Consider the following 949,983-nt stretch of genomic DNA (forward strand, 5'->3'; position numbering starts at 1 on the left):
CCCCTAACCCCTAACCCCTAACCCCTAACCCCTAACCCCTAACCCCTAACCCCTAACCCCTAACCCCTAACCCCTAACCCTCGTTCTCGTTCCCGTTCTCGTTCTCGCCATCAAAGGCGACGTCGACGGCAGCCCCTAGAACCTCTCGCAAGACCTGCCGACTACGAGCATCGAAACCGGCTGGTCCTCCTGCGACGTCCTCCTCCTCCTCGGCTGAAGGCAAGACGACTTCGATGAGAACCTCTAGAGGAGGTGTTGTTGATGATTGTGCTGGTCCTTGTTCATTGTCGGTCGGGGTAGACATAGTTGTCCACGAAAGGCTGGTAGTATCCTGGACTGGTTCGTTATGCCGTACCCGACTGCGGTGTCATCTGGACGTCGATGTACTTCGAACCAAACCGTCTATCGGTTCTCCTGATCTGTCGATATGATATGGATAGTGTACTTATGGAATGTAGGGACGACTTTGTAGGGTTGATGAGAGTCGAAAGGTAGGCATGGCACTGTACATCGAGATCATCATCACCCATCGACCTCGAACTTGTAACCATCCGCTTCCGCTCGAGAACTCTCTGGAGACTTTAAAAGGTCAAACACTTGAACATCAAGGGAATGATTCAACTCATCCATCCTCATGACATGGCTCACAGACCTCTCCTCTCTAGCATCTCCTCAAGACCTCATCACTCGATCATACAAGAAACTCAACAACCACAAGACGGCCGGAACCCAGACCAACGCCGTCATCAAGTCCATCCCGCCGGTCGAAGGCGGTGTGGTCGAAGGATGGTTCAGTGCTCCGGCATGGCCTGGATCTTCTCCCGGCTCGTCGCATGAACGGCTAAGGGTCCGAAAATTCGTCCAGATAGGAGTGATAATGGTAGTAGTAACAGTAATCATGATCAGTAAAACAAAGTATCTCCCCAAAACAAAATCGGAGAGAACCCCATCGCACCTACCGCTTCCGTACACGTCAAACGAGTCGATCCGGGTGGTCTCCTCGTCCCCCTGATTGTCCTTGACGAGGATCTACCCCCGAAACATCGCCCAACAGATTCCAGAACCCAGATCAGCTCAAGATCACTCCGGTTACACTGCCCTCTCGTCCCTTCCCTGAGCGAACAGAGAAGGAACAGATCTCGGAAACCTCGAAAAACTCACATGCAAACTATTAACGTTCTGGAACCTGACAAACCTCAGATCGATCCTATTTCCGCCCTTGACGTCCCCCTCGCTCAAAACCAATTCCTGTGTCGGTTCGTGAGAATCCGCATCGGCGAAATCGAACTGCGGCTGGTTGATAAACAGCTGGACCGTCTTGGGCCCCTGGGGTGGGGAGATGCCGGAGAAGAACGAGATGGATTTGATCTTGACCGGTTGATTGAACTGTGAGTCATGCCCCGTCAAAGTATCGTCATCGCAATTGCAATTCCCCCGATGTGCAAACGGCCAACGTCGTCGAACCGAAATCAGTCTCAAGTAAGCCAACTCCCGCCCAACTCCATGAACTCGGACTGACCGGCAAATAGACCAACAACTCCGGATCGCTCTCGCTCTCCAAATAACTACTCCCCTTCTTCCCCGCTCCACTGCCGACGATGCTCTTGATCCCATGATCGGCGCTCTCGTTCAAGCAGGTGAGCTGGGCGGTATGCACTTGCGGGAGTAGCGATTCCTTCGAGCCCGAATCAAGGCATCATTTCAGAATTAGACAAAAGAGTCGGTTGGTTAGCGATACATTCTCCTTTCTTTTACTTTCCGTAGCTCGGCTCAAACTGTGTGAGCGAGCGAGTGAGAGAAAAAGACTCACCACACCAGGTTCCGCCGGAGCCGAAGCCGACGACCCCGCTCCAGCACCAGCTCCGGCCCCGGTCGAGCTCGATCCAGCAGGAGGAGCCGCCCCAGCGTGCGTCTTGATCAGGTTCGCGAGTCCGGCCGGGTTGGCGCCCATCATCTATCGAATTCCCCCAAGCCCAAGTCCAAGCCCAAGATCAAGATCAAGATCAAAATCCAAGTCCGAAGGTTACCAGGTTGCCAGGTTGCCGGACAGTATAGAGGTAGAAATAGGTTATTCTTCCGTCAGCTTTCCCACCATTGGCGTTTATAGATTTCTGTGTTGATCGAGATGAAAAGAAAAAGGAAGCCAGACATGGAACACAATACTGACCTCCCCGACCTTCTGCCCACCCTTGATCACGATGAACGTCGGCATCGCCCGGATCCCATACCTCGCTGCTACGGGTTGAAGTCTGTCCACGTCGACTTTCTACCAACACCAAGCCCACCGGTAAAAGGTAAGAACAAGGCGTGCCACAACAAAATGGAACCAGGAAGAAAATCAGCACGACGAGAAAAGCAAAGAAGGAAAGGGAAAGGGAAAGGAAGTAGGAGTGATCGTATCGTATAGGGGACTTACTAAGAACTGCGCATGAGGGGTCGTCCCAGCGTGTTTCTCAAAGATCGGTCCGATCATCTTGCCTGCAAATATCCACCACCGTCCAGATCCCACAGTGTCGTTCTGTCAGCCACCATCCCCATCTGAACCTCGAACAACCCATGCCAACCTCGGGGGCGCAGGGGGACTCACAGGGCGGACACCAAGTCGCAGTAAAGTCCACGAAACAAGCTTTAGAAGCCGGAAGGCCCTTGATGATCGAGTCGAACTCTGCCGGTCGTGCACAGGAAGACAAAATCAAACCTCAACATGAGCTCCGTCGGTGAGACTGGTGAGTGAGGGGAGGACTGACCGTTCACGCTCTGAACGTCCTTCAAATTGGGCCCCGGCATACTTGTGGTAGATGTAGTCTCCTAGCTGTATCGCTCGTGTAAGGGGGTTCAAGAGAGTCTGATAGGTCGATGTTATGAGAGTCATGAAGAGGTATATGAGAAGTGGTCGAAGGATTCGAATATGCTCAATCAACCCTCGCGAGGACTTGATGACGAAGCGACAAAGGGAGGGGGCGACGCGATTGAAGAGGGTCAGTTAGGACCTGTAATAAGTCTGGATTGACCTGTCATGCCTGTCAGCACCTCCCTCTGACCTCAAGACAAGTGTGGGTTCTTTGTTTTCCGCTTGTTTTGTGGGGGGGCACCGTAGCTGCGAAAATTTAGTATTGGGCGTGAACTCGTGGTCAGCCATCAGCGATGGATCCAATAGCCAATAGCCATAATAATGGCTTGCTGCCGGGTCACAATACTTCCATCAGACACCCCCTCTTTGACACAATGTCACCAGGAAGATGCGTGTTGCTGTACGGGCGACATTATTTTCGAATCTTTATTGGGCGGAAAGGAAAGAAGTGAGGAAGACGAAAGGAGGAAAAGAAGATTATCATACTTGTCCGTCAAAAGGTAGATTTCGTTTCAAATTTCGAAAAGTACAAATGTGATCGCATATACCCTCCCCAGCTTCGTCTAATCGGAATCGGGGTACAGTGTCGGTGTCTGTCGAGTCGTGCCGGGGCCGAAAGGAAACATGCGTATAGTATAGGGCCGAAGAGTGAGAGATAGATATATCGTGGTGTAAGGTAATATTGACCAGTGATCCAGATCCCCCTAAGATGTGTGTCATTTTTTTGTCTTCTCTATCGTCGGCTTGTCGGATTATCGGATGGAGTGAAAGGCTGCCCAGATTGCTTTTTCTATTACGCCTCCTCGTTGCCCGGGTCGGTTGAAGATGAGGTAGGAGTGGCCTATGCGGTGATCTCCGGGCCCGTACCTCCAGGTATCAACTGTATCGAACAGAAAACGAAAAAGTATGATAGAATATCAGTATTCCTGCACTCTGCTCGTTGGACCCATCGTACCGCATAGCCAAGTATGACGGAAGAAAGAGAGCGTGGACTGACCATAGCGATCGAGCTCCCGTTCAGTAGCGTCTTCCCTAGCGGCGTAGCGACGGTCCCCGTTAATGTCACTTGACTTTATTTTTTTTGGTGTAGATGAAGATTGTTTAGGATGGCGGAGCCATGCCATGAAAGCACAGATGAGAAGCAGGGAGAAAAGACGAAAGAGTAGAGAGAAGAAAGAGAAGAAAAAAAGAGTTCGTCGAGGTCAGCGAGAGTGAGATAAGAAGGATCGATAATCGGACGGTACAGCCAACAGGTAAGAACAATGAAAGGGGAGTGGGTCGGACTTACTATTCAGTCACGTCCTTGAGTACCATATCTACATCAGTCACATCAGGAAAAAAACGCAACACCAAATATCAGTAACAACCCCGAAAAGCACGCACAGATGCACCCCATCTCTCGCTCGACACATCAACACCCTACACCCATCGTCCACCCAACACCCATCGTCCATCCCACTCCGAGTACGTAGCCTCATACACTCGTGTGACCGGATACTCACTAACATAATCGTCGAACCCCATGAGCGTCCCTACGAACTCCCTATCACCCTTCATGATGACCCAGATTCGGGAGTTGATGCATCGGTCGATGAGTTCTGCCGGGCGAGCGAGCGAGTGGAACAAGAGAGCAGTGTCGAGTGGGTCATGTATTGTTCGGGAGCCGGTGCAGGTCACGCCAACGCCGGAGATTAGGTTGGGGTTGGGTCAGGTTGGGACGAGGATGACGTTAGAACGAGGTGGAGATCGAGGTCGAGGTCAGTGAGCGTGCAAACAAGGTGGATTGTATAGAGGAAGCCAGGCGTTCTCACTCACCTAGGGGAAGGATCGTGGAAGCCATCTTTTGCGGATCGTAGTTAGATGGATAAGATAACTACCTCAAATCTTGATAGGCAATACCGTTCAATGATCAATGTCGAAGTTGTTGACGAGATCGACCTTGAACAAGGTTACCTTCATCGCTCCAGGTTCCTTTAGCACTGGTCGTCGGATCCGAAGTGGTAGCTGATTAGTTGTATTACCTAATCGGTCCGCTCGCTCTTTGTCAGGATGAGCGCGGACCGCGTCGAGAACTGCGACTCCCGCGCCGAGGCCCTGCATATCTTGACGGGGATCGCATCGGACCTGCGGCGCAACACTCATCGTGCTCGCTAAACAAACAACGTCCGGTGCACTCGAACGGCAGAAAGGGTTACTTGATCGAGGTTGCTCCTAAACCGACGCTTTGATTCGTACACCCGCCGTAGACCGAGCTCGATTGTCAGGTCTACAACCAATCCGTGATGGCGAGTCTGACACCCGTCGATCGCCCCTGACCGCGTCGACCTCGCTTTCGAGGGATGGCGTCGATACTGTCAAGCGAATAAGGTTAGACATTGCCAGTGAACCCTGGTCCAATCCCTCCTCTTTCCCTTGTTTGCGCCACGTTACCATTCAAACGACGATGGATGCGAGCGCGACCACGTTGCCTCAGTTCGGACGTGCATCAGGTGTTAAACAACGATGAGGATCCCTTGTACATTGCCAAACTCTTCAGACGTGACGAGCGGTAAGCCATATATATATTTCATGAGCCATGTTGGAAAAGTCTTCAGATCTACATCCGCTCAGTTCATCGACGCCTATCTCCGTTGCCCATACGAAGACTGAAGGATAACGATCAATCGAGACTGAAAGACGATCACCCGATGCTTCAGGATGATGGCTCACGACAGGCAAACTCGTTTGCAAAGCTGGGACTCGCAAATCCAAATCAATGCCCTTGCCTGCGAGTAAAGAGCCGAGTCTTACCAGAGTATATCACCTCAATCGGAATGCCAAAACCGTCAGGAATCGGGCCTAAACAAACCCCTCTTTATCCCTCCGGACAATAACTCGAGAATACAGTCAATAAAAGAGTACTGTATCTCCTCCAATAGGCATTGTAGCATTCCAGCAGCCGGAACTCGGATCGGATTGCGAAACCTTCGACGTTGACGTTGGGTCGGGCGATAGCTACAATATATGGTCCCTCATGCCAGTCCATCAATATATTGGTATACGGATCCTATACAGATGGACCTCATGCCAACGTACCTAACACATTCCGTGTTCCCAGCCCATCGCTTCTCTTCTCATATCGGGCATTATCACCCCGACGAAAGCCACACTCCTCTCCAGCGCTCCCGGTTCAGGATACACGCTACTCCTCCTGCGTTGATGTTGCTAGGACCGCAGTAATACCTCCCATCTCAGCTTTATCCCGATACTCAGCTGTTGTACGACGAGCTTCCGGTTCGTTTCATCCGGGAAAGCAGTCACTACCACAGCATCTCCTGTTCGTCAACACTGCAACCAGCCGATGAATCGGATTCCCGAGCAATCAGACTTTCCCTAGGTAGTCTTACCCGGTCGGTCGTATGTATGTACATATATTCGTATGCTATGACTGGCATCAGGCATCATCGATACGATATGATTGGATGGCGCCCTTCGAGATGGATGTCGTGGAAATGTTTTGCAAGCCCGTATTGTCGCCTGATTTGACCGCCTTCATTTCATCGCGCCACAACCTGTTAGGCGAGATCCGTTATAGATATCTTGGCCCTCTAGCAAGCTATCAGTCTATCGAAATTGCGCGAGCCACAAGACAGTACAACTTTAAGATTCGTTGGAATGACATCCATGTAAGCGAGAAACTGCAGACCTGTGTAAGAGCTGCCGTTTCGATGAAACCCGCAAGGTTTGCCATCTGATACATCTGATCAATCCAAGTCATTCTTGTGCAGCCGGCGCAGGCTTACCGAGGGAGAGAATGGGATTACACTGCGGCCTGGCTACTTTCTCCTCACCTAAATAGCGGCCACAATCGTCGCTCTGGCTGATTAAAAGTCGCCCCCCTCGCGTCTTAGACGTACAGTATGCGACGTGAAAGGGTTCCTGCAATTCCAACAACGAGACATTTGTTGAAGCGATCACTGTGCAATCGATGAACCGAGATCGTTTGTAGCTTGCAACGCATATTGTACGAACCTACTGTAGCGGCTCGTGGACTCCACTTAAGTCGTTCCATACAGTATCACATGACGACAGCCGGCACATCTCAAAGATCTTCAAGCTCACTGTTTGGCACATCATCCAGCGATCACCGATCATGATCGACATGCTCTCCCTTCACTCAACAAGGTCAATCTCGTTGTAAGTGACAAGACCGATGGGGCCTCGCGTTATGCCTCACTATCTATCACCCAGAAGCAGGAAGTATTGTACATGACATCGTGTACGGAGATGACATGCTGGAGATTCCTTGGAGCTGGGGTGAATTGCTACTATTGTATGCAATCAATCAGAAGCCATAAGCATCATTTAGACATTCCGTCAACAACAAACGGCGACACGCTCACCTCTGTTTCTGTATGAAGGCCTACTGTACCAACTCACGCTGCTTCTGGGTGACAACCATCCGCTGGGTCCTGTTTATACCTGACTGGTCCGCTACAGTATACTCGACAAGCGTAGTCGTTCTCCAAAGATTTTACCGCGGACATGTCGGTGGACTGCGAGCCTATTGTAGCCAGGCAAGCAAGCATTGATTGATGCGGATCAAGGGGATACGGCCCGATCTCGCACGATATGATACCATGTCTGGGAGATGTACAATAGCGGGTCCGGCGATACAGTATGGAACAGAGTTGTTTTTTGAGCGAGACGAAGCGCCTGCAAGAAGGCACAAGACGAGAGGTCGACATATTGGATCTTGACCCGAGGTTTTGCGTTCCGTATCGTATCAGAGGATCCTTTGACCAAGGCGTGACAAGAGGACTCAGGACGTACTAAGTTCAGGTTCTTGCTGATCAGGTTCATCCCCCCGAAGAAATAGTACTGACAAGTGAGGCTACAATAGGTCCCGCCGGGCGTACTCCGAAGAAGAAGCAAAAGGCGCCTTTGTCCGACTTTTCTCGCTGGGCTCGGTCTCGCTGCACTTCCGACCGACGTCATTCTCCGGCAACGACAGCAACTAGACCCACGACTACAGCTACTGGACTGCATTCGCTGAGGAGAGATATCTCGACGCTATCTGCCACCCGGACCTGATCTCTGCCGCAAACGTATCCGATCGCTTTATCCCTGCACGCGACCGGCTCACCAATTTCGCTGTCGAGGCATACTGCCGCATGTCACTGCGAAAGTACGTCGGCTTGCTCCAGTCCATGTCCGTTGTATTCGCCAGTCTTCATTTATTGACACGCTTTGACCTCACAGATGGGAAATGGCCGGATTGAGCGCATGGGTCGCTCCTTTGGCGCTGGCGGACAATGACAAAACCCTTGGGCATCTATGCCCCCCTGCCCACCACGGCTGCCTGCCTGACAGAGCTCCTGGCGCGTCATACAGTAAATTATATCCACCTATCCCTCACCGTCGTTGCTATCATCGTCCGTTTCATCTTACGCGTTTCATCTCCGTGTTCGTCGCGCGAAACACTCGAAGGATGACACGCGGGAACAATCAATCAAGCTCGAGCCGTTGACGCAGACGACGACGAGACGTGATTGATCGGCTAGAAGAGATGCAGGAACTGCGGCTACTGCGAAGTTATGGAACGACGACATCCATACATACCCGGTCCGGTCGCTCGATTTTTCGATCCAAAGGACCTTGAGCGGTGTGATCCGCACGTTCGTGAAATCCTCTTATTCGGTCGTTTGCGCGGGATTTGCTGCATCAGCTCAAGGGGCAAAAATCGTATATATCAGTCTGACCCATTGTCCGAGAGTTGAATGAACTGCCCTCCATACATCCAGGATCATCAGAATTCATCAAATTTGGCACACTCGTCGCAGGTCGACAGACGATTCGTTAAACCTTCGCCCGACACTTCGTAAGTCCTTTGCAGCCCCTTTCCAGTCGACACGGAAGCGAGTCTCATCACCTTTTGACAACCGGCCCTCATCCATAGTCCTCCTCGAAGCGCCGGACGTCTCTCGAGCTCTTACCCGCCCCTTCAACCCAAGTCACCATCGCCAACGCCACCACCATGTTCTGCGGCTCAGTCCTCGTCGCCGTCAGCCTTCTGGCCCGGTCGGCCTTGGCCTACACCCAAGTCAACTTCAACCAGCCCATCTTTTACAAGAACATTGACCCTCTGGTCTTCACCGGTAGCTACACCAGATCCCACTTGCATACCTTTTTCGGATCCGACGGTGTGACGGCGCATACTACGACCAGCAGCGAGTTGCAAGCGGGGTGTACGAACGGGGAGAACCCGAATGATTTTTCCGTCTATTGGGTCCCGACGCTTCTGTACAAGGATGCCGAGGGGGTTTTCAAGCCCGTACCTTTGTCCCGCTTCAGCGCTTACTATAACCTCGGTCAAGATCCTGCCGAAGTGAGTCTCAGATAGAGGATCAACCTATATGAGACCTATATCAATAGCTATCGCCCGTCCGCTGACTTGGACCGTATATCGTCCTGCGCCAATCGACCAGGTACCCATACCCCAGAACCTCATGATGCTAGCCGGAAACGCCGCCAACCAAGCTTCCGGGACCCTCGATCCATCCGCTGGCATCCAATGGTTTTGCGAAGGCCAAGACGTCCCGGTCGGTACCAACGGGTTCCCCACATCCACCTGCAACACGCACCTCCAGACTTTACTCCTGTTCCCTTCGTGCGTCAACGAACAGACCTTGAAGACGGCTTATAAGAGCGCGGGGTATGGGACGCCGAATAGGTGTCCGGAGGGGATGAAGTCGATGAGCCAATTAAGATTTAGTATTCGGTATGATCTTCGGAAGGCTCTTCCCGGTGGCTGGACGGGGGAAGCGCCTTTGAAGTTGGCTTGTGGGAATGCGTATTGCTCGCATGGCGACTTTATCAACGGGTGGACCGAAGGTGAGTCGTATTCCCGTCTCGAGTGATGGTCCTCCTACTTCCGCTGATCGAACAAAATATTACTGGTACCTTGCTACAGAATCGGCAATCACGATGGTTGACACCACTAGGGAGAAACGGGTCTTCTACCCTATCGATGGCACGCTCGGAGGGTACAAAGATCGCCCGACCTGCAAGCCCGCCGATAAGGAACCTCAGCTCGGGACGTCGGACTATGATGAGAGCGTGAAGATCTTGGGCAAGAGGGCTTGGGGTTCTCGTATCTAGTCTGCGCATAGCCGAACGGGTTGGCCGGGCTACCGGATGAGCATTCTTGGCAGGTCGTAGCGCCTCCTGGCTTTTTGCTTGGTCGGCTTGTCAGATTCTAGCTATACTGTAGGGGTCGTGTCGGACGTTTGTTATTTTCATGCCACTAGCTACGATGTTGATCATCGATCTGTGCTTAGCTCACTGACCTTGCGATATTTGAACTGCCTTCTGACGTCGTGCGCCGTTCTGCCGCAGTGCCGTTTGCTGTTGTTATGCCGTAGTGGACTGCGTGCATGTTTCAAGTGGTGATACGTGCATGTTTGAACCTTGGCAGTGGCCTTGGTCAACGCCAGGTCAGATCTAGAACCGTCCAGCCCAGACCCTCCCCCCTCCACCCCCCCACCCCCCAATCAACTCTTTTGTATGTGAGATCTCTCTTGTCGGTAGTCGTTGTAGTCCCTGCTGGTCTTCCTAAGCTTTCCGGCAATAGGCATTGCCTTGCTTACCAAGTTTGCTCTCTTCGCTTGATGTCCCTTGTCCTGCTCGTCGTCTTCAAATAGAAATTCGGCAATGATGTGCCGTCCGGCGAAAATTAGCTTCTGCATATCTACGTTTCGGACGACATCACCTCGCTCGGCGATGATCACATTCTGAAAGCCTGACTTCAAAGTCGCTTCCAGACCCCGCATGTCGATCAATGTTAGCCAAGAATTCCGCGCCGAGAGGAAACTTCCTGACCTGCCGATCGAAGGCGAGGATGTGTTTGATGGTGGTGACACACTGTTCCCCGCCAAAAACAGTCCGCGCAGTCTTGAAAACCCCACATGAGCCATCGATCGTAGACATCGATGATCAGTTGCCCCCGTTTCAATTGTTCCTTGTGGGTCATGAGGTTGAAGCGGTTGGAAAGATAGGAAACCTACCAGAACACCGGTGAAGGATATCGGTGTTTGAATCGATTGGTAATGCAGAGTGGTATGTTGGATCCCGGAACCGCCAGATCACAATCCTCAACTGGCGCACAGGAGCTTCGCTTTACTGTAACGTCAAGCGAATACCGACTGAATGGAGTCGAAGTAGACTGCGGAAAGCTCATTATGATGTATGAAGCGAGTGATAGAACGCGTTGCGCTTGTTGATCTCGATGGTTTGGCAGCTGGGAAGGCCGACTAGGGAGTTCCTGTTAGGTTGTATGTAGACAGGCGAGGCGGAACAAGAGCCAAATCCCTTCTTCGCCAGTTCGAGCACGAAGTTCATCGCATGTTCTTACATCTTGATATCTCATATTCGTCTTGGTATAACGTTCTCAGTACATGATCGTATTACGCTCCACCATCCGCGGGACTTTTCTCAATACCGGATCGTCCTTGGCCACGGCCCACAGGTATCCATCTGCGGATTCGCAAAAGTATAATTATCAGCCGCCTGCTGTAGAAAAATTTAAACTCGCTGTAGGGTGTATTTTGGACTTACCGATATCCGCCTCATCAACCGTACCCAACCACCCAAACCCTTCCCTCCCCTCGATCTCCCGTACACGTTCCAATATAACCTTCCCCGCATCCAACGCGGCAGCCCGGACGGTATACGCTTCTTGGGCCATCACCCGGGGTCCGTCGACGTGCTTGGGGATCCCATCTAGTTCTTCTTTAGTCTTGCCTTTCACGCTGACTCGGAATTCGTTGGCCGAAGTGTTCCACGAGGATAGAGTTGGGACGGTGCAAGATGAGAGGTCGAGGATCTCTAGGTGAACGAGCATTGTACACAGGACATTATCTATGAACATAGGGAGGGCGTGGGCGGAGGGGACTGTCCGTTGAGCGGACTTGTCGCTCCCCTTTGTACTTGTACTTGTAGCAACGGGTGATCGAGGGTCGAGCCGTTGATAAAGAGCGAAGAGGAGGAAGAATGCTTTCTTGTAGATGTACACCGGTCGAGGTGGGTCGAGGAGGGTTAAAGTGGTCTGGTCGGCGAACCCGGGAATGGTGGTGACGAGCTGCCAGAACAAAGTCGGAAATATCAGCGAGGTAATTGGAGAGTGAGAGGATCGCAATTAAGGACAATGTATCTCCAGCACTCACTCTCTCGATAAAGTGATCAGCCCCAGCTGCATCCCCCTTGCTCTCCGTAATCTTCTCAGCCTCATCCAAGATCTCGACGACCAAATCTCCCAAGCTCTCATACCCAGCCTCCACCAAAGCCCTTCCAGTCTCATTGCACGCCCTGACGACCAAATCGACGGCCTCGGCGACCTCCCCTTCTTTAGTCCCCACCGTCACCCCGGGTAGACTCTCGTGAGGTTTCTCACTAAACAGTGAGACACCCAAGATCCCAGCGATCTCCTCTGGAGTCAATTCGCTCAGACCTCGGCTAGTCAGCTTTTCGTCCTCCCCGGTGATGAACAGCCCGACGAGGATCTTGATGATATTCTGGTAAGCCCCATCCCCAGTAGCTTTGTGCAGAGGTAATCGGTACCCTGACAACGTGTTCAAGAGGGAGAGGATGGCTAAGAAGTTGATCTCGCTGACGAGCGTGGGGAAACGGAGTGGAAAGGCCGATACGCCGTGATGGGATTTGAGACGGTTGAAATCGGATTCGTTGAGGGTCTGGGTGAGGAACTTGTCGATAGCTTCGATCGAGATCTGTCAAGGATGAGGGTTAAGTATAATAGTCAGCTTTAGGACTGTACTTGACATCTGATGATTACCGAACACTCACCTTGATCCCCGCATCCTGCCTGACGTTCCTGCAACTCGTCCGAACCTGTTCGATGAACGATCCCGACGAAGGAAACGAGGTCATGCTGATGAAAGATCTATGGTTTATATGATAAACCTGTTGCTATCTCGCCACCATCCACCTCGCAGTAAGACCAGTCGTCTAGTCTTGCTTTATATGTTTTCAAGCAGCAGACGTCGCTCATCGCTCGAGATGGTTGTTGACTCGAGAATTACTACCGAGTTCACTCCAAAACCCACCGAGAACCTTATCTCCCTGACTCGTCCATCGGATCCGAGATTGACATCGTTGCATCTTCATCTACAAGGAACCCCTCAGCGAGTCAAGTCGAGTCTATCGATACCCCGCATCCACCTGTCCGAAATAACTACTGCTCCTCCTCGCCATCCCCATCTTCCCACTTCCCATACCACCTCCACCTCCACCTCCTCCGGGACTCGGGAGTACGCTCGGCGTGTACGGTTTTTCCGTCTTGAGCACCTTGACCTTGACTTCCTTTTCCGCCCGGGTGAGGATCCGGAGTGCGAACGCTGCCGTCGTCCATACCCCGCCTAAACTCAAGTCAAGTCAAAGTTCAAGTCATGCGCAAAACGAGCTCGAGACTCAGCGGCGAGTACGGTTTGTAGTGCGAGACGAGATGTGACAGGACTCACCGATCACCCCAGCCAACCTGATCAAGAACTGATACAACGTCGTCGTCCTCTCCTCGACCGTCATGCTCAGCGCCTCGAGGTCAAACTTGAAAAAGATGCCGGGGACGCCTCGTCCGTGTTCTACCGTACGGGAATAGTCGGTCACCGCGTACTACAAGGGGGCAATGTTGGGTGGAGGGTCATAAGTTGAAGAGGGGGGATCAGGTCAGAAGATTAGCCAACGATTCCTCTTCTATGGATCGACTTTTTTTTTTTTTTTGACACTCACCTGACTAGTCTGGATCTTGCGTCGACTCGAATCGATATACGTCGTCGGGACCACGCTCAAAAAGTATTGAAAGATCGGGAATTCTGGCACAGCGAATCAACACCATCGTCATCATTTTGTCAGCGAGCTCGAATTTGCGTAAAGTTGATTTTGCTTCGCAACACGAGATATGATGCGACGTGAATCGAGAGGACTCGGGACTCGGGACTCACTCTCCTCGGTCTTGACGTAGGTCATGTCCAAAGGCTGGGCGATCGCAGGGAAGAAAGGCCCAAACGAGAACTCGTGGATGATGTGCGAGAGATTCATCACTGCCCGAAGTCACAGATCAAATCATACGTCAAACGTCAACCTCTCGACTTTTCTCGTTTCACTGAAACGACCCCAGTACAGAACATAGAGGTAGAGAGAGAGGAAGAACGTGGTACTGACGATCATGCCCCGTATGTTCCCAACTCATATACCCATGCCCCAACGTCGTAACATGTAAATTCCCCGTAACCCGCTTCACCCCGACGCTCCCGTACACCCGACAAGCCTTCCCCTGCTCAGGCCCTTCGGTCGGTCTCCAATTCTCCGTCTTCCTGAACCCTTTAATGTTCCTCCGTAAGTTATCTTTCGGGCTAGGAGGGCGTCGGTTGGATACGTTCGGGTTCACAGGTTGGGATGAAGATGAGGAGGAGGAGCCGAAGAGGGAAGAAAATATTCGACGGAGGCCGGAGCTGGTAGATGTTTGCCTGGTTGGTTTAGGGAGAGTCAAGGGGGTTCGGGAACCGCGATGGGCGTCATGGACGACCTGGTTGGCAGAGGGGATCGTCGCTGCCGCAGGTCTATCAGGTTCGTATATTTGATTTATCAGCCAAGATCTAAGAACGTTCGCAGAGGTCTTGTTGACCCGACACGCCCCGCCGGGACTCACTGTACGTTCAACGCTCGACCCGTCTCCCAAACGGTCCCATCCTTGACGAAATCGTCCGACAAGTGCAACCTATCCCCAACGACGTCCCTCACGTCGATCGACAGGTCTACAATCGACAAACGGACAAAGCGACAGAACCGTCACATTAGCTAGCTATTCCTTAGGGTCCCATTGGAGAGCGATCCCAGTCGACTATTACTCACAGTGACAAGGCATAGCAACGGTCAGATCCACATTCAACTGCAACTCTTTCGTATCCACCGTAGGATCTACGTGGAACGAAAACGTCGGGGCGCCGAACATGAACTCTCCCAGGTCGTTCTGCGTTTCCACGTCCACGTCCCATCATCCATAATATTCCATATCAACCCAAAACACAATATGTTAGCCAGATGTTAACCAGATGTCCAAATGATGATATAATGGTAGAGTATATTATGAGCGAGGAAGGGTGACTGAGGGTCATGGGAAGGAGACGTACGAGGATGAGGAGAAAGATGATCCCCCCGACGAGGGCTGTTAGGATGCCTCCTCTTCTGGACCGCTCGGTGTATGTCGATTGTACCTGCCATCACATTCCACCAGACCCAGCGAACAGAACACCAGATCTCATTAGCTATAGTTTCCGACTGATAGAAACGTCGTAAAACATATGGTTACATGGAACATGGACTCACCTTTGGAAACGCATCGAAAGCCTTGATCGGAGCGATCCTATCCAACTCGGCCAGCAAGTCCTTGGCGGACGTGTTCGAGTCGTCGTTGAACGACTTGTTATCCCCTCCTGAAGGGTCGTTCATCCCGAGGTGCGGTTCGAACATGCTGGCCAATACCCAGCTCTGGATTCTATGTGTATACCTTGTGGGATATTGGATAAGGGCGTATAGGGATATGAAAAGTGGGAAGATGTAGGATCAAGTTGAATTGAAAGGGACTCTACTCTAGCTACTCTGGCTCTTCGCTGTCTGCCCCGCGTCAGTCGTGAAAGTGACGAACCCCGACATTCACAACACAGGCCTGATCACACGATTCGACTTGACTTACCAAAACAGCCTCATGACAATCCTCTCCAATGGGTTCAACTCCGCGCAGATCAGGGGGAACCAGCGGAGCAGTGTGCAAGGCGGCACCGTCTCGATTCGCACGCAACGCATGGTCCCTTTGCCTGGTTATCGACGTATTCCGAACCGCACAGCCAAGGTCGATCTTTCGACGCGCAGTAACTGCAGGGGACGACATTGGTCCTGGCAGCCTTGCTGACCAGGGCATTGTAGGCGGTAGCGTAGTGGCTCATCTGATATATATAGAGAGAGAGGATCAATTTCCAGACAGGAGGTTGACGGAGATTGACTAGCTCACGCTGTTCATTTGGGCATTGACAGTATTTCCAGAATAGGGAGGGCAGTTGAGCAGAGACGAAAAATTGAGGCAGCAATCTTTGATTGATTAGCGGTGGGCAGCATATGTGTAGTCGCTGTGGTGGGCGGAGCACATGGCCAACAATATGATTGGTGAAGATAAAGCTCAGCACAATTTCGTGGGGCATTGCAATTACGTATTGCATGGCATGGCATGGGTGGATGTACAACGATGCTTTACGTTTATGATCATGATCATGGTTATGGTTATGGTTGTAATTTTGCTGTAAGGCGAGGCGTAGATAGAGGAAGAACAAGGGTGGGGTGAGGGAGGGGGACGAAGGGATCGAAACGGACGTTCGTGATTTTCGTAAACAGAGAAAAAGGCGAGGATGACTAACAAGAGTCGATGCCGACGCTATGCCTCGTCCGAGGTGGTCTCGTTCGACTTTTGCACCCCACCACCGCCGCCGTTAGATCGAGATCGAGGTCTAGATCCCTCCGACTTGGGCTCATCGTCGTCCAACCCGAGCGCGACCTGCCCGACCCGACTCGTCAACTCGTCCAGCGCCTTGAAATCCTCCTTGTCGCCCTGCCCAACAGCGCTGGTCTCGTTAGGTACCGGCTGAGTGCTATGATACGCAGGGAAAGGGCTCATCGTCGGTAAAGCCTTCAGAGGGTCGGTCTCTGGCGTTCTCAAGTTGGACGAGGTGAGGTAAGGGTCGGTAGGGTTGCCGAGCGGGTTGGTAGTCGCGGCAGGACTGTTGAACGGTTGGAAAGCCGCGCTCGAGCTCGAACCGTTGATCATGGCGAGTTCACTGGGGGAGACGTTCCCCGGCGTCACAGTCGGGGGGAAAGGACCGGCTCCGACAGAGTAGGCTCGTTTACCTGGGTGTTGCGAAGGTTGCGGCTGCGCGTACCCGGAGTTGCTGGAGGATCCGTAGGCGTTGCCGTTACCATTGCCAAACTCGGCGCCGTATGACGGACCTCGCTGTTGTCGTCGACCCGTCGACTCGGACGGTCGGCGGCTACCTTGACCTTGACCTGGACCTGGACCTTGACTCGGACCTGGTCCGACGCTGCCACCCATCCTAGGACCGCCGACACCGGGCAACCCGCGTGGTGCTTGGCGAGGCGAAGGTCCGGTGCTCCACGTCCCGCTGTAATTTCTCGGCTCATTGTGAAGACCGCTCGACGATTTCACAGGCGAGATCGGTGCCGATGCCGACCCGGCGGCCATGTTGTTGAAAGGCACGGGCATTCCACCCTCGCTGAACGACCCGGCTCGAGGGTGTGGCGGTTCATCCCCATACCCGCCCATATCGTGATGACGCCCTCCCATATCACGACCTCGGAACCCTTCACCTCCGTGATATCCCGTCGATTGGTGCGAATGCCAAGCGTCCTGTGCGGAATATGGACCCGAGTCTCCCCCTGCGTCCGATCGTCGTCCGCGTCGTGCAGTTCCCTGAGCGGAATACGAACGCCGGCCAAAGTCGTCCATCTCCCCGCCACTACCACCACCGGGCATCATCCCGTTCATCGTCTGCGACATGCGGTCGAACGGCCCGATCGTCATGTTGTTGCTCTTCCATCCGCTCGGCCCATAACCTCGAGGTCCCGACATGGATCGCGGGGCGGGTGACGAGGATCGTGGGGCGCGTGCGAGCTCGTCTTCTCGTTCGATACACAGTTCGGCCAGGGCCAACACTGCACGCTCGGGTCGGGCGGTCAAGATCTGAGGTAGACGGAGCAGTTGCTGATGAGCGCCAAATCACGAGCTCGAGCGGGATTTGCAAACTTACCCTTGTCGCACGCATGAATTCGCCGCGGATCTGTAGTCCCGGAAGCACGGTAGAATTCAGTGACGAGATCCGCAGAGAATCACGCGAATGCACTCACGGTATACAGCCCGTCCTTGGTTACCGTCCTCGCGACATTGTAAGGCGTCTCGAACGGGTCCTGTCCAAACAACTCCCGTCCGTTAGAGCCTTTCTCTCGTAATACCCAAATGCCTGGCAGGAATTCACCTCGATGCATAATCTGTTCCTGTCCCTCGCATTCTCGTTAAGCCCACCGACGTCGATCTGAGCGTTCCAAAAAGACAAGAGGTCAGCTCCTTGGTTTGTCTCTGACCCTGCAACACTCTCGACTCACGTCGTTCATCCACCCTTTGCTCTCCTTGGTCAAATGCCCCGCTCTGATCGAGATGACCGTGTTGTTGTACTGGAAATCGTGAGAAAAGTATCGGAAAAAGTCGATGAGGCTGACAACACACATCCGCAGCGTCAAGTCAACATTCGCCTTGCGAAATACGATCCGTTGAAAGTGTCGACTCACAGCTCGCCCACGCTCTCAAAGTTGGCAGAACTCCATTCTTTCCGCAACGTCTCGGTATCATCGAAAAACCAGACGTCCCTCCCTTCGAGCGTCATCTCCTCCTGCCGTATCCATCGGAAAATCAAACGCCAAACAGGTCAATCGAAGTCACTTTTCCTCGGGTTCTTTGATTCGAAATCCCTGCTCACCTTGGTCATCGGCCGAAGAGGAGCTATCCGTTGCAAATTTGGTAGTACAGGAGGGTTCTTGACGTGTACGAGGTAGAAGATGACCATCAGAGTGTAGCCGTCTACATTGATACGAGATCATAATCGTCAACCTCTATATGCAGAGGGTGGTCCGACGACTTTGGGCTTACAGGATGAAAGCGTGCCCTTGTACGGAGAGTTGATTTTTCTCCGTTTACTCCATACTTTCACTGCGAACAGGCAAGGACAGGTGACAATCGTCAGAAATTTACCAGTTGATTGAAAGACAAGGTGGGAAAGTCGACTTACGGAACAAGACCAACGTCCTGATCCTCGCCGGATCGATCGTCGCGTACGTCAAGAGCAACCTCGTATTCTCCAGGGCCAATCGGTTTTCGAACCCGATATCACATGCGATGCCTGCAATTACGATTGCGATTGCAATGGCGATTATGGTCAAGCAAAGTGCAAGTCCAAGTACAAGTACAAGTCAGTGCTGTGCGATTCTCTGTGGAAGAAATCTGGTTGAGTGAAGATGATGTACCGTAAGGAAGCCCAGGGGAAGGCTGGAGAGTCAACTTGATAATCGGGATCCTAGCTTTCGGTAGCGGTTTCACTTCAAAGTTCGTCTCTACCCGTCACACACAAAATGTTCAAGATCAGCTGCTATGTCCGTGTCCCTTGCCGGATTTCACAACGACTTGGAATGTCTTGGAATGTCTTGTCGTGCCGTGAGGAATGGGCAAAAGGACAGCAACTGACCTCGTTCTAATAAGTCGCCGATCATCGCTACCAAGTCCGAGGCGTGTAAAGCTGCTTCTTTGTTATCGATCAGGCATACTAGGTCCATATCTATGAAGCGAAACCAAGTAAATTCAGCTCAGAGGTAAATTTTCTGGAAACACCGGTCTTGTTGGCGTCTAACTCGACTACAGCTAGGCGTCGAGCTCCGAGCGCTCAAAAAAGCGTCCTCGGTAGGTGTTCCACCTCCTCTGAACCGAAAACGAAGACACTCACCACTGTTCCTCAACCCGAAACTATTACAACTACTCCCAAAGCTCGCCAGTCTGGAACTCGGCTCGATCGTCTTGATCAACCGTTCGATCAACACCCTCACCTCTTCCTTCGTCGCCAACTCTTCTGCTGTGGGTAGAAGAGGTAGTACGAAACTGAAGAGAGAGGTGGAGAGGTCGGTCAGGTATTGCCGTGTGGAGAGGGCATGAGGACCTCCTTGAGGATGTGATGGCATGGCGGGGACGGTATAGGATGGGTTCATCTTGACGGTCCAGTCCTGCTGTTTGTGCTCTATCTAGCTATGGCGTTGTATTCTTCTACTGTTCCAGATGCTGATGCTTGTGCGTTCTCCTTCAGCCCAGACCGAGTTATTGACCGGATGACGAAGATGGGTTGTAATCGAGCTGGTTCTCGAATTCCCAACAAACTTTTGATGCAAAACGAGCGAATGGGGGCGTAAAGTGCGATGACGGCGATGCTGATGTTTCGTTCCAAGTGTCCCGATCGACGAGAGATGCTAGACGTGACGATGCAGAACTTGCCAGACTTGGGATAGATGGCGATCGTCGAGCTCGAGGACGTTTTGGCAAAGGAGTTCTCTGAATCTTGGTCGCTCTGCAGCTAGGGGAATATGATCGCTATTCTACTAATCGTTCGTTGCGCTTCCAATTGGCAGCGTCACTACACGCGCGCTTAACCACCTCGCCCCCCCAGGCGCAAACCTCAACCATCATCACGTCGTGATATATCGAATGCTACCAAGTACAACACACAAGTCTACCACCCAGCTCTCACTCGACGTCCATCTCATCGACCTCGTCCTCCACCTCTTCGACCACGCCCACATGTTTGCCCGCAGGCGGTGGTGTAAAGTACTCGACCTGTTTAGGGTATTGACGCTTGTACAACGACATGCTATAGAAGAGTAGCCAACGAAAGAGGTGTGATCGGTTAGCATCCAGATCTAATTCAATGCTGTGTCGAATATCGAGATCATGCGGCAACGAAGGACGTACCAAACGGTATCCATCTGTTGAATCGGTTGATCAAAGATGGCCTTGAAGTATCCATGCGTACCCAGAGGTTCTAAAAAGTCAAGTAAAACATCAGCATCTCAAGCCAGGACTGCGTCGCTTTCGAGTGTCTCGGCGACTCACCTTTGATATGACCCGTCCTCCCATACTTGGTATGCAACTCGATAGGCGCAAAGTACTCGATATCGTCTGTAGAGTTAAAACCAAAGTGAAAAAGTCCCCACAACAAACCTCGTATCAGCACGATTGACATCGACACCACCTCAAGCTTGCTTTTGGTCATAGAATGTAAGCAGGGGACTGACCTCGGTTGAAGAACATGTATCGCACGGTAGCCGTCTTCCTGTGCACCTTGAACGGGTGTCCGGTGAGGATGATCCGCTTGGCGATGATCCGGGTCGGGTCGGCGCTCATAAAAGATCCCATGGCGACCAAGTGGGGGCCTAGAACGGGACGTAAGACAAAGCACAGCGAAATGATGCGATCAGCTAGGGATTCACGCCGCAGTAGATGAAAGACGAGGACGTACATTCCAAATCCTCGGACTCTCTCAACAACAAGCAAGACTGTTTACCGAATACCACCGGACCGTACGTCGTAGCCACCACCGCGGTACCGTGTCGCAAGTATCGTTCGGATTTGTGAACGTTGTTGACGCCCTTGCCACCCCCACGGGTGTGTTGCGAGTAGAGCGGGTTGATACGGTATCGACGAGGTCCGACGCAGAGGATGAGGGGGTCCTGAGAGCGTAGAGAAGATGTCGTTTTAGCCTCGAGTACATTGAGCATATCGTTGAAGACGTAGCAGAGCGGGGCGACTCACCTTGGCCCGGACCGTCGCTTCGTACTCGGTATTTCGCTGGACGGCAAAATGCAAGACCGACTGCTTGTGTTCGTGCTGCAACAACCCGTAGACGACCAGAGGGTGTTGAATGTCTCGCGCCTCGACGAGCGCACGAGGGACATCCCGGATCCGAAGTTGTACACGGGTTCCGACCTTGATAATACGCCGAGGAATGGATATCAGCCGTTTGTCTCGCAACCCCATTTCGACCAGCTCTGGAAGTGACCCACCTCGACCCCCTCTTCCCGCCCAGCCTCTTCAGCCCGTCTCCTCGTCCTCTCGTAATCCTCAAACTGGAAGATCTTGGCATAGTCGAGCGGCAAGTCTTCGTACGAATCCCAAGGCGACGTCCTGAAACTCTTGAGACCACGGTATCGCTGGAACCGGGTCTGAGCCAAGCCGTGCCGAGGGGTATCCTTTTCGTCGGGGAAATGGAGGTCATCGGCGTCCTCCTTGTTGCGCTGTTTTCGGTAAGCTTGGAGTCTGTCAAAGGGGAGGGATCAGATTCAGCCGCCGCGATACACCTGCCATTTTCATTTGATTTGTGCGGCGCGAAACTCACTGTCTCTCTTCCTCGGCGTCGTCCAGCTCTTCCTCCTCGTCATGTCGTTCATCGAGCTCGACATCCTCCGTCTCTTCCACCTCGTCATCCCCATCTTCCACCCTCGCGCCCCTTCCGAACCCGGCCTCGGCCCCGAGATCCCCTTCGTCCAAATCATCCCCATCCTCTTGCATCAAATCCTCATCATCATCATCGTCGGCATCCTCGATCACGTCGTTCTCATCCTCGTCATCCAAGATCCAAGCGGCCTGATAAGCGCTCGTCCCCTTGGGCACCCTCTTCACCCGGATAGGTTTCTTCTCCGCGTTCCTCATAGCCGCTTCACCTTCGGCCATCTCTTCCTCTGTCGGCCAAGTCTGTTCGTTGCCCAGCGTATCGACTTCGTTGAGCGCGGTAAGATCGTCGGCTTGTTCGCCCGGCGTACTGAGGACTCCGGACTGCAACGGGTCCAGGTCGGTCTGCATCGACTTGACGTGTACACGGTGTGCGCCTCGGGGGACGACGGACGCGTTGATGGATTCTAGTTGATAATCGCCCCAACCGGGAATATGCACCAACCTGTCCGCGCTCAGACGAGCGCCCCGGATGGTTCCCGTGACTGACAAGACCCCCCTGTCGGCTTCTGGCGAGTCGAGCTCGTACCTCAACGCTTGGTCGTCGCCAGTCTCCGCCTGTCTCGTATCCCCCGTCTCCGCTACCAACCACCCTCGTCCATCCCTCCCCCTCCCTTTAATCCCAGCTCCGCCTCGTTCAATGTTGATACTACTAGCCCCCGTAGGTACGCCTTCGAGGACGGACCGGGCGAGGTTGTTGGCATCGCTCGAAGTCGCGTCCGGTCGAGTGGGTACGACGTGCACTTTGGAGACGGCTGGGAAGAAATAGTTTGTAAACGACAAGAGGGATTTGAGGACGCCCGGGCGGTCTTGAGGGGACATGGGTTGACGGCGAGGTGACTAGCATTGGCGGTAGCGAGTAGTACCCCAGGATTGAGTTAGGATCAGCAATCGAACCAGATTACCAAACAGATTTCAAACCCGCATCCATGAGACGCGACTCACGTGCACACAAGCGATGACCTCGGCCTGCCCACCCCCGCCCCCAATAACGCTCTGAAGACACCGCAAGATCCGTTCACCCTCTTCCGTCACTTCATGTTCGGAAGAAAGGAGAAGGACGACATAGTCGCTCGCCAGGGCCGCGTCGAGTGTGGCATAGAGGGAAAGAGGAGGGAGGTGAATCAATTGCAGGGAGGTCTTGAATTTCGGGGCGCTGCGGTGGAGATCGGTCGAGGGTTCAGTAGATGCTTCCTCCAAGAGGAATGAAGTGAGATAAAGGAACTAGCTGGGGGGACGTACCTCATGATCCAACTACCTCGATCTGACAAGCTCCCAACAACCCTCTCCTTCTCCTCCTCACCCAGCCCCAAGACCTCGACGAAACCCCTCCCGAAATCCTCACACCGTACAGCCGAATGCAAGGGGATCACACTGACAACCCTCGGAACCGCCTTCCCCCCAGAGACCGTACTGAAAAACTTGGAATCCTGTCCTACGGCCTTTTGGTGGGACGAACGGATCTGAGATCGGTGGTTCATCCGGTTCTTCTTCTCTTGAGCCGCTTTCGCTCGGTGTGTGCTAGCGGCGGAAGAGGTGCTAGGTGAGGCATTGTCGATCTTGCCTTTGGCGGCGTTTTTAAGGGATGATTTTGTGGCATGGCGGGATTTGAAACCTTTGTTTTTCTGTTTCCATACACACGAATCGAATTAGGTTAGAAGATGGATCAGATGGAAAGAGGCGAGAGATAGAGCGTAATCTGCGAGCGAGATCGGGCTGGACATGGACTTGCCTGTTTCAACGTCGGTCGATGGCTGTGTCCGGACATGATTGCTAAGGCTCTAGATGTATAACGACCCCTTGAGTTCGACAACAAGCTGAGGTTTACCGGTTTGATCAAGATGACGATGGCCATGTCGAAGAGGTCGAGATCATGAACAACGAACCATCAGCCCCTCACAAACACTCGAATTTCCACATTTTGCATCCGGAAGCTTCGGATGAAAATCACGTGACACGGTCGTCGTCGTCGTCGTACTATAACAGCCTTGATACCCTGAATTCATCGAGAACAGTCAAGGCGCAGGTCTTTACCTTGCACTTTGAGCATCTGGCATTGCCTGATGATTTGAAATACCCAGCGCAAGGAGGTGTCCGCACCGATCTTCACACCATTCCGATCAATCGTGGAAATTTTGGGAGTGCAGAATTAACTAGACCATCGTGTATCATCAAGAGCAGACAGAGCGTTTCAACCCCGCCAGTAGCTAGTCGATCAATGTTATAGTCATAGCAGTCTGTATCTAGTATTTCGAAACATCGGTCCAGACGGGCCATCTTTCCTCGGCTCCAACTCTCCTAGATTGATGGTAATTTTTGACAGACATATACAACGATTCCACAGGACTACCATCGACAGTTCGTGCTCGAGGTACGAGCATCAAGTAGCCTAACAACTTCCACTCACTCAGATCTATTCGCTCGCCTTGGCATTAGGATCGATAGGTCGCGGTCCAGTCACCCAATCAATCTCGCTCCTACCCAGGGTCATCCTGACATCCTTCGCTTCGACGACCATCACCTGCGGCAACTCCGGATTGAACAAACTCAAGTTAAAAAAAATTGGTAGGGAATCCATGTCTAAACCCCGTGGCTCGGTCGATAGCGTCCATTTCCCCCTGGGTGAGCGTGAGGCGGACCCCAGGGAGGTTGTCCAGCAGGTGAGAGACCTTTCTGCACCCGATGATCGGGAAGACGTAAGGAGCTTTCTGCATCACGTAGGCCAGTGCCATATGGAGGATCGTAGTTGATCCTTCCCGCTTCGCCGCGAGATCCTCGAGCACCCCAGAGATCCTCTTATCATGCTCGTCGAGCGGGATAAAATTCCTCCCCCTCTTTAGACCTCTCACGCTCTCGGAACCCTTCCCGGGTCTGGAACCGCCCTTGATTGAGCACACCACAGGGGGCCAAGGCCATCCCTTCGTTTAAGACCATAGGGATGATCTCCCGTTCAAAGTCCCTCATGGCGGCGTTCCACATGCCTTGATACACGCTGAATTGCCGTAAGCCATGATCCCGCGCATATTGGTTGGCCTTGGAGACGACCCACGCGGGAGTATCAGAGATCCCTAGGTACATGACCTTGCCCGCAGCGACGAGATCGTCCAAACCGTGCATGAGCTCCGGAATAGAAGTCGTATAATCCCAAATGTGTAGGTAAAAGAGGTCGATATAACTCGTTCTCAGGCGTTTCAACGAGTTTTCCAGCGATCGCTTCATGGATTTCGTACCGTTCCCCGTATAGTTGGCGGTGATATCGCCCGTTGCTTTGGGTAGGTAGTTGTTAGTGTATTTGGTGGCCAGGACGAGCTGATCTCGGTTACCTCTAGATGACATCCATTCTCCTATCTATTCTTCCCCTTCGCCGTCCCGGTACCTTCAATAATGAAATATACAACATGCAAATATCCAAGCGAAGCACTAGTATGCGACATCACCCCCCAAAGCCCCCTGGGTAAAAACTCACACATTGGCGGTATCCAAAAAATTCCCACCCTTCTCTACGAACGTATCCAAGATCTCAAAACTGGTAGCCTTGTCGCAGTTCCCGTACCTCTCCGAATGGGCCTCTCCGAACGTCATCGTCCCTAGACAGATAGGCGAGACCATGACGGAAGCGGTCGGGATCTGGCGGTATCGCGCGAGAGGTGACATATGATGGTTTATTTCGATGGTCGTGTCTGTAATAGTCAATGTGTTGATCTCGTTTCTTGGGGGCTACTGTAAGAGTCGTACAGTAGTATGTCTCGTCTTGCTGTAACCAACCGAATCGAATCGTGAATCCATGATCATCGCTCTATATCTCCATACCGGTCTCTGCCCAACGATAATCAACCACATACTCTGCGATCTATGATCTGGTGCGGCGCAGTCGGTCGTCAATCCGTCATTCTCGCACCAAGACGGCTACGTTTCCGCGTTTCACCTTGCCCACCTCCACCTCCACCTCTACAGTGTACCTCCACCTCCACCCACCCTGTACCTTGCTTCAAAAGTCTCGCCCCGCTTGGGTCTTGCAAGAAGGGAAATCAGCTGCAAGAATTGTGGATGATACGATCTATGCTAATCGAGTACGTCGAGGACGTGCTGGACAACCAAAGAGCGCCGCCAGGAAAGCGTTGGGAATCAGATACTCTCGTGTTTGCTGAAGCCTTGCGCTCGGCATTTCGATCGCGGCCGACGTGATCATACGAAGATTGCATCTACATTTCGTCCAGCGCGAATCGAACATCGGCGTGCTCCTCTAGATGATCCATCCAAGCTGTGAGGTACTTGGACCCTTGACTGACGGTCGACGAGTCGCCCACGACGCACTGTAGAAGCGCGGGTTAGTAACGCTGGAAGGGCTCCACATCAGGAGCCGGCTTACCAGTTGGCGCTTGGCCCTGGTCATGGCTACGTTGAGCCGTCGCTCTTCGGCCAAGAACCCGACTTCTCTCGTGGCATTACTTCGTACCAAGCTCAGGACGACCGCCTACAGCTCGGAGATGTAAGCCATGTGTAGTGCGCTCAGAGTCACGCCTTGATACTCACCTCTCTCTCCTGCCCCTGCATCCCATCGACTGACCCACAGACCAGATCAGGGAACTCTTCCCTCAACATCGAGGCGATGTGAGCGACTTGCGCTTGGTACGGCGTGATGATGGCGATCTCAGGTTCCGGTACACCAAGCGCGATCTGTCGACGCGGGCATGGCTTAGCAGAGATCAAAAGGCCGCGACGAAACCTCGTACTTACTAGCTTGCGGACCCATCTGGAGACGATTTCGGCCTCGTTCTCATTGTATCTTGACCCTTCGCCAACCTTTCCCTTTTGGACGGACCCGTCCTCACCGTCACCCTCGAGCCGTTCGTACATTTCCGAACCGGCCGTATCGAAGAATACGAGCGTAGGGGTGAGAGTATCCTGTGCGTCTTCGCTCGTCGGGTCCGTTATACTTGGCAGGTCGATCAGTCGTCTCTTCGCGACCGACTCATGGTTGACCAACTGGGAATTGTACAAGGCGTCTGAAGGAAAGGCGGATATCGTCTCGTTCATACTTTGACACGAGCAGTCTCAGTACGCCAATTTTTCCGCCCTGGATGTCAAGTACTCACCGGTACTGAACCGCCAGCAGCCGCTTGATTCCCGGACCGTAGATCCGTTCCAGCCGGTCGAAAAGCGTCGTCTCCAGGGTCCGAGGAGGGCGTAGCTCTGTCCGTCGTTTGTCTATCGTCGACCGACCTAGCGCATCCAAGATGTCTCCCATTTCGTCCACGTTGTCCTCCCCTAGGTTGACGACAACCTCCTTCTCTGTGCCGTTAGGATCACCTGACTGGTCTGGCAGCGGGATAGGCTTCAATTTGACCTTGGTCTGGGTCGACTTGTTATTTGCGCTGAGAATCGTGGGCGGTAGCTGCGAGATCGTCCGGGATCAACAAAACATCTTTAGTGCAAAACCGTATCGACCGGCCTACTTGTAACGGGTCACCGGCGAGGATGAGCTTTTTCGACTTTAATATCGGAATCCAGCAAACCTATTGGTGATTCAATGTCCCGGTCTTCGAATCAGTTGGAGCCGTCGGAACAACACGATTGATGGGACTCGGACTGACCGCCTCGACCGCTTGCGTAGCCTACGATACCTCGACGTTCACAATCAGCTCCACTACAAAACACCCGCGCACGGATCCCGACCACTCACCTCATCGATGATGCAGACATCAAAGTCCATATTGTTGATCTGTCGACTACCAGCTCCGTGACACGTAGACAGCACGACCTGTGTTATCATCACGGTCAGCCACCCGGGCTTCACACAGAGATTTCGAGCTCGTCTGGCACTGACCTGCGCACCGGCCACGACGTTCTTCACCACCTTGGCTTCTCTCGTCCGATACCTACGACATTCACAAAGAGATCAGACCGACGAAAAATCGCGCCAAGCCAGCCTGAGCCAAATCAGACGCGACTACCCACTCTTTACGCAACTCCCTGACCTCCTCCCAGACTTTCCCCCTCTCCTTCCCCCAGACGCGGCCCTTCTCCCCCTTGCCCTTTTGTAGAGTCTTCATGTTCCCCTCGAGCTCGCCCTTGACATCCCGGACCAAGTCGGCCTCTTCCGAGTGCGAGGCTTGGTAATCCAACGTTCGAGGGAGGAGCAAGGGGGAGATCCTTGCGGGATGTCCTAGTCGAAGCAGCGTTTTGGGTGGGAAGAGGGGAGAGAGGCGGGTGAGGAGATTGTCTAGCAGCCGCGCAATCGGCTTCTCGTCAGCATGTCGTGATACTTATTTAGCAGAGCAGCTGCGATCAACACACCGACAGCCAGATTCGACGCCCCGCATACCAAAACCCGTTTACCCTGTACCAATACCAACTGCCGGATGATCTCGACGAGCGTAAACGTCTTGCCCGTCTACATGCGTCCGTACCAGACCGACATCATTCCCAAAGAGATATCAGCCTCCCTGTCGCACCTAACAGTATCGTCACCCCACGTTCGAATGTAACACATCGACAGGGGGACTTGCAAGCTCACCCCGGGCGGACCATGTATACACCCAACCTCCTCCATCCCCAGCACAAACTCCACCGCCCTCTTCTGACTCTCATTCAAGGTCTCATCGAACCATTGCACTGGTTCCGTCTCCTCTTTCGGTCTCAAGGTCGGTTGTCTCAGTCCGAAGAGGACTTGAAGGAGCGGTGCGTTCTCAACAGAGTTGGAACTCGAAGGTAGTTGGCCGTAGGCGATGAATTCGGGAGCGAGTATCAGGCGGGCTAAGTGGCGCAGGGTGGATTCCATCCTGCGTACGAGTTGAACGGTACTGTATCAGCCGGGATTGCCCGATAGGGGTGTCTCTGGTCGCCGGATGACTTACCGATCGAACGTAGCGCTGTTGGCCAACTTCAACCTTGTTCAACCAGGACCACACCCAGAACCAGAATCAAATCGAAGGCGCAAGCGCAACCGTATTCCTTCTGATTAGCTCACATTCTCCTCTCTCCAACTAACTTCCCCTCTCCCCATCCTCTCTTCCGAAACCCCTTCGATCGCGATCGCGAAGAGAGCAAGCGAGGCAACAAACAGATGATAAAGACGACTCACAACCTCAACCGATCCCCCAACCCTCCTAACCCCCCTTCAGCCTCCCCGCCGGACGCCGACCCCGACTCGCTCAGGCTGAGTACGATCTTCTCGTTAGTCACCCTCGCGACGACGCCTTCTACGCCTGGCGAGTCTTTATCTTTATCCTTATCCCGTGCGCTCGATGTTGTCGAGCTGGACTTTCTTGACGAGGATGGGGCGGGTTCCAGACGAGCTGGATCTCCGGTCCTTTAGATTGAGATTTAGATGGTGGAGGTAGAGAAGACGCAGGAGAGAGAATGGTAGAGGGGGGGGGGAGACGAAAGCGTTCGCATCAGCTCGATCCCTACCCCGGTCACCCGAGCTCCAGCTCAAGTAGAGTGGAAAGGTAGTCCGGTGGCTTACCGAAACGTATGACTAGGCAAAATTGTCGAATTATGATGAGCTTGCGGGAGGTAGAGTTCGATCAACCTGGATGTTCGTCACCAGGAAGAAGAGCAAAAATGAAAAAGTACGGAGGATCAGTATTATAGAGATTATAGCAAACAGATAGCGAAATGATAGCAAAAAGTGGAAAGAAAAAGGTGGGAGGAACAGAGGAGAAAGCGGGGTCGGTACTAACGTCTTGCCCCCTAATCCGATGGACGTGCTCGATATCGAAAGACCTGCATACAACCAAGAATTCCGCATCCCGCTTACGATCAGCCTAACTACTCTTTCCCTCACTCGCTCTACCCTCAACCTGCAGATAAACAGGACTCACCTCCTATAGCCAACCCCCGCTTTTCCAACAACCTCGGCGAACAATTACTCGCCAACAAGCTCGTCTGGTCGATCTCTGCCTGTCTTTCCGCTGCGAGCAAGTGTAGCTGGCGAGTGAGGAATGCGTGTAGGGTGGATTGTGAGGGTGGGTGTGGGGTGTATAGCGGTGGTGGGGGAGGGGAGGGGGTCATCTTGGTCAGGCTATAGCTTGTCTGGAGGCTAAGGGTGACCCTTTGTATGTCCCGGATGATGATGTAGGATACGAGCCGGAATGAGAAGTTGCAAAGTCTATGATGATAAGTCTACCTCGAGCTACCTCTCTACTTCAAGGTCCTCACGATATAGCTTACGTCATACCAAATCTAGCGAAAACGCGTATCTTCCAGCTGAAGTTTAGCGTTCTTACGTCATTCCCTACTGAAATTCTAGCGATTCTGGCTGTATGTCCGCCTTTTCTCTAAAAGATGGTTTGATGTCCGTGTGCGAGTGATCGTTCTTTCGAATCAGACCGTCTGCATATCGTCACTGTCATGGTCAAGTCCCATCATCAAGTAGCTTTCACCAAGGTATAACATTTCAGTCTTGATCGATCGTACAGAGTCTCTTGGACATCTTCTTACTTCTCAAAAAAACATCAAGACCACTAGAAAGCAGTCTATCATGGCACGAGGAGCATCAGGCGCAGCGTCTTCCCGAGGACGAGGGTGAGCTCCATCTCACAGCCTACACAATTGACGATTCGATAAAGCGTTGCGTTGCTGATTGAGCATCTTGCCTTCTGGAATTCCATCTCCGCCCCTGTGCTTTTCCTACCGCATTCATCCTCGTTTCTTTCGTTTCGTAGCAAATTCAAGGTCTCACGAGGAGGAGGCCGTCATTTCTCCCGAGACGTCACTGCGATCGACCACGAGATGGAGACTCTCGGTCTCGAAGACGAGGGCTCCGACTCCAATAACGTCTCGGAAGAATCTGAAGAGGAATCTTCCGACGATGGCCTCGGCGGCGGCTCTTCTGCTAAACAACAACAACAAGAACCGGAGATGTCGAGGGCCGAGAGGAAAGCGCTCAAGAAGGCTCAGGGAGGGAAGAAGAAGGGTGGGGTTCCGGCTGTTGGGGATTTACCGGAGAATAGCGATGAGGAGAGTGAGGAGGAGCCGTTGAAGTTGCCGAATCCGAAGGATAAGAAGTTGGAACCTAGTAGGAGAGAGAGGTACGTGGTCGGTCTCTGCTCATCGCCACTTTCTTCTTGATCTTCCGATTCTCTTCTTCTGATTCTGACTCTTGCATTCTTTTTTCCCTCTCCTCTTTTGATCTCAAACGACCTCGCCTGCTCAAACCCGCTTCCTTCTCCACCCTCCACCTTTCACCTTCCACCTTTCACCCTCCTCCTTCCTCCTCCCTCCTACCTCAACTCTAATTCGAACGACGCACAGGGAAGAAGCCCAGAAAAAGGCCGCCGCCGAGCATTACCAAAAGATGCACGCCGCGGGCAAGACGGACCAGTTCAAAAAGGACATGGAGCGTCTGCAAGAGGTGAAACGACGTAGGGAACGGGAGGCTGCGGAGAGGAAGGCTAAAGAGGACGGTAAGTCGCGCCGGGTTTTTTTTTTTCGACTTCCATTGTTGGGGCGCCTAGCCTAGCCTAGCGTCTTGAAAGAGAGAGATGGGGGCTGATGATTCTCTTTGGAACTGGGTTTCGATTTTTCTGAATGTGGTACTGTGGGTAGAGGCCAAGAAGGAGGCCGAGGACAAGCGTCAAGCCAGGTTGGCGGGGAAACGATAAAACCCACCCGACCGATCTCGATTTCGACGACCCTACATTACCTACTTTTTCACTTTGTGTGTCTCGTACCCGTGTATAGCGGAGGTGTTTCTTGGCCCCTTTTCAGGGGGTAGATGTAATATCAATACAGTATGCGGGCTTTGAGGCCGGGACGAAGTAGTGAGGTGTTATGGCTCTCGTTGTGATCCCTTTGGCCTCGAGATGTAACTTACATGTGAATGTCGCACATGATTCGGAGTTGACCGATATCAAGCAGAAGAGCGCCAACATCGAGGTCGACCTCCGGGACTCTATACTACTGGTCTTTATTCGTCGTTGACTACTACATCTCTCTTCGACTGTAGCTCTGAGAGACACTCTACGTCAACCAGTTTCTAGCGGCCGACGAGGTGATTTAGAGAGAACACAGCACGAACTCGATAACGACCTGTCGACCCGTACCATGCTGTTTACCAAGCTGACTCTGGATACGCCGTAAGTGAGCCTCATCAACTTCTCATCTCGTGCCGTGTCCAATCATCAACGCCTCGCCCTGATCCGCTATACCTCGCTCTGTGTCATTTTAGCATCCTCATCGTAGGTGGAACGGGCACGATCGGCTCCAGCACGGCCCTCCACCTGCGTCGTCGAGGATATACCAACCTGAAGCTCATCGACTCTTACCCCTTCCCCAGCGGCGGGTCCGGTAACTCACAGTCGGCAGGAGGAAGTGATTTGAACAAGATCGTCGGGTATGCCGATGGTGGTGTAAGGGGGGAGTTGGCCGAGGAGACGATGAGAGGTTGGAGGGAGGATCCGGTTTTTAGAGAGCATTATTACGAGGTTGGGGAGGTGAGTCCAGACGTACCCATTTTCATGTTCATAAGATATACCGGGTGGCTGGCTCAACTCGTTCGATTCGGTCACAACGCACTGTAGCTCGCACTAGCTTCCCTCCTATCCAACATCGCCTCCCTCCGCTCCGAATACATCCACCACAAGACCTCTCCTTCAAACCACCCAGACCCGGATCCTCTGGAATGGCTCTCCACGCCATCCGATATCATCCATCGAGCACCACACCTAAAAGCTGAAAGTATTCAGGGATGGCAAGGTACTTATCGGCCCCGAGCTGGGTGGGCGGGAGCGATGGATGCGATTGATAGTGTAGGGGAAGAGTTGAAGAGGCTGGGTGGGGTGGAGATGGTCTTTGGCAGGCGAGTCTTACGTTCAACTTCATGTTCACATTTTCACGCCACACGCCATCACCAAAGTCGAACTTAGAGCTGATAAGACTCTCCACTATTATTACCTTACCCGATGTAACCCAAATCTTGCGCCGCATTGTTATGCCTCTTCGACAGCTCCGGCTCCTTCTCCCGCCCGCTCATAGACCCCCTAACGAGCCGGTGTATCGGCGTGATCGCCAAAGACGGGACTCGACATTTCGCAGAGCGGGTCGTCATGGCCACCGGAGCGTGGACGCCTAGCTTAGTTGATCTGGAGGGACAGTGTGTTTCCAAGGCGAGTACGGTTCTGGTATCTACAGATGACGTGACATGACGCGACAGCCATGCTGATCTGGCAAATTGGTGATCGGGCGGGAACAGTGCTGGATCGTAGCTCATCTAGAATTGACGGACGCAGAAGCCGCGCGGTATAGAGGCATCCCAGTGGTTTACAACGAAGAGGTCGTGAGTCGCCCTCTTTTCCCCTTCTGCCTCTTCCTCCCCCCCCCCCCTAGACGCCTCCGATAGCCTATATGATATCATTTTCTATCCTTCTTTCCGGCCGACTTACCTCCCTCTCTCTCTCTCTCTTTGTGGAACGATCGCAGGGCTTCCTCTTCGAACCCCGTTACGTCCTCGACCCTTCCACAGGCACCTCTCGCTGGATAATCAAGCTGTGCGACGAGTTCCCCGGGTATACACGGTACTTGCCCGCCCGGCCCTTCAGGCCCGGTTCGGATAAGAAACACGAATCCATCGAAGTCTCGGTGCCGAGGTCTCATTCGGATCATCCGACGGATACAGTTCCTGATGAGGGGATGGAGAGGTTACGCAGGGTTGTCGAGGTCATGTTACCAGAGTTTAGGGAGAGGGAGTTTGTCAAGAGTTATTGTTGTTGGTGTACAGGTACGTATCGTCCCGCCCGCACTCTTCACATCTTCTTCGATCGCTGATTGTTCGAGTCGTACCGTGTTCATTCTCGTGGTGTGCGGTCTGTGACTGTGATCACAGACACCGACGACGCGGAATGGCTCTTCTGCGAACACCCGTCTTGTCCCGGATTGTTTTTGGCTACAGGGGACAGTGGGCACTCGTTCACCTCGTTACCTGTCGTCGGCGGACAAGTGGCCGACTTGCTCGAAGGCAAGGTGAGAGACTCCCTTTCCACCTACATCTCACACGCAACCTCACATAAGCCAATACATTGAAATCATCTTTCGACGCTAATAGATGTCACCCGAACGCATGGAACGACTCGGTTGGAGGCCCGGTCGAGGAGACCCGGATCATACCGGTCGAGGAGGTCCGCCGGCAAAGGATCTGGGTGATCTTCCCGGTTGGGCTCATGGTGACGATCCAAAGGAGGTATGACCCGTTGAAATCGCGTAGGCGAGTCGTAGCAATATTTGGCAGTATAGCTTGGTGCCTTTGAGAATGTTGTTTAGTTTGGGTGACAAAGGATGGAATACAGCAGAAGGCAACATCTTGCCGGAACACAATGGTCGACTTGACTGCTTTAGGTGAACAAAAAGGCATGGAGGGCGACGCGCGCGCGCAGCGTGTTTCTCAACTCTTTTCTATTGTTGTTCCCGCGTTTCAGGTTGGGACGATGGCGACCTCTTTGTCCGCGCATGAAGAACAATGAGCGCAGGAGTCGTTGCCTGGTGGGATACATATACCAAAAGCCTCGACACCGATATCATTTGTGTATCTTCCAGGTCGCCCTTCCACCGCATCGAGACCGATTATACAAAATTTGACGTTAACCACGACGACGACGACGACGACGACGACGACGCGCACACGATGAGCTATTCCGACCTCGACGCCGCAGCGTTTTACCAAGCCGCCTTTACCGACGACAACCACGACAACAACGACACCATCGAATCGCCCCGCTTGCCTCTTCTCAAAAAATCTCCACGTACACGAGGACTCGATCTGAAGATGTCCCAACAACCGTTGATGATCCAAGTCAGACCTCTGGATCTGAGACGGAAGGGAGCGAGTGGGGGTGGGTATCAGAGGATCTCGATGAAGCCAAGTGAGTTGGTTCTTAAGAAAATCGTATAGTGCTTCATACTGATGTCGGGCTCCGAAACGCGAACTCGTAGGTATCCAATCCGGCTCAATCCCAGATTCAGCTTCCACGAAACACCTCAGCCCTCCCATCGAGGACGAACCCGCCACCTCTTGTCTTACCGACGATCCTACGAGCTCGCTCTCCCTCGGCCCTCAACGATCGCCATTCAATACGACACCCTTATCCCTCAGCTTGGACGCGGTCGGCCAACATTTCCTAGGCATGACCTTATCCTCTGCCGGTCATCCTCGTCTTGATAGTTATAACCCTCCGACCGAGAAGGACAAGGACCAGAGTTTCGTCCCCATCTCCTCCGTCAAACCACTCCGACCCCACCGCCCGTCTTTCCACCAGACGTCTACTTCGACTTCAACTTCAACTTCGTCCCCGTTGGATTTCAGGTCATATTCTCATGCCTTTGACTATTGCAACGACGATGTCAGACCCGGTTTGAGTCCGCCCATCACACCGTTTGCCACGGGAAACGAGTCGGCTTCGTCTTCATCGAGGATGATGACTCCGAGGTCGATGTCTTCACCTCTTCTTCCTCCGAGACGGGGGTCTGATTTCGGCCCGACTACCACTACCACTACCAGCACCGGCACCGGCACGAACAACCCCATCAAACCCGCTCCTATTTCCTCTCGAACCCCAAACCTGAACCCGAACGCCCTACCTATCCCTATACCTATCCCGACGAAAGCTTCAGAAACCCTAGGCGCGTTGACGCTCGACGAGACGTACCTCGACGAACGTCCTATGACCCCCTTGAGGGCGGGGGCAAAGGCGTTGGCGTTATTAGGAGGGTTGGAAGACTTGAATTTGAATGCGTCCATCGGAGGGATCGGGGGGATGGGAGGGAAGAAAGGTTTTATAGGAAATAGGGGAAGGAAGGAGTATTCGCTCGTTGGGTGAGTCACTTTGTGTCCCTTTCATAGGATGTTAATTTTGCGTGAGAGTTCCTTTGTACTAATTCAATACCCGGGGTTGTTCTTATTACGCTCGTCAGGTCCAACTCGAAGGCGGACTCGAACTCGAAAGACAAGGGTCCTGACACCAATGAGAACCAGAACAAGTTCCCGATGTATTCGCTCAAGGGAAAGAACCGCAAGGTCGCTCCGGCTGCCGCTCCTCCCTCGACATTCGCCTCTCCATCCGCCCGCCCATCTCTTGACGCCGATGAGAAGGTCATCGGCGTCCTCCCCTTGCCCCGAAAATTCGACTCTCCACTCTCACGCTCCCGTTGTCCCTCACCGGACACCCAATCCGAACGGTCCTTTGAGGATCAAACCCACGCTAGGCGAAGCGCCGAGTCTCTCTTGGACGACGTCGTCATCGTCGGGCAAGACGGCCACCGTTCGAGCGGTGATCACGATCACGAACGATCGGAATACGAAGTCAAAATGGGAATGGTCGATCTGAACGTCAAATCGATCCCTCGTAAAAAGATCGCTTCGTCCGATATGGCCTTTCTCGCCTCTGATCCTTATGCTCGAAGACGAGATCGAGGACCATCCCCGGTGACCGCTCAGAAGCGTCGTCCGCCGCCCTTGGCTTTGACTTTGTCGAACGGCAAGACGACGTCGATGCCGGACCGGATTCCCCAAAGCCACCAGCAGCGAGAACATCAGCGACAGCAACAACAACAAGTCCGACTCGCTCCGGAACATATTCGCCAGAACGATCTCGTGCACCGTCTTCCCGCCCGGATCAGCAGTCTCCCCTTTACTCCCTTCACTCGACCTCGTACCGCCCCTGCCCCGCCTAAAATCGGTAGGAGCAGCTCGGAGTCGATCACCCGCCCGTTGTTCGACAACGATCTCCCCGTCGACGTCTCCACCACTTCCGAGCCCAACGAGATCGTCGTCGTACAAGACCCCCACCGGAAAGGTCGGTCGTTTTTCATCGAGGACGAGTCGCCGACACAAGGCACGTTTGGAATGTCGCTCGCCAAGAAGATCACTTTGAAGGGGATGGGAGAGAGCTGGAAGAAGGCGGTTGCCAATCGGGTCTGATGGAATGGTCTGCATGATTATGATGATGATGATGATAAGGACAAGGTAGTTTTCTTTTCCGGTTTGCCAGCGAGTCGACAACTTGTAGCATGTAAAGAGCCTATCTATGCGAATAATATACCCTGCGATACCTCTCGATGCTTGCTATGTTGGCAAAAAGTTGGCCCTATAACATTCCAACCTTTCGTGAGCCCAAATACCACCGAAAAAAGAAACCTCGCTCCTAGACACTCACGCATCGCCATACATCTCCTCGGTCGTCTTCTTGAACACCATGATCCCCGCGAAAACAGCCGAGACGAACACCAGCGAACTAAACGTCGTCCAGAACAAGAACCACATCGACGCCGGCCATCCGAGGAGTTCTTGGAATTGTGTACAGTCCGAGCAATTCATCTTGTCAAAGAAGCGTTCGTCTGTATAATCCCAGACGACGTAGAAGAGGTGCATTACGCCTGTTTTGGCGAGTGGGGTTAGCCATTTCGTAAAGTGAGAAAGGACGAATATGCGCTTACCGTTTAGCAAAACTACCAAGGTTTTCAAGAGCGAGATTATCAGCAGCAGACTTCCAGACACCAATCCGTCGATTACCGCACTAACCGAAATACCGCAGCGCGTTCCCATGATCGCCGAACCACAACCCGATCATGATCCCTTCCATCGCCGCGATACTCAAGAACGCACTATCGCCGTACACCGATCACATCAACCAAGCCTCAGCCCCGCAACACTCTGCCTCTTTTCGAGAGCGATAGGGACTCACACAAGGGAATCGACCCGGACGGCTGGGACGAGCAATCCGATTCCGATCACGAACGAGGCGATCTTACTAGCGACGATGTCAACTATCACATCAAGACATGTATTATCGATCAGCATCTGTAGCGGGGAGATGAAGCGAGCTATGTACGCTTACACGCTGCAAACTATGTGAGACGAACGACAGATCCATCACTCGTGTATGCTCTCAATTGAGTCGGGGCAGAGATGATCACTCACGATGAATAAGAACCCCACAATCGCGCTCCCAACATACCCAGCTGCTAACGTCGCAGCCGCTTTCCAACTCCAAAAGGCCTGTCATACATCACCCACACGTGCGGCGCAGAAACAATACACCTCATCAGCATCTCATTGTCTTTCAAGGTGCGATAATGCAATGAACAGGATAAACATGAATACTGACCTGAGCTGGCGTCCGGAACATCGCCTCGTGCGGATTCGTAGGCGGTCTCGGTGTAGCGCGGAGCAGACGGTCGATCTTGGTCTCTCCGCCCAAGTTCGGGTCCTGCAGTTCCGATCATAGTTCCGTAGTCAATAACGATCAGAAGAAAAGCAAGAATCGGTACGGTGTCAGCGAGCGTTCAGCCTCGTTTTTGAACCTCGATCGCGCAAGTCGGGATAGGTAGGACGAAAGCAGACCGATAGGGATCAAGAAGCGACCAGAAAGAGAGATCTCTTGACTTACGATACAAATCGAGATGATCTCCCCTCCCACGACGAGCCCTACCAGCATGTGCCACATTTCGTGTACGGCCACGGTGAATAGCTGCGCCGTCGAGGAAACGCAATGCATTGCAAATGTAAACGAGTTTGAGTAAGGCAATAGAGATGTCGGTAGTATCAGCGTTCGTTCTTCTCATACGTCACAGTCTCCACGGAACAGCCTCGATGTAGAAGGGTAAAGATTGAAAGGAAGGCGAGGAAAAGAGTTAGGACTGACCTTCAGCCCAGCGATAAGATCCCTCAAGAACGGCATGTGCCACAAGAAGAAGATCCCAAAGAACATCTGTTCCGTCCCATCGTGTTCGGATGCAATTGCGATACAGATGAAATGTCAGAGGTAGTGATAGACGTAGAGGTCGATGTAAATGTGAATGTAGATGTCGATGTCGATGTAGGTGTAGGTGTAGGTGTAGTTGTAAATTTCAATTGTATTTGTGATAGTGGTTCATGCCAAAGCGAATCAGGTGGCGATAAGAAGTAAATAGCGACAAGTAGATTAGCTCAAAGTCGTCGCAAGGAGTACCACGTAAGAAGGTATACGAGGAGGGAGAGAAGAGACTTACTATACAGGCCGCTATGATCGTGTACGTCTCTACGCAAAACCAAAAACATCAACAACAAGAATAAAACCGGGCATTAGCTCATTAACGCATGATTTGAGTATACAGTACGTCGTTTCCGTAATCAGATGATGGGATCGGCGGTTAAGATGAGAGGAAGATACCGTCTCCTTCTAAGATGGGGATGAAGATGAAGACGAGGACGGTAGACTAGGTGCTTACGGAACGAATTCGGTCTAGAGCTCGCCCGCTTGACCAACTCATGCAGAACCACCTTGGAAGTCTCTTCTCCTATCTCTGGCTCTTGTAATCTCTTCACCAGCACTTCCACCATCGTCTCCATCGTCTCTGCCGTCAATCCCTTCGGATTTGCGATCGTCGTTGATATCGATGTGGTGTAATTCATAGTTCTCCTCGTGAACTAGGTGGTGACGGAGATGAAAATCGATGAGATATCGGTTGATGCCAGTTGGATCTGAGGTTGTGAATGGGGATCGGATATGCCGAGCCTGGGTATATAAGTCCGCCTTATGAGAGGTCCTTTCGACGAGATGGTTGATGGTTGGGTCGAAGAGGATCCCTTCGGCCGTTGAAAGGAAGGGTCGACCTTGATGTCGAAGGTACTTTCACTGAGGCTTTTGATGCTTGATACGAGTATACAGTTTGGGGTATCGGAAGGTTGAACATTCAATATGATGTCGAGTGGCGAGTGGAAGAGATTCAAGGTCGATGATTTTGTTGTTGTCAATCTGTTGTTGGATCTAGGATCTGTCGTTGTTTGTTTTGATTTGATCGCGATCCCGCGCAAGCAAAAAAGATGAAACACGGGGAAAGGATGAGGTTTGATGCCATCATCATCATCGCGTCCAGGTCATCCCCGATCCGACACTGCAAACCTCAACCTTCCAACGACGATCTGCCTGTCAGACTTCGTATCCCTCCGAAATCAGAGGCATGAAGGACAGGTTCATGTCTGCACAGATCGAGACCCGTCGGCCGATAAGAGCCTGTGATCTGAGGTGATTTTCGTTGCACGTCACGTGATCGCATGAAGCCAGAGTCCAATGCAGACCGACGGGCGATCCATCGAAACTCGAGGTCCGACCATCTGACCCCGAATCTCTCGTAAGTCCTATCGTCCATATATCCATGGACGCAGCAGCGGTACTCGATCAATACGATGTTCGAAGCGGGGCACTCGAGCTCGACGAGACGTGCCTGAACAAGAACGTTTCGGATTCGCTGTGCTCATCGACTGTCGATGATGATCCCTCCCATTGTATGCTGCTATCCAGTCGACTTTGATCTTTCTACGAAGAACGAGGTTTCGAGGTTTCGAGGTTGACAACTAGCAACTAGCCGAGCCCTAAGCATCATCGGCCTCGTCCTGAACCCAAATAGGTATTGAACACGTGGCCCCTTCAAAAGACCTCAATCTTGAGAACCTGCCGTACAGGATCTTGACATGGACAGTAGAGCCCACTTTGGGTGACGGTGTGTGTTTCTTTTTGCGATACCGCAAGCGCAGAGCGATGACCGGATTGGCCGTAATTGGTTTCTGCCGGTTAATCCCATTCTTATCTTATCGATCGACTTGCGACATGACGCAAACCGAATACCAATTACATTACAAGACCGTGCGGCGAAAGTTTCGCCGACTTGGATCCCTTTAACAGCGTTCTACAATATATAGTATAGAGAGTTGAAATCTTTCAATCAAGTCAACCTTTGTGCAATCCATCAGTAATGTATCACTTTGTCGTCCTACACTATTCATTACCATCTGGATGGGGGAAATCTCCGGGTTCAAGATTGATAGGGACGGCCCTCTGACAGGCCTCCTGGTTGAGACTGTGACTGTGAGTACTAGTGCAAAGCTCATCGTTCCATGCAGACAAGACCTTCTTTTTCTTCCTTTAAGACCCTACTTGACTGACACTTTGCCACGATTCGTAATGAACTGATTTTGAAGTCGAGATGCCATATAAAAGGCATGGCGTAAAATTGTCTGGGTACCTGGGTGAGATTCGATGTAAGCTTGAATGGGCTGCGAGCTTTTCGTGTTGAGATGGAGGACTGGGCCGATATTGAGGTCGTCGAGCGGTTCCATTCCCAGACAGGACCAGAATTGTCGTTGATTCCACTCCCTGTCTGGAGCGGTCCTTTGCCTCTCGATCGTTACTGGTGGTCTCCCATATGTGGCTCCGGGAGGAAATCTTTGACGACATCCGCAAGGAAAACAAGGTTACCTTGGCTGAACACGATACTTGAAACAAGTGGCGTTCTCTGGCTAATGCGGCGTAGAATAGGGTAAAGAGGAGGACGTCATCAAAGTAATCGGGAAGAAGCGGTCGGAGCACGACCCTAGAACCCGTTACACATCGAACCAGTATAAAGCGAGTTTGCTAGCTCAAGCCTACAACCCTAAAACCGGTCCCCAGTGAGCTGGTCGGCAGGATCGGTCAGCCTCTCTCTAAGCAGCAGGAGCACTCGAGTGACGGGAACTCTCAAAACCGGGCGCGATCAGATTTGCGCCCTGGATCAGTTATGGGGGTCAAAGTAGCCTGTCGACCTGAACGTCTGAAGAACCTATTCGAACGATCCATCGCCAACCACCATTGCGTAGACTCCCGCACAGTCCCTACTGCGCTCAAGGGGTTCTGAGTGTCAAGCGCCTATTGTGAACTACAGACGAGTCACTATACTGGCAACCCTGAGCCCTGAGATCATCCGCAAGCCTTCAGCCAAGGCGATTGCCTTTTGAGTTTCCTGTTCTCATATAGACATGCTCAAGTCGGCGTGTCAAGCCCTGCAAACTATGAAATTAGCTGAAGAGCAATATCCAGGTTAGAATGCAACTCGCCGCATCTAGACTGGTGGGTGATTCTGCGTCCGGGCCATCACAAACTTTCCTAGACATGATTGGCCAGTTCAAGGATATTCCCAAGGAACCCCAGAGCCTTGTCAAGTACGGTCTTCCCGACCACCTGGATGAACTCCCCCGCTTCGTTCCCAGCGTAGCCCTCCACGTTCTCCAACATTTGGGGCCCGACAGAGACGGCAAGGTCAAGCGTCTCCCAATGCGAGGAAAGGGTACTGCAATCATGGACATACAATTGCCGGGACGATGGAACCACTAAGCTCCAGTTCTGTTTTTCCCATGCACGGCAAGTGTCGCTCTGTCCCGGTTTGGGACTGTCTGACATGTACCAGACTCTGTGAAAGGCTCCCGAGTTTCACCCCGGTCGCAAGGGACTTGAGTCACCAAACAATGCGGGCCCATAAACTCGCTGACAAGGTGTCGCCAATACGACAACAGGCAATGCAAGGTATCCCATCATATTTCGACAACGGCATATGTACAGCAGACATACAAAAGGTCGTCGCATCTACAAACGAGTTTATGATACAGCAAAAGAGGAAGGCGCAGTTCGTGGTCGTAAGAGGTCGTTGCAGGAGATTTTGATGAGGACGCTCAAGCCACGAGGCCGAGCGGGAGTTGCCGCTGCGAAAGCGAGATGCCTTCCAGACTGGTACTGAGCTCGTTGGCATGCGCATCGTTTCCTCCGGTCCGCATGGCTCGTCCGACGATGCCAATATAGTTGCTGGAATGGCTAAAGCTCTGACTGCGGGGAAAGTCTCCTCCCTCGTCGTCTTCCGTCTCGGTCTCGGTCGAGGTCCCAAATTCGTCATCGTCATCCTCGTCCTCGGTCTGGACGGCGACCTCGTCCCAGTTTCGGTAAAACGTCTCGACAAACGTCCGAGCTCGAGGCAGGTCGTACGGATCAAAGGGGAAGAACGAGTCCAGGCTGGTCTCTGACAAGCTCTGCCGACCGATGAGCGGCAGGACCTGGGTGACGTCCGAGCTACCGAGGTTTTCCAGCGAGATCGAATGAGCGACGTGTGTGGATTCGAGCGCGCTACGGTTGGCGGTGATGACCGAGTAGCAGAACATGAACTTGGTCGTATGGGCGATCTTGGCAAACATGTCGACGACGATAGGGTAACAGGCCTACGGAACGACGAGCGTTAGCTCGAAAAGTGGAAACTGTATCCATAGACGCAGAAACTGACCATCAACGGGTTGAGCTGCGAAAAGACGGCCTTTTGAAGCACGTCCATGTCGGCCATCCATCCGCTCTGTTCCGCCGATTCCGAACCCTCGACGTCGTCCATCTCCATCTCATCCGCCATCGTCTCTTCCCCCGCAGCTGCCGACTGGAGAGCTCTCCAGCGGAAACAGAATATCATCATCACCGCCTGACAGACGGTATAAAACACCATAAGCCCACCCGAAGCTGCCACGGCCATCGGGTCCGACCGGGCTTCGGCGAGGATCCCATCGATGTAGGCGGTCAGGTATTGGACGACCGTACGGACTTGATCGTCGTCAATGTATTTGGCTCGACTGACAAAACTGGCAATGTAGCTCGCTGCTGCGACCCGGTTGACGGCGGGTTGAGTGGTCTCGTACAGCGCACGGGAGACGAGCAGGCCGAGGAAGAGGTCCGTATAGCCCGAATCGAGGGAACAACACCAGAAGACGATGAACTGGGCGCGTCGGCATTGAAAGGTAGGCAAGACGAGCCGATCAAAGATGGAGAGTAGCGTTTGAAAGTGAGCCAATCGGTTGTCCGGGTTGGTATAGCTCCGATGGAAGGGCAACGAGGGAGGTGCGACCGAGCTCAAGGACGACAAGTTTTGGCTACCCTTCGTCTTGCCGGCAAAGATCCTCTCGAGGTGTTTCAAAAACAGAGTCGACAACGCGTCCACCTTGCTCCTCAGGACGTGTAACCGTCGATACCGCTTCTCATCCAGCTCCGTCGGCTCCCCAGCCCCGTTATTCGAATCCCCATCGAGGGACTCTTCATCGGAAGACAAGTCTTCCAAATCCACACCTTCTTCGTCGGAATCGTCATCCGAGTCGTCGGTATCGTCTGGCCGATTGTAGGCTTCGGAGACTAGACGGTCGAGAGGGTCCGTGATCCCTGTCAGTCCGGTCGGAGTGGATACGGATATGGACGTAGGGATCTCTCTGGCGGCGGAGACGTCGTCCTCGTCGAGATCTTCCAGTTCGATCTGGATCTCGACCTGCGGAAGAGCAACAAGGTGACGATTCTGAGCTCCAAAGTTCACGCCGGGCCGTGAAAGGAGGACTCACATCCAACCTGATCAACCGATCCATAATCCCCTCCCAAACCCTGCCCGCAACCTCCGGACACCCTTCTACCAACCCCAATATATTCCTCACATACGTCTCCATAACCAACTCGTTCTCCCTCTTGTAGGGGAAATTTTTTATTAGACAAGGACCGAGGATGGAGGGAAGAGTGGGGATTAGGGAGAGGAGGTGCGAGATGAGGGAGAGGTGGCGGTGGTGGTAACTCCGGCGGGGGAGTGGGGGAGAGTTGGGGAGGGTTTTAAGGGAGGTTTCTAAGGGTTTATCAGGATTGAGATGTAGTTATAAAGCGATGGTTACCAAAGGAAGAGAGAGATAGAGAGAGAGAGAGAGGGATTGGGGATAAGCATAGGTAGAATAAAACGAAGATGATAATATGGAGGAGCTAGGATGTATAGGTATGAAAAGCGAGATTGAGACTGAAGACTCACGCCACGATAACCCCCTCACAGCCATCCCCACAACATCCCCCACCCACTCCGCCTTCGCACTACAAAGCACCCCTAAGAACCCCGTGTACACCCTCACAAACGTATCGTCCCCAGCGGAAGCCCAGGGGAGGTCGATAATAGCCTTGACGAGAGCGGAATGGGAAGCCGAGAGGAGAGTCAGGTTGGATGTAAGGGCTTGTAAGAGAGGTACGAGGGAGGTTAAGGCGGGGATGGGGGTGGTTGGGGAGGGGAGGAAGTGGGACAGAAATTCGAGGTAGGGGGTTTCGTTGCCCTGTTGTTGTAAGTTGTTGCCGATTGCCAGTTTTATCGCATCACCAGAATCAGAAGACGGGGAAGATACAGGATGAGCAGGGTTCGAGGAGCTGATACGAAGAGCAAAGCAGACGAGAGCAAACTCGCCTGAGAGACCCCACACAAGGCATCCTTGACAAACTCCTTGATCATCCCCCGTTTATACCCATCATCGACCAACCCCCTCCGTTCGGTATCCGACAACCGATTCACATCCCCCACGCTCTTGGTACGTCGAGGGGGTACGATCTTGCTAGCAGGAGAATCGTCTACTTGGTCTCGACCCCGCTTTTGACCGATGAGAGAGGTGGACTTTTGCATCTTCGGTGTAGCTGGTCGTGTGGAGGCGTCCGGGGAGATCCGGACACGCTTTTCTACGGGATCGAGCGCCATCGCCGGCGGGTTGAGAGGTTTGGTAGTATTACAGCGTTGAAGGGTAAGGTCTAGGAGAGAGACGTAGAGTGTCCTCGAGGTTTAAAGGTTGAACAAGATCGTTGTACAACTTTGACGTTTGCTGCTTCTCAACGAGGTCATCGCCTCACACGATCAAGAAATATCGAGTGGTCGATCACGCGCGGACATCGGAGAAACGAGTCGATGTCCGTGTTTCAGGATGATGAAACGCAACTGGTTCTCTTCGACATGATAGCTATCGACGAGACAGCTACACCTCAAACTTGTGAGAATCCCATAGCTCGCTGCTGTTCGTAGTTTCGAAACGACCTGCGCGAAATCCGGGGATCTGGACATTCCGCCAACATGACGAGAATCAGCGTGAAACGGACAAGCAGAGACTACCTCAGCGGGCGATGCGACCGAAAGTTGTCGTATTGACATATGAAAAAGGACGAGCATTGATATCCTTGAAGAGTCGAGAACTGTCAGCCGCAAATTGTGAATAACATCCGTACAGCGCAATCGACCCATCCAGACGGCGAGCGACGGGCACACACACACACACACATAAACGGAAGTATCAACAAGATACCAACGCTCGCTCGGCTACCGCCACAACGATTCGCCGGTTTCACGGGACTCATACTGTAACCGCGAGGATGCGGAACGTATACAGTAGAAATCTTATCGCTCGGCCGTACTGGTAGGCTTACTGTGACGCGAGCGCAGTCTTCGGAAACGGCTTACAGTCCTGCGCTGAACTACAAACTACAGTATCGTACGCTCAAGGGTGAAACACTGTAGACATCGTCCGCAGAGATTACGGTTAGAGATGGGCAACCTCGAACCTGAACCCCTGGTGTGCGAGCGAATGGACGGAGCCGTCTTTCCGTATAATGATACCGACAGTCACGATCGCCGGCTAGGCGAGATGGTATGGCATTTCGTGGCTGGACGGGATCGTCAAGCTCGAAAGTGGAAAGCGACTTTCTGCGACTGGCTGTCGAGAGGAATGTATTCGTAGGACCTAAATACCAGCAGGTGATATATACTGAGGCCGCTCAAGACGTACGACGCTGACTGCATCGTGCTTCAAAGGCTATAGATCTGGGTCATGATGTTGTCCTATACTTCGCTGGCGTATTATTTCTAGGCGCGATCGGTACGTGGCGACGAGATGCAAATCGTCTTCAGGGTGTGGACACTGACGTTCGCAAGGTTTGCGACGGAGTAATTGGGCTTCATCGTGTCTAAATTCGAGACCTCAAAAACTTAGTACCACGTCCAACTTCGATCTCGCTTATAGTACATACACAATTACAGACAAAAGGAGTAAAGTGTACAAGCGCCCTGTGATTGGCTACTAGTTGCCATCATCACTCTCTGCTATAGTACTCGTGTCGCCGCCGGCTAGGGACGGGACGTCATCTTCATTCAAAACGGCAAGATAGGTGGGCAGGGGTTCGTCTTCAGGCCAGTAATGCGGATCTTTCCATCTGACCTCTAGTTCCTGATTGCCCCTGTCCCCCACGATCGTTCCCGGTCGAATAACATCGACAAACTCGAGCAGGTTTTTCTTGGCAATTGTGCACAACCTTTCACAACAAAATAATTTCATCTGCCAACGCTCCTTCTCTGCAGCTGGGAGTTCCTTCCCTCTAATTACCCAGTTTTGTGTAAGCAGGTGGTAATAGGTCGCCCAAGCAGTCCACAGCTTGTGCAGGGTGTCCCCGCTGGCAGCCGAAAGGAATTTCAGCTCTCCCGTGGGCCGTGAAAGCAATGCCCCGTTGTTGTACATGATCACCATCCAAGTCGGATTCCCTACTAGGACCAGCAGAGCCTCTTCAAACTTGGCCAAAGCGTCTGCGAACGGTTGTTGACAATTGTCATTCCAGTCTTTTTTAGTAGCCTTGTTGTCAAACTTGACCAACTTGCTTGGCCCTCCCATGTATTTCCAGACGGCACTCAAACTCGTGAACTTCTTTTCCAATTGGTAATCCTCGTCGGCGGCCGGATAGAACTTCAAGGGTTTCCCGTCTTGACCGAACATAGTCTTCAGGGAGACCTCACTTGCACTTCCCAGGCTTCTAGAAGCTTGGGAAGCGGATTGTCCACCAGTCAAACCGCTATTTGTCTGAATGGTTGGATCAGCAACAGATGAGCTATTGCCCGTGTGAACGAAGGAAGAAGGCGGAAGAGACATGGTGAAGTGGTTGTGTTGGGCAAGTTGGGTGAGGAAAGTGATAGTAAGTGAAATCTATTGAGATACGCCAAAAGCGGTGGGTATTTGGCGGAAAACAGGACGCCTTATATCTCGATTCGATGCTACCAACTTGCCAAAGACTGAGAACCCTAACCTTCCTTTCATGTCGATCACATCATCGTTTGAGGTCACCTGACTTGGTTGCGCGATATCATGTGATCAATCAAACAAGTATCAAGGCGAGTAGGCATACATGCGCATCGAGCAAATAGGTCGGTAGTCAATGTTTCAGGGAGATTAAAGGTAGCGAGATACTCCACCACTATCGGCAAAACAGCTACGATTTAAAGGCTTGATAGTCTAGACGCAGCCTTCATTCGATCGCAGAAATTGTAGTGCCTTGCTGCCGTTTGATTGCGTTGTGATCATTCAGTGGAAACGGTTTAGACCTCTGATCGAGATTGTACCCTCATTTGCCAACAGGGAATGTGATAGGGGCAATACTATACCCTTGGGGAAATGGCGCAATCAACGGCTGCGCTTCCATATCAGCTGTCACAGTTTCTGACAGGGCCATAAATATGGAAGACTTCGTCTCCACACCACCCTGACGATAGACGAGTAGTGCGCATATAGGTCATAGGCACGGCGAGATAGTCATACAGGGAGGTATGAAGCGCATCTCACATCTTGCTCTCAAGATTGTATATTGGTATCGCTAGCCTTTACATCTTCGCTCAAGGCAACCCGTCTACAGCACGATCGACGAGGACAGTCTTCACCAACACATTGTCGACCTGAGAGCTGGCGCAATTTTGACCCAAAACCAGACCAGATTATATATTGGACATCGTTCATATGATTCGAAATTCTGGAAGACAGGGGTACAAGGGAAAGGTAGAAAAATGCCTTGCCTACTCAATCTTCTCCAGAGTCAGAGTCAACTACAGTGGATCCGTCATCGACAAGGGGTGGGGCAACACTTGCATCCGGGGGAATGCCCTTGGGAAGCCAAGAGCCAGTCCAAGTGACGGCACCTCCGAGTTCGACTTCAGTCCTAGCGACGAGGGTGCCTTCCGCTATGGCGTTGATAACTTCAATGAGGATATTCCTGGCACACCACATCAACTTTCGGTAGCCATCACATCTCTTCAACCATATTGGCTTATGCTCCTCGGGTACTTCGTCCTTAGAAGCTTCCCCGCGGGCTTGGTTGTACGGATCTTGCAAGCCACCTAAGGCTTGGAATGCATCCCAAAGCTTGGGATAAGCACCTTCGTCCTCTATCGAGATGCGCTGTTCGACTGCGTTCTTGGCAGTGACGGTGAGGTTGTTTTGAAGGCGGTACTTCAAATCAACTTGTGGTACAAAGAGTTCTTTGAAAGCAGCATCGAAGACTTTCACAGCGGCCAAAAACGACTGATGAAACCCGGCAAATCGAGTATTGTAGTTTTTGTCGGTGAATTTGACCTGATTCGTGACGTAAGTTGCGATTTGGGCCAAAGTAGGCTTTGTGGCCAGGACCTGTTCATCAGGCTGGTCGGGCTTGATCCAACCTTGTCTCTCTGACTGGGAGACGACACTTCCATCTGGATTCCTGAAGATAGCATCAGACCCTGACCTTGAGGTTCCCTGAGTCGTAACATGAGAGGGGTCGACGCCAGAGGCAGAGGAGGGATTGTTAGTGTTTATGGACGTTCGGAAAGACATGCCGAATCGCTCGTGTAGTGTTTGGTGGCAGTTTGGTTGGCAAATTATCCTTGTCAGCGAATCTTTTTACGATGTCGTCGGGGCGTCTGGCGGGAATTTGGCCGCCTTATATCTTGATCCAGATGCATGTGTTGGACTGAGAATCTTGAGCGTTCCTTTCATACCCGTCCCATCATCAGGACTCTTCACCTGACGTCGTGATTCACTTGTCACCTGATCAGGCGATGTTCCTTTCGCCAATCGATTTCAATCATGTCATCAACTCATTTACGATGGCAACATTACGTTCACAGGCTCGCAGCCCAACTTGGTATACAAACAGCGAATGACGAATAGATAACAGCAGGCGCAAGGCGTTCCTCGACATCTCCCCGACGATACCCGGGGGTCTCATCCCAACATCGGCATCTCCTGCCTGAACGGCTCGGTCTGCTCCCAGACCGCGTTGGCTCCGTGTCCACCGTCGTCAGCAGCCAAGAAACTGAGGAAATCGAACCCGCTCGCTGCCAGGTCCGTCTCGGCTCCCATCCCCGCGCCAGCTCCAGCACCTCCTCCGTGCATCATGTGCGTAGCAGGGGAACCGGCTAGGATGCTTCGTGGTGTGGCCATCCCGTCATCGCCACGTTCGCCGTTCAGACCACTAGCACCCGCGCCTCTCGATCCGCCTCGCAGCATCGATTCATCCCCAGTGTTCACGTTCGGGTAAGGGTAAGCCGGATGAGGCGATTCGCCTCGCGGTGGCGGTGACACGCTGTCCCTAGGAGTGTGTAGGAACGAGTTGCCTACGGCGGTCGAGTCCGAGGCTTTTGGGTAAGGGATCATCGGGTTCAGGAACAAGTTGTCCAGTAGCGAGATCTCGGTGGGGAGTTCCATCTTGGGTAACGGCGAGGGGAAGCCTTGCGATTGGAACGAGTGTCGCATGGCGGATTCGGCGCGAGCTCCCGCTGTCCCGATTCCCAGCCCCGGTCCGTCTGGCATCAACCGAGACGATGACGACGAATCGGCGTTGTTGTGGTTGTTGCCATTGCTCGCGCCGCCCCGATTGCTCGAGCTCGACGACTCGCTAAACGCCTGTTCGCCAGAGAGTCGTCGAAGGATGGCCGAGCTGAGCATCTCGAAAGTCCATCGGCAGGATCGAGCCGACGGTACCGACACTATCAATGCCAGAAAAGCTATCAGCATTATGTATCGAATTGTCATCTAGCTTTCTGCACCCACCTGAGAGCGCCTCGAGCACGCTGAGACAAGCCTGGATGTCGAGATGCGCTTCCATCAGGCTAGGCGCGACAGTGGAATCGCCGAGCATATTGATGTTCCACAGACCGTAAAGGTAGGTGATACCCGCCATGAACACGTAGTGGCTCTGTAGCCCGAGTCGGATCGTCTTTAGCAAGTTACGACAGTGTAGACCGAATGCGACCGCCACTCACCGACAGCCAGTACCAGTTGATCTTGTTCTTTCTCTGCAAGCTCTTGAAGATCCGGATAATGTAGCTCGACGACGAGAGGCAGGTGGCCAGCGCTTCTTGCGACGGTCGGGGACACGCCGGTGATGGGCGGAACAAGAGCAAGACCGTGTCTGTCGCATGGCACATGGCGATCAGTCCGTTATTCTAGCTGCAACACGCCTTTGTTGTCGCTGCTCACTGTGAAAGCTGACAGCGTACCCCTCGGTACTCTGAGTTCCCCTCGGCTCGGGACTATTCTGTAACCACTGTTTCAGCCTGTCAAACATGTCCATGAACCATTCGTGTGATGGCGGATCGAAACTCCGGACCGAGTAGAGGCGCGAGTAGATGGTGGATTGGAGTTCTCGGAGCGGGATGAAATTGAGCGAGACGACCTTGTACGGATCGGGTTCGGCGTGAAGGAGACCGTGGTTGGTGATGGCCGAGTCGGGGAGGTTCGAAAAGGCCTGCGAGACGTTGCGCGACAAGAAATCCGAGATTTAGTACTTCTTTCGTAAGTGATACATTGTGACCCTGAGCTCACCGGTACGCTGATAAAAGTATCAGGAATACTAGGCGGTCGACCGAGCGCATGGCACAACAACCGATCCAAGTTGTAAACGGCGTAAAACAGCCGGCGGTTCATGTCCAGCTCGAGCGGGGTCAAGCTGTCCGACTGGGACGTCTCGTGGTGCAACCCGTGATCGACGGCGGTCCGGCTGGCCAGTCCGACGAGGAACCAGATGCCTGCGAGGTCGAACCATGGTGGATTAATGGACGCCACGCGATCAACACTATCCGATACCCGAACTCACTGCCTCGGGTCGGGTTCAAGAGCGAGTAATAGCAAAACAACAAGATCGCCTGTAACCCGATCAACGAATCCGACTCTTCAAACACCGCCTCCAAGTGCTTGACGGCCTCCAAGTAGAACGCCTCGGAAGACATCCTCAACTCCGCCGTCGGGTCGAGCGAACGGGACAAGGCCATCGTACTCAGAGCGAGGACCATCAAGACGAAAAAGATGTCGGCCTCGCTAACGTCCTCGGCACGATCACGGACCCTGACGAGCATCTCCCTGAACGTGGGCATGTGGAGGATGGGCAGCATGATTTGTACGAAATCGACGTAGACTTGGACGAGCCTGTCTACGGCGGCTGGGGGTGGCAAGGCGGGGATATCGACCGGCCGACCTCGGCGTTTCCGAGCGTTATGAGCGTCGGATTCGGCCGGATCGTCGCCCCGAGCAGAACGAGCTGGAGAGAACGCCCCACGTGCGTTGGACTCTTCCTGTGGACCGCGTTGATGGCTGGTAGGGTACAACCCCGCTGCCAACGCCTCCCCCGCCTGCTGGGCGTTCGTCGAACCGGCGTAATTTCCCAAGCCGGAGAGGGAGGGCAACATCATCATCAGGTTGCTATCCCTCCTACCTTGCGGTGCGGGTGGTCCTGTTGCAGGTCCGACGCGCATGACGGCGTCGACTACCATACGAGCCAGGCCGACTCCGCCGTGAGGCGAGAACCCGCCCGAGGTGGTCGTAGGGTTCGAACCGGGCCCAGCGAGGGCGTCACCACCAGAGTTGAGCGTGTTAGATCCTCCTGGGTAAAGATCCAGGCCGAACCCGGGTCCTCGAGACATTCCTGTTAAGCTCGGATCGATATCCCCGGGCCCGCTATTCCCACTGCCGGCTCCGGTATCATCACCGTTATTGTTATCCCCCGATCCTAACCGTTCCGAACCTCGGTCCCCACGATCGCGATCACGTTCTTGAGATTGACCGTACCCCCGTCCAGACGCAGTCCCGTTATCCCAAATCCCCGCCGCTCCTAAAGCGCTCAAAGCCCTCGCTCCTTCCGTCTCTGCCTGACTATGACCCGATCCCACTCCCATGCCCATTCCCATGTTCATTCCCATACCCATGTTCATATTCATTCCCGTATTCAAAGTCAACCGATCTCCCCGAGGTTTTAAATCATCTTCATCCCCATCCGCATCCTCGTCCATCCGGAAACTTGCTGTTCTCCCTGAAGGACCGCCATTATCACCTCCTCCGGGAGTGTTATTACCAGACCCATTTCCATTTCCTGGGGCGGGGAGGTGTAAGAGAGGAAGAGTATTCGGACCGGTCAGGGGGAGTCCGCATTGAGCTCGGAGGGCGAGGACTTCTTGTTCCAGATCATGGATGTAGCTATAATGCCAAGTTAAGGCGCGTATCGGCGAGTAATATAATAGTAAATATCGATTTTGCATTGCAATGAGAAGTGGTTGAATTTGAATATGAAGAGGAACAAGAAGAGGATTTAGGTTTATGGAGGACCCCGGGATACTGGACTCACCTTCGGCTGACGTTTTGTTTAGAGATCGCATCGAAGCCTATACATTCCACCCGGGCTTTCTCACACGCGGAACACGCTGGGAGTTTCCCATCGCACTGTAAATCAACAGTAAACAACATCATATCGTATCGTATCGTATCGTATCGTATCGTATCGTGTCAGCATACAGTTGAGTGAAAGAGAGAAAGTATCAGTAATACTAATAAAAAGACGGGGGAGAAAAGAGGAGACCCAGACCGACCTTGCTCTTCCTACTCCGACACCTCGTACACGCGCTGATGGCCCTGGCGACCCGGTGTTCGAACGGGTTCGAGCTCGACCCGGGTGTAGACCTTTTTTCCGAGGGGACCTTCATCCCCAAGTCCTAGCCTATCGAGTTCTATTGTGTCTGGAGTAGTAGTTTTGTTTGTTGTGAACGTGGTTGGTTAGACCGAGGGGTACGGGAAGAGGGAAAACGAGGAAAATCGATTGTCGACGTGACGCGGTCTACTCCGTTATCTGGTTCGGTGGAAGCCGTCGAGACCTGATTTTCGTGTTCAAACTCGTCCGTTTCGATCCGAGATTTGGGGATGATCACCAGGAGACGATGATGGTTCAAGATATTTTGATGAGGATCTTCTGACCCGATAGAGAGTGTTTACTTTCTGTGAGACTCGGGACGACATCAACCGATCCAACAGAGACGGCTGTCTCTCGCTTGAACGCGGGGGGGGATGACCCTTTCGGCGTAGGCCTTGACCGAAAAACAAGACGAAGCGCGGGGTCGATGACCTCGAACAACTTAGAAGCGCACGATGACGGCATGCGCGCCACTGCTGGGGAAGGAGAGCGTGAGTTTGACGCACCCCGCGCCGAATGTCTTCTATTTCCCTGCGAAGGTCTGTGTGCATTCGACATCGGGGTGCGGCAATGCGGCGAGAGCTACCCAGGTGCCTACGGCTTCAGAGCGCAGCATGCATTGAATATGTACGCACAGCCCCAATGTACGAACGAGCTCCGCCGTACCTTGCCGCAAGGACGCGTCTTAGGACCCTGCTTTAAAACGCAATCGACCAGCATCGACCCCCCGTACATCGCAGCCACTTTGTAACGAAAGATGACGAAAGGGGCTCATACCCGATCGAATTTCGAGATCTTCGATCGGACCTTGACCATGGTATCAGTAGCGTTGGTGTGCGTATGGCGGGTGATCGTACCCTTCCTCAAGTTGGCCGTTAAGCCGAAGTGCGCTCCACTTCCACAAGGTATATCATATATCACACATCTCGCGTCTTTCGCTTCACTGTCACTCAGCGGCGTCCCATCTTTCTTCCTGAACTCGCTGACTTGTCGTATCCTCTTGAGACTTGATGCGGCTCCTATTGTTGTTTCGACGCTTGTCGCATAAAGCCACTCTCCATATGAAACGTCGGATCATCTTCTAGCAACCTTCCCCGTTGACGGCATTGAGACATAGCCAATGCGCTCACAGGCGGGACATCGATCGAGCCCATATGGAGGACCGTAGCTGAGCGTGAAATGACCACGCCACAAAAAAACCACAGTCTTGCGTACATCGAAACGGCTCGCACGTGATCCGCTCTTTCGCACGAGCACACGAAACGAAGTCTCATTATTTTAATGTCGTCTCCAGTTCGTCGTGTCGGTCGATTCCATTTGATATGTCGCGTTTACAAGAAAACAATAAATGATGACGATGATGCTCCTATTGTATCGACCTCTTGCTCCAAAACTTTTCGAGCGGATATCATCATGATCGTGATACTACAACGGTCCGTTAATCTTACTGTGTAGATACCTGCACCACCGTTTCATCCTATTTCAACGTCGCCGCCTATCCCATCCCACCGCGTGTGACCACGTTCAGCCTATAAAGCCCGAATGACCATATATGGAGATCCCAAGCCGACTCACATCGATGACAACACAATAATCCACCTCCCTCTGATTCCCTTCATCGTCCTCAAACTCCAGTACATATTTCCCCTTCTCCTTAGGCGAGCCTAGGTAGTTGACGACGGTCGCCCAGTAGAAACTGGACGTATCAGGGTAGATGGCTGCGACTTTGGATCTTATCGCCCGGTCTTCGTAGGCGTTCGGGTGAGAGGGTGAGTCTCTGGGTGCGTTGGGGTCGGGGAGGGGGACGATGCATTTGATGGTCGTCGTGAAATGTTTCTGTGAGCTATTGGGGTTGAGCGAGAATAACAGGTCAATTAGCCTTGTAATTGTAACACCTTGGAATTCTATAATCACGGTTGCCATTGTCGAGAAGAGAGAGGGAGACGGGAACGACGCTTACTTGGCATCAGCATCAGGATCCTCGACCTCATACCTCGTCTTATCCCCTCCAATCATCCCTTTCACAGTAGCCAAGATCCATCCAGTCTCTCCCTTTCCAATCTCATGATCAGGAGCTTTGAAAGCGATCCTCCGGCCGGGTCGTAAAGGTAGTTGACGGGCGTAAGAGATTTCCCGAGGATGATGCTCTTTATGGTCCGGGTTTGTCGTCCGTTTGTGTTTGTTGTGGGACTTGTCCTTGAGATCTCGGTCCCTTTCTCTGTCACGCTCCCTATCCCTATCGCGATCTCTGTGATCTCTATCCCGGTCCCGTTCACGTTCTCTTTCTCTCTCTCTCTCTCTTTCTCTTTCTCTTTCTCTCTCGCGATCACGAGTCGGAGTAGAAACAGCAGCAAAAAGAGGAAGATGAGGAGAAAGCGACCGGTTGGATATGGCAGGCGAAGCTCGTGCGTCGGACCCTACGCCGAGTCGTTGTTGTTTCCGATGCTTGGCAGGGTGTTCCAAAGCCGAAGAGGTAGATGGTTCCAGTGGTCGCTTGTTATCTACGACCTTGATCAAGTGTTGCAGCTCTGCACAGGCTTGTCCCAAGATCCTGAGTCACAGGGGCATCGAGTGACCGAGGTCCACTTTGAGCTCAAGGTGCTGCTGATTCGATCTGACATGATCTCGACAAATGATACTGACTGGCTCTGCTTGGAACTCTTTCTCAACTCGTCCTCGTACTCCTTGACGAGCCTCTCCCGCTTGACAACATCCGCTTCGGAGACCAGGTTCTCTTCCTTCTCCAATACCCTCTGCAGCTTGGTCAGCTTGTCCAATTGGCTGGCGGGCGTCGTAGGTGGGATCTGGGAGAGCGTCTGGATGAATTGACGGAACAGGGCTTTGGGATCTTCGGCACGGTTCGACATTGTGCTACAAAGACGAGAGAGCGGTGCGAAGGAGGGAGGGTTGTGGTTGCGGTCCGGCAAGAAGATGAGCTATGTCTGTGTCATGATGCAAGAGGAAATGCGGTTGTAGCGGTGTTGTTATAGTCGTCGATGGTCAGTCCGAATCGAATGGTCGACGTTTACGATCCGATGATTCATATGAGAACCTTGAGGAAGGTAGATGTTCAACCGTTTGCTCCCTCCCTCACTCGCCCGCCGAGACCAAGATCTCCGCGCTCTAGCTTTACGAGACAAGTTCACGATCGCAACGATGGACAGATACACAGATGACAACGACGCTGATGCGGCAGACAGATCAAGTGGCAGATGAAGATTGTATTCGGTAACATGGCTAATACTACAGATGTACATGCTCGACAGAGATCTCTATATAGAGAAGTGGAGACGATGACCGGTAAGACGTACCGCGGTAAAATCGAAAGTAAAATCACCTTCCGAATGTGACCCAGGTTGTACCTTTTCGAACAGAGCGAAAGCAAACACAGCAGTCAGCACTTGTTCCAATCAAACATCCGAATCAGATCAAGCCAAAGAAAAGAGGGTGCGGAGAGGTTATGTTCAGAGATGTGTTATTAAGGTAGCGAGAAGTTTTCGGCATCGTCCAACAAAAGGCACATCGGCCTTCATACCCGGGATGGGTATGGAAGAACTCCAGCCAAATGCACTCAGGTCATCATAAAAAGAGAGGGCGGGTTGCGAGGTGGGTAGAGAGTCGGGGCAGGGATAGGATAGAGGAAAGGGAGACCGGTCGAGAAAGGGGGGAAAAATATGCTCACGATTTGGATGATGTCGCTCTGGTTTCTTGAGGTGCCGATTGAGTGTGTTCTAACCCTCAACCCTATCGAGAGCGACTGCACTCGAAAGAGCCGGTACGCAATGTGAGCCGGTTGTTAGTCGCCAACGCAAGGTATCGAAAAGGAGGGATGCTTGCAGCTTGCAGCTTATATATCCCAGAGAAATCCTTCGAACGAGGAGGGACGAGCCCAACTCAAGCGCAAAACTTCGCTAGGTGCGCTTCTACTTGGTCGCACCAACACACGCGCACGCGCGTTCGTCTAGGTCGCGTCGAGGCGTTTCAAGCAGATGTTTCAAGCTCTCGAGGTAATGGCATCTTGGTCCAAGCCGGATCCTGGACAAGGGCTTGTCTTGGATATCGTTATTCGTCGTACGAGTCCGATGACACCGTCTGGCTGATAGGCAAGGGACATCGATTGGTTCAAAGCCACTGCTATGAACGCGGCGCGCGGTCGAACTCAGCCTCGACATGGTCGCTCAGCGACTGCCGACCGGTTCCTAAGACCACTTCGACCGACATCCGCCTTGAACCTTGCTTGAGAGAATACGAGCTTTATTCTTGGGAACATCTCTCCGATTTGCGCAACTGCGTTCGATAACGCAAACGGGTCGGTGCGCTCTTACTTGCCGGACCGAGCGAATGCTAGCAGCACGCGCCAACCCGTGAGATCATGCGCTCTATCTAACAGGCTTATTGCTCGTTGTCACTTACGTACGCTCTGATATCGCTATCATCGTGAACGCCCAGCAATTATTATGGCAATAACATCGACGAACATGCAACATGGGGCTACGCGCGCAGTCGATTATAGTTTACAGCGATAGAAGCGAGACAACAGTGTAGACGTGGACTGCGGTGTATTCCTGTATAACAACTCGATCCGAATGTGATTGTCGTCCGTCTTGACTTGCCCATCGCCTCGACCCGTGATCCTTAGGCGTATCGATCTCACGAGTCAGACTGACCATCAAGGCGTGGAAAGCGAGTGATGGCTATCGACCACAACCAGATGGTGGCATCGGCTTCTGGTAGGACGATCTCTCTCACAGCAATGTTATCGGCATTTCTCCCGCCGTATCTTTTGCATCGAGCCCGTTCAATAAATCTTCGCAAAGAATTGGCTACATAGCTCTTCACTGACCAGTGATTCCCACTCGGCCTCCCTGATCCACATCGACTCGATAGCCTCGGAGGAAAGGCGGGTGGGACCGCTCACTGGCTAACAACCCAAGCGCTCGCCGTCGGACATCGGCTGCGGCCTGAACGATCACTCATGATCATGACCGTCATTCGTGGCACTGAATTCACTCACTCGGGACTGAACATGTATCTGTGTTACTCCCGCGTGTGGCATGGAGAACCCAGACGATCGCTCAGGATACGCTCACCACCTGAGGGTACTTATCCGCTCGGGACTGGTTACGAATCTGTGATACTCCCGTGTATGACACGAAGAACATCTAGTAAGGTCTCGCAGGCGTACTGACCGCAACCATGAAAACATTCCGAAGCCTCTTCAGCTCGAAGGGTACGAAAAAGACGCTGCAATGGCAAAAACCAATGCCAATCCGACGAGTCGAACGGCTGGTCATACACACACAGGAGAGCAATGGAGGGTGTGAAATCGCTTCTACTGAGCGAGCGAGGTCCATAGAAAGCAACGGTGGTAAAGACGTATAGCGCCACTCACGGAGACGAAGACTCAAAACGACATCTATTCGACCTCGTCTTTGCTCCGTCATTGAGACCGTAGTAACGATCAGGGTCAGCCCGGCGTCGTCCCGACCTGTGCCCTTTCCCGCATATGTGCGAGCGTTGTAGTCGTCCATGTGATTCAGCAGTGTCTTACTGGTGAGCAACACAATCCGGGTCATTGGAATTGGCCCATGACGACGGCCATAAGAGGTCGATAGCCTTAGCGATGCGGGCAGAACGAGACTCACAGGACTTGCGTCCTCAAAACGAGACTTGATCAAGTGGCACTCTACAAGCGGAGTGATAAGATGTAGCGATGATGCATATTTATGACGAACAGCTACGATATACAAACAACTCGAACACGAACGAAAGCCGAAAACGCAAAAACGAAACGACGAGAATGTAATGTCGGTCCTTCCCAGCCCTGCTACCTCCCAAACCGTCCCATCTCCATCTCTCACACCCTCCCTCTGATTGTCCCCGCGTAAATGCCCGCCTCTCGCCGACAAGACCACCATTACCACTACCCACCCCACGTTCCATCGCCTTCATCCCGCTCAAACCGTCGACCCTCTCGTCGCAACTTCCCTGCGCAGCTCAAGATCGACTCTCTGCGTGAACAAGGAGGACCGAGCGCGCCAAGGATGAAGGAGAGAGGAGTCGGGGTAGTCTCGGACAGGTCGTGAGACCCGCTCGAGACTCGAAGTCGAGGGTGGAGCCCGGTCCTTTTCAACCGGGAAGGAACCGAAAGGTCCCTGAACGTGGGGTAGCATGTGATAAAGCTGATCCTGCCGATGATACAGATGGCGAGCAAGTCGTTTGGTATCGAGGTCCAGAGGTCGGAAATCACAGAGTACGAGTACGGACGAGCCGGGCGCGGTCACAGAGCCACTTGCGGGTTCATCGCTGGGGGTAGATCCGCTGGTTTTAAGAACGAACCTGAAAAGGATGGATGAGTACCGGGAAAGACGAAACCCCGCCCCCCCTCTTTTGGGTGGGGGAAGGGAACTTTGGTCTCGCAGACGGGAACGCGAGCTTAGCCATCGGGAGTAGAGCAGAGCTCGAACTTTTATGTCCCTGTAGATAACCAAGGCGACTGATTAGTACGTGGTGGAGAGGGCAAAGGTATCGGTCTAGGACGTACGCTTTTAGATTGTTAAGAAGAAAAGAAGAGGTCGTGCGGGCGATATTGAAGTGGTTGTCGATGCAAAGTCGAGATCGTAAAGTAGGTCGAGTGCCCCCGAGCGAGGGGTCAGGCGCAAGAAGGTTTTGCTCCATGTCACGTGAGCGAGTCCTCGAAAGCGCTTCTAGGGGTCAAATTGCGCTTACGTGGTTGTTACGTCAGCAGGGCGGCGGCATGTTTTGCTCGTACTTTCCTCTTTCGGCGATAAACCTTGGACCTCTCGCTTGCAGATTTTAGATCCCGCGATTGCACCCAGGGCAAGCGAAAAAATTGTGCTATGTCCGCTCCCAGCCTCTCGCGGGAAAAGTATATAGAGTTCGCCTTCTGAACTCGATAATCCCTTTCCTTCTACCTTTGCTCTCCTTTTTCTTCATGATCATACGTGAGTACTCTCTCCACCCCCATATTTTCAACAACCACCTTCGGCTTTTCTCGACGAACACGACCGCTAACCACCGCCTTGCCTTCTTTGCCTACAGTCTGCAGGATTTATTTCTAGCAGCTAACTGATCCTCGCTAGTTCACACTAGCCACAAAAGCTTCAACCCAGCTGATGACTTAAACCTTCGACGTCCAACCTACACGGAGTTCCAACTATCCCAACACGCTCCCTACTCCCTCGTTCGAGCCACACCGTCCGGTCCCTTTACCCATCATGCCTCACGGCACGGGTCCTGTGGATGGCGCAAGTTTACGATCTCTGTCTAGCTCTCGGGCGTTCAGAGATCGAGCGGTGTCGGTGAGAGGTACCTGGGTCGGCGTCTATCGATGAAGTTGGCGGGGAGAGCGGTCGTCTTCGGTTCTTGGTTACCTTCGGGTACCGCCGTCGATTCGCACCCTCTTCCCGTGGGCGTTTCGAAGCGAGTCTGATGGGTCCCTTAAGGACCTATAAGTTGAACGCAATATTTGTACGGCTGTGACGAACTCCGCGATGCGATCAGATTAGATTATGATTGTGATGAAAACTTCAGTTCCGATTCCGTTTTCCATGTCATGTCCCGCCCGCTATGCCTTCGTGTCTCGTTTTCGAGTTGCAACATCGTGCCTGTCGTCGCTCGAGCGACGGGATCCTCTCGCCTGTGTTTTTCATGGTTGGTCGGAGATCGGAGATCGAGGTAATCGTGTCATTATCATGCTGTCGCTGTTGCAATACAATAACCGATCCTGTCTCCATCATAGTACAACATCGCGTAACGAATAAAATTCTACCCCAGCTTCAACCTTGTCGAGCACGTAAGCTTGTTTACGGGTCGGTCGTAAGAAGCTCGTCCTGGTAGACGTCGTTTCCGCGGTCATGCTCTTCGTCTGAACCCGTGTCGAGCTCGTCGTCAAATTCGTTGTGTTCGTAGTTGTTGTCAAACCGGTGCCCAAAATACTCGTCCTCGTAATCGTTGCGGTCGCGGTCTGGGTCATAGAGTCGTGATCGACGCTATGACTCCGGTTCGTCACAGGCCGGTCGATGGGTCTGAAAAAGTCGTCGAGCGTAGTCTTGCCCTTGTATGCTTGCCGTTGAGCGGGTCGATGGGCGGGTGATTTGGTCGGAGTTCGGCCTGATATTCGGGTCGGCGTAGAGGAAGGTCCCGGTCGTGATTGTGGTTGGATATTAGCGGTGGGAGTCTTGTTCGGCGAGACGTCGAGTTGAGGGAATGTCGAGGAGAATAGCGTGCGGCCTAGGGGTTGTTCTTCGACTTCCTCCTCCTCCTCCTCCTCCTCCTCCTCCTCCTCTTCTTCTTCTTCCTGCCGGTCCACTTCAATTGTTTGGTCCCGGTCAGGCTCCGTAGATCGGGTATGGGGATGTCGGGACGGAAGCGGTTCCTCAACTTCCTCTTCTTCTTCTTCCTCGTCCTCCATTTCGATGGCTCCTCCAGCAACAGCGATTACGGATTGGGGGTCAAGACGACGTCGTGGGAGCGGTTCCTCGACTTCCTCTTCCTCCTCCTCTTCCTCTTCATCGATTTCAATTTGTTGAGGTGCGTCGATGGTCGCAGATTGATAGTTGAGGCGCGAGGGTGGAAGCTGTTCTTCTAGCTCCTCTTCTTCTTCTTCTTCTTCCTCTTCCTCGGACGAGGACGAGATCTCGATAATCTCGATGGGAGAGACCGGCGAGGCCACTACCCGACGGCGCGGTCTAGCCAAAGGGGTAGCATGGATATCCTTCGCGACTTTCGGCTGAGCATCTCCAGCTTTCGTACGCCGAGAGATAGCTCTGGGTCTTGGTGTCGTTTTTGGATCGGGCGTATCGAAAAGGCGACGAGGTGTGCCTCCCCATTCTTCTCCCGACGTCGACTCGGCGGCGGAAGATGCGCTGGACGAGGCTGGTCGGGAGGGTCTTCGAGTCGGAATGGGCGGTGAAGAGGTCCTGATGGTGATAGGATCCGATGGGAGAATCGTGGCCGTACGTACAGCTCGGGTCCTACCGGTCGCGATACTCGTGCTAGGACTGACTGCAGCCGAGCTAGTGTTTCTCAGCGTGCCACCGGAATTGAGCCAACCCTGCAGTGCCGTCGGCCTGACCGGGCTGCTAGATCCGAACCCTTCTTCGTCGCTGGTCCACCCCTGTAATCTGCATTGCTGCGGGCTCGGCGTTTTCGTCTTGCTCTGGGGAGTCGCTCGCAACAAATCAGCCGTTCTTTTCGTCCGTCGAGGCGTCCTCAATGCTGCCTTTTCGGCCTTTTCACGCAGCTTGGTCTCGTACGCCTCGACAAGCTCGGGCCAACCTGCTTTGACGAGTTCGGCTGGGATCCAGAGCCGGTCGTTTGCCTCAAAGTCCTTCTTGCGTTTGGCTGAAGGGGTGCAGTCCATCCGATGATCGCTCGATAGCCCGCTGACTGACTCGTCGTCCGCCGTCTCGGACGTCACGCTTTCGGCACGGTCAGGGTCTCGCCCCGTTGTAAGACCCATGGCGATCCTGTCCTGCTCGGGCAGCAGTTCCGGATCGATTCGCGTACCCTGCATGACCGCTTGAACCGTGCGGGTCCACGTCTTGTGGTCGTATTCTATCCTGTACTCCAGGATCATTCCGGTGGAAGCGTGTTGACGAGTTGAATGAATAGTGACAAGTCGAGCCCGAGGAAACTCCTCCATCGGCTCGACGAGGCTGCCCGTGCTGCTCGTCGGACCTAGCGCGCGGCCTTTACCCTTGTCCTGCGAGCTACGAGCCGAACTTTGGCTCGACGAGACGCTGTGAAAGTACGAGGTCATCCTCGAGTTCTTCGTCTTGCCTCCTGTTGCAGTAACAGCCGCTGTGCTAGTGGCTACCATGAGCTTCTCTCTCAATTGGTTGATGACCTCGCCCCGCCACACGAGCGTCTTCATACGTTTCCCAACTTCCTCCTTGGTACCCCATTCAAAGTATTTCTCGCAGACGATCGCAAACGACCTCGGATCACCTCTTCCTCCTCGTCTCCCTGCTCCTGGGGTACCTTCCTCCCGCTGTCCGAACCCCGGCCAGACGTCCTGACCCTTGCTGATACGCGGATTCACGTAATAGTCGATAATCTCGACTTGGGGGAAAGTCGATGGCAAGGTCTGAGCGAGTTGTTTACGCTTGTTCGGGAGAAAGCCGAGCGAGTTGGTAGACAGTTCTCGTTTGAGTGATTCGCGGAAATCGACCAGGTAATTTTGGAACTGCTCGGGGGACGAAGTCTTGTAGGCGTTGATGAGCTCGGTGGAAAGAGGAGTCTGGGCAAGGCCGTGGGCGATCTTGGGACCTATGTAGTGTTGTGCAGTGGTATTAGTACTGATCTTACTATCCCTTTGGTGACAAGCCGAAACACCTACCACAACTAGGAATACCCGCCTGCATTGTCATTGACCTAAAATCAGCTCAAGCCCATCTCCGCTTCGATCGCCAGTATCAGCCGACATACCGTATGATAATCGCCACCGCTACACAGAGCGATAAAGATCATCCCTTCCACGCTCAATCCGTTCCATCCGTCCTTATTCTTATTCTTGCCATTACCCTTGTCCCCGCTTTTGCCTTTACTTTTGTTCTTGCCCTTCCCTGCCTTCTGGGTTCGGGGCTCCTCTTCCTCCTCTTCCTCTTCCTCCTCTTCTTCTGCTTCTTCGGAGGCTGTACCATCGCTCTGACTCTGCGTCCGACGAGCTACCCGTATTCGAGCTGCGGGCCGAGTGATATTCTCAAGCGTATAAACTTGGAAATCCTCGATGTTATCGTAGACGAGCCTGTTGTTGCTAGACAACGTCCTCGAGGTACTATACATCACACGACAAAACCGAAACAATCAGCATGATGCTCCTCTGAGTACACAGTAGGCGGACATATGGACGGGATGAGTGAGAGACGACTGACTTGCGCAAGATCTTGGTAGCGCCAAAGACGAGGGCGTCGACATCGTCCGTGAGGACAGCATCGATCTTGCCGAGCTTTGATAATTGAGCGAGTTCAGCTTCGGCTTCACCCGGGGCCTGCACGAGAAAAGGCGTTTTGGGCATCAGTAAGAGTAGTATAATCTAATAGTGTACACATGCACGGATTGCGATCGGAGGTATACTCACCGTCCAATACTCGATCCCCATATCATCCAACAACCCCTTAAACCTCTTACTCGCCTGATCCGTCGTCCCAAACATCCCCGCTACCTTCTGATTCCTCTTCATCCCCGGTTTAAACGGCCCATCGAATACGAAGAGCGGCAAGATGGGGTGTTGCAACAGTTTCAAGGTCTTGAAGAACAAGGTCCGGAGGGCAGGGTTGAGGCCGGCTTGGGAGGATTGGCGGTTAGCGTGAAAGGTCCAGAGGGAGGCGTCGATACCGATCCTGAGGGCGTAAGGGCGAGGAGAGGTAGAGCTGGATGTAGGAGAGGTGTTGAAAGCTTCGAGGGAGAGGCGGGAGATGGGGATGGATTGGGAGGTACCTTCGAGGATCTAAGGGAAGCAAGATGGTAGTCAGAAAACGTCCTGTTTGCCAAAGTTTAGGCTCGTTTGGCTCACCTCCCAAAGCCCGGCGACACCCATCGTGGCAAGATAATATCAGTGGCTTCAATGAAGTGTTCCTACAGACTGTCAATGTCCAGATGTCATGACAGACGGTGGTCCGAGGCTTCACAGGGGGGGCGGTGCCGGTTAAAGTATCTCGAAGTTGTGTGTCGCTATTGACCCGTTCGAGCCCGCGATTTCGTACGAATTTGGGCCGAGACGAGTGACAAGATGATTGAAGACTGTGTTCAGGCTTGTTTGAAGATGAGATGATGGGCGTAGTAGCCATGTAGAATGGTTGAAATAATCGATGTATACAAGGTTGACCTAGGACCGGAACCTAGGTCGCCCAATCGGTTTGTTTACGTTTTGGATTTCACTCGCATCTCCGTCGAAATATCGCAAAGTTGCTAGAGTTGTGCTTCCTATACCTGACTGCATCTCTCTATATCAAGCAAACGATTCCAACTGCCTCGGTATCTGCACTAAAAGATTGCCACTGTGCCGGAAGCCAGCATGTCGAGCATGCAATCCGTCGTCCACGCCCTAGGGCCCATGCTTCACAACTTGTTGCAGGGCGAAGAACATATCCGAAAACCGTAAGCCGTCTTCATTCCGCATCTACCTATCACGGTATCATATACGAACGACCAGTTTACTCATAGCAGCTACTGTAACCTGATAACAGTGCCGAATCGGAGCTCCAACAATACGTCACGCATGCGACATATCAAACTTTCCACGGTCTCGCCCTCATCGCCCAAGGCGCCGGAGCTTACCCAACAGGATCCCGAACCCTAGCTCTCCTCTTGCTCAGACGTCAACCGTTCATCAGCGTGACCCCGATCAACCCTAACGACCCGCCTACATACTTTCCCTTCGACGCTCTGGTGGATGAACAGGTGGATGAGATCTTCAAGTGTCTGATCGGGTGTTTGGAGACGGAGCTGGATGGGAGGATTAGGAAGGGGTTGGCGGATACGGTCGGCAAGTGGATGGAAGAGTGGACGAGTCGAGGCAGTGAGTCCGGGGACGGGCGTATCAAACAGTCACAAAGGCAAGGTACTAATGACCGTACTACACTACGTTCGTTCTTGTCACTACCGTACCGTCTCCGTCACTCGCTAGGAGACGTCCCAGCTCTCCTCCCCGTGCTACTAAGACTAGCAACCTCGACCTCCCCGCTGCACCGTCTCTCAGTCTACCAACTCATCATCCACCACCCCTCCATCCTCTTTACCCTCTCGTTCAGCACCTCGACCTCGCAAGAAGCCATCCCGCTCAAATCGGGGGACGTAGCACAGTTGCTCGCACGGGGTATGGAGGATGATTTCGTCGATGTCAGGTTGGCGGCTGTCAAGGCTCTTCAGGGGGTCTTGGAGGGGGAACATATGGAGGATGAAGGGAGGGATGAGGTGGGGAGTGATTTGATCGGCAAGGCTTGTCATGTGAGTCAACTTCAGACGTGCAGTATGGTTCAAGATGTGAAGAGGAAACCGACTGATCGTGCGTGTGGTTGCGAATTCGTTCCTAAACGGTTATAGGTCCTGACGACCCTCAACGTCGACAAGTTCTCCATCGCCTCGACTCCATTGACGTCGATCCTCTCGACATACCCAAACCTCTTCGAACCTCACCTTGAGAACCTCTACAAATACCTCCTCTCCCTCTGCCTTCCTCCCCCTGATAAATCCTCCCACCTGCCGCTCTTACTACAACCTTCTACCTATACGTCCATCTCCCCGGTACAAAGCGGCGGAGAGGCCTCATCAGATGCAGAAGCGGACGAGGAGAGGTATTCAGCTGCCTTGGAGTTCTTGTTGACGTTGATAGAGACCGCGGATTATATACCGTTGAGGGCGTTGTTGAACGAGGACAAGGGAGCGATGGTGAAGATGCTCTTGGGGAGGATGTATGTGGCGCTGGGGTCGCAAGAGGACGAGGAGGATAATCTGGCAGAGTGGTTGAAGGCGGATGATGTGAGTGTGGACGAAAGTGATGGAGGGGGATGGGTGTCGAATCAGGGAGTTCGTCAGGCTGATAGTATGAGCGTTTGCTTTGCAGCTCGATGAGATCAACGAAGATTATCCGAACGAGCCCGAGGACGCCTTGTTGAGACTGTTCGACGCTATTCGTAAGTCGACTTCAGCCGGCTCTGATGGAGGATACCTTACTGACGATGCTCGCCTTTGATTAACTTCAGCCCAAAGCTTCCGACGGAAAGACAAGGCGTCTACATTGATCTTGGAGCCGATTCAGCAGCTGTTGCAGTTGAGCGAGTGGAGAGGACGACATACGGGTCTGATGGCCATATCTGCCGTCATGTCGAGCGTCATGGAGGTAAGGAAGATACACAACTTCAAGGTGTTAGCTCACCCCTCGGGGCAAAGCTGATGATATCTTGGTGTGTGGTTGGCAGGACGAAGAGGACAAGGAAAAGACGTGCCAGGAGATCTTGGCCATGCTGCAATCTTGCATCGCGGACTCACAACCTCGAGTAAGGTATGCCGTCATCTATACGATCGGGCAGATGGCCTTGGCATTCGAGGTCAGTGCGGATCGTATAGCATCGAGCGGCATTGGATACTGGGCTAATACAGAGGTCGAGATTACAGGAGGAAGACTTTCCCGAGTCGGCAGCTGATGCTAGTCTGCGAGCTCTTTCCTTGGGATTCTCTTACCCAGAACCGCGTGTTCAGTGTCAAAGCGCGCTGAGTCTTGTCAACTTGACCGAGGTCACCTCCAGCGCAGTCAACCCGGCTCATGTACAGGCGTTGGTGCCGAGGTTGGTCTGCCGACTTACGAGACTTGAATACCCGTGGCGTTGCTCACGAAGGCTATTTGGTAGAATGGTCGCCTTGATACAATCTGGCCCGAAATTCGTACAAGAGGAATGCACGACGGCTTTGGGTTAGTGGCGATTGATCGGTCAGACCTGTCAAAATTTGGCTCATCATCTATTGTCTACCCGGCGGTAATAGCTTATCTGGCTCTCATCGCCGAGGGTAGTTTCGCACCATATACCGGTCAGTCTGCTATGCACGTCAATCTCTGATCCGATCTGAGCTCAATGTCTTCTCGCTATTCAGCCGACATCATGGAGATGCTACTGCATATCCTCCGGACAGCATCGGGAGAGGAGTATCGTCTGCTTCGCTGCAGAGCGTTCGAGGCATCGGGTATCATCGCGGTAGCAGTGGGCAAGGCGGTAGGTCCTGATGACGAGCTGTCCCCAGTGCCATTGCGCGTTCATGTCCTGAGATGATCTACTTCCAGGCGGTGATCCGACACCTCGATGCGGTTGCCAAGGAGTTGATGAAAGCACAAGGTAATACACGATGGCGAGATTAGGTGTCGCGATCGTGTGCTCACATAGTTTCGCCGTGTTTGCAGCGGAAGTCTCCCCGGACGATGATTTCCAGGCCAGCTACATCGCGCAAAGTGAGTCTCGAAACACCGTAACTCTGGTAAAAACCCTTGAGCCGATGTCGAATCCCATTTCTAGCATGGTCCAAGGTGGCTCGAGTCATGGGTTCCGACTTCTCGCCATACGTGGGCTATGTAATTCCAGATCTCTTGAAAAAGGCAAGCGTCCGACCCACAATACAACCCCTAGAGAGTGAGTCGAACGTAGAGCCTTGTTCCGTATTAAACCGTGCTGATTGTCAAACAGGCGACGGGACGGAGGATGAGGTTAATCTACCGCCCGGCATGGATGTGATCAATTTCCATGAGACTTCACGAATAGCTATCGATTCGAAGGCGATGGAGGAGAAGGGTTTGGCGTTCGAAGCCTTGCCAGAGTACTTATCCACGCTGGATGCAATTACGTTTGCGCCTTATCTCGATCAAGCCCTCGTCGTAACGCTGGAGACGGTCGATTTTATGTGGGACCCGAACGCCAGAACAGTAAGTGCCGGGATAGCCAGGGTGAAATGCATTTGCAAACCTGTCACTGATCTCGTCCTTCTGGTTCATCCCATGATCTCAGAACGCCATCTCGTGAGTTTGCTGATTCGCCCATCTTTCCTCGGACAAGGCTGACCTCTTGTTATCGTAGCGCCCTTCCGCATCTTTTGCAACACGCAAAAACACTTCAGCAACCCGACAAAATCGCTCCCATCTTCACCGCCCTGAATTCGGCAATCTTGCGTGAAACCGACACGGAATATCTCTCAACGCTTTACGCAAGCTACGAGAAATGTCTCGGCGTCCTGGCTTCGCCGTTACCACCGGATGTGCGCAAGCTTTTTGAAGACGCTACCGAGTTCCAGCTGTCTGGATTCGAAGAGATCCGCAAACTACGCTGCCAGGTCGACCACTATTCGACATCAGATAGGCGGCTAGAGTGTGAGACGCAAAGCGAGGAGAATGAAGCGCTGACGGCGATCAGTCGGGCGCTCAAAAAGATCGACTCGAAACATCGCCTATTCAACTTGCTTGGCGTAGCTCGATCTTACAAGCTCAGCAAGCAGGGCCGGGGAGAGGAAGACGTTTGATTAGACATGATTGCATATAGAGACAGACAGGATATGCTGCGGAGACTTTTTGTATCGTTAAGATCATACAATATGCGCATGGCCGATCATAATCATGAACCCGGAGACGGCGACGTTTTGAAGTTCGGCCGCGAGGGTAGTTTGAGCTTGATAGATGTAGTGCGTCCAAACGCACTGGACGCCTGACTGCCATTGACGGTGGAATCGTCACGGTGTTCTTGACCAGGCGTCGGCGTCATGGGCGGCAACATGCTCCCAGGCGGGGCACGTCCGGATCCTGGCGTCGAAGGCGGTCCTTCCGATATGGGCGTTTTGATCTTGAGTTTCAGCGACCTAGGTGGTTGGATCGTGGTCTCGTTCGTAATGCCAGCGTGACCAGAGGCGGTACTCGAAGCACGACGGATTTGGCTCGTCTGACTTGCGTGTCCGTTCTCCGTCTTGGCCACAGAGCCATAACTAGGCGTCTCGATCTTGGGATGCTTGACTATCCCCCCGAGTCTCTGTCCGATCGAGTCCGGCTCCATAGGCGTACCCGAGGTGACGGACAAAGGTCGTCGTCCCCAACCGTAGGCGATCAAGTTTCCCGTGCTCGACGCATCCTCCTCGGGCAGCTCTAGACGAGTCTGCCAATCGCCTCGTTCTTCCGATATCGGCCATGTGGCTCTCAAGAGTATCTCTTCCTTTTCCTCGACCTTGTCCCCTCCGATCGGCTGACCGTCCGGTCCGATCATGTTCACATCCCCTGCGTTCGGAGCAGACTCGTTGATCGTAAACCGAATCTTGGGTACACCCACAAGCCCCTTTTCTTTAAGCTTCTTCTTCTCCCTCGCGCGTTTCGCAGCTTTACCCTCGGGGTCGGGTTGACCGGGAGCCCGTACGGGTTCTCCATACAACGCCAAGTCTCCCTCGTTCAGCCCTTCCTCTGCCGCTCGAGCGGCATCCACCCGGAGCGCCGTTGGTGGTGTTATCCGAGTGTGAGTAGAGACCAGGGACGGCTTCAACCATGAAGAGCGGGGGAAAGGATAAGTCTCCCTGCTCGGATCGGGATGACCGGGGAATTCGGTGAGGACCGTCTCCAACAGTGCAGGGCGGGATGGATCAAAGTGCCGAGGCGAGGGTTGTAATGAGAGTGCGAGCGTGGGTGGGTAAGTCTCTTCGGTCTTGATCGACAGACGAGACGTAGGATAGACCTCGGGCAGTTTCTTGTCTTTTTCGTGGTCGGTGTTGACGGGCAACCCTGATGATGCGTAGACAGGGTAAGACGGTACGTAAGGGCTACCTCTCGGGATCGTCCCCGTATGATCCTTGCTCGACCCTGGGACCTGATGTGTCCCCGCAGCGAGCATAAAGGGAGCAGGATGACCCGTCGTATGCGATACAATGTCCGCAACCGTCGCTCGGTAAGATCGAGCGCTGACGGATTGAGGTGGATCTTTGGCTGCGTTTTTGGCAGCTTGGTAGGTTTTGACGAGGCTTTGCAAGGTATCGGGAATCAATGTTCGGACGGGGAGACGAGGTCCGGAAGAGCGGTTCTTGAAACCGGTGCCTACGCCTGGTGCGTGATGAGCGTACCGCAGAGCGGACGAGGCATACGGGATAGGTGCAGAAGTATATGGATCGAGTTGAGTCCGGTTGGCTCGTCGGCTGGTAAGTTCCCTCTCGACCGTGGCAGAGTCGGGCTCTGGACTGAGACGTGTAGGGGTCTCGGTCGAAGGTAAGGCGAGTTGAGAATCGGAAACAAGGTCGTCGTGTGACGAGCTCGTTTTACGTTTCTTGCCAGGCAATGGGGGTAGAAAGGCGGCATCATGAGGATCATCCGGTTCGTCCCGCATCCATTCGAACGGTCGTGATCGTTTCCCTCCGATAACATCGCTATCCTCAGGTACCTCGCTTGTAATTTTGATTTTCTGCTCGAGCACCCTCGGACTGGTAGCCCTTGGCGATCTATCCATCTCGTCCTCGCTTCCACCATATCCCTCGTCCTCGTCCGTTTGCATACGCTCGGCGACTTCATTATCGCTCGACGCCTGTTCTTCCAAATCCAACGGCTTGCCTCGACTAGATGATGGTGATGCGGAAGCCGAGACCGACGGGCTGGTCGGGATAGGAACGTATTCATACTGTTCCAAAACACGCTGTGGCGAGAGTCCATCACGGGTTCGTTCTACAAGAACGTCCGGAAGAAGCTCGATGGTATTAGCAGACAAGAAGCATACCATGTGATGTTCAGATGCTCGACTTGCCTGCCAGTCTCTCCATCCCGTCGAATATCAATCGACCTTCTTCTCGTTCAAGATCGTCCTCTAGCACCTCGCGCATCAACCCCAGCCCCAACCCCCCGACCGACTCGATAGCCTCGACCACATCGTACACCCCGACCGCTCTCCTCCCCGAATCCTGAGCATTGTCTAGAGAGGCCTGTCCGAGTAAGCCGAGATACCGGGAGAGGATGGAGGACAAGGTCAAGGTCGCTTGGTGAGAAGCTGATTCGAAGCCGTTTGAGAGGAGTGCTCGAAGGACGAGCAGGTGGACGGCCTGGGAGGGCGACGTCGAGGGCAGGTCGTGGGTCATGATGAGAGTGTCATCGAGAGTAGCTCTATGCTGGTACTATAATGATGCGCGAGATGATAGTGGTGATACAGGTGAGAACGTTTCGAGAAGCATGAAGCATGAAGATGATGATCGTTCTTGAACGTCGAACCATCTGCTCTCGTGCTCGGGCGCGCAAGTTCAACCGAGAGATGTGCGATCGATGAGCGATCGATCAAGTCAAACAGTCGTACCAACGCGCAACCAACGACATTCGACAGATTACAGTGTAACGACAGGGCATACTAATGATGGCTCGCATGCATATGCCTGAGTTTCAAATGCTCAAGCCCAAAATCGAACCGTCGTCACTAGGTCGCGCAACTCATGCAACCCTGCTCTGTATGAGGAGAAATCGATCGGCAAGAAGGTATTGATTCATATTCTTCTCATTATCCTCGGGGAATCGCTAAGACCATCTACTACTATCTTGATCTCTTTTTTAAGACTGGGCAGCGACGACTAATCACACATACAAAACACATCACGGACGAACCGTACCAGATCAGCATCCCATTCCGTCAAACCAACCTAGCTCGGTACTGTAGATTAAAACTCAGACTCACTGGCGTTGATGAGATCACCATCAGCCTCCTTGATGGCCTTGACGGCCTTTTCCCTCTCGACGCTAGCTTGCTCCATGACGAGCTTGATGTCCTTCTCGTCCGGCTCGACGTCCGAACTCGCCGGCTTGTCGTCCTTCTTGTCGTCCGATGAGACGAGCTCGGGGGCACTACAGTATCAGATAGGAGACAAGGGAAAAGGATGATACCACCGGGACGGAGATCGAGATGAGCGACGGCGTTCAAGAACGGGGAATGGGGAATGAGGGGGACGAAGACTCACCCGTCTTCACCAGCCTCGGCCTCCCTCAACAAGTCCTCCAAAGTCTGAGGGTGGTCAGGTCCGAATCCACCGGAAGCCAACGAAGCCTGAGCGGCCTGCTGGGAAGCGGCGACCTGTTGAGCGGCAGCGATCTGGGCGGCAGAGGAGTTGTCCTCGAGCTGCAAGCGGCGTATGGCGAAGTTTGTGTTAGATGTCAGTTAGTTTACACTTCACAGGACTTATTGATGATAAGCGGATGAGGAGATGGGGCTCACCTTGGCCTCGCCGAAGACGATGTAGCAGTCGGTGTAAGGAGACTTGTAGACCTCGGGGTTGGCGACGACCATGAGGACCTGGCCGGGTGGACAGAGCAAGATGATGTCGAAATTAGTTATTGATAACGAATTCTTACGGTTGTAAGGCCGGGGTCGAGCGAGGGTGGGCTTTTGTGGACTCCTATATGCTCTTAGTTATGCGAGTTGAGTTCTTCGGAGCTCTTTAAGAGGATCTTCTGCAAACCCCAATCTGGTTGCGCACATCCACCCAGTTCCCAAGACACCGCGACCCTCGTCCGACCCAGATCCCTGCTTAGACCTCATAAGTCCCCACATCGAATCTCTCAACTCACTCCTCGGGGCCTCCTCAAGGTAACCCTGGTGATACCCTCGACCTTCTTCAGACCGAGACCCTCGAGCGCCTTTCGAGACTTCTTCTCGTTCTTGCTCAGCTCGACCGAGACCGAGTTGGAAGCGTTGTCGTTGATGGAGAGCTCTTCGATGGACATGGTGGCTGGGTTATGGGACGCTAATATAGGTTTGTAGGAGGAAGCAAAGCTGTTGAGATGACATCGATAACAACGATATCATCATCACCATCACCATCACCATCATCATGCATCATCGTAGAGTCGTCACGCTGGATCTGGAAGAGACGCGCTTAACGACTTCGAGTGCGCTTCTAAGTGGTAGATGCCGTCACATTCTTGCCCCAAATGTCTAACGCATCTGCAGAGAAGCAACATCACATGCATCACAAGGGCGTAGAACGGTATCTTCATGAGGATCATCCGTTCTATCTGCCTTTTCTCATGGTCGTAGCTTCGGTCCGCTTCTCCCGGTTGTTAGAGTGACATTCGCAATAACAGAGCGACCCTGACATCGAGCGTGACTTGCGGGAGCAATTTGATACGTAACCAGTTGCCCAGTTGATCGACTCCTGAAACTTGATTCCACGCCATATACTCGAGGTGGTTACAAGTATATATCGAGGATTGTCGTTTGGCACAGAGAGCCTGGGAAGAATCCGCTTGCCACGTCCTTGGCCTGTTGTGTCTAGAGCTCCCTAATTTCCAGAGTTCGGTTCTGATTAAATTTGTCCCGTTTTGAGTCGGCCAGCCTCATCAATAGAATGTCTGATAGATATCCACCAGTATCCTGCGCACAGTTTTCATTAATATGGTATCCACAATGCCGCTTAGACCGTCCACATCAAGTCTAAGAGACCCTCCAATAACAGGTGCGATAACGTCCGCTATGCCAAGTTTAAGCGGTCTGCCGCTTGGCTCTCGCGTAAGTCAACGCGTAGCTTCCAAATCCATAACCAGGCAGATGGCAAGCGATTCACCACCCTCTTCATTTTACCCATGGAGGACACATCGACGTTGCAGAATTCGGTTGCATTGGCACATATTGTTCGCAAGAACTTTGACGACCCATATTTAATACACGTTGATAAAAGTTCACACAAGCGCAGTCTGCCTATCCTATTGAGGTACACTAGCACTTCAAGCTTTGATAGTTCGGTCCTCACGGGTGTGAATGAGAGGTTGGAGCTTGGCCGACTTGTTGAAGAAGACGTATCGCTTGAACCAGTAAGGGATGGCGTGCTTGACCTGGTAGGTGGCGAACTTCGAAGTAGGGATGTCGAACAGAAAGTCCATCTCCCTGCAAGGCGGCACATTTGAAGGTCAGCTAGGGAGAATTATAGAATGATTAAAGAGCCTCTTAATCACTCGAGCGTAAGTCCCTTGGTTTCCGGGACCCAGAAGATAATCATGATGAATGCAAGAACGTTGAGACCGGCCTGTCGAAAGAAATCGTCGAAAATCGCGTCAATTGAGACTTTTTTTCGAAAATCGCGCCTAAGGTGTCCCGGCTCGACTCACGTAGAATCCGAAAGCTCCAGTGGGGCCCATGACCTCCAACATCCTCGGGAACGTCAAACTTAAGACGAAAGCCCATCCGAGACAGACGGCGACGGAGAAACCCATCCCGATCTCTCGTTGCGCGAGGGGGAATACCTCGGCCGAGTAGGTGAACGGGACGGGACCTTCACCGGGAGAGTAAAAGGCGGCGAAGAGGAAGATGAAGGCGGCGACTGTTCCTAGACGGGCTTTTCCTTCGGGGAGGAGGAAACAGAGACCGGCGGCAAGCAAGGTCCAGGCCATTTGAGGGAAGGTGAACAGAAGGAGGGTTCGTCGACCGAAAGTGTCGATCGTGAAGAGCGCGGGGAAGGCAAAGACGAAGCTGGAGAGAACGGCTACGATGTCAACTTCAAATTATTTGCAGGAATGCGACGCCAACCAACAACTCACTTGACGGCACCGAAACCCAATGATGCACCCAAAGCTTGACGAGGGGTATACCCACCAGCCTCGACGAAGATGGTGGACGAGTAGAAGGCGATAATATTGATCTGCAGCGTAGAACAATCGATCAGCTTCGTATTATGTATTGGAACACAGTTAATGCTTTACTCACTCCGCACATCTGTTGCGCCAACATGACGGTATGCGCGGCCAAAGTAGCCCGTCGAACTCGAGGGATGGTGAACAACTCGGTGATCCTGCCGATAAAAGTCGAAGGCTTGGCGAGCTTGGTCTCCTCGGTGTATTGATAATGGATGGTGTAAAGATCCCTAGCGGCCTGCAGTTCGCTGAAACGGAGACGCTTGAGCGATTGGAAAGCCTTTTGGTAGCGACCCTTCTTGACGAGCCATCGAGCGGATTCCGGGCAGAAGTAGATACCAAAGGCGAGAGGCACGGCGGGGATCATGGCGCTTCCGAGTTGGAGCCTCCAGTTGGTGACGATCAGGCTGACAACGAGCATTGTTAAGGTCGTCAGAAATCGAACCGACACGAAATGAAATGATGATCGACCCACTTGGCAGCGAAACCCAAGAAAATCCCGAAAGCGGTCCAGAGTTGCCACGACATGACGAGAGCACCTCGAATAGAAGCCGGCGAGTTTTCAGCGGCAAAGATGGGCACGGTCGATCCTTTCACACCCATCCCGAGTCCAAGCACTAAACGAGAGGCCAGGAGCGCTATAAGATGCCAAAAAAGGAGGAAATTTCGGTCAATGCCTAGTTCAAGTCGCATTCTAACGCGCGCGAGATGCACTTACAACCCCAAGATTTAGCGAAACCGGAAGAGATGGGAGTGGCGATCAAGCAGAGGGCAGTGAGGAAGATGACGTTCCTTCGACCGAGGTAAAAGTTGAGAGGGTCCGAGATCCAACACCCACTAAATCATCAACACCCGATCATGTACAAGCGCATTACGTTTAAGCGAATGCGCAGGGTTGCAAGGTGAAAAGAAATAAGTAAGCGCCGGGGAACTTACAGGGCGGCACTAGCCAAGTAGGGAGCTCCGTTGATGAGCCCGATGAGCCATTTGTTGTCCGCGATCTCAAAAGCTTCGGGGAAAGACAGGTTGGCACCGTTACTCTACGAAATGGCAAGTCAAAATTTCATGTCAGCGGAAAACGAAAAGGCACGGCAGAGGGGTGGAGAAGGCAAAGCTTACTCCGGTCTGGTCCCATCCCTGAGTGGCGGCTCCGATGGAACAGATGAAGATGGTCAGGTACATCATGATAGGATGCCTCCATTTGTGCGTCGTCTCCTCGATACAGATCCTCCTCTCCTCGTCCGTCAAGTCGGGAAGGGTGGCGATCTCGTGAGGGTTATGAGCGACCCGGGCGGCCCGTTTGAAAAGGGGGATGTCGTTCTCGAAACCATGTTGCATGCAGAAGTGTTCGACGTCGGCAAACACCTGGGCCTCGGTCAGGTGCGCGAGGACGCTGTTGGATTGTTGAGGAGGTTGAGGGTTCTTTTCGTCCACGATGGACTCGTTTTCGGCGTGTTCGGCGTGAAACACCTTCTTGTCTTCCTGCATGGCAGAGTGTGGCGCTGGGTGTAATGTGATGTGAAGTGTAGGGGTCGAGCGATATTTCGCAAGCGCAAGTTGAAGTCGAGAGGGAATCCAACGGCAATCCAGAAAACTGCTCTATCCCCCCCTGCGCGCCTCTTGTATATATACTCGAGCCATTGCCGCCTCTCTTGACACTTACCGAGGTCGATCCAAAGTGTGTCCATGTGTGTCCCTCCCCTGCGCAATTGTCAAGTTCGCGCTAAGTGCATCATCAATCTCCCTAACCGAGCGACGGAAGCGGAGAGAAGGAAGGGAGAAAGCGGGAGTGGATGCTCCGCACACATCGGTCGATCGGTCAGGGGCTGGGTGGAAGGAAGGAGGAAGGGGGGAGCCGCATCGAGGTGGAGGACAGCTGACTGCCCCGCGGGTCTGCGCGTCATCGGGTTCCAGGAATAGAACGCACCCCGTTATGAAACGCCCCTTTTTCCCGCCTCCTCACGCCCTTCCCCCCTTTCTCTCTCGCACTTCGCTAACTAGGATAAATCGCACCGAGGCAAACGTAGGGTAATTTTGTTATGTACTCCCAATTTACCCCCCGTTTCGGCTTTTTGTATCCGCGGTGGGGTAACAGCGGAGGAAATTAGGAGCAACCGAACACCGAGGTTTACACCTCGTTTGCCCAAAGACCGAGGTGGCCCTTGTAGCACGTAGCACGTAGCGTACGTAGCACTTAGCCCTTGAGCCCTTGACCAAGTCACGTCAACCTACCTGCAAGATCCATATGTCGAATGTCTTGACCTAGTACCTACACTCCGTATGCCTCACAACCACGATCCTGCGGGAGCTACAGAACCTAGCAGCTGGGAGCTACCTCCCGCAGTCTTGCCATAGCATCTTGTGTCCCGTGGCTAGACGACGACTCCCGCCGTGGACTCGAAGGTCAAATCAAGTGGCCCGCATGCGGACAGCAGACCCCGGGACGGTTGGTGTCCAAAATGTCTGGCCGGGCTGCTCGTACTGTGAGTTGCAGGCAGAGCATGAGTGCTTGCGTGAATAGAGATTGTCCTGCTGACGCATGGCCTATGATATTAGAAGGTCTGCCGGTGTGCTGCATGTAGGCAGTATCCACAGGGCTTCCGATCGGTCTCTCATATGACATACAGGGAACACCAGCAAAAGCATCCTTTCGTACCGCCACCTCCCCGTCGAGTCCCGAGTCTTTCCCCGATACCTTCAAACCCCTCCACTCCGGCCCTCGACATCGAGCCGTTTGATTATGACGACTTTGGGAACGACTTTGCCGGTGATCTCAGAGACCCCTCGTCGGATGACGGGTATGATGGGAGTTTAGGGGATGGATCCCGTCGATCACAGGTCGATGATCTTACCCTAGTCGATCCACCTGATCCAGAAGACTGGGAAGATGGGGACGATAGCTACCGGTTCGACGACGACGACGAAGACGACGACTCCTTACCTGAGGCCAACTTAGCCAACTTGCGAGTCCACCACGACCTTCCACCCGTTCTCAGGCACACTTATACTGCAATAGCACTGTCGAAGGTTACCGGCACAGCAGAGCGTGCTGTAAACAAGATGCTCGAGCAGATGCATGCCAGCGTCGCCATCGCAACCGAACTAGCCTCACAAGTCGATCGGCACGTCGACGACCATCAAGCTGCCCAGGACGAAATGGTCGCAAGCCTGTTGGGGGAGGATAAGAAGACGCTGAACTGGAGAACCGCCGTATCCCGCCTGGGCATACATCCTGACAAGCACATGAACCGCTACATCACCTGTCCGAAATGTTGGAGCCTGGTCGACATACGCAAACTAAGCAGCCTCACCAGCGATATCTGCGGTGCCGACGACGGTGGCACCCAGTGCGAAGAAAAGATATTCGACACGATCAACAATGCCCGCTATCCCTTCAAGGTGACACCTTATACGAATTTGAGTACTGGGCTCATACTCCTGCTTCAGAACGAGGAAGTCGTCCGGCGACTGCAAGAATGGCGGAAAGACGAGAGCGATTTTGAAGGCAGTCGGCGTCAGGCCCCAACCAATCGATTCGAACCCTTCTATCCTCATGATCAACCACTTTACGGTTACGCCGATGGATCCGCTTGGCGAGCCAAAGAAGGTGGCACCCAGCGGGAGGTTTACGACGATTGCTCGGTCTCCGATCAGGACAAAGGACCAGGCCACCGCTTGACAGGGATGACTTACGGTCTGCAGATCGTGATTGGTATCGATTGGTGAGTTGTATCGCCTTCGAGAGACTGAAAGAAGGTTAACAGCCGGCTGATCATACCCTGACTCAAGGTTCGGGGTCAAGGGGATGCCTGGGTATTCTACAGGAGCCATCTACGCCACCGTAGCAAATCTGCCTCGGGACTTAACGTTCAAGAAGAAATATACCATCCTGTTATGCGTGATCCCAGGCCCTACCGAACCTTCGCTTTGTTACTTGAATCGGATACTCGAGCCCATCATCTCGGACGTCAAACGTTGCGAACGGGGATTTGAGATGACGATCGGAGGTGAAACGTGTATCATCATGGCGAGGGTCCTCCTGGCCGCCGCCGACCTTCCCGCTCAACGCAAGCTTATGGGGTCAGTATCGTACAACCACAACCGGCACCCATGCGCCTACTGTGGCATTATCAAGGACCAAATAAATGACCCCAGCGGCTACGACTTCATGAATCTCCCCGCCAAACCCGCCTCGGGAGAGCAGATGTTACAGGAAGCCTTTCGCTACGAGACGGCGGGACTCCACGAAAAGCGCCAGATCGAGGAGGAGTTTGGAGTTCGATATTCGATATTCATGCAGCTGTCGGGCGTAGATCATGGCTCTACCACCCCAGTCGATCCCCTGCACAACTCGTTCTTAGGGCTTGTCAAGTCTTTCGTCAATATGCTATGGAAGCACGACCTCTTCTGTGGCGATCTGCACGGGACTCCCCGATCGGACCTGTTCTCTGAGGTTTTCGAGACTGCAGCATATCCCGGCCATCTCGGCAGAATCCCAACACGAGTGGTCCGACAATTCGCTGGGAACCGACGAGGGGCAGCCAGTGCACTCAAGGCCGATGAATGGAAGAGGATTATCCAGATCTTGCCCGTAGCCCTGTGGCGAGCCTGGCGGAGCGAAGACAGCAACGACATCGATGAGACCAACTTGGACTGCCCCGACGCAATCCCTGAACCGATACCTACACGGCGCCGCCCAGGACGTCCCCGACGATCGGACGAGAGTACGAGTAAATCGGATCGCCGGACATCAGACGGTCAGAGCGGAGATGTCGTACGCATCCGCAAGAGGTGGTATGACGCTGCGATTTCGCTCTGCTCGGGATTGAGGATCCTCCACGCCCACTCGCTCAGTGTCAACGACGCACTCGACGCAGTCCGGGATATTTCGAATTGCGCCACTGCCGTCCTATCGCTTGGTGGGAAGCTCTCTATCAATTGGCATTTGGCCATGCATTATGCTACGTAAGCCGGTCCATAAGTCCACCCGGCCTCGACTCCTAGTCTGATCCAGTACTCTTCCTGCAGATTCGTCCATCTTTACGGTCCCTTATCAGGCTACGGAACATGGGCGTTCGAAAGGCACAATGGAGCACTATCCAGAGTCAATCATAACGGCAAAGAACGTGATGTCCCTTCAACTCAGATGAGGTCCTGGCTATTGGAGTTTTGCCTCGCAGCTATAGTCGCCAATCCTGCTCCAGACTGCGGGATTGCAGAAGCGGAAGCGCTGGCAGCCTTGTTGGCCGACAGGTTGATGATACAAGGGACCCTGATGTTGGACGAGGCGAGGTGGGGATCCCCGACCTTCCGATTGCCAGATGCTTCCAAGAAACGACTGTTCGACCTGGCGACATACGAGGCATACAAGCCTCTTCTTGACTACATACAACGGAACCATCCGGAATATCAGTTCATCGACTCGGCATACTACACAGACCCACGGCCAGCCCTACCTCGAAAGTCAGTCGATCTGGACCTCATCGTCTGATATGGCTACAAGCTGATTTCGGAACGAGCAGATCGCAGGGCTATCGCATCTATACACACGTCGTCTTCCAGGGCTACAAGTGAGGATCGATCAGGGTACAGGTCTCCAGAACGTCTGCTCACGTCTTGCGTACTGGAATCATTGTTACAGGTTCTGTTCGAAACTATACGGACGTACCCGCCGTGACCAGTACGCTATCGCCCAGGTCAGGGGACAAAATCACCCCCGCGACCTCGTCAAAATCCACCTCATTCTGGGCGTCGAGCTGCGCGTTCCTGCGATTGCCGAGCCTCTCAAGCTTACACTTGCCTTAGTCGAGACATTTCAAGCGATACCGGACGGAACAGGCAAATATCCGTGGGAATACAGGAACATCGACCTGGGTCTGCGCATCTACCAACAACGTGCCGAAACCCGCAAGACCTTCATTCCGGTGACCCACCTTTCTGCTTCAACCATCGTCTCACAGCTGGACACGCCACTGCACGGACCTTGCATCATCAGTATCTCGTGTGACAAGGACGGCTCCGAGCCCGAGTATTGGCTCAACGACGACGACGATCTGCCGCCAGGCAACGGAACCCAAGGCGACCAATGATGACATCTTTGCGGGTCGCATGACACTACGTGTGAGTTCCGGAGACATGATAAGGCAAGCCTTGCGCTGCGCTGAGTACATTAGAGAACGAGTCCGCCAGTTCCGCTGGCTTTCATCAGATAGAAGAGGTTGTAATGCGTAAAGACAGTGGTGAGTTCAATTGAAATCCTTTGCAAAGCAAGGGCAGGTCGTCGGTGATCTGGCTAACTGATGGGCTCTTCGAACATAGCTATTTAGCAAGATGAACATATACCCGCAGCCAATCAAGACCCGAGTATACTCACAAATCTTCAGAAGTCATCCCTGGGCGGGGAACCCATGAACGTGTCGTCCTCCATCTCACCCCTCGTTTCGGCGCGGTAACCCATTTGTCCGTATGGAGAGGTTGGGGCGAATTGATGGGGACTCATGACCGGGTTGTTCATGCCGCCTTGACCGGAAGGCCGCTCCACCTCGGGATACCTGCCAGTTCGACTATCGCCATAGAACATCGCCTCGCTACCCCCGGGGTCTCGAAGGTAGGTTTGAGTCTGAGAGAAGGGTTGGCTTTGCGCGTATCCTTGAGACGATGGCCGGAAGGATTGGATCGATGGATCAATCGGCATGCCAGGGTTGTACGCGTGCTGCCTCAGTTGTGAGTACGAGTTGGACGACGATTGCGCCGACTGAAATTGGTCTCTGTGATAGGTCTTGTTTGCACGGGGCGTATGTTCCTGGCTGGATCCTGGTTCGTCCTCCCTTTCGTCCTGGGAAGCGGGCAAGGCATTGAACGTCGCGGGAGGTTCAATCCGCACCCTCTTTGCGGTGGGCTCGGCGGTGGTGACGGAGCGGGAGCGGTCGGCTTGACTGGGCGCCCGGGTAGGTACTCCTTCCTCATCAGTGGTCGTTCCTGTAGTGTCGGTGCTGACCTCTCCAGATTCTGAGCCCGATCGGCCGTGGTTCTGTCCGCGATTGCTCAAGACCCACGGATGGTTCAAGTACCAAGGTGTCAGACGGACTTGTTGCTTCGTAAGGAATTCATCGGTAGGCACGATTTTGACTGCAGCGACGTCCTTGTTTGCGGCTAACCAAGTCTCATCGAACATCCAGCTTTGCGGAGCTTGCTCAAGGAGTCCGACACTTGATACCAAGTAAGGTTTGGACGGCTGCATCTGCTGACCCGGTTCGAGTTTGTCGATATCAGGTCCTCGTCGCTGCTTGTCATCGAACGATGCGTGATCAAACTTCCAGAGGCGGTTGAAGATAGTGATCCACTAGCAACGGAACAATCGGTAAGCGCGAACCGATATCGATGAGGGTACAATCTCGAACTTACCTCCTCTGAATAGACACCTGTAGGATCAGACCACTGCCACTTGTACTTCGGCGGGACGGACTCATCCGGTATTCCCGTCAGGGGTGGGATCCAGTAAAGGCTCTCGAACAAGTCGTAATCGGGCGAGGCGAACTCGGTGAGCAGCCTGCGGTTCTTGATCCAGCCGGCCATGCTGACCAACTTGGACCGGCGTTTGTTGGTAAATCCCGACGGCAATTTCTTGTACTTCGCCTCTTGCGCCGCAAATTCTCCTCGGAGCTCGACCAGGAAGGCAACAGCTTCGGTGTCTCCAGCCTTCACCCGAGACTCTGCCGACTCGATCTGACTGGTGAGTTCCGCCCTCCCATTCTTCGCCCACTCCTTCACCACCTTCTCTCTGTACGATCTCGATAGCTGCTTCTGATAACCTGCGATGGCGTCGGCATACAGGTCTGTTGCTTTGTCGTGAGGGGGAAATGAATCGAGGGGGAAATCGGACGTTGTTGGGATGGAGTCGCGTTTGGTACGGAGATAGTTGATGAGGATCGAGGTTTGTTCCAGATTGTGCGATGATGTCGAAGCTTCTAACAGGTTCCACCTCATAGCAGCTAGGGCGGTGTGGAGAACGAGCCGGTCAGTAAAGGCTTAGGACGTCAAACGTAGAAACAGTAACTCACGTCTCGCTGCTGTTCCATCGGATGCCTCTAACATCGGCCACGCCTCCTCGCTGGGAAAGGGATCTAGGAATTTCGTGGTGCCGTACAGATCCTCTACCGCTTGCCTGACATGCTTGCTGATCCCTTTCCATTGCGCATCCCTTATAGCTTTCCCTGGCCCCTCAGACGGCCCCGCAACCGCATTCTGGCTCGATCCTCTAGACATCCCGGCCCGACCGTCCCTCAACACCGCGACCTCTGCTTCCAGGGCTCGATACTCTTCCTGGCGTTTTGCGTCCGCTGTACGGAGGTCCTTGATCATCTCATCACGTTCGACTTCCTTGGCACGTAGCTGTGTAACGGTTGCAGTGAGTTCTTGAAGCTGTTTGATCAAGTCCGACATCTGATGGTTGTTGACCCGTTGCACCTGTGCTTCCTGGCCCTGGTATCGCTGACTCTGGCCGATGCTGGCGGCTGGACGATCATTTCGGACTGCAGGCGTATCGTGCTCGAGCGGACTCTCTGATCCTCGGGACCGATCCTGATTGGGCATAGATCTGGGCTGTGATTCGGGATAGCGATCTTGGGAGGCCATTGGGGGTCGGGTTGCTCCGGGGAGACTACTGGTATGTCGTTGTGATCCCACCATCCCACCCAGGCCGAGAGGTCCCATCGAAGATGTTCCTGACCTAGTCCGATCACTAGCGGCGACGTTCTGCCTACGGGCAAGCGTTGGTGTTTGGGAGTTGGGCGATTCGTAAGGTGTATGACGAGGGGCTAGAGGTGAGTTGAAGGATCCTGTTCGACTTGCAGATTGACCTAACGCCGTGTTCCTTTTGCTGAAAGCCGACCTTTGAGGTCCGGAAGCCGGCGGCAAGCTTGGGCCAGCCATAGCCGGAGGATCACTGCGGATGGGTCGATTGGGGGTCTGTTCGTCCATGGTATTGACCTGTGGTTACGGGTAAGTTTGCATGCTGCGGTCCTGTTACGGCCTTAGCACTTGTGCTTACTTTGTCGGAATCTGTTTTGATCGAGGTCCAATTCCGGTGCCCCGAGTAGGCGTATCGACCCTGGCCACCGGCACTACGATTTGTGGTGGGCGACTGATCTCGAAAAGCTCTACCTTATAGGCACCTATGCGATCGGGAGTGCGGCTAGAGTCCTTAGTTGAATCTGTTGTACTTCGATCTGATGGATTTGATGATCATTTGCTATCGGGTGGATTGGTACGAGCGATACCGGAAGCATATGGGGAGCGTGCTAGTGCCGGAAGCAATCGAATTTACACGTCATTTACCCCAAGATTCCTTATCATATGTAACGTCATCGCGCTTCAATTTGGTCGCCATTGCGCCTCGTCTGCCCCGGAGTAAACACGTGACCCGTTTACCCCTGGGGCAAATGACACGTATTTGGTAAGTTTACCCTCTCGCGAGACGATATGTTGATAACGATACAAACGAGTAGTAAACTCGGGGGAAATAGTCAATTACACCGCGTATACTCAGGGGGATATTCGCCTGTTACCAAAGTGTCTCTCGCGTGCCTGCCTTCTGCCAGTTCCCGCCGGTAATGAACGATTTGATTTCCGATCCATTGATCCACCTCGCACCTCGTCTCGTCTCAGCAATCCATGATATCACGATGACGAGCATGATGATATGATGACCCCTGATCTCGGCGAATTGCCATTCAAGCGATTCAAGCAACGAGCACGCTCGTAGAGTCGCGATGCATCCAACCTCCCGATCCTGCGCAGCTGACCAAAGCAACAATTACTACCGGCTACAGCCAAGGCAGCCAAATTCTGCACAACATGTTGATCAACACAAACACCCGTACATCGACGTCGACTCTTCGGTTCACACTCCGCACCTCCACATACACACACATACATTCGAATTCCCCTCCATCTGATTGGCTCTGCCTTCTACTTCGAGCTTCCACCTTCGATTCCGTTTTCCAATACTGTATGATGATCGGACGATGGATGCGGTCTCGTCCGGACCCGCCCTCGCCCCCGCCCCCGCCTTTTTCATCAGGTCCCGTGACGCCCATACCGCCGGCTATGACTTGACGAACGAGGTACCGATAGCGCCGGTGCGTCAGCGCGTCGGTTCATTGCGCTCACTGCACTATTGGGAATTATCGAGATGCAGAACAGGGGGAACCACATGACGATCCCTCGCCCGAGCCCCACGGGATCTGAGTAGTGATCAGTGCGCAGCAAGATGACCGACCCCGGGTACGGGTCGGATCGCATTTCATGTGTAGCTAGCTAGGGCAAGACCGCAGGTCGCAGGTAGGTCGAGGCCGAGGTCACACGACTGGCTGTTTCTTTCCTTTCCTCGTATTCTCGAAAGCCCAGACGGTTAGTAGCTCGAACTACGAGATCCAGATTGAACACATCAATCCGTAGTATCCGCGTCGTATGATACTCGGATAGTCATTGGTCGAGATTAGCTGATCGGCCGGTCCTTGCTCGCAGGGCCGACTGTCGATATTGATGGTGGGGCCAAGGTACGAATGGCTGTGGCCTGGTCATGACTTAATTGAAACGAGCTTAGACGAGCTCACGCTCGCATGTACTATGCGTGAGGTTGTTCGATCGGTCATCGGTACGAGGGGAGTACGACGAATAAGATTCAAGTCGGAAATATGCAGGCGGACATGACCATCGTGAGAAGGTTAGGTCCGAGCGGTACATTGAGTGGGGGTCGACTAGCTTGTAGAATCACGTCGTTAGCGTATGAATTCCGCACCTGAATTCGGCTGGGATTGATAGGCCGCAAGCTGGCACAGTGTAACCTAATACCTATCCGACAATGGAAATCAGGTAATTGCAAGGCTCCAAGATGATCTGCACGTGCAATAAGAACCGGTGAGCAGGTAGGGTTTCATCCGAGTTGATCTGAACGCAGATGATGGGGGGCGCGCTGCTGATCAAACGGACGCGTTCGTCCGGCAACCTGTACGGACATACACTTGCTTGGAAATCTGGACCTTTCGGTAGCTTAGCATACATATAAAATTAAATATACGAATCGAATACGCTCTATACGAAGGATTGATGAGGCAAGCTGACTCGAATATAGGTTCAACCCGCTGCTTTCATCGGCAGCCTCCTCATATCCAACTCGTACGCTCAAATGGGAGGTCCTTTACAAACAACCTTCGATGTTCTTAGTCGACTTGCTACACTAGCCACTCTGGGTGGTCTTTACGTGTCGACAAGATCCCTAGAAAAACAATACAAAGCCGACAAGGATAGCAACAAACGCAACGTCAGCGAGTCGTCAGTGGACAGCTTCATAAATGATCGCTTGCTACAGAAGTTTGTTGACACGTACGGGGGAGTGTTCAACGAATCCGATCCTTGGAGGCGGGCGATCAATTCAAGCTATCGCTTGATGGAGGACAAACTAATCAACGAACGGCTGATTCAAGGTTTCTTGCGAGGAACATCCAGCATCTCCGAGGTGACTTCAGCACGCTCGGTAGTCCTTCTGCATACTTTTCGCGACTTGTGGCGCGGGTGAGTCGGGCTGAAATATCAGAACAGCTGAGTTACGATAAGCTAATCATTCCATATAGGCACCCCGCAGCCGCTACAGATGAACGTACTTCCGAAGAAACGCTTGCTGAGTGGTACGGAGGGCCAACTTGCCGACTAGGCAGATTCTGGACCACACTAGCTCTTATGAACATCGCCGAAAGGCTCGCTACAGAGAACTCAGCAGGCGCCGATGACGTCAAGAACATGTACAACGCTATCACCAGCAAGTTGGGCAGATATGGACATTGTATCGACCAGGTACTACTGCCAGACGAATTGGAGGCGATTCGGCGTCAATTTTCGGAACAGTCGTCAGTGCTACATCATTCGACTCGAGTATGTATCCCACCGGACTGACTAGCTGTGGTATTCGGACTTGTTCTCAGGAAGCGTCTGCGTACGCCCAAGTGAGTCATACTCTCTTTGCCGTCGTGGACGAAAGACTTCCCTATTTCATGGCTTCGTTCTTCAATACACAGATGACAATTCTCTACGAGAACAGATGTACCGAAGGAGCGAGGGAGAATGGAGCGTGTTCGAAGTGTAGACCCACCAATCACCGAAACGATCGTGATATTGTATGACGTATAAGTATGCTGTATGAATCAAGCTCGCTCATGATCTCTCTCAGCTGCCGGGCGAGGAAGTGGTCGAGGACGGATACTGGCTGAATAGGGATACAAACATAGCCACGAACACGGATGCGTGACATATCATCTGCAACCTGATTAACCGCTTGAAAACTGCCACAACAGCTACCCTGTCACCTCACGTATGTGGGGTTTTCTACCAGAGGGTGCTTTCTGTGTGAAATGACCATATATTCAGTCAAAATATTCATGACACCCAAGGGCCTCGCCGCCGTCTGGTCATGGACTTGGCTTGCTGCGATGCTCACACAGGCTTATATATGAAGGGGGCAAAGGAAAAGCAGAGGGTCTGAGTCCCAAGCCAACCATTTCTACACCTTTTGATCTGCCTTGCGTTCGACCATGAGCTTACTAAATCAAGCCGTAAAGTCTGGTCTTTAGTTACAAGGGGAATATGTACGGAATCGCAGACACCCTATACAACTACACGCAACTAGCCAAAACACTATGCGCACAAGCAGCTACTTATTTCAACTGCCACATCCGTACCCTTCGGATGGCCATAGCTCGCTGTTTCAACTCGACAGGCCAGGTCCGATACCACTGTTCGGTGGTATGGAAGAAATCGGCCATAGCGTGAGGATCGCCGTTGATCCCAGCTCATACGTCAATCGTCTATATTCTGGGTGTCATCGTCTCTTCGACCGTTCCGGGCTCTTCGGTATCAGTTGCCTCCGTTCATGTTTGTAATCAATCGGATCTCTAGCTATTTTGGGGATTTCACATGGGCTATTGAGTCTGCATCCGACCTCTATGAACCGAACTCATAAGAGGGCGGACCCACCTAGAAGTGACCGACAGTCCCGATTGATGTGACTATGACCACACACAAACGTTTTGGTCAGGCCAACACGGATTCGGATGCAGTCAAGCCCGTTCCGACGACGTATTGGCAGAGGAAATCAATTGGTTTCAACTACCGCGCATGATGTCTATAGCTTGGCAGCTTTCCTGATCATACTCCGATGAAAGGATCTCATTTTCGGGATCCCAATCTTATTTAGTGTATCTCCACGGGAGATATAGTTGAGCTGTTCTATATATTTGCGACCATGAGCGTGGCCAAGAGCTACAGACGCCGGGTCCTGACCGCTATGATACGGTCGCGAATCGGTTCGACCTCAGATACATCTCTTTCCAGTCTTCATATGCCCTTGCCTTATATGGCGTCCAGAGAACAGCAATCGCAGCCCAACGGACACGCGATATCACCAAGCCTAGCAGAGCTCGAAAGATCTGTAAGCAAGGCTTCAAATTAATAAAAAAAACGCTGCTCATCGCCAGCGAGGACTGTTACGCTGACAAAAATGACCATCAGGATGCGGGGAGACGGCGTCGAGATATGCAGTTCAGAACCGCCGCCAAGCACAAGCGTCGCCAATGGGCTATTTGGCGCCGTCAATACCAGGCTGGTGACGAACCCGTGCAGCTTACCAAAGGTGGAGATCCATGGGATGGTATAGTTCTTCTGAATGATGCGGAAAAGACCGCATTTCACGATGAATGGGTGAATGGTCTGGAGCGCACGAAGGGCGGGATCTATGAGACCTACGGCGACCATGCCATCGGGCTGGATCAACCGAAGCAGTGCTCTGTTCTCGGTTGTGACAATAGCTGTTGGTGGAGCGAGATGAATCATTCACGATATTCCAAAATAGACGCTGGTTACGTGCCTCCGAGGACTCGATCCAACCATGGCGAGCCTTCTATCCAGTCCACAGTATCCGCACCTGGTACCACCTCGGTCACAGTAAACGCAGGATCTGGGGGTGCGAGAAGTATTACCTGTCACATCAATCGCCGGTATGATTCCGCGCCGAGCGGTAGTGAGCAGAACGCCCTGTTAACGGTCCTGTCGCATGAAGCAGACACAGCACGGACGGAACAGAGCCTGTACGCCTCTGATATCTCAACGCATGTACCCCCTCGATAGATTTGTCTCACATTGTAGAGCCGGAGACATATGGAATCCGTTTGACTTCCTCGTATCTCCACATCTCGAAATTCTCCCCTAGACCAAACGTATCCCATGGCGCAAACTCATATCCCCTCGTTGTCCAGTCTCTAATGCTGTACCGACTCGTCCGTTGTATACATTCTACAGCCCATCTCCCCTTGAGATGGCGGACTTATCGTTAAGCACCTTTGTCGTAGCTATACATACGGCTCCTACAAGTGTCCTTCAGGAGACACACTGTCAACCCTGTTACCTAGCGCGCGCCTCTCGCTCGCCATGGCCTGGACTCGCCCCGATCATATGAGGCTTTCCGCGTGATAGAGATATCGGAGATCGGAGATTGAGTCTAAACAGCTGCTTTCTCGCTAGACACCTTATTTCCAAGGGCGCACTCCGATGATGAAAGGATCGGTCAAATTGAAATATTTTCACGTACAGGTCGGTTCCAGGGCTGTGTGATACGGATGTGATGTCCACAGTATACTCATATAGGTCAGCTCGAGAAAAGGCTGTTTACAATCACCCTCGCTGTCGGTCGTGTTGATCGCACGTACACCAGTCGATTTACTCCAGATCATTCGCTCAGACACTTTCGAACATGCCGGCAGATCACAATCATCAGGTAGAGACCAGTAAAGCGTTGCAAGTTTCGGGCGATCGTCTGCGTGAGATGGTGAGCATGCCTCGATCTCTCGATGGCATGGAACTCATGACATTGAGTAACGGGCAGTTTGTCTCTTTCAGGCTGCAGCGCACAACAGCTGCTACCAGTCTCATGAGCTCAAGATTGCGGAGCAGCCCAAGCGATTGATCGATATCGCGAAAAACCCATCTCAGCGAGCTGCTCCGCTGAACCGTCAACAGGTCGGATGGGTGCAGTATGCTTGGTTGAACCCAGGGGAAGCCGCGGAATACAATAAGACGCTGGACCAGTACGCAAATCATCACCGTGAAACATACCAAAAATCGACGGAGATCGACCCGAGACGCGAAGATCGCTCGGCAGAGGTTGCAAGCTCTTCGACATCTCTATCGGCTGTTGAATCCACCGACTTCACGGCCTCCACCCGAACTGGAAGCAGCTCGAACCCTTCGACTGAGACGGTCGATTCCATCTATTGGACGTGTCAGAATCGCTTGTTTGATATCGACGTCATGTCTAGTAACTTTACAGTAAAAATCGTCTAGTTATAGTATCTATAATATCTTGATAACGTTCGCTTACGTAAAGCTATGACGTGTCTTTTACTTCCGCCCGAACGTATCAACTACCGTGATGTCATTGCTGACGTCGATCCCAGAAGATCCCAAAAGAATAGATGTAGAATGTTCTTCGTAATGCTGTCGTAGATTTGTATTGACTGAGATGAACGGCTTCCGCCGAATTCGTGCTTCCGCCTAAGTAGGCCGCGGTGAAGGTGATGACGTTTAGGACATGCCGATCGTATTGATGTGATGTTGGTATCGATCTCGAGTAAGGACCTTGGTGAACATGTCGGCTGCGTTCTCCCAAGTGGGGATATGTACGACCGCTAACTCGTCTTCCTTAATCTTCTCGCGAATGAAATGGTACTTGATGTCGATGTGTTTGGTCCTGCCGTGGTGGACCGGGTTGTACGAGATCGAGATCGTAGACATGTTGTCTTCGAAGATCGTCATTCGGATTCTTCCGAACTTCAGCTCGTCCAAGATGCTGCGGATCCAGCATCCCTCTTTCGCTGCGCTGGCGAGGGCGATGTACTCAGCCTCGCAAGTAGAGTCCGAGACCGTTGGCTGCTTCTTTGAGGACCAACTGAAGGCTCCTCCGCATAGGGTATAGACGTAGCCTGTTGTGGACTTCCTGTCGCGGGTATCTCCAGCATGATCGGCGTCGACGTATCCAGCGAGTTGACTGGATGTACCCGTGTACGTGATTTTGTGGTGGTTTGTATGACGAAGGTATCGTAAGATTCGTTTGGCAGCCTGCCAATGTCGTGGGTGTGGATCAGTGGAGAAGCGGGCGAGTAGGCTCACGGCGAAAGAGATGTCGGGTCGTGAGCCGTTGGAGGCATAGAGAAGGGATCCTATGACAGACAAGTAAGGTACTTGCTTCATCTCCAGTCGATCTTCGTCGGTAACGTTAAGATTGGTGAGGTCGTCGCTGGCCATGGGAGTACTAGTCTGTCGGCCGTTCTCGGTAGAAAGACCGAATCGTTCGATCATCTCGCTAATGTAGCGGATCTGCGAGATGTGGATTTGTCGATTCCCTCTATCGCGAGTGATTTCGAGACCGAGGTAGACTTTCGGATCGCCTAGCTTCTTGATTTCGAAACAGTTCGCAAGGTGATCCTCGATTGTCGTCATGTGTATTCCGGAGTTAGAGAACATAAGCAAATCGTCCACGTAGATGATGATAGCGATGAAGATTCCTTTTTCGAAGGACATGAAGAGGCAGGGATCCGACTTGGCTTGCTGAAGTCCAAGAGCAGCTAGCGTACGAACGGCTTTCTCGTTGAACTGTCTCGGAGCTTGAACGAGACCATAAAGGCTTCGTTTGACGCGATAGCATTGATCCTTGCTGAGCATGTGCTCGAAGCCTTCCGGTGCCGACATGTAGATTTCTTCTTCTAACTCTCCGTTGAGAAAGGCCGTAACAATATCGTATTGTTTGATCTCCCAGTCCATATATGCTGCTAACGCGAGCATAAGTCTGATGGTCGTCATCTTGATAACCGGTGCAAACTTCTCGCCGTAGTCGATCCCTTTCCTCTGGGTGTAGCCTTTTGCTACTAACCTCGCTTTGTACTTCGTTTTCATTTTCTCGTCGTACTTCTTGGTGAAGACGAAACGACTCCCTACGATGTTCCGGCCGAGAGGTCTGGTGACAGTCTCTAGAACACCGTACCTCTGCATCTGTTCGAGCTCTTTTCCGATCGCTTCCTCGAAGTGGATCCTATCGTCACCAGCTAAAGCTTGCCGGTGGTTGATTGTCTCGTTGGCTAGCGACGCATAGTAGTGTATGGCGTCGGAGTTTTCGTCCACGATGTGTGAGGCAAGTTCGCGTTCAAAGTTCCACTCTTGTGTAGTTTGGTCGTAGTTGTTGAGTGAGGATTCAGTAGCGGAAAGGTATGTTTGTGGAATACCGATGTCTTCTAAGAAGGCCATCGACATTACATAATCGGTGAGGTGAGCTGGAGGTCGTTTCTGTCGTTGAGGTCTGGTGGATGTATCGTTCTTCGTGTTTGTGTCGTTGGTCGAGCCAGAGTTGCCCGATAGTTCTGTGTCATGTGATGAGGAGGCAGTGACGCCGCCAGGTGGTTTGTCTTTGGGTTTTTCAGGAGTGGTGGATTCGTCGGGTTTCTTCTGATCGGGAGGAGGACTGGGCGGAACGGGTGAGGGAGGTCGGTTTTCTTTGTCCGGTTCAGTTTCGGACGCTGTTTCAATTACTCTGACGTTTGTACGTTTCACGATCATTACCCGACGTTTATCTGTATGCCAAACCAAGTAGTTTTGTCCATCGTCGCTGTATCCGATGAACTTCCCCTCGACAGCCTTAGCGTCCAACTTCCGCCGAAGTTCGTCTGGATTGCGAACAAAGCATTTGCTTCCAAATACTCGCAAGTACGAGACATCTGGCATACCTCCGTACCAAAGCTCGTAAGGGGTACTACCGATGGTTCGATTGAAGCAGCGATTCTTCGTATGAACGAAAGCGTTTACCGCCGCTCCCCAGAACCCGTATCCCATCTTTGTCTCGGCGAGCCAGGACCTTACGGCGTTCATAATTGTACGGTTGATACGCTCCGCAACTCCGTTTTGTTGCGGGGTATATCGACCGTTGACCGAGTGGGAGATACCGTTTTCGTTGCAGAACGCCCTTACAGATTCATTCAGGAACTCCGTTCCTTCGTCGGAGTGGATCCTCTTCACCGGCGCTCCCTTGGCTCGCGCTGCCGCGCAGTAGAACTTGAATTTCTCGAGAATCGTCTCCTGTCGTCTATCTGCCAGTAGATATACCGTCGCCCATCTGCTGAAGTCGTCCGTGATTGTCATGAAATACGTATACCCTCCACCCACCGTTTTGACGTGGAGGGGACCACATAGGTCTGTCCAAATGAGTTCGTTGCATGCTGTCGAGCGTGTCGGATGACCATTCGCCGCAGCAGTCGTCATTTTCCCGATGATGCATTCTTCGCAAACGAACGTTTCCCCGGTATCTTTGATGTTTAGATTCGATACCTTGTCTCGCATCCTCTTGATCCTGCCAGCACTAAGATGGCCTAATCGGCGATGCCAGGTCTGGAGCGTTTCCGCGTGTTGCGTCGAAGATAGCGCCGCTGCTTTTGGTTGACTGATCAGCAGCTTCATGTTGACGAGGAAGAGACCGTTCTTTTGTTCTCCCTCTCCTACCAGACGCGATCCGTTTTTGATTTCCGCCTTTCCCGTTCCAGCCGGGAAACTCACGCTCAGTCCCGCCTTGTTTAGCGAGTCCGTAGAGAGTAAGTTCACGGCAAGGTCTGGGACATGCAGGACTTTTCGTATGTATGTCGTCTTCTTTTGTCCTCTGACTTCCATCTCGGCTTGCACGGTACCGAATCCTACTCCGTTGATGTATCTTCCGTCTCCTACATACACCTGCACGGTGCATGGTGTGTAGGTCACGAAATGTTCCTTCCGTCTAAACATGTGCCCTGACGCTCCCGAGTCTAACACCGTCTCGTTAGAATCCAGTCGGGTTGCCAGGGCAACTGCTTTACCGCATCTCGCGTTGATGTCTTCGTCAGGTTCGCTTCCAAAGGTCTCGCATCGCGTTCGGCTGTCCTTGACGGGAGCCAGAGGCAGCCTACCTCTGCTCCCTCCTTCAAAATCCTGTCCGTGCGAGAGTTCGTCGAAGAGAGCGTCGTCAGCGGACATGTCAACGCTCCCTACTGCTTTGCTGGCGAAACACTGATAGAGTTCGTAATCGTCCGCCTGCGTCACGTTTGCCCTGGCTGTGTTTCCAGGTCCGTGATATTGTCGAGCCGGTAAGGAGCTAGCGGAACGTTGGAAGGGTGGGCGAGCCGCTGGGGAACCACCGGTTTCCGGACAGTTGGACTTGTAATGTCCTATAAGGTTTGCCAGCAAACCTGAATAGTAACACACGGGACTAGAAGGTACGGGTAGGGTAATAAATGTAATAACGGATGTCTAACTACTACAAGGTGCTAGTTAGACATCTTCGAACACATCTCCTAATAGGTCTCCGAGAGAGTCTCCGAGAGAGTCTCCGAACGGACCTCCGTACGAGGTGAAAACCTACATCCCGCGTGGGTACGACATGCGTACCGCGGATGCCTATAATAGGATCCCCCCCTTAGGGCGAGATTCCAGATTGCCCAAAGTAGCCGAGTAGTCCGAGGCTAGAGTAGACGTTTCATCTTGAAGTTCTTTGTTCCCTCGAAACGTCCAGTGTCTGTACCCTCGCGACTCTCCTCACGTCTCCGCTCTATTGTCCCCGAAGAGATCGTCTAGAACCTTCGATTTGTACGTCTAGGTACACTGGTTCTCTCTGAAACACTGCTCGGCGCCCGTGGGTGCTGCAATGAAGAACCTATTGTCTATCGGTGTCGTCGACTCGTCTGAAACGTCCAGCCGACGACGATGACGCGTCGCGCGTCGATTTCCTATTGTCTCCCCCGCGGACATCGCAACATGGTCCTGTCCGCGGTATTGTTCGTTGATGTAAACAAAGGTGATGTCGTATGTATCGACGTCCTTTCTAACCGATATCGCTGTATTCTCTTTGTCGTGTTCGAAGTAACGACTTCTTGCTTTGTCCTAGTAGCTGCTACCTAGGTCTCTTTTGTCTTGTTCTCGAAATGTGAAAGGTATAAGACCCCCGAGGGGGTTTGTCGACTTGATGTTTTTCGACGTACGTATCCTCTCTCCTTTAGCAAACCTATAGCTTACTATTCCCGTATCTTTTCCTTCCCTCCTTTCGTACGATGCCTCCCTCTGCTCCCCCTACTCCCTCGAGACCCCGCAAACGCAAGGCCGCCACGGACTGGGTAAACGACGCCGTGTATGGCTACATACGCGGTAACAACTGGGAAGGCTTCGAGATCAACGAGGTCAACGCCTTACAGAAGGCGAAAGAACGATTCCGAGGAACCGTCCCGCCGGAGGTAATCTCCGCTTGGATGAGAGGGGATGTGGATGGCGTGAATGGGTTGCTGGTAAGCCTTTGATATTCTTTTGTTTTCGTGTCTCCGATAGGGTCTCCGAGAGGGTCTCCGACTGACCCTCCTTTGATATCTGATTTTTGATCTTCAGGCCCAATTCTCCGGTGGTTGGCAATGGTGTTGCCAACGTTGCTTCGACGGTGGCAAGTTCAAGAGCGTCACTCCCGCCGACTTTGTGACGTACAACCCGGAAGACGGCACGTGGTGGGACGTGATCAGCGTCGAGGGTCTCTTTTTCTGCCGCCATCTCATCCACCCGCCGCACACCGCCGGCAACGTCACCAGGTCCTGCGGTCGGTGCGCCCCGAAGAAACTCGGTTGTGCCCCCGTTCCCCGAGAGATGGTTGTCGTCTTCGACGACGATGAGGATACCGAGACCCGAGTTCGAGCGGGGTTGGTCTTGTTGCGCGCCGACAAGATGGCCTTGGGGACTCGGGATGAGGTCGCGACCGAGATCGAGAGGCTCCTCGATACGGTTGTGAGTTTGTTTTCTTCTATTCTTTTTCTTTTTCTTCTTCTTCCACTGACTCCTCTTGCATGCTATCCGACATCCAGATTGTACCTCAACTCAACCGTTGGTCCGGTGTCTCCGTCATGAGCGAACGCGGGGCTCTCTACAAGGCCATCGCCGACAACAAGGAGGAGTGGGACCACCTGGACCCCAACACCCGTCGCGGTTGGGAAGGGTTCGAAGAGGCCCGCAAGATCACCTTCGATTTCGCCGAGGGTCAGTACAAGCCTCTCCCCGTGTGGCCCGGCGAGGAGGACGCCATGGATGTGGACGAGGAGGAGACCGAGGTCCAGATCGTTAGTACTCTCTTTCTACGTTTGCGTTTTGAGCTAACCCAAGTTCTCCTAGGCTGCGCGGGAACGAGACGCTCGTCTCGCGGCCGAGAAGGCCGACGAAGAGGCCCGCCAGAAGCGGCTTGACGCCGAGGCCGCCAGCAAGGTCGCTGAGGACGCTCGTTTGGAGTACGAACGGGCCCGGGACCGCCTCGCCGCCGTCAACCCCCTTCGGTTCCGTACCCCCCCCGCCGACCCGCCCCCCGCCAAGGACGCCGCTCCCCCTCCCGCCCAGGACAAGCAGCCCTCGCAACGAGGTAGCAGGGCCAGGTCCCAGCGCGAGGGGACCGCGACCGAGCACACCGCGGACCGCAACGAGGGTGATGGTGGCGATGGCGGTGGCGATGGCGGTGGTGACGGTGGTGGCGACGGTGGTGGAGCGTGATTTTGTTTGTGTTTGTAACGTCTCGTTTGGTCGCCGTTCGGGGGTCGGCTCCCTTTTTATTTTTATGCTATTTTCTTGTTGCGATTCATTTCTCCAGCAAAGTCTCCAAACGTGTCTCCGAACGAGTCTCCGATTGAGCCTCCAAGCGAGTCGTGGTACTTCATTGTTTTCGTAAGACAAACTTGATTGTCGTTGGCTCGTTAAGTTCGTAAAAAAAGGAATGGTGATAAACATCTTCGTCGGTCCTGCCGACGAAGGTACAACAATGAGTAATGACAATCACGAAAACCCTAAGCACCCGGAGTCCATAGCAACGGCTCGTCCCCGTTCTGCTTAGCGAACTCCTCGTCCCAATACGCCTGGTGGTTCTGGGCGGGAGGTTGCATGTACGTCGCAGCCACCTGCATTCGACCAGCCTGTTGCCGAGCCTGCCACCAAGCAGGTGGAGACCTCTTGGCGTTGCTGCACTGGGCACTCCTGTGGCCGGGCTGCCAGCAGTTGTAGCAGGGTTTCCCGCCGGGCATCCTCGCAGCGTCCACCTCCATGGGCGTAGCACCCGACGTGGCGGCCACCGCAGGAGTGGCGGCCACCGCAGGAGGGGCAACAGTGGTGTTAACCACAACAGGGTTTCGGGGAGCGACGTGGTTACCTGCGTAACGATTTCCGCTCGTGTGGGCACGGTTACCCGAAGACGTGTGCCTACGGGCTTCCGCTTGGTCTTCGTACCGACGACATTCCATCTGGAACTCCGCCAGCGTCATATGCTCCTGGTTGGGCATAGGGATAATAGCGTCCTGAAAGGCCTGGTTCAGGTTGGCGCGGAAGAACGACCGTTTGCCGTACTCGTTGAGGTTTGGGAGGAGGGCGGCGAGGTCGTTGTACTCGGTGATGTACGTACTCAAGCTCTTGTTGCCCTGCTTCAGAGAGTAGTACTCCTTCTCCGTAGCAAGGATGTTCCTTCCCCCTCCGTACATCTCCACGAGCAACGCCTCGAACTCCCGCCAGGTGACCTGAGTTCGCCCCGACGAGTACTCCCTTGCCCATGCCTGGGCCTGCCCATCCATGTACGACTCCGCGTACATAATCTTGTAAAGGTCGGTGTACAACCCCGGCTTGACTTGGAACTCCCGGTTGCATTGGTCCAGGAATCCCCTAACCTTCTCCTTCTTGCTGCCATCGAACCTGTCCGGCGTACCGAACTTGAACAGCTTCGCTCTCGCTTCCTCCGTGGCCGTCGCCGATCGAGTGTCCCTCGACATTGCCAACTCCATCATCTGGCTATGCATGTTCGCCATCATGGAGAGCAGGGCGGAAACGTCCGGACTGGTAGGAGGCGCAGCGGCCGGAGCAGGGTTAGCTGCTGGGGGTGTTGACTGCATTTGTGGGGGAGTCTGCCCCATGTTGTTGGCCGGTGCGGCCTGCGTGGAAGCGGTAGGTACCCCCGTGGCACCTACCTCCGGTTGCTGGTGGGCAAAGACGCACTGGTCGTTTACCAGCGTCTCCCCAGTTGGGTTCCTCCACATGAACCTTCCTTGTCCATCCATCATCTGCATGCTCCCGTCTTCGCTCAAGACCGGGATCGCATCCGCAGGGATGGGGTGGACAGCCCTATCCGGTCCGTAACACTGCGTGAACGTATTCATCGTATACGGGGTCTCCTAGTCGGGGTGTTTGGGTGATCCGTTATTCTATAAGGTTTGCCAGCAAACCTGAATAGTAACACACGGGACTAGAAGGTACGGGTAGGGTAATAAATGTAATAACGGATGTCTAACTACTACAAGGTGCTAGTTAGACATCTTCGAACACATCTCCTAATAGGTCTCCGAGAGAGTCTCCGAGAGAGTCTCCGAACGGACCTCCGTACGAGGTGAAAACCTACATCCCGCGTGGGTACGACATGCGTACCGCGGATGCCTATAATATGTCCTTTCTTACCGCAATCGTAGCAAGTGATGTGTTCGACAGGAGTAGGTTGTCTGGAGGAGGTATTGGATCCTCCCCTCCCACGACCTCGTCCCCGTCCCCCGTAACCTCGATTGTTTAGGGCGGTGGCGAGTGCGTGTAGTTGGTCGGTGGGTTCTTGCTCTTCTTCCATGCCTAGAGACATGAGCGCTTTCATCAATACGTCTCCTTTATCTAGCTCTACTTTCTTCGCAGGTTCCTTTGTCGAGAGGGATTTGTTTCGGTTGACGAGTCGTGTGCAGAGTTGTCCGTAGATATAATCCAACGAGATCTCCATCGGCGTGCTATTGAGCACCAGGTTGATCGATTCTACCATGTTTGCGTACGACTCGGGAAGGCTTTGTAAGAATAGATCGACTATACCCTCTTCTCCTTCTCCGAGACTTCCGCCTGCTTCCAAATACTCTCGGTATTTGGTTCTCATGTCGTTGAAGTGTTTCTCCAGGTCTCCGTTCTCTTTCATTCTCATGCCGAACAGCTGTCGACTAAGTACGGAGCGGACCGATCTGCCGCTAGGTTGGTATAGAGTTTTCAGTTTCTTGAGTCTTTCCCTGCAGTCGGAGATGTCGGTGATATGGACTCGGACTTCGGGTTCGCACAGGTCTGTGATCAACGCTGCGGCCCTGGCGTTTTTCGTGTGCCAGGCTTTCATTTCCGACTTCTCTTTACTGCTCCACGCAGCAGGTTCTTTCTCTTCCCCATCCTTGTTTTTGAATAGAGGACGGTCGAGTCGGAATATGTCGGTGGCTCCCGCCACGTCCCAAAGGTCATGGAACAGGAGTTTCGTCTCGATTTGTTGCCTCCAGGTCGTCCAGTTTTGGATGCCTTTCAGCTTTTCGATTTGTGCGTTCTTGTAATCGGTAAGAGAAGACATGATGACTACTGCCAAGATGGCTTCTCTCTATCGGTATCGGCTTCGGTGTATCGGTTCAACGTGTGGTGTTCGGTTCGGTGTGTGTTGTTTTTCGTTTCGGGCTAAGAGTTCTATCTCAGTCTTTCGGTATCGGATCGTTATCGTTTTTCGTCGTACGTCAGCTAAGACGTCTATTATTCACTGTGAAGCTTCCTCTGACTGACTGAACGTTATGAAGAGCCGCTACCATGTCAGAATCGCTTGTTTGATATCGACGTCATGTCTAGTAACTTTACAGTAAAAATCGGCCAGTTATAGTATCTATAATATCTTGATAACGTTCGCTTACGTAAAGCTATGACGTGTCTTTTAGGACGCTTAGTCCCGAGGGCGGTTGGAAGCCAGTCCAGAGGAAATGAAACTTTCCAACCTTGTCATCCCCTCGTCCAAGATGCATACTATATCTCGATACCTTCTGTGTTATCCGATTACTATATCTCGATACCTTCTGTGTTATCCGATTACTATATCTCGATGTCTTCTGTATTGTCCGACTGCTTCGATTGATTTCAATCACCTAGAACGTGCCGCCTGGAGAGAAACCCTTGAGGCATAAGCATACATGTAGCAGGAGCTTGCTTGCTCTTCTCTGCAGCTTCATTGAAGTCATCATGCCACCGGATCGGCCGGCAATGGCAGCATCGCTGGTACTCGCGTTTCACTCTACGAGGGATTCACATCGATCCATGTTTGGCCGCTTCGGCTGATGCCCTGCCTTCTTTTGGCATAGCCAAAGTACGCAACGATCTAAGCTATGTGGAGGATTTAATGCCTTGATGTGATGTTGGAGATCCGCAGGCTAGAATCCCGACACTTTACCAACATAGACAGAGCAGAGCCTATCCAGCTCAATCTAACAACTGCAGGCGGAGGCGGAAAAGTATCAAATAAAACTGCGCCTGGCTCTTGAGCCTGGTAGACGTACTAATCAATCTCCTTCGAATCAAAGGATGTTCATGTGAGCGGAGATGTTTGTAAGTAATGTCAATCCGACGGAAGCTTTGGCCAGGACAGCATATAAATCTTTTAAGGCCAGAAGCCAGAAAGTCATTTGCCGAACCAAGCTGTATAGCAGATCTAACGTTCCCATTCATATTCCGATCGTCTCGCCCATGTCCTCTCCATACCGGCGCATCCAGCGCACCCTACTCCCGAAGTCACCAGGCCTTGACATACCCAGACGGGACACCTCTGGCTAGAATGAGGTGAAGACGCTCAGATGCTGCATTGTAGTAACTATGCCGCTCTCGTCATTGACTACTGCGTCAACTGCAGTTTCCTGAGTTTTTTCATGAAGGCTTCTTTCTCCATCGACAACAGTCAAGGAGGACCTTGGTTGTCAAGTTGGCAATTGCCTGGTTGAAGACACCCGGAACCATCGCTCCTTCCATGGCGGGCCAGAGGAATCAAAATGATCTCCCACAGTTCGCACAGATGGTATGTCGAGTCGTCCTTCTTCTGGGCTACGTCCGCTTTGCATGATACAAGCCACTTACTGATTATGTCCCCCTGGGCGAAGATAGGAGGGACAACGATGATCTTTACTTCAGGCTTACCGCTGAAAGCAGGCGCGTTGAGCGTGGCCAAGCCATGGATAACCCTACGCTCCAGCCATCTTCAATGGGTTCCGAACGGCAGAAAGACCTACCGTCTCACACAGGGTATGTGCCCATCCGGCCAAAGCCTGTTCCTTTCCTTGACGGCCGTCCAGGAGCCTCGATCCCGATCGCCATCGGAAACAACGTCAATAACATCGCTGGTCTCGGCTACGAAGCTTCGACGCGAATCGAAAACTCCTCCGCTAGCACAATCGGTTCCTTCGTACCGACAGAAGATCCGAAAGACCCTTTCAGACAGTCAATCTTGCAGCCTCACGGTAGTCATTGGCATACCTCACTGTGGGTCAGATTCGGAGGATTTGCTGATGAGGCTTCTGGTCCCGAGCCGCAATCTTTCCAGACAGAGCAACAATCTTCCACTTCTTCTGCTGATAGACCGCAATGAGCGCAGAGCGAAGCAGAGTGGTTTCCGTAGAGCCGGAAACATCGTCATCGGCTCAACCGGAACGCACACTGTATCTCAATGCCTTTCATATAATCCATTTGCTTCAATTCCTTTTCTTGTCCGACCATACAAATACACGTTCCTCACTGTGACCCGCATTAGTGCCAGACCTAGGCCTTGGCAGCCTTGATCTTCTCGGTCAACTCGGGCACGGCGGTGAACAAGTCTGCTACCAACCCGTGATCGGCGACCTGGAAGATCGGCGCGTCCGGGTCCTGCGAAGAATGAAAGGCAAGGTAAACGAGCGGATCAGTCTCGTTGTGATCGTTGTGATCAGAAATCAACCCGAGTGTAGGAACAAGAACAAAGGAACGGAAACAACAAGGTAGTGACCAGTGACATGGGAGATGAGACTGACCTTGTTGATAGCGACGATCATCTTGCTCTCCTTCATCCCCGCCAAATGCTGAATAGCGCCCGAAATGCCGACGGCCATGTAGAGCTCGGGGGCAACGACCTGCGATTTCCAAATAGCGATGATTTTCCCAAGTTCAACTTTCCTCAGCATCTCTCATCTTGGTACCCATCTTGGTACGGGTACCGGAAGCTTGAGACGAATCGGGAACGCACCTTTCCAGTCTGTCCGACTTGCAACGAGTTGTCCGCATAACCCGCATCTACCGCCGCCCTCGATGCTCCGATAGCTACCAATAACAAATGAATACCGTATTAGCATCTCATACCCCTATCTTTCTCAAACTCCCGTCCATAAAGCATCACAAGACTCACCGGCAGACAAGCTATCCGCAAGAGGCTCCATGACCCCGTTAAACTGTTCCGCGCTCTTCAACGCTCGTCCGCCCGAGACGACCCTAGGGGCCGACGAGAGGTCGGGTCGGGAGGAGATGGTGAGTTCTTCCGAGAGGTGCTTGGTCGGGCCTGGATGCCGGTGGTCGATCGTGACGTTGATGATAATGATGGCGATGGTAATGAAGTTGGCAGTTAGGGTGGAATAGGAAGTGGAAGAACGTGGATTTCGATACGATCAGATTCAGTTGTCGACAGAACGTTTGCCGCACTCCCGACTCACTAGTCGAACCGACCGCCTCAACCTGAACAACCTCCGCCCCATTCCCCTCCCCCAGAGTAGCTTTATCAAAAGCCGTCGTCCTAACCGTGACAACCCTGACCCTATCCTTATCCTTAGTCGTCTTTATCTCAAGAATCGCATTCCCCGCATAAATCGGCCTCTTAAAGACAGTCTCTTCTTCCGCACCTTCGGTATGGGTAAGGGAGATGATATCGGCTATCATGCTCACGTTCAAACTACCGGAGAGACGGGGGAAGAGGTCTTTGTTCACCGCCGTATGGGCGGAAAAGAGGTGGGTGGTGGGGTTGGAGGAGTCGAGGAATTTGGTTAGGACGGGGGTGATGGCTGTTGAGGTATCGTATCGAGGTGGTCGGATAGGTGTTCGGTGTAGCGTCAGCACGGGGTGACAATGTAGCGTGTTGATTTCACCAGGTCGAACTGTGTGGACGAGATACTTGCCTTCGGCGAGTCCGTGAGCGTAATCGGGAGAGCTGGCCGTGTAGATCTTGCTGAACCCGTCGATCCTGCAAAGTCGAACCGGATCAAGGTGAAAGCACGACAAAAAGAGAGCGAGATCGTCAATACCCGATCGGAACCGCCTGTCCGATCTCCCCAAAGCTCGCTCCGATCAAGCCAGGCCTTGATTTATTGTACCCACCTCTTGACCTCCTCAGTGACCTTGCCGACCTCCTCCTCGGTCCCGATGATGATAGCGTTCAGATCCCCCTTGACCTGCTTGGCAGCGGTGACGGCGTGGAGGACGCTATCGTTGAGTTTCCCATCCTTGTGCTCGATGTAGACGAGTGACGAGGCGTTCCGGGTCGACCGGGCGGCGGCGGACAAGAAGGAGCTCGATGCTCGAATGGATCGACGAGAGAGGAACATACTGTTGGACTGTGTGGGCTGGTCGTCAGTGGCGAGTGGACAATCGAAGATCGGTTACTGGCACCGGAGAGGTTGTCTCAACTCATTGTCTGTGTCCATGAGGTTGCCGCTGCTTATGATCGAATAACCGTCCAGACCCGAAGTCGCAAGCAACAAAAGATACGCGTCGCCCCCTTCCTCGTCACCTGAAACGCTCCCCATCTATACATCATCCACACGATCTACACATGATCGAGGATGAACACGATCCTGCAATGAGGCTGATCAGTATCGGTCAACACCTCGACCGATCCCGTCCCTCACCCGTCCTCGAACGTCGAGAGCCTCAAGGTCACGCTGATCGCCTGGTCACGGTACACATTCATCGTCCGTCTAATATCGACGCCAACAACCCCCCACCGATCGCCATCACCACAATCCCAACACTTCCAACGCTTACAAACCTCTCGATCCTGTGTCTTTTGACTTGTACGATCTCGTCCTGTGGATTGAGCGGGACCAGCCCTTGTTCGATCGCGTCCTCCTCGTCGCCTCCCGCCGGTATTATGGCCCCTGTCGTGGATGTTGCGGCCGTGGCGCTGCGAGTGCCTGGGTAGATCTGGTCCAGCACAGCTTCGACCATATGAGCACCGTCCAACCGAGGTAATGGCAGCACGTTGAGAAGCGCTAGTGATAACGACAGCGTGGCCATGTAGCTGCAGACACATCTTGTTCGTCAGCGGAAATCCCTACGCCGCAACAGACCTGGTCCCAGACTCACTTGAAAACAAGCTCAAACCACCCGACCACCCACCTCCCTATCGTCCCGAACCTTCCCACCCACCGAGAGACCCTGACCGTCTCCCAGATCTCCCTCTTCTCTCCGCTCCAGAGTACGACAACGGGCCCCTGTTCATCGTGCTTCTTCCCGCCCGTCCCTGACCCTGCGCCTACCCCTGCACCGGGGTGTCTGTCGGCATGCGCCCCGAATCCGATCGCTAGGTTGGTAGTAGCGCGGGGTAACCTCCATTGTATTCTCATTATCCTCTCTTCCGGTACCGGCCGTACGCAGACTTGAGATGCGGACGAACAAGGACAAGCCCACGTTCTCGATGTCAAGAGCGGGTAAGCCGGGAGACACCTCTTCGTCCCCATCCCCTTGCCCTTGTCCTTTCCACCTTGACCAGCGGTAGGTACGACAGGGACATTGCTAGGGAGACTGGTAAACTCCACCAACCCTCCCGGGCACCCCACGGCTCCTTCTGATGCCGATGTCGTAGGCGTCAAGGAGGCGAGATACCGTTTCTTATCGATACACCATCCTCGGCTCTCGTCTAGCCCGGGTCCACCTCTTATACCGCCTTTATTGCTGTGAAGATTTCCAATGTACTGATTGCCAAGGAGATAGTCGGACCATGTATCACGTTCTCCCGAGAGGCGGGTATCGTCCAAGAATTCTATGATTGATCCTATCGGTATGTGTCCATTCAGGGCGGAATCCTGTGCCGTGCCACACACCGCATCAACCACAAAGGGATATCAGCTTCAAGTCCTCAGATGCATTCGGACTCTTTTAGGCTGTACTGACCGAATCGATCCCCAAGACGACCCTCCCCTGGGCCGTATAATCGTGATAAAAGACCACGGACATCCTCGTCGCAGCGATCGTCATCAACACTGCCCAGGTCAACAGGTTGTTCCAAGGGCCGGAGGCTGCCATACGGAGTCTCGAAGACCTATCAGGTATCGCGGCGGATAGTAGTGGACGTGGTAGAAAGTTAATATGGACGATCAGCGTGTATATCATTACATACAAGAATCTTGCGGGCACTCACGGTACGAGATCAGAGGTGGTCTTGGGAAAAGTGACCGATGCGGCCGGCACGACCAAATGCAGATTCAAGGCCAGTCTCGTCGGTCTGATCGAGTCCCTATAGGTCGGCCGATCGGCCGCAAGGTACCATCGACCACGACCACATCATCAGCTTTGAATTTTTGCTTTGGCCTCGTATAGCCCACAAAACGCCAAACCCGGTACTCACATGGCTCCAGCGATAACATGGCCTGCCTCGTGGATGATTTGAGCAACGAGCAAGGTCCCCACAATAGGCACGATATGAGAGAACGGGACCGTCCATCCCGGTATCTACAGAACAGTAGTGCACCACCATCCAGAAGAAGCATCAGTCATTGTCCTGCCCTTCAGAAAGATCACATGCTGATAAGAGGGAAGTGGACTCACCAGCGCCTGTACGACATTCCCCCCTTCCGGCCTATAACCATAGCCCTCCTCCATCACTCCTTCCAACCCTAACCCCTGATCGTCCGTTACTCCTCTCTTTCCCAGACCTCCCATCCCCGTCCCTGTCTGACCCACTCCAACCTCCCCACCCGTCATATCAATACCATGCTCACCCCTCCCGAACGTCACTCTCCAAACTTTCCCCCAACTCTGTCCAGCTTGCCAAACCATCACCCCTAATGCGAACCCCATCGCTACCAGACACACCGGACCTGCTAACCGAGTGTAGGTGTATAAGAGGAGACGTCGTGCTCTTGAAGCCCAAGATCGATTGTTCGAGGCAAAGGTAGAGGTGGAGGTGGAGGGGAAGGGTTTGGGAAAGGGAGTAAAGGGGATGAGCATCGGTTCTGTTGAGGTCGAGGTGGAGATATTGTCGGCATTGGGAGATTGGGTTTGGGATTTAGGGTGGTCGTCCGGGTGTAAAGAGCTAGCCGTAAAGCGCCGGCCCATCGTCATACCCATTCCCATCCCTGGACTCTGGTTCGGGTTTTGGGATTTCATCTCCGTCGAAGAAGGCGACCGAGGTTCTCGAGCTCCCAACATTGAAGTCGAGGTAGGAATAGAGGTAGAGGTAGGAGGCTGAACAGGATCGGTCGTCATCGTCACCGCCGTCATAGCATAATTGACCGGGAAAAACCCATCCCGAACAGGTTTCTCCTCAGTCCGGTCTTCTTCTCTCGTCTCCTCCCCCTCCTCCTCCTTAATATTGGTAGTCGAAGTCGATGACCCCTGTACGGGGTCGACCAGAGAGTTCGACCTGGAACTCGAATTCGGATTCGGCTTGACCACGTCCACCCCAACAATGCCCAGCCCGACGCTCCCCTTCCTCGACCCCTCTTCTAAAGGGGTGACGATCTCTTCCTCCACCTCCATCGACAAAGATAGCCTCTTCGAATTCACATCCAGATCCAGATTCAAGTCGTCCTTGAAGACATCCTCCAAACAGCTCAAGACCGGTGGGTAAGTCGTCCACATCGACCAGGTCGGGATGGGCCAGTACGACGCCCAGCCGTGGCCGAAATCATCAGGGTTATCGTGGATTGTTTTCCTGATGAGCTGCCACCGCTTATTCCATCCGGATATCAAGCTAGCCCCCAAGCTTGAGCTTGACCGTCTCGTGCCTGTTGCTCCATCCTGGTCTCTCTTCGAACTCGGCATCGACAACGGAAAGACCCCATTCATCCCCCCCGTCCCATTTCCAGCCGAGCTCAAACTCCTCCTACTTACAACCCCAACCCCCGCCCCTAAACCTTTGAGCTTGATAAAATTGAGCAAAGGAGCGAGTCCTCGGCTGAACAACCTCGGTCGGAGCAAGAGCACGAGAGCGAGGAGGATCAAGATGAGGAATCCTGAGAGGAGGTAGGTCTCTTCGGCCGGAGTGAGGGCGATGTCGATGTACATGGCTGACCGGGATCCCGCTGAGTTCCTCGACTCGAGGTACTAACTCGAAGCTGTAAGGTTGCTCGCAGACTCACAGAACTGCTGTGCGTTGTATGTCGGCGACTTACCGCGAACAAGGTCGAGGTCGAGGTTATTCCGGAATTTGCTTCCGAGATATCGCCAAGAGTCGGAAGCAAATCTTGCCAGATTGCGTGGCAACTTCCTCCGTCGACAGCAAGTTAGGGCGATAACATCTCAAAGATCTAGAATTCTAGAATGACATATGGCAGTCGAGCTGTTTTTCGAAAATCCCCAGCTACATTGTTGATTCGTTCCATGTCGTTCTACGTCGGCCGAAGCTCGTCCAAAGTGCACGAGATCTGCCGAGTTCCATGCTCGTCTTAACTCTTATTGAGATCTGGGTATACCGTGTACTACCGCTGTACAACAAAACAATCCCAGGACATGCACCAAGCCTACATCATTCCACCTCTATACCACCCCAGTCCACGCCATCCACGCCATGACCCCTGAGACCGTAGCGCTGCTGATGAAATTGACCTGATTGTTGGTCAAGACGTCCCACCCGGCGATCACCTCCAACGATGTCGTCTCCTCTACCTCCTCCTTGACTTGCTCCTTCGTGGTCTTCTTCTCCTTGTTCTTTTGCTTCGCAACGCCCGTAGTAGGGTTGTGCAGCAAGATCCTCCTCGACTCGGTATTATACAAAGTCCGTTGCAATGTCGACCCAAGGACGGAATCCAACAAGCTCCCTCCCAACCCCGCTACCCCCCCTAGAACCATCCACTTGCTCCAACTTTCTTGTAATCCTGATCTCGTCCGGCCGTCTAATGCCCAGAACAACGCACCCAGTCCAGCACCCCCGATTAGGGATACGGTGGTCCCGAGCAAGGAGATGGCCCCGTTCGTACCCGGTGGGACGGGGCGGAGGGTTGTCAGTAAAATAGGGCGGGTGGGGGAGAGGATACCGAGCTGCGATTTCGAAAACAAGTAGCAATTCAGTCATCGTGTAACGCACAATATGGGCAGTCAATCGGATTTAAGAAGCGGAGATGACTGTGGACCCACCTCAGAGGACAAGGTATCGCCTAGACAAGTCGCCAGATGCCTATATCCCACCACATCCAGAACCACCCTGATGAGCTCATGATCCCTTATCCCTATTCTGACCCCTGACCCTAGCTGTCGCATCACAGAACTCACCCAAGAGCACCCAACACCAACCCCTTCCCCCAGACCTCCCACCCACTCCCACTCCCACTCCCCGCACTGGCACTCGTAACCCCGCTAACAAACCCCCTCATCCCCACCCACCCGACGACCCGCCCCAATCGTTCCTCCGTCAACGTAAACCGATAAACCAACGAACAGAGTAAGGAAGGGATCGAGTTGCTCAAGACCTGCGAGGCCGTCCGGAGACCCGAAGAAGAGGTCGGGTAGGGGGATTCTTCGAGTTGGGCTTTTAGGTGGGCTTTGTACTAAGGGTTTGAAAGGAAGTTCGGGTTGGATGAGGATGAAGGGCTTAGTTGAGTTATGGGGATCTTGGTTGGTGGAAGAAAGAAGTAGGAGGATGGAGGTGGGGACGTACTTTTGTGGCCAGCGTTCCCAGTGCGTCTGCATTCCAGAACGAGTCCAGCATGGAGACATACCAACGCTATCAGTATGATGCTATCATATCCTTATCTACCGGTACGGAAAACAGAGACAGGATGGAGGCCAGTTTTTGAGAACTCACAGAACGAGATCAACCCTACGCCAAAGACCGGATTATCGTTTGCCAGATGCAAGTACCTAACAACCCCCACGAGATCATCGAACCGGATCCAGTTGTCAGCTTTATCATCTACTACATTCCGAGGATGTTCTCGTTTCGTATAAGAAAGACAAGACTCGACGTACCCGACGAGGAAAGCCCCGACCGCCCCTGATCCAGAGAGGGATCGTTTCCTCCATCCGTGAGCTGCCAAGAGCATAGCTAATGAGAATGCCTTTGGGTGGAATTTGAGGGTCGTCGGCATCGTATCCAGTTTGGACCCACTCTAAGGGTCGCTGTTTGCGTTGCAGAGTGAGTTGGAGTGGTAGATGATGGGAACATAGTGGCGGATGTGGTGACGAGGTGAGGTGAGGTGATGAGAGGTCGAGCTTGCAAGCTGGAGTTGGCCGAATTGTAAACAAACCGCGCGCAGCCACTCACTTTCGGCTCCGAGATGGTTAGACTCGGATCGTCATGCAAACAGAGATATTCCCCGGCAGAGTTGATGTCAGAGGCGACAATCTTCGGTTGTATGCTGTCTGTCCTATGTCTCTGAATTTAGTCAGCTAGTGTAGCATCTCGAAGCTCTCCGCTTGCTGCATGAAATCTTATACGTGAGCGCGATTCATCCTGGAATTCCGGATCGGCGAGCGCTTGATGATGGGTCTCGTCTCTGGCTCCAATCCGTTCGTCAAGTGGGACCGACTTACAAATGTGTTCAGACTGTGATTGTACCATCCAAATCATCAATCAGAATACTGTGGTAAATACCCGGTCCTCCGGATGTTTGCGTATATGAAATCCAGCGCATAGCGACGGGTAGTCAGTTTGAAGCAGTCCGGTCAGGGGCGCTGCTTCCAAGACGAACATCTCGGAATTCCTGAAACTGAACAATTATTGGCTCGATGAGCTATTTCGTGTGTTATTTCAGTAATGAGTCGGCTTAGTAGCGAAAGTTGTAAGGGAGGGCTGCGGAATGTCTGCAATTCAGTAGAAGTGATACCTGAAACGCATGTCGCGCGCGCTCGCCACTGGCCGGTACAATACAAGTAGTGTATCAGTAAATGTCTTACATGTATAGATCCCACAGTGGCTATATGTGATAACCATTACGTAGTGACTCAGGACCGTATACAGATATACAAATGAATGGGTCCATACAATCAACGCTTGCTCGCCTGAACTTCGATCCAGTCCTGCTCCTTCTCGATATCGTCTCTCGATATACATATCTCCCTCACGGCATTGACATCCTTATGGATCTCCAGCATCAACAGTAAGAGCTCGAGAGTTTCCTTTCCTTACTTCCTCCCGCCAGGCTGTATTAGACCTCTTTGCACATCATCGTTCGGTCGTTTTGTTTTTGACAGGGGCCAATGAACCCTTTGATCTCGATGGGTCGAAATGCGTACACTTTTTCCCTTTGCCACGACAAGACCTACAGGCTTGGCCGGGTAACAGCTTCGGACGTCGTGGACGTGCGGGGTCGAAGTGTATGAATTTGTCATGCGTTGGTTTTCTCGGCTCCATTCTTGAACGTGAAGATGGGGCTATATAGCAAGGCAAGACCACTTCTTCAGCAAGGATAGAAAGGAGATAGCCGGGCCTTCGATCATCGCACTGTTCTTACCATATCGCCTTTCTCTTTGCTTCTCTGTCTCAAGCCCTTCACTCCCTGTGTCCTGTTTGATACACGCACATTCATTCTGAGATCGCTTGCAGTCTCTACACTCCTCTTTGAAGTTGCCTTCGGCCTTCCATCCTTGCTCAGAGGCAATCGATCTGTACGATTCCTGAGTACAAATCGGCGCCATGGTCATCCCTGACTGCAACTCAAAGTTTGAGGGCATTTCCGCGAATGTTCCTGCAGCGGGATTCATGAGCGAACCCGGTAGCATCGGCATTCCAGAGTGAACCCCCTCGCTGTTCCACCAGGAGTATGCGGAATTCGTGATGACACCAGTATAGGTGTATTGAGAAGCTGCCGTATCCCACTCGTATTGGTTGTAGATATGTGGGCTGTTCTGGCTTGTCGTGTAGCTGATTTGAGCAGGGTCAGAATGGTTGGGGTACCCTCCGTATTCGAGAGTACCACCCATGCGTGAGTTGAAAGTCATTGGGTCCTGTTCGACTTGCGAAAATTCGAAGTTTCCGTCAGCGGGGAAATAATCCCACTGGTTGCCGTCAGAATCGTTTGTGTAGTTATGGGGATATCCTTCCATATCGTGAGATCTTCGGATCAGCTCTTGACGTATTTTGATTACGCTACGAGACCGTGTGGATAGCTAGTAAATGAGAATACTCTATGCTGTTGACCACAACATGGTGCTACCACTCGGATATATCACCTATGTCAACAGGCAGAAAAGCAATATAGCTCCAGAATGATAACTCCTTTGATGCTCTCCTGAGCTCAATGGCGCAATGGTTTCAGCCATCGATATCGGATAGCTCACTTGGCAGCCGAGACAGGGGATAAAGGAGGTTTCATTCCAACTGCCAGTGGTCTAGTGATCGTTTTATTGCATGGTCTTACAAAACTTCAGGTCACCAGGTGGTATTTACAAGCGATGCCTCTCATGCGGATTTGCTATTGGCTAGTACTCATAATTGAGAGTCTTGACTCAATCGTAGAAATCTTCTTGACTGACGATTCCACAGTATGTTACCCTTTTTGGCTCCCGCTCACTTGATGACGGGAGCAGGTGCCGAAGTTTCGTGATTGCGGAGTCTCGTTTCAGGTCTTTTCTGGCCGAGTCTATCCGTGCTCACACCTAACGATTGTCAGACATGAGTGTGCAAAAGATAGAGCCTGTCGTGTAACGTTGATCTTCTCAAGCAGGATGACCCTACGGGTGCTATAGCGGGAAATACAGTTGTAGGGGAATTCGTCAATGAGCAAAATTCGTATGAGATCGTTCGAGCGGGCAGGATCTGCTTCGAAAATCGAACCTATACAGGGAAATATCCAAATGCAAATATCAGGGTCCGATACGCACGAAGAAACACAGGTCTATAGCTCATTGTACGGTGATCACCATCGACTTCTATCATTAAAATTGATATTGTCCTTCTACTCTGAAGATGTGTTATTGTCCGCTTCTCGTTGATGCCAGTGTAGTACCTTCTCTGACGGCCGAAACCGCGGCTGTTGTCTGCCATAGAGACATTAGAGCCTTCGATCTTATTGCGCCTTTCCAGTTGCAAGGCTTTCCGATTCTTTTACAGCGATTGCAATCCTGGTGCACGCAGGGTTTGCTCCCTTTATCAGGACATTTTGGGCATAGAGCCGGTTTTTGGCACACTCTCTTCCCAGCCACACACTCATCACATTTCTCTACCATGTTCGGCTTCAGGAAAGCGTAATTGCACGTATATCCCCCATTGAAGCACCTCAAGCAGATACTGCTCGCAACGTTCTTATCCAAAGGAACGCAATTCGCTCGAGCACTAAGACATTCAACGCATCTACGTCCCAGCTTCAGCTCTTTGATATCTGCTGCCGAGTCATGATCTTGTACTGTGGTATCTGATGGTGCTGATGACAACCGTTCAGCATGAGAGTTGTCGGAACTGTTCATAGAGAAGATGTCCAAGGGGGTTATAGCCATGTTCGAGTATGATCTGATAGCCTTTACTTACGTCAGGAGTCCGGACGAGGATGGGGGGACTCTCAGACTGTCCAGGCAGGTATTGTCATAACTGTCTTCTTCTGCTACCATGTCTCCTTCTTCTTCGGTGGCTTCAAGCACGCTGTTGTTTACCCAAATGTTCCTCAAAGCTCTGCTGTATTTTACGTTCTCCCAGCTACAAGTTGCCTTGATACGCAAGCAGCGGTCACACGGTCTGTCTACACAGGGTTCGATTCCATTGGTGGCGCAATCGCATCGAGGCGCCTCGGATTGAGTCGCATCGGATTGAGTGACCTTGGATTGAAAGCACTTCCTACTTCCTATTGTGCATTTGTCACATCTTGTGACTCTTCTCGGCTTCAGATAAGTGTATTCGCAGGTGTAATTCCCTTTCGAGCATCTCTTGCAGATTGTGCCAGGTTTTCCCTTAGGGATGCAATCTACATGAGAGTTGGCACATGGATTGCATGGTCCCAGCTTCAGATCTTTGACTTCTGGTACCCGGTTAACACCTTCGCCTGATGCGATGGAAAATGGGTTGGGGAACCCAGGCTCAACCTCAGAAGAAATTTCAACCGTGAGCTCAGACCCTTCTTGCGGTCCCGTAGGCTGCGGCGCCCTCCAGCCCTCAACTTGAAAAGAACTGTAGCTTCCGTCTTTGAGGTCGCAAATCATTTTTGTATGGCGATAGCTTTTGTCAGAATCTGTTTTTGCCGACAATTCAGCTTGAAAGGCCGGCAAAGTTCCATTGGGGGAGTCATCGCTCCATTGGTCGGCAGATCGAGAGCTGTTGTCATTCGGGTTGCTGGCCATTTTGGTGGATATCTTGATCGGTTTCTGAATATTTCGGATGGCAACGGTCTTGAAAGTGCAAGTTGTTTCCCTTCCGCGATTAGTCCAACTCCGGACTCGTATATGTAGCGATCGTGATTACAGACCAAGGTTTATCGGAGGCGCCGGATTTTAGCTCCTTTGTGTTTCTCTCCTGGTTCTCGATGATGCGATCAGTTTCAGTTGTCTTAAACGATGGCCTTTGTAAGCAGCAGCCTCAGGAGACGAAGATAAGTGTATACCAGTCGTCACGTGGACATGCCGATGTCATCACCATCGATCGGCTTAAGGAAATGAGTTACTAGGCGGCAGAAACAGGGGACAAACGGAATTTCAACTCTGTGACGGATTGATCACATCAGTGAATTCTCCCGTGGAATGCTTCAGAGATAGTCATACTGCCATTCTTTAAGACAAGGCGGTGCCAACCGAGTTAGCGCACTGTCGGTCTCTTGTAAAAGGGCTTACTCTGCCTTGCGAGCGGAGGCGAAGCTTTACGGACTGATCCGCATACCGGAACAGAAGGCCTCCTCTTAGTTCGGGTCGATACCGCAGGGGATCAAAACATATAATTCACTGATCGAGGTAGGACCTATGTCTGGATCTTTACGATAGAGGGGATAAGTCGGCTGCATCGACTGTTGGCAGTTCCGGTCGAGCTGTTTCAACGCGCCGAACCCTGAAACCACGCCGTCCTGGTTACGCCGGACAATTCGTCATCAGCGAAGGCGGGATTTTCACCTTTGGAACTTGCACGAATTGAAGGTGTTGACTTCACAAGCACGTTCACAAGTAACATGAATCATTAGGTACGCAGTTAAGTTACACATTTATAGTCAAGTTCAGGATGGAAACACTCTCGACCCGCAATGTTCACGTTAAAACTCGCTTTCACTTTACATAGTACATCGCGTCAGACATCTAGGATGTTGTCGCTCAAGATATCTCCTCCTCGTCTCCCCGCTCATCGTTTCACTCCTCATCGTTTCTCGAATCCACCTGGGTCTTTTCTCCTCCGACGGCCTCGTATACAGGAAGGCTTCGGTATAAATCGATCAGAGTCCTTCTTTCTTCTGCGTCTGACCACACACTTTCTTTCTCTAATCGGCTACAGCGGTCACAGTTTCTGTGAGTGCAGGGTACGGTCTTTGTTCCGGCACAAGCTGAGCAGGGTTTCGTCTGCTTGCATGGTCTTCCTGCCTTCCTGCAAGTGTCGCACCTTGTGATCGCAGGTGGCTCAGTATAAGAGTACACGCATTGAAGTTTCCCAACTGAGTTGAGGCATCTCTTGCACATGCTTCTGGCCACACTTGGATCCAAGCGTTCGCACCGTTTGTACGCCTTGGCACATGAATTGCATGCTGGGTGTAATTTGATCTTTTTACCATCAGGCACTTGGACCAAGTCACCACTTCGTGCTGATGAGGCGGATGCTGCCGTGCTCCCGACGGTCTGGACATCCACGGAATCGTCGCGGTGATGACATTCCATGAGAAATTTTCGGCACGTCGGGCAGGGTTGGGGTCCCGATTGTTCAGGCCGGCGTGAGATTCGTGTCTTTCGCAACGATCGCTTGTTGACCTGAGACCGAGACGGGGTTTTCCGGGAGGATTGGGAAACGGGAACTGTTCTAGTAGTAACGCTTGTGCATACCGTATTGGGCGCAGTCCAATGCAACACCTTAGGCTGAAACCACGCACGCATATTTAGGTTTCTCTTGATTACGTCAGCGGTTCGACTCTACGTCATCTCCTAGCCTTTGACAACGTCGGTCGAAGGCATAAATGGTATATTCTCGATCATATACCTTGAACCTCTTCCTCATTATCCTCTACATTCCCTGCAGTCAATAGTCTTGACGCACAAACCACCTCATACTTTCATACCTACCGGCCAGCTACATCGCCACCATGTCCGCCCAACACAAACACATCGTCGACATCCTCTCCACCAAGCTCATCCCCCCTCTCTCTACCAAGCTTCATAAAGGTCAAGCCGGTCGGATTGGGGTCTTGGGTGGATCAGGAGAGTGAGTTCACGTTTGGTATCGTCCTTTTATGGTCATCGCATTGTCCGTGAACGAAAGTTGACGTTTGACTGGGCTTGGTGGTCGTTGTGTATAGTTACACGGGCGCCCCGTTCTTCTCCTCCATGGGAGCTTTGCGATTCGTAAGCCCACCCCACCTTCTTAACCTTGCTCGTCATATCTCTGAATCTATCTACTTCTGGTGCTATCTTCGGTACGATCCTGGTAGGGTGCCGACCTTGCACACGTCATCTGCGAACCTAAAGCCGGAGCCGTGATCAAGACTTATTCACCCGGTAAGCCCCACATTCTGTAAAACAGTTGCTTCTTGGCTCGACTAACAAGTGCATGATTTGCTTGAAACTTGTCGCATTGTTTGACGATGATTGTATAGACTTGATCGTACACGGAATCCTGGACCCGAACCGCAGCTTGGAAGATATCAAGCAGGAGATGAAGGGGATCTTCGAACGGCTCGTACGTACCATCCTCCATCCACCTCCACCTTCTCTCCACCTTGTTCACAGCGTCCCGCTCATCTACGTACCATCTTCACACAACACTGCGTAATCCTTTTTCCTCTCTGTTACTCACCGTTGCCGCCCACACAGCACGTCCTGATCATCGGACCCGGTCTCGGTCGATCAGATCACACCCAGAATTGCGCGAGGGCCGCTTTCGAACTGGCCAAAGAGAGCGATATCGGGGTCGTGGTGGATGCTGATGGGTTGTTCTTGGTCGCTGTGAGTTATTGTTCTACAATGTCATAAACAGGAACGGGAGAGTCGGACAACATCGCTGAAGCCAGGGAGATCGATATGCTCTTGGTGGTGTGCGTAGAACGATCCTTCGGTCATCATGGACTGGCCTGGGACACCTCGAGTCGTCTTGACGCCGAACATCATGGAATTCAAGCGGTTATGCGAGAAGATGGTAAGTCACAACCTTTCTTGCATTCGACTCTGGTCTTCTTGCTAATCGAAACACGACGGCGATATCGTGTTATCGTATAGCAAATCGACACCAAAGCCGACCCAGACACCCTATGCCCTCAACTCGCTCGCGCTCTGCAGAACACGACCATCCTCCAAAAAGGCGCCTTTGACATCGTCTCCAACGGCTTGGAACTGCCCTCGGCTTTACTCCCCGAGAACCAGCGTAACAGTAAGAAGGGCAAGAGGGAGATCTTGAAGAACGAGGTCAAGGGTGGTTTGAAGCGATGCGGAGGTCAGGGAGATATTCTGAGCGGGAGCGTCGGGGTGTTGTTGGCTTGGGGTACCGAGTGGGTCAACGGGACGTACGCGTGAGTCTGGACGACTTTCTCAGCAAACAATCCTGGATCACGGCACACTGATACCCTGAGTCACGTCTCTTCTCGTTGACAGCGAGGCCGGTCACCCGGCCCCTTCGAAAGATTCGCATTTCGGGGAACACCTCGCCCTCCTCGCCGCCTACGGCGGATCAACCTTCAACCGAACATGTTCCCGCCGAACGTTCGAGCTCAAGGGTAGGAGCATGCAGACGCAAGACATGTTGCCCCTCATCAACGACGTCTTTGTCGAGGTCTTTGGCGGGGAGGATGTCAGGAGCGACGAGGCTGCCGAATATTTTCAGGACGGTGGAGCCGATTACATTCAGTGAGCGAGGATTGAGGGCGAGGTTGTGATTTGCAGGAACGAGGTAGACGTAGAGATGTATCCGCAGCAGAAAAGTGTAGCACACATGAACGAGACTAGGACTGCACTGCCCGACCAATCGACTCGCACTTTTCGATTCTCTTTGGGCTTGGTTAAATGTTTTCGTGATAGACCTCAACATGACAACCGTTTGTTTGCTTGTTTGTAGGGGGAAAAGAGGACGGTAGGAGCTAACCTCCTGACAGCAGGCAGGCGTATGGGGGGTAGGCGAGATGAATTGGATATAGTAAAATATAGAAAGGTAGGTAGTGGTGGGGGGTTGTGGGCGGGGCAGATTGTGACATCTAAACATCTCTCTTCATTTCTCCTTCACGCTGCGCTTAATCGGTGGTCTTGAAGGTGATGGCCTGCTCCTCACCCATGGCGGCGATGATGGTAACGCTGACCTCCTTGCCAGACTCGAAAGCGGCCTCGATGTCGGTTCCGATCTGACCCTCGGGGACCTTGACGTCGTCCTTGGGGGTACCGTCCGGGAGCATCAAGTTGAGGAAACCCTACAAGCGTGGCGAGCACAAAAGTCAACGGGTCAGCTCTTGTCTCAATAGGTCTAGGAATCAGGGCGTGACACCGAAACTCACGTCGTCAATGTTGATCAAGGTGTACTCGGTCCTGGAGACGTTGGGGACGTCCATGTTGTGGGTGGAGGGGGAGATATCCTCCAACTTCTTACCGGTGAAGATCTGTCATTTGCACACCAAACCATTCAGATCAGCCTTTCGTTCTCTCTCGCGACTCCATCCACTCTATTCCAGCAGCAGCACTAGCCGGAAACCCCGGCCGTATGCTATTTGATGCGGACGAGAGGAGAAATTTGACTCACGTCGATGGCGACCAAGTTGACCTTGGCGTGACCGTGCTTTCCGGTCTTGGAGGTGGACATCTATTCTCCCCCCATACATTCGTCGTATCACATTACATCACATCCGCACGAAATCAGATCCAGGCCAATATGTCGTTGTTCAACAGGATCGATATGCATTGGGCGTCGGTATCGATTTTATTCCGTTCGAATTCAAGGTATTCGGTGTCGTTGTCGATTTGTTGTTGCCGTTGTATTGCGTAGAATCGTATTGTAGTTACGTTTTAGAATCCGTGAAAACAACGAGATTTGCACCAGAACAGTCCGTTTCGTCCCAGGTCGATATCAAAGCCGATGAGATCCAGATCAAATTCACATCCGATTTCCATCGAGTATTTCGATTGCCGGTCCCGATCCGAAGTAGACGTGATCGTAATCGCGGTGGATGGTCCCACCGATACCGTGTCCATGGTGATATACGCCGTAAAAAAAGCGAGCGGAGCAAGAGAGCAAGTAAAAGAAAAGAAAGAAAAAGTAATCCCAATCGATGAATCAGCCTCCCATGCTATCATCCAGTGTATCTGAAAGCCGCGAATGACTCACGTCGACGATCTTGCAAGGCCTTCCCTTGATACAAACGTATCCGTTCTTTCGGAGGGCGGAACATTGCATACTGTGGTCCGGTTTTAGGCATTGTTATTCGCAGCGTATTCGAGTTTGAAAGCGAGGGAGGTACCAGATGATTGTGGATTAAAGAAATGGAATGCAGGTAGATTGAGGTTGAGAGATGAGAGAGAAGGAGCGTATGGCGGCGAGATCAGTACAAGAGATAAAGATGGTGGGCTTTGAATTTGATGGAGAGTGGCTTACGGGTAGGTGAGGGCGGCTCCGGCGGCTGTGACGAGGTAAAAGCGAAGATCGAGGGTTCTGGATTAGCCATCCCGTCTCCTACGCTACTACCGCGAAGAGGATCACATCGACCCCTCGTCCATTCGAATGAAAAGAGCGCAAAGAAAGAAACTTCGACTCACAGGCAGACTCGAAGGTCTGGTGCTCCTCCTCCCTCTCGGCGTTCTTGACAGCGTCAGACATTTTTGGTTTTTTGGGGGTGGTGGTGTTGAAGAAAGAGGGGGAAAGAAATAGGTCTAAAGAGAGAGATTTGATGGCAAGAAACACGAAAAAGAGGCAGAGGGGATCCGAGCGAGGAGATCAACGAAGTCGTCTCTCGAGGTTCAAAGGGCGTCGTCGAATATGCTGAGCTGCAGACACTGGGCTGAGGGCTGAGGGCTGGCCCCGCGCGCGTGCGAGAAAAGAAAACCGAGAGAGAAAAAATCAATCCAAGGTAGAAGCGCATCCGCGGCGCACAAATGGGAGGCACGCGAGTAGTCAGTACGACACAAGAGCAGACAACACGCAACACGATCGATAATATGACACCAGAAGGACTACCAACATGGGCTACTTCAGCGGTTCACAAACAGCATGTGCACAAGCTTTACAATGCGGCCCAGATCGCTACCTTTCAAGGTGTCTCACCTGTCTAATTGCACGACCCAGGATTGGCTCACCCGGCTGATCTCCCGGCCCGCGGCACAACCCCAGTCGTCACAAAATGTCAGGCTCGCTGAACACAGGTCATCGCTTTCTCACGCGTCGACACTCGCCACGGTTTGAGGTTCGAGTGTTTCATCGCAAACTCAGATGAATGGATATCGCGATGGCGATCTAGCGATCGCTTTTTCTGTGCGATCTCATCTCCTGCGATCGGGTGACATCGGCAAGATTGTCCGATTACCTGATTCTAATGGGCATTCTCGTCATGCTCGTCATGCTGGTGATGCTCGTCACTCGTCCAACTCATCATAGGTGGACATCGCATCGATGAATATACGCGATCGTGATGACTGACTTCAGATTCGATCAAAGTGTCAGGTCATTGTATGACCATTGCCGCTGTTGAACGCTATCGGTCCAGTCGGGCCAGCTTCAGTGTTCACCTGACCTCTTCGTCGAACACCTGATGTTGCTCAATCTCATAAAACCTATTAGCCAAGTCACTGGGGTTCTTGATCGCGCCACACACCTGCTCCTTTCATTCCCGAAACGTGACTCTTCAAACAAGCATTTCGACCGGGGACAACATCTCATGCTCGTTCTGCCAAGACAAACATATTCTGAGGAACTCCTTTCATCGACCATATCAGGTTCTTCATAGAAGCGCGATGACCACGTTCACGTTCACGTTCGCTGTTCCCTGCTTGCTATGCCAGCACGACTTTGCATATAGATCGACAGTATCAGGTCTCTCTTCATTGTTGTGACCCGAAGGAAAGGAAAGACGTGATAACAGACGCACCAGTAGCTTTGAACCACTTAACCTTTCACCGACATGGACCTTGAAATGCTTTTCAATGGAGTTGGCGATGACTCATCGGACGAGTCCAGGACTGGTTCACCTGTCCCCTCGTCTATCGCCAAGCCAGACAACCTTTCCTTCGATGAGGATCGTTTTCCTTTCCCCATAAACGAATCAGACGACCCCTCTATTCTCGAAACAGCCGACACTTCAGTGCTTTCAGCCGATGTTCCCTCCGAAACGTCGGGTCATACCTCCATCGTGAGGAAACAATCTGGTGAATCCCTCCGTTCGATCCTCAAAAGACCCAGGTTCAATTCCAAACAGGTCGAACAGGTCGACCCTTCCAAGTTCGTCCGCGAAGACCAGCATTTGAACAGGTTTGACGCGGACGAGTCCCTCCCTGCGTTCAGTGCTACGGAGCTCCCGCCGTCTTTTGCTGAGGGGAGCATTGAGCCTCCTCAGACAAGTACACCGAGTACACACAAAAGTGTCAGATTTGCCGGCATACCAATCGATTGGACGCAAGAAGAACTGAATTGGACACCTTCGACTTCCTGCGAGGAGCTAGACAGCGATCTCTCGGACGAAGATTCCAACCAACCCCCGCCTCGGCGTGCCTCTCCGCCCAAGCCGAAGCCGGCGTATAAGCAGAGACGGGCTCCATCTAGGAGATTGACGAGCGTTAAGCAGGAGCTGAAACACTTGGATCACAAACTCTGGGCAGGCCGTACTTTGTCGAAATGGGACGTGGAAGACCTCTCGTATTGGTTGAACATCTACAAAGAGGTAAGAGGACAAATCCTCAGCGCCCCTCAGGAGGATCCAGAAGTTACGCCTACAATCAGGGAACTGCAAGGACGCTACCAAGATGTATACGTATGGCTCGAAGAATTCCGGGAAAGATGCCGAAACGCTGGACATGACATGGGTCTAAATGACAAGGAATTTCAGGGACTCAAACTCCTCGACTCAGAACTCGAATGATAAGGGTATCCTCTATGCGTTGTACTCTATGTGTTTATTGTTCCATCTCTTTCAGCCATGAAATCGCAATGGACAGAATTTCGTCATCTTTATCATGCTAATCGTCTTAAGTGGCGCGCTGAAGCTCTCCTTTGTCGATCATGGTGTGCTGCTTGCGTGTCGCGCGCGCATGTCTCTACGGCCCATATATGGATGGTGGGGACCAATCGTTCGCGAACAGGGACTGAATATCACGATGGCGATTTGACGATGGCTTTTCCCGCTGAACCTTAATCTCCTGCGAATGCGCTTGTTGACGACCTCGGTCATCGTAGCTCATATGCTCATGCTCAATGCGTCCAAGACACATAATGCGCTCGACTCGTCACAGCCGCGATGAATGTACGATGAATTTCTCAGTGAGATGGCTAATGACTTTTCAACCTCAGCACCTCGCTTTCGTGCCGCAGCCTAATACTGTTCCATCGCGATCTTTCGGTCATATCGGCCCAGGTGCATCCCTTTAGAAGAGGGGAAAAACGCCCCCCTGTACTTGCCTCGTGTCGTGTTTTCTGCGTCCTTCTTCACGTGACGACTACCCTAATCCACTTCAGGGTTCTCGATCACACCATCCGTCATTTCCTTTTTCCTCATCGACTCTAGATTGCAACGTCACACGAAACAAGGTCATTGATACCCACACTACGATCACAAGTATTTTCCTCTGCTCTTTATGCCGTTAAGGTCACGCCATGTGCTTTTCCTTTGATCCATTATGAGATATGCCATTGATTGGGATCCAACGAGAGGGCGACGAAGAGGAGATCGTCGGCACTATACCCTGCTCGACTTGGCGACTGATCGTGTATATATATATATATATATATATATATATATATATATATATATATATGACTTTCCGACCCGAAGTCTCCGGTCGATTAGTGAGAAGGCGGGACATTCCGCAAATAGCAAACGGATAAAAGTTCGACTTCGTCGAAACACTGTTATACTGCAAACACAGACCATATCGTATAGACAATACGATGCGCGAACCCGCCACTCCTATTGATGACTCGTCGCGAGAGTCTCTCTCTGATTCGACGGGCACGCTGCTCGAAGATGATTTGGCCGACCCAGGAATCGCCCGATCATCCGAGATTCTCGGGGACAGCGGATCCTGCGCGGGGTCCGTCAGCCCCTCGAACATCGATATAACCACTGTTCCGAACAGCACACATGGTACACCGTCTATCTTCGAATCAATCGAAACTGTCCCTGCTAATGGACCATCCGATCCCTTGACCGCCGATCTAATGAGCACTGCTGTCGAAGATCCATCGCGTGGTACTAGTACACATCATCCACCGCGTATGTCAAGCATCAAGCGTCAGGCTCCACCGCCTGCGGGCGACACCTTTGCTGGCATGCGGGTCCCGTCCAGTGTTTCATCAATCCAAAGGAGTGTCAGATTCGGTGGAAGCAACGAGGTCAGAGAGTTTGATGGTTCGGAGATCAGAGCGACATCCACGAAGTGTGCTTCAGTTTCAATGAAGGAATACGACGGGGTTTCAGGGTTGAAGGGGCGGGATGACAGTGAACATCTTCAGCAAAATTTATCTGCGAAGAAATGTGACAACTCCAAGGCACTTGAGGAGAGTGCCAAAAGCGAAGACCAAGGATCCACTCTCGAAGCCGTCTGGACCCAGCTCCAAGCCGTTTGGAGCAAGGGCAACAGAGAAGAATTTAGATTCATCTGGTCTCATCTCGTAGAATGGGAAGTTTATGAACGTTGGGAGCAGGAGCCGGCAGACGATAGTACAAGCCTAGATCGAAGGAAATATGCAGCGATGCTGATGGTCGAAATCGATTCGACCACTCGGAATCACGTCGAGCGGGTGTTCAGATATAACTTGACACTGACTACAAGACAGTTAAGAGAACTGAGCGAGGCGTACGACTCGTTTTCGGAAGCCACGCAACAGCTGAAGCCTTCACTTGGTGAATTTCCACTGGAACAACCCACGGCCGCGAAAGTGCTGGAATGCCATAATTACCTCTATGGGGATTTTCAAAAGCTTTTCAAAGAACTCAAGCAGGAAGACAATCTTAGGGGTTTGCAGGAGCTGAGGTTACGTGATGGAAGATGAAACACGTGTTAGCTTTTATTATATGTTCTCTTAATTACCGAGGAGTTACTCTCAACGATGTCATGACCTAGACTAAACTCAAGGGACTGATGAAATCTTGGTCTGGAACTCGACACCTCAAGCGACATCACTCCTCTCATAATCTTCACCTGCTTAGACCTATACCTCGATACCTCGCCACTGATGAAGCAGCATGGCTGGCCGGACTTCGAGCGTCAGCATTGGGAAATTGGAAAGCGCTCATCAGCTGACGAAAGAATGAAAAGATGGTGAAGAGACGAGTTTGGGCTGTCCAGTCACTAAACCAATGATCGAGAATCCGATAGCGTGCAGCACGAGACCAGGGGAATATCGCCTTCCTTTCATAGACCTTACCTGATCTCCGCCGCATGCTTCTCCGTTTGCCTCTTTGCAGCTTCATCAGCGGTCACGCCGCTGTTGGACTCCGGGTATAAGGACAGGCTTGCAATGGGCGGAATTGTTCGCTACGACCCTATTTCGACCTGTTATAATCTCATATAGGCAACTTCTAACGAATCAAGTTACATCATGTCATCTTTCAACCGTGCCTCGATCAACCAATGTGACCTGGGTCAATCGCTCGCCACGACAGGTAACGATTCGCAGGAAGCGGTCAATAGGGTCTGTACCCCGCCTCCTCCCACCGATACGACTTCTACGTTATCGAAGATGACTTTACCAAGCCATACCAAGCCGTCTGAGCATCATTCACCTATCCCTGTCAACAAACCAAATGCCGTCGAAGATTTGCAAGATGGCCAGCCTTTGCAACCCAGTCACATCGGTCAAATACTCATCGACTTAGAATACTTATGTACTGTGATCGAGGACATGGAGCGAAGCGTCTCGAACTACACCTCGCCTGAAACGTACGACCAACAACGCAAGGAACTTCCTTTTATGGTAGAATTCTACCAGCATTGCGAACGCGCTCTCAGCCAGATCGCGGGTGACCCTGTTATCATCGGACAACTAGGCGAGAAAGAAATCCAAAGATGGCAACAACGCATGTTCGTGAACGGATGCGAACTGGGACGGATCAATCATCGACTAGATAAACCTTGTCCAGTATGCGATCTGCCTCGGTCCATCGCTGACTGGAACTAGAAATTCAGGGACAAGGTCTAAGAGCCACAGGAAGTGACGATCGATAACAATGCTGCTCCTTCCCTAGATATGCTCGTTGTATCCCCAATCTCATCTCAGCCATACTGTGACCAATTTGTCCGCAACACGGGTTCCCTTCTCACCCTATGCCTGTCTGCTGAAAACCTCACATTTTCAGGTTCCTGTCGACATCTCGCATATACTGACAGCAAGGAATCCCCTTCGATTCGTTCTACGGATCGCAGTTTAAGAACGCCCTGGACGCTGGTAGTCGACCTGTTCGAGATCGTCTCTACCAGTATCATTACATCCCACAGCTCAAATTGCCGACTCTCGGAATGGGTTGGTGGCGATACATGATTCGAGAAGCAGGTTCCATGCTCACCAGTCACGCGCCCGCCTCGATCGCCCAGTTTCTCCCTGACACTTCTGACATCCTTTGTACGCGGTGAGAGTACGTAGTGATCAGTTCCAGGCTATCGAAGAATCATGACATGGCTTTGTGTCTTGGCGTGACCTCATGGGGCATCGTGGCCGTAGCAGAGTACTGTATAGTAGTGCTTGCCCTCCTTTGTTTACACGTGAGGCATGCGGCGCGCAGCAATCACTCGCCATGCCGACAACGCCTGACTCATTCCTTTCTTCGTATACGTGACGGTTACGATCGCCTCTCCATACTAGCCTGGTCCTGGTACACCTATCACATCTTGTATATCAGCGGCTGACATCCGTGATTGCATCCATTCGCGCAGAATGTAGCAAGAGCCGGCTGAAAGATATAATCGACATTTCTTTCGTTCACCAACCTTTTTACGATGTCGTCAAGGTCAGAAGATCTGTCCACAGGCACGACTCGTCCCCCTTTATCAACTATCCTTCAATCTACGCGATCTTCGACAAGGCTTCCGTACTACCAACAGTTCTTCTCTGGGACATATAGCGATGGCAAATCCAATTTCCACACATCCTCTGGCACTTATGGCGGTTCGAGCGCAAGGAGGATCACATTTGGTATCCCGGACGAGGATGAGGTGTTGGGCTCGGCGATAAAGCAACTCGAGGGTGCAGCCAATGCCCTTGAAGGCCCGTCCGAAGCTATCAGGGACTTCCCCAAAGCCAACCCCGCAAAGAAGCGTCATCTTCTTTGTCCTGACCACATGGCTACTTTGTACACGATACTGCAAAACTTCGGCAGCGTGAAGAGAAACGCCATCGCCGCAGCGGAGACTTGGAAGCCATACATGTCAGCACCCTCGGAAGAATTCTTGAAGGCCTACAAGAAGTTCAGGAAGGCTTACGGGACCGAAAGGAAAGCTCTGATGAAACTCTGCTTGAGCTGGGAACTAAAAAGTGAAAGAGCGATGGTGGAGGGATTGAAGATCCCCCGGGCAAGAGATTTAATCATTTGAAGCCTTATGCAATGCAAAACAGATTTTGTAGTCCTTAAATCGAGGACAGCAGGTATAGGGCGCTGAGTGAACAATGACGATAGTAATGATGATGCTACAAAGCGACAAGGTGCTGATCTCGTAAGATGATGACTAGCAGATATCTTCACTAACGGGGTAGCGCACGCAGCTATAATATGCGTCGGCCAGGTGTCCATATGATCTCTCTCTCTGTTCGAGTGCAACGATCGATGATCAACAGCCATCACGGATGAAATATAAGCTAGACAATGCTCACTCTACATAAGCCAGATCGATCTCACCCAGAAAGACTTCCATTAGTGAAAACTGAGAATCCAGAATCAGATGGTCGTAGAATATATCGCTTGACTGTTAGGCAAGCTATAACGAACAAGTCAAGACTTTGCATCTGTGTATAGTATACGTCATCGATCAAGTTCTATCTTGGTGCCGACAGCTTTCTCTGCGACGATCATGACATGAGTTGGCGAGCGACCTTTGAGCTCAAAGGCAGATGCGCGATGGTCCAGATTGAAAGGCGTCAGCTTGCCGCGCCGACTTGCAGCTGTCGGCGGATGTATCCCTTTCATGCACCCCCTAGTCGGAACCTCAAAGTCATGCTTCTCGGTTTGCTTCTTAGAGGTTCTTGGTCGGCTTTGTACTAGCCCGCCTCCATCTTCAACTCTGTTATCAAGCAGAGATCAATGATCACCGTTATATCGCCCCCACTCACATCCCGACATTGACACACCAATCATTCCCAACTAGATCTTTCACAAGTAGAAAATCTGCCCAGCCAATCATCGGAACAGGAATGAACGACCTCTCCGAAGAAACAGTACTTACAAGTCTTGCAGAAAGCTCAACCATTCCCGCTGGCACCGAAAAGACTGACAACCCAGCAACGCTTTCGCAGTCTCCAATGTCTCCGACCGGCAGCTCAACCCTTGCCAATCAGCCGTCAGGCACATCCACGGAAGAATCGCCTGACCGAGAGGTACCTGATGATACGCATACTGGTCAAGAAGCGAAAGAAGTAGCTGATGACGCCCTCGTCGTCCAACGGGCTCTCGACGAGTACGCAGCCAGCATTGAGAAAACTCTTGGCGAGCTTGAAAAGATCATTACGTATGTGATGGATCCAAGCAACAGACCTGGTACCGATGACAACAGGAACCGAAAGATCTTCATCAATTGTCAGGTATTGCTGGGGAAGATTGAAGGAGTTCAAAAGAACGTTCACAAAACTCTGGTTGTCAGCGGGGCGTTTGAGACCAGCCAGGAAATTCGGTCGCAAATGGTTTTGTGGTTTGCGAAACTGGCTTGCTGGACGAGAGACGTGGCCCGTTTGTATAGGGCGGCCTTGGTTGCCATGTCCCCAGAATCTCGAGGACGGCTGTTCAGAGCGGATGGGCCGTTCCACTTCGAATTTTTGTGATCTAGATAGCTTGACAATGTGAAAAGCCTTTCTTGTATATCACAAGTGGCGCGATCAGTCTTATTCATAATTGATCGCCGAAGTGCTATGTACCTGAGTATTACAGTTGAGCCGTTACTTCGGAAAGCTCTGGTTTTTATCGGAGGATAGTACGGTCAAGTACAAGCAACATGAAAATGGTAACAAATATATCTTGTCCTTTCTTTATATGTTTGAACAGATCATGACTCTTCTTCACTGGTTCATCTGTATAGCTGACGCTTCAAGATAGCCTGGTACAGTAGTCTCCACGAGCCATCCTGACAGGATGTGCTGCAGTGCACCTTGTACCAGTAAGACTCGGACCAGGTCCCCAAGAAAGATGAGGTCAACAAGCTGTGTTGTTGCGCCCGAGATTTAGGCGTCAATCCTAGCGCGGCGGTCGAGCGGAGTCAGTGGTGCGGTAAAGTCACTGCTTTGCCAAAAAGACATCACACATGCCGAGTAGCCAGTGAGACAATGGAATCGAAAGGATCCAAACCGAAAGGATAAAGGGCTCCCGCAGCCAAGTTGAACGGAAAGACAAAGAACGCTGAGCGCGATAAAGGTATACCCTTGATCTCGCCATAAACCAACAAAAGAGGCGCGTTTCAACCGGCTGTACTTGACAATGGTAGGTCAGTAGTCAAGTCCGATGAAGGGAAAACACCATGAACGGATGTCGTTTGATGTATGATTTCAAGGGTAGAGTGGACAAAGTTCACGAGTATATATACCGGATCAGGTAGGCCGATTTGCTCATGGTCTGTGAGAACAAGAGTTTGATCACCATTATCAGCTCACTCAATCTCAGACCCTCAGCACAACCTCAACTACATCATCCGTCACACAATGCCCCGTCGATCACCCAGACATGCGTTCGAGCTCTCTCGCGCCACCGATGATAGCGTCGCAGAAACCAGCTTGGCTGAAACCCAACCCTCCGAGGTTAGCTTCCGCACCGAGGAAGGCACTCGTGCGCCTGAGTCTACCCTAGGACAATCGGCTGCCTCGACCACCAGGACCCCGCGTAGGAACCCAAGGAGGCAAGTGAGGGACGGACAACCGGAAGGCCACGACAACAACAGCATGGAGATTCGGGACTCCGGAGCGAGCATGTCGCACACCTCTCAGCTCAGCGTACCGGGCTTCTCAAAGTGGACCTCCTTCGCCTCTTTCAGTTTGAGAGGGCCTCCAGCGCAGGAAGAGAGCAGAAAGGAAAGCCCAGACTGGGTTCACTGGTGTGAACACAGGGAAGACTTCTTGAGGCACTACGATCTCTTGAGCCCGCTGATGGTGCAGCTCGCTGCCGGACCTGGTCCTATGTGGACCGTAGAGGGACCGAACCGGGGCACCCAATGGATCGATACTAAGCAACGAGGGGTTGTTGACGATCTCAACAAGGTGTTTAAAGCTGCGCAGGATGCGGTCGGAAGGATGCAGGGCTGCGAGTTTCGAATGGAACACGAGGAAAACCTTGTCAGGGCGAGTGCAAACCGAGCGAGCCTAGCGGTTATCATGCAGAAGGCATACGAGGAGTTCGTTCTTCTGGCTAAAATGAAAGGGTTCACATTTGCGCCTCCTCGATCTGCGACCGCCCCCCGTAGTGCAAACTCCGGTGGTCAGGACCAACAATCCGCTTCAGGAAGGGCTCAACCTGATGTTCAACCCGACGCGACCAGGTCCGATCACGAGGATTCGGATGAGGAGATGCCTACCGCTTGATCTCGTTGAAAGTCCGTCACAAAGGGGTCAACCCTTGTTTCCTGTACCATGTTCTATCTTTACTTTCCATATTAAAACGAGAATTTGTTGCCTACTGTACTGCTTTCTTCAAAGGCTTCGACCGTGCTAGCTATCCATTTTCAGCTTCTCATCATGCCAGGCACCGTCTCGGCGGGTTCAGGCTCTGTGAGGTGAAACGCGAAAGTCTTGAGCGAGTCAGGTGATGGCGCGCGAGGGCGAGGAGGAGGTCGATCTAACCCCCAGCTATAGAGAAGTATCTATCCCCTTAGAGTGCAAAGGAGTACGAAAGGCGTGGCCCCTAACCGCGAGGCCGTCAACTGTTTCCCCTTCCTGGCGAACAAGAGAACTTCAGATCGTCTTCGCTAGGCCGCGTATACAGTACGTTGCTGATCGATCGACTTGATGTCTGAGTAGAAGGCGTGGGGCCTTACACACGATGGCCGCGCGTCAACGCAGAAAAGGTGTGTGATACTTCTTAAAACCGCGATATCCGATCTACGAGGTGATGTGCTTAGACGCGATGAGCCGTTGGCCTCGTGACTATTGTATACCCCCTTTCCCTGCTATGAAAGGAATGCGATGGTTCTCAATGCAGAGAACCGGCTATATATACCGGTGGGGAGGGGGGAGGGAGGGGGGGGGGGATGAAGGGCTTTCTACAATTCTACAATCAAATTGTAAGACAATTCCCCTAATTTATCGAATTCTAACCACTACTACTCGAACTCAGTCGACTCGCCAAATGGAAGGTCAAACTCCCGCCCCGAGATACCGAACCCGTCGCGTCACTCGCTCCCATACATCTGGTAGCGGTTCCCAAACAGGAGCAAGCTCATTGGATCCCTTCGCCGCCTCTTCCGATCGAGCTGACACTGGCGGGTTTTATCCGCAGTCGACCCTCGAAACCACAGAGGCTGACAGAACGATTGCGCCTACACTCAATCCGAGCCAGGTCAGTCAACCAGAACTAACTCTGCTCGATCCGTCGAAGCCGTCATCTGTAGCGATTTCTGCTCCGAGCGAAGCGGAAGCCTGGGAGATGATCGAGAAGATTGGCAGATTCCCGGAACCTGATCAGCAGGAGCATTGGGAGCTACACCGCTCGATTTTGAGAATGTATCTGAAAAGCTACGAGGCGGCCGAGGGGAAACTTATCACTGCGCGAAATGCTCCGAAAAGCACCAGGGTGCGCAACGACGGCGTTTGGTGCTCTGACCCGAGCCAGGATACATGGGACCTCATTTCCCGTGCAATGCACGCTTACATGGCCCTCGTGCATGGCATCTTAAACCTACAGGCGTGTGCCGGTATAAACGGCATCAAAACTCTTCCTCATATTTGTCTTGCGATCAATTGGGGTGCTGCTCAGAAGATCATGGCTGAGAAGGCTAAACTGTGGTCCGGCTTCGCCGCCTTGATCAGAAACGAAAGACTCTTGCCCGAAATTGTGCGCCTTGGGGCCTCGGGAAGAGTGAAAGCTCAACCTGAGCATGCTTTGGGATTACGGTTCGTCCGCATGAGTCCGACCAACGGCCAACCCGAAGTCATCTCAACTATACACATCGAGCAAGACGTCCAGGCTTCTGCGGATGCCAATCACGAAGAACCACATGACCCAACAGACTTTTAGTCCATGGGGTTAGCCCGGTGCGCTGTGTCTGAACTGCAAATCCGTCTACAGTCAAACGCATCTTTCTCTGCATCCTTCTGTATCACACCCTTATGTATCAATGTCATGAGATCATGTGATGGTATATTCCAGGTCACAGCGGTGATGAGTTGTTATAGCGTATGAAGGGACACTGCTAAATCATGTTTGTGGTTCATTTAAATTCTGCATGCTGGCCCCAGTCCTTCCTCCGATGCTTTCGTTTTACCTTGCCAGCCCTTCCTTGCGTCCGCTGTATACCACATCAGGTCCTCTCGATCATGAGAGGTCGATCAAAGGAGAATACTTGATTCCGATGATACGGCATGATAACCATCATAACGGCATAGCACATCTGTATACACTGAAAGGAAGGTTATGGTTCTTGGTCAACCCAGAACAGAGTATATATACATGTACTGACCCATCCTCCCGAAGAACTGAACAGTTTCTGCCAGCGGATCAAGATCGAGTTCCGCCATTAAATCGCCAAACGTTATACAGTCTGTAGACAAAACATGCCGGATCCACATCGTAGCCACGGCAAGAGACGACGTCTATCAAACTCCTCAGCGCCTCCCGGTGGCAACGAACTGGGATCCCTCTACCCTTCCATAGTGTCTACTACTGAGAGTACAGGGTACATATCGACAGAATCCATCGGGTCAGAGTGTCCATATATGGACGCTGGAACGCAAACTGAACCTAATGACCAGGCTCCGAGCGATTTGACAGCTACCGGAGGCTCGACATTGTATCTACAAGGCTCGTTTGAAGAGGTCAGTCGGACATACATCAAATCGATCTACCTTGGGAGCACGCGGGACGAACAAGATCATTGGATCTGGCACAAAATGGAGATGCTACATGCTCTCAACAGCCTGAAGAGATCAAGAGACTCGATCGACAAGCTTCCTGACCCCAAGTTCGTTCTTCCTCGCGAACCGCCAGCATTACCCAAGATGACCCTTCCAGAAGAGGCTCCACAGGCTGTCGGAGATCTCGGATGTTCTTGGCAAGAATTTCGCGCTGCGGTTGCCGTGTTCTTCAATTGTGTCTCTCGGAAACCCCAGATGCGACAAGCCTGCGCGGGAATGCAAGATCCTGGGTTTCTGAAAGCCATGAGACATCAGGCAACATTCTGGAAGGATTCTCTCAGTTACGAGTATGAATTGAACGCTTCCAAACTGGCGTCGAAGTGTTTATCGGGTCTGGTGCTTCTTTTGCCTGCCACCAAAGAGAGTTATGCCAAGCCACGTAACCTTCCCAACAACCCGGTCGGTCACTTCGGTGGTCCTCCAGCTGGGGGCGTGAGTAATCCTGGCATCTAGTACACGATCATAGGCAGCTTAACTGTGCGTGAACTGGGAGAAGGCTCTTATGATGCTGGAAGTCGTCTTTTTCCCTCCTCAACAAATGGTGCTCCCATATCCCGTGTATATGTTTTCGCATGTCGTATCTGTATATGTTCTCGCGGTTCATATACGATCGTCATTCGTCACGAGATGAGGTTCGGATGGTTCGGCGTCCCTGCCCGATCGCAATGATCAACTCGCAACCGGATTGATCGTCAAGAGAGATCTAGAGATAGCGTTATGGTTGTTTGCCACTCTGAGCTCGTTACGTAAGTATGCCGAGATTTGATGTGTCACGTGACCAACTCTATCAAAAGTCATCGCCTCTCCACCTCCCCGCGGGAGGTCGTTCTTGATCTGGCTCCAAGTCAACTCAACCATTGTCAAACATCTTAGAGTCGATCCGACCTCGTTCAGCCACACTGACCATACTCCCTGACGGACGAACTAAATTAGACACATCGAATAAGCCACAATGGTAGGTCCCCGCGGTTGACCGGAGTGCCCTTGCGTCGAGTTCGCCCATTGACGATAATCTGCCTTTCCTCCTATGCCTTTTGGAATAATAGCCTCAGGTGAGTGACTCTTCTTTTAGGTTACATGAGGTCCTAGTGCTAATGTATCGTGTTCCGCATCGTAGAACGAGTATATGGAAGAGCACAGGAAGAGGTATGGTAGGAGGCTCGATCACGAGGAACGAACGTGAGTCTCATCTTCCCCGGACAGACCTGCACGTACTCTTACCGTCCATTCTCGCTAACGTCGCTGAACCTGCTTGCAACCATCCAGGCGAAAACGTGCTGCCCGTGAATCCCACAAGAATTCTGCCGTCGCCCAAAAACTCTACGGTATCAAAGCCAAGCTCCACCACGCTAAACGACATGCCGAAAAGGTTCAACTCAAGAAGACCCTCAAGGCTCACGACGAACGCAACGTCAAGCAGTCCGACGATTCCGCTGCTACCCAGGGAGCTTTGCCTACATACCTGTTGGATCGAGAGGGTCAGAAGGATGCCAAGGCCTTGTCGAGCAGTATCAAGGAGAGGAGAAAGGACAAGGCTGCCAAGTACAGCGTACCCCTGCCCAAAGTCCGGGGGATCGCCGAGGAGGAGATGTTCAAGGTCATCAAGACCGGTTCGAAAAAGTCGAAGAGCTGGAAGCGGATGGTCAACAAGGCCACGTTTGTTGGAGAGGGTTTCACCCGAAAGCCCGTGAAGATGGAGAGGTTCATTCGACCTATGGCTTTGCGTTACAAGAAGGCCAACGTCACGCATCGTGGGTCCCCGCTCGCTTTCTTATCTTGATTCCACTTAATGCCAGCCAACCTTGCTTACACCGTCCTCTCCTCGCATACTGCTTGTGCTCAACTCGACCAATACAGCCGACCTGAAAGCCACCTTCCAACTCCCCATCATCGGAGTAAAGAAGAACCCTCAATCTCCCCTCTACACGCAATTGGGAGTGATGACCAAGGGTACTATCGTCGAGGTCAACGTCAGCGAGTTGGGTATGGTAACTACCGGAGGAAAGGTCGTCTGGGCGAGTGAGTACCGGGTCGAAATTCGGCCGTTTCATGCTAAGGTGAACGCGAGTCGCTGATACGTGGCACGACCGCGTTGTGTAGAGTACGCTCAGATCACCAACAACCCGGAACTCGATGGATGTATCAACGCCGTCCTGCGTGAGTTCAATTTTTGGCTGGAGCCTTCTCGTCATACAGTTGCTGACTGGTCACTCTCTTTCACTTTCCAGTTGTCTGATTTCGTTCCAACTCTCTTTGCGCTCATCTTTCGGTTTTGTATGTAGCTCTTGTTGTATCAACAGTACGGGTCTTTCTCTACGGTCTTTTTTGGCAGTCTGCCGACCGGTCCCTGCATGCCAGACTATATACATCTCGCATGCCCAGGACGTCATGCAATAGAGTCGTTTCCTATAATACAACATTGCCTCGCAACTCGTCCTCACGAGTTCGGGCCTTACAAAGCGATGGTGTGATAGTTCGGAAAGACCATCTCATCCACCAGCGTCTTCCTGACGAGCGTCAAGACGAAATTCTCCACCTTCCCCACGTTCCTCAGGGCATGTACGTCCGCCTGCCCTATCTCGCTCTCCACCTGCAAAGACGGCAAAAGCCTCGTCCCGATCGGTTTACTCTGTTCCCCAGCAAACGACCTCGGCTCGTACCGATCTTGAAACCCATGCGGGCCTGACCGCGTGTTCGTATTAAACCCCGGACCTGGTGTTGAGGGGTACGAAGAGTCCGGGGACATGTACTGCGAGACTGACGGCGCATAAGAAGGAGCAGGGGAAGGTGTAGAAGCGTCGGCTTCGTCGACTATACAGAGGTGTAATCGCCGTTTAGGTCCGTTGAACGCCAAGACCACATCGGCTGAGAGGGTGAAGCCCGTTATCCGGAGTTTTAGGGGGAGGGTCATGAACATCGGCGAGGGGTAGTTGATCTGGAGGGTGGTGTTCATGGTGATGCACATGTTCGGACGATGGTCGATATGGACCATAAATTGTAATGAGGGGAGAGGTTGTGGTTCTGGTTCTGGAGGTTGAATGGGGATCTCGATAGGGGTGTAGTTGAGCGTGAGAGGTGGGGTGTGAGAGGCGGATCTACCGCGTTCGTCGTATTGGTTGGCGTGCCGGTGATATCGATTGCCGTAGCCATTTCGATGGTTACCATTCTTTCTCGGACCCTTGTGAGATTGTGTCCTGGAGTGCGAGTAGAGCGAGGCGTTGAACGGAGATGCACCACCGTGACCCAACATCCCCGCTGCGAGATTGATTCCCATCCCCGCTCCTATCCCTATTCCTGCTCCTCCCATCCCCGTCATAGCAGCACGAGGCGATAACATCCCACTCAATACGCTCGTCGTCTCATCGTCCTGATCCCACCGGTCGTCGAACCCGTCGTACGAATCGGCCAGCGGTCCATCAGGTCCGGTCGTGTGCGGTATCGGATACTGATCCGCATGCTCATCCTCTGACTCGGCATCGTTCTCCTCAAAGACCTTCCATACGTCCCCGATATCCCTGATCTCCACATCGGGACCGACCGTACCAAACGTAAACTCGGTGACCTGGATAGGACCGAGGTAAGATGGACGTGAAGCGCTGTCGAGTTGCTTGTTGAGAGCGACGAGTAATCGGTCGGCAAGCGTCTCGCCGCTCGTCACCGCGGACAACAAGCTCCAGTCGATCTCTACGGACATTGGTGAGGCTATATCTTCATCTCTATCGATATGAACGGCTTGTGGAAGGCGTTGTTGCTTTTGGTCGAATGGAATTGACCCAAAAAGTTGAAAGCAACGATCTGTGTGATACCTCTAGTTAGGTCTCGAGATCGAGGACTTGACCGAAATCTCGCAGCGCGCTTGCGGTCGCGAGCGCAATCACATCGGCATGCATGGTACCCAATGATGATCGACGTCTCAATGGTGGATCCCGAGGGACTCAGTATTGGCCTTTCTACAGGATATCCCAATATCCAGGCTAATTGGACCATTCCCAGTTGTCCTCCCGGTCCCGCCTTCCACTACTCGCATGAGTTACCAGAAGACGTCACCTTCACAGACACAAAGGATCCTAACCCTGCGGCGCATACGGTCATCCCGAATGATTCAGCCAGGCGAGGGTTTCACGAATTGCTCGCCCACCACGAAAGCACCTCTCGCTCCTCAACCAGGCTGTCTCCAACGATAGTCTCGTCCGCCCATTAGGAAGGGATGTATCTCTTGAGTCAGAGGCATTATTGTACCAAGATCACTGAGGCCGTGTTCAAGGTTCAATCTAGCCCATGGGCAGTGAGTAGCAGGGTCATGAGTACGAAGCACAACTCGTGCGATAAGCAAACCCCTAGTTGCCTTCCATCGATAAATCATACATTCGACCGGTCTACAAACGGGTTCCTCTTATTACCCGTACTGGACCGACTGGAACTTCTCCCCCTCCCTCCGTCGAAACTTCTCGCCAGAGGCACACTGACCGGTGGGGAACTCCCGATCAACAGGTAACCCCCTCCGACCAGCCCATGTCGGTGTAACGAGGTCGTAGATCCTCGTTTCCTCAGTGTCTGTCTTCTTATTGCCGTTGGGGCCGTGTATGTGGGTACGGCTTGTGACGAAGGGACCAGTAACGGTTCTTCTTCTCGTAAAGAATCCAGCCTTCTCAGGCCGGGCGTCTCGACCGCGCTCGAGCCGTGTTGAGAGTTGGCATCATGCTCTTCTTGCGTCTGCTTGTAGGTCAGGAGGAAAACTCCCACGAATGTGGTTGCCACCTGAAAGATTGCGGTGTGAGGACTCTCATCAGCTTGCTGATCTCGAAATCCTTCTACAAGGGAATGAACTCACACCAAAGAGGAAATTGGCGAATCTAGAAGTTCGCAAGCATGTTATGAGCTTATTGTGACGGGTTAAGTGCTTCAGGGCCGACTTACCGGCTTGCAGTGAGGTCCCTGAATTCCTGGTACAGTACCGCCGAACCGACGATAGCTGCGATAAAACACGAAACCATATTCAACATTGACGATTCCGCGGGGTGGGGGGTTTCGTAGTAATATCGGGAACGCACCACTAATGGAGAAGAAGACGAATTGAGTCGGAATGACTTCCTATCCTCCTCAAAACCCCATCAGCCACTTTGACTACCTTCTCCGTACCACCACAACACAACTCACCCGGCTCTCAAACGTCTGCAACGCCTTGTTCAGATACTTGATCTGACACAGACTAGTCCCTACCAAAACCGCTACCAAACACCAACTCAGCGGGAGCGTAAACGCCTGAAAATAGATGCTGGATAAGAGGGAAGAAAGAGCTTTTGTCGATAAGACCGTGAACCCGCCGAATAACGAGCAACTGTAAGCGAAGTGGAGCGAAGTGGAGCGAAAGATGAATCGATTTTTCTTTATCAGCTTTGTATGGGAGATAAGACGAGAAAGTGAAGTAGACGCGACTCACATGAGGACATCGATAACCACCCATTTCTCGCCATACCGGCTCGAGTGCGTCAGAACCAGCAGGGCAGTGAGGATGACGACCACGGTAATACAATATCCGATGAACGGCGGTTGCCTGAGCGCCAAGACCAACGCATCCGGATCAAACTGTAAGAGAGCACAACATATCAGCCACAATTCGATGGCACAGTAAGTATGATTCTACAAGATCGCAGTTGCCTTGGTCTGATGACGTACTTCGCGATCCTGTTGTTTGGCCGACAAGACCACCGTCACCGCCCCCAGAGACGCTAGGACGACCCCAGCCGCATCTCGGTAGCCGAACCGTTCTCCGAGCATCAAGGGGGAGATGAAGCAATTCGCTATCAAGGCTGCGTAGCAGAAGGACACGGAAACAAGACGAGATTCAGTAGTGTCGATCACTTTATGCTTGTGGTTGAGGATCAGGGTTGATAGCATTGCGAGACGGGTGAGAAGGGAGACATACCGACGGTTCCCAACGGAGCTACCACCGAAGCAGCAGCCAGACCATACGAGATGAAATTCGCAGACTCTCCTACGGCCATCAAGAGTAATCCTAACCACCACAACTTCGACCTTAGGTACGTCTGCTTTTCTCCTCCCTTTTCCTCGTTCCCATCTTCCGAATTGTCTTCTTCCCGGATGGTCTGGGCAACAGAATGGCTGTATGAATGACGGGAAGACACCCTCGAAGCGGGTACGAGTACGGTATGTTTCTTTTGCAACTGCAAGTCGGTAAATCTTCCCGTATCCGTAGAAGGGGTTGGCGGCTCAACCTCTACCCGAGGGATGAACTGAGCTTGTTGTACATCGCTATCGTCCAAAGAGATGGCGCCTGTGGGCGGTGGGCGTCCGTTCGCAGGAGAGGTCGATCGTGGGGATTCGGCTTCCCGTTCGAGCCTGGCATGAGCATATTTTTGTACGTTCCTGTGTGAAGAGGACGGTAAAGCACGACGTGAGTTGAGATCAGGACCACCAAGGTTGAAGCAGAAATCTCTCACAGGGCCAGCGAGATGACGATGTTCCCGGCGACCGAGACGATGACGCCGACGTATGTCGGTGGGATATCGATCATATCCTCCTGATTGCTATGGATATGCAGAGCTAGACCTCGACCATGGTGATCATGGAGAATGAATGGAACAGGGTCACTACTGTGTACTGCGGATGATGATCATGGACTGCATGATCTATCTACGTAGGCTGGCTGCTGCTCATCATCATCAAAGCTCTGAATAGAAAGTTCGGCCATCGAGAGAGCGAGATCGTAGGAAAACATCCGGGACTTACGCAAAATACCGCCGGAGTTAGCGATCAATAGGGTCCACATCAAACCTGTCTACTGTCAGACGTTCGGGGAACACAGTAGGTCATTCTCTCAGATTAGGTTCATTTGAATTGGATACAGCATGTTCGATCAGGACGGTAAAGCAGCCATCGCTCAATGCTTGCTCTCTCGCATGCTCTTGACCTTGGCCGAAGCGCCCTTGAAAGACGCTGTACGACATCCAACAAAACATTGATCACATCAGTCAACCAGGTCAAAAGTCCCCAACGAAACCGAAACGATACTCACTGTTTTTTCGGGTGGAAGTCAATGCGGACCAGTTGGCCAGCTTGTCATGATACTTCATAAACTTTTCCAAGTCGGGCGCTTTCAAAGCTTCTTTGAGATCGGGTCCGGCAGACTTGTTGGGCCAGTCGGCGATGTTCTTCTCGATCCAGATGTTCATTTGCGTCTGATACCACATTTACCACATACAGCCACCATCGTCAACTTCAGTAATTTATGCACGAAAGAGATCATCGGCGTCGAGACACTCACGATCATAGGTCCCATCAAGATATCAGCCGTATTAAACCCCTTCGACTCCACATACTCGTCCGGCAAGTACTTTTCCGTAAAGTCCTTCAGGGCCTGGATAAAGTCCCCAAACTCCTTCTGATCCTTCCCCCCGTCCGAACGGACGTAAGCGAACCAAGCTCCGAAGACGGGTTCATATTGAGAGGCGATAAAGGCCGCTCGGGCTTTTTGCAGAGGGTCTTTGTCTACAGCGAACGCAGGTATATCGGACCGAGATCAGTAAGGCTTTCGAGATAATTTATGCGCACTATGGAGAGATATCAAGCTCACCAGCGATCTCTGGGAAGACGTCCGCCAGGAAATTGACCATCAACCCTGACTCAGGCAAGATAAAAGCCTCTTTGGACGGTTTCGAAGGATCGGCATCTTTAGGTGCGTCGTACCAGATAGCAGGGACCTACAAGACGTTCCACATACCATAGCATCAGACAGCCATCAGCCAAATCCGTAAGGGACACCTGTGTAAGACGAGTGGAGGCATACCTTCGAAGCGGGGTTGACCTTAGGGTACCACTCGGGCTTGTTCTGAAGGTCGATCTCGACAGTCTCATACTCTGCACCGGAAGCGGCGAGTGCGATCCTGGCTCGATGAGCGAAGGGGCAGCTAGAGGGTAGACACGAACGTAAAAGTGATCAGTACCGATCGGTTCAGCCACAAGAAGTCTGCGTGCGAAAGCTCACACATCGGCGCTGTAGAGGATAATTCGGGGAGCCATCTTGGAAAGTGTTTGAGCTTGTCTTCTGATTGACGTGCTTGGCATATGATGGGTAAGGCAGGGGGTGTTCAAGATCAGGTCGTAGCATGATATATGGGATGGAACGGGATGACAGATCCATAACAGGTCTGATTATAAACCGATCGGGATTCGCGTTTGCGTCATCCCCATCCACAAAGCACGAGGCCGATGACCGAGGTGGATCGAGATCGGGTTTCACGTGACAACCGGTACCCGACTTCATCGTGATATAAATGTATCTTACGCAACCCCTTAATCTTCATCCTCTTGTTTGCACCCCTAAGAAGAGCTCGTCAACGGTCACCCTGCTCCTCCCTTCCGTCCCTCCCAGTCCTTGCCCTTGTTCTGCTTCCACTCCCAGTCCAGCAACTTGCTCTCGTCCCAAGTCTTGTCTTTGCCTTTCCGATACTGGTCTTCCGTTTGTAACAGACTGTCCGAGCCAAACGTCGACCGGTCTTGTAGTTCTGCAGGCAGGTATTCCTATAGCCATGTCATTCCAGCGTCAGTAGCACAGACTTGCCAGGACATATACGTCGGGGCTCACGTTGTGCACGGGGTGTTTGTATTCCGGATTATAGCTGTAGTGCTTCCCGTATCCCAGCGTTTTCATCAAATTCGTAGGCGCGTTCCGGATCTGTAACGGTACGTCCGGTAATGGTGTCTCATGGGCGAGCGCTACGGCCTGGGCAAAAGACCGGGACCGATTTTTCTCGATCAGATGGAGTGACTGGGACAGCAGAATTAGTAGTGGCTTACTTTGCCACATGCCTGATATGCCCTGGTCGACTTTTCCGCCTCGCTCAGATACGCTACGCAGTGCTGTTGAGACAAGCTCTCATCAGCGGTCTTTGCAATACTCAATTTATACAGAACTGACCGCCAGATTTAGCCTGCATTCCGGCATACCGATCACCTGGCAAGCTTGATGAGTCGCCATTGCCTGATAGCCATCAACCCGAAACTTAAGAAGTCACCCCGAGCAGTCTCCTTTCGAGCCGAAAGACTTACGAGAGGCAATCCATGAGGATCTGCTAAGCCGACGTCCTCGCTCGCGACTACAACAAGCCGTCGAGCGATATACAACGGATCCTCTCCTCCCTCCAACATGCTGAACAAAAAACGATTAAAGATGATTCATGCTTCGTAAATCTTCGGTTTTGCATGCTTACCGAGCTAGCCAATATAACGCAGCGGAACCGTCCGACCCTCTTATCGACTTGTGTAAAGCGCTGATCATGTCATAACGTTCTTCTCCCGTCCGATCGTAGCCTTTCCGTAGACCCCGCTTGATCGCGCTCATCAATTCTTCGTCCTCAGCGTCAGTAACGGCTTTTGCTTTCGCTTCGGCTTTAGCTTTGGCTTCGCTCTCTCCATCGGCTTCGCCTTGAAGGTCTTCCTCGTCTACACTCGACCGTCCTCGATCTTTTTGCAGGCACACGCTCATTGCCAACTCTAGGCTATTCAGAGCTTGCCGAGCATCGCCATCAGATACCTCAGCGAGAAATGCCAGTAGTGTAGGTGGGATCCGAGGGAGAGGTGGAGGATATGAGTCGAGTGCGTTCTTCAGGATCTGCTCGAGTTCGGGTGGAGATAGCTTGTTGAGCGTAAACACTCTGAGGTATATACACAGTCGATGAGCCATGACGTCCAGGCACAAGCAGAGTCGGGACCTACCGACATCGACTCAACAGAGCTCCATTGACTGTGAAGCCACAGGTACTAGCCATTATAAGCAGTAAGAACGAGAATACATCGGCGATCGGAACAGAGCTCACCTTTGAAGCTTGGATTCTCTGTAGTAGCCCCGATCAGCGTTACCGAACCCGTTTCCACAAACGGCAAGAACAAATCCTGTTGGGGTTTCGTAAATCGATGTATTTCATCTATTTCATGGGCATCAGGACGATACAACTCAACGTCACCACTAACACTTCGCACGAGATGCGCGAAAAGCAAGACCACACACTTACCGATAAACAAGACCGTCCGCCTCCCGAGCAACTTCAACTGATTCCTAGCCTGTTCAAAGACTTTTCTTACATCCGCCGATCCTGAGCTCGTAGCGGAAAGTTCTCGGAAGTCTGCATCGGCCTTGTTCGCGATCAGCCTGGCCATCGTCGTCTTTCCACAACCTACAGAACAGCAAGTCCAACGTAAGACAACGAACTTTTTGTGCCAATGACAAATTCTTGAAGACCACATACCTGGAGGGCCCCAGAGGATGATACTACCGAACGATGCGGTTGAAGAAGATGCTGAGGAGTTTCCTGGATCTAGCATCGAACGCAACAGGCTGCCTTGCCCGACGAGGTCTGTCTGCCCGACGAATGTCGACAGAGAGGTAGGTCTAAGACGTTCTGCTAGACTGGAACATTTTGCTTATTCAGTACTGTAAGGGTATGAAAGCCATACTGTCGAAGGCCCACTTACGGCTGAGCTTGTTTGACAGGATCCGCTTTAGTCTTTTTCATTGTCCGACCGTCATCCTGCTCATCTGCTCTTCGTTTCCCCTGTACACTGGACATAGAGAAAGAGCTTGTTTTCTCGGCCCTTTGTCTGCTCTCCTGTTTGACCGAAGGCGAACCGGCAGGAAGTTTGGCCTTAGAAGAACCTGCCTCAGGCTTAGAGAACATGTTGAACACAGGAGCCAGAGTGTCATCCTTTACGCTCTGTTTCCGCTGGGATCGCTCTGAAACCTTGACCGGGCTGTCAAGAATCTCGATCACATCGTCATCGTCTTCCTCTTCATCTCGCAAGGCAGTCTTGTCTAAAGAGGCATTGGCGTCCATCCTATTAGGTGATGCGGTCGATATAGTTCGGTTTGATGCCCACTACGCCGTTCGTGGCGGCTATAAAGCCATCGACAAGCACACACTCTGCTAGCTGCTGTCTTGATTGGATACTCGGCTTGTTCTAGCTCTGTCTCTCTGCTTCAAAAGCTTGCTAGGTATTGATTCTGTGTATCGACCTGATCAACCCCGCTGTGTGAGGTGATGTCGAATTCAGCAAGGACGTCGGTCTGCTACCGAAGTAGGTGCCCCGGAAGCAAATTGTCTCCGCCCGACCAACTCGCCGAAGGGGCGCTGCTTTGAGCATAGCAGCAGGGATTTAACGAATAAAGTCGAACGGCGGGAACACGAGGGGGGGGGTCGACTAGCGCGTGATTTAGCGAATTTGTTATGGTGAAGAATCACATAACATCACTGAAAGACGCGCATAGCACGAACATAACACGCACTCAATTTAATACGATTTAACGTCTTAAATCGACTGAATTGCGCCCGTAGGGCGCCGCTCCGGAGGTTTTTATAGCTATATGTCCGTAAATCTGAGCCAGTTTCAAGCCACAGCGATGTGTTTCAAGGTTGGAAGTTAGGACGTTACTGAGTGCATGTTCGCCTTTATTCACTGAAGACCTTCTCGCACCAACGCTGCAGTATTTGCTATGTGTGGTCTTGTATTCATGAATCTAGAGGTATTATAAACATAAGAACACTTCTCGTATATAACAAACAAGACTGCAGAAACCCCAAGCTTCACCAAAGACTCTATTCCCCCTTGTACAACTTCGCTAACGAACCATCTGGGTTCCTGATCTCGCCGTGGTCCTCGTGCGACTCCGTATACTCTTGCATCAGCAAGGGAGTAGCAGCAATAGCACCTGTATCGGCCTGATCGCGGAGCCTTTCGATCCTGTCGCAGATGGCCTCGAGCTGGCCTTTACTGAAGGAAATGACATCTTCAGGATCCTCGGGGTCGAGTCGTTTGAGCTCTTCTTGCAGCTCCCCGAGCAGTGACGCAGCGCCGTGCGATACCTGCTGCCATCGTCCCTTCCCACCAGGCCTGACAGTCTCGACGTCGTTCCTCTCGAGCTTGTTCGAGCAGTCGTCGCCAGATATCGTACAGTGACAACATTTCCCGTACGGTGAACCTTGACGACACTGCAGTATAATCCCGGGGTTCCCGTCCCGGCCGTTACGCTTGGGGTTGAACATGAGGTCTTTACACCTCTCGCAGCGTTCATCCCCCACGTTCACCTTCCCGTAGTTGGCGAACTGCATCCTCATCGCAGCCTATACAACCCAAGCAAAGTTTGGAGTTTGAGTGTGTTATGGACCGACCCAATCCCGCACGTCAACGCAGACGCAGACGCAGACACCAACGCAAACGTAAACGCAACCATCAACACCTACGCCAACACAAACGTTAACACCAACGTTAACGGCAACATCAACACCAACGTGAACGTTATCACTAACACCAACATCAACGTGAACGTTTGCCACCTTTTCCTAGTGTTTGCCCCCTTTCCAAAATAGTATATATAGCAGGCCATTCCAGCCTGATTGTACATTCCCTATCATGTTCTCTCTTCTTTCGCAAGAAGAATTATCATATGTTACATCCCTAAACCTTAGCCACCAGACAACCTCTCACTACTCAACACTGGAGCTCTCGTCAAGCCCTTCACGGTCAGCAAGCAGATTGCGCACCAAGCACTTCCCGTTGAGTATCTCTGCCTTAGCACAATTACCACTGACGCTTTCCACCTAGGCTAGCCTTTCGCTACCACTAGGCCCGACCGTAACAGCATAATTCTTCTTCCAAGTTTGTGCTTAGGCAACGCACTCTTGGATTTCGCCTATCCACCCTCCAACCACACACACACCTTTTTACCCTTTCAACATGTCTACTACCGGAGGCAGTCGAGCTCCTACCCAAGGGGACAGGATTACCCAACTGGAGGAAACTATCGCACGCATGGAGGAACAACTGCGTAGGACTGCATCGCTTTCCCCTGCTCCTGCTGCTCCTGCAGTCCGCCCCTCGGAACCCAAAATCGCTGCTCCGGAATACTTCCATGGACATCGCACCAAGTTGACTACCTTCCTCACCCAAGTCAGCATGGTGATCGAACTTCAACCCAATCGGTACCCTACGGAGAGGTCCAAGGTTCTCTACACCGCCTCCTTCCTTAGGGACACCGCTTTCCTTTGGTTCCAACCCAACCTGGAGAAGGACCCGGAACCAGAGATGATGACTAGCTACAAGAGATTCTGCAGGGCTCTCCGCGACACCTTCGGAGACCCTGATGAAGAGGCAACTGCCGAAAGAAACATCTTCTCCCTGCGACAAAAGGGAGCGGCATCCTCCTACATCTCAGAGTTCCAACGCAACTCTACTCTCACTCAATGGGACGACCACGCCTTGGCCGCCCAATTCTACCGAGGACTCAAAGAAGGAATCAAGGATGAGATCGCTAGGGTTGGACGCCCTCATACCCTCAAGGAAATGATGGACACCGCTCTCAGGATTGACAACAGGCTTTACGAGCGTTCTCTGGAACGCGGGTCTGGAACTCAGTTCACTAGCACCACCACCACTTCAACTCGCTCTTTTGGAGGCAACAAGTCATACTCCAACAACAGCAGCTTTACCCCTCGCTCATCCCCTTCTACCGGTACTACCACCTCTACCACCTATACTCGTCAATCATTCCCGTCCAGGAATGACCGACCTACTTCATCCTTGCCCATCAACAACAAAGGAAAACTTACCTCCGAGGAATATCAAAGGAGGAAGGATCAAGACCTTTGCCTCTACTGTGGCTCCAAGGATCACACCGTTGCCAAGTGCCCACTTGCAAAGCCCAACTCTTCGGCTGGGAACAGTGCCATCCTCACCCGTGACAACCAGTCAAAAGGTCAGGCACTCCGCACCCAGAACGCCAGCGCCTAGCGCGGAGTCGCCAAAACGCTAGGCAGGACTTGCAAGATTCTCAGGACTCTCTGGACTCAACGGATTCTACTTCTACTACGACTTCCACTTCGGATTCTACTTCGGAAGCAAGGAATCACATCAGTCTTCCCGTCACTCTACCCAACTCTACCAAACCCAGCATGGAATATGCTGCTCTACTGGACTCTGGCGCTTCAAAATGCTTCATGGATTACCGCTTCGCCAAATACGTTCAACTCCCGCTTACCAAGAAGCGACACCCTTCAAAACTCCACATGATCGATGGCTCCATATCCTCTTATGGCAGCATCAAGTACACCGTCACCACCTCCATCAAGGTACCCAACTTCAAACTGGCAACTACAACCTTTGAAGTCACCCATCTAGGGGTCTTCCCGATTATACTCGGATACCCATGGCTTTACAAACACAAGCCTTTCGTCAACTGGGAAGCTGGGGAAGTCAACCCCCCACTTGAAAAAGCCAGTACTCTTATCTCGGCATCTGAGGATGCGACATCTGCGGATGTCACCTTTGGGAATACTACCAATGTGTCTGCAGCTGCGGCTGATCCCATTCCGGTGATGGATCAAGACATCATACCTGCCAGGTATCACGCCTACCTGGATGTCTTTGATAAGGCTAATGCGGATACTCTACCACCGCATAGACCATTCGACCATCACATACCTCTTGAAGAAGGCAAACAACCTCCCTGGGGACCAGTCTACTCCTTATCCGAGAAAGAACTAGGATCACTACGGGAATACTTGGACGAAAACCTAGCCAAGGGTTTCATCAGACCTTCTGAATCTCCGGCAGGAGCACCCATCCTCTTTGTCAAGAAAAAGGATGGATCCCTCCGTCTCTGTGTGGATTACCGAGGTATCAACAAGATAACCATCAAGAATCGGTACCCACTTCCGCTCATCTCAGAACATCTGGATCGCTTGCGCCAGGCCAAATACTTCACCAAGATCGATCTCAGAGGAGCCTACAACCTCCTACGGATTGCTGAAGGTGAAGAATGGAAGACGGCATTCAGGACGCGCTACGGCCTCTTTGAATACCTCGTCATGCCATTTGGTCTCACCAACGCACCAGCATCATTCCAACACCTGATGAACCACAACTTCAGGACGATGCTGGATCACTATGTCATCTGTTATCTGGATGACATCCTCATCTACTCGGACACACTGGAGGAACATTATCAGCACGTTACCTCTGTCCTTGAGACACTTCGCAAAGCAGGACTCTTCGCCAAAGCCGAAAAATGCGAGTTCCACCAACACAGCGTGGAATTCCTTGGCTTCATTGTCGGAAGAGATGGGATTACTATGGACGTCAAGAAAGTGCAAAGCATCTTGGACTGGCCTACGCCAACCAACCTGTTTGAAGTCAGATCCTTCCTTGGATTCTGCAACTTCTACAGGCGCTTCATTGCTTCTTATTCCTCCATCGCCCATCCTCTCACTCAGCTCACCAGGAAGGACACTCCATTCCTCTGGACCGACAAACACTCTCAGGCCTTCGACAAACTCAAGAACGCCTTCACCTCAGCTACTCTCTTAGCTCACTTCAATCCGGAAAAGCCTCTAGTCCTAGAGACAGATGCTTCGGACTTTGCCCTTGCTGGAATCCTATCTCAAGAGTCGGAAGAGGGAATTCTAAAACCCATCGCATTCTTCTCAAGAAAGATGGTTCCCGCCGAACTCAACTACGAGATCCACGACAAGGAGATGCTTGCTATCATCTCGTGCTTCAAGGAATGGCGTCAATACCTTGAAGGCACCTTTACGGAAGTCCTTACAGACCACAAGAGTCTAGAATACTTCACCACCACCAAACAACTGAACAGACGACAAGGTCGCTGGTCTCAGTTCCTCCAGGACTTCCACTTCATCATCAAGTATCGACCTGGTTCACAAGGAACCAAGCCGGATGCTCTCACCAGAAGACCGGATCTTCATCCAATGACCAAAGGATCATCCCTCTCACCGGAAGCCAACCCTGACAATCATCAGGCTCTGCTCAAACCCGGACAATTCCTATTCGCCACCGGATCTTCTGAACTCCTCCCTCAGTTTCAGCAAGACATCATCACCGCCTTGCAAGAGGAGACTTTCGCTCAGGACATCATCACTTCACTGGACAAACACCCAGGATATACCTTACAAGATCAACTACTACTCTACAAAGGACGTACCTACCTTCCCGACAAGAAAGACTTACGGCTACGCATCACTCGAGAGCACCATGACTCCCTTCAGCACGGACACCCTGGTCAGCGTAAAACCTTGCAACTGGTTCAGCGCAACTACTGGTGGCCCAAGATGAAGGAGTTCATCCACTCTTATGTGGACTCTTGTGATGCTTGCCAACGGAACAAGTCAAAACGTCACAAACCGTATGGGGAACTCAAATCGCTACCGATTCCGCCATACCCCTGGTCCAACATTTCGATGGACCTTATCGAGGACCTACCTCGTTCCAACGGCTACAACTCTATCTTGGTCATTGTTGATCGACTCACCAAGATGAGCCTCTTCATACCAACGTCCACCAGCATCGATGCACCCGAGCTGGCTCAACTCTACCTTCAGCATGTCTTCAGCAAACACGGGTTACCGGAACGGATCATCAGCGATCGTGGTTCGGAATTCACCTCACGCTTCTGGCGTGCTATCGGGTCTTTGCTGGACATCAAGTTGGACTTCTCCACCGCCTACCATCCTGAAACTGATGGTCAGACGGAACGTACCAACCAGACTCTGGAACAATACCTCCGGATGTACGCCAACTACCAACAAGACGATTGGTACAGACTCCTGCCTTTAGCAGAGTTTGCCTACAACAACGCCAACAGCGAAACCACTGGCGTCTCCCCCTTCTTTGCCAACAAAGGCTATCACCCTCGCTGCAACTTCACCAAACCTATTGGACCCAACATCTCAGAAGGCGCAGAGCGCTTCACTGCAGACCTATCGGAATTACACGATCAACTCAAACTCTGGATCAAGAGATCTCAAGAGCACTCCGAAAAACAATGGAGCCGTAAACACCTCCCTTCACCAATTTACAAACCTGGCGATAAGGTCTGGCTTGATGCAGAAGACATCAAGACCACTCGTCCAAGCAAGAAGCTAAGCAATCGTTTCCTTGGCCCATACAAAATCACCAAGAAAATATCCTCACACGCCTATCGCCTGGAACTCCCCTCCCAATCGAAAATACATGACGTGTTCCACATCAGCAAACTGGAACCCTTCAAGGAGAACACCATTGAAAATCGCAAACAACCTCCGCCTGAACCTGAGATCATTGAAGGCGAAGAGGAATTCGAAGTTGAGGAAATCCTTGACTCGAAGATCAACAAACGATACAAGGAACCTCTACGTTACCTTGTCAAATGGACAGGATACGGACCTGACGCAAATTCCTGGGCACCACCTTCATGGTTGTCAAATGCGCAGGAACGGATCAAGGAATATCATGAAAAATACCCCCTCAAACCAGGCCCATAAACCGTCTACTCGATAAAAGAAAGAAAGAAAAAATACCATCAAAATAACACGGCAAAAAGGAACCCTACCACCCGGATCGAATCTTGGATCTCACAAACTCGGCAAAAATAAATCACAAAAATCACCTAACCAGCTACGCCAAATCGTGCTAGATAAATGTGTTGCCACGTCGCTCGAAATATACGGCGCGTAAATCTACCCCAGATCCCGACCTGGGGACAGGTCGGGATGCGGGGAAATAAGCGGGACCCCAGATCCCAACCCCAGATCCTGACCTGTTTTCGAGTCGGGATCCGGGGAAACATCACCGCAAAGACAAGCCGGGATGCGGGGAGCGTTACGGCACGCTTATGGCATAATAACCGGACGTCGAGCCATCACCAAACCACACGAACATCAATATCTCAGTCAATTTTCAAGCGACAACGATAAGCTTAGGCTCGTTCTGAAACTACAAATCAGGAGCCAATTTCGACGCAATATAACTACATGGTCACCTGCCAAAATTCCACCTTCCGTGTCCTGCCAATGCGCTCGGACAGGATTCTCGTTGCGGCTCGCTCACAAGGTGTAGGAGCCGGACGAGCTGGCATCAGAACCAGACTGGCTGTCGGACAGCTCGTACTGGTTGCGACCTGCCCCATATTGCGCAGGGGCACCCCCGTACTGGTTGGCAGAACCCTCGTACTGGATAGGGTTGCCATCGTACTGGGGAACGTGGCCCGCATGGACCTGGCCAACGGGGGCACCCGCGTCGGGGGTCTTGGCGGCCTTCTTCTGGAAGGAGCAAACCTACGTAACAATATTATCAACCACTCGCACCACTCTTTACACACGGTCACACCACCAAGAAAATCAACATACCTTTGCCTGCTTGACGCAACAGTGGCATCGCTGGTTCTCACCAAGCACGATGCAGCGTCTATCCCCGGAGGACTTCACCATGCACGCACCGCACTGGACCTCTGCCGCATACCCAAACTCTTCAATCATGTTCGCCCTCTCCCATCGCCTGTCTCGGACTCTGTTGAAAGCGGCAGTCCTGGCGACGAGAACCTGCGCGGCATCAACGACACCTTGGATCTGGCGTTGCGAGAGTGACTCCAGGTATCCGAGGATGGTCGCGTACGCGTCGGGGTTAGGAGGGATGATATTAGACATGATGATAATATGGTCAACTACGGGATGGTATGATGACCCATCACCATCACTACGGGTACACAAATCATACCTCACAGAAGCCCTACATATATACACGACCCGGAGCCAACCACGCTTATCTACACCTTCCGGATCCGGCCAGCCTCGGCAGAACTCCGCTCGGCAAAACCCTGGGCACACACACCCGCTCAAGGGACTTCGCGGCATAGCGGGGGGATGCTGTTATGGACCGACCCAATCCCGCACGTCAACGCAGACGCAGACGCAGACACCAACGCAAACGTAAACGCAACCATCAACACCTACGCCAACACAAACGTTAACACCAACGTTAACGGCAACATCAACACCAACGTGAACGTTATCACTAACACCAACATCAACGTGAACGTTTGCCCCCTTTTCCTAGTGTTTGCCCCCTTTCCAAAATAGTATATATAGCAGGCCATTCCAGCCTGATTGTACATTCCCTATCATGTTCTCTCTTCTTTCGCAAGAAGAATTATCATATGTTACATCCCTAAACCTTAGCCACCAGACAACCTCTCACTACTCAACACTGGAGCTCTCGTCAAGCCCTTCACGGTCAGCAAGCAGATTGCGCACCAAGCACTTCCCGTTGAGTATCTCTGCCTTAGCACAATTACCACTGACGCTTTCCACCTAGGCTAGCCTTTCGCTACCACTAGTGTTGGCAAAAAATGAACGTGAACGTTTGAACGTGAACGTTTGAACGCGTGTTTTTGAACGTTTGAACGTCGCGTTCACCTGAACGCGTTCATAAGTTCACACTAATACGTTCACGGTCACGTTCACGTTCACGGCTGGCATCGATGGGACGTTCAAACGGTCAAACGTCTGAACGTCATACCAAACACTTCTAGGACTACAGTAGGCTCAAATAGCAACTTAGATCACATGTACCACCCTTGAAATAACAAGTGATCTAGTTCAAACGTTCAAACGTTCAAACGGCAAGCAAAACACCCAAAAACACGCGTGCGAAAGCGATCGTTTGCATCCGCGCGACTTAGACGTCAGCTCGATATCGAGCTATTCGCGAGAAGCATCAACTAACTTCTACGTTTCGACGTTATTATACGTTCAAACGTTCAAACAACATCTAGACATCATGGACACGTTATAATAGCGTCTTATAATCGTCTAGATGGTCAGGAATACGAGGAACTCGCAAACGTCACCGGTACGCGACTTAGAGTCGAGCGAGAACGTCGAGTCCGAGAACGTCGAGAACATCGAGTCCGATAACGTCGACCAAGAAGCCCCCCCCTCCTCTCCACCATCATGGGCTACGGTCAACGGACCTAAGGGCAAGAGGAAGGCAGATGACGCCTTCGAAGAAGATGAGGAGGACGACGGTAAGGAATCGTCGGTGTTGACGGAAGAGGAAGACGAGTTGGAGGAGGTCGAGACTAGTGGGTGAACGCGTTCATACGTTCTAACTTGCTTCTTATAACCGGATATACCTTAGACTCGCCAACTCCCGCCTCGAAGAAGCAGAAGACCACTAAGGTCTTAATAAACTTGAAAAATCTGGGTGGTAGTGGTAAGCGTTCAGACGTTCACGTTCAGACGTTCAAACGATCGAACGGCTTAGATATTCTTCAAGATACTGATTCTACTTTAACAAATACCGCAGCCAATAAGGCTACTAAGGCCACTCCACCTTCTACCGCGGTCAAGGGGACCGCTCCCGATCCGACAGCGTCCAACGAGGAACATCATAAATACCTCGAACGGTGGTGTGCGAAGTTCATCGATGGCGGTAAGGCCAATCCGACGAACGTCCACTTTACCCGACCTCGTTTGGCTACGCAGGAGGAGAAGAAGAAGGCTCGAAAGAGTCTTGATGAAGCGTTTTGGGTGTGGAAGTGCAAGTAAGTAGACTTTGCGTTCAGACGTTCAGACGTTCAAACGTTCAAACGTTCAGAAGGCTGATATCTCAACTCGATTTGCTTGTTACATCAGGAACTGCAACTCCTATACCAAACTGAAGACCGTGAAGGCAGCAGGGTCAGGTAGTTCTCTGGCCCCGCATCTAAAGAAATGCCTTCAGGGCAAATACGGTGGTGCCGCTACCGGTCAAACGACCTTGGGCGAGAACCTCGAAGTGGTGTCTAGCGAACCTCGAAAGGCTGCGACCCGACATGCGATCGTATCCTGGATCGCTCAGAACAACCACTCTTTCAGAGTCGTTGAACAGCCCGGAGTGAGTTCTTGTTCTTTGCTTCTGTGCGATGTTCTTGCTATAAGAAGTTTGGTATACTAATACGGTCAAACGTTTGAACGCGTTCATAGTTCCGGGAAATGTTCACCAAGTCCTTCCCAGCTATGAAGGCAATCCTCCCCTCCCGTCGGCAAGTCGCTGAGGACCTCGGCGCCATATTCCAGATCAATCGGAAGCGTGTTGGTGGTCTCTTCCACCTCCACAACGGGGTCTTCCATATCGCTACCGATTGCTGGACCGATCGTTCGGGTGGTTCGTACATGGGAGTTACTGCTCACTGGACGGACGTCTCGGATGCTGAGCCGAGGCATCACTCGTTGTTGATCGACTTCGTCTTGTGAGTTTGAACGTTTAGAACGTTTAGACGTTTGGTATACAATAACAGCTAGAATACTTACAAGTTTGAACGTTTGAACGCGTTCAGTCTCACGGGCAAGCATACCGGTTCGGCCCTAGCCGACGCTCTCGCGTCGAGTCTTCAAGGATGGGGAATCCACAACAGGGTTCTCTCGATCATCGCCGACAACGCATCGGCGAACGACGTGATGGTCAAGAAGATCTGCGAGCTCGATTGGGAGCGATTTGGGGAAGCTCAGGGGCAAGTGAGGTGCTTCGCCCACGTATTGAACCTCATCGTCGGTGTAAGTGAACGCGTTCAAACGTTTGACCGTGAACGCATGAACGCTTGCTAACCCATCATCTTACTACTTTACTTAGGCGATCATTGAAGGCACGACCGGGGACAAGTGGTCCGAGGAGACTGTTGTTGGGGACGAAGACACGTTCGATGTCTTTGACGACATCAATACGATCGAGGACGAAGACGATGAAGTCGAGGTGCCGACCGGGGACGATTTCGCCCCTGATCAGGCTATTCTCGACGGTCTCGAGGTCCCTGTCGTCCCTGACACACAGGTCGACATCTCCCAGGACGTTCAGGAGGTCAAGGGGGAGCAGCAGAGGGCTCGATCAGCGTTGTGGAAGGTATGTTCTTCGATTTGTATATCCGATGGGCAAGTGACTGAACGTTTGAACGTTTGAACTTTTGAACGTGTAGAGTCGACTTCTCGCCAAACGTTTGAGGTGGCGATCGGAGTACAGGAGGTGTTGGCAATTAGCCATCAAAGATCTTCACGACAAGAAGAAGATCGAATCCACCACGTACGCCATCCCACCGGACGTTCAAACGAGGTGGAACTCGACGCTGGCAACGTTGGACGGGGTGATCAATGCGGCACCTATTCTGTAAGCGTTCAGACGTTCAAACGTTCGAAACTTCAAACTTTGAAACGCTGATCTCCCTGAACTTCATCAAACCTTCATCTTACATAGCAAATCTTTCTACGCTCTACTACCTAGCAAGGAGTGCAAGAAGGAGGAGAAGATTACTGGAGGTGACATTGATCTGTTGAAGCAGTTCAAGCCGGTGTTGTCGGTGAGCCAGTATCTTGAACGCGTTTGAACTTTTGAACGCGTTCAAACTTTTTTTCCTTTTCAATATACAGCTCCTTCAAGCTGCGACCAAACGTTTCTCGATCTCCACCGAGACTCGAATCGACAGCTCGTCGATCGCAGGCGTCATCCCGGTCATGGACGCCCTCACCCGGAAGTTCGACGCCTTCCGAAACGATCCCTCGGTCGGTCAAGCTGTTAAGTACGGCATCAGAAGGGGACAAGCAGTCCTCAACAAGTACTACGGCAAGACTGACGAGAGTGTGATGTATCGGGTCGCCCTGCGTAAGTCTTGTTCCGTTATTACTGGTATTATACATGTTGTACTAATTTTGAACGCGTTCAAACGTTCAAACGTTCAGTCCTACATCCCGGGTACCGAGTCGCCTACCTCCGAGAACAGGGATGGCCGGAGGCCTGGATCACAGAGGCAAAGAAGTTGGGCCGTGACATGTGGAAGACGTTCTACCTTCCTGCGGAGGGTAGCGATAAGGGGAAGGGCGTCAAGCCTCCATCGTCGTCGGTGAGTACCTATAAGATGAGTTCAAACGCTAGACGTTCTGACGTTTGAACGTATGAACGTGCCACATACACATACAGATATACGACGATCTCGACGGAATCCTGGCTCAATCTAGCCAGGCACCTGCTAGCGTAGGGCAGGCGTTCGACACGTTCGTCGACGCACCAAGGACGGACCTCTCGATCGCTCCGTTCTATGGGCAAGCGCTGGCGTGGTGGAACGTTCAGACGTCGATGGATGGGCTGAAGCAGATGGCGTTCGATGTGTTGGGGACTCCTGGTACGTTCTTGAACGTTTGAACGTCTGAACGTCTGAACGCAAGTCTTCTGCTAACATCATGATGTGTTATCATCAGCTACGTCGGTCGAGGTTGAGCGTGCGTTCTCGAAGGCGGGCCTCGTCGTATCTGCTAGGCGTACGAAGCTATCGCCGGACTCTACAGCGGCTCAGATGATCGTTGGCGACTGGGCCGGGCGAGGTATCTTGAGCGAGAGTGCGTTCGTGAACGCGTTCGGGAACGTGAACGCGAATCAGGTAGCGTCTACGTCGGCATCATCCTCGCGACAGGTGATCGAGATCGAGGACGACGAGGACGACGAGGACGATAGCGATACTGAGGTGTACGGCTAGGACGTTTTACTGTACCAATATATGCTTGTATCTAGTATCTATGTTGTCATATACTACGGTCACGTTCTGAACGTTTGAACGTGATTTTGAACGCGTTCAGGTGAACGCGTTCAAACGTTCAGGCAAATACGTTCACGTTCACGTTCAAGTTCAGCACCGCGGGTGACAAACTGAACGCGTTCACCACGCGTTCAGTGAACGCGTTCACCACGCGTTCAGTGAACGCGTTCACTTCTTGCCAACACTAGCTACCACTAGGCCCGACCGTAACAGAGTGCAGGAAGCGTGACCTTCACTAAGCCTGAACTTACGGAGAGATGCGTCGAATCCTTCTGTACGCCGCACCAATACGTCCACATCCGCTGGAACGTCCAGTACAGCTTACTAGCCTTGTACTTCTCAAAGTTCTTCACCAAAACAGCCCTCTTGGCTGCGTCGGGGGCCGCCTCAAGCGCTGCGTCGAGCCTAGCGCAGTCGATCTCCCAACTGGCGTCGTTGGGGACGGGTTCGGGCTCTTCTTCGAGCTCGTCGACGTCTCCGAGCTCGTCCTCGTCATCGTCGGGCTCGAAATCCCCGTCACCTTGGTCCGGAACAGGAGAGAGGGTGCTGTTTCGGTCAACACTATGTTTGAGAATATTAGTGAAAAGACTTGAGTTTTCACCGAACGTTCTTGAACTTACCCCATGTCCCCCATATCCCCCATGTCGTGTACGCCTTGCTCGACATCACCGAGGGGGTCCTTGACGACGTCACCGGGAGGAGAAGCGGGAGGAGAAGGGGGAGGAGTTCCAGCGGGAGGGGGAGGCTGTCCTTCTGGTACGTTCAGCTTGATTTTGCTATGTTGACAATGTGAACGAACTTCAGCTAAGATTGGGAAGTCTGCACTAAACTGTTACGACTTACAGACTCCTCTTTTTCGGTTCTCGGAAAGCCTCATCAACATCGACATCCGAGTCATCGCTGTTGGGTTGAGGGACCACAACCTCCCCCAGCCAGTTCCGCTTCGGTTGAGGCTTCTCGAAACCCAACCTCCATCTACACAAAGCTTCAGTGAAAGATAAAGCACCTGCACTAAGCCCTGACTTACTCGAGATGCGGCGGCAACGGTCCCTGAGCGGGTTGCTCTTCGTTCTCCTCCTCGTCGCCGTCCTCATCTACCACCTCCATCTCCACCTCCATGTCCTTCTCCTTCTCCTTCTCCTTCCCCTTATCCTCGGCCGGAACACGACCCACGTTCAGAGCGAGCCGACGCGCTCGCGCTTCCTTCTTCGCTGCCCTCTCAGCCGCCTTCTCCCTCCTCGCCTGCGCCATCTTGGCGATCGGGGAGCTCTTGGGGACTCGAGCAGTGTTGTTAGAGGGCTATGTTCATGAGCAAGAGAGGATACGAAAAGAAGTAAAGCAATTTATAAGTCAGGAGTCTTAGTGCAGGTTCCGAGATTCGCACTAAAGCGGAAAAGGCTTACTCCGGCTTCGGCGTTCGACATGTTTACTTTTTGATGAAACGTGAAGTTGTTTATAGCGCGAGAGGGTTCGTTTTTGATGTTTAGAGGTGTCTAGAGGTCTCAATGTATACTAGAAGAACATAGTTGATAGTTGATGTATAGTGAATATCAATTCGAACGCAGTCAAGAAGGTAAGGGTGCTTCTCGACGCGAGCGACGATCCTTACATTTTCTTTTGTTCTCGAACGACGTTCTCGAACGACGTTCTTGACGATTTCACCTCGATTTCAGTAAATAAGAGATACGACGACCTATAAGGACCTAGAGTCAATCAGAACAGCCTCCAGAGCTCTATACGTAGTACAACAACATGATTATGGGTATATATACGGTCGATGAAGTTACATGAAGTTACAGTGAAGCGTGAAATATAATACAACAAACGAAAATTGTAGTCGACCTCGTTCACGACCTATTCTGGGCTCTTGGGGCTACGCTGACGGCTCTTGATCTTCCCTGCAGTCTGGAGATCCTTCCTTATAGCGCTCAAGACACCAGTGACCGTCGTAGCAGGATACCTGGCCTCAAATCGGGCGAACCCTTCTTCGGTGAAGACAGTCGAACCTTCATTGGCGTACTCGTACCCCATTCCAAAGACCTCCCTGTTCCTCCACAGCACCCAGACCTGCTGATCCTCCTTCGTTTTGTTGTGGAGCCATTCTCGAGGCCACTCTCGCAGAGGATACGGGTGCTGGACATGTTGTCCGCCCTGGAACCACTGAAGGACGTAGGATCGAACGGTCCGCGTCTTCGGGATGGGTGGACGTTCTCCCGTGATCACATCACCGCTGTACCGAAGTCTAAGGGTCTTGGGACCCTCTACTTCCCTGATTGCAGCTCTGAATAGCGCGGTCGAGGGTACCACGGGGATTCTCACGTCGAGTGAATGATCGGGAACTTGCACCGAAGCCGAAGGAGGTAAGATGAGGCCGTTGAAGCCAGGAGGTGTCCATCCGTTCGTGCCCACGATGGTTGTTGCAGCAGACGTGGCAGCACACAGCGATCTCTGCTGGCTGTCGACCTGAATCTGCATGTTGGCGATAGCCTGGAGGATCTGCTGATGGCGTTCCCGTTCCTGCAACTCGACAGTTCTTCAGCGAGGATTGCCAAATCTTCACTCAAGAGGGACTTACTACATCCGACTGCTCGTCAGGGTCGGCATACATCCGCGTCGTAAACTCTCGCACCATTGCCCTTGTCCTATCCATCTCCTCTCCCATGTCTGCCATCAGACGAGCCACCACACCCTCCAGCTTCCTTGCCATGCGTGTTTCGAGACGAGTGATGTCTCCGACCTTCGAGACGAGACCGTTCTGCCCGTCACTCTGAACGACCTGCCTAGCAGGGTCGAGGAGTGGGTTCATGATGTCCCCGTGGTAGGTGTCGATCTTGGCTCGCTCCTCAAGAAGGTACCGCATCAGAGTACCGGTCTAGAATCGACACGAAGGAGAAGATGTCAGTCGAGATGTTCGAGTGCAGGGCAGGATCCATTCACTGAAGCTGAGTGCAAGACATCCCCCCTTCACTCAAGCCTTCAAACGTTCAAGACACCTGTTGCTAGACTTACCGCTTCGCCAGGTGCCCATCCACCCCACCACCGAATGACCTGCAATCCCCAACGAGCCGGTGCATAGTTGAAACGCCACTGAGCCCCTCCACGTCGTAGCGAATGGCTGCTGAACGTAGAGTTCGGGTGTTTGTCGTTCAGGCCCGAATCCTGGCATAGTCGATCGAAGATAGCCATCCAGGACCTCTGTGGCATAGCCTGTTCGAGGTCTATCTTCCCTCCCGACGAGATGGCGGGCAGTAGCATGTGCGAGCCTGCGTGGGGGATGTGGGTCTTCTCGGTGACGAACTGACGCCAGCGGAGTAGTCGGGGGAGGGCCCAAACTGGCTTCTATAAGGCCTGGCAGCCGACCTGCCGGGTCTTGAGGTAATAAGGTTGCGGGACTGGGGAAAGGTAACGGTAGGCATAGCGATGTAATAACGGATGTCTAACTACTACAAGGTACTAGTTAGACGTCTACGAGGACATCTCCTAAAAGGTCTCCGAGAGGGTCTCCGAGAGGGTCTCCGAACGAGACCCCGAGGCGACGCGCACCGTAGGTCGCGCGTCACGTGACGCCTATAATAGGATCCCCCTCCTAGGTGCGAGCTCCGAACGCATCAAGCATCGCCGTACTCCTGACGGCCCGGTACCGGCAACTCAGGGTGTCGCTTATGGAATTCCAGCACCAGCGTGTCGTTGTGGTGGAAATCCGAGGGGCTAACCCACTCGTTGTGCTCGTCCCCGTACCCCTCGAAGCGCACGTAGTACTGGGTCCTACGCCCGGCGCGCGTTGAACGCAACTCCTTGGAGTGTACGATTTCCGATACCACCCACCCCAAATCCCCGGTGTCCAGCACCTCTGGCTCAGGGGGTGGGTCCACTGCTCTCCCAGGAAGCTCGTTCGGCTTTGTTACGGGATCATCACGTGAGCCGACTACCGACACATGGACTCGATTTACGGACATCAGCATACACCTAAGTCCGGCTCGACGAGGCGAATCCGATTCCCTCGGAGCAGATTCGGTCGCCCCTACCATTCACCGAAACAACAATACGTTCCCGGTACATATCACACACAGGTACAAGGACCTCGAGGTACACGACAACTCTACTCAGGACCTCGACAACCTTACTCGACGTACCTAGGGACAAATGAGAACTCAAACCCGCCTCCTCTACCGAATCCGGTTGCTCTCGACAGGATTCGTCTGTTCGCCATCTCGTTCTCCCAGTTTCGCCATCTTTCGACATTCTTTTCTCTTGGGTCTTTTCAGTGTTCGCCAGCCTCGTCTACGTACTCGTCTCCGTATAAATAGCTAGAGGAACTTGACCGATTTCGATAGAGGACGTTCTGTAATAGTAATAGGTCAAGTTCCGATATCACATTCAATACACGCCTATCTGACTTGTTACAACATCTTCAAGACGTGTTGCGGAGAGGTTACAACTCAAGGACGTCGCTAAGTATCTACGCTTCATCGTTTCACCTTAGACCGAATCCGGTACCTCACACCGAGTGATCACTTCCTTATCCATACATCTCTGGATTCGTATCCTTTATCCGAACCCGCTTCATCTAAGCGAACTTGCGACATTCTCCCGACTACCTGCGATCTACCTATAAGCACCCTACGCCTTACGACTTAGGACCTATTTCGATTAGCGACCTCCGCCGTAACAGCATATCGGAACTTCTTTATCGCACCTGGTTAGGACAATGTCAGTCTATTCCGAAAACCACGACCTGCCCCCCGAGGAAGAACAGCGGTTCTCTCGAGCCAGGACCGGCTCGATCGAAACGAATCCGGCTCCTAGGGAAACGGACTCTGAACGTATTGGTCGTCTCGAAGAACAAATCCTGGAACTCATGCAGACGATCCGGAAACAAAGAGACGAACTCGCTACACGAGAAGAGATTCCGGCTCCCCTTCCTCGAAGGCAGTTCAACATCTACCCATCCAACCCTCCATCTCTAGCGGGAACTACTATCGACCCTAGAGAACTTCACCGACCTTCGGTAGCTCGGTCCAGGGATCCCTATACTCCTATGAGGGACGTTCCCCTTCGGGAGAACGAAGCGGATCTGCTTGCCAAACGGACCAAGGAACCGAAACCGGCTGATCCACCCACGTTCAAGGGAGACGCCAAGGAGTTAGACGAATTCATCGTTAAACTCAACATGGTCTTCCGACAATTACCTGGACGCTACCCCACCGGAGGATCCAAGATCGATTTCGCTATCGGATTTCTTGGGGGACGAGCCTTTAAAACGGTTTCGTCTTATCTCCAGTTGGACGAAGCGGACCAACCCCTTTTCCTACACGACTACGATGCCTTCAAGAGGTTCTTGAAGCATAACTTCGGGGGCTCCAACGAGAAAGCTGCAGCCCAAGCCGCTTTAGATAAGCTGGTTCAAACCGGATCCGCTTCGTCTTACTTCTCCGAATTCACCCAGTACAGTCCCTTGTGTGGCTTTAACGATGAAGCTCTTATCGCCGCAGCCAAGAAAGGACTGAAGGCCAAGGTGGTGGAACGTCTCGGTATCCTGAACAAAAGGATGGAGTTCGCAGACTTCAACGAGTTCAGGAATGAAGCTGTCGACGCGGACAATAGGCTTCACGATGATGGAGTTCTCAACCGAGAAGACGAGAAGCGGAACGCTCGCAAGGATAACAGGAAGGAACCGAATCCGGTTCGATCCGAGCGAGTTGTCACCGAACGGACCAAAACCTACGAGAAGGAGGTCGTCAAACCCAGAGGTTCGACTCCTTACCAAAAAGGTCCTATTACCGATGAAGAAAGGAAGAGGCGCCGCGACCTCAACCTTTGCACTTACTGCGGGAAGGCCGGACACTACGCTTCAGCCTGTCCTGTTCTTGCCGGCAGAGGAGGAGGAAGCACCCCCAATGTCGAGAGGGCTAGAAATGCAACAGTCGAAGCAGTTCCGGCTCCCACCTGGGCGAACCAGGCGAATCGAACCGAATGGATCAAGTTTCGCTTCCAGGGGCAAGACCCTTTGATTACGGTGGATTTCCATGCAGGCGCATCTTCTTTCACGACGGACGCCCTGATCGACAGTGGGGCCAGCTGTAACTTCATTCGACCCTCTGCGGAGGTACTCCAGCATGTCGAGGCGATCCCTTATGATCAGCCGAAGCGACTCCGGTTGGTTGACAACCAACCTAACCCGAATCAGCGAGGAGAAATCACCCATTACGTGAATCTGATCTTCTATGTCGGAGGACACATCGGTCCTTACTCCCTCGACTTCGACATTGCGGAAATTGCGGCCCCGGATATTATCCTAGGAGTCCCATTCGTTAAGGGTCTTCGTACCATCACGGATTGGGACACTTGCGAAATTAGCTTGATCAAGCCGGATTCGCCTCTCAAGGGAACGAATCTGGAATATTTGGAGCGAAACCGGTTCCTCCGAAGACAAGACCCGGAAGTTGTCGACACAGATGTCGATCCTCGAGCGCTACGGGAATTGGGTCTGGAACACGACGACGAAGAGGATTACGACATCGCATCGGAAGAGATGCGTCAAGTGATCCCAGTTGAGTTTCATGACTACTTAGACGTTTTCAGGAAGAGCGATTACACCAGCCTTCCTCCCCACAGGTCGTACGATCACGTTGTGGAACTGCTACCAAACGTGGAGTTGAAACGACTCAAGCCTTACCCGCTTTCTGCTGCGGCAGACAAGTGGCTCAAGAATTGGATAGATGAATCGAGGCGGATTGGGCACATTGAACCGAGTTCGCATTGGTTCGGTTCCCCGGTCTTCCTCGTACCAAAGAAGACTCCTGGAGAATTCAGGATGGTCACCGACTTCCGAGCATTGAATAATGCGACAAAGAAGAACGCGTATCCGCTTCCGAAGATCAACACCACCTTAGAACGAGTTAGCAGAGCTCGCTTCTTCTCCAAATTCGATATGCCAACTTCGTATCAGTTACTTCGAATGCGAGAAGAGGACGAGGATTGGACGACAATCCTAACTCGCTACGGGTCATTCAAGTCTCGAGTCATGCGAGAAGGTATGACCAACGCAGGAGCCAGTTTCCAGTTCTTCATGAACGATGTGTTCAACCCCCTACTGGATCAGGGTGTTACCGTATACATTGACGATATTCTAGTGTATACGGAGACGAGGGAGGAACACATTCGGCTCATCAAGGAGGTTTTTAACCGGATCCGCTCCTTTTCGCTTTATTTGAAACCGAAGAAATGCGAGTTCTTCAAGTCTTCTATCGAGTTCCTCGGCTACATCATCAAGGATGGGCAAATCGCTATGGCCCAAGACAAATTGGAGTGCATCCGAAGTTGGCCCAAACCGACGTGTATCAAGGAAATTCAACGATTCCTTGGATTTACCAACTATTACCGACGATTTATCAAAGGATACGCTGGGTTAACACTTCCGCTTGTGAAGTTAACCAAGAAGTCCGAGCCGTGGATCTGGGACGAGAAGCAGGATGGCGCGTTTGCTACACTACTTTCGTCCTTCGCAAGCGAACCCGTTTTAATTCAAGCAGATTCGGATGAAACCTGCTATCTTGAAACGGATGCATCGGACTACGCCATCGCTGCCGTCCTTAGCCAGCGCTACAAGGACGAACAGTTGCACCCGGTGGGATTCTTTTCAAGGAAGTTGAACCCGGCAGAAATCAATTATACCGTCCACGACAAAGAGTTACTTGCGATCGTTGAAGGATTCAATCACTGGAAGCCGATTCTGCTTGGGATGGTGAAACCGATCGAAATCCTCACCGACCACAAGAACCTCGAGTATTTCGCCACCAACAAGCAGCTTAATCGCCGACAGATTCGATGGGCTGAAACATTGGCGGATTTCAACTTCTCGATCCGGTACCGACCCGGAACCAAGGGAGGTAAACCGGATTCGCTTACACGCCGACCGGATTACCACCCAGGTAGAGGAGGTATTAATTCTTTCGAACACAATCAGCCCAACTTCACCACGCTCTTGCCCAAAACATTGTGGCTCAACAACATTAGGGATTCGGAACTCTACCGAAGAGCTGAAGAACAGGATTTGGCTGCTATGAACGAGTATATTCGCGAGATGGAAGCGAATCCAGAAAAAGGGGTAGATGGAGATCTCATCGACCGCATCATCAGCAAGGTAAAAACAATCGCGCTGACTGATGAATTCGCTTCCACGGCATTCAGAGCAATCTGGAAACAGGACGAAACGGATCTGGTTACCGGAAGCGAAGCCGCTTCGGACGAACAGATCTGGTCCTGGACCAAGAACGGAATTCTCAAATACAAGGACGCTATCTACGTCCCCGACTGCGAGAAGATCAAGCTCTGTGTACTGAAAGCACGACATGACGCCTCACTGGCTGGACATCCCGGGAGAGAAAGAACTATCGAACTTATCTCAAGGGATTACTACTGGAACGATTTGAGCAACTTCGTAAAGGCCTATGTTGCATCTTGCGAGGTTTGCCAACGGGACCGTACGAATCGACACAAGCCTTATGGCTTGTTGAAGTCACTTTCGGTTCCGTTTAAACCGAATTCGGATCTTTCCATGGATCACGTGGAAGAACTACCAAATTCGGAAGGATTCAACTCGATACTGGTAATTACCGACCGATTCACCAAGCGAGTCAAGTTCGTCCCTACTACGACAACCTCTACAGCTAAGGACTTAGCCAAGATCTTCCTCAAAGAGGTCTTTACGCAGTATGGGTTGCCCGACAGGATCGTTTCGGATCAGGGAAGCAAATTCACTTCGAAATTCTGGAAAGAATTTACCGCGCTTCTCGATATCTCGAGCGACCTGACTACAGCCTACCACCCTCAGAGTGACGGAGCTACTGAACGGGTCAACCAGTCTCTCGAGGGATTCCTTCGGCACTATAGCAGTTATCACCAAGATAACTGGTCGAATCTGCTTCCCTTAGCCGAATTCGTTTGCAACAACGCGAAGCATAGCGCCACCGGTATTTCTCCTTTCATGGCAACCTTCGGCTACGAACCACGATTCGACGTCAGTCTCGACAAACACAGGGCTGAATCTCTCGTCGCAAGGATCGAAGCCAGGGATATGAAAGAAGTTTGGGAACAGATGCGAGTACAGATGACTGCAGCTAACGAAAGAGCTGCCAAGTATTTCGACCAGAAACACCAAAACCCTCCCGAATTCACAGTAGGATCGAAGGTCTATGTTTCATCGAAATACATCGCAACCAAACGACCTACCAAGAAGCTGGATCACAAGCGATACGGTCCCTACGAAATCATTGAAGCGATTTCGTCTCATGCGTACCGGATCCGCTTGCCGGCCACACTCAAGGTTCACAACGTCTTCCACATCGACATGTTGGAACCACACCACGAGAATCCATTCGAAGGACGAGTACAAACTCCTGGGCCAATTGTCGAATCGCCTCACGATGACGAGTATGAGGTCGAAGAGATTATTGACAGCAGGATCAGGAGACGCCAATTCGCGTACTTAATCAAATGGAAAGGATATTCGGGACCTGAAGGACAAGATTGGGTACCCCTCGAAGATCTCAACAATACAGCAGAGGCACAAGAGGAGTTCCACGTTCGGTTCCCGACTAAGCCAAAGCCTCCAGGTTGGGAAGCGTAACTTTCCCGAATCCGCTTCATTGAACCGATCCCGGCTGGACCGAGATACGGATAAACATATGTTCTGAACTCTTCTGAATCTCGTCTCGGACTTCTCGCTCGCATAGGATTCATCGTATCAAACGACTCGGATTGAAAGAAAATACAAAACCCAAAAAACAAATTATAGACGAAGCGGAACCGCTTCAATCTTTCTTGGCTCGCTTCGGCGGGCGACCATCATTCTCTTCCTCCTCCTCGTCCTCGTCCGGATCCGCTTCCTTCTGCTTCCCCTTACCCTTCGGAGTCGACTTACCCCCCGACTTCTTCGAATCCTTCGGAGTCGACACGACTCCGGTCTTCCTCTTCTTGGGCGTGGGCGCCGGCAACGGGTTGATAACCCTCTTGAAGGCCGCGTCACCTTCCGCCGCGATCGCCTCCCGGACCTTGTCGAGGTCCTCCAAGGCCTTCGAGAGACCCTTTTTGATGCCCGCATCTTCGAGCATGTCGGCGTAGACCTGAATCCGGTCTCTGGCCGATTGCTGCCAAATTCGGTTGCGTTAAAACAGATTCGGTTCGTTGAAACAAATTCGACTCACCATCTGCGCTTCCCATCGAGCTCGAGGAAGCAGACTACTCGTCGCCGGAGGAGTAGTCGGTTGTGCTGCATTCGCAGCAGCCGCGGTGTCGGGGCTGGGGACTCGGCCGGGAGGTTCCGGAATCGGCTGTCCGGCAAGCGAACACTTGTTTCGCCGACCAGTGCACTCCGCACAACCCTTCAAGGTCCCAGACCTTTTGGAGATACATCCCCAACTCAACCCCTCGTCCCCGAGGCCCTCGCAGTCCTCGCACTTAGGGTCGTTCACGATACCCTCCTTGGCTTGGGCGCGAGCTAGGCGACGTGATTGCAACTACCGAAACGAACAAGATTTAGCCGAATCCGCTTAAACGCAAGCGAAACGAGCTTACCACCGTCCTCCTGGTCTTCACCTCGCTGGCCGTCCCAACTCGAGTCGAGAAAGGAGGCTCGCCGGGCCTCGCCTCGTGATCGATGATCTCTTGGTCGGTAGCGTTGACGATACCAGCGTGGGCTACAAAGCGGATTAGCTCGAAGCAAACGATTTCGCTTAAACAATACGAATATTACTCACTATCCCACCACTCGGGCTCAGGGGTCGACGCCAACTCGTCTCCCTCAGTGCCGACCGTGCCGATGTTGATCACGCTCTCGTCCCCAATGTCGATGATCGAATCGGCCCCCTCGCTTTCGGCTAAAATCAAGCAAATCTGGTTCAGCGAAGCGAGTTCGATCGACGGGTACCGAGTACGAACCAGCAACTTCAGGAGTCCCGAACGCTCTTTGATAGCGACTCTCGATCTGCCGTTCGTACGCTGACCCTGGAGACGCGTCGGGCGACTCACCCGGTACATCGCTGTCGCGGTAGTCCGAATCCTCATCCTCGGACGTCACCACCTTCTTCTTCTTCTTCTTCTTCTCCGACAGGTCGTCAAAGAAGTTGGCGGGCGCTGCACCCGTTCGCCGAGTCGGCTGTACGCCCTCGAAGTCGATGGGCCGAGCTGGAACGCGATTATCCAAATTAGCTTCGTCGAACCGGATCCGGTAGAAACCAAACAAAAACGCTTACCGGGTTCCGGGCTCACCGACCGTTGGCGCACAAGAGCACCCCCCAAATCGATGTTCTCGACATCGACCCTCGCACCCGCCGATGCGGCTCCTCTCCCTCGACTCGACCTCGCGCTGTGTCGTCCTTGTCGACTCCGCTGAATCGACCTCCCTCGAGGAGTCCTGGGCGGCGACACGACAGCTACAATCGAGCAAGAATAGACATAGTATCAGGTTACGAATTATCGATTCAGAATCCAAGCAGATTCGCTTTACTCACCCGCACTCGGCCCCGCAACCGGTTCCTCGTCGACCGAATCTAAAGGTTGCCCGGTCATGGCAACGTCCTCGCCCGATACCGGGCGTCCAGTCGGCCTACGAGCTTCCCCGTAGAGCCCTTCCCGACGAGCCGGTTCACCACCTGCGAAAAACCCAACAAGTTCAACGAAACGAAACCGCCTTTCGGAACCGAATCTGCTTACCTTCCAACCCCGATCGGGTCACCGACAGCCCCCTTATATTCGAGGCCAGGTTCTGGTCGACCTCGTCCGTGTCGTCCATGTTGCGGAGTTCTTCGAAATCAAAAATTCCTCCGGAAAAGACCTGGTTGACTTCTATACACAAAGCGGAATTGGATCAGTTTACGCAAAGGAACCGAATCGACTCGAATCGCACGAACGAGAAGCCGAGTCTCCTGGAGTTACGGTCGAGGCTCGAGAAAGAGTCGAGCGTTCCTCAATCTTGGGAGATACGTCAGGAGACGGCATCGTTGAGTATCTTCGAGAAAGGAAGGACACAATTCGCTTCAATCGAAACGGATCCGGCTTATACCCCCACTCGACGCGAGTCGATGGACCTTAGCGAAATAGAAAAATCGGTCGCCATCAAATCAAAACAAACGCGTCGTAGACAATCATCAAACAAATTGATGCGATCAATACTTGAAACACAATGGCTCGGGGCGCGCCATTCCGGAGGGGGATATACTGTTACGGGATCATCACGTGAGCCGACTACCGACACATGGACTCGATTTACGGACATCAGCATACACCTAAGTCCGGCTCGACGAGGCGAATCCGATTCCCTCGGAGCAGATTCGGTCGCCCCTACCATTCACCGAAACAACAATACGTTCCCGGTACATATCACACACAGGTACAAGGACCTCGAGGTACACGACAACTCTACTCAGGACCTCGACAACCTTACTCGACGTACCTAGGGACAAATGAGAACTCAAACCCGCCTCCTCTACCGAATCCGGTTGCTCTCGACAGGATTCGTCTGTTCGCCATCTCGTTCTCCCAGTTTCGCCATCTTTCGACATTCTTTTCTCTTGGGTCTTTTCAGTGTTCGCCAGCCTCGTCTACGTACTCGTCTCCGTATAAATAGCTAGAGGAACTTGACCGATTTCGATAGAGGACGTTCTGTAATAGTAATAGGTCAAGTTCCGATATCACATTCAATACACGCCTATCTGACTTGTTACAACATCTTCAAGACGTGTTGCGGAGAGGTTACAACTCAAGGACGTCGCTAAGTATCTACGCTTCATCGTTTCACCTTAGACCGAATCCGGTACCTCACACCGAGTGATCACTTCCTTATCCATACATCTCTGGATTCGTATCCTTTATCCGAACCCGCTTCATCTAAGCGAACTTGCGACATTCTCCCGACTACCTGCGATCTACCTATAAGCACCCTACGCCTTACGACTTAGGACCTATTTCGATTAGCGACCTCCGCCGTAACAGGCTTGTACGGGATGAGCAGCGAGACATGAAACACCGGGTGGATTCTACGCATCCCCGGTGTCAATTCCAAACGTCGCGCCATGCGACCTTCTCCTACGACCTCCGTGATCTTGAACGGGCCGTAGGTCTTCCACTCCAACTTCTTGTTCGGCCTCACGGTATTGACGTGAGCCGACGACAACATCACCATGTCGCCAACGTTGTACCCCTCATCCGGTACCGCCGTACGCTTCCGATTCGCGTACTTCGCCATATCCTCCCTGGCCTGTCTCAGCGCGACATTAACAGACTCCCAGATGTTGTTCATCCGCTCTCTGTACTCCTGTATCGACTCCACAGCCGAATCCTTGGCGATAGGCATGGGGAGTTCGACGGCGTGCTCCCGCCCTTCCGATGCCATGAACGGCGACATGCCGATCGCCGAGTGCTTCGAATTGTTGTAGGCGAACTCCGCCATGGGCAACAAATCGGTCCAGTCGTCCTGCTGGTAATTGACGTACGTCCGCAGGTACTGTTCGAGCGTCGAATTACTGCGCTCCGTCTGACCATCCGTCTGGGGATGGAAGGCGGTCGAATAACTAGGCTCGACACCGGACAACTCACAGAACTCCCTCCAAAATCTCGACGTGAACAGCGTTCCCCTGTCCGAGATGATCTGCCGGGGAAACCCGTGCAATCGTACCCACTCCTGCAGGAACATCTGTGCCAACACCTTGGCGTCGTTGTCCTTCCGGCAAGGCACGAAATGTGCCCGCTTGCTGAAGCGGTCGACGATCACCAGGATCGCGTTCGAACCCCTTGACTCAGGTAGGTCCGTGATATGGTCCCACGTGATCGACTGGTAGGGCTCCGTCTCCGCTTTCAGGGGAGCCAGCTCACCGACTGGTTTGGCCCTCGGCCTCCGATTCCTCTGGCACTTGTCGCAACTAGCCACGTACTGGCTAATCCACGCCTTCATACCCGGCCAGTAGAAGTCTCTACTCACCAGGTCCTCCGTCTTGTCCCGCCCGTAGTGTCCGGCGGTCTTCCCATCATGGAGCCTCTTCAAGAGCTCCGTCTTCAAGCTTCCCGCATCGGGAACGTACACCAGCCCGTCGTACATGAGCGCGCCTCCCGGGCTCAGGCTGTACCGACTATTCGCCAAGGTTCCCTCCCTGACGCCCTTGATCAGGTCTCTCGCGACCGGATCTTCTTGTCCCGCAGGGATCAACGCTTTCAAGAACCAATCCCCTATGACGGGGATCGTTCCGCACAACCGCAACGGGGGTTGTACCGTCGCTGCGCTGACCACCAGCGCGTCTGCATTAACGGGGCGCAACAGGGTCTCTGCCTGCTTGGGCTCCGTCTCCTCCATCAACTCCTCTCTCCTGCTGAGCGCGTCAGCCTTCCCGTTCTCTGTCCCCGGCTTGTACTCCAACGTGTACGAGATTTGGTTCAGCAACTGAGACCATCTCGCTTGTCGGTGGGACAACATCTTGTCCTTCTTGAAGTACTCCAGGTTCTTGTGATCCGTAAGGATCCTCACCGGGAACTTCCCGTCCAGGTAATGCCGCCATATCTGGCAGCAGTACACGATGGCGAGCAGCTCGCGATCGTGTACGTCGTAGTTTCGTTGAGCCGGCGTAAGGCTCTTCGACATGAACGCCACGGGATGTAGTTTCCCGTCGTCCCCTACCTGCGACATCACCGCTCCCATCGCACCTGACGATGCGTCCGTCTCCAGTACCACCTGGCGCTCCTCGTCGTAGTGAGCGAGGATGGGCGCCTCGGTGAACGCCTTCTTCAACTCCTTGAAGGCAGCATCCGCTGACTCCGGCCAGTGGTACTTCACCCCTTTCTTTGTCAAGGCCGTCATGCCTTGAATCTTCTTGGAGTAGTTCTGTATGAACCGGCGATAGTAATTCGCGAACCCCAAGAACGACTGCAGGCCTCGAATATTTCGAGGCGCCGCCCACTCCAACACCGACTTCACCTTCGACGGGTTCATGCTGACCCCCGTAGGGGCAATATCATACCCCAAGAACTCCGTCGCCGTCGTGTCGAACTCACACTTCTCTGCCTTTGCGTACAGGCCATTCGCCTGTAGCCTCCTCAACACTTCCCGTACGTGCTCGTCGTGTGTCTCCTGATCGGCGGAGTAAATCAATATGTCGTCTAAGTAGACGACCACACACACGTCTAACATGTCCTGGAAGACCTGATTCATCCAGCGCTGGAACGTCGCCGGCGCGTTTGTCAAACCAAATGGCATGACGAGACATTCGAACAGACCATAGCGTGTCGTGAACGCGGTCTTCCAAACATCCTCTTCTTTGACGTCCCAGTCCCACAGGTCCGGCCTGCGGGCCCGCTCCTCATCCTCCCTCGTCATCTGCATTTGAGCCACCACGAGATTCTCCGTGATCGGCTCCTTCATTCTCGACAGCGGATCGATATTCCGCGTCTCTATCTCCACCTCGTCGGGGGAGCATACTACCTCTACCTTCTTGACGCATCCTTTCTTCAAACAGTCGTCCGCGAAGGTGACTGTATTTGTATCCCACTGGATGTGTGGGCTATGGTGTCGTAACCATGTAATCCCGAGGACCGCCGCGTACCCACCCAAATCCGTCAAGAAGAACTCCGCCTTCTCTTGGTGCAATCCTGTCCGCACAATAGCATGTGCCTTCTGGGTGATCTGACCACCCACTATCTCTCTTCCGTCGATGACCGTGACGGTCCTAGGGTTCTCTAGGTCTATCACATCAAAGTTATGGATCCTCGCGAACGTCCGATCCATGAACATACCCGTGGCCCCCGAATCTACCATCATCACTGCCTGCACAGGAATCCCCTGCGGGTAGAACACTCCTACCAGAGTGAGGTGGCTCTCCGGACCACTAGGGTTACCGCTAGCACCAATGTGCAGCGGGATCCCATCACTACCCCCTTTCACGTTCCCAGCCGGGGTCCTTTGGTGATCCGTTATTCTATAAGGCCTGGCAGCCGACCTGCCGGGTCTTGAGGTAATAAGGTCGCGGGACTGGGGAAAGGTAACGGTAGGCATAGCGATGTAATAACGGATGTCTAACTACTACAAGGTACTAGTTGAACGTCTACGAGAACATCTCCTAAAAGGTCTCCGAGAGGGTCTCCGAGAGGGTCTCCGAACGAGACCCCGAGGCGACGCGCACCGTAGGTCGCGCGTCACGTGACGCCTATGATAGCTTCTCGTTCTCGTCCATCGGCTCGTGCATCTGGTAGCGGTTACCTAGTGTCAAATAGAGCCCCGAAGCAGCCGTTTAGGTATCAGTAAAGCTGTAAAGTGATCTTTCGACTTGAGTGAACATGGCCGTAACTTCACTCACTATCGAACGGATCCATCTGGTTCGTCTTCCGGAACGTCAGGACCATAATAGCCATGTCCTGGCCGGGATAGTTGGGGTCCTGACCGTGCTCGATGAAGTCCATCTCCTTGAGCTGCAAACACTCCTCCATTCGAGCCATGAGCCACCAGCCAAGGGTGATGTACGCCGAGGCGAACATCAACTCGGCATAGGTCTGGGGGTCCCTCTCTTCAGCCAGCTGAGCGTCGATGTATTGCATGAGGTAGGTGAGGGCAGGAAGCAGCAAGGGCGAAGACTATAAGAACGAAGGAGAGAGACCTCGAGGAGGTGTCAGTATTGGAAACTGTCAAGTGCAGGATCACCGACGTTCACTAACCTGCTTCGGAGTCTTCGATCGTAGATGATCTCGTTTGTATGCAGTATAAAGGTCTTGATTAAGACCGTAGTAGACAGGATTGCCTTCCCAACGGCCATTGAGGAAGCGGAACTCCTCAACCTGGAGATACGTATCAGATCGTAAGCACGAAGTCGTTCAGTGAAGGTGAACAAAGTTTCACTCACGTAAGACTGATCGGGGAACTTCTCCCGGAAGTAGGCTCGTAAGCCTGATCGGGAGCCCTCGATCGTCGGAAAGGCTACTTCCTTGATCCTAGAAGCCCAGTGAAGCCTGATAGCGGTGGCAGAGCGATCGGATAGGACGTCGAACGCATCACCGAGGTCAGGGTCGTTGATCGATCGATTTTGCTGATATTTCTCAAGCCAGGCCTTAGCGGCCTTGACATGACCGGCATACGACCTGGTGGTGGTGGCAGCCCTTAGGTGATCGTTGATCTGGGTCTGAGCCTCTTGAGTAAGCGTCTCAGCCGAATACGACACCTCGGTAGGTCGAGCGAAAGGACCCCTGTCGATTTTCTTGCGGGGGGCGGGAGGTCGCTTCTCCTTGGGTGCAGCAGCGGGATTCTTCGCTGGAGCTTTGCCTTTACCCCTTCCCCGTTTACTGGGAGCGGTAGCAGGCCTTTGAGCCTCCTCGAGAAGCACCGGGTCGATTTGCTGGCTTGGTGCAGCCGGGCCAAGATTCACTGAAGGGACGATGAACCCCGGAGGGACGAATGTGCCTCCTGAGGCCGGAGCGAGGTACTCCGCACCGTCTAACTGCATCTCCCAGGACGCAGGGAGGTTCAGGGAAGGATTGGAAGCCTGCAGGCTAGCCTGATCGAGCTGGTTCTCGTGATCGAAGAACCCAGCGATGAGCTGGTCGAGGTCGTTCATTTCGAGGTTGTATTGAGCCATTTTCGTGGGTTTGACTAGTAATAAGTTTACGGGAAGGTTGTAGGATCTATATAGCACTGATAGTAGAGTGTACGAGTGATCTGAGAGTCTAAAGGAGGTGATACATAGGTTCGTCGATGTTGATCGATGTTTACGATGTCTACAGTGCAAGTCGTCGACGATTCACCAAGTCCGTTCGTCACGCGCTTACGTAAGCCAATTTAACTCGATTTACCGAGAATTTAAACTGTTATGTAGAATCGTTAAATCGACAGCGCGAATGACCAGCTTAATCGCTTGATGTAAGTCGTTCTGAAGCTATAGTCATTGGGTCAGCCCCAGTCAGAAGATAACACAGCCGGTAATGATCCATGATCGTTCTGCCGTAGGTGGGGAACGACTCGATTGAATTACAAGGAATCACAGTCTAGCCAGCTTGCTATCGAGTCTCGAGATCACGTACAGATGATCACATCGATATCAAAGGAACCCCCTGGTTCTTTCTGGACAATCCTCAAGACTTCAGATTCAAAGTCCTACCCAGCAGTATATAAGGCAGCCGGTATTGACTTACTCGCAGTATGCCCTTTTCCACGATCTGAACTTTCCTGGCTATACACTCGTCATCTCCATCATGATGTCCCCCGCGCCTTCTATCACCGACCTAACTGCAGCTCTTCCGAATCTAGAGATCAGTACCCAAGAATCGTCAAAGTACATCCTCTTGGATCCTACCGATAATGCTGACGACACCATGGAGGTTGGAACCTTTGACGACATCTCCAGCTTTGTTGAGGAAAAGACTCCGTTGGCCACCTCTGATGACCAGAATCACTGGCAGACTGAACACCGGCAGAAACTCAAAGCAGCATTCGAGGACTGCTGGAAGGCTCTAGACGCCTGCGAATCTCCGGGAAGAGGAACCACCAAGCTCGAACTGCAAAACCACATGCTAGTCACTGACTGGACCGAACCTCTGCCCCTCGAAGCAGCGCCAGTGGACAACCCTGATTCGAAGATATACCAGGCCGTCAACGCGTACAAAGTCCTTCATGATCAACTCGAATCTTTGGCTACATGTGTCAGCGTGCCCTGGAAGCCTTCCACATGCGCGGGAGCTCCATCGCTCCAGGTATCCGTTGACACCATGAAGCAGAAACATGCGTTTTGGTTCCTCCTGAGACGCATGATCTTCAAACGTCTGATCAAGGCTAACGAGCGTCTGGGTCCTTTCAATCTTGCTTTGGAGGATTATCAAGCCGAATGGAGCGATGTCCTTCCCCTCGATGACGTCCCTCCCCTGGAAGACGACAACGACGCGGCCTCGGAGCCAGATTCCCCATGAGCATAATACAGTCATTATGCATGCTTCCTCCTCATTTGTAGTCGATTCATGCAGCTTTGTGTCTTGTACTTAGAGCATTCCGCCTGCAACAGAACGTTATCCCAGTTATAAGATCGGTTTGCTGGAAGACGTGCTTTTGATTAAGAGATGTAGTGTACATTCGATGCACAACGTATTAGTCCTCCTGAGCCGAATCATGGTGATATGGAACATTCGATTGTGGGTCTAGCTGGTCGTAAACCCCTTTTGAGAATTTGGTGTATCCCTCCTTATCAACGGTCAATCAGTCCTGACCCAACTGACCTTCACTAATCCATAGTTATGCGAGAGTGCCCTGTGATCTGTCGATCATTCCCAATCACAGCATGAATGCGAATCACGTTACAGTATCAGAAGGAATCCAAGCGCGGGCTGTCGTAGGGTCTACTAGTACTGCTTGTACGTGCGCGTTCATCTGTTGTGATTGACAGCTTTGCAGGCTAGCATACGTAAATCGAGAGCGCTACAAGACTTAGCTACAGGACAGATAACGCTCACAGCAGAAATCTACAGGTTATCAGTACACAAAGAAGGAACTCTGAGGCGACCTGGACGGCATGTTGCAGCCACATCAAGGTCAGCGATAATGTAAAACTATCACGCCACCCTTGAGTGGCGTCGTGATCACGAGCGCGGTCTATGAATGAAGTGAAAGGAGAACTCAGCGTTCTCAGTATCCTTGAATAGATATAAGACTGGGACCGGAGAGCAAAACATCGCACCGATTGATCAGCATGCAAAATCGGCTTCACCATTTTTACACAGCTCACCGTCTTGAATACTTCACCTCAGGGACAACTCGAAATCTCAATGTCAGCTCCACCATCTGTTTCTCGTCAATCGATGACGACCGAGCAAGAACGCTCTAGTAGCGTCCCAGACCGGAGGGATCGACCGAGTCAATATTCTGTTCGAGGTCTAGACACCCCGGGCAACAGCTCAAGCCAACAATCTGAGGGCACAGTCAGACCTCTCGAATCCGCGGATCTCGACGACACGTCTGTATACGAAAACCTCAGTGCGGGCGAGGCACAATCGTCTACAGAAGTGAAACAGCATGCAGGGTTCGAAACAGATGAAGAAGACCGATACATGAAAGACGTACGAGAATTCTATACCAATGCAAAGTTCATTGGCCAAGGAGAACACAAAGCGGCCGATGAAGAGCACTGGAAAGCCCACAAAACAGAAATGCTGAATTCTCTGATTGCGCTACACAAACAATCGAAACTCTTCAAGAGGGAAACGCATCCAGAATGGCGCAGGAGTATCAAAACTTCCGGAACAAATCGCCATAACTCGAAATGGTGGTCTAGCGCATTCTGGGATGCCGAAGCCCTTACAAAGCTCCACGCGCAAGCAGCAAAGGTGGCTTATCGGTGGAAGCAGTGTGCCGATGGACGAAGAACCTGCATAGAGCCAACGTGTGAGATGCACATGAGTGACAACCTTCGCTCAGCTCTTGCCACTTACTGGGAGGTTTGTTGTCGAAGGCCGATCGTGCAATATGCGACGTGGACTTACGCGGCGGGAAACACCAAAGGGTTTGAAAAGCCTTTCAGCGTTCTCCCGGATCCACTCCAGGTTGCACTGAACCGTCAAGCCTTCAGTCGCGATCTGTAGACCCAGCGCCTGGGAACTACAACCGCTATTTGACCCTGATGTCCAGGTCGCCGTCAGTGGAGAGTACTTGACCTGTACGATAGAGATCTACTGTGACTGCTCATCGCGCGTCCCTACAGTACCGATTTCCTGTTACGCTTACTTATCCCTGTATAGAATGTGCCACATGTTATGCTTATATTTGACTGAAGCAAACGATCGAGGCGTGGTAGTTGTCAACTAGAATCTGGGTTGAATACGATCCAGTCTGGCTCGAAACTGCCTATTGGCCACTGGCTACTGGTGTATTGAGACCGAGAAAGTCCGGTGAAACGGAAGTAGATCGGTTCATGTCCGATGCCGAAGGGGCGCTCTTGTGCGCTTCATATGAACGGGGCGCAGGAGCAGACGCAAGTAGTCGCAAGAGAGATAAACTGGACGGGTAGAGCTCGAAACGGTCATTGTTCTATCTAGTTGTCCACGATCGACCGCTTGCTTCGAATTCAGATTTGTGGGGCGGCCAGGCAGTGACTGCTGCAGCACTCTTCACGTTAACCAGCGTACAAAGGAGGCGACACCTTTGAAGCCCTGCCGACATGACCTGTTCTGGCCGTATACAGTATATGGCACAGCGAGTCGAATCTGGTCCCTCACAACACCGATCATATCTCAAAAAGGTGACAGGAGGGAGCAAAGGCCTAGAGTAATCTCAGTATCTATAAAAGCATAACGAAGCCTGACCAGGCGCGTTGAGATTTCCCCTTTCAACTCGCTTATCTCATTGTTAATCCCTATCACAAAAGAGACTTGGACGCTGTAACGATGTTGTTCTATGTAGAGGATCTCTATGACTCTCACTTCAGGCAATCTGAGCAGAGCCGCGCTGCCTCGATCGCCGCAAGCGGAACAAGTCGCACGGTGCTAACTGTGTTCTCACGCAGCCTAGATCCACCAAGTCAAGACGCAATGAGATCTTTCACAGATCTTCGTGCTAGGCGAGGGAACCGAATAGCCAGTTTGAAAGAGTCGACGAAATCTTTAGCCGTTCTTCAGGCTTTGCAGTTGGGGCACAACCAGGAGGAACAAGGACATTAGCGTAGGCATTGTGACGCCTTCTATACGGCTTTTACCGAACCACCCCTGCCTAGACACGATGGGTGAGGTTGTCAAGCCGCGCAGACAGGGATCTTGGCCTGCCGTCAATATCCAGGAGGATGATTCTAGACTTCCGCTAGTCCAAGATCTGCTCAAGTGGACCGACCAGGCGGGCATACAGTATTACCGCCTTCGTAGCTGCAACCACCCGATGACCGACTTGAGGCCTGAAGGATGTGAGAAGATTCCGCAGCGAAGTCCTGATTTCTCCAATGCAATAAAGTATCAAAAGGACTCTTGGCTGTCCATGATGTCAGATGCTCGGAAAGTGTCGCTCATCGTTATCAAGTCAAAGCGGCTGCACGAAGTCTTCCTTGCCAACGACGCAAGCGAGTTCTCTCTCATGCATGTCTCAAAGGTCACGACAGCTTCTAATCCAGATACTCCTCCTTTGAAACCGATGATACGACATGCTGTATATGGCGGTGTCTTCGAAGACGGCAGAGTTTAGTCAATATTGGGCCTCATTCAGATGCGTCGAGTCATTTGTGATCCGTACCGGTGTGAGGAATTGTCAAGAGAAACTCAATATCTGTAATGTAGAATTCAAATGCAGATATTCCAGTTGCTTGTCCATCTCGCTGTCTCATATCGAGCCATTTAGTGCTGAGTGACGTGGTTCTGGATGTGGTACAATCGCGTCGCTTCCAGATCTGTACTTGCGTATTTGTCGTATCTGTGATGAGAGCCAGGACAGACATCAGGGCCAGTCAGTCGCTTCTTGACTACATAATGATGCACGACACCGCGCTGGTGGCAAGGGGCCCTGTCTCACCACCACGTCATTGGCGTCCTCCTTTGGTTGCTATGAACGTGATTTAGCACACATCTTTGTTCATGATCACGATGGCTGGAAGGTCGCGCCATTCACGAGGGTTGTGGTCTTATATCGAGCTGAAAACGGCGATAGTCGCTCGAGTGATATGTTTTCAGTATCTATATCAGTATCTATATCAAGTACATCAAAATGTATGTGTATTGTGGCGAAGTATGTCCTACCCATGGCCCATAGCCGATAGCTTCAGCAACGCCAGCTATGGTTTGCATCATGAAGGAACCCCGGGAGCAGCAAACAATTGGAGCAGTATTCATACCTTGGTCAGCATACAAAGGAGGAACACTTCATCAGCCCCGGCCGGTATGTTATGGGCGCGCTGAGGTCCTGGCAGGTTCGCGCTGCAATCCGGCATCCACGCAATCAATTTATTCTTAATGAGGCAAGTGAAAGGAAGACCTGTTACTTGATCAGCCGCGACTGTGAAGGTATATATAAGCCTGCCTAAAATCGAGCTACACTGGGCCATCCTATCCCCATCACACGGCTTCGATCAACTTTCAATCTCATCGAACGGGAAAATAGTGCCGCAGGAGATCTATCGCAGCAAATGGCAGACGACGAGCACAGCTACAAAGACTTGTCAGGGGGGCCTACCGTCGGAACGAGCCTCCTCTCCACCCATGCGACAAAAAGCAACTCGACTTCGGCTCAGTCTCACCATCTCTCAAATGAGGAACAGCTCATGAGCAGAACCACTTATCAGCGCACTGTGGAAGAAAGTACAGCTTCATCTCGCTCGGAACAGATCCGAGAAAACATCGTCGCTGGGGGATTCGTTTTACCAGACGAGTACCGTAGAGTTCTGAAAGATTTGATTATCGGAGAATACGAAGCTGAGGTCTTTCATTGGAAAGCCCATGCTACAGAATTTTACCAGGCGCTTAGCGAACTGAGCTCCGCCCAATTGAAGGTTTTCCTTCTCAATCCAAAAGGAAATGGTTCATGGCAGTCACCCAGTCAGTCGGATTCGAGGAAAAGAAACAAATTTTGCGGTGACCTGGCGAAGAGAACGAAGGATGCTGTTATGGTATTTTGGCGACTGGCGGGTTGCGTACGGGCCTCGGATCTTGTCCAATCTGAAGATTGCAAGGAACTCGTTGAGACACCGAGGTACATTCAGCATATCGGACTAGAGGTCGGGACTTGGTTTCACGTCTTGACGCGCGCAAACGAACGTTCGGTCGAACTCATCATCGAGAAGGGACTCACGCCCGGAGAGGTCCCCGGCTTCGTTGAAGCTCGGGCCTTTCAAGTGCCCCCTCAGCTAGCTCCCGAGTTGGTTTCAAATCCACCCCCTCAGGCGAGCATCGGTGAAGCTAGTGATGCCGTTACAGTGAACGGAAGTTCTGGATCAAATCCTCAGCTAATGTCGTTTGCCCAGTTCCTAGAGTACTCGAGACCAATGTTTCCGCCCTCTAGTCAGGAATAGACCGCTTTTCGTCTCGATCGTTATGCTTGTAACAAGCCTTGCTCTTTCTCCGCACCAAATTTCAATTCATACTCATAGATTTCATGTACCTCTCGCATGTCCACGTGTGATATCACAACCTCGCCTGCAATATCAAACGGGACAATCGTCTGAGCCCTCTTTCGGTGAACACGAGCATCGTTGTTGATGATCATGAAAGCCCCCAATGGGACATGATCGAGTTATGGTGTACCCCAGCTATCCTGAAAGGAGCCACCGACTTTGCCTTGAGTATATACTGCACCGCTCTTACATGAGGAAGGTTGCCAGAGAAGAGGCAGGTTCTTGAATCAGATCATAAACGAGCCCAAGAACTCCGGTCGAATCGCCGCAGATGGCTTCGCGAATGCCCAAAAGGCAGTCCAATTTCGTTGTCGCGGGGGCGGAGGAAGTTCCGACGACCTGACTCGAGAAATACAGTCAGCTCCTTGCCTGGTGATGTCTCCTCGAGCATGCGCACCGGCTCTTTCCTCTCCCAGGCGATATTTTCGGGCAGATTGACCGAGAGAGCTTCCCAACCCACGACCGCCCTGATAAATAGCGTCCCGGCTGGCACTATGCTTCCGCCCAGGAGCTCATCCCGTGGACCAGCAACCAAAATCGCCGGTTTCGATGCGTCGATACCGTTTCGGAAAACCGAATTCTATGGTCAAGGGGCCAGCAAGGAGTTTGAAGAAGAGCATTGGTTATATCACAAGGGAGAGATGATATAAAGCCTTCGAGCGTACTGCGGCGTAGCGAACCAACTCCACGCCATTTACCAGAGAACAATTGCGCGCGCTTGCTGTAGGTAGATAACGGAACTCACACGTTCGTAGCACGAAGCGCTCGAGTGTGCTCGGGAGCTGGCAGAATGGGACAGGATCGTCAATCATGACTTGGTCTTGCAAGGCTTTTGTGCCACGAATGATGCCAATGCACACGATACGTGCAAAACAACCAAGAAGAGTCAAGAGTATGCGTCGGCTCTGAAGATCCTTGCAGATATTTTCCGATATCGAATCCAGGAGGTTCGAAGCGATATCATCGAAGCGGGTCTTGTAAAGGGCTTCAGGGGATTCAAGAATCTTTTCCGGAACGCGGATCAATCTCCTACACGCTTGGAGCTAAATGATCTCCCGCTGTATGATAGACGAAGGATTGCCAGCTGGAAGCAGACATGAGATACTCCGCTGTAGACTACGGCCTACATCATTCGTACGCCTGCCTGATCGATGCCCCTGATAATCCTGGTCCGGCGATTCCGTATGTACTGCTTATCGTGCGATGCACCTGTATCATGTTGGACTGTACTATGAGCCATGTCTCATATTGTTTCCCAACACCTAGCTATTCGGGCATATCATGAATGTAGCCCTGGTATAATTTGGTTTAGCATGACTGACAACTACCTTCTATCATATCGTCCGAAGAAGCTACTGCCTCAACGGTACTCGTCCACTAGAAAGAAGAAACATGATATGCCCATCTGCTCAATTCCGTACTCAACTGGCAAACGCCTTCCCTACTACCAGTGATTAGAGTTGTAGCCTGCCTCGCCGCCGCAACTGGTCACAAGATTCATTGCGAACGAAGAAAGGAAGTGACGCGTTGCGCAATCCATTTCATCATCGAAGGTATCAAACCTTGACTTATTACGATGATGTGCACCGGCAATAGTGCGGTTCTGATTTCGTCTGATGACCAAATTGAACATCTTTCATCGATATGAAAGGAAGCCTCATGGTTCTCAATGAAAAACCTTCTCAGTACTTGGAGCGCCTGGTCCAGATTAGGATATAAGACCGTCATCACTGTCCGGGATTTCTTTCGCCTTACAGAAGTATCATCGAACTTCCTATCCTCCCCGAAGCCCCTTGCCCTCTTTGAACGACCTGAAACACAGATATCAAACCATGTCTATCCCGCCTTCGACTAGCTTTGCCGATACACTAGGCACTGGCACCGATCCAACTGTCTCCCAACCGCCAACCAGCTTGGAGTCAAACGGAACTCAGAGCAACGAGGAGCCCATGCCCAAAGATAGGAACGGACAGCCATTGCTGTTGAAGCCTCAACAACATGGTCAACAATGGGTGAAGTTCAAAGGAGCTATGTGGTACGAGAGTATGGTCCAGATTCTGGATCAGGTTGTGAAACTTACCAAGTTTGATGACGACAAAGTCGAGGGGGAGTGGGATCAGACCTACGGGCCTGAGTTTCGGGCAGCTCTTGACGAGTTCGAACCCGCTGTCACAGCACTTCACACGAACCAAGCGCGGTGGCTCTATCGGCTTCAGAACAACCTTGTCCTTCGTCAAAACATCGCCGGAGATCTGACAAACTCGTCCTCTAATGATGAAAATACTTTGGGCAAATTGGAGATCGCATTCGAAGCCTATTGTCAGTTGATTAGCTGCCTCGATGCTATCGAGGCGAACACGGATGCTCAAACCGATGACACTTGGCAGAAGAGACGCACATGCTGCCATCAGTTGTGCAATGCTTCCAAGAGACGCTTGGTCAAAATCGCCGAGATTATAGCCCCGGGTGTACTCCAGCACGGTGGGGAACACAGCTACGAGGTCGTATTTCTCCATGATACTCTCCCCAACAGAGGAACCCCTTCTCTGGACGGCGATTCGGAGACAGAGGATGGTGATTCCGACTGATTGCCCAATCGAGACTTCACCGGAGACTGTATGACTTACTTATTGTACAACTGTATTCCGTGTCAGCATGTAGTAGTATACATGAGCGATATGAGGTCTGCTGTAACGTCGATCATGTCGTCTCATAACCGTCTACTAATTCTACTGATCACTAACGCTCGCTCGGTCGGACGCTTCCTGGCTGTTCGAATCCCTGCATGAATGAATGACGAGTATAGGCGTTGCCCCGGTTTGATCCGAAGAGATCGTGATGAAACATTTTCATGAACGACCCCACCTTCGCCCTAGCCGAGCAAGCAGGAAATAGCCACCGATCCACCGATCGACCCTTGCGAACCTTCAAGCTCGGTCGACCCGAAACTCTCAAACAGCAGCGGAGGCAGCGAGAAGGTCGGTCACGCGTGTGTGCTCAGGGACAATAATCAAACTTACGGCAGCATCGCGTGATCGAGAGTGGCTGAACTCGGGCAGGACGAGCAGCGGCGCTCGAATGCCAAGACGGAGCGGCCCGGCCCGCCGCGGTGTAAGCGAGCTAGTTGGCTTATCAGATTACACGACCCATGCCAGCCGCGGGAGGGGGAGGGGTGAAGGAGAACGAGAAAAAGTCAAACCGCGCCATGAACCCGATCGGAATGCTGGAGCGAAGAAGAGGAAATGTCGGACGGAGAAAAAGTTCTGCATTGCGCATTGCTCCGGTTTCGATCGTCTCGCAGGACCTATATAAGCAGCACACTCTTATCCATCCATCGCGCCGATCACCAGCATTATCCTCCTCCCCTCTTCTCCACAGAAATCGTTCCATATTGCGCTAACATCGACCAGCAAGGGGACGTTCTGCCACGATGAACGACTACGACAAGGATCAAGACTACAGCAGGCGGACGAGCGATGAAGCCAAAAAGTATCAGCTCGAAGCTGATGGTGGGGAAGGTGGGCACGGCGAGCCCATCGCCAACTACGAGCTGCACCACCAGACCAAGAATGAGAGCGATGCCGCTTCGTCCGAGTTCGAGTTGGAACAAGAGGCCGGTGTCTCTCGTATCGAGGCCTTGTGTGAGTCGTAGCGTTCACGTCATCATACCGCAGTTCTCATATTCACTGATTATTCATGTCCGGTGACGTTTGCTTCGTAGACACCGTCTTTGGATACGGCTGGAAGCTCTGGGCTCTTTACATGTAAGCCCCGACACCCTTGAAATAAACCCCCTCTATCCCACCGCTGACCCTTATATCTTTCCCGTATAGCGCCCTCGGTCTGTTCTGTTACGCCAACTCGCTCGAGGGGAACACCACCTACAACTATCAACAATTCGCCGTCTCGTCCTTCGGTGCACACCCGTTGTTGTCCACCATCGGGATCTTGACGAGCATCATGGGAGGTGTTATCAAGCCTTTCGTCTCCAAGGTCAGTCCTTCCTTCCCGGCTCTCAGTTGTGTTTCCCTTTTGAGCATCGTCTCTGATCTGAAACAACCTGTTTCTTCGCCATGCACGATATCATCGTAATCCTCGCTGAACATTGCACAGATTGCCGACCTGTTCAGCCGACCGTCCGCCTTGGCCGGTTCCGTCATCCTCCTTGCTATCGGAATGATGGTCACCGCTGTTTCCAAAGACGTTCATACCGTCGCTGCTGGTTCCGTCCTGTCCACCATGGGAGGAACTGGAGTCGACGTCGGTCAGTCCACCACCTCGATGAACATACTCTAGACTAACGCAACGTGCTAATAAGTAATATTTTCATGCGTTTAGTCTTCACCATCCTCCTCGGAGACCTCTCTCCCTTGAAATGGCGAGGATTCATGCAAGGTCTCTCTTCCATGCCCTACGTCATCAACTTTGCCATCTCCCCTCGAATCGTCAGCGCCTTGCACGTGAATACGGGGAACGACAACTGGAGGTGGGGATACGGAATGTTCGCCATCATCATCCCCGCTTGTGCTGCCCCGATCTTGTTCGTCCTCTACTGGGGTGACTATCGAGCCAAGAAGGCTGGTAGTAAGTAACTTTGTACCTTACAATTCCAAGCATCTCAAAACCGGCGCTGATAGTATCCTCATCATCAATCACCTATAAACTGAACAGCCGTCTCGGTCGCCGCCTCGGACCTCCGTTTCAGGCAACAAATCCAGGGAAAGAACGCTACCGAGACCGTCTGGTCCTGGATGGTCTTCTACTGGCGACGAATCGACGGGTTCGGGTTGATCCTCCTCGGATTCGCATTCTCCTTGATCCTCTTGCCGTTCAGTTTGGCTGCTGGTGCCGATCATGGATACAAGAACCGTAAGTTCCAGGTCTAGTCTCACTGCGACTTACTGGCTTACGATCGGACTCGCTTTGCAGGATCGTTGATCGCCATGTTCGTCGTCGGTGGTCTTACCATGATCGCCTTCTTCACCTGGGAGTGGAAATATGCCAGGTTCCCATTGATGCCTAAGCGTGTCATGAACCGAACCATGGTACGTGTCAACTTTTACGCAATTCCGAAAATGGACCGCATATCTTATCACCTCATTTTCGCTACAAGATCTGCTGTTGCGTCATCGACTTCCTCTACTACTTCTCCGCCTACATTCCCAACTACTTTACCTCTTGGATTTTCGTCGTCAAGGACTGGTCCTTCGTCAACTACAACTACTGGAGTCAATGGTATGTCCAACTATGTTTTTCGCTTTGCCGACTTCATCCGCTAACCTGTTCCCTTCCGGTGACCTAGTTTGGGAGTCGCCCTCTGCTTCTTCGGTCTCTGCGCTGGTATCGTCATGCGATACACTAAGAGGTACAAGTGGACCTTGATGTTCGGTCTCTGCGCTCGTGCCATGTGAGTCAAGTGTTTCAGTACTGGAAAGCTAGCGGTCTGCTTATCGATCTACCTTTGATTTAGTGGTATGGGTTTGCAATTCTTGGCTGCCAACGGCAACAAGAGCGATGCCGTCTTGGTCATCAGTCAGATCTTTGTCGGAATCGGCGTGAGTAACGGGAAACTCATCGAAATATGCTGGTCGGCGCGTCTGATTAAATCTCTGTGTTATGGTTCAGGGTGGATGCTCCGTCGTCGGAACCCAGGTTGCCGTTCAAGCTGCTGTTCCTCACCGAGACATGGGCACTGCTATCGCCTTGCTCGCGCTCTGGACCAGTGTCGGAGGAGCTATCGGTAACGCCATCGCCGGTGCTTTGTGGACCCATGAGCTGCCCAAGCGTCTCGCCATGTATGCTGGAGACGTCCTTAACTCGACTCAGCTTGCCGAGATTGCTGGTAGCACACCTGTTGCTCACGTCGCCGAGCCTCGTGCGGCCATCATTCGAGGTGTGTCTTGCTCGGTCTTGTAAAGGATTATGAGATGCGAAACTGACCGTGCCCCTTCTGCGCCGCATCATCAACAGCTTACGACGAGGCCTCGTGGCTCCCTCTGCTGCTTGGGTTGATCTTCACCATCGCCGCCATCCCCGTCGGTTTCTGGTGCAAGGAGTTCGAGCTCGGTGACGCTCAGAACGCCGTTGAGGAGGACAAGGTCATCAGGGTCAAGAAGCAGGCCGAGGTCGACGCCGAGCTGGAGGGGAGGGCTTAGGGATGCTCAGACGGAGTTGATAGATAATGTATAGGGATACCAGGAGGCGATGTGCGGACTGTAAAACGTCATCGACCGACAAATCAAAAGATCACATAGATGCTTCATCAATCACAAGACGATATTTCGGAGCGACCCTCTATCCAGATTTAGCGACGACTGGGACCTCAGCTTGTTCGTCTTGCGCGACCTCTTCCTCGGCTTTGACTCATGTGTCCTCGCTAGGTAGATGGTTCCCAAACTCTAGCGATCCCTCGGTTGTCTTCTCTTTTTCGAGCCTCTCGACCGTGACGTCCGGGATAGACCATAGTACGACGGCCAAGAGCGGCACGCATAAAACACTCTGTCCCAATAGGAGGGAAGCTTCGACCAGTAGGGAGACCTATTGCGCTCCGTTCAGCCGGATTCCATTGTCGTTTGGCGAATAAATCAGCCGACTGACCTCGTATCCGTCCAGAATATGAAAAAAGGCAGCGCCTCCACCCAAAGTTGACAACCAGATAGATGAATATCTAGCCCCGGTCGATGGATCATTGGACAAGGTTCCTATCGTCCAGACTAGCAAGATATACATCGATAAGTCTCACTGTCGCGTGAAACCCGCTTCTAAAGGCTTACGGGTCAAGTTTCGCAAAGACCCGTCAGCCAGTCCCAAGGCGAGGCGGAATGCGAGTTGCGGACCAGCTCGACTGTCCGTCCAGTCAATAGCAGGGCCTGGGTTGTGCCTCTCGAACTGTCGCACAGCGTTTATTAATTAGTGTGTCGAAAACAGCTGTTTATAAATCGACCCAATACCTTTGTTTGATTGACGACTCCTCCTATCCAGGTGATCCACATGATTGCAGAGACAAAGACCAGACCGACGATCCCGCATTTTCGCCTCGAGAGGTTCTTGCGATCAAGCAGATGACCAGTGATGAACCCTCCCGAGGCCGATCCAACTCCCGCCACCAGACTCGCTAGTGCGCCGGTACGACCAGTAAACTGAACGGTATTGATAGCGCTCTGACAGAGATAAAAGGGAAGATTATGTTTCAGCTTGTGCTCGCCAAGCGGAATGCTGTGCCGACTGACGTGGTAGACCATATACTGTAGACCTTTTTATAGAAGGTCAATGGGTAATTAGACTCTGTCTGTTGAGCGGTAGAACAGACGAGATCGAGATCAATTCACAGAGAAAGTTCGCAGGTGTCAAGCAGAATATCCTCCAATCGCGCATGACTCTCCATAACCCTTTGACTTCGTCCTTGAGCGCAGGTTTTTTCGGTATGATTACTATTGCGACAAACGCCCCTAGTCAGATTGTAGATTTGAGAACGATGACTCTGACCTTTGCTCACCTTTGGTCCCATCGGTTCTGACGACCTTGTCGAACGGGACGATGAGAAGGATCAGGCCCAGGCTACAGGACACAACGATGATGAGGGCGAGCTGGACACCTGTTGGGTCGACCGACAATAAGCAAGTCTACCCTGTATCCCCATAATCTCGCTCAAACTCACTGTTTGGGAACCCCACAGCGTCGCCCTTGGTATTCGAGACTCCGACCAGAATGGCAGAGCAGCCGATGACTCCGAGTTGTATCTAAACTGAGTTGAGTGAAGATGTGTCACATCGATCTTGTTACGCGGAACTCACCATTCCCCAAGCTATCGACGTAGCTCTCCCTTTATCCTTTTCTGAGGGCAATCCGACCAAAAGGCTTCCCTGTTCATTGGGATGAGGATAGCCATGAGCAAGTACTCTCGGATAGCGATACCCCTTCACCTAGATTACTTGCCCACGAAGTCCAGAATAGACACCCGAGGGTCCCAGTAGCATAAGAGACGATGTACATGAAGGTGGTGTTTTTGGATACGTTGTATTGCCAAAACGAGCCGATTACTGCATGTCGCCCCGGGTAACATCTCCATTAGTAAAATCGCCGTAATCCGCAGGGCGCGGTAGGGCAGCGGGGCAATGCGAGATGCTAGGCTTACACAACACCATCGAACAACCGCCGATGAATAGACCGGGACGGATCCCGATCCCTAAGACACGGACAAAAGATGGCCTTGGCTTCAGCGCAGTGATGAGGGAGAGCAAGCACGAGGATGGGCACTCACAATTGACGACACCGCCTGCGAAAGGCCCGAACAGCGCTTGAGCGCCGTTTAAAAGAGCTCTCGAAATGTTATAATGATGCAATGAGGATGTCCCGCCCGATCCCTGGCAGAGCGATGATGTTCAGTGTGTTGCAGCCGTGTAGCGGCTTCCCGCAGAATCCTATGACATACGATACTGGATGCAGCGATGAAAGCGCCTTCTGCGCTACAAAAGGTTACGATATCCAGTAAGTGATTCAGAATCGTCATTAGGATCGCGAGGAATCGCCCGACTCACAGAGCAGCGATGACGCTCAAGATCAATATCTGAACGATGGGACTATATCGACTTGGTAAGAATCTCGGCATTGCGAATGAACCTTGCTGAGATCTTGTATGATCCCCGGTTGAAGGACAGGCGACACATGACATGGGAAACCTTACCGAATAGAACGGGTCTTTGCGAGTATATGTATCCCCAGAAACCCGATGCCACAAACTTGGGGCTGAAATCCGTCTGGACACTTTGGCCTGATATCGAACGTTCCTTTGGCCTTTGGTCCCTTTGATCGGGATCCGCCTCAAAGGACGCTGATGACCACCACTTTCTGCCCGATGGAAACTAGAAACGATCGACGCGCCACCGATTCCCCTGGAACCAACACGCGCGCCCCGAAGTGGATCTTCCGATAGAAGCGGGTCACAGGTGAAACATCCTTTGGAAGGGTTGTTCGCCGTGTATTCCGCGCCATATACATGATCTTAGACGTTCAATAAGTACGATGCTTGAAATCTTTCAACTTTCACACGGATCTGGACTTTCACCTTGTTCGTCACCCTGAGTGAAGATGGGTTGCTACAGCGGGCGGATCTCGGAAAGCGCGTCGACGTCCGTATCCAGAGATGTGGTCCGTCTTGGCTGCGTCCAGTAAGGCGATCGTGTCATCAAGAATCTCTTGACTACAGATATCGACTTCTTCTGTACCGCAAACTGACAGTGAGCCGGATGTATGCTGCCACGGTAATTGCAGACATACTCAGCGATATCGTCCACTCACCGCGCTTCGGTTCGAGCCTATCTCTTCTGATCAAGGACGTGATCGAGCCTCGCACGACGTAGACGACTGACTAACCCGCAAACATCGTCTTTACAGTGCCCACCTCATCATATTGTGTCCTGTCGGCCTCCGTACGATCGGGAAGGAAGCAGGTAGGAGCCTTGCGGTTCATTATGCCTCCGCTGTGCCGGGAAACCAGGCAAAAACACAAAAAGAGACTTTTTCCCGCTAGCCGAGTCGAACGGCTGACCGCTACATGTCGCAATCCCGAAGGTGCTCTAGATTAATACTAGTGTAGCGCTCTACCAACTGAGCTAAGAGGGAGGTTGTGTGCGTGTGCTAATTAACAACAATGATTGGAAAATACAAAGAGTGGGCGTTGTGTAGATGGCGAACGCGAAAAATCGCGACCCTACTTGACGCGCCTCTTTTGGCGGCACGGGAGGATCGCTTGATAGATGCAAAAGGCACCCAGAGCCCCCTTGTGATGATAGCACGTGTGGGTCAGCTGCAATCGGACCGTCATGAGTGTGGTATGCAGACTGCCGACGCGAAGCGCGGCGAAACGGAGGGGATGCCTTGTATCGATCGTATTTTATGATTTCGAGCTCCCCAATCGTTTGATATCACTTAGCGCCGCGCGCCTCTTCATTTGTCGTAGGCCCTGCCATGTTCGTCTACGTAAATGCTGTATTCTAGAGCAAGCGCTGTTTGGTCCTCGTCCTCCAGGCTATAGCCCGGCGAATCAATCTGGAACGACATAAGGATGTTGAATCCTCTCCCTTCACCAGGCCAGACTTCCCTCCAGCCCAGAGAATACAGCGAGTGAAAAGAATCCGACCCGCCGTGAACCGTCGCAAAATTCGACTGATTTAAGCATAGCGACCATCGAGACCATCGTGTTTTCGAATCAATGACCCCCGGAAGCGGGCCGCCGGCAAAAAAAAACCGATGGTATTCAGGTCATACATTGTGATAGCATGGTCCCTTCTACCTCTAAATACCATCTTCACTTTGCGCCGTGGTGATCGAGCATCAACGCACGATCCATGGTTGAACTGATCGACCGGGTAAGCGACGTGACGCGCATTCAACTATTTACTTCCGAACGCTTCCGGCACCGGGATCAGCGTGATGGACCATAACCGGGGAGTGACCACCCAACACCACTTGTTTCGACTTTCACCCATATCGAGACACCACCTAAGTTCAGGCGAAGCATTCGAGAACAAGCAGCTTTCACATCGCCTCTATTACATCCAAAGAAACTGCCGCCCGCCGATCATGCCGCTCCTAAAAGTCACCCGCCCATCCGACCTGTGCTGGCAGATCAGCTTTGACAGCGCCCCGGACAACCGTCTGACGGACGACATGTTTGCGCAGTTGGCCGCCGCGATGGATCAGGTCGAATACGAGTGGAGGTCGCAGAGTCAGTTCTCCAAGCCGACTGTTTACTTGTTTACGAATTGTTCCATGCTGACTTTGCCTCTGGACCGCTTTTACAATCCGACGGCGAATCACGGCACACCTCCTCCGTTGTAGACAAATGGGAAGGCTTCTTTGACAAGAAGAGAAAGGGAGGAGCCTTGATCCTCACGAGCGAGATCACCAAGTTCTTCAGTAACGGGTTGGATTTCGAGAACTCTATCAAGAACCCCAGGTTTCATCTGGGTGAGTCGTCGAACCTTATCCTCCCAAGTTGGGCGTATATCGAGGAAGGGAAACGAATGACCCTCAGGGTGTATCCGGACCCCTTGTTTTTGGAACGAAACACCTTTCCCTTACACTCATTGTCCCCAAGTTGTCGCCCCAAAATACTCCACTGAATGCTTATCACAAGACATCCCTGATTTACATCTCATCTTATCGAAACTAAAAACAGACATCTTCTCGCCCGTCGCCGTACGGCTCTTGACCTTCCCCCTGGTAACCATCGCTGCTATCAACGGACACGGTGAGTCGACACAATTCCCTTTTCTCCGCTATCCAGCTAACAGAAGACGATGTGCTGATATGACGCGCTGGTCGGGGATACTGTAGCGTTCGCCGGAGGATTCCTCCTGGCCTTGTGCTGCGACTACAGGTTGATGACGGACGGGAAAGCTTGGTGCTGCATGAACGAGGTCAGTCCCGCTCCCTCGAAGGCATCGTCGCCGCAACGTCTGGTTCAAGGTATGAAGCGTAAACCATTTTCTGACATCAACTCCTCTCCTCGTTATATTTCGCACGCACAGGTCGACTTTGGCGCCCCCTTCCCTCCCTTCTTCTCCAGCCTCCTCTCTACGAAACTCCGTTCCTCCCCCAACCTCCTCCGAGAAGTCTCCCTTGCCAAACGATTCACCGCCCCAGAACTACACAAAGCAGGGGTCGTCGATGAGATCGTACCCACTGCAAAGCTTAGGGGCAGGGCTATCGAGTTTGGGAACGAGATCGGGTTGAAATCGGCGCAGGGTCCTTGGGGGTTGATCAAGGTGAGCAGCGTGTTGAGTTTTCGGTCATAGATGGCATCCTCGGCTCTGCTCGGGTTGCACATGCTCCCCGCCCTTTACTGAGCTGATACAAACTCCATCGTTCTCTTGAACGTTCATAGGAAGAACTCTACTACGACTGCTTGCAACACGCGAAACGAACCGATGGACCCGTCATGCCCCATATCGCCGCCAAGGCGTTCTTTGACAGGGTCGGTAAGAAGTACGAGGGCAAGGTCGAGGCCAAGTTGTAGAAAACTAAAGTGGCCACCTGTAGTAGACTGAAGTGCTTTTTCGCTTCACCCGAGTTCGAGGCATTTGTGATGAACCTGTTGATGTACGATGTATAAATTGTGGGAACGAGTATGGTGGCCCCCTATGAACGCGCGTCGAGTCTCAGATCTCGAAATGCTCAAGGTCGAACCAACGACTGAAACTGAATTTCAAAAGTTGAACATTCAACTTCGACATTCGCATGCTGTACTGACGAACTAACAGCACATAACGATCCAGCGTTGATCTATAGATTCTGCCCCACCATGTCATCCTGCATAGCATCCTCATCAAAGCACGCCTTGAAAGTACCACTATCGGCAGCCTGCACGGCGACGAGACGATGGGCGAGCACAAACTCGCAAGGCAAGTCGATTTCGTGATGTTCCTTATCTCGCTGCTCAGCGTATTGACGTCTCGTCATTCTGTTACAAACGCTACAGAGAAACAGCCGGCTGACGGTAGGACCGCTGTCAAGTTCAGTGGGATCCCCCGCACGTACACCCCAGCAGACATGCACCGGGCTTTGAAACGGATGGGAGCGTTCAAGAACGGAGACGTCCCGCTATCGAATGGCGAGTCCTGCTTAGCCTCGAATCCCAACCCACTCCTTCCATGCTTATCGTACCCCTGTGCTACCCCTCGACCTGACAGTCACCGCTGAGCTCCAGCCTTTACCGCCTGCGATCCCGAACGGCCCTTCCCCCTCGACCACCTCGTTCCTCGTCACCTTTCCCAACAAATCCGCAGCCGAGACCGCCCGTGACGTAGCCGCTACGCACATGTCGTCTTTCCTCTCCATCAACTCTGAATCCAACAACCGGTCCTACAGGGGGAATCTCGTCGCCGCATCGAAACGTCGTCAGATCAACCTTCCGGGCAAGGAGCAGATCGATCCTACGATGTGGTATTCTCGGTCCCTCATGCGGAGCTTCTTGCAGGAAAACCTCTTTCCGAGGGTAGATTCGATCACTGGGAAACCCGTCCGCGGGCCCGATACAAAACGAGCCTCGTCCGGTACCACAACACTGCGCCAGATGAACCCCGAGGAAAAGCTCGAGGCCGCCTCAGAGTACGTCAAGGCCTTCCGTGAAGCCCGGATCGGACCTTTCGGGACGGACGCCAAGGCTCGAGCGAGGAACGAACGGCCGATGGGCGGGAGACAGGTCGTCATGTGGGGCATGCCAGATGCGATACAGGAGAGGACCTGGACGAGGGTCTTGAAGGGGTACAAGTTGGCCGAGGAGGATGCCGTGTTTCACGTTCCCAAGTGAGTACAAGTACAGTCCAGTGCAGTATAACCTCGTCTTGGGGATCCCTGCAGGTATAGCTCGACCTTTTGCCCGCGAGACTGATCCTCTACTTTGCATTGGATACTGTAGGACCATCTCGGGACGCCGATCGACATACATCATAACCCTGCAGAACACCAGCGAAGCGCATCGACTGGCCAGGAACTTGAACATGATGGACTTCAAGTCGGACAGGGAGTTGGCCTCGCACCTGCTCAGAGCTCAGGTCTTGTGGTGATCAGGACAGGTGATCATCTAAAGGGTGCTTGGCACGTTGTAGCTATCTTTTTCACGGCATAGAGCAAGATACATATCGCCAGTTCTCGAGATCCACCTATGCATACATCAGCGGGGGATTTCAGCACGATAGGATATCAGCGGTTACGTCCTCTTCAGAATGTGCTGCTCGGGTTCCGCGTTGATTCTTACTAAGGCTGCTACGATGTTCATCCCGGTGCATGCTGTCGATACGCCGAACAGAAGCGAAGCGACGCCAATGAATTTTGTCCACCGGGCTAACGCCAGCGGTTATACGGGTCCTGCTGTCTGGTCTCGGACTCATTCCAAGAGACGCATCATCGCAACCTCATAACAACCACCCATATAATGATGCCCCGGCGCTTGATCACGCTCACCGACTCTTTTTGTGAAATACTCCTCATCTCGTGACTGGCAGATACAAGATCAGTGAAAAGCTGATTGAGCCTAGCCTTGAGCCTGTCATCAACAGTCTCGAACTGAACATGGTAGAAAGGGAGAAGGTTAGTTGTGAGTCCTCCTCGGATAGACGCTGTTACCTTCACTTCTCCGACCCCACCTCATACTTGTACTCCACTGTGTCGTCTTCTTCCTTGCTCTTGCCACTTCTCCCCAACTCCTCATCAATTCGCCACGTCCGCCTTTAATTCGCCACGTCCCCCTCGTCCCGGTGCCCACTTCGATCCTGGTGTCATAGTCATGGTCTTTCTCCTACTGGTTCGTCTGCTAAGCGGGCTAAAGCCAATGTCGACATAAGTCTACAGTCACTTGTCGATCGTTCTCAGTTAGGGACATGTTGATCACAAGGGAAATCTACATCCGAAAAGCCTAGTGGACCCAGAGTCCAGAGGAACAAACAAAGTGAGTGAGCGACGACTGCTTCGCGGAAACAGTGCTGCTGATCCGCTTGTTTTCAGCAAAGGTGGACAGGGATCGGGTTGTCGTACCAGAACGGTGAAGTGTCGATCTCGCTATGCGCTACTGTCCCGCTGATACATCGACATTGAACTCGTTTCGAGAGGCTTGCCGTCTGCATTATCGCTCGAATGGCCTCTCGATCGACCATCCGGGTCGGCTGAAGAATTGCTTCGGTTACTTGTTGACCGATGCCAAAGAGGACGCGCCGCAGCCTTCTTCAAGCACCGAAGATGTCCCGTTAATATGCCATCAGTCAAGAGATTGGTAGAAGAAGGCGGCGCAGAGCGCAGTATCGAGGGCTCTCAGGGACGTCGATGCGCACGTAAAAAGCATGGGGTACGCGGTTTGAATTTGCAATCGACCTGAAGCGCAAGCCTCTCACATCTGGTCTCGAATAGTACCTCTCTTTCAACAACCAATAGACTCATGCGATAGGCCTCAGTCTCAATCGCTCTGCTAACCACCTCCCGACTGGCCACTGGACGCCCATACGCATCAGACTGGACGAGTTTCATCTTCTGTTTCGTCACACGACCAGGCGACCAGGTTTAAAAGCATCGGGGAATTTAATCAGAACTCTCCCGCTTTGTGTTACGACATCTGTTCCTGTCACGCGAGCAGTCACGTGGCCACCTCAGCGGGAGAGGGAGAGCAGAGGAGAGGGACGCGTTGTTGATGAAATGACGACGAGCGACCCCGGCGATCCGGCGAACGACGGGGTAAAAGTGGAGGATCGACGTTGGCTGCGCATTATTTCCTTATTCGACTTCAAACTCGCAGCTCATATCGCAGCGTACGATCTTGCGAACGTCAGACGTAGCAACACGGATTGACTCCCCAAGGTCCATTTGACCTCTCCAGACCATTTCATTGGACAGGGCCCACGGCCGCTGATCCTCGCTCGAGCTTTTAATATAACTCGAGGAGAAAAACCGCCGCCTTGTGCTGCTTTTCGCCCTTTCGCCCTCGTATGCCGAACGCGCAGTTCTAACTTTGTACGCCCCGGCGGCCTTGGCGCGTCGCGAAAGTCGCAGAGGCAAGACGTACCAAGAACCAAAACCGACCCTTCCTTCATTCCATCACCTCGATCACTTCCCCCCCCCTTCAGCCTTTTCAACAACAACGACCCTGTCATCTTGATACCAGCACTACGAGTCCCGTCCCCTCATTCGTCTTACGAGATATACCCCCACCTCCGTCGACGATATAATCAACACGATCAATCACGAAGAAGAACAACAAGGCAACGATCGACCACGACCACAATCAGAGATCAGATACAAATTCCTTGCATAAACGATCGTTATACCAGAACATCACAACACACCATACCACAACACAACACATTCTATCACATCGTGTCCTACAGCGATACCTAATCTGCAAACACTGCCATGAAGTATTCTGCCATCTCGGCGGTACCACTCGCCGTACTGGCTGCATACCAGGCCAACGCCCAGGTCACGGTATATACGGGCATTCCATCACGGACGGCCACTGCTGATCCTGCTGAAGCGACGGTCGACTATGCCGGTCTCGTGAGTCTCACCTTCTCATAAACCTCGATCCAACCTCCAGATCGACGTGCCACCATACGATCACGCTCAAATCGATATCAAGTACTGATGAAAACGATCGTTCACTCATCAGCCGGCTTACGACCCCTTGACCCTCGAACCCCCTGCCCCACCCGAAACGCCCGTCACATCGTACGGCCTGACCGTCCCCTCCACTGAAGACGCCTTGATCGCGGCCGGCCGTCAACTGAGTATCCAGCAAAAGGGGAGTTTCTTGGGATTTAGTATCGAACTGAGTGTGGCGCCTTCTATCAGTGAGTCCCCGATTCTCATCCGGTGTCTTCCGAGATCCTACATCGCACACCGTCGTTACCACGATTTACTGACCACGACGATTCTTATTGTGCTCGCTTGTCGCCTCTCAGTCGGACAACACGCCAACAGTCTCAAAGTCCCCTTCCTCAACTACATGGCCAACATCCGAAATCGAGCCGGACACGGTGCCTTGGTCAGGATCGGAGGGAACACGCAAGAATCTTCGACTTTGTATACGCAGGGGACGGATGATGGGTCGATGATCGAGAAGATCAAGGAGGAAGGGGCTTCGGTGGTAAGTCTAGTCTCATCGAGCGTCAAAGCATTCATCTCGACTGGGGTGCTTGTCGTTACAGACGTGCTGATCGCCACATACTCGCACGACGTGTGTAGACATCGACACCGACCATCAACTATTCTGATGATCTCTTCTACGCCATGGCCAACATCTCCGCCGTCGTCGGCGTAGACTGGTACTTTGGACTGCCTTTCAACCAGTCGGCAGTGGAGAACAAGATTGACAACATTTACGAGGTTGCCCAGACCGCACAGGCGATCTTGGGGGAGAGGTTGTTGGGTCTACAGATGGGTAACGAACCTGATCTGTAAGTCGGGCTTGTCTAACAAAAGGAGGAACGAACCGTCAAACGCGACCGAGTCGGCTGACCTGAACCTCCGGGCTTTCTTTTAGCTACTCGGACCACCAAAAGCGGGATCCCGGCTACGGACCGACCCAGTTCAACGACGAGTGGATGAGCATCAAGGATGAGATCCGTTCTGAGGGCAATCTGAAGCAGTCGCAGAACTTTTTGATCGGACCTTCGATCTGTTGCGAGGTGGAAGGGTTCTTGCTGGACGACGTTCTGAACGCTGGGTTCTTGACGGACAACTTGGACGCACTCGCTATCGTCGCCGTGCAGCAGTCAGTCAGGCTGCGTTCACCCTCATAGTGTTCCTCGATGTGCTAAAGCCTTTCTTGGTCACGCCCCAGTTACCCGGAAAACAACTGTGGGATCGACGGAAAGGTCACCAACCCGCAAGACATCTTTGCCAGCTACCTCACCCACAACTCTGCCGTCGGCCTCGTCGGCCCTTATATCGACGGGACGACGCAAGTCTTGGCGGCCGGCAAGGATATCATGATGATGGAGTTTGGGACTGCCAGTTGTGGTGGTTTCCCCGGGTTGTCGGATAGTTTCGGGGCAGCGCTTTGGTGAGTTGTGAAGTTGCCGCTGGTCGGTCGTCAGCGTCGATGCACGGGCGGGTGGGCTGACACGCTTGTGTTGTTGCAGGACCATCGACTATGCTATGCAGATGGCTACTCAGAACTTTACCGCCGCCTTGCAGCACGTCGGTGGACAGGTGAGCGAGATCGTGTCTCGATGTGCTTGAGCCGCCGTGCTAATCATCGCCGTCATCGCCGCGATGCTCTACAGAACGTGTACTACAACGCTTTTACGCCCCCACCCAACAATCTCGCCTCGTCCGGATACCAATGGACCACCGGATCCGTTTACTACCCGACGATTATCATGGCCGAGCTCTTTGGTTCGAGCAACCAGAGTCAGATTGTCGACCTAGGCGCCGATAACAACAACGAATACCACCCGGCCTACGCCGTCTACGAGAATGGCGTGCCCACGAGGATCGCGCTTATCAATTTCGTCTCGGACGCTTCGAATGCAAACGATCTGACGGTCACGATTGATATGGGTGGTCAGCCGTTCCCTAAACAGACTGTTGACGTCAGGTGAGTTTGGGGTCCTGCTACTTTGTTACAGTTCTCAAGTTGCCTCGTCTGACTCGAGCGAGATTCCATTTTGCGCTATCCAACCAGGTACTTTTCCGCCTCGTCCGTCGCCGAAAAGTACGAGATCTACTGGGCCAACCAGACCCTCCGAACGTCGTTTGCCAGTGACGGAAGGCTCTACGGGGATAGGGAGACGGTCACCATCAACTGCGATACCGGCGCCAACACCTGTTCCATCCCGCTCAAGGCTCCCTCGATGGCCATCGTCTTCCTCACCGACCAGTCCCTGGCCTCGTCGACTTCGGACGATACGGCATCGACGGCAACGTTTGCTACGTCGGTCGTCAACGTCGGTTCGGCGACCGTCGATGTCGGAGCGATCCAATCTGGGAACGGTCAGGCAGGAGGTGGGAACGGAGGAAACGCCGTATTGGGGAGCAACAGTAAAGGGAGCATCAACGCGGGTGGGAAGACCATTCCCGGAGCTCTCTCCTTGTCGACGATCGGGATGATGAGTTTGGTTATGGGCCTGGTGGCGTGGGTTGGGTTGGGAGCGTGATCCCTCTTTTGGTTTGGTGTATCGTTTTTGAGAGATCTTTTCACGAGTCTGGTCATGATCTGGGTTTCTCGTCACGTAGTTTAATCTGTACTACAAACATCCCATGTAGCCTATCGCGATTTACACGTTCCTTTGTGCCTTCTTGAATGCTTGGACCTCTCTTCTTCACATTGTCGAATCTTAAGGTTATATATGTAGTCGAGGTTCTGCCATGTGATGCGTCCAGGGAGAAATCCAGGTGTATTGACGCTCACCATGGCGTAAAATCCTGTCGGAACATGTCACCCAGATTCTTCCATAGGAACGGTATCTTCGAGCGACCTCCCTTTCCTGCCATTCAGACCGGACGCATCTCTCGAGACCCCCTTTGAAAGACGAGGTGCGGGCAAGCTGATCGCCGAACCTTCGACGCGCTAAGCGAGACGAGACACGAGACGAGACCCGGACCCGGCGGCAGAAATGGAAACGAACATCCTTTAAAGGGATTGTGCCGAGCCATGCGAAGCCATGAGGCCGGTCCTTTGGATCATTCGACCTTCCTCGATCAACCTCCCCGCCTTTTGTTTCGATCCATCAGAATCCTTTCCTATTCCTTTCGCGCACGTTCCCCTTCCCTCGCTCTCTTCCTTTCCTTTCGGAACTCGACCACCCGAAAGCTGATCTCGACCAACCCCAGGACCGAAACTCTAGATAATCGATCAACCATGTCAGCTCGTCCGACAACCTCACCGACGGCAAGCAGCCAGGTAGATAAAGACTGGGTGGCGATTCTGTGGCGACACCCAGGGATATTGTAGCTTTGTAGCTCGTACCCAAGGATCTAATACGGCGTATCTCTCGAAGAGCTTTTGGTCTCAGCCGGTTGCTCTCGGTCAGTGGTCTTCCTCGATATCTGGCGTTTGACAATCCTCATATAGCTGATCCAGATTATCATCCTTTGCGACGACATGCACCTACAGAGCAGGTCTTCTTGACTCCTGAATATCAACACCGATACGCACGGTACGGCTTCTGGACATTGAGTTGACAAAGGGGACGACAAGAAGACGGTCGCTACCATGACCGGGGGGACTCAGCCGGCGAGGATGTCGGTCATGCACGTCGAAGTGCCTATGCAGGCTGCAAAGCCCGCTCAGTCGACCTCGGGTCGCTCTCACCATACACATCATACGCACAAGAGTAAAGCTCCGACGGTCGTCAACGTCGTTGAAGAAGAACCGAAAGTGACCGTGGACGTGAGCGTACCTGCGGGACCCAAGGCACCTACTGTCGTCAGATCCGAACGACCTAAACCGCCTACCGTTCGACCTTTACCCACGCGAGCTCCTAGTGTTCATACGGTCGTCGACGTGGAAGCCGCTGCACCTGTTACTAGCTTTGCAGAAATCGTAGTGGACGAGAGGAGCGAACACGCTCCGGGGACACGAGAGGGGACTACGGTTATCGTGGACACGCATCCTCAAGCAGCAGCACCGGTCGAAGAGACTGTCGTCGAGGTCGTGCCAGCTAGTGCCGTACCGCCAACCATCATCGACGTCGAGACCCGGTCGATCGCCCCTTCCCATCACTCGCATCATTCGCACCACTCGCACCACTCGCATCAGTCGAACGCCCTCGGGCTGACATCGACCGCCGAGATGCCTTTCCCCATCCCCCGCCTGTCACATCGATCCCATTCGGGTCATCATGGCGGGCACCACCGTCGAAGCCTTCACGCGACCGTCAAGATCCCCATGCAAGTCGGTCAACCCGCTGCGGCCATGGCCAAAGCCGAAAGTCCCCCACACGCCGCTGTAGCAGAGATCGGTCCTGCTCCCGCTACGCCTGAAGTGGTAGTAGAAGCTCCACAGGCAGAGACGGTGGTCGTAGCCACAGCTACAGCTCCTCCTGCTGTTACAGCCAGGGCGTCGATCACGAACTCTCCACCTCGTGCGCCGACTGTCGTTGTTACTCCCCCGACGATCGTCGAAACGAACGCGGGAAAAGGGGGGAATAAAGGGAAAAAGAAGAAGAAGAAAGGGGGGTCCGTTACCGCAGAAGCTACCGTGTTGACGAACGTCACGGTGGCTGGGAGCGATACCGACTACCCTCAGACGGTCGCGCAGACCATCGTCAACCCTCCTCGACCGATCATCCAGATCATCGAGATGCCAAGAGGCTCTTCGACTTATCCTTCTTCCCACCATCACCATCAGCATAAACACCACACGCACAAGTTCCCCCACCCGCCTTCTTCAGCCAGCTCGTTCCCTGCCGGTGTAGGCCCTCCCGTGTTCTTACGGACCGAAAAGACCCCAGCTCCTCCCAGCGTCCGCGGATCACCGCCTTCTCATACGCATACGCATACGGTCGTCCATCATCCAGGTCGGACGGAGCAGATTACCGTACTCCCCGACGAGACCGAGATCATACGGGAAGTTCCTGCGGCGGACAATATGGGGAATTCTCCGTCTAAAACCGGGAGAGGAAAGGGATCTTCTTCGAACAAAGGAGGATCGGTTCATGGAGGAGATACAGGCGGAGGAGGAGGTGATGGGCACGTCGGTGGAGTGCCACCAGAGGTGACGGCCTCTCACCCCGCGCCTGGAGTGACGAGGATCGAAGTCCGACCAGTCTTGCAGAACAGCGTGCCGGTATATACGGAGAGGGTCATGATGCGTGGTGGACCGGAAGATGGGGTGGATGGGTATCCTGCTGGAAGACGGTTCTCGGATCTAAGACCTATTCCTATAAGTGAGTCGTTAGCTATCCTGGAAATGTGCAGCGAAGGCCATGAGGTGAGGATGTATGCTGATATGTTCACTGGTACACCGAAACAGTCGACTACCGGTCGTTCTTGCTCTCGCCACCAATTGTGAGCCAACCATTGCCACAGATTCCCAACCCTGCACCTGGTCCTCCGACAGAGTTGCAGTCTCAGCACGACTACCTCGACCACCTCACGAGTCGGTCGAGCCACAAGGGAGGACATCATCGTAGGCGTTCGGGTCATGACGATTCCAAGATGACATCGTCGGGAGATCACAACAACAGCAAGGACAAGGGGAAGAGCGATGCCGAAGAGGATTATTACCATCGAGGTAGCAGGAAACATGGGGATAGTCGGCAACGTCATCGTTCTCACGATCGGCACAGGCATCATCATCATGGAACCGAGACATCATCCGTGGTGCCTACTCCTCGACACGGGCGTTCAGCCAGATCGACTCCGCAGACGGGGACTGGTGATGATCGTTCGCATCATCACCATAGCAGTCACAGCCACCATCGCAGCAGCCATCATCACCACGGCCATCGCGACCCTCACCACCATCGCCGAAGTGACGAGGAGAGCATCCCCGTGTATCGTTCAACACCGGAGATGACCCCTCCGGCAGATCGGTTTGCCAAGTGAGTGATATCTCCGAAGTGCCGTGATTAAGCGTCTGAAACGAGAGGAAACACCGGTGTTGACACGATACGGAGATCCCTCCTTTGCTTTTCAGGTACGCCTACCCGCCTAGCTACGAGCAGATCAAGGAGAGGGAGGAGAAACTCAGCAAGATGGAAGCGGAGAAGGCGGCTGCAAAGGCGGCGAAGGGAGCGCCGTTCCCACCTGGCGGGTATCTAGCGATGGGCAATCAGTAGGTCGAGAGACAAAGGGCTCGATGCGAGGCATTGCGCGTTTCGTGCTGACCTCGCCTCCCACCTCTTGTTGATATAGAATGTATAGTCGACCGCCGCCGCTTGGCATGGGCATGTATGGCGGGATGGGGATGCCAGGTATGGGGATGATGAGACCACCGTTCGGGATGGGAATGGGGATGCCCTTTGGTCGGGGATACTTTTGATGAGTGACAGGCCTCCTGCTTGCGGTGCGATGTAACAGCGCTCAACACCGTGCAGGATGAAATGTTATCCCGTCTTATGGCATGGTATACTGACTGGCATGACTGCATCGAACGCCGGATCGCATCTAGACTCCGAATGGCAAGAATGCTATTGCGTTCTCATCGGGCCGAGCGCCGGTCAAACGTCTGAGCTGCACGAGGCCACGGTCCCGTGGGTGTCGCAGGCGCGCGGTAAATTACACGAGTCCACGCTGCAGCGACCCATGCCCGCGGTCGGTCGCCTTCTTGTCTGTTCTGTGTTCTCGCGCTCGTGATCATCTGCCTCCGTTTCAAGACAGCAGCATGTGCCCTGCGCCACAACAAAGAATAGCGAAGACCGATGTGGCGTGGTGCAGCCCCCCTCGTGAAGACCGAAGACGAGGTCGAAGATTCTCTTGGCTCTGACTTGGATCGCCTTCTTCCCCGCAATACGAGGTCGGGGTCGGGAAGAGATGGTCCGGGGCCCAACGCCGACATGCTTCAACGCCTGGACCACAGTCGTCCTGGGGCGGTCGCAATGTAAGAATTTCTAGGGACGTGACATTTTTTCTAGCGTCGTGACCTTTCTCTAGGGACGTGACAAAACTGTGGGGTAATAACGTAAAAGGTGGAAATAAACACTACTACGCTATCATTCGCCAGAAATCTTCCGGCTCTAAGATAACGTACACAAATGAACCACGCTACAATCCCTCTGTACTCTGCCTGCGTCATTAACACCTAGAAATCATCCTGCTGCATACATCTAGACGTTCACAATGTCCGATTACTCCTCTTCTGAATCGTCTGAAAGGACTCCATCGCCCGAGCTCCTTAATCCTGTCGATTTGATCCGGCGCCAACCTGCTACCGAAGCTCCCCATCCCCTACAACATATCTTCGACCATCCTGGCTATGATGACTCCGACGCTATTATTACTGCGGTTCAAGCCGTCGCCAAGAATGAAGGATTTGCTGTTCGCAAAGAAGGTGCCGCTGCAAACAGACTCTATATTGTCTGTACCCAGCAAGGCGAGCATAAGGACCGCCATCGATATATGGCCACGGCAGGTCGCATGAGGAAAGACTCCAACGTTAAAACAAAGAGGACCAATTGTCTGTGGAAATGTTACGCCGCCAGATCTAAGAAAACAAACATGCGGTGGAAACTTTACGAGCGAAACTTGCAGCACAATCACCCTATGACGGGATCGGCGTACGCTTTTCATCAGCACCGTCGTCTAACTGATGACGAGCGTGCTGTGGCTGTCAGCGCTCTTGCGGCAAATGCTACGGCGCCAGCAATCGTCGAAATGTTGACGCAGAAGGCTGCCGCAGAAGGAAGGCAGAGCTATGTCTCTCCCAAGGAGATATACAACCTCAAAGCAGAGATAAAAAGCGTCGCTCTGCAAGGAAGGACTCCTGCCGACGCTATGATTCGAGAGGTTATCAGGAAAGGAATACCTCACTGCTACCGAACCAACGCCAATGAAGAACTTCAAAGTTTCTTCTTTACTACCCCCCTGGCCATTATTCTGGCGAAATATTACGGCTACGTTTTCTTCATCGACTGTACCTACAAGACTAACAAGTACCAAATGCCGCTGATGCATATCGTCAGTATGTCGCCGACGAATAAATCCTTTACGGTCGGCCTTGCGTTTCTTGAAGGCGAAACAAAAGAGGAATATGTCTGGGGATTACAATCCCTGGCATATGTCTGTGGAAATTTGCCGACGGGAGTTGTCGTCACAGATCAATGCTCCGCTCTGCGAGACGCGTTGACGATAGTCTTTCCGCACTGGAAGCAACAGCTGTGTACTTGGCATCTTGCCGACAATCTGAGCACAAATTACAAGCAAAAAGTGCCGGAGGAGGATTTCGAGGCGTTGAAACACTCGGCAAATGTCCTTCGAACTGCTAAGACGAAGGATTCCTACGAAAGAATTCGCGCGGCATGTAGCGAGAAGTTTCTCACCAATCCCAAAACACGTTCAGCATGGACATATATCTTGACTCAACATGAGCAGGGAGAGTTCTTCCTTACTCATCGATTGCAGACGACGCTAAATTTCGGTGCAACAACAACGTCGCGTGGGGAATCCTTCCACAGAGCGCTGAAAAATTCCATCAGCGGCGGAACGGCCGATATGTTTACCGCTGTACACGCCGCCATCATACATATGAGAGGTACTCACCGCACTATCTTCAAGGAGCATGCAAACGACTGTATTTTCCGGGATATAGATTCCCCTCCTTGTTTTCAACCGGTAAGTTTTGAGATATTTCTTCCGCCGCTAAAGAGCGCGCTGAATTTGACGTCAAATGACAGTTGAAAGGTATCATCGCTGTCAGGGGTTTGAGGATGATGCGCGACGGCGCATTTCGACTGCAACAGGCCGCCAGTGCCCTCGGAAAACCCCTTGAACCCTGTTCTGGCGCCATGAAGAACACTCAGGGGTTGCTGTGCCAGCACGACTTTGCTCAATTATTGGCGCCGGGGAGTTTGCACCCCTTAGTTAACCCCGCCACAATTCATCCGTTCTGGCACCTGCGTTCGCAATGGGAATTGCAGGAAGAAGCCAAAGTCTTCGCCACGCAATGGGCCGAGAGAACTTTGGCGTCGGGAACTTTCTACGATCATTACGATGAGATTGATCTCATCCCCCTGCCTCGTCTGCAGGCTGACATTGGGATGGTACCACAAAATGAGTACCTCCTCGATGGCGCCGGAATATCTCGCGAGATGGATCCCGACGCTCGAATTATCCAGGAACCTCTTAATCGACCGCAATTGGTCAGACAGAGAGAGAAGCGGCTGGCGAAGGAGCGAACTGTGCAGGAAATTCGAAACAATTTGGGGGCGGCGGAAGATATCGTAGTAAATCTCACGGCGACAAATCGTCTCGAAACACGTCATGAGACTGTCAAGCGACGGATGAAAGCGACGGAGCTTGCAGCCAAGAAGGCTGCAAAGGCTGCAAAGCCCTGCAAACATTGCAAGAAACCTGGCCATACGATGTCTAAATGTCCCTATTATGCGGATTCGCAGGCGACCGACATTCTCCGTGCCCAAGGTTCTCAGGCATCTTTGCCGGCGCCAAATACCGCGCGATTACCTCCCCCGTCAACTCTCCCAGGATTTATGGCGCCGTCTATGCAGATGCCCCCTTCTAGTTCTCAGGTACCGCCTCCCCATATCACACCTATGTCCCGAGGGCCCTTCGACCGATCTGCTCCAGTACTGCATTCGGGGAACTTTAACTACGGAGGATTTCCCTCGATATTCTCCAATGCCACGCCTTCGTCGTCAAGTCTCCCTGGACTCGCCCCTGCTTCCCAAAACGGCTATTATCAATCACAGTACAACAATAGCGCCAAAGGACCCCTTTGGTGAAACATGGCCTCGCGAAGCTTCCTTGTTCCTGTTGTACTAGTCTTTGACGTCACATCGCTGATCATTCTCGGCTGCGTAGTATATTCTATTCTTTGTTCTAGCGTAAGTACAGCGCCAGTTTGTATCCGCCGCCAAATTGCTGACGATGTTTCAAGTCGATCGTCGTTCAGGTACTTTTGGCAACGAGCCAAGTGGTATATCTTTGTTTGAACAATGGCGTCGACAACAGCAGCGACGTCATGAGTAGGCAAATGAACCCCTATCGATGTCGTCATGACGAGGCGAATGAACAAACGATTTTTGACGTCGATTCTTTTGTTCTTCGATTTCACCACGACGTCAAGCGTCGGCTAACATTCTCGAGAAGCATATATACCAGATCGATTCTTGATTTCCCCCCCCCCCCTCGATACTTACTCTCTACCTCTCTCTCTCTCTCTCTCTCAAACTACTCAGTCAATAGTCTACGCCGTCAAATAGCTCTCGAAGTTCCCCCTAGCCCCAACAACAACAACAACAACAACAACAACAACAACAACATGCCCGCCAAGTAAGTTCAGTCTCGACTAGGTTCTCTCCAGCGTAGCATATCTAACGAACTTTGACGTCGTAGCCCCAACGCTGACGCCAACGCCGCCGCCGCCGCTGCCGCCCCCCCCGTCCCCTATGCCCTCACCAAGAGGGTGCCTACCGAGGAGGAGGATGCGCTGTAAGTTTCGACGTCAAGTTTTTATCGAATTTTTCCGTCGCTAAATTTCGCTCGATTTTTGCCCACGTTAGCGATGCCCCGACTGAGGCCGCCGAACTTCTCCCTGTAAACTTCGACGTCGACCAGATCGTCGAGCTGGTCGAGGACCTCGAGGACCCGGACCTCAAGATCTTCAACCCTCGTTGCGGTACGGTCCACGATTGGTGGAGGAAGATTTGCGCCGCTCAAGACAAGTGGCGAGCCGCCGAGGCCAACGAGCGAGGTCAGTTTCCGGCGGCGAAAATCGGCGACGACTGGAAGGCCATTCGGGCCACCACGGGCGCCTTTATCGTCCCTCCGAGCGGTGCGAAGCTCGCCTCCATCAACTTCGACGCCGAGCGTAAGTTCACATTCCGACGTTAAATTTCTCTCGATATTCCACTGATCTATCTTTCGTCGCCAACAGTCCACAAGGCGTTGATCAAAGAAGAGGAGCGCAAGTGGCTCCCTGCGGTCCCCCCTGAGGAGTTTATCGAGTTGATGGCGCCGAGTCGAACGGGCGGGATGGACGAACAGGCGGTGAACGGTTGGCTCGTGAGTATTCTTGTTTGTCTTGACGTCGTCTCTTGGCTGACAATTTTCTCCGCCGCTAAACTTCGCAGCAACGATGGCGTGGCGGCTGGCGCATCGCCTGTGGCCATTGCAAGGCCAAATATTCGTCGGCGACCGTCCCCCTCCCCGCCTACCAGTTCCAGAACGACGACGCTCGCCAGTTCGTTCTCCCCGCCAACGCTTCCGCGGCCGCCATCGACGCCAACCCTCTCGCGCTCTGCGTCAAGTACGGGACGCTCGAAATTTGCCGCTCGACAGTTCCCCTCGTCTCTTCTTCGGCGTTCTCTGCCTGCGGCAGATGCAAGTCTCTCGGGAAGACCTGCAACGAGGCCGCGGGCGCCACCTTCGACTGGGACAAGGACATCGACGAGGATTCGCCAGCGGTGCTCTCCGTCGCCAAAGTTCTTCGGGACTTCGCCTTGGGCCGCAAGCAGCTCGTCGTCGAAAGGACCTCCGCCGCCGCTCACGGTCTCGAGATTCTTCGCGACGCTGTTTGCCACGGTAACACTGAAGCGATGGTCGCGGTCGAAGGGGTCGTTCAGCCTCACGAAGGTCAAGACGCCGAGACGACTCGAATCTTGACGGAGCTAATTGACGAGGTTAAGGTCGCGGGGCAGAAGGGCAAGGGAAAGTCTCGAGCGGCTAACAACTAGCCTTTTTTAATATTCTACAACTTGTATTAATTCTCGTCGTGTTTCATGTTTTTATGCGAACGTCTTTATGCGTGGGAAAATATCGCGAGATAATTGGCGCCGAACAACTTTCTTGCTTGTTTCCACCTTTTACGTTATTACCCCACATTGTCACGTCCCTAGAGAAAAGTCACGACGCTAAGAAAAAAGTCACGTCCCTAGAAATTCTTCGCAATGTATATAATCCCAACGCAGAGTGACCGATTCATGGTTGCTATGCCGATGCTGACAACCTTTCTTGCTTAACCAAACAATACCGTGATACCCAAACATGGATACCAAGAAGGTCGATTACTCTCACCAAGAATACCTTTCCGATGACAAGGTCGGGACCCCTCCCATCTCGGACCACGATGTACCTTCATTCGTCAATGGCCGACCGGTAGGCGTCATGACGGCAGAGGAGAAACATGCCGCTCTCGAACAAGCTCAGCTCGAAGACCCCGGAGTTCCATACTCGGACCCGCGTTTCATATGGTATATCTTGACCGTCCTCTGTGTCTGTCTGTGTGGAGGAGGTGAGTCGTCGCGAGGTAACCGAAGTTCAACGGACATAGCCGGCGCTAATTGCGCGACATGCGCTCTTTTGCCTCACAGACAGCGGTTTGGATGCCACGGTCATGAGTTCAGTCAACTCGATGACACAATACAAGAAGGTGTGCAGCAGATTATACTGTATCGTGGTACTGCTCATCGGCTAATCATGAGATTTATTTGATTCGAAAGTACTTTGGTATCGGTGCCAACGACACCGCGGCCGCGAGGACCGGTATCGTCTTCGGAATGTACACCATCGGGGGAGTTGTCGGTTTCATCCCTTCCTCGACGATGCCCGACTTGATCGGACGTAAATGGACCATGGTCACCGCCAACGTAGTCTTGACGTGAGTCAGATAGCGATTCTCGTGTATCACATAATTTCATACTGAACAGTTGCGACGCGACAGGGTCGGAGCTCTTCTCACTGCAAATGCGAGGAATATGGGCATGTTCTTGGCCGGTCGATTCCTCACTGGTCTGGGATGCACCACCGCCGCTGCCGCCGCCAAGAGTTATGTAAGTCGTCAGCCCTTCCACATGTCGACGATTACTGTCACTGACTCAGCTGGAACCCGTAGATGGCCGAAATCACCAACCCCAAACGTCGAGGTCTTTACATGGGAACGTGAGTCGCGCTCGAGCCTCACGTGTAATTTATCAATGTCCCAACTGACTCAAGTATCCGAATTGCTTGACAGACTAAACTCTTTCTACTACATCGGTCAAATTCTCGCTTCCGGTATCACCATCCCTACCGGTCGATACACCAACGACTGGTCTTGGAGGGCGCCTCTCTATGTGAGTCTCGTCCCGAGTTCCGCCTTACCACCTCGAGGAAACCCAGACTGACGCGACTGCACAACCTCAACCCCGCCTTTCTCCAGGTCCAAGGTCTTCCGGCCATGATCAATGCTGTCGGGATGATCTTTGCCGAGGAATCGCCTCGATGGTTGTACGCCCATGGAAAGCGAGAACAAGCGCTCCGAATCTTGGCCAAGTTCCATTCGCGGGACAACGACATCAACTCGCCCATGGTCAAGATTCAGGTCGCCGAGATCGAAGAGGCCATCTCCCTCACCGGATCCGACAAGGTCAGCCCGGGTTTCGGCTCTTCCGCATCTGCTCAAAGACGGAGATCGCTGACACCGCTTGTCCGTCGAACAGCGATGGTGGGACTTCTCTAGGCTCGTAGCAACCAGTGCCAGTCGATACAGGTTGTTCTGCGCCTTCTTGCTTAGTATCTACGGACAGCTTGCTGGTAACGGTCTTGTAAGCCGCGCTCAGCTTTTGGAGTCCCCCTTCTCACATCTTCCGCTCACTTGGATGATATTCGTTTCCCCTCTCATAGATCACTTACTTCTTGCCAACTCTGCTTGGATTGGCCGGTATCACTTCTCCGGATAGGCAACGAGTCTTGAACTTTGTCAACAGTGTCACCAGCATGTTCGGTGCTGCTACCGGTACCGTCATCGTCGACAGGGTCGGACGGAGAAAGGTCAGTCGAGCTCTTTGTGATACTGGCACGACTTGGATGCTGACCGACGTCACCACTCTCAGCTCATGCTTTTCGCCCTGATGAGTTGTGTCGGATGGCTCACCCTGGTCACCATCCTCCTCTCCCCGGTCGGCAACGAAAGCAACTCTCGAGCGAGCGCGGGTATCGCCTCCATCTACCTGTTCATGGTCTTCTTCTCCCTCGGTATCACTCCCTTGCAAGGTCTCTACCCCGCCGAAGTATTCAGCTACGAGAACAGAGCAAAGGGTCTGGCCATGCAGGGTCTGCTCACCAACGGAGTCTCTTGCATCAACACGTGAGTCGCTCGCCACATACCCTGTCTCCTTGCCAATCGATGCTGACCTGTATCCGTTGCCGCAGCTTCGCCTTGCCCACCGCCTTGCTCAAACTGGGCTGGAAGACGTACATCATCTTCGCCATCTTCGATTTCGTCGGAATCTTCGTCGTATGGTTCACCATGGTCGAGACGAGGTGAGTCCCACATTCGAGTCCAGCTTGAGATCATCGACGTCCACCGACTCGCTTACTTGTTCTTTTTCGCCCTGGTGCAGGAGGCTCACGCTGGAGGAGATCGACGCCGTCTTCTTGCAAGGAAACGCAAGGAAGAGGTCTATCGAGTTGGCCAAGCACAAGAGCAAGGCGGCGCACGACAACTCATAGGGGTCGTCGTCAATGTAACAATGTACACATTTACACCTTACACGGCTCAAGGTCGTGATAGTCAACGGTTCCACGGGACCTAAGGGATACCTGCTCGGATCGCATCGGTTGTTAGTTAATCTATAGGTCAAAAGTTGTTTGTGAAATTGTAATGCACCAAGTACCAAAGTCTGGTTATCGAGTGAAAGAGATGAATACGTTCGAACCTGCTGCAACGCCTTCCATCTGACCTGCTCTAGTGCGTTCGCCTATTCCTAGCGCACCTAACCCAAGTAGCCCTGCAGAATCGGTATGGATAGCCTGTCAATATCCCATCAATTCTCCTTCTTGAGCCGTCAAGCTATGCTTCTCTGCGATGATTTTGACACCAAGCGATCCGAGGTGGCTGGGAACCTGTGCGGTAGAAGTGGGGTTACGATGCTGTCACAACATGTCATCGCCTCGAGATCGCCCCCTGCCATGAACCCGCATACAAATATCGGGGACGCAATGGGCCTAAACGCATGAGTGTGCGCAGTTGACCCTTTCCTTTACCCGCTCAACTGGCTGATCGTCCATTTGAGGGGCAAATGTAGGGTTTATGCCAGGGAAGGAATTCGATCAAACTGGACAAGCAGGTTTGTGGCTGATAGCAATAAAATGTTCGCGATCACTCAGGACCAGCAATCTACTGTCTCAACACAGAGCAGGGGATCTGAGTTCGTAAAGATATCCGGGTTGATTACCGAATTCCCGACGACATTGCTCCCCTGACCCACCCGCAACCTTCTCTGAATCCTCTCTGTCAGTCAGCTTGCAGTTTGCAAATGGCAAATTGGGATTGCGACTCGTCCCGCGACACCGATCAATTATTGCAGAGGCGCTCCCTCCTGATACAGTACGGAGCATGTTCTGTGTCAGGGACGACGTGATCCGCTGCGACCCGTTTCAGGATCCACAAGGCAAGGCAGCGACACGGGACAAGGATTGATGCGCTGTGATCCATGGAAAGGTGCATCGTCCGAAAGAGGAGGCTTCGTTGGAAGGGGCGTGAGGTACACGAGGCTAAAAATGGGGTGGGGGCCAAGACCATTGCGGCGAGGGAGAGAGGCAGGGATGTTCAGTCGGTCAATTTCGGAAGCGAGACTAGCGCTGAAAGGGGCGGGGAGCTGTGGTGACTGGCGGCGCGGGCAGCTGAAGCAGGGAGATTCGAACAGCTCCCTACGTCATAGTCGCGTGTCCACGTGGGGCTGATGCGCACCGAGTTGTTCCGAGCACATGATGATGATGCATTAGCGCGCATCACTCCATCCTCTCCGCCGCTCAAAGTGGATCTCGTTGGAAGTTGCGAGTCGAGTCGAGTCGAAGTGGCCATTGGCGATTGGAGTAAAAGCTTTCCAGGAAGTCACAACACATCACCATCGTATCCTCTTCGACCATCGTCTCATCGCCTTGGAACATACAACCCACAAACTGCAACTATTCCCCTGACGACGACGTCACACCGTCTCCGCAAAGTCAAAGGAAGCCCGAAACTCGAACAAACGACAAACTGAACTGGCCCGGTCCGCTTTGGGGGTGAGTCACTTTCCGACACCACCTCTTCTTTTCTCTCTTGTTGTTTCGACCACCTCAACTACTTTGTTTCGACTTACTAAAACTCAACCCCTTCCCCTTTCTCACCATCCTACTCCTATTCCTCTCGCCCCTCATCCTTGACCGCCATCTCTGTGTGGCAATCAATCAATCCCACTCCACACGACACAGTACGACAACCCTCGTCCGTACTGCCAAACCGAATCAGACCGGATCGAATCTCGAACCTGGTTCGACTCGAAGCAGGATGACCTTGCCTATATCTATGACGACGTCAGTGTCGTCCGACAAGGACGGCCACGACGCCGAACATGAACATGAGATATCCCGAGGGAAATCGCATGTCGGGAAAGGTATCGATATCGAAAGGGAAAGGTCGGGTTCTTTCCCCCCGACCGTCTTTCCCCAGAACCACAAACAAGAGCACTCCCACTCCCACTCTCCATCCCGCCCTGTTCCACACACCACCACACCCACTTATTCCGAGGGCGAAGGGACGATGACTACGGGTTCGACCGCTCAGACTGTGGAGATTGCCGAGCTGGACGACTATGACGTCGGGCCAGATGTAAAGGATGGAGATAGAGCTGGAGGAGGGAAGATGGGAAGGAAGCAGCATGGATTTGAGGGTGGGGAGGTTAGGATTGTCCGGGAGGACGAAGGACAAGAAGAAGAGACAGAAGAGGAGAACATGGGGATGGGTGTGTTTGGGGCACTTGATCCTACTCAACTGCAACGTCACGCCGAACACCGATCGACAAGCTACAATCCCCTGGACCTCGGTTACGGCTACAACAACGCCCATTCCCGTACCATCAGCAATACCACTGTCCACCCCCATCCTACCATTAACACCCACGCCCATCCCAACCCGACCCGCACGGAGACCCCTCCTTTGACCACATCCAACCTCAACCTGCACCAACTCCCCGCTCAAACCAACCCGGAGTTTACGATCAAGCGGTTCGGACTGGAACGGACTGCTAGTTGGGCGACAGCTAGCGCGAGTGTGGGAAGGACCGGGTTGAACAGCAGTGGGAGTGCCGATAGTGGTGTCGCTTCCAGCAAAGAGCACCAGGAGAAGGAGGCAAGGAATCTCGTTAGGCCGGGTTATAAGAGGTCCAGGACCGCCTTTTCTGGGACGACCTCGAGGTTGACTGCCGTAGGAACCATCAATGGGAGTGGGAAGAACACCAGCGGACTGAACACGAAGCCTGCGGGATTGCAGAGGAGCAGGAGCTTTTCGTCCTCGGCGGCGGTTTACCCAGTTAACGGTACCTCACCGACGACGACGACGGCGATGTTCCACCCGTACCGCCTTGCACTCCCTCAGAGCAAGAAATCCAGAACCCAAGAGCAGGAGGTCTATTTGACCAGTCCCTTGTTCACCATGGATAACAATGCCGGGTACTTTGAACGCCCTTGTTCCCCCATCTCTGCGTCGGCAGTTGCAGGGGGTTCCAAGTACAGAACCCGACCTGGATTGACGAGGACTTTGTCGTCAAAGACCGATTCCGAGGCGAGGTCTAATGCGTCGTCCACTCTCACCTCGGGACCCGGTATAGGGAACCAACACCGTTCGTATCAATCATCTCTGCTCCGACCTCGACCTAAACTCTGGAGAGGGTTCAGTCAGCCTGCTAGGCACCGCCCCGCCCCTGGCTCGGACGTGCCCCCTTCTCCGGGTTCATCATCTCTACGGGAAGGATCGGCCGGGTCGGTCGACGAGTACATGATCGATATGGACAAGTGGATCTTGGGTACCGGAGAGGCTTCGGCCAGTCAGAGGTCGCCGTCTCCTTCTCCTTCGCCTGAGCCCGAACTCTGCATGGAAGGTCAAGGCGTAAAGGATGTGGCCGCGGGTGACAGGGCCAGCCAGGATGACCAAGAGGATTTGTGGGTGGATGGATGTCGGATACAGTGTGCGGATGGGACGGAATGCTTGACCACCTCCGAGGCGTACGTCTTGAACGTGCAGCTCTTGCATCAGTGAGTCCGCAGTCTCGAGTGATATCTTCTTCCTTTTGAAGTTTGTTGTACTGACAATTTCCTTCTTGATCTCGTTTTGACAGAACGTACTCGACCAGCATGTACGTCTCGAAAGAGTACAACCTGCACATTGCCGGGGAAAAGACGCATATGGAGGAATACGACCGCGTGATCGAGTACCCGAAGACGGCCGATATGGGCAAATTGAAGGCGACCTTGGTTGATGGACTCGTCTCCGTCTATGGTGAGCAGTCTTTGAAACAGCTTTATGAAGCTGGAAGCTAATCGCCCGTTTGGTCTCGTTGATAGTCCCACGACTACCCGAAGCGCCGCCTGCACCGGCGTGAACCTGCATCCGACAGAGAAGCATGTAAGGAAGAGCAATAATCGCATCACATCGAACACTGTATCATTGCACCAGCATCACAAGGAAGGCTCTCGGCACCTCTTCACCATTACGGACAAATGAACCCGTTGACTCGACCCATCAAATGTATCGTTAGAACAGCATCATCCATCCCCGTCCGGCGCTTATCGCCCGTCACATGCGCTTTGCGTCGGGACATCTCGGCCCTTATGTATCCATAGCCAAATCAGAAGAAGTCCCAATGTAGCATGTCATTGTCATTTATCATCAGTCGCGTATGACGAGACGATCTTTCCTTTGATAATCCTTCTTGTCAAATCGGTTGGGTGATGATTCGGACAAGCTTTGGCGCGAGTGACGGCCGGCTGCTGATCAAACTCGGAGCGAGCGATAAAGCTGGAGATCTCGTATCGACCAAGTAAAGTACATTGGAATCGGATTCATGCATTAGACAAGTACATCGCACCCTTCCTGCTTCTTTGCTTCTTGTCAACGTCTAGCCAATCTTGATATACTCACTGCCTGTCCAACCGACTTCGCCGCTAGCATCTCGACATGGCTGCTCCTCTTTACGTCACTCAGAGTGGTCGACTCTGGCACGCAGGTCTCATCCTGCTCGTTACCGGTAAGGCCTAATTGAAGACTGAGAGACCTCTTGTTCATCGCTGATCTCTTTCCATATGACCTTGTAAACAGTTGGTCTTCCTGGTATGTCTTGAATCGCAACATGATACAAGATCGCGACTGATTCGATCTTGCTTTTACTGAATGACAGCCCGAGGCAAGACCCATGTCTCTCGTTCTCTCGAACGTTATCTTCGATGGCTCGGAGTCAAGACCCGCTGCTACTCTCTAGGAGACTACCGACGTAAAGTCCTTGGTGCCGCAGAGAAAATCCCCGCCGACTACTTTGAACCTGGAGAGAAATCGGAAGAGACTAAAGCATTACGGAAACGGATAAAAGACGGGATAGAGAATCAGGTCTGGGATTTCTTCTCGAGTCAGGGTGGGCAGGTCGTCATCTACGACGCCAATAACTGTGACAAGGCGAGCAGGAAGGACTTGTTGGAGAAGTTTGAGGCGAGAGGAGTGCACGTCATCTTCTTGGGTCAGTGATGCTAGTTCGGTAGACGTTGCGGTATCGAGGCTGATAAGACAGGTTGACCTGCACAGAGTCCGTCTGCGACCGAAGAGAGATCATCGAGAACAACATCCGTTCCGTCAAACTCTCTTCTCCCGACGTGAGCTCTATCTGCTCCTCTTGAATCCACGTATACTGCTCATCTGACCTATCCTCTGCACCATGACCCAACCAGTACAAAGGATGGGACCCCGAAGCCGCCGTGGCCGACTACTTCAAGCGTATCCAAGTCCAAGCGAACAAATACGAAGAGGTCACTGATGACGAGGGGCCGTTCATCAAGATCATCAATGTTGGAGAGAGGATCGTTATCCACAGGATCGAAGGTCAGCGAGAGATCCGAGATGAGATAGGGGCTAGGTATCGAAGTACTGATAAGAACTATACTGCGGGTCGGGATAGGTTACTTGCAGACGCGATGTTGTTTCTTCTTGATGAACATCCACAACCAACCCCGAACGATCTACTTTGCCAGGGTGAGCCGGGAGATCATCGCAAATACTTCGTTCAACAACTAAACCCCGCTGCATCTTCCACCCGTCCACAGTCCGGCCAGTCTCTCATCGAACACTCCTACAAGGCCGACTCGGATCTCTCCCCTGCCGGATGGGAATACGCAGAACGACTCAAGGCGGCCGTCATGTCCCGTAGGAAACAGGTCATGGAAGAACGGCGTGAAGCCGGGGAAGAGGATCTATCAGAGACCAAGTTGAGGATCTGGACGTCGTCGAGAAGGAGGGCGCATCATACCGCTTGGCCGTTCGTACAGTCTGGATACAAGGTTGCTCAGAAACCTCAGATGGGAGAGATCAACCCGTACGTTGTTCGGACCGACGGATTGAAGATAATTTCGAACTCACTCGGGGTCCTTTTGCGCATTGTAGCGGAGTTTGGGACGGTCTATCTACAGAAGAGGCCAAGGCGCTATACCCGGACGAGTGGGAACGATTCCTCTCTGATCCTTACGCGCATCGAGCTCCTCGTGCCGAGAGTTACCACGATCTGAGTGGTACGCATCGACCTACAGTGTTCTTGCAAGCTCATAAAAGGCTAATTCGAATCGATTTGTCAGTCCGGCTCGAACCCATTATCTTTGAGCTCGAGCGGTGCCAGGACGATCTCTTGATCATTGGCCACGCGTCGGTCATCCGTTGTCTGGTGAGCCAGATCCATGGATCTGCTATCGGTAACAAGGCTCACTGAAGGGAAACATGCTCACTGCTACAGCTCGCTTACCTGGTCGGGCTGCCGCCTAACGAGGTCCCCGCTGTCGAAATCGCTCGGGGCGACCTGGTCGAGGTCGTGCCTGCCAGTTACGGAGTGGTCTCTCGAGCTTTCCACTTCTGGTCAGTTCAGGGTTGAGTGACCGAGTTCGTGGAAACCGTCTTGCTGATCTATACTTCACAATCACTCGACAGGTCGGGAGAAGGTCGTGGTGATGAATCGGGAGCCAACCTGTACGAAAACTTCGCCGAGGCTACCGTTGGCAAGGGAGTCGTTGACATGACGCACGTCCTGCCTACTGGGACGACCGACTACGAAGAGGCGGCCGCAGCGGAGGAGAGGGGTGAGAAGGAGAAAGCCAAGGGCCTGACGAGGAGGAGTGAGTTTGAAGAAGTATAGACCGGGGCCGAATGAGCTTTCGCATGCGAGCGGGATCCGGTCTTGTTGTCGTTTCAATTTGCTGAGAGTTCTTGTCATCGAAATGCAGTGAGCGAGATTAGGATTTGAGGCCGATTTCGAGCGGATGATGTTGTAGAGTAGTCCAGATGATTATTTGATATCCCAAAACGGTCCAGATCTGCACATCTTCGCCTCGCGCTGCAGTTTGCGATCTTCTCAAGGCAGATGGACTTCTTGATGCAGATAATATGTTCAACGACCGTTTGAAGGTCCAGCCTGGGGACGGTTTCGGGTCCGACATCTTGCGTCGCGGCTCATCGGAGTAAGCCGGTCGGAGTGATCGGTGAATCATCATCGATCGACGTCTTGGCAGCAGTAGTTTATATGGGCCACTTCGTCGAACTGATCCTGCCCCTCGTCTACATCCAATTTGGTCGTACTTAACATCATCCAGATATCTCTTACTATTCATCTGGAGACAACGTGCTCACAATGAGCCAACAGCCAAACATGTCGGACTTGCCCGAAGACCTGCGTCGAGCTCTATCGTCTTTGACGACGTGTGAGGTGAGCTCTGCCGACGCTGTAATTCCCTTAACGGTACTTCACAGCTGAAGCAGTTCATCTGCTCATCAGATCTCAGACGCCTTGATAGCTCTGGAACTATCCAAGGAGGTGCGCCTCCTAGAAGGAATCAAGATGATGGTCGCAAACGGTCAGGGCGATCAGCCGGGATCCGGGCTAGACATTCTGGGCAAGGCGTTCACCGTCAAGGTCAGTAGTAGAATCTTCGAGATTCAGTGGTAAATAAGCATCAAGCAACATTCTGAGATCCATCCAAATACTATTGGCGCAAATCTTACCGCCCAGATGGTCCAAGTCGACGAACCGGTACCGGACCCGCCTAAAGGACACCACGCAAGTCGTCCTCCAGCGTATACAAATCCGATCTTCGACCCTATCGAAAGCTCAACCTCATATCATGCTCGCATATATAGATCGACAATGCGCCGAGAGGCAGCGTCATGTTCATCCAGGGGCCGCCAACCGACGGGCCGAATGCCCTATGGGGTGATCTGATGTCTACGGCCGCGACAGCTCGTAAGTTGCAGGGAGCTATCATCGATGGTCGGGTGAGAGATATCAGAGGCTTGAGGGAGGTCGGATTTCCCGTAAGTCCTGACTTGCTGCCTGTCGTGTAGGGCCGGTCGGTCTGGCTGAAGTCGATCCCTTGACTTGTCTCTGCAGGTTTTTGCCAAAGGCACCGCGACGTTCGGTCAAAAAGGTTTCGCCCGACCAGAAGCCCAACAAGTCCCCATATGGTTTCCACAGAAGTACGATCCAAGCCCTAGGGTCGATTTTGAATCCCCCATCGGTGGTATATTTGGCGGACAGATACACCCGGGAGACCTGATCTTGGCCGACGAAGATGGTATCCTGCTCTTTCCCCGTTCGTGGTCGGAAGAGAGGTTGTGGGAAATCGCCCGAGCGGGCCAAGAGGGAAAGAAGACAGACGAGAGGATTACAGAGGACCTGAAGGCGGGTCGTGGAGTTGCCGAGTCGATGGCGAGGTGGAGAGGGAAGTGAAATTGATGGGAATAAGTACCGACAGTATGGTGGTCGTGTCGTGTGTTGTCGTTGAATTGTTGTTGAGTCGTCGTAATAGTCATGAAACGTTCTTTCCGGACGTTTCCTGTTTCAGCCGAGGTGTAGTTGTTGAGCGTTGATCAATCCTCTCTCCAAGCGACCTCGCCCTTGGTCCACTTTTCACACCAATAAGCCTGTTTATGGTAAACCTTTCTCTCCGCCCGGAAAGCCTTGACAAACGCATCAACCGTCTACCAATACGAACGCGGCATTCACATCGTCAGCTGACGTCGTTCGGAGTCTGTGGCGGAGTATCGCAAAAAGGCTGACCTGTTCGGAATCCGAGCTCCCGATGAAAGAAGCTGCGAGGGCTTCCGTCTTGTTATCCTGATCGCTGACAGAGTGTCTCAGACGCATATGAAGGAAAGACGGGCGGTAACGCTATAAACCACCCACACATACCGTCAGCGAGATGCCCCCCAGCAACGATATGTTAAGCAAGATATAGTGGACTTGCCTGATAGAGAGCCGCCTGTTGAGCTTCCAACTCTGCCCATCTATCTTTCATATGCTGAGCCGTGGCATAGGCCGACGCGGTAGATGATCGGAGCGCCATCAAGTCATTTTGCAATGAGAGGTTCTTTTCTGCAATCCCCAAACAAGTCGGGTTAGCACGAATGCTCGAGCGTTATAGAATGTCATCGCTATTCTATTCCCTTGCCGGGGTGAGACTTACTGGCAAGTTCCTCGTTATCCCTGCTCAGCTTTTCCTGCTCATCCATGACCGCCGTGACAGCCGGCACGGTGAACAGGACCGCATTCGTGAGCCGGTCGTCCGAGAGCACGTCTTTGAGGTCGTTCTCTTGCAGCTCGGCAAGCTTGGGAAAGTCGGTCAGAAGGGCTGTGGTGTTGGCAGACATGCTTGAATGAAATATCCTGTATATCCAGAAGCCAGATGCTGAGGATGGATAGGGGCAAGGTTTTCGATCTGTTCTCAAGCAGTTCTACAAAGACGCAGCAAGCCTGTCGCCCTCGACCATATCCGATCCCTCAAAGTCGCGCTGCCCGCGTCATCACGTCAAACTCGAAACACAAAAGACGAGGCAACAATCTGACAAGTAAGAGAAGCAACCACTGCGATGTACGTGCAGATGGGAGCACAATCTCGACGTCAAAACTTCTATAGATCGATTTGCATACGTAATACGGGAAACAAGACTTTGAACAATCACATCCCACGTCCGACCGGATCACAGGACGATCCGGCCCCGTCCTCCAAGAGGCCGTTCAGTTTTCAAGACCGAAGACTTAGGCGGACTTGGCGTCGACACCGGCGACGTAGGCGATCAAGTCGCAGACTCGTCGAGAGTATCCCATCTCGTTGTCGTACCAAGCGATGAGCTTGACGAACTTGTCGTTGAGGGCGATACCGGCCTTGGCGTCAAAGACGGACGAGGCGGTGGATCCGATGAAGTCGGTGGAGCTAGAGAAGTTTCGAAGGTGAGGCGACATCGTACTCAGCGTCTGGGGGGGGCATTTGTCGCGTACGTTCCACGGCGCTCGACTTACACGACCTCGTCCTCGGTGTACTCGAGGATTCCCTTGAGGGGACCGTTGGCAGCCTCCTTGATGGCGGCCTTGATCTCGTCGTACGAGGCACCCTTCTCGAGCCTGACGACCAAGTCGACGACGGAGACGTCCGGGGTGGGGACTCGGAAGGACATACCGGTCAACTTTCCGTTGAGCGAGGGGATGACCTTGCCGACGGCCTTGGCGGCACCGGTAGAGGAGGGGATGATGTTGGCACCGGCTCCTCGTCCACCTCGCCCTGCAATCGCGCGAACAGGCAAGCGAGTGAAGATGGGTCAGCGGACAGTCACGGAAAGCCACAGGTAGACGGCGACTCACAGTCCTTGTTGGAAGGTCCGTCGACGGTCTTCTGGGTGGCGGTGGTAGCGTGAACGGTGGTCATCAAACCCTCGACAACTCCAAACTTGTCGTTGATGACCTTGGTCAAGGGAGCCAAACAGTTGGTGGTGCACGAAGCGTTCGAGATGACGTTGTACTCGGACTTGTAAGCCTCGAGGTTGACTCCGCAGACGAACATGGGGGCGTCGGCAGAGGGGGCCGAGATGATGACCTTCTTGGCACCTCCCTTCAAGTGGGCGGAAGCCTTGTCGGTGGTGGTGAAGACACCGGTGGACTCGACGACGTAGTCGGCACCGGCGGTACCCCAGGGGATGGAAGCGGGGTCACGCTCGGCGTAAACGTTGATCTTCTGACCGTTGATGACGAGCTTGCCGTCCTCGAAAGAGACGTCACCCTTGAATCGACCGTGGGTGGAGTCGTACTTGAACATGTAGACCTATTCCGGAGCAACGAGGATCGCAAGAGTAAGTACTCTAGACCATCTCATGATTGTACTTCGCCCCGGGACTCACCAAGTAGTCCGAGTCGATGAAGGGGTCGTTGATGGCGACGACATCGATGTCACCGTGCTCGATGGCGTTTCGGAGGACGATACGTCCGATTCGACCGAATCTGCGCGTTTGCGATGGATTGTACGTGACGATAGGGATTCAGACGGCAGGAGTTTCGACAAGAATAAACAGAAAAGCAGAGTGAAGCAGAGACAGTATGAGCTTCCTGGTTCATGAGAGATGCCAAATGCCAAAGGCACGCCGACAAAAAGGGGAATGAAGCGTAGAACCTACCCGTTAATTCCGACCTTGACAGCCATTTTGATTTTCGATGAGTTTTTTGGGGGTGGTAAGCTATGGGTGATGAGCAGAAGATGAAGGTTGAGGTCGAGGTGGAAGTAACAAAGAGTCGAAGATCGAGGTGTAGTCGGTCATGTTGTTATAGACGTCGACGTCGAACGTTGCCAAAGGGCAGCCCGGGTACGAGGAATGCGGATGCGGAGGCGAGCATGAGATGGGAATGCATGGGTAAGCGCTCATGATCGGTATTGCCACGAGTCTGTCATCCTCGGCCTCCTTCTCCTCTGGCCTCTGATGCTGCTCATCGTCCTCGTTCACCCGAGTCTAGGTCGAAACCTCTGGAGTCGAGGTGACCTGACGTGCATTCCGACCGATTAAGATCGAAACCCGCATAGACCGAGCAAAGGTCGCAGGACAGGTGGCAGAGGAGACGAGGAGGGAGGAGAGCAGGATGACGAATTGAACACTCTTCGGAACTTACGGAGTAGTTGAAGTGAGTTTGTGGTTTGAACCGATTTAAACCGAAAGAGCGGAACGGAGATGTGTTGATGGTCGGGATGGTCTGATTTTTCGAGACGAGTATATAGGAGCGAGCGAGCGAGCCAGGGCGTGGCTAGCAGCACCCCCCCCCGTGCGTAGTCGCAGGTGTGGAATGGGAGGGGCGAGAGGCGATGACGGAAGCAGAATGACGACGTTTGGGGGCGACACGAACAGTGACGTGGGATTGGTTGCCCGTGCTATTGCGTGAGAAAGCAAGGAAATAGCTTCCGGGATTGATAAGCCCTTGCCATCTTCGCTCGCCTGATTCGCTGTGTATCAGTCACGTGATGAACAGACCGCCCGCTTGGCACGCATCTTTCGAACGTTCTGGTTGAGTCACAATCTACCCCGCACTCTGTGCAACTCGTCAATTCCCAATCTCCCCGCATCGTTTGTCTGCGTCCGTCAACCCGTATCACATGTCGAAAGCACTGCCGGCGGCCTGAAACGTCGTCGCCCCCCGAAGATGCGCCGCACTGGCCAAAGCGTCAGCGACGGGTGGCGGTCTCTTATCGACGCTGGCCGTTCGAACCTTGGTTCCTACTATATGCTCCTGCTGATCCCAGAACACTAACGACGAGACGAAGACCAATCGTCCCGGAATTCATATGAGTTCCAATTATAACGGCTGGTTGTTCACGTATCGGGATGTCGCAATTCGGGCTCGTTGGCAGGGCATCAGGATTTGACATCGGAAGGGAATATTAGAGGCGAGAGTTTAGGCGCTGATGATCTACCAGATACGAAAACGACTGTACTCGACCACTACAGTGGCACCCGTTATGGAGAATCGTCCGGAGACTTGTAAGCCGAATCAAGATGCTAGGCCAACAATCTTTCCACTCTTCGTGTTGTACATCCAGGCAGATGAAGAGCGTCACTCTGAAACCCTCTAAGCGATCTTCCTTATCCATTCCAGCTGTATCCATTTCAGCTTTGTAGGTGGTCCACATTTCTTTCGTCTTGGGTATGGCATGGGCGTGTGACCCATACATCTTATTTTGAGCAACGTCAAGAGGTTGAGCTAAAATGCTCTCCTCCTCCTGGATCATCGATCCCGGCAGATGTCGGACACGAACAGCTTCTACAGCCTCTGGGAAAGCAATAGTCGCTTTTCGTTCTTTCGCAGATTGCCGTGAGGACCAACATCTGGCCGAAAACAGGATACCACGTATTCGGTTGTCCAGCTTTTGACAAGTGGGCGGAAAGGTCTGCCTCTTTCTGATGAGAAACAGAATACCTCTGGGATTAGTGAGGCAAAGGAATCCACTCCCTGCTCTGAGGTAGAATCGTTCGACTTCCCACTGCATTGCTTGACGACTTAGAGGTTGTGCATGAACGGTTGATAGCCTACGGCGCGCATGTCCATGAGCACGGGACTGTCCTGCCGTCGCTGATTTTGACTGCCGCGGGGACCAAAGTCCACTCAGATGCATGAGACTTGCACCTGCTTATCTGTTTCCGAGAATAGGCTTCGATCTCTATCTCTTTCATCAACACAGCGAGTAAGAGAATACATCAAGGGTCGAGGGTTGCCGATGCGAGGAAAGCCGTGCGCCATCCGGAGCCGAAACAGCTTTCTAAGTCCTCTCCTCCGCTATTCCCTGATTGCAGCCATCGGGCGATGGAACGGCCCACAATCCCATACACATAATTTCCCAAGATATTGAACTCCCGTCCGCTTATACAACGTTTAACCCATCTATCATAATGCCCATATCTTGCCACTCCGATCCCCCACCGCCCGGCTGCCCGAACCTCGGACTACGCTTGTGCCGATCCCATTTTCCCTCTGTGTCTTCATGTTCAGTTCACCCAGAAGCGAGGGCACATGCCCAAGGCCATGTCTGGCTGCCAGTTAGATTCCCAAGCGTCGGCTTGCGTCGGAATTTGACGAGACCAGCTGGAGCTCAGCTCAGCTCGTCTTCTTGGTCCTAAAATCCTGTTCAAACGCCTTAGCCTATACGCCAACAAGATCCGTATCAATATCCCTGCTTTGAAGCCATCATGAGAAAAGGACGAGCAGACTGCACTTACGGCTCGTTCGAGGACGTCCCATTCGAGCGACTTGATCCCGTTCAAGACGAGTACTACGACTCCTTCCCTCTCGTTATCGCCCTTCCCGTTGCCTCTGATCGTCTGGTCCTCTGGCTCTTCCACTCCGATGGCGGATAGCGTATAAGTTAACGATTGTGGGGATAGGTTCGGGATGGAGGTAAGGTGTTTTATCCGTGGGTCGGGGTGCGGGTGAGAGTAGGAGTGGTGGTGATGAGGAGTTGTCGAGGAGTTTGAGGTGGAAGGCGAAGAGGAAGAAGGGGTGGGAATCGGAATAGGGAGCGGATGTAGTAATAGCCGACCGAGCTATTAAGCATAGAGACCGATCAGTAAATCAAGCTGATTCAAATCTCGTTGAAGGAGACTGTTCGAGCCGACTCACATCGCATTCAATCTTGATGCTCCCCCGTTCCTTCTTCCCACCCGGTACCGATCGATCGGGAAAGGCGTCCGTCTCTAACAACTGACTTTTGACGATCCCACGTAACATCCTGTTCCTCTCCGGGGTGGGTATATAAGGCTCGTCCTCGTCATCCTCCCCTCCTTCACCTCGGCTATTCTCTTCGTCTTCGTCTTCCTCCTCTCCGTCTTCATCGTCGTCATCCGATCCACCATCATCGTCCCCATCGTCATCTCCCGTACTACCGGAGGAATACCAATCCGGATCGGCGTTACTGGCCGTGCACAGTACTTGTCCGTGGGCGAGCAGGAGGAGAGCGGTATGTGGTCCTTCGTGAGCGTTTTCGGTGAGGACCGATTGGAGTACTTTGCGCAGATGAGACGGGATGAGGAACATCCTGCCAAGGGTGATGGATTCCCGGACCCTCTAGGTGCGATGCTAGGAGCTTCAAGTGATACAGGTATTGGGGCAGGAAGTGAGAGGAGGTACATTACCCGAGATGACCTTTTGTCGAGGGAGGGGTCAATCAACATTTCCCTTGAGCGCCGAGCTTCGCGTCATACCCCGACCGATGCCGTAAGCGGGGGAGGAGGTGCAACTGCCTCAACATCAACAACCTCTTTCGTCGTATCGGTATGTGAACCTCGATCCTAGCGATCCTCGACCGTAGACAAAAATCAAGCACTGCGATAACTAAGGGATAAGCTCATTCATAGCAATCGATTGGATCTCAAGAAGCTTTCACGCAGCTGCGACATCCATCGATCTACCTCGTCTCGACACTCTCCCCCTCTCATCGACACCCATCTCATACCCTCTCTTATGAACCTGTCCATCGACGCAGCTCAAGAAGCTCTCAAGAATCCCTCCTCCGAATTCAAGGACATACTGAACGATCCGAGGGTACCTACAAAAGCTATGGACGCTATGAAAGCCGAAGGGTTCAAGCCGGAGAGCAAGGGTAATAAACAGCGAGAGGGGACGAGCGATCTAGGGGACGGGCGGTTACAGGTCGTCAACGAGAAACAAGAGTTCAGGTGAGCGAGCCGCCTCAGTATACATATAGAGGAAAGGGATTGTAACTGAATATGTTGTTGCGCCGATGTCAGCCCGAATCTGTCAAAGTATATGGGGAAGTGGGGTCTGCTGGATAAAGGTTTCGCCTACGATGTCGTGGCCGTCTTTGGCTCTCAGAGCACCGGAAAGAGTCAGTCCCGCTCACAATATCTTCCTGCCGCCTAGATAGTATCCGAAGCTAATCTCGCTGAACGTGCCTTTTTGCGTGCGCCGGGTGCAGGTACCCTGCTCAACAGGTTGTTCGGAACCAACTTTGATGTGATGGATGAGACTAGGCGACAACAGACTACTAAAGGTTCGTCGCTAAACCCCTATCAAAGCCAACTTTGCCAGACCGAACCTGAACTCTATTCATCTGTCTTGCAGGTATCTGGCTGTCTCCTTCTATCTACTCGCCGACGATCGTGATGGACGTCGAAGGTACCGACGGACGGGAACGAGGGGAAGACCAGGACTTCGAACGAAAGAGCGCGCTCTTCAGTCTGGCCGGGACAGAAGTCTTGCTTGTCAACCTTTGGTACGTCATGTTCACTTGCCCAGCCTCGTACTGATCCTGAAAAGCTGAAGAAATGCCGGGGTCGGGTCGATAGGGAACATCAGATCGGGTTGTACCAGGGTGCCAATATGGGACTCTTGAAGACGGTCTTCGAGGTCAACCTCGGTCTGTTTGGGGGTTCTGCACCTGGAAAGGACAAGCAAGGAGACGGTGCGATCCGAGCTAAGGGGTGCGTTCCACAGCGTGGTGTGGTGGAGATCAGCGATCTGACTCGCACTCATCCCGATTTGATAGGCACGAGAAGACGCTATTGATGTTCGTCATCCGGGATTTCGTCGGTTCGACCCCCCTGGCGAACTTGACGCAAACTTTGACGCAGGACATGGAGAAGATCTGGGATGGTCTATCCAAGGTGAGTTTCGTATAAATCTCGCCTTAGTCAACATTGTTTGCGGTCTGACCACTATTTCGCATTCAGCCTGACCACCTCAAACAGTCAAAGCTAGGCGACTATTTCGATCTCACATTCGCCGCCCTGCCGCACAAGGTGCTCATGCCCGAAAAGTTCGAGGAGGCCGTGGTCGACCTGAGAAAGAGGTTTACCGATCGAGAGAGGGACGATTTCGTCTTCAAGCCCGCTTACCACAAACGGATCCCCGCGGACGGTGTCGGGTTCTATTTGGATGGCATTTGGGTCAGTACCATCAAGTGAATGACGGTAGCTGACATAGAGCTGATTTCGTTGCGCTTCACAGCAACAAGTCTTGGCCAACAAGGACCTGGATCTGCCTACTCAGCAAGAACTTTTGGCTCAATTCCGATGCGATGAGATTGCCGCTGTTGTATGGGAACAGTTCGAGCAGGCTTCAAAAGGTGTACGAAAGCCTGTTGAGACTGGTTCCGTGATGGATGGCCTGGGTGGGATGATGGGCGACTGGAGGTCCACCGCACTGAGTGAGAAGGCATGCGTGGAGCGTTTGAGTAGCGGGAACGAGACTGACTCCCCGTCGTGTTATAGGCAAATTCGACAAGGACGCTTCCCGATATCACCCTGCTGTCTACATGCGCAAGCGGGCAGAAGTCGCCAAAGCTATCGAAGGCTCGTTGATGCCGCTCTACCTGGGTCAACTGAAGAACCTCCATCACAAACAACAGGCTGCGTTCAAGAACGATCTCGAGACGGCACTCAAGAGGGAAGGTAGCGATTTCGCTGTGGCCAGTAAGGAGTGCAGAGCTAGGGCGGAGAACGCGTTCATCGCGGGCGCTGAAGGTGAGTAACAAGGGCTAGTACAGTTCTCCGCTCGAGGTGGACCTAAACAGGGTTTCGTTCAGAGATGCAAATCAAGGAAGTCAACTGGAGTCATGAGGACGAACTGAAATCGCTCCGCCGGGATCTCCAGGCCATTGCCGACCAGTGCCGATCAGACGAGACCAAGAAGATGGTCATTTTAATCGAGGTAAGCCGTCATCTTTAATCAGAATGATCTCGAAAGCAAAGCTGAACGCATTTCGATTCACAGCGAACCGTCAAGAAACAACTCGGCGAGCCGGTGGAAGTGTCACTATCCAAGCCTTCGGACAAGATGTGGGACGATCTGTTGATCACCTTCAAGGCGGTCCTTGCGAGAGCCGAGAAGCTTTACATGGCACGAGCGAAGAGTTAGTCTGGCTAGACACGATCTCTTGTTGAGAGGGAACATCAGCTGAAGTCCAGATTCTCGCAGCCTACAACTGTACAGACGAGGAAAACGATGCCAACATCCAGGTATTGCGCCGACGAGCGTGGACGGCCCTGCATGGCAAAATCATGGAGCAGCTTTCAGATCACGCGATCATGGCCAAGTTGAGGGATCAGTTCGAGGACAGCTTCCGATACGACGCTTCGGGCGTACCTCGGGTATGGACGCCGAATGATGATATCGATGGGGAGTTCCGAAGGGCAAAAGAGGAGGTAAGCTCTTGATCGAGGGTTGGGCAGTGTGGAGAGGTATGCTGACGCTGACTTATTATGATTAGACGTTAGACTTGATCCCGCTGTTCTCAAGAATCACTTTCCGAGACCAGGAAGCCGAGTTTAGTCTACCAGTAGACCTCAGCTCTTCCGACCCCGACACCGAGTTCGACTTTGAATCCTCGCTTCAGATCCTGTCCGAGACAAAGAAGCTGGAGCTGGAAAACAGGTTCAAGAAGGACGCCGACGCCTACTATGTGGAAGCCAAGCGGAGTATCGTCTCGACCATGTCGCAGATCCCGACATGGGTTTATGGGTTGTTGCTTGTATTGGGGAGGAACGACTTGAAGGGGATCCTGTTCAATCCGTTGCAGATCGTCATGGTTGCCATCTTGGGAGCCGGGGTGTAAGCAGACAGACCCCCTTCCCCTCGGAAGCACGTATCCATTACTGATGTTTGACTGGTCAACCTGATAGATACCTCTTGTACTCGTTGGGGATGATGTCACCGCTCATCCGAACGGGTCGAGCCTTTTTCGAAGAGTTCCGAACGTGGGCACTCGACAAGCTACGCGAGCTACTCAATGAGCAACCGGAACCGACGCGTTCGAGAGGGGATGTCAATGCCGATGCGGTGAACGGCGGGAACCGAACACAGACACTGAGGCGGAAGGAGACGATTGAGATGCAAGAGCTGTAGGCATTGGGGTGTTATTGTCTTGATCTTGTAACGGATACCAGGAAAAGAGCATCGTCAGTGATCAGTGATCAGTGCTCGAGCATCCTTATCATATCATGAGCTGGAATCCGAATATTGCTTCCGAGCGGATGCTTCGTCATGGATGGTCGATAGCTAAGAATCGATATCCTTTGATTCAAGGTTGTCGTCAGCAAGATTATACTCTGATTACACTGGTGCACTGGTCACTAAGTTACTCGCTATCCGTGTCATCAACTCGAGGCTTTGAATCGACACCTCTAGTACCCGTACCATTTCTCAACCTTGGACACCTCTACAGCAAACGTTTCCGACCAGATGGCGGGCGACGGCCTGCTCGACGTATCGGTCGAGAAAGAAACCTCTCTCATGCCCGCTACACCACCTCCAAGAAGGCCTTCCGGCTCTTACACTGCCCCCAACACTCCGATCTTGGCAACTCGAGCCTCATATATCGCTTCAGGACCTGCTGGAGTATGGGCGAGTCCAGCTGGAAACCACACAAAGTCAGTGTATTACAGAGACCGGGAAGCGCTCAAGAAACTGATCGAACGTGCTTCCCCAACCGCAGCTACATCACGGTTACCAGCACTTCCCCTGGTCCACCCGTCAACCTAGATGGAGCCAAAGACTACATCTCATACTCTCCCGCATCTTACCGCTCCAATATCGAAAGCCGGATATCCCGTTCTTCCTCCCCTGTGGCTCGGTCCAGATCACCACCTCACACTCCGATCGCGCTTCGAAGGATCTCCATTTCATCCCAGGAGTCCCACGCCGGCCCGCACAGTCTTAGTCGAGCTTCTAGCAGACTATGTAGTACTCCCGGTGGTCACAGTCTAAGGCATCAGACCAGTAGAGAAGATATCTCGGATGCCGCTTCGCTTGACGATCCCCGATCGGTCATGACCGAGGAAGTGCTCGTCGCAGGACAGCCCTCGCTTGCAAACATGATGGCCATCTTGGGAACCCACAAGTCGCTGCTTCCTTCTCCGACCGCCTCTCCATCTCACACGAACTCTATCCGTCTGGCTCCTCCTATCTGGGATGTATCCGGACCTAGCCGTCTCGCACCCAAGCCTCACCTCGAAACAGCTCCCGTCGTTTCGCCTGCAACAAGTCCCGCTTTCGACGACACGCATGACCCGTTCGCATCCTCGCCTATCATCGCTCCTCCCCAATTTGATCGATTTCAAGTATCATTCCCGACCTCGAGATGCGGATCGCCCCGAGAGGATGAGGATGTCGAGAGCGTTACCAAGTTGAATGAAGCGAATAGCAGGAGTCCGGTTGTCAAAACGGAGCTTTCGCTCGTCAAAACACCGGATGAAGAAGCGCTCTCAGAGTTGTCTATCAAGGCAGGTGTCAACTCTGTTACGTTGTCACCGCGAGACAGCGCAAAGACTGGCGGACCTCTCGAAGACACGGATGCGACGATCGGTCGGCTACCCGAACCGAAAGCATTGCCACCTGCTTCCCTTGCGGGCCGATCGGTCAAGTCATCTCTCCCCAGAGTACTCCGACCCAGACTCGCTATCAACTTTGCATGGGACGACATGAGCGTCCCCTCGGCCATCACCATCGCTTCAACTGAACAAGGCGATCCTGAAAGTCTTCAGAAACAACCAGCCTCTGTAAGCGACGTCGCGCCCTGTTATCCGCCTGACAACGCCGTGTCACGTCGCAATCGAACGACCAGTCTAGGCTGGGCAACCGGGTTGGCCTGCGATACAGCCTCAGGCTTGGCGCTGTACGGACTCAGCTACGTCCCACGTCCCTTACTTCCGAGAGCTCTCGCTCAACGCCGATCAGCTTCCGAGCATGTCGCTATCGATCGATGAGGAGGATAGGCGTTACGATAGACATTCGCTTTGGGCCCGCACGGCGGGCATCGGTACAACGGGAACTTTGGGATACACGGTAGAGGGATAAATGATACAAATTGGTATAATATAGATCATCGCGTGTGGAATCGTGCTGGTGTCGTAAGGTGTTGTTCATTATTTTCGTCCTCTCATGAGCATTTCGAAGACGTCTTTAGGTTTCGCTGTTTTCTTGCTCTTGGTCTTTTTCGTTGCCCTTGGCGAATTATGCTTGTTTCCCTTCGTCTTGCTTGTATCGTTTTGCTGGTCGAGGCATGCGTTGATGTGATGATTCATACTGTTGGTTTTCGTGCTTGCAGGAAAAGATTTCTCACAGACCGGACAAACCACCTCGATGCCGTCATCTTCGCTATCGTCGTCGATCGTGGTGATCGTATCAGGGCGTTTTCGTTTGCGATCAACGCTCTGCTCCTGGTTGCCTGCCGCTGGTTCGTTTTCTTCGTCCGAGTCCAGCCAGATAGGCTCATCATCGTCGCTCTCATTCCCTGTATTTTTTGCATTTCCGGCGACACCCTTTGGTGGCGATTCTTTTCCTTTGAAGAACTGTTCAATTGGTCAGTCCTGATACTCCGTTCGAGCAGTATTCATGTTCTTACCTTCTGAATACCTTTCTCATCAGCACGCAAATCTTTAAGATGGGTCATCCTTATCCCTACAGCGAAGTCACCGCGCAGTTAGCAATTTCCTGGTGCACGCGTTCCATCCGAGGGCGGACGTACCCAAGAGTCGGATCTTCAACGGTAGTTCCTTCACTAAGAGCGACCGAGCGAGAGGTAAGATATCTTCGGCTGAATTGATGTATCGCGGAGCTCCGCATTGGCGGGTAAAGTCTGATTGGCCGTGTGTGAGCTACGATCTGCTCATCAAACCGCACGAGTGCACTCACTCTCGTAAGTATGCAGCTGCAATACATCATTTAGGTAAGCAATGAGACGATACTTCCTTTCAGATGACCTCGATCTCACCTTATATTTCACCACGACGGTTCTCCCTGAAAAGCCCGTCCGTTTCAGATCTTCCTCCAAGCTGTCGGCGATTTCCCGAAGCATGTCTAGGATTTCGTCCGAATTGCTCTTCTCTCGAAACGTTCTGTGAAGGCGCGCTATCAGTCACAAGCAGTTTCAAGAGTCTGCAGGAATCTAGCTTACCTTTCGCAGCCAACGCTCTTCCTGTCTTCCCGCTTGCCCGGCTCGACCACGTTGTTTCCTAGTCCAAGATATGCACGCCTGTGAGAAGCTCGATTCAGCGCAAGTCTCGGACTGGCATCACCGCAAGGCCAAACTCACATCATGTACCGAAACCCGATATACCGGTCCATCAGTTTGATGACGCCTCGATGTGTATACGCGTCCCCGCACACCTTGACCCCTAATGCCTGGGCATAGCGTTCGGCTACCCGGCCAATACCTTAAGATAGTATCTTAACGTCAGCGTTGAGCCAGAGAAGAGAGGCGAGTTCGTTCTCAAAAATGTAGACGGGTCACAATTCACCTGGTATCCGCCGGACTGGCAGGTCCCTCATGAACTCTCTGATTGCCTTGCCTTCAAAAGGTAATTCGTACTGTCCGTTTGGCTTGTTCTTGTCGGAACAAATCTTGGCCAGCATGGTGTTTGGAGCGATTCCAGCGGAGATTGTCAAGCCGGTTCGAGACTCGACCTCTGCTCGAAGGTGCGAGACGACTTCGCTTGCCGTCATCTCGTGGGCGGCCATGTAGGGCGTGATGCTAAGGTCCGAGGGATAATCAATAACGAAGTTCGAACGCCTAGACGCCATCGCGCTCACTTTAGGTATCCTTCGTCCATGCCTGCCATCGCCATATTCTCGTCATACTGCGCAGCGCGGAACAAATCAGCTCGCAGCTACAGCCGAGCTCAAGCCAATGATCGTAACGACACCCACTTCCAGCAAGATCTCCCTGACCGCCTTGGAAGCCTCGCTGTAAGCCGCAAAGTCGGGTTTGACGCTAAGATGGATTGGGGGACTCGAGTCAGCTGTCGTTTCGTGGTCAATCTCACCGCACCGACCCACAAGATAATCTGAGGACAGAGCTTTTTCGCGACGAAGCCTGCCATTCCCGATCGACAACCGAACTTCCTCGCTTCGTACTACGCACCAAGAGACAAGTACCTGTTAGTTGCAGCTCGAATCGGACCCTATTCTTTCGTCACGTCTAGCTTACAGAAGCTGTCGTCAGCACACCCGATCCTACGCCGAAAGCTTTCCCCTTGAGACTCGGATCCTTCTTGACTTCTACATTTGCGTACTATACGTTCAACCGGAATGCTGTCATCAGTATAGCACACGAGCGATTGACAAGAACTGATACTCACAAATGCATCCATATCGACGTGTATGATATACTGCGTGAGATCACGGGTCGATTCGAGTTGTGCCAGCTACGAGAGGGACAATCTCAGCTTGCCGATCTGTCGGCTCTTTGAAGGTTCAGCTTGTTAGGGCTTACCACTTCGTTTGCTTCCCGTTCTAAGCGTTCCATGTTTGCAGTCTTTACCATCTGGTCTTTCTATTCAGGCGAAGATGGACAGAAACGTCAATACGAACGTAGAGAGCCAGTATGGGTTGGCGAATTTGGCTTACCAGCTTGAGCAGTTGTTCTATCTTTTTCCCTAGCACCCGATCTTTCTCTACCTCTCTCAGGTAGAATTTGGAATTCTTGCTCGCTTCTGCTATGATCGCTTCAACCTCTGTGCATGGTGACGTGTGCTACTATTAGCTGTAGCACTGAGACCCCGGGGCGCTTGCGACATACCTTGTGGATCTCTTGTCAAGCCTGCACGATGCGTGGTGATGGGTCATAAAGCGATCACTATCTCAGACGAGACTCGAATACGCCGGGCATCTGAAAACACTTACCACTCTTCATCACACTCTGTCCCGCTAGATATCTTCTGAAGTCATTCTGCTTCTTCTGCGTTGCCGACACCGGTACCTCTTCATCTTTGCTGGTATTCGGTCGAGTCCCGCTCGTAGAGCCGCTGCGTGAAGAAGACGCCTCGGCGTTCACGTTCATGGCGAGTGTCGGGGGCTCAAGCCGCAGTGATAGGGATGCCTAGCTAGCTAGCTAAGACTGTTGCTCAACGATTGTATATCGTATTCATACATCCATAGCTGACAGAATTGACCGGTACTACTCAGCGACAATGGTGATCGAGATGATCGCCCTTATTTACGAAGTCATATCAAAAAATGTCAGGTTCAGCGAGCCTGACAATAAAACAGACGGGCATGACCGATCGGTCGACCTCGACGTTCTACTGATTGTAATGCGATAATTCCCAAGGCTGTGAGTTCAAGCACGACCCCTTCCAACCGGCCAATCGCGACCTGAGATCGATAGGAAGGTACAAGAAGATGATGTCACAGCGATTTTCTTTCCAACTTCTGTCCTCGCCCGATATGCCCGATAGGAGATCTGATTATCGACACCGGAAAAATGGGGTACTGGACGACCGAGTGAGACAACGGTCGTCAGATCCACCATGATTGTCGAAACGATGATCATCTTCAATCGATCAGCCGATTTAGGGTTCCTGTCGTACGTTCAACTGTGAGCTGCGCACAGACTGGGAAGCAGGTTTCAACAAATGATGGAGAAATCAAGTGTTGGACGATGACGAGAGCGGCAGGAGCGGCAGGAGTACACGATAGGCAACATGCAACATGTAAAACGTTGTGCACAGAAGACGACGACCAGCGACAATCAAGGATTAAACAACGGACGACCAGGAACGACGACAACAAAAAATCTTCCGGACGAAATTGATGATGAAAAGCTGGAAATCGTCGGAAGTCAACAATGCCAGCAATTCAGCAAGAAGCTAGGAAGCACGAGCTTACGAAAAGGGAGAAAGCTCTTTGGTCGAGGGAATACCACTTTTAGATATCACTTCCACTCCAAGGAAACCAAGTCAAGGTCAACTTTACCTGCTCCCCATCCATCGAAGCTCGAACTTCTTGTTTCAACAACGGCAACACCGAATCTTCATCGTCTTGCCAACTTATCAAGCTTAACAAGAAACAACACGCTCCCTCGGAATGCCGTTTGTCGACGAGCCTCTACCTCCTCCCGGCAAGCACCATGCTTTGTTATTTCCGGAGGACTTAATTTCCTCCCTCCTCGAATGGACTCCCGAGATCTTGCTGGATGAGCACCATTACGATGAGGATATCCGTGAGCTTCCACACTTCCCGCTGCTTCAATCCGCCGAAGCTTGGAAGGCGGCGTACAAGCCCGCCATTCGAGTCGAGCTTCATAGCGGACTCTGTCAAGCCATTCAGAGACCTGACAAGCTTACCCGTCCCATGTGGGCTACCGACATCGAGGACGCCACCATCAGATCCACCATCAAAACTCTGGGAGACCGAGCCGTAGTCCTCAAATTCGAGTTCAAGAAAGATCCTCATCTTCGATCGCAAGACTTCGTCTACGTCTCTCCCTCGGCCAAACCTTGGGAGGAGACTGCGGTCATGTGCGCGGCCGGCATCGTCCACACCCAAACGAAGTACGAGGACATGACGGATAGGTATGGTCCTGGCAACCACAATTCCTCCTTCAAAGAACGTTGGGAGGTCTTAGTCGAGGTCTCGCGCGGCTACGCCGATGTCCTTGAGATGCTTGGCGCGGGCGGACAGCTCAAGATCATCCTGGTCTCTTCGATCGCGTCTGGGTACCGAATCTTCAAAGCCCTCTGCGATCCGGAGCACTCCGAGCTGTTGATGCAGCACGTCCTTCGTCCCGGTCCAGTCGAAAACACCGCTTCTCTCGACATCTCCCCCCAGCATGCGGATGTCATTGAGTACTTGGCAGCGTGAGTACTAATGGAAGTTTCTGCGGTAACGTAATCACTGACGCCTGCTCCCCGTTATACAGCAATAACAAGGCACTCAACCACTCCCAAAAGCTGGCGGTACACGCAGCATTGCGTCCACTCATCGTCGACTGCAAGCATCCCATTCTTATCCATGGTCCCCCGGGTACAGGGAAAACCCACACGCTCTCGACCATGATTCTTGCGATCAGCATGTCGTATCCCGGACAAACTATTCACGTCTGTGCTCCTAGTAACGCAGCTGTCAGAGAAGTGGCAATTCGGCTTCTACGCGATTCGAAGAAGACGCGCTTGCTGCACCCGTCTCAGCTTTGTCTGTACGGAAACGAGGATAGTGTGGACACTGCCGACGACATCGATTTGATCTTTTACGAGATGAGGTACCGTCGCCTTCGCAATTTCGACATCAAACTTGCGGAATTCAAGCAGAATATGGACGGGTTTCACGTCTACAGGAGCGACGGAACCGATCACAAGCCTTCCATCACCGAAACATGGTCATGGCGGATCGAGACTGTGGCCCAAGGTTGCGTCTTGATGCTGACAATCGTGACCGATCTGACCGAAACTTATGTCAGCTGTCGCGAACAAGCCGAGCAATGCTTGTCATTGCTGAAACAATGGCGCGATGCCGTCGAGGTCGATACCAAGTCGCTGGCGGATCTTCAAGGAAACTTGATCGCTCAGGTCCAGGAACTCTTGCCGCAAGTCCGGCTTCGGAAACCTCTCCGATCGGAGGATCTTGATGCCGTGCTCAGCAACGCCGCTAAAGTGGTCTTCTCTACTGTCAATTCAGCCGGAGGCAGAGCGCTTAAATCGTCGTTCAAGAAACGCCCGCTCATCATACTCGACGAAGGTGAGTAAGTTGAGGCGTCCTGGAAATATCCTCCTCTGATCGCGAACTTTCGATAGCTACCCAAACTGTCGAGCCGGAAATGGCGATATTGCTTCGTCGCAACATCCGCGGTCTAGTCGCTATCGGGGACCCCCAGCAATTACCGTCCGTCATCTCAAACCAAGATCTACGCATCAAGGGATTCGCAACCTCTATGTTTGAGCGTCTCCTAAGAGCTGGCAGCACACATACGTTGCTCGATGTTCAGTACCGCATGGATCCGATGATCTCGATGTGGCCCTCGGACGCTTTCTACGACTCTCGGATCGTAAACGGAGACAACGTCCGATCTGATAGCCGCTCTCCAACTTGGCAGAAGACCTCAGAGCTCATAACTGCGCCTTACACATTTCTTAACATACCCGGAGTAGAGGAACGCAACGACGACACGCGAAGCTATAAGAACGTTGTCGAGGCAGATATCATTGTCGGCTTTTTGAAGGGCCTCATGGCCAAATTCAAGGAAGCCGCATACAATGGCGTTATCGAAATCGGCTGCGTTACGGGATACACGGAACAGGTACAACTGTTGAATCGAAAGATATCCAGCGCCATGCCGTCAGCCAAGTTTTGGGAAACTACGTCTCGGATCAATCGGATCGAGATCTCCTGCCCCCCTGATTGCGCTGTCATTGTAGACATTGCATCGGTAGATGCGTTTCAGGGCCAGGAACGTGATATTATGCTGTTCGCAACAACCCGAGCGAATCCGCAGAAAAACATCGGTTTTCTCAGTAAGGAATGTTATTTTCTTGCCCGTAACCCGCCTGCTGATCAACAATTCTTCCGAAGGCGACCCCAGGCGATTGAACGTCGCGCTAACGAGAGCGCGCTATGTACTCAAAGTATTCGGCAACGCTTCTACGCTGTCCTCGTCCCCCACATGGGCTGCTCTCATCAAGAACGCTCGAGAGCGCGGCTTTTACCAAGAAGCTTCAAGTAACCTGGTAGACCTACACATCGGGTCCAAGAAAATTGTGGCTGCGAAAAGGGACGAGAGAGTCGCCGTACTCCAGGCTAAGCCCTCTTACCAGCCGGTACGGGTGGCCGATGGGATCGACAAACTTGCGGATGTGAATCTAGATCTGGGAGCCGACTCGGCCTGGCGGGCAGTCTTCACCAAGGCGTGTAAACAGCAAACGCAAGATTTGGACAAGGGAGCAGTCAACAATCTAGTCCAGTGCTTCAACGTTTTCCTCAAGGGATACTCTAGACGTGCAGCCAAATTTGGTTATGATATCAGGGGTCGGCCTGCGTTCGTCAAGCGCGTGCCAATCCACGATCGCACGCTGCTGTGGAGCGTCAAAGCTTTGGCCAGCTCCAAACCGGTTGTCTCCACCGAGAACAAATACATCTACGTCCAAACTGTTTGGATCTGGGCATTTCCCTTAACTAGCGCACTGAACGATACGATGCGATGCATTGCCAACGCCTGTAAGGCCTTTACGGACGAGTATCTGGATCTCTGTGCGGCTGAAAATTGGGTCGATGGGAAGGCGTTGCCCTTGACGTTTGCCCGCGACGAGCGCATCGTCGAGAGGACACGCTGTGACGCTCAAGCTCCAGGGAAGCTCCCAACGGAGATCAACGAATTAGATCTTGCGAAAGCTTACGAGTTCACACCCCGTGTTCACAAGGCTTTAGTCAAAGGCTTCTTGTCCCGCATGGAGCTCCCTTTCGTGCTATCTTCGGAGGAAACGGCCCTGGTGCACGACTCTTCAAGCACTTTTGTTATAGGTCGCTCGGGGACGGTGAGTGTCAAGCCTATCAGATGCCGCTGTGTGGTTGCTGACGATTCCATTCGATTTGCAGGGCAAAACCACCGTCATGGTCTTGAAGATGTTCGTAAAAGCAGAAAGTACAGAAGGGAAGCGATGTCCGCAGATGCTTTTGACCGCGAGTCCGAAACTCTGTCTAGCAATCAAAGAGCACTTCGTCAGACTGCGACAAAGCTGGGAGACGTGCCCAGAATCTTCACAACGAGTCACACTTACCGATGACGCTAATGACGATGTGTTCGCGGATTCGGAAGATGTGCCGATGTTCCAGGAGCTAAAGGACCAGGATTTCCCTCTTTTCTGGACCTTCGGGTACCTGCTTCGAGTCCTGGATCAGTCTATTCCTGGACATAGATTCTGGGGCTTCAAGAGAATTGAGTCAGGATTCGGTAATCCCGCCGAAGTGGATTGGGAGCGTTTCCAAACGCACTACATGCATCGCATGCCGCTGCTGGCCCAAAAGAAATTCGTTGGAGGATCCGTACTTTTCGGCGAGTTCCAAACGGTGATTAAAGGTTCCTTGGAAGCCGTGGAAAAGGCAAGATCCCTGTCAAGGCCGCAGTACCTCGAGACACACAATCGTCGCGACAACATGTTGAGCCAAGCAGACATGAATTTAGTCTACGACTGCTTTGAGGTTTACAAATCAGCAACTCAGAACGACAATGAGTGGGACTCCACTGACGCGGTCATTAATCTCTACTCTCGCTGCCGAGACCATCCAGAGGTATGCCAAACGTTTGAATTGGAAACCCTCGCTATAGAAGAGGTTCAGGACCTGGTGAGCTCTTTGCAAGGGCGATCGCAGACTGTAACCAGGTTCTGATGAAATACGTTCAAAATAGAACACGGCTTCCTTGGCATTGCTCAAATATCTTTTGAATGGCCCAGGCGCTTCCGAAATCATCCACTATGCCGGTGATGCAGCCCAAGTGATTAATTCAGCGGCGAACTTTCGGTTTGCGGACCTCAAAAGTCTATACTTTACGAACTACCTGCCGCACCTGGCTCTGTCGGATCCAATGGTCGCACGGAAGCTTCTACAGACTGGCGGAGCCGGAGAGCTGGTTCCCAAGCTGAAACCGCTCACCATGAATTATCGCTCGGTCGAACCCATTGTTGCGCTGGGAAATGCTGTCTTGCAGTCTATCACCAAGTTCTTCCCGTCCAGCATCGATCGGCTTGCGCCAGATCGTGGCCTAGCAGGTGGCGGTTTGCCTGTATTTCTCGAAAACATGAGCGTTGAGGCATTCTTAGCGCGCGTGGTAGGAGCCGTGGAGGATGTGAACGTAGAGAATATCGAGTTCGGGGCGGATCAAGCCATAATAGTTCGAAACGCGGCCGCTAAGAAGTGCGTCAAGGCGTCAATCGGACCGAGCGCAATCGTCCTAGATATTAAAGAGTGCAAAGGGCTTGAATTCGAGGCAAGTTATGCATCCGTTGTGTCATTCGTGTTGGTTACCGTATGACTGACACCATCATTATAGGATGTAATTTTGTACAACTTTTTCGCTGACTCGCCTTTCCAGCGATGGCGAATATTGTTTTCGCAAGAGGGACATGAAACAGGATTCGATCGCATGGGCGACCAGGCGCTGCTCTTTGAGCTGAAGCAACTATATGTGGCCGTGACTAGAGCGCGCTCGAACTTATGGATCTATGATCAGAGCGAAAGGGGAGAGGTCGTTCGGCTCGGTCTACAGGAGCAGCAGCTGGTTACCACCCTCGGTCCAGCTGCCAACGGTGAAGTGTCAATTCCACTTGCCAAGAGATCGACCCCGCAAGAGTGGCTCGAAGCTGGGCTCCGCTTCATGACCGCCGAAGACTACGAGGTGAGCAGATTCTCGTTAGCTGGAAAGCAGAAAGACCTAAACGCAGCCAATATGCTTTCTTGTATAGCGCTCAGTTGCCTGCTTTGTCAAAGCCGGAAACGTGGAGAAAGAGCAGGAGGCGCGGGCATATTTGCATATAGGGGAAGCATTGCGCTTGGAAGGTCTTAGCAAGCCTTCAGACAAGAAGAAAGCGTCGCGTGAGCGAGAAAGCGCGGCGAAGCTCTTCGCGATCTTAAGGATGTTTCGCCGTGCTGCAACACAGTACCAAACGGCTGCCCTGCATCTATCTAGCACACAATTGTTTCTCACAGCCGCAGATTGCTGGGAATCCTGCGGCAAATCGACGGGCACAAGCAGAGCTTTGTTGTATTGCTTGAATGCAGCAGGATCGCCCGCATACTCCAGGCTACTTTCTACTCTAGAGCTCGACTGGATTGTTCGCGATGAAGAATACAAGCGGATCTTCGAAGACTTCGCCTACAAATATGGAGAAGAAGCGAGCGACCGCCACGTCACCAGACTTGCAAGTCTTTTCCAGACTTTCGATGAGAGAGTATCGTTTCTAGAGGACTTGGGTCGGAAGTCCTTGGTCGAAGAATTACTCAAAGTGGACAAAGCATGGGAGCGGCTGGCCGCGATCCACGAGGAACGTCTCGAGCTCGACAAGGCTATGGAATTTTGGAAGTCTGCTGGAAGAGATGACGTTCTCCGCGACTGGGAACTCGTTCAAGAGAACGCTAGGCTTTGGAGAGCGCGACATCTTCTGACTCGAGAAACAACCCTCATTCAAACCGCCAAACACGTTGGAGAAGATGGACTTAACGCGGCCAGCCAGCCCTACTTCGAGTTATGCGATTTTTCGAGATGTCTTCAGAGTCAGCATCACCTCCTGAGCGTTCGCAAAGTGGAACCGAGTGCGGCCTCTGCTCGCGCTCTCCTCTCCCTGATTCAGCAGTGGCACCGAAGATTCGACGACTGGAGTGAATACGCATCACATCTCTGTAGTGGTAGCGTCCCCACTCCCGACCACATGAAGGCATTAGGGATTTATCCAGCTCGATTCGGCACAGCCATACATTTGGTGCCGCAATGTCAACAGAAAAAATGGCGTGCCCTCGACACTTCGCCCTGCGTCGAAGGGACCATGCATCGTCTCCCGATGACCACAGCTCAGCTGACACCAATGCTAGGCGCCTTCTGCAAACGCGTTATTAAAGAGGCCGAGCGGAAAGCCTACGAGATTTTGGCCTTCTTGGCCAGGTTCTGCAACTCCCTCCCCGCCACCGAAGGGCACTTTGATTTGCTGGTCGAGATAGCCGTGAGTTTCACTGTGGCCGTTCTTTTCGAATCCTAGTTGACTTCAATACCGTTTGGACTTCGACAGACCACTTTTGGAATCCATATGATGAGACATTGCAAGCCGGACGGACCTTCCACAGACAAGTTCATCAAGAACATGGATGACATAGTCTTTCCCCTCGATCCCGCTTCCCCTCGCGCATGTCACGCATCCTCATGGTTATCACGACAAACAAGTCAGGACTTCTTGCGTAGAGTGATCGTGTACCGCCAAGGGATCGAGTATGCCGCTCGCCCGGATCTTGCCGTCATTGCGCTCAAATGGACATGCCGAGAACGCTCGCTCGAGCATCTGGATCCAAATCACATCCTCATGACCAACTTGATGGAGGCTGTTCGATGGAGCGTTTGCGAACCGGACGATAACATACGTCCCATGGCAGAAGCGGCCGTGTGTTTGTCGAGATTCTTCCACAACAGTCTGCCTTCGCTGGTTCGCTCTCTTCCGCAGCCGGGTAGACCTGAAGGTATAAGGTCGCGATCGACTGCGCAGAACGCACTTTCGGCCAAGTCCCAGCTGTTTGTTTTCGACAAACTGTTTTTCATCAGTATAGCGTTAACAGATCGCTTTTATGAAACGGTGATGCCTGCAAGGCTCGTCACGGCCGAAATCATCCAAGGCGGGCATAGTTCTGGGATCGCAGCACTGCTCAAACGTCAAGTCGGGAGCTCCTGTTACGCGGACGCGACCAACTATTGGAAGATTGATCCCTTCAGCAAAATTCGTTGGGACCTACAAGGATTCCTACTCCGACACCTTCAAGACCACCGGCATTTGGCCTGCATCACCGAAACGATTGATCCGAAAGACCGAGTCGCTTATGTGAAACGCCTGATCGTACTGGCAATCTGCTGTTGCTGCTCGCAAAACTTCTCTGGCCAGGACGGCCAACTCGCACAGACGGATCTTTTTTCACTTCGAGCTCTACCACGTCTATGTGACAGCTTCGAATGGAGGGCTCTCCGGCCAATTCTTAGCTCTTTGACTGGCGCCGAGGAACGAATCGGACCGTTCATCGATAGATTGGTGAAGGTTGCGGCCGCATTCGGAGACCCTTTGCAGGTTGTTATAGATCCCATCAAGTGGATGAAAAAACACGTGACTGGATCCTGGCTTCGGTCCGCCATCCCGAAGATATTCGTACGAGCTGTCGAAGGGAAGCTGGAGACTTCGACCACCCAGCAGTTCCTCAACAGTGCGGTTCAGACCAACCCTACAAACCAGAAGTCTGCGGAAGTGGAAGGCGATGAGGTGGAAGTCACGGACGAAGCAGAAGGGCAGGACACGTTTCAAGCATCGACACGCAAATTGGACGACATCGAGGCGGAAGTTCGTAATGCTCAGCAAAACCCCATCGTGCTTCGATATCTCCGTCGGTGGATCCAGCAATACTCAGTCTTCCAGAAAGTCACAAATCGCTTGACTGGTGCGGATCGCAAGGTTTTCCGTCAACTGAACGGGATGAAGCTGCGTCCGACCCAACGATTCGCTCTGTTCAGCGAAGCGTGCCGAGCTCTTTCGCACGTGAGCGAATCATGCTACGAGGATGCGCGGGTGGTCTTGCTGTGGTTCAAGGCGGATCGAGCTTTCCAGAAGTCTATCGTCGAGAGCCACAACAAAGGTAGTCCGGCGAAATGGCTCAAGGACTTCCGTGCCGCTCTCAAAGTCATCGAGACCTTGATGGACGACTTGCGGGCCCTTTTGGTTGTCCAGGGCGAGGCCGGACTCGACGCTCTCGAGATCATTGTTCGCTCTGACAAGCTCGTCGGGGCTGTCAAGGCTTTCGAGCAGGAGAACAAGCGCATCATCGATGCATGTTACAAGAAGAAGGGCATCGTGAGGGAGGAGCAGTGATGAGATGGCAGAACGCACGGAAACGAGGGAAGTCGTCGCTCGGAAGGATATAGGACACGGGGCATGACTGATTCAGATACTCAATCCGCTAACCATGTACGCGGACCTATGCTAAAGATTCTGTTGTATTACTACTACGAATGCGTCCCTTCGAGGCCACTATACGGAATACCATCTTTATGCTTGTCATCTCTTCCTTGCTCTCACAGCGTCTGCCACAAGGTGTTTCAAGTCGTTTAGTTGTCAGGTCGGTTAACATCTTGAGCCGATTCGGTAATGACCGAGGCTCCCTTAAGCTTGTCCTCTATGATCTATGAGCTATGAGAGTCTCGACCATATTCCAGGGTATAAATGCTGTACACTTAATCGCACAGACGGCAGAACCGTCAGCTTTTTCATCACGGTTCGTATTTCCCACTGAAGCATCCACACATCTTTGAAATTCATGCCATAGCTGAGCCAAGTAGTATCCAGCCATCAACTTCCTCTCTCGGTATGGAACGTCCGGCCGGTCGACCCAAGTCTCGGGCGACGACTGGAAATGGGGTCAAGACATCAGCCCCTCCCCAGAAAGGAAAGAGAGTTTCGTCGTCTTACTCTACTCAACGATACGAGCCATTGAAGACAACGACAACGGCAACGGGACCTGAGAATGGGCGACGATCGTCGCGAAAGGACGTTTTGAGCGCTGTTTCTCAAGACGATCATTTTCACGCCGATCAGCCGAATGCGATGATTGAGAAGGCAGAGTCGGTCATTGAGGAAGATGATGATGCAGTATCAGACTCGGGTTGGGATGTCGCAACGACGTTTGGAGCTGATACCTGGGCAGCAACATGGGAGAGTGAGTACCCAACTTGTATGGGGGATCTGGCGAGAAGCTCAACAAAGAGCGGAATATACGTTTCGAACATCTTTTCACTGATAACCTACGCTTTCTTCATTTCTCTTCGACATATAGCCAAACCCGTTCGCAAAGCTATTGTTAAGGATTCAGCTGCGTCCACGTGGGGAGACGAAGAAGAGAACGACGGCAACATGCGTTCTCTCGAGATCGCGACATCAGTCTTGAGCTGGACACCAGATATCCTGAGGAACGAGCGCTTCTATGATGCAGAAGTCAACAAGCTTCCCCGCTTGCCATGTACCACATCGGAACAGGACTACATGAACACGTACGGAATCGTCGTTCTCGCCGAGATGCACTCTAGCTTGAGCACCATCCTGGAGTATCCGGAGAAAGCCGAAAGATGTTTGCCCTGCTCCAAGGTTATGCACGCTGGCAAGAAGAAAAAGTTTCGTGGGATCAGTACCTGCTGTATCATCACCCTCGGCACGCTTTCGAGCTCGTTTATCCGACCGAGCGACTTTGTCTACCTGTCGACCACTCCGAAACCGTGGGAGGTCAAAGCCAACGACGAAGAAGATTTCTGTGCTCCAGGCATCGTCCAGCAGATAGGGAAAACCGACGGCAAAATACTTGTCGCTATCAAAGAAGAATACCTCGAAAGGATAAAGGACGCTATTGAAGCCCGAAATCTCCTGATCGTTGTGGTCTCATCGATTGCGTCCGAGCTCAGGATCTACAGCGCTCTATGCACGCCTGACCACTCCAAGATGCTCATGAAGCATGTTCTTGCGCCCGGACCCGTCAAGGGTGCCGAAACGGCGATGCAATCGGAAGCTCACGACAGAATTATCGCCGATCTCGTTTCGTGAGTTCGCGTCATAGTCGCTTGTATATCTCGCCCTTTGTGATTGACGAAACCACGATAACGTAGGAGGAGCAAACCGCTCAATCCTTCTCAAAGGTATGCCGTCCTGACCGGAATGCAACCTCTACTTGGCCCTATCAGCTATCCAATCCTTATTCAAGGACCACCCGGTACCGGGAAGACGCACACATTGTCCAGCATGATCTTAGCCATCATGCTAGCCAAATCGGATCAACTCGTTCATATATGCGCACCATCAAACGCCGCTATGAGAGAGGTCGCAGTGAGGCTACTCCGGGACGCCGCTCATACGCGAATTCTACATCCCTCCGAAATCCTGCTCTTCGGTACAGAACAAAAGATTGACCTCTCAGATGGGATCGATGCCATCTATTTCAACTCTCGACTCGAGCGCGGCAAGACCGTCTCGAAGCGTCTGGATGATCTCAAAGCTCGCGTACTAAGCGCTAGACAGGACAACCCCGAGGGCACTCAATCCACTTGGCATACCGACCCCTTCTCCCCCTTGAAGGACCTAGCCGAAGAAGGAATCGAGGTCTTGACGATCCTCGGCAATGATTTCAATCACAAGGACGTTGACGGATGGAAAGGCATACCGCTTTGCGTGGATCTCCTCACCAGGTGGAAACGAGATTTGAACGCCATAATCGGGAACAAGCCGCCCAACGTGGGAGTGGTCTTAGAGAAGCTCGAGAGTATGCTCGATGATATCAGCATGACCATCTCGAATGACCCAGAGGTGCTAGAGCAAGCCTTCGCCGAGTCAACAAAGGTATTCTTTTCTACCGTCAACTCGGCCGGAGGCAAGATTCTGGACATGTTCGTGGGTCGTTCGCGCTTGATTATCCTCGATGAAGGTAAGCTCGTCGCTGGATCTCGCCTGCGGAGCATTCGGTACTAAATCCGCCAATACAGCGACCCAGACTTTAGAACCAGAAATGTCGATCCTTCTAAAAGACGACATCGTCGGACTTGTAGCGATCGGGGATCCTCAACAACTCCCAGGCGTGGTGGCAAACCGCAAGCTGGAGTCCAAGGGGTATTCGATATCCCTTTTCGAAAGGCTGTTGAACGCAGGCTCGCCGCACCTGCTTCTAGCCACCCAGTATCGAATGCACCCGGACATCTCGCAATGGCCTGCAAATACGTACTACGATGGCCAGTTGGAAGATGGCCGAAACACGATCATGTCAGGACGTACCCCTTCTTGGCAGATCCACGGAGAGGAGCTCTTCTCGCCGTATTCGTTCATCGCGATTCACGGGCTTGAAGAGAAGAACCTGCGCACAAAAAGCTACTGCAATCAGGCCGAAGCGAACGTTGTGCTATCGTTCTTGCAGCGTCTGCTCACGACCTTGATCAGAACCGATCACGAAGGAGAAGTCGAAGTGGGATGCATTACCGGGTACACCGCCCAGGTCCGCTTGGTAGTCAAGAACCTCTCAAGGCTACCCGGGTCCATTCCAATCGAGACTGCTTCCAAGACTGAAAAGGTCAGGATTGTGGTCACCTCGAGGTGTTCCATAGTCATCGATGTGGCCTCGGTTGACGCCTTCCAGGGCCAAGAGCGCGACATCATCATTTTTGCTACGACGCGAGCCAACAATGGGCGTCAGCTTGGGTTCTTGAGTGAGTTCAACGCCATCCTTGCGGATTGCTCCGTATGTTGACCTAGAACCTCTGTAGAGGATGCTCGTCGGCTTAACGTCGCTCTGACTCGAGCCAGGTTCGCCTGCAAAATTATCGGGAACGCATATACCCTTATGGCCGATCCGATGTGGCAGAAGCTCATCGGAGACGCTCAGCTTCGAGGGAACTTTTTCGAATTCGACGACACTACGCTCAATGTAGATGATCGCCTCATCTCGAAAGACTTGGCGGCACTTTCCAAGACCATCGCCAGCATGCAAGTAGGAGGACCTAAAATCAAGGTTGGTCCTGTTGTGAAAAGGTGCATTATGCGATGGAAACGAAGAATCGACGCGATCAAATATCGCACGAGGCACCTACAAAAAGTTGACAAGGAAATGTTCCGTCGACTGGACCAAATCCCGATGAGACCTCTCATGCGGCATGCGATCTTCAACCAGGCCTGTGGCAGCATGTCCATCGCCATGGTGGTGTTCGGCAGAGCTCAGCAAGCTCTCCGATGGGCTACTACGCGCAAAGGCCTGCTGAACAAGGCCGTCGCGCGAGCCGATGCAGGTGATCCAGAAGAATGGCTCACTGCCTTTTGCAAGAGCCATCGCAACCTGCGGCAACAGCTCGTCTCTATGCGTACTCAGCTCAGTATCGCGTCTATCAAATACGAGGATGCCGATACCATCATCTACGAATCCCAATTCATGGAGCTGGCCGCCACCGAATTTGACCAAAAATACGGCCTAGTCATCAATTGTGTTTACGAAGCGCAGGGAGCCCTGTAAAAGACAGCTCGGCAAGCGTGGCACAATCTGGTGTCGAAAGCCATACGACAAGACTACTATATACGTTCATGCATATATACCTTACGACGATACGGGACTTAAAACACACGACGCGAACGATAGAATAGACATCGCGATAGAGATTGCGATTGTATACGACCGATATAGCGATGAATAAGATTATGATATTTACGGCGACAACATCTAGCCGGTACAATGGTTGTTCTGGACAAACCGGTCGCCTCCGGCGAGGCGAATGCGAAATATTTAAGCGGATTCGTGACATGATGCAAGCAGGATGGAAAGTATGATTACGAAGTGTCGACTGTCTTAGGCGACGATGCTGATGTTGCTGGTGACGAAGGTATTGAAGGGGAGGCGGCCGCTTTCCGGACCTGTTGTTGTTGACGTGTGAGTACGCCAGCCAGAAAGTTGAGCTGGGTAGGGTTGAGCGCTGCTGGGTATCTAGGTAGAGCATCGAGTGGGCGAGTTAGGAAAAAAAAAGCATGCTAGACGAAGACCTCGGTACGTACACTGATAACATGAGACCTGTCCCGTCGTCCGTCTTCTTGACGACCCTGCCCGGGGGTTGACTCTTCCCATTGTTGCTGGTGATGATCTCGAGCCGAATCAGGTCGGCCCGCAAATTACTTCACGCAACGACAAGGGATTCAAGTCAGATCAGCGGGATGGAATCGGAAACGGATCCGCTATGTCCTGCTCACAATGGCACGGTAACCGCAATAGGGCTTGGCGGCACCTCAAGCTGACCCGCAGGTACTCCCATTCCCGACCCCTTGTTTGCACTTGGTGTCCCGGGCGTACTCGCCCCATTCGTATGCGTACTCGCCGTCCTACTCATCGTCGGCGTCCCTATTCCCATTCCTGTCCCTGTACCCGATCCTGGTGGTCTCCCCGGCCCTGTCCTCGGTAACGGTTTCTCCCCCGCAGCGATCATCGCCGCTCTCCTAGCTTCTTCCTTGCGTCGGTTCTCGTACGTCAACCGGTCGTTCTCCGCTCTCACGTCACGTAGTTGAGATTGCAGCTGGTTCCTCGTGTCTGTCATCGTTTGGACGACAGCTTGCGAGATTTGTATCAAGTCGACCCCGTCAGTGACCTATTGTAATAACGGAGAGTTAATGTAGATTTCGCGGATAATTGGGACAGAGCGCCGGGCGACTCACATTATCTTGCCGCACTTGAGCCTTTCTCAAGCGTTCCATCAATGAGATATGCCGTGTTACGAGCTTTTCCACGCCCACCCGCTCTGTATCACACAATCCCACATACCCGCTCTACATCAGCTCAAATGATACCTAGCGATACGCTAACCGAAGTGTATTGACGACCCAACTCACCCGTCATCCGCCGTTTAGCATCTTTCGGTCGACAATCCAGATCCTGATCGTGTATCTGCCACAGATGAAAGGGCAACAATCTGTCCACGATATCTCGACCGGATTCGAATGGGTGCACGGGGAGGTAGTCGGATGTGAAATAGGAGGTGTCCCGGTCGATATTGTCCTTGAAACTACATATCGCCAAGAAATCGTCAGAATAAGCTCCAGATGGGGTGGTCGACGTGATGGAGGAAAAGATACACTCACACTTGACCAGCGCTGTGGATAATCTCTTCCTCCTCCACCGTCCGTTTACGTTTTCCCAAAGCCTTCGCACTCAACCCTGCCGGTGCTCCAGACGGTCCTCCCGCATTCGCCTGTCTCTCGGCGACCTGATCTAGCTTGACACCTCGGCGCGGCTGTGGTGTGGATGGTGTTGCGTTGGCATTACCATTGCTGTTACTCGGGTTGCTTAGAGGTTTGCTACTCGACGAAGCCGGGGGAGTAGGTAGATTCGGGGGGAACGTCGAGTTCGTCCGACTAGGTCCTGGACTTGGGAGAGAAATATCGGTAGGGGCCGACAGCTGAATCCTCTTGATTTCCTGTGGGGGAACCGTAGATGTGAATGTGGAAGTAGGCGTGGGCGTCCTCGGCGGTATTATTGTCGTTACTGGTGAAGTTTGATGGTTGGCTACCGTCCGTGAAGAGGCAGGGATCGGAGTGGTAGCCATCTGAAAAGCTCAAAGCTCGAGTCGCGCTCGTCTGACGACCTTTTCAGCAAGCCACGTCGATTTTCCGGATGACGTTCGTATAACGAAGGGTGATGATGATGATCTGATATGTCTATCGAAGATGCTGATAGAGCTATGGAGCTAAGTGTTTCAGCTTGTGCACTCGGAATGAGACCCGGCTGCTGTGACAATGTCCGAGCTCTGGGAGCGACGTCCGTGTTTCGTGTTTTCGCAACGTTTTGGCCTCAACAACATCTCGAGAGAGGAAGGGGGGACGAGCAAAAGGAGAGATACGGTCAGCCAAGAGTATCAGGTCAAGGCATTTGCTTCCGGATGTCAAATAAAGCTTCCGATTCACACTTGTCTTGCATCTTCTTGCATGCACAGCTATTATACCATTACCGACCTATTGCTACAACATCCCAAACCTACCGATCTAGAGCCTCTTGACGCTCTGAACCCTATACACCACGAACAACAACGCCAACAACCTCCACGCCACAGCGGTAGCGACCATGATCCCCATAAACTTGCCTACCGACCGGTCCTCGATCCGGTAGAGCGCTAAGATCTGGTTACCCGTCTGGGCGATGCACACTCCCGATTGTACTTCCTCGTCGGTACAGTTGAACTGTCGGGCGAGATCTATTCGTCAGCTAGTCGCTTCGGGAAGAAACCCTGTCGAGAAAAGCGCTCACCTCCAAGCCTTGTAAAGTGTTGATGAGTTGAACCTTGACGGCGGACTGCGGAATGCGCGTCATCAGCCTAGTCCTCGAAGCCATATTCCGAGAGTCTACTGACCTTCAACGGCCCTATCCAAGCGATACCAGCCAGCCAAGCGGGAACGCTCAACGAGATGGATCCAGAGATCGAGGTGAAGAATGTCAAGACCGTCGAGACAATACTATGATCTCAGACAGACAAGTCTATCAGCAACACGAACCCCCAACTGATAGATCCCTGATCGATCGGGAACTCACGAGACCGACAAGCCCAACGAATCGCTAAACGAACAAAACATGATCCCCACGCTCTCTCCCCACGAGATCTGCGCCCAGATGGTGATCACAAACTCAAAGTACGTCCTCACGTTCGATTGGAGCCCCACGCCGACGTTGATGAGCAAGCCAAAGAGGGCGGCTCCGATGAGTTCGTTGGGGAGTTCGATGAGGGTGTAGCCGAGGAGGAAGGTCAGGGGGGAGTAGGCGGCCGAGGATTGACGTTCTGCAGGGATAATACGGATTAGGGGTCAGACGTCGTCTCTTACGCTGGTACGGCGAGATATCACGGGCTCACCATGCAAGAACAGCAACTTGTCTCGAGGGTAGATAGGGATCGAGTTGATCAGACCTACGAACCCCACAGCACTGGTTGTCTGGATGATGATTCCCATAAAGTTTTGCGGATCTTGCGGGCCCCTCCCGAGACGCTGGTAGTAAACCTATAAGAATGCAACGACATAAGCGCTTGTATCGTGTAGAAACGTCTCAATCATGCTCCGGCTCACCAAAAAGACGAGTGCCAATCCGGCCGGTTGTGTCACTCGGTTGTAGAACTATATACAAGTCCGTCAGCCGGAAACCTGCAGCGCGCGGTAGTTTGACAACTCACCACCTCCTGTTGTCTGAACAAATTCTTCCACATCCGGCGCAGGACGATGGGCAGCGCGATCAGCATATTGGTAGACCGCTGAGAGCCGATCTTGCTTTGATAGTTGGAAAGTCGCGACTCTGCCGTTGTCCTGTCCTTCTGCTTGTCCCATTCCGCCGTCAAAGTAGCCAGACGTGTTCTCGAAGCCTCTTCGTTGGCAGGGCGAGGATCGACAGAGACCACGTCCAGCAGATGGTCGGCCGGGTTCATTAGAGGTGGAACGGGGTAACCGATGTCCTTGAAATATCGTTCCGCTTCTTCGCGTTTGCCACCGTAAACCATGGTACCTGCTCCCGATAGGAGCAGCAAGTTATCGATCGCTTGCCAAATATCTGAACGAGGTTGGTGGACGGTCACGATGACTGTTTTCCCGCTAGCCGCAATATCCTTCAGCGCCTGCATGACGTTCAAGGCGATACTGGCATCTAGTCCTGAAGTGGGTTCATCGACGAGTAACGTGCTCGGGTTGTTGATCATCTCCACGGCCAGCGATAGTCGCCGCTTTTCTCCCCCCGAGATACCCTTGACCAGTTCCCCGCCGACTTTGATATCGGCGACATCTTTCAGGCCGAGCAGGACCATAACGTCTTCTGCTCGTGCGATCTTGGCTTCTCGGCTGAAGTCCTCAGGCAGTCGAAGGATGGCTGCAAATCGGAGACTAAAGAGATCCTTAGATCAGCGGGAAATTCGAGGGTATTGGACCCGGCTCCCAGCAGGACTTACGTCTCTCTGACCGTCAAAGCGGGCAGATGCCAGTCGTCTTCTTGCTCCACATAAGCGACCTGGATATCTTCCGGATTGACCTGCTGACTGTTCGAGTTGCCATAAAGAACCTGACCGGAGCGAGCAAATCGGGCAAAGCCCCCTGCGGCCATCGGTCTCCTGCCCAAAATCTGGAGCAGCGTACTTTTCCCGCCCCCAGATGGGCCGCAGATAGCCGTCAATTCGCCAGCTACGATTTACGAATGATGTAAGCTTTGTCAAGCGTGTCTAAATTGGATGGCGGCTTACCAGGGAAAGACATTGCTATAATGTACGAGTATCGTTAGCTTTATGAAGCATGTGTCAATCCAACAGCGACCTACTGATATCGTTCAAGATCGCCCGCTGACGAGGTGGTCGAAAGGGACGCCATCTGGTCCAGGTGCAGTACAACGACGATACCTTAATATCAGGGAGGGTTGCGTCAGCATAACGACGTTCGACGGTTGATACCTACAAGGACTGACCTCTACAGCGATTTTCGCCTTGTTCAGCTGTGCGATGGCGTCGTCGTCTGCACTACCTCTGTTGTATAATCTGCGCTTGCCGGCGGTTGCATGCTGTACGTCGTGATCGGACAGCGTCAGCATACGGTCTTCTTGTCGAGTAGCGAAATCCGAGAGCGCTCACCTTGACGCCACCTGGCTTCCAGAACTGAATGCAAGGTTCCCAAATCAGATTATGGTCAAGGACTGCCATCGCCTCTTAGCTTACTGTCAGAGCGATTCCTGACAAGATCCAGAACCCAGCAATCAACGCTATACATTCGCCAAAGTATATGCCAACTCCGCCAATGGGTATATTGAGGGACCGGAGAACGTTGTCACCGTTGCAGAGCGTGAGACTGGCCTCGGTGTCGGTAGGGCAATCGAAACTACGACCACGAAATTGCGTGATGGCGATGATACGGAAGGCGTAGTATTGGGGTCCAAGGTATCTAGAGATAGGCTCGATTAAGGAAACATTTAGGATGGCGAGACGCGTGGGATGAGACTTACTTGACCCATTCCAGATAGTCGGGCACGTCCACGAGCAGGAAACCAGCTGACATGGTCTGGAAAAGGTTGCAGACGTTCGCGATGATCGAGGCTTGGGCATAGGGTCGAATCAGAGATGCCTACGGACACATAAAGATATACGGATAAGACCACATTGTACGACCGTCATCAAGCATTACACTCACACAGAGGAAGGAAAGACCTTGAGTGGCGAGTTGAGCCATGAAAGTCTATGCCAAGGTGGGCGTGAGTGATAGTTGTAGGTGCTGCCATTTTGTAGCTACACACCGCTGCGCACGCCGTGAAAACGGTCGTAGGTGTGGTCTTCACATTGGCCAAGAAAAAGGTAATCACTGTTGACCAGGATTGTCCATCAGCTTTGATGGATCGCGAGAGGATGATCACGAGCCACTGACCTGCAAAGATCGCAGGAAATACGAAACCCGGTACTAGCCAAGTCACAAAGTCGGCAAGGACGTATGCGGCAGGACTCTATGCAAAGACAACATCAGCCGAATTCTAGGAGGACCGAGGAGAGGGCTTGTCGCACATAGAGACCATCTTCATTGTCACGGTCAAATTTGATGAGCTCGTCACAATATCTCCAAGTCCTGTGGTTCTTTTATATCAGCATCGAAACAACACATCCCGTATCGATAACGCTTACCAGAAAACCTGAACGAGATAGAAATAAATCGGACACATTTGATAAGTCAGGGTCTTCAGACTCTGGATATCCGTCGGATTCTCTTGCAGGTTGTAAAAGGCCAGTCCCGTGACGAGCGCTGTCAGAACACTCTGGAACAAGAAAGCCAAGAGTAAAGGGTAGTTGCGGTACACGTCGATGTGATTACGCCGTATCAGGAGGGCGACCTGATTCGGGAACCGAGCTCTTCTAGCTGGCCCTTTAGACCCTCTGCTAGTCTTCTTTCCACCCTTCGCTTGGACAAGACCGGTATTGCTGATAGCAGTAGGGGATGGAGCGGAAGATGACGCTTCTTGACGTTTCGCCCAGGCGCCGACGAGTTTGGTAACGGCGGCCTTGGTCTCGGCTTCACGTTTCGGGTCTCGATTGTCGACGCTCGTTATGTCAATGAGAAAGTCTTGCAGACGTAAAGCTCGTCAGCACGTCGAAATGGAGAAACACGCGATCACGGGAATCTGGCTCACCAAGCGGATTGACACCCGTCTCCAACGTATGTCCCAACCCCTCAAACCAGCCTAGACAATCGTCTCTCTTCCCGCTGTAAGCCACCTTTCCTTTGGTGAGTAAGACGATCCGGTCAAACAGCTTCCACGCATCCGATCGGGGCGCGTGGATGGATAGAATGATCGTGCGGCCTTTCTTGGCCAGCGCGCTCAGGTTTTGCAGCAAGAGAAAAGCGGTGAAGGCATCTGTAGTCTGAGTCGAGTTAGTCGATAGTCACTGGCATCCCAATCGGGACGACCTACCTAGTCCAGAGGTCACTTCCTGCGATGTTGCAAACGATGTTAACCCAACCCTTTCTGTCCGGGAATTAGTGGGCTGACTCACATCTAGGATCAAGACAGATGGCAACGTAACAAGGATACATCCGATAGACAACCGTCTCTCTGTCAGCACAATACAACGCCAAAAAGGTTAGTATTGTCGGTACGCTCTGATGTACTTGCACGACTAACTTTGTCCACCCGAGATACCCTTCCGCAACGCCCCTCCAACAAGCGTATCAGCAATTTCCAACAAACCCAGTTCTGCAAGCGACACAAGCGACACAGACGCCAGCAATCATCTTCAGCTCTTTCTTAGTTTCCATGGCTAGATGAGCAAGTAAATACTGACCCTGCAAAGTCTGTTCGACAATCTGTTTACGCGTGGTCTTGCTGACCGTCGAAGGTAACCGGAGTGTTGCGGCCTGATCAACGCAATCATCGAAATCAGTCACATGATCATGCTGAAGACGGTCCTTGATCCAGGCACACTCACGAAGTAGAGCGTCTCCCGAACTGAAAGCATTGAAACGGTCGGCTTGAGTTACAACAAGGCGCATGTCTCTTGCCGTCGAAATCGCTTGGATCTCGCAGACTTACCAGTCAGATGCTCAACCAAGAAATCCTGCTGCCTAACAAACCCGATCCTCTTCCTATACTCTCTGTCCTCCAAAGACCTCCCGGCGCCCGCTCCCGAATCGGATTCGGGGCTACAGTCTAGTCCGACAACTTTTCCAGATTCGATCGGCAGAGACGAGGTAGGGGAGGCTCGCATAGCATGGAGCAGCGAGGTCTTGCCGCTTCCTGAGCCGCCCAGACTGTGAAATGAGCCGGACAAGGTCAAAGTCGATCGTAGGATCAGCTTGCGGATATCTAGAGCATCGGCAGATTTCATGGTGACTTAGCGAGAGGACATGGTTGTACTCACATGGCGAGCATCTCCCTCGGATAACATTCACAAGAGACGTCGTTCAATATGATCTTCCTCCCATCCTCCGTCTTTTCCGCATCGTCATCTTCCTTATCCTCTTCTTCTGCCTCTTCCTCGACTGGCCGATCGTTGCCATCTTCTCCGACATAGCCCCGTTGTCCACTACTACTTCCCTCTTCGATGTCATCCCGATGTACTCCCTTGCCCGGTCTCAAGTCCGTAGCCTGAGAATCCCCCTTCTCACCCCCATCCGAGATCTCGATCTTGTCCGCCCCATCCGCCTTGATCCCACGTCGTCTACGACGAGCTTTGAGCTTTCTGACCAACTTTGAGCCGCCCCGATTCGCTACGAGGGTGAGGTTACGGACGGAGAGGATCGTCTCTGGCGGAGGTGGGAGGGTGTAGAGGACGCTCTGGTCAGGATCACCGGGTGGTGTTGGGTCGTCGACCATCTTGGTAGGATTATGGTTATGCAGAAATATCCCTTGGCTTAATTTCTTCGTCGTGCTTGCTCGCTCGATAATGGGTATTTTATGAAGGATGTAAGATCGCAGAAGACTAGATCGAGCCAAGGGCCATCGGTAGGACTGTATCGAGGTATCGATTCGGGCGATAGGTGTATATATACTCTGTGATATTGCCCTGCTTTATATCCCGATCGTATGTGTACCGATCTGTCCGTATCCTATCCGCTTGTCGATTAGCGAGTTGCTGGTGTGAGTATCGATCTATCGCTTATAGCTCATGAGATCATGGCGTCCGCAGTCCAGACTAGAGAGTGATGCTAGCTATCCAGCTATACCAGCTACTAGCTTTTGTGTAGCTGTGTAGCATGTGTAGACGCCATCGTTGCCGCCATCATCATGGGTCATGCCATCATGGGTCGATACCTCCTCGATCTGCCATGTGCCGAGTGAGTGTTGCAGGAAGAGCCCTCGGATCCGCGAGGCAGCCTCGGCGATGGGATGTACCTGTGTGTGGCGCTAAGAATTCATCTGGTGGCGGTAAAAATTACTAGCCTGGCGGCAATCGACTTTACATTTCAAATACCTACACTCTCTCCCTATGGCTTGACGCCAAGGAACAGCCACATGGACGAGTCCCTGGTAATACTCCCTTGCATCCGGCTCGGTGAAAACGATCTCGGGGAATAAACCTCTTTGTTACCCCTATTGGAACGTCTCGACGATCAACTGTTGATTGTCAAGACCCTTACGATGTTACTGTACAACATTCCACTGGATCTGTTCTCTGTACGTTTGCCTAGAAGTCTTCCCTATCAAATTCCACATTGATCTATCACTTAGAAACACGCCCTTGCAATTGCATTAGTATTCAAAATCGATACATCATCACAATGAACTCTTCCCAAGCAATCGACATTGATCAGCTCCCCGACGTCCTCAACCAATACATTGGTATGGAGGAAGACCTACTTGACCTGTTTATAAGGGACGAAGCAGAGAAATAGGCCGAAGAAGAGGTCCAATTAGCTTCTCCCCCGCCCTCCCCCCTTGTTATCGCTCAACAATCGATTCCAGGGGATTCGTTCTCTGTTCAACTCCCTGAGTTCGACCCCACGATCGACATGGATGCCATCGTTGCAGAGATCAATCTCCATGGCCAAGCCCACGGGTATGCTATAAGGAAGTCGAACGTTAGTAAATACCAAGGGGTCGTTCGCAGTTTCAACTTGAAATGTACTCGCGAAGGAGAATATACCCCATCGCACGACTACATCAAACAAACGGGACTTGCCCGAAACAAAAAGACTACTACCCAGCGATGTGGCTGTGGATTCAAGATCTATGTTAGCTGCGATAAAGCTGGCCAATGGTCTGTTTCACCGCGGTGTTTGACTCACAATCATGCACCGGCCGAGACCCCTGGAGTGTTTCGACAAAATCGAAAAATGACATCAGCCGAAGCAGCTATTGTAGAAGCAGGTTGCAAGGCAAATCATCTACCTTCTGCGACCCTAGCAGAGCTTCGACACAAAGCAGCACAGGAGGGAAGAGAAACATTGGTTTCAATTAAAGAGATCTATAACGCTCATCAAAAGTTCTATTCCAATGCAGCGAGTGGAAAAACACGCACCGACGCATTGATTAAACAACTCGATTCCGCTGGAATACCTTTCGAGACCTGTTTCGGTGCAGCCAATGTGTTAACACACTTGTTTGTCACTGAACCAATGGCCATGACCCTTGCTCGACATTACGGGCAATTGTTATTTATCGATTGCACCTATAAAACAAACAAATACAACATGCCGATGCTTCACATCGTTGCAGCGACCGCGAGCAATACCACATTTACTGTGGCCTTTGCATTCATGTCTCGGGAAAGGGAGAAGGATTACATCTGGGCAATGAAGTGCTTCAAACGATTCCTAGGGAACACTCCAGTGGAAACGGTTATGACCGACGCCGAAATGGCCTTGCGCAATGCGATCGAGCAAGAATTTCCTCGCTGGAAACACATCCTATGTCTTTGGCATATACAACAAAACATCGTAAAGAACTGCAAGAAAGGTCTTCCACAGGACACGTTCATTGAATTACTTCGAGCCTGGTGGGGTGTTGTAAGACAACCAACGGAAGAGAAGTTCAAGAACGCCAAAGTCGATCTAATTCATCGGTACGGTCAAAATGGATCGAACACCCAACAAATGGTGGGGTACTTGATCATTGGATTCGAAGAGGCGGAACGCTTTGCCTTTTACGCTACTGGACAAGCGTTCCATCTGAACTATCTAGCTACCTCGACCGGTGAATTGTTCCATCGCGCTGTCAAAAGGCAAATCAAAGGCAGTGGCGATCTCTTTGCAGCGACCAACGCGGTATTGAACCACATGGAGAGTACGCAGCTCAGGATCTTCGATATTCATGCCAATGGACCTGTTCGTAGGAACATCAGTTTGCCTGAGTGCTTTGTGCAGGTCAGTTGGAGTCGAGCAGTGTGTCGTTCCCTTGGAATCGATTTTTTGACCTGTTTCGAACAATAGCTCCACGGGAAAGTTTCAACGTACGCGATCGACCTTATGCATCAACGGGGGTACCTCTTTGCAAAAGCTGTGAAGGCTAGCAACGGTCAACTAGACCCCTGCACAGGTGCATGGCAAAAATCCACTGGTCTGCCCTGCAAACATGACTTCGCGGCGTTCTTAAATGGCACTCGACGACATCCTTTACAACTCCACGAGATTCATGTTCATTGGCATATCGTTCATCGCGCGCAACTCAAAGAAACAGCGGTACAAATGGGTGTAGAGGTCCCTCGAGCTCTTCTCAGGGGTCTTGACAATGCAAACATCCCTGTACCTATTCCAATGGGAGGGATTCAGAACACCTACATCGAACGTCGACTCCCAGGTGATTTACTACTGGACGACCTCTCGGCGACGATCCTGCCACCTGTTCGACGGGTACGCGTAGGGCGGAAGCAAACAGCGCCCTCGCGCGCGGAGGCTGCCACCCTTATCAATGACGTGGCAATGGATTGGCCTGTCGCGCGCGCGGAAGCAGGTCCAACTCGTACATACGCGGCGCCCTCGCACGCGTCTATTCCATCGCAAACGACCAGTGAATTTTTGTCTGGCTACGTGCCACCGGGAGACATCATCGTACCAGTTGCTTCTAGCGGTCGCACCCAATCGGGCGGGGAAACTGTTCTCAAGAAACGCAAAGTCGTACCACCTGCAGAGCAGCAATGCCACGGTTGCTGGCAATTTGGTCATCGCAGTAATAGTGTCAAGTGCAACAAGAACAAGGAGAAGAGAGTTGCAGCAGCGCTGTGGGCGGCGACATCGACATCGACAGAGAACAATACAGTTTCGAACTCGTTTCTAGGATCGACGCAAGGTGTATAGACATAGGTCTTGTTCGATGCTTTCGGACAATGAAATACTCATTTTGAAACACTGCAATGGACGAGAACAAGGACATTCTTCAAGGCAAACCTCTTTCGAACTGAAACTCACGTCGATTTGCTTTTGTTTGGACAAAGGTATCGTTTATAATGTCGATTTCAATGGAACATCGCTTCGAAACAGCTTTTGTTCATCTATACAGCAGTCGAGAACAATGGAATAACGTCTTGGAGGCATACATCTCGATAAGTACTTATATCTCTCGCAAAGGAATCACCTACTGATCGAGTACATCATTTTTCTCCTCTACATCACACAAACATAGCTCTCGCAATCGTTTTATGCCCGTCTCCCCTTCCATCGCAAGCAGTATCGATATGGCTCCCAACGCAACGTAAGTATCTTCTTATTCCAATGATTTATTCCATTGCGATCGATCATCTGACTTTTCCGTTGGTTTGAATAGCCCTCTCTACACCCCCTTCGACGTTCCCAACGTTCTCGAGTTGGACGGGACCCTCGCTGTCCCGCAATGCACCATTTGGCCGGGCCGATACCAGAATTTCCAGCAGTGGTGCGACGACTGGAACAACGAGATCAACGCCGACTCCGATCTCGACAACGCACAGGGCCCGACCAAGCGTCAACCCAAATCGCCCGGTAAAAAGGGCAAGAACAAGGAAGTCCCCAAGTTTAGGGCTTCCGACAAAGCATACCGATGCTCCACTGGAGCGTACATCACCAGGATCGAGAAGCCCGGTCCTCAAGCTAAGGACGACAAGAGGAGTAAGCTTGCAGTGGTCTATTTCATCGTTCGATTGCATTGGTTTAGATCGTTGATCGATTTCATTGCGTCTTTTCTTTGTTTAGTCCACAAGGATCTTCTCGACGAACTTTCCCTCCCGGTCCTCCCCGTCCAGTGCCCCGCCACCCTCTCCGCCATGAACACTCCCATGGCTTCCGGTCGTAAGGATGCTCCCGGGATCGACGCTGCATTGGTGAGTTCCATTGCTCGAGTTCAACGATCTATTCCATTGATCGATTCCACTGAACTGACGCGTTGTTGTTTGCCACGTCATCAGGCCAAATATCAAGGAGGATGGCGACTCGCGTGCGACACCTGCCTCGCCCTTTTCATCCCCGAAGTCTACACCGGTCCCAATCAAACGATCCCCGTTGCGAAAATGAAGGGCCTCGGACTCAACAAGAACTATCTTACATTGGTCAAGTTAGTTGAGTACGGGCCTTTTATCATTTGCCGCGGGTGTATCGGGGTTACCAAGGGCAAGGGGATGTTGCCGAGCTGTGGTCCTTGTCGTGTGGTCGGCGAAAAATGCAAGAAGGTCGATCCCGCCAACGCTGTCCGAATGGATGACCCAACGGTCCATCCCATCGATCGAGCCCGCCGGGCCCTTACTATCATTCGGGACCAAGGGCAAATGCAACAGCCCGATCGCATTAGGATCGCCCAATACGGACTCGACTGTTTGCGCGACGAGATTTGTCACGGGTTGGAGGGTTCCCCCGAAAAGCATACTAAGGTCTCGATCGATGCGATTGTTGCTGGGTTTGACGAGACGGAATAGTTCTTTGTTGTATTCCATTGGTTTTGATTTTTTGTACTTAAACATTGCTACGTTATAATACGATCGTCCTTATGCAACAATTCACCGACTTCAATTCATCTGACAACTTCACCGATCGAATCCAACGGAACACAGTCGTGCGATGATACCATGCGATATTTCACTGTATTGTACCTTGGCGTAAAGCCATTGGCACATACGCCCGAGCTATTTGAAATGTAAAGTCGATTGCCGCCATAGTAGTAAAAGTTACCGCCACCAGATGAATTCTTTGTGGCGCTGTTTCATAACGTAATCCCTTACGAGAGAGGCTTCGGGGTCAGATGCCCGAGGTCAACGGGTCACATCAGAAAACGGTCAAAGGAGGTCAAAAGAGGTCACAGATCATGGTCATGGCCAACTCGACTGGCGACTGGCAGGTACATATCGCCAGTCTCTTTCCTCCTTGCTACTCTTAGAAGCATCCATGGCAAGCAATCCAGGTAGGTGACGCTTCACTGTCACCTGGAGACGTCTCTCGATTGCACAGCCGTACTGATCGAGCTCGGCCTATCTCATCACTTCACCTTGTACTCTCCCTTCCCACCTCTCGTGACCGATGACACCCGCACTTGCAACTCCAGCCAATCGTAGCGTCCTGGGGTCGTCCCAAACGAGCAACTCGGGACAGCGGACGCATCATCGACGCCCGTCAGAGGTACACCGCCGGACACCGAAGCATCCGGACTTGAAAGAATGGTCTTCAAACGTAGGTCGATATTGGTTCTCTAATATGGATCCCTACAACGATGGACGAGTGACCTGACCTGCGTGTTCTCCTGTACCTCCCAGTCGATCTCGTGGACACTTCGTGGCGTGTCCACGCTGTTCCAGGGATATGTGGATGTGGGCGAGTCCGCAACGGGCGAGAGGGAATATCAGCTGTTCCACAGCGAGATCGGAGATGGCCGATACCACTTGGATCTCGGTCAGTCCCGTTTGGCCAAAACTAGATTAGCCAGCCTGACCGACCTTTTTCTGATCCTGTATGATAGTGGTGGCCGACTCTAAGTTTCCTGTCGGCATGATCAGCGAGGAACCTGGTCTCGACTCGGACGACGACAACCCGGTGCCTCCCTCTCCTTCCCCTCGACAGCCCAATTTATCGCTTCATCTCTACCTCGGCCTGATCGGCGCACAGGATATCCCTCGCGAACGGGCCATTTCCACCTCCATCTTTCTCGGTCTCCAACCAGGCGAAGCCGGGGATGAACGTTCGAGAAAGAGCACCAGTAGTTCGACCTCGGAATGGATGTACAAGAAATGGAAGGAGTGGCAATTTTGCGGGGAGACGGATTGGTTCCGTGAGTCTGCCATTCGTTTCAGCGCGGCAGATTCGGGTTTCGCGAAAGGCGATACATGTTTCGAGATGAACGCTGTTCTTACCTTCTATTTTCTTTGTTCAGAATACGAGATCCTGCCTCTCAGCGAGATTCTGAACAACGCGCTCGTACTAGAACAGAACGCCTTCACTCTAACTCTCCACGTCAAAGAGCCCGACGACTCCGCTGTGGAACCTCTGAAAGACGGGTTACAGGTCGTCCCCTCTGATCTGCTCAAGGGGCTAGCAAATTCTTTGGATAACAAGAACACCGGGGACGTGCAATTCGTCTGCCTGGAATACGGAGATGAAACCAATCTATCATCAGCTTCGGTATCGACCTCGAATCTGATGAGCCAAACTTGCCCTCTGTCCCGGACGGAATCGAGGACGACCTCGAGCTCGCATGTCGAACGGGAAGCAGACCAAGACCCGTTCGTATTCCGTAAACGCATTTTGTACGCCCACTCCGATATCCTCAAGCATCGGAGCGAGTACTTCAAGGACATGTTGGAATTCAACGAGTCGTGTCGCCCATCGACCGCTCCGAGGCAAGGGCAAGATCAGGATGCGGAACGCAAAGTAGAGACGATCCACTGTGAAGACACAGATTATCAGACACTCTACTGGATGCTTCGGTGGATCTATACCGATGATCTCGAGTTTTCAGAGGAGGATGACGTAAGGCGGGTGGTCAGCCGGAATGGTATGTCGGGTGATCTGCAGGCGAAGAGGGTCCTGGGTGTCAAAGGAGTCGTTCCAATGCGGGATGAGTGGGCCTGGCACTCTTCCCATGCAGAAGGAGATGTTGACGGGGAAACCATCGGAATGCTAGGTGGTGACATGGAAAGGCTAGGCTCGGACACGAGTCCCCAGATGGGGTCTTCTATACTGTCGCTGCCCGGCTCGGTACTTTCGACTGGGTCGCGAGCATCCAAGTCGCCAGGGGCATCGAATCGTGACAGGTTGACCGGCACTTCCAACGGGTCTAGGCCATCTCCAGCGGTCACTCCAACTCGAATTCGACCGACTGCAGGGGAAAGCAAGCTCCCCAGCGGAGTAGGGCCGAGCGCCGCAAAGCCCTCAAATACCCCATCGCGATATAACGGCGGGATCAAAGCACCCTCTCAGACCCGTCCTGTCAACGCCTCTCCTCCTATCAATACCCGTCGTCCCGTATCAACAGCAGTAACAACCTCCCCACCATCGCGCCTTCCCACCCATCGTCCGCGAGACCCGCATTGTCATCCGACACCAGCCCCACCCTCAGCATCCAGCTTCGCCATCTACGTCCTGGCGCATGAATACAACCTCGTCGGCCTACAACAAGTCGCTCGGAGCGTGCTGCTTGATAAACTTACCCCGAGCACGGCTTGTTCGCTCTTGTTGGCGTCCTACAAGTATGGAGAGCTCCATGCGGAAACGCAGGCGTATGTGGTCGAGCATTGGTCGGCGATCCAGCAAAACGTGAGTCGATCGATTCTATTCATACAGAGAAGCAGGACAGTGAACGCTCAAGCTTTACGGTTTTCGATGCAGCCCGCTTTCCTCGCGGCGATACAGGAGGTCTCGAACGGACTGTAAGCAGACCGAGAAGACGATATTACCTCATCATATTCAGGCTGACCTCGATCCCGGCTTTTCTTAGATGGGGGCCGGACGGAGGTCTCGTTCTGCATTCATTGTTCAAGCGTTTACGAACATGATCCCAGAAGCGATCGTCTCGGATGACCGATGTGAATGGGACATGCTTAATGTATGATATATCGTCGAAGTTTCGGATTCGTCCCTGGCGGACATACAATCGATGGCATAAGTTGGTTCGTAAGAGGAGGGGGTCGTCAATGATTTAGTTCGAGGTCGTCGGCAGTCCAGTCTCTATATCGGTTGTCGATGTAAACTGACGTATCTTCATCGTTCAGTACCGTCCATCGGGTCGTCATGCTGGTAATCCTGAGGATGTGGAGACTGGCCTCTCATGCTCGGTTCAGTTTGGTGTCGAGGAGAAGGACCGGGACTTGATAGATGCTCGTGGCCGTTCGTAAGTGGACGAGATCTGCCATGCTGATAATCTTCTTCTTCGAGCTCCCGAGAATCCCTCTCCCTGTCTCTTCGAGATCCCCTTTCGTCATGACCTCGAGATTCCCTTTCGCCGTGACTTCGAGACGCTCTCTCGTCGTGACTATGGCTCCTCCCGCCATCACCACCTCTCGGAGATCGAGACCTCTGGCGACAATCATGCTTCCTGTCCCCCTCGCGCGACCGATAATGCTCTTCTCGTCTACGTCTATCAGCCCGCCTGTCGCCATGCCTACTCGGACTGTTTCGTTTACAGCGTCAGCCACATTGCCCTTCGGGTGATACTTGACGTCAGACGACAATCGGCTCACCGAGAACGAAGGCTTTCAGATTGTTCGTAACGCCAATCTCGGCTCGGAGTCTTTTTGGCCCATTGTACCGAGATCTCATATCCATCGATCACCTTGTGATGCCTACGTGTCCAGATACCATATAGTCGAGGTGAAGGTCAGCGGTCGGACCCCCGCTTCCGAGTAGCCCAGAATTATATAGAATCTAGCTTACATATACTTGTAAGCGTCCTCGGCATCCTCTTCGTATCGGAATTCAACAAAAGAGTATGGCTTGGCTTGCGGATTGTGCGTAGCGGGGATATCGCACCTGACGAGTCGGCCATATCTGTCGATGTTGCAAGAGCGTAGCCGACCTCGATCAGCGCTACTGCAGCTTGTCATGTGGACAGCCCTGGGTATGATGCAGACTTGCCTCTCGAAAGCCCATGCCAGATCCCGAGCTCGTGTATTCGGATGAAATCCATTCACATAAAGGATACTGTCAAGGTCGAAGCCAGAAGAGATCTCGAACTTGGTTCAGGTCCTGCATTCCGGGGTCCGGCGTTCTCCGACTCACGTTCGACCCTGATGTAAGAGGTTGTTTTAGCTTTGACACATGGCTGTATGTCACGGACAACCAGGTCAACTCACCATGACTCAAAGCTCTTTTAGAAGAGTCGAACTCAGTTATGCTGCTTGTGTCAGAACCTGCCTGAGCTGGTTCTCAAAAAGTCAGGTATCGACCGTGATAGTCATGACGAATACAACCTCTTCGATGATCGATGAGCCCTCGACCCTCATCGAGACGCGTGGATGACCAAGCGCATCCGGGCGGCGCCAATTAGAAGCGCACTCACCCCTTCTCTTCTTCGAGATGTACGAGATATGCCGTTCAATTGCATGTTGTATGCAAGATCTCGATCGTGCCAGATCGATAGCCACGAAGCCCTCAAACCATCTCGTGAAGTAGCTATAGAAGATCTTCTGCGGTCGTTCGTCAGCTCAAAAAAGGAACCTCTCGCCGTTCCCGCTCGCCTTTCAAGAAAACAAAACCACGCAACAAAGAGAAAACCCGGCGGCGAACTCGTAATTATGGACAAGATTGCCGATACCAACGTAGAGGCCGTGACTGAGGGTGTCAAGAAGGTGGAGATTGACTCATCAAAGTTGACGGCGTTGAGTCAGGAGGTTATCAGCCGACAGGCAACGGTGGGTTTGACAGGGTTCATCGGTGACCGGGTAGCTTGTCATCGCTTGTCCGTGACTCGGTGACAAGTTTACCTGGTTCTTCCCCCCTTTGGACATTGACCAGCACTGGCTACCTGCTTGAGCTACTTGGGTACTGATGCCGATGGAACCATTTGCTATCTAACGCAGATCAACATCGGTACTATTGGTCACGTAGCCCACGGGAAATCCACTGTCGTCAAGGCCATCTCCGGTGTTCAGACTGTCAGGTTCAAGAACGAATTGGAGCGAAACATTACCATCAAGTTGGGATACGCCAACGCAAAGGCACGTCTATACCCAAGCTCGAAGATATTGCTCGCTTTCTCTAACGGATTGGTGTGACTCGTTGGACACATAGATCTTCAAGTGTAACAATGAAGCTTGTCCCCGACCTGGAAACTACAAGTCATACGGATCTGCTACTCCCCCCAACCCCGCTTGCGAACGTCCAGGATGTGGCGGCACTATGCATCTCGAGAGGTGAGCCTTTACTCAGCGAATCCTTATCGCTCTTGAGACTGATCGTCACCGCTCTACTATCCTACCTCAGACATGTCTCCTTCGTCGACTGTCCCGGACACGACATTCTCATGGCCACAATGTTGACCGGTGCCGCCGTCATGGACGCCGCCCTCCTCCTCGTTGCCGGTAACGAATCCTGTCCTCAGCCGCAGACGTCGGAACATTTGGCCGCCGTCGAGATTATGAAGCTGCGGAATATTTTGATCCTGCAAAACAAGGTCGATCTCGTCAGAGAGGCCGAAGCTTTGGAGCAACAAAAGGCTATCGCCAAGTTTATCGAGGGTGGGTGTCAGCACGAATCGGTTAATTCCTCCCGGCACGACCGCTGAAATCGTCATTTCGTCTCTTTTCCAGCTACCGTGGCCCGAGACGCACCCATCATCCCCATCTCTGCCCAGCTAAAATACAACATCGACGCCGTTAACGAATATATCTGCACCAAGATTCCCGTTCCCAAGCACGATTTCGAGGCCGACCCTAGGTTGATCGTGATTCGATCTTTCGACGTCAACAAGCCCGGTTCGACCGTGGACGAGCTGAAGGGAGGTGTAGCAGGAGGCAGTATCTTGAGCGGAGTGTTCAAGGTGGGTTTCCAGTAGATCGGTCCTCTCTGACTATCGACACAGGTATTGACGTCGTGCCACTCGATCTGTGAAGATCGGACAAGAGGTCGAGATCAGACCGGGTAAGGTCTTTACCGACCAGACCGGGAAATTCATCTGTCAACCCTTGCGAACCCGGATCGTCTCACTCTTTGCCGAGGGCAACGATTTGCAATTCGCCGTGCCCGGAGGTCTTATCGGTGTCGGTACCCTGGTGGACCCCATCCTCTGCAAGGGTGACAAGCTCTTGGGTAATGTCATGACCGCCGTCGGAAAGGGTGCGGATATCTACGTCGAGTTGGAGATCAGCTGTGAGTGAATTTGTGGAGCTGCGACATCTCGTCGAGCTACAGATGCTGAGATGTCGCGGAAATAGTCTTCTTGCTGCGACGATTGTTGGGAGTAAAGACTACAGACAAGAAGCAGGCAAAGGTAAGTTGATCCCAGCAAACCATTCCACATCGACTCGAATACTGAATCAACCACCATTTTCTTGCACAAATACAGGTTCAGAAGTTGACCGCAGGAGAGCAGCTCTTTGTCAACGTCGGAGCATCTCAGGTTGGAGGACGTGTTTTGGGTGTCAAGGGAGATTTAGCAAAGATCGCCTTGACCGCTCCCGCTTGTGCCCAGGCCAAGGACAAGGTGGCCTTGTCGCGACGTATCGACAAGCATTGGCGTTTGGTCGGTAAGTACAAGCAGCAAGATGAATTGCGCTCATATATCGGTCTGGATCTGATGTCGTCATCGTCATTGCTTTACGTACTTCAGGTTGGGGAGAGGTCGTACGCGGTACCCTTGCAGAGGTCCAGGAAGATTAGACGACACGATAATTTCTCTTTGCCTATCCTATACAAGCTACATTTGTATCGTCTATCCATCCTGTCCCACGATATCATGGCAACATCTAGACCCAAAAGAACCGGGACCTAACAATCCATCTTGATAGGCGTCCCTCGCTTCAGGGCTTCCTAATAGCTCTTTCGATGACAGGAGCGATAGTACGACGGTACCTGTGAGGCGCAGGGGTTAGAGGGTTAATATTAGCTATACGGCATCCTGGACGATAGATTCACACCTGTTGCGACAACTCTGCAGGCCCATCAAGTTCGGCGATGTCAACCTGGTGAACCCAAATACGGAACACAACGGACTCACTTGCTCATCTTTCCCGGGAAATTGCTTGCAAAGCTCCTTCCAAGACACTTCGGCGGGCTTAGGATGAATGAGCTGGTACAACTGCCAAGTCTCCTCCGCCGTCCAATTCTTCGACGACGGTTCTCGTTTGGCTTTGGGAGATGGGGATTCAGAAGCTGATGGCTTGCCTTTGTCAGGAAGGTTCGACGCTGTATTGATGGCCTCATCGTCGGCGTGCTCCGATTTCACGGCGATCGGAGAAGGACGAGTTGTGGTCTGCTGTTTGGCGGCTTTGGGCATGTTGAAAGCGGTACGTCTGATTGATTCTGATCACGAGTTGTTGTAGAAGATTAAGTTGGTATCGTGTACCATCTGGATAGAAGATTAGAAGATATATGACTGCTCCATCTGGCCTTCTTGCTCTTCTCCCCTGCGCACCCGAAATTTGATCCACCTTGACGAGCCAAATGATACAAGGTCGCCTTCCCTTTTGTATCCGTCACTTGTTCCAGATCGTCGTTGCGCTAAAAGCTGGTCGACAACTCTAACGATCTCTTGCCAAAGATGACTGCGTACGGATCGTAGCACAAAAGCACGCTCTTGTTATAACAAAAGGGCATTCGGGAGTTCATCTTTACGCTTGATCAAAATATCACAATTTACACGGTGGATCGAAGACGAATGCTGGTCGCCAAGGACTCGTCCAACGAAATGGACGACTTCAACCCCCTCGGCTGACAGTGCCTTTCACGATCCCTTCCAATCGTTTCTTCAAAACTCCATCGTACCTGGTCCAAGGGAGCGGTTACAGATCACAGAGAAATCAGGGTTCAGTCAGATCGTGAGACCGCGAGCAGGAATGGCAGCCTACGTACCCGTTCTTGCAGGACTGACAGCGATGTATCTGACTCAGTTACACTATCGATAACTCCCCCAGCAACGAGTATCACGTACCTTCACGTCTCGTCCGACCACGGCCGACACCTCTTTCCAATTCGGGCTATCTTCTGACGGTCGATGACCACAAGGTAAGCATTACGACATAGCCATGGAAGCGGCGTCGAAGCGGAACGAACTTTTAGGATGCATCGCGTTGAACAACGCCCACATCTGCTCCGGAGTCCACGCTTCCCCCGTGGACTTCTTACTCGATTTCTGAGGCGAGGTGGGTGCATCTGTGTCCTTGGTATAGGGCTTGATGTCCTCCTCGTTCTTCACGGCGGTCTTTGGCGCTTTCGGCATATTGTATAAAGCCTGTCTGCTTGCAAGGTTGAAATATCTTTAGCTGTAATTACAATGCTTTCCGGTGAGGAGTAGCGCAGTCACATTATGATGCGGCGTGTCTGGTATATATTTTCCATCCTGCTACGGCGCTCTCAGGCTCTCAGGCTTCTCATTCGACAAGCCGATCAATCTTGAAGAGGGAAGTGAACGGAAGCATAACTTGTTCGGTCGCGTTCCAGATCTGCGTCGCGCTAATCTCGCCTCGGACGGATCAGAGATCAGAGACATATCCAAAGGATACTCGAGCTTCTTCGAAGATCCCGAAGACCGGCAGCAAGACGGTACGCAAGTGACTTCTTATTCGGATCGACTACCATTCTCACCGACCAAATTGATATCGTACGGATTTAGTAGCTGTCATTGACTCATGATAGAAAGCGTTATTACAAAATATCTCGAGCGATATCTGCCTTGAAAGCTTTCAGGCGTGTTTCAGGCTGAACGCCCTACGGAGCCCTTGATGATTCCTTCGAGGCGCTTCTTGAATAAACCCTCGTAGCTGAAGAACCCCGTATGAGACGGCGAGTGACATAATCATGAGGTCTTAGCTTACTCTGGCAGTTGAGGTGCAGAGTCGGCGCTGTCGGAACTACTTACCCGTTCTGGCACGACTATTGCGGCGGGTCCAGTCTGTTATCACTGCTCGCTAACTTTGCGTCTGATGGATCCCCAACTTACCTTGGAACTCCTTCCGACAGCTTCAGATACCATCTTCCAGTCCACCTTATCTACGTAGCAGACATGTACCGTGGTAAGCTTTACAATCCGGATTGTGGGAAGGGTCTCCTCACCGAGAATGGAGCGAGACGAATCGGCTTACCTTTCTTGTATAGCGCATTGAAGAGCAGCCAAGCTTGATCAGGCGTCCACGGACCTTCCGAGTTCTTCTGCGGAGATTTTTGCGCCTTTTTGCCTTCCGGTTGGATGTATGGCTTGGAGTCTTCTTCTTTAACGGCTTTGTTGGCTTTGGGCATATCGGGAGTATGAGGTCGCGGAATGATGACGCGAGAGATATGAAGTAACGGTAGTGGCGTGTGGAATGACTAGGCTGTGCAAGATTCAGGTGCAGGGTTCTAAGTATATTATATAAATGTCCCTGCGCACTATCATGGAGTTCAGCGGCCTTCTCAGATGCATCCTTGGAACCGATCGAGCGGAAGAACAAAAGCCCATGTTCGCGGGAACCCCGAGTACGGAGATCGCTTGTGATGTTCGCCATCTGATTGCCGCGAACAACACCGCGAATACAGACAAAACAGAACAAATGAATGACTTCGTTCGCCCGAAGTATATCCTCGAGGAGAGGCCGCTAGCCACCTGACCTCGACTGGAATCATCGGGTACCTTGTTGCTCGTCTGATTGGCTTCAATTGGGCACGCAAGACATCTCTTTCGATAGCCCCGAGTTCGTAAGCCTGCGCAGGTTCATTATCATTCGCTTACACAAGCAACATGGTGGTTGCAGAGACAGGACCAGAACAGGGTTCATATATTCGGTTCTGCATGATCGTCGTCCAAGAGAGGGTTCCTTGACTGTGAAAGGCGATCTTCGCGTCGGGACAGGATATCGCTTGAGCGCTTGGATGTATCGATCCCAACTTTCGCTTCCGTGGAAGTAACAGTCAGAGCCAGGGTCACGTGACGCGTAGATGCGTCGGTCCGGACCGGATCACTTGCGGCTGGTTCGTAGGTCTATCATCGATCCATCATGATCTCACACCCATCTTGAAAAGTGAATCAGCCTCGTCAGTCGACGGTGGTCGGAGTACGACGGGCACGACCAGCTATCGTTATTTCTGAGGTGAGTATTGGCAGCACGATGTTGGCCCCAGACAACTCTTGATCCTGAGTATCTATTCAATCACTCTCTCATGCGCGAACTTCAAGCTTGGAAAACACATATAGCTCCGGCGTGCGTCTATAAGGTAATCATCACTCATACATCACGCCCGGGAGTGTCGGGTGGCCCCTGCCTCCAAGATGGGTATCGAAGAGTTCGGCATGTTGGTGGACCAGGATACTCCGGTCAATCCGGTGGATGATGTCACCTCGGAAAGGCCTCCTTCACCGAGCGATACTGAGCGATCAGAAGTAGAAATCTCGATCGCGGAATGGCTTGATCAATGCGTCAAGCACAAACTGCCAGGTTGCTGCTCATACGATCTTGAGCTCAACGATGACGATCTGGTAGGGGGATGTCCCCGCGAGGATTGTGCCCAATACAAAATGACAAGAAGATTTGCCCTTGAAGGTCAACGTCGAGTAGAATCACAAACATTGAAGGGCGATTTCTGCGTCGAAATTGCCGAAAAATTACGCAGACTGCTGAAACAGGTCTTTCCACGGAAAATACCCCACGAAGAATGGCCAAGATGGCTTCGCACAGTGTACGGGCTGAGCGATGGTGCTCGAGGTGAACCGGTCAGCGCATGGGACTATGCAGAGGGCATTCGAACTGCTCTCAACTCCGGCCCTTACAAGATGGACCTCGCTGACATCTTCGAAGAGGCATTCGACTGGTGTGAACGTAGACTGGTACTTTACCCTTTCGCTAGAAACCAAGCACGGGTAGATCAAGACTTCAAACGGGAATTCAAGGGCGATAGCCATCATCGTCTCCACAACAGAATCGTAGGATTGGACAGACTCTTCTCCCGCGAGCCTTCGTCTTTCAAGGCCCGGGTCTTACCGATCGTTCAGTCGTCTGGAACAGGAAAAACACGTACTACGTTGGAATTGAGCACTTTGGAGCTGGGATTTTATACCTGCATCCGTGATTCTCCGGGATCTTCCACGGTATCCGCTCCGAAGCAGGATACAATTGTATACGACTACTTGACTAGCCAACTTGAAGATGATTTTGAAATCCTGAAAGCGGTAGCCTCCTGGCTTGCTGGTTTCTTTCGCGCCTATGGGAAACTTTGCCAGAGGGAGAAGAGGAAGCTCGGAGACAGATGCGCTCGGAAAGAGCTCGCCATCCACTTGGCTAGCCTACTGAGGAAAGACATCGTGCGTGACTTTCCTGCGGGTGAACCTGGTCTCTCTTCAGGCGGTTCGAGCAAGCGCGTACACAAACATTCGAAACGCGACCGGCTAACAATTGAAATCAAACGGGCGGCCGAAGAATTCTTGGCCAACGAATCAGAATGGTGTTGTGAACTTGTTCTGCGCCATCGTGACCGTTCAAGCGATACGAGGATGCCGAGCCAATTGGAATTCTTCGCAGGAAAGCTACGAGAAGAATTCGAACCTCTACAAAACCTATTTCCCAATGAACAGGACAACGACGAACATTACATTCATCTGGTCTTCGATAACGCTATGGCCATGAAGCACAGACTGGAATGTCTTCGCAGTTTGCTCGGCCACATGAGATACACGAAGTTCTGGGTCTTGCTGGTCGATACAGATGCCAAGATCGCTAAATCAAGCGATGGCACCCGCTTACCCGAGCCTTTCGTGGAGCTACTCCCAGACATTTTTCTAAGATCCCCCGACCGATTGCCGTACTACCATTCGATCCTCTGGGGAAGACGACAGGTCACACATGAGAAAATCCTGGAACTCATTCCCTTGATGGGCAGACCGCTTTGGAACGATGATCTGTGGCTGCAAGGTGACAAGGAGTCCCAGCTATGCGGTCGAGATCTTCGATACGTCTTCGAGAAGCTCATTTTTGCCTCATCGAGAGACTTCGCCGGGACCGTCGAAATCGTCAACCGGGGGCAGATACTAGGAGTACGTGAACTCGTGGCGGCTGCATCTGAGAGATTTCCCTTGGAGTTGGCAGGGATACGGAGTAGGTCGTTGTGGAGCTCGTATCGCAGACTTCACTGACGATCCACACCATCAGGCCGAGATGATGAATATGGAGATCGAGATGGGCTCAGCTTCTTGGAGGAACAGATAAAAACCCGTCTCCGTCTTCTGACAAGGTTGGGAAGCTCTAGAGCTCTGATCCGGGCCTTCAATCCGTCTGAACCTATCTTGAGGTTAGTGTCGTGACGAGATTCGGAATCATGATCCAGGTCACTAATCTACGATCAGATAGTCTCGCTGTTGCTCATCAATTCCGAAATCAACCGGACAGTACGTGGTCGGCGATACTGACGGTGTTGCTCAAATCCTTGTATCTCGGGGACATGCGACTCAGGAACAACAACGAGGAATTCTACACTATCGTCATGTCTTTTGCCATGGATCGGGTTTTGAATCGGTCACGGTCGGGTCCGCGCATGGAAGGCCGGCTACCTGCTCATCTCTGGGTTGCGAACGCTCATGAATGGCTTGAGCAACTGCTTGGATCCGATATTGCAAACCGCCCCGAAATCAAAGCTTGGTCTCGATGCCGATGGATCAATTTCACCCATTTCGGAAAGTTTACCATACAAGACGCAGAGAATAAGCCCATCTCTGAGACGCTGTTGATGCAGGCCTGGACACGCCAGGTCGCGATATTGGTACCTCAGCACCTGGAAGAACGGGATATCGTAGAAATCTATGTCGTTTCTCTTCTGTCTCCAGAGAAGCCAACTCTCGATTCCCTCCTCAAGCGTGAAAACCTCTGCCCGATCGAGTTCCGGATCCGACGTACACGCACATCCGCGCCAACGGCTGGAGTGACGCATCTGAACACTCTGATCGATCTTGCTGGATCTTTCAACGTACAAATCAACATCTCGAGTGAAGCCACTCACGTCGAAACGGCTCAGGCCAACGATTCCGCCGGCAGGATGTGTTTCAACATCGGAGGCTCAAATGTCAGCCTTTATCCAATCGGTTCTCATCTCACGGATCAAGCGCAAGAGACTTTGCATGCGCTGATCGGATACCAAGATTCCGGTGAAGAGTGGGATGGAATCGATGCAATCCACATACGAAATTTCTACCGAAATCACGGCGCCATTCACCACACCGATCATGACGACTAGAAACCAAAGTGCTCGACCGAGGGGGATTGGTTTGCGCACAGAGTTTCAAATCCTGATCTCAACGTGGACAGATGCAAGAAAGCGATCGAAGTACTCGTAGCGTGCGAACTTAAGCGGATCTTACCTGTAATGGTGGTCTATACGTCGATCCGCAATAAAAAGCGGGTCGCGATATTCTACTGAAATTTGTGTAGAACTATGAAATAGAACGATTCCTTGTTGTCATATGATCGAGAACTACGAATCCACCTATACCCCTAACTGTATATTTCGGGCTTGTCGTCCAAGTCGAAGTCCGGTCTCATCGGCGGACGATCCTTTTCTCGGCGAAACGACGGATCTCACCCTCCTTTGGGTCTTGGAAGCTTCTTCTTCGCTGTGACGAGCCTTCTGATACGATTTACGGGTAAACCATAATTCCAGAGGATTGGTTGGTCGAGAGCTTGGAGGATGGAGAAGCCAACGCTGGAACAATCAGTATATAGACCGTCCGAATGAGAAGTTTAGGAAGGCTCGACCGACATCTAGCCTCATCCTGATAATCAACTGTCTGTACCGCACAACACAAAAGCTCAATCAGCTACATCAGCTCTCAAACACCTCTCCGGCTCTTGACATATAGATCAAAAACAAGTGAGTCGATGCCACGACAACCAATACGAGGTCTCGACTGACTCTTGCGATCGCAGATGCCTCGCGCTCCCAAAGCCAAGACTGAAGACGCCGAGGCCGTCGATCAGAAGCCTTACCCTACCACCCCGACCAAAAAGAAGGCCTCTTCTGAACAAGGATCCCCTTCTAAGAACGGCAAGAGTAACCCTTGGACTCCCGAAGAGACCTGGAACCTCTTCTCTGCCATCTACGTGAAACGTGATAACCTCAACTGGGACGAAGTGGCCAAGGCGGTTGGCCGGGACAAGAAGGTGAGACTCGAGAATGCTATGTTTGCGGAATCCTATCGCGATGAGGCTGAATACTGTGACCACCATGCGTTGACTCTAGTCTTGTATGAATCGGTTCGACCGGAACATCCGAAAAAATCTCCAAGACCGAGTCGGCACTTGCTAGTCCAACCGGTCCACCTAAGTCGGACTCCCATCTACATCCACGACCACGTCTTTTATATACGTTTCTATTTGCATCACTGTTGTACTTTAACGGCTTCGCCTGTCACATCGAAGATGACCGTCAGATGACATGACTACGTTCGTAATTCTGAATCCGACGTACCGTTCTTCAAGATCTTGTATGTATTCGACCTCCAAACCACTTGATCCCCTCCGAGCATCGCCTTGAGCCAGACGGGTAAAGCCAACGCTTCCCTCGCGGCCCAGACCAGTAACCAATCTACCAACTCTTGGCCCTTCATGTATTCTCCTCGCAGAGCGGCCACGACCATGATGTCCATCCATGTCCAGGCCGATTCATGCATCACGAAGAACCACAGCGGTCGGATCCCGAATAGATAGTTCGCAGCCCAGGAAGCGACAATACCCAAAGCGATCGACTCGGTCAATGGCTCAATCAAGGTAGCACCAAAGACCATCTTTTTCCTAACCCTGATCCAGCGGACCCGTCGGGCGATATATTGTGTGAGTGACATCGGCCCGAGACAATCCATAGCGAGATCCGGAGTCATCGCATGAGAAAGTTTGAGCTGATGCATGATACCGTGGGCGATAAGGTTGTCCTCTGGCAGATATGGAGAGAAGGCTTTCAGGCCTTTGGGCTCGTCCGCGCCGGATGGGCCGGAAAGCGCAGCGATGGTGGATTTGCGGTACATGTTGGATTTGCCGACGACGCAGGATTCCAAGCCAGTTGCGTTCTGCAGCAAGACCGAGCGTCAGCTCTTCCACATACCTCCATCCAAGCCGTAACGTGAAAACTCACGATTGCGAGATACATACGACCATGAACTCCGTTCAGATAGCATGCTTCCAACCTAGATCCAAACGTTCCTTTCCCCGTGGTGTTAGGAACCCAAGCGTTCGGGAGATGATGTACGATTCCCACCCCACTATATTCTGCCGTGTGTTCGACCGGTACACCGGTACTAAGCAGACCATCCCGTTCCGCAGAAAGCTTGCCGCGGGCCGAGGCAATGTTGGTGGACTTTGGCGGGGTGATGAGAGCTTCCACGCTGCGTGCGAGCATACTGCTCGTCATAGAGACCGTGGCATCAACCACCCAGAGGATCTCGAACTTGGCCTCGTCGAAAGGCTTGACGAGGTTGTTAATCTTTGGGTTCGTTCCAACGACTTCGGGGTTGACGATGACCTTGACGTCGACATGCTCCCAACGTTTCGGTCCAGAAGGATCTCCTCCGACTCTTTCGTTCAACAAGAGATCAACAACACCAAGAGCTGGATCCGAAGGGTCTTGCACCGCAAAGATGATTTCGAGCTTGTCGCTAGGGTACTCGAGCGCTAGGGTCGTTTGTAGATTGTAGAAGAGGTTAGGGTCCAGTCCGAGTAACGGTCTGATGATCGTTACGCCGGGAATTTCTTCAGGTGCTGTGCTCGGGGATAAGAGTCTTGGATGAGGGTATGGCCTCTTTTGATATCGTTTCCGTCTGTGAGCGAAAGGATACGTTTTTCGATTTTAGCAAGATTGGTCAGGCCATAGGAAGAGCGACCGGATTGCCGTACGCAGTGTGCAAACCGAGCAAGGATACGGACCAAACCGCTGTCCATAGTACGGTCACTCCTACGGCAGCCAAGAGCTTGACCGTCGACGACTCATCTGAGGTAGATGAGAATCAGGTCAGCTTTCTTTCCGAGGATGTCGACATCAAAACGTCGTACTAGCGACAGCCATCTCCCTTCTCTTCGCAGAACGGAACGCAAAGGCTAGCTCCGGATTGTGTTTCCCAAGATTATACTATTATGAATTAGACACGAATCGATAGCTGGAAGAGGTTGTGTAGATGCTCGATGTAAGAAGTTGTATACGATTAAAGTATATCAGGTCGGCGACGGGGAGGGGGAGACCCTCTGGCTGTCGCGCCGGCCGCCCGGTCGTCAAGTATATCATGTCATATCTAACATCTCGGTAGGAACAACTATAGAGATCAGAACGTTCAGCACATGCTGCTATTTAGCTCATCAATCGCCCCGGTAGCTCCGTAACCCTCGGTCCCGCATGTCAAATTCCTGGACGACCGAGCGTACCGACCACCAGGCCACCAGCAGCCGTTCACGGGATACACTTCAGACGTCACCAACATCTCGGCGAGCACATCACAGCTCGACCTGTCAGATACTTCCAGGCCTTCTCTCACACTAGCTAGGAATCGTACTAGTCAGAGTGGCCTGAAAAGAGGTCGCTCCGGCTTGAGAACAGGTTCGACGGAAGAGGATCTCGTCGCGGAACAACAGGCCGAGGCTGCCAATATCACACTCGGCTTCCGGGACAGCGATATTAGGCAATTGAACATGACATCAAAGATGACCAACCCAGATCGTATGCAGACGGCAATGCACAGTTCAACAGCTGGATCTGGGAAAGCTCACAAGGTGCTGTACGACGATACGACGGGATCCATATCGTCCGCCTTACAACCCAACTCGAGCGATACCCCTGCGTCACAACGTACCTCGGACTCGGAGAGTCTAAGCAGGCAGCCATTTCGCTCAGAACCTCTATCTACGGGCGAAGCCTCTGATCATACATCACCAGGTCATCCTAGTATCACCCGAATATGGAACTGGATCGGCTCGACCGGCCGACCCTCTGCCTCGAATGACGAATACCGTCTGTTAGAATCGGGAGCTTCCAAGGTCGACGGGGATGTCAAGACGAAGCATGCCAACGTCGCACGGAGAAAACGAACGAAACGATCGAGAGATGTGAAAGGGCGGCTGGTCGAGGCGGAACCGGGAGGGATGGGTCAAAAACGGATGTGGAGACGGCTAGGTGTGGCTGTCATGACACGACCTTATCGATCGCTCGTGAGTGCATCATGCATGGCATCGACACTGCGACCAATGGTCGAACGCTGACTCGTGATATTCGCAGCTCATCTTTCTCATAGCTCTAGGCATATTTGCCTATTCGTTGACGAAATTCCTGATGTACGCGCTCAATCCCGACAAAGCACCTCTGCCCTGGCGCCAATACTGCGCATCCCAACAACCCAGCTACCATGCCCTCTCCCGTTCCCCTGCGCGCCGTTCTGGAATGTTAGCCCGGATATCCGGAGGGTTCGCTAGCCCTTCCAAACAACCTCTCGTCGAGATTGACTCTTCGCACCCGGCTTGGCCTTGGGGTCCGTCAGAAACGAAACCTCCCCATTCGGCCGAGGACGATAGTGTGGACCAGCTTGAACCCGTGGGGATCTTTATCGGGGTGATGACCATGGATAGAGCGAGGGAAAAGAGGATGTTGATCCGGCAGACGTATGGCAGTCATCCGAAGAGTCGGGTGAGAGGGACGGAGAGCGTCAGTATTCGGTTCATCATGGGTAGGCCGAAGGACAGGTACGCTCAGGAGGTGGAGCTGGAGAACGACAGTGAGTGAGAAGCTTCTGCAGCGGTCGACCGATTAGATGAGCTTCATATGGTGTCGCTTTACAGCCTTTGGTGATATCGTCATCTTAGACATGGAGGAGAACATGAATTCTGGCAAGACACACAAGTACTTCAGCTGGGCGGCTGATCACGCAATGGTTCCGGAATACACCTTCTTCGTACCCTCGGAGAGAGCGCAAGTTCCGCCAAATGGTAGCGAGACTACATTCAGATCCGAGTCTGGAACTCGGTCACGAAGATTGGATGCCCTGGACCCTACCGCGCATGCGCTCTACGCGGGCGAGAAACGTCCAGACTACGTTTTCAAGGCGGATGACGATGCTCTGATCGTCCTCGGCGAGATGGAGCGGAGGTTGAGGGTAGCACCTCGCAAGCTCACCTTCTTTGGCTGTGAGCATTGAACGTCTCAAAATCCCAGAATTCCTGGCTGATCGATCCTGCCCATTGCTTTATGTCTCGAATAAAGATCTGGTCAAGAACACGTTCATGGCCGGGGAATGTTATGGCATGTCGCTGGATCTCGTACGTTACATCGCCGATTATGAGCCGCTGCGCAAAATGGTGAAAGGGAAGGAGGACAAATTGGCTACCAAGTGGATCAAGATGCATCCCCAGCGGGAAGATATCGTCTGGATTAGCGAGAGATGTGCCATCTACGACCACCCGAAGGCTGGCACTGTGTGAGTATCACGACGCTCATTCCAGCACAGCTCGCGCTTATCAGCATCTTCTGAACAGATACTCCCACGGATTCCTGTTCCCCAACACAATCGACGAGGTCCGGGCCGAAGACACCGAACAGATGACCCCTCTCGAACTACAATGGAGGGGAGGGAAACATTGGGCTGCGACTTACTCGACCGTCTCGCACTTCGGTACACCTTACACCCCGCCTTTCGACCACATGACAGCCTTGCAGCAAGTAGAGGCTCTCGTGGAAGGAAGCGAGATGTCACTGTTCTCAAGACTGCACGCCGCCAAACATCCTCATGCTCAAAGCGTCCCCCTATGGAAGACCGATGCGGACGAAGCAGCTCTAGCTATAAAAACTTACGAACGCCGGCCAACACGACAGGTCAGATTCCGCAACGACCCAAAAGAGCGAGGAGGTACCATGGTCGTGCACTTTATCAAGCACGAGTCGTGGTTCTTAGAGACGGCACTCGCGCTTTTGGGGCCCCACAACAGCACGGAACTATAGGGATTTCAGACAGCGCTTATGGGCCAGAGGGTTTATGGGTAGACGTTGTACACTTTGCATTACAATTTCATCATCAGTCGACGACAGTCCCAAAAACAAGGGCGCTAATCTCCCCCTCCACTAAGTCGGATCGCAGCGGGCCCGTGGTTATTATAATCCACTTTGGTGACGCAATGTCTGTTGCTATCGCTGAAGATGATCTGTACGATCGAGAGGATCAGCTGAGGTTGCACGGAATTGTTACTAGCACATGGACTTGCCTTTGCAGCGAGAGAAGCACCAACGAAAGGCGCGAGATTGGTCGCCTGACCCCGAAGGTTGGTGAAATATTCTCTGTAGCGATAGATGTATGGTGAGACTATGCATACGAGCATGAGGTATCACGCCACGACTCACGGTAACTTCAGTATTCGAACGCTCGAAGGCTGGCCATCGTTGTCGCGATTCGGATCAGATACCAAGAAAACGTTCAACCAAGAGACAATAGCAAATGATAACGCTAGGAAGAGGAAGATATGGGCATAAGCCTATATTTCGAGAACACCAACGGTCCTAGCAGGACTCACAAGGGATCTTGGACAGTTCGCCGGTGAACACCACTCCATCCCAAACATTCTGTCGTTCACGGATATCAATGGCAGCTACTGCTAGCGCCATACCCTCTTGTACCGTGCGACCGTTCCCGTATGGTAGATTATCGAAAGCCCTGTAGAGAGGCTCGCAAGCTCGATGCCTGATCGGACCAATCCCGATCTCCCGACCTCTCAGGTTGAACTTTTGGATATCCGCAGCCAACTCTGCTGCTGCCTGAGCCGCAGCTTGCGCCGCTCGCTGGTTCGCCTGCTTATCAGCAAGAGCTTGGGCGCTTGCCCCTTTCTTGCTTCTCGCTTCCTTGAGCTGTTGTATCGCTTTCGAGGCATCGGAACGTGTCAATCTGCGAGGGTGTTCATGATCATCAGCGTGCATTCAACAGCACGGATGTGGTCTACCGCCCAAACGCTCACTCTTTCGCAACATCGAAAACGCCCTCTTCCGATTCTTCTTCCTTTTCATTACCGACCGGCACTGTCTGACCGTTTGCCAGAGGTACCAATAACCTCGGTGCATCTTCCCTCAAAACCGCTTCCGCAAGTTCGGTAAACAAGCTGTTGATGTGTGATTCGCTTGATCCGCCTGAAGAGCTTTCGGCAGCTAGGTCCTCGATGGCACGCCTGACAGACTCATCCTTCGAGAGGATCTCGGCAAAGTAGGTGATACAGTCCCGAGTCCCGCAGTTCACTCGGACGTGCGCTTCTGGCCGAACGACGCTATCGACGAATGGGACGATGTCGGTGGCCTCCAACCCGATGTGGACATTGAGTCCTGAAGCAACGCCGACTCCAAATCCAGCGGCGACACATGATGGCATGGGGTGGAATGCGGGGCAGTTCAAGGATTCGAACGCTAATCGTGACCAGTCTTCGAGGGTGGACGGGGAGAGTACCGAAGGATGGGGCGGAAGGAGCAAAAGGAGAGCGGTCGTATTGTTCTGAGGTTGAAGACCCCACTCTCGAAAGAAGATGTGGTGGCTATGCTCCTGGAATCAGCTAAGATGAGAGTCTGAGAGTAACATGACCTGGACTTACAGGATAGCTTCCCGACCCCGCCAATCAACCTTATCTCCTTCCCGCTCAATCCTTCTCCGCTTCAGCTCTTCCAGCCCTCCTTCGGACGCAACCACCTCATTCTTCGATCTGAATGGCCAGAAGATCTCGACATCATTTGCATCTGCTTCCAACGCTTCTTCAAGTGCAGAGCCGACGAGGTAATGTTGGAGAGCCCTCTCGATCCCTGCGTTCGTGGAAGAGCCTTCCCCGCCGTTGGTCTCCGAACTTTGAAGCAGTGTCGTCGATCTTTTCAGTCCGTAGCGAGGTACGACTCTCTGTATCGAGGACAGGTAGTATACATGAGCTCGAATCTATACCATCTCTTGGCATTCCCGTGCATACTAGTGAAGGTTGATCGAGCCATTCAGCGATGCCCCGGGCACCCAGGATGATATTGTCGTCGACATGGACGATACCGACGGTGCATTCCCTGAGAAAGAACGCCATACCGTGTCGTTTTTGTTGTTCGGAATGAAGAGTGCTATGTCAAGACGATTCCGAGTAGCTAGCAGGTGGCAGCAGCCTTTGACACTTTCTGGCTTCAAGGGCGTAGGGGTAGATGGATGTTCAACCAAGTCGCGACTTGACAACGCATGATGATGATTCTATGCGAATATGCATTATAACGGTCTCTCTCTCTCATGACAAGTATACCGGAGCAAGCTAGGCAGCACCCATCTTGGCCATCTTGCGGTCATGCCCTCTAGTCCTGGCAGCATTCTGATGACCCCTGCTGCTCTTGTTGGCACCGCCCCTGCCACGACCGCCACCTCCACCGCGACCTCCTCCGCTCCCGCCTCGACCTCTATCACCGTGACCACCTCCCCTTGCACCACCTCCACCGCCGCCTCCTCGATTCGGTTGGTTACCGCTGCGATCGGCAGGCGCTCGGTTACCCCTTGGGTCGCCATGACGACTCAAGATCTTGTCTTTCAAAGGCTGCGAACGAGTTGCACAGCTCATCAATTCAGTTATCCTTCGGTGGTCATTTCACCCGCGTTCTCGGCCGGCTTACATTTCTCTCAAGCATAATCTTCCAACCCTCCAGCTGTTCATCGCTCCAACCTAAAGGCCATTGCGATCAGTTGATTTGATCGGGCAACGTGACCAGCTTAGACTCACCCGTCTGCTGACGCATCTGTTCGCGCATTTTGCTCCTCCTCGTCGCAGCATTCCGCTCGAACGCGCTCGGATTCTGTAGGTACAGCTGCTCCAGATACACATCCTCCGTCCCCCCCGCGCCGACATCGTCCTGAAGGTGTCAGGTAATCAGCTTGCGAGTCTCGTCTAGACGAAGAGAGACACTCACATCTTCTTCGGAATTGACATAACTCTCCCCATCACTGCTCCCCTCTTCTCCCTCCCTGAGGTTCAGTCGTACACGCGCCTCCAACGCGTCCGTCTCGTCATCTAGTAGATCATCCTCATCGAGTTCCTCTTCGAAAGCGACAGTTCTGATCCTAGGCTCCTTTGCCTTGGAAGGTCCTGCCACGGCGGATCTCGATCGTCTCGCTTTCGCCTCTTCATGCTCAAGCTCGCGTTCGGCTTCTTCTTCCGAACGTTGTTGTTCGGTCAGACGGATGATAGACTGACGAATGTGGTCAGGTACTGCATTAGTGTACGAGTCCAGGTCGCTGTACAGATTGACTCTCAATCAGCATTACGAAGCGACCATTGATGGCAATCAACCTCCGACTGACTCGTCATTCTTTCCTTTTCCAAAGCTGAGTTTAGAAAAGTCCATGGGCATATCGTTGAAGATGTTGTCTCGCTTGAACGTCTTCCTGGCCGTCTTTTCCGGACTAGGCTGTCTACTCCTCTCCCTGCTACCCTCTGCCGAGGCATTACGACTAGCCCCCTCTCTCTCCTCACCCTGCGTGACAGCTCGTACACGTCGGCCCAGCTCTTTCAGCTCGGAGGGTAATGTGCTGTCTAGCATGGCGTTGGTCAACACGGTCACCGGATCATCTTCGCCGCCGTTCTCGCTTTTGTAATGAGCGAACCGAGGATGACGCAGAGCTTCATGTAAGAGCTCGGGAGGCATGTCGGGGAAGAGAACGAGGATGGGCGCAATCCGGTGCTGTGAAATAACATGATTGTGATTAGATTGACGACTCCTCAATATGAATCAGCCCGGTAGTTCAGTCTTATATCGGCGGATACCTTGATCATGACCGACTCGTCTTCTCGGTGCGTATGCAGCTTCATCCCGGAACTAAGTGACCTCAGCGCATCCATCTGCTTCTCCCCGATAGCCTGTTTCCCGCTCTCGCCAGACGAAAGGTCCATGGCTGCTTGGCCGTCTTGCTGCGCGAAGAGGACGTTGTAGTCATGACAGATCCCCGTGTTTACGAGTGTATCCGAGCCTTCGTTTTCCCCATGCTCGTCGATCATCTCCAACTTCCATTCCCTGTCCGAAGGAGGCAAGGGCTCCAATAGAGTATGCAAGAGGAGCAAGAGATGGCTTTTGGTCTGTATCTTCCGGGTCGCATCGAGCGATGTCAAAGGTAGACCGGATACGACCTCGTAGCTAACTTTGAGAATGCCGAAAAAGTTCCTCGCCTCGACGATGGCCGCTGCCATATTCGGATGTGCTCGAGCGTAGATGAAGAGAGAATAGGCGAGTCTGGGGATATGGGATTCGCCGGGATCTTGCCCCTTTTCGCACTTGAGCACCCTGGAGTTTTCTCGCTCTAGCAATCGCACGGTCGCCTCGATGACCTCTTGCTTGAGTGCCGTACCGAATGCTGCATTATCCTTGAGAGCACTGGTCACCAGTTGCCTGACCGTAGAGACATGGGTAGGATAGGCCAAGATGGCATCTAGGATGAATGTCGGGAGGACATCATCGAGAGCATCAGGGGCTAGGTCGACCAGCTTTACCAGGGCTTCTAGAGGCAAAAGATCGACCCTGACTGGAGGAAGCGTTCCCAAGTTTCGCAAGGACCTGCTGGCATGGATGTTGAGCCCGATTGCGACGTATTGTAAGACGTCATCGGAGGTCTCCTTTGGATCGGGTGCGGTGAGGAATGATCGAAGTTGAGCGTTGATGATCGCCAGGAGATCGTCAGCAATGGAGGCCGGCGGACAGCTTCGCGCAAGAGCTCGAAGATCAGGCATGCTCGATGATGTCTGTCAAGTAGGTAATCAGCTAATCAGCCTTGTCGATCGAAGGGAAGTGAAGAATGGACAAGAGCTGAATTTATGACCATGCATTCTGCAGCTAATGGCGTCAGATCGCTGCCTTTGAGGTTTACGTAAGCGCAGGATCTCATAGGGATCGACCGTCAGCCCAACTTTGGGATGTAGCGGTGAAATTCAAGAATCACAATCCTCTGGAATTCCAACTCCGCCCAACCGATTCTGATCCAGTAGTACTCGGCCTTGGTACTTTTTGGCGTCTCTCTTGCGCCATGAAGTCGACCCGCCCCATACTCAATGTCGCAAGAGCGAGCTCTATAAAACCAAGCCCCTTCACCTGGGTGCATCCGGGAGAAGGAATCGAAGCTCGGGCTACTGAGGTCACCGATCGTCCGTCAACTCTGCCATAGCTTTTGTTGCTTGATGCCTAGCTGAAAATCGGTTTCTCGTATCTATTTCGGTCAGAAAGGCTGAAGGGAAAACGGATCGCGATCAAGGACAACTTCATGCTTCGAGGTACCCGCACGACATGTTCATCCCGGATGTTGCAAGGCAAGCTTTGTCGCTGGACCCGATATGTCGATCCACAATAGCTAAATGTTCTCTGTTATCGTATCTTTAGAATTCGAATCTCCATACACGGCGACCTCTGTAAAGAGCTTGTTATCCTCAGCAGCATCTATCACTGGCAAAACGCAGATGGACGAATTCGGGATGGGAAGTATGACGAATAACCTTCCACCCGGTTCGCCGCCCGTTCATAATCCCTGGATACCCGGTTCAGCCGTTGAAGGGAGAGATGAAGTACAGGCTCGGTCAGCAGGGGGTAGTTCGGGAGGCAGTGCAGCAGCTGTCAAGAGTGGTCAAGCTTGGGCGTGAGTCGCTCTCGTATACCTCGAAATCGGATAATATTGATATGGTTACCGTCTTTATAGCGCTCTCGGGACGGATACTGGGGGTTCTGTACGTCTACCTGCATCGTACTGCGGACTGGTTGGGCTGAAACCTAGTCACGGCATGATCAGCCGGTAAGCATTCGCCTGTTTTCACACACAAGCCAAGTTTAAGCTAAGTGAATCGCATCTTATCGAGACGATCATAGACATGGCGTAGTCTCGTATGCCGATACGCTAGACTGTGTAGGTATCTTGGCATCGGAAGTCGATGATGCTAGACTGCTCTTCGGTCAGTCTGCGACCGTAAATCTCTAGGTCGACCTCTCGGACAGGGAATCTGATCCATCCTCTTTACCGTTTGTAGACGTCATGTCACATCCAGATCCTATGGATCCCAGTTGTGCGGCCGCGGAAGTACGGCATCGGGCTGAAGGTGTCGAATATGAAGCGAGGCAATCTATGAAGGGCCTACGAGATGGACGGCTCGATGGTGTTCGGATAGGCATCCCGATAGTAAGTCATCCGATTGCGACTGCGAATTACCTGGCTCGGACTGACCGATTGATTTCGGCTTTGATTTGTATAGGAAACATGTCTAGAGAAGGACTTGACGCCTCTCGACCTCGCCCCGTTCATCCGACATCTCCGTTCATTGGGAGCAACAATAGTACCGATCAGCATTCCTAGCATACGCCTGGCCCTGCCCGCTTACTACGTCTTAGCGTGTGCGGAGGCAAGTAGCAATCTCGCTCGATTTGGCGGCGGTTGGTATGGTGGTCAGAAGAGCGATCTGGAAGAGCCGGAAGGGTCAGTGGATCGAAGACAGTGGACAAGAAGATGGGGATTCGGACCAGAGGTCAAGAAGCGGATATTGGCCGGTACATATGCTTTGACAGCAGGGTGAGTGGAGGAAGTCATCTCTCAGTCGTCTTTCTGACTCGGACTAATGTATCCGAGATTTGCCATACAGGGCATTTAACAACTCGTATCTGAAAGCGCTACAACTGAGACAACGTCTAAGATCGGACTTGGACGCGATCTTCCGGTCCAGTCAACCTCAAGATCTGGACGACGTTACGGACGCCCCTTCACGAGGGGTAGACGTCTATATGCATCTGACCGCCATTCAGACGGCTCCGATCCTCGACTCGACGAGCTCGACCAGCCAGGACGCGCGAGGATACGCTCAAGACTTGTTGACGGTCCCGGCATCTCTCGGAGGTTTGCCTTGTATTTCGTTGCCTATAGGATTAGGTGCGGATGGCTGGCCAGTAGGTGCAAGTCTGACGGGTCAGTGGGGTAGCGAATCGGTGTTGATGGATATCGCCAAGATTGGGATGGCGAGCTATATTTCACCATCAGTCGAATAGTTGTACGATGGGCGGACATGCTGCATTTCACGATCTCCGCTATTTTCGCATATCGCCGTTTGTTGACATTCGATGTTGAGCTGTGTTGACACTACGAAACACTCCTGTACCCTGTACTCCTGCAAGCAAGTGCTACGAAGCTACAGTCAAACCCACGTACAAATACTACATAAAGAGCCTTACTACCAGCGATGATTCGACGATCTCCGACTGAAATCCCCCTCCGTCAGGAGGACATCGCCGACTTTGTCGCTAGACTCCAAGAGAAAAAGTCGGGGCCTTCCTCGGCGACCGATCGACCAGCCGGAACAGGTGGTAGCCAGCCGAACCCTCCCCATACACAACATCAGGGTCAGACTGGAACAGCTGGTCAAGCAATCAACATGGTTCAAGCCAACCGGGAGGCTCGGGCCGGGATGACCAGGGAGAGCAGGCTGGGCATGTGATATCATGGAAAGTGAGTCGCAGTGTCAAAAAGTCTAGATCAATCTGCTCTCGTGCCAAAGGATCAGGCTAACTCAGCTCACCGTGAAATGCTCTCTACTTCAGGCACTTAACCACGACATCTTCGAGCCAAATCTACGGAGATGGACAACACACACGAAGCCTTTACGATCGCGCAACGACCCTACACGACTCTTTGTACTGAAGAGATACCCCATGAATGTGTGATGATATGAATAACCGGACCTTCTTTGCCATTTGAAAACAGGCCAGAGATAGTCTGGTGTATCCTCTCAAGGAAGAGAGAGGCCCAAGGAGTCGAGCTTGACCGTGAACAGGAATACCGCATCAAGACAAGACCGGTATGCCTCTCTACCGGCTGATGGTTTCCCCCCGATACCTTTAACTTGAAGCTTGTTTACTACGCAAGGACGCTGTGAGAGTCTCGGAGATGACGGGTATATTGGTAAGAAAAGATCTATACATGTGGAGGAGGCCTTATAACAGGGATTTGTAAAAGCCATAGGGAAAGCCACGGCCCTGTCGATGCGGGAAAGAGTCTCGTTAAGTAAATATATCGCCAGCAGATGAGAGCTGATGAGGCTCACGTATGTGTTGAGTTTGTTCAATTGTTCGCAGCCCTCAGGCCGATAAGGAAACTGCAAATCCGGTATCAACTTCAGCGTTGTCCGATTCGTTGTACCACACGAGAGGGACAAGGCTTGACTTACCGGTCCGTACTGCTGCATCCCGTACGCATAAGAATGATTACCAGCATTTTGGTTCGCCAACTCGTTCATGGTCTTCAACTGCCCCGGGGCTTCCTGATGCGGCATCGTGGGGTCGTACATCATCTCCGCCTGCATGGTCCGGGCATCCATGGGAAGATCGTTGTACACCTGGTTCGTCTGGTTCTGAGGCAAGACAGTACCGTACGTCTGGTGGATGGTGCGGTTGGGGAGGACGATCATCGAGTGTTGTTGCATGGGCGATCGAGAGGCGGGGAAAGGAGGGGGTGAAAACTGCTGAGCGGTCTGATGGTGAGATAATGGTGCAGGACTTCCCATCATCGAGGGGTATATGGTCTGCGGAGACATGCCCATCATCGATCGGCCGCCTCCTTGATGTCCTTGGTGATGCGACATGGGCGGTGGACTGCCCATCATCGGTCGTGCACCTCCATTGTGCATGTGTTGGTGTGACATTGGCGGGACACTGCCCATCATCGAGGGATAGATGGTTGGAGGTGACATCCCCATCATTGATCCTCCTCGCTGTTGCATAGTGACGGCAGCCAGGGTATCAGGAAACGCCCCCATCTGAGATCCTCCACCCGCTCCCTGGTGCATCGACCTGGGACTCATCATTCCTCCGACAAGAGGCATTGCCATTGTTGGGTTGTTTTGCCTGGCAGGGTCGTTATCGGTAGGCAGCGACTGCTGGTTGACAGGGACGCTTTGGTTTTGGACGTGAAGCGGGAAAGAGGGGAACGGTGTATGGTAGGGCATAGTCTCGGGGTTTACTTCGATGATCGATGAGAGATGACCCGAGACCCATATCAGAACATATCAGGACCTTGTAACGGTACAGTAGCTATATACAAGTCCCTTTGAGTGATTCGGTCGTCAAACAGCTTCTTCGCACTCCCTTTGTCGTCCAGCCCTGGCACAATTTTGTACGAACATCTCGAGGGGGTCGAGATAAGCCTTCGGAAAACAGCATGTTCCTTATCGAACGGGTTTCACCTGTCCCGCTCGATTGCCCGTGCGACCAAATTACTGCGAGTGAGACCACATGCGCCGAGATGCCAGCGAAGTGCGATTCAAAGAAGTAGATATATTATTCCCTTCGTTCCGTGCCAGCAGCTCGATATGGGCCTCCTTTGTATACTCGAGCATACGGAAGCCTTACATGCGCGATAAAATCATTCTCGAGGCACGCTAAAGAAGTCTACACATGACACATTCGGCTGATGTCTGAGCGGATGGCCTCACATAAAGTTCCAATGATCTGCCTCGCGGTAGTTGCTGACATCTTTACGACTTCAGCGAGAATTACAGCGCACATCTACAGCCTCTTAAACACTGTTCGCTCAGCATATCAGATGTAAGATCCACATGATGACACCACCGAATGGCTGACAACACGACCCTGCCACAGAGAAGCACGTCAGAGTGTTACGCTTGGGGATCTTCCAAATTCGTTTCAGGCAGCATATGAAGAAAGCCTCGAATCATGACAAGATCGGCGGCGTTTCATCTAAACCTCCACCTCTAGCCCTCGAACTTCAGGGGATTGTTTCTGGTTTCAACGACGTAAATTCGCATCGACGATGTCCTTTGCGATGAGACAGCTGACGGACGAGCAACCCCCCGAATGACAGCTTGATAATTGCTAGGACTCGATGCTGTGCTCGATACGTCAGCATTAGCCCGAGGTATGAGACATGGAAAGAACTTGAGGAAACCTTATCGAGAAATTCTCCTTATGAAGTACACGAGCGAAGCAGGCGATCGATCGGACGTCGCGAGTTTCATGCTTACGCGCGTGTTTGATCCACGTCGGATGTCAACCCGAAACAACACAGCGCGTGTAACCGAGATCATCGGACAAGGTTTCGAGGGGAAGAGGGGGGTCCTTTCGATCTCGCTTTCTCCTTGCCGAGCCGGCCCGGCGTTTGATATTTGATCAAAGGAGGCCGATGACAGGGACGGCAGCACGGAGAATTTATCTGAATGAGACATTTGAAACCCCGATGTTTCGATCGGGATCTGTTGCGCTTACCGTGTGAAGGAGAAAAGAAGGTTTCGAGCAAGATCGTAGAATATACAAAATCAAAACAATGTCAGGAAACTCCCCGACCTGTGTTGATGTATCGCCATACCATCGATGAGGCTGTGCATATGCTGTGCCGCCATCCTAATCATCATCGAGATCGAGAAACAACGATTCAGCCCAGATCGAGCTGGCCCAGATCGCTGATACCTAGCCGGTCTAGATAAATACCCCAAGAGTATATACTCATAACCCATACCTCCTCGAGCGTCACCCACCTCTTCCAACTCCAACCCTGCCAACCAAAACCTGTACCAAACCACAAACACTTGAAGCACATCTACGATGGCCCACCTTAACCTCGTCGTCATGCGCATCGCCCTCCTTGCTCTTGGCATCATCGCCGCAATTGTACAGAGCCCTTTGTGCATCTTGCGCACATTATCCGGCCACTTCACACTCAAGGACCTCTTCGTCCTCATGATCGACATTCAAATTGGTCTCCTCGCCCCCTTCTACCTCCTCTCGGTCATCGATCACCAATGGCTTCTCAGCCTCGGATCTTTCCCATACGCATATCAACCTATTCATAACCTCGGTCGGAGGGGGTTCGACCTCCAACTCGTCCTCTACGAGACCTTTCACGGGTCGATGACTGCCAAGGTCGTACACGGACTCGTCATCCCGATACAACAATTCAGCTGGCTCTTTCTCGTTAGCCGGACCTCGTCGGGTCCCGCCCAGCTTGCGCTCGCGATCCTTTTGATCGCCCAGGCCGTTTCATATAAAGATGTCCGGGTCGGCATCACCGTCCTCGTTCTCAACGCTGCGCTATGCATGCTAGGACATATCCTCCACACCGCCTGCCCCCACGCACTACATACGGACAATATCAAGATCCTCCTCTTCCTCGCCACCCTCTTCGAGATGCTCTCTCACTCGGAAGAACCCCTTCCACCCGCCATCGAGGGTTCCAAAGCGTTCGGCGAACTAGCCAACAAGTCGTACATCTCCTCCCCGGGTCTCGTCGCTCAGCTGGCCATGATCGGCTTCACCTCCGAGCTCGCCGCCGGGGTGCCAGGGAGGTTGTTCAACATCGCCGTGTACAAGGGAATGTACCGATTGGGATACCGGGGGACGGCAGTGATGGATGTCGGGGAGGCGAAGGAGCGAGGAAAGGACATTTTGGCGGGGGGTTGGGAGGCGGACGTGTTGACGAGCGGGCTGGGCGGGCTGTAGGCCAAGGTCTTGGACCGAAACGACAGCGGCATCATGATCGCCACCGACGATTTAACGACACAAAACGCCTCGGCCGAGCCGGACGTTCAGCTCGAACCACCTTAAATACACGCAACAAAGCATCGACACGAGGACCTTGAATCCTCCACCTCCCTCTTCCTGAACTCGACATCATCCAGCCTCTGACTCGTCATCTATAGAAAATATGCATGTAGCCTTACGCACAAACGATTACAACCCTTATTAGATGCGATTCATTCCCCTTGTCGACTCGCCGCTTCCGTCACGTTGTCACTCTGAATGATCCACCCTCCCATCCTTCAGCCGAAAGACCTTGCCCTCACCCGCGTCCCAAGGCACCTCGGAGTCGTAATGACTGACCACGACCACAGCCTGCTCCACCCCCTCGTCCCGTCTCATCTCCTCCCACTCCCGCTCCAACACCCCTTTACACACCTCCCAAGCGTGCTCGTCGATCGTCTGGCTGAACTCGTCCAGGACGAGCAATCTCGGTCTAGACACGATCGAACGGAGGAAGAGGAGCACGGCCTGTTGACTAGCCGGGAAGTGTGAGAATTCGCAGTCGTAGATCGAGTCGACGTCGGTCCGGTTGTGAGAGGCTTGTCTGCCCGATCCTGACCGAGCGGGCGCGGCGAGTTGTCCAACGAAAGGTTGTAGTAGGGATTTTATCCGTTTGACCTGTTCGGGCGTGAACTCTCGTCGGGAAAATACGCCTTCGTACCCCGATCCAATAGCTTCCCCAGCTGTCAACCGCATGTTTCTGGGGAACGCGGCAAAGATTTCTGGTGAGGTATGTCCAATCCATGCTCGGAGGTACGGCATCGGGATTTCTCGTCGAGGTTTGGAAAAGATGAGTAGGTTGTTCGCTGGCATGGCGTATGACCGGGGATGATGGCCGAGGAGGAGAGAGAGGATGGTGGTCTTGCCTGATCCATTGGAGCCCTGGAGGTGGATCTTGTCGCCAGGGTAGATCGACCAGGAGACGTCGTCAAGGACCTAGGCATGATGAAGTTGAAGTGAGCGACCAATCCTTGCATATGCTTAGATCTGACAGACACGACTTACCTTCTTGCTCCCATAAGCCACATTGACGTCCTTCATCCTCACGACCGGTTCTCTCTGAGCGCTCTCCTCCTTCTTATCGACCACACCTCCTTCTTCTCTCCTATTCCTCTCTTTGGTTGCTACCTCGGCCGAGCGATACACCTTCCCCGCCTCCTTCTCCCTGGCCCGCTCAACGTACTCCTCCTTGGATCCCGTCCAGACCTCATCCTCAGTGACCTGAGCGACCTTATTAATCCACTTTGGCATACCTACCAATCCTGCGCCTCGAAGAACTAGGATCGTTCTCATCCGCCTCTGCTCTTCGACTACGTCGACGTCGTTCGCACCCTGGTTGCCTTGACCGCTGTTCACCTTGCCTAGAAGCTCGGCGATGTCCTCCCGACTCCCCACATCCAACCCAGCAAAGGGATCTTCCAGGATAACCATCCTAGCTCGACTAAGAAGGACCGCTCCTAGTCTCGCTCTTCTCGTCTGTCCGCTACTGAGGCCGATCAGCGGGGTTTGGAGGAGATAGGAGACCCGGATTTGGGTTGCTATACGTTCGATCTCGAGTAGTTTCTCTTTACTAGTGTGATCCGCCGATGGAGATAGCCCAATGTGAATGTTGTTGTCGTTCTCGGCCTCTGGGTAGAGCGAGAGATAGTGATCCAACAGAGTCCCCCTGTCTTCGTCCTGCAACGCCCCGTACCTCGCCGTATAGTCCGTAAATTCCCCGCCTGGAGATGGTCGCGAAAATGTCAAGTGCCTGATGAGGGGATAGGGCGAGTTGGGAATGGAGGAAGTGTAGGGAAACGGGCCTGGTGAGGGTGGAGTTGGGTGGAACTTATGCTTGGACAGCAAAGTCTGTGAATGGGCAGAGGTTCGAAGTTCGAGCCGGATCAGCTCGTCTTCTCGTACCGAGTCGACGTCAACTCATGACAAAGCTCACCTGAACCAACCTCCTTCTTCCCTCTCCATGTCCAACGATGGCCAAACCATCATCTCCCTCTGAACTCAGTTGAAGCCCCTTGGCGGAGAACCGGAGGAGTGGGGAGACGTTCGACCTGGGAGGTGTCGGTGTGCCCAGGGGAAAGACCTGGGTATTACCCGGGATGGCTATCAGCGGGAGAGGACGCTTCATGCTTGGTTTAGACAAGCTGTTTATGACTCTATCGGGTATGATATTCTTGATGTATAGCGTGACCCAAGGTCATTGACAATCCAAGGAGGTGTTCGTGACCCTGTAGACTCTCCGAGTCAGGTCAACCCCGACCCGAAATTCGCTTACGTCATCGCATAATCGACTCTCGGAATCAAAATTCTACCTCCGGCGATTGACCGATGCCCGAGGTCAGCTTCGTAAATGCAAGGCCGCGTTTTGTAACGTCAATTGGCCAAGGGTCCTTCCTTCTTCGATTTCGAGCAGGTTTGAATGCAGAAGAAAGCGAAGGTAGATGAGACGAGGTGAGACGGAGATGATCCAAATGATCGGTCGAGCTCCATAGCGCCTCACCACCTGCCACGAGGCTGCAACGCGTTGATTCGTGGGATGGATTCGTTTGGGATTGGCGATCTTTGAAGATCAGAATTGAAGAGTAGGGTGATCAGAAGACCACGTTAGGCACACTCACAAGCAACATCCTTCCTTCTTGCCTCACGTCTATCCATTGAGACGCGGAAAGAAGTTGGGAAGAGGAACGCAGTCGGTCTCCCCGATCGGGCGTACAAAGAAGAGAAGTCGAGCTGACGTTTCATCTTCAGATGGTGTCATCCCGCGGCAGAAGTTTTGTCCAGTGAAACGCTCGTCGCCTGTTCTTCTCCTCCTGTCTCGGTCTCATACTGTCTATTCCACCTGCGTTGTTGCCCGATCAGTCGAATCATACCACCACTGGCCACCGGCGACGTGAAACATGTACCACCTGGCTCGTCGGCTCATCATCCCTCGATCGATCGACGGACCGCGGGTTTGATCATCGCAAAGTGGGTTTACGTCGAGTCTCACCTCTGGAGGAGTAGCTTAATGAAAGCGGACGCGTTTGAGGACGCGCGCCGCGAGGCAGCTCAAGGCAGGGGAGAGAGGGCGGGTCATGCTAAGCAACTGGGAATCGCTCATTTAGCTCGTCCATCCAACCTCGAATACAATTCGATCTCTCCTACTCTCTCCTCTCCTCACATACAACAACAGCATCTAGGACAGAGGATTGCATCGTTCACTGGACATCGTGGACCAAACACACATACCTCTTTGCTCCTCTCCCTCATCTCGTCCTATTCACACGACAAACACGCTCGCTGCATCCCACACCGCAGCTGAGCTCATCTCACCACCTCTCTCTCGCATACTCGCATTGAGTGCTTGTTACTCCATCAAACATCGACATCCAACTCGTTCATCTTACAGTCACCATATTAGCTTATTTCCCCACTATATCCTTGCCGTCGATATCACTACACACCGGTCGGCTCAAAACACCTAAATTCGTCTTACGTACGACCCCCGCATAACGTGCCGTATTGGCCCACAACCTCACCGAAAACCGATCGATTCAACTCTACCTATCACATCAGCTCAAACATCCAGTTTCATTGAGCGCCTCTTCTTGAGATCCTCGTATCGTGAGTTCGGTTTACCATCACGGTCCGGCTGTACTCGAGCTACCAGCGCGGAAGGGAAGCTGTATTCTTCCGATAATGGGATGACGGGTCGAGCTTGCGCTGGCCAGAAGACGTTCTTCAAATTCGGGAAATTGAAAGCTGATACCATAAATTTCACTCTTGCCCTCTTTTGCTTGTTCTAGTCAATTTTTGGCGGATTTGGAATAGGTCAAACGTCCGACGTATACTAGGACCGCTCAACCGCATCAACACGAAACGAAACGATCAGGCGACTGAAATACGACCACATTGTATTGCACCATCAAAAGACGCATTGAACTAGCAGAGTCGGTACGAGTAGCAAAGATCAACTGCAAAAATGGCACCTACTACCCGGTCGGCTGGTCCAGTTTGCGAGACGGAAGGGTGTGGTGGAGGATCTGATTCAGGTTGTCAGTATCCCGACGGCCACGAGGGACAGCAGCAGCAGCATACAGAGGCTGGAGAGGGAGAAGATGTCACCGTCGTACATCAGCAGCATCAACAGGACGTGCACAACGATGGACCGGGCGTATCTACCCGTTTACGCCTGAGACGGGTCGAAGTGGAAGAAGATACCATTCAAGTCCAAGTCCCTGTGCTTGCTACTGCCGGGCCTTCTTCACAGCGAGATCAACACATCGTTACCTCCAGCGGATCGTCGTCATCAACAGCAGCCCAGTTGCTGGGAGGTTGTGGGAAATCGGAAAAAAAGGGCCGACCGATCAAGCTCGGTGGACCGGGGAAGGAGAATGTTCCTCCGCTCGTTCTGAATGGACATGTGCTTGTCGGGATCGATGGGAGTGATGATGAGGGTGATCACGAGCATCATCAGCTTCGTCATCAGCAACGGCGCCAACTCAACCAGGACGAGAACGACAATCCAGTAGACGAAGATGAAGATGAGCTGAACCTCCGGCCCGCCATCGGTTCGAGCTCGACCCGCCGACGTGAACCTCGAGAACCTCGAGCTACCGCCAGTACGGCAGGGATGAGCGTCGACGTAGGTCCTTGTTCCTCCCCTGTCGGCATGTCGAGCAGTCGGGCGGGGAAACAACCCGAGTCCCGTCAAGCTCCGTCCGTTCCTGCCTCGCCATCTGCGCCTTCCTCAACAGGGAGAAAAGTCCTCAGGAAATCGCGGACTATGGGTTCTCTATCCGGTGCATTGATCTCGACCAGGTCCCGATCGGATGGGCGTGGGATCAAAACGAGGTCGGGTAAAGTAGCCGGGACGACTACGGACGGGGATTCAGGGATGGATATCGATGAGGAAGGCGATGGGGATGTTTTCGAGATGACCGATCAGGAGGACGAGGATGAAGGGGTCGTCTTGTCAGTCATCGAGACCGTACCTGAAGAGGACGAGGACGCCAAACGCCGGAAGCGTCGAAGGACCGAGGGTGGAGCTACGGCCAACTCTGCCTTGACTTCGACTACATCTTCGACCCTGACCTCTACTGGCAGGTCCAGGTCGGGTCTGATCAGCAGTACCAACCTGCAAGCGGTTGCAGAGGGTGGATTGAATCTGCCCGGACCGACTGGCAACCCCAGCTCGGCTCGATCTAGGTTCGCCACGTCGAGTGGCATGAGGACGAGGTCAGGAACAACCATCATGCCCATGCCCTTGCAGCGATCGTCAACGGGGCGGAGCCGAACAGGTGCGGACACGCCTTCGGCCGCCTCGACCTCGTCTGGCTCTGGATCGACCAGCTTGGGAGCGCCTAGATTAGGGTCGAGGCCAAGGACTTTGTCTCAGAGTTCTAGCCATTCGAGTCTGAACGGGGTCATGATGCAGGTCGCCGCTGCGTCGGGCTCGGGAGGTAACAACGGCAGTAGCAGCGTTGCCAATGGCAACAACACGACCCCGGGACGGCTCTCTCGAAGTGTCAGTTACGCCTACGGATTTCCTGCTTCGGGCGAGTCAGCTGTTAGCCAATCTGGACAACGGGGGTCCCAGGCTAGCGAGCGCAGGACGTTGCGCCGGAGCGACAGTTCCAGGTCGAGCATGAGTTTGAAGCGCAAGGATCGAGAAATGAGCGTGAGCAGCATGATCAGTGTCAGGAGTGAGAACATGTCGGGTAAGTTTGGTAGTCATGGTGCGATCACAATTTCGACATCGGCTGACATGCCGTGCCGTGTACAGTACCTCCAGCCTCATCGTCCTCGATGACCTCGTCATCCTTCAACTTTTTCGCACCGGCACAGACTTCTTCGTCCACATCGAGCATTTCGGACCCGTTCGCATCGGCTTTCGGATCACTTTCGGGAGAAAAGCGTCGGGTTACCCCTGACATGGATGTCGACATTGATGTCGACTCGGGCGAAAGCTCAATCAGTGGGGCCAAGCAAGCGAACCGCCTCTTGTTCCCCTCGTCACCCTCGACAAGAAAGACGCCCGCGTCTCCCCGAAGGAGTAGCAGGAAGCCTCGCTCGACTGCGGTCGACGATATACCCACCTCTTCACCCCAGGCGGGCAGGTTATTCTCGCCCAGCCGGCCTGCCACACCTACACGTCAGGTCGACCCGGACGCTACTGTCGATCCGAACGTGACGCCTCGTCGAACTCGTCGACTGCAAGCCAATCGTGAGGGGTCTTGCACGCCTACAAGGACACCGGGAATGTCAATCAGCGATGACATTTCACCTTCAGCATCGCAAGAGAGCGAGCAGATCATCACACCCAAAATCTCTCGGATCGTTTCCAAGTTGACGCTCGATCAGAAGCTGCAGCAGGTCGCCAACCGCCAGCAGGAGGAAGAGGAGGAAGACTCGATGGAGGATGAAGGTGTTGCTATCAGCGGACCTAGCCTAAACCCGTACAAGTCGCTGAAGATGGCTCTTAGGTGTTCATCTGCCGGTGTCGATGCTGGTAGCGTTATTGTTGGGCGTGAAGATGAAAAGGCCGCCGTGGGAAAATACCTCGAGACTGGTAGAATCGACGGTACCTTGAGCAAACCTCGAGCGCTATATATCTCGGGCGCCCCGGGTACTGGCAAGACCGCTCTGGTCACTTGCATTTCGAACGAGCTACGTGAACAAGGTTGGGATACCGCCTTTGTCAACTGCATGGGAATGACTGGAGGACGCAAGGAGGACGTCTGGAACAGGATCGCCATGGCGTGGGGACTGGAAGGCAAGGGTGAACGGGCCGTAGAGACTGGTCTGCGAGCGGCCTCTGCTTCCGACAGACGGTGAGCATAGCGGTTCGAAACATGTCGTGCGTTGCCTTGCTGACGGTGTCATGACGCTGCTTCATAGTCTTCTTATCCTGGACGAAGTTGACGCGCTTCTAACCTCTACCTCGTCGGCCAATGCCAACAACACCCTTCGAAACCTGTTTACACTCCCCTCTACCTATACCCAAACCACGGTGCGAGTCGTCGCCATTTCCAACTCTCTCGATCTAACAGCTCGTCGATCGATCTCTTCGGCCCTGGCCGAGCTCTCTCCCGACAATCTGTCTTTTACCGCCTACGGATCCAAGGAGATGATCGCCATCGTCAAGTCGCGCGTTGCTGCGGTCAAGACGGATGCCATGCGTGACGGACGTGACGTTGTCGAACTGGACGAAAAGGCAATCGAGCTCGTGGGGCGCAAGGTCGAAGTCAGCAACGGTGATTTGAGAATGTGCCTCAATGTCATGGTGGAAGCCGTCGGGACGGCCGAGGCCGACTGGAAGCGCAAGTCTGCCGCCGGAGCAGCCGATATCGCTACACCGAAAGGCACATCCACGACCGGGCAATATCTCGAGTCCATCGTTCCCCCAACGAAGGTCGCGCTGCATCACGTGCTCAAGGCGTTGACGAGCTCGATCGCCAAGCTGAAAGCCAATGTCGCTAGCTCGTCTCCGTCCGGTAATGGCTCGGCTGGTGGTGCGTTGGACACCAAGGTTCGCTCGCTCAACGTCCAGGTCAAGAGTATCCTGCTAGCCCTGCTTATCGCCCGTCAACGAGTCCGACTCGGCTTGCGTCCTGCATACGTCTCGGCGCAGTCATCGTCGTTCACCACCAATAACAACTCCACCGCTTCGTCATCCAGCAGCAACGGCAACGTCATCACCAACCCTGACCGAGTCACGCTCGAGCTCCTCTTGCCCACCTACACCTACTTGCTGAATCACGCCTCGAGTTCGCTTCCTCCCGTCGGCCAGACCGATTTCATGGACCTCCTCATGCAAGCCGAAGTCATCGGGCTCGTCTCCCTCGGCTCGTCTTCGTGCCCTTTGACCCCGACCAAGACTCCTTCGAGACGAGGCAAAAGGTCAGGCTCGGGTAAAGACCGGACGGTCGAATTGATGGTCAAGGATGAAGACCTGGTCCGATCACTAGGTTTGACACCGCCGCCGACTGATGCGGCGGGAAAGACCTTACCGGCACCAGCCTCGGGGGTGATGGAGAGCGAAATGAGGGGGATGTGGACGAGGGAAGAGTCGAGGTGGAAGCGGGCTCTTGAGGGCAAGACGAGGCAAGCCGAGACCTTGGAGCGGAACGCCTCTCGGGGTCAGCTCGGTTTCGACGAGGTTTAACTCACTCGGTCCGGGTGACGGTCCACATGGGGAACAAAACTTTACATCAACAGCTTTACATTTTCCTTCCGAGCATTTCTATGTTGTCATTTCGTATCTATACTGTAGCAACTTGCATTCTGTCCACACGTATGACATTTCATTACATCATACATAACATCACGCATTGGGAGGACCTCGCTGGATCCCGATACCAACGATGCCGATGAATTTCGCCGTATCGGGTTCCGGATGTTCGACCCAGTCGCCCATTCGCAACCCATTGTTGGACACCTTAATCTCGTCGTGCTGGAAGTATCAGGCGAGTTTCCGATTGGTGGTACCCATGAGTGCGCTGGCTCGAACCGATCCTCAGGGTCGGATCTGGTCAATCGCTCCGACCCAAATCCCGATGTAGCCAAGTCCTCGCCTGGGAGCCTTGCATGTCGACCAAGGTGGTTGACGGCAAAAGAGTTCCTACAGTACTTCGGTCTTGTAAACCAGCAGATGGGCCAAGAGATACAATGAACCGGCGCGCACCCTCTCAATAACGGTGTGAAACAGAGCAAAAGCCGTACCACCTTGTGGGTGGTGATGTAGGCGGAGTCGAAAGTCGCCAATAAGAACGGCAAGATGAAGAAACATATAGTAGACGAACACTCCAAACAGCTGTTTGCTTGCAAATGCTGCGAGTCTCAATATCTCACACAAGAAGAACTCAAACGCCATCGTGAGTCCAGTCACATACAATTGATCGTTGGCATCCTAATTGAGTTAGAGAGAGAGCGCAGAAATGAAATTCAAACACGATGTAGAGTGGGGCGGGAAATGGCTACAAAAATATCGGGTTTGACGGCGAAAGATACCAAGCTTCCTTGTAACGAGTGCGGACATGAAGCAGGTTCTTCTTGGCTCCAGAACGATACAAAACTCATTGATCTCAGCTGTACTGACACCAACTGCAATAATCAACTATGAAAGCAGGATAATTGCTGCTATGCAGTTTCTAGACACATGTTGAATATGGCCGACTGCACAACAGGTGCATATAAGGACTTCGGATCGATAACATCAACAGGCTGGAGCTTTGGTAGCAGATGGCATTGTAGACGACAACATTCCTTTACGGGAAGTGTCCAGTCGTCCGACGCTCCTCGCTTTGGCATATTGAAGGTCTTGGAGATGGCCGAGTGTCGCAGGATTCGTGCTGGTCTGCGAAGAATCGTTGGTTAGTCGCGTCGCTTTGCACCAGCCCTCGAATCCCTGAAGCGATGCATCCGAGGCGTGCAGGTTTCACATCGGCGTTTCAGACGTGCGGTAACCGACGGGCGCCGCTGCGGTGATTGTGATCTGGTGTCGTGTAATCTTGGTGCCTCGACGATTGCCCCTAGCCGCGATTCCAGTCGAGGCGCTATGAGTTGTTTACGATGTGAATCACACGAGTAGAATTTGCTTGAACCTTCGGCTTTCCCAGATCAAAACAACAAGAATTACTTCCGGACAGCTTCCCTCCTCGTTCCGCTGGCTCGGCGATGAACGATCGCCTAAAATTAGCTTCCGGAAATGGGGTGCTCACCCCTTGCCCCTTCGTTTCTTTTGTTTGTTGACGTTGTTGCAATCGATGACCCTCGCCCTGGGATTCCTTGCTTCGTTCCAACTTGAAACGCACATCGATTCCCCCCTTCCCTCCGCCTGCCGTTGATCCCACCTCGTGCATGTGCCCCTGAGGCGTTCAAGCGTTAGAAGCTTTGATCGTTTCCATATCCATGGGCTGCGAGCGTCAGCAACAAGGAAAGGGGGAGGGAGGCCAGGGAGGGAGGGAGAGTGGAAATAAAACTCGTCATCCCATATCCACCTTTTGGCGGTTCGGATGCGTTCATTTCGTTTCGATTCGATCAACATCTACTCGGAATTCTGGGTGGAACCTCAGCTCGATCAGCTCGAATCATGAAACAGCGAGGAAACCGCTGCTATTTCCTCACGTGAGGGCTCAGTTTCAAAGGAATCGCCATCTCATCAACCTCGGTCGACAACACGACACCGGCGACACCAGACCGTCAGCCCTGTAGTCCCTGTGACTTTCTGTAGCCATAGCATCACAAGAAAGATTCGCGATAGACGATCACCATTCACTCTGGGTGACTTTTCGGCCGGCCGATCAACCCATCCATACAATCAGGACATAGCCATTGCTCGTTCGACGCCCTGACGACGGTATACGTTCCTTCTTGGACTGTGATCACCTCCTTGAGCTTCATCATCAATCATCAACATTCCCGCAAGGAACAACTACCTGGCGAACAAGGCATCGTCAACATTCCGTCCTCTACCGCAAAGTCGCTACCCGAGCAAGAGCAGTGCTGTCGACGGTCTTGGACTCTACCATGCATCTCGTCCACAAGATCATCCTCACCACCCTCCACCTCTCGGCCCTAACAAGAGCTTTGACGTATTCTCTCGGCCAAGCTAGTCAATGCGGAGACTTGCAAGTGACCTGGAGTGATGCGAAGGGCGGGGACCTAAGCCTGGTGGTCTTGCCGGTGAGTCCAGCCTCGTCTTCCGCTCAATGCTTCACGTCACTCGCTTCCGACGCTGATCGAGAACTCTGCTGCGTCTTACATGACCTGCTAGACCACGCACGGCGGATCCAATGTCGTACAGACGTTCACAATCCCTTCCACAGTATCTTCTCCGTATACACTGAAGAACTTCTTGTTACCCGCCGGGGCCGACTTTGTGGCTGCTCTGTGGGATGAAGAGGGGGGATATGCGGATTCCATACCTACGGGGACAATGAGTGAGTCTTAGTCTCATCGGCCGCCATCTATGAAGCCAAGCCACCATAGCGATCTCGAGCTGATACGATGTTGCTCTTGACACTCCTTGCAGCTACCGGCCCGGGCTCATCCTCGTCTTGTCTCATCCCCAGTAGCAACCCCTACGTCGACTTCTTCTTTGACTTTGACAATTTCAACCCGACACAATGTTCCTCCCTCTCCATTACCTGGGAAGCGAACTATACCGCCCCGCTCGAGATCGTCGCTCTCCAGCCTCCTTCGTCATCTACTTCCGGCAAGGGCAAACTGCGAAGCTTGTACTCGACCTCGGATCAGGGTCAATCGAAGTTCGATTGGAAAGTCGACGTCCCTTCCGGCGAGACTTTTGCTATCGTCATCTTTGACAAAGGCCCGCTGGGGAACGGAGGCAGCTCAGAATTGATCACGGTCGGAGGAAGTGGAGATTCATCGTGTTTACCAAAGGTGGATGAGAGCGTGACGACGACGGTGATTAGGAGTAGTGCGGGAGGGACGGTGTTGCAGACGATCACGCAGGTCGTTACGCAGCCTGCTTCTGCTGGGTCGGGAGAAGGTGAGGGAAAAGACGGGTCGAACAAGTGAGTCTTGAATGTACGGAAGGAAGCGGATGAGCAAGAACCTGGTGACTGACCAAACAACATTCGTCTAGATCGGACGTCCCCATCGGGGCGCTCGTAGGCGGCATCATTGGAGGGTTGGCAGCCATCACCCTTGTCGCCCTGTTCTTCCTGTGGCGTCATCGAAGGAGACAAGTCCGGGATCCCGACCATCCTCGACAATCCACATGGAAGTCTTATCGCGACGCTACGGTCTTTCTCGGTGGGATCCCTGGGTACGCTAGAGATCAGCAGGATCGTAACAACCACGGCAACACCGCAGGAAGGGGAAGGTCCAGCCCGGAAGGCTATTCAAATCAGCCTTTCCTCTCCCCCGACGGAGGTCTGAGTTCGAGCCTGAACAAGCTCACTCCGACAGGGCAGAGCCAGGTGTCGGACGATTACGGATTCGACGCTCGGCATCACGATGATGGTTTGGAACAGGACGTCGAGTTGTCTCCTTATATGATGCACGACTCTGGGTTCGACTCGCCGACGAGTCCGACGCCGATGCGAGGTCTCGGAGGGGTGGCGAGTCCGAGCAGATATAGCAGCCTCGATCGGTCGGGAAGCCCAAGAGAGGGACGTCACCTAGACCCGAATGACGGCGAAGAGTCGCTTGCTCCGACGCTGCCCTCGCCGATAGCCGGGACGACCAGATCTTCTCCCTTGCGCCTGGTGGACGCGGACGATCGGATGGACCCAGCCCCGGCCTCGTCTGCATATCCTCCATCGAGGGGGGTCAGCGAAAAGGCCAGACGACACTCCCAGTTCCTACGAGCGGAACGACCGACGACGATCGTACAGCATAGCGATGCTGGAATCGTCGAGGAAACCGAGGGCACGAGCGCTGGACCCGAGGGTATCATGTGAGTCGCAACGAAACCTGCAACCCACAACAAACGATCGCATGGGGCTGATGAACGTTCTTCCTTTCCGTCTCGCTCTAGTCACTTACCACCGGCTTATCAAGAGGTGGCGCAAACACCTACTAGTACGACAACGACGCAATCACGACCGTCATGACACCGATTCGAGTGCACCGGGATACTTCTCCTTGTTCCTCACAAGATCCTTATTGTATCCATGAGACGAACAAACCTGCTACCACGAGTGGTTCAAGCGACATGATGACAGCGATATACCTATAGTTCCGCGCTTTTCGAGTTCCATGTGGACCTTTCCGGAAGCGTTCTGGGCTGATCATAACGTGTAGCTTTTTGAACCGTTTTCGGTCTTTCCGACTCGGAGACTCATTTGCAGCAGATGTCTCCTTTTGTGCGAAGAAACCACAAGGCTTCAGTATTTTGGGCTGCTGATCTTGACGCTGACTTCAACAAACTCTTGCATAGCATGTGATCGCGGTTCAAGTTCAACTCTGATTGATGAATTTGCGGGTTTCGACATGTATGCTACAGGTGTCCAGAGGAGTTTTCCAAGCCTGACCATCTTTTCCGTCATGTGTTCAAGAGTATGCACCAAGACTTCTCAGACCACATGTAGATAGGTAGTTAGATCTGGAGCCCAGTTTCCTTGAGCGAGCGTGGTGAATTGAACATCAGGCCTGTTGCTTGTTGTCTGTGTTGCATACTCTACCATCCACTCTTTCCCACAGACAGTCATAGCCAAGACATATGATCTATATTCCTCTACAGGTGGAAAACAAAACCAGCGAGCTATGTGCGAAGAACCGCCACAACAACGGAAGCTGTTCGCTTTGTGAGAGGTTGATCTTCGAGCATAGGATTCGCCGCTATGCTGTTGTCGATATCTGATCCTGATCCCAATCCCGATTCTGCCCCTAAGCGCGATTGCGCCACGGCAACCTCCCCCTCGACACCTTCTATCCCGAGCCCGAATTCAGCCCCCGCTCGCCCAACATGTCAAGAATATGGGAAGGGCAAGGGCAAGGGCTACTCCATATCTTGCGATCGAACATAGTTCCCGCCTGGCGTCTCTAATCAGGCATCACATCGTTCGACATACCTAACATGCTGTCGACCTGGCAAGCATATTGATATGCCAGACAGAAACCCCTGCGCTCTATGGGTAATGCGAAAGACATCGGCATGACATGATCGAAAACTAAAAAACCCACATTCCAAGAGAACTATAAACTGCGCGCTCAATCCCTCTTACCGCCCCGTCCGCCCCTGCCTCGCCCACCGCCCCGGCCCCTACCACCACCACCACCCCGACCTCGACCGCCTCGACCTCGTCCACCGCCACCTCGCTTTCCATCCTTCATGGCCTCGGCGTTGCGTTCTGCTCTTTCGGCATCTTCGGCGTCGGCCTTTCGCACGGCCTGACTGGCTTGGAAGTTGGCCCGGGTCAACCAGAAGGCCTTTTCTTCCTCGTCTGCGGGTCGTATCGCCGGAATCGTCAGCCGACTAGCTCAAACGGTCATGGTTAATTAGCGGAACACTCACCAGTCGCCCTTCGCCAATCGACCGTGTTGCCTCCGAGCTCCAACTTCAATCCCTGAATCTTCTCGAGCGTCTCATCCGAGATCGGCTCGTTGCTCTTCAAGCACAAGCTCCCGGCGGCGGCACCCTTGGGGTAACTCATAAACGTCTCTGGGAAGCCTCCGTCGATGAGGCTGGTCTTGAGCTCCTTCCAGTCACCGTCCTCGGGCAGGTTGCTAAACTTCAAGACGGTCTGTCGGGGGTAGTCGAGCTCGTCCGCATCGGCCAAGGTACCAGCCGCACGGTCGACGGCGAGCTTCTTGCCGAGGTATTCGATGTAGAGGAAGACGGGCTGTGGGGCGGGATGAACCACGATCAGTACGATTTCGACTGACAAACCTTGGAAATATGCGCTACCCACCTTCTTCTCCTTCTTTCCTTCTCGGTCCTCGTCGTCGCCATCCTCCCTCTTCCTCTTGTTTTCTCGGCTGGATCCGGCGGATGCGACACCTCCGTTCTTGAAGCTGAAAGCGTTGAACTTGTACTTGGCGCCCGTAGCACCACCACCAGCTCCGGTACCTCGGTGGATGGTCGAGAGGTCGATTCCCTTTTCCTTGGCCTTGCCCGTCACGTAGTCCTCCCTGCAGGTAGTGTCCACGACAAATAATCGGCGGGTCAGCGAAGAGCGATATCATTTCCCGTCACACATGAAAACTCACTTGAACATGACGACGACCTCCTCGCCGTGGAACGTCGGCTTCTTCTCCATCGCCACAAACTTCTTGGCATCCTCCAACGTGTGGAACTCTGCAAAGACGCTCCCCTTGAACTCTCCCAGTCCGCGGGGTTCTCGGTCAGACCTCGACTTGTTCTCTTCGGCCTTGATCGCCGCGTCACCAGCTCCGAGCTCGGGCTTGGTCTCTTCCTTGACCTCTGGCTTGTCCTCGCTCTTGACTTCCTCCTTGACTTCCTCCTTGGCCTCTGCCTTGACCTCCTCCTTCTTCACGTCCTCCTTCTTTCCAGCCTCCTCCTTGCCCCTGGGCCTGTACTCCCGCTCGGCCCTACGCATTCGGAGGGCGTCGATCTTTCCAAACTGCTTAAACCAGGCTTCGAGCTGTTCTTGCGAGTTGTGCGGGGTGGAGCCGGTCGAGAATCCTTTCTAACGAGTTGCAAGAAACGCAAAGAGAAGTGTTTAGAAGAGGGGGAAAGAGCGAGATGAAGAAGGAAATGGTTGTTCGAGAGAAATCAGCGTCGAACGTATAAGCCCGTCAAGGGCACGCCCAAGACTCACGACGTAGACCGTCCTATCCCAAGCCGTGACATCCTTGACCAACTCCTTTTCCCTCCTCCTAATCTTCTTGCCATCCTCGCTGATCACACAAAGACTGCCCACCCTCGAAGCCCCGTCTTTCACGCCCTGCATCTTGACTTCCCGTTCCCTCAAACAGCCGATGATGAACTGGTCCCCGTACACCTGGGTAAAAGGTCCCTTCATACGTTTGAAAGAGAGGAGGACGGGGAGGTCGACCCATCCGAGCGTGTCGCGGAGGGAGAGGGTGTACAGGAACTTGTCGTATGGGAAGTTGGCGTCGGAAAAGTAGAATTCGACTGTAGAAAAGCGGCGAGGTGCGAGTTGTTTAGCCTACTCTCGCATATCACATACGACGCATACCTCCTCGACGAGAATAACACGCGCATATAAAAGTTGGATATCGACCCCGCCGACTCACCCTGCTCAACAATAGCCTTCTTGACCTCGGCAACCTCCTCCTCGCTCTTTCCCTTCAAAACCTCGGGCAGTTCCTTGATGATCAACTCTCCATCGGCGTTCTTTTGAGGAGCGAATTCTTCCACCGCAGACACGGTCGACGCAGCGGCGGGAGTCGACGAGGTGGCGTCCTCCATGGTGATATCTTCCAGCTTGGGCTTTTCTTCGACCTTGACAGAGTCGGACATGGTGATGATAGTTTATTTTTGAGTGGGGTATCGCTTGTTGATTCCAAAGCTAGAGATGGTATGGGATGTATGAATGATGATGATATGGACCGGGATCATCGAAATGTTTCTGTGCTTTGAACTTTTGAGAGATGAGAGAGAGCTTCGGTCAACGCGCGACATCGAAGGGAAACGGTTGGATGTCCGCGGTGCATCAGCAGCGGGACTCAATGCCGGCATTGCTTACGTACTGGATTGTCACCCTTTACGTGATTGGCTTGGATACACGTCGCCCTCTCTCCTCCAGCCAAAGTGTAAACAACTTGGTCGAATCGTCAACAACCCTCGGGATAATCGCAAGGAAGAACAACTCTGCTTCACATCTCACACTCGCCACATCACCATTCCACCTCACGATGGACACACGTAGACGTACGCTAGCACAGGACAACAACATCTCCAACATGAACCCCGTCAGCCGACTGCCCACCTCGACCTCGAAACCTCAAGGCGCGCTCCGTTCTTCCGGGTCAAACGGCAACATGCGAGCCAGCTTGCTCGGCGGAGGTGGTGCGGGTGGCTCGCAATCGAGGATGAGCTTGGCTCCGGGTTCGATGGGTTTGGGACAACCTCAACAGCCGATGATGGGTGGGATGGGAATGGGGATGGATATGGGTGGGAATCGACGAAGCACGATGATGCCCGGACTAGGGGGCAGTCAGGGTCAAGCGCAAGGTGGAAGACGGGATGATCTGATGGCTAGCGGTGGGAGGGGAGACGCGGGTATCTATGGGAGGACGCCTGGCGGCAGACAGTCTGTCATGAGGTGAGCATTTTCGTGGATCAAGATCTGTCGTCTCGCCTAGTACTGATAGCGATCGATTACATCCTTGACCCCTCGACATCTGCGACTCGCAGCGCCAGTGCCACGGCCCGCCGCTCCTCCTCGTTCGCCTCGGCAGGCCGCCAATCCCTAGCCCCTCTGTCTTCCACCCCACACCACGCATCCCTCTCCTCATCTTCTTCCAACAACAACCTCCCCGACCCTCGTCAGATCCGTAACCCAACCTTTCAAAAACAATGCCGAGACCAACTCTCCGAATACCTCCTCTCTTCCCGTTGCAACCTCCCTCTCACATCCAAGACTCTCATTTCGCCTACGACCAAGGAATTCCAATCCATCTTCAAATGGCTCATCACCTCCCCCGACGCCCTAGGTTATTCGTCCGGGTACACCCAGAGTCTGGAAGTGGGAGCGAAAGGGTTCGAAGCCGAATGCGTGCAGGTCTTGAAGGACTTGAAGTATCCGACGGATGTGGGCAAGACGGCACTGGGAGCACCGGGGAGTCCGACGAATTGGCCGACGATCTTGGTCATGCTCGTCTGGTTGAGCGAGTTGGCAAAGGTGCGCGCCGAGCTTGAAATGCGCTCCTTGACTACCTGTAAAGTCATGACAATCGCTGACTCCTATTCATCTTGTTCCAACCATCTGTCACAACTCAACACCTGTAGGCCCTACGTCAATGGTCCAACCCCTACACTTCGACCGACCCGCTCATCCGCCCGCTCTCCACCTTGTCCACGCAAGACCTTCAAGCGGAAAACGTCGGCGACGTTGTCTCGCGGCTCGAAAAGGAATATTTCACCGAGGCTTATGCGGCGTGGTGGGCTCAGGACGAGGAGGGGGAAGGGGTCGAGTTTGAGGGGCCGAAGAGGATGTTGACAGAGAGGTTTGGTGAGCTTTTCAGAAGAGTCGAGGTTCGAGGGTCTAAGCGATGGTGAGGATTGCTGATACTGTAATCGACTGAATGCGTTCGGTTGGTCATAGAGGCGATCGAGGCGGCGGATATAACGAGCCTGAGGGAATTGTCGGAACAAAAGGAACAGGCGGACAAGGAGTTGAACTTGTTGAAGCACGAGCCGGTGAGCCAGTCGTTTCCCCCGTTCAGATTCCTCAAGATCCAACGCAAAGAGGCTCATCACGGCTTGTAATGCTTGATTTTGCGCCCCAAAGAACCCCCTGACGGAAGCCAAGAACAAGGAGATGAACCTGATCAAGCATAAACAGGACCAGTTGAAGTACCTCGATCTGTACCGCGAAAAAGCGAGGAAACATCAACAGGCGATCGAACAGGGTCGACAGGCTCTGGTCAATGTCGGTAAGTCGCAAACCAGCGAGGGGATCGGTTATATGGGTGATCTGCGGCTAACGAGGTATGGTGCGAATCGCGCGACAGAGGCCGAGATCCAGCAGCTCGAGCAGGACAAGGCCGAGCTCGAACGTCAGGTCGCCGAACAGAACCTCACCCCGGACGAGGTGGCCAGGATGAACAGCGAGCGTTCGACGCTGAGTGAATCCATCCGAGAATTGTCAGCCGAGTTGCATAAAAAGACGAGAGAGTTGGGGGAACAAGAGATCGCCGTCACACGCCGGATGGACGACATTGATTCCCTCGTCGGCAAATACATGCACGGCAAGGCCGTCATCGGTTTGAACGCGAGTTCGGTGCAACAACAGTTCGATATCGATTTCAACGTCGACGTGAACATGGCCTCGTCCGACTTGACCGCGGTCAACGTCGTCGGTCAACGGATCAAGGAATCGATTAGACCCGGTCTGCAGACGTTTGGGGAACAGCTGAGGACGGAATGGAGGCAGCATTCGAACCAAAAGATTGAATGGGACGACAAGCTCGACCGATTGGGTTCCGAGCTCGAACAGCGACGGCATCAGGTGCAGGCGCTCGAGTTGAAGCTGGCCAGTTTGGAGAGCGCCGCCGAGGCCGAGAAGCAGGTAAGACACATGTCGGCCAGGTTTGGGGAATGTCCCAAGTCATTGACGGTCCCTTGCACGTCGCAATCTGCAGAAACTATCGGTGCAGACTCAGGATACACGGCAACTTTTGGCCAAGCTCGAGGCGGATGTGGGCGCCATGTCCATGTCGAGCGATCAAGAGCTGCTCGCCGTCGAGACCGAGATCCAGCAGCTCAATTTCGAGTATGTTCGCCTGTCGCTACATCCATCATCGCCGCCGGGATACATACTGAAAACCTGTCGCCCTTTTGCGCGTGTAGACGTCAAGAGATGATCCACCGTGGCAACGCGACGAGGGAAAAGACTCAGCAAGAAATCATGTTCCAGCTCGAACAGATCATCCGGGCCAAGCAATACGTCACCGACAAGTTGAACGAGCTTACAAAGTTTGCTCAACAACACGCTTAGCACCTGCTTTGAGCCTTTCGTGTCCTGTTGCTTTCTTCAACCTTTCGCTTTCGCTCGAGCTTGTCAATTTTGTTTTTCTTGTCTGGATCGAGGTGTTCGACTCCCACCTGCCTCTTGCTTGTACGCAAAACAATCATATAATCAGGGTTCCTTGCCGTGACCCATGGTTTTGTCTCGCGGATTGTATCGGATTCTACACGATTCATGAAGGCCATATAGATACATCGTCTACCGCAGCGATTCGGCCGGGTACGTCTCATGCAAAGGGCGTTAAAAATCAAAGTCATTCAGTTGACGGCGAGTGGCGTGCGAAATCGTCCCAAATAATTCGTTTCTCAAGCCTATCGAGAGGGGTGCTTAAGTACGTCATTCGGAACGACAAGCAAGATCTGACAGACTCACAGCAAACATGGCAAGTCGGCGTACGTGAGGTACTGCCAGATAAGCGGGGACGTCTAACAAGAAGGAACATGTGCCGGGTCAGAACTTGCTCTGGGAAGATTGCCCGTCTAAGCGCCAAACTCACAAGTCTCTATGTCGAAAATGTCTCGCACGGGAGGTAATTGGAAACTGATAGAGCCAAAACGTATCAGTATCAACTTGTGAGCGCCCGGAACCTCGACCCTGAACATACGGCATGGCCTCGTCAGACTCTGGTGGAAGGAGCAGATGATCCCCCTTGTCGTTGGTGTTGATTCGGCCCGAGACGATCTTTAGGATCTCGGGTGCGATGGGAGTCTGAATGTTCAAACGCGTCAATCACAGATCGATTAGATGCATACGAGACGTCGACACGCACCTCGTATTCAGCGACATGGTACTGGCTAATGAGCTTTTGGATCTGTGTCGGTGACAAGATCCAGCAGACATCGAAGAGGATGTCGATATCGGCGGCAGTAGCCTATGGCGGACAGGATTTGACATATGAGCGATCTGTCATCCGAGAAGTCGATTTGTTCGGGAACAGCCGCACCTTTTTGAGCTGCAACAGCTTGGTAGCCTGCATCAAGCTCTCCATCGATAGCGTCCCTTCGGATAGATCGTTCGACTTGCACCATTCTTCCAACCGAGTAATGTTGTACTGAATTTGCATCGCTAGCGACACAAAGTTCATCGAATAAGCTCACGTCGACTCCGCTCGAGCTGACCCTCCTAGCGCACTCACCTCGCTTCCATGACGCAAAGTTTCTACGCATAAGCATGTCGTTGAAACTGTTGACACCAAGCAGCTTGACGAGCTCGTTGATGAAGACTTGACCAATGACGCCTTCTTCCAAATGATAACTCTTCATGGCCTTGTGCACCTTGGTCAACAGGTTGATGACATCATCCATCGTGTACGAAGGCGCCTTGTCCGTTTGACCTATCAGACGGCCGAGCAATCGTCCCGATGCTTCCTGGGTGACGAAACCGGGCAGAGCTTGGTTCTCGATCAGGGCGGGTACTACCATCTTGCTCAAGTGTTTCTTGATCTCGGACACCGTCGTGTGATAGATGTTGTACTCGAGGCTGTCTAGGTCGTTCTTCGCGACCGTTACCAACTTTTCATAGTCCGACCACTCAAAAGACCGGCCAAGCCCCTCGGCGCCGGGACCGACACCTTCTTGCATGTCGCTTTGGGCCAAGCACACGAACGAAAGCAGCTGGTGAATGTTGGACAACCAGAAGAAACCGGGTATGATGATAGCCTCCCCTGTGAAGCTCTGCGATACACGAGCACGTTGGTCAACGGGTCATTCGGGGTCATCGGTAGGGTCCCGCGCTACTCACCATGACGAATTTCTGTATGTGCTGCATCACGTTGGCCAAGAACCTTTCGCTCTCCTTTATCAAGCCGTACTTCCACATTTCGTTGACGATGAGGCTGACAAGGTTCGCGGGGAACATGACCTCGTTGAATTTGGGCGGATTGTTGAGACTGGGCGTCAATATCTTGAGGTCCATGATCAGACCCTGTAGGACGTCCCGTTCGAGAGCGGCTTCATCCTCGAGCATGCGCATGATTTCTTGGCCGGGGTTCTCGAACGATACCGGCAAGCCTTGAGAATCTCTCCCATTCGGTGGCCCGTCTCGTGGAAAGGCCATGGAGATGGCTCGCGATTGAGCTGCGTCCTTTTTGCTCTCTAAGATTCGCTCGTCAGCCGAGGTGCGGTGACTGCTACCATCATGCAGGACACCCGTCATGCTGTGTCGACGGGGCGTCCGTCCGGTAGAAGGTAGATTTGGCAGGGAGTCCATTCCCCGATAGGCTACATTGGAACCGTTCAGGTGAGTGACGGTCGGAGAAGGAGGCTGAGGCACCCTAGTGTTTCGCGTGAGAGCGGACAGAGCATTGGCCCGGTTGATCTGCTCCTTGAGCGCAGTGATCTCGTCCTGCATGCCAGACGCAGCTGATGAACTCTCGACATTCCTGCTAGTTGCCGCTTCCAAGGCGATCTGTTGCTCCTGAGCGAGCTTGTGCTGAGCGGCGAGGTCCGCGTTGAGTCGGTCTATCTCTGCGTCTCGTTGAGAGATGTGGGCCAGAGCCTCGTCCACCCGGCGGTCGACCTCTTGTTTGGCGGCGACGAGCTCTTCAAACTGTGCCGCAGGCACGGTAGGCTTCTTCAGCTCGGCTGTGAGGTCCTTGATACGCGCTTCAGCCTCGCTTTGCTTTGCGGTGAACTGCTGTATCTGACTCTCCAGCGCGGAGACACGTTCCTGGAACTCTTTGCGTTCCGCAGTCCTCTTCTGAAGCGTCTGAGTCAGTTCGACGACCTTGTTCTCGAGCTTGTATGATATCTCCTTGAACTTGGTCGCCGATTTCGCTTCTGTTTTCAGTGATACCAGTTCCTTCTTGGCGAGACGGCGACGATGCAGGGCTTGCAATAGAACGACCTTTCGTACATCCGACTGAGCCCGTTTCTTTGCAATCCTGTTGCTCCGGCTTCATCAGCGATCAGGGATAGTCGCGGCATAAATCAACATGCCACTCACGATCCCCTAAAGAGTCTTTGCAATGTTATAGCCGCATTCTCGCGGAGGGTATCCTGGTACGCGACGCGTGCTTGTCGTCCTCGGATGGCTGTCACAAGTCGAACGGATGAGTCGAGATTACAAAAATCAACGAGGATGCAGATTGTACTCACCAGCCTGGATCTTTACGACGGCCTGTCGCGTCTCCAAGAACGCCCGTCGTGCAACATACATTCTCCCAAGAGTTTGTATGGTGATCGCTGCCTTTTCTTTCCTCATCTCGACCGCATGGCGCCTGGCAAACCTGCCGCGCGCCAATGCCTGGATACGGATAGTAGCATTTCGCAGAGCTTGGTAATGCTTTCGAGCAATGTACCGACGGTAGTTCTTCTGTACAGTAACAGCGATGGCGTCCAGGCGTTGCTTCTTCATACGGTCAAGCACGCTGACCATGCCCGGCCTGAAAAAGATCTTGGTAAGACCGATTTGATACTTTTCCTGATCTGCGATGCTTTTTTCGAGGATAGCTGAACAGATCGGTCGAAGGTCATTTGAGCCTTGGAATTTCTGCCAATCGCTTGGAGGGATGAAGATCTCGTATCTGCGAGAAAATCTGTCAGCTGGCTTCGGAAGAGGGTGCAGAGGATAACATCGCTCGTACCTTTCAGCAAACTCCTCGAACGTCCATCTGTTCGGATAACCAGCACAACTGATCTTGATCGTCTCCAACACACCACAAGCCCGCAATTGAGACAGAACTTGTTCCGAGTCGAACTCCCAGGCGTTCTTCGCCTCGTTCGGCTTGATACATCGGATGTAATGAACGTTGGTGTTGTTGATTGTGTCCATCAGATTTGTAAGAGAGTGCTTGAAGATGGAACCGAGCGTAGGCTTCCTGGTTGACGCAGCGCCTCCGGCTCGTTTGGGCGGACCAACAGCGGGAGTTTTGGACGCAGGCGCTGCGTTTGCAGAAGTGTTCTCTTTGGCAGCAACAGCGGCGGCGAGTGCTGCTTCGAGACAATCCTTCAACAGGGGGTTCGACGAGTTCTGGAGCAAGGCCAAATGCTCGTCCGGCACAGTGTCTCGGTTCTTCTCGATGAAGCCTTCGACATCGTACGTAACATCGTGGGCGTAATGGGCAATGGTGAACGCGTTCTGGTTGAAACGCGGTTTTTTGAACACGTCCTTCTGTTCCGGCTTGTTGATCTGTTGGAATAGCTTCCCGGCAAAGGACTGATCGGCACCAGCAGGCAAGCGCGATTCTTCATCCAGCAGCGTCAAGATGCCCATTTTGCCTTCGATCACGTCGATACACATCTGGTTGTCGGAGAATTCGATGAAAGTCCAGTTGATTTCTTCGCGGACGTATTCTTCTTGCTCAAGCTGTTTTGTAACATACGAAGTCTTTCGGTTAGCACCCAGTTTGCTCAAACTGATCATTGAGCGAGACTTGCCTTGAACACGTGAGCATTGAACTGTAAGGACGTGTATCAGAAGGTCAGTGAACAAACTCTTGAACGAGAGGGTTCGTGAGACGGTCTCACCTCTTGTTGCAGCTGAGAAGGAAAGGGTAGTCGCAATCAGCATGATGGCAACGGGTCCCTCCGACCGTGCAGCAGCTCACCTTCTCGTTCGCCCAGTTGATACAGAATTGTTCGAAAGAGTTCTGCGGCATATAAAAATTAGCACCATGTCATGATGACTGGTCGGCAACGGTATCTGGTACCTTTTTGAAGTGCTCAAATCCATACTGTCGTCGTACGTGGAGTGAATAACTTGTGCCAAGATGTTCATGATCAACAAACATGCTTACGATATCCAAGACTCCGATGAACTTGATAGCCCGGTCCGCAGCTCCACCTCCTGACAAACTCTCGTTGATAATGGAAACCAGCCACTGCGGTCGAATCAGACCGTCAGTCTCAGCGGTGACAAGCCACGAGTAACGACTACGGCCAAACTCACATCGAACAGACAGCTGTAAACAAACTTGGCGACCGAGTCCCTGACCACGGATGCTTGTGCGGCGTTCAAGCTAGTCACGATCTTTTCGCTTCTTGTGATCAACTGCTTCTTCAGGACCCATTTCCTGAACTCGTCCTTATCGACTCCGAGAAGCGTGGTGGCGAGTCCCAACGCTGCATCATCCGAGTCGATCGTAGCTTCGTTCCTCGACGCTTTAATTGACACGTTTCCGAGATGGAGAAGCGCGGCCAACATCCTGAAGATCTGCCATTGCCTCTCGACCGAGATCCCCACTGTGCTCAGCGCCTTTTGCGTCAACTCGAACTCTTTAGCGTCATCGACTCCTTGGATCGGCGTAGCGGCTGGTCCACCCCCCACGAGATATGCAAAGTCCGCCGTCGATCGATCAAGACCTAGATCTTTCCGCTCCTGTTCGGGTGCGCCAGCCAGGAGTTGATAGAAGATGTGGTAGTTTCGCTCGATTTCTGGTTGATATACGAGACGGGACCGCTCCAGTAGATACGTTCGCACCCTAGCTCCGACGATATCGTGTTCTTTGTCAAACAAAACCTGCATAACCGGATGACGGCGTCAACATAAAGGCTTTAGAGCACCGACCTACCTCAGACGCTCGACTCACCTCGATGTACTTTCCGAACCGCGAACTGTTGTCATTCCGCGTCGTCTTGGCATTTCCGAACGCCTCCATGATCGGGTTACTCGCCAAAATCTGTCGCTCGGTCTCGCTCATTCCACCTTCATCTGCAACTCCAGCTCGTCCTCGTTGTCTCCGTGCGGCCGAGTTGTCCCTCGTTGGGTCGTCAACCGAGGCAAAGTATCGTAATATGTACTTGGCCGAGACCGTCTTTCCGGCACCACTGCGATGAGGACGCTTGATCCGTCAGGCGCTGCTTCACCCTGGGACAAACGTAGAGACTTACGATTCACCGCTGACCACAATCGTCTGATCCCCTGCACCCGTTGCGTCTGCTCCACCACCGCCTGCACCTCTCCGCATGCACTCCAGGGCATCTTCAGCGATGGCGAACCTGTTTATTCCGTCCCGAATGCAGACCAAGCCGATCAGCAGCCATGCAGCAGGGTCCTGAGCAATATCTTCAACTCACACGTGAGGGCTAAGATCTCCCTTTTTCCGCCCAGAATACGACTTGATCATATCAGGTCCATCTGATTGTGTTGAGATGATGACATCGTTAAAATTCGCTTTTGGGAACAGCCTCGGCTCACTCACAGATGTTGAGAGGTGTAAAGGGGTTCAACGCGACCTAAACAATGACGTAGTAGAGAGAGATGAGATAGGGGATTTTTGTTGATCCGTTCACACGGTTCACACTCACCAAGACGATTCCGGAATAAGTATAAGGATCCCTGAGCTGATATCGTTCCTTCAACGCGTGCAGAACTGGAGGTGGTATCATCACATTCTCGAACGTCAGCATGACACCTTTCAGCACGCGTTTTCGCTCATCGCTGGACATACCACTAGGTTCGTTCAAATTGCTCAGATCTGCCAGATCCTCCGACCTCTCCAACTCATCAGGGTTCCTCAACGGAGGTAGCGCGACCGGCTTGCCATCCGCGTCCTTGCCAGGTAACTGTGTCGCCGAACTCGTCCCCGTCGGGCTTCCAGCAGAAAACTGCGCCTGTCCAGCAGCGGTAAGGACTCCGAGTGGGAAAGAATACTCCAATTCGGTTTGTTCGGGGCCGTATCGGATTCGCAGGGTCACATAAGTCTCCGAGTCGGCGGTGGCAGGTTGGTCAAGTGAGATGACCTCTCCTTTGACCCAGTCGGAAGGCCCGGTAGGCACCCAGATCTGGGTATCTTTGACATACGGGTTGGACATGACGAGATTATCCTAGCTAAGGCCCGTGCGTGATCGATTTATGTCGTCGGTATCGTGGAGAATGGGGTCGTGATGTAGGTCGTATGGCTTGGTGTCTCTCGGAGATACGAGCGCAAGTCGATCGATGTCGTGTCTTTGATCGTCAAATGAGTTCCCAGCGGACGATCCTCTAGTCGTCCGATAGTCGAAGACTAAAGGAGAATTGTCTTTCTAGCTCTTGATCTCCCGTCTTTCCTTCTATACGTAGTTCAGAGCTCGTCGCGGTCGTTTCTGTCTCCGAGACCTTGACGTGATTGAGTTCAACGACCGGAATGTGCTCGTTCACGGCTGATCGGCGCTGTTTCCTGGCCCTCTCGCTGACTGAATGCTCGGGTCTATATCTTCCCTGGACTTTCCGCAGGTAGAGCGTATGTCGGAATGGATAGGTTGGCCAGACTTTCCTGCTTTTGAGTTGCGATGTCTTGTGTCGACATTCCATTCCACTGCTGCTTGCTCGCTGTTGTTCTCTCTCTCCCATATTTGAGGTGAGACTCGCCGTAGACCGACCGAACGCGGTTTCGCTCGGTCTTCACAAGATTTCGATTGATGGGACCATTTGAACTGGAGCAGATATCTTGACATGCAAACCGTGTAAACCTCTGCTAGGTACTAGCTACGACCTTCAGATCAACCTAGTCTTGTCGTCTCTGGGTCACTTCTGCTACGATGGTCCGACTGATAACTCACAACATGTTGACGTGCCATGTCAGTGAGTACCAGAGCTGTATCGAGAACTGAACGACCCTCGAGAGCTAAACCTCACCCCCTCACCCTGCTAGAAAACTGCACCAAGGATAACTTCCCCCTCGTATTCGAAAACGTAGAGCTCGAAGTCCGACCGGCGGAATCCAACCTGGATTTCATCAAACGGTTCATTCCCAAACTCGAATGGGACGCGCTCGTACAAACGGCGAGGAGCATAGGGGAGGATAGTTTGCCGGAACAGATGCCAGAGGACAAGGCGACACTAGAGAGTGAAGAGTTCCTGCAGAAGCTGCATCATGTGTTGATGGAGGTGAGTGGTCGCTGGTCTAGTCATATATAGATATGACAACCCTGTAGAATGAGAAGCTCACGAGATGCGACTTGCCTTGTCACCAAAAGATTCACGTAGAAGAAGGGCAGATGAAGTGCCGAGGGTGTGGACATGTCTATCCTATCTCCACAGGGATCCCCAACATGGTCAGTCTTAACGATACCCGGTCCTGTTTGCGTTGCCTGATCCGAAGTTGCCTTTTTAATTCCCTTGCTGCAGCTATTGGCTGAGCACGAAGTCGGACGATAAGTCTCGAGCTGGCGCCTCCCTCCTCTTCCCAGTCTCAATCCGCGCTGCGAAGGGTTCTCCACAAAAGCCCTACCTCTTTTGAAACGACTCGGCGATATAATGACCACAGAGTCCTCTCAGCGGCTCAGTCCGAATATCTGGGCTGTACTGTGAGAGTCGGACTCTGTTTGTACCATACTCTGGCATGTACCGAATATCGAATTCCAGCATACTCATGGTGATCCTGTCATCACGCACAAAGCGTTCTGGCAGCCGTCAGAATTCCCTTTCATTCCGCGCTTGCCAAGTCTGCGGACAGACGAGCATTCCAACGTTTCAAAACGGCCTGTTTGTTTTACATGCAGAGGGATCACTTGGTAACCGGAGGGTGCGGCCTGTCAGACTTCGATCTATGCGCTTAGCTGGTCTGGAAGAAGACCCGCAGATGTCACCGCTTTGAAGAAAGGCTCAGGAAAGCCGGCTTAATGTTCTGGCATGGGCACCTACCTAATCGACGCACCGGGCTACCTGAGAAGGACGAGGACGCCTGAGGGATATTCGGGATATTCCTGTATCGGGAAGTTCTTTGGGGACATATTTGAGAAGTTGGTGATTGAGAATTTCGATGACATGCGCTGGTATGAATCCCACGGAAGATGGCATAAGGGTCACTGGTACGAAATACCATCTGGACGGCTGTGTCGAAATGTCTTGTGAGAATGAGAAGTCAACCTGAAGTGTTATCCACCTGTGTCAATTATGAGATTTCAACCGATGTGCTTGAGCTACTCTGAAGGAAGATGCTGTGACTTCAGCTGCATTGAATACGGCTGACGATCGTACTGGTCGTCAAGATACGATACGCGCATACCGTAAGACAAGATCATCGCTTAACGAACCACCTGAGCGGCAGCAGGTTGAAGCGTCAATCACCAAAATCCCTGCATGGATGCGACAGCGAATCCTATGGGATGATCAAGATATCTGAGCAGGGTCTACGGGGTAGTACAAGAAGCAGGAAGAGAAAGCCTAACAGAGCAAAGCGCAAGGGAAAAAGCAGGAAAACCTAATCGGGATCGGCTCGAGCGGGAAAGCGGCTCGTGCTCAGAAGAAGTGCCTGGGGATGATGTGCTGGTAGGTTCGGTAATTCCTCTGCTCGGGCTCGAGGTAAGGGATTTTGAGCTGTTTACGCGTGCACAGGTCGTCAGTCTCAATCACGAGCAGAAGAGGGAAATATGAACTGACGTGTTCAAAGATGCCGCGTTCGTCCTTGACCAAGATCTGGGTTCCTTCGACCGCTTGAGCTGAGAGTAGCGGTTACCAAGGAAACGAGAAGAGATGCGGATAGTCAGTCTCGACAGGCGTAGAAGGATGAAAAAACTGCAGAATGGGCCCGTCGAAACTTACTGGATGTGATCTGTTGTGCCAGGGCGATTGCAGCGAAGAGACGGGGTCGATCAGTATTTACTCGTTGAGTGGAACCGAGCGAGGCGCTTACGCTATCAGTCTTCCTCTGACCCATCTCATATCTGTTTGCGAGACAGGCTTGGGTCAGCTTTGCTCAATCGGACATACTCGAACCTGACGGCCGTACTCATTCAGAGTCAAGTTGCTGCGAACATTGAACGCGGCGGTCAGCTTCGAATATCTTCCGACGACTAGCTCTAACCTGAAACGCGAGACTTACAATCCTTCTTTGGCCTGCTTTCGCAATATCTTCTGCAAAGTATCGTCGCCAGACATAGCCAGCATAGTATAAGGCAGCGAATCCAAAGTAGATAGCCTGATGTCCACCTGACGCCACTTGGACCCATCCTTAGGCAACTTGATCAAAGCGCTGATCTTCTTGGGTCCTGGGCCGAGATATCATGGATCAGATGGAGTTTCGAGCCAACGCCCAGAGCAAAGCCGGAAACCCACCCTTTCCCAAAGCCTTGTCTTCATAAGCTAGTCCTGCGTTACGGAGCGCGACCCACACGAGCTCCATCAATGCACCCGTCTCACTGCTCTTGGACTTGCGATCATTGTAGGATCTGGAAGAGAGTCGTAAAGGACGTCAGCATTAGCGTGAAGATCGGGTTGATCAAAGTCGAGCGTTCCGCGACTTGCTTATGCCAAGCGACGATATCGATATCGGAACATAGAGCGTTTCCTCGTCTGTAGGAGCCACAGATCTCGAACTTGACTGCGCGCGGTGGTATGAGCGAAGATGAACGCGTTCATATCGGGGTGGCTTGGACGAAAAGTACTGACTTTCGGGATCAATCTTCAATGCCTCGGAGAAGAGTTGTTTGAATTCGTCGATTTCCTCTCGAGGGATCAAGGATTGCATGTCCTGAGTAGACGGATCCAGAAGGGTCAATTTGGGGATGATGTAACACCGAGATTATTGCGCGACTCACCTCGTAATGTTGAAGGCCAAGCTAAAGGAGTTAGACGAAAGCATCGTCAACGATGTATGTCAGCACCTAAGGTATCTCGAGCCCGACCGTTGCATGCTGGACTGACCTTTTGAGACTTGTCCAACCTATGCGGGATATCCTTCAGTTCGTCGAGGGATCGGAATCCTTCAGCCGCGCTGTCGTCATTTAACCGGAAGAATTGTCAGCGAGAACAAGAAGAATAGTCTGTACTCGAACACTTACAGCTCTTTGGCTTTGACTTGTCCGATACCGTGCACAGTATGGAACAAGATGGCCGCTCGCATCTCTTCGCTGAGCGCATCGATCTCCTTGACTCGGCCAGAGGTGACCATCCCGCTGATCAAACGCCATGCTACCGAGTTCTCGTCGGAGAGGACACCTCTAACCTTGTCGAGGGAAACTTCACGGGAGGGGTAGGTAGCCGGGGGGAAAGCCTGAGTGAGGTCACGAACGGCGTCCCTGCGGTTTGTGCGAAAAGGAAGCGGGATCAGAAAATGTCCTCGAGGGAATGGTGGTTGATTTTGTGGGTCGCAGGCGACTCACCGGTAGAACGCAGCCTCTTTTGAAAAGGGGTACCATTTGCTGTCTAGTGAGCTGAGCACGATTGTAGTATCGAACCTGCGAATCAGACTCACTGTCGGGGTGGTTCTTGAGAGTCCTCTCAGCCTGCAAGATCTTGAGGTTGTCCACCATCTGCTTGACATTGATGATCTGGTCGTTGAACTTGGCTGTCGGTGGTGGAAAGAATAAGCGAGGTTACGCTTCTATCAATCTGCAGCATATGTACCGAACTACTTACGACCGAGTTGTCGAACAAGAGCATCGTGTTCCCGTCTCCTCTGACTGAAGGTGACAGAGGAAGTATGAATCGACTGACGCTGCATGATCGAAGCGGTTGATTTCCTGAGAGCTAGGTAATTCATGTTTGTGTGGTATATGGCAGGACTTGAAGTTAGTTGTTGATTGATCGCCATGGCTGAATTGGAGAAAGACCCTCACCACGCCAGCTTTATATACGTCAAGGTCTTGCCCGGCCAGACTCATCCTTGTTGCGCACGGGAGCGCCGTGTGCTGGGTTCAGGCGGGAAGAGGAGAGTATTGAACGTTGTTGTCGGTGATTTTGATGATGGATTGATTGATGGATTGATGGATTGATGAGACGGAAGAACGACTCGAGGCGCGGGTGAGACACGGGATGAGGAGGAGGCTCGGGCGTCGGGCGGATCAATCCACCCTCTCGCGTGCTCGCGTGGCAAGGGGGTGAAACGCACAAACAACGCGGAGCGGCATCACCCTTCTTTTTTCTCTTGTTCTTTGTTCTCGACCGTGTCGCGAGAGACGGACTACCACATGGCACAACACCATGCTATCATACCCCTAGGCTCGTCAAGAGTCTGTTTGTAGTCCGTGACCATGGCATGTATCGGTCGGTAAAATACAATTTTCGCGCAACAAAAGAGATTACCTGCGTGATACCTCGTTACAGTACAGAATGGCACGGCAAGGGTATAGAAATCGAGAGGAGCCGAATGATATAAGAAATGCAAAACGTCCCGAAAACCTGGTGGACCTGACCACGGCCTAGTTGAACGGATCCTCATCAGTCTCCGTATCAGACGAGGCGTGACGAGTGACGATCGGGGGTGCTAATCTAGCACTTCCGTTATTGCTGTAATTGCCACCTGGCGACCTGCTACCAGGCATCGGTGCGCCAAATACCGGAGGCGCCCTCCTAGCCCCCTCGGTGGGGATAGCCAACGAGCTTGATGTCCTGCTAGGTAACGCCGGAGGGGCCTTCTTGACCGTCGCGCTCGCATCATAAGGCTCGGTATAGGTCGAGGGGAACAGCCCACTTTCGCCCCGCTCATTCTCGCCGATACACCAGTCCGTCGAGACCGTCCGAGTGACTTCGACTATATCGCCCACCCGGATCGATAGCTCGTCGGCCGCCTTGCCATCATAGTCGTAAAGCACCTTGACCAGTGCTCTACCCCCTTCATGAGACTCTCGGCTTTCCGCAATCGTATTATGAGCGGGAACAGTGATGGTCCGCTTGAACGGCGGCGTGCTGGTCCGAGCGGTAGGAGCGCTCCCCGCGACAAACCGAGCCTGAGCACCGGAAACATCCGAATGGCTCCTAGACCTGCCCCCACTAGCATAAGTTGCCGCCGGCGATGCCCTACCATATGTCTCCTTTCTGCCGTATCGGTCGTCATCGCTGTCCTCGTCTGAATCATCGACATCCCTAGGCAGTCCCAGCCTGCCGACTTCGTGCTCCGAGCTGTCCCTCAGACCTTCACGATCATCCAACGACCCATACCGCTCTTTGCTCCCAAGCGCGGAAGAAGCTATCGTGCTCTTCTTGCCCATAGAGCCAAACTTGGGAATGAAGGAAGACTTCTTTTCCTTCTTACTGCTAGCACTGGCATTCGAGAACGCTCGATCTCGGTTCCCACGAGTGTTTCCATTGACGTCGTCATCTGATGTGGGCTTCGAGCTGTTTTGCCTCGAGGGGAGAGCCGGTCGGCCCCCGCCTAGCATGCTACTCAATCTTGAAGACGAGGTCGTCCGGCTAGGAGCAGGCGCTTGCGTTTTGGGCACAGCAGATGTCGACTTGGATCGTGGTCGAGATGTTGCGCTCGATCCGCTGCTCAGAAAAAGGTCAACGTCAGCATTGCATCGCAGAACGGATCCAAGCCGAAAGCTATCGGCACACACCTTCGCTCCCAATCGGATTTGAGTTCGCTCAGTATCTCATAATAAGACTGGACGAACTCCATCTCGGCCTCCAAGAAATCCGTCAACTCGGCCATCTGCTGGGCCTCACAATCCTGGACCATGACCATCCGGGAGTGGGTATCCTCTTGAGCTTCCTCACTGTAAAGGCACTCAAACGTCAACTTTACCTCAAGATGGCGGTTCAGTTTCGACTAACCACGACGTACTATCGAGCTTGAGCCACGTTGACCTCTTCTTCCAGACCTCGGTTCTCCTTCTTGCTCGTGTTCATCTTACGAGTAGCGGCATCCAAAGCGAGTCTACCACGAGCAGACCAAGTTCAGCAAACGCACGTGCTCCAAAAGAAAGAAGAAAACAAGCATTCGTCGACATACCGTTTTGAATCGAGCTTCTTCCGCTGTGCGAGGTACTCCTTGACCACCTCCAGCGCGTTCTCCATCCCCGCAACGTAATTCTCTCCCAGCCGGTTTGTAAACTCCTCTTGAGCTGCAGCGACCCTACATCGTCCCCGCCCAAACTTTTCCAGCATCTCTCCCAGCTTTCCACCTTCGCCAGAGATACCGCCGTACCCACGAGAGGCGTTCTGAAGGTCTTCCCCGTGTGAGATCATCACCAGCCCAAGAGCTTCACCAGCGAGGATCTTCTCTTTGGCAGAGTGGGAGTCGGTAGGGTACGGATCGGGGGTCGGCTTCTTCTTGGCCAAACCGGCGTGATAAGGGATCGAAGTGGCATGAAGTCTGTGTGATCGAACGATCGAAGGAAAATTAGCTGACACGATACTGAATCCCGGTTCCAGCTTCATGAGCTGCTTGCCTTTCGATACCGTTCTTTCGGAGTTCTACCTCCTTTTCAAACTCTCTGAACTCGGGGGACAACTCGGTCTTGCCCTCCTTGAAGAAGGTCTCTCCTGTCCACTATCGATAGAACTTTGATTTCAGATAGCAAGCTTGAGATCGACCGGAAAGGATCTGCTTACTTGGGACAACTTGTCGAGCTGCGAGCCGATTCGGTGATCAGGATCAGCCGCCGAGCGAGCCGAGTCAAATGGGAGACTGCTTACCTGTTTCGCGGACTTCTTGAACATGTTTGCTTGTTGCAAGGATTTCACTCTTGTTGATCTGGGTCGGTGGCTCAAGTAGCTGCTATGGTGTGTGACTTTATCGAGGTGGTTTGATCATCCGAGATCGTTATTGACCGCAAGCAGCAGCTCTCCGTCTCTCTCTCCCTGCCCGAAGGTCGCGCGTGGTCGGATCGCGCGTTCACACAAGCTTCCGGGGAATTTGGTTCCGGTGTGTCCAAGTCCCGATTCGATGAATACGAACGGCTATGGCCCGTAACCTGGTGTTCTGAAGCTCTAAATTCTGATTCATACTCGCTACATCGCTACATTACAATCACAGGTCAGAACCTCAGTTCACCACCTGCCCCTGATCCTGGGCCCGCCTCGACCTCTCGACCAGAACGCGTAGGCCACACCTGCCAACAGACCTCCGACATGTCCAGCAGAGTCGGTCACTGCCATCTATAGAAACGAAGCAAGCGGGCGTCTCAGCGTATCTGCGCTGCGAGAATGATAGGCCAGAATGATGCATGAAGAGGGGCTTACGGGCGATCGAATCGAGGAATACAGGTCATACTGTAGCCAAGTAGGGTTAAATAAGCGTCGCACGGCGTTCTGGCAGTGGTGTGAAAAGCGACTTACTGCGAAGATACCTCCTACCGCAGCCCAAGCCGGCAGAGGAACCACGAAGAAGAGAAGAAACTGCGCTTGAGGAAACATGGCTGCGTAGTAAGCTAGAGAGGCGTAGATGGCACCTATATGATTCCCGTAGAGGCGGAGAAGCTACTGAGCAAAGCTATTACGTGGCAAGTAGCGAACAGAAGCGCCATGACTTACCGCTAGCTCCTTCACTACCGTGCGACTTGGATCGGTTACTCGACATCATTCTATGCCATGCGAGCGAGACCATGGAAGAGACGATCCCGCCACCGAGGTATAATCCGAGGAAACTAGCAGGCCCAAGAAGACTGACGACAGTGGAAGGAATTGTTATCAGCCTCACGCCAAATGTGATGTACAAAGAAGTTTAGATTAATGAGAGTGGGACTTACCCTGCTGTAGCAGGGCCTATGAAATACAGCCCGAGCATATTGAGAGCGATGTGCCCGGTGTTGGAATGAGAGAAACAGCATGTCAGAAGGGTGTGGCTGTTCGGGAGCAGGTTGTCAGCTTCAAGTTTCCGTTTGAGCATACAATCGGGGACAAAAACTTACAGCCGCCCCGCTGCCAGGTTCGCCTCGGACACAATGAAGTTCTGCGACATCCATCGGTATAGAGTGGGATCGCGGAAACGGGTCTGTAAAAAACAGCCGGCGTGCAGTATGAGCTTCCACCAAACCCAGAGTACACTAGACCCCTGCTTTCTGCATGTACTCACCCACGAAGCCTGTGCATACTGCCACACCAAGAAGATCCCCACATTCGCCCCGATGATCCCATAGATAACGTACATCGGTGGAAGACGATCGATCCGCCTCCGCAGATTCTCGAACCATCCTGGTCCGCTCCCCCTTCCTGATCCTCCTCCGCTTGAGCTCGAACGTCCGTTCGGACGACGAAAGTATGATTCTCTCAGGGCTTGTCTAGTTGAAGTGGAGAACGCTGTGATGTGGCCGAGAACGGATTTGGAACCGGCCGATTTGGTCGAGTATCGTTCAAGGTAGCCGATAGATAGACGCTTGTTGGGCAACCTCGTACTATTCGCGCATGATAGTAAAGGAGACGAGGGACCGGAAACTGACCAAGTCGTGCTGGAAGAATAGCTTGCGAAAGGTTCTGGGAAGCGAGGCGAAGCAGAGGCCGTTCGAGCGAGACGAGAGGTAGATCCTAGCCCGGTCCGAGCGACTTGTCCAGAGATATTGGAGATCCTCGGTGCGAACATCCTTGGAAGCGAAATCTTGTGGCGTACAGTATTTGGAGGACTTTACTCCAGAATACTCGAGGTCTAGAAGTTCTCGGTATGCAAGGAGAGATTGACGAGATACGAGTAGGTGATAGGTGAAATGACATTGCACGACGATCATTTCGATCTACTAACCTCCACTTTTCGCCGAGAGCCGGCCCTAGGGTAACACATCCTTTCAGGAGGGACTCGACAATTCTTTGATGTTACAAGTTGCAACTTGCAAGCAACATGTCTATCACCGTCTCAAGAATTGGACAGACGCACTCGACCCTCAAGACAACCTAGAATCATCATGCTCCAAGTAGTCTCAGTCCCACCCATCCCACTATTTCACGCTGACGATGTCAAGGCAGAGTTCAGCAAGACTCGACACCACCCGGACGTCCAGGACGATCTCGATTCTGATATGAACGTCGACGACGAGTACGGCACCGGTCTGGGCGTCGGTAGCAGTTCCCGAGCTGGGAAGAATATTACATCACCAGGAGAGGTTGTGACCAGTGCCAAGGAGTTCATGAGGGGACACGGGACATATACCGAAGGGGACAACGTATTGTCTACGGTAGCGGGGACGATCGAGCGGGTCAACAAGCTCGTCTCCGTACGATCAGTCAGGCAGCGGTGAGCGTTGAGCACAGTCGAGGCGAGATCAGGCATCCTGTGCTTACGAGGCCAATGGCGATATTGATATTGTAGATACAACCCGGAGAAGGGTGACCTAGTCATCGGTCGAGTGATCGAGGTCGTCCAGCAACGATGGAAGGTCGATACCAACGCTCGGCAGGATGCCATCCTCGCGCTGAGTTCGGTGAACCTTCCCGGAGGAGTACAGGTGAGCAAGAGATCATCTCCTTGAAATCTACTTGAAAGTGAACTCGATGGCTGATATGCGATCGCGGTGTTTTAGCGAAGAAAAGTAGAGACGGATGCTCTGAAGATGAGAGAATTTCTGGCAGAAGGCGATGTGAGCCTTCAAAGTCTTTAACGACTTCAGAACCTCCACAATGTGCTGATCCCACAGGCATTCGTTTGATCTCCGATCTTAGCTGCTAGTGGCTGAGGTACAGTCAGTCGAGAACGCTCCGCAGCTGCATACTCGATCATTGCGATACGGCAAGGTTAGCTCAAAACCGCTTCAATCTGCATCATCGAGCTTCTTGGCTGACCTGCCTTACACGCTCTCGTGCATTGCAGTTGCGTAACGGCCTACTCCTGACCGTACCGCCGTCCCTCATCCGACGTTTGAAATCCCATTTCCACACTTTGCCACCACCGTGTGGACCTTTGGGAGTCGATGTTATCATGGGTGTTAACGGTTACATCTGGGTCAGCGTCAGCGTAGGGGAGAGAAACAACGCCGCAGTCGAAGGGTTCGTGGATGCGGAAGGAGTCTACTCGGACGTCAACGATGTGAGTTGCGTTGGCTTATATTACATTCAGACCGATATTAACCGCTTCTCTCCCCCTTGAATGGAATAGGACATCTCTCAATCATCCCGGCTAGCGATATCTCAAGTGGCCAACCTGATCATGCTCTTCGCAAGATATTCGATCCCCCTGAGCGACACATTATTGTCCGACGCATACGCATGGTGTAGAGACAACGGTCTTACCAAGTCGGGTCAGATGAATGACAAGGAAATGGAAAAGCGCTGTTTGACCGAGATTACTGGGATGGATGTCAGGGAGGAGCTGTAGGCCGGCTGCATATACTCGGAACGGGGATAGATGCAAAATGTTATTTGAGTTGCCATCTAGCTGAGGCGGTTTATCAACAGATACCAAAGAGGCTCCCATTCTAGGTCATCTGCCTCGTCGCTGTGTAAGAGCTGCAGGGGCGGTGATCGCTGCCTTGTAAATGGTACCCTGCGTTTCATTTCTCCGTCACACCATTAGAGGTTATGCTATGCTCTACAACCTGTGTGTACAATAATGTGGTCTCGTTCTTCGTGGGCAATGGTCGTGTGGCGTCGTAATGGAAAGCAGTGAAAGGAAGAGAAACTGCTGCCCGGGTCATTATATCTTGAAGCTATGAGGGGCATCGCCCATCAGCAGGGCAAATGGAGATTGAAGACACCATCTCCGTATCACATACCTGGCCAGTCGTTCTCTTAGCTCCTTGACCTTCTTGGCCATCTCCATTCTGACCTGTCCCCGTACGTCTTCGCCGACACCCTTGCCCCGAAGCTCCTCTTCAACCATCTCTGGATCGTCCGTGAACGGATCGAAATCGATCGTCAACCCGGAAGAGGTCGTCAACCTCAACATGGCGCCTCGACTGGATATCTGAGCTGGCGACTCATTCAACCCCAGTGTACCGCCTCCTGCAACCCGTGAAGACGAGGGTTTCTCGGTGTGCGAAGGTTTTGTCGGCGTGGCATCCACGAAAGGATCATAATAGTCTGGCTGCGCCATCGAGATCGACTGTCTTATTCGGATGGAAGAGATCCGCTTTCTTGCCATCTGGCGTGGTAGTTCGGCAGCTCTGTTCGGCCGGGACGGTCCCGGATCAAATTTGGGAGTATTTCTTGCCATCATGGCCTTCTCCAGCGCTTCCGGGTCTGGCAGCTCATTCTCGTCCTCGCTCGTCTCCGATGCTTCTTTCCTCAGCGTCCAAGGGTTGGCGATTGGACTTCCGTTGGCGCTGAGCACTACATCCGTGTCCTTCATCTTTCGAGGAAACCTTGGCGTAACCTCTGGGATGGCGGGCTCAAACGTCCTGATCGCGGGAGCGGGCGTTTGGCTCTTAGTGGTATCCCTACTCAATGACGACATGGTCGGGAGCTTGAACCCGGCGAAACGGCTCGGTTTCGATGGCGAAGCCGTCGAAGCTGCAGCGAGGTTTGGCCTAGACCCAAACCGCTTGAACGGGCTGCTGACAGCGGGGGAGAGCGTATTTGCGACCGGCAGAAGGGGACGTTTACCAAAGAAACCGGCTAGTCGGGATCCGGTCCCTGTCGGTGTTTTCGCTGTGCTGGCGGGAGGTAGAAGTGCAGCATTGAGATTCTCCGCTCGACGAGCTGTAGGCATACCAAGATGGTGCATATAAGACATGATATTCTCGTGGACGGCGGCAGAAACCTGTGTTCTATAAAGTACTTACGTGTCTTCTTGGCTCTCTCCGCACCTATATCTATCGACCCTTCCCTGCTTTCCGCTTCAGGCCGTTTCCGTTTCCGTTTATCGCCATTGCCTTCGCTCAGCAGACCCTCCTCCATACGTTTCCCTTCTTCCGTCCGGTCCCCCTCTATTTTCCCTTTCAGAGTCTCTTCTTTCAGATGTCGCAGGGTACTCGCCCAATCTCCGCCCCACATGGTCTTCAGGTCCTTCATCCTGACATTACGGAGATCTTTCGGGATGCGCAGGATCTCGGATTCTTGTCGTACCAAGAACGAGTTGAGAATGTCGGTTAGAGCTCCATGAAAGTGTCTTGTCCGATCTTGTACTGCTCGAGAGAACGAGATATGGTCAGAAGGTCACATATGATCGAGCATCCGGCTGATTTGCGGTCTCGGGCTCACCTTCGAGTTCCAGGTTCTCGATCAATCGCTGCTTCTCGACCCTACTCAGACCCGGTCCAGGTGCAGCTTTGGGCGGCGTTACAAAGCCGATCTTGGCCGACATTGCGCAGAGGCCGAAAGATATGTATTATTATCCTACTTGTGATGTCTGGATTTCCTTGTTGATGGGCTGGTGCTGTATACCTAGCAGCCCTTGATGTTGACATCTCAATCCCAGTATGTATCGCATTCGAGTTTGTACGCTCGAGGTTGTTTACACTTTGGAAGCGACGCACATAGAAAACGGTTACGGCAGCGAGTGAACCTCTCCTCGTTAGCCAAAGCAAGTGCAACGATGCAGCAGAGGTGGGATGATGTATTGTCATGGTCGCAAGAGCTACAAGGACAGCCCGAGTGCTTTGCTACTGTCCGCTAGCTATGATACACGAATTCGATCTGACAACCGGGCACATGAGAGGGAAAAGGTGGGGTAGAGATGTCGTTCTGTAGCCTGCATATATTCACGTCGAGGACTCTTTTGTATCTCGAGAATCTTCTTAGAGCAGAGTCTTTTTGGCAGCGGTCCAAGCTGCCGAAGCACCCATCATGATCGTCGCACCAGCAAGAGCGGGCTTAACTCCAGCTATAGAACGCAAGCCAAAAAGTCAGCCACAAGCTCTCGTACAGAAGAAGCAATGTATCTTTTCAATCGTAATAGACCAAACTCACCTGTAGACTTGAAGATGGCTCCACTGATCGCTGCTGCGGCCATCCCACCGGCAAAATCGTGCTCCCCTCGCACAGCGTCGATCGTCGAGTTGACAGCATTGTACATCAAGGCTATCAGAGAGAGAGTCGCATGATTACGATCGATTAGTACTGACGCTTCCCACTCATACTAAAGTAGAACATAAGAAAGTGAATGCTGCTCACCGAGTACACCCAGACTGTTCCCCAAAAAGCTTCCTCTTCGGGTGACCGAGTTCAACACGCTGTTCAGTCGGAGCTTGAAGGAGGACGTCCCGAGATTACGACGCATGCCCTCTTGCACTCCGTAAAGACCTCCAATGGCGAGACCTGAGGCGTTTGTCAGACGAGGGCGAAAGGATCATTTATTGTACCGAACGAGATAGAGGTAACGTTGAAGGAAGAAGGGGGCACTTTAGCTCGATCAGGTAACAGCAGAGTCGATCTAGCAATGGATTGAATCACCACTCAGGTACGTAGTCCCAGTTCCATAACTCAGTTCGTCTGACCAACCCCTACTCGGCAGGGCACTCTGTCCGCCTGGCAACTCCTGCAGCTTGGCCTCGTCCAGCAAGAGGTAATCCAAGTTGTCCCCAAGCCCAGCCAGAGGGTGGAGCTTGGCAGGGTCATATGCTGATGCGTTGAAGAGATCCGAAGCAGTGGTGATACCAGCGGGGGCGTCTGGTGCGAACTCAGATGATCCGGTTGAGGGGCTAGGAGTAGGTTGAGTTTGGAAGGTGGCCGACCCGAAGAGCTGGTTGGCGGTCTGGGGCTGAGCAGCTCCGGGAGTTTGCCGGTCGTTCAAAAATGATGTGAAAGACATGATCCGATCAATGAAGCTCTCGACCCTTCACGCTTAGTATACTGATGATGGTTTAGGAGTGGAGATGATGATAATCTGGAAGGGCTCGATGAGATCGTCGTCCTCGACTTTTAGAAAATGACGACCTCGCCATCGAGGAAAGAAGCCCCGAGAGCGGCGTCAGCGGGGCGACGCGTAAATAACAACGGAAACAACCTCAAAAGCCCTCCGGCCCTGCTAAGTCGGATCAGATCTGCTTTGATCGTAGGCTCATAGATAGATACCGAATACAACCAGTGGGGTTCCACATATATCGCCCATGGTATAGTTGTACCATCGCTCAGCGTCGAATGACATCCTGAAGCATATCCAGCACACCATGATCCCGTCCATCAGGCTCTTCCTGCGAATACTCCAAACCGGGTCCCTTGCGCTTGATCATCTTGGTCTCCCAGCCATCTTCCTCGTCCGCTTCTTCGAGCCCGTCTTCCGCCTCTTTCATCGTTGCGAGATAAGTACTTCCCGAACTCCCAGGAGGTCGTCCGACGCCTCGCAGAGTCGTAGGTGAGATGGACGGGACCTGCTTGTTCCCACTGCGAAGCATGATGCTCCGCTGCAGGGCACGTTCGTAAATGTTGGATCGGTCCCTCAGCTGTTGCTCTTCCGAAGGCGGTGATCGAGAAACCTTTTCATTGGCATCCGAGTCTGGTCGTCTCGCTCCTCGTCGCATAGTTCCTGATTCGGCTACCTTGGAGAGGAAGAGAGACGCGCCCGGATCCGAAGGCTGCCAAGCTGGGTTGGTGATCTGACGAGACAAAATAGATATCAGTGAAACGAAGATACAGGGAGGAGCCGCCGTGTATAGCTTACCTTGAAATGGAGAAAACTCTTTTCCATCTTGCGATTCCGATTGAACAATGACTTTCTCGCGTCTTCATCTCCTGAAGGGAGTTCAGGCAGCTGATTGACGGAAGGTAACGTCTCGCTCAGTCAGCGCATATTTGACTGGTCATCCTATTATCCGTGACGCACCTTTCCTTGCCGCTTGAAGTCGAAGACGGCGAAAGAGCAGACATACCCGATTCCATCGACGTGCACCGTAAACTCTCGGAAAAAGTCCACGATGGCGGCCGCCGAGCGGGGCAGGGAGAGGATGAGGATGAAGGGTGTCAACAGAACAGAGATGAGTTCTTGCAGAAAATTCGACAATTTCATCTCGAAAAGCTTGGAGAATTCGGCATGGACCTGAAGCATGCGAAATTGTTAGCCTCCGGTATATTGGTCCAGCTCGAAACCTCGACTTACCGCCTGCGAATGCAGCTTATCGCTCCATTCGTCGGGCATGTAATGCGTATGCGCCACCACTTCGGTAATGAGCTCCTCGGGCGAGAAGACTTTAGTATCCTGGGGAATCATTCCTCTCGATACCGCCAATACGGAGGTGAAGAGACCCAGGTAGAACAAAACGGTCCGATCTTGCGTGATCTCAAAGTGAAGAAAGACGGGATCGACCACTGACAAGAGTAGGAGAACCGCTGCAAAAGCCCCGGCGATAAAGGCAACGAACCTAAGAATAAATGATCAGTCTGATTGTCAAGGATGATAAGGAAAGAAATAGCTCACCGCATGATCAGCGCAGTGATAGCCTTGGGAAATTGATCGATGTACTCCTTTGCTGCCTCGTAGCTCTCATCGAGTCTTCTCTCGAAAAGGTGGGGCAGTTCGTTGAATTCGCGAAACTTCCAGCGCGCGTAAGGAGTGTACTGTCGCGAGCCTATGGAGGAAGGGTTCTTGTGGTATTCCTGGATGTGCAAAGTTAGGTTAGTCTCGACCCCAAGGGGTTTATGCGATCACTATTTTGCTCACTTCAAAATACCGGAAGAAGGAATACATCAGCAGGTAGAGCACAATAAAGGGCGCGAAGATCGCGTTGAGGATACCCATGAAAATGAACCGATTTCGGAGCCTGATGAATGTGGTATATCGTCAAGCTCGATAACCACCATCGCAAGGCTTCCCCGACTTACTTCAGGATCGCCTCTCCTCGGTTTCTGCCGCGGATAAACTCCTTTCTGACATGTCTCCGGTCGTCAAAGAAGTAGCCGAGAAGACAGAATCGTAGATTCCACTCCAATGCCCGAGTCAAGTTGTTGCGACCGAAGCATAGATAGAACCGGTCTTCTTCTGAATCGTACTGAATCAGACGACCCGGCAATAAGCCTGCAGCTTGTTTGGGAAGTGGTATTCGTACGTAAAGATCCAGAAGATCCTTGTTGAAAAGTGCTGTCAAGTAGTTCTCTTGGCGCAGGATACGACTGTAGCAGCGGCGACCGATCAGACTTCATGCGGTCTTTTTCGATGTCAAATAACGGCCGTTTACTGACTTTGCGACATCGTGAGCGTCCAGCTTTATGTGATCACCAATATTCATAGACTCGGCACCATCCGGGTCTTTCAGGCTTGTGGTGGGGTTGTCGTCGCGGATCTGCCCGATCCTCTTGACCACCTCCGACCAAGGTATAGTCTGGATATCGCTCTGCAAGACATGCAAAATATGTCAATCTAGGCTTAGTCAAGAGTGTCTCGATGCCCATGACCTACATTCGGAACGTCCAGAAGATGCTCGTAGAAGGCTTTCATCTCGATCAATTTGCGCGTACCAAGGGCGAAGACGAGCAGGCGCCACCCAAAGACGATACCCAGGACCCATGTCAGCGCGATATGGGGAACCGACCACCTGCGCAACCCGTTTGGTCGAGTCAGCATGTGAGATGAGGCTAAGCAGAACGATTCTCACCTACCTGCTGGAGCAATGTGGTACAATGACTTCCGACAAGGCACCGTGACCATCCGAAGGGAACTTGGAATAGTCAATGCATGAGAACAGAAACGTCGAGAATACGATGACAAACCCCGAAGTACTGTGTGCCGGTCAAGTCATTATACCGGATACAATGGGTAACTTGTTAGAATAAGACTCACAGCAGATTTAGGATTCGACGCAACGCTATACAGTACAGCCCTTTGCCGACATAGTATTCGTAAACCTATTGCAGCCCCGGACAAAGTCAATCATTAGCGTGTCACCCGGTAGACTTGCCTGCCTGCAATTTACCTCTTGCAAATACCCATCGAGATCGACCACATTGACCCATATCCACAGAGCCCTTTCCCTCTCGCTCAGGTTCCTGCCGGCACTTTTCATCCAGCCTGTATCACCCCGACTTGAGTTGAGCCGTGCTGCCGATCGGCTGCTCATTCTCGATCGGTTTCCCTCTTTATCCCGCCGCCTACGATGTTGCTTCTTCTTTCTTTCCGAAAACGACACAGGGCCGTTGACGTCGTCTCTGGCATCGTCTCTCCCATTCAAAGGTTTCGATGCGTCAACTGAATAAGCCAGATCGACGGCATCTCCCTGAGCACGAGCACGACTAGACCCCGCCTCCATTGGTCGGTCTTCCATCAATTGAGGCTGAATTCCTTGCGTCGAGGTCACCGGCATCGGTAGCAGTGGCTGCTGTACGTCTCTCTCAGCTACTGTGCTTCGCCGATTGGCTCGTCGACTGTTGTTGCCCAGCTCTAGCGATTCCAAGTCGGAGGAGATTGACCCGGATTCCAACAGGTCAGGAGGGGGAGACGCCGAATTCGATCGAAAAGTCGACAAGGAAGTCGATGTCGTTGTCGACCTGGTAGCTTTACCGCTACTTCTCCCTCGCATGGGCGACGGTTGGGCAACCGTAGCATGAGGATTGGAAGGACTGGCTGATCCTGGTGAGCCCGACACACGCTTGTTGGGGCTGATAGATAGTGCATCTCCAGTCGCAGCAAAGCGGGTTCTGCTTCTCTCGTATGGCTGGGGAGTCGAAGAAGATCCGAGGTCTCGTTCATCTACCTGCGCTCCAGTCTCGTCATCCTCAACCGGTGCGATGAACGGAGATCCCGCGTTGTCTCTCCCGGTGTCATGGAAGCGTTGTTCGAGTGACCTTCTCCTGGCATCAGGTATCTCGGGTTGCCGTTGAGGATAACTCTGTCGTATAGGATTCTTGCTCGGCGATATGTCCCTGTCTGATGCGGTAGATTCGTAGAGCAGACTCTGAGGAGGCTCGTCATCATCTTCGTCATGATCATCCTCGTCGCGGACGACCCCTTTCGCGGTCCCAGATCCGCTGTCACCGTAGCTATCGGCTTCGCGGTAAGTCGACGTCTGCGAGGAAACACCCTGTTCCAGGTCCAGTCTCTCTTGTATCGTAGGTCTTGCTCGTCGAGCTGCACGTCCTATCGTCGAGTCCGCTTCTTCGTCACTGTCGCTCAGCGGGTCTGGTGCCGCAAACGGGTCCGCCGAACGAGGCGACAGAAAGGCGTCGGATTCGTCCAGGCTCTCGCCTGGATTTGGCGAGGACATTGAGGTGATCCAACTGCTGTTACCCAAGAGTAGCAGGCGATTATCGCTCTACTTGGTGACGATTCTGTGGTCTGAGTGTAGGTTGTAGGTATATCTGGTGTCGAGCGTATCGCCTTGCTACCTCGGGAATCGTAAACAACCCGAGTCCCGCTTCGTCATCAGTCGGCTCCTTGCTATACTACCTACCATGGATCCTGTGCCCCATGCGCCTATGCAGTCCAAACCCGGACTCTATCATGGATCGATATATTCTTGCAAGAAAGTGGTGCGTAGAGACTGCGAGGAGAAAGTGGGCGGAGTCCTCTCTCTTAGCGAATAAAGTAGCTCAACGTTCAGGTGGTCGGTGGTCGATGGCGGCGCTCTTGCTCAAAGAGGCGACCTCAGTCACGCGCGAGCACTTGCCTTTCGGATGTCAGGCTAGTTGATCATGGGGTCATGGGTGATCTCGATCTCCATGAAACGTGTCACCAATCGCAGATCGCAGATAGATAACAGCATCGTTGTATGATCCACAGCCGATCATAGGTGCAAATCACATGAGGGCGTGTCACGTGTATATATTTCGTACCAACTAGGAAAAGCAAGATTAATAGCTACATTATCTATACCAACTGCTGGGCATCTAAGATCCATCTCTATGTTCAATCACACTCTATCTGAAACCAGCGTCCGCCGGTGGGGTGTTCTTAGGTCATCAGGATTATCCCAGAGGTAGCTACAGCGAGCCATGTCCAGGGAGAAGTCATCAAGTGTCGTAAAGCGGCGTTAGATGCGCCGGTGGAAGTGGGAACACCCGTTTCACTGGGAGTGCCTGTTAAGGAAGCGCTTGCTCCTGTCACAATAGCGGTGGCGCTTCCGGTAGTAGTAGCTGAAGTCGAGATCGAAGTCGAGGTCGAGTTGAGAAGGGCGCCTTGAACTGCCAGAGTCATGGCTTCCCGAACTGGGGTAGCGGTTCCATCTTTGAGGGGAGCAGGGGTATTAGGGGTAAAGTCGGGAATGTTGCTCCAGTTCTGATTCTGAAGGCAGTATGCCTGAGAAGCGTCGTATTGCCATCTGCGATGATGATCCAGTCGTCGTCAGCTTCGTCGTCGACCGAAAACGAGCCTTTGCAGAGATGGCTTACACCCGGTCTGCAAGATCAAGCGGGACCCAATTCTGGGCAACGGATTGATCGTAACTCCAAGTAGGTGCGCTGTCATCGCAAGTTGGGGTATCAGCGAAGCGTTCTCGCAGAACATCGAACAAACACAAACTCACAGCTCAGTCTTGAAGTTCCAGAAAATCTGAGTCGTTCAAGACGCGTGGGGAAGTTAGCTTCTTTCTGTCGACGTCGTCTAGGATCATCGTGCCACGACTCACCCAACCAGCGGAATGCTCATACGCATGCATCTGTGCCTCCCAGAATGCTCGGAGGAACATGTCCCTGTCCCCGCCCGTCGAAGTGATATTCGCCAAAGCATCGGCCAACGTCTAGTACCAGGATGTAAGGGTAAATCAGCCCGCCTGACACTTTCTAGAGGGCGCGATGAACATACCAGGTTGAAACAGTCCTTGTAGTCGACGCAGAAAGTCTGTACTCCCAGCGAAAACTCGCCGACGATCTGTAACAAGCCATCCATGTCAGAAGCCGGCTTCCTTTCCGGATCCATGACCTGGACTCACAACGGGCACACTACGTTGGGCCTCCTCCAAATAGCTCGCCTGAGCGCAAGCCGACTCGATATGCCCCTCGTCCCAAGTGATCCCTGACCAAGCTTGATAGACGTGCGTATCCAGCGCATAATTTGTCCAGTTGTGTCCCTTCCCGCCAGGGGCAAAGAATCCACCCGTCCAGTCCGTGAGCGAACCAAACGCATCATGAACGATGACCATGACCTCGTGTCGCCCCGGGATGATCTCTTCGGTAGATCTGACGACGTCATAAGCCTTGACCATGAACTCTTCCAGGAGCTCCCAAGGCATGTTGTTGGGCATATAAGCTTCGATCCAGGGTTCGTTGACGAGTTCGATAGCTGTGACGACACCGCCGTATTCGGGTTTGGTGAATTCAGCGACCATCTGTTCGATAGCGTTCAAAGCTCGGTCCATGTTTTCGGTCGAGTTGGAAAATCCTTCCTGAGCATAGAGACCTGTGTGAACTTGATAACTCGATTGCGAGCCTGGCAAGCAACATTTATCAGTGCCCATATCCTCCCGAGACTAGATACAACGCTTCGTCAAACTCACCTGGCAAAGCGTGCATATCCAGAATTACATCTAGCCCATACACATAACTCCAGTTCAAAGCCCGTTGCAAGTGAGGGATCTGGGATCCCGTGATGAACGGTTCGGATTCGGTGACGTTCCATATCCAGTATGGAACGGGGATCCGAACGGTGTTGAGACCGTAATCGGCCATCCTGTCAGTTCAGATTGAGGAGACACAAACAAAAGGAGGGGAGGACGAGCAATCAATTATCCATCCTCGTGGTGATGATCCGTCGTAAAGCCAGTGATATGAACATGGACGTACCTCTTGAAATCGTCTTCGGTATAAAACGACTCCCAATGCTCCTCCAGGACCTCTTCGCACCTCGTCTTCCCCAACCTCTCACACAAGCCCCATTCATCCATCACACTATCCTCGTCTCCCTTTCCCGGTAGACCAGCTACCCCAAAGATCGAGGGTGTCATCCAGTTCTCGAGGATCAACCATCCTCCGAGGTTGACCCCCTTGATCTTGGTTGACGAGGGGTTGAGGGTGGAGTTGAAGCCCGAGCCGGTTGGGGGACCGCCTGGGGGAGTGTACCACGAATCGAGAGCCAAAGTGGGGGTGAGGAGGGTGAGGGAAGTCAAGGTGGCAAGAGTAAGAGGGTTGATGGACCACATGGTGGTAGGTGTTTCGTAGCGTCTCGTCGATGGTATGTAGCGGATATTTCCTTCTGATTGCACTCGATTCTAGGAGGTACGAGTACCGTTGTCCGGGAACGACAAGCTATTGTGATATCGTAGTATCCTCCCAAGTGTTCGATTCTTCGTTTGTATATCGGGAATGGTTTGCCAAATTCGCCAAGACCGAAAAGATCGATGACCTGGCGTCCCTTTGATCTCTACCCCAGACGGTAAAATGTAGACTGCGGGGACTCTCGAAGCGGGCGAGTCGAGTCGCAAACGAGAAGCGTCAGGAAGGGCGATGAGGAGGTATCCTTTGAGTGTTTCAGAGTATGGAGACGATGATGGATGACGTCAAGTAGAGATCGGAGGAGGTGATGCGGCCGAAGAGGAAAGGTCGATCTTCTATCTTCTATGAGTTGTGGAGTCGATGCCCGGGTCTCTATGGTTGGCCGAGAGGTCTATCTGGTCTATGATCTATGTTTTGTGTCACCACCGGATCGCCAGACACCAGACGACCAGACGAAGATAATGAGAGTCTAAGATGTCGCCAGCCGGATTGAATGAGGTGAACGTTGGACGGGGTCGATGTGAACCAACATAGAGTTGCCCAACTTTAATCGACTTTGGCCCAAAACTCCAAACAATAATCGCGTTGCGTTCGGAGCGGACAATAGAAGGGAGGAGGCGCTAATTTGCATCCGGAAGGGAGGGGGGATGACCGGCGCACACACGCACGTGTTTCGGAACGCGTTCGACGCCTTCCCGGTTCCAGCGGCAACGGCTCTTTGATACCGTATCCAACCTCCGGATATCTCGAATTTGCGAAGCATTGGTGACCGGCATGACCGGAGATGATGAATTGGGATCTGTCGATAGTATGGTCCACGTCAGGAGCGCCTTCTTCCCCTCGGCGATTATGCAAGAGGTGGAACGCGCCATGTTGTTTGAAGATTGTACCAGTTCGAGCCCCGCTTGGCGAGCGTTCTTTGCATACATACGAGCGGCAGAGACCTCTTCTACCTCTTTTCCACCGCTAGGCTTGCCAACGAAACATCGCATCAGAGACTCTTCAGCTATATCACCACGATGGCTGTGATCGATAATGCTGCCAGGTCGGGGAAGCCGAGGTTCGTACCACAGCACCCGTTACACCTGGCCATCGTCATTGGCCCCCTCTATCCCCATTTCCATGAGTGCAAGATCGGAAACGATCGTTCGAACAATTTATTCTCTGTGTCAGACAAGGGAGGACAGAGCGACGGGTGATGATATTGGGGTCGCAGATATCTACATGTGATCAGCACTAGCACACAGCGTACCATTTCAGATCTAGCACATTTCATGATCGCCTTGCTCGCCTCGACGAGGTCTCAGCCGTCAAGCTGATTCAGACAGTTGACCTTGACACACTAGGATCCCGAGGGGATGTCGACCCGTTCCGTATCGTGCGCAGCTTTATTGAGCGGGGGCGCGGGAAATGTATTCAGGAGTATTTTCTGTGATCGCTTCGAAAAAGAAGATACAGTTTGATTTGAGTATTATGCAACGCTAATTCCTATTCACGGCAGACAATTTCATCTGAGATCACCAGAAGCAAAACAGCGGGGCACATTCCAGTCTAGTTTACCGGAACAACATCACTCGCTGAAAGATCTGCAGATACTCTGCGACAGACCGGTCTGGGTCATCCTGCTCAGGCTGTTCACGTAAAGGATATCTGGGCTCACCGAGACGCTTCGTAAGACGATGTACAGCAAAAGCGACAATCTGTTCTCGATTCAGACCCCTAGTTGAAGCTTACATAGTCGTCACAGGTGTCAGACGGTTGAACGGACGGACCAGAAATTTCAGACAAGAGCCTCTTGACATCGATGTCGATATACTTGTCATTTTGACTAAACCGCCGCGCTGACTGCTCCCGGAGCAATAGCTCATCGACACCGCCCGAAATGAAGAGTATCCGAGCTTGAGTAGTCATGCCCCGAAGCACACAACTTCGAGCCTACACCGGATATCAGGCGACGCTCGCCTCTGGCTGGCTGAATGCAGAGACAGAGAAGGTCTGCATTAACCCTGTGAGAGGAGAATTGGTTGTCGACTGGCTGACGGGGACGATAGCGGCGGCAACCAAAAGAGCTCTCAGAACGGAACAAAGGCTTCGTGAGAGATATTGATAGGTCGGACGGTTGTCGGCAAGATTCTGGTTAGTGTTTACCCTCACCGCGTAACCGGTCAATATGAGTGACTTAATGACTAGTGGAGTAATGAACCGGAAGACGCTGAACCGAAGCACACAAACGTTCACTCGGTATGACGTCCAGATTGACCTCGGGCCTCGATAATTCACAACAGTCATACCGTCAACTCGATCGAACTAGCAGTATCGCTTCGGCATTTGCCGTTCGACCCGGTCCGCGGCTCGGCACGATATATTCCAGCGACACAAAGTGATGTCCGCGATCGCTTGTTGCATGCTATTTCGAAATGATCGATGGATTAATGAACGTTCATAAGGGCACTATATCAGGAAAAGGGTAATGACATGGAATCTCCAACGAGCAGGCAGGGATACGTGGCCATTCCAACCCCAGATCCGTGAAAGTTCACGTGTCACTAGTGCGCTACCGGTCATCGGTCATGGGAAACTAGCGCGCGCTAGCCGGCCTAAATAGATCACACCGAGTATTGGGTTCCGATCGAAATATGAAGAACCCCGATTCGTAAAACTCAACAATCACGAGAGGATCGATCGAAGAAAGGGAAACCGCTTGCTCTGATGTCTATATAGGTCGAGCATATTGGCGAGTAGTCGGGAAAGATCACCATCCTATACTGTCACTGGCCAACACAATTACCTGCCACCCGAAAAAACCACGGTCGTCAAAACACATCATCTCTGTGAAAATGTTCTCTTCCACCATCCTAGTCACTGCCCTTGCCGCTATGGGTGGTGAGTGCATGTTCAACTTGAAACCTTCGCACGGAAGCTGGAGACTGATCTTACCTCCCCACAGCCATGGCAGCTCCCGCCGCACCTCCTGCTCTCAGTGGAAGCGTGTCTAATGCCCAGTGCGACCAGTACACCAACGGCGAAGGCAACGCTGCCCTCTGTGGACCCGTCTTTCAAACTACCTTTGCCCTCACCGCACAGGCAAACAACATCAACTCCAACGTCGACGGAATTTTGAAGACCGTCAACGAGGCCATCGGTGCCAACGGGAACGCTGTTACCGAGATCCTCCAGACCGGTACCCTAGGTCTTGTTTCGACCCTTGCAGACGGCGCTGGTGTCTCACTGTATGGGTTGGCCACTACTTTGAATAACTTGGTAAGCACCTTGATAAATGCGTGCATCTCCCTTCTCGGTCTCACAAAGGGTCTTCGCATCTCCTAGCAACCTCAATGCAAGTGTGACCTCAGCTCTTGCTACACCTCCCTCGAGAGCGCTGCTTCCGACCAGGTCGAGAGCAACATCGCTCAAGCCAGCTGCGCTCAAGCACAGTACGCCTGTGCTCCTTACTACTCCAAGGCGGATGTAGACAAGATCGTCCCTGGATGCGCTCAATTCGAGGGCACCACGTCGTCGAAGTAATCGAATCGGACGAGAACAAGGCAAACCGAGGGATGGCAAAAGAGAGATGAAACCGAATGTATCAATCGAGTCAAAATGAAAGATAGCTGGGCGCCAGATAGATGATGCTCCGAGATGTATCAATATCAATATGCAAGCCTATACGTGGTCAAGGTTCCAGTGACCGAAGCGATATGCGCCGCAACCAGAATATCAAATAGCTAGGTATAGCCATTTACTACACATGGATTCACAGGGATGTACAGTACGACGCATCGACCCATCTCTCTCTGTTTTCATGAATTATCGACGACGCTTTCTGGACGAAGAAATAATAAGAGATAAAAGACAAGGCCTTGACCTTGCCCGTCCGTCAAGATTGAATCGATCCAGGAATTCAACACCTGGGACGATAGATCAAACAGTCTCCAGAAAGTTTTGAATCGAGAAGATATTGATGACTGGAGATAGAATTGTCGCGATCTATAACTACTGAAGCCGTACAAACCAATCCCATCACGACATACCCCGAGCATATCCGCGTCCGAAATAGCACAAAGACCAGTTCAGCACGCACTCTTACCTTGCGCTTCATGCGCTGCATAATCCCCTCCTTCCGAGAGAGACTCACCAAGTCATCCGTCCGGGCCGCCATGCCCATCCCCGCTGATTGTTCCACCTCGCCCGGTGATGACGAGGGTACAGGCAGGCCGAGGTATTCTACCGTAAAGATGCGCATCAAGGCGTTCCATTTACGTAGTGTCGGCATGTCTAACACGCTGGCGTCATCCTATACATATGAGCGCAGAGATACAGAGCAAGATTGTAAGATGGGATATGTCGTCGAGTTTGGCTGGAGAACGGGCTTACACCGAGAGTGTGCCAGACTCGGGGAAACGGGTTGGCGATCAGGTGTAGGATCGATACGCCTCTTTCCAAGAACTGCCGTATCCGAGTAGATATACTCCTGTCAGCCTTCAGTCCTTCGCGTATACTGGTCACATATGTAAAAGCAATCGCATGTCTCCCAGGCTCGACTTACCGGCCGATGATCATCATCGATCGCTCCCGCCCAGCCGAACCCTTCGAACCATTTCCCCTTCCCCTTGCCCTTGTTCGGCAGCCCTTCCCGGCTCAGCTCTTCCAGCCGATCTTCTACATCAGCTAAGTGCTTGAACAACCAGTGCGTCCGCTTCGAATAACTGGAGATGTGCGGGTCGACTGCGCCTAGGAGGTCGAGCAGGACCAGGTTTTCGATGGTAGAGAGAATCGATGGGGTGGGATCATATCGTCGGGTGGCGAGGTAGGAGGAGTGGTAAGCGTGGGTGTCAGGAAGATAGGTGGATTCCCACCGTTCAGCGAGGTGTCTGACGTTCAAGAGCGGAAGTCAAGTCAGCTTATGCTTCTACCTCGCGACTACTAAGAAAGACGATTGCCTCACCTGGCTCCGTAAATGCTATCCGTCGCCGTCCAATCATGAAAGGCCTCTTCGCCATCGAACAGAACGATCTGCAATGTTGTATGCGCCCACTCTTCGTCTCCCTCGTATTCGTCCGCCTGGACGAGCGTCTGTTTGTGCCGGAGGAGGGGGGTAAGGGATTCAGCCACGTCGAGTAGAGTGGAACAGGGAGCGGCAGAGTCTGTTGCGCCGATGAACTGGGAGCCCATAACAGACATATGAATGCAATGTAAGCCGAGTTCAGCGACTTCCCTAAATCTGGATGGACATACCTGGTTGGCGGGGTACGTATCATAATGCTTGGAATCGAAATGTGCTGACAAGACCAGCTTCGTCGGCGCTTCCGGATCGAATGTCGCGATCAAATTCGTAAAAGTAACATCCCCTATTGGCGTTTTTGAGGTGAAGGCTGTCTATGTAGTCAGATTCCCGTCGATGGATGCGTGTCAGCGTTTAGATGTAGGATGTGTCGTAGATACGGGAGCGAGGACGTACTTCTTCTGTGTGCCAGCCTAGCTTGACGAAGATATCTTTCATATAATTTCTCACATCGGTACTATAGAGATAGCAAGAAAACAGTAAGGTCAGCTTGAAGTACCCTAAATCTCGGTGGAAACACCAGCCAAGCTTACTTATTCTGTGACCCGGCTGAGCAAGAGACAGGAGCGAACGAGCTCGAAATCAGCCTCTGGCACGCTTCACTTTGACTCTTCATGATCCGACTCACATGCTCTCGGTATCAGCAGCCTAGCAAGATGTCCTTCCTCGACGCTCCGCCATGGATCTGGTTTCAGGTCTAATATCGTTCGCAAATCGTCATGATCGAGCCCGTCGATGTACCGCTCGGTATTGAGCTCTTGATTCTTGGATAAGCATGGAAGAGCCAGCCACGATAGACCAAGGAATACGAGGGATGTGCGCATGATGGCTAGCGATGTAGAGCTATCTCACACTCCCGATATCAACAGATCTGTATATCTGTATATACTACTTAGCTACTTGCTACATGCTACTCGCAACAACTCTCACACTTTGCATGAAGTCTGCGTGTTCGGTCATGACCCCTGCCAAGGGTGAGGACCGATCGGAAGCAATTCTCATTCCGGGATCACCACATCACGTGACTAGCCGAACTTTGGATGGTCAAAGTAGATGTTGCAAGTTGCAACCTTGGAAGAATCGACATCGATCGCCAGCAATCTCATAGCTGAAGCACAAATCCATCTAGAATCGTTCCATTGAGATTCATAGCATCCGGTCGCAATATTATCATCAAAATGGTCAACCCTCGACGTGTACCATGGAGCAACGAACGTGAGCTCCGGGATCTGTACGGGATGATCTGGGACGATTTCAGCGATCTTGAAGCCAGAGCTCAGGCGGTCGCCAGGGTGAGCTCAAAGAGCTTGGGCCGAACTTATCACAGCTCCGATGCTGATTTTAGCAATCTTCGATACAGCTGTCGCTCTACGTCTCTTCCCCCTCCGCACCGGTAGCCTTCATCCTTCTCCACTCGCTCCTCTCCCTCACGCTCCTCCCTTACCCTCCGACATCCTCTCAATCCAGACTGGCATCCCGACAAGCCCACGCACTCTCTCTGATCAGGTTCACCAACGGTCTCGTCGACCCACTCCAGACGGGTATGCACGCTCGACCGATGTCGCTCCTCGCTAGACAGATCGGTCTTCCACCGGGCTTGATCGGACTGAGGCACGAGGCTACGCACGAGGACCTGCCGAGTCTAGAAGTACTCAGAGACGGAGTCTGGAAAGCACTAGAGTACCTTCGGGTGGAGACGTTCGAACCTTTGGTCTTCTCCGAAACCAACGGAAATGTGGGATCGTCCCGTTCTCAAGAAAGAAGAGCGGACCTGGAAAATCGGCTGGATACGATATTTCGTAAATACAAAAAGGTCATGAAGAGTTACTTCAGGGAACGGACGAGCAAGAGTATCGGATCCGGGTCGGCTGGGGGGAAAGAGTTGAGGGTGGTCTTGAGGGAGATTGAAGATCTTTTTGAGAAGGCTCTCGAGGAGGAAGATGCCGAGGTGGTCGTGGATGTTTTGACGGTTTCTCTCTTGAAACCTGGATGCTTGATTCCCTCGTCAATACGGTGAGTGTTGGTCTTCAAAATCAATCTTTCGTAAAGATACCAAACTCATAGCCGGCTTCCGCGTACTAGGAAGCGACCCCGAGCGAATCGAGCGGACCCGACCAACATCCCAGCGTTAGACCCGACTACCATCCGTATCTGGTCACCCGTCCTGACCGTCCTATCAAACATCGCTCAGACCACTCGACGGGACGACGAAATCGAAGATCGTAAAGAATCCGAAGATCCCGCTGACTTCCTCGCCGAAGCGTTGGCAAGGAAATGTCTCCAGATCTCCTTGAAGCCCGCTCAGTATGGCGAGGAAACAAAGGTCGATCAGGGAGAATCGGCACCTCTGAATATGGACGAGGATTTCATGGTCATCGATGCCGGCGATAACGAAGAGGGACAGGGTCTTACTGGAGAGTCAGAGGAGAAGGAGTCGGCGGCCATGGAGGAACGGACGTATAGGTTCGCCATTCAGGTCTGGTTGGTTGCGTTATGGACGAACGGGATGGACGAACAGCCACAAAAGAGGGTGGGCGAGGTTGAGATGGATCTTGGGCTGTCAAGCTCGGCCAGGGAGGATCTGGGAAGGACTTTGGGAGAGGGGGTTATGAATCAGCTGCTCAGTGGAAACGGTACAGAAACCGGCAGGTGAATAGACCGTTTGCCTTGCTGGTCTGGCTGTGATGAGAGCCTGGCATAGCTGATATAATACCGGATATATAGTGCTTTAGCATTGTTCCACGCTCTACGGGAATGCGATACCGACTTCGAGACACGGACGGAGCGGATCATACCGGGAACGCAAGAGATGGTGACCGAGCACGATGCGACTATGGATGTCTCGTTAGACGAGATGGAGGCTAGATTGGCTTCATTGCGCAACCTCGTACGTGTTTGACCTGGTGCACAACGTTTATGGCATCAGCCTACTGAGACATCCCACATCACCTCTCAGAACGCAACACGATCCATATCCACTTCGAAATCGTCTTTGGAAACGCCGGCGGCCGCCCAACCGGCTGGCGATATGCAGAGCGCGCCGGGCTGGAAGATGGCCGAGTCTTCGTCCTGGCGTCCCGCCCCTATAGGTGTATGGCAGAGCGGCAAACAGAGGCTGGGCGTAAGGGCATGAAGCATGAACATTGCGCTTTTGTTTACATCGGTAGCTAGCCATGAGCCAAGATGTACAGACGCAGCCGTGCATTCTCAGTGATATGTGCTGGTGCCGAGGTTGGGACGTGGTAGAGGCGTACAAGTCGAGCATATGAGCCAAAAAGGTCCCGGTCACTCCCGGGGACCACCCCCGTCCTCGCCGGTATTCGTCGTGTTGTGTCTGTTTCTTTTCGTCAACTATTGCACCACCACCTGTATACCTGTACACTTGCACACTTGGTACATCTGCCATCTATACTGATCTGACCAACCTCCGACCAATTGACATTAGCTATATAAGCCACATCCAAATACCCTAATTCAAGTTTCAGTCAGAGATGTCGAACAACCAGATCGTAGACCAGGCCATCGAGCTGGAGCACAAGGGAGAGGAGAAGTTGGACAAGCTTGCTGCTCAGGATGGTCAGTCGATTCCATCTGCTGTTCTGCAGATGGTACCCCCGCTGATGTGATTTTCCGCTCCCGTTCAGCTGACAGTACCGACAGCAATGTTCGATACAGTACGTGTCCTTCTGTCTCGAGGCTGTGGAGATTAACGTTATCTGACCAGAATCTTCTGCTCACCTACAGTGGCTTATACTAACCGATTGAGGACCGCCCTGAGTGCGGCTTCGAGGTACACTGCCTACAGTGAGCCCAATCTTTTCGGGAGCTGACAGCTTGATCGTCACGAGCTCGAGCTGATTGCTTGATCCTGTTTCCACAGCTTCGGATGTCGGTGAGGCTTTCCGACCAGTCGTGAACCCCTTGTTCGGTAAGTGCACTCCAGACTGGGTGATCAGACTGTAGTCTGACGAAAGTTTCGTCTGAGACCTATAGTGAAGGCTGCCTACGGTGTCTCCTGGTTGTACCTCCTGGGAGACGTCTCGTTAGTTCACCTGGCCAGACAATACCATATACTCCTTTCACCGTACTGAGCTGCCTTATTATCTGCGATACTTCTAGGTATGAAACCTACAAGGCCAAGCACAACGGTCCGACTGCTTTGGATCTCGCTACGGGACTCGGCGAGAATAGTAGATTAGGGATGGTCGCTGCCAAGCGTGGTATGTGAGTATCAACAGTCGCTGGTCGCTAGTAGTTGAGATTGATGTTTTCGAGAACTGATTTACTGATCTATGCATGACATAGTTTCCAAGCGGTAGCATCGATGGCTCTGCCTGCGTTCACCATTCACCAGACCGTCGCTATCGCCTCCAAGCGCGTCTTTAAGAACACTCTTAACCCTCGAGTCAAAGCATGGGGGCCTACTCTCTCCGGTCTAGCTGTGAGTGACACCTGATATCGGGCGTGCGAATCAGTCTTGTACTCATTACATTACCTGTAATCTCCAGGTCGTCCCCTTCTTGCCCTACCTCTTCGACAAGCCCGTCGAACACGCCGTCGACTATGTATTCGAGAAGATCGAGCACAGACTGGTGGAGAACCACGCCGCCGTCGTAAAGGCCAGTAAGAAGGTCGACGATGTTGTCCAAGCTGTCAAGGACGAGCTATAGCGCAGAGACCATTGCGGAACCACGGAATGTGTAGAACGTAGATGTGAGGTAGATGCGAAATCTGGCAATCTCGACTGCGATATTGATCCCAATTGATCTGGTATAAAACGGGGTCCTCTAATCTTTCTACTCGCACCTACGAGCTCGGCCTGTGAGCCACAGCCATTCGAGCCTCTGTGAGGTCGAGATCGGGAACATGTTCATATGCACCCTGCGAGGTCGAGATCGCCAGTTTGCATCCGCGTGTCCTCGGTCGGTGACCAGGTTAGAGATCTTGAGCTTCACCTTGTTGACCATATCTCTCTCAAGTCTACCAATCGAAGCACTTCGGAATCTCTATACAGAGTTTTCCCGCTAGTTACGATATTTCCGATGAGATAGAGTGCCCTTACGCAAGGTCTGATTGTCATTGCCGTCAATCTTGAAGATCAGGCATAGACGACCGGGCTTTGAGACACGCCAGCTGCCATCCTCTCAGACGACCATGATACCGGCACCTAAGCGGTCGGTGTCGACACCGATCGTGCCCAGGAGAGATGAGGTCTTTGATATAGAGGATGATGACGAAGGATGGCAAGGTAAGCGAGACATCTGTAGGATTAACGGCTTGATGTACAGCTTGATATTAAGTCTCTTCCACTGCCGTTCACAGACATGCCGGTCATCCGTTCGACAGGCAACGCTCCTGCCGGATTCGACAGTGAAGATGATCCGAGGAAGAGGAAGTACCTACCTCCTGTACGGATAGACGAAAATGACGACAAGGAAGGAGGAGGAAACGCTGCTGGCGCCGCGCTCGAGCTGGCACCAGATGTAACGACCGAGCACACCTGGAAGGACAAGGCCGACCAGGACGAATCCGATTATACCCGGTTACGGCTGTTCGAAGACGAAGAATCGGAAGAAGTGCATATGAGGACAAAATACCTGTTTGATGATGACAAGGCGATGACGCCGCTCAGTCAGATGCAGGCCACCAAGGAGATGTTGACCGAAGGTCAGAGGATCGCCTATGTCGGTCTTTCTGCTCTAGTCGCTAGGGAGATGATTCTCGATATGGGCAGAGGATGGCCGCCAGCGAAGAAAGGAAAAGACGAAGAGACAGGAGTAGTCGGGAGTGGGAGACTTTGGATGCTCAAGATTATGGCCAGGCTATATCAGCACATGAACCTGAACGCGGACGGTGAGTGACTGTTTCGCACGCTGTTTTATGGCAATGTCAGCTGATATGAAACACCGGGCAGAGCAACGGATGATCGAATCACTAGCAGAACATGGAGTGCTGGCTGCGGACCTTGTCCCGGCACTGATGACCACACATACCGTCAAGAATCCCGAATATGATCCCGCGGCAGCAAAGGTAATACACGAAGAGCAGGAAGAGAGCGAAGAGGAGCAGGAGGAAGAGGAAGCACGAGTATCGAAAGGCGTGGAGAAAGCTGCCACTTCGCAGGATCCTCCGAAGGCTTCAAGTCTTCGAGCGGAGTTGTTTGGGTCGGACCCTTTCGGACAGCTAGAAGATAGGGCAGAGGCCCCGCCACCGCCTTACGAGGCGCCCAAGCCTAGTAGGAAAAAGTCTAGTAAGAGCGTCAACCCATTCGGCGATGATAGCGACCTCGACGAGGGGGATATAGGGAGCCCATCAGTACCATCAGAAAAGGTTGACAAACCGACAGCAAGCAAAGTGGAGCCTAACTACCCTGAGATTGAGGAGGGCGATATCGCAAATACGCTAGAAGATCTTGTTTTGGGTAACAACAAACCGGACGAACCACCATCTGCGCGGATCCCAGGGGAAAGCGTAGCGATACCCGAGGACAGGACACAGTCCACACCAGCAGTCAGCGCCTCGAAACCCACTAACGCTGCAGAAGTTGTTGAACGAGGTATCAGGGAGGAGGGACCTAAACAGAGCGAGGCTTTGCCCGGAGTCTCCACCGCCTTATCGAAAACGGATGAAAACGTTACGCTTGACATCAGGTGGACTGTGGTGAGTAACATAATGAGCGTGACCGAGAAGACCCAATGAAGCTGATCTGTCAACTTTTATCAGCTTTGTGACATGTTCCTGCAACTGATCGGTGACTCTGTATACGACGCACGGTCGAGGGTGTTTTTGGAAAGGGTTGCAGCGAAATTAGGCCTGACATGGCTAGACGTTACGCGATTCGAGAAGCGAGTCACGGATGCTTTGGAGATCCAAGAAGGCATTGAAAGTCAGAAGCATGGGCAGATCATCGATGGCAGAGCCAAACAATCAAAGCGGAGGCGAATCGCGATGATGGGTCTTGCCACACTGGGAGGAGGTTTGGTCATCGGTCTCTCGGCTGGGCTGTTGGCACCGGTCATTGGAGCTGGACTCGGGGCGGCATTTGCTGGTATCGGTATCTCGGGAACGGGGGCCTTTCTGGGAGGTGCGGGAGGCGCTGCTGTCATCACCAGTGGAGGTATCTTGAGTGGAGGTGCTATTGCAGGCAAGGGAATGCTGCGCAGGACGAGAAGCGTACGGACTTTCGAGTTCCGACCCATCCATAATAATAAGCGAGTCAATTGCTTCATTACCGTACCTGGGTAAGCCTGAACATCACAGCTTCTCGTATGACGCATACGTTGACAGAAGTGCGAAATTTGACGATCACAGCTACATGGCTAGTGCGGTAGATGACGTTACCTTGCCCTTTTCTACGCTCGATTCGATCGTCGGCGACGTGTTTTCAGTTCACTGGGAGCCTGAAATGATGAACGAATTGGGAAACGCTTTGAAAATCTTGACAAGCGAAGTGCTGAGTTCAGTCGGCACGTCCGTGCTGGGAACAACAATGATGATGGGAGGGCTTATGAGCGGTCTCTCGCTCCCAATCGGTATGTGCCGCCGATCGTACATAGTCTCTGACCTCACCGATACTGATGTCATTCTCACCAGTCCTCACAAAGCTGGGTTATCTCATTGATAATCCGTGGTCGAACGCACTGGACAGGGCGTATGCTGCAGGTCTCGTTCTAGCGGACGTCTTGATACAGCGGCATGCGGGCGTTCGTCCTATCTCGCTCATCGGCTTCAGCTTGGGAGCACGTGTCATCTTTTATGCGCTGGACGAGTTGGCAAAACAGAAGGCGTTCGGTATTGTACAGGACGTTTACCTTTTCGGGGCCACCGTGACCGCGCCTAAAGCGACCTGGATGAACGCCCGTAGCGTGGTGTCGGGACGATTTGTGAACGCATACGCCACCAACGATTGGGTACTGGGCTACCTGTTTCGAGCGACAAGCGGTGGACTCAGTACCGTTGCTGGACTGAGGGCCATAGAAAACGTTCCTGGACTCGAAAACATTGACGTCACGGACCGGATTGCTGGACACATGAGTTATCGACCGTGCATGCCGGCCCTGCTTGAATTTGTCGGTCTGCCGATTACGGCGGATTGGTTCGACGAGCCTGATGTGAGTCGGAACGGTGCTTTCAGCGGGTTGGTGTCTCTGTACTGATATTACTTTAACAGGATCCTGAGCTAGATCTCAGTATCCAGAAGAGAACGATCGTTAACGAGCAAGAAGAAGAGCAACAGAAGGCAAAGTCGAAGCTGTGGGGCATTTTCCCTCGCAAGCAGGGCTCGACGTCAGGCCAATCTACGCCCAAAGTCAACCCTCCTCCATCATTCGCCCCCACTGGTGCTGTAAGCCAGGCAGCCGAGTATGATGATGCCGAGGATGATGGTGATATCGGAAAGGGAGGCATCGCTACGCCACCGGTCGCGACACCTCAGGCTCGACTGACCGTGCCGACCAACCCGACCACGATGCCTTCCTCGACGACAAGTTCCACTGGCGATCTGCCAGCGACCGCTGGTTTCGACTTCAAAAAGATTTCGGACGTGCTGGGCAAGAACGTGGACCCGAAGGAAGTGAAGCTTTCTCAACCTTCCAACGTCGTACCAGACAGCGTTCGAAGACTACAAGACCGTGCCCCGCTCGAGAGAGCGGAGTCCGCTCCTCCGCTCGAATACGAGGCGGTTAGTACTACACGCAACGACTACCGCTCCGCCTCTCCTGTTCCGGCGAGAACGTCGCCGCCTTTGTCTACGGCAACCACATTCGATCACAATGCAGATTTCTCTCCACCCGCATCCATCGCGAACACGCCCGATTATTCGAACGAGTGGGCAACACCAGCCGCGCCCATCTCAGCCACATCACAACCGACATCTACAAGGGCCGCGCGTGGTTTCCCCTCACATGTCTTGCAGTCCGCAACCAACATTTTCAGCAAAGATCTGGATGAACTCTCTCACTTTGGCGGCCCTGTCGATGACGAAGACGACGAAGGAGGCGACATAGGTGGTTTCGGAAGAGAGAGCAAGGGCGTTGCGACTTCAGACTGGTCGACTTACCCCGATCGCAAGCCTAAAGATGACTGGGCGCTCAACAATCCATGGTAGATGAATGACGGCTCAACACAGTAGTTGTATCAAAGCATTTACATGCACAGGCATCGACCGATTTAATGATATCTCCTGGTGTCCGTTGTCTTCTATGGGTCTCGTCCGAATAGGTGTGCTCGTCCAAGAATTGTCCAGCCGTGGCGTTCTCCCGAGGAACGGACGGCTTTCTAAGCGCTATGGTTTCGTCGATCTTGACCTCAAGCAATACTAGATGACGTTGGTGAGGAGCCTTGTATCTCCCTTTGTATGTTAAGAATGTCATCTGCGTTTCTTATCATCAACGTCATGACATCAGCATACATAAGCTACTTGGCGCTCGATGTGGACACATGCTGTAGACGTTCAGTCAAATTATATCCCATCCGATATCGCGCAACTACAGTCTCAACTTTCCACCTGCTAAATCAAGGGTCGGGTTTGATGGCGGTTCCGTTTGAAGTCCTGACGAGGACGACGAGATTGCTTAGCCAGGAGATCCGATCCGAAGCTAGCTGTGCTTACCTGGGTTTCTCCGGCTCGATTGCAAGGAGTTCGTGCCAGTCGATCGTTTCCATCACTTCGAAGGCGTAGGTACGATTCTCATCCTCTTCATCTTCAAACACTTCCCGGTTCTTCCGATAAATATGAAGGAGTGGCAGGAATACACGAACCCCCATAGCTTCTATGCTGTCCGTCTCCCACTCAGCGGGGTCGCCAAGATAGTGATGGGTGACGAAGTGTTTGCACAGCCAGGGGTCTTTCACGCGCACGGCGTAGACCAAATAGTTGAGATCCGCCGGATCACTCTTCAAGTACGAGAGCACGACGATGTTGTGCAACATCGGAGCGAATGCGTATCTCTTCGCCATATCATGAAGGTTGGATAACCAATAGTTGTCGAGAAGCACCTTTGGTTGACTGAGCTGGTCGATCACATGGCGTATCATACCCAGCAATCCTAGCATAGAATAGCGATTGTCCGAGAAATTTAGAACATCTTGGCTGGAAAGATCGTTGGTGGCGGAAGGCAAACCAGCCAAGAGTCCCGGAATACCGAGCTAGATACAGGAAGCGGCCTTATGAAATCGAGCTTTAGACCCAGCACGACAACTTGGACTGACCTTAGCATGAGAATGGACTTCGGGAACTGTACATCGTCCTTCTCGTCTTCGAACTCTAGCAAGACCATCTCTTCAATAGCCATGGCGGACACGTTGAATCCCTTTTCCGGCTGGGGTGTTGATACCAGAATGCTCAAGATGCTGACTCGATCGTCGACGATCGCTTGTCGCGCAATCTGTCTCGCTCCAACCAAAGTTGACAACAGATGGTTGAATGACCCTCCTAAGAAAAGGCGCCGTCAATTCCCGCTTCGCCTTATCGCTGAAGACCAAATACGACTGCAACAAAGCGGGATTTGGGCAGCTTTCAGAATGATGATGACAATATGACAATAGATCAATGGACGTATGCGACCGTTCTGGTCGGTTAAAACATTCTGCAGAATCTCGTAATAGTAAATAACCACACTGCTCGACGCTCTAATGCGCCAGTAGCCAATGTCTTCCCAATATCGCGGCCCATTCTACTGACATGTTATTCTCATTGTATCGAGCGTGCGTATCGAAAGCGATGTGGAGCGCTCAGCAGGTCCTATGGCTCTTTGCTAATAAGCTGAAACAAAGCTCGTGTGTCGTCAGGTAGTGCGCGGCGATTCATGTCAGCAAATTTGGACGTACCGCTCCTGTTCGGATTAGATCTATCACCTTATTGGTTCTCATCACTGTGTTCCAGTGGCCCCGGTTTACATCTGGTTGCGCTCGAGGATAGGACTTGATAAGGCAATGCCACAACTCCCAACCGATGATGTCGATCTGCGCGCGAGTCCAGTCGACAGGGTCACTCATCGGCCAACGTTGCAAGACGTATCCCAGCAAATGCACGTCCTTGCTCATAACAGCCCAGACGAAGTAGTCGAATTGTCGATCTTTATATTCGTACTGCTCATCTTTTTGGATCACGAATAAGCAGGTGTGGCGTATAAGATCGACGACGTCGTATTTATCTGCCAACTCCCAGACGCGACGTGCATCAGCTCCACTGGGAATCCGATAGATGGTCCAAGGGTTTTTGAAGGCTTTCATGAGGCTCAACAGGCTACGCATGGCGACGGGATACTCTGTAAACAGCAAAGGCCTTGATTTTTCGGTCTGGGGTGAATCTGAGGTCCTGGCGATGTCAAAGGCATCCCGCAATACAGAGCTGGGGAGTAATCGTATAGCCAGACTAACATCAACGAGACGAATGAGTTTGTCTGATTAATTTTTCACTCACCTTTGGCTGAGCACCTGCTGTGATACTTTCCATCTTGCCCCATCCGTAAATGCCACTTCAATGCCATCAGTCGATCCGGGTACTATTGTAGCGCAATGCCTTCAGCAATCGAGAAAGGGCAAAGAGCCCGGGACTACTGACGCGAGAACATAGCTTGGGTCGCTGTCATGAGTGAGTCCAGCTGATCTTGAGGTTTGCTAATTATCCAGTCGGATGGCTGCGCGTTTCGATACGAAGATAGTGTTCAGGATGGCAAGATGACAACGATGATAAAGCCAGAAGCTAGAAGTCAGCGATCTTCTAGCCTGATGACGCTTAGAATTCCTTTATATGATCGTAGGTAGAGCTGTCGACGCCGCGATGCCTGTTGTTCTCGCTGATCGCTGATGGAACCTTCCGAAATTGTCTCATGGCGAATCGCTCGTCGCCATCATTAATTAGATCCCGCGACCGCAGTAAGCACCCTCCCTTCAACCTTTTGTTCGATTAGCCGCGAGGGTGCATCGACAACGGAGGACTCGAATGGTTTGCTTTGTTGACTATCTCGCTATTATCTATGAAGGCATGAGATTCATCGCCGCTTTCGTGATCTTCGTGACGCTACGCTGCTAGTGCAGTTCGCCGTGAGAAGGGTCGTACTCGTGTTTCAAGTAACAATAACGTTGACGCCCGCTAGCAGTCTCAGGTCAGCCCAAAACACATCGACGGTCGACCCTGGCCATATCTGACGAATGGCTGAACCACTAGAGATAGGCAAGCAAAACTTGAATGGCAAGATAAATGCAGTACTGTAACCATGATACTTTATATAAGGCTTGGTATCGATTAAGGCATTTCTCTACCATTGGCACTGCAGCACGCCTCTCATCGATCCGTGCGATCCTTCGCTGAGAGTTTGCCACGCCTGATTAGACAGATTAGACAGATGATATTCAGCTTCTTGATAGAGAACAGCTGCCCAGTCCCAGACATACCCTGATGTGCAAGTTACTTTTCGAAAAAAGATTCCCAACTCATGGACTTTGCGACGACTGTCCAAGGGGAAGTGGTGCGAAGACGGATGGCCTCGCGATAAGACATCATGAGAGTGTACCACCTCGCCCATCCCAGGATCTCTATTTGCTTGCGATCCCAATCGATGGGATTGAACATTTCCGCATGATTCAACACATACTTTGCTAGACGGAGGTCCCCGGTGGTCACGGCCCATTTTAAGCAGTCAAAGTGCAGCTCGTCCGAGCCATGCATACGTTGATGAATTTTGAACGCAGCGGTGTAACATACGGGTCCCACGATGTCGTACTTGTCCGCTAGTTTGTATACGGCATCTGCATGTTCACTCGGCGGGAACAGCTCGAAAACGCTCTCATTCCATGGTGACCAAAGAGCGGCCACGAGATCCAGTAGGTGTCCCATCGGGACGGGATCTTCGTCCAGAGGAATCGACTCGGTTGTCCCAGGGGATGTACTTGAGAACGCTAAAGCGTTGCGAATGACGGGACTAATATCGATGACTTCAATATCTCACATATGCGGATGAAGAAAGGCACCGCTCGAGACTGCGTACCTGAGATATAGAGCTTCTTTCGATATAGATCTGCGAGTACCGTCCGACAGAATCACTTCGACGGTCTCGCCGGGCTCCGCGTCTAACGAGTAAGGATAAACCAAGTAAGCCTATCGATATTGACGGCAGGGCGGAGTACCATGATTGACCTGCTCTGACCGGAGTCCTATCATCTCCCAGCAAGCCTTTCGCGTTGTCGTCCAAGTCCATTCTGCTGATTTTCACACGCTTGCTCACGCTTGCTATTCGGAGACGATGTGTACGTCGAGTTCTGACGGATCATCGAGGTATGCAAATAATGGTATCATACTCTCGACGACTTGGTTCACCCAGCCATCGTCGATCTGATCTGGGTGATTCAACCGATCTCGTCACGGATTACGCGCTAAAAGGTTGTGACGGGAAAAGTCTCTAGGCGCGAGGCGTTCTTGTCATGAAAAACGGAGAAACAGTCTGTTTGAAGATTGTCGTTGAACTTACAGAAATACAGGCACTCAATTGTTACTGAGTTTTTGTCTCCACCATTTATCAACCTGGCAAGTATATCGCTTCTAAATTTGCGCATATTCATGAGTAACTCCCGAGTGACGGATCATCGGATGACTTGTTCAGCTCTGAAGTCCTGGGATTTGGAACACAATGTGGCGCGGATTTTCGAGGTACAGCCGTCCGCATTCAGCTTCACTTGCAGAGCAGCCATGGTGAAGAAGGTTGAGTTGACCTCTACACGAATACCTTGCTCTGCTTCTGGTCGGGAAGCAGTAGAAGGGAATTTATCTCGATCACTCGACAACCTCGGCGTGAAACTCAAATTCTATCAGAGGAACAATTTCATTACGAGAAGATGAATTGGAACTTCCTATCGTATCATCCACACTGTCTATCCCGCCTATGATTACACGCTAACTATTCCTCTGCATTCTCGCGCTTTGTATAACTCTGCTCACGCTACCTATATCCTTGCATTGTCTCACTACCTGTTCTTCTGCATTCCACGCTCTATGTGCCTTCTGAGTCACGGGGTTGAGCTATGTGAGAGGTTTGCTGAGCCTTTAACTCCTTTTGTCCAATTGTACATCTCACGATATCGCGAGAGCCTTCCAAGGTAACATATTTTCAGCTTTGTAGTCACAAAAAAACAACGACCAGGCCTTAAGAACTAACGCTGCGATACTACCTCGCGCAGATCGACCACTTCACTCGGGCCGAAGCCGCCTTCCAATCCCTCTCGGCACCTTTTGCGGCGAGCGGGCGGGGAAAAGCCTTAAAAAGAACGAAGTAGATTTCGTATCCAATCAACTCAACCTGGGAGCGGGTCCAATATACGGGATCTTCCATGTTTGACGCAGAGAGAATATGGGTGCAAAGCCAAGGGTCACCGTATTTGATGGCGTAGACCAGTGAGTTGAATTGTGCCGCCGGATCATTGAGACCAACTCGAAGGATGAGACTCGTGTAGACATTGTGCACGACCGCCGAGACGTCGTATTTGTCGGCGATCTGTACGATGTTCACCGCATGCTCCGCAGGCACCAGTGAGGGCATACAACCGGACGGACGGATGGATCCCCACATGAGATTGAGAACCGCAATCATATCACGCCGCGCGTCAGGCAGCTTCAGACTCTTTGACCCCGATTCGTCCTGAGGCGTGAGGGCCGGAGAAGTCAAGTCCATCGCGTTCCTGAAGACCGAGCTGCATTTCGAACAGATATCGCCCATGTGTAAGTTCTCGAGGAACGCTATGCGGTGAGATATCTGACTAACCTGATTCGGAGGACCTCTTTGGGATAGCTGACCGGGGCAAGCTTGTCATCGAAGCTGATGCTAGCCATCTCGCCCTTGTCGACGACTTTCGCTCACCTGCGGCCGGGTTCTTTACTGTTGAGTTACAGTCGGCGTTGAGTTTTCTGCCTTTCAGCCTGACATGTCTCACAACGCTTACGTCCAAACGGCGCGATCAGCGACCGGGTCGGCAGTTTCGATAGTGGCTTTTTTGCCTGCACCAATGTAAATTTTTGAGCTTCCACATATTACCTGGATGTCGAGGCCATAAGTTTGCGCTGAGTGACGTTTCATACCGCCGGTCGAAGGCACAAGAGTAGCATTGACGGCATTAGATTGGAGAACAGAGTGAATCCAAGGGTACATCGTTGTTGACCTGCGCAGCGGTTTCGGTTCAGACCAAGATCTCGAGATGATCCAGAATCGTCTCTCTGCGTGTCGAGCCTTTATATTGTGGCGGACGAGAGGAAGACGATATCTCAGTAGAAAACCTTGCGACAACAGATTGTCATCCTGTTTGATCAGCCTCCTTTGGGTGTGATTGTCTTCGGGGTGGATCATGGATAGCCTCCTTCAACCGATGATCTGCCGATAGCCCGAAGATCTTATGTCCTCATCTCTTTCGATCGTCCGATCTGACCGGGCAAAATCCAGGATCGTTGTGTAGTCTGTCTACCCCTTCGGGCGATTTACGAAGCAGCATGAGTGACGCTTTCGAAAAGTAATCATGTGTCCCCTGTTCCGTCAAAGTCGTATTAGCAGAATGCGCGACAACAAGACTAGCTTCTCGTCTCTGATCCATGATCGGGGAAGAGATACACGACGAATCAACCGATGTGGACCGTCAGAGTTTAGGCTGGGCGCGCTAATCGAATGGTCAACCTTCCTTTCGATTGTTGTTCGGTGTCACAGGGTCGGACAGCCAGTAATATAAACACAAACAGAATGCGCTAATTCTTACTGGATACGTCGGGTCGCGTGGAGTGAAGAGGGAACAAGACGCCACTGAGCGGTCGAAACGTTTATCAGCCATCGAAAGGCACATGAGGGAGTGTGCATACTGTATAAGCCCTGACTGCAATATCAGATCCATGACGACGTGAACGATGCTGTTAGGCTTGATTATGGACCGAGCGTGAAACAGGATTCAGGTCTATCCGAGCTTAAATTCGTACCGAGAGCATATTTCTATATTGACCACAGATCGTATATCATCGGTCTCATAACTTGTGACATACGCCACCAGGTAATGTAATCGCATACTTGTAATATCGGAACTCAAGCGATGTTCCACCTTCCAAATCGCGGTGCTGACACATTTCCGGTCGATCGCTTTTGCGTATACAGTCCTCAAAAGCTCGTAAAGGCAGAATACTTAGCCCATAAACTGTCAGTACAACCAGATTAGCGATCTCGGATGAAGGCCTTCGATACAGGTTGCAAACCTGCCGTACATACTCCGTTCGCGACAACGATCACTTCTGCAGAAGCTTCTTCCACGGAACCTCCCCAGCCGCCTTGGCCCACAGAGATTCCTGGTCCTTGGTCGAATACGTAGCCCTGGGATACGCCTGCACGAGCGAATACCAAAATTCGAACCCCAATTGATCGATCGTACATCTTTGCCAGTTCGCAGGATCGCCCATCTGCAAACGCGATGCTACGTAATGACAGAGCCATGGGTCCCTCGAATTGGCGGCGTATGCCAAGGCCGCCGATTGAATAGTCTTCAAATATCCTCTATCTTCCGCCTGCATGATCAGCAGGGTGTATGCGGTATGGACGGGGCCGGACACGTTGTATTTATCCGCGAGCTTGACCAGGTCGGAAGCTTGAGATGCAAGCATGAGGTTGGCTGTCTGTTCTTGAGGCCTGATGACGCTCCACAGGATTTCGAAGAGTATGATTGCGATCTGAGGGTCTTCGTCGATGTTCATGGTCATCGTCTTGTGAGGCTGGAGAAGATTCAGAGCATCACTCAAAACCGAGCTATGCAATCACGACAACAATGAGCATCCAAGGCGTGGTCTCATAACCATTGAAGCCAGATGGCTCACCTTAGTCGTAGCACATCTATCGGATATTCGAATGCGTGACTCTCGGGTCCGAAAGAGACCTTGACCATCTCATCGATGCCAGAGGGGAGGGAAGGTGGCCATGCGCAGATCTGAGGTTGAAACAACGCGATCGAAATCGGTCTCCGAAGTACGCTTCAGGTGGTATTGGGGATTCGTTGTCAGACTCTGTCTATTTGTGGACATGGTTCTATTCCCTTACGAGAGATCCGGCTTAACGGGGGTCACACTGTCTACATCCGGTTCTTCGTACGCTGCGCTTCATGATCAGTCATGCTTTCTGTCGCTGACTGTTACCGCCGCTTACCTTTTCTTTTTATGCCGCCGGACCGTTTGCTACTCATCTTGAAGATTCCTGTTTGCGCTTCGACGAATCAAGACGTTAAGGCTTCGTGCTGCAGGAAGTGTCTTCAGTGCGTGATTTTAGCGTCGGGATTGCCTTCTTCAAGTGCCCATACCTCTTTACATACGCAAGGGATTTCTGCTACACTAGGGAAATGTAACGATATCTTGCTTCTCGGGAAGCCAAATCAACGACTTTTTCGCTTTTGTTTGTTGCTAAGCGAAAGTGGGTCGCTTGCAGCGAGATTCGCGTGATTTTCGATGTGGCAAATGGCTCATCACCCCATTCTCGATCCGATCGGAACGAAATGCAACGAACATATTGATTGCAGAATTGCAGATTTCAGACGACCCCTCGATTAAATTCCGGAAGGGAATGCTATCAAGCATTATAGCATTGTGAGTTGGAATGCTGATAATTTGATCAGGCCCTGAAATCCACAACGCACATTGGGGTAAGCGCGCGTGAATGATGTCGGGTCTCGCTTGACGTAGCGACTCTACTAGGATAAGCACTGGCTCGATTTCTCGGTACGTAATACTAGTACTATTACCATTCCAGGTTCCACTGTAATCTGGATAATATTGCGTGGCAAGCCGATGCGCCGAAGCGACCGATGAGAGATGGGGTGATGACCACGATGACATGATGATCAATTTCCAACCGTCCGTGATTCTGATGGCGTTCTAGAAGGATCATCCGATCGATCCACCTAGATCCACCTCAAAGGACCCTTTGGAAAAGGTGATACCATTCTCTCGAGGACCTAGCGTCCGTCGCTCGTGATATATAGAGACGTAGGGTACTTTAATAATTGTTCATCCGGCCAAAAAAGTAATCTCATTACCGTGCACACCGTCTCGAGTTTGTACAGCGTACTTGGTATTGAACGCTTGCTACTGCTGACAGTATCATCCCTTGTGAGTCATAACACAATGTCGTGGGAAGCAACATATAAGTATTGGACTGAGCATCGGCACGATCACTGGATCTCGTGTCTAGCTTCAGCGACCGAGTACTATCTCGTTCTGAATTCGGGACAGACTGGCAACCGTTAGAGCCGAGTCAGTCTTCCTCATCGAGCTACTAGTCAACAGTCTGTAAGCTGCGAATACTGACAAATCTTCAACGGGTATCTTGCATATCGCGTGCATACTAGGCAAAAGAACCGGCAGGTGACGATGGTCATGATCAAAGTCAAGTTCAACAATGACAATGACGGCGACAAGAATTGTGGCCGAGAATATCCGATCGAAGTCCTCAAGTTAAGGTCAGGCAGGTCGAATCTACGATGAGTTTGATCAACGGTAGCTGATCCTCACTGTTAGCATGTCGTAGCTCCGTGCTGAGAGACAGTATGGAGTTTGCTACCGACGGGGTCATCAATTTACCGGAGAAACGCCACGTCATGGAGGCGATTCTGGACTTCATGCAAACCGCTTACGACAGCCCTACCGACACCACGAAATTAAATCCGGTATCGCATGGCATCGTCGTCGATTTTGTCGCTCTGGCCGATAAATACGACGTTACTGGTACCGTGCACAATGCCCTCTCACTTGCTATAATCAGGGCGCTACATGACAGCAACCAATCCGACTCCAACTACGACTGCCTCGTATACGCCTTTCGAGCCAGGGACGCTTGGCTTTGCCAGTATGTGATCCGTCATCTCAGACTCAACGATCCTGCCGATTGGGAGTGGCGCTCGGTCGAAGTATTGGGCTTCAAGGCCTGGCATTGTCTAGTCAAGGCATACCCTCGCGTCTCTGGTATGGGGGTGAAAGTGAAGTGGGAGTGTACTGCCGAACAAATCGATTTCAAAACCTTTTTTTAAGGATTTCCCCGCCACACCAGGTACGCCTGGTCTTTATGTTCTCAGCGATCCGGTAGTGACAATCGCTGACGTCTGATTTAGGCTCGGATCGGTCGCGTTAGCTACACCGACATCCGCCTATTACAGCACGTCTTCCCGGAAGCCATAGCGCTAGTATCGACTAGACAATTGTGGTTTTGAGATCCATCACGTTTCCTCAACCATTACCCGTGATCGACCGATCGCTTCGGTATCCACAGCTCCAAAATCGAATATGATATTTCATCGTATTGTCTGTATCGAATCTCACGTCCCCTGAACAGATTATGGGAAGGACGACTTCAGCGATTGTTCTCCTTGTTCCCTCTGGCTCGTCGGTCTTCTGCTTGCAAGGCACGCTGATCACTGCGAGACCTTGCCGACAACATTGTACCTCTAATCCACCCCAAAGCCAAATCAAACCCTCCGATCAGCTTCCTCACCCACCACTCTCCCTCGAAATCCGTCCAACGGCAAGCTTACCTTTGAGAAGAAATCGTACCACTGATCCAAGACCTTCATCTCGGCCGGTTCGAGCGTCTTGTAATCCGGGATCGCGTCTTCGGGCTTCAAGGATGATTTGCCTGTGCAACCCGAATAACGCTGGGTCAGTAAGAGACATCACCACATACTACTGCGTAACAAGGGGAAGAAGAAACAACGTAGACGAGACATACCGAGTCCGACGCTCCCATCCTTTCCAGCAAAGATGTTGTAACTACCTCCGGGTCCGTACATCTCTTTCTTGGCCGTTACGTCAAAGACGGTTCCCTTTATGGCCAAGTAAATGGGCTTGTTTGGATCCGATCCGTCGTGTTGAGAGAGGGTGGCGATGGAAATGGGGTCAGATTTGGGTGCGGCGAGAGAGGCGGAAGGGGGTGACATGATGGAGGCGGTCTACTCGCGAGAACGAAATGCAAAAACAGGATGAATATGCCGCAGGCGATGCACTCATGTCTTGCGACAGCGAGAGCGTACCTTCTCCACCCCAGCCCCAACCGCGGCATTCTTCAACCCCTGGATCGAGTTGCCTTCCTGTTGCTCTCCCATCCTTCGATGATCCTTCTCCTTGATTTCGTACTGTTTAGGTAGATAGACGAAGAAATAACACCCGACGACGATCGAGATGAAGGTGACGAGGAGTCCGGTCGTGTTCTCAAAGTAGCTTAACGGGTTGTAAGCGTCGTTCGAGTTGGACATTAGGTTGGTGTGAAAGTCGTCCGGAGAGAGGAGAACTCGAGTAGGATGGTAGGAGGTAGGTATATGAAAGAAGTAGTTGTGAGCGATATGATAGGGTCTAGGCCGAGAGTGGCTGAAGCGTGCTGACGTGGTCAATTCAGAATCACGTGACCTTCACAACTGCGCAACTGCCTACCGCGACATCGATCCTTGATCTTCTGTATCATGCAACCGGTTTCATTTTCGCAGGCTTGAAACTACACAACATACATGCATGCTACATGCTCTTGGTCATGGGCTCGGAGCCTGGCAGCGCTGTGAGAGGAATAATCGTTGGGTTGAGTCTATAGTACTTATAGTATCTCCTCGACAGTCTCCGGGTGTTCACGGAGATCACCGATCACCGAAGCCGTATGCAGCTACAAGCTGGATGCTCATTTGCCTATTTCTCTCGAAATTCGTGTTTCAGATGAATCGACCACTCCGCAAGGTTGCGAGAGTATAGTTGTGGCACAGCGTAGCAGTTATAGCAGCTACCTAGGCCGGTACTTCCTCGACATGTCCCGATATAACCCCTCCCCGATTCGAGGGAGGCTGTGGATCTGCACGTGCCATTAGCTATTCGTCATCAACTCGCCAGATCGCCAGGTCGACCCTTATCTGCTCCCATCTCAGATAAGCACAAACGATGATCATCGATCACCTCGACCTTCTCGATCCACCGACGATCACACAACCCCTCTTCTTCTTTTACAACCCCGATCCGCTCAAGCGTCGCCGTTTCACGAGTCCAACCCAGCCGCTGGCGTCTCGATAGCTATATCAATATATCAAGGGGTCACACCAAACAGTCGACCGTTCAATTTCCCCGGAAGTTTCACGTCCATTCACTCATCTTTGTCGCCACCCATTACCTATCAGACCTATTGCCAAACATCCTCCAGCTTTATAGTGGGATGGCCATCTCACCTTTCGACCTCTTGACTTTAAATACAACTTCTGATCATAGGACGACGATATTCCCCGGCTTTCGGACGCTTAAATTCGATAATCAGTAACCACGACTCTTAACCTCACTATCGATCAGACGAATCACCTTGATTAGCATCGATCATGTGTGGGATCTGCGCAATCATTACTCCTTATGGAGCGGACCTCGTCGATTCCGACCTTGGTAAGACTCCCGAGCCTGACGCCGTCACAAGCTCTTCTCAACGGCCAGGTCCTCAGCCCACCTCGGCTTCTACTCCTATCGCCGAGCCGAACCACACCGTAGGCAACGACACCGACCTACTCCACCCGACCACTCCCACGACCTTTTCATCGACTTCTTCCTCCTCGACTCACCTAAACCTATATGCCGCATCCTTCAGGTACAAAGACGCTCGACCGAGGACTCCTGGCTCTGAGCCGCCTTATACCGAGATCCAGAGGCCGAGGTCGATCTCCAGATCCAGATCGAGACTGGACGAGCATCGCAGCGCCAGAATCAAAGCCGATGGGGCTGGTGAAGGTGTAGTGACTGGGAACGGGGAAGGGAATGGCAAGGTTAATGAGGAAGGAAACGGAAACGGGACTGGGAATGCAGGAGCACGAGATCCGGGCGAACAGTCTGTCTGGGTAGATACGGCTCGGGCTGAACAGGCCGCCCAGGAGGGCAAAGACCCGGCCGCAGCTTCCACCGCCGTCTTATCTGCCCCTTCATCTCCATCAGCTTCCCCTTCTGACCCGCCCTCGTCAGATTCCGCGCAGTCAGAAACTGCGACTCCATCGATTACCGCCGCTACCGAACCTAGCTCGCCTTACAGGATCCGGCTCGAGAACGAGCTCTTGCAGAGCCTCGAGACGATAGCGCATCGAGGACCCGATGGAAAAGGAGTTTGGATCGGGGAGGATTGTAGGGTCGCTCTGGGGCATGTCAGGTGAGTCACTTCAGGTTTTTGCGAGGTGTTAGGGGAAGCAGGTGGAATGGGGGACGCTGGATGCTGATCGCAATTTAACGGTACTGTTCATTCGCGACGGAACAGGTTATCGATCCGGGACTTGTCGGTTGCAGGCAGGCAGCCGATGCATTCGGATGATGATAATGTACATATCGTCGTCAATGGAGAGATCTACATGTGAGTCCTGATTTGCTCGGATAGAACTTCAAAAGAAGCTCAACATCTGCGACGACATGCAGGTACGAAGAGCTCAAAGCCACCCTGGAATCGCGTGGGTTCACTTTCCACTCGCATTCCGATTCCGAACTCGTCCTCTACCTGTACATGGAATACGGCCAAGACTTCCTCCAACACCTTCGCGGCGAATTCAGTCTGATCGTCTATGACAGCGCCAAACGAGTTGTTATCGCTGCGAGGGACCGATACGGTATCAAGCCTCTGTTCTGGACCGTCACACCCGAAGGCAGGATCTTGATCGGGGCCGAGATGAAGTCTTTTCTCGGCTTAGGTTTAGTTCCCGAGTGGGACGTCAAGTGTCTGAGGGACTGTGGGTGGTTGTATGACACCCGCACGATCTTGCGCGGGGTAAACAGATTGAGGCCCGGTCACATGCTTGTCATCGGATTGGACGGCACGATCGAGTCGAAGCCTTATTGGGAACCTTCTTACCCGGATAAGAACGTGCCCGATAACAGGACGTTCGAAGAGATGGTCGAAGGCGTCCGATCGAGGTTGATCGACTCGGTCGCTTGCCGTCTGCGAGCCGACGTGCCCATCGGAGTTTACCTCTCGGGTGGGATCGACTCGAGCGTCGTCGCCGGGATCGTCACTCATCTCCTCAAGAATGGTCTGACCGCCGGTAGTCAGGATTCCCGCAAATTGAAATGTTTCACCATCGAGTTCGATGCGGGAGCCCACAACGAAGTGGCCATCGCCAAACGGACTGCGGATTTTCTCGGGGTCGACTTCAAGCCGATGCACGCTAGTGAACAGATGTTGGTGGACAATTTCGAGCAGGCCGTCTGGGCTATCGAGCAGCCAGCGAACGATCTGAATTTTGTGGGCAAGTACATGTTGTCCCGGTTCGTCAGTGGACAGGGTTACCCGGTCGTCTTGACTGGCGAGGGTGCCGACGAGCATTTTGCGTAGGTGTTTCGCGACTTTGTGAGAGATCAAAGTAGTTTCCTGACTGATCTTGATCTCTTTCTGGCGTGCGCAGCGGTTACTCGCTGTTCTTGGCCGACTACCTCGCCGAAGCCGACAAAACCGCGCCGCAGATGGCCATAGACGATCAAGTCAGAGAGCGACACCTGACTCGAGTCCGCGATATGGCTCAGGACGAACCCGGTCGGAACGCCTTTGTTCGCAACCCGGTCGAGTTCCCTGGCAAGTCGAACGTTTTGCGCTCGATCAACCACCTCGAGTACCCCCAGATCCAGTCGAACGGGGTCAGCGACATGAAGGTCTTTGCCGGGTGGACCGAGGGATACGGTCGGGGCAACCCGATTCTGACCCTCGTTGATCAGCTCGATGGCGTGATCAGATCCAAGATTCGAGACTCCTGGCATCCGCTACACTCGGCGCTGTATATGTCGCTGCGACCGATGGACGGGATCGTCCTGTCGTCTCTGGGTGACCGGTCCGAGATGGGACACTCGCTCGAGGGCCGTCCGCCTTTCCTCGATCCAGTAGTTACCGACTACGTCAATCACCTGCCACCCTCGGCCAAGATTACCATCGATGCGAAGGGCATGGTCAAGGAGAAACGTGTCTTGCGAGAGGCAAGCCGTCCCTTCATCTCGGACGAACTATACGAACGGACTAAACATCCCTACTCGGCACCCGCCAACTACCCGACGGGTGGAGCGGTCCACGCGCTGATCCTGAAACACGTCACCGAGGAAAAGCTCGAGGCGTTAGGTTTCGTCGACATCGATTATGCCAAGCGACTCATGAAGGAGGCTTTCCAGGAAGGCGGAATGGGCGCATTCAGGCAGGTGTTGATGCTGGCCCAATACACGATTTTGCAGACGGCTTTCGAAATCAAGACTGCTAGGCCCCTTCAAGCGTTGTAGATTGTGGGACCTGTGCTTCCAAGACTACAGTATGCACGCAATTATGACTTGTTGTATCTCTTTTAGAGCTTTGTATTGATCGATTTGACATGCAGCGGTCTTTCGGTTGGCAGTGCTCTCGCCTCGAAGCGTCTTGGCCAGGTCAACAGTTTCGACATCGTACATGACCCCGATTCACGCCTGCCCCGACAGGCACTGCATGCATGTATCTTGCTGTCAACATTTTTTGAAGGATCAGCTGTTAGAATTGAGGATGCACGATCAGAAAAGTGAACAAAGGAAAACGGGACTGCCTCGCATAAATGGTTCATTCAAAGACACCGGGGGAAGAATTCCAGTATTATCACAGGTGACTGACGAAACACGGTCAAGGACGAAGTCGATATTGATATCCAGCATCTGGATGTGCATCAGCCTCGCATAAAGATCTAGCGATACAATCGAACTCAGGCTGACGCAAAAGTTTCCGTAACCGTCCTACGAGCCTGTTTCGAGCCGGTAATCAGAAGTCGGTAACGTGGCTAGGATTTGAACAACGCTGTTTCGTTCTGTTTCCGACAATACGCCGCCGAGTCCCCCGGGGTTGACCGCATCCTTCATACCCTGAACCGTTCTGAATCCCCAACCTACATATGAGGTCCTGCTTCGCCTTATTTGCACGACAAGCAGAAGGTGTAGATGAGCTTGTTGGCAAAGTCTGCGCAGAGCAATCAACGGCATCATCAGTAACCAGACCTGGAAGTTTGGCGGCCGGGAAACCGGGTTGATCAAGGTGACATGGGAGGAGATGAAGTTGCGAACTGCCGGAGTCAGAGTGGCAGAACTACCCAAACCGAACATGACCCCTATTATCGCTTTGAAGGTCTGTCTACCGTCGCAGACCCTGCCATTGTCATGCCGTTGTTCACTACAAAGCGGACAGAAGCCTCCATCGTCTGCTGCTTGGCTCGAAGCCTCGGCGAGGGTGAAGTTGTCGAGACTCTGGGTCGGAAGAATATTGATGTATGTGCTATAGGCAGAGTCTGTCGCGGATAGTGAAGTCGCAACCCTAGTGCTCTGGTTAAAACTTCCATTGGTGAGGGACGATTCGGTTGACGGCATGCTTGGGATGAGATCGGCTGAGCAAATCCGTTGCCTTTAAACTATTCTCTTTTCGAAAGCAGCCAAGACAGGACAACACGGCTTGATTGCTATATATGTACACGGAATAATATGATCGCAACAAAGGTAAACCGCTGCGTCCTGCCTTTCGATTGTGCAATTACGGCTGCAATTTAGGACACCGATCGAAATCATCGGCCGAATGGTGTATGCCATGTCACCATTGCCATCTCCGACCCGAAATTAGCTTGCCTCGGGCAAGAATGGCGCCATGATGTACAATATCAGTATATACGTACTCGGGAAAGACAGCGGGGCTGTATCTGCCTCGTAGCTTAGTACGAGGTTGATGTAGCTGGCACGAGGTCCATCGAGCGACACTACGACGCTACTTGCTGGACAGGTCGTATACGTCATGCGGGAGTGGCTTGAAGCAGCGCCGGCCCATTGCATACAGTGCTTACGGTGGTGAACCCCTTGTTATGTGATATTAAATAGAATGACACAGAAACAAAAGGATGCCGTACAACGCAGAAGCGACCGGTGTTTTCATGTTGCTCGCGTTTATGTTGGGCAAGGCATTCAACGAACAGATGCAATTGACATGCACCAGTACTTCCATTCTGTGCCCCGCTGGCGAAATCATAATACAATTATCTAGGAGACCTCTGGTACACTACCACATCAAATCATGCGTACCACAAACAGATCGCAAACCACGCCCATAGCCATCTGTCTACCAGCTCGAGTAACAATCGAATTCATACTGCAAACTTTCCAACATGTCGTATACGGTCTCGACTCCTAGACACAAAGACCTGATATTGGCACGCATACCCACTACGATCAACATAACATGTAGATCTCCTGATCAGTATCGTGGGAAGGTTCCGAGATGGGCGGCCGGCAAGACGAGCAATGAGGTTGGAACGGCTGCATAGCCGTCGAGGTGAATTCGAACGACCATTCTCCTCAAAGCAACACGGAAGATGATAAGCTCTTCCTTCGAAGGACGACGGAATGAAGCGAGATATCTGAAGGAGAACGACTCCAGCAGAGATTGGATTGGTATGGGGCCGAAGACCTCGCGGCCGATCTCCCGCATGAACTCAAATTCTGAACACTGACTTCCGTCAAGGTGGCGTTCGCGGAAGCAGAGTGGACAGCTCCCGGCGACGTGCTGAAACGCGAGAGCGTGACAGGTGACTATTGCATCACCGCCGACTCCCGCTCGGATACCTTCCCCAGACAGTTGTTACTGAGAAAATGAATTCTGGTAGCCACTGGATGTGTGGACGGGGATCGACATGTCCGAAATGGTCGTTGACTCCATCGGTTCAGTCGGTGCTGAAGAGTCTCACGATCTTACAATGGACCAGCGTCGTGCGATGAAGGGGTGCGCAAGTATGGCATGCTAATACTATGGTATATCGGCATACTCAATGATACTGATCAATGGAATGACGGATAAAGCTGAATTCGTACTGCCCATCATGACCTCTGTTCTTATAGGTCAACACTGGTTCAAGGACGAACAAAGGATATCCCTTGTATCCTGGGGCCGATCAACTCCGTACGCGAAAATCACGCAATGCTCGTGTTCACACCTAGTCGCAGCGTTCTATGTCGTTTTGTTCTCGTTGCCAGGGAGACGTTCCAAAGGTAGCAAAGGCTTTCGTTCGGCTAGGGCACGAGGACGTTTTGAAAGGCAGATGCGTCCAGCGCCAAGGCTGATGGAGTATGATTTCGGTTGCATATCAAGATCTTTATCGTTTGGACGAGCTGGCTTAGTCATAACAGAAGTAGCTGTTTGTAAGGGATAGGGGTGTATAGCTACGATCGAAACAAATAGGGTGTGGGAGAGCAACCTCCCGTCACAAGGTAAAGAAAAGGTGAAAATGACTATGTCACTATTATCTGTTCAGACAATTGCTGATCAGGATCAGAGTTCCAGCTTTTGAATCCTCGTCCAAATTCGACGCTCTGACCGCGGAACACAGATCGAGAGAATTGTTCGCTTCAACATCGCAGATCACGTCAAAAGCCGCATTGGGAAGGGGCAGCGAAACATAAGGCCATGAGTCGTACCGGGCCACAAGACAAACGTGATTGTGGCCTGGTCTTGGAAGAACGAAGGCCCAAATAGAGAGATTGCTGACTCTTTGATGGTTCACAGAGCCATGCCTCATGATGTTCAGGTGTCTACGTCTGGCTTCAGCTTGTCGCAAATCCGTGTCAACCCCATCGTGAATTCCGGAGTCGCCTGAGCTTTGGGTTGTCGGGGGTCTGCCTTGTTGATCGGTGAGGTTAGGCCCAGAAGTTTGAGAGGGGACTGGCCCACCTTGCGAGATAGGCGGAGACTGGACCGATTCGTCCTTCGTTGCTGAAGGCTCGTTCCAAGGATGTCCTAACCAACTGCTATCGTACTGACCCATTGCTTATCGTAATTGATGGTTTTGTTGACGTACAGCTAAAAAGTTGCGATTCTACAGTATATGCGCCAGGTCATATAAGGGACATTTGCTCTCTAGAGCGAGCTGGAGTACATACCTATATCACATTGCCTGAAGGCACTGCTAGCGCATGATTTCAACGAGATACGTTGATAGGAAGCATAAAGGGAGACCTCCTGTGTCTTGTACTGCCCTTGAGCCCCTCGAGCAGGCCAACCTTACTTACAATGAGGACACCATCAAGCCACAGAGCTTGCGCCACTTTTCTTTCTGACGTGGCCTGGGACGAATGACTTCGAAATGCCTAACAAAGGTTGACCTCGGCCATTCTGTCCACAGCTGATCTCGTTGTCAAGTCATTCGAGTTTCTACGTTCGGTCACATGAAAAAACACCCTCCCCCCTCATCTTTCATCCTCAGCTTCTCGTCGGGCTTTCGGCTTCGTTGGCCAATGTCGCCAGATAAAACAAAGGATACGACCTGCTTCACCTGCAGGTGGCCATCAGAATGTAGCTTCTCCCTGCCAGCACGTCAACGAATGCCGATACAATTCGATATAGAATTGCCATTACTATCGCCGCCTTTCCCCCAAATACCGTTTGTCGCACTCACACCGCCACTCACCTCTTCAGGCCGAGAAGCTGCGCAGGACGACTCGCAGTTGAAACGCTCCTCCTTTGTCCTCCAGAATGGAGAACTGTGGCGTTCTCGAACGGATCATATTCCGCAGCAAATCTCGCAGCATGGCGTTGAGAACGTTATCGAAGAGATGCAGCAATGGTCTGTACAGTATTGCATTACGCTTCTTGATGGGGTCGAAATCGATTATAGCTTGTCTACGGAACCCCTCAGTGTGCATACCACTGGTCCATACTCGACCAACATGTCGGTCAAGCGCCAATCCTTACCCTGTGATCTGAGGCATGGAGACATGAAACTCATGAACCGTATTACAGCTTGATCCTGACGTACGTTCTTCCACGAGCGCAAACAGCAACATGACGGTAAGGAGATCGCTCGTGTTCTTCCTACCAGTAAGCATTGTCGATCAAGATCACTTAATACCCTGCGACGTCTCGACCTCTCTGGTTGTTACGATAACGACCACCAGTATCCAGAGCTGCCTACTCCCCATCGACTACGCTCGAGGCGATGGGATTGGGTGGTACATGACGTACGGATCGTCAAGAAGGAGAATTTGACCGCCGAGCACCCGATTGTAAAGGCACATCGGGAAGAATAGGGGTACAAGGGAGATGCACTTGGCGGAACTGGTCGAAGATTCGAGATCAACCATCGAACGATGTTCGCTCGGTCGATAAGTTTCGGGGTATTAAGATGGACGAGAGATACTCTCACATGCCGGGTTTGTGATTCGAACAGGCTCGAGAAAATTTCCTCGCTCTACCTTGCGCTCAATCGACCTCGACAGCGAAAGCTCCGTCGGAGAGATTTCATGTTCCAAGGTGAAACGAGAAGGAGTTCGGCAAGTCGCCCGGCACCAGCCTTTTTTGATTGCCGAGTCACACGAGGAAGATTTTTAGGCTTGGTCCCTGACACGCGACACAGCACGAATGGGAGGGGGATGTATTTCTATGACGCGGAGCCAAGGCGCACATGCCGGCAGCAAGAAGATGCCGAGCCGCACAGCCAGGCGTGGGAACGAGGGGGATAGGAGAGTGGATATTCCCTTTTTCATTTCCCGCGCGACCTCAGCTCATCATCATCCACATCAACACAGCACAAACCAGGATATGATCAAGCTATCAAGGTGTTGTCAACCTTGCAACTCTAGCAATTCTTCAATCGACCTTGTAACAAACGACCTAGCCACCCTCTGTGTATCTGTACAATCACGGGCCAACGAACGACACCACGATCAGCTGACGGTACGCCCTCGGTCGCAAACGCAAACCAAAAGTTCCCGTCAATCCGCCATCGACCGAGACCTTGGCAAAGGGGACCATCGACGTCGACGTACTCCATCCCGCCATACCCCTCTGCATCGTACCAGTACGAGTGATAGATAACCAGGTCCATCTCGACCCTTCGTTCATCTCTATATTTGGTTCGATCACGACCATCTTTCTCGCCGAATCCTGATCACAACCCGTGCCCCATTCCTCGACCTAGCCATTTTGGCCTCCCTTTGATGGACGTCGTGAACCCTGCACGACCTCTCGTCCTCGGTTCGTCTCCCCCAACCACCACCCCTTCGCCCGCCATCTTTGACCAAGGTCACAACGGGTTCTCTGGGACGGCCAATCTTAACATCAACCCGAACTCGATCAGCCCGCCGTCGTCCGTGATCGACGAACACGAACGCGAAAACCAGAATCAACGCCGCAAACTCGAACTCCTCGAGCGGCAGAAACAACATCATCTCAGGCAGTTCCTTTACTACCGCCAGCTCGCTGAGCAGGAGGAAAAGCAGAAGGACAATCAACAGCAACAGCTGTTCTTGAGCCAATCCATCGGGTTGCAACGCGAGGTTGATCTCGCTTATCAATATCACGATCAACAGCAACAACAACAAGGATTAGGAAAGACTTCGGCTTGGATAGCTTCTCTCGCCCAGGCCGAACAACAGCGACAACATCCACAAGTACCGGGCGTCGATCCCAGCACGGCGTACATCTATCACAGCCCCGGCTCTCAGATCGACTTGTCGGGTTCGAAATCGGACGAGGTTGTCGAGGATACGATTGCCGATCTGATCGCGTACGAGGAAGACTCTAGTTCGCCCGTCCACACCACGAACGGTACTACCACCCCTCCTACCGCCGCTGGATTCGTTGATAATCAGCTGGTCGACGCGTCTATCGTCGAATTACTTCAATCGAACTCGACGTCCAGGTCGTCCATCTCGAGCTCGAGCGGGACTGTCATCCATACGCCCTCTCCTCCCGCTTCCGTCTCTGCTGGTCACGCCGGTCTCGACGCGACCAACAACAGCATCAACAAGGTCGTCGACTCCGATTGGGACGCCGCGGCTTTCGGGGTAAATCTGAACTTGGACCTCGAGCCCGCTTTCGAATTTTCTCCCTACGGTAGCTTCAACCAAGGGTCGACTTTGGTGGAAAACAACGTCAACGTCTTCAGGTCGACAACCGGTGTAAAGAAGGATTGGACGGACATCACTTCGTACGCTTCCATGTACGAGGATCAAGATCGGGCCGGTCTTCACCACAGTCAACACCAACAACAACAGCAGCAGCAGCAGCCGAACGGGATGTTGGTACAGAAACGACAGATGATGGGGCAAGATCAGATGTATCAGCCGCAAAATAAGCAGCAACAGCAGTTACAGCAGATGCCTGCTTATGCGGCCAGGCCGATGGGCGACATGGGAACTGGGATGCAAGTCCAATACGGCGGAAATGGGTACGAGCCTACTTACCGCTCGAATGTCAACGCCATGAATCCAAGCCACCAGATGATGGTCAGCGCACAATTTGACCAGGGTCAAGGTCACGGTCAAGGCTTCCCACCTTCGCATCAGCAGGGTAGGATGGTCATGATGGACGCTTCGTCGAGGTTCGGGATGTATGCCGGAGATGGACAGTACTCGAATGCCGTCGTCAATGGCAACAGCAGCCAAGTGCCGACCACGATGTCCTCGAACGGTACGGGCCCCGGGGGGATGAACATCTACGCCGGGATGTCGGGCATGAACCCGAACCAGATGCAGCCGCAAGGCGTCTCGGGTCGGACTGCCGGGTCCGGTTCGTTCCACTACGACTCGGGACCTTATGATTCCTTCCAGCCGACATTCAATGGCCGAGTTTTGCCCGCCTATGCGAGCATCGGAGCAGTCGTTCAGGCTTCGCCTACGCACGCGCATATGCAGCTGCAACAACCCCTGCAGCAACAACCGAGTCAACAACGTCAAGAGCAAGGTCGATCCTCCATCGGCTTGAACTCGCCCGAGAGCCGGCTGAACCAAAGCCCGTTGAGCGATTATCATCGCAACATGGCCACTCAGAACGCGGACAATATCAACCACTTGTTGATGAGCGGAGGCGCTATGACCGGTTCGGGTGACGAGTCTACCGTCAAGAAGGAACGCCCCTCGCCTAAGCTGAACAACGAGTCTAGCACGGACGAGCTCGACCAAATCGCCGAAGATGATCTGGACGACGATGACGACGAGCGGAGCGTTGGGAGCTTGGTCGACGAGCTCGATGCCGAAGTCGAGGCTGCGCTGGGAGGAGCGTCTTCGTCTCGACGGCCTTCGCAGTTGCGCAAGCCCAGCACTGCCGCTGCCAAGGCCAAGTCGCGCCGCAAGACGCCCTACGACCGCAAGGCCGATCGCGTCGAGACCGGCAAGCGTCGTACCAAGTCGATCTCGGCCACGGCATCCTCTTCATCCCGAGGTTCAGGCGCCGAAGGGTCCACCAATGGCTCGGAAATCGTCCTCTCTGACAGGGCCGTCATCTCGAGGAACATCCTGTACGAAGACGGGAAACCCAAGATCAGGAATCCGCTCGGAGGTGGACGAGGTTACGTTCCAGGCGAGACCCCAGACGATCCTAGCAAGAAGCACAAGTGCGAGGTCTGTGGACGTGGTTTTGCTAGGCTCTTCAACTTGAAGGTGAGCCCGCGCTCTGTCTAGATCATACATCTGGCAACAACGGTTGTACTAACCTGCCTTCTGCGCTTCAGTCCCACGCTGCCACTCACGACCCGGTCAGGACCAAGCCTTACCCATGCCCTCATGCAAGTTGTCCGAGATCCTTCTCGCGCTTGCATGATCTCGAGAGGCACAGGCAAGGAGTGAGTCGGGTTCTGCCAGATCGACTCGAACATCGCTAATTTCTCTATCTCCCTAGATTCACTCCGACGGCCCACTTATGGACGCCAAGGTCCAAGGGATCGCTCCTTCTTTGGCTCGTGCTCAAGAGCGAATTCACGCCCGAGAGATGGCTGCCAAGGCCAGGACGGGACAAGGTATCGCTCCAGTCCCTCCGCCGAAAGCCAAGGACGGACCTGCTCAAACCGACTAGACTCAACAAGACGCGAATCGCAGTGGACGATATCGTGCATTCCCCCCATACTACTACACATCACCCGGCCGACGGTATCGACTGGATATCAACGTTCGGTCCATCTACCAATCTCAACCGCTTCTCCTTTTCTCGACTACCTCTCTTCTTCGACTCTATCTGGACGACCACTGGCTCTTGGTTTAAATTCACCCTGTGAATGACAAAGCTCGAGTTGGAAACCGCGGTCGACTAGGTTATGGAAGCCGTTCGAATCCCCTATCTGCACCAGCATTATCATCTCTCGCCTACCATCCTTCTCAACCTCGCCCTCAACCTCACTGGAGTACTACGCAGCCTCGGCTGCACCTATCTATCTCTTTCTGGATTAGATTAGAATGCGTACTCTGGTTTGGCTTGCAACGGCGAAAAACGATGGGATACGAAGACAAGACGATTGGATGCATACGGCAAAGATCAGGGAACAACGGGAACCGTAACCTTGAACCGTGGCTACCAACTCCAAAACACACCCAAAAACACATAAAAAAATGAGCTCTGGACGCACAAGGACTTTTTACACTTTGATCACTGGTCGCACGACGGGAAGCGACGAATAGACGGAAGCGAGGCTTTGACAGGAGAAGCGAGGATCTGGACAGAAGGACAGCCGTCTATCAGACGGACATGGACACTGGACATCTTTTCTCGCACCTCGCGCAACACACGCGAAAAAGGGCAAAGACCTCGCTCGGCTTTTCGGGAACCTTTTTTCGGACCGCCTTGCACCTTTCGCATCTTTGACCTCTTTTTCGCCTACAACAAGCAGCTATCCACCACATACACGCGGATGCTGCTCATTTTCTCACTCGGACCTCTACATATCCGAAAACGCCCTCACCGCCTCATTCATCCCGCTCGAGGACGCCTTGCATCGCCGTTACCGAAAGGAGTAAGCACGTCCAGGTCGTTGACCTGACGTCGCGTCTTTTCGGATGCAAGGTGTCTGCTGAGCCTAGCGATAGGATCTTGGACCGTCGAGAGTCGTCTTCTTTTACCACCTTTGGATATCTGGAACACGGAACGAGCTGTTGTACTTTGTGATTTCGACGTGGTGGTTTGGACAGAAAACCTTAGCGAAAAAACCAAAAAAAGAGAGTTTCGATGTGCCTTTTCTTGTAACTCAGCGCAGCAAAAAATGGGTGGAGGAGAAAACGACAATGCCATATCATGCTGCCGAATCGCGCTGCGTACTTGATTGAGGAGGTAAAGAACGACATCAGGCGACAGAACGGCAAAGAAGCAGTGACAGAGAGGCAGAGGAGGTGGTGAATTGTCACTGAGGTGCCGTATGAGCGCGAGCAAGATAGGGGTGCAAAGATAACCTGAACGAAGCCTAATGATCAGTCAGGCACACCTTCCTTTCCCCTGAACCCCCTAGTTGACATCAAAATGCTGTTTCTTTGGGTTTCTAGAACGATTATGAATTATATGCTTGAGTTTCTGCCAGACTGAAGAAATCCCTTTTGCCCATCTGGAAATGCTTTGTGGTAATTAGCAACAGCTTGGCAGGTATCATGGTGGTTAGCGATCAGCAATCAACGATTCAATATTTTGCTTAACGACCATCATCACTAACCGTCCGGAAGGGGATCTTTTGCACTTGTATAACCCGACTCATGTGACCCATCGTCAGCCACGGGCCACCAGAGAACGCTATCGCATGAACACATGCTCATCGCATGCCGCTACGACGATATACAACATGAGAAAATACGACATCTATCCTTCATCATCATCGTCGTCAACGTCGTAGACCACCGCCGAGAATACCACTTCCATATCGACCTGTCGGCATCGGGTACCCGGTAGGTTTAGGCATGCCGAGTGAGGCCGTCGGTCGTGGCGCAGTCGGGATCGTCGGTTTCGTAGGCCGGTTCTGATCCGGCGGCGGTCTGGCCGTCTGAGCTGCTTTTGCTTTCCTCTCTCTGTGTCCTTCGCGGATTGCTGGTACCCGGTCCAATAACTGGAGGAAAACATCGGTCAATGCAACTTCAAGCGCAGTCCATCATCACTCGACTCACCTGAGCCTCCACGACTCCGTCTCGAATACTGTCGATGATCTTGTCGACAATATCGATAAAATTGCCATCGTGCTTGTCGTCCCTAAACCTCATGAATGTCCAGGACTGAAGATCCTCGTTCCAGGCACACTCGACGATGCGCTCATCGTACTGTTCACCAGAGGCTTTTATTCTGTCGAATTTGCGCTCGAGTCAGCTCGACCTAACTACCCGCCGACCGAAAGAGCGCATCGCACTCACGCCTCCCATTCGTCGTCGCTCACGACCATCCGGTCGCAAAACGTGTACGCTTCTTGGCCCCGTCCTCCACGAAAGACGTGTAAAAGGAATATTGGCTTTTCCGACAAATCTGGCAGGTTTGGATTCTCGGCCGAAGCTGGGAATCGGAGTGTCAGTTTGAAGTCGACCGAGTTTTCGTTAGGGGGTTTCCATTTGAGGCTGTTAGGAGTGAAAGAGACGAGCATGATCAGTCCTCGCGTTCGCTTAGGCGAGGCAATCGTTTCGACAACGCGCTCACATGTTGCTGTCCTCCCCTACTACGTATGGCGTATCCACTCGAGTGAAGACTAAACCATCGTGCCCGTGTTCCAGTTTCGGGATTTCCTGCAGCAAGACCTTATCCAGACCATAGGCCAATTCCATCGGTTTAGCCAAAACTCTGGCGAAAGTGGAAGAACCGGATCAGCTGTTGCGCAAGGCGAGTCCTTGTCTGAGAGTACTCACTCGAAAGGCGCCATCCGTCTCCATGCGTCATCGAGCTTGTAATACTGTCTCTGCGGCTTGATCAACCAGCCTTGCATTTTCTGAACACGACGTGAAGCAACAGGAAAAGACATCAGTGACAATGTCTCGTCGTAAGATACCACTAGTGAAGGCACTGGTGATCAGGAAAAGGCGACGAACCCCGTATCGTTTCTCCAAGTTGTTCAGCATCATGGTTTCCTTGTTGTATACTAGCATATCAAAGACGTAATATCTGAGCTTGTACTATCGCCATCACGATCGTTCCAAGCGAAACATGAATTTGTCAGCGTTTACTTCCTCTTACAATGAAGATTATCGAAAAGATAGAAAATTGATCGAGAATTCGCAACTCCACTCACCTGTCCCGTCACCTTGTCTTTATCTAGTACCAGCTCCCCGTCCACCAACGTCGTGCTGCACCAATTCCGTTCGTCACCTGGATTTCCCGCAAATCCGGGTCTCAACATCGGCGCCTCATGATGAGGGAAATAAAGGTGCTCGATCTGCCGGTAGTCGTTCTTCCTGTCCACCTGCAGGTGAGCAGTAAGACAGTCGTGATCAACGTTAGGCACCAAAAGGCAGACGACCTTGAATGCATTCAACGAGAGGGCGGCTCACTAGAAAGGTTTCTTGTCGGCCTAATCGTCCGTTCCACACGATCAACAAGAGCACCCTGACGCCGTCCGTCTTTTCGCATACCCAGAAGCTGTAATGATGACGAGAGACGAGATTGAAAGCGAAATGGCAGAGATCAGCAGGGCATTCGAACAGTGTTGTGGAAAGGTGGCCCGGAAAAGTTCGACTTGCTTGTTCTCTTCCAGCCTTGTCAAACTTGAGTAGGTCATGCTGACAGGTTGAGCACCGGGAAACCTAGACATGATCGAGAGTGTAAAGGCCATCATTCCGCAAATTTAGCACCTCTGCTCGCGCCCAAGCGACTGTCCCAAGACAACGACTGACCGACCAGTAAATCCCGGAACGAGCCCCACCAACAGGGACTGGACTTGATTTCTCGTCTCTGTCGGGATCAGTCGACCTGGGATGTCCGGGATAGGATGCTGTTCGTGAGGTTTTTTAGACGGTTCTGGTGGTCGCGGTGGCCGCTGCGGCGGTGGATTTGTCGAGATGAGGTATGGGTTCATCGTGAGCGAATGTCAATGGAAAGACCCTGTGCTTCTATCGCTATGCCTCTCGACAGGAGAGAGAAGAGAGATGGGATGACAGTTGGTTGTTGATTGTATTACTTGTGATCTCTGTAAATGCTACTACCTTTGCTTTCGGCTGTGAGCGATCATTTCGTTCGATTCGCATCCGCCGTGGAGGCTGCTCAATGACGTCGGGGAAGCATACCTATACTCGATCTACAACATTGTCATTCTAGTTCAGTCCATTCGCAGTTCAAATACTCACATGCTCGGCCCGTCGCCGCCAAGAGATACAAAATAGCAAGGCCAGAAGCTATGCTCGAGTGAACAGCTGACGTTCCGCCGCAGTCGAACGCAACCACACCTCATATCTTCGTTGGCCTTCTCGCTGAGGAACCCTCACTGTAGATGCCCGGAGCTCGAGCCTCGATCGGCTCACACCTCGTCAGACCAAGAACACCTCCACAGATGTTGAACGCTAGGAACATGTCTAATCAGAGGGGACAGCCGCAAGGAGATCGACCCGGTGTGCCACGGGAAGAGGTCAAGTCGAACGAGAGGTCGCAGCCGGAATCGTCATCTGCATCGAGACCGACCCCATCGCCTTTGAACACGCAACAATCGTCTCCTCTGGCAAGAACCGGACCTCCGCCTCTGCCTGCTCGACCTCCAGTAACACCTACCACCCCTTCAACCTCCTCCTTTTCCTCCTTCTTCAGCTCGAAAGCCAAATCCTCCGTATCCTACCTAGCGTCCAACTCTAAACCCTACCGCTCCGCCCTAGCTCAAGCTGGATCTTATGTAGCTTCACAAGCCGGTCTCATACCCGATCGGTCGGTCAGGGGAAATGCCGAGGGCAACGACAAGGAGAAGTCGTGGGGAGAGTGGGCTAGGGATTGGAGAGACCGCAGGGCTCAGGAGGGCAAGGCGGAAGAGTCGTTGAACTTGTTGCCCGGGTGGGTCGTGCTCCGGCCCAGAGCGGATTATGACAAGACCAAGACGAGCGGGAATGCAGGTGGGTCGTCGTTAAAGTTATGCAATCGGGTGCAAGTTGTCTGTCTATCATGCTAACGAAAACGCTCCATGGTCGGGCTCATGCACGTCCAGATGATGACGTCAAACCGTTCGACCTCGAGATCTCGACGTCGGGGTTCGCCAACTCGTTACGAAGTCCAGAGAATGCCAGTCGAAGTCAACGGGTGTTTATGAAGATTGCCAAGAGTGAGCCTCTCCAGGAACGAGAGGATAATGTCGGAGATCCCGCTGACCAGTCTCTTCCATGATCGTTTCATGAAGGCTTCGCGGCACTTCCCAATCTGCCCGCCAGGATCGCAGAGGATCTAGGTGGAGAGCTGAACATCTCGGCGATGCCTACCCCAGGCGATAAGAAGCCCAGCTTGAGCGAAGAGCCGAGCCAGATGGATCTCTCGGAGTCGGCGACGACCGGGATCGGGATCGGCAAACCTAGGACTGAGGTCGAAGGCGCTCGTAGCAATGGAATGGTCCGGAACCCGCAGATGAAGCGATCGGCCACGTCGATGTCGACGGCGTCCGTATCGTCATTTTCGTCGATGGAGGCGAGTTTCTTAAACATGACGCACGAACAACTGAGGGCGTTTCACGAAAACTTGGATGCGAGGTTACAGCCGTTCTGGTCTTCGGCCCTGCAACGTCGAGTCCAACTCTCGATCTATGCTGTACAAGTCCCCATGGACAAACATCCTCGGCATGGTATGCAGCAGGGCCACGAGGTCGCCGTCGAACCGCCTGATCCAGAGGAAGAGCCGCTGATGAGGAACGTGTTTACGACGGACGCGCAGGGGTTGTTTGCGCAGAAGATCGTTATTCCGTGGGAGAGGATCATCTCCCACGGACCGAGCTTGTCGATGGCGTTCCACGATCCTCCCAAGTTTGAGTACTCGACGGGAGAACTACAGGCACGGACGTCGACGTGGGGGCTGTATCTGAAGGCCGAGTTGTTGTCTGAAGGAGGCGCGAACCGACTCCCGCCATCAGCCACGGCACTGCAGCCTCCCTCCTCGCCATCGTTCACCACGGGAACCTTATCTGAAGGCCCCAAACCCGTCGAACTCGACGCGGACATGTGGGACCCTGGTGCGAACGCCTTTTTCTCGCCCAACGCCGTCCCGCTGCACCAAGGGAGCGGTGGTCCGGGAGGTGGGTTGATGAACCTCGGTGCAACTAGGGTAGTAGCGTCGACGTGGACGCCGATCGCCAGTGTAGGTGGCGTGCGGGTCATTTCGGATCTCGACGATACGGTCAAGGTTAGCAATATCCTAAGTGGCACAAGGGAGGTGTTCAGGTAAGCGAGTCCGGGTCGTTGGTGGTTGTTTCCTGGCGTGACAAGCTGATTGTGATTCTGGGTCCCCCAGGAACGCCTTTTGTCGCCCGGTCGAAGAGACGGAAGCCGAGGGCATGTCGGAACTGTACCGACATCTGGCAACACAAGGAGTCGCTGGGTTCCACTACGTCTCGAATTCGCCTTACGAGCTCTTGCCGGTTTTGCAGAAGTTTTTCCAGCATCATGCGTTCCCCACTGGATTTTCGCTCAAGGTAAGCGCTACGTAAACGAGAGTGGAGAAGGAAGGAGGCAACGAAAGATGGCTGATATTATGGTTCTGACAGCTTAAATACTATGGAGGGAGGAACTTAATGAACGGACTGTTTGAACCGCCGGGTGATAGGAAGCGGCCCGGTATCATTGATGTGATGGATTCGTTCCCGCGAGCCAAGTTCGTGCTGATCGGGGATAGCGGAGAACAAGAGTGAGTTTTAGCGAACCACCCTGGCATGAATCACAGCTTATGCCGAGGCTGTGTGGCAGTCTGGAACTCTACGTCGCCATCGCCAAGCAGAGAAAGGACCAGGTGCTGGCGATCGCCATCCGAGACGTTACTACGCCGTTCACCGCCGGGCTGAGCCGTTTCGCCACAAACACGTCGAGCTCTTCGTCGCTTCGATCTGAAGTCAAGACGCCCGTGCGCCAGTCATCTACGGTTTCGAGTAGCGAGATCGATCTGGCTGCGTTGAGTGACGCTCTGGCTGCCGAAAGTTCCAGTTCCGGGGTCGACCAGGCTGCCAAGAGCGGGGTCGCGGGCAGGACTCGCGACGCGGCGAGACGATTGGCTAGGAAGGCATCTGATCTCGATTTGAGTCGTCTGAAGATGCACCGATCGGACAGCAGCGACGACGATAGCGACGCTCCTCTGCGCTCCGGGCTGAACCCGTCTACGAGGTCGTCAGGCGAAGGAAGTGGAAGCTCGACTCCCCGGAAGATCAATCACGACCCGCTGCGACGACACCCGGAAGACCTGGAAGAGGCCATCGCGGATATCGGAGCCGGCGATGACCTTACCCCGCCTGGTACACCGGGATTTAACGACAACATGATTGTCAAGCAGACCGAGGCCGAGATGCAAGAATTATCCGCGACACAGCTCAAGCTGGTCAAACGGGCGGCGGAATGGACGGACAGGAGGTACAGGGCGCAGAGAGAACTACCAGAAGGGATCAAGTTGTTGTTCTTCCAGCATCCTGTCGAGGTGGAAGAGGAGATCGTGGCGGTCGTCAGGGCTGTTTATGGGACGACCCCCGCGAGTTGAGGTCGGTACGAGCGTACCACACACAGTTTTTGTATGGGGAATCTCGATATCGAAGGATAGTCATTGAATCGGAACCAAGGCATCAAGCTGCTTGGCTGGACGCCGAACCCATCAGAGATGTTGTCTTGTATTTGCAGACTCTAAAGGACAATAGGTGAACGGCGACAACGCTTCATAATTCAGGTTTGATGATGCCTGATTACCTCTTTTGTACCCCCCAAACGCGTCGCGACGCGTGAGAGTGACGCGCCATCTTGCACTTTCACTTTGTCCCCCTAGTCGACCCTCGATCGGAATGAATCACCCTCGTTGATATCATCGTCATCGTCATATCCTATTAGGTGTCATTCATTCCCTTGCCCTGATATTCCCTGTACAATCTCATCTTTTTGTCCTTATACCCTTGATACCCCCTCATCTGTTTTTGTACTCCTCAATCACAACAGCACGAACGGCGCGATGCTCCTCACCGAGCTCATCTTGTCCAAAAAAGGACCGCTCGCCAAGGTCTGGATCTCGGCTCATCAAGAAAGGAAACTCAGCAAGGCTCAGACGTTGCAGGTCGATGTCGGAGAGACTGTCGGTGAGTGCTGGCCGGGCGTGCCCTTTATCGTGTTGTCAAGGTTCACTGATCGACTGATGCACGACAATGACGATGACGTTTCCCGTCACAGAGGCCATTCTGGAACAAGATGGCGAACCCATCGCACTCCGAATGTCCGGTCAACTCATGCTCGGAGTCGTCCGTATCTACTCTCGAAAGGCCCAGTACCTGATGGATGACGCCAAGGACGTGAGGGACAAGATTTCTATGGCGTTCAGACCTGGGGATGTGGATCTGCCGTTGGACCACGTACAGGCATCGAGGAACGCGATTACCATTCAGGATGGGGGCGATCTGGCCATGGCCAACTTTAACACGGCTTTGGATTGGTGAGTATAGAATCTGAATAGTTTCGATGATATATACGTACGCTGACTGCGTATGAATTCTGGCTCGACAGGGAGGATATCGCACGAAACTTCATCCCGCTCGGTCTACACGTTGCCAACGAAGCAGACATCACCCTTCCTCGAGCGCACTACGCTTCCTCCATCCGATCATCCTCTATCGCTCGTGAATCTGAAAACGGGATCGACTCTCAAGACTTCGAGTCGGGCGGGATCGACTTGGGTCTGGACATGGGGGACGACACGATCTCGATCGAATACGGACGAGAGGCTCGGAGTGAACGGGCTAGCAGTGTAGCTAGTCGGAGGAGGCAGAGGAGTATGAGCATGTTGAGCGGGGTCAAGTCGGTGAGGGGGGACGACGAGGACGTCTTGCGACTAGGATCCGACGCCGGGGACAACGGGATGGATATCGATCTCGGCGGACAAGAGTTGGACCTCGGGCTGGACCTCGGGGGCGGGTTTGGGGATGTTGACATGGGTGGCGACGCCATGGACGTGGATATGAACTTGAACGACGAGGACCGCGAACGAGCACGCCGAGAGTCGACGAGGTTGTCGACCCCTCCACCGCTGGATGAACAGGATCCGAGTTCGCTCGGAAGGGACCTGTCGCCAGGGGTGGCTGAAAGGATCGCGGAAATAGCGGCTCAGCAGGAACAGAGGGCCGAGAGGGCCAAGCCGAAGAAGAGGGTCAGGATCGCCGCGGTGGATGACGATATCGAGTTGGAGGACGGGGTCGGGAGGCGGGACGTGACGGCGATTTTGGGAGAGGTTAGTGTGCGATGTCTCCGTTATAGAAGTTCGGGACCATTCAATTGACCCAGTGCTGTTTCGCAGGAGAACTACTTGCCCGCGTCAAAAGACATGATCGCCTTGCTGCAGATCCGTCAAGATCCCGTAGCATTCTACTCGCCTACGGTCAAGAAGAACAACCAGGACTACTACCTGGCTGGACCCGTCAGCGGGATGGCGGAAGAGCTGGCCGAACTGTTCATGCTTCCTGTGAGGAGCGGGATTCGACGTGGACCCATCGCGCCTGCCGAGAGGGAGGAGGAAGAGGACGATGTCGAAGTCGGTCGACGGGATGAACGACGTGCGAGCGAGCGGTTCGGACAGGGTGCAGCGGATATCACTTTGGACGAGGATCTTGGCGGGTTTGGAGGATTTGGCGATGATACCGGATTGGAACTCGAGCCAGTCGAAGGATTGGACGACGTTGCCGCCGGCGAACTTGCTAGGAAACGAGACGCCTCGCTCGCCCCCTCCATGGCAGAGCGATTCTCTCGAGCGGGATCAGTGGCACGAAGCATCATCGAGGCCAGGGTCGAAGCTTCGGGTCTGTCGGACGAGTGCCCCATCGCCTTTTTCGACACACGTCTTCGAGTGAATGGGGTTCCTCAAGCTGGGGGCTCGCAGAGTCAGGTCAGCGAGGACTTTAGATCGACGTCGACTGGACAGGGGTGGAGCAGGAATACGGTCATGGCCGTGGAGTACCTCAAGGGCGAGTTGCAGAATGGCGAGGACGAGGATGCAAGTCTGAGCTTTAACGCGGCTGCCAAGGCGGTAAGTAGAAGCGTGTTTGTGCTTGGATCCGACCCGGTTTCTTAACGATGATATTCACCCGGCAGTCTTCGAAACGGGCGGCATCGACAATGTTCTTTGAGCTACTCAACTTGGGGACGAGGGATATGGTCAAGCTGCAGCAAGACACGGCTTACGGCGATATCCAGATTCGGGGCAAGCCGAAGCTGTTCGAGAATTCCGCTCGGGCGGAGAGTGAAGTGCCTCAGCAGATCGCCGTCTAGTCGAGGTGTCGCGTGGAAATGATATCTCGGTTGTATTTCGGAAACCATATAATAGCGAAAGTGTTTGCTGGCCTGTATATATCGCAAAGAAACGATTGGATGCCATATCGACGCGGCTGTCAGCTCGCATAACGATCAATCCGGCGAGACTCCCGTTGCGCCATTGTCCGGTGAGTCTGCATGGCTATTCTAAGTCAAGGCGGCTCGATAGCGATGTAGCCAAGAATACCGACATTTGCGAAGTCGACAACCATACATACGAGGTCCAAGAACGATACGAGGAGGCACACGGAAAACGAACCACTTCATATCTAGACCACGTCGAGGTAGCCCGGATCTGCCTCGATGTCCTGGAGACCTTTCAGCACATACTCAGTCTTTTTTACTGGATCCCTCTTGCAGTAGGCAAAAGTGTTGCTCTCCTTTCTCCAGGCCTTGAATAACTTCCCGATATCTTCAATGTTTCTTCCCTGGACATAAGGAGCTATAGCCATCGCCATGATCACCTGGATCGAGTTCTTTCAGATGGTGTGGACAAAGGCCATCACAGTATCTTTACCCTCTCGAAATCCAGGGCCTCAATGTAGACAGGAAAGAAGAGGTTGCGTATGTCATTATTGCTTGCCTGCCTAAGGACCAAAGCCTTGCATTTGTCTACTGCAAAGCATCTTGCGGGATATTTGGCTTACGTGCCCTATAACCTAGAGATCTGGTAAGCGATACTACTATCACCAATCCGTCAGGCGATTCGCGCAGGCACAACATGGAGTAAGTGAGGCAAAGCGACTCCTGATTTCCGTGCGGGATCTGTCCGCCGAACCACGAAATCTATTCCTTGTCAATTCGATGGCAGCGACAGGGCTCGCCACGTAGTTGTAGTCATAAATTAGGTTGCCGTAAATAGTATTACCAATTCGAATGGTGGTGGTGAAGTTGCATCTACGGAATTAGTTGAAAACTGAAAAAGCAAAAACGTCGAATTACTTTAGGTTCACCTATCAACCAAGGTTCAAGAACTGTCCAAGCCCACTGACTATTATTGACGATCGTACTGGCGGTAGCCGCTCCCGCTCCAAATCCAAGACCTCCGACGGCACTGTGTGCCAGCTGAGTTGACAAAGCGAATGATAAGTCGTGTGAAAGCTTGGACGTGCGAAATGAGGTGGACCTACCGTGCTACCCGTACTGCCCGGCTTCAACTTGAACCTGCTCTTCTTCTCGCCGTCTCCCCCGTGAACCACTTGGCTCTGTGCCCCGCTATAGGCCTGAACGGGCTGGTGGACTGGCGGTGGGCCTGGAGGTTGGTAGGCTACAGGAGGAGGTGGAGCGTGGTACGGCGTCATTGCTCCAGTAGCGTAGCCTTGAGGTGGACTGGGCTGGTAGCCGTGGTCGGACACTGAGGCCTGGGAGCTGTAATGAGAGCGTTGGTCGGCAGGAAGGGACGGTGCCTCCTGCCTGTGCGATCATAGAGGAACGATGGTCAACTTCTGTCTCGACATGCTATTCAACCTCTCAGTCCGCACTCACGGTGATAATCGTTTGATATAGTTATGCGGGAACAGCCCTGTTCGAGAAGGATCATTCTCGAGATGTCCTCTGTACCACTCGGGGTTGACTGTGTTGGAGTCAATCTTCTGCTTAGCGAGCAGTTCCGTTTTCAACGCTGGGCTCAACCTCACCTTCCTCGTCTACGATCACAACGTCGTCCTTCCTGAACGAAAGGTCGCCATACGAAGTGCTATTGTAGTCCCAGAGCGCGATAGCCCTGTCCTTGGGAGGTTCATGAACACTGGCAGGTCCGTTCCGACGGGGAGGCAAACCCGGCATTGGTGGACCTGTATGTGTTGATGACGATGAAGACTGTATAGAAGGTCCAGCGTGGTTCATCTGTGGTGATGGTGTTGCGACCGCGGTCGGGACTAGCGATAAAGAGCTCATGTTCGCTGCCAGACCTCCATGTTGTCGGGAAATGAGCTGATTTCTAACTTGATCCAGTTCAGGGGATGAGGAGATGATGTTTTGCGATTGCAAAAAGGTCAAGGATGAGATGGTCTGGGAGATGACGTGCGAGAGGAGAGCGTCCTGCGGATTCATAATGGGCTAGATACGTGGTTGTGCAGCAGATCTTCAGCTGTACAAGATATTTCCTAAATCGATGGCGACCAATTAACCAGGATAGGAGTTAAGATGAGGTCTAGGGTGGCATTTCAGTAAGAGAGTCGAGAACTGCGAGATGAGGTGTACGAGTGCGAGTAGATTGCTCGCAGTTCAGTCCAAAGAGGCTGTGTGTCTCGCAATTCCCGGCCGCCGAAGAGAGAGAAAGGGGGAAGAATGACGTGTCCAAGGCTATTGTTCGGCACGCAGCAGTCTGAAACACTTGTTGTCCGCACTTGAAACAGTTTCAGGTGGTACAGTAATAATGTGACATGGATGAGGGCATATGTGAGCGAAGAATTTAGTGTGTCCCAAATGCTACACGACTATAGACGTGAACTGGTCTCTTTCGTGGGGAAACGATTGTGCTACTGCTGTTTGTAAGGACCAAAGCAACTGCATTTCACAGTTTCGTCTTCGCTCATGCCTTGAGGCACGGTGACATTGCAAGACGGACCCCATACGACAAAGTCGGCTTTACAGAGGTCCTGCAAGGGGTATGCGATGCTGACAGCTGAATCTCCAGCACCGATGTTCACGGAATTGCCTCCGTCGCTGTTTCCATATACGGCGCCGTAGTTCAGGATGGACCCATTGCCATATGTAGCGGTGTCGTGCTGTGTCGGATTAGGCATCTTGGCGGGATTCCATTGTACTGTCAATGGCTGTCATGTACAGGTCAGATTATGCCCACAACATCTTGAAACGACAGCGGCCTAAGCTTACCTGCCTAGTACCACGAGTGGCCAGAACATCCGCAACCTTCTTGATGTTTCCCGCCTCACAATCAGGCAGATCGATAAAGTCGATAGACGCATTGGTCACGAGTTGCCACGCTCGCTCGAGCGACCCCTGCCCGCGAGCCTGAAAGTCTTGTTCGGCGATATCGGCCGCAGCGCGATACCAGGCAGGTGCCCCTGGCTGAGTATATTCGGTCAGGAGATGCACATCGCAGTTGCCCGGGCCGACCAGATCCGCGACCCGTCGAGCATCGCTCAACCAAGTGGCGCGGATGACCGAGTTCATGATCGTCTTGGCCTGATATTCGCCCGGTTCCGGTGTCCAGGTCACGCTACTTGCGGTGATGTTGGGGAGGCTGTAGCCACCGAAACAGTTCTGGGCCATGTCGAACGTCGCGGCATCGGCTTCCTGTCGAGATGCGATGTCTACGATCGATGGCTGTCAGCACTGGTGGCAGCTGGGTACGAAGATCAACCCATCACTTACTCGATGGAAGGGCGAGTACCGACAGATGTTGGGCTGCTAGCGTCGAGAATAGGATAGCGGTTAACATGGTAGCGCGATGGGTGATGCGTTCGGTGGACTGCATACCCTTGGGTAGGCAAAAGGGCACTAGACTCGGGTTATAAACTTCCACTTGCCTATGTACTTTCAGCTCGCCCCAACCTTCCTTGAAACTCAAACCTCGACCGACAAAGGGGTTCAAAGGAGTGCAGATCGATGTTGTTACGGATCCGTCAGGAGTTGGCTCAAAGTCTGCTGCGACCTGAAACGCGGGTCGCCGAATGCTTATGTATGCGTGCCGTTTCAGTGAGCATGATTTCCTATGTGTAGGGTATCATCTCCATCTGGGCGCGTTATACTTATATGAAAGGCCTTGATCTCGAGTGAGTAACCTAACAGTGCAGTGCTTACGATAAAGAGCTTTTCATCGGCGATTTGTGAACGTTTCACTACACGGCTCAAGTAGAATAAGGACGAGTCGACAAGATCATTATGCTCAAACGATGATCCAAGCAGACTCATGGTTCGGCTCCAAGGAAGTATACATAACCTCAAGTAGGAATGAACAAACAGCTACAGAAACAAGCGAATACCCAGCTTGGTTGCGAAGTTGGTCGTTTATGACCCGAACACCTTGACGCGCAGTTCGTTGAAATCGTGTAAAGGTGGATATATTGGTTTGGACGAGGTGTCAATAAGGATTTCGAAGCACACCTCTTTCTCAAGCTCTATCAATTCGGTCTACGCTCAGTACGCAAGCCTGATCACAGTCTGTTACCCTTCTTACATTGCTTTCTGAGAGGAGGAATCTCATCGACTAGGCTCCTCATCGTCATCGAATAGCTTCGGACGTTCACCATCTTCCCAATCTTCCAACTTCAAATTTTGCAGCGCTTTGAAAGTGCTAAGCAGTGGATTCCCGATCGTGGTTTTCCTTGCTGGGGGATAATGGTTTCGCTGCCTCATCTGTTGCTGTAGGAACAAGCACTCACCATGATGATGCGTTTCGTATATTAAGCGACGACATTGAGTCAGAAATGCAAGAGCCTTGCGTCTGGCAGAGTCTCTCGTAAAGATTCTACTTAGCCTCTCGTTTCCTCCTCCGCTTATGTGTCGGTTTGATGGCAGGAAAACATCCCAATCTAGGTCCACCTTCCCTGTCTGCCCTTGGTAGATGTGGCGGAAAAGCTCAGCATATACTCCTGTCAATAGTTGAATAGGTTTATGCCCATATGTGCATGTAAGAAGGGGCTCTGTGTATTCCCCCTCGGGCCAAATTGGCGTATTCTTGATGGATTGGGGAACGTTGCAGGTGAGTAAATTTTGCATGAATGGTTGACCTGCCGCGGAAACTGAGAATGGCACTTGAAGATGTTCAGTCTGAATAGTTGCATTCCTCCTCTGCCATGATCAGGCTCACCATTGGATCCAAGCGATTCAGGGGGGCGAGTATCAGCAATTTCGGGGTGGAACGCGTATAGGGACGATGATCCCGGAGCGAGGTCATCAGGAACTACAAGGGTTTCATCGGCGACCGTTGGATACCCCAGGTGACCCATGTCGGCCGGAACATATCTGTGTTGTTCATAGGTCTGGGGAGACCATGATACAGGCGCAAAAACCATTAATGCGCTCGGTGTCATGGCGTTCTCAAAGCCTGGCTTTGGACTGGTCGGTAATTTCGATCTGGCTGATGAGCCGAAGTGCCTCGCTTCTGAGTGTGTCATCGTGGAGAATGATTGCTGAACCACAGAACTTTCGAGGGAAAAGCGTCTTCGTTTGGGGATTGAAGCCGGCTGTTGCGGTGCGGAAGGTGGTAGCCCTGCAGAGCCAGGCCCTGTTCTCTCGAGCCTCGACTTGTATGAGAAGGCAAGCTGGAACAGTTCTTGTGTTTCGCGCTGCTTCACTTCATGGGCAGTCGCACTCGACCAGTCCAGGTCGCGGATCTCATTTAAGAAAAATGCAAAAGCAGTTGTGGCGTCTGGATCATCGACTGACTTGTTGCAGCAGTCTATCAGGGCCGCAATTTGTTGATCCCAAGCACCAGGTATGACGAAGTCGTGAGGAAGATATCGGTTCCACAACCAAGTGATCAAATCTGTCATGGGCCGAGAAAGGACTGGGGCAGCCATTTCGGATGGCCGAGAGCCTAAAGTATGGACTGATCCAGGATCCGCGTAAGAGTCTGGTACAATTAACGTGCTGGCAGGTGATACATGCGTCGGAAGCGGAAACACTGAGAGAGTGCTTGCCGAGGACGCAGGATAACAAGGGTCCGCAGGCTCGAAATTCAGAGTAGATGATGTGCGCGACATGGTGACTGTGAGATTCCGCGAATGTTGCAGAACCGCAGGAACATCCGGAAATAAAAGAACTGATTATCGAACAGCGGGCTTCTGCAGAAAGTGTCGAGCCATTATATCCACTTCACTATACCACAGCCCTTGCAGATTGAGAACGCTGCTTATGGCTGATGAAAGGAAGGCGCATCAAATAAGCTTCTTCGTATCAGCTACAGGATCCGCTTTGGACATCGCTTTGCACTTGACATGGGTAGCGTCCTCTTTTGTGCGGGCATGATCACTGGTCCTTTCGCGCACATGACCGTCTATCCGCAGCGCATATCATGTGACGGTATCGGACGCGATGACATCGGACGCCTGGCGATCGTGTACGATCGATTTGCAACGAGAAACCACCTCCTCGATGGGTTTTACTTGCGAAATTTCGAGCGCGCAGTGGAATAGACCTAGCTACGAAAAGAAGAAAGCACGAAAACGCGATTTGGCTCACGTACAAAGCTCGGGACAAGTTGGGCGCCTGGGCGAGAGCCACAACGCACACAAGAAAGGGCAAATCGCCCGAAGCTCCGAACTGATCACCTAGTAACTACGCTCACCGCGCAGTAATTTTCACTTGGGCTCATTGGAGTAACGAAAAATGAACTGCAAAAAGAAGCCAAACACGAAAAGATACAGCTCGGCAGGGTATCCAATCGACCGTCTGCTCAGCTGTATCTGCCGCACAACCTAGTTCAAAGTACTACAGCCGTAAACTAGAGTCTGCCAATCAGAGCGATATGGGAGAACCTAGAAGGAAGGAATTCCTGCCATAGTGTAGCAAATCCACGATTTTCGTTCTTCATTCATGTGTCGCTAGAAACGCCAGCAATCGGGCTGGGAGTGCTAGTACGCCATACAGGGCTTGCAAGGGGAACGACAGCTACTCATCCCACCAGCACGTGGAAAACAAGAGCTACAAGAACGTTCTGACCCATTGGAGACTTTCGTGACTATACTGTTCCCGCTCACAGCCACCGCTCGAAGTTTTCTTCGTTCGAGGCATTCCAGCGTCGATCAGTTCACTTTACCGTCCCGGGCCGAATGCGTGTTACACTATGCCCAGCGCGTCGAAGCTCGTATGTATCAAGTGGTGTATCTGCTTCAGTTCCAATTCTAGCGAGGTTCGCCTGAGCCATGGAGGTCAGTTGCTCATCGACTGTCGAAACTATCTCGAGTGAACTTGAAATCAAACCCGGGTCGCGTAGGAGCTCCTTCACCATGTCTATTTCCCGCTACCCTGGCTTTATCGTATCAACATACCTGGCCTTTGTCTCTTGAGCATACGTTGATTTTCGATAATTTAGCCATCTTCATCATCAGAAGGCAGGTTTCTCACAACTCTGAGCGGATGCGAGGGCGGAGGCGTTTAGCTGGTAACCTGATGTAAACATCGTTCTTCTAATAGAACTGAATCATGCTGATATAGCCGTCAAGAGCGGTCCAAATACTGTCTTACTGGTGCGGCGTTTGATCTGGACAGGAAAAACGCTGTGTTCAATGCACCAGTCCTTCGCCTTTGTTCGTGCCTGGGTTGTCCTGCGCGACGCAGTAGCCGCTTCATGTCATAGGGTGTTCCAATAATTCCAGCTCGACATGCCTCCAGTACCCTCCTGGAAACATCTCGGCGTTCGGACCTTGGCAGTTGAAATCCATCCTGGTATATGATCAAAGTGTGCGAATAGGTCTCTTTGCGCAAGCGGGAAGCCGTGTGCGAGTTGTAAGCAGATCGTTCCTCATCATCGTATAGGGTTAGCGCAGCCAAATTTATCGCGGTTGGCATCCCAGGCCGCCTTCCACAAAACGGTATCATGGTCAGGCCTCGGGATTGACGATCAGCCTTGTCTTCGATACACTAATTTTGGTAGGACGTCTGGAAAGCCTAATGCGAAAGAACACTTCTTAGTAATCGGTATACTTTACGACCACGACGACGCGATGATTCAGCGAGCGCGTCCTGAAACCGCTACCTGAAACCCGCGTTTCCTGTCACGTGATTAGCATACAGGCTAGTACACCCTCCCTGCTTGCCACTTGCGCCACTCAGAAGCGCAGGTCTCTGTGTTTTCGCGCGCGTGTTGGTTTGTTTGCGGAGCCAGCGAGCAGCTGAGGGGGAATTCTCGAAAAAGCACAAAGGTAGACAACTGATCCAAGCATTCCCAAGGTCACGACGCCGGCTTTCCCGCCTGAATCCAGATTCTTTCTCTCTCATAGTAAGTCGACCATATCCGGTGTTGAACATTGTGATCGAGAGTCGTCCGCTCATTCCGACCGTGTTCCACCTCTGACAGCCCAAAAACAACCACAAAAATGTCTTCCCTCGGAAAGATCTACTCTTACCCCAGTGCGTCCGGCGAGAAGTCGTCGTTAGATATCTCAACGAGACGATGTCGCTGACATGAAAACGTTCCTCTTCCCTCTCCCCCACTGCAGACAACTGGCGTGTCGCCCGTGCCCGTGCCGCCGCCGTCCTCGGAGGTAGCGACATCGAGCTCATCATGATCGACATGCAGACCACCAAGAGGGACGACTACCTCGCCAAGTTCCCCGCCGGTTGTGTTCCCGCTTTTGAGGCTACCGACGGGACCATCATCCAGCAGTCGGGTGCTATCGCTACCTACGGTGAGTGTCAGGTCGTCCGTTCGAGCGACTTCGTTTGGGTTGCGGGTTTGCGCACGCATCCTTGCCCTTCGACCTTCGACCTTTTCCTACCCATGTTCCCCCTATTCCCAATTCGCAATTGGCCTCGGCCCGGCGTGTGTTTTTATGATGAGTTTACAACTTCTAGTTATCCCTGTCTTAATGACTTTTGTCGACAAATTCTCCGACGAGTGGTATCGTTATACTTCTGAAAAAACAGACACACGCCCGGACCTCCTATGGTACCCGCTTCCGATTGCGTCTTCGTCCTGACCGCTTCGATCACCGCAATCACGGACAAGCGAACTGACATTGGCAAACATCCACTTGCAAACGTCTAGCTGCCATGGCCGCCCCCTCTGGCAAGCTCCTCTCTGACGACAAGGCCACCGCCGCCAAGATTGCCGAGTGGTGCGCTTTCGCCGACACCGAGATCGCTCAGTACCACGGTGTCTGCCAGGGTTTGGTCGCTGGATGGTTGGCTTACGCCAAGCCCGTGAGTCGGATTGCCGGTCCAGTCAAGTTGGATCACGTCGCGGGAAGGCTGATCTGTCGACGATGTACTCCCATCCCAGACCTACACCTCGATCTTTACCAAGCTCGAGCAGCGATTGGCTACCCTCAACAAGGTCCTCGAGGACAAGACCTTCCTCGTCGGTGACAGGATGACCCTCGCCGACATCTTCGTCGCCTCGGCCGTCTTCTCCGCCTTTACCGGCCGTGGACACGTCGACAAGGCCACCCGAGCCAAGTACGGCAACGTCGCCCGACACATGGAGACCATCGTCAAGAACCCCAAGCTCGTCGAGGTCTACGGCGAGTTCGAGTACGTCGAGTCGGCCCCCCAGTACGTCGCCCCCAAGAAGGACGCCAAGCCCAAGGCCGAGAAGAAGGCCGAGGACAAGCCCAAGGCTGAAAAGGCCCCCAAGGCGCCCAAGGAGAAGAAGCCCGTCGAGAAGGACGACGACGACGAGGAGCCCTTGGTTCCCGAGGAGCCCAAGGCCAAGAACCCGTTGGACGATCTGCCGAAGTCGGAGTTCAACTTGGGTGCGTTGGGTTTGGGTGTGGTCGGTTTTTGCGGGTCGAGGCTGATGTTCTTGGGTGCTTGCAGAGAACTGGAAACGGGTATACTCGAACTCAGATGGTGATGTAGCGATGAAGGTGGGGTTGTCCCGATCGCGGTGCTCGTTTGGAATATCACTGACATAGATCAATTTGCTTGATTTGTTATCGCAGTTCTTCAAGGAGAAGTGAGTGCCCGTGAAATGCTTCCGGCGCATTGTTTGCATCCGCAGCGGAAGTAAACGTTCGAATCTGATTTTGTCTCCCTTCGACAGCTTCGACACCAACGGTTTCTCCATCTGGCGTGTGGACTACAAGTACAAGTGAGTCGAAGCGGAACACTACACCTAGCCAAAATACTGATCAGTATTCGTTTTCTTTGCGGTAGCTCTGAGTTGACTCAAGTTTTCAGTAAGCTATCCCCTCGCAACCTCATTTACGCATCCAGCTTACTTAGATATCTTTCCCCGCAGTGAGTAGCAACCTCATAGGCGGCTACTTCACCCGGATGGAAGCAGCACGGCCAGTACAAGGGTGGAAACGCTTGAGGGAACTATCATTTACACTCTTCTCGGTTTTTTTTTTTTTTTTTGCTTTTTTTCCACAGAAAATACCGTAAGTCAATTTAGGTAATTTCCCGTATCGCGATGTATAATGACGCGTCCTGCTCTTCTTGGAACAGTGTTCGGATCCATGGGCGTATGCGGTACCTCCAACAACAGCGTTATCTCCGGGGTGCTGGTCTGCCGAGGCGATGACATCTTGCCCGTCGTTCAGACAGGACCCGACTGGGAGAGTTTCACCTACCAGAAACTTAGCTTGGACAACGAGGAGGACGTCAAGTTCATCGAGAAGTCGTTTGACTGGACCCTCGAAGTCGACGGCAAGACCTGGGCCGACGGTAAGCTGGGGATCATGAATTCATGTCATTGTCTGTGCCTTACCAGCTATTGTGCCGTATTGCAGGCAAGAACTACAAGTAGAGCAGTCAATCGTGCGGTCCATTCTATTCGAGCTGTCACTCTACCCTTTGTATGCGAGATCGGCGCGTCAAGGCCGCTTCATGTCATTTAACGAAATATATATATTCACGACACCGCTTGTCCTCGATTCTGCAACGTCGATACTCTGCTCGATCCTCATAATTCAGCGTTCGACACTGTATCTACGTAATTGCATAGGACTCGTTGGATGGTGCATGTCTTCGCTGTGCAGAATCGCCCCGTTAGGTCTGATGATCTGTCCTGATCGAAGACGAAGACAGTTATGACGGCAGATCGTGCTGAATCTCTGGAAGCGGATGGTGACTCCTTTGTGGCTATTTGATGCAATCTCGGACCCATCAGAGAAGCCGGGTCGACAGCAAGGATTGAATTTCTCGCGAATTACACAAGGACATCGGCCGAAGGCTGTACGATACAGGTCGCGAGCTGCATAAAACTAATCTGGCAACTGTAATTTGGCGAAACAATTCCGAAGATGGGGGATGACATGCGGAGAGGACATTCGAAGATAAGGATATGCAATGTGAAGACGTGGATCGCAGGCTGCCAAGGGAGAAAAAGTTCGACTCAGGCTCGGGGAAGAGATTTGCGATGGGCGAACTTTAACTGAGAGGCACCCACGTAGCATATGGTCAGCAAAGCATTGTTACCTACACGAGCACATCTGCGTACCTTCTTTTTCCCCTTTGCGATTTCTAGCGCCCGATCCCGTCGTGTTCGCTCGAGCTGAACGTCCGATGTCTCAGAGATTGGCCGAGTAGCGACAGAGGAACCCTGGACGGATTTGAGCTGCTTGATCGGTCCGGAATGGCGAGTCGGACTTTTCTTTTCGCTCGACTCCTGTGCCTTCCTTGATCTCGATGAAGGCGCGGAGCCTCTAGCATATAAAGGTTTGACGAGGCGGACGAGCCGTTCTCGCCTGTTGTCGAAATCCAGCTTCTGCCGGATGCAGGGCCACTGTTTCGGCTCGTAGGTGATCACGGCGAGGCTACTGACAGCAACATCCTCAAGAGTAGTATCTGGCATGATAGGTCGCAAAAAGACCGCCCAGCCATCGAGATCCTTCATCCTAGGTGCTTGCACACCTGCTTCTAGCCGCTCGAGGTAATAGTTGAGCAGGGTTTCAACATCACGGCTCAAAAGGATCTTCCTGTAGCTATCAAAGTGACCAGACGAGGGTGATCAGTCGGGATTTGGTATACGTCTCCGTCTGAGCCACTAACAAAGTGTCATCCACAAGATTCTGATTGAACCCTCTCTTGGCGTCGGTAGTGTCGAAACTTGCGATGTCGAAGATTTCGAAGATGGCGACAAGGGACGAGTCGGTAGACACCCTTTTCCCAGTAGTCTCCTGTATAACCTGAAGGTTAGGCTACACCGTCGAGAAGGAAGGGGACGAGAAGAATGGTGCATGCTGACTTACCTCGTATGCTTCGTTCATTCGCGTAAGGGGTACGAAGTGTGCGTAGTCGAATAAACCGGTTTCCTTGAGGATCCGATACTTTCGGTTGGTTCCAGGCTGTTCTTTGTGTTGGCGGAACCGGCGATCGAATCCAACTTCCGTCTTACCGACATAAGTCCAATCGGCCACCCGGATCGCATAGGTACCGATAGTGCCGAGGGCGTCGTCGTCGGCAACAAGCTCGTCAATGACGGAAGTAGGTATCGGTCTGCCGCTTCGGATTGTGCTCCAGTCGATATGTCTGGTCCACAAGGAGCGTCTCATCCAAACGAGTACAGCCGCGTCAAGTCGTTGGAACCCTACTCACGAGAGTCAGCTTGAGACGGTCATGTACGCTTGCGACGTGCTTACCTTGACCTGTATGTTCATCAGTGACTACCCAATCCAGCCAGTGGTCTTGGAAACCCTTCCCGCAGTCACCTGTCAGGCTTCAAGTCGGGTAAGAATCTGCTTTGCCTAAACACAGTAGCACAAATATCGCTGGAGGCGCTCGAAGCGTCTTCTCCGTAGGCGACATACCCTCCCCAAATGTGAGTAGCCCACCCTCCTTCTTGAAATGTTGCTTCTGCTTGTTACGGCTACATTCAACTAGACGAGTCTTTATCCATTCTACCACTATCTTGAGCTTCTCCTCAGAGATGTCTGGTTGTGAGTTGCGACCGATAGATCAATATTCGTACCACTTGGGTTTCGGATTTCCAACCCACCTCGGTCCTTCACGTCCGTGGCAGTCCACTCGAACCATTCCGTGATAGCTTGACAGTCCTGATCATGTAGGCACACATGACGAATGTACTTGGATTGCTGACGGTGTACTTTCACAAGCTCCGGCTCAAGTAAAAGGACGACCTCGTCTTCATCTTCGTCTTCGTTCTCTTGGCCGACAAACCGTTTCCAGAGTTCTCGCGTCCGACGCAGCTTCTCTTGATACGTCATGCTGAATTGTGAGATCTCCTTATCAGTAAAAGATGACGCGTTAGATTGTTCAGAAACTGACTGACCTCGCTACTTGTGGCGGTGAAGACTGATTAGCAAACGTTCAATTTGAGGAGCAACGTGCTCAAGAGAGCGACGGAGCGACGGAAATGACGCTGCTTATAGGTAAAATGGCGGTCGAAAGCTCATCAGATTCATCGATTCCCTGTCGGTCTTGGGTATGCTGAGCTCCCGGCTCGTTTCCGTTCTTCTGATCATGTGAAGCGAAGCCTCATTTGGCGATTCCGTCATCCGTCATGATTTATTCGCTGGCGATCTGGTAGGCGATCGAAATCAAACGTTTCGGGGGGAATTTGAGTGTCCGGTACTGTCCCTGACATGCTGAACAGGGAAGAATTCGACGTGACAAGATGTCTCGAATCGAAAGGACGGTCTCTCATTCCTAATCAAGCGGGAAAAAAAGATCAAAATCGACTCTTTTTCTTTTGCTCCCGGGTGATGCCACACCCTCGATGAGCGCATGTGTACATGCGAAGTGGGGCAGACAAAGTCGTGCCCAAATGATCACAACTGATCACTTATCACTTATCACTGATGAGCTGATGAATTGACAGTGTGCGATAGAACGACACACGATCCACCGATCTACAGATCTACATCGATATCGCGGGCCTTTTCTTTCTAACCGGAGGCCCGTGCGCGTCTCAGTCTGGAACACGATCCACCGGGCTGTGCACCCCCCATTTTCACGTTTCAGCGCATCGAGGTTGCGATCGCTCGATCAGCCGTGCGATGAATCCAGTGAAATCATTAGGAGTGATGAGTTATCGGGTGATCAAGTAATAATGATCAGTGAACTAGTAATCGTGCATTGTCATATCATTGGAAAACAAAAAGGCGTTGCGAAAACCTCGAGCTTGTAAGCACATCTCGGTCAGAAATACTGTCTACTGATTTGCCCAAGTGGTCACAGGACGAGGTTCAGGTTTTTGGGTGGAGGTTCAGGGGTTTTTGGGGTGACGATAGGAACAGCGGTAAGACGCTCTGGTACGGCATCACAGCCATCGACCTTGTGTTCGGCGAAATGTCTCGGGCAACGATAGCAAAGGAGGCTCGCACAATGCGATCGCGCGCTCGGCCGAGCAACAACAGAGAACAAAGCTCATAGGGTCGGATTGGCTACTCGGAGCCGAAATTGATCGGGCTTAACATGAACCCGAAGCCTATACGTTTCAACATCAAGATCGCGCTAACCCGTGTTGTCGCTCTCGGGCATATCTTGGCGGTTCACGACCGAGATTTTCAGGCGAGACATCCTTTGAAACGGTCGCGCGATATGGGCCGAGCACAGCTTTTCAAAGGAGTTTGGGTCAGAAAGCAAGGCTCCTCCGAAAAGAGGTTCACCCGGATTTGCCGTCCTGGATTTCCACGGGCGAGCGGGCGACGGGCACAGCGCATTCGCGCAAGGTGACTGTGCGCTGTGCAATCGCTTGCCCTGACGATATATATAAATCAGACTGAGGAGCTGGGGATAGATCGACCACGATGGTAACATCGCTGGAAGACTCCACACGGCTAGCTATTCCCCTTACAGCTGCGTGAGGCCAGCCGCTGCCTATTCGATCAATCGTTCTACCATTGTGAGTACAGGTGACCGACCAGTCGGGATATCGGTCTTGACCGGTGATACTTATGCCTCTCCGTTACTTTTCTTCGATAACAGAGACGAGGCACCGACCACGTCCACGATGCCGTCCAGGTACCCGTACGGCGGAACATGCACTACATGCTCTGTAGTTGTCGGCAATCTCAAGAGCCATCTGGCTTCGACAAATCATAAAGTCAACGAAATTTTACGTCGCGGTTGTGCGCTTCCAAACGAAAGCAACACAGCCGACTACGCGGCACGGATGATCAAATCGAATCGATACATCGACTCGAAGCTTGCTGGCGGCGGCTATAAGCGTCTCGGCTTCTGGTCAGCGGCTGATCCTCAGGATGGGAACAATGATTCAGTTCCATCGGATGTCGTTCAGGTGAGCCGGTGTTTCTGAGATTTCAAGAATCACGTCTCACGTCATCCCGGTCCACGACAACAGGATCAACTGGAAGATTTCTTCATCAACAAATGTCAGCTACCAAGTGCCCTAGTCTCTCGTCTGATCAAGCGACGTAGCTCGACCGACCACCTTCAAGCCATGGCGGTTGTCGTCTGTGCGGGGTTGACGGACAAACCCTTAGAAGCGTTCAACAGCTGGCTGAACAACTCCAGTCTCGGTCCGACTACTGCTACCAACCACTTCAGTCTCGGTCCGTCTACTGCTACTAGCCAGGTCGTGTCACTCTCGGCTCGAGAGCTATCGAAGCAGGTGACGACAGCCTCCCTAGCCAGGAAGTTTGTTACAGGTACGGCCACGCTCGGACGGAAAGCCCGCATGGCAAATCGCTAACGACGTGTTCCGTCTACGTGCGAACCTCACTGTACAGTGAAGAAAAGGTTCCTACAAGCGCTGGGATGGACTGAGGAACGGTTTGTGGACTGGATCTGTACTGCGCGACTGGATGTGCAGGATCCGAGGTGTCATCTCTTCTTCATGATGTACGGAATCGAGACAGGCCTGGTCGCCATAGACGGGACTCACAAGAGTGATTGGAGCCGTATTCGCTTTCGTCCACTCTCTTTCGCTACAGGTACGTCCGCGCCCGGACAGAACGCGCACCTAGCAAACCGCTGACAATGTGTTCCGTCTACAACAGCGTTCGTGACTGGAGATGATGACTTAGGTTTAAAGATTGTCGACGCTATGGACCACGTCCGAAGCGTCTTCCCCTCGTCGACGACGATGCAAGAGGTGGGGATCCGTGGTTTTGTGACCATGTTCTTCCTCGTACTTACACTCGAATTTATGTTCGAATGGGGAAAAGGTGGAGCGCAACATGCTATTTGAAGATCGTTCCAGCTCGAGTCCCGCTTGGAAAGCGTTCTTCGCCTACGTGCGAGCTGCTGGTAAGTTGAGGCCCAACTCGATGTTTACCTGCAGACCCCTAACACCTCTTTGGTCCCGCACAGAATCTTCTACCTCTTCAACTGCTAAACTTACCAACGAGAACCTACGTAACAGACTCTTCAGGTATATATCCAGGATGGCCGTGGTGGACGATACCAGGTGAGGGCTGTTGATCTGTGCATCCACGGTGTCCTGATTACTGATCGTCTGGCAAACGTATCAATGTGTGCTAATATGGCCGCCGTGGACGATACCAGGTCAGGAACGCCATGGACACGCAAGGAAAAGGGTCAACTCCGGAATTTGCTAAAAGCTGAGAAAGTAGGGTTCATGAAAGCTCAAACGTATCTCTGGTGCTGTTCTGCCAGTGATGTTATCAAGACTCGTACTGGTCGAGCCATTCAAGCGTATTTGCAACAACACCGAGATGATTATTTTTAGCGTGATGCCTTTGTATCCCTATGCATGAGAACAACCTCCGTCTATGTCAAACGCCACGAGCTACCTCAATTGCACGAGCTGCCCTGATACCACGACCTGCCCGTATGCATGAGCTGCTCCGATTGCAAAAGCTGACAGCCGCCGCATTTCGATATCTACAGGAAAGACTTTCGGCTCGGTCGGCCTGTAGGGAAACAACACCGACTCTCGGATCGGCGGAGTCTTCGAGGTTCTCGAGAAGGCGCTCGACTGGGCTTTTCCAAGCACCATTCCACGCTCGTGATGTCCAGTCCGATTTTTCTCAACCCATAACAAGTGTTTCGATTGCTTGACACAATGGCTTCCCTGCTAACGCGTTCACCTGGTTGCTGGCTCGCTGGGCGAGAACTCGTCTATCCCTTTCGGCCGAATCGGTGTAACATGAAACGTAAAATCGGGGAAACCCCCCCACCCCCAAATCAGGTCGGCTAGCGAAGCAACGATTGAGACAAGACGATTCGCAACTCGATCCACCGATCTACATCGATTCTTCTGATATAGCCGGTACTCCCGTGTGCACGTGCACAATGTACACAGCTTTGCTCTGTCGTCGCGATTCCTTTCATCAAAACCCGAACGACCATACTGACTCTGGGGTAGCACAGTTTTCGATCGCCCGGTCATCGATTTCGATCCTCATCAATCCTGCGATCTCGACGACCGATCCAAAGGAGGGTAAAAATCGCAACCACCGTGGTTCAAATAGCCATCGTCAAGCGAGGTTCGCGAAGGTGGAAGAACCAATAGAAGGATTGGGCGGTGGCGTTCGCGTAGGGCGCTTGCGTCCGGGTCCGAGCGATTCGGGCTTCGGCAGGTTGATTATCCCCGAAACGTTTCAGTGATCATCGCAAGCGACAACAGAATCCGTCGTGATCCGATCTGGGGCGCCGCCGAGACGGGTGATGTGAGTATGGATTCTCGCGAATTTCAAGGACGTTGAGTATGGTCTAGAGGATCCACTCAACCCTTCACGACGTGGTCTCGTAATGAGAAATGAACAGTGCAACATCGCTGATTCATTCGTACCGACCACATCTCGCATGCTCAGCCCTCTCGAGGAACCCATTGTATCCATATGCGCGCCATCCTATATGGAGGGGTGACGCAACGACCGTATATGCTGCTTCTTTTTCGACGTTCCCTGAAACCATGGGTTACGTTTCTGCCAGTCGCCCTCGAACCGCAACTCACGCACGGTGTATCTTTCACCATTCGGTTCGAGGGACAAGAATTGTGAACGTCTCGGGCGAATTCATTCAACCCACCCACAATGCAGACTAGTGTAGCCGATATAGAGTATCACACCACACCGCCCCAACACACTCATCGTCTGCCGTTCCCGCCGAGGCCAATCTCGACAAGGCGGGCACGGGACGGGTCCTCACACGCAATCTCGTGCGCGCAGACCAAGGGCGACCTCGGTAGCGGACGAAATCGAGTCGGAACACTGGGTAGTACTCTGAGTGTTCGATGAGTAGTACTCGCTGCTAGGTTGTCACGAAAAGGTTGTTTCAGAAACGTGTGCCTCCGGAAGCAGAAAAAAGAGTACTTTTACTCTTTTTTCTGCTTCCGGAAGCTGGGTCTCCCGCTCATACCTCAAGCAGGCCCAGATGATATTGGATGAAACGACTCTGGCTTGGTAAATATGGCCTCTAGTATTCCAGTGACGGTGTCAGACTAATTACCGCATCAAAACCCGGCAAGATGGCCCATCGCAGTCAGACGGTCCTGTGATCCATAGCCGCGCTCGTCCATCACATATCGACTAGTGGTCGCTGGCGTTATGGTCGCATGATGTCTTCTTCACCGGGGGAACATCTTCCGTCAATGTACCAGTCGATACCGGACGAGGCGAAGCGCAGCCACTTCATGCGCGCTTCACATAGCTCGCTCAGCTGCTTGCAAAACTCGAAGCCGTCCTACCGGTATGGTCACATGGCCTGTGATGCCGTGACATAAGTCGGGAACTTGAAAGCTCGGTCTGTTGACACGGCCACAAACAAGAGTAGTCCAATGTCCTCGTGCGTATGCCCGCCGCGCCGACACCCTTTGTCTGATCGCACCGACAGACTCTCCATATCGTCGATGGTCTTGTCAAGCGGAGGGGTATGTGAGGCGACACATACCGGATGATTATTTTGGACGCGCTATCATCATCCGGTAAAGGTCAGGGCGTTGGCTACCTCAAGGAGGGTTACCGTCCCCGTGTTGTCTTCTGATCGGCCTAGGCAGTCGGGTTCTTCCATCTAGCTCGATGACGTTATCTCATAAACACTTGAGTACCGGTGTTTGCAAAGGTTGACCTCGAACGCCTTGGTCCTGGTACGTCAGCCGATCCGACTCGCGAGGGCCAACTGTGCCACCCTCGTGCTCGGCCGACCATGAAAGGGCAATCGGTGCCTACGGAAGTTGCACATATGGGGGAGGCGTAACAGAGTGACACAATGTGATCATGTTAGTGACCTACTTTTTTCGTTGCGCCCTACCATCAACCGATCGAATGATGCTTCCCGACCAGACCAGAACTATGTCCCGTCGGACATCTGTACCCAGAGCTTTTTAGAATGATACACAGCTCCCAATTGAAGCACCTCTGTTAATACCGCGCAGCTGGTTGAACACATCTCGTATTCAGCCTTTTTGTGCCAGATCGAAATGCAGGAGTTCTCGTCACCTCAACTCATGATTCTACGCACGTGAACCTGGCACAGGGATATCAAAAGACGATTGATCTGACCAAAGCCCCGTCTAAAGCAGGTAGGAGGCTTGAAGGACACAATTTGACGCAGTTACCCCTTATTCACAGCAGTACCGCGTGATTATCGAGAAAGCCAGTCAGTCAGTCGATTTTGGGTGTGGATCGACGCGCCGATTATTACACCAAGGTAATCATCAAATCGGGCTCAAGAATTGACCAGGATCATTACTGGGCGTTGACTGCTCACCTCTACTGTGACATGTCCGTATCCAGACGACCCGTTCCAGGTTACCCAATTCCGTTGCGCATCACCGCCCCGACTCCGTGGTGAAACAGCAACCGAGACACGCCCCGCGCACCCAATTAGAAGCGCATCATCGTACTCGCTTAGCGCGGCACGTCACGGGGTTCCATGATGTCACCTTGTCGGCCAGCCGACAAGGTCGATCAACCTCATACCACATGACCTATACCTATCCAATTCAGACGATACATACCTCAACACAAACGACCATTCACTTCCATAATGTTCTCCCTCCGAACCGTCGCCCGAACTCAGGTCCGATCCCTCCGAGTCGCCGTGAGTCCAGGTCGCAACAGCTCGACGCTATTTTTTCTCGCTGACCATCGGAACGACCTCTTAGCCCGCCATGTCTGCCCGCGGATACGCCGACAACGCCGGCAACGCCGCCTCTTCCGGCGGTGGTGACAGCTTCAAGTGGGTGGTGCATCTGCATGTACGTCAACCTGTTACTGACGGTCAATCTCATCTCGCAGGAACAAGGAGCAGGCCGAGGAGGCCGTCTACTTCCGAAAGCAGGTGGGTCGCTCATCATGCCAAAGGATCGTGACGACTAAGTACTGATCAGATGATGTTTCACATCCGCAGGAAGCCCTGAAGTTGGCCAAGGCCAAGGAGTCGCTCGCCAAGAACGAGGACGAGAGGGTAAGTCGGATTGAGGCCTTATATCGAGAACCGTCACTGACACGTAGCACGATCTTCGATTCCGTAGAAGAGGTTGGAGAAGGAGCTCAAGAACCTCGAGGCCAAGTCTGCCTAAACCTGTCTGCTCGTAATGAATGGAGAAATGTCGTTGGGATCCCATGCTAAATGAATAAGATACAAATTCGAACCTGCTCATCTATGCTCGCTTCAACCCGTACTGCCCTAGAACGTCATCGGCCGGCCCCGGTGATGGGCTCTTGAAAACCGGATCCACGCCGCCGGCCGTTTTGGGGAACGCGATGACATCCCGGATCGACGACGTGCCACACAAGATGGCCACCAGTCGATCCAGACCCAGGGCGATTCCGGCGTGCGGGGGCGCTCCGAACCGCAACGCCTGCAACAGGTGTCCAAACCTCGCCACCTCGCTCTCATCCAGCTCGAGCACCTTTGTCAACACGTACTCTTGCAGCTTGGCATCGTGTATCCTCACGCTCCCACCCCCGACCTCCATCCCGTTCAGCACAAGATCGTAATGTTGTCCGCGCACCTGCTCGATCTTGCCGCTCTTGAGGTTCTCCATGTCTTCGTACATGGGCGCCGTGAAGGGGTGGTGCGAGCTAGACCACCTGCCCTTGGCCTGGAACTCCTTGTCCTCGTCCGAGCGTGTGAACAAGGGGAACTCGGTGATCCACAAGAAGTGCGGATCTGATGGAAGTTGCAGGGCACCGGCTTCGACGAGCTGGTCCCGCAGCTTGACTCGCAGTCGACCCAGCTTGGTCCAGCCAGACTAACGTGACAGAGCGAGAGGTCAGCTCAGCGATTCATCAGATCGACTCATAAGCAAAGTTCTCGACTCACATCCGGCTGCTTTCTCCGCTTGGCGAGCCAAACAATGTCGCCCACCTCGGCGCCACCCGGTCTAGATGACTCGGGCTGCAGGCCTAGCGGTCGAAGCAGGTCAGAGTCGGATGTCCACGTCGTACGATTTGCCGAAGTGATCTCAATCCGTTCTACCTGTCGAGCCGAAGCTTTCAATGGTTAAATGCGGTATTTCGATGCCTGCTTCATGCCGACCCACATCCTGCATCTCCTCTGCGAGCTTGTCCATCTGCAGCGAACCGACATCCTGTTTCGGGGTGATCATGAATTCGACCGTATCCGGCTTGTCGTCGGCTAGCAGCTTGTCGATGTCGGCATCCGAGAGAGCTGGATAGTAGGCGATGGGCAAGGTCTACCAGAACAGGATGGTCTGTCAGCCCCAGCACTGCCGAATCAGTCGCACAGGCGGTCTACTCACATACATCTTGAATCTCGTATCCGGCTTATCAGATCCGTACTAACCGCGAATCATAAGCGATCAGCTTCCAAACCTCTTTAATATCCCGAACCTGTGCGAGACTCACGACATCCATGGCCACCTCGTACGGCATGACCTGGAACCACCCGGGCAGATCCACGCCTTCCACCTCTTTCCAAATCTTCTTGACCAAGCCCTCAATGATCTCCCTGACCTCTCCACCTCCGATCCTCCACGTACTCCTCATTCCACCCTCTGCGCCGTCCCCGACCTGCGGCGCCCCGCTGACGAAACTCATCTCCAAGTCGACCTGGGTGAACTCGGCCTGACGGTCTTTTCGGCCTGATTCATCCCGGAAACAACGGGCGATCTGGAAGTACTTGGACGTCAATCCCGAGGCGACGAGGAGTTGTTTGGGTTGTTGAGGCGATTGTTGGAGGGCGTAGAATAGGGGTTCTTGCGAGGTCGTCGGAGTGGCGTCTTCGGAAGTTGAGGCTGAGTTGTCGGAAGTGATGGGAGAAGTCAGGCGGGTCGGAACGAGGTATTCTCTCGCGCCCTCTGGTGATGACTGTAACAGCACCGGCGTCTCTACCTCGGTGAACTCTACGTTCGCACCCAGCCATACTGCATCAGCAGCAACCCAATGATGTCGAATAGAAGCAAGACCAAGCCTAGGACTGACCGAGATCGTGTAGATAATCCCTGATCATCTTCGTTACCCTGGATCGCTTGCGGATGTTCTCCCCAAGCTTGTCAGAACGAAGGTCTAGGTACCGGTATTGGTTGCGGAGGGTCTCGTTGGCTGGCTGCGAGACGAGAGCCATAAGTGAGATTCAGTACCGAGGTCATGCACGAGATAGAGAAATAGATCAAAGCTCACTGAATCCCGACTGTTTGGGTAGAAGGGAAGAACCTTGTCGGCAGGGTTGAGCATGGTATATTTCGTCACCGAGACTTCGACGGTGTCCTGCCAAAAGGTTCGTCAGCCAGCGACCCATAAGTACGGAACGACAAAGCTCACCCGGTGATCCACCTTCTTGGCCGCCAACTTGGACTTGACCGTCCCCTCCACCTGCACCACGCTATGCAGAGGTACCCTCATCAACTCCTCTATGAGCCTCTTCCCCTGCTCGACATCTCCACTCGGATGATCCTTGGCATTAACGACCAGTTGAACCTGACCCGTAGAGTCGCTCAGGTTGAAGAAGGCTAGCGTGGGGTTGGCTTGACGTCGGCCTGTCAGCCAGCCGCCGAGGGTTGTCGACTTCGAGAGAAGAGATGGGCCGAGAGACGAGATCTTATGGGTGATGCTAGCTCGCGGGCCTGCATTTCGAGTAACAGGTCGAACCTAATCAGCTTCAACATATTTAAATTTGAAGCAACCTATTACTTACCGAAATGAGCTTCGAAACCCTTCTCCTTCGTTGTAGGCGTTTGTACGGTCTCGGCATTCCTTCTCGAGCCCGTCGAATGCAACGACCTCGCTCGTGCACCGGCAGCAATCCCCGTCGAGCGTTGCGGGATCGACTTGACGGTCCTGCTCGCCGCTATTCGAAGCAGTGATCGTGAGAGCATTTCTCTAAGCTCATAAACTACGAATTCCGCAACAGAGCAAGGTCTGTCGATCACAAGTACGCAAGTGCACAACTTGTGACCAACTTTATGGTATAAGCTCTCGACGATCACCCTCGATCTCCGAGCAGGTCACGTGATTCTCCTGTGACCCAGCTATATGCCGGCATCTTCCTGGTTCATTCTCGGAAGCAAAATGTTGCAATTGTCGACTTTTGATTCAACTTCAAGAGGATGTCGAAATCCTCTCACACTTCAACATATTCTGACAATATCTTCAGAACAACTCAACCTATACACATCATCATGTCAGGAAAACGAGCATACGAAGAGGACATGGAACCATCGACGAGCGAGGTCAAGCTCGAAGAGGGCGGGCTGAAAAAGGCCAAGAAGGAGCGTGTCAAGTGAGTTTATAGCGGCGGTTTGCAAACGATCTACCTTGTTATAGCCTGAGGCTGATACCCGGGTCCTGCGAAATCATAGCACCACGGTGTTCGTCTCGTCATTGCCCTATGAGACGACTACGACGGATTTGATCACCCATTTCTCATTCATCGGGCCTGTCAAGAACGGTTTCGTGGTCAAGGACCGAGTGAGTGCGGGATGTGGCCTTGACCAGTCGATCCGGCATAGCGTATTCATTTCGTTGCCCCTGTCGTGTATTTTTTCGCCTATAGGAGTCGGGTGAATCGAAAGGAGTTGGATACATCACATACACCGAGGTCGAGGATGCGGAGAAGGCGGTAGAGGAATTGAACAACGGGTCATTCGGCGCTTCAACGAGAAAGATCAGGGTGTCTTTGGCTGATGTCAAGGTGAGTGTCGCGGCGACGTGTTATGTGGAATGTGTTTCGAAAGTTGAACACCTTGATCTACCTAGCCCACTCGTCTCGAACGGAGTCAACACAAGACCACCGAGGAAGACACCGACATCCCCTCCCTTCCCGGCCAACCGTCCACTTCATCCGCCTCTACCTCTGCTCCGCGAACAAAACCGGTTCAACCCCGCGGCCAACCCGCCAAACGTTCTTCCGACCCCACCTCCATCCGTACGCTCGTCTTGACTGGTATCCCCGCCGACGTGGACAAATCGACCTTGTGGAAACGAGTGCGGAAAGTTGCCGGTATCGACGGAGGGAAGCATGAAGCCCTGCAATTCCCCGTAGACGTCGTTCCCGGGGAAGAATCCAAAGAGACTCTAGGACAAACCGCCAATGTGATCTTTACCACGCACCAAAAGGCTGTCGAAGCCATCCCCATGCTACATGCGCACACATACAAAGGAGCGCTCTTATCCTGCGTCTTGAAGAAACGGATAGAAACCTCTGGTTCGGCTACGGGCGGCGACAAGGACGGCTCGGGGAAAGCCAACCGGGCAGGAAGGTTGATCATCAGGAACTTGACGTGGAACACGACCGAGACGGACCTCCGGAAAAAGTTCCTCCCCTTCGGTCCGATCTTGGGGATCAACCTCCCTACGGTAGCAAGCAAGCTGCCCCACAAAGACCCTTCCAAGCCCGCTCCACCGCCAAGAGCGCGAGGGTTCGCGTTCGTCTGGTTCTTGAGCAAGAAGGATGCCGAGCGGGCTATCGAGGAGCTCAATGACAAGGAGTTGAACGAGAGGAAGATCACCGTGGATTGGGCTGTCAGCAAGGACAAGTACGAGGAGGCCAAGAAGGAGGAAGGAGCCGGGGACAACAAGGAAAAGGACAAGATGGAGGTGGACGTGGATGACAAGGAGGCGGTCGAGGCTGTCTTGGCCGGCGAGAAGGGCGACGACCAAGACGAGGAGGAGGGCGAGGATGAGGACGTGGATATGGAAGGTGGCGACGAAGAAGCCGAGGACGAGGAGGAAGAAAAGCCCGTCAAGCCCGTCTTGCCTGCTGTCGAAGAGGGGTCGACGCTGTTCATCCGAAATGTTCCCTTCGAGGTGACCGAGGAGGAGCTTCGTACTCTGTGAGTGCGCATTCGCCTAGCTCACGATGACGTGGTATCTTGAGAACTTACCATCTTTTGCTCTGCAGATTCTGGACGTTTGGACCGCTCCGATATGCTAAAATTACTATGGACCGTGAAACGGGCCGATCCCGAGGGACCGGGTTCGCCTGTTTCTGGAAACGCGAAGACGCCGACAAGTGTCTGGACGAGGCCAACCGGGTCAAGGAGATCACTGGAGCCAACACCATTGACTTGACGCCGAAAAACCCGTTTGCGATGCCCTCGGTGCTGCAGATCGATCCGTCGGCGGGGACGGCGAGCAAGTTGGTCCTGCACGGACGAACGCTCGAAGTCGTGAGGGCTTTGACGAGGGAAGACGCGGCGTTGAAGAAGGAGGATGGAGAGAGGTCAAGATTGAAGGCTGATAAGCGAAACACCTACCTGATGAGGGAAGGAGGTGAGTTGGCGCGCGTTCTCTGAACTTATTTGATCTCAAGCTGATCCGTCATCTCCATGATAGTCATCTTTCCCAACACCCCCGCCGCCCAGCTCTTGCCCGAGACTGAAGTCGAGAAACGAGCATCGTCGTTCAGCGCTCGACGCAAGCTGCTCGAATCTAACCCGGCTCTGTACATCAGCAAGACGCGTCTATCGATCCGACAAATCCCGCTGTATGCTACCGACCGGACCCTCAAGCGGCTAGCAATCCACGCCGTTCGGGAATTCGACAAGGAGGCCGAAGCTGGTGACCGGGAGGGTCTGTCGCGAGAGGAGCTCATGGACGAGACCTTGTCCCCCGCGCTCGAAGCCAAGGGCAAGAAGCAGACGCGAGGCGAGCGAGTGACCGCCGTCATTCAGAGCAAGATCTTGCGACAGACCGATCGGGTCGACCCGTTGACCAACCTCGGAAAGAGCAAAGGGTTCGGTTTCCTGGAAATGCGCTCGCACAAGGACGCTCTCAAGGTGCTTCGATGGGCGAACAACAACCCGGAGGTTGGACCTCTCATGCGCGAATGGGCTGCTACCGAACTCGAAGAGCTGGAGAAGAAGACCAAGGAGAAGCTCGAGGCCGCCCGTAAGGAGGAGAACAAGGATATCGACGAGATGGAGCTCAGGTACAAGAAGCTCCAGGCAAAGGTCAAGGACGGCGTCAACGGGCTTGTCGACCAGATGAAACAAGGCAAGACGCTGATGATCGAGTTCAGTGTCGAGAATGTGCAGGTGAATAACAATCCTGCCAGGCTCGATCCGACGGAATAAGTGCTAACTTCGTGTCCTACAGGTCGTCAAGCGACGTGTCGAAAAGGTCGGTGAGGCGCGACAAGGAGGAGGTGCTCCGGATCGCAAGCGCAAGTCACGTCCGACAGAAGACGACTCGGATGATGAGGGTCGTCCCGCCATCAAGCGAGAGTCGAGGCCGCCGAGGGAGGGCAAGGGCAAGCCTCGACGTGAAAAGTCAGGTGATGGCGAGACCGGCGACCGACCTAGCAAGAAGGCCCGGACAGGAGGCAAATCAGATAGCGCTGCAGCGACACCGTCTGAGACGGCAGGTGACAAGAGCAAAGCTGGCAAGAGTATGGGAGGTTTGATTGGCAAGAAGAGGAAGGAGCGTAAAGCCAAGGCTGGCAAGTAACGACGGGTTGTGGTTCTGATTGCATGTTGTACGAGATTCATACCGTCCGCGTCTGAAGCGATACCAAGTAAAGCCAGGCGCCTGCTTCACATTTCGACTTTCTGCAACTGGTTTGAGCGGCGCGTAGGTACTAGTTTCGAATGCCTGAGTCTCTCGGCGGCAAGTCAAGATGGTTTGAGATTGTCATCCTCTTACCCTTTAGTGCTAGCAGTAAAGCTAAAATCGCGTCGCCCGGGCTAAATGAATACGTGATGACGTATACATCAAAGTTACAACAGCCGGCTTTCTGAAGCAATCGATGAGCTCATCAAACTCATTCTGTCCTCACATTCTCACGATCTCGCAGGGAATCTAAAACGTCTGTTGACACAGTCCAGAAATCATGACATACGCACCAGGCTTCCGACCCGTTTCTCGCGATCCTGCGGAGCTCCCTTATGCAGCCACGGCGTTCGACATCACGCTCGCTGACCTGCCGTTGCCATCCTCCGATCTGATCGAAGAGGCTAAGCAGTCTCTGAGGCCCATCCTGGGGAAACCCGTTTGGAATCACTCTCATCGAGCTTTTCTCTTTGGTGAGTATCTGTGATCGGTACGGTGGCGAGCCTCGGGCTGATACCCCGTGTCTTGTCTCACAGGCTCGGCAATCGCTAAAGGGAAACTCTCCGATCACATCGACTACGACGCTGAATCCTTCTATTTGGCGTGCCTGTTCCACGATATCGGTTGTGTCCCGGAGAATATAAAGAAGTCAGCAATGCCGAATCAAATACAGATAGAGATGAAGCTGATATTGTCAAGTAACAGGACCAAGATGTCTTTCGAGTTCTGGGGCGGTATCCAAGCTCGCGAGGTTAGTACTCGACTTTCATTTCCACGTGATTGCCTGTCAACTCTGCTTCGATAGTGGCTATCTAGTCATGGAGCCAGTAACGACCTCGCCGACTCGGTCGCCGAAGCCATCTTCCGTCACACCGACTTCAACAGCGGCAAGATCTCCTCGAATGGACAGCTCATACAGCTGGGAACGCTTTTCGGTCAGTCTTAAGTTCTAGTTCATACCAGCATATTCTGACCCCTAACCCATTGCAGACAATATCCATGCTCATGAAGAACATATCTCTAAAGATCTTGTCCAAGAAATCGTCAAGCAGTACCCTCGACCGGGCTGGTCGAACTGCTTCGCCGGTGCAATGCAGGATGAAGTGGACGCGAAACCTTGGGCACACGCCACGGAGCTCAGAGAATCGGAAAACTGGCCCAAGATTACGAACAACGCGTTGGCAAAGGCAGAGTAAATTGAAGTAATTCATGTGGTTTGTATGCAATTTTGGATGCCAAAAAGAGTGTGAATTCTCCCTATATCTAAAAGTCCGGGATGTCGACCACGCCGATGGTCGAGTCGTACTCGATCAAGTCGCAATCCCGAGGATCTGCACGGTGTCCGATCTGGGCCTCAACGCAGGCGAAGTCGATAGATCCACCGACGGTGAGCATAGGGTGGTCTGTAGTGAAGCGGTTTGTCAGATATCGCTAAAGGTCGCGTCGTCAGGGTCGAGTGTACTCACGCCAGACACCGGCATGGTAATTGACTCCCTGATCGGCGGTACAGAAGAACGCCTTGATCGTCGCAGGATCCGGTCGATCATCTATCGTATTAATTCAATCATCAGTTCAGTTGGTGTCGTTGAGTGGGCCTGCATCGTCATACCTGAGCCGCCATCAGCCACAATGATAACGTAGGCAGCTCCGCCATCTAGAGGTTCTTCTGCCTTGCCCGTCCACTGTCGCATTAGCAAGAGATTACGATCAGACCAGCACGGTGCGAGCATGAATTACAGCCTCAAGCCTACCTCGGCGATACCCATCGGGATGAAAGCCTGCTCGGTCGAGGGATGCCTCTCCATGAGACGGACCGGCCAGGGCTTGGCCTTTTCCATCCCATCTTTGACGGTGCACCGGAAAACGCTAATTCCGGTCGTGGCACCGGTCTCGGCGGCGTAGCTGTTCTTGACAGGCGAAAGTTCGTGGAACTTGATGGTCTTGCCGTCAGGAGAGACCTGGCTGGCGACACCCTGAGGCGCATTCTCTGCCGAACCATAGGACTGAATAACGTTTCCGTATGCCTTGAAGCTGTCGGCGGTAAGCTTTTGGCATGTGATACCAGAACCGCCCAAAGAGGAGACCATTGATTTCAGGGTGCTCAGCGGTCCGCTCTGGACGGCCTGTGTGACGGCGTTCTTCAGAGTAGAGCGGGAGCCCGATGGCAGTTTGGGCAACGTGATCTGTGCGATCGTGTTGCCCGGCTTGTAGAAGTCAATGTCAGCCTCGGGGAGAGGTGGGGCGATCTGGAGGAAGCAATCTGTTTAGCGATGGATTGACTTCGCGACAAAATCGGCGGCAGAACTCTCACACTCTCAATAGCCGCGTAGGTCAGAGGCTGAAAGGCAGACCGGGAAACATTGAGTTAGAGGCAGATACTCTGCCATCCCCACCGCTCGCTTCACTCACACTATCCGCGGTCAGGGTTCCATGGTCTGTCAGGGATCCGAGGAAGCATCAGCTACAGAATCGTACCCGTGCAACAATCGGGTTGACTCACGCCAAACATCTTTGCCGTACGTGACACTCTGGCTCGGAAGCACCAGGAACGATCGCATCGTGCTCAAGTCCGGTTGACCACCTGCAGGAGTGTCATCGTGAGCAAGCATGGTGACAGCTCGAGCGTGATACGCAGCTTACTAGCATCGCTCAGAGCTACGGTCACGACATATGAGCCGTCCTGAGCCGCCGAACCTTGCCCTTGGGTTGCACCCAACGGAACAAAGGTCTGGGTCGTTCGCGGGTGTCTGTTCGAAAGTAATCGGTTATCGAGCATCGCTCTGCAAGCCTTGCCAAAAACTCACTTTTCGAGCTGAACGATATCCCACACATCCCCAGTCTGTACCTTTGGCTGAGCAGTCATGACGCTGATGATAGTCCTGTGGTTCTCGCTTCCGTCCTTTTTGTAATCGTCCTCGACCAGAGCCATCTTGTGGTACTTGGCCGCGGTGACCTGATTGGCGGTCGTCTTCGGTACCCCTCGAGGGGCGGCCGTAGGAACCGAATAGGCCTGCGCGACTCGTCCGTAAGGAAGGAAGGCCTCGTAGGTAAGAGGAAGGGCCTCGAGTTGAGGGATCGGGTTAGCGGTATGCGTAGCCGGGAGGGAGGTCGACGAGTATGTCGAAGCTCGGTACCCGAAAATTCTCAACCGCTTGAGACCACCGTCTGGCAGAGCACAGTATGGTTGTCAGCACACTATTCTCGTCCCAGATTATAATTACAGCTAGACAACTCACCAGGCCAGATGGTCAACTTGACATGGGTAAACACCTTGCCGAAGGCGTTCTCTACTGGGTAAAAGTGTTGACGATGCGGACCCTGCTTCATCTTGGGCAGGATCGAAACCCAATCCGGGCTATCGAGAGCGGGGACGTTCTGCGAGCGTGATATGGGTCGAGATTAGTTTCGAGGCAAAATCGTCGTCGCTCAGCCAGAAGACTCACGTCGGAGCAGTTGATAGCGTGCAGCTCGGCATACTGCAAAAATGGATATAATTCAAGTGACGAACCGAGACACACGGTACGCAAATAGACTTACGACGGGGAAGTTTCCCATATGATAAGCAGTATCGATCTCGACGTTATCGATGTAACCCGCATCACCGCTATAAACACCTCAAATCAGCCTCGACATCTCTTTCCCTTTGATTTTCAGTTCGGACCTACAGCCTGACGACGGTCCACTCGTTGTTCCCTTCTGTCCGGCTCCTCTTGCACTCCCATCCGTCTCCCATGTCGAAACCTCGACCGGGCAACAAGAGGTTGGACGCGATCCCGAAATGTTGGTCCGACTGAGACACGATCCGACCGCCGTTGAGAGCGTAGGCGAGGTCGACCCGTTCGGATGTAGAAGGGGCCTGCGGCCAACCGTACGCTCGGAATCGGCCCTGCGAGCAGTATTCGAGGTATCAGCTAAGCTCGGTGGTGGTATGGAGCGGATCGTTCCTGATATAACGTACGAATCCGCCATCAGGGATCATGGACAGCTTGACGTGCGAGTAGACCTTCTTGGTAGGCTCAATCTTGAAGAGATGCCTCGAATTGGGTCCAAGCGGGACTTCGGGCAAGAGCAGCTCCCACTGCCATTCCACCACATATCGCCAGTTTTTCGTTAGTCCCGCTATTTCAACGGACCTCTCTGAGAATACCGCAGACTCACCCTAGGATCGTCCCCAAGCAACCCCTTTTCCTGCCTCTCCACCTCCTTCTCGTCACCCTCCAACTTCAGACCCCAGACATCCGCGGCCGGACCTTCGTTACCGGTAAAATTGGCCGTGTCGATATCGAAACCGGTGAGAATGTTCGAAGGAGGCCCAAGGCGGATAATCACCCTGATATTGTAGTATAGAGTTTGACTGCGGTGAGTACGCGAACTAGAAGCAGTCGAGGGGGGATGAGGGGCTCACCAGTCGTGATCAGGGGCATTATGTCGTCTGGTCTCCCAGCCATCGTACAAGGCTCCTTTAGGTCCGAATTGACCCTTCATGGAGACCGAGGGCTGTCGTAGTCAAAGGAACGCCCATACCAGATCGAGAAGCATGTCAATACAGTTCGACATCATGGTGCTAGGTCGTTCAAGGAGCTTACGTGGACCTTGAGGAGGTTGCTAGCCTCGGCAAAGAACTCGTCTGAGAAGGAGACGATCTTTCCACCCAGAGCTACCGAGGATACCTCTAGGAACGACATGCCGCAGTTGGTAACATCGTTAGCAGCGGATCTCGAATGATAGATGGTACCGGCACAACCTACCAGTAGAGGTATCCTTGAAGACCTCTTGGAATCTCTCTAGAGGGATGGATTCGTAGGTTGGTTTCGACATGTTGCGAGTGATCCGTTGTTTGCTTCTCGGTTCTAGAGTACGGTATGCCTAGGTAGGGATCGTATGGCAGCTAGAAGATGTGTGGTAGCTTGAAGTTCTTGTCGGAATGCGCAACAATTCTTGAAGACCTGAAAATCAACGTGCCTCGATGTCGTGAATGGTTGATCTGACTCGGGTCAATGTGCTGGCAGTTCACTCTCTCTCCCTCGAATTACTCGATTATTACTCGATCCCTTACTCGATAGTTGTTCGTCCTCCCCCTATCTACGGATCGGACGCAATTCGCTACGAGAATGCTTCCGGTTCCGGTCCGATAAGCTCGGAGTTGCGCTGACCCCGCTTTTCTCGCTTGTTTCCACCTCGAATGGGTATTTGGCGTTTCATGGCGTTTCTCGCCAAATCATTCAGTCGCGTTTCAGCCCGCAGTGTATAGCGAACGATCGCCGTTGAGTATGATTTCGGCCCGAACGTTCTCTTGTATAACCATTCTATGCAGTTTTGCGATGAAGCATGGTTCTCCGTTGGCGATGTGGTTCTGCACGTGAGCGAGGGTCCTCGTGACCTGATCAGAACCAGATCGCGAGACGTGATTACGCGATAACGGCGCAAATCATGCCCACACAGAGTCACGAGGAGCTACACTCAAAGGATGACATCTGCATGTCATCTTGGCATTGGTTCTGTATACTTCATTGTGATGTGCTTGCTCTCTTGCTGAATGCAATCATCTAATCACGAGCTTTGTGGCGATCGCGCATAATATGGCAAGCTGGCAGAGTGGCGAAGGCGTCATGTTCATGGATCAAAATGTGATGGCTGCATTTCCGCCACATCTCGTCCTCTTACTGCTGCTTGTAGCACCTTCTAAGAGGAACAAAGGAGGCGTCTCTTTCAGAAGCAGTATATATACCAATAGAAATCGTGAGGCTGTCATATGCCAAAGTCGCGCGAACGACAGTACCAAATCCGAATCCAAGGACTTTTACCAAGCATCTCGACAGAATCATAGCATGACTTTCTTCAAGTCAGAAGGCAAACCCACCGAAAAATGGAGTGTCAGCATGGTCACGAGCTTCATGAGAGTCCGCGAAAGACAGTTCGACGCCCTGCAGGAGGAACTGAAGAGGAAATTCGAAGGCGCTGAGACCCTTGAACAAAAGGTCGCGTTGCAATCGACCGTGAACCTGACATCCCTAAAGCAGGATTTGGCAAAGGACATCGAGCAAGCCATGCTGACAGAGTACAACTTCCAGATGCCAGAAGCTCATGGAAAATGGTACGAAATCCGTTGGTTCGATTCTGGTGCCTCTTGGCGCGGAGAAGATCTTTGGGTTTACGCACAGTTGCGCATTGAAATGAGGAGCCAGAGCGTTGCCGGTTCCTTTTCTCAATTCCATATCGAATCGCTCTCCAGGAAACCGCTAGGATTCTGGTACAAGGACCCACCGAAAGGACTCGCCGATCAACAGCGACCTCCACATGAACAACCTCCTTATTCTGGTTCATCGGAACCGCCGGGCACAGTCTCTCAAAATGTTCCAGACGACACGGCCAATTCAGTGGGGCCCAGTGTATCCATTCCCCAGCCATCTGTTGAAACGAAACACCCTCCTCCGAGCGGAATGGGAGAAAGCGGCACTGTCTTCTCTACCTGAATCACTGAAGCACAACTTGTTGCTTGATTCACGCCACGGTTCCTCCCCTCGTACTTGGCTGTCCCCGTATCTTCGTTGCCAGTGTACTTGTCGATCAGTTTTCTCTGTTGTTGTAAACCGCCTTTCTCTAGATACATGCGTGATAGTGAAGCTTATCGATAGCAGATGAAGCAGGCGCTGATATTTTGTCTCGTTGGTGGCTAGCTGAGCACCTCTCATCGAGAATCAGGGGTTGTCATCTGATCACAAGGCATCAGCTGACCCCCCCTCTCTGTCTTTCTGCACTCCAACTAGGTTTGACGGTCTCAATACCATGATTCAGAGCAACAAAGGGAACGCCTCTGCAAGTTCTAATCCTCGACGAGACTGGGTTGTATCATCGCCTTGCACCTGATCGAAACGAGATCACGAGACTCTGCCTCTCGTAACAGCGTGATAGAATCCCAAGCCAAACAAACGTCATCAGGAGTGAGTTCAAAGGAAATTGATGCAAGAACCATCTTCAGTCACGACGACACCCAGTGATTGCATGCCATACTGCGAACTATCACGGCGCGTGACCATTGCCCCAATACGTGATCGAAACAAGCAGCTCGCCATAACGGTAACTGATCTGGCATCAGGTGATACCACGATTATGACACGCCTTCACGGGTCATCATCTGATCATCCACTCTCCCTCCGTCAGCTCTATAAATCGAGTCCTCACGTCTCGTGACCCTGATTGAAGTGTACAAAGGAAGCACTCTGGCGCAGCGAAGCAAGGCAGACAACGAGATGCGCCAACCCGGACAACTCAGGCAAATTATATAAGAAGGGAGAAACCGAGAGTCTCTGATCCGATTCGACGGGTAGGAGGGATATCAAGTCAGCGATATCCACTTCTCGAACCTACCGCAGAATGCCCACCCTTTCTTTAGGATCCCTGGGAATCCCTTTCAATGTCACCATCGAGAAGGCAACCCCGAAGAAGTGGACTCCTGATCTGATCAAACGATTCATTTCGGTCCGAGAACGTGTGTTCACCGCGCAGACCAAGCAGCTCAAGGAATATTTCAAAGCGGATTCGGATCTTGAGGCAAAAATCTTCAACATGAACAACGTCCTGACCAAACAGGTCCTCACTGAGCGCAAGGATGCAATGGCAAAGGAGATCGCAGAGGCTATGGCCGAGCATTTCCAGATGCCAGTGGATAACGGCGACTGGTACGAAATCTCTTGGCGTATTCAGAAGCCAGACTGGACCCGCCCAAGCTTGCGCCGTGCAGAGTTGTCCATCCGCATGGTGGCACTTCGGGAAGGACTTCCGGTTCTAATTCCTGGAGATAAGAGACCCGTAGTCGAATTCGACTACCCAGAGAAGAGGGGGTCGGCGCCCAAACCTTATGGCCCTCCACAAGGACCACCTGGCATGCCTGGAGATAGCTATGATCAGAACTCGAACCTGGAGTCCGGATCATTGCACTCAGGTACGATCGATACATCTCCACCATCAGAGAGCGCTTGTACCGCGGTCACCGTGACCGTTGAGCCTGATCATACCAGTCATCCACCTTCGAGTTCAACTCAGAATACTGTTTAGGTCTGCTCGCCGCTTGGCACAGCCAAGAGCAGCGCTGTTCCAGGCCGCGCCCCTGGATTGTATTTCGATTTCCTTTGTATTTCCTTTTCAATCTGTTGTTGAACGTTCTTCTCTCGGATGTATACTAGTACAGAGCAAGATGGGGCGCTTGTGCTAAGGGCTCGGAAGCCCCCTTGCCAATCGCCGCACAGATTCGTCTCATTTGCCTACCCGAACGGTGTTAAGATGGAACTGAGTCGTTGGCTGTTCTCTTTTCGCCTGTTGACCAATATAAGCAGGGCTGGCTCGGTTCCGGTTCGGTTTTGTACCGGGGCTGATTATAGAATTGACCCAGTTACCGGAACCGAGACTATGTGACAAACCTAATCACCAGCACCAGATCGAGAACCCGGTATTTCCCGGTGAAAACCAGGATATAACCGGGCAGACACCAAGTGGCAAGAAATACAAAGTACTGTGTCGCCAATGATGTCAAAACTGGAGTATGACTATAGTTTGGGCGTCATCGTCTAATCCATCCAATGAGGCAAGCCTCCGCGCGCGCTTGGCATGATTGAGCAATATGGAAGAGCGCAATCATAGATAACCATGTGTACAGTGTTTGCAATCAGATGGATTTGCCGCTTGTTTGACCCTCAACTTTCTCCACTTCAGTCTCTTTGATATGGCTACTGACGACTAGTCCTTGAGATCTCCAGATGCGAGCTGAAGTCTGCGCAATGATAGACTTTGCAGACAGACACGAACGAAGAGTGGATGCAACCTGACCAGAGAGAGAGAACATCCGCTCAACAGAAGTGGATGTGGCAGACATCCCGTATAGACCCCGGGCAAACTGGGAGAGCCAAGGGAAGGTGATCGTATTCCTGTGGAAGTAGTCCAGAGGCTGTTCGCTGTTATAGCGGTCACGTGACGCGTCGGACGCGCCGTACGCGACTCCCGTATGCGACTCCCGCCGGGGGTACTTTTCGGTATTGTTATGTTGATGTAGAACTAGTACCCTTGTAATAGCTCTACATCCGTTATTACATTCAGATGTCTACCCATACCTTGCCTCATTCCTGCGTCCCGTCAGCCTGTCCAGGGGGATCCCCGCCGGGGGTCGCTCCCGGGCCTTACAGAATAACGGATCATCAAAGGACCCCGAATGGGGGAGCACAGGGAGGTAGCCGGATCCCCTTGCAGTTGGGTGCAAGCGGAGTACCCAACGGTCCAGATAGCCATCTGACGTTGGTAGGAGTGTTCTACCCGGAAGGAGTGCCGGTCCAAGCACTCATGTTGTTGGATTCGGGAGCGACCGGGATGTTCATGGATCGGACATTCGCGTCGCTACATGGATTCGACGTAACGGACCTCGAGACACCGCGGGTAGTAACGGTGATCGATGGTCGGGAGATCCAGGGAGGAAGGATCACCCAGAAGGCTCGCACGCTGGTACGTACGGGAGTGCACCTGGAGCTGACCGAGTTCCACCTCACCGATTTGAGCGGGTACCCGGTCGTACTAGGTATCCCTTGGCTGCGGAGACACAATCCGCATATCCAATGGGACTCCAACGCGGTGACGTTTGGGGATGTCTGCATCAGCACGGGATGTCTCAAGAGGCCCGAGACGGTGTATGCTCCGGACGAAGTAGAGGTGGAGACACGAGGGATCGACCCGTTCAAGAAGATGAAGGGGTCTATCACGGAGGATTTGGTCGTCGCACAAATGCAGATGACCCGGGAGGACGACGAGCGGGCGAGGCGCCCGGACCTGTGGGATTGGGACGTCAAACCTACAGACTCGTTCCAGGATGACCTGGACCCTCCCGAGTATATGGAGAAGCTGAGGGACATGGTACCGGAGAAGTATCATGAACATCTTGGAGCGTTCTCCAAGACGAAGGCAGATACACTGCCCCCGAAGCGATCGATCGACCATGCGATCGAACTCAAGCCCGGTACGTCGCCGACGTATCAGAAGCTCTATAACCACTCCCAGCGGGAGAGTGAGGAGCTAAAGAAGTGGTTGAAGGAGAATCTGGAGAAGGGGTTCATCAGGCCGTCGAAGTCGCCCTGCTCGAGCCCGGTACTGTTTGTACCGAAGAAAGGCGGCGAGATGCGTATGTGCATCGACTACCGTCGCCTTAACGACATTACGGTGAAGGATAGGACGCCCCTACCCCTCATCTCAGAGACGCTAGACAGGTTGAAGGGCGCGAAGGTCTACACGAAGATGGACCTCCGAGGCGCGTACAACCTGCTACGCGTAAAAGAAGAAGACATTTGGAAGACCGCGTTTACTACACGTTTCGGTCTGTTCGAATGTTTGGTCATGCCGTTCGGCCTGACCAACGCCCCCGCTACCTTTCAGCGGTGGATGAACGAGGTCTTCCAAGACCTTTTGGATGTGTGCGTCGTCGTTTACCTCGACGACATACTTATTTACTCCTCCGACCAGGAGACCCATGATGGTCAGGTCAAGGAGGTTATGAAGAGGCTGCAGGCAAATGGCCTGTATGCGAAAGCGGAGAAGTGTGAGTTCGATACGGTGGCTACCGAATTCTTGGGGTACGATATTGCCCCGACGGGGGTCAGTATGAACCCCTCCAAGGTCAAGTCCGTTCTGGACTGGGCCCCCCCGAAGAACATTCGGGGACTGCAGTCCTTTTTAGGATTTGCAAATTACTATCGGAGGTTCATTCAGAACTACTCCAAGAAGATTCAGGGAATGACGGCCCTGACGAAGAAAGGGGTGAAGTACTCCTGGACGGCAGCCGCTGACGCTGCGTTCCGGGAATTGAAGGAGTCCTTCACCCAAGCGCCTATATTGGCGCATTACAACGAGGAGCGCCAAGTGGTGCTCGAGACCGACGCTTCCTCTGGAGCGATCGGCGCGGTGATGTCCCAGGTAGGGGACGATGGGAAGCTCCACCCGGTGGCGTTCATGTCGAAGAGTCTGACGCCCGCCGAGAGGAACTACGATGTGCACGACAGGGAGCTGCTGGCCATCGTTTATTGCAGTCGGATATGGCGACATTATCTCGACAACAAGTACCCCGTTCGGATCCTCACGGATCACAAGAACTTGGAGTACTTCAAGAGGGACAAGGTATTGTCTCAACGGCAGGCGCGATGGTCGCAGCTGTTGAACCAGATCTCCTACACCCTGGAGTACAAACCGGGGACGGAGAACGGGAAGGCCGACGCGTTGAGTCGGCGGGAAGAGTTGATGGAGGAGACAGAACCGAAGCGAGCGGAGACTCTGCTCCGGCCTGTCGAAGACGCACCCTCTGAGGGGTGTAGTCCGGTTGAGCGACCGCCTTTGCGGTTGAATGGCACCATCCCCGCACTGGGCGATTGGATGGTGAAAGCGCTGATACCGGCGGCGCAGGACGACCCGGTGGCGAAAGAGCTCGTAGCGCAGCTCAAGGCGGGAACCTTGGCGAACGAGCGATACAGCTTGAGCCCCACTGGGGTTCTCCTGTACAACGGGTTGGTATATGTCCCCAACGCAGGGAACATCAAGGTAGAGCTGATGAAGCGTCTACATGACGGGAAGGCCGCCGGCCATTGGGGGCGGGACAAGACCGTGGAGCTGACCAGTAGGGACTTCTACTGGCCTGGGATGGCGAAGTGGATCGGGGAGTACGTCGCTAGCTGCAGCATATGCCAGCGCAATCGGCGGCCCCGGATGAAGCCTGTCGGCGAGCTAGCGCCGCTACCGGTACCTGCGGGACCATACGAATCGATCACTTGGGATCACATCACGGACCTGCCCGAGTCTATGGGGTCCAACTCGATCCTGGTGATCGTCGATCGGTTCAGCAAGCGAGCGCACTTCGTCGCTTGTCGAAAGGATAACGACGCCACATTCTTGGCGCGGTTGTTCCTTGACCGATGGGTGTGTTTGCATGGGTTCCCGAAGCAGATCATTTCGGATCGAGGTACATTGTTCACCTCGCGATTCTGGAAAGATTTGTGCCGCATGGCAAACGTGGAGAACAGTTACTCCACGGCGTTTCACCCGGAGACGGACGGACAGACCGAGCGAAGTAACTCCACTTTGGAGCAGTACTTGCGGTCGTACGTCAACTTCCTCCAGGACGATTGGGCGGAGTTACTCTCCATGGCGGAGTTTGCGTACAACAACGCGAAGCACTCTGCCATCGGGATGTCGCCATTCATGGCGTCCGAGGGAAGGGAACATACCTTCTCCCTGCCAGTGCCCGGCACTAGGGAAGAGGCGGTGGAATCGGCGGGAGAGTACCGAGACCGACTCGACGGGATCTACAAGTCGGTGAAGGAGGCGCTGGAACAGGCGCGGAAAGACATGGCGAAGTACGCAAATCGGAAGCGTACCGCCGTCCCTGACGAGGGTTACAACGTAGGGGACCTGGTAATGTTATCTACCAAGAACTTGACATCGGTGCGCCCCAGCCAGAAGCTCTCGATGAAGACGCTGGGGCCCTTCCGAATCACGGAGGTCATCGGCCAGAGCAAGATGGCGAGGAGGCTGGAACTCCCCGCGCAGTTACGCCGGGTGCACCCCGTGTTCCACGTGTCGTTGCTTATCCCCTATCGGGCCAACGAGCTGGAAGGAAGAGAGGTGGTTGAGCCACCTACCCCCAAAGTCCTCGACAACGGCGACTTGGGGTATGTTGTGTCCGAGATCGTACACTCGAAGGCGTTACGATCCGGGAGGTCCGGGAAGAAGACCCAATACCTGGTACGGTTCGAAGGGTACGGGGACGAGTCAAACGAGTGGGTCAGCCCCGCTGAGTTTGACCACGACGACAAAGTCGTTGCGGCGTTCCACAAGCGCTACCCCCATCTACCCCAGCCCGGTCGACAAGAGTACGCCGACGCTTGATGCGTTCGGAGTCCGCATCTAGGAGGGGGATCCTGTTATAGCGGTCACGTGACACGTCGGACGCGCCGTACGCGACTCCCGTATGCGACTCCCGCCGGGGGTACTTTTCGGTATTGTTATGTTGATGTAGAACTAGTACCCTTGTAATAGCTCTACATCCGTTATTACATTCAGATGTCTACCCATACCTTGCCTCATTCCTGCGTCCCGTCAGCCTGTCCAGGGGGATCCCCGCCGGGGGTCGCTCCCGGGCCTTACATTCGCCCTCCATGGAAATGGGTACCTCCTGAGCCAGAAACCGCTCCACCTCCTGAACCGCTGATGACTTAGTCAACTGATCAGCAATCCGAAACTTGGCCGCAAAGAGCTCCGTCGAATTGGTGGAAACAATGGCGCGAGGGGCTGGACCAGAAAGTGGTTTATGATCTGCCTCAGATGCGAGCTTGAGGAGGTTTGCCTTGACGGTATCAGCCCGGGAGAGGTGACCTCGCTGGTTGAGTACAGATTGAAGACCATAGAAGCGGAAGTTTGGATCAAGCACTGCTCAACAAAGCTGGATATGAATAGCAAACAATATGTCCAACTACAATCGACAATGAACAGGATGACACGCACACAGTCCATAGCAGATATTGTCGTTCTCAATAGCTTTCTCATAGTATTTGTTCATCTTGTTTAGGGCGGCATTGATAGCAGTGTTCCAAAGGCCATGGCTGACGTTACTGGGAACCACGATCCTGTTCTCCTCAAGTGTTGAAACGATCTGTTCATAAATGAGGAGCATCTATTGGAATCGGAGTTTCAAACGGTCAGCCAATCTATCCAAGGTATGATTGGATGAACTGGAAGAGAATGGGCAGACGAGCTGCACTGACAGTCTGGAGATGAGACTCATCTGAAGATAGGCGCAGTGTACATTCCTTGAAGACCTTGAGGACTGTACAGATTCGCTCTAGTCCAATCCAGTCGCCCGGCACAAACACTGGACAACCAGCTGCCAGCATCTTGTCATCCATTGTGAATAGCATGGCCGCCTGAGCAGTGAAGGTTAGCATATTATATCAGCAAGTACTGATATAACTCATATCATCAACCAGACACGTACGTTCTTCAAAAGAAGGAGTCGCTCAATTGCATCAAGTGTCCGATTCCAGCGGGTGACTATGTCTTTGATAGGGAGTAGCTGGTGAAGACTGGGATGGTCGGGATAAGCCGCTCGAATCTTAGAAAGCCAGAGACGGCGGCGCTCAGGGTTCCTCAGGACAAAGAAAGCAAGCTTCCTGATCTAAGACACAGGATCAAGCACGTTTCACCCATCAGCTTTTTATATAGCACATTGAACGATCCAATGTAGGAGAAACCCCGGAACTAACCTTTCCCACTGGTGACGCTGCAGCAATCCGCTTCTTTTCTTTCCTCTCCTCAAGATCGTGTGCCCCAATCTCCTCATAGAGCTCGTCCCCTTGACAATCTGCAATCATGTCGTCACTTTCGACATTGAATGCATTTGCATCGAGACTGCTATTGTCCACCTCTTCACGTCCATCCTTGACTTCATCTTCAACGTCTTCTTCCTCCTCTTCAAGTAGTACTTCAAGACCACCGAATGACCTAGCAAAGGTGTCGAAGGCTTCATGGTCTGCAGACGAGATTAAACCAATATGGGAGAGAAGATCCCGGACACTGAGATTGAGAATGTGGTTGCTATGTGACGGTATAGTATCATAGTAAACATATAGCGTCCAACAGGAAGAAGATCCAGACCACTTACAGGCAGCCCGTTGTATGCTGCTCACTAGTCATGTTGCTCTTCATCGACCAATTGATGTTCCAATAGTTCAGAAGGACATTGTAAGCCTTGAGGTTGTTTGAAGCATTGTCGGACGTAACTGGCCAGCGAAAGTGAAGGGTAGATGGTATCGGAAGGCTTCTTGTCAGAAAAAGTAGACTGGTAGGCCAGAGAGCATCACGGACTCACACGACCCAATTCGTTCTCTCAGGCCATGGTGGGTGACAATCTTGTCAAGTATTGCGGCAAGGCGCTGCCCGGTATGAGCTCCCGTAACCTCCTAGACATGAGACCAAAGCAAATAATAGGGTCAGCCAGGAGACCTATGATATCGTCAATGAGCAGCCGTACTACCTTCAGTTTCAGAAGTATCTCTTGTCTGACAAAATTCTTGTTGACGAAGGAACCGATTACACCCATGTATGAGTGGCGGAAGTTCTTTGAAGTCCAAATATCGAACGAGAGATGCACAGGGACATCTATATCCTGTGGAGTCATATAGCAGGCTCCTTGTACTGTCAGTTCCAGGATTGACTCAGGGTATATGACTTGATAGAAACCCAACGAACCTTCAGCAATTCCATCATTCTGCGAGAGAGTTCCCCGTAATATGCATGGACATCAGACTGAGAGACTTTGCGGGTAGGGAGGAGAGCTCCAGCGGTCGGATTAATCCCAGTAATCATGTTCCTGAAGCTGAGCGACTCAACGGTTGAGAAAGGGAGAGCGTCATCAATGATCCAGGCCGCAAGCAATTCACGTAGCTCCTTTGCCCCGATGTGCTTGGGGATCAAAGACATACAGGAAAGAGTCAGTATGACACGAAACAAGAGTGGCCTGTGACAAGGGCGCATAAGCCCAAAAGAGAAGGGCAAGCTGTCGACGTACAGGAGATTTGCCAACCGGCGCAGCTATGCATGCGATTGAACCGTTCCGGTTGAGGGTTGACTGTCCTTGAGGAATCGCCACAGGCTTGCCAGGTGAAATCGCGCCAGGCGCTCCCTGTTTCCAGGCCTGATGCAGACCAATGCAGCGCATGCGATGGGAGTTGAGATTGGATGTAGATGCCTTGTCCTTGCCAATACAGACAGCTTTCCTAATATTGGTACAGTACGTCAGGGATAAGGTATTCTTGGAGAACTTGATGAGATGTTGACAGAAGGGAACGGTTGAGGCGTGCTTACTTAGGACAGTGTCTGCATTGGGCATACCACCTATCGGTCGTTTGTTCCTTGTGGAGTGGGTGGACATCAGTCCGACAAAATTTAGGCTGACAGCAAAGTGAACAGAGTCGAGGCATCATCTATAGCATAGCAACCAAATCAAAATAGCCGCATGATAGAATACTCACATGAAAATAACCCCAAACCGCTGGCACCGGCTTTGTGCTTCTCCCGCCGATGGTACGCATCTCCTCTTCATCTGACGTGTCTGAGATATGAATGGGGGTTGTCATTGGTTTACTTGAATTTGCAAAAGAGCTACTAGGGCGGGGTGAGGTGTTTCTCTCCTGGGATGCTGAGGCATTCGGACGCTGCCGTTTCCTTGACTATCAATAGGTCCAAACTGAGGTGTCAGCAGCGGTTGTCAAGTAGGAGAAAGTATAGGTTTACAAACAACATCATCTTACCTTGTATGGCCGAGAGGATTCTGTCCTGTGTGTATATCCAGATGCAGAGCAAAACGATTCCTCCTGGCTGTCAGACATCTAAGGTAAAAGAGAGTTCAGGTTCAACATTTGCGTATATGCGACTAATTGCTACACCCAGAAGAGACTTTACCATTGTTTGACTGTCATCGTCAGGGTCTTTCCTATGTTTCTGTTGGCCTTTGCTGTTGCCGTTATCACTGGTCGGCTTGGCGACAGCGGAACTAGGAGCAATGGTGCTGGCTGAGACAATGGAGGACCGTCTAGTGAGAGAGGCTCTGCGGCCCCGAGGGTTTGTTGAGGTCAGGAGGGAAGATGAGGAGGGGGTTTCACCAAAAGATGGCCGATCCTATGCCGCAGGAACGGGCATTAAGCATTAGCATACATGACCCGTAACTCGGCTAAACAAAGTCGCTGCACATACCGGAAGGATATCAGCATGCGTGCCTAAAGTGTTATAGCCGTCACGTGACGCGTCGCTACTCCCGCGGGAATCCCCCTCGGAGGTCCCTTCGGAGACACCTCTCGACATCCCCACAGGGGTCTACTTTTACATCTCCCATAGGTGCTTATTATAATAGGCTCATTGTATGTATATACTTCATCCGTTATTACACCACTACCCTTAGACCTAGCCCCGCGTAGACTGTTAGTCCTTCCCCCTAATAGAATAACGGATCATCCTCTTCTACCCCGGCTAGCGAATTTTCCTTCCTTCGTCACTTCCTTTTTCACGTCCTTTTCATCCTCCTTTCGACACTCCTTTCATCATGTCCGACGACGGCCATATTCCTTCTCCTCCTGTTCCTCCCCCCGCACCTTCTCCTATGGAGGAGGCACTCCGACAGATGGCGCAGGCCATGACGCTCTTCGCTCAGAGCCAGCAGCAGCCTGTCGGCGGTCAGGGATCAAACCCCTTTCGGCTCGCCCCGCCGGGACCCTTTGATGGGACTGATACCCCGGACAAACGGGAGAAGGCCACCACCTTCATTCATCAGTGCGAGATGCACTTCGAGACCGCACCAGCGGTCTACTCTTTGGATTGGATCAAGATCATCTTCGCGTCGACCCACCTTCAGGGTCGCGCCGCCTTATGGGCCCGGTCGTACACGTCCCCGGAGGCTGCACAACAGTGCACCTGGGATGTCTTCCGGACTCTCTTTCTTACTTCTTTTGGGTTAGCATCCCGAGAGTACCTCGCCGAAGGGGAACTCTTAGGGTTGCGACAAGGGAACACCTCGGTCGGCGAGTACACCGCGAGGTTCAACTCCCTTGTGGGTCTTATGCCGGGATGGAACAACGCCGCTCTCCGGGGAGTCTTTCGTCATGGACTCCGGTCGGATGTTGAGCTGTCGGTTCGTGCCCACGATGGGTACACGGAGATGTCCCTCTTGGACATCCAGAACTTGGCCGCTCGATACGATCGACCCGCCATCCCCGCTGAACGACCTCGCCGGGAAACTCCCCGCGCACCCACCTTTCAGCCTGCCGAGATGGCAGCTCCTTTTCCTTTTGCCCCGGGACCTCCCCCGGTTTCTTCTTCTCTTCCTCCTCCTCCCGTGGACCAAGGTGGTCCTATGGATCTTTCGGCCGCCCGGCAACCTAACCCCGCCGTCCCCTGCTTCAAGTGCTACCAGATGGGACACTTCGCGAACCAGTGCCCGAATCCCCGGGCACCTCCCGAATCTGCCCCAGCCTGGATCAAAGCAGCCAAGCAGAGGCATTCTATGCAGGTCGCCGGCGCCACCCTCCAACCCTCCTCTTCCGCTGCGTCAGCCGGGGCTGCGTACGACCTCTCTGCGTACGAAGACATCCCACTGTGGACCCCCAACTAGACGCGCCGGTGTCTCTTATCTTCTCTTGTTTCATGGTACCCAGGCCGGGTTTATTACATTCATTTATGGTCCCTCAGTCCGAGGTGTTTTTCTTTACGGCTGCTCAGTCCGAGCGTTTCTCCACGGGGATCTTCATCCTCCTCACCCGACTACATGTCGGTATGGCACCCAGTCCGGGATTCTTTTACGGTGGCTCAGTCCGAGTCTTTTATGGTGCCCAGTCCGGGTGTTTCCTACGTCCCTTGGGATCGGGTCGGCTACGTCTTCTACGAGCCGTTCGGGGTTACGATACCCCCCCTCCATCGCGTGGATTCTTTTCTTGTCCCCTTCGGGGTTTTGCGGTTGCTCAGTCCGAGCGTTTTCTTATGGGAGTCACCCCCTTCTCCTCGACATCTCTTCTTCGAGGGTAAAGCCCATCTCGGGCAGATTCTTGTTACACCCCTTTGGGAGTTCCGGTCGTTTTCTTTTTCGGAGTTGGTCATCGGGACGATGACCTAGGGGGGGGATCCTGTTATAGCCGTCACGTGACGCGTCGCTACTCCCGCGGGAATCCCCCTCGGAGGTCCCTTCGGAGACACCTCTCGACATCCCCACAGGGGTCTACTTTTACATCTCCCATAGGTGCTTATTATAATAGGCTCATTGTATGTATATACTTCATCCGTTATTACACCACTACCCTTAGACCTAGCCCCGCGTAGACTGTTAGTCCTTCCCCCTAATAAAAGCCTCATTGAGCTCGTGAAAGTAAGCAAGCCAGACAGGGTAGGCGTAGTCTTGTGTGTATATGATGGTTGCTAATTGAGTTTCAACACCAGGCTGGTCCCCTCTGTCGTGCACAGTAAGGTCTGTATTCTTGAACGCATACTCCAGGGCGATCAGACGTTCTTGTTCAGGTTTGTAGATCCTCCAAATCTTTGTATTGCTGGGAGAAGACATGTTATGACCGAGGATTGATGTAAGTCAGGAGAATCGAGATAATAGATGTATTTGCGTAGACGGGGTGTTCTAGTAACAAGCCATTTGAGTGGGCCATAGCAATATTCAGCATCGCTCACAAATCTGTTCGCCAGCTTTTGTTTTGATTACAGCACTACTGTTGGCGTTTGGTACAAAGTAAAATGAAAGTAAATAAGTCGGTCTTTTGGTGATAGGGTTGCTCCGTGTCTAAGCTGTTACTGAGTGTAGGTTCGGAACTCAGTTGATAAGGTCTTTTTGCCGTCTTGTGACTATCTATTCATCACAATGTTTCTGTCATCCAGTATCCAGTATTCACTGGGTTTTTATTGAAACTTCATCTGAAATACCGATACTGGCAATAGCAAAAGTTCTGTACCAAACCAAAGACCAGAACCTGACCGATCAAATACCGGCCGGTATTTTACCAGAACCACATAAGTTACCGGAACCGAGCCAGCCCTGAATATAAGCTGGCCCTATAAAAACTGACGGCTGCTCTTGATCGAAAGATGCGACGGATAATTACACTCGACCCGTACTCTAGACCACGATCAGTAGCACGAATTCTATTGGGAAATTACCGGTGATAAGAACCGAACAGTAATATTGTTGTCCATCGTCTTTCAAGGGCGCTGGAAGACTGCATGGTCCAACCACCCCGGTATTCCGTACCGCAGATACAAGATCGACACAATCGAGCCCCCAAAACAAAATCGGGTCGACACCTGCCAGGTGTATCTTCCCAGCTCGACAAGGCCGAAGAGCTTGTCAGCGAACGGTCGGACATCTCGGTCTCAACAGGCTCATTGCCCAACAAGGAGAGCAACCGTTCGGCACCCTCAAGCACGGTTTCTTTCGATGTGAAAACGATGAGTTCGATGCCGCCAGAGAGCGGAGACGAGAGCACGCAGCCTGTTGAAGACCATTAGATGGAGCGTCTCTACCTATGTATGACTCTGACGGGTCTGGTCCCCTGCATTTACTGTATTTCTGATCGTGCCCGTATCACCTTGTATATGTCTAGAATGGCATCACCATAGGAGAGGGATGAACGTCCGTTCTTTCTAGCCTAGTACAGTTCCGGTGTCGAATCGAGTGCATATACCCCTAACAGACACATCAATACACTCCATTCAAGTTACCTAATCCTTCTTCGTCCTTATATCGTTGTCATCTGCATGACGTCTGACTTTGGTTTGAGGCAGGATTTCCTACCTTTCTCCCTTTTTTTCAGCACTGTATCATCCGAGAGGCGTCTAACGGGCTCTCCGCTGGCGCAATACCCAAACCCTACAGAGACGGGAACTGTCTGATCATCCATATGTCCATCCTACATGAGCCTAATTCTTGCTAGGAAAGGAATCAGCAGGGAAGCCTGTCTCTCATGATTTATCAGCAGATTTTGATCACCATCTCCAGGACCGTTGATCAGCTGATAGATGACATCGCAAGAACCATCATTGCCATTGACAAAGGAAGGCTCTTGACCCTTCGCCTTTCTACTGGTAGGTCTACTCGCTGGGATCAACGTATAAGTGAAGCCACGATTTCTGTGGTGGACCGAGCTACATTAATTGAATTGTTTCTCCCAGGGCTCTGCTTACGATGTCGTTCACTGATATAGCAAACAGCGTGACAGACCACTTGAGCCGCTTGACATCGAAATCTCAACTGCTAGAGCCTCATCTCAAATCATACCATGAGGTCTGGGCCGAGGAAGCTGAGAAAGTGGGAAAAGCCTTGCGGGAGAGCTTCGAAAGTCTGGAGACCCCTGTCCAGAGATTGAGAGCTGCGGCACGTAAAGACTATTCCCAGGCAATCAAGCGACTCAAGAAGAACATCCGGGCCGGGTTCAAGACCAGATACCCCGGCGTTCAATTGCCACACGATATGGAGAAGCATTTGCACATACATTGGATAGAGAGGCCGCTCACTGACATGCTCACCCCGTGGGATGAACCGCCCGTCGTACGCGAACTTGTCATCGAGCAGCGGAAGCACTATTTCTCAGGAATACACGACGCATACCGGGTCATTGCAGTGGTATACCACAATCATACGGAGGACTTTTGGTCCCATGACAAAAGCTCTTCGAACTACCACTGTCAGAAATGGTTGAACGGGTTGGATCTCAGCAATGTCTCCGAAGCTCGTAGCCAAGCGTCCGTTGGCCCCCTAGATTCGATCGGGGTCCTTCATGATTCGACCGTGCCTGAACACTCAGTAGCAGTCAACCAAAGCGCGGATGTCCCTACGTCGGAGCTGGAACCAGCTACTAGCTCGTCGATCTCGTCGATCTCGCCGTAGGCTTTGTTGAAATATGAGAAGATCCTGCTCCACAATGTCTGTAGCTTATTGATTTGTCATTAGGCCTTGTTCTGTCTGGTTCTTGATTGCTGACACCCGAATAACAGCTGTGTTGGCAATGTTAGATATTGAGCATTTGTGAGATTTCAGTTCTCTCAGTGAATTAGCGCTTCTTAGTTCTCGGCTTATGCTTCACTGAGCCATTCTTGCAATTCGCGCTTACGCTCCGTCGCCCATGATCCTACGCGAGGACTCACAGTTTCGACCCAAGCAGGCGGAAGGTATTCTGTCTGTGGTTTCAACGTAAGCCCTACTCGCGCTGGAAAGCAGGTCCGCAGGAGTGGGCAGATCGACCCAGCAGCAGGAAACCTTCTCGAGCGACATCAGTTTTGCCCTTTGATGTCCAGCTGATTCTATGTGAACACTGCGAATCATCAATCCTCAGCTGTTAATTTGAGACCAGTTGGTCCCTTGATTTCTCATAATCAGTCAATCACATGCTATTTTCCTCTTTCCGAGCCCCTCACCAGGCGTGATTCCAGCTTGTGACCACGGGGCTGAGAAAGAGAACAAAGGTACTCGATTCCGCAGGCTTATGTGAAAGACGTAGAAGACAGGGGAGGAAAGGTGATCATGTCAGGCGAACATAAAGCCCGTCCCCCTGCTCTCTACTTAGTATGAAAAAAATCGCGGAGACATTGCAAGGGCTTGCAACAGAATCTTCGGACGAGTGCCAGAGGATGATTTAGTATTGTGGATGAGGTCACGCATCGACTCCAGCTCACAGAGGACTGAGGTCGCGCTGCCCTGGTCACCTCAAACCTGAATAGACTGGAAGAACGAAAACCTGAATAGACTGGAAAGATCTTGGACCTATGCTTGAGGCGGATACGAATCTAGGTTACGTATGAGGAGGTGAAACACAGTATCGTGACTGAACCCCTGCTTCTCCGGGCTGAACTTCCCCTTGAGATTGAACAAAGGAAGACGACTCTTGCTAAAAGGCCCAGCTACGGGACAACCATATATCAGGGTGAGCAGATTCTTCGATTCAACGATCATCATCGTGATGATCAGATGGAAAGACTATCAACTATCCTTCCTGGTCTTTTGAGTCTCAAGCTGCAAGTATGGGCGACCGCGATGAGAAGTTCGAGAAACTCGATTCGGAGAATGTCGAAGCTTATCACGATATTCGGGACGTGTGGTGTCGGAGATTCTCTGAAAGAGTCCGTTGCATGATCGATCGCGGGCATCTACGACGTGATGCAGAACATGAAGGCAGAAAGTTGGAGTGGTGGCAGGATCAGCTCCTCCAGCATCTGCGCTGGACGAGATCTGACATTCGGAGGGGATTCGCACAAAGACATTACCTACAGACACTCTGGACATCCAATAGGGTTAGCCGTCGTCGCTACCCCCCGGACGGTTTGGAGGATGGCTTGCGGCTCGAGTGGCGAGACGGAAAAGGGAGACTCGATCAGGACACAAAAGTCTTGTTCCTCGTCATCGATACAATTCACGCCTCAACGGACACAAGGGTTGCGAAGGACTTGAAAGGGGGCGAATGGTCCGTAGGTGATCTCGACAGCCTGGAGGCCTTGTTGCGTAACAGCTCTCGAGGATGGTTCCAGAATTTGGTATCCGCCATCTCCGGTATGTCAGCTCCCGAAAGCATAAATACGACACACACCAACAGTACGGACAGCAAGTCGAACACCGACTTAGTGACCGTCGACTCAAAACCTGCTGGCGATGTACTGTCAAAAGCACCGACTATGCCTACACAAACCGACGACGGCCCTTGGGACGGGCCTCAGTTCGCCTCGACGATCTCGTCTCTCATATATTAGCGTCCAAGCGAACTATACATGCATGTAACCGGCGTTGTAGGCTCCTTTGATGTATGGTCTTTGAGCCATGCAGAGCGTTTGTACTTGTATTCTGAAGTCGGCAATTCGCTTCCGAGCAGTCCGAAGCCGTCTGTTTTCTCAGTGGCATCGATGACCCGTTCCCAGTATGGCGTACATATTGGCCCTGGCTTTTGACAGCAATCGGAACGGGACAACCCCCAATCTGTCGATAAGGTTGGCGGCCTGGCGACCTGATCGTATGACGAAAACGATAGTCAAACTCTATCCCCAGTCTTGCTTTCGCACGCACCATTCATGCGATGTTGTTTCATCCCTCGCGCGAAAAGGATCCACCCGATCACGTGCGATCACGGCTAATCTCCCCAGCGGTCTCTCGTCCCTGCTTTTCCTTGAGGCAATGAAGTATCCATAAAGAGCTTCCAGATTGATGGTGTATTGCCAGAAACTTGAGACGAGTAAGAAGATGCTTCTCCACGGTCTCCTACGTCACGACTGGATCAAAGTTCATCATGAATAGATTCTTCAAGAAAGTCAACGACGAACTCGCAAAGCAAAGGGCACAGCGTAAGGAAGATACCCCGTACTATATGGATTCACAACAGATCAAGGATTACCAAAGCATACTCCACGTACAAACCAGGACTTTGTTCAATCTCATGGCGGCGGAGATCCGTCAAGAGCCGGATCCTGTGGTGCAAGAGAAGATAAGGTCCGGGATGAAAGCTTCTAAACGCTATCTGAAAGATCATCATTTCGACGACATGAAGGCACTTCTGTTGAAAGAAGTGGAATCAGCTTACAAGAGGAAACATCCTCGCTCTACTTTACACCCCCGGTTTCACGAGGATTTCACAGCCGATTGGGTCCGGAAGTCGGCGGAGGGCGAGACTCCGGTCAAATGGGCGTTTGAAGTGACCACGCCGATGATATACAAGTGCGGTCTATGGGAGCCCCGATCCCGCCAATTTATCCCTATCGCGAGCAAAGACATCCCCGGTGCTACTTGCTCTAGTTACGAAGGCTCGCTCGGAGTTCCGCTGCTCGAAATCGAGACCTTACCCAAGGAGCCGACCGCCAGGGACGACACGCACTCAGTCTCAGATAGAAAATCGACCGTTGCGACGATGAACAGCTCTGTTGGTCTCGGTTCTCGTGACTAGTCGGAAGTTGAGACCGACGCTCCTCCTGAGTACACCAAACTCGCGGGGAAGTCGGCAGATTCACAAAACTCATCGAATTTGCAAAGCGGGATGTTTGAACCAGTGCCCAAAGACGCTTGGACGGACAGTGGCACAACGGACCTCAAGGGATGACCGCCTCCATACGTTCCCTGACCCAATATCAGGCCTTCCTGTAGGCTGTCATTGTATGTGCTTCTCCTTGTACTACTGCTGCCGAGCTCCTGTTGTCTACACGGCTGTTTGCGATAGCGAACCAAATTCTCATGTCCGACGCAAGTCGTACGTATTCCCCGCCTTCAATGCTGGTGCAGCATCGCGATCAGCTGACGTAATGGTCAGTCTGAAGGTCAAATGACGGCAAGGTGCGAATTTGATTATGATGAGGTAGTCTACGAACGGATCATGCGACAGAATAGTATCGCAATGGGAAGCTCAGTCGGTTCGTATATCGTGATATCGCGCCATATCAGCGTTCCAGTCAGCTGACTAAGAAGCACGGTCATCTCACCAGCTGACTGGAGACCGGTCGGCTGACTAGCGAAAATGTTGCGAGATGTCAAGCTACCCTAACCCACGTTTACCTCGTACGTATTGGAGCAGAGGAAAAGGAAGCAATTGCGACAATCAGAGATTGGGTCATGGGACGACGGCGCTCCTGGGAAGCAAACAAAGGAAGATCCAAGGCCTCAACTTCTCTAATCAACGATTTTCAATCATCTGCCTAACTATAAGAGGCGCCATTGCGAGCATTTTAGTTCTTTCGAAGCGTATGACAAAGCCTACCCTCTTCCCAATTTGTCGCAAGTTCGATCGCAAAGTTTACCGCAGTCCCAATCGCTGCATTTCTGGACTGAACATGTCTTCATCGCTGCTCTCAAACATCGTTGGCTCCGTCTTCACAACATCCGGCTCGCGTGATTTCGACAAGTTCAGAGATATCGCGATTGGCTGCCTTTGGCACATGTGTTTCAGCATCCGGGACAAGGTCGATACGTTCCGCGACAGGCCGTCCAAGCTGAAGTGGCTGATGGCCAGATCTTTCGAAGGAGATTTCGAAGCCGAGGAGAAAGCGGTGCTGGAACAGATCAAGAAAGTGGCCAAGAAAAAAGGTCTACATCTGCCCGACGACTTCAGTCCTGACATCGATATCAGGTGGTGGCCACGTGGACCAGTTTTTAAGGAGAACGAGCATGATGACTGTGAGATTGAAATCATCCTCGAATCCAACGACTCTACGTGTGGATTCTTTCCGAACTGGAAGAAGAATGAGGAACATGCAATCAAGCAAAGATTTACACTCTTCTCGTTCGGATTGGCTGACGCAGATTCAGCTAAGGATCCATCCTTCACCGCAACTGAACCTTCAATCGAACGGGATACCCTCAAGAGCTTCGAGACTTACGAGTCGAGGAGAGGTACTTCTATCGTCTGAAACTCTCGCAGACGTTCTGTAGCTGTGCATCTGATTCCCCCTTGTACCACATCCATTCTGGCATTCTTTCTTGTGCCACCTCTGCCGAGTCCTTGTAAAGCCTTTACTGTAGATCGAGCGTCCTGTCCGTTATCGAATAGAAATCCCCATGTTCAACGTAGATCGTACATCACTTTCCCAACTTCACCATCGTTCCAACCCTTCCGTCCCAGATTCCTTTCCCCGATCCGCGACGCTTCTCATCGTTCTCCTCTATGGGTCTTCGAACCCGGTGGTAGGCTGACGTGCTCGGTTAGGCACTGTGGTTGCCGGTTGGATGTCAGGTTGTGGGTTTCAAGCCATCAAGGCCGATAGCGTAGAGTGTGTTATTGTCGAAATATAGGGTGGGGAAGGGGCATCCGAGGGATAAGAAGTTGATGTTGAGAGAAGGCGTGAAGGAATTCGGTAAAGTATGATCGAACGAATTGATTGCGAGTCCATTTCCAGCGTAGATCCAGCAGACGGGCAGAAACGCAAGAGGCGACAAGGAATAGAAGATCGGATAGTCAGCTACTGTATCGATGACTATCATCGGCAGCTGGCGTTACTAACGAGGGAACGTCGTCGGGATCCTCTCTGAAGGCTTCCATCCCATCGATTTCCGGATAGGCGGTACGGTCAAGGCCATCACGGGTCCTACAAAATCGCCCAGCCATTTAACTGTCTGGTTCAGTCTCATAGCACATCAAAAACGTTGATCCAAAGGCGGGATCTCACCGACGGCACCGAGTCCGAAAGACCAGAAGATGACGGGCTGCTCGTGAGCCATTCGTTGCTGCCGGATCCACTAATCATGTCAGCTTGCAAGCTAACGGAGCTGTAACACGAGATATGGACCGGCCTACCAGATACCTGTAGACTCCCGACATGATTGCTATGTACCGACAAGTGAGCTTAGAGATCTGGCTTATGCTGCTCCGAGACTGTACCCATTCGACGTTGACAATTACAGGTACATGAATGCGGTCAACGGTCGAGGTCACATACTATCAACTTAATTCAATTACCAAATATACTGACGTGTCATTTTGAAACTACTGCTAATTCGGATGACGTTTCTTCGGAATCAAATTCGCTTCCGTGATTGACCTTGTCCCTCGACCTCGGATTGATAGGGCGGTGAGTGCAGTCAGAGAGGGTCATCAAGCAGCAACCGCTACGTGCTAGATACAAGCAAAGTATCACAGCTCTTCAACATACCCTAGCTTCTATCTCATACCTTTGACCTCGGAACGAAACTCTCGCATCTCTGCCCCGCGATCGACACCCGACCATACAAGGTGGGTCGTGATCGGCACTCCCACCCGTACTCCGTCAGCCGCGAGCCGGTACCGGCCGTACTGTACTGACACATCCGATGTACCCCTGCACCCTTTGCCATTCGCCGCATGACGTCTCTGACGCTCAAAGGACTTTAGCTACCAGTTACTAGATACCGGGGAGATAGTCATCTGGACTACGTTATAATCTTCAGCTCAAGAGTATCCTCGGTCAAGCACTATTACAGCAACTTTACCCAAGCTAATCATCTTCAGCTACATCTCATCATGAGGTAGGCCTGATATCCCAGTTCTGATCACCACTTATGAGAGCTGATCAGGATCGTATCATCCTACCTCTTCACCACTGTCTCTGTGCTGATATAATCGGATGATATCTCCTCTCGCCACCTCCGCACAGCTCTCCGAAACGAAGGACCGATACGGACGTGATGAAGCTGTAGGTACTTTCGCCTCTTGCCCCTATCATCTCGCGACATATCGTCCACCTTGCGCAGCCAGCGGAAGGCTCGTGCCCGATTAGCTCAACCGTATCGAATATGCACGCAGTAGCTGATGATTTCTGCATCTTTTCGTTACGTTTGGGGGGCGTCCCAGGTTGATGTCCGATTACGACGTCAATCTCGTCAACGATAGCATGTCCGAGTTCTTTGTCAAGTTTCACGGGCCCAGCGAAAGTGAGTCCTCTCCGTCTCCGTCTTAGCTTTACAATCTGCATATCCATCCCTTCCACCGCATCGACAACTGACGATTTCCTATTCCTCTTCCTCGTCTCCTTCCCTCTTCTTCCCGCCATCGTCGTTTTCACCACCAAAACCATCATTACTCCCGCCTCTCTTGTCAACACAAACAGCTCCGTTCGAAACCGGCTGCTGGAAAATCCACGTAGAACTCCCCGCTCAGTATCCGTACAAGTCGCCCTCGATCGGGTTCATGAACAGGATCTTTCACCCGAACATTGATGAGATGTAAGTCCACTTGTATAGGGGAAGTGATAGGACACTAGAGGAGAGGTTCCGGAGAGAATTGAGGCTGACACGATGTTTGGCGCAATGTGCACGTGGGAGCAGAAGCGGGTCGGTCTGTCTGGATGTGATCAACCAGACCTGGTCCCCGATGTACGGTAAGTCGGCATATCTATCCTTCTCGCGCCTCATCCACTACCCGACTAATACTCTTGACAAACAACCCACTATATCAGAGCTGGTCAACATCTTTGAAATCTTCCTTCCCCAGCTCCTCCGATACCCAAACCCCTCGGACCCCCTCAACGGAGAGGCTGCCGCTCTGCTCATGCGGTCCCCCGACCAGTACAACACCCGGGTCAAGGAGTACGTCAAGAAGTATGCTTCGCAGGAAGCAGCAGAGAAGGCCGGTGATAAGAAGGAAGACGGCAAGGAGAAGACGGGCACGGCCGGGAAAGATGGGGATGATGACAGCGACGAGGATGAGGACGACGGAGAGATGAGCGACATGGGAGATATGGGATCGGACGAAGAGGTCGCTGGGGATTTGGACCTCTAGTTGGAACGACCTTTTCGCTGGCCCTCCTCCGCACCTCGTCGTTTGATTGCTCGCTCTTCATCTCGCCTCGACTCGACTCCCGTTGTACAGCCTTTCATGACACCCCGCATCTTCTGGGCTTCGCGTCTATCCCAATTCCAGGACCGCCTCTGCCGCCTTCAATCCAGCCACTCGAGCTACCGAGGATCCGCTCTCGGACACACCTCGACAAACCGGTATACCAGTAACGAAGGATCGCATTCTCTCTCATCATTCTCCCAGACCGACTCGACTTGGCTTGTAACATCAGACCCCGCCTGAATGTGTAGTATCGAATGATAATAGCATAAATGGTTCGTTTCACCTATCTACCTGTGCGTATATATGGTCGTATGGATCTTCCTATTCTTTTTCGTTGTTGATCGTGTCTAGTTCTCGTAAATCATGGGTATGTCGTAAGTGAAGGTTGGATGTAAGGAAGGGATGGAATCAGGATGAGAGGGTTCAAGGTGGTTCGTAAAGCGGGCTCAGATTGTTCAGTCCGTATATTTCTCATTCCGAGTTATTTATGGTTGATCTGATAGTTCGGCAGTTCGGCTGCGCTAATCCAGATGGACTTGGGCGGTGAGGACTACACTGCCTGCTCACAAGACGGGTGTAAGTTTTTGACGGAATGCAAAAGTAGCGGGACATACTAGTTATACCAGTAGCCTTCGACTGTTTTCTCACGCGCACTGGCTGACCCGATTGCGGACCATAGTCTCCGCCTTCGGACGTCGTCGACCAGGTTAGGATCGAACCAAGGATCCAACTCGTGTAGAAAGTAGGTGCGCGCGTGTGTGTAATCAAGGATTACCGGGATTATTTCTCCAGGATTACTGGGATTATTTCCCCAGGATTACTGGGGACTGGGGTGATGCTTAGTCAGCATCACCTAAGCTGGGACCTCACCCCGGTGATGAAAATCTCGGACAACTAAATCATCAATATACACCACTTGACTGTTAGATCTCAAGCAATATCTTGAGTTCTAACAGGTCAGTACCTTTGTATTGACTGATAGCACATGCCATTGATAAAGCAATATCTTGAGTTCTAACAGGTTATGAGCCCAGCTGTTGACCCGTCTTCTCTACATGTCAACTTCTAATCAGCCACGTCGACAGATCGACCTAGAACTTGAGATAGACCAGTCAGATAGACATCTTCTGCTACACCGGATAACAGGAAGACCACCCCTTCCCTAGACATTAGTAAACCGATCATCTCCATTACCTCACTGTCCTTCACCATCATGTCCGACGACGAGATCACCACCAAAGGACCCAAGGTCATTGTCCTTGCCCGAGCCGGGGTCAACTATGTCGAATGGCTGGAGTCCATTCGAGACCTCTTGGCCATCAAACGCCTGCTTCCTTATGTGAAGTATGATGCCAAGGGTGAGCCGGTCAAGCAGAGACCGGTTCTTCCGGAAAAGGGGGACATCACCGAGAAGATGACAGAGGCTGCTGAAGACTACGACCTCAAATGTGCCCAGGCTCTGGGTTACATCCGGCCTTCGCTTGGGGTCAACAAGCGATCGATCCAGGGGATTGATCACCCGGCCAAGGCCATGTACAAGATCAAGGAGATCCACTCCAAGACCACCTCGTTCGATGTCCAGATCCTGATCGACGAGTTCGCCAACCTCCGGCCCATTGGAGACGACTTTGAGGGGTACATGGCGAGGTTGGATACGGTGGTTGAGGGTCTGGAGGCCAACGGGCTACAAAGGGAGGATGTGGAGATCATGGCCCAATGGTCTAAGTGTCTCCGATCCTACCCGGAGGGACACCCTTACTTCAAGGCTGGAGAGTTCCTTCAGTCGAACATCACCATGGGGGTCGATGTCAAGAAGGAGTCGGTCGAGAGGATGATTCTGGCCGCCTACCGTGACATTGCCAACAAGGAGATTGCCGAGAAGGATGAGGAGAAGGCCTTCCAGGCAATGGCAGCCAAATTTGGTTATGCCAAGATTGGGACCACCGGAGTTGGATTCGGGACCGGTGGTGTTGGGAGGCGGACCTTTGGGACCGGGACCGGGACCGGGACCGACACCAGGACCTGCAGGTGTTGCGGGCAGAGGGGGCATATCGCCAGGGAGTGTCCTCAAGCCGAACCCAATGGGTGCCACTCCTGTGGCAAGGCGGGACATCGGGCTCCCACCTGCCCTCACCCGGACATGGTTGCCTACAGGCAGAGGCACGGAGGAGGAGGATCGGGACCGGGATTTAGAGGTGGTGAAAGGGCCGCTGCCGCTGTATCTTCTTTTGATGCCGCTATGCAATCCATGACCCTCTATCAACGTCAGCCCGATCAAGCCTTGAACATAACTGAGAAGGCTTACTCACTTGCGACTAGGAAGATGACAACCCTGATCGATTCGGGTTGTTCAAGACACATGTTTGGGATGAAGAGGTTCTTTGACCTATCTCCAAACTACCGGAAAATGACGGCACCTGTCATGGTTGGAAACGGACAGGTGATCTATGCTGAGGGGATGGGCGACATCTTCTTGACCATCGAGGTTGGAGGAAAGAAGGCAGAGCTACATCTTGCAAACTGCCTGTATGTTCCCAAACTCAGTTCGAACCTGATCTCGATCTCACAGCTGGACAAAGCCGGATCGGACATCATGTTCACGGAAGGCAAGGCGATCTTGAGGAAGAACAACAAGATGACCTTGATCGGCAAGATGTTGGATACCAACCTGTACGAGGTCAATGCAAAGTCTCCGACATTACCTAAGATGGATTCAGCCAACACGGCATCGATCTCAGGACTGGGGAATATCTGGCATCAACGGCTGGGACATCTGGGTGGGAACTCGATACGGAATCTTAAGGATTTGGTGGATGGGTTTGACCAGACGTCTGTCCCACACCAGTGTGAGAGCTGCATTCTGGGAAAGATGACAAGAGCTCGATTCCCGGACAGCTCATCACGGTCAACAGAACCACTCCAGCTGATCACCTTCGATCTTGCTGGGCCTTTTGATGAGGCTATCGGAGGAGCCAAGTACTTCATGATCATGGTCGATGATTACTCCAAATACTACCACGTCGAACTCCTCAGGACCAAGTCAGAGGCAACCCGATGGTTGAAACAGGTTCTGACTCAATGGGAAAACCAGTTGAGTCGATCAGTCAAGGTTCTTCGGTCCGATGGTGGGGGAGAATTTGACAACAGAGCGATCAGCCAGTTCTGTGAAGAGAAGGGGATCCGAGCTCAGATGACTACAGCTCGAACACCAGAACAGAATGGGGCAGCAGAGAGAGCTGTCCGGACCATCAAAGAGGGTACTCGGACTCTCTTGATCGATTCCGGTCTCAGTAACAAGTACTGGGGTGCTGCTGCAAAGAACTTTGCATATGTCAGGAACCGGACCCGGACCGCAAAGACAGGAGAGAAGACACCGATAGAACTCTTCACTGGAAAGAGACCATCGGTCAGTCATCTGAGGTATTATAGGCGTCACGTGACGCGCGACCTACGGTGCGCGTCGCCTCGGGGTCTCGTTCGGAGACCCCCTCGGAGACCCTCTCGGAGACCTTTTAGGAGATGTTCTCGTAGACGTCTAACTAGTACCTTGTAGTAGTTAGACATCCGTTATTACATTACTATGCCTACCGTTACCTTTCCCCAGTCCCGCGACCTTATTACCTCAAGACCCGGCAGGTCGGCTGCCAGGCCTTATAGAATAACGGATCACCAAAGGACCCCGGCTGGGAACGTGAAAGGGGGTAGCGATGGGATCCCGCTGCACATTGGTGCTAGCGGTAACCCTAGTGGTCCGGAGAGCCACCTCACTCTGGTAGGAGTGTTCTACCCGCAGGGGATTCCTGTGCAGGCAGTGATGATGGTAGATTCGGGGGCCACGGGTATGTTCATGGATCGGACGTTCGCGAGGATCCATAACTTTGATGTGATAGACCTAGAGAACCCTAGGACCGTCACGGTCATCGACGGAAGAGAGATAGTGGGTGGTCAGATCACCCAGAAGGCACATGCTATTGTGCGGACAGGATTGCACCAAGAGAAGGCGGAGTTCTTCTTGACGGATTTGTGTGGGTACGCGGCGGTCCTCGGGATTACATGGTTACGACACCATAGCCCACACATCCAGTGGGATACAAATACAGTCACCTTCGCGGACGACTGTTTGAAGAAAGGATGCGTCAAGAAGGTAGAGGTAGTATGCTCCCCCGACGAGGTGGAGATAGAAACGCGGAATATCGATCCGCTGTCGAGAATGAAGGAGCCGATCACGGAGAATCTCGTGGTGGCTCAAATGCAGATGACGAGGGAGGATGAGGAGCGGGCCCGCAGGCCGGACCTGTGGGACTGGGACGTCAAGCCCACCGACTCGATTCAAAACGAACTCGATCCTCCCGAGTACATGGAGAAGTTGCGGGACGTTGTGCCGAAGAAGTACCATGAGTACCTCGGAGCGTTCTCCAAGACGAAGGCAGATTCGCTGCCTCCGAAGCGCTCGATCGATCATGCGATCGAGCTGAAGCCTGGAACAACTCCCACGTATGGGAAGTTGTACAACCATTCGCAGAAGGAGACGGACGCTCTCAAGGCGTGGTTGGCGGAGAACCAGGCGAAAGGGTTTATTCGACCCTCGAAATCCTCGTGTTCGAGTCCGGTACTGTTCGTACCGAAGAAAGGGGGCGAATTGAGGCTGTGTATTGATTACCGCCGCCTCAACGAAATTACCGAGAAGGACAGGACCCCCCTGCCGCTTATCTCGGAGACCTTAGATCGCCTACGGGGATCGAAGGTATATACGAAGATGGACCTGAGGGGAGCGTACAACCTCCTGAGGGTCAAAGAAGGGGATGTTTGGAAGACCGCGTTCACGACACGCTATGGTCTGTTCGAATGCCTCGTCATGCCATTTGGTTTGACAAACGCGCCGGCGACGTTCCAGCGCTGGATGAATCAGGTCTTCCAGGACATGTTAGACGTGTGTGTGGTCGTCTACTTAGACGACATATTGATTTACTCCGCCGATCAGGAGACACACGACGAGCACGTACGGGAAGTGCTGAGGAGGCTACAGGCGAATGGCCTGTACGCAAAGGCAGAGAAGTGTGAGTTCGACACGACGGCGACGGAGTTCTTGGGGTATGATATTGCCCCTACGGGGGTCAGCATGAACCCGTCGAAGGTGAAGTCGGTGTTGGAGTGGGCGGCGCCTCGAAATATTCGAGGCCTGCAGTCGTTCTTGGGGTTCGCGAATTACTATCGCCGGTTCATACAGAACTACTCCAAGAAGATTCAAGGCATGACGGCCTTGACAAAGAAAGGGGTGAAGTACCACTGGCCGGAGACAGCGGATGCTGCCTTCAAGGAGTTGAAGAAGGCGTTCACCGAGGCGCCCATCCTCGCTCACTACGACGAGGAGCGCCAGGTGGTACTGGAGACGGACGCATCGTCAGGTGCGATGGGAGCGGTGATGTCGCAGGTAGGGGACGACGGGAAACTACATCCCGTGGCGTTCATGTCGAAGAGCCTTACGCCGGCTCAACGAAACTACGACGTACACGATCGCGAGCTGCTCGCCATCGTGTACTGCTGCCAGATATGGCGGCATTACCTGGACGGGAAGTTCCCGGTGAGGATCCTTACGGATCACAAGAACCTGGAGTACTTCAAGAAGGACAAGATGTTGTCCCACCGGCAAGCGAGATGGTCTCAGTTGCTGAACCAAATCTCGTACACGTTGGAGTACAAGCCGGGGACAGAGAACGGGAAGGCTGACGCGCTCAGCAGGAGAGAGGAGTTGATGGAGGAGACGGAGCCCAAGCAGGCAGAGACCCTGTTGCGCCCCGTTAATGCAGACGCGCTGGTGGTCAGCGCAGCGACGGTACAACCCCCGTTGCGGTTGTGCGGAACGATCCCCGTCATAGGGGATTGGTTCTTGAAAGCGTTGATCCCTGCGGGACAGGAAGATCCGGTCGCGAGAGACCTGATCAAGGGCGTCAGGGAGGGAACCTTGACGAATAGTCGGTACAGTCTGAGCCCGGGAGGCGCGCTCATGTACGACGGGCTGGTGTACGTTCCCGATGCGGGAAGCTTGAAGACGGAGCTCTTGAAGAGGCTCCATGATGGGAAGACCGCCGGACACTACGGGCGGGACAAGACGGAGGACCTGGTGAGTAGAGATTTCTACTGGCCGGGTATGAAGGCGTGGATTAGCCAGTACGTGGCTAGTTGCGACAAGTGCCAGAGGAATCGGAGGCCGAGGGCCAAACCAGTCGGTGAGCTGGCTCCCCTGAAAGCGGAGACGGAGCCCTACCAGTCGATCACGTGGGACCATATCACGGACCTACCTGAGTCGAGGGGTTCAAACGCGATCCTGGTGATCGTCGACCGCTTCAGCAAGCGGGCACATTTCGTGCCTTGTCGGAAGGACAACGACGCCAAGGTGTTGGCACAGATGTTCCTGCAGGAGTGGGTACGACTGCACGGGTTTCCCCGGCAGATCATCTCGGACAGGGGAACGCTGTTCACGTCAAGATTTTGGAGGGAGTTCTGTGAGTTGTCCGGTGTCGAGCCTAGTTATTCGACCGCCTTCCATCCCCAGACGGATGGTCAGACGGAGCGCAGTAATTCGACGCTCGAACAGTACCTGCGGACGTACGTCAATTACCAGCAGGACGACTGGACCGATTTGTTGCCCATGGCGGAGTTCGCCTACAACAATTCGAAGCACTCGGCGATCGGCATGTCGCCGTTCATGGCATCGGAAGGGCGGGAGCACGCCGTTGAACTCCCCATGCCTATCGCCAAAGATTCGGCTGTGGAGTCGATACAGGAGTACAGAGAGCGGATGAACAACATCTGGGAGTCTGTTAATGTCGCGCTGAGACAGGCCAGGGAGGATATGGCGAAGTACGCGAATCGGAAGCGTACGGCGGTACCGGATGAGGGGTACAATGTTGGCGACATGGTGATGTTGTCGTCGGCTCACGTCAATACCGTGAGGCCGAACAAGAAGTTGGAGTGGAAGACCTACGGCCCGTTCAAGATCACGGAGGTCGTAGGAGAAGGTCGCATGGCGCGACGTTTGGAATTGACACCGGGGATGCGTAGAATCCACCCGGTGTTTCATGTCTCGCTGCTCATCCCGTACAAGCCGAACGAGCTCCCTGGGAGAGCAGTGGACCCACCCCCTGAGCCAGAGGTGCTGGACACCGGGGATTTGGGGTGGGTGGTATCGGAAATCGTACACTCTAAGGAGTTGCGTTCAACGCGCGCCGGGCGTAGGACCCAGTACTACGTGCGCTTCGAGGGGTACGGGGACGAGCACAACGAGTGGGTTAGCCCCTCGGATTTCCACCACAACGACACGCTGGTGCTGGAATTCCATAAGCGACACCCTGAGTTGCCGGTACCGGGCCGCCAAGAGTACGGCGATGCTTGATGCGTTCGGAGCTCGCATCTAGGAGGGGGATCCTATTATAGGCGTCACGTGACGCGCGACCTACGGTGCGCGTCGCCTCGGGGTCTCGTTCGGAGACCCCCTCGGAGACCCTCTCGGAGACCTTTTAGGAGATGTTCTCGTAGACGTCTAACTAGTACCTTGTAGTAGTTAGACATCCGTTATTACATTACTATGCCTACCGTTACCTTTCCCCAGTCCCGCGACCTTATTACCTCAAGACCCGGCAGGTCGGCTGCCAGGCCTTATATGAGGGTGTTTGGATGTGTCGCTTACATGCACATACCAAAAGAAGACCGGGTTGGTCAGATCTGGAAACCGAAGGCAAAGCGGTGCATCTTCCTTGGATATGGAGAGGAAGAGTTGAAGGCCAAGAAAGCTTGGACACTCTTCGATCCCTATGCTCTCAAGAAACATGTGACGGTACATGTCAAATTCTGTGAAGACCAGAGATGGGCCGATCAAAAGACCAACATCACAAAAGGAGACATCTTCTTCCAGGACATCTCACCTGCAATCGGGGAAGCCGAACTGACTATCGGGGAAGCTGGACCGAGGATCGATGAAGCTGAACCAAGGATCAATGAAGCTGAACCAGAGATCCTGGATCCTCGACCGGAGATTGGAGAAGCTCAACCAGAGATTGGGGAAGCTGAGCGAGAGATGGGGGAAGTTGAGCGAGAGATCGGGGAAGCCGAACCTCAAATAGGGGAAGCCCCAGTTCAGCCAGCAGGACCGATACCACTGCCGCCAAGTAGGATTTCAGTACCGGTGGACCAACAAAGCACTCGGAAGAAAGGAACTGGTATCTGGAAGAACTATGAGTATGTTCCAGTACCAGCTCAAGGATCGGGGATTCCACAGGTCTTACCGGATGGTGCAAGACGATCCCGACAAGCTCCAAAGAGATTCCAGGATCATGCGGCCATTGCACACGGACCCAAGCTTGAAGACATAATGGATCAAGCTTTCTTGACATCGGCTGAGATGGATCCTGCCGATCCCATCTATCTGGATGCGAAGCTGGATGAGATGGCATCGATGGCCAAGAACCAGGTCTGGACCCTGGTCCCAAGGCAGACCGGACAACCAAAGCCGATCTCAGTCCGATGGGTCTGTACCATGAAAGACCTACCCGATGGTACTCAAAAGCCAAAGGCCAGACTGGTTGCTCGGGGCTACACCCAGAAAGCTGGGATCGACTATCAAGAGATCTTTGCCCCAGTTGTCAAACTGGAATCCATTCGGTACATCATCGCTCGAGCATGCCAGAGACAAATGGTTCTGTCACAAGGTGACGTCAAGACCGCCTTCCTCTCCAGCAGCATGGAAGGAGAGATGGTCTACATTGAACAGCCTGAGGGATTCAAGGAACCCGGGAAGGAGGACCATATCTGCCTATTGAACAGAGCAATTTATGGTCTCCATCAATCCCCTCGTCTATTTTACCGACACATCAGAAAGATCCTGGGTGGATTTGGGTTCTCATCGATCTCAGCAGATCAGTCGGTGTTTGTCAAGGACACTCTGGAGGGAAAGGTGCTACTTGGTCTATATGTGGATGATGCACTGGTAGCCGGAGACACCAACAGCTTGGTCCAGGAAACCAAAGCCTTGCTCAACACCAGGTTTGAGATGAAGTGGACGGATGATCCCAAGGTGTTACTGGGGATCGAGATCGAACAGGACCGGGAGAAGGGAACCATCACCCTATCTCAAAAGAAGTTTGCTCGGGAGATCCTGGAACAGTTCAATATGATTGACTGTCACCCCGTCAAGACTCCAGTGGAAGAGGTCATCAGCGCATTCCCACCTGAAGATCGACCACCACCTGATACCAGGTTTCCTTTCCGGGAGTTCATCGGAAAGGCGAATTATCTAGCTCGGGGGACACGACCGGATCTCTCCTTTGCAATCTCACACCTTGCATCATTCTGTTCGACCTACCAGGAGACACACTGGAAAGCGTGTGAGCGGGTAATGAAGTACCTTCAGGGCACCATCGATGCCAGTCTTGTCTATCACCGAGACGGCAATCAGAAAATTGCTGGGTACTCGGATGCCGAGTATGCCGGAGACAAGGGAGATCGGAAATCTGTTGGGGCATATGTGTTCACATTGGCCAATGGACCGGTATCATGGCAGAGCAAGAAACAGACCACAGTAGCCTGGTCTAGCACGGAGGCCGAGTACATCGCTCTCGGCTCAGCAGGGAAAGAAGCGGTCTGGCTCTCGATCATGGATCAGGAACTAGGATTTCATGATGGTAAACCGGTCACCATCTTTGAGGACAACCAGCCAGCTATCGCATTGGCTAAGAATCCCACCAACCATGCTCGGACAAAACATATCGATGTTTTGCACCACGCTCTTAGGGGACTGATCGAGGACAAGAAGATCGAGGTCGAATACCTCAACACTAAACAGATGATTGCGGATCTCCTCACCAAGCCAATCACTGGAAAGCAGCTCCAAGTACTTTGCGCTGATATGAATCTGAAGATCAACAGGGCACCTACGCCAATGTCGTCCACCTCTGAATAGAGAAGTCCGAGGGGAAGTGTAGAAAGTAGGTGCGCGCGTGTGTGTAATCAAGGATTACCGGGATTATTTCTCCAGGATTACTGGGATTATTTCCCCAGGATTACTGGGGACTGGGGTGATGCTTAGTCAGCATCACCTAAGCTGGGACCTCACCCCGGTGATGAAAATCTCAGACAACTAAATCATCAATATACACCACTTGACTGTTAGATCTCAAGCAATATCTTGAGTTCTAACAGGTCAGTACCTTTGTATTGACTGATAGCACATGCCATTGATAAAGCAATATCTTGAGTTCTAACAACTCGCATTCTGTCGCACGGTGCGGGAATGGCGGGTGGTAGTCGAATTTGAGGATGTCTGTGATATCACGGTAGACTTCTACCACTTTCTCGGTGTCGATTTGGTCGTCAAAGTGTAAAGAAGGACCTTCGATCGACTCCTTTCCCAACCTCGTTACTTTGACTTCTCGAAATTGGTCTGGGGAATACATCAACGGAGAACGGGCCTTGAGTACGAACGTGACGGATCGAAGCAGCGGCTTTCCTCGCATAAGCGATGCGCAAAATTCCCGCATTGGTCCGTCCACCGTACCTCCGGGAACCTTGGGCTTGAGCAGCTTATCGTTGGGGTATTTGACCTCATAAACCAATCCCATGTTTTGCCGGATATATTCCAGATCGATGAATCCGGGCATGATGGTTGAGGGAAGCCAGGTCATGCAGATCTCGAGGTCTGTCACGATGACCTCCGACGTGAACAGCCATCCGAGGTATCCCCACTGATCCGAAGGGCATAGTATTACTGTAAGCTACAGCAGATCTCCGGGACCCCTTTCGTAAGAATGCAACTCACCCAGTGAGACTCGCGCGAGCCTCCAGGCTTGATGGAACAGAACGGTACTTCGAGCTTGAGCCTGCTCAACCCTAGGTGAAGGGGTAAAACATCCTTGTACGAGTATACCTTGTCGTCCGCAAAGCGTCGGCTATGCGAGCATGGGCAAGTTGACAGTCCCGGAAGGGAGATATGGAGAATCTCGACCTTTTTTAGGCTTTTACAGACCCCCTGAATCTTCATCACGAACTCGGAGGCCTCCTTGTTCGACCAGGTTTCTCTCAAAGTCTTTTTATCGGGCTCGATGTTCAACTTTTCGAGACTAGAGATGTTGAGGGGTAGAGCCGTATAGACTCCCGGTTGCAGGACGATGCGTAGAGTTCGGACCGAAGGGGGCAGGACATGAGTAAACCGAACGAGTTCCCCGGTAAGGTCGTCTACCGCCTCAGCGCTAGTCAACGACTCCAAAAGATCGTTCCGAGCCTTGGCCCAGGCTTCATTGTCGATGCCTTCCTCTTCGGGCTGAAGGAAGGCTATGCTGCTACATATATAGACGATCACCAAGGTGAATATCTGTGATAAGTTGATATAGCAGGGGAAACTACTTACCGGAAGTAACGTTTGAAATTGGGACTGAACCGTCGGTCACGATTGCCTATATGATCGGGACCCCTGAGACTCAAGGTGTTGACGACCTGCCGACCCAGGACATTGTTGCGGAATGTCCAATCAACAAGGGACATATTCTTCAGATCCGTGCTAAAGATTCGCAAATCGTTGAGGTCGTTGCCTTTCCTGTGAACGTCCAGCTTGAGCCTGACTGCCCACGCTATGGATTCGTTCCCCATGTGATCGGTGATACCGTTCAAGATAGGCGTCGGCACATGATCGAGTGGCCAGGTACTAGGCGGGAGTTCGGGTCCGTAGAGCTCTCCAACCGATATGGGTAGAGTATCCTTTGATTGAGTATCGCCGTCCGGCTGCACAGAAAGGCCACTATCGGAAGGGCACGATTCGCTGCTGCACAAATCGTGTTCTAGCGGCATCCTGTATCGTATTTGTCTCGGTCTTCGAGCGAGAATAACAGCTGAGCAGTGAGCAGCTTGCAACGAGCGTACTCTTGCTATCAATTATCAATTAACTTACAGTGAATAGCGTTTCTTAAACCTTTTGTCTCTGGTTACTGCAGCCCACCAAAAGTCGGTCGGTTGGGGAGCAATTTGCAACTTGACGCGAACACGCGATGCGGAAGGTCTGGTCATGCTAATCATCTGTTTTGTGTTCTCACGCGTGTTGCGAGCGATACGTCATGTTGCATGTTGTGCGATGTGATTCATGATCATGGCCATCAAGAGCTCATCAGTAGCTCAGTAGATCAGTAATTCAGTAGTGATGATCAGTGATCAGCCGGTATGATCGATGCGATCAGTCCGAAAAGCTCATCACAACAAATCCCGCGCGTGATCCGGCGTGATCAATCTGAAACGGGAAGCTGAGTCGCGCCAGGCCAAGCTCAAGCGGGAATTCGCCGATGGATAGCATGGGCAGCCATTTACTCGATTATCATCGATAGCATATTCATCGTAAGGATTCATCGACGCCTGACTATGCAGAGTCCTATCTTCGCTTTTTCCTGGTACGTTTATGGTGGGTATGTCGTAAGTGTCGGGGCATTGATTTGGGGTTGATGAGGGGACAGTAAGACGCGTGTGAGAAGAGGGATCGTAGTGCGGGGATGGTCGTAAGTCGAGAGGGTCTTCAATGAGAACGCAATCGAATCGAGGTGAAGAACTCTCCTCGACTTCTATGTTGAGAAATGGGTTCCGCGACGGCTTATCAATCCAAAGCAGACAAGTCTGTTGGATCTGCGGAAGTGGTAACAGTCGGGAATCGAAAAGTCAGTATTGTCATATGGTAGGCTGAGCTGTGAGACTGACCAGTGCGATCCGTCGCTTCTCGCTGGTTCTGCCTACGGACAGCATCAGCCAGTGATTCGGGGGCTATGGCAGAACCGGTCGTGAGACACAGCACAATTTAGATTTTCCGTTTCAGCAGCCAGCGCAAATCACACTGGGACATACCGAAATCCAATGAGACCTCAGACCTCCCTCCGCCTCGAGTAGCGGCCCTAGCGCTGCGTTCCGCCACCGAGCCCTCGACCCGGGCTCTCATCTCTTCCACCTCGGCGATGAGTGCGGGGTCAAAGAAGGGGAACATCTCCGTGACCTCCTGCCTAGTCCTGGTCTCATGAGGTGGAGGCGGGACGAAGCCGTCCGAAAAGATCCTGAAGACTTCTTCACAGGCGTCTTGAACGACGAGGCCATGAACTTGGTCGCTGAAATGGAGCGCGGACTTGCCCTTGTGCTTGTTCTTGGTCCTGAAAGCTCCCACGCTTCTAAACTGTACTGGTCCGTCTTCGTCCGACTGAGTCTTTTTCGACATCAAGAGCTCGAACGTCTGTAGCTCAGGCTTCTTATCGAAGAGAGATTGGATAAAGTCCTTGAGAGGCTTATCGAGCGTGTCGGTCATGCCGTTGTAAGGGATAGGTTCCGGGTTTAAGGGATCTCTGACGCGGTAGGCGAGTCCCATGTTCTCGCGGATGGAGGTGCAGGTAGGGTTGCTGCTGGTGATCGTGAACGGGACCCAGGTCATGGCGATGGTAAGACGCTGGAACTTGACCGGAGTGTTCAAGATCCATCCGAGGTAGCCCCACTGAATATGTAATGGTCGCAATGGTCAAGAGGATCAGCTTGCTAGTCTCGTTCAACTCCAGCAGCGTCACAAGCATCGGTCGACTCACCCAATGAGATTCCCTAGGTCCTTTCGGTTTGATACAGGCAAACGGAACGACCACCTCCAACTTTTCCAAAGGCGATAAATGCTCCGGTAAAGGATCCTTGATAACCTTGTCCTCCGAAAATCTCGGCCCATGGGAGCATACGCAGGTCGGTAAACCTGGGATCCTCAGAGAAAGATTGTCCACCTCCTTGATGTCTTTACAGATCGCTCGGACCTTTTTGTGAAAGACCTGAGATTCCTTGTTATGGGGATGTTCCTTACATCCTTTGGTAGACGTATCGATACGAAGCTCGTTTAGTCGAGTGACTTGAAGCGGAGCGGGTTCGTGATCGCCCAGTTGGACGGTGATGTCGACTTTTCGAAGGAGAGGAGGCAAGACGTGCGCGTGACGGACGATCTCTCCGGTGTGGTCGTAGAGTTCCTCGAGGTTCGTCAAGGATTTGAGGATCTTTCGGCGAGCTGTGATCCAGGGTTTCCGCGGAATCGATTCGTTGGGTTTTAGCGAGGGAGGGATGAGGATCAAGCGTCTAGCATTTGATACAAAATACAACAAGTTATATTTAGACGAGGCTTCTCAAGTGGTTTAGCCCTCAACTCACCGGAAATGACACCTCGACTGCTGAGTTAAAGACTCGTCTGCCTTTCTCATGTTCTCCACATCGTGTAGGGATATCGTATGCAAAATCTGCTTCCCCATCACGTTATGTCGAAAGGTCCAGTTGACCATGGACATGTTTCTCAAATCGCCTGTCAGGGGACGATGATTGTTGAGCGAGTCTCCCGGTTTGTAGAGGTACAAATGAGGAGCGATCTTGATGGCTTCCCAGCCGAAATAGTCGATGATGCTGTCGAGGATCGCTGGAGGAACGTGGTCGAGTCGCCAACTGCTCGGAGGGAGGGTAGGTCCTACGACCGCTACTTTGGCAGGTCCTTTCGATTTCTTGGATACCATCCTTTGCTGGTGACCGGAAAGCGATACTAGTTCGAGAAGACGGTCTGTAACTAATGGTCCGTATATGAAAATCGTAGCCTTTTAGTAGCAGCGGCTACCCTATATCTATGTAATCTATGATGCGGTTTCGATGGTATATGGCTATATGGCCGTTGTCCGACTCGATCCGGGATGTAGAGACGCGAGACGGAACGTTCCAGTCATTTCGCTGGTATCGCTGGTATATCGAAGGAAGCTCATCAAATTTTACGAGAAGCGAGAAGCAGGTACGATGAGCAGCCAGAAGCTAGAGGCTACAGGTAGAAGCTAGATGATATTGATGCGATCAGTTCACCGGACCCATCACAACAACAAAACTGATGTGCGTGTGATCAGCCTGAAACGCGCTTATTCTTTCTGCGGGCGGAAGCATCCCGGCAAAGACTCCTTTGGAAGCATTGTGGCAACGATCCTTCCACCAATCGCGAACCATCGTCGATCCTTCCGATCTTTTAGATTTTGCCTTCTGGCCGCATCAAGATCCGAGACAACAAGCGTTTGTGTGAATTACGCTGCTCTCTGCGATCTCTGGCGATGACCCACATCCCAGGCCCGGTTCTCGACGCCATTGTCGACCCGTCTTGTAGCAAGTAAACCTGAAGCTCACACGCGACGTGCTGAGCAGGAACTAGAATACGCTCTCAGTGGTAAATCTTGGTGTCAAAAGAGCAACTGTCTCTCCAGTATGAATTGGTTCGCCTACACATGCTCAATGCTCTGAAAATCGCCTTGGTCACGGATTGACTATCGCACGTCTTGCAAAGGATTCGTGACGCGATGCCCTGCTATAAGCATGTTGCCGATCATTATGAGTGACCCAGTCCGGATTCAAGCGGCTAAAATCAAAGCTTGTGGGTCTCAAAAAGGCCGGACCGAGGTCGCGGTCGAGCGCGCTGCCTTCAAGAGATATCTCATATCCTTCCATACTCTCAATTTCGGCTTCAATCGCAATCCGATAATTCAGATCTTCCCCTCGATACACAACCACAGTGAACTTCAAGCGCCGACAAGAAACGTCGCGATCGAATGTGCCAGCACGTTGTGAACTACCAGGACGTAACTCGTCAGCTTTGGATTCACTCTACCTTTTTTAGCTCTGAACAACCACTCTCACCTGGCCACGTAGGATGCAAACTATTGAGCCAAAAGTAGCTCGACACCGGTGGATTGTTGCCGATCTGCGAGTTGGGGGACGGAGTCCCGTTCGCATAGTCGTCGTTGTACCCGGTCACGTTGATGAAGCCAAAGACGTCGGCGTTATCGAGGAGATTCTGTGAGAGAACAACAAGGAAGTCCTGTCACGGTGCCGATCGGATCGATAGATTCACGCGACTCACGTTGAACACCGGGGCCGTATCGAAGAGTCTAGCATAACCTCCGAGACTGAGTAAGGAGGGCATCACAGTCTCCTTCAACCCATCATTGAACAATTTGGCAGCATCGGCGACCTGCTTCGAGACCTCGCTTCCCTGACCCTCAAATAACGGTGCTCTCGAAATTGGAGGCACAGTCAGGACGAGAAAGTTCGGTCGAGAGGTGTTGAAACAGGGTGCCAAGTCGGTGAAGAGATCGACGATTTCCCTATACATGGCCCATTAAGTCACTGTCGTACCCGCAAGCAAGTCTCTGACGCTCACTCATGCTCAGTCTTGTAGAAATCGGCAAGCGAAACATTGGTCCAGGCGTACGAGTTGCCAACACTGGCAAGCATAGGAACGGAACGACGTCAGTCCTTGCCCTCGTTCCAATTCACAATCGATCTCACTCGTTGATCCCGATCCAGATCGCAAACAACGTGTTGTCGGGCGTCCAAGGGGCCTCGGCAGGAGGTTGCGCAAAGTACTGTTTGAATAGGTCAACCTGGTCTATATCGCTCGGAAACACGTCAATCCTGCGTTCCTATGCAAATCGGAAAGCACTGCCACATTGATCTCACCCTTGAGCGAGAGCACAGTCGGAAGATATGGGGTGACAAATTTGGCGTCTACCGTCGCACCGCCGTAGGCTAGGTTGTAACCTTTGAGATTCGGATTGACCGAATACGTTGTTCGAAGATTTTGAATCCAGTTGGGACCATTGGCCGAAGTCTGCGGCGCGACAAAGTCACGTGTCAGCGATGGAGAATTTTCACCCTTACAGAGTCCTTTTCATTATACTCCATCCAAACTCACGAAACCGGGATCGACTGAATTGATCCCTAGAGTCACGTTGTACCCGGTCGTCGTGTACGAGTCTCCGAAGGAAAAGCTGGTGATGTACAGTACAAGCAAATGAGCTACCTAGTTATCTCATATGTTGACGGCCCCGCTTACAGATAGTCAATATTCGGCCAATCGAGAGGTGCTTGGGAGCGGTCGTCTGCGTTGCCGTGGTGATGGCTCTTTTGAGAAGTAGAAAAGTTGGTTTTAGAGCTGGTGGTAGGCATTGCAAGAGATCCGTTAATGGCGAGCAGCAACGGCCATAGCAATGATATCGAGTGTAGAGTGCGGGTCATGCTTGCATTCGGTATTGATGACCCGGATCGTCCACTTGAGAATCTCTCGCCGCGGATACCGAACGTCTCGGAAGAGATGTGCGTATATATAACCTCATTTTCGAGGACCCAGAGGTCGAAATTGCGTTCGGTGTATCATCGGCGACTCCTCGCGAAATGTCATCGACGGACTTGAAACGACTAGCGCAACTAGCTCGCAAGTTTTGGTGGCTTTGGTCGAGAATAGATGCCGAACGGGGGAAATCCAGATCGTTTGATGAATCGATGTAGGGTGTAGGGGTTGATGGTAGAGTGTACTCTCGTCAGTGAGATCACCTTGCCACTGGTATCGATCCAGGAATCTCCCCCCGGATGGTCTTAGGTGGAAAGGAAGGAGGGATGACGTCATGACCTCGGCGTGAGAATTGTTGTTTGCGTTTCAAGATTTCCCCTTTGTTCCCGACGCGTGTCGCCTATCATCGTTGTCGATCGCGACCTGACTTGTGACCTAAAGGGTAATCGCGGTAATCGAGGCTTCTTCATACAACTTCATTGATTCATTACCACGTTACCACTCACGGACCGCAAGACCATATCTTGGTCCGTCTGGTAAACACGTTAGCATCGTCAGGTCTTCACGTCGCTATGTTGGACACGCTGGCGGAGCCGTGTCTCGGCCCCAGCTTACCTCCCAGCCGTTGGCGACTCGACCACGTTCCCGACCTCATTCTGGATAACATCATGGACCACCTAGCCGCCGAAGCTACCAGAACGCATTCATGCGATAAACCCGCGTGCGGATACCACTCTCAAACCTCGATACCCCTTCTCATCCCCTTCACGCGCGACTTGAGGATGATGTCCTTGGTGAACCATGGGTTTCGCGAGAACGTTCTGCGAAGGAAAATTATGGATGTTGTGGTCCTTCACACGACTGAACAGGTTCTATTGGCTCTGTCTAAGATCCGAGAAGAAAGTTTTGGGTATATACGGTGAGTTGTGCCACATTTCACTGAGGAGATTTATGTGGTTCTGACTGTCTCGTTACAGGTACATATACATGAGGGGTCCAATAGCGGAACCCGATAACAAGGAGTGGTGTACAGCACGGGAGGAGTTCCTCGAGCGATGTTCCGCGCTCCAAGGCATCACCGACCAGACCCAAGGTCTTGCCTATCTCAAGTACTCCTTCCACGAACCGATGTCCCGCTTGGGATTGATCCTGGCTCCCGGCAAGGATCTACCTCGACCTATCGCGGCACCGGGACTTAAGGGTCTCATTATATCAGCCTCGCACCTCACCAAGTACGAGAAACAACACAGCAAAGAGGCGAGCTACTTCACGTCCAAAGTCAAACGTCTCTGTCAAACCGTTAAGAATCTTGACAGGCTCGACCTTCACCCTCCGGGCTTGAGTGCTCCGATCACCTCGGAGCGGGACCGACTACCTTCGCAGCTCCAGATGCGAGATCCGTTTCCGGAGACGCTGGAATACATCAGAGCTTTTTCTATGACGACCAGTAACCAATTCTGTACGGTGGACAAAGGTGATCCTAGGGAAGCTCATTGGGTGAGTTCTGAATCAGAACAATCTGGACACGAGTTGACTTTCTCTCGTCCTTGTATGCTCTGCACTCATCTAGTGGGGCTATTACTCCTGGCTCATCACGACCGCGCCGAAAATCAACGAGATTACTCTTACTATGGTGTGGAGCCGGGACTTTCTCTTGAATCGGTACGCTGGGCCATATGAGATTTTAAACTCGATGGGTTTGAAGACTCTCGACTGGGACGAGGAGGATGACGTATATCAAACTCGCCCGCGAGTCGAGGGAGAGACAATCAGCGCAGACTTGAAGGCATTCTTGTCACTCTTGCTGCAAGCTCGTCCGGATCTGAAGATGATAACTCTCGGCTGCGATGTTGTCATCCCTTCGAGAGGTCTCCCTCCGCTATCTTTCCGGTGCACCACGGCGATCAAATCGGATGGTCCTTTATCATGGCAAAACTTGATAACATTTGACGATTATATCGACTACGATGTCGTCGACCAGAATGTTCAAGAGATCAATGAGCTTGTCAACCTGGATCTCTACTCGAATTCCAGCCTGGGGGGAATGATGGGGGCATTGAACCGTTTGAATATGGGAGAATACTTTTAAGTCAGAGCTAGGTCAGGAACCTTCAGAACCGCCTTCCTCATTTACGCCATAGTCGAAGCTGATACCGAACTCCATCAAAACCATACTCCGATATCCCAGGACTTCTGGGAACGAATGCGCAATGCTGTGTACCGGCTGTACAGATCGACTTCTGAGTCACGCCACCAATAACGCTTACATTACGAGATATGACAAAATCCTCCACCTTCGCGCAGTATACTTTGGCACTCACGTCAAGCCTCACAAACGATCTCTGATCATCTTTATACTTGGCGTGCAAGCTAATATACGTAATACACTAGGTCGCCCTCGGACCAGATGACATTTGTAATGATATATACTTTCCTCCGCAGACGGATTTCTCAACGACTAAACTTCCATCATTCTCGTACAATACGTGGAAACTCACCTTGCCACTGATAAAGACTCAGGTGCAGGAATGATGAACGAAGGGTTTAACGGTATGATCCTTGACGTCATGACCCTCGGCGCGTGAGAAACAGAGAGTTCCTTCGCGTTTCAAGATTTCGCTTTTGTTCGCAACAAACGCGTGTCGTCATCCGTTCGTCGATCATCGATCTTCGAGAAGCAAGAAGCCAGCGTGTCGATGTGACCTCTTCTGATTTCTGTATGCTTTCGCCCCGATCGCTCCATATATATCCCATACACATACTTCACTCGTCACTTTGCTTCTGTAACACGCTTTACGCTTAAAAGATCGGTAAAGCCGGCCTCTTGATTTCGACAATTTCATACGATGGCCGACATCGCAGAGCTATCCATCAAGTCAAGCCCGCCGAGCAGTTGGCCCCTCGATTACGTCCCTGGTCATATTCTCGACAAGATCGTGGATTATGTGGCTCAGGATGCGATCGAATCCGATTTCTACGACCCATCTAAAACTTCATTCGAGCAGGAGAGAATCGGATATGGCCTCATCCCTTTCTCGCTCGACCTGAAGAATATGTCGTTGGTCAACCGGGCTTTTCGCGAGAATGTCTTTCGTCGAAAAGTCATGGAATTGGTGATACTCAATTCTTTTGATCGGGTCGAAACCGGTCTGGCCAGTATCCGAGAGGAATCTTTCACTTACATCCGGTAAGTCTGTTAGTGTGACCGTATAGACTTGAACGTTACTGACCTCCCTTTGCAGACGACTTATCTCAGGCAGCATCTCCATGGAGCAATTCCTCACCAATGCCGAGTGGGCTGCACAACTAGAATTCTTGAAGAAATGCCCGGCAGTTCGCGACGTGATCGACCATACGGAGCGTCTCGCATATACAGGATATTCATTCCCGCCAACAACATCCCATTTGGCACTCACGCTCGGTACTGCGAAGAAGAGGTTGCCTCCTCCGATCATGCTCTCTGAGCTGCAGGGTCTCTGCATATGGGTACCGGACCGGAGTAGACGTGCGAATTTCTCCATGGAGAATGCACTCGAGTTTCAAACTTCGGTGCAGGCGCTCTGTCAAAGCATCAAGGGGGTGGGAAGCCTCCATTTGCATTCGCCCGGCGTGGGCGCTGCTCGCTATAATCCCCCGGGCGAGCTCCCTCCCGAATTGCGTATGCCCGATTACTTGGGTTGCACTCTTCTGAAGATCGACCACTTCCTCTTGACCACAAACTATGAGGTTCGCTGCCAGAATCCGAGCAATGGAGGGGAAGATGGTTGGGTAAGTCACCTAACATCGTTTCATGTCAGGGCGCAAGGCTGATAACTGTAACGGTATGACAGTGGGACTACTACTCGTGGTTGCTGCACACTGCGCCAGAGATAAAGCACATCGAAATTACCATGCTCTGGCAGCGTTGGAACGGCATGTACAACAAGAACCTCACCGTTAGAGAGATCTTGGATCAGATCGGGATGACGACATTTCAGGCAGACGATCTTACCCAGCGCAAACTTTACGCGAGAGGCGAGGCTATCAGTACATCTGTTAGACAGTTCTTTGACAGGCTCTTTAAAGCTCGACAGGGACTCAGGAAGATTACTCTGAATTATGCGTGCAACTTTACGTGGGGTCAACATCCTCTCCGTTTCCGGACGATCACGGCGACTCGAACGGACAATGCGAAGATAGGTCAGATCACCGCTGTCTGTAACGATGCTATCTTCTATGACCTGCTCGATCGATCTCTTCGAGAAATCACTGGATGCGTGGGATCCGACGCGGGTTTCTACAATGGCATGGGCGGAGCGCATCTTATCAATGCCATGTTCGAGATCAGATCGGCTCTAGCCGGCATTGACATCGAAGGTAGTCAAGTCTAAGATCGTAAGAGGATTTAATAATACATTCATGGTTCGCTCATCAAAATTTTACTGACTAAGCGATCTCTTCCACTTGCAGCGACCGTGTAGCGCTTCTACCGTCTCGATCTGCCGGCGAAGAGCCCCGAAAGATGACGAAGCCCTCAAACTACCATACGTCAACACCGCTCCAACCACCCCTTTATACGCGCAAGGAGACGAAGAGACATACGGACATACTATTTTCATTTCCGCCCTTTCGATCGGAAACTCCCTTTTGCGAAGCCAAATAAATTTTGGTAATACATGTGCCAGCTTTGCACTCCACGAGCCTTCCCTCAATCTCCCAACCTCTGTAAAGCCCGACCGTACGCATCTTATGTAGAGACCGCCCCGCTTCTAGGCGATAACGTTGATACGATTGTCATATACAAAAATGTCTGTATAGATTTATATATCTGCCGCTCCGCCCTAATCTGGAAGGTATTGATCCTGCCATAGTTCGCATTTGAAGGAGTTAAAACTGCTTTTCTGAATACTGTCGCTGGTTCTGCACTCTGTGTTGGTAAATATTGTTTGCCATATCGAGAATTCATGCTCCACAAATTACGATGTGTGGGCGTGGACACATGGATATCGCGTATAAGCGCATAGGGTTTCGTTTGTGAACTCTGCAGTTGTAACGAGAAGAGGTGTTCTATAGCAAGAACCGTACAAGAAGTATCGGTAGTATCGTAATTTAGAGCGGCTCGAAGCCTAAGTAAAGACGGACGAAGAGGTTGGTCGTAATGTAGGAAGTCAAACGAAAGATGACACTGAAAAGCTTTGTGAACCTGGATAGCGCGACAGCGGTCACCGCTCGAACCGAAGTAGCTACGCCGTGTCTTCCAGGTGGACCTCCTCGAGCTGAGCGATCATCGCCTTCGCTCGTGATTCGGTTGCCTTCAGACCTTCTGGCAACATCTTTTGCATATATACCGACGTGGCTAGATGCCCTCCACCAAGTCGAGCAAACTCCATGCAGTCATCGATGACCATTTGAACCGAATCGATGTCGATCAGGTCTGTGTGGTAGATGCTCATCCGCTCAGACCCCGGGGTCGCCATCTTGACCGCCCTGACCGTTCGAAAGCTGTGCGAGACCGAGAATCCGCCACCAAGAGATGGCGAATTGGCCTTGTAGTCCAGCAGGACCATGTGCGCCCCCGGGCAGAACTCTAGAACCATCTCGAGAAAGTCTCTCATATCTCGGGTAGTCGGATTACCGTCCGTAAAAACCCTGCCCGTCTGGTTGTCCGCTTTGACGAGTTGCAAGCTCATCGAATCCAGAAAGTCTCGCGGGGTATGATCCTGAAAGTCTCGCGGGTTATGATCGTCAATGAGGTGGCAGTTGAGATGCCAGTCCATGGTGATGATGAAATGATTGATACGGGGAGAGGTGTCAAAGATCCAGCGCAAGTACGCCCACTGTGGAAGCGTAATTCGGTGATCAAGATAGTCAGTCAGCTTAATTCACCGTGTTGCAGACGCGCCGAAATTGACTCACCCAATGAGCCTCTCTCAGAGTATGTCCATCCACCGTACAATACGGCATCGTGATTTTCAAAGTCTTCACTTCCTTCAATGTCTTGGGCAAAGGGTCCGAAGTCCTCAACTCGGGAGGCAATCGACGAGCACCCCAACCGCCTGGAGAAGCCGTACCCGGCAAGTTCAAGTGAAGGTTGTCGATACGCTCGATGTCGCGTAACATGATCAGGGCCTTTTTGGTGTATCGATCCATCTCGATATTTCCATCGGCTTCGAGACGTCCGGCCAGGGAGCTCGCAATTACCAACTTCCGCAGCCCAGGAAGGTGAATTGGAACCGGCATCTTTTCGCCGTACTGGAGCACGAGATCGAGCTCGGTGACGTGCAAAGGGTAGTCGTGGTAGTAGGCGACTTGACCGGATTCATCGAGGATGGATTGCACGTTTGGGCACAAGGCAAAGATTTTACTGCGCTCGGAAGCCCAAGCAGTGTGATCGACCTCGCACTCGTGGATCCGGGTCAAGATGATATGTCTGGTCTCGATACGTCTCAGTTCACATAAGGCGGGATAGATCGTACGAGACCACTCACTTAACGAAGGACAAAGTCTGGGCTCTGACCATTGCCCTTATATTGGCCATATCTTCGGGTGACTCCAACATGAGGCTAGAGAATATCTTCCTGCTCAAGACGTTCCCGCGAAAAGCATGATTGACAAGGGACATGTTGCGCAAGTCCGGCGACATGGGAGTGAAGTTGCTCTTGCCAGGGTAACTCGCCGACAAGTGACAGGTGGGGCGATCGCATTCGTGCTCTTCAATTGCCCAGACAGCGAGATGATCCACGATCAGGTCGAGGACGCTTGTAGGGACATGATCCGTAGACCACTTGCTCGAAGGCGGTGAAGGACCAAACATCGGTACGTGTGATGCAAACAAGTTCGTCGTGGACGTGTCGCGGGAGTCTGCTAGTTTGGGAATGTCGGTGGGGACTTGTAGCTTGTGCCGTGTGAAAGGAGTATAAGAAGTATAAGTAGTTGTGCTGATAATGACTCGAACAGAGACCTAATTTTCCTGTTCATTAGGCTTCTCTTCTCGCTGTGGACCGATCGTCGCTCGACCCAAAAAGCTCGTTGTTGTCAATCACGCGACAACAACAACAAAAGGCTGAAACGCCAGTCAATAGAGGATCGGGTGTGTCTCAAGCCTCCTCGGTTCGGCGGGACGATCATGACGATATCACGGCACCTCATCATTCGGCCTCTGATCAGAGATAGTCGCTGTGCGCTGTAGCTCTGTAGATCTGTAGTCCGCTTGAAGGCAACAACATCAATTTGATGAGTTTGTGGATGGCGGCTGCGGACAGCACCTTTCGCTCGCGGATGCTCTTCAGACCGTTTTCAGTATGTTGTTGGCAACGACGCCCGAGCGATCTAACTTTTTTTTAGCTTGCGACTGGTTGGACGGACACATAGACCAGGCTTGTACTCGTATACCCATGGTCAGCGATCAGTAAGCAGAACGGTGGCGATCCAGGGCGATAACTACAGCCGCTGTCGTCAACTTCTCGCTTCGGTTTCCGTGAATCTTGTTGAACAACGTGCCATGCGAGGAGTGAGCGGGATCAAAATCTGAAACAAAGAACAATAACGACCACGCATGGATTGATGCGATCAGTCGCAACCGTCAAAGGCTCCTCCCTTTGATCAATCTCGCCCCATCGGATCAAAACAAAAACAGACAAAAAACGAAACATGGTACTTTGCAAGAATTTCCTGAAGGGGCAAACCTCGGATCCGAGCGAGAAACAGCAAAATCTCGAAAGGGCGGGGGGGACAACGAATCCCTTTGACTGTCACATGTCGATGACATCGATACCTGATATCCGTCCCGCGAGACTTGCTCACGAACCCGTCAGTTGGTTCATCAAGCCATCGATCAAGTAACGATATTCACAACTTCAGGATTGGCATTATATCCTCATATCGCCGCGAGGGCAGACCTAGACCCTGTCATAGATGACCGCTCCCACAACTCCATCGTCATGATCGGACCGGTTCCACCTCCCAGCTCCTGGCCGCTCGAGGATGTTCCGGGGACGATCCTCGACATCATCGTCGATTACCTAGCCGACGACGCCGAGCTCAATCATCATTGCGATGGTGGTCCATGTATCTACGGGATCGCGTGTTTCGGGGTCAAACCTGTGGTCCCCCTTTCTCCCGGCCTCAAAAACTTGTCCATGGTCAGCTCAGGTTTCCGATACAACATCATGGCCAGAAAAATCGCACATACTGTTCATCTCAAGTCGACTTCTCACATCCTCAAGCAACGGCGGAAGATTCGCAAAGAGACTTACGCGTGTATCAGGTAGGCTTGCAGGCCGACGGGAAAGGTATTCTGAACTCATTGAGACTGCCTATCGGTTCGATAGACAGATCATGTTCGGTCCTTCTAACCTACCCAACATCGACTTCAAAGCTTGGAGCGCTCATCGCAACGCGTTCATCAAGCTCTGCCCGAACCTCGAACGCGTCCGGGACGATTCTGGAGAGATCGCTTGCAATAAACACGTCTTCCCCGCTTCCCTCACTCACCTCCGTCTCCTGCTACGTTCGGACAAAACGAACGTACAAACCATTCACGCTCCGGGCCTTCGAGACCTCCATATCGGTCTAGACCCGTTGGGATTGACGGAGTACGCCGTTCCGCATCTAGCGGCGGGGTTTCCGAGAAGGCTGGCCAAGATCTTACGGCACGTCAAGAAACTTGATCGTCTCGAGATGCAATTGCCGGGACTACCTCTCAGGATTCATGAGAACTTCACAGAGCTGCAGTTGCCGGATCCGATACCCGCATCGCTGGAGACTTTGGGGTCGCTGGAGCTAGAGATCCCGTTCTGCACCATCGACCACGAGTCTCTACGAGCCACTGCATGGGTGAGTAGTTTCCTTATTCTACCAGGATTTAGCTCAGTCATAACGACGTGCTGATTTTTTATCATCTGTGCAGTTCGGCTACCTCGCCTGGCTCTGCAAAACACCGTCCAATTTCAATCGACTCGCCATAACCATGACCTGGTTGCCATCTCCTTTTGCTTACGGTCCCCCCAATCCTTTTCCTTACGGTCCTCCCAGTACACGCTCTATCTTAGACTCGATGGGTCTCAGCGGGGTAGAGGAGACGGATGGCGGGACCAGGCTCAAAGGCTCCGAAGAGAGTGCGGTCTCGGACCTTCAGGATTACTTTCAACACCTACTGGAGAGTCATCAGGCGCTCGAGGTCGTTCACTTCAGATGCTGGGCACTTCTGCCTCTCGATGAGCGAGCTCCACCCGTACTGTTCCGCGACATGATCGGAGTCAAGAAGCGCCAAGCCTCGGTGAACAACTCCGTTGTCACTGCGTTCGATGACCGCATTATATTCGACACCGTCGACAGGATCATCCGGGATACTCAAAAGAGATCGAAACAAGCCGTGGCCCTACCACCTATCACGATACACGGTCCAGATGGTCCTCTCAACATGGCGGATGCGTTCCCTCCCGAGCTTGCCGCTCACGCTGCTGCAGCCATGAACCAGATGATGGCAAATTTCGTGCCTGGAATTGCTCCGCTTGTGCAGCCTCCTGTGAACACCCAGCCTTCCGAAGATGATGAGTGGGAAGAGACAGGATAACGATGTCTCTCGTGAGTCACTTTGTTCTCATCCATAGAGACGGGTACTGATCACCCGATTATTGATTTAGCCCTAACCCTACACACACTTTCATATCGCACGAATCATCACTCGAAATCCCTAGCTAAACCTCGCTCTGCCGGCACTTTACGAATACGCAACCCTTACGAATATGAACAAGCCGTGACAGATTTCAACCTGTCTTAGTCGTACGGTCCTATTTCACGACCATTTCATACCACGCCGAATGTCCTCTTACATAGGTCTATATGCATGCAATATTAGGATGATGCAGTTCAAACAGTACTCCAGGAGCTGCTACTCAACTCGCCGACTGGGCCCAAGCCGCCAGCCCTCGATACGATCCCATCCGAAGAGGTTATGTGAAGCCGAGTCCTCACGCATGTTATAATGACCAAAGATCCAGTTGACGTCCAGTGGCTAGCACGGTCGCGAAGCCAGTCCCCTCGAACATCGCCTCAAAGTGGGTGGCAACGGCACCCGACCTTCTCACGCGATCTGTTCTCTCTCTGGTCGGAGAAAAACGGTGAAAAGGGAATTGTCAGGCTGGCTGACACTTTGCGAAATCAGTACCCCCTTCAATCTGGGTCCAAACAGGCCCGATAAAGGCCCGTTTGAGGCCAGATATGCTAAAACGCGGGATCTATTACTGTATATATGCCCTAAGACGCGAATGGGGTTGATATCCCCAAAGGTTCTAGCTCTGATAGGACTGCAGATACATCGATCAATGCAGGGTCGAACGTTATCAGGTCGTGACACAAGACCTGATACAAGCCTCGATATAAATCACTAGCAAATGACCCGTAAAAACGATCGAAAACGCAAATTGGCCAAGGCAGGGCCTGTTCGTCCGCCCAGCACCTGGCCGCTCGACCACATACCCGAACCGGTTCTGGATATCATCATCGAGTACCTGGCCGACTCTGCGAGAAATTTTCAGCCTGGAGGTGCCTCGAGTGTCTTCAGGACGACCTGCCTAGGTAGCGCTCCAGTCGTCCCCTTGACCAGCGACCTGAAGAACCTCTCCATGGTTAACGCCCACATCCGTCAGATGGTGATGGCAACGCATATTGCCCACACCGTTGCACTTGGATCGGCATGGCATATCTTCGAAACTAAAGAATCGCTACGCCCGCAAACTCTTGGGTCGATCAGGTCAGATAATCAATTGGCGATCTCGACGGTTCCAAACTGATCCGTACTTGGATTTGGCTCGAACTCACAGACAGATCGTTTTTGTACAACCTTCCGACCAATCTCAATGCCAGTCTCCGCTGCCGGACCTGGCAAACATGTTGTGGCGGAGTCACCGGAAAGCGTTTATCGAATCCTGCGTCAAGCTCGAGCGTATCGTCGATCAGACAGGCGAGATGACCTACTCCAGCCACCCTTGCCCAGCCTCTCTGCACGATCTGAGCATGAGACTCTTGTCTGGAACTCGGATGCCCGCTCCGATCGAGGCCATGGGCTTGAAGAAACTTCGCTTGTCGCTGGATCACTCTGCGCATCTAGAAGGTAGCGGCTCGCTCGAAGCGGCTTGGTACCGCGAGAAGTTAGGAGCGCTCCTGCGGAACACCAAGAAGCTCGACAAGCTCGAACTACAGCTTCCCGGACTGCCGGCTGCTCCACCACTTCCTGTGGAAGATGTACCGCCACACTTATGGACGAACGATCCCTTGCCCGCAGCCTTGCGTACAGCCGGGGTATTGGAACTGGATGTACCTTTCTGCACTGTGGAAGATAGGAGCCCGAGGGAGGCAGCTTGGGTGAGAACCGTAGCCTTGCTGGTGTGATTGCTTGATCCCTCTGACGAGTCTCGACCCCTCGATAGTATGCCTACCTTCGATGGGTGCTCGATACCAAACCCAAGTTCACGCAGTTGGACGTCCATATGACGTGGGACGAGACGTTCGTAGCGGGGCATGCCATGACGCCGCGAGGCATCTTCGATTCCATGGGTCTTGTGAAAGTTCGCCAGAGAGACGATGATGGCAAATCCTACGTCCCAGGTCGAGAGACGATGAGCCAATGTCTGCGAGACTTTTTCGGTTTCATCTTTGACGGACGACCCGAGCTGGAAAAGGTCCAGCTCAAATGTCTGGCCATCCCACCGACCTGGCCAGGCATGCAGGTCGGACCTGAGGTGTTCCGACATCTAGTCGGGACAAGGTATCCTCATGGAGCCATCCTGTTCGAAGATGTGATCGGCTTCGAGCTTGTCGATAAGCTGGTAGGAGAGCTCTATACAAGATCGACTCCCGACATTCACGGGGACACGTCGCGGGACGTATGGGTTGGAACGGACGTCCTCAGTGCAGACGGTGTCTTTGACGGGGCCGAATACATGAGGCAGTATATGGCGGCTCGGGATTCTCCGGCGAATGTCGAATATACCAGGCAAGTAATCGCAAACTACATGGCATCGATGCCAGCGGCCCCCTCTTAGTCGGCCGATCGAGGTTGGAGGTAGCCTTAGGGCGGTAGAACCACGTGCGTTGAATATCGCTCACTCGAAGACATACAGTATTCCGCGTTGGTGGGGCTTACCGACCATGCGATCCTCCAGGCAGCACTTCAATCACTGTCCCTCCTTATCTCGGTTCACTGCGCCAATTCTCCTGGTCTTCCGCTCTCGATAATTCACTCTGTGAAACAGGCGCGACCATTTCGAGCTTGGCGAGCGCTTCACGCGCAGATATGCTCAGCCGCCCGTTTCCGCTTGCAATGGTTGATATTATCCGAAGACTTTAAAGTTGAGTGATGCACCTGTTGTACTGTAGCCCACGATTTTTTGATAGTAGAACGAGACGAATTCTCTGATCTAGGAATCAGAAACCAGCGCGAGGCCGACGTCTTCCTTGTGTTCGGTTGCACGATCGCAAGCTCGACGCGTAACCGAGACAATAGAATCGAAGGGATGCCTTTGTGATTGTCGGTCGTCAGGAACAATCAAAGGACCCTCGAATCAAGGTTTCCGTATCCATCGCCGAAGGAGTGGGAGTGATGCAGTATGGTATCGGAAGCCAAAGGTATACGCATATATGCTGGCAGACCCCGTTTACATTTGCAGGGGTACGACCCATCGAAGAATCGAATACAGTCTGCGTTCAGATATTCGCACAATTATGACATCGATCGGGTACACTCATCACAAAAAGAACCGACCGACTCTTGGACCGCCGCTTCCGCCTAGTAGATGGCCGCTTCAACACGTCCCCGCTTGTATACTCGACGTGATCGTGAATATACTTGCCGACGCTGCGGTCGACTTGGTCGACAAGCCGGAGATCTTCAAGGTCGATCCGAACCTTGAGGTATTCAGGCCGCTTTCTCCTGAGCTGAAAAATATGTCGCTGGTGAACAAGGCGTTTCGCAGGAATATTATGGAGAGGAAGATCATTCATACAGTAGTCATCAAGTCTCCGCGGCATTTGACGAAGGTCCAAAGCCAATTTACGCAAGAAGGGAGGACTTATATCCGGTGAGCGAACCGCACGGTTACACACGTCTAGAGCATTCGATAGACGATCAGCTGATATAAGCCGCAGCTGTCTCATGCTAGCGGAACCCCACACTGCTGATAACGACTCCTTCGATGAGAAGAAATGGTCGGCTCAACTTCGACCGTTCTTGAAGAGCCTGTCTAATCTGGAGTCCATCTTCGATGAGAGTGGCGAGCTAGGCCGGACGAAGCACGCGCTTCCAAAGTCACTCCAAGGCATCGAACTCGTGTTGGCGCCGGGCAAGACGATGCCGCCGGCTTTGCAGACGCTTCGTCTTGTCGAGTTGTCGGTCAAGCTCAACGAGGAAAGCCAACAGGAGGAACTCAGCAACGCGGAATCTGCGTTGTACCCTCGGAAGCTCCGTGCTCTGTGCAAAAACGTAAAGGCCTTGCAACGACTCGTCTTAGTATTGCCAGGGCTTGCGACTTGCATCTGCTCACACGGTCCTCGCCTAGACCAAGAGCTCCAGCTGCAGGACCCGGTCCCCCAAGGGTTACCCTGTCTCGGCATCTTGACCTTGAAGAGCCCGTTCTGCTACATCGAACCGGGCGGCTTGCGAGAATCGCATTGGGTGAGTGGTGAGCCGGGTGGAGAGATAAAGATCTGTTGGCTGATTATCCCAGCTTGATTCTAGTGGGGATATCTCGGTTGGCTATTCCATACTCCAGCCCGCTTTAGTCGATTACTTGTCGAAATGACCTGGGTACCTTATATGCACCTCGACGCGCCGCCGACTGTGCAGCTCATCGCCCGGCGCATGGGGATCGCCGCATACCACGGAAGCGTATTCAAAGACCCTGTCACCGGAGAATCGAGTATCGCTTCTTTGAAGAAGAATACCCTCGATCAACCGATGAAAGATTTCTGCACCTCTTTGTTTCACAAGAAGAAAGAGCTGCAGCAAATCGTATTTCAGCTATCGAAATGTACCCCGATGGATCAAGGGCGACCGGTCCGTTACCGCCGCATCAGCGCGGTTCGACGTTCCACCGATGCTCCACCGTCTGATCCCGAGGTCACATTCGTAGATCGGCTCGACTTCAAGGTCGTCAAAGCTACTTGTGCCGAGGTGATCGCGATGTATACCGAGTGGTTCGAACCTCCGCCCGCTCACGAGCCCGGATTGGAGATGTGGAGGCGGATCTTCAGGCTGCGTGCGATGGGCAGAACCGGTGCTGGAGTTGAGGTGACCTACCCTGAGGATGGGCACCGCATGATACTCCTTAGCTAGCGGTTGATCATCGCTTTCGGAGCTTCGCCGAACAGATCATGATCGCGCTTGTTCGCCGTTCCACCTACAGTATCGATTGATTACGGGCCGTTCAAACCCATAAATCTACTTTCACCTCGTGCTTCGCCGTATCATTCGTTTTCAGTTCCAAAGATTGTACCTGAATAGGATATCGTATAGCTATGTTTTTACCGCCTTGGAATAACATCAACGCAACTATTGCCTAGCGCTCTTGACTGAATTGAGATTGATTGCACGGGAAATTTCGTGTGAGCGTCGTCGGAAATATCGAAATTCTGATGGTGGAGTGCATACCTCGAAATGGTGTCTCTGAGACCTGACCGTCGCCTACTCTCCGCATCACTCTGCACTACTTGGATCCGTCCGCTGAGGTCGGCGATTGAAAGAAGCCAATATCGGAAATATCAACGAGAGATCGCTCATGTCCTGAATTGCGCTATTGACTAATCCCTCTCTTTCCAGATCGATCTTGTCGGTGCAGCCTATTGTATCCTGTAAGCCTGAGGTGCCTATCACTCGGCTCGCGTGCACCGTGCGGAATGGCTTGGCCACGTCGTTTCCTAGTATATCGTGCATGCCCCTCATCCTCAGGAAGACTTTGTAGATGATGGTGATCTGCTCAAAGGCTGGGCGGGCGTATAATAAAGCTGCCAAGAAATCCTTCATGTCCAGAGTCATAGTGTCCACTCTATTATCCCGGCAGACCCAGCTGCCGGCGAACAGTGACTCATATCCCGAGATATGACCCAATCCCATAGCGATTGCGACATCTCTTTGGGTCGGACGTTCTTGCGGAATTATATCCGCATCGAACGTCATTGTGACGACGATGCTTTTGATCTTGGTAGGAGTGAAGAAGAGCCAAGAGAAGTAGCCCCACTACAGTAAGTAATACGGCAATCAGTACAGACAATGGCAGGTTGTTCTCGGTTGAAGACGCCCGCTCACCCAATGCGCTTCCCTTGCACTGCCTTTCTCAGGGGTACAGAATGGTATATCCATGACCAACGTGTCCAATCCTTTGAGGTGGCCGGGGAAAAAGCCGGGAAGATTTGATCCAGAGGGTAGACGACTCTCTTGTGAGAACCGAGGGCCAGGTAAGTTCGGCAGCTTGGTCTCGAACCAATCTAGATGTTCGATATGTCTCATAAGTGATTGTATGAAGATGCCGAAATCTTGGAAGTTATCGATCCGCTGCTCCACCGCGATGACGAGGCGCCTATACGTTACATTCAGCGTTGTCACGGAGAATCAGAATGGAAAACGAGTTCCGGCTTACTTGATCAGCGGGGACGTAACCTTGTTTGCCATCTTGAAGGCGTTCATAATCTCGTCACGGGATCATACTTGAACCAAGTCAAGGCACTTTTTCTTGGCAAATACGCTCCTGCGACAAGCATCGTCGACGACAGCCAGATTTCGCAAGTCCGGCGACAATTTTCTAGTGGGCGGGCCTTGGTCCTGGATGAGATGATCGACGATACGATCTAAGATCGGTCCGGGAATATGATCTAATTGCCAAGTGCTGGGCGGTCTGCTTGGCCCGAATGATGTGGACATTGGGATGCTGATGGTATCTATCGATTATGACTGGCGATAAGTCTGAGTCAGTTGAAGGGAAGAGATAATGTACTCTCTGCATCAATCTGCATATCTGTACGGTGTTATTTGATGACCCTCTCCTCCGCGTCGACACCATTTGACCATCAAAATCCCGGTCTTTTGTTCGCCTTTTTTGCTGCCGCGCGTCGACAACAAAAGATGAAACGCGAACAGTCAAAGCGCTTTCTCACGCCGGCAAGAGATCGGCAAAGCCCGAACGCAACTCAATCAATCAATCGTATGTCTATGAAATAATGGTGCGGTCGGAGTTCATATTGGGTCATGAGAAGAGGAAGGCCAGTCTGTATACCAAGGGGCAAATTCGTTTGCCGTGCGATTTCGCTGTGGACACGATATAGACTGATCGTCATGCCCACTGCGAGGGGCCTATGACTCGCGGATATTTGCTATCCTTGGTCGCCCCTTCGTCTGGTCTAGTAGTGGCGAGCGTGAGTGATTGAGGCCGCTGGAGTTGTACTAGATCGCGGTTGTCTCGTAAGATCCAGTAATAAACGACTGTATTCTTAAGCGGGTACCCAGATCGTCGACATCTGCCCGGCTTGAGATCCGAGCTTCCGATTCCTAAAGGTATACACCAAACGCCGCAGCCGAGGTGTCAGCATTCAACTGTTTTGCTGCGATCCTCGTGAAACGAGACTTGCCGACTCTGCCGTTGTCCAGCACAAGTTCCGTCGCGCTCAACCGGCCGGGACGTGTCGGTCTGCCCTCACATGCGCCCCGACGAATTGGGCCACTTGCTCAAAGTTGATATCGTCGTTAAGGTCGACGCCCCTCTTCTTCCTGTTCCTCGTCGCCCCCAACTGACGATATACGTGCGCCTTGTCCCTATCGGTTTCCCCATTAGAGTTCCGGGCCCCGTTCGCCATCCCGCTGGTATCAAAGGCATAGGCGTAGCGGAGGACGACCATTTCAAGATCATGGCGTGCGCGGAACAACTTTGTCAAGAAGACCTGCATATGGACATCCGTGGGCTGGCCTTTGCTCTTGGCATCGAGGGTCGCCTGCCATCGCTGACCGTTGGACCTCAGACGTACGTTGGGCAGACACATGGGACCCAGCAGAGCACTCGTCTCGGTGGGTGCGCCATTCCTGCTAAGTTCACTCTGCCAGTATTCTACGTCCCATACCATGATGAGTTCTAGCCTACGGATTGCCGTTGGGCAGTCGATAAGCCAAGCCCAGTAATCCCACTGACAGAGGAGGGAGGAGAATCGATAAGCTGGTATTTCTCGGGAGACTCATTGAACTGGCAGAATACTCACCCAAAGAGTTGCTCTCCGTATGTCCTCAAAGGACCGAACGACGACCTCGAGAAAAAGGGTTCCAACACTTTTCAACCCCGGCGGTAAGAGGTTTCTACTCTTCACCTCGGAAGCGAAGAAGTCTTCTGTAGGAGGTCTCAAATGGAGGAGCTCCAATTCCGTAACGTGACGCAGTAAAGACGCTACGTTCAGACTGAAGGCCTCGACTTCCTCCGGATGGCAGGTTTCGATACGGCATATAGGGTCTGCCGCGATATTGAACCCTTACACGCTAGGGATGCGTATAGCTCCCGGCGGTATTCTGCCTTTTCGCAGAGTCAGAGCGACGTCTCGGGAAGACTCGGGAATTGCTTGATCCATATAAGCTACCTCCCCGGTATGATCCACAACCATGATAGCGTCTGTGCATTGTGCGAGAAACCTCCTTTGACTCGATGGATCCCAAGGCACTTTGTCCGGAACCCCGTCCGTCCTTCCGAAAACAACCAGCCTGTTTGCAGATCTCACAGAGTGAAACGCTAGGTAGGTAACACCATGCTCACGCACTCACTCGATAAAGGGGTAGGTCTCCTTGCGAACAACCTTCAGAGCCTCGTCCAGCTCCTCAGGCGAAGGCAGTCTGATATCAGACATGCATTTCGTCCTACGGAAGATTTTCCGGCGACAGACAGGGTCGACCGAAGCCATTGCCCCGACTCCTTCCGGGTGTGCCGCTCCCCCTGCAAGCTCTGATTCGGCGGCGTCGAACAGGACGTGAAGGATGATGCAATCTAGGATCGGTTCAGGGACATGGTCGAGCGTCCAGGCGCTGTGGGGAGCGGGAGGACCGATCATGGCTAGCGAGTTGGGCATTTAGGTAAAATTTACTGCACCACTATCTCTGTCAAGGAGTGTCCATCTCTGCCAAAGACGAAAGGTTGCATGATAAGGAAGTCACAACACACAGCTACCAAAAGCTACAGTACAACTAGTGTTCACGGACGTTGACCGGCCGATTCGACGGCATCGGAAGCATTTGAAAGCATCCGGAAGCATATCTTCGGAACCTAATCATCCCCCGTTCGCTAGAGCTGCCGAGCTAAAACCAAGAGCAGTTGGCTAGGTCTTCCCTCGACTTGTGCAATGGTCGAGTGAGACTTGCTGGCAGATACGCTACTCACAGCCCTGAGCATCAATCGATAGAATGACCGAGACTGCTACATCTTGGAAGCTGCCTGTGGGCCAATTTTCGCCGAAAGACAAGGGCAGGTACGAGCTCGAAACAACGTGCATGCTCCTATAGCTTGGCTAACGCATCGATCGCTCTCTTTTCAGCTTTTCGTAAGCCGGCCAAGGTACTGAGAGGATTGCAGATAGAGGGGGGCTGACAATGATCTTGGTATCAGCTATACAACGGTGGCGAAGCGGTAAGCCGACTGGGTCACCTCATACGCTATTGAACCTGGCTGACCGTTTCGCAACGTTTCTTAGATGGCCGACCATTCTCACTCAGATCGTCTCTACACTCTCAAACGAGATACACCATGTTACCACATCCAAAGAGTCGGAATCAGAAGCCAGCAAGGAGAAAATTGAGGAAGGCAAGGAGATCATCAGGTCTATCAGCGAGTTGAAGCATGATATGGGCAGGAACAAGGTGTTATCGTGAGTCTCGACGTCCGAGCCATGTGTTAACACGCTGCGAAGTCTTACCTTGCGGACCGGATATGTCGCAGACCGATAGAAGATGATGGTGGCTCGAATGTCGACTGCTACAACGAACATCTGAAAGCCCTTGACGGGACAGACGATACCTGGTTTACCGCCGCTTGGCTCTTTGCGGAATGCTACCTGTAAGTATCTCGCTCTTTGCTCTTCAGGCTGCGTTTCGCTATAAGAGGCTGACACCGTGCCCGGATATCCCGGTACGCTGCTGCCGCCATGCTTCTGGTGTGTAATCAGATATCGGCGTCTGAGAACATACTTTGCTAAGACAAAGCATTGGAACCAGTTCGACCCGTTCTTCACCCAGAAAGCCGATACCTACAAATCGAGCTCTACTGCCATCATCCGTGAGTCTTGACAGTAACAGCTCTACGATCGCGAGATGATTCCTTGACGGCCAGACGTGATCCACATTCCGTAGATTTGGCCAAGAGCTTGAAAAAGCTGGATGGCGAACAGGACGAGTTGTTGCAGGGTTACAAGGAGAAGGGATCCGCGATGGAAGTCGTCTTCTAGTGAGTCTAGCGGTCGCGTCACGTGTACCTCCGGATCTGACGCGGATCCTTTGGGTTCGATTGTTTTAGTGAGATGATGCAAGCCGCTTTGTGGGGAAACGCCACCGTAAGCACAGGCTTTCGATCTCTTACCGCTATCCTTGCACAGCTGAGGCCCATTACTATCTCGTCCAGGACCTGTCGCTCCTCGTCGATCTGTCGTACTCGGACCTCCAAAAACTGCAACAACTCGGTTCGGCCAGTCAAGCGGAGCAAGCCAAGTTTATCCTTCGGAATGATCTGGAAAAGGTGTGGGCGATCGTCAAGAACGTCAAGAACGGTCGGGTTGATATCGTGCTTGACAACGGTAAGTTCGGCTAGAACGGGTCTACACTTTGAGCAAACGCTAAAATCGCTTCTGGATCTGACACAGCCGGATTTGAGGTTTGTCAAAGAATACCAGATTGTCGCACTCTGTCCAAACGCTGATCTGAGATCCATTTCGCAGCTTTACACCGATCTTATCTTGGCCGACTTCCTGCTCAGAACTCCTTGTGTCTCGGAAGTAGTCTTCCAGTGAGTTGCGGTTCAAGACCCTGCGATCGTACTGTTTCTGCGCTGACGTATGGCCTTTTGTCTACAGCCCGAAGGATATCCCTTGGTTCGTTTCGGACGTGATGCCATATGACTTCTCGTGAGCCCATCGTCGTTGCCCAATCCGATACGACTTGACGCTCACGTCGATGATATCAGCTGGGCTATCGATTCGCTGGCGGATCAAACCTTCTTTGCCAAACACACCGAAGGACTAGAGCAAGAGGATCTCGACATCCTCTCGGCTCTTTCCGCTCGATGGCGCGAGCATCTCTCGGCCGGACGGTTCAAACTGTCCGTACCGTTGGACACCCCCATCGGAAAGGTTACCGACCTGGGTGGGTTCTGGACGACGCAACACCCTTATCAGCGTATTCCCGAGAAAGATCCCAAACTCCAGAAAGAGCTTCAAAAATCAGACTTGGTCATCCTCAAGGGTGATTTAAATTACCGAAAGTGCGTCTCGGTCAACGATGTTCCCTTTTCTTCACAAGAGCGTTGCTGACGAGAAATGCGTGTACTTGCGGACAGACTCGTCGCGGATGGCAAGTGGAATCCTACGACGCCGTTTGACACCGCGCTAGGACCGATGGCAGGCCAAGTCAATCTGCTAAGCCTGCGTACCAACAAGGCCGATCCGATGTGAGTTGACGTAGCAGAGCAAAAGAGGCAAAGGCGATTGCGCTAACGTATTGTCGGCCATAGCGTTGGCTTACCTGAAGGGACCGCTGAGCGACTCGACAAGGAACACGCGAACTGGCGAGTCGATGGAAAGTACGCTGTCGTCTCTTTCTCGCAAAGGACGCAATAGACCCCCGCATAGTTGTAAAGCGAAAGCGTATTTAATAGGAGCCCATGCATGAAGACGATGCGTGTGTTTGTCTTGATACAAGTGGAGATCAGAATCAAGCGAAACCGAATTATAAGAGCACAAAGAGAACTATCTTAGTGCGGGGCGTCGAGCTCTCCGCGACAGGTAACATAAAATCGAAATGGCATCTAGACCTGATTGTCATGCGTGCGGGTGTAAAGTACTCCTCCTTGGAGACTAGCCTTGCGGCGCTGTCGAACGACGACTTCGCGAGGCGAACCTGGCGGTGAAACGGGAGTGATAGGAGCGCCGGGAGACAGAGGTGAGTTGGGCCACATCGGCGGCGATATCATTTGTCGTCGATCGCCCATCGATCGCATAGCCCGAGCTGAAGGTGCAAACGTCGGCGACGTGATGGTGGACGATTCGGGAGCGGGTCGGATCGAGGCGGACCTGCCGAGTCCGGAATCGCGATTGTATGGAGATGGCGATGGCGACGGAGAAGGCCCAGGTGAGCTGTCAATGCGGGCCCTGGCGATGCCGGACGCTGATGGTTGAGGCGCTCGAGATCGGACCGGGGTTGCGTGTGGATCATTGGCGGAAGTAGGCAAACTCAAGAACGCCAGCTTGCCCGTGGGTCGGTCGAGCGAGAGCGACAAGTTCAGCGAGGAGGCGGTGATAGGAGCTCTGGTGGTCGTACGGTGCTGTGAGAGCTGTACCGGACCTGAAGCATTGGAGACACCCGCGCTACCAGGCGACGATCCAGAAGGCATCCTTCTGACGACAATCTCCCACCGCATTGTCTCGCCGTCGGCGCTTGGCACACAGACCGTCTCGACCTGAAACTCGTCCTTGGAATCCCTTGGCACTAGCGCAGGCGATCGTGGCGGTGTCGTTGCGATGGAGAATGAGGTCGAAGAAAAGCTATCCTTGCGAGGTGAGACGACGCGCTCAGCCCGCGTGATCACGGCGTCCTCGACGCTAGATAGCTGCTCCTCGCTGTCTTCGTCCGCCTCGGCGCCCGATGTCGAGTATTTGTGCTCCTCGGAGTCGTCACTTGTCCGCTGTCTGAGGTGTGGGAGCTGAACCGGCTCCGCAGTACGGGATAGCAGGGGTACGGGTTTTCTCTTGGTGTTCCTCTCTTCGATCGGCCTAACTGGGCCGAGTGCAAATTCTCGAGTATGAGGGTCGAAGGTCGAGCTCGGCTTACGGGATAACCATTCGGCGCTGCTCGGGCTGGCCCGGCTCCCAGAGGGAGAAGCAGGTCGGAACGACGGACCTTGCCCTTCACCGGCCGAGGAGTATACATCAACCGAGTCTTGTTGCGCAGGCTGGCGTGGCGAGAGACAACCCGCCTCGACGCCTCTGGGGGGCCAGGCAAAAGGAACTGGCGATTGTCCCGATCGACGGCTCGCGACAGTGGGTCTCCTCACTGGAGGGGATAACGGGGTCGGGTACAAGTTGATCTGACTAGTACCATTGTAGGAACCGCTCCTGGTCTGTGCCAAGGGCGTCCCAGGCATCTGAGCCAGCTGTGTACGTTCGGGCGTGACAGGCCGTTGAATCGGCGCAGTGTTGGGTACGCCTGTAGATGGTACCCGTGAAGCGAGCCTGAATACGCCCTCTTTATCCTCCAGCGGGCTTGACGAGAAGCTCGGTTTGTCCCCTGCGGTAAACGAGCTCGAACGCAATTTGAGCCCTTGGTCCAGGCTTGTGGACCGGAATTCCCTCAGAACCGGGTCGTCCGCCTCGGAGCCCGTCCGTAGCCGGCCAAACTCTTGCAGAATTTCTTCCTGGGAAGCCTTGACCATCGGCCCGATCGGTCCCGAAATGTTCAGCCCTCCCACCGTCGTCGTCCCAGGCTTACTCGAACTAGAGACCCTGTTCCTGAACCCCAACTTGAAGCTCGCCGAACGATTGACGGCCGGCCCGCTGAAAAAGGTGGGATCCTCGTCGATCGAGCCTCTGGGCAAGGTCGAGGCGGTGGTGGAGTTCTGGTCCGGGTCTCTTGCGGAGGTAGAGAACGGATTAGAGAGTATCGACGACCCAGATCCCAATCTGCGGGTCCTCCCTGCGGGTTCCGCCTCCTGCCCGACTCCTCCTGTAGCTGTCCCTCCAGCATTATTACTCGTACCCCCGGACCCACCGGGAACCAAGCCGGCAAACCAACCCGCCCGGCGTTTCTCCCCATTCAGATTCCCGTTCTCTGACAACCCCCTGGGCTTAGATCGAGCGTGCGGCGAAGGAGGAGGCATGGCAGACGATCCCCTCGGCGCCACGGAGAGTGAGAGATGGTGAGTATGCGAGTGCGTTTGGGCGTTCGCCGGGTGATGGTGATCTGGGAACGAGCGAGAAGGAGAGGCTGAACGGGGAAACGAACTCGGGTTCGAACCTGATCCCATATTCATTTCCCGTGATCCGGGTATTGAAAAAGTCGTTTGTGCCGGCTGATGCGAGGAGGTAGAAGAAGGGATTCCTTCTGTGATACTCGTCATCCTCCTCCCATGTCCAATACCACCTCCGGATCCCGGATCGTCCGTACCGGCATTCCCTTGCACATCCTGCCCGTGGCCTGGTCTCGTCGGCGACCCACTCCCGCCCGCTCCAGCACCGGTAGATGACCCGGCAGTGACGGAAGAAAACCTCGACTTTTTCCCTCGAGACCAAGACCCACTCGAACCGAACCTGCTGGGAGGAGGCGGAGGGTTTGCATACGTGTTCTGACTGGAATTCTGGTTTGGATTGCTATGCGTAGCAGTATTGTCAAACGAGCTCGTACTAGGTGAACCAGAGCGGACGATCCCGTGAGACTGGGGATTCGTCGGGTCTACCTGAAGATTGGTAGAAGTTGGGAACGGCCAAGGAGGTTGCGAGCGAGGTGAAGGAGGTGTGATTGTCCGGGCCGATGTCGACATCGAAGCCGTTGGCGGCGGTGCTGTACTTTGTTGTGTGTGTGCTTGTTGGTATTGCGAGGGGGATTGTGGTGGAGGGCCTTGACCACCAGGTGGTTGAGCCTGGGTCGAGGACCTGAAGAAAGACAGAGTAGGTGGCATGACTGTTTGCTTATCCCAACCTGTTCCCCTCTGCTTCTTCCTCTTTGGGTCGTCTTTCGTCCTTCTTGCCTCTTATTGTACTCTGCTTGAACTTCGGGAATCGGGTCCGCAGAGCTCGTATTCCAGACGTGAGACCGGCCGAAAATCACTGGGTAACGTTACGTGAACTCGACGAGCCCGAAAGAAGATGGTTCGTTCTGGTCCGACCCGAATGTGGTAGTCGCCGGCTCCGATGGCGATGCCGATATCGGGTCCGAGTAGATGTCAAAGTGGAAGGAAAAAGTGCAGATCCGAGATCAAGGTGGCTCTGACAAAGCAGCCGGTAGAGATTGAGTGGGATGCGGTCGTGTCCGTGTGTGTACAGTGAATGTGGCTTCCGAGCTGTGTTTCCAGAGGATATGTTTGTCGAATCAAGCCAATGAACTGAATCGTGATGAGGTCTTGTCCATATGCATCGTTGGTGTAGCGAACGATCCCCCGCTGTAGCCCGGTCGTTCACCGCAATATTCGCTATTGATTGCTCCAGCAGACCGACTATCCTCTGGTTTGTCCTTCTGGTCCTTCTTGTCCCCTCCTGGGTATCGTGACGTCTGTTCGGATTTGGCCAGCAAATCTAACAGAGAGTTGGTACTGCCAAGTACGGTTGGCAGTACGGCGACCTAGTACGATGAACGATAGCACGTCACGTATCCTATCTCGGGATTGTCTAAGGTGGGTTCGTAGCGATCTCTCGCGGATCCTCTACGGTACCAGTGTCGTCTTGTCGACCTTACGTTCTGGTGGCTATTGTCGCTATAGCACTATAGCCTCTATTCTGATTGTATCGTTGAGATGGTTATGGTCGCGACCGTATTCGATCGACCCAGCCCAGCTCGCCGGATCGGGAGAACAGTAAAGCAAGCCTCGAAGGCTTCGAAGGAGAGCGACGTCGACCCGGAGATGGGTGCGGCCGGCTGGGTGTTGACGGTGGTAATGGTGTCTCGAGGTCTGAACGAGATGATGCGGGACGGATCGAGAGGATCTCGAACGAGTTTCCGAGATGGTAGTGCATGGGAGGCCTGAAAGGTTGTACGTGCGTATGCTTGCGTGTGTGAGAACCGAAACTACCAGATATGGGTGTCACGATCGCTCTTTTGTTGACAAAGTCGGGCCGGGAACGCGGGGGGATCAGGTCAGCAATTCCCACGATACAGTACTCGCCAAGCATCCCATCCCGTAAGATGCGGGCAACAAGTTCCAGGAACCCTCACACGAGGTATCACGTCACGCTCATTCGAGCTGGGGTGGGCCGAGCGTGTCTGGCATTTCTGGACTCCCCGAGCGATCGCGGGATCCGGTCAAGGGTGGTTCGGATGATCGTGATGACATCGAGATTGGCGCGAACGAAGTGACGCTTTTCATTTCGGAAGTATAAAGTGAAGAACAGTGACAAGCCACCGACGTCGAGAGCATGTCCAAGCGAAACGCATCGATTCAGCGACTCGCACTCTGTACAGCGAAGTCGCAGTATCGCAAGAGCCTCGAGGTGCAAGACGAAGACTTCTTGCTACAACTCGCAGCTTGAAGAAGGGTCCTTCTCCTCTTAATCTTGACTGCCGGATCATGATCAAGTGCCGAAACAACTCGCAGCAGAACGGGAGCAATATGGTTAGTCTGGGTTGGCGCAGTTGCAAACGGACATATGACAGACGGATGTCCACTTGTAGGATCTTCCCATCAGTATGCTAACGCTTCAGGCGTTCATCACGGGACATACACAATCATGTACCACCTTAGCGATACTGCCGGCCTACCTGTTTATGTTATTCAAGTTACGTTGCACGAGCAGGCGCGACGCGTTTGACGGTAATCGAGCGCGGCTTGGGGCAATGTTCGACGTAACTTTCCGCAAGCTTTCTCCGACCCCCAAGCGGTTATCGTTCATCAAACTAATTCTCTGGGTACATCCCGCGTTCTATTGTGACTGAAGTGAGCGCTATCAGCGTCGAATCAAGAGAGCTTACGGCGGGTCGCCGCTCATCCATGTGTCGATCTCGCGCTCAGTGAGGCGCGCGTTGCAGCGATATGTTCGACATAGTAGAAGCGCAAACAGTCGCCCGAGAAGCGCAGGAAGTCTTTCGCTCTCGACCCTCCACGATCCGAAGGTATAAGATGCATCGACTCTCAATCTTTTCGTACTCAAGATTCCTACTTGTACGATTTGGCTCACAACCTCGGCAGGACCAATATGGTCAGGATTCGTCTTCGAGCGGCCGGGATTGACAACAACGAGGACGATGCACGGTTGCTACCGATTCGAGCCGGACTTGATTTAAATCGTGAGCATCCCTTCTCGTTCTCTTCTCTCTGTCCTTGCCCCGTCTCTCCTACACCTACACCACACCCGAACAACAAGAAACGACCAGCAAGAGAGACGTCGACCTCGTCCTCACTCCCACCAACCGCAATGATGACACCCATTTCAACTAATCGTATTCACACTGTGCGACTCCTCTCGGGGAGAATGCGCGAATCGAAAATTATTACAACGGTATCTGAGATCTCCCACACACCTGCCTGGACGTTACTCGACCTTCGTGGCTTGACCGAGATTGAGATTTTTTTGATGAGCGGTCGCTGATTGCGGAAATTCTCTCCTTTTTAAAGGTTGTGAGACGGAATGCCGGACGTAATTGCCCGTAAGCCTACCATCTCACCGCTCGCTCCTTGGGGCTTTTGCTATAATCACAGTGCCGTTTATATCGTCACGAATCTCTTGTACGCTCTGTCATATGATTTCCCGTTTACTATCAATCGTTACAATCACCCTTCGTACGCATATGTTTGGCCATGAGATGACACGATGCACGATGTCTCTGCCCAGTCTACCAGAGACAAATCGCAACGCAAATTCAATCCTTTGCTCATACCATGTGAAAGTCATCCTGCCGAAACAACGCAGAGTTACGCAAGTCACGACCTATGTGAACGGGGACAACGACAAGCTGCAAGCTGTCGGCCTGCATCATACCAGCTTCTTTAATCCGTCTTCGCAACCTGGTCAAGATCAAGTCGATCTGAGCTAGAGCTGAATTGAGTGGTTGTTGATTGGCGTCAGATCTGCAGACTTAACTTGAAATTGAATACTTGTTATGACGATTGTTCTTTCAGCCTAGGGCGACCTCGATCAAGTTGTCAAAGTGTGATCTGAACGAAATCGTGATCTAGTCGTATGGAACAGATATCCCAAAGACACCATAGACTCAAGGCTAGACTTTCACTCTCTGTTATCATGTTCCGATCATCCCGTGTCCTCCTCAGCGCTCTGCAGTAAGCACCTGTCGTGTTGGACTACCAAACACTACATCTGACGCCCCTTCCCGTCCCATTGCAGACCCCACCGAGTGACCACCGGTATCACCGGTCTCGCCGTCCACCCCGCTCCTCTCCCTCACCTCCTCCAGACTTACAAATCCACCCTTTCCATCGTCTCCCAACTCCCCAAAGAATCCGTCTACCGTCAAGCCACTCAGGCTCTGTTGGAACAGCGGACAAAGCTCGTCGCATCTGCCAACGAGGACGTAGCGAAGGTGGAGAAGGAGATCGACGAGGGGATGATCGAGCAGGTCATTGAGATGGCCGAGGATGAATTGAAGTTGGCGGGCAAGATGTTGGAGTGGCAGGCGTGAGTCACGGTCTTTCGCAAGATACAAAGATTTCGGTTTTGACAAGCTTGACTGATATTCGAATTACCTTTCTTCGTCCTTGATCCTCCTCTACATCACCTCCTGTTCCCTTGCTTCCATTCGTTCCCGGTTGTTTATGGACTCCGGAACATCACTCCTTATCACCTTCCCACTCGACCTTGAACAGCCACGAACCGCTCCAGATCAAGCCATCTGCGGATCAATGGGAACCTATCGGCCCTGAGCTCGGTCAGGCCTTTGGCGGTCCTCACTAGATGATCGAGTGGACGAGGGAAGAATCGGGTTCAGATGGAAAGAGCAACGATTGATGCAGGACTTGGATGGGGAAGGAGAATGAAGTAGGAGAAGGTGTATAGTCGAGCTATTATGGAATGAATTGAAACAGACAAAAAAGGGTTTCAAGATCCCTCAGCGAACGCCGTTCAGGGGGCGACCCCGGGGATGTCAGACCCAGCCGAACAGCAAGGGTATTGTGCCGCAATGGAGAGGGACTGGACACGCAGACCTGCCGAATTAGATGCGGCCCAGGCGTTCAAACCCTGACTCTTTCGGCAAGCGGTAACGAGACCGAAGAGGTAGACTGTTTTCCCCTGAAAGTCCAAGCTATATGCCAACACATCAAAAGGCTTGATGAACTTGTTCTCACGCTTCCAGTTACTGACTTCACATCTAGTCGACGTCACAATATCGTCAGGGACCCATTTCCGCAAAGCTGCGGATTCACGCTGTTTGCTGCGCAGATCCGCTCGATATGATGGGACAAGCTCTATGGGTCAGTCTTTTCGGAGGTGACAGGATACGTACCCAGTCGGGCTGATTAGTTTCTGCTCGATTAGTGGGACTATTGGTCATGGCTTCTTCTCACTGCGACCAGGTTTCAGACTCTCACCCTCGTCATGGGTTTTGATCCCGCCTTCACTCAACACATGTCCATGTATGCGAAGCCAAGATGCTGTTGAGGCATATGTGCTTGCCCAACGTGGACGCATATCATGACGGAACCCACTTGGGTTGGCACGTCAAACTGGAAGGCGATCCGACCGACATCGGCATGCAAACCTTTCTGTCGGTGTTGTTGCATACACGCCCCGACCTGGAGAAGATCAGGCTGATTTTCTCCATCATAGAGAATGACAAGGTATACCCAATTTATCGCAAAGTGCACGCAATCAGGCGTAAGAACCCCAAAAGCATCCGCGATATCGCTCATTGCCAGGACTTCATCGATCTCGGGAGAGTCGAATTCATCGTATCGTATGGAACCACGCCAATGATCCCGGCGATCACGAATGAATGTCGCTCCCGTGGCCCCGACTGCGACTTCGGTTGAGATCAGTTCCGCTACTTTCGCCTAGCAAATTTTGCCGACGATCTCTCCGCTCACCGGCGCATACTTGACGTGACATTTCACGAATCTATACACTACCATTCCCGCATTCCTATCTCGAACTTGACGACCTCTCTCGCAGCATTACGACCATTCACGACACGATCTCAATATGATTTCTTACTTGACTTGCTTGTAGTTCCTGTACTTTATGTGAACGGTCAATCTTATGCAGCTCGCGTACCCCTATACTTGAACATGACCAGACAAGGTCGATCTCCTTGCGAGATCATGCTGGCATGTAACGCATCCTTTATAAGCCTTTCAACACGGTAGCACGGGCGGTTTGACCAGGCTGAAATTATGTCCGGTCACGTTGAATAACAAGACAGCGGGGATATAACGATCATAATAAAGCATCCATTCCCAATGCAAGATGAATTCATGTGCGCGTGAACTATCATCAAGCTGAACGTGATCCTAAGCTGTGCCAAGTATGCATGTGATGTAGTTAGCTACGACAAAGAGGCTAGTCTAGTTCGGCAACTTGGCCCCCTCTCCGATATTCTCTTTCGAGATGAAATCGAGATTCTTGGTCCCGCACTTGAGAACGGTCCGGTTCTCGTCCGGCAAGATCAACCTGTCCAGAGCGTCGGCTACTTCGTCGAGCTGCACAGTGAGGTTCCACATCAGCATCGCAGAACAGAGACGACTGTTACGGATCCAAGGACTTACCTGCTCTCCCTCGACCCAGTTCCACTGCTTCCAAACATCCTCCATCTCGTTCTTGAGCGACTTGACGATCCTCGCTCGGATCTGGCTCGTCAACCCGATCGTACCTCCGGTACCCATCTTGGTGGTTCGGCGAGTCTCGCTATCGTGCGATAGGTTGGGCATGGAGGCGAGTTGCATCTGAAGGAACGCGGGTTGTTGGATTTAGCTCCAGAGGTATCTCAGTCATGACAGGTTTAGCCGTCTCACGGTAACGCTCTTCAGCTCGTCGGACCCAGGTTTCTTGTTCTTCCCAGCAGGCGCATCATCCACATCCTCGTCATCCTCCGACCCGGAGAAATCGTCGCCCCCACGACGTTTCCGACGAGCTTCTTCGTTCCGCTTCTTCTTGTCCAGGTCGTCCAAATATCCGAGCTCAGGACGGAGTTGAACGAGCTTGTTGATGGGGTGGACGTGTAGAGCGTCTGCACGGATAGGTAGAGGGTTAGACGGTGAAGAGGGGATTGAGCAAATCAGAAATCAAAGCGCTTACTATCATGCACGATCCCACTCCAATAACCCGTCACATGCGGGACTTCTTCGCTCCTCAACCTCATCTTACTTCCCCACCCTTCCTGCCCCGACTTCATCTTCTTCTTGTCGTCCTTGCTGCCTAATCCGCCTTTTCCGCCCTGAAAACCCATCTCCTCCGCCTTTTCCTCGTCCCAGACGTCTTCCCTCATGTCCACAGGGACTTCGAGTTCGAACCTCTCGACAGCCTCTTTCATCCTGGCGGTGATTGTTTGCCCCTTAGACTGAGCGTAGGGGGAGAGGGTGATCGGCCGGTGATGCAGGGGGTATTGGAAAAGCTGCAAAGTAGGAGCTAGCTGGGCAGAAAGGTAAATGGGGAGAGTATAGGCGATGGAATCCGAGGGATCTTCTTCTTGTAGAGAAGCGAGAAAGTCTGGAGAGAGATTGTGATGCGGATCGGCGTTGATGTCGAACGGAGCTTGTGGGGTGAAAGATGGACCAGAATCGACGTCCATCCCGGTTCCGACATCCTGCTGGGGCTGAGAAGGACCCGCCTGGGGTTCGGTGTCTACCTCCATGATCGGCTCTAATGCTAGTCTCCTTGGTGGTGGCTCGTGATCTCCTTCACTGGCTTGCAGATTCGGAGGAGGACTAGCTTGTCGTAAAAGTTCTTGGATCTCCTGTCGATCGACGTCCCGTTTCTTGCTCGGGCTAGTGAGCGTCCTGTCCACCTGTCCTACAGCCAACGAAGATTTTCCCGGGGTCGATTTGATTCTTTTGATAGAGGGGCTACCTAAGACGTCCTTGTGTCGAGGAGTCTTCGGTGTCGAGTGTTTTCTCGAGGGAGAAGGCGTGTGTAGATGTGTCGAATTGCAACAACGGCAACGCCAGATGTATTGCGATTGCGGGGTCGTCGGCGGGTCCTGTTGAGTATGAGTTGGGGTCTTGGGCAATTCAGTGGCTGCCTCTTTGTTCTTTCTAGGCGTCTGCATCTATCGTTGGGACGGGTAGGGGAAGACTATGTCGATAGTATATAATAGTTAGTAGCAGTCTCTGTGAATATCAAAGAGCAAGGTTTGAGCAAAATTCATGACTTCGGACTTGAGCGAAAGGGGAGCGAAAAGGGGTCAGGAATCGATCGTTACAACCCTCTACATGCTCACACCTACCTACACAGCTACACATCCCATCTGTACAAAAGACAATACAGGGATTAAAAGGCCTCAAGCAGTCCCAGTAGCACGGTATCATAGACCCTCAAACATGCCAGCACCGCCATCGCCGTTTCATGTCTTGCGGCATCATCAGTCCCCCTTGCATCACCTTGCCTTTTCTCATTCGAACGACCTGCTGTACTCGGGCGACGAAGATGGAAATATCGCCATTACCGACTTGAAACTCAAGAGGGTCATCTCTTCATGGAAAGCACACGGAGAAGGAGTTCTTGGCGTCGGTGAATGGGATGGAGGACTTGTTAGGTAAGTCGACACGCAGCCATTTGATATTCGCCTGCGAGCTGATAAAGGGAAACCTTGGACCCGTCTCTGATACCTTGTTCAAAAAGCAAAGTCAAGGCCGTGACAATGTGATACACTTTCACTCGCCCTTGGAGACCGGGTCGACATCAGCATCGGCCTCATCATCCACCTCTCCTCCGGCGGAACCGTCACAACCGGAACCGTCAACAAGCTCCAAGCCCACAGTCACTACCGTCTCTGCCATCCCGACCATCACTCCTCTTCTACCTCCTCCAAGAATGCTAGATTCCCTACCTACCAACTCTCTGAACTTTTGCAAATTTGCGTTGGTGGAGATCCCGGAAGAGCTCGGTTTGACGGGGGAGAAGATGAAGACGATGAGCAGGAAGAGACGTAGACCGGACGGATGTCCCGGATTAGGGAGCGGGAGACAGGGCCTATTGGCCGTTCCGAACTTGATGGACTCGGATTCGGTGAGTTCTGGTGTCAGGGTTCATCATGGTGCGCCCGCTGATCTAGCGCTTTGAAATCAGGTCGACATCTACCACCTCCCAACCCTTACCCGTCTTCATGCAGCCTTCACGCACGACCCGATCCCCACCATCTCTACCCCAGGAACCGAAGGGCAGAACCGCAATGCTTTGATCATGGGCATCCATCTATACTTTCACCAAGATAAATTGCGTACGGTACTGGCCTTCGAGGACGGACGGGTAGAAGTCTGGGAATGTGACCAGTGGGACCTGGAGACCGATATCAGGCTACAGAAGGGAAAGGAGGGGGTGTGGCGATGTCTATGGAGGGAAAAGGGACACAACGAGGCCAGTAAGTCTCGCAACGTACTCGGATCGGATTGGGGTCGGTGTTGACAAGTGGTTGGGAAGTCATGGCAATGAGTGTCTCGCCAAAGTTGGATTTTGCGTTTACGGTTTCTGCGGATCACCAGCTTGTTCGCTACAACCTTGAAGTAAGTCAGCTCGATTCAAGCAGACGGAAAGCTTGGCTGACAACCCCTCATGTCGTTGTGTTCAGAATGATCAAGGCGATGTTACCACACGCATGAAAAAGCATGCAACAAAGCAGATCGGGAATGCTGATGTCAAGGTCGACTCTACCGGAAAGATCGTCGCTGTAGCCGGATGGGACGGGAGGTGTGTCCTGGTCGACCATTGATCGAATTTATCCGTTATGCTGATCTCATTGGAAACGCGCTTGCTTAGTATACGCCTGTTCTCGGTCAAGTCTTTCAAATCGCTAGGAACGCTGGCTTATCATCGAGACATGTGCAATACGCTCGTATTTCCCTTCAACGAGACTGGAGACCGGCGTGAAGGGGAAGAAGACAGCGAAGACGAAGAGTACGGGACGAGTTCGGTTGGGAGAGCGAGGAAGAAAACTGAGGGGTGGTTGGTCAGCGGTGGAAAGGATAGGAGGATCGCGATTTGGCAGCTCAAAGACTTTACTAGGCGATGACGAAAATCGACGTGGGCCAGAATGGAGCGATGGCCAATCCCTAAGCTGTACTGCAGATACGACAATTCCTCGTTATCGAAACCTTGTTTACAACACTGCTTTCGATTTGAGTAGTCTAAATCTACATATATACAGACTCCTTTAGCGAGATCGGTTGAAAGCTAGAGGACGGCTTCGATTGAAGCATCTTCGCATGACCGGGCTGGCAAAAGGGGCTAGTATGAAAGATAACTCTGTGACTAGAGTGTCGAGAACGACTCTAGTTGAGAGAGATCGACTTCCATTGTCTTGAGGAGAAAAGAGCTCGTTCCAGTTTCATCAATTATCAAAGTCTGATCGTAGCCCTCTCTCTCCGTGATCATCTCGGTCACATCGATGAGGCCCTCTAGCGTCTCTGCCGGTCTCAGATCACAACTGATTTGATGCGAGTGTGTTCCTGGGACACGATGGTGGAGGTAGGTCCCTCGTGGAAGATTCTGATCCCACCAGAAGGTCAGAGACACTTCAAGTCTGGGCCGCCCCGAGGGATCGCGGAACACCTTGATGACATTTCCAAACTCGAAGCAAATCCCGAGGAATTTGGAGCCATCTACCTGCCTGTCCAACACAATACCGAGACTCTCTATGAGGCGTCGCGGCCCATCAGGTCTGTCGTCCCTCCATCCCGTCGCGAGTATCTCTTCCTGTTGCTCGACAGTCTTTCGCTGCCAAGCGGCAAGAGAGGCGTTCAGCAATGCCAAGCAGATCCTTGACCCCACTTCATCCCTGTCCTCCGCCAATCTCCTTGCGATCGACTGGTCAGGCGATCCTTCCATGTCGTCGCCTGGCTCAGTTTTTATGGTGCCATCGTCCCTTTCTTCCGGTTTGATGGGAATCATCTGATAGTGGACCATCTTGAGCTAGTTCAGGATCTCTTCTCCTTCTGTGTCTGGTTTTTCCTTTGCAATGTGATTTATGGACGTGCAGTCTAGTCGAAAGATAACGAAGCAAGACTTGCCTTATATGGTTATCACATCACCTGAGTATTTCGTCGGCAGCGATGTCGCAATGATCGGAGATCGAGTTCCTTTTGTGGAGGGGACTGAAGGCGTTTCAGGCCTGGACCTGGCTGGGTCTACAGGATTAACCGTGTTTTATCCCTGACCAAATCCTGTGGAAACCGATTCAAAGCTGCATGACGATACGATCATGAGCTGAAATCATGGTAAAGCTGTGACAGGGGTTTCCTCCCCCGTCCTTTGCGCTACACGGTCTAACGATGGTCTACTTATCATCTGGGTTTTTCCTTGAGCGGCGAGAAACCTCGATGCCCCGCTGCTTCCTTGCCAACCGGCAATGACGGGTGGCGTCAATGGCGCGTGTCGGTTTGGGCCCATCAAAGGACGAGTGTTTCAGGTCTAGATTTCGGCAAAGCGGCAAAAGCCGGTGAAGAGGGCCAGAAATTGGTGAACACACCTCACATTCTCAGAGTAATAAACGCGAAATGGATCTCGATTGACAACGACTAAGAACGGACGAGATAGCGAGCAGCTCGAACCGACGGTACTATCTGGATCACAATAATCGAAACTCAGTGCCTTCCGAGATACTGGTCACCTCCGCGGAGGAACCCCACATGGTCGACGCGGTGTTCCTGTCGATCGGCGCAGTACTGACGATCGAGCCGTTCAGGTCAGCCTCACCAATGCTTCCGCTACACTCCTGTCGAAACCACATATCGTTGACGAAGGTTTGGCTTATTTGATCCTTGTTGCGGGTGATCGGAAGTTCTACCAGATAGCTGTACTGTTCTGTAGTCACAGAATCTTCCTTAGGTTGCCACCAGGCTTGCAGCTGGAGATTTCCGGTGTAGACAGTCCTGCTACCGGGGCTCGATGGAGGACCGGTAAACGTCATGGTCCCACGCCACGAGACGAAATTTTCCGTCTTGGCAAGCGCATTGATCAATCCTAGAACGGGTGTAAGTTCCTTCCACCCCTCTAACCATTGAGTTGTCTTTGTGTCGAAATCGAACTGGCCGTGCTGGTTCTGATACTTTTTTTGGACATGGTGTCGCCACTCTCTCAACAATTGCGCGATTATACCCTGGCAAACTGTTTTGACTGTTGTCATACTCGTGGATGCAGAGGAGGCGTTTGTAAATGGGTTGGCCCGATGTCGAGATAGATAAGGATGGATGTGAATTGGGGCATAGAGGAACCCGGAACAATTAGGCACTCATACACACCGAGATAGCCATATATATATGCTTCCTCGCCTTTCATGAGTTCCCTTGTTCCTAGACAACGACACCTTATCCCTCACAACATCGCACGCGACTGCCAGCTCCTCCTTTCATCCCTCACCACCGAGAAAATGGCCTTGCCCGCCCCCTTTGCCTTCCCCTTATCCGGTGACCAATGATATAAGGCAAGATAAGCATCGTTCACCTGACACTTCTAGCAGATCCGGACGGTGTGCTGCATACCGAAGGTTCTCGGCGGAGTAGCCCTATCGAGGTTCTCAACCGGTTTCGTTCACTACGTCAGCTGATATCAAGGAAGTGGGACATGTCGTCATCAGCTGCTCTGTACACCTTGGCTGCCTTTGGGGCTCGTATGGTGTCATCAATATAGTTCGTGAGAACCAAGATGCCGAGTCGACAGTAAGGCAAAGTGTATCCTTCCTTTCACTAAGTCTCGTGGGCAGTTGCGGTCAATCGTTGTAGGACCCGTTCATCGCGTAGACAGAGGTGCCAATCGAGTGAGCTTCAGCCAATACGGAAGCTCTATGGCTCCCGGTAGACCCAGAGCCCCTTGTATGCAGATCACTAGCAAACGACCTTTTACTTTTTGGGCGTTTACCACAGTATTCCAGAATGTTCTATAACGTTTTTTTCCAGCTTTACTGTATGTGCTCGATGCAAAAGCCAGAACCGTTGTCGCAGTCCACATGTTTTGAAATGCTTCGACAGCTTGATCTCGAAATCTACTATCCGTATATCTACAAGGCTTGAGCAGTAGCAGTGACATCTATCTTTGAAGAACCAGAACAAAAATGAAAGGCTCAGAGAGTTTAGTCTGCGATTTCGACCGAAGGCATGCTAGATGTATTCTGAACGGGTTCGTGACTTTGGGAGAATTCATGAATGACAAACGAAGAATCATGCGACTCTCTCTTCGAAGTCACATCTGTGCTACCGATGGACGCAATGGATAGCGATTCCTTGCCTGCCTGGGTGGGACCGATATATTCCGTACGGCCGAGAGTATGATGGGTATGAAACGTTTGGGTCAACGGTATGTTTTGCTCTCGAATGCGTGCAGAACGTCTGAGAGCGATCGGCTTCTCCCATGCCAGTATGACGACGATCCTCAAGCGATGTGTTTTCGTGAGCTGCTTATTGAGACTCACTCTGTCCAAGTGAGCTCGCGCACCGATGACTCGTTCAAGTTCCGCTTTCTGATCATCGTGTTTGTCACTAAGACCCATTAGATGAACGACCGTACCTTCAGGGAAACATCTTTCGAAATGCTGGCGCAAATCGCTCCCTCCCTTCGCCATCGCTTCTGTCCGCTCCTTAGCACACAAGTTGTACCACCTTTCCAGTAGATCCAGACGGAATTCCATGAATACCTCCTCCCCCACCTTGTCTTGGGCGTCTGAATATTCTTCAGGAGTCATCCCTTGTATGGGTATTGAATGTGCGAAGAGACGGGCTTCGATATGATGGCTTTTGCTGACCTGATATTGTTTTTAAGCGACTCGGGAACAGCATTCATGGGCCGGAGCGGGCTATATACAGGACTTCAGGGCGTTTGTGAACGATTCGTAGCATTTTACTACTCTGTATTTTCCCTTGATGTTAAGGGGTACCCCGTTCGTTCCCTGAAGGAGCGGCGCTGCGCGTGGCCTAGACAGTACTCCCGGACCCTGAAACACTTGTGCGATAGCAGGATAGCTTCCGCTCACGTGATGGCTCGCGCTGCTCGCCAGCCCCTGTGTTCTGTCGTTTTTTGTCGATAGAGAGAAGGACCGATACTAGCTGTCCCATCGATTCCGGTCAAAGATGACCTCGTCTAGCTGAATGTCGTTTGGTCAGGCGATCTTGGCTACTCAGGCGTTACGTCATCTTGCGCGGCTCCTTCCATTGTCCTATCGAGCGCTGCTACAGGCGTGCTGTACTAGGCAGCTGCTTCGATCAAAATCGTGTCATCATCGGCCCATCTTCGAGTGAGTTTGAGGATTATCAATCCAGATTCGTCGATCAGCCCCCTATAACAACAAGTATTCGCTTTCTCCATTCTGTGCACACTCGGCGAGCGGTCAAAACTTGCGCATAAACCAGGAAACAAGGAGAAGCTGGACATCCGATGAGTACCTTCCGGATGGCTCAAATCTATCAGCTAGCCGGTCAGAAAAGGGAGTTCTAACATTACTCTTCATTCTAAGATCAGCAGGTAGCCGACAGTGTGCAAAGAACTAGTAAGACGCCCGAGACGATTCCAAGCTGGAAATGTACCAGTGATACCACTCTTCGCTGTGGTGCGAAAGCGCGAGCGGCGCCGCAGCAGCTTCGGGTCGATGCTCAGAAAAGCCCATCGGTCCCGCCTCCATGAGATGGCTCCTTCGACACTCACGTCGTCAACACGACTACAAAACCGAGGGACCTGATCGCATGGATAATCCAAGGTCTCACCAGGTAGCTATTCAAGTTCGATTGATCATAGCTGGCGGGTGCATTGACATTTAGCCGACCGTGTATACAACTCCTGTCTTCAACAATATTAGCTAGCAGAAGGAGAGGCGACTAATCGTCGATGGTGATGGTTCGGCATCCGAGATGGACACGCTGTGACCAAGGTCAAAGCGGCTGCAACTATCAACCTCCAGTTGCCACGATATTAGATCCCGCTTCGATAAGCCTGAACAGCTGGGCGCTATGACTCTGGTCGAGCTGATCGGTCGATCTGCTATGGCGTGACAGACACTGATGGTCCACTCCCTAGTATAGTTGCCCTCAAGGATTTGGGAAAGCTCTGTCTTTGCTGGAAGTACTATGATACGCTCATATGTCTCTTTGTCCTCGCTTGGATTCTCTTTGCACCCGCCGGGATTGTTCTCGTGCCACACTGGTAGTTTCCATTGTAATGTAAGCAAAAGACGAAGCACGTGACCTTTCCTAGCGTTCGGGCTCGCACGCCTTGTAGACAACTGATCCAGCACGTCCAGCTTTCGTGTACATACGCCAAGTTCTTCGATGTAGGGTAAGGGATCTGGGTAGCGCTTGCGAACAATCTCTTTGATGCCCTGGCTGCAATCTCTCTCCTCCGAGACCTCGAAAGTGCCTTTCTTTCGTATGAAATCATGGAAGCGATCCGTCACGTAAACCAACATGTGAGCAGCTACCGCATCCGCAATAGCTTCTCCAGTCTGACGACGGGTCTCCGCTCTGAAACTATCTCGTCTCGGTATGGGCATATTCGTAACGGAAGTGTTTCGCCTTGACTTGAGAATGGCGTTGCTGATGATCGATACTGTGAGTTCCAGTTTAGATTCAACGAAAGGGCAGAGATAGCCTTGCTTCCATGAATGGCATCCTATATGCCAGCATTCGGTGGTAGGGTTACTAAGGAGAAGGACCTCCTTTCATGATCGCCCAGGCAAATGTCCTAACGGTAGTCACGCGTCAAGTGAACGTTTTGGCCACAGTCGAGGTACATTGGGGACCGAGGCTATTCACATTACTTATCTCCGCTTGAGATGATAGACAGGGAAACTCATACCTCACCGCCTGACTGGTTCGAGTAGAGTGTATTGATATCACATGGACCGATAGCTCGAAAAAGGAGAGCCCTTGTTGCTGGATGGGATCAGGCTCCATCGTATCCGTATTCGCAGCAGTTAAGCTGCATCTACATTTATGTATGAGGTAATTTTTCGATATCTCATGAACGAATGGCCACTGTACCACTCCTGAATCGGAATCTCTCGGGTGGAACAAATCGGACACGATTCTAGACATCTTACGGCTACAACAGTACCATACAAGAGCGGCGTATTGGGGTCAAAGAATCGTCATTATCTCTGGATCCGGGCTGAGGCACCTTGATGACCTGTGAAGGGTCAGATTTGCCCGGAAGGAGCAGTTTCGACAGTGGAGCCGGTACTTCCTGATTGGGCGGTAATATTTGACCCGGGAGCAGAGCGAGTCGTCGGGGCGATACTGATTCCTTTAGGCTTGACGTAGGAAAACGACGTGAAAGAGAATCCAGTTTCTTCGCTACCGTCGTCGTGAGTAGTGTACTCTGCGTCGCTGTACCAGAATTGATAACGGCCTCCATCGATCCATCTAGACGGAAGATACAAAGTTTCCTTGTGACAGATTTCGACCGTCGGACGGTCGCTCTGACCTTGATTGGCCTCGCGTGTGTAGCTGATTTCAATGATAGGCTGGTACGCAATCCTTCCGTCGTTCAGGTTCACAAACCTGTAAGGTACACCATCTCCACCGAAATCGAGGTGGAACTTTGGTCGTGGGATGTTATCGCTTCCCAATCCTGAGATTCTGCTGAAAATTTCGCGCAGTTCTCTGGGTCCGGCAACATCGTTCCACTTCTTGGTCCACCATAACAAGTCTTGGTCCTCAACCACATGACCGCGACGCCTTTCCGAGCCGAGTGCCGCCGACGGATGGGTAACGGTATGCTCCCAGTCAGATCGGATTTCGATCGCCAACTGGTCAGCGCAATGCTTGACGATCCGTTGCTGCCGAGCAAGGATCTTGTTCTCCAGTAAACTCTGGGCGGATGTGCTGTTGTCTGGTTGAGCCATGGTCTTCGTTGTTTGTGGTAAGTTTGTGCAAGTGTATAATTCAGGATGAGCGGATGTGACCTGCCACCGTTCAGAGCTTCAGTATAATCAAGTGGTTCGCCCATTGTGTTTGTTATATAGGGTTTTAGTCCTCATCTTCCTTTCATCTCAGCGACGCCTTCAACAACGAGAGGTCACGAGCCACTACAAAGATCACGGAGAAGCACCTTGTACCGGCCGATGCTGACACAGTCGGCCTGATTCCTTTGTTCCACCAAGGCGGCATCAGGCTGCCATCCGCTGACCACCTGCTGATCCAATCATTGCGCCAATACACAGAAAGACCATATGTGCAAGACTCGTCATGGATGATGAAGTACTAATGTCGTTCCTCTTCGCAATCTACGGGTTGTGTCATTGCACTGTGCATCATCATCTCCCTCAGGTAGTTCCAAAAGCCTCACCCCTGCCAATTGCACCGGATACTGCCAAATTGTATGCAAGCTCTCTTTCCGTTGGGATACATCACGCCTCGAACGTCGCAAATCCACCGCAAGACGATGATGGGGACTGACGAAAGATCGCCCACATCACGCCATTTCCTTTACCCCTTGCCGCTGGGGGCTGAAACCGAAACGTGAGCGTCTTTCCTTTGTCTTACGTAAGGCGGTGGAAGCAATTGTCAGCTGACCAGTCATGGCCGAAACCTATTTGTGTAATTTGTGTACCCTTGTGACCGATCTACCGAAGAGCCCTCGCATCTCATACGGCTGTCCTAGCTGTATCCGCTGACAGGACACAGGGTCTTCCCATCTGTTCCACCGTTTCGAGACTGGGGTGGACAACGACCGCCGTTTGTCGCTGGCGTGCCCTCCCCCTTGATCTCTACTCGATCGCGTTTCAGGTTTTTCGGCGTCGCCCGATCAGTAAACAAACCGCGTTCCCAACAGAGATGCACAATCCTAACTCCCTTTCATCGACCCTCAGCTTCTAGCTACACCACATGCTACCTTTCTAGACTAGCGTAGAACGACACAGTCCTCTCACCATGGATCATCGACCCGAAGCTATTGTCACATCGCTCGAACCCGCAGCTCGACCTCCTTTGAGCAAGACACGTACGACAGACCGGCAATCCAGCTTTTCACCATCGACTTGCAGTCAAGAGGAACAACAGGTAAAGGTCTCTCTCCGGTTCAAAAGCTGGAACCCAGCTTATCATCAGTTCTTTTGATCAGCTTTTCGTTGTGAAGGAGTACTCGCTGGTCGGTCACAACACGGCTCTTGGTCCTCTCGAGCGTCTCGCCAGATTCAGTGAGCGGAGTTGAAGCTTGCTAGCAATCGGTCTCTGACGTCTGAACATTACAGGTCTTGATCGTCATGAATACATCGTGGCCACCTATAGCCAGATTGGTCAATCAGATCAGGCCGGTAAGAAGCTCGAACGTATTATGCTCCGGGCGATCCGAGTTGAGCTTGACGTCAATCATAGAATCGTACGTAATTCACCACCCTCCGGACACCCCAGAATCGCATGTCATTTCTTGGAGGCTGGATGAAGGTGAGAATGTTAGAATGCGGTGTTCAATCAGAGTCTCGTGCTGAAACTGGAACAGGCTGCAGGTTCGTCCAGACTCTGGACTTCGACCGAAAAGTCCCTCCTTTCGCCCTTTTCGAGACTTCGATCGAGGGTGGATATCCCGATGAAGTAGTCAGTCCCACAGAGTCAAGATATTACTCGTAATTTGCTGTGCTGAATGTCTTGTTCCTCATCATCAAAGGTCTACACCGTCGTACCCTTCTCACAAACCGTCAAGACCCGTCAACCGGTCGATACCAGCCACTACTTCCCCCTTACCCAGATCTTCGGTAAATCCAGCACCCCATCTGTACTATCTTACCTCCCTCTTCAGTTCCCTCCCCGTCAGTACGACAGAAGGATACGACACGGACTTGCTGGAAGGATCCGAACGGCAAGAGCGGACATACCCGTCTTTTACACTCTAGGGACGAGCTTAGGAATCCGTGGGAGGAGGTGTGAGATTTGGACGTATTTGATCAAGTTGGAAAAGGGAGAAGTACAAGCTTATCACCATAATGTAAGTCTAATTTCGATAGTCGATCCTATCCTGATGGCTGAAAGAGGTCGGGCGACAGTCCTTAGAGGTACCTGCGAACGCGTCTAGATGTATCTGCACACCGAGTCTCTTCGGGGTAGTTACTCCCGACCGAATTATCTTATGGCAACTGTGAGTCCCATCGTCAACATCTGGTTTCATCTCTTTCGGACGATTGGTGATGTTGACACGGCGGCGCAGGGAAAATATGGCTCATCTGCCATTGCAAAGCCCGATGCATCGGTTCGAGGTGGTTTGCGAGACGAAGGGTCTGGTAGAAATTTATCAGGTCAACCAGGTTAGCGGGATTGTCATGTGCGAAAAGGCTTCTTGGCTGAGTAATTTCGTGATAGAATCTGCTTATATTCGCTTTCCAAGGTGAATGTGAGAAGTGGGGCATCGGAAGTCGAGCGAAGCTAAGATGGCTCAATTCCGTCGATAGATCGATTGGCCCGATACCATTTGGCCGAGAAACAACTTGTAAGCAGGTTGATGCGGAGTACAGTCAGGCGGCTCTAACAATAACCACGACCATAGGAAGAGCAATACGCGATCCAACTGCCGAAGAAACCCAGTGACATCTTCTTCCTCCATACGTACACCTTTCTCGTCCACCCGGAACAGATCGTCATCCTGGACCTCTCGACAGGTCTCGAAGTCCAAGTGATCCGAAATCCCGTGCCAGAAGGAGAATTCAGGGTACTCGCTCGGCCTAGTAAAGGCATCTCGGGCAGGTATCAAGGACAGCCGGGGGCGATTTTGCAAGCGGGAAGAGAAGCCGCTCGGCTGATTTGGTGGGTACAGGACGATCCCGCGCGGAAGGAATGGAAGTTTGGGGCTGACTGATCGCCGTTTCGATCAGCTACAAACTCGAATTCACTGGACATCGATCGTCTGGAGTATCAGTGGCATGCCTCTCGCTGTGAGCGCAAGGTGACCAGATCATATATTCCAGAGTGATAATCAGCGAGCACGTTGTACAGTCATGCAACCACCTTATACCCTAGTGACGGAAGGGACCCTTTGGATCGATTGTCGCGTGTCGGTTAAGCGAACAATAGAGTTCGACGCGGTGAAACCAGAAAAGCGAAATGACGTAATTGATGATGATCGCGTTTCCCCGTCCCGCTCGTGCCGAAGGGTGCTTTTTCTGATCCCAAAGGATGTTTGAGGTTGGAACTGTCTGCCAACGCGAGTCCTACTCCGAGTGAGTTGCAAAGCTGTCTTCCGATCTTCCTTTGTCCTCGATCTCTCTTATCTATATAATACTGGTAGCGAGGAGTCTGGCGAATGATCGCCTCCTTCGAGCTCGTTGGCGGATTTCTAGACTCGTCCGCGTATCGATAGCAGCGCTCAACAGCAACCATGTTCGCACCAGGGATGATGGGACCGGGAATGATGAACCCGATGATGGGAGGGATGATGGGTGGAATGATGCCGGGCATGTCGGGGCCTGGGATGCCGTTTGGTCATTTCAACCCTCGACAGATGCCTGGATGGTTCGGTCGAGATATGCTAGGTGAGCGTCGTCCTAGACAGATCCTGTGAGATAACGCTGAAATCAGGATCGAGGTCCGCAGGACGCGAATTCTCGGGACCAGGAGGAACAGGTGAGTCGTCAATGATCCATGACAGAACCACTATCGTGCGCGTACTCCAGCTGAGAGAAATCTTATGATATGACAGGTCATTCGACAGTGAGTAATCGTGAAGCTCTTCCATACATAAGCTTGGTACTGACTCCACTGTTTCTAGCCGTATCGACCCCCAGATCCAGCAGTTCTACCCCCCATGCCAAGCGGACTCCCGATTATGGCTCGGCGTAAGCACTTCTCATCCTAGCTTTGCAAAGCACAGAAAGTCTACAACTCGATTTCGTCTATCAGCTCCGAAACAAGGTTTTGACGCCTATGGCCGCCAGATCCCACCGCCTCTCCCCGCAGGTCAGCCTTTTCATTTTCATCATTCTAATGAACATGCAGCTGATGTATGTTCCTCGCGATGATACATGCAGGTATCGATGGCTGGGGTAGACCGATCCCAGGACCCGACGGACAGTTTCAGTTCCGACCGCCGGGGATGATGGGCATGCCAGGAGTGCCAGGGATGCAAGGTCCGGGACAACCTCCTGCAGCTCCAGAACCTCCTGCTCCAACACCCGCGCCTGCTGCGGCTGAACAGCCCGAGAGAGAGACGGCGGCGGATATTGGTGTGACTAGCGATTCTGGACGACCTGAAGAGTGAGTGGCGATTGTAGAGATTCTCACGTGGTCGCACCCAAACCGCATTTGCTGATGAAGCCAATTCTACCCAGACCCCCCATGTTCCATCGGTCGCCCGTGACTGACTCTCACAACGACTTCCGAGACTTTACCCCCTTCTCCTTCCCCTCTTATGCTCTCGCCCGAATTCATCGACTGCGAAGACCGCCGGAGCTGAAACATTGTGATGTGCGGTCGGATGAATGGGCGTATTTTATCGAAGCGCTTGAACAGGAGGCGTATCGGTATGCGGACAAGTCGCATCTATCGACTTACGGCACTTATAGCCAGGACGATTTACCGTTATTGACCGAGGATGTACATCAGCTCCTGAGGTATGTGCCAAGCTTACTTGCCTCATTATCGGTCGTCCGCTAATCATAACATACATCGCGCTTTGGTAGAGCCTGGCAAGTCGGCTATTTTGGCCCTCGAGGTGTCCAGATCTACCCAGCGAAGAACGGTAAACGCCTCTTCGCCCCCGGACTCCCTGTCTCCGGTCATCGCGGGTACGGTAACAACCCTGCGCTAACAATCACAGACGATGACGACGACAGCGTCTTTTCCGACGACACCTACGATCCGAGGGAAGAAGCACAGTATTCAGCCCGGGAGCGCAAGTACCGGCGTAGACAAAGGCGGGATAGAAGACGAGAGTTGAGAGAGCGGAAGAAGCGGCAACGACTGGCGACGGACGATTGGGAGGTGCATTTCGCTTGGATGCAGCCGACCGCTTGGAGAGCTGGTATGAAGGTGAGTCTGAGGCGGATGTCCTTAAAGTTACCGTGCCTGACCATACTTGCCTTGACAATGTTGACAGCCGCTCCAATACGGAGAGAAACGACCGGCTATTCCCAGGCCCGACGATTACTAGCGGCTTCCTCGCCTGTAATAGCATAGTAGGAAGATATTGATCATGAAACACGGCTCCTTTTCCATTCCAACGCCCCGGATCGATCCCAATCAAGCACCGTCGCTTCGCCCTGTTTCGATCGTTCTTCATGGTATATACAGTGCGAGCTTAGATGTGCGCATCCCCCTTACAATTATTGATTCGCGCGGCTCGAGATCGTGTCGTTACAATGGCCGTCAGGGCAAAGTCGAAGCGCGAAGATCGTGATCCTATCGGAGTCCTCTAGTTTAGATTGATATCATTCAGTGCACAGCACACGGCCGCTCTATAGAATCAAGATGGCTCGAGTCAGTCGTGTCGATGACTGGTTCGATTCGTCATCATGAACATACCGATGATGACCGCTGTACTGCCGCACAGTCGCTCCACTATGCAGGTCCCACAGTCTCGCCACATGATCCGACGAGGCCGTTACCAGATACGCCGAATCCGCACTAAACGCCGCATCCCAAACCCATCGCTGATGGCCTGACAAGACCCGTTCGAGCTTATAATTGTAGTTTTCCGTCGACCATATCTTGACAGTCGTATCGGCCGAACAGGTCGCCAAGAGTTTCGAATCCGGACTAAGGAGACAACGGGTGAGGTATTTGGGGTGGGCGTTGAACATGGTGACGGGTTGTAAATCGACAAGATCATTGCCTTGTCTGATCTTCCAAACGTAGACGTTCCCCTGCACGTTCATAGCGAGATGATGAGATCCGGTTCGTTTGCGATCAATCGCACGCACCCACCTTGTTGTTTCCTGCCACCAAAGTACCGCCGTCACCCGCTATGCTCACACTCCGAATCGGCACATCTTCCGCTGGGACCTGATTCGCTCGAAACCTCTTTATCAGAACCTAGACGCTCACTTGCATGAAGCGTGACACGCTGGACTTACCAGCTCGTGAGTACAGCTATCTTCTCCTAGATCCCAGATCTTCACGCTCCCGTTCTGGTCACACGATATCAATTCTCCCTGATTCGGATGTACCACGACGTCGTTCACGGCAGAATTGTGCGAGTATTCTCGTTGCGTTCCCGACGTCCTGCAAAGAGCGTCGGTTAAGTGAGAGGTATGTTGATAAGTCTCGAGTTGGGCGTCGAGGCGTACCGCATGTCCCAGATCTTGATGGTGCCATCTTCGCTGCCCGTTGCCAGCCATTTGCCTTCACAGTGGAAAGCCACTGCTGTTACGTTTCCTGTATGGTTTTCCAGAGTAGCGATCTGGTTGACAAGTAAAATTAGCTTCCAGATGTGATCATTCAGATTAGGCGGGGATGCAGCATACCGGATTGTTGCTATTGCGATCCTGAATATCATACAACCTTTCGAAAGACCGATATAAGCAATGGTCAGTTCACGATGATCGGATCCCAGGTACTAGCAGAATTATATCTTACCTAACGGCATTATGACCAGCAGCTGCTAGTATCCGCTTGTCTGGTGAGATCGCTAGACGATTCACTTGTTTCTGTATAACAAGAATGTTGGATGAGTCAGAGGAGCGATGATCTATATCCTAGACATTCGCGAGCTAGAAACATACCCAGTGTGGCTGTTGATTGATCGTCCGTGCGCAGATACCGCTAAGTGCCTCCCAGAATCGTATAGTATGATCGTCTGTATATAAATACGAGAGAAGATCAGAGCCGAAGGTATGGGTAGAAGCATGGCCTTTGACGGCTCACACCCGGCTGTCACCAAGATGACGCTCATCTCCTCTTGCGTGTGCTGTCCGGACTGTCCACCTTGAGACATTTTCGCTCACTTGCAGGTGATAAAAGTATATGCTCTATGGGAATTGCTAGTCTTGTTGCGCCGTCGTTGTCATCTGATTCAAGAAGCCGTTATAGCTCACCTTGCAGTATATCATTGAAGCGACGATATCGTCATTCGACCGAGCGAGACCGGAGCTTGATCCGACCAGGTCAGACTTGATATCGCATAGATCTTCTGAGTTATGCGTTATTGCCAATTCCCTAAGGTAGGATCGTTTGTTGACGATTGGGAAGTCGAGCAACTGGTAACTACATCAACTTTTCGTGTCGCTGCCGTGATCCCCTTGTTGATCCATAATACCACCATCAAGATGACCGCAACAATCCCCAATGGTTCCGATACCCTCTTCGGCGTGTCGTTGCCGAAAGAAACAAGGCTAGGCGCCGGGGGCAAGGAGCTACCAGAGCTGTACAGGTGAGAATTACCGGTACTGATCTTTGCATTACCATCTGCCGCTAATGTTCGCTTTGCCATCTCGTTGATTAGATCGAGTGGTAACGAGATGCAGGATCGTTTGGCGTTCTTACATATGCTCGAACAGCTCAAAGTAAGTGATATTGTCGAGACATTCCTCACGAAAACCATTATGCATACTCATACCCGGCTTGCTATAGATTCAAAAACGATCAGGATGGATCAGAGAGGGAGTGGAAAAGCCCGAGAGGTACGTCGGCCCTAAGCTACCAAGCTTTATTTTCCCGCTGTGCTGATGACCAATGGTATGTTACCTATAGTGTTGCGGATCACATGTACCGGATGGCTATGATCGCCATGATGATCCCCACCAAAGGAACAGATCGGCCGCTGGATATCGGTCGTTGTGTGCAGGTCAGTCGGTTTCTACGATTGGAGAACGCGTAGCAAAGTTTCGCCTTGGTGCTTATGTCTGTATATTTATTCCGGCAGATGGCACTCGTGCACGACCTCGCAGAAGCTCACGTCGGCGACATCACCCCGGTAGAAGGTGTATCCCCGAATCTCAAACACCAGGTCGGCATGTTCCTCGCACAGCACTAAACCTACCCTTGCTGACCTGGCAATCGACACATCTGTGTTTGCAGCTGGAAGAAGAAGCCATGCAATCGTTCATGCACGAGATGTTGGGCGGGGAAGGGAACAGGGAAGCCAGGGAGAGGATCTGGTCGTTATGGGAAGTGCGTGAAATCGGGCATCTACGGTCCTGCTCGGTGTTTCCGGAACGAAGCTGATAGGGGAAGATTTTTGTAGGAATACGAAGCTCGAGAGACCCCAGAGTCTAAATTGGTCAAGGACCTGGATCGGCTGGAGTTGATTTTGCAAGCTATTGAATATGAACGATGTGAGTTGACCCCTGGGAACAAGCCAATTGGGGTCAGCAGTGACGTACTTTGCTGCTTACCCTATTACAGCACAAGATGTTCGAACGCTCGCTCCGTTCTTCCTCGGATCCATGCGTGAGTCCTCAAGCTAACGTCTGAGGGATGCGCTTTGCTGATGTATTGCGCCTCGATGTTACGATATCTCACAGCTCACCTGGAGCATCCCGCCGTACGAGAGTGGGCTCAGGCGCTATTTGAGGAACGACAAGCACTCTGGGAGAGTCGAGGGTTGGGGGAACAGGCGAAGAGCGAGATTGGGCACGTACGAGTAGGGGTACCGGCCGATAAATGAAGTCGCAGATTAGATACGCATACCCGGTTTCGTAATTCCGAACACCCTTTGTATCTATCAAATTGCATGTTCTTTTGGTTTTCACACGTGAACAGTTCTCCTGTATCTGCTAAAATCCATCGAAATCCATCAAGAACCTAACGAAGTGCCGTCCGACTTGACGATCATCTCCCGTAGTCCTGCTGCTTTCACAAGTTTCCACCAGAACCGTTTCCATTCCAATGGGTCTCCCTGCGACCGAACGATACAAGATCAGCGAACGACTGATGTGAAAATCAAGACACTCCGCCTTACCTTGCTCCTGATGAGCTCTACTAGCGTCACCTCGCCTGGCCACCTGGGATCATCCCGGAACTTGACGTCTCCTCTCAAGGGTTGTCTTCTGTTATCCAGCAGCGAAACCTGTACCACCGCGTTCGATTCCCTCACGTGATCCGGACCGAGGAGTTCCAGTAAAACTTGGACGACAGCTTGGATCGTCTGCTCGATAGGGACCACCAGTCGGAATCGGGACAAGGTGTTGTACATGACAGTAGATCCACCCAAGGTGCTCTGGCCAAGGGCGTTTTGTTAGCTTTAGCCTCCTTCCGCATGAGAACGTAAACATCCAAGCAACCCACTGATAGTCCGGTGGCCTGCATGAATTGGGAATCCATTTGGCTGAGCTGACTTGCGTAAGCATCTCCTCCTTGGCCTCGGTATCTGTGATTGGGCTCGTGTTAGTTTCTGGTTCTGGTAGCTGTTGACATAAGTGATAATGGACTGACGGGATCTGAGACCGCTGAGGTTCCGCCACGTCCATCATACCAGCACGACGTAAACCCTTGGTCAATTCGAAAGGAATGTTCTGTCGGCTGATCTGACTTGGTCTGAGGGATTCTCGATATTATTTGCGTCAGCGATAGGTTCAGGTATGATAATTTGAGCGGCAACTCACGACATCAACCATCGATGCGTCTTGATTTGTGGAATTGTTATCCGCTTGGCGGGATCCACGTCGAGACAAGCCAATAACAGCGCTGCGGATGTCAATTGGTAAAGGATCAGCATTGTAGGGGTCATGAGATACCGCGATAGTCTTAGAGCACAAGAACGCTTACCAAGCGCATCTTGCGGGATGTTATTCCAGGGATCGTACTGCAGCAACTCTCCTGTCAAGTACGCCTTGTATTCCGGACTAGCCGTCGATGGCTCGTCCCAAGGAGTGTCTGAAGGCAAAGAAACAGCCGTCTCAACCAAGATCGCCGATATGGTTCTATGAACGAGCAGACTCACTACCAGCCAACAGAGTGAATAGCACTACCCCAGCTCCCCATATATCGATCGGCTCTGCGTGATACCCTCCTGTTGAGTTCAACTGTGTACAAAGCGCGACCCGTCCAGCATTGTCTCATGGTTCAAAGCAGATCTCGGTTGACTCACCTCTGGTGCAACGTAAGGCAAACTTCCACATCGTCCCGTCAACAGCCTCGTCTTGCCCTGATGTTTCCATACCGCACATAGGCCGAAATCCGAAATCTTCAAATCACCTGCTCCACATCAAAGACTGACCATCAGCGATCGAGCAGGACTGTCCACAAGTAATAGTAGAGCGAACCGTTCGCTCCTAGCAGCAGATTCTCCGGTTTCAGATCCCGGTGGCAGATCCCCTTCGAATGTATGTGTTCCTGCAACCCATAAGCAAAGCGAAGCCTTCAATTACATGCCGCCTCCCGGCGAGACAGCGCATGACAAGCTTACGAGACCGGAGATCAGCTGTGTGAAATATAGCTTGGCGAGTTCAGAATCCACTCCAACATCGGGTGCTACAGATCGGTGTAAAAGCTGTCAGCGTCAGAACATCCGCAACTCAATCTTGAGCTTGCCAGACTTACCAATCTTGTCAAACAGGTCACCGTGCGTAGCCAGCTCCATCAACATGTACAGCCCAGGTATATAATCCCGATGTCCATGCTGGACCATCAGCGAGTCCATATACTCCAGGATGTACTTGCTCTTGAGCGATTTGTGGACCGAGACCTCTTTCTGCAGTGCCTTGAGATCGACGGCAGGTTTTCCATTCTGGGACCGCTTAGGATCTGGTAATGAGACCACCTTGCAGGCCGCTACTTGGCCGTACCCGTTCTGCTCATGCTTGTACGCCCGGAACACACTGTCACATACGTTTACAATTAGCTTTCGCTATAAGGGCTTCGACGCTCAGGATATCCCAGCTTACGTCGAGAATCCACCCCGACCTATTCTTTCCTGCACTTGATAGCCTCGGACTTCTGCATATCGCAATGCTTGGGGTGCCGTTTCTTCCATCGGACTGTGACACGAACCTTGAGGATTCATCTCAAGTGCTTCTGACGATCGACGATTAGTGAGTCTGAGGCGCTTGTAATAATGCTCTGATGGCATTTGGAGGAGAACGGCTCGCACAAGTTGTTCTGAACGGCGATGTCGATCTCTGAAGGCGATGTCACGGATTTTGACAAAGTAAACAAACAGACTTCTAGGTCAAAGCAGAGGATGTCCGCTGCTGGCTAGTGGAGCTAGTGGACAGATAGACCTCGGCCTTGAAACCGTCCCATATCCTCTGGCTAGAAGGCTGTGCAGGGTTGGCCAGGCTGCCAGAACCAGAGATCCATCTGATCGCTCAAGTGAAGCGGAGAACAGCGTGTATGAGATCGGTCTAAGCATACCATGATCACCGGTTCGTCTGAGTATAGGAACGTACCTGGATCCGAGCTGGGTCCACATCATACCACAATCGACCTGCCTCGAGCCATCGCTCGTCCTCAAAGATGGCGAAGACGAGTTTCTCAAAAAGATCCCCGAAGAACCTTCCGATGCAGTGATACCCGTTCACACCATTGTTGTAGGCGTAATCCACCTTGTTCCGGACCACTCTAGCGTGTACAGCTAGTTGACGACTGATTGGGTTTCTGCAACCAGGTGCGCATGTAGACATCTCGTAAGCATCTACCAACTAGGCTTTTGCATATTACAATCGGGTTTGCGAGGGGCGCTTTGCTTTGGTCACGATATCGCAGAAAATGATGGTATTCGTACAGCTCCAAGTACATGAAAGAGGGTAACAATCGGGAAAAATACAAGGCAACACCACGACCAACAATCTCGGGGCCAGCAATCTATCGTCGGTCGTTCGTTCCATTCTTCCTCTTTCCACTGTACAACTGTTTGTGAGCAAGAAAAAGAAACGGGGACGTCAGTAACAGATAGGACCGTAAAGAGGCATTGCGACTAGAACGTACCCATTTCGGCTTCATGTCCGGTACATGACGATCACCCTCACCAGCACGTCCAAACAACGCAGCAGGCCTTCGTCCAAGCCTCTCGAGCTCGTCGGCCTTGGCGGATTGCGTCGCCGTAGTGAGACCTCCGGTTCGTCGATCCGTTCGGGGTGCACGTCGCTCGGCGATAGCTCTGCTCCTTCCTGTGTACTTGCTAGTACCAGTAGAAGGCCCAGCGACAGCCTCCTCGTCCACGTCCATCCCGTCCTGATCGTCTCCACCGTTCTGGGCCTTGAAGGCCTCGTAAGCCTCCTTCTCCTTGGCGACGAGCTTCTCGGCCCTCTTCTCCAGGTGCTTGGGATCGAGTCCGATCTGCTTCATTCCAGTAGTGAACTGCTTGAGCGACACGTGCTGAGTCTTTCGAGGCAAGACTGGTCGGTTCTTGAGCGTGTTCTTGCTCTGCGAGAGCTTTTTCAGGAGAGCCTTCTTCTCGGCAATCTGCTTGGCAGCGTCCCTGATCTCTTCCTCGTCCGAGCCGACCTGGAGGATTTGGTGAAGATGCAACAACAATGAGCCAACACGTCTTCAGAAAGAGACCCGGACCTGGCGGGCAGACTCACAATCTCCTCGTCGTCGCTCTGGTAGAATCCCTCGGCCTCGAGCTTCTCCTCTTCCCGCTCCAAAGCCTCGAGCTTCTCCATGATATCCGGATCGATAAAGTCGGCAACGTTCTTTCCGTCCAAGAGCTCGGGCTGTACGTCGTACTTCCAGTCGGGGTCCTCCAACAACCATCCCTCTGCAAAGGCGCACACAGGACGAAAAACCCATCAGTGACCCAGGGTTTCGCATCTCTTTCGCTAAACCTTGGCACTCACTTCGGAGGTCCTGGGTAAAGATTCCCTGGCCCATCATCTCCTGCTCGTCATCCCTCTCCAACCTGATCCTCTCCGGGTCCTCCTTGTCGTACTTCTTCTTGGCCAACGCGGCAGGCGGGATGAACGCCGGTCGCTCGACATCATCTCGCTTGGAGGGCATGGCGACGTGAATCTTGTTGGCGACAGCTTCGAGCCTGTTGCCCCTCAACTTTTGCTCAACTCGATGGGCCAGAAGGGCGTCGCATGCCTTGTCTCGGACGTTGACGACTCCCTCTTCGGTGTAGGCCGAAGTCTGCACACAGGTGACTTCGGGAAGATTGATGATCTCGTCGACGAGGACGCGGGTCTCGGCGGGCAGTTCATCCAACCTCAAAACGTCGATCTTGTTGATGACGAGGATAACGGGCTTGTTGTTGAACAAGGGCTTGATCGAGTGGAAGAGCTTGCACTGAGCCTCAACGGTGTATCCACACTGCTCGGAAACGTCCATAAAGTAGAGGACGGCGGATCGCAAGTGGGCGAGGGCGGTAATGGACTGCATTTCAATCGTGGTGAACTCCTCCAGAGGTCGGTCTGCGTGGTACAGATGTAGATTCGGTCAGCCGGGCTTGCGAACTTCACGATATGCTACGTCGACTCACCCAAAAGACCGGGAGTGTCAATCACCTGCCATCGCAAATATCGGTAGTCCATGTGTCCAACGAACAACGACTTGGTAGTGAAAGCATACTAGGAACACGAACAAGAACCCTCGTCAGCCTCCTCCGGTCCTTCTCGCAGCTCACGATCGCCCGCTACGCAACACCATGACTCACCGGCTGAACATCCACATCAGCCCTGGTGATCTTGTTGATGAAACTACTCTTTCCGACGTTGGGGTATCCGCAGATGATCAACGTCCTCGTGTTCGGGTCAATAGCGGGGAGACGCGAGATGTGTTGTCGGACCTGTTCGAGGTAGGCCAGGGGTTCTTTCTGACGACGCATGATCGTGGCCATTCTAGAGGAAACGAAGCGAAAGATGAGGAAACGATAAGCACCGGCTCTACCCCACGAGCTAGACATCGCCCTGCGTGAAAGCCGAACAACTCACCTTCCGAGAGCAGCCTTCTTGAGCTGTTTGCATCTGTACAGGCTGTCTCCAAACTTCAACAGCCTGACGTAATCCTTTCCGACCTGGTCGATCAAGTGTCGAGCAGTGTTAAGCTGACCGAGGGCGAGCTTGTAATGGTTCTTGTCGTAAAGAACGTTGAGGAGGGAGGAGAGGAAGGGGTGGAGGTTCTGGAGACAGCGTCAAGGGGAAAGATTGGGTTTCAGCAAGGAGTTCAATGTCAAGCGAGACATATGCGATTTGATATGGGCTGTCTGACCCAGAAGAGGGTAAGCCGGAATTGGGGGGCGAGACTCACGTCCAAGATGGGGAACTCGGAGAGAATTCCACCGAGCTTCATGTCGAAAAGATCCTGGGTGAACTTGACCTTTCGCATGTAGACTAGAGAGATTTTGAACAAAAGACAAGGTTATCAGTACGATATTTCGAATTCTCTTTGACACTGAAGGCGACGGGTACTCACAGTTCCTGATACGAGAGATCTTGAACTAAGATCACCAATATATGATATCCGCCAACAGACCGCATTCATCATGGTTCAGCTGACCGATCTTCCACAAAACAAGACTCGTCACAACGGCTCCAACTCACGTTCTTGTGGATGACGGTGGGAGTCTTCCTCTGAACCGAGGACAGGATGATGTCCAGGAAATCGTTCACATTGGGAACGGGCGTGATCGCCTTGAGGCCGTTGACGGACATGGTTTCGAGAAGTTTTCTGGGGTAGCTAAGTTTATTCGGCGAGGTTCTAAGGTGGCCTTCGACGAGAGGAAACAGGGCAAAAGGACGAGAAAGTCGACGATGTCGTTGGGGACGACCATCTTGAAAATGCCCTTGCTTGCCCTTGCGAGGCGGCGAGCACAAACAACTTCCGAAGGGGAAAATCTGGAAATCACGTGATCATTAACCCATCGGAAAAGGTGAAATCTGGTTCCGATCATAGCCTCGAGCGGAACCAAAATGGCGTGCAACCTCGAGCTGCTACAGGCAGAGTTCCGTTGTCGTATCACATAGTGTATCGTCACTTGTTTTACAATAGTCTCGTATTTGCGTGGGTAGAAGGATAGGCACTGATACTAGACTTTCTTGTCTGTTCTCTTCAAGCCAAAGAATTAAGAGAAGGGGGAAAAAAACGCTGCACATCTCAAGAGTCCACCCGGACATGTCGAAATCCCTAAAGACGTTACGTCAACCTGAGACAGGGACCTCGCTCCCCTTAATCGCTTCATCCAACTCGGCATACTCGGGCAACTTGTAATCTTCGGTATCCGCCGGTTGGTCGATCCACCTGATCACCCAAGGGTGAGTGACGACCCTGACGACCCCCGCCAGTGCCATCTGGGTGAACCATCTCCTCCACCACGTCTTGGGGTGTACCAACCGAGGCACCCAGACGGGGAAACTCTGGGTCTCCTTGACGAACGGTCGGAAAGCCTCGTCATACGCCTGGAAAGCTCGACCGGGATGTTCACCGGGAGAAAGTTTGGCGAGCTCCCCAGCAAGGACGTAAGCCCCCAAGATGGCCAGCGTGGTCCCGCTTCCCGTAAGCGGGGTCGGAGCCCAGGCGCTGTCTCCGAGACAGACTACCCTGTTCGAGGACCATTGCGACATTCGGATCTGTTGGATCGGGTGAAAGTAAAAGTCGGGGGCGGTAGAGATGCCGCCCAAGAGCCTTTCAGCTTGCCACCCCACGCCTTCGAAATCGCGTTTGAGAACATCGGCCTGGAGTGTCTTGTCCCCCGATCTCGAAGCCTCGTCCCAATCCTTCCTTATCTCCGGAGTCGGCGGCATAAACGTGATAGCAGCCCTGATCGTCCCATAAGGATCGGGACGTAGCGTCATCCCCCTCTGTCCGACTCCTTGGTAGATGTTCCAATCGTCATTGTCCGTCTCTTCCCGCTTCATCGTCCAATAGGCGACAAAGAGATTGTAGTCGACCACCTCGACGGCCGAGGCGGGGAAACAATCCTTGCGTAACCTGGACCATTGACCGTCGGCGACCACCAAGAGGTCGAATTTCTCCACCCTCCCATCACTCAGTTCCACCTCAACCTCCTTGTCGTCGTTCTTGATGACCCGCTTCACAGACATGCCGAACTTGAAATCCACCCCGGGGAGATCTTTGGCGGCCGTATGAAAGACCTTGGCCAGATCGCCCCTCAAGATCTCGTACTCGCTCGTCGGGCTCGCCGACGACCCCTTCTTCATCCCCATCCTTCCGAACCCTTTCCCGTCCGGTGCGATGAACTGCGTGCCCTTTTCCGTCGTGTTCTTCTTCCTGATCTCGTCCATCAATCCCATCTTCTTGGCGACCGTGATGGCGGTACCATGGATATCGATGTTCTGGCCGTGTGGAAGTAGTTGAGGGGTCTTTTCGAGGATGGTGACGGTAGCTCCGGTCTTGGCTAGCCACCAGGCAAGGGTAGGGCCTGCGATGCCGGCACCACTGACAAGGACTCGGAGTGGGGAGGCCATGACGATATTCTAGCGGGGAAAGCGAGTTTGACGAGTCGTAGGTTTACAGGAGGCTGCAGGGATCGAGAGGAAGTCCTCCCTGATCTCTGGTCGCACCAGCCTCGCATGGTGTTATATATAAGCGTACAGCTTGCAGCTTGTGATCACCGGCCTGTCGAATCTCGAGGTATAGCTCGGTCATCGGTCGTCCCCAACCTCGGCCAAAGCAAGTCTCTCCCGACGCGCCCACGCGGCATCACGGCTCCGGGACGACCTATAAACAAACACACACAACTCTGGCCTCTGACGCTCGGAGCGCATCCGTCATGATATCGGCTGCCAATTCGCATACTCGGCACAAACTGGGGAGCTGGCAACGTACGGCACCCCTGTTGTCTAGCAACGTTCCTATTGGTCCGTCAGAGCGACGGTCCTGCTCTTCACCGATCACCGAGCTAGGTAGCTGAAGGAGATGAAACGACGGGGATCGCAGGACCGTGCATCACGTCCGGGAGATCATACGATATGATGGGACCGACCAGCTGCCTTCAGTTCAACGTTGAGCCAAGCTGTATTATCGCCGTCAGAAACGCAAGATCAGAGGTATCAGAGATGCTGGAACCCATCAAAGGTGATATTACGACCGTCTCACACCCTCCTCAAACGCGGCAATGAAGGTACAAACCCCAGGATGAGCACGATGTGGGCGCGTCAAAGGAGGACGACCAAGATGACGAACAAGGTCGACGAGAACACCACTCGCAGGTCGACCCCGCAGGTCGATGAGAAGATACCTCGCTACGGCCCTCTGCCGGACATGAGGGGGTTGAGCCACGTCCGCCTTCCAGATGGACGACCTTTGTATGGCTTACAAGCGATACGTCTATGCCAAAGCCCTGGCGAACGCTGCGCTAGCAGAAAGACCAGTGGCTAACACTGCTTGATTGTGATGTAAACCGTGTGGGCCTGGATGATGTGCGAGGGACCGTCCAGTGGTATCACGGGCAGGATCTTGAAAGCTATCTACCCCAAACTGAGTAGACTCGTCCAATATTTGTAAACAGTTCAAGAAGTTCGTAATTATGGTAGCAAGACGGGTCGATAATGCACATTCCCGGCGGTGAAGCCTTGCCTGTGGCTACCGGACAGGCTACAGTATCGATGCCGGATGAGCACGGAACTCGAGGAATCCAGCTGCAAGAATGTCGAAGCGTTCTTCGTCGATCACATGCATGCCTGCGCCATCAGCTTGGCCACCGGTCGGATATCGTCTCACTCGTCGTGCTCGGCAGAGCGTTCTGGTATGTCGTACATCTGCCTCATAGTAAAACGGTTCCGAGGAACCGCATCTCTTTGCCAATCTGGTTGCTGTCGCTGCGAAGCCTTGGAGCTGTGAAGGAAGTAGACCTGTCTGCTTCAACGAATTCGCTGAAGAAAAGCGAAGTTAGGCACCCGGGAACCACGAGTCTAGAACCCTTCGGTAACCTGTCAAGAGGTGCGCATCAACTCGTCCCGTCAACTTGTAAGCCACTCTGGTTCCACGGAGTCTTGCAGGATATCGTCAGAGCAGACCTCAATCGCACGCGAACACACCCTCTCGCGATCGACCCGCGATGAGAGTGCCTTGTGCGCCGTATCTTCTCCAAGTGTATATCGATGAATCCACCCCTCGATTATTCTGCTTTTACATCCCATTTCTCATGCCCATTGCGACATCATCCGGCCCTCAAAGTTGTCTTTCCCACAACAACCTCAAGTTGCGCATGACGGCGAGTTCCTCTTGTCCTATTTAAGCGGGTCCACCACCGGTCTTCCTCCTGGATTGTGACCGTGATAGGGGAGGCGAAATGATCCATTGGAGATGGGTATTAATGGGATGTGACGTATTTAGATCCATGCCGTATGATAGAAGGACCGAAACCGAGAGGGGTTTCGAGAAACGTAGCGCAAGATAGAGCAAGGAGATGCGAGATGGGTGAACGAGAGATATAACAAGCGAATGAAGCAACATTCCAATGATCAGCCTTCCGTTCGTTAAAGTTGCCAATCCGGCGATCATCATCCCGGTCGATCCTGCTCTCTTCGCTCTTCCTGGCAGCAATGCTGAGGCTCTAATGGCGAAGGCTGAGAATGCCCTTCGTGTCCTCAATGATAGGGCGACGGAATTTTCAACAAGGTCATGTGAATGCTAGGTCGTCCTTGCCCGGCTAGTATATGCCCAGAGACTCTCGGCCCGCAACTCTCCCAATTCGCCAGCCCCCATCCGCAGTTCACCACGACACAGAAGAGCACGCAACGTTCTGCACCCCTGCTCCACCACCGAGACCGTTCGACTCACAAGTGCCAAGCAGCGATGGCGAAGGGAGTTCCGAATCCAGCACAGAAAAAGGCGGCGATCTTGATGGCCAAGAACGGACGGTTGGTGACGTCGGTAGGGATGGTCTGCAACGTCGAGTCAGGTTGAGGAGCACGAGACCACATGAGCAACATGAAGACAGCGGTAATGCTGACGAGCCGGTGATGGAGACGGGAGTCAACCGGAGACTGACCTTGCCGACGACGTTTTCAAAGTGGACGTTCCTCGCCTGGGTCTTGCCGACCGAAGGAGCGATCCTGGAGGCGGTTCGGAGGGTGGTTCGGGAGAGGAGAGACATGACGACGAGAAGCGAGATGAACTATATGAGGAGACTGCAGCTGGTGCTATGATTCGACGTAGGACTTGCCTTTGATCTCGATGTATGAAGAAGATGACATCCGAGCGGTCGTCGGGAGGAAGCGGGGAGGAGCAAAGACGCTGGTCGAGGTCGAGGGCGACGCGCATCGAATGCCGTAACAGCTTCTCCCCCCTTGCCCCCTACGCGCCTTCTCATTGGACGCGGCGCGTTGCTTCGTGTTCGACCGTGATGAAACGGCAACCGCCTCTCACGTTTCTCGACGACCAAGAGCCCTTGAATCCCAGCATGTTGTCAGGCGCAATCGGTTGTCTATCGAAAGGTGACAGGAGGCTTTGAAGCCACCCTGTCTCCTCAAGGCGCCTTTCATATGCTTTGGAACCACCACTACGGTATTCTACAGTAAGCGTCTTGTCGACAGAGGACGGAGAGTGACTCAACACCGTAGACTTACTCGAACCGCCTGATCATCGATACTCTATTGAAAGTGATCGTACCGTTATGCATCATTTCCCCCGTCATGTCCTTCACCGAGGCCGATGTTTTCACCGACACCGTATTCCCTGTAGCCGTGTCCCCCACCGTACAAACATAGACCTCGCCACGGGACTTTGAGCTAACTGGGTACACCTCGAAGCCGAAAGCAAACCCAGAAACTACAGGGTTCCTCGGGGAAGATAAAGCCGACGTTCGCAGACAAGGGCTCTATCTTTGGCAGATGCGCACCGAATGCAGCCTCGACACTGACGACGATAAAAGCGGTACAAAATGACTTTGTCCCTATCTTGTACCGCTCACAAGACCTCTCCTGCCCTGGAAAACCTGAATTATCTTCCCTTCAGACGACAGGAGAGAGTCAATAAAGGTGCTGGTTGGTGTATCAGCCTCGAGATCTGGAGTCTGTAATCGTTCTACACCTCTAGCATACCAATAGATTGATCCTTAGCAACATTTAAGAATATGAATGCTGAACATCTATGGAATGGCCAATGCCTAGCAAGATAGAATCCTGTCTGGCGAATAATGCTTGCCGCTAAATACCGCAAATGCGGCTTATCTGTTGTCATGCCCGTCGCGCTACATCTTTCCAGAACGCGCAGCCCATTACAATCTCTCGATGGCCAGTTCGATGATCTCGCTTGGCTCAAACAGGCTATATGCTCGCCCGATATGGCCGTCCAGAAAGACCAATTATCGAAGTGTTAATCTTGACAATCTGTGTTTCTCGCTGACATTCGAAACCCCCCGTGAGCAGTCGTCCGGCAGGTTGTTTAATATCATTGTCACAAGGAGGCGCGCTTGCCAGAATTGGTCACTTCGATCGGGCGCTGAGAGGTTCCTTCCTGATCTCGACTTCTTTCTTTGTGCTACACTTCGAGAGATGCAAATCAAATCTGGAGAACGCCTTTACCGATGCTCAATCGAAATTTTGACCGAGCCGTGTCCTCTGAGAGGGATGGTAGAGAATGGCCGAACGAGAAATCAGGCGCCGCGCCTCTTTCCTGATCGGCGCGACCATCGAGGCTGACAGCTTACTGGGACGCCTGTATATGTGGACGTGTGGTTCCGGGCGACATGAGAGGGCACGAGATTGGAACAGGGAGCTGCGATGAGATACTTGGTACCTGATAGAGATTGGGACGCCAGTAGTGATGACAAATGACGACGACCATGATGTCAATCCGTCTGTCTGGCTTGAACGGGCAATCTGATAATAAAATGATCCGCGCGATTCGTCACGACCTTCCTGCTTGCGCGGCACTTGTCATCCTCGTTGTACTCTTGTTACCAAACCCATTTGGACCTGTACATCGTCACATTCTTGACCGTACAGGCAGCTGTTCGAACCTCCCTTGACTTTCACTTCCGCCCAATCCCCTTCACAATCGCCCTTGCCCTGCTTCCAAGGAAAGGCAAGGATCGGGTTCTGCTCCTCCGGGTCGCGGGCGAGATCGATCGATTCGAGCCGACCACAACTATCAGGCTATCAAGTCCAGGAACGAGCTCCTCTTGCACACATACCTCATCCACCGGATTGTTTGGTCCCCCTTCGAGATCGGATACCATGTCAGATCTCGGTCTATTACAAGCCTACATCTCCACCTCGCCCTTCCCCGTCGTCATCTACCGTACCTCGAGCACCGCCAACGGCAATGGTAGCAACAACGGCGACCAACATGGACAACAGTCGGACAAGGTTCACGGATTCGACCTTGATGATTTACCAGCGTTCGTCAACCCTGCCGCACACAACATGGTCGGGGATCACCCGTTCGGTCGGTGTATAGCCACGTCATCGCAGACGAGCTTGAAGCAGACGGTAGATGAGGTCTGGAAGAGACACCTGGTCTGGTCCAACGGGTCGCGACCGCAGATGCAAAGGCAATTTGTTCAGTCTGATCAAGATGAGAAACGATCAGGACCCGGTACTCCTCCGCCCAGGGTCGAAGTCACTCTCCTGCAAGCCGTCTCTATGGCAAAAAGCATGAGCCACCCTAAACATCACGTACCACCTGGAAACCTTGCCAACGCATCGCCATCCTCCACCGAGAGATCCATCTCCTCCTCTTCACAACCGCTGAGTCCGCATGAAGTTCCGGCGGCTCTCAGTATACGCGGTGAAGGCAACCTCCAGATCATCAAATGGGCGTTTAGCGTCTTGCCTCTTGCTTCGGGTCCAGGCGCTGAGTCACCAGAGTGTATCTTGGTCATGACCGGGATATGGGCACAACCGGGTTCTAACGAGCTGCCAGACCTTCACAGAACTGGGACATTCCCTAGTTCATCGAGGAAAGGGTCCGTCTCGTCTTCTCGCTCTGGTGCTGCGACGAAACAACCGGATCAGAACGCGACCTCGAACGCGACCGAATCTTTGGAGAATCCGTTGATCTCGGATGATCTCGACAGTGTCCCGGAGCAGCTTGTCAGAAAGGCTCGTGAACTAAACATACCGCTGCCCGAGAGAAGGTGGGGACCGCCGTCTACATACCCGTTGGTTCCCAGCTCGCCACAGAAGACGCAAAAAGACGTAAACGAGATAGTCAACCAGGGCGACCCTGCTCCGAGCTCGGACCCGGCTCAGACCACGAATTTGATGAGCCCTGGGGTGCGCAATAATGGAGAACCTCTCGAATCCTACTACGCTACAGAAGACCGGCCTGAAGGTCTATCGGTCAAACTTGACCCGGACGTGCTGGCTCGAATGGCCGAGACCGCTCCGATCGGCATGGTCATTGCCAATACCAACGCCAAGCTGATCTGGGTCAATGACAAGTGGCACGAAATCACCGGAATAGCCAAAGGAGAAAGCTTGGATTCGTGGATCGACCGCGTTGCGCCCGAATATATGAGCCTGTTGCTACAGACAGTCGGGGACCTTATGGAGACGCGGGCTGTGTCCAACATGGATTTCATGTGGAACGACGGAACGTGGGCCAACTTCACGACCCGGTGTGATTACGACGAGGACGGCGTGTTTGTCGGGTTGATCGGGACTCTGTCGGACGCGACGAGGCGGAAGCGAGCCGAGCTCAACGAGATCGATGCACTCGTCAAGCGTGAGGCCGAGGCCAGAAGAGCGGCAGAGGAAGTGGAACAGCGGAATCGTGAGCTAGCCGAAGCCAACGTGATGAACCAAAAATTGCAGCAGCAGAGGAATATGTTGGCTAGTATGGCAGAGATCTCGCCGACCGGGCTCACCATCTCCAAGGCGGACGGGAACATCGTCTGGGCGAACAAGGCGTTTCTCGCTATGCACGGGCTCGATGACAGTACTAAAGGAGAATGGGCGGATACCGTAGTCGAGGAGGATGCCTCTCGGCTGGTTGACATGTGGGCAGAGTGGGTAGCAAGCGAGGTCGTGATCTTAGGGATCGGACCACATGGCTGATTACCGCGCTCGTCTTCTGTAATCGTCAGCTGTGTACAATCTGGAACTCCTCTGAAATCTCGTCATCGGTGGGTCTAGTAGTAGCCCATATCACTCGAAACGCGCTGATTCCACATCATCTTGCACACAGTCTTAAAAACGGCAAGACCGTGATAGCGGAGGCTATCCGGGATACGACGACCACGCTTTCTGGTGGGGCTCCTTATATTGGCAGCACCAACGACATCACCCTACAAGTCGAAGGCGAAAGTGCGATACAACGGCTGTCTGATCAAAGGGTCGCCGAGGCCGAGCAGAGGAGAAAGGATGCCATCCACCAAAAGGAACAGCAGGCCTTGTTGGTGGATTGCGTATCACACGAGCTAAGGAACGGCATCAACCCAATCTTGCAATCATCACTCCTTATACGACACTCTTTAATGCTTACCGAGGGTAGCTTTAGCCTAGCGCTGCGCAATAGCGGTGGAACGATGACCATTACCGAAGAAAACCTCCGGGCGATCGAGGAAGACATCGAGGCGTGTGACGCAATCATCGATAGCGCTCATCAGATGGAAAGGGTGGCCAACGACATCCTCGGTCTCGCCCAGATTCAACTGAATCAGCTCGACGTTACACCTGTACCTTTTGACTTGGGAAGTCAGCTGAGGTAAGTTGCCTAGTATCTTTGCTTGGGCCGCATGTTGATGCGTACTCATGTCTCGAACACAGGGGGATACATCGAATGTTCCAGGCCGATTGCAAGGCAAAGGATTTGAACCTCTCGCTGATACTTGGAGATAACCTGAAGATTCTCGGACCCAAGCCAATGATCAAGGCGGACCCTACTCGACTGCAACAAACGATCGTGAATCTGTGCTCTAATGCGATAAAATTCACCTCGTTGCAAGCCAAGCGCGAGGTCACGATTAGGGTCGACGTCAACCTGAAAGCTCCTGACGAACACGAATCCATCGTACCTCCGCCTGACCCGCCCCTCAAAACCCTCCCGGATGGTCACCCGGTCTGGCTGTACGTCAGCGTGTCCGACACTGGACCCGGCATGACCCCGCACGAGTTGAGCAAGCTCTTCAAAAAGTTCACGCAAGCCAACACCGAGGTTCACACGCAGATGGGAGGCAACGGCCTAGGTCTCTTCATCGCCAAGCAGTTGTGCGAATTGCAAGACGGGCGAATAGAAGCCGTTTCGACGAAGCAGGCCCCGACAGGATCTGTCTTTCGTTTCTTCATCCGGGCCGCCTCCGTGGTCAAACCGACCGAGATGATCCGGTCGAGGAGTACCCCTTTGTTCCCTGCGGACGACAGCAAGACTGGTTCGATGCACATCCTAGTCGTTGACGACAATGAGATCAACCGTAAAACTCTCAGTCGCCAGCTCAAGATGTACAAGCATAGAGTCAAGATGGCTGGCGATGGGCAGGAAACACTTGTGAGTTGTTGCCGTTGAGTGAGGACTGTCCGGCCCTGACCAAGACGACTCACTCCCACATCAGGAAATCATCGAAGCCAATGAAGCGGCAGGGACGCCTTTCGATTGCATCTTGCTCGACGTGAACCTGCCCATCATGGACGGTCTTCAATGTACCGCCTATCTGCGCAAAAGCGAGATCGAACATCGTCGCAGCAGACCGTACTGGATCGTAGGGTGTACTGGGAACGCTCGACCCGAGGTGAGTGATCTCCTCTGCGGCCCCAAGTTGCCTCGCCACTCATCTGGAATGTTCGCTATAGCAAATCGAGAGGGCGCTGCAAGCGGGTATGGATACCGTCATAACAAAGCCTTGTGAGGTTTTGCTTGCCTTATCTGCTGTTTCATGTCCCTCTACTGACACGACATCGTTTGAAAAGACCGATTACCCGCACTCTTGAAAGCCATAATACCGCCAACAGTAAAGGCAACGACCATGACCCCTCCGCTCGAAAGCGTATAGCCCAGTCCCACCCCTTGATCTGGTTTCCACAGAATGATAACAGCTGTATCTAACATCCTTCTCACCGGCACGAACCCGACAAGCATCGTAGGATTGTGTCGCCTTGTATCCAATAGAAAGTAGCGCATGCCAGAAAGTGGCCGTGTCAGACGGAAAAGAATATTGTATAAAGCCTCCTCGATTATAGTTTCTGCATGGTGTAGATCATCTCAATCATGACATGCGATGCGCAAACCAAAGCTTACATCAGGTCGATTGCATTAACCATCGCAATGTTGTGATCACTTGGCTTCCCCAACCACGAACCCCGATCCTGAGAGACGAGCGATCTCTCCGGGCACATGTTTCAGCTTGGAGACGATCTCTTGCACCAAGACCCGATTGTCGGGGGTGATGGGTGATCTGAGATAGATGTCGACGCCTGCAGGTGTGAAGAGGGTCTTGGAAAAGTCTTGACATCAGAAAAGGGAAACAGAAAACACAGGTTCAGTTGCCATCAAGACGATAGCGCATGCGACGAGAGAGACCTACAGGTGACGGCCCATTGCGGTTCAGGCGCCGGGTCATACCCGAGCACTTGCCAGTGCGACGTGGCGATCATGAGCCAGCCTTTTCCACGCCAATCGAAAGCGGCTCCGTGAGATGTCGAGCTGCGAGCGACAGAAATCACTCAGTAGGTCGATCCAAGGTAATGATGAGACGCATACGTGACGCACGACGTGTTCAAAGTATCCACGCCGAGAACTACATGGGAGTGTTGCTTTCGCCGTCAGCTTCGAGAATGGAGTACATAATCGACATGACGTTCAACTTCACCCGTTGATGGAGCCGAATCGCTCGAAGCGCTCTGTTTACGGTATTCGACGAGATCGTCGAATTTCCTCTTCTCGCCATCGGATGGGAGCGATTTGTAGGTGATGGTGACATCTAGAATGGTTTCAATAATAATAATGTTCAAAGAATTGGAGGTCAGAGCTAGATTCCGCCCAGCCACGCAGCATTCGACATGGGAAATACCTTTCTTGTCCTGGAAACGTACCTCGATTCAGTGAAGATCGCATCAAAATTCTCGCAGACAAGACACTCACATTCCAAAGCGGCAAGGTCGACCAGACGACATGCCACTTGCCCATGAAAGCATCGTACGGAAACACCTCCCCTGATAAGGAAGGTACGTCGGTCGAGTCCGGGGGGTATAGCTGGATACCTGTAGCTTGCATGTTGCGGGCGAGTGTGTGGGCGAGAGCGAGCGTAGATGACTGCTAGATGTTAGATGGTAGTGAGCTAGAGATCAAGAACCTCTCTATTTGATCATCTGATCAGAGATCGAAGGAAGTCCGTGATCTGGAAGGTTCCCCCTCTACATCAGAGGTCTGGGGTCCCCGCGTCCTCGATCATCCTCATCGCTCTCGGCCGGCGGCGACGGCGAGGAGGATGATGGAATTGGATGATCAAGCAACCAGCCTCCAAGTCGCTCTGGTCCTTGACATCGCCCATCTTGCCATCTCATTATCATCTACTCCCTACAGCTTCCAGCATATTCCATCCGGCCAACCGCAAGGCTATCTCCCGTCATCGACCACGGCACGATCGCGAGTCGACGCCGGCTGGACGCCGTACCGACCGTTCCCAAGCTGTCACCGCCGTGATTCGCAGTACGTTTGAGAAGGTTCATCGGAATTATCGTTAGCACTCACCGGGTATCTGCAGCGTTCTTCGAGGACGACTGCAAAGTCCTATCATGGATGGTAGTAACGAACCGCTATTGGGTCGATCGGGCGAGCAAGAACAGAATGGAGACGCTCGGCACCCTTCCGAGCAAGGTCAAGGAAGATCGATCGACCTTCCGCCATTACAACCTACAACTGGTTTCTCCCGGAACTCATCCGTTCCACCTCGAGATAGTTCCCGAATGAAGAACACGGCACCGAATTCGGAAGAAGATCAGGATAGAGCTGTTGGCGAGAGAGGTGAGCTACTCTTGATCGTCTGATACCGACGGACAATTAGACATTCCGCAGTATGGTACTGAAAGGAGAACGTATCCCACCTTTATTCTTTCTACCTCCACGATCTTCGTAGCCGCCAATCCTTATTCTTCGAACACGGCGGCGGGCGGGAGTGGGAACGCTACGATGGGACTACCTATACGTGAGTCGATGTGGATCGATAGAAGACGGAGCGGAAGGCTGATCGTATTGACGGTTTGATTCCTCGGTCTCCATTCGCAGTTTCTGGACCGCCTCCTTTCGTTGAGTCAGATGGTCAGTCTTACCATCTCGAACCACATCTCTCATCTGTTCCTTGTTGATATGATTCCGGGACACCTCATAGAATGCCGAACATGCGGCAAACAATTCATCCCGCTCTTTCGTAAACCACACCCATGTTCCCACTGCGGTTACTCTTACTGCTCGGACCACTGTTCGGACCACTCGGCCTTGATGCCACGTCGAGGGATCGCGGCGAGACAGGCTCCGGGGTCCAACTCGGTCGGAGTGGGACCGCGGGGTGGAGGGTATGAAATGGTAGAGGTCTGCGGGTTTTGTTTCCCGATGTTACAAGGTGAGCTCAGCAAGTCGGCGGCGAATAGGTAAGCAAGACCACACCGATTTGACACGTGTGACCTCGACACCGAAAACTCGAATCGTAGTCGCCTCTGCGAACGCGGCCTACCTTCGGTCACTACCCCTCAAGAGGCTTCAAGGGTTTATCAAGGCTTACAACCTTAACCCCGCTGCCGTGTCGGCCATCGAGAAGGAAGATTTCGTACAGTTGATCCTGAAGGCAAAGGATCCGAGGTCGGGATGTATGCCAGTGGCAGCCGAGGTGAGTTCGGTCTCGCGTTTGACCAAGATGTTACGGAACATGGGAGTCGCTAAATGACATTTCGGTGTCAGAGCTTCTTCCGGAGACGGTCGGTCCCCAAGCAAGGCATTTTGCCACCCCCGCCATCGACAAATAATGCTCGACCGAATCCGTCCGTCCGTGCCACACCGAGACCTTCAGCAGGGACAGGAACGAGACCTGCAGCATCGAGTTCCGGTCAGGCTCCCCGACCACCGCAACAGCAGACTTATCGACCGCCTCCCCAGCATCCTCCTACGAATGGCTACCAACCTAGGCCTACATATGCTGCTCCACGCCCCCCTCAACCTGCGCCGCGTCCCGCCGCGACACAACCCAAACCCGTACCCGCACCCAAACGCATGCCTTCCCCACCGGTACCAACGCTGTCATCGCTAGTACCCCTCCCGCTGTCATACATCTCAAGTCTGTCTATCGGTACCCTCAAGGCCATCTTGTACGATAACCACGTCAAGGTGGATTTTGCGCAAGTGCTGGAAAAGGGGGAATTGATCGCTAGAGTTCAGGAGTTGATCAAGATGGAGAGAAAACGTTTGGAGAGGCTCGCCAAGGAGGAAGAAGCGGAAGCGGCCGCGCAGGCAGCATTGGAAAGGGGTACAGATCCGGAAGACTTGGAGCGTGATGTCTCGCCAGAAGATGATCACACTGTCGGCAGCCTACCCCGAGCGTCAGTCGACATGAAGCGGACCCCGCCTGAAGGTCCGCCCCCGGCCGTGGAGAGGGACGGACTATGCGTTGTCTGTCAAGACCAGGATGCCGAGTTGGCCGTAGTGGACTGTGGGCACTTGAGCATGTGTCAGGATTGTTCCAAGTTGGTCATGAGTACTTCGAAAGAATGTCCTTTGTGCCGAACGAGGTGAGTGGCGCTTGGGTGGTGTATCTCGATGTCCTCGCGGCCACGCTCATAAAGTAATTGTGGTTTGCAGGATCATCACGGCAGCGCGTCTGATCCGAATTTTCCGGACGTGAATGGCCTCGCCGTTCACGTTATATGTCACTGCATTGTCGATTCGTAGTTGTATAGACCTATACCTTCTTGCCCCTTATGCCATCATTTATTTTACCTACACGAACGCGACCTTTCGAATCATACCGTAGAGACCGGTTGCATTGACGCTGGTCTCGATGATACGACGTGGAAGGCTATATAACAAAATAGACAAGGTACATGGGACTTGCAAGTTGCCTGACATCTGCTTTTTGGTTGATAGCCGGGAGTGTTGCAGTAGGGTAGGTGCGACGTGGGCAGAAATCTTTTCCGTTACCAATCTGGCCAGTCTGTGCCGTTTTTGTAGCACGAAGCTCGATCCGATCCGAAACTCATGTCACAACACTGCGGCAAAGATCCCGAGGATACCCAAAACAGGAGATGAGCTCAGGTTTCCCCATCACCTATCCAGAACAGAAGGCGTCAGGGCCTTGAAGGAACGCCTATGGTGGCTTGCGAACTGCTTGACAAAAGCACGGCTATGTCCCCGTACAAAAAGGCGTATGGTCCAGGTGGCGGTTAGTAACGATATCTGTCAGGATCCGCATATCATCGTAAAGCGTATACTCGGCCATACATCGTAAGGTATTGAAGTGTTTTTGGTCTCGTAAAGCGGTCATTGTTCGTAAGGGTTCCATATAACATTCTATTCTGCGGCTTTGTTTGCTGCCTGACGGCATGGTGCAAGGGTTGATGAAGGCCATGCCTTGTTTCTATTTTTTCGGCTTCGTCGCCTTCTTCTTCCTCTGTTTCTTGGGCTGCGCAATAGGTTCGTTCGAAGGTGTCGTATCCTCCGGAAGAGTACGTTTAGCTCGGGTGCGAGTTGTGATAGGGGAGTTCTTTGTCACCGGGTTTGACGTGGGCGTCAGCGCGAGCTGATCGCACGTAGTTGGAGTGGGGGAAGATACTAGCTCTGGAGTGGTTTGAACAACGTTCCGCGACGATTTGTCGATTCCCCTGGGGGACTGTCTACCGGTACCAGGAGGCTTGGTTGTGCGCCTGTTACCGATGCGAGCAGGCCGACCGGTTTTGACAGTCGTAATCAAGAACTTGCTGCTCGAGGGTGTCGACGTACTGGAAAAGACTTGTCGGCTCGGATCTGTTCCGGCTGGCGGCTCTTGCTGATCCTCGCAGATGGCGCCATCGAAAGCTGAGTCAGTGAGGGCAGAGTCACCGTTCGCAGAAGGCCCACATTCTTCTTCTGCCACCGCGGGACGAGGTCAGCGCCATCTCAGATACGACGACTAGCAGAATCGGAATTACCTTGAAGAACTTTGTTCTTGCGCTGCAACTCTTTTGACTTGGCATCACGTCGTTTCCCTTTCTGCTAGAGATAGCGTTTCAGCCATGAACATTCTTTACATGGCCAGCATCATCCCTCAGAAGCTTACCAACTGAGAGGCCACGCTGCAAAGGTTGCACAAGACCTCATCGGCTGGACCCTTGCCCCACAGGGCCGTGGTGGTCGTCTTGCAATTCTCGCACTCAAGGACTTTGCCGGGAATGACTTCGCTGTTGGAAGTGTTGTTTTGGGCAACGGATCCACTGGGCTTGTTGTGGTTGACAGCAACGGCAGGAGAGCTGTCTGGGATGTTGGACGCCTTGTCTTCCGGTTGCCCAGACTGCAGAGCGTTCGGCATTGCCTTGCATGACTCGTGATAAGCGGCGACATCGGCGTTGCTAGCATCCCAGGCAGCGGGTACAGGACAGAAGGAAGCGTCGTCAATAGCGTCTGCGCCTCTGTACAGCATCATAGGCGTTCCGACGTTCATTGGCAATAGGGACGCATTGAGTTTCGGCAGCACGATGTCCTTGTTGTCATCTGTCTCCTCCATCTCACGGGTATCCAAGAGCCCGCTGCTGTATACATCGAAGTCGGCGTCCAATGGGCCAGCCTGGGCAACTAGCGCATCGGTATTCCCCACATCCCAAGGTGTCGAACAGGACCAAGAAGTTTCGACCGACGACCCATCTGTCAAGGTCGGCACGTGTTCCGAGTATTGCGAAGTCGAAGGCGCGTAAACCCCATAGTCGATCTGTCCGGCCCAGTCACCTATTTCCGTGCTACCGGCTGAGATAGAAGGTGGTCTGTTCACGACGTCAGGGATAGAACTGCTGAAAGTCGGGTCACTATTCGCAAGGTTGGGTGTAGAGACCGAACTGCCCGCAAGTGCGGTCTGCATCGTACCGCTGCGTTGGTGAATGTATGCTGCGGAAAGATCTGTACAGCATAGACAGGCCAAAAGACGAGTATGAAGACGCTGTTTTCCAGCTCAAAGCCGATCCTCGAGTGGACTCACCCGCGAACGAAACCTTCTCGCCCTTGCCCTTGCTCGTCTTGATCATATCCAGCTGGTAGATCATGGCCGGGTCGTCCCACTTCTGGCTCAAGATCGACGCGTTCGGGTTCTGGTTCCAGCCGGACAATGCGCTCGTACCAGAGCAGCTGGCCGCAGGGGTTGCCATGGCAGACTGACCCGAGTTGCAGCCCGGCGTAGATGCGCTCGTCGAGGGCATCAGCTTGCCTGTATCCTTGCCTGTATCGAGGCTGGACAATTGACGTTGCCAATCGTGCGGTTGATCTTGAAAGAGATCATCAAGTTGATAATACGGGACGGGCGTCGATAACCCGTCCTCTCCGGGCCAACCGATGTCGGCTTTGAGAGACATCGAGCTCACTGAACGATTCGCTCTCGATCGTCCCTTGTCCCGCGGCGGCTCGTTTCGCTGCAAGCTGCTCTGTTTCACGACCATCGCCTCATTCCCACTACCCAACAGAAATGTCTCGTCTACCCCGCTCGAAGCGTCCTTTATGCTGCGAACCTGGTCCAAACTCTGGGAATCGGAACCGTTCGACTTCCAACTCTTCACTCCATATAGCCCGTGTGGGAACGGATCCAAGCACTTCTCCGCTTGAGAAGCAGCATCAACAATGCCGTTGACCTCTGCGCTCGGGATTGTATTCGAATCTGTACCTGGGCCAGAGCCGGTAACGAGCTCCAAACCCTGTCCTATTCCCATATTCACGCCCGAGGCCATCCGCGAGGCCGTAATCTGCGTCGATCCGACAGACGGGATTGACTGCAATTGCGATTGCGCTGAACCACCTTGGAACCTCGACTCCATCTCAATCATACTAGGCATGGCGACAGTAGCAGAGGTAGAAGCGCCCATGTCGTTCCATCCGACCAGGTTGGATTGAGTGTTCGAGAGCCTCGGCGTTGTCATTTGCGTTCGTGTTTGCATCTGCAATTGCGGTTGCACCTGCCCATGGCCAGGACTCAATGCGGACGCATGACTGAGATGGACCGAAGGGTGCGGGGCGGTCGTCATCAACCCCATCACCGCCGGCGCTCCAGCCTGCTCAGACAAGCACGTGCAGGTAGAGGCATCGACCTGGTTCGATCCAGTTCCCTCGCGACATCTGCAGAAGATGATGGAAGGGGTTTGAGTGGATAGAGGTTGCGACGAGAGGAGATTCGAGTATCCTGGAAGGGTCGAGGTCGAGATCTGAGCGAGGAGGTCGAGAGCCGGTGCTGGGGTGGAAGTTCGAGTTCCGGCTCTCGTCGCATTCGGATGTGCAAAGCTGTAGGTAGAGGTATCACCGGGGAATGCGTAAAACCCCGGTGCAGCGTCGGAGCCGGCCTTCCTACGGGCAGAACCTTGTCGATTCTCAACCTGCATCCCGGCCTGTACTCCAGCTTCGGTGATGGCATAGGCGGCAACATTGTCATTGCCATTGCCGTTCTCGCCGCTATGATTCCATCGTCCGTCCTCTCTCAAGCCGTCACCCGACTCGCTGCTTCCCGTACCACCAGCAGCAGCAGCAGTTTGACGTGTCCAAGGCGGCGGGGAGGGCAAGTTCCTAGCCCATTCCGCAAAGTTCGTCGCAACCGACAAAGCCTGGGAAGGGGCTTGATGAGGCATGAGGACAGGCTGAGGTTGTGGTCTTGAATGAGCCAGTTGTGGATATGCTTGCGTCTTCATCTTTGGCCTGGCATGCCTTTGGTACATCTCCATGTCCACGTTCTGGTCTGCGTTAGAGTTCGAAGCCGGGGTCGGATCCGGATTGAAGATCGATCCTGGAGTTCGAGAAGCGTATACAGCCGGGTGGTCTCCGTAGTACCCTATCGAGAACCTGGATTTCGCTCCATCCTCCCTGCTTCCTACTCCTGCCCCTACCACCTCCATCCTTTCCAGCACGTAGCGGGACGTATCTTGATAGATCTCGGGTCGCTTCATGGCTTGCACATGCACTCGTGTCGAATGTACATGCTGTCGCTGATGCTGTGGATACTGTTGGTGATGTTGGTACTGGAGTGGAAGGTGACCGAGGATGCTCGCGAACGGGGCCGTCGAAAAGGGTTCTTGAGAAGTAGGAAACGAGTACGAAGAAGGGTTGGGAGGTCCCGGGTAGGGTGGTTGGTCCATGGTCGGTGACTTGCTACGTAGAAGTAGACCTCAAGAGGTCCTTTTACTGTTCGTGAGATTTGTCGATTATGACATGACTCTGCGAGTTTCAAAGTCGAGGTGTTCGTCCTTTATCTCGAGGTCGACCTGACCTTGTTGCGATAAGAAAGGGCGAGCGACCCAAGGGATGACGAGCTGACGAGAGACTGTTCGAGAAAAGAAAGAGCGAGGGAAAAAAACATTTTTCCTCTTCCTCTTCCCTGCGTCCCTGCTCCCTCGTGATCGGCGGTGGGTCCTTTGATCTTCCAACCTCCATGTTCCGTTCGCCCACACGCCCTGGATTGACGTCCAGCAAGTTCCAATAGTCGGTACCCGTTGGTTCTGGGATGAATCGCTACCATTCTGCTAGCTCGCCTTGTGCTGGTGATCTGGTGACGTGTCGAGGTAAATTAGATACGTGGAACTTCTATCGTTGATCGTTGATCGTTGACAGATACCGTCGTGTTCGTGGGCGATTTGATCAGATTTGATGAATTTGATGAGGATTGATGAATCAACGCCGAAGAGATTGATCGAGGCAGGAAGCAGGCGACGTCCGATTTGATTCCGAGCGACCATGATCCCGGATGAAATCTTAAGAACTGATCGGGACGCGGTCGGAATCTTACGGGCGCGGTCGAAAGTGGGGCAGGGTGGAAATAACTGAGAAATATCACGTGAGAAATATTCCTGAGGAAGAATCACGTGAGCCAAACGGCCACCGACGCGACATCATCAACACACCTCAGGCAACTATCGTGTAATAGTCTCTTAGCAATATTCCTGTCGAACAAATTCAATCATGGAGACTCTGTCGCGAGACCTTGCACGATTTCTTTCCTCAGATAATTATGATTCATCTGATGAAGAGGAGAAAGACTCTGAGATAGTCACCCATAGCCCCCCTCCTCCCGCCGAGCTATGCCCGTGGAAAACCTTAGAACGATGGGCTCGGGAAATCGACGCGACCGAAATATTGCGGAGGATTCAAAGCGTCGCTCTGCAACAAGGTTTCGCTGTCCGCAAGGAACAAGGCAAGCCCAACAACTTCTCAGTTGTTTGTACTCGCAGTGGAAAGCACAGGAACACACACGAGTACCTCAACGCGAGCGGTCGAATGCGAGGGAAAGGTGAAAACGGTTTCACCAAGAAGACGGGCTGCCTTTGGAAACTTTACGTCAGCAAAACTCCGACCGTCAACGATCTCTGGAAAATTTCCATCAGAAATCTTGAGCACAATCACGACATTGACACCTCCCCCTTTGCCTTCGCTCAGCACCGAAAATTAACGCCCAGAGAGAAAGCCTCGGCGCTGACAGCTCTGGGGAATAATGCGTCGCCGAGTGCTGTTCTGGAAACTCTCCACAGAACTGCAGCGGACGAAAACAGGCCTTGTTTTGTGTCACTGCAGGAAATTTACAATCTAAAAGCAGCCCAGAGAAAACTAGCGATGAGCGGTCGAACTCCTGCCGACGCGGTCGTGAGAGAAATGATCCGCAGGGGAATTCCCCACGCGGTCTTTCTGAACGACCTTGATGAACTGCAAGGGTTATTCTTCACCAACCCTCTCGCAATAATTCTCACGAAATATTACGGCTATGTCCTTCATATGGACGCGACCTACAAGACGAATAAATACGGCATGCCCCTACTACATATCGTAGGAAGTTCTCCGACGAATAAATCCTTTACGGTCGCTCTCTGCTTCATGACGACAGAGTCGGAGGAGGAATATTTCTGGGCGATGAATTGTTTGAAGGATTTCTGTGAGGATCTTCCCACCGAAATTGTCCTCACGGATCAATGTGCCGCCTTGAGGAATGCTATCAGTCGAGTGTTCCCTCGATGGCGACAGCAGTTATGTCGGTGGCACCTCGCTCAAAACCTCGTGAAGAATTTCAGGGCAAAGATGCCAAAGGAGATTTTCGAGGAGTTGAAGGCGTCGTACGATTTCCTGGTGTTGCGGCCCACGAAATCCTCCTATGACGAGGCCTATGAACAGCTCAGCCTCAAATATTTGGCGAAGAAAGAGACCAAGCTCTGTTGGCTGTACGTACAGGAACAGATGCAGCAAGGGGAATTTTTCTTAGCCCACGCGTTATCCCGGACGCGAAATTTCGGGGAGACAGCCACCTCGCGCATTGAATCCTTTCATCGGGCGCTGAAGAACACTGTCAAAGGTGCGCAGGCGGATCTTTTCTCCGCAGTAAATGCTGCGACCAAACACATGCGGGCGACACATCGCGTGTTGTTCAAACAACATTCAATCGATTCTATCAAAATCGAGAACGATTTCCCCCTGTCGATGGTTGAAGTGAGTTCATAATACCCTGGTCTGTAGCAGTCGGAATGTTTACTGAGCTATATTTCTGTTGGAATTTAGCTGAGGGGGCGTATTGCCCTACGAGCTCAGTGGAAAATATTCGAGGGAGCATATCGTCTATGGCAAAGCGCTGACTTTCGACGTCAACCTCTGCCTGCTTGCAAGGGAAGCATGCGAGCGACTATGGGGTTTGTTTGCCAGCATGATTTCGAGAGGACTTTATCTCCCGGAGAGATTCGACCATTGATCGACCCTGGAGAAATCCACGCGTTTTGGCACCTCAAACAACAACGTCAGTTGCAAGACGAGGCAAAAGTCCTGGCGCTAAAATTCGTGATCAAGGATGTCACGGAGGGAACCTTCTATACCCACTATGTGGAAGATCCCCTGGTCGAAATTGCTGTCACAGCAATGGCCAACACATCTCTCGTGCCCGTGAATGAATATCTCGGGCAAGATGCTCAGGAAATTCTCCGAGAGATGTCTCCCGATGCTGTGATTATTCAGGAGCCTGTCCACCGCCCGCATTATAACAGACGACATGCCAAGAAGAGGAAGAGAACTCATACCGATATCCGCAGAGGACTAGCTCCAGGGGAAGAAATCGTCAGAAGTTCCGCGAGATCAGGTCGCTGGCATACTGGCGCGGAGCTGGCAACTCAACGCGCGTTGGCTAAGGAAAAAGCCGAGAGGAAAAAGGCGACCGAACCCAGACACTGCAAACATTGTGGCGACACTGGTCATGACAGGAGAACTTGTGAATTGTTGAAGACTTCACAAGCTGCCGACAGAATCAAAGCTACACAAGCTCGTGTGGCCACGCCTCCCGTGAGCAATATTCCTGCGGCGACTGTCTTCAGGAATGTTCCGCGTGAAATGTTTCCGCAACCACTCTTCCACGCGTCATCTCAACCGCAACAAATGCTTGGAGTTTCACCTTACTTTGGGCAATCGGTCGCTCAGTTTCCTCAGCAATTTCCCCATCAACCGCAAGCTGGACCATCTACCGCTCCTATCGCACCTTCCTCGCAGTCTCGGGGGTATTATTACTAGAACAATGGCGTCAAAGGACCCCTCGCGTAGGCGAGTAAAGGTTCTTTACGTGCTGCGAAATTCCTATTGTTATTCTGCTCTCGTGACTATTCTATCGCTGATCCTTCTCGCTTAAATTCGACGAGCTGTTTGACATCGTTCTTGTTCTGGCGTAAGCAGGAGGGGGTTTGTTTCCGCTGTAACTCGGCTGACCAATTTGTTCTATACAGATCGTCGATCAGGAACGTTTCATGTGAACCTACGCGAAACGTATTGTTCTAAGTAACAAATCGAGCTTCTCAAACGTCTCGATTTGGCAATTGGGGGATTTCGGCCCCGAAATCATCCTGTCGACTCGCTACTCATGACATCATGAGTAGCGAAATGATACAGTCGTCATTGTTCACTCGTTCTCTTTGTTCTTGTCGACTCGACTCGATTTGCCACTCTCGCTAAGAACCTGAACCCATATATATATCCCCCCCTCCCCCCCTCGATTTTGCGATTTCCCCTACTTTCAAACTTACTCTCTTCTACTACAATACACACGCTTAGACCTACTGTAAGGCCCGGGAGCGGCCCCCGGCGGGGGTCCCCCTGGACAGGCTGACGGGACGCAGGAATGAGGCAAGGTACGGGTAGGCATCTAAATGTAATAACGGATGTAGAGCTATTACAGAGGTACTAGTTCTACATCAACATAACAATACCGAAAAGTACCCCCGACGGGAGTCGCATACGGGAGTCGCGTACGGCGCGTCCGACGCGTCACGTGACCGCTATAACAGGATCCCCCTCCTAGATGCGGACTCCGAACGCATCAAGCGTCGGCGTACTCTTGTCGACCGGGCTGCGGTAGATGGGGGTAGCGCTTGTGGAACGCCGTGACGACCTTGTCGTCGTGATCGAACTCGGCGGGGCTGACCCACTCGTTCGACTCGTCCCCGTACCCTTCGAATCGCACCAGGTATTGGGTCTTCTTCCCGGACCTTCCGGATCGTAACGCCTTCGAGTGTACGATCTCGGACACAACATACCCCAAGTCGCCGTTGTCGAGGACTTCGGGGGTAGGTGGCTCAACCACCTCTCTTCCTTCCAGCTCGTTGGCCCGATAGGGGATAAGCAACGACACGTGGAAAACGGGATGTACCCGGCGTAGTTGCGCGGGGAGTTCCAGCCTCCTCGCCATCTTGCTCTGGCCGACGATCTCCGTGATCGGGAAGGGCCCCAGCGTCTTCATCGAGAGCTTCTGGCTGGGACGCACCGATGTCAAGTTCTTGGTGGATAACATCACCAAGTCTCCTACGTTGTAGCCCTCGTCAGGGACGGCGGTACGCTTCCGATTTGCGTACTTCGCCATGTCTTGTCGCGCTTGCTCCAGCGCCTCCTTCACCGACTTGTAGATCCCATCGAGTCGGTCTCGGTACTCTCCCGCCGACTCGACCGCCTCCTCCCTAGTGCCGGGCACCGGTAGGGAGAAGGTATGTTCCCTTCCTTCGGACGCCATGAATGGCGACATCCCGATGGCAGAGTGCTTCGCGTTGTTGTACGCAAACTCCGCCATGGAGAGTAACTCCACCCAGTCGTCCTGGAGGAAGTTGACGTACGACCGCAAGTATTGCTCCAAGGTGGAGTTACTTCGCTCGGTCTGCCCGTCCGTCTCCGGATGGAACGCCGTGGAGTAGCTGTTCTCCACGTTCGCCATGCGGCACAGATCTTTCCAGAAGCGCGAGGTAAACAACGTACCTCGATCTGAAATGATCTGCTTCGGGAACCCATGCAAACACACCCATCGGTCGAGGAACAGCCGCGCCAAGAACGTGGCGTCGTTATCCTTTCGACAAGCGATAAAGTGCGCCCGCTTGCTGAATCGGTCGACGATCACCAGGATCGAGTTGGACCCCATCGACTCGGGCAGGTCCGTGATGTGATCCCAAGTGATCGACTCGTAGGGCTCTGCTGGTACCGGTAGCGGCGCTAGCTCGCCGACAGGCTTCATTCGGGGTCGCCGGTTGCGCTGGCATATGCTGCAGCTAGCAACGTACTCCCCGATCCACTTCGCCATCCCAGGCCAGTAGAAGTCCCTACTGGTCAGCTCCACGGTTTTGTCCCGCCCCCAATGGCCGGCGGCCTTCCCGTCGTGTAGACGCTTCATCAGCTCTACCTTGATGTTCCCTGCGTTGGGGACATACACCAACCCGTTGTACAGGAGAACCCCAGTGGGGCTCAAGCTGTATCGCTCGTTCGCCAAGGTTCCCGCCTTGAGCTGCGCTACGAGCTCTTTCGCCACCGGGTCGTTATAAGGCCTGGCAGCCGACCTGCCGGGTCTTGAGGTAATAAGGTCGCGGGACTGGGGAAAGGTAACGGTAGGCATAGCGATGTAATAACGGATGTCTAACTACTACAAGGTACTAGTTAGACGTCTACGAGAACATCTCCTAAAAGGTCTCCGAGAGGGTCTCCGAGAGGGTCTCCGAACGAGACCCCGAGGCGACGCGCACCGTAGGTCGCGCGTCACGTGACGCTTATAATAGGATCCCCCTCCTAGATGCGAGCTCCGAACGCATCAAGCATCGCCGTACTCTTGGCGGCCCGGTACCGGCAACTCAGGGTGTCGCTTATGGAATTCCAGCACCAGCGTGTCGTTGTGGTGGAAATCCGAGGGGTTAACCCACTCGTTGTGCTCGTCCCCGTACCCCTCGAAGCGCACGTAGTACTGGGTCCTACGCCCGGCGCGCGTTGAACGCAACTCCTTGGAGTGTACGATTTCCGATACTACCCACCCCAAATCCCCGGTGTCCAGCACCTCTGGCTCAGGGGGTGGGTCCACTGCTCTCCCAGGAAGCTCGTTCGGCTTGTACGGGATGAGCAGCGAAACATGAAACACCGGGTGGATTCTGCGCATTCCCGGTGTTAATTCCAAACGTCGCGCCATGCGACCTTCTCCTACGACCTCCGTGATCTTGAACGGGCCGTAGGTCTTCCACTCCAACTTCTTGTTCGGCCTTACGGTATTGACGTGAGCCGACGACAACATCACCATGTCGCCAACATTGTACCCCTCATCCGGTACCGCCGTACGCTTCCGATTCGCGTACTTCGCCATATCCTCCCTGGCCTGTCTCAGCGCGACATTAACAGACTCCCAGATGTTGTTCATCCGCTCTCTGTACTCCTGTATCGACTCCACAGCCGAATCCTTGGCGATAGGCATGGGGAGTTCGACGGCGTGCTCCCGCCCTTCCGACGCCATGAACGGCGACATGCCGATCGCCGAGTGCTTCGAATTGTTGTAGGCGAACTCCGCCATAGGCAATAAATCGGTCCAGTCGTCCTGCTGGTAATTGACGTACGTCCGCAGGTACTGTTCGAGCGTCGAATTACTGCGCTCCGTCTGACCATCCGTCTGGGGATGGAAGGCGGTCGAGTAACTAGGCTCGACACCGGACAACTCGCAGAACTCCCTCCACAATCTCGACGTGAACAGCGTCCCCCTGTCCGAGATGATCTGCCGGGGAAACCCGTGCAATCGTACCCACTCCTGCAGGAACATCTGTGCCAACACCTTGGCGTCGTTGTCCTTCCGACAAGGCACGAAATGTGCCCGCTTGCTGAAGCGGTCGACGATCACCAGGATCGCGTTCGAACCCTTCGACTCAGGTAGGTCCGTGATATGGTCCCACGTGATCGACTGGTAGGGCTCCGTCTCCGCCTTCAGGGGAGCCAGCTCACCGACTGGTTTGGCCCTCGGCCTCCGATTCCTCTGGCACTTGTCGCAACTAGCCACGTACTGGCTAATCCACGCCTTCATACCCGGCCAGTAGAAATCTCTACTCACCAGGTCCTCCGTCTTGTCCCGCCCGTAGTGCCCGGCGGTCTTCCCATCATGGAGCCTCTTCAAGAGCTCCGTCTTCAAGCTTCCCGCATCGGGAACGTACACCAGCCCGTCGTACATGAGCGCGCCTCCCGGGCTCAGACTGTACCGACTATTCGTCAAGGTTCCCTCCCTGACGCCCTTGATCAGGTCTCTCGCGACCGGATCTTCTTGTCCCGCAGGGATCAACGCTTTCAAGAACCAATCCCCTATGACGGGGATCGTTCCGCACAACCGCAACGGGGGTTGTACCGTCGCTGCGCTGACCACCAGCGCGTCTGCATTAACGGGGCGCAACAGGGTCTCTGCCTGCTTGGGCTCCGTCTCCTCCATCAACTCCTCTCTCCTGCTGAGCGCGTCAGCCTTCCCGTTCTCTGTCCCCGGCTTGTACTCCAACGTGTACGAGATTTGGTTCAGCAACTGAGACCATCTCGCCTGTCGGTGGGACAACATCTTGTCCTTCTTGAAGTACTCCAGGTTCTTGTGATCCGTAAGGATCCTCACCGGGAACTTCCCGTCCAGGTAATGCCGCCATATCTGGCAGCAGTACACGATGGCGAGCAGCTCGCGATCGTGTACGTCGTAGTTTCGTTGAGCCGGCGTAAGGCTCTTCGACATGAACGCCACGGGATGTAGTTTCCCGTCGTCCCCTACCTGCGACATCACCGCTCCCATCGCACCTGACGATGCGTCCGTCTCCAGTACCACCTGGCGCTCCTCGTCGTAGTGAGCGAGGATGGGCGCCTCGGTGAACGCCTATAAGGCCTGGCAGCCGACCTGCCGGGTCTTGGTGTAATAAGGTCGCGGGACTGGGGAAAGGTAACGGTAGGCATAGCAATGTAATAACGGATGTCTAACTACTACAAGGTACTAGTTAGACGTCTACGAGAACATCTCCTAAAAGGTCTCCGAGAGAGTCCCCGAGAGGGTCTCCGAACGAGACCCCGAGGCGACGCGCACCGTAGGTCGCGCGTCACGTGACGCCTATAATAGGATCCCCCTCCTAGATGCGAGCTCCGAACGCATCAAGCATCGCCGTACTCTTGGCGGCCCGGTACCGGCAACTCAGGGTGTCGCTTATGGAATTCCAGCACCAGCGTGTCGTTGTGGTGGAAATCAGAGGGGCTAACCCACTCGTTGTGCTCGTCCCCGTACCCCTCGAAGCGCACGTAGTACTGGGTCCTACGCCCGGCGCGCGTTGAACGCAACTCTTTGGAGTGTACGATTTCCGATACCACCCACCCCAAATCCCCGGTGTCCAGCACCTCTGGCTCAGGGGGTGGGTCCACTGCTCTCCCAGGGAGCTCGTTCGGCTTGTACGGGATGAGCAGCGAGACATGAAACACCGGGTGGATTCTACGCATCCCCGGTGTCAATTCCAAACGTCGCGCCATGCGACCTTCTCCTACGACCTCCGTGATCTTGAACGGGCCGTAGGTCTTCCACTCCAACTTCTTGTTCGGCCTCACGGTATTGACGTGAGCCGACGACAACATCACCATGTCGCCAACATTGTACCCCTCATCCGGTACCGCCGTACGCTTCCGATTCGCGTACTTCGCCATATCCTCCCTGGCCTGTCTCAGCGCGACATTAACAGACTCCCAGATGTTGTTCATCCGCTCTCTGTACTCCTGTATCGACTCCACAGCCGAATCCTTGGCGATAGGCATGGGGAGTTCGACGGCGTGCTCCCGCCCTTCCGATGCCATGAACGGCGACATGCCGATCGCCGAGTGCTTCGAATTGTTGTAGGCGAACTCCGCCATGGGCAACAAATCGGTCCAGTCGTCCTGCTGGTAATTGACGTACGTCCGCAGGTACTGTTCGAGCGTCGAGTTACTGCGCTCCGTCTGACCATCCGTCTGGGGATGGAAGGCGGTCGAATAACTAGGCTCGACACCGGACAACTCACAGAACTCCCTCCAAAATCTCGACGTGAACAGCGTTCCCCTGTCCGAGATGATCTGCCGGGGAAACCCGTGCAATCGTACCCACTCCTGCAGGAACATCTGTGCCAACACCTTGGCGTCGTTGTCCTTCCGACAAGGCACGAAATGTGCCCGCTTGCTGAAGCGGTCGACGATCACCAGGATCGCGTTCGAACCCCTCGACTCAGGTAGGTCCGTGATATGGTCCCACGTGATCGACTGGTAGGGCTCCGTCTCCGCTTTCAGGGGAGCCAGCTCGCCGACTGGTTTGGCCCTCGGCCTCCGATTCCTCTGGCACTTGTCGCAACTAGCCACGTACTGGCTAATCCACGCCTTCATACCCGGCCAGTAGAAATCTCTACTCACCAGGTCCTCCGTCTTGTCCCGCCCATAGTGTCCGGCGGTCTTCCCATCATGGAGCCTCTTCAAGAGCTCCGTCTTCAAGCTTCCCGCATCGGGAACGTACACCAGCCCGTCGTACATGAGCGCGCCTCCCGGGCTCAGACTGTACCGACTATTCGTCAAGGTTCCCTCCTTGACGCCCTTGATCAGGTCTCTCGCGACCGGATCTTCTTGTCCCGCAGGGATCAACGCTTTCAAGAACCAATCCCCTATGACGGGGATCGTTCCGCACAACCGCAACGGGGGTTGTACCGTCGCTGCGCTGACCACCAGCGCGTCTGCATTAACGGGGCGCAACAGGGTCTCTGCCTGCTTGGGCTCCGTCTCCTCCATCAACTCCTCTCTCCTGCTGAGCGCGTCAGCCTTCCCGTTCTCCGTCCCCGGCTTGTACTCCAACGTGTACGAGATTTGGTTCAGCAACTGAGACCATCTCGCTTGTCGGTGGGACAACATCTTGTCCTTCTTGAAGTATTCCAGGTTCTTGTGATCCGTAAGGATCCTCACCGGGAACTTCCCGTCCAGGTAATGCCGCCATATCTGACAGCAGTACACGATGGCGAGCAGCTCGCGATCGTGTACGTCGTAATTTCGTTGAGCCGGCGTAAGGCTCTTCGACATGAACGCCACGGGATGTAGTTTCCCGTCGTCCCCTACCTGCGACATCACCGCTCCCATCGCACCTGACGATGCGTCCGTCTCCAGTACCACCTGGCGCTCCTCGTCGTAGTGAGCGAGGATGGGCGCCTCGGTGAACGCCTTCTTCAACTCCTTGAAGGCAGCATCCGCTGATTCCGGCCAGTGGTACTTCACCCCTTTCTTTGTCAAGGCCGTCATGCCTTGAATCTTCTTGGAGTAGTTCTGTATGAACCGGCGATAGTAATTCGCGAACCCCAAGAACGACTGCAGGCCTCGAATATTTCGAGGCGCCGCCCATTCCAACACCGACTTCACCTTCGACGGGTTCATGCTGACCCCCGTAGGGGCAATATCATACCCCAAGAACTCCGTCGCCGTCGTGTCGAACTCACACTTCTCTGCCTTTGCGTACAGGCCATTCGCCTGTAGCCTCCTCAGCACTTCCCGTACGTGCTCGTCGTGTGTCTCCTGATCGGCGGAGTAAATCAATATGTCGTCTAAGTAGACGACCACACACACGTCTAACATGTCCTGGAAGACCTGATTCATCCAGCGCTGGAACGTCGCCGGCGCGTTTGTCAAACCAAATGGCATGACGAGGCATTCGAACAGACCATAGCGTGTCGTGAACGCGGTCTTCCAAACATCCTCTTCTTTGACCCTCAGGAGGTTGTACGCTCCCCTCAGGTCCATCTTCGTGTATACCTTCGATCCCCGTAGGCGATCTAAGGTCTCCGAGATAAGCGGCAGGGGGGTCCTGTCCTTCTCGGTAATTTCGTTGAGGCGGCGGTAATCAATACACAGCCTCAATTCGCCCCCTTTCTTCGGTACGAACAGTACCGGACTCGAACACGAGGATTTCGAGGGTCGAATAAACCCTTTCGCCTGGTTCTCCGCCAACCACGCCTTGAGAGCGTCCGTCTCCTTCTGCGAATGGTTGTACAACTTCCCATACGTGGGAGTTGTTCCAGGCTTCAGCTCGATCGCATGATCGATCGAGCGCTTCGGAGGCAGCGAATCTGCCTTCGTCTTGGAGAACGCTCCGAGGTACTCATGGTACTTCTTCGGCACAACGTCCCGCAACTTCTCCATGTACTCGGGAGGATCGAGTTCGTTTTGAATCGAGTCGGTGGGCTTGACGTCCCAGTCCCACAGGTCCGGCCTGCGGGCCCGCTCCTCATCCTCCCTCGTCATCTGCATTTGAGCCACCACGAGATTCTCCGTGATCGGCTCCTTCATTCTCGACAGCGGATCGATATTCCGCGTCTCTATCTCCACCTCGTCGGGGGAGCATACTACCTCTACCTTCTTGACGCATCCTTTCTTCAAACAGTCGTCCGCGAAGGTGACTGTATTTGTATCCCACTGGATGTGTGGGCTATGGTGTCGTAACCATGTAATCCCGAGGACCGCCGCGTACCCACACAAATCCGTCAAGAAGAACTCCGCCTTTTCTTGGTGCAATCCTGTCCGCACAATAGCATGTGCCTTCTGGGTGATCTGACCACCCACTATCTCTCTTCCGTCGATGACCGTGACGGTCCTGGGGTTCTCTAGGTCTATCACATCAAAGTTATGGATCTTCGCGAACGTCCGATCCATGAACATACCCGTGGCCCCCGAATCTACCATCATCACTGCCTGCACAGGAATCCCCTGCGGGTAGAACACTCCTACCAGAGTGAGGTGGCTCTCCGGACCACTAGGGTTACCGCTAGCACCAATGTGCAGCGGGATCCCATCACTACCCCCTTTCACGTTCCCAGCCGGGGTCCTTTGGTGATCCGTTATTCTATAAGGCCTGGCAGCCGACCTGCCGGGTCTTGGTGTAATAAGGTCGCGGGACTGGGGAAAGGTAACGGTAGGCATAGCAATGTAATAACGGATGTCTAACTACTACAAGGTACTAGTTAGACGTCTACGAGAACATCTCCTAAAAGGTCTCCGAGAGAGTCCCCGAGAGGGTCTCCGAACGAGACCCCGAGGCGACGCGCACCGTAGGTCGCGCGTCACGTGACGCCTATAATAACGCCTTCTTCAACTCCTTGAAGGCAGCATCCGCTGACTCCGGCCAGTGGTACTTCACCCCTTTCTTTGTCAAGGCCGTCATGCCTTGAATCTTCTTGGAGTAGTTCTGTATGAACCGGCGATAGTAATTCGCGAACCCCAAGAACGACTGCAGGCCTCGAATATTTCGAGGTGCCGCCCACTCCAACACCGACTTCACCTTCGACGGGTTCATGCTGACCCCCGTAGGGGCAATATCATACCCCAAGAACTCCGTCGCCGTCGTGTCGAACTCACACTTCTCTGCCTTTGCGTACAGGCCATTCGCCTGTAGCCTCCTCAGCACTTCCCGTACGTGCTCGTCGTGTGTCTCCTGATCGGCGGAGTAAATCAATATGTCGTCTAAGTAGACGACCACACACACGTCTAACATGTCCTGGAAGACCTGATTCATCCAGCGCTGGAACGTCGCCGGCGCGTTTGTCAAACCAAATGGCATGACGAGACATTCGAACAGACCATAGCGTGTCGTGAACGCGGTCTTCCAAACATCCTCTTCTTTGACCCTCAGGAGGTTGTACGCTCCCCTCAGGTCCATCTTCGTATATACCTTCGATCCCCGTAGGCGATCTAAGGTCTCCGAGATAAGCGGCAGGGGGGTCCTGTCCTTCTCGGTAATTTCGTTGAGGCGGCGGTAATCAATACACAGCCTCAATTCGCCCCCTTTCTTCGGTACGAACAGTACCGGACTCGAACACGATGATTTCGAGGGTCGAATAAACCCTTTCGCCTGGTTCTCCGCCAACCACGCCTTGAGAGCGTCCGTCTCCTTCTGCGAATGGTTGTACAACTTCCCATACGTGGGAGTTGTTCCAGGCTTCAGCTCGATCGCATGATCGATCGAGCGCTTCGGAGGCAGCGAATCTGCCTTCGTCTTGGAGAACGCTCCGAGGTACTCATGGTACTTCTTCGGCACAACGTCCCGCAACTTCTCCATGTACTCGGGAGGATCGAGTTCGTTTTGAATCGAGTCGGTGGGCTTGACGTCCCAGTCCCACAGGTCCGGCCTGCGGGCCCGCTCCTCATCCTCCCTCGTCATCTGCATTTGAGCCACCACGAGATTCTCCGTGATCGGCTCCTTCATTCTCGACAGCGGATCGATATTCCGCGTCTCTATCTCCACCTCGTCGGGGGAGCATACTACTTCTACCTTCTTGACGCATCCTTTCTTCAAACAGTCGTCCGCGAAGGTGACTGTATTTGTATCCCACTGGATGTGTGGGCTATGGTGTCGTAACCATGTAATCCCGAGGACCGCCGCGTACCCACACAAATCCGTCAAGAAGAACTCCGCCTTCTCTTGGTGCAATCCTGTCCGCACAATAGCATGTGCCTTCTGGGTGATCTGACCACCCACTATCTCTCTTCCGTCGATGACCGTGACGGTCCTAGGGTTCTCTAGGTCTATCACATCAAAGTTATGGATCCTCGCGAACGTCCGATCCATGAACATACCCGTGGCCCCCGAATCTACCATCATCACTGCCTGCACAGGAATCCCCTGCGGGTAGAACACTCCTACCAGAGTGAGGTGGCTCTCCGGACCACTAGGGTTACCGCTAGCACCAATGTGCAGCGGGATCCCATCACTACCCCCTTTCACGTTCCCAGCCGGGGTCCTTTGGTGATCCGTTATTCTATAAGGCCTGGCAGCCGACCTGCCGGGTCTTGAGGTAATAAGGTCGCGGGACTGGGGAAAGGTAACGGTAGGCATAGCGATGTAATAACGGATGTCTAACTACTACAAGGTACTAGTTAGACGTCTACGAGAACATCTCCTAAAAGGTCTCCGAGAGGGTCTCCGAGAGGGTCTCCGAACGAGACCCCGAGGCGACGCGCACCGTAGGTCGCGCGTCACGTGACGCCTATAATAGTCGTCCTGCGCCGCCGGTATCAGCGCTTTCACCATCCAATCGCCCAATGCGGGGATGGTGCCATTCAGCCGCAAAGGCGGTCGCTCAACCGGACTACACCCCTCAGAGGGTGCGTCTTCGACAGGCCGGAGCAGAGTCTCCGCTCGCTTCGGCTCTGTCTCCTCCATCAACTCTTCCCGCCGACTCAACGCGTCGGCCTTCCCGTTCTCCGTTCCCGGTTTGTACTCCAGGGTGTAGGAGATCTGGTTCAACAGCTGCGACCATCGCGCCTGCCGTTGAGACAATACCTTGTCCCTCTTGAAGTACTCCAAGTTCTTGTGATCCGTGAGGATCCGAACGGGGTACTTGTTGTCGAGATAATGTCGCCATATCCGACTGCAATAAACGATGGCCAACAGTTCCCTGTCGTGCACATCGTAGTTCCTCTCGGCGGGCGTCAGGCTTTTCGACATGAACGCTACCGGGTGGAGCTTCCCATCGTCCCCTACCTGGGACATTACCGCGCCGATCGCTCCAGAGGAAGCGTCGGTCTCGAGCACCACTTGGCGCTCCTCGTTGTAGTGCGCCAGTATAGGCGCCTGGGTGAAGGACTCCTTCAATTCCCGGAACGCAGCGTCAGCGGCTGCCGTCCAGGAGTACTTCACCCCTTTCTTCGTCAGGGCCGTCATTCCCTGAATCTTCTTGGAGTAGTTCTGAATGAATCTCCGATAATAGTTTGCAAATCCTAAGAAGGACTGCAGTCCCCGAATGTTCTTCGGGGGGGCCCAGTCCAAAACGGACTTGACCTTAGAGGGGTTCATACTAACCCCCGTCGGGGCAATATCGTACCCCAAGAATTCGGTAGCCACCGTATCGAACTCACACTTCTCCGCTTTCGCATACAGGCCATTTGCCTGCAGCCTCTTCATAACCTCCTTGACCTGACCATCGTGGGTCTCCTGGTCGGAGGAGTAAATAAGTATGTCGTCGAGGTAAACGACGACGCACACATCCAAAAGGTCCTGAAAGACCTCGTTCATCCACCGCTGAAAGGTAGCGGGGGCATTGGTCAAGCCGAACGGCATGACCAAGCATTCAAACAGACCGAAACGTGTAGTAAACGCGGTCTTCCAAATGTCTTCTTCCTTTACGCGTAGCAGGTTGTACGCGCCTCGGAGGTCCATCTTCGTGTAGACCTTCGCGCCCTTCAACCTGTCTAGCGTCTCTGAGATGAGGGGTAGGGGCGTCCTATCCTTCACTGTAATGTCGTTAAGGCGACGGTAGTCGATGCACATACGCATCTCGCCGCCTTTCTTCGGTACAAACAGTACCGGGCTCGAGCAGGGCGACTTCGACGGCCTGATGAACCCCTTCTCCAGATTCTCCTTCAACCACTTCTTTAGCTCCTCACTCTCCCGCTGGGAGTGGTTATAGAGCTTCTGATACGTCGGCGACGTACCGGGTTTGAGTTCGATCGCATGGTCGATCGATCGCTTCGGGGGCAGTGTATCTGCCTTCGTCTTGGAGAACGCTCCAAGATGTTCATGATACTTCTCCGGTACCATGTCCCTCAGCTTCTCCATATACTCGGGAGGGTCCAGGTCATCCTGGAACGAGTCTGTAGGTTTGACGTCCCAATCCCACAGGTCCGGGCGCCTCGCCCGCTCGTCGTCCTCCCGGGTCATCTGCATTTGTGCGACGACCAAATCCTCCGTGATAGACCCCTTCATCTTCTTGAACGGGTCGATCCCTCGTGTCTCCACCTCTACTTCGTCCGGAGCATACACCGTCTCGGGCCTCTTGAGACATCCCGTGCTGATGCAGACATCCCCGAACGTCACCGCGTTGGAGTCCCATTGGATATGCGGATTGTGTCTCCGCAGCCAAGGGATACCTAGTACGACCGGGTACCCACTCAAATCGGTGAGGTGGAACTCGGTCAGTTCCAGGTGCACTCCCGTACGTACCAGCGTACGAGCCTTCTGGGTGATCCTTCCTCCCTGGATCTCCCGACCATCGATCACCGTTACTACCCGCGGCGTCTCGAGGTCCGTTACGTCGAATCCATGTAGCGACGCGAATGTCCGATCCATGAACATCCCGGTCGCTCCCGAATCCAACAACATGAGTGCTTGGACCGGCACTCCTTCCGGGTAGAACACTCCTACCAACGTCAGATGGCTATCTGGACCGTTGGGTACTCCGCTTGCACCCAACTGCAAGGGGATCCGGCTACCTCCCTGTGCTCCCCCATTCGGGGTCCTTTGGTGATCCGTTATTCTGTAAGGCCCGGGAGCGGCCCCCGGCGGGGGTCCCCCTGGACAGGCTGACGGGACGCAGGAATGAGGCAAGGTACGGGTAGGCATCTAAATGTAATAACGGATGTAGAGCTATTACAGAGGTACTAGTTCTACATCAACATAACAATACCGAAAAGTACCCCCGACGGGAGTCGCATACGGGAGTCGCGTACGGCGCGTCCGACGCGTCACGTGACCGCTATAACACCTACTCGTCCCCGATCTATCAAATTTACTCCCCTCGCAACTTATCTATCGAAATAATCCTCAAGAATGCCTAAGTAAGTAACATATCTCGTGCTTCTCGCTTCCGAAAGTTCATATCGCTGATGTTCACTGGGAATATTTCTTCCGCTCGCAGGAAAGCCGATCAACAAAAGACCGCCACCGACAAGGGCAAGAAGCCCGAGGCCCCCCCCGTCAACGCCGCCGCCTCGGGATCCGGCTCTCGAAAACGACCGGCCCCCTCGACCGACGCCATGTTAGTCTCGAGCCTTATTTCCTTCGCAAAATTTCTGACGCTGACTTTCTCTCGCCGGATTTCTCTCGCAATCAGTGCCCCGCCCACTACCTCCCGGGAAATTCCTCCCGCCGACTTTCAGGTGAAGAACCTGATCGCGCTCGTCGACAACGTCCCCGCCCCCGAGATATACGTTTGGGATTCTCGATTCGGTACCGTTCAGGCGTGGTGGCGGGAAATTTCGACCGTGCAAAAGACCTGGGCCGGCAAGCGAGGGAAGAACAAGGGTGAGTTTCCCGCGCTCGAACTCGACCTTGAGTGGAAGGCGATGCGGTGCTCGACGGGGGCATATGTCGTGTGGAACGGGGATGACGCCGCGCGTGAGTTCACCCCTGATCGTTCGCAAGATATCTCTGGGAATTCTTCTGACGCTTAATTTCTCTCGCCGATAGTTCACCGCTGGCTCATTCAAGAAGAGGATCGAAAGCTCCTCCCCGTCCCCCCCCCTAACGAGTGGAAGGAGTTGACGACTCCCGGTCGAAGCGGTGACTTCGACACGACGCAAGCTTCGGCTTGGCTTGTAAGTATAATTTCTTCAGCTGCTTTTCGTCCGCTCGATTTCACTCGCTGATTTTCTTTCGTTTCAATTCTAGGGCAAGTGGAAAGGCGGCTGGCGCCTTATTTGTCCTTCTTGCAAGGAAAAATTCGGGACGGCTGACGGCGACGATCCGACTCTCCCGGAATATCTCTCGGAGCAAGTCCCCCCCGCGGAGAAGAATTTCATCGACCTCCGCCAGAACGAGTTCCCGGATCAAGCTACCGGGCTTCAGATCGACTCGAACCCCCTGATCGTCGCCTGCTCGTACGGTGGCGTCGGAATATGCCGGTCGGCGCATCCCCTCGATCCCGGTTCAGCGTTTTCTGCCTGTGGGCCTTGCAAGTCGGCGGGCACCAAATGCAATGGAGGCCTCGGCGACGAGTGGAACTTCAACATCGACGACAACACGGTCGCCGGAGTTCTCCGACTCGCAAAAATCGTTCTCCTTTTCGCGCAGGGAACGAAGTGGACGACTCGCGCGGCCCGGGACGAGCAGGGCGAAAAAGCGTTCGAAATTCTCCGAGAGGGAATTTGCCACGGACAGCAAGGCCTGGCGATCGAGGGCGAGGACCCTCCCACGCACGACGCTAGGCCAACCCCTGCGATTGTCGAGATGCTCAAGACGTTCCCGAAGAAGGAGCAGGGGAAGGGAAAGGGGAAGGCGAAAGCCGAGTAAAATTGCGATCGAAATATTTCTTTGACTTGTACTCTCGTGTTGTAATATGTTTGGCTTTGTCTTTTTAATACGATACATCTTACGCGTTTCACATTGGAATATTTCTCTCGCTCGATTGCTGCCGTCTTAAGTCTTGGGAAATATTTCTCACGCGCAAGTCTTGCTTATTTCCACCTATGCCCCACTTTCGACCGCGCCCGTAAGGAATCGACCGCGTCCCGATCAGTTCTTTGAAATCTTCATCGATTTATCACGTCACGTGTCTCGACGTGACGCGACGCGTTTCAACCGCAACAAGATCAAGACGGTACGACCCGTCACGACGCTTGATATGACGATGTGACGTTCCCGTCCTCGGACCTGTAGATTTGTTCGATCGTGTAAAGCGGTTCCTCGTGCCAGCTCCCGATCATACTAGATCATACTTCTACTCGCACAGCTCGAACAATGTCCAATCAGCAGCAACAGAAGATCGCTGACTTTTTGACATGGTTCACCAAGAACGGGGGGACATGGTCAGACTCTATCAGGCTGCAACATGGTCAGTTTCCCGCTCATTCTCTCCTCCTCTCGATCGCCCGGGCATAATCTGATCCTCATTCTGCGGTATCTCTCTGACGACACTACAGACGAGAAATTTGGGTACCACGTCGTTGCTACTACCGATATCCCCCACCCCAACAACGACGTCGAACAACCTCTCATCGCATGTCCTTTCGGACTGACCATCACCCAGCCTCTCGCAAAGTCGTTCGTCCTATCAGCTCGGTTTGGTCAAACTAGTCCTAGAGAAGAGGAGATAGAAGTGAAGGGAGACGTCAAGGCAGACGAGAACGAGGCATCGACCTTGAACGAGAGACAGTGGATTGCAAGCTATCTCGTTTTACACTTGATCGGCAAGGACGAGGCCAGGTTGCTGCCATCTACGTGAGTCCTGAAAGCTCCTGCATACTTTTCGATATGCGAGTAGCAGTTTCGATCTCCGTGCTGACAAACTGTCTGTCTTCCTAATCGTGTCTACACGCTTCTTAGGCTTCAACTTCCCCACCTGCCCTACATAAATCTCCTCCCTATCGCGTCCGAATTGACCACCCCTCTCCTATTCATCCCACAAGAAAGAGAGCTTATCAGCGGTAGCAACCTCGATCACGCGGTCAGCGATCGGGAAAAGCTCTGGCGAGCCGAGTGGGAGGCTGCAAAGGTGGTCGTCTGCAAGGGGGCGCTGGGAAGTCTGAGAGAGGCATTTAGTTGGTAAGTCTAACGTCAGAATGATGATGCTCTGTGTCACGTAGGTTTATGACGGCTAACAAGCTTCCCTCTGGGTCATATCACGTTGTATCGCCTGTGACTCCGAATTTCAGGGACAGATGGTTATTGGCAAACACATTCATAACCTCCCGTTCTTTCCCCTCTTCCCTCCTCCAGCTAGATTCACGTACCTTCCCTTCCGGCTCTCAGCCAACCGATACGGACGGCAACAGCGATGATGGACCATATGGCATGATGCTCCCCGGGATCGATCTACTCAACCATAAACGGGCTGAACCGGTCAGTTGGACCAGTCGACCGGGGAGGGAGGGCAAGGGGGAAGTAGGATTTAGTTCGAGAAAGGGGTACAAGGCCGGTGGCCAGGTTTGGAACAACTACGGGCCGAAAGGTAAATAACACTCCGCCATTTCGGTAAAAAGGTCTGGTTCGGCAATGTCGCTGAGTGCTCAACGAAACGTCGCAGGCAACGAAGAGCTTCTGATGGCCTATGGTTTCGTCATCCCTGGCAATCCCTCCGATACATCCGCCGTCAAGCTCGGTATTCAAGACAACCCCTCGGCAGAGATGCAGAGCTTGCTAGACCGAGCAGGATTGAAGGTCGATGAGACGCATCAAGTTCAATTTGATGACCCTGATTCCATGTCGGATCGTGGCAGAGTAAAGTTCCTCTTGCCTGAACGTCTGACCCGGGTCGTCCGGATCTGCTGCGGAGGGAAAGACGAGCCGAGGAGAAATCTCGAACAGATCTTGGAGGGGATCGCCAGTTCGCCCGACCCATACGAGAACAAGTACGTCGAAGCTGCAACGGTAGAAATGCAGGCCATGGAAGTGTTGGAAGGTGCGTTCCAAAGCAAGGCCGGGGCCGCTCAGTCTAGATTATGGAGGATCGGTGGGCAAAAGGGTCAGCCTGGGATCAGGGACCATGTCTGGCAGGCTTGTCGAGAGTATGCAAAGGGTGAGTCGTAGCGATGGATGATCGAGAAACCACGAGGTTATCTAGATGCTTATTCGAGCGAAAACGGGGCAACAGGCCAGCATGACATCTTGCAATCGCAGTATCTTCGGGTCACTCTGGAGCTAGGCGACTGGGAGGAGAGGTTGGGGCCGTACATGGATGAAGGTGCAGGCGGAGATTATGATGACGAATGGGACGAGTGATGGTCTCGTGTAGACTGTATGCGCGAGACGGGAGGGGTACGAGAGCGGTGGTCGGTGTTTCGCAAGAAGATCACGCAATCCGCCAATTCCGCCAACGATATACCTATCCGTAATCTGTTATCGTTTCGACCGGTGCTAGCGAGTTATTCCGCAGTCGGCGTCGCCCTCTTCGTTATCTTCGAGCCGCGTGCTCGTGAAGAGCTCCAGGTGGCAAGGACGGGGCTGACACAGAACGAGAGCTGGCAATCTCAAACTCGGTGCAAGCGAACGGAGGATTTTCGCCCTCGCCAAGGAGTGTGTTTCGAGTCCTCGTGCCGGTGGATCGAGTACCTTGGCCTCATCATCGGAATTCGCCGGGATCACGCGCACAGGAAACCGCCGACTCGGGGATGACGCGAATGAATATGGTTCGTACCTGGTCTACTGCAAGACGTCCGACCTGGACTCGAGCGTCTTTACCTGGACCGTTGTAAGGATAGAGGAATGACCAACCGAACGATGTTATCGGAGTGGCCGCATCCGAAGGCAGACACTGGGAAGATCGTTCTGCGTTGGGTGCATGAACACACCGTACTGGTTGTCGGAGCGAGACAGCGTCGGCAAGGATATCATCCATTGCCCAGACTTCGAGGTTCTTGGCCTACACGCTAAATCCTCGGAACGGGGATCTCCCTCGTTGTTGCTTCGATAGGACTCTTGGCCCCCACGAACCGAATAACATTGACTGACACCTCTTCCTTGCAAGCTCAAGACCAGTGCCTATATCAGCCAGTCGCTAGATACTATCGTCAAGAACGACCTTACTAGGACTGCCTTTCAACGAGGTCGTCTAGAAGATGACGTTGAGACAACTTCCGAGTCGCAAGCGGATGATCATCGAAGTGGAGAGCCGCCGACTCTGTATCGCTCCGCAGTCGCCAAGATTTCACAACGGTACCGATGGGGATGACGCAGGGCACGAGGGGAGAGGGTTGGATGGCGCGTTCCCAGAGGATCTGCATCCGGCCGCCTTTGCGCCCGTGCGGATTCGTGGTCCCTGCTTTGTATGTCCGCGACCGAGGTGGTAGTCCGCCGGCTTTGACGACCTCCTACACATTCGCGATCATGCCAAGAGAGGTTCGAGGTCGTTTTGCCTTTTTGGCGATAAGTGACACGGCGTCATCGTCCTGGAAGATCGGGAAGTCTCGGTGCGGGCGAGTGCAGGGATATTTGTGTATATATATATATCGCCGCAGGGCAAGATCACGCCCCCCGATGTGAACATGTGTCTCGAACTCCTTTCTCTTGCAAAGACTCCTCGTTCACTTGATTGTTGAAAGAGATAGCACCTACGATATAATCGATCTAGATTTCCACTTATAATCGACCATCTCAGATAGGGGCTCCGGGATCGATCACTCCTACGCCTTTATCACCCCCCCCCCCAACCACAACTTCTGCCTGACATCGGATCTTCAAGATGGTTTCCGAAAAACCAGGCAACCTCAACACCATTCAAGAGACCAAAACCATGGACTCGCAAGCCACGGTAACGTCGAATCCCAGTCCGATGGAGAAGCCTACGAAAGACCCCAACAACCCTGCCCCCGCTCGGGGCAACCTCAGCCACCCCGGTCTGTCCTCGATGCCACACATCATGTCGGACCAACAGGTACTGGAGGAGTTCGGATCCAGCCGAGACCAAGGTCTTTCGGGCAAACAGGCCGAGGCTGCGAGGCAAAAGTGGGGAGACAATATCATCCAACCTCCACCCAAACCTTCGGTGAGTCCTTTCGTCGCAGTGGATCTCGGGTTGATCGGAACTCTCTCCGCACGCGCGCGCGCGCGCACATGGAAGAAAGGCTTGGCCCCTCGTCCCTCGCTTACGAACCGAATCGCTGATGGCCCTCTCACACGTTTCCTCACTCACAGCCTCTGAAACTGCTCGGTCGTCAGATCGTCAACGCCATGACCATCGTCTTGTTGGCCGCCATGGCCGTCTCGTTCGGTACTCAGGATTGGATCGCGGCAGGTGTCATCGCCGCCCTGGTCATCTTGAACGTCAGCGTAGGATTCTCGCAGGTAAGCCCCGCAGCAAGGGTCAGAAGTGAGATCCCTCTTATCTGACTCGTAAAGACTTGTTGGTGTTTCGCAGGAATGGAAAGCCGAAAAGACCGTCGCCGCTCTTGCCAGCGTCGGCGCCCCCGTCGCTGTCTGTCTTCGAGGAGGCAAGGAGATCCAGGTCAAGGCCGAAGAGGTCGTGCCCGGTGATGTCATGCTCATGTCCCCCGGATCCATCGTCGCCGCCGACGGTCGTCTCCTCGAAGGTACCGTCTCCAACCTCGAGACCGACGAAGCTCTCTTGACCGGTGAATCCTTGCCGGTGGCGAAGAACGCGGACATCTCGGAACAGGCCGACATGCCCATCGGAGATCGTCTCTGTATGGTATACGCCGGATCTCAAATCACCAAGGGTCGTGCTAGGGCCGTCGTCGTAGGCACCGCCATGAACACTGAACTCGGAAAGATCGCCGAAGCGATCGAGCGCAAAGTGACCACCAAGGAAAAGGGATGGAGGGCCAAGTGGCACAAGGTCATGGTCGCGCTTGGTCTCAGGGAGACGACGCCTTTGCAGATCAAGTACGTCGTGAAGATCAACGTCGAGGCGCTGGCCGTTATTGATGAGACCCTTGCTTCAATAGATTGAACAGGATCGCCTATTTGCTACTCGCGATCGCCATCATCCTCGCCATTATCGTCGTCGCGTCGACTGCGTTTGTCGATATCGATCCTTCCATCGCTACTGTGAGTAGACAATCTCAATTGAAAAGGTACTCAGCACTTTACTGAAGCGCTTGTCCGTTTCAGTACGCTGTCGCCACCGCCGTATCAATCTTGCCTGCCTCTCTGATCGCCGTCGTGTCGCTTACTCTCGCCACCGCCAGCCGAGAGCTCGCCAAGCGAAACGCTCTCGTGCGAAGGATGGATGCGTGAGTCCATCGCGCTTCTTGACATGTCCGATCAGTCAAAACTGATTCCCATTCCGCGTGCCATCTCTAGCATCGAAGGTCTTGCCGTCGTTACTGACATCTGTAGTGACAAGACCGGTACCCTGACTGTCGGAAAGATGGTCATGAAGAAGGCCTGGATCCCCGCTCGTCTTCCCGACAGCGACAGCACCGAGAACACCACGATGAAGCCCGCCAAGGTCGCTACCGACATCGGTCAAACCTACGAGGTCGAAACCGGCTCCGACCCATACTACCCTCGAGGAGTTGTTCGGGCCATCGAGAACGACAAGCCTCTTATGACTGAATCGCCCTCGGAAGATGATGACGAGTCCAACGGGCAAGGAAACGGCGACAGTGACGACGAGACCTCGGGACCCGACGTCGTCTCTACCAACGATATGGAACAAAACCTCGAAAACATGGTGCTATGTGCCAGTCTGTGTAACATGTCCACCATCCACCACGGCAAAGATGGATACTGGCAGGCCAACGGAGATGCTACCGAGGTCGCTCTTCAGGTTTGGGCTCACAAGATGGGTCGCGGAAAGCCCCACATGACCAAGGCCAAGCGACCTCATCACGGAGAACGAACGCAGTCTCACGCCCCTCTGCAACGCAACAACTCGACCGTTTCCACCGGCATCCACAAGGTCCCCGTCGACGGCCACTTTGAATTGGTCGTCGAGCATCCCTTTGATTCCACCATCAAGCGAATGTCGACGGTCTGGCAACATGTCAACGATGACGGCTCAAACTCGGGGTCCGGTTGCATCGCCTTTTTGAAGGGAGCTGTCGAACGGGTCCTCGATCGATGCGAGTTTATCGGACTCGGCGAGGACAAGATTCCCCTCACCGAATCGGAAAAGGCCAACATCATCTCCCGAATGGACGCCCTCGCCGCCGAAGGTCTTCGAGTCTTGTGTCTGTCTGGAAAGAGGATTCAATCGCGCGCCGAGCAGCTTAAGGTCATGCCACGTGACGAGCTCGAGTCGGGCATGTCTTTCCTTGGTCTCGCCGGTATCTACGATCCCCCCCGACCTCAAAGTCGAGGAGCCGTCCTGGAAGCTCAACAAGCCGGGATCACCACCCGAATGCTGACCGGAGACCACCCTGCCACCGCTTCTGCTATCGCCCGATCGGTCGCCATTCTCGACGACAGTCATGGAACAGGCGCCGTCATGACCGGTCAACAGTTCGATTCGCTTACGGAAGACGAAATCGACGCTCTTCCCGAGCTCCCGGTGGTCATTGCTCGATGCGCTCCCGAAACCAAGGTCCGAATGGTCGAAGCTTTGCACAGGCGCAAGGTCTTTGGCATGACCAGGTTCGCGGTCATGACTGGAGATGGTGTAAACGATTCTCCTGCGTTGAAGCGAGCAGACGTCGGAGTCGCCATGGGTCTCAACGGTTCCGATGTGGCGAAATCCGTCTCGGACATCGTCTTGGCCGACGACAACTTTGCTTCGATCACGCGTGCGATCAGAAAGGGACGAGCCACGTTCAGCAACCTGTCTAAGTTCTTGCTCTACTTGCTTTCCGGAAACATCGCCGAAGTCTTGGTCATGCTCATCGGATTGGCCTTCCAAAATGAGAACGGGATCTCTCAGTACCCTCTGAGTCCCGTCGCGGCCTTGTGGATCAACACCATCGCTGCTGGGCCTCCCGCTCTGGCTTTGGGTCTCGAGCCTACCGCGAAGGACGCGATGGACCACACGCCCAAGGCTTACAAGACCATCTTCACCAAGGTACGGCTCTGGGATCCATTGGTTCGTGACTTTAACATCACTGACCCTCATCCTTGTCCCTCAATAGTGGTGGCTACTTGACTTGGCTTTCTATGTGAGTCTCGAGTCGTTATTTTTGACGTCTAAATTTGAGCTGATTTGTCGACTTGCTTTTCTCAGGGAATCATGATCGGTGAGAAACCCAGCCTTGCAAGGACTTCTGTTGCGTATGAGCTGATTTGTTGGCTCGCTCCTTTCAGGTGCTTTGACGCTCGTGAACGTGAGTTGAAGCCGTCTTGGTCCTGTATATAAATCGGCGCTCATGTGATTTCGTTCGATTGAACAGTTCGTTATCGTCGTCTGGGGTCGGGGAGATGGTTACCTTGGTGTGGACTGCAATGAGGGGGCTTATAATTCCAGCTGGTTCGTTTTAGCCCCAGCGTTTTGAATTTTAGGGTGTCTGTTTGCTCACCATCTTCGCGAAATTTTGACGGTAACAGCAAATTGCTCTTCCACGGTCGATCAACCGCTTTTGCCACCTTGACCATCCTCTTGATGATTCATTCGCTCGAGTGCAAGCACCTCGAACTGAGTCTCTTCCAGATGAACCTCTTGGACAACAAGCTGCTCCTCTGGTCCGCTTTCGCTTTGTCCCTCACTGTCTTCCCCATCATCTACATCCCCCGTATCTCCGACTACGCCTTTCAGGTCATCGACATCGGTTGGGAGTGGGGTATCGTTTTCGGGATGATCCTCGTCTACCTCGTCCTCACCGAACTATGGAAGCTCATGAAGAGGCGTCTCCGAAGGGGAGAGAACCAGACCGGAAGGAAGATGACCGCCAAGGAGAAGAACCTGCCTCGATTCGAGACGATGGCGGAATGAACAAATACGTATAGGCTAATTAACGTTGCGCGCACTAGCGACAACCTTTCTGACACACACTGTATACATAGTAGGCCAGGCATGCATGCATTTGATGAGATGAACGAAGTGCTTTGACGATGGACGAGTGTGGGCGAGTTTGGATGTCTGTCTGATCAATTCACGGAGGTGGCTAGAGGCGTTGCCACCTTGGCCGCGCCTCGTCGTTACGTCATCTCATGCGGCCACGTGTCACCGCGAGGACCCCGCCCTCACACTCCCGGACGACGATGATGATGCTCACACCGCTTAGAGCCGAGACGTTGGACGTTCGACCGTTGACAACCAAGATCAACTTTGGCCGTATAGCCAGATACTCACTTACCTCAACCGATCCTCAGTCCCCGAGGTATACTTTAATGGTAGCAAGCGGAGTTGATTTAGGATTTGTACCCACCAGCCCGCTGAGCCATTCTTCCGACGACCACTACTACTACTGAGGACTGGTATCATATCGACCATCATTCCGATCAAACGACCGCGAGCGGTACTTTCACGATTGACATAATGCCGACGGGACTCCAAGCTTTATTGAAAGAGCGTACGTCGAACCAGTCAGGATTATATATCGGAATCAAGCTGAGTAGCCGCCCCCGAACGTTCCGACATTTCAGGCATCAGCACGGCTCTGCTATGTGGTTCACCTGGAACGTGGAAGGTGCTGGTGGTAGACGAGCATTCCAAGGCTCTGCTCGAGTCCGTTTACAAGCTGTTCGACATCTTGCATATGAACATCACAGGTAAGCGAGGTCTTCGTTACGGGTTGGCACGAAATAAATAGCTAAAATAGAGCACTTATTGCAGCGGTTGAGATGCTCATGTCCCCTCGAGCAGCACAGCCGAGCCTGGATGTCGTCTACCTGTTGACGCCCACGACTCAGAATGTCAACCGGATCTTGGCCGACTTTTCTGACGGGAGAAGAAGCTATAAGCAGGTCCACTTGTACTTTATCGATGGTGAGCCGGCCTCATAGCGAGCTTTTTCGGAGAGCGAGGTCTAACACAGATGTACTCCAGGTATCCACGACAAATTGGCGGAACGCCTGACTGGGGGACTACCCGATGACATTTTACAATCCTTTGTCGAACTGTACTGCAATTTCCGAGGCAAGCATTGGCGCACATGCTGCCCCGACATCAATAACTTGCTGACGCCTTCGCCTTTGGATAAACGTCCTACACAGCGCTCGAGTCTCAAGTCTTCTCTATCGACCAACCTTCCAACTTTTACACGCTGTACGGAAATCCTGGAGGCGTAGTAGCGTCCGAAACTGCCCAAGATAGATTCGAGGAAGATGTGATTCTGACTAGTCGAGCGGTAAGCGAAAGTTTATCAGCTTGTCGCACAACAGGACCTTTTCCACTGACTTGCCGTACAGATCCTCAATATCCTAGCTACACTCGGGGAGAACCCTTACATCCGATATTATCAACCACACCATCACGCCCCTTTGGGACCATTATCCGTTTCGAGGACACCAGGATCCTTGTACGGTGGTCCCTCTGCACCGCGTGGTCATCCGGACGAACAACAGCAGCAACAGACGCCTCGGTGGAAACAGGCTCTGGGTGGGGGTTCGTCAGGTCCGACTTATACGGGTGACCAGATTCCGAAACGATTGGCTATGCAAATTCAGAAGGACTTGGATGATTACAAGACGCTCAACCCAGAGTTTCCTGTAAGCCACCACATAATTGCTCTGAGAACAGTGACGAATTGCGCTAAGCGGAACAATGCGACTGTAGCCCACGATGAACTACCGACCTCGATCGGTCTTGTTTGTGGTAGATCGTTCGATGGACCCGGTCGCGCCGTTCTTGCACGAATTCACCTATCAGGCTATGATCAACGATCTCTTACCTGTGCAGGATGGTACAACCTATACGTGAGAATTAACAGTCCCCCTTGTGGGCTCTTCTCTTGCTCAGCTGACCAGTACCTTTCCCTGTCGCTCAGGCACAAGGTCAAGACCGGGATGGGCGTGATCGAAGAGAGGACCGACATCTTGTCAGAAGAAGACAAGATCTGGACGCAAATCCGGCACATGCACATGAAGGAAGCGATCGACAAGCTGATGGCCGATTTCAACAAATTTCAACAAGAACATGCTGGGTTCAGAGCTGGGTGAGCCTAGCCTCCATGCCATACTTTCCCCGTAATTCGCCAGGCTGAGCTCAAGCTCTGGTCTGGGTGCTGTAGCGAGAACGGTGTCGGTATCAACGATATGAAGGACATGCTGGCCAGTTTGCCAGAATTCCAGGAAACGAGAGACAAGGTGAGACTCGCCGATATGCTCAAAGCCCAAAAACACCCCATGCTGACGCGCAGCTGCCAGTTCTCCTTGCATCTGGACATGGCGCAAGAGTGTATGGCGTTGTTCGAGAAGAGAAAACTGACACAAACGGCGGATATCGAGCAGGTCAGTGGTGCTAAGCGACGATGGAACCGTGCCGATGCTGAGATTGCCATTGTCTCCAAAGTGTTGCGCGACCGGCGTCACAGACGAGGGCAAGCAACCGAAGTCAATAGTAGAGGAGATGGTACCGCTACTCGCAGACAATGCAGTGTCGTGAGTGCCAATTTTCAACTGATCGCAGCTCGAAAAGAGGCTGACATCGCAACACAGCAACAAGGACAAAGTCCGTATCATCGCGCTTTACATCCTCTATAGAGACGGTGTTCCAGACGAGGACCGGAAAAGGCTGTTCCAGCACGCTCGCCTCTCGATCTCGGAACAGGACACGGTCAACAACTTGGTCTACCTGGGCTGCAAAATCGTTAGGGTGAGCAATCAATCCAGACTACGGACCATGACGTTTGCTAACGCAAAATCCTGCCGCCGACAGACACCGACGGATCGTGATAAGCGCACGAGAGTAAAGCAGAAATACAGTAGGACCGAGGATGACTATCATCTGTCAAGATACAAACCATTGGTCAAACAGCTGATAGAGGTGAGATCAGGCTGGTCTACAGAAACGTACCCGTGCGCTAACCCCTTTCGACCTACAGGAACAATCCACGAATCGTCTCGATCAATCGTCGTTCCCATATCTGGGCGAGATGCCGGTCGATGCTGGTCCGCCACCTGCCTCGCTTCGTACACAAGGCCGACCGGCAGCGCAGTCCATGCAGAGTCAGACTGGATCTCTCCGAAGCGCTCGACCGACTTGGCACAAGGCGCCGGAAGCGAGACAGAAAGCCACGACCGAGTCGCGACAGCGATTCATCATCTTTGTTGCAGGGGGTCTCACGTACTCTGAGAGACGGATGGCTTATCTGATTGGAGACGCTCTGAACAAGGAAGTCATCATCGGTGAGAACTCAGCGTGGAACCCGTCACTTTGACCAGACGCTCATTGTTCGGGTGGTGATAGGCTCTACTCACAATGTCACCCCTGAGAGCTTTGCCGCGGATCTCAGATCGTTGGGACGATCCGGTATCGGCGGAAACCCTCCCAACGCTAAACCCCTGAGCCCCTACGTCAAGCTTCAGAAATCGCTGTCTGGCGCTCCCCCGTCGTTCCAACAGTGAGTCGAGGAAGCTATATCGAGATCTTCATGTCATAATCCCGAAGCTGATGTACGACCTTTCCAATTCTTATAGGATTCTCGATTCCCGCATATGGACTGAACCTGTCGGCCCTCCAGCTCTCGCACCTCCACCCCCACCTCAAATGACTGGACCCACACCTTCGACCTCGTCGAAACACATGTCCAACCTGATCCCGGGAAGGACGAGTTCCCCTGCTCCCAGCTTCAACTCCAAGCTGTCTTTCAAGAGGGACAAGAAAAAGGACAAGGAGGAAGCGCCGACCGATGAGAAGAAGAAGAAGGGACTGTTCAAGATGCGTTGGGACTAAGAAGGAAAGCGATGAGCAGAACTCGACCCTAAATACCCCTTGTTATATGTATGTGATCGCGTTTGTGTGAAATCCTGGTCCGCCGCCTTGGTTCATCCCATCAACAGTTCCTCTTCTCAATGTCGGTCCATCCCTCTTGCTTGAAATGAGGTGAGGCTCTTGCTAGTAGCTTTTGATTCAAAGCATGCTGATCCGCGGATAGTCGGTCGATCTTCGGGTTCGGCGTTGGTTCGGGCAAAGTTCGCGCTAAACGGGCCGCGCCGGGATCAGCGTGGTGGTTGGTTGACCTATAAATCTACTTGGCTGGCCGATCAGATGATGCAGGCCCTCGCTCGCTGCTTACTTCTTGATGCTCGACTCGATCATCTTGTTGCATCATGTCAGACCTCAATAAAGACAACGACGTGGAAGTGGGAAAGTTGGGGCCAAACTCGAGCGTCTCAGCGAGCGCGTTCACTGCCCACCGTCCGACGTTCCATCTGCTACCCCCTCGCAATTGGTTGAACGATCCCTGTGCCCCGACCAGGACCAAGAAGGGCTACCAGGTATTCTTCCAATACACAGCAGAGATCAATGAATGGCACAAGATCCAGTGGGGTTGTGCGGAGAGCGACGATCTAGTGGATTGGCGAGTTCAAGAGGATGCGGTCATAGTCCCCAATATAGATGGATCTGCTCCGACACCTTACGATGCCGAAGGAGTATTCACGGGTTGCATGATAAACGCCCCTGCAGGGACAAGGAAGAGGTTAAGCGGTGACGATACTGAAGGTCAGTCGGCTGGACACCTTATCGAGTGCAATCGGGTTGACGGTATACTCCGGCCATTGTCACAGAGGGAGGCGACGAATTCGTCATAGCCTACACTTCCGTAAACTCCCGTCCAATCGACCCATACCCTCCCAATTGTGAAACTCTGTCTTTGGCGTTCCCATCTGGAAGCACCTTTGATGGTGGTCGGGTATCGTGCCGGAAATTTTCTGGCAACCCGATCCTGCCTGGTGCCCCTGCGGGGGACGTTCTTGCCTGGAGAGATCCCTACGTACGAGAATGGGCAACGCTAGACCGACTACGAGGAAAGAAACCAGGAGATACCTTGTATGGCATCATCGCCGGAGGCTACAAAGACGTCGGTTCGGCTCTGTTCCTCTACGAGATTAAGAAGGAGAGCATCGAAGAATGGTCCTATCTGGGGGACTTTGGCAGTCGGTCGAAATGCTGGGGCGGGAACGACAACCGGTGGGCAGCCGATATGAGGGACATCTTTGAAGTGGCCAACTTTGTCACCCTCAAGACCACAATGACGGGATCGGACGGGAGGCAGATCGAGATCGTAAGGGATTACTTTCTTATGAGCGCTGCTGCAGTAGAAGCGGACGATCCTTCCGCAATGGTACCGCCTCGTCGACCCGCTCGGCAGGAGATCTTCGTCTCGGGCGATTTCAAGCTCGACGAGAACGAGGCCGTTGGGTTCCACTCCCGTATCTCGGGGTACATCGACCGAGGTAACTACTACGCCATGAACACTTTTTACGATCCAGCTCGAGGCGCCATCGTTGCCCACTCGTGGATCACCGAGGATGATGTATCTCACGAAAAGCGCCGGGAACAAGGTTGGAGCGGTTGTCTGGCCATCCCACGGATTATTGAGCTTGAAGCGTTTCAGGGCGTCAAGGGTTGTATCGGCGACAAGCTCGAAGATATTGCCAGCGTGGAGCTCCTTCCCGGTTCTTCTTCAGAGACCCGGACAGTACTCGGTCTACGCATGGTCCCATGCGATGACGTGCTACAGAAGCTCAAAGGTAGAGCCGATGAAACCCAGGCATGGAACTCCTCGTCTTTCCCTTCCATCGAAGGAGGAGAGTGGACGAAACTAGCGAACGTGCCGTCACACAGTGCGATAATTCAGGCTACTCTGAACATCGACGCAGAAAAGGCCGAAAAGGTCGTCATATCGTTGCGACATAACGACGAACAGAGCGTCGGAACTTCGATTATTTTTGATCCGATCACTGCGACCTTGACACTGGACCGGTCGAAGTCGGTCTTGCCAGACGAGGCTCGGCATTACGACACGAGACCAGAAGTTGTGCCTCATACATTATTCCGATTGGAGCCCGTTGATGATGACGAACGACTGGAACAGCTGGATCTGCTCATCATTCTTGATCGTGGCGTCATCGAGGTGTTCGCGAATGGGCGAACTTGTGTCACCACGCGGATCTACACCGGACATCAACCAGGCTGTGATGGAATCTCATTTCATTCGGGAGGTCACAGCGTTGATGGAATATCTTTGTGGCAAGGTATCAAGGCCGAGATCAAGTACATATGAAGGAGAGATATCATGATACCATGTAATGCAAGTGAGATCGCGTCTCGAAGTTACAACGTCAAATAGCTCTGTCACTCAAAACAGCCCGTGTCTTCTGATGAGTACGTTACGAACGGAGTTCGGCCAGAACGTCCTTCAGGCGCTCGAATTCCGGCTCGTCACCAAAGCTGTTTATGTGCAGATCACTAAGTAAAGCCAAATCGACGGATAGACGCAGACTAGTGACTCACGTGTCCTTTGTTCGACCCTGGAAAGTGCGAACCATGGTCCTGGCCTGGAACTTCCAGTCGCTCCACTTCGCCTTGCCCTTTTCTAAACCCTGCGCGGCTTCCTGCTCTTTGGCTCGAGGACCTAACAATCTCATGACGTCCACAAGTTCTTCCAGATCTTCCGTTGCGTCCTTGAACCTGGGCAGTTCCCTCTCGACCGTCTCGTCTGAGGCGATCCCTGATCGATACGCCTTCATGTAGCACTCCAAAGCGCCCGCCCAGTCTTCCTTCCATCGGAAGAGTTTCGCATAAATCGCGTAGATACGGGAAGTCTCGACCACTCGAGGCAGTATCACCACCTCGAACAGTCGCTCGACAATGGGCAAAAGACCCATCCCCTCGTTCGACGTGTAGGGCTGGTCCGGTGATCGATTTCCCGCGCCTCCGTTCCAATCTTCGCGAATGACTGCATCGACCAGCTTGGACAGCACGGCCAGGTCCACCTGAGTAGCAGCGTCTCGCGCGTTCTTCGACTCTATGGTTCGGCTCAAGGCACGAGCTGCTTCTGAAAGCTGGCCGACATCCACAGCCACGATCATGTAGTTCTGCCACATCTTCGAATTGTCGCTAGCGTGTCTCAGGCCATGTTGCAAGGCTTTGAAAGCGAGTTGCTTATTCGTGAATGGCACGCTTTGCTCCTGTCAATTCGCATGCGTTCAAAGAGTCAATTTCGGAGCTGGCACTTGTATGTCAGCAACGGAAGAACTCACCTCGCCGTCGTCCGCCTTGACCACACCGATTTCCCTAGTCAGCCGCAAGTAGACCGCCGCCAAGTTGTTCCAGGCCTCTGCGTCGTCCTCCTCGACGGCAACGTTCCTGCTAAAGGCTTCCCTGGCCTCCTCTAACCGTTCCTCTCGAAGCAGACAGCAGCCGAGCGCAAACCAGGTTCGGGCGTACAACGGGTTGATTTTCAAGGCGGCCTGGAATCTCGGGATCGCCTTGGTGAACTCTTCACGGGTAAGATAAATACCACCCAGTGATCGTTGCGACCGAGACGAAGTCCCCTTCGATACCTCCCAGGCCTTCTCATAATGTGCCTCCGCGTTGTCCGGCTCGAGGTCTCCCAGGAGACACCAAAGCTTGGCCTCCCGAGTGTTATCGATCCTGATCCGCTTCGTCTCCTTCCTCCCCGCCTCATCTTCCGACCGCTGCACCTTTTCTCGCTTTTGTACGATTTCCGGCTCGGCCTTCTTGCCCTCAAGCAGATCTTTAACGACCCGGATGGCCTTGTCGGTATCCTCCATACTATGATGACACCTAACGGCTTCTTCCCACATTTCCAGTCTCTCAAAGATCTCGAGTGCGGTCCTGACGACACCCATGCCCAGAAACCTGACCGCCAACTCTCTCTCCATCTCCCACTTGGAGACCAGAGGGAGCTGGTGGAAATACCTCAATCGCTCGCTAGGCTCGGAATCCGCCGTAGGCATCTGGTCGACGAGGGCCTGCAACTGCAAAGCCGACCTCTCGATCGTTCTCGATCGTTTCGATTCCAACCGAGCCCGAAGGAGCAAGGCGGTTGTGTGTACGGACCAGTTCTTCGGGTGAGTCAAGACTCGGGCGAGGAAGGGAGCCATCTGGGAAGCGGTCAGCCCGTTTTCCGGAGTATTGTTGTGTTGAGCTAGACACATGTCGATCAACAGCGCCTGATCGAGAGGATGCAGGGCCGGCTGATCTTGAGGATTGAGCTCTCGCAGGCTTTCGGGCAAGGCAGCGGCCGCTTTGATGGGTGCCAATTCAGCTCCGAGTCCAGCGTAGTCGAGAGATGACGAGGTGAACTGTGTCTGTTCCAGCAGGGTATCGTCGTTGAGTGCCAACGTTTCGGGCATGCCCGGGAGCTTGAGATTGGGTACCCTCTCCTCTTCATCGATCCCATTCTCCTTGACTTCGGCAACCTCCTCCTTCTCCTTGGCAGCTTCGGCGTGCTCCTCCGGCTGATCGGCCTCATCGCCTTGCCTCGTCCTGCTCTTGGCAACCAATACGAGCTGACTGAGCTCTTTGACCTGGAACTTGGTCCTCTTCCCCAAGGCTCCCGTCAACGCCCACTCCAATCCAGATTCTTTGGCAGCTGACAAGAAACGCTCGGAAGCCTGTTTGTCCATCCCGAGAAGATGGTTGGCGAGTCCAATTTCGGTGTGAAGCGCTACTTTATCATCGGCAGTAAGCAGAGCGGAGAGGGGGTTGGAAGAGGATAGTATGGTGTCGAGAGAGGAAAAGAGGTCGGACGAGAAGTTGACGGGTTCGTCCAAAAGAGCCCGATGGACCAGGCCGATTCGCAAAGTCCACCACGGAAGCGTCACAAGATTCTCCGAACTCTCCGCTTGCAAGGTTTCGATGATCCTCAATGCAAAGAGGAGAAGTGTGGGCTCCTGAGCCAGATGATATGCTGGCTCTCCGTCAAGCGCGAGCAGAGGAATGGTGGCATTGTGCAGGGCGATGTTAAGGTCGGCCTCGTCCGAATTCGTTGTGCATCCAGCGAGAAGATCTTTTGTCGTGAAATCGAGTGCTGGACCCGTCCAGTTGAGCTGGACAAAGGCGTGTAGACAAGCGATGGCGATGACCAATCGACACATCTGCTCCTCCTCGATACTCAATTGCTGCTCGTTACTGACGGCCTTGTCCGATCGAGTCAAGCCGACGGAACTCCACAAATCCTCTGTTCCTGTTCTTTCTGAGCTAGAGAAGAGGCTCCTCGCATATGTTGACAAGAGGACGTCCTTGAACCTCGCCGAGAGGAGATCGTCCGAGAGCTTGGATGCGGTGCTGAAAGTCGATGTCGAATCGTCATTGGCGAGCCGCAGGAGCTTCAACTGCAGGTCGAGAGATGTCGAGGCCATCTTATGTCTATAGTATTGAGCCGTGGTAGCAGATGAGCTGAGATCTACCTGTCTGTCGAGCGAAGTTGAGATGTCTGCCCCAACTTTTTACCTTCTGCTAGCTGCTTGGTCATGCTGCTTGGAGAGGTCGAAGTGTTTACTTTGTCAAAAGTCGAGGGGATGCAAGGTGAGCGATCCATGTCGATCACGTGAAAAAGTCATACCAGTTGTATGTTTCAGCGTTGAAACACGTGCCCCATCTGGTCGGGTTCATCATCTAGGTATACAGTTTTAGCTAGCAAGCCGTTCACGTTCGGTCATAGGACAGTATAAGCAGAATCTCTTGTTTGTCGCTACGTCGCAACTCAAGGCCCTCGTCGAGCACCACCCCTCCTGATTCCCATCCCTCTGGACATTCCCGACGACGCACCGCCCAGATCGATCGGCGAGTTGCTCACTCGCCTGATCATTTCCTCTACATCCTCTCCGTCCCTCATCATCTCTTGCTCGGGGTTCCGGTAGTTCAGACCCCAGATGGCCATCGCCAACTCAGGGTCGCCTCCGTAGTAAGGGTAGGACGGAAAGGCCGTCCCGGGTGCTGGGTAAGCGTACGCGCCGTCGAAGGGATCAGGCGTAGGTGAGAAGGCCCAGGCGAGTGTCGAACCGATCCTAGACAGCCAACCTCGAGCAGGAGTAGCAGGAGGCGGGCTGATCAGCTCCTTTTCGCCCGTACCTTCCGTCTCTTTCGTTTTCATCTCCAGCTTCTCGTCCATCACAGGTCCACCGTCGGTGGGTTTCTTCTCTAGGGAACCGATCTCCGGATCTTCAACCTTGGCGAAAGGCGTGACGTACGTCTCCTCCTCATAAAGACTCTTGGGAAGGTGATACTCGTCTTGCACACCGTTGAAAGACGTGAACATCATGTTGACTTTTCGGTGGATGGGTTGGGGTCAGGGTGGGGAAAGAAGGAATGGGTGAAGAGACAAACCTTCTTCTCGCCTATCAACGGTATCTCGGTGTACCAGACGATTAGAATTGACTTTATACCCTGTTTTCTCTACACAGCCTGCAGGCGTGATCCAGGGGGCGAACTACACCATCCTCCCCAAACATCGTGCCTCCTTTCACCTCTTCCTCTTCAACGTCACTGTCCCTGAGGATCTCGCCTAGGAACCTCATTACGAGTACGTCTCACGCGTCATGTCACGTTCGGCCTGTTGAAAGGATGGCACTTTAGGCGCGAGGATAAGGGCAAATTGGGTCATCTGGGCGCGATGCTGCTGTCGACACTGGAAATGATGAACTGTGAGCGTGAAGTCGGAACGTGATAGCGTAGGCGAGTCAGCGCATGTACGGTATGGAGTCAGGTTTCCGGGCCCAGGAAACAATCCTTGGGTCTGGATTCTCTGTCCATGATCGAAGTACCCTACCCGGGTGCATGACAGGTACTAGTACCTCCCCCTCCATTGCAAGCCCAAAGTCGTGCCGGGCATGGACAGTTGAATACAGGCCCTGCATCCATCCTCTGACTTTCGCCATGTTGATATTGTGTTGGGGTTTGAAGCAGAGATCCTGTTATCGAAGACAGAAAGATCAGCCCGCTCACCATCTTTGCATGATGTAACTTCAAGTATGGGAAGTCACGGCCAGAGCGTTGCGTTTCACCTCCCATAACGTCGTCGCGATCCTAGGTGGTCCGTTCCTCTTCCTTCCGCGCTGGCTTAGGGGAATCCCGCGATGAAGTTGGGCGTGTAACAGTTTCAAAGGGTTCAGATGTAACGGTTTGAAGGTACAAGGCTGGGTGTTCAGCCTGGACTGGAAGCCACGCGACACAACAAGGATGAATGCCTCGACAGGTTCGAATCATCGAAAGAGCCTTTCACGCACTTCCGGGGCTGAAACGCGGCGTGTATACAGAGGTCAACTGATAGTTCTCGAACATCGAACCCTGGACATCACAGGATCATTGTTTTGTTTACCCCTCTGGTCCTGATTCGCATTTCTAGCCCCTGAGATCATCAGTCAAAGGGGTCCAAGACCTATGTTGGCTTTCGATGATCCACCGATCTCGAAGCCGTCGAGCATGGGAGCTCCTTCAACTGAAAGATACTCACAGAGAAAGGCGCATGAGCGTCAGGAGAACACGGATAATACAAGGGGTCAGAGGGTGAAAGTGAAACCGCAAGGTACCAGGAGGGAGTGGCATTCGAGAATCGATGAAGATCTATGACAAAGGGGCGGCGAAGGGGAGCGCAAGGGGGGACAAAGGGGAATCATTTCATGCCGTCGTCGGTTTTGAGCCAGATGTCGACGGCGGGGAGAGCATCTCAACAAGTATAAGAGCCATCGGAAATGGCATCACACAACTGAATTTGATATCGACTTGTTCGGTAGTCAATCAATCTCGAAAACATATTGCCGACCACCAAAATTATCATGCTGCATCTACCCAAGATCATCCCATTCGTATTCGCTACCCTTGCGGTCACATCCGCCCGATCGGTAGTCATCACGGCGGGGAACCCGAACGGATTATCGATCGAGAATGTCGGTCATGCCACCGTTCTCAAGTTCAATCAGCCTGCAAACACTCAATTGTGGCAGTTGATCGAACCTGCGCCACCAGCTGGCAAGCAATGGGGAAACGGTGCTGGTACTTTCATGATTCACCAGAAAATCGATCCCAAATCCATCGTAGTGAGTAGAGACAGTAATCGGCTCTTGTGTCAAATCTCTTGAGGGCTGACCTTTGGGACTATAGTGCCATCTCGAAGGGACACTCGGTGAGGGGCCCCTTGATGTACAATGGAACTTCGGTGACTGTACGGGAAACGCCGACGAGCCGGGCTGGGAAGTCAAACAGGGCGTTAGCTTGAAATGCGCCAGGCCACCTAGCTTTGTGCAGTGCTGAGCATTATCCCTGCAGTTGTTGTATTCGTGATAGTTTCGTTTTGTCAAGCGTGTAATATTTCTGGCCTTTTAACATACTGTTTTCTGCAAGACGACTGTCTTGAATCGATCGCGTCCAGGTAGCGTAAGTGATTGGGTTCACGACGTTCGCAATTCTTCTAACGGCAAAGTGAACCTCCAGCTAGTACGTGCTCCGCGTCTAATCGTAGCGGGCTAGAGATCAGAGCTGAGGGAAGATGCAGAGACTCCGCGGCAAACTAGACAGATCGCTTGATTGTTTGTTATCAATACGGACACATCAATTCGTAACTCTATCTACGAGGACGTGATACATACGGCCTCTTGATCATATATCCCGTCGCATCTACGCCGTCATAGCGTGAGCTACTTCTGCATACGTCTCCCCTTCTTGTCGCGTAGAATGTCCATCTGTTTGCGCTTTCACCCGTCCATCTGCTTTTTCGTCAACCACCACCGCCACGTTATCGACTTCCTTTTTGATGTTTCCGTTCATCAATTGCAACTCGACCCTCTTGACATCGATTTCTCCTTCTTCCCCGGTCTCCGCCTCCGAACCATGGATCACGACCTGTTTAACCTCGACAGGTTGTGCAGGGATCATTCGCAAGATCCGACTCTTGGTCTCTTCGAACCATCGTTGCAAACCGATAGCCAGCGAAAAGTCGGCATCACGGGTAAGAATATAGAGTCGGGTGGCCAGGAAAAGACCGATCAGACAGCCGGTGGTGAACATGGCGATGCTCGTCGTGATGATCAAGATAGGGGTAAGCACGAAGCCTGGAAAATGAGCATCACTCATCAGCTTGTCATCTTGACATCGGGAGCCCAAAGAGATATGACCAACTAGTGAGGAGCAGCACAAATCCGAGCACAGCTAGAAGGAACATGACGGTCCCGATGATAGCCATGCTCATGCACAAAGCGATGAAACCCCTGTCGTGCTTCGGTTGTCAGTACCGTAAAAAGATAGCTCACGACAGCCTCCTGTGAACTCACAAAGCAAAGAGGATGGGGAAGATCGAGAGGAAGCCGAATACAGCCAGGAATATCTAGATAAAGATAAAGTGATCAGTCCCCCGCACAGAGTCGTAGACAGGGTCAAGACGGCTGTCGGCTCACAAAGACTACCGGGTTCTTTTCGGCAAAATCCTGTACTTTGGTGCTGGTAGGTGTAAAGTACTCTTCGTCCATGCTATTGGCTTGTGCCGAATAAGCGAACTTGAACTGCCAAATATCTACCAGGTCCCCAAGAAAGACTTACATGCTAACGTTCTTTTTCACCGTATCCACGCTTTCTTCCAAGACAGAGTTGAGTCCGACACGGAGGTCATGAGCGGTGTCGGCAATCGACCCTGGCGATTTTTCTACCGAGTTGGCCATGACTTCCAGTTCAGTAATGAGACGTCGAAGGTCAGCCTGTCAGATCATCCAAGCGTGACATTTGATTATAAGAAGGTGAATGTCCGCGATCTGAGAGCAGAACGTTTCCTCGACTGCGAACGGATTCGGATGACGAATGCAACGGGCTGTCACAACGCATAGAACAACGCATATACTGTAGGTTATATATGTATTATGACCGTCATTACGTAATATAGCTGGACGTCGACGATACCCGGCGCGATAACCGAAGCTCGTCGATGCCATCCATCAGCAATTAACAGCAACTAGCTGTGCATTCCTGAATTCCGGACATATCCTCAGTCTACGGAACGTCTATACGCATCTTGGAACACTAAGCACCCTCATATATCTGATTCAGCTAATCGAAATGTCTTCTGACAGCAAGGTACGCCTCGCAGCGAAACCTACCTCGTTCAACGAGATTTGATTTGACGGTACTTGTCTCACATATAGTCCAGCCAGATCCTATCGGTCAGTATCCAGACATCTGAATGGCTCTGACAGCAAGGTACTCACTGTAAGCTGGCATAATACTGTAGACTTTGCAAAAGTCGTTCGAGCAGCTCTCTGACGAAGAGAAGCAGAAGCAGGTCAAGAAGGTCAGTCGCGGCGTTCCCTTCCTTTCTGCGTCATCTGCTGACCAGAACGTTGATGAGCGGCCATAGACGAATGGTATTTTCCAGCTGAATATCAAGGGCAAGGAGGACACGGAGATATGGACGTGAGTCGGAACGTCGCCGGTGTGCATAAGATGGTGCGGCTAACGGACAATTCTTGCGATGGTATAGCATCGACATGAAGAACAAAGGAGAGGTCAGGAAGGGCGAAGCTGGTAAAGCCGGTGAGTGCAAAGGGAACTGGAGGCTCTCATAACAGATGCTACATAATAGTATCGGGTATTGACGCTACTTCGAAAACGTCACTCTGATATAGACTGCACTATTACCATGCCCGACAGTATGTCATGTCTACCTTGTACGCCGGCCGACCTGCGCCAGCTGACTTCCACCTTTCGCTCGCTCTTTCGCAGACGTGTTCGTCGGCCTGGTAAGTGACGAATCCTCTCATTTACACGACGCATTCTGGACAGCTGATTTTGACTACTCTTTCTAAATAGTCCGAGGGCAAGGTCAACGCTCAGAAAGCGTTCATGACCGGTCAGCTAAAGGTCAAGGGTAACGTGAATCAGCTTCCATTCGGCTTGTCGATCGACTATCTTAGCTCATACGAGTCCATCGCTTCTTTTGTATCTTCTCAGATCATGTTTGCGGTGAGTCGGCTGCCGTGATCCTTTCTCTCTCGCAACGAGACTGATGTTGTCGCTTGATGTTGCTTGACGTCTGGCAGACCAAGTTGGATGACGTGTTGAAGGTTTGTTGCTTTCCTACCTTCTGAGGCCGTACTGTCTACTGAGTCAACCGCTGGCTTTCGTGTCCGACAGACCGCAAAGAGCAAACTATAGATGGGATGTTCGGACAGAGCAGATGATCGATTTCCGGTTGGATATGATTATAGATATGAACGGTACGTCGATGAGTGCACGATACAGGCATCAACATTCGACTAGACTACGACTCAGATCGTTGGTAACAAGCACCAATATTGGGACATGATGTCCGTTCTCATGCTCTCAACAATCGAGGAACGGCGCTGGCTGCTCCTGGCAGATTAACCTGATTCCTTCCTTCTCGTTCATACATTCAACTGTCTCGCACGCGCCAGGCCTTGTCTTGCAAGCGCCAATCTGCCATTCGATGTCTGGTCCCTCAAGGCTGAGTATGCCTTCGAGATGACACTGGGATGTCCGAGCGTCAGCTTCTTCGGGGTTGCAGACGCTGACAAGCGGCCTGACTCACCTCGTTGTGTTTCAAACCATTGACAATCTCGAAAGTTCCCTCACCACCTGGCCAAGCACCTCCGTCAACTGGCTCGGGTCTGTATAGCTGCCAGAGCCTGTCTTTCATATTTTCCGCCCACATCTGCTTAAATTCCAGCTCCCTGGTGAGACCTGCTCCCGATGTGTTCGGGATCCGAAACTGGTAAGCATGGTTGTGCAGCTTGACAGACCGGGTTTTGCCTCGCTGTACGAGGCCAGCGGATGCAACCGAAAGGGTGGCAACAAGAGCAAGCACGGTCTGGAATAGTCGAAGCATGGTGTTGTTGACTGGTTGTGATTCACTGGTAGACTGGTACTGTTGTATCTGTGCACGAAAAAAGGGAGCTCATGTGTTGCAGGGCTTCAAATGTTGTGCTCTTGGTGGTCAACGAGATATAGACGGAGTGACCGGCAACCTCCCCGGGACCCAAACAGTTCTTTCTTCCCCTTTCATCCCCCTTTTCCCCTTTTCCCCTTCTCCGTTTCCTTTCCCCCTGCCCGGCTCGCTCTGATACCCCGTTTCTTTCCAGTTCGACACATGTTTCCCCTGTGATGGAGCCGGCCGATGCGGTCAAGTGACTTGTGTGCGATTGATACAATGCAGTCATTTGAAACATGCCTCCGTCTATGCGGGAGTATTGTACAAAGTAGCTCGAATTGCATACCTCTGATGCCCGAGAAGACAGGGCAATGAGACCGCGTAGCATCGCACCTCTCGAGATGCCTGACGTAGACCTGCCATCCTTCAGATGCACATGAGCCTCGTTCTTTTGCTTTCCATTGTCTATTCGTGATGGTCCGACTATCCGGCATGATATCCGACGGAGAACTGGGTGATAGCCGGGTTTTAGTTTCACAGCCGTTAGCCGTAAAGCGTTCGTGTGCCTGCGTGTCGTGTCGTGAGCGCCGACTGTTGCGTAAGCTATACAGAAGGTAGGCGCGGAAGGCCTCTTCGATGAGGATGATGAGAAAGGGGGTGATATGATGCAGGGAATTAAGAAGCAATGCGATGGGGGATGATATCGAGAGGACAGGCCGTAATGGTGGGGTGTAGGGAAGAGGTCAAAGTCTTCAGTTGACGGCAGCTCGGACGGCCTGTTGGTTAGTGACAAGAAATAGGGTAAGTGGTCGACACGCGAGTATTGATCGCCTCATGAGAGTACCTACCTGTCGGGCGTATTTGACCGCGTCGGTCACTCGACGCTGCTTGCAGTTCCTCATCTTGGCAATGTGCAAGAAGTGCGAGATCGAGGGCTCCAGTAGGACGGGCTTGATGCCCTCCTTGTAGGTGCTGGCCATATCTCCGAGCAGGTTGTAACATGTTCGGAGGTAGTCGAAGGAAGCGTCCTCTTCGTCCGCGGTACTCGTGATGAATTGGATGATTCCCCCAACGTACGGCATGAAGGCCATGGCTAAATGGTGAGGATCGATCGATCAGTACCGCGGTCACCTTGTAAGATGTGGGCAGCACTTACGATCCGTGTCTTGCAGACCGGTCAAGATACCGATAAAGGCCTCGGCAATCGACTCGCGCATCGCCCAGACAAAGTCAAACATGCCAGCATCGCTGCTGGACGTTGCCTGGACCTGTCCAGCCTGCGACAGCATGGCCATGACGTTCTGAAGGTAGGGGGTAAAGCCGGATCCCAGAGCAATGGCGACGTCTCCGAAAACCGAAACAACAGTGGGCTTGGCGGTTCGGTGAAGGACCGGGCTAGAGAGCGCGGCCAACAGAGCTTGTAGCAAGGGGTCGGCATAGGGTGAAATCTTGCCCTTGACGGCACGAGCGAGATCTCCGGTTACACCGACGGCAGCGGTGAAGACCTGGAACTCGTCGAGGGTTCGCAAAGCCGAGAAGATGAACTCCATGAGGTGTGAGGTGTACTTTTCGAAGCTCTCGTCCAGGACTGCGGAAATGACAGCAACATGTCAGTGACAACGACAGCTATCGAACATATACGGCCGACCTACCAAGAACCAAGCTCGAGATCGTCATGAACGCGTCCTCGGCGACAGCAGCGTCCTTCGCAGAAGTCTGCAGCAATTGAAGCTGGACGTTCATGATTCGGTCGGCCAGGGGCTCGATCTGGTGTCCAACCTTTCGGATGATGGCCTGTGGCATCGCAGAACCGAGTCAGTAAGACATAGCATGCCAAAGACTGACGCAAACTGACCTGAATGACGTTGCAACAATTGCTCTGCAATTCGTTCCAGTTGTTCCTGTCATCACTTCCGACGAGCTGATTCTGAATATCGCACACAAAGTTCACCTCAGCTACCACTCTCTCGAGTGATTACACAAAGACATCGAGGCTTACCCTCAATTCGAGGAGCTTTTCGCTTCGCGACAAGATCTCGAGACCAGCCTGCGAGACGAATTCCAGAGTGTCCTGGACGGCGGTGCTAGCCAGGGTAGCGATGGCCTCGTACGTAGCGGTACGAGCGTTACCGTCGTTGTTCCTGTATGTGACAGCGAGGTGTGTCAGCGCCCGTCAAACCTCTTCTCCGCGATGACATATCAACTGCCGCTGACCTGCTCTCGCTAGTGCTCATCAGGGCCTCCATCAACCCTCGGTAATAAGGCGACAACGGCGTCGTGGTCGCCTCATCCGACTCCTCGTCGCTGAACCCGAGCGCGAGGTTCTTGATCGACCAACACGAGCTGCTTGCGATCCTTCCCGTCTGCTGCAGCCCAAACACGAGCGCCTTGACCAACTCGGGCAAGTGTTCTTCCGGCTGAATGACCTTGATCATTAGGTCGGTAATCCTGCCCAAGGTCCAGGCTACACTGTCTCGGACGGAAGCGTGTCCGTCGTTCATCATCTGGATCAAGGTGGGCAAGGCCTGTCGAACCAAGGGGGAGAGGACGTATTCGTCGGGCCCGTCCAAGATGGATCCAAAGACCATGACGGCCGCGTCTCGCTGATGCCAATCCCCAGCCTGGATGTTCTGCTCGATGAAGGGAATGGTAGGGGCGACAATATCGTTGCCAACAACAGTGGCCAAGAGTCCGACACAGGTCCCCGCAGCCATGGCCACGTTCCACTCGTCGTCCTCGGCATCTTCGTCTTGCTTTTGCATGAGGACAAGCAGTTGAGGCAAGATCTCGGGCAGGGCTACCTTGGCAAAGTTCTGGCTCTCCACCACGGGGGAGGAACCGACTTCGGCGGCCTATCGAAAGCGAAACATCCAAGATGAGATATGCCACTCCTGTAAGCCGACAGCAGGTGAGATGGCGCGCTCACCTCTTGCGCCTCGTACATCAACTCGGCCTCTTCGTCACACACCGTCGACCAGAACTCGACCGCCTGGAGAGCGACCTTTTCCTCTGCGTTTTGCATCCCGATGACCGTCAACTGACATTGAGAGCGCCACAGAATTCTCGATCAGCCTAACCAGTCCCTCTCATTCCCTATAAAACTACCCGCGAGACAAAGACTTACGCCAAACAAGGCCCTCTCCATGTACAGCTTCATCTTGTCGTAATACAGTTGCATGATTTTGACGAGACACTCGAAAGCGCCCACCTGGACAGGTATCGATGGGCTCTGCGTAGCCTCGCAAACGACCTGCATAATGTAGTTTCGCTCGCCCTCTCGCTCAAAGTTGTCCCTGATGAATTCCAAACTGTTGTACAGGGCTTGGATGGCGGCGGCCTGGACGTCCATGTTGGTCTCTTCCTTGCGTACACCTTGGACGACGGCGGTGAGGATTTCGTTTGATCGGGAGGCGAGGTATTCGGGGCTCTACGAGAATGACCAGTAGCATATACAAGAATCGTTTGTGTCAGCAACTGCCGAAGCTGTCCATCACAGACGACTTCGCTGAACTCACGATCGCCTCGCAGATATAACCGATCGTCTGCAGAGTAGCCACCCTCAACCCGACATTGTCCTGCCCGACAAACTCCAACAAGGTCCCGATCAACTCGTTCCACTCCCCATAAGGCAGCTCGCAGGCTGCAATGGCCGCGATCGCGCTCGCCGAGACACCGGCGGCTCGTTTATCCGGCGACCCGAGGGTTTGGAGACAGAGCCGTTTGAGCTCGGTCCGGCGGGATGCGTCGAGGGTCTTCCATCGTTCGAGGAGGGCGTTTTGAGTGGTGGCTTCCTGCGAAGTGAGGCGAGTAGGAATGCAACCGTTGTTAGTGAAATCTGAAATGGTTTGTTTACGGGCTGTGCTTCGTTGTGGTTGCGGAAAACTTACTCGCCCGGTCAAAGCGTTCTTGATGGCGATACCCGCTGCATTCCTGATATGGCTCTGTTGCTGTTCGTTGGCCAACTCCATAGCCAGTGTGTGCATATAACCGCCCTGTCATCGTCCGCAGATCTATCAGCATTCAGTGCGAAGAGGTTGCGAAATCAGGGTATCCCCAGGTCGGAGAATGCTTACATAGTCGTTCTGCATAGCATTCTGCAATTGCGCCGTAGCTTCCTGCCGGGTGGCATTGTCTATCCTCAGCACAAGATATCGAGCAGATCATCAGTATCATAATTGACGTCTCCCCATTCCACGCCGTGGGTGAAAAGCGTAAAACTCGACATCTCGAACACGTACCAGCCGACAACGAGTTCACCAAAAGAGTACCTGCGTCCATCTTGAGAGCTTGAATTCTCTTTTGCGCTATTCTACTGTAATGAAGTTCCTGAGACTCCGTTCAACTTGCTGTGATCCGTGTCCGTGAAGTATGAGGCTGAAAGCTAGCTAATGCGAAATCCTGAATCCGGAGCTAGTTTGAAGGGAGGGTCGTGTTTTGATTGACGGTGGGTCGGGTGTGCCGTCGAGCTGTTCCGTCGCTGAAAAGAGGTGGGCGAAAGGATGGTCGAGTGAGTGTGTTGCTTTGTCACTCTTTTTTCGTAAAGTCGTAGGGTGTTGTCAAGATTAATACGGTGATGTTGGAGTGCTTGTTTATTATCATCTCGTTCAACGTAAACACAACACAGGGAGCGAGACGGGTGGCTGGGGCGGGGGGAGGTTCTCACGGTCCAGCGCCAGGCACACGCAGGCTCTTCAAAGGGAGACAATCTACATGTCAGGCTATCTGACATTTCACGCTCACAAAGTCAAGGTTACGATCGAGGTAGATCTTCAATCGACCATGGACTGGACCATCCACTGACCCCAGCTATCGACGCAGGTTAACGGTCCTTGACGAAGGCATCGTGCTGTGGTAAGGTTCTACAATCATGAAGGTGAGCTGACTCTTCGTCTATGAGCGCTTGGCATTCACTCAGCCCCACCTCTGCCTTGCCTCGCGCCAACAGGTCCTCAAGGCCAGAGCAGGCGTTCTCACAAACCTCGAAGTCCTGACCCATCTCCAAACCCTACAAACCGATCTCGACTACATCTCCACCTGTCGTAAATACAACATCTCTCGTCAAATATGGCGGGAACGTGGGAAATCTGGTCAGCCTCCCGACGTGCCAACGTATGAGGACGAGGTCGAGCCCGAGATAGACAGATTGATACGGGTCAAAGAGAGAAGGAGGATAGATAGGTTCAAAAAGCGACAAGAAGTCAGACGCAAAAAGGCGGAGGCGAGTGAGAAGGAGTATAAAAAGGAGTACAAGAAGTGGGAGGAGGAGTGCGAGAAGCTTCAGGCTGCGGCTGCCAGCGTACCCAAGAAACGAGGAGCGAAAAAAGCCCAGGCGGTAGCTTTACCCCCAGAGCCTCAACGGCCTGAACCGCTCCTCTCACCTGAACTCGACAACGATTTGGATTTGGATTCGGATTTGGGCGACGAAGACGATATGATGAGCGGAGGACCACTGGATCACGAGAGCGTCCTGAAGAGGTTGAAGGATAATGAGCAGTACAATGCTGTGAGGCCGGTTCCGGACGCTCTGAGGTACATTACCGATGGGGTCAGTACCACGTCTTCCTGCCGCGTCTCTTATTTGTGCAGGAGACCGAACGACTAACTGACGAATTCGAGAATTTTCTTCTTCATCGCATGTGACCGAGACCAGACCACGAAATACCTAACCGACAGCAAACTTACCGTCACCCGCCGTCAGACGCCTCAATTGATCCAAGAACTCGTACATCAGCTTCATCCTTACCAGTTGACCAAGGCCGAGACATTGCAGATCGTCAACTGTCCTCCAAAGAGTCAGGTCGAATTGTGGTTGGTGCGTTGACAACGACGACATCGGGAAGCAAAGACGCAGATTTACTTACGGATTTCACTGTATGCCTATGCGTGTGCTGACAGAGTGTGGACGAGGTGGACGACCGACTCCCGGATGAGGCACAACGGCAGGAACTTCTCGACCTCATCGAATCTCACCTCCTCCCTGCCGACGATTCCGAGGCCAACTTTGGACAGACTGTGGACGAACATCCAACCAATGCCTCAGGGTACGCGGGTTACGACGACATGGTGGACGAAGAGGAGATGATGGCGCGTGCGGGCCAGGATCAGTTTTTCAGCGAGGACAAGTGGGGCAGGGAAGGGATGGAAGAGGTCGAGGGAAGGGATATCGACGAGTAGACGGATCTCCGTCTGTCCATAATGTGTCTGTCTGCTGCCCTTCTGTCGAGATGTATAACGACCCCTTTACGACTTACGAACCACGATGTCAACCCATGTCCTTGCTTGCTTGCGTTGCTTGCACTGCTTTTTCCCACGCAGGCTGGCTGAACCCGAGACTCTGAGGGAACCGTCGAACGCGCTCCTGTGCATGGGAGGGGGGACGCGATTTCATTTAGTTCGCGTTTGTTTGCGATGTCCAAGAGGGAGAGAGAGAGTTGTTGATGTCAAGATCGACCTTGTTGCTGCCTGCCATCTAGTTTCGCCAGCGTAGCTGTCTTGACACATAAACCACAAGGATACATCTCACAATGGCAAGTTCATGCTTGTCCCCTTTCTACGATCACTCCCCCTCAACCCGGACTGATTTGCCCTGGCATCCTTCTTGAACACGCATCACGTTCCGATCATGAATCTACAATCGTAACCCAACAGGAAAGTAATCGAGTCTACAGCGTCCAAGTCTTGCCCGGAGACTCTTCTTCTCGCTCCCCGGACTCTCCGGCCCAGATTGAAAAGGCGTTTTGGGAGTTCTTGCACGGTTTCAGGGTTGGCGGGGAGTTTGTTTACCGGTAAGCTCGACATTGTGCTTGCGGCCGAACCTGGCCTTGAAGGGCAAGGTGTAGCAAAGGCTTGACTAAACAGACGTTTGGCTTGGATGCTAGTGATCGACTGAGAAGCTTGTTGTTGCTCGGTAAACACACGCTGGATGTGGACCTCAACGACCTGTTGTTGTTCAACGAGGAGCTGGGGCAATTACTAATGGAACGACCGGGCGAATGTATCCCTCTTGTGAGTTCGCGAGAGCATTGAACGAGTGGTAGGCAGTTGCGCTGATATCTCCATTGCCCTTCGTCCGTGCCGTCTAGCTCGAGTCCGCTCTCCTCCGCCTATCACGTCAAATTCTCCATCCCCTCTCACGTTCAGCGAACCGCACAGCCAACACAACTATCCCCCGGGACGGTGCCACGAACAACGGTAATACCGAGGAAAACTCTGCTAACGCTTATGGAGGCGCCTCAAATGGTAATCTCGGCGCGAATGGAGTAGCCGGGGATCTGGGAGAGATGGAGATTCCCGATGTGCAGGTCACGATCAGGAGTGGGCAGAACATGTTGCAGTTCCGGGAACTGACCGTGAGTCACGGTTTCTCTGGTTCGCAGCCGGCAGGACTTGGCCGCGGTTTCTGACGTGCCGCGTCGCAGGCCAACACTCTGACGAAGCTCGTCCGACTGCCCGGGATCGTCATCAACGCCTCGCAACTCTCTTCCCGAGCGACGACCTTGTTCTTGCAATGTAAAGGGTGTCGAAGCACGAGGATGCTGAACCAACCAGGTGGTGGTGTTGGAACGGATCGTAGTCTGCCCCGGCGATGTGACGCGTGCGTCGTCCGAGCTCTGGTGGTACCGGTCATTCTCGATTCTTGATACTGATGACCACTTGGCAATGGGTCTAATAGCCTCGACCAGGATGGGAAGAACTCGTGCCCGCTCGACCCGTATGTGGTCGTACACGACAAGTGTCGCTTCGTAGACGCCCAATCAATCAAGCTGCAAGAAGCTCCCGACATGGTACCCGTCGGAGAACTGCCTAGGCACATGGTCTTGCACGCTGAGCGGTAGGTCGCACGTGTTCGATTATGTCGACAAGAACAGTTTGACTGAAAGGCAAACAACAACCGCAGATACTTGACGGGTCAGGTCGTACCGGGATCTAGGGTCATCGTTACAGGTATTTATTCGACGTACGCACCCGCAAAGAACAAGACCACCTCGGGTGCTCCTGCCCTCCGACAACCCTACGTCAGGATCTTGGGTCTCGAGCTGGATACTTCATTGGCTGCTGGAGGCGGAGGGCTGAAGAACTTTACACCGGCCGAGGAGGAAGAGTTCTTGAGGCTGAGCAGGAGTGATGATCTGTACGAGAGGTTCGCTCGAAGCGTAGCGCCGAGTATTTTCGGGAGTTTGGGTGAGCCTAGATCTTGAGATGAGGATACCGCTTGCCTTTGTTGACAACGTGACTCCACAGACATCAAGAAGGCGATCACGTGCCTGCTGTTCGGAGGGAGCAAGAAGATCTTGCCAGACGGGATGAGGTTGCGAGGGGATATCAACGTATTGCTCCTCGGTGATCCTGGTACTGCCAAAAGTCAGCTTTTGAAATTCGTGGAAAAGGTGAGTCAAGCGGAGGCGCGGCACAAAAGCAAAGCTTGTCACTTATATCGGCAATGAGTCATCTGCAGGTCTCGCCAATCTCGGTGTACACCTCCGGAAAGGGTTCGTCGGCGGCTGGTCTTACCGCTTCCGTGCAGCGAGACGTCAACACCGTAAGTAGTCGACTTGAGTACTGCCTTCAGGTCCAAAGGCTTAAACCTCATGTGATCGCTTTCCCCAGAGAGAGTTCTATTTGGAGGGAGGTGCGATGGTGCTCGCCGACGGGGGTGTCGTCTGTATCGACGAGTTCGACAAAATGCGAGATGAGGATCGAGTGGCAATCCATGAGGCGATGGAGCAGCAGACCATTTCGATCGCAAAGGCGGGAATCACAACCATTCTGAACTCGAGGACGAGTGTGCTGGCCGCGGCTAACCCCGTGTTCGGACGATATGATGATATGAAAACTCCCGGAGAGGTACGTCGAGTTCTTGAAAGGCCGTATCGTCCGGGTGAACTGATACTTGATTTCCGCAGAACATCGATTTCCAAACCACCATTCTATCCCGTTTTGATATGATCTTTATCGTCAAAGACGAGCATAACGAGATGCGAGATAGGGCAAGTTGGCTTTCATCACCGGGTCATGTTTTCATACGTAGCTGACTAACGACATTCCCTCCCGCAGACCATTGCCAAGCACGTCATGAACATTCATATGAACCGACAAAATGAGGCAGAAGCGGTGGGAGAGATTGATATCGACAAGATGAAGCGATATGTTTCCTTCTGCAAGGCGTGAGTGTATTTGACTGCCTTCGGTACATGACCCTTGCTGAAAGGCTTCTTCTTGCTTATAGACGATGTGCCCCTCGTCTATCGCCCGAAGCTTCCGAGCTGCTTAGTAGCCACTTTGTCGGCTTGCGGAAACAGGTCCAACAGGTCGAACGCGACAACGACGAGCGAAGTTCGATCCCAATCACTGTTCGTCAGCTGGAGGCCATTATCCGGATTTCGGAATCGCTCGCCAAGATCACCCTGTCCCCCGCCGTTTTGCCGCATCACGTGGAAGAGTCCATCCGACTATTCAAGTTCAGCACTATGGACGCCGTCTCGGCCGGGTCGGTCGACGGTCTATCGCGAGGCGAGCTGAACGACGAGATTGACAAGATCGAAAAGGAGCTCAGGCGAAGATTGCCCATCGGATGGACAACGAGTTACCAAAGCCTCGTCAGGGAGTTTGTCCAGCAGCAGGGTTACACTCAGCACGCCCTGGAGCGATGTCTTTACGTACTGGAGAAGCGAGATGTCATCAGGTTCTCGGGACAGAAAAAGGTCGTCGTAAGGACAGGAGTTTAATGAGTCGTGCCAATTGTGATCTCTGCCTGTTATGGTTGTATCTGCCCTTTTATATAATGACAAGGTGAACTGGAATGGACTTAACCTCCAGACGAACGATCTCGACCCGACAATTCTGACTTGACCCCGCGCTCAAAGCGGCTAGCCTGAAGTATCCCTACAACACGATTGGTTTTCAGTAAGAAGATTGCTATCAAGCTGGTAAGCCTCGCTCACGCTAGCTCGGTTGACCGATCAAGCCACACAGTGACTACATCGTAGACAAGGTCCAGATACCTACAGGTCCCTAGCGTATCATTACGCCGGTTCCGACACAGCATAATCTAAAACTCAAAAGTGGCGATGACAACCCTGACATGCCTGTCTATACATCTCAAAAGGTGCAGACGATATACTGTAACGGAGACAGAACATCTCATGCTCGACTTTCACATTCCGTTTGTACTACATTCTGTAGGATACTGGTACGTCGGCGGAAATTTTCGACATGCTAATGATGACAAGTTTTCGTACTAGTACTATCGAGAAGCGTTCCTGAAAGCCTCTATCGAGCTTTCTACCACTGTCCCATCATCGAACTGCCAGTAAACGGGTCCCAGAATCCGCTCACATCTTCACTTGCGATTGCATGTTAGTTGATGAGAATGATATGAATGTTGAGATATCTGTATGTGCAAGCTGATTTTCCTTTGGCAATATAATCAGAATCAGTTGTGACTGGCCTGGAAAGGGGTTTCGAGCATGTTACTGCCTCGGCGGTTTGCGTTTCTCTCTTATATCTATCTCGACTCGCAGCCTTCCTTTGTCCCTGTTGGCTGTCAAGCGCAGCCAATTTAAGTTGTTATCTGTGTTGCGCTTTGAAGCTGGGCATTCCACACCTTACTCACGCTTATCGAATTCTCGAGACAAGGCCAAGATACAGGGTCTAGTCATCATTCCGCAATCGATCTGGCTCACTTCCCTCTGCACTCCGCCCACACAGCAAGAGTAGCGCTCAGTAGCTGCTATAGTACCAAGCGCTTTGATCTGGATTAAGAGTCGAGCAAGAGCCCCTTTATTCAAGCTTCTCGACATACCACTGAGCGCTACTCTTGCTGAAACACGAGGTTTGCTTCCGCGTCTCTTTTGCGAATCAGCAAGGTCGCATGAAGTGCATCCTACTAACCCCGCAACATGAAGGCTTCAACAGCCCATAGTACGGCTGTTGTGTAGGAAGGTGACCGATTTCTGATCAATGTGAGTCTCCCCTGCAGATTCAGTAGTCTCATTGAAGTCTAGGCGTTCAATGATGGGGCTGTGAAGGTGTATTTATGCAGCTGCTTCTTCGATACGGATGCTGCCACGATAGTTGCGGGACGATGACGACACACTACTGGTGTAGCGAGGTTGAGAAAGCGAAGAAAACGGAGAAGATTGACATCCTTTCCTGAATAAAGAAACCAGACGAGTTGCCGAAGATGTTCAGAACAGCGACGGTCGATAAAAAGCTAGTCATATATCAACCGTCTGGGCAAGCACGCCTTCCAGTACATACCATCACAGGTAACCCAGAAGAGTCACCCCGGCCCATCCTCGGTCAACGTATTGATTGACGCATCGAGAGAACATTTTTTTCGATATTTGCGATCGACCTCGTCAAGTACATGGAACCTGTCATCGGATCGGATTCTTGTGAGCTGTTGACGGCCAAGTACATTAAAATAAAGGGCCTGAACTTGGAAGGGCACATATCATGTACTGCCGATAATCGACGACCTTGCGACCATCGAGTTACTTGGATTTTGGGTCTGACAAGCTGATCATTGATATCCGGCTGGGAAGACAGTCCCTACTGGGTTGGAAAGCTCTACAACGCTGACAATATCCAATTCCGACAACATAGAGCTTTGAGGAAATACAGCTTCACCAGAAAATATTGTCGATCCGGGTTACCGGGTGAATTACATACGGGATTCAGACATCCCTGAATGCTCAATCACATGTGTGAGCGTATAGCTTCTCCACGATATCAATTTTTGAGTTCTTTGGTTGCCAGTGTACGAATTTGAATTTCCTTGGCTCTTCGCAGGCTTCGGCTTGAGGTATGGACTGGGCTTCAGCCTGATCGTCATTGGCCTGATCTCCAGCCTGGGCTGGAACTGCGACAGCGTTTGTTCTGTCACGCGCACTCCCGAATGCAATGTACGCAAACAGAGCAGGAATCAAACGTGCCACGTACATTTTACGCCTGTATAGATCTTCGTTGCTCATCCGCCACTTGTCGGTCGCGTTTCGGATCGCTGATGCCATGTACTGGAGGGCTTTTTGCCCCTCGACATCCGGACGGTTCACAAAGGTGGCCTGTACCCAGTCGTCTGGCATAGGATCGACAGATAGCACAGAAGTTCCGTCTTTGATCCCGGTCAAGGCTTCTGTCAAGCGTGCAACGATCAATCGCATCTTTTCATCGTTGAGCGTGGGAGTCGGATACTCCTGCTCGCCCACGTCAAATTGGATGAACGTTTCGGCCATTTCTGCGATTGCATCGTAGATGTCCCTCTGAATCACAACTTGATTGGCAAGATGGTTATCCAACGATTGTGGTAGTATGCCCAACGAATAGTTAAGCTTTCCCACATGTCCGCTCGCTCGAGGTTCGGGTAATAACCGATCGGGTTGAGAGAATCATCCTCGAGTGAGATCTTCAACGCTGCACGGGACAAGTCATAGGCCCATTGCCCATCTTTAGACCGAATAGAGTGCTTAGGATCGAAGACTGTGTAGATCGAGATGCATCGCAGCCGTCCTATTACACACGACGGCCCGCGCCCGTCCATTATGCTAGGCACAGAAAATGAGGTTCATTCGCTTCCTTGGACTGACGTCCCTCTCAGTGTCGGTGATACGAGTGGACGTTCCGAGCGCGGCTGGCCTTCTTTCTTTGCTTTGCAACAGAGGCGGAGCATGACGGACATATGAGCTGGAGCTTGTGTGTAATGTGATGGTGATAACTATACAACGGTATATCCTGGCAGGAAAGATGCGTGACCAGAGCTGGGTGGGAGGATTAACGGTTCTTGGTTTGTCTGTATTCAAGTCGACATGACCAGACATCAGCATCACAACGAGACTTGGGCCTGCATTCTCTATGAATGTTTGTGACTCACCGATAACTGAACCTCTTTCTTGTCTGCGAAAACTCTCCCAACTTGTGTCCGACCATCTCGTCCGTGACGGCCACGGGGATATAGTCCTTGCCGTTGTGCACCATGAACCTGAGGCCGACGAACGATGGCAAGATCGTAGACGCTCGGCTCTTGGTAAAGATCGGGGTGTTGTTCTTCAAGGCATCTCCGAGGTTGGGAAAGGCGGTGAAGAAGGGTCCTGTAGTGGTTGAAGGGTGTCCCATGACGAGCAGGTTAGTAGTAGCTCGAGGTTACAAAGTGACGAACAGACTTGCCTTTCCATGCGGACCTGCTGAAGAGAGCGGCTGAGGGAAGCATAGCCGAGCTACTATGTCAACCGAGAGAGGGAGATCTCAAATTGCAGGCGGAACCGTGGATACACGACTCTGAAATTAGTCAGGATTGTGGTTATATGATCGAGACGAGAGGAGTTGACAAAGTTGAATGCCTCGATGCCCTCTCTCTCCCTCTCCCTCGGAGTCAAAGGGTGGCAATCACGTGACTGAACACGCCCGAGGGATCGGTGATTCATCCCTCTTGACGTCCCCATAACATGCACGTTTGACGGCCCAATTCGAGTCAACTACCTGGCAGATATCGTCCAAATACATACGCCCTTGGGGATCGTTCTACTCAGCGACATACGACTCGACGTACGATGACAAGCACTCCTGTTCCGCCTAAAACAGCGGCCGGTTCGGTGCCTCAACACATCGCCTTGTACGAGTCGCTTCCCAGCCTGATCGCACAGGTTCGGGCTGGTAAGATCGCCCTGGGTACCACCCTCCAGGTAAGTCCTGTTGCACACAAGATCCGTACGTATATCCCGGAAGGCTCATCACGACATGCGATATCCTCTCCGCGGAACCGACAGCTGCGATTGATCATCGGGAAGCACCGCAAACAGGCCACCGCGCACCTCCTCTCGAAAGGACTACCTGATCCCTTTATCAACCTGCCTGCAGGGCTCAATCCGGACATCAAGCTTCCTCCTGAGCTAGAAGCACTCCAGCTCGAGGTAAGCAAGACCCCTCGGCCTGCTGCCAATTCGGCCAGTTCGGCCGGGGGGACTCCTAATGACCAACCCAGGCCGGCGATGGCGAACCCTCAAGCTAGGCCTCCTCAGGCTGGCCAGGCTGTTACGAGGAACCCTACACCCGGGATGGTCCGCCCACCAGTAGCTCCTGGAGTCCGTCCACCTGCATCAGGTACTCCAATGCAACAAGCCCCTCCTCGTCCCCCGGTTCAGCAAGCACAAACTCCTCAGCCTGCTGGCAATAGACCTCAGCCCAAACCTAAACCCAAGGCTGCACCTCAACAAGTCCGACCTCCAGTTGCACCTCCAGCTACGAACGCGGCTTCTCCCGCCCCGGCTCCCGCACAACCCACCGCCAAGACCTCGGCTGTATCCACGCCTGTGCCGAGTAGGCCGTCGAGCGAGGCGCCGAGTCAGCCTGGACAGGCGGGGACGAGGCCGCCCGTTATGGCCCCTGGTGGAAAGTATTCGTGGGCTCAAGTGTTTCAACTGAGCGAGGCTGGTAGGCATCTATCACACGTGATGATTTGAAACGGGCGCAAAAGCTGACTTGATTGTCCGACGCCAGAGCGTCAGGCTTGGTTTGACGAGGTAGGGCTAAGCGGGCGATCATTATCAGGCTGAAAGGTAGCGACACGAACGAAATTGATATGCGATCTCCTGTATCTCGCTACAGGTTCCCGAAGCTAAACCAGCTTGGACCAGGATCTGGAACCATGCAGCTCAAAAGAAGCCCAACCCATCGGCAGGGAACGGCAGCGCTCCTGGAAGTGCGAGCGGCAGTGCATCTCCAGCACCTTTGCCTCCTGCCGGTCCGTCTGTATCTGCGAGCCAGAATCCGAACACGGCCGCGGCGGACATCCTAGCCAAGAACCCGCCTCCATTGCCTAATCTCAATCTGCCTCCCGTTCGAGCGGCACCTGCGCCTGTCGAAAAGGCCAAACCGCAACCGAAGCAACAATCACCTAAGCAGGGTGCACCTGCCTCGGCCCAAACCCCCGCTGGCGCCCCTGGACAGAACCCGAATCAACAAGCTCGACCTGCTGCTTCTGCTGCGGCTCCTGTCGCGAGACCTCCGTCGAATCCGAGACCCGCAGGTCAGACCCAGACTAATCCTAACCAGCCTGCTAACCAGAACTCCAACTCCAACTCGAACGCGAACACTGGCCCCAACTCGAACGCGAGCAATCCTTATGCGTGGCTTCAGAATATCAGACCGATGCCCCCGCATCTCAACCCATCCACGTTGAACAAGAGCATGGTCGACTTTTACATGGGCTTGAACGAAGATCAAGCCAGGACGATCTCACAGGAACGAAGGGATATACGAAAATGGGTCAGGCAGCACGTCTTGACTCGGAGAGCCGAGGAAGACCAGATACGACAAAAGCAGCAGGTACAGTACGATCAGCAGCAACAGTTGCAACAACAGCAGCAGAAGGCGGGACAGGGGCAACAACAGGGAGCCGGATTCAAGCAGCCGGCTCCTCCTGGGCCTAATCAACAGCCTACACAGACGGCCCGCGTGACCCTGGAAAGCTTGCCTCGAGAATTGCAAAAGTACAAAGAGGCCAACAACGGCAAGAATCCGTCGATGGACGCTGTCAAGGATCTGTGCCGTCGGACCAACACACCTTGGACTATCGAGCTCGAGCGTGGCGTCGAAAAATGGTGCTACGTCGCGCCGCCCAAGAGCTCCAAGCAGATCCTGTCTGAACAAGTCAAAGAGCTGGCCATGGACGTTACGGGTGGATCGATGGACGATAGCATGGAAAAGGCGCGTTCCGACTGAAGACCATCCGAAGTTCATTCGTGCTTGTAAGAATGCACGCAGACTAATGAGACGTGTCAATTTTATGTCCATGATTATTTCATTTAGTTGTTTGCCGGGCTCGCCGAGGATTTCTATGGGGACAATCTGCGAGGAGCTTGTCTAGCGAGCCGAGCGCGGTCAAAGGACGAAGTCGCCTTGGCTCCGAAGGACATGTCGTTTCACCTCCGTGCGTAGAGATAGCGGGTTCTATCATATCCATGCCGGACACTCAACTTTAAATGTGACCATCTTGAATTTTCAGGACACAAACAGGACTTGGTGACAGCTGGCTACGGCCAAGAGGTCGTCATGGCCGGTATCAAACGTAAAGGCCTGTTGGGCTACAGGACCGACGCAATCAAGCGCATCAAAGCCACGTATGCAGCGAAGGCTCGCAACACATAGAGAAGGGGAAGGAACGGACAGCCCAGTACACAAAGACGAAAGCGCACTCTCGATCCATGGCGACACATCCTCTACCACCGCGCCTCAGAAACCCATACCCCTGCCACTTTACGACACCACGACATTATCCATAGCATTACGATCATCATTTCCCTCGTGAAAGTAGAATGCCCTTGCGTATCAACGAACCGCTGCATCTGCATGTCTTCCCTTTGTATCATCTAGCATCGATTCACGACGAGTTTACACGTTTCGACCTTGAGCATGCTGCCCTCGACAGCCTGTACGAGTACTGTACTCTGCATCTTACGCGATCGACGCGTTCCGGCTGGCGCGAGCGAGCAGAGCAGCCCAAGGGACTCGGCGAGATTTTCCAAATTGTCGAGGTATCCTATTGAGCTACTGATCTGTCCGGAATGGAATCACGAGGCTATAGCTGAATACATAGAAAGTGCTCCTCGACTGATTTCAGAGGACTTGTTAGTCGGCAATGGCGAAAGATCCAGGAATCTCAGCCTCAGAGCCTGTTGACCGGGACCAGCTGCTCAGGGAGAAGGAAGCCGAACTAGCTAGGATACTCGACCAACACGATGACCTGGTAGGTCATACCGTTTCGAAGGGACATCTGAGCCTGAAGCAACTGTTAATATGGTCCTGAATACAGGTCAGAGAACGTTATCACATGGAAACCTTCGTCACCATGATAACAGGGTTCGATCCAGCTGTAATGCTCATGTTCCTAGCTCAAATACGGCTGTGAGAATCGGGTAGCTAAACGTGTTCCACAAACAGATCGTGAAACACGAACGAGGCCAGGATTATGAGAGGGTAAGTGAACTATTCCCTTCCGATATCCCAGCTTAATGACTGAACGATTGAATGATAATACATGCAGTATGCACGGGAATACGATCTATACCTGAAGCATGGCCATCTGCTCGGTCCCGGTCGAGCTTCGCGAAGACGGTTACCTGCTGCTCCTCCACCGCACCCGACACCGGCTAGCGCAAAGAAGTCGGAAGTCGTCAAGACTGAGCAAAACAAAGGCAGCGTCGAGATCATCGAGGTGGCGCCGTCGGGGTCTAATCGGTCCCGCAAGATAGCGAACAGCCTTAACCGGACCGATACCGTACCTATAACGATCACGCCTGCGAAGGGGTCGAGCAGAAAAGGAAAGTCAACCGCCCAGACTAGCGAGCCTTTAGAAGACGTCGAGGAAATACAACCGCAAGTTGCAGCATCTAGGAAGGGTGCGAAACGAAAAGCTGAGCCCGCATCCTCAACATCGCAACGTAAGGGCAAACGAATGCGAGGTCAGGTCGAAGAACGGTCTCCTTCGCCTTTATTGGTATCAACAGCCGCCTTCCGCCTCACTTGCCCAGAACAGAATGTGGAGCCGGACCTGCGTTTCGGGGAATCGGTGGAACAGTACTTACGATCCTACACTATGCTCGAAGAGAACGACGTGGACGAGAATGCTCTCAGACATCAAATCAACTCGACGGCCAAGACAAGGGAACGAATACGACTGTTTCGAAAGCATGGGAGAATGCTTGGACAGCTGGAAGAAGACTCGGATTCGGAGGAAGAAGGCGAAGGGGAGAAAGAGGCCGCGAGAACGGATAGAACATCCAAAAAGATGACCATCAGTGCGATGAAGGCGTTTCCCGAACCAAAGCGGTTGCCAGACCATAAGGATCATCTCCTCGGTCATGTGACCCAAGTGAGGAATGCCATGCTGGTTGACTGGAAGGTCCGCACGGCCAACTCTCGAAAGATCGCCCGAGCGATTCAGATCTACTGGGAAAGAGAATTGAACAAGGACGACATCACCGAAAAAATGGAGGAGAGACGACGAAAACAGGTGATGCGAGAACTCGTGAAAGCCGTCAAGGCGAAGTGGCAGCTCGCCGTCAATGTGGTCCGCGCGAAACGTTTGGCAGCCGAAAAAGCTGAACAGGAGCGGGTGGGCAAGGAGCATCTGCAGTCGATCTTGGAGAGGAGCCGAAATCTGTTAGGGAATCCGCAGACACCGGATGAATCGATGAGTGAAGGGGATGAGCTTGTGGAAGGTTCCGATGAGGACCTAGATCAGGAGGAGGAGGAAGACGAAGACGAAGACGAAGAGGAGAAAGAAGAGGAAGCAGAGAATCAGCTTGATGCAGGCGAATTGGGGACCGAAGCAAAGTCCGAAGCGGAAAGGATAGGTGACGGCGGAGAGGACGACGCAAGGGAAGAAGAAGAGGAGGAACAGGAGCAGCTGGAGGCACACAGATTCGGTCCATCAGAAAGGGAAGATCCAGCCAATACTGGTCGTCCCCGGTCAGAAGGAGGAGAAAGTAATGCTAGCCGTGACTTGAAGGGGGCAGGGTTGAGTGGGGACAGCCAGACCACACCTTTGCATCAGGCCAGTTCACCAGACGGAAACAACGTGGGCGAGTCGCTGCAGGGAAGTGGTGAAATCCCTCTTCGACCAAGGCGGTCTCGGGTCACCTACAAGGCCGCCTCGCATGTTGGTGGTCCTTCAGAAGACCCGGACATCAGTGACGTAGAATTTGCCGCTGAGGACGTCTCGGACGAAGACCACATAATGGATGTCGAGATGGAGGAAGAGGAAGCTGTCATGGATTCCGATGACGAGGAAGACGCGGGTCTGTTGGCGGATGCAGACTTGCCTCTGGAAGAGCTGATGGCCAAATATGGTTACGGCGCCAACCCAGCGGCAGTCACGTCTAATCACCAACCGGGAGCACTTTCTGCCGACGAGAACATGGATGAAGTCGAGTCGTTGGATGACGCCGGAAGCATGTCCGAAGACGACGTTACCTCAAATGGCTCATCGGATGTCTCTCCCCAAGAAGAAGAAGCCAACCCGTCGATGCGCACACCCTTTCTGATCCGAGCGAATCTCCGTCCATATCAGTCGGCTGGTTTGGAATGGCTCGCTCAGCTATATCGTGAGCGACGAAACGCTATTCTCGCGGACGAGATGGGACTCGGCAAGACATTGCAGACAATAGCCCTGCTGGCTCATCTAGCTTGTGATCACGGCCGATGGGGGCCGCATCTTATCGTGGTCCCGACTTCCGTTATCCTCAATTGGGAAATGGAGTTCAAGAAGTTCTTGCCCGGTTTCAAGGTTTTGACCTATTATGGCAGCCAGCAGGAGAGAAAAGAGCTTAGGAAGGGCTGGCTGGCTCCACATGCGTTCGAGGTGCTCATCACCTCTTACCAGATCGTTCTTGCAGATCAATTCCAGTTCAAGCGGAGAAAATGGGAATACCTGATTCTCGATGAGGCCCACAATATCAAAAATTTCCGCTCCCAGCGATGGCAAACATTGCTTGGTTTTCGCTCCGAGAGAAGACTTCTCTTGACAGGGACACCATTACAGAATAACCTCATGGAGCTCTGGTCGCTATTGTACTTCTTGATGCCGCAGGGTCTTGTCGACGACGAGGATAACGGCGGATTTGCGAACCACAAGGAATTCAATGAGTGGTTCTCGAGTGAGTACTTTGACCTGATCAATTGATCGATCCTAGATGAGCTGACCATTGTTTCCTCTTAGACCCGATGGAGAAAGCGATCGAGCTAGGAGGAACCTTGTCGGAAGAAGCTCAAGCTACCGTGAACCGGCTACACCTCATCTTGAGGCCGTTCATCTTGCGGCGTCTGAAAGCCGAAGTCGAAACACAACTTCCAGGGAAATTCGAACACGTCATTTACTGCGATCTTTCGAAGAGGCAACGATACTTGTACGACGAGTACATGTCGAGAACTTCGACTCGGGAGAGCTTGACCACTGGAGGTTATCTGGGTGTTGCCAACTGTTTGATGCAGCTTCGCAAGGTCTGTAACCACCCAGATCTTTTCGAGGTCCGCGCCATTCGGACATCATTCTCTATGGACCGGTCCATTGCCGGTGAGCAGGAGCCCGTTTACACCCGCCTGAACCGCCTTCTTCCCGTGCCAAGTGCCGACAGTCGTATTGGACACGGCTTTGTGATATCGACCTGGGCGCCTGCCTCGGACATGGCTACAGCCAGCTGCAGCCGCCTAGATGCAAGTGACCTGCTGCCTAGTATCCAGCCAGCAATTTTAAGTCCTCATCAGGACGTCAGGACAATCGCGGGATGGAAGGCCTTTCGTGCGCACCACGATGCGTCGGCTTTAGCTGACAGATGGCGGCGCATAAAGAGCATCAACCGCAGTCGTTGTTCGACAACACCAGCATTAAGTCGAGAACTACTCTCTTCGGTCCGTCAACTTGGCAAATCGCGATGGTCTGAATGGGCAGTGACATCTACCGATCTGCCAGGTGGGCTCTTCCAATCACTTCCTGGAAGACTGGCCCAGAACAAGATGGCCTTGGACCGTTTTGCCGCTATGACACCCGTCGCTGTAGCCAACGATCTTGCTGGTTTCTCGCTGCCAAGACAAACCAAAGAATGTCTAGCAGGACAACCGCGATCATTCGACAGCCTGCACCCAATGGCAGTCAAGCTTCAGATCGCTTTCCCGGATCGCTCGCTTCTTCAACACGACTGCGGAAAACTACAGGCACTTCATACCCTGCTAAAGGACTTGAAGTCAGGCGGACACCGTGTGCTTATCTTCACTCAGATGACAAGAATGCTGGACATTTTGGAAATATTCCTCAGCCATAACGGACACCGATACTCACGACTGGACGGCAGTACCAAGGTTGAAGATCGCCTCCTGGTTACAGAGCGTTTCAATGCGTCCTCTAAGATCTTTGCGTTGATCGCTTCGACTCGGTCTGGAGGGGTCGGAATCAAGTAAGCTATGATAGACAAGGGGTATTTATCCTTCAGCCGCTAACTTTGCTGCCGTGTTACCTTTTCAGCTTGACGGGTGCGGATACGGTCATTTGTGAGCAAAAATCCGCCAGTATTACCGACTGTACATCTCGCTGATGACCTATCATCATAGTCTATGACAATGAATTCAACCCTGCCATGGACAAGCAAGCGATGGACCGAGCACATCGTATAGGCCAGACGCGCGAGGGTAAGTGATAAGCCCCGGTCGCTTTCTGACGTACACGACTGACGATCTCGATCAAACGCAGTCCATATATATCGCTTGGTAACAGCACACGTAGGTATCCACTCGGGCATTGATAGAAATATTAGCTAATCGATACTCCACACAGACTGTCGAGGAGAACATGTTGAAAAAGGCCAATCAAAAGCGTCGACTGGACGACCTCATCATGCAGGAAGGGGACTTCTCGACCGATTATCTTGCTAAAGCGGACTTGCGAGACATGCTAGGCGAAGATATAGTCTCTACTCTCGACAAGAACAACGGCCTTTCAACCCAGGATGAAGATGATGCTGCGAATCACCAGCGCATCCAAGAAGCGCTAGCTGCAGCTGAAGATGACGAAGACGCCGAGGCTGCTCGTGCTGCATACGCCGACGTCGAGCTCGATGCTCCTGACTTTGGCGTTGATGAAGGTCAGACTCATACCCTAACTGATCGGGATATTCGTGGCCAATCATTTGAAGAAGAAGGGACACCAGAGCCCGAAGCAGAACAAGATCGTGAGGAAAAGGCAGACGACGATGAAGACGAGGAGGAAGAGGAAGAGGGAGGTGCTATTGACGACTACCTGCTCGACTATGTCGATCACGAATGGAACGACTACTTTAGTCTTTGGAAGGCTAAACGAATTTGATGACGATAATTGTTTCCCTACGAAATTGTATACAAGATGAAACATGCCTATATATACAGTACGATCGCGATAACAATCCTGATCCCGAATGGACAATGGCATTGGGTTCCAACTAGTAGTCTGATGAGGGGAGTGTACGTCCTGAAGTCGGATTGCAGCAACGTCAGCGTCTTTATAGAAGGCCCGAGCGCTTACAGATACGTGAGGTACTCACCAACTGCATGGTGCTTTCGGCTTCGATGGGTATTGACGGCATCAATCCCTGCATCGTAAAAGCCGAATCCGCTGACTGCGAAGAGATAAGAATCAGTACTCGTCTTATGTTCCGGAGGATTATCGCACACTCACGCATTGAATCTTCCGCACTGTCTTGACCCTCGTGCGTCCGTTCCTCGATCGCCTTGTCCGTCTTAGTATCCCGCAAAGTTCCGGTGTGATCGACGTATGTCGAGCTCGAAGCCTGGTTGTTATCCTTCCAATTTTGTATCAAGACCCGCTGGATCTCGTACAGGTAAGATTGGAGGGTATCCAAGAATCGGCGGGTCTGGAGGTGTTTCGAAGAAGCGCAACTGCAGCATGGATGCGAGGGTCAGACGCAAATATTGCCTTGGCTGTATATGCAGAGGCTGTTGTGGCTCACACTGAGATGCCTTCGTCCTTGATAATGTAGCCGATACCGTGACCTTCCGGAGTCACAGGACCGAAACCGAAGAGCTAATGTTTCGCATAGGAAACTCGGTCAGACACGGCGGCCACTACATCGGACCGATTTTGTACTCACTCTGAGTGCAGGGTTACCACAGTTTGAGGTCGAGATTACCGACGTGGACAACAAGCTGTACCCCGGATCGGTGAACAGCTCGGGCATCTTGACGTCTCCCTTTTCCTTGCTCTCTTCTATCTCCCTTTGGATTAAGCATGACAGGGCGTATAGGTGCCTATCCTGACTTTGACCCTGGCTGCACTCGCGAGTGAGCTCAGTATGACGCTTACAGGCCTGTCGGAGCGCCTTGATCTTGGCATCATGGGTCGGTCCTTCGGAACAGAACGTCTTTACGAAATGTACGCTCTCGGGCTGAACAGTCCTGATGGACTCTGTTCGTCCGTGAAGGAAACCCTTCATCATGGCGGGTTCGTACGTACTCTCCACTCGACCGTATAGTCCATAGTAGGCCGCCTGGAAGGCCATCTGCACAAAGGCATCGGGCGAGAACCTATGTCGGGTGATAAACGTCTTGCCGTAGCCCTTGAATTCGAGCGCCTGACTATCGTTCTGACAGATCAAGTCAGAGATCCTCGTCTCGGCGAACCGAACTCCCGCCTTGAGCTCGGGGGAGAGCTTCCAGGTGAGCTTCTTGGGGACGAGTTCGAGGTCCTCGTCCGTCTCGACCTTTTCGTCGGGTTTCGGCTTGTAAAACTTGCTCTGAGGCGAGAGCTTGGCCTTGAATAGGGACGGCGTGGAAGGGTTGATGGACTGTTGATAGGATTATGCTCGCTTTAGCCCTTTCCCTCCGACGCTGTACGCTGAAAACTCACCTTAGCGTACAAAAGAACCAGCTCGGTGTATATATCTGCAGGGCCAAGTCAGCTACGCTTGCTTGTCTGCTTCGTTTCCTCCTGTTCTCTCACCTGCGCAGTACCTAATTGGACAACAAAGTGAGATTCGCTCAGCCAACCCGTCCTTGACTAGAATCTTGAACCCCGACTCACCTCAAAACGGTATGCCCATCGACGCCCGTATGTTCAAAGTTGATCCCAGCCTCCCCGTTGGCACAGACGATGATCTGCAGCTTGTCATACCTGTCCAGATCGTGATGCATTGCCCCGTATCAGCTCGTCTGCCTTGAAGCTACAGCCAGACAACAGACCGGAAGCTCACCATCGATTCGTACACGTCCCGATCTGTACCCCATTACTCATCTCATAAGTCCCACACAAGAAGTTCTCGCAAAGCCTGCCCAAATCCTGCGGCTCGGCATCGTCCAAACAGACGACAAACAGCGCCGAATCTACCACGCTCAGGCATTCCTTGTTGTTGGCGTTCGAACTCCTGATCTTGTTACGGAGGTCGTTCCATATCTTCCTGTTCTCGGTGGTCAACAAACCGACGGCATTTTGAGCGACCTCGTGAACAGAGGTCTTGTCGGCGTCAAGGACGATGGATTCGAGATTTTTGAGGATCTCTTTATCGCTCAGACAAGGACGGGAGTCGGCATCAAGGCAATCGAACCAGTCTAAACACACGTAGTAAGAGACGTCAGATTTCGATCGCAAGATGTATCACGCGGGATGGTCATGCGAGAGCCTGCTCACAGAATTGTCCACGTCGAAGTACGACGATATGTTGACTCCCCGCGTGTCTTTCAATTCTGCAACCCCTCTCTGTCGGCACTCGGCTGGTAGCGAACAACCTCGTGTATTGTGACATGTCCAGTCCCTTGCCACGGATCGTGTCCGGTTCGAGGACGCCTTGGTGGAGGTCGTGGATGAAACAGAGGGACGAGTAGATGAGGGTGGATGCTCGCGTGAGTTGGTTATTGCGAGCCGGGGTCACGTCCGTCCTGTCCCGGTGAAAAGGGGTAATTAGCTCTTGCGATTTGATAACGAGCACAGTATTAATGGCGTACGAGAGGACAAAGAACGGATTCTAAGAGGAAGAGGAAGCTCGGTCAACAGTGGATCTTGCCATGGTCATGACGAAACGAAGCTGCTTACCAAGCTCAAGACGACGCTCTCCTGAAACTGCAAATAACTCTCATCTGTTGGCAGATCACGTTCGGTTTTCGTCAACAAACGTACGACAACGCCGACCGGTGACTCTTCCTATCGCCCAGAGCCACGTTGTGGCTTGCGATATGAGCCTCTTCTAACTCACACCAGAACTCCTCGATATAGCTATCCACCGTCTTGTCATATGCTATCAATTTCTCCTGCCATTTCGGTCCTTCCTGTTGCAAGAAAGCTTCTACGATCTTTTTCGTCTTTTCGTGTTCATCGTGGTCCTGTCAACGGGTTCCCGGAAAGGAAATGACCTTGCGTTCAGCTCACCACACCAGAAGTGACCCTATTGAACGACAAGGGCAAGCAGAAAAGTAACACACCTGCAACCCCTCCAAGGCCCTCAGATACCTGCGACATGTGTCCTCCAACTTGGGTACCGGGAGTTTAGGTAGATCGTCCTGGTAAGCCCACGTCTTGCCCTTTTGGAAGGGGTGTTCGAGGTGGGCAACTTTGGAGAGGGTGGCCGGTTGGGGGTTCGAGTCTTGGACTGGCATCGTCGATGGTAGGTCGTTCAGTGGATGGCAGGCAGTTTATGCTGGGTCATGTATGGTGATACGGGACTGCGAAATGTTGGGATGGAATATGGTAAATGAACGTCTCTGGCTCTCTGGACGTCTGGACGGGCTTTGAACTATGTAAAGCAATTCAAGCAACCTTGAACCTCTTTCGAGAGGGAGAATGACGAAACCCCCTCCCTCCACTCGGTACTGCTCGGCCGGATTTACTTCCGCCCCCACTCTCAATTACTTCCGGTCACGGCCGGGGTCTCCGCTCGATCGTTTCTCACTTTCGAAGTTTCGGCCGTCATCCCGAGCGTGACATCGTCGCCGTCGCAACTGCAAGTCTTGGTCAGAAGTCGGTCGGAAGTGCTTCCAGGTTCGATCAGATTACAGCAAACAGAAAGGCCTGCACGCGACCCAAGAAGGTCGTTGATGGTTGATGCTCGTCTCACCGTCTTGTCTTGTGAACGAGCCCGCCTTGAATTCCCCCGAGACCCTCAATATGCCGGTTCGACCGAGATGTATAGCCTCGCTGTTGTCGATGTCGACACTCATTTCGACTAGGGTCGGTACAACCAAGCTTCGATGGGAAGGCTTACATTCCAGTCCGCTAGGAGGTCCAGGAGAGTCTTATGTGCACGAGCTGGGCTGAGCTTGCAGAGCAGAACAAAACAGCTTTGACGAAGTCACAATCAAGGCCTCGTCCGCGCAACGTGTCTGCCGATAGAAGGGGGGGGGACCAAAAGACGATAGGGTGAACGGTGGCGGCTGTATATAGGACGTGAGGAGGCGGGAGGGGGGGAGTCATTACACCATACATCTAGCGAGCTTCAGCTTCAGCATAAGAAGCGCGATGAGGATGAAACGCGAAACCCGCGTCACGGTCAAGTAGATATCCGCGGTGCTGGTTTGAAGAAGGCTGATGCGATGATGGCACTGGTGATGGTGGATCCTCACCTGATCTCATCGTCGATCACATGTCGTAACCTCTGGACTCTGGCTGATACTACTAGTACAAGACCGACTACTTTACCAGTCAGCTAGTCATTATTATAATGACAGTTCCATCTCATCGGTACTCCTCATAATCCCTGAACCTAGCCATCGATCGATCCAGGACTGGTCGTATCTCCTCGTGATCCTGGGTCGCCCTTTGATCTGATTCGTCATCCCAGCTCACCGGTCGACGGCTCACGGTCAGTGTACCAGTGTGGGATCAAGCGAGAGCGACAGTCATCGACGACGGATCAACGGACCTGTCTACAACCTTGCACCGTATTGATCAATCAATCAACACTACTCGTCGCCGGGACATCATCATCTAGGATCTAGGAGAGTTTTCTCTTGGAGATACACGTCTCACGATGACCAGGTAGGTTCTCGGGCGACACTAGGTCGCACTCGCTTCGGCCTAACCCGATCAACCTCTCTTGTCGTCCTCGTCCTGTCTCCTCGTTCCATCTGTTCGCAGGAGCACCGACCCTTACGCACATACCGAGCTCCGAGGTCTAATCTCACCTCATACTCACCCTTCCGCCGCGCTCAACTCCTCTTCCGCCGGTCCATCGTCGCCCAGCTCGTCGGGGACGATCTACCCGACCTACGTCCTCCCCGCGTCGATAACCACTATCCATCCCCAACTCCGGGACCTGCTCGTATGTCCGAAAGAGAGGGGGAGGTTGTACTATGTCCAAGGCAAGGGAATTACCGAACTACGGGTTGATCTCGAGGGAGAGAGGGAATATGGCGAGCAGGTGAGGGAGGGCAAAGCGGTCGTCGGGGAGTGGGCTCCGAAGGTGAGTCTCAATCAGTGTCGAGGTGGAGCTTTAGCTTCGGCCAAGGAGGAAGCAAGCGGAAATTTAACGCTGATCCGCAATATCAACCATTCTTCTGGTCGGTAGCGGACGTACAAGGCCTACTCGAACCTCCTCTTCACGCCCAACTGCTTGACGACATCTTCCACCCTCCTCGCCTGCGGTGGTCAGAATGGGGAGTTGCATTTGACTACCCTTCCTCCCGCCACTTCCGGTCCGAGCGACAGCTCCTCTTCTTGTCCTTACTCTCCTATTCCGACGCTAGACAGGCCTGCTCCTCGCACGAGGAGATCGAGGGAAGATTCGGCATCGGCTTGGAGCATGACCATGACCCTACCGAACACGTCGATCAACAACTCGTTCCTGCTCTTGCCCGCTTATCGAGGGAACACGCCGTTGCCTACCAGACCGTCTTCCCCTTCTGGATCTCACGGGAACGGCATTGGGGTTCCACTTGGATCTGGATCTGGGTCCGGGGATGCCATCTTTTACGGTCGACGAAGCGCGGGGAACCATGGGATGGGCTCAGGGGCAGGATCTAATGGCTCGGGAGTAGCGACGTATCCGAACTCCGTGCCCTTTGGTACTGGCACCGGGGCAGGATCTCGTTTCGAGGGAGATGACGGTGGAGCGAGGTACATGTCCTCTGGCACGGTCTCGGATGCCAGATTCGGAACGTATGGTCGTGCGACGACATCGACATCGACGACGACGGCTCGATCGAGGGGATTTGTTGGGACAAGAGGTAGAGTAGCGGATGATGATCAAGTTGCCGAAAGACAGATTCGAAGTGGGTCAGAAGGTCAAGAGTGGGACGGATGGACCACGATAGGACCGACTACGACGGGTCATCGGGACCTTGGAGCGGAGGATGATGATATGGAGCATGATTGGGAAGGATACGATACCATCTTCCCACCTCCGGCTACAATCCGGAGTGGATTTTCACCGCCGCCCCCGGTCACTGGCGGGAATAATACCGGCGCCAGTACCGGAGCAAGGAGGAGGATCGAAGCAATGTTGATGGCGGGCAGCGGGTCGGCGACGGGGACGGTCACTTTCGAGGGTCCAGGAGGAAGTCGACGCACGCTCGAGACGTTTTCCGGGCCCTCGACGGTAAGAACTGGGGGTACACGACGGTACGCCTGGATGCCGACTACGAGCGACGACCGATCGCCACCGCCTCCTTGGCATGGAATGGAACCTTGGCATTTCGATTCTGGGTTCAACGACCGAATCGCACAACGCTACGGTCCGGAAGGCACTGAATCTGCCTGGCCTGGAACATACCCCCGACCGACCCGCGCCCGGCCTTCTCGCTCAGCGATAATCGAGTACGAGAGCACCCACGCCCCGATCAGGGAGGACGAACCGAGGTTGTTGGTCTCGAACAATGACATGTCGGTGAAACTGTTTGCCATCCGGAACGCGACGAGTCAGACGCAGGCGATTCCTCCACTCAGGTGGGGCGAGATCCAGAACAAGGCGCCGAGGAAGAAATTGGCGAATATCGGCGGGACTAAATTTGATACGGCCGTGAATCATGGTTAGTCGTTTCCTGCACCCCAACGAGGTGTCACGTCTCCCCTGCTTACGTTCCAGTTGTGTTGTCTTGCAGCCTCGGTATCGCCAGACGGGACCACCATGCTGGTAGTAGGAGACACGAACGACGTGTTCCTATACGAAATCCGAGGCGGTGGCCGCGAGTTCAACAAGATTGCGAGGTACGAAGGGTCCCGCGATGCAGGATTTTCGACGTCCTGGAGTGCGGATGGAAGAAAGTTCGTTGTTGCCAGTCAGGATGGGCAGGTGACCGTGTGGGACCATCGGTACGCTTCCTCCGAAGGGAACCCGCAAAGAGCCTTGCATTGACACGCGCCCCGTTCGTTGCCACTATCAGTTCATCGCACCCACTCGCCAAACTGTATACTAGCCGAACGTCGTCCAGGTCGACCTGGTACAGCCCCGACAATCTATACTGGGGAAACGCGAGCGAACCAGACTCGCCAACCCCTTATGTCTCGCCGACATCGACAAGGCCACCAGGTCGATTCGGTGGCAGTCCGGGGTCGCATACGCCTGGTCGTCGAGATCCTGCGCGGGTGGTCAAGTTTAGCCCGGCGGGAAGTGGGCGAGAGCTGCTGGTCTTTAGCGAAGTAAGCAAACACAGATCTGCCAATCCGCAGCCCTTAATGCTGACCTGTGATTATGGACCCATTATAGGAGACGGATCATATTCACATCGCTGATGCCAGGACGTTTGATTCTCAGATCACACTCCGAATCCCACTCAAGGCGACTTTCGGACAAACGATCTGGAATGAAGACCCCTCGCACGTCCGGACGGCGTCCGATCGAGGCCGGATAGGAATCGCTGGACTATGTTTCGATGAAAAGGGCGACTTCCTATACGCCGGCACGGAGAGCAGTATCGTCGAGTACGATCTGCGATTAGAGAGTAAACGAGGGTCTGGTTACATATCCATGATATGAGGACGAAACGACAATCATACGACAATTCTTGTATTCCCGGTCGGGGTTGTATATACGGCAGGAAGTCTTACCGCATTGTATCCTTTTTTAGTATGACGAGGTCCAAGTTCGGCAGGCTAGCGACTTCTTCTCTATCGGCATATATGTCTCTCGTTGAAGGTGGTCTTGGCTGATTGGCTCTTGTCCATCCTCGATAACAATAAATTGCGTTTATCGACAAATTATACAACCCTATGTCTGCCCGGAGATTTCTAAATGAGCACCTTCCTCAGACTGTCCACCCCACCCATCCCGGCCAGGTCGCCTCCAGTGACCGGGCACACCCCTTCCCGCTCGACGAAACGGTACAGGCAGAGGTAACACCCAACGTACCCCGTCGGCAACGCTGTGGGGTTCGACCACGGTTCTTCGCATATCGGGCAGTGTCCGTACGCCAGAGGTTTCTTGCGCTCCGTCGAAGCTTCTGATCCGTCGACGAATTCAGGCGGTGTGGAAGGTAAGGAAGGTTCGGAAGAGGAGGAAGAGATGCTATCATCGTCCCAATCCCGATCCAGCTTTTCCTCAACCTTCCCTTGTTCCCCTTCGCTCTGTTCCTCGTGTATCACCGCCCCTGTCCGTCGTCTCTTCTCGTTCAAACCCGTCCACCCTCTCTCAGCCGGTCGGAGCATTCCTGGCGGTGGGACCCTGACTCGATCCCCCGGACTCGACTCCTCGGCGTGTGAAGCCCTAGGCGAATTCGGCGAGTACCACCATTGAGAGAATTTGAGGGCGAGGAGAGTGAGCGGGAAGAGATTTGATAGGGCGTGACGAGGTAAAGAGGCTAGCAAAGTTGTTGCTGTCGAAGAGGGCTGGTAGATTAATAATGTCGGATGGATTGGATTTCAGTGATTGACTTCCCGGCGATTATTGATGCTCGTGCACTAACCTCGCTCTCGCTTAAAGACCCATCGTCCCGTATCCCACTGACTCTGACAAACTTCATCCACCACCTCCATTCCCCTCTCGCCGCAAACGCATAGTTGACATCGTACCCGACCTCTAGGAGCGCGTATCCTAAAGCAGCGTAAGGGTAGATGAGCTTGAAGAGCTTCATGATAAGGTTTTTCAAACGAGAACGAGTGGAGATGATCTGCAGCGTGCAAGAGCGGTGACAAGATATTAGTTGAACAAGCCGAGAAGAGAAGATGAGACTGCTACTTACGGAGCCTCGAGGGTCGTTCTCTCGCCTTGCCCTTGCGATCTCCGGGTCGAGCCCGCCCCCTAACCGTTCGTACAGGTCCTTCATCTTTGCCTTGACATACGGTATGCCGACCTGTGTCAAAAGTATTTGTTCAGGTCAGATAGATCACAAGACGATGCTACGAGGTGAAGGCCGGGCAGGAGCGGGAAAAGGCTCACGATAAAGGCGAGGATGAGCGCTTTTTGTCTCGATGAAGGCCGAGCGGAAGGACGGTCCGGCAAGGAGGAGCGGTACCTCATCCCATAGAACTGATCGGCAAACGTCGAGTCTATCGAATGTATCGAACCAGATATGTTCAGTACTAGAATCTTTGTTAGAAGGATGGAATACGGTATACGAACCCAATCTCCGAAGATGGTACCCCTCGACGAGCAGCATGAACAGGGCATACACCTCTTCATGCCGGTTGACGAGCCGCAAGAGATACCTCGGATATCGTTGAGCAAAGAACTACCCCATGATAGTGAGATCATCAGCTCTAGTCTTGTCAAACGACGTGTGGTAAGCGACGTGGACTGACGGCCAGGACATAACGAAACGCAGGCTGGACGAGGTCTCTCAGCTCGTCGGTCGCCAGGAGCTCGTAGATCGACGGTCTGTCCGCCGAAGCCGGTTCGTTGGCTTCGTGTTCGTGCAGGTGTTGCAAAAGAGACGACATCTACTTATATGATCACTTCCAAGTTTAGGTGTTGCAAGGTGAATGAAGAGTGTAGTCATGGGTCCGAGGGTGAGTCCCGGACATACAAAGTTGAATCGCACTTCGCACTTGACCGTCACGGAAGCAAATACGCGGATGCAACTGAGCGCACGTCGACCTCGAGAGATGAGGTAGAATATTCAATATAGCAATCTAGTCTATAGCTAGTCTTCAGCTGATCAGATATACAGCTACCAATCTCCTCATGCTCCTCACGCCTTTGGGTAGATCGACTGCGCAGCTACGCATATGGCTTCACAACGGGCCGTCCTTTACAGGTATTTGATGGAGAGACTGCGCGCCAGGCACTTTGGCCTCGGCAAGCGGGAAGAGTTCTTACGTGGATCGTCATTGAGGGTACAGTCACAACACACAATACCATCTGCAGATCTTTCAGCTTGATGGAATGGGGTGTTTCTCTGACGGGAGGGCTAAATCACTAACTCCCAAGTTGTCCTATGTATAGTCTGTCTGCCAGTCTCCAGCCAAAGCTAAACGACTTTTTCTCGCGGCTTCGTTTGATCGTTCGACTCGATGGCGATGGCGGCCTGCATATCGACCCAGTCTGAACGTGATCAAGGCTGGGCAGCGTGTTACGTAGCGATAGGTGGATTGTTCTGTCGTACGAGACGATTCCATGCGCACGTCTCGATGTACCCACTTACGTACACACAAGCATGACACGACACACGATATGAAACGCCACTCGTCGCCTCTCTCTCTCTCTCTCTCTCTCTTTGTGTTTATGCGCGTCGCCCCCCCAGTCACTCACTGCTAGTAGCTGGCTGGGGTGGTTCGATGTTTTGTGGTCGAGCTCATTGGATCGACGTCCCGTAGCCCTTAGGTTTATATACAGTAGTACCATCATCCATCAACAGAGAGGCGACAGGCATTGTCATTGCTGCCCGTCAACAACAGCAAAGACACTCGAAGGATGAGGTTCACCTCACTCTTCGCCATCGCGGCCACGCTGTCGACGACGGTCCTCAGCGTCCACGCCGATCAAAATCAACATCAAAAACAACAACCCGTGTCGGTCTACCTTCACCCTTCGCCCCAGGGTCAGCACGAGCACCAACATGGTCATCAGGTACCCACTTTGACGGGGGAACAGGCCCATATGGTCTTGTCACACCACTTTGGGCTCGCCGGTCAAGGTCATTCCGCTGCCGCCAACAACAACGAGGGCGAGAAGAAGAAGGGTCTGTGGTCTCACTTGTTGAAGCCGCACGGTCGACCTACCTTGCAATCCCCCGAACGGGCCAAGATCATCGTCATCCAGGGCGACCTCGTCCCTAGCGATGTCCTCCCCGTCACCTCGAGCGAAGACCTGGCCGGACCGGCGTTCCACCTCGCCTCCTTCCCCTCGTACGAGACCATGCACTTTCTCCAGCCTTACCTCGCCGCTGGAGAACGTGCTGTCCAGAAATTCTTGGGCGCCGTCGAGGATGGGGTAGAGCACGGTTTCGACCGAATCTGGAACGAGGTCACCGCTGGCTCGGAGGACAAGAGGGGGCTGAAGAGTCTGCTCGACGTTACCGATTCTCGTAAGTTTGCCTCCAGCTTGTTGTACGCGATCAACTCGCTCATCTGCTCATCTTTGTCTTCCGATACCATGTCCTATTGGGCAGGTCTCGCTCAGACCCTGCACGCCCAGCTCTCTGCCCTATCCCAGCTCGTCCATCCTTCCACCTCTGCCAAGAGTGATTCCGATCAAGTATGGGAGAGCACCGTCGTGCACGTTCCCGGTCGACGAGGTGCCGAGGGAGAGGAAGAGGAGTTGAGGCAGACTGGGTTGAGTTTCGTCAGGGCGAGCGTTCAGGCGGTGAGTTTAGATTCTAGCTTGGCGTCCAGCGGACCTTGAACTTGAACTCTCGAGGCTGAATGAATTACGCGTCCGTTGTTGCGTCCGTTGTTGCGTTACTGTCACAGCTTCTTGCCACCCCCAACTCTACCCCATTCGTCCTGATCATCCTGCCTACCCAAACGACCACCTCCCTTGCGGCCTTCAAATCTCACGCCAAACGGATCTACAGCGAAGCCATCCAGACGGTCGGGCAGAGCAAGATTATCGGCGCCCTCCCGCTCGACCGGGTAGACGCTCTCGTTCTCAAGCCTCTTATGAGGGCCGGTGAAAAGGTTGGATGGGGCATTCTGATCGGGAGCGCGTTGGTGTTGTTACCTCTGTTGTTGGTTGCCGGGAACGTCTTTAGGCAGGTCGTAAGTCCGCGTCATGAGCTGGATGTAGTCCGGGGACGCGTGCGCTTCAAGGTACTGATCTTCGACTGAACGACATTTTGGGCAGGCTCTTCCGAGGGACCCGACGTTGCCTCCCTTGGTGTTCCATTACATTCCCTGGTTTGGAAGTGCCGCCACGTACGGTATGGACCCTTACAAGTTCTTGTTCGACTGCCGTGAACAGGTGAGCGCGGCCTTCTGATGGCTTAGGGGACGGCACGCTGCTTGATACTGATACGTTTTGGCCGACATTGATAGTACGGCGATTTGTTCACTTTCATCCTTCTCGGAAGGAGGATGACGGTCGCGCTCGGGCCAAAGGGGAACAACTTGATCCTCGGCGGTAAACTCAGTCAGGTCTCGGCCGAGGACGCTTACACCGTAGGTTGCGAATCATCGTTAGACCAGGTTGTTTGTCGTGCTGATCAGATTGTTGCGCGGCTCTAGCACTTGACCACCCCGGTCTTTGGAAAAGGTGTCGTCTACGACTGCCCGAACGAAATGTTGATGCAGCAGAAGCGCATGGTCAAGTTTGGTCTTTCCACCGAAAACTTCAAGTCCTACGTTCCTCTCATCAAGAAGGAGGCCACCGACTTCATGAACAACGAGCTCAAACCCGTCGCTGGCGAATGGAAACAAGCTCACGCGCTCCACAGCATGGCAGAACTGACCATTCTCACGGCTTCGGCGACTTTGCAAGGAAAAGAAGTCCGTGGCAAGTTGGACAAGACGTTTGCCAGGCGTTACGAGGCGCTTGATGGAGGTTTCACTCCGATCAACTTCATGTTCCCCAACCTGCCGTTGCCAAGCTACAAGAAGCGGGACAAGGCGCAGAGGGAGATGAGCGAGTTTTACCAGGAGATCATCAGGGGTCGTAGGGAAGGTGGAGCTGATGTGAGTGTGCCAGTAAATCCTGTTGATACCACCCTTTGAGGCTGACGACGGAATCGATTGTTGTTGTCGCAGCACGATCACGATATGATTGCCGCTTTGATGAGCTCGGCCTACCGTGACGGAACCCCTCTTTCGGACTCGGACATTGCGCACATGATGATCGCCCTCCTCATGGCTGGTCAACACACTTCGTCTGCTACTAGCTCTTGGACTCTTTTGCACTTGGCCGATCGTCCCGACGTCTAGTGAGTGACGAATGGCGTGGTACTCTATGATTATGTCCTGATCACGTTGGTGCCGGTAGCGAGGAACTCTATCAAGAGCAGAAGGAAAAGTTCGGGAACCCCGATGGTACTTTCCGTGATTTGACTTACGAGGACTTGAAGGACTTGCCCTTGTTGGATTCGTGTATCAGGGAGACCCTGAGGATCGTGAGTGTCTGAAAGTTTCTGCAGCGTCACATTGACCCAGCTGACAACGAGTTGTGACTTTAGCACGCCCCTATCCATTCGATCATGCGCAAGGTCATGTCTGATATCCCGGTCCCTACCTCGGTCGCCGCCCCCGCCATCCCCGAGAAGAACGCGTCCTACGTCATCCCTGAAGGTCACTTCGTTCTCGCTTCCCCCGGTGTCGCTCAGATGGACCCCAAGGTCTGGCAAGATGCCTCGATCTGGAACCCTCACCGATGGGTCGACGAGAAGGGTGTCGCTAGCAAGGCCTTGGCTGAGTATGACGGAGGTGACAAGATCGACTATGGGTATGGTTCCGTCAGCAAGGGTACCGAGTCACCTTATCAGCCTTTCGGAGCCGGTCGACATAGGTGTATCGGAGAGAGCGTGAGTGGTACTCCGTTTCCCGATTGACACTAGCGGCCGATCCGCTGACGCTATTTTCGCCTATAGTTTGCTTATCTCCAGCTCCAGACCATCCTCGCGACCTTTATCCGGAACATGGAGATGAAGCTCGAGGAGCCTTTCCCCAAGACCAACTATCAGGTCAGTGCAAATATCAGATCGACCCTTTTATGCGCGAGTATCATGCTAAATAGATGCAATCTATGCAGACCATGGTTGTTCTTCCCCTCCCAGCCAAAATCTCATACAGGTTGAGAAAGTAGACGAGCGGACGCTTTGGGCATATGTTGCGTACCAGGGACTTCTTGTGAGATCGTTGACGATCAACCTAATAATATAGACACTGCCGTTATATGATATCTATGTGGTTTGTCGCGAGCGCTGGCGTTGACATCAGTTTGCGCAAAACAACAGAACGTCACGTAAACTCAACAATGAAGAGGAAGCAATAGACGTTTGACGCAATAGAACAAGATCTGATCAGAGAGAGCCAGAGCAAGCTAGATCCGGCGGTGGTGGATATTTAGCCGCATGCGGTTCCACCGGCACCTAATCTCCCCCGTCGCCTCTTCTAAAGAGGTATCCATCAATCAGAATATAGGACATCGGACTCATACATCGTGAATGGTCGTCAAGGTCGTTTCAATGTGGCCCAAGCTCGCATCAGCCATGAAGCTTTGCGACCCGCTCGTTCAACAGTTCGAGCCGTTCGCTCAAGCTGTCCCAATTGCCCTTCATCGCCTCGGCCTGCTTGGAGATCCCTTCGTCCAACCTGTCCAAGACCTCTTTGATTTCTGAATCCGTCTCCTTCATGTCGGCGGTGTCAATTTCGAGCCGGGTCAGGGTGGACTGGACAGACGATGCGCCCGCATGCAATGATGCAAGGCTCCGCAGACGAGTCAACAGCGGTGGGAGAAGAGGTACGAGGGGTTCGATGCGTGGAAGGGCGGTGTAGATGGCTTCGACCTTTTGGGCATCGGAGGGGTTCAACTTGAAGTCTGCGTTATTCTTGTCGGTGGAAATGCCGCTTTTATTGTTCGGCGTTGCTCTAGTCTTGTCCAAATCGGCCAGCACCAGCTTGACCCGCGTGGAGACGCCATCCAATTGATCCGGTTGCGACAACATCGTCAGGATGGATTCCAAGCGAGAGAGCGAAGAGAGGATGGGCACAGGCTGTGAAATGAGAGAGAATATTAATGGCGCTGATCCAGCGGTTCCATTTGGGCTTGATCGACTTACGGCAGAAGCGGTATCGATACCGGCCCCGATACGCTTTTCCAGCAAGTCCAGCCGCCTGTCCAATTCCGTAGCGACTTGGACGTCCTGCAGCTCGGTCTGAGGGCTGGGCTTGACCTCGATTGCTTTTCCCGGTTGAACCTGTCCTGCAACTGGGGTATCGGATTTCGCACCGAGCCTGTCTACCAACCCCTTGCTAGCCTCCTCCCTCGCTCTGAGCCGCTCGTTATCGAGCCCTGTGTTTCCCACCCTCAGTACCGAAGCCTGCTCCGTCTTGTCCAGCCCCGTACGGAGTTCTAGCAACTGGGCCAACAATGCCTGAGTGTCGGGCTTCTTTGCCCGGTGTTTCCTTTTCCCATCTTGGTATCCCTTCTCAGGATCCGTCCCCTCGGCTACACCATCCTCCTTATCCTTCTGGTCCCCATCGATCTGCGCTTCGTGCTCGAGCTGTCTCTGAAGCTCCAGGCATTCGAGCTTGAGTCGTCGAAGCTTGTTGACCGGGTCTTCCCGGAAACGACGAGTGCGCTGAGCTGTCGAACCGGTGCCAAGACTGTCTTCACCGGAGTCGGAGTCGGAGAACGAGCCTTCGCCTTTCAAATAAAGCGCTGGTAGCCTTGGTCGAAAGGTATAAGTTGAGGCTGTAATTTAGATTGAGCGCTTAGTCAATCAATCAGCTTGTCTAACAAGGAATCCTCAGACGCACCATTATCGCCGAGACCCTTGCTCCGCTTCCCAAATACCTTTCCCGCTTCTCTCCTCGGTGGCAGAGAACTAGCATCGATGTTCTCGACCGGACCAGACCTGAGATCCTTGTTTAGTCCCGTTCCGCTTGCAGCGTTGAGCATGTTCAATCTGGACAAAGAGTCATCAGAGTCGTAGGCGTCCTGCTGTTACAAGCAAAGACGGCCAGGTCAGCTTCACATGAGCTGCAAAGCGGCAACGAAATGGTGACCTACATTATTGCTAGCGGTATAGGCCACGTCCTCTGTCTCAAAAATGTCTGCTGCAGACGTATCCTGTAATCAAAACATACAAGGTCGGAGCAGGTAGGCAGGCATCAGACATTGTCAACAATGCTCGTGTACTTCCTCTTGAAGTCGTTGGGAAAGCCGACTCACCACGTCTGGCAGATTGGCGTACTTGCTGGTAGACATGTTCGATAGCCAAAGTGAGTGCCCATGGGTGTCTAGACGGATTGACATAGGAGCAAGCTACAAGCAGCAAGTCGCTGCTCATCATGACATGTTCATCACCATATTACCATACCGTACCGGGACGTCAAAGGTGGGCAAGTGATTGATGTCGCGTGATTAGGTAATCACAATAAATATCGATATCAGTAACATGACGTGTTTTGATAACAGGGCCATGTTTTGTTCGTTCGGACCGCCCGCTTGAACAATTTTGCAAGTGGAGAGATGCCCGGAAATGGATCGAACGGAGTCTTCCAATACTTGAGATACCCGTCACCACGGATGTCCACTCCCAATGGATCCTCCCGTGTTTGACGGGAACGCAGTACGAATGTGTGCGGGTTTGCTGCCTCAAGCGCGGGACGAGGAGCGCGATCGTCCAGGTAATCTTTCCACCGAAACGTCCGCTGCCTTTTGCCTGCCCAAACGTCTTACCCCAGGACGTTCGTGGATTCTTGGAATATCTTTCCGTTCCATAGTGTCCCCCTTTCGAGGGTTATCTCGATGCAAATTCCCCCGCGAGGTGCAACAGGTCTGTCGGTGTTGTCACATGGCGCGCGCCTGTACCACTGGCAAATATCCCGCAAGCCAGTGAAATGGATCGATCAACGTGCATCCGCGAAGCTGCTTGTGACCGGACGATTATCATCCACCAAAGAGAACTCCAGCAAAAATCCTCAGAGCAACAAGTCGCAATCGATGTCACGGGAAATACTTGCAAATATCCCGTTCTGGGCAGACCAAGGCATAGGGGGGAGAGGGGAATGCTCCGAGTGATAGAGCAAGGGGCGATAGATGAAAAATTGTACCAGTACAGCCAGCCTGAGAGCGGAGTGTCTGTGAAGGAAGGGGAGATCCCCTCGCGTATATAATCTGATCGAATCAAAGGAGCCCTCTCTGGGTAGCGAGCCGACAGTCGACTTCAGATTACCAGTATTCTCGCTTCGATCGCCCGGCTCTAAGCGAACACGCTCAAGTTTCAACTCACGCGCGAAAGGATTCCACTTGGACACCCTCACAATGTCAACCCCCGCTCACGATACCGAAGGGCGACAAGCTCTCCGCCTGGGTGGAAGGAAACTCGCCTTTATGGCCTTTTCTTCATTGGGAATCATCTATTCTGATATCGGGACCAGGTGAGGAGTCACGAATTCGACATAATGATGTATTGCGATGACTGACCCCTGGACCATATTCGCGGACTTGAAACCCTATTATATCTATATCTCGTCAAAAGCCCGTTATATGTCCTCACTACGATCTTCAGCACAACGGGACCAGCCCCGAACAAAGAGGATGTTATCGGTGGAATCAGCGCTATCGTCTGGGCGTTTACCCTGTTGCCTCTTCTCAAATATGTCGGTTCCACGCAAAGATTCTTGATCTCTCATAGCATCATACTGATCTCGGACTATCTCGTGCTACCTATAGATCGGGTTCGCCTTGAGCTTCGGGTCTGGTGAAGGAGAAGGCGGTCCTTTCGCCTTGTTTCAGCAGATCTTTCCCCGAGACGACCCTGGCAGGGATCCCAACGATGACCGCGAACTCACCAAGCACATTGAAGTCGTTAGTCACGGCAAGCCGGTCGTGTCGCGATCCTCTAGGTTGCAGAAACTTCGATGGCCGCTCCAGATTTGGGTGAGTCATATTCACTTCATCAACACCTTGCGCGTGTTGTAGATGCTGATATTTTCCCTGATCGTACCACGATAGACCCTGTTCGCTACCGCACTTACAATGGCTGACGGCATCCTTACCCCTGCGGTATCCGTCACCTCTTCGGTCGGAGGCTTGGCAGTGGTCGCGCCTGTCGTCAGCGACCATGTCATCCCCATCAGCATCGGGTTCTTGCTAGTCCTGTTCTTAGGTCAACGATTCGGGACAGCTAAACTCAGTATAGTCTTTGCGCCTCGTAAGCCCAACTCCTGTTTTATCAAACACGCTTGACGACGTCATCTAATCAAACCTTACATTCCCTCGTCTTATAGTTACATTCTTGTGGTTTGCCTTGATCGGGATCTCCGGGTAGGTGCCAGCGTCCACAATGTACTAGAATCGACATCTTATCCTTCTTTGCAATGATAGAATTATCAACGTCGCCAGTCAGCCCAGCATTTTACGGGCGTTTGACCCGTCTCGAGCCATTATGTGTAAGTCTAGAATAGATAACAGCCACCAAGCATCTCATCCATGAAGCTCCTATAGCTGATAGCCCTATTCCCCCGTAGTCTTTGTGAGGACCAAGAATTACGATGCACTCGCCGGTGTACTTTTGGCACTTACGGGGTGCGAGGCCATCTTGTAAGCGTACCTGTGCGTTATTTTCGAGCTCGTTTCCCTGACGATGATTTCCCACATAGTGCCAACCTGGGCCAATTCACGGCATCTTCCATCCGGATCTCCTTTGTCTGCCTGGTCTATCCGGCTTTGATCTTCCAGTATCTCGGTCAAGGTGCCCGGATCATCACGGATGGTACCGTGATGGCCAACCCGTTCTACCTCTCTATACCTGGTGGACCTAATGGAGGTTTGTGGTGGATCACTTGGGTGATGGGAGTGATCGCATCAGTGAGTCATGCTCAGGTCTACCAAAATTTCAATCGGATCGAAAACTGAATATGTGTCAACACGCTTTTTCATACAACTCAGTTGATCGCATCTCAAGCGATGATAACGGCAACCTTCACCCTCGTCAACCAGCTCATCGGAATGGGAGCTTTTCCCTCAATCAGAATCAATCATACGTCCATACTTACAGGTAGATTACACTCTCGAACGGAACACGGAACAGCGAGCTCAGCAGATCACTGATAACGCGTTTCATCCTCATGCGAACTCATTGTACAGCTGGACAGGTCTACGTGCCGGCAATCAACTGGCTTCTTATGATCGGAACCATCGCTACAGTGGCAGGTTTTGGGTCATCATTCGCTTTGACTTTAGCATACGGGTGAGCTGGAGACGACTTTCAGTATCTCACAAACAGCGCACTGACCCACTTCGATGTCCATCACAGTTTCGCTGTCGCAACCGTAATGTTCATCACCACGACGTTGTTGGCCTTTCACATTCCTCTCATTAAAGGATATCATTGGAGCTTGGGTGTACTTTTTTTCCTGTTCTTTGGTTTCTTGGATGGTAAGTTCTTCCCGATAACTCAAGTCAGCTCAGAACTTTGGCGTCTCATACGAATGGGTTCTTCCGACCTAAGCGCTTTTCTGGGGTGCGGCATTGCGCAAGGTTCCGGAGGGTGCCTGGTTCCCTCTGGCTCTGGGAAGCGTATTGTAAGTCGGAGCGAGCGCTTTCAAACCGGATTGTCTTCTCACACGTGAGCGCATCGGCAATCAGGTGTATCTTCATGGTGTTCTGGACTTGGGGACAGGTGAGCTTCGCTATAGGGACAACTTGTTACCGTCGAAGCAACCCTTATCTTCTCTGGAAAAAATAGGAACTCGAGCGCATTTTCGATACTACGCACTCGCGAAAGCTCAACTCGGTGGTTTTCAACGATACTACAGTCTCCGACATCAAATCAGAGACGACAACGAAAGAGCCCATAAGCGAGGTTCACGAGGTAGAACATGGTCTGCCTGTTCTCGAGAATGTCGGAGGATCGGTTCAGCTACAGGACAGGATTGCATGCGACAGTCACGGGGACTTCTACATCAAGAAGCCCGATGGAACGATGTTCCAACTGGCAAGGACCACCACTACTGCCATCTTCTATAAACCCAGTGGAGGGCAAGGTGTACCTCACGCGTTTTCGACATTCTTGCATCAGGTCCCTGCCCTGCCCCGTATCATTGTGAGTACCGGGGCTGCCTTCGGTCACCCCGATAAAAAATGACATTGGCTAAGCGCACTGCTTGCAGATCTTCCTTTCCACATGGACGGTCGCTAGGCCTCACGTCGAGCTCGCAGACCGATACTTTGTCACCAAGGCGCGATCCCTAGATGGCTTTTATGGCGTAACCATGAAGCGCGGATACCTCGACCGCATCAGCCCGGAGATCGAACACATTCTTGGGCAAATTCAGACCATAGAGGCCACATTCTCCCCTGTAGATGTCGAAAATCGTTTGGCTCGTATCGCCGAGGCTTCCAAGACCGTCACTCACATGTGAGCGTGCCGACACAAGGCGCACTGATCGCGAGCTGATGACCGTGCCTGTGAGATCATGCAGAAACTCGAGCTATCGCCTCATAAGTCGCCACCAGAACAATGGTATCGTGGATTGGGTCCGAAGGGCCCTCATCGAGGAGCTATACGACCGTTGCCGAGTGATGTTCCCGGACGAGAGCAGTTCGCCTGAGTCTTTGGAAGAGTAAGCACCGCCTGACTGGGCCGCTCGTCGCGAGAACCGCGCTGATACGAATGCTGATGCTGCCTTGGTAGAACCCTTCATCTGAAAGTGATTGCGGAGATCTAGCTCCATGACTGATAGGCAAACGCGGATCGCTGTTCCTTGTCCTTTGGGAGACACCAAAAGCAAGGCGGCGGCACGTTCGTTGTTGTGAGATTACATGTATCAGTAGTATCAAGATCTTGGATCTCGGACTTGGTCATACGGAGACCCATCAGTCCTCAATTCCCCCCCCCATTCGATGGCTTCGGAGTACTGTGATGGGAAACTTTACGCGGCGGGCGATTCTTTTTAGCTGATCGTAGTCGACACATTTGCTTGCACTTGGAAATACTTCAGCTACATACAACTCTCGAAACCATAAATTGTCTACACCAGCCCCCGTCGCTCTAACGTCCTCCCCAAACCTCTACTCACGTTCCAACCTTTTTCCACGTTGCATACGCCTCGTTCGCCTCCTTGACGTTAAAGTGCTCCAGCCTTGCCTTGCCTTTGAGTCCCCGAGGATCTCCGTTCGTGCACATGCTCTCGTACCATTCTCTCTTCTCGACCATCTCTTCGTCATCCCGCTGAGTGTTCTTAGTCCTGTATGCCTCCTTGAGAAAATCCCAGCCGACAATCCCACCGGCGTCCTCAGCTACGCTATGTCCGCTACCGCCCGTGACTACGGGGGTAGGCTTGATCCTCTTCTCTACGGTGATCATATGCTCCCACCCGTCACCCATGTCGTACTCGTAGTAGAGCACGTGCTTGTTGCCAGAGATGTCATAGATCGCGTCGAGCTCCGCCAACGTCTGGGTCGGCGGTAACCCGTGATCACCTGGGACGAAATCCTCGCCGGGCGGAAGATCAGGCCTAGGGTGGTCGACCTGCTCCGCCACCAGCATCTGAGGTAAATAGTACCCTTCAGGATTGAGGTCGGATTTCATGGGCCCCTCGCGCTCTTCCGGGTCGATCTCCTGGATGCGACGGATGGACCACATGTGCATGTGCGACATGCCCCATCCGAACGCTGCGATCATGAGAGGGTGAAGCTGATCGACAGTAATGTCGGGAGGTACGGAGAGCTGGCGCCAGATCACGGGGTCATAGATGCCCATTATCCGAGCATGGAGGAGATACCAGTCAGGGTTGGGATTGGCTGACGTGCTCGGCTGCGAGGACTGCCTAGTTCTTTTTCTAGGTCTCTCCATATCTAATCGTCTGGTATAGGAAAGGCTTAGCGGACAGCGAGTAGTTTTGTTCGATGTTCCCCGAGGCGTTTGGGTTCCCCGTGTTTGACCTTTTGATGATGATGAATTGATATGGGATTTGCGATGTCTTGAAACGTCGAAAAGGGCGATTTCGGCGTTCACGTCGCGTCGCGAGTCTAGGAGTCTGTCGCGGGACATGACCGAAAGGGGAAATTTCACGCGGGACGGCGCGGGTTTTCGCTAGAAATCGCGCCGCTCCTCGCTGGCATTGGCCCGTTCGCCGTTCGCCCCCCACAGAGGCCAAAGGATATCCTCGAGCCCCGACCTCGAATCTCCTTTTTCTCACTTTACCTCGTAAAAACGCTACAACGTCGAGACCTCACAAGCGCCCCGAGCCTCACACCCCTCCACTTCTGCCCATATACCTTGGCTCGTCATTACCCCTATCCCGTCCCTTCACCATGGACCCGTCCTGGACTCATCAGAGACAACCGCAACGCCAGGCTGGCGATTCAGCCCGATCGGGTCACTACAACCCCCCAAACACCAATTCGACCCCTCCGCAAGCATTCGCTTCGGCTGGGAATTACGGGACCATCAACCCAGATTACCGTCAAGCTCAATCATACAACCCTTCGTCGAGCGGTACGACCGGGTCGACGCGACCTCCTGCCCAGATCCACGATGCGTATAGGAGGGCGGACGGGAACGAGCCGACTGCTACGAGAGACGTGTGAGTCCAGGTGCTCTAGCTATCCTGGCCAGGCGATCGAGGTCGTTTCGAGCTGATATTCACTGGTTGTTCTGTAACTCTAGCTATTCGGCGCGTTCTGCAGCTGGGACCGCTACCACTCAAGACGTACCCCCTGCGGCCACGCCTACCTCGGCTCGACCCGCTCCCAAAAGGTCTCGAGCCAAGAAACAAGCGGCCGCTCCTGCTGCAGATGGAGCCACCGCAGCCACAAACACTACGCAGAGCAACACTACCAACAATGCTGCCGCAGCTGGAACCGAGACGGGTCCCTCCGGTCGACCTCTACCTTTCAACACTAAACCCCTATACGACCGGATCGAAAAGCTGACCAAGACTCACGGAGATCTCATCACCTATCTCCACGGCGAACTCGACCGTCGTAGGGATTGGGAGGAGATGATGGTCAAGGAAATGCATCAACGTCATCAAGTCCTCTTGACGCTCATCACCTCGCTCGTCCCCGTCACCAATTCGACGGTGGGGTCCTCTGGACATGGACAAGCAGGGAGGTCGTCTCTGTTGGCTTCGGACCTGAGCACTACCATCGGTCGGGCAGGCTTGCCCGGTGTACCCTCCGTCTCCAACATGGGATCGTTGCAAGATCAAGACTTTGGAAACGGTGCAGGGTTCGAGGATGACAACGACTATGGGAACGATACGCCTGTGATCAGTCTCTCCCAACCGGCTGCCTATACTCAGCAGACGGCGGGCGAATCGTCAACTCAAGGTGCTTCTGCTGGGGGTCTGAAACGCGCCAGAGACGGGGACGGACCGCACTACCACGATTTCCAGAAAGACGCCGGGGTCGAGGTGGACGAGCGCGGGATCATCTACATGGCAGGTGGAAGGAAGAATGGAGTCGTACCGACCAAGATTGCTGTGAGCATCGCCATGGTTCGACGGAAGATGTTGCCGCTCGTCATATAGCCGAGGCTGATAATCCATGCTTGTATGTGCCCATAGTCTTTGGTCAGAAAGACCCTGTACGCGTCGCAAGGCGTTCCGGTGGGCAAGTTGCAGTTGCCCTTGTACGTCAACGGAATGTACCCGGCCAACGGGGACGAGCATTGGTCGTTCGGTAACCTTCGTTTCGACTGGAGTGAGTCTAACGCGGTGTCGAGGTTTCCGTTCAATACACCTTGCTAACCCGTGCTCTCTCGTTGTACTCCCGGTTCAGACTCGACGACTAGGAAATCTACGCACAACGCCGAGATGAAACAGATCGTCATCGAGCACATCGTATCGCATCGATACGCCTACCCGGAGATCCCCGAAACTGAATTCACTGCCGACAGGTTGGAAGCGACGTACGAGCAGTCGTTCAACAGCTGGAAGGCCAAGTTCTTGGGCAAGAAGCCGAGCGGGCCTCACAAGAGGGCGAAGACGTCGATGGGGTTGAGGGAGATTCAGAAATTGCTCGAGGTCGTCGGGACCGGGAGGGATGGATCGGATGGGCAAGCGTCCGGATCCCAGATGGCATTGGACGCGGGTGATTCGGTCAATACGATCGGTTGATCGGTTCCATGGCATTGACTCTACCGGCTGGAGCGATGAGGTTTCCGTCTCATGTACGTAATATCTCGCTCTTATTTTCTGTTGCTCGTAGCCAGATCCATGTGTTGTAAAGTGTACAAATGATGATCAATATGAGTACCAGTCGACTGATCGCGACTGTACTTGTCCTGGCGAGGGCACGTGATCATTTGGGATTCTCGGCGGCCCAGTGGCTGTTTCCCGAAAAGAAGGCGGTACGGGTGAACCGGGATGGGGCCTCAAAAAAGAAGAAAAGAAGTCGAGATAAAAAATGACATCATAGGATCATCGATCAAGGTGGAGCGCGTGTGGAATTGGCCGAAACCTTGTTCGATCCGCTGATCGCTGATGATCCTTTGAACCCGACCAGCGGACACCGCGCAACGACAGCAACAACAACAACAACGATCACAGGCCTCACAGGGCCAGAAGGATTGATACATGCACTCTGCATCGTTGATAATCTCGAATGAAACGCGAGCGAGTCCAGTGCCAGCCGGATCTAGCCAGATCCCAACGAATATATGGCGTCCACGTCGCAGGTTTCGCCGAATGATGATCCACGGGCAAGTCGATCCTCCGCCAAGGCCGAGCAAGGGGAGAGGGGGATGCGTCGCTCCAGCCATGCGACGCGCCCGGTTCCCTGGCGTTTGGGAGCGAGAACCGAGGGAAGCGAGCGAGCGAGCGAGATTGTAGAGTTCAGGATCGATCACATCACATCACGTCCTGCGCGTCTGTAGGATGTGTAGAGATGCAAACCACATCGCCACTTCTGTCGTGTTCAGTTCTCGCAGTCCTCGTACATCTATCTCGCTTTGTCACGATTGCATTTCTGCTGTCCGCTAGCTGCTAGTTGCTCTCCCCATCGAACACGGCTCCAAGCTGCTAGCTAGCTAGGGGGAATAGACGGGCACACAAGGGAGCAAGAGACGTCACCTTTTGGCGCTAGGACCTCTTTGATCCAGAAGCTGTCAGAGCTTTTTCGCCGACAAGTGTTGTGGTCAACAATTGCACAAATCACCACGCCATCGCCATCATCTCGACATCTTTTTCGTCCCCCCCCCCCTTACAACCAGCTTGCAAGAGGCAAACCTCGATCTCCTTGCCAGGGTGTCTACCATTTCCACCTCGTCAATGTATAGCATCGGATCGAGTTCGTAAGAGATGGGCTCTGACCAGTACCAGAAGCGATCTCCAAGTCGGTCGAGCATTCCAGCTCGGGGAGTGGAATCGACCGCGATAGAGTCTCTGGTGGACCGGACGAAGACTAGGATGGATTCGAGGGGAATGTCGTCGATCGAACGGTCAGACGATCGATCACAGCCTGCTGATCGACCTGGTATGCTCGAACGTCAAGATTCCGACGTCTCCAACGCGTCTTCCACGGGCGAATTGTTCGACATGGACCCTTTGCGGCGGGACAGTGCTACTACAGTTGGGAGTAGTGAAGAGTTGGTCTCTCCCATGTTCGATTCGCACTCCCTCCATCGACCCGTCATTGTTCGAGGGTCTCGATCGGACGAGCGGCGCACTCGGGATTCGTTGGTGGATAACAACAATCACAGGGAGCAGCAACAAGGCGACGAGGCGGAGCTAGCGAGCAAAGGGGTCGTCGCCCAGGGGAAAGAGATGATGGAGAACGGGATCGGAAACTTGGCCGCAAAGTGGAAGTCGTTTGGGTTTGCTGGGGGCAAATCTCACAAACCGATCGACACGGACCAACATCCTGCAGGACCGTCAAATGTCGACCCCAGGCTGCCTGCGAGTACCGTCGACCAGACGACAAATCAGGCAACGTCGACCTCGTTCGCCACGTCCAGCTCGATCGGAAGGACTCGCTCGCCAAATCGAAATCTGCATGGCATCCCGCCCTTGCATACCAGTCGACCCCGTATTCCGAGTTCCGAATTTCAGTATCATCAGCATCATTATCAACATCATCCGCATCATCAGGGACATCAGTACGAATCCTCCGAGCTGACCCCTCGGGCCGAGCATCCTCCAGACTACTCTCCCAAGAGTATGGCCGAGACGGTGACCTCCCCGAAGAACGCCCGTCGGGAGATGCGAACATCAGCCGACCAGGAAGACGAGGAGATGAACGCCTCGTCATCTTCGAGAAACGGGACGATCAAACGGAGACGCGATACGACCGTCAGAAGGAGTCTTCTGTTAAATCGGGGGGAGAGGCCATCCCAGGGAACAGGCCAGGATGATCGGGCTGGAGGGGAAGTCGATCGGAAAGCCGATGCGCCCGGTGGTTATTTCCCAGACGTCGAGGAGCTCAAACGTAAAGCGAAACAACAGCGAGATGCGGAAAAGGCCAAGCGAAAGAGCGACGCGTTGGCCAGACGGGCTCGGGCGAGCGCTTTGGCAACGTTTGCCACGTCTCCCCGGGCCAACTCGCCGTTCACCTCGCCTACTGCCGAGGGAAACAGCCCGTGGCGAACGGCAGGGAAGAACGAGGTCGAGTCGGCTTCGGACAGCGAGAACTCGGGGACGGACGAGATGGAGACCCCTTGGCCGTCTTCGGCTCGGCACGGAGATACGCCGCTTGGACTCGAGCACGAAATGGTCAAGTCGTCCCGGGCAAATTCGTTGAGAGAGAGGATGAATAGCATGGGTTCCATAGAAGAGAAGCACGCCAGGTCGCCGTTCGCGTCAAGGAGGAACAGTGTGGATCGTCGTTCTTCCTCTGACATACAAACGGATGAGGACGAGGTGCTGCAAGCGGGGACCGGATGTGCCATCTCCAACCCGTTAGCGCCTCCGCCCGGGTACCCACTGTACTCGCCTTCCATCGGGTCCGAGCCATCGGACAGGCCTTGGATGCGGTCTTCGTCGTATGCGGGGAGTTCTGCCAACAGCAGTCCTCCACTGATCGACCGTTTCCACAGCGCGACAGAGGCGCTTCCGGTCAACCAGTCTGCAAAGGGACCTTATGGTCAATATTTCGGATTCTTGCCCACCGGCCCTCAGTCCCAGTCTCAGGGGTCGTCGGCGTCCGGTAGCGGAACCGAAAGCGAACTACAGAGGAAGTTGTATAGTCGCTTCGAGACGGCCGGCAGAGGCTTGCATAACGACAAGTCGACCCCTACGTCTGGCTCGTCGAGCATCAGCCTCCATAACGTTCCTAGCCCGAACGATTCACCTAGACTCAACACCGATACGGAGGGTCAGGAATCGTCGCCTTTCGAGGGCAAGATCACCATCGACACCAGCCCGGACCGCTATGTCATCTCTGTCGGCGAGATGGTCGGGTTCAGCTTGGAGAACATCACGATCGCAGTCAAGAGCATCAACCGGTCAAGCAGCACTAGCAGCTCTGTCCCGCGAACAGGCCTGGTGCACTCGCATTCCAGCGATGCGAGCTCTGTCCATTCGCATATGTCCGTTCGATCAAACGCCTCGTTCCATGGCGTCGAGAAGCTTCCTATACAGAGGACGGCGTCGCCTGACATTGTTGCGGAAGGCAAGGTTTTGCACCTCATCGCCGATCGATGGGAAGATTCGGGTTAGTCTGGAGGCCGATATCAGGGTCGGGTAGCGACAGACGCTAATGGAATTTGATCGCGTTCTACAGCTCATTTCGAACGAAGAATAACCTTTGGCAAGGATGCCGACTTTTCGAACGGCGTCAAAGCCAAGTTCGATGGCACCAAGCTGGTAATCGAAGGTTAGAATACTACGTGATAGCCCCTCATCCATTTCCTGATCGGTGTTAGCTAATATCATAACGGTCCTTGCCTCAGTCGCCCGCCGGGCTCGGCCTCTTGCAAGACCGCCGGCGGGACGCGCCAGTCTTCCGCCAGACTCGGATGTCCTACCCCGACCGAGCTTCTCGTCCGAGACGTTTCGTATACCCAAGAACTTGCCAGCGCAGAGGCATCATAGCATCGCTTTCTAGAACTCGGTCTCGCCCACAACTTGGTCGCGTGTATCCATTCACCCTTTCGGTCCCATCTTCTTGGCTCGACTCGAAAACACTGTATCGATGCAACAAGGCGACCGCAACACTCGTGGCTCATCCAACCACTACATACATGTACCAAATGGGATCAAGTAGCGAATGGACGGGGGACTTTCAATTTGCATATAGTTTCACATAAGAGTAGCACGTCTGTTTCCTGATGAATTTTGACGATTTTGATGAACCGCGGATGAATATTTTCGTTCCAACCTGGGTGGATGACGATACTCGGCCGGGAGCTTGTCGTCACTGGGACACCGCTGCCCTCTGCCTAGCTGTTTTATAGAAGTTCCTCATCAATCCAATAATGTTTAAACCTCGCATTTCTTCCCAGCTGATTACATATATAATCTAGACTTGGAAACCATCTGCTCTCAAGTGGCATCAGCTAGCCCAGTCCGAAACTTCCAGCAATGTCCGCTTCGGCCTTCCTGTCCAACCAGGCTCTGAAACCGCGTAAAAGGCAGACTCACAATCAGCACCGCCAGGGTGTATCGACGAGCTCCTCTAGAGATGCCAGTGATGAGGTAAGCTAGTGTGTATGTGAAGAGAGGATTAACATGATTCAAAAGCTGACTGCACGCCTTTCTGCTCGAATCTAGGAGGACGACTCACCCACCGACGACAACTCGTCTACCGTCGGTTCGGTCAAGCCTTCCGCTCGCCCTGCCATCCCGCCTTCGCCCTTGAAGTCTGCCACCGGCAGAAAACCATCTGGTACACCTGTCGTTCACCCTAGATTGGCTGAGGTTAGCGACGCCGAGTTCTCGGAAGCTCTAGACTCGCCCACGTGCGTTCGATGGTTGACGCATCATCCGGTCTGGGTCTCGATCAGCGCTCATGGATTTCCATCTATATAGATACGACGGGGATGTGGAGTCGACGCATCTGCCTTCATCGTTGGCGCAGGCCACATTACAGGCTCAACAGCACGGACGCGCACAACCCCCCGTCGCACCTCCCTTGAGCACTTCGTCTACCGACGCTTCATTACCAGACGAAGAGAAGGTCAGGCGAGAACCTACGCCTCAAGCTCGGCAGCCCGAGATCGGAGACACATCGCCTCGAGACGCTATCAGCCACCCTCTACCGATCTCTCACCTCGCTCCACCCGAGAGCGTCGCATCTCACTCTCTGAAGCCAAAATCGTCGGATCACGGACCTGCCAAGATGACCAGCCCGCCCGAACACCTTTCTGTCGAGGATATCAGGTCGTTCGTCCGAAGAGCCATCGAGGGCAAGGGAGACGTTGATGGAGTCATCAGGACTTGGAGGACGAGCGAACCCGCTACCGACCGACCTGTGCGAATCTATGCCGATGGAGTTTACGACCTTTTCCACTTTGGGTAAGTCGGCCTCGCGGTGTGCGACGAAATGGCCTTGTGCTGATCATCATTCCCGGTCGCTACAAATGTGTAGTCACGCTCTTCAACTTAGGCAGGCGAAACTTTCGTTCCCCAACGTCCACTTGGTCGTCGGGGTCTGCTCGGATCAATTGTGTGCGGATCAAAAGTCTGGACCTGCCATGACGCATGCCGAGAGATGCGAAGCCGTCTCGCATTGCCGATGGGTGGATGAAGTCGCTCCCGAGGCACCTTGGGAGGTCGATCAAGCATGGATAGACCGTTACAACATTGATTATGTTGCGCACGATGAGCTCGTCTACGCTGCCAAGGGTAAAGTGGACGTATATGATTTCGTAAAGAAGCAGGGTTCGTAAAATGGTTCTCGTAATGATCGTAGCGTTTTCGTCTTTGTTGATGTCTCCTCCTTTTCCTCTAGGTAAATTCCTTCCTACTCGACGAACCCCTTCGATCTCGACGTCTGACCTACTGGAACGCATCGTTCGAGGGTATCGCGACGGTTTCTTCGACTCCAAGCTCGAGAAAAACGGTCATCCAGAGTTGATGGCTTCCGATGTCGACTGGGACTCGAGTGCCAGCAACGAAAGGAAAGCTCGTCGAAAGGTCGCCGGACACAAGCATTCCTAGGGGTTTCTATTCTGTATTCTTGTCGTTGCTGGTTTCGTTCGTAGATTTGTAAATGTGACGCATATATGCTAAACGTTGTTTATGGCGGAGTTGTCCTTCTCCTTTCCGACCAGAGGATCGCATCTTTCCTCTTGAGCGCCCTCATGAGATCGACCCAATATAGATGACCTTTGGTTCTATTGCCGTGAAAACCCCTGGCGTTCGAGAGGGTGGGATAATTCCCAACCACGATCAAAGACTGTAGGTAAGCGTTACACGAACATCAGTATTCCGCATCCCCCTCGAATGCCATTGAAAGTCACTCACCCGCTGCGCCCGGGTCAGGGCCACATTCAGTCTGCGCCAATCGTCCATGAAACCAATGGCATGCCTGGGATTTGACCGAGTCGTCGAAAAGATGATGATCTTCTTCTCTCGACCTTCGAAGCCGTCGACTGTGCTAATCTCGACGGCTAGCGGCGCAGTCATTCGATCCCCGTCCAGAAGATGGCTCAAATGCTCGAGACGCTCCGGATCATGCAGAATTCGCTCGAGAGCGCCAATCTGACCGGCATAAGGAGCGATCACACCAATGTCGGAACCGTCTAGATCCTGATGAGACCTTGCTGTCAGCCCGGAAGCTCTCCCTGCTCGCCTACTTGTCGCACACTCACTGGATTGTTTATCAAGATGTCCAACACTATCGACGATACGATGTTCGCCTCGCCTTGGTTTTGTATACTCCCCATATAAGGGATCTCTGGCTCGTCATGGTCGATGAACGTCATACGGTGTGGAGCACCGGTCTTGTCCAGCGTCTGAAACTCTGTGTCGAGCGTTTTTTCGAGACCAAATCGCAACGTGCCATCGTTTTCGACAGTCCCATCCGAGAGGCTGTTGTTGTAGAACTTCTCGATTGGAAAGGCTGATATGGCAGGATGCATGCGATATTGCGTGTCCAGCATGATCGTAGGCAAAAGGCCTGGCCAGAAGAGATTGCTTAGTAAGGCACAGCACGAAAACAATAGCGAAACGGTCCTCACTGTTAGCGCTCTTGGGCTGGATCAACCGCTCGAATAGACTACGGGACAAGCCACCATTCTTGGCTTCGGGACTGATAACTACCGGTGGTAGCTGCTTGTGATCTCCGATCATTGCCAAATGAGCACACTATGCCACGGCATCGGGTCAGTATCTCTCGGCTGGATGGATAACATGTCGTCTACAACGCACCCCTTTCGTTAACGGAATGATGGAAGTTGCCTCTGTGGCCATGCTGGCCTCGTCAAGGAAGACCACAGGAAAGTCGTATATCTGTAACAGGCGAGACACTGAGGAAATGCAGGTTGCACACACCTAACGATTCGGAGTCAATACAAGTGCAACAAATGAAACGATCTTCGCTTGACTCACAACGTCGATCCCAGCAGCGATTTCCTGCATCATATGGCGCTCGAGACCGAACAACTTTTTTTGCAGAGCTGTTCTTTCGTCTATACACAAACAAAGCGAACGACTTCAGCAATGATGATTGGCATATATAGGAAGGCTTCGCATACCGCTCCCTGGCGACGCAGCGAAGGTCTTGAGCTTGAGACTATTGAGGTTTCTCTGGCTGGGGTGTCGCTCAATGTAACCATCCAGTGTGATCGGCCACAAGCTCTCGCGAATCCGGATCTTCGCACCATAACGAAGCACTTTCAGGCCTCGGTTCGTGAGGCCTTCCGCAAGATTGTCCACGGCCGTATTTGTGTATCCAGTAACTAAGATTGGAACAGAGACCTGCCAATGCGACTGTATTTGTTCGTAAATCAGCTGCCGTATGTGCGACCTCGAGAAACAGACTTGCTTACTTTTAGGAGATGCAATGCTTCGATGATAGTGCGGGTTTTGCCCTGTTAGGAGGAAGGAACGATATTAATAAGACTTCATGAGAAGAGCTCTCCCGCACGACGGAGAACACACGGTACCGGGTGGCTATCAAGAATGACAAGCAGTCCTGCAGGTAAGCTCATACATCCTCACTTTTCTGCGAAATTCGACTGACCCCCTGAATCAAGCTGAGTCTCTCACTGAGCATCATCGCGATGGCTTTCCTCTGACTGGTGTTCAATCGTACGTTGGGGTCGCCTTCTACCTCGAGAGGGACGCCCCCGGGTCGAAGTTGTCGCCGACACCAACTCATGATGAGCATATCTTTGGAAAACATCCCTTGTCGTTGCGGATGGCTCGGATCTTTGCGAAAAGGAACCGCTCTTCCCGGTTGGCTGAAATCCTTGAGCAAAATGTCCCGAAGGGCTGTACCCGAGAGGATTGTCTCTCTAGTGTAACTCCTGTTGATCGGCTGCTCGTCGTAGTGCTCGATTTCGCGGCGCTTTTGTTCTGCAGCCATCCTTGTGCTTTGAGAATCGATCATGACCGGGTCGCTATTCAAAGTGGCAAACGCCTCCTCTGTCCGCCGCAAAACGATGTCCGATACCCATAGATCCAGTCTAATTTAACATCAGCTGTCAGCTCCTGCTCTCTCTTGCGCGCGACGACTAGGCATTTATTAGACTGACCTCCACAGATTTCGAGGATCGTCGAGACCAGGAACTTGCCTGGGGAACATGACGGTCAAGCGACCCGGCTCTTGTTTGACGATAGACCCCACGAAAGCGGGGCCTTGACCAGGTCCGCTCGTCTCGCTCGCATCACTGCTTAATGCATCCTCTTTGTGAACAAACAAGTCGGCATCGTTTGGCGACAAGCCCACAGCCGAACCGGTTCTGCTCAGACAAATATTATCGCTCAGAGTGTTACCCTCTCCTATGATGTCGATTGCGAAACTCACGTCAACCTGTTCCAAACGAACCGCCTGTTCCCCTTTCCGGGAAAAGCGAAGCTCGCGGTCTGGAATCCTCCCATTGTCTGTTTCACCCACGTACCAGCGACGTCGGCTATGCAGAAACCTTGTTGTACCAGTTGCCATTTCGGGGTAGAGCTCAGTCTATTGCTTGCGATCTGGGTTTCGGATTCGAACTCTTTGCGCTGCAGGTTAAGAAACCTGGTTGTAGCGGGGAGTGTCGGGATGACGTCAATACGTGCCCTGGTGTGTCCAGCGGAACCAAGTTTTCTTGCTTACTTTTCGCTATACACCTCGATCGCATCTCGCCAACGATTATCCTTCGAGCTCTTTGCGAGCGCCGGCATGACACGCTGTACGATATCTTTGCCGAACTGTTTTCTGGTCCTGGACGTGGCCCGTTGTCGCCAATCGAACCTGGACGGGAGCGATTTACCATTCCGGCCCAAGCCGTAGGTATAATGCATCTCCAGAGATCCTTTCTTGGAGAATGATTCCGACCGGAACTTCTGGTACAAGTTCTGAGACATCGATGCAGCGTTGAATCGAGGTTCAACCTGTCTCGTCTTGACGTTCGGATGATCCCCCTCGTTCATCTCATCCATCCTATGTTCCAGCTCGGCCAGGTATTCGATATCGTGAGGTTCGAAGAAATGATCATCTGCCCGATGCATCAATGCGTCTTTGACAGGTGATGTACCGGCTTCCATCATCTGAGCTTCAGTCGAACCGAGGTCGAAAAGGTCGAGGTCCGACGAGCTGTCAAATCGGGACAACTCTGCAATGTCGTCTGGCTCTTCAATATCGCCTGCATTGAACGATTTCGAGGAGGGCATTCCAGATGGGGCTTTTCCGCCTGATTTGCGTAGTTTTGAGGTCGATCCGTTCGGACGGCTTTGGGCGATATCTGCGACGACAAGCCCTGGCTTCGCAATGCTATCGACATGGTCGTTCTCAACTCCGCTAGCGTCTTCTTCAGGAGCTTCTTTTATCTGCGCGGCCGTTGAAGCGGTTCGAGAGGTCCTGAAGCTGACGCCAGGATTAAGCTGCCCGGCTGACCGCCGTCGGCCAAGAACCGACAAGCAACTTCGAGATGGAGGTAACCGGTCCCTCAGAGTATGGAATGCTTGACGTCCTGGAGTGGTAGATAGCTTGAGGTTTGTATACCAAACTTCGAGCGCACTCCGAGAGGAGCATAACTGGTAACAAGCAGCTGCTCAGTCAGGTTTCATGAAACTTTACTGAACATGCACATGAGCTCACTCTCGAAGTCATTCGACCGTTGTCGCATCTACTGGCGATATTTCTAGATGAAGATCGTGCTTGTATCAAGATGCCTGGAAGTCGACGATGAGCCTCGAGAGTTTGTGAGACCGTACCGATGACAGCTAGTATGAGTCGTGTTTGCAAGCAACTACCGATGGATGGAGAGTCGCATGGAGTGATATCAAAATCCGTCGACATTCCTCGACCTTGATGTTCGCTGCAAACGGCAATCTGCCCGCGCCGATCGGAACAAAAGGCAAATGAATTACGGCACAATAAGCTTCCGAACACCCCGATCACGTGAACCCTACGCAATAAGATGTCAGGCTCACATCGTACACATACTCTCACCCTTTCGGAAGTAAAAAGAGGTGAGCCCTCCTTCGTCTCATCTCGTCCTGTGTCGCTCTGATTGCCGTTGATTGACCTGATCAAGGTCGATCGAGAGCGGTGGTTCGCCACTCCCCACACATCATCATCAACTCGATCCGACTCTAATACCAACAGACGCATCAGCTCTGGCTGATCTCGTGGCAGCATTTCTCGACAGGCGAGTGTAAAGGTGCAGACCGGTGGGCTTGCGTAAACTTTTCTTGTCCCGCTCTGCTATCGAGAGTTTCGAGACTGATATATCACGACTCGGCGTAGCAGCAGTCATCTGCATACAGTCTTATTCCGACACCATCAGCGATCTTTGTTCGCCTTTAAAGGGTGGCTACCAACGTCAGCTTAGTATGTCGTAGTAATCTGTCGTTTGCTGTCGTTGCTGAATCACCTCGTCCCGTTTCAGTAGGGTGCTTGGCTTCGAACGCGAGATCTGTAAATCGACGATATTTCTCAAGACCTTTGAACACGAGGCAAAGTCATTCATCGATATGTCGGGTGAGAAAACCCAACGTAAGCTTATTCATAATAGTAAAGTGCAAGGCGGTAGTGCTCATCACTGCTTGACCGCCTTTTCAGCGGTTACTCCGCGATACCATGGTCAATCATCAGGTATGAGACCTAACGTCCCTATGGTCGAGGCCCTACATTCTCCTGGATGGTCTCCACCCACGTCCCGGCCAATCCCTGTCTTTCACGAACGACACGGCCCAATGTTCCCTTCCCCTGGTTTCTCGCCGCCTTATCAACCATACATGCCCCACCCGGCACGACATGAGTACCGTCGTTACCCTAATCCAGCTTACGTACCCGGTGCACCTCTCGTACCCTGGCCTCCCCGATCGGAACCACACCATCATCAGCCGAATCCATATGCCTTCTCAGGACCTCGTCAGATCGCTTTCCAATCGCCACCGGAAGACGCACCGCCCCAGTATCATCAAACCTCTCGTCCCAACCTGAATCGTTCCCCAACTCCCGTATCCTTCATCCCCAATGACAGTAAACCAGACTCGACCTGGCCCGATCTCCTCGAGGCGAACAAGACTCCGACAAAAGCTAGCGTACAACGAACTCGTGCAGCGACGACTCAGGTAGAGCGGCCAGTCCACAAGCTACCGGGCCCGGTATACAGGAATGATTCGATCATCAGGAAAGAGGCCGTTGCCAAGCTCATCGCTAGTCGAAGTGGAAGCGAACGCTCCGACAGTCCCGAATCGGAGAGCTGGAGACCAGGATTACCTTTTCGTCCAACTTCGACGTTGAAACTTGCTGCCCAGATGACGTTGATGCCTAGCCCGATGGAGAAGCCTTCCGACGATGATAGACGAGTAGACGCTGTCAGTCTAGGATCACCCATCTCTCGTACCAACAGCGTGTCTTTCGGTATCGAGGGCTGTTCACTAGCTTCGATCAAGTCGTTCGGGGATGGCGTATGGGGGAACGACGATCTTCCCATGCTCAAAGCCAGGTTAAAGAGCGTCGATGTCGTCACTCAAGAGTCGCTCCTCCAGAAGAACGACAGACTTCGACAAGCGACAGCTCCGGCGGATCTAGGCTTCTCGGATGATTTACCCTATACCCCTCTTATGGACAATCCGAACCTCTTTCGATCTCCCTCGGTAGAGTTTGATACACCGGGTTCGGACATCTTACTCACGCCTTACCAGAATACGGACAAGACGAACAAACATAGAAACACTCTCGATATCGATGTGGAAGCGGGGGAAGACTGGCAAGGCAGGCCAAACCAAAGCCGAAGCACTCTGCAAATCGATTTAAATCATGAAGAAGATTGGAAAGACGTAGCTAGAGAAGAGATCAGAGCCTCGATCCGGCAGACAATACTCTCCGAGCTGGACGCATTGGAAGAAATCGGCAATGCCGATGGCGATGAAGAAACAAAGGGTCAACGTGAAACGACGAAATCGACCGAAACGCGTCCCGTGATTCGCGTCCTAAACAGGCTTCTCCGGACGTTTGAAGGAACGGATGTCGAGTGAGTATCGCCCTTTGACTTCCTTTGATTTGCCGCCCTGTCACGCCAGAACACAGCCTGTTGACGCCTCCCATCGCTTGCCGCTGACTATAAGACACGAAACCTCCGAGTCGGAATCGTCTACCCTATCGAGTCCTACTTCTAGCTCGGATCGTACTTCACAGCGCCATCCCGATCCCACATCCTCCCCGACTCCAGAGCACCTCAATCCAACCTGCAATATGCCGATCATGACTGAAGAACACCACGAGGGCAAAGCGCAGGAGAAACAAGATTTGGTAGCGATCCTGCCGCTATCTATTGCTCTTTTATATTCAACTGGTTGACGTCTTTTGCGCAGATTCACAGCACCACCACATTCGCGTCCATCTTGCTGGACGGCGATTCTACCCTAGTGAGACGACGCGCTTGTGAAATGGAAATGCCTCCGTCAAAGGTCAATTAACGATCTATCTTTCCTGCGTGCTAGTTTCATCCCGACCTCATTCAAAGGGGAGCCAAGGGCGGTATGTAAAGAACCGGAAGTTCGGAATGCACAGGCGTTGGCCTGACGCTTGATAGAATATCAGGTCAAGAGGCTGCATACGCCTTGTCCACCAGAGTTTACCACCTATGCTTGGATCGAGCTACTTCCGTGCCGAATTGCTTCACAGTGCAGATCTTTTTCAAGTGAGTCGAGCCGCAATGTTCGCCGCGATGTGATACTGATCAATACCCTTCTCGACACAGTGAAGTATGTCTCTGAGCTATAAACTCCATTGACCGTTTCCTAAAACGTCATCTCGCAGCAAGCGATCGGAACCAGGTTGATCGAGGTGAGCCTCAGTAAATGCGCGGTATCGACCAGCACTTTTAAAACTAAACAACGTCTGTGTTCAGACCGGAGTCATCAAGTCGAGAAAGACCTTGTCCGAGTTTGTTACAGGATTCACTGATAGCCACGGACTCTTTACGTTCATCATGGTCAGCACGAGGCAGCAGGCGGCTGCTAAGATCAAAGGTGAGAAGGTGGCGATATTCTCTTGAGACACATAGCTTGGCTGACTTTTACGCTTCAGAGCACCTGAGGCTCTATGCGAACCTGAAAGTCTGTTCTCTCATACTCTTGGCCTCTAATCAAGTGCGTGCAGAGAGCCTTTCCCTTTCGGTCGACGCTGAAGCTCATGCGCTTCTTAGGCCAAGGAATACGAAGACTTGCTGGTCGATTTCAACGCTGTCGGTCAAGGAGAGAAAATTCACGTAGCACGATCGGCTCCTATAGGGTCACTAGATCCGCTGGACAATGTTATGGGAACCAGGCTTGAAACGATTCCGGGACTATTCAAGATTTCCATCCCTACAGATGCAGCCGGGGAAACGGACGAAATCGCTCAAAGCGAAGCTCCGGATGACGACGAGAGCGAAGCTTCCGACGTGGGCAGTCTCGACTTCACTAGAGCCCCCTCTGGTCTCATCGGGGAACAGACATTGCCTATGGTACCAGCTTCCTTGGCGAGCGAGGATCAGGACGACTTCGTCCCGGTCCTCTCCCGAAAGTCAAAGAAGCTTCCTCTTGGCAATGCCGGCAAGTTCAGCTTCACAGGATCTACGATGAGCGCCAAGTTTGCAAAGACCGTCAGCATTAGCGAGGCCAAGAGGCGAAAGAAGCTCCGTGGCCCTTCCTCCGGCTTTCAGCCTTCTCTAGGACTCGAGTACGACCACGAGGATTACCTCAGTGTCAAACGGTATAACCCGCGACCCTGCCACCGCTTCTACCTTACTAGCGGCTGCAAGAACGGCGCAAAGTGCCATTACGGACACGATTACGATGTAGGCGCCTATTGCCACCTCATGAAAGCAGTACCGGGATCGCTGATCACACTGTCCCAGTTGACTAAAGGGGAAATCAACGCGCTCAAGTCCTTGTCAAAAGAGATGCTCTGTCCGGCTTATGCGATCGGTACCTGTAAGTTGTCGAGGCCGGTGTTTGATAAGCGCGTCGCTGACACCGGGTGCACGCATCAAAGGCAAAGGTACCAGCGAGACGTGCATCTATGGTCACGAATGCCCTCGAAGCTCGTGAGGTTTCGAGTTTCTGGCTTTTCAGAGTAAGGAGACGCTGATTCCCTCCTTGTGTATGTCTTACAGCGAATGTACCTTGTGAGTAAAGGATTCGGCTGAAGTTCGGTCCAAGTCGCTGACCATTTCGAATCGATGCGTATCTGTGCAGCGGAAGCGAAGTGAGTCAAAAATCGATGGGCTATAGTGGGATTTTCAAGCTGACGGCTCTACCCCTCTCGACTTGATAGTGTTGGTTCACTCCTGTCCAAGGTCTTCACGGCAAGAAGGCTCGCAACTAGAATCCTGCCGCTCCACAGTTGGCGTCTCGCGATAAGGCATGGTGCGGCCCAAGTCGATGTATCTATGAAGTACGATTTGCAATCACCGTATCGTCCACTGGTCCAACCATAGTGAGATATGATATGGCATCACGTGTTACAATGCGGATTCATTCCCCCGTAGACTATCGTGAGACAAATTAGAAGCTACCAGAATCCGCGGCAACTTCCTCCTTGCTGCAGCTCGCCTTGTCCCGTATCAGTCTTTCCATAATCTTCCTCCTGCTCTCGAGGATCAACCTTTCCTTTCTCTGTTGCAACGTCATCTTGTCGTCCTGCTCCGCCGCCATCTTGGTGGCCGTCACGTCCACCTCACGCCCTTTGCCCTTGTTCGACCGGGAGATCGCCGCAGATATGCTCGAGACGGTCTGATCCGCTATTCGGTCTCTGAGCTTGTACTTTTCGATCAGCGAAGGGTATTTCGCGGCTCTGATCGATTTGGACGAGGAAGCCGAGCCGGCAAGGGTCGAGTTGGAAGCTTCTGCCTCGGCGCGGGCGGTCTCTTGGGCAATATAAGGATGAACGGGGAAGGTGGCTGGCGGCTGGCGTGATATCAAGAAGAGCTTGTAAGATAGGACGCCGAGATACGACTGTTAAGGATCAGGCCAGACACACCTCGGGCAAGAACCCCCGCTCGAGAATCTCTTCACCGGTCCTCTCTGCCGACCGAGTCCGGCTCAACGAATAGGCGATCGATGTCAGCGAGATGTGTGGAAAGGTTTGGTGCAAGTTCTGAATCTGTGGAACGATTCCATGTGACAATCAGCGGTAGTTTTAAGGCACTGCAAGGAGACGTGGACAACATACCTGTGGACCGGTGATACCCCTCAAAGGGCCCGAAGTTGGCGTGCCATTGTTCGAGACGGGGGACGACGAGTCTTCTGGGAGGATCCGAGAAAGGTAGTTCAACTACGCAAGTCGTGCATAATGGATCGACTACACGTGTGCAACTTACTGGTGGGATAAAAGTACCGGACGGCGAAGAAGATGAGCAGGAGAGCGATGATGATCCCAGGGAGGTCCTCGGTCATCAGGAGGGTTTGGTCCGGGCTGTGCGGAGGGCTGAAAGAGGCGGTGTTTGAACTGAGTCGAGACGTGGTCTGATAGTGTATTGCTCTCAAGGACAGGTCGTGAGGTCTCTCTGACGGTTATGATTGTGCTGACGAGGCTATCAATTGGATATGGATACGGTGATCAGGCAGGAATGAACATGTTGAACGTTATGATTCATCAACGCGAGGACGGTTCGACCGTGACGGGTGTACTTCCGAGCCTACCTGCCGGCATATTACGTGTATATGTAATCGGAAGCTTCGAACTCGCCTTTTTGCTTCCGCTTCATCTCGAGGATGACCGAGCTTCGTGGTTCATGATAAAACCCGGTCGATCAGCGGGGATTGTAGACCCGGAATGCGGCAAGCAGCAAGCAGCAGCAGTAGTGAGCGACGGCGGGCCGTAACTGACAGTGGCAGAAGCTCGGGGGGACTACGATCGACCATGGGTACCCGTGACAGTACATCTGACGTTGTCCGTTCCTTCGGGTCGTCTGCGTGTCTGTTCAAGGCCTCGTAGATCCCCTCCGGTAGGGCTCTCCTCCTATCGACATGATCGACCTACACACACTCGGAGAAGAATAGGCAGCGCCGTCGCAGTGCGCTGCGCATCAAAAGGCTAGTAGAGCGCGCTCGAAGAGGAGGAGATGGGGGGAAATTGAAAGAACGACCCTTCTTTCTCACTAGTTCGTATCGACCTGATATCTTGAAGAACGAGAGAACCCCCCTCCTCATATAGCGGCGAAAATGAACCACCGAACACCCCGAAGATAACGAGGCAGCCCCCACCAATTCGTGTATCGATCGCAAGCCAAAACAGAACGTCGTGTCCGCCTCGCGCGTGCGCCCACTTCGGCCGTTTTTTCGACTTGTGTTTGGCTCCGCGGGTCCGGCTATCGTTCTTTGCCCGATCATCATCTTTCTTTTTTCGACCAGCGCGATCTCGACGTCGTCATGAATCGCGAATGGTAGCAGGACAGGCGGACGGGCGAACAGAAGCGGAAGGAGAGAGGCAGAGACGACCGGAGGGGGGAAGACTAGTGTGAGATCTGTGCAAGGACGGAAATCTATAGGACGTAGGACACGGTGGGCTCTCTTGGGGTGGTCGAGCAGGAGCGCACGAGTGAGACGAGGCGAGCGGTCGGAGGAAGTACGGAATCATCAGTCGTCTGCGAGCGAGGAGGAGGAAGCGATCTCTCTGCCCCGCCTCGGTGTCCGTGTTGCTAAAGGTCGTGCGCTGTCGTCGCCACTACCTCTGTCTGCCCCCCTCCCGTTCCTCTCCGAAGCTGTGACGGTGCGATAAACATCGGTCATCGAGATTTGCGGGCTGGTTTGGATTGCACTTGTATACTCGAGACCATCGACCAGTCTGTATTACACAAGCATCCTCGTTCGAACATCATCAAATTCAGCCTCGAACGCAAACGATTCGGACTTGACGACACAAGTTTCATAATCTCCACGGCTGCCCGCCTCGCCCGCCTGGCTTTCGACTGGTTAACCGCGGCTGAGACCTTTGCTCTTTTGTGCGGATCTCTTCCCCTCTGCCTCTCGTTTTTTTCGACACGCACCCTGGTTAATTGGGCTACGATCCCCGACCCCCGAAGCTCGGGCTGCTCGTCATAGGCAAGCAAGATCGACGGTCTTGATCATCCAGTCCGGTTTCACCTCGGACATTACCATACCAGTACGACGTGTTGCGACACCATCGATTCGACCTCGCACCTCGTAGGATCAGATCGACGACAGCGAGCAACCCAGCCCGCCCGTCCTTACGAGATCCCGGTCAGCAACAGGTAGCAGGCAGCAGGGAGGGGAGAGCCGGGGCGGGATCAAAGTAGCCAATTGATCATCAAAAAACTCGCGCGAGACAGAGAGAGAGAGAGGGAGTGAGAGAGAGGCGCCCTGCTGCTGCTGCTGACGCCCGAAGCTTCTCGACGAACGACGACCCTCTCCCCCCCTGTCCCCTCCTGCCTCCCCCCCTCCCCCCCCTAGCCCGAACCTCGCGACACCCACACCCACACACACTCGCTCGCTCGCAACGATGTACGATCCTATCAAGGATTGCGATACCAACAGCACCGATGGCAGACGACTACCACCTCCACCACCACCTCCTCACCACCATCATCGGCAACACCCTCATCATCATCCTAGCAGCAGCGATATCCACAGTCGCACCGGTGGTCGTGACGCGGCGACCGTGACCTATCCTCCTCCTCCGATGGACCGGTACCCTGCTTATTTGCAGTCCCCGTCCGACTATTCTTCTTCGAGAGGTCCACCGTCGTACTCTCACCACCATCCTCCCATCTCGCCTTCCCAGAATGGTTACCTGCCACACCACCACCATCACCAACAACAGCACTACGATGACAGTCCAGGTCGAGGAGGATCGCCTCAGTCCTCCATCTCGCCCGCCATCAAGTCTCAAAACGGCAGAGGAGGTGGTGGTGCCGGTGACACTTCCCCGCACGGGACTGGCAACAGCGCTTCGTCATCCTCACTCGCCGCTTCAATGAAACCCACTTTGAAACGTAATCAAGCTTGCCTGCAATGTCGCCGTCGCAAGCTCAAATGCGATGCCGCTCGACCGCACTGCAAGACCTGCGTGAGGTCCTACAACCACGCTCTTCGGGGTGCTGATGCGAGCAGGAGGGAACGGATCCGGGAACGTCAACGAGAGAGGGGTGAGGAGGAAGAAAAGGACGATGCCGTGGTAGACGGGGTGGAAGACAAGGACGAACCCTCGGCTGAATCCCTCATCCCGGCCCTCTCTTGTACCTATGAAGATCCCACAGAGATTCAGGCTAAACGACAAGAATCCGCCGCGCTCACTCAGAAAAGGTATGGTCAGCAGATCGGAGCAGCCAGGATTCTCGTCGAGGGGTTAGCTGGAGGGAGCGGGTTGGTGCGCGTGGACAGTTCGGGCGACGAGGTCTGGGAAACGGCGAGGCATCCGGGTGGGAGGAAGAGGAGTGTGGGGAGTCTGATGGGTGGGAGGAATGGAACGCCAGAGTATGGACGAGCTGGGAAGAGGAGGGATACGAGCCAGACGCATGAACAACAGCAATATAATGGTGGAGGGGATGGAAACGGGAGTCTGAGGGCAAGGCCGGGCCATGCGGAACCTCAAGGACAGGCTGTCTTCATCGATCCGGGGCTCGTCAGGGAAGGAGGAGCAGGCTCTGGCTATCCACAGACTTCTCCGGGAAGTACTTCGAGGCGTCCACCACTCCCTATCTCTGAACCCGGTTATCACCCCGGCGGGTATCCGAACCAGCCTCCCATCGACCCGTCCATCTACCCCAATGCATATCCTTATGTCAACCATTCGAACGGCGGCGGCATGTCTCAATCTCTGCCCGGCCGTGGACCACCTTGGGAGCCCATGCCACCCTCCTCGCATAGCGGCTACGATGGTTACAATTCGTCTTACGACCGGTCGTCCCTTATGAAACCCGACTTCGCTCTGGGTCTAGGCTACCCCGGCACCGCTCAAAATTACATCTCTCCCGGTCCACCACCACATATGCTGGACGGTCTTGTCCCTCCTTCATCCCGATCGAACGGACCTCCATTCGCCGAACCGCTCTTGCCCCCGCCTATTTCTTATGGACCGCCAGAGAGCTCGGCGAGAGAATCTCTGCGTGGGGAATCGATTGCCGGTCCAGGGACACACGTTGACGGAGGGAACGGGATGATGAATGGGGCGAACGGGTTGGCCTCGATGGGCTCGATGTCTGGAAGGATGTCGACGTTTCCGGACGAGCCTAACGTTGGAGCTAGTGGCATGTATCACGGTTCGGAGCGCCACAGCCAGAACCACCAAAACAACCGCAACAATCAAAACAATGACAGCAATGTCAGGATGGCTCCGCCCTTTGACGTCAGTCAATTGGACCCCCACTTGAGTCGGAATGTGAGGGAAGAGCCGGGATGGAACGGACGTGAGTCGGTACCAGGGGCGATGCCTCAACAGCTAGTAAACGGTGAGGCCGAAGAGAATGCTCATTTGAAGAGCAAGATCGGTGAGTTGTAATAGTCCTCCCTTTTTGGCTCTACGCCCATACCGTATCGTACCGTACCGTTACGAAGAATATCCATCTTATGCCATCATTCACTCAACTTTGCGCTTCGCGATCGTGTAATAGCCTGGTTGGAAGCGGGATTGAAGCGAGACGGCTCTCACCCTTCTCGAGGCGCACCTAGCATCGGTTCGGTCGATCCGAGATCTACTTCTAGTAGCCGGGTGGAAAGCGTGACCGGCATCTCTAACGGGACGTCTCAGACAGGGGGTCCTGAGGACGGAAACATGCTGGCCTTGTTGTCTCAGGCGATTGATCAATCGGGTTACGAACCCGTCACCGGGCATACTGCGCCCAACGGTCAGCGGAAACGCAATCTTGACGTGGGCCCTACGTTTCCCGGCATCGTTACCCCTTTGAAACCGAATACGATCTTCGAGATCGCACCTGCCGAGTCGTGGGCGACAACGATCGATTCGAGCCGGGCTCGGACGCTCGCCAATATCTTGAACGAGACGAACGACGTCGACATGAGCGATGTGAAACCTTTTGAGTTGTCAGGATCGGATGGGATGGTGGGAGGTCATGGCGAGGAGAATTCGCAGGCGGACGCCGAGCCCGTCTTGTGGGACCTGTTGTGGCCCGGCTGGAACAAGAACTTGCCCAACCCAGAGCTCATGGACCACATGTACGTTTCCGGCCCTCCTTCGGAGATGTGTTGTCCTTTGACATTGACGGTCCACGTCTTTCGCTTCCAGCATCGAGGTCTTCTTCCACCACGTGCCGACGGTGACGAGGCTGTTCCACTACGACACCTTCAAAGCGAGGATGGCTCTACCCGCTACGCACAAGGACTTTCCTAACGTTGCCGTGCTTCACGGGATTTGTGCGGCCTCGGCGCGATATACCGCTCGGGTGTTTACCTGCAATCCAGAGGATGAGCCTTGGCTACGAGCCGGGGAACACGTCGAGGATCCGCAACGAGAAGAAGACTTTGGGATTCGACACCAGCTCTTTGCCTGGCAAGCGATCAATACACAATTGAATCGGGGTGTACGTATCTACGAGAGCGCTCAGGCCCTGATCCTCCTCGCAAATCATCATCACATGTACGCGAGGTGGGCCGAAGGATGGGTTTGTATCGGGCTCGCTGCCCGGCTCATGCCTCCTCTGGGACTCGGGATGAGAGAGCGGGCGAACGCCGGGACAGGGCCGGCAGGGAAGGGTCCTTTCCTGTCGCCATCCCTTAACGGCATAGAGAGGGAGGAGAGGCGCGCGTTATTCTGGGCATCCGTCCTGTATGACATACAGATCAGCGCCAGTTCAGGTTGGGCGGGTATCCTTCAGCAAGACGAGATCGTGGGTGACGTCTTGGCTTGGGAAGTTTGTTTAGAGACCTCGTTGACACGTCTCGTCTTCACTCACAGTTCGTACCGTTGCCAGCTAGCCTGGAAGCTTTTGAGGCTGGTGCTACCCAAGACGTCCCAGAAAGTGATCAAACGCTGCACAGCCCGGATCTGTGGTCCAGGTCAGTCCATCATATGCAGCTATAAAAAAGAGTCTGCGCTAAGACCGGTGTCACAAACAGGCATCCTGCTTGTGACGGTTTCGTCTTCCACGTCAAAGCCATGTGCCTGTTTCATCGTGTCAACAAATTTATACGACTTCTTAAAGCCAAACGTAGCATTGGAGGTGCAGAGGTCGACGCGAGGGCGACCAAGGAGTTCCAGGATCTAGACACCTCGATCGCCACTTTCCTGTAAGCGTTGCGAATCGGAACCTCGCCAGTAGTGTGTCTATGGCTAAACTGTCCACCTTTCAGCCTCACATTTCCCACGGAATTACGCGACCCGCTGACCCCTTGTAGCGGTAAAATCAAGAAGCCGATAGATGTGGACCTATTCGTGAGTGTTTCCGATTTCGTTTCTCTGGTTGATCGATTTTGCTGACGGCGAGCTTTTCACTCCGGACGCGCCAGACCTCTCGAGTGGTATGTACATACTGTATACATGACTCCAGCTGCAAACTGAAACTTACAATGCCTACATATACCCCCCGATTGCAGGTACTTTACCAGGCGCAGACTTTCCTCCATGAGCCCTTCGCCAACCTTGACATTGCGGACGATCCTTCCAACCAACGTCTGTTGGATTCATCTCGAAGCATTCTGAAGATGATCTTTGCGATCACTTCGACCTGCTTGGATCTGTCCTTGATCTCTCGGGCGGATTTCGGCCTTCACACGGCAGCAAGGACGTTGGTCCTCTTTCTGAGACATGCCGTACGCACGGGCGATACTTCAGCCGGAACAGTGGAACAGTTGAGGAGCGAAGTCGAGGTATTCCGTCTGGCATTTATCGCACATGGCAAGAGGTGAGAACTGAGTGATCAAAATGGAGCGTATCGAGCATACGCTGAATTCTACTATTTAGATTCCCTATCGGTCTCCGTCACACCAAAGTCTTGGAGGCGATGCTCGCTGGCTGTGCAAAGGAGGAACCTCCTGCCACGAACGGCCAACTTGCCATCGAACCCGCGCACTCACAAAGCCCGGCAGACGCCAAGATGGGCTTTGATGGCCTCGATTCCCTGAGCGAACGGTCTGTCGATTCGACCAAGATCCCAGGCTTGGAATCGATGATCCCACCAGCTTCGACCAGATCCGAGCCTATCGCTCTTGAATCCCCTGTGGTTTCAATCGTCACGCCTCTGAGTAACGGCAACCAGCACAACGGCCGACCCGTGAAAAAGGAACCTGTCATGCGTCTGGACACCAAACACGAGTCGGCAGACATCTCACAGAACGACGTCCAAGTCGTGACGAACAACGGGATCGCCTACAAACGCACCGTCTCATCTTCGCCTATCATCCAGGCATAAACAGTCTGGACACGACTGCACGAGTGAACAATAGTATATACACAACACGTCTTGTTCGCTCTTAATGATATCGAATCCTCGCACCGTTACAACTTATATTACTCCACCAGTCTTGTATCCTTATGTAGCTGATCCCAAGCCACGTCCACCTGTGTATCGATCGATCTTTTCACCATATTGACAGAGAGCGATTCACTAGCTTCACTAGCAACGAGACAGGTCTTGCGCGTGTCTCGACGATTTAGGGTTTTGCGGCTGCGCGACCGATCAAGCAGCAAGCAGCTAAGCAGCTAAGCCTCGAGAACAGTGTCGTACGCATGTACGCATCTATCATACCATCTGTGAAAACATCCACATAACCTGAGACCTGCAATCTCGGATCGTCAGATAAAGCTTGAGATCGAGTGCAACTGCAATAGCCTATTTGCTAGGGTTCTTCAACGACCGATACCGACCTCGCCGACGTCACACGCATCCACCTGATGAGACAATAAAGATCCTCCAGCGAGTCAAGGTACACACCTACGACCGGAATCTGACATCCCTACTCTCCTCTTGCTAAATGCATGCATCCTCAGGGCCTCCTCGGCCGCCTGGCATTTGGCAACAACAACCGAATCGACCGGCCGGACCTCCTGGCATGCCTAGCGGGTTCGCTTTGGGAGACATCAAGCCTGGCGAGAGGATGCCGATGCATTTGGCAACATCGAGACCTCCCAATGGAGCCTCATCAGGCTCTGTGCAACCTGGACAGGTCTTTCGACATCCAGGTTACAATGCTCCCGACCACAACGCTTCCCCTGGTCCTGGACCTAGATCGACGTCCAACCCGATCCGTCCAGGAATGATGGGTCAGATGGTCCCTCCTTTCCATGCAAACCCGGGAAACGCCTCGTATCGCCCCACCCTCGCACCTGGCGGAGGACCATATCCTGTCATCCGACCGATGAACCAGGGGTATCCAGCAGCCGGGGCTCTGAACGGCGGATATATGCCTCAACCTCGCTCAGTGACGGCACCCCTACAGGCCAGGGCACCAGGGCCGCAGCGATATGAATTGCATGACCGGGTTTCTACCCACTCTACGAGATCTTCAGCTTCGGAGAATAGTCGCTACGGGGGACGACCTGATGGTTCCCCGCCTCTCCCTTTTCCGGGAGATTCACGTTCTACCTCTATCAGGACGCCTCCACCAGCGGAAGACCCTCGATTTAGTGGCCGGTCAGACACTTCGGCAGGGGCTCGAGGGTCTGCGCAAGGCGGTCGAAGCGATAGCGTGTCCTCCTCGTCCGTCGGAGCCAATGGTATAGGCGTAAGCGCAAACGGTAGCTCAGGGGGGAGGAATCCTCTGGCAGAATTGATGGAGAGCGAAAAGCTATTTGTCGAGCGGTTGGGTCTGATCGTTCGAGTCAGTGTTTCCGGGTTACACCTACCTTCGATGCGAGCTTAGCGGCATAACTGCTTGTCTTCTCATATCAGAAAGTAGCGGCTGCTTGGTCTCGGTCGAATCTACCTCCACCTGCTCTCGACAAGATGTTCAGAGCCATCGAAGGGGTCTACAAATGCAGTCGCAGCTTTGTTTCGGTGAGAGGATTTGCGAGCTGATCATCTATACGCAGGAGCTCATCGCCTATCGCTATAACAGAGGCTCGAGGAGATTGGCTCGTCGTCCAGTTCACCCAAAGCCATAGGTGACCTCCTGATTCAATGGGTAAGCTTTACATAGGGTCTCTTCCGTTGATTGACAGTCACTGATACATGCCTTGTTGCTACAGATTGACGACCTCTCCACCCCCTACGAGAAATACGCCGACAGTCTGATGGTCAACTTCAACTCGCACCCAGCCATCCTCTCCAATCCCAACCTCTCCAGAATACTCTCGGAGTTGACTCTATCTCATCCACCACCTATGAACACGTCGGTTCCCACAAGCTCCGCAGCGCAGACGAATCCTCCCTGGACGATAGACTTGTTCTTCGTATTACCACTGGATCGACTTCAATACTACCGCAAGCTCTACGACAGACTGTTAAAGAGCACTCGCGAAGGCAAGAGTGATTGGAAGCTCCTCAAGCGGAGTTGTGAACGACTAGAGGTGCTCGTGGAAGGGGTCGAGGAACGCCTGAACTATGATGTCAACAATCCTCTCTCTCGAGCGGGTTCGAGCAACGGCTTGGACAGCAGGACATCACTAGCGACGTCGATGGCCGCTAGTTCAGCCGATAACCACGCGTGAGTCGTATGCTGGAAGCATTCATTTCATGCGCTCTGTAAACTGAAGTTACATCACCGTATCTTTCAGCTTCTCCTCCTCGACCGGATCCTATCCCTCGCCTCCACAATACTCGTCTGCGTCGGATCAACGAATATCCGACATGAATCTCATGGAAAAGCCGCCAATCTCAGCATCAGTTCAGAAGTCGATAAGATCCTTGACACCAGTTGAACGACCGAGTCAAGCGCCGTTGACAGATCTCGAAGTCCGCCTTGACACAAGTCGCGCCATCGATCTCTTTAGTATGCGACCAAAGGTAAGCTGGGGTTTAGAGCCGCGACATGGTGTACTGCTGGCTGAACTGTGACAAATCCTAAATCAGCAATGCCGACTTCAAATCGCGCCCCCCACGCTCACATTCAAGCGAGAGCAGAGAAGAGCGGTAGACTGTGTCATCTCGTTCACGCCGAGCTCGACGCGCCAGGAAGTCGTTCATCAACGCGCTCAGATTATCGTCCTCAGCGATCTGTTCCTGATGTGCGAACACATGACAGCTACGGAAAAGGCCTCGATGGTACAAGAAGTACTGTCGCGGTATCCAGAGCGGGCTGGTGATGGATCCCCGTTCCCGGAGATGTGGCTCTGTTACCCGCCACTGGCAGGTCGACACCTGACTGTGGTGACGGGCGGGATGGAAACCGAGTTGGTGGTCGGTGTTATGGGAAAGGAGAGGTTCTTGGTAGAATTCGAATCTCGAGAAATCCGTGATGAAGTCAAGGATGACCTCGAAGCATGTATCGACTTCGCTTCGCAAGGTGAGTCTCCGCGTTCATAGTATGTCAAATGCACTTAGATCTCAGGTCGAACTGATGGCCATCCCCCCCCATAGTCAATAAGCCTTCTCAGACCCGCAGCAAGCCGCCGTCTCCTAGACCCGACCGGCAGCTGCCAACATCGGATGTAGACCGCGGAATGTCAGTCCGATCGCTCGACGCGGTCCTCCCATCGTTGCCATCTACGCATAGTCTACCAGACCAAAGGCCTCGCATCGACATCAATCAAGCCAATCAAATGGCACCTCCACCTCGTAACGCGAGTCTACGATCACCCGTCATGAACGGGCCTGGACCGCGCCCCTTCGCTGGGGATCCCAATGGAGCGGGATATTATACACCTTCCCCACCTCTGCCCTACAATCCAGGACATATGATGGATCAGAGCCAGTACCTGCCAATGAACCCTCATCATCACAGTTCCGCGCCCCCTCCACGTTCTGCGCCGATACTGGCTCAGAATGGGACCCTGATGACGGGTATGCCTCCTCCATCACGGTCGCACGATGGCCATTCCCGTACGATGCCTGGAGACCCATCAGAGCAACAGCAGGCAAACGGATCAGCTTACATGCAGCAGCTTCGCCATGCCCAATCTACAGATGGGCTGCGTCCCCGTCGTCCATCTCCTCATCACTTAAACATTCCCTCCCCAATTGAGCGCGGTGGGTATGACGAGGAAGATGACTCACCGATCTCTCCAGTGAATCCGGAGCCTCCGCGTGATGCAGGCCCCGCAGTGATATCTGCGCAGATGAAATGCAAGGTCTTCCTCAAGCAAAGTCATCAGCAATGGAAAGCTCTCGGCAGCGCGCGGCTCAAGCTCTATGTCCAGACCAGTACCAACATCAAGCAACTGGTCGTCGAGTCGGACAGCAAGGACAAGACTATGTTGATTTCGACCATTGTCCTCACCGATGGGGTAGAGCGCGTCGCCAAGACGGGCGTGGCGATTGAGATCAGCGATATCAGCGGGGCCCGTACAGGGATCATCTACATGATACAGTTGCGGAACGAAGATAGCGCAGGGGGGCTGTTTGATAGTTTGATCGCTGGGTCAGATCGAGCGGTCAATAACAGCGTCCATCGTAAGGGGCGATAATCGATATCCGACTCTAGGGTCCGGGTTTCTTTCGATATGTTTATGACACCAAATAATGAAACATGACGAGGTTTTCTTCACGATTTGCCAAATTGTATCGCCTCTGCTCGAACACATCAGGGCTAGGGATATCTCATTTTCATGACTGCCCCGTTTATCGTTCACACCACAGGAAGGGTTCTGATATAACGACATACTACTGACGGTATAGCATATTAATGCCTGAACGCATTATGTCAAGCTGTGTACAGATTACAGTCCGTACGACCGTGCACATCAAGGACTGTCTGTGGCGCAATCTGGCAGCGTTGTATGTTGTCTGATGCCACCATCAATCCGTTGACAGCCGATTTAGTACAGTCCGTTCTGACTCTGGCAGATATTACGAGAGGGCTGAGCGAACGTAAGATCACAGTCCGCCACGACAAGCCTCCATGCAAGGGGGGAAATTCAGGTCGAAAGTCTGCCTCTAGAGATCTTGATGATTCTCGCCATCCCGAATAATTCTCTGAAGTTTCGAAGTGATTGACGGTGCCATTATACGATCAATCTTCTGCACGGCGGCAACAGTTATCATCATTATCTGCAGAGGCAGAATGTCAATTATACCTAGTGATGAGACAAATTCACCAAGCGCAATTTAGCACTGAAAGAGCTCTGTTTGTCTTACGCCTCGACAGCCTTGGTGCTCTCTGCCGACCTTTCGGGTGAACAGACAATCTTCTCTTCAATCTTCTCCTCGATGATTGACAGCTTGCCGGAAGTTCTGGCACCCTCGCCCCAACACCGCCATCGTCGCACAAGTTATGCGCCTCAACGATTGACCGGAAGCAGATTTACCTCCGGTCGCTGCCTTCCGCCGAGCGCCGCCCGTACGTGATGACGACAGCTTGTTTCCTGTTTCCTTTGACATTCCTCAATTCCTCATATCGCACGTCCTCTCATTTGACAAAACTAGCTCCACTGCCGAGCAGGTCAAGTTACTCGACTTCGATCACGACAGGAGTCTCCGTGTCACAAGCCATGTCCGATAACCACCAAGCTCCTCCCACTCAACCTCCAGCTGAAGCTACGCAGACGGATCCGCCCATTCAAGCTCAACCTACACCTCCTCGGCAGATTGATGAGAACACGGATTTGAAAACGTTGACGGATGAGGAGATCAAGCAGCTGAATGAGATGGCCGAACAGAGTGCCATGAAGGTGCAGGATGAGAGGGTGAGTCGAGGGAATATCATGAGCCGTATCGGCAAGCGTCACCTAATTAGTTGTCAACGTGTCGCAACAGCCGCTTGTATCCTTTCCCACACCACTCTCCCTGATCAAGGCCGAATTTGACGATCCTTCAACTCCCTCTCAAAATGTCAGGCGTAAAGTGGACAAGCTAGAAAAGGACGGGTGGGACATGGTCTGGCGAACGAGAGGAGATGGGGACTGTTTCTACCGATGTGAGTAAGAGGAAGGACAGCGACCCGGTCTTTGCTTGAGCATCGTTCGGGGGCTGAATTTCGTCCGCATACGAAAGCTTTCATCCTGGCATATCTCTTACGAATCCTACATTCGGAAAGCCCTCAATTACAAGCCAACCTTGCGTTCTCGAACATCCAATCGGCACTGCCATCGTTCGAAAAGGCAGGATTTCAGTTGGATCTAGTAAGCCCGCACCTCGAGGCCAGATTCTCAAAGTACATAGGAGCTGATCGCTCTGTGTGTGTGTGTATGTAGCTTGAAGACTTTCTGGAACCTCTGCTGGAACAATTGAAAAAGTTTGAGGATCAGGCTACTTCGCCTACTGAGCATGAGATTGTGACGGTTTTGCAAAATTCGGAATCGAGTCAGAGCATGGTGAGTTGATGGTGTCGAGATTTGATTAGCTTCGCATGTCACATTGACGCTATGCCATCTGTTGCTCGATTTGCAGATCGTCGCAAGTCGCTGAAGCACCCTTTTCGAATATGAAACCTGTCTGACTTGCACGAACTTCTAGGTTCTCCGATACTTTACCTCGGCCTACATCCGTATCAATTCGGAAACCTTCGCTCCCTTTCTCATGCACCCCGAAAACTTTGAGCCCATGGATCCGGCCGACTTTTGCTCGGCATGGGTAGAACCGACTGGGAAAGAGGCTGATCAGGTAATGATCCAAGCACTCGCCCGATGCCTGAGACAAGGCATCAAGGTGTGTTACCTCGATGGGAGTAGCAGTCAAGAAGACGAAGGGGGTGCGAGCTTTGTGGATTTCGAGATCGAAGAAGGACAAGGGGTCGGGGAGGAGCCGTTGATGTTGCTTTATCGACCTGGTCATTACGACGTACTCGCGCCGCTCGCCACACCGTCCTCGAAATAGTTGCCGCCAACGTTGCTGTATACCGTATTCGAATCATAGATATACCATCGTCCGTCCCGGAATGGTCGTCCGGTCTCTGGTCATGTCACGTTATCGGACCAACGCGCCGGCGGCGCGTGCCTGCCCAAGCGAGCGAGCGGGAGGATCCCGGGAAAGGGAGATTGCGAACAAACTCTTTTTGTTTTCCAGGACGCCGAGGCGACGAAAACGCAAACCCTTGTGACAACTTTCCATCTTGCATGTTCAAGACAGCTGGCTCGTCTTGCTACGCATGTTACACAGCGCGAAATCCGATTCGAAACAACTCTAGCGTCGAAATAGCCACCAGAAGGCGGTCCGGCAGTCTCAGTCGTCAACTCTCAACTCGGCCATCAAAACGTTTCTTTCGCATTTGAGCAGGAGCTGCGAGTTTTGATCAAACGCTGTCTGGTGAACTGGTAAGACGATTCGCCCTTTGAACTTTCAACCTAGCACCCTGTCACGGTCTTAACTTTGGACCTCGTGCATAATCCGAGACAGCAAATAGCAACGTCCGCCTCTCTCGGCCGAGTCTCGGGACATCAAGCAAGGGATCATCGACTTTGAGTCCATCGGGTCTCGAATCATCAAACGGGTTTCTCTTCCCTTTGTCTTCGCTGCTCCCAAAGGCACCCTTCTCCCTACCACATCCATCGGGTGGAGTCTCAGCGTTGGATTACCCTCTCGAAGCTCACCATACCCAACCGACCTCGCCCTTTATACCGAACGAACAAACTCCAACAACATGGTCACCTTGTCAGATGCCGGGGTCTCTAACGACCGTGATACAACGACAGTTCAAACAAAGGACCACTACCTCATCAAGAGCACACATCAACTCAATCCATCTCAACCAAGTACCGCCGGTAATAGCAATAACAACCCACCGCTCGTTGCACCGCGTCATCTAATGGACGTACCCGAAGGTGAGGTCGTGCAGCTGGACGACCCCCCTCGAACCCCCCTTTCCCCGACAACAACGGTCGACCACCCCCACCACCACCAAGAAGTCCCGTTCCCCATCAATCATCCAGATCACGGTATCGAAATCGTCGACAGTCCTGATTCAATCAAGGATACCTTTCCTTCCCCCGGGCTCGCACCTCCTTACCCTACCGCATCTTCGTCGACGGCACTCTATCAGAATCATCCGTTTGGTAACCCATCGATTGTCCGACCATCGACATCACGACGCACCTCGAACGCTTCATCGGTACATCCTAGCGTGTACCACTCCCCGCGTATCGCTCCACGGTCCCCATCCGGTACTGGTTCGCCTGCAGGGTCTCGCCCACCTTCTCGAGCACCCAGTTTGGGAAGCCATCATGCGTTGAACGCTGGTCTATCAGGTCGGGCCCGTTCCCTGTCCAATCAGTCACAATCGGGATCCTCGACCTCTGGACCAAGAGGTGCCAACGTCTCGCGACGTTCCTCCGCAGCGGGAGGCGGGTGGCGGCAGTCGTTCTCTGGGGGACTTCGAGCTCGACCACCATCGACTTTGATCCCCGCTCCGGGACACGAGTCGGAGACCATCCCGCCTTCTTCTGATGGCAGCGATAGTTTCCAACAGGACACCATCAAAGGGTCGCTTCTACCGGCCGCTAGCTTAAGGGGACCATCCCCGTCTCCTCGACCTCGGAGTCCTCATGCCGTCATCATCAAAGACTTTGCCTACACGGCTCAGGACGATCGTTTCGTTGGCGTCTACCCATCTTCAGGTGGTTCCCAGCCTGCCAGCCGAGCGTCTTCCGAGGCGGGAGACCTGTTTTTCTCTTCAGGTCTACCGAGCGGTCTGGGTCGATCAGGATCAAAGGGTGGATCGGGAAACCGGAGAAAGAGCTCGTTCGGAGGCTGGGGAGGGTTCTTTGGGGGTTGGAGGCGAGGTTCGGCTCAGGGAAGCGGGTTGGGTTTGGGCAATCTGACCAAGGTGGATACGGACGTCGATCTCAGTAGCGACTTGACGCCCAGCTCGTCATTTACCGAGGAAGGCAAGTCGCCGCTCATCGGGATCGCCCGGGATGAGAATGGAGAGCGGCATCACCACGACGTCTGGGAAGACGAGGATGTCTCGGGGGATGGAGAGCTAGAGGGAGAAGAGGATATCGGTCCAGAACCCGTCGGGCGATATCGTGTAGCCTACGCATTCGAAGGGCTGGGCGGACACGAGATGAACGTCGAGGAAGGCGACATGCTCGACGTCAAAGGTCGAGGGGGAGGTGTAGGATGGGTCATTGCTGTTCGGCTCAGGGCTGCACATAGTTCGGAAGAGTTGATGGAAGGACTCGTACCGGAGAGTTATTTGGAGGTCGCAGACTCATAAACGAGTCGTACACATGTATATTAGCGCATGTACCAGATTGGCGCATCAAGCGGGCATACATGCGCGCATCGGCATCCGAAAGCTTGTTACGGAGTGTATTTTGTATGCTACAGTCAAACTGGAGTCGTTTTGCTGGTTTGCTGTGACCCATCTACGACCCCGAGAAGATGTGCTAGTTGAACTCAGCGGACATCGGGAATAGGATCAATGTCCGCGTGGTCACGCTCAGCGCGGGGGCCTGGGCGTCTGGGGTGGTCAGTCGTCAGCGTCGCATCGATCACCATATCACCATCTTGTTGGTGCCTATCGTCACCAATTGTAGCCCGACCTCGACGACTCATAGACTTTTTCTATTTCATCGAGATCTACAGGTCACCTGCACTTGCTCTTTCTTTCCACCATATATAGCTAGGAGGCATCACGCAGGTAGCCGAACCGACCAGATTCGGTGACACCGGACATACCCGATCGACCCATTCCTAGTGAAACTGTGGCGATCGACCGATATGCGATACGAAACCTTCGCCTTCAGCCTGCTCGCTGTGCTGAGCATCGCCTCTGCCAGCGAACAGCAGTACGGGCAAGGCCTATATGCTCGAACGGTGTCAACTAAGTACAGCCAATCCACTCGTGCTACTACGTGGATAAACTCGTCGGTGAGCGGCCGATATGTGTCGACGCGAGGCAAGAGTAAGCTGAGCTGACCTTCTTCCCTCTCCCTCTTAGCTCACCGCTCCCAACAAGAGGCGTAAGTGATTCTCGTCATGTATATCCTGGACGGCTTAGCTCATTGAATGTGACGTTCTGCTTCTAGCTGCAGAATGCCCTCCATGCTTCAACTGCCTTTTGCCCGCCTTCAATTGCGCTCAAGTAAGCGCATCAAGTTTCGGCCAGTACATCGTGGCTAGAGACTGAACTATCATAATATTTTCAGTTCGGGGAGTGTAACGCTTACGACGGTCAATGTCATTGTCCTGATGGGTGGGGTGGAATCGACTGCTTGACGCCGCGTAAGTGAAGAAGACCCTTATCCTATCGTTGACATAAAGGGAAGATGCTGATTGCTTCCTTGCGTGGTATTTCAGTATGTGGCTCTCTTGCTGATGCAGATGCGAGGTACCCTCGACCCGAAGGCGAGCTGTGTCAATGCCAAGACGGATGGGGCGGCATCAATTGTAACGGTAAGTACCTTAGCGTCTAGGTCACAGCTAGATGTATCCTAATCAACCAGGATCTTATCGTAGTTTGCGAGAACGACAAGGCTTGTGCTGCATTCCAGCCTCGGTTCCCAGATGACGAAACGAACCGAGGAGGCGAGGATACTGAGCGTGAATCGGAAATGGTCTGCTACAAGGGTGGTCTCGCAGTCCAGCAGAACTACCAAATGTGTGATGTGACCAGTAAGCACTGATCGACCTTCGGCAGTCCGTTCTCACTGTGGCTATTTCTGACATCCTATATCGTCAATCAGACCGAAAGATTATCGATACCATCCCCAACCAGAAGAAACCCCAAGTCACATTTTCATGCAAGAAGGGCCCTACCAGCAACATGAGCCTCGATGCAAGCTCTTCAGATCACAGGCAACCCCTTTTCGCCCCGTTTGATAACAACATGGAGCCCGATGTCAACAGTGCCAAGGACGATGTCGACGGCACCTGTTCGTTCCAGTTCTGGGTCGACTCGATCGAGAGCTTTTACTGCAAGTTGGACGGTTGCGGATGGGAAGGCAGGGGCAGTGCGAGTACGTGTCAAACGAAAGTTCCGCTCACACCTTGGAGTCTGACGCTTTCGTCCTCTCGAAAGACACCAACAAGACCAACTATCAATGCAAGACTATCGAATGTGCTTGTGTAGCAGACCGTTTCCTCTGTGGACAAGACGGCAGCGTTAGTAAGTACCTTACGAGGCTCTCGTCAATATCTGTTTGAACGTCTCATCCCATCAATTGGCGCTGCGTTTCAGACATTGACGATTTTCTGGTAGAAGAAGTCAAGGGGCCCGCTACTTTCCAGTGTGAAAGCGGCAAAGGCTGTTCATTCAGCGAACCGGCTATGGATCAATTGATCAATGACATCTTTGGAGACGATTCGATCACACTCAACTGTGATAGTGGCGAATGCATGCATTATACTCAAGTGCCTGGTTACGAGGTAGGTCGTCAAGCATGCCTGAGCATAACGAGTTGTATGAAGAGGTTCAAGAAATTTGTTGTATCTACAGGCTCCTGAGGCGCCAAACAACAAGGTCTGGGTTGGTCTCAGCGCTGCCAGTGCGGCTCTCGTGTTTTTGCTAGCTGCTTTCCGTGAGTCGCTTTATCGAAAACCTGATGGCTGATAGCTGATGCGTTGTTATACACAGTGATGTGGTATTTTGGTCGCTCCAAGAAGCACCCGAGGGGCTTCGGCGATGTACAACTACCTTCCGACGAAGCTTCCAAGTTGATGGCCGACCATATTCCCGCCACGCTTCACTTCGAGAGCGTGTCCTACGCCATCAATAACAAGGCCGTCTTGACCGATGTTAGCGGTTCGGTTGCTCCCGGTCAGCTCATGGCTATCCTCGGTTCCTCGGGGGCAGGCAAATCTACATTCCTGGACATTCTCGCCCGAAAGGACAAGCGAGGTCGAGTGGGAGGTCAGCTGTACATCAATGGCAGGACCATCGACGACAACGAGCTATACAAGCGGGTTGTAGGTTTCGTAGACCAAGAAGATACCCTCATGTCCACCTTGACGGTCTACGAGACTGTGCTCTACTCAGCCGTATTAAGGTTGCCAAAGGATATGAGTATCGAAGCCAAAAAGTTTCGCACTCTGGAGACAATGCAAGAGCTCGGGATACTTGGTATCAAAGACTCGCGGATTGGGGAATCGGGGAAACGGTCGATTTCTGGCGGAGAAAAGCGGCGTGTCTCGATCGCTTGCGAGCTCGTTACGAGCCCCTCTATCCTGTTTTTGGATGAGCCCACCAGCGGTAAGTCCTGCCGGTCGAAACTTATCAGATGACTCTCCAGCGCTAAACACATTGCCAATATTTAGGGCTGGATTCATACAACGCCTACAATGTAATCGAGTCTCTGACCACCTTGGCGAAGCAGTACAACAGGACTGTCGTATTCACCATCCATCAGCCCCAGAGCAACATTACATCGATGTTCGACAGGATGATACTGCTATCAAAGGGCCGTGTGGTTTATTCGGGAGACTTCAAACGCTGCCAGGAGCACTTTGCCACACTTGGCTACGAGTGTCCTCCAGGCTACAACATAGCGGATTATCTAAGTAAGCTCGTGTACGTTACGCATGCCAGATCTCCGCACTGATGCGCTTCATTCACACCAGTCGACGTTACGACCAAGGCAGCCGGTGATCATAGGTCTGACCGAGGACAAGTAGCGGAAGAGGAGAGCAATATGGGCACCGCGGGTAGTTACGCAGACAACGACACTAGTGGCAGTTCGTCATTCTTCGGAAAAATCAAGACCAAAGGGGCAGAGCTCACCTCCGCGCTACAATCGAACTCTCGGGACGAGGATGTGATTGTTCCCCCATTGCCGGAAAAACTCGCACGTTTGGTCAATGGATACAAAGCGAGCGATCAAGCCAAGATCACCGAGGCAGAACTACATCGACTCCACCATGGGGTTCGGCTTGACGGTGTTCACGAAGTCACATCAGAGACAACACCTTTCCGTACTTACAAGAGAGCCTCCTGGGGCACACAGTTTATTACTCTGAGTGGCAGGGCGTTCAAGAACCTGTATCGGTGAGTCTTTCTTTGGCGGGATGAATATACACGAATTAACGAACCTTGCTAATGGCCGGTTCTGTAACGACACAGAAACCCTCTATTGATGGCAGCGCATTACGTTGTCGCGATCGTTGTCGCCCGTGAGTCTCAGGAATTTCAGTGATTAACCATGTCGGTGCTGAACTCCAACCGAATTTCGCAGTATTCTGCGGCTTCTTCTTTTATCACGTCACAAATGACATTCCCGGCTTCCAAAACAGACTGGGTCTGTTCTTCTTCATCTTGTCGCTGTTCGGCTTCTCTTGTCTGTCGTCGGTGGGGGTCTTTGCGAACGAAAGAATTCTGTTCATGCGAGAGAGGTATGTCATCAAGCATGATTGAATCCGAAACCATCGCTCACAAGTCTCGCATGCTTTTAGAGCGAATGGCTACTACTCGCCATTCATTTATTTCGTCTCCAAGGTTCTGTTCGACACGTTGCCTTTGCGAGTCATTCCACCATTTGTGCTGGGATCCATTGTTTATGGTCTAGCGGGATTGAACCCAGAAGTTTCGTGCTTCTGGAAATTCATCTTGACTCTGGTGCTGTACAATTTGACGGCATCGAGCGTAGTGCTCTTCCTGAGCATTGCAATCGCCGACACCGGCGTTGCTAACCTCATGGGTAGCTTGGTCATGCTCTACAAGTGAGTTCGGATAACGCATTGTGGTCCTAAAAATTGCTGACAACAGTTCCGGTTGCGTTAGTCTGCTTTTTGCCGGTTTGCTCATGAACTACGACCGCGTGCCCAAGGGACTGCGCTGGATGCAAACCACTTCTTTCTTTCATGCAGCTTACGAGGCGTTGCTCGTCAACGAACTGCGATACTTGCAGTTGGTCGAACACAAAGTGAGTTTTGTCATTCTCCAGCAAGCGAAATGATGCACAAACCTATTTTGTTGCGTCACAGTTCGGGCTTGACATCCAAGTACCTTCAGCAACCATCTTGTCATCCTTTGGATTCCACGCGCAGGCGTTCTGGTGGCCCGATATCTCCCTACTCTGCATTGTTTTCGGGGTTTCCCTTATCGCTTCATACCTGGCCTTGCAGCTCTTCGTGAAGGAGCGAAGGTAACAGCGTGTAGAGAGCGGCTGTCAAGTGCTACAACTTGTAATGGATTTCACTAGCATGGTACAAATCCTGTACGCATCGGATTCAATTGGCATGGGAAAAGTAATGACTGAATTCCCCCAGATTCCTCATCTGAGCTTTGAACATGCCTAGCGTCCTTCCAGAAGCTTTGTATTCCACTGGATCTGGAGTTGACTGGCCTTCATTTCCTCCTGCGGCTTCATGGAGATTTACTTCAGGTTGACCCGTCTCGGTCGATTCTTCTAGAGGCCTTAGTATGGCTAACGGCGTACTCTCCGCATTGTCTATATTGGAGACGCCAGTATCCTCTACCTCCAGCGTGCCATTGAAGCCTCCCAGTCTGCATACGCAATCACATCCCATCGGACAAGTGGTATCCGTAATGGCGGATTGTCCTATGCTAACCACGGAAGCCAGCTTGGCGCAGCTCGCGTGCTGTATATGTAGGCATAGTGTGCATCCGAGCGCGATCCCTTTTCGATTTCGCAAGTCAGGTCAGTCCCAGATCCTCGACACTCGGTAGGATGAGTCTTACCTGTGACCGGTAACCTGCAGAAAGCGCAGGCGGGCGGTTTCTGTCTTGCGCAAGAACAAGCTTGGTCGACATCGTCCCGGATCTCATAATTGCATCGGCCACAGATTGATAACGTGGCTGAAGATAGCGATACCATCAGCTAGGTATTGTCCTAGCAATCGCGCAGTAGACTCACTCAATGATTCATGAGCTGGATCGATCCTCTCATCGCTCGTTGAGTGTTGGACGGGCAACTGCAGCATCAACTCGCTGCGAGTAGTATGGAGACCCCACCGGAGCAGCAAATCGGCATACGCCGTCTTGACTCCAGCTTCGTCACACAAATGTCGCCAAGCCGAAGACCAACTGCTTAATTAGGGTGGCAGACCATCAATTCTCAGCCGAGGGCGGCTGAGCGAGATTTTGACTTACCCGTACTGAGGGCTCGTGGACGCAAGATCGAGAACAGTGCGCCAACTCCTGACGTGACTATCTGGCCTGGACGAGAAGGCGCATTGGTCGCTGCCTTCTGAATCAATTCTGCTAGTCGATTGCTGTGCTGGCGCCAATGAGCCGAACGAGACTCGATTCATCCTGCTGTTCTGAACCGAGTGAGATTCCACAGAACCGATTTCGGTCGCACTACGCATCGATGCCGCATACTGTGATCCGTGAGAAGACCCCAATGGTTTGCCAAAAAGCTGTTGCCGGAAACTATCCCGCCGGGGGCTTGCTGATCGATTGGCCAATCGAAGGTTTGATGACAGAGGGACTGGTAACGCGCGCCCTTCCGGATCTGCTGTCCAAGAAGGGGACTCCGACACCCTGCGTTCGCGGTCACCAAAACCATTGCTTGACACCAAGCTGTTACTAAATGGCAAGAACTGAGAGAAATTGCTTGAAAGGCCGGCCAGATACGGCGCGGCGGCAGACGGTGAGGGTGCTTGAGGCGTTTGGTAGATCGAACCAGCTTCGCTTCTTGAACGAGAGGGTTCCCGCGAGTTGAAGTAGTCGGTTTCTGTGATCACGAGGCGTCGGCTAGACCGCGCTGGTGGCGCTCTGCTTTTACCTACGCGATCCAAGTCAACCATCGCTTTTTCGACGAGAGTCAACAATTTCACTTGTACATTAAACTTACTGCTAGAGACAGGCTGTTGGTCTGCAAAGATTGCTAGCATTGTAGCTAAGAGCTGTATGTCACGGGACGCGACGACTTCGCCGATACTGCAAGGTAATACCGTATTAGGATGTAGGCCCTTAAGAGGACGTTGGTCTTATACTGACATTTGAGCCAGTGTTATTGCGCTATGCCGTGGATACCTCTCTATACGAACTCGTGATCCGTTGCGCTTGAAGCGAGGCGGATTGCACGCTTGACGTGAGACATTGCGTTCCGAGTTGTGACCCTCAGACAGAGCCGTCGCACAGAGCTTCCAGATCAATTCGTGATCGGTTCGGTACAATTCCTTCGCTATCCTGCGATTTGCCTGAACGGCGTCGATGCCCCCTCGAATTTCATAGAGCTCCGCAAGACGCCTGCATGGTTGTGCAGGAACTGTTGGTGGCCAGATCTGCACAACGGAAGTAGGTTTCTGTTGTGATACCAGCATCCGATTGTTGAGCTTGAACTGAGTATGACGTAGCTCATCCGCAGTGACTAATTGCGTCTGAGATCGGCAAAGGGAATGTGTGAGCGGATCGTCGACCCAGTCCACAAACATCGACTCGCCTTATGGATGCCTTGTGCGAATGAGAAACCCGCCAACTCTGCCTGCCTTCTTCGATGTTTGTCGTGCTTTGAGTCGCTCAAGCGGGACAATGCAGACATTGCCTTGAGTAGCGATGCGTTACCTTTCGCGCCACTGTTGCTCAGGCTAATTTGCCTGCTGGTCTTTCCGGAAGGGGTGTTTGGTGCTGAGAGATTCCGTTTCCGCCCGGCATTCGGATCCTTAGCGAAAAAGGTGATCAATTCGCCTGGAGCACAAAATGATGTGAGTTATGTCTGGAGATTCGAAATTTCCTGGCGTTGACATACCGTTCGGTCCCCAGCACATACCACACGTAACTTTGTCAAGGACGTGCTTCTGTGTAGGCAGATCGTCATCGGACTCTGACCCCGAGTCCGGCTCAATCTCGTCCGTTCTGGTTTGTCTTCGATCCATTCCCAAGAGGTAAGAGACACACGCGGCCAGAGCAGGCCTCTCCTCTTCGCAGATCTCCTGAAGTCTTCGACGCATAACATCGTGTGTCGCAGACGGGATGGTCGGTTTGTCAATAAGCTTGAACACGGGACATCCTGCTTGTCCAGCTTTCCGCGGATATCCGCGAGGGAACCTGAACAGAATTCTTATGCGAACGGTTCGAGCACTTTCGCCCCAAGGCCCTGGAAGATATATAGCACACTGTCGCTTCTTGAAGTCCAACTGTATTGAGACCATGATATGAGAATATACTGATGGCAAGCACAAAGCTGGTCAAGTGCCAGACTCACATTCTGGCTTTCAAACCGGGCGCGGGGGAAGTTGACTTTGACATGACGAATCCTAGATGAGGTCGAATCAGTTCGGCGGCCTTTTTGTTACTGCTCTAAGCCTCGCCTGGACTCACTCATCTGCGAGGTCTATATTAAGGTTTTCGTCTTCCTCGCCATCGAATTGCACGCTGCCTCTTCTGTCGGTCATGAAGCCTCGAAAGGAGAAGGATAAAGGCCCTCCTGGGGTGCCCGGCAATCCGTCTATAGATTGACTCCCGGAGTCAGACCCCTTGCGGGACAAAGATGCTAGTCGCGAAGTGCGCTGCGAAGTGGGTAAGGAATTTCCCAGCGAAGACAATCCCTTGCCTTCACGATGAATCTGTGGTACAGACAGATCAGGGAACCATTCTAGGTTGTAGACGTGAAAAACGTACTGTGGTGACGCCTCCTAACCATTCCAGCTGATCGATGGTTTTGCGCTTCTTGCTTTGCCGACCAAGTGATCCTCTCGTCATAACAGCCGTCTTGACCGCTGCCTTGACAGGCTTGATTCCTCCGTCCTCGAGCTTCAAATGTGGCTTGACACCGAACAGGGGCGCCAGCGATTCTGATCGCGTACGGAATGGTATGATCCGATCGAGTCCATCTCTGCTCGGGAAATTAGCCACTGTTGGAGACGGTTCTGCCGCTGTCGTTGCTCCACTGGCCGACTCTTCTGCCGCACGCAAGCGAGCAGATAGCCAAGGCAACGGCGGGGTATCCCAGGTAGCGTAAGAAACGTCTGGCGCGTTCCGCCTGGAGACCAGCACTGCGAATCGATGCGGTGTGAATGCTCAGTTCCAGTAGACAATGCATCGACTCACCATCTATAGGTGCGCCTCTACGATATCCAGCTCTCTGATAATACAGATTTAAGTTGGTTGGAACGGAAAACGAACCATAGAAAGTAGGCCGAGACGTCTTACTGCCAACAAGTCGCGCTGAATCGGAATCATCCTCAGTTGACGGTCTTTCGACCACGTGATCAACTGGAATTCCCTGTCCTCTATGAGCAGAAACTCAAGAGTTAGATGTTTCGAGATCGGAGTGGAGGCAATAGGTACGACATACCGTGATCCGGATCGTTCCCGCCTCGCGTGCGCCACACAAATTCTTTGACAGGAGCGGTGTACTCTTCAAACCTCTCGATTGGCCCACTATCCTGATCCTTGCCCCACATTTCGAGCGCACATGCTCCTCTCTGAGGTACACTAAGAACTCCTCGGCCGAACGGAAGGTTCCTCGCCCTCCAGACCGGATTTTTTGTTCGGATCGTAGACGTAGGTTGAGCCGGAGCAGGAAGAGAGGGAAAATACTCTTTGTGCTGATATCGATCGCGCTTATCGGTGGACATATCGTCGATCGACCAGTACTTGATGGTCTTGTCTATCGGGATTGCGTCTTTAGTGCAATTGAATGGGACGCGCTAACAATGTCCTCACCCAACGAGCAAGTGACGATCTCATGTCGAGATCGTCTGTCCCAATCGATCCCATACATCCGATCGTCGTGCGCTTGGAAAGAGGTGATGGGTACTGCTCCTTTCTGGAACAAAGACAGTAACAGCACAGTTCGATGAGATCGCTCTGGAAGATCTGTAAGCGTACATGACATGTTACTCACCCTTGTGTCCCATACACATAACCGATTCCCATGGCTGCTGGCCAGGATATGATCGTGACACCTGTTCCACTTGACCTGATGCCCACATCATGTTGATTAGGACTATGCCAGATTGATGAGACGGAAAAGTGAAGAATTACCTGGGTTGCTGCGTCACCCCAATCTGCTAGCCTCATGACGGCTCGATCGCTATCCTTGACCCGTATATCCCAACCCTTCACCGACCCGTCGATGGACGTGGTGGCCATATAATTCGGATCTCGCGCATGCCAGTTGATATCCGTGATCCCCCTCTCGTGCGCTTCGATGACACGGGACAGACAGGTCGATGGGGATGTCGAACACAGATCCCAGAGAAGTAACTTTTGAGCAGAAGTCGTCAAGACCAAGTTGGATGTAGCTGGGTGAGGCGACCATTGACAACTGGAATATGTGACGCATTAGTTCGGGCTCACTGGATCGAACTTATTCTGCAACTCACTCTGCGACCTGCCACATTCCGCCCTGAGGAACGCATCGAGGCACCTGTTCCGGGTATCGGACGTCCACGATGTAAAGACCCTTTCGACTAATCATGGGAAACCGATATATCAGCTTCCAGCCGTGAGCGGTGGGTCGCGATGTTGTGCGCTCACGATGCCAGGCAGAGATCCCGTGATGACGGACTGATCGACAGGGATCCGACAGGTTGATTGAACTTGACCACTGCAAAAGACCTCAAAGTCTCCATCGTTTTCCTAATAAGAATCGGTCAAAGAGACTTACCTCGCTCCTTGTAGAAGTCGTCCTGAGCCTCGTTTTCCTCCCTGGCTTGCTCTTGTTTGACCATCTCCTCGTAATCAGGACGGCGAGATGACATTGGAGGAGGTACAGAACTACTGCTCTCCCTGTAGACGGTTGATGTGCTAGTGCTGCTTCTCACAATGAACGGTCGTTTCAATTGGTAGTCCCCCTTGATCGAGACGCTGGCGGGCGAAGAAACGCTCGTATCCAACCTCAGATGGGATGCCATCCGGACCGTCCCACCTTGTTCTTCCTGCTTCCTTCCATCGTCATCCGGAGTGGGTAACGATATTGATCTGAGCGGTGAACGCATACGAGATCTCCTAGTTGCAAGGTCTGAGACATGTAGCCGATGTCGTGCAGGACCCGACGGAGATGGCACTCGTGAGACCGGCAGCGGAATGCTGGCCTCGGGTGGAGTGAGTGGAACGGTCATAGCAAACCAGCCGTGCTTTGGTTGTAGAAAGTCATCGGTACATCCTTGGTGTGCAGATGAAGGCAGAGGAGACAATTCGAGAGAGAGACAGTGACCAGGAATTCAGGAATAATAATAGCTAGATGTCTGCTGCTGATTCAAGTGGATCGAAGCGAGCATCAAGACCGACTCAACACCGGATTCAGATTTACTTCCGACGTCCCCCTCGACCGACCTCTCTCATCAAAGGCTTCGAGCGATGGAGTGCTATCGATTGACCGGTAGTTCCTAAAGAGGGTTCGGAACCTTGCATCCATCTGGCCCCTCCTGTGCCAGCTTCTTCGAGTGCCAGTTGCTCCGCTCACCATGTTCTCGGCCTGGCAACGCTTGCAAAACACCTCGTCGTGGGCTCTATCGGTCTGCCTGACCCTCCTGGCGGTCATCAGCGTCTCGTCTTGGTACGTCTTGCCAACGGTACCACTAGGAAGTATCGATCTCAAGTCCTTCCAAGTGTAAGCTACATGCGGTCCGATCTGCTCGTTATCGCACCAGCTGACTCTAGCATGATGTCCTTGTGACGTTTCATAGCGTTCCAGGATCAGGCTCGCAATCGAATCTCGAGTACGCCTTGATGAGGCTCGACGTTCAGTCCGACTTGACGCCATTATTTGCAAACTGGAACACCAAGCAGCTGTACGTGAGCGTAGTCGCTGACTGGAACAGCACGGTGGAAGGGGTGAGTTCGGCCCGACGCTATCGATAGGGCGATGGGACCGAATCTGACGTTGTGACGTGTCCTTTTCATTATGATCACAGACCCAAAGCTCCGTCGTTCTGTGGGATAGAATCATCACAAGGAAACGCCCCGAAGCCGCAAAGCTGAGCATTGAAGGACTCAAAGCGAAGAATGTTTGGAAAGTGCGACGGGGAGGTTTCAAGTAAGCTGCAATCAGAACATATGTCTGAGCGAATCTCGCGAGATTGACTCGCGGCCTTGCTCTCGAAACAGGACCATCCCTTCTTGTCATCTTTCACTCAAATACGATATCATGCCATACGTCGGTATCGTTACACCCGGGATCGGAGCAAGAGCTAGAAACCCGACCTGGAATGTGACCACCGAGACGGCAAAGAACTCGTTCGGAGAGTGGGATATTGCAGTACCTGGTGTCAAGTCCGGAGGTGTCGGAAGCTAGAATATACGTGGGCAACGAGCATGGTACCAAAGCGTGACCTGATGTAACGGTGTTCAGGATTCGATGTGATGGGAATTGGGCAGTATACGTTTCGTATACCACAATACAACAGAGATCGGAGAGGGACGCGGCGTTTGCCGAGACGTCCTTCAAACGATGCGGCGATCGGTCATGACACGGACGATGCAGCCGACGCCGGCGACCTCGGTCAGCTAGAATGAATACCAGTTGAGGATTCAGTGCGATTAGAGATGAAGGATATCTCATCGACACGTACCTTTTCGTGCCACGACAACAGGACCGAACCGCTGATCTCGCTCTTCTCGCCCAAGTTGGCCATCCCCTGAAAGCGCAGGTCGAGAGTCTGATAAGCTCACAGGCGATCACACGTACGCCCCTCGTGGTACCTACTTTGTATAGGTATGCCATAAGGCGGTCCTGGTGATCGCCGCTCAACCCCTTGACGAGATTGCTGATATCGGTCGACCGGGTCGAGTTCAGGATCAAGAGCAGGGCAGATGTCGTTATGTCCTGAAGAAGAGGTGAATAGAGCCGAATCCACATTCAACATAACGTGTATTACATATTCATTGGAGTCTCTTGAGGCTTACCTTGGCTTCGTCTACGTCCTCACCGTAAGGGCAATCGGTGAGGATAACGTTCAAAGCCGACGCGATGTCACCCCTATTGCATTGGAACGAGGCGTATTAGCAGATCCAACAACGGGGACATGAACCACTCTTCCAGCCTGATGACAGCGGCTCACTTTGATACGAGACCTCGAACTTCCCCACTCCTGTTCTTCGCATCTGCCAAAACCCCCTCAACACCCCTTGGGTCGGGATCATAGAGGTCGGAAGGGAGCAGCACGTCCTCCTCGAGCAGGTCGATATTGATTTTCCGGAAAGCACCGTCCATATTTAGATTCGACTGTGGCGATTGATTTGTCAGAGGTTGAGTCCAGCTACCAACAAGTAACCAGACGCATTGGTGGGGTTGACATGGTCGTGTCGAGCGCAACTTGGGCGTACGGTCATCCTACTGCTTTGGATGACGCATATGCCCTCATAGGACTGCGCGCGTCGCCCCTCGGTCTCGCATAAGAAGGCAGGCGTCGATCGTGGTTCTTGGAAACTGATCAAAGGTTATCGACTTTGTAAGAGAGGATGCACGCTACACTGTTGTACGTTGAGAGGGTACATCTTTGATGGATTCGTTTGTACATAATTACAGATTATAGGGAATATTCCGAAGAAGAGCAAGGTGTTTGCATCGACGCATCGCACTACTGCTTGTTGAGCCGCTTAGAGTTCTCCTTCTTGCTGTACCACTTTCGGTGGTCCAAAAGAAGGTAAAGCCTGAAACACAGCACCGCGAATGCACTGACAGTTTGTATCGAGATGATCAGCGATTGAATCGCAATGGCAGCGCAGCGTATGAGAGGAAACTCACTCATCCATCAGCTCTTCAGGATAGGCCGCGCCGAGCGCGTAAGCAGCGGCCATCCCGCTGATCACGGCGAGCTCGTGGGCGTTGACCAAGGTCCAAGCGGCAGCAAAGTGCGTCCTCTTCTTTCCATTCAAGAAACTCATGAAGGGGACGACAAAGGCATAGTGAGCTGTTTATAGAGGATTCGACTCAGCCAGGATCCACGTATGTTCACATAACATTATGGAAACCTACTCCATCGATGTTCGAGCTGATGCCACCAATCCTTTCGGACTATCAAGCCAGCAGACACAATCAGATTGAATTCTCCAGTACGGCACGTCCCAAACCAGGCTTACTAATCTTGTCCTCCTTGATTTCATCGATGGTCCAAGTCTCCTTATCCTTCTTGTTCAAGAAGATGGTCTGGAAGATATGGTCTTCAACGGGCTTCTTGGCATCCTTGAGCTGATACTGGAAGTTTGAGCAGTCGAAGCACATCTCCAAGAGCTTGGGGTCGTCGGGAACCTGCTTGATTAGGTACATCCTACATAATAGAACCCAAGTTAGACCTCGCGAATATCGACCCATCTGGGTTTCGCCTGCTCACGGGTTGAAATCTTTGCGACCCCGGTCAATTCGGTCCTGCTCGTCTCGACCACTGAGAGTTTTAGGCACGTTTTCAGGCATGTCCATGGTGTACCACTTCTTCATGTAATCGAGGTCCTGCGCACAAATAGCGGTTGATCGATTGTATCGGTGCGCAATCTCAAAGTGAATCTCACAGTGTGCGTGACGGTAATATCGTCACTCCACTTGGTCATGCCCAAGACCTGCTTCTCCATGAAGGTGGCGGTCTTGCCCAAGAGACGCTTGGCAGTATCAGCCAAAACACAGAGGACGATTTCGTCATAAGTCTCTTCGGTGATAGGAAGATCCTGATCCGCTCCAACCGGGTTGTGGTGGTCGGGTTGAGGTCGACGTCCTCGAAGTTGAACTCGGACGCGGTCTTTGGATCTTTCGGGGATAGACACAATCTCGGTGTTAAGACGGATAGTAACCCCTCGGCTCTCCATGTCGTGTTGCCACTGGGTGTAGAACTTGCTCTCCTCGGGGAAGACGACCATAGGAGGCAAGTTGCTGGACAACGAATGGTCATCCACGGGGTACCCTGTTTTCATCAATCAGAATAAGCTACCGATTGGTCATCTGAAATCGATTGCTTATACAAGACTCACACATTCCATAGGTAGGCGATGTGTATAGTCGTTCCATCATGACAGTAGGCAAGTCGGGAGTTGCGTTACCGGTTCCAAGGAAAAGGGCGAGACTATGTAGCGTAACGTTCCATGTTAGCCAGTCGAACCCAATTTTGGCAGATCGCAACGTGACTGCTCACCTGGGATAGATCATGTAGTTCATGAACCTGTTTCACAAGTTTCGGGTCAGTCCGTTGGATCCCCGCATCCTCCAGCACAACAGATTTGAGCCACAACTCACTCGTCTGAAAATCCCCAAATCTTAAGGGTGATCTTGATCGGGATCAACGCCCAAACGGCTTCAGTCCACCTGATGGTCCTCATGGCCCATTTGAATCGACCGATCTCTTTTTGATGCTTGGCGACGAGGTCGGTGGGGAAAGCGTTAGTCCAAAACTGTCAGGCGTTTGATTTTGCGCCATATAATTCAATTTCAGCGGGTGAGGCCGAAGGTTCCGTACAGATCGACTGCTCACCTTGTCGTCCTTGCCGAACGATACTTGCAAATCGACCCTGCAACGCCGTCGACCATCAGACCGGGCGATTTTACGTACAGAAGCGGGGTTACTTACGGCTGAGCTTCGAATCCTTGCTTTTTGAACATGCGGAAAGTGTGGTGGTAGATGTAAGAGCCACTACAGTTACAGTGTTAGCGAATCTTGAACCATCTGATCAGAGTACCGTGTGCTCACCCTTGAACACCCTGGTTCATCCACGAACTACCGTGCCTCTTCTCATCGATAGGGATACTGAAGGCCTGACCACCGCAATAGTCTTGAGCATCGACGAGCGTGACATCATAAGTCTTGGGGTGTTGAGAGAGCTGCTCGGCACAGGACATTCCTGCCGCTCCGGCTCCAACAATGAGGACCCTTTTCCTGGGCTGCTTGGGCCCGGATGAAGGCGAAGGCGAACGTCTGGGCATTGTGAGTCGAGAAGAGGTTGGGTCTTGTTTACGAAGAACGGTCTGCTGATTGTAGGAAGTAGAGGGCGTTCCCAAGGTTTATCGTCGAGTGTAGCAGCCGGTCTAATTTGTATTGACGCAGTACGCAGTTGCCACCCCTTTTATTCGAATGGGTCTTGCTTCTCGAGGCTCTAGGTCGATTGTTATATCTATACGTCCCCCTCCTGGTCTCCTGAGCGATGAGCGAACCGTGCAGTCAGCTCAATCGATCGCGCGTCCTCGATCGCCGATCGCCCACGCAAAGAGAAATGACGTATGCAGGAGGATCACGTCGTCTAACAACAGCAGCATTATGGCTCTAGAGCCTAGGAGGCCAGGAGCCCAAACAACAGCGCAACAGCGACGATTCCCACTCGAGCATTATTGTCGATTCGTGCGACGATGCCTACGATACATAGTACAGTCCACACCCCGATGATACGCGGTACGCGGTACAGACCCACTCGCAAAGAACGATCTGGATAGCCGGATAGTTGAACTTCGCGTCGCACGCGTCGCAAAACATGCGGAACGAAGTGATGGTGGATTTACAAAAGACTATATTTATTATTGTACACTCAGCTAGTAGCCCTTGATGTCGAGCTCTCGGAACAATCAAGGGTCGTTTCAAGCGAGGGTTGCGTTATCCCGCCAAAGATCAACGACCTCGTCGAAACCTCCAGGGACTTGCGCTCTTTCTGGTAAAGAAGAACCCGGTCCGAGTGGTAAAGATAAGGTCGAACTTTTCTCGGCCTTCGTTGGTTGTGGTAAGTTTTGGTGTCGGACAGTTGTATCGGTCTTCTCGCCATCGAGTTCCGGTCAATTCCAGGGGTCTCGAAGCCTTCTTTTGTGCCCATGCAGGCCATCGTCGAACAACAAGACAACAGCTTTTGCGATTGTTACGATGTCAAGTTGCAAGTTGCAAGTTGCTGATTCTGCGACGACGAAAGCGAAGGGCGGCCGGAGTGATGAAAGGTCACGTGATGGAGATGTGGAGGCACCTTGCCCTCCGCTCCCCGAGCTGCTACTCATCATCATGCATTGAACACTGCGTACACTACGTACACTACTGATGTACTGATGTACGATGTCGAGTTCGATTTGGCCGACAGTCCTCAATAATAACTGAACTCTACACAGACACCGGATCTCAGTCCATTCATGAAGTCGGATTGATAGCAGGATAGCTCGTCCATATATTCGCGGCCTCATCACCATCATGCTTCGTCGAGTACTGCAGCGTTTCAACAAGCAAAACCCAGACCAACAGGCGCCAGAACAGACATGGAATGATAGTCCGGAATCGAGTTCGTTTGTGAGCAAGATCCGAAGACAATACCGGATAAGAGAGCTCGTCTTTGAGAACATTTGGATTCTTCGGTATGCCCGCCTTGAGAAGCTGCAAAAGGACACACATCAGATCGCTGACCGAAGACGTATCTCGGTAGGACGCTCCTGACCGCAATAGGTTTGCTCTGGTTGTTGCTACTGCCGCTCGATGAATTAGGTCGTAGCACGTATATGGACGAGAATGCAGTCTCGCCAGCTCAAGTAAGCTGCTTTGTAACCTTTACCAACCCGACGAACGCTGATCAACCGCATCTCTGTTTTTACTTACCTAGACCACAACTCATTGGAACTGGAACGACGTTCACGTAGCAGACAATTATCTCGAACAGCTGGAAGTTTTGGTAGCTAGAAATTCCTCCTCGGCAGAACGGGCCAATTTCATAGTCGCAGAACTGGGAAACCTTGGGATCTCAGCTTCTACGTCAAGCTATTCATATTCGAATGTTCAACCAGTCAGTATAAGGGATACCCCGCACTGTCGACTATATCGCTAATATTTGCGTGGTAGCCGGTACAAGGTATAAATGCATACGCCGTTGTCGCACCACCTCGATCGTCAGGCGTTGAAAGCGTCCTCGTCTCTGCGAATTGGAAGAGTTTGACCGGGGAGTGGAACCTAAGGGGGATCGCCAACGTGATGGCTCTCGCCAAATTCCTTCGTGGTGAGCAGTAGCCAATTCTAGCATAGCGCTGGCGAAAATGCTGATATGGCTAAGGATACTAGGTCAGAATCACTGGGCAAGGGATTTCATATTTGTCTTTGGTGACGATCATATCGAGGGTGTCGAGGCCTTCCTGGCGACTTATCACGGGATGACCGGGTCAGGTATGGGGAAAGTATATCAGGGGCTCTAGACTTCTGGGCTAACATCGATTGTTCTAAGTAGGACTGATAGCAGAACCTTTGCGCCTTGCGCCTCAAGGTGTCATCTGGGCCGGGATCAACATCGACTATCCAGGTCATTCCTTCTCACATTTGGGCGTGTTTTACGGTATGTATGTTCCGGGTATCTCATTCTTGCGCTTCATACTGACCCGACTGAGTTGTTGTTTCAGAGGGAGTCAATGGGGTACTTCCCAACCAAGACTTATTGAACGCCATCTACAACATTGCCCGCTGGACGGGTGGTGTCCCGGTACAATACCATTCAGTCTCGGACGACCTCTCGGCGCCTCCTCTCCCAACCTGGATGCCTTCCGTCCTGCAAACTTGGGCGAAATCTTCTGCGGTGACGAAATACTATCGAGGCGTTCGACACCTGAAGCAACATTTTTCGTATGCCGCGCTTGGTAGACCCGCGGGAAGTCACGGCACTTTCGCCAAGTACCGGATAGAGGGGGTCACGTTGTTTGCCGAACCTGCGACAGGACCCCACGGATTCCACGCACTAGGAATGTGAGTATCCGATCCTGGGCTACGTGTTTTCTAGTCGGTTTCGTGGTGGTACGTGCTGACGAATGGATCGAGGGGACAGTATCTTGGAGTCGGCACTCCGGTCCATCAACAATCTGCTCGAGCGATTCCACGCCTCATTTTTCTTCTATATGTTGAATCATCCGGGCTGGTTCACCAAGATCGGCAATTACCTGCCAGCGGCGGTCTTGATCGGTGCTGGGCTTACCGTTGAGGGTCTGAGGATGTGGATTGAGAGCGGTTGGATCCGAACGGGTCCTGATGGTGGAAAGGAGGCTCTAGGCAAGCGATGGACGCGCAGGGACAGGAGAGTCGACCTGGTCCTGCGGATTCTAGGAGTTGCTTTCCTCATTGGACTAGGTCGGCTCAAAGCGCAACGAGATTGGGTCAGGGGGGCCGGAGTGAGTCTATCGGGAGCAGAAGGCGCGTAATCTGAAGCTGAAACACCGCGCTTCGGGTGTTATAGCTGTTTGCGCCGCTCGAGATGTCGCCTTTTGAGTCGGCCCTTCCGACCTACCCGGTTACACTCCTCGCATCCTACACGCTCTCCGTATATATCGGGAACGTGATACGGACGAGCAAGCTGGATCGAGACGCCGTCGTGCTTGCGACATCGTCCGCTTGCCACATCTTGGGCGGTGCCATCATTACCGCTGTGGCCATGATTAATTTCCCACAGGCAGTCGTACTGGGACTCGGTCTGAGCGTATTGCTGGCCATATCTCGACCTCGTCCAGCCATGGCTGGCCCACCTGATCGCGTCGACAGAAAGTCAGCCGACGGATTCTCCGGCGGACGCAGCGCGATAAAGTTTATCCGGTTGTTCACCTTGCAACTGTTCACGCCCGAAGGCGTAGGGTTAATCTCGCGGGCTATCGGCGCATCATCGGTCGTCGAAATGGGATGGCGCAGTCTGGTACGGCAGTGGACACTTCTAGGCAACTGGTTCGTGCCGGGTTTCTTAGGTGTATGGTGGGTGTTGCAGCTGGTCGCCTGTACGTTATTGTGGCTGTAAAGACATCTCAGACGAGCCGACATGCGAAGATGCCATGCGGTTATCACAACCTCCCACGTCATCACTACTTTCGCGCCCTGGCTTCGGAAGCAAATCGACCAGGAATGTCTTGGCGAACCTTTGTCGATCTGATTGCTGATGGTGCAGTTTCTGCGAAATGGTCATCGTCATATCTTCGTCGACTTTCTGCGTCATGGAATCTGCAAGGTCACCGACATCCTCATAATATCATAATACTACTGTAGTCGTATTTCAAGCCGTTTCGCGCGCGTCTACTACGTCAAGATCCACTCACACATCAAGGCTCAAATCCGCAAACATGTCATACGGAAGATACAAAGGCCCGTACAACGAAAAGAACCCGATCCCCGATGGCGAAGCTCGGATTTCCATCTACAACTACACACCCGCTCTCGCCCTCGGGTTGATTGGAGCGATCTTGTTCGGATTGGCCGCGATAGGGCACTTTTACTTTTGGTGGATCGGAGGCAAGAAGCGAGTAGCTAGGGATGGGCGGGGGAGACCGACGAGATGGTTCGAAGCTCTCTGGACGCTCGGCTGTGTGATGGAAGTGGTAGGATATGGATTTAGGACGTATTCACACAAGAATCCATTCTATGTCAACGGTCAGTAGCGGTTCACGGATTTTTGTTCCCAGAATTATATAGGGCTAACTGCAGAGGCAAACACCAGCGTTTATCATCCAGTACTTCTTCTTGGTAGTGGTGCGAAATGGCTGCAATCCCATTACATCTTGCATCGTATCTGACGCTCACTTCAATATTCCTCCGCAGGCGCCTGTCTTCTTCGCTGCTGCCGTGTACCTGGCTCTGAAATATGCTATCAATCTGAACGAAGAAAACCTGCGGATCTCGCCGGTCAAACAGACGTTCGTCAAGGTCTTCATCACGATAGACGCCTTGACCACGATCTTACAGATCGTCGGGGCTGCGCTGGTGAGCCTATCAGTTCTTGAACCGGCCAATCAGTGGATTCTAAAAGGTTGTCGCTCTCTTTGCTAGATCGGAGTGGCCGAGTCCAGGCGGGCGAATCAGAAGGCCAGTCCGATCACATCCGACCAGGCCAATGATATTCTGCTAGCAGGGCTAGCCGCTCAGGCGAGTTACGCTTACGCACCCACAACTTTCGACCTCTCGCTGACAGGCTTCAACTGCTCAACAGAACGCCTCCTTCCTTGTCTTCCTCGTTATCCTGGGGGTAATCATCTTCCGCATAAGAAAAGCCCCTGAACAACATCGTACTGCTTCGATCGAGAAACGACACGAATCAGACGTTTCAAGTCCTAGGGCTGTTGAGGCTGGTCTGGCCCACAACTACGGCGTAGCGACCTACACCAAGACTTTCCTCTGGGTTTTGGTGGTTTCGAGCTTATTGATCTTCGCTCGGACACTATACCGTCTGGCAGAGACGGCCGAAGGCGAGCCTCTGTGCTGACTTCGGGTAGCGCACGGAAAGCTGACGATCGTATCTTGGTGTCTTGTTGATCTTCAGGCGTTTGGGGAAACGCATCCTCAATCGAAGCGTTGTTTGGCGTATTCGAGTTTGCGCCTGTGGTGGTGGCCGCTTGGCTCTGGATCGTCAGGCCGTTGAGAAGGGAGATGGTCAGGATGTCATAGGGGTATTACGCTGCCAAGCTTGAAAGCTTGAGAAACTGTATCTTTCAACCAGTGACTGCGCTTCTATAATAGTGGAAGGAATCGCCTGCGGATCGAGACCTTCTGGGTCGAATCGCTCGCCGGAATTCTGGTCTTGGTATTCGAGTTCATTGCCCCAGTAGAGTTCAATTGGTCGCAGAGGCAAAATAGATGAGAATGCGTCTCAAAGCGGTGCTGGACAGTGTGTCGATCATCTCAAAGCCACGCTCGACAGGTCGACAAAAATAAGCAATCGCGTTCACGCTAGATGTCATTCTCAGATCTCGTGTAATTATACAACGTCTCACAATGGCAACTAGCATACTACGCTACAGGTCGAGAGGTCCACTCGATCACGGTCGTGCCGGTTTCAATCCCGTCATCCAATAGATGAACTCGATCTGGCTTTGTGTTTGGCACATCATCCCTCGCTGCTCTCTCAGCGTATCGACTGTCTCGGCGACCTCGTCACCCGAAGCCCAGCTCGGTAGAGGCTTCAATGCTGATCGCGGTTTCATCCGAAAAGCCGGATCGACGAACATCGGCGGCTTGAGTAGTGACCACAAGGCGATGAATGTGCCTGTCCTTCCAATACCCGCTGAACAATTGACGTAAATCTCGCATTGTTCCTCTCGTTGCAATTCGGACGTAGTGTTCAACAGCTGCTTGAGCGCCTTGATATCCTCGTTGGTCGTGGGAACGCCATGATCCGGCCAGGCGTGGAACAGGAAGTGATGAAGCGTCATGCTTTCGCCCCCATCAGAGCTAAGCCGAAGCGTCGATCGCGTCATTTGAGGGTCAGGCTGAGCATCAATAAGTGCTAGCTCGATCGGTGATGAAGAGATACCGTGTGGCGGATGGAAGATCGCAGGTTTTCCCAATTTTGGCCTGCGTAAGTGAACATCAGCTTCCTTTGAGGGGAGGAAGAGACTGCACTGCAGACTCACAGATAATTGTCTGCCTTCGCTACTTTGCCGTCGAACCATCCAGTGAGCTGAACGATCATGGCGACCTTTGGTCTCGTCGAGCCGCCCTCGCTCGCAGCCTCAGCAGATGGGAACAAGGCGTCGTGCCGTCTCGTAGCCGATCTTGAAAGTATGGCATGGAAGTACGTATTGAACGTATGTGGAGTCGGCGCCTAGTTCAGCGAGAAGGAGAATCAGGTTAAGTATTCGAGATGTGACATGGAAAGAGAATACGACAATTACCTGAGAAGCTGCCCACCAGCTGCCCTTGCCATCAGCGACGATGTTGGCATTTAGGTAGAGGCCTTTTCCTGTATCTGCGTCGGATTCTGGAGTTGTTCCGACTGAAGCAGACACTGCCGTACGGTCGAATGCGAAGATGTTGCCGTACCGATTGCAAGGCCCCTCGCTCGCGCTCTTGTGGATTGAGTAGAATTTGAAAGCAGATTCCAGCTCATTACTCGTAAACTCCATGTCCAAATCTCTGATGGTGACTGCCAGTTGGTCTGCGGCAGAACGAGCCGCTCTGGATGGGCCGCCTGCTAGACCGATGTAGGCGAACTGCTGCCTGAGGTCCTCACGATCTGATAGCAGTTGGAAAACCGGCGGTGCGGGCGGTACATTCCTTCTGCGGTTCATGACTACGGCTATGTCGATATGCTCAAGATCCCTTGCTGGCTTCGAGCCGAGGAACAAGAGTCGTCTGAATTATCTGTGTTCTTTGAAGAAACGATCTAGTTCTCGATTCTCAATTCTTGATGATGATAAGAGATTGAAGAGAGGACTAGGTCTTCATGAGTGACCCCTCGCCGAACAAAGGAGAGGGTGTTCGTTCTGGTCGATGATGACGTTATCCAGGCGAAATGGCCGTGATTCGGCTCCGATGCTGCTGTATACAACGATGGTCGAGATTACAATCCAAAGTCCCCCCATCCATACTATATTATAATGGCATGATACGTCTATCCAGAACCGGCCATGCACATATGATTCATGCTGTCCGGTATGACCGCGCAAGGCTGTTGATCTTGGTTGTTAAAGCCTTGATGGCGAATGGCTTGGCGATTGCGTCGTCGAATCCAGAATCCAGCATCTAACAATACAGGCCCACATTCATCAGCCTTTTCTTGCCCGAAGAGCTTCGAGTGGGCAACAACCACTCACCTCCTGGATCTGCGCGGTCCTAGCGTTGGCAGTGACCGCTATAATAGGTATCCGTTGTGCTTTCGTTCGTTCCGCCTCGATCTTACGAATCTCTCCGGTGCACTCGATCCCGCCCATCTTGGGCATCTCGATATCTGGTAGGATAGGGCTCAACATGGCTGGCCACGCTTGGGATATGACCAAACTAGCTCACCCATTAATATACAGTGCAGAGGCAGTGGCGTCGAGTGGAGATATTCCAAGGCCTCCACGCCGTTATTCGCCACAGACACCTTGAATCCGGCTTTGACCAATTGTCTCTGCAACAGCTTCTGGTTGATGATATTATCTTCGGCCAGAAGGATATGAATAAGCTCGTCTTGTTGTTCAGCGATCGGACTGTTGAGCGTCTTTGGCGTGTTGAGAATGTCTTCGGCCGCTCTATCCAAGGTTGCATGCGAACTGTCAGGTAGAGGTGTCGTAGAGTCATTCCGAAGATCGTGAAGCACCGCTTGCTCCGAATCCGTGACCTGGTCAACCAAGGGTGCTAATGAAACCTGAGGATCTGCTGGTGGGGCTTCACAACGTTCGGCTTCGACGTAAAAAGTGAAGGTCGAGCCTTTGCCGTATTCAGTTTGAAGCGTGATGTCTCCTCCTAGCTTTTGCGTGATCCGCTTGCACAAGAAGAGTCCCTATGAAATCGAAGATGCGATGAGACAATTCAACCGGGAGAATCATGGTCCGACTGAACTCACTAATCCACTTCCACCATAGGTCACTGAGGTCTTCAAGGTTTGCCTGCGCAAGTCAATAGTCAGCGAAATTACTCGAGATCAGCGAAACAAATATGGAGAGTTTACTGGAATCTGCGGAAGAGCTTCTTCGCCTCGTCGGGTTCGATCCCGATCCCCGTGTCCTGCACGGAGCAAATTATGATGACGCTTGATTCGCCGGATAGCTCTTTGGGTGTCGACCTGACACCATCTTCATCCACGAAATCGCCCACATCGACAGGAGGTTTGGAAAGGCTCGCATCGAGCCGGATGGTGATCCGCCTTACCGGACGGTTTCTGGTAAACTTGATTGCGTTGTTGACCAAGTTCATTACTGTCTGGGCGACCCGTTGCGGATCCACATTGACCCAGTCGACGAGCTCATTGTAGCGGGAAGTGATATCCAACGCGTACACAACGTCACGCTCGGGTGCAACGATCATCTCGGCGACGTCTTTCACAATCTGGATTGGACGGCAAGGTGCTGGCGTCATGACGAGCATGTCTCGATCCAGCTTGCTCAATAAAAGAATGTCGTCCGCAAGCCTCTGCATGTGTGAGATACACAGCGTGATGATATTGGCATCTTGCAGAGCGGCCTCGATCTCTGCCTGATGCATCTCTGATAATCCGCGTAGGGACTTGAGTCGATCAATCAGCGATTGAATGGCCATACCCATTCCAAAGATCGGCGTGCGCTGTTTCGTGAGCAATGAAGTCAATATATATGTGAATCAACTGAACGGCATCTTCCAGCTGACCTGTTCGTGTGAAATGAAGTCAACGTAATCTTCCAGCTGATGCCGCATCGCCAGATTGTCATCTGCCCTTTGGGCTTGGAAGGCCTCGTTCTTCTTCCTCAAGGTGACGTCAATCAGGGCGCCCGTTACAAATAGTACCTCTGGTTCGCCGGTGTCGGGATTGATCCCAGGACCAAACGCCGGCTTGCCGGTCGCTTCAATCCATCGCACCTCGGGCTCGCCCGCCTCGGTCGTTTCTCCGGTCAGAAAACGGAACTCGGCCTTGACCAGTTGTTTCAAGCACAACACAAACTGATCGTGTACCTTCTCCTTGTCGTCTGGATGGACCATATCTATCCACTTGTCTAGCGAGCCGGTAGATTCGAGTCCGGACCAACGCCGATAGACTTGATTCCCAAACTCAACCCGGCCATCTGCTGAACCTATCCAGATTCCGGCGGGGGAGATATCAAAGGCCGAAGTAAACTTGAGTTCCGCCTCTTTGAGCTCTTGTGTCTTGCGATCCAGGGCTACCTCGAGTTCTCGAGCCTTTTGTCGGTTGATCGCAGCGAGATACTCGGCCCGCAATTTCTCCTCCAAGTGTAGTTCCGCGGCCGCTCGACCGTTGGCGAGTAGCGTCCGGACCAAAGCGAGGTAGTTGGAATACGAGTCGTCGAACTGGATGAGAAAGCCATCGGGGAAAAACGTCAGCGGCCGTTTCAGTGCGTAGCTCGGGCCTGAACGTCGAACTTACGAACAACCTGGTACTCAGTCCAACAACCAAGATCCCGTGACATCTGTCCTCCGCCGACGCCTTGATAGGTATTACCGCAGCCTGCTGGGGGATATCCTCAAAGACGTTGGGTCTGAGACAACCCTCAAAGGCGTCCATCTCGTCATCTCGCATGAGCACCAACTCGTCCCGAATATGCGCACGCCGGATGAAGTCCGTCAACTTGGATGGGCCACATTCGTCCACGGCTTGCAATCGGTGAGAGGTCAACGTTCTAGGTAGGTGATCTCCGGGTCCTTCCAGGTTGATGGCCCCCATAGCGCCTGCTAACGTCAACGTGATCTCCGATTCCTCTTCCCCGACCGCGATGTCTTCGGCGACAGCGGATCCATATGCAACACTCCCACAATCGGTCCCCGCTGTCTTGACAAACGACTGCGAGTCCGATGTTTCCCTGCTGAACTCCTCGATGCTATCCCGGTCCGTTGTGTAGAGCAAGACAAAACCGATGTCCCGCGAGTTCTGCGCGAGACCCCGGAGGGCGGCTTCCATTACGAGTTCCGGTGAAGTTCCCGTGGCGATATGGCGACTTATCTCGTGCAAACCTGCAAGACGTCGGTTGGAAATGACGGCATTGCTTCGATCGAAATTAGGGATAAAGAGCTAGACCCCCACCTCACAGAGCCCATCAGAGAACACTTTCAAGTCTATCGGGACAGTTCGTCCTCTAGATTTTGGTTTCGGTACTCACCCCTTCCACTGTTCCAGAGACACCTCTCAGGGGGATCATGCTCCACGTAAAGAATGTCTCCTCAAGTATCTCTTTCCGCTTCAGGAACATCTCCTGGTCTTCCACGTGGACGATGTTTCCGGCATAGGCCGAGTCCACGACCGGACCTAGAGCGTCCCAAACCTATCGTCCATGTACATGTGAATCAAGAATCGAACGCAAAGGTCCTGAAGTCAGTTTCGAGCAAGTGCCTCGATCCTTCACGAAGACAGGGAAAAGGTACGGACCTCTGGCCAAGCCTCGTCATACGGCATACCTAGAATCTCGGGATGCCTGCCCCCGATCACCTTGCTATACTGTTCATTACTGAGCAGACCCAACAAGCCATCTCACGTCAGCCCATCATTCCATATCTTCAAGCAAAGATCTAGCGGACCCCCATTCCGGCCCCATTCTCATGCCGAGACTCACTATAGAAGCACCTTGTCGCTACCCCAACTCAGCAATACCGGAAACGGACTCGACAGGCACACGTTGACCATGGTGACCAGGCTCGTACTCCACGCGCTCGGCCGTCCTAATTTCGTCTTCTCCCAATCCATATCCTTGAACAGCTCGATAAATGCCTTGGACTCTGGCGTCCGACCGGTCACTGACAACCAGTCCAATTGACCGGGAGTGACATCCTCGACAAAGACGTTGCCGACTTCGGGTTCATAAGCAGAGACCTTGGTCGTGGTATCCGTCGTCGGGATGGACGAAGAGGACGCGCGGGAGGGGAACACGAGTCGGGTTTCCGTCGAGCTCGAGGAAGTAGAGGTAGGAGGATCTTCCGTACCCGTCAGAGCCCAGTAGGTTCCGTTTCGAAGAGGTATACAACGCCAACGTAATCGCGATCCTCTCCCGGATTCGACGGGGACGTCTATCGCTTTAGATCGATTCCCTCCTTCAAGTTGGTCCAGCGAGGTGGCTCGAGCTCTCGAGACGGCGTTTTCCGCCGAATCGCGCATTCGAGAAGTCATCAGGTCGTTACTCCAGGCGATCGTCACCCCGACATCCTCCTGGTCATCCTTCTCGGCACTCGCGTTGTAACTATCCGCGTCTATCGAGTCCTCGTCAACTGTGCATCTGATGATACACGCAGGTCCTGGGGTCGCTTCCAGGAATTCTATCAGTCCCAGCTGAGCCACGGTAGTCTCCTCGGCTCGAACCATGACTCTAGGGAAAATTGCGGCCTCCGACTCGAGCGGGGCAGAGAGCCTTGGGGTGTGATTCTCTGATCGGGGGAACGTTGTAGAGAGGTCTGGCTATCTTTATTCGGTCGCCATGACGGGACCCCAGCGAAGAGGTAAAGCGGAAGGGTGTGTTTAGGGGTATCGCTGATGGGTTGTTTCGTCGACAGTCGAGCAGAGGAATGGCAGATGATGATGTGTTGTTGACTAGAGGGTACTGACGTACTGACGTACTAGAGAGTGCACTCTGTACTGAGCTACTACTAGCTAGGGTGCTGGTGTAGATGTCTCTAGTCTCTGCGTGGTGCGCTGACCTAAGTTACTGCTACGGTACTCGAGAGCGGATCCAAATTTTGTCGCCAACCTCCCATCCAACCACGCTAGAGAACGCGAGACGACGCCACTGACGCCGCGCTAAAAAGGGGAAAACACGATTCCCGCAAGCGAGCGCGATCAGCAATTGCTGCATCAGGGACCAGGTTCTTCCCATTGTGGTCACGTGATATTCATCTATCTACCATATGATCCTAGCACGCCACCCCCCACCACCCTGTTGTCGAACCACATCTGCGTCCACCTTACAAAGGTAATCTTCCGTAGCCACCTCCGACCTTGTCTTTCCTCCCCGTCATCCTCGCGATCAAGACCTGTCCCCGCGCGCTCTTCAACCAGTACACGAGCCCACCCAAAGGGACGACCACGAGCACGATCAGCGCCAAGAGGGTGGTGGTCGAGGCGTAGCCGGCGACGTCGGTCTGAGGGGACTTGGGGTCAACGTAGACGGGGTCGAGCGGGTCGGCATTCAAGAGGTCCTCGACAGGGTTCTCGGTCGCCTCGTTGGACTAGTGGAGTCGTGAGCAAAAGATCAAGCGAGGAAAGCGGGCAGGACGAAAACAAGGGAGACTGTAGGTCAGCATCCTTTGCACGAGAAATAGGCGAACGACGCGATCAGGCAGGGAGTCGCTGGTGATTCATTTAATTTTCATCGCTTCGTCTCCGTTTTTCCACTCTTTCTCTTTCTTCAAAACACCTCGATCGTTGTACAAGGATGAAGAGCGACGGGGACGGGCTCACGACGGATTCCTGTCCCCTTCGCGCCCCAGAACCCCGCGCCCATTCTCATTCTCTAGCGTCACGCCGCAGTAGGAAAGAGGAGAGAGAGAAATCTAGAGCTCGACCCGGAGAGGTACCTCGTTGCCCTCGGCGTCGACCTCTTTCTCGATGGGGAGCTCTCCAGCGTTGACAATAATGACGTCCCTGAAGCGTGTTTGAACACACAAGTCAAGCGCAGGCAAGATCAGCTCAACCCGGCGTTGTGCAGGATGAGAGGAGAGGTATCGTGGGATCTTTGGACTCACTCGAGAGGCTTGTCGCCACGGCCCTTGGGGGCGTTCTCGATCGTCTTGACAATGTCCATACCCTCGAGGGCCTCACCGAAAACGACCTAGAAGTGATTACCACGAAATGTCAGTGCCGGCAGACTGTGACAGTTCGCGGAGGGATACCAGACTTACGTGCTTGCCGTTCAACCATGAAGTGACGACGGTGGTGATGAAGAATTGAGAGCCTGTAAATCGTCACACCCAACCCGCACAACCTCGATTAAGTAAGCCGCGTCTCCGAGTCTTCCTGTCGCGCACTGACCGTTGGTATCCCTGCCACTGTTGGCCATGCTCAACGATCCAATCTTGTGCTTGATCTTGAAGTTCTCGTCGGCAAACTTGGCACCGTAAATGCTTTTGCCGCCAGTCCCGTCGCCTCGAGTAAAGTCTCCACCCTGAAGCATAAAGTTGGCTGAGAATAGAGAACGAAAAAAAAGACAAGCGGAAGGATTAGTCCCAGCTCTATGCTCCTCCTCGCAGGTGATACGTCTCAGCCAAGGGTAGGGTAAGAGAGTTCAATCAAAGGGGGAAGGGTAGGGGACCGGCTTACCGATGACTCGGTGGAACTTGGATCCCTTGTAGCCATAGTCGATGGGGGTGCCATCAGCGAGCTGCTGAGTACAGAGAGCTCGGAAGTTCTGGTAGGGTCGAGGTAAGGAAGTATCGATCAGCTCGGAGTCAGCGCTCGTTATCGTAGAGGTAACGTTGAACCCACCTCTACGGTCTTGGGAACGGTCCTAGCGTACCAAGAAGACGGGGTCAGTATGGCCACTCGTGGTGATCCGCTTGGTCCGATCCCAAACGATACTCAGACTCACTTTCCGTAGAGACCGAATGTGACCCTACCCAAAGGTCGACCACCTTGCTCGATGTCGAAAAAAACCTTGTTGGTGATGACGGGTCCCTTGGCGGCATCGGCTCCCTGAGCGGTGACCGCGAGGAGGGTGACGACAAGGGCGGCCAGGAGGGCGAAGAGGGATTTGAGGGAGAAGGTCTGCATCGTGATCGTCGAAGGCGAGATACTTGTCTGCAGATGGGCCCCCTTGGTGGAGAGCATTCTTGGGTATGAGAGACTTGCCTTTTGATTACCCGACCAGCGATCCTCAGCGACGTGGAGGCCACTCTCAGGTCGACTGTGAGTCTCGGGACAAACGCGAATTGATTCCGAGACCGGATATAAACCTTGTCTCTTGCTTTCTCTCTCTGATCAATACGACGTTACAACCTCTCTTCTGGCGCATCGCGCCCTCTGATGAGTACACGAGCAAGTGATTGTGAGCTGAGATGTACATACCTCTCATTCTGTGAGACTAGTCTTTTTGGTAACTCACCGGAGGCCAAGCAAGGGATTTATGATAGCGACCGAAGCTGGACGTGTAGGAAGGCGGCGAATCAACATAGAAGCCATAGATGTTCTTGAAGATTCCCGGTCCTGCTGTCGTACAGCAGTCCAATGGTTCCTGATGAGGTTGCGACATGATAGAGGTCGATTTGTTACCCGGTGAATGAAAAGTTTCATTATCACCAGAGATCACCTTGCCTTGCGCTTGCGACTTCGTGACCTGAAACGTCGCATCCGCAATGATGCAGCTCGAAAGGAGACAAGACAGGGTGATGAAACGGCTGAAACCATGCCTTCACGAAATCGCTTCTGCACTGGAGATGCAGAGCACGGAACGAGCACTTCAAGATCGTTAGTTGTTGACGGGATTTCTTCCGGGTGAGTTAGCAGCATGAAAAACATGCATGGATACTGGCTCATCGTCCCAAGGATTTTGGGAGATGTTTTCGTCCATCCACTGCATTTACTAATTGGTTCATGAACCCGCAGGCTGTCTGAACCAAGATTGCGTGACGATCCTACTGAACAATGATAGCCAGGTGGAACTCTTCAAATTGTATGACTCGATGAAAGGTGGGCACGAGCTCCCTAAGTGACAATACATGACCACTGATGCTCATCCACTCTGTTAATACTTCTGATGATAATCATTCTGAATCGGAGTGCCTGATGTAGGAGAAAACCGTTCAAGCTCGAGATCGCTCATTGAGCGCAAATTCCGCCAGTTGCGCGCAATCCGAGTCGAAATTTATCGAGCCGTCTTCGAAGGGGTATATGAGACACCGTTGAGGAAGAACAAATGTAACATACGAGAGATCGTGTCGTAGCCACGTAGGGACTGAGTGGTCTAGTTCAAAAGCGATGCTCGAGATCGCTGATCAACCTGTTCATTCTGATCAGGCATGGAAGGTCGTCTAGATTGAATATGCGTTGTGTGTCGGCGATCTTCAGCGCGAGGATGACGATTTCGGCCTGGACGGTCGTCAGACCGAGGGGCGACCTTGGCATGCTTGTCAAACTGGAACGTCGTTGTCTCCAAGACTCTGCCCTCAATTATCGGGAATTGATATCAACACCACTCAAAGCTTATTCAAGGATGACGTCCCCGTTCAGAGCATACTTTGAACGATCCATACAGGTCCTGAAACAAAACTCGGCCAAAGGTGAGCCTACCCTGAGCCTAAACCCCGCGTCGAGTTGATGCTGACAAGGCAATCCCCATCTGCCCCGCCTTTAGTACTGAGCGCAAACCCTTCGCCGAACCTGCAACAGGGGCACCTAGTATACTCGCTCTCGGCCTCTCAGAATCCCAACCTGAACATCAAAGACTACGCGACAGGGTGCGATGGTGATATCGGCGGTCTGAGCACATGTACCCTGGATCTGGATGAGAACGGGGATGGCAGGTTTTGGGGCGAGATGAAGTTGGGTGTCAAGCGAGAATACGAGGGAAAGGTCAGGGGAGGTTATGCTGGATTCAGGAACAAGGTATGCTTGTGTTTGCGGTCTAGAGAGGCATCGGCTTAAGAGATGACTGCTTCTTTCGCTAACTTTATACGTTGGGTGAACTTCAGAACCTGCCTACCATGTTCGGTGCTCTTCACCATGACTTGTCTCTTTATACCCACCTCGCCATCACCCTCCGGCCGTCCGGTGAACCGGCCACCCTACGTCATTGGTTCATCAACATCCAGACCGACGGACCCGTGCGGTCAGACCTGTTTCAACACCGACTCCCCCTCTCCCCTTCCCAGTTGGTCGCTGGCAAAGGCTACAACCAATGGCAGACTGTACATGTCCCGCTGAACGGGTTCGTACTGACAAACTCGGGTGCCCTCAGTGACACGCAGATCCCGATGATGAAGAACAAGATCCGGACGGTCGGGTTCAGTATCCTTGGAGGAGGTCGAGAGCCAGGTAGTCCGTCTGCCGGTCTACAAGGAGGAGGAGGAAAGAGGGCTTCATACCCTGGTACCGGGGATAGCGAGCTGGACATGATCGAAGATGACCTGACACTTCGAGCCAAGGAGACTAGGGATCAGGAAGAGGACTTGCGGCCCCAGGGTTTACGACCGGGTGAGGAGGCTTCGGAGGAGGGTGAACATGCCGCTGCTGCCTTGGGCGGGATCGAAGGGAGGTTTGAACTGGGGATCAAGGAGGTACGGGCTGTCAATCTCGACAACGAGGCGCCGGAAGAATCAGGTGAGCGGGAATGAGGTTCTGGTCAATTCTTCTTCTTTGGGCAAAGATGCTGAGAATGACGGATTGTCGGGCTTTGAGCAGTGTGGTGAACCAGTGGCCATGATCCTGATGGCAAGAGGGAAGGAGAGAATTGTGATGATACCGATGAGACAGATAGTCGAGGTCCCGAATCCCTTGATTGCGATTCTGCTTCGAAATTTGAAATCCCTCCTATTGCAAATCAACCAACGTAAGCAATCACCTTGCTCGTCGGTGGTGATTGGAGACGTCAGATTGCCGTCATTAATGTTGTTGATGCTGTGAGAGCTGATGTAGCTACGTCTCGTGAATCGAACTACATTTCTGCCTGAACTCGCGTTGACGCGACGCGTCTGATCGGGGGATGCTCGTCATCTTCGCATCTTGGTAGCTTGGTATCTCATTCGCCTCGGTGACGTTCTTGCCAACTATCGTTCAAGACGAGACAGGTCATCGCTACTACTACTAGCAGTGAAGCACACCAACACTCTTGTCGAACAATACCCGGCATTCCCTCGTCATGTCGAGCTAACCTCCGCTGCTGAGAGTCCGATAGCGATTCGATCGCTAGCTATGTACACGGACAGGATAAAAAGCAGCCAGTCTCCAGACATAGCACTCATCTGGCCCTTGCCAGAGATTATACCTTCTATCTCGTCTGCATCCACGCCGCCGTCTCCTCGGCCAATCCTCCCGGGTGTCAAATCTGGCTCGCCTGCCTCACCGGAACTCAAGAGGAACAGGACGTCGAGTTATACGTCGCAACCACGACCTGGCCATAGTCAAGGTCGAAGCCAGGACCCACTCTACCAGCATTTACAACCACTTCCGACCATACCAGGGTCGCCCAGTGTCTCCTTGTCGCAAGCCTCGGTCTTTCAGCACATCGCTAGCGAGATCCCATCCCTTTGCACCGAGAACGGAGCGCCGCCCACGAACGCTTCTCTCATGCGGGAAGAGACGTACTACTTTCCAGAGACCTTGTCCCAGATCGAATTCGTACCCAGTCAGCCGATCACCTTTGAAGCGGCGTTCTCTCAACAGATGAAAGAACCACGAGCTGGTCCATCTTTTCCATCCTCTGCCTCGTCATCGAAGAGGTTGGAACAGATCGCTCTGAGCGATTTTTCGATCTTGAGCGAGACGGGTATGGTCATGGGGACTACCCCTACACAAGCCAGTAGCAATGTCGGTGAAGTATGGACACAGAAGAACGATCAAAGGAGTCAGACTCGCATCCGGTCCTCGCCATCGCGTAGCCCGGCCCAGACTCGGGAGGCACCAGTCTCTCCGTCACGGCCGATCCTGGCTGCAAAGCATCTCAACTCTCCCTCCCGACCCACTACCGTTCCCGCCAACTCTGGTCTACCTACTCCGCCTTTCACAGACGCTCGCAAGTCAAAGCCATCTCGGATCAATCGGCGTGATCACGACTCTGCTGGTGATGCCAAGGACGACGAGCTGGAGGAGGAGCTCAGGGACTTGAAACGCTGTACGAGCAAGTACGGGATCTTGTCCCCGCCGAGCAGTTCCAATACTGGCGGTCATAGTGAGCGCGACGAGGCGAAGACCGATTTCGTCGATCCCTTCAGCGCCGAGTTCGATGAGATGGAGGTCGAGGTCGATTCGGACGACGACGACCGGGGAGTCCAAAGGTTTCAAGCAGGGGTTCCCGTCACTCACGCCAAGAGCAAAGAGGCCCGGATGGATGCATTAGGTATGTCAAGTTGGACTATCCACGCTTACGAAAGGATCACACCACTCAAATAGATTATGATGCTTCTTCTACAAACAGCGAGATTGAAGAATAAGCGAAACCGGCTAGATATCGCTCCCGTCTCGCCTGTTCCACGGGCCAAACGACGCGATTCCATCGCTGTCGAAGAGCCGCCTCGTAGCGTGTTGTCCTCGGATGACGAAGTAGCGAGGACAAACGACTCGATATCTCCGACAAGGTTACCCCTGGTCAGACCGAAGAAGCGGCGAAAGATAGCTGGGAGTAGTCAGATGACTGAGCCAGAAGAAGCTCATGGGCTGAGGGTGGAAGGCAAGGATGCGAGATCATCCGGAGCTGGACGGTCCCAGAACGAATGCTCGCTTGCACAGAGCGAGAGTATAGGGGCCCAGGCCGAAGATACCGGTATGCTTGACCCCGAGCAGGATGGTTCAATCTCGGGCAGTCCTGGTCTACCGAACACGAGGTTGAGCCCAGCTCGGAGAAGCACTATCGAAGGGGAAGAGCAAGATCGACTTGTGAGAGACGTTGATGATCAAGGCGAGGTTCGGCCTGATTTTCACTCGCACCAGGTTGCAGAGGGATCTCTACCTGCCCCGGCGGTTGCTCGCAGCTCGACCGCAGAGGATCTGGCGAGAATGTTCGATGACGATGGTGTGGAAGATGAGGATGAGAATGGATCGATCGAGGAACCGGATGTCAAGGTCAAGAGCGAGAAAGCCCTTGGTAAACGCCCGCAACGCGATCTGGCGTCCATGGTCGATGACAATGCCGAGGACGACGACATGCAGGCCTTTCCCGGAAACAACTTTGTGGATCTTACGGAAGATGACGTGGGGGACGAGTATGAACCGGACAAGTACGAGCTCACGCAGGAGCCCACGGCGGAGGACGACGATGACGATCTCGATCCTGGACTCGGTCTCGGTGATATAGACGACTTTGACGCGTTTGACTGGGACCCTTCACAGCCCCTGCGTGAGGCATCACCCGAGGTGGACGTGACCACCGATGGTACCGCTCAGCACCAGGAAAGACAGCCCAAGGAAACGAGAGAACCCTTGATCAACCCGTTGAGGACGATCTCTTCATTGCCGGAAAAGTTGAAACAATTCTACCTGACCCACTGGTGTCGGACGAGCACGAGAAAGGCGGGCGAGCTCGTCGGACCCGAAGCTCAGTTGGCAAACGATCGAATCGTTCAGGCCGAAGTGGCCGCCGCGGTGGACAAGCGGATGAGAGGCAAGACGTGGGAGAATACGGCGTTGAACAGGACGGGAAAATCGACAAGCGGAACGGCGGCGGGCGCGAGAGGAGGCAGGGGTGGTGGGAGGGGTGGTGCACGGGGAGCTGCGAGAGGCAAGGCTTTCTTTATTCAGAGAGCCATGCGAGCGAGGAGGGGAAGGGGTAAATAGCAGTCGTTGTGGCCTAGCACCTTTGTTAGCCAGACGGTCTTGTGGATTTTGATCGCGGTTTTACCCAATCGGCTTGTCATCGATATAACAATATATCGCTCGAGCGATTGATGAATCAAGACTGTCAGGCTGCAGGATAACGCATCTCGACGTCTGCAAGTACATGCGTGTGTGCAGATGATTCGTCATCACCGGGTGAGTGGTGGTCGGCGGCTCGGCGGTCTAGCGCGCCAGCGGGGGGTTGGTTGCTCGTTGTAACTTGCGAGTATATCATTCGACGTCAAACGCTCGTCCCCCCCCCCCGTTCTACAAACTGAAGTACATGCCACGACGAAAACAACAACAATGTCAAACCCACCTGGTCTTCCCGGCGTCGAACGTCGATACGCCCAAGTCAACGGACTCAAGTACCGTGAGTCTCCTAGCCGTGTGTCCTTGTTGTACCCTCGACTCAGTCGCGCACAACCCCGACAGACTACCTCTTTAGCCAGAAGAGTGACTCTTACAAGGACACCATCGTCCTCGTCCATGGTTTCCCTGACCTTTCTTATGGTTGGAGAAAGGTGATCCCTTACCTTTCCGAAAAGGGCTACCGGGTCATCGCCGTCGACACGATTGGGTACGGTGGTACCGATGCCCCTCTGGACGAGGACATCTCGAAGGAAGTCGAGCTCTACACTGCCAAGCAGAACGCTACCTGTATCAAGCAGCTCGTCGAGCAGATTGCCCAGGACGAGGGCAAACAAGCTGAACCCGTCATCGTTGTCGGACACGACTGGGGTAGCTACATCGCCCAGAGGTTCGCCCTCTGGTACCCCGACATGACCAAGGCGTTGTCTATCGTCTGTGTCCCTTGGACCCCGGTCACGCACGAGAGGCTGGACATCAAGGAGATCGTCAAAGTCCTCCCGAATTTCGCCTACCAAATCCAGTTTGCCAGCGGGGACGTCGACAAGCGGGTCGCCGAGCTGGGCGATCAGGGTCTACGAAACTTTACCCTCTTTGGAGCTGGAGGCAAGACCGAGGATGGCAAGTCGGTCTTTGACCCCAAGAAAGGCCTCGACCTCGAAGCTTTGGGTGGCAAGGTCGTACCCACTCTGTACACGGACAAGGACGAGCTCGACTACGTCTTTGAAGAGTACAAGCGTCATGGCGCTCACCCTCCACTCAACGCTTACCGAGTGATGCCCCTGAACGCTCGGGACGAAAAGGCCCTGCCCAAATCGTCTGAGACACAGGTTCAAACCAAGACCTTGTTCATCAGGGCATTGAGGGACAAGGCATTGCCGCCCTTCATGAGCCAGGGGATGGACAAGTTCTTTGCTGAGGGCGTCCTCACCGTCAAGGATATCGACGCGGACCACTTTGTCCAGCTCGAAAAGCCGGACGAGTTCAACGAGGTGTTGGGCGAGTGGCTGGACACGGTCGTCTCGGGTCAGAAGAGCAGTCTCTGAAGGGGTACATGCCATGTCGTCCATCGATACAACAAAGATAACAGAAAGATACAACACTTGTGAGATCGGTAACTTAGGGATAATGGAATTCGAATGACCCGCTATGACAAATTTCTCGCCGCGGCTTGGATTTCGGCCCTCGGCTGTTCCAAGATACCGATACCCCTCTCCAACTTGGATCGATGAGCCCTCGAGCCAGAGCCACCCTCGCCACGATGAGCCGCGTCTTCGAGGTCCGAAGCTTCGGATGAACTGATACTCGAGCTGTAGTTGCTCCCACGTCGCATGAACGTGACTCCCTCGCCTTCCCTCTTTTTGGCCTCGGCTTGTTGCTTCCGAATCTCCTTCAATTCGTCGCTCCCAGCATGGAGCACCGCGATCTTTAGCCCGGGCAAGTTCCTCTCGAGGTACCCTTTCAGGACGGGTAGCAATTCCTTCTTGGGTCTATAAGTCCCAGAGTCTTGATCGATGACCAGTTCATAGTGTTTTGGATGTCTCGGCGGTTCTTCATCCGGTGGCCCTCCTGGTAAATGATCAGGTGGGTGGGTCTTGCCCGACGTATCACCACCGCCTCCACCATCACCTTTCCCTGCATGAGGATCGATCCTCCTGATCAAAAACTCTCCCGCAAAGGCGACGTATACGTCTGCATCCGCATGTCCCATGTGCTTGGACATGAAGTCCGTCGTGAAGTTTTCCCCCGTCTCACAGAACCGCAACATCGAATTCAGGGTAAGGACATAGGTAAATTGTCTCCCTCCCTGATCCCAATGGGCTAGCTCGAGGAATTTTCTGGTAACCTCTTTCCTTGGTGTCGATTCTACGGGGTCGTACTCGAACTTGCCGGACTTGCATCGCTTGTCATAAGCGTACACTCGGGCGTGTTGTTTGTGAATCGCCTTGTTCAAGAGTTTCCCTCGGATGCCCGAGGCGGTAAAGAGCGGGGCGACGAACCACTTGAAATCGACGTAACGGTGGTAGAGCTCAGACGGGGTCGGACCTTGCAGTTGAATTTCGTTGGCCTCGAAGCTGGGAGCAGACAAGGGCAGGACCTGGATCAGCGATGGAGACCAGTATAAAATGCCTTGAACAATGTACATACTCGTATTGCGCCACCTGTCCTTCCTTGCCTCTACCTTCCCGCTCTTCCCCTGGACCTCCCTTGGTCCCCGCGATCCTGCCCAAAAGCGGCGAATAATGCTGCCACCACCGCCCTGGTCCGAGCGTGAACGCCCTGCCCACGTTCCACTCGTCTCCCGGCTGTAGGCTCCCGATCACCTCGACGGATATCTCAATCTCGTCCCTCTGATGCCTGTACGTCTTGTCTCGGCACAATTTGAGCGGGTTCAAGATGTTCGACGCTGCCCGAGCTAGGTTGACCCTCCGACCCGCCCAACGTTTCTTGAGTTCGAAACGTTGTCTCTTTATATCCTTCCACTCCGGTCCGCCGAGATCCCGAATCTCGACCTTGAGGTGGCCGAGTCGGTCATCGTGGCTGGTGAAATCTTCATCCATGACGACGACCTTCATCGTGCCTCCTTCTTTGGGGAACCCGCCAATGATCCACTCGTCCTCCCACTTGGGCTCGCGCGTGTTTCGTTCGGTCCGACCTCGATAACGCAAGGGCGGGTCTTCCCGGTGTCTCGGGGCGAGCGACGGGGTGTCCATCTGAGCCATGATATATGGGTCTGCAGAGAAGCTCGGGAGGTCGGCGGGAGGGAGGGTGGTAGCTCGATGAAAGGTGACCTTGATGATATAGGTTTCCACCTCGGAGGGAGGCAGAGGCATGGGGTCGTACCCGCCCTCTGGCTCGGACGATCCGTCGTCTTTCCCCTTGCCCTTCTTGTCCTTCTTCAGACTCTGCTTCTCCTTGTGATCCCGCCTCCGGACATGTAACCCATGACCGTGCTCTCCATTCGCTACCTTCTCCTCGCACTGTTCTGCCAATGGAGCGACCCGCTCTTGACCGTGATGTCGGTTCAGGAGCTTTTCCTCTATCGCGACCATCCCCCGTGCTTCTGTCGTGTTACCTTGCAAGGTCGACGACATCTTCTCAGTTCCCTCGTCCTGTCGTGTCGATGTGAGTGCCGAGTCGATCTTCTTGTACTCCTAGGCGAGTGTAACGGGTCGCAAGCCAAGTGAAGCACCGTTTCGTCTCCCTTTCATAGTGTACAACACCTCTCCGTCTCTCCTTATCTTGGCTCTCGAGGTTTCTCTCTCTTTACAAACTTTCTAGGCTCTCAGTCCTTTTTCCGCAGCAGCAGCAGCGACCTGATCTGGTCCTCGAGAGCTATAAATTGATCTTCCCTTCGGCCTTTGTTAGGTCCTCGGTGATGCCCGAAAAAGGTCACACAGAGAGAGAGAGAGAGAGGCACGGTTGGAGATGGCAGCATCGTATCGAGCTATCGAGCTACCAACCAGACTTTTAAAGCTGTGTCGTATGTTTGTGCGTCTCCCCCTCCGGACCCATCGTCGATGATGATGATGATGTGTGATCTTGTGACTTGGCCCCGTCGAAACTACACAACAAATGCGCAGCAGGCCAGGACGCAGCAGCAGGTAAAAACCACCGAAACGGCTGGCGTTGCCGATCATCGTCGCGCGGAGAAACGGAACCGAAGCGCCTCGACGTCATCGCCGGCGGCCAGGAAGAAGGTGCGAAACCATTCTGATCCAATATTATTATCGGTGCTCTCTACGTCTAGAAACTCTTGACAGACATGTCGCCACCCTCACTCCCTCTATCTATACCTGATCTGCTGACGACCTTCCGCCCCTCCATACACCTCATATCGACCCAGCACCAGCTTCGACCGCGCCCTTGACCGCACCACCGGCAGCACCCGCGGCCAGCTTGCCCTGACCCTGCAAATACCTCTGCAGGTCGTGCAACAACGTCAACTGTTCCTCCGTAGTCAGCGAGTTGACTACGGTCTGAAGCACCGAGCCGACCGTCACGTGGTGGACCCTGATGAGGCTGCTATAGTAGACCGCACTGAAAATGCCCATGATGAATCTAGGGTAAAGAGGGAGAGAGGACGGGTGTGCCTTCAGCGTTCATGCGTGCAATTTAAAAAGACTTCCTGGCTCGAGATGGACTCACTGGCAATCCATGCGATCGGTCATCCCCCCATGTCCAGGGATGCTATCTCCGAAATCCTTGATATCAAACGCCCTCTTGAAGCCGCTCGCAAAGAACCCTCCAAACGGCGCCACGAGCGAGGCAAACGCGGCCATGATCAACGAGTGGATCTGGAATGGCGCGTACGGGATCGAAGGGATATCTCGGCCCACGATCGACTGGGCGGCGGATTGAACGAACGAGGGCCATTCGAACGAGGTCCAGAGGAAGACGGGGTTGGGAGTGCAGTGAATGTCGGACCAAGCGCTCACGCCGAGGTCTTGGGCGGGGCAGGTCATGTAAGGGAATCGCATAAAGAACGTTCCCCACTGGCGTCGAGGGGAGAGAGAATTAGCTTCAGCGCCTGAACATGCACTAGCGGGGACTCACAAAGACGGCAAAGATCGAAGTGCAGAAGAACGCTCCGACGAAACCCTCGACGGTCTTTTTGGGGCTCAACTTGAACAAAGACGTCTTTCCAAACGTTTTGCCTGCGGGCATCCGGCGAGACAGAAAGATGTAAATCAGTGTTTGGCATAGCAGGGAATGTTCGGACCCGCGACTCACCACAAATGTAAGCAAAGATGTCGTTACAGATGACGAGCGAGGCGGGGACAAAGAACCAAATCATGCCCTCGAGAATGTTGTTGACGATAAAATGGCTGTCAGGGTTGGGGCGAGGCAGATCAGCTTGGTGATTGTTACTCTCGTGATGCATGTCGACCCACCTCGAGACGACGATTAATAGTAGCGTCATGTGGACCCAACAGAAGAGACCGAATTGTCGTCTCAAATATTGCTTTTGCAGGCTCATCACAAAGCCCATGAAGCCTATCGCGCACGAAAAAGGTCAGCGGCTACAGGGTTTCCGCCAAGAGCATCTCGGATTGGGACTCGCCAAATACATAGAGCATAAAGCTGATGAACCTGTGATTCTGCGCAAAGGGCAAAAAGTAGGCGTCGACAAAGACGATGTGCTGTGCGCCGATGAAGCAGTCGCATGATCCGTTAGCTCTGTTGCCCCTTTTCCGTTTCGCTAGAGAGGTAGCAGATAGGGAAATAGACTGACTTTGAAATAATAGATGATACTCTCGCCGTACAAAAAGTAGTTGCTGACGACGAAAAAGTACCAGTTCAACGTCTTGCTCCATTGATCTCCAGCTTCGGTGTTGTTCTCGGTCGTGTCGTTTTCTGTAAAACAAGTCCAACCTGGCAGCGTGAGTATGATGTTATACGCATGACCAGGAATCGTGCCACAGAGCTCACTAAAGGACAGGTCGAACAGGGCGGTAACCTCTTTGTAGACGAGGCACTGGATGACAAAGACCAACAGGATCATATATGGTGATCCGAGGGCGAGGAGGACTGTGCACAGCAAGACAATCGCAGAACATCGAGATTAGCCCTCCACGTCTCGATGATCAAAGCGCATCGCAATGGGAGTCCCGACTTGCCCAAAAAGAAGGTGATCATGATCAAGGTCCAGACGGTCCTCTCGACCGCATTACTCTTCTTCTTGCCCTGCACGACCTCGGCCAACTCCCCCAGGTTCTTCTTGACGACCTCGAGCTCTTCCTTGGTATACCTCCCTACACCGGGGATGACCGTCTCGCCCTCTTTTCCCTGTCCCGGGCTCAAGCCATCCTCGAATTTGACCCCTTTCGAAGGCGGGGTCACGACTCCCTTGTTATCCAGGTTGAACTCGGTAGGAGCCGGGCGTTTGTGGTTCGAGTTGAAGATCTCCGTCTCGGTAGTCTTGTCGTCGGTGGATTGAGCCGAAGTATTGGGAGAGGATGGGACGGGGAGCGAGGCAGGAAGCGAGGGGGAGAACGAGGTAGAGGGGAGCTGAGCTGGGTCGGTCTTTTTGCTCTTTTTGCCCTTTTTCGTAGGCTTGGCGGTGGAGCTCCCAGCCGACGTGGTTTCAACAGTGGCAGAAACTCCTTGTCCTGCTCCATTAGAAGGCGCTTCCATGGGTTCCGATGTAGGCTTGTCGCCGGTCAAGCTGGAGATGACTTCGGGCAACGAAGGAGCCAGGGCGGCAACCTCTTCCACTTTTTCCTTTACGCTCTCCTCTACCTTTTGAATCGTGGACAACGATAAGACCGGTTCGGGTGTCTCGACTGTAGGCGTCGAGTTTGCTGAGGACTTGTTCTTTCCCGACCTGAGTGTCCTATCAGTCTCCTTTCGTTCATCGAATCTGCAGATGGTGCGACCTACTTTTTCTTCGAGACGACCGGTTCCTCTGCCACCTGAGCCGTAGAAGGGCTAAAAACTTGCTCATCCTCGTGCTCACTTTCGGACGCTGACGCTGCGCCGTCGTCCATGCCTAACAGGTCGAACCGGCCCTGCGAGGCGTAAGCGATTCGGGGAGGCATCTGAGCAGCTAGACTGTTCTGCTTGGTGGGTTTGCTTTGGAGGAGAATCGGCGTCGTCAGATTCCTACGATATACAATTCCCGTTTGCTGCTACTGACGGCTTTAGGGGTGGTCGAGAAGCAAGAACCGTCGTCGATTGCAGATTACATTCTCGGTGTCGTTGATGTCGTCGTGGTCGCTGGAACGAGATGCGATGCTCCGTTCAGGGAAATGCGAGTCACGTGATTTCAGATCCAAAGTTCCCTTGTGATCGATGACGCAACGCGCGCGAGCTCTTGGAAAACTTGCTGGAGACGAGACAAAATCTGTCGGGGACGAGACAACGTAATATTGCGTAAGGGTGGCTTGCCGCGAGGGTGACGTAAGCGTATCACGTGATGTCTACCAAGCATGTAGACTACCGACTCCCTCTTGTACGAAACTCTATGCAGACCGTCGTATCGTTACGAGGTGTCGAAGACCAGTTTATCAGCGACATATCATTTGATATGAACAAACACGCCGAATGGGGAGGAATTCCACCTCCCCCAGTATAAATACAACGTATGGGGGGGGAATTTCACCCCCCCCGTTGTCTATCGAAACTAATTATCTTTGAAAAACCCAAAGATAACGAACCGGTTGAGAGCAGTTCTGGAATTTAAAAATCAGGATCTTACTCCTGTCGACCCCGCCGTATCGTTACGCCGTCTAGTTCTCGTCGTCGGAACCGGTGATGTGCTCCTTGTGAGAGACGAAAGGGTGGTTCCCGTCGTGACCACGAGCCGCGTGACAGAGATTGGCCTTCAACTGCTCACGAATGAGCAGGACGTGTCCTTGTCGAGCCTCCTTGGTCATTTGACCTTGGGAAAAGATCGTCTCAAGGACGGCGTCGATCCTCTTCATCGGATGAGCGTCAGGGTCGTTGGCGATGTCCCCGACACGAGGGTCCCGAGCGTGGCAGACGGCCTTCTTGTCCTTGCATTGGCCGCAAGTGCGTTCGTCGGACGATCCAAGGTTCTTTCGGCAGAGGAAGACGGGGCCGTACTTGACACAGTGGACGAGGGGGCGGTGGATGTTGTCGGGATCGACACCAGGGTTGCTGACGACGAGCTGGTTCTCGTCGATGTAAGAAGGGGGCTCGTTCTTCTCGATCACCCTTTGGTAACAACCGAGGCAGGCGACCTGCCATCCACCGCGCCATTGATCCTAGATATAGAGTCAAATCGTAAGCTAACATCGATGAACAACGATGTAATCGAACGACTCACCAACCAGCCGTTGATCGGCTTGATGTTGACCTTTCCGGATCGGTTAGGCCTCAACCACGCCATCAGCAAGTCCACGGGCGGGAAGATAGGAAGAACCGCGCGTTCTTCCTCGTCGACGATGATCTCGGCGACTGAACGAAAGAAAAATACGAATAAGATAAGCACCGTAACGATACGACGGAAATGAACACATTACTCACTCGTCTGGTCGTCCCTCCACCCGGCCCTGTCGTTCTTCACCCCGCCTTTGTCGACCTTGATCTGAAGACAGGCGACGTACGCCCCAGTGCTGAGACGCATGACCGGCTTGGTGTTGTCGTTAGGAAGGTAGGGAATTTCGGCACCGTCGACCTTCGACACGATCTGCCTGCGAGTCTTCTTGGAGGGGGAATGGTCGATTCCCTTCTTTCCCCCCTTGGCGATACGTTGGGCCTCGTTGTTGGCCGCGACATATTGATCGATCCAATCCTCGAACGAGACGAAGCCGGTCGGGTGAGCTTTGAGACCGGAATGGGGCAGGTTTTCCGGCCATTCGAGGAGATATTCGAGACGAAAGAGTTTTGCGCTAGACATATCGATCCCTATCAGCGACAAGACGTATAGCAACAACGAGAAAAAGCTATAGACTCACAGCTCTTCGTTCTGAGCCTGAATCTGATGCTGGGTGTTCAAGAGGGCCTTGTCCGCCTTCGAGACCACCTGGAGTTCTTCATCGGAGTCGAGGTCGTTCATGGTTGCACTGTAAAGCACAGCATCGATGATCAGATTGAGTATAAAGACAGTCGAACGCGGTACTAACAAAATGAGTTTGTATTATAGGCGTCACGTGACGCGCGACCTACGGTGCGCGTCGCCTCGGGGTCTCGTTCGGAGACCCTCTCGGGGACTCTCTCGGAGACCTTTTAGGAGGTGTTCTCGCAGACGTCTAACTAGTACCTTGTAGTAGTTAGACATCCGTTATTACATTGCTATGCCCACCGTTACCTTTCCCCAGTCCCGCGACCTTATTACCTCAAGACCCGGCAGGTCGGCTGCCAGGCCTTATAGTTTGCTGGCGATGAAGAACAACAATGATCAGTTGAGAGTCCTTTGTACGCCGTATCGATACGAGAGGACTCACAAAAGTAAACAAGAGAATGAATCCCACTTATTTCAAGTCCGAGTACGAGTCCCGAATTGAAGAGTAGGTGAATAAAGGTGAATTGAAGTGAAAGGGGGATCTCCTCGAATCGTAAATGAGCTGTCGAGTTATATGTTTTTTGTTTTGCTAGGCAGGAAAAAAACTGTCGACGTGTCGTACGATGGTGATGTCATGACTCGGTTAGCCAGATTCCAGCATTGAGGGGTTGAAACACATCGTCTTGACGACGGTGGTCGTATGAGACATCGTTCAAACTCAAATCTAATTCTGGCATATCTGACAGAGGAATACGCGACATAAAGAACGATCCACAGAACAAGCGGCTTCATCCGACGCGCGCTAAACTCCCAAAGGCATCTTGAAACGATCAAAGGGTCCTTTGACTTTTTTCCATACGCCGTATCGTTACGGGGAGGGTTTTAATCGGAGTTTGGCTCATCAATCATCCCTGTCGTCGAGGCTGAGTTGATGGAGCGAGCATCACACCAACGCTCAGGTCCCCCTGCCTTTCGTGGACATCGGTTCCTGGAGTTCTTTCAATGGAAAGGGTGCTCATCGCTCTACCGTTGTTCGATTGTTGCGATGCTGCTCGACGAGCAGATCCTGCTAATACCTCAGCCTGCACGATTGCCAGGCCTTGCTTGCACTTGGGTGAACGATAGTTATGTGGCCCTCCACACACACTGCACGAGACTGGAGCTCTATCCGTAGTGTTAGGTGCGCTCGAGGTCCGAGCCCGTTCTTGATTGATGATGTTCTCGTGACGAGAATAGGCTCTGCCTGTCTTGGCAACAGGGGTATCGACAGCAGCCGGTGGATCGACACGAGCTAGCGTTTCAGCCAAGCCATGCGACTGTTGATAGCTCGGCGCGACAGCATTTTTCTTTTTCTTTTTTTCTTTTCCCACGTGTACCGCCTTCATGGGATCGAGAATGGTTGGATCATCTTCTCCTCTCGGTGGTAGAGCATCTCGATCAACAGGGATGTATCGATTGACGATTGGAGGAGCGATGTTTGCCCTCGTTCGTAGTTCCAATTCGCCTGTTTCCCTCGTAACGATACGGGGGATATAATGCCCGATCGCTTGAGCCTCTTCCACCAGCTGTTTTTTGTGTACCAGATGCCAATGGCTGTGTATCTCGTGTAGTTTGATAGGCTGTACTCTAACTCCGCGTATGAGACTATCAAACACGTGCTTGCAGGGTAAGCCTGTGCTTTGCGTATAGAGACATAGCCCAGGGAGTTTGAACATCTCGCCCGTGTCGATATCCTCTTCCCAAACATCTTTGCACCTGTCGAGTGGTTTATGCTGGACCATGCTGGCACGAGCATGGGCATAAGGACCCACTATCATAAGACGTAACGCGTGTCGAGAGATTCTCCCTTGTACCTGTAAATGGTCGATGTTATTCGTAACGTTACGACGTTTACAAAAGAATATTGAACCCACCAGTGCTAGACTCGGCGGAAGTTCCACCCATCCTCGCCCTTGTTCGTGTGCGTGTTTGGTAAAGATACGGTATTGACCAGCTGTCATATATCGTAGCACATTGTTGGTGACATGGTACAGATCACTAGCTCGAGCGTTCAAAGAACGTTTGAGAGCTGCATGTGATCCTTCGACGACACTCGTGGCTGTTGCATTGAGGTGGAATTTCCCCCTCGTGGCATAAGCACAGAAGTATTCGGCGTCGTTGAACAGTGTCATCATGTAGGTACATGCAGCCTCTGTATCGTCGCGATAGGTCCACTCCATTGCAAAGGAGGTGAGCACCTCCTCGAATTCAGTGAGCGTGGGAGCTCGTACAATGCGATACCAATGGGCGAGCATGTTGTTCCAATCCTCCTCGGCTATTCCCTTCTTACGAGACACGATGTTCTTGTTGATATGCCAGATGCAGAGCAATTTTGTCGTCTCTGGATAGACACGGTCGATAGCGTTTCGAAGAGCCTTATCATTATCGGTGACGAATGTTTTCACCGGAACGATACGTAGTAAATCTCTGAGGTTATGCATCGCCCAAAGATAATCGTCTTCTTGTTCCCTGGCTAGATACCCGAAGGCAATTGTAAAAGAACAATTCGCCCCGGTTGCTGCCACCACATGGAAGAGAGGCAGCTTGAATTTGTTGGTACGATAGGTACAGTCGATATAGAGAACTTCCCCATAGTGTTTGCCCAGCGCGAGTGCCATCGGATCGGTAATAAGTAGGTGTGTGAGTTCACCAAACTGTCCGAACTTGGCGGCGTGATGTGACCCTGAATTTTTCAGTTCTTGGATCAAGGTGTCGGTGCGCGTACGACCTCCCCCTCCTATACGATAGTATCGAGATCGCATGGTGTAGATCTCTTGTTCCGACACAAGAGTTTCCCGATTTTCACGTTTAGCAGTTTCTCGAAGTGAAGCAAGAATCCTATTGCTGTTGATTCCTGCATCAAACGCAGCTAGAACAGCGACGGTTTCAGCTGCAGTCGGTTTTCGATGGATATGTTGAGAGCGTGCTGAAGGGTCGCGAGGATGGTTGTGACGTAGTTCTTTAGCCACGACCGACCACATGCCTTTTGATAGTTTGGCATATAACTTAAATTCACAACCTCGACGTTTGGTGGAGGGTCGGCGGTTTGTCATAGGCCCGATTTCAGTTAAGTAGGCATGAGACGGTTTATAAACCCCACTGTACGGGCATACGAGATACACATATGCAACTTCGCCTTTCCTATCTTTAGCTGTACTGCCCTTGCGTACAGCGTAGCCATTCTGTTTGCCATGCAGATTGACAGCGTCGATGAGAGCAGTAAGGGTATAGGTGGGGCTGATAGGGGGGAGTCGAACATGGAAGTCATCGCTTGGAGGTTGGTCGGGAAGGTCGGGAGGGAGATTTATGTCGGTAATGTCATCGGCAAGTTGATAAAGGTCTTGGACGGCGGCTAGGGGAGAGGGAATACATTCGATGTCGAGTTCCGCCTCCTCTTCCTCGTCGGGCAAAGGAATGGGATCGTATAGAGGGAAATCGAAGGGGGAAGACGGCGAGAGATCATTGATCGGGGTATTAACGACTGGAAGCTTCCATTCTTCTTCCGCGAAGGGTGATTCCACCACGCCTTGGGCATGTAATTGAGCGAGTAGGGCTTCCATACTAAAGATGATGTGGGTTTATACTACGTTTGATTGTAAGGGCTGTACACCTGGTACAAACACTTCTCGTGTAGAAGCAGTGTTTATGATGTGTTGATGTACGTCGTATCGTTACGGTGGGGTCACCCAAGTATAACTCTCAATTTCAAACAGACGTCGAACATTGCCAATATTATTACGGCATATTACGTTGAATTACGTTGTCTCGTCCCCGACAGGTTTTGTCTCGTCTCCAGCGAGTTTTCCGAGCTCTTGGTCTGAATCTCTGGTTGATCGTGTTTCTACTTTGGGATCAACATGAACTGGAGCTGATAGACGCTACTCTTTGGCTCTAGTAGCGTGTCGGGCTCGACGGGATATCCTTTCTAGAAGCGGATCATCTGTGGCACATTTCATGATGTATTAGTTCGACAAAGCCAGAAGCATACCCTATATGGAACTCATCGATGAGGGATACTTCAAACGATCCGGGCAGAGCGACATACCGTTTGCGAGATAAGGTTGGTCGACGCAGTCAAGCCATCGGCGTCACTGGCAGATAGGGATCTGCAAATGCTGTAGGATATGCTTGATGAGGATGAGAACAAGACTCGAGAGTATACATATGTTTTGATCAACGTAAATACCACGAGCATGGGAGTCTGCCAGTTGTTACTCTCGCTGAATCCATACCAAATTCGGGATCATGGCCATTAGCGATCTCGATCTCGATCATTTTGCTATGCTCCATGCGCGTGTTGATCTGCTTGATCTCGGATCTGATCGTGGCTAGACATAGCAAGCGCTTGCACTCATGGGCGCTCCAGTTCCGTATACGACCCTCATTGACTTCAGTGAACGTCTACAGGAAGGAGGGCAAAGCGCATGGCGTCATACTGTCGAACACTTAATACCTATCCAGTACCATTCTATGTGACGTCTAGCTGGTTATAAATCGGACTCATACGGAGCTACGGAGCGATGCGTGCGCGGTTGTGTTTCATATACAACCAAATCGCGCCTCGTCAGGAAGGACAGCTAAAGCATATCCGCGGTGCACGCTCTCGCTTGGGCTCCTTAGTCATCGCCCCCGCTCTTTCGGCTTTCGGGACATTCCCACGCTCGATCCACGTCAGCAAGAGGTCGTTGGACAGCGAAATGGACTCATAAGCATCATCAAATAGCTCAACCCATCCATATTCCACTCGACTTTGCCTCACAATTCCCAACCCAAAAACACCCTCATACCAACACTCTACTAAAACATTTCAAAATGGTCAAGGTGAGAGCTATATTCCTACGCTGGCCCTGGCTCGGTCGATCTGGATCCGAGCTCTAGTCTGGAGCGGGACGAGAGGAGGGACGAGGCGAGAGAGGTCACGATGACCCGAGCTGCTTCATAACCCTCATTTCCCCTTCTCAGTGCCTCACTCTCGATTCAACCTGATCTGATGGCTGATCGTACACATACGGCTCTATTATCTTATCTCTACCTGGAATTTGTCCCAAATCATGTCCCAAATCATCTCACGGCATAACACTCGTCCAATCGCATCATGAACCGCTCGACCCTGCAACTCTCATAGGCTGTCGCTGTCCTCAAGGGAGACTCCCCCGTCCAGGGAGTGATCACCTTCGAACAATCCGAGAACGGAGGTCCCGTCACCGTCTCGGGCGAGATCAAGAACATGGACCCTAACGCTAAGCGAGGGTTCCACGTCCAGTACGTACAGGTCTCCCCTATACACCCATCGACTAGATCGTTTCACCCTGACCGGGTGGTGGGTGACTCTCAAAATACTCGTCATATACTCATTCGATATCATATCTCTATTTACTCCAATTCTCTTCCTCATAGCCAATTCGGTGACAACACCAACGGATGCGTCTCTGCTGGACCTCACTTCAACCCCCACGGGGTCACTCACGGAGACAGGACCGACGAGAAGAGGCACGTCGGTGACTTGGGCAACGTCGAGACTGATGGTTCCGGTGTCGCCAAGATCCAGCTCGAGGGTGAGTCCTCCTTTCAATCGGCCTATTTTCTGGCTGAGGGCTGATTGCGAGGCTTCTCCGGGGCAGACTCCCACTTGACCTTGATCGGACCTCACTCGATCATCGGTCGATCGGTCGTCATCCACGCCGGAACCGACGACCTCGGCAAGGGCGATACCGAGGAGAGCTTGAAGACCGGAAACGCGTGCGTACCGACTCCCCACCATTGATCACACATATACGTGTAGCTGACCTATTATCTGGCATCGATGTCATATAGTGGTGCCCGAAGCGCCTGTGGTGTCGTCGGTCTTACCCAGTAAACTTTTCTTGCCGCGTACGAGTACAGGGCGAGTCGGACGAGTTTACCAGGGAACCTCTTGGTTGTGACATCATGTTGAAATGAAAGGTGAAAATCAATGGAATTGAACATACGTAGGAAAGTGGTTGCGGGTTGCATTTCCTCAATAAACCAGGCGGGTTTCAGGATGTATGAGTGAGACCGCGAGGCAGATTGTGTAAGACTGAACGAATCTATCTGCCTTCTGCTTATTAAGCAGTCGGACTGTTGGAAAGCCCTTGCATGAGTTTGAGTACCATTGATTGCGATCACGCCTCCTGTAGCGCCTTTGAAATGTCGATTGCAACCAACGTTGGAGGCAATTACTTCCGGCCGACCCACTCAGGCCTGGGAGACATTCAAAATGATCCGTCGTCTTACTTCTCTCTACTGCGCTACTGTTGAAGTCTGATAGGCTCGACATACTCACCTCTCGGCTTTCGACCGGTCTGAGAATCTCGGGTCAAAGATCATCCAAGCGTACACGGTAGATACGGTACGATGTCACGGGATGACGAGCCGAGATATGTCTTTCCCGCAGAAGGCAGGTCCTGGAACGACATTGAATGGTTGAGAGTCTGGAACAACAACTCGCAAGTGCTTCCAACGGAAGATCAAGCGTATGTCACGCAGATAACGATGTCTGTCGGATATGTACGGATCTGAAATATTGGTATTCAGGTGGAAGTACTTTCTGGCTTTGGGCCAGGTCGATGTCGAATCGGACAACTGGAACATACACGCCCAATTCAACGACGATCCGACGTTCACTTGGAACCGTATGAAGCAGTGAGTAAGAGCATGTTAGCACTCCCTCAGCTGCATCAGCCGGACTGATGACGATAATCTGACTGACAGGATACTTCGGACTATGCAGGGGAGACAATATCATTTCTCCCTCGAGCATAGTAATCCTCCCAATTATTGGGTCTTACAAGAGATAGATCAACGGACGATGGCCATCTTGGAGATTTGGACTATGGTTGGCTGCCAGGTTCTGAAATGCAATACTATTTACGACCTGATACAATCTAGACTTGTAAGATAACCATCTGATTCCGGCCTATACTGAACGAATCTAGACTAATCCAAGCCGTTCGCCTTGCAGCTCAACGTCACGGAACACATCTCGGCCTCAATGCAGATACTCGAATCCGCCGCTCCGCTCCCATCGATCCGAGAGCTCGGATTTTGGCAGTCCGCGCCAGTCCAAGTGCCAGGTCAGGACGAGCCGGTCCACCCGCCCGCTGGTGTCACTGCTGCTGCATCTACGCAGGCCGCCCAAGACCCTTTGGCCGAGACGCCTAGGAGCTCCGGGAAGGCCAAAAAGAGCCAGTCGAAACGGCCCCCAGATATGGCGTTGACGTTCGCACTGCGGACGATGCAACAGTCATTGTCGGAGATTATAGGAAAGGATGCGGTCAACGGTCAAAGTGTCAAGAGCAAGGAAGCTGAGCAGGCAGACCGGATGAAAGCACATGGAGCTGTGCCGATGTCGGGCAATGTGAGGGGTGCGAAACGGGGTCCGGACGAGACCGTCAAGGATCCCGCAAAGCAGGCACGATTCGCGATGTGATGGACAATCAACGGGCGGTGAAGAGAGATCCCGACAAATAACGACAACCTTAACGACTTCACGCTGTGCAGCCAGAGCTGCTTGGCCAAATCGACGCGCTCTAGACCGGTTCAAGCCGGGATATGAATGATTGTATACAACGATGCGATAGATGTCTAATGTCCATGCGCCTTGCGCGTCTAGAAGATGCCCCGAAGACGGGTGACAAGGCCCATAAGTAAGTAGAGGATGGCCCCGATCAAACGGAAAAGATTCGTCCCTGCGACAAAGATCAAGATGCACAGCATATAGACCGATGTTCGACTGGAAGACTCGGAGAATGTTGAGTATTTGCTGCTGCCGCCCAGGATCACTGAAGCTAATAGCGCGTTACTGAGGACATAGCCGAGCAAGACGTTGGTTCTTAATGTCCAAGAGAAACGTGATCAGCGATCTTGAAAAGCACGAGCAATTGAACCAAGCGATGGTGCTTACCTCACGTTGGCCTGAATGGCAAACGTCAAGGTGCATAAGTACCGTCAGCGAGTGCGCAACAGACCCCGAGCAAGAATGACTTACATAATAGTCTTTTTGCATCTGCTCTTCTTGTGAAGCCGACTTTACCTTGACGGCTTCCATCGGCTTCCTTACTCTCAGGTTGTCGAGCGCCTCGCTGTAAGCAGCATCGACGTCGTGTTGATCCGCCAGTAATTCCACCTCAACTTCGTTTCCAACACCCTTGACGGCTCCGAGGTCATTTTGCGTGGTATCGGCGCCTTTCGTACCCCAGCTGACATCGTTGGTGTTAGCGAAACCGTAAACATTCAGGATGTTGATACTGGCTGCGGTAGTATCGGGATGTTAGCCTTGCATGGATATTTAGCGAAAAGTCACGACTCACATGCTTGGAAGAGAATGTACTGGCCCGCACTAGTCAACAAATGGAAGGGATCTGCAGCCAGGAGGCTTGCAACCACAAAGACAGCGTAGGTGGACACCACAGAAACGATCATTTGGGCAAAAATGGGGTCGTGGATGTTTTTGAAGGCCTGTACCATGCAGACGATAGCAGCAGCGATCATGTATACCGTAAGCACGGCGAAGATGACCACTGCTGAGGTGTACTTCCATACAGATCTGTGACAATCTTTTGTTTAGTCGTAGAAGAAAAAAACCCGAGCTTTGAGTCACAACTTACCCCTGTGGTCTGTTCCCCATGCTGAAGATGAAGCAGGCTATGACCGTGCCCAGATAAACATATTGCATCACAGCGTTCAAGATCGAGATCTTGGGTACTCCGAAAGCGGGATCTTCTAGCGCCGATGTGAGGATGATCTGCCCGGACTCTGTGGTCAGTATATGTTGTGTATGCCGCTGTGCATGGACACTCACGAAGAAGATGTAAAAGTTGGCCAGAGAGAACCACGAGAAAGCAAGCATGATTGCATTGTAGAAAGCCTGCAGGAGCAATGCCATCTTGCGGAAGAAACTATGTTCCGTCTTGAACAAGTCAAAGACGTGGGTAAGGGCGTAGACCTACAAACGAAAGCGAGAGTTTGTCAGCACGATACTGGTGCATGGCACCAGAACTGAAACTCGCCGCCGCAAAGAAGGATCCGTTGAGCCAACTGACGGAAGAAATCAAGGTTCAATCAGATCCGAAACGGCTACATTACCAGAAGATGACGCTTACCGACGACGTTGACTGATAAACTCTGGAATGGCTTCAGGCGCATCTGTTTCGCCGACTGCGGCGCTGACATATTTTAGCACGTAATTGTGTTTCGGTTTGGCGCTATTTCGATAAAAGAAAAAAATGAGAAGGAGTTGACGGTGAGTCAGGGTATGATAATGAGCACGTAACGCGATCATACTCACACAATCTCCCAGCAGAGGATTCTATATAAATGAGAGTTAGCCCAAGCGCTTAGCCCGTATCTGGCATCCTGTACTCACCGATCTTCCGCGAGGTACATGTTGGCTGTGAACATGTCGGCATCACGACCATGTAATACTTCACCCTTGAAGTAGCTTGCTAAAGGGCCTTTGCCAGTCGTATCGTTTTGCAACGCCAGCCACTATGAAGGGACACCGTAACATAAGTGCCGGGGTAAGGAAAGATCTGAGAACAGCGGCCTTACTCTGTACGCGGAGAATGCCCCTGGGAGCACTGCGCAGTACCCAAATACGCTCTCAGTCGTCTTGTCTAAGACGTTGGAGATCTGGAGGAGTAGTGCATGGCCAACATCAGTCTAGGAGGATGGTACCGCACATGGCATACTTGCTCACCTTGTACTCGAAGTTCTGGCATGCGACTTTTGAACGGACGACATCAGTACAACCTCACCCGGAAATAAATGGAAGACTACCTACCTAGCGGGTTGAGTAAACTCTTCCACGCTCGACCTTTGTACACTGCGATTTCGCCGCAAGCGCCTCCAACCTGGGAATTCTGGTCGAACGCCTTCCACAGATGATAAAGCGATTTGGGACCAGGCCGAGTCCCGACGTCGAGGAGGATGCACACTTTCGGCTGCAGAACAACGGGCGCGAGATGAGTCCACGGATCGACGGACTTCGCCGGTTAGGGTGACCATGACGACTAACCTCAAGCGACCGGCAGAACGCATTGAAGAACCATCGATGGCTGTTGATCTTCCTATTGGAGACAAGGCAAGCATTAGAAATGCTCGCAGTTATCTGTCTTCTGTCTCCTGCTTACTTGGCGTTCTTCTCCTTCAAGCAAAACAGAATTTGAGTCGGAACCATGCCCTTGTCGGTACTAGCGAATTTGAACTTCATGTCTGGTGTCAAGCCCATGGTGCACGTGTATTCGAACACGTGAGCCTGTACGGGTTTATCCTGAACCGAGTTCTTCATGGCTCCTGCGAGACCAGTCGGGTCGTATTTAGCTGTCAGTCGGGTAGCCATTATTGAGCGAAAACTCGAGACTGACCTTCTTGGTAAACACCGAGCGAGGCCAGGCAGTCGAGAACCCTTGGACTGATGTTCTTACGGCCATCAGCGACGATGCACACGACCACCTGTGAGCGGATCGCGTCAGCAATATGCACCTTGAGAATTGGTCTGCTTGCAATCAATCCAACCTCACCTTCTTCCAACTCCCCGGACCCCACGTTCCCGAATTTTTTCTCCCTTCGAGATGTCCAATGTTCCTCATGACTCCATGTAACGTCCGGAGGAACAAGATTTCGTCCTCGTTGTACATGGTGATGACGATCATGAGCTCGGTCTCTCGTCCATACTGCGTCTGTCGGAGTGTAAAGTTTTCGGCAACAAAGTCGTCTGGTGTCGAAGTGACAGCCGAGTATCTGCAAGGGCGGAGCGATCCGTCGGATTCCCATAGTTCGCCTGCTAAAACTGATATCCTACCACTCACCTGGTGTACAAAACCTCGTCCCCGTCCTCTCCCATCCTCCCTCTCGTCGCGGCGGGTAAGAACCCTTCCAACTTGGTCGGGATCTTGAGGTCGATGACCAAGTTCCCCTCTGTGAGCTCGACGACCTTTTTCGCCTTTTTCTGTAAATGTCGCCTCATGACCCGACCCTGTGGGGCCGGACCGAAGTGTGCCGTCGAAGAAGGAGGGAACTTGGACTTTTCGTCGATTTCATCGTCGTCATCGTCGTCGGTTTCGTCCTGGTAACGAAGATCGTTGGGCCCGTCGGTATGCTTGTAATCTCCAATGTCTAGACCGTCTTTCTCGTCGGCATGATCGAACGGCGCATACACGGACGATCTGGGGTCCTTGGTATGGTACGAGACGAGATCGACGCTCCTCCTCTTTTCCTCATCCTCACGGTTGTAGGGATACCTGGGCACGGTCTCCATCATCTCGACCTCTCCCATATCTCCGGTCCCGTCACCGTGGCCATCGGCTTCGACATCGACGTACATGGCGTATCCTTTCTTCAAGGCTTGTCGTTTGACGGCTGTGTCATAGATCGCCGTCAACTCGGCCTTTTCCTGTTCCTTTTTCCTCCTAGCCAGATCCATCTCGATCGAACCGAACGGATCCGGTCGACCTCCTCCTAACCCTACGGTATTCTCCTTGTCCTCCGCCCTTGCTGTCCCCCCAACCGCATCCTCATCCTCGTCGTCCGGGAAAGGAGTAGGACTTCGACTCCGTCTCCCTCGCCGTCTTAACGGACCGGAAACGTTCCTGCCATTTCCATTCCTGGCAGTCGACGCCGGACCCTCATCCTCTTTTGCACGGACAGGGTGTAACCCGATCCCCAACCCAGTCTGATTCTTGTTCCCCTGCATCGAGACTGGCATGGGAAGCCCACCGCCAGGCCGATAGACGGGTAGATCCGGCAACCCAGCCCCTATCCCCACGGTAGGCGTCGATCCGCCAGAGGCGTTCCCGTTGACGTCGAGAGCTTGGTATCCGTTCGTCCTGACGACGGGTTTGACGCTGGGTACGCTGATGTACCCCGCGGATTTGTGAAACTGGATCGAACTCGGGTAATTGAGATCGACCGGGGCGGCTTGTGCTTGTGGAGTCGGGAGAGGGTGATGATGATTCCGCTTGACATAGTGCCCCGTCTGAATCCCCGTCCGGTTCCCGCTGTAAAGCTGACTCTGGAAGGATCGTCTTGAAGGTGCAGTGGAGCTGGAGACCTCGCTTGATCCCGAAGAGCTCGTCCCCGCGACCCCGGTAGACCTCAAAGCCTGTACGGCAGCTTCGAAATTGCTCAACGCTTCTCCCTCCCCCTCTCTTCTCGGAGTGGGTTGTAACAACCCAACAGCTTCTTCCCCGGCCTGATCCGATTCCTCATCTTGACCTACGCCTTGGTGGATTGGCCCTAGCCCACTCATACGGGATTGCGCCCGACTGGCACCCCAAGCAACGGGGCGGCCTTGTTCGTCGTGGCCCGTGTGGAGGGAAGGTTTCCGAGTCATTTGCTGAGGTGGAGGTGATGTCAAACGGGGTGGTGGTTTGCGGTTAGATGGCATGGTGGTGGTGGTTAATAGTCGTGGTGGTGGTAGTGAGAGCTGTTGATTCTGATTGAGATCAGGATTATAGATAGGGGTAGTTGTTGATCTCTATAGCTTGCTGTTATTGATATGGCACCGTCTAGCGGCCATGGTATGTAGTTATGGATGATGGTCGAATAAAGAGTGTGGTAGACACATGGAACCCCTGAGTGATATGATACGGCCTCGAATCAAGGTATGTATCGCCATCGATGGCTGATGCATGATGATACTCGACGTCGATCCCTGCGGATCCCTAGCTAGGCTGGCGGCTCTGGATTGTTTTGTTTTTGTTTACAAAGTCTGGTCTCCTCTAACAAAAAGCTACCGAGAGACTCCCCCCCGGATCCGATTGTTGACCTCGCTTCAAGCGATTCGACGTCAACCGCCCCACCCGATACACCACCGGCCACAGGCAGATCATCTACTGATCGTCATCTCATGGCGACAACGTCCTCTTTGTCTGTGATGGGACCCCCTGATGCCCCTGATCCCAGATGAGACCATACACCCAACCTTTCCCCGACATGCCGGCACTGGGCTTGTTTGTTTACTTTGTCTATAGTTTGTCACGTGATCTTTGAAGACGCGGTCCCCAGGGAGTCTCGGCTTTTACGACCACAGACCATGAGCATCATCGAGATTTCGGTATGAACCAGCTGCTCATCTGTCGACCTAGTCGCTTCACTCTTAGCAGCTGTCAGCTAGCAGACTCACAGGGCACAAACCACAACCAACGTACACAATGGCCGACCAGATAAATAGCAAAGCTGACCTAGATCAGCGCGAGGAACAGCCTATCGTCGGACGTAAAGTCTTCATCGGGACCTTGTCAGCTGTGAGTGGAGATTGCGATGCGAAGAGAGACCATGTTCATGTGCAAGGGTACAAGAGATGGCAACGGGACTGATACGTAACCGTTTCGTTTTGCATTTGATCCCTGTTGATAACGGGCGGGGTTCTCGTCGTTGCTGCTCTTGGTTCTGCCTCCTCGCGAAATGCCACATGTTCACCACCCAATGCAACCGCTACCTATTTCGACCCAATCCGATCCGTCGACATAGCTAGCCTTTACAACAGGCCTCACTGTAGCCCTCATCCCCGCTATCAAAAGACATCGCCTGAGAACCGCCGCGAGACAAGCTGGGACGTCCATCAGCAATGTCGGAGTGGGACGATCTGGGACGGGTCTAGGCTCCGTACAGGGCGGAAATGCACGTGCAAGCGGGGTCGTTCAACGAGTTTCACAAGCGAACCCGAGCGCCATCGGCTCGAGATCAGGATCAGGACCTTTGGACGGACTGCTCGATCCCCCCCGTCCATCCACTTCTGCTACCCCTTCTTATGCCTCGTCATCTGCATCTGGATCCGGGTCCACAACAGTAGCATCATATCGGGCCTCAGGGGCATCGACGTTGCAGCCGAGGTCGACCAGGACAGCAGGACCGCTAGACGGGCTTCTAGGATCGCCGGAAGAGGCGGGAAAGCTCGGCGCTGCAGGTCCGGCGTCGGCAGAGCAGAGCACGAGAAGGCCGGAAGGACCAGAGAGGAAAGGGGCTGGACTGTTGGATAATCTAACTCTAGGTGGGACTGCAGTAGCGGCGGCAGGAGCGGTGGCGTCGCCAGCCGGGTCATTATCATCATCGAGCACAATAACGCACACTACGGCACCAACAGCAAATCCGGCGCCGACCTCCACATTGACGACAACGTCTCTTCCGTCGCCATCATCACCAGCAGATGTCGAACCGTCTGAACCAGCACCCCAAATCACCTACTTCTCCTTGACACCAGCCGACCCATATTCAGACGAAGAAGACGCCCACGGATTCCCCCTGGATCCGGAGCACGACCTCAACGCAGCTCAAGTAGAAGCTGAAGGAGAGGGTGAGGAGATCTCGCCTTGGTTTGCGCTCAAGGCGTTTTCCATCGCCACGGCGTTGGTAGTGGGAGGGACTGCGGTGATGGTCGTCGGGATTGGTAAGGGTCTGGGCGTGAGCGATGTAAGTCCATCCCATGTTGCTCTCCTCCCATGCAATCGAGAAAGGATACAAGAACTAAGCGCAATACCTCGATTCCTACTTTCCCTTTCGACTCCGTAGATGGACGAATTCACCGCCAAGATGCGAAGCTGGACTCAAAGGACCTTGCCAGACCTCCAAGCTCAGATCTTCAAGCCTATGGAAAGCGAAGTGACGCAAGCCCAGCAGTCAGACGGATCTCTTGACGGGGGGCGGAGGAGGATCGGGTTTGAGCCTGCACCCTCTTCAGCGGGTCCGTCTGCGAGCGTGCTCAGTACCTCGCGAAAGAGGACGAAAGAGGATGAAGATGAAGAGGAGATCGTCAGTGGATGGTGGCAAGGAGTCGTCGAGGGTGCAGAGGAGGAGAGGCGAGGCAGACGGGTTTGAGCGGAGGCGCTTGCTTGTACCATGGCGGGCCGTGGCATCTGTTGGCATTGTTGATTGTTGACGATGTCAGATCCGGGGTCAGAAAGCGGGTACCAATGGCTAGTGGCCGGGGCGGGATGAGATGAATGAGATGAATGTGGAGGCCATCTACACACGGAGCATCGGCGTTGTCGTTGGGGGATCAGTCCTCGCGTTCACACGACATGCTGCACCATGTGCGAGGTAGAGGGTGAACGAGAAACTCATAACCGGTCGGCTGTCCTCGATCGTGACTTGAGGGCCACTTGGTTATTGACCAAGTTCTAGTTCCGAGCCGTGAGACCGGGGTGGCACGAGGTGATATAGTTCAGGTACAAACGGAACAGATGGCAGAGATGGGAGGAGGTTCGAGGGTGGAACTATATCTGTCGACGGGTTTAGAAACACGGTTCCCCCTAGCCAAACCTCGCCCCTCTCCCCTCCCCCCACGCGTGTACCCCGCGGGGCAAAACCCGAAAGCGGAAGCAGCGGAATCAGATTTGGCCCTCAGCTGCTGCTGCGAGCGATAACCGGAGCGAAACCGAACAAGTATAAAGAACGAACCGGTCCCATCAACAACCCCTCATACACTCCCCTCTCGAAACTCCCTTCCAGCTCACAATCAACTCTTCTCTCTACCACCACACATACACGCCGGAACGATCGAAACGCTAGCCAAGATGAAGTTCGCTACTACCCTTGCCCTCCTCGCCTCGGTCGCCATCGGTGCCAACGCCCAGACGACGTGAGCTTCCTGGCCTCTTCGGTTCTTCAGACACACCTAGACGTCGTCTGACCCTCGTCGTCTGTCTTGCAGCCCCTCTCAGTGTGTCTTGACATGCTCTCAGCAAGCCGCTACTACCGCCGGATGCACCAGCTTGTACGTTTCCTCTTCATCGTCTTTTCGCTCTCGCCGGTCGACCTTTTTTCTCGCGGGGAAATGATCGGCGGTGGCACAGTGAAGGAAAAATTGCTGACCCACCCTTCCTTCCTTTCGTCTCTTTGTTTGCCTCTGATTCTCCCTGTTCCGCGCGGACATCATACCATGGCCTCATCAAACGCTAATCCAATCATCAAATTCACGTCATCAACTCGTCATTCGGTCCCCTCGCACCCTGTATCCTCATCGATGTCCACAGCGCCGACCCTTCGTGCGTCTGCACCAACGTCGCCTTCCAAAGTCAGTGCTCCTCAACGACGTCCTCTATTTCCAAAAGCTCGTCTGCTAAACTTGTGCTGTCTTGATTCCACGAACAGATGCCGCTCAACAGTGTCTCGTCGCCAACTGTACCGCCGAGGAACAAGCCCAAGCTTTGAGCTTGCAAGCTACTCTGTGCCCTAACGGTCAGTATACCTCTTGATTGCACCTTGGGCTTGCCCACGTACGATAGAGCTGAACTTTCGTCTATCTTGTATCTTAACATGGTCTGTAGGTGCCGTCTCGGGTGTCTCCTCGATCATCCCCAGCTCGATCTTGACCCAGACTTCTAGCGTCGCCTTGCCCACCGGTGCCGCCGCGTCCTCCATCTCGGCCTCGGTCGTGAGTCGTACCGGTTTCTCGGCCGTCGTCACGCCTCGAGAACACTTCGTATTGATCACACGCACCCCGCTCACCACCCACAGATGAGCAGCATGGAATCTGAGTCGAGCATGATGAGCAGCAGCGCTGCTGCCGCATCCTCTACAGCCTCGTCCTCTTCGCAGGGCGTCGTGTCCTCGATCGCCTCGTCCGCCTCGGCGGCTGTCTCTTCCGCCGTCTCTGGCGCTTCGAGCAGGGTTTCCAGTGTCACCGGCAGCACGAACACTGGCGCTGCCGCCCCTGCCGGCTCGACCTCGGCCCCGGCCAACGGTGCCAGGCAGGTCGAGGCCTGGGGAATGGGAGGCAAGGTCGTTGCCGGTGTCGTTGGGCTCGTGGGTGTCGGTGGAGTCATGGCCTTTGGGTTCTAAACGGTGCGAGCCGTGCCCCCATTGCTTTCCCCGTTTTCCCAAGCGGGTGGTCTACCGGCCGTACTTCTTCGCTACGCCAAAGCGAAGTGAAGCGGGTATCGGTCCGGGATTGAATATGGCTTGTGTTCCTTACGTCTTACGTCTCTTTTCTTATATTTTGGGCAGCTCAATGTGGTGTGCCATTGACTTGTAATCGTGGTATCTTTCGAACCGGAATGACGAAAAGAAATCTGTCTCGTATGCGTTGGAGTGGCTTGAATGGCCGGCCATCCAGCTATATCGGTTGCCTAATCGTAATATCGTAACTCGTTACGATCAATTTCCGACGTATGCTGTCAGATTGTCATCACATACGCAACGTCGACCTTGGATGTTCGGAACAGGGTTCGGACATCTGCAAAGCTGCAGACATCAACAAATTGGCAAGTGGCCTGATCATACTGCATCCCGAACGCGACCTTGAGCGCCACGTATGGGACGGGTCGACGAAATCACTTGTAGCTTGATAGCTTGTAGCTTGCAGCTTGCAGACAGCTATAAAGACCAGGCATCAGTCTCTCGACTACCGCCCCTTCGTAAGCAGCGTGGACATGCAATTATTTTGCATGTCCGCTCGTCGCAACTACGTTTCGCGTCTCGACGCGACCTAAATGAAGCGAGGGTGGGCTGGCTAGCTGGATGTTGGGAGGACGATTGAGGTGGTGATCTTGTTGATGTGCGTAACACTGCCCATCGTCTTCAAGCTCTGTCCAATCCCATTACGCCAAATCAACCTCCTGACCTTCCAAATTTTCATCTGATCGACCTGTGCTAGACACGAATCTCGCTTCTCGCAAGACCTAGCTAGCCTTTTACCGGATTCGCGACTTGACGAAAACAAAAACATTCAAACAAAGCTCATTTTAGAAGATTATGGAGGCTACTCTCCCTACCGCCAACATCGGGGTGAGCTGGGCAGATGGCTCTATGTCGAGATTACTGTATTGATGCTTCCTTGGGTTCCGTATACAGGTCAATTACACGGAGGAGTTGGGTAAGCAAGTCTATACGAGAATCGAGCGAGACTCCAAACCGACGTTCCGCACCGATTCCTATAGCTGCCATCACCACCTTTCTGAGCAAATACGTCAAACCTCAAGCCCAGGCTGGTGCCATTCCCCGAGATGACGATGATGAAGCTGAAGATGACGTCGAGTCGGAGGACGAAGACTTGCTAGATGACATGGAGGACATGGACGTCGAGGGACAAGATGGCGGGCGAAGAACAAAAGCCAAGTACATGAAGATGTTTGTGAGTAGTACGCAATGGTGTTCATAGCATATAATAAGCTAACAGGTTCTGTACCCACACCGCACAGACCAAGGTGGCCAATCGTCAACTGAACGATGTCGTGATCGACTTGGGCGATCTGCAACGAGCAAGTCCAACGTTCACCGAGGATAACACGAGATCCACCTTCTGACAAGCTCGTTCTATACGACAGCATGATCCGGAATCTCCTCTTCTAGGTCACATCTTGAACAACGCGCGTCGTTACATCAACCTCTTTGCCAGCGCCATCGACAGCCTTCTTCCTCCTCCCACGGTCGACGTACAATCAGAAGTCATGCCGGACGTACTAGATGTGATCATGGCGCAGAGAAGGAGGATGAACGAGATGAGGGAAGACGGCGCAGGTGGAGATGCTGCCGAGGCAGCAGCTGAGCTGGGAGAGCAACTGTTCCCACCCGAGCTACTTCGACGATAGTGAGCAGCACACTTGGTCATAGCACTCAGGAAGACGAGCTGACCCATATCGACCTCGTAGCAACCTCTACTTCCGACCTCCTCGCAACCAGTCGGTCTTGGCGGTCCGAGCTGTCCGAGGGGCTCATCTCGGTAAACTCATCACCGTCCGAGGAATCGTCACCCGTGTATCCGAGGTCAAGCCGCTCCTACTCGTCAACGCCTACACATGCGACATGTGTGGAAATGAAATCTTCCAAGAGATTGCCCAAAAATCGTTTACCCCGCTGCAAAAGTGTCCCAGCGCGACTTGTCACAGGAACGGAGCGCAGGGGAACTTGCACATGCAGACCAGAGCCAGTCGATTCAGGCCCTTCCAGGAGGTCAAGATACAGGAAATGGTAAGTCGGTTGGAATTGTATGGTTGGTCGTTCGTTCCGAACCGAATTGACAAGGCTTTCTCAATCAGGCCGATCAAGTTCCGGTAGGGCATATTCCTCGCTCGATGACTATCCACCTGTATGGAGGTTTGACCCGCAAGGTCAACCCTGGCGACGTCATCCACGTTGGCGGAATCTTCCTGCCTACCCCCTATACCGGTTTCCGGGCCATGCGAGCAGGTCTTCTCCAGGACACCTATCTCGAGGCGCAAAACATCCATCAGCTCAAGAAGCAGTACTCGGCCATGGAGTTGACGCCCGAAATTGAGGCTGCCATTCGAGATTTGCAGACGGATCAGCAACTGTACGCTCGGTTGGCCAACTCGATCGCACCCGAGATTTACGGCCACGAAGACGTGAAAAAGGCGCTTTTGCTCTTGCTCGTTGGGGGTGTCACCAAGGACATCAAGGACGGCGTCAAGATCAGGGGAGACATCAACATCTGTCTGATGGGGGACCCAGGCGTGGCCAAATCGCAGTTGCTCAAGTACATTACTAAAATCGCCCCGCGAGGAGTCTATACGACCGGTAAAGGATCCTCGGGTGTCGGTCTTACCGCTGCCGTCATGCGAGATCCGGTCACCGATGAGATGGTCTTGGGTAAGTCAATCGAATGGCTTCCACATCGCTTCGACGGTCATGCTAATCTCTTCGTCCTACTTGAACAGAGGGAGGCGCTCTTGTCCTGGCTGACAACGGTATCTGTTGCATCGACGAGTTTGACAAGATGGAAGAATCGGACAGGACCGCGATCCATGAGGTCATGGAACAACAGACGATCTCCATCTCGAAAGCCGGTATCACTACCACGCTCAACGCCAGGACCTCGATCCTCGCTGCAGCGAACCCTCTGTACGGTCGATACAATCCCAAGATCTCGCCGGTCGAGAATATCAACTTGCCCGCCGCGCTTCTCTCGCGTTTCGACGTATTGTTCTTGATCCTCGATACGCCTACTCGAGAGGACGACGAACGATTGGCGCATCACGTCACGTATGTGCACATGCACAACACGCATCCTACTTTGGACTTTGAGCCGATCGAGCCGACCTTGATGAGGTGAGTCGGAGCCGACGAACTGCTTGAAGCCTCGCTTACTAACAAACCGCCTCCCTTCCACAGACACTACATCGCCGAGTGTCGAAAGGTCCGGCCCATCGTCCCTCCTGCCATGTCCACATACATCGTTGACTCGTACGTGCAGATGAGGAAGCAACAGAAGGAAGAAGAGGCGGACGAAAAGTTCAACTCGTACGTCTCGGCGAGGACCTTGCTCGGAGTCCTACGTCTATCGCAAGCCCTGGCGCGTCTGCGTATGGACGACGTGGTCGGTCAAGGCGATGTCGACGAGGCGTTACGACTGATGGAAGTGAGCAAGTCGAGCTTGTACGAACACCAGATGACGCAGAACAGCGGTGAGGATCAGACGGACGCGAGCAAGATCTTTAGGATCATCAAGGACATGGCGACGGCGCCCCGTGCTGCAAAGAAGGCTCGACGAGGCAGGCGCGACTCGGACGAAACGAGCGATGATGAAGATGAGGATCTCGACGAGCTCAACATGGTCGACGTTAGGAGCCGGGTGCTGGCCAAGGGCTTTACCGAGAGCGCTCTGATGGAGACCTTGATCGAGGTGGGTCGTGCGCGAAGTCTACGATGCGACTTGCAAGCTGACCGTAACATCGAACCGATAGTACGAAAACATGGGCGTGCTCGTCCGAGCTGCCAATGGCAGCCTTTTGCGATTCGTTGATGTGTCTGATGACTGAATGTAGAGGGACTGCTACGTGCCGTGTACTGGTGATCATTTGGCTGGTTGTACCTGGATATAATGACGATGCTCGGTGCTTGGTTCTCGCGCGGACATCTGTCACCATGATTCGATGTCCGCTTTGCGTCCCCCTCAAAGGGGAATTCCGATGCTACGAGTACCCAAGGCGTTGCTCTGTGTAGTGTAGTAAGCCCTAAGTAGTGACATCGTCCCTGGTTGGCATCATATCGCCCTCCAGCTCGTCACAAGTATACTGTTGAAGATCCAGTCTGAACAACATTCTCGATAGATACACGACTATAATAGCAAAAATGGCGCCAACGATCGGAGCTGGCACGACGGAAGCCGCTGCTTTGCAGGTAGGTCGCCCCTAATCGATTTCACCATGGGACGGTTGCGAAGTCGCTGAACTCGACCTGGGAATGGCAGTCGGAGATCCAGAACGAATTGATGAGGCGGGACAAGGCCGAGCAAGGAGGTAGGTCTCGGTGGTAGAAGCGGCATGTGGGAGTAGGCGTATGCTAATGTGGCCTACTCCGATCTGGTTCAGATAACACCTTGGCGGAATACATAACCGTTATGCTGAGTGCGTTTCGACGAGGAGATTTTAATGCTGCGGGGCAAGTCTGACGATCCCTTGCTGCATCAGTCAACCACAAGACGTCGGACCAGATCAACGAGGAACTGGCAGATCGTACGTCCTCATTCGACTCGTGTGCCCTTTGCTGCTTGCTAATACCTTTGACGGATGCTCGTAGTGCAAGGGATCGATTTTGGTATGCCGATGGTCTCCTATCTTGATGAAGACTTCCGAAGCTGAACTTCTCGCTTGTTCATTATACAGACCCGACCTTCACGCCATGGATCTTTGAAAAGGCCGAGGAAGTGGTCGCCAGGTTCACTGGGTCCAGCTCGACGCCTGCTCCTGTCACTGCTGTCCTCTCTGCCGATGTGTCCATGGAAGAACCATCATCATCATCCCGGAACTCGAAAGCTCCCAGCAACGCTCGGCTGTTCTCGAATGCCGTGGCCCCTCTTGCCTCGCAACCCACCCGACCTACCCCAACGGGACCTTCGGGACAAGTAGCTGGTGTCAAACGAAGTTTCTCTCCCGTGAACGAGATGAGCGGATCCGAGGCGTACAACAAGCGGAGAAGTTTGGGTTCAGGAGGAGTACCTACGGCTCCTCGGGCTCACAGGCAGAACGGGTTGGAGACGAATGGCGATCGGCATCGAGGAAAGAGGTCGTTGTTGGACCGTATGGGAGGGCCTCCCTTGAATCCACAGGCGGCAGAGTTCGGTCCGGGTCGAGCAGGTGGAAGGAACAGTGCGTAACAGTGGCCGGCTCACGATTCGTGCCGTCGTCATCACGATTGCTGACCTGATCATTTTCGCTGCACCTCAGACTTCGTTCCCCCAGGCATGCCTATGATGGACCCCTTCATGATGAGCATGATGGGAATGCAAAACGGTTTCAACTTTGGTGCCGCTGGAGGACAGGACCAGGCGATGATGCAAGAGATGTTCAGGCAGAATCAGGCGACGATGGAGCAGATGCAAGCAATGATGATGCAGATGGCTCAGCAGATGGTAAGGCATGTGCCCCAGGGCATTAATATTGAGGAGAGCTGATTGTGTTGAGGGTACCCTGTAGGGCACGGTGCCGCAGCAACCCTATACGACAACCGTCTCGGGTCAACCTCCACAGCAGTTGGGGAAACACACTATTGCGGGCCGAAGACCAGCGACGCTCGTCAACAACCCGTCTACCTCAGCAACGCACAAGTCGACCTCGTTCCCCGCCAAAAAGACGCTTGTTACGCCTCCTTCTCGTCCTACCTCGCAGGAGATCTGCAAGTACGGAGTTGGATGTACGAATCGGTCATGCGGATACAGCCATCCTAGTCCGGTGGCTACGATGGAGAGCGGGATGGTACTGAAGACGGAGGCTTGCCCGGAAGGTTTAAAGTGCGCAGACAAAGACTGTCCTTACAGCCATGTCAGCCCGGCCCAATCGTTAGGTGGGTATAGATCGTTTGATTCCCTAGGTATACGCGATGCTGAATCTGGGACTGTTGCACCCTTCCACAGGTGATGCCGCTGGGCAAAGCCGTGTACCGTGCAAGTTTGGAAGCAAATGTAACAACCCGGCCTGCTCCTTCCGTCACGAAGACGCTGCTGGGAACCTGATCCCCACACCAGCCCTGACTCGTCCCGCCAATGGGTCCTCTACTGGTCCCATCGACGTCGACATGGCAGACCCGACTCAGCACGACGAGCTGGACATTACGCTCGATCTCGATTCGTCAGCAGCCGGTATGGCTGCCAGTCGACCGATTGCGGGCGTACCAGGGAAGAAGATGGATGGGATCCTGGGTTCTGGAGTAGTCAAGCCGATGAACGGGCAGATCAAGGTGCCTTGTCGGTTCGGGGAAGGGTGCACGAGGGGGAACTGTCGGTTCCAGCATGGCAAGGCGTGTAGGTTTGGCAAGAAGTGCTTTGACCGTGAGTACGGATACTTCGCGGGTGAGAGACTCTGTTCATCCGATTGACCTTGGCCTGTGTTCTTGTACCGACGACACGCAGCCCGATGCACCTTTGTTCACCCTGCGGACCGTCAACTGAACGCGTCGATCAACAACGATGGCTTCAACAATTACAAGGGAGAAAAGACGCTTGTCGACCGCGAATTTGTCAAGGACGAGAGCGCCGTCGAGACCGTCTTGCCCGGAGACGCGAACGGTGCGGATGAGGGCGGTGCGATCAAGGTGGAGACTGACTAGTCAATAACGGAATAGAAGACACAGTTGTAGTAATATCAGAAAACTCGGGTCGTGAGATATACATTCTTGTCGGGTTAGTGCCAAAAGTTTATTATACGAGACTGTGCGTAAAGGCCGACTCGCCTAATACTCGTGTTCCCACGTTCAATGGTCGATCTGACTCGACGCGACTTTGTGTAGTCAGCGATTGTCTGATCCATCCTGACCCGCAGACCTGGGATAGCTGCAGCTCTGCTTCTTGAATTCCAGTTGACCGCCAGGAATTAGGTTTATTCTATGGGGCAGTCTCCGCAGAACTCTCAAACATCACCGATACGAACGGATGCGCTGCGCTGTGTTTGTTTGGAATGGTCGATTACAGGTCTACAGGGGAAACGATAGCAGACGAATGGTTTCTCGTGTTTCGCATCAGGCCAGCCAGCCCAGAATGTCGACAATGACAAGTCGAGTCAGTCCGATCGCCTTACTGCTGGATTTGATTCTGCCCATCTGATCCTCCCAAAGCCGGTCTCTTGCCTGGTTTTGATTTTCAAGGTGTCGTCATACTTTTGTACGTTCGTCGGATCTTCTATGAGCTGAGAGAAGTATTCCGGAGCTTGTTCGTGCACCTCGCTCGCCTTCCTGTTTCACTCGGCCGTCGTCCGGAAGACCGAGTCGTCATACGGAGCGTCATCCTCCGCCTCACTCGCGCTGTTGCTCAGCGTAAATAAAACTGGTACTGTAAGGACGAAACCAAGCGCTCGAAACGTATACAGACGGAAGGACGTGGAAATACACATCCAATACTTCGTCCCGTAGGCGAAATGCTGACAGAGCTCGTTACGTGACCCTGAATTACATCGGTGCTCACGAGCGAATCGAGAGTGCGGCTACAGATTTATGTGTCACGTTCTCTGTCCATGCTGTTGTTTCATAGTGTTGACTGATTCAAGTGTCAGGTGATGAAAATCTGTCGGCCTTATCAAAGGGGCAAACAGGTACACGGGATGGAACCTGTCGCTTGTCTACCGAGCTGGTCGAATCTTCTTGTATCATTTCCGCCTCGAAAGAAAACCACAGCTTTACCCAGGCATGGAAATCTCGCATCGAGTGATGGAGCGGGGATGATAATACGCTCGGATCGGCGCGTATAATCTGGGCGGCCATCATAGGCAGTCTCGATGAGAAGCCGTTTGTCCCGGACAGCTTCCTCTTTCCAGTGCATCAAGTCGAGAGTGAGAAACGAGTAGGTAGATCTGCTATCATCTGCAAGCCAACCCTTCCAACTCATCGATGATCACCATCTCATATTTTGGCCAAGAGAAGGCAAGGGCGAATGTGAGGATAAAAAGATCTCGTCGTGGACGACCAGTCGGTCGGTAGGTCCCTTTGAAGCAGCAGTTCTACGAGCCAACTGGCTACCTCCCCGTCATGTTGTGACATTTCTTGTCCTCATATATTCGAAGGCAAGATATTGTGACTTGCATACGGATTTCTCGATCAGTACCCTGTCGATATCGCTGTTCCCCCGTTCCATGGCGGTGGCTGCGAGGAACGACGCGTGTGCGCCTACCGCCGCTTCGAAGGCAAACCGCCACGCGATTGGTGCGAGACACGCGTTTGACCTGCTGATCAATTCTGCCCCTGTCCATTCCGCGCTCACCCTTGTTTGGATCCGAAGAGGAGCTTGTCCTACCCGGTGGGTCAGGCCTCGCAACGAACAATAAACTTTGACCCACTTCGATCAATCTCGACGACGACGACGATGATGATGGTGATCCCATCAATCCCATATCCCCATCACTCCTCCTTTGCTTTCCCTCCCTCATTTCTCATCAATCCTCCTCTCGTTTCTCCCTTTTTGCAATTTTTCTTGCCTTCTACATTTAGCATCCCCACCCCGACCCACGGACTCGCATCACAAAGAGAAGCAGGTCGACCCTTTGCCTCCCTGTCACAGTCGAAAACATCCTTTGATCGGTTTCTCCTCGACCTCACTTCTACTACTCCACACATTCACACTACTACTCTGCTCACACCTCTTCAGCGTCTTCAAGCTCTCTTCTTTCCTCGCCACCATCACCTCTCGTCTCTCGACGTCTTGCGACTACACCAACACTCTACATTCTACATCTCACACAAACGCCTTTAATAGCAATCGACATCGTTCCCATCGACTTCACATCAATCGACCCCGTTACCATCGACGTTCCAAATCCGTAAACACAAACGCTCCAGCTTCACTCGCCACTATAGTTCAATAACTACGAATCACATCATCATCGCCCCACCGACGATACTTGAAATCACGACTACATTACCCTCATAACAGCGGGACAACCAGACACTAGACGAACGACTGAAAAGAGAGGATCAAAAGCCGAGCTTTTCTCCCCTACCTTTTCGCCTTTTCACTTCTTCAATTTCTGATCGGACCATCTATCCATCCATAGGCCATCCGGTCAACACCACTACCAAGACAACACTCATATCAAACACTTGTCTGGACGTCAACGCAGAGCGACAGAAACCCCTCGACAACTATCTTACCCAATACCCGAGAATCATGGCCGCCCACCCTGCACACCTCAACAACTTTTCCGCTCATACCGGTCTCAACATGAACACCCAGTACCAGCCCAACCATAACCACAACCACAACGCTTACGCTACCACCAACGCAGCCGCATCTCTCTCCGCTCAAGCTTCCCTTCAGACCTCGCTCAACGCGCTGAACAGCAAGATCGTTCAAGCTCAATCGCTCGCCCTTCTGAACAATATCACCGTCGACGAGGTCTTGAGCCGCATGGGAGGGTTGAACGAGATGGAGTTGGGGTTGCTGAGGTTGTGCGCCGCCAGGGAACAGGAGGCTAGGTTGCAAGCTAGTGTGAGTTGGCGTGGGCGTGTCTCGTGTGTCTGTCGATGGTGGTAACGAGCCTGCGGCTGACTTGTCGAATGTTTGCTGGGTTCGCACAGTTGATGTCGCAGCAGCAACAGCAGATGGCCATCTTGCAGCAACAGCAGCAACAGCAAAAGCAACAAACTACTACCAGGAACCCTTCCAACCGACTCTCTTTCCCCGGCATGCCGTCCAGCAGACAACCTGCAACTAATGCGAATTGGGAAGAATCGTTCGGCAACCTCTCTCTAGGAGGACCCGACGTCGTCCGTACGCCTACTCCCAAATCTGCCAACTCCACCTCGGCGTCGGCCCAAACCCAGGTCACCCCACCCAAGGTCGACAAGCGGACCAGTCCTACTTCTGCGACCTCGACCGCGGGTCTCGCCGCGGGCAAGCACGAACAAGCCGCTACTTGGCGTCGAGGTTCCCCCAGCGCATCCCAGCAGACCAGTATTTCCCCCGCCGCGACCCCCGTTCGTGGTATCAGTGCTAATGCCGGAGCAGAACCGGCGAACAAGGCTTTCAACTTTAACGGCGTTTTTGGGAACAAGGTCGTCGGACTCCCTCGTCAGGCTTCTCAGACCAGCTCGGTCGAGTCCTCTACCACTACGAACGCGAAAGCCGACGGTGAGGGGAGGAAAGAACGGGTTAGAACCGGTCGTTCGGGTTCGGCCAGTTCGAGCGAAGGGTTCGAGTCCGGCTCTGGGTCCGGCTCGGTCTTGTCGGATCAGCAGCAACAATATCAGCAGGAAAGGCAGGACAGGTTGGAGAGGTCCTTCGTAGGCCGAGCGAGGGAGTCGACCTTTGCCGGCTCGACCTCGTCTTCGTCATTCGAGAGCGTCGGTACGCCTCCTCCGGTGTTGATTACCCCGCCTTGTGAGCCCCTGGAGAACCAGTATTCCGGCAAACAAGGTTCCGGTACTCCCAACAATGGGGGATACTTTGGAATCAAGAGGGTCGTCAGCGGAGAACAGGGGAATGGGAATGTAAACGTGAACGGGAATGGGAAATACGGACCGGGCGTGATCGGACAAGGGTTCGGATCGCCCTCGACCGTCCTCTTCCCCGGTGGAGTCGGGTCCACGGCTTATGGCGTTGTGATTAGGCAACCTCACGGACCCCCTGGCGGGGCCGACGAGTTGGGCAACAAGAACTTCGCCAGTCGGTAAGTCCGCGCTACTTTTGGCGTGAATCGCATTCAGTGCTCATCAACTAACTTCCGCTTTGCGTACGACAGTCTTCGTCAAAAGGCCGTGAACGATCTCGGGTTGCTCGGTCGTCGAAGGGCCAACTCGCCCAATCCTCACGCCGTTGCGGCCTGATCTCGACCGTACTAAAGCCTTCCGCCTCCAGCTTCCGTTTTCCATCGGATCGGTCATCCCTTCCGACGCTCTCCCTCCCCTTCTCTTGCTGGTAGTCTCAGCTACATTCCTTTGGCCTTTCTTTCTTTATATTACGACCAACTATCGCTTACGGGTCTCAAGGACCGCGCAAATACCTGTATCAACAACTGAACCGGACCGACTGCACCAAAACACCAATCGAATCACCATCTGGCTGTCGCCCTTTGAGCGTGCTAGATGTAGATGATCGACAAAGACCAAACCGACCGTCATATACATACCATGGCCATCTCCTCACTTGCGAGTTACGGATCGATGTGCCGATATTCTACTCCGGCCTCCCTAGTCCTTATCCCTTGCGCATGCCTCGGGCTTGGACGACAGCTTCGGGCTTTCAAACCAAAAGAAAACACACTCTCTGGTTTAGTAACCCGCCATGCATGATGATGAATTTACGACAAAGAGACAGGGTCTCACTTCAGACTCTGCATGAGCGCGCGCCTACGCTCCTTTTCTTTCTCCTCTTAAATTGTATCATATGAGATCGGATGAATGAAAGTAGTCGCTAGCGACCGATGAGAGAGGGTCCTGCCATGTTCCCGCACGCGTCTTGCGTGATCGACTAGCAATCGACGAGTGATTCAGTTTGACAGCAATACAATCGGTGGGAGCTTTCGCCGCCACAGTATCGCTACTATTTGACAAGGCGCCTAGAAATACCATTTGCCCGGGAATTGCAAGGGTACCATCGAATGAGTGGTATAAACACGTATGTACACGATTATGCAGCGGTCGTACATTCCCGGAGGCAAGATATTATGCTCCGCCCTCTGCTTCGATGCAGGAATAGACAACATTCCACTCATTTCATCTCTCTCTTGTTCATAGCGCGAACTCTCTCTAACCCGATCACGTCATGTTCATCATCTCCTCCTCATCGCCCTCCTCAACTCCCCCCTTGGCCTTCTGACCTTCTGCGGCCGCCTGTTTTCCCAGCTCAGCTTCTTTCTCTGCGAGGATGACCTTTCTTCGCGCCATCCTCTTGGCCTTCGACGGCCTGTTCTTTTTCTTCCCCTTCTCCGTCGTGGGTGGTGTCGCACCGTCCGTCACTGCTGGTGCGCCCGCTGCAGGTACATCTGACACGGCGGGGAGTAATGCCGTGCTCCCCGCTGTACCTGTCGTATCCTTGTCCCCCTTCCCCTCATTCGCGTTCGCGATGGCATTCACGCCGGCAAAATCCACCTTTTTCGGGGCCGGCTCGTTCCGTACCGCATCCAGCATCTCGACCTCTTTTTGCTTCTGTTTCTGCCGATCTTGCGGGGTAACGGTCGATCTAGCATGGGCCGGTCCGACCTTGATGATGATCTCTACGGCTGACTATAATCATTTCGCGAGAGGCAGTCTCGTCGGCACCTTTGTTCATATGGAAAAAGAGACATGGGGAAATGCAAGGATTGTTCTTACCTTGATCCGGACCCTGACGGCCCCTTCTGGCTCTTCCTCATCGAACAAGACCGGTTCCCACTCGTCCCCTCCCGTCCCAGCCCCATCCGCATCTCCCACTATTTCCCCCTCGTCCCCACCTGCCTTCCTCTTCCTCCCGCCCGTACTCTTCAACTCGTCAAAACACTTTACACTACTGCTCTTCAACTCGTGCGATACGTGCTTCTTGGGAAAGGGGAGGATGTCGAGCAGAGAGTGGAGGACGAGGAGGGCGTGTGGGATGGCGGCCGATAGTGCATGGAGCGTTATTTGGGCGTGACTACAGTGAAGGGTTCCGATCGTGAGGAAAAGGAGAGGCAGAAGATTAATGGAAAGAGGATGAAAATCGGAAATGATTGTGGTTCTCTCGCCAGTCACTGATGACGGAGAAGGGATAATCAGGCCAGGACTCACCCTTCCTCCACCAACAACTTTTTACAGCGTCTCAAATAACTCCCCAGACCCGTATTTTTCGTGACGTAGATGACATCTCTTCTCTTGATCTCCCTCGTCGGGTTGGTCGTGGAGGCTCCTCGTGGACGGGATGTAGTCGAGGCGTGTGGTAGCGGGAGGGTCGACGATGATGGTTTTGGAGGGGCTAGGCGGTGGTATTTGTGGGTGGTAAAGAGGGGTGGGGCGGGACCGGCAGGTAAAGAAGGTTGAGTGATCGTGGCGGTGATCTTGGTGGGTAAAGGATTGGAGACCGGGTTGTCGGTTTGCTCAGGAGCAGGAGGTGGAACGGGTTGTTCTTCCACTTCGACCGTTTCATCCCCAACGTTCTCCATCACGCCCGCCGTATCCGCTGCCACCTCGGCCTCCCTTCCTGAGACCGCTTCACCTTCCTGACTCGCTGCGTCAGGTATCGCTTTGGCATTCTGTTCGGCAACTGTCTTGGCCTGACCAGACGTAGGCTTTTGCTTTTGCTTCTTGTTCTGCCTCGTCGGTGTCGTCTTTGCTTCGCTGAGTTTGCGTTTGCTACCTCTGCTAGCCGAGCCTTTTTGCGTTCCGTTGGATGGTCCCGCCATGATGAACGATCGCTCTTGAATTCTTGTTGGTCTAGTTGATGTGTGTGTGTGTGTGTATAGGCTCTCTCGGTTTCTCGTTCAAAGAGCATCATCAGTCGGAGCGCTGAGCGATTCTAGATCTCGATATGAATGCAGAAGATGAGCGGAAGCAGACGAAATGTCGCCGGAAGCTAATGACTTACGGCATAGCTACCTCGCTTACTTGTCGGAAGCAGATATCCTTCTCGGGTAAACGCTCATGCGGGGGGAGGGGAATTACCGGAGGGAGGAGGAGGAGGACGACCTTTGGTGTGGATAGTTGTGGTGGATCGTGTGGGGGGACTGATGTTCTTGGCTCGTTTGATCAAGTTTCACATCACAACCCATCAACATCAAACAGTTTCAAATCCGCCACACCTCTTGCTTTGTTGACACCGCCTGTCATGTCAGCTCTCGTGCAAGAACACCTCGAGTCGTACATCGACTACCCTATCGACCAGGTCAAACCCGTAAGCCTTCGCCCGCTTACCAAATACCCAGGACCGCTGAACACCTAAGCTGATCAAGTCTACGCGACCGCTAGCTCCAAGAGAAATTACATCAGCTCCACCTCTCCCGGAAATGTCAACCCTACGCGTACCGCATGCACTATCTCAAGCAGATCGGCTACCTCTTGCAAGACAACGCCGAAGCCATCTGCGAGTCGGTCAAGAAGGACCTGGGGAGGAATAGGGACGAAGTGTCCTTTACCGAAGTCTGGACGTCGGTGCGAGAGGTCGACCTGACGGTAAAGAGGTTGAAGGGGTGGATGCAGGATGAGACGGCGTTTTGGGATACGATCTTGGCCTTCAAGGGGAACAGTCAGTCTTGCGCGGAGGGGGTCATTTTGAGGGGGTTCGTTTGGCAAGAGGTGCTGAGGCTAGACTTTGCCTCGTGGCTGTCGCAGACCCTAGGGTAAAGAAACAGCCTAAAGGAGTCGTCCTGGTGAGTCCCCCCTCGCCCTTCCGCCTGCTTGTCGGTCTATCGTCTCACCCGAGCTCGGCCGCTGATCCTATACCTTGACAACGCAGGCTATCGGACCTTGGGTAGGCCATGATAGTCTGCCCACAGACATCCCGTCTGGTGACAAGTCGTACAGATTGAGCTGACAATACGCTACCAGAACTACCCTTGGTACCTGAACATCGGTCCTCTGATCGGGGCCGTCGCTGCAGGTTGTCCGATCGTCATCAAGGTACGTCCTCTTCCTCGTATTCCACCAACTTTTCCACTTCCCGGATGACGAGCTCATACGTCTCGACTCGCAACTTTCAGCCCTCGGAACATTCGAAACACTCCTCCTTGTTACTCTCCCAGCTGGTACACAAGTACATGGACAACGAAGCGCACCACGTCGTCCTCGGCGCCGTGGAGCATTCGACCAAGTTGCTGGATCTCCGGTGGGGCCATGGTGAGTGCACTTCTTTTCCTGTACCTTTCCACCGTGACGGTAATGCACAAGAGTTGATTTTCGAGTCGGTGGATGTTCGCAGTCTTCTTCACAGGGTCTACTGGAGTCGGAAAGATCGTAGCACAGGCGACAGCCAAGAACCTCGTCCCCTGTACACTCGAGGTCAGTCTCTCGAGCTCTTCCCACTATAACATGTCTGCCTAGCCATAGCTCATCGTTCATCGCTTATCGTACCCCTCGCAGCTGGGGGGGAAATCGCCCGTCATCCTGACAAAGTCTACCAACTTCAAGATCGCCGCCAAGAGGATCTTGTCCATGAAAGCTTACGGGGCCGGACAGATGTGCAGTAAGTCGGGTCGGTCCGAGGCCTCTCGGTCAGTCAACGAAGGAGAAGTTCAGCATGCTAAAGATGGATCGCTCGATGTTATAGCCAATGCGGACTACGTGCTCTGCCCAAAAGAGCATGCGGATGACTTTGTCAAGGCGTGTGAAGATGCGTGAGTGTACAGACTGTTGTGGAACAGAAAGCAAGGCGCCGACTGTCCCGGCACGCCCCGTAGCTTGAGAGAGTTTTATCCTCGTAACGGCTCCAAATCGATCCTCGACTCGGAAGCCACCTCTCAACTCGTCCACAAGCCTCACTTTGATCGGATTACCAAATTCATCGAACAGGCCAAGGCGGATGGTCATTACGTGATTGGGGGAGAGTCCGATGAGGAGAGGAGAAAGGTCGGGTTGACGTGTGTCAAGATTTACGCGGATAAAGAGTCCACGGGCGGGTTGATGACCGAGGAGATCTTTGGGCCGATCTTGCCTATCATCTCGGTACAGGTACGTCGGCCTGTTCCAATATCATGGAAAGCACCCTTCCTGATCAGAGCACTAACTTTGAATGGCGGTCCAGGACGTCGATGCCGCCATCGAGTATGTCAACGCCAGACCTACCCCGCTCGCTCTCTACGTGTTCTCCGAAAAGCGCAAGGACTTTGAATACGGTCCGTTGCCGATTCTTCTCATAGCTGTCAACCCGATCATGAGATGCTGACGAATCTTTCAATGATAGTCATCGAACGCACGCTAAGCGGCGGAGCTTGTTGGAACGATGTGAGCATCCAGACCGTACAGCGAGGTCTGCCTTTCGGCGGTGTAGGCGAGAGTGGATGTGAGTGCAGTGGACTGTCTGGGTCCCGAGCTGGACTGATAGTTGTGGTGGGCCGCAGGGGGAAGTGGGCATGGGAAGAATGCTTACGAGACGTTCACTCACCGACGAGGTATGTTCTTGCGCATCTCGCTGTTACAACTCGTCGTAGACTCGACGCGCTTACGATCTATGTGAATCAGCCACTGTCGATGTCCCGAGCAAGTAAGTCTGGGCTCGTCGTGACTCGCAGAGCTTTTTGGGCTCGACTGACACCCCCCTCGCATAGCCTGGAGCCGTTCATGCGACTCCGTTACCCTAATGCACCTAAATGGGGCATGAAAGTGTTCGAGGCGCTTATCGGCCACAAGCTCTCCTTTGCTCGTTCGACCTCGGTCGCTGCAGAAACCAAGAGGGAGAAGAGCCGGGAGAGGATCAGAAAGTTTATCAAGTACCTGATTGGCCTCGTTTTCTTGCTGCTGGCCAAGAGACTGCGCGGTTAGGATTGATGCCCAGCGGACGGTCTGTGAACTGGTTTCCTTGTAACTATCCTTGTACCAGGCTTTCGAAGAGATTATCTGAAGGAGTCATTCACTGAGCAATTATGTATGATCATACAAGCTAGCGCTACGGAACGCCATCCACTGGTACGGTAGCGACCTTCGATGGTTGATGGGGTGTTACTACATGAGACAGACGTCTTGGCCCGAGTCGGCTAGCGCGTCCCGTCTATCGCGAAGTCAAATATCGTCATGTCCCGCCCGTTCATCAGCTGAGGGACTTCACTCGATCTCGACTTTATCGTCACCCATCACTTAAAACACTCAGGAGCTCACCATCAGGTCTGTATACTCTGTCAAATATTAGAATTCAAGCCAGTAGCTTGCTGAATAAGGACACTCAAGGACAGTCGGCTATCTTGCTCATAGCCAATATGTCGGCCTCTTCTGCTTTGCCCTTGGCCAGATCAGGCTTCGGTCTAGGATTGAGTCAGTAGACTCGACTGAAGTATTGCTATCATGGTTTGCAGAAGGAGCTCAGTTCAATTTCGTCTCATAGATTTGCTGCGTACATTCCCTAGATTACCACGTATCCCTGTTCCGGCACTACGGACCGCCGGACCATCAACAACCCGATTCTTAGCTCTCAGTCCTCGATCCTTTCACTCGACCTCGACCACGAGTGACAACCACTTTGACACACACGCCTTTGTCGAAAGACTCGCCCAACAGGGTCTCAAGAGGGAGCAGGCCGAGGGTGTCATGTCTGCGTTGGCAGAGGTGGTCGATGAGAGTATCACTGGGATGAGCCGGACGATGGTGACCAAGGCAGAACAGGAGAAGGTGAGTCCGTAGTACGGGATGGCTTCTCCTATCTTGAACCCTCTTGACCACCGTCTTCTTACATATCGCAGCTACACTATACGCAAAAGGTCGACTTCGCTCAGCTGAAATCCGAGCTTCAGCTTCACGAGAAGAACGATCTGACGCTGATGAAGCAGGAGAACGATCAACTCCGAGCCGATCTCGAAAAGCTCAAGCAGAGGCTGAGAGAGGAAATTACCAGGACGATGGCTGGAGTCCGGCTCGATCTGAACCTCGAGAAGGGTGAGTCGTGAGCGGGAAACTATGATGGGATCAGTCTCGGCGTCAGGCTGATGAGGTATTCTAGGTCGGATACGAGATGAGGCGTCTCAACAAGAGCTCAAGATCAAAGAGGTGGACACTCGGATAGAGTCGGAGATTGCCGGATTGAGGACACAGATCGAGCAGGCAAAGGTAACCCTATCCATCCTTGGGACCCCGTTTTTATCATGTTTCGCTAATTCCCTTCGTACCCATCGTTTCCTCCTGCACCTTTCCATGCCACAACAGGCCAACTCGCTTCAATATTTGGTCGGAGTTGCTACTGGTGCTGGAGCTTTGCTGGTCAGTCGTTACGACTGGTAGATCATATACTCGCGCGAAATGTCTGACATTTCGCATCTATCCCTTCTTAGTTGGCGTATCTGCGGATGTTCAAATAGATTCTCGGCGTCTAGGGAAGTGGGAGCAGAAGATGTTTCTGGTCATGTATTGCGAGTCGATATTGAATACCCTGAATTGGAGCTCGTTACCTAAAGATTCCGACGGCTTCGATCTCGCAGACCGTTTCAGGATGCATGGCAGATTAGCCATGATGGGTTGGATCGTTTGGTCATGGGCCTCCTTTACGGCTACAATTCATACAACGTGTCGAGAACTGTCATGCAAATTACATCAACAGATTCGCTGGCCAGTCGAGATCATCCATCAAACAGCACAGGCGAATTCAGAGCAGCAAATCCATCAAATCGTCATGGCTGTCGGAAGAGGACGTCAGCCAGACTAAAAAAGAGACCGAGCCGAAAGGTCGACCTACTCTCCGCTGTTCTTGTCTGTGCCCTTTTTCCCGGAAACAGTTGTGGCCTGAGCATCGAAAGTGTTCTGATCCACGCCCTTGGCGTAAATGCAGTGCCCGGCACGAAGGCCCCGGTTGATGATTTTCGCTTCAATCGTTTCTGCCAAGCGACTCAATAATCAGGACAGGGGGATAGACGGGTCGTCATACGAGTCGTCTTGATACGCACCTTCACAGGCATAACAGAAGACGTGAGTCTCTTGAGCCTGACCCAATCTATCAACACGGCCGATAGCTGCAAATTGACGTTGATACGGTCAGTCTGTGTCTGGCGCTGTTTGCTCTGCTCAAGCGGAGCAGGACCTACCTTGAAGCTCATATCCTTGGTTCATCACTGGTTCAAGCAGGTGCACCACAGCCGCAGCCGTCCTGCCCAAGGTAAAATATGATTGAGAACAATCGACGGGACGCCACGAGACCTGCACCACCCACAAAGTAAGACCAGACACTTGGCGTTCTCCGTGCAGCAGGAAGACCTGACAGTCATTGGTAGCAAAATCTTTGACTGCAGTCTTTTGCGCCTTCTTGTGACCGATAGTAGTCCACTTGATCTGGTTGGCAGTCAATGCTGTTTGAACAATCTCTAAAGAGCTAGCCCATGCAGAAAATACCTGGAGATCTGCTTCGTGAGCATGCTTTGGTACCGGATTCATGGAAAGGAGGAATTGCTCACAATGTGTTTCACGTCGGGTTCCGTTCGCTTCCAATACTGCTCAGAATCAGTGTCGATTAGCTTTATCCTCACACAGGGCGCCTTGCGGCGACGCACCTTCAAGTGCTTGATCATGAAATCAAGCTGTAGCCAAGGGAAGATACCATCGTAAGAGCATTTATCTTCGCTAGAACAGATAGCCTAGGACCAATAACACTCACCTTTGCCCCCCACTGGCCATGAATCTCGACCTCGGCCACCGCTCCTTGCCGCGGCCTGGGAAGCACGTTCAGTGCGTCGAGGTCCAGTGCGTCGGGAATGATGTCGCTCTCCATAGCTAAGGTCTCGGCCTTTGTAGGCTTGGGCTTGGCCGGCGGGTCTGTTTTCCTAGGGTCTACCTTGTGGACTTGACTTGGAACGATGGCGAGCCGACAGCACGGACAGGTAGCCCGTGCGGCACTACGCATGTACTCGTTGTAGCACGAGTGACACATACGATGTGCGCAATAGAGTACCATGACGACACCTTTGATCTCCGAAAATTCCTGCTGACAAATCATACACTCTTCGTCCTCATCTTGATCTTTATTCTTCTCGTTTAGCGAGTCCAGCTGCGAGTTCAAGGAACGTAAATGGCACCATCTAGAAGTTGTCGGATAAATCAAACCCACGTAACGTGCATGCGCTTGTGCTGTTGCGATCTGACGCTCCATAGTCGCAAAGGTGATCGGCACCGTCTCGAGCAGCATTGCGCGCTCTCTCAGGCGAGTGTTCTTCATCCTCTCCGCTGTATTTGGCTCTGTCAAACGGATTACAGCTTCTTTCTCTTCGGCGGCAGTCTCAGGATCAATCTAGAAACCAGCAGCAGGTTAGAAAAGGGCAAGCCGAACATCCTCACGTTTGCACTTACGAGCGTATCGCTGATCTGTTGTAAAGTCTTGAACTGAAAGAAGAGCAGGAGGTCGGTATTCGTCATCACAATTGCAGGAGATACGGGCAAGGAAGACTCTGCTCACGAAAATCAAGCGGACATTCTGCAAGGTTAACATTGTCATCAACCTGCCGTCCGGACCCGTTAGCGAACCATACCCACGACCTACGAAACAGTGATTGAGAGATTTGGCTTCATCTTCAAGTTTTTTCAGTAAAGCGACTGTGAATGTTACGATTTCAGTCCTATATTCGCTGCCCAGATATGCGCATACGGACGCTGATCTTCCTTGATGCCCCTAAGGCGCTGTTTCTCCATCTTGGCCAGTTCACGTTCTTCATTCCGCCTGTCGTGTCCGCTGACGAAATCTGGGAAATAGCATAGAGATTCTATATCAACAAGGCGGCCATCGAAAAAAAAAGGGGCAATGATGTACCGTCCAGTTCCGAAATTAAGCCTTGAAGGGATTGAAAACCAGCATATGCTTCACGATATTCTTGACGTTTGGCCTTGATTTCCTTATGATACTCCGCGTCTTCTTCGTCTTCTGGTATGTCCACCGCAACCGCTTTGGCTGTCTGCGTTTCGCGCTTTTTGCCCTTCTTCCGCTCGACCTCTCGGATAAATGTCGTCTATGCGAACGAGACAGTCAGATCGATCGCTCAGAGTTGACAGCAGCATCGGTTATGTACTGACCCCTTCCGTTAACATCTCTCGGCGATCAGCCAAAGCGTCGGTATATGCAGCCATATACACCTCCAGCATAGCTTGAGCCTGAAGACTTGCTTCGAACTCGTTGCCGGTGGCATCAATATCGTCTGTCTTGAAATCAACTTTCTCCAGTAGCCGTTCTACTACCTGACCTCGGAGATTCCAGACGCTAGATGAACAATAAAAAACGAGAATTGATCAGACGTGCAGATTGAATTACGATGCGGTGATTCTTACCATTCTGCGTTGCAATTCATAGCCTCCTCGATGAAGTTATTGATGGCGGTACCGTATTTCGCTGTTTCGATACCGAGGGGGCCGCCCTCTTCAACTTCCAGAACACTGAATCTTGTAATTCGGCTTCCCTTGATGACAGATCTGACTCGATCGATGGACGAGTTAGATTTAGCAAGAGGTCGCGCTAACATCAATTGTCGGACAGCATCGGCAGAGGCGTAGCTTTCCGTTTCCAGTTCACCATACCCCTCCTGTTCGGGATATTGATGATACAAGTCGCCACATCGAAACCTGGAGGTCGCACAGCCTGTATCTTCAGCTCTCAAGCTCGACCGATGGCGAAGACGCGACTCACAAGGCTTCGTGGCTCAGGTGCATGAAGTCTCGAACTCGTGCCTGAGAGCAAGCAGTCCCGCTTGATCAACCCCTATCGACCGGCATGCAATATACCCAAACCTTATTCTTACCCTGAGCACAGCACGCGCTTTGCCCACAGATGATTCAGGTCCGGTACCGTTGCTCTCCGCATCCACATCGACATCTAGATGATCGTCTCCTTCGTCCGATTCCAGATCCACCACGTCCGTCATCCCGTTAATTGTCTTCTTTATAGCTTCCACCTCCTTTTGGCTTTCTTTGTCAGCTCGCCGTAGCAGGTCGATCGATCTGCGGTATTGATCGGGTTGGTCAGAGTGAAGGGCGAGCGCATATTTTATTCGAGTGGATTGTAGAACATAGATATGGTGGTGATAGTCTCTCCATGCTTGGACTTGCCTGCAGGTTTGCCAGACCGCCCCGACTTTCGTCAGCCGTGTTCTGCCAATGCACCACGCAATCTACGTACATCGTGTTCAAGGCTTGATCCATGTCCTTGAGTACAGCACCGTTTTCGCGGCCCATTCGCGTTCGCTCAACCCGAACCCCATTCTCCAACTCGTTGGTCTGAATGTGCGTGCACACGGCCCGTAGGGTCTGCACGAGACTACGCAACGACTCCGTATCTCGATACCCGTTCTTCGACACTGCCAGCGCGTCGATGTTGCGATACAAGGTATCTCTGTAGTATTGAAGCTCGACGATGTTCATCTTGATCGGTACCAATGTCCTCGTTTGAGGCGGAATGTCAGTTTCATTCTTGACCATCTTTTTCGTATGCCGAATAGCGACTTCGCCAAACAAGTCGCGGAAAGCGTGACGGAATCCTGGCTTTAGGAACCGGTTCCAGACCGAGGGATGAATGTTCACTCCGACGAAATGCAGAGCTGATTGGAGATCTTGTACGGCCTGTTTCGCTGGGGTTCCGCTCAGGACCAAGCTGTTCACGCGCTGCAGCGATGTGACCATCTGTGCAGCCTTGCTAGCAGAACGAGCATCCAACATTTGTACCTCATCCATGATAATCTTTCGATGCAGAATCTGTCAGTGCGTACGCAAAGCCGGTCAGCCTCGTTTGCGTCCCGACGTACCCTCCAGAATTGACACATTGACAGAACCGAGCGAGGTTTCTCTCTAGGTGGACCCGCGACCGCTCGTCGTGGGCGCTCAACCGGAGCCAATGCTACGTCCAAATCCTTGCCGAGCGTGTCGTATGTGACGAATACGACATCTGTTGTAGCCATGCGCTGAATCCAATTGTTATACCATCGCTGGAAGAAGCTAGTAACGTTCTCTCCTGTACGCGGCTTGATCCTCGCCATCTCTTCTTGTTCCGTCTGAGTTTCACGCTTCCGTTTACCGGGACCGGAAACAGCGGGTCCTCGCTCCAGCCAGTCCTCCATCATATCGCTATAACCCTCGTATACGACATATTGTAAATGCGGCGCGTGTCTCTTCGTCTCCTCTACCCATTGCCGTAAGAGTATCTTTGGCGTGACGACCAATGTGCTCTATGAGAATTCAAAGAGGTCGTCAGGACCTTCGTGTGACGTCGGCGTTAGACCGAATTACCTTGATCTCGTGAACATGGAGTTTTAGCTCTTGGTCCCAGCGACTTGAGCCTTTGAAAGCTCCTTCAAATGTGTCCGCCTCAACAACTATTCCGGTGTCTACTGCAATTCTTCTACGTTTCTTCGGCCTGTCTTCTGTGTTTGACAATTTCGACGCGCCGTCATCTGCCTCCTTCATCTCTGCATCGCTTTCCTCCAATTTTACGACCTCCACTTCGGGTTTGTTCATTCTGGGATGCAACAATACCGTAGCGATGGCTTCGAGCGTTTTGCCAAGACCTGAACAAACCCCCATATCAGACTTTGAACGCTCTAGAACAGTGCCGACGGAACGTACCCATTTCTTCAGCCAACAAGCTTCCGCGGACATCACACAGTCTCAGCAGGCCTTCTTCCGGCAAGAGCCATCTGCTATCGGATGACTCGCCCGTCTCCTTGCCCTTGCCCTTTTCCAGTCTTGTCTTCCGGTCAAGCATGGCCTTCGAAACCGGCTGCAATCTTCCTGTCATCCGACAGAAGGCTAGATCGACGAGCCCTTTCCCGTCCTCAGACCCGAATTGCACCAACTCCCACAAGCCTTCCGGGTCCACGACCGATTTGCGCTCAAAGTACGGGTGGATCGAGGTGGCGTCTTCGTTGCGGAGCAGCCAAGCAACCGCTCTTTGTTGGAAAGGTTTCAGCTTAGCTACCATGCCTTGAGGCTGGACCAGCTGCAAGACGTCGGCAGGGGGCGTCGGAGCCGGCTTCAGCACCTCGTAGAATTCCTGTAGCTTGATATCGTCCTTAGGGGTGTTTACATCAGAAGATGGCAGAAACACGTGGAGGACTCGGCGGAGATGCTCGAACAGCGCTGGAGTGAGTTTGGTTCGAGTGATTAGCGAGTCTATCTTGCCGTAGATTTTGAGTTCAGTGTCAAATGCCAGTGTCCATCGAGCGTTCTGACCGACACGGCGCTTCGGACCATCGTGAGTATAAAGAGTCGCCTTGATATGGACATCCACCTCGAAAGGGCATCCCGGCGAGTCCAACAGTAGAGCCAGCGAATTGAACCAAGTTTCCCGGAACTGCGGTCGATCGACATCGCGCATCATCTTATCGTGCATAATCAATCCGTATGCGGTCAAGTCCTCCATCTCGGCTTCGTCGCTCAACTGCGGATGAAGCAGGAAGACATCTTCGCCGCCTTTGGTCTGGATGGTACCCAACGGACTCGTCACCGGGTGTTTCAGATAGTTCTTGATGGTCCTGCCAGGAACAAGTTTGAAGGGGCCCTTGAGCTGCAGAGGTACCCGCTCGGCACGTTTCACTAGCTCGTCTAGCGTGTCAGTAGCTCGATCCCGATGAGGTCCTTCATGAAAGTCAACGTTTTTCCAGGTTCCGCCCTTTAAGCTCTTCATAGTGAGCGGGAAATTGGTCGTGAGGTGTCGAGTATGGAGGAGCCGCTTCTCGACAGGGACACCTCTAGCCTCGTTATTCGTCTCCAGTTCCGGTTCCAGCTCGTCTTGCTCTTCTTCGCCCTTGACACCAGGCTGATCTTTCTGTTGAGATGATTCCACCGGTCCAGAGCTTTGGCGCTCATCCTCAATGTCGTGATAGCTCCTTTGCAGGACACCTTCCAGAGTATACCAGTTAACCCACTCGGGGACTTGTTTGCCCGTAGACGTCGAGACGCTTGAAGTGTTGGATCCTTCTTGCAGACCATGAGCTTGCAGGAACTCGGTCCTCAAGCTCGAATCGGGAAGTTCGCTATGATCGAGCTCGGTTCCCATTTCAGCCAGTGTCTGAGGGTTGACAATCGATCCGCTCGGCGGTTCGAGTAGATCCATGTCCATGATTGGAGGCCTCGCTCACTGCCCAGAGATCTTGCAGCTGCGCCTGGAGATGGACCGTTATCCTGTACACTCAAGGTCTACTAGTCTCTGCAGGAGTCCAAGAGAGGATGCATCTAGTTGCTAGTTGCAAGGCGTCGCTTGCTGGTAGTCAGTATGGAAATGGTGATTGGATCGGAATGTCAATAACCTCGACATTTCAGCTGAGGTCACCCTCGGCTCTCGCCGCTGAAAGTCGAGATCGTGCTTACGGCATTTAGGAGATGGCCGATGGGGAACAGAAGATACGAGCCAATCTTACAATCTTGCATCTGGCATCTTGGTTCATCGTAATCGTTATAGCGTCTATTCTCTACGGGCTACTAGTAAATTCAATGAGATCACACGTGCCCTTCCCAAGATTCGTGATCACTTCCCCCCTAGTCGGCCCCTCGATTATCCAATCTGCTCCTCGGCGACATCCTTTGTCTCCTTGTTATCGCGAAGACTACCTCGCCGGCTCGGCACATGAGATCCCGCAACTCGACCCCAACTCGCCTGCGAAGTTGGAGTGTCCAAACGAGGATGAGGTGATGCCCGGCCCGGGAAACTGCCTTGTACGGGCGATAGCGGCGGAAATTCTTCAGTGGCTGGAGACAGCGTATTGGCACCCCCGCCGTTCCAGGTCTGCGTATCTGCGTTTTCAGGATGCCAGGACGTCGGGCGAGAAATGGGTGGAGAGGCCAATCCTGCTACGCCTCTCTCGCCTGACCCCTGTCTCGATGGGTGTTGCTGAGTGGCTTGCGAGAGGAGAGGAGAGTAATTAGGGATGATCGCTCGTGTCACGATGGAAGCCAGAGATGGACCCGCCAAAGAGTTCTGTTTATTCGCTGGGATCGACGAGCTACCCGAAGAGTTCTGCGAAGGTAAAGGAGGGAAGGCCGGGGCCGCAGCGCTCAAAGCGGTCGGTGATTCTCCTTGCTCGTCGACAGGCAACCTCGAAGCTATCCCAGGAGACGTAGCGTTACGACCCCTAGGCAGGTAGATCCGGTGCTGCAGTTGAGGCGGTACAAGCGAGGTATGATGATCCTGGTGAGACATCGCAGGGGACATCGTGGCAGTGACGGCCATCTGTGACTGGGGCATGAACGGCGCCGCCGTGACATTAGCCATCATGGGAGACACTGGTACGCCTCCATCTCGCACCGGAGGACTGCGTAGCACCCGGCTCGCCATGGTCGATGACCCTTCGGCTTGGCTAGCAAAGAATCCGGTCGGGTTCCCCAAGTGCGAGATACCCCCCGTGGCTCCTCGCGGGATGCCCTGTGTCGCAAGCGCGACCGCTGCAGAATTGGGCGACGGGCCAGTCGCACTCCGAGCATGAGCAGCAGGTGGCAGGTTGCGAGGATTGAATATGCTACCCTGTCTCGATCGGCTCGGACCATAGTTCTCGGCAAAACCGACGCCTCCTGCATTGACAGCAGCTGTCTGACCGAGCGCGACCAGGTTCGAGCTCGATCCAGGGCCCATCCGTCCAATCAATCCCCGATTTGTAGACCAGTTGTTTTCATAATCCCAAGCGCCCGAATTAGGTCGATCTGCTAGACTTGGCCCTCGGATCGATCCCATGTTGGCCGGTCCAACGTAATCCTCGACCATCATCCTTTGTTGTCTCACCGCATCATTACGCTTCTCAACCTCTCTTCGCGCACCGGCGATATCCTGTAGTTTCTGCCTCAACTGTTCGTTCTCTTTGGCCAGCTTGTCCCGCTTGGCTGCATGCTTATCGTACCTCGCCGTCAAGTTGGCGAGCTTAGCATCCAGCTCTGCTACCACCTTCTTGTCCCTCTCCAACACCTCGTCTTTGGCTTCCTTGGCCGTGTTCCTCGCGGACTGTACCGATTCAAATTCCGACTTTTGTCCAGCCTCGTCGTCCTCCCACGTACTGCTCGATTCCGTAATCTTTTGGTTCTCCTGCTCGGCTCCTTCTGCGGCCGCAAAAGCTTGCTTGACCTGTTCCTGCAGTGCCAAACTCTTTTGTCTCGAACGTTGATCGGGCAGGGTCGATTTCTCCATGGCCCGCTTTAACGCCTCGACTTCGGATTTGAGGCCAGCTTCGACCTTTTGCGATTCCCTCCTCGATTTTTTCAGTTGGGCAGCCAGGTCTTCCCTCTCGGCTTGAGCCATTGCAATCGAGTGCCGGAGATGTGACGCTTGAATCTCCTCGGCCGATGGTGCGATACCCCAAGACGCATTTCCATTGTCCACCTCGTCACCTTCGGTAGGTATGACAGGTGCATCCAGTCGGTCTCGCGAGTGGTTTCGAAGGAGTCCTCGAGCCTGATCAGACTGAGTAGGGCTATCCGTCAAAGCCGGAGGTTGAAGCAGGGAGCTAGAGCGTGATCTGGTTCCACGATTGCGCAGCGAGTTGGCTCGGGACCGAGTACCGGTCGGGGTTGAGTGCACTCCAGGCGTTACGATATTTGCTGTAGCTGCGAAAAGTCAAAGGTTGTCAGTGTTCGGGTGCACATAGGCTAGTGTACGATTGGCAACTTACCAGCTTGCAGAGGTTCCCCTTCTCCGGCAAAGTTGGCCACAACCTTGAGATCTATTTCGTACTCTTTTCCAGGCTCCAAACCAAAGATGCCTACGACCGCCCTATCCCGTGTCATCTGCTCCAGCATCTTATCTACTACCCTACTGCTCAGAGCTTCGCTATCTGAAGACAAGCCGTTCGAACCCACACCAGATGTAGCTGGCTCGTCATCGCTGACATGAGCGACGATCTGATTCCATGGTCGGCCGTTGACTGTTACCATGACACCCTTTGAGAGGAGCTCTTTGAAAGAAGGTTTGGCATTTGGTAGAGGTGCTAGCCGTGCCGGGAACGCTCCAGATTGGGTCGAAGAAGCATAAGGCGAGGGAGAGCTGCTACTCTGTCCAACTAGCTGTGCTTCCGATCCGCCGGTGTCGTTGTCCTCCACTGCGGTCAGATCGTCGTCCGACTCGTAATGAGCGTTCTTGATTCGATGTCGCGGTCGACGTTGTTTCGTAGCGCTTCCAGCTTGACCTGAGGTTGATGCTGTCGAGGTCGAAGCATGCTGTGATGATCTACTTGGAGGTGGCTGGGCGAGGGAGAGAGCGATGGTGAGGGATATCGATGTGATTTCGAGGACTTGCAAATTGAGCGGTCGAGTTGCCGGTGAGATGCAGTGCCATTGCGATGCAGGACCCGACATTGAATTGTTCATCGGAATGGAGACCGGCATCGAGGAGGATCGACCTGCTGTCAGAAAGTCTACAGTCAGAGAATAAGGTGATATGAAGTCGGGGTGTGATCGCTACGATGATATAGGAAAGAGAAGTTGCATAGACATGATCTGGACTAGTTGCTGCTGCTACTCGTACCGTCTTCCGAGCAAAGTTCGGATCCGCGACGCGAGTCTCAAGGTGATCTCGGGACACACTCACACATACACACACACACAAGCGAACAGACTAGGAACATGACCGGCATGACCCTTCGAGTCCAAGGTCCGGTTGAATGATGTATTGCTCGCACGTCTCCCGGAAGAGAAAGCGAATTGATCGTTACAAGCACAGACGTCGTACGGGTTGAGCTCGGTATAAATTGGTCGTAAAGCAAGAACGTGAATTGTCGGGTGGTAGTGGGAAAGAGTATGGCGAAGCAGTCGCACAATAGGGAAGCCAGATCCAGTAAAGAGCCTTGATCACGGTTCCGATCCCGGAGCGCCGTACCCTCCACCTTCGAGGGGGACGGCCTCGTCTAGCGGGTTCTCTGATGTTGATTGTTCAAGGAGCGCAGACAAGGGTTGATTGCCGTCGATCGCTCGCTACGATATCAAGCACACCGATCGTTTGATCAGTCACGGTCTTCAGATCTTGACCGTAATTCGTGGTCTTTAGAAACTTACCTGCAAGCACGCTCGATAGTCTGTCCACAATCCGCCGCAATTTCGTTCGTACTCCTCGGCCATCATCCTTGACCTCTCCTTCCTCATCTCCTCCTCCGTCATCCCTCCGGCCATCTCGACCTGTTGCACGCCATCGTTCTGTCCCAACTGATGCCTCTGAGCGTCATCATTCTCGTCGCCCGGAAGGTCGTCATCAAACAACGCTTCCTCCGGTCCAAACTCTTGCTCGATCGCCTGCCTCTCGCTCTCCGCCAGCTGTTCGACGTCCTCCTCGTCTTCGTCCACCAGAATTTCGTCTTCGAGCTCTCCTAGCGCGAAATATGCGTATTCGTGCAAGAGTTCTGGGAGAGGTGCGGTGGAATGAGCCGGGCGGCGAGACAAGAAGGGGTACAGGTCCGGGTGCGCTCGAACATCGTCTTCCCGAAGATTCCCACCGCGAAAGGTTGAGGGGATCGGTAGCTCCTTGCCAGTTGGACTTTTGGTCTCGCTAGTCGATATCGATACTCCTGCATCTTCGTCGGCCAGTCCTTCAAACACTTTCTGATCCGCATCAATCTCTGCCCCCGGCGAGCCCTGATCCGCCTTTTGTGCCACGGCCGAGCTCGTCTCCTGCGAAGAGACCACCGTCGAGGGTCCGCTCGTCAAGACCACGGGCTGCAGGTAACCCTCGAACCAGGCATTGAAGCACGAGTCATATCGATGCTTGAGTGGTGTACATTCCGGTGAGAGCGAGCTGCGGGCAGGCGAGGCACAAGGTCAGTATTTCGGGACCCAGCCAGTGTACCGCTGTCCGGTGCACAGAGTACCTACTCCATGGCTCCTGTGTAGACTGACTCGTGTGTAGATCTATGTGGGCGGGATGTTACGGTGTATGCACATACAGAAACATGAATAATCTACGTTTTGATGAGGTGCCAACTGCATGACAATTGAGCCAGTATCGACCTCGTTCTGCCGAGTCGAGGGACCTTTTGTTCGGCTGACGACTCGCGTGACGCGGCCATACTGCGAGGACGGCATCAAGAGACGTTTCACACCGCAGAACTCCTGTTACACAAGAATACCATGGGCCATGGGCAATGCGCTGTCATCTCGAGACACAACTAGAGACATGACCGAAAATGACGACTCGCTCCTCGAAAGATCGCGGCTGGCACGAGCAGACGTCTGTTAGTGAGCCTGCCGCCCCGTTAATGACGCGATGTCCTTAATAATAAGCCGCGAGCCTAGGAAATCACGAGAGATTGATTCGAAAACCACGGCAGACGTTCTCAACGAGTGAAGCCGGCGAACAATACCATTCTTGTCCGCGCGGGCGGGATCTAGACCATTACAAACTCGTCCACGAAAGCACCACTAGCAGACTCTTCCTCTCAACGAGGCAAGAGCAGCCTAGTAGTTGGCCTTCTTGCTTCCGACCTGCAAGTGACCCGAGAACTCGTCGTAAGGGGTCTGACCGGGCTCGATGACCTTCCACAAGTCGGGGCTCAAGAACTCGTAAGTCTTGGCGATGGCGGCGAGGGTGGCCTTCAAGAAGTTACCCTGGGTCGAGGTGGATCCGGTAGACTGGGTGTAGCAGTCCTTAACTCCGGCCATCTGGAGGAGACGTTTCGAGGCGGGGGCGGCCACAATGTCGGTTCCTCGGGCTGATAGAGAAGTACGATAAACCGAAGTCAGTTGACAGATACAAGTAGATTAAAGCTCTCTCGACGCGCTACTCACGAGCGGGGACCAATCGACACATGACGGATCCGGACTTTCCGGAGACCTTGCAGGGAACGGTGTGAGGCTCCTGGATGTGGTTACCCCAGTATCCCCTCCTGACGGGGACGACCGACAACTTGGCAACAATGATGGCACCCCTGATGGCGGTGGCGACCTCCTTGGCGCACTTGACTCCGAGACCGACGTGACCGTCAAAGTCACCGACAGCAACGAAAGCCTTGAATCGGGTTCGCTGACCGGCCGAAGTCTGCTTCTGGACGGGAGCGATCGACATGACCTCGTCCTTCAAACCGGGGAGGAACTTGTCGACGATCTGGTACTCCTTGATGGGGAGGGAGAAGAGGTAGATCTCCTCCATCGACTTGATCTTGCCGTCGTTCACCAAACGACCGAGCTGTCAGAGTGATTCGGTGTGGTTGGGCTCGTCAGTCGATCGTTTCTACCGATCTATGCGGTTATATTCATCAGGACACTGACCTTGGTCACGGGTTGCCAAGGCTTGTCCTCGTCCTTTCGGGGACCTCGTCGACCCCTGCCTCGGCCTGATAGTAGTCGAACAGATCGAGAAGAGCTATATCAGCTCTCGTACTTCCGGGATTCTCCATAGGAACGGTTGGGGCAGGTTTCAAGTCTAGGCAGCAGGCGAAGATGAGCCGGTTGGAGAATGTCGTTCAAGTGTTGACGAGGTCGTGATGAGGCCGGCCTTTTCTGATGTGTCGTCTGAACCGAATTCTCCCTGACGGCAACATGTCCACAAGCCGCACAGCATGTGGTCGTCGTCCCTGCCTGTTTTGATTTCTTCGGGGTCGCCATCTAATCCTCCTTCTCCCGTCTTGGCTTATCGATCTTTCGCTCGTATCCAGCATTCCATCCTTCCAAATCGTCCTGATCCAGCTCGTGTTCGGACCCGTCCTCCTCCGCTGCTGCCTTGACCTATAAACCTGTTCCCCCGTCCCGTTCCTTCCCTCCTCCAAACGCATTCTGTACGCACCACCTCGACCTCGGTCACCACCCCTGGCGGCACCACGACCGAATCCTCCTCGTTGTTCAGCGGGAGCGGACATTTTGTTGATGTTGGCGACTTGATCCTTTTTCTTCTGAGAGACGGGGTCCGGTGGAGCAGGAAGCGAAGACTTGGGGGTACGGCGAGCGAGGTTGAGATCGTTTGATCTGGTCGATCGATGACTTGCGAGTTTCCCGGGTCAACGGCCTAGGACTGGGGTCAGCAGCACTGAACGCGCGAGAGTTCACAGAGCAGAGGGGGGTGGGCGGTGATCGAGGAGTCTCAGCTTCGAGGGAAACATGAGACACAACTCTCCCCTCACGAGGTCGGAGATTACTAGACGCGCGTCGCCCCTCCACCCTTGACCATCTCTCTCGTAACTCTTTGGGGATTTGAACGCGTCTGCGCTTGTTGTAACGGCGCGCTTCTATCCGAACAAAAGCTCTTTGCTCCCCTGGGCGCCAAATCTCTCGACCCGCGACCTCCACCTTCTAGCCTGGGTGAGCCCTAGCGTTCCCCCTTGGGCCTTGCCCAATCGCTCTCACCCGTCGTCCTCTCACGCTGAGCCTCCCAGGCCCAGCAGCACCCCGACCGCCAGATCACCTCGAGGTCATCCTCGACCCAAAGACGATATCGACAATCAACCTTCGCACCCGCCTTGCTCTTCCGGTTGGATTCAACGACAAGCACGCCCATCATGTCTAACGTTCAGACTTTCGGAAAGAAGGTTAGTGTGCACGGATACTCGGTCTGCGGGAAGGAGCAAAGAGGGGAAATAGCGAGGGGTTCGTTCGTGTGCTCGAGGAAGGAATAAAGATCAGGGTGGACGACATGGAACAGCCGCATCGAATGAGAGAATAGGACAAGCCGATAAGATGGAGAAGGAATCGGTACCGCCAACCGCCTACAAGCAGCGGCTCAAGCGACAACTCGTAAAAATAGTTTACATGCGGTCCAACGCGACTCTTCATGCAGCAGGATCTCTCAGGTCTCAACAAGCGATGGAGCGAAAAGACAGTCCTTCTGTCGCCGTAGACTATCCTGACGGAAAGCTGCAGACGCCCGAAACATCTAGGATGACGTCGATAGACAATGCGTCTTTTTCCGAAATCTCGACATGATTTGGCTATTTCAACTCGACGTCGGCAATTCGAATGCATCTTCTCGTGGATCCCAGGCACCAATCTACAATACGAGCAAAGAGCACACGATTGCACGAACCTCGCAGCTTCCACCTCTCCTCAGACGCGTTGCTAGGTGTCGTATGACAGGGTTCACTAACGCTTGCTTGAAACCTTTTTTTATTCTGTGTCTAACAGAAGGTACGCGGGATCAATAGATGGAACAAGCGAGGAAAATGGAATGGGGTACTAATTGGTTGTCTTCCTGCTGTTTACGTTTGATCCGTATAACAGACCGCCGTGAGTACAATTCGTGGCAGGCGTTGACATTCGGGGCAAGATAAGCTAAACGATGCTGTTGCTCGTTGCTGCAGACCGCCGTCGCTTTCGTCACTCCCGGTAAGGGTTTGGTCAGGCTCAACGGATCTCCCATCTCGGTCGTCGAGCCGTGAGTACCATCATTTGACTTCGATCCAGGATCAATAGGCTAAATCTGACTGGGTTCTTTTCGTTGTGTTCTTTCTTTAGTGCCGTCCTCCGATACAAGATCTACGAGCCCATCCTCACCGTTGGTGTCGAGAGGTTCCAGGGAATTGACATCCGTCTCCGAGTCAAGGGAGGTGGTCACGTTTCCCAGATCTACGCCTTGAGGCAGGCTATTGCCAAGGGTGTCGTTGCGTGAGTCCTCGATTTATGAAAGCGCTTGCGTCGACGTAAGGGAGACATGCTGACTCAGAACACACGCTATACACAGTTACTTCGCCAAGAACGAGGACGCTGCTTCCGCCCTCGAGCTCAAGAAGGCTTTGGTCCAGTACGACCGAACCTTGTTGGTCGCCGACCCCCGACGAATGGAGCCCAAGAAGTTCGGAGGAAAGGGAGCCCGTGCCAGGCGACAGAAGAGTGAGTCGATTCTCTCCACCTTTCATCTCGTAGTGACGTCCGCTGCAGCCTTGCTAATCTCGTTTCTTTATACCTACTTCTTTATACCTACAGGTTACCGTTAAGTGTTGGGACACTGGCGGTTGCGATTCGACTGTGCGATTCCGGGAGGGAAAGGTTCCGCGACGCGCAATTTGGGAGGAAGTCTTGGAGACGTATGGGCGAATACCTATTTTTTCTGTCGACGGGGCTTCTTTTCTTTCGGGACGCGTTTGTTTGGTCCGTGAGACCTGTTGTCAGATAGAAGAACCTATACGATCCATTCTTTCCCTTGATATTGAGGTGATCGTCTGTGGGCTGGGCGGAGTGAAGCCCCAGTCTGAGCAGCTCCGTTGCCTACTGCTAGCGGCAGTCGGACGATAGCGTATTCGCGTGTCTGCGTGCAGATCGAGCTAGAAACGCTTCCGACGTTTCAGGTGTCTCGTTGTAGCGCGTGATCTTCCAGCTCGTCTTCGTCTTCTCCGTCATCCTCGTGCTTGTCCCTCTACCGGATAGCCTGTGGCGGTTGCCATTGCTATTGTGACGAGTTGAACGGGGGATGGTCTTGGTCCAACTTGGTCACTCTGGCGATAGCTTGTCTAGCAGAAGCCCGCTTCGACCTCGTTCGCTTGGCAGCCGCCTACTCTACAGAAATACAAAATATAGCAATACGACCGCGTAGGGCGAGTCAATACGGGGCAGCAAACAGCACATGGACAGCACAGCCCAGTATCAACCCCTTCCTGAATCAGTTACCTGTCTGATCCTATGAAGTCGAGACATACTTCTAGAGTATCGGTACGCGTTGTAAGGGAAAGCTCTTCGATGTATCGATGCCGCGGTATATATATCGATTGGCCGATGTATCAAGCGCGACTCGAAGTGTTTGACCCTAGCAAATGGAAATCATAATGATGGCTTCCGTTTAGCTGGCGCAAGGCCGAGATGTATGTTATAATGAGCACTACTGCCGGATGACGCAAGGCAGAGCTTGAATTCCTCTGATCAGCATGTCCTGTGCATGACCTTCATCTGCCTCTGGGTTATCGGAGAAGGATCCATTAAATTGTAAAGTCGATTTTGAAGCTAACTTTCGATGCAAACCCCAACTGATTCGGCCTATCTTCGAATTGCGTCTATTCAGCTTTCGGAACATTCCCCAGCAGTACCTGGTAGCCGGCGTCCTACCATGTCCGCCTCCAACAACAATATCGAACTCGCCCAAATCGGCCCCGTCACTCTCAAATCTGGACCCAAACCCGGCAACACCAATACCAATACCAATACCAATACCAATACCAATACCAATATCAATACCAATACCAATGACCTTGAGGCGAATGAGGCGAAGGAGAGAAAGAGAGTAGAGCTGTTGGCGAAGCTAGGTCGCATCGCAACTCGATTGCAAGAAGCAGACCTTGCTAGCAAGAATCCAAGGTCTGATGAACTGCTTACGAGAGTTGATGGGTTCCCAGAAGAAGAAGGGGAGTGGAACGCCTTGACAAGAGAGGGCTGGGCAATGTGTGCAGTAGTTTGGGGCGTAAGAGTCGGCTGGCTTTCTCCAACAAAGGTGTGTACCTCACTAGCTCCCTATGGATTTATGATATGATATATGATGGATATGAGTGTTTACGAAACCCAGAGCCATGCGTTCTCAGGTGAAAGCGCCGCCGTTACACTGTCTTCAATCGATTATACGTCTACCGTCATCGAGAATCAAGACCGAGGCTCGGACAAGATGACACCGCGGTCTTATCTTGGTGGCATGGCCCAACGACTGTTGACACATTAGACTAGAGCGAAACAGTCGAGCACTACAGCTCGTCGCAATGCCATATTGGCTTCAATCAAGGGTCGAGGATCCTTATCATCCGGACCCGCCGACTGGGTGGTCACGAAGATGGATGATGTTGTGCTCGTGCCTCATGATGGTCGTGAGCCCATCCTGGCCCACTCGCGAATTCGGGTTGAAATCCAGAGTCTGAATTTGACCACTCAATTGAACATTTATATCTTATGGAGGACGGACTGGGTGAAATATTGAGAGATGTCAGTCCTGCATGAAATGTGCTGAATGTACAGCGGGCTAGACGCAGCGGAGGAAGTTTCAAACGCAGTCAATACGTGATCGAGGAAGGGCAACAAGTTGTCGAAGAGAAGGGTCCGCTATAGACACAGAAGATTATCTCGATGTAGGCGATGTTTCCGGATGTCGGACCGATATTGCCATCGCTATGCGTCAGTTTCCAGCGAACTACATCCGTTTGCGAAAGTCGTTTGGCTACTCAACTTTCAAGCGCTTCACAAATACTCTGAATTCCCATGGCCAACCTCTCGCCCTCCCATACACCCGTTGAAGCCTCGCATATAATCCTGAACTAACTTGATTGGTTGGGTGGCGTTTACTTTGAGGTTTGACAGTCCCCATGAGCGCTACGGCTGCCACCTACATGCGTCTGTCGTCGGTTACTCGCATGATCGCTGGTGGCAAAATGGTAATCGGCAAAATGGTAATCGCTTGAGACGAGAGTGGTAGATTACGACTCGATGTCAAGCCGGGAACCAACGATTTCACATCAACCTGCTCTTGGTGAAACATTCGCAAAATTAACGACAGCCCGGCCATGAGATCGTCGGCTGTCGCCGGGACGTCATTCGCTGCACTCAGACCGGTGTCGCAGCAACCGAGCCCTGGCCGAAGCCCAGGGAAAGCCATGTGTCCGACATGAAATCCGAGACCCAAGTGGTACCTGATAATCTATCGTTAATAACCGGACATCTCTGAGGAGAAACTCAAGCTAATGGTAGAATGGATCAAGTTTCGTCTAGATGAATGCAGCCGCAACAGACAGAAGCACTACTTCAAGAAGGGTGACAGCGGGCTGCTTACATTTGGGGAGGGTAGCTGCGGGAAGGGTTTCCAAGATCACTGGTTGGATTGGGTCACCAATGACGAGGGGAGTTCGAAATAAGAACGTCGCAAGCGTTGGAACCCGGGTGCACTTCGATCAATCGCTTTCCCGAAACGCACTACCATTGACTGATGCGGTCAGGTCAAAGTCCAAAGATGCTATTTGGAAGCCACTTAGGTGGGGATTTTACTACGATTGTGCAAGCCCAAAAACCCGAGCGATCAAATTCAGTTTTTCGACCAATTCACCAGGTGGGAGGGTGTCCAGAGACAATCAGTAGCACAGGTGGCTAGGCTAAGATATTGGGATCTCAGCGCGGCAGAACGGCTTCGCGTGCTCCAGGATTGGCCGAAGGAATCACGGTCACCACTTTCGACGGCGAGATCCCAAGCTCGAACTCCTCTGCCGACAAGAACACGGTGCAGCACTCGCCCTCTACCTCAGCGAAATTCAAACCGGATCGAGTTCATTGATCGTTGAACCAGATGCACGCCGACGGCCCCCTCGGAACCGAGAACGCAACCCTAAACCCGCTAACCGCAACTGCAGCTTCGATTCTGCAACCTTAAACCTTAGGATTCAGACCTCGGACGCCGAAATAAGGGCAACGCCCATCAACATCTGATCCTGGGCTCGTCACTTATATTCGCAGCTCCGGCGTCAGCCATTCCGCGGTCGACGATCGAGGCACATGGATCTCCAGCCCGACTCTTCTTCGCTCCGATTTCCGATTCGTTTAATTGCATTGTCATTCTTTTCATCTAGATTCCATTCGATTTTTCGACCCGATTCCAGGACGCCGAGATAGACACATAGGGGTTTGATTGTATTCTCCCATGCAAGGTCTAGTGTCCTCTCTTCATTGAAGACAAGGTCGATAATGATCGTCTGATATTTAGACTCCCTCTGCAAAGGAAAAACATCAACAAACCAACGGTCAGCCCACGCCAACGCCTCATACCTCCTCGACTACGACCACGACTCACGGGCCAGAGCGGCGTTGAACTTGTTGACCTTGGAGCTCGCGCTCAAGTCGATCGTCTGTTCACCAAAGTCCACCTCCAGACCGCCCAAGATTCCCGGGTTGACCCTGTTGACCAACTTCAAGTCCTTGCCCTGGGCGATCTTGCTCCCCTTGAGAGCCTTTTCCAGACGCTTCATCTCGGCACCGCCAGCGGCCAAGGGTTCGGCCGAGGTGACGGTGACGACGAGTTGACCACGGTGAGCGGCCATGAGGGTGGAAAAGTCGGTGATGACCGAGGGGAAGGCGGCGAGACGGCCGTTGGAAGCGAGGACCTGGAGGAGGTTGGTGATAATAGGGGAGGATCCCGAGGCGAGGGAGGAGATGAGCTTGGATCGCTCAGAGACCGAGAGGGTGGGGTTGGCTGCGACGAGGCAGGGGGGTGAATCAGTACATCTGCCCCGTGAATTATGAGATGTCCAGTATCCATCGACCGTCATCGCTGAGCGCACACGGGCCGAGCTAGACGGAGTCCGAGTCCCCAACATCTCCGGCACATATCCTCGTAGCAGCTCTGCGCTCCCGCTTCCTTCTTGCTACTAGACCCTCGTTCGACACTCACTCAAAGCCTCGGTGGTCTTTTGGTCATCCTTCAACTTCTTCTCGATCGACTGCAAGCCGGAAGCGACGGATTCCAACTCTTTCTGCGACTTTTTAGCGGCGGCAAGGTAAGTCGAGGTGGCGTAAGTCCCGGAGAGCGAGGTGATCTGGACGGGGGCCTGCGAGCGACAAGTACAGAGGGATGATTCAATTAGCTTGTTGTTGCGGGAATGTTTGGTAGCTGTGTATGTCGACGGAGACGGACCTTGACGGCGGAGGCGGTCGCGTAACCCCTAGCGAGGAGAGATCGAGAGAGGGAAGCCATCGTTTTGGGTATGTTTATATGTGTGTTTGTGTGTTTGTGTGTTTGTGTGTGTGTATGTATGATATCAGGGTGAGTGGATAGGGTATAACCTAGGTCGATGTCGTCAATCACCCTCGACAACTGCCCGGCTGCTGCTCGCTGCTGGCCTGGCTCCTCTTCGCGTCTGCCCGCTTTTCCTGGCTAGAGAGACCCTCTTTCGCGCTTTCTCACGCGTGTCACCCCACCCTCACCCCTAGCCTTTGCCCTTAACGCGCTCACAAAAAGAACTTTACCCTGACGAAGTCATGGGCCATGGTCATTACTGCATTCGACCTCTTCTCATCCATCGATCGTATCAAGGAAAATAGAGATCCGTCTTTCTTCCCCAGATACTCTCTCTTCCTCCACTCACCCTCTCATCCCCCCCAAAAAAATCAGAGCAACCGAGTTGACTCTGCGAAACAAGAAGAGGAGGAAAAAAAGTTTCTAGTGACGAAACCACAAGACACGACCCACACCACCTTTCAAAACCAAAACCGCAAACCACCTCACAATGTCCTTCTTCCGTGGCGGTTCCGACTCGGAATCCTCTGACGAAGAGTCCCTCCGATCGACCGATGACGAGCGCAAGCAGGTCAAGCCCAAGTCCAAGCTCGCCAAGAGTGCCAGCATGTTCCTCGCCGGTGGTGGGAGCGATTCTAGCAGCGACGACGATGATGACAGCGATGACAGTGATAGCGATAGCGATGATAGCGATTCAGATGATGACAGCGATGACGAGGGTGACAAGACGGTGAAGAAGGTGAGTCCTGGTCATGCTTCGTCGTGGTCGTGTCGTGTGAGCTGATATGCAACGTCGACTCTTTGTCTCTGCCATCCTTTTTCATAATTCACCCGCTACATTTGATTCACAAAACTTCACCCTACCTGATCCACTTGAACCTTTGATATCGATCCCTTCCCCACCTCTCTAGGGCCGAGGTGGAGCCGCCGCCTTCCTTCGAGGAGCCGTCTCTGATGATGAATCGGACGACGACGGTCCCAAGGTCGTCAAGTCTGCCAAGGACAAGCGATTGGAGGAGATGGAGGCTACCGTCAAGGTCATGGACAATGCGAGCAAGATCAACGACTGGGTCGCTATCAACAACGGTGAGCAATGCCTCCGGGGGTCTTGCTTGGAGGCCGTCTGCTGCTTCGTTTGTGCTCACTTGCTACCCTATCGATTCTGACCTCGCCAGAATTCGACAAGCTCGTCCGTTTCGTCGCCCGTCATCAGACCCTCACCTCGACCCTCCCCCCCGCGGCCCAGACCCCGGCGTTGTTCATCAAGTCGATCATCGACATGGACGCCCAGATCACCGAGACCGCCAAGAAGGAAAAGGACAGCAAGAAGAAGATGAACGCTGCCAATGCCAAGGGGTTGAACGGGATGAAGCAAAAGGTCAAGAAGCAGTTGCGAGAGTTTGAGAACGCCGTCAACGAGTACAAGAAGGTGGGGTCATCAGGGGTTTGACGAGCGCTTGCTCGAAGGGCGATGCTGACTCCGATTGAGAACCTATCGTCCGGCTTGACAGGACCCCGAGGCTTTCGAAGCTGCCTACGAAGCCGCCGTCACTGGATCGGGAAGCGCGGCGGACAAGGAGCAAAAGCAACGGGCGAGGGAGGCCAGGCAGGCCCGCAAGGCCGCCGGAGAGGAGGGCGAGGAGGGTCAGGAGGGTGACGATTTCATGACCGTCGGACGGGGCGGGAGGGCGTTGCAGTTGACCAGCGAGGGAGTGTTCAAGACGCTCAAGAGCATTGCCGAGAACAGGGGACGAAAGGTGAGTCGAGGAAGGTTGACGAGGGGCAAACATCGTTTCATCACGGCTGACGAGAATCAATCCGATGTACCGCCCGACAGAACGTCGACCGTGCCGAGACGATCAAGATCCTCACCCGACTGCTCGAAGTCTCGACCACACCCTATCAAAAGATCCGGGTCTTGCTCGCTACCATCGCTTCCCGTCTCGACTACTCTGCCAACCTGGCTTCTATCCCTCACGACTCGTGGGTTTCGGCATTGCACGAGACCAACCAGTTGATCACCATGCTCCTCAGCGAGCACAAAGAGTACGTCGTCGCTGAAGAGACGGAAGAGTACGACGACATGATCGAACGTACCCCGACTTCTGAGGGCGTGACGGACGGACGGGTCAAGGTCCGAGGGAGCTTGATCTCGTTTGTTGAAAACCTGGACAACGAGTTTACAAAGACATTGCAAAACTCGGATCAACACGGGAGCGAATACGTCGAAAGGCTGAGGGAAGAGAGGCCGCTGTACGAGACGATCGTCAAGGCTCAGGTGCTATTTGAGCGAGAAGGGTGGAGCGAGCCTACTGCGAGGGCAGTCATGAGGCGATTGGAGCATGTTTACTCCAAGGTGAGTCCCCGCCGCTTGCCTTGTAGCGGCTCTGCTCACCAGCTGGTCGTTGACTGTCTCTCTGTTTGTCTCTTCTGTCTTGATAGCCCTCGGCCATTGTCGAGGTTCTCGAGCGAAGCGCCGTCTCTTCGTTGACCGGTGAAACGTCCGGAGTGACCAACCTCTCGACTCCTCAAAGCGCCAACGACCTCGTCTACGCGCTCGCCGTCAACCTCTACCGTGACGCCCCGGCACTCATCCGAACCCGTGCCATGCTCTGTCACATCTACCACAACGCTGCCAACGGCAAGTACCACGAGGCTCGTGACATGCTCTTGATGAGCCATCTCCAGGCTTCCATCCAGCACGCCGATGTGACGACCCAGATCTTGTACAACCGAGTCGTCGTCCAGATCGGTCTGGCCGCATTCAAGAAGGGTCTCGTGTCCGAGTGTCAGTCGACCCTGCTCGAAATCTTTGCCTCGCAACGTGCCAAGGAGCTTTTGGCCCAGGGAATCCAGCGATTCTCGAACAACACCCCGGAGCAGGAGCTCATCGAAAAGAGGCGTCTCTTGCCCTTCCACATGCACATCAACCTCGAGCTGCTCGAGACCGCCTTCCTGGTGTCGTCCATGTTGATCGAGATTCCCCTTTTGGCCTCGCTCGACACGGACGAGGCCAAGCGAAAGGCGGTCAGTAGGCCGTTCAGGAGATTGCTCGAGCAGGCCGACAGGCAGGCTTTCATGGGTCCTCCCGAGAGCGCTAGGGACCACATCATGCAAGCCAGCAAGGCTTTGCAGACCGGTCAGTGGGAGAAGGCCAGGGACCTCATCTTGTCCATCAAGATCTGGTCTCTGTTGGATAATGCCGCCGAGGTCAAGGAGAAGCTTTCCCGGTGAGTCGAGTCGCCGATCGAAGGATGAGTTGACGCTCCTTACAGCAGCTGACTCGGCACTTTCTCTCTTGTCCCGTCGTGCAGGAAAATCCAAGAAGAGGGACTCCGAACCTACCTGTTCACTTACGCTCCCTACTACGACAGCATCTCGCTCGATCTCCTCGCCAGCACATTTGCCTTGCCTCGAGGAACCGTAACGGCCATCGCATCCAAGATGATCTGGACCGAAGAGCTTGTCGCCTCGCTCGACCAGATTGACGGCGTCGTCGTCTTCCACCGTGTCGAGCAGAACAGGGTACAACAGCTCGCCCAAGAACTCGCTTCCAAGGTATGTCTGCACTGTATGAAACGAGCTTGGAAACGCGTTTTTGCCGATACTCATGCGTTTCTGACCACATGCGCTATAGGCCGAACAATTGCTCGAGCAAAACGAGCGGGTGCTCGATCAGAAACTCGGTACCAACGACAACCGACCAGATGGCGAGCGTGGGGCTCGACAAGGAGATGGCGGTCGAGGGCGGAATGAACGAAGAGGAAGAGGAGGATATCGTGGCGGGCGAGGCTCGGGTCGCGGAGGTTTCAACTCTGGCCTTGGATCGAATAAGGTTCGGGCTTAAGACGGCACCTGTACATGACATTCTATAGGCATGGTAATCTGATATGGCATCTTAGAGACGACGTATTCTTTCTCGTCCGGTTCGTGGTCAGCTATATGTCGTAATGGTCGTCGATCGCGGGATCATTCTATTGTCGTTGGAACATATGCCCTCGTGTTCGTCATACGTGAGAGGCTTCTGCCGCGTCCACATCGATGATTTCGTGGCCGTCATCGCGAGGAGCCGCCGTCAAAGGCTGGTGCGATGCATTGTCGCCAACCACGGGATCGACAGACATCTTCACTTCGGCTTGCCCAGGTCCGGCTTGATCCTGATCCGGTTCGGACTGTTCCTGAATGGTCTCCCGAGCGCGTCGCATGTGGGTGCGGACCATGTGTTCGTCCTTCTTGACGTACACCAGCAGATACGGGTTCGCGTTGCTCCCAGTCGTGTCTCCGAGCGCCTCTGCTTTGTCAACCCTTGTCACCATCTCGTCATTGAATTTCAGATATTCGTCCGCTGGATGGAATTGTCGCATGTCAACCGTGCTCTACCTACCACATCATACGGTTGCCAGAAACGCACGCTGATCGGGTAAATCTCGCTGATATAACCAATAATGACCAAAGCCGGCTTGACCCCTGGTAAAGATAATGGTCAGCGATTTTTATCGATTTAACTCTCTCGGTTTCGGCGCTTACCGATGTATGAACACTGCGGACAGTTCGTAAGCACATTCGCGATCGTCGAGCCATTGTTCCTCTATCATAACCAGTAGCTCTTCGATCCGCTTCCTGGTTACTGCGATATCTGCCTCGATCCGCTCGCTCTCCACCTTCAGGTTAGCTTGCAGTCCCAGTATAGCCTCATCACCACCTGCAACAGCTTGCAAGGCCTCTATCAGGATCCGCATTGTTTCAGCAATGGGTTGTTGCTGTTGTGTACGTATGTGCTCGTGAGCAATGCATTCCGATAAACGACGGAGGTAAGACAGGGCCAACCTTTGTGCCGATCAGAGTCGCCAGTTTGGCTCTAGCGTTGGTAAGTTCCCGTGTCAACTTTTGGGTCAAGTCGCGTTTGGAAGAGTCGGCCGAGGGCAAGAAGCGATCCATATACAGCGTTTCCTCGAACTTGACGTATGCATTGCTTTTGTATGGCCTGCAGAGATGTATGACTCGGTTCAGTGTGATTTGACCTGCTCGACCAGGTTCGATATATCTTACTTCAAAGTCTCGCGATCGAATTGAGCGCGCTGCGTTGTCGAGAGCAATCCGTACTTAGTCAATGTTGACATGAATAAAGAGTTGGCTGCTTACCTCGAGCTGGATCTGCAGTACTGGAGGGATTGTGGTCATCTCAAGCACCTTCTGCGCAGTCTTCCCTTCGAGATCGACCTTGTCCGACGCGAAGTAGACCTCTTGCAACTTCTCATATAGGTCACTACTAGCTTCATCGCGTACGCTGACATATACGCTATTGAAAGCGACATCCTGCGCAGATATTTCTTTTACGGCGCTTCCCGTCTGCGTGTCCTGATCTATGAGGAGACGTTGACGGGACACTCCAAAGAACAATCTGGAAATGGGCTTCTCTGCATCAAAAACTGATGACCCTTTCGAGCGGAGCGGTGGTACTTACCGCTTGATTACGTTATTAGCAACAACGCCAGCCTCGTCCTTGACGGCGAGAATGGCGACCGCTTCGGCTTGAAAGAGGACGTTGTCCAGGCATTCCGATATATCATGCTGACGACCTGGCACGAGGTAGCCTTAGCCTTGTTCACCTGTGATAGCTTCGAAAGACTTACCAAACATCATGTCGTTGTTGATAGAAGCGCGATGGGGTCGAGGTGGTAACGGAGGGGCTCGCAATGTTGGGCCGATTAGAAGAGGTGCAAGTGCCTGATCCACATTAGAAGCGGTGTCAAGAGCGCTTTCATCGACGTCCATCGGAGTCGAATCAGGCGGGTGAGCCTCTTCGACGAGATCGGAGAGTGGCCTGACTGGTGAAGTAATTGCAGGCCCCTGACCAAGCTCGATAGGTTCAGCGGAAAGACTCCTGGAACCTGATCGGCCGATTGGGATTGCCTTGATAGTGCGAGGCTCGCTCTGTTCGGTTGATGGAGTGTGGCGATCACCTTCTTTATCGACCCGATCTTCTGACTCCCGCTCGTCATTGGTCCGCTTCCCCAGAACACTCTCTGTGACAGCACCGGCAGAGACCGATGTCTCCATCCTCAGGGGTTCTTCTACTGTAGGCAAGTCTGTCATCGTACTGTCTTGGGCGGCACTTTGAGGGATGCATTGTCCCTCGGTCGATTGTGTCTCGTCCGTGGCAGTCACCAGTGCGAGATAGGCGAGCCGCTTTTCCGGCGCTACGGCGGAATGCACAGCGGTACCCAGAGTAAGAAACAGATCCGCAAGATGACGAACAACTGAAAGTTTCAGTTCGCTCAGCCGATATTCACATATGGTTGGGTATACTCAACTTGACTTACAGTCTTTCGCGCGAACGAGCTCTCCTTGCGATAATAGTCTTCCGCCTACTCGAGGTAGGGCATCCTTTGCGGGAATATCTAGTTCCAACCGACTCAAAGCGATGATCGCGTTTCGGAACTCTTCAACGGTATTCAAGTACTGTGTGTAGGCAAGACAGTCAATGAGCAGCCGTGGAATATGGTCTGGTCTTGTCTGAATCTACCTGGAGCAACGAGTTCAGATAGCTGTACGGCGTGCAATTGTGCAATTGTTAGTTGTTGCCAAATACCAGACAAGAAACGGGGAGTATCTACCAGGTATTTCTGTTGCAAGAGCAAGAAGAATCCATCAGCGATACACCTCGCAAGGCCTTCGATGCGATGCCTTACCCGATATTATAAAGACCCGCTGGTACAGGCTTTGCGGGGATTTGTGTCGCTACATACGCATGGGTTTCAGCACTACAGCCAAGCCAGATAGCCGCTGACTGACTGACCCGCTTCGTCTACATGCATGCCCAGTTCCCGTTGAAGGGTCTCCATATTCAGACGAGTAGCAATGAGCTTGAAATCCTTGATAATATCATTCCGGCTGTCTTCGTTGTTTGCCTCGGACAACTGATGACGCTGTGGTCAGGTGATCATCATCGTAGTCTCCTGCTTAGTTACGTACTGCTATCGTGTACAAGCTGCAAAGCGGCCAATAGTATGAGCGTTCGAGCGCGTAAGTCGTGACTATATACAGGAACATACCTTGGCCACATGTCGGAATCCACTTGATCCGGATCGTCTACATTGTACTTCTTGAGAACGTCCGACAGGCCGAAGAATTCATCTCTGAGCTTTTCTGCCAAGTGGATGAGCTCTGGATTGCGCAGCGTCTGTGCTATTCGGGTCATTGCACGGCACAGATTCTCTTGAGCATCCTTTTTGTCAAAGCCATTGCTCAAGCCATCGATCCAAGCCTTTTCTTGTTGTACAGCCGTCTCAAGATGCAGGAGCAGGTCCTGACGGCAAGATCTGTAATCGATCCTGGGATTTCCAGGACATGCCGAAATAACAATGTCATCGAGATGACGCAGTCTTTTCGGGATCGTCTCTGTGACGCGGAGATCACGTAAGGTCAGCTTAACAACTTGTTTCCTTTTCGATATCGAACCCACGTACCGGATGGCATGCCTGAATACGGCGGGTTGCGCGAGAAGTTCAATCGAAGCACATTCTTCTCGTCCCATTCCAACATGTTGCTCTCTTCCAGTATTTTCAGTACATCAGTATAACCCAGCGCACCACCTGGATGACAGTTCACCTGTGCCAGATATGCATCGTAAATTTGCTGTATGGTATCGTTCCATCGAGCTCCCAGACGTGTGACCACAGCCTCGATGACGTCGGGATGGGGGCGGCGTTCGGTCAGAGCTGGAATGAAACACCTGGATCGTCAGCGATTATCGAACGATTGAAAGGAATGGCTAGAACAGGCATCTTACGATCAGGGTCGGTCCATCTAGGTAACCTGTACAGGGCGGAGGGCTCCAAGGTCATGGCTTTGGCAGCAGCTCGATTGATGGCATGCAAGATGCTTTCAGGTCCGGCGATATACAGGAATCGAGAAGATGCTACATTTGCAGGTGGTGGATTCTTGCGAGCTGAGGATTGATCACGTCACGCAGTCCTTCAGTATTTCGCCGGACAATACATTTTTGTTGATGGAGGCGAAACATACCTATTGACGAATGCCCTTCTATCAACAGCTTCAATTCCGTCCATGCCCGTAGCGACCATTGCCGATCTTCCCAATCAAGGGAATGAAACCACATCCGTTCCCCGTCTGGCTTTTTCGAGCGGAAGCCCGCTCGTAGCAGTAGTTCCGTGCTAAATGATTGCACTTGTTATGATCGAGTAACATCCAATAGCGCCGTCATCGCTTACCCAATATCGTCCTGACCGATGATGCGAAGGTCATCTTGGCTCAATGCCCCCTTGTTCCCTGACCCTGCCTCGTCAGCTTGAATCGGATCGTCCTCGATCTCTTCTTCCTGGTCGACAATGGCACTCGTAATGACCCTACGTTATCTCAAGATCTCAACCAACTAGGACCAACGCTCGATCCACATAGCCCTTACTCACCTAAAAAGAACACTCAAGACCCGGATGTACTCGTCATGAATCGTGCTTCCGGGTCGAGGTGGTCTTTCCTTAAGTTGCGTCAGAAACCGCTCGGAGAAACAGGCCGGCATGGCAGACTCTGTGTCAAAGTATACTGCCACGTCGCATTGGCAACACCTGTACATTGAGCATGTCGGCCTTGGGTCGATATTCTCCCATTCGGCTGTAATCTCAGCCCGTATCTTGTCGCTACCAGACCGAGGCTTGAGGAGCGCATCAGGAGGTATGTTGAGGTGAAGAATGTCTTGGAGGTAGTGAAAGTGATGTTGCTGATCGTGCTTGCTACACAGCCTGCCTGCCTTTTCTTGCAACCGCCTTGCCAAATCGACATCAGGACCGACGAGTGACTGCGGAGCAGGAGGCGAGGATCGGGATACGGCAGCGTTGTGCCTGTCAGCCATTTCAAGTCCGTTGTCCTCGAGGTAGTCCACTCCGAGACGAAACCAGACGCAACAGTCGTAACAATACCACCACGCATAGGTTTCCCCGTTCGAGAAGCACGAGTAGAGATCCGAGACTAGACGCTTCAGACGGGGGTCTCCACCATCGGCGTCCTCCTTGACCAAAACAGCTTTGATCATGTGGCCGGCATGTTTGCGGGGTCCTCGTTGTACCAGCGTGTAGGCAGAGATACCTTCGCCGATCGCATGGTCCCATCGTTCGTCGTTCGGGCTGTCGGTGTATCTCGGCTGGTCCACCGGCATACGCCAATCCGGAGCCTTGCCGATCTCTGGATCGTCTAAGGCAAAGAGGGCATGAGGGCTCTTTAGTACAAATCTCGAGCTGTGTTTCATAAGCTCGACATGCATTCCACTTACTGCAAGCTTCATTCGCTCGTTTCGTATTGTACTTCTTGCGTGCTCGATCCCAATCAAAATTCGAGAACATAACCGTTCCCTTGTTCAGTTCCGGTTCGTCCTCGTCTGATGAGGTACTGCCCTCGGTCATATAGCCTCCCTGCAGTTTACGTCTGTTGACGAAGCGAGCGGTATTCTCCATCCGCTCGTCATCCAACGAGATCTGATCTAATGCGGAATCCGGGTCAAGTATCTCGACATGATCCACGTCCATCCTCTCCAAATCCGGTTCAGCTACGATAACAGCCCCAGTAGGACTAGGGATATATGGCGGTGGCAGAGGTGCACCGGTCGACTCGTTCAAGCCGAGTCCTCTCTCCTGAACCACGGGTTCGGCAGGAAGAGTCGCTCGAGTCGAGGAAGCCGGAGAATGGAAAGGCTTCCTTCCAGACGCTCCTTCCGCATAAGAAGGTTGCAAAGAAGAGATGGAACCCGAGCGACCGTGATCGGCAGACCGATTGATGACGAGCTTGCCGCCGTGAAAGACGGATGGAGGAGAATTGCGAGGTGGGGAATGAACCAAGTTGCCGAGAGCCACCGAACTTGGCTTAGAAGGGGAGGGTAGCTTCGCGGAGCTACTCGTTGCTGCGTTCTGAGGAACAGGTCCGCCTCGACTGCTTGTCGCTCCTGCATAAGACATGGTCAAGCTTCCCATCGCAGGAGTGACCTCGGATCCGGGGGACATGGCTTCTCGTGGCCCTGTCGAATGTCCTAGAGCAGCTTCCGAATTTGAACGGGCACCAGGTGTCGTGTCCAGATCGATGCTACGGTTACGGAACGGATTGTTGCTGCCCATACCAGTCGTTGCATCGGCCGGCAGGCTAGATTTGATGGGCCGAGGAGAATTCGGAAGTGGGGGAGGTAGCCGCCTTGAACTGCCTTGAGCTTTCGGTTCCTCGGCTGGCCCTTTTTTCGTTGGAGACATGTCTTTATATGAGGCCTCCTTATGACCGTTGAGAGATAGACCAGAAGAATGGGATAGCCGACATGTACTTGTGCATCCTGCTCGTATCGTAAACGTCTTTCGACCAGTTTGCTCGTGGACAGCTCGGCTGCTTCATGTCGTCATATATTTATTGTTACTTGACACGTCATGTTGCATATTTTATCATCATCGTGATCACCCAGGCCTGCCGAGATCATTTAATTGATTAGATCGACAACGCGAGACGCCCGCGGTTCAAGTAGCTTCTATGTCGGTCTGGTCCGCTTCGGAATGCCTCGGGGCGAGTCCCAGACATCGTTGACATCCCGGCCAGTTCAACTACACATACCATACACCGCACATACAACTCGCGGTCTCCCATACCCTTCAACCTCTTCAAAGAGCTGAATACACTCCCTACATCAGCTTGTCGAAAACCCTCGCATTAGTAGTGATACCCTTCGAACAGACAATCTCTCAACCCTCATCGCGATATTCGCTACCTTCCTCTCTCATAATTGTCAAGATATCCTCCATCGCAACACACATCTCAACTAGGAATCTAGAGGCTTATCAGACGATCCATCACACCTTTACAAGTGCCATTACGATGCATGTAACGATTGAGGCAGCGGACCAACAAGCGCAACGTTCGCTATCGCCACGGGAATTCACACCTCAACCGGTGGTCGAACGCATCATCCCGTCTTCATCGTGTTGTTATTGCTCGAACAAACAGATAAATCGTGGCCATACGGTCGATGTGACAAGAAGGTCTGAACAGGCTATAGTCAATACCCAGGAATCGTGAGTCTCGGTCCAGATTAGGAACCCGCTTCCGTTCGTTTGATCAAAATTCCGATCTCGTTTAGGTACAGTATAACCATGATGCGAAGTCGAGAATTGGAAACGAGACCACCACGAACTCAACCGAAGAGGATGTTGGGAAATCCAGTCCGGATCACGAAGCACCATCACCTCAACAATTCAGCTACTCACCAAAAACTACCCGTTGATGCTCTTGCCGTCTCAACTCCAGAAATCTCGCGGAATAACTCGACGCTTGAGACTGCTTTCATCGTGGCCGGCATGAGCTACCTCCTCCTTACATCTGTGAACGCGGCTCCGACTCCGCAGGCCGAGCAAGGCAGTCCTCTGCAACATGAGCCAACCCTACTCGAGCAGACGGAACCCTCCCTACCGGAGTGGGCCAGCTTCACATGGTCGAGCGTGGACACTTTCACCACAACTCCGCGGACATTCGGCGATCCTGTAGCGACCAGTAGTATCAGCATCGCCAACTTTGGTTCTGGTACGGTTTATGGACCTGCTCCTGTTGCCATGACCCAGGACGCAATCGCCATGACGACCGGGCTGGTGACGCCGCCAGCTATCGAGCTAAACACGGTACTGGATCCAACTCCGAGCGACATTTCAGTCACGTCCCGAGTATCGCTCGCCATGACAACCGAAGTGAACACTCCGTCTTCTATCGAGCTAAACACCGCGATGCAATCCGCTTCGAGCGATATCCCGACTATCATTCCGGCCACGGCGACCCCTACAACCACGTTCAACCCGCTTCACTTGATCCTTCCGGCAGGGCTGCTCGTTATCGGTGCCGGCCTGTGGCTATTCTTTCGAATCAGAAGGAACAAGCGAAGGCGGCAAGGGGTCCCTCCTCTCTCACCAAGCATGTCTTATAAGCCTTGCGATGGAAACGACCGATCATACGTCGGGTCTACGGATTGCAATCCGCTTGGTGGACTTCAAGCTTTAGATCAACCTTACTCTCTAAGATATAAATGGCAAGACACCTGCTCTTCCCACACGGGCCGTTCGGATCGATCGGAGGGTTCCACTCCAAGTGCTACTCTCGATCATCCCATGCAAGCTTATGCTCGGCTCTCAGGGGAGCATTGTCGGTTCCTGCGGCGATCGGATTCTGTCAAGCCACCCAAAATCATCATCCAAGCTCCCACGCCGGACAGCACCTGGAAGCGCATTCGTTTCACTCAAAACGAAGAACCCACTTCACCAAAGAAACGCTCGTCCCCGTGGAAGCGCTTTCTCAAGAGAAGCAAGGACTCAGTCGAGCCTCGAGTGGACGATGGCGAGTCTTTCTTGGCGGGGAAACCGTACGGCTCGATGGGACATTCCGAAACAGGAGCCTCTCCCAGGTTCCTCACTCGGCCCACCGTGGATGAAACCCGGTCGATCGTCAGTCAATCCGATGACATTCCCCGCTTGACCTACACCGTCACGTCAGAACCTCCGATCGACTTGACGATCTCATCGGATGACACCTCTCACGGCAGCGGCTCGTCTCCTGAGCCCGCTGGAAGTCCCGTGTTGAGCGCTCTTAGCCAATATAGTACGGTTTCCACCTTAATCCCATCGTATTACTACAGCCCGCTCGCAGCCACAATAGTGAGGGCAGGGAAACAGCGTCCGGGCACAGAAGCAACGATGTCACCCTTGATGGAACAAGATGTCGCTACCGTCGCGCCTCTTACATCTGTCTTGGACGGCCTCAGCTCCGTCCCCTTGATCAGTCGTCCTGGAAACCAGAGACATATTTCAAACGAGTCCTTCGTCTCCGTAGGCTTACTCGAGGGGTTCGCCGACCAGGAGTCTCCACCCATCGAGGCTAGTGGTCTACGCATCGTGACAGAGACGCCATCCCCGCCTGTCTGCATCACCGCATCGACCATCACTCAGGAGGGGTCATCATACTTTACGATCAAACCTTCGCAGGCCCCCAGTACTCCTACGCAAATCCCTAGAGACGAAGCAAGGCTCGCGTCCCCTCGAAAGACGATGAGAGGTCCGCGCCTCTTGATCCGCAAGAACCCCGATCGAAAGGAGATCGAATACGTCTCCCCGAGCATTGAAGTGACTCCTCAGACCGCTATCCCCGAAGAAGGATCCCGACGATCGCGAAAAAAGAAGCATGGCGGTCATCATCGCTCGATCAGGACACCTACCGGAGGTCGTCCAGCACCATCGCATGTCAAGCGTCACTCTACTGCGCACCTTTCGGACATCTTCGCACTGCCGGATGGTGCAAAGCAGACCGGTGACGAGACTGGTCCCGCACCGACCCTCGAACAAGAGGCGGACAGGCGACCCTTATAGGGATTTGATTCTGTTACACATCCACGTGGCTGCATTGTCTCTCAAAAGACCTCTTACTCATAAAACGACGACGAGAATTTTGTGTCGAGAGAGCCCCTTGTATTCGCGGATATCGGTTTAATCACGTCGCGGTATAATTATTATTTCGTGTTCGTTCTCTCAGAAGCTACTTGGTGTTTAGAAAAATCTCCCCCGGAAACGTGCTCAATGCTTCATAGGATATCCTTGAGGCGGCGGTCCTCCTTGAGGATGGCCTCCACCAGGACCCATCATCATTCCTTGTTGCGGTGGATACCCGGCTCCGGGTTGCTGAAACCTGAGCGAGCGGTACTGGTCAGCGAATGCAATTGTGATTGGTGTGACACAGGGGCAGGCTTACTGGCCGGGACGTTGGTAACCTTCTGGGGCTCTCTGAGGTTCCCAGCCATTTCCTTGCGGTTGCTGAAATCCTGTAGAACACAAGCAAGTCGCATCAGCTTCGGATTCCTGCAGAGAGAGTCAAGCGATCTCCTTGTAGATTGATAGATGACCCACGACAAATGTTGCACATCCAAATGTGGCTCCGGTGGTAGGGAAAGAGCGGGACGAAGCAGAATTCGAACCAATCCGAACTCTTGGCTTGGACGACGCTCGCTACCCATCCAGACATTCGTTCATCACCGTCCTTCCTAGCGAGTGGTTACAGGGACGACATACGGTTATGACAGTTGGGGCACATCCATTGTAAGCCAGGTTCGCTTTCCTGCTTGACCTGCAGGATTATGACAAGAACCGAGTCAGGGAGAGAAAGTCTTGGCGCTGTTGCTGTGGCGAGGCAAGCTCCAAAACATACCTTGGTAGGACAGCCGACTAGTACCGGAAACCACAGTAGAGTCAGTAACGGGAAGAGATCATGAGAACGGAGTACTGACAAGTGAAGCAGACTGCAGGAAGACAGAGTCAGCGGAGTAATCTCACACGCTCATCCTGGTTCACCATCGCCCTTACATGCCATCACGACGAAGTCTTGCGCGAGATCACCAATTTATACTCGATGCTAGTCTGATTCCGAGGCGGATTGCTACTGATTCCAGTCCGAGTGTTCAGATAATGAAATATTGTGGGTAGGTGATCACCTTCGACCTCGCGGGCTCTGGTACACGATTGCTGGAATTGGACACCAAAGATGATCGATGATGCTGCTGTGTCGGGCGATCGATGATGTCGTAATTTGGATCCGGTGAATCCGCGGATGCATATTATCGTAAGCATACGGACATCGCCTGCCGTTCTACTCGAGTAGCCACGGCCATCATCACGCAGTCGACTGATCACTGATGTGTATCCTCGACCACGATTGGAATGGCCGTCTTGCTCTCGTATGTCGTCAACGAGATAAACTTGGACTGCGCTCAACGACCATCTAAGACTTTGGCATCCTCTATCAAGACGTCCAGCGACCTGGCTCTACACGCATCAACATGGTTCTCGTGCTGATTATCGGAGACCTCCACATCCCTACTCGGATTCATGATCTGCCTGCCAAGTTCAAGAAGCTGCTAGTGAGTCCTTACCGCCTCTGTTATACACTTCAAATGCTAGCTCACACACGACGTATGACAGGTACCAGGGAAGATTGGGCAGATTCTGTGTACCGGCAATATCTGCGACAAGGAAACGTACGATTACCTACGGACAGTAGCACCGGAGGTGTTGAGCGTAAAAGGGGATTTCGATTCGGTCAGTCTCAATCGTTTTGAGTATAAAACGAACTGTAGTGCTGATGATACCATTTGTTCTGTTTGTAGACCGGCCATTTCCCCCAAAGCGTCATCATTAATCACGGACCCCTGAAATTCGGAGTCATCTCCGGAACTCAATGTATACCAATAGGCGATGTAGACATTCTCGCGGCCACTTCAAGGCAGATGGACGTGGATATTCTGATTAGTGGAGGAACCCATCGGTGAGCACCGCATCTTCGAGGCGTTTGAAATGCGATGTTCGCTGAACAGAGATGTCTGCAGATTCGAAGCATTCGAGTATGAGGGTAGATTCTACGTCAACCCTGGTTCGGCAACAGGTGCTTGGAGTGGTTTGTGGCCTGGGTGAGTGACTGAAAGGGCGGTTATCGGTGACAACAGCTTATCAGTCATGCCGCCTTGCTCCTTTACTCCACCGGGATACATAGCGAGGCTACCCCATCTTTCGCTTTGCTGGACATTCAGGGTCCCGTGGTCGTGACTTATGTCTACCAACTCGTCGATGGGGAAGTCAAGGTGGACAAGGTGGAATACCGGAAACCGGACCCTTCCGAGATCGCCAACAAGGTTGGAAATGACCCAGTGAATTCCTCGAACACGGGTTTAGAAGGTGTGGAGACGGCGGAAGGAGCCTGGTAACGCGTCAGAGTGTACCTCTCGAACAGGCGTTAACGTGTACCTCTGAATGATTATACCAGTGAATGCGACGGAGATGCAGCATGATAACGATTGTAATACGACGAAAGCTCTCAACATACAAACCGTTCGAGTATCGCAAAGAGAATGTATGAACCACCGACCCTCCCCAGAACCAGACCGCTCTATCAAAAGCGATTGTCCTCCCTAATGGAGAACGGGCAAACTGAGGAACGAGTACTGAGACGTTCCCACCCGACGAGATCGAAAGAAGAGGAAATGCCCCTCCCGTCGATTCGTCAGACTCCTTCGAGGGGTCGTTTGACGCTCGACGACCAGTGGCTCTTCGGGTTGAAAGACTCTAGGGTCGATCTGTGGCAGAAGAGAGTCGTGGCCGGAGCAACAAAGGGAAACTAAGTAAATACGACCCCCGCCGCACGTGCCTTTCGGCAGTATGAAGAGAAAAGAAAAGGACGTGCGGGTGTCGGGGAGATAGATGTAGGTTCGAGGTTGGGTTGGTTATATACCTCGAGCAGCGAGCCGGGAGGAGAGGGGTGACCAGAAATTATCTCGATCACGTGAAAAGGTAGGATGGATAGGGTTGGCGGAAGCAAAAGAGAGGAGCGGGGGGTGCAGAACCGGCGACAACCTCGACCTCGAGGTGGGACAGAGCATCAAGGGGGGGAGCTGATAGGATGGGCCGAGTACTCTCATAGACACCACACACACACACACTCGACCGGTCCAAGCTACGTGCAGACTCGTCATAGGCTGCTGCTGGGAATCGCCAATTCGAGCCTACGAAATCTTGCCCCGGCATCCCAACTCGTCAACGGATCGGGCCATGTCCCGTCAACATCACCATCAGATCCCTCTCATCCACCCCATCGCCGGCCCATCAACGAGCTCTAGCATAACGATGGGTCCTCAAGAATCCAAGCGAGACAAGAAGCGAAGGGAGGTCATCGAGAGGGTGGAGAGGCACCATATGGAAAAGGTCGCCAGTCGAGATCAGTAAGTCGTAGGGGGACGGGTCGTTTGTGTGGGTTTCACGGGGAACGGATCTGCGGACAGGCTCTTGTCCCAGACTAAACCGTTGGCAGCTTCTACATCACAATGGTCCCGTATGCATTGCTATTATGTTGCTGACGCATCCACCGCTGCACCTTCTCAGAATCTACGAAGAACTCTATAAAGACCTAACCCAGCGTAATCAGAACCTCTCCAAAGACCCATCCACCTGCCGACCACTCGACATCCCGATGTACCTTTTGAACCTCGAAAGAGATGCTTTATTAAGTGGGATCGATATGCACTGGGAGTACCGGTAAGTAACAAAATCGCTTCTAAGCTGCGTATCGAAACGAGGGTCGGGGCTGACCGAGCCATAACCTGTTTTCCTCCTCCGACCGCGTGTACAAGTAGGAACGACTCGCTACATCACCTGTATTCCCTTGAACGGCAAAAGATCGAGGACGATTTCAAAAAGGGTCGCGATCTCGTCAGGCAGAGGTTGTTGGACGGGGTGGAAGAGCGGAGGAGAAAGATCAGGGAAGACAAGGAGAGCGTGGGGGATGTTGTGGCTGGTGAGTCCTTGCAGTCCGTTTGAAAAGCTAGCAGACGAGAACGTCATTGACTGATTCTTGCCGATCGTGTTCGCTATAGAGACTTTGCTAGAGGCTCAGATCCGACCTCGACCTAGTCGGAACGCACGGACGCAGAAACGACAGATGTACGGACATTCACCACCACACTCGACAAGAGCGACACCGAATCCAGCCACTGCACCAGCAACGGGAACCAAGCAGGACCATCCGACGGCGACGACGAATAATACCTTGGCTTCCACCGTGGCCAGTGCAGACGCCTTGTTGGCGACCTTGTTACCGATGACGACGACGGGCATGTCAACGGAGAACATCATCTCCCCATTACCCTACAGTCTGGCGGTATTACCCGCACCCAATCTGCCTGCTGGGGTCGGGGCGGGCAAGACGGCACGACGAGCCGGACGAGGGACCGCCAATAACGCCGTCGCCGCCTTGCTTGGGGACGGGATGGGAGGAGCTGGGACACCTTTTGCGGACGATACGAGGTCGAACGCGAACGGCAAGGACGGCTCGATGGGCGGTAGTGGTAGCAACTCCGGAGGAGGTCTAGGCGTCGACCGATCGGGTAACGGAGGGAAATCGACTGGACCGAATAATACCACTATCCGGGTGGGACCTGCCATGACAGGCTACGCCAAGGTGACGGGCTGGGCACCGGGAAAAAGCTTGGACGAACTCAAGGGGTTGGTCAGTTGTAACGAGATGGAGAGGGAGGGAGATCTCGCGAGTATAAGAGGGTGGGGGAGGCGGGCGAGGGGGACGACGAGGGCGGGCGGGGCGAATGGGAACGGGTCGTAGAAAGCAAGACAAGAAGGAGACCAGACTTCGATCTTTCCAATCCACCTTTTCTGTGTCACCCTTGGCGGGTTTCTATTCATCTTCGTTTTCGTTGTACCACTAAGGTTATACCTTGTTTTGTCCTTTGAATAATTCCTATCGTGTAGCGAGCTGCATGTTGATTGATCGATCTATCATTGCTATTCATGTCAGCGGTGATGAGGCGCAGTCGAAGGGGGAGGGAGGGAGGGAGGGGCCGGAACGCGTCGTCATGGGTTCAAACAGAAATGACGTCACCTCGTCTTGGCCGTCGTGGCGTTTCGTGATCACGGTACTCGTCGTACTCGTCCTCGTCATTCCCACTCGCTGCACGCTGTCCCCCTCCCCCCCCTCTGCCCTTCTCTCTCTCTCTTATAACGAACCTCGACCTTGTCATCCTCATTGCAATCATCGTCATCATCATATATCCATTCCCTCGTCGCCAATTCCCCCCCCCCCCTTCTCATAACCGTCTTATCACGAACACAAAGAAAAGAGAGTCCCATCTCCCCTCATCGCATCCCACCAAACCACCACAAACAACTCAACGGAAAAAAACCAATATGAAGCTCAACGTTGCCGCCGTCTTGGTCGCTTCCGCTGTCGCTGGACAGGGTGCCAACGCAAAGATCTTTGGCAAGGAGCCTTCTGCCAGTGAGTACGAGTTGCTCTGTCATGGCGCAAGCTTTTGACGATGCTCGAAAAGATAACCTGGGTGACCCTCAACTGACACGTCCTCCCTTTTCGTAGCTGATCCATCAACGTGGTCGGTCGAGCAGGCCAAGGTTTGGTTGTCTGAACACAAGATCCACGTGCCCGCCGGTACCGAGGACCTTCTCCGAGTCGTCCAGGACAACTTCGATGCCGTCGCCAAGAAGGGTGCCAGGGCCGTCGGTGCCGGTCAGGCTTACTACGAGGCCTACTCGGACAAGGCGGTCGATGGATGGACAGAGTCCCAGTTGAGGGAGTTCTTGTTGGAGCAGGGTGTCGTCAGCCCCAAGGGGACCGTTGAAGAGTTGAGGATCGCCGCCAAGCAGAAGTAAGCCGTCGTTACCCTCAAGGAGCGCTAGCCTATTCAGCTACTGATTATCCCCTTTATTTCCTTCAACTCGCAGGGCTTCTGCCGTCTCGACCGCCATGTACGGTCATCCCACCGCTCAGGCTAGCGCTTCGGCTTCTTCCGTCTTCCACTCGGCTACCGGTGACGTCCAGGCTTCCGCCACCTCGCTCTACAACGAGGCCGTCGCCAGTGCCAACAGCGCTGCCAGCGGTGCCAGTGCCAGCGTCAGCTCTTTGGGATCGTACGCCAGCGCCAAGGCCCAGCAGACTTTGGACATTAGCCGGGACTACGTCTGGAGTACTTGGGACGACAACCAGATCAGGTAAGTCGACCGCCGCCGAAGCGACATCAACGCAAGTGCGTGGAAAGCATGGCTAATCTTCCCGATTGTACTCTTCCTAGAAACTACCTCGAGGAGAAGAACGTCATCGAGGCCAAGTCGACCCACCCTCGAAACTTCTTGCTTCAAAAAATGTCCAACGTCTACCACAAGTACTTGAACGACCCTGTCTACCACGGATGGTCTGACAACTACCTCAAGGGATGGTTGGTCAACCACGGTGTCCTCCAGCCTCCTACCGACCGAGAGGGCATGCTCATGTTGATGAAGAACAACTACTGGGAGGCCAAGGACAAGGTCTGGAGCTCGTGGACCGACTTCCAGATGAGGGACTGGTTGGTCTCTGAGGGTATCATGTGAGTCGAGAGCGTGTGAACTTTGATCGCAATAACTAGCACGAGTGCTGACCGACCTTTCCGCCCTCGCAGCTCCAACTCGGCCGCCGACCTCAAGCGTGAAAAGTACGAGTCTCTCTTGACCGACAACTACCACAAGGCCAAGTCGACCGTCTTTTCCGGATGGCACGATTCGGAGCTCAGGGACTATTTGGTCCAGCACGGGCTCGTCAAGTCCGACTATGCCGCACAGAGGGACGACATGATCAAGTTGATCGGCGACAAGTACCAGGCTTCGACGTCGGCGCCTTACTTGGCTTGGCCCGATGCGAGGTTGAGGGCTTACTTGCGTGACCACGTGAGTATGGCAGATTGCGTGTTATGGATGGGCGTGTAGCTAATCGATGTCGCTTTCGTAGGGAGTTGACGACACCAAGTACGCTACCCGACCTTCGCTCGTTCACGAAGTCAGGAGTGAGTCAAGCCCGATTTGCGCATTGGAGCGACTTTCGAAGGCTAATCCAACACCCTGTCTATCTAGTCCGTTACGTGCAGGCCGGTTCCCGAGTCGAGTCCATTCTTGCCAAGATCAGGGAGGCTATCGGTGGTGGAGTCGACTACGCCGAGGACAAGCTTAGCTCAGTTCTCGAGGTGAGTCTTTCCGAGAAACCTCGCCTATTCAACTTCGTCGTTGCTGACTTCGCAAGTCGTTGTTTCAGATCTTGACCGGTAGCAAGCTCTCGCTCGAGCAGCAGTTGGAAAAGAACTATGCCTCCGCCTCGGCTTCGGCCTCTTCTCTCGTTTCGGTTGCTAGTGCCAGCGCTAGCAGCCTCGGTGCCAACGCCGTCAACTCGGCCGCTGCCCTCTCTCACTCTGCCATGTGAGTCTCAGAGCCAACATTGATCGATACCTTCGACTTGTTACTGATCCAGAACCTCATCTTGAAATCGCCAGCAACTCGGCTTCTTCCGCCTCTGCCAGCGCTTCGTCCGCCGCCGCTTCGGTTTCGTCGAGCCTCTCGGTCGAGGCCAGCAAGGCCAGCGTCATCGCTTCCAAATCCGGAAGCCCCAGTGCCAGCTCTGCCGCTAGCGTCGCCTCCAAGTCGGCCTCGTCCGCTGCCGTCTACATGAGCTCGTCCGCCGCCAGCGTCGCTTCCGAGGCTTCCAAGTCGGCTTCCGCCTACGCCGTCTCGGCATCCAAGTCGGCCTCGAGCGTCTCTTCCAGCTTGTCCGTCTCGGCCGTCAGCGCTTCCAAGGAAGCCGCCAAGACTGCCAGCAGCGTCTCGGCTAGCTTGAGCAGCGCTTACCACAGGGTAAGTCGATAGCTTTGGCGTGAACATCGAAGTCAAAGCAAATTCCTGATCATCATCCACTCATTACTCTTGCAAACTACAGGCCAGCCTCTCGGCTGCTTCCGTCAGCTCGGTCGCTTCCGCTTCGGCCTACTCTGCTAGCTCGGTCGCCTCTGCCTCGGCTGCCAGCGCCAGCAAGAGCGCCAGCTCTTACTCTGCGTCTTTGGCCAAGGAGTCTGCTCGAGCTTCCCAGTCCGTCAAGGCCGAGCTCTAGATTGCCAATCGCAGGATGCCCCCCGTCGCAGGATTGTGATTGACGAACCGTCTCGACCGAGAGATGTACGAAGGTTTCGTCTTGTTTTACCGCTCGCTTTCGACTTGTTGTGCCGTGTGCTTCGTAGATTCTATAGTAGAATGCCGCCTTGGGGGCATATAATATCGAAAATTGCTATTCCTTCCACTTGATTGCCCCTCTTATTTTACGCAGCGTTAAGATGGCAAGGAAACAGGCAAGAGCGTATCCCGAAAAAGACGGCAGCCGCCGAAAACGAAGACCAGGCCTGACCCCTTTGGACATGTTGGGCTGCGATATCGAGCCTACGCCATGGATCGAACACTTCGCTGCACGTCTTTATTTCATCGTTCGATTTCACGAGCGGTTCATCACCGACATGCAACAACCCAACCGCCTGGAGCGCAAACTTTATCGTCAATATGCAATACCCCTCGCCGCGTGGGCCACCGGACGGGAGACCTCAAGGGCGGTGAGCATTCCGGTCCGGCGGGTCCGACCTACGACGAAGCTGCTATACGGGAGGAACTCTATGTACGTCCTGGCTCGAGAGAGGAGTGATCGACCGGACCTCGCTGACACAAACCTTTAGTGGGGTGACGTCGAAGCGATCGAGGGACGAGACGTCTCAAATCGCTAGCGACAAGAGAAAGTGTATGATCGACTGGAGCTAAAAGGCAGCCATGTATCGCTCATCGAGGAGGTGTACAATTCGGATGATGTATTGGGTTTTCAAGTGGCGGTCGCGAGATATTGTGGAGTATCTGGCCCGGCCTGAGTTTGGAAGGCTTAGGCTGCCTTCGTGCGTCTGGTGTACAATTAACAAGTGCCCGTTTATTGGAAAACCGCCCCGAAACCCCCGAGATCGGCAATTCACCCAGGACAGCTCGAAGTCTCTTCGCACGGGTTGAACGACCTGGAAGATCGCCACAACGAGCGCGAGGGGACGAGCAGAAATCAGGAATCTACATACAGCACACGATAGTCACCGATTCTGTACAACTTGTCGGCTATCTTGCCTATAACGCGCATATGTCTATCCACCTGTCGCGCGCATCTATAACACCGTCATGAATTCGATATTTTGCAAAGGATGGTTTGGGGCGAGCGCGAGCAGATCTGTCCGTTTGCGTGAGGCGCCGCTGGTCCGATTCGGGAAGCGAGAATCGATTTGACCAACTTTCTTGAGAAGCAAGTCTTTGTCCCGCTACGTCATCTTATTCCTCGTCCGTGGGAGCTCTCCGGTCGCATCGCCCTTCGCCTGGATTGGACTCCTGCTCGTCCTCGCTCACTCCCGCTTCACTGCCCTTCTTCGGACGGTTATACTTGCCCTTGGGTTTTTTCCCGCTGACAGCCCCCTTCTTGTTTTTCCAGACCCCCCCGAATCTGTAGCCAAGAGTCCTCGCTTCATCCGAGCCATCGACCACTCCACCGCTTGCCTTCATCCAGCAGCCGCCGGGGCAGAGTAGATACCACTTTCCATCGCCATCAGCTGCGTTGAAGTCGACACTGCCATCGAATGCCCGGGTTTGGCAACGGATGAGCACGTCTGAGAGGGTCTGGCACCGATCGCAAGGTTTACTGGAGGTACTCGGGTCGAGCTTGCGGGTCTGACGTGCTGTCAGAGGTTTCTTAGATTGAGTTGTCGGCGACGACGAGGAAGGGGATGTCGGTGGCGACATCGTGGTAGACTTGCGTGAGGTGTAGGTGTGAAGGCCGTATGTCAGCGATGATTGACTGAGTGCTAAGTGGGCCGTGAGGAGGATACGACACACGAGGATGTACTCGTGATAACGTGATAACGTGATAACGATTGTGAGCTTTAACGATTGTGGGCTTGTGAGCATTGGTGAATGCAATCGCGGATTTCGACGCCGATCGATATAGATGCTGAATCGCTTCATCGATCGGGCGCGCGGGCGCTGCTGAGCTGCTCCACCAGCTCGCCGCTCGCCGACGTCATCTCTTCCGGACGTTCAAGCTCGTCTCACCCTCCGGGCAATCGTGAAACCGTCACATCGTATCATGGCGCTAGCACCCTCAACACACCGTCGTCTACGGAGCTATCAAGTACGAGTCTGTTTAGTTTGGGGCCGTCACTCTCGCTCTCGCAGTAGGAGATGTCCTGGGCCTGCTAATCACCAACGAAGGCCGGAGCTCATCGATGCCGGCATCCCACCCACATTGTCAACAAATTCGAGGTACCTCAGAACCTGCCATCAATTCCATCAAACGCAATCAACTCTTCTGATCTTCTGAGCTGCCGTCATAGCATCATTTGTAGTCCCTCGCATTGTCCTGCATCAATCAGACTCACTTGAGCAACGTGCAATCGTACATCTTCATCAACGGTCAGGATGTCTTCTTCACGGCGTGACAGCAACAGGATCATCATCGCGGTCACCGGTGCGAATGCGTAGGTACTGTGGTGTCATTTGAAGCACCAGAGTCGATTCCGATACACGTCCTTATTGTGCTTCCTAACTCAGTGGACTAGGACTAGGCTACTGTCACAGGATCCTCAGGCAGCTCTCTACGGCTCCGACTGCTCCCCCACCGGATGCCCTCGAACTACCGCTCGAACCGGGTCATTCCCCTCGACGACTTGCTCTAAAGGACGCTTCTCTGTCGAACTTCGTCAACACTCAGCCTCCACCCACATTGACCTTGATTCTAGCCTGTCGATCGAGACAAAGAGCCGAGGTGGCCATCAAGCAGTTGAAGAAGCAACATGAGCTGGGACTGATCGGCAGGAAGATGCGAGGTGCCGAAGAGAGGAAAGGATGGCTGGAAGGGCTGGAGATCGTCTTCGAAGAGCTGGACGTCGACCGTGTGGGGGGTCAAGGTGGAGTACTGGATTTTGCATCAAGGATCCGAGACAAGTAAGTACACTCGTTAGCTGCATTATCTCGTGAGCGGTACTTGATCGCCTGCTCTCTTAGTTATCCACATCTCACCACACTCGTGCTCAACGCTGGGATTGGTGCTTTCTTGGGCCTCGACTGGGCGGGAGCTATGCGTCAATTGATGGTAGACCCTGTAGGCACCGTATTGGAGCCTCAATTCATCCTGCAAGAGATCGGAAGGAAGAGCGGAGACGGTCTACGAGGCGGGGTCTGGGGGGTGAACGTCCTGTCGACTTATATCCTGGTAAGCCGTATCGTTCCGGTAGGATCAGTTTTGACTAGGACTGATGGATGTACTCATCAGGCCAAAGAGCTTCGATCTCACATGGCCAAATCGCCCGTAAACCTTCCTCTATCGCCTCGTATTATTTACGTCACGTCATCGCAAGGGAAAGCTAGCTTCCTCCCTCAACCGCCGTCGAGCGACAAACAGCTCATTCAGTTGGAGGAGAGTTACGGAGCCAGCAAATACATGGGGAGTATCGTGACTTCCCACCTGGATGCCGAATTTAGCCAAACCGAGGCATTGCCCCAGGTTGACCAGAACTCCGATGAGGATGTGGGAGAGAGAAAGGTCAGGGTCTTGAGGCTGGACCCAGGAGTCGTGCACACGGGCATGTTCGCTCAATGGCTTCCTTTCTTCATGGAATGGCTCATGGTGATTACGCTGCATTTTGTAAGTGCACCTTGGGACGTCCTTCAGAAGAGTATTAGAAGCTGACTGGACATTGCAATCCTCGTCGTTCTCCAGGCCCGTTTGTCCGGTTCAAGAGCACACGTTATTTCGACCGACAATTCTGCGTTGGGGTTGACATACTTGACCCTTACGCCTGATTCGACGCTGGATCCAGTCTGCCCCATTGTCAAGGATGCTCGTGAAGGAGCGGAAGTTTCTCACGAAGAAACAGACTCGACGCCCCTTTTGGGCAAAGAAGGCGCCGGTCGAGCTCCGGCCGTCTACCTTTCGCAGTGTTGGCGTACCGGGAAAGCGTACGTAGGGTTGGAGCGAGTCAAGGATTGGGATCGGTATGCCAGGGGTCCAGATGGAGGAGACGGATTCGTGGGAGAGTGTGATCGGGTCTACAAGGAATGGAAGGGAAAGCAGATGGAGGGAAAGGATGGAGTTGCCTTGATCAGGGAGGAACAATTTCGAGGCGCTCCGACTGGCATCAAGACGGATTGATCGGCTCTGATATACGTACAAGCTCTACATGAGTACAAGTGCACCGACACGTACCTAGAGATTCTGCCTGAATACCTTGAGCATTACCGTTATGACCATGCTGCTACGATCCAAATGCTCAAAATTCTGATGCCCCCACCTTCTGCAGCCTGGGGTCGAGGGTGTGACGCGACGCGCCTTAATGACGCGGTCGGAATGGGATCGAGCTGATCGGACGTCGGACGATCTGTCGTACAATCGTACAATTCAAGTGTCTCTGCACGAGATTTTGTCCGCTAGTAGCTAGTAGGTAGCTCAAAGTTCGAAAATCATTGCATCAGCATATCGGAATCAACTTTCCAACCATGGGCAAACAATCCACGCTGGGCAAGTTTTTCGAGCTGCCGAAGGGCACCCCCGCTCCTCCGAAACAACAAGCAGATCTCAAGAGCATGTGGGCACCCAAGCCCGCCAAGAAGGAGGAGGCATCGGGGAGTTCGAGTACTAGCAAGGTCAAGTCAGATTCGTCGAGCGATAAGAAGCGTGAGTGATCGAATGGAACTCGGGATATTACCGTGTCAACAAGGCTCATTTCGATACTTCGCTTCTTACAATCAGCTTCGTTGATCAAAAAGCGTCATATCGTTACGTCCGAGGACGAAGAGGGCGAGCAGACGGCCGGCTCTTCCAAGACGTCCAAAGAGCCCGAACAGAAGAAGGCCAGGATCGGAGTGGGCGAGACGATCGAGGAGATGGCACAGGATCTACAAGACATCGCTGCAGAACAGCTCAAGGACATCAAGCCAGCTCCGGCTTCCGGAACAGCCGATTCTGGCGGATCGTCCTCGGCAGAGATTGCGAAGAGATCCAAGAAGAACTCTCCACCCCCGACTTCTGCTGTTGCCACAAACAGCAAGGCGAAGCCACCCTCCATTGCCGGAAAACCGACCAATAAGGGAAAGGGCAAAGCGAAGATCGACCCGGATGATGACGAAGAAGAAGAAGAGACACATAACTTGGACGAGGACGTCAACATGGATTCTCCAGGAGATGCCGATGAAGGCGAAGATGATGATCAGAAAGAAGAGGCCGACAAGAAGGAGATGAATGAGGCTGCTATGAAGCTGGCTTCGACATATGCGGGGACGTTGGACAGCGTGACAAAAGATGCATCTCAGTGGAAGGAAGGCGCTCCGTAAGTCTGTTTCAAGCAACTTGCGAGCCGGACAGACTAATCATTTTTGTCCGATCAGAGTGCCATACTCGGCTTTGACCGATTGCTTTGATCAGATTGACCAAACCACCAAACGACTTCTCATCTCGAATTACCTCACTCAATTCCTGCTCAAAGTTGCTATGAATCCTGGTCAGAATGGAGAAGATCTGAAACGTGTCGTGTACTTGTGCATCAATCGCGTACGTTGTTGAGACCATCACCAGCGGATGTTGCGAAATGCTGATGACTCCCTCATTAGCTTTGTCCGGATTACATGGGTATTGAACTAGGAATCGGAGAATCGTTAATCATCAAAGCCATTGCGCAGAGTACCGGAAGGAAGCCGGCCGATATCAAAGCCGACCTGTTGAAAGTGGGAGACCTGGGTTTAGTGGCAGAAGTGAGTTTCGCTAGTGGACGGGCGGTATTCTGGCCCCGTATTGACGGAAGGATATTGTAGCAATCTAAAGGAAGACAGATGACGCTAGCAAAACCCAAACCGCTCACAGTTGCTTTCGTGTTCAAGACGCTGGAAGATATCGCCAAAACGACTGGAGCTCAAGTAGGATCTCGAGGCACAATATTTGCAGACCCACACTGATCATGTACCGCTCATAGTCGCAAAATCGGAAAGTTGGGTTCATCCAGAAGATCCTCACCTCATGTCAGGGATCAGAAACTCGTTTTATCATCCGATCACTAGAAGGCAAACTTCGAATCGGCTTGGCAGAGAAGACTCTGGTCACTGCTCTGGCGCATGCGATTGTTCTGAAAGAGTTTGGCAAGATGAAAAAGAACGTCTCCCAGTCAGATCTCGCAGAGAAGCTGGCGAGAGGGAATGAGATCGTCAAACAGGTTTACAGGTATGCTCAGTTCACATTAGAACCTGAAGATATGGCTGATGGGCGTGTCGATGGCAGCGAATTGCCAAACTACGATATAATTGTGCCCGCCTTGCTCGCTCACGGTGTCGACGGCTTGCGAGCTGCATGCAAACTGACTCCTGGTGAGTCCTCCTTATGACTTTTCTTTGCGCACGACTCATTCAACCTACTTCCCTTCCAGGCGTACCGCTGAAACCAATGCTGGCTAAGCCGACCAAGGCCATTGGAGAGGTTCTGGATCGGTTCGAGGGCAAGGAGTTCACCTGTGAATACAAGTACGACGGAGAGAGAGCCCAGGTAAGAAGCGCTTGAGTATATAGCAGCGAATGCGCTAACAGGTCTTTTCCTTCATTTCGTCAATCAGGTCCACCTGCTGGAGAACGGGGAAATCGTGGTGTTCAGTCGGAACAGTGAGAATATGAGCGCAAAATATCCTGATTTGATCGAGTCGGTACCGAAGGCGAGTCTAGCTGTTCGAGCACCTGTTAGTGATAGCGCTCACGCCTGTGTCGACCTGTTCACAGTGGGTGGGACCAGAAGTTAAATCTTTCGTAATCGACAGCGAGGCCGTGGCATACGATTTGCAAACCAAGAAATTGCTTCCCTTCCAAGACTTGAGTCGACGCAAGAGGAAAGACGTCAGGACCGAAGACATCACTGTCAGGGTGCACGTTTTTGCTTTCGATTTGCTGTACTTGAACGGCGAAGTGAGTGGGAAGGCAAAGTTAAGAAGCTGTTTCTGTCGCTCTGTTTAACGTTCGGCCCATTCGCAGTCTCTGTTGACGAAGGAATTGAAGGATCGACGGGCGCTTTTGCAAAAGCACTTCAAGCTCGTTGAAGGAGAGTTTGGCTTCGCGAAGAGCTCCGATGGAAACTCGAGCGATCAGATCGCCGAATTCCTGGACGAAAGCATCAAGGACGGATGTGAAGGATTGATGGTCAAGAGATTGACTACGGGTGATTCTACCTACGAACCGAGTCGAAGGTCGATCAATTGGTTGAAGGTGGGTCATGCCGCCCGTCGTCGAAGGAGATTCCACTGATCGCTTTTGATCGATATAGCTCAAGAAGGATTATCTTAGCGGTGTCGGAGACAGCATGGATCTATGTGTAGTTGGGGGATATTACGGCAAGGGTAAACGAACGAACGTCTATGGGGCCTTGCTGTTGGCCTGCTTCGACGAGGACTCTGAGCAGTGGCAGGTGAGCCGAGCTGTCGATCGCGCTTAGGACATCCCCGCTCACCTATCGGGCACTGACAGACCGCAACGAAGATCGGTACGGGATTCTCGGAACAACAACTCGTGGAGCTATACGATCTCTTGAAGCCCCTCGAACTGACTGTGAAGAGGGGAGACGTTCTGGCGGATCCCTCGAAGCCTCCCGATGTATGGTTCGAACCCAAGGTCGTCATGGAAGTTTTGTGTGCCGATCTCAGTCTGAGCCCGTGAGTCTTCTGTCTGTTACGTTCATTGCTATAGTAATAAGTCCAATTCGTCTTTGCGCTTTGCAGCATCTACAAGGCGGCCCAAGGTCTTCAGGGCGAGAAAGGAATCAGTCTTCGATTCCCTCGTTTCATCAGACTTCGAGACGACAAGGACGCCGACGATATCACCAGCGCTGAACAGGTTAATGGACATTCCCTTCGTTCCAGGCGTCCGTCCGCTGAAACTGTTTGTGGTCATAGGTTTCCGAATTTTACGAGAATCAGGTCTTGGCTGGAGGCAAGAAGACTGATGGAGGGGGTGGGGACGACTGGTAAATTCCAGCTATCAAAGACTGCCACCCGGTTCTTCACGTACATCCAGCCGCCAGACTCTCTTTTCTTTTACGATAGCCAGCACGAACAGGCTCATGTCGCATGTCGACCCTGTCATTATGCCAGAGCGAAATACCAACGAGCGGCCTCGCGCGGTCCCGAATGCCACGAGAAAGCGCATCCGCGCTTCCCAAATTATCAAAGCTAGATGGGAGACCTTGGCAGAGATTAGATCACTTTGAACGCCTCGATGATGGTCTACAAACTGCCTTACAGCACTTCCATAACGTCCAGCACAATGTCCTCCCTGGCCAAGAGTGGCAGCAAAAAGCACCGGTCCGAAAAAGACAAATCCCACAAGCACAAGAGCAAAGACAAGGGGAAAGTCAAGGCCGTTCAGGCTGGTCCTTCAGCTCCTGTTCAAAATGATTCGCCATTCTTGTCCATCACTAGCAAGATTCGCATGAGCATACCGCCCGCCTTCGCCAGTGACCTGCGAAGAGGAGCCGAAGAGATGTTGGACAGCTTGGTGATGCGGTGAGCTCTGGGCAAAGCTACAAGAAGCCTCTAGGTGATTCTTACGAATCGCCCGTCTTCAGCTACTCTTCCGCTCTTGACGCCGTGTTGTTGGCATACTCAAATATCGAGTTCGACGACACAACGGCAAAAATCGTCAACGACTGTCCCTTTGCCATCTGCGACATCTGGTTCGACGCTGTCGTGTGGGCACCTAAAGTCGGAATGAAGCTATGTAAGTTTACGCATCACCCTTTCCCGGCTCGCGGTCGAGCTTACAAGCTGACAAATTCTTGAAATCAGACGGAATTCATTCCTTGTCCTCCCCATCTCATATTTCCCTCATCCTCTATAAGACATTCAATGTTTCGATCCCCCTTGAAAACATACCTCAGGACCGATATAGCTTTGAAGAAGCTGCCGAGATTGAAGACGCGGACTTTGAGGCGGAGGGTGTAGCCCAATTAAGTGGCCGATGGAGGGACAAGCGGACGAATAAGATTGTCGGTGCCGACAAGGAAGAGGTTGCATTCGTGGTGACGGGGTGAGTGGGATGATCGATATTCACCTGCTAGGTCTCGGTTGCTAATCTGGGCAAACCATAGTATGCAAACGTCCAACCAGATGCTGTCCTTGACCGGATCGCTCGTAACTACCGAAGCTGCAACATCTAGCACTACCGCTGTCTATCGACCAATCCCGCCGGCTCCAGGAACACAACTCGCCAACGACCTCGCTTCCCGGCCATCATCTTCGACTAACTCTGCTCGCCTGCCATCCCGCGGGGAAACCCTTGTCACAGCTGAAAAGCCGAAAAAAATGAAGCAGAAGGACAGCCGGGTATCAATAATGGGTGCGGACATTGCCAATGCTGCGCATGTCGATCAGGCAGTTCATGAAGCCCAGCCTTCAGTGCAGGCTGCTACAATGCCAGATATTGAGGACGAGGATCTGAGGAGCCATCGCAAAGAGCAAAAGCGGGCCGAAAAGGAAGCAAAGAGGCAGGCCAAACGGGACAAGGAGAGCCAAAAGCAGACCGCAGAGCAGGCTAAAGAGAGGACGAACGCGATGATCGCAGACGTAAAAGCTGAGGATACGACAACGTCGGCTTCGCCAAAGAAGAAGGAGAAGAAGCATAAGCGAAGTGCAGAGGAAGCGGCACTGGGAGAGAAGGCTACCAAGAGGAAAAAGGTCTAGGGTGATCGGCACGAATCCACATATGCCTTGACGCTGGGAGTCGCCTGTCATCATACGTTATCTGTTGTACGGCTGTCAAACTTCTGATTATTATAACGATACCGCCTTTACGATTTACGACCTCTGCTTGAAGACGAACCTTACGGTTGTTGACAATTTGAACCTTTTATCCGGATGCAAATTCTGCTTCCGAACAATCGATCGATCGGCCGCAAGCGGAACTCATGACGTCGATCATCATCATCAAATTCATCAAACCTGGCTCTCTCTCGGTCTGCACAGCGACATTTCCTTGAAGCCTTGTCCCCGTTCCCAAGGGTCAAAGCTATTCATCATTATTCATTCGTCAATAAGGAGGTGCATGTATCTTTATCGCGGCGGAGGACGCATCCTTTACAAAAACGCTCTATCTCATTCCGGTCGCACGCAATCAGCTATGCCTCAAACAACCCTCGGTCGAGGGCTAAAGCTTTCGAGCAACCCGCCTTCACCCTCGAAGCCTGTGAAACCAAAGAACAACTCCAAGCTTACTCCAGCCGTTGCGGCTGCAAAAGCCAACGGTAACCAGGGAAAGTTTGCAGGCAAAGAGTCATCCATCAAATCCGATCTGGAGCTACTAAGGTTACCTTCCACATACCTCCAGAGCGTGTACGGCGAGAAGATTGAGCAAGCACACGAGAGTAATGACGAGGTCCAGGACAACCCTAAGGTTGAGGAAGTACAGCGAGGAAAGGAGATCGAGCAGGACATGAAAGTGGATGAGACCAACCATGACAAAAGAGCCAAAGATAGCACTAGCAACTATGCCCCGACTAAGGACGACGTCGATATCGACGATCCCGATCATCGAGCGGCCGAAAGGGATGTGCAGGGCGATATTCCATCTCCGGGTCAACAGGAAGAGACCGGAAACGCTAGTATGTCTCATGTCAAGCGAGACAAGAAGGAGTCAACGTCGAAACAGGAGAGCGGGAACGACGTCAGCGGGACAGACGCGGGCAAGGGGAAGAAACGGGCACCGAGCCCTGACGAAGGAGGAGCTGCAGGAGACCGAGGCAAACGTCACAAAGCTGCCTACGAGGTCCATCAAAAGATAGCCCACGCTGTAAATGCCGCCCGGGTTGACCGCGAACCGCCTCTTGACAAGCTGCTCGCTGCCCAGGAGAAGATCTGGGGGTACAAAGCCGACGGACCTGCTCTCACGAGCAGGTGCAAGCCAGGCACTCCTGTAAAGGGAAAGAAGCCGGATTTCAACCCGATCGTCTTCAAGAAGGCTGGGTCCGATGGCGTGGAAAGAGGCGAATCAGTGGTATACTGGATGCGAATGGAGGACGTCAGAGGTTAGTGTACATAAGCTGAGATCGCACTCGATTGTTACTCATAGCAAACGTTTATCTCGCAGTCAAGGACAACCGGGCTTTAGCTCTGGCTTCGGAATTTGCTCAGCAGAACTCGCTTCCCTTGATCGTCCTTTTTGTCCTCGTACCTGGTGACTACAAGGCTCACGATCGCAGTGCCCGGTCGATCGATTTCCGGTTGAGAAACCTTCGCAACATCAAAGTCAGTATACAGCTGGTACAATTCGTAAGCAGTATGCCAAGTAACGTTCCCCTTGACAGGTCAAGCTTCAGGAGAAAAACATCCCCCTGCATGTAATCACACATGCTGGTAACCGCTTTAGACTCCCTGAGAAAATCATTGATGAGATCCTGCCGTCCATGAAAGCGACACATATCTTTGCAAACATGGAATACGAAGTGGACGAGCTAAGAAGGGACATCGAGGTGTTAGAGTATGGCGCAAAACAAAACGTCCGTGCGATGTTCGTGCATGACAGACTCGCCGTACCTCCGGGAACTTTCAAGACCGGACAGGGCAAGCCTTACGGAGTCTTCTCCCCATGGCAGAGAAAGTGGCAGGCTTTCTTGGAAGCGCACGAGGAGCATCTTTATGAGGCCGCGGATCCGGAGGGCAACGAGGATGGCCTTCGTTCACATCCCATATATGGCAAGCTCTTTGACGGGGAGGTGCCTGAATGTCTGGAGGGTTTTGAATGCCGCGATCGTGACCTTATGAAGGTGGTTTGGCCAGAGGGCAATGAGGTAGCAGTACAGGTAGGTTTCAGTGTATAGGCGAGGAGAAAGCTGTTCGCTAATGCAATATTGGCTTAATAGGTTCTCAATCGATTTCTATACTGCTCCGCTAGAAAGGCCGATTTGGGACTGGTCGACCCCAGAACGATGGGTCAAGAGATGAGCATCGATCTCGAGCCCGATGACGACGTACAATTGATAGAAGACGAGCCGACGAAGGGCAACGCGAAGCTTAGCCTCAAGGGCAAAACGGCATCGCCGACTAGACTTCGTGATTATGCATCGAGTCGAAACTCGGCAGATTCCAACACGTCAAGCCGACTTTCGCCGTACTTAGCTTCCGGAGTGATTTCTATCCGAACCATTCTCAATAAAGTCAAAAAGCTCCTCGGCAACAAGCTTGAAAGTGGGCGCGATAGTGGACCTGGAACCTGGGTCATGGAATGTGCCTGGAGGGACTTTTACAATCACGTAAGCTTGTCTTGATTTCAAGGTGAGGTATGACATCGCGCCGATGGCTCTGAGATTCGACAGGTGACAGCAGCCTTTCCCCGAGTCAGCATGGGGCGACCTTTCCAGGAGAAGTTTGCCGAAGTCCAGTGGGAAGTAGATGAGGAGAAGTTCAACGCTTGGAAAGAAGGTCGCACAGGCTATCCGATCGTCGATGCTGCCATGAGGCAGTGCGCTCTCATGGGATGGATGCATAGTGAGTTCCTTATCTAAGTTAACACAATCGTCACTGACAGTATGCACGTTCGCTGCTAGACCGATCTCGCATGATTTGCGCATCGTTCCTGGTTAGTTATCGACGATGCTTTTTTGCCATGTACATAAGACTTACGTTGTGTCCTTTCTGTGCATCTCTACAGGTCAAAGATTTGATGATCGATTGGCACTTGGGAGAACAGTATTTCATGCAACAATTCATGGTCAGTCGCACCCTTGTTCATGCAATGTTCTCCCTTTAGCTTATGACCTGATATGAGCAGGACGGAGATCTTGCTGCCAACAATGGCGGATGGCAGTGGACTGCATCCACCGGGACCGATCCTCAACCAGCATTTCGGATCTTCAACCCGACTTCGCAATCAGAAACTGCTAGTCCGGATGGCGCTTATATAAGATATTGGGTTCCAGAGCTGGCCTCGCTACCGGACAAAGGCAAGTGCAATTGGTACCGACTTACTGTCACGTCATGACTAATTAGTCCCGCATCTTGTAGCCGTTCATAACCCTTACGAAAAGCTTAGCTCGAAAGAGTTTGCAAAGCTCAATTATCCAGCCCCGATTGTCGATCACGCTAAGGCGAGGAAAAGAGCACTCGCTCGATACAAGAACCCAGGTTATCACGGGGAAGGCTCTGATTAGCTGTGTGCCTTGCTGGCACTCATATCTTCAATGTTCCTGTGTAGCGACACCTATAATCAGATTTCGATTTCAGGTGTTCTTCTTAGACTGTAACGGCCAGACGTATTAATCACCCATCTGATTCTGGATGATATAATCATTCGATAATTTTTCATTGATAATTTGAAGCGCGACAGCATCTAGACCGGCCGAGCTGAAAAGCGTTTTGTGTCGCTATGTGATTCACTTGTCGGTCTAGAAGCTGCCAATCTTGGCATCAACTTCAAACTATGGGTCGCCCTGCTCGTAGCGAACCTCTTTAATCCAAGACATCATGCTTATCAGGACCTCGGGAGAATTGCCGAAAGGGCACATGGGACATGGGTTGTATCCATTCCAAAATATGATCCGAGCACAGCGCAATTGCCATTCAGCAAAGCAGTGAGATACGTAGTTCAGCACTAATTCAGCTACTTAAGTTGGCCAGATACAGATGAAAAATCGTGATCGGCTACTCTAAGAGGTTTCAACCACAAAGAAACAAGTTGAACCGTTCGACAGCATCGAATACGCCTGAGCGAAATCGGCTTGCTATGTCGCTGCGAGTTTTGCGTCAAATTGATCCGTTATGTGCGACCTCACCTGCACTGATGCGCTTTTCCCTTAGTCGAAATGACATACGGCTTATATCAAATGATGTTTCCATGAAGATGTGATCGAACTGGACGCCGCAGTGAAACAGCGGCGTGGGGGAAGGGATTAAGCGGCAGGAGGCTCCGTCCATCGATAAGAATTCGAGGGGATGAGATCGTCAAGAATGGGCTCTACCATGTTCAGTGATGAAGTAGAACGGTTCTTGTGGATATTTCCTCTATTGTCGAGATATAAGACTGGACCAACGTGAGACAGGTTGCGGGATCGAGCCGTATGAGGTTGACGACATGAAACACGCTTTCGCCTCTTTCGGGAGAGCGCCCGAAGGTCACGTGATGTGCCGCGCGATCGCCTGCAACTACGAGGATTAGCAAAAGTTGGGCAACTCGGGAGAACGGTCATCTTGGTCGTCGTCATGTCGATGGCTCACACACGATCGATCGATCAGGGTCATTCACTCGGTAAAGATTAGAGTCACTTAAAAGCTGGGGATCCACGGATCAAGGTCCCGAAGAACAGGTCATAGAGAAAAGCCCACAAAGAAGGTTGCTATCTTCGCGGCCTGATATAGACGACCCGCATCACAGGCTTCTCGATCGATCCTGGTCGTACGACTCGCTTCGGATAACCTCAATAACACACCAACCTCATGTTGCGAACCATCAGCAGAGCTCGACGCTCCAATCGTCTACTCCCTTGCCTTGGGACACAGCGATCGTACGCAGTCCCTACTTCTTCCCGACTACGCCCAGCAGAAGCCCTCGCCACCCGTGATGACGACTATGCTCCGGAAATCTCTTACGACTTCAGCAATGCCTCCCGCTCGAGCGATCGCTTTCACCCTCATATGCTGGACGGCGCACGATATGCTAGTTACCGCCCCCTTACGCCCTTCAAGGAGAACGATCTCACGGTACTCCCGCCGCCTCTGCCCGATGATCAGCCTCCCTCGGAATCCCAGGCCGCGTTATACCCTTCGACATCTCTGCTAGACTCACTCTCCCTGATTCACATCTGTCTGGCACGGAAAGATACCATTCCTAGGGCTTTCGATATCTTCTGGAGCCTCCTGGACGACCACGCTGCTTCCAAGACGAGTCTGCCGGACCCCAACGTCTGGGCGAATGTGATAGAAGGAGTCCTTTCTTTAGCAGCATCTAAGCAAGCAGGAGGACGTTTTACTTCAGGGAATGTAGATTGGGCGTCGAAGGCTGAAGCGCTTATCGCCGAGTGGGAGAAGTTCAATGGCGGCCGATCTGAGCCGGGATCATCCAGACCACGACCGCTCGGTTTAAGCCGTGGCGGTGAGAAGGTCTACTCTAGCTACCTCAGAGGTCTCGTCGCATCTGGTTTGCCGGTGGTCCCAATACTTCCATACCTCCAGTCCCCTAATCTCTCTCTAGCCACGATGATGGCTGAATGGAGTCAGGGAGAGAAGGAAGAAGCACTCACGGCCGTGCGAGCAGCAGCAGAGGCAGAAGAGGACAGCGTGGTTTTGAAAGTCGTAAACGTCACAAGGGGGATGGAAAAAGACCGGAGAGAAAGACTGGGGCGGGAACTGCCTCCTGAGGTCAATCCGCTACCTGCTGTAAGTCCATTCGTGACTTGACCTCGGGCTAACTCTGACAACGAGTTCTTCCACCGCAGAAAGAGCCCTATACCACATCCCTCATGCGTCAGATTGGCAGCCAATCCTCAGATCCAGACGCCGTACTGCCTCGGTTCCCCATTGCCAATCTACGAGCAACCTTCAAGGAAATTTCACCGGACGATCTTCCTCTTCGTCGGCAAGAGATGCTCGAAGCCGCCTCTTTGTCGGCAGCACGAGCCGAAATGGAAAACGCCGCACAATTGCTGGAAGAGCAAGGGTTGAAGGAAGTTGTTGATTCGCAGAGACTTCGGTCTGGGAAACTTCAAGCATGGATGTGGCAATGGAGCCTCGATTTGACCAAACGATTGACAAGTGACCTGGAAGCTTTGGAAAGGACGACAAATGTCAAAGGTCTGCCAAAGAGTTCTGCGGGGAGAGCGAAAGATCAAGATCTTTTGCTCTATCTCCGTCTACTCGCTCCCGAAAAATTAGCACTGGTGACGATCCTCGAGGTCATGCGATCGTGTGGAGCTGGAGGTATATCCGACGGTCTCAAAACCCTACGCGGTTTGATACAGGTCGGCAAAGCTGTCGAGACCGAGTACAGAGCCTTGACAATACAAAACATGCTAGGAAAAGACAGCCAGGCTGTTTTGGGAGGCGGGGAGAATACTCAGGATGGGGAAAGGGCGGTTAACCGGCTATGGCGCAAAGTTGGCAAGCAGGCCCAAGCCGAGGGAGTTGAGACTATGGAAGAACGGGACGTCGAGGAATCTGCAGATGCGGCTCGCGTTGAAAGGCTCGACCATACCCAAGCCCTCGACGCACTGCGACGTGTTTGGACGCCTGATTGGACTCAAGCTAAGCATGTTTCAGTTGGCGCCTTTTTGGTGGATGCCCTGGTTGATACTGCGAAAGTTACAAGAACGACAACCGATGAGGACGGTGTGGAGCAGTAAGCGCTTTTCTTCAATCCAGATCGTTCGCCATCGTTCGGAAAGGCTCATTTTGATTATCCTCATCAGCTCCGAAATCCAACCTGCCTTCTCCCACTCTTATGAATACGTTCGTGGAAACAAGCTTGGAGTGATCAAGTTGAATCCCGCTGTCGCCTCGAGAATGGCGAAAGACCCGATCGCTATTGTGGTACATCCCAAACATATGCCAATGTTGATCCCGCCACGACCCTGGAAAGCGCACGATGATGGTGCATATCTCTTTCATAAAGGTAAGCCTTGAGATTGGACCCGTTTGTGGCCATCGTGCAGCATCGCTAATCCCTACCACGCGCTATCATAGTATCCGTCATGCGATTCAAGGAAAGTGCCGAGCAAGGCAGTTATCTTCGAGCGGCTTCGGAAGCAGGTCGACTCAACTCTGTCTTCGCTGGCCTCGACGTCCTGTCGAGCACACCTTGGAGGGTGAATCGCAGTGTATTTGACGTCGTCTTGGAGGCCTGGAACAAGGGCGATGCGATTGCGGATCTACCGGCTTCTGAAGAAAAGTCCCACTATCGTCAACCAATAAAGCCGAGTCCGGACGATGTCGATCCCGCTTCAAGGTCGAATTACGTTGCTCAGATGCGTGATGTTCAGAGCGAGATGAAGAAGGATCATTCGGAACGATGCAAATTCAACTACAACCTGGAACTGGCACGTTCGTTCCTCAATGACGTCTTCTATATCCCTCACAACGTGGATTTCCGAGGGCGAGCTTACCCCATCCCACCGCATCTCAACCCGGTTGGGGACGATCTCTGTCGAGGTTTACTTACCTTCGGGACCCAGAAGCCCCTCGGAGAGCGAGGTCTGATGTGGCTCCGCATCCATCTCGCCAATCTTTATGGATTTGACAAAGCGAAATTCAAGGATCGCGAGCAATTCGCTATTGATCACCAGAAAGACATCTTCGATAGCGCCGACAACCCTCTTGGGGGCAATCGATGGTGGCTCAAGGCTGAGGAGCCGTGGCAATGCCTGGCAGCATGCTTTGAATTGTCTGCAGCGCTCAGGTCAGGGAACCCTCACGAATATCTTTCGTCTCTTCCTGTGCACCAGGACGGAACATGTAACGGGATGCAGCACTATGCAGCTCTTGGAGGGGATGTGCAGGGAGCCAAAGCGGTCAACCTTGTTGGAGGGGATCGTCCGGCCGACGTATACACCCGTATCGCCGATCTCGTCAACGAAATCATCAACCAGGACGCGGCCGCTGGCAAGTCGTTTGCGCAAATCGCGCAAGGCAAAATAACGCGGAAGGTCGTCAAGCAAACTGTTATGACGACAGTATATGGAGTGACCTTTATTGGAGCGAAAGAGCAGATCGCCAAGCAATTGGTAGCCAAGGGAGAGATTCCACGGGAATACATCTACCACGTCTCGGGATATATCGCTACTACCGTGCTAGCCTGTATCGGCGACTTGTTCTCCGGCGCCAAGGCTATCCAGGACTGGCTGACAATGTCGGCAAGATTGATCTGCAAGAGTGTCTCTATGGAGCGCGCTCCCGCAATGGTCAGCCCGCTTACCAAATCGGCGAATCCAAGGAAGAAGACCTTGGACTCGGATGAAATTCCCGTGCTGGATAAAGCAGGTAAAGCCGTCACCAGATTGCAGAAAGAGGCGATGACGAGCGTAGTCTGGACGTCGCCTTTGGGACTCCCCGTCGTTCAGCCTTATCGGAAGATCGCCAGGAAACAGGTTAGTCCGCAAATGAAACTATCGCCGAGGTATTCTCTCGAGAGCTATATTGATGTGCAAATCCATCGATTTTGGTCGCTTCAGGTCCTGACTGCGCTTCAAACGGTATACATCTCGGATCCTAATGCCGTCTCCGAGGTGGCTTCCGGCAAGCAGGCTTCCGCCATGCCTCCCAACTTCATCCATTCTCTGGACGCCACGCATATGCTCATGTGTGCCGCAAGGTGTCGAGACGACGGCATCACTTTTGCCAGTGTGCACGACTCGTACTGGAGTCACGCTTCGAGCATCGATCAACTGAGCAAAAACATCAGGGAAACATTCATCGAGCTGCATTCGAGGGACATTATCGGGGACGTTCGAAAAGAGGTGGGTTGGCACGTGCCGAACGTTCGATAGTCGTCACCTCTCATCTGATTATGTCCCTTTACAGTTCCTCGAACGATACAAGGATCACGTCATCCCTGTCAAATCGGCTCGAGACATCTTCAACGCTAGCAGGAGGAGGAAGCCGGTTGCTCAGCTTCAGCCAAATTCCGAATCAGCCGAGGCGGAAGACGTCGCCGAGGAGGCCGGAATCGAAGAACCAACCAAAAGAAGCTCGAGGGCCACGGCGTTTGTCAACCTCGAGGGCGAATACAAGGAAAAGATGGAAGTCGGCACGCGGCAATTCGTAAAGTTTAGCGACGCACTGCCTCAGACGCCACTCAAGGGGAATTTTGACGTCAACAACATCAGGGAGAGTCCCTACTTTTTCTCTTAGATGTAAACCAACACCACTCCACTCATCATCACCATTATCATCAACCTCATCATCGGAATGTCTCTGTTCGTGTATCAAGTTTTGGATCAGACGGTTGTAAACCTAATTTTGTATCTGATTTACTCCTCCGCTTGCATCGTATCATGCCACCGAGTGCAATAACACATGACGATGGTACCTCCCTTTAAGGTGTAGCTGTCGCTACCTGCTTTTGTTTCTCTTTTACGGTAACTGCGTACGGACGTACTGAAACGCCGAATTCCCCTTTTCGGACTTTCGAAAACGGGTGACGTCACTTTCTCGTAATCGAACCTTCCTTGACGCGTTCCCTTTGGTGGTCCCAAAGAGGGAGGGTGATCATACCGACGCTGCTGATGTCGTGTTGTAACTACAGCAACTGCTATCATCATCGATCAAAGGCCCAGCGTCGAGAAAAGAACGTCCTCATCGCAACCTAGTCTTACCCCACGATCTTGTCACTAATCGAGGTATCTCATCGGTGTCTACGTCTTGAATAAGGTCAACGCCGAAGTACCACGTAACCCGTCCGTCGACCGCTCAACTTCTCGAAGCGACCCTTCGCCAGAAACAATCCCGCTCAACTACACACACAAAGCTTTCCGATATGGCACCTACTCCCCAGGCATTCGCTGGAAGTCTTTCCGGCAAGAACAAGGCTGAAATCGTCGACGTAAGCTTCGTCATTCCCGCAAACGACGCGAAAGGGATCATTCCGTTAACTCCACTCGTCAACTCATCAGATCTTGAAAGCCCTTGACCAAGACACTACTGGTCTCAAGGCCGAGCTCGAAGATAGGCTTGAGCAGTATCTTCAAGACAACGAAGCTACTCTGAGGGAAGATGGCCAGTTCAAAGGACTCTACGTCGCCAGGCGTAAACGTCGATCGTACGTGTCTCGCTGTCAGAATATCTTGTTCGTGGTTCTTATGCTACACCCTCATAGTCCTCGAGACGATTCGGCTACTCCAAGCGTCAGAGCTACCCCTAGCGCAAGGGGTACTCGAGCGTCTGAGGATCTAGACGCTCTCAAGACCGCCACCGGCAACCTCGCCGGCAAGGCTTACGACGCCGCCGCTACTACTTACGATCAGAGCGTACGACCGACTCTGTACAACGCCCTAGAGGAAGGTCAGGAAATCGCTACCCGCAGCGCCAAACGGGTCTACAAGAAGGTCAAGGACGTCACCGGACTAGACGAAGATTCGTTGCGCATTCCGGACTCACCGACGTAAGTATGGTAAAGGCTCGACTCTTGCACCGGTGGTCATGACCTAGCTGGCTGCGTTTCCTCTCATACAGTCGAGCTCTTCGTTCTCAAGCTAGACCCATCATTGAGAATGGGATCCAAAGGGCGAGGCCTATCGTCGAGGACGGGATTCAGAAGGCCAGGCCGGTCGTCGAAGACGGGATTCAGCAGGCCGAACACCTTCGCAAGATGTCCGTTCGATACTGGCGGGAGAACGGGAAGCGCGAGGCGAGGCAAGCGTTGCGTGACGTTCAAGCCCATCTTTCGACCCCCGTCAACCTGATCAAGACGATGTTGTTCTTAGAGATGGTAAGTCGGATGATTCAGTTGCATGTTCGCTTGCATGTTCGCGAGTCTAATCCGTCTACATAGGTCTACCTCCTTTACTGTCTCATCCCCTGGCACCGGAAAGAGCTCCAGTTCCCGCCATCAAAGTTCAGCTTTCATGCATGGGATAGGTTCCTCTACGCCATGTTCTGGTGGATGCCCGAGATCAAGCGAGGCTACTATCTTCCCGAATTGTTTGCAATGTTTCGGCCCTCTAGTAACAACGCGGGTGCCGGGTTCGCGATGTGGTATGGTTCCTCTCTGATCAATCCGAGCAAATGCCTTTGCTGACTTCCTTCTGCTTGTAGGCTTATCTACACCGTCATTCCGCCGTTCCTCCTGAGCCACGTGATCACCTTCTTGCCCCAAGAACCCGTCAAGGCTCCTGCTCGAAACACCCGCAGCGCATCCCGAAACGCTTCGATTGCGGCGCTTCCCGCTTGGGACCCCCTCGTGTTTTGCTTGATCCGGCTCGCTCTCGTCGTTTTCCCCATCACCTCGGCTTCACCTGACTTCTTCAGGTTTCAACTCGAGGCGATTGGAAACCTCAGCGGACGAGCTTTAGTCACGGCCTTGACCGGAGGATTCGTGCTTGCTCACAGGTTGGCCGCTCTCGCCGAGTGAACACCACTTTGCTATCTTCAATCATTTACCTTCGCTCTTCGCTCCTCTTTGTTCCAATCCGTCTGAATGTAAAACCTGCTTATAATCAAATTATCGTCGGTCTACAAAACCTAGCTTGTCCACCATCGTCGTTACTCTTCCAGACGCTCTTGCACCTATCCCTTCCGCGTTCGCCCAACAGCGGCACCGGTATCGGTACGAGTAGGTTTGAAACCTCGAATCGTTCGCGAAGCTGAAAGGACCTTCTTGAAGCGATTTCCACGCATGTGGGCAACGTGAAACTGAACCGAATTCGCTCTCGCACTCTGTTTGCAGACTTTTGCTGTGCTTTGTTGTCTTGATGGTTCTCCCCTTGTACGTCGGAAATGTCTCATCAGGCCCATCACCCGGATCCCACCTTCCTTGGCTCCTCGCTTACGCGCGCTTCGTCGTCACCACCACGGTACCCGAGGAAGGATAGGGGTTCCTTTCCTGATCGCATGATCGCATGATCGCTGCAAAGTTTCTCCCTTTTCCCCGTTGATGTGCGTTTCATAGCGTAGCGGACGTGAGTTCCTAAGCGAGGCAACAGTCGATCGCATGACTCTGCGTTCATGAACAGCGAACGATCAAAACCGGAAAATGGGCAAGGAACTCTAAATTCCTCCCTATTCTTGCCCTTTCTGCGAGACGAGCGCACGGCAAAGTCGTGGCTATGACGATCATGACATGCGAGAGCAAAGTCGTTCAAGGACTTTCTATTGTACAGCTTGTGGAACGACTGGACAAGTATATAACGGATGAACGACTTGTGTGATAATTTCCGACGAGGATGACCTTTCTTGGACTCGGGACTCGGAAGCAAGTCGCCCGTCATAACAACAATCACAGCAACAACAACAACAACAAATCCAACGATCTCCCAACTCCGACCTCCCCGTTCCCCACTCCCCATCCCATCCTCAGGTACGGACGACACCACACAAGTGCGAGGTGGCTTGCACTCCTCCTCCCGGGCCGGTCTCTTTTAATAACTCCCCTCGAAGCCCTCCCTCCCCTGCAGAGCACGTTGTAGCCCTGTCACCGTGGACAAGGTCGAAGGAAGGCGAGACCGGAAGATAACCATTTCGTCCTCGGGTCAACAACACAGAGGGTCCAATTCGAGGGTGAGTGCCCCTCGATTTCTTGGAAAGATCATGAGAGGATGGGACGGGCCCACCATGTGGTGGTGCATTCGAGAGCTATAGAGCTGGAGGTTGCGTGTTGAGGAAAATGCGAGACTGTATGGTTGATCGTATTTCCTGCTTGCAAGTCTGAACCTCTGTTTTCTTAATCTCATTTAGCTGGGCGTCGAAGTCGTCTACTTTCTGTTGTTCATCGGTCGGATCCGATCACTTCGGAGGTCGAAGACGAGGTACCGGTGCCTCCAGGTCGTTCGAGCTCGGACCGCCATCCATCTGTCAAGATGATTCATCGCGGTGACCATAGCAACGACGGCTACCGTCAGCACGAGCACCAATCGACGAGCCGTACTCGTCACAAAAGTTCGACGAGGGGATTGCCCGATGCACAACTTCGCCGACGATCCGTCTCGTCAGAGCTTGTTCGCGACGATCATCAGAGACAAGGTGGATCGAGTAGATCTCCCATCAGAGATCGGCGACGAAAGGATGTCGATATCGATGCAGCTCCTACCGGACAAGGCGCCAAGATCGAGCAAGTCTTCTTCCCTCCCTTTGAGGAAGCGTCGATGTCGGGCTCGGCATTGACGTCAGCTTTGTCGGGGATGGGCGGGATGATCGTCGATGACAACGTCGAGGTCGACGTCGATGGAGAGAGGACGTGGAAGAGCTTGTTGTCACCCGAAAGAAACCTCCCGCTCGCAAGCGGGCCAGGTCGATCTGGACGGCCAGTGACCTCTGTCCGGCTACTTAACCATCGTCGAACGCAGTCGAGTACCGACATCTCGACCTTGACCGCCCGGACGCCTCTTCGACCTACCGGGTTCAGTCTGAACAAGATGGCCTACCCTTCTCCCAGTCCGAATTCGACCCTTTCTTCTTCGTCGTCTCCTTCCTCACCTCCCTCCTCTGCGTCCAAGAGCCGTCCGACCAGCTCGATCTCGCCATTGACCAGGAGCGCGAGGAGGATGCTAGGCGATACCGATGAGAACGGTCTAGACTCACCGACGGAAGAATGTCCGGGTGGGAGAGGGTTATTGGAAGCGATCAGGCTGGATAGCCTTTACAAGCCGGTTTCGGTCCGGGGGGAGGGTTCAGGTCGAACGTCACAAGAAGATCAAAAGGTACGTACAATGCAGTAAACTCACCCCCAATTAGCGTTCTGACTGGTCGGCCCGGATCGAATGGTCTTGCTAAATTAGAACTGTCGTTATCGCTTTTAACAGTACCCACTTCGACGGTCCAATACGCTGCCGGCTGGGAGGAACAAGAGAAAAGCGCTTTCGGTCGATATGAGCGGGATGAGCAGTAACAAGCGTTACCCAAGCGGTAGCGCTGTACCGCCTCGAACGTTATCCCACCTGCCCGAGATCAACATTGTCGAACCTCCTAGACCTCGAAACCGACCTCCTCCACTTCGAAACCTGCCCCCGCCCTCCTGGTCCTCACCCGGACCATCACCCCCGTTGACCTCGCTCGCCACCCCTTTTTCGACCGACATGTTCGTCATGCCCTACCCGAACCCGGTGGCGACCATGACCCCTGGCCTCCTCTCTCCCAATTATACACCTCCTCATTCTCCCCTTCGTCGAGGTCAAGGAGGTGGTGTTAGGGGGGAATGTCACAGCGTGCCCATCACACCCCGAAGCGACCCGATGGACGAGATCTATTCACCCCCATTCCCCTATAGGCAAGAACGACCGAGGAGACGGTCCAGCTTGGCCAGTTTTGAGAGTACGACCGAGACGATCCGGCCTTGGCATGTCATCCAGCTTACGCCCAAACCGAGCCGTGCGCAGTTGAGCGACGACAAGGTGAACAATGACAACAACGATAATAACGACAAGAAGAACGGGAACGACAAGGAAGGAAGACCTCGTCGTGGGGCAGAACCTGTCATTGTCAGACCTGGGGACCGAACCGACCGTTGGCGTTACCCTAACTCGACCCCTAACATCCTCGACGACCACCTTCAGACCAACCCTATCGGCTTGAGCTTAGAGACGCTCGTTTGCGATTGGGATTTCGAGTCGGACTCTGATCGTGATCAAGGTCAAGGCCGAGGTCGACCAGTCCGTTCGTCAGAAGCTCTCGCGAGAAGGAAACGGCTCAGACTGGGTGCCAAGTTGCGGGCAGAGGCGAGGGCGATGAGAGAGTCGATCGAGCGGGATCGGGTCAGGGGAGAGTCGCCCGCTAGGGGTCGAGTATAAAACACCTCGTGATGCTTAGGGGACTTTGGTGGCAACAGACCGGGGGGTCGAATTTATCGAGTTGTATCGGATGACGGACTCCGGCGAATACAAGTGGATGGCAGGCGGAGCGTATACATATACACATGCACGTATGGAATCTATAAGAGAAGGTTGTGGGGGTTCATTCGAGTTTTTCCAGGTAGTCCAATCGATCCTGTGATTACGAAGATGATCAAACAAAGAGGAAAAAGAGTGAACAACTCGCATCCTACGTCTGATCTGATCGGAGCGGCGGAATTCAAGGGAACTCACGAGGACGACGTTTTTGCTCGTCTCTTCGATCTCGCCTGCGAGGAACACTTCGTCCAAGATCGCATACACCTAGTTTGACCCCGATTTCTCGATTCCGAATCAGCCTCTCACTAGTCCCTCGTTCGGAACCTCGACCACTCCTGACCCGGTACTGACCTTGTAGAACGAAAACACCAGGTCCAATTCACAGACATTTTGGAAAAAGGCATCCAGGACCTCTACAAACAGGTGGATGGCTTCGAGGTAGCCTAGCTCGTTGTCGTTGTTGTCGACGCAGAGACAGAAGAAGAGACCGGCATAACGGCGGTAGATGATCTTTTCGTTGCGGAACTGTTGGGGTAGGGATGGGTAGGTAAGGAGGTGAAGGGATAGGAAAGGGGTGAACGGAGGTGATGTGCAGTGGTTTGGCGTAAAAGGGAAGGAAGCGACAATGCATAAGGGAAACAAGCGGATCGAATGAGCGGAAAGATCGGCACAGTTTCAGATTCAAAGATATCTGCCGGATGTCACCGCTCGAAAACTCACTTCGACAAAGTTGGATTGATACTTTTGATCACGGGGAGCGACCAGCCGATGTACCTCCCCCCTCAGCCGGACCTGCCATCGGGAATCGAGATTAGTCACGCATCACCATCGTGTTGATCAGCAAGATGAGTCAATAGGGTATGAACCGGATCGGACAAGGATCTGGGAGGCATGGGGGCCAGCTCACCTTTTCGTCGTCGTCATACGGAGCGTACCATTTCGACAACCTCGTCTTGCCCTGCCGGTTCTACGAGTGTGCGAAGCGGGAATCAGCCATGGAGTGGGGCGGTGCTTTGGATCAAGGAGGCTCACTTGAACGAGGATGAATTTGATCATGATGACGTTGTGGATGTGTACATCAGATGGCAGATGGTCGATGATGGCTGTGATCTGTGAAGGGGTTGTATGATACGACAGCAGCAGTACTTTGATGTTCGGTGAGGTCCGAAGAGTGATGGTGGCCGGTGGATGATGAGGAGAAGGGGGTCGGAAGGGAGGACGGGGAACGGGGGACGTGTTAGATACGCGTCGCCCCCCTAGCCCCTAGCCCCTAGCTTCCATCTAGTCCATCATCATCATCTGTCCTATCTCTCTCAACGGGCAAGACGCGACGCGACGCGTTTGATCAAGGGGGGGACGACGCGTTCGAGGTCGAGTGATCATCATCGTGCATCGTGCACCTCGACATCCTCATCATCATCGTGCATGCGATGGCCATACGCGACCAGATAGCTCGACAATCGTCTCCTCATCGCGATCGCTCGTCATGGATCCCGACGAACCAGAATCCGCAAGACTCGACCGGGAGATCGCGGCGCTCCTGCAGAAAAAGGCGGCGGCTCAGGCTAAAGAGCAACAACGAGCCAAAGTCGAAACCGCTCGACGAGCCAACATCTTGGTCGAGAACAGTCCGGTCAAGAAAAAGACTCGTGAGTGCACACTATCTTCCGCTGCATCGGCTCTCGGTATTGACGCGCTCGTGGCGCTTTCAAATTCCTGGTTTTCCATCTGACCGTAGCTGCTCAGTATCATGCGGCACTTTACGAACAGGCACCTATCAGACAACCCATCTTCAATCACAACCGGTTGACCAACCCTATACCCCAGGCGGGACCTTCTAAACTCATCTCGCAATCACACGCCCAGCCATCAGCCCTATCTTCCGGACCTTCTCGTCTTTCGTCCGCGCTTCATCGAGCCCGTCAAGACGATACACCTGGAAATTCTGATGCCGACGGCGATGATGACATCAGCAGCAGGTCTGGCAAGAAGAGGGATGAGGTGGATATGACGGTCGTAGAGAGCTTGACCATGGGTCCGAAAGACTATGGGATGGATGCCCTTGGATCGGATGAATGGAGGTGGACCGAACCTAATAGTGGTATCAATCTCAAGTGAGCCTCACTAGATCCCTTCGTCCCCCTTGTCTTTGTGCTCGACCTCGCCAGGGCTGATCGATAACTAATCGTATCTCCTTACAATCATCACCAGGGAGCGTCTCATGCCTCATGCCCAAGTCCAGAACCACCTCGCCGACCGGTACATCCTCTCTCCCTCCCAGATCTACTCGATCATGCGCCTCTCGAGCGATAAACAACAATACACGCTGCCCGTAGATGCCGGGTGGGCGGTCATCGGGGTCGTCTGCCACAAGGGGGAGATCAAAGTGACTCAGGGCAAGAGGAAGGAAGACAAGAAGAAGAAGGGTAAAGGACGGGCGAGCGACGAGGAAGGCGACGAGGATGATGATGAAGAGGACGAAGATGAGGATGAAACGGATGGGAAACGACAAAAGAACGGTCAAGGTCCAGGGGAATGGACCAAGAAGAAGAAGACCGGGAACAACGCCCCCGCTTCGAAATTCATCACCATCAAGATCTGTTCCCTCCCCTCCCGCTCTCAACTCTCCGGGTCCACCTCTGCTTCACAGGGGGACGCGATCATGAACGTCATGCTGTTCGAATCCGACTCGGATGAGACGCTACCTCTGTCTTACCCAGGGGAGCCTCTGAAGAGACGGTATAGAGGCGGGAGTGGGGGTGCGTTTGAGGTCTGGTGGAAGTTGGCTGTAGGGGCGGTAGTGGGGATCATAAGTCCGAGGATCTTGAAGCCGTTCGGGGTGAGCTCGAAATCTTCCGTCCGCGTTGATCTTGCTTGCGACTCCGTTCGCTAATCTGGTAAGGCGTTCCCAATTGATAGGCAGGGAACAAAGGTCCTCATCCACTCACTCATCCTGTAGGTCTCACACCTTCGTCGGCGGACGACATCTTCCTCATCGGACGAGCTCGGGATCTGGGAACGTGTGCCTCCATCAAGCGGGATGGGAAGCAGTGCACCGAATGGGTTGATTTGTGAGTCGTCACTATCTCACCACGTACAAGTGAAAGCAGTCCGAGAGGACCGCTGGGAGACTGATATAGAGATGGTCCGGTCAATCGTAGGCGGGTACATCAGCATTGCGAGTATCATGTGGTCGGAGCGATAAAGCAGATCCGAGGAGGAAGAGCAGAGTTTGCCGGAAGGTGGGTCGATCGGGCAAAGGCAGAGTCTCACTCGTTCACTTGGGCCCACTGACTTGAACGTCAATATTTGTGACAGCACGGGCGGATTCCAACTCGCCATGAAGGCTGCCGCACCGATGTACAGGCGAGGCAAAGGCGGGCAAGACGATGGTAGAGAGCGGAAGACCCGACCGACGAACCAGATCCTACCTAAGCGCGGGTTCGATGACGGGACGGGTCAGACGTATATCGTCGGCGGTCGTGCGATCTCGGAACGCAAGTCTTCGAGGTTCGCCGACGAACACGTGGTGGAACGGATGGGTCGGGAAAAGCAGACCAACCTGAGACGCAAGAACGAGGCGGCGGCTAGGGAAAAAGAGCTGGACATGTTGATGGGTTCAAACAATGGGACCACAGGGGCCAAGTACCTCGAGGCGGCCAACAAGCTCAGACGAGACGACCAGAAGGACAAGAAGGAATTGCAGAAAAAGGCGGTCGAGCAGGGTCTAGGGGACACGTTGAAGCCGAGACCGTTCCACGCGAGCGCGATCAAGTTGATAGGTTTTGATCCGACGACGGCGCAGAACGAGGGCGGGTTGATGGTCGAGAAGGGGGAAGAGGGAAGAAAACGAGTAAGTCCCGAATCGGGCCCGGGGTATTTCTGTCCTATTCGTATGAACTAACGTGGACGATTCGTCCCGATCAGCTCGAAGCCATCGCTTCTCTCCGCAGTAACGCTCGACCGGCTGCACGCCTTGGCAATATGGCAGGGATGAAGTCGAAGTCGAACGCAAGCAATCCACTCGATCGACATCGGCAGGTCCCAACACATACCGCATCGACGGAGGAGCCCATGATCGACCTGACAGATTCGGATGATGATTAGCTGACGTCCATACACTCGCTATGTCATTAAATAAGGGGTGGTCATAAATCGTTAAGATCGTCAAGATACAACAGATCATCCTCGCCCGATATTGGCAATCTAACCGAACGACTTGAGGGAGATTTGAGGCTTGGCCGCCACCGGTGCCCTTGCATTCGTGGCGTGGGTGCTCGCAACACTCTGTCGAATAGAAGTCTCGAGGCGGTCTCGCTGCTCGGGCTCGAGCGTGTTGGCAGCGTCCTTGAAAGCTGTAGGTGCTTGTCCCGCAAGCGCTAAGAGATGGCGGACCGCCAGGTTGTGTATCGGGTTCGCTTGATCCGGGGTCAATAGCACGATCAGACTCGGGACGAGAACCATATAGACTCGAGGTTCTAGTATTTGACAACTCAGTGACTGCACAAGAAGCTGGTGTGAATAAGATAGGCAACTCACTCGAATCATCATCGAATGTTGCGACAAAAGAGACAAGTATCTTGATGACCTCGTCGGTAGTTGCGATTAGCGGGTCGTCCGCCTGCACAGTTTCGGCTACGGTGGCTGCAGAGGCGAGGAATTGCACCAGTTCAGGAACGATCTGTGAGACGCCTAGTTGTAACGCCGTATTGCCCCGGTTGGCGGATTGAAGCAACGCCCTCGCACATTGCATCGCAACAAGACCGATCTAGTATGAAAATGGGTGATGGCGTGTTAGCATTATTGGATATATAGCTGAACCGGAAAGCATATCAAGATTACCTGTCCTCCAGCCTTGACGCGTTGACCGATAGTATAGCAAGCCTGCTCGACGACATCTTGGCTGACCTTGACCGATGCGCCGAGATTGGTCAAAACTAGGACCACAAGAAGCATGTTGTTCTTCGACTTGATGACCGCCGCGGGACCTTCGCGTCCTCTGCCATGGCGAGCAGCAAGATTAGCAAAGCACAAGCCCTGAATGCAGCCAGTAACTAACCGGACATCATCTAGGTTCGACAGCGCAGCGGAAAGAACGCTGTGAATTGCCTTGCCGAGCATTTCTAGCTGTGGGCTATATGTGGAGCCGGCGTCAAGCAGCATCTTGAATGCGGGCAACGTCGGACCCGCTACATCTTGCTCATTGCTTTCATCTCGCAGCAGATCTATGATCGAGAAATTATGAGACGGGTTGGAGAAGTTGCGCAGTGACCTGGAACCTACCGGTGTATAGCTGTATCCCAACAAGGAAAGCATGGAATCTAGTCCCCGCATCCAGTGCGGCGATAGCCGAGGTAAAGGCCTGGAATCCCGTTGAAAGCATTTGAATCTTGTCAACTAATGCGTCCGAGGGCAAGACTGCGAAACCGTGCCGAACCACAACGATGAGCGTCAGCCATTGACGTTCCGCCAACAACGAGGACTGTCTGCTTACAATTACTTGGCGCCTCGGCAGTGCCCACGCTGACCCGTAAAGTGTACGTGATCACGGCTACGACCCGTCTGATTTGGTCTTGATCTCCAGATGTGCCTCGGCTGCAAGCGAATCCGCTCATTATCTGCATCATCTCTGTTCGTAGAGCAGCCCCTTCTCCTATGGCAATGCGGTAACAAAGCGTGCATAACTCGTCGAAGATGGAGCTCGAGAACAGAGCCGCGCCAGAGTAGATGGGTTTCACGAGCGTTTGAAGCGCCTTGGCCGCGGCGATAGACTCTAGTTTTGCTGACGGGTTACCAAAGGAACGAGAAATCGTCTCGAAAGCTAGCCCATACACCACGAAGAAGTTCGGCAGTGGTTCCGGACGAATGGTGGAGACGGTCACGTCCGAGCCTTGCTCTCGAGCCTGATGATATCCGAAAGCTTCCAGTACGGATTCATCAATATGGACTTTCATGGCCAATGCCAAGGCTTCCAGGATGACGGTAGCAGACTTTTTGTAGTACTGAAGACAAGGACATCATCAGTTCGGCTCAGGCTATCAGAAGGGTAAATCCACCTACGGGCAATAGCGTTTCTCTGCCAAGACCCGATTGAGCGAGGTCCATGCCTCCAGAGGACAATCCCGATCCGGCTTCTGGATCTACCCGTAGTAGAGCATAGTCTTTGAGCGTACCCACCCATAGACGGTTCAACATTGCTTGATGCGGCTGAACTACGTCTCGCAGGAACGTCTGGGTTTCGCTCGAGACTCGCAACTGAGCCCAGGCGGTTAGAGCAGCTAGTTTGAGGGTTACCGCGGCATTCGATGAGAGGTTCTCAACATCCCCAAGCGGTTCGGTTGTTCCTTCTGTAAAAGCAAGCATTATACGAGCATGAGTCTAAGCGCCTCGCAGACCGGGCCACGCTTAGATACTGACCGCTACATCGCATGAGCGCCCCTGTCAAAAGCTTCAGGATCCGGCCCATACGAGATACTTCACGTACGACGCCCGATCCGATGAACACCGCACAAACGTCGATCGCGCTGGCCAAGACTTCTGGGGCAGAATCAGTCCCGAAGCTCGGTGTCAAGGCTGCAGCAATCGGTGCCTGATGCTGTTCGAGCAACAGAGCTTGAGGAAAATCTGGGTCGGGGCTTTGGGCGAAATTCTGTGCGGACAGGTCAGAGACACTTCAAAGAGCGCGGTTATTGTCTGAGACGGACTTACGACAACGACATCCTGCAACACTTGCAACCCCTGCAGGCGGACTTCAGAAGTGCTCGCGGTCGACGCAGCAAACGCCATCTTAATCAAATCGGACAATCGGGCTACGAGGAGTAGCTCGACTGGTAGACCGGATTGCCGAGCCGCCACAATGTCAAAATGTTCCCGCCTGCCTGAGGCGATTACTGCTGCGACCACGGCGTGTACACATTCCAACGCAAATAGCTGGGTTCGCCATCTGGCTGGCGCAGCAGCCTCGAGCGCTGAAGTGCCCGATCCCAACGATTGACCCTCATCATCCTGGAAACCGGTGAGAACAGATTTCGTGATGTCCTGCTTCGGAGCGGTCGTGCTCTTGTTGATGATCCGTTGGCAGAGCGCGATCCACCCTGCAGGCATACTTGCGGACGTCTGCTGGATCCAAGATAAGATAATCTGTCGAACCCCATCGATGGTTGGGTCTTCGTCAAGCAGACCAAACAATATCTCTACCAACCGGTTGCCTCCCAATTTTGACATCAACGCAGCATCCCGCTGGACGACCTGATAGAGAGCGGTGATGGTGGCAATACGTAGCGGTCCATGACCAGCTTCCAAGTGGGCTTGGAAAGTTGTTACGAGTTGCGCGGTGTCCACGGCATTTGGCGCAAACATCAGTAGCTGTTGTGTGCAGCGAATGGCTTCGACCGCGAGGCCGTCTTGACGGTCTTCGCCAAACTCTTTGATGAGCATCAAGCTAGTCTCTTGGGTCGGCGTCTTGTCTTGCATTTCAGGTCCGATCACGCCAATCAAGGCATGAAGCAAGCGACACATTGCTGGGTACGCGGGCAGATCTCCCCGCATATTGGCACTGCCTACTGATCCACCGTCCGGCTCATGGGTCTCGGCCATGTACGAAGTCGCGATCATGTCCATGGTTTGATTCACGAAGGGCGAGTATGCCAGACTGGCAAAGTCGACGATGCGACTCAAAGCGCGAAGAGACCAATAGTGCACCACCGGGTGAGGATCGGTCGATAACGAGGAAAGCACGTTGACTAAGGTCTTCAGCAAGGTACCGGCAGATAATCCACCGATCCGCTCGTAGACGCAGGACAACGCTAAGGCGCATCCGGCTCGACTCTCCGGTACTCGGTTCTGAACCAGTTGGTCCACCAGCCATTGCGTCTGGTTGTTTACATATGATCCGCCGGCTATTCCGATGAGGCTGCCGAAAGCGGAACCCGCAGCCTCTCGTATCGGCTCTTCCCGGTCAACGACAGCATCTTGCAGGAGTGCCCGCAGATTAACGAGGACGCCAGTATCGGACATGTTGTCCCTGGACTTTCTGGTGGCAAAACGTTCACCGTGAGCCAGGGCGGACTTCAGCGACATGATGATATTGTAATGGACCGCCTGTTTCCTGCCTGGACTCCGGTCGAGCTTGGGACTTCTCAGGTGATTTGTCATCAGCGTTGTCGCTTGCATCAACGTCTCTGAGTTTTGATGAATGAGCAAGACCTCGAACAGCTCTAGCGCGGCGTCGACTACGCCTGTGGCGGCGGGAACAGCCGTCATCGTTGCGTTGGTGTCGCTCGAAGATCGATATAAGACGGACAACCGGTCGTTCTCGAGCATTGGAAGGACCGGCTTGGTGAGCTGCAGAAAGAAGAGGAAAATGGTTCAAATCACGATCCATTACGCTGCATGCAAATTCAAGCCTTACCAGATTTTGTAGCCGCTGTTCTACGAGATCTCGATTCAAGGTCTCTTTCCGGGTGAATGCCTCACGCTGCCCTGCTGTTGCGTCGGCCGAGCAAATGCCAAATCCGTACCCATCTGAGGTGGACCATACATCGGTAAAAGGGCCAATTGCTGCGTGATTCGTCGTTTGCGGTTGAGTGCCCGGAAGACCACTAACGTCGGGATCAGCAAGAATGCCGACAGCAGCCTGGACCAGTGCCGGCTGGACCCCCTCTGTCGCACTCGAATTGCCTAGCGTTCGGAAACATTGGAGCACGCGTCGTCTCAGTTCGTGTTCCCGAGTGGCCAGCGTCATGGCGGATCGAGTCGCGCCCACAGGGACATTTGGGTTTTGTTGTTGTTCTCGCAGATAGTCGCTGTAAGCTGTCGCGAACCCATTGACAAAGTTGAGAGTGTTTGTCAACAGCGAAGTCAATCTCCTCGCAACGTCCAAGGTGGTCAACTCCTTGTTGTTCTGCAGGAACGTCAGAATGGCTGACAACGTATACTCGCGAACGTCCAGAAGGAAGGCCCATTCCTTTTCACCTCGTTCCCCCACCGACGTATCTTTGCTTGTCGGTTTGGGCAAGGAGTTTCGCCAGAGAACTAGTAACTGAGGCAGATGAGAAGCGACAAACGTAGGTCCGAGCGTCATCAAACCGCTCATCAGAGTCCATGCGACGTGCACTTCCACCTCGGCGACCTTGAAATCGTGTTCGCCTGAACGCTTGAGCAGTTGTACAGCAGTGTCCAGAACCCTAGTGCTGATATCGTGCGACACGTAGAGTGGTCGATCGGGAATGACCGCCATCAGCGCCCCAATAGCGGTGGCTTTTCCGTTTGCCCGAGCGGACAACTCTGCCGGTGCCGATGGATTTCCCATCAATACTATATCCTTGTCGAGCGCCTCGACCAAGGCATTCAAGACTTTGGGTAATCGTAACGGCGTCGTGGCGCAGTAGACCCGGAGACACCACGCCGAATGTAACCGAACGGATTCGCGCGGATGGGACAACAGCCTGAGCAGCGGTTCCTGCACAGCATCCTGGATGACAGGCGCAGCGGTACCCAATTGGCGTAGAAGCTCTGCCAGTTCCCTGAGGATAACCAAGAGAACCATTTCGCTCGGTTCCGTTGCACCAGGCAAGACCGCCGGCCATCTCTTCATGTACTTGTCGGCAATCTCTCTCACGGCCATACCCTGACCTTGCTCCGACAGTGATCGAACTGCAATGACCTCTCGCAAGACCAATCCGACCATCTCCCTCACTGTCGCAGCTTCGTGTGATGTCGTCTTGTTTCTCGCCTGATCAACGACCTCGACGATGAAATGCTCAAGGATCTCGGCATACCGTGCTTCTACGTAGTTCGAGCCCAGACGCTCAAGCAAGGTCGCGTAAATATCAAAGATGGCGTTCCTCGTTCTCCTTGCCGGGGTAGGTGATCGGTTGAAATGCGCCGAAAGGATTTTGAGCATGGCTTGCGGGGTGAGCAGGGATGTGGTGACTTCGGCTGCAGCCGAAGTGACGATCGTGATCGGATCCTCGTTGTCATCCCCGGCAGGTCCGGCTTTTTTGCCCTTCTTATCCGGAGGTGGTGCTACGACCGATGAAGCGTCCTGGGTGAAAGCCAGTAGGTGTGCAACGAGCTTGGACATGGCCCTCTTTGTCGGATGATCCGTCTTGTCAAGCGCTTTAACGACGAGCGTGATGATGTTTTCGATATCGGACAAGGTGGTGATGACGCTCGTGCACTCTCGCAACGCTGCAAGAGCCTCGGCACACGTCCTTTGTACCGCGAGCGCATTGTCACTGAGCCCGTTCTTGAGGTATCGAAGCAGGTCTTTGGCGATCGGATCGGGTACGGCTCGTCCAGCAGAAGAGAGCGATTTTGTCAACGCCGAGACCGCCTGCACTCGAAGCAATACAGGCTATGAAGACATCTTCGTTAGTGCCCGGTCCATTCGGCTCGACGTTTGCAGCGGATGATAGGGGCTCTCACCTGCGAAGTCGCTCGTACAATCTTGACCACCGTAACCGCAATCTCCGACATCAAGGACATCATCTGACGAACAGTATCAAACTGTGTGAGTATCCTGAAACTTGATCGCAGTAGGATGTTGGGATAAAGACTTACGTTCGCCCCGTGAGCTTTCATGACTTCTCCGATCACATACCAACATGCCCTGCAGTTCCCGAAGATCAGCTTCATACCTCTCCTGCTGCTTCATCTGCTCCTTTGACTTACACCCTATACGTGCTGTCCGTACCTCCCTTCAAGACATTCCCATTGTTATCTACCACGACCTTCAACAGCTCCTGTACAAGGTCGAAGAGCGTCCGAGATTCTATCCGTCGATGTAGCTTGATTATTGACCTCGCTATTATCTGACGGGCGGGTCGACCGGGTTTAGGCAATGACGAAGTCGTTTGAGCCGAGTAGACGAGGAGTTTGGTGAATGTGCTGTGAAGCGAGTCGACAGAGCTTTGGAGATGGGCCTAAGGAAGGTAAAACGAGCGAGGTGCAACTGTCAGAGCTGCTTCCTTCCCTAGGTAACGGCCGAGCCGGCTCACCTCCGCGACATGATCGATAGCCCGTTCAACATCTTTCAGCCACAGCAAAAGCTTGCCCTCGGAACCTGGAGCTTTGAATCGGTTCTTAGACGCAAGGTTGAGGGTAAGTTGAGGCTGGCAAAAGGTAACGTCCAGAACACCGGTCGGCATACCTCGTCAAAGTTGAAGCTGGCGGTTGATGGGTCGTCCGCTTCTCCAGACATCTTTTGAGACAAGGAGCAACGCGATGATTGGTTATTGAGCAGGTGAAAGTCGTCAGGCTCAGTCCAAACATGCGAGATTTAAAGGTCTTGATAGTTGGCTGTCGGAGAACCCGTCAACGAGCGGAAACGCTGATATCGCTGGGAACCTCCTGATCGCGGGGTCACCGCAGTTACGGCATCTCTATCGCTGCCGCGTCGCCCCTTGTTTGATCGTCCAGGTGAAACACACGGTCGAGGGCAACGCCGCCTCGACCTCACTTTGCATGAACAGGAATACATCTTATGACTGGCAGGGGCCGAGGTGAGCTCCATCAGCATCGCACGTAGCTGTGTATACAAGTCAGGTCGCCCGACTCGCTACCAAAACCGACTTCCAGGCTAACAAGGCGACCTTGTCGAATCAAGCGGTCGCCCGCTCATCATGACAAGTATCAAGTTGCCACGAAAGTTCAAGCTTACGGCTGGACTTGCTCTTGTGGCCTATAACGATAAGATCCGAAATATCGGACATAGCCCGGACCAAACCTGACACGTTCGGATCTTGTTTCGGGTAGAACACGCAACCCGAATACAGCCTGAATGCAGCCATGACGAAATAGGATAAGAGGCTGTGAGTCGCCTCCGCACGGCATACATTCACTGTCGATTGTTCAAACAGCGGATTCGCAAATCCTATAGGCAGTCTAGTCGCCGGGACACTATTTTTACCAGGTTATAACGTTGTAATCGATTTCAATCATATATGCTAGGTGCTGGCTCCGCCCTCGTACAGCTCTGGACTGTTAAAGGCATGACAACACATACATCATGTGTTACTACTGGATCCCTAGACATACACAGCGAGAACAAGCGCTCTCCCGTACAGATCCACAAAGCCCATCGACTTATCGGACGCTCGAACCCCCGAAACCCGTGGCTCGTCTCATATCTCCCAGCCCCCCAGTACCACTGTCCGCCCGAGCCGCTGCCATCCGACTGGATTCTCCACGTCGTCTGGGACCATCGTCGGTCTGCCAATCGAGTGGTGCTCCCGTCCTGAACCGATCCCACTCGGTCTCGGTGTTGCGATCCCGACCGGCCCCGCCGGACAAGAGGTAGGCCGCAGCGCCTCCCAGAGCTGCGCCGGTCAGAAAGTTAGTCGACGACGACGACGAAGCTGAGGCTGTAGTCGGGTCAACCGGACGGGCCGGATCTTTCGTGTATGGTGGAGGCGGAACACCGCCATTGAAACCTGTTCCGCCACCACCGGGGCCTCCGGGGCCACCATCGTGCCCACCACCACCACCTCCAGGCCAGAAATTCGCAAGCGGTCGAGGAGCGTACGGTGGAGCGTGTCGCTGTAAACAAGATCTGACGATCGAGTAGATGATGGCGAAAGCCATTCCAAAGAACGCCAAAGAGAACAATAAGGCGGCTAAACAGAGAGGCGGACGTGATTGGTATCAGTGTCGCACACGAACCTTAGGAGAACAAGATCCATGTTGCTCACGCCAATCCAGGTTTTGTCCCCTTGAAAAATCGTACAATCCACCTTCATCCAACCGGCGGTCTACTTGGATCAGATTGTATTCCAATCCACAAGATCCTGAACGACCCGAACAGAGCGTCAATTACGGCGAGACTGGTATTGTACGCAATGATATCTGAGCTCACCCTTGACGACAAATTTGTCTCCCGGTCGGCTCCACCCTTCACATCCCACATGAACCTCGCCGAGTCTCAGGCTCGAGGGAAGGTCGGTGTCACACTGGCGTGGAGAGTAGTCTGTCTTCAGCGATTACGGAACAGTATAAGTTTGATTACAGCCGACTCACCTTCCATTGCATGTCCCCACTCCCATCGTCTCCCATGCTCGTACATTGTACGACCTCGGGCTGGAACAACTCGCAGGCCTTTCCCTTGCAGGTCAATTGAGCTGTGGTCGACACCAAAGAGAAGCCACAAAACTCGCTATCAGTCCCGCATTCGATCGCTAAAGACTCTCACCCGAGCCCGCTTCTATAACTAGGCTTCGCCTCGCTTACCTATAGGTTCGTTCCGCCTAGACTTGGTCAAAGCGTCCTGATGAAAGGTGACCGTCTTGATCGAGTTCAAGCGGATCTTCTCATTTCTCGTGATACCCATGATGGGAAGGGCTTGGCGAGTAGTGGGACGGGTACCGAGTCTCCTGCGTTGCTGTCTAGTCTATGAGATGCGATGAGCAATCGAGCCGTGAGCGAGGGCTCTTTCGAGCGTACTGTAGATTGTTTTGCAAAGAATTACGTGGAAGGGTACGATTGAAGCTGGGGGGGGGGGGGTCCATTCGCAAATATAGCACTGCTCTCCTCGACCTCCACGTGACGTGGAAGCTGATCGGCTGTGACCGGCAGAATCGAGCGGGACCTTTCTTTGACACCCGAGCTTTGTGTGTCACAAAGCCAACATTTACGGATCGTGCCGCTCCTGGCGAGACTGCTGATATTCCCTCTTATCCGAGGTGGGATTGACCAAATCAATCCTGTCGAGTTAATGTCGACCTGACGTGCGCATGCAACTATGAGCCAATCACGACAACATCGCAACATCAGAGTCCAGTTGGCGGTTGCAAGGGACCCCTCTTCAAACACTCAGCCAGAAGGACGAAGCGCCGAGGACCCCAAGGATGATGAAGCAGGAAAGATCGGCCGTCGAGGAGAAAGTTTACTGACATTACGATGAGGTGCTCGAGTTCAGTGATGGGATAATTGCGCTGGTTGCCGTTCCATATAGGGGATTGAGCGGCCGTCGAGTGTCACAACATGCTGTCAAGTCTCTCCTTCTGATTTTCGGACAAGTATTCCCCTCTAACCCTATGTCAATCACACAAATCTGAGGACCAGTATCGCAAGATCGTGACCCGGTTGGGTCAAAAGAACGTAGGAGGGTCTTGGCCACTGTTCCGCTACCTTCCATCGTCATTAGCATCACAACCTGATGGAATTCATGATTGTCTCGCCGAACAGGCGCGGTTCGATGGCTGCTGATCATCGATGACCGAACAGCAGCAAGATATGCAAGATACACATTATTGGAAGGAACGATACAAATGCCGATACAGAACCAGGCATACAAAGCAGCTTCAATGATATACAGTTCAGGTCGCTCACAATGCCATCCTGGACATGAAGCCGAACAACGAATCCATGCTGACGTAGCGCCTGCCGTTCTTGTTGAGGTACGAATCGATCATGGCCTTTATCTCGGAAAAGGTCTCCCGGTTGTGCATGACAAGGGCGTTGATTTCCTCTGACGACAGAAGATGCTTATTAGCTTGAATTTTTCATTCGACAACGGCTTCTTCCTGCTCACCCGCTCGTGCCATGCCTACGCTGGCTTCGATCGCTTTGTCCACGTCAAAGAGAGAAGCGAGATAAAGCATCTGGTTGTAAAGTTGCGAGTCCGAATACTGCAACGATTGGAGAGGATATAAGCATGTGTTCCGTCACGCAAAGTATCGTTCCGGCTTACCTCTGGTCGCATCTCTCCTCGACAGCCGACCTTGGAAACACAACGACGACCATAGACGCTCATCATCCTCGTCCTGGTTTCGCAGTCGGAGCATACCAGAGTGTTCTCGTAGTACTTGTTGATATGTTCGCGGATGTGGTTTTCGACCTGGATAGCCATTCCTGCAGCCGATTGAACCCTTCCGCACTCGAAGCACTTGACGCCTTCGTTATGTATGGAGGACATCTACACATATACCCGCGGTTCAGGGCGATCCCTTGAAGAGCCAATCTACCACCTCGGGCTCACCTCCTCGATGTCTTCGGCGATACTGAACATCCGGATATCGCTGTTGCAATTTCGGCAATGCAGGACAAGCCTCTCACAATCTCGGAAACGTTCCTTGTCCGAGATCTGAGATTGGAAGGTGAAGAATTCCTTGTCGTGCGTCGAGAGGATTGCCGTCTTCTGGTAACGAGCAGGGTCGAGTCCTGGTAGATTAGGAGAAAAGGTAGATCAGCAAGATGAGGACGAAGGAGATGATACGGCTACGATCTACCTAGACATTCCGCCAATCGTGAACGGTCGGTGCCTTCGATTTCTTCGCACAAACGCTCGATAGGAGGCAATACCTGCTGAGACAGATAGAAATCGAAGTCTGATGGCAGAGGCGTGACAAGTCAGTGGCAGTCGGGACAGAATGCGTCCGTCTGGTTTTATCGCACGAACCGATCTTGAGCTCAGAGTCTTTCCGGCGGAATTCATCTGGATGAAACGCGTGATCCGCTTGGGCACTCTTGGCGCTCTTCCCGTCAGCACCGAGACAGAAAACGTAAGGGATGACTTCTCCCGCTTTAGCTGCTTGCCCCTTTTGTTTCATCCTGAGAGCAACTTGTACGTGAGGTTGGGATTTCTTATCCGTATAGTCTTCGGGATTTTTGCTCAGACGCTGTATAGAAATGCTCTTTACCGTTAGCATACGCTGGCATCGGCGACGAATATGCACGCTATATACCTTGAAAACGATCAAGTCATCTAGATCAATCTTGCCGTCTCTCAGGTCGTTACCAACGGTAGTGAGGTATTCGTGGATCTCCGTAATGGCATCCTCCGTCGCCTTCCCAGAAAGGACTTCGTCCAGTACGCGGCTGTGACGAGACGGCGATCAGTACAAGAGGACTATATTGATAGTTCACGTACCACTCACCCAGAGACCGTCTTTGACAGCTTGCAATACTCTCGACGGACCATGTCCAAACCCTTGATCTCGGTTTTGGAGGTGCCGTTCTCTGACACCTTGACTGCCGCGTATTTTTTCTTCTGCAGCAATAGAACTCGAGAGAATACCGCATCCAAGTCGATTTCGAGCAATTTGTATCGGTCGTTGACGTTGCGCTTGAATTCGTTGGCGATCTTGAGCGCTTCAGGGTATGTGGTCACGTTCGAGTTCACGAAAACGGAATCGGTGTCTCCGTAAACGACCTGTGGACCATGATCAGCTTCAACTCCCAGAGGCCCAATCGTAACTGTGACTTACGTCGAGACCGATGCCTTCCGCTACTTCTTTTGTCTGCGTGAGGGTCTCACGACCTTTGAACGTCGTCAATGCGGCCAGCGGTCTCGCATAGAACCGAGAGCCAGCGAAACCAAGACATCCGTACATCGAGTTGGCCGTCAATTTCAGAGCCTTTTGCTTGATGTCATACTATGGAGGTCAAGGTACGGTCAAGATCCGTCTTCGCAAAGCGCAAACACAAAGTCACCTACCTGCATCATCTTGATCTGGGAAGTTGAAGTGTCTTTCATAAGACTCTTGACCGTTTTCCGTCGACCGACAAGAGTCGCGATCAAACGGGGCAAGACGCCCTGACCAACTTCTGCTGAGGGTACATCGGGGATTGTATCCTCATCCTAACGACAGAGACCAGGTCAACATGCGGACAAGTTGCTGCTCCCTGAATCCTCAACTCACCGCGTTCGGATCTCGGTCGACCGTGGTGAAGTCGATATTGTACTCTTGGATGATACTGGGGTATAGCGAATTGAAGTCCATGACCATGACATAGGTATCCCATAGTCCTCGTTTGGGCTCAAAAACTAGTCCTCCCTGGTATTTATTCTTCTTCGGCTCGGCTATGATGTTGCCCTCGGCGTCAAAGGTCGGCTTCTTGGCTGCCCTGGAGGATGGTTTCCCCTCTCCTTTGTCGGGGCAGATGTACTTCAAGCGGTGGAATTCGTGCAGCAAAATGTACTCGTTGCGCTCTGCTCGCGCTCCAGTCATCGTTCGGTTCCTGTTGTATCGCGGTTAGCACGTATTACCAAGCTGGAGAAGGGTCACCTTTGCTCACCAAGAGTTACCGGCCAGGTTGGTCAACTGCTTCGTCAGTGGTAGCAGCTGCACCTTTGCTGCAATGGCCATCTGCGCAAACGCATCCATCTGCATGTGCCTGATGAAATGCAAAAGTCGGTCCGGAGACACTGCATAGCCGTCGAAGTATCCTGCCGTGTCTTCCGGATCGATGTCTTCCCGCACAAAGCCGAGCTGGGTGCTGCACATTTCCGTTAATGACCACGTCACGGAGTCGATCATTCCCTAATGCAGCAAGGATATTTCAGCCTGTCAGAATATATTTCAATGCCTTAAAACATGGCGATTTACTTACCTTGGCACCATCACCCGACAAGTCGGCAACAAGACGTCCCGCCAGAAATTTGGCGTTCCCGAAAGCCTGTTTACCGACCCGCAGTTGCGTCCGCCTGATTCGACCGATGCGCGACCAGTGGTCCGCCTTGAGTTCCTTCATCCTGGTGAGCAAGACCTCAAGGGTCGTACCCAAAAAGTCGTGCCCGACGATGACATCTGGATCCGCTCTTTGGATCTGGACTGCAGCAGGATCATTGATGCAGATCAGTCAAGTGCGATCGAAACTGCGTAAAACGAAGAACTTACCAAGAGTGAGGTTAAGGACCTCCCTCTCTGATCTGACGGTCTTGATCTGCTGCTTAGGGGCTCTTGCTTCGAAGTACGGCGGGAATTTCTCTCCCAGAGGTCGCATGACAGTCTGCGGTACATGCCGAAGTTTCTCGACAGGAGTGGGATCATCGATATTGTCTATGGGCGCCCATATCAGCCAAGTGCTTGGGTGATCCTATCATTTTGACTTACAATCTTCCCATACAGCCGTGCTGATAGCTAGCAGCTCTTGCGTGTTCATGCTGTGGTTAATGATAGTCCGGGCATTGATGCTCATCACAGTCAAAGGTGGAATTTCTTTGGGTGCAGATTCGTCTGAATCTAGGAAAATGTTCACATTCTTGGGGTCCTTGACGCGAACTTCTAGTCGACACCAGGTTGCCTATCATGAATCCGGTTTGAGTCAAGCTTTCGTAAAGATAAGCTTCAATCTTTGCACTTCACTCACGGGTTTTTGGGTAACAGGCAGACAACCTTGGATATCCAGCCAACAGGGACCCATGATTTTTCGCTTGATGACCAACATCTCAAAGGCACTAGTGTTTGTACCGAAGACCTTGCTGAATGTGGCTCCGCTCAGGTCACCCGGTAACTGTGGTTCTACATGTTTGTCCGATGTTGCCAGTCTTTAGTAAGAAACCAATGAAAAGCTCGCTCATCATTCACTCACGATCAAAGCCATAGACCACCTTGTACCAGTCGGCTTCGCCCCGTGGTACATTCGGTTGTTCGAAAGCGTACTTCCGGATGACCTTTTTCATCCCGAACCCGCCTTCAACACCATGCTTCCTTCGTAGAGTATCGAATTCTCGGTGAACGTCCATAACCGAGACCTCTTGATCCGTTTCGAACTCTTCGTCTGCGGCGTTCTGACATCAGCTCAACGGCATGGCTGACACGCGCTACCTCGTCGAAACTCACCTAGTCTTCGCTCGCGAGGCAAGATGAAGAGATTTCTCTGTATTCCGGTAACGGTGACGCAACAGCTGACGTACTTTTCCATGCTCCGGTCGAATACCTTTCCCAGAAGGTGTACCACACCATCTTGCTCGAGATAGTCGAGCCAGTAGAATCGCAGCCTTCTTTCCGTCTCGGCATCTTCCTGGATTCCAGACTTGCGTTTGCTGCGGCGCTCCTGTCTTGCCTTGATTGAGCTGTCAGAATGCTCGCCGTCGCTGGCAGTATCCATTCCAGACGAATCTTCGGTGTCTAATGGCTCGAAAGCGTTCACACGCAGACTGGGAATGTACTTCTTCTGGGCAGCAGCGGTAACCGTGAAGGGTGATCCGAGGGAATCATCGTTCAATGACCCCGTATTGAGCGTTTCTTGGAGACGCAGCCAGTTCTGTCTCTCGGCTACTCCTTTAGAAGCCGAACCAGCTGGCTTTGCTGCTGGAACGCTTTCTGCTTGGGTCTCCGCCGCGAGAAGTTCTGCCTTGATTCGAGCTTGTTTCTCTACCTCCACCTTTGTCGACATGGCAGACCCGTTCACCATGGCCCGTCTGGTCTTTGTGGGAGCGGCCTTTGGAGTAGCATCGCCGGTCTTGTTGGCTCCGATGGCGGCCATGAGCCTATCCCTAGCTTTGCTCTGATTCGCCTTGGCCGCAATGGCTCGATCAGAACGAACCAAAAAGTCCTCGTCGTCGTCATCGTCATCATCGCCATTCTCTTCGGCCTTGACGACCCCGTTTACCCCAGCATCGAAGACATCGTCCATGTCCATGTCGTTTGCGAACGATACCCCTTTCCGAGCATTCCTAGGGGTCTCGACATCTTCGGCCTTGACATTGAGACGAGGCTTCTTCGCGCTATCGCTTGTCCGCATCTCCCAGAGACCGATATCTCGTCCCTCCTGACTATCTCCAATAGATCTGCCCCTGAAAAGAGGCCCGTCACTAGGTAGCTCGAAGCCATCAGACGATGGGTTCGTCAATGACCCGCTGTCATACGCATCGCCGGGCGAAGTCTTTCTCTTCCTTCGGAGTCCACTTTGAACTGGTGATGATGAAGCGATGTGTTGGGAAGAGGAATCGACCGTGCCGAGAAGGTTGGCCATAAAGTCATTCTCCGAGTCTTCCGTAACTTGTGGACGGTAAGCAGAGGGTTTTGAAGGTGGTGGGGGTTTCGGTTTGGCTGTGCGTGTCGGTTTCTTTTTGCTCGCTAATCCGTCAAAAGGCTTGTCCTTAGATGATTGCCTTACTCGCTATACGGGCACAGATGATACTCACTCCGTTTCGACGAACCGTCATCCTCCTCTTCCGACTCTTCTTCGCTTTCATTCCGACCGTTCTCCCACACGTCCATTCCGTTATCTGCGTAACCGTAGCCTTCATCGTCTTCGACGAAGTCATCCCTGGCTAAGCGTTCTCCGACGATATTCTTGTATTGCTCCTCGCTGACTTCATCATATAGATCGGCATCCTCGGGCTACAAGAACGAATTATGATCCTGTTCAGTAACGTCTCTTCTCCACTTAGCCTCCCTCTTCTCACCTGCCATTGCTTCAGCCGAGACCCTCCGGCTCTCACTGCACGAAGAGCTTGCAATTTGTCCGCTTTGCTTTTCCCACTCATCCTGGTTCAAGGTCTTAGATTCAGATTCGATATCACGTATCAACAGCCTGGGTGAACAGCATTGCCGATGTTGTTGAATGTAGAGATGCTTCGATCCCAAATCACACCTTAGGAGAGCTCTTGCGCTCTTGAACGCGTCGACGAGCACGACGCGTTCAGCGAAGGGGCGACGCGAAATGAACGCGTCTAAATGGGCTGCTGTTTCACTTTGATCTCCGCTCTAGCCGCTCTCGGGACTTCCCCACGATGTAATCCGTCCAGAGCAAGGCATGCGCCAAGATACTCACATCAAGCATTTGACCTCGAAAACAGATGCATTGTCCATGTACTACAGGCAGCACTCAGCGAGGCGCAAATGAGGAGGACATGCGAAGTGTGGGTTTCAGATTGGCTTATGCAATATGCATTGGATTGAGCCACATCATCCGGTATCTCTTGACAGCTGCTCCCTCAGACCGACATCTAGGAAGGCCGCCTAATCCATTCTCGTCTAGAGCGCACCGAGACAACTTCCAGGAGCAAGGGACAAGCGTCAGCTGGGAAGATGCTCTGGTGACATAAAAGCGGAGGGTATTTCCATCTCGACGCGCCTTCTAGATTGTCGGATGTCGTTCTGAGTGGCGCTTCAAGCTTCAAACACGATCTTATCGACAGAAGCTTCAGGACATCTGTCTTCCTATATACTCATAGCCGGAAGTGTTGTATCTCAGACCGTTGATGATCGTGTCGAAAAGCAAGATGGGAAGATTGGGGCCATAGACGGTCATCTGATGGTTCGGTGGGCCTGGTCACGAAAGGTCTCGAGTAGTCTGACGAGGCCAGGCCTCGTGCTTTCATTTCTGCTTGGCTGATTGCAGTCCGGCCTTGATAGCTCGAGATTTCTGGATCAAAAAATGAAGACTCGGTATCGACCCTCTCCAGGGATTCCCGATGCTTGACGATAGTCCTTTTGCAGTGAATGGTCACAAACACGCCCTGATGGTGCCATTAGCGTTCAGCGGGTCAACAACAGCTTCCTTTAAGCAAGGACATGCTCATTCGACGGAAATCTCACGAGAGAGATCAGATTTGCTTTCAGGTCCACCGAAATCTAGGCTAGAGTCCGACCGATCGACTTTCGATGGCGGACATGATACGTCAGTTGTGTTATGGTATTACATTTGCAAGAGGCGTTCGATAGACGCTTTTCATGAAGCACAAAGTAATGAACGATCGAATAGCTGAGCCTTTCCGTCTGCCGCCGCGTAAACCTGACATCGACATCCTCTCATGTCATCGGTATCCTTCGCCAAGTCGCCGTGATGAGCTTAAGACCAGTAACCTCCCTGCTGGCCTCCACGGTACTGAGCGTATTGAGCCCAGTCGTTTTGCTGAGGGTACCCGGTAGAGTAGCCGTAGCTAGGGAATTGCTGCTGGGCAGCACCCAACTGCTGTTGCTGTTGCTGTTGTTGTTGTTGTTGCTGCTGCTGTTGTTGTTGTTGCTGCTGTTGGTTGGGCATCGACTGAGTACCGGTAGCCGAGTTGGTGCGGCCGATCCCGCTCACGCCAGTCTTGTAGGGATCTTCCTCAGCCGCCTGACCAGGGCGAGTTGAAGCAGCAGCGCCAGGAAGAGAGGTGGGGGGAGTTGGGGTGCCAAGGTAGTTTTGCGAGGCAAACTGCGATTGATAGCCGAAAGGCTGCTGTTGCTGGGTCGCCTTGTTGTCGCCGTACCTTGCCAAGTAAGACGAGTCGTCGTAGGTAGAGGTTTGACCGCCATAGTGACCCTGTGCAGTCGCGGTGCTGCCGGGCTTGCTGCTAGCGGCCTGGGCCATCAAGGGGCCGGAAGAAGCTGCAGGGGCCGGCTGGTATGGACCTCGAGCGGCCTGAGGCATGGGATAATACGACTGGTAACCGGGAGTAGGAGCTTGACCGTCTGCGAGAGAGAAAAGAAAAGGCGATAGGTAAGTCTAGCTGTCTCGACAAAAAAGGGCACAACGGCACGACCTACACTGGAAGTACGGGTTGTAGGGAGCATAGTATCCGCTCATCCCGGCGCCGCCATAGTAGCCACTAGGAACCTGCTGTTGAGGTTGAGCAGCGGGAGACGCCAATCCGGATGTCTGGGCAGACAAGGGCTGAGGTGTGGCCTGCTTGGGCGCTTCTTGACTGGCTTGACGAGGGTATCCACTGGCAGCGTACGAGTCGTACAATGACTGTTGCGACTGGTTAGAAGACGAATTAATTTAACGAACGTCAGATCGGATCGGTCTGTCAAACAAAGCAGGCGCGGCATACTCGTTGTGATTCCGTGGAGTAGATATCCGGTGTCGTGGCGTGCTGAGGAGGTTGCGCCTGGTGAACCTGAGGCTGAGCGTAGCCATAAGCAGCCTGTGGTCCGAAGTTGCCGTAAGCCGACTGCTGTTGAGATGGCTGCTGCTGCTGCTGCTGTTGCTGCTGCTGAGCCTGCGACTGGCCATAAGCGTCTTGGTAACGCGACTGGTAGTCGTTTGGCTGCTGTTGCTGTTGGTAGTAACCCTGCTGGCTGGAGCCCTGTTGCTCGTTCGATGCGACTGCCTGCGACTCCTTGACAACCGGAGATGCCGAAGCGGTCTGCTGGGGCTGTTGTTGCTGCTGCTGAGGAGCCGACTGTTGGTAGTATTGCTGGGGCAAGGGCTGTTGAGCCTGGGACTGGCCATATTGACCGTATCCCTGGAAGGGGTAGTATCCCGACGTGGCACCGTAAGCCGACTGCTGGGCGGCGGCTACAGCAGGCGAAGCCATCTGCGCCGATTGAACAGGCTGGGAGGTCGGTGGTTGTTGAGCAACAATAGCCGGCTGGCTCGAAGTGGGAATAGCCTGAGCTTGTTCGCGCTGCTGCTCCTGTACAACGGGTTCTGATTGCTGCTGTACTGGAGCCTCCTGGGCCGGTTCGGCTTGCCTGGAGAGGAAAAGCGTCAAGAGAGACGATGTTAGATCGAAACAATAACGGAAACAGATGATACTACACTTGCTCTTGCTCATCGGCATCAGCGTTACCAAAGTTCAAGCTTCCGAACTTCATGTCGAGGCTAGAGCTGGCAGCTCCGGATCCAGGCAACATGACCGCCTGTCCATCCGTCTTGTATCGAAGAGCGGCACGCGAGTTGGTCCTGACGGGCGCGATAGCGGCTTTGACGGCAGGGTTGAATCCAGGAGGTCCAGCATACGAGTCAGAAGGCTTGCTGGCTTCAGGCACGGCGGGAGCGGATGACTCCTTGACTTGAGTCGTCTGTTCCCAAGCAGAAGGAGGGGCTTGCACGCTAGCCCAAGGGTCCTTCATAGGCTCAGCGGCAGCGACCTCGGGCTCCTGAAGGGGATCTTCTTGCGTTTGGGCAGGCTCTGGCTCTTGAATTTGTACGGGTTCTAGCTCTTCTGACTGATCCTCGACGATTTCGGGCTGATCCATCTGCTGGGAGGACAAGTCGAGCTCTTCCTGCTTGACTTCCTCGACGGGCTCGGGTTCGGATTCTTCTTGCTGAGTGGCTTCAGGAGCAGCGGGGGCTTCGGGTTCAGAAGCTTGAGGTTCGGGAACAGCTGCAGGAGCAGCCTGGGGAGGGGGCGCAGGCTTAGGGGCAGGTGCAGGAGGCGGCCTATGTCGACGAAGGGCAAGATGAGATGTAAGCTTTCTCGGCATTGTCGGTTCGACAGCCTCTTATCGCCACATCGGCGCGGGAGAAGATATGATACGTACTTGGCGATCTGAGCCCAACTGAGCTTGGCTCCCTTGGGAATCGTGGTGGCAGCCTTCTTGGGAACGGGTGGTACATCCCCGATCGCAGACGGTGCGTCTCCCCAACCGCCGGCCGACTCTAACGCGGCATCCGTCTCGGCCTTTGTAGGTGCATCTCCCCAGCCGGCAGAAGCTGCGAATTCCTCGTTGTTCGAGGTCTTGGGGGCGGAAGTCTCTTCCTGAGCTACAGGCCAAGCGTCTTCCGTGGTTACGGCAACCTCGCTAGAAGGAGCCTCTCCGGATGTGGATCCCCATGCGGATGTTGAATGCTCTGCCAAAATGTCGCTAGGAAGACCGTTGGCGTCTCGTCCACCACGGAAACCGCCGCGACCGCCTCGAGAACCTCCTCTACCACCTCGCACGGTACCTCGGAAAGAGTCTGTAAGGACACATACAGTCAGTCCGGCGGACAGGACAGCACTCTCGTTTCAACTCGACTCACCACTTCCTCCACGACCACCTCGGCTGCCTCCTCGTCCACCTCTGAAACCACCTCGACCCGAAAACCCGGTCGAGTCACCCGCAGCGAAACCACCCGAATCGGCGTTCCCGTTGGTGTGACCGTTCGGCTTCGAGGCTGCGGATTTCTTTTCTTTCTTTCGCGAAGCGGTAGTGAACTTGGTCGCTCGGCCTGAAGAACAGAGCAAAGGATGGACATGATCGACGCGAGAAGTATCGTTCCTAGTCAGCATGTTGCCTGATTTATCTCGGAACGTGAAAGTCAAGTCGGTGACTCACCGTCCGTGATCAATACAGCTGCTTCCTCTGCATTTCCCTTGGTGTCTGCAAGTACTGATGCTAGAGCATCCTCATCCCAATCGGGGAATAGCGGAGATAGCATCTGTAGCTGCGACGCATATTTCGAGGTAGGGTTCGACATCTTGACTCGTCCGTTTGATCTCTTGTACGCGATCGATCGGTACGTGTTCTTGACGAGATGGAAGAATTGATGAACACAGCCAAAGATGCGGAGAGGTGGTGTTTCGAAGACGACTTTAAGATGTCACTCGAAAGGTAACCGAGTTCCAGGTGTGATCGAGTTGCGCGTACGCTCGGGCGGTTGACGTGTAGATGACCTCGCGAAGCGTTTAGTTTAGGTTCCAACGGGACGATTCAGGCGTTTTTGTCAGAAGACTGCTATTTGTTTCGGAGGGGGAGAATAGGCGAAGGGGGTTGTAGAGATCAAGACTGTGCACTACTGGACGTGACGTTGCGAGTTCGATACGAGGCTGAACCCCGAACGGTAACCCTGATCCGGCTGTCGTCACCGCGGGACGTGCTCGCTGGCTGTGAGCTAGTGAAAAGATCGACTTGTGCCAACCAGAAGCGCCGTCGATCGCTGCCGTAAGCGCGCTTGTTGATCAGGTCGCATTATCAGCACGAGCTAGGTTCATCAGACATCACAAGGGTGATGAGCATGCAGCATGAGATGCATAAGCAGGCAATGGTGTACCTTGCACTTGTATCTTCTCGACGGCTAGAACTCAAAGCAGTGCAGCGAAATTTCGACACTGCGACATGATCGGTCGAATCCTGGCATTCGTGGCAACGTGCCTTCTTCTGCACGGTGAGCTCACTGACCTCGACCTGTACACCGCAACAACGAGTACTGATCCTGTTTGTCTATAGCGGCTTATTCGACGTATGAGCGTACGTCTGACGGATAGTCAGCTTGCGATTCTCCGATAATATACTGCAACGGTCTAAAGTTCCCGCATACTCAGATCTGTCCATCTTGAAGGCGATGGGCAAGCCAGAAAACCACATTCCCACTTCGGTAAGCTGCAATTCTCATTCGACTAACTTGTAATAACTTGCTCAAGTCATCGGATTGTTCGTGCCGATACGACCTGTAGATCATTCTGGAAGCCGTCCTCTCGTTTTTCATCTTTGTGCCTGGAGTCGTCTTGGCATCAGGACCTTTGGAAGACGTGACATGGCGAGGAGAAATGGCAAGACGGTCAGTACAGCCGCAACGAGACAATCCTGCTTCAAAGTATGAGCTCATATGCTGTCGCTTCGATATAGATCGCAAGAGGATGTGCATTCGAGGATGTCTTTCTTACCGTTCGGACCGGCTGCACCGAAGCCCGTCAGATAGAGCTGTTGCGATCGAATTCGGCGAACCGTCACCTTCCCGATGATGTGTGTAGATGTGTATGGTTGTACAACAGGATGCGTGAGCTAGAAGCTCCGCCAGTACATCGTTGCGTGTCGTTCCATAAATGGGTTCCCCGTCTAGAATTCTCGAGTCCAACCTGGACCCGCTCGGCATGGTGTAACTCCGCCATTCTCCCCGCCTAGTATTCCCTCAACAACGTCTTCAATCCCTTCCGTACCCATCGCTTCGTCCTCTTGTCATAAACCCCATCCCGATCCGCCCGCGAGATCCCACTCCAACGCTGTCGATCGTCGTGAATCCAGTCTTGCACCCGGATGTTGGGAGGGAGATCCGATCCGAGGGCCAGGAGAGCTTTGGCGGGTTCCGGTCTACGTCTGTAGAGCGAGGCCGATGAGGGTACGCCTTGTAGGGGACGGATGAGATTCGTAGGGATATGACGGATGGAGACCGGTCGGATAGGCATGATGCTGGACTGCTCTCACGGAAGAGCAAGGTTAGCGAGTCGGCATATGTATGTAGATTTGCGAAACTGGCGTACGGACCGGATAATCTGGACGACCGCGTATATGTCTCTTCCGTACCAAGTTTGTCAGATTAATTTCGAGTAGCTCTCCCGGCTTCGTACGGAAGGCCCAGCTTGAACATGTTCCGTACGCTCCCCTGTATAGATCAAGGTCGAGGTTCTGACTTCGTTATCAAGCAGATGCCTGAGCCTGGACTGACGTGGCAAAAGAATAAGACTCGATAGCAAGAATTGGTGGGACGCGGGACGGCTCCGGACGATTGATCCCGTTTGCGAGCCGGCGGCCTCCGACCGACGTCGCCCAAGTTAGAAGCCGTAAGTTAGGCCGTAGGGGGAACCCTAGGAGAGGAAGCAGGATCGACCGTTTTATTACTCACCCAGACTTGGTTAGACCCAAAAAATCAGGTAGACCTCCGTCGTCGTTGACATACCCACCACTCTTCTATCATCGTCATAGAACCTTGCTGCTCCTCACAGTATATAGACACGCTCAACGTCGAGGACCATGCGTAAAGAACCAGCTCGTTCACGAAATTGAGAGCAGCTACTTGCAACACCAAAAGAGTGGAGGTCACGTCCGGGTCGAGTTCAAGGTCCTTCTGAACGAACCACCTCGGCGGCCTGGTCCAGATCGAAGCACAGATACGTTTAGCCATGGCGATTACGACCGCTTTCGGATATCTCTTGCTCCTGGGAGCCGCAGCTTTTGCTCTGCGATACGTCCTGGTACCCTTTCTCCTGGAAAGTCTGCTCCAGGTGCAGATCCGATCCGTCAGCCCTCGGAGCGTCCGTGGGATCGAATGGGCTGCCAAAGGAAACGAGCACCGAGAGATCAAATCTCGGCTCACGGTCGAAAGGATCGGTCTGCAGAGGTCTCGTAGGCAAGGCGGTTGGCTTACGATCTCGGTCGAAGGCCTTACTATTCACGTTACCAAGGACGATCAAGCTCAACACGATGAGACGACCCGGTCTGACCGGGAAAGCTCCGATGTCAGGACGACGAGGAACCGAAGCCCGTTGAATTCTGGTTGGAGGTCCACTTCATGGGGGGTAAGTGTTCGATCGTTTCGTCGTGCTCTGAGGCGAAGCTGATGGTTTCAAGCGAACTCTTCTCAAAGGCCAAGGTAACCGGCACACTGAAAGCGAAAAGCCGCGAATGGACCATCTTCTACATGTCATTTGCAGTTCAACAATCTCCTTGGCTAGCACACCTGATGGACCTTCAAGTGGAGAAGGCTGTCCTGATCTACCGTGATGGCGCCGACCGACCCATCGAGCTGGTCCTTCACAGCTTCAACGCCTGCTTTGACGTTGTTTTCGACCAAGCTCCCGAGCTTATCGTCCATCCCGAGACTTGCTATGCGGCTTTCAACACACCTAGTGGACCGCGATCGCCTTTCCTCGAGGCCAAGTCGCCCATGGAGAGTCCCACCTACGTTATGAACCACGGTCTGATCAGTCCACCTCCTTCCTTCGAAGGCTTGGCCAAGGAAAAGCCGATCAGCCCTAACCCGGCTCCGGGTATTACCAAGAGCCGCCCTGCCAAGCTGTTATCCAGGCTCCTGGGGCGAGCTCGAGGAAACGCGACGCTGACTGTGGAGATGGGTCAACTCTCGTTGTCCGAGAATATTCCTGAACTTTCGAAAGGTGTCCACCAGGACAAGGTCTTCGAGTTCGTAGACAATAGTCGACTCGAGGTCACCGTCCAGTTTGGTGACAAGGCCGGCATCTTGGGAGAAGATTCTGTCGATGTCAAGTTGAACGTGTCTCCACTATCTGTCGACGTCCTGCGAATGAAGGTACTGCAAGAGAAGTTGAAGAAGAGTTTCCCTCGTGGTTCTGGCAGCAAGCGGAGCCGACCTGCTCAAGAAGCGAAAGTCAGGGTAAGCGATCGAGCCTCATTGCAGTATCTTCCAGTGACAGCTGATATCCCGTGCCGTTTCGCCATACAGGATCTCTTGAACGCGCTACATTCTGTCCAGCTGGCTTTGCCTTATACTACCGCTCGGTTCGAGCTCGAACCCGATCACCTCGACAGACAGTCCGATTCGGTGGCTGGTCATTTCGATCTCGCTGTCAATGGGTTCTTCGTGGACGTCCGGTCCGCTAGCCCGTCGACAAATTTTCGTCTTAGGGACGTCTTCGGTCGCAACGAAAGGCAGGAGGCGCTCATCCCAGCGATTCACTATTCGTCCTCGATGGCCGATGTTGCGTTGACTTGGCAGCTCGATCGACACCCCTCTCGTAAGGTTCTCGACATCGGCAATCTCGAGCTTGACGGGGTGTCTACTTGGAAACTGCCCCATTGGCGGCGGAGTTGCCCGTTATTCCCAGAAGACCCGAACCGGTATATCGTCAATGCGTCGTTCAATGTCGACCACGTACATGTGAAGACATCGGTGCCGATGATGGCACAGCTTCGGCCGCTCTTGAAACGTGTCCGTAGGAGCAAGCCGGAGAAAGAGTCCAGCAGTCAAACGCCTATCAGCTTTTTGCCTCGGATCCTCTTCGATGCTAGTGTCGGTCACTCGACCCTCTGCGTCCTATCCAATGACGAAGATTCGGCTAGCTTGCTCGAGATCAGCTCTACCGGGATCAGCTCCACCGTCTTGACAGACTACCGGGATATCTGTGCGACCCGAAGGTCTCGTGCTAGGGACAACAAAGCTTTCGATGCGGCAGAGCCAACATTCGCAGAGGACGGTGGCGCTTCGACACAGGACACGCCGTACGATTCTGCTAGTGTCGATCTTTCGGAAAGGGCGTTCAAGTTCGAAGCCGGCTCGCTGCAAGACGAGGCCACCGTCTCGATGCACTGGGAGTTTTCGTTCAGACCAGGAACTTTGAGCACAATGGTTTCCCTTGCGCAAGCGGAAGCGCCGGTTCATGAACTGTTGAGGATTGGAAAAGCCGACATAAACGGTCAGGGTCTGGTCAAGGGCGGCCCGATGGATTCAGAACCGCATCGAGATCTTTCACTTTGGTGGCATTCGGGGATCGGCGCAGTCGATATCTCAATTCAGGACGGCGTGCAGGCGACGTTGTGGCACCAAGACGCCCACGAACATCTACGTCACATTGTACATGGATTGGAATCACTGTCGCCGGCGCGCGTGAACAAGGTCAAGCATCCTCGCAGCCATCAGAAACCTGTTCTCGCCAGACTCGTCTCTGGTTTGCGCGTCAGGATTGCCATCTCCAACATACTGGTTCTTATGGCCAGTAAAGATCCGAACCCCATCTGCGAAGTACACTTGCAACGAGGATTGCAATTGCAGATGAGCTTGATAGTAGATTACTGCTCCTTCAAACACGTCAGTCAGACTCGACGCAGCAAATTGGATGGAAAGTCCAATTCTCGGCGTCGTCTGAGGTTACCGGCTGACGCCACGGAGCAAGCCATCGCTCTTCACAACGAGGCAGAAAGTCATGGAGCGCAAGCGGCTCATTGCACCATGTCTGCAAGGCAAATCGTGGTCGTCCCCATTTACAACGCCGCCAGGCAAACCAACCGCAATCGACCCAATCCGAAACCCGTGCCCAACCCAGTCTCTCAAGCCTTCTTCCCGCGGCGTGAACGGATGCCTTCATACGCGGGATGGGATTTCCAGCGACTACGAGATCAGCCAAAACCTCCCGGCGATTATGTCAATGGTGTCGATCCTTTCCCGATATCACTGCGTGACCAGGCTCAAAAGCCACTATTACATATCCACAAGATCGATGGTAGCGTGACACTACGAGAAGCCCGCGATGCAGCTGTCTTGGACATTGCAGCCAATCTCAGAGTTGCCAAGACAAAGCTGTCTGCAGACGTATCTCACGTCTACTGCGCTCTCCTCGCTTTCACCGCTTTACCTCGGTCACATAGAAGTTCGGAAGCTGATGGGGAAAAGGTTGATACCGAAAATCCCTCCAATCCTTCTGCTAGGATCTCCATGAGGCTCAAGATGAATATTGACGAGGCGATGGGTGACCTCGCCCTCCCTCTAAAGGAGAGGCTATTCTTTGACCTCAAATCGGTAGCGTTGTCATCGATCGGCGCCACAAAGGAATTCGGAGTCGACAGCGCAATGTTCTACGTACCCAGTCCTAGAGCTCCCGGCAGATGGGAAGAATTCGGTCGCGTCCGCCGATTTGATGTCGCCATCAACAAGACTGTTTCAGGGAAACCAATCGCCAACGTAGACATTGCTGCGCTTAGGATCAGAATTCCTTTCCGATACGAGCTCTCAAAATTGATCCTCAACTTTAGCACCCTTGTCAAAGTCGTCAAGCTGCTGGCGCAAGACATGCACAAACGAGAGTTTGTGACCGTGCGCAAACCTTCAGCCCAGCCACCGAAAATCATTCCCTCCACGACGATCAATCTCGAATATTTCTCCCTGGAAATAAAGGATGATCCTCTCGAGACCAAGCTGAACTTAATCTGGCGAGTCGGCTTGAACGAGCAGGCGGACCGCTTGGAGAGGATGGAAGCTTTCGCCGCCAAAGTAAGTGTGCTGGACTCGGTTGGAGATGGAAGCCAAGCACCTCCGTCGTCTACCAATCTGGACGAGATCAGGGAACGCTGGGGCTTTGATGCCAGTGGTATTCGCGATGTGCATAGTGCGGCATACAACCTCGCTTGGTACAATGCCCGCGCCTGGAAGGTCCGTTTCGATAAGGCTCTGGCCACGCAAAACAAGAGAGAGGAACTGTTGATAGCTCTAGTCTTTGGCGTCCGGAATCGGGAGGACAGCCTTCCCATTGACGTCATGCCGCCCGAACGGTTTGCCCCGCTGTTCCGAGCCAAGTTTGAGAAATTGGCGGTTGAGCTCAAGCCAATGGACCTGGACAAGGGCGAAATCATCGAGCACATGGAAGAAGCCATGGTGGGGAAATTCCCAGAAAACACAGATTTCTCCCTGCTCGTCCCGCTCTCGATCAACCTTCGAGCTCGATCTGTCGAGTTGACTTTGAGGGACTATCCGATGCCGCTGTTTCAGATCCGACCTGTCGACAACGAAGCTTCCGACAAGCCCGCCGAACATAGCTTCCAGGCTTCCATTCAGCTCGTTGCTGGTGAAGAGATGGCAGATGACGATAGCTACGTGTTGTTGCCTTGTCCCGTGTTGCCCGAAGGTCTCGGCGCGGATCATGCTGCAGCACTGACTGTCCAAGTCGCCAAAACTTTGATGCCAGTAAAGACGTACACCAAAGTGGAAATGAAGGTAGCCACCGCCGCGCCGACGGATTTCACTTGGGGGAATTCTTATCAACCTGCGATCGAAGATCTCACCAAGGCTTTCGAAAAGTTTACGCACCCGCCGCGGGATCCCTCGCCCAAAATGGGTTTCTGGGACAAGTTCCGCCTCACGCTGCATTGGCGTGTCAAGGTCGACTTTGACGGCCCTTGTCATCTTCACCTGAAGGGCTCCCGTGATCCGTACCATATTACTGGCTTTGGAGCTGGCTTCGTGTTGGCATGGATGGGCAACGTGTCTTTGCGCATCGGAGAAAAGAACGACCAGAACGAATTGATCCAGATCTCTAGCGACGAGATGTTTTTCTCGATTCCAGAGTAAGTCATGCAACCGATTTGGAGTCGTAACGTCCGGAAACTTATCATCTATTCCTCGCAACTCAAGCCTGTCCGCTATGATAGACAACGCCGCCACCGGCACTCACGCCGACGGAAATAGCGATGCTGGCAAGCCTGCGGCCAAATTGCCTACTCTCCTCGAAAGACGTGGGACCAAGACCTGCGCTCGTTTCGTGGGCGGTGTGCGCGTTGGATTTGGCTTTAAATTCGAACGCACGTGCCGAGATCACGACTGCGATAGTGATTGCCGTGGAGGACTCTCAGAACGGCGATGCCGGTGTTTTCACTTCAAGCCACATTACGAGGTCAAGATGCGATCAAAAGAAGCCGTTGATGCCCAGTCTCGAGAGCTCAATCGGGTCAGTCCATACGCGATGTGATACCACGGTTGACCATCTGACCCGCCTGTTGATATCGCAGCCTGTTGATTCGTATGAAGGCTTCCGCTCGGACTTTATCCACTTTTCTCCCTCCATCACGACTTTTGGTCGCAGCAGTCCGAGTGGGCCGCAGGGCGAGGGACGCGTCAATAGCAGTAGCTTTCACTTTACCCCCAAAGGCTTCACGCATTTCTTCGCGTGGTGGAGGCAAGTTTCTGTGCGGGCAAACAATGGTGGAGTCTATCACTGATTCATCTCTCCGATAGATTGTTCAATCATGTGATGTCGCTCCCCATCCGGCAGGGCAAACTATTCCCCAAATCCCCACCACCTCACCGAAAGTTTGGCCGGTCATTGGCGACCATCAAATACCGCTTCGACATCTCTCATCTATACATCTCTCACTTTTACCCTCAAATGTCCAAGGTAGATTGGACGACGGGACGCCAGACGGCAGTGGGTGTCAAAGCGCATATCAAACACTTTCGGGCGGATCTTCATCAACGAGAACAGACCAAGATTGTACGAAAGGAGGCTCTTCAACGAATGGGTACGATCAAACACAAACCCTTTTACGCCGCCGATATTATTCTGGATGACGTGCAGTTAAGGGCTCTGTCGACAGTGTTTGAGGACCAATCCAAAGGGTTCCTTATGAAGCATGGCTCACACCTTGTGGATGTCCCCGACCCGGCAGGAACACTCGCCAATGAGATGGCCAGCGGTGATGCCACATGGTTTCATCCGGACGACTATGTGGACACTGACTACAGACCCTCCGACGACAACCCCTACATCGAAATGTACGAGATCGGAGCATGCCCTCAGTTCCACTACTCCAGATGGTTGCCTGCATTAAAACTACGCCCGGACGTCATCGACAAGATGAAGACGGGACACTGGTATGGGACGGATATGGAAGCGAGTAAATTCGGGCGTGAGGCCACACACGGGTGTCTGCTCAACGAGTTTGAAGGCAAGTATTCAGGCAGCCTCTTCCCGACAGTGAAGCGGCGCTTATTTCTCGATTTTATTCAATAGGCTCCCACAAGGTGGGCATCAGGCTGGCGGAAGCCCGGCGAGAACATCTGCAAGAGGCCTTACGAGCGTGCACGGCCAAAGATACGGTCTCAAGAGAGGGATCCAACACATTATCGAGCAAAGCTGCAACCTTACAAGCCAGTATCGACGTTTTGGACCGCTTCATTGCGGACCGCCATGCGAAAGAAGCTCGAGAACACAGTGGCTCGGAAGAGTCGTCTACTGACCACCTGGACAGCCGAGAAAAGGAGACCGAAGGCAACGATTTCCAGAACATCTACCAGATCTATACCCCTCGACTCGTGTTGAACAACCAGTCCAGAAATGTAAGCGTGTAACGAATTCAGCGAAGAGGACCAGGACATTAAAGCTGGAGTTATCGCAGATCTTGCTAAAGTACTACTTCTCAAGCCGTCTGCGGAAAGGCCTGGAATATTACCTATCGAATAAGTGAGTATACGATGTGCGGCTCACTAAACATGCACTTCCTACATGATCCTGACCGCTTTTGTCCGAAACAAAGGGCTCTGAAGGTTTTGCGAGAACAGCTTGGCAGCATTACTGATGCCCCAGTCAGGACCAAGACCGTTGTCGATAAGCCCCAGGTCACAAAGATCCCCAACAAGTTGGATTGGGTTGCAGACAAGACTGGTAACGTGGTAGCCAAAGAGCTATTGAAGCTAGTGCTGGGAGATGCCGACAAGCAGGAACATGATGAAGGCGACGTCAAGCCGGCAGAATCTCAGCCATCAGCACGTGAAACCGACCCTCACGCTGGTCTTCCCGAGGAGTACACGGTTACGAAAAGCCATTTCTTGTCGCTGTTTGGACCACAACTGGCGCTTTCAAGCGAACTCGACGAGGATTCCACGATTCTATTCTGCATGGACAGCGCTACATTCAAGGGCTACACAATAGGTGACGACGAGTTCGTTGGAGATCCTGTAAACTCGCGAGTGATGCACCGGTATGTCGCAAGCTGCTGTAACCCAACCCGGTAACTTCCGCTGACAATTATCCTCCTTGCTCTAGCAATTACTCTGATCTTACAGGGTTACAAGGGTTCTATCCTCGACGATCCGATGATCAAGGCGAGCGACATGACCGAACCTTCGTGCCTCTCGAGGTCCTGCTCGATTCGAAGTGCCAGTCATTGCATTTCGATCGGGTCCTCCCGAAGACCGACGGTTACTTCCATTACGATAAATTCAATCAGCTGCGTCTTAGCAACGATCTCTCTGCCGATCGGGAGCAGTATGGGCAAGAGGCTCTCCCAGAGCATATACAGCATAAGCAGGTTAGTTACCCAGTCGCGAAACAGTAAAATGGAGATACACTACTAAGTTTCAACACTTGGTGGCCAGGATCTGGCTGTTCTGCACGTGCCGCGTTTTGCGGTCATGGCGGATTCCCATCATTACGCCGCTCTCTACAACGTGATCACCAATTTGATCCTTTATCAAGATCCGGAGCAGAGACAGCGATCACAAAAGATGGACACATTTGTGTACTCTTTCGATCGACGGGATGCACTCCGATACGTTTCCGAGGTAGCACAATTGCAACAACGGATCCGAGAGTCGGAGTCTCTCATCAAGGCGTATGATGAGCATTATACACATCTCACATCGGAAGGCAAGTTGGGCCTTATCGACGTCAGAGGAGATCTGCTTGCGTCGGTGGAAAGCTTGAACATGATCTACGATGCGGTCTCGCTTCACCGCAATTATACCGAGAAAGCAGCGGCTCTGAAGGGATCGATCCGATTTCAAGCGTCTGCAGGAGAAATTGCCTGGTTCATGTTCGGGCAAAAGACTCTGCTGGCAAAGTTGGCGATGACGGATGCCCACTTCGATTGGTTGAGGAAAAAGGACAGCAGCACAGACAGTACTCTTGTCGTCAAGGACCTCCAAGCCCTGAACAGCAGTCCGGATGCGGTTTTCCCCGAGATGCTAGCCAAATACCAAAAGACCGGGTCCAAGGAAAGCAAAGTGAGTCTGCTTTCCGTCCGTGTTTGCACGGCAGTCGCCCTGACCAATATTCCTGCATAGCCAATCCTGAAAGTTCGGTGGGCAGTCCTCGCACCAGTTGGAGGGATTACGATCATGGAGCATCTGCATGTGGATGCGCACCCTGTTCGGGTACAATTAGAGAAGAAGCTGGGACGTCAGCTTATGGAGTATGTGTTTGGCCAAAACGGGAGGCCCAAGAAGCATGCATCCGATCAGAATACGAACAAGTCTTTTCAGGGGAACAACCATGTCGGCGGCGGCGAGGACTCCAATGCCACACATGACGGCCGAAGACATACGAAGACGAATCGGGACCACCGCGACAATGGTCCATCTCTCTCGCGCCAGAATTCATCTTCCGAAGTTACTCCAGCCGACTCAGAGCAGAAGAACGCGCGCAGGAAGAAGAGCGGTTCTAGTTTGGCTGGCGAAGAGCAGCCATTCCTCCCATTCGAAGCAGATGAGATGCACTCTCGTGCAACCAAAAACATGACCTTCGTGTCAGTAAGCTTTGTTCAGACTACTTTAGTACTGAGTTATAAGGTGCGTTCAGACGTGGCCGAGACTCTTCCGTTGCGTATTGCTGATCTGATCGAGGGGACCGTCAGGGCGACAAACCCAAAAGCATTACCGATCTGTACGACTTCAAGTTTACCTGTCCAGAGCTGCGCTACACAAACAAGACCTGGTCGTTCGAAGACCTGTTCAGGCACATGCGACGAGGTAAGCAATAGGCTTCTTCAGACTAGATTGCCCAACGCTGACCTCCCGACATCTCATTGATTGCCTAGATATCATTCGGTCCGCTTGGCAACAGAAAGGTGCATTGATCCGGGAAGTATTCAAAAAGAGCCGAAAGCCAATCAGGGCTCAGGCCGCAGAAGATATGCAACATGGACCATCCAAGCTGAGGATGACGACGCGACCCTTCGAACCTTGGACAACCCAGTCTGGTGGCCAAATCCTAGAATCGGCGCCGCTTGTCACAAGTCCGGTCGAGGAGAGAGACTTGAATGACCTCGAGCGCGTACCTACCACCGGATCATCCGAATCTGGGCCTGCACCGTCAGAGCGAGAAAAATCGGGCAAGCTAGGCAAATTGGTGCATCGAATCAAGGCTCGAGCTGCAAATCGTCATCACCACGCCGACGATGATTGAAGCACCAGCTCTCCTATTCATGATCAACAACGAAATCTTATACCCACCATCACTGTATCAACTCCATGTAGGTTCTCAAAGCATCATGACACTGTATATATTTGCATGGGCCTTTTCACAATCGAGATGCCGGACCAAACTTGTGTGAACGCCGAACGGCGTGGCAAATCTCACATATTGCGTGCGCGAAGCCTTCCGCTATAATGATGCATGTAATTACTAGATTTTGATACAAGCGCGCGCTACAACCCTGTCCCTGCTCGGCGACAATTATTGCAGACTGGCGAGACGTACGCGGACAGCATTAGCATGAGCCTCTAATCCTTCACACTCGGCGAGGGTAACGACGATGGGTCCGAGTTTTCGGAGACCATCCTCGGTCAATTCTTGCGAGGTAATATGCTTTTGGAAAGAGAGGGTGTTGACACCGCTGAACTGCTTGGCGTATCCGTAAGTAGGCAAGGTGTGGTTTGTACCCGAAGCGTAGTCTCCGCAGCTACGAGGAGGGCAGGCAGCAAGACATTCCGTATCAGCACACAGACCAGATCACGCGTGTGGAACCTTCGTCTGCGTCACTTACCTCTCTGGTGAGAAAGCTCCCACAAATACACTCCCAGCGTTGTTGACGAGCTTGACACACTCGCTCGACTTTTTCAAGTGCAGGATCAAGTGTTCCGGCGCGTACTCGTTGGAGAACCGGAAGGCCTCATCAATGTCGTTGACCTTGACGATCAGACTCTTTTTGATGGCCTGCCTGATGATGTCCACACGAGGCAGCGCGTTGGCTTGACGATCGACCTCTTGCTCGATCTCTTCGAGCAGTTCCGAGGCGAGGTCGATGGCGACCAAGACAACCTGAGAGTCGATACCGTGTTCGGCCTGGGAGAGAAGGTCGGACGCAACAAAGATCGGGTTGGCAGTCTTGTCGGCAATGACCTGGAGAGATGTAGGAAGAGAACATTTTAGCTCGCGTTCAGCTTGTCCGCGACTGCTATAGGCTCGTGTGACTCACCATGACCTCGGAAGGCCCGGCAGGCATGTCGATCCCGACCAATGCCTGGGTATCGTTTTGCACCAACATCTTGGCCGCGGTTACCCATTGATTCCCCGGTCCGAAGATCTTGTCGACCTTGGGACACGTCTCGGTTCCATAAGCCATGGCGGCGACCGCCTGAGCTCCACCCGCCTTGAGAATGACGTCGACGCCGACGAGTTTGGCGACGTACAGGACTTCTGGGGAAATGGACCCGTCCGGTCGGGGCGGAGTAGCGAGGACGATGGTGGTGCATCCAGCCACTTGCGCAGGGACCCCGAGCATGAGCGCGGTGGATGGCAGGATAGCGGTACCTCCGGGCACGTAAATTCCGACTCGGTCAATGGGCCGAGCGAATCGAGTACAAACAACGCCGGGCATGGTCTCCACCACCAAAGGTTCCTTTTCCGCCTGGCCGAGGTGGAACGCCTTGACATTCGAGTAGGCCTGTTCGATGGCGTGGATGATCTCGCTCGAAAGCTCCTTACCCGAAGGAGGAGGGTAAAAGGGGGGTAGGAGGACGTTGGATTCGAGGTCCGACTTGTCAAACTGCTTGGTCAACGATTTCAACGCCTCGTCCCCACCTTCACGGACCTTGGAGACGATCGGCTTGACGCGCTCGATCATAGCCGAAGAGTCCATGACCGGTCGTTGTAATAGAGCGGCGCGCTCGGTCGGGGTGACCTGACCAAGATCCGAAGTCCTCATCCTGATCATCTCTGACGAGTTCGAGGCATCGGTCGGGGCTGTGGGGAACGCCTTGGGAACGGGAGCCTCGGGCTTGGATTCCGACTTGACGGCTTCCTGAACGGGCACTTCGGCACTAGGCTCGACCTTTTTCACCGTTTGTTCACCGAGGACGACCTGCTGCTGCTGTTGTCCATCCTTCTTGTCGGTATAGTCGACCCACTTTTTCTTCGCATCCCCTTGCCTCCTGATGCCCTTCTTGCCCTTGTTGGCCTTTTCGTCCAAGTTCCTCTCGACATCGGCTAGCGAGACACCCGCCTTGACGCAGCGGGCCATTGCAAAGTACATCAAGTCGGCCATCTCGAACGCAACGTGTTCACGGGTGTCGGCCTCGGTCAGCTCTTCGGCCTCTTCCATGATTTTCTGTCGTAAAAGCTTGGGGTCGTTGAATAGCCTGGCGGTGTACGATCCCTCGGGGGCTTCGGCGAGTCGGGATTGGAGGGTAGATTCCAAGGCGGCAAGTCCCTTCTTCTCTTGTTGCTGCTGGGAAGAGTAGGAGAAACAACCTTCGGTCTCGAGGTGGCAGAATCCGGTCCCGGTCTGCTCGACCTCGAACAGCAAGGCGTCCTTGTCACAATCCCTCCTGATCCTAACGACTCTCTGAGTCGAACCTGAAGTCTCGCCCTTGCGCCAGAGTCCGTGTCGGCGGGATTGGTAGACCCCACGACCGGTCGAGATCGACTCTTTGATGGATTCTTGGGAAGAATATACGAGGCCGAGTGCAAGAGGAGAAGGTGATGAAGCAGGGGAAGAGACGATGGTGGGGTAGAATCCGTCCGGTCGATCGGTGACCAAGCCAGAGATGAAGGAGGATGCGATCGAATCCAAGGTGAGCGAGGCAGCGGAGAGGATGGATACGACGTCGGACGCGGGGTCATAGCTGGCGTCCTCGGTAAAGACAAGGCCGGGTACGGTCAACGATTTCCTGATATCCTTGATCCGTGATGCGTCCACTCCCTTGCCAAGGACGACACCGGCGTAGCCCTTGATGGAACCAGCATCGACGTCCGATGAGCTCAACCGAAGGACGATGTCCTTCTTGTATTCCTCCCCGATCGACCCGTCGGCCTTTTGGTCGAGCAGGACCTTACTAGCCCCGTGATCCAAGGCGTTCTGTGCTTGCTCTTCGGTTTCACACTCGACGAACCATTCTACCTCTTCGGCGTGTTCGAGTTTGGAAGCTATCGATCGAACGGTCGAAGTGTTGACCAAGAGCGGACCTATCCGGGCGAGCGCCGAGAGGATGGACGTGTCGATCGACTCGTCTACTTTTGGCAAGATCGCCGGGAATACCATGGTGACGGGGTGTGTGAGGGTTTGAGAGATACGAGAGGCAACGTCAAGCGATCGAGGTGCTTGTTTGCATACATGATGTACATGGTGTCCCACACTTTTTCCCGCACTCTAGATCTGTGACGTTTCGATCGTGGTCGGCGTCGCGGTTGACTCGGAATTCGAGAGATCACGTGACATTTGTCGCTCCCTTTACAACCCGTAACCTTCCCATGTACGTCACAACGTCCGAGAACCCCAAGACGTCATCGCTATGACACCGACATTGTCAACCCGGCATGCACCCCAGCCTTGACGATCCACCCGCCCAAGACGGCGACCATCGTCGCCCATGGTCTCGTCGGTAGCAGAACTCTCAATGCCAACCCGCTGCTCATCCCGCTCAACAAGTGCGTCGAGATCCACATCTCGTCAATCTTTTCCCTCTGCATCGTCGTGGCTAGCGGTCCCAACCAGGTAGGTAGCGGTAACGAGCGAGGGATGTAGAGGAATGAATCGGGATGTGAAGCGATGATGGGTGGCCAGACGAGAAGCACGAGATGGAGACAGAGCGGTAGGACCGAGGCGTATAGCAGTGTCAGGGAGATCATCGGCACTCTATAAAGCGGATAGGATTTGCGTCCCATTGTCGTATCAGCAATATTAAAGCTCTCATCCGCGTCTTTCGACGAAGTGACTAACCTGAAATCCCGCCTCCTGCCATCCTTTCCCCATCCAAGCGTTCCGCCTACTGACCCAGTCTCCTTGCCAGCCATCTCGTTTGGCTTCCCTCTAGAGGTATGACCAGACCTCTGTGGTAGCCATCCTATCCGACGTAAAAACATGTACGAGATCCAGGTCGTCGTCAGATGTTGCCCGATATTGCCTGTATGCGCCAGGAATCGTCCGCTTTATCAACGACCCTCTTCCCCCACCCCCATACATCAGGGACGGATGGACTTGCCTACCAGGGTGACCATGCCGACCGTCAACAGCTTTCCGAGCTCTTCAAGCCAAACATCTCCAATGAACACTGGCGATCCGTCCTCATCGTTACTGCCGCCGGGTATAGCTGACGGGTAGGTCTGGCGATACAGGACCACTGTCCGGTCCTCAAGGAGAATAACCGAAAGATTTTGATAAGAGGAGAGAGGATCCGTGGAGTAGGATCAGCGTTTCGATTCGAGGCCTTGAGGAGGTCGAGGTGAGAGAGCTTACGGGATTCGACCAGGGTGACGATCAGGCCCAGGCGGAGGATGGTCTGCCAGATGATCTGTGATGATCGACAGGGACAATCCCGGGCGGCATGAGGTGATTGCATTGAAAACAAGATCGAGAGATCTCGAGTCAGCTTGACCTTGAACAAGGGACGTGAGACGCGAAAACTTACTCGACTCCGGTCGACCTCTTTCTCCCCGCCCCGACTCACACGCCTACCCTCTGTATCCCTCTCCTTCCCAGCTCCAGCCCGCCTAGGTGGAGCGTCCCGATTAAAAACCAAATGCCTAAAAACCCTCGGTTTGAGCAAGACGAGGTCCAGCAGGATCAAGACCAAAGGATGTTCGATAAGGGGGTCTGTGAAGCGGGAACAACGGGCCTAGAGGTATCGTTGTCGGACATGTTTGTGAATGGACGAAGTATAATTGTGGAGATGTAGAGAGAAGGAAGACTAACTTATCAGCCTTGTTATCAAAGACGAGGTGACGGCTGGAAGAGGCCACTCACGCACAGTTCGAGTCGAGTGTTGCGGACGGACTGGTAAACCGTATAGACGGCCTGAGCTGGGTAATCGCAGTGTACGCAGATGGGCATAGTGGGCAGTCCTGGTGATAGGTTGAACGTCACAGCTCGTGCATCAGGAGCCGAGACGATGCCCTTGTAGACGAGATGCGAGATGTGAGGGTATGAGCACGATATTCATGCAAAACATGACAGGTGATTGCGAGTTCGCGTGATCCGGGGATCGTCGACGATCTGGAAACGGATGTCGCACGAAAAAAAAAGGTTGGATACAACGAGACGACGCTCTCACACACTATTACCCGAAGGATTGGATACAATGACACTTCTGGAACCGCTCTTCGTAACCACACCTCACATTCCCGACTCGATCTCCGCACGTCCCATTTTCATGCGGCGATCCCCTCCCATTCGACCTGCTTGTGCGCATTCTTGACCTTTCTCCCGCCCCATTTCTTCTTAGTCTCTTGAGTCATCCATCCTGGCACTTGGCCCCCGGTGGCGAGGGTCGTTTGGATAGCACGTCGTCGGCGGGTCTCGCGGTGTGATCGGTAGAGACCGGCGATCTGTGAAGACGAGCGATGTAGCCGTTCAGCTTCCTGCAATCGGAGTGGGGTTTTAGCGATGCAAGACTCGCCTTGAAACCGGTGATGAGCCCAGTGATCCCGAGTACGACGATAGCGCACGCGATGGTGACCTTGACGATCCTCGAAGTCGCCGGATTCGTCAACGGGTCCGGGATGTCGTCGTCTGGGTCGCCGGAGCTGCTGGTGGAAGTGCCGATGAGGCTGGTGATGGTCGTGCTCGCGAATCGGAGCGTCTGAGAGGTTGTCATGGCATGGTCGTTGCCGAGTCGGTCAACGGAGTGCGAGTGGGCGACAAGCCGATGGAGATATCAACGTTTGGGGAACGAGGTCGTTCGCATCTCAAGAAAGCAAGAGAGCTGCTGTTGCTTAGAAGATGCGAAGATGACCAGCTACGAGCGGCCCGAGGACCCTCGGCTCCGGATTGTTGACAAAGTGGAAGAGAGAGATGACGTAATATCAGTTTCATGCTCGTGTCACGTGATAGGTATCAAGCTAGCGGTACCCCCTACTACCAGGGGAGAACAAGGGGAGGGACTCTGTCTGCTGTCTGTGTCTCTACATCCACATCTACCCTACCTGCTACCTGTATATCCGTCATCAGATCGATCTGGTCTGACTGGCCACATTTAGCTGTCTTGGAAAGTCATATTAGATTCTCCATTCGACATCGCTCAGCCTCAAGACCAGCTACTATACATCCTCGCTCTGCCGCATAGATCTCGAACCCTACCTTGCAACGATGTACGGCGGCACACCCACTTGCCCCACCTGTTCCCGCCCGGTCTACCATGCCGAACAGATCATGGGACCCGGCAGAAACATGTACCATAAACCTTGTCTCGTGTGCTCGAACTGCAAGACCAGGGTCGACCCGGGAGCTTTGCAAGAACACGATGGAAAGGCGTATTGCAGAAACTGTCATCGTCAATTGTTCAGTCCCCGAGGTGAGTGGGAGATTGTGGCTTGAATATGTCATGACTGATGTCTTGTGGACTGTCACTCAGACCTCAGGTCCGCCAACGTGTACACTAGCTCGCCGTCGGCAGGTCCATCGAGACCCTCAGCCCCATCCACTCCGTCACGTCCTTCACGGACAGCCCTGCCACCTTCAGACCTCGGTTCTACACCCATAAAGAGATCTAACGGCTCTTACACTAGTACCCAGGGAACATATCGATCAGTCGATGAAGCGGTCGGAGCAACAGCAGGAGAAGGGCCGGGAACGGACAGCGAGTACGCGCCGTTCAGGATCGTGCCTCGGTCCAACCCTCTGGCCTTGAGCTCGGCTACTTCAATAACAGCAGAAGCTTCGTCGCCATCAATCGGCACTTCAGGAGTGACGGAAAAGATCTCGACTGCCCGGGCTCCGCCTTCTGTACTCCCAAAACCGAGCAATCTTACCTCTTCTACTCAGGCGAGTTTCGAGCTACCAACCAAGTCCGACTCGCATGTAACGACGTCAACCCCGACGACTGCACCGGCAAAGACGTCCCCGATGACACCGACAAGGATCCCAGGGAGGACATACGGAACCCCAGCGTCCGCTTCGATCGTCCGAGCTGGGTTCGGAGCGAGCCCAGGACCAGGGGGAGGGGGGGACGTCTGTCCGACCTGTGGGAAGAAGGTATATCTGATGGAAGCTGTGAGTCATAGAAGGCCTTTGAACTCGAGGAGTACGCGTGCTGGATGGAAGACCGGTTCTTGACTGATCGGCTCCTGTGTATATCGTGTATGAATAGGTCAACGCGTTGAGTCGGAAATGGCATAAAGGGTGTCTCAAGGTCAGTCCCGTTCCTACCTGTATCTCTATTCTCGCTCGTAACGGACTGCCCGATCGAAATTACCAATTCCTAACATGTTCTTGGACTTCCGCAGTGCACCGCCTGTAAATCAACGTTGGACCCGAACAAGCTGTGTGATCGGGACGGATCGGCGTATTGCAAGAAGTGCTATCACGCTCAGTTCGGACCTGTCGGGATCTTGTAACTTTCGCCAGCATATAGAAGGGAGGCGAAGCGCGCGAGATTATGAGAGGTAGTGGCGAGGGACCTGATGGGCGAAGGAAGACCGTCGGAGGCTGGTCCTCCATCGGATCTACGACCTTTTGAATTGGAGAGTTGGGTGAAACCTGCTTGTATCACTGTAGCGAGCTCGCCCGTAACGCGCGGCATGGCCATTTTTTTCAGCGAACGGGGATCCCCTGCGATGATTATCGGCATGTAATCCCGATCGTCAGTCGTACACGCAACCACCAAGATGCCTCGAAAGCAAGGACGGATTTCGCGTGAGATCAAAGTCCGAGGTCGAGGCGACTAAACATGACAGGTCACAGATGATCGATCGCGTAATGATTCAACATGTACGTGAAAAGTCCTGCCAAGGGCGGACAAAGTCCGGAGAGGTCATCCTTGCCTGTAATGTCGAAATTCTCGAAGCTCACGTGAACATGGACTTGTTATATGCATCGCGTTAATGAGGGGCGTGAGAGCAGAGTTCCCGGATGTTGAGAATGATGGTCTACTCACCCTTGTTTGACGGCATACCCATGTAATGTCCTCGATCTCCATATACACGCTAGTTTCCGTGTGATCAGCGATATGTAACAAGTCCCATTCGAGACCAGAGTCTCAGCGCGATCTTTCACTGATTTGATACGGTAACGGTCAGCAACTCATCCACCCAGCTTCCACGAATCACGTCCCATAACTTGGTTGAACCGGAGTCCGCGACCCGGAACGAGACACGGACGCAGAGATCAGGCATGATACTAGCATTGCTTTCAAAGAAAAAGAACCAAGTCCAAGGGCTGGATCATATCGCTCAGCTTCCAAATCTAAACAGATCTCACGGTCTGTGTGCTGTTCTGCTTGACGGAGACCTAATTTCACATTGGCAAAAGTGTTGTTACTTGAACGGTATCTATCCGAATCCGAAAACAATCGAAAAGAAACAACCTATACAACAGCATCATCAACATACCTATACTTACAGCACCGATTTCATGGGTCTTGCAATCCTCGTAATGAAGAAATTGTGTCAAGCTTGAAGTTATCTCAGTAGTGGCACATTCGACCGAGGAAGGGTTATCGCGGAAGCATCGCAGCGATAGTTTCCTGCTGCAGGCGCTCGTGCCCGCAACGTAAAATTCTCATACCATGTCCAACGACGCAAGCCCACATTCAGACCTCGAGTAAGACGTCGAACACGAAGCGAATGACCGAATGATGAGGATAGTCATAGGATGAAGATGGTCTTTCTAGTTTGTTGGAACGGTGGCTGATGAGGCTGCCCCGAAGTGAAACCGAAGGGTTAGCGCGAGTCACGTGCTGCTGTTCGAGGGTTGTCATCTGTCAGCCTACCTGACAACTTTCCCCCACCTCCACCTCTCCGACTTTCTTTCGAGTCAACCATCTTTCGGGTTGAACACATCAATCACACAACATCATCGATGCTCGACACACGAACCGACATTTGGCACAAGAACATAGCATCTAGCATACAACACTATGGCCGTAGCAATGACCAACCAAACTTCCACCGGGATGGACGACGCCAGGATCGCCGGGGTAGGTCTCCCAGTCCTACGCTTCGCTGCTTGCTCCACCTCGCAGGAAGCGTGCGGTCCTTTGGACATATGCAACAGGAAGCTCATCCTTGTCTCTCACCCCGTGTCTCTCTACAGTACGACCCTCTGATCCCTCCTGCGCTTCTGCGTCACGATATTCCTTCTCCCACCGAGTCCCACGAGACCATCCAAAAGGCCCGAACCGCCGCCGCCAAGATCATTCACGGTCAAGACGACCGGTTGCTCGTCATTGTCGGTCCTTGCTCGATCCACGACCCGGACCAGGCCAGGGAGTATGCGACCAAGTTGAGAGGAGAGGTTGCCAATGGCAGGTGGCCCGATCTCGAGGTGATCATGAGGGTCTACTTTGAGAAGCCTCGAACGACAGTCGGATGGAAGGGTCTCATCAAGTAGGTCGCCAATGGTCTCTCGAGCTGACAGCAATGGCACAACGCGAGATTGACCATCCTCTCTGCCTCCCCGTAGCGACCCCGATATCGACAACTCGTTCAAGATCAACAAGGGTCTCCGACTCGCCCGAGAGCTCATGCGGGACATCACCTCGATGGGCATGCCCGTCGGTTCCGAACTCCTCGATACCATTTCCCCACAATTCATCTCGGACCTCATCTCCTGGGGTGCTATCGGAGCTCGAACGACCGAATCTCAACTCCACCGAGAGTTGGCTTCCGGTGTCTCGTTCCCTATCGGATTCAAGAACGGGACCGATGGGTCGGCCAGTGTGGCGATCGACGCGATGGGCTCGGCCGAGCATGCGCATTGCTTCATGGGTGTGACAGAGGCTGGTATGGCCGCGATCGTCAAGACGAGCGGGAACAAGGACGTTCACATCATCCTTCGAGGAGGGTCCGGCGGTCCCAACTACACGTATGTTTGCAATCTCTCCTCGGTCTTGCGCTTCCGTACGGGCCCAAGCTGATCTGTCGCTATCCTGCCTCCGTCATGCAGCTCGGATTACGTCGAGAAATACCTCGCCAACATCGCCTCGAGCCGAAAACACGCCTACGCCTCGCTCATGATCGACGCCTCGCACGCCAATTCGTCCAAAAACTACAAGAACCAGCCGATTGTCTGCGATGATATCTGCCGTCAGCTCGAGGCCGGGCAAAAGGGAATCTCCGGGGTCATGATCGAGAGCAACTTGAGGGAGGGTAAACAGAGCTCTGACAAGGGGAGGGAGCACTTGGAATACGGGTGAGTTCGGGGACGCCTTCAACATGTTTGCATCGTCTCTTTGCGTGATGCTCATACGAAGATTGACCTTCACAGTGTTTCCATCACCGACGGATGCGTTTCGTGGGAGGTGAGTTGACAGTCGTCTACCTTTATCAGGTCTCGAAACATATCCTGACGGTTTCTTCGATGCCTCCCAGACCACGCTCGACATGCTCGACAAGCTCAACAAGGCCGTCATCAAGCGAAGAGAAGTTTCGGCTTCCGCCTAGATGCCCAATCTTTTCCCGGATCTAGTCCGCAGCGGTCAAATGGTCTTGCCGCATGAACCGGTTTGCGATTCGATCCCCACCTGGCTCTCTCCTCCTCTCTGCCCCCAAAAGTCACAACCCACATGTAGCATAATTAGGTCTCCTTGTTTCCGTCTCTTCTTTGGCTAGGATGTGATCGCTTCATGTCATATCGGCCCTATCATGCGCTATGCGAGATTGAACGATACAGGACAAATCCCTCTGGAACTCAGCTCGCAGCCGGCCCGTGCACAAACTGTTTGACCCGATGACCTCTTTCCTGTCCCGGTCCGTCACCGTGACCTTCGTACCAGCACGTTCGGCAGTAAGGATCTGAATCGCAGGTCAAGCAGATCAAGGTCGCATCGGCGTTACAGATGCCTGATACGTCATATACGACAGGGGGACACATCAGCTTTCCCTCTTGACCCGTGCATTGATACAAAGCGGGAACAGGCTTGGATTTGACTTACAGCACCAACTGTCCATATCCTCGTCTCTCGCCATACGCATCCCGGGGACGTCGAACGATTTCCCTTTCCCTCCCCCTTGGTTGTCCCCCTGGCCGGCTCCTGGCGGCTTGGACGGCGTCACCGGAAACTGTGATAAGCCCGGGATGGATGCGCCGGGTTTCAGACCTGCCAGACGGGCGTAGATGGGATCGAAGGTTTCTGTCGGGTCATCTTCTTCCGGGGAAGGTGATGGTGGTTTCAGGTCTTTCGGTGTGGAGAGGTTGGATAGGAGATCCAGGGCGTTTGGCTTTGAAGGGGTGACGGTCGTAGCATCGGATGGCATTATTTCAGCTTTGATAGGAGGAGATGGCGGAGGCGATTCGGAATCAAGAGCAACTTCGTCCTGAGCCCGTCGTACGATCGAGTCTGCTTCTTTTTCCAGTTCCGCATCCACCTCGTCCGCTTCGCCTGTCTTCTCCTCCGACGCTCGGCGTGAAGGAGAGGATGGTCCAGCTTCGACACGCCCGAATTTCGCTAGATATTCTTCTACCTGAACGTCGACTCGAAGGTATAGCTGTGGTCAGAGAGTTTTCCAGCATCAGAGATCGAGCACTCACGTCCGCGTCGCCGACATCATATATGTCATCATCATCATCATCATCATCATCATCATCATCATCATCATCATCAGCAATTTCCCTATCGTCCTCGTTCGATTTCGACTCCTGAAAGCTCCCATCCTCCTTGTCATTATCCGATGCAGCAAACCCCTCAGCTTCCCTTGTCACAGCATCGACGTCCTTCTCGAGCTAGACGTAATCGCTCATCAGCCAAGGAATCCCTTTGACACGAGTGGACTATCCGGTATACCGAACGACTTGCCTGTCGAGTATCGGTGAGCGATCTGAAGCGACGCAGCAGCGCTTCGAGGTCTTGGTCGGTATCTCCTGACCCCAAGCTGTTGTCGAGGGGTTTGACCATGTCTGTCTAGCGATAGTCTGCTGCTCGAGTGGCTGGGGAGAGAGGGAGCAGGTTGCAGATTGCAGGTTGCAGAGAGCAGCAGCATGGGCCTCGACCCTTGATCCCTTGATAGATTGATAGCTTCGCATGAAGCCGAGGCTCGGCTACGGAAGCAAATATCTGATCATTCACTCGCCCCGGAAGTAAATATCGCGAGATTGTGTTTGTTTGGTTTCGCTGACAAGGACGTCGACGTCGATCAGATCCAGCAGCCAGCAGCCAGCAGCAGCATCTCCTTCCAACGCTTTCCAGACTCGACGGATATACCTACCGCAGTGGCACAGATAGGATCGGATCGCTCACTCCGATCGTAATGTCCGTCCGTAACGTGACGTACGACGACTTTGACCCGGTGATCGTCTACTCGAACCCGGCAGACTGGTCGACACCGAATCCACAGGCGAGTCCCGGCCCTTTCACCAACGGTATGAAGCGAGAATCGAGGTTGGTCTCAACAATTTGTTCTTCTCTCAATAGGACAATCCCGGCTGGTTCAATGCTACGTCGGATGTGACGGGGTCGATCTGGCACCAGGCTACGTATCACTCGACAGAAGTCGCTGGTACCAAGATCTCGTTCAACTTTACAGGTAAGCTTCGCATTGCAATTGGCAGACGAGGCCGCCTTGTGTTGAGGTGAATGGCAAACAGGGATAGCGATGCTGAGCTTGCCAATTCCTTTACTGGTGTAGGCACTGGTCTCTACGTCTATGGAGGATCAGGTCCGGAATACGGCAACTATACCCTGACCATCGACCCATCCATTCCGACTCCGTTCATCTACCCCGGTCAAGCCTACTCGCAACAGAACGGCACGGATCGTTACCTCTTGTACGGGACGGATGGTTTGGCCTATGCGGAGCACGAGGTGGTCATCGAGACGCAAGGAGGTAGATTCCTGCTGGACTTAGTGGAAGTGGGCGGTCTGGAGTTCGGTGCCGAGGGGTTCGTCCTGCTCCGATAAGACCTGTCCTGTTCACCGGAGGCTAGGCTGATTGACTTTGATCCCCCTTCGCATTCCATCAGTGCACAGCTACAAAACATCACCCTGGACGACAATAGTCCCGAGATCACCTACAACGGGACTTGGACTACCAACCAGGTCGACCTTTTCTGGGGCGGTTCGTCCATCTACACCGCCACACCAGGCGATTCCTTTTCCTTTGACATGGAAGGTTCGGCGTTCTACGTCTATGGAGATCAAGTGAACGATCACGGTGCATTCTCGGTCTATGCCGACGATCAGCCGCTTACTCAGGGGGTTCTGAGCGGAAGGAGCGGGTGTGGCGGGGAGGACAGCAAGAGTTGCGAAAAGTTGGGAGGGTTGCATTTCTTTGCTGGAGGGCTCGGAGAGGGGAAACATACCGTCAGGGTCGTTAACGAAGGATCTGGGCCCAACGCTCCTTACTTTGGTGAGTACGCCTCAGCGTGGACGGCTAGCGATGCGAACGACTGACTTTCACATCACATCGACCCGTTTTCAGACCTCGATCGAGTGACGTACTCTAAGCCTTCGGTCTACTCGACCAGACAGTTGGCTACCAACCTTACATGTCCCTTTGCGGACTGCGGGACAACGACGAGTCCTAGTCAGCCTTCAGGAACCGCCAGTCCGGCCGCGACCTCGTCTCAAGCGTCCAATGCGGCCTCAAGAGCGAGGATTCCATCTATCTTTCGACCTTTTGATATGATTAAGAGCTTCATGATGTGGGATTTGTGGACAGGAGTACAAGCAGAAGTCCTCGGAACGTCCGAAAAGCAGGCCGGTCCATGGCAGGCGGTAGCAAACCGGACGAGCGAATTGGAAGAGAGCGAGGAAGGAAGACACACGAACAACTGGGCGGTATTGGTCTGCACTTCGAGGTATTGGTTCAACTACAGGGTGAGTAGGCTCGCGTCCTATCCCAAGATTCGTTGAATTGATGATGATGATGGATTGCGGTCCTTAGCATATGGCTAATACCCTTGGAATGTAAGAATATCTTATCATGCATATGAATACGTGTTTTCCCATCTCATGGCTACGTTTTGCCGCAGGTACCGCACGGTAAAACGCTTGGGCATTCCAGACTCTCGAATCATCCTCATGCTCGCCGACGACGTCGCTTGCAACCCAAGGAACGGGTTCCCTAGCACCATCTATGCCAATTCAGGCAAACAGCTCGACCTGTATGGCAGCGGGGTAGATGCAAAAAAGACTGGCGTAGACGAGGCTGTCGGTGTCGAGGTGGACTACCGGGGCTATGAAGTCAACGTCGAGAGTTTCTTGCGAGTCTTGACGGGTGAGCAAAGATTCATCAAGGAAAGACCGGTGACAAAGCTGAACTGAATTCTGGGCTGACTCCAGGTCGATATCCCGATTCGCTACCTGCCTCGAAGCGGCTGCTTTCCGATTCGTCTTCAAACGTCTTCATCTACATGGCAGGACACGGAGGGGACGAGTTTATGAAGTTTCAGGACAACGAAGAGGTTGGAGCTCATGATATCGGGGATGCCATCGGGCAGATGTGGGAAAAGCGAAGGTGGGCTGGAGCTGAGGATAAGACGTGAGATCGGGGCTGACGAGCTTGTTTGCGACCTTGCCAGGTACAACAAGTTGTTCTTCATGACTGATACCTGCCAGGCGAACACCTTGTACAAGCGGATCTATAGCCCGAACGTGCTGGCGACCGGGTCTAGCGAGTTGGGAGAGAACTCTTACTCTGTGAGCCCAAAATCTGTCTGACAGCACAGGCGAACACTGTCCGAAGCTAAGCTTATCTGAACATGCAGCACCATAACGATCACGATATCGGCGTCGCGGTGATTGATAGTTATACACACTACGTGTTGCAATACCTAGAGGGTATCGACATCGGCAGTAATAAGACCATGAAAGACTTTGTGAGTACTGTGTCGCTCATACCTGTCACGTGTGGATCGCTGATCAAGCTATCCTTCAGTTTGACCACTATGACCCGGTCAAGATCAAGTCCCATCCGGGCGTCTTTACCGACTACTTCCCAGATGCACTGGACGAGGTCCTCGTCACAGACTTTTTCGGCGGTGTCTCCCGTGCTGAAGGCGTAGAACGGGTTTCGCCCGGACATCCCGGTGGGACGGTAGTGGTAGCCGATGGTCATGATGTGAGGTCGGACGAACAGGTGGAGATCTCGACGAGCTCGAGGCAACGACCATTGATCCGACAAGGATATCTGCTTGGCCAATCAAAGATGGCGTCGATTTCGGAAACCGATCGACTCGGGGTAACCAAGGCAAGAGGTTGGCGGGAATGGGTTGCTCTCAGTGGGCTCGTCGGTTTAGGAGGCATAGCTTGGGCCGCAAGCAGTCGGTAGGAGCTAGAATTAACAATTTCACGAGATTCGCTTGTGTCTGTATTCGCAGTCGTCAATGTAGACGTCAAGACATGAAGACAGGTATGCGCCAGCATCAAGAGCACAAACCCCCTCAGAGAAACAGATTTATGATCACGTCCTGAGAGATTAGATCGCCACTGCCCTTCGATCATCCTAGCATGGCACGAGTTGAAGTCGAGCGCGCTGTAGGACATAAGGGGCAGACCGGTGTGCGCTTTGAACCCCATCAGGCATCTACCACCGTAGCCCATACGCTGACCGGACGGTGCCATCGATGAGATCTGCTTACTAGCAGTATGAAGTCCTTGCCACCGATTGTTTAGCCAAGTCAAAGTACAAGCTCGTATGCTCAGAGCGCATACACAGGTCGTCGTCGAAAACAACATGTAATCATTACGTCAGAGGATACTGTCGCTAAGTTTGTCCTTGTATTTCGTCCGTTACGTCCGTTCTCTATTGCTTTGCAGCCTGCTCCTCGTCTTCTTTCTTCTGCAGAGCCTTCATTCGCTCTTGATTTCTGCGCTTCGCGATCAGTCGGACGGTCCTCTCCTGCTCGGGGGGAGTCATCTCATGCCAGTTGGAGATTCTCGAGAGGGTCCCATCAGAGTTGACTGATACATTCCTCGAACGCGACATCAGGTTGCAAATCCTATGATTGAACAGCTCTATGACGCTCACCGATGATAGGACCCAGCTCATCCATCTGGATGGTCGTACCCTCGACGACATTCAGCGAACGAGTAGAGGGTTCGTGAGATGGATCACCCGGAGCAGGAAGGGCGAGCTGCGGTTGCTGCGGCTGGTCGTTGTTGTTCGACATCTCTAGCTGATCTGCCTTTTTGAATAAGCCTTACAGGACGTCTGTCGATGGATACGATTCACAGGTCTTGGAGGATACATATCGCGATAAAAAGTCCGTTGCAACTCTCTACTACGTTACCTACTGATCTGCTCGAGGTGATCGACCTCGGGCCTCGGGCATTACCTCCGAATTATCGAAATACTTCCGATAGCGTAATTTTGATTCCGGAGCAGGAGCAGCATCACCCTCGACATTATTATTGAAAGCCAAATAGAGTCGATTGCTGGTCGTCTCCTTGTTCTAGCCAAAGTCATCTTATACTTCAGACTAGACAGCTGCCAGTTTCCTGGTTCTTGCAGCTATGGATCTCCCTGACAAGGCTCGAACGCCATCCAAGACCCCTTCAAAGAAACGGGAACGCATGGTCTCGTTTCCCAGTAGCCAGGACACACCTACCAAGAGTCGGAGAGGCGATACCGATCTATATGGGAGGTCTCGGACCAAATCGCAGATGAGCGAAGTCGTAGGAGAGGACATGGCAGCTCCGCTCCAGGGCGATCTTTCTTTCTCCATGCCTCATTTTGGGCCTGACGAGGATACCGACGAGGAGTCTTCTGAGAACCAAGCGGGAACTTCGAAATCTAAAGAGGAAGATGAGGATGCGGTCGAGATGACCTACATGACGCCTCGAAGGCGAAAAAATGCTGCTGGTACGCCGGCTTCCGCAGCCTCCACGATATCTCGATGCTAAATGACTCCTGCTGGAACCGATCAGGCTCGAGTAAACCGATAGACAAGGGCGTTGTAGAGCAGTATGAACCGCCAAGTTTTGCTCGATCAGAATTCGAAACGGTCAGTAAAGTGTAATAGACGGGTGTTAACCCTGGACTGATGGTTGGTCGGCGATTTCTACTAGATCGTTAGGAGACTGAGGAACCGGAATACGACCAAGAAACCGACCACGCACAGACCCAGGTTTAGGAACATGAGCTATGATTGGCAATTCGCCGGTTGGGGGTCGTACGTGATTTGCGGACCATCTGGGACGATCGTGATGTGGACCTGATACACGCCGTACAGTATGAGCTATTTAGATCTGACCCCTGAGGACCTGCAGCAGGCCAGAAGCAAGCTGGAGAAGCGCAACGATAAGCCGAAACTCGATCAGTATCGAGCGACGTCGATCGCAGGGAATGCCGTGTGGGGGTCGGTCTTCTACTCGTGAGCTAATCTGTGTCATCCCAAACACTGGAAATAGTCTTTTGCTAAATCTTGCGGGTTTTCTTAGACTCCCAGCGATAGCAGCAGTAGCGGATGTATACTCGCCGATCTGTATGCTGGTTGCGTGTAGCATCTTGTTCCTCCTCAAACCGATCCTCCTCGAGTTGGGAAGCGCCATGAGGATTGATGGAGCCAACGTGAGTGCCGAACTGTGACATCTTCGGTTGTTGGTCACTAACTCGAATTTGTCATAACCTGTCTTAGTACACGTACATGCTGAATACAACAACAAAGTTCGTGGCTCTGCTCGCGGGGACCGTGACCATTATTGATGCGTGAGGATACTTTGCTGGCTTTAAGAGCATGAGCGAGACTAACGCTCAGACGTTTTCAGTGTTGCAACGGGTATTGTCTCTGCAGCAACAGCGGCGTCCGTGAGTGCAGTCGTCCTGCTAATAGTTCTGCTCTTCGTGCTGACTGTAAGATGACTTCAGTATATTGGCGGAGAAGCCCGACTTCCCTTCCCGGAATTTGTCCTGGCCATCATCCTCCTCGCAGCCTTCACAGGACTCTTTCTGATGGGCGTCAAAGAGAGCAGCGGTGTGACTTTGACCATCTGCACGTTTCATTGCCTGACCATGCTCGTCCTCGCTATCGCCGCGATCATCCATTGGGCACAGGTGGGAAATGCTGTGATCTCTGAGAATTGGCACTCCGCGCCTGCAGTTACCGGAAACATTGCCAAATCAATCTTCAATGGAATCTGTATAGGCCTTTTAGGAGTTACGGGGTTCGAATCCGCACCTGCGTAAGTCTATTACTCCCGCCGCTGTCCGATGATACCAGTTTGACTGATCGTTCGCTTTCTTCCGGACAGATACATCTCCTCGATCCGCCCTGAAGCCTACCCTAAGGTCCTGCGCAACCTCGTCATCGGCGCCATCATCGTCAACGTTCCCATTCTGCTCTTGACGTACGCCGTCTTACCGAGGGAAAGCATCATGAGCGGAGCAAACATCTTGTCCCTAGTCGGAGAGCGTGCAGCAGGTTCTTGGTTGAGGATTGTCATCGTTATCGATTCCGCTGTCGTAGTAAGTCACTGGTTATACGTGGTTGGCCGTGCATACCTGAGCTGACTGCTTCTTGCTTCTAGCTGTGCGGAGGTGTATTGGTAAGTTGGTCAGCTCGACAAAGGCAATATCGCAGCTTGACTAAAGATCCTTCTTGATCAGACTGGTGCCGTCACTACCTGCAGCTTGGTGGAACGTTTGACACAGTCAGTAACCAGTCCTCACCTGCTCGCATCACGTCAACGTTTGCTGAACGTCAGGCTCGTGTTAGAGATCGAGGCTTGCCCGCCTTCTTCCTTCGGGCTCTGCCCAATGGGTCTTTATGGGCGGCTTGCGCGCTGTATCTAGGTCTGACCGTAATCCTATATGCGAGCTCTGGCTTCTCCCTGTCTCAGTCTAGCAACGTCTTTTCAATGAGCTTTGTAAGTTTGATCGCGCCGAAAATGATGCTATCTCGCTGACTGTTGCCACCGCCTAGATGTCGGTCCTTCTCACAGTAAGCAGGACGTTCGACGATTGATATGTAGGGTTCACTGAACCTAACCTCATGGCCCTGTCGCTTTGCAGTTCGTAGTCGCCGGCCTGATGTTGAAGATCAATCGAGACACGCTCATGCGAAACAGTCGCACCTCAGCCGGTCTGGTCATCCTGGCCTTGGCTGTGATCACAACGACGATCCTCGGGAATCTCGTACAAACGCCTATCATCCTACTATTGTGGGGCGTGACCCTAGTGGTGATAATGTTGCTCCTGACGGTTTATCAAAACCAACCTCGGATCTACCGCTGGGTCTTATACCTGTACGACAACGCAAGGTTCGCTCGTAAATGGAACAAGAACGGAGAGCAATTCTTCGTTCGGCGGATTAAGGAGCTGAACAAGCACGCCGTTTGTATCTGGTAAGCCGACTGCGAGACCCTGGCAGAGTACTCGGTTTACTATTGACAACCTCGGTCACCCGTTCATCCTGCTACAGGATCAAAACGGACGATGTATGCGGAAAAGGCGAATCATGATGGGTAGCTAGCGACCGGAAGCTGACGGGCTGCATTCTCGCTGCAGATTGCTACAATGGTGCGAGCGGAGCTCTATGTCAGACAGAACGAGGCGACTTCACGCCTGGTCTTTATACATGCCTACACCTCGGTGAATGCCATCCCCTTCGAATTGGAAGCCAACGCCAAGGTGAGATTTGAACGTCACCTGGCCTACCTCGTCCTGGTAGTTGACAAGCGCGTCTTTCGAATCTTCAGATCGTCGACGAGATTTTCCCCGACATCACAACGGATCTCGTACTCGTCAAGAATCACTCAGCATTTGGCCCAGAGGTAAGCAAGTGCACTTGTTGTTGATAAATCTATAGTAGGGAGTTCATTGATCAACGCCATCCTTGAGTGCAGCTTGTGCATGCGGTAGCGGAGAAACTGGGCGGGATGCCTCACGCTCACTTCTTTGGCAATTTGGACGATGCTCACTACCCCTTGGACCTTGCATCTTACCAGGGTGTTAGGATCTGGGGCGGGTAGACCTCGTCTGTGTTGTGGAAGCGTTTCATCTCTTAGATTTAGATAATGTACCCCTTGCCTTATACCCCGCCCGGAGATGCATATTTTGTCAGCACACCATGCGATCGACCTCGTCATTATTCATAATTGGCGCTGAATACAGGGCTACAACTTGGTGTCGGTGACACGATCATTCACAATCCCGCTGATACAGTATTACAGGTCCATCTTGGTGATTTTGCTGGTTCTTCTTGCCAATCGGTGTGAAGGCTAGTGTTGGTGTGTATGCTTTGCAATCTAGGACCATGTCTTGAAAAGCTGGCCAGGCGCCAGCCCGAAACCAGGCGTTTGCTGGTGAAGCGGGGTTGGGTGATCCGTTGTTGGTTGAGGTCCGCTCTCGTTTGCTTTTCGTTTTTTACCCTTGGCTCGCTTGATATCGTCCTCTGCGTCGGAGCTCTTCGCAGTCTTGTTTCCGGTACGCAGTGCTTGAATCTCATCCTTCAATTTTCGGTTGGCAGTCTTGAGCTGATGTACTTCGTATTGCCATGATGTGCCTCGTGTTGTATCCATCTCCTCGAATACGTTTTCGGAAAGAGGGTGAACGATGGCGGATTTCGGCTTTTGAATGCCTGTCGGGCTCGACTTGATCTGGACCAGGATCTGGAAAGGCAGTGCCTCCACGATACCGCTGACATTGCTGCGTAGATCGTCATCGGATGCGGTAGGTGATTCACGAGGTGGAGTTATAGGCCCAGCGGATGACGAACCCGCTGCAAAGAAGTTGGATGTGACTTCGCGAGTCCTGCCATCGAAGCCGATGAGCTGATGTCGCACCGACGTCGCGCCTCGCTTAGGAAGCCCCTCGGCCGACGTTGAAATCGCCTTCTCGACGGCTAATGATGACGAGTGACCGTCCGGAGCTGGAGGGCCGTCTTCGCCGCCGGCCATGAACGAGTAGATGCTTTTGCCAATCAACTCGCTCGATCGCGCACCAAAGATCTCGCCTATGCTTCCGGTGACCCAGAGCAAAAGACCATCCAAAGAGACCTTTGCCCACACCTCGGTATCGCTAAGGCCGCCATGATCATCAAGTGCTTTCCAGCAAAATGCTGGTAAAGTTCGATCTCGACCCGTCAGAACCATCGCCTTTCGCCCCTTGCCGGATTCGACCTGAAGCCGTCCACTGCTCTCGAGCCAGATGTATCCGCTCAGCTTTCGCCGTACACGGAACAACATGTTGATAGCTTGTGGTTGTCGACCCTCCGTGGGGGTATGGGTGGCATCCTTGAGCTCCCGCATGACGGGAACGATATCCGAGGGATGACAAATGTCCGAGATGTGTTTGTTCAAAAGGTCCTCGGGCTCGTATTCTAGTACCCTCGTCACGCTCGGCGAGACGTACTGAAACTGTCCCTTGAGCGACAAGACATGCACAAAGTCTGCGAAGGAGAGGGTCAGCGGTGTGAGATGCGAACTTGACTCAATAAGCACGTTGCTCGAAAGCTCACCATCGGTATTGGCGAGGACAAGCTGGAGCCACTCCGACTTTCCAACTTCTTCGCCCCCAGCCAAGACCGCTGTCTGGGCCTTTTGCGGCAAGAGGGCTAGCATCTGCCGGGAGATTCCGATCGACGTCGGTGGTGGCGGTTCGATAACAGGTTTCGCCGCTGGTTTCATGGGCGGTTGCGGGTTGTTTTGCACTGTGTAATTGACCTGATATGAACCGTCCCGCATGTTTCGCAGAATGGCGTTGGGCTGTTCGACGAGGTCGACCTGAAATCCAACGTGATAGACAATCTCGTCGCTGTCCCACGTGATCGGCACTACCGTGACCAAGTTGATGCTGAAAAAATAGATCAGGGTATCAGTTCCCGCGGGAAATCATGTTCTGTGAAAGCAAGACGACTCACAATGGCGTTCCGCCCTTGCGATAGTTAATCAAACTGGCTTGACACTCTTTGCCCGCTTGCAATAACCGCTTCATGTGAGCGACTGCGACATTATCGGTGTACTTTCTTCTCGACCCCTTGGCGACCTCGCCATCTGGACTCTGCAAGAACCGACAATTGCGGCCCAAGATTTCCCTCGCCTCGTATCCTGTCAATTGGGAAAAGGTCGGTGATGTATAGACAATGGGAGAATCGAACTTTCGCACATCCTGTTCGAATGGGAAGTGGGTCAGTAAACCTGAACCATGAGCTCGCGCTCCCATTGAGAATACATACCGAGACGACGAAACTACAACTACAGTCGACCGGGCCCAACACCGTCTTGGGGTCCTTCCGATTGGCCACCTTGGCGAGCACGCTCACGATGTCAAATCCGGTCGTCGAGTACAACCCCGGCATATTGGGCCCAGCCGGAGTTTGAGTGGCTAGAGTGCCCGGGTTGACCAGGCTCCCGAGACCGTTCGAGGCGATCAGAGAAGCCGCCGTATTGGAGGCCATATTGTCCGAGGCGGACGAGGCAAAGGCGTTCTCGTCTATCTGGCCCTGGAAATTACCGTTACCCGAAATGTTGCCCTGTGCGCTGCGGACGGTATCCTGACCAAAGTTCATGCGGGAACTCGATGCGAACGCGGACGAAGTGGGAAATGCTGAGTTGGGCAATAATGCCGACGTCGGTATGGACATGTCGAGCGGACCTGAACCACGGTGTGAGTTGTTGGTGCCGTTGTTGCCACCACCGTTATTGCTGTTATGATTGCTGTTCATTCCCCCCTGCGGTCCTGAGACATTGCGCTGGATATTCTGAACATTCGAAATGGTATATGGTGACTGGACGATATTGCCAGGGTTACCTGGATCGAATCCGAACCCGTTCGGCATGAATGGTCTCGATCCATCGACACTAGAACGGGTCGCAGCCAAATCAGTACACTTAACCACAAAGAGCTCAGGAGGGCAGAGAGAAAGCACGCTGGACATACGAGAAGTTCCAATTGTCCCACTGATCGAAACCGCCGGAATCATTGTGTCCGTCGCCCATGTTCAGTCCGCTCCTGTTCGCGCCGGGTGTCGCGGAACCTCCACCCATCCCCTGCACATTCCCGCCGTTATTGCTCCAACCGATATTACCGTTCCCTTGACCTCCATTGTTCTGTCCATAATTCCCCATCTGATTTCCGTAACCAACGGTATTGTTGACGCCGTTCCCGGTGGCGCTGTTGTTTGCATTCCCAGCGTTCACAGACATTCCTGCGCCTGGTGGTGGACGGTTGTTGGACCCGCCAGCCAGACTCTGGTTGTACATCCCTTCGAGTGCCTTGGTAGAGTTGTTTCCGTACCCTGACCAAGCCTCCGCTCCGTTCGGATAGGCAGGTCGAGAGTTGGTAGGATTCAGAAAGGCCGGCAACTAGGGGTCGTCGCAATGTCAATCTCTCGTGGTTCCGCCAGATCGCATGTATCTGTGAGAAGGGGCGGCATCGACCGAGACTCACCTGAAATCTGACCTCGCCGTGAAAGGCAGAAGGATCCAGACCGTACGGGTTCAACCCGTTCGCACCGGCCTGTCCACCTCCCGTCCCGTTGCCATTGCCGACCGCCGTCTTGTTGTTCGAACTCTGAGGTCGTGCCGAAGGTCCTCCCTGCTGTTGTTGTTGATAACCTCCCACGGCCGAGTATCCTCCGTCCATCCCGCCCGTCGACCCACTCGGTCCCGCACCGTTACCACCACCACCTTGTCCTTGTCCGTTCGAGGTCGACTTGATTCCCTGGGCAAACGAACGGTAGAGATCGTCGTTCCCAGCAGGCAAATGACCGATCGAATTGGCCGTGGGGAAAGCGATGAACGACGACAAGTCAAAGGGCGAGTCTGCCTGGGAAGGAGGGCCCTGAGACGAAGTAGGTGGGGGGTGTTGGTTCTGTTGACCTTGGCCTTGGCCTTGTTGATGATGTTGCTGTTGTTGTTGTTGCTGCGAATTCATCGTGACAGCTGGTTATATCGGAACGAGAAGAGAAAAGTAGGATGTGATGGTGTTGTTGACGAGATGAAATATTATGACGTGAGGTCGACGTGATCGAGGTAATTATGACGGGCTTCTTATCGATGACGCAGTGCGCGAGGTAGTCGACCGGGCCTAGAGTCGTTTTTCGACAACTAGCAGGGGTACGTGTCAATAGACACTGGTATGGAGGCCTGCGGTTGTAATCTCCCGAGAGTGGTGATCCTCTGGTAAAGTCTACAGTCGACCAGGTGGTATGCCTGATAGACCCGACTATGTGACAGCTGCGAGGACTTGCGTCTGGCGTCAAGGTTGCTGGACGTCTTGTCGTCGTCTCGGATGTTGAGGAAAGGGGTCCCGTATCGTCCGCTCAGTGGTGCATAACAAGGATGCCAAGAGGTCGAGCTGGGAGGCAGGACCGAGGGGTTGATATTGGGTTAGGGAGATGTATGTCTCCGTTCCCCGTTTGGTAGCTGTCTAGAAGATTCGTAAGGAATACGAAAGCGGGTAGAAGATCCGTTTGACCGTCTCTCTCCTAAGTGGTAGCGTGGTTTATTCAGCCCTTTCCTCGATTGGCTGGACCTTTCCCGGTTCTGGGTAATGACTATTGTGGTTTCGTGACGTAGGATTTTCGCTATTCGAATTCTTGCTGCCTAGCCAGGACGGGGTCCTCGTGTACGTTCGAAGAGAGAGAGAGAGCCAGCCGACGAGAATTGCTTTCGACTTTTCCTGCCTGTGCAAACTAGTTTTGATTGATGATGATGGGTAGGAGTAGTAAATGTCGTCAGACACACCAGGTTGTCAAAGGTTGAGAAGGTGTAAGGGATACGAGAGAGAGCGGAGAGAGGCGAGGAAAGAGTGGGTGGAGCCGGGGGGAGGAGGAGGAGGAAGGGAGAGCACGAGAGGGGACAGGACGGCGACCCAACGATATGACTCTTAGCGCGCGTAATCGCTCGAAAAAGGCAGAGAGAGCAGAAGCAGAAGCAAAGACAGCGACTCCCGTCAGAATCGTACACACACATCATGCCATAATTCAATCTACATGCAGGGAATGGGAAATGGGTACTACTAGCTGCTGGCTACTAGCTACTGGCTACTGGCTAGGCGACCAGAAGAGATAATCTCGTGTGATCCCGCGTGTTTCTGCTGCTCGTCCAACCCCTCCGTCGAATCACTCTTCCGGTCTGAATCCTGGTTCCTCGATGTCTCTCCGTTTCCTTGGGCAGGTACAACGTCCAGCGTAACCTACAGTTTGTGATTTGTAACGTTTTCCACCTGCGATCTCGACGGATCTCTACATGGGCTCGAACGATCGAAAAGGCGCATACGGGGCCACCAGCTACCAGCATCCTCCGAGAAAGGTTAACAGCCCGCGACAAGAGGCGTTCTCTTCCATCCCTGTGTGGCAACTGGGGAAGCGGGAGGATACCACAATTGTCGTCGCGTGTATCTGTCTGTACCGTATGTCTAGGATCCTGGTGTTGACGTGCTGGTGGATTTCACTGACGGACTTTCATTGCGTCACTTCTGATTTCCCTCCTTCCTCATCCGCCGTCACATCCCATCCATCCCATTGTTGTGTTCGTCCGGAAGGTGCGGGTGACAAACCTGACGCATGATGACGTCTGAAATTTGATGACCGTTTCAAACGCCGGGTGTAGATCCACCATTCTTTAGCAGGACTCGTGTGTCGCGGTCTCATGTCATCCCTCCTCCAGTATCCAGTGTGAACGGGCGTCGCACCTGTCCTGAGCTCCCAAGTCACATGCGTACGACAACAGGACAAGAATCTCAAACGGACAGATTGCAGGTCGCAGGCTGTCGGGGTACGTTGTGCGCTTCGCTGATATCCCCCCTCCGCGTCCTCGATCGATATCCTCCCCCGAACGCTGGAAATCGAAGAAGCTGCTTCGGTATCGGATCTCGCTTGCCTCATCCTCGGGGTGGCGCTGCGAGACACAAAAGCTGAAAAGCATCCGAACACAGGCAGGGGCAGGACGAGGGGGACGGGGAATAGTCGACGTCATTTGTCCGTCTCGCGTGTATAGCCGAAGTTTATTGATTGATTCCGAGATATCTCAGAGGGTCCGGGCTTGATCTTTCCCACGCGTCATACCAATCGCTCGTATAGCTCTTGCGCGTTTCAGACCGTGTTGTTGTGGCGCTGCATGCCGGCCGTCGCAGTTAGGTTTCTGAGAATGCGTCCCTAAGCTTGGCTTGACAAGTCAACTGTATCTTCGCGCTCGGGATTGTTGCCAGCACATCCTGTCCTGAGGGCGAGACACTGGCAAGAGCATCGAAAAGGTAGACCAGCTCAGGCGCAACCACAAGCCCTTGGGCAGATGTAACAACTTCAAACATAGTCAGGGAGCCAGGCCTGGAATTTCCAACCAAGACTCACGGTGGTGATATGAGCGTCGTTCTTTGGTGTCGGCATGAATACTCCATTTCAGATGTTAACAGAAAATATTGAGGAGATGATTCAGAACCACGACCACGATCTTTTCCTCTAGAAAAGTGAACATCATGCGAATCGATGTATGTATACTGGATAATATACCTTCCTTGAATTCGCTGTGACTGTTTTTGCATCTCCCATAAGCACATCTCGCTTCGCAGCTCTATAGAGTGCCCAGATGGGACTAAGGTTGAGGAACGTGACGCTGTCCTCTGTGATGACGCCCGGTGTGACCCTCGGACGCTTCGACGAATCCATTGCACCCCTCCCTGCGCTTCAAGCGAGCCGAACGATCCTGCGCTCATGAGGGAGCTATGATGCGGCATCTGCGAGTCGCGAACAGGGTTTGTACCGCGTTCGCCTTGCCGCCCACTCTCGTGGCGTGGAAGGCTACTGGAGTCGAGACTGCTTGGCCCTTTCCGAGCCACATAATCGCAGCTCGCTCACCCATCTTCCTATCTGTAGTAGTTTCTGGAAGAGAATAGAAACACCAATGAATGTATCACTAAGCAGTGTCTGGTATACATCTTATGCAGGTTCAGCTCACCCATCGCACAGATTTTAGAAAGCGACATGGTGGATGTGCATGACTAGACAGGAGAGGAGTGATATCATCTCTATTGCCTGGGCAGCTGTGATGCATTGTCTACCCTCTAGCTACAGTAAAGGCTTCTTGCTTGGCCACTGATCATCGATTGATCTTCGCCGATTTTTCTGCACTGCTGTCACTTCGAGCTAAATATTACCGCAGCATTTCGCCGTTCGAGACGCTTTCGAAGCGGACGTCAGAGACACCTCGACCTCCTGACCAGCAGCTATGCTAGCTTCTGTACGCCTAACAGCGACTAATAGTCAGTTGTTGACTCATCTGGTTGAGCAACGTGTCGCAACCTTACGTGAACTCTGGGCTTCAGGCTGACATACACGATAGCAACTTTGCGACAGAACCCATCAGGCTTAACTCGCATCGTTCTGACTAGATTGCCACCGTGACGTAGGATCCCAATGTCATATACACATGATAATGGCAGATGCTTAGATCGAGCGACAAGCGAGCTTTTCTCCAAGCATTTTCACTGGATTTCTTCTCTTGGCAAGGTGCGAGTATTGTAGGAGGTTTGAAATCGAAGCGAAGAATTCAAGGGCGTCAGAGAAACGCGAATCAAGATCTCGACGGTCTTTGCGCTGCCGAGAGAGTGAGAAGTTGAAGGATTTCCAAATCCTCTGAAACCCCTTCTCGCGCATTCGTGACATTTGCACATCTATATTCCTCCGCTCGCCTGTCCGAGCGGGCATCGAAATTACAACACGTAACCCCACTCCATCGTCTAGCCCCAATGGAACTGCGTCCTCCCACCACCTGGAAATCCACCTTGCTGGAAGTGGAATTGTCTCCCTCCACCCCCGAATGGGTGCCCTCCAAACGGATTTCCCTGGAATGGGCCACCACCTCCACCGCCGGCGTTGGCCATGGGGTCGTTCGGGTCGTCCCCGTTGTCGAATCTCTCTCGAAGCTCTGTCGTGGGGCGAGGCAAGCGAGGCAAGACGTCAGCGACGCCGCGCCGCTAAAAACTAGAGAGGGAACCTGACGGCGCGCGTAGGACTGACCTGGACTGCTAAGCGTCTCGTACGCTTCGTTGATCTGGGCCATCTTCTCCTCGGATCCTCCGATATCCGGGTGGTTCTCCTTGGCCTTTTTCCGGCTGAAGCGAACGACGCACGATGATCAGATATTCAGAGTCATCGGATTCGACGCTTGGGGGGAAGGGATACGACTCACAAGGCTTTTTTGATCGTCTTCAAATCTGCATCCCGTGAGACGCCCAAGACCTGTAATGCACGTCCGACCGTATCAGCGCATTGCACCTTGATGCGCCGTGCATGACCAGAGCAGATGAGAGGACTGACCTTGTAATAATCCTTGGCCTTCGACTGTTTCAACAACCTCTGCGCCTTCTGCAACCTGTTCATGATCTGTCGCGCGAAGAAGGCAATTCGCCTCGCATCAGCCTCTACCCATCCCTTAATCGACCTGCCCAAGATCAAGGCAGACGCTTACATCCCGACTGCTCCTCCCGCTCTTCTCAAAAGCCTCGTTGAACGCCCTCACGGCCTCTTCCCACATTTCCTTCTTTTCGAAGATCTCCCCCCTGGCCGTCAGCGCGTCAATGTCCCCATCACCCCCACGCATGGATAGGACCAGGTCGGCGTATTTCTCGAGTTCCGCAGTATTTTTCAGTTCGAGGGCGAGATATGATTTCAGGCTCATGCGGTAAAGTTCGAGGAGGAGTTGAGAGGAAGTCAGGGGGGAAAACGAGACGGGGATGAAGGAAGGGGTGGCGGTAGAGATGGATTCCTTGACGAGGGCGATCAGCCCGCCAAAAGATGATGCCGACCCTGACCCGGTCCCGAGCAAGACCTTGATAGCCTCCCGATGATTGCCCCCTTCTACGAAATTCCTCGCCTGCGCCACCTGCTTCTCGACCGACCTGACGAGCTTGTGAACCCGTCGATGCGGCGCTGAATCCGGATCAAAGTGCAAAGCCTGTTTCACGTAAACCCCAGCTCTCGTCGGATCGTTCTGGACGAGATAGCTGTAATACGCCAACTTGAGGGAATGTGACGCCGAACTCGGTTGAAGGGTCGTCAACCGGGACAGATCGCCGACATAGCCTTCCGGGTCGGCCAAGTGTTCGTAGGCTTCGAGACGGAGCGTACGAAGGGGGATCGCGTTGGGTCCGACGAGGAGGGCGGTCGAGGTGGCTTCAACGACGGCGGGCCAGTCTTTCGAGGTCTGTGCTTTGCGGGCCATCGAAATGGATCGAATGGCATCGGCGAGGCGATGTGACTAGAGGTGCGGCAGGGTTACACGTGGAAGGTCGTCAGTTGAGACCAGGGAAGACACCTAGACAGGACATCTGCCAACTCACCAGCTCTTTGGCCTCCTCATCCCCCTTTCCCTTGTCCGTCTTCAACCATACGCCCAACTCTTTCTGAGCCTGCTCGAAATCACCTTCCTTGGCCAAGATCCTGGCTCGTTGCAGATGAGCCTGGTGAAAGTCTGGTTTCAGCTGCAATAGCTTTGTGAAATCCGTCAGGGCGAGTTGATGACGTCCCTGAGAGAGGTAAGTGGTCGCTCGGAGGTAGTGTAGGTTGAAAGATGTCGGGTCGAGGTCTGCAAGGGAGATGTGATCAGGTTGTTAGCAAACGAGGTGCCAAAGCGGACAAAGGGAATGAGATGAAGTGTCTGTTCGAATGCTAGCCATCAACCAGGACTCACCGATAGCGTTCGAATAAGCTCTACTAGCTCCCAGGTATTCTCCCTTGGCCAGCAAGGCGTCTCCTTGGAGCTTGAGATCTCGTATGGACGACGAATGCGACGAGGAAGAGCTCTCCCCTAGCACATCCCGTGTGGCTAGGGTGAGCGACAGGAGGATGGCCGTCACTGCCGGCAAGCGGGCGACGAGGTTGATCTTCATCTCGCGAGTAGAGGTGTGTGTATCCGTTGATCCTTGGCGTTGGTCCATAAAGCTGAATGTCTGTTCCTAACGGGGTTTCAGACGATATGAACATACCTCGACCAGCACTGCTCCCTAGAGAAGCTTCCGGAAAGACAGTGATCACCTTTACGGCATCTGGATGCTATCGGATGCTTTATCATGACTCCCTAGTTGTGTATACACGTCGCCCTCTCCCTCCCTTGACGCGACGCGTTTGATTGAATCGTGTCGCGTTCAGAGAGGTTCAGAGGGATCAGAGAGGTCGAATGTCGATATGGGTGTATCCTCTGATGGTCTTGGTTGTCACATCGCATGCCATCTACCGACACCGCACACCCAGACACGGCAACCGCCATGGCAGCTCTAGACATTCCTTCAGCGCTCGTCGAGGCTTTCGGACCCAAGTTGCGGGATCAACAGGACGTACTGAACGAACGCAAGTAGCTGATTGTCTGTTCGATGACTTTTGAGAGCACCTCGAGCTGACCAGTACTCTGCTTCTCCTCCTTTCCCTCGCGACCTGCGGAAACGCATTACAATGCTTGGGCCATATATGTATACCTGCAGTCTCGTCGATATGCAAGATCTACTCCATCCCCGCCTCGGAGCTCTTTTACAAGTACGAAGCCCATCTCCTCTCCCTCCCCACCTCGCACCCTTCGCATCCCTCATCGACCTCGTCACACAAGAATACCTCGGGGATGGTGGATATGGAGGTAGCTAGAGAGTTGAGAAAGGTGGTCATGAGGGAACAACAATTGGGCAGGACGGGAATGCATGGGGTAGGAGTGGGAGGGCTGGGAGCATATGGTCATGCGGGCGTGAATGGGATGGCAGGGACGCCAGGGAGTAAAGCGGGAGTGAGAAGGACGGGAGCTGGAGATATTGGAGGGTTGTGAGTGGCCAGCTCTCCTCTATACTCTTCATCTTGTTTCCGAGGAGAGGTTTGAACATCTTCTGACATTGCTGCCCTTCACCAACCACTCAGCCTGGACACGTTGACCACCCCTTCCCGCCCATCCGCCTCTACCTCCAGCTCTACCCCACAATCGACCTCTGCTCGTCCCCCTCCTGCTACACCACAGTTCACACCGACACCCACCCAGAACAGGACGGCTTACCCCTCCAGACCGCCAGCCGGGTCGAGTTCGACGTCGGGGTCGGCGTTCGTCACCCCGTCCAGACCGATGGCCAACGGGTCGGGGTCGATGACGGACGGGGCGAGCTCGGGGATGAAGCCAAACGGTCTGTTAGGTGGTCCGTCTATGGGAACGCCGGGGATGGACGGGGGTTTCGACTCTCCAGGTGCCGAGTGAGTTCATATCGACGTCGGGTCGTCTAAGAGAAAAATCAAGCACGTAAACTAACAGATAAGTCACCACGCCCCTGGAAACGCCGGTCTTCTCGTTCGCACAGCTTCACCCCTCGCAAAGTCCCCTTTGCCCACCGCCCTTCCCCATCAGAGAGGCTAGAGACGCTGAACCCCGAACTGGACCCGGCGAGCGGAATTCCCTTGGATTTCTCGAGCCACAAGGGGAGGGTAAAGATGAGCGGGACGAGGAGGATCGAGGATTACGATTGTGAGTCGCCATGACGAGGAGGTAGGTTCTCCTCCTCTTGACCTAGTCGTTGACGATCATGGTGTGCTAGATCGATACATGTTTGAAAAGATGACGGATCGGAGTGCAGGTGAGGCGTCAGTAGCGGACGAGCGTGTGATGGTCACGCTGACTTGGGGAGTTTGCTACAAATTACGACAGCGCTCGACGAGGTGATTGAAGACTATGCGGATACTTTCCGGCTGGACTATCGGATAGACGAGCTGGGGGACCCAAGCGTCATCTCCGAGGTAGGTCCTGTCAAGCCAGGCCGTCCTTGAGCTGTCGCGCTGTTGAGGACATTGTCTGATCAGCGGCTCTTCCTTGCACTACAGGAACCCGTCCACGTCGTCGGGCGTCTCATCTCGACCCCGACGGATTCGGGCAAACCCACAGCCAACTCGTTGCAGATCGAATCCTCTCGATCCATCGGAGCGGGAAAGAGGACGCCGTTGGTTTTCAGCAACGACGTAAAAGTCCGCGGGGGTACGCCAGGGGTGAAAGGGTTCGGGGTGTTTCAGGGTGGGATCGTCGCGCTCAGAGGGAAAAACGGAGGCGGAGGCGCGTTTGTCGTGGACGAGGTGTTGATGGTTAGTCCGGGCTTGAAATTGCGAACGACTTTGACAAGCTCGAGCTGAAAATGTGTTACGCTTTGTGTGCAGCCCCATCCGAGCGAACTGGCGGTCACGCAGCCTTCCCAGCTGGCACAGTTTCAACATACGCAGTTGCAAGGCCAACCGCTCTCCATCGTCATCGCGGCTGGCCCGTTCACGCTGGATACCGACCTCGACTATGAACCGCTGGACGCATTGATGGAGGTCGTCAGGAACGATCGACCGGACGCCTTGATCCTGGTCAGTTTCCGGTACCCGAGGCTGGTTGAAGTGTGATGCAAGCCATACTGACCCGACGCCTGCTGCCAGTTGGGACCCTTTGTCGATTCGGCACACCCAAAGATCAAGGCGGGCGACGTGGACAAGCGACTGATCGAGATCTTCCGCGAACAAGTTGGGGATCGGATATCGTCTTTCTCGGAATCATGTCCGGGGACTCAGATCATCATGATCCCGAGCGTACGTGACCTGATCAGCCGGCACGTGGCCTTTCCGCAAGCCAACTTTGAAAAGGAACGAGCGGCCGAGTTGGGGCTGCCAAAGGTGCGTTTCACTAGTCATTTCAGAGTCTCGCTGTAGACACGTCCGCTAACTGAATTATCGGCCTCTGACCGTCTGCAGCGCGTCAGGTTCTTGCCCAACCCGTGCTCTTTCTTTATCAACGAGGTCTTGTTCTCGATGTCTACGGTCGACGTCCTGTTTCACCTTCGTAAAGAGGAATACTTTAGACGTGCCGAAGAGGCAGAGCCTGAACCGGGTGCCGTGGCATCCAAAGACGCCATGGCCGAGCTTTGTCGGCACGTCTTGAATCAGAGAAAGTGGGTGCACGAGGATATGAAGTCACTATATACCGCGGAGCTGATGCATGGGCCTTGCTCGACCTGGCAGCTTTTACCCAATCTTTCCTCCGCCGGCAGACCTCGCTGGCGATGTCAACCTGGACGTAACGCACCAGGAACTGCTGCGCTTCGAACTGCGTGCGCCGGACGTGCTCATCCTGCCGAGCAAGCTGAAACATTTCGCCAAGGCGAGTAGAATGCGATGTGATATATGCCATCATTCGCTGACGGTCGGATCCCGCTCTGCCTGACTACAGATCGTCGACTCGGTCGTCACCGTCAACCCGTCCTACCTCGCCAAGGCCTCGTCGGCAGGAACGTTTTGCAAGATGGCAATACATCCAGTAGCTAGGACCGAACTCGTGGCGGCTGCCGAGCGAGGGGACGAGGAGCAAGAGCATCGCGTGTACGAGCGGGCGAGGGTAGATTTGATCAGGATCTGATCTATGATGATGATGATGATGCTATATGCTGCGATGTTGCCAGGCTGGTGCCACGTTATGCTCGGGTTTCTTGATCCAATGGGGCTTTTACGTTGTTTGCGTTGGAATGTGCTGCGGTCCGGACCAAAACGTCCGCCTCTTTGCTCCTCTTCTCCTGTTCACGACGTCTCGGCGACCTCTCTCATCAAGTTGTCGCCTGACATCCATTTCGGGTTCGGCCAGACCTGTGAAGTCCTGACGATCAGCTCAGTCACTGCGACTTAGAGGGTCGCGACCGCTCCGCTCCTTCGCCCGGCTTACCCTGGCTAACACCTTGCCCTTGAGCATGGCCATCGGTACCGGCCCGTACGCTCTCGAATCCGTCGAATTGCTCGCATTGTCCCCTGCCAACCAGACGTACCCCTTGGGTATCCGTACGTGTTCGCTGTCCAACCTGCCTCTCGGCGTGAACACGGGTACGAGCTTGGCATCCTCGTCGATCTGAGCCTGGTTGACCCGGTTGATCTCTCTCCGATGATCAGCGTCGAGCTCTTCCCACCGCTTATCGGGCTCGGTGTTCTTGCTCCTCTGCTCCTTGGCTTCCCGCTTCGCCTTGGTCCTCGCCGGGTCGACCTCGACGATGTCGCCCTCCATCCCCAAGATTCGTTTACACACCGTCTTGCTAGGGTCCGTAGGGGAGGTGGCTATGACGACGTCTCCACGACGAATCCCCCATTCAGAGGTCGGTGGACGGGGAGTTCCGTTCAGTTGAGCAGAGGTGATGTGGAACTTGAGGGGGATGGGTGAGATGAGGACAAAGTCGCCGGTGTGTGACAAGGTGGGCAGCATGGAGAAACCGGCGCACATCCTAATCTCGAGGAGGTCGGTGGATATCAGATGCAGCGTGGTCAAGAGCTGCGGGACAGAGGAGAGAGGGAAAAGATGAGTTGTCGAATCAAGTATGGTGTAAGATGTACTCACCTGGAGGGTGACGATGGCCGATCGACGGTAGAGCGGAGCATACGCCCTGACCTGATTAGCAAAGACCATCCTGCCGAGTGAGGTAGCAGGCTGGAACGTCAAGATCGACCTCGATATCGTAGGCGACGATATGTCGCTAAGAGTGACTACAGTACTTACAGTAGTAGTATGATTCGATTCAGGCTGGCGGTACGCGATATGGGGTCCCCTTCTCATGAATAGGAGGGTGACTAGGAGGGTGGCTACATGGCTTGTTAACGAGTGACGTAAGCATGAATCATAAGGTTCAACCCACAACCCTTGCGCGTGTAAATTGGCCGTTGGCATGAATAACAGAACGAGACCTCGTAGATGATTCGCCTTCCGTCGATCGAAAGCGAGCTCCCTCGGATCCCTTGACAACCGCTTGTAAATATCTCGGTTCTGGTGGGTTACCCAGACCGTCTAGCAATTAACCTGGGATGGCGAGGTCGAGCACTATTTTATTTTTTGCTCTTCTTGCCCCTTCCCCTCCGGCGGGCGCGACTGCGACGATTGAAAACGTAAACACACGCTTCTCGCGTCTCGGGGACTCGGCGAGCGATGATGTAGGCCGTCGCTCTTCAACTCTATCACTTCGCAACTTGCAACCTGCAACTTGTTGACCATCATCATGTACGGATTATACGACTCAACTTGCAACTAGATTCAGACGCCCAGCACTTTACACAGCCAACTTGCAACCATCCGCGATGGTCAATCTCAAACAGAAGTTTAACAATCTCTTCAAGACCGACGTAAGTCGCGCTCCTCCATCTCGTCGCCGTCGCACTTCGAGTTTCCCCCCGACTGACCATCCCGAGGACATCGCGTACCTGCTTCCTAGATGGGAAGAAAGACGCTGGACAACGTCTTTACGATCGAATGGGCCGGACAGGAAAAGAAGACGGTCTTGATCCCCTCGAGAAGCTCGGACGAGTACATGCGTGGGCGAGTCGACGAGGAGGATGACCGGGAGGAGAGGATGGTGAGTCCATTCCCCGATTGACGCTTGGGACTCTGAAACCGTTGGATCCTAGTTGATACGGTATATACGGCTGGTGCAGGCATTGACCAACTCGGGGACGGTCGATCGACGGACTCGACGACGGTCATGAACGCCGGCACTCGATTCCGCAGCGACAGGCGGGATCGAGGACCCCTATCCGACAACTTGACACGGAAACCAAGGTTCGGGACCATACACCCACCATCATTCATGCCACTACGTTCTGGGAGCGACGACAATCGCCATGGCACACGATTCGAGACTGTCTCCTACACACTTCGTCCCGTAATCCCTGTGCCCTAGCCCCTTTCATCTGCACCTTTCGACCTCACAGGCTCGCTTGCTCGAAGAATTCTACTTGTACGACGACGAGACTTCGACTCCCTCAATTGTATCCTTGCTTCCCTTTTCTTGAACCCCTCGTTTCGTCTTTTGTATCTACATCGTTCTAACAGGAATTTCATGCGTACGACTTGATCTTGACATCTCGTCTGATCCAGTCAGAATTGCGATTTCCCGCTAATTCCAGAGTCGTCGAACGATCGTATGACTGTTCTCTAGTGCGTAAGCTGCGGCGGTGTTCATTCCCGTCCGATGATGTTAATGCTACAAAACTCCCGCCTCGTAATGCTCTCTCTATCCAATGACCATGTCCACCGATGCCATTCGCTACCCTTCCCGCCCGCTCCTCGTGACATCTCCTAAGCCGCCTTTTCGCCCTCGACCGCACCAGCAGGCCCCTCCTGGCCCTCCTTCAACCCTTGTTCCAGACCCATCAACGTCCTGACCAATCCTCCACCGCCAGCCTGCTGCGTGACTCCCAGAAGCTGTCTAGCGGGCATCTCCAACAACCCGACGAGCTGGGCTCGAAGCATGTCCATCTCCGGAAGCGTCTGGACGAGTTGGACGAGCTCGGGGGCGGAGAAGAGCTGATTCTTCTCCAACAATGCGCCGAGGAGGACCAGACGAGGGGAAGTCGGGTGAGACCCGGCGAGGGCGGTAGGGTGATTAGCTGCGGGTGGGCGATAACCGAGTGATTTGTTCACGGCCGCAAAGAGAGATTTCATATAGGGTGGTGAGAGGGTAGGCACGGTCAATAGTGCTACAGGGCCGGAGAGGAGGGAAGAGAGTTGATCGGCCGTGTGTGCGGGTGTGGAGGAGGATGGGAGGGAACGGATGACCGAGGCCAAGAGTCCCGTCCGGGCCACGGTAAACGTCGCTGCTACCGACGAGACGACCTCCTCCGACTGTTCTCCCTCGAGACCGATCTCTCCCATCATGTGCTTGGTGACCGGAACGCCCTTGACGGCCCGTCGGATGCTTCCCAACTCGGCGGAAGAGAGGTTGTTTGGCTGAAAGAGGATGACGGCTTGGGACTTTTCCAGCAGGTCGGCATAGGATCGGTAGAGGAATTGTTTACGTGGGGTGTAGATTCGAGCGGATGCACTGTGAGATGGGTCGTGAGGGGTTCGAGAACGGTTCGAGACGGAGCGGGTCGTCGTTGTCGTGGTCGAAGAGCAGGATGAGGTGTTGGGTTTGAGAGATCGACGGCTCGTCTGGAGGAAAGACGAGGTGGTGGCCCGCATGGCGGATGAGGAGGAAGCTATCGTCGAGGACATGGTCGCGAGGTGTAAGCTCTGCTATATCTGTGTCGTGGTTGCTGTCTCTAGGACGACGTCGACGCATTTTGAACATCATCTTTTGGGACTGGTCGACCTGTTCACCCCTCTCCATCAAGGTTTGCGCTTGGTAGAGGATGCGCTTCTGATTTGACAATCGCTTCGACGCGGTTTGCGCTCAGTCATGGCGATCGCTGGGACTGACGTCCATTCGCCATGTTTAACGTTTGCATATCAGAGTTGGCGATAGCTTGGTCCGTGTCAAAGGATAACCTGTGACTATCTGACGAGCGGGACGTCGACTCGGCGAAGATTGGAAGGGGTTGAGCGTCAGGTCATCCCCCCAGCCAGTGTTACCGATATCCCGCGTCGAAGTTGGCGCGGGCCGCGTCAATTGCTAGCGAGCGAGATCTTTGTTCGATCGAAGGAAAAGCACAGCACACAACAACAACAACAACAAATTCAACAACCCGACCAAACAGTTTCAATTCAAGGGTGACATCGTCCTCGACACATCAGATCCAACCAAACATCGCACCTCGCTCTTCTTCTCGTTCTCCGGCTACACTTTTCTGACACACTCGTTTACCACCCACCTACCCACACTCGCTACTCCGTCGCTCGTTTTCTACCTTGTTGCCCCTGCGCGCAACAACCCAAACTACCACTACTGGTCATTAACCAGCTATCCAACTACCTTCAAATCCCTTTGGACGAAACGAAGATCGACCATCGCCTGTACACAGAGTGATCCCTTTGTCCACAATCACATATTGAAATAGACACGAACGTCGATACGGACAGCTCAATCTCGAGTGTCGCTCGGCTTTGTAAACAGACACAACGCAAACCAAGCTTAAGGAAACTCTCCGATCAGAGATTCAGAAGAGAAGTAAACAAACTAGCGATTCCTGTATCTGGACCATACCGACACAAACGCCATCACCATCACCATCACGCCTGAACCAGAGATACCCTTCAACTCCCAATCGCACTCTCGCCTGCCACGGAACCTTAGGATGGCTGTTGGCGAGACCTACTTGGGCAGCGGAGAGACGTAAACAAGATATCCCGAGCGATACAACACCACGAATCAAACCACTTGGGCAACTCGCCGAACAATACGATCATTGCAATCAGAACGAACAATACGCACGGGACGACATACCACTCTAACGACAAGACGAGAACAGGGGAGACGGACGCAATGTCGATCAGGATGCAACAGAGAAAGTTGACGATCGATACGCACGTCGCGCAAGAAGGGTACGGGGTCGCGACGGCCGAGGGCATGGCGGCGGGGACGGACGGGATGGTCGATATGAAAGACTGGTTGGCGAGGAGTAACCCGTCGGTGCGTTTCTAGTCCCGAGTTTGCCTGCAATTCTGGTCAGGATATAAGCTGATCTTCTGTGCGGATAGAGCCCGGTCGCATCCCCCAGTACGGGGATGGCAACGGGGACGAGCACGTCGGCTAGACCGATCGATCTGTTGTCCTACCTCGCCTCGGCTAGCCCACCGCCTCCACCGCAGCACGTCAATGGCCAACAACCTATCAGGGCTCAATTTACTCGACGTGAAGATCTAGAACAGACGATGATGAGGGCTGCACAGGCTTCCGCCGGAGCGGCGCCGACCAAGTTGAAGAAGCAACGTTCGGCTTGGAACCTCCGGACGGGCGGAAAGGAATCGAACGAGACTACCGGTGTCAACACCAACACGCCCGCGACGAACGGGTGGGGCGGGTTCGTGAATAGGTTGAGGTCGAGGAGTAGCCATAACCTCAAGGCGGACGTTGCCAGGGATGCAGCGTCGACGAGGTCGAGGAAGCCGATGCCACCTTTGCCCGTGTCTGTGACCAGAGGGTACCAGAGCGCGACGGTACCTACAAAGGGTACTCATTCGGCCGTTGAAGGAGTCACATCCCGACCAGGAACGTCTCAAGAGGTCTACCAACCAAGCCACCCACAAAGGGTGTCGCTCGGGGATGATCTCGTCCACCCGAACGATCGTTCTCGAGCGGGTTCGGCCGCCCCCTCGGCCATGACCTATACTTCGGCTTCTTCCTCTTCGACGAGCGGGTGGAGCAGCAGATTTCCCACTCCGGCCGCCACTCCAATGACGAGTGAAGGTGACGTGAGGGTAGAGGTCGATCCCTTCGACTTGACAAGCCCGACGACGGATATCTTCAATTTTACTGAATTGGGATTCTTGCGAGGTTCGGATGGACGGCACGTGTATGAAGAAGAAACGCCAGGAGGAGGTAGGTATAGCGTCTTTGGGTTCGGAGGAAGCGCAGAGTCCAAGTCGATCGGAAAGAGACCGTCCACGAAGAGGTTGGGAAGCGCGAGGAGCTTGAGGGACCTCAGGGCTGCTGCGGGGGGGTTGTTTGGCGGAGCCGATCCCGCATCGGCGGGTGGGACGGACAGGCGAGAACATCATCAACTCGAAAGAGGATTGCCATCTGCACCTCCCTCGGCAACGTTGAGGTATAGACGTTCAGCGGCCAAGCTCGGTGGCGGCGCTGGGGACAGAGAAGACGAATACAAGACCGTACAAAAACGGAGCAGTATGAGCTGGTTGCGCGGAACATTTGGACGTAAAGAAACGTCTGGTGCTGGACAAGAGGACGGAGCGAAGAGGACGATCGTGGAAAGGCCTAGTATCGAAGAAGCGGGCAATGTCAGTCCTAAGCAGGATCGAGTGACGACACCTCCGGTGATGACGGCTGTGGTCCCGGAGCAGGTGTTGCAGACACCCGTCCAGAGGCACAAAGTCAGACCGGCATTGACCATCACTTTGCCCTCGAGCAACTCGCTAGGTGGACCCAGACCTGCGATCCCATTATCACTGAGCGACGAACACGTTTCCCCGGCTGCAACGGGAGACAAGGGCAAGGCCCAATCGCCAGAACAAGATGAAGCGGTCTCGGCGACCACCTCGTTGCCAGCCAGTACCGGGTCGTTTTCCGACTTGTACGCGGAGTTGGGAATCATGCCGCCTGGGGAGAGCGACGAGGAGATGCCGTACAGTCCTCGTGTGGAGAGACCAATCGACGCGTTCTCTTTTGGAGACATTCTCGCTTCGTTGGGCGGGACTCGACCGATCGAGGTGGCTACACCGGACAAGACCAACAGCGTCGTTATCGGAAAAGGCTCAACCGGGACGTCGACCGTTAGCTCAGGGCGAGAGACGAAACGGAGCAGTTGGAGATCGTCCAGGCATTCTATCAAGCCGGCCAGCGCGCCCCCGACCGCCGATCTTCCGCCGTTGCCAACTTTGGCGCACTTGCAGGCGGGCGAACAGTCGAACGAGACAGAGCATGATGCGCCTTTATTGTCGTCCCCGCGCACGGGCTCACAGGAACAACCGCTCAGTCCACGTTCGGTTGACTTGTCGAGCGGCATATCATCCGCGGTCGAACTGGGCTTCGAACCTATCCAACATATTCGAAGCTGGGACGAGATACGGGCCGTTGCACCGGATGCTATGCGTATTAGTGACGGGAGCGATAGCGCGGACGTTACGCTGGTCACAGAAACGGAGACTGATCTGGATACAAGCATGGACTATGGGATCTTGGACACGTATCATGATGCGGTCGACATGACTGGGGCGGTCGGCCACATTACCTGCTCGGCCGGTGGTTCGGGAATTGCTCCCAGCGGATCCGGCAGCACTCAGCAACCGTCGAACGGGGCGGATGAGGCTGTTGGATATTCACCCACCCAGATCGTGCCCAGGGGACGTGAGTCGGCTGAACCTCGTAGACGTGGCGGACCGTCGAGGTCGCGTTCTAGCTCTCGCTCGCCTCGACGAGTCCCCGCACGAGCAGGTTCGCCGGCGTCGCAAGATGGAACAGATGACGAGAGTGACGGGTCAGATGGTAGCGATTCGGATGATGCCGGGGAATCGGGTTCGGACGATGATGTGCCGTTAGCTCAACGTATCCCGGGCGCACTTCGTGCGCAAAGGACCCTCCGACGTGTGGCCAAACGCGACCCCAATTCAGCGGCTACGCCTCGAAAAGATAAGCGTCGACCCAGAATCGACGGGCGGGACAATCCACACTGGCAAGGAGAAGGCGGGGTACCTGCGCGAGCTTTAGAGCAAAAGTTGCTGGCCTTGTCTGACTCCAGGAACACCTCTTCCCCTGACACCTTCGTTCCTCATCAATACCGTTCAACCAGTGTTCGGGTGCCTCGACCCCCCGCGCCATCGCACCAAACCAGCTCGAGACAGGTAACTCAACCGGTCGTGCAGAGCGGCACGCAATCGGACCTCTCGAGACATGCGAGCGTCAATAGATCCGCTTCCCGTATGCGACACCATCGCTCGGTCGAGAACAGTCCCGTGCTCGAAAGTGCTGGATTCACCCCTGTATCGTACGCCAGCAGTAGGAGCCAGACGCCCGGCATTCCACCCGTGCCTGTGCCCAGACTTCACAAAGCTCTTCCTTCCGGCCATCAACACATTGAGGCCGACTCTTCTGGAAAAGAATGGCTTGCGTCCCGTAGCCCCTCCCTTCGCAAGCCAGACAGGCGGCTAAGATCCGGTTCCACCTCTGAACATCTGCCTTCTTCCGGGACTTCCTCCAATATGGTATCAAGGAAACCTTCTTTGGCAGGAGAACGTGTGCCCTCAAGAAAACCAAGCGGCACTCACCCTTCCATGCCAACATCACCGCTAGTCGATTCACATATATCTGCACAACCCCCGTTGAGCGGTGCATCTCGACAGCGCCAAGCGTCTGGAGACAGGACCGCCATACCAACACTCTCCGAGCAGGTCGTGGTCACCCGCCAAGCGGTCTACCTCGAATCGATGCAAGGCGAACGAAAGATGGTCGACTTGAAGCCGACCACTACGGCTGCAGAGGTACTCGCTCAAATTCTCGGATCGACCGCGAGTCAAGGCTTCATGGGAGATTGGATCCTCTTTGAAGTTTTCGGCGAGTATTTTAACATGGAACGACCGATCAGAAGCTTTGAAAGCTTGGTCACCATCATGAAAGGTTGGAATGCCGATTTCCGAAAGAACACATTCTTGGCCAAGAGGTCTCCGTTGGACCGCCTGACTAGGGTAGAGGTAAGTTGCGAACGGATTCCGGGCAAAAATCACACGGTCGGCTGACTCTTCTGGACTGTCTCAGATGATGCCACGTGTACAACCTATGCACGGAGTTTACGTGCAGCACGAGACGAAGCGAGGCAAGTGGAGTAAGCGATGGATCGAGCTCAGGAATGGCAACGTGTTTGTAGCAAAAAACGACAGGGTAAGTCAGAGTCTGAGGTGGCGAGCAAGGTTTCCAGACGAGGTTGTTAACCGTTCGACACGTACAGGGCAAGGAGAGCGACTTTTTGTGCAGCTGTGCAGCGTTTGACCCATATATTCTCCACGGCAATGGGTACAAGGGTCCCAAGCCTCTGGTCGTGGTGCTAAAGTCGCGTAAGTGCTGCTGTATCTCGTCATCACAACCACTCGTCTTACCGGAATGTCTTTGTCCAAACAGGCGAACCCGCTACATTGTTTGAATCTCCGGGAGATTATCTCCACGTATTCTCGTTAGACTCGGCGCCCGGCATTCAGCTCATGGAAGCGCTGTTCACAGCCAAGGTATGTGAGGGATGCGGACCAGAAAAGGCATCGAAGGGCTGACCGTGTTCATATAGAGCTGTGCAATGATTCAAGCTGTCAACACACCAGCAGCAGCATATGCGCCCGTCGCTCACCCAGCGTCTGCCATTCCCGAACGGAAGCCCCAACAACCGTTGGTGGATTTGAAACCGACAGGAGTATTCACGGGAAACAGCTTGCTGGCCAAACTCGCTGGCGGGAGACGATAATTTAGACGAATTTAATTAATGAACAGGCTGGTACTACAGTCACGGTTGTACAAGAAGTGGTTTACAAATAGATCGATCGATACGATGCCGTGCATATCAATGAACAGGACCGACCCCGTAGCTGTTACCGTTCATCGCTGGTCGCAGGGTGGCGTTGTCTAGCTCCCTAATCATCGCCGTAGTGTCATCCAACATGTCCAGGATCCATCTCCTACCCTCCATCAACATCGCTCGACGGTCGCGGATATCAGCCTCGGTAGGAGCCTCCGTCCGATTGTATTGGCGAGATGCCCGTCGAGTCGGGCTCACTTTGGGACCAAAACCGTCTGCCATTCTCTCGATGTTCATGAGCGGAGGGAGCGAAACACGTTCCCTGCCAAAGTTGTCGTAACCTTCGCGGCCCTGTCTGTCCTGCGCAGCAGCCGAAGCCAACGCAGGGCTCCGGTAAGTAGGCATCGTCGCGATGCTACTTCGTCGTCCTTCTTGTCCCTCGTACAGCATAGACCTTCGATAAGGATGAGCTGCGACTGCGGCAGCCTGTCGAGTGACCTGGACGCGCCTCTCAGGACGAGGCGAAGGAGACCTCTGGGGTGCTTGCGAGGTGACAGGTCGCTGAGGCGTACGATCGGTGCGGACGGGATGAGTCATTGTGACCTGTGGGCGAAGATGGTCAAGTTAGATCACCATAGTCGGTAAAGGAGAAAGCTCTGAAGGAGGCTCACCTGACGCGGGTTCATTCGTCGTCTCAGTTGCTCGCAGCATCGTCCGCACAACGGCTTCCCCGACCGATCTCGGCGCCATGTGGAGTTCACTCCGGTCGCGGTGCAGTATGCGCAGGAAATAGATGCGGCTGTAGTCATCGATTTTTTCCTCTCCACTGGCTGTCCCTCAGGCAGAGATCGAACAGGAGTGTCCGAGTGACGGCGAGGAGCTTCGCCCTCGACCATAGCGAGGGAGGACTCTGCCTCGATCGCGGGGATATTGGCTAGCGCTCGGGTAGCTGAAGGGTCAGCTGCAGCAACCGACGGACGTCGAGGTCCCTCTGACTCGATTCGGGGGGGCTGAGTCTCTTCTTTCTTGGTCCAAGGTGTCTGAAGGCGATGCGCAGCTGCAGGAAGAGATGGACGCCTTTCTTCCTCTGGTTTGATCTTGTCTTCGTGATGATGCTTTCTCGCGACAATCGACGGGGAGACTGTCGCGGAACGAGGTCTCGCCGGACTGGTAGGTTCGTCGGATATTAAGTTGATCGAAGAGTTGGGACGAGCGGGCGGGAGACGTATTGGAGCAGGTCGCTCAGTCGCTCGTTCCGCGCTTAGCATGATGGGAAGATGTGGCGTGCAAGAAGGTGTGAGACAGGCTAGAAGAACCGCTTGTGAGACACTGGTCCGACAATCGTTTGATGATGGTGTGATTCAAGGTTGGTTATGAGAGGAAAAGTGGATAGTGAAAGGTGAAAGGGAAAGAGGGGCGAGCGCATGATCTGAACGGCTTATATGGGTTCGAGAAGGGTGGCAATCTCTTTCCTTTTGTCTCGCGCATGAGCTGAAACGCGCGAACCTTCTCCGTCGCTCCTTTCATGGTACTCCGCTAAACTACCTAGGATCCTTTAATGAAACAAGTGACATGTGAGCCAGACTATTCTGGTATGGAGCCTTGTGGTAGGGGATTTGCGTACGCTGATCCGCTGCTGTTTGATTTCCAATCAAAAGACCGAGTCCGTGCGGCACCTAGAATACGAGTGTCGATTTCCCACTAGATCTAGATGCACCGGATGAAGAATGCCGCACTGGTCGAGTCCTCCTGGCACCTGATGAGCCACCATTGATTCCTCATCCTTAATGAAAATGAGCTTGGCTGAGTCCCACAAGGCTGTGTAAGAGTGATAACGTCATGATGCAAAAGCAGTGACACTGCTCCTTTGATTCCAAGGAGCGGAAATGGCCGGAGAGGCGGAGGCCACATGCTTGGCTCTCCTGATCAGCAAGGAGGCGTCTAGTTTCTTTGTCTCGTCTCGTGATTATACCGATGTCTCGGTAGGTTCACAAAGCCCTGGAAGAAAGGGAGAAACATCAGGTGTCGATGTGGGACAATGGAGAAGGCGACCAAGCGGCGCTGTCGCACTGTGCCATGAACGCGCCTTTTCGACGATAGCTTCTTGGATCGGTCCTGAGAACCAGAGATAGCAGGGCCACAAATGCGTGCCGATAGAGAGATGATGCGAGCAGATTGGGAGACAGTATTGTACGAGAGCATGTCATCGGGAAGCACAAAGGAACGATCTCATTACAATGCTTTGACCTTGAGGCCACAAGGCCATCACGTGATCTTGCATAGACTGCGGGTTACAACGATGTTATAGGGATACAAGATGTCTCGTTCCGGCTGAGTCTGGACACAAGCTTCTCACCCAGCCAAAGGACTGGGCACGACCGTCTGATTTGGTCTCGACGCAGTGATCGATTGTATCAGGGCTGCTGGCAAACTCTTCTTGAGCTGTAATACCGACTGCATCGGGAAGCGAGATCTACAAGTGATAGATAGCCAGATGTTAGCCCTCAAAAGACCGCCGCCCTGATCTGCTGTTTATGCACTTACTTGCAGGTGCTACACAATGGTTTAGGTTCGCAGAAGACTGTTCACATGTATTTGATGAGATGAATCCGTGGGCGGGCACATTCTAGACTTCATCCCCGACTCACTGCTCAGACAGACGCTGCAGACGAACCCCACATCTACCACTCGGTGATGGCAGAAGCAAACCGCCCTAAAGTCCACCTTGTCCTGAGACGGCAAGCCGAGCTGTTTTCTCGTGTCCGGTGATGCTAGGAAAATAAGCTGCGAGGACAACAGGGTCAGCATCACAGTGCACCCCAAAGGTCAACCCTGACAGACTCACGTTCAGGTATTGTAACAGTCCGTCCTTCCGCCTTACTCGGTAGTAGATCCCGTGTGTCAAATGAGAGGCTTGTTGCAGGAAGATAGAGTCCTCAGGGTGGAGATTAAGGATGTCCATAGGGATTTTCTGGTCACGATACCGATTACTGTTCAGGCTCTGATACAGGTTCGGTAAATCCCTAGCTAACTCACCCGTTTCTGAGCAGCAAACACTGCGTTCATCAGCCCTACATACCCACCGTTCCCGCGGTCGTGCGAGTTGTTGATGACCATGATCCTGGCTCTCGCTTTCGTCTCGTGCTCATCCAAAACGTAATGTCCGGTGGTCGACGATTGGATATTTTGTACGCCTTGCGAGTCGACTGGGTGTATACGGTTGATGTCTGTTACGAAGGTGCGATCATGAGATTGAATTCAGGTGGCTTTACGGTTCAAGTTCAGGATGACTCACGGCACAGAGCTCGAAGAAGAGCAGGGACGATCGCAGGACCATCTACGTTAGAGGTCATTCAGGTGTCAGTGCCACGGAAATATGCCTCGACGCAGAGAGGGTCGAATGAGATTTACCGAGCTTGGTCTTGGCTTCCTCGTCCATATCTACATCGTCCTCTTCGTGCGTCTCCATCTGTTTGACCAAGAGCTGTCTTAGCCGGCTGCTGATCGTCTCGCCCATCGAGTGAAACGGCTCGAAGGAGTTGGCGTCCAAGTCGTGCTGGAGGGATACGGATGGCGCCTGCGACGAGTACAACAACTCTCTGACGCAGGTGGTGAGTCTCTTTAGCTTCGTCGAGACGGCTAGCTTCAGATCTCCAGACGGCAATGAGACTCACGACTTGCCGTTCGCCATGGCGACAAAGAGGACTAGCTCATTTCCCCACCGCATCGCTAGGTGCGAGTTGAAGAACACCAATAATTGGTCCAGAGCACGATCGATACTCAGGTATAATGCCGTATCCGGAAGAGCGGTATCGGTCGATGGTCCACCATTGTCATTCGTCGGTTTGGCTTGAGCCAGCTGAGCTTCACGGCTCCATGATAACGGATGGATGTCGAGAATAGCCACAAGGACCGAAGGTAATTCGTCCATCTTGGTGCGACCTATGCTCGGGCTTATGCCCAACGCAAATCCTGGAGGTTACCCGTAACCCGTAGTCATATGATTATTATAATGCATTGCATCGCTTGAATTGCTTTGAACGATCGAGAGTACGATATCGTTGACATTCGATTTATGCGTTTTAGGTGTGTGTCTTATGCGTTTTTCCCTGACACCTTGCAGCCTCGGCCATCGCGATTACGTCATCAAACCGGAGGGGAGGGTCCATCTTGACGCTCGCATCGCATCACTTGGGTCACGAATTCATATTAACACTCTCACGACAGTACACACACCTTTCAATTAGCTTTTGAGCTACAACCACCACCTCGAAGGTAGCTCACCAGACTATACGGTAATCGTGCCAAACGTACTGGAGTGAGAAGGGCACGTACCGAATTCGAAAAAGAGCATCAGACTATCGCTAGTCGGACCGAATCGATACGGTCTCTTGCCGTGTACAAGAAACGCCTTCCCGATGCTCTACCTGTGGATCGCAAGGCATGGACTCACCCAGCACAATGTCGACGGTATCATTCAAGTGAGTCTGAAGAGTCGTGACGAACGTATTGACACCTCGTTCAAGGTTGAGATTGTGCACATCAGGGTCACTACGATACGGACCTCAACGAGGAAGGGCGATGGCAGGCGAAACTTTTGGCAGAGTACCTCTTCGAACAGAATTACCGATTCGACTACATCCTGACTTCGCCCCTCAAAAGAGCTCGAGATGTGAGTCGGGTTGTTGCTTTTTATGTCGATATTTCCTGAAACCTTGGCTTGCCGCTATTAGACGGCGCTGGAAGTATACAAAAGACAACCTCAGGCGAAGTTTCGTATTCATCCGGACTTGATCGAACGAGACATGGGCGCCTGGAACAACCACAAAGTGGTCCGACCCAAGATAGTCAAACCGGTCGAAATGCAACATAAAGAGGCAGTGGACGATGTAGGGGCCAACGATGCTCCTAAAGCGGACGGTTCCCTTGGACTTGTCAAAATCGAGGAAAAGGTCAAGGTGAAGGAGAGGGGTCGATCGCACAGGCAGGTTGCGCAGGAGCAGCAGGGATCGCAAGAGACGGAGCAGAAAGAGAGAAAGGCTGCCGAGCAGAAACAACATCAGGAGATCGTGTCGATGATGGGCCGAGCTGGAGTGAAAGATCCGCGAGAAGAGTCGCATGTGGGAGGTGCGGCAAGAGCTGGGTCGAGCAGCAAGCACGAATCAAAGGTTGTCCAAGGGTCGAGCTCGAACGGACATCGCCGTGAGAAGGAAAAGCAATCGGCCGAGAGATCTGAAGACAAGGAGAAAGACGATAGGAAAATAACCAAGCCGAGTCGACCCCGAAGACCTGAAGTACCTGGAATGGAAAAGCGCGAAGAGTCAGTCATGCCACGCGGTCTCCTCAGTTGCCCTCGACATTTGTCTGATCGATCTCGCTTCCTCCGGTAGTCTGCTATATCGATGTGCAGTTTGGGCTGATTCGGTCGTCGAGGCTGGCCTGGACAGGTCGTGGTCGGCCAGAAAGGATGTCCACATCTTGGCCGTCTCGCATGGAGCGTTCATTTCCGTGAGTCCCGCGAACAAAGATCGTCGATCGCGCGGTAGCTAATCCTGAATCTGTCCCATCGTAGTGTCTGCTCGATGCGCTGACTTCTCCGAGAGACAAGGGAGGATTCTTCGGCTTCACTCTCGACGGACCCAGCGATCGTCACTGTTACAACACGTCCATGTCCGTCGTTGAAATCGATTTCAACAGGGAGGGCGAGTTTCTGGCCAACAATTGGGTGCCTCACCTGGAGCCCAAGGCCACCAAGGTCAATCCCGACGATTTCGCACAGTAGACCCAGACGATCTCGTACAGTAGATGCATGGTCATGATGGACGGTCATGAATGTTAAATAGCGGCTTGTATAATTTTTCCTTTTGGCCGCAACGTTATTGTGCATATGAGTGTGAAATATCTGTCCAACAATTACATGAAATCTATAGCGGGCAGAGCGGAAGCTGCGTGTGAAATCTCCATTTACAAACGATATCAAGAAAGGTAAACTAGCCAAGAAGCGAACGAATGTGTATGTGTGTGAGAAGAGCGTGAAGTGAGGTATATTATTAAGGACTCCCTTTTTAACATCGATCAGGGCGCTTCGTTGGGGCCTCGTTCTCCATCCATCGCGCGAGTTTGATCATAGAAGCCCTTCTTCGGCTTGAGCACCGATCCTGCTCGATTTCTCAGCGAAGTAAGGCCGGCCCCGATGCTGCCGGCCCTAAGTCTTGCCTTTGTCGGTGAATCGTTTGATCGGTCGACCTCTGGAGACTGTGTCCTCCTCATCGCTGAGAACTGCGATAAACGCGAGTTGAGCCGTTGAACGGCAATCGATCGCTCCTCGACATCGAAGTCGAATCCCCGCGACTCTATCCGTCGAAGACCATTCGACACTGGTGAAAATCGAGCCATGAGTAAACCGGGCAATTGCCAAATTCAGGCGGATGTACTCACTATCAACCTCGGACCCCCGCAGCGACGAGGGCTGCATGCGTCCTAGAGCATCTCTTCGGTTTTCAGAGTAGGACGGTCGACCGGTCATCTCCGGGAGCGCATCACGGTCGGCCGCGCCAAAGTGCCGCAGACCGTTGTTATTGCTCTCGGACACACCGCGTGACATTGACGGCCTCGATGCCGGTGGCTCTTGAGGTCCCGTGTTGACTTCCGGCCGCCCGCCCAATTGAGGATGCGTGGCGACGTCAATTTCGGGATGGTATTTCCTAAGGATAGTTTAGTTCAGCGAAAGGCGGCGAATCCATGAACGAGTCGTTCGACTCACTTGATATTGTTGATGATATTGATATCGGTTGGTCGATATGTCCTTTTGATAAACCTTCCGATGTATTGAGGCGCAAGCGCAAGTAGGAAAACAAAGATCCAGCCGAACCAAAAGAGAGCAGAGCGGAAGAGATAGTGGCTGCGGAACGAATTCTATCAGCCAACTTCAAGGACCTACGACTTGGCCTACGACTTACTCATTTCCGTAGGCATTACTGTAAATACGAAATGCAAAACTTCTTAGCTGACTGTCTCGATGGATACATCCCGTTCTCTCATGACTTACGTTGCAAAGGTCTCGGGAGGGATGATCGAATAGATGGCCTAGACTCAGAAAAGTACAGGATGAGCACGTTGTCGGAGACTCGCCTTCTGACTCGAACATACCGTGTAAACCCAGATCAGAACAGGTCCAAGGAGGACGGCGACCCACACCCATACATTCCACGATTCGGTGTACAATCCGGTGAATACGTTGGAGACCATAACAGCACCGATTACCATGACCTGTTTCGAGGGAAGAATGAGCACGCCGCTGTGATGCGGAACGGCCAGTACAGTGTTGACTCACGGTTGACATCTCGTACTGTCCTGGGTTGTAGCCGTCAGTTCGGGCGGTCGTGGTGGTATAGGCGTAGTTAATGAAGAAGAACACTACAGCGGACTATGGTGGGAAGTAGGGGTATGTCAGCGAGAATCCCTATTGACGCTTGTGTACATCAACGCCACGCACCTGGTATGCTCCTTGAAGCATGAAGTAACCGAAGCGACGGAGTCCGAACCAGTGACCCTCTTTGGCAACCTTGTACAGCTCGGGCAAGGCCATCAAGCTGTCGGCATCTGTAAAAGCAGGCAATAACTAAGCGTCGGGCTACGGAATACCACCATGTCTTGAACGAACCTATGTCGCGATCAAACAGGCCGAGGGCGATGACCGGCAAGAGAGTCCAGAAAATGTTCCAGAACAGCAAGTAGGTGTACTCGAATACGCTGTGATGAATGTGGCCGTCAGGACCGGGTTGCATGATGCAGACCAGGCGGTCGGTGTTCGGCTTACTAGGTGGTACTCCATCCACAGTAGATCTGGAACCAGAACAGGACTCCCACACCCATGACGTTCTTGTAGAAGAAGTTACTAAGCAAGCGACAATCAGAGCAAGGACTGTGAGTCTGAGGCATCCAAGCAGACCTCATTGGCGACACTTACAGGATCATGTTGGAATTACGGAGATAGGACCAGTGCCCGTGAACGAAAAGGAGTCTCTTGAGGTATCGGAACTGTCAACAGCGATGTGTCAGCAACAACAGGCGAATCAATGCACTTCTATATGTGTCAGAGCCTTACCTGCGCAATCGCATAATCCGACGAGTTTACGGCTTGGAGACCTTCCTCTCCCGAAATACCGACTCCGATGTCTGCCGCCTGAATCATGCTGACATCGTTTGCCCCGTCACCGATAGCGAGACACATCACTCCGAGGTTGTCCTTGATCAAGCGAACGATCTGGGCCTTTTGCAAAGGCGAGACACGGCAGCAGATGACAGTATTGCACTGGGTAGAGAGATGCAAAAGCAATTCTTCGGTCGCAGGGTCGGCGAAAGCCTGTCACATGGGAGGGACGGGGTCAGTGAGCTTCCGCTACATGACCATGACAATGTCATGACCGATACTCACATGGCGCAGTGCTCCTCCATCGATAACGAGCGAATGACCTCCAGTTCGCGTCCCGTTGTCCCGGCCGACGAGCGATGTTACGCCGGTGTCTAGACGTCGAAGTTCGTGTCCACCGATACTATCGTTGATGGGCTGCAAGTTCCCCGAGCTATCCATCTCCCGCACTTCTTCGCCGAAAAACCCTTCGATTGCGTTCTTCAATTGGTCGTAGATCTCGGTTCGTCCCTCGCGCACAATGATCATGTTGCTATCTTTGGTAAGGAGGTTGGTTGTATAACCAATGGCAACGGCGGTCTCCAGCTTGTCCCCGGTGGCGACCCAGACCTTGATACCAGCTCGCTTGAGGTCAGCAATAGTTTCGGGGACTCCATCTTGCAACTTGTCCTCGATCGCGGTGGAACCCAACAGGACAAGATCGCGTTCAATGGCGGCAGATACAGTCTCGATTCGGTCTTCACGGTCCTGCAGAGCAACACTGGCCTCGTGGAACTGCTTTTGCCATTCCTCGTAAACTCCCTCTGTGACGAATAGGAGAATCAGGGATCCAGTCGGTGCGTGTCAAGTTTATACTGTGGTTAGACTTACCATCAAGTACCCTGTAGGCGAGGCAGAGGGTTCGCAGACCTTCCCCGGCAAAGTACTGCAAGTCTGAATCGGTCTTCTTCTTGATCTCGTCGTTTCCGGGTGCAAGACGCTCAAAGATGACATTGTCGGCACCCTTGCAGAGCAAGAATAGCCTGTTGTCCTCGTCGAGTTTACGCAAGATGACTGACATACGCTTCCTTGCCGAGTTGAATTCCAGTACGTGCAAAAGTTCGTACTCGTCGGGCGTATCCGAGAAGGGCGTGCTCAATTTCATGATATTGCGGTCCCGACCTCGGAAGATGAAGCCGACATCCGCAGCAGCTTGGACCAGGGCAGCTTCGTCAGGCGATTGAGCCTTGTACTCGATGACACCAGGCTGCACCTCGGCCGCAAGAGCTGTGTGGCACAGACCGAGCACCGCGAAGAAACCATGTAGAAGTCGGGACTGCTCGGTCTCGGTGTCGTTCATGTCGGAAAGCAGCTCGGGATCGTGGAAAGGAGCGAGAACCTCTTTGGCTAGAGCAACTTTCGGCTTGTCGCCGTCGGTCAAGACCGAGTCGTGCTTCTTGGCCAAAGGCGTGTCGGATGAGGTCTGAGATGGTACATCACTCTTCTCCATGCTATGCTTGCCGTCCACGATTGTGTTTTCAGGAACCTGTTCGTCGCCAGTGTAAACCTGCAGGATTGATAGGTTAGCATTGACTCAGACAATCCAGACCTTTGGCCCAATCTCACCTTGCCCCCGACGGAACACTGCCTGAAGACCATGACGTTCTGAGTTAGGGTGCCAGTCTTGTCTGAGAAGACGTAGTCGATCTGACCAAGATCGTCCGACAGAGTCCAAGATCTAGCGGTCGTCCTGGTGGTGACTCCGTTCTTGACGTATTTGATTGCATGGTCCCAGTAGATGAACGCGGCCTGGGCGGTCCTGACGAATTCGATGGAGATGTAGAGCGAAATCGGAACGATGTTCTGAAACGTGATAAAAGCGTTGAGGAACGTGATCAAAGCGTTGAAGCTAGGGTTATCGTCCGATTGATCGGCAAACAGCTCCCAGTACGCCTGTTGATCGTTCCATCGTTTCTCGTTGGTGTAGTTGACGATGCAACATACAATGGCGACAACGGCGAGGAGGGCCAGGTTGAGCAGGACCTGAGGGTTCATCTGCCTCTCGACCTTGGACCGCTTGGAAGGTGTGCCACCAGAGTTGAGAATGATCTTGGTATCAGTACCAGTGAAAAGCACGACACCGATGATCCAGCCAGTATTCTTCAAGACGCAACCTCGCAAGATGGTCGTCTCGAGGGTGATCGGGTGGACCAGGGGCGCCTCGTCCGTTTGCTGTCTGTTCTCGTCAGTCAGTACGACCGCTCCGTTAAGCTTGTACATGTTGACATCAGCAGGTTCGGCGTCGATGCGGAAACGAGCCTTTTCCAAAGCGGCGGGAGTGCGGAGGTGCGTCAATTCAGGGACACCGTGTCGAGACTTCAAGTTCGTCTCTCCATCCAGGTTCTTGGTCTCGATGAAACAGACGTCTTCCTCCTCGGAAGTGCAGCATAGCACGATATCGGCGGGGATCGGCTCGTTATCGTAGATTTTAACATAATCTCCAACCCTAACATCTTCCCAGATGGTCTGTTGGAAACCGAGCGTCTTGATGTCGTCGAAGCAGTCTGGGTCAGACGCAGGGCTGTTGACGACATCCTTGGGGGTTTCGCCGTTCGAGTCGGAAAATGGTCCGCCTTCATCATAGCTGAGTCCGGACGGACGCGCCGCTTGCCAGTCCTTGTCACCTGCGGGCACGACACCCTCACTGAGGGCGTCGGTGGTAGCCAAATCCTCCTCCTGTCCCTTCTTTGCCTTTCTCTTCTTGCCCTTTGGCAAGGGAATCGCAGGTACAAAGGTCTTGTCCTTGTGAGCCATGGCATTGTAGTTGTGATATCCGGGCTTGGTTTCGGTGAGACTGCTGTTCGAGTGGAACGAGAGGGGGTTGTTGTCATACCCGTCACCACCTTTGAGAACGTGGACGATAGTGTGGTTGACCTTGTGATCGGCCTGATGACGCTTGATATCCTCGTAGCCGTCCTTTAGCGCGGTGATAGCCAATACAGCCAACAGAGGAAGGATGACCAAACCAGGGGAAACGGTAGCGAACTTGGGGAAGAATTGCAGGATAGCGATGGCTGTCGATCAGACGCGACAGGAAGATGATCAGCGGGCCCGGCTCGAATCAAGGCGAGAAGGAGCGGCAAAACTCACCCAGGAAGAAGACTAGTATCATGAGTCGTGAGGTTTTGATCAGTCATGTCTTATAGATCACTGTATCAGAGACGACTGCTTACCGTTGGCAATACGCCTGAACTGCTCGAATAGGTTTCGAGGCAGAAACGTGATGACCGTGTACTTGGACGTGATGTTCTGGTTTGTTGGGTAGATCCTGTTCCGCATAGCTTTCCCCTTTTTATCCCGCCATTCCGGACCCGTCGGCAACGTCTGATTCACCATGACCGTCCGAGCCATGGGCAGCTTGGGCTTCTTGGCAAACATCGCCGATGGGCTGAGTTTGGCGAAAGTCTTCTTAACGCCGTCGAACCTGCCAGGGGGCTTCATGTGTTGCGGGACGTAGACCTTGCGGCCGTCCGCCGTGTAGTTCTGTTTGGACGATTTGCCCGCCATGATGTAGGGGGATCGTCGAGGAAATGAGCGTGAGAGGCAGGAGTGATGCCGATTATGAGGAGTAGATCTCTCGCCACTTCAAGAGTACTGAGGCCGATGACGGGGTTGTGCCAAATCGAGAAGATCGTGGGTATAAGGTATCCAGAGGGAAGAGTGTGTTCTCTATAGATCGCTCAGGGACGAACGCACGATCACAGACTGAGATCGGTGAAACCTGACGACAGCAGGTCGAAGTAGGTTCGCTGTGCTCCTGCTAGCGATCCCCTTTAACCCGTTCGGAGCAAATCTGACCGCGTCGGGATGATCGAGTAGCTAGTTGACACACTGGATGTCCGTCGGCAGCGTATTGTCGAGGCGTGTGTCCTATGTTCGAAACCTCGCTCCGACTATGCGGCTGTATCAAGCACAGTGATTGTAGTGATTGAGCGAAGAAAGGTTGTCGACCCTTCTTGTATCTCTCTTCCCTCCCTTCTGATAAATCGCTTTGACGGGAGCTGAGCGAGCGAGCGAGGACGCGCCTTCTGTCTCCGGCTGGCGTCGCTGCTGGGACTCGAAAAGCGATTAGAGCGATGACTAAGGTCGAGCACGAACAGCTAGCAGAACGTCCGTGTGGTCGTATCTTGACTCTATGAGAAGTTCGAGAGGCAGTCGGACGAGACGTCAAAGGTCATCGAGAAGGTGAGTGACGGGTTATAAGGAACCTCCGACCCGCATCGAATCGACCTTTGCCGGGGGGGACGCTGTGTGACAGCTTTTCTGTCTGCGCGTCTTCGAGCGAGCGGCCGGCGAAACGAGAGACGGCAAGGGAACACGGGCGCAGGGCAAGGGCGAGGGCCTCGAGGGCAGCGCTTACTAATACCGGACACGAGGACCTCTGATGATCAACAAGACTAGCAGCTAGCAGCAACATCAGCAACAATCATCGAGGGCAAGGGCAATCCTGACCAAGACAAGGCTGAGTGAGATACGAGCCGCGGTACAACCATTGAGAAGGAGTTTCAGCTGGACAACAACAGCGGAGGTGACAGCTGAAACCAGATCCAACCATGGCGATATGATGATTTGGGTGACGACCCATCGATCCATACCATCTCCTGAAACGCCATGCGACGGCCTTCAACACCGTACTGACTGTGTTAATTGCTGGGCTGCCATGGACCTCGCAAAGGATGTCCTCGATCTTTTGATCGCTTGCAACACCGCTGCGGATCCCGAAAGCAACAGAGAAATTAGCTTCCGAGAATGGGATGCAATCACAACAACAGGGAGCGAGGCACGCACGTGACACCCGCCCACAGAGACCGGTCCTCCCGCCCGCCGCTACTTCCGGCCCGTTTCCTCTGGTGATCTTATAATGCATATACGTTATCTCGACATTCAGGGTGCGAGCCAGATATCTTGAGCGAAAGTCTCGAGGTTGCGACATCTATCAAGATCACTCAGGTCGATGTCCTTTCGACCTTGATCGTCTCCCCTTCGCAGTCCACGCAGCAACATGAATTCCGACCCATCCGTAAGTCGATCTTCCTATGGTAGTGTCTCTTTGCATCGCCCACGATGCTGATCATAGCGCTGAATTCATCACTTCAGTACCCCATCCTCGCCGATTTTATCGACAAATTCCCTCTACAAGCCGGATGTATCTATTCTACATACACGGATCTAGCGTTGTGTGAGTGCAACTGAATGCGACGACGATGCCTTTTCGAGAACCTCGCCAACTTGAAGTCCCGGTGCAGCACAACAATGGGAAGAGATCAGGCTGCATGAACTGGGAGACTCTGGCTGGGGCGTACTGTTCGGTCGCAAGACCACCGAGGTGAGTACGAGGCTCGCACAGCTGCCCGACAAAAAATGTTCTGATAATGAAACGGACTACCAGGACTCGACGAGGATGGTGCTTCCTCTTCATTTTCACGCCAACAACCTTACGCCCAAAGCGCTCAAGACGATATACAAGCTGCTCAATCAGTTGTCCGTAGCCGATCTGCCTCCCATCCTTCCGTCACCTCACGACGACGGTGACGAGGCTGCCGAGGACGACAAAGAAGAAGACGCCACCCAGGACACTCTGGACACCAAGACCATCTATATTTCGATCGTCACGCCCGATTCATCAGTGGTATATTACAAGTTGACTCAAGGCATCAAGAAGCCAGACGACATCCCGGACGAGTAATCTACCAAGGTTACCTGCAAGGCGATATCCTGGTGGTTTTCTTGGGATGGGGCTGTCGTTCTGGAGTGGCTCCGGTCGAGATAAAGTGGTCATGCCGTCGCAGTCGGTCGTCAAAGGTCGTCATCGCCCATACGAGGCGGTGGTAAGGTCGTCAATGCGCCATCGAGACAGCTCCTGAGCTTCTTGTTCCGGGCGCCCTTTCGAAGGGGAGGAAAACGGCACAGGTCGCGGTCGAGGCGAACACAATAGCCGAGCATATCAGCGGCAAGGATTGTTGTCTGGCGAGAAGACTCCCGGCGACGATGGGTGCCGCAATACCGGCTCTGTTTTAGTATCAGTAATAGATAACGATCAGCTTGTCGATCACATCAGTGCCTCTCGGTCTCGCGTCGGTTCACATTCGGCTCGAGGCTGCTAAGAATCCGACTGCTGTACCACGAAGCGATGTCTATGGATGATGCAATGATACTTGGATCAGTTTCACGGGTCAAGAGCAGCGATAGGTAATTTACGCACCGTGAACGTTTCTGGAGTCATGCCGTCTGAGAATGCAGAGAAATCTTCAGCTCGATTGCAGGTAAGTAGTCTGAACTCGAGCTTTCAGCGACCCACACAAGATCGCATACATCGTCACAGCAGCATTCGATAGCATGCAAGTGGAGAGCACCTCTGCCCACCTGGACGTGGTCTGACTGAAGATCAAGCACATGCACGCCGTCAAGACGGTGGACAGCGCCAGACTTTTGCGACGACCCAGTCTCGTCTCGATGAGCCAGCCACCAAACTGCCAGGAAAGCGGATATTAGCTCAATCATCAAGGGCGATTTGAAAGACCGCTCTCACGATTGAGCCGGGAATGCCAGCGATAGAAAACCTGGATGTCGGATGAAGGTGAGACAAGGTCGATGAATTCTCACAAAGAGAAACATGGCTCACCAGACGTATTCGAGAAGAGCGTCGTACAGTCCTTTGCCTGCATCCCGTGACCGCTGTTCCAATACAGTCGGCAGCCAAACGTTGAACCTGCAGTCAAGCGCGGCGAGTATTTCGCGTCAATTGCTTTGTCGATGGAGCAATCATCGACTCTCACTCACATTCCGTAAGCAAGCGCCATTGTCATCCATATGAAAACCATTAAGAAAAAGGTCAGGCGCCATTGTGCGCCAAAGAGGACGGCGAAACGTGCTCCCCAATCGTCGAGCCCGGTCATCAATCGTTCTTTGAAACTGATATAACCTTCTTTCCGAGCAAGACCCCTCTCCTCCTCATCGTCTGAGTGCGGTTCTTCTCCTTCCTCTTCTATGCTCGCGCGTTTGACGCCGTCGACAGAATGGCGAAGTTGGGTTGGCGTGCGGCGCCCATCGGATCCTTCCCAATCTGGTTGTCCCAATTCTTCGCTCGGGGTGAAGAAAGGGTTTCTGGGCTTCCCCGGTGGATTACTGGAACTGAGGGACGAACTGAGTTTGTGTCCGTACAAGGGCGTGTTCTTTGTTTCCAATCTCGCGCTGCTAGTCATTCTCGCATGCGGTGGGGGCGTATGGGCGATCTCGACCGGACGCCGGTCCACGGTAGGCGCTTCAAACAAGACGATCGGGACGTTGGCCATTCGTTTGAGAGATCCTTCGCCGCCGACTGAAGGAGTAAAGTCGACCAGCTTGTTATAGTGTGCAATCTTGCCGAGTACCTTGGCGCACTCTTCTTTTCGACGACTCGCAACGAGATACCTGGGTGATTCGTGTAGCCTGAACGCAGCCGATCGAGCGATTACCATGGCAAAGTCCTAGAAAAGGAAATACCTCTGTCAGCCCAAGGGAAGCTTGAGCGCATCGAACCAAAGACGACTGACCAGCAGAGCCAAGACAAACAGCATCTTTTTCCATCCGTCATTCGCTCCCCCATCAACATCACACCCTTCGGCCTGAGCGCACGAGGCTCCGGGCAATACGAGCAGCCCGATCACACTTGACATGACGGCTCCAAATGCGAAAAAGGTGGAAAGACTGGTCAAGAGGTACTGTTTGCTTATGGGGAGGTTTTCTTGGTGTTGCAAGGCGAAGATCAGTTTGGGGTGATAGACAGGCTAGGATCAAGCGAGCCTACCTAGAAAGAGCGTGCCGTCGCTGCCGTGAGCAAGAAAAATATCAACATCTCGCTCATAGCGACACAGGTCATGACAACTCACGTCGGCATCGAACCTCCTACAGCGGTCCCGACGGCGAACATCCATATGCAAAGTGACCCGAAGCTCGACGAGTAGGAGGCTCCCAGGTTGAAGATGCCGGTGAGGAGAATGGTCGCGTGGTATGGCAACGTTCGACCGGTCGAATCGGCGATGCTTCCCCACGAATACGCTCCGACAGCCATTCCTGCCTTTGGGCAAGTATGGGTTAGCTTGCAAGCAGCCGCATTACGAAAAAGCCGGAAAGCGTACCATCGCCGAGGCGGATAAGAGCGAGGTATCTGTAGAGCTCAAATTATAGTGTATCTGAACACGAGGCAGGATGACTGCGATGCACTGTACGAGTTTCGTTGTCAGCGCTGTGGATTGGAGTGGGTACGTGTGTTCAGATGGCATGCATCCAGCTCACCTGAAGCGTCGCATTGTCCGAGAGCCAGCCTAGCCCGCACAAGCACATCAGGCGCAGATGGTACGAGCCGAAACCGATAGCGTTCAGATCATCTTCCAAGAGCTCTGTATGATCGACTGCCGCCTTGTCGCGTCTCTTGAGCAGGGTCTGCTGTGCTTCGATGCCGTTTAGAGAGACCGCTCGTTGGTGCTGCGGTCGCGAGGCGGTCGACATGTTCCAGAGGGCAAGAAGGTGGAGCCACGGATGACGATAGCATGCGAGTCAGGCGAAGGCCTTGTATAGTGGATGAGGATAGCAAGGTATCGGTGGAGGGAGTCGACAGGACTCGATCTCTTTGGGTTGTTTCGAGGTCGAGCGAGCAGCGACCTTCCTTTGTATTTGAGAGAGATTGCCGAGGTTGATCTTCGGCCACCGCCCCAGTTCGGGGGGATTTTGCATCCGCTCAGCCAGCCTGATCACGTGATAGGATCTCCCCCGGGGTTGAGCGAGATTTCGAGAAGGGCAAAGGCTGACAAGGGTGAGCTAGCAAAAGGTTGATAGCTGGTAGTGGTGGTGGCGGTGGCACATCTCGGTCTGCACAACAATATAGCTATTCATATTTCACAGCAGCAGTTATGGCGCCCGGAAGTACTGGGGACGCTCGTTTCGCACGCCTCGAAACGGATCCTCGTTTCAGGCGACCCAAGAAGAAGCAGCTCAAGGTCGAGATCGATGATCGATTCAAAGAGATCATTCAGGGAGACGAATTTGCGGAAGAGACCCGCGGTAAAGGATCACGAAAGAGCGGTGAGCGTTTAGCAGGAAACCTATCTCCTTTTGTGCTCTAAGCTGAGAGTCACCCGTTCGGTCTCGACGTCAGACAAATACGGTCGACCTTTGGCGAAATCGCATCATGCCGACCAGTTGAAGCAGTTCTACCGCCTTCGTTCACCTTCTCCGTCTGCCGAGGGTGACAAACAGGACGGACAATTCGTCGACTATGCTCGAGGTGAAGGACTGCTCGAGTCTTCAGGCTCGGAAGATGAAGACGAAGATGAAGCGGAAGATTCGGACGAGGAAGAGGTCGTCGAGATGGGCGCGTTCAAGAAAAAGGCCATTCCCGGTCAGGTGGCCGAGGAGTCTGACGAAGATGACCAGGAAAGCGATGACGAAGATAACCTCAACGTCGACTTGTCCGAGGGTAGCGATGATGAGGCTGCACCCACCAAGTCTACCAAGGTCGATGCTGAATCGGCTTTCCCGGACGAACAAGACGTTCAGGCAGAGGAAGAGGACGAAATCATCGACTTTACTCGGCGCTTCGCTGTCGTCAACATGGATTGGGACAACATGCGCGCTATCGACCTCTACACGGTCTTTTCTTCGATGCTCTCCTCGGCTCAACAACCTCAAGGTTCTTCCCGCCGTCGAGCGGATCCCTCGACTCCTGTTCCTACGGGCAAGCTGCTGAAGGTGACCATCTACCCGAGTGAATTCGGCAAGGAGAGAATGGCCAAGGAGGAAGCCGAGGGCCCTGCTGCAGATGTGTTTACTGCGCCCGCCCGTTCGGAAGGACAGCGAGGCAAGGGCAAGGGGAAACAGGTCGAGCTTCGACCGGGCAACCCTAAGCCCAAAGGCGGTCGTCGTCAGCAGCCCGTCGAAGAAGAGATGGATGAGAGCGACTTTGACGAAGATGAGGAAGAGGAGGAATATGACGAGGACGCCAGCGAAGGTGATCTCGACCTCGAGGAGGACGATGAGCTGGATGGGGGATCCGACGCTGACGAAGGGCTATCCGAGGCGGATGGCAGCATCGACGACGTTTTGGGACGGGTTCGGTATGATTCCGAGCCTGACGATATGGATTCAATCGAGGGAGATGGCGAGATTGACATGGACAAGCTGCGAAATTATCAGCTGGAGCGACTTCGGTAGGTAGCCGCCAGTCTTATCCGATGCACGACACCATTACCTCGTGCTGACTTTCGCCTTTGAACAGTTACTATTATGCCATTGTCGAGTTCTCTGACGTCAGCGCGGCTACCTACATCTACCGGGAGGTAAACGGGACCGAGTTTGAGAGGACGGCCAATGTCTTTGATATCAGCTTCGTTCCCGATGACATGGATTTCGATGAAGACTACCACGAGGTGGCGACCGAGGAAGCCAAAGGTTACAAGGGGAATGACTTCGTGACCGATGTAAGAGGAGCCGGTATTGACAATCAACCATAATCAAATAGGCTGATTCGCTCGCGGTTCCTCTTTGCAGGCGCTGAGACACTCGAACGTAAAACTCACGTGGGACCAGGACGACCCAAACCGAACCAAGGTCCTTCGAAGAACGCTCACTCGAGCAGAAATCGAGGAGGACGATTTCAAAGCGTACCTAGCTAGTTCCAGCGAGGACGAAGAGGACGAAGTCGTAGCGAAAGCAGGCGAAGATATCGAGGACGCCAAAGCGAAGCGCCGCAAGGCCAAGGCAAACGCGGCCAAGCTGCGTGAAATGCTGCTGAAGGGAGGCGACGATGACGAGGATGTGTGGGGCAAGGGTTCCCGAGGTCTACCTGATATGCAAGACTCGGATGACAAGGCCAACGGTGACATGGAGATCACGTTCAAAGCGGGACTTTCCGGCGCAGTCGGTAAAGATGACGACCTGGAGAATCTGACGACGCTCGAAAAGTACCAACGCCGAATGAAGGAAAAGAAGGACCGAAAGAAGGAGAAACGAGAACTCAAAGCCGGTAGCCGAGCGGACGACAATGCCGAAAAAGTGCCTGCCGAAGAGGATGACTTTTTCGGCGGTGAGGAGGAGGAGGTGTCCCAAGCGATCACGCCCAAGGCGAAGACGGGAAAAAGAGACGCAACGACGAAGCGGAAGGACGAAACTCAGAAGTCGGTCAAGCCCAATCAGACCAAAGATCTCTCTGCCAGTCTCGCGTCTGCTGTCGACGAGGCCAAGCATTTCTCCATGTCGGATATCGTCAAGGCAGAAAAGGCGGAAAACAAAAAGAAGCGCAAGCGCTCAAGAAAAGACAAGACGGAGAGGGAGGTCGAGCTGGGAGACGAAACCTTCAAGGTGGATGTCAAGGATGACAGGTTTAAGGCTCTGTTCGAAGAGCCTGAGTTTGCGATTGACCCGTCGAACCCTCAGTAAGTCGAAAAAGAGTCCGATCTGCTTCATCTCACGTCCTTAACTTGCGTTTGATTATTCTCCTTCAGTTTCGTCAAGACAAAGAACATGTCTGAATTGCTCTCAGAAGGGACCAGACGTCGAAAGAGCAAGACCAGCGCGCCCATCGAACCTCTGGCACCGGTTCGCAAGTCAGACGGCGAGCCCAAAGGCCAGTCTTTGCAGGATCTGGTGGCGAAGGTGAAACAGTCAGCTAGTGGATCTACAGAAGGCGGTGGGCAAGGACCCAAGAGGAAGCGTCGCAGACATTAGATCACGGATGTATTGTGCATATCGCAGCAGTTTGGTCCATTATCACATCTTTCACGTGTGGGAGATGCGATCGCTGCATGACGAATATGGATCGGGTGATCGACATCACCAACTTGAGCCGCCTCAACTTTGTTGCGACAAGTCAACCGTCGTCTCCAGAAGCTCCTTTTTAGCATCTGAGTTGGCAGCTCATCTGCTCGATTGTCATGCCCGATCGAACTAGTCACACGATACAAGAAGCTCATCACGAGTTTGAGGAGACCGTGCAAGAATGGTTGGATTCGATGCAGCTCGATTCACGGACAGAGGCTATCGTCTCCGAGATGCAGAGCTTGGCTGCCATATACCCAGACTCATGCAAGATGATGATACCACCAACAGAGACGAAAGCGAGATGCAGTATACCAGAACCGGGACGGCTCATGAGATACGAGCTTTTCCTGCCTTTATTCGACCCTTCCGAGTGGGATGCACTGCTCGCGACCCTGCCCGGCGATCGAAGAACCGCTACGGATTTGCCAATCGTGCAGCTACTCGTGACAGTGGGTAGATGAAATCGCAGGAACTGTACTATCGACTCTTAATGAATCGGATCTAAGCTCTTGATCTAATGGCTACTATAGTTGAGTCCCGAATACCCGGAAACTTCACCCCCTCAGTTAGTATGCGCCCCGCTAGACCAGGATCAATCGTCCTGATCTGAATTACGAACTATCATAGACTACAACTAGGCGGAAAGTATATAGGCAAGTGAGTTCATGCGTAATGTCGCCGGTAGAAGGGAGACTATGACTGATTTTACCCTTGTCGCAGTTATACGATAGATATTGCACTATGTGAGCTTACTTCTGCTGCACTAATAACTTGAGCTTTCAAATTGACAAGCAGTCTAGTCGGAGAGGTGACCAAGATTTTCCTGAGCCAGCACGGACCTGCGTTTGTAGCTGGTGCACCATGTGTGTTCGACGGTACAGAACACGTACTATCAAGCACAAAGGATTGGTATACCCGCCAAGTCATGGAGGACGCAAGTGGTGAGAAGGTACGGGAGATGGAGCGGGAGGAAAGAGTCTCGGCTGCCACATCCATACGCAAAGACGATGACCTAGGCGAAGCGAAACAACCCAGAACGAACGGCTCTGCAACAGCTCGAGCTACTTTACCGGCCAATACGTAAGTGTCGGCACCAGGGCGTATACACAAATTAGCGGATGTTCGTAGATACTGATAGCAAGCAGGTGAATAGGATCATATACAGCTCCGAGCCTATTACGGTGTCAGTATCGTTGTCTGTCCAAAAGGTTACCTCGACCAACAATCCGTTCCTGCCAATCCTAGTTCTCGCTCTGTTTTCATCGGGCATGCCGTAGCAATTTCTGACCCAGCGGAAGTCTCGCCGGTCCTGGACTATCTGCTGAATGACAAGTCACGAAAGCTTGCGAAAGCAACCCACCCCTTGATCTTCGCATATCGAGTCGTTCGGAAAGCCCAAGCCGGTCATGATGCGGTCGTCATTGCCGGTACGTGCATTGATCATTGATGTAAGATCGCCGGTCGGTTTTCTCATGATGACTTCTTTCAGACAATGACGACGATGGAGAATCGGCTGCTGGCGGTCGTTTGGCTCATCTGCTACAAATTCTAGAGCTGGAAAGTAAGCCTAACAAACATGAGTACCACCGACAAAAAGCCACTTGCCTGATCCATCTGCTTTATAGATGTTCTGGTGATTGTCAGCCGTTGGGTGAGTAAATCCTGTCAACTTATTCCAAATACAAAAGCACTAACGGGGTCTGTGCGGCTCGTAGTATGGAGGGTAAGCGGATGAAGATCGCGACGAGTGAATTCACACTGATGTCCTGCTCAATAGCACACTGCTTGGGGCCGAGCGCTTCAAACTCATCAATCAAGCGGCGAAAGATGCCCTGGAGCTTGGGGGCTTTCTCGGCAAAACCGCGACGAGCAAGAGAATGAAGTAATGCTCTCTGGTCGTGAATATATATATGGCATGCTCTGATGACATGATGGTAAAACTGTTTGGCGAAAACATCCCCGTATGCCAAAAGCTAGGATCATCGGCGTGCTCGACCCTTGCTTGCCCCTCCCTTCCCGGCCCCTTTGCCGCCCTTTTTGCTGGGTCTTGCGTTCTTCGCTCTTCTCTATGGACGCCAGAAGACTGATGAGTCCACCGCGGCGCAAAATTTCAGATTTCTCCCGCGGTGCACATACCTGTTCTTGAACCTTTCTGTCACGGCGAATCGCGTTGACATCGCGCAATTCCGATCGTGCTTTCTGGCCAGCATAGCCAGTCTTGGGGCCGGGTGCACCATCGGCTTCTGCCGCCTTCTCTGCTTTCTTTTTCTGCATGTAGACCTTCTTTTCGTATGTGGTGGATTTGGGATCCAGGGGTTTCGCTTCGTAACTGTTGTTGTGTCGATATTTGTTCATTCCGGTAGAACCTTGTCCGCGGGCGTGATCGCCTTCCGCATCCCCGACCTTGGGAATGACGACACGCTTCTTGGCTTTCCACTCGTCAAAGCGACCGCTTCGGAAGGAAGCCGGAAGACGAGCTCCGCTCTCGGTCTTGACCAGCTTCTTGTTGTCGGATCCAGTTCCATCTCCCTGAACGAACTTTTTCTTCTTTCGGTCCCAGGTCAGTTGGCTGAATCCCTGCCTTCGCGCAACAACACCATCGTCGCCGGCCAGATCGAATGTAGCGTTGCGCGCTTGCTCTACAAAGGACTGTCCGTCTTTGAGCGAATACCTGTCGACCAACATGTCTGTCAGTTTGAGAACCCGTACACGTGGCGTTGCAAATCTGAACTCGCCCTCTATCAGCTGCGGCCCCAGACTGGTAGTGCGACATGTAGAACTGGTCGTCCTTGAAATCAGTAGGGGTGGGTTTGGTCTTTTCAAACACGGTCTGAAGAGCCAAGATGTTAGTTTAAAACGATCCACGAGACTGGCTCGACGATTCTTACCTCCAATTGATCCTCGTCTGCCTCCGACATGTCGACATCGCTATCCATCTGATCGGGTACTGGTGCGTCGGCCAGATGGGGCACTCGGCTTTCACCGAGCGCAGACTCTCCCTTGTCACCTTCAATCTGCGCTTTTCGCCTCTTAACAACCTGGTCGAGCGTCTTGCGTCGCCCCTTCATAATCTCGGCAGCGACAGAAGATTTACCTCGAGTTCCCATCTCAAAGACAGTCTCGGCAGGTTGGAAATTCGTCACACGGCTCAAGAAAGCTTTTCTTGCGGCAGCCATATCTGCCGAGTCCGGGTTACCGTCGCTTTTGTATCGTTCGATCGAGAGTTGCTCGTAGATTGGATGAACCTTGTTCTCTGCAGTCAGGCTGCCTTGAAGCGGCCAGGCCGGATCCTTGACCATGGCCTTGGAACGGCGATAGCTTTCCTGACTGGCTTTACCCTGACTCCTCTCGTACATGGCCTGACCCTTTCTGACGACCTCTTTGAGAACTTTCAGGTTGGGAGCTCGTTCCATCAACGTCGTCGAAACGTGCTCATTTTCCGTGTCAAGAGAGTCGCGCGGAAGGGGTCCTAGCACGAGACCCGAGGTGTACTCGGCCTCATCTCCTGTGAAGCCTGTCGGCGGTACTAACGGCCGGCCAAGGAAGAGTTGTAGATCCAATAGGTAAGGTAGTTCGGCGGTGGTCACAAACGACCAGGCCCAACCTTTTCGTCCTGCTCGAGCCGTTCGTCCGACTCGGTGCACGAAAACTCTCGATCCCGTGGGAAAGTCGTAGTTGATGACGTTCTCCATGATGGGAATGTCGATACCACGAGCAGCGACATCCGTGACAACAAGCAAATTGGTGTAACCCCGACGGAAGCTGTCCATCTGGAACTTTCGCGCGGTCTGGTCAAGGGAACCATAGATGTGCGATGTCGTGTACCCAGCCACCTGCAGCAAGGTGGTCAGGTATTCGACATGATGCTTGGTGGCGGCAAAGATAATGGCTTGATGAGAAGCCATGATTCTTCGAACAGAATGCTCCTTGCTCTTCTTGAAGCGCTTCTTGGATGCCTCGCCATCTTCGTCCTCGTCCTCGTGTTGCAATCGGCTAACACCTTGCTGATCGACCGGTACCTTGATGACCTCTTTCAAGAGACTCAAGAGTGCAGCCTCCTTGTCGGCTGGCTTCACGGAGAAGAACGCCATTCTTAGGTCCGTGCTGATCTTGCTTTCGGCGTCGAGACGGATCAATTTCGGGTTGGTCAGACCTGCCCTAGCGAATTCTACGAGCGACTTGGGTAGCGTCGCGGAAAACAGCAAAGTTTGTCGGGTAGGCGGTAACCGGTGTAAGATCTCGTGCAGTTGCACTTCGAATCCCATCTCGAAAAGCCGATCGGCCTCGTCAAAGACGACGTACTCGATCGAACGCAAGTCGAGGTTCATCTCGACGATCAGATGCAGTAGACGACCGGGCGTGGCGATGATAACGTCGGGATTGTTGGCGATCATCGAGAACTGCTCGTCCAACCCCTCCCCTCCTACGACCAGACCCCAACGCAGATCCTGAGTCTTGGAAAGGGCATCTTCACCTTCGTCCGATTCCTCGTCGTCACCGGCATGTCGCGATGCCTTGGATTGCTTGAATCCCCTTGCCATTTCTTTTCCCACTCGCAGAATCTGTACTGCCAACTCTCTTCCCGGGCAGAGAATCAGCGCTCTAGGTCCGAATTTGGAAGAGTGACGAGCACCAAAGCGCTGCAGGAGGGGAATCATGTAGGCCAACGTCTTTCCCGACCCTGTCCGGGCCATCCCGACCAGATCTCGTGGAGGGGACGCGATGGCCGAAGGAATAGCGGCACGTTGAATGGGCGTAGGTGTCTTGTAGCCTCGTTGAAGTAGCGATTTCAGAAGAGGGGGGGCCAGGCCTGTTTGGGAAAAGGCGAGCAAGAGGAATATCAGCACGACGTATCCGCATAAAACCTCGGATTGATAGACTCGCCCATGCTTTGCCAACTACCACCTCCCGTAAGTCCCTTGGTTTCCTTCTCCTTGCCCTTTCCCTTGGCAGCGTGAGCTTTGACGGCGGACATGCCGTCTTGCTTCAGCTTTGAACCCATCATGTTGGCGATCTCGGCCTCTTCCTCGTCCGTTCCATACCCGTCATCTTTGCCTGCTTGCCTGGCCATAGACGATCCTCCAGCAAGCATGGACGAGAAATCTTTTGCGCTCGCCTCGTCGTCATCCGAGTCCAGGCCTCCTCGACCGGTCGCTCGTACGACCTCGTAATCGTCGTCTTGGTCTTCCTGCATAAAGTCGAGCTTGCGTTTGCCCCCCGCAGCGGGACTTTTGCTCCTATCGGAACCCCTACTGATTCTTGGTGCCATCTTTTGAAAAAGCTATGTCGAGTCGCTATGAAGATCAGGATGATGAGCGGGCGGGTGAAGGTGATCGAAGTGTAATGACTAGCTGATACTACAATCACAACCTCAAGGACCGTACTCAAAGTTGTGTTCTCAAGTCACGTGATGGTGGGTTTCCTCGGAAGTATATCATCTCATCATTTACTTCCGGTCGATCACGTTGACGTAAGTCCCTTGCGGAGGATGCCGATGTTGCTCTCTCTCTCTCTCTGTTCTCTTCGCAACCTCGCTCTCCTCTGTACAACAACGATCTCACGCACCCTGCACAGCGTTCGTTCAGCACAGCAGTAGAGACACACACACGTTTCAAGAATCTCGCAGATCGCACCGTATCATGGGCCAGGTGAGCCCGGTAGATACCCTTCGTTGACGCAACGAGGTTGATGACAACGACGGCATTGCCTTGATAGTCACGGAAATTGCCACACCAGTTCAACTTTGCCGGCAATGGATTCGCGACGCCATCAGACCGGTCATTGTCTTCGAACCTAAGCCCCCTCTCTGCTTTCGCTCCCGGTCTCATGGGCGAGAGCCCCATCGCTGGTTCCTCGAAAAGACCTCCTCTGGATCAGGATACACCCACGAAAAGGATCAAGCTCCGACAGACGTCCGGTAGTTTACATTTTCCCGGCGAGAGTCGCGACGATCAGCGCAACGTCTTCAAACCTTTAGGAACGGGATCTGAAGAGGTTCCCAAAACTATTTCTTCGAGATCTCGAACTACCTATAGCCTAGCCCGGTTACCTATGCCGATCAAGTCGGAGGATGAAGGCAATCTACCGCTCAAACAATTCCCGCTAGGTGTCATCGCTCGCGCTCAGACGCCTCTGCTAGGAACGGACAGACCTTCTCTTGCGATCGAAGGCAAGTCCCCGAGCGAGGACCCGTTGTACGACAGCGAAGACGAGGCGGACCGCAAACCTTGTCATCCAAGGATGAGCGAGTGAGTCGCGACATCAATCCGCGTTCACGAGATTCGAAAGGTTGACGTCGGCCTTTTCAATACAGTCTACCTTCATTGTCGGCTCAGTTTTCGAGATTAGCGGCCAAGCAAAGGTCTTCGGCCATGTTGTTTCACGCCAACCTTGCCCAGAGCCGAGCTCCGTTAGGTCTTCGAGGACCGATCATGCCGATGGTCACCAAGAATCCTCAAATCAGCTCGGCGACCTTTTGCCTGGAAATCGTCTCGGTCGCTTCACACTATGGTTCCAACCCGGTCTTCTTGGCTCGAAGCACTTCGAGAACGCGCGAAAACACCAAGATCACTCAAGCCGCTCAGGCCGCTCACGAGATGTACTTGATCTTCTCACCCGATGAGTCCGTGCGAGACGGCTCGGCCTCGGTGACCCCGGCTACGATCGCAACTACGCTGCCTCAAGGCGAGACTCGAACCATTTTGGCAAATGTCTGGGATCCAGAACCCCTCAGGTTAGGGATCACCCTGTTCGACCGGGAAGTCTGGTTGTGTTCCCGCTTCCTCCTCTCGATCGATCCGCCACACCTCACCATGTCCCGATAGATTGTCCTTTTGCACATCTACGCACATCTATGAGCAAGCCTTGTTGGCAGTTTCGGCTCCGGTATACAACTTTTGTAACGCAAGAAACACACTGAGTACCATCACTACGATGCCGAAAATGGTGCATGCAGCTGCACACAGCTTTCTTCGCCCGTACCACGGTTCGCTCAACAAGCAATAGTAACACGCAGCCGGGAACTAAGGTCGAGGTACAGGTTAGCATATCAAATTCCTGTCGCGTTTTCGGCCAGCAGTAAGCTCACCAGGAAGGCTAAGGCCGTGGCGCTTAGGCCACCGGTCAACTCCAGCACTGTAATGAATAGGTCGATCAGTCGGGCCAGATCTGTAGCCACGATAGCATCCCAACTCACCGATGCCAAGATCGCACGTTGTCATAGAGACAAGCATTGCTGAGAAGACCAGACCGGTTGTCACCAACCAGTGACGTGTGTAATTGAACGGCCTTTCCAGAAGGTTCTCAATGACCTAGTGACCATAGCATACATTGTTCATTTAGGTCAGCATAAAAAAAAGGGAAGCGCTAGTTGTTAGATGTAAGACTTACCTCTCTACAGACAAAGACTTCGAGCGGAAGAGTCGTGAACATGTTCAACCCAAAGCACAGTCGAGCGATGTTGATGACGGCATCATCCTATAAGTCACGAAAGGCCAACTGCAATGAGCCATCTCAACGAATTCTCGAGCTCGATGTAAAACTGTACCTCATCGAAGCAATTCAATATGTTGCCTGGATCAGTCGGTAGTAAGCGATGTGAGACTTAGCTTCCTTTTAAATTGGACCTCACCCTGTGTTTTATCCGTGAAGACCACGTATCCCGAGATTGATAGGATCAGACAACAAATCAAGCTCGTCAACGTGGAGATATGTGTGACGGCAGAGAACCTGATCAAAGCATCCGAAATCAACGAGAGTCGAAGCTAGACCCAGTGTGTATGTCAGACGTACCGATCCAGCGTAGGTCTCTCGAGGCTTCCATAAATCAGCATAGAATTGTGATGACATACATACTGTTCAGAGCAGCACATCGTCAGCTCATGGGCCTGGGCGACGTGAGAAATCTCAACTGACCGCAAAGCTGATAACACCGATGGCCTCGAACACTTTGGGGCCAATCACTGTGAAGACGTGTGCTCGGGAGCCTTTCAGTTCAGGGTCCACTTGAGGGCCCCTGATGACGACGGACAAAACGATGACAAGCATTGACAAGACAGCTAGTCAGAAACTTATGTTCAGCAGTGCAACGGGTAGAGGCATATTGAGCGAGCTCGTACCTAAACTGGAAGCCTTTGCTAATTTACTGATATCCCGATATAGCGAAAGAGGGTAGGCTACACCACCGATCGCCAGTGCGATGATGAACTGTCGATTAACGAGCATGGCACCGAGAGCAGTCTCTCGCACAGGCTGAGGCAGGAGCGAAGCTAGCACGTGTGGAATAGTATCACCTGTGGAGGATGTCGCCTTCGTTAGATAGGCTTCCTTCAAACAGGCGAGGGATCCTTGAACTTGCCAATGATAACGCCTATGTGCGTTTGTTATACAGACCATAAGCGATAGCTTCGCGCCACGAAGGTCATCTACGTACCGCAGGCTGCCATTCCTCCACAGGCGAATACGAATTGAAAGGTTGACACCGCGATTTGACCCGGGCGACCGAAGCAGTATTCCATGATCTATGGTTACTGGGTATTCAACCTTCCTGCATGTGACTGTATGTATAGGCGAGGAACTATGCATACCCCCATGTAGGATGATGTGCCGGACAACTTTGAATTGATGACAATCAGGCGTATTGTCCTGCTTGCGACGCGATGAGTCAATCTGTATATGGCAGTCCCGCTTCACCCACTCACCAATCCGTAACTCCACAAAGCACAACGAGCAAAAATATGCCCGTAAAGAAGCCTGCCTCGGCAATAGCTAGGGGCAACCCTGGAGATTGTAATAACCACTTCACCCATTCAGCATGGTCCAAGACCATGCACCATCCATGGCAATTTTTCGACATACCAATTATACCGGCGCCGATGATGCTGTTCGACATGTTGGCTATACCCGCTGCCAAACCGCTCCTGCCAGAAACTTGGACAGACTCCTCGCGAGAGGCATCCAGAAGGTGGAGATTTGACGCATCATCACCATCTATACCATGGCCGGAGCGAAGAAGCGGGAGTTCCACATCGCTCTCGTCGCGGCTCCGCGTGGAAGTCATTCGAGCAATCAAATCCGTATCTTGGGAGGACCGCACTGAATGAGCTACTAGATCTCCGTGCGTCTTTTGCCATGACGCTCGCTCGATAAAGCAGCGGGACTCCCAATCTCTCCGATTTCTTCGTTATGCTGGCTGGGTGTGCACACGATTTCTAACGGTGCTGGGGTACGTAAGATCAAGCGGACAATCCCGGAGATATCACGTGATGATCTCGAGAGCTGGCTGCTTTAGCCACGTCATGCACGTCATCGATTCCCTCTCCAGTGGCCAGTGGTGATAGTTGCGTGACGCGTCGTTCATCGCTGATCGCTCGGCCGTGAGAAAGCTCGCACGTAAACGCGTCTCGCCATGCAAAGATGACAACATGACACCCTTTCTCTCTAGCATCATGTATGAACAGTACTGGTCGAGCTGATCGCTCACAACATCATAGATCATACCATATATTACCCTGAACTTTCATCCGATCGCTCATCATTCAGGAATTCGAGCTCTACCAGAAACAATCAATCACCAACAAATCTCAGGTAAACTATCTGTCTTAACGCTAGAGGCATGAGAACGTGGCTTATTATGGATATTCGCGCAATAGATTATCCGCTATGCCCAAAGCAGTTGCAGAGAAACGAGGGGGAGGCAAGGCAAAGAAAGATCCGAATGCTCCGAAGAGGTAGGTTGGGTCTGATTTGCTAAAATGATTACTTGTTGACGCGCAATCGCAGAGGATTATCTGCTTTCATGTTCTATTCGACCGCTCAACGGGAGAATGTCAAGAAGAACAATCCTGGGATCTCATTTGGTACGGGCTCTTCGGGTTTTCACGAATTACAATACGCTTAGAAGTCTGCTTATAGGTGAAATCGGAAAGCAATTGGGCCAGCAATGGAGGGAGATGACCGCCCAGGAGAAGGCAGTAAGTGCACGTCAAACCCTAACGAGGGAAGTCACTAATATTGCACACCTCTTCCTCGAAGCCTTATGAGAAACAGGCAGCCGCGGACAAGGAACGAGCTGAAAGAGAAAAGAAACAGTATGAAGGAGGTGTTCCGGCGAAGAAGCCGACCTCGAAAAAAGCTGCTGCTCCGTATGTTTCCCGGATACGTCATGCATGCCCGTGGTTGATAATCGTCGCTCATTACTGCCTGCGATCCTTAGCGTTCCGGAAGACGACGACGACGACGAAGATGACGAATGAACCACTTGAGACTAAGATTACGGTGCTGTCGGATATCGCTTCACCCACCATACGCTACTTCCCATTTTCGTTTTCGACCTTCCTCTTTAAAATCGTTTGTGTCCAGTCTATCCTGTTGTTGCTTTGAGATCCCTCCCGTTTCTTTCCAGATTTACGTGCCTGGCATTGTCAACATGTCTATCAAGGCCTCGTTTATTATCATCGCGCCGTTTAGTTATCAGGCTAGCCCACTAAAATCGTATAAATATGCCCACCGAACAAAAGCGATCTTGTTACTGCCTGTAGATAGGTTCGAGCCGAGCGAAAGTATCTGGCACGATCGTCGATCGGATTGATCGTTTGGTAATGATGATGACAGCATACGGTCGCATGTCCGGTGAGAGTCGGATGAAGACGGACCACATAGACAGAATGAACAGAGAGATCGATTGTCCGAGCAGCGACGCACAATATTTGCTTAGTCTCATCATCCGATAGGCAGGAATTGCAAGTCATGGGGGCCAGAAAGTACCGGACAGAAATCGGGCAGAGGGTTGGGACTCTGATAGGCTTAGCGACAGTGATCATCCACTCAGCTCGGAGTATCGGAGGACATGCGAGCTAGTGGATCGGATATGACCGAACGAACGATCGGGATGATAGGCAAATGCACGAACAAAAGATCCTCTTTGCAAATTATGAACAAAAGAATCAGCACGTTTACAATACACAACGAATCTGACGGACAAAGGAACGGACGCTTGACTAAACTAATCATCTCATGCATCTCATTTCTAATGAGCTAATGATGTAATGATCGTACGTAATGAGCCAATGACGAAAGAATTCGATACGAACAAAAGACTGCTGGGCCAGTCCCGCGCAGGCATGCGGCCCGCGCCGTTCTCGAGAACAAAAGGCGACGGATTGCGACGATATGGATGGACACGCTTTGTTCCTACTCTATTGTCAAAATCGCTATTGTGCTGTTTGTGTGCGCTACTTCTGAACTGATTGGGGCCAGCATTGCCCTTGTTCTCCATCGGTTGCGCAAACAAAAGCAGCATCGGGACGTGCTGAACAAAAAGAATTGCAGCTGCGCAGTGTTCGGTCCGAGAATCATCTTTTCCATTGCTGCCTATTGTTCTGTCTTCGCTGACCTGTATAAGTAGCTGAGGATCGTCGCCATATTCGCTGTACAAGATAGGGTTAGAAGATACTCACCTCATCATCTTCACTCACACACACACTTACCCACCCAACTCACAAATCAATACTCTCACGCTCCCTTACAATGGACGCCTTCACCGCCACCTTCACTTCTTCCATCTCCAAGACCGAGACTACTCCCGTCAACGAGGAGATGGCCGCCAGGTGGTCCGGAATCGGACCCGGTGTCTGTGTCGTCGCCAACAAGCCTCCCGTCAACGAGGAGATGGCCGCCAGGTGGTCCGGAATCGGACCCGGTGTCTGTGTCATCGCTTAAGCAACGCTTGACTGTAAGCATTTCGGCAGCGGCCAATCAATCACACAAGCGACCGCTAATCATTCGCATATCGCAGCAGTTGTCCGCTGAACGGATGGATGGATGGGATTGGCAGATGATGGCAGAGGGATTACGCAATGTTGGATGTATATATTTAGTGACATGATCGATGCATCAAGTCTCGCCGCCTTAGATTCGCAGTGCCTCAAGTATCGAAACTGCTGCAGCGCTGTTTTTAGACGTTCGCTTGAGTTCGGCCTCATCAACGGATTCCCTCGCCGTGATCAAGATGCATCTACATCCAGTTGCTGCCAAACATGCTGTGCTAGGATGTAAACTTCACTTGGCTGCTACGCTTCGAAAGGGTATCGGGTTGCGTATGTGGCACGGACATTATACAGAGACCCAGAGGGAACACGTCATTCTCGCAAAACAAACAGATGATTAAGATGCACTTCGAGACGTTCGATATTGGTCGGCAAGTCCGCAGCGCCTGAACGCAAGTTTAATCAGAGTCCGCTGATCATGCTTTGCGCAGTATGGACGTACTCAATCAAGGTGTCATGCACCAGCTTGTATGTCCAGACATTCCCGCGAAGCCGTTTGACGTCGACCGAAAGTAGACCTGGAAGGTTTCGCAATCGCGTCAATTCCACAGAGAATCGTATCTCGTCGCCTTGATCGATGCTGTTCGAAGACCCCTCGTGAGCGGTGCGGCCCAAAACAACGTAACCGGAATACTGACCCTTGGTTCCGCGTAGTGTCTCCTTTGCGCGGACTCAGAATCGACGAACTACCGTTGACAATCGCTTGCGCGACGTCCATGAGTGGAGTCGATGATTTACCGGTGGCTCCTTGTTGGGCTTGATGAGAACTAGCCCTCCTTGCCAACAAAGTCCGTAAGCCTGTTGGCTGTACGGGAATACGTTCATCGCTTCTTCCAACTGTGGGTCCCAGCATTTGCTGTTTGCAGGACAGACTCGGCATTGGTAAGTCGACCACATTAGGAAATTTCTGGTACTCACGGTTCGATTGCCCTGATCTAAAGGGCCAGTCTTGCTAGAAATCTCCAAATTGGTTTTTAAACGCACGCAACGTAGCTTGGCATCGCCGTCTTTCTTTGCGTCGATCCCCATGTCAAGAAGAGCCTTGTAAACGTTGTCCATGATCGTTGCGGGATCCAATGTCGTCAGAGTGGCTTGATCGACTACTCCAGTGTGGTAGCGTAGCATGCCTTCTTGCAAGGCCGCGAATGCACCCTGGCCCTCCGTAGGCTGTACCGAGTGCCTCTCTGGATTTGCAGATACCACTGAAGCAGGTGAAAGTAGACTTGTAGTCGAGGATTTCGCCACCCCTTCTGGAATCAAGAAGCGTTCCCGCGAATGGGGCAGGGTGTGGCCCGCCTCGACACGTAAAGACGCAGCAGAAGGTACCATTACACCCGGCGAAAGGAGACCGTCGTCGTGCGGGCTGTTCGAAGCGTAGGACGACCTGGATATGCCTGAGTGGGCTGAGTGGTTCGTATGAACTGCACGGGCAGAGCCTTTCCGTCTAAACCAATCCATGACCCTCTTAGCTGCTGAGCTCGAGGCACTCTTTCGGTGTTGCGTTATGATCGCTTCTGCAGGGCGCTTGTCTGTGTAGCAAATGGTGTTTTAAGGGGATATGCCGCACATCTCGGAGTTTGCAGAAGGATACTGACTGTACTCGATCATCCCAGGGGGGTCCATGCGGTCTGCCTCCACTACACTGAGTTCATTAGCTTTGCTCTCCGAGTTTCCTGTGAAGAGGGATATGAGTGCGGATAATCAGCGTCGTGTATGAGTTTGAAGTGATCGAAGGATCATGAAGCACGTACCAAGAGGAGATGGCGAGATTGATGTCCCCTTCGGAGTGTGTTCCGTCTGAGCCGAGTGCGGTAGCGGTCGTGTCGGATCATGTGCTACAGCTGCAGTGACATGCTCGTCGGTATTCCTTGTGTATGGCGTATTTTGAGCGGACGAGTCGAGCATACCAGCGGGCAGAACGATCATTGGGGGTGCGGCTGGCTTTGTGTCGACAATTTTACTCGCCAACACCGATGGCACGCCTGAAGTCTGAACCTCGCCGTATGGGCGACCATCAACGGACCGGTCACCAGAATCGATGACAGGCAGTGTCTGAAGACAAGCCGAATTGACATCCAACGCCTTAATCGGTGTAGACCCTTGTATCGCCATAGACGGATCGTTGATCTCTGGTCCCTCTTCAAACGGCCTAGTTGGTATATCCAGGCGTCGCACGATACCGGTATGAGACTCCCGCTGTTCGTCCCTGCACGGTAATGAGTATTCAACCTGTATGGTATGTCGATTGTTTTGCTTGGTGAGGTGACCTGTACCATCTGACGAACTAGCAACCGGGAGTGCAGTCTTAGCGGGTAGATTCCCCGCAGATGGTTGGCCTACCCCTTTAGCATGGCTTCTTGTACCGGTTGGATTAACGGGGTCAGCTGTAACAGATACTTGTGACTGAGAAGAAAGCAAGTCCTGCGTCAGCTATAGAGGTATAACATCATAACATCCTTCCAACTTACTTGTGTAGTAGCTGGTGCAACACTTTGATGCCGCGCAAGCTTTGCGATGTTGTCGTTCGTGGTGGAAAGAGAAGTCGACATACTGTCTGTGTACTGGCGGGCCAAGCGGTCCACGCGAGTCTCCTCTTGTTGCTGAACGCGGAGCTGCATAGCCTTTCGGGATGATAGGCGCTTGTGGTGTTGTTGTTCTTGAGCAATAGATTCCAACTCCCATACGCTACGCTGGAACAAAGGCCTGTATGCCTGTAACCATGGATGGGCCATGATAGAGTCCAAATCGCAACGATTCAAGGGATCCGGAACCAACATGCGAGAAAGAAGGTCCCTTGCCCCGCTTGAAAGGTAGTCAGGAAAGGTAAGCGGGGTATTGACGATGTAGCGGTATAAGAGATTGATGTTATCTCCATCCGGGTTCGCCGGATCATCATCGAAGGGAAGATATCCGGAAAGCATAGCGTAAAGGATGACTCCGCATGACCAGATGTCGACGGCTGATCCCACGTAAAGCCCCTCGGAGATGACTAACTCCGGAGCAGCGTAGCACGGGCTCCCACAGGATGTTGCCATCAGGTCATCCTGTTTGTGCTCAAAGCGGTTGGCGAAGCCGAAATCGGTGATTATGACATTTCGATGCTTGTCGAGCAGAAGGTTTTCCAGCTTTAAATCTCGATGAACGATCTTTTTCTGATGCAAGTAGTGCACGCCGGATACCAATTGCGCAAAGAGTTTCGCTGCGTCTTTCTCCTTGAGATAGCGGTGCGCCAAGATATGGTCGAACAGTTCGCCGCCTGTGCCCGGAAAACCAAAACTCAGGCTGACACACGCGAACGAAGTCAACGAGCGGGGACTTACCGTTGGCGAAATCCAAAATGATGCCAATATACTTCTCTGTCTCAATCACGTCGAACAGCCTTACGATATTAGGGTGTTTCACAGCCTTTCGGTTGTGCACAACACTTTAGCATCACCATGACGATTGACAAGTTGAAAGCTCTCACTTTAAGCACGTCGATCTCCCTTTCGACCTTTGTGAGCCGAGTGTCGTTATCTACGCTTCCTCTTCGGATTAGCTTGACGGCAACCTCCTCGCCATAGTCCTTGTGTACCCCAAGCTTGACCTTGCCAAACTCCCCTTCGCCCAAAGTCTGGAGGAGAATATATGGACCGAAGTTTATGAGTGGCCTGCGCGGGTGAGCTCTTTGATAAGCCGATATAGATGGATGGATGGTAAACTCCGACGTCGTGGCTGGTTCTGCTCCCGAATTTGTACGCAAAGGAGCGATCATCCTGGGGTCATAGGTTGCCCTCTTAGCCAAGTGAGCGGGGACTTGGGTACGAGGACCGGAGGGAAGAGGAGGATGCGGTCTAATGGGCGGAGCTTCCGGACGAGAGTCTGGCATTCTGCCTGGCACGGAGACGTTGGGATGGTCCGAGCTCCTTGCAGAGTCGATGCCACTCATAGCGTTTTCCTCGCTGGTTTGTTCAGAATGTGTCCTTGATAGTCTCTCGATGCGGTTCGAGGCTGATCCTAGACCTGGATCAGTCCAGTGTTCGCCCAAAGGATCACCCAAAGGAACGGTCACGTTGAGAATGTCTGTCATCCGGATGGCTGGAAGTTCGGGTTAACCTTGACCATCAGGTTTTAGTTTCTTCGATTTACCTTTGTTCCGAATGAAGCTTGATCTCAAAGTCGATCTGAATGTTCGTAAAGTCGACGAAGGAGCGGGAGATCTTGACGGGAAAGGGACTCTTGCGGTCAATCGCAAACTTCTCGTGCAGCTTGCCTAAAGCCCACGGTGTGTTGAGTTGTTGCAGTAGGTTGATCGCTCGCTAATAGACTAGACCGTCGAACCGTGAGGACATCGTGGTTCTTTGTCGATTGTAGCTTTTGGTTGGTGTGTGCGTATATGATGATAATTGGGCTCCAGTACGGGTTGCGAGTCGCGCGAGTCGTGAGCTGTCAGTCATGTACTGATGATGCTGATGAGGGCTCATGAGTACTAGACAGCGAAGTGATGAAAGATCAAGAGATTTTTGATCGATTGATCTACTACTGAGACACTGCTACTGGGCATCTGATGAACGCGGTTCAAAGCACGCCTAGCCTGCCATTGTTGTTGTTTGATGAGCGGGGGAGTCCGATGAGCCGTCAGGATTGATCGCATCAGTCCTCCGCGCGGCAGGACGTCTCGCATCGCAATCCTTGATAATCTCACGCAAGAATCGCCAGGAAGACCGGGAAAGCGACAAGCTAGATGAAATTTGTGATGCCCACAAGGGATTCGGCTTCATAGCATAGTATACAGCAATACAGTGAATCATGTCCCTCCTACTCTTCCATGGCATCATCCTCATCTGATTCGTCAGAGTCAGAATCCTCAGCTGCCGCAACGGTAAGAGTGTCCAGATCGAAATCCTGATCGGCACCTGCGTTCGTCGTGTTCGGGGTCAGGTCAAGGTTAAGTCGTTCAGAAAGGGCAGTATGACTTACCAACATAGCTATCACAAATGAGGTACAGCTTGAGTCGATGAGAGCCTTGGGGCAGGGTGAAGCTTAGCTTAGTCTTCAGGCTACTCTTGACGGTAACCTTCTTGATGCCGTAGAGCGCTCGACTGGTAGCATCGCCGACGACTAGCCACCAATTGACTAGCTTCCTGCCCGGGTAGCGAGCCGAATCCGCGATCTGGTCGCCATCATCGTCCTCATCCACGTCCCGCACGAGGCGAACCGCCATGGTGATCGGTTCGCCGGCTACCGGATCCTGGGCGTCTTCAAGCTCGTATTCGACTTCCATGTTGGGATAAGCGTTGACGAAACGAGCAACACGAGCCCTGCGCAAGGCCGACGGAACAGTCAGGAACAGCCGCAATACAGCAGGAACACGCAGACTCACATCTGCTTGTCGTCAAACTTGAGCAAGTCATTCCTTTGTGCGTCTTCCAGCTCCATGATGTCGTAGACGGTCTCAACGCCGGCAGCTCGACAGCGCGATATGACGTCTTGCTCGAAGTAAGGGATTTGTCGAAGAGCCGAATCGGAATCCCAAACCGCCTGAACGCACATTTGACTCAGATCCATCGCTCCGAGAGCGTTCAGGAAAGAGTTGGAGGACATGACGTCCACGCATGCTGACAACAAGTTCGAGACTCGAGCCAACACGATTTTTTGGTCGATGGCAAGGTCGGCCGGCAGGTTCATCCTTGTGAAGTGGGCTTGCAACAAGAGGAAGGTTTTGAAATGTGGACTGTTGTAGTCCACAGCATCTAGCTTGACGGGCAGGCGCTCGTAGATCCGCCTAAGCAGGATATCCTCGTGGTGACGGACAGGTATGTTCTCGAATTCGGCGGCCGACGCCACAATTTCCAACAAGCCCTTGAGCTTTGTGCGTTCTTTGAGCGAGAGGCTAAAAGTCTCTACCGTCAAATACGAGATGTAGTAGAAAGCTATAACGGGAAATTTTCAGCACAGACGGATTACTAAACGGCGAATAGTCAGCCTACAGCAGATCATTCCGAGATTGATGGCAGTTGTGTCCATGTCGTCTATCGGGACGAGAACTATCAGAACTCTAGTTTCTGTAGAAGGGTTAAGTCAAGCCTTGACGCACCTTCAACCGTGATGCATTTCTTATCCGCTAAATCCGCCAGAGTGTTTTCCACTAGTTCACTGAGATGATCAGACAGGTGACGATGACTCGTTCCTTGCAGATTGTAGAACTGGCGCAAGGCGTCGTTAGATACGATCTCATAGCACGCAGGATCGAATGAGACTTACTCCGGGATTTTGCGTCATTCGACGGTAAAACTAAGCAACAGAATCTCAGTACAGCAGAAGGGTGGGTAACAAGCTCACGAAACAGACTGACCCATGTCCATGTACACCAATCCACGGCATCTTGCTTGTTTTCAATGGTTCGCGCTACGATTTCGGCGTTGAAGTGATCCCAGAGGTTGCCTGGCAACATCGATTCAACGGGCAAGGCTTCGGCGAGGAACTTGGTGAAGAACTCTTTCCGGGTCTGCTGGAGCATGAGCACGCATCGACTACTCGAGTCGACCGTCGGCCTGCACGCTCGGCCCATCATCTGCAAAACTTCAGCGATAGCGTAATCCACGTATCGATGCTCCCGTCCGTCGTAAGTTTGTACACCCATCACGATCACCAGGTAAGCAGTGACGGGGAGACTCCAAGCGGAGTCCTGGTTAAGGACATGGCTTCAAGTCAGTATAATGATTTACGTTCAGCGAGCCAAGTACTACTTGCCTTGGAAACAACAAGGATTTTGATCGCCTCGGCATTCATCAAACTTGCCACGATGCGCTTGTCTTGCTTGGTCATGGCTTCGTGGTAGTAGCCGATGCCAGATTTCAGGCATTCGACGAGGTCTTGGTCTTCGATGTGGTCCAGATGCGGCTGCAATTCATGCTCGTCGATGTTGAGGAATCGCTTAGGGTTATCATCCGCAAGGCAGTAACCCAAGATGTCGCTTGCGGTCATCTTGCATTGTTTCCTGGATGGAACGAAGAGAATGGAGGGCTTGTCCTCTGCCATTTCTGTCACGGCCAGATAGGCAGGCTTGACCATAGCGAGCATGAGAGAAGGGAAATGAGGCACGTTGAAACTCTGCAGGTGTACTTCTAAAGGAGTCGGACGCGTGCTGTTTCAAGTACAGCAATGAGCAAGTTGTTTATTAGCTGTCGGTTCCAAACAACATACCTCGGGGAGAAATTGAAAACGTTGGAGGCGGGAGCGCCAAGCCACTCTCCAATATCTCTCGCGTTGGCCAAGGACACACTCAGACCTACGATCCTCGTCGGCATGTCGGTCTGGGCAGACACATAGCGAGTTCGGGATAGAACGACCTCGTATGTAGCACCAACATCTCCACTGCCAATGAGCTGTAAATCGTCGGCGATAAGTAGTCCGATTTCCTGGACGTCTTTGCGGCGTTTCCATCCACGAGAGCAGGCATCCCACTATTGAGAAGGAAAGCGGTCAGCCGGATGCAAATGAAAAGTAGCCAAGCTGACTTACTTGCGCCGGGGTGGCAACCACAACATCAGAACGCCTCAATATGGCCAAATCAGCGGTAGTATCCCCCGTAAGAGATGCGAAAATCTTCCCTCCTTTCAAATGACCGAAACGGCTCTGCCATTGTGCGATCCTAGCGTCCACCATATCCTCGTAAGGCAGAAGGCAGACAGCTCTTTGAGCCAACGGCTTCGTCCAGAGCCGGAGGAGCGCCATTTCCCCGCAGATAGTCTTTCCGCTTCCGGTCGGGGCAGCAACAATCACGTTGTCGTCGGTAGCGTACAACGCATGGAAAACCTGGTTCTGGATCTTGTTGAAATGCGTGATGGTGCCATCATATACTGCCTGGAACTCTTTGTCGTGAAGTGCTTGAGAAGACAAGGGTTGAAGGTCGAGCAATGCAGTATGGGCAGGGAACGCTTCCGGCCGAATCAAATGTTGGAAAGACAGCGGCAGACGAGTCTCGGAGTGCAACCACCGGTCAGACACTACAGAGATGTAGTAGTTGGGTGGTACGGGATCCGAGATTGGTACGGATAGCGTAACCACGTGCTCCTCTTCCGCATAACGCTGTCGCAACGAGAAGGAATCATGATAGAGGATTCTCTCACCGTCCACATCCTCCACCAAGATCCAAAATAGCTGATTATTGCCATGCTGTTGCTCGTTCCACTCAAAATCGGGCATCAACGTGAGAACGATACGCAGGAGTGACCGCGTGATCGGTTGCACCAGTGCCTGCAGTTCCAGCCGTGGAAACTGATGCACGAGACGGTGAAGGCGCCGACCTTCGTTCGCTAGCCCAACTAGCTCGCCGAGTTCTGCCGGCTGCAAGTCGAAATATCGATACCAAGGGAATTCCTTGCGCTCTGCCTTGTAGACCACGTTTGCTGGAATTCCTTTGAACTGCCTGAGAGGCGTCATCGACCTCCACATTCTGCGTTCCACCATCTTGCACAGGTCCAATGCCAATCGCGTTGGTCCCGCCCATCCTCTCTTCAAGCACATCTCGAAGATGGCTCTCAAGATACGTCCCGCAGATTGCTGAACGAACACCATGTCCGCAACAATGGTAAAGCCATCGAGCTTGAGACCAGAGATATATGCTTGCAGTAGAACGTTCACTTTCGCCGTCGGTTCGTCAACGTTCTCTTTGACGGGTATGGGCACCCGCTCGAGAAGCTTGGTCAACTCAACTCGCTCTTCTTGCCGCACGGGTATCAGTCGGAACTCGTTGGAAAGCGCAAAGACGCGGAACATGTCGATAACGTTCATCGTCGGCCGAAGATGCTGGTTGTATGTAGCCATCGAGCTGTGCGCGATGTAGTAGTGGGACGCGATGCGTCCGAGCTCCGTACTCTTGAATACACCCGTACGACGATCGTATTTGATCAAGCTGGTCTTTTCGAGCAAGGTGGCCGCAGTGTGAACCAAATCCGCTGTAGCATTGGAGCACGAATAAGCTGAAAATTGAGCGTAGCGATAGCGAAATCACGTCGAGACGTACATCGCTTTTGGAGCAGAGCTGCGTCGCCCTCCATATAGTCAGCGCCTACGTTATAAAGAGCTGGGGACGCCAACATTCGCACATATCTGTTTCGATTGTGGTTCAAAGCCAGTCAGTAAGGGGGATGGATTCCGGAAGGTGAAAGCTACGACGCTCACAGGTAAGTATAGGCAAGCCATTGGACAGCTTCATCTCTGTTTCTGACAGAGCCAAGGACGATTTCGGCGTTCAGGTTGTCAACCAGCTTCGAAACGAATTGTGATTCGATGGGCAATTGCTGGTTGAGTAGACTGGTATAGTACTGCAACTCGTTGTGATTGGTAATGATGATGCCTTCCCCGTATTGATCGTACTGCGGACGGCCGGCTCGGCCAAGCATCTGCAACACGTCTTGGGGAGACAGTTCTGCCCATCGACCCTTTTCGGGGTTGTAGATCTGGGTACCTTTGATGATGACGGCATGAGCTGGAAGATTGACACCCCATGCCAGCGTCGCCGTGCAGACGAGAACTTTGATATGTCGTTCTGCGAAAAGTTCTTCTGTAACCGCTCGATCCTCTCTGTTCATCCCCGCATGATGTATACCGAACCCGAAAGCGAGCAGATCCTTGAGATTCGCATCGTGGGCCTTGGCAGACTCTTCCTCAAGCACCGCCCGACTTGCACCATTCGGACTGATGAATTGCGTCTGCTGTTCTCTTTCCAGAGCGAGATCACGCAGGAATCGTGCGGTTTTGGCGGTCTCCTTTCGCGAATGAACAAAGACCATTACGGGGTTATCCTGGCTAACTTGATCCAGAACCTTTTCGTAGCAGACTTCGTTCATGATCTGGAAACGTTTGATCGCTTTCTTTTCCGTGATTCCAACGAACTGCTGGCGGAGTGGGCAAGGTCGATACGAGGCATCGAAGTAAAAGAGACCTTTTTTCAGATCGACCCGTAAGAAAGCGGCAACATCCTTGTAGTTGGGCAAAGTAGCGCTCAAACCAACTATTCGCACGTCCTCGTGTGTTTGGTCCATTCGCCGAATTGTCCTTGACAAAATGCTCTCGACCACGGGACCACGGTCGTCGTGCAAGAGGTGGATCTCGTCCACGATAAGTAGACGAACCAGGTTGGTGTAGCTGGTATCGGAGTTTTTTCGAGTTATGACATCCCATTTTTCCGGAGTGGTGACGATCACCTGCGTTTCGGCAATCTGCTGCTTGGTCATCTGAGAATCGCCGGTAAGTTCGGCGACTCTTATCCCGAGAGGAGCGAGTCTAGCCGAGAATTGCTGAACCTGTTCTTGGACCAAAGCCTTCATCGGCGCGACATAGATCACCTTGAAAGCGTCCAGATCGATCATCCCAGTGGACTCGTCTCTAAACTGTCCGATGGTCCGTAGCATCGTCAGCATGGCACAATTGGTCTATAAGAAGTACCAGATACAAGAGCTTGTCAGCACTGTCTTGTTTCACAAGCAATCGGTATGACCCACCTTCCCGGCACCGGTAGGAGCACAGAGAAGCATCGGCTCATCGCTCTCAAAGGCCACTGGAAAGACTTTGCTCTGAACCGGATTGAGTTGTGTCGTTTTCCCCCAAACAGGATGTGTCCAAACAGGAAGACTTGCGATCTGGACTGGCAGTTCTTCGGTGTTGACTTTTCTCTTTTCGGGGATTGGCACATGGATCTCTTCATATCCCTTGCCAGTCCGCTTGAAACTGCCAGTCGGTAATTTGACCTTTTTATTCGACATAAGATGACCGCCCTGAGCGAATATCAGGCCCTCAATGTCCACAGTCCTCTGGGACCGGTTGTTGAGCTCGCTCGATGTCACAGCAGCCGATTCGATCGTGCTGCGGCCCGCCTGAGGACGGCTGGGCACAGTCTCGGTTAGACGAGACCTGTCACCGGCCAATGCCCGGAGTAGCCATCCGAGACCTTTTTCACGCATAGCAACTTCGACGTCATGGCGGTCGTCGTCATCGGTTCTGGCCAATTTGGTACACCAGACCACAGTCTCGCGATTCTTCGTCAAAAGAGCGACGATTTCAAAATTGGCGTATCCGAAAACTTCGGCGAGGGAATTCTCAAGGTCTCGAAGGTCCATGTCAGACGCCAGGAGGTCTAGGGTTTTCGTCGTCAGTTCATTTGCTTGTTGAGGATCCGAGTAAGCAGAGGTTATCAACCTTTGCAGCCAAAACCCGTCAACATCATGTGGGGCTACGACATCGTGTTGCTTCCCCTTGCGCTGCTTGTGAGACGCGTCACCGATGACCATGTCGAGGTCTTCATTGCCAAGTTCCGGCGATCCGTCACCTGGAGATCCGCTCTCCGGCTCATCATCGTTCGATTCTTCCTCATCGCTATTGTCATCACGTAGCTCGTACGCGCCCTCCCCCTCGTCCTCGTCCTCGTCGTCTTCGAAGAGCACAGCGACACCATCCTCTCCTTCCACGGCTCGACTAGCGGTAGATGGATCAAGGTCACCAGTGTCGTTGGTATCCTCCGTTTCTTGCGCATAATCCGTAATTTTCTTGGAGAGATTTACAAGTTGGCTCCATCGATCTCCATCGATGGTACCGGTTATAGTCTCGACCTCTTTCTTGCGGTCAAATTCCTTGACATCTTCGCTCTTCAGTATCTCCAAGACTGTGTCTGTGGCTGATCTGACGACATCTTGTGCCTGATCACCCAGGGCCTGATGAACAATTCCAAGAAGTAGCTCAAAAACCTCCCTAGTCTCGGCAGTCTTTGGTCGATAGTTGAGTCCTTCGAGGTCTTCCGTAGCTTGAAGGATATCGAGGTACCTGCCATCAGTTCTGGTGCTCTGATCGCCGCGACGTCGAATGCTACGTTCTGCCTCATCCGCTGCAGAAATCACAGCCTGCTTCTGTTTCTTCTTCTCCAAATCCTTGGGTGCCTCTCTTCCCGCCCGGGCTCCCATATCCTTGATGTTGACTCTTCCGACCAAAGATTCGGGCGCGCCGGTTGGTTCATTGTCACGTCGATGTCCTCTCTCTTCATCAAGGATAATGGCATGAAATCAGCCCTCGAACCACTCAAGGAAAGATCGACGGTAAAATACGCACCCTGGTTCACTACCAAACTGCTCATCGCCCCATAATTGAATTCGGAAAGATCACGTTTTGGAGGCATCTTGTCTGTTCTGCCTGATGGTTTTACAGTCGCTTGAAGAGGCCTATGTGTCTGGGAAGTGTGACCGCTCTGACCAGGTGAGAACCCAACTCAATTTAGAAGGGACCTGGCTAGGCCTGTTCGTGCTTGAGTGACCGTCGGTGACGGACTGCGAATCGTAGCCGTGCGTAATGGAAGATGCCGTATCCCAGAGGTGTGCTGTCGAGTAGATAACTTTATGCTCTATTAGAATTAGTTGATGACTCTATGGGTCTTTGGGTGAATCTATAAGCTATAAGCGATAGACTAAGCTCGGCAGCTACCTTGTGCACGGTACACGGTATGGGTCAGGGCACTCGGTCGTCCTTGCCCTGACGTCCTCCTCGAAGTGGCGAAATGACTGAAGCTCGAAGAATTGTAGCTAAGGGTGATCCATGCCGCCTCGCCGCGATCGACGCTGAAAGTGAAAAAAAAAGTACCACTTGCCCTTTGAGGTTGTCGCGGCAGGCTGCCATCCATTCCTACATCCAAGTTTCCTATATATGCACAACTTGGATAACCTAGTTTGCCGATAATACTTCCCTGCGGATCATCTTCACTGAATTATACGCCTCGTAGGAATCCACTGCGCGGTCACCTCCTTGCTAAGGCGACATGAAATGATTCGTCAATTCGTCTGACGAGCGCAACAGCTCCGGTACAGCTCGAAGGGTTCATGGTCAGTCGGTCAAACTACATCTACCTCTAGAGCGATAAAGCGAGATACTAACAACCTGTCAAACTTCTATGCCGCTCAGGTTTGAACGCTTGATCATCATGCAGACGACTGCGGGCCATCCGGATAACGAAGCGGCGATGCTTCTCCTGGGACTATACGATCAGGGCCCGCAGGAATCATCGATGCATCCCACTACTTCAGATAATACCCTCAGTGAACGCCCACCCTTGGACTACGCTGTTGTTGACAAGATAGCCTGGCCGAGCAGCCCTCCTCAAAGAAGCGATGACTTGAACGCTAGTCATCTCGATATCGCTCAGCAAATGCCGAAGGATGTCACGTCCACTCCAACTCTCAAGCGTAAACGAACTTCGAGCCCCTATGACGTTGCCACTACAGAAGGGCCGACGCCCGGTCCATCGTCCAGAACACGACCTGACCTTCCTCACTTTATGGGATTCGACAACCAATTATACCGTTGCATTTGCCAAACGACTATCGAGCCCGATGCAGGCACATCGATCCAATGCGAAAGCTGTCTGGCTTGGCAGCATGCAGGCTGCTTCGGCCTCCGCGAGCAAGATCTGGAAGGCCATTCATATTTTTGCCAGTTTTGCAGCGGGAAGGATGAGAGTCATCAACCGGATTTACGTTATGTCGAATATATACAGCACCTTGCGAGCAGCAAGGACACCCTATCCGCGGAGCCTACTGTCTTGTTGGAAGAACCTCTAAGGGATGGAAAACGCTCGCGCCTGCTGTCTTCGACGACTCGAGGGGGCAAAGGCCGCGTACGCCTTGGTGGTACGATCCCCAAATCGGTAGATGCGGAAGGCGTTGATCGCAAACCAATGCCCCACAGCATTGAAGGGGCGCCTGCTGTAGCTCCGCGAAATCAACGCAAGAAATCCATTATCAATCCTCGTAACCCCAAAGGCAAAATTACGCCGAGTTCCAACTTGGTTACCGAAGACATCCCACGAGATGTGGTTGGCAACGATATTGGGTCGCCCCATATTCTGGGGGACAGCGACTGCCCGCTGAGGCTCCTGGATTACATCCCGATCCCGACCAATCTAGTCACTTCACGTGAAGTGGAAGAGATGCTTCATCAACCTTGGCAGAGCCGTTGGCCTACAGACGCTATGGAAACACCCCGCTTGGTGTCGAAAACCGTTGGCCATGATCGACCAGAACCCGCTTTTGGTAACCCTGTCGACACCGTTGCATCGCCTCACAATGAGACCAAGGGAAAATTCCAGAACGCCAATGTACTAGTCAAGGTCGTCGCGAAGACCGAGTTAGCGGACCCAGTAGCCGTAACGCCTGTGGGGCTTGCGATTCCCGCCGGCTGGAAACAACAATCTTACGAGGCGAATAGCTTCGGAGTCTACGCTCGCCGGGACCTTGAGACTGGTTCGTTTATCGGAGAGTTTCGAGGTGAAGTATACCCGGGAAGCGAATATGAGCGAGACACCGCCAACCAATACGCTATCCTCGGTATACCCAAAGCCTTTGTTCGCAGAGTCGGTCCCCCTTTCGGACTGGTTGTTGATGCCAGACGGTATGGTACGGACATGCGCTTCATTCGATCCAGTTGCCACCCGAACGCCCGCCTGTCCGCCATACCTACCAAAGCTCAGAGCCTGGATGGTAGCATGGACGTCTCGACGTCTACGTCTTTCGGTGTCTACCTCACGAAAAATACCCGTATCGGAGACGAGATAACGCTTCCTTGGGAATGGGATGATCATCACGTTATACACGAACTGCGAGAACCTTCTCACCCTTTACCGTATTACGCGCAGCGCCTGGCAGCCATCGGCCGACAATTAGCAAAGTCGTTCACGGCCTGTGCATGCTCTGATATACAGAGTTGCGCTATGGCGAAAATTATCAGCTATTCAGTCCAGCTTGACCGTGGCACGTTCGACATTGGAGATGATCGACCTACTTGCCTCGGTCCTTTGATCGGGTCCCACCGACACTGGCATGTAGGTCATCATCGGAGCCCAAACGTCTCCGCCAGGACCGAGAGTAGCCTAGAAGGCCTCCAACATGACCGGGTTGTCAGCCCAGTGGCAGATCCCGTCGCATCGGCGTCGTATACGACCTACGAGTTGCAAATATGGCTCAACAGGGAAGATACATCCTGCGAGGCAGACAACGACGGTTCATCTTCCACCTCATCACCTGAGCAAACATCCCCCGCTTGCTCTCTCGGGTCATTGAGGTTTGGGTCGCCGATCTCGTCTGTATCGTCTGTATCGTCTGTATCGTCAGGCTCCACCTCGTCTCAAAACGCAAATGTCGCCGAGCCAAACGAAGGGGTCGGGACCGCGGTTGGCCATCTTAACAATCCCCCCTCGCTAGATGCGGGAACATGGCACAGGCTGGATCAGGGCGTATACAAGGATGAAGAGGATGGCATGAGCACGGTTTCGGATGCCTCGACATTAACTGAACCTCTGGCAGAGGAGCCGGATTACGATGATCAGCTCGATCCCCTTTATACTATCTATCGGAACACGGATGCGCCCGCGACGGCTGACCGACGATCATCGGAAGGTTCATCAGCTGAACAACAGCCAGATGTTGGCGATGACTGTTCTGCTGATGCAGGCCCTTGGCTGTCGGATGATCCCGATCAAGCGGACTGGCCAGATGGACGTTCAACTCAGCCTAACCCGGACCGCCAGGGCCGTTTCAAAGAACCGTACAGTCGATTCGTTGAACCTATCGAATCCTACCGGGTCCCTAGAGGTGATCAAACGGTCTCGAGACACGAGGGAAGCATCGAGTCTCGGGACGTTGCGGCAACGAAACATGCTACATCAGCCAAGAAGCGCATCAATCTCACGGATTTCATGCAATCATCGCATTCAGTGATTATTGAAGGGCCACTACTTCCTATATCGGTCGCTGCGTCGAGAGGACAGGAAGCGTCCGCGGATGCGACCGGTTCACCATCAGATACGTCTTTGAAGCCGATCGTATTCAGCTCCGCGAGCTCACACGCTGTTGGCACCGATAATACCCCATGGTGGAAGTCTTCGATTGGCTCATCAGACGTGGCCGGAGACTCCGCTGTCCCGTCCGCCAGGGTTGCAAACGCCGGGTCGCAAACTGTTTCGAGTGAAGCTGGAAATTAGGAGTACGATTTCGTGAGCTGAAGTCTTCTTTCGATTCGAGTCACGCCGTAGTTTTCTGATAGGACACAATTGCATGCAGAGTATATCGAAGCACTTAGGTGCAAACAACTTAGCACGTATATGTTCATAAAGCCATTATTGGCAGTTGCTTCTGCCTGAATGGGCTTCGCATACCTTTCGTTATTCATGAATTTCGTGATATCGGTCCCGTTGCTTCTGGTTCAGCATGACTGGGTCGTGCTAGCTGTATACAGATGGTTCATGTGGTAAACGCCTTTCACTCAGATCATAATATTTTCTCGACTGCTGGGTGTAGCGATAGATGCACGCTTTCATGGATTTGAGTGGAAAACTAGCCGACATTTAGTATACTTGAAATACTTCACCGAAGGCATCATCCACAATTTTATTTAGCGGCGGCATTCCAGCTTGCGCCTTGCGGCGCTTGTCGCAGATCGCAGTGCCCCTTCAAAACGTAGAGCGTAGTGGAAGTATTATTCGTTCGCCTTCCCACGTGGTTGATGACGTAATCGCGAACACCTGAGATCAGGCGTTTCCTGCGTACCGGTGTGGGGACATCGGTCGACCACCAGCCACCAGCCACCAGCCATGATACCCTGACCTTGGCTGCTAGGTTCTGGCTCCTACGGTTTCATTGGCATCAGATCTCGCGACCGCTACATCAGAACGTGTCGCTTTAAGACGGTGCCCCTCTAGCTACTAGTCTAAGTTACGGCGGTACCCATATTCCGACGCCACGACTGCGTTTGCCCTTGGCCCTGCGACTCCTTGATGAGAGGATCTCCCTGGTCAGTTGTGGTCTTACCGTACTAGCTGCTATGATACCTCTTGATTGAGGGTCGCTCGCTGACACGAGACTTTGGAAGATCAGGTGATCACGTTGCCCGCAAAGGAACGCTATCCGTTCCTACGATCGTTCTGATTTGGACGACGTATCAGAGCGGTTTGTCTTACGTATGCTCAAATCCCTCAGCATGATGGATCGCTGACATCTTGGTGGTTTGGAAACGAAAGATACAATTATCTCAGGCTCAATTGTCGGCTCCCGATACATGGTTGACATCCAATCGTCTCCTGATCTACGTTACATTTAGAGATAGTCCGGAAGGTCCCGTCACCCTGACCAGATCGGACACCATGTCAGGCAGCCAAGATACAGGACAAGGGTTGAACCCGCAAGCTCGAGAGTTCAAACTACAAGACAGCGGTAATAACCAGTCCTACCTGTCACGTATCGGATCGAGTTTCAACCAGGGGAGAGTCGACCCGGTTGTATGGAAGCAATGTCAGAGAGGACCGCACGATCAATCGCAACTCGTAAGTTCATCCCTTGTTCATTCGAATGTCTCTCATAGGACGCTGCGTGTTTTGTGATATATTAGAGAGGCGTTCACAGCATGAACACAGCTAATCGACCATACTTGAAGAACATCGGTGGACATCCTCTCCATTCCGGACATCGGTCCGACGATTACTGGGTTGAAAATGAAAGGGGTTTTACCACTGGTCATGTGAGTCAACATCCCCCGGATAAGATCCCGATCTCTTCTCCGCGACCCATGAGCTTACCACTCTCGTGCATATGTCAATCCAGATGGGCGCGAGACACCAAGAGCATAGGCTTTCTCCGGGGATCATGAACCTATCGTTACCTGTCGGCGAGAATTCTTTCGCTCGCCCCAGTCAAACATCACTGAAACTGCCAGAAAAATCGTTACGCTCTGAGGCGCTGGTTGTGAAATACTCGCCGAAGGACGTGACAGCACCGCGAACTGAAACTACGCCGCAAAGACGCGACCCTAGGTAAGTCGAGAAAGGGCTGTGTTATACTGATACGCAGCTCAAGATCCTGTGCAGGGAGGTAGAACCTGATTGGCATTGCAGGATGTGCGGAACAGCATACACTAATGAGGTCAGCCGATGTATCTTGTGGGTCGAATCCTTCAGAAATACAGATGTATATCTCACTAAAGAGCCGTTTCCCCGTAATTTTCAAGGTGTCCTATGCCCGACATGGACGTTACTCTTTCGCACAATCCTGGTTACATTCGAAACAATCTGCAGCTGGATAATCAAAGGGACGGAAACCTTCTCGGGAGTGGCGACATCTTACAGAGCGTCACGGACACTATGCGACGCGGGTTTTGTCTTCCGCTAGCGAAAAGTCACGAGACATACCCGTCTCCAACAATCGTCTTGGATAAACTCTCAAAACACGTAGAATCGCTCATGCGGTTGGGGCATTCGGGAGTCGAGTTGAAGGATGTCATCGTAGAAGGAGATGTGGGACTGTGTATGGATTTGGGCATGAAGGGATTGATTGTGAGTGTTCGACTCGTCATTCAGTGGGTTAGCTCTGTAACATCGATTGCTCGATAAACAGGGCAAGGAGGCGCTGAACCCCTGGAAGACCTTGTCCATCAACATACCGGTAAGACTGACTTGATTCGCTGAGCGACCTCGCATCTGACGTCCCGTATATTTCAAGGATCAACCATTTCTGAAGCAAATTCCTAAACCTCCGCTGGGAAGCGTTGCTGGAGATTGGACCTGTTCTTGTGGTAGGGAGGTACGTTCCCGTCACCTGTAAGCAATCCGTGCCCTACAAGACATTGACCAAAACTGGCCACCGGCATCAGAATTGGGCGAAGCGTTCGGTCTGTTCGAGATGCTTCCCAGGGATCGAACCGGAATACAAAGCGATAGTATACAATCGAGTGAGACCAATTTTTGAGTTGGTTACATCCCAACTGCGAGAAGTGCACCTGCGTTTAGATGCGGAAAAACTCAGCTCTGAGGAGCGCAGGTTGCGACGCAGGGAGACTAAACCTTGACATTGAAAAGCGATTGTATTATTGAATTCTTTTTTGGCGATCGGAGTGATTATGTTCAGCTCGGCCCATTAGTAACGCCTGATAAGCAATGTCAGTGGCTGCGAAAACGCGTTTCTGATGGGTCGGATCAAACGGTTGCAGCCGTGGCAAAAAAGAAAATGATGACTGTGAGATTCGAACTCACGCCCCGAAGGACCGCGGAACGTGTTAAACACCTTAACACGGCAGATTAGACCACTCTCCCAAGTCACCAGTCATGTTAAATGACATTTTATATAAACAATAGATACAAACGGGCAAACAGCCGAAAGAACCGCTTTGTTCTCGTATTTCTTATTGTTCTCCCGATACGATCAACCATCGGTACTTACACCTTTTGTCCCAGCTTTTCTCGAAAGATTATGTCCTCCGCCTCCGATGCATATATATTACATTCTAAAGACTCTGCAGCATGTGAGGTGCCCGGCACTGTGTCGACTTGCTCGATCGAGAACCTACATCGTACATCATCAACGGATTCTTCCTCATTAAAAAGACGACATCCGAAATGAGGCATCCCGGTTACCCTATCTGCGCCCTGCTTGGTCTGCTGGCAGTACTGCTCCCATCACCATGGCATTGGCGGGCAAGGAACATCAGCACTCTCGGCCTAATATTCTGGCTATCAATCACCAATTTGACTATCATTATAAACAGTCTGCTGTGGGCCGACAACATAGTAGATCGAAGTCCCGTTTGGTGCGATATATGTGAGCACAGCCGAAAGATATTCGTTTTTGGCTTCTGTTTACTGACGTTGATTCATTCTCAGCCGGTCGGATCTTCATTGCTGCATCGGTGGCTATACCTGCTTCCTCCTTCTCACAAATGCGCCGATTGGAATCCGTTGCATCAACAAGACATCTCATTGCGTCTCGCAACGCGAGGATGCGTCGAACCGCCCTGGACATTGCCCTATGCTTTGGACTACCTCTTGTCCAACTCGCTTTGCGCTATATCACTCAAGGTCACCGTTACGACATTATCGAACATATCGGTTGTCAAATACCCGCCTATATGTCTTGGCCCAATGTCGTCATCTCATCCGTCATTCCTCTTGTGCTAGCTGTCGGGGCGACAATCTATGCATGTAAGCTCTCGCCCGGTGGCTGAAGCCGAGACTTAACTAATGTTCCTCTTAACAGCACTAGCATTCCGATGGTTCATCTTGCGACGCTTGCAGTTCAAAGCAGTACTCAACGCTTCGCGGACAGGATTGAATACGGGCCGATATCTGCGTCTGATCGCTCTGGCCGTTACGGATATATCCCTCGTCCTCTTCGCCACATTGTTCATCCTCATCTCTTCTGTCAAAGTGAACGGAATCAGCCCCTTCTCGTGGCATGCCGTTCACATTGAATTCGCAACAATATCGCAGTATCCGGAGGACCTGCTTCTTGGCGCCTACTCCACATATGCCACCACGGTGTATCTCTATCCAGTATACTCATTCTCGTTCTTCGTATTCTTCGGCTTCGGAGAAGAGGCGATACAGGAGTACATGGCTCGGTGGTCACAGTTGCAGACGTCGTTCTTACGGATAATGGGAAGGCGGTCAGTCGAGCTATGGCTTCGGTCCCGCTGTCATGGAGAGTTCTGATCGTTTGCGTTCGACAGACCTGAGGTCGATCCTGATATGCCACTCCCAACTCTTGGCAGTCAGGCAGCTTTCGTGGCAGACATGTCGGATACCGAGGCCTCCAAGCTAGAAATCATTAACAATGGTCATCCTTCAGGCAACAAACCAATCATCCAGGCGCATGTGCCGGTCTCTATCGAGGTATCTGTTGTATAAATACGTAACGTGGATAACAATAGTGATTTGAATAGATCTCAGTCTGGATCCAGCATGTCGTTCAAGCTATATCCAATCTTCTCGTAGCAGTTTCCAACTCGATAGCCTGCCAACGAGGCTTCGCTTCTTCCTCGCTCTGTCGTATACGAATATAATCTAGCGTGTTTCGGAAATGCTGAAGGAAGATAGGCGAATCAGTGGTCGACATCACAGAGGCAACACAGTGACATGGCAATCCGAAGCATATGCTGTACCTGAATCGTGTCCCAGTCTCCTCGCGCTAGGTCGATTTGCCGGGTCGAATTCGCGGTTCTTGTCGGAGTAGCGAAGTCGATGTTGCTGGTAATCAATTCCGTAAGACTGTTTATGTATTTGGGTGTAACCTATCATTTTCACAATGTATATGAGATATGGGAAAGCTCGCAGGGAAAGACTGGCGCCAAGGTCTACTTACCGCTTCGAGAGTCTGCTCAAAGTAATAGATATATTTGTCCAACGCTTGAACGTACAGCCGAACGCTGGACGCCTCGTCCACACACGAGCTCGCAATTCGCAAGGCCTTCTGCAAGCATTCCAGTACTCTCTTGTCGTCCCGGAATGCTGCCTACAAAGACTCGGTGTCAGCAAAGAAACCTGGATTGAAGCGTTGAACCGCGACACTTACGCTCGAGGTTGTCGTTTGACCCGGTATATCGGTCTGCCACCACATGTGGCTCGCTTGCAATACAGCCGCCGCTTGGTGGGGCTTTTTTAGGAGTTTGGATCCATGAAGAGCTGCCTTGGTAATGAGCGTATCGTAATTTTCCGTGCCAAAAACTCGAGAGGTTTGTAGCGCTGACATAATTGCTGTTATCGTGTCAAGTTGAGCGTTGCTCTCTGAAATGCTTTCTTCATAGATCGTAAAAGCCTGAACGAAGAATTCATAGGCAAGGTCTTCGACTCGACATTCGTCGGCCATTTGGGCAGCCGCCAGAAAGAGCCGGAGGCTCGTTTCTGAGGTTTCGACTTGCGTATACAGACTAAGCACGACTTGATGTGTAAATTTGAGGACATTGCGTAAAAGTTCGCCCTAACAATGATATATAGAGGTTTAGCCAGACATTGGGATCACAATAGCGGTCACGTACAGGAACTTCCGCATCTTTTGCGGTCCGGGCTAGTCTGAGAGAGGCCGATACCAGAGCCGGAAATGTATACTGTATTCGCTGTCCTCCAAGTATGAAGTGATCTCGTGCTGTCCTCAGCAACTGCACACACGCGTCGGACCGGTTAGCTGTTGTCAGCTAGATCGTAGTCCAACGGTACCGACCAAAATATGCTTGTTCGCATCAGCCGAAGAGAATAGATGCACGATCCTCGCAAGCCAGCCTTGTTCCTCCGCCAACGACGGCGATGTACTCTCATAGTTTGCCCTGATATGGGTCGAGTTGGGTTGAGAGCGATGGGACTCTCCATCATCTGTAACCAGGTCTCGGCATAGTGTCAAGACGCCATTGACGTCTTCAACACGTTCGATGCGAGTGTTACTCTTGAGAATAGATGCAACTATAGCTTGTCCGATGGATGTACGCGTGGAGCTTTGTTGTTTTGCAAGTAGCCCTTGATACGACGGAATAGCGAGCAGTGTCAGTGCTGAGGTGTATGTCGTTACCGGAGCCAGAAGGAGTGACAAGAGATTCGTCGTTGTTTGAATGGCCAGCAGTTCAGGACTAGACAAGAATGGGGGCAGGTGAAGTTTGGCACGGCATTCTAAATTCTCGTGTTTATTCCAACTCACTGCGTGGCATATTCCTCCATCTTCCTTTGAGCGAATTGTAGAACGTAATCGACATATTCTAGCCGATCCGGGTAACAGCTCAGCGCCAGGTTCAGCAAAGAGACCAAGAGCGCCGTGACATCCTGGACACTCAGATCTGGTCTGACCTAGAAACGAGCGCTTCTACTTAGATATCAACGATTTACGAGACCGGTGAGCGTGTTGCACCTACTGAGATCAATTGCACCACTTGCTGCCAGAAGATCTCAAAGAGGCGAACATCACGAGGGATACCTCTGAATTTCAAGTGCGACGACGACGGCGATGAATCAAGCGCCCTGCTATCGGTCGCATCCTGTTCGGGTGAAATCGGTTCGGCGCTTTTTCCTTCATCATCGGCACGTAACGCTGAATTGTCCGATGTTTTCTCGTTCCCAACGCTCAACCCAGCCATGGAGTCTCCCAAGTCTTTGCCTTCCCGCGTTGACTTGACGCGATCCGCCAATCGTCTTGCCAGCTCTTCCTCCTGCGCCTTTTTCTCCTCAGGTGTTTCGTTTTCTGCCTCACGAGCCGCGAACCCAGCGAGCCGGTCGATCAGAGAAATCACGATCTGTTTCACGTTGACCTTGGGATGTAACTGCGCGGTCGCACTGAGGAAAGGCGTGAGAGTGTGTAGATGGAACTCGTCGGTGAAGACCTAATGCAACGCAACATTGAGCAAAGCGGTCCTGCATCTGGCTGTCGCGCTGGACTGACCTGAATGACCACTTCCATGAGGTATTCCTGAGCTATGATATCTCGGCAACCGACCACCTGCTCAAGAATGCTGGGAAGGATGGCTTGGCGGTACATGGTGAGGTCAACACCTTCTAATTGACTCAAGCGAACGAGGTTGGTTCCAACCAGTATGCGCAGTTCTTTTCGTTCCATTTCCCTCTTTTCACGTTCCTTGGAATGGCCCTGATGCTGGAGGCGCACCCACAGCTTGTTCATCTCCACGAAATTCGTCAACACGAAAGCTATCGAGTCTTGCAAGTTCCCGTCCGCTCTGTTTCGATAAACGTCAGCGTAACACGTCGGAAAAGATTATACTCATGTGACCTCACCCGGATGACTCGCCGACGGGTAGGTAATCCCGGGTTTGTCCACTCAGATAATGTCGCAGGAAGAGTCCGCGAGTCGCATGTTGGACTCCTCGGGTCATTTCGAGCATGTCCTTCATGATCTCCTTGACGGGAGCGTCGGGTATAGACATGTAGATGGATCCAACGGTGATCATGAGGTATAGCCGTGGCCTGGACCCAAAAGGCGTGGGACACGTTAGCCTAGACATTCACCAGGCCACGCAAACTCGAATGTGCCGCTACACTCACACAATATTTCCTTCGGTTCGAAAGTATCGTCAACATGTTAGTAAGTACTTCGATCATCAGTGACCAGTTACTCACCAGCATATTGAACGAGCTCGTAAAGATCTGCCAAATGATGTTTCCCACTGGTATGCGCATCGTAGAGGTATGTCTGTAACCCTGAAGAAATCAGCATGATCCTCACTCTAACTCATACGAGAATGTAGGACTCGCCGTCAGGTGTCTCAGGGCATCGAAAACACTCATGTCTGGAATTCCAGGTCCACTGTCAGTCACGAGCTATGCGGGTGAAATCAAGGTGAGAGCAGACAGGTGCATACACAACTCGTAATATTGTTTCTGGCATGTGCGACCCCGCACAAGCGTAATCATGTAAGCAAGATGGCTGGCGAGCAATATTCCCTGCGGCATGTACATACCGGCGAGAGCGAAGAGGTTCGTAGCTCTGCGAGCATAGTCGAGGCACTCTTTAAAGCCTCCATGATCTGATCCGTATCCTATAACAGCGCCTAGGTCGGTCACGATGACGTGTCTGTGACCGAGTCGGACCGTGGTGACTTACAAGGCTTCTCTTCATTGCAACGGACTGCATCTTGACGACACTAACGTCCAGTAGCATAACAGACTTAAGCTGGCGATGACGCGATCCCTCATCGTATGTCGATCGACCTACCCGAGAGCATCTTGGAGTATCCTAGCGTCATCCATCTTTGACTGGATGCGTCGTGCTCGAACGATGGAAGAAGGGTCGATCTGGCTGTCGAGTTGTGTCGCTCTGGAAGAGGAGGAAGGGCGTGATTGTGATCTGGAGCCTGATCTGATTTGCTAGAGGCTAGAGGTGATGAACAAGAAGAAGCATGGAAAGTCGGAGCTCATCAACAAATGCGATCGATATGCGAGGGGGGGGGAGCCTGCGGTCAACTCCGGTGCTGCTGCTGCCGCTGCTTGCCTCGCTCGCCCTGGCTCGTGAGAAGCCTGAGCTCTGACGCGTGGCGTGGATGACCCCCTAGCCTAGCTATGCACACCGAGGCCATGGCCGAATCTACCATGCCATACAATGCTCGAATGCTCCCTACGATTCCTGCTTCTTCCTACTGTCAGAATATAAATCACGAAACAGTCACGACCACCACGACAAGTTTGCAGTTACGGGCAAATACGCTAGGTCCGAATCATGGTGAGTTCTCATATCCGTCGAGACACGTTTCGTATCTGACTGCTGATGAAACCCCCCCGCAGGTCGTCCTTTCAGTCGCGGTCACTACAAAGAGCGGGAAGCGTGCGTTGGCAGAAACCCTGCGAACCTCCCTTCTGGCCAGCTGACCGAAGAGCTCGTTCTGTTGGACAGCGGTACTATCCAGACAGTTCCGCCCGTTGCCCAAATCCCGTATCGATGGACTCCTTACCTCGTTTCCGAAACTGATACCCGTCGGCTCGCAACACACAACCGTCGAGACCCCAGACGTCCGCTTCGTCTACCAGCCCTTCGACGAGCTGTATGTGATGCTGATTACCAACAAGGGATCGAACATCCTACAAGTGAGCCGCTAGATCAACTTGACCGGACCCAATGTTGCAACTTCCTCCTCACCCTCAAGCGATTCCTTGCAGGACATCTCCACTTTATCGCTCGTCGTTCGCTTGATCACCTCTTTGACTCCGTCCATGTCGGAACCGGCTGTCCTGGCCAACTCGTTTGAGCTGCTCTGTGCGTTCGACGAGGTTGTCTCTCTCGGTTATAAGGAGAACGCGAGTTTGCAGCAGATTCGAAACGTCCTTGAAGGTGAATCTCACGAGGAGAAGATTCAGGATATTATCGCCCGAGTGAGTTCTCCTTACGCCGTGAAGCACATCCATCTCAGCGTCTCCGGCTGACCGCGACAAACTTGCTTGTCGTTGGTATAGAACAAGGAAGCAGAAGCAAAAGAAGAATTGAAGCGGCGGGCCAAACAACTCGAGATGCAGCGTCGGGAGCAACAGAGAATGAATCAAGGCACTTCCACCCGGGGACTCCAGGCTAGCCCTTACTCTTCCAGCAATCCAGCTACGGGTGGTAGCACCGGCGGATATGCTCAAATTCCCCGCCAAGAAACCTATCCCATCGAGCGGGAAAGCCGGTGCGTCCGGCTTGCCTGTACATGCGACTAGGGCTGACTTTGGAAAACATTCTTTCAGATCTAGATCGCCTGCCAATCCTGCGAAACCGACATTCAAAGGCACAGGCATGAAGCTCGGTAAGAAGGGCAAACAATCGGATTTTTTGGCGGCGGTGGAGGATCTCCCGGTTCCTGTCAAAGTCCCCGACGTGCATGCCGGTCAAACTTTGTCGGAACCGGCCCAGCCTTTCCAAACGGACGATGGTCACAACCCTGCAATCCACGAGTATGTAAAGGCTTGCTATCAGCATCGACCGCGAGAGTTGGCTGACGACCGCCTTTCCTTCATAGCGTATATATCAAGATTCGTGAGACGGTCAACGCACAAATCAATCGCGAAGGGGACCTCGAAGCATTCGATCTAAAAGGCGACATGGATCTTCGAATCAACAATCCTGTCTACGCCAAGGTTTCTGTAGTGCTTGCCGATCTGCTCCCACAGTTCAAAGGCGCCAGTTCAATGTTGCAATTCCAGCAGCATCCCAACATCAAGAAGTTCTCAGCTTCGAGCGATCAAAAGATCATCGCTTTGAAAGATTCGGGCAAGAGCTTCCCCATTGGGCAGAGCTTGGGTGTTTTGCGTTGGAAATTCACGTCCAAGGACGACAGTAACATTCCATTGACACGTACGTCGAGATCACCGTGTTTACCTCGACACCTTGCTGACGATACTCTTACGAACCCCCTAGTGACCTGCTGGCGTACTGAAAACTCGGACGGTTCGGTGACCGCCAATATCGAATACGATTTGGTGTCGACCTCGCTCAACCTGCAGGATGTGACTGTACGAGTTCCCTTAGAGTACGTAACCGCGGCCTTCAGCGAGCTTCAATTACTCATCAGGTCGCTCCGAGACAGACATACAGCGGACGATATCAGCTTATCATCCGGTGACTGGCTCACCGATGATAGTACACTCTCCTGGACCATACCTTCAATCAACGCTCAGCAACCTGCGGGTAATCTCGAATTCACCTGCAAAGCGACCGGACCTGACGGGTTCTTCCCGATTCACGTCGGCTTCCGAAGCGAAGGCAGCATCTGCGGGCTAGAGGTCAGTACACATCCTGTCGAAGTTCGTAGAGACCGGTACATCCGACTGAAACACCCTGCCCCCTAGGTTGCTAAGGTCATCGAAGCTCAACATGACGGTCAAGTGCCGGCCTATATAGACGCTGAATCAACATCTGGGGCCTATTACGTCGTTTGATCAAAGCTGTACACATCTCCTTTGCATCATCAATATTCGCTTTAGATCCGCTTTATGATCGGCTTCACAAAATCTCTTGTTCGAACTCTGAGGTGATCCGAGACAGTAATGCTCGGTTCTTAGGAGTTTCCTGTCAGCGGCCTACAGCGGTCTATCAGCTACAGTTCAGGATGTGAACTGGTAATTGAGATATGGTTTTACTACAATACTACAGATCTTGCCACACGGCGTTTGCGAGTCTAGGGAAGCTAGAAGCTAGCTATGCGCTACGTCTCGCGTGAGAACTAATATCACGCGGCTCCAGTCTTCTTAAGGCTAACTCGTACGTGCGAAAGCATGTTAAGCATGAATTCATGAAGCTGATGATGGAAGCACGAACGACATACAACATACATCACTTTTACTACCAGCTACCAGCTACCAGCCACTACGTCCTACAACGCATCGCGCAGCTTAGCGAATATAGTCACTTATTCATACGACTGTAGATCAAACCGGAAGCACAGGCATTTGTCTCATTCCCGGGATCCCGTCATCGATTTGGGCCGCTCAACAAGAGATCCCTGATCAAGAAATCAGCCGCTTGCTCTCGACGTGAGAAGAATGGAATGCGGTCTCAGCCCACACGATATGAGCAGAACTTCGGACGAGCTGTATCGGCGAATGTCAGAGCCAAGCTTCGGGTCAGATGATGCATATTGGTCATCGCTTCCCGCACACCTCCGCAACTTCATCAGAAACGCCTTGCCGCTAGCCGGAAACCTAGCCGTACAAGGTAATGGCTCAGGCGTCCTGCCAGGTGGAGTGACTGGCGCTGGTGGGCAAAGGTCGATGTATGCAATGGCGCAAAACATCGTTAGTACGGCTGGAGGGGCGTTGCGTAGCTCTGGTGGGAGTACAATGCCGTTAAGTACCTTGTCTCCGTGTGAGTCTACCATTACCTTTGCCATTGAGGACCCGTATTTAAACCACGCTAATGTGTACTTGACTTGATTTTGGTTACGACCATTAAGCCACGCCGTGCGTATCAGTTCAACCTCAAAGGAACGATCTTCAGCTTGAAGATAGCTTGGTCCGTCGCAGCTCTGCCAAGGCGGACCTTCAGTCTAACTCCAAAATTTCGCCGGACACTATTCATGAATCTAACAAGACTGCAACGTCGCACGAGGGAACAACCAACAAGGAAAATAGCTCAGCCATTCCTTCGCACGGCGGAGTATCAAAACTTCCACCCCGATCACCTGATGGTTCCCATCGAGGTATACATCAGCAGCCGGCAGCAGGACGACATCTTCAGGGCGTCACCGCACCACCCTCGTCACGTGCAGCTGGGAAGCAACCGATGCAACCCGTCAATCCACAATCCCCATCGAAGACTCCTACGATACAGCCGGCGGTGACTCCGTCGAATCGATCTGCGCGAGCTGCGGGGAAAGCACCAGTCAGCTCTGCGACGGGACCATGTCATCAAGGCGTACCAACAACAGCCTCCAGTGCGGCCGTTCAAAACAAGCCAGGGATCGCTACAAACGTCAAAGCCAAACCGGGCCCCTCAACACCTGCTCCTGTCCGCGTGTGGCAGACTAGCACGGCAGAAGAGCGTGAGGAGATTAAGCACTTCTGGCGGGGTTTATCATCAGATGGCCGACGAAGACTGGTCAGAACGGAAAAGGATGCTGTCTTGAAGAGGATGAAGGACTATCAGCGTCACGCATGCAACTGCACAATCTGCGGCAGAAAGCGTGTTACCATTGAAAGCGAACTTGAAATCCTGTACGAGGCTTACGAAAAAGAGCTTGAGCTCTACGAGTCACGTCATGGGCGAAACGGAAGCTTAGTGAATGTTGAAACTCGCGAGGCGGTCAATCCAGGACCGTTTCCCGGAAGCGTTGAAATCGATTCTGCTGGTAACGTCTTACATCCGGATTATCTAGCGCCACTGTCTTATCACGACGCGCGTACGAACGATCGTACCGTCGGAGACAGTGATGAAGACTACGATGATGACGACGACGAATATGATGAGGAGGATGAGGATGAACTGGAGGAGGAAGACGATCTCAGATCGAATGAAGCAGAACCGGCGGAGGACGATTTCGATGGTTATGATCATCAGACAAGCAGGAACGTCCATAAGTCCCCGGCAGGAAGTCGCGGGAAGATGTTGGATTCGCACCCAACCCAGCAGAATCATGTTACAGAAGCCGAAGCGCACGACTTCGTCTCATTCCAGGGAGAACTATCGAGTATCAAGGGTGAGTGGGAGTCTCCGAGATGGATGACATCTCCCTAATCAGCTTTGGTGTCTTTATGTTTGTGGCTTGAACAGGTGTTCTCACAGTTGCCGATGACCTTCTCAGAAATGATGGGCAGCGGTTCCTTGAAATGATGGAGCATTTAGCCGAGAGACGATTCGCTCGTGCAGGTGTCGCTCCCATCGCTCCAGCCGATACGACAGCTCTAACACACGGCGCAGATGACCAAGACAGGTTCGTGCTTCAGCATTCTCTTGTCGAGCCTTGTGGTTGACCTCAATTAGTGATATAGCGGGGATGATTTAGTGGACCGAACAACAGAGGTGTGTAGCAGAGGCGCAGACAGAAAGTTTCGGTGACAATCAGTTCAGTCGGCTGATACCCCTTCGCTGTTTCAGACTCATAAGCTCGAGGAAGGCCGACGGATGTTCCAGATTTTTGCAGCGAGATCTTTCGAACAGAGAGTTTTGCAAGCATACCGCGAACAACTTGCTCAGCAGAAGCAGCTGCAATTCCTTAAGGAATTAGAAGACGAGGAGACTGCAGCAGAGGCTAGAGAAGCGCGTAAAGCGAAAGAGGCTCAGAAGAAAAAGGACAAGCGGCGGTTTGTTAACCACTATGACTCACGCACTAGTCTGCCGTGTACTGATTCCTAACCTGTTTTGTAGGCAACAAAAGCAGGCTAAGGACGACGAAAAGGCCAAAAGGGATGCTCTGCTGGCAGAGGAAGCCGAGATGGCTCGCGTCAAGCAGGCTACTGCAGAGAAAGAAGCGAATAGACGGCGAGAAGATGAGCGCGTGCGTAGGGAAGCGGAAAAGCGAGCTAAATTGGAGGATCAATTGCGCAAGGAAGAGGAACGTCGTAAAAGGCAAGAGCGAGAGAAGGAGGCGGAGAAGGCAAAGAAGCAAAGGGAAAGGGATGAACGGTCAAAGTCGAATCGGTCGATTGCTGGGGAGGTCGTCTCTGTAAGTCTAAAACAGATCGAAAGCCCATTCACATCATCTAACAACACCGATTGCATGCTGTAGATGAATGGTGAGAACCAGCGGCTTTCGAATAACGGCGGCTTGGTCACCTCCAGGAAGCAGTCGACCCCCCAGGCATTGCCGGTACCGACCTCTGATACCGGTAGATTGCTCGAACGAGGTCGGTCATCAAAACCAGCAAATGAAGACATACCTCAGCCCAAATCCGACGCAAGCTATCGCCCATCATCGCGCCCCTCGGCAGGCGAAGCACAACATGAGCACAGTGCGACTGCCTCCGCTTCACAAACCAGACATGCTGCCGATGAGGAATCGCGTTACATGGCTGAAGACGTTGCGAGTTCAGGCATAGCCAACACTCGCCTTGCAGTCACTACCAGGCCGAACGAGTTAGCTGTTGACACAAGTCCCGCAGTTTACGATACCCAACAATGGGATGCACCACTCGCTGCAAAGGCCGTTGCGTCTCCGACTCAAGAAGGGTCGACCATCGCTACAATTCCATCCACCGCGACCGTCACGCCGTCTATGCCAATCGAAGGCAGCGCCCTGTCAGGGGTTGTGGGCACCGCTGTCCCGTCTACAGCCTACTCGCTTGGGGCCACTGGCACGAATACTCGTGGCGGCGCATACGTCGCCGGCGTGACGGCCCATGGGCAGATGGCAGAGAACGCGTATCCAGTCATGATCTCGCCGGGCATTCCTGCTCCGATACGCCAAGGAGTTCATCATAGCGGGACGATGCTTGCCGCTCCAGTGGATGCCCTTCCGGTGACTCGACTCCAGGACCCGATTGGGCCAATTCAACCTATCGGGCGACCTCGACCTTGTGGGCCCCCTTTTCCACTCGAACAGCCGGCTGACCACGTTGGGAAGCCCTTCTCGACTCGCAAAGCGAGCGTCAGCCATGATCAGGTTCTAGGCTCAGCTGCCCTATCATCCGGAGACGATGAAGTGATCATTCCTGCGCCGAGACGAGTTTCACATGGGCACAACGCATTGGGCTCAAAGTGGAATGCTGGTTCGCAGTTAAGCAGTCCTCATTGGGGAGCGGCCTTTGCGGCAGCACCTGCTCCAATCTGGGGACGCTCTGAGCTTTCACCTGGCGCTGTACACACTTGGCCTGCAGCTGGTAACTCGGGCACGTATATCGGTCATCGATATGACGGCCCCATAGGTCTTGCAGAATCGTTTCCCGCTCGTGCTCAACAACAGCAGCAGGGGACGTCCAGGCCAGCGCCGACACAGTTCATCGACATCACTCGGCGAGGCAACAGAGATGAGCGATGAGATGTCCCCTTGTGAGCGGGACTAAGCGATAGACGAGTCAAGTCGATCGACTTGGATAATTCATTGTCTGGCCGAAACGTTCGAGAAGCTGTGTCAGTTTGGCGGGGGGCTAGAAAGAGAGCTTGGCGGATAGTAATACGTTCTAGCAGAATACCATGTCACAGCTGTCTGGGCAAGATGCACTTAGCTCCCTGTTTATGTTAGACGCATGAAGCCAGTGTTGTGAATAGGCATCTTGACACCAGGAAGTAACTCCCGGGCATAAAAAGATCCAATACGCGTCGTACTGTCGGCGACGGTGCCTAGCAGATCTTCAATCCTTCAACAAGGTGTCCGTTTTAGCATTTGCATAGACCAATCACGTTCGTACTGGCCCAGGATGACACGAACACCAATACGTCTTTGGGAACCATAGGTGTTTGAGCTGGCTTTTGCAAGATTCTGGGTGACAGTCCATATGTATTTGGGCCAAATGTCTGTCATGCTGTTACATGATCGCGCCACAGTAGTGCCAAACAGTCAAAAGCACTTACAACAGTAGTGCTGGTCCAATTGACAACAGGGAGGTAGGGGAGAAGGCTCCATGTAAGAACGGCTTGACTGAGAGGATATATCTACGAGTAAAAGTCAAGGTAGTGTATGGGGTGTGGTCTTCAATGAAAGATGAAGAACTACTTCTAAAAGATTGAAAGATATAATAGTGATATGTACTATTATCTAAGAGATCAACCAACATTGGGGACGTCTTGTGTGGGCATTGTGAAGGAAGCCAACTCTTATGTGAGAGAGGAGCAAATCTCACAACTGAATTTATGAAAAGGGATGCCTCATTCCTTCTTTTGGGTATTCCTATATATATGTACATTCTGAGGAAATAGCATGTACCAGAATATGTGTCTGTGGACGCGAATATGTGTTTGTGGACGCAAACATGTGGCTGTAGATGCAATGATTGATGTCTGCAGACACAGATGCGTGACTGTAGTTGGAAACTTGTGACTCTGGTTGCAAGCTGTTATTACAGTTGCACCTTTACATCACCCCCGTCCTATTTCAAGCTCTGTCCCAGAGGTCAAGTAGAAATTGAATGGAGATGACATATCACAACTCAAACCAGAGGTAAGAAGGAGTGAAGCGACGTATTTGAATTGACTGTTGTACGTGTACCGCTTGTAGTGCAGCGTCATTGACAGTATTGTTCAGCACTCTTTCTGTTGCCCATCCTTATCCGTCTTGAAATTCTGGGTTATTGTCACTGAAAAAGGAGTACCAGTTGAAAGGAGATATATTTCGGATTGCTCAGCGATGGGAGGTTTTGTACGGTTTGAACCAGCGTTTATTGAAGATTGGCATGCTGTGACATCATTGATGATGCTCAAGGTGCAATCTCAAGCACAAAGGGTCAACATGTGACCAGGATCACATGTTGTGACTGGAGACGCACTTATGTGACTGGAGTCACACTTATGCGACCAGAGACACACATATGCGACTGGAGTCGCATATTGGTGATGTCATTTGTGACTGGAGTCACAAATACGTGACTGGAGACGCAATATGCAACCAGAGACGTAATTGTGCGACTGCTCTAGTCGCAAGTTCACTAGGGGACATGCTCATCAGAATAGCATATATAGCAGACCATTTGGGTCTGATTTCTCTTTCCCCTCTCATGTACTACTTTACTTTTATGCAAGCAACATTGATTCATCTTCACAACAAGACAAGATCAGCAATAATAACACACCATTACTATTGCCTAGGTACATCAAGTAACCAACATTGGTGGATCTAGTTGTTACTTCACAACAGGTTATGAGCCCAGTAGTTGTGGCCTAATTTACACTTAGACTTAGCTCACAAAGGAACAACCTCAACTATCAGGATCATCAAGAGGATATCACTGGACATAGTTGGACAGGTTTATATTACTGGTCAGTAACAGGATAGTCTCACAGCATTGAGACTAAGGACTATTAGATCAAGAGAGGATCACTAGTCAGCATCAGACTTGGACATCAGTATTCAAGCAGCAACAAAGACTTGAGGCAACACAGACACTCAAGCACCAGCATAGGACAAGTCTTGGATATCAACAATGGATACTACCAACACAGGCTCTTCAGCAACCAGTAAGATACCTATCCTGACTGGGTTGGACAACTACTGCCAATGGAGGAATGCAGTTGGGGATGGAGCACTTGTCTATGGAGCACTACATGTGCTGACAGAGGAAGTCAGGACAAGACCTCTCAGGCCTCTGGAGATTGAGGAGATGGATGGCTCAAAGGTAGCACCTCCCTCATCTATTGTCTCTCTATACCTAGAGGAGTATAGGGAATGGAAGACCTGGAAGGAGAAGGATCAGAGGGTCATGGGTCTTATGAGACTCAATGTCTCCTCAGGCATCAGGATGGAACTTGCAGGATGCAACACTTCCAAGGAGATCTGGGACAAGCTAGCAAAGCTGCACCAGATGGACGACAAGAACTACAAGGCAGACATAGAAGAAAGGATCACTACACTCAGGATGAGTGAAGGAGATGATCCATATTGTTTCCCATAGAAATCACTGTATAAGTCATGTAAACTACTCTAAAACAGCTGAAGGTAATATACCTATTGTTTCCCATAGAAATCACTAGGGAAACAATAGGTATTGATACTAGGAGAGTTTCTAAGTAGTTTCGCTGTTCTATAGGCGTAGGGGCGACTCACGCGTTCGTCTAGTCACGTGACAATCCAGCCAAGTTCTTGGAGCTGTTCAGCACCTTACTGCTGAAAGCCCAGACAGCCAACTTCAAGCTGTCTGAAGAGGATAAAGCCACCTACTTCCTCAGGGCTTTACCTGTGACATATGAATCCCTCAAGTCAGAGTGGAAGTCACTACAAAGGATCAAGGAGATCACCAAGCAACCTACTTCCACCTTTGAGGATCTCAGGGGAATGTTCAACACCTACATTGCTGACTTCAAGCGTCAGGATGAGGTCAGGTTGCAGACTGCCATGATGGTAAGGAAAACCAGTCATGGGCAGCAAAGGAGGAACTTTGGTCAAGGTCAACAAAGAAACCACAACAACAAGGACCAAAGCAACAAGAAAGCCTTATCTTGTTGGAACTGTGGGAAACAAGGCCACTCTAGCAAGGATTGCAGAGCTCCTAGGATAGGAGATGGTTATACCCATAAACCCAAAGGACTGTCACACAACAGGTTCAACAATCACCACCACAAGCCTACAGATGATCTAGCAGCCCTGCACAGGAACATGGCAGGTGCAGCTATTCAAGAGATCTCTGCAGAAGAATATGCTGCTCTAGTCAAAGAAGAGAGCATAGAATGGCTTGTGGACCTTGGAGCCAGCTCCCACATCTGCAACAACAAAGATGTGTTCAGCCAGCTAGAAAAGTTAGCTTTCCCCAAGAAGTTCAGGACAGCCTCAGGAAATGCTACTGTCTCTGAGCATGGTGGAAAGGTCACCATGAAGTTACCTCAAGATCAGAGTGCCATAGGGCATCTGACACTTCATGATGTGGTCCTCATGGAGGATGCACCAGCCAACCTGCTTAGCCAAGGAACACTACTGGCTAAAGGATGGGATGTAGATATCACCCAACATGGTGGTATGATCAGCAAACATGGGATCAACATTCCAGTCTACAAGACAGGTCCAGGAGTAACCTTGAGAGCATTCAGATTGCCACTCAAGAAGGATTACTACATCCAATCTGAGCAACAGGAGGATGTTGGCTCATTGGATAAAAGGGAAGAGCAAGAGGACCTCGACCTTACTGTCCAGGACAAGGACACCATACAAGGATGGCACAACAGACTAGGACACATGGGTGTCAGTACCATCAAGAAGCTTGCAGCATCAGGACAACTGCACATCACAGACAAGGACACCTCTACCTTCAAGATGGAAGAGTGTGAGGTCTGTGCTATAGCCAAGACAACAAGGCTCACCTTTGGTGACATCTCAGTGGCAGCTTAAGAACCACTGGAGATAGTGCACTCTGTTGTGAAGTAACAACTAGATCCACCAAGGTTGGTTACTTGATGTACCTAGGCAATAGTAATGGTGTGTTACTAGTGCTGATCTTGTCTTGTTGTGAAGATGAATCAATGTTGCTTGCATAGAAGTAAAGTAGTACATGAGGGGGAAAGAGAAATCAGGCCAAAATGGCCTGCTATATATACCTTTCTGTAAAAGGAACGTGGCAGATTTTGCCACCATGAAGAGGGTTTCAAGTTGTGTCTTGTTGCAATGAGTTGCCTCATTGCAAGGCAGGAAAGGGAGAGGGCAAGTGCCCAGGTGTGTATCCTCAATGGGGATACTCAACGAGTATCCACAATGTGGCGTTACAACGAGGATTTTCGTTGTGTATCTTCAACGTGTGGACACAATGAGGATACTCATTGTGTCAGCACAACGAGTTGACGCGCACAGACTTGTGTGTTGGCTTTGTGGTTGAGATTGCTGCCATGTGCTGATGTCCGATCATCACATGCCTATTTCCAACACACTCAGACATAGCAGGACCTCTCAAGCCAGACATCAATGGGAACATCTATTATGTTACCTTTATTGATGACTTGACAGGCTTGACCTGCATAGGTGGTCTGAGGAACAAGACAGCAATGGATGTCCTTGGATGCTTCAAGAACTTCAAGAAGATCACAGAACTGGCTTTCAACAGGAAAGTGCAGTGTCTGAGGACAGATGGTGGTGGAGAGTATCTGGAATCCATGAAGCCATACTTGCAACTACATGGGATAGTTCACCAGGTTACCACACCATACACACCTCAACTGAATGGCACAGCAGAAAGAGCAAACAGGACACTCAAGGAGATGTGTTCCTCCATGCTCATTGCTGCCAAGATGGATCACAAGTGGTGGTTCCATGCCATGCAATATGCTTGCACCCTCATCAACATGGGCAAGCAATATCAAGGGAGATCTCTGGAGGAGATCATGTGGAAGCACAAGCCAGGATATGGCCAACTTCACCCCTTTGGTACAGTGTGCTGGATCAGAGTACCCAAGGAGGGTAGACTCAAGAATGATCTCACCACTAAGAAGGCAATCAAGGGCAAGCTGCTGCATCCAAACATCACTGGAGCAGGCTACCTTGTGGTCATACAAGAAGAAGGAAGAGATGTCACCCTTACAAGTAGGGATGTTGTGTTCAGGAGGCCAGAGGGAGCTAGTGAAGGGAACACTACTCCCCTGGGAACACAGCAACAACACCAAGGACATCTCCTTGATCAACAGTATAGAGGTACAAGGCTACCCAATCCTGAAAATCCCGAGGATGCCTCTGGGGTTGAGAAAGATCAAGAGCAAGAACCTCAGAAGGAAGCATCACCACCAGTAGTCAATGGCCCACAAGATCAGCCATTAGACTACAGGGATCCTTCACCTCAGATAGAAGAATCAGAGGAAGAGAAAGACTCTGATGATGAGGATCCCATGCTACTCAGGCCAAGGGCACCTATCAGGAGAAGGTCACCCAGACTCAACCTCATGCAAGAGATGGCACTGGTATTACGGCGGAAGTCGCTAAGGTTGTCGGGTACCTCAAGGTCCTTGTACCTGTTTGTGATATGGGTCGGGAAGGTATTGTTGTTTTCGGTGAATGGTGAAGGCGAATGGTAGGGGCGACCGAATCTGCTCTGAGGGAATCGGGTTCGCCTCGTTGAGCCGGACTTAGGTGTATGCTGATGTCCGTGGAACGAGCCTGTGTGTTGGTAATCGACTCACGTGATGATCCCGTAACAACTGGCTAGTGTCCACACTGCAGAGACACAGGAAGATCCTCAGTCATACAGGGCAGCCATGCATGATCCAAGGTCTGACTTGTGGCAAGAAGCCATCAACAAGGAACTCAAGTCAGTCAAGGATACTGGAACTTGGCAAGACGTCAAAGTTTCAGAGGGAGCTAGCTTGGTAGACTCCAGATGGGTCTTCAAGACAAAGCTCAATGAGAGAGGAGAGGTCATCAAGTACCAGGCCAGGATTGTGGCCAGAGGCTTCACTCAGGAGTATGGGGTCAACTACTTTGACACGTACAGTCCTGTGGCCAGACTCACCTCACTCAGGATACTGCTCACCATTGTGGCAGCTCAGGACTTGGAGCTCAGACGGATGCAGACACTGCCTTTCTCAATGGCACATTGGAGGAAGACATACACATAGACTTTCCAGATGGATACCAGAGACAGGACAAGAAGTCAACAGGACTCAAACTTGTCAGATCCCTCTATGGTCTCAAGCGATCACCCAGGGTATGGTGGCAACTCATCAGCACATACCTGGAAGAGTTGAGTTTCACCAGACTGTCAGCAGACTGGGGACTCTACTACCACAAAAAGAAACAGGCATATCTACTACTTTATGTGGATGATGTCCTGATTGCTGCTCAAGAGATGAGCACCATCAATGGTATCAGGGATGCATTGAAGAACAAGTGGAAATGGTCAGATATAGGAACAGCTACCTATATCTTTGGACTCAAGCTGGAGACACACGGACCCAGCAGGACCATCACACTTAGCCAGGAAGGCTATATACATAGGGCATTGGATAGGTTTGGCATGCAGGATGCCAAGACAGTCGACAGTCACCACACTACTTTATGATGCCACGATGAAGGGGCAAAAAGACACCATCAAGAAGGACAAGCAGAGGAAGACGCTCTATCAACAGATAGTTGGATCCTTGATGTGGAGTGCCATGTCAGCAAGACCAAACATTGTCTTTGCTGTTGGCTATCTCAGCAGGTTCAGCAGCAACCTGTTATAGCCGTCACGTGACCTGTCACTACCTCCGCAAGAGACTCCCTTGGAGGTCCCTTTGGGGACACCCCTTGACATCCCCACAGGGGTCTTCTTCTACGTCTCCCTTAGTTGCTTAGCGTAATAGGCCCATTGTACGTATTTACTTCATCCGTTATTACACCATTACCCTTAGACCTAGCCTCGTGTAGACTGTTAGTCCTCCTCCCTGATACAACCATTCTGAACAACACCTCAAGGCAGCCAAGAGGACTTTGGCATACTTGAATGGGACCACTGACAAGATTCTTACCCTTGGTCAACTGGACAGCAACACTGGAAGCAATCAACATAGCCTGTGATGCAGACTATGCAGGAGACATGGAGACAAGGAGAAGCACTACAGGATAGTGCTTCAAGCTACTAGGATCAGCAGTCCCATGGACCTCTATCAGACAAAGTACAGTAGCAACATCTACCTGTGAAGCAGAGTACATGGCTTTGGCAGAGGCTGCCAAGGAAGCCATCTGGCTCAACAGGATGCTACAAGAGTTAGGCTTCATCACCAAGGACAAGCCAACTCAGCTCTACTGTGACAATCAAGGAGCTCTGGCATTGGCAAGCAATCCAGCTCATCACAAGAGGTCAAAGCATATTGACATCATGTATCACTACATCAGGGAGATGGTGAAAAATGGGCACATCACCATTCACCATGTTGGAACCCAGGATCAGGCAGCAGACATGCTTACCAAGGAGACTAGGAGGATACAGGAGTCAGAAAGGATATCTGACAGGGAGATAGATCAAGGGTTGATGTAGGAACAGGACAAAGCCTTGGGTTAACAGAGGTTCCAAGCACGTCAACTAGAAGCCTTGGGTCAACAGAGGTCCCAAGCACATCAACAAGAAGCCTTGGGTTAACAGAGGTCCCAAGCACAGAAACTGTCAGGGTAACATAGGACCTGAAGTCAAAGGAACATTGGGTTAACAGGGATCCCAATCAGAAGCAAGGAATTACGTGGAACATCAACATCAGAGGAAAAACCATAGTCAAGATGGCAGAAACCACCACCAGCATCTCCAAGTATGGAATCCCTACACTCACAGGGATTGACAACTACTATGAGTGGAAGAGTGCAACTCAGGATGCTATTCTGGCTATGGGTGCACTAGAAGTCATCACTCTGGACAAGAAGGAGAAGCCAAAGGCACTGGCTTCAGAGGGAGTCAGATCTACCAGGACTGAGGTAGCCACTCCAACTTCAGCAGAGGTCAGTCTATACCTCCAACTTGTCAGGGAATACCAATCCTGGATGGACAAGAATCAGAGGGTCATGGGAGTGCTCAGGATGACTCTATCTGTTATAGCATCCGCGGTACGCGTATCGCACACCCGCGTCGGGTAGTTTTACAGGGACCTCCGAGGGGAGTTCCCGTACGGAGTATATCTAGAACACCCCCTATGTGTTTACTGTAATGTAGTACTAGTTGTACTACATCCGTTATTACATTCATTACCTTACCCTTACCTTCTAGTCCCGTGTGATACTATTTCAGGCTTGCAGGCAAGCCTAATACTATCTCATGGAATCAAGATGGAGATAGAGCACTGCACCTGTGCAAAGGACATCTGGGACAAGCTTGTCCAGATCCATCAACTCAATGCCAAGGAGTACCAAGCAGACATTCAGGAGGAACTGCATGGACTTGGTATGACAGAGGGAGATGATCCCATGAAGTTCATGGAGAAATTCAGCTCTGTCCTACTCAAGGCTGAGACTGCAGGCATCAAGATGGACATACAGGGCAAAGCAGTCATCTTGCTGAGGAGCTTGCCAGTCTCTTATGCTGGACTCAAGGACAGGTGGAACATGAAGGTCGACATGAGCAAGATCATGAAACTTCCTGAACCCACCTTTGAAGATCTCAGGGCCATGTTCAATGCACATGTGACTGAGATGGGCAGACAAGATAGAAGGATCTTTGCTACTGCCATGATGGTCAAATCTGGCTACAAAGACAAGAGGGTCTGCTGGAACTGTGGAAAGGCTGGACATTCCAAGAGGGAATGCAGACAAGGACAGATAGGTGATGGATACACCTACAAGGACAAAGGCCATGCCAACAACAGGAAGCCAGCAAGCTACAACAAGAGGCATCAAGAAGGAAGAGAGATGCATGATCTTGCTGCCCTGCACAGAAACATGGCAGGGTAAGGAACAGCAAAGTCAAGTGGACCCCAGCATGCAACTTTAGGAGGACCAGGTCACCCTCAGCAAGGGTTGATGCAAACCATCTTGGAAGTCGAAAAGTTACTTTATCCTTTTCAGGATGCGGCTCACTCCAGGATGAGGATTTGTCTCAAGGAATATGGACATGGACTCGACAAGAAAAGTCAAAACACCAAAAACAGGATCTTGGTTTGAAGGAGGACTTTGAGCTTGAGCTTGAGAGGGAGTGTTGCAAATCAGCATTTGATGATTAGTCATCAACATGTGGAAGCAATCTCAACCACAAAGCAGGAAGCAAAAAGGAAGCAAAAGGCACTGGACATTCTAGCAAGGGCTAGAAGGATTGGATCTGGAATAAATCACCAAACTTGTTCGACCACCGAACATCCGAACTTGTTCGACCACCGAACATCCGAACTTGTTCGACCACCGAACATCCGAACTTGTTCGACCACCGAACAACCAAACTTGTTCCACTACCAAACACCAATATTGTTCGACGTTGCCACCGTTTGCCCCTTCTCAGAAAAGTATATATAGCAGGCCATTTGGGTCTGAGTTCTCTTTCCCCTCTCATGTACTACTTTACTTGTATGCAAGCAACCAGATACATAGTCATTCAAACAAGAGATAGCATCAGTCAACACGATCAAAGGAACAACTACACCATCAG

General features: G+C 52.8%; 284 protein-coding genes, 1 non-coding gene and 1 pseudogene across 286 annotated transcripts; 147 read left to right on the plus strand and 139 right to left on the minus strand.

Moving 5' to 3' along the window:
- Positions 1–73: 73 nt before the first annotated feature.
- HD553DRAFT_347804 (PITH domain-containing protein) lies at positions 74–2,844 on the minus strand (the record flags this gene model as incomplete). Its single annotated transcript, XM_046183325.1, has 9 exons — positions 2,748–2,844; positions 2,588–2,665; positions 2,417–2,478; positions 2,168–2,266; positions 1,811–1,954; positions 1,520–1,675; positions 1,162–1,386; positions 960–1,029; positions 74–243 (listed from the first exon to the last, which is right to left on the minus strand). Exons 1-9 carry the CDS (start codon positions 2,785–2,787, stop codon positions 74–76), a joined length of 1,044 nt encoding a protein of 347 aa, XP_046039034.1. The 5' UTR covers positions 2,788–2,844.
- A 396-nt stretch (positions 2,845–3,240) lies between these two features.
- Positions 3,241–4,824, minus strand: HD553DRAFT_304901 (uncharacterized protein). The gene is made up of 5 exons (XM_046179081.1): positions 4,667–4,824; positions 4,354–4,449; positions 4,140–4,167; positions 3,849–3,921; positions 3,241–3,731 (listed from the first exon to the last, which is right to left on the minus strand). The coding sequence occupies exons 1-5, from the start codon at positions 4,689–4,691 to the stop codon at positions 3,693–3,695; spliced, it is 261 nt and encodes an 86-aa protein (XP_046039035.1). The 5' UTR covers positions 4,692–4,824; the 3' UTR covers positions 3,241–3,692.
- A 4,043-nt stretch (positions 4,825–8,867) lies between these two features.
- HD553DRAFT_339180 (uncharacterized protein) lies at positions 8,868–9,991 on the plus strand (the record flags this gene model as incomplete). Its single annotated transcript, XM_046182415.1, has 3 exons — positions 8,868–9,218; positions 9,319–9,724; positions 9,804–9,991. The coding sequence occupies 3 exons, from the start codon at positions 8,868–8,870 to the stop codon at positions 9,989–9,991; spliced, it is 945 nt and encodes a 314-aa protein (XP_046039036.1).
- A 1,238-nt stretch (positions 9,992–11,229) lies between these two features.
- Positions 11,230–12,871, minus strand: HD553DRAFT_152935 (uncharacterized protein). Its single transcript, XM_046176759.1, has 4 exons — positions 12,692–12,871; positions 12,055–12,615; positions 11,447–11,969; positions 11,230–11,365 (listed from the first exon to the last, which is right to left on the minus strand). The coding sequence occupies exons 1-4, from the start codon at positions 12,773–12,775 to the stop codon at positions 11,280–11,282; spliced, it is 1,254 nt and encodes a 417-aa protein (XP_046039037.1). The 5' UTR covers positions 12,776–12,871; the 3' UTR covers positions 11,230–11,279.
- Positions 12,689–15,467, minus strand: HD553DRAFT_152974 (endoplasmic reticulum vesicle transporter-domain-containing protein). The gene is made up of 9 exons (XM_046176760.1): positions 15,230–15,467; positions 15,034–15,117; positions 14,756–14,873; positions 14,553–14,658; positions 14,066–14,499; positions 13,846–13,944; positions 13,634–13,716; positions 13,366–13,516; positions 12,689–13,263 (listed from the first exon to the last, which is right to left on the minus strand). Exons 1-9 carry the CDS (start codon positions 15,371–15,373, stop codon positions 13,046–13,048), a joined length of 1,437 nt encoding a protein of 478 aa, XP_046039038.1. The 5' UTR covers positions 15,374–15,467; the 3' UTR covers positions 12,689–13,045.
- Positions 15,468–16,074: 607 nt separating this feature from the next.
- Positions 16,075–20,051, minus strand: HD553DRAFT_304910 (uncharacterized protein). The gene is made up of 12 exons (XM_046179082.1): positions 19,456–20,051; positions 19,201–19,290; positions 18,983–19,069; positions 18,748–18,858; positions 18,609–18,668; positions 18,439–18,539; positions 18,251–18,351; positions 18,068–18,176; positions 17,941–17,997; positions 17,813–17,872; positions 17,716–17,745; positions 16,075–17,648 (listed from the first exon to the last, which is right to left on the minus strand). The coding sequence occupies exons 1-12, from the start codon at positions 19,712–19,714 to the stop codon at positions 16,329–16,331; spliced, it is 2,385 nt and encodes a 794-aa protein (XP_046039039.1). The 5' UTR covers positions 19,715–20,051; the 3' UTR covers positions 16,075–16,328.
- Positions 20,052–20,179: 128 nt separating this feature from the next.
- Positions 20,180–23,827, minus strand: HD553DRAFT_304913 (uncharacterized protein). The gene is made up of 11 exons (XM_046179083.1): positions 23,737–23,827; positions 23,247–23,629; positions 22,950–23,160; positions 21,892–22,844; positions 21,560–21,812; positions 21,309–21,482; positions 21,016–21,226; positions 20,792–20,929; positions 20,610–20,675; positions 20,469–20,538; positions 20,180–20,367 (listed from the first exon to the last, which is right to left on the minus strand). The coding sequence occupies exons 1-11, from the start codon at positions 23,770–23,772 to the stop codon at positions 20,244–20,246; spliced, it is 2,619 nt and encodes an 872-aa protein (XP_046039040.1). The 5' UTR covers positions 23,773–23,827; the 3' UTR covers positions 20,180–20,243.
- Positions 23,828–24,396: 569 nt separating this feature from the next.
- Positions 24,397–25,658, minus strand: HD553DRAFT_330602 (NADP-dependent oxidoreductase domain-containing protein; the record flags this gene model as incomplete). Its single annotated transcript, XM_046181983.1, has 3 exons — positions 24,397–24,836; positions 24,865–25,352; positions 25,473–25,658. The coding sequence occupies 3 exons, from the start codon at positions 25,656–25,658 to the stop codon at positions 24,557–24,559; spliced, it is 954 nt and encodes a 317-aa protein (XP_046039041.1). The 3' UTR covers positions 24,397–24,556.
- A 105-nt stretch (positions 25,659–25,763) lies between these two features.
- Positions 25,764–30,096, minus strand: HD553DRAFT_364819 (putative DNA helicase). The gene is made up of 18 exons (XM_046184058.1): positions 29,831–30,096; positions 29,690–29,732; positions 29,473–29,538; positions 29,119–29,316; positions 28,862–28,894; positions 28,522–28,786; positions 28,302–28,398; positions 27,963–28,227; positions 27,832–27,883; positions 27,688–27,765; positions 27,599–27,619; positions 27,461–27,520; positions 27,315–27,399; positions 27,101–27,197; positions 26,742–27,042; positions 26,538–26,681; positions 26,374–26,478; positions 25,764–26,317 (listed from the first exon to the last, which is right to left on the minus strand). Exons 1-18 carry the CDS (start codon positions 30,018–30,020, stop codon positions 26,207–26,209), a joined length of 2,211 nt encoding a protein of 736 aa, XP_046039042.1. The 5' UTR covers positions 30,021–30,096; the 3' UTR covers positions 25,764–26,206.
- A 259-nt stretch (positions 30,097–30,355) lies between these two features.
- HD553DRAFT_304921 (uncharacterized protein) lies at positions 30,356–31,869 on the plus strand. Its single transcript, XM_046179084.1, has 4 exons — positions 30,356–30,533; positions 30,674–31,039; positions 31,263–31,414; positions 31,557–31,869. The coding sequence occupies exons 1-4, from the start codon at positions 30,490–30,492 to the stop codon at positions 31,610–31,612; spliced, it is 618 nt and encodes a 205-aa protein (XP_046039043.1). The 5' UTR covers positions 30,356–30,489; the 3' UTR covers positions 31,613–31,869.
- Positions 31,870–31,933: 64 nt separating this feature from the next.
- On the plus strand, positions 31,934–34,545 carry HD553DRAFT_304924 (FAD dependent oxidoreductase). The gene is made up of 9 exons (XM_046179085.1): positions 31,934–32,086; positions 32,179–32,443; positions 32,531–32,808; positions 32,956–33,115; positions 33,202–33,285; positions 33,429–33,726; positions 33,832–33,968; positions 34,051–34,340; positions 34,421–34,545. The coding sequence occupies exons 1-8, from the start codon at positions 32,055–32,057 to the stop codon at positions 34,189–34,191; spliced, it is 1,395 nt and encodes a 464-aa protein (XP_046039044.1). The 5' UTR covers positions 31,934–32,054; the 3' UTR covers positions 34,192–34,340; positions 34,421–34,545.
- Positions 34,546–34,626: 81 nt separating this feature from the next.
- On the plus strand, positions 34,627–36,989 carry HD553DRAFT_347812 (uncharacterized protein; the record flags this gene model as incomplete). The annotated part of the gene is made up of 3 exons (XM_046183326.1): positions 34,627–34,864; positions 34,935–35,814; positions 35,913–36,989. The coding sequence occupies 3 exons, from the start codon at positions 34,627–34,629 to the stop codon at positions 36,916–36,918; spliced, it is 2,124 nt and encodes a 707-aa protein (XP_046039045.1). The 3' UTR covers positions 36,919–36,989.
- HD553DRAFT_364832 (peptidase M50B-like-domain-containing protein) lies at positions 36,625–39,679 on the minus strand. The gene is made up of 12 exons (XM_046184059.1): positions 39,207–39,679; positions 38,988–39,016; positions 38,642–38,707; positions 38,387–38,467; positions 38,105–38,206; positions 37,918–37,995; positions 37,835–37,844; positions 37,682–37,763; positions 37,519–37,601; positions 37,434–37,445; positions 37,154–37,373; positions 36,625–37,084 (listed from the first exon to the last, which is right to left on the minus strand). Exons 1-12 carry the CDS (start codon positions 39,388–39,390, stop codon positions 37,063–37,065), a joined length of 969 nt encoding a protein of 322 aa, XP_046039046.1. The 5' UTR covers positions 39,391–39,679; the 3' UTR covers positions 36,625–37,062.
- Positions 39,677–42,124, plus strand: HD553DRAFT_321897 (uncharacterized protein; the record flags this gene model as incomplete). The annotated part of the gene is made up of 7 exons (XM_046181258.1): positions 39,677–39,760; positions 39,855–40,003; positions 40,055–40,263; positions 40,386–40,548; positions 40,729–40,843; positions 41,294–41,424; positions 41,857–42,124. The coding sequence occupies 7 exons, from the start codon at positions 39,677–39,679 to the stop codon at positions 42,122–42,124; spliced, it is 1,119 nt and encodes a 372-aa protein (XP_046039047.1).
- Positions 42,125–42,304: 180 nt separating this feature from the next.
- HD553DRAFT_280477 (putative RNA polymerase I transcription factor) lies at positions 42,305–45,391 on the minus strand. Its single transcript, XM_046178104.1, has 5 exons — positions 45,015–45,391; positions 44,595–44,886; positions 44,146–44,417; positions 43,059–44,075; positions 42,305–42,996 (listed from the first exon to the last, which is right to left on the minus strand). The coding sequence occupies exons 1-5, from the start codon at positions 45,297–45,299 to the stop codon at positions 42,460–42,462; spliced, it is 2,403 nt and encodes an 800-aa protein (XP_046039048.1). The 5' UTR covers positions 45,300–45,391; the 3' UTR covers positions 42,305–42,459.
- A 1,274-nt stretch (positions 45,392–46,665) lies between these two features.
- HD553DRAFT_333635 (uncharacterized protein) lies at positions 46,666–49,215 on the minus strand (the record flags this gene model as incomplete). Its single annotated transcript, XM_046182109.1, has 2 exons — positions 46,666–47,559; positions 48,454–49,215. The coding sequence occupies 2 exons, from the start codon at positions 49,213–49,215 to the stop codon at positions 46,666–46,668; spliced, it is 1,656 nt and encodes a 551-aa protein (XP_046039049.1).
- Positions 49,216–49,455: 240 nt separating this feature from the next.
- Positions 49,456–53,144, minus strand: HD553DRAFT_292149 (fungal-specific transcription factor domain-containing protein). Its single transcript, XM_046178398.1, has 7 exons — positions 53,000–53,144; positions 51,479–52,851; positions 51,208–51,410; positions 50,863–51,130; positions 50,646–50,794; positions 50,434–50,578; positions 49,456–50,369 (listed from the first exon to the last, which is right to left on the minus strand). Exons 1-7 carry the CDS (start codon positions 53,119–53,121, stop codon positions 49,606–49,608), a joined length of 3,024 nt encoding a protein of 1,007 aa, XP_046039050.1. The 5' UTR covers positions 53,122–53,144; the 3' UTR covers positions 49,456–49,605.
- Positions 53,145–53,935: 791 nt separating this feature from the next.
- HD553DRAFT_304932 (uncharacterized protein) lies at positions 53,936–54,528 on the plus strand. Its single transcript, XM_046179086.1, has one exon. The coding sequence runs from the start codon at positions 54,096–54,098 to the stop codon at positions 54,384–54,386; it is 291 nt and encodes a 96-aa protein (XP_046039051.1). The 5' UTR covers positions 53,936–54,095; the 3' UTR covers positions 54,387–54,528.
- Positions 54,529–54,636: 108 nt separating this feature from the next.
- Positions 54,637–56,538, minus strand: HD553DRAFT_292152 (SGF29 tudor-like domain-containing protein). The gene is made up of 4 exons (XM_046178399.1): positions 55,982–56,538; positions 55,299–55,889; positions 54,914–55,181; positions 54,637–54,833 (listed from the first exon to the last, which is right to left on the minus strand). The coding sequence occupies exons 1-4, from the start codon at positions 56,203–56,205 to the stop codon at positions 54,816–54,818; spliced, it is 1,101 nt and encodes a 366-aa protein (XP_046039052.1). The 5' UTR covers positions 56,206–56,538; the 3' UTR covers positions 54,637–54,815.
- Positions 56,539–62,558: 6,020 nt separating this feature from the next.
- Positions 62,559–64,901, minus strand: HD553DRAFT_258216 (PIN domain-like protein; the record flags this gene model as incomplete). Its single annotated transcript, XM_046177376.1, has 7 exons — positions 62,559–62,681; positions 62,751–63,665; positions 63,791–63,834; positions 64,003–64,139; positions 64,237–64,352; positions 64,443–64,811; positions 64,878–64,901. Coding segments are annotated over 7 exons (1,728 nt in total), but the record flags the coding sequence as incomplete, so codon positions are not given.
- Positions 64,902–65,310: 409 nt separating this feature from the next.
- On the plus strand, positions 65,311–69,485 carry HD553DRAFT_304943 (armadillo-type protein). Its single transcript, XM_046179087.1, has 17 exons — positions 65,311–65,461; positions 65,551–65,882; positions 65,991–66,310; positions 66,407–66,841; positions 66,927–66,996; positions 67,066–67,202; positions 67,282–67,410; positions 67,478–67,647; positions 67,711–67,772; positions 67,844–67,888; positions 67,952–68,070; positions 68,139–68,190; positions 68,256–68,303; positions 68,368–68,481; positions 68,536–68,771; positions 68,854–68,864; positions 68,923–69,485. The coding sequence occupies exons 1-17, from the start codon at positions 65,379–65,381 to the stop codon at positions 69,359–69,361; spliced, it is 2,802 nt and encodes a 933-aa protein (XP_046039054.1). The 5' UTR covers positions 65,311–65,378; the 3' UTR covers positions 69,362–69,485.
- On the minus strand, positions 69,454–72,011 carry HD553DRAFT_333640 (uncharacterized protein; the record flags this gene model as incomplete). The annotated part of the gene is made up of 2 exons (XM_046182110.1): positions 71,605–72,011; positions 69,454–71,525 (listed from the first exon to the last, which is right to left on the minus strand). Exons 1-2 carry the CDS (start codon positions 71,930–71,932, stop codon positions 69,454–69,456), a joined length of 2,400 nt encoding a protein of 799 aa, XP_046039055.1. The 5' UTR covers positions 71,933–72,011.
- Positions 72,012–72,257: 246 nt separating this feature from the next.
- Positions 72,258–73,610, minus strand: HD553DRAFT_304947 (NAC domain-containing protein). The gene is made up of 4 exons (XM_046179088.1): positions 73,404–73,610; positions 73,051–73,128; positions 72,797–72,954; positions 72,258–72,683 (listed from the first exon to the last, which is right to left on the minus strand). The coding sequence occupies exons 1-4, from the start codon at positions 73,557–73,559 to the stop codon at positions 72,500–72,502; spliced, it is 576 nt and encodes a 191-aa protein (XP_046039056.1). The 5' UTR covers positions 73,560–73,610; the 3' UTR covers positions 72,258–72,499.
- An 825-nt stretch (positions 73,611–74,435) lies between these two features.
- Positions 74,436–77,075, minus strand: HD553DRAFT_304952 (uncharacterized protein). The gene is made up of 9 exons (XM_046179089.1): positions 76,581–77,075; positions 76,398–76,501; positions 76,180–76,298; positions 75,937–76,099; positions 75,535–75,868; positions 75,369–75,469; positions 74,940–75,300; positions 74,787–74,857; positions 74,436–74,718 (listed from the first exon to the last, which is right to left on the minus strand). Exons 1-9 carry the CDS (start codon positions 76,947–76,949, stop codon positions 74,559–74,561), a joined length of 1,782 nt encoding a protein of 593 aa, XP_046039057.1. The 5' UTR covers positions 76,950–77,075; the 3' UTR covers positions 74,436–74,558.
- A 4,765-nt stretch (positions 77,076–81,840) lies between these two features.
- HD553DRAFT_339201 (uncharacterized protein) lies at positions 81,841–84,440 on the minus strand (the record flags this gene model as incomplete). Its single annotated transcript, XM_046182416.1, has 3 exons — positions 81,841–82,803; positions 82,866–83,452; positions 83,522–84,440. 3 exons carry the CDS (start codon positions 84,438–84,440, stop codon positions 81,841–81,843), a joined length of 2,469 nt encoding a protein of 822 aa, XP_046039058.1.
- A 1,437-nt stretch (positions 84,441–85,877) lies between these two features.
- HD553DRAFT_304955 (uncharacterized protein) lies at positions 85,878–87,463 on the plus strand. The gene is made up of 4 exons (XM_046179090.1): positions 85,878–86,381; positions 86,596–86,639; positions 86,705–87,035; positions 87,095–87,463. Exons 1-4 carry the CDS (start codon positions 86,356–86,358, stop codon positions 87,411–87,413), a joined length of 720 nt encoding a protein of 239 aa, XP_046039059.1. The 5' UTR covers positions 85,878–86,355; the 3' UTR covers positions 87,414–87,463.
- Positions 87,464–88,543: 1,080 nt separating this feature from the next.
- On the plus strand, positions 88,544–89,639 carry HD553DRAFT_347823 (uncharacterized protein; the record flags this gene model as incomplete). Its single annotated transcript, XM_046183327.1, has 2 exons — positions 88,544–88,944; positions 89,025–89,639. The coding sequence occupies exons 1-2, from the start codon at positions 88,759–88,761 to the stop codon at positions 89,637–89,639; spliced, it is 801 nt and encodes a 266-aa protein (XP_046039060.1). The 5' UTR covers positions 88,544–88,758.
- A 9,597-nt stretch (positions 89,640–99,236) lies between these two features.
- HD553DRAFT_321910 (uncharacterized protein) lies at positions 99,237–99,930 on the minus strand (the record flags this gene model as incomplete). The annotated part of the gene is made up of 2 exons (XM_046181259.1): positions 99,237–99,340; positions 99,420–99,930. The coding sequence occupies 2 exons, from the start codon at positions 99,928–99,930 to the stop codon at positions 99,237–99,239; spliced, it is 615 nt and encodes a 204-aa protein (XP_046039061.1).
- Positions 99,931–102,058: 2,128 nt separating this feature from the next.
- On the minus strand, positions 102,059–104,012 carry HD553DRAFT_153412 (DHS-like NAD/FAD-binding domain-containing protein). Its single transcript, XM_046176761.1, has 7 exons — positions 103,722–104,012; positions 103,523–103,587; positions 103,064–103,408; positions 102,763–102,912; positions 102,604–102,677; positions 102,392–102,490; positions 102,059–102,248 (listed from the first exon to the last, which is right to left on the minus strand). Exons 1-7 carry the CDS (start codon positions 103,946–103,948, stop codon positions 102,144–102,146), a joined length of 1,065 nt encoding a protein of 354 aa, XP_046039062.1. The 5' UTR covers positions 103,949–104,012; the 3' UTR covers positions 102,059–102,143.
- Positions 104,013–104,054: 42 nt separating this feature from the next.
- HD553DRAFT_304974 (uncharacterized protein) lies at positions 104,055–107,687 on the minus strand. The gene is made up of 6 exons (XM_046179092.1): positions 106,170–107,687; positions 105,970–106,073; positions 105,763–105,858; positions 105,516–105,663; positions 104,709–105,427; positions 104,055–104,643 (listed from the first exon to the last, which is right to left on the minus strand). The coding sequence occupies exons 1-6, from the start codon at positions 107,628–107,630 to the stop codon at positions 104,310–104,312; spliced, it is 2,862 nt and encodes a 953-aa protein (XP_046039063.1). The 5' UTR covers positions 107,631–107,687; the 3' UTR covers positions 104,055–104,309.
- A 212-nt stretch (positions 107,688–107,899) lies between these two features.
- On the minus strand, positions 107,900–109,714 carry HD553DRAFT_347828 (integral membrane protein DUF92-domain-containing protein). Its single transcript, XM_046183328.1, has 6 exons — positions 109,530–109,714; positions 109,366–109,421; positions 109,219–109,244; positions 108,834–109,108; positions 108,699–108,738; positions 107,900–108,602 (listed from the first exon to the last, which is right to left on the minus strand). Exons 1-6 carry the CDS (start codon positions 109,646–109,648, stop codon positions 108,102–108,104), a joined length of 1,017 nt encoding a protein of 338 aa, XP_046039064.1. The 5' UTR covers positions 109,649–109,714; the 3' UTR covers positions 107,900–108,101.
- A 5,842-nt stretch (positions 109,715–115,556) lies between these two features.
- On the plus strand, positions 115,557–117,632 carry HD553DRAFT_304978 (Ribokinase-like protein). The gene is made up of 8 exons (XM_046179093.1): positions 115,557–115,875; positions 115,970–116,015; positions 116,102–116,168; positions 116,267–116,349; positions 116,484–116,615; positions 116,713–116,805; positions 116,886–117,175; positions 117,258–117,632. Exons 1-8 carry the CDS (start codon positions 115,757–115,759, stop codon positions 117,511–117,513), a joined length of 1,086 nt encoding a protein of 361 aa, XP_046039065.1. The 5' UTR covers positions 115,557–115,756; the 3' UTR covers positions 117,514–117,632.
- Positions 117,633–119,655, minus strand: HD553DRAFT_304981 (putative HYP2-translation initiation factor eIF5A.1). The gene is made up of 6 exons (XM_046179094.1): positions 119,400–119,655; positions 119,239–119,263; positions 118,972–119,041; positions 118,390–118,449; positions 118,148–118,249; positions 117,633–118,063 (listed from the first exon to the last, which is right to left on the minus strand). The coding sequence occupies exons 1-6, from the start codon at positions 119,458–119,460 to the stop codon at positions 117,890–117,892; spliced, it is 492 nt and encodes a 163-aa protein (XP_046039066.1). The 5' UTR covers positions 119,461–119,655; the 3' UTR covers positions 117,633–117,889.
- A 1,102-nt stretch (positions 119,656–120,757) lies between these two features.
- HD553DRAFT_364894 (uncharacterized protein) lies at positions 120,758–121,711 on the plus strand (the record flags this gene model as incomplete). Its single annotated transcript, XM_046184060.1, has 1 exon — positions 120,758–121,711. One exon carries the CDS (start codon positions 120,758–120,760, stop codon positions 121,709–121,711), a length of 954 nt encoding a protein of 317 aa, XP_046039067.1.
- Positions 121,712–122,736: 1,025 nt separating this feature from the next.
- Positions 122,737–123,840, plus strand: HD553DRAFT_339215 (uncharacterized protein; the record flags this gene model as incomplete). The annotated part of the gene is made up of 1 exon (XM_046182417.1): positions 122,737–123,840. The coding sequence occupies one exon, from the start codon at positions 122,737–122,739 to the stop codon at positions 123,838–123,840; it is 1,104 nt and encodes a 367-aa protein (XP_046039068.1).
- Positions 123,841–128,685: 4,845 nt separating this feature from the next.
- HD553DRAFT_339218 (uncharacterized protein) lies at positions 128,686–129,558 on the plus strand (the record flags this gene model as incomplete). The annotated part of the gene is made up of 1 exon (XM_046182418.1): positions 128,686–129,558. The coding sequence occupies one exon, from the start codon at positions 128,686–128,688 to the stop codon at positions 129,556–129,558; it is 873 nt and encodes a 290-aa protein (XP_046039069.1).
- A 763-nt stretch (positions 129,559–130,321) lies between these two features.
- Positions 130,322–131,263, plus strand: HD553DRAFT_333647 (uncharacterized protein; the record flags this gene model as incomplete). Its single annotated transcript, XM_046182111.1, has 2 exons — positions 130,322–130,531; positions 130,571–131,263. 2 exons carry the CDS (start codon positions 130,322–130,324, stop codon positions 131,207–131,209), a joined length of 849 nt encoding a protein of 282 aa, XP_046039070.1. The 3' UTR covers positions 131,210–131,263.
- Positions 131,264–132,969: 1,706 nt separating this feature from the next.
- HD553DRAFT_304988 (TGF beta-inducible nuclear protein 1) lies at positions 132,970–134,470 on the plus strand. The gene is made up of 7 exons (XM_046179095.1): positions 132,970–133,060; positions 133,127–133,130; positions 133,221–133,284; positions 133,372–133,856; positions 133,963–134,124; positions 134,206–134,262; positions 134,334–134,470. Exons 1-7 carry the CDS (start codon positions 133,058–133,060, stop codon positions 134,339–134,341), a joined length of 783 nt encoding a protein of 260 aa, XP_046039071.1. The 5' UTR covers positions 132,970–133,057; the 3' UTR covers positions 134,342–134,470.
- On the minus strand, positions 134,471–135,874 carry HD553DRAFT_304989 (uncharacterized protein). Its single transcript, XM_046179096.1, has one exon. It carries the CDS (start codon positions 135,797–135,799, stop codon positions 134,558–134,560), a length of 1,242 nt encoding a protein of 413 aa, XP_046039072.1. The 5' UTR covers positions 135,800–135,874; the 3' UTR covers positions 134,471–134,557.
- A 494-nt stretch (positions 135,875–136,368) lies between these two features.
- Positions 136,369–138,894, minus strand: HD553DRAFT_292174 (magnesium transporter NIPA-domain-containing protein). Its single transcript, XM_046178400.1, has 10 exons — positions 138,856–138,894; positions 138,567–138,775; positions 138,032–138,492; positions 137,782–137,915; positions 137,546–137,691; positions 137,263–137,443; positions 137,157–137,196; positions 137,023–137,077; positions 136,937–136,958; positions 136,369–136,863 (listed from the first exon to the last, which is right to left on the minus strand). Exons 2-10 carry the CDS (start codon positions 138,638–138,640, stop codon positions 136,465–136,467), a joined length of 1,512 nt encoding a protein of 503 aa, XP_046039073.1. The 5' UTR covers positions 138,641–138,775; positions 138,856–138,894; the 3' UTR covers positions 136,369–136,464.
- Positions 138,895–138,928: 34 nt separating this feature from the next.
- Positions 138,929–140,243, minus strand: HD553DRAFT_304994 (thioredoxin-like protein). Its single transcript, XM_046179097.1, has 6 exons — positions 140,111–140,243; positions 139,913–140,033; positions 139,700–139,826; positions 139,391–139,614; positions 139,142–139,304; positions 138,929–139,062 (listed from the first exon to the last, which is right to left on the minus strand). The coding sequence occupies exons 1-6, from the start codon at positions 140,188–140,190 to the stop codon at positions 139,007–139,009; spliced, it is 771 nt and encodes a 256-aa protein (XP_046039074.1). The 5' UTR covers positions 140,191–140,243; the 3' UTR covers positions 138,929–139,006.
- Positions 140,244–140,466: 223 nt separating this feature from the next.
- Positions 140,467–142,530, minus strand: HD553DRAFT_268199 (DNA polymerase III, clamp loader complex, gamma/delta/delta subunit; the record flags this gene model as incomplete). The annotated part of the gene is made up of 10 exons (XM_046177566.1): positions 140,467–140,646; positions 140,711–140,848; positions 140,923–140,985; positions 141,044–141,106; positions 141,175–141,274; positions 141,336–141,779; positions 141,841–141,868; positions 141,942–142,049; positions 142,137–142,298; positions 142,371–142,530. Coding segments are annotated over 10 exons (1,446 nt in total), but the record flags the coding sequence as incomplete, so codon positions are not given.
- Positions 142,531–143,714: 1,184 nt separating this feature from the next.
- HD553DRAFT_339224 (uncharacterized protein) lies at positions 143,715–144,233 on the minus strand (the record flags this gene model as incomplete). The annotated part of the gene is made up of 1 exon (XM_046182419.1): positions 143,715–144,233. One exon carries the CDS (start codon positions 144,231–144,233, stop codon positions 143,715–143,717), a length of 519 nt encoding a protein of 172 aa, XP_046039076.1.
- An 11,323-nt stretch (positions 144,234–155,556) lies between these two features.
- Positions 155,557–156,930, minus strand: HD553DRAFT_339229 (uncharacterized protein; the record flags this gene model as incomplete). Its single annotated transcript, XM_046182420.1, has 6 exons — positions 155,557–155,616; positions 155,758–156,052; positions 156,127–156,282; positions 156,350–156,481; positions 156,534–156,805; positions 156,910–156,930. 6 exons carry the CDS (start codon positions 156,928–156,930, stop codon positions 155,557–155,559), a joined length of 936 nt encoding a protein of 311 aa, XP_046039077.1.
- A 430-nt stretch (positions 156,931–157,360) lies between these two features.
- On the minus strand, positions 157,361–158,761 carry HD553DRAFT_339230 (uncharacterized protein; the record flags this gene model as incomplete). The annotated part of the gene is made up of 3 exons (XM_046182421.1): positions 157,361–158,023; positions 158,082–158,378; positions 158,516–158,761. 3 exons carry the CDS (start codon positions 158,759–158,761, stop codon positions 157,361–157,363), a joined length of 1,206 nt encoding a protein of 401 aa, XP_046039078.1.
- Positions 158,762–171,693: 12,932 nt separating this feature from the next.
- HD553DRAFT_339234 (uncharacterized protein) lies at positions 171,694–173,112 on the minus strand (the record flags this gene model as incomplete). Its single annotated transcript, XM_046182422.1, has 4 exons — positions 171,694–171,746; positions 171,844–172,117; positions 172,199–172,318; positions 172,384–173,112. The coding sequence occupies 4 exons, from the start codon at positions 173,110–173,112 to the stop codon at positions 171,694–171,696; spliced, it is 1,176 nt and encodes a 391-aa protein (XP_046039079.1).
- A 616-nt stretch (positions 173,113–173,728) lies between these two features.
- HD553DRAFT_339235 (uncharacterized protein) lies at positions 173,729–174,436 on the plus strand (the record flags this gene model as incomplete). The annotated part of the gene is made up of 1 exon (XM_046182423.1): positions 173,729–174,436. The coding sequence occupies one exon, from the start codon at positions 173,729–173,731 to the stop codon at positions 174,434–174,436; it is 708 nt and encodes a 235-aa protein (XP_046039080.1).
- Positions 174,437–181,433: 6,997 nt separating this feature from the next.
- Positions 181,434–182,251, plus strand: HD553DRAFT_364914 (uncharacterized protein; the record flags this gene model as incomplete). The annotated part of the gene is made up of 1 exon (XM_046184061.1): positions 181,434–182,251. The coding sequence occupies one exon, from the start codon at positions 181,434–181,436 to the stop codon at positions 182,187–182,189; it is 756 nt and encodes a 251-aa protein (XP_046039081.1). The 3' UTR covers positions 182,190–182,251.
- A 641-nt stretch (positions 182,252–182,892) lies between these two features.
- On the plus strand, positions 182,893–185,867 carry HD553DRAFT_292179 (major facilitator superfamily domain-containing protein). Its single transcript, XM_046178401.1, has 12 exons — positions 182,893–183,242; positions 183,323–183,365; positions 183,435–183,594; positions 183,715–183,865; positions 183,940–184,185; positions 184,273–184,470; positions 184,531–184,646; positions 184,715–184,836; positions 184,904–185,008; positions 185,072–185,156; positions 185,227–185,494; positions 185,572–185,867. Exons 1-12 carry the CDS (start codon positions 183,032–183,034, stop codon positions 185,754–185,756), a joined length of 1,890 nt encoding a protein of 629 aa, XP_046039082.1. The 5' UTR covers positions 182,893–183,031; the 3' UTR covers positions 185,757–185,867.
- A 97-nt stretch (positions 185,868–185,964) lies between these two features.
- On the minus strand, positions 185,965–188,209 carry HD553DRAFT_347840 (uncharacterized protein; the record flags this gene model as incomplete). Its single annotated transcript, XM_046183329.1, has 14 exons — positions 185,965–186,138; positions 186,199–186,314; positions 186,375–186,489; positions 186,552–186,761; positions 186,831–186,853; positions 186,930–187,031; positions 187,097–187,195; positions 187,259–187,340; positions 187,395–187,463; positions 187,516–187,640; positions 187,736–187,786; positions 187,862–187,964; positions 188,033–188,066; positions 188,139–188,209. The coding sequence occupies 14 exons, from the start codon at positions 188,207–188,209 to the stop codon at positions 185,965–185,967; spliced, it is 1,374 nt and encodes a 457-aa protein (XP_046039083.1).
- Positions 188,210–189,120: 911 nt separating this feature from the next.
- Positions 189,121–189,222, minus strand: HD553DRAFT_t18. The gene has a single exon. It is a non-coding gene; the product is annotated as a tRNA-Thr (tRNA).
- An 876-nt stretch (positions 189,223–190,098) lies between these two features.
- On the plus strand, positions 190,099–191,726 carry HD553DRAFT_305000 (ClpP/crotonase-like domain-containing protein). The gene is made up of 6 exons (XM_046179098.1): positions 190,099–190,327; positions 190,441–190,569; positions 190,781–190,852; positions 190,939–191,021; positions 191,133–191,369; positions 191,489–191,726. Exons 1-6 carry the CDS (start codon positions 190,183–190,185, stop codon positions 191,618–191,620), a joined length of 798 nt encoding a protein of 265 aa, XP_046039084.1. The 5' UTR covers positions 190,099–190,182; the 3' UTR covers positions 191,621–191,726.
- A 97-nt stretch (positions 191,727–191,823) lies between these two features.
- On the plus strand, positions 191,824–193,229 carry HD553DRAFT_153783 (uncharacterized protein). Its single transcript, XM_046176762.1, has 4 exons — positions 191,824–192,005; positions 192,083–192,214; positions 192,294–192,909; positions 193,022–193,229. The coding sequence occupies exons 1-4, from the start codon at positions 191,906–191,908 to the stop codon at positions 193,167–193,169; spliced, it is 996 nt and encodes a 331-aa protein (XP_046039085.1). The 5' UTR covers positions 191,824–191,905; the 3' UTR covers positions 193,170–193,229.
- Positions 193,230–195,198: 1,969 nt separating this feature from the next.
- HD553DRAFT_292186 (uncharacterized protein) lies at positions 195,199–198,386 on the plus strand. The gene is made up of 9 exons (XM_046178402.1): positions 195,199–195,645; positions 195,758–195,938; positions 196,050–196,234; positions 196,333–196,544; positions 196,631–196,861; positions 196,931–197,152; positions 197,232–197,301; positions 197,376–197,689; positions 197,777–198,386. The coding sequence occupies exons 1-9, from the start codon at positions 195,502–195,504 to the stop codon at positions 198,246–198,248; spliced, it is 2,031 nt and encodes a 676-aa protein (XP_046039086.1). The 5' UTR covers positions 195,199–195,501; the 3' UTR covers positions 198,249–198,386.
- Positions 198,387–199,220: 834 nt separating this feature from the next.
- HD553DRAFT_153808 (uncharacterized protein) lies at positions 199,221–202,255 on the plus strand. Its single transcript, XM_046176763.1, has 4 exons — positions 199,221–200,981; positions 201,068–201,638; positions 201,734–201,871; positions 201,952–202,255. The coding sequence occupies exons 1-4, from the start codon at positions 199,307–199,309 to the stop codon at positions 202,076–202,078; spliced, it is 2,511 nt and encodes an 836-aa protein (XP_046039087.1). The 5' UTR covers positions 199,221–199,306; the 3' UTR covers positions 202,079–202,255.
- A 2,206-nt stretch (positions 202,256–204,461) lies between these two features.
- HD553DRAFT_321927 (uncharacterized protein) lies at positions 204,462–207,446 on the plus strand (the record flags this gene model as incomplete). Its single annotated transcript, XM_046181260.1, has 8 exons — positions 204,462–205,489; positions 205,511–205,595; positions 205,664–205,736; positions 205,974–206,043; positions 206,107–206,202; positions 206,274–206,581; positions 206,648–206,775; positions 206,844–207,446. The coding sequence occupies 8 exons, from the start codon at positions 204,462–204,464 to the stop codon at positions 207,444–207,446; spliced, it is 2,391 nt and encodes a 796-aa protein (XP_046039088.1).
- A 239-nt stretch (positions 207,447–207,685) lies between these two features.
- On the plus strand, positions 207,686–210,410 carry HD553DRAFT_305006 (general substrate transporter). The gene is made up of 12 exons (XM_046179099.1): positions 207,686–208,003; positions 208,083–208,141; positions 208,212–208,369; positions 208,433–208,541; positions 208,604–208,650; positions 208,724–208,823; positions 208,910–209,116; positions 209,190–209,294; positions 209,374–209,520; positions 209,583–209,836; positions 209,902–210,012; positions 210,093–210,410. The coding sequence occupies exons 1-12, from the start codon at positions 207,757–207,759 to the stop codon at positions 210,199–210,201; spliced, it is 1,653 nt and encodes a 550-aa protein (XP_046039089.1). The 5' UTR covers positions 207,686–207,756; the 3' UTR covers positions 210,202–210,410.
- A 1,343-nt stretch (positions 210,411–211,753) lies between these two features.
- Positions 211,754–214,427, plus strand: HD553DRAFT_153836 (uncharacterized protein). The gene is made up of 4 exons (XM_046176764.1): positions 211,754–211,758; positions 211,948–213,765; positions 213,849–214,009; positions 214,075–214,427. The coding sequence occupies exons 2-4, from the start codon at positions 212,024–212,026 to the stop codon at positions 214,110–214,112; spliced, it is 1,941 nt and encodes a 646-aa protein (XP_046039090.1). The 5' UTR covers positions 211,754–211,758; positions 211,948–212,023; the 3' UTR covers positions 214,113–214,427.
- On the plus strand, positions 214,414–217,077 carry HD553DRAFT_305010 (6-phosphofructo-2-kinase-domain-containing protein). The gene is made up of 12 exons (XM_046179100.1): positions 214,414–214,587; positions 214,679–214,757; positions 214,829–214,840; positions 214,908–215,240; positions 215,306–215,373; positions 215,449–215,599; positions 215,676–215,749; positions 215,821–216,089; positions 216,158–216,282; positions 216,346–216,431; positions 216,501–216,619; positions 216,692–217,077. Exons 2-12 carry the CDS (start codon positions 214,688–214,690, stop codon positions 216,894–216,896), a joined length of 1,512 nt encoding a protein of 503 aa, XP_046039091.1. The 5' UTR covers positions 214,414–214,587; positions 214,679–214,687; the 3' UTR covers positions 216,897–217,077.
- Positions 217,078–217,170: 93 nt separating this feature from the next.
- Positions 217,171–218,523, plus strand: HD553DRAFT_153918 (ribonuclease E inhibitor RraA/Dimethylmenaquinone methyltransferase). Its single transcript, XM_046176765.1, has 6 exons — positions 217,171–217,218; positions 217,351–217,463; positions 217,533–217,670; positions 217,767–217,814; positions 217,895–218,068; positions 218,145–218,523. Exons 2-6 carry the CDS (start codon positions 217,389–217,391, stop codon positions 218,481–218,483), a joined length of 774 nt encoding a protein of 257 aa, XP_046039092.1. The 5' UTR covers positions 217,171–217,218; positions 217,351–217,388; the 3' UTR covers positions 218,484–218,523.
- HD553DRAFT_153966 (uncharacterized protein) lies at positions 218,300–219,485 on the minus strand. Its single transcript, XM_046176766.1, has 4 exons — positions 219,220–219,485; positions 219,001–219,128; positions 218,814–218,924; positions 218,300–218,734 (listed from the first exon to the last, which is right to left on the minus strand). The coding sequence occupies exons 1-4, from the start codon at positions 219,401–219,403 to the stop codon at positions 218,624–218,626; spliced, it is 534 nt and encodes a 177-aa protein (XP_046039093.1). The 5' UTR covers positions 219,404–219,485; the 3' UTR covers positions 218,300–218,623.
- On the minus strand, positions 219,439–221,707 carry HD553DRAFT_305017 (uncharacterized protein). The gene is made up of 5 exons (XM_046179101.1): positions 221,198–221,707; positions 220,925–221,024; positions 220,392–220,848; positions 220,053–220,311; positions 219,439–219,966 (listed from the first exon to the last, which is right to left on the minus strand). The coding sequence occupies exons 1-5, from the start codon at positions 221,221–221,223 to the stop codon at positions 219,792–219,794; spliced, it is 1,017 nt and encodes a 338-aa protein (XP_046039094.1). The 5' UTR covers positions 221,224–221,707; the 3' UTR covers positions 219,439–219,791.
- Positions 221,708–223,216: 1,509 nt separating this feature from the next.
- Positions 223,217–224,713, minus strand: HD553DRAFT_305021 (uncharacterized protein). Its single transcript, XM_046179102.1, has 3 exons — positions 224,181–224,713; positions 223,781–224,104; positions 223,217–223,703 (listed from the first exon to the last, which is right to left on the minus strand). Exons 1-3 carry the CDS (start codon positions 224,592–224,594, stop codon positions 223,659–223,661), a joined length of 783 nt encoding a protein of 260 aa, XP_046039095.1. The 5' UTR covers positions 224,595–224,713; the 3' UTR covers positions 223,217–223,658.
- Positions 224,714–224,866: 153 nt separating this feature from the next.
- On the plus strand, positions 224,867–228,578 carry HD553DRAFT_280531 (membrane organization and biogenesis-related protein). Its single transcript, XM_046178105.1, has 14 exons — positions 224,867–225,235; positions 225,308–225,405; positions 225,496–225,570; positions 225,642–225,792; positions 225,866–226,000; positions 226,066–226,183; positions 226,250–226,465; positions 226,527–226,725; positions 226,790–227,041; positions 227,104–227,228; positions 227,292–227,430; positions 227,496–227,722; positions 227,788–228,128; positions 228,200–228,578. The coding sequence occupies exons 1-14, from the start codon at positions 225,021–225,023 to the stop codon at positions 228,420–228,422; spliced, it is 2,514 nt and encodes an 837-aa protein (XP_046039096.1). The 5' UTR covers positions 224,867–225,020; the 3' UTR covers positions 228,423–228,578.
- Positions 228,579–228,641: 63 nt separating this feature from the next.
- Positions 228,642–230,406, plus strand: HD553DRAFT_154086 (uncharacterized protein). The gene is made up of 2 exons (XM_046176767.1): positions 228,642–228,946; positions 229,012–230,406. Exons 1-2 carry the CDS (start codon positions 228,759–228,761, stop codon positions 230,279–230,281), a joined length of 1,458 nt encoding a protein of 485 aa, XP_046039097.1. The 5' UTR covers positions 228,642–228,758; the 3' UTR covers positions 230,282–230,406.
- A 34-nt stretch (positions 230,407–230,440) lies between these two features.
- On the minus strand, positions 230,441–233,355 carry HD553DRAFT_339255 (uncharacterized protein; the record flags this gene model as incomplete). Its single annotated transcript, XM_046182425.1, has 17 exons — positions 230,441–230,866; positions 230,920–230,975; positions 231,043–231,153; positions 231,210–231,225; positions 231,289–231,412; positions 231,472–231,549; positions 231,610–231,730; positions 231,815–232,047; positions 232,107–232,153; positions 232,224–232,287; positions 232,353–232,429; positions 232,504–232,587; positions 232,655–232,720; positions 232,789–232,848; positions 232,923–233,029; positions 233,095–233,115; positions 233,199–233,355. The coding sequence occupies 17 exons, from the start codon at positions 233,353–233,355 to the stop codon at positions 230,441–230,443; spliced, it is 1,848 nt and encodes a 615-aa protein (XP_046039098.1).
- A 759-nt stretch (positions 233,356–234,114) lies between these two features.
- Positions 234,115–243,079, plus strand: HD553DRAFT_154094 (uncharacterized protein). The gene is made up of 9 exons (XM_046176768.1): positions 234,115–235,153; positions 235,216–236,030; positions 236,087–236,803; positions 236,862–237,820; positions 237,882–238,628; positions 238,693–239,271; positions 239,335–239,679; positions 239,747–240,997; positions 241,064–243,079. Exons 1-9 carry the CDS (start codon positions 234,381–234,383, stop codon positions 242,891–242,893), a joined length of 8,016 nt encoding a protein of 2,671 aa, XP_046039099.1. The 5' UTR covers positions 234,115–234,380; the 3' UTR covers positions 242,894–243,079.
- Positions 243,080–243,239: 160 nt separating this feature from the next.
- HD553DRAFT_305026 (AAA domain-containing protein) lies at positions 243,240–247,249 on the plus strand. The gene is made up of 6 exons (XM_046179103.1): positions 243,240–243,296; positions 243,368–243,737; positions 243,855–244,608; positions 244,675–245,486; positions 245,545–246,258; positions 246,316–247,249. The coding sequence occupies exons 2-6, from the start codon at positions 243,389–243,391 to the stop codon at positions 247,053–247,055; spliced, it is 3,369 nt and encodes a 1,122-aa protein (XP_046039100.1). The 5' UTR covers positions 243,240–243,296; positions 243,368–243,388; the 3' UTR covers positions 247,056–247,249.
- On the minus strand, positions 247,250–249,331 carry HD553DRAFT_305029 (uncharacterized protein). Its single transcript, XM_046179104.1, has 6 exons — positions 248,663–249,331; positions 248,414–248,586; positions 248,240–248,322; positions 247,781–248,172; positions 247,589–247,705; positions 247,250–247,520 (listed from the first exon to the last, which is right to left on the minus strand). Exons 1-6 carry the CDS (start codon positions 249,124–249,126, stop codon positions 247,367–247,369), a joined length of 1,383 nt encoding a protein of 460 aa, XP_046039101.1. The 5' UTR covers positions 249,127–249,331; the 3' UTR covers positions 247,250–247,366.
- A 142-nt stretch (positions 249,332–249,473) lies between these two features.
- Positions 249,474–255,779, minus strand: HD553DRAFT_305030 (P-loop containing nucleoside triphosphate hydrolase protein). Its single transcript, XM_046179105.1, has 27 exons — positions 254,935–255,779; positions 254,607–254,824; positions 254,503–254,522; positions 254,359–254,431; positions 254,199–254,270; positions 254,071–254,129; positions 253,989–254,007; positions 253,707–253,931; positions 253,204–253,639; positions 253,087–253,147; positions 252,953–253,028; positions 252,825–252,889; positions 252,722–252,766; positions 252,537–252,655; positions 252,253–252,475; positions 252,169–252,192; positions 252,006–252,098; positions 251,862–251,940; positions 251,788–251,802; positions 251,500–251,728; positions 250,738–251,434; positions 250,634–250,681; positions 250,423–250,567; positions 250,107–250,350; positions 249,928–250,030; positions 249,825–249,869; positions 249,474–249,757 (listed from the first exon to the last, which is right to left on the minus strand). Exons 1-27 carry the CDS (start codon positions 255,387–255,389, stop codon positions 249,563–249,565), a joined length of 4,083 nt encoding a protein of 1,360 aa, XP_046039102.1. The 5' UTR covers positions 255,390–255,779; the 3' UTR covers positions 249,474–249,562.
- A 5,010-nt stretch (positions 255,780–260,789) lies between these two features.
- Positions 260,790–263,484, plus strand: HD553DRAFT_305032 (uncharacterized protein). The gene is made up of 7 exons (XM_046179106.1): positions 260,790–260,876; positions 261,018–261,142; positions 261,226–261,361; positions 261,429–261,737; positions 261,840–263,221; positions 263,294–263,334; positions 263,403–263,484. The coding sequence occupies exons 1-7, from the start codon at positions 260,861–260,863 to the stop codon at positions 263,458–263,460; spliced, it is 2,067 nt and encodes a 688-aa protein (XP_046039103.1). The 5' UTR covers positions 260,790–260,860; the 3' UTR covers positions 263,461–263,484.
- A 20-nt stretch (positions 263,485–263,504) lies between these two features.
- On the minus strand, positions 263,505–264,842 carry HD553DRAFT_154222 (uncharacterized protein). The gene is made up of 7 exons (XM_046176770.1): positions 264,757–264,842; positions 264,683–264,690; positions 264,539–264,604; positions 264,338–264,451; positions 264,145–264,246; positions 263,660–264,035; positions 263,505–263,543 (listed from the first exon to the last, which is right to left on the minus strand). The coding sequence occupies exons 1-6, from the start codon at positions 264,757–264,759 to the stop codon at positions 263,666–263,668; spliced, it is 663 nt and encodes a 220-aa protein (XP_046039104.1). The 5' UTR covers positions 264,760–264,842; the 3' UTR covers positions 263,505–263,543; positions 263,660–263,665.
- A 197-nt stretch (positions 264,843–265,039) lies between these two features.
- On the plus strand, positions 265,040–267,406 carry HD553DRAFT_305036 (putative translation initiation factor eIF2 gamma chain). Its single transcript, XM_046179107.1, has 9 exons — positions 265,040–265,314; positions 265,483–265,620; positions 265,694–265,815; positions 265,886–266,139; positions 266,212–266,441; positions 266,515–266,770; positions 266,836–266,891; positions 266,967–267,147; positions 267,231–267,406. Exons 1-9 carry the CDS (start codon positions 265,198–265,200, stop codon positions 267,278–267,280), a joined length of 1,404 nt encoding a protein of 467 aa, XP_046039105.1. The 5' UTR covers positions 265,040–265,197; the 3' UTR covers positions 267,281–267,406.
- A 911-nt stretch (positions 267,407–268,317) lies between these two features.
- On the minus strand, positions 268,318–269,854 carry HD553DRAFT_347863 (uncharacterized protein; the record flags this gene model as incomplete). The annotated part of the gene is made up of 7 exons (XM_046183330.1): positions 268,318–268,384; positions 268,472–268,485; positions 268,551–268,603; positions 268,673–268,854; positions 269,478–269,491; positions 269,559–269,608; positions 269,701–269,854. The coding sequence occupies 7 exons, from the start codon at positions 269,852–269,854 to the stop codon at positions 268,318–268,320; spliced, it is 534 nt and encodes a 177-aa protein (XP_046039106.1).
- A 783-nt stretch (positions 269,855–270,637) lies between these two features.
- On the plus strand, positions 270,638–273,924 carry HD553DRAFT_154347 (uncharacterized protein). Its single transcript, XM_046176771.1, has 3 exons — positions 270,638–272,679; positions 272,734–272,872; positions 272,932–273,924. Exons 1-3 carry the CDS (start codon positions 270,861–270,863, stop codon positions 273,809–273,811), a joined length of 2,838 nt encoding a protein of 945 aa, XP_046039107.1. The 5' UTR covers positions 270,638–270,860; the 3' UTR covers positions 273,812–273,924.
- Positions 273,925–274,811: 887 nt separating this feature from the next.
- Positions 274,812–276,828, minus strand: HD553DRAFT_305078 (uncharacterized protein). The gene is made up of 5 exons (XM_046179108.1): positions 276,616–276,828; positions 276,460–276,553; positions 275,702–276,383; positions 275,042–275,636; positions 274,812–274,978 (listed from the first exon to the last, which is right to left on the minus strand). The coding sequence occupies exons 1-5, from the start codon at positions 276,626–276,628 to the stop codon at positions 274,953–274,955; spliced, it is 1,410 nt and encodes a 469-aa protein (XP_046039108.1). The 5' UTR covers positions 276,629–276,828; the 3' UTR covers positions 274,812–274,952.
- A 1,162-nt stretch (positions 276,829–277,990) lies between these two features.
- Positions 277,991–279,541, plus strand: HD553DRAFT_268140 (uncharacterized protein; the record flags this gene model as incomplete). The annotated part of the gene is made up of 4 exons (XM_046177562.1): positions 277,991–278,321; positions 278,386–278,730; positions 278,807–279,020; positions 279,079–279,541. The coding sequence occupies 4 exons, from the start codon at positions 277,991–277,993 to the stop codon at positions 279,539–279,541; spliced, it is 1,353 nt and encodes a 450-aa protein (XP_046039109.1).
- Positions 279,542–279,593: 52 nt separating this feature from the next.
- On the minus strand, positions 279,594–281,716 carry HD553DRAFT_154382 (uncharacterized protein). The gene is made up of 7 exons (XM_046176772.1): positions 281,530–281,716; positions 281,167–281,462; positions 280,546–281,109; positions 280,108–280,475; positions 279,938–280,040; positions 279,802–279,874; positions 279,594–279,741 (listed from the first exon to the last, which is right to left on the minus strand). The coding sequence occupies exons 1-7, from the start codon at positions 281,632–281,634 to the stop codon at positions 279,646–279,648; spliced, it is 1,605 nt and encodes a 534-aa protein (XP_046039110.1). The 5' UTR covers positions 281,635–281,716; the 3' UTR covers positions 279,594–279,645.
- A 60-nt stretch (positions 281,717–281,776) lies between these two features.
- HD553DRAFT_305089 (uncharacterized protein) lies at positions 281,777–284,342 on the minus strand. Its single transcript, XM_046179109.1, has 6 exons — positions 283,351–284,342; positions 282,888–283,267; positions 282,497–282,821; positions 282,310–282,439; positions 282,203–282,252; positions 281,777–282,126 (listed from the first exon to the last, which is right to left on the minus strand). The coding sequence occupies exons 1-6, from the start codon at positions 284,305–284,307 to the stop codon at positions 281,851–281,853; spliced, it is 2,118 nt and encodes a 705-aa protein (XP_046039111.1). The 5' UTR covers positions 284,308–284,342; the 3' UTR covers positions 281,777–281,850.
- Positions 284,343–284,544: 202 nt separating this feature from the next.
- HD553DRAFT_305090 (amidase signature domain-containing protein) lies at positions 284,545–286,740 on the plus strand. The gene is made up of 8 exons (XM_046179110.1): positions 284,545–284,718; positions 284,794–284,880; positions 284,951–285,203; positions 285,264–285,356; positions 285,431–285,513; positions 285,589–285,737; positions 285,811–286,124; positions 286,195–286,740. The coding sequence occupies exons 1-8, from the start codon at positions 284,601–284,603 to the stop codon at positions 286,592–286,594; spliced, it is 1,497 nt and encodes a 498-aa protein (XP_046039112.1). The 5' UTR covers positions 284,545–284,600; the 3' UTR covers positions 286,595–286,740.
- A 3,442-nt stretch (positions 286,741–290,182) lies between these two features.
- HD553DRAFT_268187 (uncharacterized protein) lies at positions 290,183–291,052 on the plus strand (the record flags this gene model as incomplete). The annotated part of the gene is made up of 1 exon (XM_046177565.1): positions 290,183–291,052. The coding sequence occupies one exon, from the start codon at positions 290,183–290,185 to the stop codon at positions 291,050–291,052; it is 870 nt and encodes a 289-aa protein (XP_046039113.1).
- Positions 291,053–291,194: 142 nt separating this feature from the next.
- On the minus strand, positions 291,195–293,317 carry HD553DRAFT_280559 (P-loop containing nucleoside triphosphate hydrolase protein). The gene is made up of 3 exons (XM_046178106.1): positions 293,067–293,317; positions 292,139–292,981; positions 291,195–292,069 (listed from the first exon to the last, which is right to left on the minus strand). Exons 1-3 carry the CDS (start codon positions 293,256–293,258, stop codon positions 291,344–291,346), a joined length of 1,761 nt encoding a protein of 586 aa, XP_046039114.1. The 5' UTR covers positions 293,259–293,317; the 3' UTR covers positions 291,195–291,343.
- A 4,206-nt stretch (positions 293,318–297,523) lies between these two features.
- Positions 297,524–299,276, plus strand: HD553DRAFT_267937 (P-loop containing nucleoside triphosphate hydrolase protein; the record flags this gene model as incomplete). Its single annotated transcript, XM_046177551.1, has 2 exons — positions 297,524–297,942; positions 298,010–299,276. 2 exons carry the CDS (start codon positions 297,524–297,526, stop codon positions 299,274–299,276), a joined length of 1,686 nt encoding a protein of 561 aa, XP_046039115.1.
- A 2,206-nt stretch (positions 299,277–301,482) lies between these two features.
- On the plus strand, positions 301,483–303,883 carry HD553DRAFT_154506 (uncharacterized protein). The gene is made up of 5 exons (XM_046176773.1): positions 301,483–301,795; positions 301,887–302,052; positions 302,145–302,649; positions 302,721–303,536; positions 303,618–303,883. The coding sequence occupies exons 1-5, from the start codon at positions 301,640–301,642 to the stop codon at positions 303,691–303,693; spliced, it is 1,719 nt and encodes a 572-aa protein (XP_046039116.1). The 5' UTR covers positions 301,483–301,639; the 3' UTR covers positions 303,694–303,883.
- Positions 303,884–304,616: 733 nt separating this feature from the next.
- On the minus strand, positions 304,617–306,711 carry HD553DRAFT_364951 (uncharacterized protein; the record flags this gene model as incomplete). The annotated part of the gene is made up of 6 exons (XM_046184062.1): positions 304,617–305,025; positions 305,097–305,424; positions 305,494–305,713; positions 305,792–305,901; positions 306,079–306,231; positions 306,364–306,711. Coding segments are annotated over 6 exons (1,392 nt in total), but the record flags the coding sequence as incomplete, so codon positions are not given.
- A 676-nt stretch (positions 306,712–307,387) lies between these two features.
- On the plus strand, positions 307,388–310,397 carry HD553DRAFT_347875 (HEC/Ndc80p family-domain-containing protein). The gene is made up of 8 exons (XM_046183331.1): positions 307,388–307,833; positions 307,926–308,412; positions 308,520–308,742; positions 308,836–308,930; positions 309,022–309,166; positions 309,245–309,801; positions 309,875–310,005; positions 310,083–310,397. The coding sequence occupies exons 1-8, from the start codon at positions 307,424–307,426 to the stop codon at positions 310,228–310,230; spliced, it is 2,196 nt and encodes a 731-aa protein (XP_046039118.1). The 5' UTR covers positions 307,388–307,423; the 3' UTR covers positions 310,231–310,397.
- On the minus strand, positions 310,398–317,453 carry HD553DRAFT_305103 (P-loop containing nucleoside triphosphate hydrolase protein). Its single transcript, XM_046179111.1, has 23 exons — positions 316,649–317,453; positions 316,506–316,570; positions 316,400–316,433; positions 316,275–316,335; positions 316,089–316,196; positions 315,788–316,025; positions 315,148–315,717; positions 314,996–315,079; positions 314,909–314,932; positions 314,807–314,848; positions 314,727–314,738; positions 314,637–314,657; positions 313,844–314,565; positions 313,356–313,783; positions 313,204–313,291; positions 312,001–313,141; positions 311,396–311,933; positions 311,204–311,325; positions 311,030–311,131; positions 310,865–310,968; positions 310,757–310,800; positions 310,633–310,685; positions 310,398–310,571 (listed from the first exon to the last, which is right to left on the minus strand). The coding sequence occupies exons 1-23, from the start codon at positions 317,010–317,012 to the stop codon at positions 310,566–310,568; spliced, it is 4,971 nt and encodes a 1,656-aa protein (XP_046039119.1). The 5' UTR covers positions 317,013–317,453; the 3' UTR covers positions 310,398–310,565.
- A 180-nt stretch (positions 317,454–317,633) lies between these two features.
- Positions 317,634–318,440, plus strand: HD553DRAFT_305107 (uncharacterized protein). Its single transcript, XM_046179112.1, has 4 exons — positions 317,634–317,760; positions 317,831–318,066; positions 318,156–318,233; positions 318,307–318,440. Exons 1-4 carry the CDS (start codon positions 317,718–317,720, stop codon positions 318,334–318,336), a joined length of 387 nt encoding a protein of 128 aa, XP_046039120.1. The 5' UTR covers positions 317,634–317,717; the 3' UTR covers positions 318,337–318,440.
- Positions 318,441–319,419: 979 nt separating this feature from the next.
- HD553DRAFT_333676 (uncharacterized protein) lies at positions 319,420–321,661 on the minus strand (the record flags this gene model as incomplete). The annotated part of the gene is made up of 13 exons (XM_046182112.1): positions 319,420–319,497; positions 319,561–319,619; positions 319,723–319,844; positions 319,910–319,927; positions 320,003–320,168; positions 320,236–320,348; positions 320,371–320,500; positions 320,569–320,650; positions 320,718–320,738; positions 320,824–320,893; positions 320,961–321,172; positions 321,282–321,466; positions 321,538–321,661. The coding sequence occupies 13 exons, from the start codon at positions 321,659–321,661 to the stop codon at positions 319,420–319,422; spliced, it is 1,380 nt and encodes a 459-aa protein (XP_046039121.1).
- Positions 321,662–322,085: 424 nt separating this feature from the next.
- HD553DRAFT_305133 (uncharacterized protein) lies at positions 322,086–324,613 on the minus strand. The gene is made up of 7 exons (XM_046179113.1): positions 324,538–324,613; positions 324,454–324,471; positions 324,291–324,391; positions 323,852–324,214; positions 323,684–323,776; positions 323,457–323,615; positions 322,086–323,385 (listed from the first exon to the last, which is right to left on the minus strand). Exons 1-7 carry the CDS (start codon positions 324,559–324,561, stop codon positions 322,320–322,322), a joined length of 1,824 nt encoding a protein of 607 aa, XP_046039122.1. The 5' UTR covers positions 324,562–324,613; the 3' UTR covers positions 322,086–322,319.
- A 208-nt stretch (positions 324,614–324,821) lies between these two features.
- On the minus strand, positions 324,822–326,635 carry HD553DRAFT_305135 (uncharacterized protein). Its single transcript, XM_046179114.1, has 8 exons — positions 326,595–326,635; positions 325,916–326,524; positions 325,752–325,834; positions 325,590–325,685; positions 325,375–325,505; positions 325,180–325,292; positions 325,084–325,113; positions 324,822–324,999 (listed from the first exon to the last, which is right to left on the minus strand). The coding sequence occupies exons 2-8, from the start codon at positions 326,417–326,419 to the stop codon at positions 324,892–324,894; spliced, it is 1,065 nt and encodes a 354-aa protein (XP_046039123.1). The 5' UTR covers positions 326,420–326,524; positions 326,595–326,635; the 3' UTR covers positions 324,822–324,891.
- HD553DRAFT_154663 (exosome complex exonuclease rrp4) lies at positions 326,613–328,300 on the plus strand. Its single transcript, XM_046176774.1, has 6 exons — positions 326,613–327,064; positions 327,140–327,275; positions 327,351–327,407; positions 327,490–327,561; positions 327,638–327,853; positions 327,923–328,300. The coding sequence occupies exons 1-6, from the start codon at positions 326,736–326,738 to the stop codon at positions 328,139–328,141; spliced, it is 1,029 nt and encodes a 342-aa protein (XP_046039124.1). The 5' UTR covers positions 326,613–326,735; the 3' UTR covers positions 328,142–328,300.
- A 159-nt stretch (positions 328,301–328,459) lies between these two features.
- On the minus strand, positions 328,460–330,067 carry HD553DRAFT_339286 (uncharacterized protein; the record flags this gene model as incomplete). The annotated part of the gene is made up of 4 exons (XM_046182426.1): positions 328,460–328,472; positions 328,539–329,463; positions 329,547–329,888; positions 329,965–330,067. The coding sequence occupies 4 exons, from the start codon at positions 330,065–330,067 to the stop codon at positions 328,460–328,462; spliced, it is 1,383 nt and encodes a 460-aa protein (XP_046039125.1).
- A 238-nt stretch (positions 330,068–330,305) lies between these two features.
- On the minus strand, positions 330,306–331,565 carry HD553DRAFT_305138 (putative MAS6-mitochondrial inner membrane import translocase subunit). The gene is made up of 4 exons (XM_046179115.1): positions 331,156–331,565; positions 330,877–331,020; positions 330,673–330,783; positions 330,306–330,586 (listed from the first exon to the last, which is right to left on the minus strand). The coding sequence occupies exons 1-4, from the start codon at positions 331,511–331,513 to the stop codon at positions 330,501–330,503; spliced, it is 699 nt and encodes a 232-aa protein (XP_046039126.1). The 5' UTR covers positions 331,514–331,565; the 3' UTR covers positions 330,306–330,500.
- Positions 331,566–331,832: 267 nt separating this feature from the next.
- On the minus strand, positions 331,833–334,697 carry HD553DRAFT_268176 (putative Autophagic vacuole formation-related protein; the record flags this gene model as incomplete). Its single annotated transcript, XM_046177563.1, has 12 exons — positions 331,833–332,297; positions 332,363–332,452; positions 332,525–332,737; positions 332,798–333,059; positions 333,116–333,294; positions 333,359–333,458; positions 333,520–333,807; positions 333,877–334,028; positions 334,094–334,229; positions 334,294–334,413; positions 334,475–334,539; positions 334,608–334,697. 12 exons carry the CDS (start codon positions 334,695–334,697, stop codon positions 331,833–331,835), a joined length of 2,160 nt encoding a protein of 719 aa, XP_046039127.1.
- Positions 334,698–336,359: 1,662 nt separating this feature from the next.
- Positions 336,360–338,984, minus strand: HD553DRAFT_154800 (glycoside hydrolase superfamily). Its single transcript, XM_046176775.1, has 8 exons — positions 338,407–338,984; positions 338,121–338,293; positions 337,557–338,053; positions 337,430–337,495; positions 337,254–337,364; positions 337,152–337,177; positions 337,018–337,086; positions 336,360–336,947 (listed from the first exon to the last, which is right to left on the minus strand). Exons 1-8 carry the CDS (start codon positions 338,760–338,762, stop codon positions 336,581–336,583), a joined length of 1,665 nt encoding a protein of 554 aa, XP_046039128.1. The 5' UTR covers positions 338,763–338,984; the 3' UTR covers positions 336,360–336,580.
- Positions 338,985–341,500: 2,516 nt separating this feature from the next.
- Positions 341,501–342,360, plus strand: HD553DRAFT_347885 (uncharacterized protein; the record flags this gene model as incomplete). The annotated part of the gene is made up of 3 exons (XM_046183332.1): positions 341,501–341,718; positions 341,783–342,096; positions 342,163–342,360. Exons 1-3 carry the CDS (start codon positions 341,673–341,675, stop codon positions 342,358–342,360), a joined length of 558 nt encoding a protein of 185 aa, XP_046039129.1. The 5' UTR covers positions 341,501–341,672.
- A 162-nt stretch (positions 342,361–342,522) lies between these two features.
- HD553DRAFT_280592 (uncharacterized protein) lies at positions 342,523–344,787 on the minus strand. Its single transcript, XM_046178107.1, has 9 exons — positions 344,526–344,787; positions 344,431–344,446; positions 344,294–344,354; positions 344,071–344,211; positions 343,781–343,995; positions 343,382–343,706; positions 343,210–343,281; positions 342,971–343,129; positions 342,523–342,828 (listed from the first exon to the last, which is right to left on the minus strand). The coding sequence occupies exons 1-9, from the start codon at positions 344,719–344,721 to the stop codon at positions 342,823–342,825; spliced, it is 1,191 nt and encodes a 396-aa protein (XP_046039130.1). The 5' UTR covers positions 344,722–344,787; the 3' UTR covers positions 342,523–342,822.
- A 288-nt stretch (positions 344,788–345,075) lies between these two features.
- HD553DRAFT_339292 (Las1-like-domain-containing protein) lies at positions 345,076–347,030 on the plus strand (the record flags this gene model as incomplete). Its single annotated transcript, XM_046182427.1, has 5 exons — positions 345,076–345,189; positions 345,258–345,910; positions 345,980–346,546; positions 346,622–346,784; positions 346,854–347,030. 5 exons carry the CDS (start codon positions 345,076–345,078, stop codon positions 347,028–347,030), a joined length of 1,674 nt encoding a protein of 557 aa, XP_046039131.1.
- A 198-nt stretch (positions 347,031–347,228) lies between these two features.
- On the plus strand, positions 347,229–348,630 carry HD553DRAFT_154850 (mitochondrial 18 KDa protein-domain-containing protein). The gene is made up of 8 exons (XM_046176776.1): positions 347,229–347,473; positions 347,542–347,571; positions 347,642–347,701; positions 347,778–347,825; positions 347,891–347,939; positions 348,017–348,121; positions 348,203–348,338; positions 348,406–348,630. The coding sequence occupies exons 1-8, from the start codon at positions 347,389–347,391 to the stop codon at positions 348,565–348,567; spliced, it is 675 nt and encodes a 224-aa protein (XP_046039132.1). The 5' UTR covers positions 347,229–347,388; the 3' UTR covers positions 348,568–348,630.
- A 270-nt stretch (positions 348,631–348,900) lies between these two features.
- HD553DRAFT_347889 (putative integral membrane protein) lies at positions 348,901–353,084 on the plus strand. The gene is made up of 7 exons (XM_046183333.1): positions 348,901–349,145; positions 349,220–349,750; positions 349,812–350,557; positions 350,621–351,138; positions 351,209–351,429; positions 351,491–352,008; positions 352,068–353,084. The coding sequence occupies exons 1-7, from the start codon at positions 349,052–349,054 to the stop codon at positions 353,001–353,003; spliced, it is 3,564 nt and encodes a 1,187-aa protein (XP_046039133.1). The 5' UTR covers positions 348,901–349,051; the 3' UTR covers positions 353,004–353,084.
- Positions 353,085–356,089: 3,005 nt separating this feature from the next.
- HD553DRAFT_154999 (uncharacterized protein) lies at positions 356,090–357,140 on the minus strand. Its single transcript, XM_046176777.1, has 4 exons — positions 357,036–357,140; positions 356,887–356,968; positions 356,294–356,820; positions 356,090–356,223 (listed from the first exon to the last, which is right to left on the minus strand). The coding sequence occupies exons 1-3, from the start codon at positions 357,094–357,096 to the stop codon at positions 356,307–356,309; spliced, it is 657 nt and encodes a 218-aa protein (XP_046039134.1). The 5' UTR covers positions 357,097–357,140; the 3' UTR covers positions 356,090–356,223; positions 356,294–356,306.
- Positions 357,141–359,793: 2,653 nt separating this feature from the next.
- On the minus strand, positions 359,794–361,200 carry HD553DRAFT_333687 (uncharacterized protein; the record flags this gene model as incomplete). The annotated part of the gene is made up of 7 exons (XM_046182113.1): positions 361,054–361,200; positions 360,949–361,000; positions 360,729–360,881; positions 360,290–360,660; positions 360,130–360,242; positions 359,910–359,981; positions 359,794–359,859 (listed from the first exon to the last, which is right to left on the minus strand). Exons 1-7 carry the CDS (start codon positions 361,088–361,090, stop codon positions 359,794–359,796), a joined length of 864 nt encoding a protein of 287 aa, XP_046039135.1. The 5' UTR covers positions 361,091–361,200.
- Positions 361,201–362,270: 1,070 nt separating this feature from the next.
- On the plus strand, positions 362,271–363,143 carry HD553DRAFT_365001 (uncharacterized protein; the record flags this gene model as incomplete). Its single annotated transcript, XM_046184063.1, has 2 exons — positions 362,271–362,359; positions 362,428–363,143. The coding sequence occupies 2 exons, from the start codon at positions 362,271–362,273 to the stop codon at positions 362,924–362,926; spliced, it is 588 nt and encodes a 195-aa protein (XP_046039136.1). The 3' UTR covers positions 362,927–363,143.
- Positions 363,144–363,307: 164 nt separating this feature from the next.
- HD553DRAFT_268285 (cytochrome b5) lies at positions 363,308–363,829 on the minus strand (the record flags this gene model as incomplete). Its single annotated transcript, XM_046177571.1, has 3 exons — positions 363,308–363,340; positions 363,428–363,528; positions 363,622–363,829. 3 exons carry the CDS (start codon positions 363,827–363,829, stop codon positions 363,308–363,310), a joined length of 342 nt encoding a protein of 113 aa, XP_046039137.1.
- Positions 363,830–365,236: 1,407 nt separating this feature from the next.
- HD553DRAFT_339300 (uncharacterized protein) lies at positions 365,237–368,141 on the plus strand (the record flags this gene model as incomplete). The annotated part of the gene is made up of 4 exons (XM_046182428.1): positions 365,237–366,045; positions 366,151–366,243; positions 366,306–367,211; positions 367,286–368,141. The coding sequence occupies 4 exons, from the start codon at positions 365,237–365,239 to the stop codon at positions 368,139–368,141; spliced, it is 2,664 nt and encodes an 887-aa protein (XP_046039138.1).
- Positions 368,142–368,508: 367 nt separating this feature from the next.
- On the minus strand, positions 368,509–369,242 carry HD553DRAFT_321967 (uncharacterized protein; the record flags this gene model as incomplete). The annotated part of the gene is made up of 2 exons (XM_046181261.1): positions 368,509–368,626; positions 368,659–369,242. 2 exons carry the CDS (start codon positions 369,240–369,242, stop codon positions 368,509–368,511), a joined length of 702 nt encoding a protein of 233 aa, XP_046039139.1.
- Positions 369,243–376,253: 7,011 nt separating this feature from the next.
- Positions 376,254–376,510, plus strand: HD553DRAFT_268047 (uncharacterized protein; the record flags this gene model as incomplete). Its single annotated transcript, XM_046177557.1, has 2 exons — positions 376,254–376,289; positions 376,361–376,510. Coding segments are annotated over 2 exons (186 nt in total), but the record flags the coding sequence as incomplete, so codon positions are not given.
- A 1,819-nt stretch (positions 376,511–378,329) lies between these two features.
- Positions 378,330–380,825, minus strand: HD553DRAFT_292275 (mRNA capping enzyme, catalytic domain-containing protein). The gene is made up of 10 exons (XM_046178403.1): positions 380,469–380,825; positions 380,316–380,378; positions 380,127–380,214; positions 379,868–380,038; positions 379,668–379,751; positions 379,488–379,567; positions 379,282–379,422; positions 379,005–379,202; positions 378,765–378,936; positions 378,330–378,706 (listed from the first exon to the last, which is right to left on the minus strand). Exons 1-10 carry the CDS (start codon positions 380,648–380,650, stop codon positions 378,485–378,487), a joined length of 1,401 nt encoding a protein of 466 aa, XP_046039141.1. The 5' UTR covers positions 380,651–380,825; the 3' UTR covers positions 378,330–378,484.
- Positions 380,826–380,883: 58 nt separating this feature from the next.
- On the plus strand, positions 380,884–384,492 carry HD553DRAFT_305158 (uncharacterized protein). Its single transcript, XM_046179116.1, has 6 exons — positions 380,884–381,668; positions 381,761–381,874; positions 381,950–382,976; positions 383,047–383,227; positions 383,300–383,439; positions 383,499–384,492. The coding sequence occupies exons 1-6, from the start codon at positions 381,062–381,064 to the stop codon at positions 384,274–384,276; spliced, it is 2,847 nt and encodes a 948-aa protein (XP_046039142.1). The 5' UTR covers positions 380,884–381,061; the 3' UTR covers positions 384,277–384,492.
- Positions 384,493–384,635: 143 nt separating this feature from the next.
- On the plus strand, positions 384,636–387,241 carry HD553DRAFT_305161 (Rec8 like protein-domain-containing protein). The gene is made up of 5 exons (XM_046179117.1): positions 384,636–384,859; positions 384,951–385,209; positions 385,281–386,001; positions 386,068–386,793; positions 386,859–387,241. Exons 1-5 carry the CDS (start codon positions 384,736–384,738, stop codon positions 387,033–387,035), a joined length of 2,007 nt encoding a protein of 668 aa, XP_046039143.1. The 5' UTR covers positions 384,636–384,735; the 3' UTR covers positions 387,036–387,241.
- Positions 387,242–387,730: 489 nt separating this feature from the next.
- On the minus strand, positions 387,731–389,246 carry HD553DRAFT_155196 (SH3 domain-containing protein). The gene is made up of 5 exons (XM_046176779.1): positions 388,715–389,246; positions 388,563–388,650; positions 388,208–388,490; positions 388,070–388,142; positions 387,731–387,993 (listed from the first exon to the last, which is right to left on the minus strand). Exons 1-5 carry the CDS (start codon positions 389,127–389,129, stop codon positions 387,983–387,985), a joined length of 870 nt encoding a protein of 289 aa, XP_046039144.1. The 5' UTR covers positions 389,130–389,246; the 3' UTR covers positions 387,731–387,982.
- Positions 389,247–389,477: 231 nt separating this feature from the next.
- On the minus strand, positions 389,478–390,483 carry HD553DRAFT_347899 (uncharacterized protein; the record flags this gene model as incomplete). Its single annotated transcript, XM_046183334.1, has 3 exons — positions 389,478–389,854; positions 389,916–390,355; positions 390,417–390,483. The coding sequence occupies 3 exons, from the start codon at positions 390,481–390,483 to the stop codon at positions 389,558–389,560; spliced, it is 804 nt and encodes a 267-aa protein (XP_046039145.1). The 3' UTR covers positions 389,478–389,557.
- A 4,404-nt stretch (positions 390,484–394,887) lies between these two features.
- Positions 394,888–397,639, plus strand: HD553DRAFT_305168 (elongation factor 1-gamma). Its single transcript, XM_046179118.1, has 13 exons — positions 394,888–394,986; positions 395,065–395,117; positions 395,207–395,395; positions 395,755–395,909; positions 395,989–396,460; positions 396,525–396,574; positions 396,650–396,663; positions 396,751–396,798; positions 396,864–396,886; positions 396,949–396,997; positions 397,083–397,090; positions 397,158–397,376; positions 397,442–397,639. The coding sequence occupies exons 2-13, from the start codon at positions 395,084–395,086 to the stop codon at positions 397,456–397,458; spliced, it is 1,278 nt and encodes a 425-aa protein (XP_046039146.1). The 5' UTR covers positions 394,888–394,986; positions 395,065–395,083; the 3' UTR covers positions 397,459–397,639.
- Positions 397,640–397,932: 293 nt separating this feature from the next.
- Positions 397,933–399,357, minus strand: HD553DRAFT_155323 (uncharacterized protein). The gene is made up of 5 exons (XM_046176780.1): positions 399,293–399,357; positions 398,903–399,240; positions 398,703–398,830; positions 398,152–398,635; positions 397,933–398,085 (listed from the first exon to the last, which is right to left on the minus strand). The coding sequence occupies exons 2-5, from the start codon at positions 399,203–399,205 to the stop codon at positions 398,047–398,049; spliced, it is 954 nt and encodes a 317-aa protein (XP_046039147.1). The 5' UTR covers positions 399,206–399,240; positions 399,293–399,357; the 3' UTR covers positions 397,933–398,046.
- Positions 399,358–401,479: 2,122 nt separating this feature from the next.
- Positions 401,480–403,382, plus strand: HD553DRAFT_155409 (uncharacterized protein). Its single transcript, XM_046176781.1, has 8 exons — positions 401,480–401,517; positions 401,601–401,913; positions 401,977–402,283; positions 402,365–402,568; positions 402,635–402,729; positions 402,803–402,884; positions 402,948–403,044; positions 403,143–403,382. The coding sequence occupies exons 2-8, from the start codon at positions 401,626–401,628 to the stop codon at positions 403,324–403,326; spliced, it is 1,257 nt and encodes a 418-aa protein (XP_046039148.1). The 5' UTR covers positions 401,480–401,517; positions 401,601–401,625; the 3' UTR covers positions 403,327–403,382.
- A 3,156-nt stretch (positions 403,383–406,538) lies between these two features.
- On the plus strand, positions 406,539–407,196 carry HD553DRAFT_305175 (uncharacterized protein). Its single transcript, XM_046179119.1, has 5 exons — positions 406,539–406,643; positions 406,708–406,781; positions 406,841–406,883; positions 406,953–407,009; positions 407,077–407,196. The coding sequence occupies exons 1-5, from the start codon at positions 406,590–406,592 to the stop codon at positions 407,122–407,124; spliced, it is 276 nt and encodes a 91-aa protein (XP_046039149.1). The 5' UTR covers positions 406,539–406,589; the 3' UTR covers positions 407,125–407,196.
- On the minus strand, positions 407,197–409,923 carry HD553DRAFT_305179 (tRNA synthetases class II-domain-containing protein). Its single transcript, XM_046179120.1, has 9 exons — positions 409,704–409,923; positions 409,331–409,632; positions 409,190–409,276; positions 408,992–409,115; positions 408,416–408,912; positions 408,310–408,348; positions 408,091–408,243; positions 407,871–408,026; positions 407,197–407,799 (listed from the first exon to the last, which is right to left on the minus strand). The coding sequence occupies exons 1-9, from the start codon at positions 409,882–409,884 to the stop codon at positions 407,206–407,208; spliced, it is 2,133 nt and encodes a 710-aa protein (XP_046039150.1). The 5' UTR covers positions 409,885–409,923; the 3' UTR covers positions 407,197–407,205.
- Positions 409,924–410,162: 239 nt separating this feature from the next.
- HD553DRAFT_347905 (uncharacterized protein) lies at positions 410,163–413,544 on the plus strand. Its single transcript, XM_046183335.1, has 7 exons — positions 410,163–410,288; positions 410,368–410,476; positions 410,562–410,699; positions 410,765–411,840; positions 411,909–412,279; positions 412,343–413,043; positions 413,105–413,544. Exons 1-7 carry the CDS (start codon positions 410,188–410,190, stop codon positions 413,453–413,455), a joined length of 2,847 nt encoding a protein of 948 aa, XP_046039151.1. The 5' UTR covers positions 410,163–410,187; the 3' UTR covers positions 413,456–413,544.
- Positions 413,545–413,778: 234 nt separating this feature from the next.
- HD553DRAFT_280622 (cyanamide hydratase) lies at positions 413,779–414,753 on the plus strand (the record flags this gene model as incomplete). The annotated part of the gene is made up of 5 exons (XM_046178108.1): positions 413,779–414,030; positions 414,094–414,205; positions 414,263–414,308; positions 414,363–414,492; positions 414,548–414,753. The coding sequence occupies exons 1-5, from the start codon at positions 413,838–413,840 to the stop codon at positions 414,751–414,753; spliced, it is 687 nt and encodes a 228-aa protein (XP_046039152.1). The 5' UTR covers positions 413,779–413,837.
- On the minus strand, positions 414,754–418,573 carry HD553DRAFT_305186 (putative Allantoicase). Its single transcript, XM_046179121.1, has 18 exons — positions 418,306–418,573; positions 418,144–418,229; positions 417,963–418,054; positions 417,716–417,887; positions 417,516–417,635; positions 417,223–417,443; positions 417,095–417,161; positions 417,001–417,033; positions 416,794–416,932; positions 416,362–416,722; positions 416,198–416,304; positions 416,058–416,138; positions 415,967–415,992; positions 415,869–415,895; positions 415,309–415,803; positions 415,167–415,239; positions 415,024–415,104; positions 414,754–414,960 (listed from the first exon to the last, which is right to left on the minus strand). Exons 1-18 carry the CDS (start codon positions 418,373–418,375, stop codon positions 414,821–414,823), a joined length of 2,391 nt encoding a protein of 796 aa, XP_046039153.1. The 5' UTR covers positions 418,376–418,573; the 3' UTR covers positions 414,754–414,820.
- Positions 418,574–419,385: 812 nt separating this feature from the next.
- On the plus strand, positions 419,386–420,030 carry HD553DRAFT_321978 (uncharacterized protein; the record flags this gene model as incomplete). The annotated part of the gene is made up of 2 exons (XM_046181262.1): positions 419,386–419,553; positions 419,578–420,030. The coding sequence occupies 2 exons, from the start codon at positions 419,386–419,388 to the stop codon at positions 420,028–420,030; spliced, it is 621 nt and encodes a 206-aa protein (XP_046039154.1).
- Positions 420,031–420,931: 901 nt separating this feature from the next.
- Positions 420,932–421,969, plus strand: HD553DRAFT_321979 (uncharacterized protein; the record flags this gene model as incomplete). The annotated part of the gene is made up of 2 exons (XM_046181263.1): positions 420,932–421,499; positions 421,746–421,969. The coding sequence occupies 2 exons, from the start codon at positions 420,932–420,934 to the stop codon at positions 421,967–421,969; spliced, it is 792 nt and encodes a 263-aa protein (XP_046039155.1).
- Positions 421,970–434,303: 12,334 nt separating this feature from the next.
- HD553DRAFT_347908 (uncharacterized protein) lies at positions 434,304–435,235 on the plus strand (the record flags this gene model as incomplete). The annotated part of the gene is made up of 2 exons (XM_046183336.1): positions 434,304–435,041; positions 435,113–435,235. One exon carries the CDS (start codon positions 434,304–434,306, stop codon positions 435,003–435,005), a length of 702 nt encoding a protein of 233 aa, XP_046039156.1. The 3' UTR covers positions 435,006–435,041; positions 435,113–435,235.
- A 2,153-nt stretch (positions 435,236–437,388) lies between these two features.
- On the plus strand, positions 437,389–439,700 carry HD553DRAFT_365033 (uncharacterized protein; the record flags this gene model as incomplete). The annotated part of the gene is made up of 3 exons (XM_046184064.1): positions 437,389–438,031; positions 438,237–438,394; positions 438,599–439,700. 3 exons carry the CDS (start codon positions 437,389–437,391, stop codon positions 439,490–439,492), a joined length of 1,695 nt encoding a protein of 564 aa, XP_046039157.1. The 3' UTR covers positions 439,493–439,700.
- A 44-nt stretch (positions 439,701–439,744) lies between these two features.
- On the minus strand, positions 439,745–440,400 carry HD553DRAFT_339323 (uncharacterized protein; the record flags this gene model as incomplete). Its single annotated transcript, XM_046182429.1, has 4 exons — positions 439,745–439,791; positions 440,084–440,167; positions 440,249–440,306; positions 440,377–440,400. The coding sequence occupies 4 exons, from the start codon at positions 440,398–440,400 to the stop codon at positions 439,745–439,747; spliced, it is 213 nt and encodes a 70-aa protein (XP_046039158.1).
- Positions 440,401–440,692: 292 nt separating this feature from the next.
- On the plus strand, positions 440,693–442,382 carry HD553DRAFT_155668 (ubiquitin-conjugating enzyme/RWD-like protein). The gene is made up of 7 exons (XM_046176783.1): positions 440,693–440,811; positions 440,950–441,083; positions 441,212–441,250; positions 441,409–441,488; positions 441,665–441,779; positions 441,882–441,934; positions 442,013–442,382. Exons 2-7 carry the CDS (start codon positions 441,079–441,081, stop codon positions 442,333–442,335), a joined length of 615 nt encoding a protein of 204 aa, XP_046039159.1. The 5' UTR covers positions 440,693–440,811; positions 440,950–441,078; the 3' UTR covers positions 442,336–442,382.
- Positions 442,383–452,582: 10,200 nt separating this feature from the next.
- On the minus strand, positions 452,583–454,230 carry HD553DRAFT_347913 (uncharacterized protein; the record flags this gene model as incomplete). Its single annotated transcript, XM_046183337.1, has 4 exons — positions 452,583–453,131; positions 453,206–453,335; positions 453,435–453,725; positions 453,794–454,230. The coding sequence occupies 4 exons, from the start codon at positions 454,228–454,230 to the stop codon at positions 452,583–452,585; spliced, it is 1,407 nt and encodes a 468-aa protein (XP_046039160.1).
- A 790-nt stretch (positions 454,231–455,020) lies between these two features.
- Positions 455,021–456,935, minus strand: HD553DRAFT_339328 (uncharacterized protein; the record flags this gene model as incomplete). Its single annotated transcript, XM_046182430.1, has 5 exons — positions 455,021–455,049; positions 455,122–455,184; positions 455,266–455,896; positions 455,985–456,510; positions 456,583–456,935. The coding sequence occupies 5 exons, from the start codon at positions 456,933–456,935 to the stop codon at positions 455,021–455,023; spliced, it is 1,602 nt and encodes a 533-aa protein (XP_046039161.1).
- A 1,035-nt stretch (positions 456,936–457,970) lies between these two features.
- On the minus strand, positions 457,971–459,399 carry HD553DRAFT_339329 (uncharacterized protein; the record flags this gene model as incomplete). Its single annotated transcript, XM_046182431.1, has 8 exons — positions 457,971–458,020; positions 458,089–458,245; positions 458,312–458,555; positions 458,612–458,674; positions 458,740–458,839; positions 458,911–459,061; positions 459,146–459,221; positions 459,287–459,399. The coding sequence occupies 8 exons, from the start codon at positions 459,397–459,399 to the stop codon at positions 457,971–457,973; spliced, it is 954 nt and encodes a 317-aa protein (XP_046039162.1).
- Positions 459,400–460,889: 1,490 nt separating this feature from the next.
- HD553DRAFT_305200 (uncharacterized protein) lies at positions 460,890–461,924 on the plus strand. Its single transcript, XM_046179122.1, has 3 exons — positions 460,890–461,017; positions 461,091–461,620; positions 461,709–461,924. The coding sequence occupies exons 1-2, from the start codon at positions 460,910–460,912 to the stop codon at positions 461,607–461,609; spliced, it is 627 nt and encodes a 208-aa protein (XP_046039163.1). The 5' UTR covers positions 460,890–460,909; the 3' UTR covers positions 461,610–461,620; positions 461,709–461,924.
- Positions 461,925–462,274: 350 nt separating this feature from the next.
- Positions 462,275–463,890, plus strand: HD553DRAFT_365134 (uncharacterized protein; the record flags this gene model as incomplete). The annotated part of the gene is made up of 3 exons (XM_046184066.1): positions 462,275–462,707; positions 462,763–463,288; positions 463,351–463,890. The coding sequence occupies exons 1-3, from the start codon at positions 462,367–462,369 to the stop codon at positions 463,888–463,890; spliced, it is 1,407 nt and encodes a 468-aa protein (XP_046039164.1). The 5' UTR covers positions 462,275–462,366.
- Positions 463,891–464,742: 852 nt separating this feature from the next.
- HD553DRAFT_321987 (uncharacterized protein) lies at positions 464,743–466,313 on the minus strand (the record flags this gene model as incomplete). The annotated part of the gene is made up of 3 exons (XM_046181264.1): positions 464,743–465,336; positions 465,416–465,929; positions 465,988–466,313. The coding sequence occupies 3 exons, from the start codon at positions 466,311–466,313 to the stop codon at positions 464,743–464,745; spliced, it is 1,434 nt and encodes a 477-aa protein (XP_046039165.1).
- Positions 466,314–468,049: 1,736 nt separating this feature from the next.
- HD553DRAFT_305201 (uncharacterized protein) lies at positions 468,050–469,511 on the plus strand. The gene is made up of 2 exons (XM_046179123.1): positions 468,050–468,334; positions 468,408–469,511. The coding sequence occupies exons 1-2, from the start codon at positions 468,179–468,181 to the stop codon at positions 469,071–469,073; spliced, it is 822 nt and encodes a 273-aa protein (XP_046039166.1). The 5' UTR covers positions 468,050–468,178; the 3' UTR covers positions 469,074–469,511.
- A 251-nt stretch (positions 469,512–469,762) lies between these two features.
- On the plus strand, positions 469,763–471,879 carry HD553DRAFT_155846 (uncharacterized protein). Its single transcript, XM_046176785.1, has 4 exons — positions 469,763–470,252; positions 470,323–470,863; positions 470,929–471,587; positions 471,664–471,879. The coding sequence occupies exons 1-3, from the start codon at positions 469,894–469,896 to the stop codon at positions 471,541–471,543; spliced, it is 1,515 nt and encodes a 504-aa protein (XP_046039167.1). The 5' UTR covers positions 469,763–469,893; the 3' UTR covers positions 471,544–471,587; positions 471,664–471,879.
- Positions 471,880–472,222: 343 nt separating this feature from the next.
- HD553DRAFT_339335 (uncharacterized protein) lies at positions 472,223–473,831 on the plus strand (the record flags this gene model as incomplete). The annotated part of the gene is made up of 3 exons (XM_046182432.1): positions 472,223–472,578; positions 472,646–473,171; positions 473,235–473,831. 3 exons carry the CDS (start codon positions 472,223–472,225, stop codon positions 473,829–473,831), a joined length of 1,479 nt encoding a protein of 492 aa, XP_046039168.1.
- A 170-nt stretch (positions 473,832–474,001) lies between these two features.
- HD553DRAFT_155834 (uncharacterized protein) lies at positions 474,002–475,350 on the minus strand. Its single transcript, XM_046176784.1, has 4 exons — positions 475,132–475,350; positions 474,801–475,071; positions 474,147–474,731; positions 474,002–474,067 (listed from the first exon to the last, which is right to left on the minus strand). Exons 1-3 carry the CDS (start codon positions 475,176–475,178, stop codon positions 474,192–474,194), a joined length of 858 nt encoding a protein of 285 aa, XP_046039169.1. The 5' UTR covers positions 475,179–475,350; the 3' UTR covers positions 474,002–474,067; positions 474,147–474,191.
- An 802-nt stretch (positions 475,351–476,152) lies between these two features.
- HD553DRAFT_339337 (uncharacterized protein) lies at positions 476,153–477,589 on the minus strand (the record flags this gene model as incomplete). Its single annotated transcript, XM_046182433.1, has 2 exons — positions 476,153–476,618; positions 477,288–477,589. 2 exons carry the CDS (start codon positions 477,587–477,589, stop codon positions 476,153–476,155), a joined length of 768 nt encoding a protein of 255 aa, XP_046039170.1.
- Positions 477,590–477,920: 331 nt separating this feature from the next.
- HD553DRAFT_339338 (uncharacterized protein) lies at positions 477,921–480,340 on the plus strand (the record flags this gene model as incomplete). The annotated part of the gene is made up of 15 exons (XM_046182434.1): positions 477,921–477,985; positions 478,052–478,057; positions 478,123–478,143; positions 478,208–478,381; positions 478,453–478,569; positions 478,679–478,788; positions 478,863–478,956; positions 479,026–479,062; positions 479,131–479,302; positions 479,369–479,379; positions 479,444–479,511; positions 479,579–479,629; positions 479,689–479,985; positions 480,061–480,171; positions 480,235–480,340. 15 exons carry the CDS (start codon positions 477,921–477,923, stop codon positions 480,338–480,340), a joined length of 1,440 nt encoding a protein of 479 aa, XP_046039171.1.
- A 188-nt stretch (positions 480,341–480,528) lies between these two features.
- On the minus strand, positions 480,529–486,202 carry HD553DRAFT_333708 (uncharacterized protein; the record flags this gene model as incomplete). The annotated part of the gene is made up of 6 exons (XM_046182114.1): positions 485,770–486,202; positions 485,397–485,680; positions 484,835–484,881; positions 484,256–484,638; positions 483,865–484,052; positions 480,529–483,367 (listed from the first exon to the last, which is right to left on the minus strand). Exons 1-6 carry the CDS (start codon positions 485,851–485,853, stop codon positions 480,529–480,531), a joined length of 3,825 nt encoding a protein of 1,274 aa, XP_046039172.1. The 5' UTR covers positions 485,854–486,202.
- Positions 486,203–486,627: 425 nt separating this feature from the next.
- Positions 486,628–487,472, plus strand: HD553DRAFT_280641 (NADH2 dehydrogenase). The gene is made up of 3 exons (XM_046178109.1): positions 486,628–486,702; positions 486,767–487,057; positions 487,246–487,472. The coding sequence occupies exons 1-3, from the start codon at positions 486,665–486,667 to the stop codon at positions 487,331–487,333; spliced, it is 417 nt and encodes a 138-aa protein (XP_046039173.1). The 5' UTR covers positions 486,628–486,664; the 3' UTR covers positions 487,334–487,472.
- A 1,254-nt stretch (positions 487,473–488,726) lies between these two features.
- On the minus strand, positions 488,727–490,509 carry HD553DRAFT_305224 (Sin-like protein conserved region-domain-containing protein). Its single transcript, XM_046179124.1, has 4 exons — positions 489,671–490,509; positions 489,388–489,602; positions 489,142–489,318; positions 488,727–489,075 (listed from the first exon to the last, which is right to left on the minus strand). Exons 1-4 carry the CDS (start codon positions 490,224–490,226, stop codon positions 488,941–488,943), a joined length of 1,083 nt encoding a protein of 360 aa, XP_046039174.1. The 5' UTR covers positions 490,227–490,509; the 3' UTR covers positions 488,727–488,940.
- A 402-nt stretch (positions 490,510–490,911) lies between these two features.
- Positions 490,912–492,599, plus strand: HD553DRAFT_339342 (WD40-repeat-containing domain protein; the record flags this gene model as incomplete). The annotated part of the gene is made up of 6 exons (XM_046182435.1): positions 490,912–491,126; positions 491,218–491,599; positions 491,660–491,951; positions 492,011–492,093; positions 492,159–492,277; positions 492,347–492,599. The coding sequence occupies 6 exons, from the start codon at positions 490,912–490,914 to the stop codon at positions 492,597–492,599; spliced, it is 1,344 nt and encodes a 447-aa protein (XP_046039175.1).
- A 1,164-nt stretch (positions 492,600–493,763) lies between these two features.
- HD553DRAFT_321996 (uncharacterized protein) lies at positions 493,764–494,711 on the minus strand (the record flags this gene model as incomplete). The annotated part of the gene is made up of 3 exons (XM_046181265.1): positions 493,764–493,842; positions 494,060–494,103; positions 494,196–494,711. 3 exons carry the CDS (start codon positions 494,709–494,711, stop codon positions 493,764–493,766), a joined length of 639 nt encoding a protein of 212 aa, XP_046039176.1.
- A 2,309-nt stretch (positions 494,712–497,020) lies between these two features.
- On the minus strand, positions 497,021–499,412 carry HD553DRAFT_321998 (uncharacterized protein; the record flags this gene model as incomplete). The annotated part of the gene is made up of 3 exons (XM_046181266.1): positions 497,021–497,284; positions 497,568–498,178; positions 498,749–499,412. 3 exons carry the CDS (start codon positions 499,410–499,412, stop codon positions 497,021–497,023), a joined length of 1,539 nt encoding a protein of 512 aa, XP_046039177.1.
- Positions 499,413–500,179: 767 nt separating this feature from the next.
- HD553DRAFT_305235 (uncharacterized protein) lies at positions 500,180–502,595 on the plus strand. The gene is made up of 12 exons (XM_046179125.1): positions 500,180–500,568; positions 500,630–500,705; positions 500,760–500,822; positions 500,884–500,952; positions 501,008–501,102; positions 501,173–501,490; positions 501,549–501,640; positions 501,710–501,806; positions 501,862–501,886; positions 501,951–501,988; positions 502,046–502,302; positions 502,371–502,595. Exons 1-12 carry the CDS (start codon positions 500,440–500,442, stop codon positions 502,432–502,434), a joined length of 1,323 nt encoding a protein of 440 aa, XP_046039178.1. The 5' UTR covers positions 500,180–500,439; the 3' UTR covers positions 502,435–502,595.
- Positions 502,582–504,643, plus strand: HD553DRAFT_347926 (uncharacterized protein; the record flags this gene model as incomplete). Its single annotated transcript, XM_046183338.1, has 9 exons — positions 502,582–503,027; positions 503,089–503,118; positions 503,195–503,205; positions 503,264–503,330; positions 503,395–503,451; positions 503,523–503,748; positions 503,823–504,104; positions 504,174–504,522; positions 504,590–504,643. The coding sequence occupies exons 1-9, from the start codon at positions 502,874–502,876 to the stop codon at positions 504,641–504,643; spliced, it is 1,230 nt and encodes a 409-aa protein (XP_046039179.1). The 5' UTR covers positions 502,582–502,873.
- Positions 504,644–504,904: 261 nt separating this feature from the next.
- On the minus strand, positions 504,905–506,425 carry HD553DRAFT_322000 (WD40-repeat-containing domain protein; the record flags this gene model as incomplete). Its single annotated transcript, XM_046181267.1, has 9 exons — positions 504,905–504,947; positions 505,015–505,355; positions 505,417–505,494; positions 505,566–505,713; positions 505,779–505,891; positions 505,956–505,992; positions 506,068–506,138; positions 506,214–506,287; positions 506,356–506,425. The coding sequence occupies 9 exons, from the start codon at positions 506,423–506,425 to the stop codon at positions 504,905–504,907; spliced, it is 975 nt and encodes a 324-aa protein (XP_046039180.1).
- A 286-nt stretch (positions 506,426–506,711) lies between these two features.
- Positions 506,712–508,140, plus strand: HD553DRAFT_305241 (uncharacterized protein). Its single transcript, XM_046179126.1, has 9 exons — positions 506,712–506,860; positions 506,933–506,993; positions 507,061–507,110; positions 507,181–507,274; positions 507,353–507,436; positions 507,508–507,600; positions 507,674–507,764; positions 507,835–507,879; positions 507,954–508,140. The coding sequence occupies exons 1-9, from the start codon at positions 506,757–506,759 to the stop codon at positions 508,094–508,096; spliced, it is 765 nt and encodes a 254-aa protein (XP_046039181.1). The 5' UTR covers positions 506,712–506,756; the 3' UTR covers positions 508,097–508,140.
- HD553DRAFT_305244 (kinase-like domain-containing protein) lies at positions 508,141–510,491 on the minus strand. Its single transcript, XM_046179127.1, has 12 exons — positions 510,315–510,491; positions 509,971–510,248; positions 509,837–509,901; positions 509,694–509,763; positions 509,519–509,625; positions 509,372–509,453; positions 509,197–509,304; positions 509,034–509,115; positions 508,864–508,965; positions 508,717–508,798; positions 508,391–508,648; positions 508,141–508,327 (listed from the first exon to the last, which is right to left on the minus strand). Exons 1-12 carry the CDS (start codon positions 510,431–510,433, stop codon positions 508,226–508,228), a joined length of 1,455 nt encoding a protein of 484 aa, XP_046039182.1. The 5' UTR covers positions 510,434–510,491; the 3' UTR covers positions 508,141–508,225.
- A 599-nt stretch (positions 510,492–511,090) lies between these two features.
- On the minus strand, positions 511,091–514,090 carry HD553DRAFT_292326 (P-loop containing nucleoside triphosphate hydrolase protein). The gene is made up of 10 exons (XM_046178404.1): positions 513,912–514,090; positions 513,784–513,808; positions 513,619–513,701; positions 513,303–513,490; positions 513,026–513,209; positions 512,852–512,939; positions 512,211–512,783; positions 511,956–512,131; positions 511,357–511,875; positions 511,091–511,278 (listed from the first exon to the last, which is right to left on the minus strand). Exons 1-10 carry the CDS (start codon positions 514,020–514,022, stop codon positions 511,234–511,236), a joined length of 1,992 nt encoding a protein of 663 aa, XP_046039183.1. The 5' UTR covers positions 514,023–514,090; the 3' UTR covers positions 511,091–511,233.
- Positions 514,091–514,206: 116 nt separating this feature from the next.
- Positions 514,207–515,998, minus strand: HD553DRAFT_305247 (uncharacterized protein). The gene has a single exon (XM_046179128.1). It carries the CDS (start codon positions 515,793–515,795, stop codon positions 514,509–514,511), a length of 1,287 nt encoding a protein of 428 aa, XP_046039184.1. The 5' UTR covers positions 515,796–515,998; the 3' UTR covers positions 514,207–514,508.
- A 1,405-nt stretch (positions 515,999–517,403) lies between these two features.
- On the minus strand, positions 517,404–518,507 carry HD553DRAFT_305249 (cytochrome c oxidase subunit VIIc-domain-containing protein). The gene is made up of 3 exons (XM_046179129.1): positions 518,324–518,507; positions 518,113–518,216; positions 517,404–517,591 (listed from the first exon to the last, which is right to left on the minus strand). Exons 1-3 carry the CDS (start codon positions 518,426–518,428, stop codon positions 517,564–517,566), a joined length of 237 nt encoding a protein of 78 aa, XP_046039185.1. The 5' UTR covers positions 518,429–518,507; the 3' UTR covers positions 517,404–517,563.
- Positions 518,508–520,407: 1,900 nt separating this feature from the next.
- HD553DRAFT_156467 (uncharacterized protein) lies at positions 520,408–524,407 on the plus strand. The gene is made up of 7 exons (XM_046176788.1): positions 520,408–522,286; positions 522,365–522,403; positions 522,466–522,984; positions 523,047–523,764; positions 523,829–524,005; positions 524,067–524,118; positions 524,184–524,407. Exons 1-7 carry the CDS (start codon positions 520,512–520,514, stop codon positions 524,264–524,266), a joined length of 3,363 nt encoding a protein of 1,120 aa, XP_046039186.1. The 5' UTR covers positions 520,408–520,511; the 3' UTR covers positions 524,267–524,407.
- On the minus strand, positions 524,184–525,547 carry HD553DRAFT_305260 (uncharacterized protein). Its single transcript, XM_046179130.1, has 7 exons — positions 525,355–525,547; positions 525,284–525,293; positions 525,083–525,193; positions 524,983–525,010; positions 524,798–524,916; positions 524,512–524,717; positions 524,184–524,439 (listed from the first exon to the last, which is right to left on the minus strand). Exons 1-6 carry the CDS (start codon positions 525,484–525,486, stop codon positions 524,548–524,550), a joined length of 570 nt encoding a protein of 189 aa, XP_046039187.1. The 5' UTR covers positions 525,487–525,547; the 3' UTR covers positions 524,184–524,439; positions 524,512–524,547.
- On the plus strand, positions 525,548–528,201 carry HD553DRAFT_305262 (uncharacterized protein). The gene is made up of 7 exons (XM_046179131.1): positions 525,548–526,236; positions 526,349–526,417; positions 526,498–526,530; positions 526,601–526,831; positions 526,920–527,095; positions 527,167–527,990; positions 528,061–528,201. Exons 1-7 carry the CDS (start codon positions 526,008–526,010, stop codon positions 528,101–528,103), a joined length of 1,605 nt encoding a protein of 534 aa, XP_046039188.1. The 5' UTR covers positions 525,548–526,007; the 3' UTR covers positions 528,104–528,201.
- A 440-nt stretch (positions 528,202–528,641) lies between these two features.
- On the minus strand, positions 528,642–533,040 carry HD553DRAFT_305264 (uncharacterized protein). Its single transcript, XM_046179132.1, has 4 exons — positions 530,423–533,040; positions 529,514–530,343; positions 529,386–529,446; positions 528,642–529,323 (listed from the first exon to the last, which is right to left on the minus strand). Exons 1-4 carry the CDS (start codon positions 532,551–532,553, stop codon positions 528,836–528,838), a joined length of 3,510 nt encoding a protein of 1,169 aa, XP_046039189.1. The 5' UTR covers positions 532,554–533,040; the 3' UTR covers positions 528,642–528,835.
- A 16,222-nt stretch (positions 533,041–549,262) lies between these two features.
- HD553DRAFT_339360 (uncharacterized protein) lies at positions 549,263–550,723 on the plus strand (the record flags this gene model as incomplete). Its single annotated transcript, XM_046182436.1, has 5 exons — positions 549,263–549,270; positions 549,351–549,470; positions 549,546–549,829; positions 549,902–550,029; positions 550,103–550,723. The coding sequence occupies 5 exons, from the start codon at positions 549,263–549,265 to the stop codon at positions 550,721–550,723; spliced, it is 1,161 nt and encodes a 386-aa protein (XP_046039190.1).
- A 273-nt stretch (positions 550,724–550,996) lies between these two features.
- Positions 550,997–553,320, plus strand: HD553DRAFT_156574 (uncharacterized protein). The gene is made up of 6 exons (XM_046176789.1): positions 550,997–551,264; positions 551,353–551,650; positions 551,756–551,974; positions 552,085–552,380; positions 552,456–552,947; positions 553,023–553,320. Exons 1-6 carry the CDS (start codon positions 551,171–551,173, stop codon positions 553,148–553,150), a joined length of 1,527 nt encoding a protein of 508 aa, XP_046039191.1. The 5' UTR covers positions 550,997–551,170; the 3' UTR covers positions 553,151–553,320.
- A 1,116-nt stretch (positions 553,321–554,436) lies between these two features.
- On the plus strand, positions 554,437–558,868 carry HD553DRAFT_305268 (putative Na+-transporting ATPase ENA-1). Its single transcript, XM_046179133.1, has 11 exons — positions 554,437–554,912; positions 555,062–555,211; positions 555,285–555,769; positions 555,832–555,934; positions 555,998–556,119; positions 556,190–557,885; positions 557,953–557,979; positions 558,045–558,057; positions 558,125–558,144; positions 558,211–558,287; positions 558,365–558,868. Exons 1-11 carry the CDS (start codon positions 554,610–554,612, stop codon positions 558,747–558,749), a joined length of 3,381 nt encoding a protein of 1,126 aa, XP_046039192.1. The 5' UTR covers positions 554,437–554,609; the 3' UTR covers positions 558,750–558,868.
- Positions 558,869–559,088: 220 nt separating this feature from the next.
- Positions 559,089–563,008, plus strand: HD553DRAFT_305269 (Sec1-like protein). Its single transcript, XM_046179134.1, has 17 exons — positions 559,089–559,329; positions 559,403–559,528; positions 559,593–559,745; positions 559,806–559,895; positions 559,973–560,106; positions 560,168–560,467; positions 560,535–560,674; positions 560,746–560,913; positions 560,989–561,064; positions 561,125–561,208; positions 561,270–561,358; positions 561,416–561,572; positions 561,636–561,743; positions 561,802–562,105; positions 562,167–562,320; positions 562,397–562,802; positions 562,855–563,008. The coding sequence occupies exons 1-16, from the start codon at positions 559,296–559,298 to the stop codon at positions 562,650–562,652; spliced, it is 2,373 nt and encodes a 790-aa protein (XP_046039193.1). The 5' UTR covers positions 559,089–559,295; the 3' UTR covers positions 562,653–562,802; positions 562,855–563,008.
- A 21-nt stretch (positions 563,009–563,029) lies between these two features.
- HD553DRAFT_268182 (glycosyl hydrolase) lies at positions 563,030–564,987 on the plus strand (the record flags this gene model as incomplete). The annotated part of the gene is made up of 2 exons (XM_046177564.1): positions 563,030–563,408; positions 563,513–564,987. 2 exons carry the CDS (start codon positions 563,030–563,032, stop codon positions 564,985–564,987), a joined length of 1,854 nt encoding a protein of 617 aa, XP_046039194.1.
- Positions 564,988–565,131: 144 nt separating this feature from the next.
- Positions 565,132–568,177, minus strand: HD553DRAFT_305273 (putative karyogamy-related protein). The gene is made up of 2 exons (XM_046179135.1): positions 565,967–568,177; positions 565,132–565,894 (listed from the first exon to the last, which is right to left on the minus strand). Exons 1-2 carry the CDS (start codon positions 568,091–568,093, stop codon positions 565,214–565,216), a joined length of 2,808 nt encoding a protein of 935 aa, XP_046039195.1. The 5' UTR covers positions 568,094–568,177; the 3' UTR covers positions 565,132–565,213.
- A 2,331-nt stretch (positions 568,178–570,508) lies between these two features.
- On the plus strand, positions 570,509–571,013 carry HD553DRAFT_339367 (uncharacterized protein; the record flags this gene model as incomplete). The annotated part of the gene is made up of 3 exons (XM_046182437.1): positions 570,509–570,769; positions 570,834–570,938; positions 570,999–571,013. The coding sequence occupies 3 exons, from the start codon at positions 570,509–570,511 to the stop codon at positions 571,011–571,013; spliced, it is 381 nt and encodes a 126-aa protein (XP_046039196.1).
- A 214-nt stretch (positions 571,014–571,227) lies between these two features.
- On the minus strand, positions 571,228–572,505 carry HD553DRAFT_305277 (uncharacterized protein). The gene is made up of 6 exons (XM_046179136.1): positions 572,265–572,505; positions 572,123–572,195; positions 572,000–572,052; positions 571,848–571,936; positions 571,319–571,780; positions 571,228–571,251 (listed from the first exon to the last, which is right to left on the minus strand). The coding sequence occupies exons 1-5, from the start codon at positions 572,381–572,383 to the stop codon at positions 571,347–571,349; spliced, it is 768 nt and encodes a 255-aa protein (XP_046039197.1). The 5' UTR covers positions 572,384–572,505; the 3' UTR covers positions 571,228–571,251; positions 571,319–571,346.
- Positions 572,506–572,774: 269 nt separating this feature from the next.
- Positions 572,775–573,869, plus strand: HD553DRAFT_339369 (SCP2 sterol-binding domain-containing protein; the record flags this gene model as incomplete). The annotated part of the gene is made up of 11 exons (XM_046182438.1): positions 572,775–572,792; positions 572,861–572,878; positions 572,947–573,006; positions 573,073–573,128; positions 573,196–573,248; positions 573,341–573,364; positions 573,438–573,454; positions 573,525–573,587; positions 573,666–573,677; positions 573,755–573,778; positions 573,849–573,869. 11 exons carry the CDS (start codon positions 572,775–572,777, stop codon positions 573,867–573,869), a joined length of 366 nt encoding a protein of 121 aa, XP_046039198.1.
- Positions 573,870–573,953: 84 nt separating this feature from the next.
- Positions 573,954–574,646, minus strand: HD553DRAFT_156808 (uncharacterized protein). Its single transcript, XM_046176791.1, has 2 exons — positions 574,264–574,646; positions 573,954–574,202 (listed from the first exon to the last, which is right to left on the minus strand). The coding sequence occupies exons 1-2, from the start codon at positions 574,558–574,560 to the stop codon at positions 574,038–574,040; spliced, it is 462 nt and encodes a 153-aa protein (XP_046039199.1). The 5' UTR covers positions 574,561–574,646; the 3' UTR covers positions 573,954–574,037.
- A 526-nt stretch (positions 574,647–575,172) lies between these two features.
- On the minus strand, positions 575,173–579,027 carry HD553DRAFT_156786 (karyopherin Kap95). The gene is made up of 13 exons (XM_046176790.1): positions 578,841–579,027; positions 578,676–578,734; positions 578,490–578,594; positions 578,118–578,393; positions 577,727–578,029; positions 577,529–577,639; positions 576,817–577,454; positions 576,602–576,743; positions 576,458–576,529; positions 576,255–576,396; positions 575,759–576,190; positions 575,451–575,695; positions 575,173–575,378 (listed from the first exon to the last, which is right to left on the minus strand). Exons 1-13 carry the CDS (start codon positions 578,878–578,880, stop codon positions 575,355–575,357), a joined length of 2,589 nt encoding a protein of 862 aa, XP_046039200.1. The 5' UTR covers positions 578,881–579,027; the 3' UTR covers positions 575,173–575,354.
- Positions 579,028–579,388: 361 nt separating this feature from the next.
- Positions 579,389–580,880, plus strand: HD553DRAFT_305282 (uncharacterized protein). The gene is made up of 4 exons (XM_046179137.1): positions 579,389–579,475; positions 579,548–580,147; positions 580,253–580,414; positions 580,498–580,880. The coding sequence occupies exons 1-4, from the start codon at positions 579,470–579,472 to the stop codon at positions 580,774–580,776; spliced, it is 1,047 nt and encodes a 348-aa protein (XP_046039201.1). The 5' UTR covers positions 579,389–579,469; the 3' UTR covers positions 580,777–580,880.
- A 176-nt stretch (positions 580,881–581,056) lies between these two features.
- Positions 581,057–584,402, plus strand: HD553DRAFT_347944 (MCM2/3/5 family-domain-containing protein). Its single transcript, XM_046183339.1, has 13 exons — positions 581,057–581,129; positions 581,251–581,387; positions 581,481–581,607; positions 581,685–581,951; positions 582,021–582,196; positions 582,275–582,433; positions 582,500–582,783; positions 582,844–582,989; positions 583,058–583,141; positions 583,210–583,446; positions 583,506–583,589; positions 583,657–583,766; positions 583,829–584,402. Exons 1-13 carry the CDS (start codon positions 581,127–581,129, stop codon positions 584,325–584,327), a joined length of 2,313 nt encoding a protein of 770 aa, XP_046039202.1. The 5' UTR covers positions 581,057–581,126; the 3' UTR covers positions 584,328–584,402.
- A 3,067-nt stretch (positions 584,403–587,469) lies between these two features.
- HD553DRAFT_327858 (uncharacterized protein) lies at positions 587,470–587,809 on the minus strand (the record flags this gene model as incomplete). The annotated part of the gene is made up of 2 exons (XM_046181839.1): positions 587,470–587,690; positions 587,767–587,809. 2 exons carry the CDS (start codon positions 587,807–587,809, stop codon positions 587,470–587,472), a joined length of 264 nt encoding a protein of 87 aa, XP_046039203.1.
- A 278-nt stretch (positions 587,810–588,087) lies between these two features.
- Positions 588,088–589,182, plus strand: HD553DRAFT_156923 (uncharacterized protein). Its single transcript, XM_046176792.1, has 3 exons — positions 588,088–588,281; positions 588,366–589,029; positions 589,096–589,182. Exons 1-3 carry the CDS (start codon positions 588,150–588,152, stop codon positions 589,149–589,151), a joined length of 852 nt encoding a protein of 283 aa, XP_046039204.1. The 5' UTR covers positions 588,088–588,149; the 3' UTR covers positions 589,152–589,182.
- Positions 589,183–591,729: 2,547 nt separating this feature from the next.
- On the plus strand, positions 591,730–596,538 carry HD553DRAFT_156930 (SNF2 family N-terminal domain-containing protein). The gene is made up of 7 exons (XM_046176793.1): positions 591,730–591,972; positions 592,043–594,254; positions 594,317–595,547; positions 595,616–595,641; positions 595,702–595,779; positions 595,841–595,869; positions 595,925–596,538. The coding sequence occupies exons 2-7, from the start codon at positions 592,052–592,054 to the stop codon at positions 596,450–596,452; spliced, it is 4,095 nt and encodes a 1,364-aa protein (XP_046039205.1). The 5' UTR covers positions 591,730–591,972; positions 592,043–592,051; the 3' UTR covers positions 596,453–596,538.
- On the minus strand, positions 596,497–599,841 carry HD553DRAFT_305293 (acyltransferase ChoActase/COT/CPT). Its single transcript, XM_046179138.1, has 14 exons — positions 599,554–599,841; positions 599,328–599,454; positions 599,168–599,211; positions 599,080–599,099; positions 598,766–599,013; positions 598,332–598,686; positions 598,163–598,252; positions 598,082–598,092; positions 597,989–598,023; positions 597,234–597,926; positions 597,093–597,166; positions 596,801–597,021; positions 596,667–596,741; positions 596,497–596,593 (listed from the first exon to the last, which is right to left on the minus strand). The coding sequence occupies exons 1-14, from the start codon at positions 599,725–599,727 to the stop codon at positions 596,565–596,567; spliced, it is 2,196 nt and encodes a 731-aa protein (XP_046039206.1). The 5' UTR covers positions 599,728–599,841; the 3' UTR covers positions 596,497–596,564.
- A 1,155-nt stretch (positions 599,842–600,996) lies between these two features.
- Positions 600,997–604,166, plus strand: HD553DRAFT_157006 (WD40-repeat-containing domain protein). Its single transcript, XM_046176794.1, has 6 exons — positions 600,997–601,105; positions 601,205–601,529; positions 601,635–603,093; positions 603,166–603,376; positions 603,448–603,703; positions 603,771–604,166. The coding sequence occupies exons 1-6, from the start codon at positions 601,098–601,100 to the stop codon at positions 604,038–604,040; spliced, it is 2,529 nt and encodes an 842-aa protein (XP_046039207.1). The 5' UTR covers positions 600,997–601,097; the 3' UTR covers positions 604,041–604,166.
- A 131-nt stretch (positions 604,167–604,297) lies between these two features.
- HD553DRAFT_280695 (Pex12 amino terminal region-domain-containing protein) lies at positions 604,298–605,969 on the minus strand (the record flags this gene model as incomplete). The annotated part of the gene is made up of 7 exons (XM_046178110.1): positions 605,801–605,969; positions 605,622–605,730; positions 605,439–605,548; positions 605,242–605,352; positions 604,966–605,169; positions 604,686–604,888; positions 604,298–604,568 (listed from the first exon to the last, which is right to left on the minus strand). Coding segments are annotated over exons 1-7 (1,146 nt in total), but the record flags the coding sequence as incomplete, so codon positions are not given.
- An 871-nt stretch (positions 605,970–606,840) lies between these two features.
- On the plus strand, positions 606,841–608,035 carry HD553DRAFT_157137 (uncharacterized protein). Its single transcript, XM_046176796.1, has 4 exons — positions 606,841–607,247; positions 607,469–607,524; positions 607,609–607,802; positions 607,910–608,035. The coding sequence occupies exons 1-3, from the start codon at positions 606,912–606,914 to the stop codon at positions 607,682–607,684; spliced, it is 468 nt and encodes a 155-aa protein (XP_046039209.1). The 5' UTR covers positions 606,841–606,911; the 3' UTR covers positions 607,685–607,802; positions 607,910–608,035.
- Positions 608,036–608,098: 63 nt separating this feature from the next.
- Positions 608,099–610,229, plus strand: HD553DRAFT_327860 (lanosterol 14 alpha-demethylase; the record flags this gene model as incomplete). Its single annotated transcript, XM_046181840.1, has 9 exons — positions 608,099–608,197; positions 608,283–608,399; positions 608,474–608,596; positions 608,663–609,109; positions 609,182–609,354; positions 609,414–609,540; positions 609,604–609,948; positions 610,015–610,107; positions 610,176–610,229. 9 exons carry the CDS (start codon positions 608,099–608,101, stop codon positions 610,227–610,229), a joined length of 1,578 nt encoding a protein of 525 aa, XP_046039210.1.
- A 400-nt stretch (positions 610,230–610,629) lies between these two features.
- Positions 610,630–612,356, minus strand: HD553DRAFT_322020 (Dynamitin-domain-containing protein; the record flags this gene model as incomplete). Its single annotated transcript, XM_046181268.1, has 5 exons — positions 610,630–611,139; positions 611,206–611,840; positions 611,906–612,089; positions 612,159–612,218; positions 612,321–612,356. 5 exons carry the CDS (start codon positions 612,354–612,356, stop codon positions 610,630–610,632), a joined length of 1,425 nt encoding a protein of 474 aa, XP_046039211.1.
- Positions 612,357–613,203: 847 nt separating this feature from the next.
- On the plus strand, positions 613,204–616,999 carry HD553DRAFT_157021 (potassium transporter). The gene is made up of 17 exons (XM_046176795.1): positions 613,204–613,531; positions 613,633–613,753; positions 613,827–614,033; positions 614,109–614,307; positions 614,384–614,420; positions 614,481–614,545; positions 614,624–614,696; positions 614,756–614,963; positions 615,045–615,153; positions 615,243–615,345; positions 615,412–615,533; positions 615,607–615,679; positions 615,744–615,777; positions 615,844–616,200; positions 616,268–616,515; positions 616,580–616,720; positions 616,792–616,999. The coding sequence occupies exons 1-17, from the start codon at positions 613,416–613,418 to the stop codon at positions 616,823–616,825; spliced, it is 2,247 nt and encodes a 748-aa protein (XP_046039212.1). The 5' UTR covers positions 613,204–613,415; the 3' UTR covers positions 616,826–616,999.
- A 71-nt stretch (positions 617,000–617,070) lies between these two features.
- On the minus strand, positions 617,071–618,041 carry HD553DRAFT_305301 (MM3350-like domain-containing protein). Its single transcript, XM_046179139.1, has one exon. The coding sequence runs from the start codon at positions 617,950–617,952 to the stop codon at positions 617,173–617,175; it is 780 nt and encodes a 259-aa protein (XP_046039213.1). The 5' UTR covers positions 617,953–618,041; the 3' UTR covers positions 617,071–617,172.
- A 216-nt stretch (positions 618,042–618,257) lies between these two features.
- On the plus strand, positions 618,258–620,402 carry HD553DRAFT_347955 (uncharacterized protein). The gene is made up of 4 exons (XM_046183340.1): positions 618,258–618,685; positions 618,769–619,585; positions 619,670–619,805; positions 619,884–620,402. Exons 1-4 carry the CDS (start codon positions 618,414–618,416, stop codon positions 620,219–620,221), a joined length of 1,563 nt encoding a protein of 520 aa, XP_046039214.1. The 5' UTR covers positions 618,258–618,413; the 3' UTR covers positions 620,222–620,402.
- Positions 620,403–621,169: 767 nt separating this feature from the next.
- Positions 621,170–624,469, plus strand: HD553DRAFT_157212 (uncharacterized protein). The gene is made up of 3 exons (XM_046176797.1): positions 621,170–623,753; positions 623,823–623,915; positions 623,992–624,469. The coding sequence occupies exons 1-3, from the start codon at positions 621,404–621,406 to the stop codon at positions 624,144–624,146; spliced, it is 2,598 nt and encodes an 865-aa protein (XP_046039215.1). The 5' UTR covers positions 621,170–621,403; the 3' UTR covers positions 624,147–624,469.
- A 16-nt stretch (positions 624,470–624,485) lies between these two features.
- Positions 624,486–626,200, plus strand: HD553DRAFT_347957 (putative choline-phosphate cytidylyltransferase; the record flags this gene model as incomplete). The annotated part of the gene is made up of 5 exons (XM_046183341.1): positions 624,486–624,736; positions 624,812–624,999; positions 625,070–625,555; positions 625,629–625,921; positions 625,992–626,200. The coding sequence occupies exons 1-5, from the start codon at positions 624,623–624,625 to the stop codon at positions 626,198–626,200; spliced, it is 1,290 nt and encodes a 429-aa protein (XP_046039216.1). The 5' UTR covers positions 624,486–624,622.
- On the minus strand, positions 626,166–629,860 carry HD553DRAFT_365200 (P-loop containing nucleoside triphosphate hydrolase protein; the record flags this gene model as incomplete). The annotated part of the gene is made up of 13 exons (XM_046184067.1): positions 626,166–626,438; positions 626,507–626,791; positions 626,854–627,161; positions 627,223–627,349; positions 627,413–627,535; positions 627,593–627,672; positions 627,739–627,973; positions 628,033–628,074; positions 628,145–628,156; positions 628,227–628,671; positions 628,741–628,947; positions 629,013–629,225; positions 629,304–629,860. The coding sequence occupies 13 exons, from the start codon at positions 629,858–629,860 to the stop codon at positions 626,280–626,282; spliced, it is 2,793 nt and encodes a 930-aa protein (XP_046039217.1). The 3' UTR covers positions 626,166–626,279.
- Positions 629,861–630,817: 957 nt separating this feature from the next.
- On the plus strand, positions 630,818–635,109 carry HD553DRAFT_305314 (uncharacterized protein). The gene is made up of 16 exons (XM_046179140.1): positions 630,818–630,840; positions 630,942–631,022; positions 631,081–631,187; positions 631,254–632,673; positions 632,768–632,951; positions 633,014–633,067; positions 633,143–633,179; positions 633,243–633,342; positions 633,479–633,488; positions 633,553–633,673; positions 633,732–633,793; positions 633,850–634,482; positions 634,543–634,618; positions 634,680–634,731; positions 634,883–634,892; positions 634,962–635,109. The coding sequence occupies exons 3-16, from the start codon at positions 631,166–631,168 to the stop codon at positions 635,010–635,012; spliced, it is 2,832 nt and encodes a 943-aa protein (XP_046039218.1). The 5' UTR covers positions 630,818–630,840; positions 630,942–631,022; positions 631,081–631,165; the 3' UTR covers positions 635,013–635,109.
- HD553DRAFT_157355 (uncharacterized protein) lies at positions 635,015–636,235 on the minus strand. The gene is made up of 4 exons (XM_046176798.1): positions 636,007–636,235; positions 635,859–635,932; positions 635,667–635,789; positions 635,015–635,593 (listed from the first exon to the last, which is right to left on the minus strand). Exons 1-4 carry the CDS (start codon positions 636,080–636,082, stop codon positions 635,192–635,194), a joined length of 675 nt encoding a protein of 224 aa, XP_046039219.1. The 5' UTR covers positions 636,083–636,235; the 3' UTR covers positions 635,015–635,191.
- A 1,938-nt stretch (positions 636,236–638,173) lies between these two features.
- Positions 638,174–643,192, plus strand: HD553DRAFT_305319 (uncharacterized protein). Its single transcript, XM_046179141.1, has 9 exons — positions 638,174–640,134; positions 640,258–640,819; positions 640,890–641,490; positions 641,559–641,659; positions 641,720–641,890; positions 641,954–642,035; positions 642,110–642,121; positions 642,197–642,504; positions 642,564–643,192. The coding sequence occupies exons 1-9, from the start codon at positions 638,328–638,330 to the stop codon at positions 643,009–643,011; spliced, it is 4,092 nt and encodes a 1,363-aa protein (XP_046039220.1). The 5' UTR covers positions 638,174–638,327; the 3' UTR covers positions 643,012–643,192.
- Positions 643,193–643,315: 123 nt separating this feature from the next.
- HD553DRAFT_305321 (uncharacterized protein) lies at positions 643,316–647,315 on the plus strand. The gene is made up of 7 exons (XM_046179142.1): positions 643,316–644,419; positions 644,491–644,595; positions 644,657–644,722; positions 644,787–645,244; positions 645,315–645,543; positions 645,610–646,042; positions 646,117–647,315. Exons 1-7 carry the CDS (start codon positions 643,574–643,576, stop codon positions 647,160–647,162), a joined length of 3,183 nt encoding a protein of 1,060 aa, XP_046039221.1. The 5' UTR covers positions 643,316–643,573; the 3' UTR covers positions 647,163–647,315.
- A 791-nt stretch (positions 647,316–648,106) lies between these two features.
- On the plus strand, positions 648,107–649,571 carry HD553DRAFT_305324 (peptidase C65 Otubain-domain-containing protein). Its single transcript, XM_046179143.1, has 6 exons — positions 648,107–648,380; positions 648,451–648,610; positions 648,688–648,815; positions 648,888–649,007; positions 649,084–649,089; positions 649,150–649,571. Exons 1-6 carry the CDS (start codon positions 648,186–648,188, stop codon positions 649,507–649,509), a joined length of 969 nt encoding a protein of 322 aa, XP_046039222.1. The 5' UTR covers positions 648,107–648,185; the 3' UTR covers positions 649,510–649,571.
- Positions 649,572–650,026: 455 nt separating this feature from the next.
- HD553DRAFT_157581 (uncharacterized protein) lies at positions 650,027–652,020 on the plus strand. The gene has a single exon (XM_046176800.1). It carries the CDS (start codon positions 650,273–650,275, stop codon positions 651,845–651,847), a length of 1,575 nt encoding a protein of 524 aa, XP_046039223.1. The 5' UTR covers positions 650,027–650,272; the 3' UTR covers positions 651,848–652,020.
- A 150-nt stretch (positions 652,021–652,170) lies between these two features.
- Positions 652,171–656,814, plus strand: HD553DRAFT_305327 (uncharacterized protein). The gene is made up of 18 exons (XM_046179144.1): positions 652,171–652,503; positions 652,574–652,595; positions 652,662–652,717; positions 652,782–652,857; positions 652,933–653,028; positions 653,092–653,247; positions 653,319–653,591; positions 653,654–653,740; positions 653,813–654,000; positions 654,071–654,152; positions 654,209–654,823; positions 654,889–655,131; positions 655,192–655,615; positions 655,691–655,740; positions 655,803–655,959; positions 656,020–656,286; positions 656,348–656,489; positions 656,551–656,814. Exons 1-18 carry the CDS (start codon positions 652,354–652,356, stop codon positions 656,713–656,715), a joined length of 3,249 nt encoding a protein of 1,082 aa, XP_046039224.1. The 5' UTR covers positions 652,171–652,353; the 3' UTR covers positions 656,716–656,814.
- On the minus strand, positions 656,797–662,684 carry HD553DRAFT_347966 (uncharacterized protein; the record flags this gene model as incomplete). Its single annotated transcript, XM_046183342.1, has 20 exons — positions 662,148–662,684; positions 662,018–662,087; positions 661,864–661,950; positions 661,523–661,805; positions 661,383–661,457; positions 661,202–661,304; positions 660,831–661,145; positions 660,686–660,765; positions 660,584–660,617; positions 660,155–660,528; positions 659,855–660,099; positions 659,739–659,790; positions 659,283–659,670; positions 658,977–659,221; positions 658,532–658,914; positions 658,386–658,471; positions 657,680–658,316; positions 657,444–657,613; positions 657,269–657,385; positions 656,797–657,206 (listed from the first exon to the last, which is right to left on the minus strand). The coding sequence occupies exons 1-20, from the start codon at positions 662,599–662,601 to the stop codon at positions 656,797–656,799; spliced, it is 4,608 nt and encodes a 1,535-aa protein (XP_046039225.1). The 5' UTR covers positions 662,602–662,684.
- A 20-nt stretch (positions 662,685–662,704) lies between these two features.
- On the plus strand, positions 662,705–663,863 carry HD553DRAFT_305333 (signal peptidase subunit). Its single transcript, XM_046179145.1, has 4 exons — positions 662,705–663,092; positions 663,169–663,316; positions 663,397–663,518; positions 663,590–663,863. Exons 1-4 carry the CDS (start codon positions 662,947–662,949, stop codon positions 663,774–663,776), a joined length of 603 nt encoding a protein of 200 aa, XP_046039226.1. The 5' UTR covers positions 662,705–662,946; the 3' UTR covers positions 663,777–663,863.
- HD553DRAFT_305334 (actin-related protein 2/3 complex subunit 5) lies at positions 663,864–664,778 on the minus strand. The gene is made up of 5 exons (XM_046179146.1): positions 664,543–664,778; positions 664,388–664,460; positions 664,188–664,307; positions 664,054–664,119; positions 663,864–663,988 (listed from the first exon to the last, which is right to left on the minus strand). The coding sequence occupies exons 1-5, from the start codon at positions 664,692–664,694 to the stop codon at positions 663,926–663,928; spliced, it is 474 nt and encodes a 157-aa protein (XP_046039227.1). The 5' UTR covers positions 664,695–664,778; the 3' UTR covers positions 663,864–663,925.
- A 147-nt stretch (positions 664,779–664,925) lies between these two features.
- HD553DRAFT_305339 (FAD/NAD(P)-binding domain-containing protein) lies at positions 664,926–667,809 on the minus strand. Its single transcript, XM_046179147.1, has 12 exons — positions 667,156–667,809; positions 667,036–667,098; positions 666,940–666,976; positions 666,705–666,859; positions 666,604–666,630; positions 666,443–666,534; positions 665,990–666,375; positions 665,815–665,930; positions 665,564–665,751; positions 665,460–665,498; positions 665,229–665,394; positions 664,926–665,158 (listed from the first exon to the last, which is right to left on the minus strand). The coding sequence occupies exons 1-12, from the start codon at positions 667,386–667,388 to the stop codon at positions 665,062–665,064; spliced, it is 1,599 nt and encodes a 532-aa protein (XP_046039228.1). The 5' UTR covers positions 667,389–667,809; the 3' UTR covers positions 664,926–665,061.
- A 685-nt stretch (positions 667,810–668,494) lies between these two features.
- Positions 668,495–671,353, plus strand: HD553DRAFT_158123 (Gaa1-domain-containing protein). The gene is made up of 9 exons (XM_046176805.1): positions 668,495–668,786; positions 668,855–668,957; positions 669,029–669,208; positions 669,265–669,418; positions 669,481–669,582; positions 669,644–669,748; positions 669,813–670,152; positions 670,232–670,571; positions 670,637–671,353. The coding sequence occupies exons 1-9, from the start codon at positions 668,626–668,628 to the stop codon at positions 671,183–671,185; spliced, it is 2,034 nt and encodes a 677-aa protein (XP_046039229.1). The 5' UTR covers positions 668,495–668,625; the 3' UTR covers positions 671,186–671,353.
- Position 671,354: 1 nt separating this feature from the next.
- Positions 671,355–673,026, plus strand: HD553DRAFT_157986 (RTA1 like protein-domain-containing protein). The gene is made up of 6 exons (XM_046176804.1): positions 671,355–671,811; positions 671,879–671,910; positions 671,980–672,141; positions 672,208–672,303; positions 672,368–672,623; positions 672,698–673,026. Exons 1-6 carry the CDS (start codon positions 671,505–671,507, stop codon positions 672,820–672,822), a joined length of 978 nt encoding a protein of 325 aa, XP_046039230.1. The 5' UTR covers positions 671,355–671,504; the 3' UTR covers positions 672,823–673,026.
- A 66-nt stretch (positions 673,027–673,092) lies between these two features.
- HD553DRAFT_305346 (protein-tyrosine phosphatase-like protein) lies at positions 673,093–674,595 on the minus strand. Its single transcript, XM_046179148.1, has 3 exons — positions 674,049–674,595; positions 673,788–673,978; positions 673,093–673,728 (listed from the first exon to the last, which is right to left on the minus strand). Exons 1-3 carry the CDS (start codon positions 674,442–674,444, stop codon positions 673,194–673,196), a joined length of 1,122 nt encoding a protein of 373 aa, XP_046039231.1. The 5' UTR covers positions 674,445–674,595; the 3' UTR covers positions 673,093–673,193.
- On the minus strand, positions 674,596–679,407 carry HD553DRAFT_305349 (uncharacterized protein). Its single transcript, XM_046179149.1, has 10 exons — positions 678,396–679,407; positions 678,212–678,290; positions 677,946–678,107; positions 677,216–677,857; positions 676,483–677,139; positions 675,809–676,419; positions 675,704–675,746; positions 675,163–675,640; positions 674,970–675,103; positions 674,596–674,898 (listed from the first exon to the last, which is right to left on the minus strand). The coding sequence occupies exons 1-10, from the start codon at positions 679,136–679,138 to the stop codon at positions 674,797–674,799; spliced, it is 3,651 nt and encodes a 1,216-aa protein (XP_046039232.1). The 5' UTR covers positions 679,139–679,407; the 3' UTR covers positions 674,596–674,796.
- A 915-nt stretch (positions 679,408–680,322) lies between these two features.
- On the minus strand, positions 680,323–681,538 carry HD553DRAFT_267933 (cyclophilin; the record flags this gene model as incomplete). Its single annotated transcript, XM_046177550.1, has 7 exons — positions 680,323–680,413; positions 680,515–680,600; positions 680,671–680,723; positions 680,801–680,950; positions 681,089–681,176; positions 681,254–681,275; positions 681,357–681,538. 7 exons carry the CDS (start codon positions 681,536–681,538, stop codon positions 680,323–680,325), a joined length of 672 nt encoding a protein of 223 aa, XP_046039233.1.
- Positions 681,539–682,807: 1,269 nt separating this feature from the next.
- On the plus strand, positions 682,808–684,545 carry HD553DRAFT_292402 (complex I intermediate-associated protein 30-domain-containing protein). Its single transcript, XM_046178405.1, has 4 exons — positions 682,808–683,043; positions 683,118–683,368; positions 683,455–684,082; positions 684,164–684,545. Exons 1-4 carry the CDS (start codon positions 682,839–682,841, stop codon positions 684,169–684,171), a joined length of 1,092 nt encoding a protein of 363 aa, XP_046039234.1. The 5' UTR covers positions 682,808–682,838; the 3' UTR covers positions 684,172–684,545.
- On the plus strand, positions 684,518–687,423 carry HD553DRAFT_158278 (uncharacterized protein). Its single transcript, XM_046176807.1, has 2 exons — positions 684,518–685,817; positions 685,896–687,423. The coding sequence occupies exons 1-2, from the start codon at positions 684,674–684,676 to the stop codon at positions 687,248–687,250; spliced, it is 2,499 nt and encodes an 832-aa protein (XP_046039235.1). The 5' UTR covers positions 684,518–684,673; the 3' UTR covers positions 687,251–687,423.
- HD553DRAFT_158219 (epoxide hydrolase) lies at positions 687,424–688,969 on the plus strand. The gene is made up of 2 exons (XM_046176806.1): positions 687,424–687,662; positions 687,725–688,969. The coding sequence occupies exons 1-2, from the start codon at positions 687,596–687,598 to the stop codon at positions 688,702–688,704; spliced, it is 1,047 nt and encodes a 348-aa protein (XP_046039236.1). The 5' UTR covers positions 687,424–687,595; the 3' UTR covers positions 688,705–688,969.
- HD553DRAFT_327868 (uncharacterized protein) lies at positions 688,806–690,492 on the minus strand (the record flags this gene model as incomplete). Its single annotated transcript, XM_046181841.1, has 2 exons — positions 688,806–689,733; positions 689,807–690,492. 2 exons carry the CDS (start codon positions 690,490–690,492, stop codon positions 688,806–688,808), a joined length of 1,614 nt encoding a protein of 537 aa, XP_046039237.1.
- An 877-nt stretch (positions 690,493–691,369) lies between these two features.
- On the minus strand, positions 691,370–694,309 carry HD553DRAFT_305358 (cytidylyltransferase family-domain-containing protein). The gene is made up of 10 exons (XM_046179150.1): positions 694,043–694,309; positions 693,280–693,986; positions 693,092–693,190; positions 692,895–693,016; positions 692,724–692,802; positions 692,554–692,656; positions 692,393–692,487; positions 692,216–692,316; positions 691,808–692,154; positions 691,370–691,720 (listed from the first exon to the last, which is right to left on the minus strand). The coding sequence occupies exons 1-10, from the start codon at positions 694,198–694,200 to the stop codon at positions 691,492–691,494; spliced, it is 2,040 nt and encodes a 679-aa protein (XP_046039238.1). The 5' UTR covers positions 694,201–694,309; the 3' UTR covers positions 691,370–691,491.
- Positions 694,310–694,890: 581 nt separating this feature from the next.
- Positions 694,891–696,182, minus strand: HD553DRAFT_339408 (uncharacterized protein; the record flags this gene model as incomplete). Its single annotated transcript, XM_046182439.1, has 4 exons — positions 694,891–695,388; positions 695,451–695,581; positions 695,651–696,015; positions 696,082–696,182. The coding sequence occupies 4 exons, from the start codon at positions 696,180–696,182 to the stop codon at positions 694,891–694,893; spliced, it is 1,095 nt and encodes a 364-aa protein (XP_046039239.1).
- Positions 696,183–699,254: 3,072 nt separating this feature from the next.
- On the minus strand, positions 699,255–699,727 carry HD553DRAFT_339409 (uncharacterized protein; the record flags this gene model as incomplete). The annotated part of the gene is made up of 2 exons (XM_046182440.1): positions 699,255–699,266; positions 699,338–699,727. The coding sequence occupies 2 exons, from the start codon at positions 699,725–699,727 to the stop codon at positions 699,255–699,257; spliced, it is 402 nt and encodes a 133-aa protein (XP_046039240.1).
- A 904-nt stretch (positions 699,728–700,631) lies between these two features.
- HD553DRAFT_158362 (copper/zinc superoxide dismutase) lies at positions 700,632–702,394 on the plus strand. The gene is made up of 5 exons (XM_046176808.1): positions 700,632–700,988; positions 701,293–701,429; positions 701,565–701,722; positions 701,789–701,906; positions 701,982–702,394. Exons 1-5 carry the CDS (start codon positions 700,980–700,982, stop codon positions 702,022–702,024), a joined length of 465 nt encoding a protein of 154 aa, XP_046039241.1. The 5' UTR covers positions 700,632–700,979; the 3' UTR covers positions 702,025–702,394.
- Position 702,395: 1 nt separating this feature from the next.
- On the plus strand, positions 702,396–703,802 carry HD553DRAFT_158363 (uncharacterized protein). Its single transcript, XM_046176809.1, has 4 exons — positions 702,396–702,661; positions 702,723–702,830; positions 702,900–703,080; positions 703,150–703,802. The coding sequence occupies exons 1-4, from the start codon at positions 702,543–702,545 to the stop codon at positions 703,615–703,617; spliced, it is 876 nt and encodes a 291-aa protein (XP_046039242.1). The 5' UTR covers positions 702,396–702,542; the 3' UTR covers positions 703,618–703,802.
- Positions 703,731–708,823, minus strand: HD553DRAFT_305365 (chitin synthase-domain-containing protein). Its single transcript, XM_046179151.1, has 18 exons — positions 706,997–708,823; positions 706,709–706,928; positions 706,553–706,640; positions 706,319–706,481; positions 706,204–706,255; positions 705,970–706,129; positions 705,886–705,911; positions 705,738–705,818; positions 705,553–705,674; positions 705,475–705,495; positions 705,290–705,391; positions 705,197–705,224; positions 704,989–705,132; positions 704,795–704,931; positions 704,498–704,733; positions 704,176–704,438; positions 704,092–704,102; positions 703,731–704,019 (listed from the first exon to the last, which is right to left on the minus strand). Exons 1-18 carry the CDS (start codon positions 708,571–708,573, stop codon positions 703,797–703,799), a joined length of 3,654 nt encoding a protein of 1,217 aa, XP_046039243.1. The 5' UTR covers positions 708,574–708,823; the 3' UTR covers positions 703,731–703,796.
- Positions 708,824–709,295: 472 nt separating this feature from the next.
- Positions 709,296–711,147, plus strand: HD553DRAFT_305366 (uncharacterized protein). The gene is made up of 3 exons (XM_046179152.1): positions 709,296–709,432; positions 709,659–710,597; positions 710,697–711,147. Exons 1-3 carry the CDS (start codon positions 709,340–709,342, stop codon positions 711,000–711,002), a joined length of 1,338 nt encoding a protein of 445 aa, XP_046039244.1. The 5' UTR covers positions 709,296–709,339; the 3' UTR covers positions 711,003–711,147.
- A 320-nt stretch (positions 711,148–711,467) lies between these two features.
- On the plus strand, positions 711,468–713,462 carry HD553DRAFT_305370 (uncharacterized protein). The gene is made up of 7 exons (XM_046179153.1): positions 711,468–711,765; positions 711,838–711,900; positions 712,160–712,200; positions 712,278–712,364; positions 712,454–712,560; positions 712,644–713,253; positions 713,321–713,462. The coding sequence occupies exons 1-6, from the start codon at positions 711,701–711,703 to the stop codon at positions 712,965–712,967; spliced, it is 687 nt and encodes a 228-aa protein (XP_046039245.1). The 5' UTR covers positions 711,468–711,700; the 3' UTR covers positions 712,968–713,253; positions 713,321–713,462.
- A 227-nt stretch (positions 713,463–713,689) lies between these two features.
- Positions 713,690–716,980, plus strand: HD553DRAFT_347985 (putative ATP dependent DNA helicase). The gene is made up of 10 exons (XM_046183343.1): positions 713,690–713,912; positions 713,979–714,000; positions 714,065–714,258; positions 714,326–714,385; positions 714,452–714,714; positions 714,776–715,094; positions 715,163–715,733; positions 715,802–716,192; positions 716,256–716,766; positions 716,828–716,980. The coding sequence occupies exons 1-10, from the start codon at positions 713,880–713,882 to the stop codon at positions 716,900–716,902; spliced, it is 2,439 nt and encodes an 812-aa protein (XP_046039246.1). The 5' UTR covers positions 713,690–713,879; the 3' UTR covers positions 716,903–716,980.
- A 124-nt stretch (positions 716,981–717,104) lies between these two features.
- Positions 717,105–719,858, plus strand: HD553DRAFT_305372 (uncharacterized protein). The gene is made up of 10 exons (XM_046179154.1): positions 717,105–717,263; positions 717,334–717,382; positions 717,455–717,490; positions 717,554–717,598; positions 717,663–717,680; positions 717,749–718,231; positions 718,310–718,494; positions 718,559–718,925; positions 718,996–719,409; positions 719,491–719,858. The coding sequence occupies exons 1-10, from the start codon at positions 717,216–717,218 to the stop codon at positions 719,685–719,687; spliced, it is 1,842 nt and encodes a 613-aa protein (XP_046039247.1). The 5' UTR covers positions 717,105–717,215; the 3' UTR covers positions 719,688–719,858.
- A 2,223-nt stretch (positions 719,859–722,081) lies between these two features.
- HD553DRAFT_158579 (uncharacterized protein) lies at positions 722,082–724,022 on the plus strand. The gene is made up of 3 exons (XM_046176810.1): positions 722,082–722,553; positions 722,643–723,733; positions 723,806–724,022. The coding sequence occupies exons 1-3, from the start codon at positions 722,233–722,235 to the stop codon at positions 723,888–723,890; spliced, it is 1,497 nt and encodes a 498-aa protein (XP_046039248.1). The 5' UTR covers positions 722,082–722,232; the 3' UTR covers positions 723,891–724,022.
- Positions 724,023–724,647: 625 nt separating this feature from the next.
- HD553DRAFT_333757 (uncharacterized protein) lies at positions 724,648–726,487 on the minus strand. Its single transcript, XM_046182115.1, has 3 exons — positions 725,808–726,487; positions 725,376–725,673; positions 724,648–725,288 (listed from the first exon to the last, which is right to left on the minus strand). Exons 1-3 carry the CDS (start codon positions 726,416–726,418, stop codon positions 724,821–724,823), a joined length of 1,377 nt encoding a protein of 458 aa, XP_046039249.1. The 5' UTR covers positions 726,419–726,487; the 3' UTR covers positions 724,648–724,820.
- Positions 726,488–726,715: 228 nt separating this feature from the next.
- HD553DRAFT_305377 (Aldehyde/histidinol dehydrogenase) lies at positions 726,716–729,607 on the plus strand. Its single transcript, XM_046179155.1, has 15 exons — positions 726,716–726,906; positions 726,981–727,257; positions 727,344–727,381; positions 727,468–727,482; positions 727,560–727,631; positions 727,712–727,847; positions 727,930–728,009; positions 728,091–728,193; positions 728,278–728,344; positions 728,408–728,678; positions 728,752–728,842; positions 728,911–729,009; positions 729,068–729,118; positions 729,189–729,210; positions 729,275–729,607. Exons 1-15 carry the CDS (start codon positions 726,841–726,843, stop codon positions 729,486–729,488), a joined length of 1,602 nt encoding a protein of 533 aa, XP_046039250.1. The 5' UTR covers positions 726,716–726,840; the 3' UTR covers positions 729,489–729,607.
- A 181-nt stretch (positions 729,608–729,788) lies between these two features.
- HD553DRAFT_305380 (DUF1640-domain-containing protein) lies at positions 729,789–731,501 on the plus strand. Its single transcript, XM_046179156.1, has 7 exons — positions 729,789–729,974; positions 730,045–730,328; positions 730,400–730,592; positions 730,657–730,763; positions 730,860–730,913; positions 730,985–731,399; positions 731,479–731,501. The coding sequence occupies exons 1-6, from the start codon at positions 729,920–729,922 to the stop codon at positions 731,009–731,011; spliced, it is 720 nt and encodes a 239-aa protein (XP_046039251.1). The 5' UTR covers positions 729,789–729,919; the 3' UTR covers positions 731,012–731,399; positions 731,479–731,501.
- HD553DRAFT_305388 (SNF2 family N-terminal domain-containing protein) lies at positions 730,858–737,872 on the minus strand. The gene is made up of 24 exons (XM_046179157.1): positions 736,239–737,872; positions 735,903–736,180; positions 735,422–735,841; positions 734,800–735,356; positions 734,423–734,729; positions 734,311–734,351; positions 733,956–734,246; positions 733,704–733,887; positions 733,444–733,639; positions 733,286–733,375; positions 733,177–733,229; positions 733,093–733,110; positions 732,987–733,019; positions 732,748–732,927; positions 732,298–732,687; positions 732,194–732,220; positions 732,098–732,133; positions 731,857–732,035; positions 731,732–731,793; positions 731,594–731,659; positions 731,386–731,524; positions 731,132–731,326; positions 730,985–731,062; positions 730,858–730,913 (listed from the first exon to the last, which is right to left on the minus strand). Exons 1-22 carry the CDS (start codon positions 737,731–737,733, stop codon positions 731,296–731,298), a joined length of 5,073 nt encoding a protein of 1,690 aa, XP_046039252.1. The 5' UTR covers positions 737,734–737,872; the 3' UTR covers positions 730,858–730,913; positions 730,985–731,062; positions 731,132–731,295.
- Positions 737,873–738,021: 149 nt separating this feature from the next.
- HD553DRAFT_305391 (uncharacterized protein) lies at positions 738,022–741,042 on the minus strand. Its single transcript, XM_046179158.1, has 2 exons — positions 740,267–741,042; positions 738,022–740,201 (listed from the first exon to the last, which is right to left on the minus strand). The coding sequence occupies exons 1-2, from the start codon at positions 740,976–740,978 to the stop codon at positions 738,166–738,168; spliced, it is 2,748 nt and encodes a 915-aa protein (XP_046039253.1). The 5' UTR covers positions 740,979–741,042; the 3' UTR covers positions 738,022–738,165.
- Positions 741,043–741,329: 287 nt separating this feature from the next.
- Positions 741,330–742,700, minus strand: HD553DRAFT_158892 (uncharacterized protein). The gene is made up of 3 exons (XM_046176811.1): positions 742,455–742,700; positions 741,645–742,377; positions 741,330–741,563 (listed from the first exon to the last, which is right to left on the minus strand). Exons 1-3 carry the CDS (start codon positions 742,457–742,459, stop codon positions 741,441–741,443), a joined length of 861 nt encoding a protein of 286 aa, XP_046039254.1. The 5' UTR covers positions 742,460–742,700; the 3' UTR covers positions 741,330–741,440.
- HD553DRAFT_305393 (ribosomal protein S5, N-terminal domain-containing protein) lies at positions 742,557–744,609 on the minus strand. The gene is made up of 4 exons (XM_046179159.1): positions 744,361–744,609; positions 743,847–743,911; positions 743,367–743,763; positions 742,557–743,290 (listed from the first exon to the last, which is right to left on the minus strand). Exons 1-4 carry the CDS (start codon positions 744,431–744,433, stop codon positions 743,037–743,039), a joined length of 789 nt encoding a protein of 262 aa, XP_046039255.1. The 5' UTR covers positions 744,434–744,609; the 3' UTR covers positions 742,557–743,036.
- A 460-nt stretch (positions 744,610–745,069) lies between these two features.
- HD553DRAFT_339425 (ribosomal protein S9) lies at positions 745,070–746,500 on the plus strand (the record flags this gene model as incomplete). The annotated part of the gene is made up of 6 exons (XM_046182441.1): positions 745,070–745,099; positions 745,788–745,793; positions 745,868–745,941; positions 746,022–746,171; positions 746,248–746,396; positions 746,490–746,500. 6 exons carry the CDS (start codon positions 745,070–745,072, stop codon positions 746,498–746,500), a joined length of 420 nt encoding a protein of 139 aa, XP_046039256.1.
- A 3,420-nt stretch (positions 746,501–749,920) lies between these two features.
- On the minus strand, positions 749,921–751,382 carry HD553DRAFT_159092 (OSCP/delta subunit of ATPase). Its single transcript, XM_046176812.1, has 4 exons — positions 751,153–751,382; positions 750,910–751,066; positions 750,313–750,711; positions 749,921–750,232 (listed from the first exon to the last, which is right to left on the minus strand). The coding sequence occupies exons 1-4, from the start codon at positions 751,210–751,212 to the stop codon at positions 750,222–750,224; spliced, it is 627 nt and encodes a 208-aa protein (XP_046039257.1). The 5' UTR covers positions 751,213–751,382; the 3' UTR covers positions 749,921–750,221.
- Positions 751,383–751,523: 141 nt separating this feature from the next.
- Positions 751,524–755,163, plus strand: HD553DRAFT_292434 (eukaryotic translation initiation factor 3 subunit 8). Its single transcript, XM_046178406.1, has 8 exons — positions 751,524–751,993; positions 752,166–752,340; positions 752,430–752,683; positions 752,766–753,011; positions 753,092–753,610; positions 753,697–754,484; positions 754,569–754,812; positions 754,892–755,163. Exons 1-8 carry the CDS (start codon positions 751,745–751,747, stop codon positions 755,099–755,101), a joined length of 2,685 nt encoding a protein of 894 aa, XP_046039258.1. The 5' UTR covers positions 751,524–751,744; the 3' UTR covers positions 755,102–755,163.
- On the minus strand, positions 755,164–761,551 carry HD553DRAFT_305405 (uncharacterized protein). The gene is made up of 21 exons (XM_046179160.1): positions 760,544–761,551; positions 759,687–760,464; positions 759,489–759,623; positions 759,283–759,431; positions 759,047–759,205; positions 758,724–758,975; positions 758,310–758,655; positions 758,230–758,245; positions 758,054–758,174; positions 757,947–757,995; positions 757,872–757,880; positions 757,781–757,802; positions 757,578–757,716; positions 756,888–757,514; positions 756,719–756,833; positions 756,397–756,655; positions 756,304–756,332; positions 756,082–756,238; positions 755,782–756,014; positions 755,666–755,721; positions 755,164–755,599 (listed from the first exon to the last, which is right to left on the minus strand). Exons 1-21 carry the CDS (start codon positions 761,505–761,507, stop codon positions 755,262–755,264), a joined length of 4,953 nt encoding a protein of 1,650 aa, XP_046039259.1. The 5' UTR covers positions 761,508–761,551; the 3' UTR covers positions 755,164–755,261.
- Positions 761,552–761,841: 290 nt separating this feature from the next.
- On the plus strand, positions 761,842–764,781 carry HD553DRAFT_159352 (uncharacterized protein; the record flags this gene model as incomplete). The annotated part of the gene is made up of 2 exons (XM_046176813.1): positions 761,842–762,314; positions 762,386–764,781. Coding segments are annotated over 2 exons (2,733 nt in total), but the record flags the coding sequence as incomplete, so codon positions are not given.
- A 68-nt stretch (positions 764,782–764,849) lies between these two features.
- HD553DRAFT_339430 (uncharacterized protein) lies at positions 764,850–765,639 on the minus strand (the record flags this gene model as incomplete). Its single annotated transcript, XM_046182442.1, has 7 exons — positions 764,850–764,961; positions 765,025–765,094; positions 765,180–765,278; positions 765,342–765,396; positions 765,478–765,494; positions 765,557–765,568; positions 765,633–765,639. 7 exons carry the CDS (start codon positions 765,637–765,639, stop codon positions 764,850–764,852), a joined length of 372 nt encoding a protein of 123 aa, XP_046039261.1.
- A 346-nt stretch (positions 765,640–765,985) lies between these two features.
- Positions 765,986–767,132, plus strand: HD553DRAFT_305411 (putative retrograde transport, endosome to golgi-related protein). The gene is made up of 5 exons (XM_046179161.1): positions 765,986–766,186; positions 766,248–766,364; positions 766,433–766,590; positions 766,652–766,732; positions 766,816–767,132. The coding sequence occupies exons 1-5, from the start codon at positions 766,106–766,108 to the stop codon at positions 767,024–767,026; spliced, it is 648 nt and encodes a 215-aa protein (XP_046039262.1). The 5' UTR covers positions 765,986–766,105; the 3' UTR covers positions 767,027–767,132.
- Positions 767,133–767,711: 579 nt separating this feature from the next.
- HD553DRAFT_348001 (uncharacterized protein) lies at positions 767,712–769,431 on the plus strand (the record flags this gene model as incomplete). The annotated part of the gene is made up of 4 exons (XM_046183344.1): positions 767,712–768,037; positions 768,198–768,350; positions 768,449–768,609; positions 768,689–769,431. Exons 1-4 carry the CDS (start codon positions 767,868–767,870, stop codon positions 769,429–769,431), a joined length of 1,227 nt encoding a protein of 408 aa, XP_046039263.1. The 5' UTR covers positions 767,712–767,867.
- A 376-nt stretch (positions 769,432–769,807) lies between these two features.
- Positions 769,808–772,947, plus strand: HD553DRAFT_305416 (uncharacterized protein). The gene is made up of 10 exons (XM_046179162.1): positions 769,808–770,103; positions 770,200–770,488; positions 770,565–770,831; positions 770,912–771,205; positions 771,278–771,542; positions 771,604–771,658; positions 771,726–771,835; positions 771,904–772,064; positions 772,139–772,496; positions 772,579–772,947. The coding sequence occupies exons 1-10, from the start codon at positions 770,013–770,015 to the stop codon at positions 772,747–772,749; spliced, it is 2,061 nt and encodes a 686-aa protein (XP_046039264.1). The 5' UTR covers positions 769,808–770,012; the 3' UTR covers positions 772,750–772,947.
- An 806-nt stretch (positions 772,948–773,753) lies between these two features.
- On the minus strand, positions 773,754–774,601 carry HD553DRAFT_305418 (uncharacterized protein). Its single transcript, XM_046179163.1, has one exon. The coding sequence runs from the start codon at positions 774,447–774,449 to the stop codon at positions 773,985–773,987; it is 465 nt and encodes a 154-aa protein (XP_046039265.1). The 5' UTR covers positions 774,450–774,601; the 3' UTR covers positions 773,754–773,984.
- Positions 774,602–775,124: 523 nt separating this feature from the next.
- HD553DRAFT_267755 (uncharacterized protein) lies at positions 775,125–776,394 on the plus strand (the record flags this gene model as incomplete). Its single annotated transcript, XM_046177543.1, has 4 exons — positions 775,125–775,183; positions 775,257–775,649; positions 775,710–775,917; positions 775,978–776,394. 4 exons carry the CDS (start codon positions 775,125–775,127, stop codon positions 776,392–776,394), a joined length of 1,077 nt encoding a protein of 358 aa, XP_046039266.1.
- A 731-nt stretch (positions 776,395–777,125) lies between these two features.
- Positions 777,126–780,966, plus strand: HD553DRAFT_305424 (putative DNA ligase). The gene is made up of 15 exons (XM_046179164.1): positions 777,126–777,378; positions 777,454–778,030; positions 778,089–778,251; positions 778,311–778,451; positions 778,512–778,613; positions 778,670–778,914; positions 778,972–779,057; positions 779,117–779,232; positions 779,300–779,395; positions 779,460–779,642; positions 779,709–779,939; positions 779,998–780,138; positions 780,198–780,382; positions 780,449–780,563; positions 780,623–780,966. The coding sequence occupies exons 1-15, from the start codon at positions 777,201–777,203 to the stop codon at positions 780,695–780,697; spliced, it is 2,634 nt and encodes an 877-aa protein (XP_046039267.1). The 5' UTR covers positions 777,126–777,200; the 3' UTR covers positions 780,698–780,966.
- Positions 780,967–782,667, plus strand: HD553DRAFT_305426 (uncharacterized protein). Its single transcript, XM_046179165.1, has 4 exons — positions 780,967–781,231; positions 781,294–781,445; positions 781,514–781,754; positions 781,816–782,667. The coding sequence occupies exons 1-4, from the start codon at positions 780,993–780,995 to the stop codon at positions 782,405–782,407; spliced, it is 1,224 nt and encodes a 407-aa protein (XP_046039268.1). The 5' UTR covers positions 780,967–780,992; the 3' UTR covers positions 782,408–782,667.
- A 659-nt stretch (positions 782,668–783,326) lies between these two features.
- HD553DRAFT_292450 (FAD binding domain of DNA photolyase-domain-containing protein) lies at positions 783,327–786,029 on the plus strand (the record flags this gene model as incomplete). The annotated part of the gene is made up of 10 exons (XM_046178407.1): positions 783,327–783,583; positions 783,704–783,747; positions 783,810–783,967; positions 784,027–784,521; positions 784,582–784,971; positions 785,035–785,206; positions 785,266–785,297; positions 785,370–785,429; positions 785,490–785,661; positions 785,723–786,029. The coding sequence occupies 10 exons, from the start codon at positions 783,327–783,329 to the stop codon at positions 785,866–785,868; spliced, it is 1,926 nt and encodes a 641-aa protein (XP_046039269.1). The 3' UTR covers positions 785,869–786,029.
- A 1,319-nt stretch (positions 786,030–787,348) lies between these two features.
- Positions 787,349–791,554, plus strand: HD553DRAFT_268064 (uncharacterized protein; the record flags this gene model as incomplete). The annotated part of the gene is made up of 6 exons (XM_046177558.1): positions 787,349–788,089; positions 788,155–789,047; positions 789,118–789,320; positions 789,392–790,791; positions 790,876–791,160; positions 791,225–791,554. 6 exons carry the CDS (start codon positions 787,349–787,351, stop codon positions 791,552–791,554), a joined length of 3,852 nt encoding a protein of 1,283 aa, XP_046039270.1.
- A 518-nt stretch (positions 791,555–792,072) lies between these two features.
- On the plus strand, positions 792,073–793,850 carry HD553DRAFT_159625 (uncharacterized protein). The gene is made up of 6 exons (XM_046176816.1): positions 792,073–792,245; positions 792,316–792,461; positions 792,519–792,803; positions 792,875–793,130; positions 793,194–793,396; positions 793,457–793,850. The coding sequence occupies exons 1-6, from the start codon at positions 792,180–792,182 to the stop codon at positions 793,770–793,772; spliced, it is 1,272 nt and encodes a 423-aa protein (XP_046039271.1). The 5' UTR covers positions 792,073–792,179; the 3' UTR covers positions 793,773–793,850.
- A 1,195-nt stretch (positions 793,851–795,045) lies between these two features.
- HD553DRAFT_159759 (uncharacterized protein) lies at positions 795,046–797,335 on the plus strand. Its single transcript, XM_046176818.1, has 2 exons — positions 795,046–796,056; positions 796,159–797,335. Exons 1-2 carry the CDS (start codon positions 795,217–795,219, stop codon positions 797,140–797,142), a joined length of 1,824 nt encoding a protein of 607 aa, XP_046039272.1. The 5' UTR covers positions 795,046–795,216; the 3' UTR covers positions 797,143–797,335.
- On the minus strand, positions 797,224–798,472 carry HD553DRAFT_159695 (AP complex, mu/sigma subunit). Its single transcript, XM_046176817.1, has 6 exons — positions 798,274–798,472; positions 798,149–798,208; positions 797,962–798,033; positions 797,593–797,766; positions 797,437–797,505; positions 797,224–797,338 (listed from the first exon to the last, which is right to left on the minus strand). The coding sequence occupies exons 1-6, from the start codon at positions 798,295–798,297 to the stop codon at positions 797,306–797,308; spliced, it is 432 nt and encodes a 143-aa protein (XP_046039273.1). The 5' UTR covers positions 798,298–798,472; the 3' UTR covers positions 797,224–797,305.
- Positions 798,473–798,727: 255 nt separating this feature from the next.
- HD553DRAFT_339443 (uncharacterized protein) lies at positions 798,728–801,348 on the plus strand (the record flags this gene model as incomplete). Its single annotated transcript, XM_046182443.1, has 7 exons — positions 798,728–798,890; positions 798,980–799,355; positions 799,453–800,080; positions 800,161–800,312; positions 800,403–800,483; positions 800,560–801,094; positions 801,169–801,348. The coding sequence occupies 7 exons, from the start codon at positions 798,728–798,730 to the stop codon at positions 801,346–801,348; spliced, it is 2,115 nt and encodes a 704-aa protein (XP_046039274.1).
- HD553DRAFT_159801 (putative clathrin-coated vesicle protein) lies at positions 801,169–808,520 on the minus strand. The gene is made up of 15 exons (XM_046176819.1): positions 808,394–808,520; positions 808,242–808,325; positions 807,916–808,166; positions 807,805–807,853; positions 807,670–807,732; positions 805,652–807,598; positions 803,950–805,584; positions 803,659–803,890; positions 803,302–803,588; positions 802,736–803,243; positions 802,525–802,659; positions 802,301–802,466; positions 802,084–802,240; positions 801,781–802,009; positions 801,169–801,719 (listed from the first exon to the last, which is right to left on the minus strand). Exons 1-15 carry the CDS (start codon positions 808,442–808,444, stop codon positions 801,448–801,450), a joined length of 6,066 nt encoding a protein of 2,021 aa, XP_046039275.1. The 5' UTR covers positions 808,445–808,520; the 3' UTR covers positions 801,169–801,447.
- A 418-nt stretch (positions 808,521–808,938) lies between these two features.
- Positions 808,939–810,689, minus strand: HD553DRAFT_330679 (uncharacterized protein). The gene is made up of 5 exons (XM_046181984.1): positions 810,469–810,689; positions 810,259–810,359; positions 810,098–810,191; positions 809,934–810,029; positions 808,939–809,858 (listed from the first exon to the last, which is right to left on the minus strand). Exons 1-5 carry the CDS (start codon positions 810,566–810,568, stop codon positions 809,329–809,331), a joined length of 921 nt encoding a protein of 306 aa, XP_046039276.1. The 5' UTR covers positions 810,569–810,689; the 3' UTR covers positions 808,939–809,328.
- A 742-nt stretch (positions 810,690–811,431) lies between these two features.
- Positions 811,432–817,521, minus strand: HD553DRAFT_305447 (uncharacterized protein). The gene is made up of 20 exons (XM_046179166.1): positions 817,376–817,521; positions 817,112–817,310; positions 815,805–817,043; positions 815,554–815,742; positions 815,332–815,483; positions 815,076–815,265; positions 814,860–815,021; positions 814,573–814,793; positions 814,258–814,502; positions 813,882–814,200; positions 813,677–813,820; positions 813,447–813,614; positions 813,117–813,391; positions 812,925–813,057; positions 812,639–812,858; positions 812,469–812,567; positions 812,219–812,400; positions 811,931–812,155; positions 811,772–811,868; positions 811,432–811,708 (listed from the first exon to the last, which is right to left on the minus strand). Exons 1-20 carry the CDS (start codon positions 817,454–817,456, stop codon positions 811,566–811,568), a joined length of 4,683 nt encoding a protein of 1,560 aa, XP_046039277.1. The 5' UTR covers positions 817,457–817,521; the 3' UTR covers positions 811,432–811,565.
- A 991-nt stretch (positions 817,522–818,512) lies between these two features.
- HD553DRAFT_305450 (uncharacterized protein) lies at positions 818,513–822,452 on the minus strand. Its single transcript, XM_046179167.1, has 7 exons — positions 821,943–822,452; positions 821,647–821,835; positions 821,166–821,583; positions 820,447–821,064; positions 819,731–820,373; positions 819,444–819,657; positions 818,513–819,368 (listed from the first exon to the last, which is right to left on the minus strand). Exons 1-7 carry the CDS (start codon positions 822,082–822,084, stop codon positions 818,764–818,766), a joined length of 2,829 nt encoding a protein of 942 aa, XP_046039278.1. The 5' UTR covers positions 822,085–822,452; the 3' UTR covers positions 818,513–818,763.
- A 270-nt stretch (positions 822,453–822,722) lies between these two features.
- On the plus strand, positions 822,723–823,305 carry HD553DRAFT_339448 (magnesium transporter; the record flags this gene model as incomplete). Its single annotated transcript, XM_046182444.1, has 5 exons — positions 822,723–822,771; positions 822,834–822,854; positions 822,929–822,981; positions 823,061–823,164; positions 823,233–823,305. 5 exons carry the CDS (start codon positions 822,723–822,725, stop codon positions 823,303–823,305), a joined length of 300 nt encoding a protein of 99 aa, XP_046039279.1.
- A 939-nt stretch (positions 823,306–824,244) lies between these two features.
- HD553DRAFT_305456 (golgi-body localization protein domain-containing protein) lies at positions 824,245–834,244 on the plus strand. Its single transcript, XM_046179168.1, has 14 exons — positions 824,245–824,899; positions 824,968–825,732; positions 825,802–829,412; positions 829,480–829,792; positions 829,854–830,020; positions 830,080–830,789; positions 830,855–831,180; positions 831,240–831,304; positions 831,378–831,821; positions 831,887–832,151; positions 832,219–832,845; positions 832,906–833,409; positions 833,475–833,589; positions 833,658–834,244. The coding sequence occupies exons 1-14, from the start codon at positions 824,504–824,506 to the stop codon at positions 834,023–834,025; spliced, it is 8,676 nt and encodes a 2,891-aa protein (XP_046039280.1). The 5' UTR covers positions 824,245–824,503; the 3' UTR covers positions 834,026–834,244.
- HD553DRAFT_160068 (histidinol dehydrogenase) lies at positions 834,235–837,179 on the minus strand. The gene is made up of 3 exons (XM_046176820.1): positions 835,038–837,179; positions 834,606–834,961; positions 834,235–834,521 (listed from the first exon to the last, which is right to left on the minus strand). The coding sequence occupies exons 1-3, from the start codon at positions 837,099–837,101 to the stop codon at positions 834,296–834,298; spliced, it is 2,646 nt and encodes an 881-aa protein (XP_046039281.1). The 5' UTR covers positions 837,102–837,179; the 3' UTR covers positions 834,235–834,295.
- HD553DRAFT_305460 (Arv1-like family-domain-containing protein) lies at positions 837,160–838,964 on the minus strand. Its single transcript, XM_046179169.1, has 6 exons — positions 838,803–838,964; positions 838,468–838,674; positions 838,296–838,350; positions 838,042–838,179; positions 837,780–837,963; positions 837,160–837,695 (listed from the first exon to the last, which is right to left on the minus strand). Exons 1-6 carry the CDS (start codon positions 838,887–838,889, stop codon positions 837,350–837,352), a joined length of 1,017 nt encoding a protein of 338 aa, XP_046039282.1. The 5' UTR covers positions 838,890–838,964; the 3' UTR covers positions 837,160–837,349.
- A 242-nt stretch (positions 838,965–839,206) lies between these two features.
- On the minus strand, positions 839,207–839,652 carry HD553DRAFT_339454 (uncharacterized protein; the record flags this gene model as incomplete). Its single annotated transcript, XM_046182445.1, has 2 exons — positions 839,207–839,416; positions 839,491–839,652. The coding sequence occupies 2 exons, from the start codon at positions 839,650–839,652 to the stop codon at positions 839,207–839,209; spliced, it is 372 nt and encodes a 123-aa protein (XP_046039283.1).
- A 338-nt stretch (positions 839,653–839,990) lies between these two features.
- On the plus strand, positions 839,991–841,645 carry HD553DRAFT_280800 (uncharacterized protein). The gene is made up of 4 exons (XM_046178111.1): positions 839,991–840,348; positions 840,409–841,046; positions 841,144–841,185; positions 841,280–841,645. The coding sequence occupies exons 1-4, from the start codon at positions 840,144–840,146 to the stop codon at positions 841,388–841,390; spliced, it is 996 nt and encodes a 331-aa protein (XP_046039284.1). The 5' UTR covers positions 839,991–840,143; the 3' UTR covers positions 841,391–841,645.
- A 1,212-nt stretch (positions 841,646–842,857) lies between these two features.
- On the plus strand, positions 842,858–844,834 carry HD553DRAFT_160212 (putative 3-deoxy-7-phosphoheptulonate synthase). Its single transcript, XM_046176821.1, has 6 exons — positions 842,858–842,970; positions 843,087–843,379; positions 843,456–843,857; positions 843,939–844,184; positions 844,260–844,293; positions 844,364–844,834. Exons 1-6 carry the CDS (start codon positions 842,911–842,913, stop codon positions 844,433–844,435), a joined length of 1,107 nt encoding a protein of 368 aa, XP_046039285.1. The 5' UTR covers positions 842,858–842,910; the 3' UTR covers positions 844,436–844,834.
- Positions 844,597–845,944, minus strand: HD553DRAFT_305465 (uncharacterized protein). The gene is made up of 4 exons (XM_046179170.1): positions 845,788–845,944; positions 845,523–845,714; positions 844,927–845,455; positions 844,597–844,834 (listed from the first exon to the last, which is right to left on the minus strand). Exons 1-4 carry the CDS (start codon positions 845,884–845,886, stop codon positions 844,683–844,685), a joined length of 972 nt encoding a protein of 323 aa, XP_046039286.1. The 5' UTR covers positions 845,887–845,944; the 3' UTR covers positions 844,597–844,682.
- Positions 845,945–846,128: 184 nt separating this feature from the next.
- On the plus strand, positions 846,129–846,990 carry HD553DRAFT_160238 (uncharacterized protein). The gene is made up of 3 exons (XM_046176822.1): positions 846,129–846,325; positions 846,403–846,514; positions 846,617–846,990. Exons 1-3 carry the CDS (start codon positions 846,239–846,241, stop codon positions 846,886–846,888), a joined length of 471 nt encoding a protein of 156 aa, XP_046039287.1. The 5' UTR covers positions 846,129–846,238; the 3' UTR covers positions 846,889–846,990.
- A 639-nt stretch (positions 846,991–847,629) lies between these two features.
- Positions 847,630–849,259, plus strand: HD553DRAFT_268213 (peptidase C13 family-domain-containing protein; the record flags this gene model as incomplete). The annotated part of the gene is made up of 7 exons (XM_046177567.1): positions 847,630–847,806; positions 847,874–847,896; positions 847,962–848,206; positions 848,272–848,446; positions 848,511–848,628; positions 848,697–848,807; positions 848,867–849,259. 7 exons carry the CDS (start codon positions 847,630–847,632, stop codon positions 849,257–849,259), a joined length of 1,242 nt encoding a protein of 413 aa, XP_046039288.1.
- Positions 849,260–849,544: 285 nt separating this feature from the next.
- HD553DRAFT_160243 (uncharacterized protein) lies at positions 849,545–850,185 on the minus strand. Its single transcript, XM_046176823.1, has 2 exons — positions 849,959–850,185; positions 849,545–849,891 (listed from the first exon to the last, which is right to left on the minus strand). The coding sequence occupies exons 1-2, from the start codon at positions 850,098–850,100 to the stop codon at positions 849,734–849,736; spliced, it is 300 nt and encodes a 99-aa protein (XP_046039289.1). The 5' UTR covers positions 850,101–850,185; the 3' UTR covers positions 849,545–849,733.
- A 217-nt stretch (positions 850,186–850,402) lies between these two features.
- On the plus strand, positions 850,403–853,997 carry HD553DRAFT_305474 (amino acid permease-domain-containing protein). The gene is made up of 18 exons (XM_046179171.1): positions 850,403–850,792; positions 850,858–850,934; positions 850,999–851,102; positions 851,163–851,303; positions 851,371–851,500; positions 851,568–851,638; positions 851,698–851,737; positions 851,798–852,111; positions 852,181–852,394; positions 852,457–852,474; positions 852,536–852,579; positions 852,645–852,795; positions 852,852–852,869; positions 852,941–853,272; positions 853,350–853,365; positions 853,436–853,558; positions 853,627–853,701; positions 853,774–853,997. The coding sequence occupies exons 1-18, from the start codon at positions 850,444–850,446 to the stop codon at positions 853,897–853,899; spliced, it is 2,343 nt and encodes a 780-aa protein (XP_046039290.1). The 5' UTR covers positions 850,403–850,443; the 3' UTR covers positions 853,900–853,997.
- A 178-nt stretch (positions 853,998–854,175) lies between these two features.
- HD553DRAFT_267978 (PAS domain-containing protein) lies at positions 854,176–856,325 on the minus strand (the record flags this gene model as incomplete). Its single annotated transcript, XM_046177552.1, has 4 exons — positions 854,176–855,317; positions 855,387–855,721; positions 855,789–856,036; positions 856,104–856,325. 4 exons carry the CDS (start codon positions 856,323–856,325, stop codon positions 854,176–854,178), a joined length of 1,947 nt encoding a protein of 648 aa, XP_046039291.1.
- A 5,282-nt stretch (positions 856,326–861,607) lies between these two features.
- Positions 861,608–863,758, minus strand: HD553DRAFT_327891 (putative Co-chaperone; the record flags this gene model as incomplete). The annotated part of the gene is made up of 7 exons (XM_046181842.1): positions 861,608–861,795; positions 861,888–861,982; positions 862,060–862,109; positions 862,188–862,253; positions 862,339–863,127; positions 863,210–863,454; positions 863,560–863,758. 7 exons carry the CDS (start codon positions 863,756–863,758, stop codon positions 861,608–861,610), a joined length of 1,632 nt encoding a protein of 543 aa, XP_046039292.1.
- Positions 863,759–864,351: 593 nt separating this feature from the next.
- On the plus strand, positions 864,352–867,273 carry HD553DRAFT_267925 (DNA polymerase alpha/epsilon subunit B-domain-containing protein; the record flags this gene model as incomplete). The annotated part of the gene is made up of 11 exons (XM_046177549.1): positions 864,352–864,674; positions 864,768–865,024; positions 865,213–865,359; positions 865,430–865,468; positions 865,540–865,628; positions 865,713–865,967; positions 866,040–866,231; positions 866,301–866,534; positions 866,613–866,809; positions 866,880–867,060; positions 867,088–867,273. Coding segments are annotated over 11 exons (2,100 nt in total), but the record flags the coding sequence as incomplete, so codon positions are not given.
- On the minus strand, positions 867,229–868,368 carry HD553DRAFT_160410 (peptidase S24/S26A/S26B/S26C). The gene is made up of 3 exons (XM_046176824.1): positions 868,234–868,368; positions 867,574–868,167; positions 867,229–867,497 (listed from the first exon to the last, which is right to left on the minus strand). The coding sequence occupies exons 1-3, from the start codon at positions 868,300–868,302 to the stop codon at positions 867,432–867,434; spliced, it is 729 nt and encodes a 242-aa protein (XP_046039294.1). The 5' UTR covers positions 868,303–868,368; the 3' UTR covers positions 867,229–867,431.
- A 1,593-nt stretch (positions 868,369–869,961) lies between these two features.
- HD553DRAFT_322076 (uncharacterized protein) lies at positions 869,962–871,097 on the minus strand (the record flags this gene model as incomplete). Its single annotated transcript, XM_046181269.1, has 2 exons — positions 869,962–870,863; positions 871,085–871,097. The coding sequence occupies 2 exons, from the start codon at positions 871,095–871,097 to the stop codon at positions 869,962–869,964; spliced, it is 915 nt and encodes a 304-aa protein (XP_046039295.1).
- A 635-nt stretch (positions 871,098–871,732) lies between these two features.
- Positions 871,733–876,679, plus strand: HD553DRAFT_160425 (uncharacterized protein). Its single transcript, XM_046176825.1, has 5 exons — positions 871,733–872,233; positions 872,302–875,967; positions 876,032–876,154; positions 876,222–876,327; positions 876,392–876,679. The coding sequence occupies exons 1-5, from the start codon at positions 872,087–872,089 to the stop codon at positions 876,535–876,537; spliced, it is 4,188 nt and encodes a 1,395-aa protein (XP_046039296.1). The 5' UTR covers positions 871,733–872,086; the 3' UTR covers positions 876,538–876,679.
- Positions 876,344–878,044, minus strand: HD553DRAFT_365300 (uncharacterized protein; the record flags this gene model as incomplete). The annotated part of the gene is made up of 2 exons (XM_046184068.1): positions 876,344–877,379; positions 877,448–878,044. The coding sequence occupies 2 exons, from the start codon at positions 878,042–878,044 to the stop codon at positions 876,822–876,824; spliced, it is 1,155 nt and encodes a 384-aa protein (XP_046039297.1). The 3' UTR covers positions 876,344–876,821.
- A 918-nt stretch (positions 878,045–878,962) lies between these two features.
- Positions 878,963–880,769, minus strand: HD553DRAFT_305492 (TFIIH subunit Tfb4/p34). The gene is made up of 8 exons (XM_046179172.1): positions 880,451–880,769; positions 880,188–880,375; positions 880,072–880,113; positions 879,813–880,003; positions 879,622–879,747; positions 879,425–879,560; positions 879,321–879,357; positions 878,963–879,249 (listed from the first exon to the last, which is right to left on the minus strand). The coding sequence occupies exons 1-8, from the start codon at positions 880,705–880,707 to the stop codon at positions 879,129–879,131; spliced, it is 1,098 nt and encodes a 365-aa protein (XP_046039298.1). The 5' UTR covers positions 880,708–880,769; the 3' UTR covers positions 878,963–879,128.
- Positions 880,770–880,902: 133 nt separating this feature from the next.
- On the plus strand, positions 880,903–882,624 carry HD553DRAFT_333787 (uncharacterized protein). The gene is made up of 5 exons (XM_046182116.1): positions 880,903–881,257; positions 881,323–881,448; positions 881,510–882,096; positions 882,167–882,284; positions 882,349–882,624. The coding sequence occupies exons 1-5, from the start codon at positions 881,195–881,197 to the stop codon at positions 882,556–882,558; spliced, it is 1,104 nt and encodes a 367-aa protein (XP_046039299.1). The 5' UTR covers positions 880,903–881,194; the 3' UTR covers positions 882,559–882,624.
- A 227-nt stretch (positions 882,625–882,851) lies between these two features.
- Positions 882,852–888,474, minus strand: HD553DRAFT_339471 (phospholipid-translocating ATPase; the record flags this gene model as incomplete). The annotated part of the gene is made up of 17 exons (XM_046182446.1): positions 882,852–883,153; positions 883,215–883,480; positions 883,540–883,677; positions 883,736–883,753; positions 883,825–883,862; positions 883,926–884,045; positions 884,110–884,202; positions 884,272–884,378; positions 884,440–884,528; positions 884,596–884,673; positions 884,746–884,816; positions 884,884–885,141; positions 885,214–885,731; positions 885,799–886,474; positions 886,534–887,981; positions 888,058–888,069; positions 888,141–888,474. 17 exons carry the CDS (start codon positions 888,472–888,474, stop codon positions 882,852–882,854), a joined length of 4,566 nt encoding a protein of 1,521 aa, XP_046039300.1.
- Positions 888,475–889,969: 1,495 nt separating this feature from the next.
- HD553DRAFT_365308 (tRNA intron endonuclease) lies at positions 889,970–890,837 on the plus strand (the record flags this gene model as incomplete). Its single annotated transcript, XM_046184069.1, has 4 exons — positions 889,970–889,987; positions 890,065–890,146; positions 890,214–890,293; positions 890,357–890,837. 4 exons carry the CDS (start codon positions 889,970–889,972, stop codon positions 890,651–890,653), a joined length of 477 nt encoding a protein of 158 aa, XP_046039301.1. The 3' UTR covers positions 890,654–890,837.
- Positions 890,729–893,588, minus strand: HD553DRAFT_160547 (putative membrane transporter). The gene is made up of 12 exons (XM_046176826.1): positions 893,242–893,588; positions 893,085–893,168; positions 892,836–893,023; positions 892,754–892,773; positions 892,500–892,690; positions 891,748–892,433; positions 891,590–891,676; positions 891,497–891,527; positions 891,266–891,437; positions 891,170–891,195; positions 891,052–891,101; positions 890,729–890,976 (listed from the first exon to the last, which is right to left on the minus strand). The coding sequence occupies exons 1-12, from the start codon at positions 893,452–893,454 to the stop codon at positions 890,805–890,807; spliced, it is 1,920 nt and encodes a 639-aa protein (XP_046039302.1). The 5' UTR covers positions 893,455–893,588; the 3' UTR covers positions 890,729–890,804.
- Positions 893,589–893,795: 207 nt separating this feature from the next.
- On the plus strand, positions 893,796–896,803 carry HD553DRAFT_160640 (uncharacterized protein). Its single transcript, XM_046176827.1, has 5 exons — positions 893,796–894,027; positions 894,101–895,151; positions 895,220–895,421; positions 895,492–896,375; positions 896,445–896,803. The coding sequence occupies exons 1-5, from the start codon at positions 893,856–893,858 to the stop codon at positions 896,665–896,667; spliced, it is 2,532 nt and encodes an 843-aa protein (XP_046039303.1). The 5' UTR covers positions 893,796–893,855; the 3' UTR covers positions 896,668–896,803.
- A 70-nt stretch (positions 896,804–896,873) lies between these two features.
- On the plus strand, positions 896,874–898,487 carry HD553DRAFT_339475 (ribosomal protein S5 domain 2-type protein; the record flags this gene model as incomplete). Its single annotated transcript, XM_046182447.1, has 10 exons — positions 896,874–897,209; positions 897,291–897,325; positions 897,388–897,417; positions 897,481–897,503; positions 897,561–897,840; positions 897,914–897,943; positions 898,006–898,187; positions 898,250–898,321; positions 898,386–898,411; positions 898,476–898,487. The coding sequence occupies 10 exons, from the start codon at positions 896,874–896,876 to the stop codon at positions 898,485–898,487; spliced, it is 1,026 nt and encodes a 341-aa protein (XP_046039304.1).
- Positions 898,488–898,739: 252 nt separating this feature from the next.
- Positions 898,740–902,029, minus strand: HD553DRAFT_327895 (P-loop containing nucleoside triphosphate hydrolase protein; the record flags this gene model as incomplete). The annotated part of the gene is made up of 5 exons (XM_046181843.1): positions 898,740–898,826; positions 898,897–899,431; positions 899,496–899,590; positions 899,649–901,570; positions 901,645–902,029. The coding sequence occupies 5 exons, from the start codon at positions 902,027–902,029 to the stop codon at positions 898,740–898,742; spliced, it is 3,024 nt and encodes a 1,007-aa protein (XP_046039305.1).
- Positions 902,030–902,309: 280 nt separating this feature from the next.
- On the plus strand, positions 902,310–903,692 carry HD553DRAFT_160947 (uncharacterized protein). Its single transcript, XM_046176828.1, has 2 exons — positions 902,310–903,008; positions 903,074–903,692. Exons 1-2 carry the CDS (start codon positions 902,587–902,589, stop codon positions 903,582–903,584), a joined length of 933 nt encoding a protein of 310 aa, XP_046039306.1. The 5' UTR covers positions 902,310–902,586; the 3' UTR covers positions 903,585–903,692.
- HD553DRAFT_268079 (transmembrane amino acid transporter protein-domain-containing protein) lies at positions 903,612–905,818 on the minus strand (the record flags this gene model as incomplete). The annotated part of the gene is made up of 13 exons (XM_046177559.1): positions 903,612–903,782; positions 903,848–903,894; positions 903,956–904,070; positions 904,150–904,236; positions 904,307–904,332; positions 904,391–904,488; positions 904,552–904,613; positions 904,675–904,817; positions 904,878–905,081; positions 905,192–905,279; positions 905,346–905,403; positions 905,460–905,538; positions 905,617–905,818. 13 exons carry the CDS (start codon positions 905,816–905,818, stop codon positions 903,612–903,614), a joined length of 1,380 nt encoding a protein of 459 aa, XP_046039307.1.
- A 372-nt stretch (positions 905,819–906,190) lies between these two features.
- On the plus strand, positions 906,191–907,492 carry HD553DRAFT_333792 (high mobility group box domain-containing protein). The gene is made up of 6 exons (XM_046182117.1): positions 906,191–906,345; positions 906,411–906,488; positions 906,541–906,617; positions 906,673–906,731; positions 906,793–906,902; positions 906,974–907,492. The coding sequence occupies exons 2-6, from the start codon at positions 906,421–906,423 to the stop codon at positions 907,011–907,013; spliced, it is 354 nt and encodes a 117-aa protein (XP_046039308.1). The 5' UTR covers positions 906,191–906,345; positions 906,411–906,420; the 3' UTR covers positions 907,014–907,492.
- Positions 907,493–908,669: 1,177 nt separating this feature from the next.
- On the minus strand, positions 908,670–910,864 carry HD553DRAFT_161090 (uncharacterized protein). Its single transcript, XM_046176829.1, has 9 exons — positions 910,859–910,864; positions 910,493–910,791; positions 910,337–910,426; positions 910,181–910,258; positions 909,504–910,114; positions 909,324–909,441; positions 909,028–909,103; positions 908,871–908,971; positions 908,670–908,798 (listed from the first exon to the last, which is right to left on the minus strand). Exons 2-8 carry the CDS (start codon positions 910,695–910,697, stop codon positions 908,923–908,925), a joined length of 1,227 nt encoding a protein of 408 aa, XP_046039309.1. The 5' UTR covers positions 910,698–910,791; positions 910,859–910,864; the 3' UTR covers positions 908,670–908,798; positions 908,871–908,922.
- Positions 910,865–911,011: 147 nt separating this feature from the next.
- On the minus strand, positions 911,012–912,339 carry HD553DRAFT_268248 (kinase-like domain-containing protein; the record flags this gene model as incomplete). Its single annotated transcript, XM_046177570.1, has 3 exons — positions 911,012–911,841; positions 911,906–911,990; positions 912,052–912,339. The coding sequence occupies 3 exons, from the start codon at positions 912,337–912,339 to the stop codon at positions 911,012–911,014; spliced, it is 1,203 nt and encodes a 400-aa protein (XP_046039310.1).
- A 957-nt stretch (positions 912,340–913,296) lies between these two features.
- HD553DRAFT_348044 (Sec63 Brl domain-containing protein) lies at positions 913,297–921,005 on the minus strand. Its single transcript, XM_046183345.1, has 14 exons — positions 920,670–921,005; positions 919,073–920,598; positions 917,751–919,003; positions 917,593–917,678; positions 916,089–917,524; positions 915,771–916,030; positions 915,318–915,711; positions 914,920–915,252; positions 914,829–914,858; positions 914,662–914,770; positions 914,555–914,596; positions 913,948–914,497; positions 913,545–913,885; positions 913,297–913,480 (listed from the first exon to the last, which is right to left on the minus strand). The coding sequence occupies exons 1-14, from the start codon at positions 920,734–920,736 to the stop codon at positions 913,383–913,385; spliced, it is 6,525 nt and encodes a 2,174-aa protein (XP_046039311.1). The 5' UTR covers positions 920,737–921,005; the 3' UTR covers positions 913,297–913,382.
- A 266-nt stretch (positions 921,006–921,271) lies between these two features.
- HD553DRAFT_305552 (uncharacterized protein) lies at positions 921,272–924,934 on the plus strand. The gene is made up of 3 exons (XM_046179173.1): positions 921,272–921,433; positions 921,513–924,597; positions 924,665–924,934. Exon 2 carries the CDS (start codon positions 921,532–921,534, stop codon positions 924,583–924,585), a length of 3,054 nt encoding a protein of 1,017 aa, XP_046039312.1. The 5' UTR covers positions 921,272–921,433; positions 921,513–921,531; the 3' UTR covers positions 924,586–924,597; positions 924,665–924,934.
- A 773-nt stretch (positions 924,935–925,707) lies between these two features.
- Positions 925,708–927,528, plus strand: HD553DRAFT_305553 (uncharacterized protein). Its single transcript, XM_046179174.1, has 8 exons — positions 925,708–925,923; positions 925,989–926,117; positions 926,201–926,409; positions 926,464–926,535; positions 926,604–926,928; positions 926,990–927,037; positions 927,095–927,175; positions 927,246–927,528. Exons 1-8 carry the CDS (start codon positions 925,744–925,746, stop codon positions 927,438–927,440), a joined length of 1,239 nt encoding a protein of 412 aa, XP_046039313.1. The 5' UTR covers positions 925,708–925,743; the 3' UTR covers positions 927,441–927,528.
- Positions 927,529–927,599: 71 nt separating this feature from the next.
- On the minus strand, positions 927,600–927,692 carry HD553DRAFT_t17 (annotated as a pseudogene). The gene has a single exon. The product of its transcript is annotated as a tRNA-OTHER (tRNA).
- Positions 927,693–927,987: 295 nt separating this feature from the next.
- Positions 927,988–929,079, plus strand: HD553DRAFT_267892 (GPCR fungal pheromone mating factor; the record flags this gene model as incomplete). Its single annotated transcript, XM_046177546.1, has 3 exons — positions 927,988–928,189; positions 928,252–928,569; positions 928,625–929,079. The coding sequence occupies 3 exons, from the start codon at positions 927,988–927,990 to the stop codon at positions 929,077–929,079; spliced, it is 975 nt and encodes a 324-aa protein (XP_046039314.1).
- Positions 929,080–929,431: 352 nt separating this feature from the next.
- HD553DRAFT_305558 (vacuolar protein sorting-associated protein 35) lies at positions 929,432–933,231 on the minus strand. Its single transcript, XM_046179175.1, has 16 exons — positions 933,074–933,231; positions 932,963–933,002; positions 932,820–932,897; positions 932,721–932,739; positions 932,614–932,648; positions 932,479–932,551; positions 932,404–932,413; positions 932,137–932,325; positions 931,787–932,078; positions 931,263–931,727; positions 931,052–931,197; positions 930,584–930,983; positions 930,402–930,521; positions 929,939–930,343; positions 929,729–929,878; positions 929,432–929,657 (listed from the first exon to the last, which is right to left on the minus strand). Exons 1-16 carry the CDS (start codon positions 933,106–933,108, stop codon positions 929,469–929,471), a joined length of 2,646 nt encoding a protein of 881 aa, XP_046039315.1. The 5' UTR covers positions 933,109–933,231; the 3' UTR covers positions 929,432–929,468.
- A 203-nt stretch (positions 933,232–933,434) lies between these two features.
- On the plus strand, positions 933,435–935,994 carry HD553DRAFT_305560 (uncharacterized protein). The gene is made up of 10 exons (XM_046179176.1): positions 933,435–933,577; positions 933,640–933,679; positions 933,749–933,939; positions 934,012–934,224; positions 934,306–934,517; positions 934,576–934,782; positions 934,848–935,182; positions 935,246–935,357; positions 935,415–935,610; positions 935,677–935,994. The coding sequence occupies exons 1-10, from the start codon at positions 933,575–933,577 to the stop codon at positions 935,764–935,766; spliced, it is 1,599 nt and encodes a 532-aa protein (XP_046039316.1). The 5' UTR covers positions 933,435–933,574; the 3' UTR covers positions 935,767–935,994.
- Positions 935,995–937,108: 1,114 nt separating this feature from the next.
- On the plus strand, positions 937,109–940,298 carry HD553DRAFT_339488 (uncharacterized protein; the record flags this gene model as incomplete). Its single annotated transcript, XM_046182448.1, has 6 exons — positions 937,109–938,021; positions 938,096–938,255; positions 938,314–938,344; positions 938,420–938,625; positions 938,690–938,987; positions 939,051–940,298. 6 exons carry the CDS (start codon positions 937,109–937,111, stop codon positions 940,296–940,298), a joined length of 2,856 nt encoding a protein of 951 aa, XP_046039317.1.
- Positions 940,299–949,983: the final 9,685 nt, after the last annotated feature.

Source organism: Filobasidium floriforme, assembly GCF_021052385.1.
Source record: "Filobasidium floriforme strain CBS 6241 chromosome Unknown HD553scaffold_3, whole genome shotgun sequence".
Taxonomy (NCBI): Eukaryota; Fungi; Basidiomycota; class Tremellomycetes; order Filobasidiales; family Filobasidiaceae; genus Filobasidium; species Filobasidium floriforme.

Bases quoted from the DNA above. Each gene is read 5' to 3' on its own strand.
- HD553DRAFT_347905 (XM_046183335.1), top strand. From the start codon at position 410,188: ATGTCAGGAAAACGAGCATACGAAGAGGACATGGAACCATCGACGAGC. The intron at 410,477-410,561 runs GTGAGTGCGGGA...TTTCGCCTATAG, and splicing joins GTTTCGTGGTCAAGGACCGA to GAGTCGGGTGAATCGAAAGG. The intron at 413,044-413,104 runs GTGAATAACAAT...CGTGTCCTACAG, and splicing joins TCAGTGTCGAGAATGTGCAG to GTCGTCAAGCGACGTGTCGA.
- HD553DRAFT_292152 (XM_046178399.1), bottom strand. From the start codon at position 56,205: ATGTCGAACCGTGCCGAAGATCCCAAAGCCCTGTTCCGTCAATTCATC. The intron at 55,890-55,981 runs GTCAGTATCATT...CCTGTGACTCAG, and splicing joins AAGAGTTCCAAGCAGAGCCA to GATCTTGGGACAAGCCTGTG. The intron at 55,182-55,298 runs GTAAGCGTCGTT...CAACCCCAATAG, and splicing joins GATCCTGATGCTGATGCCAA to CTCACAGAAACATTTCACGA.
- HD553DRAFT_153783 (XM_046176762.1), top strand. From the start codon at position 191,906: ATGTCATCCTGCATAGCATCCTCATCAAAGCACGCCTTGAAAGTACCA. The intron at 192,006-192,082 runs GCAAGTCGATTT...CAAACGCTACAG, and splicing joins GGCGAGCACAAACTCGCAAG to AGAAACAGCCGGCTGACGGT. The intron at 192,215-192,293 runs GCGAGTCCTGCT...TCGACCTGACAG, and splicing joins AGACGTCCCGCTATCGAATG to TCACCGCTGAGCTCCAGCCT.
- HD553DRAFT_305465 (XM_046179170.1), bottom strand. From the start codon at position 845,886: ATGGTCAAACCCCTCGACAACAGCTTGGGGTCAGGAGATACCGACCAA. The intron at 845,715-845,787 runs GCAAGTCGTTCG...GATTACGTCTAG, and splicing joins CGCTCACCGATACTCGACAG to CTCGAGAAGGACGTCGATGC. The intron at 844,835-844,926 runs GTAAGTCAAATC...ATGACGTATCAG, and splicing joins GGATATGGACAGTTGGTGCT to GCATCTGTAACGCCGATGCG.
- HD553DRAFT_154506 (XM_046176773.1), top strand. From the start codon at position 301,640: ATGCATCTCGTCCACAAGATCATCCTCACCACCCTCCACCTCTCGGCC. The intron at 302,053-302,144 runs GTGAGTCTTAGT...CACTCCTTGCAG, and splicing joins CATACCTACGGGGACAATGA to CTACCGGCCCGGGCTCATCC. The intron at 302,650-302,720 runs GTGAGTCTTGAA...ACATTCGTCTAG, and splicing joins GGAAAAGACGGGTCGAACAA to ATCGGACGTCCCCATCGGGG.
- HD553DRAFT_333757 (XM_046182115.1), bottom strand. From the start codon at position 726,418: ATGGCGGGACCATCCAACGGAACGCAAAAAGGCTCGGCTAGCAGAGGT. The intron at 725,674-725,807 runs GTGAGTCCTGGC...CCTTCACTGTAG, and splicing joins AAGTTGTTGGTGGAGGAAGG to TCACGCCCAAATAACGCTCC. The intron at 725,289-725,375 runs GTAAGAACAATC...AAATGATTATAG, and splicing joins CCGTCAGGGTCCGGATCAAG to TCAGCCGTAGAGATCATCAT.
- HD553DRAFT_304974 (XM_046179092.1), bottom strand. From the start codon at position 107,630: ATGTACATCGACATCGCCCTCACTCCGGCCGAAGAGACCTACCTCCTC. The intron at 106,074-106,169 runs GTGAGTCCACTT...ACTGTTCTGTAG, and splicing joins GGAATGTCGTACAGGCGCTG to ATACCGGGATGGACGGTCCC. The intron at 105,428-105,515 runs GTCAGTACAGCC...GGCACGGCACAG, and splicing joins TCGTCTTGGGGATCGATTCG to GATTCCGCCCTGAATGGACA.
- HD553DRAFT_347985 (XM_046183343.1), top strand. From the start codon at position 713,880: ATGGAGGCTACTCTCCCTACCGCCAACATCGGG. The intron at 714,001-714,064 runs GTAAGCAAGTCT...CGATTCCTATAG, and splicing joins CAATTACACGGAGGAGTTGG to CTGCCATCACCACCTTTCTG. The intron at 714,715-714,775 runs GTGAGCAGCACA...TCGACCTCGTAG, and splicing joins CCCGAGCTACTTCGACGATA to CAACCTCTACTTCCGACCTC.
- HD553DRAFT_305411 (XM_046179161.1), top strand. From the start codon at position 766,106: ATGGTTCTCGTGCTGATTATCGGAGACCTCCACATCCCTACTCGGATT. The intron at 766,591-766,651 runs GTGAGCACCGCA...AGATGTCTGCAG, and splicing joins ATTAGTGGAGGAACCCATCG to ATTCGAAGCATTCGAGTATG. The intron at 766,733-766,815 runs GTGAGTGACTGA...CGGGATACATAG, and splicing joins TGGAGTGGTTTGTGGCCTGG to CGAGGCTACCCCATCTTTCG.
- HD553DRAFT_305324 (XM_046179143.1), top strand. From the start codon at position 648,186: ATGTCCGATAACCACCAAGCTCCTCCCACTCAACCTCCAGCTGAAGCT. The intron at 648,611-648,687 runs GTGAGTAAGAGG...CGCATACGAAAG, and splicing joins TGGGGACTGTTTCTACCGAT to CTTTCATCCTGGCATATCTC. The intron at 648,816-648,887 runs GTAAGCCCGCAC...GTGTGTATGTAG, and splicing joins CAGGATTTCAGTTGGATCTA to CTTGAAGACTTTCTGGAACC.
- HD553DRAFT_154347 (XM_046176771.1), top strand. From the start codon at position 270,861: ATGGGTATCGAAGAGTTCGGCATGTTGGTGGACCAGGATACTCCGGTC. The intron at 272,680-272,733 runs GTAGGTCGTTGT...CCACACCATCAG, and splicing joins GGAGTTGGCAGGGATACGGA to GCCGAGATGATGAATATGGA. The intron at 272,873-272,931 runs GTTAGTGTCGTG...ACGATCAGATAG, and splicing joins CCGTCTGAACCTATCTTGAG to TCTCGCTGTTGCTCATCAAT.
- HD553DRAFT_305293 (XM_046179138.1), bottom strand. From the start codon at position 599,727: ATGCCAGTCCAAGACTCGAACCCCCAACCGGCCACCCTCTCCAAAGTT. The intron at 599,014-599,079 runs GTACGCCATTAA...TCACCGGGACAG, and splicing joins AATCCGTTCTTTGTCCTCTC to GACGGACGTGACCCCGGCTC. The intron at 598,687-598,765 runs GTGAGCAGGCTC...ACGTGTGTTTAG, and splicing joins ACTTCGACGTGGACAATTCT to ACTGGTTCGATTGCCTTGAT.
- HD553DRAFT_305558 (XM_046179175.1), bottom strand. From the start codon at position 933,108: ATGGATGACGCTAGGATACTCCAAGATGCTCTCGG. The intron at 933,003-933,073 runs GTAGGTCGATCG...ACTGGACGTTAG, and splicing joins ATACTCCAAGATGCTCTCGG to TGTCGTCAAGATGCAGTCCG. The intron at 932,079-932,136 runs GTGAGGTCACAT...TTATCGAAACAG, and splicing joins CCCGTCGGCGAGTCATCCGG to AGCGGACGGGAACTTGCAAG.
- HD553DRAFT_292174 (XM_046178400.1), bottom strand. From the start codon at position 138,640: ATGATCGATATCCCACCGACATACGTCGGCGTCATCGTCTCGGTCGCC. The intron at 137,692-137,781 runs GTACGTCATCAG...GCTCTCTTACAG, and splicing joins CCAAACAACAGGATCGCGAA to TTTGATCCGGATGCGTTGGT. The intron at 137,444-137,545 runs GTGAGTCGCGTC...CTTCGCTTACAG, and splicing joins GTGGTTATCGATGTCCTCAT to TTGCTCGTTATTCGGCGGGT.
- HD553DRAFT_305029 (XM_046179104.1), bottom strand. From the start codon at position 249,126: ATGGCTACCACTCCGATCCCTGCCTCTTCACGGACGGTAGCCAACCAT. The intron at 248,323-248,413 runs GTGAGTTGGGTC...TGTGTGATACAG, and splicing joins TGCTAAACGGCGGATGACGG to AGCGGGTGGGCGTGGAAAAG. The intron at 247,706-247,780 runs GTGAGCAGGACA...CGTTGCGTGAAG, and splicing joins ATTGCGGTTACCGTGCCATT to TAATTTGCGGGCCGACCTGA.
- HD553DRAFT_305103 (XM_046179111.1), bottom strand. From the start codon at position 317,012: ATGTCCAACCCGTATGTCAAAGATACCCAGATCTGGGTGCCTACCGGG. The intron at 315,718-315,787 runs GTGAGTCGAGCG...CCGGTTATGCAG, and splicing joins GGTTCGGAAAGTACATCGAG to GTTTTGTTTGACAAAGAACA. The intron at 311,326-311,395 runs GTGAGTGCGCTA...TTGTGTCGCTAG, and splicing joins CTTTGCGTCATGGAAGCGAG to CGATGCAAATTCAGTACAAC.
- HD553DRAFT_154800 (XM_046176775.1), bottom strand. From the start codon at position 338,762: ATGTGGTCCATCAACCCTCTTACTCTTGCCACCTTGACTTCCCTCACC. The intron at 338,294-338,406 runs GTACGTCCATGT...CTGAACTGACAG, and splicing joins ACCGAAGACGATTTCAAGAG to GATGGCCGATTACGGTCTCA. The intron at 337,178-337,253 runs GTGAGTCGTGGC...TGAACGACTCAG, and splicing joins ATGAGCATTCCGCTGGTTGG to ATTTTCTGGAACTTCAAGAC.
- HD553DRAFT_159801 (XM_046176819.1), bottom strand. From the start codon at position 808,444: ATGTCTGGAGAAGCGGACGACCCATCAACCGCCAGCTTCAACTTTGAC. The intron at 802,660-802,735 runs GTAAGCAGACAG...ACGGTTTCGCAG, and splicing joins TGCCGAGGCGCCAAGTAATT to TCTTGCCCTCGGACGCATTA. The intron at 802,010-802,083 runs GTAATCTTGATA...TTTTCATACTAG, and splicing joins GCGTCAAGGCTGGAGGACAG to ATCGGTCTTGTTGCGATGCA.
- HD553DRAFT_153918 (XM_046176765.1), top strand. From the start codon at position 217,389: ATGAGCCAACAGCCAAACATGTCGGACTTGCCCGAAGACCTGCGTCGA. The intron at 217,671-217,766 runs GTCAGTAGTAGA...CTTACCGCCCAG, and splicing joins GCAAGGCGTTCACCGTCAAG to ATGGTCCAAGTCGACGAACC. The intron at 218,069-218,144 runs GTAAGTCCTGAC...TTGTCTCTGCAG, and splicing joins TGAGGGAGGTCGGATTTCCC to GTTTTTGCCAAAGGCACCGC.
- HD553DRAFT_347889 (XM_046183333.1), top strand. From the start codon at position 349,052: ATGATACCGGCACCTAAGCGGTCGGTGTCGACACCGATCGTGCCCAGG. The intron at 349,146-349,219 runs GTAAGCGAGACA...TGCCGTTCACAG, and splicing joins TGATGACGAAGGATGGCAAG to ACATGCCGGTCATCCGTTCG. The intron at 352,009-352,067 runs GTGAGTCGGAAC...TTACTTTAACAG, and splicing joins ATTGGTTCGACGAGCCTGAT to GATCCTGAGCTAGATCTCAG.
- HD553DRAFT_161090 (XM_046176829.1), bottom strand. From the start codon at position 910,697: ATGGCGATACAAGGGTCTACACCGATTAAGGCGTTGGATGTCAATTCG. The intron at 910,259-910,336 runs GTACGTGCTTCA...CCCTCTTCACAG, and splicing joins AATCTCGCCATCTCCTCTTG to GAAACTCGGAGAGCAAAGCT. The intron at 910,115-910,180 runs GTCAGTATCCTT...TTTGCTACACAG, and splicing joins CCCTGGGATGATCGAGTACA to ACAAGCGCCCTGCAGAAGCG.
- HD553DRAFT_154094 (XM_046176768.1), top strand. From the start codon at position 234,381: ATGCCGTTTGTCGACGAGCCTCTACCTCCTCCCGGCAAGCACCATGCT. The intron at 236,031-236,086 runs GTGAGTAAGTTG...AACTTTCGATAG, and splicing joins GCTCATCATACTCGACGAAG to CTACCCAAACTGTCGAGCCG. The intron at 239,272-239,334 runs GCAAGTTATGCA...CCATCATTATAG, and splicing joins GCAAAGGGCTTGAATTCGAG to GATGTAATTTTGTACAACTT.
- HD553DRAFT_305247 (XM_046179128.1), bottom strand. From the start codon at position 515,795: ATGGCCTCCCCACTCCGAGTCCTTGTCAGTGGTGCCGGCATCGCAGGC.
- HD553DRAFT_280559 (XM_046178106.1), bottom strand. From the start codon at position 293,258: ATGAAGCGTCCTCTCCCGCTGATAGCCATCCCGGGTAATACCCAGGTC. The intron at 292,982-293,066 runs GTGAGCTTTGTC...GCCCATTCACAG, and splicing joins GAAGAAGGAGGTTGGTTCAG to ACTTTGCTGTCCAAGCATAA. The intron at 292,070-292,138 runs GTAAGTCGTGTC...CATCATGCCTAG, and splicing joins TGGCTTATGGGAGCAAGAAG to GTCCTTGACGACGTCTCCTG.
- HD553DRAFT_305416 (XM_046179162.1), top strand. From the start codon at position 770,013: ATGAAGCTCAACGTTGCCGCCGTCTTGGTCGCTTCCGCTGTCGCTGGA. The intron at 771,659-771,725 runs GTGAGTCAAGCC...CTGTCTATCTAG, and splicing joins GCTCGTTCACGAAGTCAGGA to TCCGTTACGTGCAGGCCGGT. The intron at 772,065-772,138 runs GTGAGTCTCAGA...TGAAATCGCCAG, and splicing joins GCCCTCTCTCACTCTGCCAT to CAACTCGGCTTCTTCCGCCT.
- HD553DRAFT_158219 (XM_046176806.1), top strand. From the start codon at position 687,596: ATGTCAAACCCACCTGGTCTTCCCGGCGTCGAACGTCGATACGCCCAA. The intron at 687,663-687,724 runs GTGAGTCTCCTA...CAACCCCGACAG, and splicing joins AGTCAACGGACTCAAGTACC to ACTACCTCTTTAGCCAGAAG.
- HD553DRAFT_157355 (XM_046176798.1), bottom strand. From the start codon at position 636,082: ATGACCGAGGACCTCCCTGGGATCATCATCGCTCTCCTGCTCATCTTC. The intron at 635,933-636,006 runs GTAAGTTGCACA...GGATCCTCCCAG, and splicing joins CCGGTACTTTTATCCCACCA to AAGACTCGTCGTCCCCCGTC. The intron at 635,594-635,666 runs GTGTGTCTGGCC...ATATCACGCCAG, and splicing joins AGCGGGGGTTCTTGCCCGAG to CCGCCAGCCACCTTCCCCGT.
- HD553DRAFT_305030 (XM_046179105.1), bottom strand. From the start codon at position 255,389: ATGGTCGACGACCCAACACCACCCGGTGATCCTGACCAGAGCGTCCTC. The intron at 250,351-250,422 runs GTGAGCCCGTGA...TTATCCCTGCAG, and splicing joins CAAGTTGCTGTTCTTGCATG to AACGTCAATCCTCGGCCGCC. The intron at 249,870-249,927 runs GTCAGTAGACTC...CGCATTCCGCAG, and splicing joins CTTGGATAGGGCCGTTGAAG to TCCGCCGTCAAGGTTCAACT.
- HD553DRAFT_155834 (XM_046176784.1), bottom strand. From the start codon at position 475,178: ATGAACGCCTTCAAGATGGCAAACAAGGTTACGTCCCCGCTGATCAA. The intron at 475,072-475,131 runs GTAAGCCGGAAC...TGTAACGTATAG, and splicing joins GTTACGTCCCCGCTGATCAA to GCGCCTCGTCATCGCGGTGG. The intron at 474,732-474,800 runs GTGAGCGGGCGT...TACTTACTGTAG, and splicing joins GTGCAAGGGAAGCGCATTGG to TGGGGCTACTTCTCTTGGCT.
- HD553DRAFT_154086 (XM_046176767.1), top strand. From the start codon at position 228,759: ATGGCGGGCGACGGCCTGCTCGACGTATCGGTCGAGAAAGAAACCTCT. The intron at 228,947-229,011 runs GTCAGTGTATTA...CCCCAACCGCAG, and splicing joins CCAGCTGGAAACCACACAAA to CTACATCACGGTTACCAGCA.
- HD553DRAFT_160410 (XM_046176824.1), bottom strand. From the start codon at position 868,302: ATGGTCTTTGCTAATCAGGTCAGGGCGTATGCTCCGCTCTACCGTCGA. The intron at 868,168-868,233 runs GTGAGTACATCT...TCTGTCCCGCAG, and splicing joins CGGCCATCGTCACCCTCCAG to CTCTTGACCACGCTGCATCT. The intron at 867,498-867,573 runs GTAAGCCGGGCG...AGGACTTCACAG, and splicing joins AGGGCAAGGTGTTAGCCAGG to GTCTGGCCGAACCCGAAATG.
- HD553DRAFT_305314 (XM_046179140.1), top strand. From the start codon at position 631,166: ATGTCGGGTGAGAAAACCCAAC. The intron at 633,180-633,242 runs GTATGTAAAGAA...ATAGAATATCAG, and splicing joins TCAAAGGGGAGCCAAGGGCG to GTCAAGAGGCTGCATACGCC. The intron at 633,674-633,731 runs GTGAGAAGGTGG...TTTACGCTTCAG, and splicing joins GGCGGCTGCTAAGATCAAAG to AGCACCTGAGGCTCTATGCG.
- HD553DRAFT_305418 (XM_046179163.1), bottom strand. From the start codon at position 774,449: ATGTCGCCACCGACATCCCCTTCCTCGTCGTCGCCGACAACTCAATCT.
- HD553DRAFT_305474 (XM_046179171.1), top strand. From the start codon at position 850,444: ATGGATCTCCCTGACAAGGCTCGAACGCCATCCAAGACCCCTTCAAAG. The intron at 850,935-850,998 runs GTCAGTAAAGTG...GATTTCTACTAG, and splicing joins CTCGATCAGAATTCGAAACG to ATCGTTAGGAGACTGAGGAA. The intron at 852,580-852,644 runs GTCAGTAACCAG...GGCTCGTGTTAG, and splicing joins TTGGTGGAACGTTTGACACA to AGATCGAGGCTTGCCCGCCT.
- HD553DRAFT_305175 (XM_046179119.1), top strand. From the start codon at position 406,590: ATGTTCTCCCTCCGAACCGTCGCCCGAACTCAGGTCCGATCCCTCCGA. The intron at 406,644-406,707 runs GTGAGTCCAGGT...ACGACCTCTTAG, and splicing joins TCCGATCCCTCCGAGTCGCC to CCCGCCATGTCTGCCCGCGG. The intron at 407,010-407,076 runs GTAAGTCGGATT...TCGATTCCGTAG, and splicing joins CCAAGAACGAGGACGAGAGG to AAGAGGTTGGAGAAGGAGCT.
- HD553DRAFT_157006 (XM_046176794.1), top strand. The intron at 601,530-601,634 runs GTGAGTCTCAAT...TCTGGTCGGTAG, and splicing joins TCGGGGAGTGGGCTCCGAAG to CGGACGTACAAGGCCTACTC. The intron at 603,704-603,770 runs GTAAGCAAACAC...GACCCATTATAG, and splicing joins AGCTGCTGGTCTTTAGCGAA to GAGACGGATCATATTCACAT.
- HD553DRAFT_305277 (XM_046179136.1), bottom strand. From the start codon at position 572,383: ATGGCCAACTCGGTAGAAAAATCGCCAGGGTCGATTGCCGACACCGCT. The intron at 572,196-572,264 runs GTAAGTCTTTCT...ACAAGCCAATAG, and splicing joins GTGAAAAAGAACGTTAGCAT to CATGGACGAAGAGTACTTTA. The intron at 571,937-571,999 runs GTGAGTTCACAG...GAAGCACGACAG, and splicing joins TTCCCCATCCTCTTTGCTTT to GGGTTTCATCGCTTTGTGCA.
- HD553DRAFT_305365 (XM_046179151.1), bottom strand. From the start codon at position 708,573: ATGCCATCTAACCGCAAACCACCACCCCGTTTGACATCACCTCCACCT. The intron at 705,912-705,969 runs GTAGGTAGTCTT...TCCGTTCAAAAG, and splicing joins GAGTTTACTCAACCCGCTAG to TCGCATGCCAGAACTTCGAG. The intron at 704,932-704,988 runs GTGAGTGTCCAT...GAGTCCGGGCAG, and splicing joins CCAACTTTTACATCTTCTTC to ATCATCCTCACATCGGCGCT.
- HD553DRAFT_305026 (XM_046179103.1), top strand. From the start codon at position 243,389: ATGGAACGTCCGGCCGGTCGACCCAAGTCTCGGGCGACGACTGGAAAT. The intron at 243,738-243,854 runs GTGAGTACCCAA...TTCGACATATAG, and splicing joins CTGGGCAGCAACATGGGAGA to CCAAACCCGTTCGCAAAGCT. The intron at 244,609-244,674 runs GTGAGTTCGCGT...ACGATAACGTAG, and splicing joins ATTATCGCCGATCTCGTTTC to GAGGAGCAAACCGCTCAATC.
- HD553DRAFT_305372 (XM_046179154.1), top strand. From the start codon at position 717,216: ATGGCGCCAACGATCGGAGCTGGCACGACGGAAGCCGCTGCTTTGCAG. The intron at 718,495-718,558 runs GTAAGGCATGTG...GGTACCCTGTAG, and splicing joins TGCAGATGGCTCAGCAGATG to GGCACGGTGCCGCAGCAACC. The intron at 718,926-718,995 runs GTGGGTATAGAT...ACCCTTCCACAG, and splicing joins CAGCCCGGCCCAATCGTTAG to GTGATGCCGCTGGGCAAAGC.
- HD553DRAFT_305450 (XM_046179167.1), bottom strand. From the start codon at position 822,084: ATGTCGAACCCTACCTCGAAATATGCGTCGCAGCTACAGATGCTATCT. The intron at 820,374-820,446 runs GCAAGTGTAGTA...TTTCCTCTCCAG, and splicing joins GCTGATGCCGATGAGCAAGA to GCAAGCCGAACCGGCCCAGG. The intron at 819,369-819,443 runs GTAGGTCGTGCC...TCTCTCTCGCAG, and splicing joins CTACAACCCGTACTTCCAGT to ACGGTCAAGCTCCTACTCCC.
- HD553DRAFT_152935 (XM_046176759.1), bottom strand. From the start codon at position 12,775: ATGACCTCGTTTCCTTCGTCGGGATCGTTCATCGAACAGGTTCGGACG. The intron at 11,970-12,054 runs GTGAGTGCTGGA...TTGTTCTGGCAG, and splicing joins CTGATCACTTTATCGAGAGA to CTCGTCACCACCATTCCCGG. The intron at 11,366-11,446 runs GTAAGTCCAAAA...GCGAATCCGCAG, and splicing joins GGTTGATGAGGCGGATATCG to ATGGATACCTGTGGGCCGTG.
- HD553DRAFT_156930 (XM_046176793.1), top strand. From the start codon at position 592,052: ATGCGAGGTCAGGTCGAAGAACGGTCTCCTTCGCCTTTATTGGTATCA. The intron at 595,548-595,615 runs GTAAGCTATGAT...TTACCTTTTCAG, and splicing joins TCTGGAGGGGTCGGAATCAA to CTTGACGGGTGCGGATACGG. The intron at 595,870-595,924 runs GTAGGTATCCAC...TACTCCACACAG, and splicing joins ATCGCTTGGTAACAGCACAC to ACTGTCGAGGAGAACATGTT.
- HD553DRAFT_305492 (XM_046179172.1), bottom strand. From the start codon at position 880,707: ATGGACGAATTACCTTCGGTCCTTGTGGCTATTCTCGACATCCATCCG. The intron at 880,376-880,450 runs GTGAGTCTCATT...CACCTGCGTCAG, and splicing joins GCCATGGCGAACGGCAAGTC to AGAGTTGTTGTACTCGTCGC. The intron at 879,358-879,424 runs GTGAGTCGGGGA...ACATGTGAACAG, and splicing joins CTGCAGCGTCTGTCTGAGCA to TCTTCTGCGAACCTAAACCA.
- HD553DRAFT_158579 (XM_046176810.1), top strand. From the start codon at position 722,233: ATGGCCGCCCACCCTGCACACCTCAACAACTTTTCCGCTCATACCGGT. The intron at 722,554-722,642 runs GTGAGTTGGCGT...GGGTTCGCACAG, and splicing joins AGGCTAGGTTGCAAGCTAGT to TTGATGTCGCAGCAGCAACA. The intron at 723,734-723,805 runs GTAAGTCCGCGC...TGCGTACGACAG, and splicing joins AACAAGAACTTCGCCAGTCG to TCTTCGTCAAAAGGCCGTGA.
- HD553DRAFT_160212 (XM_046176821.1), top strand. From the start codon at position 842,911: ATGGCCGTAGCAATGACCAACCAAACTTCCACCGGGATGGACGACGCC. The intron at 843,380-843,455 runs GTAGGTCGCCAA...GCCTCCCCGTAG, and splicing joins GGATGGAAGGGTCTCATCAA to CGACCCCGATATCGACAACT. The intron at 844,294-844,363 runs GTGAGTTGACAG...GATGCCTCCCAG, and splicing joins ACGGATGCGTTTCGTGGGAG to ACCACGCTCGACATGCTCGA.
- HD553DRAFT_160425 (XM_046176825.1), top strand. From the start codon at position 872,087: ATGTCGATCAGGATGCAACAGAGAAAGTTGACGATCGATACGCACGTC. The intron at 876,155-876,221 runs GTAAGTCAGAGT...CGACACGTACAG, and splicing joins TTGTAGCAAAAAACGACAGG to GGCAAGGAGAGCGACTTTTT. The intron at 876,328-876,391 runs GTAAGTGCTGCT...TTGTCCAAACAG, and splicing joins GGTCGTGGTGCTAAAGTCGC to GCGAACCCGCTACATTGTTT.
- HD553DRAFT_280800 (XM_046178111.1), top strand. From the start codon at position 840,144: ATGTACGGCGGCACACCCACTTGCCCCACCTGTTCCCGCCCGGTCTAC. The intron at 840,349-840,408 runs GTGAGTGGGAGA...ACTGTCACTCAG, and splicing joins TCAATTGTTCAGTCCCCGAG to ACCTCAGGTCCGCCAACGTG. The intron at 841,047-841,143 runs GTGAGTCATAGA...GTGTATGAATAG, and splicing joins AGGTATATCTGATGGAAGCT to GTCAACGCGTTGAGTCGGAA.
- HD553DRAFT_305186 (XM_046179121.1), bottom strand. From the start codon at position 418,375: ATGTCGAAACCAACCTACGAATCCATCCCTCTAGAGAGATTCCAAGAG. The intron at 418,055-418,143 runs GTAAGCTCCTTG...TGACTACGACAG, and splicing joins GCAACCTCCTCAAGGTCCAC to CCCTCGGTCTCCATGAAGGG. The intron at 414,961-415,023 runs GTGAGTACACTC...GCTTCACTACAG, and splicing joins TTACCATGCCGGTGTCTGGC to ACCACCCTATGCTCACCGTC.
- HD553DRAFT_152974 (XM_046176760.1), bottom strand. From the start codon at position 15,373: ATGTTCGAACCGCACCTCGGGATGAACGACCCTTCAGGAGGGGATAAC. The intron at 15,118-15,229 runs GTGAGTCCATGT...ATGTGATGGCAG, and splicing joins CTTTCGATGCGTTTCCAAAG to GTACAATCGACATACACCGA. The intron at 13,945-14,065 runs GTCAGTACCACG...GACTTCGGGCAG, and splicing joins GGAACATACGGGGCATGATC to TGATGAATCTCTCGCACATC.
- HD553DRAFT_305377 (XM_046179155.1), top strand. From the start codon at position 726,841: ATGTCAGCTCTCGTGCAAGAACACCTCGAGTCGTACATCGACTACCCT. The intron at 729,119-729,188 runs GTATGTTCTTGC...TATGTGAATCAG, and splicing joins GACGTTCACTCACCGACGAG to CCACTGTCGATGTCCCGAGC. The intron at 729,211-729,274 runs GTAAGTCTGGGC...CCCCTCGCATAG, and splicing joins ACTGTCGATGTCCCGAGCAA to CCTGGAGCCGTTCATGCGAC.
- HD553DRAFT_280477 (XM_046178104.1), bottom strand. From the start codon at position 45,299: ATGGCGCTCGATCCCGTAGAAAAGCGTGTCCGGATCTCCCCGGACGCC. The intron at 44,076-44,145 runs GTGAGTCCTCCT...GCTCTTCCGCAG, and splicing joins ATCGGTTGATCAGGTTGGAT to GTCGAGATCCAGATCGAACT. The intron at 42,997-43,058 runs GTCAGTTTCTGC...GTCGTTCCGTAG, and splicing joins CGCAGCTCAACCCGTTGATG to GCCTGTTACCCTATCGTCGT.
- HD553DRAFT_305161 (XM_046179117.1), top strand. From the start codon at position 384,736: ATGCTCCTCACCGAGCTCATCTTGTCCAAAAAAGGACCGCTCGCCAAG. The intron at 385,210-385,280 runs GTGAGTATAGAA...CTGGCTCGACAG, and splicing joins TTTAACACGGCTTTGGATTG to GGAGGATATCGCACGAAACT. The intron at 386,794-386,858 runs GTAAGTAGAAGC...TTCACCCGGCAG, and splicing joins TTAACGCGGCTGCCAAGGCG to TCTTCGAAACGGGCGGCATC.
- HD553DRAFT_305133 (XM_046179113.1), bottom strand. From the start codon at position 324,561: ATGTTCAAGAAGTCCGCGAAACAG. The intron at 324,215-324,290 runs GCAAGCAGCTCA...TCGATCACACAG, and splicing joins CGAAAGAACGGTATCGAAAG to ACTTCATGCCACTTCGATCC. The intron at 323,386-323,456 runs GTGTGTGCCGAT...TTTTCTGAGCAG, and splicing joins AAATCCGATTGGGAGCGAAG to CGGATCGAGCGCAACATCTC.
- HD553DRAFT_155323 (XM_046176780.1), bottom strand. From the start codon at position 399,205: ATGAGACGCTCCTTGTGGACCAGACATATCGACTGGAGCACAATCCGA. The intron at 398,831-398,902 runs GTAAGTCAGCAT...CAGGTTATACAG, and splicing joins GAATGAACGAAGCATACGAG to GAGACTACTGGGAAAAGGGT. The intron at 398,636-398,702 runs GTTAGTGGCTCA...TCACTTTGATAG, and splicing joins AATCTTGTGGATGACACTTT to CTACAGGAAGATCCTTTTGA.
- HD553DRAFT_158892 (XM_046176811.1), bottom strand. The intron at 741,564-741,644 runs GTAAGTTTCTAA...TTGATATCGTAG, and splicing joins ACTATCGAGCGTGCTTGCAG to CGAGCGATCGACGGCAATCA.
- HD553DRAFT_153412 (XM_046176761.1), bottom strand. From the start codon at position 103,948: ATGTTCCTCTCTCGTCGATCCATTCGAGCATCGAGCTCCTTCTTGTCC. The intron at 103,409-103,522 runs GCAAGTATCTCG...ATACCTCAACAG, and splicing joins CGCTCACGGACTCGCCGAAG to CCATCACCCCCGTCCTAACC. The intron at 102,913-103,063 runs GTGAGTCGGGAG...ACCGGCATCCAG, and splicing joins TGAGGCGGTCGGTTCGACTA to GCCCGACCAAGCACCTCTCG.
- HD553DRAFT_347875 (XM_046183331.1), top strand. From the start codon at position 307,424: ATGGACACACGTAGACGTACGCTAGCACAGGACAACAACATCTCCAAC. The intron at 308,931-309,021 runs GTGAGCCAGTCG...TGCGCCCCAAAG, and splicing joins ACTTGTTGAAGCACGAGCCG to AACCCCCTGACGGAAGCCAA. The intron at 309,167-309,244 runs GTAAGTCGCAAA...ATCGCGCGACAG, and splicing joins ACAGGCTCTGGTCAATGTCG to AGGCCGAGATCCAGCAGCTC.
- HD553DRAFT_159625 (XM_046176816.1), top strand. From the start codon at position 792,180: ATGGCACCTACTCCCCAGGCATTCGCTGGAAGTCTTTCCGGCAAGAAC. The intron at 792,246-792,315 runs GTAAGCTTCGTC...TCAACTCATCAG, and splicing joins ACAAGGCTGAAATCGTCGAC to ATCTTGAAAGCCCTTGACCA. The intron at 792,462-792,518 runs GTACGTGTCTCG...ACACCCTCATAG, and splicing joins GCCAGGCGTAAACGTCGATC to TCCTCGAGACGATTCGGCTA.
- HD553DRAFT_305370 (XM_046179153.1), top strand. From the start codon at position 711,701: ATGAAGTTCGCTACTACCCTTGCCCTCCTCGCCTCGGTCGCCATCGGT. The intron at 711,901-712,159 runs GTACGTTTCCTC...CGATGTCCACAG, and splicing joins ACCGCCGGATGCACCAGCTT to CGCCGACCCTTCGTGCGTCT. The intron at 712,561-712,643 runs GTGAGTCGTACC...CACCACCCACAG, and splicing joins CCTCCATCTCGGCCTCGGTC to ATGAGCAGCATGGAATCTGA.
- HD553DRAFT_305090 (XM_046179110.1), top strand. From the start codon at position 284,601: ATGAAGTCGACCCGCCCCATACTCAATGTCGCAAGAGCGAGCTCTATA. The intron at 285,204-285,263 runs GTGAGTCGCTCT...CCGTCTTTATAG, and splicing joins AAGAGTGGTCAAGCTTGGGC to CGCTCTCGGGACGGATACTG. The intron at 285,357-285,430 runs GTAAGCATTCGC...AGACGATCATAG, and splicing joins AGTCACGGCATGATCAGCCG to ACATGGCGTAGTCTCGTATG.
- HD553DRAFT_292434 (XM_046178406.1), top strand. From the start codon at position 751,745: ATGTCCTTCTTCCGTGGCGGTTCCGACTCGGAATCCTCTGACGAAGAG. The intron at 753,611-753,696 runs GTGAGTCCCCGC...CTGTCTTGATAG, and splicing joins TGGAGCATGTTTACTCCAAG to CCCTCGGCCATTGTCGAGGT. The intron at 754,813-754,891 runs GTATGTCTGCAC...CATGCGCTATAG, and splicing joins CCCAAGAACTCGCTTCCAAG to GCCGAACAATTGCTCGAGCA.
- HD553DRAFT_155409 (XM_046176781.1), top strand. From the start codon at position 401,626: ATGCCGTCCAGGTACCCGTACGGCGGAACATGCACTACATGCTCTGTA. The intron at 401,914-401,976 runs GTGAGCCGGTGT...CCACGACAACAG, and splicing joins TTCCATCGGATGTCGTTCAG to GATCAACTGGAAGATTTCTT. The intron at 403,045-403,142 runs GTGAGGGCTGTT...GGACGATACCAG, and splicing joins GCCGTGGTGGACGATACCAG to GTCAGGAACGCCATGGACAC.
- HD553DRAFT_305078 (XM_046179108.1), bottom strand. The intron at 275,637-275,701 runs GTGAGTTTTCAC...GTCTTGCTGCAG, and splicing joins GTCGTATGTATCTCGCAATC to AACGCAACTGGCTTGGAATC. The intron at 274,979-275,041 runs GTACGTCGGATT...TCGATGTGACAG, and splicing joins ATACAAGATCTTGAAGAACG to GCGAAGCCGTTAAAGTACAA.
- HD553DRAFT_154382 (XM_046176772.1), bottom strand. From the start codon at position 281,634: ATGGCGTTCTTTCTCAGGGAATGCACCGTCGGTATCGTCCATGTCGAC. The intron at 281,110-281,166 runs GTAAGTCCAGGT...CCAGGAGCATAG, and splicing joins CGGGGTCGGGAAGCTATCCT to CCACCACATCTTCTTTCGAG. The intron at 280,041-280,107 runs GTGAGTCCTGCT...TCCTCTTCCTAG, and splicing joins CGAACTGTCCAAGATCCCTT to CGTTATCATTTGCTATTGTC.
- HD553DRAFT_153836 (XM_046176764.1), top strand. From the start codon at position 212,024: ATGACCTTGCCTATATCTATGACGACGTCAGTGTCGTCCGACAAGGAC. The intron at 213,766-213,848 runs GTGAGTCCGCAG...TCGTTTTGACAG, and splicing joins AACGTGCAGCTCTTGCATCA to AACGTACTCGACCAGCATGT. The intron at 214,010-214,074 runs GTGAGCAGTCTT...TCTCGTTGATAG, and splicing joins TGGACTCGTCTCCGTCTATG to TCCCACGACTACCCGAAGCG.
- HD553DRAFT_160547 (XM_046176826.1), bottom strand. From the start codon at position 893,454: ATGTCGACCGCCTCGCGACCGCAGCACCAACGAGCGGTCTCTCTAAAC. The intron at 892,691-892,753 runs GTAGGCTCGCTT...TGCAACACCAAG, and splicing joins CGACGGCACGCTCTTTCTAG to AAAACCTCCCCATAAGCAAA. The intron at 891,438-891,496 runs GTGAGAGCGGTC...CTTTCCTGGCAG, and splicing joins CTGGCATTCCCGGCTCAATC to TTTGGTGGCTGGCTCATCGA.
- HD553DRAFT_153808 (XM_046176763.1), top strand. From the start codon at position 199,307: ATGACCGGGGGGACTCAGCCGGCGAGGATGTCGGTCATGCACGTCGAA. The intron at 201,639-201,733 runs GTGAGTGATATC...TTTGCTTTTCAG, and splicing joins CCGGCAGATCGGTTTGCCAA to GTACGCCTACCCGCCTAGCT. The intron at 201,872-201,951 runs GTAGGTCGAGAG...TTGTTGATATAG, and splicing joins TATCTAGCGATGGGCAATCA to AATGTATAGTCGACCGCCGC.
- HD553DRAFT_305334 (XM_046179146.1), bottom strand. From the start codon at position 664,694: ATGGACGGTGCTTTCCGGAAAATCAATATCGACCTGCTCGAGGAGGAC. The intron at 664,461-664,542 runs GTGAGCCGCTGT...CCAATGCAATAG, and splicing joins GTTCGAGGTCTCGTATCAAA to GGGTGACATCGCGTCGGCTT. The intron at 664,120-664,187 runs GTAGGTACCACG...CTGCGCTTTCAG, and splicing joins TTATGGCATACCTATACAAA to GGGATGGCCAACTTGGGCGA.
- HD553DRAFT_305168 (XM_046179118.1), top strand. From the start codon at position 395,084: ATGTCTTCCCTCGGAAAGATCTACTCTTACCCCA. The intron at 395,396-395,754 runs GTGAGTGTCAGG...GCAAACGTCTAG, and splicing joins GGGTGCTATCGCTACCTACG to CTGCCATGGCCGCCCCCTCT. The intron at 396,799-396,863 runs GTGAGTCGAAGC...TCTTTGCGGTAG, and splicing joins CGTGTGGACTACAAGTACAA to CTCTGAGTTGACTCAAGTTT.
- HD553DRAFT_305327 (XM_046179144.1), top strand. From the start codon at position 652,354: ATGCGATACGAAACCTTCGCCTTCAGCCTGCTCGCTGTGCTGAGCATC. The intron at 653,592-653,653 runs GTACGTGTCAAA...TCCTCTCGAAAG, and splicing joins GGAAGGCAGGGGCAGTGCGA to ACACCAACAAGACCAACTAT. The intron at 656,287-656,347 runs GTGAGTTCGGAT...CGGTTGCGTTAG, and splicing joins AGCTTGGTCATGCTCTACAA to TCTGCTTTTTGCCGGTTTGC.
- HD553DRAFT_305249 (XM_046179129.1), bottom strand. From the start codon at position 518,428: ATGTCTCTCCTCTCCCGAACCACCCTCCGAACCGCCTCCAGGATCGCT. The intron at 518,217-518,323 runs GTCAGTCTCCGG...TCGACGTTGCAG, and splicing joins TTGAAAACGTCGTCGGCAAG to ACCATCCCTACCGACGTCAC. The intron at 517,592-518,112 runs GTGAGTCGAACG...GTCACAATCCAG, and splicing joins GCCATCGCTGCTTGGCACTT to GAGGAAGACCGGTGGTGGAC.
- HD553DRAFT_304989 (XM_046179096.1), bottom strand. From the start codon at position 135,799: ATGTCCGTAGAGATCGACTGGAGCTTGTTGTCCGCGGTGACGAGCGGC.
- HD553DRAFT_157021 (XM_046176795.1), top strand. From the start codon at position 613,416: ATGTCAACCCCCGCTCACGATACCGAAGGGCGACAAGCTCTCCGCCTG. The intron at 615,346-615,411 runs GTGAGCTGGAGA...TGTCCATCACAG, and splicing joins GCTTTGACTTTAGCATACGG to TTTCGCTGTCGCAACCGTAA. The intron at 615,680-615,743 runs GTAAGTCGGAGC...ATCGGCAATCAG, and splicing joins CTGGCTCTGGGAAGCGTATT to GTGTATCTTCATGGTGTTCT.
- HD553DRAFT_305010 (XM_046179100.1), top strand. From the start codon at position 214,688: ATGGCTGCTCCTCTTTACGTCACTCAGAGTGGTCGACTCTGGCACGCA. The intron at 216,090-216,157 runs GTACGTTGTTCG...TGCGCATTGTAG, and splicing joins CAGATGGGAGAGATCAACCC to CGGAGTTTGGGACGGTCTAT. The intron at 216,432-216,500 runs GTGAGCCAGATC...TCACTGCTACAG, and splicing joins CGTCGGTCATCCGTTGTCTG to CTCGCTTACCTGGTCGGGCT.
- HD553DRAFT_155668 (XM_046176783.1), top strand. The intron at 441,780-441,881 runs GTAAGTCCACTT...ACGTGGGAGCAG, and splicing joins CACCCGAACATTGATGAGAT to AAGCGGGTCGGTCTGTCTGG. The intron at 441,935-442,012 runs GTAAGTCGGCAT...CCACTATATCAG, and splicing joins GACCTGGTCCCCGATGTACG to AGCTGGTCAACATCTTTGAA.
- HD553DRAFT_305339 (XM_046179147.1), bottom strand. From the start codon at position 667,388: ATGCCCAGACGTTCGCCTTCGCCTTCATCCGGGCCCAAGCAGCCCAGG. The intron at 666,977-667,035 runs GTAAGTAACCCC...ACGGCGTTGCAG, and splicing joins CAAGGATTCGAAGCTCAGCC to GGTCGATTTGCAAGTATCGT. The intron at 666,376-666,442 runs GTGAGTCTTGTA...TGATGAAAACAG, and splicing joins ATCGCCTACCTATGGAATGT to GGTACCCCGTGGATGACCAT.
- HD553DRAFT_305107 (XM_046179112.1), top strand. From the start codon at position 317,718: ATGGTCCGACTGATAACTCACAACATGTTGACGTGCCATGTCA. The intron at 318,067-318,155 runs GTGAGTGGTCGC...TGTCACCAAAAG, and splicing joins TGCATCATGTGTTGATGGAG to ATTCACGTAGAAGAAGGGCA. The intron at 318,234-318,306 runs GTCAGTCTTAAC...CCCTTGCTGCAG, and splicing joins CCACAGGGATCCCCAACATG to CTATTGGCTGAGCACGAAGT.
- HD553DRAFT_155846 (XM_046176785.1), top strand. From the start codon at position 469,894: ATGACCCGTAAAAACGATCGAAAACGCAAATTGGCCAAGGCAGGGCCT. The intron at 470,253-470,322 runs GTCAGATAATCA...TCGAACTCACAG, and splicing joins CAAACTCTTGGGTCGATCAG to ACAGATCGTTTTTGTACAAC. The intron at 470,864-470,928 runs GTGAGAACCGTA...ACCCCTCGATAG, and splicing joins GCCCGAGGGAGGCAGCTTGG to TATGCCTACCTTCGATGGGT.
- HD553DRAFT_305319 (XM_046179141.1), top strand. From the start codon at position 638,328: ATGGACCGGTACCCTGCTTATTTGCAGTCCCCGTCCGACTATTCTTCT. The intron at 640,135-640,257 runs GTGAGTTGTAAT...ATCGTGTAATAG, and splicing joins TCATTTGAAGAGCAAGATCG to CCTGGTTGGAAGCGGGATTG. The intron at 641,891-641,953 runs GTAAGCGTTGCG...TCCACCTTTCAG, and splicing joins ACCTCGATCGCCACTTTCCT to CCTCACATTTCCCACGGAAT.
- HD553DRAFT_158278 (XM_046176807.1), top strand. From the start codon at position 684,674: ATGTACACGGACAGGATAAAAAGCAGCCAGTCTCCAGACATAGCACTC. The intron at 685,818-685,895 runs GTATGTCAAGTT...TTCTACAAACAG, and splicing joins GGCCCGGATGGATGCATTAG to CGAGATTGAAGAATAAGCGA.
- HD553DRAFT_347944 (XM_046183339.1), top strand. The intron at 582,784-582,843 runs GTGAGCCTAGAT...GTGACTCCACAG, and splicing joins GAGTATTTTCGGGAGTTTGG to ACATCAAGAAGGCGATCACG. The intron at 583,142-583,209 runs GTAAGTAGTCGA...CGCTTTCCCCAG, and splicing joins TGCAGCGAGACGTCAACACC to AGAGAGTTCTATTTGGAGGG.
- HD553DRAFT_154222 (XM_046176770.1), bottom strand. The intron at 264,452-264,538 runs GCAAGTCTGCAT...CAACATCGACAG, and splicing joins CTGGCATGGGCTTTCGAGAG to ATATGGCCGACTCGTCAGGT. The intron at 264,036-264,144 runs GTGAGCCGATTG...TGATAGACGTAG, and splicing joins TCTGAAAGCCTTCGTTCTCG to ACGAGAAGAGCATTATCGGT.
- HD553DRAFT_305089 (XM_046179109.1), bottom strand. From the start codon at position 284,307: ATGCCTGATCTTCGAGCTCTTGCGCGAAGCTGTCCGCCGGCCTCCATT. The intron at 283,268-283,350 runs GTATCCGCCGAT...GTTATTTCACAG, and splicing joins ACGAGTCGGTCATGATCAAG to CACCGGATTGCGCCCATCCT. The intron at 282,127-282,202 runs GTAAGCCGGCCG...ACTCGTTCGCAG, and splicing joins AGATTATGCTTGAGAGAAAT to CCTTTGAAAGACAAGATCTT.
- HD553DRAFT_305333 (XM_046179145.1), top strand. From the start codon at position 662,947: ATGTTCTCGGCCTGGCAACGCTTGCAAAACACCTCGTCGTGGGCTCTA. The intron at 663,093-663,168 runs GTAAGCTACATG...GACGTTTCATAG, and splicing joins GATCTCAAGTCCTTCCAAGT to CGTTCCAGGATCAGGCTCGC. The intron at 663,519-663,589 runs GTAAGCTGCAAT...CTCTCGAAACAG, and splicing joins GTGCGACGGGGAGGTTTCAA to GACCATCCCTTCTTGTCATC.
- HD553DRAFT_304943 (XM_046179087.1), top strand. From the start codon at position 65,379: ATGTCGAGCATGCAATCCGTCGTCCACGCCCTAGGGCCCATGCTTCAC. The intron at 67,203-67,281 runs GTAAGGAAGATA...TGTGGTTGGCAG, and splicing joins TCATGTCGAGCGTCATGGAG to GACGAAGAGGACAAGGAAAA. The intron at 67,889-67,951 runs GTCAGTCTGCTA...CTCGCTATTCAG, and splicing joins TAGTTTCGCACCATATACCG to CCGACATCATGGAGATGCTA.
- HD553DRAFT_304901 (XM_046179081.1), bottom strand. From the start codon at position 4,691: ATGGCTTCCACGATCCTTCCCCTAG. The intron at 4,168-4,353 runs GTGAGTATCCGG...TGACTGATGTAG, and splicing joins GGGGTTCGACGATTATGTTA to ATATGGTACTCAAGGACGTG. The intron at 3,732-3,848 runs GTCAGTCCACGC...TGTTCGATACAG, and splicing joins ACGGGAGCTCGATCGCTATG to TTGATACCTGGAGGTACGGG.
- HD553DRAFT_305321 (XM_046179142.1), top strand. From the start codon at position 643,574: ATGCATGCATCCTCAGGGCCTCCTCGGCCGCCTGGCATTTGGCAACAA. The intron at 644,723-644,786 runs GTAAGCTTTACA...TTGTTGCTACAG, and splicing joins GTGACCTCCTGATTCAATGG to ATTGACGACCTCTCCACCCC. The intron at 645,245-645,314 runs GTGAGTCGTATG...CGTATCTTTCAG, and splicing joins AGTTCAGCCGATAACCACGC to CTTCTCCTCCTCGACCGGAT.
- HD553DRAFT_154850 (XM_046176776.1), top strand. From the start codon at position 347,389: ATGTCGAACAACCAGATCGTAGACCAGGCCATCGAGCTGGAGCACAAG. The intron at 348,122-348,202 runs GTGAGTATCAAC...TGCATGACATAG, and splicing joins GTCGCTGCCAAGCGTGGTAT to TTTCCAAGCGGTAGCATCGA. The intron at 348,339-348,405 runs GTGAGTGACACC...TGTAATCTCCAG, and splicing joins CTACTCTCTCCGGTCTAGCT to GTCGTCCCCTTCTTGCCCTA.
- HD553DRAFT_280592 (XM_046178107.1), bottom strand. From the start codon at position 344,721: ATGCGCACATCCCTCGTATTCCTTGGTCTATCGTGGCTGGCTCTTCCA. The intron at 343,707-343,780 runs GTGAGGCAATCG...CTTGAACGTCAG, and splicing joins GATAGCATTTACGGAGCCAG to ACACCTCGCTGAACGGTGGG. The intron at 343,130-343,209 runs GTAAGCCCGTTC...TCATATGTATAG, and splicing joins GAGTCTGGCACACTCTCGGT to GATGACGCCAGCGTGTTAGA.
- HD553DRAFT_304988 (XM_046179095.1), top strand. The intron at 133,285-133,371 runs GTGAGTCTCATC...GCAACCATCCAG, and splicing joins CTCGATCACGAGGAACGAAC to GCGAAAACGTGCTGCCCGTG. The intron at 133,857-133,962 runs GTGGGTCCCCGC...CGACCAATACAG, and splicing joins GAAGGCCAACGTCACGCATC to CCGACCTGAAAGCCACCTTC.
- HD553DRAFT_305006 (XM_046179099.1), top strand. From the start codon at position 207,757: ATGGATACCAAGAAGGTCGATTACTCTCACCAAGAATACCTTTCCGAT. The intron at 208,651-208,723 runs GTGAGTCGCGCT...ATTGCTTGACAG, and splicing joins CGAGGTCTTTACATGGGAAC to ACTAAACTCTTTCTACTACA. The intron at 209,521-209,582 runs GTCAGTCGAGCT...CACCACTCTCAG, and splicing joins ACAGGGTCGGACGGAGAAAG to CTCATGCTTTTCGCCCTGAT.
- HD553DRAFT_157137 (XM_046176796.1), top strand. From the start codon at position 606,912: ATGAGGTTCACCTCACTCTTCGCCATCGCGGCCACGCTGTCGACGACG. The intron at 607,248-607,468 runs ATCGTCATCCAG...GAACGAGGTCAC, and splicing joins CCCCCGAACGGGCCAAGATC to CGCTGGCTCGGAGGACAAGA. The intron at 607,525-607,608 runs GTAAGTTTGCCT...CCTATTGGGCAG, and splicing joins GCTCGACGTTACCGATTCTC to GTCTCGCTCAGACCCTGCAC.
- HD553DRAFT_330679 (XM_046181984.1), bottom strand. From the start codon at position 810,568: ATGGGTATCACGAGAAATGAGAAGATCCGCTTGAACTCGATCAAGACG. The intron at 810,360-810,468 runs GTAAGCGAGGCG...TGTCGACCACAG, and splicing joins TAGGCGGAACGAACCTATAG to CTCAATTGACCTGCAAGGGA. The intron at 810,030-810,097 runs GTGAGCTCAGAT...CGGGTCGTTCAG, and splicing joins AGACAAATTTGTCGTCAAGG to GATCTTGTGGATTGGAATAC.
- HD553DRAFT_154999 (XM_046176777.1), bottom strand. From the start codon at position 357,096: ATGGACTTGGACGACAACGCGAAAGGCTTGCTGGGAGATGATAGGACT. The intron at 356,969-357,035 runs GTCAATCATGGT...CTTACTCGTTAG, and splicing joins TAGGACTCCGGTCAGAGCAG to ACGCGGAGCCCGGCGAGACC. The intron at 356,821-356,886 runs GTACGCAGTCTC...CATCGATATTAG, and splicing joins AAAGAAGCTCTATATCTCAG to TCCCGTCATTCGCAACGCTT.
- HD553DRAFT_304932 (XM_046179086.1), top strand. From the start codon at position 54,096: ATGACGAAAGGGGCTCATACCCGATCGAATTTCGAGATCTTCGATCGG.
- HD553DRAFT_333787 (XM_046182116.1), top strand. From the start codon at position 881,195: ATGCTCTACCTGTGGATCGCAAGGCATGGACTCACCCAGCACAATGTC. The intron at 881,258-881,322 runs GTGAGTCTGAAG...TGTGCACATCAG, and splicing joins ATGTCGACGGTATCATTCAA to GGTCACTACGATACGGACCT. The intron at 882,097-882,166 runs GTCAGTCATGCC...TTCCTCCGGTAG, and splicing joins GGAATGGAAAAGCGCGAAGA to TCTGCTATATCGATGTGCAG.
- HD553DRAFT_305244 (XM_046179127.1), bottom strand. From the start codon at position 510,433: ATGAATCCTCAAGGTTCGTGTCACAGTCCGATGGAAGAAACGGCACCC. The intron at 509,305-509,371 runs GTGAGTCTGCTC...CTTTGCCTTCAG, and splicing joins ATTCACTCTGTTGGCTGGTA to ACACTCCTTGGGACGAGCCA. The intron at 508,799-508,863 runs GTCAGTCCATTA...GCCCAATCACAG, and splicing joins CCTCAGCGGTCTCAGATCCC to ATACCGAGGCCAAGGAGGAG.
- HD553DRAFT_305179 (XM_046179120.1), bottom strand. From the start codon at position 409,884: ATGCTCTCACGATCACTGCTTCGAATAGCGGCGAGCAGGACCGTCAAG. The intron at 409,116-409,189 runs GTGAGCTTTGAT...CTCGTCTCGCAG, and splicing joins ACCCAAACAGTCGGGATTCA to CCAGCCAACGAGACCCTCCG. The intron at 408,244-408,309 runs GTGAGTAGACCG...CTGTTCTGGTAG, and splicing joins ATACGAGATTCAAGATGTAT to ACCTTGCCCATCGCCTACTA.
- HD553DRAFT_304921 (XM_046179084.1), top strand. From the start codon at position 30,490: ATGGCACGAGGAGCATCAGGCGCAGCGTCTTCCCGAGGACGAGG. The intron at 30,534-30,673 runs GTGAGCTCCATC...TTCGTTTCGTAG, and splicing joins GCGTCTTCCCGAGGACGAGG to CAAATTCAAGGTCTCACGAG. The intron at 31,415-31,556 runs GTAAGTCGCGCC...TACTGTGGGTAG, and splicing joins GAGGAAGGCTAAAGAGGACG to AGGCCAAGAAGGAGGCCGAG.
- HD553DRAFT_305426 (XM_046179165.1), top strand. From the start codon at position 780,993: ATGTCCTCCCTGGCCAAGAGTGGCAGCAAAAAGCACCGGTCCGAAAAA. The intron at 781,232-781,293 runs GTGAGCTCTGGG...GCCCGTCTTCAG, and splicing joins TTGGACAGCTTGGTGATGCG to CTACTCTTCCGCTCTTGACG. The intron at 781,755-781,815 runs GTGAGTGGGATG...GGCAAACCATAG, and splicing joins GTTGCATTCGTGGTGACGGG to TATGCAAACGTCCAACCAGA.
- HD553DRAFT_305349 (XM_046179149.1), bottom strand. From the start codon at position 679,138: ATGGTTCGAGCCGAGGAGACTACCGTGGCTCAGCTGGGACTGATAGAA. The intron at 678,108-678,211 runs GTCCGTACCTTT...CATGGACGATAG, and splicing joins ATGACGAGGCTTGGCCAGAG to GTTTGGGACGCTCTAGGTCC. The intron at 675,641-675,703 runs GTGAGTTCAGTC...TCGATTTCATAG, and splicing joins CCTATGGTGGAAGTGGATTA to GGACTCTTCTTGTGCAAGCG.
- HD553DRAFT_305552 (XM_046179173.1), top strand. From the start codon at position 921,532: ATGCAGACGACTGCGGGCCATCCGGATAACGAAGCGGCGATGCTTCTC.
- HD553DRAFT_364819 (XM_046184058.1), bottom strand. From the start codon at position 30,020: ATGACCCCCTCCCCTCCCCCACCACCGCTATACACCCCACACCCACCC. The intron at 28,228-28,301 runs GTGTGTTGATCG...CGCGGCTGCTAG, and splicing joins GGCGTCGAATCTGGCTGTCG to ACAATCTCCTCACCCGCCTC. The intron at 27,620-27,687 runs GTGAGTGGTCGG...GAGGTATCGTAG, and splicing joins ATGTCTGCATCATCGATGAG to GCTACGCAAGCGGTCGAGGC.
- HD553DRAFT_305460 (XM_046179169.1), bottom strand. From the start codon at position 838,889: ATGCCCATCTGCGTACACTGCGATTACCCAGCTCAGGCCGTCTATACG. The intron at 838,351-838,467 runs GTAAGTTTTCGC...CGATCATCACAG, and splicing joins AAGAGGTCGACCGGAGTCGA to ATCATCTGGCAGACCATCCT. The intron at 837,696-837,779 runs GTTAGTCACTTC...TCCGCTTTATAG, and splicing joins GGCAGGAGGCGGGATTTCAG to AGTGCCGATGATCTCCCTGA.
- HD553DRAFT_280641 (XM_046178109.1), top strand. From the start codon at position 486,665: ATGTTCCGATCATCCCGTGTCCTCCTCAGCGCTCTGCA. The intron at 486,703-486,766 runs GTAAGCACCTGT...GTCCCATTGCAG, and splicing joins GTCCTCCTCAGCGCTCTGCA to ACCCCACCGAGTGACCACCG. The intron at 487,058-487,245 runs GTGAGTCACGGT...GACCTTGAACAG, and splicing joins AAGATGTTGGAGTGGCAGGC to CCACGAACCGCTCCAGATCA.
- HD553DRAFT_159092 (XM_046176812.1), bottom strand. From the start codon at position 751,212: ATGGCTTCCCTCTCTCGATCTCTCCTCGCTAGGGGTTACGCGACCGCC. The intron at 751,067-751,152 runs GTCCGTCTCCGT...TGTCGCTCGCAG, and splicing joins CGACCGCCTCCGCCGTCAAG to GCCCCCGTCCAGATCACCTC. The intron at 750,712-750,909 runs GTGAGTGTCGAA...GCCTCGTCGCAG, and splicing joins AAAGACCACCGAGGCTTTGA to CCAACCCCACCCTCTCGGTC.
- HD553DRAFT_305282 (XM_046179137.1), top strand. The intron at 580,148-580,252 runs GTCAGTACCACG...GACCGAGACCAG, and splicing joins TGAGGTACATTACCGATGGG to ACCACGAAATACCTAACCGA. The intron at 580,415-580,497 runs GTGCGTTGACAA...GTGTGCTGACAG, and splicing joins GTCAGGTCGAATTGTGGTTG to AGTGTGGACGAGGTGGACGA.
- HD553DRAFT_364832 (XM_046184059.1), bottom strand. From the start codon at position 39,390: ATGAATTACACCACATCGATATCAACGACGATCGCAAATCCGAAGGGA. The intron at 37,602-37,681 runs GTGAGTCCCTAT...GTACGGCGATAG, and splicing joins GTCCGGGTCGATTCCCTTGT to TGCGTTCTTGAGTATCGCGG. The intron at 37,085-37,153 runs GTGAGTGTCTAG...GGAATGTTATAG, and splicing joins GAGGAGATGTATGGCGATGC to GGCCAACTTTTTGCCAACAT.
- HD553DRAFT_305260 (XM_046179130.1), bottom strand. From the start codon at position 525,486: ATGCAAGCTACAGGTATCCAGCTATACCCCCCGGACTCGACCGACGTA. The intron at 525,011-525,082 runs GTGAAGTTGAAC...ACTCCCATGTAG, and splicing joins CGATTCGGCTCCATCAACGG to TTCTCGGCGTGGATACTTTG. The intron at 524,718-524,797 runs GTAGGTCTCTCT...TCTGATGTCAAG, and splicing joins ACCGCAATGGGCCGTCACCT to ACTTTTCCAAGACCCTCTTC.
- HD553DRAFT_305201 (XM_046179123.1), top strand. From the start codon at position 468,179: ATGCAATTGCCGGGACTACCTCTCAGGATTCATGAGAACTTCACAGAG. The intron at 468,335-468,407 runs GTGAGTAGTTTC...TCATCTGTGCAG, and splicing joins CTCTACGAGCCACTGCATGG to TTCGGCTACCTCGCCTGGCT.
- HD553DRAFT_292149 (XM_046178398.1), bottom strand. From the start codon at position 53,121: ATGATGTTGTTTACTGTTGATTTACAGTGCGATGGGAAACTCCCAGCG. The intron at 52,852-52,999 runs GTGAGTCCAGTA...TTGGCATTATAG, and splicing joins AAACAAAACGTCAGCCGAAG to CTACATCCATGATCTGGAAC. The intron at 50,370-50,433 runs GTGGGTGCAGAA...TGGCATTGATAG, and splicing joins CGTGCTCGAGGCGCTCTCAG to TGTCGGTACCGTCGGCTCGA.
- HD553DRAFT_304955 (XM_046179090.1), top strand. From the start codon at position 86,356: ATGATCTGCACGTGCAATAAGAACCG. The intron at 86,382-86,595 runs GTGAGCAGGTAG...ACTCGAATATAG, and splicing joins TGCACGTGCAATAAGAACCG to GTTCAACCCGCTGCTTTCAT. The intron at 87,036-87,094 runs GTGAGTCGGGCT...CATTCCATATAG, and splicing joins TTTCGCGACTTGTGGCGCGG to GCACCCCGCAGCCGCTACAG.
- HD553DRAFT_292275 (XM_046178403.1), bottom strand. From the start codon at position 380,650: ATGAACCCATACCTCATCTCGACAAATCCACCGCCGCAGCGGCCACCG. The intron at 379,203-379,281 runs GTGAGCGCGTTG...CACTCCTAACAG, and splicing joins GTAGGGGAGGACAGCAACAT to CCTCAAATGGAAACCCCCTA. The intron at 378,937-379,004 runs GTGAGTGCGATG...CAAATTCGACAG, and splicing joins AGCGACGACGAATGGGAGGC to AATAAAAGCCTCTGGTGAAC.
- HD553DRAFT_156574 (XM_046176789.1), top strand. From the start codon at position 551,171: ATGTCCAATCAGCAGCAACAGAAGATCGCTGACTTTTTGACATGGTTC. The intron at 551,265-551,352 runs GTCAGTTTCCCG...ACGACACTACAG, and splicing joins CTCTATCAGGCTGCAACATG to ACGAGAAATTTGGGTACCAC. The intron at 551,975-552,084 runs GTAAGTCTAACG...TCCGAATTTCAG, and splicing joins CTGAGAGAGGCATTTAGTTG to GGACAGATGGTTATTGGCAA.
- HD553DRAFT_305301 (XM_046179139.1), bottom strand. From the start codon at position 617,952: ATGGAGAGACCTAGAAAAAGAACTAGGCAGTCCTCGCAGCCGAGCACG.
- HD553DRAFT_305424 (XM_046179164.1), top strand. From the start codon at position 777,201: ATGGGCAAACAATCCACGCTGGGCAAGTTTTTCGAGCTGCCGAAGGGC. The intron at 778,452-778,511 runs GTGAGTTTCGCT...AGGATATTGTAG, and splicing joins ACCTGGGTTTAGTGGCAGAA to CAATCTAAAGGAAGACAGAT. The intron at 778,915-778,971 runs GTATGCTCAGTT...TGTCGATGGCAG, and splicing joins ATCGTCAAACAGGTTTACAG to CGAATTGCCAAACTACGATA.
- HD553DRAFT_305456 (XM_046179168.1), top strand. From the start codon at position 824,504: ATGGCGATTACGACCGCTTTCGGATATCTCTTGCTCCTGGGAGCCGCA. The intron at 829,793-829,853 runs GTCAGTCCATAC...TTGATATCGCAG, and splicing joins AGTCTCGAGAGCTCAATCGG to CCTGTTGATTCGTATGAAGG. The intron at 830,790-830,854 runs GCAAGTATTCAG...TTTATTCAATAG, and splicing joins TCTGCTCAACGAGTTTGAAG to GCTCCCACAAGGTGGGCATC.
- HD553DRAFT_292326 (XM_046178404.1), bottom strand. From the start codon at position 514,022: ATGTCCGTCAACGGCCTCAAGGCGATCACGCCCGTTCCCAATGTGAAC. The intron at 512,132-512,210 runs GTGAGTGCCAAG...GCGCCTTTGCAG, and splicing joins CTTTACCCAGGACCTCCGAA to AGGGATGGTTGTTGGAGGAC. The intron at 511,279-511,356 runs GTACGTTCTAGT...GCTCACAAACAG, and splicing joins CGGACATGAAGCCGAAATGG to TTGTACAGTGGAAAGAGGAA.
- HD553DRAFT_305135 (XM_046179114.1), bottom strand. From the start codon at position 326,419: ATGTTCGCACCGAGGATCTCCAATATCTCTGGACAAGTCGCTCGGACC. The intron at 325,293-325,374 runs GTAAGTCATGGC...GGAATCATATAG, and splicing joins CGGTAGTGAAGGAGCTAGCG to GTGCCATCTACGCCTCTCTA. The intron at 325,000-325,083 runs GTAAGCCCCTCT...TCGTTTCTATAG, and splicing joins ATTCCTCGATTCGATCGCCC to ATGGCAGTGACCGACTCTGC.
- HD553DRAFT_158363 (XM_046176809.1), top strand. From the start codon at position 702,543: ATGTCACGGGATGACGAGCCGAGATATGTCTTTCCCGCAGAAGGCAGG. The intron at 702,662-702,722 runs GTATGTCACGCA...ATTGGTATTCAG, and splicing joins CTTCCAACGGAAGATCAAGC to GTGGAAGTACTTTCTGGCTT. The intron at 702,831-702,899 runs GTGAGTAAGAGC...TCTGACTGACAG, and splicing joins ACTTGGAACCGTATGAAGCA to GATACTTCGGACTATGCAGG.
- HD553DRAFT_304947 (XM_046179088.1), bottom strand. From the start codon at position 73,559: ATGTCCATCGAAGAGCTCTCCATCAACGACAACGCTTCCAACTCGGTC. The intron at 73,129-73,403 runs GTGAGTTGAGAG...CCACCCGGCCAG, and splicing joins CCTTGAGGAGGCCCCGAGGA to GTCCTCATGGTCGTCGCCAA. The intron at 72,955-73,050 runs GTGAGCCCCATC...CGCCGCTTGCAG, and splicing joins TCGTCTTCGGCGAGGCCAAG to CTCGAGGACAACTCCTCTGC.
- HD553DRAFT_305447 (XM_046179166.1), bottom strand. From the start codon at position 817,456: ATGAGTGGGAAAAGCAAAGCGGACAAATTGCAAGCTCTTCGTGCAGTG. The intron at 814,794-814,859 runs GTAAGTTCTTCG...ATCCTGCTGCAG, and splicing joins GGTCCTTAACCTCACTCTTG to TCCAGATCCAAAGAGCGGAT. The intron at 812,156-812,218 runs GTGAGCCCGAGG...GTATATGTGTAG, and splicing joins TCGCCGAAGACATCGAGGAG to ATGTCCTCCATACATAACGA.
- HD553DRAFT_157212 (XM_046176797.1), top strand. From the start codon at position 621,404: ATGGGCTCTGACCAGTACCAGAAGCGATCTCCAAGTCGGTCGAGCATT. The intron at 623,754-623,822 runs GTTAGTCTGGAG...CGCGTTCTACAG, and splicing joins CGATCGATGGGAAGATTCGG to CTCATTTCGAACGAAGAATA. The intron at 623,916-623,991 runs GTTAGAATACTA...TCCTTGCCTCAG, and splicing joins CACCAAGCTGGTAATCGAAG to TCGCCCGCCGGGCTCGGCCT.
- HD553DRAFT_154663 (XM_046176774.1), top strand. From the start codon at position 326,736: ATGCTCCAAGTAGTCTCAGTCCCACCCATCCCACTATTTCACGCTGAC. The intron at 327,408-327,489 runs GTGAGCCTTCAA...CTCCGATCTTAG, and splicing joins AATTTCTGGCAGAAGGCGAT to CTGCTAGTGGCTGAGGTACA. The intron at 327,562-327,637 runs GTTAGCTCAAAA...CGTGCATTGCAG, and splicing joins GATCATTGCGATACGGCAAG to TTGCGTAACGGCCTACTCCT.
- HD553DRAFT_333792 (XM_046182117.1), top strand. From the start codon at position 906,421: ATGCCCAAAGCAGTTGCAGAGAAACGAGGGGGAGGCAAGGCAAAGAAA. The intron at 906,489-906,540 runs GTAGGTTGGGTC...GCGCAATCGCAG, and splicing joins GATCCGAATGCTCCGAAGAG to AGGATTATCTGCTTTCATGT. The intron at 906,903-906,973 runs GTATGTTTCCCG...TGCGATCCTTAG, and splicing joins TCGAAAAAAGCTGCTGCTCC to CGTTCCGGAAGACGACGACG.
- HD553DRAFT_305021 (XM_046179102.1), bottom strand. From the start codon at position 224,594: ATGTTCCTCATCCCGTCTCATCTGCGCAAAGTACTCCAATCGGTCCTC. The intron at 224,105-224,180 runs GTGAGTCGGCTC...TATGCTTAATAG, and splicing joins GCATCAAGATTGAATGCGAT to CTCGGTCGGCTATTACTACA. The intron at 223,704-223,780 runs GTAAGTGCAGTC...GTTGGCGTATAG, and splicing joins GGGACGTCCTCGAACGAGCC to GCTAAGGCGTTTGAACAGGA.
- HD553DRAFT_158362 (XM_046176808.1), top strand. The intron at 701,430-701,564 runs GTACGTACAGGT...TCTTCCTCATAG, and splicing joins AAGCGAGGGTTCCACGTCCA to CCAATTCGGTGACAACACCA. The intron at 701,723-701,788 runs GTGAGTCCTCCT...TCTCCGGGGCAG, and splicing joins CGCCAAGATCCAGCTCGAGG to ACTCCCACTTGACCTTGATC.
- HD553DRAFT_347828 (XM_046183328.1), bottom strand. From the start codon at position 109,648: ATGCCGACGACCCTCAAATTCCACCCAAAGGCATTCTCATTAGCTATG. The intron at 109,245-109,365 runs GTGAGTTCTCAA...TCTGGAATGCAG, and splicing joins CGTAGGGTTGATCTCGTTCT to ACGCACTGGGAACGCTGGCC. The intron at 108,739-108,833 runs GTGAGTTCTGTG...GGTGGGATATAG, and splicing joins TTGGTGTTGGGTGCTCTTGG to GCATCTGGCGACTTGTCTAG.
- HD553DRAFT_305235 (XM_046179125.1), top strand. From the start codon at position 500,440: ATGGATCATCGACCCGAAGCTATTGTCACATCGCTCGAACCCGCAGCT. The intron at 500,706-500,759 runs GTGAGCGGAGTT...TGAACATTACAG, and splicing joins CGAGCGTCTCGCCAGATTCA to GTCTTGATCGTCATGAATAC. The intron at 502,303-502,370 runs GTGGGTACAGGA...CGTTTCGATCAG, and splicing joins GAAGCCGCTCGGCTGATTTG to CTACAAACTCGAATTCACTG.
- HD553DRAFT_156467 (XM_046176788.1), top strand. From the start codon at position 520,512: ATGTCAGATCTCGGTCTATTACAAGCCTACATCTCCACCTCGCCCTTC. The intron at 523,765-523,828 runs GTGAGTTGTTGC...CTCCCACATCAG, and splicing joins GCGATGGGCAGGAAACACTT to GAAATCATCGAAGCCAATGA. The intron at 524,119-524,183 runs GTGAGGTTTTGC...TCGTTTGAAAAG, and splicing joins TACCGTCATAACAAAGCCTT to ACCGATTACCCGCACTCTTG.
- HD553DRAFT_155196 (XM_046176779.1), bottom strand. From the start codon at position 389,129: ATGAATCCGCAGGACGCTCTCCTCTCGCACGTCATCTCCCAGACCATC. The intron at 388,651-388,714 runs GTGAGGTTGAGC...ACTCCAACACAG, and splicing joins TGTGATCGTAGACGAGGAAG to TCAACCCCGAGTGGTACAGA. The intron at 388,143-388,207 runs GTAGGTCCACCT...TTGTCAACTCAG, and splicing joins CGGGCAGTACGGGTAGCACG to CTGGCACACAGTGCCGTCGG.
- HD553DRAFT_305200 (XM_046179122.1), top strand. From the start codon at position 460,910: ATGCGAGATCCGTTTCCGGAGACGCTGGAATACATCAGAGCTTTTTCT. The intron at 461,018-461,090 runs GTGAGTTCTGAA...GCACTCATCTAG, and splicing joins ATCCTAGGGAAGCTCATTGG to TGGGGCTATTACTCCTGGCT.
- HD553DRAFT_305560 (XM_046179176.1), top strand. The intron at 933,680-933,748 runs GTGCGTTGGCAG...TCTGTTGGACAG, and splicing joins CACTACAAAGAGCGGGAAGC to CGGTACTATCCAGACAGTTC. The intron at 935,358-935,414 runs GTACGTAACCGC...GCTCCGAGACAG, and splicing joins ACTGTACGAGTTCCCTTAGA to ACATACAGCGGACGATATCA.
- HD553DRAFT_305346 (XM_046179148.1), bottom strand. From the start codon at position 674,444: ATGAACCGCAGAAGGAATGTACCGCCCGCACCGCCGGTTTTCCAACTG. The intron at 673,979-674,048 runs GTAATTGTCGTA...TCGCTGAACTAG, and splicing joins GCTGGTGGGCAGCTTCTCAG to GCGCCGACTCCACATACGTT. The intron at 673,729-673,787 runs GTGAGTCTGCAG...TCACTTACGCAG, and splicing joins GCGAAGGCAGACAATTATCT to GCCAAAATTGGGAAAACCTG.
- HD553DRAFT_305388 (XM_046179157.1), bottom strand. From the start codon at position 737,733: ATGGACATGGATCTACTCGAACCGCCGAGCGGATCGATTGTCAACCCT. The intron at 733,640-733,703 runs GTCAGTACATAA...TCGTTCGCATAG, and splicing joins GAGAGATGTTAACGGAAGGG to ACGACATTTATCCGAGAGGT. The intron at 732,928-732,986 runs GTAAGTGCAAAC...GCTGGTTTCTAG, and splicing joins AACAGATCAGCGATACGCTC to ATTGATCCTGAGACTGCCGC.
- HD553DRAFT_305366 (XM_046179152.1), top strand. From the start codon at position 709,340: ATGGCCGACCAGATAAATAGCAAAGCTGACCTAGATCAGCGCGAGGAA. The intron at 709,433-709,658 runs GTGAGTGGAGAT...CCGTCGACATAG, and splicing joins TCATCGGGACCTTGTCAGCT to CTAGCCTTTACAACAGGCCT. The intron at 710,598-710,696 runs GTAAGTCCATCC...TCGACTCCGTAG, and splicing joins AGGGTCTGGGCGTGAGCGAT to ATGGACGAATTCACCGCCAA.
- HD553DRAFT_156808 (XM_046176791.1), bottom strand. From the start codon at position 574,560: ATGCTTCGACTATTCCAGACCGTGCTTGCTCTTGTTGCCACCCTTTCG. The intron at 574,203-574,263 runs GTGAGTCAGGCC...CGGACATCCCAG, and splicing joins ATGGTTTGAAACACAACGAG to TGTCATCTCGAAGGCATACT.
- HD553DRAFT_305241 (XM_046179126.1), top strand. From the start codon at position 506,757: ATGACCGCAACAATCCCCAATGGTTCCGATACCCTCTTCGGCGTGTCG. The intron at 506,994-507,060 runs GTAAGTGATATT...GGCTTGCTATAG, and splicing joins ATATGCTCGAACAGCTCAAA to ATTCAAAAACGATCAGGATG. The intron at 507,880-507,953 runs GTGAGTCCTCAA...GATATCTCACAG, and splicing joins GTTCTTCCTCGGATCCATGC to CTCACCTGGAGCATCCCGCC.
- HD553DRAFT_305380 (XM_046179156.1), top strand. From the start codon at position 729,920: ATGTCGGCCTCTTCTGCTTTGCCCTTGGCCAGATCAGGCTTCGGTCTA. The intron at 729,975-730,044 runs GTCAGTAGACTC...TTCGTCTCATAG, and splicing joins AGGCTTCGGTCTAGGATTGA to ATTTGCTGCGTACATTCCCT. The intron at 730,329-730,399 runs GTGAGTCCGTAG...TACATATCGCAG, and splicing joins CCAAGGCAGAACAGGAGAAG to CTACACTATACGCAAAAGGT.
- HD553DRAFT_304981 (XM_046179094.1), bottom strand. From the start codon at position 119,460: ATGTCTGACGCTGTCAAGAACGCCGAGAGGGAGGAGGAGCACCAGACC. The intron at 118,250-118,389 runs GTGAGTCAAATT...TGCAAATGACAG, and splicing joins TCAACTTGGTCGCCATCGAC to ATCTTCACCGGTAAGAAGTT. The intron at 118,064-118,147 runs GTGAGTTTCGGT...CCACGCTTGTAG, and splicing joins CCTTGATCAACATTGACGAC to GGTTTCCTCAACTTGATGCT.
- HD553DRAFT_304978 (XM_046179093.1), top strand. From the start codon at position 115,757: ATGTCCGCCCAACACAAACACATCGTCGACATCCTCTCCACCAAGCTC. The intron at 116,169-116,266 runs GTAAGCCCCACA...ATGATTGTATAG, and splicing joins GATCAAGACTTATTCACCCG to ACTTGATCGTACACGGAATC. The intron at 116,616-116,712 runs GTGAGTTATTGT...TGGTGTGCGTAG, and splicing joins ATGGGTTGTTCTTGGTCGCT to AACGATCCTTCGGTCATCAT.
- HD553DRAFT_305224 (XM_046179124.1), bottom strand. From the start codon at position 490,226: ATGGAGGTAGACACCGAACCCCAGGCGGGTCCTTCTCAGCCCCAGCAG. The intron at 489,319-489,387 runs GTGAGACGGCTA...GCGTTCCTTCAG, and splicing joins ACGAGCTGAAGAGCGTTACC to ATGCAACTCGCCTCCATGCC. The intron at 489,076-489,141 runs GTAAGTCCTTGG...CTCACTGTGCAG, and splicing joins ACTGGGTCGAGGGAGAGCAG to CTCGACGAAGTAGCCGACGC.
- HD553DRAFT_153966 (XM_046176766.1), bottom strand. From the start codon at position 219,403: ATGTCTGCCAACACCACAGCCCTTCTGACCGACTTTCCCAAGCTTGCC. The intron at 219,129-219,219 runs GTAAGTCTCACC...TGGGGATTGCAG, and splicing joins GGATAACGAGGAACTTGCCA to AAAAGAACCTCTCATTGCAA. The intron at 218,925-219,000 runs GCAAGTCCACTA...GGTGGTTTATAG, and splicing joins AACAGGCGGCTCTCTATCAG to CGTTACCGCCCGTCTTTCCT.
- HD553DRAFT_292186 (XM_046178402.1), top strand. From the start codon at position 195,502: ATGAAGTATTCTGCCATCTCGGCGGTACCACTCGCCGTACTGGCTGCA. The intron at 195,939-196,049 runs GTGAGTCCCCGA...GTCGCCTCTCAG, and splicing joins GAGTGTGGCGCCTTCTATCA to TCGGACAACACGCCAACAGT. The intron at 197,302-197,375 runs GTGAGCGAGATC...GATGCTCTACAG, and splicing joins TGCAGCACGTCGGTGGACAG to AACGTGTACTACAACGCTTT.
- HD553DRAFT_348044 (XM_046183345.1), bottom strand. From the start codon at position 920,736: ATGCCTCCAAAACGTGATCTTTCCGAATTCAATTATGGGGCGATGAGC. The intron at 919,004-919,072 runs GTGGGTCATACC...TACTTCTTATAG, and splicing joins CTCCTACCGGTGCCGGGAAG to ACCAATTGTGCCATGCTGAC. The intron at 916,031-916,088 runs GTAAGTCAGCTT...CCTTCTCAATAG, and splicing joins TGGTTGCCACCCCGGCGCAA to TGGGATGCCTGCTCTCGTGG.
- HD553DRAFT_156923 (XM_046176792.1), top strand. From the start codon at position 588,150: ATGACAAGCACTCCTGTTCCGCCTAAAACAGCGGCCGGTTCGGTGCCT. The intron at 588,282-588,365 runs GTAAGTCCTGTT...CGGAACCGACAG, and splicing joins CCCTGGGTACCACCCTCCAG to CTGCGATTGATCATCGGGAA. The intron at 589,030-589,095 runs GTAGGCATCTAT...GTCCGACGCCAG, and splicing joins GTTTCAACTGAGCGAGGCTG to AGCGTCAGGCTTGGTTTGAC.
- HD553DRAFT_305358 (XM_046179150.1), bottom strand. From the start codon at position 694,200: ATGCCTCCCCGAATCGCTTACGCCTCGCAGGGCCGGTTCGACCTGTTA. The intron at 693,017-693,091 runs GTGAGCTCTGTG...CTTGTTTTACAG, and splicing joins CCTGTTCGACCTGTCCTTTA to AAAACGACACGACCGAGAAC. The intron at 692,657-692,723 runs GCGAGTCCCAAT...CGTGCGCGATAG, and splicing joins CTTTATGCTCTATGTATTTG to GCTTCATGGGCTTTGTGATG.
- HD553DRAFT_305158 (XM_046179116.1), top strand. From the start codon at position 381,062: ATGCCCGGAGCTCGAGCCTCGATCGGCTCACACCTCGTCAGACCAAGA. The intron at 381,669-381,760 runs GTGGGTCGTCGT...ATGCACGTCCAG, and splicing joins CAAGACGAGCGGGAATGCAG to ATGATGACGTCAAACCGTTC. The intron at 381,875-381,949 runs GTGAGCCTCTCC...CGTTTCATGAAG, and splicing joins GTTTATGAAGATTGCCAAGA to GCTTCGCGGCACTTCCCAAT.
- HD553DRAFT_305017 (XM_046179101.1), bottom strand. From the start codon at position 221,223: ATGGCTGTCAAGGTCGGAATTAACGG. The intron at 221,025-221,197 runs GTAGGTTCTACG...GCAAACGCGCAG, and splicing joins GTCAAGGTCGGAATTAACGG to ATTCGGTCGAATCGGACGTA. The intron at 220,312-220,391 runs GTGAGTCGCCGT...GCGCGATTGCAG, and splicing joins CGGACCTTCCAACAAGGACT to GGCGAGGTGGACGAGGAGCC.
- HD553DRAFT_159695 (XM_046176817.1), bottom strand. From the start codon at position 798,297: ATGATCAAATTCATCCTCGTTCAA. The intron at 797,767-797,961 runs GTGAGTTTTCGA...CTACCCCAACAG, and splicing joins ATCAATCCAACTTTGTCGAA to TTCCGCAACGAAAAGATCAT. The intron at 797,339-797,436 runs GTGAGTTCCCTT...TCGTAATCACAG, and splicing joins CGAGCAAAAACGTCGTCCTC to GATCGATTGGACTACCTGGA.
- HD553DRAFT_160947 (XM_046176828.1), top strand. From the start codon at position 902,587: ATGGGCGAGAGCCCCATCGCTGGTTCCTCGAAAAGACCTCCTCTGGAT. The intron at 903,009-903,073 runs GTGAGTCGCGAC...TTTTCAATACAG, and splicing joins TGTCATCCAAGGATGAGCGA to TCTACCTTCATTGTCGGCTC.
- HD553DRAFT_305391 (XM_046179158.1), bottom strand. From the start codon at position 740,978: ATGCCGGTCTCCATTCCGATGAACAATTCAATGTCGGGTCCTGCATCG. The intron at 740,202-740,266 runs GTAAGTTGCCAA...GACTTTTCGCAG, and splicing joins AGGGGAACCTCTGCAAGCTG to CTACAGCAAATATCGTAACG.
- HD553DRAFT_156786 (XM_046176790.1), bottom strand. From the start codon at position 578,880: ATGGACGCAGGTACTCTTTTGGTGAACTCGTTGTCGGCTG. The intron at 576,191-576,254 runs GTAGGTCGGCCG...TCATTTCCGCAG, and splicing joins GATCTCGAGCTTGGTTCTTG to TCCTGGACGAGAGCTTCGAA. The intron at 575,696-575,758 runs GTAAGTGCTGCC...CTCACCATTTAG, and splicing joins CGGTCTGCAAGACACGGATC to CCATGGCCTTCATGCCGTAC.
- HD553DRAFT_157581 (XM_046176800.1), top strand. From the start codon at position 650,273: ATGGTCACCTTGTCAGATGCCGGGGTCTCTAACGACCGTGATACAACG.
- HD553DRAFT_305393 (XM_046179159.1), bottom strand. From the start codon at position 744,433: ATGTCCGCTCCCGCTGAACAACGAGGAGGATTCGGTCGTGGTGCCGCC. The intron at 743,912-744,360 runs GTGCGTACAGAA...GACTACTATCAG, and splicing joins TGGTGACCGAGGTCGAGGTG to GCCGAGGCAGGGGTCGACGA. The intron at 743,764-743,846 runs GTCAGTGTCCTG...TCACTCTGACAG, and splicing joins CTTGGCAACCCGTGACCAAG to CTCGGTCGTTTGGTGAACGA.
- HD553DRAFT_304913 (XM_046179083.1), bottom strand. From the start codon at position 23,772: ATGTCCGGACACAGCCATCGACCGACGTTGAAACAG. The intron at 21,813-21,891 runs GTGAGTTTCGCG...CCCCTTTGACAG, and splicing joins GACGCCGAGGAAGAGAGACA to ACTCCAAGCTTACCGAAAAC. The intron at 20,539-20,609 runs GTGAGTCGCCGA...TTGACTTTTTAG, and splicing joins GAGGACGGGTCATATCAAAG to AACCTCTGGGTACGCATGGA.
- HD553DRAFT_304924 (XM_046179085.1), top strand. From the start codon at position 32,055: ATGCTGTTTACCAAGCTGACTCTGGATACGCC. The intron at 32,087-32,178 runs GTAAGTGAGCCT...GTGTCATTTTAG, and splicing joins AAGCTGACTCTGGATACGCC to CATCCTCATCGTAGGTGGAA. The intron at 32,809-32,955 runs GCGAGTCTTACG...CCTCTTCGACAG, and splicing joins GTGGAGATGGTCTTTGGCAG to CTCCGGCTCCTTCTCCCGCC.
- HD553DRAFT_347955 (XM_046183340.1), top strand. From the start codon at position 618,414: ATGGACCCGTCCTGGACTCATCAGAGACAACCGCAACGCCAGGCTGGC. The intron at 619,586-619,669 runs GTGAGCATCGCC...ATGTGCCCATAG, and splicing joins TCGTACCGACCAAGATTGCT to TCTTTGGTCAGAAAGACCCT. The intron at 619,806-619,883 runs GTGAGTCTAACG...CTCCCGGTTCAG, and splicing joins TAACCTTCGTTTCGACTGGA to ACTCGACGACTAGGAAATCT.
- HD553DRAFT_305268 (XM_046179133.1), top strand. From the start codon at position 554,610: ATGGTTTCCGAAAAACCAGGCAACCTCAACACCATTCAAGAGACCAAA. The intron at 555,212-555,284 runs GTAAGCCCCGCA...GGTGTTTCGCAG, and splicing joins TCAGCGTAGGATTCTCGCAG to GAATGGAAAGCCGAAAAGAC. The intron at 555,770-555,831 runs GTACGTCGTGAA...TTGCTTCAATAG, and splicing joins ACGACGCCTTTGCAGATCAA to ATTGAACAGGATCGCCTATT.
- HD553DRAFT_305273 (XM_046179135.1), bottom strand. From the start codon at position 568,093: ATGGCCTCGACATCTCTCGACCTGCAGTTGAAGCTCCTGCGGCTCGCC. The intron at 565,895-565,966 runs GTGAGTTCTTCC...GCGAATTGACAG, and splicing joins TCAAGGCGGACGACGGCGAG to GAGCAAAGCGTGCCATTCAC.
- HD553DRAFT_305036 (XM_046179107.1), top strand. From the start codon at position 265,198: ATGGACAAGATTGCCGATACCAACGTAGAGGCCGTGACTGAGGGTGTC. The intron at 265,816-265,885 runs GTGAGCCTTTAC...ATCCTACCTCAG, and splicing joins GGCACTATGCATCTCGAGAG to ACATGTCTCCTTCGTCGACT. The intron at 266,140-266,211 runs GTGGGTGTCAGC...TCTCTTTTCCAG, and splicing joins TATCGCCAAGTTTATCGAGG to CTACCGTGGCCCGAGACGCA.
- HD553DRAFT_305138 (XM_046179115.1), bottom strand. From the start codon at position 331,513: ATGTCTTTCACATCATTTTTGAACGACCGGCAAACTCCCGGAGCTGCT. The intron at 330,784-330,876 runs GTGAGCAGCATT...TCTCTCTGATAG, and splicing joins GAACAGTCTGGGTGTACTCG to CCTTGATGTACAATGCTGTC. The intron at 330,587-330,672 runs GTGAGTTTGGTC...TGCGTTCTATAG, and splicing joins AGCCATCTTCAAGTCTACAG to CTGGAGTTAAGCCCGCTCTT.
- HD553DRAFT_292179 (XM_046178401.1), top strand. From the start codon at position 183,032: ATGAACGACTACGACAAGGATCAAGACTACAGCAGGCGGACGAGCGAT. The intron at 185,157-185,226 runs GTGAGTAACGGG...GTTATGGTTCAG, and splicing joins AGATCTTTGTCGGAATCGGC to GGTGGATGCTCCGTCGTCGG. The intron at 185,495-185,571 runs GTGTGTCTTGCT...CATCATCAACAG, and splicing joins TCGTGCGGCCATCATTCGAG to CTTACGACGAGGCCTCGTGG.
- HD553DRAFT_158123 (XM_046176805.1), top strand. From the start codon at position 668,626: ATGCTTCGTCGAGTACTGCAGCGTTTCAACAAGCAAAACCCAGACCAA. The intron at 668,958-669,028 runs GTAAGCTGCTTT...TTACTTACCTAG, and splicing joins ATGCAGTCTCGCCAGCTCAA to ACCACAACTCATTGGAACTG. The intron at 669,749-669,812 runs GTATGTATGTTC...TTGTTGTTTCAG, and splicing joins ACATTTGGGCGTGTTTTACG to AGGGAGTCAATGGGGTACTT.
- HD553DRAFT_304994 (XM_046179097.1), bottom strand. From the start codon at position 140,190: ATGCCAAGCACGTCAATCAGAAGACAAGCTCAAACACTTTCCAAGATG. The intron at 139,305-139,390 runs GTGAGTGTCTCG...ATGTGGTATCAG, and splicing joins TCTTGATGGGACCTATGATC to ACGCAAATGAACATCTGGAT. The intron at 139,063-139,141 runs GTGAGTATCGTT...GATGTCGTACAG, and splicing joins GACTTCCACCCGAAAAAACA to CGTCTTTCAAGGGCGCTTCG.
- HD553DRAFT_304910 (XM_046179082.1), bottom strand. From the start codon at position 19,714: ATGAACCCATCCTATACCGTCCCCGCCATGCCATCACATCCTCAAGGA. The intron at 18,177-18,250 runs GTGAGTCGACAC...GTGTGTTGTCAG, and splicing joins TTTGAGAGCGTGGGCGAGCT to CCTCATCGACTTTTTCCGAT. The intron at 17,649-17,715 runs GTAAGTTTGCAA...CGTCTACCTCAG, and splicing joins AATTCATGCGTGCGACAAGG to ATCTTGACCGCCCGACCCGA.
- HD553DRAFT_305269 (XM_046179134.1), top strand. From the start codon at position 559,296: ATGCCGACGGGACTCCAAGCTTTATTGAAAGAGC. The intron at 560,107-560,167 runs GTAAGCGAAAGT...CTTGCCGTACAG, and splicing joins TGATTCTGACTAGTCGAGCG to ATCCTCAATATCCTAGCTAC. The intron at 562,106-562,166 runs GTGAGAACTCAG...GGGTGGTGATAG, and splicing joins GAACAAGGAAGTCATCATCG to GCTCTACTCACAATGTCACC.
- HD553DRAFT_280531 (XM_046178105.1), top strand. From the start codon at position 225,021: ATGAACCTGTCCATCGACGCAGCTCAAGAAGCTCTCAAGAATCCCTCC. The intron at 225,236-225,307 runs GTGAGCGAGCCG...CGCCGATGTCAG, and splicing joins AACGAGAAACAAGAGTTCAG to CCCGAATCTGTCAAAGTATA. The intron at 227,229-227,291 runs GTAAGCCGTCAT...TTCGATTCACAG, and splicing joins AGATGGTCATTTTAATCGAG to CGAACCGTCAAGAAACAACT.
- HD553DRAFT_305032 (XM_046179106.1), top strand. The intron at 261,362-261,428 runs GTCAGTCCCGTT...CCTGTATGATAG, and splicing joins CCGATACCACTTGGATCTCG to TGGTGGCCGACTCTAAGTTT. The intron at 263,222-263,293 runs GTGAGTCGATCG...TTTTCGATGCAG, and splicing joins GGTCGGCGATCCAGCAAAAC to CCCGCTTTCCTCGCGGCGAT.
- HD553DRAFT_160068 (XM_046176820.1), bottom strand. From the start codon at position 837,101: ATGGTATTCCCGGCGATCTTGCCAAAAGTAGACGAGTCGATCGACACG. The intron at 834,962-835,037 runs GTGAGTCACACG...ACATCTCTCCAG, and splicing joins CCGGGCCTTCCGAGGTCATG to GTCATTGCCGACAAGACTGC. The intron at 834,522-834,605 runs GTAAGTGACGCA...CCCTCCTCGTAG, and splicing joins GGAGCTTTCTCACCAGAGAG to CTGCGGAGACTACGCTTCGG.
- HD553DRAFT_160238 (XM_046176822.1), top strand. From the start codon at position 846,239: ATGTCCGTCCGTAACGTGACGTACGACGACTTTGACCCGGTGATCGTC. The intron at 846,326-846,402 runs GCGAGTCCCGGC...TTCTCTCAATAG, and splicing joins GGTCGACACCGAATCCACAG to GACAATCCCGGCTGGTTCAA. The intron at 846,515-846,616 runs GTAAGCTTCGCA...TTACTGGTGTAG, and splicing joins GATCTCGTTCAACTTTACAG to GCACTGGTCTCTACGTCTAT.
- HD553DRAFT_292402 (XM_046178405.1), top strand. From the start codon at position 682,839: ATGACGATTTCGGCCTGGACGGTCGTCAGACCGAGGGGCGACCTTGGC. The intron at 683,044-683,117 runs GTGAGCCTACCC...CCCCGCCTTTAG, and splicing joins GAAACAAAACTCGGCCAAAG to TACTGAGCGCAAACCCTTCG. The intron at 683,369-683,454 runs GTATGCTTGTGT...GGTGAACTTCAG, and splicing joins ATGCTGGATTCAGGAACAAG to AACCTGCCTACCATGTTCGG.
- HD553DRAFT_157986 (XM_046176804.1), top strand. From the start codon at position 671,505: ATGTCATACGGAAGATACAAAGGCCCGTACAACGAAAAGAACCCGATC. The intron at 671,911-671,979 runs GTGCGAAATGGC...ATTCCTCCGCAG, and splicing joins AGTACTTCTTCTTGGTAGTG to GCGCCTGTCTTCTTCGCTGC. The intron at 672,142-672,207 runs GTGAGCCTATCA...TCTCTTTGCTAG, and splicing joins AGATCGTCGGGGCTGCGCTG to ATCGGAGTGGCCGAGTCCAG.
- HD553DRAFT_305553 (XM_046179174.1), top strand. From the start codon at position 925,744: ATGTCAGGCAGCCAAGATACAGGACAAGGGTTGAACCCGCAAGCTCGA. The intron at 926,118-926,200 runs GTGAGTCAACAT...ATGTCAATCCAG, and splicing joins GGGGTTTTACCACTGGTCAT to ATGGGCGCGAGACACCAAGA. The intron at 926,536-926,603 runs GTGGGTCGAATC...GTAATTTTCAAG, and splicing joins GAGGTCAGCCGATGTATCTT to GTGTCCTATGCCCGACATGG.
- HD553DRAFT_304952 (XM_046179089.1), bottom strand. From the start codon at position 76,949: ATGCAGGAAGACAAGAAGGTGTTTCACGCCGAACACGCCGAAAACGAG. The intron at 76,100-76,179 runs GTAAGTGCATCT...GGCATCTTATAG, and splicing joins TTTCGCTAAATCTTGGGGTT to CGCTCCTGGCCTCTCGTTTA. The intron at 75,470-75,534 runs GTGAGTAAAGCA...TCTACGCTGCAG, and splicing joins TGGCGCAACAGATGTGCGGA to ATCAATATTATCGCCTTCTA.
- HD553DRAFT_305405 (XM_046179160.1), bottom strand. From the start codon at position 761,507: ATGTCTCCAACGAAAAAAGGGCCAGCCGAGGAACCGAAAGCTCAAGGC. The intron at 757,717-757,780 runs GTAGATTCAGAC...GCCTACACACAG, and splicing joins ATCTGAACTCGTTGCTCCAG to TACTTGAATACCGTTGAAGA. The intron at 755,722-755,781 runs GTAAGCGCCGAA...TATCTTTACCAG, and splicing joins TCCGCAGTGTTCATACATCG to GGGTCAAGCCGGCTTTGGTC.
- HD553DRAFT_159759 (XM_046176818.1), top strand. From the start codon at position 795,217: ATGATTCATCGCGGTGACCATAGCAACGACGGCTACCGTCAGCACGAG. The intron at 796,057-796,158 runs GTACGTACAATG...CGCTTTTAACAG, and splicing joins CGTCACAAGAAGATCAAAAG to TACCCACTTCGACGGTCCAA.
- HD553DRAFT_160243 (XM_046176823.1), bottom strand. From the start codon at position 850,100: ATGTCGAACAACAACGACCAGCCGCAGCAACCGCAGCTCGCCCTTCCT. The intron at 849,892-849,958 runs GTGAGCGTCATA...GGAATGTATCAG, and splicing joins TGAGCTGGGTCCTATCATCG to TCAACTCTGATGGGACCCTC.
- HD553DRAFT_305000 (XM_046179098.1), top strand. From the start codon at position 190,183: ATGCCGCTCCTAAAAGTCACCCGCCCATCCGACCTGTGCTGGCAGATC. The intron at 190,328-190,440 runs GTCAGTTCTCCA...CCTCCGTTGTAG, and splicing joins ATACGAGTGGAGGTCGCAGA to ACAAATGGGAAGGCTTCTTT. The intron at 191,022-191,132 runs GTCAGTCCCGCT...TCGCACGCACAG, and splicing joins CTTGGTGCTGCATGAACGAG to GTCGACTTTGGCGCCCCCTT.
- HD553DRAFT_305264 (XM_046179132.1), bottom strand. From the start codon at position 532,553: ATGGACCAACCACCCTACCCGGGACCTCCCAACCCTTCTTCGTACTCG. The intron at 529,447-529,513 runs GTAAGCTTCTGA...TATCTCTAGCAG, and splicing joins GCAGCGTGGCCTCTCAGTTG to AAAGGGAAACGACGTGATGC. The intron at 529,324-529,385 runs GTAATTCCGATT...CCGCGGTGGCAG, and splicing joins CAAGAACAAAGTTCTTCAAG to AAGAAGAATGTGGGCCTTCT.
- HD553DRAFT_160640 (XM_046176827.1), top strand. From the start codon at position 893,856: ATGGCGCCCGGAAGTACTGGGGACGCTCGTTTCGCACGCCTCGAAACG. The intron at 894,028-894,100 runs GTGAGCGTTTAG...TCTCGACGTCAG, and splicing joins TAAAGGATCACGAAAGAGCG to ACAAATACGGTCGACCTTTG. The intron at 895,152-895,219 runs GTAGGTAGCCGC...GCCTTTGAACAG, and splicing joins TATCAGCTGGAGCGACTTCG to TTACTATTATGCCATTGTCG.
- HD553DRAFT_305262 (XM_046179131.1), top strand. From the start codon at position 526,008: ATGGATGGTAGTAACGAACCGCTATTGGGTCGATCGGGCGAGCAAGAA. The intron at 526,531-526,600 runs GTCAGTCTTACC...GACACCTCATAG, and splicing joins TCCTTTCGTTGAGTCAGATG to AATGCCGAACATGCGGCAAA. The intron at 526,832-526,919 runs GTGAGCTCAGCA...CTCGAATCGTAG, and splicing joins TTGTTTCCCGATGTTACAAG to TCGCCTCTGCGAACGCGGCC.